This window comes from Equus przewalskii, chromosome 15 (assembly GCF_037783145.1).
Source record: "Equus przewalskii isolate Varuska chromosome 15, EquPr2, whole genome shotgun sequence".
In the NCBI taxonomy this organism is placed as follows: Eukaryota; Metazoa; Chordata; class Mammalia; order Perissodactyla; family Equidae; genus Equus; species Equus przewalskii.
In genome coordinates, this window is record NC_091845.1 from 28,122,458 (window position 1) to 29,126,098 (window position 1,003,641).

The 1,003,641-nt window shown below is 40.4% G+C and overlaps 3 protein-coding genes and 3 long non-coding RNA genes across 16 annotated transcripts; 4 read left to right on the plus strand and 2 right to left on the minus strand.

The window, feature by feature from the left end:
- The first annotated feature begins 20,044 nt into the window (after positions 1 to 20,044).
- Positions 20,045 to 23,838, plus strand: FEZF2 (FEZ family zinc finger 2). Of its 2 annotated transcripts, none has more exons than XM_070576959.1 (5): positions 20,045 to 20,235; positions 20,587 to 21,505; positions 21,853 to 21,987; positions 22,172 to 22,304; positions 23,187 to 23,838. In XM_070576959.1, exons 1-5 carry the CDS (start codon positions 20,186 to 20,188, stop codon positions 23,444 to 23,446), a joined length of 1,497 nt encoding a protein of 498 aa, XP_070433060.1. In that variant the 5' UTR covers positions 20,045 to 20,185; the 3' UTR covers positions 23,447 to 23,838. The 2 variants fall into 2 exon arrangements, with proteins under 2 accessions (XP_070433060.1, XP_070433061.1); XM_070576960.1 differs by having other exon boundaries at positions 20,084 to 20,224.
- A 33,920-nt stretch (positions 23,839 to 57,758) lies between these two features.
- Positions 57,759 to 73,823, minus strand: CEP15 (centrosomal protein 15). Of its 5 annotated transcripts, none has more exons than XM_008526049.2 (6): positions 72,709 to 73,823; positions 71,952 to 72,062; positions 71,246 to 71,329; positions 69,714 to 69,837; positions 60,086 to 60,160; positions 57,759 to 58,167 (listed from the first exon to the last, which is right to left on the minus strand). In XM_008526049.2, the coding sequence occupies exons 3-6, from the start codon at positions 71,296 to 71,298 to the stop codon at positions 58,036 to 58,038; spliced, it is 384 nt and encodes a 127-aa protein (XP_008524271.1). In that variant the 5' UTR covers positions 71,299 to 71,329; positions 71,952 to 72,062; positions 72,709 to 73,823; the 3' UTR covers positions 57,759 to 58,035. The 5 variants fall into 5 exon arrangements, with proteins under 5 accessions (XP_008524271.1, XP_070433070.1, XP_070433069.1 ...); XM_070576969.1 differs by having other exon boundaries at positions 71,246 to 71,326; positions 72,709 to 72,835; XM_070576968.1 differs by having other exon boundaries at positions 60,028 to 60,160; positions 71,246 to 71,326; positions 72,709 to 72,835.
- On the plus strand, positions 72,837 to 99,414 carry LOC139076143 (uncharacterized). The gene is made up of 3 exons (XR_011527436.1): positions 72,837 to 72,863; positions 90,219 to 90,267; positions 98,561 to 99,414. It is a non-coding gene; the product is annotated as an uncharacterized lncRNA (long non-coding RNA).
- PTPRG (protein tyrosine phosphatase receptor type G) lies at positions 98,993 to 775,173 on the minus strand. 6 transcript variants are annotated; one of them, XM_070576962.1, is made up of 30 exons: positions 774,223 to 775,154; positions 603,678 to 603,782; positions 385,687 to 385,866; positions 371,848 to 371,996; positions 308,935 to 309,030; positions 258,977 to 259,043; positions 237,924 to 238,081; positions 227,880 to 228,072; positions 206,452 to 206,636; positions 202,989 to 203,097; positions 197,245 to 197,294; positions 194,648 to 195,428; positions 179,193 to 179,322; positions 166,379 to 166,465; positions 153,630 to 153,721; positions 142,473 to 142,564; positions 134,888 to 134,984; positions 129,167 to 129,249; positions 128,844 to 128,978; positions 127,665 to 127,799; positions 125,505 to 125,677; positions 123,398 to 123,533; positions 122,652 to 122,798; positions 120,337 to 120,430; positions 119,366 to 119,442; positions 118,745 to 118,873; positions 115,155 to 115,301; positions 114,271 to 114,413; positions 104,046 to 104,181; positions 98,993 to 103,484 (listed from the first exon to the last, which is right to left on the minus strand). In XM_070576962.1, the coding sequence occupies exons 1-30, from the start codon at positions 774,305 to 774,307 to the stop codon at positions 103,338 to 103,340; spliced, it is 4,338 nt and encodes a 1,445-aa protein (XP_070433063.1). In that variant the 5' UTR covers positions 774,308 to 775,154; the 3' UTR covers positions 98,993 to 103,337. The 6 variants fall into 6 exon arrangements, with proteins under 6 accessions (XP_070433063.1, XP_070433062.1, XP_070433064.1 ...); XM_070576961.1 differs by having other exon boundaries at positions 179,193 to 179,325; XM_070576963.1 differs by lacking the exon at positions 774,223 to 775,154 and adding an exon at positions 708,931 to 709,203 and having other exon boundaries at positions 179,193 to 179,325.
- On the plus strand, positions 104,299 to 106,116 carry LOC139076145 (uncharacterized). The gene is made up of 2 exons (XR_011527438.1): positions 104,299 to 104,354; positions 105,184 to 106,116. It is a non-coding gene; the product is annotated as an uncharacterized lncRNA (long non-coding RNA).
- LOC139076144 (uncharacterized) lies at positions 119,410 to 128,634 on the plus strand. Its single transcript, XR_011527437.1, has 2 exons — positions 119,410 to 119,522; positions 126,489 to 128,634. It is a non-coding gene; the product is annotated as an uncharacterized lncRNA (long non-coding RNA).
- Positions 775,174 to 1,003,641: the final 228,468 nt, after the last annotated feature.

Genomic DNA, 1,003,641 nt, shown 5'->3' on the forward strand with positions numbered 1-1,003,641 from the left:
AGGTTACACAACTCCATGCAAAAACATTAATGCAGAAACACTACCGTAGAACTGGTAATACAAGTGGTGGGGGCATATCATTCAGGAATGAAAAATCTTTGATCACCCGACAGCACACAGTTAAGTCAGTGTGGCAAAGCGAAGATTTTTTAAAACACATTTGTATTAATTGCATTTTTAGTTACAAAACTAAGGTTTATTTCTTGCAACAACTACAATTCAAAAATGTGCACATTAAAGAGGGAGCATCTGCCCACTGTGTATAGGAGTTGGAAAAAGGAAGAAAATGCTCAGGAGCCATGGAGAAGAGCTGAGCGAGTTAAATAACTAATCAAAAGGTGTGATCCTAAAGGCATAAAGAGAAGCAAGTCAGAAAAGACTGGGTCTCCAAAACCAAGGTTAAAAAAATATATATTCCTTCGAAAGGAGAATTCCCTAAAGCCTAGCACTGAGGGTCCTGTTGAGTAGCATCTCCCAGTGTGGTGAGCTTGGAAGGAGTGCTGTGGAGAAGGAAATGACATCAGAGTAGATCAGAGAGAAAGAACTGATAAGTTGAAATCTCAGGTTATCTTTACCACAAACTCAGAGCTGAGAAAGAGAGAGTTTTAGTATCTTGAGCTTTCTTTTTAATTTCTTTGGGATAGAAACGTAAGTTTTCTCTTTTTTTTCCTATTTATTTTTTAATTAAAATACAATATACATACAGAAAAGGGCACAGATCATAAGTGCTCAATGATTGATTACAAAGTGAACACACTCCTGGAGCAACCACCAGGTCAAGAAAGAAAACATAATGAATACCCCAGACATACCCATGCCCATGGTGCCCCCCCCAATCTCTACCTGCTCCTTACTTGCCAAAAGTAACCACCATCCTGATGTCTAATGTCATCAATTGAATTTGCCCCTTTTAAAGCTTTATGTGATTAGAATCACAGTATATGTTCTTTCATGTCTGGCTTCTTTTTGCTCTACATAATATTGTCGCTGTAGCTGTGGTTCGTTTCTGTTCACTACTCTAAGTATTCCAATGTATAAACATACCAAAATTTATCTATCCATGTTAAAATGTTGTTTTTAATTTGGGGCTATTATGAAAAATGCCACCATGAATTTTCACGTACCTGTCTTTGGGTGCAAATGGTGGGTCATAGGATAAAGGTATGTTCATTTTTAGGAGATACTGCCAGTTTTCCAGACAGAGTAAACAAAGTTATACTCTCACCAGCAGAGTATCAAAAATCCCTGACAACACTAGGTATTGCCACTCTCTTTAATTTTTATCCTTCTGGTAAGTGCTGAAGTGGCTTATAATTATAGTTCACTGATTACAAAAATGGAGTTGATTGCCTTTTAAAATGTGTATTGGCAATTTGGGTAGCCTCTCTTGTGAAGTGCATGTTTAAGTCTTTTTCCCTTTTATTAAAAGAGGAAAATTCTAGGGCTATTTGAATACCAGTAAGGAAGAGGTCATAGGAAAAAGTGCCAGATGGACGATGAGACACAGAGATGTGGAGGGAAATGTTAACCTGATGGAAAAGCATTCACTATTAACAATCAGCCCAAAATAGTTAAGTATATACTGGTTGGGCACTGCTGGACACACCCAGGCTCTCTCTAATCCATTCTCTCTCATCAGCCAGTGGGGCCTTTCTCTCATCCTTCAAATCCCAGGTAAATTTGACTTGCCAAGGGAAGCCTTTCCAAACCCCGCCTTCAGTTCAGCATCCATTTCCCTGGTCTGTATGCTCATAGCACTCTCTACTTCTCTTTCATCGTGTTCATCACACTCTTTGTGAACAGGTTACTGGCATCTTTCCATGTTTCCTGTAGCTTTCCTCCACTTCGGGAGGGTACAGTCTGTGCCAGCTTCCCTGCTCTATCCTGATTGTATTCACTAAATACATGACTAACAAATGAAGGCTGCCAGTGCAAAAATGTAGATGATCTGATTGCTGTTCTCTTCGAACCTTTAGTCTAAGTGGTATGAATCTTCAAATGACTCATATAGACTAAATACTATAAGATTCAGAGGAAGGAGAAGGAAAGGAAGGCTTCCTGGAGGAGGCAGGCCTTGAAAAGCACAGAGAGAGGACAGGAAAGGACATGGACCAAGCAGAGGGAGTTGAGGGGGTATGCCACTTGACTGAAGCTGCTTTCTTCTCTGATGGATTCCCAGTGCACATAGTAAGCACTCAACAAACACTTGTTGACTTAAGACATCAATGAATATGCTCAGAGTGTTAGGGGAGCCTGGCTTCATGGAACAACTTATGCAGGGGGTTGGGAGAGATTAAGATGGGAAGAGTGGATTAAGGTTTCAAAGGAGGACATTTAGTTTAGTTTAGTTTGGGTTTGTTGGTCTGCATAACTGAATGCTTAACCAGTATTTTTATTTTTTCAAAATATTTGAAGAAATTTTTTAAGTTAAAAAAATAAAATAGAGCAGAAATATATTGAACAAAATGTTTAAGTCTCTCCCTTCCCCAACCCATTTCCCCAAAGTAGCCATTGCTAACAGATGGGCATATATTCTTCCAAATATGTTCAAGTCATATACAAGTATATTGGATATATATGTTATATATATATATATATATATATCCAATTTCCAATTGGATATATATATATGTGTGTTATATATATCCAATATCCAATTGGATATATTTATATATTTTTAATATATTTTCACAAATGGGATTCATCTTAAGCCTACTAAGGCGAGTCACATTTTTCATCTATCAGTGTAAGATCATTTCCATGTCTGCATATGTAGATTTTTCCATATTACTTTAAATGCTTGTGCTGTATTTAAGATTTTCTGGTCAAAGAAGAAAAAAGGTCAAAGTAAGGTGAACTGAAAATCCAGGATGAAATTAGGATGGATCAAAACATAGTGGAGGAAATGAGCCATCTGTAGAAGTGACCCAAGAGACTGTTTGAAATGTGTGACTAAAGAATTTCTTAAACACCCCAAATCCAATCCAGTCTAACTGCACTGTATTATAATTATCTGTTTAAGTGTCGGCCTCTCCACTAGATTGACTACTTCTTGAGGTCAGGGCCTGTGGATCCATTTGTGTATGCCAGTCTTGTGCCGGGGATATAGTAGGCACTCAATAAATGCTGCTTGAATTGAATGGGTAAACACCAAAGAGGCACATTATCATGATGAGGTACGATTATCACCAAGAAAGCATAAACTAAATTTATCGCAAGTACCCTGTCTGTAAAGAAAGAATACTAAATAAATTAAAGAATCTCAACAGCTTTAGGAAAACCATCCACCCACCCACCACTACTATGACCTGAATTTCCAGTACAGGCCTGAACAATCCTGCTGTCATAAATTTAGGTTTCTGTAAAAATTTTAGGTAACCAACCAACAAGGGTTGTACCGTTATTGTTTTAGCATAAATTTTATTAAGTCCATTTTATTTAAATTTTAAAATCCAAAATAACTTGCAAAATTCCAAAACAATTTCCATCAGCACATGATTAACAAAACTGAAATCAAATTATGCACAGTTTTGCAATTCTTGGTAAACAAATTTTTAAAAATCAATATCCATCTTTTATTCGAGTTGTTTTGCTTCTCCTTCTAAATACTAAAATTATCATTTGTTTTCCTTCTTATGAAACATGCATTTCATCTAAAGTCGTAAATCTGCATTTGTTGTAACCAAGCAAAACATGAGAACAGGGCCGGCGATGGTGCAATCTGCCAGCAGAGTTCTCTGCCCTGATGACAATACATTGAAGGTCAAAGAAAAACACTGCACAACAAATTAATCACAGCCACCAACTAAGAGAGGGATAAAATGATCACAATTAATATACACAAGTACAAAATAAGAGGAATGCAAAGGCAACAATAATCCAGGAGTACACAAGTAAAATTTTTTATTTCCTAAGATTTGATGGTGTGATGGCAAAAAGCAGTTGTAAACATGGTTAAGTTGGCATATTTCCCTCTGTCCATCAGAAACAACTTGGCTTGTTTCCTGGGTGGTGAATACAATTGCAAAGAATAAACAAGGCTTAGCTTAAATCTCCAAGCAGGACACATGTGATTGAAGATAGTACAAATGTCAGAGAAAGTGTTGGAAATTTTGGAATGTATTTAAAAGAAAATCAAAGGTGGGGCCAGCCCAGTGGTATAATGGTTAAGTTCCACACTCTGCTTTGGCGGCCCAGGGTTCACAGGTTCAGATCCCAGGCATGGACCTACATGACACTCATCAAGCCATGCTGTGGTGGCATCCCACATACAAAATGGAGAAAGATTGGCACAGATGTTAGCTCAGGGCCAATCTTCCTCACCAAAAAAAGAAGAAAGAAAGAAAATCAAAGGCAATATGAGAAAAGAAATACTGGTGGTATTTGTACAAAGAAAGTACAGTTTGTGTGGAAGCTATGACTATGTCTCAAATTCGAATGTAACTATATCATTGTAAACAGGACCGCTGAACTATGCATCTTGCTCAGTCTCCTCAAACACCTCCTGGAACACGGCTTTGAGCACAATAAATTCCTCCACAATATTCTTTGGTGCAATTACTTTCATTTTGAATTAAAAAATACCCTTCAAAAAACCAAACATCAAGATTATAGACTAAAAATTCCAGAGCATATGGAGAGTATTGACATCACAATGTATTTGGGAAGTTTGAACTCTTCAGAGGACGCTTTAATTAAACGACTATCTCTAGTTTTGTGATATTGAAAGTTGAACTCCTATGAAGTGTTTTTGACAGGATGAGAAGATGTCTTTCTCTACAAAACTCAGAGAACAGTTCTGATAAAATAATTCTGAAGAGATTAACAGAGACTAATGATCTCCAAATCAAGGAAATGGGTTTCTTTCTGCATTGACAGGAAGTAAAACCATCTCTGATCCATTTCTTCTCCAACTTTTAGTCAAATTAATTCTACGTCATATTTCATTGAGTCTAAGACAAAACTTTTTTCAGTTTTAACATTTCTGAAATTGGGATTCCTTCTCCCACTGTGAGGAAACAAACTCACATTACACTTACCCTCTGCCGTCACCATATCTCAGTAACAAGGCTGCGATGCACACAGTCTTGGGCTAATATTCCTTTGGAGAATGCAAGGAAAAGGAGGCACCTGTCCCAGGGAAGAGGCTTCCACACCATGAACTGAGGGCAGAGGCAGAACTAGGGACTGACTCGGGAGTGGCAGTGAAAGAAGTACCCATTTCCCCCCAATATATTAGAGAAAGATGATCCTTGAGAGGGGGAGGGACCTAGATCCTGTTTTATCAAAGGACGGGGGCTCAAACCACTCCAACTAAATGTTGAAACAAAGATGAAAGCAGAGGCTGCAGGATTTGTATTCCTTTGGGTAACAGGTAGAGTAGGAGGGCCTAGAAAGTAGAGATTGAAAGCACAGGTTCTGGAGTTGGGCTGACCTTAGTCCAGATTTCAGATGATTCATGGCAATTACTAGCCAAGTGACCTTGGGCAAATTACTTAATTTCCATAGGCCTCAGTTTTCTCATCTGTAAAAGAGAAATAACCAGAATAACAGCCTAAGCATTACTCACTATGGTAAGCTTATTGGGTTAGCATCAAGATTAAACGTGTTAATACACATATAAGCTTAAAAAAAAAATGCACACATGCTAAGTGCTCAGTAAATGTTAGCTAATATTTTACTGTTAATTTCTTAAACTCTTAAGAGCCTGACACATGTTTCAGGCTCTGAACAGATCATAGGTATGGCTAAGTCACTACCCTTTAGAAGCTGGGTTCCACTCCTCACTGTTCCTGTTCCACCTCTTCCCAAAAGAACAACTCATGATCAGCTGTGGACTGGGCAGCAATCTGTTGAGCAAGGTATTCTTGCCACCTAGTTCTTTTTTTAACATTTGCTTTTGTGCCTTAGAAAAGAAGAATTTGTCCCCCTTGTCTACATTTATTCGCACTATACTTTCATTTGACTGTGGTTCTCAGCAAATAATTATTGGAGGAATGAATAAATGAATTTCTCTCCATGTCTCCCCCTTCTTCATCATCACTGCCTTAATATGGGTTTCCCTAGAAACAGACCCTGAGATGAGGATTCTTGTGCAAATTGTTTACTTGGGAGGTGATCCCAGGAAATACTAACATAAGAATGGAGAAGAGAGATGGGGAAGAGAAATGCAGCCACTATGGGTGGCTGGAGTTTTCATCCCAGAGAAATCTGGGAGCCAGGGCAGAACATACATTTTGGAGTTATCCCTCCAGAGGGGTGAGAGAGCTGGGGTATTTATACCCCAAATCTTGTTCATTGTTGGTTGAGGGCAGCTGAGAGGTAAGGGTAGGGAAGGTTAGTTCTCCAGCACTTCAGGCCTGCAGGGCAGGTGGACAAAGAAAACTCTGGTCATCACAGAAAACCCTCAGGCAAACAAATGCAAGAACAGCAGTGGGAAGGCAGACCTGGTTGCAATAAAGTGGTAAGGACCAGGGGGAGTGGGCAGGGCACCAACATCATCTGCTACAATCACCCTTCTGCAACCAAGGTCAGAGGCTGTGGTCAATGTTGGCCTAAGGACAGAAAGACAGAATCAGCATTTCTTACACCAGGAACATTGCCTCTGAAGGCTAAACTTGGAAGCCTCCCAAGAGTACTGAAATAAATTCAAGCCTCCACTACAATGGAGTACAATGGAGCCAGGAAAAGGAACAAAGTAGATTTATATATGCTAGTACTGAAAAAGTGTCCAAGATACATTGTTGAGTCAAAAAAAACTTAAGGGCAGACCAGCATTTAAAAGAATGAAAAATTGGGGCCGGCTCCGTGGCCGAGTGGTTAAGTTCACGCGCGCCGCTGCAGCGGCCCAGGGTTTGGATCCTGGGAGTGGACATGGCACCGCTCATCAGGCCACATTGAGGCGGCATCCCACATCCCACATCCCACAACTAGAAGGACTAGTAACTAAGATATACAACTGTGTATTGGGGGGGGGGAGGGGGGGCGGTTGGGGAGATAAAGCAGAAAAAAAAAGAATGAAAAATTAATAAGCAAATATATAAGTATGTGTGTGTTTGTATTTATATACACATTTTCAAGAGATTAAATGGACATTTGTCATTTGGGTTTCTCAGAATCCAAATCCAAAATCCATGGAAATCGAAGGGGCCCCTGACTGCTAGCGTGAGGCTAATGAATAGACGCTCTAGCTCTGAACTTTGACTCTTAAGAGAAGGATCTAAGGATATGGCAGCGTTAGAGGACATTCACTGTGGCTCCAGCACAGTCCAAGGGCACCCAGTGACAGGGCAGCAGGCTGAGCAGCAGCAGCAGCATCCCAAAGAGAGCTGTCCTGGCTGTTTTGGGCTGCGCCTCACCTCACTTGTCCCTTGGTTCCTGAGCAAGCCTGTTTCCCCCGCCCCCAGTAGATTCTATAAGCTACTCCATCCTTTTCTGCTGTCAGTTTCTGTTGGTGGCAACCAGGAGCATGGACTGGATAGGAGGGATTCAGAAGAAACTGGTAACAGGGGTTACCTGCGGGAAACGGGAGAGCAGACTTTGGATGGAAAGGAGATGTATTTTGTTTTATGTTCTTCCATTATTTTAACCATGTGCATTTATTAATTTTTCAAGTTAAAAATATTTTAAGGGAGTGTAGTTTAAATAAATTTACTTTTTAAAGCCTCCCAATAGAACAGCATCTAGACAAGAAACATGTGGATTAAAGTATAGTTCTAGCAGCAGGCGCAGGATGGGAGGGTAAGTATCGTCCTCTCCCCTCTACTCAAGTCCTCTTGCCAGGGAGAGATTCTTCACCTGGAGTGTTTGGCTAGAACTCAGGAGGTCCATGAACCTGAATAGAAAAAAAAGAAGAAGGCAGCAAATCACAGTAGCATTTGCACTATCCATGACTTTTTCACCAAGCGAAATCACAGATATTTTCATGTCATGTTACAGTTGTCACAGTATCTCAAAATATCGCTTATACTCATCACTGCTTCTAAATTACCTTAGTGATTAGACCTGTCTTTAGATCTTACGCCGTCTGAAGAGGGGATAACTGGTCCACCTGCTCTATCGGGTCACGTTGTCACTGCAATAATAACACTAATTGTCAATAACTACTAAGCTCTCAGGGTCAGGCACACAGTAAGAAACCAGTAACAGTGGCTGCCTCTGGGGAAAGGGACTTGAGATTTAGGGTGGAAGGGAGTCTTGATTTTTACCACCTACTATATTATGTTGTTTGGACTCAATGTGTTAGCAATTATTATTACTGCATCCAAAAAGTCATTGAGTCGGGAGGCACAAAATTCTGATCTACTAAGAGATCATCTCCTAGATGATACATATTAATTTATTTACTCCTTTATGATAAGTGAAACAATCTAATCTACAAACATAAAAGAGAATACCACACTGATGTTTGTTAAATAAGCATATGCACAAATTTAATGTAGCAATAGGGATAGAGACTTACTTGCTATGGCTCTTCTTTCATTCTGCAAACAAGCTCTTATTTATAGAATGTTAAGTTTCTCCTGTACATTACTTTGTACCACCTCCACTTCCACTCCCAAGGAACCTATGGAGGTGTGGGTGGGAGAGAGAAGGCACTCTAAAGGAAATCTTTACTCTGGAATTAAAATAAACATCTTCTCAATACCCAAGGGAAAGTCTGGGAAGGCTTCCTTCTCTTCAGTTAAAAACTAGATATCTTTTTAAATATTAGTAAGGAGAATGAAAGTATCAGCATACATTCCAGAACCATCGAGAATGAAAAGTCAGTCTGCCTGTTAACTACAGTCTGTAACTAAGAATCTTGATCTGTGCTGAGCATCATTACAGGACAGCAGGGGAAAGGTCTGTATTTTTAAACTAACATGAGGCCTACCATTGTCCTCAGACAACAGCCATACGTGGGGAAAAAAAAATACGAGTGCAAAATACAGTGCTGCAAACTGAGTGCAAAGGTATATATACATGGCAGAAATATAAAGACAAGAGAGCATAATTCTTTCAGTCATTTGATTCATCCAGCAAACCAAGTGTGCTTGCTGTCCAGGCAGGGACCAAAACTGAGCAAGAGAGGCCCCTGTCCTCCAGGAGTTCACAGGCCCGGGGGCTTAAACAGCAAAGACCGCCTCTCAAAGGAATGTTCAAGGAGTGGCAGAAGAAGGGCAGCATCTTAAGAAGCAAGTTTTTAAAATTGCCAACATCACGGGGATGCTGTCAGCAAAATGCAGACGATGAAAACCCTAAAGGACAAAAACCCTGATTTTTTTCAAGAAGTAAATTGCAAGGGAAAAGAAAGAGAGAGATGGAGAGAAATCTATAAATTAAGAGACTTAAAAGGCATAGCAACCAATCATAATGTATGGACTTTATTTGGGTCATAATTTAAACAAAGGATTACTTAAAATTTTGACATTTTAAGAAAATTGGAAATTTGAACACTGGGTATTTGATGATTTTAAGGAATTATTGTTAATATTTTAGGAGACGGTACTTTATTTATGGGTGGCAAAATATTGTGTCTGAGACTTGCTGTAGAATGGTATGAAGGGGGAGCAGGTGTGGATGTAGATGAGTCAGGATTGGCCATGGATTGATCTTGTTGGGGCGAGGTGATGACATATAGATCATTATTCTGTACTTCATTTGTATACGTTCAAAACTCCTCATAATAAGGCTTGGTTGTTTTTTAATCTCCAGGGGAGATCAGTAGAAATCAGAGAGGTAATGAAAAGCATACAGTTCTCGGGCGAGAGAAGCTCAAATTCCAGCACGAAAATCTCTCTCTTGCGGGTAAATAATCCTCCTCTTTGCAACTTCTCTCCTATTTGTGCGGTATGGGCAGAATCCCTCTTCTCAGTGCTAGTATTTCCTTCGCCTTGAGCCTCTGATTCTTTTTCTAGGCATAGTAAGAGATTTGAACTGGTCCAGCTCTTCTCAGGAGTGCTCCTCTCCTGGCCAGCCAGCTTGCGTTGGCAAAATATCTGGCCAAGACCAGAGCATGATCCTTTGGGAGTCCTTTGGGAGAGGCACAGACCACCTTGGCCTCATTAGCCTGAGGCTCTAGCTCGTGGGGCTAGACCTCCCGCTGCAGGTTAGCATCCACGTGCAGGACCAAGGGGCAAGCTGGTCTGGGAAGGGACAGAAGGTCTAGAAGACGATGAGGGGGCAGCAGCTCACTTTCTGACTGGGGGCTTCTGGAGAGCAGAGTAGTGAGGAGGCTTCTCAAGGAAATGTTCAAAACCCAAAGCAAGCTGGAACCATTTGGATGCCCAAAAATATGTGACACTGGCCTCCTCTTTTTCTGGACACTTCTCTCTCTGGCACAGCCTTTCCCATATTTCTTCCTCTATTCTGTCACCCAGGTCTGTACCATCGTTTCTACATTCCAAGTTCTTCATAATTTGGCACCTCAGTCTGCCCAGGGCACGAACATATGTGCGGAAATAGCACTGAGATACCATTTGGGACCTATCAAATTGGTAAGGATTTTAAAATGTCAATGCCCAGTGTTAGTGAAGGTTACTGGGAAAGAGGCATTGCACCCCTTTTCTGAAGGGCAATTTGTCAGTTGGTATCTTAAACTTTAAAAATGTGCATATCTTTTGCCATAGTAATCATACTTCTGGGAATTTGTCCTAAGGGAATTAGCTATGCACAAAATTTGTGTGTGAGAATGCTCCTGATGGAACTGTTGCAAAAAATTGTGAACAACCTAAATATCCAGCAACAAAGGACTATTTAACTCATGTTAAAGCCATATAGTGGAGTACTACAGAGACATTAAAATCATGCCTTAGCAGCATATTTAAAACATGGGAAAATATTCATACTATATTAAACAGAGAAGCAGATTATGAAACAGTACATATCATATGATGTTAACCTTGTAAATGCATAGAAAAAATAAATGCCAAAGCATTTCCTGTGATTTCTGGGTAGTAGGATTAAACACAATTTTAATATTCTTGTAATTCTCTGCTTTTCCCAAAATTTCTCCATTGGTTGCTTTTTTAAATCAGAAAAAAAAAAAAAAACTTCAGATTATTTGCAAAAGCAAGTAAAGAACAGACTAAGAAAGAAACTCTTTTGCACTTTTCTCCCCTCTCTTGCTCCAGTCAGACTGAAGGACTGTAGTTATGAATAACAGTAGTTACTGTAATAACAATAGCAAACATTCAAGGAGGGCTTTCCTTTGGCCCGTCACTGGTGGGGAGCTCTTTCTGTGCATTTTCTCATTTAGTGCTCACCACCCTGGGACGAAGTAGATGTTCATCTCCTGTCAAAGATGGGCAACCCAGGCTTGCAGAGAGCTTCAGGAACTTGGCTGTGGACACCCAGCTAACTGACCATCCAGGCTTCTAAGTTGATATAATTCCATAACCCACCCTGCCTCAAAGACACTCAGCTCTACAGAGCCCAGAGAGAAATGTCATGTTATGTCACAATATCTTAAGAAACTCCACGCTCCGGAGAGACCCAAGGCCACTCAGACCAGAATTCTGTCGCTAGAAAAGGCACCAGCAATGAGCTGCCAAAGGAGGAGTCCACCCATCCATCACAGAAATGCCTGCAGAACCCATTATGTATTAGTTCAGTCTGTGGCCTCTGTTGGAGTGAGAAGTTTCTTCAATTTGTTAACTTCACCCTCAGAGAGTTCTTTGGATATGTTTTTGTTTGTTTGTTACTTTTTCCCTCTTACTCTGCCTAGTTTGAGAGTCTTGGACCAGCATGGCCACGCCCATTATCCATTCTCCATTTCTGGGTGCACAGCCTGGTTTACAGAAGATATTTATGCATGCCTATTGGTTTAATGAAGGAATGTAAGCTGCATGAGGACAGGGATTGAGTCTATCTCAGTAAGCACTGTATCCCTGGCATCTAGATGGTGCCCACTATAGAAAGTCTCAAGCAAGATAGAGGTACTGTCTAACTAATGAATTAATTATACCACCTTGAGTCTTATGTCTTCACACTCTTTCAGGACAAGAGAATTCTTATCTCTTTAGTCTATCAAAATTAGAGCACCAGCACTTACCTCCTGACTCCTATCTTAATTGTTTTAGTTGTAGGCTCTCAGTGTCTTTCTTCAAGTGCTGAGGTCAGATTTGCAATCAGTGCCACTGGCAGAATTCACCATGGATTTGCACAAAGGGATTGTCAAGTATTTGGTTTGATTTCTGTGTCCCAAGGCTTTTTCCTTCTAAAACAAACTTCCCCACCCTCTCCCAGAGCAAAACTGCTAGTTCTGCTAACTGGGTCACTTAGCAGAAAGCCAAGATTCTGTCTTTTTTCTTCTGGTCTTGTCTAGGGCCAAGACCCAGTGAGCTGTGCTCTAAGGACTTGCCAAGGCTTTCTATTAATGCCAGTTCCTACAAACATGTCACACCCCATCCTCCCGCCTTCAACCAGCTCCTCCACCTTCCAACGCAACCTGCCAGCTTGTATCTCTGGACAGCTTAAGGCAGTTCCTGATTGGATGTTCTTCACCTGGAACCCTGGGCAAAGAGTACAGGTCCAAGTTCAAAGCTGTCACCCCTCTGCTGAGGTCGTGGGTGAGAAGAATGCTTCAAATGAGCTGCCCTGGTTAAGCATTCTTGAGTCCACTGCAGGTTCCCTGGGAAGTAGGATCAACTGTCCAGGCTGCAAAGGCAATTGTGTTAGAAGTTTGGATGCAGCTTGTTTTTAAAAGTCTATATGAGAGGCCAATTAATTGATGTGGTTGTCTGGTCCAGAGGAAGAAATTCAAGGGGTATCACTCAAGAGTAGGGTGTCTTTGGTGAATTGGGGGATGGAGGCAAGTCAGACAAATTCATGCTGATTATTCACTTAGATATATAGATATTATAATAGATATATAGAAATGTGAATAAGTATATTTAATAGATATGTAGAATTATAACCAATATATATATAAAATATTCAAATAGTAAATGTATGCAGGTTGAGGACTATACACAAACCAGAACCTAGACCAGGAAACAGACCCTTACTAGCACCCCAGAAGCTCCCCTTGTACCCCCAAGTTTTGCCTATTTTTGAACTGAAATGGAATCATGCAGTATGTAGTCTTTTGGATCTGGCTGCTTTTGCTCAACATTGCATTTGTGAGGCTCACCGATGCAGTTTAGTGTAGCAGTAGTTTGTTGATTCTTATTGATGTATAGTATTTCATTTTGTGAATATACCACTATTTGTTTATAGGTTCCACTCTTGATGGTTATTCAGATAAATTTCCAATATAGGACTGTTACAAATAGTGCTGCTATGAACATTCTCGTACATGTCTTTTGGTGAACAAAGGTGCACATTTCTAATGGGTATATACTTAGGAGTGGAATTGCTGGGTCAAAAGGAATGCAAATATTCAACTTTAGTAGATGCTGCCAACCCATTTTCCAAAGTGTTTGTCCCAGTTTACACTCCATCAGCAGTTCAGGCTAGTTGTGTAGCTCTAGGTTTTCAGCATGATGCTTAGGAGTACACGTTCTGAAAACAACCCCTTACCAGTTATGTGATCTTGGACGTGTTATCTAGCCTCCAAGAGCTTCAATTTTCAGATCTGTATAATGGGGATATTGATTATGTACACTGACTTCATAGGAAGAAGTGAGAACCAACTAGAGTTGGTGTTTAGCTTAGTTCTGCATCTGGCATGAAAAAGGCCCTCAGGGATGTCATCATCTACTGATTGCTACCCTAGCTCAATCTCCAATGAGAGAGGGTTTGTGTGTGAGTGAGGGAGACAGCAATGGAGGCAGAAAGAGATTGATTCGTTCTCGGTGGAGCTCAATTTAGCATTTTTGCAGTTGTCATTTTGTCTTTAAGTCAAACTACAAATTCCCGTGGTGGAGCAGGCAGACAGAGATCTTAACCCAGGTGAGACGATGAGATTCGGCTGAACAGGTGAGAGCTCAAGAAACCCGAGCAGGAAAGAACTTTTCCGTTCGCACGCACACCCGCCAAGTTCCTCTCAAAACCAAACCAAATCAAACAAAACCAACCAACCAAACTAAACAAAACAGAACCGAGAGATTCGCTTGCAAAGCGATCACAGCGTTTCGGGTTCTGATCCAATGGAACATTCAACTCAGACCTACCCTGCCCGGCAAACTTCCAGGAGTTTGGGCGAAACTGAAATCGGTTCTTCTCACCCCTTTGCCCCTCCAGTCCCTGCTTTCCCCTGCCAGCTTAACTCCTGCTCTCAGCATTTAACGTTAATACCTTTGGGCAGGCTCCACCGCGTAGTTTAACTAGCTGCCAAGTTAAATAACACGGAGGATCCTAAGCTGTCTTCCCAGGGAGCCAGAAATCGACATCACCCGAACTACGTAGGGCCGGTCACTCACCAAAACGCGTTTTTATTTCATGTATGTATAGATACATATATTTCAAATATATATATATAATATAAGTCATTTATATGCATATGTGTGCATTATATACATACATATAATTGTTCTTTATAAACGACTGTCTCCTTTGGGTTGCACACCAAAATTGCGTGGCCAGAGGAGAACGCGTTTGCACGAGACGACTGCCTTCGCCCACAGCGACTTGCAAAATGACACGTCCGCTGGCAAATTGCTGCGCGAGGGTATTGGATCAGATTCCTAATTAAATGGCATTTCTAAGTGAAGGGTTGTCAATAGCAGTGAATATATATACGTATACATATACATATATACACATACATATATACACAATATGCATACATATGCATATATATATATATATATATATATATATATATATCGTGTGTGATTATATATGCATCCAAGGCAGAGAGGAGAGCACACCAAACTTGGGCGGGTGGAGACTGCAGATCTGCTCTTTTGAGAGACTCCTCTGGCCTAAGAGCGCGCACACTGCCCAGATTTCTGAAGACATGGCGAGTGTCCTCTGATGTGATCGCGTAGGGGGTTGGGAGGATTCTGGAAATCATGATAGGTTTGCACCACCGCCCTCCTCCCCCGTTGGCTGCAAAGCCGGCTGCCCTTGGCTTTTAGGCACCTCTCCTATTCGTGGGTGAAGACCAGTCTGTGGGTGCATTGAGATTTGCAAACCAGTCGCCGAATGCCACCGGCGCTGCAAGACAGCCGCCGGATGCAGTGGGACGGGCGCTCCGCCACCCTGGCTGTGGGCGCCGCAGCCTCCCTGAGGACGCAGGCAGATGCAGACGCCTCTGGCCCATCTGTCCCCGGAGGCCGGGGCCCGAGACTGTGCCCGCGCGCTCCGTGCGGGAACCCGGGACCTCTCTGGGCGCGCCCGGCCTCGCCTGGCCCGGGTGTCTGGGGCTCTTTGTCTGCCGGCCGCACTAATCCTGCAAACCGCGCGCACCGAAGGCAGAGGCCCCTGCGCCTTGGACAAGCCCGCCACTGGCAAGCCGGTTCGAATGTTTTCAATAAAATGCTTCCTGGGGGGAAAAAAAAAGAGGATCGCAGAAGAATTTCTCTTCAGAAGTTAATCTATTTTCAGCGTTTAAGCGTGGCACCATGTAAATCAGATCCTAAATGTCCCTTTAGAAAGAAGGAAGGGAGGGAGAGAGGGAGACTCCTTAAACCATAAAGTTTGTTTGGTTTGGGGGTTTTTTGGTTTTGTTTTTTTCCAAACAAGTCACGGAGGAGCTGGGAGAAAGAACATCAAATCTGCCCAGTGGGAGTTTCCCCAAACTCAGCAGCCTTAAGCATCCTGTATGCCCCCAAGCTGCTCAGCTCCCTGGGGACATGGCACAGGAGATGTATTACGTAGTGCAACCTAATAAGCAGGTGAGAAAATAATAATAGTATTTAAAATAAGGGTGCCTCTTGTCATCTAGAACCAAGAGATACGAGCCACCAGGGCTGGAATTGCAACACCTTTTTGGAGTAGAAATGCTTGCCTTTTCCCTCTGTGATCCCAGAAGTGGTGCAAATGTGTGAGCTTTCGCTCAGAAAAGGGATTTTCCTCTGCGGTTGTCTGTACCCCGGGAAGGCGTCTGCCAAGTAATTTGTCCTAAAGTGAGGGTGATTTCTGGCATTAAAAAAAAAATTTAAACAGAAGTCATCATTACAGTGTTCGGGTTAGTGACCATAAAAAGGCCCGAGGGAGGGGGCAAGGGGAGAGGAGAGGCTCTAGGCGCGCCAGTCATATTTAATATGCTTCCCACAAGAGAAGCCCCTGTAAAATCAATAGACAGCCGCCAGCTGTGCTTAAACCTGCGATTTCAATTAAAACATTGCGCTCCAGTCCTCGGGCTTGAGCCTGGATCCCCAATCAGGGGTGTGCGAGTGGCTTGGCCCGGGTGCAGCGTCCCACAGCCGCAGAGCCCCGAGGTCGCGGTCCAGGTCAGGCCCAGCGGAGCCGCAGAAGCGCCCGGCTTTGGCACCCCGCTCTGCAGCGTGGGAAGAGCCCAGGCCGCCGAGGGGCGTCAGGCTTAACTCTGGCAGTGTTTCCCCACCGCGGCCGAGGTGTGGAGGCCTGAGCGTGGGCCAGATGGGCCGAGGCGAAAGCGTCTGGCTTTTGGCTGAGGCGCCCGGAATGAGATGGGCCCGGAGCTGAGGCCTCAGGACGGAGGAGGACCCCACGGTGGGTGCAGCTGCAGGCCTGGGTGGCCCGGGCTGGCAGGAGCGCAGCCTGGGGATCCAGCGCCTGGGGCGGAGCGCGCTACGGCCTAGCGGGCCTCACTTGGGCCGTGACCCCTTTCCTCCAGGTCAGGTGTTGATCCGGCGACAGACCCCAAGGCACTGCCACCTCCAAAGTGGAGTTTGTAGACCAGTCTGGACTGGGAGAGACTGGGACCCATCCATCACCACGGTCTCGGCTCACTTCTCTCGGAAAACTACCGCCTTAAAGGACAAGACTTTGGAGCGAGAGGTCTGCTTATCCCTGGAGCCGCCCATTGCCCTTCCTGTGGCATTATGTGGATTTTTCCCCTATTGAAAATGTGTAGGTAGAAAAAAGTTACCCCCAATCTCACACAACCTCTCCATCAACTCCTTAAAATTGTCAAATTTCAATTCCTACGGTTGTCCCTGTTTTTTTTTTTTTTTAAACAGTTCAGCCTTAAAAAAAAAAAAGATGCTCACTGAGAATGAATTTGGAGGGTTGGGGGGGCAGCGCATCGAAATCTCAGACTCCCTCCACCAAGTGCCACGTTTCCCTAGTCCTCTATTATTCTGCCTGAAATCATCTCGTTTACAGAAAATATTTGTTTGCACTATTAGTTGGTACTGGAGTTAATTACTCAATGTGTTAACGTGAAGTAATATGTATAAAAGTAGGATCAGTGTTTATTGTGTGGGTGAGCTGTTGAGCGGTGCTTGAATAAACTGCAATTAGGGTTAGATAGAGATTAATTAACATGTGAGTGGCAAGGTGTAAAATAGTTTCCAACTCTCCACTTCAATATAATCTGCGGGCGAGGAAAGGAGAAGTTTGTGGAAGCTAATTAAATACTTTCATAAAAGCCAGTGTATTCACCCAACATTTGGAAAGAGAGGCACATTAGGGGCAACTTGTTTTTAACCAAACGTTTTCTTTCTGTGGAGGTAGTACTCCTTTGTGATGCCGGGGAGAGAGAGATGGTTTATGCAGCTACAAAAAGCTCTGGGGATGGCAAGGCAGGTTCACGGAAAGCCTTTGGAAGCATTTCAGCCTGATGGAGCTTTCAAACCAGCAGATCTTTCGAGCTGCTGCCGAGATCAACAATTACCCAATTTGGAAAGGGGGTTGGGGTGCAGTGCTGGTGGCTGAACGGGATCCACAGGAAAGTCGGGACACAAATTCGGGTTTTGAGACCCTGCGGGTGTTTTGATACTGTTTCAATGTCAGGGTGAGTTGTTGGTTTGTTTCCTGGTTGGTGGTGGTGGTGGGGAGTTCATCTGTGTTCTTGTATTCACATTAATATAGGGATGGGGGTACATTGGGTCTGGAAGTCTGCATCTCTGAACATCTAAATTAAATGGGCTGTATGGAAATGTTCTCCACAAGAGCAAGGTTCTTTCTAGCTTTGAAATCTGGAAGTTGGGGGACGGGGAGAGAGGGAGGGGATAGACTCCTGTCTGCTGAATTTGGAGGCAGTTTCCCAGCTTGGCAGGGTGAGAAAATAAACCCACCGCAGCTGCCCTACAGGCCACTTTCCCTCAGAGACCGCACTTGGCTCCATCTCTTTGCTTTCCAAGTACACTTTGCCTTTCCCTTACCTGCAGTGTCAATATCCTGTCTGAAATTACACCTCGGAGGGGGAGTGGGTAGGAGAGAGAACTTCTGAAGGGGAAAAGGAACGATTTGCCTGAAGACAAAACTAGCCTTTTCCTGGTCCCTTTCCCTGACGGTTTCCTGGGGATGTTTTGCCCCTGAGAGGCCTGGGACAGGATGGCCAGTCCCTCAAGACCTGTTCCTGAGGGGAAAAAGAGAGGGTTTGCGTCCATCAGCACTTTCTTGGGCTCGACAAGATCGTGTGTCTTTGGAGATGGAATTCACTATCAAACCCTCAACCCTGTTTGCTCATATTATACCCACGGTAATCCTCTTAAACTGTGGTTGCGGCTACAAAGCTCGTGGTCTTGCAAAAGCCGGCTGGCAAGATATAATTGTCCCGCAAACAAAACTGTCCAAAAGTTTTTTTAAAAACCCTGCACCCCCTCCTTCTCCTTTCCTAAACCTAATTCTCTCGCTCGCTCTCTTGCTAGCCCCCCCTCCCATAAGAACACTCAGCCTCGACCACTTTTGTTGTCGCCAAGAGCACCCGGCCTGTTGAAAGTGCTGGAGCGTCTTTGAGCAGTTTGTTGTGATACGCAGGTGGAATGGTCTGCAAACAGATGAATTCAGCCCCTCCAAACCGAGCGCGGAGCGCGCTGCTTTTGTGCGCCAGGCACAAAACGCTGAATTCCTCCGAACTTACTTGGGGCTTGTCTAGAAAAGGGCCTTTTCTTCCCTCTGCTTGTACCTCTGGCCACACTAAGTCTCTGCCCGCCCCCCTCAGGCCCCCTCCCTCTCCCCTCTGATAATCCTTCTCTTTATTTTAGAAAAACACAAAACCCGGTTCCACGCGGTGCTTTAGTGGCTAAAAGTGAAAGAACTGCCTTGGCAGAATTCAGCTCTACGAATCACTTCGGAAAATTGGTTCGACTGAATGGCCTTAGGAGGAAAAACGTTTTAATAGGATCCAGGGGAGGTTCTGCTGTTTCAATCTGCTCCTTAAACAGGTGGAGATTGGACCTTCTCAATTATACAAACAGTAAGTACCCATCAGCAGGGAGAGCCGCCCTCCGAATCCTCCCCGCACGCAGCCCTAAACCAGCAGCAGAGCCGGGCTTTGCCTCAGAAACCCGATCACAAATCAGCGATTCTGATCGATTAGGATCTCAAACAGTCCTCCAGCTCGCAGTGCAGTCTCCTCCAGCCGAAGGCGGCGAGTCGGCCAAAGAGGGGGAGGCGCACTCGCCCGGTGCCGAGGCCCCCGGGGTCTGGGCGCGCGGCCTTGCTCTTCCGGACGCTTCGGGGTCGTCATTAGGTGGCGGGAGCTCTCTCTCGACCTCAGACGCCAGCCAAGGCGAGCTCGTTGCTTTTGCATAAATTAATATTTCCCCATTAACAAGTTCCCCCCTCCAAACGCGGCGCTCGCGTCCATGCGCCACATCCTAATGAGGTAATTATCATTTGCGCGTGTTCGGGGCTGGCGCCGGCTCCGTGGGTAAATGGCAGTTTATTAGCACGATGCCCAGCTCGGCTGCAGAGGGCTAAGGGATACTTCGGCGACTAGACGGACAACCGGGGCCCTTTGGGGCGGCGCGTCCAGGACGCCCTGCCCTCTCCGCGTCCCCCAAATCTGTAGGCCCGCAAAGTTGTGAATCACGCACGGAACTCTGCCTGGGTTTAGGCTCCCCCCCGCCCTTCTTTCCACCGGCAAAACCATCACGATTCTTCCCCCTCCCCCTCCCGTCTCTTCCCTCCTTCCCGATTCGCGAACCGCTCGCACTTTCCCGAGGGGAGCGCGGGCGCCAGTAGCCTCCTTTTAAAGTTTGAGGGGCGGTGGCGGCGGCCGGCAGGCGCGGGGGAACACAGGGGCCGCTACGGGAGCCGCGCCGCCGCCCATGTCATTCCACTTCAAGTGACTTCATGTGATGTCAGCTGAATGTAAAAGACAGTGATCTCACGCGGAGGGGAAGATGTTTGCCATCAAAATGTGACAGAGGAGACACGCTGCATGGCTCGGAACGCATCTCCTTGGCGGTGGGGGAAAGAGGTAAATGCAAGGTAGCTCTGCTGGTCCTCTTTAACTTTGCCCCTTCACTGTCCAGCTCGCAGCACGCGTGGCGGAGGCCGGGGTCCCGGGAACGGCTCAGGGGGGTTAATTTGAGGCTCTTTTCTTTCTTTCTTTTTCTCTCTCTCTTCTTTTCCTTTGTAAACCCTCCCCTTTTTCCCCCTTTCAAAGTCCCGGGGCAGGGGCTGGTGGGTTCCTTTCCGCGCTGGGTTAATGGGCGGTAATTTGGTACCCTTGGGTGCACTTTGTTCTGCCCCTGTTCATTTGAATGCAAATGGGTGACCTGGACCCGACAAGGTGCTTATTAAGTTGCGGTTTCCCTCCCTGCCTTTTCCGGAATGCAGACTTAGAGGAGAGAAGCTGCGCCCTGGCCCAGTCCAGCACGGCTCGGCTAGGCGCGCCATGGCAAGCTCGGCTTCCCTGGAGACCATGGTGCCCCCGGCCTGTCCGCGCGCCGGAGCGTCGCCGGCCACTTCCAAGACGCTGGCCTTCTCCATCGAGCGCATCATGGCTAAGACGTCGGAGCCCCGTGCGCCCTTTGAGCCCCGGCCCGGGGCACTGGAGGCGGACGGCGGCCAGGGCAAGAAATTGCTCAACCTCTGCTCGCCGCTGCCCTGTATGATCCCCCTCCAGCCCCTAGGCTACGAGGTGCCGTCCAAGACGCTGCTCAGTTACTCCGAGCTCTGGAAAAGCAGCCTCCGGGCGGGCGGCGGTGGAGGAGGAGGAGGAGGCGGCGGCGGCGGCGGCGGCGGCGGCGGGGGGGCCCCGGTGTGCGGCGCCAGCGGCTTGTGTAAAACCAACTGTGGCGTGTGCTGCAAGGCCGAGCTGGGCCTGGCGCCGTCTGCGCTGCCCGCGGGCAGGGTCATCAAGCCGCAGGTCATCAACCAGGCGGTGGGGCTGCCGGCCAGTGGCTCCCTCTACTACTTCAACTACCTGGACTCTGCCGCGTATCCGCCGTCTGAGCTTCTCGGCGGCCACCTCTTCCCGTCAGGCCTCCTCAACGCACAGGCCCCCGCCGCCCTGGCTGCGCACCCCAAGCTCTTTCTGCTGGAGAACGCCAAGTTGGCCGGCCTGGCCGCGGACAAGTTCCCCCATCCGGCCCCCTACACCCATAAGGAGCGCTTGCCCGCGCCGCTGGAGCAGGTGCTAAAGGAGAACTCGGCCCTGACCGCCGAGCGGGGCGGCGTCAAGGGCCACGGCAAGCTGCCCGGGGGCTCCGCGGACGGCAAGCCCAAAAACTTCACCTGCGAGGTGTGCGGCAAGGTGAGGCCCGGGGTCCGCAGGGCCGGGAGGGGGGAGCAGCAGCGGCTGCCTCCCTGGGGCAGCCTGAACCGCCCCCTTTTCCAGGTCAGGAGCTCTCCACTGTCTACCTAAATTGGGGGGGGCCTCCTTGGGCCTCAGTTTCCTATTCTGTACAATGGGGATGCCATGGTCAGCAGCCACACAGGACTGGCGTGAGGAGTGGGTTGGGAAGCGCTTTGCAAAATGAAAAGGGCTCTGGTTTCTGAAGGGAGGTGTTGGTTGGGGGAGGTAGGCTGTGGCCTCCCCGGGCTGATGATTCTAGACTCACATACGGACACACCACAAGGCCCCCTCGTGTCCTTCCATAGGTGTTTAACGCTCACTATAACCTCACCCGCCACATGCCGGTCCACACCGGAGCCAGACCGTTCGTGTGCAAAGTCTGCGGCAAAGGCTTCCGCCAGGCCAGCACGCTCTGCAGACACAAAATTATCCACACCCAGGTACGTGGCCCCGGGTCCGGCCCGGCCCGCGCGCAGCACCCCGCGCCAGAGCGACGGCGTTGGGGAGAAGATGGTCAAGGGTTCCCCTTGCCCCTCCCAGGGGCCCATGTCCCTTCAAGGTACCCCCGAGCTGGCCTCTCCCGGCGGGGCCTCGGCCTCACTGTGCGCGCGTCCTTCTCCGCAGGAAAAGCCGCATAAATGCAACCAGTGCGGCAAAGCCTTCAACCGCAGCTCCACGCTCAACACGCACATCCGCATCCACGCGGGCTACAAGCCCTTCGTCTGCGAATTTTGCGGCAAAGGCTTTCACCAAAAAGGTAACGCTCGGGACGAGGCCCTCTCCTCACCTCACCTCGGGACACGGCGGGTCACCGCTAGCGGGAAGGCAGAGAAGGATCCGGAGAGAGGAAGCGCGAGAGCCGCAGGCTCGGGCGCAGCATTTCTTTGGAATCGGGTTGTGCCGGGTTTGGGTGGAAGCTCTCCGGGCCGGGTTAGTAGACCTCGCTGGATTCAGGCTGGTTGCACAGGGAGACTGAATTTGAGAGGTGGGAAGAAAGGAAGGAAGGGGCAGAGGGAAAGGAAGTAGGAGAAAGAGAGGGTATTGCCCTATAGAAAAAGCTTCCCATTGTAGCCCGGACTCCCCTTTCAAATGAAAAAAATTCGAGGCAAATCCACCTCCTGGGAACAACTTAAGATTGGGGGAAATCGCTACAGTCCCCAGAACTCCCAGGCCAGGCGCCCCGCTTGGATTTTCCAAGGCAGTTTCGGATCTCCTGGTGGTAGTTGGGGGACCAGAGGGAGTGACTTTAAAAATGAGAAGAAAAAAGAATGAGGGACGAAGCCCGGGTTCGTGCGAATTTCTTCGAGCGAGGCAGCAGCCGAGAGAAGGACCCGATGCGTCTCTGGGCTGCGCAAAAGTTTCCAGGCCGGCGAAGCACAGCGGGAGGGAGGCTGCGCTGGCCTCAGGACCGGGCGGGGCAGGGGCGCGGGGCGGCTACGCGGGACTCGGTCCTCCGTCCTGTGGTGAGAGCCCCGGGCTTGACGCGGACGAAGTTTGACAACTTCTTCACTCGGAGAGGTCGCGCCCGCCTAGCCAAGCGTCGCCTTCTTTGCGCGGGCACCTGAGCCAACCCCGGGGCGCCCGGGCCCCCCCATTGCACTTCATTCCCCCCCACTTTTTTGTTTTTGGTCTCCTGTAGGGAACTACAAGAACCACAAGCTGACCCACAGCGGCGAGAAGCAGTACAAATGCACCATCTGCAACAAGGCCTTCCACCAGGTCTACAACCTGACCTTCCACATGCACACCCACAACGACAAGAAGCCTTTCACGTGCGCCACTTGCGGCAAAGGGTTTTGCAGAAACTTTGACTTAAAGAAACACGTGCGCAAACTCCACGACAGCGTGGGCCCCGCAGCTCCCTCCACAAAGGACCTGTCTCGGACAGTGCAGAGCTGAGAGCTTGCCTCGCCCTCCCTTCCAGCCCCATCCAGCCCCAAACAGATCACACGTATAAACTTATTTCTAAAATTAAAAGAAAAAAAACTATAGCAGAAAGGCTAAAATCTATTTATCGAAACCAGCATATTTTTGGAAAGCTAAACGTTTCCTCGGTGACTGGCAGCAAACGCGTGGCTCCCACCTTTGTATATTCGGGAAACTTATTTAAACCCAGTGCGCCGAAACGTATTTAATTTCAGGCCTCAGCTTCTCCTCGGGCGGCGGGTTTTAACCCCAGCCTGTCACGTGAACGCCCCGGAAGAGCGCGGCGCCCCCAGCCATCTTTATACAGCCATGTAAATCCTCCTGTACGAGCGAACACGGAATATATACATATATAACTCAATAAACAGAATCATTAGTGCGCGTTTTCTTTACCCCACCCCTCCCCTCGCCGCGAGGTCAGCTCAGCAGCCCCAAAGAATGAGAAGGAAATAGGCGTGTATAGCATTTCCCTCCCCAAATGCGACTTCCTTTCGGGCGCTGGGACCGGGATGAGGCCAAACCGGTGTTCCTGCAGCGCTTCTGTGTTAAGATCCCCTGAAGAGAGGGCGCAAAGGCCTACATTGGCCTCCACGTGGTGCCAAGTTTCTATCTGGTGACTTCCGACGCTTGGGATTCTGGGTGTTGCCTTATTTGGTTGAGAAAATTAAAAAAAAAAAAAAAAAAGGAGGGGTTAAAAGTGGCTGACTGTAGGAGAGCAGGTTTTGGGTGCGTCCTCGAGCAAAGCGCCGCGCCGCGTGGGGGTTAACGGCCGGGGCACATTCCCTTCTCTGGGTGACCTAAGGGGGGCAACTCTTTCTCCCAGTCTTTCCTGGAAGCGAAAGCTGGAGGCCAAGGGATCCCCAGTCTAGCTGGAGCTCTGGGGCTCCCCGGCCCGCGCTGCTGATCTGGGACCGGCCTCCGGGTGCTGTGCGCCCTGCCGCAGGAGGGCGCACCCGGGCTCCCGGAGCTCGCAGCCGTCGCCTCCCGCGTCCTGATTACCGCGCAGTTAGCCCATTTCCTGAATAGCTATCTCCGCCGCCGAGCACGCTGATGAAATGATCTCACGCTTGCTTTCTAAGTAATGACCCAAATTAAGAGAGAAAACAGAGACCCTTCAAACAGCATTACATTAATCATCTAATCATTCCCAGGAGGGGGCCGGCCGCCGCCGCCCCGTTTGATCCGAATCTGGATAATCAAGAGCTCGGATTACTGGCTCGGCGCGCCCGGCCTCCCCCTCCTCCCCACTCTTAATATTTGCGCCGCGATTCAGCCCACGTCTTCTGGAACAATGTTCCCCAGCGCGGGGAGGAAATGCGGCGCGGGGCAGGGCAGTCCGCTTCCACGCAGCCTCGCCATTGCAAAGGCTAGGGCGGCGGCGGCTGGGCGCTGATGCCCGCGGATTTCCACGGCAGGCGGACGCTATTTGGAGGGAAAGATGGTTAATGCGAAAGGAAACCCCCAAGTAATTCTGACAGTGACTTGAGTGAGGATATCCCAACGCCCAGCATACAGTAGGCGCTCAGTGCTGCTCGCGCTAGAGACTTCCACAATCCAAAAAGCTGGCATTTCCCGAGCGCTGCTCCACGCCAGGCACTCGACACACATTCTTTCGAATGTTCACAACAACACACAATCTGGAGACGACTATTTCCATTTTACCGGGGGACGAAGAAACTGAGGCAGAGAGAAGCTAAATGACATGCCTAGAGTCGGTCACAGGACTAGTAGGGGTTGGGATTCGAACTCTGGGCTTTATGGAAACCGAAAATGCCTTCAGTCCTCGTCGGTGGAGAAGGAATTTCCAGGTTGGGACCCGAAAAAATATGTTTGGCTGCCGGGTGGAAGCTCTGTCCTTGTCACAGCCAAAGGTTGGGTCCCCGGCCCCCGCCTAATTCGCAGACCCATTGCGCGGGGAAAAAGAATTGTCGATTTTGTTTGCACAGAGGACGGCGACAGCTTCCTCAGGCTGTCGCGGGGGTATTTTTAGTACCTCCGATTCAGAAATAGGAACGTGTACATTAGAATTCCATTTCCTGAAAGGAGAGCGTCCTCGTTTTTTTGTATTCCTCCCCCCGCCCCCCACCCCAGTCTGGGAAGACGCAGCCAGGGGGTGGGGGTGGGGGGGACTAGGAAGCGAGGAGGAATTTAAATGTTAGCTCTTTCTGGCTGCACTTCGCTGAGGGGAGATTGGGATCCAGAGGGATATGCAGATTTAACTCCGAAATCTCGGTGGATGCCACAAACCACAGGAAACCCCAGGATGGGCGAGGACTTGGCGGCTAAGGATATGGAAATGTCGCCTTGCTTTTCCCAGACATCTATCCCCAGGGGGATTGCAGGCTGGTTTGAGGAGTCAGCTCCTTTCCCTGTTCTCATACTAGGTTTTATTAGCCCCGCCTCGTATACAGACCCCTCCCCCATTTCTGGGAGCTCTTGGGTGCCCTATGACAGTCGTCTCAACCAAAATCCCTTACTTCCTGCATTCCTGAAAGGATCCTTTGCCGATGCGCTTCTTGGAGACCACACAATGGTCAGGGCAAGCCCACCTTCTTCCTAAATAGTTCCCAGAACTTTGGGCCAGGGGCAGACACCACAAAATTTAGTATAAAAGCATCCTCTTAGAGAATTGGGTTAAAAAGTTGGTCTGCATGTGGAAATCTTGATCAAATTCTCCTCTTTCCCTTTAAGAAGAAAAGATAAATAAAAAATAGATGGGGCACCCTCACCCAGCGAAAGAACTTTCTTTGAGAAATTCTTCTAGGTTTTCACAGGAGAAAGACTAAAAGGGTCGCCCATCTCATACAACGGGAGAAATTTGTTTCCAGGTGACAGTTCTGAAGAGGCATGAAGATCGCATGCTTGCAAACTAGACAGCAAATGAAATAAAACGAATGGGTGGAGCAGGAGACATTTCTCTCTCAGATTGCTCATCTCTGCAGTCAGGGAGAGGCGAGTCACTGTGGCTCTGGCGTAAACCTGAGGGGAGTTTCTTACATACTCCAACCTTCTTGAGGTTGTTTCCTCATAACTTGATTGTTACTTAACCTTCACACCAGCTCCTGTCAATCGCTCTCACCTGAGGAGGTGTTATTTCACATCTGGTAGTAATTGCAGATAAACAGAGTTCTTCTGTATCCATAGGGCTTAGCTCTGCTTTCCACAGGTTTGCAGTCACTCCTCCCAAGTTTAAGATGTCTGCTTCCTTAAGGTGTGGGGTTCAAGAAAGAATTCCATCACCTGAGAAATAGTGTGAAGAGAAAAGGAACCTTCTGCTTGGAGTACTAAGCACCTTTCGCAGCCAGTGCAGGTTCTGAAGCCAACGCTCAGCCCTCTCAGTAACCATCTTAACAAGGATCCTTAGTTATTCACCATGCATCGGAATGGATGGGTGAAAGGCTCTGTTTTCTGATTTTCCCCCTCTTAATATTAAACTGTTTGCATGACTTGTAGTTTGCCATATTAATAAATGACTTCAACAAGGTAGTCATCAGCTGCATATTAATATTCTAACCTTGATTAAATTGAAGAGACCGCCCTTAAAAAATATTTTTAAAAAAATCAAATTGCGGGGGAGGGGAATCCTGTCACAGACACAAAAAAGACTCCAATTATCTTTTCCCCTACAAGATGTTTGTTCTGTCCATGACTGCTCACACTTCAGCAATCTTGCCAGCAAGACTCAAAAAAAAAAAAAAAAACCCTCCTTCTTCCAAAGCCACAGCCTTGTACATAACAGATTGTACAGTCCTATTGCCTTAGGCGGGTTAGAGGTTCCTCTCTGCAAAGAGCGACACAGAGAAGTTGCCAGCATCCAGACACATTTTGGGGGGCTCTGTGCTCGTTCTTGCCTTGGCTGTAGAAGTGGGTCTATACAGTCCCCAATTTGCTGTTTGGCTCAAGAGGATAGGGGGCTGCCTGAGTCAGGCCCAAGAGTTACAGCAACAAGGCATCCAGGTGTGCTGGTGGTGGATGGGCTGGGGGAGGAAAGGGGAGAATAAGGCGGGGGGGCTGCTGCCAAAGACAGGACAGGAGTCTTGAGAAAACGCTGGGAAATAAACAACCTCAAGGCAGCTGCGTTGCCCTTTTCCCTGCACTTCCCTCTCAAACGTCTGAGCAACCAGTTTGCTCCTAGAAACATGTTAATTGCCAACGGAGCTCATTAAGGCCTGCACATGCAAAACACAGCAAGAAAGATTAAATGGACAAAAGCGCAATAATGAACTGTCAACAATCGGGCCCATCTACGCGACCAGGATCACTCAAGAATGAGGCATTTAGAGGCAACAAAGGATTGTCTGGGACAGGAAGAAAAGACGACCTAGACTTTTGTTTAGTCAACACAATTGATTACAAATGAGAGATTAACAGGATAGCTTCAGATTTTTTTAAAAAGAAGCAGAAAAGAAAAGTCCAATTAAGTCCACCGAATGTTAACTACATTGCGTTCCATGCCTAGCCCCAAAGAAATTCTCATTAAACCATCCCTGGCGATCCCTTTTGGAAAGTAATTTGTCTCCCTGATGGAGCAGAGAAAGAGAATCGTGTAAAAGAAAGCGTTAGTTCTTGGCACAATGAGCTTAGGAGACACACTAGAAAGAGCCAAAGGGGGAGTTAATGAGCATCTGACAAACTGCTTGGATTCAGGCCTAGAGAACAGCGATGAAAAGATGAAATTGGCCAACAACTATTCTTTATATCAAACATAAAAAGGCCAATCTGAAATGGGGCTGCTCAAAACTGGTTGAAAGTACATAGCCCAAGAAAAGGGAGCCACGGCCAGGCCCCTTGGTGGACACTGAACAGAGACAGAACTCAACAGGCCAAGAGCTAGGAAATAGGCAGAAAGGTGGGCTCTCCATCACATAGCCAACTCCAGCCAAGGACCCTAGGTCTTTGGAGGTGCTGGTCTGAAGCTCTTGGTGACCACCCCTACCCTCTAGATGTTTCTTTCATAAGTGAAAAATGTATCAGGCTAGCCTTTGAGGGTTCCCTAAAAGTTCTGGTAATCTGATCATTAGTCCTGGGCATTCACTAAACTACTCCTCTCTCTTCTAGAGCCGTAAGCCCCCCAGGGGCACCATATGTCACCAGTTCACACTCGGTTGTTCTACTCTCCCTCCTAGTGACCATTCAAAACTCTTGCCCCCTGGCGATTGCGCTCCTAATTCTGCGTGGAGCAGAGGTGGCAGGGAAATGAAGACACTGATCGCACATGGCTTTGTGGAACAGGTCATGAAGTATTTAAATTATTTCTCATAGTTGTTCTGGCTTTAAGAAACCACCTCATTTTAATGTTTCCTTTTTTGAATAAAGTAGGTCAGCAGTATATGTCCATGTGAGACATATATTACATCTAATTAAACATAAACGTCCAGCCATCCCAACAGCAGACGCGTTTGGAGGTTCTTTTACACTCAGTGTCCAGGAGAGCCAGATACACAGAATTTGGTAGTGTGATGAGGTTTTCAGCTTAGTCCACCAGCTCAGGAATCCAGAACAAATTCGCTGGTTTCTGAATGCCTTCTTTATCCCACCTTTGACGTGGGACCGTGCCATCTCAGATCCTAGAGTGCAGCATTTCAATCTTGATTCTAGGTTTTGTGTTCTTACGCTCAAATCCTTGGTAACAGCTATCACGTTCCTGAGGGCTCGGTTTGCGCTTCAGGCTTTGCTCATGCTCTGTGGAAAAATATATTGGTGTCTAGACGTAAAGGATGGGGAAGAAGAAGTATACCAATTCAAAATGAAAACGGTCATCTGAGATTAAGGACTGGTTCTGGTTTTCAAAGCACAGAGAAGTTACAAAATCTAGAAAGGTGCATTTCAGGAAAGAGGGGAGAAAATGAGACTTTTCTATTGCTGGTAAACCAGAGTTGAGTCTGATGTAATTAATTCTTCATCAAGCATCTTGTCAAGGCCACATGACCTGACACACGATTGTCATTGTTTCTTTCCTTTCTTCAGTGTTTTTCAGTCCTAGGTCATATTTGGAACTCTTTTTCCTCAAAGGGTTTCAACGTCCTCATTTTGCCCCCCAAAGTGGATGATGGTGAATTCCCTAGGGAAGGGTAACATATTTTCTGTAAGGAGAAAGGCAAGTGAGTGTTCAGGAGCCTGGGGTCTGGCATCGGAGCAGCTGAGTTCAAATCTCAGAGAAAATGACTTTGTCTCTATTTCCTCATTTACAAAATAGGAATAGTAAGAGTACCTATCACACTGGAAACTAATATAATGCTGTATGTCAATAATACCTCGATGAAAAATACAGAGTACCTATGTCACAGGATTGTTGTGAGGCTTAAATGAGTTAACCCATAGAATTAGAACTTATAACAGCACCTGAGACATACGTAGTACATATCCCAGAACTTAGTGATCATTACTAGAAAAACTCAAGCAGTAAACTTTAATACAGCACTTTATAAAGAAATTTTATCTGTGTTATCTTGTTGACTCCTCAGTACATATTTACTAGGTAGGGTTTTTTTAGCCCCATTTTAAAGAGGAGCAAACTAAGTTGCTGAGAGGGTATGACTCCCTTTAGTTCACACAACTGAAACACGAAGTGGGAACTCACTCAGATGATTCTGTCTCACTGTGGCGCCAGGGATCTAACAGAAATGCGCATAAGAATCACATAAAGTTTTTGCTAAAAATGTGCCTGAACCCCATTGACTGAGATACTGAATCAATAGATCTGCTCTGTGTCCCAGGAAACTGCATTTTAACCCGAAGCAGTTGCTTCCCCAGACCATGCTTTAAGAAAGACGGATTTAGCATCTGTGTTCTTTCCACCTCACCATGATGCTGCCTTTGAAAGATGAAATAACACCATCAGCTCTTCATAAATTAATTAATACATTTGATCATTCACCCAACAAATATGACATGAACACCTCTAATGTGTCAGACCCTATGCTGAGGGCTGGAGTTACAAGGAAGAGAAGGGCACAGCCTCTGTCCCAGAGTTTATAGTTTAGTATGGAAGAAAATCACATACAACAAAAACCCCCATATCATACTTGGTTAGGAAGATGAAATTGGGCATTCAATCCAGTCTGGGTTGGGGTGTGTAGTGGACATCTGTTATTTTTGCCTGCTGATCATCATTCTCCCGTCTGGTAACAACATCCAACATTTCCTTTGGAGACATCACCCCTCCCCCACTCTCAGTCCATATGGTTAAGATGGGGGCTATTCCATCCCTCCACTGTGGGCATGTGACCTAGGCATGGCCAATCAGAGCACAGCATCTTCTTGGCAACAGTGAATGGCTCAGGAGGCGCCTGACCCCTTGAGGGCCAATGACAGTCCTACTCAGGACTTTTGCCAGAGCAGAAGCCTTTCCTTTGGGCTTTATAAGGGTTGCATGTTTGTCTGGGGATTTGGTCTAGGCATATTTGCTACAGTGTTAGGGAAGACCTTCCTGCACTGAGAATATTAGAGGCGGAGAGGAAGAGGAATTGAGAGCTGGCCCTAAAGACCTCAGTGGATCCTAGTGTGATTGGAGCCCAATGCACACATAGACTTCATCGCTATTTGCTCTAACAGACTCTCTCTGTTCTAACCCTAAGACTCCTGACTGGTACTGGGCAGAAGAAAGAAACATCTGGGAAGCCTCTCTAGAGGAAGTCATGCCTGAGTTGATTCTTCAGAGAGCAGAAGGTGTTAGCTATGGAGAAAAAGAGGAAAAGATATCTCAAGCAGCCTAAAGAAAAGCCCAGAAGTGAAGAACTATGGTGAGTTGATGCAACTAGATGAGTTTGGTATGGCTGGGTATCAGTATCAGTAGGTGTGATTTTGGAACGTAGTTCTGCTGCTGAACAGCTATGGGACTCTGGGCTGGAGGCCTGTCTTCTCTAAGCCTCAGGTTCCTCCTCTGCAAAATGGGCACAATAATAACATCTGCCCTCCAGGGTTATTATGATTCATTGCAATGGGGCAAGTCAAATACCTGACCCATTGCAGGCATTCAGGTGAGCGATTGCAATTATTATCACTGGAAGGTGAGGCTTCTTAAGAGGAAATGACTGGTCAGCATTTTAAGTTTCCGGTATGGTCCAGTGGAGTGGTCTGTGGGAGCTGGAAGTATCTTAATGCAGAGATTAGTACCCTATTGGCATTTGCCTGGCTGCTGAAGCCTGCCTGTTTCTGAGTGAAGTGTGAAGTAGTGGGATGTAGATGAAATATTATAGGCTTCCGAGTCACATAGACCAGCTAATTGCAACACTTACCAGCTGTGTGGCCATGGGTGCTTCCTCTTAACATTTACCCGGTTGCATCATCTTTAAAACCTTTAACATTAACAGAGTTGTTAGAAGGATTTAAATGAGATAATATGCTTAAAGTGTCTGGCACATAGTAAATGTTCAATTAATATAGCTATTTAGCTACTAATTACTACTACAATTATTGCCATTCAGATAATTTTGAGGTCCTTGGTCAGCAGAGCAAGTAGGACTGTAGCGTTCCTTAGCAAATAAAGTGCCATGAGCACTACAAGGGCAGGGACTGTCTGCTTTGTTCACTGCTGTGTGCCCAATGGTTGGCATACAGTAGGTACAGTAAAATGAAGAGTTGCATATCAGCTTCCACTCCTCCCCATGGGCAGGAAGGTGACCCTGCTCAGTCTTCTTGGAAGCCACTTGCACTCCCCTCATGTAGCAGTTCAGTCATAAAATGAATATTTATTGAAGGTCGGCTATGTGCCAGGCATCGTGGTGGGGATACAACTGTGAACAAGACAGACGTTGACTTGTGGATCTTCCATCCTCATAATGGGAGGCAGGTGATGAACAAGACAAGAAACAGGAAACAATTTCAGATTATGGTGGAAGGAAGGAATGAAAGAGTGACCTGATAGGACATATATGGGAGAAGGCTACTTGAAATAGGTGGTCAGTACCACTGTTGGTGCAGCTAAAGCCTGTTGTACCCAGGAACTGCCAGAAGCATTGACACAACTCAAGTCAGCCCCTGGAATTAACCCACTTGGACTTAATCAAAAAGCCTCTCCTCCCCCACAGCTCCAAATTGCCCATTGGTTGGTCCAGCTCAAATCTGCTTGCGACTCAGAAAAGAGTTTTCCAAGATATGCTGCAGAAAACAAAGAGCACCCCTGGACAGTGGGTGCTATAGGCCACTGACCCACATACCATTTTTCCCACTGAATGGCATGGTAATTGATCAAAGTAAAAAAATTTATAGAAAGAGATATTGCTGCCATGTTTTTAAAGCGTGTGTTTCCCAGCCAAGTCTCCAGATGGAATCACCGAAGCAACACATCCTTGACTTAAATGTGACTGTTTAACAGTTATATTGGGTAGGCCATATTTTTCCACAAGGAGGTGGTTGCTTGAGACTCTTAACAGACTTTTGGGTGAGAGCTTTCCAGGATACCACTCTCTCACACTTCCTGAAGTCACAGAAGTCAGAGACCTAACTGTAGTGTCAGGAGGGGGAACGATAGAGTGAACTGTCACACAGCTCATAGAATGGTGAGGTTTGTAGGAAGTCTTAGTGCCAATGACTGCCACTAATGAACAATTTGTAAGCATAAGGATGGTTCTGGTATTTGTTTTTGTGTGACCGTCCTCTACTTTCCCTTCTTCTGGTTATCTGCATCCTGATTTTGCTTTGGGGGAGCAGCCCTTCTCCACTGAGCACAGACTATTGGAACTGTGAAGGCCGCCCCATGCCATGCCTACTGACCAAGGGACAGACATCAGGCCTAAGCTAGGTCATACAGATGTTTTCTCTGCAATTCAACTTTTGAGCAGAGGGATAAGACTACAAATAACTGGTGTTCATTCCTTCCAAGGAGACCGTGGATCAGTCTGTTACTTAAACATCCTGAGTTGCCCTAAACCCTGCCCTTCTAGACCCGGTGTTACAACCTTGCCTTTGTTCTGTTAGCTTCCCACAACATTCCAGTCAATTAATTTTCCAAATGACTTGGCCACAGTTGTTTTCTGTGGCTTACAACCAAAGATGCTGACTAGTACAGTAATCTTCCCGCCTGTGACCCACCTTCTCCTGAGACTCCTTAGAAACCAAACATCTGAAGTTCAAGATTGGATTGTCCTGCCCAGCATTTTTATTGTCTACCTGAATCCCTTCTTTCAGTTCTGAGAATCTTGCAAGTAGACATGGCCTACTTTGCTTCATGAAAATATTTTGGAGGAAGAAAAAAACCCTATAACACTATCCACACCCTACATTTATATTCAGAATAAAAATGTCTTCAGGGTGAGGTGGGGTTGACGCTGAGTCAAGCAATGCAGGGAAAAGAGAAATTTAAAATAGGGCACTGCAATGATGAGATTTAGGGTTGTTTTGCTTAGAAAGAGCTCTCAGGGAAAATGGGGAGATGTTGGTCAAAGGGTACAAACTTCCTTTAAATGATGAATAAGAATGTGAATAAGCTCTGGGTATCCCATACAGAACATTGTGACTATAGTTAACAATACTGTATTGTATAATTGAAAATTGCTCAGAGAGTAGATCTTATGTTCTCACCACAAAAAAGAAATGCTAATTATGTGACGTGATGGAGGTGTTAGCCAATGCTACAGTGGTGATCATTTCATAATCTTTAAATGTATCAAATCAACATGTTTTACACTTTAAACTTACACAATGTTACATATTGATTCTCTCTCAATCAAGTTGGGGAAAAAAATTAAACAAAAATAAAGTAACTCCCCTTCTCCCCCCACCCTCCAAAATAGATGAAAGACCTCTCAGGATATAATCTGGTTATGTTTTTTCCATCACTCCCATGATGCAGGAACAACTTAAGTGTAGTCTACTGAAAAAGAGAATGTCTCAACGTAGACTTTAGGAACATAGAAGCCTGAGGTCAAGCAGTGAGATGGGAAGAAAGCTGGCTTTCATTCCTGGAGGTCTGAGCCTAGAAGTCTGTGCTTTGTTTATTGAAGAACACAAATCCTAAAACCTGGTACACATTTAGGGCGAGAAGAATTATTTGTTTATCGTTTGTCCTTTTCCAAAAATGAATCAATATAATTTCACCCAAACCCCCATCTATTCAATAAAGAGGCCAATACAAACTGAAAATCAAGGTAACAAATTGGAGAAAAATATGCTAGCTACAAAGGTTACTGAGAGAAAGAATTGGCTTTGACGGACACTGAGTCTCCTGGTAGCTAAGGCAAAAAGGGAAGGACCGTGGGTTATATTATACTGTTATTCTTCAAGCGACACCAGAAAACAAACAGAACAGCTTCCTTGATCAGATTTTCTTGTAGCTTTCCTTTCAAATTACCTCTTCAATCTTGAATATTGTGATGTATGTGCTCATAAGCCCTCATGTTGATTAAGTTCTTATAGGTTAGCACCAGTTGGGTTGTGTAGTAACAACTAGAAGGTGCCAGCCAACCTCAGTCATGGCACGGAGTTCATAGAAAAAGAAATGCAGGAAGCCAAAGCCCTTTGATTATTGTGGCTGATTCATGAAAATGCATGGCTTTTAGTAAAATTGTCCTCTTGGCTAGAATTTTCTCTCATATAAATTTCTCATATGTTACACATCTATAATAAAATTTGCAGGTTTTCCCTGGGGATGAGGGTAGAGCAGAGTTGGATGTCTTGAGTGAGCCAGAGTAAACGTGGGATTTAAACTGTAGGTCTAGGATTAATTTGAAGAAGATGCACACAGTCTCTACGGTTTTCTCTCAAATCTATAAACTTGACATAAGACCACTGACTATTTACTGCAAAGGAATATTATGTTGGAAAAAGAATGTACTGATGTTTGCAGTTGCGTCCCTCGAGGGGTGCTTTGTAGAACTCACAAGTGGCTGCTCTAAGCTTAAAGTGCTCATCACATCTCTTCTGGTTAGATCATGGGAAATCAATAGCTTTGGAAGTCAGTGTTATACATTCCATCCTCTGGGAAAATAAATGCCAAGGCGTCTGCTGGAGAGAAGAGATTTGGAAGATTTAAATTTCCTTATGAGTTCTTTAATGGTGGCTGATTTCCTCCTCAGTTTGAGCTTTCTCACTTCTGGTATTTTGCACATGCTCTTCCCTTTACTCAGCCCATGAAGTGGCCCCCTTCTCTACCTCCCTCTTCTTGTGGCTGGTTCCTCCTCATCCCCGGAGTATAGCTTACTTCAGAAATAATAATACAAGACAACATAGTGACCTTTGGGGTAAGTTTGGCCAACAAAGAGATTTATCTTTAGACATAGCCTTTTGTTCCTTTCTTGTTTGCTCCCCAAGTACACTGGAAGTGCCACAGTGTGGGGTCATGTTGTCACCAGTGTATGTCCAGTGCCTAGCCCCAGGCCTGGCACACAGTAGGCACTCATCAAATCTAGGTATGAGAGAAGTTGTGTCCCTCCTCCTTGAAAAATCGTGTTGAAAATGATATGCAAGGTTCAGATTGTAACTCTCGCTGGTTCCATGCTCTCACTCCAACTGGGGAGCAGAAACTCAAATCAACAGAATCTATATTTTGTCACGAGAACTAGCATTTATTTGGCATTTATTGTGCACAGGGAATTTTATGAACACTATTTTTAATTCTCTCAAACCTTCAAGGCACATGTCGTTTCATTTGGGGAAAAAGAAGCCTCCCCAAGGATCCAGTTGAGCCCAGTTGTTACTGGCTGAGTAGGCTTTTGAAGCCAGATCCGACTCCCCGTCTGTGCCCTTTCTGCCACATCCTTTCATTTCTTGGGCCCTTGAACATGCAGTTCTCTCTGCCTGGTGTATTCTTTTCCCCAACGTTATACTTAGCTAGCTCCTCTGTCTCTGTCAAGACTCGCCTCTAATATCGCCTCCTTGGAGGGGTCTTCATTGATGCGCAGACCCACAGTGAGTTTCCCTGTGCATTGCCCTCACCCCATCTATCGTTATACAAGGTCCTTGATTTGGTTTTCAGCATTATCACAACTAGCAATTATTATCGTGGGCCGGTTTACTTGCTTTTCTTTCTTTCCCACTTGGATATAAGTTCCATGAGGGCAAGGACTGTGTCTGTCGTGTTCATTAGTATACCCCCAGCACCCAAGTATATGGGCCAGCACAGTGCTTGTCCCACAGTAGGTGCTCAGCAGATATTTGTTGAGAAACATTGGATCATGTCACTCCTCTGCTCAAAACTCTCTCATGCTTTACCATTACCACTTGAAGTGAGAGCCTTACTGTGACTTAGATTCCCCTGTCCTCATCCCCTTCAATTGACATCTCTGAGCTCATCTACCTTCTCCTCACTCGCTCCACTCCAGCTACACTGGCCTCCTGGATGTTCCTTACACATGCCCAGCAAGCTTCTGCCTCAGGACCCTTGCACTTGCTGTGCCCTCATCTGGAACCCTTTCCTCCATGGATTATCCCTCTCTTCCTTCAGGTCTTCGTTCTGATTTTGCTCTCTCAGAGAGGCCTCCCCCTTCCAATCTATTTGAAATGTGAAACTTTGCCTTGCACACACACATACACACACCACATGCACACACCACACACTCACACTCCCACACATTCCTTGTTCTCCTTTCCTGCTTCATTTATTGTTTATCTCCCCCTGTGAGTATGTAAGCTCCATTAGGGCAGGAATCTTTCTATGTTTTCTTCACTGCTGCGTTCCTTGGATCCCAGAATAGCACCTAACACATAGTAGGTGTTCAGTACATATGGCATGAACAGCTATCTTGCCCCTTCTGATTTGCCCCATCACTCTTCATGGCCCCCAGAGTCCCAGCAAGCCTTCATTGCATAACACTTCAAAGAATGAATGAATCTGTCACTAGACACTAAATACGGTCCCTTCAAAGAGTAGACCAGACACATTTGAATAAACTGCAGATCTTGAGCAAAGACTTTGCAGAGAAATAATACTGAAACAATACTGCAAAGCCTTAGCTTTTTGCTTTCTGCTGTTATCAGTGAGTCTGGCTGATCATTAATTGAACAAAATAATGTATTTTCTTGCTATCTTTTTTCCCTCTCACTGCTGACATCTCTCCTGGCTTCCCCTCTGCACACTCACAGTCTCCTCCTTGTAGACTGTCTCTGGGCTAAGGAGCTGGCTTCTAAAGTGGGGCAGTTCCAGCAATCCTTGGGTGCGTAAACTTTTGCTTTAGCTCTACTCCTAAGAGAGAAAACAAAAAGCAGTCAAAAAAAGTTGAAGAGGTTGGATTTATGAAGAGCTTTTCGACCTCACTCAGCCAAAGCTGAAAGCTGCAGTTCAAGAGTTACCTTAATTGGTCTGGCTTGTTAATCACTGCAGGTCACAAGGTGGGGGACACAAGGTGTGCAGGTTGGCTTGCTTCTGTACTGGCGGGGCTGTGTGTGTCCACCACATTCAATAGAGTTGTCTGAGTTCTTTGTTCTTGTTTGTTTTAAGAGGCAGCCTTTCTTTTTAGTGCAGAGAACGTTTTCCTTTTGCAGAGGTCTTGGGATGCTTTCCTGCCACCCCTGGGTTCTTCCTTTCTGCCCTGCCAGCGCTGGAGCTGCTCTCCGCCATAGCACTGACCAGCCTCTGCTTCACCTGCCCGTGTCCTCGTCCCTGCCCACTTTCACTTGTGAGCTTCTTGAGCCACAGGGATAGTCAGGGTTCCCAAAAAGTCCATTGAAAACAGCAAATGAATATAATCAATCTCCTCTTTCCCTTTCTTTAGTGGTTTGATTTGCTAACTTTCATTTGACCTAAATGTGAGTCACACGCTAAAACTGTTCTTTTTAGAAAATTGATGACAATAAAATGTCTTCTTTTGGCTTTTTAGGAAATTTAGGCAAAATATTTTCAAAATCTGTACTTATCTAATTGCCCTGATTTTTAAAAAAACAACAATTACATGTTAGCACAATTTAAATGATCCTGAGAGAGGCCTCATTAGAAATTCTTTTTTTACCTTATTTTATAAAGTATAAAAATTCACAGATTTTTTTTTTTTTTTTTTTTTAAAGATTTTATTTTTTCCTTTTTCTCCCCAAAGCCCCCCGGTACATAGTTGTGTATTCTTCGTTGTGGGTTCCTCTAGTTGTGGCATGTGGGACGCTGCCTCAGCGTGGTCTGACGAGCAGTGCCATGTCCGCGCCCAGGATTCGCACTGGGCCGCCTGCAGCGGAGCGCGCGAACGTAACCACTCGGCCACGGGGCCAGCCCCAAAAATTCACAGATTTTTATGGATTAAAAAACCATAAGCTTTTGTAAAACTCACCTCTTGTTAGTCACAAATGCCCCTTAAGCCAAATAATTTCTAAATCCTGCTCCAGAATTTGCTTCTGTTCTGTGGCACTTAGACTGATCAATTTTCAGAAGTTGTAGGAGATGAAAATAAATTCTGTCTGCAAATGATGTTTATAATCTCATATCTAAATTAAAACTTGTCGATTCCACAGCAATAGTCACTATGGAAATAGAAACATATAGGCCTCGATTCTAAATCAAGAGAGTGTTTAGCTGGGTGGTATATATTTTCCATCATGTTTTTGAAAAATCTGTTACAGTGTATGCATTTTCAAAGGCTTGGATTTGATAAGCTTCTAAGAAATAGTACATGTGTGGGTCAGATTAGAATTAAATGTACTTTGTACAGTTTTCAAATGTGTTTTATAATGTTCTGCCTCTATTAATGAAAATTCTGTTGAATTATTAGACTTATTTTATGAGATTTTAAAAAATGAAACAAAACAGTTGAAATAAATCCATAGACGCCTTGTAGGAGGCAGATACGCCCACACATTATTTCCATTTAAATTCTTCTAAAAATCAAACGTTGTATTAAGAATACTAACAAGTATAGAATGGATTTTAAAGAGTTTAAACAGAATTGCCACTCACATCTCAATTTACACCTAATTATCAAGCTTTATTTAGTTTTAGAAACGGTTTAAAAATATATTTCCTAGTTAAAAAAATTGTCAGCTTTAAAAAAAACCCAAAGGTAATAATAGAAATAATTTATTCTAAAAGTGTATCATGCAAAAAAGACTTTAAACTTATTTAGAAGCTTTAGAAGTTATAAAAGGGTTTCACCCCCCATTCAGATGAATAAACAATATACCCTCATCCTTTTAAACTTTTTTCTAGCAAGTAGTCAACAAATATTCCTTCAACCAGTTTCTATGTGCCTACTATGTGCTAGGCAATGTTCTAAAATCAAAACTCACTTCTCAGATAACATAAAATAAACACATGCTATGATCATTTTGCTTTAAATATAAGCTAAGCATATAGTTCCTTTACATAAAATACATAATTATTCTCATTAAAATTGCATAGCTGCTTTCTTTCAAGGAGCTCAAGATGTTTTTAGAGTCAAAACAATTATCTTCACATTACCCTCATGAACTTAACGGAAACCAAGGCCTACCTACATTTTTTTGCACCAGACATGCCTTTGTAAAAATTACAAATGAAAGGAGTGATGATACCCTCCTGGGTGAAGACAGACAGAGTGATACAGTACTTCTGCCAGTTCCTTGCCTAGTAATCTCTCATCAGTTGCAGAATGAGGGTGGCCTAGCCTCCCCATCCCCCTAAAAAAGATCTGTTGTCAAAATCCAGTCAATCTTTTCTCTCTTTTTTCCTCTCCCTCTCTCTCTCTCTCCAAGCATTAGATTAAATCAGCATCTCTGCCTCTGCTGATACTTAACCTCAGAAATCACCTGCTTATGTACACTGCGCAGTACCAGGTAATGAAATAGGTCAGTCCATCTTGTATCTGTGTCAGAACTTGAGCCATTTGGACATCCTTTTTAGGGTACAGCTTGTCTAGTGATTAGCCGGAATGCTAAGATCTTTCTCAGTAGCAGCTGACACCTTAAAGTCATGCCTCCAAATGTACTGGGGATAATGATGTGTCAAATTCAGATGTGTGAGGGGTGTTTTTTTCCTCTTGTTCTAACAGGGTTAACCTAGGCATCACTTTTATTGTCTATCTCTTTTTGCTCTCTGTATTCAGCTTCACCCCATTTGCCAGAGTACCCCTAAACTTCCGAGAGACCTGCACCGTTAGGGTATTTCCTTGATACCATATCCAATCATACACTTATTTTTTGTTTTGAACTGAGATGACCAGCTGCTTTAGAATCACACAGATCCACTCTTATTTTAAGCTTACAAATTGCTTAACAAATAATGGATTTGAAGTTTTGCCTGAAATTCTAACAAATAGTGTATCATTTAGAGCTCTTAGCTTCAGGGAATATGCAAGTGGCTTAAATGATAAGGAAATTGATCATTTCATGTTATAAGAAACTCAGAAGTAGGGGCCTCAGGTCTGTTTCCGTGTGAATCTCTTAGATTGGCCCTGCTCTGCATGAATTCCCTTGAGAGTAGTGGAAAGATGCTGCGGGAGTTCCAGCCTCCTGTGCAGCTCTGACAATGTCCAAATGAACAGTCTCCTGTCTCTTGGGAGCAGGAAAACATTCCCAGAATTCTCCTGGGTGACTTTCTCTCTTGTCTCATTGGTCAGAATTTTATCACTTGTTAATTCCCAAACCAATCAATAGCAAGGAGAAGGGGATTAGCATGACTGGCTTAGATAAATTGGATGATATCCCCTGGAACTACCAGTTGGGGTGGGGCAGCTTCCTTGAAGCACTCAAGGTGTGCAGAAAGGTGATATCTGAATAAAAGTAAGTTACAGTTAAGAAGGTGGTAGAAGGGGCCGGCCCTGTGGCGCAGCGGTTAAGTTCACATGTTCCGCTTCTCGGCAGCCCGGGGTTCACTGGTTTGTGTCCTGGGTGTGGACATGGCACCGCTTGGCACACCATGCTGTGATAGGTCTCACATATAAAGTAGAGGAAGATGGGCACAGATGTTAGCTCAGGGCCAGGTTTCCTCAGCAAAGAAGAGGAGGACTGGCACTAGTTAGCTCAGGGCTAATCTTCCTTAAAAAAAAAAGAAAAAAGAAGGTGGTAGAAGAAGGAGCAATATGAATGCTAGATAGCCAGCCAATATTGTCTGTTACATATGATTTTGGGAAAGAAGGCAAGAAAGGTATTCACAAAGTCAGAGTGGCATTTTAGAACTGATGGACGCTTTCCCCCAGGTTAGCAAAAGGAAGGTAGAGTGTAATATGTTTGTCTTTTGGATCATAGGGGTTCTTAAAATCTCAGCACAATAAAAACACTGGGTGTACATGGATTTATTTAATGTTGGAAATTCCCACTTAGTATAAAAATAGAATTTGTCTTTTAAAAAAATTTAGCAGCTTATACAGTTAACTTGCTTTGTAAATTAGCAACTATAAGTAACAACAAAAATAAAGCCTTTAATAACTTCTGTGTCCAAAGTTCAAAATATTATCAATGGAGAGAATTAATTAGCTGAAGTCATCTGAATACACTTTGTAATGTGTTTTCCTCTAAATTTGATTTGACATTTATATTAAACCCAGATTTTGAAAAAAAAAATGTTTTTGATGCTACTTGGCATATCTTTGTACTACATTATGTGTTGCTGTAGAATTTACAAGATCAACATTTAGATGTCACCAGAGAGACATACATCCTTGTTCTGTGATAGACATTATCAGGCACTCCCAAAGTGGCAGCAGCTATTTACATTGAACTTAAATAGACAATGATGGAAATGTCAAGGAGAATTATGTTTTTGGAGGTTGGAAACATTGAGAATTAGGCTTTTTGTTTTTAATTTGCATTCAAGTGACCAAAAGCTGTCTTTTGGGTTAGAATGACTCCATATGGGCAGGGCGAAGACCGAGGTAGCCAGCAATCTCAAACCACGCATCACAAGTCTTTAGTGCATCATGAAATCAAATAGGGGGTCATCACCAGCATTGTTTTTTCATTCTGTTATTTAGGTAAAAAAAAAAAAAAAGAACAGAAAATATCAAAAAGCAATATACATAGTGAAGGTAAGAGTAGGGTCATTTCATTTGAACTTAATTTTTTTTATTATGAAGATTTTCAAGCATATACAAAAGTGGAGAGAATAATATAATGAAACCACCATAGACGCATCACCCAGACCCAACAGTTATCAAGATTTTTGTCACACCAGCTTCATCTCTTTTTAAATTGTTTTGCTGATATATTTTATAGAAAATCCCAGACCTTGCTTCATTTCACCCCATTTGTTTCAGGATGTGTTTTTTAAAAGCATAGACATTTTCTTTCATAACTACAATATAATTTTTATCAATCCTAATAAAATGAACAATTATTTAATATCAAGTACTATCCAATCTCCAAAATGTCCAAATATTCCAATTTCCCCAGTGGACTCTTTTTAAAAACAAATCATTTTATAGTTGGTTTATTTGAAACATAAAACTTTTGTTTATGTGTCTATATATCTGTGGTAAATCACAATGTGAAATAGATTTCTTAATGTGGGTCGCAATCAAAAACATTTTGGAAAGTCATTGCTGAGGGCATTGACAAATTTTTGTTGAGTCAGTAGCAAACTTTTCTTCTTGTACACAGGCAGTTTCTATAGATGCCAAGAGATACCATAATGTAAAAAAAACTGGCAATCAACTGCTTGTTTCTTCTATGTGTGGCTACAGAAATCTTTGACTCTTTTTTTCCAGCTGAATTATCAGAATTTTCTTATTTTATGAATACAGAAGCCATTCATTCTCCAAGGCTATTGATTTAAATATTTGTGGTACTTGACTAGGTAACTCAGACTAGAGGAGACACAGCCTCAGGTTTTAGAATCTCAACAAATAACAGATTTAGGGCCTTCTCTGCTGCTATGGACAAGATAGCAAGATCAAGTGTTTAGGTACGGGATATATTTATACTCTCTCTGTTTTTCTCCAAGCTGACATATTAGGGAGCAGCAGGAAACAGGAAAAAGTTTTTAAAACAACTGTGTTCTCAAAAGTCTATTGAAATATCGACATTCTACCTTTCTAGCCACAGGGCCCTTCATATGCTGTTCTGTCTGTCAAGAATTTCCTTACCCACTGCTGCTTCTTCTGTTTCTTTCTTCTCTTCCTTTAAATCTCAATCTCCTCTTCCCCAGCAAAGCCTTCCTTGACCTTCCTAAGTCATATTCCCCCATTATGTGCATAAACTACTATGGGCCACTGCTTTATAAACTTATTAGTGTTGTACCTTTTATTTCTCTGTTGTGATAATTCATTTAATTTCTCTTTCCCTGCCTAGTCTGTAAGCTCCATGAGAGTGGGGACTGTCTTTGCTCATCATTGTAGCCTCAGCACCTAACAGTTGAACTCAAAAAATTTTGATGAATGAATGACATGCTGACTGATGGATTGAATGCTGTCATCATAAAGCAGTTAAATATGCAGACTAAAACATCTTTATAATTAAGCATCCTCCTCTTTCAACTTAATTATTTTTGGAATTTCAAAGAAGAAGTAGTATTTTGTTAGGTGCCATAGTCAGTCTTTGTTGTTTTTTATGATGTCTAAAATAATAAAACGATTTTAGCAGGGCAAATCTTATCAATTGTGAAAGGGGCTTATAGATAATTACTGTTATGCAAGGCTACGAGAGAACTTAATGATTTACGATGCACTGAAAAATGCGTGAGATCGATCCTAGTTATCAAGAAGTTTCCCATAGTTCTCAAAGCTACAACTTATGTTGGAGACATGAATGCTGTGGAATCATTGGATAAAGTCTATCAGACTTAGCCTGGAATGCAAGGCTGTTCACAATCTGCCCCAGGCAGCCTCTCATCTCAATTTCTGCTGCTTCTTGCTTCAATCTTAATGCTCCAACAATATAGACTCATTTGTTCTTCAAACATGCCAAACTATTTCACGCTTTCTTGCTGTTAGCTCTGTTGTGAACACCAACCCTATCCCAACTCTTTCAACTGATTTCCTTATACTTCAAAATATATATATTTTCATAAATTACCTGTGAAAGTTTAAAGTGTTATATGTAAAGATGAGATCACCTTTAACAATTCACTTGATCTGTGCCCACCAACATACAAATAAGTATCATCTCCTTGTAAGACATATAGTGATACTGTGTGTACACATTTTTGATAGAAATGATATATTGAATAATTCTGCATATTGCGTTTTTCACTTAAAGTCTTGGAGAGGTGTCCGTATTATTACATGTAGATCTATCTCATGTATTTTAGCTATTGTATATTATTCTGTTGTATGAATAGATAATGGGGTTTTTATCTGTTTCTCTACTGAGGATATCCAAGTTGTTCCTAATTTTTTTAATACTACCAACCAGGCTTCAGTAAGCATTCTTGTGTATGCCTCATTGTCCAACTGTGTGACTATTTCCCCAGAATATAAGTGGAAATGTTGGGTCATAGGGTGTGTGAAGATTTGGGTTTTATAGATACTGCAAAGTTGCCCTGCAAAGTAGCTGCACCTATTTATACTCCTACCAGCAGCATATGAGAGGACGTTTTCCCCATATCTTTGCCAACACTTAATGATATCAGACTTTGTTCATTTTTCCAATCCAATGGGTGAGAAATGGTATCTTGGTCTAATTCACATTCCCCTGATTATTGTTGAGGTGTAATTTCTCACCTTGGGTGGTTGTTGTTATTTCCTTTTCGGTGAATCTTTTGGTTCTGGCTGCCCTCTCTGGCTGCTTCTTGTTCTGGCCCTGATTCACTGCTGTGGCTTCTTGGCTTCTCTGCTCTCACTGTTTCTGGCTCTTTGCTGGTTCCTCCTCTTGTTTTTGAGTGGGGCTATATAGGTATGAAATTCTTTCTTTTAGTTTATTCAAAATATATTCATTGAGTGCCTGCTACGTGCCAGGCACCTTAATAGAGCCTGAAGATATGGTGGTGACAAGACAGAGTCTCTGCCATCATGGAGCTTGTATTTCAGTGGGAGAAACAGACAACATGTTAATAAATGGTACACAGTATAATGTCATGTACTATGAAGATAAAGCAGGTAAGATGATAGAGGTTATGGGGCATAAGGGAGAGAGTGTCTTATTTTAGAGAGGGTGGTCAAGGTGACTACTAAGAGGTGAGATTTAAGCAGAGATCTGAAAGTGAGGGAAAGAAAAGCCTTCCAAACAAGATGCATTAGCAAGTGCAAAAGCATTGAGGTAAAAGTGAGGAATGGGAAGAAAGTTGGTGTAGCTGGAGCCCAGAGGTCCAGGGGCAGAGTGTAGCAAATGATGTTGGAAATGTAACCAAGATCCAGATCATGAAGGACTTTGAAGGCCGTGATAAAGATTCTTTATTTTATTTTGAGGGTAATGGGAAGCCTTGGAGGTTTGTGGGCAGGAGAGTATCATTTAGATGCCTCTTGTTGCTCTGTAGTGAAAAGAGGGACAAGTGTAGAAGTATGGAGAACAGTCAAGTGGGTACTGCAGTAGTCCAGGCAAGGGTGTCCAGGATCATGGTGATCAAAGTGGTGAGTAGTAGTCAGATGTGAGACATATTGTGAAGGTAGAGCCAGCATGACTTGCTGATGAATTGTATGTATTGTGGGAGGAGGAAAAACAAGAATTGGGAGTGACTCGAAGGTTTTGATCTGAGCTACTGGAGGGGTAGTGATGGCCCTTACAAAGACGGAGAAGACTGTGGGAGGAGTAGGTGTGAGGGGAGAAGTCTGGAGCTCTGTTTTGGACATGTTGAATTTCAGATACTTATTAGATATTAGCTATTAGTTGAGGGGGCATTCAGATCAAGGGAAAAATCAGAACTGAGAATATATGTCTAGGAGTTGTTGTCCCTTCAGGGGGTCTTATTTAACATCATAGACTAGATGATATTACTGAGGGAGTAGCTGAAGGGGAGCATAGGATCAATGACTAAGCTGGGGGCCACTCCTGCAGGAGTTAGGAGCTAGGAAGAGGAGCCAGTAGACAGGAGTTGTCAGCATTTGGAAACCAAATGAGGAAGCATTTCAAGAATGAAGGAGTGATTAATTGTGTCAGATGCTGCCAAAAGATTGCGATAGATGCATACTTAGGACAAACATTGGACTTAGTAAGACAAAAAGCCTTGGTGATCTCCACTCGAGCAGTCTCAGTGGAGAGAGTAGGGGAGAAAAATCAAAGGTGAGGAAGTGGAGATGCCTCTCATTTATAAGGGTTGGGTACAGTGAAAGAGCTGTCAGTATTGCTTCTCTGCCATCTTGAAGTGGAAAATCCCTTAGCTAATTTCTACTCTTCTACTCAGAGCTTCTTAAAATGTAGCACTGGTTTCCTTTTCTCTCTCCCAGCTTCCTTACCACCACACACCTGTCACCCCCCATTTCCCAGACTGTGTTAGGAGTCATACCTTGGTCTTTCTATAACACTCTACTTTCTCTATATATACAGTTGACTGCCCCACAGATGAAAAGCTGTGAGGCAGCCACATCGTTTATCTCCACTCATCATTCCTAGTCCCTTCTTGATCTCAGTATTAAATATTTGTTGAATTGAACTTTGCTTCCAATTCAGTTTAAAAAGTTAGGATGAGGTAAAAGGAAGCTTTGTTCTAATTAGAGGAGTTTCTGAATTTGTTGACCATGTAGGGAAGTAAATAAAGAAAATAAATTTGTTGGATGAGCAAGCAACTACCTAATTTATGCAAAAACAGCGCTATTTCTCCTGGCATTGGTATTGCCAATAACAGCAGGGCAGGGCTCTTCAAGGGCCTGGTGTAACCGTAGGGGAAAAAAAAGTCAGTTTTGACTGAAGGTTACACAAAGGTCTTTGCTCACAGACTTTCACTAGTGAGTGACAATGATGTTAATTCCATTTTGGACTCAGCCTATTAAGTTTATGTAGTTAAAATAGGTGCTTTGTGAATGCAGTGTTTCCTTTCAACCTAGTTTTAACTGGTAATTGCTGTTCTATGGTTCCTCTGGAGAACCTGTTGGTGTGGTAGTGAAAATAGGGGAGAAGGAGAAACTAAGAATGCTGAGTCCCCAGGTGTAAGAAGGGAGCCTTTGGTGTGACTTCGACAGTCAGTTAATGTCACACTGCTTCCATTTCACCATCTGTAATGTGATGATTAATAGTGTTTGTCTGTAAAGTACTTTTCCTATAAAAGATACTTTGTTGTCACCAAGTATTAACATTGCTTTCAATGATTTTCAATGATTTTCTCTGAGGAAAAACAAAGCTTTGATTTCAATATCCAGCCTCTTTTTATCTTGTACCATAAGAAACCCAATGCCAAATTTGTTTATCTGGCCTGTGGCCTCATGATGTTTCATCTTTAATAAATGTTCTCATCAAATGTGCTTTAATTAAGAGTCTGGTCAAAATGCAAGTCCTAGCTTTACTATTAATTTAAAAATATTTATTGAGCATCTATTATCTCCTAGGCATTGTGCTTGAACTGGGATTCGCAAAATGAACACACATCTAAACACAATTCTGAAGGCAAAATAATATTCTACTCCGCTCTTAGAAATTCTCATTTATTTTATGAAGTGTCCTGTTGGAAGTGAAGTATGAAAACGTCAATTAACTATTTAACAGTAAATGTTTCCCCCAAATTCAGTAACTATAGTCTTCATTGTTAAATATTAGAGTGGATTTTAAAAAATGCTTATAATGTTACTGATTCAGGGAATTTCAAGGGCTCTTAGGAATTGTCTAGTTTAATGCTGTTTGGTAAAATATAATTCAAGTCCTATATGTAATTTTGAATTTTTTAGTAGCTACTTTAGAAAAAGTAAAACGAAACAAGTGAAATTAATTTTAATAATATATTTAAACCCAATATTTTGGAAATGTCATTTCAGTATGTGATCAACACAAAAATTATTAATATGCTAGGTTCTGTTGTTCATACTATCTTTGAAATCCAATGTGTATTTTACACTTATAGCATATCTCCATTTGGATGCTAAATTTTCATTGGAAATATTTGATCTCTGTTTAGACACATACTCAAGTGGTTCTAAACATTTTTTTCCAATAATTGAAATTAAATAAAAACGTAAGTTTCTTAGTTGCACTAACTCCACTTTTTTTTTTTTTTTTTTTGGAGGAAGATTAGCCCTCTGCTAACTACTGCCAGTCCTCCTCTTTCTGCTGAGGAAGCCTGGCTCTGAGCTAACATCCGTGCCCATCTTCCTCTAGTTTATACGTGGGACGCCTACCACAGCATGGCTGCCAAGCAGGGCCATGTCCGCACCCGGGAGCCGAACCAGGGAACCCCAGGCCGCCAAGAAGCGGAACGTGCGAACTTAACCGCTGCGCCACCGGGCCGGCCCCTGCACTATCTCCACTTTGAGCACTCAATAGTCAAAGTGGCTCGTGGCTGCCATGTTGGACAGTGCAGATAGAGAACATTCCCATTCGCAGACAGTTCTGGTATACAATGCAGGTCTAATTCAAATCACTGAGGAAACTGAGTGTAGGTTAGTGGCAGACCTGGGACTAGAACCTTGTTTGTAAGGAGTTTCATAGACATAAAAAGCCATCCAGTGCACCAAACTTTCAAATCCAGGCGGTCAAAAGAATTTGAACACACATTGCTTAGCTATTGGTAGAGAAGTTTCCTAGGAGGGATTCATCTGCTTACATATGCTTGATTGTCACAAATAGCAAGATTTAAATCAAATAGTTTACACTATGGAAGTATTCAGGTTATGTTTAATGAGGATTCTTTTTATTGTGACAACACATACATAACATAAAATGTACTGTTTTAACCTTTTTAAGTGTACATTTCAATGGCATTAAGCACGTTCACATTTTTGTGAAACCATCATCACCATTCATCTCCAGAACTTTTTTATCTTCCCATACTGAAATTCTGCCCCCTTTAGACAATAACTCCCCATTCCCCTGCCAGTCCTTGCCAACCACCATTATACTTTATGACTCAATGAATTTGCCTATTCTAGGTACCTCATATAAGTGGAATCATAAAATATTTGTCCTTTTCTATCTGGCTTATTTTACTTAGCATAGTGTCTTCAAGGTTCACCCGTGTTGTAGCGTGTGTCAGAATTTCCTGTCTTTTTAAGACTGAATAATATGTCATTGAACATATATACCACATTTTAAAACATTGAGATATAATTGACATAACATTTTGTAAGTTTAAGGTGTACAACATGTTGATTTGATACATTTATATATTGCCTTATGATTGCCACCATAGCTTTAGCTAACACCTCTATCACGTCACGTAATTGTCATTTCCTTTTGGTGGTAAGAACATTTAAGATCTAGTCTCTTAGCAATTTTGAGGTATATAACACAGTATTGTTAACTATAATCACTATGCTGTGCGTTAGATCTCCAGAACGTATTCATCTTCCAGTTGCAAGTTTGCACCCTTTAATAACATCTCCCCAGTTCCGCTATCCTAGCCCTGGTAACCACCATATTCTACTCTCTGTTTCTATGAGTTCGGCTTTTTTAGATTCCACATATAAGTGATATCACACAGTATTTGTCTATCTCTGTCTGGCTTATTTCACGTCATATAAGGCCCTCAAAGTCATTCATGGTGTCACAAATGGCAAGATTTCCTGCTTTCTTATGGCTGAATATTATTCCGTTGTATATATACAACACATCTTTATTCATTTGTTGGCAGACAGTTAAGTTGTTTCCATGCCTTGGCTATTGTGAAGAATGCTGCAATGAACGTGGGGGTGCACATATCTCTTCAATACCCTGTTTTCATTTCCTTTGACTGTATACCCAGAAGTGGAATTTCTGGATCCTATGGTAGTCGTATTTTTAATTTTTTAAGGAACTCACATATTCTTTTCCATAGTGGCTGAACCAACTTACATTCTCTCCAGCAGTGCACAAGGGTCCCCTTTTCTCCACATCCTTCCCAATACTTGTTACCTCTTGTCTTCTCAATGATAGCCCTTCTAACATGAGTGAGGTGGTATCTCATTGTGGTTTTGATTTGCATTTTCTTGATGATTAGTGGTGTTGAGCACCTTTTCATGTACTTGTTGGGCATTTGGATGTCTTCTTTGGAAAAATGTCTATTCAACTTGCCCATTTTAAAAACAGATTGCTTGCTTTTTTGTTATTGAGTTGTATGAATTTTTAATGTACTTTTGATATTAATGCCATATCCCCATATGGTTTGCAAATATCTTCTCCCATCCTGTAGGTTGCATTTTCATTTTGTTGATCATTTCTTTTGCTGCGCAGAAGCTTCTCAGTTTGGTGTAATCCTACTTGTTGACTTTTGCTTGTGTTGCTCGTGCTTTTGGTGTCATATCCAAAAAATCATTGCCAAGACCAATGTCAAGGAGCTTATTTTCTTCTGGGAGTTTTACCATATCAAGCCTTAAGTTTAAGTCTTTAATCCGTTTTGAGTTAATTTTTGTGAGTGGTATAAGACCTGGGGTCCAATTTTATTTTTCTGCATGTGGTTATCCAGTTTTCCCAGCACCATTTGTTGAAGACACTATCCTTTCCCAATTGAGTATTCTTGGCTCCCTTGTCAAATAATAATTAATATGCAGAGGTTTACTTCTGGGCTCTCATTCCTGTTCCATTAATTTATGTGTCTGTTTTTATGCCAGTAACACACTGTTTTGATCACTATAGCTTTGTAGTATAGTTTGAAATCAGGAAATTTGATGCCTCTGGCTTTGTTTTTCTTTCTCAGAATCACTTTGGCTATTTGGGGTCTTTTGTGGTACCATACAAATTTTAGGGTTGTTTGTTCTGTTTCTGTGAAAAATGCCATTGGAATTTTAATAGGGATTACTTTGAGTCTATAGATGGCTTTGGGTAGTATAGACATTTTAACACTATTAATTCTTCTGATATGTGAACATGGGGTATCTTTCCATTTGTTTGTGTCTTCTTCAATTTCTTTCATCAAAGTCTTGTAGATTTTATTGTTCAGATCCTTCACTTTCTGAGTTAAATTTTTTCCTAAGTATTTTATTTTTTTTTTTATGTTATTGTGAATGGGATAACTTTCTTCATTTCTTTCTCAGATATTTCACTGTTAGTGTATAGAAATGCAACTGATTTCTGTATGCAGATTTTATATCCTGCCACTTTACTGGATTCACTGATTAGTTCCAACAGTTTTTTCATTGAATGTTCAGGATTTTCTATATATAAGATCATATAATCTACAAATGAGGACAATTTTATTTCTTCCTTTCCCATTTGGATGCCTTTTTTTTTTTTTTTTTTTTTTTGTCTTGCCTAATTGCTCTAGCTGGGACTTGAATAAGAGTGGTTGGTAAGAGTGAGCATCCTTGTCTTATTCCTGATCATCGAGGAAAAGCTTTCAAGCTTTCACCATGGAGTATCATGTTAGCTGTGGGTTTACTGTATATGACCTTTATTATGTTGATTCCTTCTATACCCAATTTGTTGAACATTTTTATTATGAAAGTATGTATTTTGTAAAGTGCTTTTTCATCTAGTGTATCTAGTGTCATGATCATGATTTTTATCTTTTCTTCTATTAATGTAGTGTATCACATTTATCAGTTTTTGTGAGGAAGAGCATTTTAACGTTTTGTTGAATTTGCTTTGATAATATTTGGTAGGGAAGTTTTACATCTATATTCATGACGGATATTGGTCTATAGTCTTCTTTTCCTGTACTATCTTATCTGGCTTTGGTATCAGGGTAATGCTGGCTCATAAAATGAGTTTGGAAGTGTTCCCTCCTCTTAGATTTTTTGGAAGAGTTTGGGAAAGATGGACATTAATTCTTCTTTAAGTGTGTGGTGTGATTCACCAGTGAGGTCATCTGGTCCTGGGATTTTCTGTGTTGGAAGGATTTTGATTACTGATTCAATTTCCTTACTCATTATGGGTCTGTTCAGATTTTTCTGTTTCTTCATGATTCAAGCTGATAGATTATAGTTTTTATGAATTTATCTATTCCTTCTAGGTTATCCAATTTATTGGCATATAATTCTTCATAGTAGTCTTTTATAATCCTATGTATTTGTGTATTATCAGTTGTAATGTCTCCTCTCTCATGTCTGATTTTATTTGAATCTTCTTTCTTTTTTTTCTTAGTCTAGCTAACAGCTTGTCAATTTTGTTTGTCTTTTCAAAAAGCCAGTTTAGTTTTGTTGATCTTTTCTATTGTTTTTCTGGTCTCTATTTTATTTATTTCTGGTCTGATCTTCGTTATTTCCTTCCTTCTGCTAACTTTGTGCTCACTTTGTTCATCTTTTTCTAGTTCTTTGAGGTGTAAAATTAGGTTGTTTATTTGAGATCTTTCTATTTTCTTAATGTATGTATTTATTGCTATAAACATCCCTCTAAGAACTGCTTTTGCAGCATCCCATAAATTTGGGTGTGGTGTTTTCGTTTTCATTTGTTTTGAGATAATTTTTCATGTCCCCATTGATTTCATATGAGCTATCCTGGAGAATGTTCCATGTGCACTTCAGAAGAATGTGTATTCTGCTGTTGGATGAAATGTTCTATAAATGTCTATTAGGTCCATTTGGTCTAATGTATAGTTCAAGTCCAATGTTTCCTTGTTAATTTTATGTCTGGATGATCTATTCATTGCTGAAAGTGGGGTATTGAAGTCCCTTATTATTACTGTGTGGTTGGCTATTTCTCCTTTCAGATGTGTTAGTATTTGCTTAACATACTTAGGTGCTCTGGTGTTGGGTGTATATATATTTATGATTATTATATCTTCTTGATGAATGCACCCCTTTATCATTATATAATGACTTTCTTTGTCATTTGTTACTGTTTTTGGCTTAAAGTCTATTTTGCCTGACATAAGTACAGCTATCCTTGCTTTTTTTTTTGTATACCATGTTTTGTTTATTAATTTAACCTGCTGTGGACATTTGGATTGTTTCCACTTTTTGGCTATTGTTAATAATGCTGCTATGAACACTGCTGTACCAATACCTACTGGAGTATTGAGGATTTTTTTTTTTTTTTGCATTCTTTATCATAAACCTATCCATTAAGCTTACACAATTTCCAAATTAGTAGCAGTGGAAATGTTGCTTCACTGAAAAACCCTAACGCAAGATCTTTGAATAGGAAGAAAAGTCTGTCTGTTCTAATCATATTTTCTGAGAAACTATGAAATCTGCTTCATTTTCTTCCATTGAGAAGACATTTTACATGTCCATACTATATTAGACCTCATCACCATTTAATATATTTTTACTTTTGTTTGTTTATTTATCACTACCTTCAACGCCCTCCACTTACCACCCCCTCCAGAATGGAAATTCCATGAGGACATGGATTTTTTTGGCTGTTTTGTTTATCGTGGTATTCTTGGTGCTTAGAACTCTATTTGCTACACAGGAGACAGTCAATAGATCTGTTGAATGAGTGAATGAATGGTATTCAAATGTTATCCACCTCCATGCTTACTGGATATCATTTTAAAAGGCTCTAGGTTTGGCTTCTTTTGAATATCTCAGGATTTGTTTTCCGGAGATAGAGCATTCTAGCACAAGGATATAAGTGTTATAGACCTTATAAGTGGTTGGAGACAAGGTATGAAAAATAATTGTATTGTATTGGGAGATGAAAGAAGATAGAGATGGAGTAGACAAAATATATAAACGCAATTTTGTCTCCTTTTAATTTGACTGTATTGTCCCCAAAGTGGTATTATGTAAAACATCAGAAAAATTTCTATGTTGATAACCTAGACTTAGGAAGAAATAATAAAAAGTCCTTTGACCTTAACAGTGAAGGTTAAATGACCCAGTTTTCATCAAAAACACAGAAACACATCATCGCTTTCTAAAATAAGAACTCTTCATTGTTTCCTCTATGCAACTATTTGTTGATTTGTACTGTGGTCAATCCAGATACTACTTCAGCAGTCGCAGTCTCTGTCTTTGTCTAAGACACAAATTAGAGTTTTTAAAATAGCAAGAACTTTAAAACATTATAACAATGTAGGAGACCAGGTCCCTTTTTTGTAAGCCAGGAAACTTGATTCTGAGAGGTAAGACGATGTCCGGAAGCATTTTTTTAGCCTCTGTCTTTGTTAAGTCATTTTCCTTTTCTTGGATTTTAGTAAGGGTATAATCTCAGTTCCACTTAGAAAGGGAGATCACAATGCCAGGTGTCAAATCCGCAAATCAATCCTCTCCTTAATTGCTCAAGTTTGACAGGTCCCATGTTTGTCCCAGAAAACTCTAAACGTTCTTTTATTAGCAATAGGGAATTAAATTTCCTATGTATACAAATTAACTTCTAAATTATAAGAGAAACAAACAAAAACACCATGAGAGAGAAAGAGAGAGAGAGAGAGAGAAAGAGAGAGAGAGACCACCCTCCCTTGTGCCAACTTGAGGCTTTCTCAAAGTAATTTCTCTCCTCTTCACCTTCTCCAATATTTTCCACAGACTTTTTTTCCTATTTGAACTCACCATCTAGTTATTACCTTCTCTGAAGAGATTTTGGTCTGCAACTCTTAAAAAAAAATTAGTATCTTAATTAAAGTGGAAGAGGTCAAAATAGACTATTGAAATGAAGAGTGTTTTAAGCCATGTAGCTACGATGTTTGGGCAATTCTTGAAAAGGGGGGGGACTCTTTAGGGGTATTTAAAAATTTATTTTACAAAAATAATAAAATAGAAGGGTGTGAATTGGGTTAGAATAAAAAGACAAATTAATAGCCCAAGGAAGGAAAAGAAAAAAAAAACGTGTTTTGTAGGTAAGCCAAATTCATGGCCTTGTGCATTAAATTTTACACACTAAAACCCACCTGACAGTGGGTTTGAAGCTCAGTATCTTGTCGAAAATTGGTGACTGCAAATCCTGGTTTTTCACATACTCCCTCCCTACCTCACCCCTGGCCTGTCTCCAAGTATCTCAGAAGTGTCAAAATAACCTCCAAATAAGTTTAATATTGATTCAAAAATAAATATACTCACATATCCACCTTATTACTTTCTTTTTTTTTTTTTTTTTTTGCTGGAAAGGGAGGATGAGGCAGAGAAGACAAAATTGTGAAGAAAGTGAAAGACTACTGTTCTCATTGAAGTCTTAAGCAGACAAGTTAAACACCTTGTATGTAATGCAGAGGAAACGCTGTGGCCGTTTGACTTCACTTCCATTCACACTGCTCCCCACACATAAGATAGACCAGATGTCTGGTTTCCAGAGTATTAGGCTTTTTCCTTAGTACTTAGTAAAATTTGTTTTTTTGAAGTTTGGAGAAAACCTGCAGCTACTTCTGATCTTTAGCATTTTATAGTTTAATAATTTCATATCTAGAAGTGTTTCAGCAGAAAATGAGCTTTAACTATTTATGTATTTGCCACAATCCCAGAAAGGCTGTGAAAACAAATTCTTGAACTGATCTTTATTTTGAAAATCCCATTATTCTAAAAAAGAAAAATAGAAATTTATAGTTATCATGAAGAATAGTAGGCACAATGTAGGTATGATAAGGGCACTGAATTAGGGAGGAAAAGGTATGAGTAGATGACATTTCTTTCTCCTTGTCTGATTCCTACTAATTGTGAATAAAATATACGTTAGATACGGTATTTCTCCCCTCCTTACAGAAAACAATATTTGGAAATTCCCATGTAAAGCTAATTTGCCATGAGGAATATAAAGCCCTTTAATGGGGTATCCAGGTCCCTATGGGAATTTTTTTTTAAACATACACCATGTGGTGCAATCTGTTACAGTCTACAAGGAGGGGAGGGGGGAAGTTCTGTGGGGGCCAGGAATAAAGTCATTTCTGGAAGTTTTTGAGGTTTTAACAAGAAATGGGGGAATTGATATAGCCGGAGCCTAGAAATACCTCCCCTTCTGCCCTAAAACATAACCCAGGGTCTATTAAACTTAGGCTCTTTTTTTAAAAACAATTTAGCAAGTTAGTCAATTTAGGGGAGAAAAAACCTGAACCTTTTCTGAGATGGTTAAACTGCTATTCATTTTGTATTTTAATCTAACCTACTGGTGATTTAATTTACAGAACTCAAAGGAAGCGCACGCTCAAATATTTGAGGACGTTAACTATCAACCACTGTTTAATTTTGGAATGTGCCTACTTGCTTGACACAATATTTTACCATCTCAACAAATGTTTAGCCTTTTTTTCACTTGACTAAAGAGAAATAAGTTTCACATTGCTTCATTCACCTTCTTATGTGCATATGCTGGGAAAGATTGGATGTTAAAAAAAAAAAAAACTTCCTCATGTTCCTTTCTACTACATCTAAATCTGTTTACCAATTCAAAGCTGCTAAAAAGCCCTGCATTCTCCTGCTAAATCAACTGGATGGCTAGAAACCAAACTGCAATGTAACAGGAAAAAAATTATCAATTTATTTTCGTGACAGAACATTCTTGAGAAGGTATAAAATTGTTCTGGTCTCTATGCCAGTTTTCTTTTTTCTTCCTCTGTCTTCCTTTTTAAAGGGCTTTCTGCTTTTAAGTCGATCCTTTTTATAGTTATATAACAGTTCTAATATTTTGTGACATTTTGTATTGTGACACTATAGATGAAATTGTCATCGGACTGACACTCTGTGCTGTTTATTCCTTAATTACAACTGTTAACACTGTAGAGAAGTGTGCTAATCTGCCAGCGCATATTATGAAAACAACGTTATTGTTACCCACACCAACACCCACTCAACAGGATATTTCCAAGATGGTAGTTTAAGGGAACTTACCAGCACAATGGACGTTTTAATACAGGTTTTTTGTTTTTGTTGTGGTTTTTAGCTTGTCCTATTGTCTTCTTTTAAAAACACAAACCACTTTGAGATTTAAAATCTTTCATTGTAATGTGGCATAGACTCCCTTTACTAGTAGAAGGTGCCTCTATAATTAGAAAAATTATAATCTTTTTTTGAGTGCTCAAGCAGTGGGGGACTGAGGAATCTCAAAACTGTGTAGGGTTGGGACCTAAAGCTTTCTGACTGACAACTGTTTCAGAAATAATGAAAATATAAGGGAGAGGGGAGGACATGTTGAAAGATGAAAAGATTAGAGAGGAGTTATTTGCATTCACAGGCTTGGCCATCTTTAAACAACCAAGTCAAAATCCAATAACCATTTCCAGCTCTCATAGGGGTCCTTTTTCAGAACCAAGTCTGAGCCCTCCTGAAACTGGCAACTTACCAAATGCTTTCTAGTTCAGTTCTTTCCTCCAGAACTTTTAGAAGTTTGATTATCTATTAATGAAAAAATCCTAAGAATCTATATTCTGATAAATATTATTATACTAAAGTAGTTAAGTGTGACTGTCTTTTCATTTGTTAAAAGAAACTACAATAGTGAGCAAACAACCACTTTGATCCTGTGCCTTGTCCCCATAATAAAATAAGGGAAAAGCAAAGAGTCTAGAAAATGTGAAATCAGAACTAACAACCAGTATTCACTGTTTAGATGAGAATGACTGTAAATGATTTTTTCAAAACAATAGAGACAACACTCATTTAGCAACTTATTTAATAAACAGTCCACCTTTCGATATTAGTTTTTAACCCTTCCATGGGATTGGTAGAAAGCAAATTCATGATGTTGAAATAGTAGTAGGTCTCCAAGGGATAAGCTGAGATCTGCCAGTAGATTCTCACATCTTCATTGTCACTGAGGAGGTTCACATGTCATGAACATATTCGACTCCAGAAGTTCCTGCAATAACCTGCATATTCTTTAATATTCAGCTTTACTCAACATGTTTTTTGAAATAGTATGTAAAGAAGTTATCACTGCGCCTCATTTTGAATGTTAGTTTCTGCTTCATTTTGATTTTCAACACCAATAGGATATGGTTCTCTTCCTAAAAGAAACTGTTCCCATTTGGGAATATATTCTTCTACTGATGCCCAGTAAAGAGTCTGGAAAAAAAACAACATCCAAAAGTAAAAAAGCATATCAAGCAATTGAACTTGGCTCTTCATAATAGTCTAAATGTTTATGCACTTAAGTGTGTGTGCATGTACACACACACACACACACATATATGTAGAATGTACTTCCTCTACAGAATATTTTATGTTAATTTTAGAAAAAAAATCTGGCTACTTACTAGTGTTAATTTTCAAATTTCTCAGTAAAACCAGAGCCTGGCAGAATTACAGGTTTTGGAATTTTATTGTGATTTTACACGCCCTCTTGTGGCCAACCTGGTGATTATTACCAGTGGTATCATTTATGGCCACACAATCATTAAATGTTTTTGTTTATTATTCCAAATCCCATACCAAATAGTTACCAACACTAAAATTATTACAAAGAAATGATTAAACAGGAACAACTGCTTTAGAATTAACATAAAAAGATTTGACCTCGGATGGGATCAGGAACTGAAATATAACTAACTAGTGGTTATAATAGGATTCAGATGAATTGACCCCTTAAGTGTATGGGGGAAATCATTAAAAATGCACACCCACTATATCTGTTAGAAGAGCACTTGATATGGCAAATTGTAATTTCTTCCCTAATGTTTTTGTATAATGAGAAAATAATATCAATATCATCTACCCATTTTTAATTCAAATAGCTTGGAAGTTGAGATGCTGTATTACTGGCCTGGCTGTATCAGTCTCTAAGCTACAGAAGCGCAAGCAACATCACCATATCGTGTCTACGAGCTTTGATGGTTTCTGGGGTGACTGCCCTAAGGAGGCCAAAGAAGAGTAACTGCCAAAAGCTCTCTGCCATAGGAGGACATCTTATATAGATCATCACTATTCAATCTCATTTTGGGAAATTCAGCCAAAGAGTTACATAGCATTAAAAACACATAATTATTCACTCTGAGCATTAAAAAGGTGCTGGGGTTCCAGAAGTTGAAAATGGTGAGGAATTCTGTATATCTACACATCTATGCATGTGGTCTGAGAAATAGCCTGACATACTTAAAATAAAGGTCATCCTGCTGTGCAAGACTAGCTAAGAAAAATACCAACCGAGGCCTGTGGTTGGGAGTTTCTCCGCCATTCACGGCTGGATTAACCCCTATTGTGTGGGACCAGTACAGGCCAGAGTAAGGTATTGGAGAATTCAACAAAGAAAAACACATGCCCAAGGCACAACTTTGTACCAGAGTTTTTTCTCCCCTTGATCACTGCCTTTTACTTATTACTCAAGATGACACAGAAAATTGAGGGGCAAATTCTCAGCCTTTGAGTCTATTCACATCTCTGGTTAGGCAGCAAGCAAAACTGTATTTGAAAAAGGTCATTAAAAATATAAATCCAACTATTCTATATGTAGTAAATTCCCTTTCATCACAAATACATTCATATGCCAAATATGGTTTATTTTTGCCAACCATCTTCCCAATCTGTTCTTGAGCTGAGCAAAATAAAACAGACAAAAGCCACACTAGACTGCATGATAATGTGCATTTAAATAGCGTTGGGTGAATTTTTGGTGAAGGGAGTTAACTGCTACTTCTAACATCAGCCAACAGGAAAAGCACTTTGGTCAGGCATGCTGTCATCTTAAGATTTAGTGCATATTGTCTGTTTTGCTTTAACAGGATAGTTGTTTCTAAGTGACGAGGTGAAAGACACAGTATCCTTATAAAATTTTCATTTGATAAGTATCTTGATTTTAAAAAAATTTATCAAATACCTACCACTTACAAAGCATGGTGCTGTGGACATATAAAGATCAATCAGACACACCTTGTTTATTTTAATGGTTAAATAAATCTGGGAAATACACACATACAACCACTAACTTACAAGGCATTACTAGTAGAATAGGGTCTCTTCTTTTAGATTTGTTCCTCAAGAGTCTCACCTCAAGAGAAACTACCTCAGGTGGTGGAGCTGGGTGAATCCGGGTCTGCAGAGACTTTTCTGCTGCTTCTATATCCTGTAGCAGATATCAGCATTTTGAAAACAAAATTCATTTACATACCACACAAATGGCATCTGTAATAGCAGCAGCTATATCCCAAATCTCTCACATCAACTCTTCTCTGGGTACACAGTTTGAACTGATCATTGTTCAATTAACCAGTTTCAAATAGAGAATGCAGGGTTTCTTATTTTAAAATAAGATGGGGTATTTCTAAATTCTGCCTTGTCATTTTAAATAGTTAGTAAATGCCAATGCTTGCAAAAAGAACTTCTTCTAAAACTGCTCAGAGCACTGACTTAGCTCTATAATCATTAAAAACAGCCAGATGGATAAAATAGTCAAATAATCACATACTAAAAACAGTCAGATACTCAGACCACACTGTGCTAACCTTAAAAGAGTTCAAGTCACATACATTTCATTTGTTCAATATTCCATTTTAAATTCTATACATATGCAAATACTCCACATATTTAAAAGAAGGTCAATGAGGTACCTCAGTACTTTGCAACAAGAACCTTTTCACTATACCGTGTAGATTTTTAGTACTAGATTTCTAAGGTAATCTTGATGTAAGTTTTATTGTTAGGTAGTATATCATTCAGCTGATGGCATGCAAGCACTGTGCTTTAATTTGTAGTTTAACTTGTAGATCTGTGTATTCTCCCTTATGATTGTAGAAACACAAGGGTAATTAAACTTAATTCATACCCTGGTAAAGATTTTACCTTGATACATGCATAAGGTACATGCACGGAAATGTAGGACTTGCCAAGTTGTTACTGGAACATTTGAGCCCTCTTTAATAAAAGCTCCCCAAATCAGCACCTATGTTGTCTTGTGCTTGCTTATGTTTGGCAAGTTCACAAAGGCCTTGGATGAAGGCCATGTAAATTTTGCCTTTCCTTTGAGCTTAGTGAGTTGATAGAAAAGAGAAAGTTCTCTGAGCCATGTACAAGCATTGGAGCAATCTTAAGCACAGGGCTGTTGGACAGACGGAGAGAGATGGAAAAGGGCGTGGGAGTGGGGTGTGAAGAAGCCAATGCTGAACAGGAGAAAAGAGATAGCAGATGGTAGCGGCGGGAGCAAGGAATGGGTGTGAAATGTAAAAGGGAAAAACAGGAAATTCCCTAAAGGGACTCCCCAAAGTTGCACAACCATTAAAGCACCTGCTGTCTAGAGGAAGGTGATTTGAAGGGGAAAAACATCAATTTAGGGATAAAAAGTCCATCTCTTAGCACGTCTATCCCATATGAGAAGCATACGGCTAAAAAGCATGCTAAAGAGCTTTTGATGCCGATGCTACAACGCATAGAGAAGACTAACTTTCCTGTGATGACACTGAGATTTTACAAGGTCCTGGAAAAATTATTTTTCATTTTTATAAATCAAGAAAACAGAATAAAATCACAACCCCAATTATACCATTATTCTAAGAACAGTTTTAAAGTTATCATTAATGGTAGATCTAGGTGCCACTAGCATCTGTAGACAAAATTATAAACATTTTCTTCAAGACCAGAAAATAAAGATACTGAATCTCTCTTGTAGAAGAACAGATGTGCAAACAAATGAGCAGATATGAGTAGGGATCTGTGGCCTGGTAAGGCAGGCTTATGGTTAGTAACTTGACTGTCATCTCTGCAGCATTTCACCAAGGGATTATCACCCCACCAGAGAACTTCTTCCTTAAGTGAGATTTCACTTTCTTAGATGTTTTGCTTACCTCTCTGACTCCTACTTCTCTTTCTCCTTCACTGGCTCCTTTTTCTCTCCTTAATCCTAAGTGTGGGCTTTCTTAAGATTGGTGACATCTGTCCTCATTTTTTTACTTCTTCTCCCTCCAAGATTGTCTCTTATCTAGCTCCAACTATTAATGTAGAGGGATGGATAACTTTTCTTCCTAGCCTTTATTTCTCAGTCTAATAAAACTAAACTCATCTTCTTCCTTCTGAATGTATAACAGTGGGAATTCTGCTCACCCACATACTTAAGCTGTATCCTCTATCTTCAATTCTTCTTATTCCCTGCCATTTAAAAATTCAAATCTCCATAGATTGTTACTTCAGGATGTCTCTAGCCTTTCCATGTCATTCCCAATGCTGTGGGCTTATTATTACACTTATTCATTCAACAAATACTTACTGAATACTTACTGGGGCTCCTGCCTAAACTATATCTCATTTTACTTCAATCCATATCTGACATGGAATTGATTCATTTTGCTTACAAAGACTACTTTAAATATGTCCTTACCTAGATTTAAAAAAATAATTGACACCTACTACACAGAGGATGAAGTATGAATTCCTTAGGCTGACTGAAAAAATCTCTGTAATTTGACCCCAGCCTTCTACAGCAAGCTATATCCTAATACTTCCATATAAAAACCTTCTCTTTGACTACATGCTTCCAGAAGGTAAAGACTATGTCCCAGACAACCTTTAAGCATCCAAGAATCTAACAAAGTACAGGGTATGTACTAAATACTTAAATATTCATTAAATGAGTAAATTCTTTAAATAGGTGTCAAAGTTTCCTGAGTATAAACCAAAAACTTAAAAAGAAAAAGGACTCAAAGAGGTAGGGAGAGAAAAAAGCAAAAGAGGAAAGGAAGAGAGGCTAGATGTGCCTGACTATACCTTGTTATCTTTTTTTACAGATTTGCCACTAAACCATTTAAGATTTCTTGTGGTTAGAGAACAAATGAACAAGCAACCCTAAAAATTGAAAACAAAACGAAACAAATCTAACTGCTATCTAGTTGGTGGCATAACCACATGGAGAAGAAGTACATCAAGTGTCTTAGAACACAGTATTTTGACTGGCATTATCCCTAGTGGGATATACACTAAGGACACAAAGAACTGTAAAACGTATCTTACTGAAAACCATTCTCAGTAACCATATTGTTGGTGGTAGTGCCGTCTGTATTACCAGATAAGGAAATAAGAAGTTATCTTGCTATTGGAAAATTTTTTGGGAACTGAGATTTTAGTTTGAGAAAAAGAAGTTAGAGGTAAAAGATCGATGATTCTAAAAGTCTTACAATTTTGTAATTGAACTGGAATTACTGATATGAACTCTTGGTGCATTTTATCTTTACAAAAGAAAGTTGCAATAAACACCCTAGTGTCCCGATTGAGGCCTCTAAACATATTTCCTGCCAACAGGATCCAAGGCTCCTTAGGGCAATGGGCAATTCCAGGTCTGGGCAGCAAATGCACATGATGAGCCTGGAAGATTTCATCATACCAGAAAGAAAGGAAACTATCAAAGGCTGTTAAGATCAGGCAGAGACATTCGGGAGCTAACTTGAAGAGGCTCCCACTTGGTAAAAAGTGACAATTTGGGCATCAATAGGAATAAAAATGGAAATGGATTGAAATATTTCAAATCCCAGATACATTTAAAAAAAAAAAACCACCATCAACATCTAATTTTGGAGGATACGACAGAACCTACTTTTATTGTTTTGAAAATTAAATACAGAGAAAGAATCAAGCACTCATCATACTTTTTCCTATATGAAATGTACTTCACTGTAACCAAATAAGTGACGAGAGGAAGCTTCTCTTTATATAAATAACCAGCAATTGAATGCGAAGGAATAAAAGAATTTAAGTATCACTTTTTGCAACCCGTAATGAATATACCTAAGCAGTGATCATCAATGACTGCTAACATACCAAAAAGAGACAATCAGCCATTATGAAAGTGTTCATCCCCAAAACATTGAACCTGAATCTGATCAGGCCTCTAGACCTGCACTCTTATGCAGTATCCATCAGCCTCATGTGGCTGCTGAGAGCTTGAGATGTGACCAGTCCGAATTAAGATGTGCTGTAAGTGTAAAATACACACTGAATTTTGAAGGCTTAGTAAGAAAAAAGAATATGTTTACCAACTTTTTATAGCAATTACATTTTAAATAATATTTTATATGTTTGAAATCAATTCTAATAACATTTTATTTAATCTGTTTCTTTTGGGTTTATTAAAAGTGGTTACTAGAAAATTTAAAATTACATATGTGAGGGGCCAGCCTAGTGGTGTAGCGGTTAAGTTTGCGCACTCTGCTTTGGTCGCCCAGGGTTCGCAGGTTCGGATCCCAGGCACAGACCCAGGACCGCTTGTCAGGCCATGCTGTAGCAGCATCCCATTTACAAAATAGAGGAAGACTGGCACAGATGTTAGCTCGGTGACAATCTTCCTCAAGCAAAAAGAGGGAGATTGGCAACAGCTCTTAGCTCAGGGCCAATCTTCCTCACACACACAAAATTACATATGTGGCTCACATTATATTTCTGTTGCACAGCATCACTTAGATCTATCCATTTATAGAATTACAGGGAACAGGAAACACACTAAATGATACCTCAGCAACGTAATTAGCAATATCCAGACTGTAGGAAACTCTGTAAGACAAATGACCCAATTCCTTCAACAAATAAAAGGGAAAACATAAAGGGCACGGAGGACCTTTAGAGATTTAGGAGACATATTCATCAATTACAAGGCGGAATTTATTTGGATCTTGATTCAAACAAATGTAAAAACATGTTTATAAGTTAATCAGGGAAATTTTCATCTTGATTGGATATTTGAGGAATTATTAATTTCTTAGGCTGATAATGGTATTGTGATTTTGCTTAAAATAGTCCTTATCTTTTAGTGATAAACACTGAAATATAGAGAGATATAAAACAATGCAATGTCTGAAGATTAGCTTCAAAATAATCTGAGGGGCTGGAGGTGGGGGTGAGGAGTACAGATGAAACAAGATTGGCTGTGTTTTGATAACTACTGAATCTGGGTGATAAGCACGTGGAAGTGCATTCTTCTATTCCCTCTTCTACATGGGTTTGAAATTTTTCTTTACAATTAAAAAACAAGTTTCCACTGTGGATGATGGTGTAAGTGTTACTCTGTGGTAGGATTCAGCAGCCTCTATAGATGAGTTGATGCATGATTAGGAAAGGTAAAACATGAGCACAAAAAATCATGTACTGAGATCTCTTTCTTTCCCCTTCCCTACACATGCCCCTCCCTCCCAACCCAGCAATCTATGTTCCCTATAAACATATATAGTGAACCTAGCTACAGCTGGCTGCATTTAATCTTTTAATTTGCTGGAGGGGCAATTTCTGGGATAGAAAAAAATAAGACACTAAAGCATGAGATATAGAGTCCCTGGTACAAGGCACACTTAGGCATTCATTAAACTTATTCTTCAGGGAATTGGAGAAGTGAGAAAAGTGAGGAGGAAAGAGGTGAGGCGTGGTCCTGTAAGCCACTGGCCATGCTGGGTAGCAGTTTGTGGATGGTCCTGTCTAACTACCAACTGGCCAAGAAGGCTTCCAGGACCTGCCACAATGGAAGCACTCACTGCATCTCTAATCTGCTGTAGCAGCATCCCAGTCTTTCTCACTCTGGAGCGTTCACCCATCTTCCTCATGAGATGATGCTTTTTATGACAAAATCACCTTTTCAGGTTAAACTAAATTTTGTGGGGGGAAAGGTGGGGGAGATGACAGTTTATATAATGGAAGTATTTATAGAAACAAAATCCTCTTTCTCTTCCAAATCCATGCCAATTATGTTTGTTTTTAAAAGGCAGATAAATTTTCATTTTATTAATATCAACAGGAAAAATTACTCAGCCTGTATTTTCGAAGTCCACTATCTTTTCTGATATTTACAGACTAAAGCCTCACGGTGAGTTTTCTTCACTACTTATATCCATTCTTCTACTAGTATGTTTGGATCTTCAAGCAATTAGTCTTTTCCTTATTGCTCCTGTTTTAAAAACATTCTTTGATATTCTTGCTAATTTATTTTTCCAAATGCATTTAGAGAAATTTTGTTGGGTTTCATGCAAATTTTGATGTAATTTCATTAATTCTAAAAATAACTTTGAGACAAGTTATTTTAGAAAAATAATAGTCTCCTGAGTCAGGATGAAGGCATATGTATGTCTCCATTTAAGTTTTCTCTTAAATCTCCTATCATAGTGTAAGAATTGTCCTTATACCAATCATGCATATCCCTTGTTAAGAGCATTCCCAAGTATTTTATAATTTCATTGTTAATGCAAATGTGATGTCTTGTACCTTCCAGCTGTATATATAGGATTGCTATTGATTTTTGTCTGTTTATCTTTTATCCATTAATTTTAATCAACTCATAATATACTAGTTTTAAAACAATTTTGGCTTTTCTAAGTATATAACCATATCATTTTTTTATTGAGTTAATGACAGGTTACAATCTTGTGAAATTTCAGTTGTACATTAATGTTTGTCATTCATGTTGTAGGTGCACCACTTCACCCGTTGTGCCCACCCCCCACCCCACCTTTCCCCTGGTATCCACTAATCTGTTCTCTTAGTCCACATTTTTAAATTCCTCATATGAGTGGAGTCATACACAGAATATAACCATATCATTTAAAAACGCTATTCTTATATCTTCCTTTCCAAAGGTTAAAGCTCATTCCCTTTAGTGTTTATTATATTGGTCAGAACATCTAAATAAGGTCAAGTAACAATGGTGATGGGGTGATCCTTATTTTGTCACTGTCTTTATAGGAATGCTTCTAGGTTTTAAGGGAACCATTTTTCTTTTTGCTGGGAAAGATTCGCCCTGAGCTAACATCCGTTGCCAATCTTCCTCTCTGTTTTTTTCCTCCCCAAAGCCCCAGTACATAGTTGTATAGTCTAGTTGTAAGTCTTTCCACTTCTTCTCTCTGAGCCACCACCACAGCATGGCTACTGACAGATGAGTGGTGTGGTTCCGTGCCTGGGAACAGATCCTGGGCCACTGAAGCGGAGCACACCAAACTTTAACCACTAGGCCATCAGGGCTGGCTCTTAATGGACCCATTTTTAAAGTGCGCTTTGTCCTTAAGTATATATCCTGATGTAACTTAACCTGTTCTTGACAAGGGGTATTAGGAGTAGTTATCTTATGGTTTCCTCATCTCTAAATTATGAGATTAGCCAGATCAGTGGTTTTGATAGTTCTGCCACAGCAGGGCAGGCAAGGAAGGGCTGAACGAGAGGGGCTTTGGGCCAAAGCAGGTCCACTTTTATCTATTTTATAGCTTTGAAAAAAGTTTTTATGCTAAAAAAAAAATTGAAAACCTTTAGATGAGAATCTAATGTAACCTATATGCTTTTTGAAATCTCTTACAACTCAAAATTCTGTAATCACGTCCTATTTATTTTAATTTCACAATAACTTCTATGGTAGAACCATTAAAATTATTTCCAAAGTTTAAAAAAATAATATGAGGGAAAGAAGGATAAAAAATATTGCATACATAATTATTCAAAGTATGTTAAAGAAAACAGAAGAGACTGTATCTCTAACAGCAAGCACTCTATCTGGGATGTAATAGGTGCTCAATAAACGTTTATTAAAAGGCTGAAAGGAAATACACAAAAATACAGATGGGCAGGAAGATATGGAAGGTACACTATTTCATCTTTGCTCTTCCAAGTTTTTTACAGTGAGAATATATTACTTTGATAATCAAGGGAAAAAACCACCACATCAAACTGGTTTCTCATGACTATGAAATTAGGTTCATCATCTTCCTTCTAGATGTGACAATGATTTCTTAGCTATTCTCCTTAAATCCAATCTCTCCATTTTTGAAATCTTTTTGCATCTAAATAGCAAATAAATCTTTCTTAAATACACACTCATATGTTTCTTATATGTCTCTATTTTTCTTTTGCTCAAACACTTTCAGTACTATATTATCGCTACATATCAAGTCTCAATTTCTTTCTTTTTTTTTTTGAGGAAGATTAGCCCTGAGCTAACTGCTGCCGATCCCCATCTTTTTGCTGAGGAAGACTGGCCCTGAACTCACATCCGTGCCCATCTTCCTCTACTTTTATATGTGGGACGCCTACCACAGCATGGCTTGCCAAGCAGTACCATGTCCACACCCAGGATCGGAACCAGCGAACCCCGGGCTGCCGAAGCGGAACGTGTACACGTAACCGCTGTGCCACCAGGCTGGCCCCTCAATTTCTTCATTTTGTTTCACCATTCATACCCAACTTTGTTTCTCGTGACTTTCCAAGCTAGTAAGCTCAAGGTCCCACGAGCATTAATAGGGCCAACCATTCTTCTGATCTCGGCTGTTTTTTAAGAATCCAATGAAATGTCTTGCCTTCTGCCTATTCAAACAAAGCTCCAATTTAGCTTCCTCTTTCAGACCTCTTTGAATATTCTAGCTCTCAAAGATTTTTTACACTTACTCCTATAGTGCTGAGTATTCAATATAATTTAATGTTTGGTCATATAAGGTCTCATATTTTGTGTGTGACAACCTTATGTCATCAACTAAGCTCATTAGCTACTTGATGTAAAGAACTCTGATTCATACTTATCTTGCTGTCCCCACTTTCTGCCTAGAACTAGCTCAACAGTAAGGCCCTCTGGGCACTCATCAAATACTTGCTCATTAAAAGGAAGATGCTTGAAAACCAAATATTACCTGCATTTGCTGCAGGTGAGTAGCAATCAAGCCTTCAAGCCTTCTAATTTAGTTTTTCTGACTTTTCATAGCAAATTCTAGATTATCCTATATATTTCCATTTAAAAATAAATATTGCAAACACCATTGGGCAAGTAAGACATATGGCAATATAGAATGCTTTGGTAGCACTATGGCTGTGACTTAAATTACTGTGGATCAAACTGCCAGAAGCTGAGAAGATAACTGAATTTTCCTCTTCCTTCATCCTCTAGTGAGGATAGAAGATAACTATATTATGCCTATCGATGAAAATATTTAACAATAAAAAACGAAAACACTGCTTTATAACTTAAATAATATAGCCTTACTACCAAATGTTTTAGTCATAGGATCTCTTGGAAGCTTGAATGGAAGCAAACTTTAGGGTTTTAATTATGGATGAAGCCATACAATTCTGGAAGCAAAGTATAGCAAGCAGCCAAAAATGTTACACATATGATTTTACTCCAAATGGGCACATTGGCCAAATGGTGAGGCCCTGCGCAATCGCACACTTTGACCACCTCCTCCATCACCATCGAAAGGGATCTGGAAAATCTGTTATCTTAGATAAGAATTCCGTGTGTTGACTGTGGCTCCAGTAGGGCAAAATCAAATTTTTCTTGTTTTTATGATGTTGAATAGTTTTGAATTGGATCTAAATACATTGTAGTACTCTATGGTGTTTCAGAATGTCCCTACAAATAAAAGAAGCTGGAAAATGGAAAGCTACATCTTGCATTTATTACTTCTTGAACAAAGGTGACCTTAAAATTCCTTCTGTAGTCTTTGATTTTATGGTTGATTAAAAACATTTAGCTTAAGCAAACTGATTTTTTTCATTTTGAAAAATGAGAATCCATGTGCTACTTATCCAACTAACATAGGTTTAAAAAAAATAGATGGTGCTTCATTAATTCCATTTGTTACTCATAACAAAGAAATTATATAAATCAAAACTATGAAATTCCCTTAAAACCTTTCTGCAAAGGTGGGAAAAATATTTATACTCAGGTCATGGAAACTTACCTTTAAAAGACTAAGGTTCCTTTTAAAAGCAGTCTCAGCTGCTTGCATCTGAGATGCCTTTTCCTTGTTTTGGTCTCCAAATTTATTCTCCATTTGTTGAAGTAACATTAACCTTTGTGATACTCTAGACAAAATGAAGATTGTATAAAGTTTTTTTTAAAAGGAAACATTTTATTGCTTGACCAATATAAAAATTCATTTCTTAATTGCACCTCATGTCAAGTTCAACCTATTTTGAAAGCCCATTATTATGTAACTGATAAGACAATGAAAACCTTAGGTAGTTCAATCAGTCTTAAATCTGGGTAAAATTATTTTTATTTTCATTAAGATAAACACCATAAGTACATGCTTTTGCTTTGTTAGCCTCTCTGATCTTTTAAAATTATTTTAGAGTGTGGAAAAGATGTGTTAATTTTTGGTGAAAATGCAAACTGTAATACATATCCCTTTGTACACATACTTATATATACCTCCCCAACACATATATTCATATAACTTGCTATACGAAACCTTCTGCTTAACACTTCAATACCCCTGAATCTCATGTTACACATTTAGAATTGTGCTAAACTTCCATATGTTTGAAGAAGCAATAAAAATATTTTTTTCTTCTTTTCCCAAGGGAAAAACGATGGTTCCATATATGAGTGAGAGGCTGTGTGTATGTATGCATACTCACAACAAGGTAAAACAGTAATTGAAGAAAGATGTAAAAAGTTGTAAGTAAATTATCAAACTACTTTGTTATACATAATATACTTTAAAAGGTTCTCACTGGTCAAATGCTCACTTTACACATTTTTGGTCCTCTTAAATGATTAATAAGAAAATATGTCAGATGATAGAAAATACATAAGCGGTATATATAACAGTCTAACCATTTCCCAAATAGTTGTGAAGATTCTCCAGAAACCATGTTTCATAGGGCTGTTCTTGAGGGCAGAACTCAAACTGAGGTATTTGGACAGTCATTTTTATAAGGAAAATATCTTAGAAGGCCAAGGAAGAGGGCCTGGTAATTAATTAAAGAAAAGCAAAACATGAGAGCCCACAGATAGAGGTGGAGAAGGGTTAATACTAAATATGTGCAGGACTGGCTATATTATTTGCAAGGCCCAGTGCAAAATGAAAATGGGGCTCCTTGTTAAAAAAGTATTAGTAATTTCAAACAGCAACATTAGAGCATTAAACCAAGTGCAGGGCCTGTCACTGCACAGATCCATACTCGTGAAGCCAGCCCTGAGTAAGAGGCTTAGAAAAGTCCATTAAATATCAGTGTGGTGCCCAGAAAGGCTGAGGGTAAGGATGAATTTATCTAGATATTAGCAATAAAAAGTAAAAATATATAGAACATAATTACACCCTTTAATTGTTATTCTTAAGAGACAGTGACATTCCCTAACACCAAATCTCTCAAGTGTCAGAAAATTAAAATGACACTTTCAGATTTTTAAGTTTTGCTGTGCACACATTTCACTAGTAAAGCCAGTACAATTTATACATTTAGATTAACTTAAAAAAAAACTTACATTTCTTCATGTCTTTTAGAAAGGCGAATTTCTTGAGCAAACAAGGAATTCATTTTTAGTCAAAACTGCCTTACAAGCTTTCTGCTAAATAATGAAAACATTTAAAGTTACTTCTACCACATATCCTCAGTTTTGCAACATTTGATCGTTTTAGTACTTCAACCCCTTAGTTCTCACAGAAGAGAAAAATAAAACTTGAGATATAATAATGTATAAAAGAACGCACTTAAAAACCATTTTTATTTATGATGCATAGTTTTTCATATGCTAGATGCATCCAAGAACACCATGAATCAGGTAAACGCGACATATTTCACATTTCCCCCTCTTTTTTCCCACACTCTAACCTTAATCAGAACTCAAAACAAACAAGCAGCTGGTACTAAGACTAGTAAACTTTTTATTGAATCAACAGAAAGAAAAAAAAAATCCACTCTGTAAAATTCATCGCAGGAACACCATCCCTCATGCATGTGCACACACACACAGAAAGGCAAACAAGTATGAGAATCAACTGGAAACTTGTGGTCTTTCCTTTATTGGAAGACTGCCCAGTTCTAGCATCTTTTTTCCAAATAGGAAAGTATTTTTCATGTATAACTGTGGCAAAAAGCACAATTGGTCCCTTCACCTTACCCTGGCTGCTCAAGACTCTCATTTAGGGAGTTAAGGAAAACCCATTTTCGTGGTACATGAGCAAGCTCACCTTGGCTGAAGAGCCTGGACCAATACAGACTGAGATCTAGTGATGTGCTCTGAAGGCTCAGAGCCTGAAGGCAAATCATATGGTTGGGTGCAAAAGCGGAAGATGCCTGCCCTAAGGGAGAAAAAAACAGGAATGAAATTCCTTCCCGGAATGTAGCATTGGCTTTCCTAAATTTTATGAAATTAAACACTGTCTGCTGAGTGTCCAGCGCCGATAGAAAGACTGAGCTCTTCCTTCAGCACACACGTCTGAGCGTAGGGCGCTGAGCCGAGCCAAGGGAAACAGGAAGACCGTCCTGCCCTCATCGGGTTTCCTCCTCAAGGCACCGCAAGCTCGTCTTCAGCACCACGGACAGCAGTCGCTCGCAGGCTCGCCCGCAAGGGTATAGTTACAGATGTTTCCCGCTAAGATCACGGCAGGCCAATCCTCGCTGCCTTCTTCCCAGTTTCAAATGCAGCGTCCCGGAAAGTTAGTCCATGGTAACTTCTTTTCTGTTATGCCCGCCATCAGCACTTCAGACAAACTTCAAGACAAATTCTGCCTTCTGAACCGAAGATCCGCACCGTCTCAAGACTCACCAGTTCTCCAGCCACCCCAACTCCCGCTTACACCCAAAGGACGCATGAACTTCCCTGATCACCCCAGCTCTTCCTCTAACAACATCCTCCCCACCGGCCCTCCGGGTATGTGCGCCGCCCTCCGACAGCCGGGGCACCCTCCCGCCGGCGGCCCATCACCGGGTGGGAAGTTCACTCACCAAGCCGCACTCTGACCTCTTCCGGAAAGGCGCAGGCCACTGTGCGGACGCCGGGTCTCCGCGCAGGCCTGGGCGTGGTCACGCCATTGTTTTTGCGCACGCGCAACGCGAGATGACGTCATCACGTTCTAAAAGGCGGGCCTCTGGCGCGAAAGGTTAGTGAGGTAGCGCTGCTCTGCGGAGAGTGCTTTAAAATGGTGGTTAGCAGCTTTGGGGAAGTTCACGTTTGATGGTCGCACGATTTCAAGGCCTTTTAAAATGGGACCTGAATGTGTTCAGAAGGCTTCAGGGAGTGAAGCTGGTTTCTTAGAAGCTAGAATGTCACAGTAGACTGGGAGCGTGGGGGAAAACTCTTCTAAGTAGTCCAAAGTGTTGCACTGGACCTGACAGAGTTTTGCCCTGGGCGTCCGGTGCTGAGCAGGGGAGCGAACCCCCTGCCCGCTTGTCTCTCCCACCCCCAGGGGGATCATAATGTTGATCGTTGACGCCTTGAGGAGTCTATGTGTCAGTCGCTGTATTTCCGGGGATGGCCTCATTCGTGGACTCCCCCTCGATGCCAGAGGACGTAGGTACCGTTATCCTCATATGACAGACGAGGAAACGAGCTTGGTGGTTTCTTTAGGTCTTAGCTTGAAGCCAGCAGAGCCTTTATGAAATTTCCCGCAGCCCTCGGGACACACACTTGGGAGTAATCTCTTAGTGCTGGGTAGTGCTTTCTTAAACATCCTCCCCCGCCAAATCACTTTGTGAAGTCCGTGGTTCTATCCTTAATTACAGAGGAAGAACTGAGGTTCAGGAGAGCTCAAGCGGTTTTCTTCCTAAAGGTTACTGAGGTGGTCAAGGGCAGAAAGCCAGGACGCAATCCAGGTGTTTTATTTTTTTCCTCCCAGAATCTCTACATAAAATTTAGCTCCTGCTTCGGGACTATGGCACTTCGTGTTTCTTTTGCTTGGAAAGCGCTTTCCCCAGATACTTCCATGGACTCAGTTCCTCATCTTTCAACGCTACTTCCTCAAAGCAGCATTGCTTGAACCTCCAGTGTAAGATCGCAACTCCGCCTCTTCTCTCTCTGTCCTCCTGCTGCTTTATTCTTCTCCACCATGCGGCACCATTCCACATATCATCATTCGTTCATTTATGTATCAGCGCATCCCGTACTAGAATCTGAACATTCTAAGAACAAGCATATTGTCTCTTATTTGCTGCTGTATCTTCAGCCTCTAGAACTGCCTGATGTATAGGTGCTCAGTAAATATTTTTGAATAAATGGGTGCAATAATTCTCCGATTGAGATTCCATCATAATGTAAGGGAGGTCTGTCTTCAGTTGATAGGACCTTTGATTTAGCAATTCCACAGTCTTACTTAGTAAAGATGAAAAATAGACCCTTGAATGGTCCTGTGTTCTTGGACTGAAATAGAGCTTTTGCTCTATGTTACAAGGCATTCTTGTTTATCTTTTATGTGAGTTTACAAATAAGGACTTTTCTTAAGTTGGTAATGGGTTGCGTGAAATAGAGAACTGAGAGGCTGCACATTAAAGCATTTGTATGTTGCTTAAAACAAACTTTTCTCTCCTCCCTGCTTTGTGTAAGTTTGCCTGGTGACACAGGTGGGACAAACCCAGCTCTGTTAACTTTGAACCTGGCTTTTTTAGGTCGTTGTCCACCTTAGCAGTGAACCAAGAAATACCTTGGAAATTTTCTTGCAATTTTTAGGAGAACAGTAATCAGGAATACCCCACAGACACTTAGAGGTCATCTAAATTTATTTTATAGTATCCCGTAAAAGTACTTGCTCTTTACTTAAAGATCTGCATGATAGCTCCTCTCCTCCCGACACAACCCACAGTCGATCCTTTCTGTTGACACACCTGGCTGTGGAGGAAGAATCTCTGGTAATTGCACAGTCTATCTATTAGTATACAACTTCCATATTTATTAGATAAGTTTGGGCAATTTCTGGAGTGAGTATTCATGGTATACCATGCAAATTATTGCAACCTACTGAGTAACACCTGGCCTATAATGGGGCATTCTATAAATGCGTAGTGAAATTAATATTTCCTAAACCTGGCCTTATTCTGTGCACTAGCATGCTAAAATTGTCCCCTTAGGCTGGCCCAGTGGTATAGCGGTTAAATTTGCGCACTCCGCTTCAGTGGCTCAGGGTTCACAGTTTGGATCCCGGGTGGGGAACTACACACGGCTCATCAAGCCATGCTGTGGCAGCATCCCACATACAAAACAGAGGAAGATTGGCACAGACATTAGCTCAGAGAGAATCTTCCTTAAGCAAAAGGAGGGAGATCGGCAACAGATGTTAGCTCAGGGCCAATCTTCCTCACCAAAAATAAAAGTTCCCTCTGCCTCATTATTTAGGAAGCATTGTGTCGTTTAGTCGTAAATTCTCTAAAGGTGTGTTTATTAAACATCTCTAAGATGTAATCTCTGCCCTCAAGGGCCTAGAATCTGGCTGGTCTCTTAAGATATATAAAAAGCAGCACCATGACAGCTGACAACATAAAAATAATTAGTATTTATCGAGTGCTCATTCTGTACTAGGCGCTTTGCATGAATTATTTCGTCTAATCATTATAACAACCCTATGAGCAAGGGTGCTAAACTCTTACTATCCCCATTTTTGTGATTGAAAAAACTGAGGCTTAGAGAAATGACTTGCTTAAGAGCACACTGCTGATAAATGAACTCCAGCTTGTTTGATTTTAGTAGTCCAAGTAATTTTGTATGTTATATTGAGAATGTGTAATAAAAAGTATCATGCAGATTATGAGGGTTCTAGAGAAGAAAGGCAAGAGCATTGTGAGCTGGAATGGTCTAGATGGCATTTTGGAAGATGGAGGTGAAATTTGAAAACTCATTGGGATTTGGAGGTCTGTTTTTGTCATTGGGTGTATCAGGTGGTAGGACAGTGGGGGTGAAGTTTCTAAGTGGAAAAGGCAGCAAGCACAGAAGTGTGTGCAAGAGAATACATCTGGGGTGAGGGCCAGTAGAAAGGAAGCATTGAAATGAAGGTGTTCTCCTTATTTTCCCCAATTTTGAAGATTTCATTTCTGGTGGCAGAGAGTTTGCAAATAGAGTCTTGATAGTAATAAAGAGTACAGGGGCTGGCCTGGTGATGTAGTGCTTAAGTTCAGGCACTCTGCTTCACCGTCCCGGGGTTCACAGGTTCAGATCCTGGGCATAGACCTACACACCGCTCATCAAGCCATGCTGTGGCAGCGTCCCACATACAAAATAGAGAAAGATTGGCACAGATATTAGCTTAGAGACAATCTTCTTCAAGAAAAAGAGGAAGATTGACAACGGATGTTAGCTCAGGGCCAGTCTTCCTTACAAAAAGAGAAGGAGGTATGAGAGAAGGTGAGACTGGTAAGTACAGAATAGAATTGAGGACAGAAAAGGAAGGCTTAAGGATGAAAAAGGAAGAACAAGCTTAAAAGAGTAAGAAATAATTAAAGGAACTGGAGAATCCTTGACTTTTTCAAAGACTCCACGTTACTAACAGTAAGTTCTGTTTTAGTTTATATAGAAGCAATCTTTTTAGACTTCCTTTGGGTTTATTCTTGGTAGACAAATACTAAGAAAATAAAGAACTCATGCTTGAAATAGAGTTAGTTTCTCTTCCTGTTTCAGGAAATCTCAGGTGAAATTTGGTAAAGTGGGTCCAAATGCCTATATTTTTACTTTTCTTCACTTTGAAATAAAATATTAGAGTTTTACCTTTTTCCATAGTTGTAGACTGTTCATTTTACTATGGAAAAAACATTCTATACTCAAAATATATCTGAAATGCTTTAAATTGCTCTTGATGGATTTTGACTAGAGAGAATTTATAACCAGATACCTCTTTAGGATCTTTTGTCAATGAATCAGCTATAAGTCTATGTCCAATCAGATAAAACTCTGCAATAGAGAAATCGTTATCACAGCTGGTGCCTCCATTGTAGACTTTCTTGGCTGAGAGAACAAGGTCGTGCTGATAAAACTATGTTCCATCCTAGAGATTTCCAGTGAGAATTTGCGTATGCCTTTTCCTTCTTGGATGAGCAAATTAAAAACTTCACTAGTTCTAAAATTCACTTGAGAAAACATTGAATTTCAATTCAATCAAATTTGAAGGCACACACAATAATTCTTAGCAAATCATTTGTATGTTGTATACACAGTAAATATATATACTTTTTACTTCCCAAATTTCAGTAACCTAAAGCTCACACATCCTTTTGTCTTAAGCTGACACTCTTCCAGCTGTGTATAATTATTAAAGGCTTTTTTTTTTGGCAATCCTGTCTCCTTGATTTCCCAGTAGATTTCAGCTCACTCGCTAGACTCACTGTAACTCTTTACCTCAGGCTTTTCTTTTCTTAAATTAGGAATTTTCTCTTTCATAGCCTTCCTGCCTGTTTCTTTAGTTTCTCCATGTTTGTTTTCCTTTTTGCTTTTATAATCCTGAAACAACTTTATCATTAGTTCGTTACTGAGCAAACAATTAAGAACCTTCTTAAATGCATACTTGAGCACTTGGTAAACATTGTATTTTTCTCTTAAATATGCCGTTGGTATTGCTTTTCAGTAATGACTTTGTTAAATTGAAAGCTGAGTGATTGTACTGAGGATTTAGTCTTATAAACCTTCCCCTCAAATTTGGATATGAATAACACTTTTAATATAAGAATATTAAACACTTTGATTAGGAGTTGGCCCCGTGGCATAGTGGTTAAGTCCAGCACACTCCGCTTTGGCAGTCTGGGTTCATGGGTTTGCATCTTGGTCACCGACCTACACTCCTTGTCAAGCCATGCTGTGGTGGTGAGCTACATACAAAATAGTGGAAGACTGGCACAGCTGTTAGCTCAGGGTGAATCTTCCTCACCAAAAAAAAAAAAAAAAAACCACCAGCAACAACAAAACTTTGATTAAAGATACACTTGGGATTTGGGTAGTTTTCATAATCATATTTTTCAGAGGTAAAGAAAGAAATAATTCCTGAATAGATTTATATTTGGGTCTGCTTTTCTTGGGTTCTGAAAAAAATACTAATAGGAGGCTATAGAGATAGACTGCAGATTAGTTTGCTTTAAGTTTTTAATGTATTTCCCCAAGTCCAAATGTGTATTAGGTTGCTCACTGGCTTGTTTGTACATTCAAGAATTGTGTTTTAATTAGATTAAATGTGAGTCTCACTTTTTAGTCAACTTCAAATATTTTCAGCAGGTGGGAATGTTAGTAATACTTTGAAAAAACGGATAAAGTTATCCTTTTACAATTTTGTTGTCTGAAGAACATGTTGGCTTATATGCCTAAAATTTTGAACAAGAGTAGTGGAGGAGAAAAGAAATGGATTCATTTTAACTCTAGATGGCAGTTAAACACAACTAACAAAAACCAACTTGTCTGAAATACAGAAATACAAAAATAGTAAAAACACACAAATTCTGTTCTACCAGCCAGTTAATTATATTCTCAAAATGATGTCTTGGATTGATATTACTAAACAAACATGTATAAAATGTAATTACACACAAGTGAAATAAATAGTGTAGGCCTGTAATTGCAAAATTTTTTTCAGCTGGTAGTGTGGCATATACCTGTGCAATGGTTTATATTGCCTATATTTTATTTTGTCATTTTTACTAACATTTAATTCAGTGTATTTTCTTTTTATATACAATTATTTGCCAATATCAATTCTAAGCATATGCCATTGAGAACTCCATTACATATTTAATGTCTTGACATTTTTAGATATAAGCAAAGCCTATTTTCATGAAGAAATGTTTTCCATAAAAGTCCACTCCAAAATCTGGCATAGGTATCCATGCATGTACATTGGAAATCGCTTTTACTTTATTTTTCTGTGCATTTGAAAATATATTTTTACATGTAAGTATTTAATTCACAATGTCAGCTTGTTGCTTTTAGTGGTACTAAAATTATGTTTCTGACATTGTTTACAAGGGAAGGGAGAAGCTTGTTAGATCATAATTTCTTCTAATCTCGTGGTCTCAGCTCTTTGAGTAGATTATCTTTCTGTAGACTTGTAGAGTGCAGTTATCTCTGGTTTATGATTACTGTATGTTGATATGGAATCTAGCAAATAGAAGGAAAAGTAGACCTAATTAGTCTTATCTGATTTGTCAGGTGGCTTAGAAAAGGAAATGATGTGATAGCTTTAAAAAAATTTTTTATTACAAATTTTCTATGAAATAACTAAATCCTTTTGAGAGGACTTATTTGATTGACTTTCATTTCTTGTATTTAGCAATTTATGCCCTGAGTCTATTTCCAAACAGTGGATTATGGCATAGGCAGCAGCAGCAGGTGCCCAGGACACAGGGCCTGCATCTGAGCACCCAGGCCATAGAGATCTAAAACCTTGGGGCCTTGCACTGAGGGAGGCACGGGTGAAGTTGTTGTGCCACTCAGCCGCCAAGTGTGGGGCTTCAGGGCAGCCCACTGGAAGCTAGACCTTGAATACCTCAGATTCTGGAATTAGCATTTGCCTTTTGAGTTGGTAGAATAAATGTTCAATAGACTCTCAAGAAATATGATCACATTTCTTGAGAGTGCCTGTGCCCTTGGAGTTATTTCGTTAGACTCCAAATTCCTAGTAACAAGTGTTGGTTCATGATTGGTTCTTGATAAATGCTTGTTGAATATATTTAAGTTGGAAACAGGGTAAATGCTTTGTTTCTTGTTTTTTTTAAGCAATATAAAAACAGTCCCATGTTACTAAAAAACTAAAGTAAAAGAACTTATCCATTTATTTTAAAAAAGTTTCCGCTAGAATTTTATAATGATTAATGTACTTGCTGCTCATCTCTAACAGATTATTGCCTTGTGTGAACACGTATAAGTTGACAGAGCTTCTGATTTTTCAGGTGAAGACAGAAATTTGGATTTTCACATGAAATCTGATTTTTCAGCATTAGCAACCAATTCAAATAAAAAAATAAAAGCACAAAAATAAAATATACCAGCAGACTGGTGGTGTGCAACCTTCAATGTATACCACTCTCATTTTTTTAGCTCATTATTTGTTTATAACCTATATTATAAAATTGATTGATTTTGATCTTTTAGTTATGGTTTCAGTCCAGTCATACTGCTTTGAAGTTACACTTTGGTTATCTTAAATTAGATTCCGAGGTCTTTCTAAAAGTCTTCAATTTCGTATCCACCATCAGTCTCTTGAGTAATATCTACGGATATCTGCTCCCATCCTTTGCATTTTGATCTTTCCTAATTTCATTCTCAAAGAATAACCTTAAGTTAAATTTTTAGAGTACTTTGCTTATAGGTACCATGTGCCACCTACTTTGGGTTCCAAAATGCAAGTACTACTACAGAAATGTATGATAGCCTCTTCATTAGATTTTTTTTCTTCTCTACAGAGTGATTGTTTCCAAAACATAAATCAGAACTTGTAACTTCCCTTCTCAAACCATGCGGTGGATTTCTCTTGCCCTTAGAGTACAATCTACGCTCCTTCACATGGTCTACAAGCCCTGCTTGATCAGGCACTTCTTCCCCCTGAACTCATCTCTTCCCGGGGTTCCCTCTTGTTGGCTCTGATCTTGCTGCCCCACACCAAGCTCAGGCCCATCTCAAGAACTTTTGCAACTGGCGTTCTCCCTGCCCGGAATGTCTTCCACAGAGCTTTATATGTTCTTCACATGTCACTCCCTGAGAGAGTCCTTTCTTGCCCACTTTCTCAAAAATAATCCTTCACCATCATTTTCTGTCCTCTTACCTTACTTTAATTTCTTATAGTACTGAACCTCTACCTGATATATATTTGCATATGTGTATATACATATACATATATATATACATATATATATGTATATATCTGATGTATTTGCTTACTTGTTGTCTTTCTCTCCCACTAGAATATAAATTTCATGAGGCAGGAACCTTGTCTGTCTTGCTGACTGCTCTCTCCTTAATACCTAGAGCAACACCTGGTCCTATTCTGCAGAACAGAATTTGAAATAAGTAAATAAATAAGATCTAGGTAGCCTCTGTGGTACTGAGTGGAGAAGAGAGAACTCAAGTGTAGAAAGGGCTGCAGAGGCAAAGTTAGGAAGATGCTCCAAGTTGTGACTCAGGTGTTTCAGTGCTGTACGTTTGATTTATTTGCCCATCGTAGCCCATGACCCCAATAGCTTTTTTTCAGTTTTTTAAATTTGACTTTCCAGATTGTATGATAAAATTAAAAAATGGTATGTTAAACATGCTTTGCAGAACTACATTCACACAAATAACTTACAACATTCACGGTGTGGTTTTGCGTGTGGACTACCATCATAATATAAAATCTGCTGGAAAGTTATCCTTTCTGAATCTACACTGTAATGTTAGCATTTATAGGTCACAATAAAATCCTGAGGATGTTTCATAATAATACTGTGAGTTGCTGTCATATAACTTAGGAGTCAGAGAAATAAGATTAAATAATTAGTTATGTAGTATTTTCTTTGTTTTGTATATCCTTGGTGTTTATGAGTTCTTAGTAGAGAACTAATTCACGGTAGACACGATATAGAAAATATGTTAAATTATAAAGTCAGCATTGTTGAAATCAAGATTTTCTTGAGTAGTTTTTGTTATAATTTTGTTTTTTCCTTAAACTTTTTATCTGTTTATCAAGTTTTCTGAAAAAGATGATTTAGGAGTACGACAATGGAGCATTCATTTATTTCACATATGCAAAATAATATTTATTTCCCAAAGCTATATAATTTTATGGTTCAAATGAATTTCTGACAGCTGTGAATGCTTTCAAATTCCTCTTAACATCACCATTTTGTTTTCATTGATAGTTTGAATATAGTCTGTTGAGAGTACTTATGTGACTTGGTGGGAAGCTCTGTGGAAAAAAGTTTATTTTATATAAATTTGTTTCTTTGCCAACTTTGATATACATAAATATATCCATATAAAATTTCCGCCTTGACTAAGAGTAGACCATCTTTACACATAGCTTGTGTAGAAAAAGAAATATAAAAGTAGTAAACTCCTCTTCCTATCCGAGACATGATAAAAACTTTAACCCAGTTAATGCTGTGAATAAACCTAAGAAGTTTGTGCTTTACAACTGAAACGCACTGGAACCTTGTACTCATGTTTGCTAGGGAGGCACTGTGATGAAATGGCAATGAATTAGAACACATGGATTCTAGCTCTGAATTTCCTACTTAAGAGCTCAGTTTCATCATTGGCAAGAAAGGGAAAATATTACCTTCTTTCTCTACTTCACAGGATACTTGTGAGGGCCAAATGAAATGATGCATATGAAAGTGTTTCAGAATTGATAGACACTGTGAAATGCAAGATTTTCATTTTTGAGCAGCATTTTGAGCAGCATGAGTATCACACAGTCTTGTTATGTGTGGTAAAAACCTTATTATAGGGCTGACCCAGTGGCATAGTGGTTAAGTTTGTGCACCCTGCTTTGCAGCCTGGGGTTTGCAGTTTTGGATCCTGGGTGCAGACCTACACACCACTCATCAAGCCATGCTGTGGCAGCGTCCCCCATACACAATAGAGAAAGATTGACCTAGATGTTAGCTCAGGGCCAATCTTCCTCACAAACCGCCCCCCCCCCCCAAAATCTTATTATAAATTGTTTAACTTAGAACATGGTTCTGTCTCATGGACTCAGTTTCCTTGATAGCAAGACTCTGGTGTATTTTAGTTCTGGTTTGTTCTATGAATGTCCAGTTTATATCATTCCAAAGATCATATTTTCTCTCATCTCTGAAATAACATGAGCTGAAAAGACTGATAAATTCTATGCTTATTTAGCATGTGAATAAAGATATATACATTTATTTAACATGCAAATAAAGGTAAATTTTTGACAATAAGTCTTATAATAGTATCCTTAGCTTTACATTTTTTATTAGGCTTTGTGAACTCATTTTCCCATGCTTTTTAGACTCAAAAGAACTGAGTATTCATTTTTCATTTTGAAACTTACAAAAATTAAGTATTAAAAGTCAATGATAAGTAAATAATCTAAAGTTAGTTAAAAAATGTTTTTAGGGGCTGGCCCAGTGGCGTAGTGGTTAAGTTCACGCGCTCCACTTGGGCAGCCCAGGGTTTGTGGGTTCAGATCCTGGGCATGGACCTACACACTGCTCATCAAGCCATGCTGTGGCAGCATCCCACATACAAAATAGTGGAAGATTGTCAAAATAGTGGAAGATGTTAGCTCAGCGACAGTCCTCCTCAATCAAAAAGAGGAAGGTTGGCAACAGATCTTAGTTCAGGGCCAATCTTCCTGACACACACACGCAAAATCTCTTTTGTCCCTTTGCTCCATAGCTCATGTGGCTTATACATAGTTTACATGATGCAAATTCAACAGTGTACTTTGATTTCTTTGGACTCTGCCAAAGTGTTTTTTTGGAAGATACACTGGTTATTCTCTAATAACAGATTTAATCTTGCCTTTTTGATTTCTATTTCTCTTGCCACATGATGTGGACGTGAGTCTGAGTGTAGTTGTCTATGGTCTATTGGGCTCTTTCACAAAGCAATATAATCTTATCTTAATGGCAAAAGATAAGTATGGTAATATGATAGCATTCCCTCTGCTAGTTTTAGCTCAGTTTTTACTCAGTAATTTTACATAGGGATTGTCCTAGTCTCCTAAGCTTTTCCCTAAACAAATACATTAACAACCACTAATTTGGCTGTCATTCAGTCATATCTGTGGAACATCACCAGGAAAACATACCTTCACTAAGTGTTGACTTCCATTTTGAAAACAAAAATAGCTTGTAAGGGGCTGGCCTGGTGGTGTAGTAGTTAAGTTCACACACTCCGCTTTGGCAGCCCAGGGTTCGCCAGTTTGAATCCTGGGCACGGACCTAGCACCACTTGTCAAGCCATGCTGAGGTGGAGTCCCACATAGAACTAGAAGCACCTACGACTAGCGTATACAGCAACATGCTAGGGTTTTGGGGAGAAAAAAAAAAGGAAGATTGGCAACAGCTGTTAGCTCAGGGCCAATCTTCCTCACCCCCTCACCAAAAAAAAAAAAAGAAGCAGAAAAGCATGCCTTTAAAAAAAATAGCTTGTAAGAGTATGGCTCTAAATAGAAAATATGTTTTACCCATTTTCATAGATCATTTTGGAAGATAACCTATTTACTGGATATAGAATTCTGGGTCAACAGGTTTTTTCTTTCAACACTTTAGGTATGTCACTCTATCTTCTTTTTTAACTTTGGTTTTCAGCAGTTAGAATATTATATGCCTAGGTGTGACTTTTTGTGTGTGTATGTGAGGAAGATTGGCCCTGAGCTAACATCTTTTGCCAATCTTCCTCTTTTTGCTTGAGGAAGATTGTCACTGAGTTAACATCTGTGCCAATCTTCCTCTATTTTTTGTGGGATGCTGCCACAGTGTGGCTTGACGAGCTGTGCTAGGTCCACACCTGGGACCCAAACCTGTGAACCCTGGGCCACTGAAGTAGAGCATGCAAACTTAACCACCCCTCGCTGGTTTTTTTTTTTCTATTATTCATCTTGCTTGGTGTTTTCTAAGCCATTTAGATCTGTGGTTTGGCATCACTGATATTGGAAAATCTAGGCCATTGTTTCCTCAAATATTTTTTCTGCCTCCATCTTTTAATTCCTTCTGGAATTCCAATTATATATGTGTTAAATTGTTTGATATTGCCCACAGCACTTGGATTCTCTGTAGTGTTTTTTTTTCTTTCTTTTTTTAATTGCGGTAACATTGGATTATAACATTATATAGCTTTCAGATATACATCATAATATATTTCGAATTCTGTGTAGATTACATCATGTTCATCATCCAAAAACTAATTAAGGTCCATCCCCTCACATGTGAGCCTAAGCACCCCTTTTGTCCTCCCCCCTTCCCCTATGGTAACCACCAATCCAGTCTCCAATGCTATGTGTTTGTTTGTTGTTGTTTTTATCGTATACTTATGAGTGAGATCATATGGTATTTGACTTTCTCCCTCTGACTTATTTCACTCAGCATAATACCCTCAAGGTCCATCCATGTTGTCACAAATGGCCAGATTTCATCATTTCTTATGGCTGAGTAGTAGTCCATTGTGTATATATACGACATCTTCTTTATCCATTCATCCCTTCATGGGCACCTAGGTTGCTTCCAAGTCTTGGCTGTTGTGTATAATGCTGCAAGGAACATAGGGGTGCAAGTATCTTTATGCCTTTGCATTCTCAAGTTCTTTGGATAAATACCCAGCAGTGGGATAGCTGGATCATATGGTAGATTGATTCTTAATTTTCTGAGGATAATCCATACTGCTTTCCATTGTGGTTGCACCAGTTTGCACTCCCACCAGCAGTGTGCAAGGGTTCCCTTCTCTCCACATCTCCAACATTTGTTGTTTCCTGTCTTGTTAATTATAGCCGTTCTGACCAAAGTGAGGTGATACCTCATTGTAGTTTTGATTTGCATTTCCCTGATAGCTAATGATGTTGAACATCTTTTCATATGCCTGTTGGCCATCTGTGTATCTTCTTTGGAGAAATTTCTGTTCAGATCCTTTGCCCATTTTTTAATTGGATTGTTGGTTTTTTTGTTGTTGAGCTGTATGAGTTCTTTGTATATTTTGGATTTTAACCCCTTATCTGATATATGGTTTGCAAATATCTTCTCCCAATTGTTAGGTTGTCCTTTCGTTTTGTTGATGGTTTCCTTTGCTGTGCAGAAGCTTTTTAGTTTGATGTAGTCCCATTTGTTCATTTTTTCTTTTATTTTCCTCACCTGGTCAGACATGGTACTTGAAAATATGCTGCTAAGACCGATGTCAAAGAGTGTACTGCTATGTTTTCTTCTAGAAGTTTCATGGTTTCGGGTCTTCAAGTCTTTAATCCATTTTGAGTTGATTTTTGTGCATGGTGTAAGGGAATGGTCTACTTTCATCCTTTTGGATGTGGCTGTCCAGTTTTCCCAACACCATTTATTGAAGAAACTCTCCTTTCTCCATTGTATACTCTTGGCTCTCTTGTTGAATATTAGCTGTCCATAAATGTGTGGGTTTACTTCTGGGCTCGTGATTCTGTTCCATTGATCTGTGTCTGTTTTTGTGCCAGTACCATGCTGTTTTGGTTACTATGGCTTTGTAGTATATTTGAAATCAGGGAGTGTGATACCTCCAGCTTTGTTGTTTTTTCTCAGGAATCCTTTGGCTATTCGGGGTCTTTTGTTGTTCCATATAAATTTTAGGATTCTTTGTTCTATTTCTGTAAAAAATGTTGTTGGAACTTTGATAGGGATTGCGTTGAATCTATAGATTGCTTTAGGAAGTATGGACATTTTAACAATGTTAATTCTTCCATTCCAAGAGCATGGAATATCTTTCCATTTCTCTGTGTCGTCTTTGATTTCTTTCAACAATGTTTTATAGTTTTTGGTGTACAGACCTTTCACCTCTTTAGTTAAGTTTCTTCCTAGGTATTTTATTCTTTTTGTTGCAATTGTAAATTGGATTGTATTCTTAATTTCTCTTTCTGCTACTTTGTTGTTAGTGTATAGAAACATAACTGATTTTTGTACATTGATTTTGTATCCTGTGACTTGACTGTATTCCTTTATTGTTTCTAAAAGTTTTTTAGTGGAATCTTTAGGGTTTTCTAGATATAAAATCATGTCATCTGCAAAGAGTGACAGTTTCACTTCTTCTTTTCCAATGTGGATCCCTTTTATTTCCTTTTCTTGCCTGATTGCTCTGGCTGGGACTTTCAATACTATGTTAAATAAAAGTGGTGACAGTGGGCATCCTTGTCTGGTTCCTGTTCTTAGAGGGATAGCTTTCAGTTTTTCTCCATTGAGAATGATATTTGCTGTGGGTTTGTCATATATGGCCATTATTATGTTGAGGTATTTTCCTTCTATACCCATTTTATTTAGAGTTTTTATCATAAACGGATGTGGTATCTTAATGTTTTCTCTGTATCTATTGAGATGATCATGTGATTTTTATTCTTCATTTTGTTAATGTGGTATATCACATTGATAGATTTTCAGATGTTGAACCATCCCTGCATCCCTGGAATGAAACCACTTGATCATGATGTATGATCTTTTTAACGTATTGTTGTGTTCAATTTGCTAGTATTTTGTTGAGGATTTTTGCATTGATGTTCATCAGTGATATTGGCCTGTAATTTTCTTTTTTGTTGTTGTCCTTGTCTGGTTTCAGTATCAGGATAATGTTGACTTTGTAGAAGGAGTTAGGAAGCCTCCCCTCCTCTTCAATTTTTTGGAAGAGTTTGAGAAGGATAGGTATTAAGTCTTCTTTCAGTGTTTGGTAGAATTCACCAGGGAAGCCATCTGGTCCTGGACTTTTATTTTTTGGGAGGTTTTTCATTGCTGTTTCGATCTCCTTACTGGTGATTGGTCTATTCAAATTTTCTACTTCTTCTTGGTCCAGTTTTGGAAGGTTGTATGTCTCTAAGAATTTATCCATTTCTTCCAGATTATCCAATTTGTTGCCAATATGGCTTTTCATAGTATTCTCTTATTATCTTTTGTATTTCTGAGGTGTCCATTGTAATCTATCCTCTTTCATTTCTGATTTTATTTATTTGAGTCTTCTCTCTTTTTCCCTTGGTGAGTCTAGCTAAGGGTTTGTCAGTTTTGTTTATCTTTCAAAGAACCAGCTCTTGGTTTCATTAATTTTTTCTATTGTTTTTTTAGTCTCTATTTCATTTATTTCTGCTCTGATTTTTTTTTTTTTTTTAAAGATTTTTTATTTTTTCCTTTTTCTCCCCAAAGCCCCCTGGTACATAGTTGTATATTCTTCGTTGTGGGTCCTTCTAGTTGTGGCATGTGGGACGCTGCCTCATCGTGGTTTGATGAGCAGTGCCATGTCCGCGCCCAGGATTCGAACCAACGAAACACTGGGCCGCCTGCAGCGGAGCGCGCGAACTTAACCACTCGGCCACGGGGCCAGCCCCTCTGCTCTGATTTTTATTATTTCCTTCCTTCTGTTGATTTTGGGCTTTGTTTGTTGTTCTTTTTCCAGTACCTTTAGATGTGCTTTTAGATTGTCTATTTGGGATTTTTCTTCTTTGTTGAGGTAGGCCTGAATTACTATAAACTTCCCTCTTAGAACTGCTTTGGCTGTATCCCACAGATTTTGGCATGTTGTATTTTCATTTTCGTTTGTCTCTAGGAATTTTTTGATTTCTCCTTTGATTTCTTCATTGACCCAATCGCTGTTCAGTAGCATTTTGTTTTATCTCCACATTTTTCTTTTTTGAGGAACATTAGCCCCGAGCTAACTACTGCCAGTCCTCCTCTTTTTGCTGAGGAAGCATGGCCCTGAGCTAACATCTGTGCCCATCTTCCTCTACTTTATATGAGGGACGCCTCCCACAGCATGGCATGCCAAGCGGTGCCATGCCCGCACCCGGGATCCGAACCGGTGAACCCCGGGCCACCAAGAAGCAAAACGTGCACTTAACCACTGCGCCACCAGGCCAGCCCCACATTTTTGTGGCTTTTCTGGTCTTCTTCCTGTAGTTGATTTCTAGTTTCATACCTTGTGGTCAGAAAAGACACGTGGTATTATTTCGATCTTCTTAAATTTATTGAGACTTGTTTTGTGGCCTAATATATGATCAATCCTGGAGAATGTTCCATGTGCATTTGAAAAGAATGTGTATTCTTTGGTTTTTGGATGGAATGTTCTGTATATATCTACTAAGTCCATCTGGTCTAATGTGTCCTTTAAGGCCAGTGTTTCCTTATTGATCTTCTGTTTGGATGATCTATCTATTGGTGTAAGTGGAGTGTTCAAGTCCCCTACTATTATCGTGTTAACTGTCTATTTCTCCTTTTATGTCTGTTAATAATTGCTGTATATATGTAAGTGCTCCTATGTTGTGTGCATAGATATTTACAAGTGTTATATATTCTTGTTGGATTCTTCCCTTTATCATTATGTGGTGCTCATCTTTGTCTCTTGTTACAGTTGTTGTTTTAAAGTCTGTCTTGTCTGATATAAGTATTGCTACCCCTGCTTTCTTTTCTTTGCCATTTACATGGAATATCTTTTTCTATCCTTTCACTTTCAGTTTGTGGGTGTCTTTAGGTCTGAAGTGTGTCTCTTGTATGCAGCATATACATGGGTCTTGTTTTTTTATCCAGTTGGCCACCCTATGGCATTGGATTGGAGCATTTAGTCCATTGATGTTTAAAGTAGCTATTAATAAATATGTATTTATTTCCATTTCGTTACTTTTTTTTTCTGGGTGTTTTAGTAGTTCTTCTCTGTTCCTTTCTTTTTCTCTTGCTGTCTTCCCTTCTGGTTTGATGGCTACCTTTAGTAATATGTTTGATTTCTTTTGTCTTACTTTTTTGCTTACTTATTATAGGTTTCTGATTTGTGATTACCATAAGGATCCTATTTAATATTCTATGTATACAACAGTCTATATTGAGTTGATAGACTCTTTAGCTTGATCTCTTTCTAAAAGTTCTACTTTTTCACTCCCCTCCTCCCACATTTTACGTTTTTCAAATCATATATAGTCTCTTGTTTAGTGTGTGTCTATCCATTACCCTCTTATCATTGAAAGAGGTAATTTTAGTACATTTGTCTTTTAGCCTTCATATTATCTTCACAGGTAGTTGATCTGCTACCTTTACTATATTTTTACCTTACAAGTGATTTTATTGCCTGTTTTTTTGTTGTTTTTTTGATAATTTTTTTTTAAATCTCTATTGTGGTCATTGCTTTCCCACTTACATAAGTCCCTTCAGCATTTCTTGTAGAACTGGTTTCTTGGTGATAAACTCCTTTAATTTTTGCTTGTCTGGGAAGCTCTTTATCTCTCCTTCCATTCTGAATGACAGCCTTGATGGATAGAGTATTCTTGGCTGTAGGTTTTTTCCTTTTAGCACTTTAAATACATTGTGCCGTTCTCTTCTCACCTGTAGGGTCTAGGTTGAGAAGTCTGCTGATAGCCTGATGGGCTTCCCTTTGTATGTCATTTGTGGCCTTTCTCTTGCTGCTTTTAGCATTCTCTCTTTATCTTTAATTTTGGACATTTTAGTTATAATATGCCTTGGTGTGGGCCTCTTTGGGCTTATCTTGTTTGGAGCTCTCTGTGCTTCTTGAACTGGGATGTCTGTTTCCTTCCTCAGATTAGGAAAATTTTCATCTAGTATTTCCTCGAATAAATTTTCTGCCCCTTTGTCTCTCTCTTCTCCTTCTGGGACATCTATAATCTGAATGTTAGCATGCTTGATATTGTCCCAGAGTTCCCTTAGACTGTTCTCATTCTGTCTAATTCTTTTTTATTTTTCTGTTCTGCTTGGGTGATTTCCTCTAGTCTTTCATCTAGCTCGCTGATCCGTTCTTCTGCATCCTCTACTCTGCTATTGAGTCCCTCTAGTGAAGTTTTCATTTCCAGTATTGTATTCTTCATTTCTGATTGTTCTTTTTTTTTTATATCTTCCAGTTCTTTGCTGATGAGCTCACTGTGTTCATCCATTCTTCTCCCAATATCTGTGAGTATCCTCATATTGTGTTTGAACTCTTTGTTGAATAGGTTGCTTGTTTCTGTTTCATTTAGTCCTTTTTTGAGGTTTTGTCCTGTTCCCTTGCTTGGAAAGTATTCCTTTGTCTCCTCATTATGCCTCTTTCTCTGTTATCATTTCTATGTGTTAGGTGAGTTGGCTATGTCTCCTGATCTTGGAGAAGTGGCCTTATGTATGAGATGCCTTATGAGGCCCAGCAGTGTGCTTCCCACTTGTCACCAGTCCAGAAGATCCAGGAGTGACCCCTTTGTGGGCTACTTGTGTCCTTCTGCTGTGGCAGGGTTGATCCCACTGCAGGTACCCAGGGAGTCTAGTCTTTCCTTCCCTGGCCAGCTGTTTGTAAATCCGTTTTGGGGAACCTCAGCACCATTGGCTACACAGTCTATCAGCACGCTCTTATTGCAGTTTTCCTCTTAATTGGGTTGATACCCAGTGTAGCTGGTTGCTAGGCTCAGGGGCTTACAGTTGCTATAGGCCTCAGGCCTACAAGGCTGTTGTCAGTTCTGTTAGGAATGCAGCTGAGTGGGGCTGGCCCTAGGCACAGGAGCACTCAATTGATTCAGGCTTTGGAAGGTGGGCCTGATCCTTTTTGTGCCTATTTGTGAAGCACAGGTCTTCTGCCGCTGAAAAGCCTCACCCCTCATAGGACCACACACACCATCAACACAGTCCTGGTCTGTGCACACTTCTCAACCCCCTGGAGCATACCCCGACGCCACACTGCAGATGCCCCCACCTCTCCACCACTGCCCCCTACAGTTCACCTGGTCCTCACACAGGCCCTGCCCCACAGAGGTAGACACCCTTGCCTGCCTGTAGGGGATCAAGGCACCCAGTCAGTGCAGGCTGAAAAGTAGCCTGAGGGCTTGCTGTTAGGTGGGGCCAGTCCCTAGGGCGGATTGCCTGCCCTGGCTTAACTGGATTAAATCTGTGCTCTAGTGGGCGTGGCAGACCCCTGGGCTAACAGGCCAAAGGATGAACTTCAATGGCGTTGACAGGGGTCTGTGTCAGCATGCCTGGACCAGGTCAGAACAATGGCCCCCACCAAAGTCTCAGTCTCCGGAGAGGTCTCTCCTCTCACCAAGATGCCCCCAGAGCCCACCAGGTGAGTCTCGTTTCACCAAAGGATTGTCAGCCTTCTCTCTGGTGATTTTACGTTGCTGCAATGAGTGAGTTTGTTCGTGGGCTCTTTAAGACCCGAGTCTTTTCGGCTTTCGGCTGATAGCTTCTCTGGGGGTATCCTTGCTGCAGTTAATAGCCAGCAAAGCCAGACGGTAAGACCCCCGTCCCACTTGGGCTGAGTCTGAAGGATGCTTATAGCAGTGTCAGCCCCCACTCTGGACCTCACTCCTCCAGGGAGGGCTGCGTACCTTAGGGTGGCTCCTGGCTGGCCAGCTGAGAAGCTCCGCTTCTCTCAAAGGTGGCTGTTTTCCTCCCCACCAGGAATTTCTGCCTCTTCTGCCTTAGTCAGGACTGACCCTTGTTGTGGGGGTTCTTTTTATCCACTTTTCAGTTTTCAACCAGGGGTAATTTTTCCAAAAATAGTTGTAACCTGGTTGTGTTCATGGGAGGAGATGAGTTCAGAGTCTCCTTATGATGCCATCTTGACGAGATCTCTATGTAGTGTTTTTATTTGCTCTTTTTCTCTTTGCATTTTATTTTAGGTCACATCTATTAGGCTATCTTCAAGTTCGCTGATTCTAATAAGTATATTACATTGTGGTTGTATTTTGCATTTACTTATTGGCTAATAATATCAAACATATTTTTATGTGTTCACTTGCCATCTTTGTATCTTCTTTGATGAAGTATCTGTTCACCTATTTTGCTTATATTTAACATTGGATTGTTTCTTATTATTAAGTGGCAGGAAATAAAGAGAAATCAAGATAACTAGATTTTTAGCTTGACTATCTGAGTAGATGCTACTGCTATTTACTTAGATAGCAGAATACTGGAGAAGGTGAGGGGAAAAATCAGCATTGTGCTTTTGTCATGTTAAGTTTAGGATCCTTATTAAATGTACAAATGGAGATGTTAAATATCAGTTGGATATTAATCTGGAGTTCAGGGTATGGGTTGGGACTAGAGACGTACATTGGTAGTTACTGGCATATAACAAATACAGTTATGCACTGCTTAATGATGGGGATATGTTGAGAAATGTGTCATTAGGCGATTTCGTCGTTGTGTGAACATCCTAGAGTGTACTTATACAAACCTAGACGGTATAGCCTGCTACACACCTGGGCTATATGGTACTAATCTTATGGGACCACTGTCGTATGTGCAGTCCTTCATTGACGAAACATTGTTATGCGGTACATGACTGTATTTAATTCCATGGGACTGGGTGGAAATACCTGGGGACAGAGGCTATAAATGGAGAAAAAGGGGTCTACTTTAACAGAAGCCTGGTGCATAAACAACATTTAGAGGTTGAAGATGTGAAGTGAATCCAACAACGGAGACTTGAGAAATAGCAGATATTGAGGTAGGAGAAAAATCCTACTTTCAAACCCTGAGTAATTTTACTCTCCAGAAGTAATTAAGAGAACCACATTTCTCAGACCCCAGATCATTCTCAGAACTTTCTTTACCAATGAGGTAAGAGAAACATCACAAGAGAGTCACAGAAACAAAGAGATGTTTCAACTTCTAAACTTTATTTGTGTTTTTGCTAAGTAGCTAGGCCTGACCATTTTATCAATCATCCCTCATTACTATCTCCCTCTGTGATTTATTTTCCTTTTTTGCCCTTTTACCTAATGTAATATTAACTATTATTTATGTATTTGTTGTCTAACATAAGTTCCATGAAGTCAAGGACTTTATTTTGTTAAGTAGTTTATTTGTCTGTAGCACTTAGAACACCTCCTGGTACATAGTAGTTGCTGTGTAAATATTTATTGAGTTTAAATGAAGAAAGAGGCGTGGTCAATTCCTGACAAATTAGCGGAGTTGAAGGTAGAGAACAAAGTATTTGGAGAACTTGATAAGGGCTGTGGGATGATGATGATGGAACCCCAACTTACATAGGCTGGGGGACTGGAAGAAAGGATTGGATTTTGTGACTGTAGACAATTCTCTTAAGAAATTTTATAGTCAGAGGGAAACACCAAAATGAGATAGTAGTCAAAGGAGTCTTGGCATCAAGAGAAGGTTTTTCCAAGCTGGTGATAATAGAGCATATTTGTATACCAAAATGAAAGATTCAATAGAGAAAGTATCTATTTCAAGTGAGAGGAGGGCTAATTGCACAAATGAAATCCTTGAGAGGACGAGAAGGCATGGGCCACTTGCAAGTCATGGAAGATGGAAGGTTGGCCTTACCTAGGAGCAAGGGTACTTCTGTTATATCAAAGAGAAGGTAAAGATTTTGAATTACATATGCAGAGAAGTTGGTAAGATTTTAGTTGACTTTTGCCTGACTTATTAGGATAGGGCAGCCCTAAGTGCTTTATTTAAGTGTTCCTATGTAAACACCTTACCCAGTTGTCAGTGAAGGTGTCTAGTATACCATGAAGTTCTGGAGACTGTCTGTATTTCTATTGGGACTGTTTTTGCAGTAAACAAAGCCATGCCTTTCACTGCGTTTGAGTTTTATAAATAGGAAGAGAATATGATAGGGCTGCTAACAACAGGCTACAGCTACTGCCAACTGAGTGGCCATAGTCCACTTGCTCTGGTGTACACTAGAGACATGGCTTACCTATGAATCTAACTCAGAAGAATTTTAGAACTCTGAACAAAAGGGGAACTCTTGAGGGAGATGGGGGTGGGGTCAGCTGCTGCACCATTTTATGTTTTCCTCAGTACTGTTCAGAATGTGAGGGGATATTTAGTCCCAAATCCTTTTGAGAATAGCAAGGAACTCCTTTATCATTTTTTAAAAACCTTGGATAATTTTTTTTTTTATGGTGAAGAAGATTGGCCCTGAGCTAACATCTGTTGCCAGTCTTCCTTTTTTTGCTTGAGGAAGATTGCCACTGAACTGACATGTGTGCCAGTCCTCCTCTAGTTTGTATATGGGACACTGTCACAACATGGCTTGATGAGTGGTGTGTAGGTCCATGCCGGGATATGAACCTGAGAACCCCGGGCTGCCAAAGCGGAGTGCACAAACTTAACCACCATGCCACTGGGCTGGCCCAGCCTTGGATAATTTTTAGAAGCCAAGGGATGGTTTTGGAACTATACAGCCTGGCTGCTCACATGCATGCACCTACATGAGGCATTTAAGAAATACAACCAAGGAGGCAAATAGGAAATGCTTTGTCTAGTAGAGAATATTTGTTTATTGGTATGGTGAAAACTTATATATAAAAAATCCTGTTGGGATATTCTGATGCAAAGCCCAGTTCATATATTCTTAAGCAATGTGAGAATTTTGCCCTAACAAAAGACATCTTAATAAATGACAAATATTAATAAGTTCGGTTTAAGTTCACATGATTATTGTACATCTTTCCATAAAAAATGATCTTTTTCATACCTAGTATCCTATTATAGCCCATCCCATATTATTTTTTTAAATGATCAATTTTGAAACATTTACAGGATTCATGAGTCATGAAAATGTTAAATATTGGAATATATATTTTAATTTATTGTTAAAACACCAAGAGCTCTAAGATAATAACCATAATTTATTTATTTGAATTATTTCTTCCTGCAACATCAATAAAGCTTTAGCAGAAGAAACAGATGATCTTATTTATATAGTTGTATACTCTGAAATAATGTCCTTTATAGAATTTAAGAATCTGTTACAGACACAGGAAATGTCTCTAATTTGTGGCCACTTCTTTACAGTACCATAGTGAGTAGCTAAAAAGGCCAGGTAGGTCTAGGGTGAGGGAAGATGATGGTTGATAACGACAGGTATATATTGAAAGGAGTGAGAGATAGAGAAGATAAAAATCAGCTGAGGAAAAGGGAATTATCACTGTTTATATTAGTTTATAGTGTTTGGGAGTTGAGAGGGCACTATAGCTAGTGATAGAAGCAAGATTCATCTTTTTCATAGTACTATGCAATGTTAGGCACTTGTTTGACATTCACCAATACTATGAAGTCTTATGTTTCACTTTCCTGAAATTATGGCAACTTTTTCTTTTAAATGAACTTTCTTGGAATACACTGAAATTTAAACCATTAGAGAGAAATATTCAAGCTTTGGGACATTGTAAATATTTGTCCATTCCCTGCTTCTGCCACTCTTGTTTCTGGACAGTAGGATATATGGGTTGCTATCACTGTCCACCTTTATCCCCGTCCACCATCCTTGGATCTAATTTGACATAGTGAGCTTCCTCATCAGTGAAAGAAATTTCTCAGTATTACTATTTAGTTGGGCAAGCTAATGTAGTTAACTTTTTGTTTCATGATTGGCAAAAGGTCTACTTAAGCAATTTAAAAAAATTAAGCAAGATTATAGGATACTTATAATAGCTAATATTAATTGACTATCCCAAGAACTTTGTATGCATCATCTCATTCACTCCTCACAGCAGTCCTAGGAGGTAAACATTCGTTTCTCAAAATTTACAGATGAGGACAGTGGCGCTTAGAGAAGTGAGGTAACTTGCCCCAAATCACCCAATAAGTTACTGGGCAATTTTGCCCAGTGAAGTGACAGAATTGACTGGAAACCTTGGCTGTTTGACTCCATAGTTGTCATTCTTTAACATTTTTTCTCTTATGGGAAAATGCTTTCTAAGTTTCAGTAACAAATTTAATATAGAATAAACAGAATTTTGTGAGCACAGTCTGTACTCTAGGGAATGTCAGTGGTTACAGGTTTTACTTGTTTGCTCACGCTGGTGCACAATTGTCTTAACTCTTTCCTAAATCACCTCTACTACAGTGCCAAGTAAATATTTTTTTAATAAACTGAAGAACTAATTTTTAATATTAAATTATAATCTTTGCCTCTTCTGACTTGAAATGCTTCTGCCAACAACTTTACATTCTGTACAGAATAAAACTAACATGTGACCTGTGGTAGTCATTTAGCAAATCCTTATGAAAGGACTTTTAACACAATGATAAAGATATCTACAATTTAGAATGTTCTCCTAAGCTTTGCAAGGTCCATTGGCTATTGCCACAAAGCCTGACTTTACACTTTGCCGAAGAGTGTGGGGAAGGGAAGATAATTAGTTTATAGGCCAGTAACTATAAAAGTTGAATGATTTCAAATTACCACAAATCAGATAAAGTTAATTTCCTCCTTTTCAATTTTTGAGCAACATAATATAAAATTGTTAGATTCAGATAAACTGCTGGTCTAATTATTTTCCCAGCCAAACTTCGTAATCACAAAAACCAATTTTATCTTATCAGTTCTCAACTTCAAGTTCCTATCTTCTAGTGCCTTTATGCTGTTCCACCAACACAGGCAGAAGTATAAAGCCAATATCTTTAATCCTGTCTCTGAATCCAGGCACGGTTAGCAGTGACTTGTTTCTAAATCTTAAAGTTCTTAACAATCTAAATTAATTGTAAGAAAATGGAGTTTTGGAAAATAGAGATTTTGTACTTTTGTTTCTTTGCCCCCCTTCTTGGCAGCAGAAATGAAGCTCCCTTGTCTAGAGTTATATCCTGGACAGTAAAAGCCATGGAGTAGAGAATTGATTTGTTAATTATTTTGAACGGTCGTAACTGCTGCTTCATGGAACCATCTTGGGTGAACTTAGAAGTAATTATGAATGTGGGACCCCCTTTGCCCCATGCTGGCTTCCTAGGATTTTAACGATGGAAGACTGGTATAAATACTTCTGCTGCTCTTGGTTGTTGGTTTACCAGCCTGAGATGGAAAATTGTCTCAAAATTCTTATGCAAGTGTTCATAGGATCCAGGGAGGTTATTTAAATGATTGACGATGGGCAGACATAAGGTGATGGGAAAGTTGTAGACTGGTGAACTGGAGAGTATATGTCACCTACAAGGGGCAATGGCTGCTCCTCCCCAGCTTGTTCTTGCCATGTGAGAATGTGAGGCTGGTGTAACACTGCCCACATATTTGAAAGGAGCTTGAGGGGGCCGGCCCACTGGTACGGCAGTTAAGTGTGCACGTTCCGCTTTGGCGGCCCGGGGTTTGCCAATTCGGCTCCCAGATGCGGACATGGCACCACTTGGCACGCCACACTGTGGTAGGCATCCCACACATAGAGTAAAGGAAGATAGGCATGGATGTTAGCTCAGGGCCAGTCTTCTTCAGCAAAAAGAGGAGGATTGGCAGCAGTTAGCTCAGGGCTAATCTTCTTCTTCAAAAAAGGAGCTTGAGATCTGAATCTTAATGTAAAAGTTTTCACTTTTAAGATTTTGGTAACTAACACAAATTTTTTAAATTGTGGGCCAACTAAAATATATCTGTGGACTGATACAATCTGCAGGCCGTAAATCTGTGACATCTGATGTACTCCACTATACAGAGTATTGAGTCCCCATGGGTGTAATTTGAAGACTATGGTTATATCATCAGAGAGATTCATTCTTTTGTGCTGGAATTGGTCTGTCTTCCAGATACCACTGGAAAAGATTAGTATATTATTTCTTAAATTCCCTGTTAGGGAAAATGAAATATCAGCTCTTTCTCTCTATGAAAAGACAAAATTGAGGCCCTGTTAGTAAGAGTTGAGCTCCTGATATGAGGTCACTAAAAGTTCAGAGAGAATGGTGGACCAAAGCTGCCAAGTTTGGGACCTGTGTACCCATTTGGAAATGTCAAAATTTCTTTTAGGGGCCGACCCTGTTGCCTAGTGGTTAAACTTGGTGCGCTCTGCTTCGGCAGGCCTGGGTTTGTGGGTTCGGATCCTAGGTGTGGACCTACACCACTCATCAGCCATGCTGTGACAGCAACCCACATATAAAATAGAGGGCAATTGGCACAGATGTTAGCTGAGGGCTAATCTTCCTCAAGCAAAAACAGAGGAAGATTGGCAACAGATGAGATGTTAGCTCAGGGCTAATCTTCCTCAGCAAAAAAAAAAGAAGAAGAAGAAGAAGAAGAAGTAGTTTCTTCTAAGTAGAAACAATTGTGGTGATTGTATGTATATTTCATAGATTCTCCAAAAGTCTTGCCAGGATATATCCTTCATCCTACACAGTAAATATTAAGGGGGAGAAGTTGCTACAAATCTAGTTAATATACTGCATAAAACAGTAATTCTGCTTATAATTTGGTAGCAGATTCATAAAGCAAATAAAGTTTGATTCAACATGTAGGTAAAACTTTGTCATTATTTATTCTTTAAAGGAGGAAGAATTAAGAAAAGACACTTCTTGGGGCTGGCCCCGTGGCCGAGTGGTTAAGTTCGCGCACTCCGCAGCAGGCGGCCCAGTGTTTCGTTGGTTCGAATCCTGGGCACGGACATGGCACTGCTCATCGGACCACGCTGAGGCGGCGTCCCACATGCCACAACTAGAAGAATACACAACTATGTACCGGGGGGCTTTGGGGAGAAAAAGGAAAAAATAAAAAAAAAATCTTTAAAAAAAAAAAAAAAAAAAAAGAAAAGACACTTCTTTTTCATTTTCTGCTTGTGTAAAGAGACTCCTAACATTCATTTTACTACCATGAAAACTAAGATGAAGGGTTAGTGGGGATAAATGCGATCTGTTAAGGGAGACTAATAACTTGATTTTATCGTATATAGATATTTTCATAGAAATGCTCAGCACTAAAGAATACATCAAAAACCATACTTTATTTTATGTATAGCAATACAATTTACATATTAAATAACACTATAATAGAATGATTTGATATAGTTTTAAACAGAAGAAAAAAGGGAAAAATTTCAGGTTACAAAACCCCTCCCCCCGAACAAATTAAAAAAACACCCACTTTTTCCAAATGGGTCAATGCAACGAATGTGTTCAGTGACTAATTATGTCTAATTCCTATTGCACAAATGGTCAATGGAATTAAAAAAGAAAACCCAACTTTCACAATCACTGCCTCAAAGAAATAACACGTTGGATTCTTTTGGAATGCAAAGATGGTTCTTGCTACTTCAATACACAGAAAGTTGAATTCACATATCCACCACACACAAAAAAAAAGAAAAAAAAGCTATGACGGAGTTGAAACTAGAAAAAAATTAGCTTTATATGAAAATATAAAATTCTATGATTATATACCATAGATACAAAGTTCCCAGAAGATGCTTATCCAAGCAACAAAATATTTACAGTTTTAATGATTTTAGCTATTTCAAAATGAAGTGAAAGAAACATGAATCAACATGAAGGCTGAGTGTTTTAGAAACAATGGCTGCTTGCTAGTTTCAAATGTCCTAACAAAAAAGGAGTCACTACCCCAAATGTTGGAGAGTTGCGACATTTTATAAAATCGGCCGTCTCCTTTTCTGGAGATGTTTATTTCTTAAAACTCAAGATAGTTTTCTTGAAATTAATTATCCTCTGTAGAAAATGCTTCCCTTTGCAAATATTTAACAAAAATACTAAAAACAGTTTAATAGCTAAGACAAAGTAGAGGCCAAATATCATTATTACAATTCCTTCTATTGGTAGCATGCCTTCTTCCTAGAGATAAGTAAAGCCAATATTGTATGTTAAATAGCAACTAAGGGAAAGCGCAAAGGGGTAAGTGAAATTACAGCTGTTTAAAAAAAAAGGAAAAAAGCAGGCATTTTCCCTTCATATAAAAATTCACTGGCGCCATTTGAACATAAACTTTAGAACATAGGAGTCGAAAATGCATTTTCCAGTATACTGCTATATTCTTAAACTATATTTTGATTATTATGTCTTAAATTATGATGAGTTTGGGTTTCCTTTTCTTATTTTTTTGCTTAGAATTAGTAATATGTATCTTTGGTAAATTGGTATCTATATTTTAATTTTTAAATACAGTATATATGCATTTAAGAAAAAATTCATAACAAGGCAGTTGTGCTGTGTCATTATAAAATAATTAAGGTTATTTGTTGATTTTAATATGTCACTCTGGGCTAAAAACTCCAACAGCCAGACCTGGAACACCATAACCTTTTCTGACCTTGCTGGACTCTTCAACTTGAACTAGACTCTAAAAGCTGCAAGGCATACAAAGTAGGAACACCAATTCAGTGAACCTCATTCTTCTTGAAATTCAGAAGTTAACTTTTTTATATAAAGAAGATATTGCGGCTTTGGGATGTAAGAAAGAGTTCTCCTGATGGCAATAGGGTTATCTTTTCTCTAATGTCCAGCACGGCCACTTGGTCTGATCATTGCAATTCAGTTTTGTATGATGTGTGCATTCTGTTTACCTAGAGCTAAATCCATATACCCGAAAACTTTATTTTTATAAAATAGCACACATAAATTTGCAATAGCTAGTTCCTTTCCCCCTGAGTGCAAGCGATAATAACCTTGTTATGTAGTTAAGCAATGTGCTTACATCTCAAAGAAAACACCATCTTTGAAATTCTCTGCCTCTGGAAAGATGCAAGCATATTTTTGCCAATAACAAATGAAGAATAGTGAAGATACACTCTCTGGTGGTGAGGAACTGCTGGATATACCTATCCTCAGTGAAGTGTGTTTGGACCACTTTGGCAAGATGGGCAAGCAGCAATTGCTCATAGTTCAGTGGGTCAGGATTTGTAAACTTTGGTTCAAGCCCCCTATAGACACACAGTTGCTCACAGAGAACTTCTAAATCATCCTTATAATGTTTCTATTCTATTTACTAGCTATCTCTTTTATGATGATTCTGATACCCATGTAAGAGATGGTGACAGAATTATGTTGGAGGGTATACATTTTGATGAATTGAGCCCTCTGTAAACAGCATAGAAGAGAATACTCGCTATGTGTCTTCTAACCAATGTTTACTTTCATTAAGAAAAAATTACTGAGGGACCATGAACCCCAAGTGGAACATTACTTCTGAAAGTCAAGTCCACTGTGTCAACTACTGCAAAGAGTTAGCTCATATCAATACTCTATACGACTAAAGACACCTACTTAATTGACTAAAATGATCTCGCTTTTGCCACGATCTGAAACCTTTCCCTTCCTGATTTTCCTCAGCCTTCTGGCAGTTGTAGTGTTCCTACATTCAAGATTTTTTTCTTAAGTGTTAGGTAGAGCTTTTTTTGTGTCACCTCTGATGGGAGCAGAGGGCTGTGAAGGTGTCTATATCATCTAGCACATAAAATTTAGCAAACTTTGTTCACTTGCACACCTTTTCTCAAGGCTAGCCTACATAATTCGTGAACAGCAAACTGTTGTGTTGCTGAATCTATGTGATGAAAAGATGAGGTGAACCCTGGCAAGTTATGCAGTTCATTAAAACTCTATTGACCTGGCCCGTGCATTGGAACTCCTGGACTTGGCCTGTAGCCTCTCTTTATCAGCTTTAGTCCTTCAGCACCACTCTGACAAACTTCAGAGAAGGCCACCTCAATCTCAGTGCTGATTGTCATTAATGTTTTAACGCCTGCCCAGATAGTATGATAGTAGCCAGTGTGGGCTCTTTGTTGACATTTATTGGCATAAAAAGTAACCAAAACCCTTTTCTTCCTAACAGGCCCAGTTCTGGTGATGATTTCACTTCGGACAGAAGTTGTCGCTCAAAAGCAAATACGCAATAGACAAAGCAGAGCTCAGTAAGTAGCCTATTTTTCTAACTAACTGAAATTTCTTATTAATGATTCTAATTTTCCCATTATGTACTGTAGGGTGAATATGGCTCTGGAGGCTAGACCAAATAACTTCCTTGGGCTCTGAGTAATGATTATCAGCCTCTTTTACTGAAGTGTATCTGGTTCTTGAGGCTAAACTACACAAAAGCATACAAAGCCATCTCTCTCTTTTAAAACTATTTGAAAATGTCAATATTGTCTTTTATTCAAGATTCTAATTTTCTCTCTCCAAATCAGATTTATCCATGTGTGGGAGTCTAGATGGGCCCAAGACTTTTGCTAATACAGTATTTTCAATTTAATCCTAAGTAGAAGAATGTATGTAATTATGAGATTTATCATGAAACATTTGGCAAAAAAGGAAAGAAAAGAATGTTAACTATATAGGTAGTTTTTATTAGACTGCTATACGAGTAATAGGGATATTTTAGAGGACTAGCTTCAAAATTACACACCTGCAAAAATTTTCATTATTCCACCTGCCGTGAGGTATGGCATTATAAACCAAGAAGCACTAATGGAGAGTCACTAAAGGGTTTCATAACTGAGTTGTGTAAAATATTGCCATCTCTCTATTGTAAAAGATAGCCCTGATTTTAGGGTGTAGCTATTTTCGAGAGTCAAAATGGAAATAACACACACCATCCACATAGCTACTGTGAAAACTGTAATACAGAGATATCCTTTATTTTGACACAATTGGGCATTTTTTTAAGCTATGAATATAACTTTGTAACTAATAAGTGATGTTCACATGAAGCAACTCTTAAGCCTTCTAATTTTGTAGTGGATATCTTCACCATCATAAATCGAACTGTTTCAAGGCCATGAAGTTGATAGACCTTCTTAATAGCTCCCAATAATCTGCTATTCTTTAAAAGAAAACAATGCTCATCCACTCCATTAAAATATAGAAGGCATACAGTATTGAACAGTGCCTAAAAAAAATAGGAGGACTGAGGAAAAGTATAGCATTGCCTGCTAGTAGAATGCAACTGCTTTAGCAATAATAATAATTAAAAAATCAAGATTCACTGTCATAACAAAGACCTTCACTGTACTGAACTAAAAAGTAGCATGTATGTTGTCATGGAATGTCACATCGGGGTTTGCTTTAGTATTAGATTATAGGCAGTAACACTGATCATATAGTGCAAACTAGGTAAAATTGCGTTTCACTGTGTAAAATGAACAGAGGTGCAAATGCTCAGTAGGATACCATTAAGACATAAAATGGCAAAAAATAAATATCAAAACTTTTATCAGTGTAAAAAAGTAACTGGGTTATTGTATAACCTAGAGTCTGGCAAAAAAGGCCTCAAAAAAGTTCTCAGTCTTCAGAAGTTTTACAAATTAAGTGCCCTTTCAGGATTCCAATCACACTAGAGATTCCATACTCTCGGCAGGGTCTGATTCATCTGCGATTAGAACAGCACCATTTTTGTCCACTGTCATGGGACCATTTCCATTTTCTTTAGTGCTGACCAAGCTGAGCATTGCTTTATAGACAAACTGGTATTGTTCCTGAAAAACAAGAGGAAGACAGTTTGAGCCAAAGAACAGCACTGGCATTTCACCTAAGGTGGAAATAGCAATTAAAAATGTAATGGTGAAAAACATACTAGAGACGCAGGAATATCCATTTATGCTTTCTAAGATACTTTTTAAAAAATAACTTGAATCCTTTATAATCAAGATCTACACCTTCTTCATATCCTTTTGATCTCTGTTAGCTTGGAACTAATTGTCACTATTGACAGTGCATTAAGATAACAGAATATCCATATCTTAAAACAGAGAATAGTATACTCTAGAAAGCAGAGTTCCTCAGTTTCAGCATTACTGACATTTTGGGCTAGATAATTCTTTGTTGTGGAGGGCTGTCTTGTGCATTACAGGATGTTTAGCACCATCTGTGGGCTCTACTCACTAGATGTGAGAACACCTCTTTCTATCCCCAAAAAACTCTCTAGACATTCCCAAATATCCCCTGGGAGGCAAAATCAGCCCTAGTTGAGAAGCACTGCTCTAAAGTGTGAGCCTGAGTCATAACTGGTATGTTTCACAAATAAGCAAAGTACTTACAATGTCTGTGAATACTCCAGGCCTCATAAGATTGATCATTTTTGCCACCTGAAAAACATCCACAGCGTTCTCGTTCTCCAGTTGCTGGGACAGGGTGGTAAGGGCACACAACATTCCTGCTGAAACTGCTCCATACCTTGGGAAGGAAAAAAAATGCTATTTCAGATTTACTAAGGGACTGAATATTTTGGAATGAAATTACCATCACATATTTTCATGGAAGCTAAGTAAACTGTATTGATATCTATTCTAGAACACAAAGATGAGTGAAATGCTGGACAGGGGAGAGATTTGGAGGCTAGCATAAAGGTAACATTTGTTTATGAATGTAAATCTCCCAAACTGGTTTATCAGATGCTTAGCTTGACATCTCACATGAAATGAGAGGTTCAGAATTAGACTTGGGATGGCTACGGAAGACCTGATGTTGAGGACAAGCAGGCTGGCATAACAGGAAAAAGAGTGTGAGACCCTTAACAAGAGGCCATTGGACAAGTAGAAAGTGGGGAAAGGCTCTGAAAAAATTCTTTTGAACAATCCCAAACAGCTACATTGAACTTACAAAATATGAATAGAAATGGAAATATATGGCTCAAATGCAGTCAGAGAATTTTCAAAATGAGCTTCATATTAAGAAATTATTTTTGGCACTGAAGCAGAACTTTCCAAATGACAGCACCTTCTATAAAATTCTTGGAAAAATATAGTTCTCTGTGCTTCACACACACACACGAAGATTAGAACGGTAGTAGCCTTTTTCATCAGGCCAAGTTGCCAACTTCATTTTCCCCACATAGTTTTCATATTAGTGCTGAGAAAACAGATGGATTAAATGACCTGTTCAAGGTGGGTTACTGATTGGTGGTAGAAAGGAGACTAGAATTTAGATGCCCTGTGCCCACTGTTCTGTTAAGAAACTATTAAATATGTAGTTTCTGAATTTATTCTTAGATGAAATTAAAACATTACAGATGTTTTACTTCTTTAATATAAGTAAGACCAAAGTCCCCCTAACCACCACCCCAACTTTAGAGGTAAACTATCTAGGGGTAAAATATTGTTATACATTTAGGTGCAGCCTTCCAGACTTAGGTATATCAGTACATATCAATCCAGCTCATTATTTCCTCTGCTGCAGGCACACCGGACTTACTCATTTCCCTATGGATGGACAAACGTTGTATCTTGTGCACATGAGCAGAGACACCAGGAGTAGAAGAGCTAGGTCACAGGCATGCCCATTTTTAATTTTAAAGATACTGCCATATTTCTCTCCCAAGTGGTTGCTCCCTGTTTATACTTCTCCCAGCATAAGAATACTTGTTTCTCCTCACCATTTTAAACTGTAAACACTTCTACCAATCCGATGGGTGAAAAATTCTATTTTACTGTTGTTTTAATTGCATTTCCTTGTTTACCAGAAAAGTTAAATATCTTTTTGTTTATTGACCATCATTTTATTTCCTTTTCTGAAATTGCCTGTTAATATACTTGGCCATTTTTCTATTAAGTTGGTCTCTTTTAAATTTATTTATATAGGAGTTATTTTATATTATCTATAGTATATGTTTCAACTATTGTTTCCAATCTTTAATTTCTCTTAACATTATTTATGGTCATTTTTGTTATATTGAACTATAGTCTAGATGTAATCAATTTAAATTTATTGTTCTTTTACTTTTAGCTTTTTTAGGAGTCTTGTTTGAGAATGCTTTCTTTAGCCCAGTATTTTAAAGATATTCTCCTACATTTTTCTAATTTTTTTTACATTTAATTCTTTAATTTATCTGAATCTTATTCTTGTTTTGATGTAAGGATCTGATTTTAGTTATTTTTTTCTAATAGATGACTAATTGCCCCAGCATTTTTTAATGAATAGTTTCATCTTTTCTCATTGACTTGAAGTGCCTTTTTATCATATACTAAATTCTCATATATGCAGGCCGGTTTCTGAACCCTGTATTTTGGTCATTTAATCTGTTTATTTTTTTGCATTTCTCCACATTTGTCTTAATTCTTGTAGGTTTTAAATAAGTCTTGATATCTGGGAATAAACCATGTTTCCACAATAGTCTTGGCCGTCTCTACATTTATTATTTCATATTAGTTTTTTTTAGTGCTTCAAACATATATTTTCATTTTTCACTTGCACGCTCATTTCCGAATACCTCTACCCTTCTACCCCATCCTGTTTCATATTAATTTTGAAACTGTATTGTCAAGGAACACAAAAAGTTTTGTTAGGTTGCATTGGATATATAGATGAATCTGAGGACATTAACATCTTTTTGAGTTTTTCTGTTCATAAACATGATGTCTTTTCTCCATTTATTCAGGTCTTTAATGGTTTTCAATTAGATTTTATAGTTTTCTTCATAGCCTTTGCCAATTTCATTTTAGGGTAATTCGTAGGTACTTTTAGAGTTTCTGTTACTTTTGAGAATGGCCTCTTTTTATAATATTTTCTGTTTGGTTTCAGTTGACATATAGGAAAGTTATTGATTTTTCACATGGTAAACTTGTATCCAGTCACGCAGAACTCTTTTGAGTTATAATAATTTGTGGATTCTCTAAGAAGTTGGCTCCATCTTTATCAGCCAATGTCAGTTTTGCCTCTTTTCAGCTTTTATACTTCTTACATCTGCTTTTACTGCATCGGCTAGGACCTCGATAGTTTTGCATTCTAGTACTGCAAGGATGTATCATGTTGTGTTCTTTAATGGTAAAGCTCCGAGTTTTAAAAGTTAAATAAAAATGTTTGCTATAGGCTTCTGATAAATAACATTGATTATGTTAAGGAGGATGCTTTCTACTTTTAGTTTGATAAGATTGTTTTCTTTTGGGGAAGGGGATCATGAATGAATGTTATTTTATTGTATGCTTTCCAACATCTCCTCATTTTTTTAGAAATCCCTTTAATAATGTCCTGAATGTGCTGAGAGATTTCTGGTAACGTTTAACCAGCTCTATAGTCCCAGGATAAATCTGACTTTTTCACGATGTATAATTCTTAAAATATAGCACATTGGATTTTATTTGACTGACAGTATTTCAGATTTTTTTGCATCCATATTCAAATAAATAGGATTGGCCTATACTTTTCCATTCTGATGCTAGCCTTGTTTGATTTTTAAAATTAAGGTTACATAAAATATTGTGTGTGTGTGTGTGTGTATATTATTGCTCAAATGCAGCCTGGTGAGGACTTGGTAGGCCTTAGGTTGAGAACTCATCCTTTTATAAATTCTTAATAATCACTAACGTATGTTGTGCTCTTACTATGTGCCAGGCTCTCTTATAGGTGAAGTGCCAACTTAATCCTCACAACAATCCTATGGTACCGGTACCATTATTATCCCCATTGTGAGGGTGAAGAAACACGGTGAAGTAACTGGCCAAGTTCTCATAGCTCTTGAGAGCAGAGCTTGTATTTGAGCTGATACATGTAAATGGCTCAGAACAGAGACAAACACATATCACGTGTTCAAAAAATATCATTTATTATGGTTATTATCTAGGTTTAAAAATTTATTAGTACAGAGTTATAGTTTCAAATGTTTATTTTATGCCTTTTGAAATATTTTTATTATTTTAAGCTTTTATTATAGAAAATATCAAACATACACAAAAGTACAATAGGACAGTAAGCCACACGTAGCCGTTTAATCTTTACTTCCTACCCCACATATTTTGAAGCAAATTGCAGGTATCTTATTAATATTTCAGTATAAAACTCTAAAAGGATAAGGACTTAAATGTTAATTTGTGCTTTCTCTAATTTGTTTCTTTGTCATTTTCCAAAGTTGGGTTTTTTATTAGACTTTATTGCTTAAATGTTACTATTTCTTCCCTGCTCCTATTTCATTACTGTTTGCTTTTATCTTTTAATTCCTTACACTTTTTGTGGATTTATCTGATTCTTATTCTGGCTTCTTGAGTTGACAGCTTAGCTTATTTTTAATCTCTTCTCCAAAATATGCAGCATAGGCTATAAACTTTTTTCTCTGAGCCTAGTTTGGCTACATCCTACCAGGTTTTTGAAATGCAGTGCCTTCATCATCATTTAGTTTTAAGTATTTCAGAATTTCTATTGTCATTACCTCTTTAACCCATGAATTATCCATAAGTAATTCTAGATGTAAGGATTTCAGCGTCTAGGTATAATGATTTGGGGTTTCATTTTACTGTTGGTTTCTAGTATTAATGCACCGTAATCAGTGAATGTGACCTTGTATGGTATCAGTTTTTTGAGAATGTATTGAAATTCCATTTATGATCAGTTTAAGTAAATAAACCATTTGTGTTTGAAGAGACTATATAGTCTCTCCATACAATCTCTCTTGGGTGCATACTTTTATATATCACTATGAGATCAGCCTGGTTAATTGTGGTATCTAAATCTTCTCTCTAAAAGTTATTGTTCAAATGTATCCTGATATTCAGTTTAAGAACTCATCTCTTTACTCAGTTCTTAGAAAATCTCAGCCATTATTTCTTCTTCTTTAATCTTTTCTCTCTCCATTGATCCCTCGTAGACATATGTTAGAACTTCTGTATCTAGCTTCCATATCCTAGTTTGATTTCAGCTTTGTCTATTCTACTACCTGCCCATCTCGTATTTCTTCCATTTCTTAGGCTGTAATTTGTTTCTGTTTCATAATATATGTTTATTTCATTTCACACAGTCTTCTTTTAGATCTGAGCATATTATTTTAAAATCCTATTATGATTGCTCTATTAACTGATTCACAGTATGTTTTTGTTCTTGTCACATTGTCTTTCCTCAGATTCTGAATAGCACTGGGCTTACCATCTCATTTTAGCATGGCTAGGTTTTTTTGTTTTTTTTTTTTAATAATTTGTATCAATTTTTTTCAGGATGGGAAGAACTTAACCCTTGCTTAATGTGTTCTAGTGAAACTGTTAAGACTTAAGATCTCTCTCTCTCTTAAAGTTGTCTGTAACTATTCAGACAGAAAAGTCACATGATAAGTATTTTATTATGTAGTGTGTACTCCATTTGAGATTAACTCTGGCTTTTCCTATACAGTCATGCACTGCAAAATGACATTTCATTCAACAATGGCCTGCATATACCACGGTGGTCCCATAATCTGAGTACCATATGGCCTAGGTGTGTGGTAGGCTATACCATTTAGGTTTGTGCAAGTACATTCTGTGATGTTCACACAATGATGAAATTGCCTAGTGAGACATTTCTCAGAACGTATCCCTGTCGTTAAGCGACGCATGACTGTACTTAGCCTCTCTTAAATAAGTACCTAAATTAAAAAGTACCTACACAACAAGACTTTAAACACGACTAGAAACGAAGTCCAATCAATCAAATGCACAGCTACTTTTAAGTAACTTCTACATACCAAGCATTACAATGAAAGATTAAAGATGGAGAAAATAAAGGCCATTCTCTTTCAAAAATTTAGGAATTAAGTAGGATTAAAGGATGTTTGTCGACTTTCATAGATTTGCACTTAAAACTCCAGGGACTTGGTGAAAAAGCGATAAAAGTAATTTGTAGCCTTGATAAAAACAAGAATCGTATATAAATTCACTGGCTTTGGTAGGTAGTTTGCTGCTTCCTCAAAGGGCCCCATTGAGAGCAATGCTTATTTAACTCGTGCTGTTAAGAAAAAAACAGAAGTATTTTCATCTTTCTTTGCCTGTACCTCAAAGATATTATAAAAGAAAGGAAAGTACTTTAAGTTACCAATGTACAGTAATGTTTTTAAGTGCTCTGTCTATATTTATTTTAAACCACATTGGGGTTTCTTGTATCAGCAGTGTGAGTAATATCTATGCTCATTTAATTATATTTTTTACTATTTCCTATAATTACAATTATTGTAGCTTTGCATTTAAGATGTTATTTTAAAACTCAAACCAAAAATGCAATCCAGAATTATAACCCTGTCACTCTGAACACAGTGAAGCTTCCCTTTGAAGTCATTAGGGCAGGAAGGAAAACAGAGTTAAAGCTTGAATATGCGTCAGTTCTGGGGAATGATGGCAACACAAAAGCCTTCCATGGGACTTTAGGAAAAAAAACCCCACAGTCTGAAGAAACGAGGGCAATGAGTGCACGAGTATTTACTGTGAAAACCAGTGGGAGGCAGTGTTAACCAGGAGGATTAGACAGATCTGGATCTGACCATGGCCAGGGCCAGCCTCCTGGCTTGCCACCTGTGCAGTTTTGTAGGGCAGGCCTCATGCTTTGATGGGTTCCCTACTCAGAAGGGTGCTGCACTTAGTTTCATGCTCTGCTGTTGCATCTGGAAATTCTTAATAATTTTTGAATTTTACACTGGACTCTAAAAATTATGTAGCTGTTCCTGTCCCTGCCCCTTACTAACTGTGTGTGTATACAAGTTCTATTACTTAGCTTCACTCTGCGTATTTTCTCATATTTGAAGTAGAGATCCTGAAATTACCTTCCTAGTGGGGTAATTCTGAAGATTAAATGAAAAACTGAATTAGTGATGATTTGTGAGTATCTCTGCAGCAGGTGGTATAGTCTAAATATTTCTGTGTCTCCTATAGAGCATCTCCACAGTCTTCAGACTCTTTGATCTCAGGACCAAATAAAAAAATATTGAGGACCCCCAAAGAGCTTTTGCTTATTTGGGCTATATCTATCAATATTTACTGTATCAGAAATTAAAACTGAGAAAATGTTAAAACAAAAAACCATGCAAACGTACATTCTATTAGCCATCAGAGTGAGGATGTCATCCCATGTCATGTAGCTCTGGAAAACTACTGTACACTCAGGATAGAATGAAAGTGAACAAGGCAAGTAGTAGCTTTATATTATTATGAAAGTAGTTTTGCCCTCTTGGTTCTCCTGGAAGGGCCTTGGAGACCTTCCTACCAACCAGGGGTCTTCAGATCACACTCTGAAAACTGTTAAATGAAATTAGCCTACTGTGATATCCAATAGGGTAGAGAGAGGTATCTCCAGAGTGAATAATTAACATGAGGTATTGGCACAGGAAACTATTCTTCCTGCTGTGAGTAAGGTCTGATCTACTATTGTCTCATAAGGCTGTATAAGAACCATGCCTATGCTCCACTCTGCTTCTGTAGGAAGATACGAGGTCAGTCTCTGAACAGAATCGTCTTGAAGAGATGAATGTAGGATGCTGAGAATAAAGCAGTTTGCTTTTAAGCTGTGCCTGTCCTCACATAGAATCAGTTTACTTTTTGGTGAGGAATTTTATCCTTACGTCATTTATCCAGAAACTTTGTCCACCTGGCACACAGCTGAGAACCCTAAAAGTAGGTGTTAAAAAGATCTCTATGAAGACCACACAGATATCATGAAGTTTGTGCACTAAAAGTTCAACTCGTTGACCTACAGCGAAGTACTGAGGCCTTCTCTCCAAGCCTGTTCATTTTCACTTTTGACAGAGCTTAAAAGACTTTGTAAACTGGTTTTATAGTTCACAGGAGAGTTTAAGCAGGCAAAGTGACAATAAAGAAAATAAAAAGCACGGCACAAGACTCTTTATATAGCGCTATATAGCCTTAACAATTTGTAGGTCATTACCATTTGAAGCACAGCACACATTCATGCCAATATTTATCCAGCACCTATTATGTGCCAGACACTGGCCTTCACCCCATGGAGACTGGGATGAATAAGTTACCACTGCTGGTCTCACCAATGTGGGAGTGACGGTCACATAAACAAGTAGGTACAATGTGATATGATAAACAGGAATGGCATAGGTAAGGATGTAATGTTTGTTGATGATTTTGATGATCATCTCTGGGATGAGTCAGAGACAGTTTCAAACAGAGTGACTTTTACAGTGTATGTTGAACAGAAGGGCACTTTCAGGGGCAAGGTGGCTTGTAGGAAGTATTCCAATGAAAGACTGGATGATAGCCAGAAAAGTAAACATAGGCCAGACTGTAAAAGAATTTGAAAAATGTACTGAAAGAATGGGTAGCATCAACAAGACTTGGTGGCCAGTTAGATGTGGGGGTGAGGGGGCACACACAAGGAACTCTCATGTGTTTCTGGTTTGTACAACTAAGTAGATGGGTGCAGACTAGAAGATGATGAGTTTGGTTTTGTGTGTGTGTGAGAGAAAGAGTGGCCCTGAGCCAACATCTGTTGCCAATCTTCCTCTTTTTGATGGAGGAAGATTGTCACTGAGCTAGCATCTGTGCCAATTTTCCTCTATTTTATGTGGGATGCTACCACAGTGTGGCTTGACGAGTGGTGCTAGGTCCACGCCCAGGATCCAAACCTGCAAACCCTGGGCTGCTGAAGTACAGCGTGCATACTTAACCACCATGTCACCAGGCCCCATGAGTTTGGTTTTGGGCAAGCTAAATTTGAGGTGTTTGTATGCCATCAGGAAGGGATAGTTAAAGGTACCAAAATTAGGTAAGAGGAAAGTGAATGGTAACAGGCATTCAGAGTATTGCATTAGAGCTAGCAACAGTTTAAAAATATTGAAGTTGTTCTTGAGTAATGTTGACAAGTAATTTCTATTATTTTTAAGGAATCACTTATGTCCTAAGTGACATGGTGGGTAAATGAATGAACACATTTCTTTAGGTGGCTTTTAATCCAGCTCACCTACATGATATTTGGAGATCCACTAGTTTAGGACTACTTTTCTTTTCTCTTATTTAGGCCTAAGAACAGCTATCTTTGATTAATTCCAGAGGTGAGATATTTAGCACGTGGTATAAAATAAAAACCACTGAATGAGACAAATATACCCCAAAGCTGAGTATAGATAAATAAATCAGTTTCCCTCTTCCCTTACCATGAAATACATGATTAGCTGCATTACTGACTTTAGGACAAAATTCCTTGGAGCACCATCGTAACAGCCAAATCAGTCACAGAACTCGGGCAGCAATGTTAGGATTTCGCCTGAATTATTAAGCGATGGTAAAACCCGGAAGTTATTTTAAAAGCTGATCCAGATTAGTGGATAAAAACTCTAGAAGCAGCCCTAACTTTATGCTATAACTGCCTACCCTAAAGTTTGACAAACCAGTAGCAACTACCCAGTTATTTTGAGGCTGTCTGTGCTATTTAAACACTGCTGGTGGTTGTCACATTTCCAGGGACCTTACTTAGTGTGCTATTTAACTAAAGCTTCGACTATAATGCTCTTCTAATCTTAATTCTTAATCTAATTAAGAGCCAGGTCAATATTTAAAATAGTTACTATTTGCCAAGAAAGCAGCCAGTAATATGGCTTACTTCAAATACGAGAGTACTACTGATTGGAGGTGAAGGTGCTGACCTCAGCTGAAAGTCTTTGTGCACTTCCTGTTACAGCGTTAATTCAAGGAAAATAAAACCCTTAACAATGAGCTTTACTTTCAAATTTATTAAGATACATGTGACTGGAGTAGTTGGTAATTTAATGAATATAATGGGTGCATTGAGAAGTTGCTGACCAAGGGAGCTAGCTACCTTGGAACCAAAATAGAAATGAGGATGTACAATTGGTGCCACATTGGCTAAAGGTTTGTGAGACTGGATTGCAGCTATGAAGCTTGACTCCAAATATTTACATACCATAAGGTATATCAGCGACCCTTTTCCCTCCTACTAAAGTGGAAAGGGTCTGGGTTTGAACATCATTTGGACCCTTGGAAGCTCTGAGCCAGGAGCAAGTTATTTGTTCTCTTTGAGATTCATATTTTTCACCTTTAAATCCCAAAGACAGTACTGTAATCTTCAAAACACATTGTAAACTCTAAATATTATCATTAATAAAGTAAAATTTTCACTACTGATTAACTAAACCATATTTAAAAAGGTTTATCCCCTATTAAGTGTTTGCTGAAATTCAATGTAAGGATTTTTAAATAAATGTAACTATTTAATTAATGTAAATAGTTAATTGATAATTTAATTAACTTTAATTAATTTGTGTTATTGAAACATAAAACCACAGAAAGCATGCAAATCTACTTTTGTAGGGTCACATGGTACTTTCACCTTTCTGGAACAAACACTCTAGGAGAACCTGAAGCCTTGGAAGGGTTTGACACATTAAAAGGCAAACAGAACCACAACATCTTACACATGTACACATTAGAAAAAACATGCAATTGTCACAAGCTGAGAGAGGGAGTAGGTTTTTTAAAATCTGCCTTCGCTTTCCACTACCATAGCAATGAAACAAGAAAAATGTCTCAGTTTAAAAATTAAGAAACAGATACATACTCATCATGAACAATGGTGGGGCCGTCTCTTGTTAAGGCCTCTTCCTTGATGACGTTAATAAGTTCAAAGGTACTGCTTATGGGGGCATCTGGGTTAGGCCATTTGGGACACTGAAAATGCCGAACTTCTAGGACGTAGTCATCCTACAAGCAGTACAACATGAGTCACATCCCATCCTTTGTTTCATTGTATCTATAATCTAATGACTAGAACTTGCTCCGGAGAAAGTATATATTACAGGTAACTAAAAAGTACCAGATTAACCAAACTGCGGCGAGTCAGAAGAAACATACTAGGGAGGTCTGCTTGCCATTCAAAAATGACCAGGTCATGACTGTGAAATAGTAGAATCCTATTTTGTTCAGGCAAAAATTTCAAGTGACAATAAATTATAAGAGACTTTATACCCTACTTTACCTTCTTATCTATAAAATTAAAGGAAAAAAAAGGAAAGGGGTTAGCTCATCATTTAAATTACTAATATAAGATGGGCCGTCTCTGACCCACTCCACAGGAAGGCAGTTATGACACATCAAAATGTTGTTTACTAGAAAAAAAGTCAATAGTATCATCTCTGCAACACATTGCAAGGTTTACATTTCTGATGGCAAAGAAAATATTGAGCCCTACTATATTGTTTTTATAATTAGGTCAACAGACCTATTTGTATGCACGCTCAATCGGAGGAATGGTTACATTTCATCTACGCAGTTGGAAAGAGCAAATATTTGAAGGAAGAAAGAAGGGAAGTGTATGTATTTAAAATTAAGTCACACTCAAATGCCTGGGCCTGTCTCGAGGGTGGTGAATTACTTCATTATTACTTAGAAGGATGGTCCAGGGCCCAGGTTTGCTTATTACTGAGGAACTGAGGTTTAGGTTACCTGTGTAGCTTCAAGGATGAAGTCATGGATGATAATTTGTTCTTCATTAGAGAGGCACAGTCTGTCCTTGCTGATAAGGGTGACGGTAAAGGCCTCACAGTTCATGGATTCTTCTCGACTTGGCCAGTACACAAACTCATCTTCTGCCTATGGGAACCACAACAAATTCCTCTGCAGTGCTGTCAAACATTTGATTTTGAATTTTCTTGCAAAATGATTTATGTTTGCCATTTCCCATACCTCTCAAATCATCTTTTAAAATGAGTTCACAGAATTATAGCCCCATCTAATCATGCCAAGTTTGACTATTGTATTCTATTGTAAAATATACTTCATAACCATTTCCTAGCACCTCTCATCTATGTCACCATAACAACCAAAAAACCCTCCCTCTAGAGGGGATGTATTACCCCCAGCTGAGAAGTGCTCTGTAATAGAATTGTCATAGTAAAAAAGGAGACAGGATCTAGATCAAATAATTTTAATTTATTATTTCACAATTGCTTAAGCAACTAAGCCACGCTAATTGTTATTTCCTATGGATTATGTTAACAGTTCCACAGTTGTTTAGCATTTTGCAAAGGACTTTCATAAGCATTATCTTATTTTATTTTTACAATACGCTAGTGAGGCTAGGGATTTTTATCATCTGTCTTTACAGATGAGGACACCAAGGCTCAGAGAGGTCCAAAAATTGCCTAAAATCACACTGCTAATAAATGGTAAGGGATAGAACCTTTTTTTTTTTTTTTTTTTTTTTAGGAATAGTGACCCTGAGCTAACATCTGTTGCCAGTCTTCCTCTTTTTGCTTGAGGAAGATTGTTGCTGAGCCAACATCTGTGCCAATCTTCCCCTATTTTATGTGGGATGCTGCCACAGTGTGGCTTGACGAGTGGTGCTAGGTCCACGCCTGGGATCCGAACCTGTGAGCCCCAGGCCACTGAAGTGGAAGTGGAGTGCCTGAACTTAACCGCTATGTCATTAGCCTGGCCTGGGATAGAACCTTTTGGGAAAGAAGTACGTAAATATGCACATAACTACAAAGTACCCTTTAAAAGAAAAGTTAATCTGTCAATGTGAGGTTTCAAAAGGGGCTAACAGAAAGTCTTTCAGCCTTGAATCAGGCAAGCTTTAAATGTTCATCTATTTTAAGATTAAGCATAAATATTCAGGCTTGGTACTTGAATTCTATCCCTGAAAACTGTGGAGGCCTAAGAAAAAGTTAATCATTGCGTAGGCTGGAGATTTTGTGAGTAATACAATGATTATGACAATAAGCACTCCCCCCACCTCTTTTTCTGATCAGCTCAAATGGCAAACTACAGTTTGCCTGTAAAATATAGATTTCTATGGGCATTTTCCTGAAAATGCTTAGATACTACTAGTGAAGTCAGAAATAATTCTGAATAATGTTCAAAACAAAGAAGGTTTTGTTTAATCTTACATTGTTGCATTAGAAATGAGCCAACAGTCCAATAAGACTTATCACCCTTTCAAGTTTCAATATAGCTTATTGCCAAGTACATTTTTATTTTTAAAGCTCAGCATAAGGGGAAACAGATTAGCAATTGGGTTTAGTCTATACAAAAGAAGTCTGTAACTGTCATGGGTTTTAATACATTTTGTCCAAGGAAATGGAAGTGGGACCCTTGTAACAGATACTAAAGACAAGCTAATGATGGACAAGGCCTCTAAATGTAACCAATATGCACAGATTAAGCATAGGATTTAGGGTTGGATGTGATCCTGAATAAATTAATCTTTCTGAGCCTTAATTTCCATATCTGAAAAGTGGGACTAATAAAATTATGTACCTCAAAGAAATTAACATGAACAGTAAATTATCAAATTGGTCTAATGACTGCCAAAAGTATTTTACAAGAAAGGGAGAAAAAACTTGAATACAGATAGTAAACTAGGGAATAACTGATCATCTTGAAAGACTAAGAAAAATAAATGCTACTTCTTAATTCAGTAGGCACTCCAGTCTCATGGTTATTTTACTTCCAAATATATTTATAGGTCAAAGATGCCTAGGCCTCTATAACAGTGCTTTCTGAGTTAGGAACCAGTGACTTTTGGGCTATTCACAGAATTGTGGTCTTGTAAAGTTATAGTAGTAGTAAGTAATAAAACAAACAAAAGAATACAGAGACATTATCTTTGGAAAAACTGTACTAAAGAATCTGACTTTTGACCCCGGAGCTGAAAGTACAGACATGTATGATACCAGCCTAGCCTCCCTGGGCCTCAGCAACACTGAGATGACATGTTCCAGGGCAGTTTCTGTATCCTCACAGTCTGCAGAACATGTATCAACTTATTTGGTCCAGTATCCCCCCCAGCCTCCCCATACAAATGAGCTTGTGGGTAGATGCTTTTGGTGACTGTCCTCTGTTAAGTGACAATAATAAAATACTGACTCATCCAACAAATGAACGTTTTAACAACCCTAAATGCTCCAATTTCCACATGCCAAACAGAATAGACCCTTATTGCCAGCTAATTTGAAAATTTACACTCCAGTTTTTAGCTTAAGATTCTCAACTGTGTTGCCATTCTATCATACAGAAGCAATCTTGGTACTCTGAAGCTGGAGCAAAATGCGACAAAGTGAAGAAGTTCCTACTGACTGGGCACACAGTCAAATGCATGTCATCAAGACTAGGGGTTCAATCACATGCTGTTCTTTCTCGAGTAAAAAACTCACTAATCTGACACACATGGAGGCAGATCCTCATTGTTTTTTGTTTTTGTTTTTACTCTGTGGGCTAATGTGTCCTCATAGTAGCTTTTGAAGACCCAGCTAATTCTGAAACTTAAAAATGCAGTGAGATCTAAGCACAAACATTTAAGTTTATTTTTATAAACTTGCTCGCCCTTCTCCTCTATAGTCTAGAGACCTCAATAGGAAGTACGAAAGGGAAGAGAAAGAGGTAGTAGCTTAGTCAAGGTCTGAAAAAGCAGCTTTAAGTTGGAACAAAACAGCCTTTCCTTATCTCCTTCCCTGTAATAGATCTGTCTTGCCTATGGAATGGTGAAAAATAATGATACATTATTAGTACTTCTGATACAGTTTTTTGGGCTCCAATTATTTGTGTATACCCTTGGGCAAGTCACTTCCTTCAGTTTTCTCAGCTATTAAATAAGATGATAACAGTACTATGTTATAAAATTGTAGAGAGGATTAAATGAATTAATACATAGAGTAAACACAGTTACATACTCAAATGTTAGCTGCTATTATTATTTATTTATTTTTCAAAAGTGACATATAGCAACTAAAAGGTCACGTTAAGGTCATACATTAATGAGGTTTCTAAAAGGTTCTTTTTCAAAACGTTCTTCCACACTGTCATGTAGAATACAACTGAGGCGTGCTATCACCAGAATCAGAGACTCAAACAATGGAACTGATAAGGACGGTAACTGTGAGACTACGAAAGGAATCTGCACAGACGTAAAGATGAGAAGTCTAAATTCCCTCCCCAGCATATACAGACACTGTAGCCCTGTGGCGAGGTATCAAAGTAATTTATGCTTATGGCCTCACAGGCTCATTAATATATAGCAGATGTGCTTTACTTACCAAGCTCTGGTTGTCTGGCAGCATGACAATGATCTGTGCATTATGATCCCAAATCATTCGCCAGAAATCTTTCGTAGTATGTGGCAGAGGATGCTGTGTTATAATAAATTCATTGCTCCTATAATAGCCCTTCAGTTAGGAAGACAAACAATCAGCGATTATGAACGTTTTATTCTAATTTTGTGTAGTAAAACATTCATGAAATAAGACAACATTGTTTTGACGACACTAAAATAATTGAAAAAGCATTTAGTACGTTTGGCTAATTTTTAGATGTACTTCTGCTAACATGTGTAGACAATTTTCTCTCCATGTGCAATTCACTTCTGGTTACCCCTGCTGTTTGTACTTAATAGTAATTTCAACATTTATTCAAAGACTAGATGGGTGAAATTAACAATAAAATTAATTCCTTAACAAGCATTCTGCTTAATGTAAGTTTTTGTACGCAACTGATTAGGGGTCTTTTGTTAGAGGTTTCCAGATATGGAAATCTCTATAATTTTGCTATTACACATGGAGAACTTATTTGAAAAATGAAATCAGTCGCATAGGTGGTATCTGCTGTTTAGCACCTTTCAGCTTAATTGACTTTATTTATAATTAACTGTTGACTCTCACCATGATATAAGAAGCATTAATGTAATCTGTTCCTTTCATTCCAGGCAACGGTGCAAGACCCACTCGAGCACGCTCAGCTATCATATGGAAGAAACAAAAACACCACATATGCCTTATTATACACACACAACCGACAGCGCTTCCTGAGATTTACTTGGTGAGTAATCTATCCCCCGGCACCCCTTTCTTTTTAAGACTTACCTATATTTTTAGTAAAGCTAAAGTGTTATCAGCTAAGGCAGAATGTAAAATGAAATTTGCTGCACATCCCAGAAGGACACAGGCATTAGAGGAATAAAATTTTACTGTGGGAGAGGTTTTCACAGCAGATCACTAAGAGAACACTCTGAGCAGAGAGGACAGAGGGTTTCAGACAATTTTTGACCCTGGTTTGATATTCCTACAATTATACCAACATACTGTACTTTGCTCTTTTGCCATCCCCTTATCCATATCTTTCTCCCCGTAAAGGGCTTAGAAAACAGTGACCTTTTTCAGTAGAGATAATCTCTCCAATGATCACTCATGCCTGTGTCTACAGCGCACACATAGTAGCCCCTGCTGTGTCCCAAGTTATTTATACAAAGGTCACCACCTGTCAACAGTACTTTGATCTCAACAGCCAGAGTACTTTGACAATGTAGGTCTAGTTGTTCAGATTAATCTGGGACTCTAAGTTTTAAAGAAGTGTTAGTGCCACAGTGATAAGGGCTTTACGTTTTTTTAAGTTAAGATATGTAGAAGTAACCTAATTCTTGAATTTTGAGGTGAACTGAAGCTAAATTTCATGTCACATAGATGCAGCAACTTGCTGGCACTGACAGCCACCCTCCCAGTTTGATCAAACTGCCTTAGTTGTACTGAGCATAACTTTTCCATTCGGTAGTAGCTCCCTCTTTACATAATACATAAAGTTCAATGAAAAAAATGCTAACATACTCAACCAAATCAAACTGATTTTAAGATCTTACATGGCACAACTGAAGAGTTTCTGTTCTTTTCTTTGTTACACTCTTTCTGAGCACTAAAGCATTCCACATATTTTGCATTACATTGTGTGACCAGCTGAAAGAAAAGCAACATTTTAGTTTTCATTCAAAGGTATAATTGTGGATGTGTTAACTAACCTTATTGTGATAATCATTTCACAATATCTCCATATATCAAATCATTACTTTGTACACCACAAACGTAAACAATGTTAGATATAAACCAGAAGAAACAACAAAAAAACCAAAGGTATAATTGATAAAATTTGCTTGATCATCTGTCAAAAATATCAATAATCAGATTACTGATGAACAAAAACATTTCTGGGGCCGGCCCCATAGCCGAGTGGTCAAAGTTCCGTGCTCTGCTTCAGCAGCCCTGGTTCGTGGGTTCAGATCCCGGGTGCAGACCTACTCGACTCATCAGCCATGCTCTGGAGGCATCCCACATAGAAAAAGTAGAGGAAGGTTGGCACAGATGTTAGCTCAGGGCTAATCTTCCTCAAGCGAAAAAAGAGGAGGATTGGCAATGGATGTTAGTTCAGGGCAAATCTTCCTCACCAAAAAATAAATAAATAAATAAATAAAATTTCTGTATCCCAAAGAACACTTGTTTGTGTTTCAGGAGTGGTGCTTCTCTCAATTACCTTGGTTATCTTTATGCTTTTCTTATTTCTACCATCAGGCCATAGGCTTCTTGATGACAGGTACTATGTCAGCAATAGATATTTATTGAATTAATGTGGATTTTTCTGTTGATGTCACTGCCTTTGTGAATTTTTTTCTGTAATTCCTCACAGGCACATGAGACTCAAGTGGGTCTACACTAGACAAGACTGCTTTGTGGTAAAAGAGCTAATCATGTTTCTTGAACACAAAGCACTAACTGGGTTCTCAGTAAATTTCTGTTGACATGAACTGATACTGTTCTAAGGCCATTATAAATAATTAGCCCAGTAGTTTAGTTTTGTTATTCTTTCTGTTTCTATTGCTTGGTTGAACCATTTTGTCAATCCTATACTTTTGGGGGGCGCATCCATCTTAGTAGAGTGTATGGGAATGGTCTCCCCCAAATGCTTTAGTACTACTATCAATGGCCCTGGATGTAGCTTTCAAGTTTGGGATGCCTGCTTCTTTCTTCTACTTCAGTTCTAAAGTGGCTAGTGCTTGTAAAAGAACCAATTATTTGGTTTCCAATGGAATGAACTGATTTCTTCGGTGAATTTTTTTTAAAGTATGTGTAAACAAATATTGCAGAAATAGAAAAGAAAGGCAGAATTTAAGAAATGTTGGTACTTAATATTTTTTAAGAATTCATTTTAAACATAAAATGAGACACTATGTCCTCACTATGAATTACGTCAGATGGTTTTTAGAGTAGTTTGGATGTTATAGAAGGAGAGCTAGGAATTTAAAATTGTTTTGACTGAACTCAGTGAAATTAATCTACTTTTCACTTCGTATTACTTGTTATAATTTGCTTGGCAGTCTCATTTCTTTAGCTGAGATTCAAATGAAGGCTTCAGAGTCTACAGAAAATTTTACCATGAAAACTAAAACTGCACAGATTCATCTTATTCTTTCCATCTTGACACTACATATAGAACAATGTGCAAAAAAATAGAATTTAAAAGACTAATGAGAGACTAATAAATTAGAAAGCACTTAGTAATTGGAGAGAGAGATAACATTTGAAAGTTATAATAAATCCTCTGAAATAACTGAGTTTTTCTCATCTTAATTACTTTAATAGTCCTTACAGTCTTTTTTCACCTTTATTTCAGTCAATTCCATATAAACCTTAGCTGCCTATAAACTTCATCTTCCTATCAAAGAAAAAGAACAACCATGTAGGAAAAGTTAACTTTTGTCTAATATTCTTTAGTAACTCTTTTTTAGTTTCTAGATTATCTGTTAGGATAGTCTTTCAAATAGCTTTATTTTTAGGACAATATGCCAACAAATAACCATTCTTAATAAGGATAAGGTAGATTAGTTCAGAAAAAATACAGAGAATATTTTTTAAACTGGAACAACTGACTCAAAGCATTGTCATTGTGGCCAGGGGCTGATATTTATGTTCAGAAAAAGTCATGAATTGCTCAGAAGCAAATACAAAGCACTATGCCATCTACTTGGATACCAACAATTCATACATACGTCAAAACTTTATTTCCTTCACATTATGATAGAGGAGTATAAATAGTAATCCATTTCAGTCTATACAAACTCAACACATTTCTTTACTTCCTTGTTTCCATTTTTTTTTAACCAAAGAAACGTATTCAAAGCACTACCTTGAATTGTTTTTCCAGTCGTGTCTTTCCTCCTACTCCTGGTATGAGGATGCTGTTAACATAGCTATGCAGCTGATTTGAAGATACTTCAGTCTCCTTTCCAAGAATGGCTTCCAGCAAGGCATCATGGATGAAAATGTACTGCTCCTAAAAGGCACATTAGATGGTAGTCACTGAGGAGAGCTGTTAGAGGGTAGCCACCTCTATCCTGGTTCATGAAATCTACCTTAGATTAACTCTGCCTCTAACAGGGACCTCCAGTGAATTTCTTCGAGCATTTATAGCTAGGTGGTTTACTCTAAGACTCACTTATTCATCATAACTTATTCTAGGGTACGGTCTGTGCTGATTTTAGCTCTGTATTCCATACCATGCCCAAAATAGTGGGTTCAATGCAGCAAGCCATGGAGAAATGTGTGTTCAATGAAGGGCTCTAGAACCATTCTCTCATATGTATTTCTCAGGCCAGACAACATGTTAACTCCTCATAGCATCAAACACAGCCTAGCTACAACAGTATCTGCTTCAAAAGTGCCTGTGTAGTTACTGAGAAATCTAAATTTAAGATCCACACAGAAATGGTAAACTATGAGTCAAAGAATAGTATCAAGGTTAGGAGATCTTCTCATACAAACCTGTACATGCTTTCATGCCCTAAGAGAATGAATCTGGCTCCTCAGTATCATTCAGCTTTCAGTTAAAGCATGTGCTAGAACCTCATGAAAGCGCTGGCAGCTACTCCTTACCTCAGTCTGGACGAGGTAGTTACGCTGTGTCCTGATATGCTTCAGGAATCCCAGGACGTTAACTGTGCTTTTGTCTTTTATCTGTTGCAGCATGCTGTCTATTACAATGTAGGTGCCTGTCCTGCCCACACCAGCACTGGAAGAAATGCAGACACTCAACTAGTACCTTTTGCTTTTAACTGTGGACTGGAAAAATTACGATCTAAATATCTAATGAGCTTAGAAATAACCCTGTTGTGTAGATAACCTAGTGTAGTTGACATAGGTTATTCATTATGGATAGTATCCAAAAACTTTATCAGGACTTTTCCCCCTCAGGAGTCTTGATGGAGAGCAAAGACTGCCTTTATCCCAGAGGAGCTGGAGACAGATGTTATATATTTGCTTTCTCGGCCTCCCTTGCTGCTCAAGGTCAGTGATGCAAGAGACTGAGAGGTGTCTCTCCTGGCAGCAGCTGTCTCCACCCAGAACCACACTGACAGAGTCATTGTGTCGTTTTCCTTGCTGTTTAGCCATGTGCCTGGTTCTCCAACTCTGCCAGTGACTCTGGGAGTACCCATTATCCTTTCAATAAACTTCATTCTGCACAACTCCCCCCAGTCTGCCCAGTATGAGAAAGTTCCCATTTAAAGGGATGCTTTCTTTTAGTAATCCAGGTATAGAATAAGAATGCTACATCTGGAAAATTTGTTCTCTGATTCACATTTTTAAATTGTATTAAACTAAAATACTCAGGAAGATCTAAGTTCTGTAGTACTGAATAACAAGCTTCTTTTGGCAGAATCCCCCAGCAGGTTCCCCATCTCACACAACTCCACTGACACCTAAGCTCTTTGATAGACTTCCATCTGTTTTTTTAATGATTCCTAAATGGGTTAGCAAAACTGTAGAGTTCTCATGGGATTTTAAACAGAAGATGGGTTCCAATTTCTGCAACATCCCAAAAGATGCGCTTAGAAAATGCTGTGCAGCCATGCAACATAAATCATAGAATGAGCAACATCCATTTGAATACCAAAGTGAAAAAAAAAAAGCCAAAAATGCAATTACAAATGAAACAAAACAAAAAGCATTTTTAAACAACCAACTAAGGTTGTTTAAGGTAGTTAAGGAGAGAAAATAGGCTTTACAGAAGGCTTTCCCAGTGCTTTTTAAAAGGTATTTTATATAGCGTGTATACACTAAAATTCTGAAAATAAAATTTATACATACTATAAATATTATTTAGAGGAACCCTACAGAAAAACCATATACAAAAACTTGAAATCTCTAGTGCAGAAAGCTCTAAAGTTCTGTTTAAAGTCAGATTTTTATATGTTAAGAGCAGCCTACAATTTCCCTATAAACAATGGGGATTTTATTAATAACAAGATGATGTATAAACCAGAGATTAGGGCCAGCCATGGTGGCCTAGTGGTTAAGTTCAGCACACTCCGCTTCAGTGGCCTGAGTTCAGTTCCTGGGCACAGACCTACACCACTCTATTAGCAGCCATGCTGTGCTGGTGGTCCACATACTAAAAAACAGAGGAAGATCGGCACAGATGTTAGCTCAGGGTGAATCTCTCAGGCAAAAAAAAAAAACCAAACAACCCTAGAGATTAATCCTCTAAAAGATTTTATTTTACCCTTAGAGACAGATGCTGTTTTGTTTTTCTTTTGAGGAAGATTAGCCCTGAGCTAACTACTGCCAGTCCTCCTCTTTTTGCTGAGGAAGACTTCCCCTGAGCTAACATCCGTGCCCATCTTCTTCTACTTTGTATGTGGGACGCCTACCACAGCATGGCGTGCCAAGCGGTGCCACGTCCGCACCCGGGATCCAAACCAGTGAACCCCGGGCTGCCAAGAAGCGAACGTGCGCACTTAACTGCTGCACCACCGGGCCGGCCCAGAAGCAGATGATTTCTTAATATTATGGGAATATAGTTACTTTACATAACCCTAACAGGTCGTATTTGTCCCACTTTTCAGTGGAAGACTCAGTTTCTAAATCAAACGAAGCAGTAGCAGAGCCACAGTGGTCCAAGTTCAGAAAGCCCAAACCCCATGCTCTGCCCACTTCAAATGTCGAATCCCAGGCAGAAGAAAGAGAAAGACACCAGCCCTACCTGCAGTGCACCAACACAGGGCCCATTTCTGGCGTCCGGGCTGCTGAGGATCTCCTCACAAAGGTCAAGACCGGGAGGGCGTACTCGGGAACTCCCATGTCAGGCCACTGCGTGTAGTGGTACTGGATCACTACCCTTTCATTCTGACGACCCTTGGGATTTCCCTTCTGACCCTATGAGAAAAGTGAAAAAAGATGTCTTTGGGCGGAAAGTGGGCATTCTGGCTAACAATAATGTAAAGATGTCAGGAAACACAACCTCTTCACCTCATACGCCCTAATTACTGTTCCTGTGCTAGGTTATTTCCTCTTTGTGGCCGTCTCATGCAGTAAATGGAGACGTTACCAGCTGCATGGGAAGCATCAGACATCTCTTAGAAGAGAAAATGTTTTAAGATTGTACCAAGAATGAATGTTTAATATCAGTGTTTTGAATTTGGAACCATCCAAAGCATTTTGTAAATTGCCCACAGGGCCTCCATTTCCTGACTTCTTGCCCCAACTCCAGAAGGCCTCAGTGCTTTGTTTTCATCTGACCTTTGCCCTGACTCCCATTCTTTCTCCACTGTCCAGGTTGGACCTTCAGAAGCCCAGTGCTGGCTGCTGCTGTACACTCTCCAGGAATTGTGGGGAAAATCCTACGTAACAAATGATTCTCAGTCTCTAGAGTCAAAGGCAACAATACATTTACCTGTCACTTTCATAAATGAATTTGTTAGAGCAGTTTTCCTTTAAGGGGCTGAACTTCTTACATTTTAACTACTTTGGATGAAAAATTTCCCCAAGTAGATCATTTGCTGTGATGTGTTTTTTCTTATTATCAATACCTCTAAAATTTTAAACTTTTTTTTGATGACTCAGGGTCATTAATCAATCAATACAGAAGCTTCTCAGCTGTTTGGCCCTTGGTACAAAGGCCCTGGATGGCTTTGATTTCTTAATTCTTCTGTTAACTCTCTTTTTACTATTTCTTTCTCATTTTCAGTTACTACTTTTTCCTCTGGTCAGTGTACAAAACACATGAAGCTCCTATTTGACCTCCTCCTCTGACTTAAGCTGCTTCTAAAACAAGAGTAAGTGGGCCATGGTCAAGTACCTGAAGGGTTTCCATGAGCAATGGGCTTTGTAAGTATAAACCGGTTATTGGTTGGCTTGAGCCAACTAACAGCTCTCTTATAGAGAATACAGATAAATACAGTGGCACTGACTTTTATATACTTCTGCCAATCTTCGAAAAAACTATACATAGAAAGGACTGTTAACCTGGGATCACAAGTGGGCTTCAGAGCCACTGAAACTGTAGATAAAAACGTGAGTAAATATGAATTCTTCTGGGGCAAGGGGGCTACAGTTTTATCACATTCTCAAAGATGTCCAAGACTCAAAAATAAAAGAACTTTTGCTACAAACCACTGACATACCTCAGCCTCTGCAGAGTAACACTTTATGTTTTTCTTAATGAGCATCTCTCTAGAGTTCATAGTACTGCTGTAATGATCTAAGAGTCTTGATGGGACAGTGGAATTTGAAAAAAGAGAAACAGAATGTGAAAGCAGCATTTCCACCAGGTGTGGCTCTCAGGATGTTAACAGTTCTACAGCAAAGGGTCTTGTTGTTAAGTCACGTTAGGAAACACTAGGCAGAACAAAGTTTTAGAGGTGTCGTCACTTCAGCACTTTGGCCACTTGTGTTCCTTGTAATTTCTAAAAGGGGAGACATATTATATAGCATTCATTTCCCATAGTTACTGAATAGCAGAATCTGATTTTTGCAAGCATCTTGCATGACTAGTATTCCTTGGAACACACTTTGGGAAACAATGCTTTAAAGCTGTCAGAAAATTGGAATTAAAAAGTTAAACCAACAAACAGATGCTGCCATATTTGCTGGTTACCAAAACCCAAGAGGACCTTTTTTTTTTTTAAAAGAAGCCTTCTTTAGGAAGAGATTAAAGAACGCAATCAGGCCAGTTAAATTCTATTATGTGCTTTGCCAATATCTTTCACACCATATATTGATGTCAATCAAAAGACTTGTGAAAAAATGTTTTAAAAATACATTTTAAACCAAGTTGGTTATGAGAATTGGCCTTGGCTGTACAGTAATTTTCATACAAGTTTAAAAAGAGATGCCCTGGCAGCCCACCCAATTCCTTCAATACCTTTTTCACTTTTGTATTTCTGACTGAAAAACGACGAACAGTATAGCAGGCATGTACTTTTGTGCTCTTCAGTGTGACAATGATGTTTCCATACTCCTCACTATTCTCTGTTGGCCAATACTGATCACATTTCCGCTGCAAAAAGTTAAAAAGTTATAAATTATATCTGCAATTTATGCCCCAATTCTACTGTTGATAACGTGATTTCAAACGACAGAGTCAAAACACAGGTAATATTGCCATGTAGTTGACTGAAAAAGGAACACAGAGGATGAATTGCTTACAGGCAGACATGACCTCTGATGAAGTTAATCTTGGGATAATTTGGGGCAAGATCATTTGAGTAATGGGCCTCGTATTAGATCATCTTTCAACACATGATGTACTTGAAAGAGGGCCTAAGAAAGATGTTTGTTTGACCTGTAAGAAATGTGGGTAGGATATGTTATAAAGGGAGTTTAAGTATCATTTGGAGGTTAGGCTGCATTCACAGTTACAAGAAAGTCTTTTGCAACTGTGAAAATCTTCGTGTTACAACCTGGGTCATCAAGGCAAAACGGATTCTACAGTCAAAGTGAAGTGACAGTGATTCTGAGCAACGAACCTGAGGCGGATCCCTTATTCCAGCCTAAATTAGCATCATCTAATGTAAGCTCATAATCCAATACATTCCAAAATATTAATCATCATCTTAAAAAAAGGTCCTATTAACGATGGTCAAATGTTTAAGCAGTCTTTACTTCCCCCAATCTGAACTATTTGTAGTTCCTGGACTATTCTGTGTCTCTTCCAACTTCCCTGCTTTTGTGCTTTCTATCCGCTATACTTGGAATGTCCTTCCTTATCTTTTCATCCTGTGTAACACCTCCTCCCCCTCATCGTTCAAATCTCATCTCAAATATTAGCTCCTTTACAAAATCTCTGTAGTGCAGGATGCATTCATCCATTTTGCAGCATTCCCCTAATATCCTATTCATCTCTATCATCACATTTAATCTACTCTGGTAAGTGCTTAGCTCTCTTTCTCATCAGATCACAAGTAAGGTGAGGGCAGAGAGAACACTTTTCATTTCCCTAACTCTTTATATCTGGCCAAGTTCCTACCCTAAAGCAGGTACTCCATAAATATTTTTTTGAATGAAGGTACATGATTAAGATGTTAAGCCAAGAGGCTCTTACTCTTCCTTTTTCCACAAGATTCGTAATCATGACAATGATTCCAGTGTTTTGTTCCCAAATCATCCTCCAGAAATCTTCAAATGTAGACTTTAAAGGTCCCTGGGTGGCGATGTAGGCTTTCGCTTTGTTGTAACCCTTCAAAGATGACACAGCACAAAGTAAGATGAAAGCAGTATCACAGACCACTTAATAATTCAAGTGCCTTCCATACTGAATAGGCTGTTTTTAGTGAAAGCTCTGTGCGGTATCAAAACACATTCACACAGTCTCTGTGGCACTCTTCAATGATCAGAAACAGGTTTATAAAAACATTTCTGACTTACATCGACATAGTTTGCATTAATGTAGTCGCTGTGCTTAGAGTCTTTTCCTGGTAAAGGTCTTAACTTCACCCTACTGTGATCATCTATAGAGAATAAGAAAAAAAAAAAGCAAAAAACAAAATGTATAATTCAAAAACTAGCAGCATTCTAAAGCACAAAACAAGGCAAATGCAATGTGGCATCTCCCAGAGTGCCCCCAGAAAGCTTCTGGCAGAAGAGCAACTGAAAACTCAAAGACACAGCATTCAAACCCATCTCAAAACACAGGGACACTGCTGTCTTGTGCTCTGACCAGTGCATGCCCAAGAAATGCAAACTGAGATCCTTATTAGTTCATGTGAAACAACTGCTAGTTGCGACCCTCCAAAATTTCCTTGTTCTATATTTTAAAACCAATTTCAAAGGCTTTTGATTACCTATGCCCCCACTCCCTGTTAATACAAATATAAAAAGGTGATTGTTATATTGAGTCCAGAACGTCTATTTTCAGGAGATTGCACTGCTAAATTCAGTCGGACTCCCTGCCACCCCAACATAACCTATGTAATTGAGGGAACCAGAGCTGCTTCTAAGAGTCATCTCATCACAGGAATCTGAAGTCAATGATCAGATTTTAGGATTTACTTAACCTTAGTTTATGAACAAAAGGCAGGTGGTATATGTACCTCCAGTTTCCCAACAGAGTGAGCCTGTATTTTTAGGATAACAAAGAAAAGGAAGCTGAGGTCATAATTTTTTCTCTAGCTACAAACAGAATGGGCAAAAGCCACTTTACATTTCTGTTTATTTTCATGATCATAAATGGCTATTCAAAAAGAAGTCCAGGGGCCGGCTCCATGGCCGAGTGGTTAAGTTTGTACGCTCCGCTGTGGCGGCCCAGGGTTCGGATGCTGGGCGCGGACATGGCACCACTCGTCGGGCCACGTTGAGGTGGCGTCCCACATCCCACAACTAGAAGGACCAGAAACTAAAATATACAACTGTGTACAGGGGGGGTTTGTGGAGATCAAGCAGAAAAAAAACATTGGCAACAGTTATTAGCCCAGGTGCCAATTGTTAAACAAAAAAAAGGAAGATTGGCAACAGTTGTTAGCTCAGGTGCCAATCTTTAAAAAAAAAAAAAGTCCAATGAGTGGATTAGCTTAGACATTACTGACCTCAGACTATATCAAGCACTTTTTGAAACTCCTCTACATTCTTGGAACTGTGAATTGCTTTTGTTGCTCTGAAAAACTCTCAGACTACAGTTGATATGAACAGGGGCTGCCTGATATGAATAGGCCCAAAATGAAAAATTTCTCCCAAGGCATCTGGATATAAACTGGTATGCCTTAGGAGGCTTTTATTGTATATTGTTATTTCTCAGAATGACAAATAAGAACACATACTCATCAGGTTGCAAAATTCATATTTAACCAAAAAGGTAATAGACTGGCTAAACAGATCAATATAGGAGGTGGCATGGTGGCATCCACATATACCTTGCAAGTTGTGCTCATTCTGTGAGAGAAGGCTTTTCCTACATTGTGTTTCTGGCAAATTCACAGACTAATTTTACTTGTTCCAATACATTTCTGTGCTTCTCTCTGCTATACAAAGGCATTAATATAGGGGTAGACCAAGGTAACAAGTGATGTGCCCAGAATCTGATCAAGTGGCCAAGAGAACACCAAAATCCAACTCTCTGAACTTACGAAAATAAAACCACATCTCATTTGAATTTGTGAAAGTAAAATCTCAAATGGACTTGTGAAAGTATAACCACATCTAACCAAAGATAGTGATTTTCTAGCAAAACATCATGATGCTTGGGCATATCATACAGAAGCTGCCTTGATTTCCTCCCCCTTCTTTGCCGCATACTTTCAGCTACTACAAAGTCACTACAAGAAAAGGTTGCTACGGCAGAGAGAATGGTTTGTGTGGACATATGCAAAGCATATATGTGTATATATCCCTGCCTGACTTATATGGTTAGAAATGAGGGATATAGGTGGACAAATCCTTACAGTCTCAGGAAGCTGAGCCTCAACTGTGTTGGGCAACAAATACTGCCAGAGTCAATTTATTCAAAGACTGGAGAGAAAAGAAGTTTGACTCTTCTTCCTTGTTCTCTTTTTTACCTCCTCCTCATTCCCTGAAATGAAAGACCCTGAATAGCCAAAGCAATCTTGAGAAAGAAGAACAAAGCTGGAAGCATCATGCTCCCTGATGTCAAACTATATTACAAAGCTATAGTAATCAAAATAGTAATGGTATTGGGCATAAAAACAGACACAGATCAATGGAACACAATAGAGAGTCCAGAAATAAACTCACATATACATGGTCAATAAATTTACAACCAAGGAGCCAAGAATATACAGTGGGAAAAGGGCAGTTTCTTCAATAAATACTGTTGGGAAAATTGGATAGCCACATGCAGAAGAATGAAATAGACCACTATCTTACACCATACACAAAAATTAACTCAAATTAGATAAAAGTCTTGAATGTAAGACCTGAAGCCATAAAACTCCTAGAAGAAAATATAGGTGGTAAGCTCCTTGACGCAGGTCTTGGCAATGACTTTTTGAATCTGACACCAAAAGCAAAAACAACAAAAGCAAAAGTAAACAAGTGGGATTACCTTAAACTAAAAACCTTCTGCACAGCAAAGGAAATCATCAACAACATGAAAAGGCAACCCACTGAACTGGAGAAAATAGTTACAAATCATATCTGATAAGGGGCTAATATCCAAAATATATAAAGAACTCATACAACTCAATAGCAAAAAAAAAAAAAAAATCTGATGAAAAAATGGACAGAAGATCTGAATAGACATTTTTCCAAAGAAGACATACGGATGTCTAGCAGGTACATGAAAAGATGCTCTATATCATTAATCACTAGGGAAATGCAAATCAAAACCACAAGATATCACCTCACACCTGTTAGAATGGCTTTATCAAAAAGACTAGAAATAACAAGTGTCTAACAACTATGAGAACTAATAAGTTCAGCTGAGGTTTAAGAGACAAGATCCATATATGAAAATCAATTATATTTCTATACACTAGCAATGAACAATCTGAAAATAAAATTAAGTAAACACTTCTACTTACAATAGCATCAAAACGAATAAAATACTTAGAAATAAATTTAGTAAGAGCTGAACACTTGTAAAATGCAGACTATAAAACACTGTTGAAAGAAATAAAAGATGGCCTAAATAAATGGAAAACATCTCATCTTTATGAATTGGAAAACTTAACATTGTGAAGATGGCAATGCTCCCCAAATTAATCTACAGATTCAATGCAATCTATAGCAAAATCCCAGCTACATTTTTTGCAGTAATAGACAAGTTGATCCTAAAATTAATATGAAAAGAAAAGGGACCAAGGATAGCTGAAACAATCTAAAAGAACAAAGTTGGAGGACTCACGGTTTCCAATTTCAAAACTTATTACAAAGCTACAGTCAGTAATCAAGACAATGTGATACTGACATAAGGGTAGATATATTGATAGATATATAGACAGATTAATGGAACAGAATTGAGAGTCCAGAAATAAACCCTTACACTATGGTCAGTTGATTTTCAGTAAGGCTGCTAAGACAATTCAATGGGGAAAAGAAGAGTCTTTTCAACAAATGGTGCTGGGACAACTGGATATCAACATGCAAAAGAATGAAGTTGGACCCCTACCTCATACCATATACAAAAATTAACTCAATGGGTCAAAGACCTAAATGTAAGAGCTAAAACCATAAAATTCTTTGACAAAAACATAGGTGTAAATATTCATAATCTTGGATTAGGCAGTGGTTTCTTAGACTTGACACCAAAAGCATAAGCAACAATAACAAAAATAAACTGGATTTCACCAAAATTAAGAAGAAAATGTGCTTCAAAGGACACCATTAGGAAAGTGAAAAGGAAATGCACAGAATGGGAGAAAATATTTGCAAACTATATATCTGATAAGGGGTTTGTATCAAGAATGTAAAAAGAACTTTTACAACTCAACAGTAAAAAGACAAGTAATCCAATTAAAAAATGGGCAAAGGATCTGAATAGACATTTCTTCAGAGAAGATATACAAATGGCCAATAAATGCATGAAAGGAGGCTCAACATCATTAATCATTAGGGAAATGCAAATCAAAACCACAATGCATTCATATCCATCAGGATGGCTATTATTAAAAAAAACAAAGTAGCAAGTGTTGGAGAGGATGTGGAGACATTAGAACCCTCACATATTGCTGAAGGGAATGTAAAATGATGCAACCACTTTGGAAAACATTTTGGCGGTCCTTCAAAATGTTAAAGTATGACCTAGCTATTCCATTCCTTCGTATATACCCAAGAGAATTAAAAGTATATGTCTGCACAATACTTTGTACACAAATGTTCATAGTAGCATTATTCATAATAGTCAAAAAGTAGAAACAACTCAAATGTACATCAAATAATAAATGAATAAACAAACAAAATGTGGTATATCCATACCATGGAGTATTATTCAGCCATAAAAAGGAATGAAGTACTAATACAAGGTACAATATGGATAAGTCTTGAAAACATTATGGTAAGTAGAAGAAACCAGACACAAAAGGCCACATATTGTATGATTCCACTTAAATGTTCAGAATAGGCAAATACATAAAGATAGCAAGTAGATAAGTGGTTTCTAGGGACTGGGGAAAGGGAGGAATTAGGAATGACTACTAATGGGTAAAGGGGTTTCTTGTTGGGGAGCTGAAAATGTTTTAAAATTAGATAGTGGTGATGGTGGTATAACTCTGTGATTATACTAAAAACCACCGAAATTCACTTTAAATTCAAATGCAAATTTAAATTAACTTAAATGGGTGAATTTTATATGGTGTGTCAATTGTATCTCACTAAAGTATTTTTTAAAAAGTTTACCTACAGTAGTGTTCAAATTTAAGTGGTCCAATTTAAATGCACAATTTTTTATTTAAATGCATTTAAGTGCACAATTTAAACACACTAATTTTATGTAATGTCTTCCTTACCATAGTGTATGTTAACCATAAACATCTGTGCCCTTGCCCTTAATATCAAAGCAGATATTGCTGCCAGTGACCTAAGCCCCAATGTCTACGAAAATTGGCATTCTGCCACAGAAGTAGCCTGAGCTCCTATGCTATTTCTTGAGGCTCCATAAGAAGGCAGCTTATTTGTTTGAGTCCTGAACCTCCAGGATACTTTTAACCTTGGAAATATGTTGGATAGGACTAAGCACATGGGCCACAAGGACTAGAGGCTCACCACTTTAGGTATGGATCAACTACCTGACTGCTTTGAAATTCAGTTTACTTGATTCAATTCTCAGTATTTCTATTTCTATTAAAAGCCTTGGCTCTCACTGGTTAAAAACAATGTCAAGATAGCCACATGACATTAAAATTTTGGTTCCCAGCATTGGATATGAAATCACTTCATGTGAAAACAGTCAAGCTCAGAATATTTTCTTTCAATCGCCTTAATACTAAGCTGAGATCTGACAGCTTAATAAAAGACTAAGAGGGCAGAAAATGTCCCCACTTCTTCTTATACACAGTTGAAGATGAGCTAATGAGAGGTTAACTTGCAAGTGTAATTCTTTCTTGGCATCCTGATTCTGATTGCTTGGCTTTCAGCTTATACCCAGCATGAAGATTTAATTTCCTCGCAGTTGAAGATAGTTTCTAGTTTATTACTCACATGCTAAAATGTTGATGTATCTGTTTTTGTGCTTGTTATCTGGATGATTGGAATGTTCTGCAGTGATGTTCATATCAGCCGTACAGCGTTGGACTTCCTAGTGAAGAAAACAAACAGAAGATTTCAAAGATTTTAGACACAACTTAGATGTTCAACAAGGTTGTACAAAGAAAGGAAATATTTACACCCAAAAGCATAAAGTATTTACTCACTCCCTAGCCACTGCCACCATTACCTCCCCAAACTCAACTTCAGAAATAGTTACTGACATACTCATAACAAACGTATGAAGGATGTGAACAAGATAAAAGGATTTCATTCCTTACTAATTCATCAATCACGTTCTTTATTCCAGATTTTGACCTAGGCAAGGGGATTACAAAACAGTATCTCTTTTTGAATATGTCACAGTCTGATGGGTGAGAAAAACATGCCAAAAGGTAACAACAGCCAAATGCGATTAATAGAAAAGTGGCCTGAAGAAACCATCATGGGAGCATAGAGGAAGGCTTTAGACAGGAGATTGTTCACCTGTGTCTTAAAAGATGAAGAGGAATATTACAGGCAGAAATATAATCTCCACCATGAATCGCAATATGCTTACAGGCCTCTTGCCTTGGTTTATAACCAGACTGCAAATTGACTATAAAGACTCAGTCCTGAAATGACACTAATATATAGCTCAATCAAGGGTCATATCTGGCTCAAACATACATGGTTCTGATGAATTATTTGTTAACTCTAATTTTGTTTAAATTATCCTTTAGAAAAACAGCAGTGGAAGATGCAACTCTCTTCAGCTACCTTTGCCATGGATATAAACATCATGTATTAGCATAACACAAGGTTGCTGAAAAGTCAAATTTTTCTACGCTGTATGCCTCAAACCAAAGAAAGTAGTGGAGCTAACTAAGGGAAGTCATTAGTAGCGCACAGCTGCTACAAAGAGCAGGAGCAAAGTGGCACAAAATTATCAGGAGAAATGTTTTACACATAACAGATGTAATAGAGTTTAGGAGCATGAAGACTTTTTTTCACAAAGGAGTTGCATAGCAATTATGGATGTTTTCCACAGCATTTACATTAGGCATAATGAAAACAAGTAACTGGTTGTCTTTTATATTCACAAAATACTTCTGGGAGAGGAGTCTCTCTCTTCTCTCCAAGGAGGAACTCACTGTAATCAAAGAATTTAACTAAGGTATAAAAACAAAGGGTCACTATCTGTACAAAGAAACTATTCATGGACTCTTGATTCTTAGAAGCTGTATATTGAATTTTCTGTAATTGTAGGCCTTCCCAGTTGTCCAAAATAAATAAATAAATAAATAAAATAAAGCCCCACAGGCATTAATTCAAGACACCTCTCTGGGGAAATTGTGTGTTTCATGACAATCCTTACCCTTTTTCACTCTTACTAAATGCAATAAACTCTGATATTTTCTATTTTATTCTAAAATGGTTTATAACCTATGGTTTGGCAAATGCGGGTTTTAAAGGGTCTTAAGGCTGCCTTTGGCTCTTTTCTCTAAAATAAGATAACAAAGTGTGGGCCGATAACAAAATAATGAATCTGATATCTTGACATCTACAAGAACATAAGCAATACTAGCCATACTCAAGAGTATTTGGAGGACTGATCTTTTAGAATTGCCTTGAAAGACTAAGGCATACCCTTTTGAATAGTTTCAGGGGCAGAAAACTTTGAAAATGAGTTTGTATTCTGAAAGACATTAATTTAATCTCTACACAAATCCCTGAAATAAGCTGACATCCTTTTGTTTCTGGGTTTTGAAGGTCATACCTTTGGCATGTATTGTTCAGGGCTGAGTTGCTGAGGTACCTCGTGCTGAGCAATCTTAGCTTTTAGTACTTTAGTGTGAGATTCACTTTGTTTATTGCTATTTTTCCCCACTTTGTGGATCTGACCACCCTAGCTGTGGACTGAGGTTGGGCCTCTCTTTTTTTTTTTTTCCTGAGGAAGATTAGCCCTGAGCTAACATCTGCCAATCCTCCTCTTTTTTTCCTGAGGAAGACTGGCCCTGAGCTAACATCCGTGCCCATCTTCCTCTACTTTATATGTGGGACGCCTACCACAGCATGGCTTGCCACACAGTGCCATGTCCGAACCGGCGAACCCTGGGCCGCTGGAAGTGGAACATGCGCACTTAACCGATGCGCCACTGGGCCAGCCCCTGGGCCTCTATTATAATGCAACTGACCAAGACTGCTTGGGAGCAGCTGTCTGTGCTGTTTAAAGCAGTCATTCAATATAACCAATCAAACTCTTTGTTATCTAAAATCCTTGGTCTGATCCGTTGCCTCTATTTCACTTTTCCAATTATGTGAATGACAGAAAACAAAGAATAGTCATAAATAATGTTAAATCTGATCTTATTAGAACCCAAGGGCTTTGCCTAAGGCCTTCTGATTTTGTCTTGTGGATAATAATGTCATCTGTAATTCTTTGCAGTACTGCTTGGCTCATTTACATGCTGATAATATCATCTGATCCTGGAGTGGCTTTTCTCCATCAGAACTGGCATTTCAAAGTTAATGTGATTTTAATAGGTGTTAAAACCCTTTCAAGTGACACTGGCCAATGGAGTGTGTAGAGTAAAGTTACCTCTTCAGCAATCTGATAAACAGTTTAAAATTTAAGCTTGTTTGGATTTTACTGTCTATATAACAAAGCTGGAATTCTCAAAATGAATATTCTGAGTATTAACAGACACAGAACTACAGAAGATAGCCAACTGAAAACAAGAGGTTTAAAATAAAGTCAAAATAAAAAAGCGAACAAAAACATTAAAAGTTGATATACTCAGAATTCTTGGGAGATGAAATAGGCTAAACCACCTCCTGCCTGGAGTCATTAATGTGAGAGGCTGTCAAAAGGGCATGTGGAGACTTACTGTCCTGCCATTCTGTGGCTCAATCAGAAAAAATAATTCAACAAAGATACACGTAGAAATCTTTCACATTACTCAGCTTCACAAAACAAGCTGAAAAGAAGATATTTTGAACCTAGTGACCAAGTGTTACATTGAGTACGTATCACATTCTTAGTATCTGAGTTCAGGCAGCCCACAATTGTGTTTAGGGGACTATTCTACAGAAGACTGATACATTTAGGTCATGGCTACAGCCTGGTGGTTGCACAGTGACAGACACAGAGCTGGCCCTCACCAGGTTCTGGTTACACTGCATCTTCCTGCCTCTACTCTCTGCTCAGGCTACAAACTGCTGCCAGACTTTCTCCAAATGCTGCTTTGACTTTGTTATTCTCTTACTCAGAAACCTCTGGATAGATTCTAAATTCCTCAGTGAGGCTTGCAAGGTCCCATCCTATCTTCCACAAACTCCCTTCCCAATGCCAGACAGTTTTAATTCCCTACCCTTTGAAAAGACCATATGATTTCCTGCTCTTTGCTTTACTGCCGTTTACCTTGCCAAGAATGCCTGTCCTCCTCTCCCCCTATCTGAATCCATATGTCTTTATCTAAAATTACTGCCTTACCCCTCCAGAAAACCAACCGATCTTTGGAGAGTACATTACAGTACCTATCATCCTGCAGCAGGTCTATAAAATAAAATTATTTTTCATATACAATTTATGAATGAACTCACTTTTCCCCTCACTCTTCATAAAACCTCAACCAACTATGATTTTCTTCATAATAAGGGTTTAAAAATGTTTTTCTTTAAGACATTTAAGGCCCAAACTGGCATTTTGTCACAGATGCTCTGGAAACTCTATGAGGTCATTTTCTGCCATCTCGCAGGCAGCAGTCTTTATGCAGCATTATGCCTAGGTCTAGGGACTCCCTATTATGTGTCATCAGCAACATCAGAAGTCTGCATCTTACATAAAGTGATTGTGGCTACTGGTCCCTCAGCACATGGGCTCAGGTGGACAAAGCTTTGTTCTCGTGATTTAAGATGAGCAACCAGTCCCAATTTAGCTCAGCTGGAGTTAATTGTAACAGAGGCTATCCCCTAGAGGATCTCGTCCAGGGGAACTGGACCTTTGGCCTCATCTCGGCACTCAGCCTTTATGCTTGTGATGCTCCTGACCCCTGCCTATTAATTCTGTCGACCCACAGGGCCTTAGAGCTCCCTCCTTTTGAAAGGTTATGCTAGCATTGCACCTTTGGAAGCCTCCTGTATCATCGCCGTGGAGGCCAGGGAAGAGTGAGGTTGAAGTCAGCTCAGGTAGCCAAGCGAACAGAGTCACTGAACACTATCCCGAGACAAGGATTGATGTTATTTCCAGTGACTGCAAAATCTGCTAGAGCTATAATGTCGCTAGCTTTTAACAGTCTCCAAAATTTATCTGACAAAGACAAAAAGCTTGCTTTCAGCATCACGTCGAGACAAAGATTCAAAATTACCAGCGAATCGTTCTTCTCATTCTCCACCAAGCAACAAAGTTCTGAAAATATGATAGCTGTTCACCAATTTTTTTTCACTTCTATCCAACATTTTTAAACGAGATGGGGCATCTAGAACTTTTGGTGAAATACTCAATCAAAATTCATAGGTGCCTTTCTCCTCTGCACTCCTCCAGAACTTTATATCTGTGGTGGCACTTATTTTGCTTTGCCCTCTTTCTGCTTTAGTTGTGTACACTCTGGTCTCCACCCCCACCAGACTGAAGTCCCGAAGGGCAAGGTCTCTGTCTAATTCATCTTTCCATCTTATATTATGTCCAGAGAATTAGAAGGTACTCAGAAACTATTAGATGAGTTGTTTTATCTCCTCTTAATGGCGAAATATAAACTGTTAAGTGGTATTACTCTATAACCTTAAGATTAGTTCTTTGACTAACTTTAGGCCTCTATTCAGATATTGTAGAAGATTTCATAAGTCAGATTCTCAGCTATCTGGGAAGGTTCTAGATCACAAAGATCATGCAATGGGCTCCTGGTACTCTTAGTAGGGGGGATCCTTATTTTGGCTGCTCCCTCCAACCATTTTTGCCAAGGCCATTGTTGCTCCATCAGCTTCATGGTCAGTTTTAGACAATCAGTGGCAATTTTGGTTTCTTCTCTGACTTCCGCTCAGTACAGGACACGACTACTTTAATGAGAGTCTGAAGGGCATCAAAGTTATACACAGGGGCTCGGGTCAGATAGCCCTGGTCTTAAAACCTACTTCCGCCATTTCAAAACTGAGCTGCCCAAAGCCTCAGCTTTCTCATGGGTAAAGTTTCCTCGTCTGTAAAATGGGGACAATAAGACAGCACCCACTGATTGATGGGGTAATTCTGAGGAATGAGTGAAATAATCCACATGGTAATAATCCACGTGAAGTAAATGCCAGCCATCATTACTCCACATAAAAAGATCTGGAAATCTGGGGTTGAGGTTACTACTCTCTTACCATAATGAGGATTTTGTTATGTTGTTTTTTTAAATCACACAAAATCTCTTTTCCTGACCTTCCTTTTACAGCCTATTACTATCTCTTGTTTCTAAAACAGCCTTAATAATTTCTTATATACCCTGTTACCAGTTTTCCTTTTCAGTAGAGCTACCAAAAAAGGAATGATACCACTGTTTTAAAATACTTCAAATTTTCCCTAATTTAGAAGACGACAGTATATTAGTGAATTTTCCTGCTGTCTCATTCCTCCTCTATGTTGCTGCCTTCCTGTGCTTTTCAGAGGAAAGGATATTCGTCCTATTCTGAATAGCTCTGATTTTAAACCTTTCAAAGCAGAAGAGATTGCAAAAGGACAACAGTAGAACAATGCCTTCCTCCTCCCTGTTCCCCTCCCATAAATACCACCTAATAATCCTTAAGCTATAAAGTTCAATACAGGCAATGAAAGCTCCTAGCCACAGTAATTATTTTAAGGCTAGAAATAGGGTGCAGATGCCCAGGATTTGTTAACAGGCTTGACTTTGATGCCGCCAAGCCCATTTTAAGTCAGATCAAGTTTACAGAGGTATAGCTGATTATTTTGAATAATTAAATGGTGTCAAAACCAGCTGTGATGAATAGCACTGGGGTCTCAAATCATAAATAATTGAGAAACTGGAGTTGCATTTGATCATCCTGATCAAGTTCTGTTCTCTAGAGGATAAATGTTTGTCCTGAATACCATCAACATTGTTAAATGCCTCAATATTCTTGCTCAGTCATCCAGCCAACAGTCAATTGAACTAAATCACTTTAACACCACACGCATTTGCTGTCCTCATGAATATAAAATGTTTGACTTTAAACCATGTTCTTTGTAGTTGAATAGGCACCTTTTTTGGTAAGCATCTAATAGCCACATTAAATACTTGACATGTTTTTGTTTGTTCCATGAAACATACGACTTTGCAGAATAAATCAGAGGGTCCCTTCTCTACCACCTTTGCTTTCATTCTGCTCAAAAAACAAAAACAAACAAAAAACTAAGAGAAAGACAAAGACTTAATGTAAAATGACTTGTCAATATAATTGCTTTTATGATGGCCTTTGGGGACTCCAAATTTGCATAGAGACAGGGGCTTTTGGTCCTATTTTTATTCCTCATTGTCCGTGCAAAATAACTGCACCTCCCAGCTGAATGGCTCCTGGACGGTCTCAAAGTGCTTGCCTTCCCTCACTCCATTTGACCCCTTAACCAATTTTGTGAAGAGAGGTGGGCAAGTTAGCATCATCATCATTATTTCCATTTTAAAGCAGAAAGGAGACAGAAAGGAAGTGCAGAGAAAGGAACTGACTTACCCACAAAGCTAGAAGACAGCTGAGCTGCCATGAAAACTTGGCCTCCTCGGCACAACTCTTGCTGCCAGAGATGTGCCTTAGTTAAGCGCCTCAGTGAAGAAAAGGGCAGTCTGTTTAATAGCTCCTCATTGACACCCTGTCACTGCTGAACTGGCAGGGAACCCAGAGTTGGCAGGGTGGTGCGTGCTGCTCTCTACCTTGTTTCCGACACACCAGTTCTTAAAATCAGAAGGCTGTGTTAACCCACGTCTTCTCTCCAAGGATTAATAATCAGGAAAACAACAACAATCAACCTTTGCATGGGCTCCACAGTTAACCCAGCACTTTCAAAGATGTTAATCATTCACTTTTTCCAACAACTTTAGGATGTAGGTGACATTAGTGCCATTTTTGAAACGAGGAAACTGGGGATCAGAGATGAAGTGACTGGCCCAGGGACAACGAAGCACACTACTGTGGAGCCAGCAACCAGTTCCTCAGACTTCAAATCTGTCTCCACTACACCTTGTGCATCCCAGAAACGACTTGGAATTAGGAGCCCTCTGCTTTACATTGTACCTGTTGTGCCAGTTACAATTAAGATGAATAAAGAACCAGAGTTAGTCTTTTCTTTTCTACCACTAAGTCTGTTCTTTCATGGAAGTGCATGTTTAGGAAGTGTGCAACCAACTCCCTTTCACTTCATTTTTACTGGGGAAAGAATGCCTGTTAAAATTATAAATGTAAGGAAAAGAAAACAGTTTCCACTTTTCTCATTACTGTTTTCTTATGCTTGGAGTAAATTCATTTCAAGTTTATAAAAATCCCTGTAAATTAAGAGTTAGGTTTCTGGAAATTAATTTCTAGTTTTGAAACATACCTCAAAATCCTCGGAGAACCCATGCTGGTTATTAGAATAGAGCTCACCAATGTGTTTAACAAACTGTTTGACAGGAATGGCTTCCATGTCATCTGTGGGAATAAAATTATATTCAGAGTCATAAAGAATACTTTCATAAAACAAATAACACTGATAAGGGATTACTGAAGATAAATATTTGACTTTTGCAAAGTGATATAATTGTCTCACTTGAAATAGATGTCTTCAAGAAAAGTCGCAGGATTTATTTTACATTAGGATCTCATTATGATTTTGAATGCCTATAAGCTAGGTTAAATATGGTTTTTAAAAAAGGTATGTAAAGAATTACATTTTTCATATTCAAGGCAATTTGCATGGTTAAATCACCACATCATACACTTAACAAAAAGTCTGAACTTACCAACGGTACTTATTTGTCAAGAAATCTTATCACAACCTAGATTTTTTTTTTTAAATTGCTATTCAATGAGGTCCAGCTTGAAGTTGGAGCAATTAAGCTCTATTTCCAATCTTTGAAGACTAAGCAATCTTTATACACTATTACAGATAGATGCCATTGTACCAGCTGGCTTTGGGTACAATGCCATCTATGTTTAAGTGTTCAAAATTTTAGTTCAAGACAGCTGTGTCTACATGATGCCAAATAATCAGTCTGACTGAATTAACTGGATTTTTTTGGTGTTGACAGACTAGGTATAGATTCAGGAAGACTCCACATTCTAATTTACTGTAGTGTCATTTCAAAAGGACATTGTCAGTTCATGAGTCCAAAGTGTGTTTTAAGCTGATTTATCCAGATCCATTCTGATACTTGAGTACTGCTGTAAAACTGCCACACCCCACTAACTGGAGCTCCCCAACCTCCCTCCTCCCTTCTTCCCTCGACCCTCCCCCGCAAATATTTCCTTTTAAAAATACTCTGCTGAATTTGAGATAAACAACAGACATGACATTTACTTTATTCAGAGTGAAAGATCTTTGGCAAAAGCACAAACATCTAAACTGCCACAGATGCTTTTCTTAGCAAAGGGTATGAAGATCTGTATGTGTAAATGAGGTCCTACTTTGGCAAGAATGTTATAGATCCAGGCCTGACAATCTGATTTCTCTTCATCTGGTGACAGTTAACATTGACTATGTCATTCCTTCTCTACTTTCTTTCGAGAGAGCAAAGCTCTAGGGTGGCTTTTTGCATCTATTGACATTTTCAAACTTGAATCATTCTAAAGCGGAAAATAGCATCTCTTATACTTTGTTTAAGGAAGGTGACTTATATGTTCATACTCCAAATTGCTTAGCATACAAATGCTACTTATCAAATAGGTGATGCTCTGTAAGCATAAAGTCTTTCTGTGTGAACAATTAAAGACCTAATCATTTTAATAGGCCACCTTATGAAAAAAATTGCCAAGTTATTTACAAATATTTCAGGATTGAAGATGTTCATGAATATGCAATCATTTTGCACGCCCAAGAAATCTATAGCTCCCATAATGATGTAACCAGCATTAACAAAGTAAGCAGAGCCAAAATGTTTCCCCAGAATATTTAGCAGAATGCACAGTTCAAGAAAAATTTCCAAAATTATCCGATCACTTCACTTAAAATGTTTAGAAGTAAGCAAATACCACAATAATGATCACGTGGCAAAGAAATGATAGTTGAGAAAAGGGTTAATATGTACAAAATTGGAGAGTCTCTAAAAGATTAACCCAAGAATAAACTCATCTTTGCACAAGAGGCTAAATAAGTGAGACGGGACACAACCTAGCCCCACAAATACTTCAGCATTCAGCCTGCAGCATTTCTCTCCTATTTATTTTGAAATGAAAGACAGAACACTGTTTCCAAGGGCAGAGTGACATGCTTAATAGTGTAATAGGTTAAGGGCAACATTTATTCCATAATGATAGTTCAGAAATGTAGAGTCCCAATAAACTTATGGTGCCATGATTAAGCACACGGATACTAGTTCAAAATAAGAAAAAAACTTGTCAGCTTTAGAGCTACTTTACTTTGCAAACCACAGAGTTTCAAAGGTCACAGCACAACTCTAGTCATTAAAAAAATGCTTCAGGTTAACAATTTATTATTTTTTTCTGCAAAGTGCTCAACTCTAATATCCAAGCTACTGCCATACATGCCTAGAAATCAGTCTGCCTGCTACCCCCATGGCTAGACGCAGCAAAAATCCAGCAGAGCTCACTACGATAATCATGGAAATACATGACTGACTAGTCTCTCCAATTTGCCTCTTTGTCCAAGGAAGTCTAACCACACCCCTCTGAGTTTCCAGACACCACCAGTAACATCACAAAACTGCCAGACAAGCAGACACACACACACAGATACACACATGCATGCCATACTGACCACCATCAGCTACCCAGATAACACATTATTTGTCTTTCAATCAAGATAAATGAAACTGAGGGGTCATAAATCTTTTTTCTCAATATGAAGATAAATATAAGGCTATGGCTAATTAGAAGTCCTAATAGTTTTCCTCTTATATAGTTTTTCTATTAAATTTCTCTCAACATGAGCCAGATAATTATAAAACTACTGTGACCGGCAGAAGGCCAAGCAATTAGGACAGCATGACAGACCTGATCTGTTCAATTTTTATCTGGAAAGACCCTGTAATATAAGAAGATATCCATCTGTACAATGTTATTTCCACCTAAACATCTGAGTTTCATAAACGAATGCAGAGAATATTAGCAGCACTAAGTATGGACCAGGCAGTTTCTATGCCCTTTACATGTATTAACATGTACTCAATCTTCCCAACAACCCTAAGAGATGGGTACTATGTTCATACTCATCTTACAGTTGAGAAAACAAGCTCAGAAAGGTTAACTGAAGGCTAGAGCACGGCAGCAGAAGCTGGCCGCAGGATCAAGGTAAAGAGTGCTCTGACTTGGAAAGAATGGCTGTCATCGGGCCAGAGGGAAAGGGAAACCACTGGATGAGGCATTTACTGAGCACCTAGGACTCAGCCAGATATTAGGGAGATGGTCTTTGTTCAAGGGCAACCTTTGCTTTGGAGAAATGATGAATACAAGAAAGTGAGAGGAAGAACAGTGTGTAATTACATGGTACAGATGTCCAGTGCCATAAAAGGGATGGATCTGATGACTTAGGTGAGAATAAATGCCACTGATGTAATGGTGGGGGGAGGAACACAGAGGAAAAAAGATAAGCTGGAATCAAAGTGAAGATGTTTTCACTAACTACAGTTCGATGGGAGGTTGTTATGGAATAATGAAAATGGTCTAATGATAGAGTCGGTATAACCAGAAGAATCACCATTTATTAAGCCCTGAGTGGTTGTCAGGGACTATGCTACATGGTTTTCATACATCTATCTTTACAACAACTAGGTAAAGGGGACATTGTTATCCTCACATTAAACATAAGGAAACTGAGGCGACTAGTTCAAAGTGACACAATTACCATGTGGCAGAGCTGAGATTTGAAACCTGGTGTACTGAACCCAAAGCCTAGGCTGTGCACTGTGATGCGCTGTTTGTCTTCATTCTCAGAGCACCACAGTTTCAAGGAACGGCAAGGAATTAAACAGACTATCTGAATCTGAGAAAATGTTACTTTATAATGTTGTGCGAATATTTTTACTTACAGAATTTTCAGATAGCAAAGGTTTAAATTAGGCAAATATGGGACTACTATTATCACTAAATCACTCCATTTTAAAATGTTTCATATAGTCAGTTGAGAATCAGCACCTGAGAAGTGGGCTTATTGTTATTAAATAATATTATTTAATTCTTTTGTGGTTGGAATTAAATTCTGTATGTAAGATGCCTTTTATTTTTGGTGAATCCACAACAAAATGTCTGCATGTACCACTTCTGATGAAGCTTGAAGTTAGTCTCTGGTTTCTAGGTACCAAAAACAGAGCATTAGAAAAGGGTGAATGTGGGGCTGGCCCGGTGGCATAGGTATTAAGTTCACATGCTCAGCTTCAGCAGCCCAGGGTTCACGGGTTCAGATCCTGGGTGCGGACCTACACATTGCTCATCAGGCCATGCTGTTGCAGCATCCCACATACAAAATAGAGGAAGATTGGCACAGATGTGTTAGCTCAGGGCCAGTCTTCCTCACCAAAAACAAAAAAATAAGAGGAGAGTGAATGTCTACTGAGAAGAAAATACCAAAGGCGAGAGATTCCAAGGAGGAAAACTAGAGCTGAATAATGACCTCAAATGCAACACTGCAGGAAATAAAGAAAAATGTATTTGAACATGAAGAAAAGTTGTTTCCAGTCTCTAATGTACTTGCATCTTTAGAGCCAGGAGAGGGAAATCACCCATACTTTGGTCTATGCCTCTAACCTCCTCACATAGGCTAAACTGGCTCCCGCTTAAAATCTTAAGGAATAACATATATAAACAAAAAGGGAAAAACTTAGCTTTCTCGTCTGCAATTTTTGGGTTGATATTTGAAAGGAAAAGTCAGCAGCTGAGGCTGTCCCTGAATGTCCACCACTGGGAGGCACTGAAGGGGCCCACACCAGTCTTAAGCCTGTAACTCTGTAAAATTGTGTAGCTGTGTTCTTATCAGCCAGTGCTGATAGAGTGTTTACTGTGTATCAGGCACCCAGAAGCAGTGGTATGAGGGGAAAGCCAGAGCCAGACTGCCTGGTGGTGTGACTTCATCTTCCTGTGATTTCCTTCGCTCAACTGTAAAACAAGAATAATAACTACCTAATTTATAGAATGCTATGAAAAGTAAACTAGATAACATTAAGTCCTTATAAGGGTGCTTGGCATTTAGTAAATGTGTAATGAGTTTGAATCACTGTTAGGTGCTAATCACTTTACATGCATGACTCTATGATCCAGGGCTGTCATTACCCCCTTAATGTCATTCCTCATTAACAGTTGGGGAAACTGTGGCTAAGAGAGACCAAGGAGCTTGGCCAAGGTCTACTGTCATTATCAAATGGTGGGGCCAGGCTCACTCCAAAGCTGGCTTCTTCTACCATATATGACCTCTCTAGACCTTAAAATGAACATACATGGTTAGAGACAGCAGAGAACCATATATTACATTTTGAAGAAACTTTCCAACAAAAAAGGGTTGAAACAAATTGCTTTGGCTTTAAGGACAGGCTCAGTTACCTGGAAAATTCACACTGGTATTCTGGTCATCTTCATGATGCCAGGTATATAAGTGTTATAGTATTTACCTTCCTGCCAAGATGCTGAGCTGCTGGAACTGATTGGCTTAAGTAATCTGTTGAAGAAAATATCCTTGCTTACTCTGGCAGTGTGTGGGTACATATATAATTAGTATTAGGATTCCAGAGGGCCTTAAGCCGCTCACTCTGTGACCAATCTCTGTGAAGTTCATTTAACCTGTAGCAGTTCTCTCAACTCTATTCCAGATTTCAACCAAATCTGTCCATGAGCAGGAAGAACCTATAAAATCCCAGCACAGTACTTGGCTGAAGTCAGTCCTGCGCAGACCTTTCCCCCTTCCCACCCCAAGTCCCACGACTGGGCTGTTGTCAGGTACTGTCAACCACCCGTCTAGTTCACAGACCTTGATTTCAGGAACTCAGCCCCGTTCTTGTCTGTCCTCTCAGGCTCCCAGAGGCCAAGCACAGGCCTCTCTCTGTGTTTGCTAATACCTCTGTGTTAACTTAGGAAGATAAAGCAAATATGAAATAAAAGAACATGACTGAAATTTTAGTTCCTTAGTTAGGACACAACAAATAGATTTTTGTCTAAATCAGACTCTTAGGATGCAAGGAGTGTCGTGGAGATTGGAACATTTTATTTCCTGCCATAAAAAGAAATCTCTTTTCATTTATGACACAATGAAGTCAATAAAAAAAGGGCTTCATTATAGTCAAAAGGCCAATGAATCTCCTTTGGAGATAATCTCTGTATAAATAAAATATGCCAACAAGGTTGGTTTAATCCCAAGGGTTTTAAACTGCATGTTTAAAACCCCTTTATATGCTGGCACCCTGCTGAAGCCGGTGACCTTCAAATTATTAAGATGTATTTTAACTGCTGGAAAGGCATGAATCATTTCTGGATTTCTAAGCTACTGGTTAGCAGCAACATTCGTTTTGCAGTGTTCTTTATTTGAAAGTTAGATTTTCTAATTTCCAGAAAAAAGCATTTATAGGGACATTTGTATTTGACAATATGCACATTTGGAAGAGCCCTTTCAATATGCTCTATAAACGGGTTAATTTTATGAGCTAAGTTCTGATTTTAAAAAGCTATATATAATGAAAGTCTAAAAGATAAGAACTATAACAGTGTGAGCAGAATTTGTAGATGATGTTACATATGTAATGCCTCACTAATAATAACTGCAGCGAAAATATTATTCAAGTTTGTTGTTTCAAAAGAATATCCCCAGGTTGGAAACCCTAGACTTTTAAAAGTACTTGTAGGTTTCAGAATAACATGGATCTTAAAGGACGGAAATTGTGACCACTTCAGTATCTCAGAAGATGTCAGTTTATGAAGGGACTGACAGCTAGGTTATTACATTCAATTATGCTTTATCCTCACAGACTAACAATGGGAAACCAGTAACTGTGGAACGGTTGATTTTGAAAAACCATTAATGAAAAATATGAAGAGTTAAAGCCCCTTTCATTCTCCTGCAGGAGTCACAGTTTAACATCTGTGGGCCGGGGCAGGGGGGCGCGGGACACGGCACTTTGCCCATACATCAAACATGGAACAGGCACTGCTATTGAAATTTTCAAGATAAAAGAATTTATGTCACTTCTATAGTGACTGGAACCTAACCTCAAAAGCACTTCTTTCATGTTGAATAAATACTCTTTCATTATGAGTTCTTTCTAATGCGGCGAACTAACCTTAGCCACCATATTCATAGTCTCTAGCATTTCCACATTTTACATAAACATAGGTGAGACCAGGAAAAAACGTCTTCATTCTTACAAGACTGTCCTTGCTATATTAAACCAGAAGAACACACTGAAGATTCTAAATTCCTAAATTTCTTAAAATTAGTAAAACTGATTAACTCAAAATTCCTCAAAAATTCCTATAAACTGCTGTCTCCAAGGGATGCGTATCAAAAGATTAGCAAAGCTTTCCTCAACCATTTGCCTATTTTACATTAATTTTTTAAAGTCAGCGAAACACTGATTCCACTTATGTTTTGGGATTTCAAGACCAGAGCTGTTTATTTATGAATTTTAACCACAGCAGAATCATCCAAAAGTTGCTGATTTAGTGTCTAAATGTGTTCAACATTCAACATATTTATAAATTGCTCCCTAAGTCATTTAAATTTTTAAAAAGGCCTATTTTTGCACAAGGAATTGAAGTATTGGTGGGTTGAGAGTCTTTTTCTTAGGAAGGAAAAGAATAAAGATGACTAGAGAACACAGGTAAGAAGAGATCTTTTGAAGAGGAGGAAACTTCAACAGAAGAAGAATGAAACTCTCTCCAGGAGGATGAAAGAGAACCTAATGGAGAAGAAAATGGTCAGCACCAGTGAAAGAAGATAATGGTAAAGAAAACAACTCAGAAAAAACTCAAGAGAATATTCACATGTATTTGAAAATGCCTTCATTTAATGAAGCAATATCCAAATGAGGAGCCTGAAATCTTGAGATATCAGAACTGTCAGAGTAACATGCCAAAAGGTGCCAGAGCCATTTCTTAGCATCTGTGCTTTGAAGTCACACAGAGAATCCCAATGCTAGCTCCATTTATCTATATAACCTTGGGCAAAATAAATAATGTCTCTGAGCCTAAATTTCTTCATCTGTAAAAAGGGGATACCCACTTGTGTCTACAGGATTGTAGTGAAAATCAACATAGAGCACGTGGTTTGTCAATGCTCGATAAATCTTAGATGATAATGACGATGTTTTCTAAGAAAGGTCAAATGTAAAATAAGTTCTAGCAACAGAGTCTTTTACATATTTTACAGAGATGACCCAGCAGCTCTATTTTACAAGTTTGATACCTGAATTTTCTCTCTCACCCTGTTGTACACATTTTTAACCAGTATAATGGTTCAGTTTATTGGTAGTTGTCTGGAAATATCTTTTTTAAAAACACAATTATAGAAAATGAGAAGTTCAAGTGATAAAATAAATTGATAAACCTGGGGCCCAGTAGTGTTGTTTTTAGGTTTTGAACAAGGATAAAATTAAACGGACATCCAATGAGCAGAATACGTATTCCATATGAGCTCTATAAATATCCTAATATTTTTAGAAATAAGAACAATTAGATAATTCCTAAGGTAAAGCATTTAAATGATCCCAAGGAGGTCTCCATTAAAGAAAAGTGGTGTTGAAAGCTTCAACAGTGAAAATATCTCACAAATTTATTAAAAATTATGTTTTTTCTTATAATGAATTCTGTATGCAAGACACAGTTGTATGGTAAAAACTGGAAGAAACCATAAGAATAAATATATTAATGGATTGTTAAAGTGCTTCATAAATTATAAAATATTTTACAAATGTAATTATTAAATAGGACCATGGGGCTTTATTTAAGAAAAATAAGAGATTGTGATCAAGTTGAAAACTCTTTAAAATAAGGTCATGTAAGGTAAGTCCTTCTCAGTTATGGGTGAAATAAGGTTACTTGTCTGGGCATGCCCCCAGTTAAGGCTATGCTATCTATGAAAACCTGAGAAAACAGAGAAAGAGTAGGCTCACTCTTGGTTTCACTAGGTAAGTCCTTTACATCACACTGCCTTACAGCATTTAGAGTAACTTATTTTTACAAACGTGTTACAACTTGTCAAGGATGCATCTACTCTGCCAACTGAGGTACAACTGAATACTATGGATTTCTCAGTGGAGAATGTGAAGAAATTTTCTTTCCGTATACTTATACCACCAGTGAGTAAGAATTCAGAGAAACTCACATTTAAAGAAATGCCTTTGGGTTGTGAGTATTTTACGTGGCAATTAAATAGGTAGCTGGGAAATGAAGCAGAAAACATTCAAAAGCATTTCTGGTCTAAGACACCTACTCAGATGTGTGGCAAGGCAGGCATGATTGATGGCAGTTTCTGAAGATTCCAGGGAATTGAAAGTCCTAAAGTCCAAGCCAAAGAGCACAGCGAAGCGGGGTGCACCCAGTGGATGCGGTCCAGTGTGAGGGACAATCTTAACTTCAGAACCACGCAAATGCTTGTTCTCCATGGCTGCTGGCATGAGCGATACCATGATTTGGGAAGGAAAGCTTCACCAGCTGACACTTCTGGCTTACTTTATGGTTTCCGAAGTGCTTTTACACATACCAGCTCACGTGATCTTTAATGCTACCTCAATGGCAAGCAGGGCAGACATCCTGCTCACTTTACAGATTCTGGAAACTAAGGCTCAGAGAGGTCAAGGAATTGACCAAAGGTTTCATGGTGGAGGCAGGGCAAGATCCTAGGTTTTCTGACTCCTAATCCAGTGGGAAAAGAAAACAAAACTTAAAAGACAGCCCAAGAAGTACCTCACCATTTAACCTTTTAAAATGGATTTCAACTGCATGGCTACCCAACAGCTGTGGTTGTCAGATGAATCAGTTCAAAGGAGAGAGACGCTCCCAGGCATTTTCCAGAGGTCAACACACGTTCTAGGTGATGCAGGAGGAAAATGCTGATACACACGCTATTGCACAAATCTGGTAGATTCAACAGAAGTACTTATTCTATGGGGATGGAAGACTGATCATTCCTGCCTGTTTCCTCTCCTCTCAAAGGCAGGAGTGCAGTCTCCTTGACCAAGAATAAGGGGTGAGGGTTAGTAGAGAAGAATGCAGAGTAACGCAAAACCTATCCCGTCTGTATGGGAATCGTTTAGCAGCCACAAAATGATCCAGTAGGAACTTACTCAGAGACTTTTCTGCTACCTCTCTTGTTCTGTGTGACCAGCTTTAGTAAGAGTAGCTGACCAGAATGAGGAGAACATGGCCAATTCCAGCAATATCTAATGACTGAACATACACAGACACATAAAGGGCCAATTAAGTTCTCAACCATAATTGCACGTAGTGAAGATGTGCAAACAATAGAAGCATTCCTTCTTGGTACTCAGAGAATGACTGTACTGTACCTCTGAGCTTCACAGCTCTGGCCTTTTAAGACCTCTAGGAAGGTTTGCTGACATTCATTCACTCATTCAGAGAGTTAGAGAATGCCTACTATGTGCCAGGTATTATTCTAGCACTAAAGAGACATCCACTTGCCTTTATGAAGCTCTCATTCTAGTCGGGGGAGACCACAAACAAACAAGTAAAATATATGGTATATTCAACAGTGAAAACTGTTCTGGAGAATGAGGCTGACAAGGGGATAGCGGAGCTGTGGGTGTGTGGGAGGTGACATACAGTAAAAGTAGTGTTTCTGTTCACAAAAGAATAATTAATGTCAAGAGGATGGATGGATAAGACATCTGAAGATAGGTATTTACAAGTACATAATGAAAACCCAGATGAAGAAAGTTCAAATCTGGCAAAAAGGAAAGGATGCAAAATAAAAATAGTGGGAGCCATCTTCAAATCCCACATCCTGACTGTCACAACTAACCCACTGCTGAACTTGTAAATGTCGGTGACATTTGCTAGGGTTTACTATAGTGTCCCCTGCCAGTCCCTACCCCTAACACTAACCGAGGGTGTTATCTCTTTCCGGGACCGGACTAAGAACGTATCCCTAGACTTCCACAAGAACACCCTAAGCAGCAAAACTTCCAGGACGAAGATAAATGATTTTCAGAGTAAGGAATCTTAAGAGAAAAGTAAAAAAAACCCAAACACACAACATACTGCAAATTGTGATTTAAAGCACAAATTGACTATCAAAATGAAATTTAGTCCAAGTAGATTTACAAATATGTTTTTCTCTTTTTCCTACTGTTACTTCCCTTCCCTGCATGTGAATCTATGCTATATTAACTCAGAGTTATCTGTCTCTTTTAAAGAGCCTTTCCTTACTTTGCAGATATGCAAAGGAGCAAAGATTTCCTTAAATTACTCTTAGTTAAGGATCTCCTAGACTGGGCAAGCTTTAAAAGGCTATAAAAATAATGTTTTGTCATAGCTATCCCATAAATCTGAGAACAAAAGAGAAAAACAATTAGCCCATTACAAATCAGAGTATCTCACTTACCCGGAATAGGAATAATAGGAATACTTTCATTGGGGACCACCCGAGGTGAACTGCTATCTTCCACATAGAAATGAGCTGTCTGAAAACATTTTCTGTGCAGGAAAGAAAAACATGCAAACAGTGAGCCCAGAGAAATACACTTTGTCTGAGTTCATCATTTTTCAATTCTTTCACAGATTTTCCCAGCTTTAAATATCACACAGCACTGAGTGCAAACCCATGGAAAAGTAACAAGATACAAGGACAACATTCATCTATTCAAAGAACCCCAAATAGGTGAAGAATATCCATTTTTTATTACACCAGATCTATCCTGAGAGCCAGAAGGAAGGGCGCAGTAATGAACCACTCGAACACAGGGAAACTTGGCACAGACAGAGAAAACTTGCTGTACAAACCGCTAGCATTACCCCACAGTATTTCTAAATTTGCCTTGTTACAGAGGAATAATTTGCTGTTCTAAACCCCCAGCACCAAGTTCAAAATCACACCTCGAACCCTCCCAAATGCAGTCATCAAACAGCCCAAGTACACAATAGCACCACATTGTCAGTGCTGAGCGAAGGCCCCCGAAGCCGCAGACAGCTCTGGAAGGGGGTCAGAGGGGTCCAAGGGGGCAAGCACTCAAAATCAGAGGCCCATGCCAGACAACATGGGAGAAAGGACCTGAAGCCCTCAGGTGTCATCTGCTTGTCTTTTGTTCTGTTCGTTTTTACCTGTACTTCAGGCAGAGCAGGGAGCAAACACTGGTCATCATAGGATAGGCAGAGAACAGAAAAGCCATCAGCAGCTCACTCAGCCTCTGCCTACTGATGCTGGCTGGCCCTCAGCTTTCCAGCATCCACGTCACTGCTCATTGCGGCCCTAATGAGCTGCCGGAAGCACAGGCTGAATATTTAATGAGGCTGCTCAGCGTGAATGGCTATTGTGACCAGAGAAGGGTCCCTGTTCATCTGGCGGAGGGGCTTCACAATAGCTGGCCCTACTGCTGGGTCTTTTAGCCAAGCAGGCGGCATCCTTCTGGTGCTTGGTGTCCCTGGGATCCATCCCACTCCACTGGCATCTCACACCAAGCCCCTTTATCCTCACTATAGCTTTGCTTTTTCTGGGGGCCATATTCCAACCATTTGAGGAAGTAAACTTTTCTTCAGAGTTGTCTTTGCTCATCTAATTGCAAGTATCCTGGGATGATTCTGTTGGACATACTATGTTTCTATGAAGCCAAAGAAGGGAGTTGGGGGGATGGGTTGGAAAAATCAAACTCTTCTATTAGCAAAGGAGATCTTGGTGGGAGCGAGGAGGCCTCCAAGTCACACAGATTATTCTACCTCAGTTTTCCACGGAGCTATTATAACCACACACAATCAGAAGTGATTGCATGTCACAGGACAAAACGTCTCTCTTTAAGCAGCGCCTACTTTCAGTCGGAAAGAAGCTCTGACCAATTGTACGCGTGGGCGCTGCTTTAGGAGCAATTCTGGATTACTGCTCCGTACCATCAGGACATAAATCACTCCCACTCTCAGCATGTGTCGCACAGGCCTGCTCTTGCAGAGCACTGAACAATGATTTTTTTTTCTATGAATTGCCTGTCATTTGTAATATCAATAATAAAACAAGTTTTCATCATTCATTGTCTAGCTGCCTTTATCTAAATTTGGAAAGAATATCAGTCAGTCTGACTCAATCTACATGGATATGCAATGCACAAAATATTCGAGGGCTCTGTTGGTAAGTGGATCTTCTACTAAATGTGCAGTCATGGAAATCCATGTGTAAAAAACATCATTTTGATGTTTGATGTTCGAAATAGCTTCCGTTTCTAAATTTGTCGTCAAGTTTTCCATTCTTGGATTCCTTCCTCCTTCCCCCACCCCAATTTGCACAGATATCCAGCATGTAATATTTGAGTTAAAACTTAGGTTATGGCCCTAGCAAATGAGCTAGAACCTTAACCACTCAGTGTCATAGCTAAGGAACACCTGCTTTTGTTGAGATGTTGGACCATTCAAGCATGTAGTAGCCAAAGAAGTGGTCTATGACACTGAAATGAATGACATGCAATTTACAGGTCAGACTTTAGCTGGAAAAGAAAAATGCACAACAAAACAATGAAATAACTCTTAAGACCAGAATTATTATGCCTATTAAATTTTTATATATAAAGCTATTTTTAGTAAAAAAAATCATTATTGGCCAAGAAACTGTTAAAGTCAAGTGACTGGAAAGGATAAATTGTATTGTGGATTCTTTTTCTGGAAGGATAAGCAGGCAGTTCACCCAGTCTCTCAGCTAGATGTGGAGCTAAAGGTTCCATATACTCTTTGAAAAAAGCAGTGTGTACTGAAGCACATCACTCTCTAGTGCTCCATGTGCTGCTGTTTATAATGGATTTTCCCTGGAGCACCATAACTCTGATTGCCAGAGAACAGCACACCACTGGGGATGAAGGTCAGAGCCCTGGGAGAGACCGCTCTCCACATCTGCACCTTGATGCAGGTCACACATGCCTTTCCTCCCACACAAGCAGTTGTGTGGGCAACTGACTACAGAACTTTGGGGGAAATGTTTTCCCCTACAATAAAGTTTCAATGGACTTGGCAAACATTTATTTAGCACCTGCTGCACAGCGTGGAGTGTGCAGCTAACACATTCTCTGTAATTGCCTAGAAGCCTTAAAACTACTTCCTGAAGGCTGGGTAAGCATTCAAGTAATTTAGAAAGAATTATATACATAATACATAATCTCTGCAGAAAAATTAGGAAATACAAATGAACAAAAAGAAAAACAACCAAAATTACCCCAAATCCTTCCCCCAGTAATCATCACTATTAGCATTCTGGGGTATCCTTCCACACTTTCCCTCATTATTGACTGTTCCTTATCATCTACGATGAGGGGCTGGGAGCTGAATGATAAACAACACAGACAACGTTCCTGCCCTCATGGCACTTACGTTCTCATAGGGAAAAGTAACAACAAACAAGTAAACAAATAATTACACATAGTCAAGAGCTATGAAGAAAATAAAACAGGATGAGGTGGTGATAACTGATGGAGGAGGTGAAGGAGGGGACCTCACTGATGAGGTGGCATTGGAGCTGAGACCTGATTGAAGAGGACCAGTCACGGGAGGTTGAGGAGAAAGACCATTCTAGGCAGATCAAGCAGCTAGTTAAAGAGCCTTAAAGCTGAGAGAGCTCGCACACTGTAGGAAGTGAAAGGAAGCCAGAGGTAAGAGCAGGGAATGGCTGCAGGAGGTAAGAGCCAGATCATGCCAGATGCAAGGCCACAGTCCTCACTGGCATCCAAGAGCAATGGCAAGCCAACGGAGGGCTACAATCCGTGGAGTGGCACACTTCAAAATACTCATTGTGGTTGCTATGTGGTAAATGGAGTAGAGGGCAGCGAGAGTAGGGCAAGGAGATGCATCAGGGGCTGTGGTTGTAACCTCACCTAAATACAGACGGGCTGTTTTCTATTTCGTTTTTAACAAAAACAAGTTTATACTATACATGTCTCCTTGATAACAAATATGAACTAACATCCTCATTAACGTTTGCTCAATTTTCCATTTCATGGATGTACTACATTGTTAGATATTTAATTTATTCCTTTAATAACTATTTCTTATGGGTCTACTTTGGGCGAGGGACTGATCAAGGTGCTAAGTTGTCGTCAACTTTTCACATCATTGACCACACCTAGACGAACACTTTGCATGTACAAATTCTACATTGTGGGTTTAATACCTAAGAAAAGCAGCTGATTCAGCGGCCAATAATGCATAACATTGTATTTTAACTCGCTCATTTCAGAGAGGTCCCACGAGAGATTTTGGTTTTTGACCTTCAGTGGTGTCTAGAAATAAAAATATAAAGGCAAGGATTTTGGAGAAGAGAAAAAGAAAACACACATTTTAATGCCTCTAAACATCTCAATTATGATGTATTCAAAGAGGCCATGTTATCTCTAATTTTGAACTCAGGGGAATGGAGACAGAATTCCCGATAATGCTCAAGTGTGTCACTGGGTATGCATTTTCAATTTTCTATCTAGGTCCAATTCTCTTCCAACTAACTTACTCTAAAAATCTCCCCTTGAATGAAACAGATTCTAGGATCATAAAGAGTCATTTTCTAAAATTATAATTTCTTCACAATGAACATCTGTTTATTTTATGCGAGTACCTTAAAAAGGGAAAATAATAAAGTAGATCATGTTTGAAATAAAAAATACATTTGTAACTTTAACTATAAATTATAGTCCAGTGGATCCTCACTATAAATTGTATATTTTCACCTCTCCTCTTTTTTTTTCTTCCCTTCTCTGCCTGCACCTTCCCCTCTATGTGTCCCCTTTAAGGAACTGAGAACAGATGATAATGTTTTTTCATTGAGCCTGACTGGCCTAGGAAGGAGCCAAATTAGTCCTCTTTGGCTTCCCGTAATCTACCTTTGCAGCATATGTTTTCCTGACACTCTGAGTTTCCCAATTTAAGTGCACCTTAGTTTTTGGAGGGTCCCAATGTCAGTCAATCTTTCTCTTTCTCACTCTCACTCACACATACACACACATACACAATCAGTAAAATTTCAACTAAGCAGTGGCTATCAACCAGCAGTGCATATCTCTTTGGTTTGGGAGCTTTTAAAATGCTCATGTGGATGATCCCCACTCTGGTGATCCTAGCTGAGCAGGTCCAGGGTGGGGCACAGGCTTGTGTATTCTGAAAAATCTCCCCTGAGGGTTCTTGTGTGCACTGTCCCCGGTTAAGGACCACCGTGATCAAGGGAAAACAGTCCTGAGAGTCTGCTGTACTGTCACTAGGAAAGCCACTAAAGAAGAAAACAACCTTGAATGGCAGGTACCATAAAAGTACCCATAAACTAAGACTCTAGAATTCATATGGTCCCATATGGGATAGAAAACAGTAGTTAGGAATTCAAGGATATTAATATAATCATCTCAAGAACAGAAAGAAAAACTGTATTGCACACACTTGAATAAGAATTTGAAAGGTCTTCTCCATTTCTGTTATAACCTGAGGGCTCAGAAATAGAATGGAATTCTCTAAGCTGGAGCAAACAGTTCAGCCTCTCATATTGAATAAAAGTCTTTTCTCAGATCACAGAAAAAACATATTTCTCAAATGAAAGTTTTTCCTCCTAAAGCTACCTTTTAAACCACCTTTTGGACTGCTCTACTTGTCTCCTGGCAAAATAAATTTTATTTTTTATGAAGGACTTGAATTTGTCAATATTTACTCATTCAGTAGTTCACGATGTTCTGATGTCCGGAATTCCAGGTGTCCTACCACTTGCACACATCTGAAAACCACTGAATTAGATGGCTTTCTAAACGCCCCCCCCCCCCCCCGCCCCATGAAGAAAGTACAGAGACAGAGTTACATCAAACATTCACTAAATACTTCTAGATGGGAGCAAGAAAGAGACATCCCAGTTTGCATGAAGCAATTTTTCCTCAATTCAAACTCAATGGATGTGAATGAAAATGAAATGGGAGATGTGAATCTTTTGGTCCCTGACTTGGCCGCACTTCTCATATGCCTCTCACAGAGTAAGCATCTCGCCATGCTGAATGAGAGTCAACTGTTTAAAGGGATGCATTTTTCATACACCACAGCCCCTAAATACAAGCCAAAAGCTTCTGGTGCTTGACCAAAGATGGCCAACATATTAGATCTATGCACATCTCACAGAAGGTTCTAAGTAGCAAAATAGAAACAAGCTTTCTGTATTACTCTCCATTCATTCATCCCTTTTTAGAAAACCAACATGAACTCATATATTTTAAGATTTCTAAGAAAGGCTTGACTGGAAGACAGGAGGATAATGTGCAATATCCTCTCCAGGAGCTGAACAAATCAATGTGGATTCTGGCTAGCAGCTCCCTTGGTCTCAAGCCCACACTCCATGATCTGTGGTCCAGACCCATATGATGCCTGAAAGCCTTGCGCATGAATGGATCAACCCATGAACAGTTTAAGCTTACAGTCATGAACATTTGGTCTTGGACTGAAATTTCTAAAAATAACCTTTCATTCTTTTAGATAAGGAGATATTTTGAAGAGAGAGATTTTTTCAAAAATAAAAAATTCGGGGCTGGCCCGGTGGCGCAGCGGTTAAGTTCGCACATTCCGCTTCTCGGTGGCCCAGGGTTCCCAGGTTCGGATTCTGGGTGTGGACATGGCACCGCTTGGCACGCCATGCTGTGGTAGGCGTCCCACGTATAAAGTAGAGGAAGATGGGCACAGATGTTAGCTCAGGGCCAGGCTTCCTCAGCAAAAAGAGGAGGACTGGCAGTAGTTAGCTCAGGGCCAGTCTTCCTCAAAAAAAAAAATTTAAAAAAATTCTACGCTTGAGAGAGCACAGCACATGTCAGAGGACATCTAGTCAGGATGCAGTAAATATCGACCAATATCAGTAAGTCATCAATGTCAATTCCCTGAGCTCCCATGGAAACACACACACTGCCAGCATATGACAGACCTGGTGTGTTTAATTGGCCCTCTTGACTAATGAAACACATACACACACAAAACCGACCACAGCTGCTCTGACAGTGCTTTATAAGTATCAGCAAATAGTCAAGTTACAGAGGCTCACTATTCAAACAAAATGCAGCAAATTATAAGGATAAGCAGGAAATCTCTAGACCCTCCATCCTCCTCCCCATTTCTATCAGGAATCTGGCACATTCTTAGATCAGGACACCCAGAATGACCAAAGTTCTACAGTCAGGCTTTCCTTTCTGCTGCTCCTGTTTTTCCAGGGGCCCACTTAGATAACCTTTGATATGTCCAATTTTCTTAAATCTCTTTCTGCCCCTCTGACAAGGATCTGGGAATACTTTAGGTGACTGATACTGATTTTGAGTCCAGAAGTAGTATTAGAAATGTCTGGAATTCCACTCAGCACTGCTATATATCAAAAAGGCTCCTCAAAAGGCAGCACCCCATCCCCCTGCTTACAGGAGAGGGTTTCTGAGGTCTAGAGACATCGAGGTCAAAATGTGCATCCCTTCAATGACCTTGAGATATCACACTGATCTCACCCAGGGTCCTTGGCTCACAGCTACACCACCCTCAACATCACTGTGACCGCTGGCGCACAGGTTAGAGAGAATCACCACACAATTTCTAGACTCCTGTGAAAATCTGGCATTACAAAATAACCAAATATTATATATAGGGATTAGAAACCAAGTCACTGTCTTCAAATTAAGTTCAACGGTTTTATAATCACATCAGGGTGACAAGGAGTTTGTCTGCAGTGTGCAACTCAAAATGTTAATTGCAGACTAGAATGGGCAGTTGGCTGAGCTGCTGTTGAATATTAATTAAGCAATCTTAACTGATTTATAGACTGCCCTCATTTAAATTTACAGTGGCACACCCGCTAATAATCCCATTTATTCTCATGCTGTCGAGTACAGAAATCACATTAATATTTACTTTTGTCATGAATCTGTTGTAGTAAACTGTGTATGAGTAAGAGCCACTTATAAATAGAAAGCTGAAAACGTTTACATGCCTTCAAGGAAGATGATTGAGAGATGTGTTAAAAAGACATGCATTGATTTATTAGTGCAAAATGTTCAAGAAATTGAAGAAACAAGGACAACAATAGAAGGGAAAGGCTGTGGGCGTTGTTGGGCTTTTCCTCAGAAGAGAGTCTGCTTGAAATTAACTCTGGGGTCCCACTTGGAAAAGAGCCCAATGGAAGTTCTGAGTTGGGATTTTGCATATGCAACCACTCATTTGCCGTTATGCCTCCTTTACAGTATGGTAAATGATTCTGTTTGTAAAACTCAGCTTTTACTGGTAGTATCTTTTCAGGAAGGGATCTTCTAGAAGGAAAAATTCAGAATTGTGCTTATTTGCATACTCTCCAAACCATTAAAGGGACATGGGATCTGACAAATATGAATGTACTTTTGGGGATAATGAAATGGCATATTTCATATTGGGGCCATCCTGGAAATCCTGGGGCATATGGTTGTCATACCTTGGATAAGCGGGGCTTGTCACATGTGAGGAGGAAAGGAAAGGAAGAAGGGGAAAGAAAAGCAAACAAAATCGTATTGAAGATGGATAGGGTGTGAGAGAGGATACGGATATTAAATGAGGAGAAAATTTTTCAAAATATTTTGGATTTCACATGGTTGGAGAGATGTCCCATCAAGTCTTGTTATAGCTGGAAATGTCAAAAATCTGATTTCTGCAGTAAGAATTTTATTGGAAGATACAAATTGCCTGCAATTAACATCTTAGGATGGTGGAAGAATATTAACAAATCATATACACATAAGTGGTCTCAAGGCAATATACTTTCTTGCTAAACATTCAGTTTGCCAAGAAATCCTTGCAGACACCCAGGAATGACTGAAGTACTGGTAATACTTTCCAGGAGATAAAGAGAGCAAAGATCATTTCATAAACCACATGTTGACCAGAAAAAGAACCTGAACAGGGGGGGTTTTATGTTACCGCTGGCTGGAAGGAAGTGAGCTGTGGACAGTGCTTCCCAGAGCTCCGCGCTCTCACCTAGAAAAGAAGGCTGGAAGGCGGGGGCTTTGAGGTAGCAGTGTTACACTTAGTTAGAACTCTGGCCTGGAATGTTCTCAACTTCTGGACTGAGGCTTGAGGGACTCTCCCTCTCATCTTTCCAGTGTTTCAAGCACTGACACAACCCCCCACTGATTGGGGAGGTGAATGGGGACGTGATCCATCTCAACTTGGGCAGGAGGTAGGAAACGGAAATTCACATTTTACTTACTGCGTGTATGATTCAGTATATCGTAAAATAAGCTGGTAAAAACTTTTTGGCAATTACTTATTTCATTAACATACTGACTGAAAGAAGTCTAACTTTTGCTGTAAGCACTTATTTTAAGGATCTACAGGGGTATTACGTGCCTCTTCACTAAATGGCCCCAGATTCTAGTACTCTTTAAATACTTGGGACCAGCTGGGAAAAAAAGTTGATTCAAACATCACTCTATCTACTAGATTAAATTCCAAATGACTTAAGAATATTAAAATTTGACACCCTAGAAGTACTTAAAAAAAAGTAACCTCAGAATGGAGACAGACTTTCTAATGGTGACTGAAAATCCAGCAACCAAAAGAGAAACTTATGGACAGAGGTGACCATAGAACAGTCAAAGAAGCAGCATAAACGTGGTTAAAAGACAAACCACAGATTAGGAGAAAAATATTTGCAACTCGTGTTGCTGACAAGGGTGCCCTCTCGATTAGAAAAAAGCCAATTACATAAAGGAAGACTGAACAAAAGATATAAACAGTTTCCAGCAGCAGAAATTCAAATTCAAATTCACTAATAATAAGAGAAAATACATTAAAACTACATTAAGACACCATTTTTCTTCACCTATGAAGTTAAAAAATGCTGAAGTTTGAGAACACACTGTGCTGGGAAAGCTGTGGAGAAATAGGCCCCTTGTGTGTTGCTGATGGAAGCCCACCTTAGTGTCTCAACAGGGAGGGCAATGTGGCACCACCCACTGAAATTACCAACGCACACAGCTTGTAATACAGCCAATTTCTTGAATTTATCCTACAGAGAGGCTTCACTCACAAAATGACACATAAAGTTATTCCCCGCCCTATCGTTTCTAATAACAAAAGACTGGGAACAACCAAAACGACAGCCACAGGGGAGTGGCTCAACAAATCATGACACATCTATGCTAAGAAGCATCATGCTTCTGTAAAAAAGAATGAGGAAACTATGTATGCATACAGAAAAACAGCATTCGGTGAAAAAAAGCAAGGTCTTTGACAGTGTATGCAGTATTCTACTGTGTAAGAGGAGATAGGGGATACAGATTCATAGTTGCTTACACACACACACACACACACACACATACATACACACACACCCACAACCACCTCTGGAAGAACAGACAAACTAGTAGAGGTTACCTATTTTCGAGGGGTAGGAAGCAGGGTAGGTAGGTGACAGGATAGAGATCGAGGGGTATAAATAATTTTAAATTTTTTGAGTTTTCAACCATGTCAAGTATTACCTATTCAAAATTTAAATCAACAACTTTTTAAAAAATTAAATGCTTGGGTCTGATTTTTATTGTTTTTTTTTCTTCTTTCTGGGGGGACAATCGGCTGTCACTTCTTCCATGAGCCTTCGTCCTACCTTTAGCGATCCCGTCCACTCTAGGACCACATAGCCCCTTCCTCTGCTGTGGAGGAGGAGCGTTTAACAAGTGAGGTGAGATGAAGGGCCAAATGGTACTGCCCCGAGGTGGATGAGCAGCGACTTTTGTTCAGAGCTGCCACTTAGGCAGCTTTTTTGGCTTTTCTCCTGATTCCCCACCACATTTTGGATGGGAAACAGGCCAGGAGAGGAAATGAGAGTGGTCAGAAAGAGGCAAAGGTGAGAGACGAAAGGCTGATGGAAGCGTTCCCTGATGTGGTCCAGCTCTCGGAGCAGCCTGGCAGAGGAGGGAGGGGCCCCTGTCGTCCGGAATGCTTTTTATAGAGCAGCAAGGCTAGAACTGGGTCAGGAGGCTGCCGCAAAAGCTCCCAGGGACAGAATGGAGGGAGGAGGGGGGGATCTGGGCTGGTGGTCTTCAGTACACAGAACCCTCAGGAGGAATGAGGAACTGCAGGATCTGGAGGAAAGTATGGCAGGGTGGCCAGCATAAAGAAAGGCAGAGACTCTGAGCCCCTTGAGGACAAGATGTATACCCGGAGCATCTCTTCACCATGGAATACATAGTTAGCACAGCACGTGGAACAGTGAGGAGAATGGGCGCTGCGCAGGTGTCAGACACCAGCGTGGGAGTCTCACCTGAGCACCTAAGGAGGGTGGGCTAGCCAAGGGACTTCTCAGAGCCTCCAATTCGTTATCTTCATAACGGGGAGATACATTTCACACACTAAGCATTTTACATATCTACCTCATTTAATCTTCACAACAACCCCATGAAAGGGAACTATCATTAGACCCATTTTCTAGATGAGGAAATTGAGGCTCAGAGGGCTTCAGGAAGTTACTCAAGATCACAAAGCCAGGAAGAGGTAGAGCCACAGTTAGAACCCACACCTCCCTGAGCCAAAGATGGTCTTTCTTAGCTACTACACTATAAAAAAAGTAAAGTAAAATATATGATTCATAATTAGGTGAATTCTATAAATATGTGCCGTTTCCCAAGATGGTTCTCAACTTCTAGACCTAAATGAAACTGACTGTGCTTCTCCCAAGCTTCAGAAAATCAGAAGCAGAGAAGAAACCAGAGGGCCTGAGCACCCTGTAACAAAATGCCTCTTAGGATCAAAAATACATCTATAAGGAGCCCACTGCCACATTTGGGGCCAAGTATGTAGATTTGAGTTAATATAGTCCACCTGGCTACGGCACGGTTTCTGGAGAGGACTTAGAAACTAGATGTGCATTTATCTTTGTGCTGTCCGTGAGGTGATGCTGGCTTTTTAAAGTGTTACAGTCAAAATCACATTATATTTATAATGGACTGGGCATAAAAGTTAGGCATTTATGTGATGTCCAAGGTTCTCTCTCTCTCAAGATTAGATCTTTGAATCTAAAGCTATACAGAGAGGTTCCTAATTCAGTTTTCACTCTTGGAGTTTTGAAAATGGATTAGAAATTGAAGACTTCAATAAGTACAAAGAGATCATAGAAAGAATAATTACATTACCAGTGTCAGCAGTTATTGCCTTTCCCCGCAACGCCAAAATCGCACAGTACAGCTTATAAGAAAGAGACCATGGACTTTCTCATTAATCTTTCATAATTCTTGGACTGTACCTCCTCAGATCTCGCAGGTATGCCTGACTGTAGTGGATGGATCTGTAAAATTTCTTCTCAATCATCTGATTTGCCCACAACCAATGAAGACAAATCATTCCACATAAAAATTCTAAGAAAAATTCTATAAATTCGTTCATTTTAAGTAGTAGGGAACTACTCACAACATAATATTGATTAGAGAATTAACCTAATTAGCAATTCAGTATTAAAATATTACTTACCATATTAACATTAAGTGGAGTTTGCTTAGGATAAGCCTTACAGAAACATTATCAAGAGCCTCATGTGTGGCGATAAAGATTGCACAATCTTGACTTCTAAAGGATTATTATAAATTTTTCCAGGACAGTAATTTTTCTAAGTATTCAAGTTACCTAGAACTCATACATTTTTATTACTTTTTAAATTTCACTCTTCTCATAGAAAAATATCTGATGTATCCCCATTTGCTCACTTCTCTCTTCCCTCCTACTCTTTATCCCTAACTTATCTATAAATTTAGGTTTCTAAAAGATACTTTTTCACTTGTAAGGCTAAATGCATGCATAATGTGTGTGTTTATTTTTAAAAAGCTCTAAAACATGCAAACATCTGAAATTTCGGAAAGAAAATGGATGCAACTGACATACAAACACACAACACCCCCAGGACCATCCTAGAAACAAAGACACACCCCACCCAAAATTGCAAAATAAAGCAAAGCAAGCACACACAGGAAATACTTTAATTGCTACCAGCTACCCGCAAGCTGCACTGGTATTTGCAAGTCTTACTTTTGGGAGTTGGGGTAGAACAGGTGAGTTTCAGAATCGTGCTGTCTAGAGGACTTCAATCCCCATGGCAACAAAAGAAAATCTGGCAAGCCAGTCCCGGCCAAAGAGACACCCCCCTCAAGCTTGACCGCCCCTCACCTGCTCCCCTTCTCTCCTCTCTCCCCAGAAGAAGGCACTTCACGGAAACGTCTGGGAAAGCCCTTGGACTTTATTTTGTTACACCCTCTAAATGGACAAAAAACAAAAGAGAACAGGTGTAGAAGACAGTATTTTCAATTGGCCACCAAGAGTTCCACACAAATGCCCTCCCTCCCATCTAACACAGGCATTCCCCAGCATTAGGCCTCATTTGGACATTTTCAAAAGAGAAAGCTTACACACAAAGGTGGCTGGGTTTATTAAGCTTTTTTATACTGAGGTAAGAAATAATGAAATGGGAACTTTACTCTTAAAAAGTTGTCTTTACATATTAGAACATACTAGAACCCTGTGTTACTTCTGCTAATGACAGCAGGTAAGGATACCACAAACCCCATAATGACCCTTCTCATCTATACACCTATCCTTCCACCTTTGACACAATGTCTGGACAAACAGGATTGCTTTATTGGAATAAACAGAACTAGGCAGGAATCTACCAGATGCCATTTGAACCCCCTTCTGCCACAAATTTCTCTGAATTTGGTGCTGTTAGATCTGGGATTTTCTCTTTTCCCCATGCATTCCTCTCATCTCTAGACATTTCCTTGATTCACAAAACAATTGTGGAATACACAGGAGCAGCACCTCAGAGAAGGTGAGGGTAGCAGGTGGCAAGTTATTACTACAAACTAAGTTTAATATTTAGTTTCCATTTAAAACTTAAATACCCATAGCATTTGAGATGTGGCTCTAGCATTTGAAAGACGCACTTCTGTCACACAAGAACACTTGAAAGTGTTTAATTATATTTAATCCCCAAACCACCTGGACTATAGGATTTCACAGTGAAATGACTCCTATTCTTTCCAAACCCTGTTGATAAAACAGCAAAGACAAACTTGTATATACGAAAGTTCTCTTATAGAAGCTCTGTTGAATGCCACCCAGAACTCTGAACTCAGGGATGTAATTCCAAAGAACGTTTGTTAATTTCTGATTCACTTGCTGGCTTTTTACTTCTAGGAATGAACATCCTGATTCTTGAGTGTTTGGCTTTTCTTCTCCCTTAATACAAGCTTTCACTTATTTTGATAATTATTAGATTCCATATCGGGTAAAAGTGCTTGGCAGGGGAACCAAAACTTGGAGAAGTCAAAACTTGAGAATATGACTCAAAAGGGGGTGGAGGGGGGTGGGCGGCAGGGAGTGTGCTGTAATTCAGAACTTCTTGTCTCCCTCTATTGAGTACATTCTGGAACTACAACCACTGTCCTCAAAACATCACAAACGTACTCAGTGTGGCTATGAACATTAATCTGAAGAAATCACGAGTGTGTTGGAGTGTTTTTGTAAATTTTCATAAAAACTTGAAATTTGCAGCTTCCTAAAATATTTAGACTTCTTCTCAACCCTTAGCCCTACTCTGAATTCTGCCAGATTCACTCTTTCGGGAATTTTGGAGCGGAGCCGGCTATCTCCGCAGTTTTGCCTCACACACAATCACAGGCGCTTAAAACTACCACCCGTAAACTGACAACACTTCGCTGAGAAGCAAATGCCACAAAACCAATAACTAATATCTCGAATAATCAAGGGAGTCACCTGAGCAAACCGCAGAACCGACACAATCAACCCTGGGAGAGAGGACCTTTAATTCAAGTAATCCAAGAAACGGTGTCGGTTATGTAGAATAGACTAGACATAGAAGGAGTTTCCCTTTCCTGAAAAGTGAGCTTGGTTTAAAAATGTATCTGTTCACTCCTTCCTTAACAGAATCAGTCCGGTCTTTCAAGTATCATGGAGGATGTTTAAATGGCAACCTTTAGCAGTCAATCTCTCCCTGCTTTTGTCTAATGACTACGTGTTAGTCTGTTCCAAGAGCTTCGACTGGCATCTCAGGGCCAACTCGACAGCAGGGGGCCGGTTACTATAACAACTGACAGTTCTCATGAATTCTGAAAGGCCCCCGAGTAGCCATTTGGGAAACAGTTATTGAGCAAAAAGTTGCCTGGGATCGGCAGCATTAGCCACCACGTGACCCAGATCTTGCTGCACACAGCTACAGGGAGAGAGGAAAAAAAGGCGCCCACCTCCAGGAACAGCTGGGGACCTCCAAAGGCTCCCCACCCCCATGCCTTTTAGCATCTCAGAGCAAGACAGTTTAACACCGCAGTGTCATCAGAAACTCAAACCCTCTGAGGCAAGCCATGTCTTGGCATCATGAACTCTGCTTTAGCTTTCTCCTCTGGCTTGACACATTGTCAGGCTTTGAAGAGCTGAATTGTAAAACTTATTCCTAATGATTAAAAAGAGAAATTCTTGAAATATGGCCACAGATACAGGTTCCAGAAAGAAATGAGTGACATGGGCAGTCATCAGTTTTAAAAGAAAAAATGATGCCTGGAATACTTGTCGTCCCAGGAGTGGTCTGTTTGCAGAAAAGATAAAGGTGATCACACATACATCCAAAAATTGTGATTTGGAAGCTTGGATTTTCCTAGACTTGAGAAAAGTTGTATACAAACCTATCTTTTGATTTTCATTCCCTCCCACACGCGAGCCACACAAGAGCAGCTTGACAGACCCAGAGCCTTTATACACGCCGGATCTCCTGGAAAAGAATCTGATCCTACTCATAAAAGCGGACTTGATTTTGCATAGAGGAAGGGCAGTTTGAGGGCGTTTTCCCTCTGGTGGTACAGACCATGCAATGACCGAGTGCTTCTCGGTCAGCTCTGACACAGTGATCTCTGCCCCAGGCATTTGTCCTTTGTCTCTTTTCTGTGAAAATCACAGCCAAACATCTCCTCCTCCAGGAAGCCTTCCCTGACTCTGTGTCCCTCCCATCCCACTCTGGTGAAGGTCAAGTCCCTCCCAGAGCACAGTCTCCCTTCATCACCACTACAGTGGTGATGCACCTTTAGCCTCCGCAGGGGCCAGTCAAGGAACCTCGGGGAAGCAGGGACTGGCAGACTAGAGGGCTGGGGGAGGGTAGCTCTGTCCAGCCCACCAATGCCACAAGGGAATGAGAGAATCCGAGAACAATGCTGCCAGATCTCCCTATTTATCATGAGAACCCAGACAGCTAGATTTTAAATAAAATCTTCCTAGTCTCAAAATAATTCTGATTTTTAAAAATAGTATGTCAGCTATATAAAACAGATCTGGAGGTCACCAGATCTGACCTCTATTTAGGATAACCTTTGTTTACCTGCTCATCTCCTCCATTAACCTAAAAGCTATGTCTCCTTGCTGAATCCCCAATGCCTGGCACAAACTAGATGCTTAAGAAATGTCTTTGGGGTCAGCTCCAGTGGCCCAGTGATTAAGTTCAGTGCGCTGTGCTTAGTCGGCTTGGGTTTGGTTCCCAGCGTGGACCTACACTACTCACTGTTAGTGGCCATGCTGTGGTGGTGGCTCACATACAAAAAAAAAAAAAAAAAAAAAAAAGAGAGGAAGATAGGCAGTAGATGTTAGCTCAGAGCAAATCTTCCTCAGCAAAGAAAAAGAAAGAAAGAAAAAAAGAGAAAAAGAAATGTCTTTGAACCAACAAAGGCAGGAATAGATGGGCCAGCTATAAAGGGTCTTAGGTCAACAAAACCAAACCCTAAGTGTGAGTACCTCCAAAAACATACTAACTATGTGATCCTGGGCTGTCTCCTCCCTAGAGAAGAAGAAAAGTAGTGCCTGACACTTTGGCTAACCACGTGGCTGCTATGAGGAATATATGCTGTAATGTTTGCCTTGTATTAATCCAACCATTATGGGTTGTTGTTATTAGTGGTGTTTCTCCTTTGTTATCTGTTCCCAGTCACACACATGGGAGAAATCATTTCTATTGCACCCGTCCTTTGTGGCTCTGCTGGAGAGGGGCAAACAGCTAAACCAAATCCAGTTATCAGCGAGTGAACTTGGAAGTGTCAGCTGCTAGAGCAGATGGGCGGAGCGTGCGCACCAGGGTTTGGTGCTTGCAGCAGCTCTGAGTGTCATTGTTGCTACGGTGGGAATACAGGAGGGATCGCGTTCCACTGGGGCACATGTGGCCAGTCATTCCACGAGCAACAGAGGGGTGTTACCACATGCCCACACTTGACTTTCACATGCACCTGCTGTTTGCCGGAGCCTCCGTTATGCTAACACAAGCCCCCACACATTTGTGGCATGCATCCCTTCATATCTGTTACACTACCTCCCAATGAACATCCAGGAAGAAAAACCATTGCAATGTCAACAAAACTCACTTGTTTTCATGAACAGCATTCTTAATGAGAAGGCACCTGCACATGGCAAAATTTCTGAAAGTCTAAAGTTGGCAGTAAAAGAGAGACCTTTCTTCTGTCTGCCTATGAGGTTAAATTAGTGGTAAGTAATTTACCACAGAATTTAAACATGGTTTGGTCATGTGCTGAAGAGGGACATGAATCTCTCACATCAGAGCATGAAATCCTTCTCATATCAAACTTTAACAAACCTGGGTCAGATGTTACAGTTCACATTAGAGTTTCCAGTTTTCTCTTCCCAAGTCCATGTAGTTAGTTAGCTCAGCCCTATCTGCACCTGAGAAGTAATGCTGCTCTGTGCTTCCAGAAACTTCCCTTCTAAGCTAGAATTATGGTCAATAAGATGCTCAGTTTGTCATAAAGGTAATATGGCACTGATTAGCTGGAACTAAGAACAAATAGGTTTTATTATTCAACATCAAAATCTATTCAGCTTCTAGAACACCTGAAAATCTAGCTGGTCCTCTAAAGTTTTCTTCCACATGATTTTGGCAAATCCAAACCATAGGATCTTTTCCACACATAAGAACATGCACTATAAAGAGAAGCTATGGAAGGAAGGAAGGAAGTGCTTCCAGGCATGTGACTCCTCACCTAGGCAAAATAATGTAATGGTTAAGACGGTGAGTTATAAAGTCAAATTGTCCGGGTTCAAATCCAGGATCCAGGAAAGATTAACAGTGTGACTTGGGCATGTCACCTGATCTTACCAAGCCTCAGTTTTCTGATCTGCAAAATGGATATAATAATTCCTAGGATTTATAAGCTGACTAGGAGGGGATATAATCCGCTTAGCACATGTCTGGTATGATGAATATTCAAGAAGAGATTCTTGGCGACATGGGCCTTAACATACATGAAGCCATTTCAGGGGTGAGACTGTTCATCAGAGAGAGAATAGCTACCTTTAAAGCAATTTTCCTCAAGATTACAGAAAAAGACAAATTAAAAATATCTTTCCTATACTCACAATTCTAAGTGGATGCTAATGTCTGGCTCACAGTAGCTAAGCTATTCTACGGAGCAAGTTAATAAATAAACAAGTTGCATGCCCTAGCACACCAACTGGACACCCTGCACATAGCTCTTCTCCCAGCATCTACCCCAAATTATGCAAATCAAAAAGAAACCTTCCAAAAAATTTCCTCTCCTCTCTGAGTGGCAGCAGCTGTGCTCTTCCAATGCTCCAGTTCTTTTGAGGAATGTCAGCACATTAGTGCCATATAAACAGCTTGTCTGGGTAAGGCAGGGGATATGGAGCTCTCGGAATGCACTGACTGTAGTTATTCAAAAGGTGCATTTTGTTACCATTTTGAGTAGTCAGGCCAAAATGGCACACTTCAGATACTAGGGAATTGATTTCTTCTCCTTCATTTCAATAGAAACGATTACAGCTCTGAACCATCGCATGGTTGATACGGATGGCAATATTTCCAAGGCACACACAGGGCGCCATTTGCACAAGGAGGCAAGCTCTAACTATTAGTTGATTTTCGTTGATTTTATCTTTATTAGCTGCCCCACAACCCTGAACCTTGTCCAAAACTACTTTGCATGGAATTCTTCCTAGCTTCCCAGCAACTTCTGCATTGTTATGGATTTTGTTCCTAATTCTCTTCAAGGCTGACCTTTGCAAGGAGCATTTGAGAGAGAAATGTAGCATCCTACCTATAACGTCTCAGCTAAAAGTATTTTTAAATAAATTTCTCTTCACAAATCCATGTTGCTGCCTGTAAAAATCCTGCTTAAATAGTCCCCAGTGGGCCTCTCTGTATCTTTCAGTTGACAAAAAATATGAGGTCTCTATCTGTATTTTTTAGTTTTGGCCAAAGGTGAAGTAATGAGATTAATGATTGGCTTCCAAAGTTGTCCCTTTCAGGAAACACTTTCTCAACCCAATGACGCCAATGGCTCTAAATATTTAAGGACACTTCTGGCAGTGCTCAGCGAGTACTCATGGGCTCCCCAACTTATCTTGTATCCTTGCGGCGGTGTGACCATTGCTGGTCAATGCGGAGTGAATGGGAGTGAAGGGTTACACTTCCTAGCCATGCGGTGGAGAGCTGGGTGCCTCCTCCATTTTTCCATCACTGCTGCAGCAACTTGGGAGAGACAATGTTCCAGAAAGAGGAGCCGTGCACGGAGAGGGGATGCCCAACCCTGTCAGACTTCACCGAAATAAACTTTGTGTTGTGAGGCCACTGGGGTGCTGAGGGGTGTCAGCTGCAGCCGCTAGTGAAGCTGACTGTGATACAGCCAATCCGAGCTAATGAAGCTGACCACTGGGCTTCAATGTTGTTTGGGAGGGAGGTGGGGGCAGGTGGGGGCAGGTTGGGTGGGCCACGTCTTTAACCTAGTTACTTAGGGATGTGCTCCTCTGGAATTGCCTTTAAGCCCATTAGGAGCACCACCCAAACCAATTTCATTAACTTCATAGTCACCCTTTCCTTTTTTGGCCCAAAGTGGTTCTGCTTCAGTTGGTTCACCTACATTTATACTATATTTAGCTCCAAACAGATGACTTTTAGCTATTTCTAGGATAAATACTTTGCACAACTGAGATTGTTCAAAAGAATGAACTCTAGAAGGAAATTCCACAAGTTATTTTCAAGCAATGTTTTAAGCAATGGACACATGATTGGAAATTGTGTACAGCTACACAATGTGAGTACATTTCTTTTTTTCTTAAAGACTGGCACCTGAGTTAACATCTGTTGCCAATCTTCTTTTTTTTGTTTCCTTCTGCTCCTCAAAGCCCTCAGTATATAGTTGTATATTCTCGTTGTAGGTCCTTCTGGTTGTCCTGTGATTACATTTAAGGTATAACCTTCATTTAGATCTGCAGATCTGATTTTCTTTGTTAAAGAACAATGCCTTTTAGGCACATAGGGTTCAGAATTAAATTTGCATTTTTCCCCACAGTCAGGGATAATATGACAACGCCCACCGCATAGTCACGTGTCCCAGGCACTGGGCTAAGAAGTTCCCGTAGCTCACACTTAATCTCACGTGAACCCAATGGCACGTTTCTTAACTCTATTTTGCAGACGAGGAAAGCGAAGGTAGTGGCGGAGTCTTGTGTAATGCAGTGTTTCTCTACCTTTTTTTCAATGGCACCTCCCCTAAGGGGCCTTTATAGACATTTTTTTCCTTAATTGCCCCCTCCCAATGAAATTTTAAAACAAATTGCATATCTGTGTATGTACTATATGCATACCTGTGCTTTATACACAAAAAGAGTAAGTTGTTTCACCTCCCAAGAACCGATACCCCCCTTTGGGAATGATTGTGCCCGTTAAGAACACACGCTCTAAGGTGACACAGGTGGTGTGTGAGTGGTGGAGCCTGGCTCCAGATCCAGGCTGTCTGACTCTCGGCCCACACTCCTACTTCACCACCGCACAGTCCTGCCTCATTCTCATCTTGCCCTCCTGCAGCCACGGCTCCTTCATGCCTTTCCATCATGCTCAGGCTAAGGCACACATCCCTTCATGTGGCATCCATGGCCTTCATCATCTGGCTCCTGCTGCCCTCATCCTTTGTTCCAGCAACACTGAACCACAGGTACCTGCTTTATAACAGGCCCAGTTCTCTCTCTCCAGCTCCATGCCTCCACACCCTCTTCACTGGCTTATGGTTGTTTGTGCTTCAAGACCCAGCTTGGGCGTCAGCTCCTCTAGGGAACTTTCCCTGACCCCACCCCAGCCCCCTTCCCAGGCCTGGTTGAAGCCCTGTCTATGTGCTGCCATAGCAACTCAGACTTACTCCTCCAAACTCTATTATATTTACTCGTATGCCTCTCCAGTTGGACCACAAGGACTTTGAGGGAAAGGCATCACCCCTGAATCATCAGGCCCAGCCCATGTGTGGCAGGCACTCCATACTCACTGCATGACTAATAGGAAGCTGCAGGTGGGTCCACTGCCCATGCACTAGTAGAAATAGCTTTATAATTTCTTAAATAACAGAACACTGCTAAACTGCTGTATGCACTCTCTAATAATCCTGCAGATGGGATGGGATTGAAAGTGGCCCCCATTTTTCCAGTCCATGGCACATGCATGCATGACGCCAGAGTCCTCACTGAGAACCTGAGGCTGGCCACACTGAGCTCACATGCCTGCCTCGTTTCTTTCCCACTGTTCACATGTGCATTTCCCCTGCTATCCATGCCTGAATTCCCTTTTCTTAGTGGAAATCCCCTCCTGATTCTAATTTCCTAGCTTCTTTCGGAGGTGACACTGGCCACTTCTGTCTGCCTCATACCTGCATCCAGTCACCTTTCTGGGCCTTTGGGAAACCACCCCTTGTCTAGCTTCAGTGCATATATTTTTGATGGCAGTGACCTCTCTTATGTGCCCCAGGGTTAAATATTAAGACTCAGACCTGACAAGAGTCTTCAATCTCTCTGCCCACCAGAAGTCTCTGGGGATGGACAAATGACCTGAGTCAGTCCTACGAGACACCATCTTGGGACTTAACTGGAACTGTTAGAGAAGAGAAATTCCCTTTCCCTTACTTACAAGGGTAAGTAAATGTAACATGGGCCAGAGGGCACCATGTGGAAACAGCCAGAGGGCCTGCCTAAGAGAAAAGACCTTACAGAGAGAGCAGATCCCAGAGCCTGAGTGAGAACACAGAGACACACAAAACAAGCTGAGTCCTGTTGTCCTGGTTCCATCTTCCGAATCCAGCTGGGCCTAATGCTCCTGAGCTTTTCAATTCCATGAATCAAACTTTCTTTTTCCTGCTTGTGCTTAAGGAAGTTTAAAGTAGATTTTTGTCAGCTACGACAGAAATGGTTCTGACCAACATAGTGGATGAGAATATTGCACAGTGCTCAGCCCTCAGTAGGCATTCAACAAATATTGCTTCTCTTTTCCTTCTCTGGTCAAACTGCAAGGCATTGGCACAATAAGCCCACTGATCCCTACTCCATTTGACTTAGCTGGACATCAGTCATGCTCATCCTTCACAGTACGTAGGTGTGAGACATACATCTTGGTGGTAAAATAACATTATGAATTCTAGAGTGAAAATGTCCTGTGTTCAAAGCCAGGGTCCACCATTTACTGCAGGGCTCTGGACAAGTCACTTGACCTCCATAAGCTTCTGTAGCTTGCTTTTAAGATGGGGATAGTGGGACCGGCCTGGTGGCGCAGCGGTTAAGTTTGCACGTTCCGCTTCTCGGTCGTCCGGGGTTCGCCGGTTCGGATCCCAGGTGTGGACATGGCACCACTTGGCACGCCATGCTGTGGTAGGCGTCCCACATATAAAGTAGAGGAAGATGGGCACGGATGTTAGCTCAGGGCCAGGCTTCCTCAGCAAAAGGAGGAGGACTGGCAATAGTTAGCTTAGGGCTAATCTTCCTCAAAAAAAAATAATAATAAAATAACATGGGGACAGTAATAGTACCTACCATACAGATCTATTGCAAGAATCATGTGAGATGTGTCACCCAAGTGCTTGGCAAAGTGCCTGGTACTAAGAAAGGACATCAGCAAGCACTAACATCCCCGTACAATGGGATGCCAGGGGAGACAGCGAATTCAGAGACCTCGGGTTTCATTTTCTACTATTTCACAAACCCATTAAATTGCAGTGAAAGCAACTCTAAGTGAACACACTCCGAAACCAGAACAATAGCTGCAAAGGGTCAGTCCCTGGCTATAGAAACTGGCACCACAGCGAGCTGGTTTGAAGCCCGGTTGCCAGGCCTGCCACCCGAGGAAACAATCCAGAAGGTTTTGATCTGCCTCAATGCTCCACTTATGTCAAGTCTGTTTGCCAATCATCTGCTCTCATTGTGCCTCAAAAGGCGGAAGAGAAGCACTGTTGTCCCAGCCTCGAAACTGCATCGCCTTGGGAAATACGCATCTCTTCTGAATTTACCAATTTTCTGTGTGAGCTCCCCAGTGCCTCCTCTTTTCATATGAATAATAAAAAAAAAAGTTGGGATAGAAACAAGGTCCTTGTCCCCTCTAGGCTGTTCTCATGCTTAGCCAACTCATCCGTCCTCACACTAATTCAATTTTACTTTCCTTGCTCTGTAAGAATTTTCTCCTTCACACTCACTTTTGTGTACTGGCATTAGAAGTTTTGTAGAAGTTCACAGGCAGAGTTTACTGGATGAAGTTTAAAGCTCTGGTTCCTTTAAATCAAACTCTCAACATATATACATACTGTACATATATACATATATAACATTATATATTTTAAACATGAAATATTAATATATTCAATACATATTTTTCATTTGCACTCACTGAGTTTTTCAAAAGTATAAACAGTTGTCATTTTCTAATGGGAAAATACATTTTGAATGGGAGGATCTTAAAGCTCTCTTTACTACATGACACAGCCCCTTCCTACAAGCAGCCTGCAGTCAACACGCACCCTCTGCCCTGGCTGGTACCCATGTCTGCTTGGCCACATGGTCCACAATCTTCCTTGGTCACAGTAATCCATTCTTGGGTGGGCAGAGGACTGAGATGGGTCAATCAGAAACAATCCTGAGGTTTTTGCTAGAACTGCTTGGAACAGGAACTTTTTCACACGGGGGCTGCCAAGCTAGGATCCTGCGGCCTGGAGCAGCTGTGGGCCCTCTCTGCTCCTGCGTGGGGAGTCTGCAACTAAAACCACGCAGCCCTGAGCAGAGCCAAGACACGGCTATGCAGACCTTTTGTCACTACTAGGGGCTCAATTAAACCCACATTAGGCAGCCTCCAGTTTACTATGAGCTTCAGACAACTATGTGTTCACAAACCACTTTGTTCTGGAGAAGGGATGACATGGAGGTGAGTCTAGTGTTCCTAGGCTCACCCCAAAACACAATGTAATTCATAATCTATCTGGTCTGTAGCACTAGTGCTATAGTTACCGTTAGACGCCTGGGGAAGCGGAGATGACCCCTTCCTTACTCCCTTGTTCCATTCAATTGAGAAGAGATCCAAGGACGCCCACCTATCTGTCAGCAGATTCTGGTGATCCCACCTTCAAACTGTATGTATATCCAATTGATTCCCACCACCTGCTCTGCAACCCTCATCTGAGCCACCATCACGTCCTTCTTGGGCTAGTTCTGTAGTCTCCCGCTGGTCTCTCTGCCTCTGCCCCTGTTCCTCTTCAGTCTCTTTGTAACACAGCAGCCAAGTAATCCTAAAGTCACCTCACAACACTCTTCTGTACCAAACCCTACTTAGAGTAAAAGGCAATGTGTTTACAATGGCCCACAAGGCTGTACATGACCTGACTCCCCTCTACCCTGTTTCTTCCTGACACTCTCTCCTATCACTCTGGCTCATATACCTGCTCTAGCCACACTGACCTCATAGCTGTTCCTAGAACATGCCAGGCATGTTCCTGCCTCAGGGCCTTTGCATGTGCTGTTACCTCTGCTTGGAACTTGCCCTAGATGGAGCCAATTTGACTCCCTCCTCCTTTAGGTCTTTGTTCAAATATCATTTGTCAGTTAGGCCTTCCTTAGCCACTCTCAACACTCACACCTAAGCCCTAGCATGCCCCTCCCTTTCCAGATTTAGTTTTCTCCATGACACACTTAACACCATCTTAGGCATTATATATTTTACTTACGTGCCTTGTGTATTGCCTGTCTCCCCCACCAAAATCTAAGCTCCACGAGAGCAAGAATTTTGGTCTAATTTGCTCACTTTTGCATCACCAGCACCTAGAAGAGTGTCTGGCACCCAACAGGGGCTCAAAATTAACTGAATGAATGGAAAGAAGGGAGGCAGGGATGGAAATAGGACACCCGTTCATCACTGACGAAGCTTGCCAGATAAAAGGCAGAAGCCCCCTACGTTAGTCTGAGAGGTGAAAGCAGCCAGGCCAACTGAGGGGGCCAGCCTGCCCCTCTCAGTTCAACTGCTGAGAAAACCCAGGACTTGCAAGCAGAAGCTGCAGGCAGACTTCCCACGGGAGGCAGGGAGAACCAGTTCAAGGACAATGATAATATAGGGATGGCTTACAGGCAGCCATTTTCATCTTACTTGTTTTAAATGCCACACAATACGCTAAATGTTTTCCTATCACCCCATTTTCAGCAAAGGGCTATGAAAAAAACCTTAAGGTAAAGAGGAGGTATTATGTGGGTACAACAAACTGAAGCACCATCTCAGAGAAACTGGAAATGCTATGAAACTTCTTAACTCATTCTGCAGGTTTAGAAACTAAAGCTCCAAGTGGAAATGAGACTTGAATCTAGCAAGCAGCAGGGCTGGGGTTTGAACCTGGATTTCCCTGGTTCCCAAGCAGAAGTCTCTTTGCTGTTAAACCCCTGCAGCTCCTCATAAGTGCCTTGAGCTCAGCAGCGGCTCAGCCCACTGGCTTCTTCTGGGTACAAGTGGGTGTCCCAGGTAGTGACACTAGAAACACTCAGCTGCCTTAACTTTCTGAATGAAGAGGCCATGGGCTTCCCCTCCCTATGGGCTGGCCCCCTCCCAAGGCAGCGAGCTGACAGCAGAACCCGCCCCCACACCCCTCTGTAGGAGCCCTCCGTCCAGCTTACTCACCTCCAGTAAACTAGCACAGCAATGAGAAGGATGAGGCACACGAAGGTCAAGGCTGATACCACAATCAGAGGGATGATCCACTCCATCCTCCCTGGAGAAGGGCGGCTTATCATTCCAGAGGTGTTCTTTTCTGCTGCAAAGAGAAACCACGCCAGTTAGAGGACAGAGGTTAGCGGCGAGGGGGAGCCAGGGAGCCAGAGTGTGATGCAGAGTTCTGCTCTGCTTTTAGGTACTTTCCGGAGAACTGGGCTGCCCGCTCTGGGACACCCTGTGACAGGAAGGGCAATCTTCAGCCTGCACCATCTCCTACCGAGTCCCAACCCAAACGGGGACTTTTCTTCAGGCTGCATTCTATAATCACCAGTGGGATGGATTTGCAGGTAGAGTTCAAGAGGTTTTTAAAGAGAGCTGTGCAAAAGACAAACATCCAGCCTCGTTCTAGGAACATTATAGACCCAGAGCGGCCTCTGGACACACTGAAGAAATGTGCTTAAGTCTACAGGAGCACCACACTCGCCTCTGCAGGAGGTAGGGGGGCCTCTAGGGTTCGCTAGTGCCAGGGCGAGAGGATGGCACGATGGATTTTACTAAGATAACTGGCTGTGACCACAAGGGTAGCATCCATTACTCCTTCCTCTCGTAAGTGCACTCCAATTCTGCCGTGGGAAACCACTTCTCCCCAACAGACAGTCACGGTGGGACAATTGTCCAAATGTGGGGCTCTCCAGTCTCCTGGCTAAGGGTAAGGGGGGGACTCAAGCTGGGGCAATGGTGCTCAGGCCCTGGAATCTCAACCAGCCCCTAGATGGAACATCACCGCATCCCAGCAGGAGCAACCAGATACTTCTGCCCATCAGCTCCCACCACCTAGATTCCCGGAAATCCTGTTTTCCCTCAAATTTGGTTCTACAGCTTTTCCTTTGATCCCATTATGTCCCCACCTGCCCATCCTTCCAAAAGCTCTCAGACAACCAAAGACAGGCAGCCATGCCTCACTCTGCTCCCAGCACACGTCGGCCTCTACACAGCAGCCAGTCAAGGGGTTAACAGGGAAAGTCTGTGAACCGGATCCGGCTTCTCTCTGCTCAACCAAGACCTCTTACCCGAGCAGCTCCTTCCTCTGTCTCTCTCAGGCCCCGAGGATCGTCACAGGTCTCCTGGAGCCTCAGAGGAGAACTTATTCCCCCTTGTACAGTGGGGTAGATGCCGGGAAATCTCTAGATGGCCCAAATGAAGCTCAGGCGCGCTGTGGGGCTGGGAAGAGCACAAGTGCACAGAGGCAATCATGGGAGGCAGGTGGCGAGGAAGCAAAGGTTAACTGTGACTGCAGGGAGAACCCCCTTGAAAAATCCACAGCTGGCTGCAGGCTGCCTTGTGCTCAGCAAGGATTCCTCCTGCTCTGCAAAAACAAGGCCAGCCTTCAGCGAGCCCGAGTGCCCCTCTGCAGGACGGACTAAACGCAGGGCTAATCAGGCTGGGTTTCCAAGGGAGAGAAAGTGGGCTGAGCAGCAAAGAATTAATTGGCCTTGGGAGCAGATTTTTAAAGAGGCAAGGCTCCTGAGTCATGAAGAAGTGTGTGACCGTGCTTTTCACCGGGTTTCTCTCATGTAGTTGACCTTGATCCCCCTTCCTTTGTTTCACGCATAGGCCTGTGAAACAGGCAAGGCCAGGTTGATGCTCATCTCACAGGTAAGAAGGCAGAAGCAAACAGGTGAGGAATATACTGATTAAAAAACACAACTGAGCCCTTCCTGGTTTATAAAGTGCCTCCCTAACGGTGCCAGCCCATTTCTCTCCATCCTTTGCTCCACAACTTTTCATTAGAGAGCTATCTGCCAAGGCCCTACTGTGTGCCAGGCATAGTGCCAGGGGATGGGGACGCAGCAGAACATCAGACAGGAACAACCCTATGCCCGTGGGGTAGGAGTCATTTAGAGAGGGAGAGGCAGACCTACGAACAAGTAATTACAACAAAATGAACGTGAGGCCAGGGGAAGCGCAGGGGTGCAGGGGAACAGCTGCCCTAGCCCAGGGCTTCTGGAGGGAGACATTAGCGTGAGACCTGAAGGATCAAGGGGAGTTAGCCAGGCCAAGCGCAGGGGAAGAAGTGTGTTCCGGACACAGAGCACTAAAGTGGTGGGGGTGTGAAATGAGGCGGCGGGGACCAAGCTGGAGAGTCAGAGCCCACACCAGCCCGGGCTTTGTAGGCTGAATTAAGGGAACTGGTTTTAGTCCCAAGGGCAGTGGAAACTACTGCAAGGCTGTAAGCCAAAGCAGACGAGGATCAGATGTGCAATCTCTCCCCCGACATAATGCCTTAATGGCAAAGCTCTGGCGACTGGCCAGAGGAACCAGAGTTGCAAATGAGAATGATTTTGCAGGGCTCCAGCAGGAGGCAGCCCAGCTAGGCAATTATCTGGCTGATAGTGGGAGCATCACAAAGACCGGAAGGTCCTGTTTATGGAAATTCAGGAGGAGGGTTGACATATAGACGACGCGTCCAGTGAACTCGGTATCCCCCTGGGAGGCGCTGCGTACTGGAGGAACTCCCAATGTCTTGTCCTCTTTCTCTCCCTGCTGCCTCACAGAAAAGGATTCCTGCCTGAGCTACTACGTGGTAGGCAGGTGGGGGAGGAGGCAGAATGCAAACTCCAGGTCCTACTCACCCGAAACCTCTGAAAACGAGCCTTGGCCAAAACAGTCCCTCACGCAGGTGTCTCTACACAGTCGTTGGAAATACCTGCTCTGCGGCATTTCTGCCATCCAAAAACCAGGAAGCAGTGGCGACTCCAGAATCTCTGGGCCTTAAGAGTGACGGTCTAGTTGTGAGGGTCAATGGCATATTACATTGTCCCTGAAATCCCACATGTTGGTGATGATTATGTCTGACTCTCCCTCCTCTCCCACAAGGTGAGGGTTCGAAGTTTTCATCAGATTCTCAGAGAGCTCCAGGACTCAGAAAAGACTGTGAAGCGCCAATAGGCACTCCTTATGGTCGAGGAGAGAATGAAGTTCTGCAGAGGGTGAGGGGCTCAAAGTCACAGCCAGCCTGGGGCTGGGCGAGGCTGTTCCAGGACTGAGCTCTTTCTCTAAGGTTTCACGGTGCTTGCTGAGAATTTTTTTTGGGGGGTGGGGCGGGGGAAGGGGAGTCAACCCCATCTGAAATCCCACGGTGGACAGTCCCCAAGTGGCACTTTCTGTGGAGGAGGTCCCAGGTTGGCAACAACCTGCAGTGTGAATGAGAGACCTAAGGAAATTGTTCCGACAGCAGTTTGACTTCGACCTTGACTAATGGCAAACAGTAGGATTTGCCCGGGTCTTTTACATAAAAATCAGGAAAAAATATCAGTGTTCCTGGATTTCCATGTGGGGCATGATAAAAGTTGACTTCAAATTCACAGTATTGCTTTGTCTTCATGGTACCAGGAGCCTGGAATTTAATTCCATCTCCACACGACCACATGAACACTGCTCCTGTCATGGTCCTTAGGAATTCCTCACTGCCCTCAGGAAGAGCAGGGCCCTCCATGATGGGCCTTCCTCCCACCCCATCATCTCCCGCCGCTCCCCTCCTTGTCTTCCAGCCACACCCAGCCAACCAGTGAGCACGCTGGGCCACAGTCCCACCTCTCTCCCTTCATCCCTGCTGATCCCATCACCAGGCATGCCTTTCCCAGCCTGCCTCCAGAAGATCTTATTGATCCCTCCACCCTGGTTCAGGTGCTACCTTCTCTGTGAGGCCTCCCCAAGCCCTGAGTCTGTGCTATCTCTGGAGGGCAGAGGAGAATTAAGATCACAGGTTGACATCCTGGCTCTGCCACTTTCTGCATGACCTTTAACCAATAACTTAAACCAGCTGGGCCTGGAGTTCTTCATCTATAAAGTGGGATAAAAGAACTTACTTCATAGGAGCCGAGGGAAAATTTAATGACAAGATGCACGTAGAATGCTAAGAAGTGTGCCTAGCATTAAGCAAATCCTGAGTAAATACGATCATCACCATCATTGTTGTTGCTGTCATCTCATTGCTCTTATTGCACACCTCACACTCAATGATAACAGCTCTTTTATTATGGTAAGGTCCCCAAAGGTAGGGCTGGTTTCTGTTGGTCCATGGAAGAACAGTAATAAAGCTCTGCCTCCTACTAGCTGTGCAACTCTGGGCAAGTTACTTAACCTTTCTTCTTTGTTTTTTCAATTGTATGTGTGTGTATGTGTATGTGTGTGTATATATATATTTAAAGATTGGCACCTGAGCTAACATCTGTTGCCAATCTACTTCTTCTTCTCCTCCTCCTCCCCAAAGCCCCCCAGTACACAGTTGTATATCCTAGCTGTGAGTGCTTCTGGCTCTGCTATATGGGACGCCACCTCAGCATGGCCTGATGAGTGGTGCCATGTCTGTGCCTACGATCCAAACTGGAGAAACCACGGGCCACCGAAGTGGAGCACATGAACTTCACCACTCGGCCTGGGGCCAGCCTCTACCTAAACTTTCTGTGCCTCGGTTTCCTCATCTGTACATGGAGATAATAATATTGCCTACTGCACTGTAGGGGTGTGAGGATTAAATGAGTTAGTACATCTAAAACACTTGAGTGTTGCCTGGCACCCATAAGCACCTGGTTAATGTTATCAATTGTGATTACCATCATCACCATCCCCATCCCCCTCATCCCTAACATCATCACCACTGTCACCACCACCCTCTTCCTCATCAACACCCTAGCAAAGCACCAGGCGGATGGTGAGTGCTCACTGGCTGCTGCTGAATCTCAGTCCCCCGGTAATATCTGAGTGCGTAAGTGGCCATCACACAGAACCACAGGCGTGCTGGGCATTAGCACTGGAGGCTGCCTGTGATGACATGGCCACTGAAGAGCCAGAACCTCAAAGTTTGCCCCAAGACAAGACCACAACACATTTCTTGCCGTCCTTCAGAAGAAACACTTGTCCTGCTGTCCGACTCAGTCTGAGACGCAGCAGGCCCTCAAAGGAGGAAGTGCAATAAAACAGCAAACAAGTAGGAACACATAACACGCCACCGGGGCTGAGCAGACACTGTCCTCCTCCTGTGCCTTCAGTCCCCCGACCACCTTTCAGAGACTGGGACACACTATAAACTTTTCAGAGCAGCCAAGGCAGTGGGTCACAAGGCTACAATCCTGCACTTCGGAGCAGACACATGTGACTACAAATTCTGGCTCGGGCTTTTCTAGCTGTGTGACTTCGGGTAAATGCCTGCCTGTCTCTGAGCCTCCGGTCCCTCCTCTATTAAAGGGAGATGGATGAGGACACTCACTTCTCAGTGGAGTGATGAGAATTAAATGAGATAATCTGTGTGAAGCAGATTGTGTAAATTATGGCTACATAATCTACCAGGCCGGATGCAAAATGAAATCATGCAGCTCCTCATTCAAAAATTAGTAAAGAGTTTCAAGATGGTGGCAGCAGAGCATGAAGGCAGCACAGGGCCTTCGAAGCCCAGCACCCTGTGTGACCGCATGGGTCACATGCTCACGAAGCTGGCCCTGGCCAGGCAAGCATTCAGCACAGGGCCTGACACAGAGGCAGCGTCCAGGGAGTGTTCATCCTACTCCTCCTTTCAATGGAACCAAGCGACAGTGCTGACAGTGTGATAAAATTAGACGCTACCAACTGTTAGGAGCAGCTCACTTGTATTCAGGGCCTCACTTGTAAAGCCAGCTGCCTCCTGAAAGGACAAGCAGAACATGGCCGCACAGTCACTGGAAGGTTTGCTTCCCTCCATGATGCCCAAATCCTGATGCCAGGCCAAGTACAGGACCTCTGGGTCAATGCAGCTCCTCCTCACGGCCATCTCTGATTTGCCCGGATAGCCTGGTTTTCCCAGCAGGACCAGCCCTTCGATTCCTGCCTACCATGGGTTACGTGAACTGGCAGCCCACAGATGTGTCTGGCTTGGTAGCCCTCCCCTCATAATTATTATTAAATCGTGAGTTAGCTGCCAACATTGAATAAGCAATGGAGTTCACATAAAAATCAGGAATGGAATCTTCTATTGGAAATGTTCAAGGTTGGCACTGCAGGCCTGAATTCCCACAAGGAATACTCTTCAGACAGGGCATGCCTTACTACATTGCCACAGTCCTCACTGCTCCCTAATGTCATACACTAGACCTGCTTTCCTCACCCCTGACTCCTGCTGCCAGCTCACTCTAGCCAGCCTAATTTCAGTCTGAAGGATGGCACTCTGACCCACAAAATTAGCAGAACAATACTAATTTAGGTCTTTTAAAAAGGCCTCATAATCAAAAGCAAAAATCATGACTTAATTACTCCTGAGGAGGATTCTGAAATCACAAACTGGCTCAAGAGAAGAGGCTTTTTTTGTACAAGGCAGCTTTTCCCAATTCAACATTTATTTTTGAAGAGATTTTATATTTTCCAACCAATTAGAAATTAACCAGGCTGTTTGCTCCATCTATACAATGTGGGCCATTCCCCTCAGTGAACCTGGACCTTTTTCATACTCTTTCCGGAGCTGCATCTTGATAATCTGTATGTAACAGGATGGAAATGGGAAGAGGATATCAACTTACATGACTGCCCCTCTCCCCCCATGGATGTGATGTGTGCATGAAGGCTGCGAAGAGGATCAGAAGATGCGAGGCCAGCCAGGGCCGGGACTCAGAGAACGAGCCTGCGTCAGAATGTCTTCCAGACGAAACCTGGAGCAGGAGGCTAACTACCGTCTCTGAGCATTTGCAGGAGGGAGGTGAGGTTGAACGACCTCCCCACCGCTTTCCTCACCCAGCTTGTAGTTCAGCATCCAGCAGAATCTGAGTAAAGTGCCTCCATTCTGCTCTTTAAAAAAAATTAAAAAAATAAAAAAACAGAAAAGAAAAACAGTTTTCAGTGGCATATGTCATCACTGAATTAATGCTGTTTGCCTTTTACTGGCTTGGCTCTCATCCCAGTAGAAGCAAATAAAAACGGAGTACAATGTACTGTAAATGCTACAGGCAGGGATACATGAGATGGACCCATCTGAAACGCTTCCTACTCCACAGGAAGGGCTCCGCTCCTGATGCCGGACAAGAAGCCCGATGCTGTCAAGATTAAACTGAGCTTGGATCCGAGAGGCCACTACGAGGAGTATCTCCACTTTTCAAGAAAGATCAAGAGAAGGACAATCTGTACCCTCGTAAATCTACAGCCTGGTTCCATCTCTGGCAACCTGACTGAATTTGTTCCGAGTAACGCCACTCATTCAAAACCACTCACATCCGTGAATTAAGGCGGCTGCTTTTAAAAGAATGGTGGTAAAAAAACACATACAATTTACCATCTTAACCATTTCTAAGAGTACAGTTCAGTAGTGTCAAGTGTATTCACACAGTTGTGCGACCAGTCTCCAAAATCTGTTTTTCATCTGCAAAATGAAATTCAATACCCATTAAGCAACTCCCCATCCCCCTCCTCCCTGCCCCTGGCAACTGCCATTCCACTTCCTGTCTCTATGACGTTGACTACCCTAGGCAGCTCATAGAAGTGGAATCATATTTGTCTTTTTGTGGCTGGCTTATTTCACTTAGCATAACGTCCTCAGTGTTCACTCATGCTGTACCATGTGTCAGAATGCCCTTCCTTTTTAAGGCCAAATAATATTCCATTGTGTGTTTATACCACATTCTGTTTATCTATTCATCTGTCAATGGACATTAGGGTTGTTTCCACCCCTTGGCTATTGTGAATGCTGCTGCTATGAACATGACTGTACAAATCTCTCTTCAAGACTCTGCTTTCAATTCTTTTGGGTACATACCCAGGAGTGGGATTGCTGGATCACACGGTGGTGCTATTTTTAACTTTTTGAGGAACCACCGTACTGTTTTCCATGGCGGCTGTGCCATTTTACATTCCCACCAACAGTGCACAAGGGTTCCAATTTCTCCACATCCTCACCAACACTTGTTATTTTCTGTTTTGTTTCGTTTTTCAGTTTTTGATGGTAGCCCCCCAGTGGGTGTGAAGTGAAAAGGCAGCTGCTTTTTTACAGAGCCACAAAATTTGCCTTTAGTTTCTGGAGCACTGACATTATCTAAACCCCTGTTGCAGAGACAGGAGTGATAGTTACAAATGCATATATTCTCCTGCAGTGGGACACTGGTCTCATGTTCCTATTACCACGTCTGAGCTGGATCGGAACATCCATCCATCTGTATGTGTTTCCATCTGTATCACCACCTGGAGTTCTTGTGACTAAGCACCACTTCACACAGAGCCCACTTCCTCAGACTCAAACAACCAAACAACAGTCCATCATGTCTATTCCAATTAGGCGCTGGAAAATGGAGGGCACTTGATAAAGCCCAATTTAATTCCAAGCCCCATAAACATAGCCAGTCCTGACCTACCAAACCACCACCATAGACACTTCATTGCAACATCACATGGCTCTCCCATCAGTTGGGACATAAGCTGTATACTGCCTTACATCAAATACGCCACCCCTTACAACCTGAATTCCTGACTCCAGCCTCTGGCAACCAGCTCTTCTCACTGGGGTCTGGTTTCCCACAAGCAGAGATATTCAATCTGTCATACTTTGAAGATCACTCAGTGGGGGACAGAAACTTCCAAGGACCCAGATACCTTCTGGGAGGAAACGAAAGCACACTGGTGCTGAATAACCCTTTCTAGCCACCCCAAGCTAGTTGCTACTGACACCCAGGAAGATGACAGCCAAACACAGGGTGGCAGAATTAGATAGAAAACTCTCCCAAAAAAGAAACCCAACCAGCTAAACTAGTCTTGGCTGAAAACTGCTTCTGGTCATCCCTACAGGCACCTGGGGTAATTTGTTTTAAATAAAGCCTGCTACATTGTTCCCCACCAGCATACACTCCAGCTGGGTATCGCAGTCATGACCTCTACTCTGTCTTCCTGAACCCGTACTACTGCTTATTTTCGTCCTTAAATTAACTACTAGTTTTTTCCTCAAGTAAATGTCTTTGAAAAGGAAACTTTATATTAATACCATAAATCAGAGTTTCTCAACCTTGACATTATGGACATTTTGGACCGGGTAGCTCTGTTGTGGGAGCTAGCCAGTGCACTGTAGGAGGTTTAGCAGCATCCTTGGTCTCTACCCACTAGATGCCAGCAGCAGCCCCTTCCCCAGTCATGACAATCAAAAATGTTTCCAGGGGCCGGCCCTGTGGCCGAGTGGTTAGCTTCACACTCTCTGCTTCAGTGGCCCAGGGTTCGCTGGTTCAGATCCTGGGTGCAGACCTATGTACCACTCATTAGGCCATGCTGTGGTGGCATCCCACATAGAGGAACTAGAATGACTTGCAACTAGGATATACAACTATGTACTGGGGCTTTGAGGAAAAGAAAAAAAAGAGGAAGATTGGTAACAGATGTTATCTCAGGGCCAATCTTCATCACCCCTGCCCACCATCTTCCCCAAAAAAATATTTCCAGATATTGCCAAAAGTCCCTGTGGGAAGAAGGGGAAATCATCTCCAGCTGAGAACTTCTGCCATAAATGGAAAACTGGCATCTTTTTTTTTTTTTTTGTGAGGAAGATTAGCCCTGAGCTAACTGCTGCCAATCCTCCTCTTCTTTCTGAGGAAGACTGGCCCTGAGTTAACATCTGTGCCCATCTTCCTCTACTTTATATGTGGGACGCCTACCACAGCATGGCTTGACAAGCAGTGCCATGTCTGTACCCGGGATCTGAACCAGTGAACCCCAGGCCGCCAAAGCAGAATGTGCACACTTAACTGCTACACCACTGGGCCAGCCCCTGGCATCTTTTTAAAAGCACACATTGACTGACATATTCACTTAATTATATTTCATCTGAAATCATCTCGTGTTGCCCACTCAGGGAATAAGCCCCAAAGCCAGGAGGGAGGCAGCACCGTGTGGGATGGACTTCCCTGGATGGCAGAGTCAGGGCCGGTGTTTAAGTCCCATATTCCCACGTGCTTGTTGCCAGAACATGTTCCTTAACCTTCTGAGCCTCAGTTTCCTTCCTGGCCTGATGGCAGCAATGTCAGCACAGCCCTCACAGGGCTGCTGTGGGACAGTGACATCACAGTCTGGCCTTTAGCACAGGCAGCACCAGCAGGGAACAAATGTTAACCAGTGATGTTATTGTTTCTATAATCAAAGGTTTTCAAGCTGGGTTCCTCTGGGTTTGAGGGTTCCAAAGAGGTATCTCCGGGTTTTCCCAGATGACTGGGGTGGCTGGAGCTGAGCGCTCTCCATGCTGGCTGAGAGCAGAACAGCAGCCCCAGGTCTCTGACCAGCTCTGTCCACTCTTAGCTCGGGGGCCGGGCAAAAGCAGGCCATGGGCTGGGTTCGGCGTGGAGGGTGTAGTGTGCTGACTCCTGAATGGTCCCTTTTGCACCTGACCCAGACGAGGCAGCCGGTCAGCTTTCAGTAAATGAGTGTTTATATACTGGAGTTCTGAGCAAGATTCAATCTGAAAAAGGAGTTTCCCTGATTTAAGGAAACAGAAAACCCCAGCACTAACTGATGAGTTTGTAGACTATGCCCACCCTGAAGTGCTTCTGCTAGGACATGCTGTGCTGCACAGCACTCCAAAAGCATCTTACTGCATCAGTTGGTAACACCACGTTCAGGCTGTGGCACCCAAGCGAGGGACCGTGTCAGGTCTCCGGGCAGCACATATCCAGCTGAGGGCTTCACACTACACAGACGTGAGCAAAAGGCTTGGTGAGAGAAAGAGCGACCGCACAGAAGACTCTAATCCTTCTAAATAAGCTTCCAGGGCAGCTGCAACTACAGCAATCAACTCTAGAGTGGAGGCCAAGCACCAGCGGCTCCTGCCTACCCGGAAAAGGGGTGAGTTTAGTTTGGCACATGTGCAAAAATAAAACAAAACAACATAAAAGCTATTTAAAATTTGAACTCACTTAAAAATTGGGGGAATCTGCACAAAGACCTAGCTTTCTGGCTTATTAGGCACTCTCACTGGCAACAATCAGTTGGAACTGAGTGAAGTGGCCTTCTTTAGAAAGAACACATGTTCTCGAGTTTGCTGCAGTCCTCACTGCTCCCTACTGTCTAACACCTGATCCTTTCTCTCATTGATATTACCTGATTTTTGTATGTGTCTGAGTTTGCCACTTCTCCTATAGAAGGATATCCCTCTTCTCCTCTGCAAGTTAATGCTAAAGCTACTACTCATAAGACTTGAAGAGATGTTATCAAAGGAATTTAGACAAGCCTTTTGCAGATGCTGGCAAAATATAACATAGTTCGTAATTTTAACCATTACTGCTTTTTGGGGTCAGCCCCAGTGGCCTAGTGGTTAAGTTCAGCATGCTCCACTTCAGCAGCCTGAGTTTGGTTCCTGGGCGCAGACCTACACTGCTCAGTTGGTGGTCATGCTGTGCTGGTGGCCCATGTACTAAAAAAAAAAAATAGAGGAAGACTGGCATGGATGCTAGCTTTGGGTGAATCTTCCTCAGCAAACAAAACAAAACAAAACAAAAAATCCCAAAAAGACACTATTGCTTTTTTTCAAAGAGATTATCCATTAAAATATTGTTTTTATTTAATTTTCTTTCTTTTTTTTTTTGAGGATGTTTAGCCCTGAGCTAACGTCTGCTGCCAATCCTTCTCTTTTTGCTGAGGAAGACTGGCCCTGAGCTAACATCTGTGCCCATCTTCCTCTATTTTACGAAGGATGCCTGCCACAGCATGGCTTTCCAAGTGGTGCGTAGGTCCACACCCGGGATCTGAACCCATGAACCCTGGGCCACTGGAACAGAATGTGCAAACTTAACCACTGCACCACTGGGCCAGCCCTTTGTTTTTACTTAATGTGAAGAAAAAATAAATGTGGAACAGATTTAAACAAATGTACATCCAAAGTCTTTTAGTTAAGTCACCACTTACATTAAAATGATGGTGATTTCATTTAAAAAATAAACACCAAGCTGCAGAGGCAGCCAGCAGAAAGGATGGGATGAATGGAAGAGAAGCGAGACTTTGGGGATCAAGGACTGATGAGTTTGTGGGTTTACCCTCAAGTTACTCACATCCTTTATGAACTAATAGGCACACACATACGTTTGCCTAAACAAGGGGTTGGCAAATGACAGCATGCAGATCAAATCAGGCCCATTGCCTGTTTTTGTAAACAGAGTTTTACAGGAACTCAATCACATCTGCTCATTTATGTCCTGTCTCTGGCTGCCTTTGTGCTACGTGGCAGAGCTCAGTAATCGCAACAAAGACCTACGACCCACAAAGCTGAAAACACTTACTATCTGGCCCTTCGCGGAAAAAGTGCCAATCACTGTGAATCCGAATTGCCTGAAATTTTAAAGGAAGATCCCTCTTTGCTTCGGGAAGAAGTGAGCCTTCCCACTGAGATGAAGGTGGTGAGGGAGATGCTCCGATTTACCAGTGCTGGGGACGGACCGGAGTTCCTAGAGGTCATTTTTAATGCCAGCTCACTGGGAACCATAGTCTTCGCGTGCTTTTTCATGTCTACGGATGACTGCAAAAGAAAGACCTGCTGGGGCCCTCCTCGCTGTTATGATTATGTGGTCTTTGGGCTACAAACGGTTCCTCATCCCTTGTCACTGACAAGGATGACTTCATTTTTCTGCACCTCCTTCTGCACTAAGTGCCACAGTTATCCCCACTTTACAGACACGGACGCTGAGCAAAGCCTGGCCTGAGGACCCTGAGTGAATAAGGGGCAGAGTCTACTGGGGTGATCCGACTCCAAAAGCTACTCTGCCAAGATCGCAGACACACACTGCCTGACGTTGAAGCTGGAGACCTGCACACCCATACCTGGAGTTTCAGATCCCCAAGGTTTATCATCTGTTTCTTCTCCTTTTCCCTGGAATCTGGAATTTGATTCCAATCCCAGTGACTCATTTCTTCTTAGCTGGAACATGCCCCAGGTCCTCACTCCTCCAGTCTCTCAAGCTGTAAACACTCCCAACCTAAGCTCTTAGTCATATTTTTCAGGAGTGTAGGCAAAGAAATGTTTCAGAGGAGCAGGCTGTGAATACTACTTCTCCAGAGCCCTTAGTCCAGAGGCTGAACCACTCAAGCTCGAAAATCAATTCCAAGTCCACCACCTGTCTTTGGAAAAACCACACTGGACCACGCCACCATTGCTATCACCTCCCAACTGGGCTTCCTGTGTCCGCTCTTGCCTCCCCTGTATAATCTCCACACAGAGGCCCGAGTCATTTTTCAAAGAAGCTAATCAGATGAGTAAGTCTCCTGCTGAAATCTACCACTGGTTTTCCTTTTCAATTAGAATCAAATCCTCAGCACGGCTGACCAGCCCTTGATCTGAGCCCTGCCTGTGTCTGAACTCATCCCTTCTCTCTCCTCCTGACTCTATGGTCCAGACACACTGGCCTTGTCATGGCTCCTTGACTCATCCAAATTAATCCCCACTTCAGGGTCTCTGGACCTGCTGTTCCTGTAGCCTAGAATGCTCTTCCATGGATCTTTGCATGGCTAGCTCCTTCCTACCACTTGGGTCTCTGCTCAGATTTCAGACTTTGACACTCACTGCTACACCATCCCCAACCCCAACTCTAGCACTTACCACTATTTGAAGTTATGTATTTGTTTACTGGAATATTCTCAAGATCCTCCACTAGAAAGCAAACCCTAGGAGAGCAGAAGCCTGTCTGATCTATGTTCTATTCCCAAGGCCTGGTCCAGTGGCTGGTACAAAGTGGGTACTCCATAAATATTTCTTTAAAATCTTCAAATGCAAGACATTCAACTTTTTCATCGCAATTCCTAGAGGGAATGTCCCTGTTTATGCAGGAGCAGCTTCAAAGAGCTCACGAGCGGCCCGATATTTCCTTCACTCAATTCCACAGACGGATACTCTGCACCTTTTCCTGAAACAGGACAAGCTGAGCGACACCCACAGGAAACCCATACTTCAAAACTGCGTCCATACCAGCTTTAGGAGAATGGAATTCAAAACATGAAAATTTATTCTAAGTTGTATCTTAACATACGAGATCTCAGCTTTAGATGAATTTTAATGTTTACAAGTGCAAAAGCAAATAAATATTTACCAGTTGCTTTTTTTTTTTTGCACTCTTATAACTCCACAACAGCTTAGATGCAAAAAAAATTGTTGCTAAACATCTTGTAGTCTGGCAAAAGGAAGAATTTCTTATTAAGAAAACCCCTCACAATAGTAACATACCCCTCACGCTCAAGGCTCCCTTGCAGAAACTATCAGGACGGTTCATTAAGATTGGAGCATACGAGAGAGCAACAACATTGCCACTGGTCACGGTGACGGGGATCATGTCCTCACAGCAGAGGCCACACCAGCCATGCTCCAGTCTCACCATCTATAAACTGGGTAGTTCACACAGCAAATGGGGCTCTAGGATGCAAGCCCTATTTCTCGGGCTAGGACCAAGGACTAACACCAGTTCTTCCCATGGAGTCTCTCATCCTCATGGTTTTAACGTAAAGGTCACTTCCCAAGAGTGGCCTTTCTTAGTTAAGGTAGGTCCCTGCTCTCCTCACTGTTCTCTCTGTCAGCAGCCTGTTTATTTCCTCTATTGCCATTTCAAAAGCTCCAACTTTAGTCAGCGACTTTTCTGGCTTGCCAGCTAACTTGCTTGCTTTCTAAAGTTCCTGCTTCCTAACTTCCTGGCATGCGCTCCACCCAGCTGCCATCATCTCTGTCTTCTCCTTCATCCTGGGAGCTCCAAGAGGCAGGGACCAAACTTACCTGGGTTAGCACCCAGCCCAGTGCCTGGCACCAAACAGGCAGGCCATAAATATAGGCACTGAATATGTGAATAAGGTATGAAACTTAATGAATAAACTTCTTAAGATCAAGTCTTTTTGGTTTATTTATTTGACTGTATGGCTGAAGTCCTTGGAATTATTCTGAGGCAAGCAGATTTTGCCAGGAAACAAATATCAAAGCAAGACTTGGTCCAGGGCCCAGTCCTGTGGCTGAGTGGTTGGGTTCACGTGCTCCGCTTCAGGGCCCCAGGGTTTCCCTGGTTCAGATCCTGGGCACGGACATGGCACCGTTCATCAAGCCATGCTGAGGCAGCGTCCCACATGCTACAACTAGAAGGACCGGCAACTAAAAAATAGTACAACTATGTACTGGGGGGATTTGGGGAGAAAAAGCAGAAAGAAAAAAAAGAAGATTGGCAACAGTTGATAGCTCAGGTGCCAATCTCTAAAAAAAAAAAAAAAAGACTTGGTCCAGCAACAATAAGAGAGTGGATTATCCTTATTGGAACAGAATAGAGAGAGAGAGACACACACACACACATCTTTTATACCAGGGGCACAGACAATTCCGGGAATATTAAGCACTTTCTGGATCTTCACCCCATACCCCAATTTTCTCAGACTATTCACAGCAGCATGGAGCCTCCAATGAGGAGCGGGCCACTTACCTGGATTAACAGTGATAAATTTGCTATCCTCGGAAAACCGGTCCCCTCGGGACATAGGCTTTTTGGATGGCATTTCTGGCCACTTGGGATCACTCCCTTCATAACGTTCCTCTGGGACTGTGGGGGGCACTTGGGTGGAGGTGACCGAGTCAGAGTCCAGGCCAGGGTGGGCACCCCTCTCGCCATCGGGCTGGTCCGTGGGGAGGGCAGTGTGGTCTGGCTCGTGCCCAGGTATAGTCTGATGCCCACCCTCCTCGGCAGTTCTACTGGGTGACGAGGGGGTGGGGGTGGGCTCCGTCTGGTTGCGCTCCTGGGTGGCGTGGGTCACCCCGCTCTTCTCCTTCTTCTCGGAGTCCTTCTCCCCCTCCTCCTCATGCTCCCGCTCCCCGTCCTCACTCTCGCTTTTCTCATCCTTCTCCCCTTCCTCGGCACCCTCACCATCCTTGGTCGGTGCTGAATCGCCATCGGATCCTGGAGAAGCCAAGGCCTCTGTTGTGGCCAAGACGGGCCTGACGGCCTGTTTGCTGGTAGAGGCAGCTGTGGGGAGGCGCGTGGGCCACACTGTGCTGGGGAAGGAGGAGATGCCGCCGCCACTGAAGCCCAGGCCAGCAAGGAGCGTGCTGGTGACCACTGAGGCCACTGTCGCCTGACTGCCACTGGAGGAGGGGCCCATCCCAGTTGCCATGGAAACAAATGAGAAAGGGATGCCAGAGGATGTCCAGGTAGAAGACCCCGAGCTGATGGGGGCCATATCAGCTGAAGAGGCAGGAGACGCTGTGGGCTTGAAAGGGTCACCCGGGAAGGTTGGGGGAAGGGATAGAGGAAGAGAAAGCAGAGAAGAGTCGGTCATTAGGATTGGGAACGAGGCCCTGGTTATGACCCTCAAAGGTTTCTATGTCTTTTATTTAACTCATGGGGTTTCCCAAAGCATGGGGCCAAAGCTGACATCAGGTGATCCATGGATAAGCATGGCTAGACTTAAGCGTTTACAATTACTTTGAGTGCATTAAAATTTTTAACTAGAGTATCAAACCCAACTTTTCACTGATAATGCTCAGGAGGGGGCTAAATGGCAAAAAAACGTAGAAGCATTAAAGTTGGCTGAAAGACAAATACCAAATAGGTAATAAATTGGCAATATCAGATGGTCAACTGTTCTGGGGGTGACGCCAAAGGAGGCAGGGGCCCTGGCTTTGTTAGGTATCACTGGCACTGGTGGAGGATACACAGCACTTAGGTCTAGAAAAGCCCTCAAGGATCTGGCTCCACCATCTGAAAGTGAGGAAGTGGATGGACAGAGGCGGGAAGTAGCCTGCCATGTCTGCAGGCGCCTGGTCAGAGGCAAGTGGCACACTCTGCACTGTAAGCTCTGGGAAGTGGCTGACAGCCCTGCATCTGCACGTTGGGCCCTGCACAGCTGCTGTACCTTTCAGAGTCTCTGGGCTCATCACGGCAAAATCTCTGCCCATGTAGAGGATGACAACCAGAGTCCCTTTAACAACTGCCAACTACGTGCCAAGGCTCTCCACACTACCCTGGAGGCACGCGTGATCATCCCCCATTTTGAAGGTGAGGAAACTGAGGCACAGAGATGTTTGGGGCAGAGGCAGGGACGCCTGTGTCCAAGCTCACCCTCCTAAACCTGGGCTCAATTGTGGGACTGTATTCACAACAGGATCTCAGGGAAACAAGAAGTGATGCTCTGAGTTATTAGTTTAATTTTAGTTCTTACAACTTGACGGACAGAATCTAGAATTCCATCCCATCATTTAAACAGTTCAAAACAATAGATTTCACAACTTTATCATCAAGTTCTAGTTTGAAAACTTTGTAGATCCAGGGTGATCCAGTTAGCAAATGTTGAGTTCTGAAGTTAGTTAATGAAATGCCAGATGCCACGTAAGATAAGGCACTCGAGACGGGGCGTCAGGAGGTCTGGTCCTAAGTCAAGGCGCCCTCACTTGTTCTCTGGGTGATGCTGGGCACATTAACTTAAAATACTGCCCCTTGGTTTCCTCATCCATAAAATGGGAATAATAGTAACGGCAATTTTGTGGATTGCTGCCAGGAATGGATCACGTAATAAAGTAGTCGGTGCCTGAAACCCAGGAAATGCTTAGTAAATTTTTGGCTATTACCGTTATCACCAACACTGTGATTAATATTACGATTATTAGTTGCACTAGAAATGGGAAAACTTAGATATTAATTGAGGCTCCAGAAATTTGCAAATTGCTGTGACTTTGGGTAAACGACAACCTCTGAATTTTAGCATATGTCCAATAAAGGGCTTGGAGCCGACCTTTTGTACTCCTTTGCACTCCTACATCATACGATCCCACAGATAATAATTAAAGATCTGGGGAATTCTTATCTTGATGAAAAGTATACAGTATAACACTACTGCTTTAACTGTGTTGCATAGCTTGTTTGATAATGCACTGAGTTATAAAGAGTGAATAAGGTAATTTTTCTGTACATTAACCTCTTCACATTGAGCAGTTTAACAACATCATACTGCCACCTCGTGGTGACAGTTTTAACTGCATGCAAATTAACAATTTGCCACGACAAAGCAATTACCATTCTCTACTTACCACTCCTGTTTTAACAATTCTGGTCCCTTGGAATATTCGAGTGGTATTAGCTGAAAAACAAAGAAATGACATTGTAAACAATATAACGTTTTATTGTTGTTGTTCTGACGAGACTTTACTTACGGACAAGTTTGAATTACATAAAATTTTCACGTCAGGACATATTATTCCTCTTTAGATTTTTTTCCCCCAATCATCTAAAAATGTAAAACCTCCTTAGCTCGTGAGTCATTAAAAAACATGCAGAGGTCTAGACTCGGCCTGTGGGCCATAGTTTGCTGACTTTTGTCCTAAGCTATTAAACTTAATATTTTTAAAAATTCTTATCGTTTTCTGTTTTATTGAGGTCAAACTTACATACAGTAAACCTTAGGTATATAGTCCAATTAATTTTTACCTCTAAGCACCTGTGTGACTGCCACCCATACTGCACCCAGTGGCTTGCCTGTGACCTCATCCAGTCAATACCCAGCCCCCTTCCCAAAGGAAACCACCACCTGACCTCTGTCAGGGTTCTGTCTATGTTTGAACTCCATCTAACTAGGATCACATTATTCCATTGTTCCTCTCTATTATCTTTTTAGTTATAATTTCTTACATGATGCTTTCAGTGATTATAATATGCATCCTAAACTTATTCTAGTTTACCTTAAATTAGTACTTTTACCACCTCCTAAAAATGTAACACTGGTACAATAATTTAACTCTATTTGCCCATCTCACCTTTTGGGTACTATCATATATTTTATTTATACTTAAGTTTTAAAACTCTATTATGCATTGCCATTATTGCTTTAAATGGTCAATTCTTTTATATTAACCCTACGTTACTCTTTCTGGCGTTCGCTACTTTCTGCAGTTCTGTTCCCCCATGTGTTATCATTATTAAACAAAATATCTTTAAAAACATGTTTAATTGTGGTAAAATACACACGACGTAAAACTTAACATCTTAACCACTTTTAAGCATACAGTTTAATAGTGTTAACTAAATTCACATTGTCGTGTTAACAGATCTCCAGAATGTTTTTATCTCGCAAAACTGAAACTCTGGACCCATTAAACAGGAACCCCCCATTTCCCGTCCCCCTGAGCCCCTGGCAACCACCCTTCTACTTTCCGTTTCTGTAAGTTTGACTACTCTACATAATTCATGAAAGTGGAATCACACATATTTGTCTTTTTGTAACTGGCTTATTTTACTTAGCATAATGAAGTATTCATCCATGCTGTACCCATGTGTCAGAATTTCCTGCCTTTTTAAGGCTGAATAATCAATCTTCCATTGTATGGATAGACCACATTTCGTTCACCCCTTCATTGTCAATGGACACCTGGGTTGCTTCCACCTTTTTGCTATTGTGAATAATGCTAATAACAAGGAAAAAACATATCAAATTGCTTCTTTGTGGTTATCTCAAAAAAACAATAGTGCTATATAAACTAAAAGTTTGCTTTCTATATATACATGGCACTGAAAAATTAGCAAAAAGTGCTAAATGCCAAAGTAACTAACATTATTGGACCTGATATAGTTTCTATCTAAACCAGAAGTGGCAAGTGACGGACATACTTTTTTGTTTGGCCTGCAAGGTTTTTTAAAAAACTGAATTTACGGCCAGCCCCAGTGGCCTAGTGGTTAAGTTCAGGGTGCTCTGTTTCAGCAGCCCAGGTTTGGTTCCCAGGCACGGACCTACACCATTCATCTGTCAGTGGCCATGCTGTGGTGGCGGCCCACATACCAAAAGAGGGAGATTGGCAGCAGATGTTAACTCAGGGTGAATCTTTCTCAGCAAAAAAAAGATGAAGATTGGCAACAGATGTTAGCCCAGGGTGAATCTTCCTCAGCAAAAAAAATAAACGTGAATTTGCTGTAAACATGGTAAACAGTACCTTTCACCTAAAAAAATCCCAATTTCCTGCTTATCCTGAAACATCACAATATTTGGCAAAACTGAGGTCACTCTCCTGTAGGGTGACATTTGGCTAGGGTGGAGTGTCCATCACCCACTTTTGGTGGGCACATCATTTCCCAGTGTTCATTTGTACATCTTCCCTGCCTGGCCCCAGGGGCACCTGAGTTTTCAACCCCTGACCTAACGATGTGTTTATTTTGCATAGTTGGAAAGTAAAACGCGTGAAGAACCAAATGTGGAGAACAGACAATCTAGAAGCCAACACAACCAGGTCAAACAAAGCAGCCAGGGAAGCAAATGGCTCCTGCCAGGGACTAAGTATAACCTCCCACCATCATTTAGTCACTCCAGGATCGATCCAGCACTGCCTCAGACAGGTATACACACCTCCCTTTGTTAAGACAGAAAGAAAGGTTTCCAGGAGACCCACTTCAGTGCCCTTTACACAGGGGCTCTAATTAAGGCCAACAAACTAAAGAGCCACTCCATCAGCATACCTGCTTTCCATTAATCTTGAACAACTCCCACTGGGCTCAGTTCTAGCTGTGGGGACTAGGAAGTTTCTACAGGACCTTTCAGATCAGGAGTGCTCCACCTGCGGTCCACACACCTCGTGGAATTCAGGCACAGGGAAAAAGTGACATCTGTGTCCTCACTAAGCACTCACTGAGAGGTCGCCCTTCCTTCCACTAGGAAGCAGGCCACAAACCTCAGCTGCATCACCAGGACCTGTGACTTTGTCTCTGAAATCAGGTATTTTCAAACTGCCTTAGAGTCATTGTAGCTATTTCAGGACATCATCTGTGTTCATCACTCCTCAGAAATCACAGTACTAACAGATCCACCACTTGTCATTTAATATCTTAATACAAAAGCGCCTATATTACTCCATTTCAAATTTGTTTTGTTTCAAATATTTTGACAACTGTATGTGAACATAATTGGTTTCTTCCCCTATGTATTTTACTGATTTATTTTAAACCATTCTGACAGAGAATCCATTGGCTTCGCCAGGCTGCCTAATGGGTCTGTGGCTCAAAGAAAAAGCTCAAGAACCCTTATTTCTCCATGACTATTGAGAATCGCCCTAGTAATCAATCTTTTTATCTGTTTATGGAAGACTGGGGGTACAAGGTCATATTTACTCTCTAGGGGCGATCTGTTGCTGTGTACAAATGACTGGGCTTTAGAATAAGAAACTCGGACTCTGCTCAGTAGCCAATTGATATTTTTTGCAACTTAATGGAGCACCCTGAACATCATTTCTCCACCTGTAAAATAACACTGACACGACGAGCTGCCAGGAGGTCAGATGAAATAACTTCGGGGCAAATGCTCTGAGCCATTCTACAGACACTGCTTAGCATTATTATTGTTATTATATTCACCACAGGAAGGTAAATATAACATTTATGTTAGATAGAACACAAATATTATCATATTTACTATAATAATGTAACATTCCACGTGGCTCCCTCATGCTCCCAAACCAGACGTAAACTTACTGCTGGGGAACCTAATTATTCTGACCAAAGTGTCTGTGAAATTCTCTAAGCCTTTTTTCTTTCCCTTTTAAAACTTAAGTCCTAAGAGTTGATCAGTTTTATACACTGAGCTCTACTGCTCCTAAAGTCATACTTGGCTCACCGGAAAAGGTGTGCTAGCTTACCCGAAGATTTTGTTTTTACACCGCCCACTGGATGCCGTAGGGAAGATGCTAAAGTCCTTGCGGGAGCAGGGAAGGATCCATGCCCCTTTTTCAAGATACAGGGACAAATACCAACATATAAAATGAGTAAACTCATGTCCACCTCTGAACAAAGAAAGTCTGCAGACAAAGGAGACACTGGCCATTTTCAACAAGTTCCTGTGATCAGACATTTAAAATATTCCGTGCTTGGAATTTATAGCTGACAAGGCCTTTTTGAATTACATTACATTACAAACATTTAATTTTTCAAAGTCTGTGCAGAAGCCAGCAAGCTCAGGGGCCTATTAATCAGGAAAGGCAGTTCTGCAGATTCCAGGCTCTTGGTCGGAGCACACGGCAGGCCTGATGGTGACTTACGTATCCAAAGTCCCAGGGCCCCGGCCTCAGCAAGTTCGCATTCTGGCGTCCCGTTCTCTCTCCCCTGGGCTGGCACAGGCCCGGCCTCGGCTTCCAGACCCTCCTCAACACAGGCAAAGGGGCCAATACATTCAGGGCACAGGTGGACACGGAGAGTGTGATTTATTTGTGAAAAAAATACAATCATGCTAATTTTTATTAGTTTAAATGAAAGAATGAGATAATGTGAACATCAGCAAAGAGTAGTTAAATGCTAAATACAAAATCGTAAAGCTAGAGGGGGCCTCGGAGGGAGTCTAGGCTGGAGGGCTTTTTACCCTGGGTTCATCATTTCTTATTTTTTATATCAAACCTAATACTAAGGGGATATTTATAGCTGGTATCAGGCATTATGCTAATTACTTCACATGCATCACCCCATGTCATTCAGGACCCCGTGAGGCTGGTATTACCAATACTACCACTTTTTGGACTGTGAAATTGCAGCTTAGAGAAGTTAATAAATATTCTCAGAGTTGCAGAAAGACTAAATGGCAGCAGGACTCAAATTTGGAGCCCTCATTCCAGGGACCCAGCTCTAAACCAGTACTTCTCAGGCTTCAACGTACATGCCAGTCACCTGCACTATCTGGTTAAACTCAGATTCCTGGCCCCACCCTCTGAGATTCTGAGGCAACTGGTCTGGGAGGAGCCCGTGAATGTGCATTTCTCACAGGTTTCCAGACAATGCTGCTGCCACCAGTGCATGGCCTACAGGCTTTATAGGGCCTCTGAAGTTGTACAAAAAATTCCAGCACTTTCGAGGGAAAAGGTCCAAAGCCACCATCAGATATGTGATTCAAAACAGGTAAGTACCATTGGCTGGTGTCTAGGTTTCTCTGGAACTAAGGATCCAAGAAGTGAAGAACCCTGTCAGGGAGGACCTCAGACTGGCAGACCCCAAGGCCCTAGTCCCTCCCTCCGTGCCTCTACGGTCCTAGTGTGTATCACATAACCAAGTCAGCAAACTATGGCCCATGGGCCAGCTGCCTATTTTTGTTAATAAAGTTTTTTTGGAACCAGGACCAAGATTAGATTGGGGCAAGTAAGACAGTGGATTCTGTCATTATTTAAAACTTTGATATTTTGTTCATGAACCTTTTATATTGATTTTGCTTTGAAAAAATATTCCATTAAAATATAATGTATCTTGATTACTGAGTTTTTTGGTGCTTCTTAAATTTTGCACTAAGGAGAATGCCTCTCTTGCCTCACTCTAGTCCTGGTTCTGGAACTTTCTAGTAGACACTAAATCAGCAGGAATGTACATCTATTTCTCAAGAAGCTCAAGGATCCTGTAAGGGGCTTGTTTGTGTGGCTTGCAAGTTGGAAAGGTGTGCTTATCTGTTTGGGCTCTAGCTCTCAAGAGAATAGCTGACTGAATCACGCCAGACATCCAGAGACGATATTCCACAACACGACTAGGAGGTGATTTTGTGATCTGACACAGTGTTAGACAAACACTTGGCTCCCCAGAGTCGAAAAATAACAACAATAAAAAAAATAATCAACACTTTGTTCTTCTTCCCCACTTCTGGCCTATGAACCCCAACCTGAGAGACAGGCCTAAATTCCTGAGGCTTTTCAGGTGTGATCTAAAACCCTCACTGATTCTCAGGCTAGGCTCGCTTTCTTTTGTCCAAGCACCTTAACAGGAAAAAAGATAAAGCATAAAGAAGGCGGGACCCTCTAGGAGAGACAAGAAGGGAAGCTGGCCTTACCTTGAAAGAGCATCGTCTGGCTGAAGTCACTGCGCATGTCGTTCCGACACACGGCCTGGACACGGAACAGGTAAAGGCTATCAGGTGAGACATGGCTAATGGTGGCTTTCTGCAGGTGGAGAAAGAAAAGGCAGTGAGTTGGTCTGAAGGCCAGTGGACACGTACCTTCTAAAGGCAAACCTCAAGTACCATGAGTGTTACTTTTAGGTTTCTGGGCGCCACAGCAAAGCCTGGCAGACATGATGCTTCCTTGCTGAGCAAAGGCTCACTTTGAAAGGAAAGAGCGTTCAGAAATAACCATGCCTGGGAATCTGCTTTCAACACTGAAATGTGTAGGATAACAGAAATAACAAAATTAGTTTTGACCCACGTTCTTGCCCATGGCTTGGAACATGTCTTGAGCCCTCTTTAGACTCAAAAGGCTTGGCCTTCTTTCCTAACTAGTATACCCTATAAACAATAACTATAAACCCTAGACAGCCTCGAGAATTATCAGGTGTACTGGATTTCCAGAGCCATGCAGAGTGTAGAACATCAACAAAAAAACCTCTGTGTGTCTGTTTCTTTGCAGTTTAAAGGCCTTGCTGTAACATGGGGCATGATGCTAGGAAGAACAGCTGAGAAGGGGTCAGATGACACAAGATCTAGCTTTGTCATCCCACTCACTAGCTGTGTGATTCTGAACCAGTTACTCAATGTCTTTTGGCCTCTGCTACCTTCAACTATTAAATGGGGAGAGTAATAGCTACCCCACAGGTTCTTGTGAGAGTTATATTACACAGGCGAGGCAAACCTTGTTCATAGGTAGTCCATATCACACAACAGAAAGAATGCCACTGCTCTAACCCAGAAGCCGGCAAGCTACAGCCCACAGGCCAAATCCGGCCCACTGTCTGTTTTTGTAAATAAAGTTTTACTGGCACACAGCCACACCCATTCATTTACATGCTGTCTGTGGCACCTCTCACCCTACAATGGCAGGATTGAGTAGTTGCCACAGAGACCCTATGGCCTGTAAGGCTAAAATATTTATTATCTGTTCTTTTCTAGAAAAAGTTTGCCAATCCTTGGTCAAACGTCACCAGCCATTTTCAGATCCCCAGTCCTCAAAGCTTTATTCCAAGAGCCTTTAAAATTGAGAAAATGGAAAAATACCTAAAAAGCAGGCAGCACTTGCTTCCTGAAGAAACCAACAAAAGCAACTGATTTTCAAAGACTTCCTAATGGCTGCAACGTCTCGTCATGGAAATGTGTATTCTGGGCCAAGCGCAGAAAGCAGCCCTGGGAGCTTAACCACTGAGTGGGTTTTCCCAGTGTAGCTATTGCAAACCTCTGACTGGCTATTAAAATGTTACTGTGGCTACACCTGCTGCTATTGTCTGGCAAAAGGATTCCTGGTGAGAGCAATAGGTTGGGGTCATGTTACTTTCCTTTAAGCCTCATTTCTCTCTTTTGGAAAAGGTAGGTAATAACACATTCCCCACAGGTTTGTAGTGAGGGTGTGGAAGAGGGATGTGAACCGCAAAATGCTACACCCATGTTTTAACTATTACTTTTAGGTTTCGGGGCCACAATAACCACAAGTTAGAGAGCAGCTGTGTTGCCATGAGTCAGCGCTCCTTACTTCCTGGGGAATTAAGAAAATTAATTTTGTGTGTCCCAAAAGAAAAGAATCACCCCTAGAAATTCTTATAAAAAAGAACTTGCTGTCAAAGCCTGTTTTTCTCTACAACTCTTTCTTTCTCTGAAACTAATTTATGCCTCATTCTCTAAAACTCTGACCCCGTCTTCTGTGCAGAGCAAAATCTTCGTTCCATCTAGGCAAGGATTTATTAGAATTCACTCCAAGCCAGTATCTATTCATCTTTGCATGTTTAATTATTTTCCACTTAGAACGAGAAACCACATAAGCGCCTAGATAGTTTCTGCTGATCAAGGCAAGCCATCTTTACTTCAGAAAGAGAAAATTCCTTCTGGACTTCGCACAGTGACAAGAGAAAGCTTAGAACACATCGTAACCTTGGGTGCCTTTCAACAGATTCCTCTCCGATTTCACGGAGCTCCTCATTCCCTAATGTGACCCAGATAACAATGTCTAGTGGGGAAATTGAAAATATAAATGGAAATGAAGTAAAAGAATCTTCATCTAAAGGAATACGAAAAGTATTATTCTGTAACTGATTGCATGGGCCCTGGGGACACTGTATTGGGAGAAAAAAAGTGATAACAGTCATTAAGGATCCCACTCGGTGCTAGTGCATTTTTCATGTGCATATACAATTATGGGTTTCATTATTCCAAAGCCTTCTTTTGATTAACAATAAATGCAAGGCTTTCAAACCCAAATGTGTCACTTTGAGTTTCTAGGCAAAGACTTAAAGACCAGTGCTTGTTGGAGGGTTTGCTTTTACAGGGGAAGAGAAGGCTTCTGCAAGCATCTGTTCTGAAGGCCTTGTTGGGTGTCAGCCACTAGACATGTGGGTACATTTTAAGATGAGATGCTGAACTGGGCATGTATAGCTCATAGTGAGATGATATATTATAGTGTCTACCAGTCTAAGAACAGTGGTTAAAAATTACAGGGGTCCAGCAGGTGACGGGAATGTGAGCAGTAGATCAATGGGACAAAAGGGAGTGATGCAGACTGCGGACAGCTGCTTGGTGGTGGTGACAGTAGTAGCAGTCAAGGAGGAGGAATAATTGTAATAATAACAGTTAGGACCTAGACAGTGCTTACTGTGTGCCAGGACTGTTGTATATTTGTATAACTTAGTTAATATTTACAGTATCAGATGAAAAGGGCTTCATGAAATCTTTCCGGGGTTTTCTGTTTGTTTTTGTTTGCTTGTTTGTTTTGTGAGGAAGATTGGCCATGAGCTAACATCTGTTGCCAATCTTCCTCTTTCTGCTTGAGGTAGATTGTCCCTGAGCTAACATCTGTGCCAATCTTCCTCTTTCTGCTTGAGGTAGACTGTCCCTGAGCTAATACCTGTGTCAGTCTTCCTCTATTTTGTATGTGGGATGCTGCCTCAGCATGGCTAATGAGCAGTGTGTAGGTCTGTGCCCGGGATCCAAACCCATGAACCCTGACGCACAGGGTTGCTGAAGCGAAGCGTGTGAACTTAACCACTACACCACCAGGCCGGCCCCAGCTTTCTGGTTTTTTAAAAGTGGAAGAAAAAGCCTTCGTTTTGAAGGGCCCAACTAAAAAGAAATCAACTAGCTTTGTGAGGAGGTGTAGCTGGTGAGGTAATGGCAGGATGCAACCCAGACAGGCTCCAGCCACAGCTCACACTGCCATACTGGTAGCCGCTGCACCATACACAGCCCTCAGTAGGCAGCATGAGACTGGGATGACACACGCAAATCACACCAGGCAGGGCCTGGCAAAGAGACACAGCCGAGGGCCCTCTCATAACTGCCAGGGCAGCAGACACCCCGACTTGGGACAGAGAGGTGTTACCAAGTCTTTGTCGCTGTCCTTTGTAAACGTCTTCTCCTTTTCATCCTCATTCTTGGTCCAGCTGTAGGAGATCATGTAGTTCATGATGGGCGGGTGGTAGATGGTCTCTGGCTGGCTCCAGGACACCTGCAGCGCCGTCTGGTTCAGAGGCTGCACCTTCATGTGGATGGGCGGAGAGCTGCAAACTGAAGACACATTTGGCCAAACTCAGGGGGCTCCCAGCACAACACACCATTCAGTTGCCAGCCTTGTGTGCTTCAAGATTCCGACCTCCAAAAGTTGACATAATAGTCTATTATGTCTATAATAGACTATTATGTCAACTTCCCTTCACCCACACTCCCTTCCCTAGATCCACCTACGGTTAACATTTTGCCACATCTGTTCTCCCTCCCATTCTCTCTTTCTACAGACACACATACACACACTCATGCACACACACACACAATTTTTTTCTGCTAAGTCACCAAAAGCAAATTGCAGACATCCTGACACTTCACCCTTAAATACCCTGGCCTGCATCTCCTGAGAATAAGGACATCGTCCTGTATAATTCCAAGAGACTGAATGTTTGTGTCTCCCCCAGATTCGCATGTTGAAACCTAATCCCCGGGGCCGGCTCCGTGGCCAAGTGGTTAAGTTCGTGTGCTCTGCTGCGGCGGCCCAGGGTTTGGATCCTGGGCACGGACATGGCATCGCTCGTCAGGCCACGTTGAGGCGGTGTCCCACATCCCACAACTAGAAGGACCTGCAACTAAGATATACAACTGTGTACGGGGTGGGGGGGGGGGGGGTTTGGGGAGATAAAACAGAAAAATAAAAAAAGATTGGCAACACTTGTTAGCCCAGGTGCCAATCCTTAAGAAAAACAAAAAAACCTAATCCCCAATATCATGGTATCTGGACATGGAGCCTTTGGGAGGCAATTAGGTCACGAGGGTGAATCTCTTATAAAAGAGACCCCAGAGAGCTCCCTCCCCCTTTCTGCCACATGAAGTCACGGTGAGGAGATGACCGTCCAGGAACCAGCAATCGGGTTCTCACCAGACAGTGACCCTGCTGGCACCTTGACCTCGGACTTCCCAGCACCAAGGACTGTGAGAAATAAATTTCTTTTTTTTTTAAAAAAAAAAAGATTGGCTCCTGATCTAACATCTGTTGTCAATCTTTTATTTATTTTTTTCTTCTTCTGCCCAAACCCCCCAGTACGTGATTGTATATTCTAGTTGTAGGTCCTTCTAGTTCTGCTATGTGGGACCCGCCTCAGCATGGCCTGATGAGTGGTGCTAGGTCTGCACCCAGGATATCCGAACAAGTGAAACCCTGGGCTGCTGAAGTAGAGCGTGCAAACTTAATCACTTGGCCACAGGGCCAGCCCCTGAGAAATAAATTTCTATTGTTTATAAGCCAGTTAGTATATGGTAATTTGTTATAACAGCCTGAGCTGACTAAAACAATAACCAAGATAGCATTATCATACATAAGAAAATAAACATTAATTCAATAATATTATCTGCTACATAGTCCACGTTCAGATTTTCCCAGTCATCTCCGAAAGACCACACAGAGCCATTTCCCTTGATCGCATGGTGCTTTTAGTTGTTATAATGCTTTAGCCTCTTTCAATTGAGCATAGTCATCTGGTCTTTCTTTCACGATAAATTTTTTGAAGAAGCCAGGCCATTTGACCTGTGGAGTGTCCCAACTAACTAAAATTGTAGATGAAATTTTATTATAAACAGATCGGAGTGCAAACAAATACAATTTAAAAGGATAGTCTAAATAATCTTAAAGCAAAGGTACAAGAAAGGCAAGGATGACTTTCTGTGGACCAGCGGTACCTCGTGTAACTATCCTGAAGGGGGCGGAAGGAAAAGTGAATGCGCCTTTGATTCCTTGTGGCTGGCAGATGTGAAAGGACACAGTGGTTCTACATTTATCTATGGACAAACATACTATAGAGGTGAGAATATCAAACCAGCTTTTAACAGTGACATTTTAGGCCTCCAAACATACTCTTTCCCGGGGGCTGTGGTTCCTGCCTCCATGAGCCTTAAAGTCTAGATTAGGGTTTCTCAACCGCAGCTCTATGGACTTCTTAGGACAGACTATTCTTTGCTCTTGGGGGCTGTTCTGTTCACAGTAGGATGTTGAGCAACATCCCTGGCCTCTACCCCCTAGATGCCAGTAGCACTCCCCCCATAAATTGTAACAACTGATAGTATCCCCCAGATAATGCCAAATGTCCCCTGGCAGGCCAATTGCCCCTGGTCAAGAACCACTGGTCTAAAAGGAGAGACGGAGATTCACAAAAGAATCCTACATGTGCAGGTTATATTACACACAAGGATGGGAGGGATGGAGAGGAGGAGAGGTATGTGGTATTTTCCAAGCATATTATGGAAGGATTTGAATCAAGCTATGGGGCCCAGGAAAAAGTCCCTGAGGAAACTACAGCTGAGAGCTGAGTGGGAGTCAGGGGAAGAGGGGAGGGCAGGCCAAGGGACCACAGGAGGGAGAAGGCCTGAGGGGCCACAAGGAAGCCATTGAGGCTGGATCAAGGCATAGAGAACAAGGTGGAGGCAAGCAGTGCTGGGTGCAACTAGAGTGGGAGGCCTCACAAGCCCAGATAAAAATTCTGGTCTTTATCCGACCAGCCCTCGGAAGCCACGGGAAAGATCTGAACCAGAGAATGACGCAATCAGGTTTGTGCTTTACAAAGATCCCTTGAGCTTTAGCTGAGCGCAGAAGAACCTAGAGGAGCCAAGAGTGGAGGAGGCAGGCCTGTTAGGAGGTGCTGTTGATGGTCAGTTGCTTGCAGATCAGGAAGAGAGGGCACAACGGCAGGTACTAGAGTGTATAGTTGGAGGTAAAACTGAGAGGCTGGTGATGTGCTGGACAAGGAGGGGCGTGAGGGAGTGGGAGGTGGTGAGGATGCTCAGGTTTTGAGTGTAGGAGCCGAGTGAGAAGGAGGCAAGCAATACTGGAAGAGATAGGCCAGGGGACCATGGCTTGCTTCTGGCATCTCCTCGGAGCCCAAAACGAGCCAGCCTCCCCAAGAGCCCCAAGGTCAAAGCAGCCCTGGGGAGCAAGATAGTTTTCCTGCCACGGAAGCATGGACCCGGCTTTAAGGAGCCGGCTGCTAGAGAATAGAGGAGATTGGTTTTGACAGGGAGGCATCCTTTTGCTCTTCAACTGCCAAACCACGCTTCAGTCGGAGAGACTCGCTTTGTGTGACTGAGACAGGAAGGAAGGGATAAATTAATGAGGCATTCCCACTGCCCCGAAGAACCCTGGGAGGCATCGCGCTGCCTGCCGCGCAAATGCTGCCAGAGCAGGGACATCAAACAAAGAAACTGAAAGCAGCCTTCCACCGAGACACGGGGGCGAAATGACAGAGTGCGGACACTAGGTGGCGCTAACATACCGTTTTAAAATATACCAACTTACTACTTTAAGTGGCTTGTAGTTTCTCAAGACGGCATAGGGGGTTGAAATCAGGAAAAGATCTACACCCCCATCTTTCCAAATGCCAATAATGAACCAACAAAATTTATATACTGGGAAGCTTCAATCCCTCACAATGATGACCATGTCAGATTTCCTGACTGCCACTTCTTTTCTCACCTCCTACCATGTTCTTATTTATCTCCCTCCTCCTGAAGCCACCACTCCCCAGCTCCAATTAGTGGTGGGCTGTATGGGGATGCACATCTCTACCAGCTACTTGGTAACCACATAAATCATTCTATCACCCACATGCGGGTGCAATCATTCTTCTTATTTATTCTTTGAAATTAAAATAGCTGGGTTTTTCTTTGCTGATTAAGATGATTCATGTTAATGTTTTTAAAAAGAAACCCAAGTGGTACAAAAAAGTAAGAAGAAAGCTAAAAAAAAAAAAAATCACCCAAAATACCAGGACCCAGAGATAACCAGTGATAACTTTCTGGGGATTCAAAATCCAGTTATCTCATCATACACACATAAAAGCACATACGTACAATTTGATGCAGAAGGATATGATGTATTCTGACAATATAACTGATTTTGTTGTTGTTGCTGTTGTGTTTTACTCAATAAGACCTGGAAATACTTCCTTGTCAATAACAGACCTTGGTATCACTGAATCCCACCATCTCAATGTACTAAAAAATATTGAGTTAAGCTCCCAAATGGGAATTCAGTAACTGAGGGGCCTCCAGAGATCCACGCTTGTCCCAGACTACACACCAGAGCACCAGGCCAGGGGTCTGCAGGCTGAAGAGCCTTCTCCTGGCCTAACGGAAGAGCAGGTGGAACAGAAGTTTCTCTTTGGCTCCCCAGCTCCCTCCACCACCTCCCTGAGAAGGAGAGGTTTTCTGGGCCAGATCTGGAGGAGGCATTTATTTGTAGAGTACCAGGAGGACCTAGAAGAGGGGTTGGCAAACTTCTGCTGTAAAGGGCCAGAAAGTAAATATTTTCAGCTTTGCGGGCCATATGGTCTCTGTCACAACTATACTTTGACACACAAAAGCAGTCTCGGCGATATGTAAACGAATGACCGTGCTCCAATAAAACTTTATTTATGGATACTACATTCCAATTTCATACGATTTTCACGTGTCATGAGGTCTTCTTCTAATGTTTCACGACTGTTTAAAATATAAAAAGCATTCCTAGCTTATGGCTGTACAAAAGGTGGCGAGTGAGTTTTGGCCCATGGGTCAGCGGGTGGCTGATCCCAGACCTAGAAGATAAAGGGAGGCCACACCTTATTTGAAAGATGTTTACCAACTGCATTTGTATTCTCAGCACCCAATTCTGCCCCTCAGCACAGCTTCAGAGGCCCACTGCCCCGCGGAGCGGAGATTCTTCCCAGCACTTAGTGTCACATGGAATTCGATGGGTGGCTTAACTGACTACCTGTAATAACCAATCTTCTTCCCCCCACTAGGCTGGCAACTTTTTTGTCTTGTTTGCTATATTATCCTTGGTGCTAAAACAGAGCCTGGCACAGAATGGGCTCTCAATAAATACTGGCTGAATAAAGGGCCTGTTGGGTGGATGACATAAAATCCTTAGTCTTTCCATGGGTCTAGAGGCCCTGTGTGATATGATTCTCTTCCATATCTCCAACCTCATCGCTTTCCATTTTCCTCCTCACTTACTCACCTCTGGCCAGCCCAGAGGTACATACAGGGACAAGCTGCTGGGCCCACACAGTGTTTTATAAATTGGTATACTTTACATATAAAGCTGGATTTTTAAAGTGGGCCTGCATGCACACATGGCAATGGTTACCCAGGGCAGCAGAGAAGCCTCTCCTTTGGACTGGGGGTGTGTGTTCACATTTGCCTCAGTCTACACCATTCCCTATTGCCTTTACTCAAACAGCTTTACCCACAGCTGCCTGGCCCCAAAAGCCAGATGAGTTTTCCTCTAGTCTAAAACGGCACCAGGAGCACTGTCGTAGGCACAGAGCAGGTACCCAACACCCTTGACAAGGCCATCGCAACTGCACCTGACGTAAGTCAGCCAGTCACCTTGACATACCCTTCTGCACAAAACTGAAGCCTTTTAACAAGGCAGGAGGTGCCACACTTCGCTCTCTAAACAAATATCCCCTGCAAGGTGCTCCTGCCATCAGCCTTCCCCTTCTCAGGGGCCTGATTACATTCCCACCAGTGTCTGATTGCTTTCCACAGGCATCTCGGATGATGCTGGGTGCCAGCTCCGAGAATTTCTGCCTTCATTCTGAACCACCTTTAATTATGATCCCAGACTTCGTTAAATAATGAAGAGGCTTCTAGCAGAGCACCTATGGTCCTCTGATTCTAAATCAATGTCAAGGACATTTTCTCAGTGGTTCCACAAAGAAATGCAGGTTGCCCCACCCTCACCCCTAATCCTCTTCATTTTGGATGTTAGATAAACTAATGCGATACATTCTGTGTAAAAGTCAATGTAACTTCCAAGTGCCTTAAACCATCGAAGGCCCTCCCTGGGCGCCTCCTCCCAGCACTGGCCCCCTCGGAGTTTCACACTGGTGGCAACAGGCCACTTATTGATCAGGAGTCGGAGAGACAGCACTGCTCAAACAAAGCAATCTGGTGCCAATTCACTCTTTCACAATGCTTGTCAACAGAAATGGAACTTCTGCCTCCTGGGGGGTGGCGGGAGGGAGTGTTGCGACCTTATATACCACATAGGGTGGTGTCAGAGGGGCGTGGCCTAAGCCAGCTGAGGACCCCGAGGGGATGCCTCCTCCCAGGGACTTGCCTGGCAGGGAGAGAGAGCAGGAGTCTCTCTTCTCTGAAAGCAGAAGGGAACGATTCAGGTGGAATAGAGCCATGAGCCTTGCCTTCGACAGCTTAAATGCCTGTCATTTCTTTATCGCCCCAGCTCAGCTTAAGAACCCTTGAATATGGAGTCTTTTAGGGGAAATTTCCAAAGAAATGGCCTCAGGGAAGGATTTCTCTTTTTGCAGGGCTATATCAAAGAGGTCTAGGTAGACACGAAATCCCCCCAAGCAGACCATATCCGACTTCAAACCTGGAATCTCGGTGCTCCTGGGAGTTACCTCCCTCACCCCACCTGAGAGCTCATGAAAGGGAAACTGCACGGGAGAAGGTGCCAGAACCAGGAAGGATGACATCAAAGCAGGACCCCAGCTCCAGCATCTGGGGGCTTTACAACATCCGAGTCACATCTAATCGGGGCTGGCAGCTGCCAAGCACATGCCAAAGGCCAGTCTCTATGCATTCACGTCAGATGATCCACTCAGGCATACTGAATCTAAGAGGTGGGCTTAATTGTTCTCTCCACTAAATATGAATGAGGACACTTGGATCCAGAGATACCAGGTCACTGGACTGAGCCAAGGACACAGAGAAGGAGGGAGGTTCAGAAGTGGAACCCAGTCTGTTATATTCCACACTGGAGAGGGTGGGGGATGCAAGGAGACAGTCACGTATGTTCTAGCCACATACACCTCCCACATCTGTTTTCCTCTCTGCAAGATGGTAATAAAGATGTCAAGAGGGTTACTCAAAGAGCTCAAAAGGTGAAAACCATCCCACACAGGCGCTATGCATCTATACAGCCTCAGGGCTGTGGCTTCTTGGGCAGACCACCCTTTGCACAAAAAGCTTTCTTCCTTCTCCCTCTGCCTTCTGTGTCTTCTCTGTTCTCAACGACAGCTGAGAGTGTGGGGACTCTTGACAATTTCCAGAGTAGCCTCCAGCTCCTTGGACGCCATCTAAAAGTGGATGCAGCCCAGTCACCATTCTCCCTCATTAGAAATGCAGTGGATGCTAGAAATATATGCAGGGGTGCCAGGGCGCCCACCCGCAAGACCTTTATCCTGTGCCATTCCATGCTGACATTGCAATAGTAACGAGTCCTATCTGATGAGCCTGGCTCTGGGCTGAGTTAGCATGTTTCACAAATCATTTCATCAAATTCTCACTGTAACTGTGTGGGGCTGCTGGCTCCCTCATTACCTCTGTTTTAGAGACCGAGATTCAAAAGAGTCATTCATTCACTCACTCACTCATTCCGGAGTCAGACTGTTCTGGTTCTGGACATACCAGCTGTGTGGTCTTGGACAAAGCTTGGGTAAAGCCTTCTGGGATAAATGCATGAAATGTACAAGCACGTGCTGGCTGTAGAATAGGAAGTGTGCTATAAGGAGTAGCTATTGTTTAATATTTATTGAACACCTGCTGCATGCCAGGACCCTGACCAGGAACTAGGGGTAAAGGTGAACTCAAGGTGACATGGTCCTTGACCTCCTATAGATTATGGCCCAGAGGGGAAACAGACATCAACCACACAATCCCCAATAACAGAGTTTTAACTTGGGGCTCTTTAGGGGTTCTGGATAGAATCCCCAGAAATTCGTGCATTTGCATAGGAAAAAACACATTTTTATTTTCATTACTCTAACTAAATTTAGCATTTCCTTATATTTCAAAGTGTTGGCAATAGACCACAGTAGTGTTAGCAGGACCTGTATGACATCACCAATAGAAATAGATATATTTCTATTAGATGCCATTGCTGCCAAGATCTCAAATTTTCCTTCATGATTATTATTTCAAAATTACAACGATTATTAGACCTGTTGCTAGATTTTATAATTTAATGCCTTCATCAAGAAGCAGATAAATTACTATATTACAACTTAATTTTTTTTTATAATATCTGAGGATAATTGGCTTCCTTTGTAATCTATTATATTTTTATTTGATGCAGCAAACCCCATCAATATGAAGGGCTGGCCTGATGGCATAGTGGTTAAGTTTGTGTGCTCCGCTTCAGTGGCTCAGGGTTTGCAGGTTCAGATCCTAGGCACAGACCTACATACCGCTCATCAAGCCATGCTGTGGTGGCGTCCCACATGCAAAATAGAGGAAGACTGGCACAGACAGCTCAGCAACAGTCTTCCTCAAGCAAAAAGAGGAAGACTGGCCATAGCTGTTAGCTCTGGGCCAATCTTCCTCACCAAAAAAACCCAAAAATCATAAAACAGACAAAACATCAATATGAGAAGAGGTCTAAGGGATCCAGCAGTCAGCTACAGGGGTCCATGACACCAAAAGGTTAAATACTCCCAGCAATAAGGATTATATAATTACACGCTTTTAAGGAAAATATTACAGTAATTCTGTAAAAAGGTTTAATAAAGGACCTTGACCTAGATTTGGGGGGTTGGTTAGGAAGGTTTTACTGAGCAGAGTTTGATGTTTAAACTGAAGTCTGCACAATGAGTAGGTATTTATAAAGTGAGCAGGAAGGAAGGAAGCTTAGGTATGTCAGACCAAAAAAGAAGCTTGTGCAAAGGCCCTGTCGTGGAAACACTGGAAAGAAAAGTAGCATGACTATAAGGGGAGAAAGAGGAGGAGGATGGTCTGAGACCAGGTCAAAGTTAGTAAGTGTTGGAGCTGACTTTGTTCCTGGCTGGGTCTGACTCGAGGCCAGACTTTGCCGAATGGCCACTTTCTCATGATGTGGGAGACCCTGGAGCACAGTTGCACCCAAGCTCCACCAAACACTAGGACAACTGCCTTCAAGTTTTAAATCTGTGTGTTTTAACTCATGCAAACTGTAACCTGTTATAAGAGAAAATACATATATTGGTCTCTGCCCCAGCACAAAGTTCCAAAGACCCTTGTAAATTCCTAAGTGACAAGAGCATTAGGAGCATCCTTTGTTCTAATGAGGTGACTCTGGCTGGGCTCCTAGATGGAGGCTGATCACCAGAAAGACCAAGCCACAGTTAGATGCCCCCATTCTCCACACAGCAGAGAGGGGCTGGCAGTGGAATTAATAACCAAGCGTGCCTATGTGATGAAGCCTCCATAAAAATCCCCAAAGTATGGGGTTCAGGGAGCCTTCCAGTTGTTGAGTACATCCAGGTACCAGGAGGGTGGCACACCCCAACTCCATAGGGACAGAAGCTCCTGCATGTGGGACCCTCCCAGACCTCGCCCTATGGATCTCTTCATCTGGCTGTTAGTGCCAATGAGTCAATTCCAACCCCTAGTGACCTGTGTACAGCAGAGCAGAACTCTGCCCAGTCTTTTTCCACCATCCTTTCACCTTCTGGAGCTGTACCAGACAATGCTTCGCTGCTACTCGTAGGGTTTTCATGGCCAAGTATTTTGGAAGTTGGTGGCCAGGTCCTTTTCCCTAGTCTGGAAGCTCTGCTGAAACCAGTCCACCATGGGTGACCCTGCTGGTATTTGAAATACTGGTGGCATAGCTTTCAGCATCACAGCAGTGCACAGCCACCATAGTATGACAACTGACAGACAGGTGGTGTGGTTCCCTGACCAGGAAATGAAACCAGGCCTCAGAGGTGAGAGCATAGAATCTTCACCACCAGACCCCCAGAGCTGGTCTCTTCATTTGTATTCTTTATCATATCCTTTAGTAAACCAGTAAGTGTAAGTAGGCGTTTCCCTAAGTTCTGTGGGCCATTTTAGCAAATTAATCAAACCCAAGGAGAGGATGGTGGGAACCTCTGATTTGTAGCCAAGTCAGACAGGAGTTGTGGGTAACCCAGGGACCTATGACTTACGATTGGCATCTGAAGTGGGGTGGGAGCAGTCTTGTGGGACTGAGCCCATCACCAGTGAGATCTGATGCTATCTGTAGGCAGACAGTGTCAGAAACGTTAAATCACAGGACACCCAGCTGGTGTTAGAGAAAATCGTCTGTTGTGGGGAAAACCCTCCACACATCTGATGCTAGAAGCGACAGAAGGGAAGTGCTCTGTGTGAAAGGAAAGGAGAGACACAGGAAGCAGAGAACTGGGCTCTTCCCTATGCAAGAGGGAGAACTCTAAGTTTTTCTTCCCCGCCTGTGGAGTTGTTTTCTACACCCAATGGCTTCCCCTCCATTCCCACCAATAAGCCCTGGTGTGCAATTCAGTTTCTCAGCCAACAACTGAGCATTAGATGCTCTGTGTGACAATTACCATGGAAGACAGCAAATTTGAAAACTCTTTGTGATCCTGTCAGCTGTCTCTGCTGCACATATAACAGGGCCACATGCTCAGAAAACAGCAGCAGCAGCCAGTGTCTCGGAAGGCAGAGGCAGAAATTCAATGCTCCAGTCCTCCAAGCATGCCGTTCTGAATTTCCCACATTACTCTCTCCTGACCTCTCCTCCCTCCTTGGAGGCTTTTTTCTACATGATATCCCTCTTCCACTGAGGGCTAAAGGCCATGGGAGGTGTTCATGTCCTGTGCAGGAAAAAGCATTGTTCAGATCGGCGCTAAGGGAGGTGACGAAGTTCAGAATGATGCATCTTACCAGCCTCACTTGACAATAGCTGCTTCTCAGACACTGGGTGGAAGGCTGGACTCCATGTACCCTAGGGACCCTCCCTCCCTTACAACTTTAAGATGCTGTGATTTCCTGCCAAAAGGGCAAAATGGACCTATCCCACTTTAATTAAGCACAGCATCCTTTCCACATGGTTATCTCCTAACTTCCACCTTCTCCCACTGCCTTGCTTTAGTCATGGGCTCCCACTGAAGGTCTGTACCAGGGACCAGGTTGCACGTCTAGCGTGGGCAAATGCCCAGTGCCCTGGTCCTGGAGCTGGGTTTTCTCCTGTTGAGTCTCCTATTTCCCACTGCTTGAGATGATGGTATGGCCCCCTTTATTATGAAGAAACACCTGGTCACTTAAAGTAGAGTCTAACAGTTGCCCTCAGTAATGCATGGCTGTTATCTAAACGCCATCCAAGATCTAAGATCCCATGAGCTGTCTTTATGAAGTGAGCCCAATGGCCATGTCAAGTGATCCACTAGTGACTCACACTGATGGGTTTGGCCAGGCTTTTATCTAAATTATAGAGTCTAGATAGTTATGATCCAGTAGGTCAGGGTGTCCTCACATGTTTCAATTTAAAATAATTTTTACTTCAAATAACTTTCTCTTAGAATTTGGTATCACTGAAGCTTGGAACCTTATTATATTTTAAAAGGAGTGTCCTGGCTCTTGTCCAATATTCACCTCATTAGCTCTGAATCTCTGACTCTTCCTTGGTACCTATCTCTTTTATTTATTCTTAGTTCTGGTTCAGGGAGGGCACAGGATGAGCCCCATAATTTGGATTCCAACCTCATTTCAACTCCCAGATAAGACATCTGCACCAACTGGTTATTTGGTAAGGATGGCCCTATCTGTTATGGTTCCAGGGTCTCTGACACTGGGGACAGGCTTCAAGCAGCCCCTCCTGGGCTTGGTTAAGAGAAGAACAGAGAGCCTGCCACTTACATGGAGAGAACAGCCTGTGAACAGGCAGTGTCCCTAGTGGGACCCAGTTGGAAATCACCTGTGCAGCCAATGGGAGGGACTGAGCCACCATGGCCTGGCCTCTTGGCTGCCTCCAGCATATGGGTCCATATCCTCTGAGGAGATTGGGCTTCTAGTTGGCTGGTGGAAACCAACAGTTTTAAATGGTTAGTACACTCCTCAATGAGAAGGTTCCTCTCTTCTGGGAAGCATCTCCTGGTGCCAGCCCAGAAGAAGAGAAAATGCAGGGTTCTGTGCATTTGATATATGATACCTGTCAGCATTTAGTGTCAGACATACAGACAGTGCGTTCTCAACACAGGCAGAGATTTGAAATGGGACAGCCAAGGCACTCATTTTGGTCCAAGCCAGTGCTTTGGAATCACAAAACCAATCCAGGGAGGGCACAGGAGTGAAGCCAGCAACCATGACGACTGCTAGCTGTGCTGAGAAGGAAAGAGAAAAAGACGACTCGAGAGGACTCAACATGGGCTCCCACTGTTGTGTCTTTAGGGATGGTCTTCGCTTCTCAGGCCTCAGGGGCTGGGGAGCTGAGACCGTTTTTTATGCCATGAGAAAGCCAAGGGTTCTATCCATGTTCCTTGTATCTGAGGAAAAACAACCTCAATGAACCCATGTTTGCTTACGGAATAATCAGTGGGAAAAATGGGGAAGATAAAGAGTCTGTCTCCCAGCTATATATTCCTCCCATGACTTTAAGGAGATGCACACAGACACCTCGGAGCCTCGTGCTCATGGGTTGTGAATGCTAGTTAGCGAGAGAAAGAGGAAGTGTGTTGCTCTGGGAGGAAGGATGCTGTTGGCTTTTATTAATTTCCAGATTGCTGTTCAAAAGACCACAGCACCCACACAAATAAACCCAACATCACAGAAGATTTTTCTAGACAGCAAAGAAAAGCTGAAGCCGTAGGGGGGTTGCTAAGTCGGCCTTGAAGATCAAACTCTGTCTACCTGCCTAGATATAGATGATGAAGTAATTAGGTAATATTTATAAAGTGTGAAAATGATAGATGGCCCCTGGCGTCTGTTACAATATCTGCTCAACAGCTCCCAGCCGCCATAAGGCAGTTCTGCCTGGGAGCATCCTGACACCAGCACTGGCCACTTTAAGTACCTCAATCTCTGCTTTTAGGTGTGGTAGAGCGGCTATTCCTTGGGACAGAGAGGAAAGCCCTCTCTCTGTGGTTTTTTAAGGTGAATGCTTTTATCCAGGTAGCTTATGGTCAAAATGGAAGATGGCTTCCCAAATCCCAGGAGCCTCTCTGATTCAGGTATTGGCGACAGGGAATCCTGGCTGAGCTCCTCCCATGAGAGCACCCAGCCTGTCCTAGAGGATAAATGCCCCAACTGTGCCATCCATCCATCCAATCCAATATTTACTGAGGAGCTAACAGTGAGCACTGCACTCTCTCCCCAACAAAAAAGAAAAAAGAAAAGACAGTTTCACCCCTCAAGGAGCCCACGTGGTAGTGGGAGAGTAGATATTCGAAAAAGAAAATCACAGAAATAAATGTAATATTCCAACTGTGGTAAGTGCTGTAAGAGAAAGGAACTGGTGCCCTGACACAAATGGCTGGGCTGAGGCAGCCAGGAAACCTCCCTGGGGAAGGGACCCTAGAGCTGAGCTGTGAAGGCTGAGGAGGGGTCGACGGGGCACAGAGGTGGGGCAAGGGCCTTCCAGGCAGAGGGACAGCCTGCTGGGCCTGGAGGGTGGCTAGCAGACCGAAGTGCAGGATGCCAAGGGAAGTGAAATGCAAGATGGGGCTGGGGAGGGGGATGGCACGTGTGGACCAGGTTAAGGATTGTGGATTTCACTGGAAAGGTTTAAACAAGTTCAAACAGCCTGGCTTCTCACTTCTACCAGTAAGAGAGCACAGTCCCCTTATTCTCAAATGTGTTCTCCATCTCACGCTGCATGTCACAAGTTGTCCTGAGCATAGAAAGAAGCCACTGCTGACCCACAGACAAGAAAGTACAATACGTACAGAGTAGTTCCCATGTCCCAGGCTCTGTACTATTTGTTCCCTACAATGTCTCATTTAAAAGGCCACAAGCCAAGGAGGGGGGTGTGACTATTATCTCTCTTTTACAGAAACGGAAACCAAAACTTAGATATTAATTTGAGCAAGGTCACAGAGAAGTAAATGGTTGCCCTAGAATTTGAGTCCAGGTTTGCTTGACTCCAAAATCTATATTCTTACCCACTGCCTTATATTGTCTCATCATTCATTCCTTCATTCAATAAGCAATGACTGTAAACCTACTATGTCCTAGGTACTGTGTTAGGCTCTGTTGATTCAAGGATGCACAAGATCTTCAGCCTAGAAGCCCCACTGTCCAGATCCAGTGGGTGCACTGGCCCTCCCATGCACTGACCCTGTGACGAAGGCCTCAGTAGCCTGTGCCCTAGCACCCAAGAAAACCCACCAAAAGCAGGCCAAGAAGATAAAGACTGACCCCAGTGATTCCTTTTAGGAAGATAAACCTGACTTTTAGGAAGATAAACCCAATGTTTGGGAAGAGCACCCGATCCCGACAAGCAACATTTAGTTTTAAAGCTCCTTCTTTTAGGGAAGAAGTAATAAACTGTGTTGTTCAAGCCACCTGAAGACATCTAAAACAAAGAGGCCACCGCTCATGGATTCATTTGGAAGTTGGCAGCGCCTTGGAAAACGGAAAGAACACTGTGTTTGGACATAAGAGGATCTTGGTTGATGTCTCAGCTCAACCACTTCCTGGCTGAGTGGGTCTGGGTCATCATTTTGCTCTCTCTGAGTCTCAGACCCTTCAAGAATCAAAGAGAAACAATAATACTGCATTTCTCTCTTTGCTCACCTCGACCCATCCTCCATCTGAACTGTTAGTAAATCCCAGAGGCTCTATTCCAAAATCCATCCCTAATGGACGATGTCTACCTCCAGCAGAATCACTCTCATCCGACCACTGTCATCTGCTTGGATGAGAGATATTTCTATCAGCCTCATTCTGGTGTAGAGATTCCACCCAGGTCCTCTGCAAACATTCTTCACACAACAGTCAGAGTGATGGGTTCAAAACCATGTTCAGCTCATCCATGTTGTAAGAATACAATCTTCATTCCTTACCCAGAAAAGTCTGTTCCAGACCTCACCCTCGCCTTCCTCTTCACGCTGGTTCCTAGGCCTCAAGGCCTTTGCAAATGACCTTTCCCTCTAAGAATTTGCAGGGCTGGCTCCTTATCACCACCTGCCCTACCCAGGGAAGATCTCTTCCCCACCGCCTCACCACAGTGGACCACTCAGCACACTCCCTGATTTGATCTTCTTCAGAGCAACACTGAAGCTTATCACTGGTTGACTTTAATTCTTTCTCCACACTAAAACGTAAGCTCCACGATGAGGGATTCTTCTCTCTTGTTCATCTTTATTTCTAATGCCTACAACTTGTTCATAGTAGATGCTCAACAAATATTTGATAAATGAAAAGTGAATTCTGGCAGAGGTTGTTTTGAGGATTAAATAAATCATGTATGAATGAAAAAGGCTAGCATAGCATCTGGTACACAAAAACCCTTAAATGGCCTTTTTAACCATAGATGCTTCAGGCACAGCTTCTAGAGTCAGTAACGGTAGATGACGATGTCTGACACAAGAAAAGAAATTCACTGGCTACGAGACATGAAGGAGAAGTAGTTAATGCTACATGAAATGTCTACGAAGCATCAACTTTATACCAACTAATCAAAGGCAACTTACACTAACTCTTTAAATATTTACATAAAATTCCAGTAATCATGGGAGGTCTGAGCATGTAAAAATGTTCGCTATAATACGGCACGACCTTCAATATTATGAAAACTCAGGATGTTGGAGAGTCTCAGAAACAGTCTACTTTTTGCCTTGTTTTTTAATCACCCTCAAGGTTAGAAAGTAGTAATGGTCAATGATAGTTATTTTCAAAAGAAGGGGGTTAAAAACACTCCACAGGGGCTATGTTAAAAATGTGTTTTTCTTAGTACTTTTCTGTGCTGAAAGTTTCCGGAAGTAACAAGATAACTTTTGGGAAGAGATTCTGGGAGGCCAGCTGCCTACAAAGGAATTAAGTGCTTATATCAGAGCTTCTTTTAATAAGATAAAGTAACTCAAGCTTATTAATCTGGAGTGCAAATGATTAAACCGAAAATAGAACAACATTAATATTTTCTCCAAAAATAGCAGAAAACCATGATTTCAATGTCAAATTCTTTTTAAAAGCAATCATGGATTTACTTCTTTGTTTGCTAATTTGGGTGGAAAATGTGATGTTCTTTCTCAATGTATTCTGATTAAAATAGGCTAGTTACTTAGGCATTCTCACAGTGGTATATGTCCTTAAAAACTGCTTTTAACCAAAACAGGAAGCAATCTTTAGCACTGAAAATGTAGCTAAAAAAGGGATCCCTCGATCAGCAGAAGCAAAGAGAATCCTCCAAAAAACGAGGCATTGGCTTAGGAGACTGGAGGGTACGCAGGCAGCCCAGTGTCCTCCCCATTTCCTTTGCTTTTATTACATTATAGTGTCACTTTAATTGAGACATCAAATCAAATTATCAGATCAAGTGGTTTTGATTCCACTGTGGTTTGAACAGGTTTCGTTAAATTAATAAACCATATGTTTCACTTTGCTGGAAAGAAAGTTGTTTTTCTCCGCTCACTGTTCCAAGTCTTCACAATAGACAGTATTCAGCACTTAATCACCGAATGCTCTTCCATGTGCCCGGGACGTGTTGTGGAATAACTGAAATGACAACCCATTAAATCCTAAAGTCTGTCCAAGTTATTTACCGACAAAGGGCAGAGTGGCGAATTGGATGTCCCTTGAACAATCCACCAAGCCTAAATATTGTTTCCATTTACTGGAACTAAAGCTTTATATTTTTTATGGACGACATCCATTATAAGTCTTTCTTCAGCAACAATACAATATTAAGATGACTTTTCCCCCCTTTCCTTTGGTGTCTCACATGGCCATGCATCTTGTGCTTGGCACGAGAAGGCTTGATTCTGTTTTCTCTATTCCAGTACATCCAATCATCCCGACAGAGCGACAGAGTAGGGGCCCATTAATTCAGCCATCCCCCACAGTGCTGCTCAATGACCACGAGTTAATGATCACAGCCAGGAGAATGAGGGAAGTGGGGTGCTTATATTCAGTCCATTAAGGCTTTGCTTGCACTTCTGGTGTGAGAGATGACCAGGTGTTAAAGTGAACTGGTAAGTGGTTGGTTACCAAGTTAACAAACCTCTAATTGGTCCTTGGGTCTTTGCAGTGGAATGGAAAAGTAGAACCAACCAATGGACACTTTCATAGTCATGGCCACTACCATCTTTAAGACAGAAAATATTTACCTTAAAACAAGCTAATGATTAGGTTCTATCTTAGTCTGAGCCATCCCCTAGAGCAGGGGTCGGTAAACTATGGTTCCCAAGTCAAATCTGGCCTGCTACCTATTTTTATAAATTAAGATTTATTGGAAGACATTTTCTATACCCATTCATTTATACATGGTCTATGGCCGTCTTCAGCTACAGCAGTAGCACTGAGTAGCAACAGAGACCATATGGCCCACTACCTAGTCCTTAAACTAAGAAGTTTACTGACTCCTGTCCTACGTAATTAGCTTATTTCTTTCTTCTGTGACAGTAGCCCAATAAATGCATGGTTCCACGCTCAACATCACAGCTCTCCTAGGTACTGAAAGCTTCCAATAATGATCAGGTAGAAAATGCCAACCAGACAGGATTTGTTCTTTTTGAATTACTGCAAGATTACAGAGCACCACCTTCTCTTTTTGAAATCCTTTTTGCGGAAGACTGAAGAGAAAGGGGCTCTTCCTTTGTATTGGCCCTCTACTGCTTAGATCTCTAAGATCAATAATCTAAGCCATCCAGGCTGCCTGATGATTGCTAGTATCTGTCGTTGGTTTTTGGCTTATGGTGCTCTGGAATTACCTGAGTTTTCTTGGGGAAGAAAGGGAGGAACATTTCGTCATGTGGACCATGGTTCCACGAAATGCGCATTTAAAAACAAATAGGGACATCATTAGTCATTAGGGAAATGCAAATCAAAACTACAAAGAGATACTACTTCACATCCACTAGGATGGCTAAAACAGAAAAAATGTCTAACAAGTGTTGGTGAGGATGTGGAGAAAGCAGAATCCTCATACACTGCAGACGGGAAGGTAAACTGGCGCAGCTGCTTTCGAAAACAGTTTGGCAGTTCTTCAAAACTGTAAATGTAGAGTTACCATACGACTCAGCAATTCTACTCCTAGGTTGACATCCAAGAGAACTGAAAGCATATGTCCACACAAAAACTTGAACGTGAAAGTTCACAGGAGCGTTATTCATAACAGTCAAAAAGTGGAAAAAACTGAAATGTCTATCAGTTGATAACTGGATAACCAAAATGTGGTATATCCATACAATGATATACTATTTGGCCACAAAATGGAATGAAATTCTGATACATGCTTGAATATGGATGAACCCTGAAAATATGATGCTAAGTGAAAGAAGCCAGAGACAAAAAGCTATATATTGTAAGATTCCATTTGTATGAACTATCCAGAATAGGCATATCCATAGAGACAGAGAGTACATTAGAGACTGTCTCGGGCTGGGGCGGCAGGGGGACAGGAGGAAGAAAGGCAAGGAGAACAAGGAGTGACAGACTGCTAATGGGTATGGAGTTTCTTTCTGGGGGTGATAGAAATGTTCTGGAAGTAGATAGCAGGGATGATTGCACAACTCTGTGAATACACTAAAAAACCACTGAAGTGTATACTTTAAAAGAATAAACTTTATGGTATGTGAACTAAATCTCAATAAAGTTGTTGTTAAAAAAAAAAGCGAATGGAGACACAATTCAGCAATAAAAAACAATGCTGCTTAATACATGCTATAACATGGACACATCTCAAAATCCTGAACACCAAGTAAAAGGGAAAACAGATCAGAGGTTGCCTGGAGATGAGGACCAAAGAAAGAACTGACTGCAAATGGGCATGAAGGAACGTTCTGGGGTGATGAAAATGTTATAAAACTGGATTGTGGTGATGGTTGCACATGATAAATTTATTAAAAGTTATTGAATTGTACATTACAACAGCTGAATTTTATAGTATGTAAATTATGCCTTAAAAAAAGGCTGCAAAAAAACAGGAAACTCTTACACACTGCTGGCAGCAGTGTAAAGAGGTACATGCAATCACTTTAGGAAACTATTGAGCAGTATCTAAACCAAATCCGAACTGATATGTGTACTCTCGGCCGCAGTCCTTTTACTCCTGGGTGCACACCCAATAGAGATGTGTCCACATGCTCATTAAAAGGTATGTTCAAGAATTTTCATAATCACCAAAAACATGGAACTAATATATATATTCATGTATATTGAAACAGATGAAGAAATTCAGGTACAGTCACATGATGAAATTCAGCAATAAGAAAGAACAAACAACTACTACATGCAACAGCATAGATGATCCCCAAAACCAGTGTAGAGCAAAAGAAGTAAGACATAAAAGAGGACATACTAGATGATTCTATTTATATGAAACTGACCAACAGGCAAAGCTAATTCATGGTAGTGGCTCCATCTTGGCAACGGACAGTGACTAGGAAGGGGGGACGGCGGTGCTCCTGGGAAGCCAGTGATGTTAGTTTCTTGATCTGTGGGTTTGTTACTCAAGTGTATTCAGGTTGTGAAAATTCATAAAGTTGCACACATATTATATGTGCACTTTTCCATATGTTACATTCCAATAATGTGTTTCAAAAAGAAATAAGACTGCACCTACAACTCTCTCTGACTCTAGAAAGATCACAAAACATTTTAATATTCACACACCTTAGGAGTCAGCAATGGACACTAAGATAATTGCAACAAAACCTTGTAGAATGAAGAACTGGTTACCTATATTTAAGGATGGGGTTCACGGCTCTGCTCAAACTCAGAGAAAGGCCACTCCGTGGAAGATCTTGCCCACTTTGACAATTTAATGTGACAGAAACTATGATCTTCTCTAACTTTCTTAGGTGATGAGGGCCATGCATTCTCTCTGCACAGCTGAAATATTGTCAGCTCAGCCCGTTTTTCAGGAAAGAACTCTGAAACTGCCATAACCTCAGCAATTCTGAGCTCCAAGATCGCGTGCTCACTTGTGGTATAAATTCCTCATCCCCCACATGTCCTCTACATTCACCTCTCACAAAACAGCCAATCCTAAGAGACCCATTCTTTCCCAAGCAAGTTCTCTTGGGAGAAAGCATTTGAGTTCGCTTGTTTCTCTATTTTTAGCTTGGTTTAAACAACAAAATTAGCCCAAGTGAGGTTTTCTACACCAGCCCAACCTAAGATATTTTACAGGTCTGTGTGCTTCTTAACCTTCCCATTGTTCTAGCTGACATCTAAATGATGCCCTTGACAAAGTGTCCGCCCCAAATTACTCGAATCTCAAGCGTTTCTTGGCTGCCGGAATCTGGCCAGACTAGCTTTTCCTCACCATCCTCAAACAAAACCATAAAGATAGAAAGGAAATGATCACATTCTTAAACTCCCTTTCCTCTTCTTTTTGCTTCTTTTCAGATATATGAGCCTGGAAAATGGGCCCATTCTTATCATCAAAGTGCACGTCAACGCAGTTATTTGTAGAACAGAATCTCACTCCCCTAGTTCCTACAAAGGACATAGGCCAGTAAACTGGTCCCTTTATTGGGGTGGGGAATCTCTTGAAACAAAACCTCCCCATATGACTTACCACACCAAAAATACCACAGTCTACGTCCAGTGTTGATAAAGGACACAAGCTCTTCCCATATTACTCAAGGTCACAATTTCAAAGAAGGAGACCATGGGCTTGAGAAAGATCCATCTCTTCACACCCAGAGAAAATTCCTTCTCATTACTTCCTCCCTTCTAAGTACTAGCACTTTGATCAGCCTTATTCCTCTCAGTGTTTCCTGAGGAGTTCTAAACCACAATTACGACAGACCACAGGGCTTGAAGGGAGGGCTGCGAGGGTCGAATCAGACTTTCTAGTTTCCTGGGAGAGTCATTCATGTTCACTTCACATGAGAAAGCAGAAATAGAAAAGATCAAGATGCCTGAAATTTATAAACCTCTGTTTATCAGATATGAGAATTAAACTGTTAAATAATAGTTTAAAAAGGCCACACGATGTCTAGTTGGAGTGGAGAGCTGGAGATGGAGTCCTGCCTGGTGAGGTGGGTAGTAAGAAGGCTGTTGGGGGCAGGTCCAAACTCCTGATCTCATCAGGAAAACAGTTAACAAGTAAGACACCCAAAAGCTTTCTTTAGACATTAACTAGTGTTGACGTTACCAGGCAAAGATACAGAGAGAATGACTGATATATTACTAGCCAAAAGGGCAATTCTGAACATATCTATTTAACGGAGTTATTCCCACAACCGCTTCTATTTGTCACCCAGACAAGTCTCTTTTAGCAGAGAAACATATGCTCTTAACACCAAGCTCCAATTCTTGGCTGGCTTTGAACTCCTTTTAATTTAAAGTAATTTATGATAAGGAATCTTCCTCCAGGCAAGGGTACTTAACTTAATCCAAATATACCTTTAGAGGCTTCTGTCCCCAGTGGGTTTTCTAAGAAGTCTGTCATATCGTGGTTCCAGGCGTCATGGACGGCAGACTTGGACACCACCCTGTCATACAGAGCCTGCTGTGGTCGAAAGTTATTTCTCAGATACTCCACCGACTTGACGTGGTCTTGCTGCTCCGTAGTGAAGATGGAATAAAAAGCCTCAAGCTGAACAGAGAACCAGAGGAGGGAGAAAAAAAGAACATCGATTAGAAAAGCTATGTGATCCAAAGTGGGTGAGGGTGACAAGAACACAAAATGGTAGGAAGTGCCTGATGCCAAGTCTGACAAGCCCAGCAGGACACAGGCTGCCTGCTGGAATCACTGCCAACAGACTTATCTGGCTGTGGTTTCTGTCCCAATAACCAGGAAACACTTCATTTGAAGATGTACAGAACTCTTTTAGTTTGTGTCTCAGACAAGAGTCGCAGTCTTTCTGCAGTGTCCCATGTTCCGCCCCCCCCCCAAGATCTTTCGTATTATGGGAAGGAACATAGACTTCGGTGAAACTGGTAGGTTCTGGAGTCAGACTGCTTAGGTGGGAATTGTAGCTCTATGGTTTAACCACTCTGTGACCCTGAGAAAGTTGCTTAACTTTTCTGAGCCTCAATTCTTCCTCAATAAAATGGTGATAATTGTAGCAGCATCTACCTGATAGGGTTGGCGTCAGCATTAAGTGAGATAATCCATGTACAATGCTTAAAACAGTTCCTGGCACATAAGAGCTCACTAAACATTAGTGATTCAGTGCTTACTAAGCATCTTCTTAAATACTCGCCATCCAAAGCTGCGAAGTCACGAAGTTGCTAACTGCACGACTCGCAAGTTAAACTGCCCAAGTTCAACATACACCAGATGGATAATCATGGTCACACTATTCAAGCTTTCTGTAACTCAAGGTTCCTCATCTGTACGACAGATATAACACTAGTACCTATCTTTGAAGGTTGTTGAAAGATTAAAATCTATGTAAATCACTTACCCCTATAAGCCCTCAAGATTAGTGGTTATCATTATTATGAAAAAACATTTCCCACATGACAGCTGATCAAACTCTTATGGAAAAGAATAGAAAAAAATTCCAGGATCATATTTCTATTATCACAAAGGATTTTTTTTGTGGCCCTCAACCTTCTGCTCATTAAAAATGTCATTCTACTATACAAGAGGAATGAAGCAGGGACTGGATGGTAGAGATCTGTTCTCAGGGGACCACAAACTTACTCCTGTCACCAAAGAAATCGACCATAATCTAAATGCCCAGCCACCAAAAATACTAACTCCTTGAGGTGGGGGAAGAAAATAGAATGAAGAAGGGAAAAATTGAATAAACTCTTTCTGGCCCATCGGCTACTGGAATGCCAAACCAGAATGCTTTCTGCAGGAAGGAGTAACAAGGTGAATGGTGTTAGAAAGATGCTTCCCAAGCAGGCATTGAGTGGCTGCCTTAGGCTTTGGGGGACCAGAAGCCGGCTTACAGCAATGTATAAAATACATTAGAGAACTGTTACCTGGATTTCTGGATGGTCATCTTGAAGTCTGAAACTAACCCCAGTGCTTCTCACACAGCCTCAGAGAATGATGCAAAAAATCACCTGCTTCCAGTAGGAAACTCGATCTCTTTGCATGAGAAAGCAATGAATTGACATGGTGATTTTAGCTAAGAAAAATCATTTAAGTATACGGATTCACTTATCATTCCACCTCCCCTCCAAGTCTTCTGCAAACTTAAAGTGATAATAAACCATGAAAACTTTCCTGCTTTTTCATAAAAGTAATAGAACCAGGATGGTCTCTCAAACAGCCTAAAAGAAAAAGCAGCCCATGATTCCTGGGTTATTCCAATTCCCTACTAGTCATGTAACTTCCTTTCTCCTAACAACTCATATGGTCTCTATTTAGAATTTGCCTTTTTCCCATTCTTCCCTCTGATGTTCCTTCTTTATTTACAGGGAAGGGAGAAAGGAAATAAAAGCAAAAAAAAAAAAAGAAAGAAAGAAAATGGGACTGCTGGTCAGATGTGACCCACTTGGTTGAAGATAATTGGAAGTATTGAAGAAAAAATCACCACAACCTAGCAATGTCTACTCACTTGATAGGAGTACCAAAATCAGAACTGAAATCATCCAAAAATGAAAGGTTTCAGATTTTCTTAGAGAAAATAACTTCTTAAAATTACATGATTGGAATTAACAAAGACCCTCTGGAGACGGTCTGAGGAAACACCAACCAAAATGATTAAAGTGATGGAGAATAATTCCTGTGTGGAAAGGTTAACGGAAGTGGAATTGTTTAGCCTGAAGAAAAGGCAAGTAAGGAGTAATTTGATTAAAAGTCCCTATATGTGGAAGATGCTGACCAGCTCTTCTCCACATCTAGAGAAGGTCAAATAAGAGGAAATTGGCTTAAATTGAAGCCTGAGAGACGTGAGTTGACTAGAGGGAGGAATTCCTTAACTTGCAGGGTGATTTTTTAAAATAATGGACTGCGCTGCCATACATAGCAAGTTAGACTGGAAATTTTCTGGAAGAGACAGCCCTGTCCTGAAATAGTTTAATCTCTGAGCTGCCAGAAAAGGATGGCCTAAGAGACTGTCTCAGCGATATGACTCTAAGGTTTGTTTATTCTCTAGAATACCTGATTCTTTCACAGCTAGCGTTTAGGTCTCCTAAAAAGTTTATCTCTGATGCCTGAGGAAAGAATTAGTCATATAACCGTAAAAAGAGGCAGGTTCTGAATTTAACACAAAAATGCTTTTGCTTAAATTGCTCTTACAGCTTAATGACATGCTTCGGCTTAAAAGCTGGGCCACTTCCTTGTCATTAACTCAACTTGCCCAAAGATTTCCAAGGAAGGATGTGATGGTTCTGAGAGTGAACTGATGACCTGAATGATATTATATTGTCAACTGGATCATAGCTTTGCTTGATAGCCACACAAAAGAGGAAAAGGAGGACAAGCTTTTAGCAGACTCATCAAATATCCTTCAGTAGGTTGGCAGCGGTCGCTAAAACCCTGTCCTTCCTCTATGAATGAAAATTGCCAGTGACCTCTCTCGTTGGTAACTGGTATGCTTGACCACTGAATGGAAACTTCCACAATCCCTGGATTGGCAAAGGGAGTCTATGTATTTCACTTTGCCAGGTGAGCAGCGAGCATCTGGGCTAGAAATCTGATCCATCACTGCACAGCTGCTTCAGGTTGTCCCTTGATCTTTACCTTTGCCTTGTAACCAAAATCACTAAACGTGAAGCTGACCACTAGATGGATCTCCACTTTGTTTGGTTCCAACGGCTGCCATTTACAGTGACTACAATGAGAAGTTGCCTCCTAGAGTTGTGCAACATGGCAGCTCTGCATAATGCTGGACCCATAGGACAAACTTTACAAAGCTTAAGTGTAAGGTTGTATCTCTCTGGGCCCCTGACCAGTCCACATGTTTGGTGCTTAGTGTCGGACTCTTCTAGATCTGCCACACAGTGATCCCTTTAAAATGTACATGAAATCATGTCACACCTCTGTTCAGTAGCTTTCAGCAGCCTCCCATTCTCAGTGTGGGGCCCTAATGAACTGGCCTGTGCCTTGTTCTCCAACCTCAAAGCTCTTACTCTCACTACCTGGGTTCAAAATCTTGTTTTTAAACCCTACTTGATCAATGTGTGACCTTGGTCAAAGCAATGTTTCTACGCTTCAGTTTCCTTACTTGTACAAGGGAGATAACAGTGTTACCTACCTCGTGTGGTTTTTGTTCCTATTAAATGAAGTACTACGAAATGAGATAAAGCATTTGGAATAATTCCTGGTACACAGTAGGCGCTCAATAAGTATTATTATCACCTCTATTACTACTATTATTATTATTTTATGAGGAATGTGGTAACTATGATTGTGCTGTAATCTTCTAACCAGTGTAAGATGCTCTATCAGCTTCTCCCTCCTTATAACGTATATTTATCAAACCCATTATGTGACAGGTACTTTGTTATGCACTTTACAAACATTACTTTGGTTTCCAACATTTTTAGTCTAAAATAATGACTTTAAACTAACATGATTAATAACACTATTATTATATCATTAACACTAGCAGCTAATATTTACTGAGTGTTTATTACATGCAAGGCATTGTGCTAAGAGTGTCATGTGCTTTCTCTCACTTAATATTCACAAAAATCCCAAAACAAAAGATGGGATTATCATATTATTATTATTATTATTAATGAGGAGGAAACTGGCCATATAGACATTAAGTAACTTGCTCAAGATCACACGGGAACCAAGGGGTGAAGTGAGGATTAGAAAGCTAGGTCTGTGTGATTCTGTTTTTCATGCTCTCAGCCACCTCATGCCACACACATAAACAGGGCTTCAGCATTATTCACCGAAAGAGTAACACTGCAGTGGAAAAATTGAATGTGACAATGGTAAAAGTCCCTAAAATTCCTTTTAGCTGAACCCAAAAGGCCCTTCCATGCAGGACACCCACCATTGGCAACATAAAACTATCAGCACTCTGCAAAGAAACACAGAAAGAATCGGGAACTGTTAACAAGGTGGCAGGTGCAAGGAGAAAATGCTTCCGCCTCACAAAGCCTGCCCTTTTATTCAACTTAGTCTTTTCCAGAGGCAGGTAATAAACAACTTGGATTTATCTTTACTTTAATATAACTAATGAAGTCTTTATCATTTAGTAAAAATAAATGAAAGCTTTTATTTCCATAATATTAAATTGACTTTTTAACTTTTGAAGTGAACATGTAAAACCTTTCTTTCTTTTATCCCTGCTTGGGGAGTTGTAATTGCATTTTAACTGGTGCTGTTTCAAGAACAATTTTAACCTTGAATTGCAAATGTGTTGGCTGGAAGTATATATAAATCATTTCAACTTGGTTTTTATTATAAAAATATTACAGAGACTAATTAGTTTTTAATCTGTCGGTTTGAATCAAAGGAAAGTTGAAATCTATTCACGCCGTTCATGTGCGGCAAGAACTGTAGTCCACAAGACGTGGGGGGGACTGTCATGGCTGAAAGGGGGAAATGAGAGAAAGTCAAAAGTAACATAATTATGAACCATTAAAAGGCTGATGTGCACAATATTTTATAGGATGGGTATATAACGGCAATTAAACAAAGCCAGAGTCCATTATAAGCAAAATAATAAACTCCAGGGTAAGCATTAGGAACTGAAATGTCACGCTGAAGGTCACAGAAACTCTTCAGCTTTACCATACATGCAAGGGTGACAGGGCAGGCCCTGTGTTGTTGCCTCATTACTAAAAAGAAAATAATGATGGGATATTAAATTCCCACTAGCCTGGAGCATCAGAAATTTTACTTATGGAACTATGGCTGCAAAAATAGAACCCGTGAATAGCTAGCAACTACGGGGCCATGTCCCTCTGTTGCTACAGACAGTTATGCATGAAGGCGATTATAGAAAGGCCTTCTACAGAATCAAAAGGATTTAACTATAATTAACAAAGAAAGCTATCAGTTGTGGTAATAACAACACCTTCACCCCACCATTTAAAAAACTTCTTTATTCACATGCACTGCACATTATGTAGTGTTGAAATGGAAACTTTCTGAATTATGTGATTCATTAATTCTTGTGGCAAGGACATAAACATGAGAGCAGCAATAGCCAGTAGCCATATGTGGCTATTCCACTAGAAATGTGGCTAGTCGTACACACAGAAATGATAATATTGTGGGTATAATGGGTCAAATAAAATATTTTATTAAAATTAATTTCACTTGTTTCTCTTTACAATTTTAAATGTGGCTCCTAGAAAATTTAAAATGATGTATGTGGCTTGTGTTTTATTTCTACTGGAGGGTGCTGCCCTAGAGGCTTGGTGATCATTTAATAATAGCAACAAAAAACTCACCTAATATCTCCTGAGCACTTCCTGCAGTGCCAGGCACTGGTCTAGGCATTCTACACACATTCCATCATTTAATCTTTGTAATGGCTCCATGAGGTGGGTATTATTATCATGTCTATTTTAAAGATGAAAACCAAGGTACTGAGTAGCAGAGTAGTTGAGTAATTTGGCTGAAGAATGGAGCCAGGAATGGAACCCAGGCAGTTTGGCTCCAAATGGAACATAGCCTTAATTCAAAAGAGCTGCTCCATTCTTTATGACAGAGATAACGTTGGTTAAAAAAAAAGTCATGCAAATAATCCTTTCCTATCCACTCCAGCTCACTGTTAGAAAAAAAAAAAAAAAAATCAAACATCCAAAAGCAAACAAACTAGACATGTTCAGACTTATTTATTGCCTTTTTGATAGAACCCCAAGAAGCACTTAAATAAAATTCATGCTAGGGAAAATTATGGGCAGTGTCATATTTTAAACTACAGGAGGCAAATAGTCCTGGAAAGGGAAGGTTGGGATAGTCTCCAATGGCCAAAGCACCATCATTTGAGTGCCATTGTTCTGGAATAAAACACACCCTAGTGTACTAGACTCAAAATGATCATGTTGTTCGACTGATCATGAACACAACGCAGGCACCCATCTTAATGTGTTAGTCCTGCTCCTTTAACCTCCTAACACCAGCACTAAGAGTGCCGTCATTTTGTTTGGGTGACAAAGTCATGGCATGATTTCTGCCTGATGTTTACAACAGATTATTTTGTGGAGCCATATAAGCCATGCCGACTGCTGGCCAACCAACGCAATGTGTGATTCCATTAGGAACACCGTATTTAGAGGCAGATTATCACACAAGCCAGTCAGAGTTCACGGGCTGGTTGGAATGTCCAAGTAGACTCACCAAAGAGAACAAAAGAGAAAAAATAAGTAGTTGCTCATATTTACTCTGGAAGGCTTCAAAGAAATCCACATCACATAAGTCACCAGCTTTTGCTAACCACTATATTTTCTGGTGAACATGCTCTCATTTTCACTGCTTCCAGGCACCTGGCCTGGGTAAGAGAGAAGAGACAGGAGACAGAGCCTTTGGAGAAAGAGAAAGATGAAGGACTGAGAATGTTTTCTTTCTGATAGAAGCAGACATGGAATTCTGTCTACTTGGCTTTTCAGAATTGGCTGTTTGGCTTTCTGAGACGAACATTCTGTGCTAACTTCAGAAAGAATGTTGGCAGGGTCAGAGTGGGAAGGTTTGAAGCGATAATACTTGGATGGCAACTGCCTTCCTTTCCCAAGGGCTGACACAGCTGTGACCTCGACACAGCTCGCAGGCAAGGATCCAGTTTGGCCACATGAAAATGAGCTGTTTTCCTCCCCTGGGAGAGGGACAGAGATACACGAAGCCATGTCTGATAAAAGCAAAGTATTATCTAAAGCTGATTTATAGTAAAGAAACTGGGAAGCCAACATGATTAATTTATTTCTTCACTATTTCCTTGAAATCATAATACCTACAGAGAAGTCATATATTGGAAGTCTCAGAGAAAAACTCTTCCCTGATTTCTTCTCTCTGAGTGTATGGGTAGCAGCAAGTGGAAGAGTAAATACATGTTAACAGAAGCACTTTCTAAGAGGCTCAGTTACCATATGTCAAAATGCTTCTAATTGGCAAACATTTGATAAGACATCCTAGCCTAAAACTCTGCCTTTTATTTGGATGGACTAAATCTGAAACTGCAATAAAACCCAGTAGGTGTTGATGGTCCTTATTTCTCTCCTACTAAACAATTACCACTCTCGGCCTCTCCCCTTCACAGGGCATCCTACAAAAAAAGGGGCCAAATTTGTATTTCTTAACCTCACTATCTCAAGCCATTATATCTTTGAAAACAAAAGCTTTTATCTTAATTGACAGAAAGCATCCCTTTTCAAAACCCCCTTTCCCCAACCCTGAGGATATAAATATTTGGACTCTAATTTTATTTTATTTTAATAAAACAATGCTGGCTTCACCAATAGGAAAAAAACTCGTTTCATATTTCATTATCTCCTTAAGGCTGGCAGATTCTGTTCAGCACCCAAATTGCTTGTCCTCCTTTCTTCATCAGAGCAGAATTAAAAGGAAAAAAAAAAATGTCTCAAAGCAAAATGTCTGCCAATAGCAGTGAGGCTAAGTAAGTCTCTTTAGCCTGGCCCCACACCACCTAACTTTGTGAGTGAGACAAAGTTTCTCTCCTGCGTGTGGCTCCTTCTAAACAACCTGCTCCCTTTAGCCCCACAGGGGCAGCACTGGATGGCTTAGAATACTACCTGGCATCTCCGCTGATGTATTTGAGGATGGACACATGACCCATGGCCAGTCAATTCACTGGTTGGCCAACTTCCATTCAGATCTATCTTCTCAAATACTTGACACAGGACCTAGACTATTGTCAGCTGGTAGCTGGCCCTTGAGTTGAAAGGTCAACTGGTACAAGAATAACCATACCGGGCCATGCAACCAGAAGAAAACAAACTAGAAGAGAGAAGAGACCAGAATTTTGCAGAAATACAGAATCACAAAGATGTGGCAGAAACTCCAAGATTTAAGAGGCCCCATGGCCCCTGAGAGACAGAGTAAAGCATGTGTCTCACTTCCTGATTACAGTTCTGGTCATGACGGCTTCGTCTCAGAATGCCTCAACTATTGTTTCTTTAAAACACTCCTACTACTTGAGCTACTCTAAGTAGGTTTCAGTTTCTTACATCTGACACAGACCTGACCAGGACACCATGCAACCCTATTTCCTGCACTCCCTACTCTGTATTCTCTGCCCTTATTAGGAAAATCTTTGGCCCATTCCCCATGCCAGCCAGCTTCATAGTTCATAATCTTCTTGCCTGTGTCTTTGGATATATTACTGATTATCACATAATTCCGAAATTTCCCCCTTCCCTCTACAACATCAATACCCCTAGCTGTCAAGCTCTGGAGAGGCATTTCTATTGAATAGCCCTGATAAGAAACTTCCATTTTTAGACAGTCCTGGTTAATGTTTCAAATCCACTTTCCTACAAATCCCACCCATTCTTCCTGGCTCTATTTTCTGGAATAATGAAGAAAAAAATCTACTCTTCTTCTACCCCAGTACATGCTGCATTTTGGACGACCAACACATCCCCTCTAAGAATTTTCCCTTCCATCTATTAATCCTCATGAGTGATTTCAGGCCCCTCACACCCATGGTGGCTCCTCTTCCTCTGACAATGCCACCAACCCCATCTCCATTTCACCAATTCCTACCCACACTTAAGCGCTCAGCCCAAATCCACCTTCCTATGAACTCTGCCCAGGCCACACTCAGAGAGAAGCAGTCCAGTGTAGTGGGCAGCAACATGGGCTTTGGAATCAGGAAAACGCAGCTTGGTTTCTGGCTTCCATATTCATGAACCATGAATCCTCGGGTGTGTTATGCAATCTCTCAATACCACAATGTCTTGATGTGTACCATCTTAATGCAACACCCATCTCTCAAGGTTGTTTTGCAACTGAGTAAGCTGACCAAATGTAAAGTGCTTAGCATACAAAAAGAGCTCAATCAATGGTATTTTTTCCTTCTTTTCTTCGTGTGTACAAATCTCTCTCTTTTCTGACCTTTGGGCAGGTTTAGTGGTTCAGAGCATGATCTTTTGGATCAGACACTATGGCTTGGTAACCAGTTGTACGAGGTTGGGCAAGTCACTTCACTTCTGTGTCTCTCTCCTATTAAAATGGGGGTACAGATAGTACCTATCTCATAAGACTGTTGTTCATGAGGATTAAATGGGTTAACACATATAAACAGCTAAGAAGAGTTTCTGGCACAAGACATCATCATCATCAAGGATAGTTATTATCTGCTCAAGACTGAATACTTACGTAATACTTGATCTCATGCTTGCAACCCTCCTCAGCTTGTTAATTTGCGGCTGAGAAAACATGTTTTATATTTTACAATTCTCAGGTTCAAAAACATGTTTGTTAGGAAGAATGAAGGAATCAAGGAGGAGCAGACGATCAAAAAAAAATCCTTACTGATGTATGCTAGCAATGTTAAATAGTTAAGCCAACACAAAACAAGTAAACACAGAAGCCCCATTTGGGGGCTGGATATCTACCTGATGGTAAGAGATGGGGACAGGCTTCCGGAAGACTATCCACTCCACAATTTCGCTACATGGTGGGGTGGTCAAAGAACCTGTGTACCGGTAATAGCTGCCCAGGGATGAAGGCAGGAGATCCCGGAGGACGAAAGGATCCAGAAAGGTCTCCTTCTCTGTTTGGGAGAAGAGGGAAAACAGAAGCACAGTGATAAGTCGTACCACCCTGCAGACACACAGTCCAAATCCCAGGCATGCTGGTGCCATATCACAAGCCTTATGTTTGTTTACATCCTGAGAAGCACTAGCATTTGGCAGTGGGAGAGCCACAGAAAACACAGCAGTGTTTCCCAAGGTGTGTTGGGAGGCAGCGTACTGCACTGTATTTCATGAAAAACGGGTTCCGTGATGAACAACATTGGACAACACTGCAGTCTCCCCCTCGTCCCCCGTGAAACAGACAAAACACTAGCACAGGAAAGTCTCTGAGAAGACCTGCAGAAAAGAAACGGGCTTGATTTTGTTTAAGCCACCCCTACCCAATCTTGTTTCACCATAGAACTCTTCTCCATCTACTACATATAAACTAATAATCAGTGGAACAAACTTTGGGAATCTGTGTGTAAAGACAACTATAAGCCAATGGCAGAGTGCAATTCCAAAGTTGGTTACATCTCATGATGGTTTCACCCAAGGCCTATCCAAATCAAAGTGAAACCTAACCAAGGCAAAACCCTGAACTTATAAAATGATGGCCCTGAAAACAGGCTTCCTTTTATAAAAGTGGAGGAGTCTCTCCTTAAGTAGAAGAAATGACATTGAAGCTGAGACCCAACAATGATACCTCACAGTAACTGCATGAGGAAAACAAGGTACGGAAGAGGTGGTTTGCCTGCCCGAGGTCACACAGCTCCTAAGTTGCAAAGGTGGGATATGAACCCAGACACCTTGACACCAGAGCTTGTGTGGTTCAGACTCAGCTGAAGAAGGAGGTGAAGTTAACTGGGTGAACTGAAGGGCGAGGGCAAAAGAGGAGAAGAAGAGCATTTTAGGGCTTGGGGACACATGTGCAAGGGTCCTGAGGCAGGAAAGAATAGTACAACAGAGATTAGGGCTGTATTCTAATTCTCCCAATCAGGCTCAGTAGATCATCCAGCATCTTTCACGAATCAGAGATGGTTCTAGTCTCTACCTGAGTCTCCAAAGGTCTAGCCCTGAATTTAAGTCCGGGATTCCCTTCTCATCCCTTTTACGGATGTAACAAGGATATTACAGTCCTGCTAATGGCTTGCCTTAGCTTCTGGATGCTCTACACCACGGGCCCCAGGACATTCCTGGGGGGCCTAAGGGCTCCAGGTTACTTCATGGACACATCTATGCCTACAGGAATATTCTTCCCAAGCCTCATACCTCCTTCATCCTCTTCTTTCATGCAGAACAACCAGTGCAAGTATTTGGGTAAATGTGTATCTTTAGACTCAAGAGGTCTATGTAACTGAGGGATAATGGAAAAACCCCAAGAGAAATCAACTATATTAGAATAATTAAAATGGCAATTTCCATTTGGTAGAGATTAGTTGACCAAACTGAACATTTATTTAGCTTTTACTATATGCCAGGCACTATTCTGAGTATTTACATGTTGCAAACATTTAAACAGCACGTACTGTATGTGCCAGGCCCTGTTCTAAGAGCTTTATAAAGATTAATTTACTTAATACTTAAAATAGCCCCATGAAGTAGTCCTATTAATAGCCCCAATTTATCGGGCTGAAACACATGACCAGGTAGTTGAGTTCAGAATCTAGGCTTTCATCATTCTCAAACCATCACTCTACTCTTGCACTTTACAACCCTCTAGAGTATGTACTTTTTGCTTACGTGTTTGTTTGTTTTTGGGTTTTTTTGAGGAAGATTAGCCCTGAGCTAACATCTGCCGCCAATCCTCTTCTTTTTGCTGAGGAAGACTGGCCTTGAGCTAACATCCGTGCCCATCTTCCTCTGCTTTATATGTGGGACGCCTGCCACAGCATGGCTTGCCAAGTGGTGCCATGTCTGCACCCAAGATCCGAACTGGCAAACCCCGGGCCACTGGGGTGGAACATGCGAACTTAACTACTGTGCCACCGGGCCAGCCCCTGGAGTATGTACTTTTAATACTCCAGTTTTACAGATACGGGAATCAAGGCCCAGAGAGGTTAAATGATGAAGCCCAAGGTCACTAGTAAACTGTGAAGTAGCGGCAGTTATTCATGAGGCTCAGAAACCTTGGCTGATTTCTCATACAGGTTTTCACTTCATTTTTAAAAAGGAAAAATTAAATATTAACTAACAAATGCAAACGTCTTCAAATCATAGGGTTCTATAATCAAAATGACAATAGCGGTTTCTGTTGGACAAAAGGCCAGAAATAAGGGAACTGCCCCTCTGCCTACTGGCAAGTCTGGGCTTTAATTTAAACCTGGTTACCAGCAGCCTAATGATGGGGGAAATCTCTGCAGGCGTGCTTGGCTGGGTCTGGCTTGGCTGGGAGGAGGAAATATTTTGGCCTTTGCTCATTGCCTCTGCGCCTCCTGGGCTGTGTAAATAGTCAACGCAAGGCCCTCAGCAATAGAAGCTGCGTAGGGCTTGGCATCACGAACCCAAAAATCACCATCTTCATACCTCCCTCACGTTGTAGGTGAACTTGGTGTCACACCGTGGCACACCAACCTGCCTTAGGATCAAGGGCTCCAGACTGAATGCCCAGCAAGTCTTCAGCGTGTTCTCCTAGGGGTCTGATCCTGTATTAGAGTTGCACTTAAGCATGCTGTATGCAGACAGGCGGTGACAAGACCATTCCTGCAAGCTGGAGGTGGCAAAGCCCCCATCTAAAGCACCCACTGGAGGAAGGGGCTGTGGCTTTAAAGAACATAAAAAAGATAAAGCAGAAACACCTGCCACCACCGCCCCCCTCCCCCACCCTGCAGTCTGAGGTGGCTAGATTTCAAAAGGGAACACCACTTGGGCTCGTGAATTTGGTAGGACCGACGGAAACTGCAGGCATGACCACTGCTACAAATGCAGAAGGGCTTCTCCCTCCTTGACCAACCCAAGGGCTTCAGAGGCAGGCTGTGGCTTTGACTGATTTGCAGGTGCAATCAGATGGGTGGCGGGGAAGGCAGACCTGGGGGCTGGGGACAGGGAAGGAGGACTCACTGTTTGTTGATCCCACCACCGTCCTGCCAGTGGATCCTACGATTCTGAGACCTGGAAGGGCCTTAGACCACGCTAGTTCAGTGGCTTCAGGAGCCAAAGAAGCCTTTCTTCAAACAAAATCTTACACGGGAGCCCGGCAACTCAAACAGCTCAAAGTGCAGCCGCTGTGGTTGAAGCTGAGCTGGGAACCCAGAGACACTTTTGAAAACCATCAATTTAGTTCCATTTTTAATTTTACAGATGGAGAAATGGGAGAATGGGCTGAAATACTGGACCCAAGGTCAAAAACTTGAGGGGCATACAAAGATTTAGATGGAATTCTTTCTTCAAAGAAACCGCCTAGGATCTGGAACAGTTGAGCCTGGGAGCAGCAAACACCTCCTGGTGCTGACTCCCTAAACCGAGCCACCGCCCGCAGCAGCACCTCATTTCTCCATCCCTACAGAGGTTTGTAAAGAGAGCAGATTCTCAGCCCGCCGGGTTCAAATCCCAATTCCTCCACGTGTGTGATCTTAGGCAAGTTTTAAACCTTTCCAGGCTGTTGTGAAGATTAAATAAGTCAATATAAGAAAGGGATTCAGAGAGAGCCTGGAACATAGTAAGCATCTCATAAATGACAGGTATTATTCTTATTCTAATTCATTTTACTTGTATTATTATTGTTATTATTATTCCTCAAAACGACCAAGGCCTGCCCACGTACTTCCCTCAATGTTTAAGTATGTGTGTCTCTTATTTTTTTTTTAACTGGATTATTAGTGCCTTAAAGGTACATCATGTCTAAAAAATCCTCCATCAACCTCAGCAGTATAGGTTAGAATTTTCTTTCCCTAAGCTCTAGTGTGGGCTTTGAAACCAACTGACATTTAACAGCTGTGTGACATTAGGGAAAGGTCTTAACCTCTCTGAGCTACTTCTCTTATCTGTAAAATGGGATATTTACTGTGAATATTTACCCTCAGGGTTGCTGTGACAATTAAGAAGGTGAATAAATGGAAGGGGCTTAGCACAGTGCCTTGTCAACTTTCATTTATCAAAGCAAGCACTTGGCTGAGAGCTGGCTCACTCATTTTGTGTTTTAAGCCAGGGATTAGCAAATGTTTTCTGTAAAGTCGCTGAAAGTAAATATTTTAGGCTTTGCAAGCCAGGAGGCAAAATTGAAGATGTTATATAGGTACTTATATAACAAACACATTTCTGCAACCTTATTAACGATGCTTGAAATGCTAATAATAACCAAGGACAATTTTTAAAATATATATCTACTAATAAGAATGTAATTCTTTTGGGGGGAATCACATTTCACTTAATCAGGGTTCGAATGTAAAAACTGTTCTCGGCTCAGGGGCCATACAAAAATAGTGGAATGGATTCAACCCTTGGGCCACATTTTGCCTCCACCCTCATTTTAAGCCAAATGTTGGGGGTGGGGAACAAGCATTAGAAAGTCACCTTGATAGCCATAGCTAGAATGGGGGGGGTGGCATGCTAAACGTTCAGGCGTCTCCATCACGACTGATCATTTCTTTTGCAAACACGTTACAGAATTAACTCTTGAGTTGCTTTCTTTCCCCTTTGAGTTTCTAAGTTCAAACTGAACATCAGTGTTTACTGATCTTTCTGAAAATTCCATTTCCTGCTCAGTCCCGTAGGCAGTGCTCCACTGACAAATGGGGTGCTCAGCATGCTTAATTGTAAGTTAGAAATAGTTTTGGAAAGGATAGCTCTGTATTTCCAGCACTGTCCACAAAGCCTGCATAAGTGCTCCAGTGGCTGGACCCAAGGCCAGGAGTGCCTGACTACAGCTACTGGGAAGAAGGAAAAAAGCATTTTTCAGTTGACAACTTAAACACTTCCACTAAGCAAATCTTAATAAATGGAGACGTTACAAAGTGGAGGAAACTGCTAGAGCCAGGCCCCCTAGATTCGCATCCTAACTCCTCTACTCAAAGGTCTGACCTAAGACAAGCTATTCAGCTTCTCTGTAACTGTTTCTTCACCTGTAAGAGGGGATTAGAATAGTATCACCTGCATAAGGAGGTTCTGCGTATTAAACGAATTAACACTAGTTAAGGGCTTAAGAGAATGTCTGGCACAGAATAAGCATTTAAGTGCTTGTTAAAGAAATCTTGCTATAAAAGGGCAGTTTGACTTCAAACCCATCATTCTGCCTCCAACTTTTATCCTAATTAGTAATTTGAATTCAAAACATTCCTATCCCAGCCACTTAACTAGTGAGAAAAATGTTTGAAACACTACTTATACCACCATTCATTCCATTATACCCTAATAAGCAGGTACTGTGCACTACTAGATAAAAGAATTGAAAAGGAATGAATCTCAAATTCCACTTTCAAGGATCCCAGTGCTGTGTGCAGACAATATTATATTTTAATAATTAATTGTTCATCAAAGAAAAAGATGAGGAACAGGGATGCTAAATTCAAAGTTATTCAAATTGCAGAAATGAATAATGCATGACTTTTATATTAAATACACACTGTATTAAGTAGTCTACATTTCAGCCAACTCTGTCTTTCATTTTTAGGCATTTTGAACGACAATATGAATAATCAGTTAGGGAGGTTTATTTAGAAAGAGCAATACCTTATTTGAATGCCAACGGAGTATATCTGGAGATGATTAAATTTTTCTTATCAATTAGAAAATTTCGTATGAGGGCTTTAAAGTCATGGTCAACCACTAAACCCAGCGCAGCCCAGTTATCCTTGCAGTTTCCTTCCAACATTCAATTATCTCTGGCTCGATTCTGCTCAATTTCTTATTTCTGATAGCAGTGCCAGGAGGCAATCTTTAATTAAAGGAAATTTCAAAGATTCAAACATGCATAATTGGATTAAAAATGTGATCATTAAAACATTAGATGATAATCATCTGATTGATTGCATTTTTCAGTGTTAATAACCTAATATTTTCAATGTTTCAGTTATACAGGAAAAAAGAAAGCCTGTATAAAATATGATAAACAATCATCATACAGATGAGAGCTTTGCAGTAACCAAGAACTATGGAATGATACTGAAAACACACACAAGCACACATACACCATGGAACCAAGTATGGTCCTGGAAGGTGTACGGACAGCTAGGGGAAGAAAACCCGTGCCAGCTGAAAAGAAGGAATCCACCGATGTCAGGGACATGCATGAGATAAACTAACAACAGAAAGCCCACACTTCTGATTTTAGCCCAGTGTTCTTTAGATGCTTAAGGGCTTTCCAAAACGTTTTATAAGGAAGAGCTGTTACCTTTTCCTTAAATGCTTAAAATCTCTGGGGTAGGACTGCCTTTCTGTTTCATGTTGGGGAGGGTAGAGAGGAGTGATGGTGGAAAATACTGGGTATTAGGTCACTCCAAATGGGGAAAGATTTATGACAATGCTGCTCCAATTCAATGTGTATTCAACTCACCTGAGGAGCTTGTTAAAACGTAAATGCTGATCCAGTAGGCCTTGGGTTGGGCCTGGGATTCTGCATTTTTAATAACGTTGACCACACTTGAGTAGCCAGTTTCCATGAGGACTATATCAAAGGGCCCCTACACCCTCTACGACCTCATCCACTGCTACTTTCTGGCTCTTAGCTATAGCCACAGTGGCCTCTGCTGTCTCATGTTCACACTACCCCAGGGCCTTTGCACTGGCTCTTCACGCTGCTTAGTACATTTCTTCACTGCTCTCTTCATGGCTAGTTTTAGACCAAATACCTTTAAGCTACTAAAAACTGAATCATATTTGAATGACATATTTCTCAATGAGGTCTTCCCTGACTACTGTTTTCAAAATGACAATTTTAAGGGCAGGCTCACTGAGAAGGAAGCATTTGATTAAAAACCTGAAGGTGGAAGTATGCCATGTAGCTACCTGGGGAGAATATTCCAGGCAGAGAGAAAAGCTGGTGCAAAGGGATTCTGCCTGTGTGGCTGGAGTGAAGTGAGGAAGAGGGAAAGTAGAAGGAAAAGTTCAAGCGCCCCAAATTCGACAGGCTCTAGAGGGGGAAAATCAGCGGCTGGTTAGGTACAGTCTGGAATCTGGCTAAAAACTGTGAAGAGGCCAAAACTCTAGACACAGGGTTAGCAGCTCTCGGTTAAGCCTGGACCAGCCGTGAATGGGCTATTGATCTGCGAGGAGAGATGAATCTGACAGGCTGGTGACAGAAGGGCCTGCCTAACAGGAACAGGAAATGGGAGGCATCAGGGAGGAGGGAATTTTACCTTTACCTGTCTTGAGTTCCTCTCATTGGACTAATCGAAAAAGAAAAACTCAAGACAAATAACAGGAGAGAAACCAATTTAATCTGTACACATGGGAGATCATAAAAATGATGTTTACAGCGTGAACAAAGCAGGCAATTTATGTATCTTTTTACGCAAAGAAACAATAAATTCGTGAAGACTTGACAGGACAAAGAAACTTAGGTTTCGGTGCATAATTAGTAAGGAATTTAAGCAGAGCAGGTTTGGGGTAGTAAATTAGTAAAGAAGTACCAAAGTTTGTTTCTACAGGCTTCTCGGCCCTGAATTCCCCAGCCCTGGTGATAAGGATGTCAGTCCATCTCCTGGGGCAGAAAGGTACCTTCCACATGGGAGAGTTATTTCCGGCTTTCAGGGGGAACAGAGAGAGGAGAGGGTCAAAATGCCCTTTTTGCATCAGCTGCTTCTCGAGTAACTTTAATTCATAATAATCAATTTGGCATTGTGGCATGTTTTGGGGCAGCCTGCCATGGGACTCAACAAAGGTCATGATGGAAAGGAAGAGTCTGACCGCTAGAATGTGGGACTGTAGGAGCATGGCATCTAGAAGCCATTAGGAAGGTCAGAAAGCATTATTCTAATTAAGAGGGTGGCAGAGGCCTCCCAGAAGGAGCTGAGGAATTAATTTTATGATCTAAATACAAGCAATGATACTTGCTCTATATGACTGGATGTTGACTACCAGGCATGTCATCTCTCTGTCATCAATAAGGAAGATGAAATGGGAAAGACAGGGCAATGGAAATGAGGCTGGACCGTTTTCAAGATGTAGCTATTTACAAGGCTTCATGATGGATGATTTTAAGGAACAAGCACTAGACTGAAGTTATGACAAGGTGATCCTGGAGTCACCCAAGAAACACAGAGAATTGAGAAGGTGAAGAGAGTTTCAAAGGACACTAGTTCCATTTCATTTTACAAATGAGGAAAATGAGGTCCAGAGAGGGAAAGAGACTGAACTGAGATCACACAGTGAGGTAGGGGCGACTCCGGGCCTCCAAAGCCCAGCATTGGGCCCTTTCTACTACCTCATTCTGGATCCCTGGGCTCTGTGTTTCTCACTCGCAGCAGATCCAAACACGATCAGGTGAGGAAATCTCACTGAAGACTAAAGAACTCTTTTACTTTTTAAAAAATAAATCTAATCCTGACACTGCCCAGCTCAAAACCTTTCAGCGGCTTTTGACTTCATTTAGAATAAAACCCAAACTCCTCACCATGGCCACGAGGCCCTACACAATCTGTCTACCTCTGCAGCCCATCTCTCCAGCCCTCTCCCTTCTTGACCACACACCCACCTCCTCACCTTGCAGTCCCCTCTGCCTGGAATGCTCCCCCGACTCCCACTCCATAAGGGTGATTCTTTTTCAGGTCTCAGCTCAAACGGCATCTCCTGAGAGGCCACCCTGAGCACCGCATCTCAGAATGTTCCCCCTGTTATTAACTGTCTATGTCTCATACCTCATGCATCTCCTTCCCAGCTTTACTTGTTTACTGTCCATCTCCCCCAAGAGCCTGACTGTTCCACTAGGGTAAAGACCTTGTCTTTCTTGTCCACCCCATATATCCAGCAACCAAAACACTGCCCAGAACATAAGTAGATGCCTAATAATTAGGTGAAAAGCGAATGAAGGAACAAACAAGCACAGCAGTTGGTATATTTTAAATAACGAATAAACCCTAGACACCGTAATTCTTCATAGCTAAGTCACCATCAATCATAAGATGCATCATTTTTTCAAATACCACCAATAAAGGCAAGATGTTGCTAATTAAACAATGACATGATATCAACCATAAGATGCGTCCAGATTTTCGAGTTCTTAACTATGAAGAAATGAAAAAGAAAATTTGTAGCTATGTGGTGACAGATGTTAACTAGACTTATTGTGATCATTCCACAATATACTCATATATGGAATCATTATGTTGTACACCTGAAACTAATATAATGTTATATGTCAATTATCCCTCAATAAAAAATAAGAAGAAATGAGAGTTGCAGAACTGATGAAACAGAATATCGATATGATTCAACGAGGTTCACATCAAAGGGCCCCATTCGCTTTATAAGTCTACTAGAAGCTGGGCAGAGCCTGTTTTATGTGACCACAGTGCAGAATGCTCACAGGGCCAAGTAGCAGCACTGACTCCCATCTGTTTATACTAACTGGGTTCTCCAGCCTCACTTTACCCTTCACTCACTTAACCCCAAGACTCCATTCCATGCTGTGGAACGTTCTGTAGTGCACCTCTTTTCACCAATTCACATGCATGGTGTGTGAACTCGGTGCCAAGCACGGCTGTGGTCTTTCTCTATATGAGGCTTCATAACCCTGTGAGGTAGGGACCAACATCCTGATGACAGCTGGTAACTCACCCGAGGTCATGGCTGTACAGACCCGAGTCTCACTCATGGCCTGTGTAATTGGTTAATAGTGGTCTCTTTAACAGGCTGGAGGCTCCCTTAAAGTAAGACGGTGGCTCCAGACCATATCCCCTAGCACCCAAGACAGTACCGTAGAAAGTAGCTCCTTTACACGTGATTGAAAAAAATTGACGAAACTAAGTCACTAAGTAATTCTAAGCCAAAAGTGGGCAAACTGGCCCAGGGGCCAGATCCAGCCTAGCGCTTGTTTTTGTAAATGAAGTTTTATTGGTACACAGCCATGCCATTTGTTTACATATTGTCTATGGCTGCTTTGGGGCTACAACTGCACAGCTGAGTAGTTGCAATAGTGAATGTGTATGGCTGGCAATGCCTAAAATATTTGCTCTCTCTACAGAGAAAGTTTGCTGATCCTGCTCCTATATGAAGGGTAGGATATTTGAAAGGGATGCAATAAGCAATAACATTTGAGCATGAATGGGGCAAACAACATGGGGAATGTAGAGGGGGGGAGATTACTGCTGCCTCTGAAACACTCTCCACTAGCGGGCAGAAGATGAAATGTGTACCCAGTGGCCTTCTCTATGGGCATAGCCCAGAGGAGCTCCAAGAGGCCTCCATTAAGGCATGAATAACTAGTGTTATTGCAGCGTTTAAGCAAGGGCAGCTTGAGAGGAAGAGAGCCCACCTGACTAGTCAGATTCCTCTATTCAAGTACCCAGAGGGGCGCTCCAAGGTCATGAAATAGCCACTCCACTATGGATCAAGAACATCTAGCCTCCTTGAGTTTATTGGTGGTTTCAGCTGGCCAATTGTGACATTTTGATTTAAGGGTTGATGTTTAAATGAAACGTATGTTGACATTAATATTCCCGAAGAGAAACTACATGAAGAGCATAGTCTTGTCAAGAATCAAGGAAATGAACATGACATTTAAATTATACAGAGTTATACAGCAACAAAACCTCAGTATTATCACTGAGTTGTTCCATTGCTTGCCTCTCTCCCCTACATGGTCCTGGTGGCCATATTTGACATGGTGTGTGCACTCTTTCAGCTTCCTTTTGATGCTCAGTCAATGACCTAATTCACAGAGGAGAAACCAAGGAACACAGAATTAAGTGATTTTGACAATAATCAGGAATTTAGTTGATGTTGGAAATAGAAACTGGCCCAGCAGAGCTGGAAAGAGAATGCACTTCAGAGTCCAATACAACTGCATTTAAATTACTGCTCTACTACGTGAGCTGGAACAAATTAGCCAATCTCTCTGAACCTCAGTTTACCCAAATGTAACACAGGATTAAGAATTCTTATCTCACTGTGCCACTGTGGGATTTAATAAGACTGCATGTACAGAACATCCAGGCAAGGCTAGGTGCACAGCCAGGGGTCAACAGATGAGAGGCTGCTGTCTCTTCCTTTCACCTACTTTGTGGTTCCTTCTCCACAACCCTTTCCACTGATCTCAAAGGGACTGGTACCCCCAAATCATCTTTACGACCACTGTCTGGCATCACTTCATTTTATTTTTGTATGACCCAACTAAGTCAAGCAACATACATTCTATTTCAACAGCTAGGTAGCGATGGAGGCAGAACTTAGAGCTCCACAATCATTCCCTGTCACCAAATGGCCTCTGTACTCAAGTCAACAAGTAACAAAAATAACAATGATGATAGTGGTAGAGGCGGCAGTGAGAACAGCTAGCACTGGGTGTTGACCCTGTGCCAGGCACAAGTATGTACAGTAAGTCACTGACTCCTCAAGACAAACCGATAAAGTCAGTATCATTATGAATGACCTCATTATACATTTGAGAAAACTGAGCCACAAAGAGGTTAAGTGATTTGTGTAGGTTGTCCAACTAGTGAAAAGCAGAATTGGTATTCAAACCCAGAGCCTGTACTCTTGGCCACTACACAAGAGTGCCTCTCCTATACCAAGGTGACATACGTGTAGCAGGCTCAGAAAATCACACCAGGCAGCCCCAAGGACTTTGGCGAGCACTTTTGCAGAAGACAATTAGAGACATATTTTTAAACTCTCTCTTTGCTCTCCACAACCCACTGAAACAACTGGGAAAAGGGCATTTCCCTGGGCTCCTGAAATCCTCTAAATGACAAAACATTGACAAAGAAGGCTGGCCAAACGAGAACCAGCCTCAAATTCAAATCTAACCTAAAAGGAATCACTTTTGAAGTCTTTTCCGTCTTCACATCATTGTTAACAACACGATTGGTGATAAAATAGAAGTTGCACAGCATTCCATATTTCCTGGCTTTGGCTAAGAAAAGAAATGGAAATAGTTAACATCGATGGTGGTGATTTTGACACACTGAAATCCAGGAAACTGTGGAAATGGCTTAAGTGTGCCTGTTTCTAGAAGATTTTGAGATCAAAAGTGTTCAGATAAACATCTGTCCTTCCTGGATCCACAACAGACGTAAGCCAATTAGTCAAGACCAGGGTGGTGCATATTTATAGCACACTTCAGGAAAGTTCCACGTAATTAAACGCTGGAAACATAAACTTCAAAAGGGAAATTCTGTCGCGTGTTAAGATGTTCAAAACTCTCAGGGAGTTGTAGATAATACAGCATCGGCTTGGCCATTCAAAAGGGAGAAAATAATTTGAATGATTTCTTTCTTTAAGGTAAACATTAAATAAGAACCCTCATTAATTCAGTTGAAATACATCTGTATGACATGGTGATTCGGGCAAGTTCAAAACTGAAGGTCACCTCTGTAAAGTCGATCGCACGGTAAGTAATTGTCCCGACGTGAACAAACCACTGGGTGATGGCAGCAACTCTCTTGGTAGAGCGACTACAGTATCTACTGTTTAGACAAGGTAGGGTTGACAAGCTTTTTCCGTAAAGGGCCAGAGAGTAAATATTTAAGGCTCTGCAGGGCAGACAGTCTCTCTACTACAACTACACAATTCTGCCACAGTAGTGCGAAAGCAGTCATAGACGATACACAAATAAATGCCTGTGGCAGGATTCCAATAAAGCTTTATTTACAAAAACAGGCAGAAGGCCAGATCCGGCCCACGGATTGTACTTGCTGACCCACGATTTAGAGCACAGTGGCCACATGCCAGGCACCCTTCCTTCTCAGCACTTTCCCTGTCTAAAGCATTTGGCATTAATACCCATGAGGCAGACACTTTCAGTGTCTCCATTTTACAAGATGGAACTTCAGGCACAGAGAGATGCAGCAACTTGTACAGGGTCACACAGCTCCCACAGTGGAGACCCAGAATTCAAACGCGAGACAGCCTGACTTCTGAAGCATTGTTCCAGAATCCTTATTCAGTAGTGTTCCTAAGAATCAAATTTCAAGTGACAACTAACAAAATTCCACTTCTGTAAAAGAATTCCATAATGCAGACTTTGTAAGAAAATTCATTCCAAAGTTCCAACTGCTTATTCATGTGAACACACGAGATTACTTTGCAGGCAAATAACATCAGCCTCTTTGACCTTCAGCACCAAGAATGGCAAGGACAAAAAAGATTCCTCATGAGATTAAAATTTTCTCAAAGGCAGGGGAAATCTTGGTCATCATTTTACCCTCCACACCTTGAGTAGCAGTTGTGAGGCATTTGGTAAATGGAAGGATGGACAGATTCTGTGATTCAAGAAGCTTAAAGTTACACATACACCACAAGCCACAACCTCTTAAACCACATCAACTACTCTCTGCTGGATCTCGCTGCTGGCTTGTAACGATACAAGCTACCTCTTCAGTCTAACAGTTTAATTTTTTCCAAAAGTCTCTTTCAAAGGTCTAGGCTTTGTCCTCTTCTTCCAAAGTCCAAGTAAGACATTTTTCAGGAACTTCAGCCCTTTAGCCTCAGCCAGAAAGTTTATGTCAAGATCTTAGACCCTGGGGATAATCACAATGGTGCCAGAGCAACAATGACAGAGTATGGGCCTGTTAAATATTTCCTCACTTGCCCCTTCAACTGAGTCTATATGATGAGCCTCACTCAAGACTGAAAGATGCAGGTGGTGACTCTGGCAGACAACAGAGGGCGAGACGGTCTGGAGTAACGAGAGCCAGTCTGAAGTCATGGAGACCTTGGTTCAAGTCACCCAGCCACTGCCTGCTCTACTTGCCCTTCTGTAGAATGGGGGTCATGGGAGTTCTGGCTCAGGGGGTTTCTAGAAGATTCAGTGATGCCTGTTGGTCTAATCAGACGCTTACCTGGTGCAGAGCCAGCGGGCACCAGGACAATAGCAGGGAGGCGCCTTTGGTTTAGACCTGGCACCTGACACCCCGTCCCCTTTGTTTCTGATTTCCTTTTTGTAAATTCCAGAAGGAGGTATTGGCTTCCAAAGTCATCTCTTAATGACATAATCCCAAGGCAGCCTCAGTTCTTTCCTTGGTCTGCAATCAATTTGTAGAGAGAACAAACAGCCTGTCAGGGATACTTATGGTAAAAAGTTTTTTCGAAAAGTGCTGTCACTCCCCTCTTTGCTTGTTGTGAGACCACTTGGTATTGATGTGTCCCAGAGGAAAGCATGTCTGAATCTCTTACTTTCTCATGCTAATCACTGTCTTCTTTGATTGTGAAATTTAACACATGCAGAAAAGTGCACAAAACACATATGTACCATTGCAAATAATCCTAAAGTGAACCCCAGGGTGACCACCACTCAGAACAGGAGAGGTCCTTGCAACCTCCCCTCAGGCCAGTCCCTCATCACTATCCCATCCTACCCTCAACAAGTAACCACCATCCTCTTTCTTGAAATAATCATTACTTTTGCTTTTCTTTTATTTCACCACCTGCATATGCACTCCTAAAGACTATAGGTTAGGTTTTCTCATTTTCTGAACTTTATGTTCAGGAACACTCTATGCATTCTTCAGACTCTTGCCTCACTTACTCAACTTTGTGGCTCTCAGATGTGCCCATGTTGTTGCGAGGCACAGATTCCACTCCTTTTCATCGGGGTGAAATGTTCTACTGTATGTCTGCACCACATTGTATTTATCCAGCCTGCTAAGGACAGGCAGTTGAGGAATTCCTAGATTTGGGAAATTAGGAAAAACAATGCCGCAAACATTCTTGTACACACCTCATGGTACGCTTACATCTGAGTTTATCGAGGGGACACACACAGGAGTAGGACTACTGAATCTACTTGACTAGATACTGCCAAACTGTTTTCCAAAGGGTAATGTACTAACCTCTCCTCTCACCAGTAAACTATGAGAGTTCCTGGCGTTCACATGCTTGCCAATACTTGACCCTGTCGGGATTTTTAATATTTGCCTATCTGGTGCATGCTGCTAGATTATTTTTGAGCTTTGGGAACGTAATATCTTTGAAAAATTAATGTATAACATACATGGGTTATTCATTAACTCATTTACAAATAGTCAAATGCACAAATCTAAGGGACAATGTGGCAAAATTTTTATATTATACCCATGTAATCATCCTCTAGATCAAGATATGTAATATTTTATTCACCAAGAAAATTCCCTCATGTCCCTTCTCATTCAATACTCCCCTCCACCCCACTATTCTGACTTTTATCACCACGGGTCAGTTTTGCCTATTCTTAAACCTTATATAAATGGATCCACGCAGTATGTGCTCTTTCGTCTTTGTGTAAATCAAAGAGTTTATTATTTTTAATTGCTGCATAATATTCCACTGTATGCATATATCACAACTTGTGTATCTAGGCTCTCATTGTTGAACATGTGGGCTGTTTCCACTTTGGGGCTATTATGAGCAAAGCTCTCTTGTATACGTCTTTTGGGGGCATTTCTCTTGGGTATATACCACATGTGGAATTGCCCGTTCATAGGGTAAGGTATATGTGTAACTTTGGCAGAAATGGCCACACAGCTTTTGGGAAGGCTGCACCATCTGCATCCCCACAGCAGTTGTCGCCTACTGCCAGTAACGCCGTGCCCTGGGCTGGTTTCTTTTGCGCTAGTGTATCCGTGGCTGGTGACACAACGGCAGTTATAAAGCCTACCCACTGCTCTAGAGGGAATTCAGACTGCTCCAGGTCTGGTGTCTCGGGTTATTTTTTATTGTAGAAACCTCAATCCCAGCAGGTGGGATATGGAAAAAAGAGCAGATGCGGACGTGCCAGCTCTTACCACCACATGAAAACACTTGGCCAGGGAGTCACTCATATTTGTGAATTTACTTGATTTCTTCACTTTCTGCTAGATGCCTGGATTGATTCTAGCTATTCTGACTTTGACTATAGATCTGGTGAGCTGATGATCAGTATCCCAGGGCAGGGGAGAAAACGGTTGGAAAACACCCCAAAAGTGAGCCCAGAGAATAAACCAGTCAGTCGGGGAAGCTATTCTGCAAAGTAAGTTTTGATCTTGTCATAGCCACAACTTCCACTGCTGAATTTTAACAAGAAAAGCATGTAAGAGCTTCATTTTGTGTCATTAATAGAAGGGTGTTCTCAGGTGACAATTTATTTGTTCTTCTACTGAAAGCTTGCTCAGAACACCCTGCGGAGGGAGGACAGGGAGAAGAGCCGTCTTGCTCTGAGTGGTGCCTGAGGCAATTTCTAACTGTTTCCCTCACGTTTCCTCTGAAGGAGAAAGATACCTTCCCGCTCACTCAGGTGATACCTTCAGCAGCAGAGGGAGGTGATGCTGAGGAGGGGGATGGATAAAAAGGGACAGATAGTCAGAGCTCAACAACCAAACAATTGCTACTAGTGAGTTTCCTCCCAAAAATAAAAAATTGGTTTTAGATGATTGACATGAGAGAGTGGTTAGTGAGTCAATGCCTCTTTGACAGTATTCTAGAATAGGTACACAAACAGCCTCCTGATTTTCTTTGGGTGGATGCCATGAAAAAGAATAGAAAGTAGGTAATCCAAAAACTTGAAAGAAAAAAATAAATACATTTCAATTGACATAGAACATAATGTACACTTCTTAGCATTTATCAATTGGGTATAACTACTTACAAGAGAAGCCTACATTTTTATACACATTCACATACAAGTTTAGTTTTTTTAATAGGTTTAAAAAAATTAGGACTAGACTATGTTGTTTGGAACCAACAATTCTATCAGATGTGGCTACTTGCAAGTTCTGGTTCTTGCACATAAAAAGTAGTGTTAAGACGGAGTCAATGCAGAGAATAGGATTCACAATTTCTCCCTAAATCTTTCCTCTCCAGTGGATGTTGGTGGTAGTGCAAATAAAATATCTAACTAGATATATTTTAGTGCTTCCGTCTATTGCTCAATGGATAGACAGGACCACAATCAATGGCAAATCACCTCTCTCCATTCTATTTGTATGTCTTCATGGCTCTCAAGTTTGTAAAAAAATCACAATTTACATAGAAAAATGAACACATGAGAAACAGCATTTTATGTCACCAGGGGATTTCTAGGGTCTGTCTCCCCAGCATTAGAGAAGCGATGTCACCAAGCTCAAAGCCTCATGCATGCCACACCTTCTCACCAGCAGACACCTTCATCAACACTGCTCGTGCTTGAAACTCTTCTCTGCCTGGACAATCTCTATGCACTCTTTAAGTCATAATCGTCCCTTTGTTGGAGATGTCTTCTTTAAACCCCTAAGTGTGAGTTAAATCTGCTGCTCGCCACTCTTTAATGTAATTACATACTGAGCCATCTCTCTCCCAAGAGTGTGCAAACTCGCTGAGGGCCAGTCCACGACTGCTATGCTCTCTATGCCTAGCTTCGAGGTGTACTTACATCAGGCACTTTATAACAACACACAAAAGGAATAGCACTGCCTATAAGAACCTCTGAGCATTTTACAAGTGAGAGGACCACGTAGAACAACTTTTCAGAAATGTGAATAGGAAGGTGTCTTTGGAAGGAAGATGTGACCCTCTGTGTCAGCCACGGGAGTGTATCCCTAAGATCTTCCTTCCAGAGATGAATTGCTGTGAAGAGCGTTATTAGCTGAGAGCCTGCAGCTGCTGCGCCTTCAGGATCCACCACGGTGCTCACGCTGAAGCCACTCTCGCTGGGATGTTCCAGTCAATGACTAAACACGGTGGGGGAACTGGAGTTGAGCCTCTCCTGCTCTAGTGGACTCCTCTCACGGGCAGTCTTGGCTCTGGGATTCTCCAATGGCCTAGCGAAGACTTTCTTAGAGCTGCGTTCAGTCAGTCCTCCCAGCTTCTCTATCCCTTCAGAGGTGTCAGACCTGCGCTGTGGCTTCAACACTCTCCCCACCTAGTCCTGCCTCCTCTCCTCTTTATCCTTCCCACACAGTCCCTCCCTGCCAAAAAACTCTCCTGCACTTAAAATTCCATCTTGGTGTCTGCTTCACAGAGGACCCTAAAGACCAAATGCCAAGTACGGTTGGCTGGTGTGACCAGATTACTCACTTCCATTTCAGTTGAAGGAATATATGATTCTTCCTATTAAAAAGACATTCACTTAATAAGAAATTAATATTCTAAGATATGGCTCCCATGGCTGAAGAAATAAAAGCCAATTCCGCACTGTAACAGAAATCCATATTGACTTTTTTCTCTTTACACATCTCTATCTTGTCATTTCCAAAGTCAGAGATTCTGTGAAGGGCACGATTATTTATGTCCCATCAAATTAACAGATCATTCAAATCCCTCACAGGACCTTCAACTGAAAATGCTTCTGGCTCCAACAAAAGGTTTTTTTTTTAGCTATTTCAAATGTTCATTTTCTTTTGGAAGAATGAGGAGTGACGAGGATTATCAAAATGGAAGTCAGCAATAGCCCGAGAACTGAGGGCAAAATCAAATTTCTAAGACGTTATTCTTCCTCTTCCCAATCAAAGCAAAACCCAAGCGGCTTTTAGTTTCTCCTTCTTTTCTTCCAATTTTATACTGTGATATTTTCACTTATTTGTATGTTTACTTGATTCATTCATTTAGCTAATATTTGTTGAGCATCTACTATTTGCCACACACACAGGTTCTTGCCCACATCGAGTAAATAAATAAACAAGGTTATTTCAGATACTTTTAAGTGCTTCAAAGAAAGACACCTAGGATGATGGACAGGGAGGGATGGGCGTGGGGTGAGGGTGGGTAATTTGATAGGATAATTAAGAAAGAGCTTTCTGAGGAGACAAGATCTGAACTGAGACCTGGAATAATAAGAGGAAGACACCCTTGCTGTGAGCTGAGAGAGGAACTTTCCAGACAGAGGAAACAGAAACAGCAAGTGCAAAGGCAGGAAGGGGTAACACACTGGGCAGGCTGGAGGAAGAGGGAGGCGGCACGTCACCTCCCTTCCGGGGCCACGACGGCTGGCCTGTGTCTGTCTTCATCAGTGCGCCAACTCCGTGACCGCACAGAGTAAGCACGCAATGCTTCTGCTGAGTAAATAAGGGAACTTCCTTTGCAGGTAATTATTTTTTGCAGTTTTCCTCTGACTTCTCAATTAGAAGGCACAGTTGAAACCACATGCCAGGCATCTTTGCCACCATCCCAGTGCCAGGTAAAGTATCCTACACATAACAGCCTCTTAGAGGGTAATTGTGGATAATGAGGAAGGATAACATGATTATGCCAGCACACAGCTCATGAACCACACGATCACTGTGCAGCGAGTTCACTGAGATTTGGGAAGCCGAGAGCTAAAGGAAGCCTACTGCTTATCTTTAACATATGGAACCCCCTTCAATTTTCATTGGGAAAATAAGAACACAGATCTACTCAAATGCCAGAGCTGGCGGAGTACTTCCTCTCCAGCTGAAGAATACATACCAGTTTTGAAGATTCTAGAACTCTTTATTTTGTTTGTTTTAAAACAGGAAGAAGAGTCTGGAGAAGGAAGATCTATGCATCATTTATTATGCTTCAAAACCCCCAACTCATAATCTACACTATGGACTGTAATTTCAAGGTGTTCAATCAACTGAGTGTTCTAGGGGATCTTCTGGGAAAGGAGCTCACAACATACAGTCTGTTGCCTACCACCCCAGCTTGCTTTGCACTTTCAAAGCTGCCCAGAGTACAATGCAAATTTCCCTACTGCCCCAAACCACCACTATTGCTACCAACAGCAAAACAAAAAATGTGCAGACAGATCAGTTTCAGTAAAAGTGTTCTGTTCCCTAGGGGAACTGTCATACAACCTACTTCCCAGCTCTGTGTGAGAAGTTTACCTCAGCGACACAAACTGAAATTGAGAAGAAGCAACGGAAACTTCCAACAATGGAAACCTCTATGGGGTATTTTCAGTCACCCGATTTTTCTAATTTCACTGGCTTTATTACTGTTACCTGCTTCATGATTGAACAGTTACAAGAGGAGAACAATTAATCCAAAATCCTACTTGCTTCAACTGAACACTGACAGCTGGTTTTAGTTTCCCTGAGAGAAAAGGGGAAAGCTGTTTGTTAAGCTCTGCAGAGTTGGTTAATGTCGAAAGACAATCCTCCCAGAAAGGTGTGAAGATGTTTCATCACAGCTGTGATGAAGGGGAGATTTATTAGGGCTACTAAGGCTGTTTCTGTCAATGTCTTTGGAATTCTAATTAGATTATTAAAACTTTGCAAATCATTACATTACCTCTAGACTCCACACCTCCCTGTGACAAGGGTACTTTTGAAATTTGAGGATCCTGATGTCATAGGTAATGATGCATTGCCGATAATAAAGTTGCAGGGAAATTCCTCCAATAAAAACCAGTTGGCAAAGACAGAACCCATTTATCTTACTTTCTCTCCCAGTTTTATGCCTGAAGATAAGATGTGTGCTACACAGAACACGGCCTAGCTCTTTCCAGTAGGTGATGATGCTTGCTCCCAGGCGGCAAAGTTTAATGACTTGTCACTGCTACTTAATTTTTTTTCCCTAAATCTGAGAGGCAAATCAAGAAATTTATAAATGAAAAGATACTTGAAAGAAGAATATTTTTAGGAGAGAGATGAGACGAGTGACAGGTTCAACGCATATGAATGGTACATCTTAGGGCTTTCTGATTTATAACATATGCATTCAAAGTGGTACCTGAAGAGAAATAAATTGCTTACTGTTAACCCAGATCCATTTGCAGGGAATAAATGGGCATGCTCTTTACCCATCAAATAATGGCTCTAATGCCCTTCAACATCAGTGGATGACGAATGGGTGTCACCTTCTGTCTTCTACAAGATAACCCCATTCCTTTAGGTGGAGACCTTAGCCCTTCACATCCCAGGAAAACAAAGTATACATGGCTTACTTACCATGATGGACGACACCCTTCAACCCATGGATAATAGGATCCAGTGCAGAATTGTCCCTTGGACTGACCTACATGTAAAGGAAACATGATTGGTTAAATCTATTCTGGCATCAGACACAACAGTCTCAGTTTAATCTTCTAAAGGGAAGGGGGGAAAAAGAGATGTTATCTAGCAAGCTGCTTAGGTCTCACATATTCCATGGCTCTCACCAAACATAGGAGATTTATGACATAATAAAATCAAGTGAGGAAGTCTAAATCAAAAGAAAGAAACTTCTCAGAATACATTAGAACAGGAGAGAAATACCATAGTCCTAGCAAAATCTTAAAAAGCAACAACAAGACTTTCCTCTCGCTTTGTTTTATTAAAAATAGACCCTGATGGCTAAAATGTCATTGAAAATCATCAGAAAGCAATCCATCACTGACTAACTATTTCAATACCTTCTTGTGATTGTGTTTTTTTCTCTTATTTTTAGAAAATGGATCTGTTCCCTACCAGCCTACCCTCCTTTCTAAGATCCTAGTCCCCTGTGCCTTACCACATACTCTAAAAGGCATTTCTAAGACTCACTCAAAGCAGCAGAGGAGAGGAGCTCAATGAGACAGTGTCTCCCACTTTCACTTCCCTTTGGAGTTTTGCATGTTTGTTTGGGGTTTTTGCTGAGGAAGATTCACCCTGAGCTAACATCTGCTGCCAGTCCTCCTCTTTTTTTGTTTGAGGAAGACTAGCCCTGAGCTAACATCTGTGCCAATCCTCCTCTATTTTTTTGTATGTGGGACACCTCTACAGCATGGCTGGGGAACAGAGTAGGTCCACGCCAGGGATCCGAACCCAGGAACCCAGGCTGCCGAAGTGGAGTGTGTGGAACTTTCACCACTTGGCCACGGGGCCGGGCTCCCCTCTGGAGTTTTTAATCCCCCTTAAAGTCAAGCCTCTTTTATCTTGATTCTCACCCATTCTTTCCCTTAACTTTCTGATACTACTCAGCATAAATTTTCATTCTTAGACTTTCTAGAAGATTAAACTTCCACCAGCATATATAACGTTGGTTTGTAGATTCTTTCTTTTAGACACATATTGAAATAGTTACAAATGAAATGAAATGATGTCTGGAATTTGCTTTAAAATAATCCAGGAGCAGATAGTAGGGGAAATGAGCAGGAGGTCTATGCAACAAGACTGGTCATTAATCAATCATTTATGACCTCGGGTGATGAGTATCAGATGGATCATGATACAATTTTCTCTACTTTTGTGTATGTTTAACTTTTCCCAGAGAAAGAGTTTTTCCAAATCGATTATCTATGGTCAGCATAGCTCCTGAATTTTTTTCAGGGATGGTATTTTACATTTAATCCACTTCTAATATAATTAAGTTGATGATGATAATGATATTGATGAACCTTTCAATGTGTAGCAAGACCTAACTTGATGTTTCCTAGTTATTTCAGAGGAATCCCGGGCCATCTTAAGTTAAATTTTAAGGTAACTTAAAATTTCCCGTACTCCTTCCCCCTTAAGCATTCTCCCTGTTGAGTTGCTGTTCCTAGTTTGTGCTTTGATAGTAACCCACACTTCATGTGTTTCTTTCTCTTTTTCTGCCTCAGCATCTCCAGATTAGAGCAGTGGTTCTCAACTGCAAGTGATTTTCCTATCTCCCACCCCTACCCCCACCCAGGGGACATTGGCCATGTCCTCAGACATTTGTCACAAGTTGAGGGGGGGAGAGCACTACCAGCCTCAGGTGAGTAGAGGCAGGGCTGCTGCTAAACATTCCATAATACTCAGAACAGCCCCCCACGGCAAAGAATGACCTGGCCCAAGGTGTCAGTGGTGCAGTTTGAGACTGAGAAACCCGGGTTAGAGGCTCTGTGAGTTAACAGTGATTACACGTTAATGTCTGGAGTGCTGAGTTACGACTAAATTCAAACACAGGTGTCCTTATGTATGGTGTTATGTTTATAGACTAATAAAATAATGTGGAATTTGGGACTACATCATAAACACTACAGGTATGAAAAAACCATCAGTGCATAGGAACCCAGTGTATCAGATCACAAAGGGGGAATTCTGGGAGTTGGCATGAGTGAACCTGCAAATTTCCTGACAGGAAGCTCTAGCCAGGGATTTAACGCACCGGTTGAAACACGGAACGTTCTCGAAAGGAAAACATCCACTGAATACACCAAAAGGAGAAAAACATATTTGCACCATAGCAAATACTGATCAAAATCTTAAAAACATGGTCACAAATGGAGTGACCACTCAAGAATGCAAGATAAGAGAGTCCACCAGGAAACGTGGCCAAATTTCAAAAGTGATAGAATAAAATAAGAGCTCAAAGAAATATCCCATATCAAATTGAAGTTATAGACAAAAACATGGTCTCCCTTCCCCTTCCTCCAGATTCAGTCTGATAGAGATGCTAATGCCAGTTTAACTACCTGTAGTTATTCTAATATCTGTGGGAAACAGCAAAATGGCCACAAACTCCTGCCATCCCTGTCACATGCATCTTTGTAATTTAACTTTGCCACTCCTCCCATCAAGAGTGTATATCAGCTTCTCCATTCTTTGAAACTGGGATTGACCACATGACTTGTTTTGGTCAATGGAATATCAGCAAATATGATGCAGGGAGAGGTTTAAATAGGACCTGGATGTGTATTTGGGTTTATAGCCTCTTGTTGCTCTGAAATCCTGAGACCACCAGGTGAGGAATCCCGGGCTAGCCTACTGGAGGATGAGAGAGCACATGGAACTGACACAAGCAGTCCCAGCTGAGGTCGTTCTAGACTCACCAGGCTACCAACTACTAGACAGAAGAGTGAGTCTATTTGAAACCCTCCAGCCTCAGATGAACCACCTGCAGTCTGCAGAGACCAGCCGAGCAGGCCTCGACCGGAAGAAGCGACCAGCTAACCTACAGAATCATAAAGAATAAAACAACCGTGGTTTTAACTAATTGGGATCATTTGTTATAGAGTAAAATTTAGCTGTTGAGTTTCTGTGAGTGCATAGAGGCAGAAGATGGGGAACAGGCTATGTTTTCAATAATTTTCTTAACCAAAACACTTTGCTTATGGTTTGTCTTAAAGGTTTCTCAATGATATTCCACATCAGAAGACACAACATTCACTGTCAATCTGATCGACTCAGATGCTTCTCCAAAACCGTGTTACCCCTCCTCTACCACGGCAACATTGCACAGATACTCTGATTTTTTATTCCAACTGCCTTTGTTTTATAGATGTTTTGTAGTCAGGGGGACCCTTTAATGCATTTAGTCTTTTTGATGATGTGAAAGCTCAAAGAAAGTGTTCCTAATCCTCCATGACTTACACCCACCAATAGCATCTGTAGCCCATGCAGGTTCAAGTTCTGGTCACTTCTGACTATAGCATTTCTGTGTCTGATTACTCCAGCCTGGTCTCCTTCCAGATGAAGGGCCTGACTCCAGATTCTAAGCAACTTCATAAATGAAAAGCCTTCCACAATTCCCATTCACCTCCACAGCCTCCATTGTTGGTTTATATGGCTGGGGCTGCGAAGATGTATGACGAGAAAGGGAGAGAAAAATGGAGATTATTGGTTGGTCAAAGTAACTTACTAATAATGTTGAGCTTACTCTCCAATCTATGTCTTGGTCCCAAAACTCAGGGTGTGAACCCAAACAGCATGCTAATAAGTGGGTTTGTTCCAGGAAGGCACAACCCTAAGTGAAATAATTTCTTCCACTCACTGTTTCAATCAATCTGCCAGTAAAAAAAAAAAAGAAAAAAAAAATTCATGGATATAAGCTAATTAATGTGGGCAGCTTTGAAATATGCCTACAGTGAAGAAGGCTGTTTTAGTAAGGTGTGTTTACATTCTGGTCTCCATCCAGGTAGAGGAGGCGAAGGGGTGGGGAAAAAATGGAATTCTGAATCAGAGATGAGCCCTTAGAGTTCAGTGTCCTCATCTGTAAAACGGGAACACAGCCTCATAATGTCGTTATGAGGATTAAATGTGTAAAGCTTGGAGTATAATGCTGAGTACAAATGCAATAGTCAATAATGGACGGATACGATTGGGTAAAAACTTGACCCAAATACTCAAACTTAAATGAATGTCAAACAACAGCGATTTTAACCCTGAGCTTCTCAACGTGCTTGGCTCTAAAAGCAGTACTTACTTGAGTTCAAATTTCAAAAGATCCAAATTTATGTTTTATTTGACATCCACTCAATTTCACAATATGCGACTCCTTTTAAAGCCACATGAGGAGTTTTCGTGGCTCTTGAAATTTGCTTCCTTCCACTTTAAGATCAAAGGAGTTATGCAGTAATGCTGAGAAGGCAGCAATTGCACAAATGAGCTTAAAATGGACTAGAAGAAACGGACACCCCCTTTTCCCTGCAGAGTTCATGCTCTCATTGCAATACTTAGCTACTGGCACTTCCATTTCAGAGCAGCTTTCTTGGCATTAGTCATCTTCAAAAGGATGGCATACAAACGCGACAGAGGGCTCTGAATTAAGCTTTTAACTTGTCTTTAGATATAACCAAAATACACAGAGACATTAACAATTCAGGAAGCAATGACATGTAGGTTTGGGCCAAAGGCCAAGTTCATACAAATGCTGATGAAATCTAAACTTCATGAAATTTTCTTTCCAAATAATAGTCAACATCAAGATTCGACCAACTATAAATTAGTCGCCAAGTTATCAATAACCTCCAGCCATGTGTCTATAATCCAGGCTCTACAGAAGGGTCTGCATTTATTCCCACTTGAAGCAAATGAAATGGAGGCAGAGAGGCCTCATCAGACTGCATATGCCCGCGTTCGGATATGTGCTGCCATTTGCTTTTCCTGCCCACCATGTCATTTGGCCCTTGACTTGGGTCCTAATAATCTTTAATCTATCAAGTCCTGGCCATCTGCTAAGTAGGATGGCCAAGACAACCTACTTGCCTTAAATTCGACATTGCCAGATGCTCCTTTAGTCCTACAAACGTCACATCCAGACAAAATCCTCTTGTGGGAGGAAAGGATTTATGCCTGCTGAGGATGAATGGCTACACCATTAACCATGGCTGTGGAGGAAAGAAACAGCAGGACTAGATACTCCACACGGCCTTTTTGAATCACAGAGATGATGATCCATCCACCCCGATGGTTAGCAGGTAACTGTGTATTGAGAACCTAAAGTGTCTTATCAGGACAAGGGCAAGCACTTCTCATGAGATCTAACTTCAGATCTGATTGTGCTCTCCTTCCATGGCTCTCACCTAAAGAGCCATGTAGCAAGAATGCTGTAGCTTCTTTCATTCTGACTTCAACACCTTGGTTACTATTCACCAGATTTTGGTTCAAGCAGCTATCAAGAATTTCCTGGCATAAAACAATTTACGATTTCGCTATATTCACACAACTACATTTCAGTTAGGCCTTACCTGGAGATAGAGCACAGACGAGATTCCTTTATTAATCAATTAAACACTTGTCAATATGTTCAAGAAGACAATAATAGCATCAAACCACTAACCACTGATCTATATTGGAAACATCACTCTTTTCCTGACTTTTCTTTTCAATGCTCACAAATGTGACTTTTCTTCTCGTACAGCCTATAGACTCAGTTTCTAATGTGGAAATTTTTTTTTTCCCCTTTGGACATTGCAACAATATTTTCTATTCTCTCCTGACCATCGCTGCTGCAATGGATTACAAAAAGCAGAATCAGAGTTCTTGGTGCATTTAGCATCCCAAACTGCTATGGAATAAAGTCAGAGAGAAAAACAGAGACACAATCCAGAACGAGGCATTGCAAAGGAAAAAGGAGCTCTACAAAGCTGTAGGACTTTTCAGGAAATGAAGGATTTTAATCTCCCAATCGGCTCAATTTAGGCAAGTAACCAAGTGTGGACTCCTGGCCAGGAGGTTTGGATTAACTTCTAATAATAAATTTCCAGAATCATACTTTAAGCCTAATCTCATAGATATGCAAAATATCACAGAGGCATCTCACAAGAGAAGGAAGAGCTCCTGTCAGAGGAGAAGGGTATGGCCCCAAATCATCATCTATTTTCCAGCACTTGACAGGACACACTCCTGGGACTGGTTTTCATCAGCAGATGAGAAAACTCTTAATTCCTCAGCCATGGGAAGGGATTAATATGAAAAGGCAACACAATTATAAATGCTAATAGGATACATCCTCCCCCCTTCAAATGGAGCTTGAGCACTGACACGGCTTACTTACTGCTAATTCATAATATTAGTGGAAACTAGTCAATTCACAAGTTATTCATCTCCAGAGAATTAAGATTCGTGACCAGTGAAGGCCACAGAGAAAATAAATTTAACACTCTTGGTCTACTTAAGCTGACCATTCTCTATTCTTCTGGCCCCAACCTCTCCAGCCCACCAGTGTATTTACCATTTAATTGTCAGACTTGGCTCGCAGGAGTCTATTACTGGAAAAACCAACCCAGCAGGGGGACAGCGAGGCCCAGGAGCAAATCTGCACAACTGCAGATCTTGCCAGCAGCAGGCTGGCCTGCTGTCAATACAGGCAATTTCTCATTTTCATGAGGATCAAACTGTCTGGGGCTGGGTGTACAATGCCATTTCCTCTGGCTCTGGATGCACTCAACATTCAGGTTCAAAGCCAAAGCAGAAGAGAGGGAGGGAGTGGGCAGGCTGGGGCACCTGGCAAATGGAACTTCCATAGGGGCCCACATGGTGATTTTTTGTCCTTCTTTGTCTTTTTCATGCATTGTGTTTCAGAGTCAACAAGGTGGTGGGGAAGCCTTTACAGCAGTTCAAGACAGGGTCCCAGAGCCTGCCTGTCCCACCTCTGTCTGTCTTCTCAAAGTAAACGTTGCTCTTGAACCGGAAAGAAGCAAGAAAGAAATTCCAACCTAGCAAAGTATGACCTAGAGTCTTAAGCTACAGTGCAAACATTTCACACACATATTGTCATGACCTTCGAATAAAAAAAAAGTATGCGATGTGGGGAAGTCTGGGGCAAGAGAAGCTTATTTCAGGTTCAGTGACTCGCCTGCAAGTTTCTCTGGATTCAGTGTGACAATGCTGGACAACTTTGACTTTCTCTTGTTAATAATCCTGCCATGCACTGAAAAGCCTCAACAATATCAAAGGCTTGGGGGAGAAAGCAGAGTGACAATTTCCTCATACAGCAAGTGACTTCTACCAAAACACATTAGATGTGAACTCTCACCCTTGCTTTTTCATTCCCTTGAAGCAAAAAGCTGCTCAGGGCACTCCATTTACAAAAGATTCAGAATCCAGAAAGCACTGTGTTGGGAGTACGTTAAATCCCCACCATGTATGCAGCAAGAAAAATATAAGAGACAAAGCACATTGGATCAAAGGGGTCTCCAGATTGATCCTTCTCCTGAAAAAACTCCTCCTTAGGAGTAGGTAAGGTCATCACTTTGGATATAACTGAAGTTCAGTAACCAAGCATCAGATGGCATTCTAAGGGATCGGCAGAGACTATGTAAATATCATGTAGGTATCATATATAAAATATTAAAAGGACCTTGCTCATCTCATAGTTGTATAAAGAGGTGACAGGAGAGAAAAATGGTACAGTGTCCTTAGCCCAAATCACAAGAACCCAGCTCTTATGCTCATTCACTTAACATATAAGCACTGAGTGCCTACTACATGCTGTGGTAGCCTGACTCTAAGATGTCTCCCAGCCATCCTTGACTCCAGGTATTCAAAGACCCAGATGTAATCTCCTCCCTTTGAGGCTGGGCTGATCTAATGGCTTATGTGTAACCACAGAATGTGGCAAAGTCAAAGAAAAATCACTTCTATGATTAGGTTACAATAGATTCTAACTTTCCATTTGCTAGCAGACTCTCACAACTGACTGCTTAGCTTGCACACTTTGGCGAAGTAAATAGCCATGCTAAAGAAGACCGTGCAGCGAGGAACTGAAGGGGAACAGAGGTCCTCAGAAAACAGCCCTTGAGGAACTGAATTCTGCCAACAACCTGAGTGGGCATGGAAGTGGATCTTTCCCCAGCTGAACTTTCAGATGAGACTTCAGCTGACATGTGACTGCAACCTTGTGAAAAACTATGAAGCAGAGGACCCACAGAAACTGTGAGATGGTAATCGTGTGATGTTTTAAGATTGTAGTAATTTATTGCACAGCAATAGATAACCACATGCCAAGAACTGAGTCCTGGGTTATGACACTGAACAAATCACAGTGCTCCTCCTTACAGAGCTGACAGTCCAGCTGTAGCTCCCACAGACGGGATGAGAGCCCTGGCTTCCATAAAGAATCCCCACATCACCGTCTTCCCTACACTGGTGCATCAGCTATTAAAACGCAGTTCCTATCCTTCTGAATAAACTCTTGCCTCTCACAGACCCGAGCTGTTATGTTACATCAGAGCTTCTAGAGTTTGAGGTGAAGCAATATGTTTAAAATCCAAGTGCCAATAAGGAAAACATGGAAAAAATAAGGAGCAAACCCCAAATGGAGCAAATAAATATTGATAATTAATTCTGCGACAAAGAGTTTGCAGTAGCTTTCATGTTTAAACAAACATAGGAAACCAATAAATTGCAGCATCAAACCCAAGCCCTTCTTATGCAAGATGTCCCTAAGCAAGATGCACAGCAAAATGCACTGGTGTGAGCAGCTGTTGTTTCTGATTCAGAGCAACCAAGCTAAGAGCAAACTAATTACACACTCCAACGCTTCTTTTTGGAGGGGGTATTTCTCTCCTGTGCTTCCTTTGGAGCATTGGATGACTGCTCCTATAGTGCAGTCTCTGAAGATTAAGTATCAATTCACTCTCGTAAGCAATACCTCACAGGGCATTCCCTATTCCAAGCCATGCACTCACGTGAGCGCTTTGGTGCCTGACACCATCAGGCGGACTTAACTCCCAGTCACTGTCCTCTGAAATCAACCCATCAACTCATCTAAACATCCCACTTTATCCACCAGCAAACCAGTGAAAGTTGTTTTCACTAGACCTTGTTAAAGCTGTTGGAGCATCTGATTTCAGAGCTTTTGGTAAGTAACGTTTTGGGGGATACAAAAAGACTATTTAAGTGGACAAATGTCTTCATATCCACAAATTAGGGAAATCGCTTTTAAGCAAGTGACTAAGTTACAAAGGCCAGCTCCAACTCAAGGAAGATACAGAATAATGCTAACTGAACAGTTTGGCTTTGTATTTAAAATGCACCTGAGTTCAACAGAGGATAAAATTGAATTGCAACGAGGAAAGACAAAATTTTTCCCAGCAGGTCTTGATTGATAGAACGTGCCACTTGTAGCAGAACAAAATGGAAAACCAGAAAGTTTGTTCCCAGCAATCATTGCCTCATTGGGCCAACTTTCTCTCCTTTGAGAAAATAATATGATTTCTTCATAGAGCACGTAGTCCATTTATTTAAGCAACAGTACTCAGGATCTTTCAATTCCTCCAGCAGATCAGCTGGAAAAAATGGCCCCAGTGCGGGAGGTGTAGGTAACATTTAACCAAGAAGAAGCTTATCTTATAAAAACTGCTGTTGACAATAACCAGAATAAATCACTCCTTAGAAAACAATACAGGGGCCAGCCCCATGGCCGAGTTGTTAAGTTCCCGTGCTCCACTTCTGCGGCCCAGGGTTTCACAGGTTCAGATCCCGGGCGCCAACATGTCACCACTCATCAGGCCATGCTGAGGCAGCGTCCGCCACTGCACAATCAGAAGAATCTACAACTAGAATATACAACCACTTACTGAGGGCTTGGGGAGAAGAAGAAGAAGGGAAAAAAAAGAAGATTGGCAACAGATGTTGGCTCAGGTGCCAATCTCTAGGAAAAAAAAAATGCAGATAGATCTCCTGTAGTTGAACGTGATGAGCTCATCTTAAACAGCAACTTGGGTATATAAGACTAGTGTAGTGGGTAAGTGCAAAGTTTTTGAAACCATGTTGGCAGACCCAGGTTCAAAATCCTACTCATCCACTTGACAGCTGTGTAATCATAGGAAAGTTAATTACAATCTCATTATGCCTCAATTTCCTCATCTGTAAAATGGAGATTACCCCCCTCAACCTCATAGGCTTATTAAGAGGATTCAACGAATATTTAGCACAGTGCCTAACACATCCAAGATTCTTTAAAAATGTAGCTAGAGCCACTCTGTCCCCAAAGAGGCAGGCATGTCCTGCCAGTACCCAACAAGGTACACATAAATACATACAAGTTAGAAACATAATTCTATTTCTGGTTACAGACAGACCAATAGTTTTGGGGTTCAAAGCTAAATTCAGTCAATCACAAGCCCCTCCTATGCCTACCCCTGTCTTTCATTTCAATAAAATAGTACCATCCTTAAATCCAGTAGATCAAACCCAAAACAGAAGAATTATTTTGGTTCCTCTCTTTTTTGCCACACCTACATATGATGTATCAGAAAGTCCAGAATATTCTACCTCCTATGTACCTCGAATCTGTACACCACCTCTCTCCAGCTCCTCCATTCTAACTCTAGCCTAGCCCACTACCACTGGAATCTAAATAAGCTCTAACAGTCTTTTGTTTTAAAAGAAAAACAAAACAAATGACAATATAATGATACCTTGTCTGATTGACTTGAGGTGGCCCTGAGCACCTGGATATTTAAAAGCTCCGTAGGTGATTCTGAGAGCGAGAACCACTGAGCTAGAATGATCTTTTGAAAAGTAAATCCAGGGCCAGCCCCGGTGGCCTAGTGGTTTAGTTTGGCGTGCTCTGCTTCAGCGGTTCAGGTTTGGTTCCTGGGCATGGACCTATACCACTCGTTTCAGTGGCCATGCTGTGGGTCACATACAAAAAACAATACCACAGCTCACATGCAAAAAAAAAAAAAAAGAGGAAGATTGGCAGATGTTAGCTCAGGGTGAATCTTCCTCTGCAAAAAAGAGCAAATCTAATCACAACACATGCCTGCTTAAAAGTTCTCCAGGATCTTGGCCCAACCCACCAGTGAATTCGTATTGCCATGATTCCCATGGTTCACTATAGTCCGGGCCCCCTGGCCTCCGTCCTTCTCTTCAGAAACTCTGAGGATATCACTGCCTTTAGCCTTTGCCCAGCTGTCCCCTCTGCCTAGAACACTTCTCGCTCAACTCTTTGTAGGGCAGGTTCTCCCTCTTCAGATCTCAAGCTGGCCCATCCCAAATATTTGCTAACTCATCACTCTGTTTAGTTCTCTCCTAGCACCAATCGCAGCCTGTCCGTACTTGGAACTCAGGATGTGGCCCTGGTGATCCATGCATCTGAGGAAAGCCAGGCTGGAGGGGCCTCAAAGTTTAAGTGGGTCAGAAGTCCTCACCTCCTCTAGCGACACCAAAGTACCACCTATAGCACATCTTCTCTCATAGCACTTACTACATTTCACTTTAACGACCTGTTTAAACAGCTGCCTCCCGTCCTGGGCTGAGAGCTCCCTGAAGGCAGGGTTCACACTTCGTTTAATTTGATTTTATATTCCCAGCTCCACTCAGTGTCAGCAGAGAGCAGACACTAACAAATGTTTGTTTTCTGGAAAGAACAACAGGTAGCTATTAATGAGGTGAAGAAGCAGAAAGAAAAAAGGGAGGAAAAAGATAAAAGAAAACTTCATCCAGGGGATCTAGCGAGTTGAAAGAACTCTGGGATTTATGTTCAAAGAATTTGATTCAAGTCCTGGCTGTGTATTGGCTGTAGGACCTGACAATCATTCTGGGCAAGTGGACAATGATGTACACCTGCCAGGGTGGACCCGTGGGGGTAAAATGAAAGGATGTGTGTGACAGCAGGCATTACGCTCCACAGTGTGCAGACCAGGGTTATTATTCTGAGGTGGGCTTTGGTTTTATTTCTTTCAATTCACAACTGAAAAGTGGTACATTTGATAAAGGAAGACTTTAGAGGGAAAGACAAAACCAAAATAAATAAGTAAATAAAATAGTAAGTATTAACAAAGATTGCTAAAGCAAGTTTCCTACCTTTTTTTTTACAGATCATAATTTGTTCCTAATTGCTTAAACACATAGTCTTCAAAGTCACATTACGTTGGTTCAAATCAAAGTTTCATCACTGAGGTGTGGCAGTGGTCAGCACACTGTGGCCATTGGGAAAATCCCACCAACTGACTGTTTTGGTAGATAAAGTTTTATTGGAACACAGCCATGCCCTTGGTTTACCTATTGTCTGTGGCTGCATTTGCACTACAACAAGAGTCAAGCAGTTGAGGCCTGCAAAGATACGTCATGGCCTGCAAAGCCAAAGACACTTATTATCTGGCCCTTTATAGAAAAAGTCTGCCAATCCCAGCTTTAGGAAAATAAATTACTTAACTTCTCTAAGCCTCAGTTTCCTCAATCTATGAAATGGAGATACTAACAGTATTTCCCACACAGGGTTGTTGAGAAAGTCAAATGACTTAATCCACATAAAATACTTAGCACAGTGCCAGGCATATATGAAAAACATAAATTTTGAATAGTAAATATTTTTGTTAAATTATCAGTGCTAAACTCCATCCAATCATCCAACCACTCACGTATTCATTAATTCACTCACTAACTCATACATTCAACAAATCTTTACTAAGCAACTAATCAATGCCAATGATTGAACAAGGATATATTTTACTGCAGATATATCTATTAGATGAACAAACAAAAAGAAAAACAAACAATGGAATTTTTCTGTCTGTTATGTGCTCAAAGCCCATGAGTTATGTAATAGTGATATGAGTATTAGTACTACGTCAACCAGACTTTGAGTTTTGTTTAGTCTGAAGAGGCACTGCAATAGGGAGCCCAGTGCCTCTCCACGATAAGCTGTCAAAAAATCTTTGGAGAGGGGCTGGCCCCGTGGCCGAGTGGTTAAGTTCGCGCGCTCCGCAGCAGGCGGCCCAGTGTTTCGTTAGTTCGAATCCTGGGCACGGACATGGCACTGCTCATCAGACCACGCTGAGGCAGCGTCCCACATGCCACAACTAGAAGAACCCACAACGAAGAATACACAACTATGTACCGGGGGGCTTTGGGGAGAAAAAGGAAAAAATAAAATCTTTAAAAAAAAAAAAAATCTTTGGAGAATGATGGATTGACTCATGGTTGTTACAAAGGGTCCAGCTACCAAGCAGGCAGGTTTCCAATGATGATGCAGAAACTGGCCAAGTTTTATAGCGTAGTAAGTGAGCTGTGTCTATCTGTAAGCATCACATGAAAATTGCCCAAAATCTAGAAACAGGTTTTTGTAGGTATTGTGTTATTCAGACCTTGGTATCACTGCAAAAGTAATTCAGAAAGGCTACGAGAGCACCGAGAAAATGTGAGAGCTGTTTTAGAATGTTAAATCTGCAAAGTTCAACACTGTTATATAAGGCGTCGCGCAATAGTTTTGTTGGTAGAACAGTACAGAGAAGGAGCCACCTCTGGCAGTTTGTCAGCTAACCTGGAGAGGTCCCCTTTAAGTTTTCAAGCTTTCTTATAATTTCAGATGAAACATTTGTAAAAGATATTGCATGCTTTATCTCCTTCTTAAACATAACCTGAGCCTCAGTAAACGATTAAGGTTGGTCCCTTCTAATAATAACTGGGTTACTAGGTTCTAATAGAGCCAAAGTCTCCAGGTGTATACCCCATGCTAAGCATCCCTAGAAGAAGCTAGAGCCCTGGGGAGTTCTCTCATAAACGTAGTGCGTACACTTCAGTGTACAGATGCAGTAACACATAAACTGATTTCTCTGAATCTTCAAAATTATTTAAAAATTACTGTCTGTGTATTAGCTTTTCAAGATTGTCAGGTGACTGACCCATATATAAGTTGGGTGCCAATATGAGGTCTCTTTAAGCATCGACTCTAACATGCAGAGGTCCTTCGGTTAAAATGGCCCTCCCATAGTCACTGAGGTCCAAGACGAAATGAGTGTTGTGATTTACCTTTTATCTTAATTTTAAATTGAAGTGGAATATAAAACAGCAAAGCATACAAATCTTGTGTGAATTTTCATAGATGTATATACCCATGTAACCTCAGTCTGGATGAAGACAAACATTTCTAGTACCCCAGAAGGCTCCTTTCTGACCACACCCCCCCCCCCAATTCATACCTCCATATTACTTATATATCTATTAATGGAATCATATACCAGTTTTCTTGGTTCACCTGCTTTCACTTATCCTCAGATCTGTGAGATTCATCAATGTTCCATGTAGCAGTAGTTTGCTTTTTATTGTTGTAGAGAATATTATTTAGCCAACAATTTGCTGTTTTAGTGGAAAGTTCTTTCTCTTTCTGTCATATAAACCATCACCAATTTGATGCAGTTTATGGAAAGCTTTTCAGCCAATAAAGTACCCGAGAATGGGGGGAAACCTTTCAAGAAAGCATGCAGCACAGAAATGATATCGAATTTGAACCGTATTCAAATGGTACCAAAAGGCATGACCAATACTATGATAGATTCTCAATCTATCCCATGACCATGGGAGTCAGCCGAGCATCATGGTCAAGTGACAGAACTTTAATAAGAGTTGGCAGACCTTAAGGTTTGCGTTCTGGCTACCTGGCTGACTTTGGGCTAGTCATTTAACCTCTTGAGACTTAATTCCCCTAACTTTGAAATTAAGACAAAATCTCAATAACGTCTTATAACTATCATGAGAATTGATACGATAATCCATTTATTGAGTAAGCGCTCTCAGATACTATATTATTATATTATAGTAACACAACACATACAATACAATATACATGGAAAGTATATTACTGTCAATATATGCAAACCTTGATTGGTCAGTTCAAAACATGAGAGTAAGCTTATTTTTTGAATAGCCCTCCTACTTACATTCTCTCCCACTATTAGAATGTGTCTTGGATCAATCAATACTGTGCCTGATACAGTTACACTCCATAATCTAAGTTTAAATTCTTAGGTAATAAAGAGAAATTAATAATACTGACTTCAAGCACATAGATAAGTGACACATTAATTCTCTTCTTTTGGCTTAGCTGTCAGTGAAGCATAAACACGAGTTTCGGTCTTTCCTCCATTATCAATCACCTTTCACAGAGCAGTAACCCACCTGCTTATATTCCCAACCCCTTGAAATTCTGTTGATATGACTTAAACCTACAGAATAAAATTTTAGTTGGGACTCTGTGCCAAAGATAAACATTCTTTTTAATCTCCTGAGGGCAAGTACATTTTTCGTTTGTGATTTTCAGTCATTTGCATTAGTGTTGAGAAGATAAACCAATATGAGGGTCATCCATGAATTTTAGATACTCTGTATACTACCTCTCAGGAAAGCTGCAGGAGATTAAAATTCTGTCTGGTTGGAAGTTGGGCCACTGGGGTATAGAATAATCATGAGGCAGGACGATAAAAGAAGAGACAAACGTGATGACGGCCTGAAAATCCTTATAAGTTTTGACTGCCCCTGTACAAGTGATGCATTCAGCTAAATCTCATTTTAGCAAGGTTATGTCCACTAATACCAGCCCAAGAGTATAAATTGCCATGTTTATTTTGGGTTTAAAAGAATTACTTTTTATGGGGCCAGGCCTATGGCTGAGTGGTTAAGTTTGTGCACTCTGCTTCAGCGGCCCAGGGTTTCGCCAGTTTGGATCCTGGGCGCAGACCTAGCACTGCTCATCAAGCCATGCTGGGGTAGCATCCCACATGCCACAGATAGAAGGACCCACAACTAAAAAATATACAACTATGTACTGGGGGGCTTTGGGGAGAAGTAGGGAAAAAACACTTTTAAAATTAACTTAGTATGTTTAGAGGTCAACATTTCTTTTTCTGTTTCCTATTGAATTTCTTATGTAACTTAAACAGTTGTAGTGCTTGAAGCAATCAGGCTACAACAGATATAAAGGAGGAAGAATGAGATTTAGCAATAGCACAAGAACTTTGAGAGTTAAAATGATGACTTCCAAACCAAAAATGCCCCATGCTGATGAGAAACTTGTCAAGTGGGTACTGGCATAGTTGCTTATTAGAGCCTTTCAAAATTAATACTGGGCATACTCATTGACCCAGGAAATCTACTTCTAAGAATTTATGTTAAAAAAAACTTGAATAAGTGGATAAGGGCAAAAATGTGAATATAAAATTGCAGTGTTGCTCATTATAGGAAAAAACTGGAAACAACTAAAAAAGTCCATTAATAGTTAACTAATTGAATTATGGTATCACCATGCAGTGTAACACGATGAAGTGTTACAAAGGATAGGGGAGCTAGCTCTCATGGCCTAGTGGTTAGAGTTTGGCATGCTCCTCTTCAGCGGCCTGGGTTCAGTTCCTGGGTGCAGAACCACACCACTCATCTCTCAGTAGGCATGCTGTGGTGGTGGCTCATATAGCAGTACCAGAAGGACTTAGAAGTAGAATATACAACTATCTTCTGGGGCTTTGGGGAGGGGGAAAAAAAAGAGGAAGATTGGCAACAGATATTAGCTCAGAGTGAATCTTTCCCAGCAAAAAAATAAAAAAAAAAGGATAAGAAAAATCTTTATCTATCAACATCAAGACCTGACTATGACACATTACTAGGGTCAAAACTACTTTATAGCAGAATTCCATCCTATTTAGGTGACACATATTTTTAAATGCTTTTAAAACTTCCAACAGCAGATAGAGCAAACATCAGCAGTTCCCTCCAGAGGATGGGATCAAGGGCATCCCATTTTTCCCTTCTCCTTAATGGACCCTTACGTTGCTTGACATTTGGACAACGTGATTATTTTTAGAACTAGGAAAAAAGTTATTTGTATTTTGAAAAAACATTGCATTCAAATGTTCACATATTTGTATATCTCAATTTTGATAAATTTGTATGCATATCAAATTTGACATGCATATTTTGTGATGTTGATTTATATATATAACGAATTTGGTATATTTGCATTAAATATACAAATGGTAAATGAATTAATTCATATATGCCTATATTATAGCATGTTTTGGCAAATACAACCAAGGGCAAGTGGTGGGAATAGTGCTGCCTCAGTTTCCAAGGGGTTGCTGTCTTTCTGACATACTGTCATAGGTTGTAAAACCAGAGCTTGACTTCTTGATGGCTGGTAACACACCACATTCTCATACCACTAATCTTTACTCCCCTTCTCCTCCCCTGTGAACCTGCATGAGGGCAGAAAATGCAAATGTTGAATCTCTCAGTGGCCTTTGAGAGCCTGGCCTCACCCTGACCTGTGTGAGGAAAACAAGGAAGTGTTTTGCTAAGTATAAGAAGCTGTTTTCCCAAACACGCTCAGAGTGAAATCAGCTCTCCGACAGGAATCATTTTCTTATCCCATGAATTGTGATGCATGCAATTCTTTATACTGGAATAGGGTTTCTGTTGACATGGTCTGTACCGAAAGGTGGATAAGACGTGAAGAAATGACCCCAGAGTACGCTGCTGGAAGAACAGACACGGCAGAGCGCTGGAGCATAGACACACAAGATGCCAAACTGGAAGAGCAACCCTGAGGGTGAGTTGCTGTTTTTCTTTCCCATTCCTCAAGGACCGCCCCCCCCTGCAGACATGACCACATCCACACATCTTAGGGACATGGTAATGTTTTTGGCTTGACCTGGTAACCATTACAATCTCTTTCATTTCACCTGCAAAACTAGTTCCAATGATTGCAGTCACTGCCTCTAGAATGCCCAGATAGGTTCTGCAGAGGACCATCCCACATGCTGGCCACAATCTACTCTTCAAAATCATCACAGTTAGTTATCTATTGGGAGGTTATAAAGTGCCGCACATTACACCAAGTGTTCTATGTTCATTGTTTCACTTTGCCCACAACAACCCTATAAAGTAAGAACAAGTAATCATTCAAGTGGTTTGCCAAAAGTCACAGCCAGAAAGTGGTGGTGGTGTAGGGCTCAAATCTGAGGCCATGTCTTTCTGGTACAGCCAATGCTGTTGACAATATCATCGTAATTCCTATACCCCATATGCATGGTTTCTCTTCATGTATGGCCCCATAACCATTTATCCAATCCTTTTAATTCTTAAGGATGGTAGAAGTCACCAAAAATCTTTTTAAAAAGCCATACAGTTTCACACACGCAAGTGGGTAAAGGCTTTAAAGTTAGACATGCAAAAAGAACAGTCAGATTCCCTAACTTGTGTGGGAAAAACAATATTTTGGTGGGAAAATAGATATTTAAGGGAAAAAGACCCAGGGTGAACAATATTTCAGGAAGACCATGTGAGAAAATAACAAGTTCCAGTTATTTCACAACTTCCAGAACCTTTGTTATGCTAAACTGCACTGTCAGTCTCTAAGAGGAGGAGGTTATTCTCGACTAGATAGCATTTCCCAGGACTCAGTCAAGGTTGAGCATCTTCCAGGTCTAGTGCTCCTCAAAGTATATGTTGGGAAAGGCTGGTCTAGCGAATTCCAGAGCATCATCTTCACCAACGGTTCAGAGCTCCAGAAGGCAAAGGCAGTGCCTGTCAATGTGATTTAACTCCTCCACGAAGAACTGCACGAGAGGGCACACAATTCTACTCGCGGGACTCACCAGAACAATTCTGGGAAGACAACATTTACATATTATTCTATATAGTGTACATATATGAAGGGACACCAGGCTCTCAATCTGGCTCTGTGAATCTTGCCTGCATGAAGATTCCAGAACTAGATCCTCTTCACATGCAGCCCTACAATCTCCAAACCAATGACGTCCCACAAAGCACTCCTGCTTCATCCTGGACAGCTGGCTTCCAGTAATTTATATGGTAAAAGAGATGCCTCCTAAAGTCCCAAAGTGTGCATATTCAGACACCATTTCAAGGATCTAGTGTCATAAACTATTTTCATTGATTGCAGAGCATCTACCAATTTGTAGCCCTTGAAATTCCTACCAGCATGTACTGTGGATGTAGAGAAAAAGGGAAACAATTGAAAAGACAAATGAATACCCATGTGCTTAGAAATGTGAACGGATTGTACAGAATACTGGTGTTCTGCAACATTACTTAGTCAAGAAATATGAAGCAATACAAATGCTAATGGGATCGTATGCTGCCTTCCAAACTGTATTGCACTGCTGGTTAACTTTTCACACATGCAGGTCCTGTCTCCCTGACAAACTTGCAAGGCGGGGTTGAGTATCATTCCCTTTTTTAGCACCTACTCCAGTGCCAAGCATGCTGACATTGCCGAATAAATCTCTGCTGAGTGGATAAATGCCTTCATATTACGGAGGCATAAAAGGGTATTTACTTATTTTGTACTCAATGCAGTAATGCTGTTGGGAAGAATCAGCACCTGAATATAGAATGTCTGATGTAATCCATTCTAAAATAAAATCAGTTATTAGCATGTTGAAGAAAATAAGAGTGTTGGGTCATGAGTTGGCAGTTCAATGGCAATGAATTCTTTTTGCAGATGTCTTTTCTCTTATCCTTTCTCTTTCAGTCAGGGTCCAATCAGGAGACAGAAATCACATCAGTAATTTAAATGGGGAAAACTTAATATAAAGAATTGCTAATGACTAAAAGGTGGCTAGCCAACAAAAATGTTGGGGGGAGGGGCTCTAAGAGGAACAGGAGAAGCACATGCAGAAAGTATCTACTACATCCAGAACAGAGAGAGAGTGAGCAAGGAAGAAATTAAGAACTCAGAAGAAGGCCCTCCCCACAAGGCTGATATTCAGACCTCTTTGGAGTGGGTGTGGATGACACAAAAACATACAACCCATAGGAAGGAACTTGCCAGAGGGTGTGAGGTGGCGAAGGTCCATAGGACTGGCCCACCAGGTAGCAGAGAAACTTGCTGGAGAGTGAGAGCTAGCCAGAGCATATCCAGAAGAGTGGTTCATTGGATGGTGGAGAAATTTAAAAGAAAGCATAGGCATAGTACAGAAGAGCTGCTAAGGATACAGGTGGGCTGGAGTTGGGCTAAAGCAGCAGCCCACCTAATGGTGAAGAAACTTGCTGGCGGGTGTGGGCTAGAGCTGCTTTGAGAGCTGCTAAGATGACTGCCACTAGGCCTGCCTCTTCGTGGTCAGCTGCCTAGCAAGCCCACGTAGCTCACAGAAGCAGGAGGGGAGCCTCACTCTTTGCAGTGTTCCCCAGGGCCCTCTATTGACAAAGCCTACCATTGTACCACCCACTAAAGAAGAAATGTTTCCAGGGTTCATTCAGCTCAAACTTCACAACAATAGGCAAAGAAAGGGGGATTTGTAACTGAGGCAATAAATGGCTAACTGGTACACTTTCCATTAGAGAGTCTGAGTGAGAAGGTAGAGATTTCCAATGATTCATCATCAACAGATGCCACAAATTCTATAATTAATAATTATGATTAAAGGCTTTTTCTCTCTGTAACAGAATTAGGAAATAAGAAGCAATCAGTACAATGCCTGACACAAGTAGGTGCTCAATAAATATGTAACGAACAAACAAAAAAAATGTTTGTAGTGTTTTATCTTTGACCACGTTAAAGTGGTCTAGTTAAAGGGTTCTGGTTAGTTTGCCAGTTTCTGGAGGGAATAGTACTAATCAGATGTGTTTTGCACATCTTCTTTGTTACAAGATAAGTTAAGAAAACTCACTATGATATGTAACATATATTACTCAAAACTCAATTACATGGAACAAATCTGGAGAGAAGTCTTAATCTATTTTATATAATGTTATTTATATCAGAAATAAACATTTCTTCAAGTTAACAGGTTATTGCCCAGGACTTAGAAACATTTTGGTTGAATTACAAAAAACTGTTTCATCATCAAGGTACATATTGTAACAACATTTCATAACCATTTCTTTACACTGTAGGCCTATCAGTATCCCCTTAGTGGCCCAGAAACCTCCATTTTATGAAAACAAGGGGGATACAAAAATCTCAACTGAAATTTGGAGATGATTAATCATTTTATAGAAGTAGCCTTCATTGTGTAAGAGATTCACCATACACATCTTTGGAACAGCAGGCTCTTATGATGCATCTAAGAATCTAATTCTATGGACAAAATTTTTATTGACATAATCCATCTCAGGCATGCCCACTGTGAAAAGTAAGATATAACCAACCATATGTCTGTAGTTTCTATTTCTACAACTAGCTGCTTCACATTTCTCTTGTTCTCAAAATTAATTGGAACATCTTGAACACCTCGAATTTATAGGTGAGAGAGATCATGGTTCAATATAGGAAATCAAGTTCTTAATGCTGAGAGTAGCCTGACACTGATATTTCCAGTGAAGATAATCAAGAAAAGAGACAGCTATCATTTTTCTTCTCAATAAGGTTCTTACACTAATAGCAATTATTATTTTCTTCCCATAAGACATATAATCCCTTAGAAAGGACACTAGGCATAAGTTGTACACCCACAGTTATTCAGTTCTACAAAAACAGGTAAAATTAAAAAGATCTTTTTCTACATGAAACTGCTACATCACAAAGAGCCACACTACATGAAACAGATCAGTATCTGTTTCTAGTGGAAAGCACAGCTTTACTAAAGACATCGTGAGGTCTTGAGGAGGTTGCAGGGGACCAAATAATTTCAGGACTAGGACTGAAAGAGAATCACATATCGACACCACAGGAAAGATAACATTCAGTCACTGGATTCCAAATGGAGCTCTCCCTCTCTGATCTCACTTTCCTGCCTGAGGCAGGCTTTCAGTGCTTTCCTTTAGTGTGTGGTGTCTGCCAAGATGGTTCATAAACATGCTACCTAACTCTGATGCTAGAGTCCATCTAAGATTAAAAAAAAAAATCACCCACCATGAGCCAGTGATACTGTCCCTGCCCCTCTCTAGATTCCATCTCTGTGTCCATAAGCAAAACCACGTAAGTGATAGAAATATCACCTTCTTTACAGTTTTGGTATAGAGAATGTAATTTTACCTGGGTAAAATATATATGAATATAAATATATATATAGTATAATAATTAGATTCAATAGGATTATCATGAGAATAAAATTTGGAAATTCTATTTTAGATATACAACGAGAAACATCAGTCATGATACAACCTTGACACTGATGTGAAAAATAGTAATAATCCCCAAATTTGTGAATACTACCACAGAAAATAATTGTACCAAAAATCTGCATATTGAAGCAGGAATGGGATCTGTCATGCTCATTGGTGTATCCTAAGCACATAGTGCAGTGTTCATTGAACGTTCGTTAAATGAACAAATTAACAAACTCGAGAAGAGACCAAGACCCAAGTTGATGTGTGAATGATGGACAACTTGTTACTAGATAAGTGATCAGCTCCTGATTACTCAAATTACACGTCAAGGGCTCCATGTCATGCCTAGAATTGTAGGATCTGTGATTTGTAGACCCTCAACTGCCCAAACTGGAAATGCTGAATCCACTCACATTAAAGCTCCACTATGTGCTCCCTTTGCTAGTTTCATATCCACTCAGAGGCAACTCCACCATACCCTTCTCCAGAAAGTATTCCCAGAACCTTGTGGTCTTAAATCCCTCTCTAGGCAAGTAAACTAACACGCATCTGAAGTGATGTGAAAATCAAAACGAGGCTTTCTATGCTGTATCTATATTAGGAAATCTTCACTCTCCTATTGACAGTGTGGTTTTATAGTTGTTGATTTTACTTGTCCATATTAGAAATTCATTTGCAGCAACACATTAATACCAATTTTGAATTTCCTCAAGTTTTATTTGCTGGAAAAAAAGTCATGTCAAAGTCTAATAAAACTATGACAGTAATTAACCCAAATCACACACCGGAACATTAATATAGCTATTCGGCCACTGCTGCTAATACAGATGCCGTAGAAACACAATGAATTTTCCCCCTGACAATGACTAAAGCATGTTATTTGTCTTAGTGAAACTCCAGCCATAAATATCTGAGGACAATTGTTTCATCTTCCCAATTTCACTATAACAATGAAGTTCTACATCTATTAACAAAAAATATAGGTACTCATAACTCTAAAATGACCATACTTCTTTAACCAATGTTTTTCCCAAAAACTAGAGTTAAAATAATTATTTCATTATTTTAATCATCATTAATTAAGACATTAACTACAGAAAATTTAGAAAATACTTATAGACAAACTTAAAAAAACTCAAAATCAAAGTTTATCCTGTCATCAGATGTAAACAACATTAATACTTTGGTATATAGACTTTTAGTCTTTATTTAATGCAACATCCAATCATTGTTGTAATTGACATTATTATAGTTTACTTTTTTTTTTTTTTGATGAGGAAGATTGTCCCTGAGCTAACATCTGTGCGAATCTCCCTCTATTTTGTATGTGGGATACTGCCACAGCATGAATTGATGAGAAGTGTGTAGGTCCACACCCAGGATCCAAACCTGTGAACCCTGGGCTGCCGAAACAGAGTGTGTAAACTTAACCACTAGGCCATGGTGCTGGCTCTTACAGTTTACTTTTATTATGTGCCAAGTACCATGCTAAGCACTTTACATGAATTAGCTCATTAATTTTCACAATGACCCTATGCAATTAATAAAGTATTGCCATTTTATAGATAAGGAAATTCTGGCTTATAGACATTCAGTAGTTTGCCAAGGGTCACAGAACCAGCAACAGAGAAGTCAGATTCCTAGGTGCCCCCTACATTATCTTTACCTACAAGTGTAGGTAAAGTACATGTACGAGAACAGTTTCATTTTTCCAGGCTAACATATATCCTTCAATGTCACTTTTAGTGGCTGCTTATGATTCCATTGCAGAGACAGACCGTAATGTATGTAATCCATCCCACTATTATAGGTTATTCTCAATTTTTCACCATTATTTTTTTAAAAGTTTGAATGGACATATTTACAGCTATGTGCATATCCATGTTAATTTCCTACTTCTAAAAGTAGATTTGCCAGGTTAAAAACAGTCTGTAAAGTTCTACAATTTTCGACTCATGGTATGACAATCAGTTCAAGATTTCACTCCCAAAAGCAGTGAATGGACGGTCTTTTCCCAATCAAGTGTCTAAATAAATTCTGTTCTTCACCAACAGCAAGTCTAATGAAGTAACAGAGAATTATGCTCAAGTCCACTGTTTCAAATGGTCCTTGATGCCATAAACACAAACACCATTCTACATTTCTCCACCGGACATCGAAATTGCTATGAAATATTCTAACAATGCCTAGTGCATACCAGGTATTTCATCATAATTTATTAAGTGAACGACTGAATCAACAAATGAATAAAGCCATGATAATTACTAAGAGAAAGATAATTTCCTAATAACAAGGCAAAGGACTGAAAGCCCTTAAGGTCCGACTTCTCAGTAGCACGTAGAGTTGCAATTTAATTTTGGCTATTAGAGAGGGATTCTGGAATTTCCCAAGCTGTAGCATTTCATGCTCAAACCTCATATTTGGCTCACAGAACAAAAGAAGACAATAACTGCACATCACGGAAGCAGAACAGGATGAAAGGAGAATAACGCTCATACACGGTAATTTCACCATGACACTGTGCCTGAGTCCATGAGCTGGGTGAAACAGCACCACTAACAATGTCCTTCTGCCATTTGTAATAATAATTTAAAAATCCCTGAAAGATTCCAAATTAGTGTTGCCATACAGCGCATTTTGTGTTTCGGCAGGAAGTAAAGCAAGTAGGCTGCTTTCCACATAGCAGAAAGTGTAGGCTGTGGCACGGTCAGTGCCCTGAAGCAGAGGACACCATACAAATGATAACTTGAGTGAGACAAATATGCTACACAGCTTCATCTTCAAAACCAGGCAAGCCTTACTCTCTGCCCATATTGTCAGAGGATAATAGTTATGCTGAATTGGTTTTACCAGCTAGAGTTAGAAGAGCTTTGTTATAATATGAGAATCTTAGAATGGACTGTTGGTGACATTCAAGAGACTTTAAATAGTCAAAATTATATATACATATAAATGAGAGAGAAAAAAACAGGGAATATTGGAGTACTAGGCAGCTGACAGGAAGACACAGTTGATTACAGAGAAAATTTAAGCATACTCTTACTTTCTTTGCTTTGTGTCAGAAAAGTTGATAATGTCAGGAGGTTAAAATTACGGACTCTTTTGTTTTTGCACTCCCCTCCAGAGTGTCAGGTTGGCAAGAAGTTAGGGACAGAATTTTGCTGGTGGATTATTTTAGGTTGGATATTCCAACTGACTTGAAAATGACATGTAAACATGATGACAGATATATCTAGGGGGAAAATCCCAACTTATTCTCTACTAAAGCATAGTTCTGAACAGCGATGCTGGAAAATCAAAAATATACCTAATATTCCAGAACCTGGGCTAACAACATTGGTTAATTAGAGGGATGGCATAATGCTAAGTACACTTTTATTTCATTGACGATTTTATAGCGACAAGATTTTGCACCTGATGTGAGAAAGTCAAGTGAAAGAAAACATGATTCAAATTATGAGCAACTCTTGTAAAATGCAGGTTGCTTAAAAATTTGGGTCTAACTGCAAAATCACATCAAAATTACATAAGCCATTGAGACCCCAATACAACTCTTCATCTGGTGGGGTTTCCAGGCTTCCCACTTCCTCTGCCTTGTCCCTGGACACTCTCTCAATCTGCAAGCCTAGATTCTCTAGTGACAGGTGTCATCAAAATGCAGACACAGATACTCTGCCACCTGGCCTGGGCTCAGTGCTTTTATTCACCATCTGTCACAAAATGACATCAAAATGAAAAGAGGCAGAAAGCATCATAGGCTTGAATTTCTTCATGGGAACTGAGAAGACAGAACAAGTTGAAGGGTAATTAAATATTCCTTTCTAGGTACAGCTCAGACTATGAAAACAGGAAATTTTTTTTTAATGAGATTAGAATCTCAAGCATTTGAAGTGTATCACTCTTATTTTACTCCTTTAGAAGAATTAAATTAGACATGTATGGAAAGAGAAGGCAAAACTCTGCTTAGCACTGTAGCTGGTGGTGACCTGGTGAGAGATGAGTGATACAAAATCTCAGGAAGAGTTTGATTTAATAGACATCCACCCAAAATAGTCCGAACACAAAAGACTGGCTTCCTCGTGTTCCGAGAGAGACCAAGCATGCCACAGAAACACCAGCCTTTAGGTTAAATGTTCAAAAGCCGGAAATACAAAATTAAGGAAATTTGCTGAGAAACAATATTTATGAGAAAATGTCTACTTTAAAAAGTAATTTTGTAGGACCAAAAATCACGGAGGAAAGAAGCAGAGTAGGCGACTACAAAAGATGCACCAGTAGGACACAATAAAAAGGCTTTCAATTTAACTCCTGACTTTTACTATCAAGATTGAGAAATGGAAAAAAAAAATGCCACTGAAATAATCTCGAGCAACAAGCTAAAAAAGTCTCCTCCAAACTTGTTAATCATGCTAAGTCTTCAATTTGGGGGATGGCATGAGAGCAAGAGAAATTACTGATGAGAGTTGCATAATACAACCAACTTTCAAATTTCAGCACAGTGCAGCTCCTTTTCCTACATAATGCTCCTGGTACGGGGAGTGAGGCTTATAAATCAGAAGGGCGATTATTCCTGAGTTACAGCCACTGTCCTCTCAGACTTTGCTAGGGGTCACCACTCGGAAGGAGTGATGAAAAACAATAGATTTCTCATCAATGAGTATTATAGAAATTCCTACTCAAAATGTACACCATTGTATTCTTTTCATTTTTAAAAGAAAGGTGTTAAAACACGATAACAGATATTCAAGTACCTACCCTATACTAGGCATTAGACCAGGTACTGAGGATACAAAAATGGATCAGATAACAGGACCCCTTGAGGAAGTTTCCATTTGAGAACGGATGAACCTCTATGCTGCTGTAAAAATATTACTATAGAACATGATAATAATATAGTAGGGGAAGATATGAGCAAATACATTTTAAATGGAAAAAAAGGAATGTCAATGAAAATTTGAAAAATGTCCATTCTCAGTGATGATTTTTAAAACAAGAAGAATTTTTTTTTTTTTTGCCTATCTTATCAGGAAAGATTTTGAAAGATAATAATGCCCACCGTTTATTTGTGTATGGTGAAATGGGCACTTTTAGACATTTGGTGGGAGTACAAATTGGTACAACTGTTTCAGAAGACCAAGAGTTTTTAAATAGCTCATTCTCTTTTGACTACGTGGTTCCATCTCTGGGAAATGGTTTGCAGCAGAAGAAATCACTCTGCATGGATGGGTTTGGACCAGACTAAAACATCTTTATTTTACTCACAGGTAACTAAAGATCTAATCCCAAGTTCTAGACAAGGAGAATGATGAAGAAAAAGTGCTACTAGGATGGAGGGAGCATGTAGGATGGCCCCCAAGTCTGAGAGTCTGAAATCAAAGTGAACATTTCAGATACTTTTACAGAAATCCAAGGGAAAGAGTTTATGAAACGCTTATGCTCAAAAGCCAAACTTAAACATATCGAAACCTATCAATATTATTGTTATAAGATTAGCGGAGTTGAAAAAACTGGTCAAATTATTCTTTGGCATGGTTAAGCCCTGTATGCAAGCAATGCAATAGACTGTCAGAATTTCTCACATTTCAGTTGCTTGTTTTGGCATGTTACAGACTAAAGTTCTTTGTGACTTTGTGAAAATTTCCCTTTCAAACTAAATGTGTTGTCTCATGATACAATAGAATTGCTGAGACAGCAGTTAAGTGTCTGCTTCATTTTTTTATGATGATAATTCTTCAGCATACACAAAAGTAGAAAGAGTAGTCTAATGAACTCCTATGTACTCATCACTTGGCTTCATGACCAATCTTTTTCATCCACATCCTCACACTCCTCCAATTATATTGAAGTAACTCCTCAATCATATTTTATTTTATTTTATTTTTTTAAGATTTTATTTTTTCCTTTTTCTCCCCAAAGCCCCCCGGTATACAGTTGTATATTCTTCGTTGTGGGTCCTTCTAGTTGTGGCATGTGGGACGCTGCCTCAGCATGGTTTGATGAGCAGTGCCATGTCCGCGCCCAGGATTCGAACCAACGAAACACTGGGCCGCCTGCAGGGGAGAGCGCAAACTTAACCACTCGGCCATGGGGCCAGCCCCTCAATCATATTTTATTGATAAATATTTTCAAATGTATTTTTAAAAGAAAGGGACTCCTTTAAATATTTCTAGAGGCGCATTTAAATATGGTTTAGCAGAGAGGTACGGAAAAAAGAAAAGAACACTGGTTCTACTTTTCACTAGCAAAGCTCCAAAACAAGAAAAAATAAAACGCTGTATTTGAAACAACCCATCTGTCCAGAGCTCAGTGGAAACAGTGTACCATTTGAAAATGCTTCCCGTTATTTATTCCATAAAGTCTTTACTAGTATTTATTCCCTGGCTAAAATGCCCATGCATTTAGCCAAATCAGCTAAAAAATTATGAGATGGGAACTGAGGGATCCAGAATTCAGATCATACATTCCCATGTGCCTCTGGGATTTTAGCTTATGATTGGAAAGCAGAAAAATGTCCAGGCAATGTTAACTCTCTCACTAAAGTGATGCCAAATCAGTGGCAGAGGAAGCCTGGCCACTGTGCTTTGACTGTCCAGCAACTCGATGACACGAAAATGACAGAGTACAGTGGGTTTTCACTCAGCAACAAGGAAATTCTGGGAGGTATAAAGAAGGCTCCCATCTGTTCATTGATTTAAAATTGCATTATGTTCTAATAATAAAAATATCACATGCTCTTGACAAGACACAGAAAAGACTAGAATAGATTAAGCCATCCCGGTTCCTACCACACAGGTCGCCAGTGCTGGAAATTGGGTCATATGACCTTGTAAATTTTCCATACACTCAGGAACACATTTTGCAGCATGGATGTGATCATTTGTTATGAATATTGCATTGGGCAAAACAGCAGTAGTGGCTGAATTCAGGGGTTCGAATCCTCACTTCACTCATTAGGTGTGTGACCTAACATCTGGACTCCAGTTTCCTCATCTAAAAATGAAGTTACCAAAAGTATTTCTCTAATAAGTACTACGAGTACTTACCTCAAGGTGACTCGATATATGTAAAGTACTTAGATGAGGTGCCTGGTAATAGGTACCATATTCTGGTGTGCTATTGTTAACTGCTTTGTTCACTTCTGGTATTGATATTTTATCAACAATAGTATTAATTAATCATGTGACTTATGTCATTAAAAGTCTCCATAAAGCATAATTTTTAATGAGTATATAATATCCCAACTTCAGGATAGGCCTAATTTATGTACTCATTTCCAAAATGTTGGGCATTTGGGTTTGTTCCACCAATTTTCACTATCATAAATAATAGTGTAATCAATACTTTTGTGCCCCAAACTTTTCCAATACTTGAAGTATTTTTTTACAATTCATTTTCAGGCCTAAAATGCCATTCTGAGACTAGTCTAAGTAGTGATGGGTGGTAAGGAGTCAAAAAATAAGATTCCACACAAAGGGTTTGTTTAAACTAGAATTTGTGGTGAAAGCAGAAGATGCTTATGAAAATCTTAAACTAATCCACCTTTGGATTCCAGTCACAAGTGCAAGCAAATCCTCCTTATACAGTCAGATCCCAGATAAGGGCCCCAATTCTAGCACCAATTATGAGAATTCCTAAACGTGAGAATTTTAAGAGTAAATCAGAAAACACAGCTATATGTATAGGGTCATGGCCATCAGAGGTACTTTATGTCTCAAACAACTCTGAATTCAGAGAAAATTCTGAATTCAGATAAAAAATTATCATCTCAGCATTTGTTTCTCCAGTGACACTCAGATACAGTGCACTTTTGGTTCTAAGACATCCTGCATTTTAACTCTTCCAGCTTTAGAGTCAGAATATATTCTGTGGCTTCACACCTTCAAGTTCACAGATCCAGTTCATTTCTACCATCTGTTAATAATGAGTTATTAGCATGGAAGTTGAGGAGCTACCAAACTTCACTGTCTTCCTGAGAGGAAATATAAAAGTACTTGGCATGCTTTCCAGAGTATTCGCTGAACCTTTCCACCCATGAAACCTAAGAGAAGGCCAACAGCTACAGATACATCAGCATTCCTAGAAGGCTGCAAAGGATACAGGCATAAAAGCTAAAGGTCTGGGTGCTAGTTCCAGTCTTGTGACCTTGGGCAAGTCACTCAGTCTCTGAGCTTTCTTTTCCCCAAGTCTGTTAAGAAAAATGACCAGAAAAAAATCTGGGACCAGGGTGGAGGGTGAGATGAAACTGACAATGCCTTATTTGACTATTTGTCTTAGGGATTGGATAATGTAAGTAAAGGCACATGATAAATTGCCAAGTCTTGTAGAAAGAAAAATTGCTATTAAAATATTCATTTAGTTCTTTTATCAATGAGTCTCATAATTTCTCAAAAGCTTAGTATCCATAATGAAGATAATCTCTAATTAGGATTAGTAAATCTCCAAGATAGCAACCATTCAGACCTGGGAAAGTATGATGGTGGTAATTATTATTCTGAGATATTTATTGCTTACTTTAATGATTGAAGTTAATTTCTCAGCATTATATGGTGCATTTAAAAAATTTTTACTGAAAGTACTTTTGAGAATCCCAAGTGTCTCCTTGTCTAGAGAGTGCTTCGTGAGATAATAATGTTTGGCTGTGCTTGTCATCCCACTAAAATATTTCAAAAAACATAAATAATATACTTTATGTACCTTATAAAATAACAGAAAGTTGAAAGAGGACTGAAGAGGAAAATCAACACCATTTCTCTGTATTAAAAATGCATAATTTAATTTAACCCAAGATTCAAAATAGGGAGACTATAGTAGAATGGAAATTCCAGAGAAGAGAACCTTTGGGAAAATGAATTTCTAGTTTTAGGTATTTTCTGACCATATTATTCCATATTTATTATTTATTAAATACATAATTTAATATTATTTTCATTATTATTTAATACATGTAATGCAGTAAATTTAACTACTGGACTACTGAGGTTCTTTGAAATTCTATTCTGTGAGCATTCTAGACACAGATGGTACAAAAGACTGAGTGGAGTTTATTTCATACAATGGATACCATCTAGAAATTTGTTTTTTTCATAGATCCCTACTACGCTAGGGCATTTTCTCATTTGCAGGAGGGCTTTCAGGAGTCCTCTTAAAAGGTGTGCCCCATCCCTTAATTCAATTCATATACCAGTAACATGAGTATGTCAAAAATTCACCATTACTCATGAGTGTTAATTTATTTACGTGGAAATGCTCAGAACAGGAGTCCTTTAAAGAACACTTGGTGCTGTTGTGGGATTTATTTAGGTTTTCATTTGCTGGAACAGTCACAGGTCTGGAGTAATATCACCTTTGGCAGAACATCCTGAACTCCATTTAACAGGAGTCATATTCTCACTTCTCAGCTGGAAGATGACATGAGCAAGATCTGAAGGAACTGGGAGGCTATCCTTTACCAGGTCCATTTTATACCATTAGGTTTACAACCAATATCTCCTTTATGGTACTAAGTGGAACAAGGCAATCAGTTACAAAGAGAATCTGAGTTCTCCCTCTGCTTAAATGCATGATAATCGTAATGGCTGGCTGGGGTCTTCTTTGTGTTTCTGACAGTGGGTTCCTAATGGTATCATCTTAAGCCAGCTTGGCCCCGTAATTTCACTTTTAAGATGGATGGCTTTTTGCTTTGTGTTTTTAAGATGAGCTGGTGAACTGTGTATGCTGAAAAATCCTTCAGTGCTATAAATGAACCTAAATGGAAGGTCTCTGGAATTGTAAATTGTAACAGAGTATAAAATGTGACGGGCAGTAAAGGCCACTGTAGCTAGGGAGCATCCACCTAGCTGTTCTTTTATTCTGATCATTATCATCAGGCTTCAGCCTGGTCATCAATCTGTTGTGAAACACAGAGGGTGGAGAGAGAAGATGATACCATGAGTGACGACTGTCATTTTCATGTATTAGACATCTGAGGACTATTTGCAGAAACACACTAATGAAATCCCCAAGAAGTTCCGTGTATGGGTTGACAGGTTTTACAATATGGCTACAAAATTAACTTTCATAATGGAAAGCAGTCAGTTGTATTGGCAGAGACAACACACGGCAAAATGCACACATGAACTGATCATCCTGATCACAGCCCTGTCCATCTCTCGAAAATTAAAATGAAACCAGAAGAAGACAGAGGCCCATTCAATATACTTGCACAACGCACATAAAACAAGTCAAGAAATAAACACAACAGGAAAAAACATCAAATGCGAAAGTGAACGCAGAAAAATTGCCAGGATCAAAACAACGATGAGGATGTTTCTATAAACTCAGCCGTGAGCAGCATTTATAAAACCCCTTCTGACCTGCTTTCTTACCCTAGCAGTGTTATTTTCATTAGTCACCAAGTTGCTTCAAATGTATGCTCCCAGAGCCTGAAACTAATTTTCTCCCTCCTACATAAGAACATAAAATTCCTGCAATCTTGGTAATAGAAAGAGATCATTTTTCCCCAGGTCCCAGCTACCACCATCTCTTTTCTTTATGACAAACGGATGATAGTGCATCCTCCCTGGCTTCCCTCCAGCTTGGCCCTCTCACCACAGCCTTCCTGACCTGCTCCAAAATGCGAACCAAGCTAGTACCCTTGGCCGGCCAGTTTTTTAATGGCTCCCGGATAAAAGTCCAGAGTTGATGGCCTTCAAGGCTCTGTGGGGTCAGCTCCAGCCCTAGCGCCTCTTTTCAGGTACACGGATGCTCTGTTTTCCTGCTTTGGGGCCATTACACATGCCTTCCCTTGGAGCTGAGAACTTCTTGACCTAGCTAATCCCTGTTCAATTGTGTCTTCTTCCAGTAGCCTTTCCTGACCCCCAAACTGGGCCTGATCCCCATCACAAGCTCTCAGAACACTGAATGCCTCTTTCCTTCACTGGGCAAGTTTAATCATGCATCCACTGGCACATTTATATGGTTAATATCCATTCCTCTATCAAACTGTGATGTCCACAAGGACAAAGACCACATGGCTACATCCTTACCAGGGCGGCCCTGGTACGTGGCAGAGTGCTTGGCACATACTTGGCTACAAGGAATATTTGGTGAATGAATACTGAAAGAGGCCAGCTTACTCTCTAGACATAAGCTGGAAAGGCCTGGAGAGTAATGCTCTTCTTTCACCGAGAATGCGGGACAGTACATGATCCACGGTACTGGTTTAATGTCCCACTACTGTCATTTGTATCTAGAAGAGCCTTGGAAGTCCCCAGTTAGGTTGCATCCAAACCAACTTGCAAAAATCTCCTTTTACACATCCCCCCTTTGCCTCAGTGAAGGCCATACAGGGGAGGCAGCTTTGACATTCTCGGTAATTGATAGCATCACTGCCTAACAGAGGCCTCTCTGACACCAAGACCGTCTGCTTAACAACTTGTGATGGTAAACACTGCTCTCACTTTGCTTTATGGCCCAGGAATTTTTAAATGAAGCTTTTATAACAAGGATGTAATTGAAGGCATGGGACTTTGCCCGTATCCGGGCTGATTTTACACATTTGCCCAACAGAAAAACGCTGTGCAACATTTCATCATTCCTGAAGCCGCAGAGGAGAAGATTATTACGTTGGGGCTCCGGCAGATAAAGGCACAGAAGGTAGATTATCACCCTGCTTAGCAAAGTCAGCCCACGGATGGAAGTGCTCCTTTGAGGCAGGTCGCAGCCTTCCTGATCTGGGAATGTCACCAAAGTCCTCTTGGCAGAACACAGCCAGGAGTGAGCAGAAATGCTTCTGGGCTTCCAAAAAGTTTCAGCAGCAGCCGAGGGGTCTGTCAGCCAACAGAGAACCCCCTGAGCCTCCCCAGTCTCACAAGGCAGACACCTCTCTTGGCCCTGTGCAATAGTGAGCTCTCAGCATCAGCTCTGGCTGGCGGAGGCCTGGTTCTACTACTGAGATCTCTAGCACGTGCTTCCAGTGCCTGGAACATCCTAGCAGAGAACATCTAAAATCTTTGAGGCAATGGGACTGGAGGAGCTGCATGACAACAACGATAAAAACCCAATTTTGATGAGCTTAAAGCTAGGTTCCATAGGTAGCCAATTAAAATCACATGCTTCAGGGGCAGGCTAGTGGAAAACACAACGCTCTCACAATCTTAGCATCATCATCCAAATTTTAACAGAGCTGCTGGCAGAAGTGCTTCAAAATTACAGCTTTCCTCAATGAAGACTTTTCCTCAAAGTCCTCATTGCCTTAGGTCTCGTGTCATCCCCGGGGCCCCCACCCCAAGGGATGGGTAGAAACTCTTTGAGAGTGCTGGGCTCACCCCAGGTCCATACTCCTGGGAAGAAAAAGGGGAGACTGGATCTTACATGTAGGATGGATGGAGCAGTATAATATTGAGGTTGAAAAGAGAGGAAGAGCCTCCAAGTAAGAAAGACATGGGTTCAAATCCTACCATTTTCTAGTCCTGTGACTTTGGGCAAGTCATCAAATATGTCTGTTCCTTGGTTTCCTCACTTGTCTCTTAGGGATAGAAGTCCCTACTGAACAAGTCTGAGGCATCAAAGGAGATAATGGGTATGTTCCGGCACACAGACACATAAAATTCTCCCCCCTAATATTACCGGTAATAGAAGGAGCAGGAGGACAGAGACAGGAGGTACAGACTTGCTCTCACCCTCCCACAATCCCTCCTGGGCTCCCCAGAAGTGGGAATCTGAGCCAATACCAACTTATTCAGAAGTGCCAGGGAAGAAGTGCTCTCTCTGCTCCCTGCTCCCAGTCCCCCTCCACAGACACCTCCCCAAGCAGGGTGGTCCCCCTTAATACTGGGCCCCCTCAAAGGAAAAGCAAGCTCAGCCCTCTCCTCTGGAGCCGCCTCCCCAATTCCTGAGCCACACCTCAGCCAGGGGGATGCCCTTGCTTCCAGCCTCCAGCATTAAGCAGACCCAGCTGGGCAAGCCATTACCCCTGTCCTAAGACCTGGTACCAGGGTTAATGAGCCAGGTTGGCCTTACACTGCCTGCTCATCCTCTCCAGGGCAAGAAGCACATAGACTCATGTGAGCCTCTGGTCCCAGGCACTTTCTTCAATCTTCCTTATCACTAACAAATCTCACAATTGACTTTCTTCTGGCTGAAACTAGGAGGTGGGACAAATGATTAGGCTCCCCTACACCTAGGAGAATATTACTGTTTGGGGCAATACAAAAAGGTGGAGTCACCAAAAGACGACAGCACTTCCTGAAACTGTTCAATACAAAATGAGAACAGAATCCAAGTGGACTGGCGTTACTCTGAGAAGTGGAGGGAGGGAGGGTTGTCAGGGTCTCAGCAATTGAGAATATGCTCTCTCAAGAAAACTAGACCAACGCAGAGTAAGGCCTACATGAAGTATCAACCACCTAAGCAGACAGCTGGCAGGGAGCCCCGATGAGCCCTCACTAGCATGCTAGCAGATCTCAACCTGTGATGCACTTAAGAATTACGCGAGGAGCTGTTAACACCACTGACGCTCAGGCCACCTTCCAGGCCAAGGACATCTAAATCTCCAGAGTGGGACCCAAGTGTCAGTATTATTTAAAGCTTGCTCAGCGATTCTAATGTGAAGTCACAGTTGAGGAAAACTGTGTGGTTCTCTCTCAGTCCACTGAGTTTGGAGAGGAAGAGAAAAAGAAAAATCACAGGTAACGTGTCACAACCCCTGTTTAGGTGTGAATACGATTCCTCTCCCACAAAGCAGGTTAGTCATTCTTCCTTCTGCATAACTGTTGCACCTGGTAACTAATTTTTATCACTGCATACATGACTATACATGCTATTGTTTAAATTATGGGAGCTAACATTTACTGTGGACTAACTATGTATCAGTCACATGTTCATTTCACCTGTATTAATTAACACAAACCTTACAACCACCATCCAAGGTAGGTCTCTTATTACTGGCTCCATTTTCCAGATGAGGAAACAGAGGGACAGAAAGGTTAAACGAACTCAACTGAAGTTTACTGCTACTAATGGGCAGAACTGGGATTTAATTAAACAACCCAGATCTAGAGTCTATTTTCTTCATCAAGCCAACTCTCAAGTAATCTCTCTTGCTTTCATTCAATATCACTGTGGTATAGGCATTGAGATATTAACACCAAATGAGCAAAGCTCCTGTCTTAAGGAGCTTACAGGTGTGTGTGTGTGTGTGCGCGCGCACGACAGAGAGAGAGAGAGGGAGAGAGAGAGCACGCACGCAACAGAGGGTGAGTGAGCATGGAGCAACCTCCTTGATGACAGGCACCATGCTTTATTCAATTCTCTGGACACTGTATATGGGACACCATAGCAACTCCACAACTTCACAAAGGGAATTAACAAAAAAGGCAAGGGAAGGGCCACAAGAGGGAAGGAGGGAGGGATGTGTGTATGAGGTGACATGATCCTTTTTGACAAAGGGGAACACAGAGTTACAACTACCAAAATGCAGAAGGGAAGCATCTCCTACTCACAACCACAACCACATAAAACACGGGGACAAATCGCCAGAACAGTCAATCTTTCACATGCCATAGTATTTAAAAATTTCTAACACGCACATCACTATTGCTGGCAGTGCCTCTAACCAAGCAGACAGTAATAAGGAATCTCATTAAAGAGGATACATTTCCAGCACATGTAAGGCCACATAAATGCCGCCTGGTTTACAACTCTGACACCGGAGAGGAACTCTTGACTAGAAATTAAGCAGTCACTTGGGGGCCAGGAGAAAAGCTGATGGGGCCCTTTCACTTCCAAACAGCCTCCCCACCATCTGCAGGCATCTGGGTCCATATCGATGTTTCCCTTGTCTCTCTCCCCACTGACTGGCTGCTCCAATTAAATAACTATTTCACCATCCAAGGTGTTACAACTAATTACTTTAGCTCCTCTTTAAAGTAGCAGGAGAGACATGTAGATGCTCCTTGAGGAAATTTGAATTTGGTTACCTCCTCCTGAATTACTGAGTTACAGCACCAATAACAACCACTTAGACTTCAGACGCTGTCTCACCGCCAAGGCAATCAGAGAGCTGAAGCACCCTCCACCAGAAGCCAAGCAGACTGGAAGGATGCATATGTGATGGACCAAAAACAATACGTTTATTTTAAGGTGTCTATTCTGGGCCAGGCTTTGGGATATGGAAAGGTAATTGCTCAAAGTATTTCCTTTTATTTTAGCATTCCAACTCTAGTTGTTACAAATTATCAACACCATCAAAACTATCACATTTTAACAAATTTTATAGAGTGCTTCAAAGGAAGTCCTCTCCACAGTGCTTTCATATACATGGTCTCATTTGAAGTTCACAACAAATCAATCAGATATCAATACTTCCATTTTATGGACAAAGGAATTGAGGCAGAGAGGGAATATGAAGATTTGTCCACAGAAACAAGCCAGTAAGTGGCAAGTCAGAATTTTAGCAGAGAACTTTTCACTCCAAAACTCCAACATTTCCCAATGGCTTTCTTAGTCATTGATTTCATAATCAAATGGAACCTAAGCATCTGCAGAAGGTTCTGGAATCAGACTCTCCTACATATGGGGCTGTTACGAGCATTAGATGGGATAATACATGTAAAGTACTTGGCAGAATTGGGAGAGGGCTGACACACGACCAGGGTCCGTAACTATCACCTATTTTTTTTTTTAATTATCATTTATATTCAAAGAGATCAGAAACTGGAAGTCTCTTTTTAGAAGACTTGGGATTTTATCTGTCTGAACTGTTTCAGTGGGATGAGGACATCTTTCACCTGGACAATAGGAAATATAGAGGAACCAAAGCTTTAGCCTGGTTTCCATTAAAAAAAAAAGAAGGAGAGAGAGAGCAGCTGGTTCCCAAGTTCAGATGTGGCCCTAATTCATTTCCTTTCCTGAAAGATTTAGGAATTGGCTTTGTGTTAGTTAGCTGCTTGCATTTCTGAGACATCTGGCGCTAAACCCTATAATCGGTTCAGTTTTTAAAAAAACAGAACTAGTGCCTGGCAGCCACCTTTGGAGACTGCCTAAAAATAGAAATAATTCACTGAAACCTCATTACAATGGTGCTGAAGGATGTCAAGCTGCATCCCTGGGAAAACACTGCAGAAAGTTGAGTAAAAACCTCAGTAATATGGATGGAGAAGTCCCAGGAACTGAACTGTCAAAGTCAGAGCTGGGTATCATTTCAGAGATATATCATACTATTTCCTTATATGTGGTGCAAACCAATTACTGGTAGTGTGATTTTAGGAGTACTCCTCCCCAAACTCATTTATATGATAAGAGTTCTCTGTCATAATCAAAGGATTGCTATCAAATGAAGACCACATAAAATTGGTTAATAATACCCAAGTGACACACACAGATTAAGCAATCCCTCCCATTGCCATGCCACCTGTAGCACTGGTGTGCCTAATTAATGCACTCTTAAGTAAAGTCAGTCCTGGCTTACCTCAACTTTAGACAAACCCAAATTCTAAATAAGCAAGATCTAAATTAATTAGCTCTATTGTATCATTGTATGTACAGCTACCTCGGAATTTGCACACACACACCAAAATCACATAATTGAATACATATTCAGAGAACACAAAGGGATAAGAAACACAGAATCTGCTGTAATTCCAGGTGAGTCAATGCATAGGTCTGTTTCACAACTTTCACAAAACCCAAAATGAGGATGTGATGGTAATAATTTTCTCAAAAGACATCTGGGCAGTCATAATAAAGAAATGATGGGAGCACAAACACTGTGCCTTTTGCTATATCACATTTGGACACTTACTTGTTGCAGGTTAAAAGGCAGGAAGGATAAAATATTTCTATTACGGAAGTTCTCCCAATAGTTTCTGTCTCATGCTCTCTCATAAACCATAGGAGCTGCATTCCTGAAAAATACCACAGTTGGCCCAACAGCGTTACCAAGATCAAGGTGTTGGAGAAAAAGTGGGGTACTGGGGAAATCAGAAAAAGCCTCAAACAAATAAATAAAGTTTCTTCCTAGTTTGCTATCACATCATGTAAAAATGGTTGAATGGACTTCCAGCAAATAGGAAAGATCTATTCCTATTTGGAAACTGGTGGTCTTGAAATTTAATGCACGTGGTGTACGTGACATGTGCTTTGGGAGTATGAGTCAGAAGCACCCTCAAAGAGATAGGCAGGCCTCATCCAGAACAAACTGGGCAGACATCTGTACCAGATGGTACAGACAGACCACCTATATTAAGATGCTCTAGATGGAGAAGACAAACAGTCGTTTTAATGTAAACCCTAAATACAAAGGAGAATTGCAAGCTTCTTCTCGAATGGGCAACTCCATTTAGCAGCACTCCAAGGGAGAAGCATCCGGATGCACACGGTGAAAGATGGTTAATCACTCCTTTGGGACAATCATGGCCAGACAGTACAAAGATTTCAAGAGATAATAACAAACCTCTAAGATAGAACCAGCATTAATAGCTTTAAAATCCTGCCCTGGGAAATTACTTCCACAACGCCATGAAAACAGTGGAGTATTGTGATTTGCAGAGGCAGATTCTCCTAGAAGCTCCACAAGGGAGTTTCATTATCTTTGAGTTTTTCAAATCAGCTCCCACTGATTTTGTGTTCAAAGGCACTTGCACATATTCTTACCTTTATTTACTTTTCTATGTCTAAGTGAAAGTTCTATTAAATTGGTGCTTGTTTCACATTTCCTTGCAGTGTATGGGAACAAATACCCACATGGGCTCTTCAACTTAAAGGGGCAAGGTGAAGCTGGAATACCTAGAATATTTCAACATTTTGGCATGTAAATCTTTATGCCTTATCTTAGAATCCAGTTGACTAAACCTCGGTTGGCCAGGGACTAGGGGATCCAAGGCATGGGCTTATTAGCTATTCCTACAGCCATCAGCCAGCAAGAATAACCCAAGTAGCCCTGACTGCCCCCCAACCCACCATCTCCTGAGATTAAAACATTCCGGTGTCCCCATACAGTTGATAACCACAAAGCAGGGTTTTTCAACCTCAGCCCTGACATTTTGGGCCAGATATTATGCTGTTGTGGGGCTGTTCTCTGCATTGTAGATGCTGATCAGCATTCCTAGTTTCTATCCGCTAGAGGCCAGTCGCACTGCCACCCCAGTGTGACAACCAAAAATGTCTCCAGACATGGCCACATGTCCCCTGGGGGGGAAAATACCCTGCACAACCCCCTCCTCCCATAAGAACCACTGCCATTAAACAAGTTAATGAATGTTTAAATCTTTACCCGATTCACTCACGCTATCCTTGTCAAACTACACCATTCATTCAATACTCTTTATAGCCTTTTTAAAAAAGGGGGGAAGCAAAAGGAAAGAAAAGCTGTCATTAAATCTAAAACATAATTACAGGCACAGAGTCTAAGAGAATTTAGAATAGAATCAAAGGTTTTAACTATGGGCAAAAAGAATAAGGATATGATTTTAAGTTACAAGAAAATAACTCTTGAGGTACCAGCAAAATTAAGAGAGGTCCTACAGCACTTACATACGCGATCATTACTGGAACCAATGATACATACATCTTTCTCTACCTCTTCAACACAGTACTCAACTTTTCTGATTCAATTTTCCCCTAAGGGTGTATACCCCCTGGAGATACACCGTTGCTATTGAAATATCGGCTCCAACATTTATTGGCCTATGTGATCCTGGGTAATTTATTTTGAAAAAGGCTCCATGCCTCAGAGTACGCATCTGTAAAATGGACATAATAACACCTTGAGGGGGGCCCAGTGAAGATTAAATAAGATAATATTTAACATGGGCACTTTATTTTAGCTTTTTGAATGAATTAAGTCCACAAAAAACGTTAACTTTTATTCTTGTTGTTTGTCTTCTATTCAGAAGCACCTTTTCAACTGGTTTATCTAAGGGAAGGAAGGTGGGAGGGGAGAGTCGCCACTTGCTTCTAAACTTGGGATGCAAAGTTCTTTATGTGTGCAGTTCTCCCAAGAGGTCTAATCAGCTTAGGCATCTACTTGATCCCACTCCAGGGAGACCAAAGCTAAGAAAAGTGAGACAACTGGATTGGGAGTCATGAAACTAGAATTCTTGGCTTGGTAGATTCCAAAGAGCTGTAGGACCATAGTCAAGCGCCTATCATTCAGAGAGCCAAGTCTCATCTGTCATTTTAGGAAGATCACTATGGAGATCCTGATATTTTCTCTGAGACTATGACAATCAGATTCTATGACTTATATTAGAACTAATGGCCAAAACAACTAAGTTCTAAACTAAACGATATTCTAAACCATCATTTAGTGATGTACAAAGGCAAAGTACTCGGTAACTGTCCTTGAAGTGCAAAGATTTAATTAAAGAAGATTTTCACATGGTCTTTTCCAAAGTCTCTTAATTATGTAATGCTTCGCCAATTATTAAATAGTCTTCTGTAATGTCCACTAAGAGGAAATTTGAATTACAGGCCATTTGCTGATTGGAGATGTATTGAAAACACCTGATAAGCTATAAATTCAATGTTGTACAACCACAAATCTATTCCAAAATTGCATTCAAACGTTAAAAATGACTCTGGCCTTCACTTAATGGTAAGTCCTATGAAATCAATTAGCTGTTAAAATAGTTTAATTGGAACATATGTATTTTAATTTGTGTGTGTGTATAAAAAAAAGTCTTCTTAATCAACCCAAAACATTCTGAAATTACACTTCTAGGTAATGTAGTGAAAGAATTGAACTTATAACTGGATAAAACCAAGGACGTGGAAAATGTGAGAAGGATGATATTCAAACAGCGGTAACTGGAAAGGAATAAATTAAGAATCATATTAGTTTACTGCAATTTTCCTGAAAAGCAGTCTAAGAAGTTAGTTTTAACAACCCACCACCACTCCCCAACACAAACTCACAAGTTCTCCAACTTAAAAATAATTACTGGGTTTTTTTGATGGATTTCTATATAAATGTAATTTAAAATAATTACATATAAAAATAATTACTATTTCTCTTTTCTTTTCTTTCCTCCCTTCTTCCCCATCTTTTTATCCTGCCTCATTCCTTCCTTCCTTTCTTTTTTTTGATAGAATAAGACCCTTGTTTCGCATTGCCAACAGGAGTAAAAGAAATTTAGAACTATCTATAGCAATGAGAGAAAACGTATTCTTCATTAAAAAAAGAAAAAGACAAGGCCAGCCCTGTGGCCTAGTGGTTAAGTTTGCTGCACTCTGCTTTCGCAGCGTGGGTTCGGTTCCCAGGCACAGACCTACAGTACTCATCGGTGGCTATGTTGTAGTGGCATCCCACTTACAAAATAAGAGGAAGATTGGCACAGATGTTAGCTCAGGGAGAATCTTCCTTAGCACAAGGAGAAATATTTGCAACAGATTGAGCTCAGGGTGAACCTTCCTCAGCAAAAAAAAAAAAAACACAAAAGAAAGAAAGAAAAAGACTTCTTGGGATGGTTAAAAAAACAAAAACATCAGGGGCTGACCCAAATGGCACAGCAGTTAAGTTCACACAGTCCACTTCGCTGGCCTGGGGATTGCCGGTTCAGATCTCTGGCAGGGAACTACGCACCGCTAATCAAGCCACGCTGTGGCAGGTGTCCCACATATAAAATAGAGGAAGATGAGCACAAGTGTTAGCTCAGGGCCAATCTTCCTCAGCAAAAAGAGGAGGATTGGCAGCAGATGTTAGCTGAGAGCTAATCTTCCTGAAAAATAAATAAATAAATAAAAATAAATAAAAACATCAATTTAGGCCATCATAATAAAAGGGATAATTTTCACTTAGTAGTGGTGTTTTGCTTTGTAGAAGAATGAAAGAAAGAAGAAAAATGGAGAAAGGAGAGTTCAAAAATTCACCAATAGGAACTTCACACTTTCAAAATAAAATATTTATCATTTTGAAATTATACACAAGATATAATTTTTGTATTATTTTCTCGATATTTCATCTACCTGACCTGATCTGTCCTCCCCTATCTCCCAATGACAAAATGATGCTACTGTTGAAGAAAGGATTCAAAGACCAACCCTTTTCAAAACTTACAAACGGTTCCCCAACTACTTTGAGGTCAGGCTCCCATTCTGACGGTACATTTGCCAAGTCCATGGAGAATGGCACTGAGAAAGTGCTTAATAAATATTGCAGAAAGAGCAAATGAGTGCAGCAATAAATAAATGAGAAAATATTACATTTTGTTCACTTAGAAAATCTGAAGGAGAAAAAAAGGAAGAGGAGGAAAAACAAACACACATAAAAAGTAGCAAAAGCAAGGAAAAGCGAAAAAACATACACGTGGATGAGCTGAAACAGAAACTAACCCATCAACTATCACAGAGAGACCCTATGCAAAAGAAAGGAAATGCACAAGAAAAAGACAGAGGAAAGCTATAATGAAAAACAGCAAAATAATCCAAAAAAGCCTCTCCACCTACCATCTACTGAGATTAAACCATTTTGGTGGGAAACTATAAAAACATACTCAGGCACAGACATATTCAGATATTCCTGGCACTAAAACATTCCTGTAAGGCCTCTGAATACATTACTAACTTTAAGATTTTTAAAGCCCTGTTGCTTTTTCACAACTACAGGCATAAATGGAGATATATGCCCTCAACAGCACGTTAGACCCAATGGAGCCCCAGGTCAGAGAGTTACCATCCTCTATGAATCAGGAGTCTCAGAACCTTTATGTCCAGTATTCTTGACCACCTCAAGAGTCTTACACTTCTCTATAACAACCATCTTTTTTTAGGTGAAGCTTAAACAGCCATCTAGACAGATACTTTTCCAAAACCCAAATCATTAATGTTGTGGAAGGACCCTGAGAGGTTCCTATAACTCAAATTAAAATACATATGTTCCAATTAAACTATTTTAACAGCTAATTGATTAAATATGCTTAGTACGTACTTCCTTAGCAGTAACAAAGGTCAGACACTGATGTGAGGGCTAGAGAAAGGTGGGTGGTGGGATACAAAGAGAAGAGGAACAAGACATGGACTTCCACCTCCAAGACTTCACATTCTAGTATTCTCAGGTCTTACACCTCCTAGTGCCTGCTTCTAATACTCCTTAGCAAATAGGCTATCAGGTTATTTCTTTCCAATCAGACTATAGAACCTAAATGTGTTTCCACTGAATTCAGTTAAGTATTGGCACAACCAAGTCTTAGTGTGTGCCACTTGCAAGAGATGCAGAAATGAGTAAGTGAAAACTCCCAGTCCTCAGTGATCTCACAGTACCGAGGCAGGGGAAAGCAAGTAAAATAACAGCATTAATGCAAGACGGAATGCTAAGAGAAACGAGGGGGTTGAAGGAAGGACAAATCCTATCCACCTTTGGTGGGGAGAGGGAAGGTGAAATGCAGGGAAGTGGAGAAAAAGGCTTCCTTGCCAGCCTGGATGGATGAGTCATCAAGAACTCCTCCTGCCTTCTCAGGGTCTATAAATAATCCCAGGTGCTGCCATTTCATTTAATTACTAAGCCTCTCCAGATGGAGAAAAATAATTAAGCAGTCTGTACTACCAACATGATATAAAGAATGGGTTATCAACTTTTGAAACATTTGAGTTTTGAAGTTTGCTTTCAACTGTGAAGTAAGGGTGGAAGAGAAGAGGGGCAAATGACTGCAGTACAGACCTTAGGGAAAACCAGATGACCGCAGTCATATCCTGGGTAGAAATTTAAACAGAAACAAAGAAAAATACTGGTGCAAAGGGGATCAATTCTCCCAGTAGAAGCTGAACTGCTAACATTAAATGAAGAAGTCTCAACAGAGTTGTTGAAGACAAGTTGTCAAAAAGAAAACTTTAAGACACCTATGAATAAATCAGGATGCAATTTGTTTATCTCTTAAATGTACAAGAAATATGCCATTGACTGGGACTCTGGATGCAGACATGGTAAAGATTTCATATCTTTGTGTCTGATGCAAAGATTCAGAAATGGCTACACCCAGAAAAGTCTAAAAAGAAAGCTGGAAAGAATGTTACATGAGAAAATTTTCTAAATGTAGATGCTCTTAAGGAATTACCCTTTTATAATTCTAAAATTCAATGGAATCAGGAAATAAAAATGAAATTTCTGGCATTCAAATAACAATGACAACTGGGTAATAAAATGGATGAGATGCCCCCTCTCATCATAAATTCAATGATAATCATGTGCTTCCTGAAAAACCACAGTAATCAAACCTATAAAACCACAATAATCAAAACTATAAAAAGAGGGATACGAAACTTCTATGAGGATCAGACTGAAAGCCATTAAGAAGGTTGAGCGGTTGGAAGGCATTTCGACTCTGGTGGGAAAGGAAGCGTTCAATGAAGAATGGTGAAGACACAGATTTGAAGAAAGAAAAACCAAATCAGTACCCAATTCAGAGGGTGCTGATAGAAGATTCTTGGTATAAAAAAATACAGGCCTAGTTAAAGGTAAGGTCATTCTGAGTATTGGGTACTCTGCTCTATAAACTTAAATCGGAGCTAATTAAATATTTTTTGAGATATTTTCAAAGCAAAATATTCTTCCACAATTTGCCTAATCATTACACAGTCATTTCAACCTTCCTCTAAACATAGGTTTTCATATTTCATATTTCTTTAAACAGATAACCCATGTAGTGTTATCAGAATAACAGAATATTTTAAAAGAGCATTTTAATGACTTTTGGAATTTTACATTTTTATAGGAATTCAAACCAGGCTAAAAGTAAAGAATAGCGGACGTTCTACTTAAACAGAAAATAATTATTTTAATTTTTATTTATATAAATTAGCTAAACAAGCATTTATATATTCTCTTTAGTTGTTTAACAACAAATATCTCCATCCCTTGCCAATTTCTTATTTTAATTAATTTATTTAAAAAGTCCTTTAAAATCAACTTCACCCTTCCTTTCCCCTTTAGCTTCCAGAGGGCTGCTAGTCCAAAGATGTGTGAACTAGAAAAAAGGTTCCAGGCACATTACTAACACGTGTTGGAAAACTGTAATGAATATTCCACTTCATAGCAGTGGCTATGAAGTAAATGCAGCTTCTAGAGTTGTGTGGGCCAAATGCGCACAACCATATGTGGCTGCCATCATTCACTATCTTCCATACATGGAGGTGGTCCTTCCTTCCTTCACTGATGTTCACACAAAGCACTTGTGGGAAACCTGGCTCACCATCTTTCAGCTCTGAGACTGACCTTCAACTCTGTCTGTAACCAAAATACGTCATCCACCTTTTAGGGTTACTGGGGTCCAAGTTGGGGTCATGATCTTAAGATCGTGTTGACACGAAGGCATGAAGAAGATTGCCTGGAGACTGTGTTGCAATGGGAATTCACACCCCCTCCAAAGTAGACAGACAGCCGCTACTTGGATCTTGATTACTGCTACATTATCAGGATATCCTATGTAAAACCTTCCATATTTAACTGAAGAAAAGAATTGTAAACACTATGTAGACTCAACAATCATGCCTGAGAACCACAATAAAACCACCTGCAGGCAACCTCTAGTCTAGGCCAACATGTGGTTCCATGGTCAACCACATGCCTGCTAGGTTTGCACATGTTTTTGGTGTTTTGGAAACATGAACTTCATCATACCTAATCACAGCAAAGGCAGTGATAGACCCGAAGTTACCCAGGCACACGATTAGGAAGGAAAAAGAAACAAAGATAACGAAAGATGGAAAGTGTAAGAAAATTACTCTAGTGTATGGAGTAAGTCAGCATCAAGGCTGCAACATCTACATGGCACTTGGCCTTGCTAGATGTGCAGTAGTGAGTCATTCACATCATGTCACTCTGGATGACGAATACGTGGGTTTAGTAGCACCAAGCCAGAGCACAGCCTTTTTGCAAGTGGAGGAGTTTCTCCACTCACCTCTTTCTAGCTGTTATCACACGGAACTAGGACAGTGAAGTTCTAGTGGGCAGGAGCTGATTACATTTATTATACTAATGTAGCAACCGGTACCATTCCTGGCATTGAATCAGTGCTGAAAGGGTGATAAATGCTTCCTCAGTACCAAAATGTAAGATGCCAGGTTTGAATTTGGAAATATATATCAAGATTTAATTTACTACTTGAGGGAGAAATACCAAACTCCCAAATTTAACAGTGTTATAGAAAGATTCAAATTACAAACATCTCAAAATATGGGATCTAACTAAACTGCCAAATCAAAACAACAATAAAGACGTGTTCCTTTCCATTGCATGATATAGTGTGAACTCAGACGTATAAACGTGTATGTGGACTTACAAGGAAAACAAAGTAGCTCAACATAGCTGCTTTCTAAAAAAAATTCTGTTCTATTTTATATTATCTGTCCTCTATTTAGTGTCTAGAGGACAGCAAGCCAAAATTTAGAGAACTTACCGGACGCAATACACATTAAATTTCTTTGTATGTGAACTAGTAGTCGTGTCCTGGAAATACTTTAAAAATTCAAAACCTAGACTTCACACTGAGGTATTTTGCTGCTTTGTATGCCAATGTGCCTTGCCTGCCGAAGACTCTAATTGCTCTCATATTTAACAAGAATTTACAGAGCTGGCAAAATAGAAAGCTTTTGGGTAGAGCACGCTGTGAACTAGTCCTTCCAGTACTCATAAAAACATTTTTAAAATGTACTTTCCTCTAAGAAAGGTGACTATAAAGTAGGCCTGGTTGGGCTCGGCATGGGTGGGCATGACAGAGAAGGGGGAGGGGGCTGATTTGATGGCAGGACACGAGTAGCGGTCCAGCTACATGAAAAGCAGCATGCCAAGAGGACACTTACAGAAAACAATGATTAACTATATAAGTGGGAATTGTTTCAGAATGGTTCAAGTGACCTCAGTATTGCCTAAGGTAAACCGATCACAGTTTAGATGTGAAAGGGGTCCAGACAGAACCCAAGTGACCTGCCAACAGGGCAGTGCCCAGAACAGACTTGTGTTCATGCAAAGACACATACAGCATGGGGTCTCCATCCCATAGAAACAGAGATGGATGGATACGGACATATACTTTACTTGGCATTTACTAAATGTCTACTATGTGCCAGGGTCCACACTAGAGACTTCATTGAATGACTGCCACAATCTTGATGATGTAGATGTTGCTATCCCCACTTCACAGATAAGGATACTGACGTTGGAAAGTTTAAATAACTACATCACTATTATGCAGCTGTTAAGTAGAAGAGATGGGTTTCAAAAGCAAATATTTTGACTCCAGTGAATAAGCTCTTAAAACACTACACTTTACTGTGGTTGATGAAAATAATGAGAGAAAGATGTGTGCGAGAACAATGGGAAGATCAGTGCAAACACACAGCATAAACAGATGACTTCTAAATGACCATGACCCACAATAAGAAATACATTTCAGGAGCCGGCCCAGTGGCGCAGCGGTTAAGTTTGCACGTTCTGCTTCAGCAGCCCAGGGTTTGCCAGTTTGGATCCTGGGTGCGGACATGGCACCGTTTCTCAAGCCATGCTGTGGTAGGCATCCCACATATAAAGTGGAGGAAGAGGAGCACAGATGTTAGCTCAGGGCCAGTCTTCCTCAGCAAAAAGAGGAGGATTGGCAGCAGATGTTAGCTCAGGGCTAATCTTCCTCAAAAAAAAAAAAAAAAAAGACAGACATTTCATATCATGACACAGTATGCATCACCATGCATAAATAACTAAAAAAAAAGGTTCCACAAAGAACAAAAAAAAGTTCTTACAATGTATGATATACTCGGATACTTTCTGATTATTTTCTATTCCATATTATTCTATTTCTTTCTTTTAAAAGTGCTGGTCAGGACTCACTGAAATGTTGTCATGGCCTGCTAGTAGGTCAGAACCCACAGCTTGAAAACCAATGCAATAACCAATGCTGATGACCACTGCTCTTATTGTTTCTGAAGTTTGGGTAGAATATTAGGCTTTTCAATTTTTTACATATAACCATCCATTTGAGCCTCTATCCAAGAAAAGAAAAGGGAGAGAGGGTAGTTAAGAGGGAGAGGGAAGCAGTGGAGAGTATTGTCCATCATACATCACCACTAAACAGGATAGTGAAATTAACATACTCCAAACAAGAATGGCTTGATCTCAGTGACAAAGAAGCTTGCCCCAAGAAGCAGAGGCTAAAGACTTATGCTGGAGAAAGTTTCAATGCCTTCAATGTTCCTTTGAGTTATCAGAAAGACATCACATTTTCCAACAAAGACTCAATGGTAAAAGGAACACCTGTATGTTGTTAGGCAAATTTTAAGACAAAGACAAGTCACATGCCTACTACTCAGGTACCTTCCACACAAAATAGCACCAGGTCTCCTCTGGGCTACTTGGTCAAGGTACTCAGTGATCAACACTGCTTTAATTTGACTTGACTTACTAAAAAGCCTGGACAGCATTACCTATTGAGGGACGCAAGGTTTGGCTTGTAGGCACAGAATCAACACATGAACCAGGTACACTCATTAATACAAATACAATAAAACAGAGAAAGGATGGGAGATCATAAAAGTACAAATTTGGAAATGGTCTCAATTCCATTTCTGGGGATGGGGAGAGGGAGGGAAAGAAGTCTCTTTAGAGAAGTGACTGATGCTATTTATTAATCTACTTGCAAGTAACGTCAAATTTTAAAGTTGCTCCAAAGAAAACCATCTTTTTTTTTAACAGGAGCCTCTTAATATGCTGAAGGAACCTGTTCAAAACGCTTCAGCAGCAAAGTAACTTAGATGATAAATGTGTTCTTCAATCTGTGCACCAGTCAAGTAGCAATAAAATCAGAATAATTCATGCAAAAATTTTCATTATGTTTCTAAACATACTTATTTACATTTTAAATCACACATTAGACAATATGAAATATCTTTCATTTAGACAGGTGTGAACTAGGAAACAGATGCATTCATTAAACATGGAACAATTCAGTGAATTACAAAAAAAATACTTAGAAAACTCTCTGGTTGAAGTACTTGAGCCACCATTAACTTACTTGAAAAAATACGGCCATGGCTCCAATTATTCTGTTTTCAGAAATTGCGGTTTGAAAGCTGTCAAAGTCGTCTGGATTGTAAAAGAAAATCTGCATCTGTGAAAGAACAATTGAAAAATGTATTAGAAAAATTTTCAAACATAGAGGAAAATAGTACAACGGACCCAGATTCCCCACTTAGTAAGATTTTGCCAAATGTATTCATCTATCTGTATTTTTCCTTTGCTGAAGTATTTGAGAGCAAATCCTGGACATCATCTCATTTTACCATGACATACTTCTGTAGGCATCACGAAAACACACATCTTCTCTCCTAATACAATGCCTTCATGCTGCCCAAAATAAATAACACAGACACCTTCGTATTACCTAATACTCATGTCTTGCTGATAGTTCCCTGTTAAGCAGCAAAATTTTAATGGAGTTAAATACCATGAATTTGAAAACTAAGCCTGTGAGATTCAGTCCAGTTGTTTAAATTGTAAATGCTTAAATGGGAACATCTTTATAGACAATGCCCAGTCTAAGGATGAGAATTGGAAGGTGTTTCTCAGCAGCTTTGAAAAATAGCCCACATGGAATATTTCAGTGAAATCACAAAGAAATATAATGGTAATCCTAATAACAATGCTTTACATTTTACAGATTGCAAAAAGGCATCCCATACGTTATTTCACTTAACCCATCCAACACCTCTGTGACGACTGGGCAGAAATTATTCCACTCAGTTATAGATGAGGATTTAGTGCTTCAGAAAGTTGATGTTAACTTGGCTAAGACGAAACGTCAGAGGAAGGGTGTAAAATCCAGGTGCTCTCATTTCAACCTTAAATACCTTCTCCTACATTTGGCTAGGGTTTCTTATTCAAAAGCAGAACACAGATAAATCAACTTAAAATTATTATCCAATTTTAATGCTTGAACACTCCTTGATATTTCATACAATTCAGAGGACAAAAATGGACCACAAAATATGTTCTTGAGAGAATATTATTCCAGCTTCCTCATTTACCTGCCTGTGAGACCTCAGGCAAGCAAGATAATTTCTAGGCATCAGCTTCTTCACGTATAGAATCAAGTATTTATCCTTGGTAGGGTGAGAGTGAGGATCAGACAAATCAGTGTAGTGTACAGTATATATAGCACCATGCCCAGATCTCATTTGTACTCAACAAATCACCACCACTACCACCATCATCATATTTTAAAGTTAACATTTGGCAGACATCTTAAAATTTGTAAGAATGTGATTCCACTGAATCTTCTAGAATGACCCTATTCCTTACAGAAAATCAAATTTCCTGTATCATTAGCTCTATTCCACGACCTCTATTTCCCCACTTTTCCAAATGACATGATGCTACTTTCTGTAATAGCGTGAACAACCACACCCCAGATGGGGTTTAGAGATTTGATAGTAAATAACAAATTCCCAGTGGGGAAACCTAAGTCAGAGAGACTAGCTGAAGGTATGGGTCAAAGGCAGAGTCCCGCTGACTGCATCACCAAGATGTTAAGAACAAGGTGACATTTCTTTTCTGAAGGGTGAAATCAGGTAGCCCAAATCAGGACACTTTCCAGGAAAAGACAGGTACCCAAGTGGATGGGAGAAGGAAGGGTAGATTCTTTTGGAGGATTTTCTTTCCTACGGTGAATTATTTTTCTTAGACTGTGAATTACCACTGATTCTGGCAGTTCCTTACAAATGTGTTGCCTTTAGGTTTGGACAGCTTCAGACATCATGAATTTAAACTGAGAAAAATCCATTCAATGAGGTGCAGATTAAAACAGTTGAATACTGGGTGAATTGCTTTCGGTACAATGCTACTAACCCAAGATAAAAACTCTACACAAGTATATTCAGAAAATTACACTTCACTTTCCTTTTAAAACTCAGGCCTGCAAATTAAGTAAGTTCACAGAAGGTTTTCTTATTCTTCAGCCCATGAGCAGGGGCAGCATTGTTTAATGCATCACCTGAATAGTGTGTGATACAAAATAGTTTCAGACCTTTTCAAGGGCATTTTCATTTACAACTGCGTGAGGAAATTCATTTTTAGAAAATGTCTTTGAGTCAGGGCTCCACCCATCAGAATAATAAAATGTCTCATAAAGAGAACAGCAGCATAGGTCTGAAATATCGATTTTCTGTGCTATTTCTCTCAAGTGGTAGTCTACTAAATTATGTTAACTTTTGAAGCTAACTTAAAGATGAGAGTAAGTACATGGAATTTTGCGAGTGAATTACACTTTAAATGATTTTGTTGTTATTGTCGATGAGACAAATTTGGGCAGAGGCTGGAAACCTATTTTCCAAAAACATCTTTGAAGGTGTTGGGATGGCTACGAAACATCTTGAGCAGCCCATCTACTTTCTGCATCTGCTCTCAAGGGCCATACTCAGGGCATCCCCTTCAGCATTCCTCAAAGCCCGTTCTTTCTAATAATGTGAATCTAAATGACACTAACTGTGTAGGAATTCTCCTCCTGAAGAAACACAGCGCATATAAGTTGAAGAAATTTTACAGGGGGAAAAAGCCCCTTCAGTGACCAGGAGGCATGTGCTAAAATAGAGATATGGAAAATGCTTGAATGAATGGTAATACTATCAAGTAACGTGAGGGAGATGAAATGCGGACTGTGAGCATAAGGTTACAGTGGGCAGCGCTCTACTGTTGTAGGGTACCAGCACGATGTGCACAGGGTCACAACAAAATGCCCCTGAGCTTCCCTTTTCTCCTGCAATCTGATTTAAAAAAACTATGTATATGCCTGGTTTCCAATTTGTATCACTATCTGTGTTTAGCTGAATTAATACAAAGCAACAAGTCTAAAAACTAGAGCCTTCTATATATTTTTTTTTTTTAAGATTTTATTTTTTCCTTTTTCTCCCCAAAGCCCCCCGGTACATAGTTGTATATTCTTTGTTGTGGGTCCTTCTAGTTGTGGCATGTAGGACGCTGCCTCAGCGTGGTTTGATGAGCAGTGTCATGTCCGCACCCAGGATTCGAACCAACGAAACACTGGGCCGCCTGCAGCGGAGCGTGCGAACTTAACCGCTCGGCCACGGGGCCAGCCCCAAGCCTTCTATATTTTTATTAATGTTATTTTTCAAATATTTAGTGAGTGACTACTGCATGCCAGGAACTGTACTACTATTCATTAAACCCTCATTGCGGAAGTTACCACCATGATCCTTATTTACAGCCAAAGAAACCAAGGATTTCTAAATTTACAAAGCTCTTGAGGAAGGAGGGCAAGGTTGGGATAGAAATCTGATCTTTCCAATCCTAGCCAAGGTTTTAATCACTGTGCTTCCCTCCAAAAGGCAAAAATGTTTGCTTAATGCCTATTATGTACAAGGCACTGTGACAGAGGAAGATACAGTTTGTGCTTGGGAAGACAAAAATATCAATAATGAGACAAGGTAATTTTTTGAATGCCAAAGTTGAGTTGTAGGTAAAAGTATCACAAAAAAACCATAAGGCAATAAATGGCTCATGGTCAAGTTAGGCATATATTAAAGGAATATTAAAATAATACTGGCAATGGGTGAGAGGGGACATTTTCTTGAAGGTAGGCTTCCAGGCTCTTACAGTTGTGTGCAAAAGTCAGCTCTCACATCTCTGTGATAACGATGGCCAAAGGAAATGATGCCAACCTAAGAATGGAAAATCCAACAGTACCTTCTCTGGTGATTTAGAAAGCTCTACCTTGTAGTTTCCTTTCAAAAAATTTAAATGTCTTCAACATGCACCACACACACACACATACACGGCCCAAGAAAAATTCATGATGAGTTAAGTAAGGAAACAGCATGAAAAAAGCTCAGAGGAAAGGCAACGTACTGAGAGATCCACCAGACATTTCCAGGATACTCTTGGGCATCTTTAATAGAGTAGAAGAACACACAGGAAAAGCTATAGAATAAGAACAGATGAGATATAAACAGAATGAGATAAAGATGGTGAATTAAAAAGGAACAGCAGAATTAAAAATCACATAGGAGGCAGTAGACAACAGAACTGAAGAGGTGAAATATGTTTTTCTGCTTGGCGCTAAACTGTGGTAAGCCAGTTGAGAACATGGTGGTGGACAAGAAACAGTTGCCTAAGAATAAAAATGTGCAGTGAAGGCAAAGTAAAAATCCAAAAACAGTTAATGATCCCCTGGTCTCACCTGTTGGAGGATTTGCATAAGTTGATATCAGAATAGAGGTTTTTGTATATTGGATTCTTAATCTAACTTGATTTTGGGATGATGCTGTACCTTAACTACTATTAAGCCAGATCACACACACTCAACACAGACATTCTAATTCTTTAATTCTGCCAGTGCCATCAGACAAGAAGATCAATGCAGGCAGGAAGTTTGTCTGCCTGATTGAAGGCTGTGTCTTGAACAGTGTTGTTTATTGTCAGTAATTTATTTATCGAAGGAATGAAATGAGCGGGGGCGCTGAGTACTGAAAGCAAGGACAGCCAAATGATAAAGACACAAACACTATCCCAAGGTTTTTGCAAAATGAGTGGCAAGGAGAGATGAGGATACTTAAGAGAATGAATGAATTTAAACCGTTGAAGAAAACACTCAGGAAGATGCAAAAATATGTCAAAATCACAGTGAAATGCCCAAGCGGCCTCAGGTATGGTTTTGCTAAACACAGATTATACTGATTTCTCTTTAATCTACATGAAATTCACACCATCTTCTATCTAAGCAACTCTAGCCTGAAATTTTAATGCTCCAACAAAAGAAAATCTATTCATTTCAATTGTGGAGAAAAATGATATACACTATATATTTTATATAAAAATATATAACACAAACACTCTGAATTCAGAACTATGATATGGGTATTTTGTTTTGTATCAATGAACAGTTTTTACTCCCAGTTACTTCTTTAAATTATCATTATTGTATTTTTTACCCACGTGATGGTTAGTTTTATGTGGCAACTTAGCTAGGCTATGGTGCCCAGTTGTCTGGTCAAACATTATTCTAGACGTTGCTGTGAAGGTATTTTTTAAATGTGATTAATATTTACATCAGTAGGCTCTGAGTGAAGCAGATTACGCTCCATAATGTGGGGGCCTCAGCCAATCAGCTGAAGGCCCAAGGTCTTCTTAAGAAGGAATTCAGCCTTGGGACTGCAACACAGAAATTCTGCCTGAGCTTCCAGCCTGCAGACTTAAGATTGCAACATCAACACTTGCTGGAATTTTCAGCCTGCTCTGAACATTTCAGACTTGCCGGCCTCTACAATTGAGGGAGCCAATTCCTTAAAATTTCAATCTGTGTGTATATGTGTGTATACACACACACACACCTCTCTCTCTCTCTCCATGTATATATATGTCTGTCTGTCTGTCTATCTATCTTTCTATCTATCCTCTATTGGTTTAATTTCTCTGGAGAACCCTGACTAACACACCCTCAAAGGTCACTACTGATTTTAAGCAAACATACTCAGATATATGTATCACATTATAAATAATAAGTGTTTTGCAACCCAGTTACTTTCTGAGCTTCTTTGAGCTCTCTCTTATTCATTCACCTCTTTCTAACAGGCTTCTCCTCTGGAGAATGTTATAACCCAGTTCACACTCTTGTGACTTACACAAAAATGTCCGTGGAGTTGGCAGATAACACAACTGGGTAATACTAAATGGAGATCAAAGACCATGGGCCACAGTATCAGACCTGATTTGTATACTGAAGACACTTGAGATCTCTAAGGCTCATGTCCCCTTCTGTCAAATGGAGGTAATACTTACCTCTTGGGATCCTTGTAATAAAGATTCACTACTCACATGCTTTGGAAAAGTAAAAACAAATGAAATAGCTCTCACTTTTTATTATTATGTATCATTATTACTTTCTCTGTGACCAGGAGGGATATGTAAATTAAGGTGAAAATAAATTGTTTCCATGGGCAGCCAACATCCCAATGAGTCATGCCACAAGGTGTAGCAAAGACACCTGTGTGTGGGCTTCCCACAGCCTTCACTGGAAGGATATTTTTAGAAGAACCCTGCTCCAAAGGATAGCAGGTATTCAGCATCTTTGCAGGCAAGGTAGCATTTAAATAAACATTCTGAAACATTTGCTTTATACAATATCATTAATCACGGAGCTCACTAATCCTTAATTATTTCCTTTTTTCACTTGCCCTGTAACAATTATCTTCAACTACTTTACAGCAGGAATCTAAATTTTTGGAGCAGAAGAATGCAAGTGCACACTAGGGCCACGACTCACATACAATCAGGTGTCGAGATGTTTTTGGGAACCCTTTCAAAAGTCTCTGTGTGTAACTTGTTTATGCCGTTATAACTCCATTTATTAGTTGGTTTCTGCAATTTCTGGTTCGGTGATGCATATGATTATTCAAATAAATATTTAATCCTTGCACTTTTCTCTTGGTAGGGAAGAGGTCAGGCTCTTGCTTACAATAGTAAGCTGAGATTTTCAGGGATTTACTATGCATGATTCATGAGTTATTTCTTACAGTTCAGCATAAGTTTAGACAAAAATGAGGTAGGTTCAGCATCTGGCCATATGTTGACCAGATACCCTTATCATGTACTCAGTAAGCTATAGCTCTGCCATTTAATAGCTGTGTGACCTGGCTGAAGTTAGTCGCCCTCTCTGAGTCATAATATCCTCATGAGTCAACTGAAGATAAGAAATACATCAGTGGGTACAGGGAGGATTAAATAAAACAACTCAAGTAAAGCACCTCCCACAATATCTGGCATACTGTGGGCTGTGAACTGATTCATATATTTTTAAAAATTAGTTAAAGGGGGGGAAGAAAGAAAAAAATACAAATAAATCAGTGAAAGGGCTATTTGCAATAGCCCCAAATTGGAACCTACCCAATGCTAATCAATAATGGACTGGATGAACGAATTGTGACATAGTCACACAATGGAAGAGCTCATGGAATGCAGCACAGCTACAGGTAACAATACAGACCACTCTCACAAACAATGCTGAGCCAAACAAGCCAGATACCAAAAAAAAAAAGGAAAGAAAAAAAGATGTACCGTGTGATTTTGTTGAAATGAAGTACAAAACCAGGAAAAACTCATGCAGTTACAGGCCAATACAGCGGTTACCCCTGGGGGTCAGTAATCGAAAGAGGGATTCTGGGGGTGCTGGAAAGCGCTCTTTCTTGATCTGGGGCCTGGTTACAAGAGTATGAAAATTCATTCAGCTGTATACTTAATATTCGTGAGTTTTCCTTTTTGTATGTGATATTTCAATAATAAATACGTAAAATTGGTGAAATAACTGTGCTTTTGAAACTGGGATAAACAAAAGTGAAGTGTCATATAATAACAGAGCAGGGCCCAGGATGCTTCCCTGCCGGCACCCATTCGACTCGACAGAGGCCACTCTAAACAGGAGGGTAAGGCCACAGAGAAGGCGTCTGCTTGACAGAGCAAATTAAGCTGACTGTCCCTGGGTGTGTAGAATCATGGCAGCCTAGGACCAAATAACAATTCCCTGGACCAAGCACTGCTTCTTTCTGCCCTTTCCCTTGAGGCCGACACTGCAAATGAGGCCAAGAGTCAGCCTCCTCCATAGAACATTCCATGAGGGCTGCTGACAGGTATCCCAATCTTAAAACGCTTTGCCTGAATTAATTCCTTTAATCCTTACCATCGCTTTTTGGGATAGGTACCAATCTTTGCCCCATTTTACACAAAAAGAAATTAAGGCTCAGATACTAGGTCTTGTCTAAGAAGTAACAAAGCTGGGATTCAAATCGAGGCATTTGAGTGCAGAGCTGCACATTTAAAATCTCTCCATATGACATCCTGACCAGAATTCCCATGAGCAGTAAGAACTACTTATTAGTTATCTTTAGGATCTAGCACAAAGCTCCCAGAGCAGAGGTTCTCACCAGGGGTGATTTGGGACCTAGAGACCTTTTTGATTGTCATCACTGGGGAGGAGATTCCACTGGCATCTAGTGAGTAGAGGCCAGGGAGGCTGCTAACCACCCTACAACGCACAGGACAGCCCGACAGCACAGACTTATCCTGCCCAAAGTGTCAATAGTGCCAAGGTGTCGAAACATGTCTCCAACCAAGGTCACATGAAGCCTAGTCAATAAATATGATAAAACACTTTGTTTTTCTTTCCCTTTCCCACTACAACTGAACTTTAAGAAGGGGAATGGCAAATCTGCTATAAGGGGGCTCCAAGTCTGGGAGAGCAGACTTGCCACCCACCCGGAAAGCAGTACTTTCAAGACCACTTCCCCTATTCTTGGAGCTACTGTAATCAGTCACCTTCTTTTCTATTAAAACTATCTTTCCTTGCTCGCATAGCTATTTTAGATAGAAAGTTGGTTCCGAAATGCAATGAAGCTTAACACCTTGGACACAGTGGAGGGGGAGGGAGTCCCTAGGTGCATCTGAAACTCATTTGTATTTCAAAAACACAAAAATAACCACCACAGTGTTTGTGCTCTTTGTAATATGAAACTTTTTAGAAATTGCTTTGCACTTGGGAGTAACAGCCACATGATTCACCATGAAATGAAGTCTGGAAAATCATTTTGGATAAATGGACCTATAAATTCAATAGAATTTCCATGACAACATAGACTGCAACACTCAACCACAAATAAAAGGTTATAAATCATTCAGACCCAACTAGGAATCAGCAATATGTCTCCAGTTTTGAAATACAAGAAACCCGAAATATCGTTTATTTGTTACTTACTCACCCAAAGTTCCCATTATAGTTCTTTCCTCACTTCTAATATTGTATTTTCTACTCCATAATAGGTTTTGGGGAAATGATGGTGCTAAGAATTTGCAATTAAGCTAAATAAAATTAACACAGGTATAGAGTTGGTGTATTCCTTCTCCCAGCCAGAAGCCTACAAAAAAAGCTTGTGCACAAAGACAGGCCACACGGTTTTATCCAGAAAACTGCATTTTGCCCTACACAGCCAATCGTTGCCAAATTAGTTTCCATAAGAAAAATGTTTATGTGAAACATTTCTGAGAACACACATGCAAGACAACCTGGATACTTCCCAAATACTTAAAAGTTCTATAAATCAAAATCAGACCACTCTAGTGTCCTCAGGACAATCTCCACAATAAAGCATTTCTCAGATTAGCTGGGTCAACTGGACTAGAACATCTGTTCTTTAAAACAGCTCTCTGTTCCGCAGGTCATCTGTTTAATTCGGTAGACGATCCCTCACAAAGGATTCTTCTAGATACAGTATGCTGGGACCTCTCCTACTAGGTGGTGCTGGCCCCAAGGCCAAGCACACAGTAGGCACTCATTAACAGACTGTGAAATAATTGGATGGGAGCTCTTTCTCCCACGAGTGGAAATGCATCTGTCTATTCAGAACCTCTCTCATTTCTAAGTTCCCCTTACAGCCAACAGCTTTGCATAGATAACTGATAGAGGGAGAAAAACAAACTTATGGAGCTACGGATTTGGCTTCCAGAAAGACTGCACATCTCCTGAAATACTGCCAAAGTCTGTACATGTGTGCAGTGGACAGTGTCCATCACTTTTCATCAGATGAACTCTTATGGTTCCCTCTATTACCACATGCTGAGATCTCTTCAAGACACATTTTCAGCCCTGATCTCACATGGTCTACAGCTTTCATCAAAACCTTCAAGGGCTCCGCAAGCCAGAAAGCTTAAGAACCACTGCCGCAAAAAAAATATGTGAACCTGCCTCTAGGAGCACAAAATTTTTCTCTAAGACAGATACCTAGAAGCAGTTCAAATTGCCCCCAAAAAGGGCACACCTTTTATACTCTAGTCAACAATGTATGAGAATACCAAACCTCCTACACCATCGCTACCAGTGGATTTATGGATCCTTCTTATTTTTTACCCAACGGATGGACATGTGTGTTCTCATTTTTAATTTTCCTAATAACCAATAAGAATGAGGATCTTTATTTTTTCTATTGATTTTCCTTTTTATAATATAAGAAGTCTTTTTATTCAGAAAATTAAGGCTTTGCCACAGGTGTTGCAAATACAAAGACAAATATACAAGTACATTCGCCCCATCATTGCTATCAGCAAAAAAAAAAAAATCGACATGCATAATAAATAGGAGAATTGGTAAAATAACCTTTGGAGGGGAGAAAAGAAATTGACAAATAGGCACTAACATTGAAAGTTCTTGAAGATATACTGTTAATGGAGAAAGTCAAGATGAGAAATAAATACAGGTTTGATATTAAAAAAAATACCCATACAACAAAATACAGTATGTGTTGTGTATGTAGTTGCACAAATATACAGAACTAAGGGAACGAGAGAAAAGGCCCTGGAAAATAACACAAACTAATAACAGTGGTTTTTCTCTAGGGAGGAGAATTGGATTGGTTTTGGGCCAAGAAAAGTGGTTTGTTTTATTGCAACTGTTTAAAATACTTGCTGGATCTAAATAATAGCACATCTGGGGGGAAAAAATCTCCTTTAAAATGAGAAAAAAGGAACAAAAGCAAAATCCCCACCACCGCTGCAGAGGGAGAAGGTGAAGCTAATGGATCCATCTGGGGACCCATTTGAAGATCAGTTTCATCAGCAAAGTGCTTCAAAGGAATGAATCCATCAGCCCATAGCGACAGACAGCGGAACATCACAGAGGCTATGATCCTGCTTTATTCCTCATCTCACTTTGACACCGTTCACTCTTTTATTTTCACCTGCAGTGAAACACACAACCACTCAAGCTCACTAACACTCCAAAGGAGAGAGAAAAAGAAAAGAAAAGATTGAGCTACTGTTTCTGATCCACACAGACTATTCAATTCATTTAACACAGCTACTCTTTTGAAAAGTATATTTATTTAAACTAATAGTTTCCCACCTACCTAGCCATAAAATTACAGTGTGCACACTTAGTAAACATAAAGTACTAATTCTCCCAGACCATATCTTTGGTCAGAAAAACACCAGCAAATTAGGGAGCAAAACAAGGCTGCCCAAAGTTGGGAAAGGCACCAGCCTTGCTGATGCACTGGGTACAACCTGGAAGGGATGATTTAGGGAGCGGCTTTTAGGAAGTGGTTGAAGGCCTTAGTGGTGAGGAGGACAGAGCTCTGCCACCGTCATCGCTTTGATCATAGTTCAAAGTATTCTTGGCTGAATGATCCTCCTTTCCATGAATTCCCCAGAGAACGATTTTGGATTTCAGAGTCTTATAATCAGAGCAAACACATGATGGAGTAGCAAAGATATGATTAGGAAATGTAAGTTCAAGTTCAGCCTCTGTGTCATCTAGTATTAAGATCATGGGCAAGTCGCTTAATTTTTCTGGGCCCCTGTTTCCAAACACAGAAAATTGAGACATTATTAGATTAATTGGATGATGATGACTTAAAAAGAGGTTTGGTGATCGAATACGACCTTACAGGTTTGGTGTTAGGATTAAACACCACAGGGAAAATAAGAATGCCACAAGACATATGGGAAGGTATCAATATCATCTTCTCCCTCATTATTATCTTAACTACTATAATTATGATTATATAAAACTTCTTTTCAAAAAATAGATGTCTCTGTTCAATTCGTTCCTTGGTACTAAACTGATTGATTGTATGACTTTAGATCAAGTCCTTTGTTGATCAGATTTCCCATTTCCCTTTCTATTCCATATTCCCTTTCCTCCAACATTTTATTATGAAAAAAATTTAAATATTAAGAGGAAAGCTGAAAGAATATTACTGTGAACATCTACATATTACTGCCTAGAGTCTACCATTAACATTTTAGTATACTTGCTTTATCAAATACAAGTTCATTCCTCTAACCATCCATCAAGTCAGGCACTGAGGTAGAAAGAAAACACCCATCACCACTCTCCGACAGCCCACCATTGTCAAACTAGTAACCTCAGCATTAAGAGAAAGCCAAGCAATGTCTTCCAGGCTTTGGGTCCAAGCCAGAGAATGCCTTGCTGGTTTACAAGAGGGTTAATAACTCTATTAACGAGAACACCTTGAGATTCTGACAGCTACATCTCGGCAGGAAACTGTTAATAATTTGGAATAAAGACAGAGTTTAAGGGAGGGGACAAAAATAGCAAAATATCAAAGCCATGGCTTTATGAAGCTAAGAGTCTACAAGGGAGAGCATCAGCCAATAATCATGTTATTGATTGGCTCTATTCATGCCCCATTCTGATTAGCTAATAATAGAACACATTGAGAGGGACTATATATTAAATATAATTGTGCTCCAACACTTGTTTGTTTTACTTGTCTTGAACTTACAATAATGTAACAGTGCATACACCCAGAAGTCTACCCAGGAAGCCTGGTTCATCATCTCCAAATTTGAGATTTAGCCGCCATAGAGAATTACCCCCATGAAACTCCAGCCCAAAATCTTAACGAAGAAGGTATTTTAAATTAAAAGGAGCTTACATTTGGCTGCTTTAGTTGGGATTCGAGCAGTATCACAGATGTTACTAGGGAAATACATGGAGTTCAAGAACCATTATTTATAATAGCAAAATGCTGTAGACAAGTTCACTGTCAATCAATAGGAGAATGACTAAATAAATTGAGTGCATCCACATGGTGGAATATTATGCAGCTCTTAAAAAGAAGGACGTCAATTCTATATCTGATATGCAAGGTTGCCCACAATATATTACTGAGTTAAAGAGGCAAGTTATGGAACACGATGTACATGATCATCCCATTTTTCAAGTAAAGGAAAAAATACAGAAATACACAGGGGAAAAAAAACCTGGAACAATCTACAAGAAATTTAACTGTGGTTACCTCTGAGAACTGAAAATGCAGAGACAGGGATGAAACAATGGCTTCAAGTTTTACTTGAGATGTTCAATACTGTTTAAAGATTTTTCAGTGAAAAGAACTACTTTTGTAAATATTTAAAATAATAAGTAAAAGATAGCAACCACAAAGAATGACTAAAAGAAGAACTAAACAGCACATGGATGACAAGATTTGCTATCTAACTTTATGAAGTATTCACATACACAGAGAATAGAGCACATGCTAAGTGCACTTTTAAGTAACCTTGACAAAATTTCACAGTGAGCACACCGATGTCACACCTTTGGCGCCCAGAAGCCCCACATGCCCCTGTCTGTTTACTATCCTCAACCAAGATTAACCATCTCCTGGCTTCGAAGAGCAGAGATTTGTTCTGACCAGATGGCTTTTAAGCTCACTCTAAACATGAGATTCTATGATGCTTTAAAGCAAATCCTCCCTTTCATACCAGGCCTCGGTCCACATTCTTACAAGGCTGACAGCCATGACATCAGTGAGTTCTCGCTCCCTGGTTTGTTTTATGGATGATGGGGGTTTGAAGGAGTGCTATCAGTCTCCAGAGGTAACCTTGAGGGCTATTTTCAAGGTGACTGCTAGTAAGTATACAGAATGAGATTCTGAGGAGCCAGAATTTAAGAGACTCCAAGTCTAAAAATCCTACTCTATCCTTTTGTGAGCTTCACTTTCCAAAGAGCCACCGGGCCATGTGCTGAACAAAGATAGGGAATTTTCTCTTCACGACAACTCCATGAGGGAGGTGCTGTTGTTACCCCCATTTTAAAGACTGGAAAGGGAGGTTTAGAAAAGTGAAGGAACTGCTTTGGAACAGCTGTGGAGGAGTCAGGGGCCTAGACATGCTCCTCCCCAGCACATCAAGGGAAGGGCCCCATGGTGCCAGTCAGGTGCTGGAGGATTCACTTCTACCCATTAACAGTGGCATTCTGCTGTGGAGTCCCCACCTCTTTCTGGTGTGATGATCACTCATGGGCAAAGAGCAGGACATACTCAGCAGACACCATAATGCAGTTCAGAACAGCAAAGAGCCCTTGCCTGGGGATCAGAGCTCAACTTCAGTGAGTCCTGATCACTGAGGCTCTGCTTTCTTTCTTCAGGGAGGTTGGACCTGGTTTTGTCACAACAACTGCTTTGGTCACACTTCAAGCTCCATCCCATCTGCTGGATGCTGTTAGTGACTCTGAATTCAAACCAGTCCCTAGCCCCTAGGGTCATGTACCCATCAGCACAGAGGCATGTACTGCAGGCCAGCACTGAGCCACCACCCACATACTTGGTGCACACACTCCCCAGGGCCATAAACACAGGGCAAGAACAAGGGCCAGCAGAATCCATAAGAGATGTTGCCTGCACACTAACAAAAGAGGGGAGTGGGGCAGGCTTTAGAATAAAGAACAGACACGTTTAAACTGACCCAAATGTCAGGAAGCTGTCAATCTCCTTCCCCCCATAAGGCAACGCAGGCTTACTTCCAAAGTTACTAAGTAGAGGTTAAGAGTGGAGTTGCATCAGACACCATACAGTAAAGACAGACAGCTTATGTGAAGAACTATGGCTAGGTAAACAATTTTCCATCCTGCTTTCTGAACTGCACAGAGAAAGGCTGGATCCATGGGGATTTGCATGCTAGGGGAAACACATGGTACATGCATTGTGTTTTCAAAGGGGTCGTGCGTAGGGGTTATATTTTTATTCAGAGCATTGCATTCTATCTTAATATAGCCCTACGTCCTGGTCTAAAGGGTGGAGTGCTGGGTTTTATTATTTCTTCAAACGCCTACACGTCAAGTATTTTTAACATATTGGCTCAATAATTCCTACCCACAGATTCCTCCACAGGATCGTCTACTGCGCTTCACGGAGATACCCTGTTCTTTGTGCTCAGTCTGGGAGCACAAGGCGGTGCAGAATATGTAGCTGAGTTTTCTGAGTCTTAAACAGTACATTAGGACCCACCTGGAGTTCTTGGGAATTACCTTTTGAGAACGTCAACCACACAGCAGATGGATATTTTCCCTTTTCAAAAGCATTCTACCGGGCTTCCAGGTCATCCGCACTGTGGCTCTTGGAGCTGTGAGCCTTTCCTGACACTCCTTTGGCAGAGTGATCTTTGTTAGTTGGCATTCCTTTCAGCAAAGCTCTGAGTTCATTTCACAGGTTATTGTGCTGTTACCAGTGTACACAACCGCATTAATGGTTGAGGACAAGAGAAAATGCACTGACTGAGGTGGGGGTATGCTAACACCCTGGGGGTATAGGTGCCCCGACACATCTCAGGAAACAGAGTCCTGTGTGTGCCCTGGCAAAACAACCCACAAAGAAGTGAGCGATACTTCTCCATCTTCTTAAGCAGTAGAAAACAGCATAAAATGAAGGATGAAGGATGTGGGTGACCCTTAAACCAGAATTGCCCAACAATGCTCCCATGTTCAGCTGAGAATGGCTATGGCTTCTCATCAGAAAGATCAGAGTAAAAAAACCTCACAGGCTTTCCTACAGGTATTACCAGGGTCTACCGTCTCCTTCCCTGAGACAGAAGGCCCACTAAAACTCCGATCTCAATTGCAAATATCTCCCAAAATAGTAAGTGAAAACTTTAACTTCTGGTCCGCCATCAGAGTCATTTGCTTTTTTCCAGAAACACAGATAACCTTTTGTTGTTCAGATGAAAGAGCTTTACTTTTATCTCAAATTTATTCCAAAGCCACTATCTTGCTTTTAAAAAAAATCAAATTGTTCAGAGAGCATGCATAATGTGCTTTGGGTCTTTAACTCTCTATTTTATCTGCCATCCTCCTTCTCATGTCCATGGACACCAGAGAGCCTCGAATAAGTTCAAAAAGGATGGCCCGCCTGCCTCCCACTCTCTACCTGCAACCACCCTAAGTAAAGATGAAGTCGAGGCAAAGCACAGCACGGGCCAGGCCAGCACCATTTACCCACAATGCCATTTCTCCCCTTCGAAGCCAGTGGTTCTCAAATGAAGGTCATGTTGCCCCCAAGGAGACATTTGGCAATGTCTGGAGACATTTTCAGTTATGACACCTGTGGCAGGGGTGCTACTGGCATATAGTAGGTAGAAGCTAAGGGTGCTAGTAAACATCCTACAAGTCCTATGACAAAATAAAGAATTATCCAGACCAATATGTTAATGCCAATGTTGAACTACCCTGTTCTATTCAGACTAAATAGATAACGACTCATATGTTCCTGGCACACATAATTGAGACACTTAATTTGTATCTCAATGGAGATCAAAAACCTCTAATTCCACGACAAGTGGACTAAAATTTCTTACAAGGGGATATCCCCAAATCAGTCCTGTCTGGAAAAGATGTTCTTATCATGATGTTTGCCTACTGATCACTGAGTTCCAAAGTGTACATTATCCTTGGATGTGAACACTGGGGCTAAGGCATGATGGCATAGTTGTTAGAGCCTTGGGTATGGAGTCACATGAACTGGAGTTTGAATCCTGTCTCTACTGCTTTCTAGCTGAGGGAGTTTAGGCAATGTTATGGTTTGAATTGTTTTCTCTAAAAAAGACGTTGTGGTGATAAACACCACTACCTGTGAATGTGACTTTATTTGGAAATAGGGTCTTGGCAGATGATCACGTTAAGATGAGGTCATTAGAATGGGCTCTAATCCAATATGACTGCGTCCTAACCAGAAGGAGAGATCTGGATACAAAGACACACACAGGGAGAACGCCACGTGAAGATGAAGGCAGGCGATGCTTCTACAAGCCAAGGAATGCCAGAGACTGTCAGAAGCTAAGACAGAAGCACGGAACAGATTCTTTTTCAAAGCCCTCAGAAGGACCAACCCTGTTGACATCTGGATCTCAAACATTTAGACTCCAGAACTGAGAAACAGTAAATTTCTTTTGTTTTAAGCTCTCCTGTGTATGGTACTTTGTTAGGGCAGCCCTAGAAAACTAATAGGGGGAACTTGACATGTGTCAGTTTTCTAATATCTGTTAAGTGAAATTATACATAATAGTGTCTAGTTCTTGAGGTTGCTGTGAAAAGCTAACGCTATAAAGTGAAGCAGAGTGACGGGCCATGTTAGATGCTCAACAAGCAGAAGCTGTTCCGTCACTAGCATGCCTGGCCTCAGTGATTTGAGCCATGTTAGCTCTACTTCTGCTGCACCTTCACCTTTTTTTCTAACGCATATTGCAATTCTAATCTAAAATGTAAAAAAATAAGTGGAGTGTCGTCTTTAAAATGAGTGTAATGCTATAATAATGGTCCTATGTTAATTACTGCTTTAAATTTTGCAATGCAGTAAAAGCGTGGACTCAATTCCACTAATACTTGAAACATAATTGGGCCTTAATTACAATATTAACCACGATAGCAATTTATGATGTGAGTGTTATCAATTCAGAACAACCAGAAGCAGGAAAGCTGAAGATATATTTCTACCTGGAATACTCCTACTCATCATCTTTCAAGATTCAAATTAAGTGTTACCCACTATGCGAAGTATTTGCTGACCAATGAGCCTGACCTGCCTCCCCACAGAACCCCAGAGGCAGGGACTACTTTCTGCTCCCAATATAGGCTGTAATTCAGCCTTTAAAACTCGTCTATAAGGAGATTTGGCAACATTACATGCCCCTCCTGTCTAAGCACCATATAGTCAGAACCACATCTTCTTCATCTTTGAATGCCCTGTCACATGCTGCCGCATGTTCAATAAATGAAGGAATAATGCAGTTTTTTAAGATTGTAAAATGTGATTTTTAAAAGGTGCAAACATAATAGGGATTCCCGTTGTTGTTTGCATTTCCATAAATCTGAAAGAATTCAAGCGTCTTAGGCAGCTGTCTTGACCTCCACTGTTAGCCTTGCCTCTTTCTCCTTACGGAGTCTTCCCTGGCAAACAGGTGAAGTCAAGAGACATCCAGAAGAACCAGTGACTTTCCTGATTCTTTTCTCTTCATCAAACTCCCTGGCTCATGTCTCTCTCCCTGGAGGGCCAACCTGCCATCAGGAAACAGCAAACTAATCAGATCAACAGATGCTCACAAATGGGTTTGAGGACACGAATATCTAACAAACTACTCCAAACAGGTGACCTGTACCTTAAAGACCAAGCGGAGAGAGAAGACCAAATGGAGGGCTAAAACCATAATCCAAATAGTAACTAACCAATAATGGTCACCTTGAATACTATATAAGGCCTTCTAGAATATTCTGGAGGCAGACAGGACTTTTTCCCGGCTCAGAGCTTTAGAGGCTACAGAAGTCTTAGCACCTCAAGAATAATATCCTCATATAATAAGAACTAGGTTGTCAGCAGCAATTAATTTTGGTCATGAACACACAAAAGGGGACAGAAAAGGAACAAAGTAAGAATAGTAACAGCTTTGGGGTGAAGGTGAGGTTACTGACTGGGAAGGGGGCGACATCAAGAGTGATGAAAATGCTCCATATCTTGTTCTAGATAGTGGTCCCATGTGTGTACAGATACGTAAAATCCATCAAGCTGTACATTTACTACTTGACAACTTTACTATAGGTACATTATACCTCAATAAAAAGTTTTAAAAATTGAGCACTGTATGAACAGCTGGTTTGGCAGAGCCAGGAAGCCAGATTATCTAACCACCAGTTTGAGCCTTCTGACCCTTTAAAAGCCTTGAGAGTGAGGGAGAATATGGGGTGAAAGGAGTCTCACTTTTAGTTTACACTTAGATGAGAAGAAATCGCAGACGGAGACCATTCCCTGAAGACCTGGTGAAGGGGCCTGGATAGAACTCACTGCATACTTTTTATCCCCAACACCACAGGTGTGAACCAGATGTCATGCATATCTTTCTCACAGCAAACAAATCATGCCTTCAGAATATTAAGCACCAGCTAGAGAAGTTTCAAATACATTAAAAGTAAGGCAGTCAAGTTCAAAATACAGATAATCGCTTACAAATTACTGATTTCCTTTGGAGAGCAATTACATTTATAAATATGAATACGGTCTATATTAAACCAAGAAAAATGACACTCAAATATCTGTCAAGAGTTTGATGTACCTTTAGAAGAAAACATTTTTCAAAGCCAGAGAACGCAAACTAAAGCATCCTTTTGTCAAACGGTATTGAAACTGGAAATGCAAATGCATTTAAGAGACTCTGATCTAAAGAATAGTTTAAAAATTAATGTGTGGCGTGAGCTGAGCTTCCTGGCTACTCTGGGTATCTCCCTCAATTCTATCAACAAAGCAATATGCAAATGAATGTGAGAAGCAGAGTGAAGGCAATTTATGAACATGTAAATACAGATGAGGTATGGATTTTCCTGATGCTTTAAATCTAGCACTAAATGGCAGTTTATTTTTTCTTCTTCTCTTTTGTCTTCTTAAAAGTCAAGCAATAGGGAAATGAAAGGCTAATCAAATGTACCATATGGGAGCCAGAGGTCCAAGAACTGGCCATTTCTTTTTGTACAGAGCAGCGGTCTCTATTTTTTAGTTCATGCGCCAACCTTACTGGTACACATTTTCTCTGTGCACGCATTACTACTATTTTTGCTTACTGATTTATTATATACTCTATTACTGTACTAAATAACACAATATGTTCATTCTAAAACACACAAAAGTAGAAATAAAAAATGAATGCAGTAAGGATGAAACAAACATTATTTCAAAATATTATGCTAATTTTTATATTACCATTTGGTAATAATTCACAAAATACATTTCAGGTGAGGTTGCTGGATAATGATAAGGGACATAAAAGCATGTATCAAATTATCTTGATAATTTATAATTTTCATGCTCAGCTTCATGTCAGATCTGATTAGATCCTCCTTAATTTTTACCCAAAAGACAGCTGACAGAGAGAATGTTAATTAAGCCATTTGTCTATTTTTGGAGTGGTGGTTTAGTTATAAACATAATATTAACATATAGATTCACTTATATAGGCAAACACAAAAGGCAACTGATTGCAATATGCTGAAAGCACTTGAGTGCTTACGCATTTTGGCACTCCCAGTCTTTTTACTGGATACCTGCCACATAAGACATGTGATCACCTGGCACACAGACCACATGAGTATGCCAGCTGCCATGAGTACATCAAATATTAATACAGCTTTCTTTTAATTGATAAAACATAAAAATAACATTCTAACAAACACTCTTCCCTGAGTCTCAATGGTTCAATGTTACGCAACTCAGTTTGGAGATTTTTTCTTTTTATTATTTTTGGTGAGGAAGATTGGCCCTGAGCTAACATCTGTTGCCAATCTTCCTCTTTTGGCTAGAAGAAGACTGTCCCTGAGCTAACACTGTGCCAATCTTCCTCTATTTTGTATGCGAGATGCCACTACAGCATGGCTTGCTGAACAGTGTGTAGGTCCATGCCTGGGATCCAAACCCAGGCTGCCAAAGTGGAGCACAAACTTAACCACTATGCCACCAGGCTGGCCCCTGGAGAATAATTTTATCAGATGTAACTGTATCAGAATTCCTCTGGATAGCATAAAGAAAATACAGATTCCTAAGCCCAAGACGGGAAACTCCAATAGGTCTAGAGAAAGGTGGACTCTGAACAGTTTAACATGATAATTCCAAATCAGGTACTCTGTGCCCCTAGCTTTGAGAAACTCCAACTTGGTTTGCAGGTAAGATAGAGATAATCTGCAAATGACTATCAGAAAGACATTTATTCACATTTATAACACTCTTTTCTAGCACAGTAGTTCCTTAACCTGGCGGCACATCAGTGTCATCAGGAGGATAGTTGAAAGAGCTCATTTCTGGACTCCAAAGCAAAGAATTCTGATGTAGTAGGTCCAGAGTGGCCGTGCCAAGAAATCCCATGGCAGCCGGCTTTGAAACTAGTACCTGAGTGCCTCTCCAACCCAAACTGGAATCAATTTGATAGTGAGACTTGCTACTTTCTATATCTTGCTCATGGAGGACATTCAGTAAGTATTTGTTGGATTGATGATCCCAATGGAAAGAACGGAAGCCTGATGTTGTAGAGTCAAGAAGCCTGGAGGAGGGCTTCAGTTCGGCCCCTAAGCAGAGCTATGTGCTGCCTACAGGACACCTGTAGGTTTCACCCCCACCTCTGGTAACCAAGTTTTGTTTTTCTTTGGATAACAGTTCCTTCCCCAACCTTAGAAGAAAAGCTTCCTCTAGAGCCGTGGGCTATAGAGATGGAAATGTGATGCATTCAGACACAGCAGAAATTAAGTGGGAATTTTCCAGAAAATATTCAGAGAAGTATTCTCTTTTCCATTGGATTTGAACCTACGAGGATGTAAGCTGGAGCTGCAGGAGGCAAGCCCCAGAAGATAACCTGCTTGAGAAGAGGAGCTGGGCTATGGAGGGAGATTCCTGATAACCCGTCCTTATCATCATAAAGCAATCCTATCCCTGGACCTTTCAGATACATGAACCACTAAATTCCCACACTTCTCTTAAACTAGACTGGGACGGATTCTGCAGTTCCCAGTCAAAACAAGACTAACACAACTGTGCAAGCCACTTCCTATCTCTGTTCCTCAAACTTCTTCTGTACAAAACAAGGCCACTGGGCTGTCCCTCAAGCCACTATGAAGTCTATATTTCTATTATTTTCTACACAAGAGTCTCTGTACCCCTTTTTTTCATACAATAGATTTATTGTTTTATCTATTGCACCTCTTTTAACAATTCCTCTAATTAGATATTATCCTTTCTCTGATACTGTTGACATCCACTAAACCACTCAACAAGCTTAATTTTTCAATTGATTGGCAGCTTTAAAAACCTGCTTGATGTCATTTTAATCACACATTCAATCACTTCTGATATTTCCTCAGTTTAACACCATTTTTTGATGTTTTTCAAGGTCCAAGAGAAACAAGTAAGAGAAATTCTACAGAAAGCACATGAAAATTGCTTTCTAACACCATTTTACTTCAACCAACAAATTTTAGCTTTCCTCAGATTTCTTCTGAACAGCTCAGGAATATTTTTCTTCCCTGCTTTGAATTCCCTTTGACTTACCACGCAGGCTGAGCACTGTAGAACTCATAAAATGCACTACATCAAAGTTTTTCCAGAAGTTTTCCCATCAACATGTTATGGGAATCCCAAACCTATGCAAGTTCAAGAATAAATTACCTCTCAGCATCTTCTGAAACTTATCTAGCCGTTCCACGCCAGCTGATGATTTTAATAGGCACAAGACAATGAAAATCCTACACATCACTTGGACAGTTACTGAGTAAACATGCGTTTGATGACATGAAACAACGAGCACCTTCAAAGTAAACTTCGATGAAATGTGCACTGCCATGTAAACATTTCAAATGGGAAAGGCATTTTTACCAGACTGGGACTTTCAAAATAACTTCTGAACAAACCCTTCTCTACCCAGTATACCAAATGCCTAAACATCTCATTAATTTATCTGGAAATAGAGAAATTCCATAATCTAAAACTCATTTTCAAAGCAAAAAGAGGCATGCACAATCTGGGGTATAAACTTAAAACAGCAAACATGTTGCTCCCTTTGCATACATCTCAAATGGACGGGAAACAGCTTGAGGACTGAGTTAGTTGAAAGAAACAAAAGAAGTACGATAAGATTTTTCTTTCCCCAGATCTGTTTTTTAAAAAAATACTTTTTAGGATCTTCACCTTCTCACTCTGTTTCAAGGTTATCAACTTCAAATTCACGTCAAAGTCATTTCTCCATTTTTATATTTCCTCATTCAGTTCACGAAATAGTCAGTTCTTCATTGTATCCCCTGTGAAAAGGCCAGAGAAAGAAACATGCAGCTGGCCACTTGTTCAGCTTATCTCAAACTTCCCTTACTCAGAGCCTTTAATTAAATGAAAGTTATGTGCCTTCACTGAACCAATTTTTGAATTATACATATTCTCTGGCTTTGTTCCTAGCAGGAGGGGAAAAAGAACATGTTCACCTTTACAGAGCAAATAAAATGTGATGACACAGCAATTATGTAATGCAGGCAACTTGTGTGATTCTAGATGGAGAATAAAGGACCACACGTTTGCCTTCCATTTGAGTCTACAAGTGTTCCAGGGGCTTCCAGGCATTACAAGAGATTGGGTGGTAAATTAAAAAGGTGGTAAAAAGACCTAAGTTTATATGAAAGGTTGTCCTTCCTGTTGACATCATTACCGCGTTCTCCTACATCTCAACTTTACAAGACATGATTAATAGCTATTGTAGTTTTCCACGGCACAGAAGGAAAGATTTCCTTTCTTCCTTTCTTGTCTACACTTGGTGATCACAAAATACATATCTTGGGAGAATTAAGGATACACCCTAGACTGTTTGCTCCCCCCACCCCCCACTCCCGAACAGTCAAAGGCAGGTGGCAGAAAAGTTATAAACTGCTAGAGAAGCAGGTTAAAACACCTATTACCCACCTGAACCTCATTAGTTTTTCTGGGCTTGTGTATCTTCTCTAACCCTGGGAAAGAACAACATTCATTGCCTCCTTCTTTTCTTTCTTTAAAAAAAATTTTTTTTATTTAAAGCAGGCTTTTAATCATCAGTATATAATTCCCCCTTTCTCCATAAAACAGCATTATTATGTTAACATGTTATATTAAATATGAAACACTTGGAAGTGGCTTGCAGAGGTAATTGTCTTACTTTCAGCAGCCTTCTAAGAAAAGCCAAGTTTAGCTCCCCAATATGAAATATAGTAATTAATGGAGTGTCAGGTTACTAATGCACATTTAAAAAATATGAGTGAAATTAGCTATGCATCCCACTGTTTTAACTGCAGACTGGAGCTGAATAATTGTGCTGGCTTTTCTGCATTCGTGTAAACCTAAACCTGAAATCCATTTTGAAAACGCAGGGGAGGGAGTGGTAAGGAGAGGAAAGGAGAAAAGCTTAACTGCCTTTATGAACTCAAAGGCCTCTGCTGGGATGATTTATATCTAGGACGAAGGGGTCCTATCTTCCTGAGGCATTTACTATCTCTGAGGAGCTCAGCACTGACATCCAGCACTAGAGAGAGGGGGGAGATGCATATTACATAAGGTGACAGCTGAATGGGGTAGAAAAGTCTTATATAAACTTGAACTTCATGCAAGTCTGGAACTGTGAGCAAGGCATCCAGGGATACTATTTAAATAACAGGAAAGTGGGCATGTGAACCAAGAATCCAAATAATTCCTGCATTCTAGAAGCTACTTTCAAATTCAGCATAGGGCAATTACACAGAAGCAAATGGGGTCGTTTTAGACAGCGTATTTTAAACAGAAAGACTATGATTTAAATTTGAGATGAAGCTTGCAAATCCAGCAGATATGGGTTCTAATTCTGGGCTCTACTTGTGGTTCACGTGGGCAAATTACCCTCTGCTGGCCCCATTTATATCATCTGTAACATGGGATGGTAATATTACCTACTTAGCACATTTGTGAGAATTAAATGACATTATGTTCATAATTAGCTCAGCACACAACCTTGGACCGATTAAGTACCCAATAAAGAGTAGTGGTTACTATTAGCATACTTTTTCAATGCATACAGCAGGTCTAAAACATCCTTTACTGAAGGGTCAAAACAATCCAGATAAACAACAAACGTTTACTAAAGCTGAACATAAGGATGATCTTCCCAAAAGGTTTTTTCAATATTCTTCCTATGAATGAAGTCACACAAAGATTTTTGCAAGGGAAAATGTGACTAGTTCAGATTGTAGGTGACACATGAATTCTGAAAATTTGATTTTTTTAAAAATCAGCACATAATAGGAGACAGAAAGATCCCCCAGGCTGAATGTAGAGTGGAAAGACCTGAGCTTAAAAATCATAGGTAGCAAAGAGGTTTAATCTAGCATGCAATGCTGACTAATTGGTGGTGGCTGCTTGGCTGCGATCTTCAAGAAGGATTAGGAAATCCTGTAAGGCTCAGGGGAGAGGGTTCTAGATCAATTAGTGAAGTCTAGCATGGGCTCAGCAGGTACACACATCAAGTATTTGTTATTTCTCCGTTACATATTGCTTTTATTTTCCCTAAAGAAAGAAAATGTCAATGGAAGGTAGAGAATCACATGGAAGGAAAAAAACCAGAAAAGAAATCCTGCAAAGTTCATCCCTTCAAAGCATGGATAGGGCAGAATGGAGGAGACGGCACAAAGATACCTTTTGCAGGAGACAACCTTGCATCACCAACCATCAACATCATGCAATTTAAGTCTTGCTCCAATTCCATTCTTACCTGACAGGTTAGAACTGGCCTTCTGCAGAAGGTTTATAGTGGGGAGAGGGTGCCCTGGTGAGATATCTGGAGCATCCCACAGTTGACAGTTACAATTCGATAACAATTGAGAGAGGCCAATGCTGCTTTATGCAAACATCTTATGTAGGGAAGGTAAGGGAGCACAGCATGTCATAGAGAGTCAATCACCTCCTAAAGAAGACTCCAAGACTGCAGTGGCTCCGTGGAGCACTGTCCTTGAGACACTCGGGCTGAACAGTTACTCAGTCTTTGGCTCTATCCCTTTGTCTCACCTTGCCCTCCAAAATATGACCCAGTCTCATTTTAAAAAATAATGTCTAAGGATTAAAGCAAAGCTTGCATTATAAAAGATAAAGCTTGACTACTATTTTCAATTGAATACCTCTAGGCCTAGGGAAAGGGAGGAGCCCAGAACTTTGAGTTATACAGGTCATGACCTCCTAAGAGAAGACCTAACATATTTTATTGAAGGTAATGACTGGAGAATGATGGTAAGCACTGAGTGATTGTTACCACTCTACATGTATCAAGGGATTGTAATTCATTACTATGGGTACTTGACACGGTATAGAAAACACAGCAGCTTTAAAGGCAACGCAATCTACTTGCACATATGCCATTTATATGCTTTGTGACTTAGAGATTTAAATTTAAAAGCTGGACAAAATGAGGTTGGGCTCTATATAATTCATGCCTTTTGAAGAATTAAAAAGAAAAAAAAAAGTCCAGTGAGGAGAAATATGCATCAGTTTCCTTTTCTATTTCTTGGCTAAGGGTGGTACAGCTAACTCTATACCAGCTTTGGAGCCTCCAAGTGGGTAAATTTAAATTTCCTTTAGATAAATGTTTTCTCAAATGAGAAAATGCTATTTTTAATGAAACCAAATAGCCTTAATTGGTTGTGATGGGAAGTAAACTCAGAGATAAACACTGCATAAATAATTCAAGCCTTTCCATCTGGGGAAACTTCTTCCTGAATTGGATAACGAATATTCGACCTAAGACAGAGTTTGCATCATTTGAAAAGCAACAACTGACATCTAGACTACATCAAACAAAGAGCTAAGGGTTAAGGTAGCATTCAGGGACAACTTGTGCGAGTTTCATGAAATGGGTGCCCTTACCCCACACCACCACCCCCTCCCCATTCTTGCAATGAAAGCAAATTAAGACATTCATTCAGGTCACAATCTTTCATTGTTTCCTCTATCACAATGCTGTTTAATTGAAAATAATTACTATGCCCCAGGCTTGATTAAAAGGATGGGTAAAAAATGGTCCCAAGTTTCCAGGATATACATAATAAAATCCATTAAGTATTAAGGGTTACAATAAACATACCGGAAAAAGCAAATAAGAATACAAGAGGAGGAATTAATTCCAATGGGTGAAGAAGGAAAGCTTAATGGAAGAGCTGGCATTTGGGCTGAGCAATGACATATCCGAGATTAGAAAGATATTAACAACAGCGACAACATGGCTGCATAGTATATGTTATTGATTATTTTTATTTTTTATTAATAGCCACAGCTAAGATTCCAGGAGTATTTAGTGTGTGGCAGGCTCTGAACTAACTGCTTTAAATGCAATAGCTCATTTAATCCTGCAATAATCTCATGAGGTAAGCCTGGCTATTAACTCAATTTAAAGATGGGGAAAATGAGCACAGAGAGGTTACATGACTTATTCAATACTGCACAGCTAGTAAGGACCAAAGCTGAGAATCTGTATTCATAATCAGATTCTGGCAATCCTGCCTCTAAAAACAGCAAGCATTTGAAATGTGGCCGTAAAGTAGAAAGATTCCAGAGAGAGAGAAGTAAGAGGAGCCCACAGCCGTGTAGAGGCTGTTGGCTCCACTAACATTGGGAGCAATTATCCTCTAAATGCCTTACCAAGAAAACTGAAAATTTCCATCTTCATCTTCCATGTTGCTTCTGGCTTGCTGTACGTATTAACCATCTGCCCTGGGCCACTACAATTTTGAAAAGTTGCTCTATTTTCTAACAGCCTCTGACTGAGATTTCAAAATTTCATTTCAATGACAATTCTGTTTTCTCTTCCATGTATTTTCTTCCTAACTAGACTAACTACCCTTTGGACAGGAGTTGGGTCTTTAATTTTTTTGTAACCCACAAGAGGCCATTATAAGCCCAATAATAAAACTGGCAGAACTTTAGAAAAAAACTTGAGCCATGACTAAAACTTGCTTTTCTATACCTAAATTGAGATGCCCTAAATTCTAAGCACATGATATAGTTCCTTGATTTGCTGAATTTTATACAGAGGGCCAAAAAGACCTTTTCAAACAGAGGACAATATCTTATCTGCCCTTTAAAAATAAAATAAAACCACTTTCCTTCTCTGTTGTCTTTCTTTATTCTGTGTTGCAAAGAATTCTATGGTGATTGCACAAGGGGAAAAATTCTAATTGCATTATTCCAAGGCAGATATGAAAACTCTTTAATAAAATAAACACTTCCACATTAAAATCATTCTGAAATAGGCAGAAAAGTCATTTGGTGATAATTGAATGTTGATTTAAAAAGTCTTGATGTGTGCCGCTGGAGAGAGAAAACAGGATATGAGAATAAACAATACTGCATTTTGGAAGACAAAACACTCGAGGTTTATCTATAGAGTCAACTCTACAAAATAAATATAGAAGCCTAATGGAAAAACATTTCGGGCTTCCATGCATTTGTTGAGATAATTTTTATATGATCAAATTAAACAAAATAGGAAAATGAGTTTGGTCTTTCTTTATGCCTTCTGTCTGTTAAAAATGAAAATTTCAAACTGATGAACTTACTACCCTCACCTATGCTAATAAACTCCTTGACAGATGTCGCTCAAAAACAAAAAAAAAGTGTAACCCGAAGAGTATCATACAACTGGAAACTTATTTCTATTACAGTGTAGTTAATTGTATGTAAATAAAGGATTTGACCCTTTTAAGATGGAGGTCAAAAAACAAAAGCTCACAACCCTTATTCCTATCCTGTGCTCCTTGATGGATGTGGTTCTGAGGTGGAAACATGACATGAATTCATTCAAGCATGCAACTCAAATTTACTGAGCACCTATCTTGTGCCAAGGATATGCTAGATGCTGAGCATACAGGGATGGACAGGGCCACCAGAGTCAGCATCTCCAGGAAGCTTGTGGTAGCACAAGGAAGACAAGGAAGAAACAAGCATTTCCAGCACAAGTGAGAAAGGCTATGAATGGAAAAGTTAAGTTGCCAGAAGAACACCTAGTTAGAGGCACCAGAGTAGGAAGCTGGAGGTCTAAAAATTAAAGTGAGACCCAGTGGATAATTAACACACAGGCTGCCCATCTGGAGCAGCAAGGAGAAAGCTTCAGGCAAAGGAACATCATGCTTAAGGATCAATAATACAGAAAGAGCAAGCGAAACTTAAATAACCGTCAGATGATCCAAAAGGCTAAATAAAGAAAGAGCTTCATTCAGCAGAAGGACAAACTGTACAAATAGCAGCTTTTTAAAACATGGAGAGTGAGCCAACCTGGGATTTGTTCTGAAGGCACATGGTCACTTGGATCCCACCATCACAGCCCAGGTTTATTCCACACCAGTCCCTGGGCATCACTTTAGGAGACGCCAGGTTAGTGCCAAAACACTGTTCACATCTCTGCCTCCATAACTTCAGGGGAAGCTCCAGGCCGAATTTGCCCAGCTTTGAGCTTACCCTAAATCCTAGGAGCTCCAAAAGTAACCGGCATGCCAGCTGTGCCAGATTTTCAGTGACCCTCTGAGAGGCGGTACACAAAGTAGTCAGGCGCTGAGGCAGGTATGGGTTCTGATATCAGCTCACCATTTCCTGGGTTAAAGCTCTGGGTAAACTAAAGCCTGTTCATTCAAGAGGGATGATGATGAAGAAGAATTGAGAGGCTATGAGGGTTAAATGAGATAACGCAAGCAAATTACTTAACACTGTGCCAATCACATGGTAATAGTCAACAGAAGCGAGCTACCACCACCGTATTTACCACCTTCACCACAACCAACATTATCCCCACCACCATCATCATCAAAATCCTTATCATCACCACCATCATCATCCCCACCACCATCACCATCAAAATCCTTATCATCACCACCATCATCATCACTGTCACCGTTATCACCACCACCACCATCACCATTATCTCCATCACCATACTCACCACCATCACCAACACAACCATGGTATCCGGGCATAAAGGTCTAAAGAATATTTTGCAGGCCGAAATGAGAAGTTCCTTTTAGCTCATGACATTAATCCCAGGGAATCTCCCAGAATGTTAGATGTGGGGAATGGCCAAAAGGTGATTTCTAAGTGCAGTGGGATAAATCTGAATATTCAGAGTAAGGGAATACAGGTTTTATCTGAAGGTAGAGATTTTGGAGAAGTTCCTTGCATTACAAAGGGGAAGAAATCCAAGGGCGTCCTCAATCCTTTGTTAATTTTGGACTGAGAGTCCCATGTTTCTTGAATTCATGGCTGGTATCATCCCAACCCTTTTGACACCAATCCACTCATACATGGGAGAACACGCTGGTGTTCTTCAGGTGCTACAAGGGAAGAAACAACATTCTGTGTTGTGGATTTATCAAATTTGGCATCCAAAGAGGCTTCTACGTCTTGGAAGGACTGACCTGGAAGTCACTCCTTCTCTGAAGCATTGCCGCAAAAAACAAACTCTGGTATTCAATTGCACAAAACAATAATATAAAAACAGTAAATATTTAATGAACACAACATATTGTGGGTGCTGAGCAGAAAACGTTAAAATGCATCAGCTCATTTAATTCTCACAACAACCATAAGAATCAGATATTATTAAAAACGTTTTACAGAGGAAGAGACTGACATACTGAGAGCTTAAGTGTCTTGATCCAGACTCGCTCAGCAAAGTGGCAGAGTCAGGCCTCAAAGGTTGGACCGTCTAACCTCATCACTTTTGTCTAATCTCTACATTTGCCTCCTGCAGCATGTCAACCACAGCACTTAGCCTGTAAGTAAGCCACCCAAACCCCAGCACTCAGCCTGTAAGTAAGCCATCCAATCAAAGTCAGCAAAATTATTCAAACTACTATATACGTAGATAGCACTTCCAAGCTTTAAGAGCTATACGCTGCAGAGGCCTTGAATGGCGCTCTCTCAAAACAGAAATCAAGCTGTGGACCCAGCTCTATCTGACATCACTGATCAAGCTCTGAATTCCTGTCCTTCACTGCCCTATGTTCCATTTTAAAACTCTACTCATGAGAACCATGTGCAACTTTGAATAAACTCTGTGAAGACAGATTGACTTATCTGTAATGTCTTAGGGAGCTTCCATGGGAAACAAAATTATGTCTTAATCACTATCCACACAGCACATTCCCCATAGGTGCTCGATGCTAGATAAATATATTTCTTCAAGTGCGCCTTTGTGTCTGGCATCTTACAAGACATTAAAACGCATATTTGGGGGAAAATTGTCTCCAATTTGTGAAACTTGAAATCTACTTTGGAGTATGAAATATAAATATGTTTATAAAATGAAAACGCTTTCTTCTTATGTTCATTAGAAGTCTTACAAAATTTAAAGGCAATCCTCATGTTATGTTTTATACACAGATGCACCACGCAGCTATAAAAGCAACTTTTTAAATATTAAAGACTTGGAGCCGGTTGTCAGCTGGAAAAGTAACTATCTATAAAAAATACTTAACACTGAAAACCATCAGAAACCAACAATTTCTTATTAAATCTATTTAATGTCAAGAGTGTCTCACTGAATGGAATAACTTTTTTAAATATTTAACACATAAAGTCACTTGGAGGCTGAGAAGATATTTTTTATTAAACTTACTTAATGATTAGCACTGTTCTAATGCTGGGAGAAAAGGGCAAGTGTTGCAAGTATTACAAAGCAAAGGCTCCAAGTGTTTACAGCTGTGCTGGCAGCACAGCAGAATCTTTATAAAGCATATTTACGGTTCACCAGTTGTAGGAGTCCCTACGTGGCTGATCGCCTCAAACACATTCCGAAATCAATTTAACACACAGCCACATTTGTTTAACTATCATCTATGAAAATAATTCCTTAGGATGGCAAATAACAGTTCTGTATATACTCTCTCCAGATCTACAAAAAAAATGGATCTGAAGTTCAAATTTGTGTACAAGACCATGATTTGCCCTAAGTGAAGGAAAATGTGGGACAAACACCAAAGTATTTGGGACACATTCCATGCTTTCACATTGCTGTTACTCATCATGTTTCCACAACTTTATTAGAGGAAAAGAGATTTTTTTTCCCCTATTGCATGATAACACTGATTCTTACCAGATATGGTAAGGAAGTTTCCAGAAGTTTCTTACTAGCTCAAAAGAAAATTCTTTTAAGTTGTCCATATAAACACTTATACCCTTTCTAAAAACAACCTCTCTCTCTCTGTCTCTCTCTCTCTCTCTATATATATGTAGCCCTACATGTACTTTTGCCTCACCTTGGTTGTGGCAATTGTGGTGACTAAGAAATAAAACGTAATTATTCATTTCATAAATTATAACACATTTAATCAAAGGCTGTGCAAAGACTACACCAAGTGCTACAAACTTTTATTCTATTGTGTTTTTCTAACTTTGAAGGTAGTCCTGCAACACCCACCTAGGGTATGTGTGAAAGGAAGGAAGAGCAAAAATCTCTTTACTATTAAAAATTACACATATTGTGATAGATTATTTCTTTGAATCTCCAAAACAAATCCATGAGGCAAATAGCTTTTTATCTATTTAGCAGGTCAGGAAATAGGTTAATAAAGGCTAAATAACTTGTTCAAATAATAAGCTGGAATGAGAGTGAACTCTCGTCTATTTGACTTCATGCTCTTTCTTTATGCTTCCAACATACCAAGGCTCAGTGTTATAGATTGAACATTTGTGTCCCTCCAAAATTCCATGTTGCACCTCTAACCCCTCAATGTGATGGTATTTGGAGATGGGGCATTTAGGAGGTAATTAGGGTTAGATGATGTCATGAGGGTGGGCCCTCATGGTGGGATTAGTGCCCTTATAAGAAATCACCAGAGAGTTTGCTCTCTGTCAGCTCACAAAGAAGAGGCCATGTGAGCACACAGTGAGATGGCTGCTGCCTGCAAGACAAGAGAAGAAGTCTCAGAATGAAACCTACCTTGCAGGCACCTTGATCTTGGACTTCTAGCCTCCAGAACCGCGAGAAATAAATTTCTGTTGTTTGAGCCATCCGGTTTCTGGTATTTTGTTACGGCAGCCCAAGCTGACTTATACACTTAGCATGGCTGAACTGTTCCTAGATGGTTAGAAGTTTGACTAGAGAGGAAGAGTTTGATTTCGACACATGAGAGCAGGTCTGTGTAACCCTGAGCGTCTAGACCAGAGGTTCTCAAACAGGGGCAACTTTGCTCCCTAAAGAACATTTAGTAATGTCGGGAGACATTTTTGATTGTCAAAACTTAGAAGGAAGTGTTACTGGCATCTAGTGAGTAGAGCCAGGGACACTACTAAATTTCCTACAAATCACAGGACACTGCTCACAACACAGAATTCTCTGTCCCAAAATGTCAAGTGTTGAGTTTGAGAAGTCCTGCTCTGTAGCATTGCCTGGCATATAACAGGTCCTCAGTAAATACTGTATTCAACAGTATCTGGATGAATTCCACAGATACTGATGAGTACCTACTCTGCCCGGCACTGCCAGTAGCTACAAAGAAAATACAAGTCGTGGTTCTTCTCAAAGTGTGTTCCTATTCAGTAAAAGGAAATAAATTTCCAAGAAACACTATGAGAAAATTGTGGCAGACAAGGGGACCTATTCTATAAAGAGGTATAAACTCTCCAGGTTTTCAGAGAAAGAAGACATCCAAGTAGAGAGGGCACACTGGCCAGAAGAGGTAGATTAAAGGTAAGAGGTCAGGATTGGAGATGCCAACTTAGACTATCAAGAGACAAATTCCATCAACTCTATAATGGCATCAGGCCAGTAAAAGGGACTTATCTGCACATAACTGGATATAATACATATTCTTGCATGCCCTCTGCAGCTAGACAGCCTGGGTTCCCACCTGGACCCCATCACTTAACTAGCTGTGTGCGCTAGGCATCACTAATCTAACCACTGGAGGCCTCAATTTCCACATCTGTAAACTGAAGATAAAACAAAGCACTCCTCTAATAAAGTTATTGTGAGATTAGATTATGCACTCAAAGATTATTATCACTAAATAATTATCATAACTGGCTTCTGTACATTAGGGAACACTGTGTGCGGTACTGAGGGTGGTGGGAAGTAGTGGCAATTAAGCCTGAGTTATCTGAGTGCAGAGCTATGTACATGCATGTGTCATCCCACAGCCACAGCAAAGAGGAATGGAGTGTGCCCTGGAGGCCCCGATGATTTGCTCATGGCCATTTAATCAGAAGATGGGACAAATTACCCAGCATTTGTCTTCTGGCTTGTTCCATAGCACATTGCCTTAACTACTGCTTTTCTTGCTGTTTATTTACACTGTTTCTTTTTGGACCAAAATCTCAGTAAAATTGCTCTGGGGACATTTTTATCTTTTTCCTTCCCAAGAAGTTTCATATATAAGTGAACCATTAGAACTGAATCAGGTCTGTGAATCATATTGAATGCCAATAAAAGTGAGGTGAAAGCATGTCCAAAGTCAACACCCTCCATTTGTTTAACTCTTGAATGGATTTCATGACAAACTGTAAACATCACACACAAGTGTCACATTCTTAATTCTCCTGATTCCATCCAATTCCCCTTAGAGAGAGGAGTAAGAGGAGGATTTGGCCACTGTCCCCAAATAATGCTACGGCATGGACAGAAGGCAAGAAGACTCAGAAGTTGGGAAGAAATAAGGGAAAGCACTTTTAGTTTCCAATAACCCAGGATTTATTACTCTCCAATATGGATCTTTTGCCCACCTAACCTGGAATTCCCACTAAGAATTCTGAGATATCCTCCTTCGAGCCTTTGCTTAAATGTCACTTTCTTAATGAGGCCGATTAAGCTGTAACTCCCAACCTTCAACAAATCCCCAGCTCTATTTTTTTCCCACGTACCTTTCACCTTCTAACATACGATGATTTATAATGCTTTTTGGTCTGCCTACCCCTTGCTAGAATGTAGGGTTCCATGATGACATGGATTTTTGTCTATTCATTGATATATCCCAAGTGCTTAGAACAATGTCTGGCACATAGAAGGCACTTAATAATATGTTGACTACATCACTGAACTAACATGACATCAATTCTTCAAAAACTATTAACAGTAATTTAATACAGTAAAACTTATTAACGGTGCCCCCCACCAATTGCCGGACATGCACCTACAACTATGTGAGGTGTAAATATTATCCAGTGCCCGAGAGAACAGCTACTCTCGGCAAGGACTGCATTTACAATGAGGAATTTCACACTGGATGCACCCTCCAACTTTCCACCTAGATGCTACAGCTCCTCCATTAGAGAATGATAAATGTCATTGTCATAATCAGAAATTTTCCGTGGTTTTCAATGTGCTGGCTTCTATGCTGAAAGCCAAAGCATTAATAAAGCAATTGAAGGAGTAGGATTATAAGTCCATGAATGTCAGTGGCAAGGTTTCACATATGTCACTTTGCAATAATAAAGGACTCCAGAAAGAGTGCCAGGGACTGGGCAGAGCAGGACTACTTGTATTTTTTTTTTTAAATAGAGGATAGTGAAGACAGGACCAAAAGCAAATAAATGAGAAAAATGAAGGCAAATTCAATTAATCACTTCCCCTACTGACACTTTAATGCATTATTGTTACAATTACTCTGAAATGTCCTGGAAGAATCTTGACACCTTCTCACCCCACCCCACCCCATCCATTTTTCAGGGCATGCAAGCTGAACTGCAACTTTTCTGATGGGCTTTTATGTTTGTAGGAGCTGCCTCCCCATTTCCAGGTGCTGCTAAGGTTTTTGAAGTATCCTTGCCCAATGACCAGGAATTCATGTCGCTCTCTTCTACCTTTGACTTGTACTTGGAAAAGAAAAAACAGTCTCCAAATGCAAAGTCTGAAAACACTGCTATTTTCAAGCTCCAGCAGAGGCTTGCTGTTCAGATTTCAACTGTAAATCTACCCCAGGGTTTTACTCTTCTGATCTAGTGGCACTAACTTACTCAGAGGCTAGGGGCCTGCCTTGGTGGAGCCCACGATGTGGGGCTCCTGTCCTGTCTCACAATTCTTAATATTCTCATCCATCGCCTGAATCAATACGGTGAAGTCCTGCTCCCCAAGAAGGAGCCGTGGATGAGGACAGCCACACAGACTAAGTTAATTTAAAAGTAACAGAGTGAGGCTGCTCCCATTACATTTATGGAGCCGGCACCTCCAGAGCAGCCGTGGAGGCCACGTCCACTGCAGACATCATCTAAACACCCAGCAAAGCCATGGCATTGATTTTATTTATCTTTAAATCATTCATCGTTTTCTTCTGCTGGAGTGGATATCTTTTAACTTTCTTTGTGGGAAGGAGATGCCGACGTGGTGCTGCTGGAATTCGTTTCTCTCAATCATTTGATTAGATCAGTCACCATCAGAACAGAAAAATCTACACGAGCTGTTAAGAATTTGAATGGATATCTACTGCTAAGTAAGTGTAACTGATGAACCAGGAAGACTAGGAAACAGAGGGGCGTGAAAGACATGCCTGGCAAGAGACTCAGCACAGGGCTCTGAGCAGCTATCTTTCTAAAAGACCCCAGAGAGGAAGCACTCCAGGGTCTGAACTGCATCCACACCACTCAGTGCCCTTCCTAGTTGGGCGACCCGGGGCTGGTGACTTAACCTCTTTGTACCTCAATTTCCTCATATAATGTGCATGAAGATAACACCGGCATTAGACGGTTCCAGTGAGAATTAAAAATGCATACGCTCAGTGCATAATGAGCACTTGATAAACATTAGCTTATATTATTATGTTCTCTATGAGAATCATCAGTTAACAAGAAGGGACACTGGCAACCTCAAGAGTAGTCAACCTCAAGTAGTCAAGGCTACTCTCCCTTCTTCCCTCCCTCCCTAATTTGCACTCACTCAAACAAGTACAGGGGACAATGAGAGTGGGTAAGAAGAACACTGGATGTCAGCAAAGAAGTGAGAGAAAAGGCTTCCTCCAAAAGTGAGGTGATGTCTGCTCAGAGGTAGGACAAGCCAAGAGAGTAGGTCCAAAGGTCCCGAGGCAGGAAGAGGCAAGTCATTCTGAAGGAAACAGATCATTGAAACTTAGTGGAGAGAGCAAGCAAAAGAGTATTTGTTTCCAGTGGTGGCTGGGGTGGGAGGCAGGAGTGGGGTCATGCACATATAATACTTTCATAGGATGTCTATGCCAGCATGTCACAGGCAAATTGAACAACCGATGTGAGATTAAAACAAGATGAACTCATCGTGTCTCTATCTTAGAACTAGGTCGGTCATTCAACCATTTCAATATTATCTTGCAGGAGCGAATTTATAGATAAGCCTGTGCAAATTCTGCCATCTGATTCCCCTTAGCATTAATAGTTCTGCCTGACAAAACCATCTGCACGGGTCTAACACTCCCCTCTTTAACTCTCTTTCACGTGAAGAGGCGTCATGATTTTTCACTGATCTGAAATTAAAATTTCCAGCCATAAAAAATATATTTAGATCCAAGGCTAGGTGTCACTTCTAAAATCTTGTCATTTAAATCACGTTAGGCGTTGAATGAGATATAGGTGAAATTTAACTTTCACTGCATTTTAGTCTCGATCACAGCAAATTTATAACCCAGGAGTAAATTTTGCTGTCAAGGAAAATGTCTTCACTAAATCAGATTTGTTGCTTCCCTCCTTCCTTCAATACTTTTGTAAAATTGGAATGCTTTTCAATAAAATCCAGTCGTTTCATTCCTCCCTGGCCACAAAGGGTCTATCGGTGTTTCCAGTCTGGCCACGGGAAACTTCAGAATTTCTTGTAATACTTTAGTCAGTATTCAGGTTCGTTCAGCAAATGGTGTGTTGACTATTTCTATTTTAAATCCATATTGACGAAATCTAAAGCAACCACTTAAGAAAGGTCACCAATAAAGCTTGCTTGTAGCTGAATTCCATCACAGTCCCTACGTGACTTTGAGGGAACAACGGACACCGTTGACTGCTCCTGCATTGCTCAAAACAAATGTGTCCCTTGACTTGGGTGAGCACAGATTTCCCTTCCACTTCGCTGGCTATTCCATCTCAGTCTTCTCCACAGGCTTCTCTTTTCCGAGGTGTCTCCTAAAGGCTGGTGTAATTCAGTTCTCATTCAACCCAGCTGTCCCCAGTCACTCTCACCAAAACTAAAGCACTAATTTCTGAAGGCATGCTAATACCTCTCAAATCTTTATTTCTGGTTCTGACTTGTCTCCTGAGTGGCAGATCCATCTATAATCAATTGGTTGCTTAGACATCTCCAACTGGACGCAGCCTTGTACTTCTTAAACAGAATGCACCCCGCCCCTTCCACAGGGCTCCCTGACTCAATGGAACACCACACTGGACCCAGTCGTGCAAACCAAAAACCTTGACATCATCTCTCTGTCTTATCTCCACATTCAATACCAAGACTTGTCAACTTCATTTCAGAAATATCTCTCAAATCAGTCCTGTTTTTTCCCTGGCCCGTGTCTCCAGTCAGATCTAGATAAGTAACCATCACCACTTACCTGTTTTACTTTAGGAGCCTCCCAAGGTGACCTCAGACTCCAGGCCTCCTCAATCCATTCCACTATCCACACCACAGTCCCAGTCACTACCTAATAGATAACTCTGATCACATGACTCTCCTTCTTCAGAACACTTTAAAAGATTCTCTTTTCCCTTAGGATAAAATCCAGACTCACGACTGTCATATCCTCTGTCAACATCTCTATTCCCTCTTACCATGCTTTCCCTCTGTCCATTAGCTGTCCCGGATTTTTTCCTGAAATATGCCATTCTCTCCCTAAACTCTGGGCCTTTACACGCTGTTCCCTTTGCCTGGAACATGCTTTTCCCCAGGTTCCCCATCCAACTCTTCTACATTCTTTAGGTTTCAGGGAATATGTAACTCATCCCAGGAAGTAGTCCTTGAGCTTCTAGGCTAGGTAAATTACTCATCTCATTTTCTTCCCCTGTAGTCTGCAGGTCACCTGTTGTCTTAGAACTGCAGTTAGAATGCTAGTTCCACCTTGTTCACCTAGCACAGAGGCTGGCATATAGTCAGTGCTCAACACCCCTTTGCTGAGTGTCACAAAGGCAGTGAAGTGAGGATCAGTCTAAATTCCTATCTCATCCCAGAAGTGAATCAGCCTTCATCCAAAATGAAGTCAATGACAATTTCTTGTCTTGTGCAGATTTTTGCACAACTAATCCCATTATAGACACTCACGTCATACTCTTGCATTTGTCTGCAATTCAACATTCTTCATTTCATACAGTTTGCTGTTCATTAACTGTTCTTGAGTGCATCTCGCATCCCAAACTGGATTTTAAGATTTATGAATCCCCCACCACTCCAAGACCTACGCCTCCTCAACACTCACTTGAAAGTCAACTGATTGATCAATGATGGCATTTCCAGTAAAAGCCTGATTCCCTTTACCCGTAATTATGAAACATGCTTAAGCTGACTAATACCCATTTAACCACAATTCTACAATAAATCCCTAGGCTGAAAGTTTTAATTTATAGAAATGTTGAACCATCTATTAAAAAGTACTAATTAGTCTTATATATATTTTGTCCTTCTACCTACCTCTAATAACTCCTTAAAGCAATATTTCAATTAGACTGGTTTTACAAGCAACTGATTTATGAGGATTCTGACAGGCTGACATTAGGTTAGCATATAGACATAAATAAGAACAAAATAACTTTTTTAATAAAGTAAACTTTTTTTGGTAATGTGTCAAAATGGACTTAGATAAAACAAATGCAGAAAGGGACAAGTTAAAAGAGCATAGGAAAAAATTTCCATCGTTTTACAACTGTGTATATATATATAGAACGCATATCTGCTTAAAGTTAAGCCTGTATTTGGATATACATGATTTCACTGAGAGCCTCATGCAATTTAAAACTTGAGTAACTCAGAATACACAAATGTTAGAGGCAAATTGTAAACAATATATTTACTCATCACACCCATATCCTTTAGCCGAACATAAGGATAAGCATGAAAGCAATTTATGAAGTCATTCAACCAAAGCCAGAAAATGCAAGTTAGAAAATCAGATTGGACAATGCCTCGTGACAGGTGGAAGGTGGCCAGGCAAGAGGAAATGCACTATGTTATTTTAGGAACATCACTCTTTCACGGTATTCATAATTCACATTTTATCATCGCCCATAATATAAAGTTTAAAGTAATTGCAAGGTCTTATGAAGGAAGACCTGATCTCACCAAATAAACAGGAGCAGATATATCTGTTTGTATGCATTTTCCCTTGTTCCTCCCTCCTTTCAGCGCAATCACAATAGAAAATGGTTGGCTGGGATAACGGAGGGTTTGAAGGTCACCCACGTTGCAGTCAGTCTGCCTTGGATTTTAATTTATGTGTTTTTAAAATGTGGACAGCATCCAGATGGTAAGTTTTCCAATGGAGATGGATAAATTAATAAATAAATAACTCAAGCATCCCTTCAGAGGACATGCTGCTGTTTTGACTCATTCATAAATAATATCTAGTGTTTTAGCAGGTTTAAGGGCGTGCCAGGAATACAAATTGTAGCGAGGACAGCTCTAGTCACCTTTTGATAATGAGCCCGTCTTTAAATAATAGACACCTTTCTCTTCTGTTCTAGGAGGCAAATTTGAAGCTTCTGAAGATGGAAGATGGATTTGTGAGAATGAAGGAATAAGCAGTGTCTCCGAATGGACTCTCACTCAGACCTGTCAGTCATGCTTGCTTAACCACATCCAGATGATACACAGAAAGTTCTTGCAAGAGCACCACTCAAGATTTGATGCTTACCCAGATGAACATAGTCTTTTGGAGGTAAAAAAGACAAAGTTCTTAATGTATGAGAGAAGGAACATGTTAGAGACTGTGCCAATCCCCTTTTCTCTGGAAACACCCAAAAAGACTAGACCCAGGTCTGCCATATTTGTTCTGTACTGCATGGCCATAGCCAAGTGGACCAGGTATGGACCACCTGACCCAAGGGGACCAATCAGGTTGTCTTTTTCCTGGGTCTTTGGCATTAGGCCCAAAGGACTGTTGGTGAATGTCAACCCATAATCAACCAACTCAAGGAGTTTCAGGAACCAGAAGGCATCACACAGACTGAGAACCTGTTTACAGCAGAAGATACCAAAGAAGAAACTACGAAGACACAAACACAAACTGAAGATGTAAAAAAAGACTTCTATCAACTTTTCATCCCCTTTCTAGCCACACTTGTGCCCTTGAGTTCCAAGGGACACTCTTATATCTTTATAATTAAGTATCCTTTTATGTTTCAGCTGACTCGAGTTGGTTTCTGCTCCGTGCAACCCATGAGTGCTAACAAAGCAACAACATATAGCAAGGCTCTGCTTTCAGACATAACTTCCTTTTTTGATGGCTACCAGGCAACATAATACAGTATGGTGGCAAGGCTTGACTGGGAATAGTAAGGTATGTGCATATTTGGAAATGCAATCATGATACCTCAGCACTCCTGTTCCTCTGGTTGAACTGAACAATATTCTTCTGACTGAATTAACAACAGGATTTAATGAAACCACATATTTCATAACGTGTTTGGTCATGCATTTCAGTTTTGTTTGGAATCAGAACCACTGCTCTCCTAGAATGTGACAGATTAAACTCTTAAAAATGTATAGGCAGTAATTATTGTATCGTTGCCAGAAAACAAGAATATTTTCCAATATAATGCGAATGTCACCAGAGAAAGATCACTTTGAAAGAACTCTTTATAATAAAAGAAATGCATATCTTTCAACAGGATATTAAAAGGGTATCTGTAAAAGTGGTTATCCTTTCTATGGAGGACTCTTTTTCTCCCCTTTAGAACAAAGAACCATGCACATTCTGACTCCCAGTAAACCACTGTCTTATCCCTTCAGTAATTAATGGATGCTTTGATACCAAGGAATCCTAAAGAACATTCTTCAAGCCTTAAATGCAGGCTGGGCTGATTCACACATAGCACATCTAAAAAGATCTGGGGAATAAATAATCACGAGTTGCAAACACTTGCCCGGAGCATTTGGGCACCAACCAGATTTCCAACAAGGGAAGTGATTTTTTATTATAACAAGCAAAATTACTTACTGAAACACAAAAATGTGCCTCTCTTCTAACCCCTGGCCTTGTCCTACAGACAAACACACAAATTTCCCGGTGATCATTTAGCAAATCCTTTTAAAAAAAAATTACATTGGCTCTGGGACACGTTTCTTGATGGATTTGGAAACCTGTGCTCACGAAGTAAGTTTATTTCTTTGGCAAGGCTCTGCCTAGCTTAAAATCTGATTAGGCTAGCCTACAGGTAAATTTTTGTCAGCTGCTTGGCTTAAAATATGAGTCGGCACTCAAAAATATTTGGAAAAATTAGGTTTAGCATGCATAGAGGCTTTTCCAGGTAAGGGACAAATTATTTTTAAACAGACACTTGCTTTCAGCCAGGATCCTGGATATCCAAGACTCTGGCTGCGAATGGGTGTCTGAGGTGCTGACTTACTCTGACACGACCCCATTGGGTGGAAACTGCCTCTTCCAGGGGAGGCGGCAGTAGGAATGCCGGGGCTCTGCAGTAGACATGAAGCTGCCAGTCACCTTCTATGACCAAAATCAGAATAAAGTATAGGTGGTGGAGGCCAGTTAAACGAGTCTGTGCTGGGGGCTGTGAGGGTGGAGGGAGCACAGACTTCCTCATGCTCGCAATGTTCTTTGGAGCTAGATCTGCCCAGAAGATAGGTCTTCTCTGACCTATTAATTAGTGATTTTTTAATCTTCTGCAGAAAAACCACTCCGGATGAACATAATGAGCTTTATCTCCAATTTACCTTATTAAAGAGCCACTGGAGGGAAAAACATTATGATAAAAGGGGGTAAAAAAACAAAACAATTTAAACAGTAAGGGGCCCTTTTCCTCAAGAGAATACAATACCTATGCTGACTCTAAATGATTATGGTAAATGATTCTTGTTTTCGACTCAGTAGTGGTCACAATAATGAGTAGATAATAATAATTGTTACCATTTATTTGCTCATATGTCAGGCACTGTGCCAACACATATTTGTTTTACTTTATACAACAATCTTCTAATTAGGATTTTTATCCTCCTATTTAAGATAAGATAACTGAGGCTTGCCAAAGTAAAGTTACATGCCCAGGTCATGCAGTTGGGGGTGAAGGGACTGCCATTCAAATGCAGGCTCACATGTTTGAGTTCCAATCTTAGGCACTTACTCACCACATTATTCTTGGTGCGTCTGAGGTGAGCACAAAAGAAGGCCCATGGTACCCATAGTACTTGACTGAGATACAGAAAAGTCAAGCTACATGGAACAGAAAGACTTGTCTAGGAAGTAAAAAACATGGAGAAGTAGTTAATGTAAAAAAATGTTTAATGTCAAAAATGTTGCATTTCAATCTTTAAGCATGAAGTTTCAGAAACCTCTGTATCCAAGAAAAACTAGGACTAATCAGAGGCCAACGTGGAATACAGTCATCATCAAACCTTCGTATGTGATAAAAGCTGCTTCAGCCTAAGAGATCAATTCCATTTTGGCTATTTATGCAGTGACGCTAGTAAATCTATGAGAAATAAACAGGGCTCACTTACACCATTGATTACCAAACTTCAAGACAGATGGCATTGCATACTTTAATGCATGGGTTGCAAAATCATTTTTCTCTTTAATAACATACCCTTTATTGAAAAAGAAATCATTTAAGCATCATGACAATAAAGCATTGCAATTTCTATTAACCTTTTGAGAAACTTCTGATTAAAAGTTTCAGTAACTTATGAGAAAGAATACAAAAATGGTTTAGCCTTCTAAAAGCCAATACTCGAGGAAGACATTGTTTGAGGTTTTCTCTTGTAACTCTGATAAAAATTAGTTAGGTCATCACTGAAGACTATACATGGCCTGGCTCAACAATTTTTTCTAGTAAGATTAGTTTTTATTGTGTCCTTCTGTTAAAACATTGATAAGTTTTACATGGGTTCAAAAGAGAGTTGTTTTGAAACTTGGTGATTTTTAAGGATAGGCAGATACTCAAGGGAAAAACCATTAGAATTACTGAGGTCATATAAAATAATTCAAAGGGAAAAAACTTACTCAAGAATGGTTACATTTTACATTTCTCAACAAAACAAAATCTTGGATCCCTTTAGAAGTACTAATAACTTAAAACCATGTCATTTGAATTCAAAAACAATAGAAGAAAATTTGGTTACTGTAATAAAGGAAAAATAGTCATCAAAAGAACTGGAAAAATGGTTTTCCATCATACTGAAAAGAGAATTCCTAAAAAATAATTCTAGGGGTCTGGGCCTGAGGGATAGTGGTTAAGTTTGTGAGCTCTGCTTTGGCGGCCCGGGTTTGTGGGTTCAGATCCCAGGCGTGGATCTATATCACTTGTCAGCCATGCTGTGTCAGTGTCCCACATACAAAATAGAAGAAGACTGACACAGATGTTAGCTCAGGGCAAATCTTCCTCAAGCAAAAAAGGACGAAGACTGGCAGCAGATGTTAGTTCAGGGCAAATCTTCCTCGGGAAAATCAATCAATCAATCAATCAATAGTTGTAAATTGAGGCACACAAATACAAAACACTCTGAGTCCTTCCCAGTCCTTCCAGCAAGGTTGCAAAACTAAATTCTCAAATCAAATGCCAAAACAAAACATAAAGCAAACTTGCCCATAGTAACATTAGCACATCTGCATCAAGAATATGTATGTTGCTAAATATATGCATTTAGACCTATAATTTTTTTTTTTTTACAAGTTCTTCTCTTAAGTGCAGAGGTGGGTAGTGACAGCTAAGACACCACTGTCACAGTGTCTAACTCTGACTTCACTGCACACATATGAAAACCTTCTGGTCTAACTCCCAGCCTATTACATAAACATCTCCCTTCTAACTGGGGTCACAAGCATGACTTACACCCCAAGAAGATAACTCTCATACTAATAAAGAACAAGAAATTGCTACAGTTAGGTCAAAACAACAGAGGTAGCAAATTGCTTTTAAAGACAGATTATTACTGAAAATGTGGTAAAAAAGAAAAAACTTCCCATTATCTAATACGGGCAAATTGGAAATTCTCATGTTGAAAAACACAAAATGAAGCCCTATTTATGATCCTAAACCCAGTAATATGAATTCAAGTCTAAAGCATTTATCAGATCTGTTTAAATTCATTCATTAACTGATCAACCTTTACCACATAACTTGTTACGAATTAGAGAAGGAAAACTTGCATCCAAAAATTTTTACTTTCTTTTTTTCAAATATCCACTTGATATAAAGGGTAACAAGTGGTAAAATGGTCAAAAAGATTCCACAGAAAAGCGAATAAACTGGAACTCCACACACAGCTCAGGGAACTCAGATCAACTCTGATTTACATCAACTCTGATTTGAATCCACTTTCCATTCCATCTCTGCTTAAATGCACGTCATGCAGGAGACCTAAGTTTGATGGAATGGAAAACCAAAAACAGTTAATGATAGTAACACACCAAATGTTCTTTTTAAATTGCCTGACATTAAAAAAGCATATGTTCTATACTTTTTTTCTAGGAAAAACACCACAAAAATAAAGTAGTGGACTCTCATTATAGCTATTGCCAGAATAAATGACATCATGGAAAAGTGGAGAGGTGGGGGATCAGCAACAGCATCTTGATAGAAAAAGAAATTCATTCGTTACTAACCACCAGGTTGAGTTAAAGCAAAGTACTGAATTAAGACAAAAAGACTTCAAAAGGAATGAAAGCGAATTGGTAACCACTAAACAGACATTCTCAAAACCGCCTTACTTTATTTGTCTTTCCAATAATGACCAAAGTTAGATTTCTTTGGACCTCTTGATGTCTGAGAAAACAACTATAATATGTCCTAAGATGAGCTTTTCATTGAAAATTCAAGTTTTCCCCAAGAGGAATGTGGTTAATAATACTGTTACTGAAGGACTGTTGCACAGTATCTTGTAATCTTGTTAGTATTTTTGATAAACCCTAAATTTATCCAGGGTTTACTATGTTCTAAAACACTATGACAACCAGTACCTTCTTTTATGTTTACCATAGACTAGAAAAAACAGATTTTAACCTCTTGATATTCAAGTTTAAACCTGCCAATGTTAAACTGCCAATGTTGGCCCTGAGCTCTCAGAATGATCAGTCTCTCTGGGTTTCAATATCAGTAAAAAGGGGGAGATTTTGGATACATCCAAATTTCAGAAGGTTTAGTGATTTTTGGTAACCATGCCTGGAAATAATTTTGCTTGTTTTCTTATATATAGAAGTAATCGAAGATGATGAAGAGAGAGGAAAGTAACACATATTCGAAAATAATACCTGGGGAAATACATAACAATAAGAAATATTCCAAGCCAGATGGAACATGTACTAATGACCTTAAAAGGAAAATGGTTGGAGAAATCCCAGCAAGAAGATATACAGAAAACTGGAAGAGATGAGGGTCTTTGGCTGAAATTCCCAAATGGCTTGCACACCGGGAAAACACACATTTGTTTTAGTAGTGCTAATGGACAGTTGAGGCAAATGTCATCATAACTCTATTTTCGATCAATTCCATCTTTAGCCAAGGAAAAGTTCTGATTTCCTGATGTTTTCATCAGGAGTATGAGGGCAAAAACCTCAACATCTGCTTATTAATATATTTATATCTGAGGTTGATTCAGAGTTGTATGTCAATATAACATAGAAGTGTAATTACTGAACAGATAATAGGCATTGTTACCGGTTTTTTCTGTTTTATTAAACTATTTAGATCAGGTAACTTAACAAGAACATATGCAGCAGTAAAGATAAACTGTAGGCTTTGAGGTTAAATTTAATTAATTAGTGAAGTATCTTCCTAAGGAATGAGTTTGTTTTGTTTTGAATTTATTCATCATATTGTTTTAATACACATGCAATAAGAAGGTTGAAGAAAAATTTTAAAAGAAGAACCACCAAGAAAAATAAAAGGCTTCCGATAAACAATATATCACCAAGCAATCAATTACTCACTTTTTATTAACTAAAATAATAGCTTTTATTTCTGTAGAAATAATAGTTGTACAGAAAAGCCACTAATAGCTGATGTGCAAAATAACTCTCAAATGATAGTGCCACTAGGTTTGTTTATCTTAAACTGTTGCTAGGTGAATTTCAGACCCAAAAGCTGTATTATTCTAGCTCTTAGCAGATCGATTTACTAATCCACCCAAGACTCTATCAATCTTAGAGCCAATCTTTCTACCTATCACCAAAAACCGGGGTTCCATCCCCATTCATAAGAACATTAGGCATGTCAAATAAATTGAAGGCCGTATTCAAATCCTAGCTCCCTGCCAGTTCTGATCTGCACTTCCATCGTTCACACCATAATCTACTTAAATTGAACAAAGCCTGTTGGGTAAGACCTGCTGAACTTTCCACCCTCTCCTGAGCCAACGGAAGGTGACAAGCATTGTGCCTGCCAGTCAGTACGTCAAAACAAAATGCCCATCAATACCGATGCCGGTGTGCCAAGTGCCGGCACCAGAACTAGATTTGACTAAAAGATAGAGACATTTTGGGAGCTAGTTCTTGTGAACCTGAGCTGAAAGAATCCTTATATGACTAAACTAAGACGAAAAGCAGCAAATTCATTCTTTTATTTTACAAAAAATTTAAACAGGTCACCTACAACATACAAGGTTCTGTGCTTGGCACTAAGGTTATAGAAATTAACGAGACAGCCAGCAATGGTCCCTGCTCATTGACGCTAGCAGAATAGTCACAGCAGCCTTCAGTGTGAGCTTTCAGAACTTTAGAAAATTCATGAGACTAGTAATGAGGTTATATGTAAAATTTTATGTAAATTTTATATATTCTGTACATTAGAAAGTAAAAGACAAAATAGTCCTATAGAAAAAAATCTATTCCTTTTTTCCTCAAGATTTTTTTGTGGAGGGGGAGGTGAGGTAGAAAGATCGGAAAACAACACCAGAGTCTGAATGAAGCAATAAATCCAGAAAAAAAAGAAAAGACATCTAAATGTACAAAATTTCACATGCAATTTCAGGAGGAACTTGCATCTTGGTGGGGGAAATTAATTATTATTAATACAGTTTCAGAATTTATATATTTACATATAGAAAAACTAAATTGTATTACAATATAATACCAAATTAATTAACTTTGCATAGCATCCTGAACATTCTTAATTCATGAAGGTAAGGCAGACACAGTAAGGTGTAACACAAAGAACTTTAACTTTGAGATTAAACACCCTGGATCTGAAACCGTACTTGATCACCAATTCTAGCCCACCAGTATGTTGTGAAGGCCAAGACAGTATATTTTACATAAAGGGTGTAGCATACATATAAATACAGAGATTTTGGCTTTTTCAAACAGATTTCCAGTTTCTTTTGAAAAAGCCAGAGTTCTAGGGGCCAGCACAGCAGTGTAGCGGTTAAGTTGCCATGCTCCGCTTTGGTGGCCCAGTGGCCCAGAGTTCCCAGGTTCAGATCCTGGGCATGGACCTATGCACCACTTATCAAGCCATGCTGTAGTTGGCATCCTAAACATAAAATAGAGGAAGATGGGCACAGATGTTAGTTCAGGGCCAATCTTCCTCAGCAAAAAGAGGAGGATTGGTGGCAGATGTTAGCTCAGAGACAATCTTATTAAAAAAAAAATTTATTAATTTATTACAAAAAGCCAGAATTCTGACTAATATTGGCACATGTTCCCAAATGTCAGCCAGTAAAACAGCATTTTAGACAATTCCTTTCTTTCACCTTCATGTCATATGGCTGATCCGTAGAGAACCTGAGTTTGTTCCAAATATATGCTCTCTACATAGCTGTGATGTTTGTAACAGGGAAAAATGGAAAGAGCTAAAATGTCTATCAACAAGGCAATGCTAAAACAAATTATGTCACATCCATACCATGAAAAGGAGAAAATATTTAGTAATCACCTACTATATGACACTAAACTAGGTGCCTTATAAATATACTTTTAATTCCTCCAAAAGCTCTCATCAGGTAGACATTAGTATCAAATTTCAGTTTACAGATAAAGGAACAGGTCAAATATATGCCCAATGTCACGTAGCTAATAAGTGGCAGTGAAGAGATTTGAACCCCAGCAATCTGGCTCTGAGCCTAAGCTCTGCAGCATTTAAACATCATGATGCAGACAGCTATTTATTGACAATGGAAGACTTCCATCATGTTGTAAGTGGAAATGAGCCTATAAAACTATGCACGGCATTTCGCATTTCTAATGAGTGTTATATGGTTGCAAGAAAAACACATACTTTCTTCTCAACTCATACATTGTTTGAATTGTTTTATAATAAACATATATTACTTTGATAATCAAAAGACTATGAAACTATTTGCATTTTGAGAAAAAAGTGTCTTTTATGCTTTCATATGCTGCCTTTGTACTTGTTTGTGGTTAGAAAAAAATAAGGTCTCAGAAATGACATTAAATTAGACTCATTGTTCTGTTATTTTCCTTCTTGATATTAAAGTAAAATGCATTAATTGTGAAAAATTTGTAGAATGCAGCAAGGTACAAGTAAGAAAATCAGATTTAATTTTTGAAGGAGTGAAGAATATTTCAAAATATGGAAAATATTCATAACATGTGAAGTGATAAAGCAGGCTGTGATCATATTCACTTTGATATGGAGTATAATTTTAACTCCCCTTACTCACTGCCAAATATTGGCAGGAAATGGATGAAAATGTCAACAGGGATCACTCTGTGATCAGCAGAACTCAGACTACCAGGCTCCTTAACTGACTGCTACCAAGACAACTCTAAGCTCTACGGAGATTTCTATCCGGATGCTCTACTCTCCGACTTCAGTTTTCTTATCTGAAAAATAGAGATACTGGTTATTAACTGCTGTTTTTATGGAAACATGTTTTTAATAAGTCATGACTAAATGACACATGCGTGTGAAGTGTTCTGAGTGTAGACAGTCAGGACTTTTTGAAAAGTTAACTATCATTATCCCGAGAGTTGTTTTTGATAGAACCATGGAGGAGTGTCTTTTACTTCTCGACACCTGATTCAGGAGGTCCTCAGAAGGGCCGAGGGAATTTGATTTTGAAAAATCTCCCCTAAATTTTGTGAAAGAGACGAGCCCCTGGGAAGCATCTGCTACTGGCCAGGGTGCTGTGCCCGAGCTGTAACCAGTGAGTAGAGTCAGCTTTTATAGGTCCTGGTTCCATTCTGGGCCCCCAAAGACTAGGGTGATTCCTTCGTCCATGAGAATCCCTTCAAAACCATCAAGACCCACTACCACACTCTATCTGTGCATCACTCTTCCTTCCAATCACCTGGTCTCCAGAGGAGGCCGGCTCACTAACGGCCAGTGACAAAACCAGTGTGCCTTCGAGATCTAATGCTTCCTCTCCTCAATCCATGTCCTCATTTACACCTCATTCACACCCTCCTCCTTTCCTAGGGAGCATCTCATCCAGCCACACCCACAATGTGTCCTTCCAGAGTTGACCTCCTATGCATCTTATTCCAAGCAATGCCTTGCTCTTTGCCAGAGCAGCATCTATGAATTTTGTTAATGTGCTCAATAGAGATAAAACTCCTATTTTGTTCTTTCCTTTATATTAGCATTTGAAGAGGCAGCAATACCTCAACTCAAGTACTGGAATTCCACCATTGACATGGTGACCCTCAATCATTTAAAGAAACTGGCCCACTAGAAAGAAAGGGCATCACCCCCAGAGTCTACAAATCATCTTTTATTTGACTCCAAATCCAGTTCCTGCTTACATCATAGGATTCTAGTAAACTTTGGAAAGGAAATAGCAAGACAGAGCACAATGGAGGGGCGTGGTGTCCATCTTAAGGATATGCAACATTTTATCTGACAGTGGAAAAACAGACTGTCAATTGAGTGTTTTTTGGTTTCTTTGTTTCATATACCAGTAACAAGGAATGGGTGAAAATTACTTGAATTTGGTGTTGGAAAATTTTGAAATGCCCACTTGATTTTGACATAAATTCTGGTTAAGATTCACTCTGCTGGTCTCAGGTGCCACGAAGTCAAAAGGCCAATGTGTCTTGTTCATTATGAAATTCCCAAATGCTTACCACAATGCCTAGTTCTCAGTGAATACAGAGGAAGGCATTGGTCTGGGATGGGGTGAGGGTGGGGTGGAGGAGAGCAACCTGGCAACTTCATAAGCCTTTGTGTATGGGCACTGGAGAACCTTCTAGTGAATGACCCTGCAGAGAAATGCAGCACACAATTCTCAAGGCTCCTACGTTAGCTCATGAATAAAACTGATAATCTCAATCTAAAATTCCCAAAGGCACGCCTTTTAACTCTGCTACAGTAATTGCTCATGTACATATTAACAGCCCTCAAAAACCTGGACCTCATTGACTAATTGGAACAATCTGTCTTGATATGTAGATGTAATGGTTGTTAATATAAGAGCTACACTCTGGAAGAACAGACCTTAAAAAGATCATTTTGCGAGCTGCACGACTAACCCTCATCCTCACAGCATGAGGCAAGAGGATGAAAGTGTGTATTTGGGAGTAACTAATTTACTTGGGTCTTTCACACCCTTAATTCAAGAGGTAGTTTGGGAGGCGGAGTTGCTTCTTTAAATGTCCTTTTTATGAATGAATTACAAGATTTCATTCTCAGGATTTATAGTTCCTTACCCTTTAAACCACTGAGATAACGAGATAAAGATGCAACATGAGAATGTTGGTTTCTTACTACCTATTACTGCTTATTGTTTTATGGGACCGTATCCATCAGCGGCCGAGATTCAGCATCAGATGAGACAGACCCCTCCTGCAGAAAGCTTGCTTGCAATGTATGGGGGTGAGAGAGGGGGAGGCAAGTTAATAAACAAGTAAACAAATCAATAAGTAATTCCAAAAAGTGATGAGTTACTATGATGAAAATGAAACTATGGAATAAGAAAGAAAGAGACTGAGTTGGCAGGGAAGAGAGTGTGTAATGTAACAATGGGTAGATTAGGAAAGGAATGGACCACAAGAAGGGATAATCAGGGAGAGAACATTCTGGACTGAGGAAACAGCCTGTGAAAACGAGGTGGGGAGAATGGGGCGTAGGGGAAAGTAGGAACTAGATCAAGTAGGGCCTTGTAGGATCTTTGGATTTACTCAACAAGTGATCAGAAACTACTGGAAGATCTTAAGCAGAGGACAAACGTAATGCAATTTAAGTGTTTAAAAGAAAACTTTGGTTACTGGATAAGGAGTGGATTGTGGGGGGCAAAAGAGATCTTTCAGGAATCTATAGCAACAGTCAAAGTTAGAGGGGGTGATGGCTTGAAATGGGGTAGAAACAGTGGAAAAGAAAAGAAACGGATGGAGTGAGGATCTACTGCCTAATGTTAATCAGAGGATGTGGACATCATAATAATGGCTAATAGGGAAAAAGCTCTTAGCAGGCCCTGCCTCAAGCACTCGACATCTATCAACTCAAATTAAGCCTTCAAGAAGGGCAGCTGTTTCATTATTACTACGTTTAATCACTTCACTATGTTACATTCTTCTTTAGTGTATAACATATACTATGTAATCAAAACTAGTATGTAATACATATTACACAAATAAAATTTGGATATTACATAATCAAACATTTAAAAGAAATTTTTAAAACTAAATGAAATGCTATAAAATATTACAGATTAGTTATCCATGATTTTCTCTCCTCAAATTGTTTTCTTTTATAAAACACAAATTTTAGCACCTGAGATAATATTACTATCTGATCTCTCTTGGTTAGCATGTTCTTCCCTCAAAACAATCAGAAATCAACTTCTCCCCATTGCATCCATCTGTGGCCCCAGCCACCATCATCTCCTTGGAAACGTTACAATCATCTTCTGACTTCAGTATCCACAGGTGTTCCCTATGCTCAAGCACAGCCAGAAGGATCCTTCTAAAATACATGTCAGATAATGTCACACCTCCGCTGAGAACATACCAAGGGCTTCCCATCTCACCTGAAGTAAAAGCCACAGTGCTTCCCATGGTCCACAGGCCTCATATTATCAGGACCTTTACTATTTGGCTGACTGCTTTCCTGACACACTCCCCCTTGCTCGCTCAAACAGGCCAGGCAGGCTTCTGCCTCAGGGCCTTAGCACCTGCTGAAATATAAGACTCTTGAGGCAGGGCACTCTGTTTTAGAGAAGTTTCTATTAATCAATTGAATGAACAAACACTATTGATAATATAGAAACTAGACAAAAGTGTAAGGAAGTAATTTAAACATTTCATACAGCATCAAGGATTGGAAAAGAGCTCTCTCCTGAACTACCTGGGCAGCATTTCCCCTATATGTTCTCCTCATCATTAGTCTCAGAGGATATACAAATACAGTCGTGTGTCACTTACAATGAGGATAAGTTCTGAGAAATGCATCATTAGGTGATTTCCTGGTTGTGTGAAGGTCACAAACATACTGATGGGAACAAACTTGCCACCCCAAAATGTGTCTCTTTAACATGAGGATTATTTTAGGCTGATTACTTTTAAGAAACAAAAGATTCAGAAAGTCTGTCTTGTTACCTCCCCCTTAACTGTCTAAAAGAACTCAGATTAAAAAAACCTGTCTTGGGGGGCCGGTCTGGTAGCCCACTGGTTAAGTTCATGTGTTCTGCTTCAGTGGCCCGGGCTTCACAGGTTTGGATCCTGGGCACAGACCTAGCACTGCTCATCAAGCCACGCTGTGGCAGCATCCCACCTAAAACAGAGGAAGGCTAGCACAGATGATAGCTCAGCAACAATCTTTCTCAAGCAAAAAGAGGGAAATTGGCAACAGATGTTAGCTCAGGGCCCATCTTCCTCACACACACACACAAAACCCATCTTAGGAAGTGAGCCATCACCTGAACACAACATGAACTAGGTGGTAGACAGGGAGGAACCTAGAAAGCCTGTTTGTCAGGCTCCCCTCTGTGTTTTTCTGTTTCTGTGTGGCCAAACACTTGTTTTCCAAAGTGTGCTCCTTTTCACCTACCTAGGAATTGCCTTCCTTCCCTTTGAAGTCCCTGACTCTGCCCACCCCCAAGGTCTTCTTTTGTCTTTAGCCAAGGATGGTACTTAAGGTGAGGGCTTCGGCCATTTTGGCAAGTTACTCAATTTTCCTGGGCTTCTCCCATGTATACATGTTATTAACCTTCCGTTTGTTTTTCTCCTGTTAATCTGTCTCACGTCAATTTAATTCTTAGACCAGACAGAAGAACCTAGAAGAGGAGAAGAAAATTTCTTCCGTGGTCAATGGAGTTTGGGTGATTCCTGGTTAAATCAAAATTAAGCAGGTCTATCTAGCGGAATACCTCACAAGAATTTTACTACGTTAGCCCACCATCAAGCTAAAGATGAAGCAGACATGTTACGCAGCATTTCCTAAATATACCTGAGCATAGATCACTTTTTATGCAGAGCACTTAGACCAAATAACGAGAATCTGGGGGCATATATAGTGGGGGCATAGTTTTCTAAGGGTGCTGTCTACGTATGGTTATGATATTTCAGCCCATACTTACCCTGTCAATAAATAAATATAAATAAATAAAGTGATGAAAACACAGAAAGAGAGAGAGAAGCAAATTCAAAGGCAGAAGCAGGCTGAAAAATGGCAGGAAATCATGGGATGCGTTTTCTTGCACCCCAATCTTCCTTGATCAGAGAATGGTCAACACTGAGGCATAAACTCAGAAGATTCTCTGAAATACTGAACTTTATAAGATAATGCAGTAAAGGTTTTAATCGAGAGATTCAGAAATCAAAGCTCTATCTGTATAGTAAGAGCTGGGATTTAGAAGTTATTTTAATATTAACCCAAATATCTTTCATGTATTAACCTGAGTTTTAAAGCCCTGTCTTCTAAGACATCTTCAAACATTCAAGAGATGAAATTTATATTTTTAAATAAAATAGGGTTTTGGTGAATTTGCCTAGCTGGTCTCCGTACATAATCCATAAATGTACGGAGAGCAATATCTGTGCTCAACACAGTGCCAGGCCATGCAATCCAGATGGGGAAGCTTTAGGAATTCCCTCCCCATTCCTTTAAAGGGGGGTACTATGAAATTCTATGCTGCGGATTTAAAAGGGAGAGATGAAATAGACTTTCTTTCAATCCTGACTTCTTTCTATTCCTTATAAATCTTTTTGACTGTCCTTTCTGAGTGACGGTGGCACTAAAGAACTTGCTAAAAGCTTTAGATTTAAGATGGCTTGAAACCTTCCTGCTCAAATTTTGACAGGACAAAAAAAAGTTGAAGGGGGGTTGTTTCTGAGCCATATGCCCATAAATCCTCTTGACCTGAACTTACAATACATCTGATCTGGCCACCTGAGGTCTCTCCCTTCAGTGCACAAAGGTCTCCCCAGCCGGCTTTGAGTCCCTCAGCTCGGAAATGGGTTCTGAGAAGAATAGTGTTCAAAGCTCCAGGAACAAACGTTGTAAAAATAAATAAATAAGGGAGAAAAACTTAAAGCTTATAATGAAAAAAACCTGTACCACATCTAGGTGAAGGCTTTTCAACAGCCAAGTCAGATCCCAACAGAAAACCGGGCTACTGCAGATAACTTTTCATCGGAAGAGAAAAAATGGGAAAATTTCCACAAATTCAGCATGAAACTTCCTCCTAAAGAATTTCTGTTAGTCTCTTGGATAGTTTATTACCTAAATTCCATTACTGCGGTCTGCACATTTCAGAACGGTGGCCACTAGCTGCAGGAGGCTTGTGAGCATTTGAAAAGCAGCCCGTCCAAATGGAGACATGCTACAAGTGTAAAACACGCAAGGAATTTTCAAAATAGTACAAAAAGGAATGTAAAACACCTCAGTAATAACTTTTTATATTAACTACATGTTGAAATAGTAATATTTTAATATATTAGGGTAAAAATAATAGATTACTAAAATCAATTAAAAATTTAATCTTTAACAATCTAACAGTTGTATAATATAAATTGTATAACATAAAATAAATTATTAAATCAAATCAAATCACTTGTTTCTTTTTATCTCTTTTAAAGTAGCTACTGAAAATTTACAATCACAATGTTTGGCTTACATTATACCTTCTATCCAATGGTGTTGCTCTACGTGATTAAAAATAAAGAATGATCAATCCAGATAAAATGTGTCCTGTTTTCTACAGACATCTCTAGGCAAAGAGCTGGCAGCATTTTCTCTTCCCTTCACCTCTCCTGTCTGTATGTTTTACTACTGGTTCAGCCATGTCTGAACAGTGGAAGCCCTTTGATATTTTTCTTTCCTATTAGACAATAAATAGAAGTTAAGATTCCAACAAAATTATTCCTACAGCATTGGTAATTCTAAAAACACTAAAGGGATGTCAAGAAAAACAACAACATGACTTATCAAATAAAAAGAATGCTGGCTAAGATTTTGGAGATGCTGGAGCCCGGATTCCAGAGTACTAACAGTTGACCTCAGCCAAGCCACTTACCTTCCCAGAAGCTCAGCTGTCCCATCTTTAAGATGGCTATGGTAAAAGCATCTCTCTATGGCTGGTGTGAAAATCAAATGAGGTAACATCTGGAACATTCCTGACACAGGTAGTGCTTATTATGTGGTGTCTACAGTACCCTCATTACAATCACAACCACCAGCACCCCTTCCACCACCATCACCACCACCCTAAACCTTCTCGTTGGTTGTCTGAGGGCCCTCCCTTCCCCCAACCCTAGGGTCATCAAGTTTCTATACTGAGAATATCTCCAATTGAACCAGGTTTTCTCTTCACAGAGTGTCGTCTGCTTGGCTGTGATTGTCAGTATGATTCAATCAGTCATCAGCTCACTACATGTTGGTGACACACCATCAAAGAGCCCTGAGCCAAGTTCATATCCAAGGATGACTGTGTATGATGAGGACTGTCAGGCACCATGGAGATTTGCCAGGCCAGGGACCGAGGTTGCTTTTACCTCACAAAACCTGTTCTCTGGCTTTGTACAACCAGGCATTAACTTCTCCACTGAGCATACTCTAAGTACTGGGGCCTCCTCAAATGTTCTTCTTAATTAACACAGGACATACCCAGAAAAGATCAGCCAGATGGAAATTAAGTATTTCACTACTAACGGAAGACACATGCTGCTCTAAAATGAAATCTTTATTTCAATAAAGTCATTAATTAAGTTTCAACCAATTCCCTTGCCATTTGACGAAACTTACTACAGAGGAAAACTCGATTGGCTACACCACATAATAGAACACAGCAGATAACCAGGAAACAATCCCCTCAACACTTCTAGTGTCCCATGAGGGGGCAGGACCAGGAAAACAGGCAGTGTCTGGAGCTCCACGGACAAAGGACTCTCTGTGAACAAAGCAACTTTTCAGAGAACCTGTAACAATTGCAGGAATTTAAGTCAAGTACAAGGCAGGGTGAAAGAAAGAGCGTGATGTTGCAAAGAAATCTATTTTTAACGGAAAATGTCTCAATCTCCCTTTAATCACAGTTCTCTCTAATGACAAAGCAAGATAGTATCAAGTTCACAAAGATACTAAACAATTGTTTTGTGAACAAGCCAAGTTGGTTTTATAATTTTCAAAATAATTAAAATCCAAATCATCATTGGCGTCCTCTGAAAACATTTATTTGAACAGGACTCCATTTCTTGGAGAGGAATATGGACCAAAGGAGGAGAGTAGAAAGTTATAAACCCCATTTCCAAAAGAGTGATATTGTTAACTAACACTGAAAAAGGAGCGGGACAGTGGTCATATAAGTTTGGGAAAATGCTGAGTTAAACAAGGATAAACAATTTCTTCAATGGACGACTCCTCAAAGCCTTTGGATGTATAAAAGAAATCTTCAAGAAGACATTTCATAGGTCTAAATTTATTTTTGCAGAAAAGAAGGGATACACAAAGAAGTGCTAGCTGAACCAAACACTTAGTCCATGCTCTAGAATATTATGCTGCTGAAGCCAGGGATGGATGTGGGAGCTCAATCTCTGGAAGGACTGGTCCACATGTGAGTTGTTTAGTAGCCTGCCCTGCTTGCAGGAGCATAGAGGTGACACTGTGTGAGGCCTCTGTGTGTCACAAGTGCATGAGCTCATCTGAGAGAAGGAAGGTGGATGCAGGTTACCTGGGACATAACCTAGGGGTCCAATGCAAAATAACCATTCAACCATAATGTAACAGAAGCATTGGAAGAACCAAGATCCATGTCACAAAATGAAAGGCAAATCATTAGTCTGACTCTAGGCAGGAAGGTAGGAGCCAGGCTGACAGGAGGAAATGCAAGGGCAGGTCAAGGTAACCTATCCAAAGACATGGATACTGAAGACAACCGCAGACCCAAAAGGAACGCTAAAATGGGAATGAATCACAGAACAAGGTCAGCCAAAAACCAGCAACTCTTACCCCTTGTACAAACCTTAACTTTGACTTAGAATGTTGCACAATACCACGGCAGAGAAGAGGATGAGAGAGGTACCTGGACACATCCAGCCCACCAGGCAGACAAATGTTTCAATGTGCTTATATCATGGCTGGAACTAATCCATGCTCTCTGGAACATAAAGCAGCGGTGCCACGCTATGAACCCAGTTTTTAAAACACAGGTCCATAAATCTTTTATCAGTGATTATGAAAGCTCAAAGGCTTCCAAGACCAAAGGTGTTTTGTTATTGTTGTTATTTATGATTTTGGTGCAAAATCTAATTCAGTGGTAAAACCTGATGCAAAGAGATGTGAAGCTATTTAGGATACTGGTATTTCCCAATTAATGTGAATATTCATCTGTATGCTGCAAATATTAATGCACTCAAGGCATACAGTCTCAGACCCTACGGCGTGCCCTCTGTAATATATATGGCATATGCACCATAATACCTTTCTAAAAGAGATTCTGAATTTTAAAACATCTGGCCTCAAGGGTTTCAGCTAAGGGACTGGAGACCTGTACCATATGGTAATATGTACATGGTATGTCTTAGGAAAAACGTCTTTGCTTCTATTCACTTGCTAAGATGTTCTAAACAGAGCTGAAATGAACCAGCTGTGAGTTTCACTGGAAAGGGTACACACAGTCAGTTTGGATCATTTAAGCTTATTGAAGACTTCAACTCATAAAGCACCAATAAGTCTGAATCAACAACTCCTGTGATCTCTTGTAATAAACAAGGTTTTAATTATCTCAGACAACATGCATGCAATGAACCTCCACTTTAATGGAGTTCTCAGAGGTTTCATCTAGAGATTTCTCTTTGCATTAACTCCAACTTCAGTTATTAGTGGAAACACTGCATGATTCAATTCCTATTAGTGTTACATGAACCTTTATTCAAATTACCAATCATAGAAGAGGGAATGAGTGTGGGATGGGGAGGAAATTTAGGATAAGGTAGAAGTTGCCAGAGACAAATGTGGTGGGACAGATAACACAAAATACAGTAGCCATGGAAGTACTGGAACATGATACTCTGACAACACTGTTTTAATCACTGGAATATTCTGAACCTTTTGACTTTAAAGATACTTAATCAAATCTGCAAAGTCCCTTTTGCCACATAAAGTAATATATATATTTACAGGTTTCAGGGATTAGTGAGTGAACATTTTGGGGAGGGCCATTATCCTGCCTACCAAAACTACCACAGATCTCTCTTTATTCCTTAAACTTATTAAGTATCATCTGCCTCAGGGCCTTTGCATATCCCTCTTCTACAGGCAGGCTTCAATTCAACTCTTCCACCTTAATAAATATCTTATATCTTGATAAATATCTGTCTCCACAGAGGTCTTCCATGTCATGACAAGATGTCCCTCTTCAGGGCCAGGCCGGTGGCGCAGTAGTTAAGTTTGCACATTCCACTTTGGCGGCCCGGGGTCCAGGGGTTCAGATCCTGGGTATGGACCTACACACCACATATCAAGCCATGCTGTAGCAGGTGTCCCATGTATAAAGTAGAGGAAGATGGGCATGGATGTTAGCTCAGGGCGTGTCTTCCTCAGCAAAAAGAGGAGGAATGGCAGCAGATGTTAGCTCAGGGCTAATCTACCTCAAAAAAAAAAGAAAAATCAACAAGAACAACAAAAATGTCCCTCTTCTTCAGAAACTATATCACAACTGATATTACGCAGCTATTTATGTGACTGCTTGTTCAATTTCTGGGTCACCATTAGAATGTAAATATCTTGAGAGTAGAGACAGTGTCTTTTTGGTTCATAGTTGTAACCCAACGCCTACACAAAAGAAGGCACTCAAGAAAAATCTGCTGCTAGGCAAGGAATAAAGCTGAATAATAGGAGGTGAGGGCATCTGAGGATCCAAATTGAGTCTGGTCTCCTAGGCATGGCATGGTAATCTGACTCTAACTTTCTTTTCTAACTTTAACTGAGCTGTAAAGAATGCTAGCTACTGAAGGGCTTTTGTTTTGCTTTTCCAAGGACATTTATTTTCTATTAGACTGCATGTTTTTAAATGTAGGAACTACAAGACTGAGCTCAGGATTCCAGCCTGGAAAATGCGGACAGGTCTAATTTCTGGATGTGTACAAAGTTGTCGTAGATGACCTCAAAGAATTCCTGGGAAGCAGCAAAACCTACAAAGTTGGGTTTGTTGCAATTTACCCTCAGGGAGCAGATCCAGATTCTTGTGGGACATATGCTTAAAATTCAACCTGCAGAGCTGGAGCAGTGAGGCAGCTGTTGAGATACCCAAGGTCATGACTCTGTCTCAAATGGAATCTAAAGGAACCAGGACGGGCTGTGCTCTTGCCCATAAGGCAAGGTACGTTTTCTCTCTAAAAACCACAAGAGGATGGAACAGCTTCACGAGCAAAGAGTCCTCATTATTCAAATATACTTAAAATGATACCACACCAGTAAAGCAAGACTCAAGTCCACTAAATACATTGCTTTCATGACTCCGGATTCTCAGAACAGTGACATTTTGGGACGGATAATAATTCTTTGTCATGGGGGATTTCCTATGAATTGGGATGTTTAGCAGCATCTCTGGCCTCTACCCACAAGATTCTAGTAGCATACCACGGCCAACAATAATGACAACCCAAAATTTCCCCAGACAATGCCTAATGTCCCCTGTTGGGGGGACGTTGTCTCTAGGTGAGAACCAATACAATCCTCTACCAATCCCAGTGCAATCTTCAACAATGACTCTTCTCTGACTCTCATACACAGTGTACACAAGACAAAAAATAATGGCCCTAATGCTGATAAATTACTATATGATAAATTAATTTCTCAGAAAACAATGTAGTTATGTGGAAAGAAATAAAGTAAGTCTGAGAGGTTCAGACAGTATAAAAATCTCAGGGAGAGCTGGTGTTGATAAAGAGCTCAAATAAGGCAATTCAACATAAAGTACTACATAAAACATTACAGACACGTTTTGGGCAAAAGTGAGCAAATTTTGTGCATATTTTAAAGTTAAATTTGATCTCATTACTTTTGATCTCTGATATTCAAGTTCCTCCATATAGATCTACTAAGTAATTTAACATGCTTATCACATTTTAAAAGAAACAAGCTATGAACCAGATGGGCTTACATGAAGAACCCAATTAATAGAGGCAGCCTTACCATCTGACACTACTTAAAAGGAATAAATTCAAACAACTTGGTCAAACAATAAGTCTGTGCATTGTAGCTGGCGTTTCTTATTACCTTCTGAATTTAATGGCATTCTTTGAGTAAAAGAAAACTGAAATATTCATTTAAAGTGATACGTTTTCAAAAGCATATGCATCTAGTCAATGCATTTTTCCCAAGTCAAATAGGAGGATGAGACAGGTCCATCTTGGTATCAGAGGATGTGATTGAGAAAGAGAGAGAAGTTTACAGTTCCTACCTCCAGAGATCTTCTTTTCCAAGGCAGCCGCCAAATTAAGTTTTCAAACTTTCAAGCACAGGTCATGTGTCTGGAACAACATTAACTGAACAAATGGCAACCCAATTCTAAGATAGAGAGGCTTCAGAGCAAAGTTACCTGGACACAAACTATCCCTTCAATTCACACCGCCAAAGGGACCAGAGCAGCAAGAACAGAAAGGAAGCCCCAAAGTTAAAAATATGATGTAATTTTGCTTTTACAAAGGACAAATAAAAGTACAAATAAAGTTAAGACTTCTAAGAATGATTCATTCAATTTAAAGGGAGGACGAGAGCCCATTACGTAGAACCCCTATTCATGAGATATACAATTAGCGTGACTAAGACAGGAAGTCCCACAGATAGGAGAATCCTAATTCAGGAAGAATTTGGGTACTGAGAATTTGTCAGCTAAACAAGAAAAATACGAAGCAATTTCTCAGAGTAGTTATCCCTGGTTTCTCTAGAAATCATGGATGAGATACAAATCTATATGAGAATATAAGCATCTACAAACAAAGAAATATGACTGGATTTTCTCATCTTGTAGGGATTCTTCACCTAAGCTTCAAGCATGCCTAGAGGGTCGGGTCCATGAATGGGCTTGAGGAGCTAGGGTGAGCGATGAAACCCTATATATTATATATAAATCTGTGTGTAGACACATATGCGTATTTTCTCTATGGAGGGAGTCTCACCAGAGACTGGAGTATTCACCATATTATCAAAGCACATCATAACTTAACAGAAGTTATAAAACACTATAAGCTGAAAACTTTCCTTAGCCATTTGACTCTTTTGATTCAAACAGGCTAACAATGAGACAATTATCCAAAGTCATTCCATGTTTGAGTCCAGCCACAGGCTTGAACGCACACCCACTCAGTTCTTCCACAAACTTGTAAGGCTTACCACGTGGGCAACCAATCAACCATCAAACATGTTTGTCCTAATAAAAGTATATTCACATCCTGATCATGCTTAAAGGGAAAAATAAGGTTAGCAATGGAAGAAATATGCTGTCCACATCCAACATGAATAAAGGAGTTTAGAGACTTGCTCTCTCCTTCCCTCCTTGACCAAAAGATACACATGGCCTACTGTACCCATACCTTTCTTCTGTCCAGCAGCACAGATCTTTGAGAAAAGTGACACAGGGGATGGAAAATGTCCCCATTGATCTCAGTAAAGTTAACAGCAAGTCATACCACCAACGGCCACAGCCTCGTTCTCAACAGCAGGCAGGAGCAAACCAACCTTCAGCTTCCCTCTGAGAGAAGGTTCTGAGACTCCTCTTCATTTATCAATTAACTTTTCTCCTTTCTAAAGGGTGAAAACAAAGTCATCCAAACTTCATAGCTTTCACCTTTAGAAAGCAGAGTTTCAGAAACAGACAGTGACAAGAAACTGTCAGACGAAACAAATGGTTGAAAATCATTGACCAGGGATAACTCTACTCAAACCCCCATGTCTGTGACTTCTCAAGTTAAACAAAGATGAGAAACTTGAGGATGGATATCCACCTGTCATGCTATCTATGAAAAATTTCCAGAGACAGCGATAGGTAAGGTACAAGTTTGATTTGGAAAACAACTAGGGGAAAAAACAAAACATCTCATTTAATGGAAAGACCCAAAGCACAGCTACACTTTGACATCTCGAGTTTCTCTCACCTCAACAGGAAACCGCCTGCCGTTGATGCTGTGTTCAGAGCCCGCAGAGCCATTGCTATGGCCCCAGTGAAATTCCACCTTCTCGGCTTTGAATCTGCCAGGCAGGCCAGCACCGCTGACAAAATAGTCATCTTTTAGAAGGATGGCAACTGTATAAAATGGAAGGGAAGGGAAACATAGTGAGTTTCAAAACAAAACTTGAAGGATTTCTTCTGTTGCTTTTAAGAAAGTTCATGATTACATCATGTGAATTATTTCCTCATGTACCTGTTAAAAAAACAAGTCAAAAACACTGGCCTGAATAAATTAGCACATTCTAGCTGTAGAATGCTCTCAAGTACCAGTTGACTCTGAATCACGAAAATTCCCAAGGAATGGTCTCAGAATTTCTTATCCATTTCACAGATGAAAAAAAAAAACGGAGACAACGACAGAGCAAATCATTCTGAATCAGGGTCTCCTAAATCTGTCTGATGACCAAAATTATTTAGAGACTGAGATTTTTCTTTCTGAAGCACTGATTCCTGGGGCTGTCCCAAGATCCAAAGTCTGGAATGAGATGGGAAATATATATATGATAAGCCAGATGTGGGAGGCATGTCTCTTTGATCAGAAAACTTAGGCAAGACACTAGGAAATAAAATTTTCAGGTTCTTCCAATATTAAGGCAACAACACTGGGAAGCCAGCCAGGATTGGGTATTGTAGTCACCATATTTGATAACAGTGTCCAGGAAAGTGCAGTGAAATTCTACTCATTAAGTCACTCAAACAAGCACAGATAACTAGATTTACTTTACTTCTTTTAATTCCAAGTATAAGAAAATTCCACTTAGCCCATGTGAAAAAACACATATGAATGTCTACAACAGAGGGAACCTCAATCAATACAAACCCTAATTTTCAAAAACACATCCCTCCTCCTTGAAACATGAAAAAGAGAAATTGAGAACTAACAGCTTGGACCTATTCTAGAAGAAAAACTATTTTTCCAAAAGGAATGTAAAAAACAGATTTTATTTTATAAGGGATATTTCTTCCGCCCTCTTTTCTTTGTTTTCTAAAGTGAATTTTCATTCATTCATTCGAAAAATACCTATTGGCTGCTAAATATGTATAAGATGCCAACGAATATACTGAATGGTTTGTGATGTACAGCCAAGCTTGTTTAAGCCAAGGAAAACCTCTTTTATCCTCATTGTCTCCTCTTCCTAGAGAAATCTCAGTTCGAGCTTTAGAGAGAAATCCTGCATGAAAATTAGGTCTCCATAAAAGATAGGGACTAGACAAATGACCCATTTCTAAAACAATGCAATTAGTTTCAGCATTTCTGTATATAAAGGAAGCATTAAAAGCAAGTGAAGGAACCCGGCTCATATAAATCCCTTTTTATTGCATTCAAAAGGCAGTTTTTCTCCAACTTCTGAAAAATATACAGTAAACGTTCAATTAGTGGGACAGTGAATTAAGGGATAAAATGAAGTAAAAGCAAGTATTTCTTATGCTGATTAAACATGCTACAGCATTGTTCCCCCTTTACTATGTGTTTTAGAACAAGGATTGGCGAACTTTTTCTATAAAAGGCAAGACAGTAAATATTTAAGGCTTTGTGGGCCTATGGTCCCTGTTGTAACTACTCAACCTAGTCTTTGCAGCACAAAAGCAGCTAAATACAATATGAAAATGAATGGATGAGGCTAGGTTCTGATAAAACTTTGTTTATCCACACTGCAATTTAGACATAATTTTCACATGTCATAGAATACTATTCTCCTTTTGATTTTTTTGCAACCATTAAAAAATGTAGAAACAAGGGGCTGGCCCCGTGGCCGAGTGGTTGGGTTTGTGCGCTCCGCTGCAGGCGGCCCAGTGTTTCGTTGGTTCGGATCCTGGGCGTGACATGGCACTGCTCATCAAGCCATGCTGAGGCAGCGTCCCACATGCCACAACTAGAGGGACCCACAACAAAGAATGTGCAACTATGTACCGGGGTGCTTTGGGGAGAAAAAGGAAAAAAATAAAATCTTTTAAAAAAAAAATGTAGAAACAAGCAGAGGGGTGAGGTCATTTGGTGATGCCTAAAACACAACACGATATTTTAGAAGATAAACTACTGTATTAAACCAATCATATACCTTCAGTTCCAAAGCCAAAATACTTACGAATCAGCTCAGTAGTGTCTTAAATACTGTTGATTACTCTCAGCCTATTATAAATTCTATACATAACATTTTGCATCCAAAGGACAAACTCAAAGCAGTTTGAATGCATCTGTTACAAGATACCCAGAGATTCAGCAGCATCCTATAAATATTTGATTTTACCTAAATCATTTATGTCTCTGTCAGGGGTCATTTTACTTGTTTTATATGAATAATTAAAAGCATAATTAGGGAACTGTACAATCCGAAACATTAATCTCATTTTTCATGTTACAGTATTTCTCACTAGAGCACACAGCATGCCACATGCACATAACCCACTTCCAAAAGTGGCTTATATTTTTGTTTACATATAAGACTGGGAAGAGAGAACTCCCCAGCTATCAAGTAACAATTTTCTGATGACCACTGATAGCATGGCTCTGTTTCAAAATAAAATGTACCAAAGGTACTTACTGCAGAGCACAGAATGTATTAAGAGCCATATCTCAGGAGATGGACAGACCTGGGTTGGAATCCCAGGCTGCCACTTAACAGTAGTGTGACCTTGGGCAAGTTACCTGACTTCTGTGTGCCTCAGTTTCTACCACCGTTCAAATGGCAGTGCCCACCTGGCAAGGTGGATTTGACGACTGAAGGAAATCACATACTAAAGGCACTTAACAGTGTCAGAAATCCAGCATGCACACATTCAATGGCAGTTACTGTCAATTCATTTCTAGGGGCATGGACAGAGCTCATGCGCAGCACAGAAGGGCAACCACACAGGTGTAACACTCCGTTTTTAGAGAGAGTTCCATTTTAGAGTAATACTGTCTTTCCCACAAAATAAAAAGTATACTGGGCAGGGACAACAGCAAAGGTAGGTGTGGCTCACACACTTGGGAGGAGATCTTAAGTGTTAAGTAGATGCTCTGAGTTCACTAAACACAGAGAAAAACATTATTTCCTTTTCTTGATTATTTCTATCCTTTGGTCAGATCAAGGAAAATAAAATCTCAATTTGTGTTAATATGCCTTCCTGAGTACCCTGATGACTCATTCATTTCCCCCTTTCATCCAAAAGGAAGTATTAGGCTAGAATGTAATAGCTTTAGTAACTTTGACTTATTTTCATAGAGTAAAGACATTTTTTTTTTTTTACATAAATCTATCGATGTCAAATAGCACTGGTTTTCCCACTATGGTGTTGATAAAAAGTTTTCTTTTAAAATGAATTCATTTATTTAAGATAATGTGAGTCAATAGAAAGGAAAATAGTAAGTAAATAATATAATAATAATAATAAATAAATAAACTTTAATTTAACTTTTAAAACAATAGCCGTAAGAGCTGAATCTGGATAAGGTGACAGTTGGGAAAACAGCAAGCAACAGCTAAAGACTGGAGAATGATGGGAGATGAGGGGGAGGCAGGAAAGGTGCGTGGCAGTGGGCTTTCTAGAACCAATGGGAGTGGACTTGCTAGAACTAGGCCCTCTGGTTGTTAAACTGCTAACATGGATTGTGATGAAATCAAAGCAGAATGCCGGAGGGACTGGAAGGAGCTGGGGACTTCAAATTCAGGGTTTCTTAACCTGGAGACCAAAGTCCATAGCAGTAGCCACCCATGGACTTTGGGGTCTACGCCCTCCTGATATAGGAAGTAAAACTTTGAGCATGGGCATACATATGGAGCCAGATTCTAAAGCCAGTGAGAATGAATTTGAATCCTAGTCTGCCCTGTCCAGTTATGAGAAAGCTATTGCACTCCTAGGTGCCTCAGTTCTTATCCTGTAAAACTGGAATAAAACAACAACTTCACAGGTTTGTCATGAGATCACAAGGGTTCACATATGAAGACTGCTTAGAATAGCAATCCATACAGGACATTATAGCATAAAGATGGCATTATACAAGTGTTATTTATAAAGCTTATCATCCCAGGGAGAGGAGCCACAGCTCTCAGATCCCTCCCATGTCCGGGGCTCCCCATAATATAAAAATGGGCAGGGAGAGGTACAAGTCACACGACAAATAAGAAATTAGATTTTTCCTGAGCTTGAAGAACAGACCAAGCACCTGGCATTCACCGTATTCTTTGCAGGACATCCACCAACTGTTTATAAATTAAACTCAACATGTCTATAGAATGCTGGGCTAAACAAATGTTCATATCAAAATCTGAGTAAACAGAAGAAGGTGCCAAAAGTAAAATAAAAACGGATGGGAGAGAAAACTAGCTACTTACTCTCTTACGTCCAACCCCTCATCCTCTGCCCCTGCCCTGGCCATTTTCAACACTATAAGATGGAAAAGACTACCAGCATTGGATCTTAATGATGGGACCCTAGACCATCCACCAGGGGATGCTTTGGGGCCCCTGGTGAAAAGGAAAATACTCTGGTCTGAAAGTCAAGACATGTGAACTCTAATTCCAGCTTTCTACTTACTTCCACGAAGGCACTGGCATTTCTTTTTTCAAATATTCACCAAGTAATAGCAAAAGAAGTAAAGGTAAGTAAGACAGACACAGCTCCTGCCCTCATGGAGCATATGGTAAGTGGGAGAGACAGTCCACAGAAACTAAAATGACAAGAGAAGACCCTTACAAGTGGGACAAAGGGTAACAAGCAAGCATCTAACCCCAAAGAAAAGAAGGGGAGAGGGGATCAAGGACTGAAGGGGATCACCTGAGATGAGAGTTAAAGGAGCTACCTTGGGAAAGTGCTGACAGGAGGGGAGAACATCAAGGGAAAAGAAGCTGTGCAAAGGCCCTGAGGTAACGGGAATAAGTGGGAGGAAGCCAGGGTGACTGGCACCCAGAGAGCAGGGTGTAACATAGAGGCTAGAGAACAAGGCAGGGACAGGGAGCAGTCTGTCTTTATCCCCAAGAGAAATGGTTGAGGAAAGAAAAAACAACTCAATATGGTTGAGATAGAGAAAAGAGGAAAGAAAGAGGGCAAGACAGACAGATATGATCAGATTAGGGAAAAAGAAGATCATTCTGGCTAATAAGTGGAGAAGGCCTGGGAAGAAAGCAACACTGCTTGGTAGAAACAAAAGCCAGGGGCTGAATGACCCTGTGGCTGAGTGGTTAAGTTCACACATTCTGCCTCAGCTGCCCCGGGTTTCGCAGCTTTGGATCCCGGGAGCGGACATGGCACCACTCATCAGGCCACGCTGAGGCGGTGTCCCACATAGCACAACCAGAAGGACCTACAAGTAGAATATACAGCTATGTACTGGGGGGCTTTGGGGAAAAGAAGAAAAGATTAAATTAGATTAAAAAAAAGAGGAGATTGGCAACAGATGTTAGCTCAGGTGCCAATATTTAATAAAAAAAAAGAAATAGCGGCCAGCCCAGTGGCACAGCGGTTAAGTGCGCATGTTCCACTTTGGTGGCCTAGGGTTTGCCAGTTCGGATCCCGGGTGCAGACATGGCTCTGCTTGGAAAGCCATGCCACGGTAGGCATTCCACATATAAAGTAGAGGAAGATGGGCACGGATGTTAGCTTAGGGCCAGTCTTCCTCAGAAAAATAGACGACGGTTGACAGCAGTTAGCTCAGGGCTAATCTTCCTCAAAAAAAGAAAAGAAAGAAAAAAAGAAACAAACAAAAGTTAGGATGTTACTGAAGTCATCTAGAAAAGAGATAGTGGACATGTGGAACTGGAGGAACCTTAGATCCCCAAGAGATGTCAAATTATGGGATCATCCTGGGTTTCAGTGAACTCACTGCTACACTGTGCGAGATGAGCAAAGTAGATTAGTTGCCCCTTTAACCAGATAAGATATGACAGATGAGAGTCTAGCAGAGGGTTCTATGCCCTAAAAAAGAAAGATGAGCTTCAGAAATGACCCTCAGAATTCAAAATTTACAAGTCTGTCCATGTGATATAGCACTAGTTTTCCTATACATAATTGGTAAATAAAGCTTCTGTCTACCCAGAAACTAGTTTCTATCACCTGAACGCAGTGGCTGGGGTGTGAGGATAAGAGAAAGGAAATGGAACTTAGCAGGTGTGAAAGAGAGCTTGTAGCGCCATTGAATTTGCTCCAACTTAAATTCCAGGGTTCAGGTTAAGACTGAATCGTAATAGGATGAAAGAACCCAAGAATTTGGACCTTTAAAATAGGAAAATTTACAAATTGAAGAGACAAAGAACACTCAGTATGCCCCAAAAGAAGAATGAATCTTTCTCAAATTAAACCTAAATTTTCTTTTTCGGGTAACCTTGAGGTAATCAGAGATGCTCCAGGGTATTACAAGGCCAGGGTTGGACATGCCCAATGTCAACAGTGCTGAGCACTCAGATGTTTCCAAACATCTGTCTACCTGGCTGATAGCACGCTTTTAATCAGAAAGCTTGGTAGCCTCTTTGTGAGCAAAATGACCCATTCATTAGTGACACAAACAAAAGTCGGAGATAAAAAGATACCATGACCTAGGAATGAGGACCCAACGCTGGTCTGTCTTCAGTGACCACATTTAGACTTATTAAGGACCATTAAGAATTGAGGTGGAGGTTGGGGATGATGGGATAAAAATAATTTAATGGTTTGGTATCAAGCAAAATTGGGAACTTCAAGAACATACACTTGGGGAATCCGGTGTATTTCATTTGTCCAGGCCCACACCATAATATACCAGGGAAAGAGAGGCTTTCTCGAAATGAGAAAATACTCGGGCTTCAACATCAACACCAAAATCTCTACTCCATAAATACAGTAAGTAGAAACACTTTTTAAACTTTGGTTCTCATCTGTGGCCAGCTATAAGGAAGGAAGGCAGGAAGGAGGCCAAAGCTAGGAGCAAGCAGTGAAAACAGATGAACAGGTGGAGCCAGAGCCATGCCACAGGGGAGGGGAAATTCAAGCAGACCTAACAGGAAAGGTGGGAGAGAAGGAAACAGCAAAAGAGTGAAAGTTCATGCAGACATACAAGGAGAAACATACATCAAGATCATCAACAGAATAGAAACAGAAAGAAGAAAAAGCCCAAAGTCAGAAAGATGAGAAGAAAAACACACACACACACAGATTTTCTTAGAACCTTCTTTACCAATCTCAAGATTGCTAAAGGCTTTTCCAGGCATGTTACCCTTGGGCAACCAGGCTAGTACTAGGATCACATCTTGAGTGGGGGCTGAGCATTCAAGTCGATGAATCTGGGAGGAAATCCAGCATGATGAAGATCGCCACCGAAAACCCTATAGGGCCCCTGTAACGGCAGTCCAGCGCTGACCCTCAGGAAGACTCACGTCAGTTTCTCCACTAACCGTGGGAGAGAACACTGATTCTTCAGGGCAGCACGGAGGCAGAGGTTGGCTTGAGCTGTGAACTGCAGTGACCAACAGAATAAAGAGTATCTTTCAATGTCAGAGTCTTGCTTGGCCCTGGGGGAGCCTTTCCCGGTGGACTAGCAGAGCAGCATGGCCACATCCTCCTCTTAGACTGAGTTGGGGTCACATGCTCAGTTAAGGGAGGAGCATGTGGAAATGACTGAGGTTGTTAAGATTTTATTTTTCTCTTTATGCCAAACTGCAATGAGGTTGTTCTTTTCCTTGGTTTAAGTCTGTGTGTTCTGATGGTGCGACTCGCCTATGAAAGTTCCAAGAGCCAGGTAAAATAAAGGGAATGCAACAGGCTCCTAATCCTTGTCTAAATTTTATGGGCTCAGCAACATACTAGGACATGGTTCCTGGCCTACTTCTCTACACCTAGTTTCCCTACCATTGATCTACTTTTTAAAATCTAACAACGATTTCATGAATCCATCTAAGCCAGGCAATATGGGATATGCAGAAAAATAGGAATGAGTGTAGGCAAAGAAAAAATATAGTAACCAATATAAAGTGGGAAAATGGAAGTCACATGCATTATGGCAAACGCATTTACTATTTGTCTTTGGTGTGGGATGAAAGAACAAGTAGTGAAAAAACCAAAAAGCCCTCCAAATAGTTAAAATTCATAGGAGACCGTGGCTGATTAACATACATCAGAAGCACCATCTAAGTCTTAAATTCTGATCATTTAGCTAGAAGTTAATGCTAGGAACAGCAAGATTATCTTGAAATGTTCTTGATGAATGCATTATCTTTTCATTCTACAAAAATGAAAGAAAGGGAAATAACTTTAGATGGAATCAAGCGAGAACTGGCACAATAGACAGTTATGGCTCCTTGGGAAGAAATAGAGAGATGCTATCTGTCTTGTAAAGCTATTTTAGACAACTTTCGAGAAGTGGGCTAGGTACAACCAAGTCGCTCTATTGATTATGCTGGATTGGATATATAGCACACTCAGGGGGTTAAGACAGATGTGAACATTAAAGCTGTTTTATGGGAAAGTTACTGTCTGTGGGTAATAGGCCGTTTTAAATATTAACTTTCTATATTCATATTTTAATATCCAAAAGACAGTCTATTTTATAGATAAGTGACCTGTAAATTTCCAGCAGAAAAATAAATACTTCCTGAATTTACTTTCTAGAAGTACAAGATTTAAGAAAAGACTTGCAGAAAAAAATATGCGTTGCTTAAAAATTAATGATTAAAGGAAAAGAAGTTTTTTCTTCATCTAGGCACACAAGTGAGATATAAAATGAACAATTGCAACGAAGACAGACCATATGGCTTATGACATATTGAACTTTTGTAACTAAACTTTTAATTTTTCTGCTAATTGTAGACTCTCGTGCAGTTGTAAGAAACAACATGCAAGTTCTAAGTCCCCGTTATCCAGTTTCCCCAAAAGGTAACACTTTGCAATATAATACAATATGTATGTTTTTTTAAACTGGTATTATCCAGGTTGTCTATCAATAATATTCACTGTAGATATTATCAACCTATACCTTTAATTTAGACACACAGTGCCCTGCACTATATCTGTACTATTGTTCAAATGGATTTGATCCATGCATAATAGACAAAGCAACTAAATCGCCATTTCTCAAAAATATTGGCAAATTTATGAACTCATTGGCATTTTAAGAACTACAGAATGAAAGAAGTTTCTAGGTTTGTGCTTATCAATAAAAAGAACAACATAGGTTGACTTCTGCACCCAAGTTTCTAAACAACCATACATTGAGACTCTTCAGAGAAGAGAGAAAACAATTCCTGTTCTTATTTAAAATTGCGTACAAATGGTAGTCACTTAATTTTAAAAATGACTCGTATAGAAACATCTTAGATTATTTATTAAATATTGGCCTATCTAGTATGACGTCATGAATTTTATAGTAATAAGTACAGTTTAGGAAGTAACAACAATTTATTTCTTCTTCTCAGAAAGCTGTGCTGCTTCTGAAATTTCTGAAGACAAATGTGTTTGGATGGCTGTGCTCTAAAATCAGGAGCACACACTCACAGATATGCAACAAGTTGTGGATCACTGTAGGAAGTCAGCAGAGTGACAGAGATTGATAATAAGCTTCTGGAAGACCAAGGTCATGAATCAACTTGCATTGAGTGAACCCTATACTCATCTAAAACCTGTTATTGGAGATACCAAGCTGAATGCTGTCACTGAAACGTGTTATCTTTGCAGAAGGCTGTCAAGCATTGCAAGTCAAGTAGAAAACCATATCAGAGAGCCCAACAAATTGCCTTTGGCAGGTTTCCGGAATGTGGCCCTGAGGTGGCACTCAGCTCCAAGATCTGATTACCCCCAGTGTGGCAAAGCTCCTGTCTGCCACATTCAGATCTTCTGAGGAGTAATATCCCCTTCGCGGTTCTCCAAAGGACACTCACATTTGAAATACAAAGCAGGACCACTGGTAGAGAGAATCTGAATTGTAATAGTAAGCACACACGCTACATTGGAAGAGTGGAAAGATGAAGGTGAAAAGATGTGTACAAATAATATTGCTGATACACACATTTTTCCTGAGCAACTATGCAAATAGACGAGTCAAGGTATAAGAGAGGGCAGCCTGCTGTAAGGCAGGATGGAGAACTGTTATGGGGACAATAGGAAAAAGAGGCCAAAGCCAGGAATCACCGTGCTAAGTGAGTGGGAAGCAATTCTATGAACAAATCAAACCAACTTAAAGCCATCAGCTGTGAATAATCTCAGACAAATACTGGTTTGGAGAAAGAAAATGGATCCCTAGTGTTGCACATGCAGCCAGTTAGGTTAACAGAAAAGACAAGTCTGTGACCTACAACATGAATGGGACCAAAGGGCTAATAGTGAAGTCATTTCAGCCCAGCGTGAGGCCTTCAGGCAGCCAAGGTTCCTGGAAGGGATGGCTAAGAATGGTTTGCAGTGACATTCTTAGATACAAAGGGATTATTTCAAAAAAGAGAGAAAAAGACAGACAGCACTTGTTTTTAATGGGTTAGGATTATAACAGTTCAAAAGTAAGATATGAAAATTATCTTTAGCATCAATAGACTCTCAAGTAGCATTAGGAAGAGATGTAATATAACACCCAGTGTTTAGTTTCAGATCAGACAGTGGGGCACAGCAAGGCATTTTCTACTTGCATGAACAATCTAAACTGATAGTTGCACAATAGTGATTAAGAGGGAGGCAGCTCTTTACATTAGAAATAGTGAAAATATGATGCTTCATATTCACAAATCTCAAATGACAAGTGAAGTGAGTAAAAGGAAGCAGGAAGATGGAACGCTGGCCTGATAGACAAAGGGATGAGACAGTGTTCATCTGCCTCCTAATATAATAAGAAATATGAACAAAGCAAAATCTCAAGGAATATAAGAATTTTATTTCCATTTGTGCATTTGGCATAGCACTGTCCAATGAAACCTATGCTATGACAGAGTGTTCTCCATCTGTGCTGCCCAATATGGTAGCCACTAGCCATATGTGGTTACTGAGCACTTGAAATGTAGCTAGTACAATACTACCTGAAGCAATCTATAGGTTCAATGCAATCCCTATCAAAATTCCAATGGCATCTTCCACAGAAATAGTAAAAACAATCCTAAAATTCCTATGGAACCACAGAAGACCCCGAATAGCCAAAGCAGTCCTGAGAAAGAGGAACAAAGCTGGAGGCATTTTATTTCCTGATTTCAAACTATACTACCAAGCTATAATAATCAAAACAGTATGACAATTGCATAAAAACAGACACATAGACCAATGGAACAGAATCTAGAACCCAGATGTAAACTCACACATATATAATCAACTAGTATTCAACAAGGGAGCCAATAACACGCAACAGAAAGTATAACAATAAACAGTGCTGAGAAAACTGGATATTCACATGCAAAAGAATGAAACTGGATCCCTACCTTACACCACTTACAACAGTTAACTTGAAATGGATTAAAGACTTAAATGTAAGATCTGAAACCATAAAACTCCTAGAAGAAAACATAGGGGAAAGGCTTGTTGACATTGGTCTTAGCAATTACTTTTTTGATATCAAAATCACAAGCAACAAAAGCAAAAATAAATAGTGGGATCACATCAAATTAAAAAGCTTCTTTCTGTCTAGCAAAAGAAACAACCAACCAAATGAAAAGGCAACCTATTGAATGGAGAAAATATTTGCAAACCATATATCTGATAAAGGTTTAACATCCAAAATATACAAAGAACTCATACAACTCAATAGCAAAAACACCCACATGATCTGAAAGAAAATTGAGCAAAGAACCACAGATATTTTCCCAAAGAAGAAATACAAATGGCTACCAGGTACATGGAAGGAGCTCAGCATCACTAATCATCAGGAAGATGCATAGCAAAATCACAGTGAGATATCATCTCACACCTGTTAGAATGACTATCATCAAAAAGACGAGATAAAAAGTATCGGCGAGAATGTAGAGAAAGGGAACCCTTGTGCACTGTTGGTGGGTATGTAAATTGGCACAGCCACCATGGAAAACAGTATGGAGGTTCCTTAAAAAACTAAAAATTGAGGACTGCACAGGTCCCAACCTGTCCATGGTTTGAGGTTGCTCTCTGCCTCATAAGGCAAAGCAGATGTCTTGCCTTCTGGGAAAACAAAGTCATCTTCTCTGCAAAATCCTCCCACATAGTTGGCTTTGGCATCTTCCAGGAATAGGAGGGCAGGGATTGAAGCCTCATAGGTTTGGGTTTTCAGGTGAGGCAGAGAAAGGACAGTGGCTATAACCGGAAAGCCCAGAGTGGGGTACAGTCACCTCCAGAACTCGTCACTGTTACCCAGCCTGGGCTTCACGAGAGTCATGGAAGTGGATTCCTTCATAACAAAGTAATGCAGTTTCTAAAAACAAACTAACTAAAACTAGAACTACCATATGATCCAGCAATCCCACTTCTGAGTATATATCCAAAGGAAATGAAACCACTATCTCGAGGAGATATCTGTACTCCCACTTTCATTGCAGCATTATTCACAATAGCCAAGACACGGAAACAACCTAAGTGTCTGTCAATGGATGAACGGTTGAAGAAAATGTTATGCACACACACACACAGACAAATACTATTCAGACAGAAAAAGGAAGGAAATCCTGCCATTTGCAACAACATGGATAGATCTTGAGGCATTATGCTAAGTGAGATAAGTCAGAGAGAGAAAGCGTATATTCTCACTTATAAATGGAATCTAAAAAAGCTTAACTTACAGAAACAGAGAGTAGAATGGTGCTTATCAGGGGCGGGAGGGTAGGGTAAAGGGTAGGTAAATGAGGAGATTTTGGTCAAATGGTACAAATTTCCAGTTGTAAAATGAATAAGTTTAACAATACTGTATTGTATACTTCAAAGCTGCTAAGAAATTATGTCTTAAATGTTCTCATCACACACATACACAAAAATCACTATGTAAGCAGATGGATGTGTTGTGGTAATCACTTAAGTGATGACAGTCATACGTCACTTAATGACAGGGATATGTTCTGAGAAATGCATCGTTAGGTGATTCTGTGGTTGTGTGAATATCATAGCGTGTACTTACACAAATCTAGAAGGTATAGCCTACTACGCACCTTGGCTATCTGGTACCAATCTTATGGGACCATTGTCGTATATTCAGTCCGTCATTGACAGAAAGGTTGTTATGGGGCAAAGGACTGTACGTATGTGTATCAAATCATCACACTGCAAAGCTTAGATTTATATAACATTGTACAGGCATTATATCTCAATAAAGCTGGAAATAAATAAATAAAAGTCAAGTGACCCCTCCCCGCCTCAAGAAAACCCCCACAAAAATCTGAATGTGTGTCTCCTCTCCTTTCAAACATTGCAAATAGGGAACATAATAAAGTGGAAAAAAACCCAGATACAGGGCTAGTAGAACTGAGGGACTGAATCTTAATCCTACTTAATTTTAGTTAATTCACATTTAAATTAAAGAGCCACATGTGGCTAGTGGCCACCGTATTGGACAAAACAGATCTCTGAGAGTTCATTCTATACACTTTAGATATATGGACTCATTTAATCCTTACAATCCTATGAGGTTGATAAATTTTTATTATACACATTTGTCATATTTTTAAAATCTGAGGCACAGGGTGGTTAAGTAATTTGCGCAAAATCACACAGCCAGTTAAGCAAGTGGTTCTCAAACCAAGGGCTGATTCCAAACCTCTCACTCAGCTTTACGTTCTCTATGGCAATGTGTACTACTCAGGAAGCAAGTTATGGTTAAGGTAAATACCAGAGACTACCAGAAATATTACATGTTGATTTGTAGGCAGGTAAAGAAGACATAGTCTACCTGTTTTCCCTGTGTTTTTCATCCAGGTTTTGTTAGAAGATTCACTGTCGAAGCCATCCAGTTGCAGCTCCTGATATTCCTCACCGACACGGGCATGCTGGTCTAAAATGTCGACTGGAGACTGGTGACGGCCTCCGCAGCTGACACTCGATGTGACCCAGTGCTCAGGACCATAGGCACCTATTAAAAGAGAACAATACTTCAATCCTCATGGCTCAAGGGGCAGGAATGGAAGGAATCAGACGCAGAGAGCCAGGCACAGCATCTCCCAAGGCACACTGCCCTACGCATCACCCTGACGAAGAGGCCAGTGTATTGAAAACTACAGGCACAAGCCATTTGCCTGACAGGGCAAGAGGATTTAAGAAAAGATAGGTTACTGAGATAGTCTTGCTTCTTGTTTTGTAATTAAACATTTGTTAACTTTATCTGTAATCAAATTAAAGGACTCAAGCAGAAGGGCTGTCAGAGTTGTTCACATTTGTAAAAATTTTTAAATGTTTCCTAAAATAAGCTGAGCATTTAGTCACAAGAAAACATATTAATCAATTTAGTATGCTTTGCTATTGCAGACAGTATACTAGACACGACGTTCTTCTTAGCTCCTACCAGTTTGTGAACAGGAAAAGAAAAAAATTAAAAATTAAAAGCAACACAATAATGGCTGAGAGTCGTTACCAATAACGTAGGCAATGAGGCAGGGTTTTCCTCTGGCTAATTGTGAAAGATTTTTTAATTTGGCCAGAGTTTGTATGCTTGTGTGTTAAGGCGCTCACTTCTCCTCCTCAAACCCTCTCTCTTATAGGAGATGAGTACAAAGATACCTTCAGATTGGACCCAGCTCTCATACAAATAAAGATGCTTTTAATACGCCACAGAATAAAGGAAAAGAATGCAACTATAATGCATAATCCCAAGGGGCGCCAATGAGGCACAGGTAGAGGAGACACACTGCACATCCTTTTCTGCCCTATTCGGAAATGAACTCTTCCAGGAGTGATGTCTATTAAGTTGATAACAAACTCTGAGATTATTTTCCACCCTACCTTTAACTTTCTTGATATAACAAAACAGGAGTAGCCTTTTGAAAAGAAGCATCCTTTGCTGGAAAGATTAAATTAAATCTCTTTTTGAGAATTAGATATAGAATAAGTCTAAACTTTCTAATTTTTGAAAGATAAAACTTAGACTTCCCAATCAATATAAATTGTAGTGTGTGTATATACATGCATATACATCTACATGCACGCCTAGGTTTTTTCGGTTTAAATTTCTACATATATCAGATAGAAGAGGATGAATAACCCAAGTGATTTTAGGAGACCAACCTACCCATCAACCAGTATATTTGTGCCTCACCCCATACCTAACCTTGTCTAATGGAGGAAACAAGGAAACCTTAAGGGAAGTCTCCCCAGCACTGAATAAGAGCCCACACCAGTGCCCAGCCCACCACCACACACTCCTTTGCCGTGGATCTCCCCATTCCTGATAAGTCTGATGCAGCTCACAGCTGATATAAACAATGGTACCACGAAAAAAGGCACAGACGCAGACAGTCTTTTCAGGCATGGTAATGGAAACTTCACGGCAGCAAGAGCAATTGATGCAGTTCCCTAAAAGTGACTCATATTCTTGCTGTCTTACCTCTCTGGGTCATTCTCCCTAATCCTCATCCCAAACGGTAAGATAAAAGAGACCATCAGAAGGAACACGTTCACTGATTGGCAAAAATTTAGCAACCTCAGGGGACTTTTCAAAATCATTTACAAGTGCCATTGTACTTTCTAGAAAAAGTTAACGTCACCATTTTCTTTATTTTAGGACTCCAACTAAAGTAGGAGACGTCAAGGGCTTTTCATTCAGGTTGTTGCACCTCTTGGTCAAATGTCCTAAAACTGTAACAAGTCATAAAGGAACAGAGTGTGCATCTGCATATATTTAGCCAAATTTTCCTTTTATCTTGCATCAATATATTTGAAGAAAAAGCAAGAGGGAAAGGGGACATAAGGAGTAATTCCAATTATCCTGTCCCCTCTTTAAATTTTCTTCTAGTTGCTAAAAGTACCCACTGAAAAACTTAATGAAGTAATTGTTGATATATTTGATAGCTGACAAAAATGTAAATTATGGTTAGCTACAATTGGGCCTGTATGTTCGACTTATGGAAACCAGTGTTTCCATATGCAACAAATATAATGTTGCCTTTTAGAAACTCACCAGTATAATAAAGTTACACTCAATGGGAAAAAAATGCATGGTAAAATAAATCCAAATATGCATGACTCCAAAGAAATAAGAATGCAAGCCATCATCCGTAAAATAAAAAAAAAACACAGACACCTGATAATTATCCTACTAACAAAAGAAAAACCTGTCTAACCTTTGAAAAGTACTTGCCATTCACATTATTTCTCTAACCTTCCAGACATGGGTGAAATATAATTTAGCACCTATAAAAATATAATCAGGGTTCGTACCAGTGGGATTCATTTATTCACTGGTAACAATCTAAAGATTGAAGCCGACTACCTGCTTGCTTTCACACTCCCACCCCATATACATTCAAGTGCAATTTTAATTGAAACTGATCTTCCACTTCAGATTTTAAATTAATTCTTCTTTGGAGTGCTTCATGCTCCAGACTCCACTGCCTTGCCAAAACCCCTATGTCATTAGTGGAGGAAATAGAACACTTTTTCCAAGCTTGCAGGTATTGATCACCTATTCTCACATGGAAGCACCATCGCCATTCCACACTGTATAAATCTCTTCGGTGTTAAGACACTTTATAAGGGACTCAGAATTCTATCATTAATCATTTGCAGTTGCACAAGTCTCACAGTATTGAATGCTTTGTTTTTCAGAACTTTGAATAAATGCTTTTAAGTAAAAAACATGACACTAAATAAAAACTGTGGTTTAACTTAAACCTAGTTTGGAGGGGGGAGAGGAACCCAAATCAGTAAGAAGCTTTCCTCTCTTGGTGTGACATTATCCATGTAAAAGAAGAAGGAAAAGTCATTCACACTTTAGTTTCCTCTTCTTGACTCTTTCTTAGAATGAGCAGGATATTTGCATTTTGGCAGCACCCATTTTGAACAGCACACCAACTCTGACATGGCAACTTCACACACAAGGCTGTGCTCTCCAAAGAGGAGAGGTGCGGTGCGGGGGTGCAAGGCTCAGGGTAATTTGGGCTCTCAAAAGCAATTTCCTGTTCACTTGTTGACAGGCTTGTAGGAATGAGATCTTGATGGAGACAGACTGCCAACATATCAGTACCGAGCGAATCTAACGGTTTAGATTGAGTTTCTCACTCAACCTAGGATGAAAAAAATATTTCTTTTTAATGAATTCAACCAATGCATCTGAAACCCCTGGCTAAAGGTTTGACCTCAGTGTAAATATCCCCTTATCAGGGAGGCTTCTGTGAGGAATGCACAGGCGTTCTGTACTATCTTGACAATGGGTTCTTGGTATCCTTCCAACATCTTATCACTATTGTAATTTATAGCTTCTTCCTTAATGTCTATCTTCCCCACTTGGAAATTAGATTTTTTTTAAGATTGGCACCTGAGCTAACAACTGTGGCCAATCTTTTTTTTTTTTTCTGTTTCTCCCCAAATCCCCCCAGTACATAGTTGCTTATTTTTCAGTTGTGGCATTTGTGACACCACCTCAGCATGGCCTGATGAGCGGGGTTAGGTCCGCACCCAGGATCTAAACCGGTGAAACCCTGGGCCACCAAAGCAGAGCACACGAACTTAACCACTCGGTCCCGTGGCCGGCCTGGGTAGTTACTTTTTGACAAGAGCTTCCTTCTCTGTCTTGCTCAAGTTTATTTCAACGCCTAGCTCAGGGCTCTACAAACAGTGAGTCTCGAACACATATTTTTTGGCACAAGTAAATGAATTGGAAGATGAGATTAAAGAGTTGCATAGTTCTATCTTCTAAGGACACCATAGCATGTTCGCTGTGCATTATTTTGGTTTTAATTTTTCACTTTTATCTGCTGACTTCTTACCACGTCTTCCTTGCTCACTACGTCTCAAGAGTCAGGATGTCAACTTCACAGTAAATACTCCTTCCTTCCTTCATTTATACGTTAAATTAGTCCAAATGGTGATAAGGTAAGATAAGCTGCAAATATGTGATGTGCATGAGGGAATCTGTGTGCCAACCGAATAAGCCTACCAAAAGCGACCATGGCTTTTAAAAGAATCCTTTTTTTTTTGGTGTGATAGAACCTTGCTTTGGACGCCTTTTGTGAAGCACTATTAATTTTAAGGCTCTCTTATTCTTTTTATGCTTTAACAAAGTTCTCTAATCAAAGGTCAGTCAAGATGGAAAAGAAGTTTTTGTAATCAATCCATCACTGTAGTCATTTAAATATTGACTCAGCACTTTCTCAGTACCAGGCACAGTGCTGAGAAATGGGTGCTAGTGGGCAGAGCTGCCCCAGTTCCCTTGGGGTTTCTCTGGGAAGCTTAAGCTGCCTGTGGCCCAGCCTTCTCTCATCTGTACAACGGGGAAATTACTAGTATCCACGTCAAAGGGCGGTTGTGAGGGTTAGAGAAGAGAATCCATGTAAAGTACTTAGAATAATGTCAAACAATAAGACTCATTAAGAGGTGGCTGCCATGATTATTGCTATTGTTCTTGTGTTATAAAACAGGCAGCAAGCCCTCCAGAACCTGACTATATAATGGAGGAAACAATGGCGCCTGAAGCGCAACCAAGGGTTCAGCTAGGCGATCACAGGACTTACAGAGGAGATGACACTTGAGTGGAGCTACTCCCTGATGTGCAGTGAAGTTTACTAGATGCTTCTAACTTGGGCAGAGGATAAGAGTCAAACGTACAGTTGACCCCTCCAGAAGGTGAAGCTTAATCCCAGCACCAGCTTCCAAAGAATAAAGTGGGGAAAGGGAAAAATAGAAACTTCCCAGTGGAGAAGGCTGGTAAATATAATACCACCCTAACCAGGTGGCAAAGGTTACCATCACCTACGATATCATGGATTATCAGGCACATCCTGATAGGATGTGATAAGAGGGGCCATCACCTCCATGGGATTCTTTCTAAAAATCCATAACCTTAGTCTAATCATGAGGAAAAAAATCAGGCAAATCCAAACTGAGGAACATTCTACCAAATACTTGGCCAGTACTCCTCAAAAATGTCAAGGTCAAAAAAACAAGAAAAGACTAAAAAAGTGTCATAGACCAAAGAAGACTAAGAAGTCACGACAAAAAATGCACTGTGGTATTCTAGACTGACTGGTGGAGCCAAACATGGAAACTAGAATGAAAACTCAAGAGCCCTGAATAAAGTCTGGAGTTCAGCTAATGGTCACACACTCATGTTTGTTTTCTAGTTGAAACTATCAGAAGGGTCATTCTTTCGTGGTTACTCTGACAACAAAATGAAGACATATATACAAACAGTACAGAAGCCAAATAAAGTCTAAGCTTTATTAAATGGGTTATATTTTAATATCCAGATTTTACTGAATTTACTGTTCTGCATTTGGGGGCAAGTCTGTGGCCTAACAGATGAAGGAGATGGGAATTGATTTATAGGTGAGGCTGGGATTGCTGTCATATCCTTTTTGCATAAAAGGAATTTGCACAGAGCAAAGCCAAAGGAAAAGAGAAGCAGGCCTAAAGAAAACACAGCAAGCTCGTGGTGATATTTCATTATTTGAGGATATATAAAAACCTTATAAAGTTGAAGAAATTCACCTTTAAAAATTACAGTTAAGGAAAAACATTATGAGCTTAATTTATGGCTCATTTTTGCATTGAATGAACCCACTTCTACCCCCTTGGTGTACCGTTAACAAGTCACTGCATTTTTCTCCTTTTGAGATGCAACAGTTCTGTGGGCCAGCATCAGGAAGACAGAGTTCTACAGTAGGGTGAATAAATCACACCACTGGAGACTAATTCCAGTTGGCCTGTTTAAGGCAGACAGAAATCCCCACATGCAAATAATGGCAAATACCATAAATCTGGGCTCACGTGTGCCATCCCACGTGATGTTCAGTGTTTCTTCAAGGAAGATTTAACCCAAAGAACTTGGTCAATGTGCATAAATTTTCAACCAAACCTAGTTATTTTATTCAAAGAAAAGTTAAACAAAAATCTGAGAGAAACACCTCAATTTTGCACCCCACCTCCAGCAATATTACTCAAAAAGACTGAATACGAATAAATCTAACTGGCTAGCAACAAGACTTTGCCAGAATTTAAGTAACTGCCTCACTTCTATGCAGTTCACTCTTAATACCTGACCCGAGAAAAAGTGCTATTTTTAGATCATTTATAAATCATACTTTTGACTTAAAGAAAGGAATTTCAAATATTGATCTAAGATTTGTGTTCCAAACAATGGTTCTTTAAACACATAAGAGGGTCTTTGCAGAAAATAAGCATCCACCTTGAATTTATTTTACCATAATATATCCAAATAATGGTTTCTATTCACTAATGAAAAGCCATTAAAAATAATGAATTCTGTCTAAATCTAATTAAAAACAAAACTAATATACATGTTATGTGCTGTTTCTAGTCAAAAATGATTATTAATGCCTCCCTCAGGGAACTTACATTAAAAGTATTACCTGGATCCAGGGTTATTACGTTGAATCTTGTTGTCTACTTTTAACCAACAGCTACAATAAAAAAATATGTGTACACAGTTTTTTATCTGATATTATAATTAATGCTTTTTCTCCCAAATCTAAAACACATCTTTAAATTATTCCGTTTTTTAATTAACAAGCTTTATGGGATTTAGCTTAGGATTCTTTTGCATTCTCCACTATTGGTAGCTTAATTAACTTTTGCGCATTTATTGTTGTATACATGAAAAATGGAAAAAGAGATAAAAAAGCATTCATATTGCTGATCTCCAATGTTTTCATTTTATTGCTGTATAGTTATCAAGTTGTTCAATATTGTTGACAGGAATATTCTAACTTTCAAGCCAGTTAAGAAAATGTAAATTTACCTTCCAGATAATAAAATAGATTGGCAAATTTTCTGTTTTTTATTTTATTTTATTTTATTTAGGCTTAATGGTTTATTTTTTTTAATTTTTATTTTTTTCGGATGTACATCATATTTCGAATTCTGTATACATCATGTTCACCACTCGAACACTAATTATAGTGCATCCCCTCACATGTGACCCTAATCACCCCTTTTGCTCTCCCCTCTCCCCCCTTCCCCAATGGTAACCACCAGTCCAATCTCCAATGCTATGTGTTTTCTTTTTTTTTGTCGTTTTTATCTTCTACTTATGAGTGAGATCATACGGTATTTGACTTTCTCCCTCTGACTTATTTCACTCAGCATAATACCCTCAAGGTCCATCCATGTTGTCACAAATGGCCAGATTTCGTCATTTCTTATGGCTGAGTAGTAGTGCATCGTGTATAAATACCACATCTTCTTTATCCATTCGTCCCTTAATGGGCACCTAGGTTGCTTCCAAGTCTTGGCTATTGTGTATAATGCCGCAATGAACATAGGGGTGCAAGTATCTTTATGCCTTTGTGTTTTGAAGTTCTTTGGATAAATACCCAGCAGTGGAATAGCTGGATCATATGGTAGATCTATCCTTAATTTTCTGAGGATACTCCAAACTGCTTTCCATAGTGGCTGCACCAGTTTGCACTGCCACCAGCAGTGAACAAGGGTTCCCTTCTCTCCACACCCTCTCCAACATTTGTTGTTTCCTGTCTTGTTAATTACAGCGATTCTGACCGGAGTGAGGTGACACCTCATTGTAGTTTTGATTTGCATTTCCCTGATAGCTAATGATGTTGATCATCTTTTCATATGCCTGTTGGCCATCTGTATATCTTCTTTGGAGAAATCTCTGTTCAGATCTTTTGCAAACCACGTATCAGATAAGGGGTTAATATCCAAAATATCCAAAGAACTCATACAGCTCAACAACAGAAAAACCAACAATCCAATTAGAAAATTTTCTGTTTTTAAATTTCAGGTATAAAAACTTCATTCCTCCATTTCACATCAATGGTGTCTTTTAAGGTAACTATCAATAACTAACCATAATACCAGAAATAATACCCGACAGTAACGCCAGAAATGGGAACTACTTTGTTCAGTTTTTAATACCAACTATAATTTGTTTAATTTCCCAGGTTCTCTATTTTAGGACCAGATGCTAAAACTAATTTCAGGTAAAATATGAAATAGCACAAATTTCTAAATTGGGGGGTTCCAGATTCTAATCTTAATGCTGAAGATCTCTCTGGAGCCTATTTTACTGTTCTAGAAAACAAGGGTATTACGAAAAGTGAAGATGCCAATAATGAGTACCTGGGAGTTCTGAGCCACAGATCTCCAGGCTGAGTAGAGGCTGAAACGGATTGATTGATTAGTGATGTCTGTGTCGGTATGTGAGATGACAGTAGTAAAGCATGCATGCACTGTGAGCATGAACACAATTTACAGACTGGAAGATTCTGAGTTCCTTCAAAGATAAAGTCTATACCCATGCATGTTTATATATACTTGGGATTAAAAAGTTATATCATTCAAGTTGAATCTACTCACACCCAAACATGCAATCAAAATTTTTACTACTAACCGGGATGGTTTATTCACTCAAAAATCTAATGAATATTGTTTAAAGTTGGGCCAACTTTATTTTTGCTTCATGTGGAATTGTTTACAAAAAGCATCTGAGGTATTCACAAAAAAAGTCGCAATTCTTACCGTCCAATGGCAAACATCTCAAGTGTTTATAAACTGTAGGCAAGTTGGTTCCAGACCTAAACTGTCAACCTTCAAGTCAAGTATGTCTTCAAGCAATCAGTACTCTTCATATGGCAAAGATCTGTTCTTTCAGAATTCTGACTATGCCCACAAAACTTAACATGAACAATCATCCAAAGACTAAAAAGGTCACATGGCACAGTGGAAAGAGCACCAGCTAAGGAGACTAGCCACTTGAGTTCTAGTTCAAGGATGCCAAATAAGATTTAACTCACAAGTTAGCTCGCAATGACTGTATCATTAGTTATCAATAAAGACAAGATCAAGTACCAATCTCTGTACCAGAGGGGCAAGTGGTGACAGCCATGCTACAAATTTGCTCTTTTCATTCCAGTTTCAACTCTCAAAAGTGGAGTTGAATGTGGTAGTGGTTAAGTCTTATAATGAGTCAACTTCCTTATACACAAATTACAAAATTATATCAGATAATCTCTAAAACTTGTAAGAGTTCTAAATTCTATAAGAACATTTCTTGTAACACCTGAAAGACTCAAATAGGCATTTAAATATTTGTCAATAGCCTAGCCAAAATTCCTAAAAGTAACACAGGGATGTGATGAGGATTAAATAAATTATTACATACAGAGCATGTCCAACAGTACTTGGCACATTCTAAGTGCTCAATAAACATGATTATCTGTACTTTCTTCTGAGAACCACATCCAAACCCTAACTTCTGAATGCCCTGACCCTGCTCCTGGCTCCAGAAATAATGCCTGATTGGTATTTAGCAATTAGTTTACTCCCATCCTCCTTGAGAAGAGATTGACTCAGGAAGGGGTATTAAAGCAGGACTAAGCCAATTAGTACATGGGATTTCGCTGGTCAGAAGGAATGTTTTACTTTGGTACTATTTAAAACAAGGCTCCAGACTTTTACTCAGAGCCTGAAGGAAGAACCTACCCTCCTCCTGGAATGTGAATGAAAAAGAGTAAGGGAGTGGACTCACGCGCAACCACAGGGGAATCAGCTGGACACGAAAGCTGACAAGCCAAGTGCAGGAGCAAAAGAAAAGAGGAGAGGTCAGATCTGAACAAACCATTCCTGAAATTTAAATTTTATGTCTACACTGCTCAATTTTAAGTGTCTCGGTATTTAAAAACAGCTTGAGTGGGCATTCTGCTACTTGTGAATAAAAAATATAGGCTATAATCACAATGCTGGTTTAAAAACACCAACAGTTAAACTATTCAATGCTTTCTAGATTCATCACTGAGACGAAAATGTCAAATTATAAAGATAAAAATCAGGTAGGCATGCTGGATGGACTCTATAAGGATAACATCTCCCGATTCCCCTTCCCTCCTCTGTCTTTTTCTTCCTATCCTCTTTCCTTATAGGAGAGGGATAAACTTAGGATTTAAAGACCTCATTTAGACAAAAGGAGAGGGACCAAGCTCGGAAGTCCGTTGCTGTAAATTCTCACTCTTGGTAACACTGGGGTCATGGGGTAAGACTCCCTGAAAGTCTTAATTTGAACAGTTGCCTCTCACTAAAGTCATCTGCCTCAGAGAGAAGCCACAGCACAAGTCATTATGTAGGGAAGACTCGCTGAGGTAACTCTGCATCATTCCCAAACGTCAGAGCTGCATCCCAGGGAGGGGAACAAAGCTGACAGTTGAGGTCTGGTTCAGACAAGGCGGGGACTTCCTGTCTTTGGATGGAAGGTCTTTTTCACACCTCTGCTCTCTCTGCCCCCACAATGTGTTGGTGACTAAAATCTGCTCCAGCTTACGAGAAATCCTAATCACAAGTAGGACAAGGGAAAAATTCCCAGACACAGAATTTGGGAGTTTGGTGTCTGGGAGGGCTAATAGTCTATATGCCAACCCACTGACATAAGGGCTGAGAGGAAAAGAACAAGAAATTAAAAACAGTTTTATGAGGCACTCACTCAACAGCTGAGGGGCCTGGTGTGGAGGGAGAGTGTGGGACTGGGAAGCGCTTCAGAGGGTGCAGACAGGATGATTAACACCCTGCCTGAGACAAGTATAAAAGGAGGCATGCATGCTCCAAAGTGTATTAACTATTAAACTCTATCTTGGGAAATGTCTAGACATAAAGCACCATATTTATGAGGTAAAGCCAAAACAACATGATGGATTCTGTGTCTCTCTGTTACACACGGAATAGTTCACTTTAACTTATACTTTTCTCTATTTCAGTTAATTTATAGTGTAAGTAACTCCCAATAAAGGAGATCTAGAAAGAAAATTGGAGGGATTTAGCAGAAGTAAGAGTGACAAAAAACAACAACAACTCCCTTCATTTCACCTAATCAGGGGAGTCTTTGTTAACCTAGCCATTTGAAATAGCACCCCATCCACACTCTGTTTCCTTAACCTTGTTCATTTCTCTTCCTAGTATATGATCCACGAGAAAATAAGCTCCATGATGTCAGCTACTTGTCTATTTTGTTCACACAGCGCACAGAGGGACTCACATAAATGAATATCTGTTCAAAAGGGCTAGGATTAGGGCGAGGCATTCACCAAAAACTCAGTTATCCAGAGAAATAATATTTTAATGTAATTTTAAAGTTGAGAATGATTGCAAAAAATCCATGATAAACAAAATATAAAAAATTTAAATAAGGATATTATCAGTAACAATGCTATGCAAAGTCATATTGGAATCTGAGGCAAAAGCAAAAAAACTAGTAATCAAAATATTGCATTAAAGTATAATTTCTCTTGATTACTGAGTTTTTTGACACTCTAGTCCCAGCCCTACTATTAAATGACTGAGTGACATTTAATGCTACACATCAATAAAATAAAATCAAGAAGGCATCATCTGTTTGGAAAATAATCACTATGTGCCAGACATTGTGATGGAAACTTTCTACATTTCATCTTCCTTGATCCTGTCAACAACTTGTGTCAAGTATGTACTAGTTTCCCCATTTCACAGATAAAGAAATTGAGGCTCAGAAGCTAGAAAACTTGTCCTCACAAAGAAAGTGACAGATAAGGAATCAATTCCAGATCTGAGACTAATCCATGCTCTAAAACAGGAGTTTGCAAACTATGGTATGTGGGCGAAATCTCGCCCACCACTTGTTTATGTAAATAAAGTTTTATTGGAACACAGGCACATCCATTCATTTACATATTATCTTTGGTTGCTTCCATGCTATAACACTAAAGTGAAATAGTTGTGAAAGAGACAACAAAACCCAAGATAATTACCATCTGGCCTTTTGTTTATAATACGAAAGAACTGGCAATAACGTAAATATCCATCACTAGGGATTTCTAAGCAAACTACATCCATTACCTAATACTGTACAATGGTTCAAAAGCAGATAATCCTACTCTAGGATAAATTCCAAATGGGTCCAAGATTTAAATATTTGAAATAAATAAATAAAGCACAAGAAGCAGTTCTGGGAAAATTTGGAGTAGAGAAAGGTTTTCTACATATAATGTAAAACCCAAAAGGTAGAAAAGATTAATAAAATCAAATATATTAAAGAAATATTTAATTTTCTGAGTGCAGAAAGCACCATAAGAAACATCAAAAGACAAATGATCAGCATAAACATTTGCAATTTGTACCACAAAAGAGAAAGTTCTTTAGTATATATCAAGAGATTCCAGAAATTGATAAACCCAAAACCCCGTACGAATATGGATAAAGGATATGAACCAACAGTTCAAAGAAAGGAAATACAAGTAGCTCTTTAACATAGGAAAACTTTCTGTGCCTCACTGATAACAAGAAATACAAATTAAAATTATATAGATGCATTCTTTCACCTACTAAATTTGTAAACATCAAGATGTTTGATGGTGTAATCAATCATCACTTGGCAAGGATGTATTCAAATAAGCACTTTCATTTATGGCTACTGCAATACAATCTTTATTGGAAGAAAATTTGGCAATAACTACTAAAATTACAAATGTGTACTCCTTTGACCCTGGCATTAATCCTAAGATACACTTATATTCATACAAGGTTAAGGTCAGTTATGGCAACATCACTGGTACTATCCAAGACTGGAAACAAGATAAACATCCATGACCAAAGGGCTAGTTAACTGACCTATGGCAAATCAATGCAATGGAATAGGATGGAACTGGGTCGAGGAATGGGAAGGGGGGTGGGGGGAGGAAGAGGAGAAACCTCTTTAAACTAAAATGGTAAAACTTCCAAGTTACATTTTTTGAGTGAAAAACCAGATCTACATTATAATATGCTACTACTTGTGTTTTTAAAATGAGAAAATAAGTGTGCAAATATATATTTATTGTATGTACATAAATTGCTTATGGAAGCATATTTAAGAAACCATAACAAGAGTAGATGAAGAGCAAATAGGGATGAGAGATTTTTCACCAGTGACTTCTTTATACTCTTTGAACTTTGAACCATATTAATATATTACATATTTAAAAGTTAAATTAATAAAATTCCTAAGGGCTGGCCCCGTGGCCAAGTGGTTAAGTTCACGCACTCCACTTCAGCGGCCCAGGGTTTCATGGGTTTGGATCCTGGGCACAGACATGGCACCGCTCATCAAGCCGTGCTGAGGCAGCGTCCAATACAGCATAACCAGAAGGACCTACGACTATAATATACAACTCTGTACTGGGGGGCTTTGGGGAGAAGAAGAAGAAGAAGAAAAACAAGATTGGCAACAGATGTTAGCTCAGGTGCCAATCTTTAAAAAAAAAATTCATAGAAATTGAAAACGGAGGAAGGAATATCTGACACCATTCAGTGGGGAAAAAGCTAGTTGCAGAGCAATTATTACAGAATTATGTCACATCAAATAAAGGAAAAAAGTAAATACAAATTAAAACTAGTGATGAAAGACACACAAAGATTAAAAGGAAGCTTGCTAAACTGTCCGTGGTGGTCACCTCTGTGATGAGAATCAAAAGATGCTCGCATGGAAAACAGTATGGAAGTTCCACAAAAAGTCAAAAATAGAACTACTGTATGATCCAGCAATACCACTCCTGGGTATTTATCTGAAGAAAACAAAAACACTAATTTGAAAAGATATACGTACCCTATGTTCATTACAACAAATGGAAGCAACCTAAGTGTCCATTGGTAGATGAATGGATAAATAAGATGTGGTATATACATGATGGAATATTACTCAGCCATAAAAAAGAATGAAATCCTCCCATTTGCAACCACATGGATGGATCTAGAGTGTATTATGTAAGTGAAATAAGCCAGACAGAGAAGGAAGAATACTGTATGATTTCACTTATATGTGGAATCTAAAACAAAACAAAACAAATGAACAAACAAAACAACTCACAGATACAGAGAACAAACTGGTGGTTGCTAGACGGGAGGGAGATGGAGGGAAGGGAATAAGAGGAACAAATTAACAGTCACAAAATAAGTAAGTCATGGGGATGTCATGTACAGCACAGTGAATATAGTCAACAATATTGTAATAACTTTGTAAGATGACAGATGGTAAATAACCTCATCAGGGTGATCATATTGTAATGTAAATAAAATGTCAAATTACTATGTTGTATACCTAAAACTAATACAATATTGTGTGTCAACTCTACGTCAATTAAAAAACAAGATGATAGTATGATCTAGGAAGAGATTTATTTTGAGAATACATGTAGTACTTCTGTCATTAACAACAGAAAAACTTACTAAAAAGATGTGGACACATACACTTCTGAGACCGTGACCCAAGGAGATTCTCGATGGACTCGAACTCCCGACGTCTTAACACATTATGGGAGGCACTCTCAACACAGGTAACATCGCCCCATAGGGTGACAGTTTCTTCTTGGGGGCAAAATACATTACTCTTTCTATCTTTAAAACATACAGTACATAATCTGATATATAGTCTACCAACGGCATTAAAATTTCATGGGCTAGGGGACGATTAGGGAAAAAAAGTCTAAAAAGGCTCCCTGGGAAAGGGGGCAATAATAGAAAACAAGGTTGAGAAAAAAAGCGTGATGGAATTACGTGGGCAAAAGAGATCCTCAGGTCTTTTTTCATGTGACTGTTACGCCAGATCCACATTAAAGCAGATATTTTATTCTCACCTTAAAATGAGACAACTATAAAAAGAGCCAATATCAGTGAGAAGTCATTATGTTCCGCACTGTTATTTTACATTTTAACCCCATATGAAAACCCTGTCAGTTACTAACATACCCATTATTACAAATGGAAAACTGAGACTCTCTTACAGCTGTGTAAGCACCGAAGCTGTGATGTGAACCCAAGTCTGTACAACAACTCCAGTTGGCTGCACTACCTGCTGCTTCTACATCATATTTAATTTTCACCCATCACTCCTGCCTCTTAGGAACTCAGGATGTCCTGATTTTGTCATCTCATTTCAGACCTATGCCTCCCAGCAACATGCCATTCACAAATTTAATAAATCCATCTCTTTTGTCAAGCTGTTGATAAAAAGGCTCAAAAGGCCAGGGCAAAAGATAGAACTCTCCATCATGATAATGGTGCATTATCCGGAATTCCCTAGGACGCATTTTTCAATCTACTATGAATCCTCATTTCTCCATCTCAACTGTGAGAATATCAAGAGATATTCTGCCATGGGTCTCTCTGAAATCCAGAGGCCCGTGCTGTTGCACTTGAAAATCTAGTAACATTTTCAACACATGGCAGAGTTTAAAACGGGGGAGAACAAGGAACCTCCCTACAGAATATCGGAACACCTGAGGGCAGGACACACTTTAACGTTCTCACTGTTGTTACCCACATCTGGCAATGCCTTGGGTAAATAAGGATTGCATGAAATAAATGGGGCATACAAGGGAAAGATAAAAAAGAACAAATTAGTAAAAACACAAAAATGGCCCGCTTTCTTATTTTTCATCCCATCAAAAACTTGTGATCAAAAGAAAATGTTTGATAAAAACTTCATAAATCTTAAGAATCACTATTATATTTTTAGGGATTAAATTGATCATTGATGAAGAAGAAACAAATGCAATTGCAAGAGTTGTAGATTAGATCTATTTACATTGACAGCAAAGAAAGTGGTCACCATTAAAAAAAGAACCCTCTATAAAAATACCAGCAACTTTATTTGTAAGTGAACTACAATTCCATCTCAGGATTTAAGTGGCAAGATGTGGCAGCCCACTGATGGCCATGGATGACGGAAACACTGGTTCCCAAATGCTGAACCAAAGACAAGTGCTAGGCTTTATGCACTGGAGAAGTGCATTGAAAATAAAATCCAGGGGGCCAGCCCTGTGGCGTCATGGTTAAGTTCAGTGTGCTCCACTTCAGTGGCCTGGGTTTGTCGGTTCAGATCCTGGGCATGGAACTACACCACTCATCACCCACACTGCGGCAGCAACCCAATATAAAGTGGCGGAAGACTGGCACAGTGTTAGCTCAGGACTAATCTTCCTCAGCAAAAGTGCATAAGTAAATAAATTAAATTAAATCCACATTCCTGAGCCCCCATATCAGCATGCCTAAGAGTAGGGTCAAAAAAACTGAGAACAATGAAAATAGCCATGAACTATACTAAGAGATGGCACTGAGTACTGTTATCAGACATTATGCTAAGTGCTGTATAAGAATCATTTCACATAATTCTCAAATCAACCATAGCTGTAAACTTCACTAACTATTATCTCTGTTATACAGATGAGATGTGTGAAGGTCAGAGGGTAAGCCGTCCAAGACCACTCCCCTAGCCGGCAGCTTTCAACCTCGCATGTCACACCCATTCTTTATATACAGCTAACAATTACAGACCTCTGACAATGGACCAAGGTCCATGGATTATCTTGACAATAATATCCTGACAATACTATCCCCTTTTTATGGATGAAGATATTACACCTAGAAAGGTTAATTTATTTGGTATTTGGATCACACCATTAAGCAAGTAGCAGAGCCAGGATTCGAACTCAAGACTGTTGGCTCCAGACACCCCCGTTTAAATATCCTGCTATAGTAATATTTAAATGGGTGGAGACTTCTGGGTAGTTCTGACGTTAGCCAAATCTGGAAGTCAATTTCAAACTTGGATTGCACCTCTAGGTCCAAAAACCTGCTCCACAAAGGACTGAATCTCTCAGAGGAGGCCATATGTTGGGGAGAACGGCCTACTGGTAGCTTTGACCTTGGCTCCTCATAATCAGTAAAGAAAACATTTATTATTATCAAAGTACTAACATTTTCAATAAAACCATGTGCTATAGTTGGGGCACAAAGCTTAGTAGGCAGATAAAGGAAAATGAAGTGAGTGAGCAACTGCTTTTGCTGTCTAAAGACAGCCATTCACAGAAAGACAGAAGATTCTGAAATTACCATACTAACTTTGAGAAGACCAATGCCATAAACACCGTAACACCAATATGGAAGAAAAAACTGACAGAAAAATCACAGGTACACCTAATTAAAATCACACACCTATTTGTACTAAGAGGGTCTTCCCTATTTAAGGCAACAAAAGATTTAAAAATATTTAAAACAATAACTCACTTTAAAAAAAAAAAAAAACAGTGGTGAGGCATCAGAGTAACTACAGTAAACACTTAGAGGAAAAAACTTGCCTGAAGGCATGGCTGTGTGGTGTTGGTTCTGTAATTCTTCAACTAGGAGATTAAGTATCACTAATACCATGACAAAAGAATATTCCTGACCACATCCGAGGTACATCATTAAGAAAATGGGGAGCGCCCAGTGGCGTAGCGGTTAAGTTCACGCACTCTGCTTTGGCGGACCGGGGGTGGGTTAGGATCCCAGGCACAGACCTTCACAGGGCTTATCAAGCCATGCTGTGGCAGGCATACCACATGTAAAGTAGAGGAAGATGGTCAGCTCAGGGCTAATCTTCCTCAGCAAAAAGAGGAGGATGGCAGTGGATGTTAGCTCAGACCTAATCTTGCTCAAAAAAAAAAAGAAGAAAACAGGGCATAATCTGACAACTATATGGGGCACTGCTATATGTCTGGAACTCTTTAAAAAAAACAGAGAGAGAGAAGAAACTAATCATTTTTTCAGACAATACAACAAAGAATCCTATTTGGCAGGATACATAAAAAATAAGATTAATAAGAAATTGAAATTAGGATCTACAGCTTGTGACAAAGCAGGAGATGGAACACACATTTTTCCTTCTGGATTCTAGAACTACAACACTGAACAATGCAAGCATATGTCAATTCCTGTCCACCACACTGATGAAATTAGTTGCAATTTTTTTTAGTTCAGGAGCTCACATGCCAGAGAAAATGTTTCATGATTTCCAAAACAGTAGGATCCTGGTTGTGAAAAACAAGCTCTCTAATGAGCAAATTAGAAGTCCCTTCCTTACAGATAAAACTGCTAATGCAGACAAAGCCTCCATATAAAATACTCATTTTTAGAAGATGTTGGACAAAGAGGGATAAACATGCTGTAATCAGCTTTCATTCTCTTAGCAGCCTTTGTACCCACCGATGGGACCACACTTTAAGGGGGAATTTAGACCTTTCAAGTGTCTGGGTAGGAGAGGTTGTTTTCATTTATTAGCATTAAATTTCTCCCCAACTCCTTCCAAGAACACCTAACTAAGAAAAACAAAAAGGATAAAAACAAACAAACCACTTGATAAGGAACAGAGATTTCTTGAAGCATTAGGCTCTTAACCATGCTTACTGAGTCACATGAAGGGATCTCTAAACGATTATGGTTCTAAGCATCACTTAAAGTCCTGTACTCAACATTTCATTCTGACCTATTACTTTACAGTAGGTCAAACTGGTCTGTGCCCCTCTCTTTGGGTAAGATCCCAAAGAGAAGTAAATTGCAGCACACCAAGAGAAATCAATCAAACAACTCCACTGGCTGTTTATACTCTATCAAAATCAATGTGAGTAAAACTGAACACCCATATTACTCTTGGCCTGAAGTCCTCTTTTGTCCCAAAACTCTTCAGCCCCGATGGGCATGCATGCTCCTTCAGAGACTGGGATAGATAAAGGAATCACTAGCACTTCCCTGAAAGCCGGAAGGCTGCAGTTCTGAAAGGAGTGTAGATTCCAACCTCTCATGACGTGCTCAGGCAGAAGCTCCAGGCCCTTGCGGACACCTGATCACGAAACGCTCTTCTTGAATCTCTCCACCTCCTCTACATCTCCACTATGATGACTAAGCATCTCAGATTTCACGTGTGCAAACCTGAAGTTCCAAATCTTTCTTCTATCCTGAACTTAGTGCAATGTGGTCTTCACTATCTTATTGGCATCCTTCAAGTGCTCAGGGCAAAAAACTTGGTGTCATCCCTCACTCCTTCTTTATCTCATTCCCTGATTCAGCAGCAGATCCTAGGTATATTCACAACAGCTCCAGAAGCCGACTTCTTCCATCTGCTACAACTCTGGCCCAAGTCGCCCTCATCCCTTCTATGGATTACTGCAAGTCTACTATTCTGACTCCTTGACCTATCTTCCCCTCCTTCAGTCTATTATCAACACTGCACACAGGGATCTTGTTAAAACATAAGTCAGATCATGTCACTCACCTGCTTACAACCTTCCAGCAGCATCCTTTGCCATTCAAAATAAAAGCCAAGGACCTGAAAAGTAGTCTACAAGACTGAACATATCTGCTCCCTGGCCCCAATTACCTCCCTGTTCACAGGTTCTACTTCTCTTCCCGTTGATCCCCCTATATAAGCCAAATGGGCCACCTTGCTGTCCCTTGAACATGTCAAGAATTTTCCTCTTGTCCTATCTAGGGTAACAAGTAACCCCTAACCTCCTTGAGATCATTACTCACCCGTCGCTTTTTCAGTGAGACCTGCTCTGCCACTCAAATAACATCCCCATCCCAATGTGCTTTCTTCTTTTCTTTTTTCCTCCATAGCACTCACTTTCTAACATTTCACATACTTACTTGTTTTGTACATTGTCTGTTGTCTACTCACCACAGCCACTGAGATGCAAACTCTATAAGCACAGGGAGGCACCTGTTGTGTGCACAGCCGTATATACACGGGCCAATAAATATTCTAACAAACATAAACAACGAGATAGTTTCAGTTTAAAGTAGAGAGGGTTTTAAACAACTTTCCTGAGGTATAACACACATGCTTAAATTCAACCATTTCAAGTGTACAATTCAATGATTTTTAGTAAATTTATAGAGCTGTACAACCATCAACACAATCCAGTTTCAGAATACTTCCATTACACCAAATGATCTGGAGAGGAATTTTTAACTGAAAATGTACTCATGTTCCATCTCCTCCCTTGTTATACAATGCAGTCAAATTTTTCGGCACAGGGTTTTGGAAATAATTTGCTCCAAGACCACTGTTACTTACCAATCCATGATTTCCTTTTGTTTCAAGACACAAACATTTTTTAGTTCTTACACAGTGCTCAGCACCATGAGAGCAACGCAAATAACACCATGAGTAGAATTTGAATCCTGTTCTTTTCTTTCAACATAAACAGGAAATCAACATACAAATATTGATTTCCTAGCATCACCTCTACCAAATGGGGAAAAATTTTCTCCACTGAATGGCTCCATTTAATCCCAATGGGACCAGGTTCCTGAACTTCTCTCGCTTGGATACACCCAGGTATGTTCTTCCATGATAGTGAACCTACAATTAGCAATCTTCACTTTTGGAAACCACATGCTCCTTGAAACTACCATTCACTAATATTCAAGCCACCACGGGACATTAATGAACTAACAGCAGGGCAGAGAATAAATAAAAAGTTAACCAACATCACACTGTTAACCTTAGAGTTTTAATAGGTTTCAGGAAATTTAGCATAAGTGGCAGGTATAACTTCCCATATATGAGCTACCTTGGTTCAAATTCCTTTATTGGGTGTTTCTATCCTAACCTGCTATGTACCAAGATTCAAAGCCAAAAATTAAATATGACTTTAAGATGGAGATCCAGATCCTAGAATTTTCATGGAGAGTTCCAAATAAATTCTGAACATCCACTTTAAATATCACAATTAAGACACCACAACTAATCTACTTTTACTATTAATTATGTCACACAACTCCTTCTAATTTCAAAGGTGCTTTTCCTCTGCATATTTATAGATAATTTGTTACATGTTAACAACTAGAATCTCAAAGCAAAACACACTGCGTATCTGTCCTTTGAAGTATTACTTAGGATTTGCAGACAAAGCTATTAAAAATGTTTCCAAAAATAGCAAAGATCAACAGCAAATTTGAAATTGAGACTGTGTTTTCTTCAGGTCTCATTAGATGTTTCTCTCTGTTTTCTGCATCACTTTGACAGTAATTTTTAAAAACAAGGAAGAAAGGAAAACTTAAGAATGGTTTTCTTCCTAACACTGCAACACAGACAGAAGTCAGGAGAGGTAACAAAGGAGTTAAAATCGTTCTTTCCTTTTCTTCATGAGAGATGGAGTTTTTCAACACCATCCCAAAAGTCACCGAGATACCCTACGCCGGTAAATCACACTAACCTGAATTGACATTATAAACACAAACAACCAGAAGATATAACTCACATGGTTCAAAAAAGTGGCATTTCATTAAATTGCTTAAGAATATTTATGACTGAAGTCAAAGGAACAATTATCCATGCTAAAAAGAAATGATAGCAATCTATCTATGGCTAGAGATAGAGTTACCTCAAAATTATCTCAAAGTTATTTTGAAATGTAATTTTAAAAACAAGCTCACTGACTTCATAATAATTTGCAGACCCATGTAAATAAATCTATCCTATAGATACAACTGAGAAGGCACATGGGCATGTTCCATCTCCCCATTGCAGTTTCCCAAGGGGAAAAACATTATCCCTGTATCTCTCTTTCCCAATCACAGTCCTAAAACACGCTGGGCCAGGTGGTTTGCTCCCCAGGTCAGCCACTGCAGCTGGCAGATGCCACATGTTTTCGTCCTTAAGGGCCAGATGTGCTCACTAGGGTCCACAAAGCATGTGGAAGACGGAGGGAATGAAGGGCACTGAGTCTGCAGTTTATTTGTAGAAAAAGCCATGCTACAAAGGGTAGCTTGCAAAGCCCAGATCCACCTCACCTCCTCACTTTATTCCTGATCAGCCTCCATTAACCAACTTGCCCACATCCTTTCTCTCTCAGTGAAGCCTTCCCATCGTAGTCAATACCTTTTCTGAGAAAGATAACTCGCATCACACAATTCAGTATTGGCCTACTGTGTGCCCAACTATTATTTTTTATTTCATGTATTTAATTAAAACTGCCCAAGAAGAATAATTCATTCATTCACAACATATTGATAATCCTTTAGCATTCCTATTATGCATTCATTGATGCAAATCATTGTTCAAAGTTTTTTCAGGCTCATTTTTACTGAGTTCTGGATCTAGGCTACATTGGAACACTATTGAGGGACACGGTTCTCTGCCTCAATGGAGAACACACACTTGTGAATATAACTACTGCCACTCTTGCTGTGGCTGTCGCTACCTATTATTAAGGAGCCACTCACTGAAGCAGGCAATTGGCCTATAATATTTCATTTCATTCCTCATCCTATCTTGTGTCAAATACAACATTACATTCCCATTATATAGATGTGGAAACTGATGCACACAGGAATTAAGTCACATGAAATGGGAATACTAATTCTGATGAATCTGAGACTCATTTGTGCTATTAGTCTTCATCATATATAAGTCAACTTCTCAGTAAAATGTGCAGAGTACAGACACCATGTCTCAAAAGAACTTAAGAGTTTAAATGAAGGTGAGCTATGAGAATAATTACCAATGTTCTTTAAGGTGGACCAGCTGTGTTAGCATATATTTTCTTTGTCTAATACCGTGAAACAGCATCATCAATCCCAGGAAGTACCACCATGATCATCATTCTTCACCATGCCCTCTCTCACTATCCCTTTAACAGGTAAGGAAAGTAAAGTTGAAAGGACTTAAATGAATAGCCCAAAGACAACTCAAAAATGGTAGCACCTTGATTTTACCATGTTCAGAATCTGTATCAAACAGATCTTCCCACACAAGAAACTCCCAGTGATAGAGTACAAGCGCAGAAGTACTCTCAGACAATGCCAGAGGCACTACAATTAGCAGAAATATTTTAGGGAGATTTTTCACAATATGTATTAATGCTTTCAGAATTTTCACATTTAAACCCAGTGAATCTATATGTTGGAATCTAAGAACCTAAGAAAATCCTATTTAGTAAAGAAAGTTAAGCACAGGTAGGCTACATATTCTTATGCTTATTGCCGAAAAAGAAGCACAAACTGCCTGTCCCAACAATGAGAGAGTCTACTCACTTGGTGGAATATAACCTAGCTCTGAAACATAGTTGTGAAGACCATTCAACAAGGGAAATGATTATGAAAAGTAGAAAAGGCAGGATACGAAGTTAAATATCCACCATGATTACAACATCTACCACAACCACAAAGGTTTAACAGAATAAAATTCTTTACATATAAGGGTTCAGATCAATTTATTAGCCAAGTGAAGTACTTGCTCATGATCAAAATGGCATCAATCATTTGATGTCTTGATATCAGAAGCAATTATTTCATGGAAGAATAAGATGTCATTGTCAGCAATTTCTCTTTATTCAGACTCAACTCCCAATAAGGCATACTTGACATGTTTTAACATATATATTCCCCACTCCTACTGCCCATGGAAGACCAAGATCTTATATCTAAAGTCAATCATATACCATTTTTATTATTCCTTAAAATACTAATACTTGTTTTTACATGCTCACTAGAGAAAATCTAAAAGCCATTTGTATACATATAAATACATATATATTCACAAAACACATACAACCTTTTCCTTATATATACATCTTTAAAAACGTTCATTCACTTTGACTCAAGAAATCCACTTCCAAGAATGTTTTCCTACAACAATAGAGATAGACATAGCTATCTTAACCAAGATGGAAAGCATCTGTTTAAATTAGCTTAATTTATAATCAGTATTCAATGGCAGTCACATGCACTAAATCTGGGAGGACGTCACTCATTTCTGATCAGAAGGACATGATTATCAATTATTATGTCATTAGCCATTTTCTCCTTTTAACTATATACTTTTTCTTCCCAATAAGGGAATGAATTTAGACATCTAAAATGTGCTAATACAAGACTTAGGGTTTTGATGTATTACCAACATTTGAAATGAGGCTTGAGACCATTCCTATGGTAGGGGTAATATTTCTTACTACTTTTGACAAGTAGAGCAGAGATTAAGGAGTTGAAAAAGCTGAGATGAATTGAAGGTCTTGCTGATAAAATGAGTAATAATAAAATTTTGTAATGGAAGATTTTAATGCTCCATTCTGCCTACTTAGTTAAAAAGGCTTTAGAGTTCATTGTGAGAAATCAAATCACAGACGATCAGAAGCCCCCACTGACAGGCCCATTTCCCTACCCAGAACATGGATGCAGGTCAGCCCTGTGATACCTGTAGCAGACCTTGTGTCTGGTCTCATATACTGACCCAGGTCAGGCCTAGGCTCTGTGTCACGTGTTCAAATTGCATAAGAGTTACTTCTTTAAAAGATTTTTCTTTTGTCCCCCATTCTAGGTCAGTTTACTTTGTCATAAGCTTCAGAAAAGTATGTGTACTTACCTTTGGGGCCACTAATCTTAGTTTCATTCATTCCCTTGAAAGAATTCAAGCCTACGTTGTTTGTGACAACTCCTACCTCACACCAATCCAAATATAAGTTTCATGGCAGCCCAAAGAAATAGCTGGGAGAGAACTTTGGCCATGGACCTTCCCAGAGTCGCCTAAAGAAACATGTAACCTAAGTGTTTGCTCTACCACATTTGCTGTAAGATAAATCCCACTAGCTCCAGCTCCCATCCAGACTATAGTCGCTGAATCTTATTTAGAAATTCTAGAGCCACCCATCCATTTTGCTCTCTATTGTTCCTACAGAGTGTAGTGAAAGTATGTGGCACAAAATAGGCACCCAGTAAGTATTTTTTTAATGAATAAAGTGAGAAACAAACTAATAAATGAATGGGAACTAAGTCAGAGGCTCTAGTCGTCTTAATACATTTTTCATATGGAATTGATATGGCATTATAAACACTGACTCCCTGTCATATAACTCCACCAGTGCGACCAGAAGTCAACCTCATGTCAGCACACCAAGTTACAACAATGGTTTGGTTCACAGGCTAAACACCGCATCAGAACAAAGCGATACCTGGCCTTCTTGACTTTCCTCATTCCCTACTCAACAAGATGACTCATTAATAGCCCAACCTCAGATAATGTCTCATCCTAGTATTGTTGGTGGCTGCCTGTTTGAACACTGCCTGCTGTGCACACAAGTAATTAACTTGCAATGCTCCACTGGCTCTGACATATTCCATGGCATTGGAAAATTCACCAGCAGGTAGTTAAGCATGCAAGCCGCTTCCCAAGTTAAATTCAATAACCAAATATCACATGTAGGTGTCAGTCAACATGGAAGACCTTGTTGACATGCAAGTGACATGTCATCTGCAGAGGCAGGGTAACTATGGCTAAATCTCATTCCTTTGAACTCCATTAATTCGGATCCTGTGGCAATGCAGACAGAGCCAGAATAAAGACTTATTTTTGCTGTGGAAGAAAGCTTTGCTTAGAGAGTCCTGGAAATAAAACTGCATGGATCAGGTTCCACTAGATGTCAAGTTCAATAAGGAAAGAAGCCATGCACAGCCTAGTGAGAAAGACCATGAATTCTAGAGCCAGACCGCTGAATCTCACCTTTGCCACTTGGTAGGTAAGGTGAGTGAGTCCAGGCAACTTACCTAAAATCTCCGCAGTTTGGTTTCCTTGTTGGTGAAATGGGGGTAATAATAGTGCCTAACTCATAGCACTATAATGAAGAGCAGTACTTAAAATGGTGCCATGCAACAGTAAGCACACTACATACGAAGCATTAGCTATTAGTACTCTGAGCATTATCATCACCCAATACTGAACACACAGTAGGACCATGAGATAACTCACCGAGAACAACCAAAACTTTATTTCCACAGATACTGTAGAAGGAACCCACATAAAAACAACTCATACATACTCTACTCATCGATATGGGTCCTTCCTAAAAGTTTTAATGTAACACTGCAGTTATCCCGGATTCTTTACTAAATACACAATTATTTCCTTTTAGTTGAATTTCTTTAAAAAAAAAAAAAAAAGGCTGAATAATTGAGAGAGACACTAATCCTGACTGCATTTTCTTCTAAAATTCTAGGTCAATGAGACGATATGGGATCAAATGACAATAGTGTGGGTTGGAACGACCCAGCGACTGATCAAAAAGGCTTTAAAAAAGCAGAGAGAACAAAACCTCAGGCTCTGGCTGAGCCACGCATGTAAAGCTGTGACACAACAAGGACGGACAAAGGAACTGTACTAAAGAGTGGAAAAAAGGGGCTGAGGCAATAAAGACAAGAAGAGATTCACATGAATGGAGAATTATTGGCTTTATAGGCATCTGGAGAAACGGAGAACAGGTCATAGCACTTTCCCTTGCAGTGAAGGGCAGTTTAGCAATTTGGAATTTAACAATGTTGGACATGGGGTTTTGATCTCCAACTAACATTTTTCTATGGCAGAGGCGGTGGGGGTGGGTGATTAACTCATAACCCTGCAATAAACAAACACAAGTGACAATGCTGCTTAGGAGTGGACACCATGGGGGGAACCACCCAAGAAATTCCCCAAATGTACGAGAAAGGATCTTCCCCACATTTCCCACCTCATTCACCACTTTACACCTCAGTGAAGATTACTATTAATTTTATCCCCTCTAAGTCATGGTTTATGTTATAAAGCCATCTTGCCAATATCTTTGGGAAGGTCTCCAAACCACTTCAGTGATTGTAGAAGAAAATTGTTCTCTCTGCCCATCAACTTAGCTTTACATTCCTGAAAAGATAACACATTAACCACTGCGGCTGAAGCAGATTCCACATGATATTTGCAACGCTATTTATACTAATAGAGTTTGTTTTCCAGCTAGTTAAATGTTCTCTGGATGCATTAACTGAGCTACTGCTGCTAAAGTACTGTATAGAATGTTGTCTGAAAGAACAGTGAAATCACACCATTCATTTATTTATTTGCTTGTTTATTGTCTCCAAATTGGAAGATGAACACCATAAAAGCATGGACCTTGTCTGAACAGTTCTGTATTGTCCCAGCATCTAGAACAGTGGCTGATACACATCAAGCACTCAAAAAGCACTAACTAAAAACTTAAGAAATATATATTGTTTTATATACACATAATTAATGTATGATTAAATATATAGCTATTGATTAATCAATAAATAATTCATCAATTTTTATTATAATACCTAGAGTGTGTGCTCGTTATTCAGAAAGGCTTGATAAAATTGATTGCAAATATGAAAAATGAATCTTGAAGCTAACGAGAAGTTTCCTATACAGACACCACTTAACTCTCACCAGATCTTTTTTGAGACAGGTATTTCATAGCCATTTCACAGATGAAGAAAGGTGTGTTCAGAGAGGTTAAAGATGTTCATTCAAGCCACAAATTTTCAGGAGCAAAGCTGAGATTTTGCAACCAGGTACATCTGATTTTAAAACCCCAGTTTTCTAGTGTACTTAGGAAGAGTTGATTCCCTTATATTTCTTAAGTAATAAAATTAATACATTTCTTTTAGACAGTCTATTATCCTGATCTTGTCTTGACAGTCAACACAGCTGTCAACAGTCTTCCACAATGTTAAACATATTCTTAGAGACACATCCCTCTCAACAGGCATTTCTTACTGAGTAAGAAATACTAAAGCTTAGAGAAGCTTAGGGAACTTAAAAGCTTAAGGTGTCAGATCTGTTTGAAGCAGAACATAAATCAACATACACAGCCCAACCCTAAAATCCATACCAGTTCCCAGACAAAAATGCCTCCAGGCACCAGGGAGGTAATTTAACTCAGTGAATAGAGCTGGGTGTATGATAACAGGGAAGGGCAGGGACTGTGTTCCAAACAATGCTTCTCAAACACTCCATGTGGGCATCACCAGGCAGGCTTCGTGAAGGTCACTGCACCCATCTCAGAGTTTCTAATTTAGAAGCCTTGGTGTGGGATCTGGAAATCTGCATTTCTTATAAGCTCCCGGGTGATGCTGAGGCTGCTGGTCCAGGGCCCACACTTAGAGAACAACTGGTCTAAAGGGAGCAACTTCCACTCAATTCCAGCCCATTGTTGAAACTGAGAAAAGCAGACTCAAAGAAACCTTAAGATTGTTCAAGAAAGACTGGATTTTCGCATTCTTTTTTATTTTTAAAACAGTGTGCGGATCAAATAGAATAAGACTTCAAGAAAAGAGTGTCCAACCCTTGAAATGTAGACCCAAAGAAACCATAAGATTTTTCAAGCAAGGCTGGATTTTTCCTATTCTTCTTTTATTTCTAAAACAGTATGTAGATCAAACTTAACAAGACTTCAAGAGTTCCAAACCTTGAAGAATAATGTGCCTAAACTTTTCTAGGGGCTGAAACGAAGCATTAAGCCACACTTTCCCCAAGAAAATGAAACCCAGTCTGACATGGGCAATAAAGTCAAGTCAAATGGTTTAATTTTGCTTTTCTTAGTCAAGCAAATTCTAGAATTTTAAGATGTCCGTACATACCTTAGCCAGAAAGAATCCTCACTGCTGATGGAAAATTGCACACACGCCTGATCCCACACTCAACCCCTAAAGATATCATTCAGAAACAATAAGGAAAGCTAAATTCAGAGTAATGAATAATAAATGAATCCATGTGTATGGATGTTTACCTTGCACAAGATACTGTTCATATGTATAAGTACCATCATTTCTGCTCCTTCCTGGCCTCCTTCCAGGTAACATCTGTGCCGCCTTTTAAGACTCTTCTGGAAAGATGAAGTTGACTATGATGATGGTGACGCCACAACTTACGCAACACTTAGCAGTCTATTTGGCTTTGTGTTGAGAACACATAACATCTCAATGAATCCTTACTAGATCCCTCCTCAGACAACAGTATTATCATCTCTATGTTACAAATTAAACATGGAGGTTAACAGATTAAGTAACTTGCCCAAGATAACAGAGCTGATCAGTGAAGACGCTGTGATTTGAACCCAGTCTCTAGTGTGCAAACTTTTAGCCATGCCAGTAGCTGGTGTTAACTGTAGGAATTTTAGTAGTATCTGGATTATCTGAATATAGGAGACACTAGTCAGAACATAGGGATGTGTGATACCGCCCAAGTCCCACTATAAAGTAACAGTCTTACTACCAAAAGTAACAGGCCAAAAACAATCTTGTCCTCTGATCCAGAAGCAAAGAGACAAAACTGCCTACTCTACTCATCAAAAAACCCACCCTTTGTCATATCTGGATGATTAGTTCTGCATTTGGGAAGCAAAAACAATGACTCTAGTTGGCTGTCAAGCAGAGTACATTAAACTTCTTGTTCCTGAGACACATCCCATTGATCTGTTTTACTTAGAATCAGTCTCTAGAGTTGACTTCATAACTTAAGTTTATGACTTGATCAAATGATGCAGAAAAACCACCCCAAAAGCTAAATGATTATATTATGCACATTATAGAGTGCTATGTTTATGCCAGGGCAGCTGACTACACAAACAGGGAATTTATCACCCTGATACAGATGGTCTAATGCAGGGATCAGCTTCAGTTGTTCAATAAGAGGCTGTGTCACACCTCCAGGAGATGTATGACAGCCAGATAACTGCATGCTAAAGAGGCATTTACAGGGCTCCCACTGTATACCAAGCACTGGGATCCAAAATGAACAAGGCAGAGATGGCCTAAACCTTCCAGAGCTTGTGCGCTACTGGAGGAGAAAGGCATTCAACAAGGAAACGAGCACAAACATATGCACCTCCTTCTTATGGAAAAGAAAATTAAATAACTGAATGTGAAGGAAAACCATTAGGGAGACTCTACACAATCAAGGGCCTCTTAAGGAGGTGACATTTAAGCTGAGCCCTGGTGGATACACCAAGATGAGGGAGGGGCACTCCAGGCACAGGGAACAGCATGAACAAAAGCTGCAATGTAGAAGACAAACATACGAATAGCTTGGAAATCTGGGGAGCAAAGCAGGGCTCAGCCCAAACAGATGTGAAAGGAACGGGATGTATAGTAATTCTCTAAAAGTGTAAAGAAGAGCAAGAGCCCCCTGGGCTCCAGTGGTCCAGGAAGAGAAAAAGATCTATAGACAGAGACCAACCAACAGATGCTGAGACCATGGCACAGCAGCCCCATCAGTCCAAGAGACAGACAGACAGACAGACAGTGAGGCTGCGGAGCAGGATTCCCAGGACTTTCCCATAAATGGCCCCTTTCCCACACTGAGTCCTGGCTGAATGTACTTCCCAGCCTTGGGTCTGAGAGTCACCATCTGTATTCTCCAAATAATACTCCCTCACCTTTGCCTAAAGAAAGTTTATGTGGACTTCCATTCTTGCCACCCAATGATCCTGGACTGACACAATGACGGTTCCAAGGCTATTTAATCTAAAAATTTGACTACCTCCCATTTAACAAGTAATTATCAAGTATATATTTTGTTTCTGCAGAGAGAAACAAAGATAAATAAGACTCAGTTCCTGTCTCTGAAGACTTTGCCATCCTACAATAGGGAGACGATCATAAAGGCAACTTATAAAAGACAACAACAAAGGAAAAATCCACAGCTATGGAAGCCTACAAAAGAGGGTGATTAATTTAAACTCAGAGAATCAAGGATGGCTTAAAAGGAGAGGCAGCATTAAAAACTCTTGACTCTCATCTGTCCTCAAATATAGGCAACATCACTATGTTGCTATTATTTTACCTGAGTCAGGAAAATTCCTTGAATATTTGTAGCCAGCCCAATGACGCGCAGAAATAAAAAATAACAATAATAAGGTCTACAATGGTTTGCTTGGGGGAATGGAAAGTGTATCCAACAAACAAGCAAAACACATAAACCTCATTAAGGCAAATCCTCCAAGCCAGATAATGAAAGGAAAGTACAAGAGTCACAGATTATTAACTGGCTACAGACACCTGCGTTCAGATTAAGAAAGGGGTGGCCAAATCACCTAAGTGCTATTGTTTCAGACCAAAGACCCTCTCTGAGCATTTCAGGTGGGCTGATTCAATAGTGCAAAACTGGCTACTGAAAGTCAATTAAGATGGACTTGCATGAAAAAAGGGCCTCTTCACAAACAGATGCAACAGAAAAATATTAAAATTACCAGCAAGGCCCAAGATGAAATTCTTTTGACCAGTCACTCCAAGAATATGTGGAATGAATTTCCTCCATCATCTGACAGAGAAGCTACAGACTGACACCTGCACTAAGAGAGGGGACAGGCGCCATGTTGCAAACCTAATGATTTACCTAATTGTTCCCCGGGATGGGAAAGAATTGGCAATTACCTACATCAGAAGCCTTAATGTTTAGCGATTACATGTTTGCATGCTCTCCGTAAAAATGCTGCATCCAGGCCAATAAATTTGTGGAATGCATTAGACAGCACAGTGCATCATTCACCTAGAACTGCACAGCCAAAGAAGCAGAGCAGATGGCAAGTGAGAAAGAAATATTGATCATCATGAATAATTTTCACTAAAAAGTATATAAAAACTGGATTTTAAAATATTTCAAAATAATTTATTCACTGTGGTCTCACTGTTTTACATTTCTGTTTATAAATATTTACAATGCACTACCTTCATAAAATAATTATTATTCCACGTTCACAGTAAAGAGAAAGGCAGCAAAGACTGACTGTGAGAAAGCCTCTACTAATCTGTGTGACAATATTTTAATTTAGCATTAATTCTCGACTCTTCCCAGTTAAACACACATGGCTTTATTTGCTCTCTGTTTCAGGTGATATTTATAGACAAGCAACATGCATCACAATAACAGTTTTTATTTGTAGTGATTTAGTGATAGGAGGGAGAGACTTCGAATTACTATTAATGTGGAATACTAACAAGTTTTCAACCCAACTTCCTATGTACCTTAAACAAGTCAACAGAATAAAAGAAGCAAATCATAGAGATGGGTAAGACAAAGCAATGTCATTAATGAATGTTTAGAAAGAGTAAGACACACACTGAGGCACTATTCCAGGACAAAGGAAGATAGCTAAACAGTCAATAATTAAAAGCCATTCCTGGGTGTCAAATAACCAGTCCAATCAGGAAAGTCACTACATCGTGAGATGACCAAAAATAAAGGTAGCATTTGTACTCTTCCATTGCTGACAAACAATAGTCTCTCATATGGATAACAAAGTCTCTGTCTATTCTTCCATTGTAACATATCAATAACAATTCTTTTTGCTCTTCCTTAGGTTATTTGTTTTCAATTTCCCTACATTCAACCTCTAGATTTCATTCCTGGTGTCTCCAGTGGGTTGAATGTTGAACTGATTTTCAGAACAGTGATGGGTAAATGATCAGTCTTTCTAGATCTCTCTAAACTAACCAGACTGCGCCTATTAGATCCTCATTAAACATTTTTTCAATGAATAGCGACACTGAGGGGCAACCAAAAGCTACAGTAAGAAGGTTCTGAGTTGATTCTGCACAGAGCTGGAATATTAATGTCAATAATTGTCTCTTCTTCTATTACTTTCTTTCCCTGTAGAACAAATGTGTGAGAATGCAGTGGGCATGTGTGTATGTGTCTATGTGTGTGAGGGCAGGGTGTTATGGTGATATATGCCATGTAAATAATTAATGGAACAAAAATTAAAAATAATTCCTCATGGCACTGTTTGGAGCATAGGAATTCATGTCTGTTGGACATAAAGACATACAAGACAACTCTCAGACAGAAAATGCCATTTTTTAATAAATACATTTCATTAGTTCATATGCTCCTTCATTTTCCAGTAGAACTAAAGGGTTGGCATTTGTTCATTTCCCCAGAAATAATGAACTTGGCAACTCTCTCTCTGAAACTGAAATTCTGTTCTTTAATGAGCATAACATATTACGCTGTTACCTATTTTAGGAGTGAAGAAAAAAACAAGAATTCTGTGACACTCTACAGTGATAGGAAAGAAAGCATTTTTATTTTATTTCAGACAATATTAAAATCAGCTATTGTTGAAGGAGAACTTTCTCAAGTACCTTGGTACATGCATATAGAGATATGCGTGCCTGTGAATGCTATTATTTCAGTGGAAGTGAAACATAATATAAATCCTTAATTCCCCAGAGTAACAATATGATAATCACCAAGCACATTCCCCTGCCAAAGTAAATTTAAGAGAAGGATATTTTTAATAATGGTTAACTGTAGGAGAATTTGACATTTAGTTACAATTGAGGAGGCAGATTTCTAGCTAGATACCTATACCGCTCAGATTCCAAACATACATATAAACAAACAGATTTAAGCCATAGCTGTACTTTTAAGCCGTTTCATTCCTGGTGCCTAATTCATGTACACTTATGTAGATGTTCATAAATCTTTCCTAAGTCCAAAATGAGACAGCACAGTGCTGCAGGTTCTAAATATTATTTTAAAATTCAAAACAACTTGAACATTACCATGGTCATTAGCTAATGGTTTTTATTTTCCTCTGGGACAATAAAAGCATTAAAATTCAATTTATTTAACATTTACTTCTCATAAAAAAAATGGTAATTAACATTTTCCAGTTAAAAACATCTAACATCCTATCGAGTCACAAGTAATAAAGACTTCGTCTCATAGATGAAGATCTGAAAAAAACTGAAGCAGAAAAAAAATAAAATTCAAGAAAATGACAAATAGTACAAAGCTCCAGAGCAGTCAGTAATTCTCATGCATCATATTATCCAAGAATTAAGGTGGGGGTTAATGTTAGATTAATTGCTGGGAGATGCCATTATGTATGGTCATTAAATTGAAACAATACACTGATTATAAAAGTGTATCAGAGTTGACTTGATCAAACCATTATGAGGGAAGCTTTCCAGGATATGTTGGTGGTATTCAATCAAACTCGGATGCATCCTTCTTTTACCTGAATTGATTTCTCTTCAAGAGTCTCCTATCCCACCTGATTTGTTAGCCTTTTGTTCCACATCTCATTGAGATGTTCTCTCTTGTACATCTCCTGATCTTTCTACTTTATGCAGCAGAATTCCCATAATTTCACCACAAAATATTTCCAAGGGACCTCTGCTGTAACTCAGCTGAAGAAAGAATAATGGACGTAGTTCGGGATTTCATAAGGGATAAAGGGAAGTATCTTCTGAGTGTCAATATCTCAAAAATCTTCATCCTAAATTCTCCCTCTTGCTTCTCTTAAATCCAGCCTCCCCTCTCCAACCTCACCTGCCCAAACAGCCATTTTTCAGGGCTGTAGGAAACGAGTCCCCCATGAATCTCTGCAAGTCACTCTTGCTTACTTCATTAAAGAGAAAAGCTCTACAAGCCAACCCTGCCTTTATCTATCATTTTATCCTCTACAGACCATCATGGTGATGGAGCAGGTGGGATTTACAGCTTCTCACAGCCCTAAGAGTCAGGGATCCCTTGATTCAACACTCTCGCCTATCCAGACTCTCACAATGCTGCATTCATCTGTAAATAAATATGTGCAAATTTACCACTGACACATTTCCCAGCACATTATCACTACTGGTTATATAAAATGACCATCAAACAAGAGAAGTTTAGCAAGGAATTAAACACACATTCACACCTCAGCTTCGGACCAATGTATTTGGTGGAGGGTGGGAAGTTGGGCATGGATGGCATTTAGGTGCTCACCGTCAGCACAAAATGTGAAACCAAGCAGAGTATCATCAAAATCACCCTCCAGATTCCTTTAGGGAGACAAACTGACAAGCCAACAAGCCCATCCTTTCCCCAACTGTTCCAGTCCATCACTTTGCCCAGGGAGCATTAAATACAGTAGTTGGCTTACAAGTTGGCCTTGGGTAGGACATAGAGATAGCTTTAAATTCAGAATCATGTGAGAAAGTCACTATATGAACAGGTTGTAACATCTGAGAGAGCAGCAGATACATACATCACCCCTCATATTTTCTCTGGAGTCTAAGTGCTTTACAGTGGAATGGCTGGTGGAACCACAAGCACTGTTTACATGGAAGGGTCTTTGTTCGCTTTCCCATCACTCTGAGTGTAGTTGAACATGATGAGTTAAAGGAGTGTGAGGTGCATCTCCACAGTCCTTCCACATTGGAGGAGAAAGTACAGCAGTGAGCCCCGGGGCTAGAAATTATGTTAATTAGAAGAGCAGCAGGGAATGCGCCCAGCCTGTGGGAAGAATCTTCCCTCCCCCACAGAAGAACCACAACAATCACGTTTATTACACTGCTTAATTGCCATCGCAATACCCAACATTAATTTATGAGGGAGCCCTTAGGTAAACTTTTAGAAGTGCTGCTTGCTATCCAGAAGTGCTCACATTCCGACAGAGGCATTGATACCAGAGATTCTGCCCAGGGTTTTGGGGGAGTTTTTTACAGCACTTTTAGGTTCACAGCAAAACTGAGAGGAAGGTATAGAGATTTCCCATACACACCATGACCCCACACTTGCATAGCCTCTCCCCCTGTCAACCTCCACCACAAATAATGCATTTGTTACAACTCATGAGCCTATATTGACATATCATAATCACCCAAAGTCTATAGTTTACATTAGGGTTCATTCTTGATGCCGTACAGTTTACGGGTTTGGACAAATGTACAATAACACGTATCCATCATTATAGTAGCATAACAGAGTATTTTTACTGCCCTAAACATCCTCCGGGCTCAGCATATTCATCCCTTCCCTACTCTCCAACCCCTGGCAACCGCTGATGAATCTTTTTTAGTGTCTCTATAGTTTTGCCTCTTCCAGAATGTCATCTAGTTGGAATGATACAGTAGGTAGCCCTCTCAGATTATGCCCAGGTTTTTAAACACCAAGGACAAAGTCAACAAGAGCTAGGCTTACCTCAATTCCTTTGTAACCATTCCTTTTGCCTGAATGCCTATGCCAGTACCTCTTTTCTATTTTTGCCCCTCTAAAGTAATCCTTAACAAGCAGTAGCAGAAGAAAAGTGGTGCAGGGTCTTCGGAGAACGAATAAGGCTCTGACTTAACTGGGATGAGAGAAGCCTCCTAAAGGAAGTGATTTAAGCTGAGTGCTGATGCGTGAGTTAGAATCTAACCAGGTGAAGGTGAAAAGGCAACTCTGCGAGGAGCGAAAAATTTTCCAGTAGATGCACCTGTAGACACACAGCTTTCAGGGGAAACTGTGGGCTCTGAGAGGGGCAAGGGAGGTAGGCAGGGTGAGATCACAAAGCAAAGCCATGGCTGGATCCTGGAATGTATCCTCAGACTGATTGAAAGCCACTGAAAGGCTGTCAACACAGAAATGACACAATCATATTCCCATTTTTTTCATTTTTTTTTTTATATTTCCATTTTTAAAAGATGCTCCAGATTTCCATGCAAAAAAGAGTGGGGTCACAAGAAAGTAAGCCTGGAGAGATGTTCAGAGGCTTCTACAGTCACCTGGGCAAAGGATTATCATAGAGTGGTGGCAGTGAGTATGGGGAACAAAAATGGATCCAAAGACACTCGGAGGTAAAACTGACATAAGCTAGCTAATGGTTAAAGTAAATGAAGGAAAAAAGAAATCTCAGGTTTGGGACTGATGCAAATGGACTTACGGTTCTGCCATTTGTTGGGAGAGGAAGAAGTGGAAGGGGAACAGGTTGGCGGTAAAGAAGCAGAAGAGGGGATGCAAATACTGCGCTCAGTTTTAAGGTGCCCTGAGGACCTCCTCCTGCCCCCTTGTCAACGAGGAAGTAGGCTACACAGGCCTTAAGATCAAAAGGGAGATCTCAGCCAGAAAAATCAGTTGGAAAGTGCTCTTGGAAAAGATGGTAATTTAAGCCATTATGAGGTTGCCTGGGGAGACAGTGTACAGAGTGAGAAGAAAAGGGGCCTCCAGATGGATCCTTAGAGGAATTCCAACAGATAAACGAATTTAATGAACGACAATGAATAGACTCTTTTTCATTCAGAGCCTTGATATGGTTAAAATGATAGCTTGTCGCTCCCAGATCAAAAAACTGCAAAGGATTCCTCTTCACTGCTCAAAGCAAAACTGCCCAAAAGAACTTTTTAAAATTCTGGCTGATAGGCCAGGTGCCGAGGTGGTACTATGAGGTCAGTGGTGGCTTGTCGGGGCCCGAGGGTTGCAGTCCTTCCCAAGGCTGCTAAGCATGATGTGCCACCACTTCTGAGGTCTGAGGAACGGTGGGATTCTGATTTTGCCATTTTTTATTTTGGTTTGAGTTACGCGTTAATACCAGTTAGACAAAGAGGACACAAACAACGCCATCAGCAACAGAGCATACACTTTCTGTACTTCATAAAAATCTGTAGTTAGTGAACTGTTGCTAAGAAGAAATCCTTGCACGTTCCCCCGTGAACACTTTCTGTACTGCCTCAGAGTGAGGCACTGATACAGCCACTGGATACACAGGCAAATGCAGTGAGTCCTCTGCCCTCAGGAAGACCGAGGAGGGCAGACTGGGACGCATCCTGCTGCTAAACGATCCAGATCTTAACATGTGAAGAATTCCTACCACCACACAAAGGTGAAGAATGCTTCCCCAAAAGCTGCCTGAAAAAAATATGCAGCCTTGATGTGAAATCTACAATACTAAGGGAAAGAATATATTTCCAAAACAGCACAAAGATAGAGTCTACAGAGTTTAAAGAAACACAAATTCCAAGCACACTTTGAAAAGCTAGTATTATGAAACCAAGAACATTAAACGCTCAAGTTTGAGGAGCTACCCTGGTCCAGTAAGAAAGGACATCACACTTCCTAAACAGTTAGAGAAGAGCCTCGCAGAAAACACTGGACAGACCAGATCAGAAGCGACTGTCACTTTCAATCCCACTAACTGGGAGAAAGAGTTCCATTGGGACGGGAAAGACTCTTTTCCACTAAAAAAGATAAGATCAGAGGAGGCCGAAAAAGACTGAAGCATTCCTAAATTCTGCGTGAGTATGCATTATCATATCTGACAATAATTACTGTCTTTAAGCACTATGGGACGATCAGCAGCCTCCTGCACAACTTAGGAAAATGATGTTTTAACCAGTTCCAAGTTCCTGCGATGCAAGTTCTGCAAAGACAGTGAGCTGGAAGGGAAAGATGGCATTGGCTCCGAGACTCCTGGGTTCATCTACACAGGAAATACTTGTCCACACGACAGGACAAAAGATTATTGCAAAGCCTCCATGATTTATCCCAGGGCCTTCAATTCTTCAATATGAGAATGTTTATGAATATAGCATGCCATATAGCACCTGAGCTCTCTTTCCAGTTTTGACTCCTTATATTAATAATTTAAACGTTAGGATCTAAAAATACCCAGTTTCACATTTCCTGTGGCAGGCATAGATATGGTGAAATAATTACGAGGGTGGAACCAGCCAATTCAGGTACAAATCAAGATTTCCCAGGTGAATGAAGATTTTTTCATCCAATTACTAGAGGCGCAAGAAAGCAACCAAACAGAAAACGCTGTAGTCAATGATGTAAAAAAATATTAATAAAAACTGTTTAAGACATGATCGCTGCTCCTAAAGTCCTTCTTGGGGCTTCAACCTGAAAAGAAATACCAAGAATTACTAACCCTCTCAAACCTACCATATACACCTTTTCTTTCACCTTTCACTTCACTGAATATCTACTATCTGAAAAAAATAACAAGATACAACTTCTGCAAGATTGGAACTCCCAAAAGCTCCCACAGTCAAGCAGACAGAAAAATACAAGTGGAGGCATAATTTTCATAACAGACGTATAAGCAAAATTGCATGGGAGCCACAGAAAATAAGATGGCAGCAGTTTGAAGATGGAAGACGTGGGAGCAAAATGAATGTCAGGAAGAACAGAACAATTCAGTGCAAATGTGGAGACTGTCTGCAGAAGCAGGTTCCGAAAGAACTTTGCAGTCCACGTAAAGTGATTTGAGACTTTATCTTATTGGCCATGTAAAGCTACTCAGGAAATTCCTGGGGGCAGGGTCCAGACCACCTTGGCAAGGTTTCCCAGATGATTTGAGATATTCTGGGCAGTGGTTAAAACCAAAGGCTTAGGAAGAGGAAATGTCCTGGGTTTCACAGCCTGAGCTGACATTTGCCAGCTGTGGAAACCTAGCTCCTTAACCGTTCTCTGTCACAAATTTCTCATATGTAAAATTAGGACAATATTGGTTCCCAGGCAGGATGAGCTGTGCTTAAGCTAGGATACACTCGGCCCTTGCAAAGCCAGCGACACGCGGTAAACGCTACTCAAAGGCTCTCCTGAATTATGCTTTTCCCCCAGCAATGCCCAGATCCTGATTCTCCTCCACACACGTAATTTCTAAGGCTTCTTTCCTTAATCAGACAGCCTGTATCAGATCCTCTCATTCACATTTGCACCCCTCAAAAAATAAACGGCCAAAGAATCCTCACTCTGTTACCATCAACAAGAAAGAGCTGTATTATTTTGTTTCCTCCTGCTCAATTAAATCCTATTTGATTCTCAGCTACAAAAAGCCCCATCACCCTCATTTTTGTTGTTGTTGTTCTTTCTAAAGTCATGGGGTCACACTCTAAACAACAAAAACTTTTAGGAAAAAAATCAGGCCTGTGGTTAAGACCCTTTGAGCATTCCCATTAAAAATCACCACAGGTTAAGGTCCCGTGGCATTATTTTGCTTATATTTTTTGTTAAGTGCCTTTGCCTCTTGGTTGGAGTGTTAGCAAGTAGAGCTCTGTTACTGAAAGTGAAGTAGAAGTGCCTTTCTCTTTCCCTGACAGCTATATTCCCACTGTGACAAAGATAATCACAGACATTAACAGTGGTAACAAGCTATTAGATCATCATCTCCGTGCTTCTTCCAGGGCGGGCAAAGCATCTAAAATAACACAGTATCATGACTGCGTTCTCAAAGGTAAATACATTAACTCTCACTCTCAGTTAACAAAAAGGCTCTTTACACACATACGCTAAACCCCTCTATGCTTTATAAAATACTCCAGGGATCCACTGTCAGCCTCCTCTTCAGGAGTATTCAAACCTCTCTCCATCCTTTCTCTCCCTTTCTGTAATATACCCCATCTCCTGTTGCCTTGATTTCTTTTGCCAGAACAAGGCAATCCCACTGCTCTTTATTGTATCTACAGCAACCATCACTCCATATTTGGAGAACATACCCCGTTCTTGATCCCTCCAACCATGGCACAAAAATGTAATAGGCTCCATGAAGAAAGGATGTGGGGGTGTTTTGTGCACTGTTGAACTCCCACCACCTGGAATGATGCCTGACCATAGTAGGTGTCCAATAATTCCTCGTTGAAAGGATGAGTGAATGAATGAATGAAGAGACCATGGTTGCCTTCCTGATTCCCTGTAGAGTAGGTGGTATTGTTGCCTAGCCAGCATCGATTCCCTCCTTCGGATGACACTCAGATTTCCTTTTGTGAAACCATCCCCTTGACCCAAACTCAGTCTTTCTGAAACAGGAAAGCAAGGCGACAGGACCTCCTCTGAAATGGGAGGCAGGCAGAAATCCAGAACTAGCAATTAGACACATTTATCCCTCTGGATGCAGAGAGTGACTTGTCCAAGGATAAGACTTTTACAGGAAATGTTAGGGAAAGGAGCTCTTGTTCCATTGGTATTGCAAGCCTTAAGGATGATTTAAGTCTGTGGATGTTGGAGACCACCACAAGTAAAGGACTCACCTGGAAGGGAAGCCAACCCAGGCAGAGGCACACAGACCCAGTCAAGCTGAGACCCAGAACCAGCCCCAGACCTTGCCATTACTTCAGTCTATAAATTCTAATTTTTGCTTCAGTCCAGTTTGTTCTGAATTTTCTCTTACACACTCCTGAATAAGTCCTAAAAGACTTGGGCCTCCTCACCTTCATCTGGACACCCCTTAATCTAAAGATTTCTTAAGTATCACTGGCATTTCTTCACTGCGTACCTCTCTGCACTTTATCTCAATCTGTCCTTCCCATATTGCCCAGGCATTGGTCAGAACTGTCACTGCTGAAATTAATCTACCCCTGCATCATGTATATGTCATATATACAATTCATCACACATGAATCAAGTACTGTCCATTCCATTGTAAGGTAGTTTCACAAATTATTGTGAATTTTTAAACGATCATTCTCTATACTTGGAAAAGATGCTTATTACACAGGGCAACCACAAAACTGACATTTAGTCCACAAAAGTATCTCCTTCTACAGATCTACAAATTAGCATGAGATCAAAAGCTCAAACGCCGACATGATTAAGCTGGACTAATTATCACCACTAATAAAAGCACTGTCATCCTGGTCACTCCACTTGGTGGTTTAAAAGAAACCTGGGCCTTTTCTAGAAAGGAACACATCTCTACAGGCAACCTCTGAAACTCACTCTGACTTAACCAGAGCACACAGCCCCCAAGAAGGGATTTTTTAGCAGAACACTCTTTCCTTTATTAGGAGCTGTCATTTCTCATCATACCATGTCTAAATTTGCTCAAATGTTTTCAGTAATTTTCCATAATTTGGTAAAAATGTTCTAGAAGAGATAAGATACCGAAAGGAACTCTAATGTAAGAACAAGCTCATGTCCTACATAATTAGTGTGCCTGAAAAGGTCTTTCAGAGTTGAAAGTAAACAGACGTCTTCAAATTTCTGCAACAGAAGAGAGCAGTGCCAAAATAGCACACCGAAGCAATAAGCGGTACTAATTGCTGAGCACAGGTATTTTTGGCCTCTCATTTACAAAATCAAGACAGAGGCAAATCCACGGCAATGGAATATACCTGTACTCGGCTTACCTGTGGGTGAGCATCCTATCTGGGTTAAAATATGCACGCTGCAATTCTCGTGGTACAGAGAAGACTTCTGAAGGCAGTCGCAGATCACTACCTAGCAGTCCCTCGGAAAAGTGTGGGATTGTGGGCCTGACGCTTTCCCTTCGTTCTTCTTAATTACAACCTAAGTCTTTATGAAATCATTCTAAATTAAATCTTTCTCTGCTCCCTAAATTAAATCCTTCTCTGTTACCCGTTCCAAACCTCTCAGGCAAAGCAGGAATTAACATTTTTATTTATCACATTAAAAACATGCATCGTGTTTCTCAGCTTCTGCCGATTGTGGAGCTACTCTCAGAGCACAGCCTTGACGATACATCTGATAGACAGAAATTCTGAAACTTATTATCCAGTGCGATTTTATTTACCGCTAGTAAGGGTGGAGCTGACTTTGGGATTGCATGAGGAAGACACAAAATACTAATAAGCCCCAGTTGCACCTTAAGAACCTTCCAGCAAAATGAGTTTTTAAATTTGCCCTGCCTGAATAGTTAGTAACTGAATCACAAGTCCAGCATTGTAAGTAACAAGGATAGAGACAATAGTAAAAATACAATGAATGCATGAATCAATCAATCAATAAACTTGGCTAGGCAGATGAAGCCCATTTCAACAGTGATTAATAACCAGAGAGTTTGGGCAAGCCACTTCACTTCTCCATGCTTCATTTCTCTCACCTATGGGATAGGAATAGCAATCATGTCTACTGCTGTGCCTACCCTCATGGTCACTGCCAGTTTTAATTCTATATTCAGATTCTCAGCACAGTGCCTGGGTACACGTTAAGTGCTCTATAAATGGCAGCCCTTGTTAATTTTATTAATTTAGCAAAATTACTTGAATAGAGAAAACAAACTTATGTTTACAGCATGTGGTCAGTTTCCCAGAGAAATCTGTAGATAAATCCTTTCTGGTTCAGATGAGTCCATGGAATACCCCCAGATGTGCCTCGATTTAAAGTTTTCCTTCCAAGGACCTTCAATGTTAGCTGGCTCAGATCTTTTACCAGACGTTTGTCAAAAGTATACAAAATTTCCTACTAAATTAGGAAATTTCTGGGACTTTGCTTACACTTTGCTGGCCAAGACTGTCTACCCTAAAGCATGTACTGATGTTCTGTTTAATGGCCACAAACTCAGCTCTGCCCCTTTGCTATGCATTGCAGGCACATTCACAGAGCAGCCAGGTAAAGATAAAGAGAAACATACCCATTCTATGGAGGTCTTCATGACAACACTGCAACTTAAATACAGTTTCTTTCTTCCTCAGCAGAACTACTGCTGCCTGTAGGACAAATCTCAGGGAGCACTTTAGAAGATACCCTCAACACCACAGGGAATTTCAGTAATGGGTGGGGGTGGGGTGGGGCTAGGGATGGGAGGAAGCCAACTGGCCAATGACACCATCTTGTCTGGGTTCCAAAAGGTTTTGCTTCAGTAGCTAAAATTATACAGACAAATGCTAGACCATGCAAGTAATTCTTTTTTAAACCAGAGCCAGTCTATCGCTGGTAATAGGACATTGCAGAGGAAAAGAGTATAGATTAAAATTGAAAACAAATTTTTCAAGATTATACTTTAGCAAAGCACAGCCTGACAACTATCCCAGCCATTCCATGATGAATTCAAAGGGCTTGAGATCATAGACAGTTTGATAATCATGGAGTATGAGGTTGTCTGGACCTTCGGAAAGGGGAGATTCAGCCTATCATAAAGTCATAGAGGTCTTCAGACCAAGAAGGACTTAAATTCATCTTAATCTGGTGTGCAGACTTTCACTGCAGCCAGGCGATTGTGAGCTCGAAGAACAGGCGAAAGGAAACGATGATGACCGAAGCATGTGTTCATCTACCCTATGATGCCACCCACACACCAGGGAGAATCACCCCTGCCAATCCTAATTGCAGGAGGTCATCAGTTGTAAGATGCATCCCAATTATAGGGACACTAATACATGAAAAGAGTGCATCATGAAACTCACTGGCTCTCACCCTGGGGTGTTTTCGCTCCCGAGGGAACATTTGGACAATGTCTGGAGATATGTGATGGTCACAACTAGGAGGTGATCCTCCTGGTATCTAGTGGGTAGAGGCCAAGGATGCTGTTAAACATTCTACAGTGCACAGGACAGCACTCATAAAATGTCAATAATGCTGAAGTTGAGAATCTCGGATATTACTCATGAAATATGCTATTTTGTTTGCTGCTGTATCCCTGGCATAAAGCAGTTGCTCAATATATATTAAATGAAATTCCTTTTAGTGTATGAGAACTAAAGGAAGTGTAAAGAGAGAACCCCAGATTTGAGACTGCCACCGAAACTCTTGCTTCTCGGTTTTCTCTACTCCCCAGACTTGGGAGTGGTGATGAGCTCCACCTCATCAGTTAAACATCAGCTGTCCAATCCTCTGAGAGCATCAGTCCTCTCATTTCATTCATGCTTCGTTTAAAGGGACCCACACTAAGTGACTGGTCTGAAAAATTTCCAAGGATCCCATCAAGAGAATGAAATACATTAGGGCATGATGATGATGGTGGTGGAAAATCAATGGCATGATGAAAGCTACTCTTTATTAAGAATTTATTAATTGCTCTGTCTTCTTCAGTATTGCATAGGCATTGCAACCCTACGAGGTAAGGACTATTATATGTATTTTATTAGTATTTATATATCAGCATTTTTTAAAAGCAGGCTCAGAACAATAAATTATATGCTCAAAGTTCTAGACTAGGATATTGTTAGGCCCAAATCCCCTAAACTCCATATCCTAATTCACTTCTCTTCATACTGAAAGTAATCATTTTTAATGTATCTGTTTTTCACATGGAGATATTTCTGCATTTGATATCTAAACATCAGGAAAAAGAACTTGTAATGAAACACAATGACTTATACACAAATCACTTGAACTTCGAAACGGCCTGTCAGCATAGCTGGAATATTCAGTGTTGCAAAGCAAAGTCAACATTCTGCATCTTGAGAGCAGATCTGCTCCCAATCACATGATAAAAATCTGCATACACTGGCCGCCACATTCCAATTACGAATACTGCCCCTCTTCCCACTGGCAAACAATATTCTGGAAGTCTGAAACGTATATTTGAAGGACATTCCACTTTTTACTTTCTATCATAATTTATGTTTGGGAAGAAAGCTTGCTCTAAGCCTTATAAAAAAGTCACATTTGCTACACCCTGGGACAATTAAAAACAGGATATCTAATGGAGAAGTAATGCTTTCTTGATTATTTTCAACATTTAAATAAAAACTGACCATATCTTTGTTTCAAGATTTGGGACACAGTTTCTGTTGTGTAGCAGAGATAAAAATAACCAAGAACTGCCTAGATCTGGGTGTAATGCCCAGCTCTTCTAGTCAATAGCTGTGTAAGTTGAGGATGGTTCACAAACTTCTCTGAGCCTCAATTTTTTTCATTTCTTCAAAAAATTAGAATCATAATCATTATCTATCACAAAGACTGGCTGGGAGAATTAAATGAGATATGTGACCGTACCTAGCACAGTATTTAGCATAAAGTGGGCAATAAATATTTGTTGGGCCTGATTTCTATTCACTAATAAAGTCTGCAAACTCAAAATGACCCAAGTAGCCATGTAGTAAACTTATATGAGAGAATATGGTGAAGGGAAATACTGGGTGATCTTGGCCTAATTCTTGTTTTCCTTTATTTAACAGGCACATGAGAAAACAGGTATTTCACCTCTTAGTTCTGCTGTCTGGAAAACAATAGCAAATGTATGGTGACAAAGAGCAACAATTGGCCTCTGAGAGGGCAGTAGGGAGACGTGGGGACCATGGCTAATGCAAATGTACACATCCAGGTCAAGGGAACAGTATCAACTTGGCACTGGCCAATTTTTGTAATAATGCAAAGTATTCTGATTTTTTCAGAAAAAAAATCTATGTTTTTACATGTTGGACAGCACATCAAACATTTCTTTAAAAACAAAGTATAAACCAACAGAGCCAAACTGTTTAAGAACCATATACAGTCAAGATGGACAATTAAAAAAATGCTCTAGGGGCCTGCCCCACAGCATAGTGGTTAAGCTCTACACGTTCCACTGCAGCGGCCCAGGTTCACAGGTTTGGATCCTGGTTGTGGATCTATCATTTGTCAGCCCTGCTGAGGCAGTGACCCACATACAAAATAGAAGAAGAATGGCACAGATTAGCTCAGGGCTAATCTTCCTCAAGAAAAAAAAACCAGGAAGGTTGGGAAGGGATGTTAGCTCAGGGCACATCTTCCTCAGCAAAAAAAAAAAATCCCCCAAACAAAAAAAAGCTTCTCTAAAAGGCCAAAAAAGAAGGGAGGGTAACTATTTGCTAAATTTAAGTAGTCAGTTCAGCACAAAGTCCTATTTTATGGCACCCAAACGTCACCACCCTCTTGACTGACTGGCCCTACAAGAAAATCCTTTGTAGAGAATCATAATGATGAGAGTCATCTGTTTCTGGAACTGGCCTACGCCCTTCACACAAATGAAGCATGTTAGAAGAGAAGAGGCAACGGTTCCTAGAGTCATAATGGACTGTCATCGTTAACATGCACAACAAGTTTGTGAGATAGAACTATCCTTTCTCACTTAATAGACAAAGAATATACAGTGCCGTCTATTAATTTGCCCAAGAAGAACCAATGGCTGGCATTGGGATCAGAATGCCAATCTGTCCAACCTCAAGCACAGAATGGCTTCCACTGGACCACATCTGTTTGACCACCACATGACAGGCATCTATTGCATCCACAGGACTCAGGAAAAACCAGAATAAAACGTGGTCTCTCCCTGACAAAACTGTATAATCCTACTGATATAACAAAACTGGAAGTAATCACAAGACACCTGTGAGTGTCTGCCAAACCAGATACAGAAACAACCAGGACAGAAACCAACAATTGGTGAAGCTGGAAAAAAAAAAAAAATCTTAGAATCGCTTTCAGAGTATTCTCAAAGTTTTGAGATTACAAGTTCTAAAGTCCAGTGTTACTCAAATTTCATCAATTCAATTGGCGCCTAACAACTTATCAACGGAATGATTATTTCCTCAGTAGTTTCCTATAAAACGACTTTTGTTCTTTTAAAATTGAAAGAGGTATAGAGGAATTAATTAACGCAACCACATCAAAAACACGTTAGTGATGAAGCCAAGCCTTGGACCCAGACAAGACTTCTTTTCATTCAGTTCATAATGTCTCCAGCATTTTCTTTTGCGCCATCTCTCACTGTGTGACGGGAGGACACCCACCAGAGGCACGATGGTCAGAAGGCAGCGCATGTTGCTGCACAGGCAGGTTGAGGCGCAGAAACGCCACCTCTTCTTGAAAGGGCAAGCTAGAGTGTTCTACTTAGCTTTCCAAAATAGATAACTATTATTTCCTAAATAATGAAAGTCAGAGTTATTTGGACCCCTGGATCAAGGCAGGAGAATAAAGTTAAACATATCTCTCAAGTCATTCCATGTACTATTCATAAAAACTAGAAGACCATGATTTCAGAAATAGAGTATGGATCACTTTCTGCAAAATGTGTTGCCCTGCTTCTTTTACATGCCCACGCCTCAAAAAAGTCATAAAATCTTAGGCAATTTTTCTGTATTTGCCTGGCATTATGCTATGACCATAGATTTAGCAGTATATCTTCACATTGCGATTTCATTAAGCATTGGCTTTTTCTTTAGGTTCAATCACTTATGACTTTTTATGAGCTCTGCACATATTTACTCGATTTTGCTATGTAAGTACCCTCTTTATAAACTTACCAGAGGTAAGGAGCTTGCTCAAGCTCTGCTGAAAGCACCTGACATCAAGTTATTCCACTGAGCTTTGCAATCCTAGTGTGAGTAAATATAAAGCTGCTTTGCATGAGAAAACAACATTTTATTTTTTAAATTTTCCTTAATTTGTGCAAAAAATGTTCCCAAATGCACTGCACGTGTGACTACCAGTTTGGTCTAACCTGTGGCAAGTGTGGACATTACAGCTGTACCAACTTCTGGTTTTCTCAGTGGCTTTAGTAATTTCTAAACATTAAAAATGAAATGATGGGCCCAGCCCCGTGGCCGAATGGTTAAGTTCGCATGCTCTGCTGCAGCAGCCCAGGGTTTCGCAGGTTCAGATCCTGGGCACGGACATAGCACCACTCATCAAGCCATGCTGAGGCGGCATCCCAAATGCCACAACTGGAAGGACCCACAACTAAGAATATACAATTGTGTACTGAGGGGCTTTGGGGAGAAAAAGGAAAAATAAAAAAATAAAAAATAAATGAAATGACAGGGGCCGGCGCCGTTGGCGCAGCGGTTAAGTTCGCACATTCCGCTTCAGTGGCCCAGGGTTTGCTGGGTGGGATCCTAGGTGCAGACATGGCACCGCTTGGCAAGCCATGCTGTGGTAGGCATCCCACATATAAAGTAGAGGAAGATGGGCATGGATGTTAGCTCAGGGCTAGTCTTCCTCAGCAAAAAGAGGATTGGTGGCAGATGTTAGCTCAGGGCTAACCTTCCTCAAAAAAAACCAAAGAAATGACACATTACACTGAACTTCAGCAGGCCATTTCTAGTAATTATTATTGATGTCTGAATTTGCTTCCCATTCATAGAAATATAATGAGAATTAAAAGCTACTTATAACAGTTTTCACTCCCAAAGCAAAAATCTGGACACCGACACCACCTGGATTTTGAATGATGAAAATGTTAACCAGTGCTAACACCTCTTCTCTTTTCAGAAGATTTACATGTTCATTTCTTCTAGAAAAATAGATCATGATAATAACAATTGTCATTTTCCATTTTAACCTCCATTTTGTAAAAAGATAGAGCAATAGCAAATATTTCAGCTGACCACACCCTAACGGTAAAACTGGTAACAGCTTTCATTAGCAGGCTCTTCTGAAAGGCAATTAGGAAACTGTAACTAATAGAAGTGGAGCGCTTACACCTGTCAAACATGATGATATCCATCACGGACTGCCGAATGCTAAATCAATTTCCCTTCTCTACCAGCATTTACAGATTTCTCAAGAACACCTAAAACAGCACTTGATTCATAATAAATTTCTATTTACATAAAACTCCAGGGAAATATATGAGGCATACCAAAAGTCCTTTTCCAGATCAGAAAGTCTCTAATTTGTAGGATATGATGGTGCAAATACTTTCTTAAAACCCATTTTCAAAGTTTATGGCCATCCAAAAAAGTTTATACACCCATACCATGTGGTTATCCAAGCAAATCTGGAAAAAAATTTACAAGTAAAAAATAAGAGAAAAAGCCAAGAAAAGGGAAAAGCTGTCTTGGAAGACAAAAAAATCATATTAAAGCTTTGTTAAACTGAGCCATTCAGATTTGGTTAACTATAGAGAAAAGAAATTTAGATTAAAAGGAAGAATATTTTTAAAACCTTTACTAAGATAAGATAGATAACTTCAAACACAGTCTTAGAACAGTGGGAAACCTTAAGTCCAGACAGAAAAGAAAAAGGTGGAATTATAGTTTTAAATTCCAATGAAAGCACTCACGGCAAAATTCTAAGATAATTCATAGAAGGAAAAAAACTCAAGATCAAATGCAGGATTGTTTTTCCTTTACATTTACAGCTTAAAAGCTTCTTGGCAGCTCCAGTAATCTGTCAGAAGGGGTGAAAAATTGTGCTTAATAGATAATTTTAAGACTTTATTCAAAAGATGTTAATAAATATACGGGAGCTGGAGTTGGACGTGGGACCAGCAGTTCGATGAGCACAATGTTCTTTTGCCGTCACCTGTTATAAATCTAAAAATGTGATCCCTCTGACTGCATGTTTCTTGCCTCTAAAATAAGCAAGAAGCTGTGAAAATGTGTCCAAGTTTCCAGGCCTCCAAGAAGAGAACAGAGAACTCATAAAGGGAGATTTCTTTAGCTGCCTTCATCACAGACAAGTTGGTTTTACATTTTTCAGTGTTGGTTCAGAATAACGGAAATATGGTCAGCTTTCAATCCTCACTGAGGATAAGGGTATTTCGAACGGCTTCTAAGACTCTGGATCTGATAATCAATATCTAAGGAGGGTCTGAACCAGAGTCTGGGTTTAGTTCACAGGGGCTGCAGCTCATAATGTCCATGATGTGAGAATGTAGCCAGCCTTGCACGTGCTCCCTCGAGATTCAAAAGAACAGTTTGCAACAGTGTGAGACCAGGATCAAAATGAAACGGCCAGTAATTCTTCATTAAAAGAAACTAGACGGCCAGCCCAGTGGCACAGTAGTTAAGTTCACTCACTCCAAGTCCTCGGCCTGGGCTTCACGGGTTTGGATCCCAGACGCCGACCTCCATACTACTCATCAAGTCATGCTGTGGTGGTGTCCCACATACAAAATAGAGAAAGACTGGCACAGACGTTAGCTCAGCAACAATCTTCCTCAAGCAAAAAGAGGAAGATTGGCAACAGATGTTAGCTCAGGGCCAATCTTCCTCATCAAAAAAAAGAAGAAGGAGAAGAAACTGGCAGGGAACCCAAACCTAGTGGGCATATTCAATCCCTCTACTTGCTGACTGCAAAGCTGCAGTCCGTCTCACAGGTTAGGGCTCCTCCAAGACCTACATCTTTCAAGGAAACGCACTTGCAACTGAAATATCCGGAGTGCTTTCTTTTGATCCTATATCTCATCTAGGTGACGGGGCAATGATGCACTGTCATTAGAGAAAAAGTTTCCTATTTCTAGTTCAGAACATCCTCAGGGATGTGTAAAACGAAAGCCTTGGTCAGCCTGGTGACTTGATCTGCAAGATACCTGTGAGGCTCATGAGCAAGAATTTTTTAAGCGTACCTCACTTTTCTGCACTTCTTCACGAAATAAGTTTTGCTTTTAAGCCAAACATCCTTTTCCCTCATATGGCTTTTTTACGGCAACGTTTCTGCAGTTGTTTTTAAAAAGTAAAACCACAGAAGGTATTCCTTCCCCATTATCACTTCTGGTAATTCTCTTCACATGTCAGCTATAAATAACACACCATTTCCACATCCCAGGGCTTAAGGCTCGGAAATATAACCCAGAGCTCTCACAGTGTTAGGAAGAACCTGAATGCAACTATCCCCAGCTCACAGCAGACATGTGAAGGAAAAGCAAAACGGCACGATTTGAGCAATGTAGCTGCAACAGAAATCGGGCCTTCTGAACACACAGCTCCCACCCTGGCCCTCACTGTATCTCCAGCAGACTGGGCACAGTTCGTTTGGCCTGGAACGTGCACATGGGCACACGGCGGAGAGGGGCGTGCTGTCTCTATTTTCTGGCCATCACTCATCATTTACTTAAGCACATTAAACTATGAGGATGGGCTGCCCTGGGAAAAGCCGAGCTTCAAAGTTCTATTAAATACAGCAGAGCTTAATGATCACTCAAAAGTATGAGGTCTGTATTCAGACCCTCTGGTATCGAATCTCATCTCAGAAAAGGAAAATTGGGCAAGTTACTTGCTTCTTTCAGACTCGGTTTTCTTAAAGAGGACAAAAATGGTACCGACTCCTAAGAGTTATTAAACATTCTAAATGAAGTGCTTGGAACAATGCCTCGGTCAGACCAAGGGTTAGGTGTGAGTGGCAAATATTGATATAACCTTAACATATACCTACTTAACATAAACAGTGTCTCCTTGGATTTGACACAACCTGTAAACATGTAGAAAATGTAACATTAAAAAAATAAAAAGGTGAAGGCATCTGAGAATGAAGGTAGAAAAAAAGAGATGAAATGAGCGGCAAAGCCAGCAGTCAAAATGAATGCTTGGTGTGGTGCGACCACACCAAGAGTGGCATCAAATGCACCACCGACCCCACTACTCGATATGCCCAGACTCTCCGCACTGCTTAGGCAGCGCTTCTTCTAGCTTCTAGAGAATGGTCAGGAAAGTTCACTCCTTCTAAACTTGCTATGAAGTTTATTTAATGTGTACTTTTGGTGGGGCAGCATGTGTGGGTGCTTATGTATGCACGTGCATATCTTTGCCACTCTGTGACACACAGAAAGAAGCTGCACACAGAAAGAGGTTGGAGAAGACAGGGTGCCCATCAAAAGCACATGAAGCCGACTGCTATCTGTCCATCTGTTACTTGCAAAACTGAGAAGCTGCGCTCCACTCTGTAGATCAGTCTTAAATGAGCAATGAGCACAACTGGAATGTGCTGGGAGGTGAGAGACAAGTATGAGGGAAGGACTTCAGCTTATGAAAACGTGCAACATTTGTTAAAAGAAATGTGGGTGCTGGGCCTTGTGGTGGGGGAGGTAGGGAGAGCTGCGCTTGGCAGCTGTCTTCAAACCAAGTAAAGGCACACACATGGGATGGGGAATGGGTCATCTGTAAACCTCTGGAACAGAAAGAAGAGCAATGAAAGGGAGGCCAAAGGGATTTGTGTGGAACTCCACACCCAGCAAGTTACAAAGATGAGATGGACTCCATTTCATTCAGTCATTGAAGCAATACACGTCATGCATTGATGATGTGCCAGCCATTGACATGAGCACCAGAGACATGGCACACAATAAGACAAACAAGCTCCTCATAGTGAGAAGATTACAGACTATGTCAACTCAATTGAAAGAAACAAGTAACAGAACCCCTAAGTTTATGTGGGCAAATGGCCACCTAAGCTCAACACTACATTTCCCCAGCTTCCCTTGCAGCTAGGTATGCACATGTGAGTAAATTTTGATCGACAGAAGAAGAGGGGGAGTAGCCTGTACAACCCTAAGTACTTGCTTTTAAAGGGAATGAGACAAAGCCTCCACTTCCCCTTCATGCCTTCCAGCTGGCTGGAGGGCAGATATAATGGCAGGAGCTGGGGCACCCACCTAACATCATCAGACATGCTATGGATGGCAGAGTAACAAGACAGAAGGGGCTTGGGGCTCTGAAACTGTCACCATATCAGCACTAAATTTCTTGGGTGCAGACTATTACATGAGAATGAAATCACCATATTGCAGATGAACAGGATTCCATGTACAAATGCCTAGAAAAGATACTCTGGTTTTGTGAATGGCATATCAAGATTAAAAAAGCCAAGTTTCAGAGCAAATGTAAGAATATAATCTAGTCTGTAGAACTTTTAAGCAGCCATCTCCAGGGGCATTCTGACATTCATCAGCATATGCAACATCAAGATTCTAATTCTAATTCGCATAATACATATGTATATATACGTATGTATATACATATATAGAACTTAATGTGATGAGAACTATGTTTAAGACTGACACCTTTTCACTCTAACTAGGTTGTATAACTTGGATACACTTCCCTCCTACCACTGAGAATCAAAACACCCAGTAGAACAAGCTACATGTTCTCACAAAGCTAGGTAATTATAACTGCATCTTTGAGTCCATAAAATATTCAGGCACAAAAACACAGGTGCAGAGTGAAAGACGGGCCCCAGCCCAATCCACATGTGGCTCACTTGCAGAGAGGAAATTTGCTTTCCCTGGCTTGATGGCACAGATATCTAATGGGGTAAATTTCTACAGTGGAGACTATTTTCAAACTAGCTGATCTACTGATTACATGTTTGATATAAATGCCAAAGAAAGAAAAGACTGGTATCATTGAGGAGACAAGGAGGAAATCTATTAGATTATCTCATCATTGCCTATTGCTGCTGGTGAGATACAGAGTCTGAAAAACACTCGAGAAATTCTTGAGAAACAACGGGACTAAAAGAGCATCAGAAGATGGGTGACGTCTCCATTGTCAACGTGAATCATACGTTGATGGTCTTAGATGATCTTTTCCAAAAGTTTATTGCTACCAAGTAAAGCAAGGAGTGACATGGTAGGAATCAATTAACCAATTAATGGAAACTATTATTAACAACAGCCAACATTTCAGTTATCAACAGCCAACATTTCAGTTATCACGTATACTCACCAGATACTATAAGCAAAGTGTACTTAGTGTAGAATCTCATTTTATCCCCTCAACAACCCTGAGCTGTGAACTGTTATCATGCCATTTTACAGATGAAGAAACTAAAGCTTACAATTTATTCACCACATATTTAATGAGTGCCTATGGGGTACCATGTACAACTACTAATCAAAAACAAAGCAAAACAGACAAGGTATCTGCCTCCATAGACCTGCGTTCTAAGTGCAGAGGGCACACATTCATATCCCAGCAACACTCTGACTGGCCCCCAAGTTTTTAAGATTTTATTATTGTTACTTGTTTAACTTGAAGTTGAAGAGAGCAGGCACACTTCCAGGTAGGCTCAGGCTCCATCATTTCCCACTGTCTTCTACCTCCCCTTTTTTACATATTTATAATCCCTGACTGTAGATTTTTGCTTTGGGGACCCCAATCACAGAACTGCAACAGAGGCTCTGCTCAAGCAGTTTTGCTTGTCTGACCACAAATTCTCAGCCATATGGGTTTTCTAATTGGCAGTCCCGTCTCCAGACGGCCAACACAAGCATTCTGGACTGTAGCGACTTTAGCTATAAAGTAAAGTAGCAAGTGGGGGGTTTCACTGGTTTCTTCTAGCTCTAATCTTGATCAAGATTGGCCTTCCTCCTTGCTGTGAAGGACCATCAGCCTCTAAAGAGATACTGAGCTAAAGAAGAGAACACAACACAGCATGTTACCGCTGGAAAATCTGCAAGGGAAAGCCAGCAAACATCAAAGGAACAGGGATGCAAGTAAATTGTTCTGACCATGTGACCAAGATTCTGTGGTGGAGATGGTTACACATTTTGGGGTCAAAGGATGTGGGTTCAAAATCCACCTCTTTCTCTTCCTGTGCAATGTTGTCACGTCTCACGACCCCTCAAGGCCTCCATTCCCTCAGTCGTAAAATAAGAATATAACACACTACAATGCTGAAGACCAGCTGTGATAGGGCAAATGAAACCTTGAAAACAGTGCCTTGCACTTGGAAAGAACTCAGCAAACGATAGTATTAGATGTTTTTATATTTGACCCTTTTAAAGGCTAGAGCCAAAGGCACTTGGTCAGCTCATGCTGGGAAGCTCATAATACATTTAAGTATTCATATTTTCCTACATCTTCCTCCTAGCTAAGATGCCGGAGGCTGCCAGAAATAATCACAATATTTGTGATCCTATGTTTATGCAACAGAAACGAAATGGAATTTTATGGTCTGCTGTGTTCAACACTGATGCCCACACTGGGATAATTCCATGCAGTGCTGTGTAACAAGAATTTATGCAATATCCAACCCAAAGAAGCAGCTCCCAGGCCAGCAAAGCTTTACCAAACCATCAGCTTAAGAAAGGAGGCAGCCAGCCCCACATCTACAGACCTCATCTTACCTGTACTTAGCAGCAGCCAGTTAATTGACCTGAGGAGTAAATCTAATCTTATTCATTTAAAAAAAAGCAAACAGATTTTGGTGGGGAAAATACTTTCCACAGAAAATATGTTTTCAAATAGCAAAAAAAAAAAAAGAAAATACAAATGAAGAATAATTTCCACATTTAGGATAAAATAAATGTTGCCAGTTGAGAAGAAAGGAAGGCAAGATAGAAGAGCAATGTTTCAGGCATAATCTTTAAAACTTTAGGTCCCAAAGTCTCATTTTGTTGCTAAGAAAGGAACAGTATCTTGTTAATAAAGATGAGAGTTTGTTACATCATCATCCAACAACTCACACAGACGAAACATAGAAAAATGTTAACATGATCATCACTCATGAACAATGTACTGGCATTGTTTTTGATTTTGTTTTCTGGTTGGGAGGTGTTCTTTTTTTAAGCTACCATGTAGCATACAGCCTTAACTCCATTGCTAGTTTGGCTTTCCTCAAGAAGTATAATCAAGACGGTCAACTTAAATACCGTGCTCCATGGGCTGAGGAAAATGAGAATGCAGGACGGTCGGGGTGGCTGGGAAGGCAGCTGCAAGGAGAGGGCGAGCTTGTGCTTTGAGCAATAACCCAGTTGGGGCCAGGTATACACAGTACCTTCCCAGAAGATCCAGTGAGCGCAGCTTAACTCTGGAAGTAGCGTGGAGGGCAAAGTGGTCACAACTTAGTTAGGAAGGAATCGAAAATGACTTTGGACATGGCATCATCTCCCAGTATAAAAGGGAACAGAAAAGCAATTTGGCTGGCTGAACAATATTCTATTTATCAAATACTATCAAGCAGAATTCCAGAAAAATGGATGTCTACTCCTTTAAACGCTAAAATCCAAGGATTTAAATAATTTGGGGTAAAAATTTATCCATGCATTCAACAAATATTGACTGAGAGCTCCTCCTTGAGATCACATGGTGGTACAGCATGGGGAAGTAGGTGGAGACAAGTTCTCTTCCTCAAAGAATTTATATAATTCTAAAGCAACTAAAAAGTCAACAGGATAACTTGGGAGTTAGTCACAACAAGGAAAGAACCTTTACACAGAGACGCTGACAGTGAGAATGAGTTCAACATGGCAAGAACCAGGAGCAGAGCCTTCCAGGCACAGGGAGCAGAGAACAAAAAGGCAGACGAGAATACTGCAATGTGAAGAGCAGGAAGAGTAGCTGAAGCTTCATGAGGAAGAGACAGAGCAGTGGAAGACCAAGTCAGGAAGCCAGCAGGAGCCAGATCTCAAGATTCCACTGGGTATGCGAGTGGAATTGTATTGCTTGGTCCCAAGCAACGAATGAACACGGCACTGTCTTCTTTTACCAGTCTCCCGTACAGCACTTCAACAGCACTACTGCCAGTATTATTTTAATTCTGAAACACTCAAAGATGATGCCCAGGAAGATGCCTGGCTCCACAAAGAAGAAACACAGGCACATTCAGAGTTTTGAGGCCTTTTGTTTTTCAAACAGTACTCAGTAGTTTCCCTCTATCTCTGCTTGTAATTTATCTCTGACTGATGAGGAAAGTCGTTAATAGTAAGTAAAAAGTAAGGATTAACAAATAAAATACAGTGCTACATCCCAAAGCGAACTGATGCGATCATCCTTGGGCTGTGAAGTCCTATCACACTCCTAAGGGTGGGAAAGAGACAGAGAGAGACAGAGAAAGAGAGAAAGGACCATAACTCTGACCTTCAGAAAATCACCAACATTCTTCTGGATGAAATTTGTTGGGACTAATTCTCTGGTATCCCTGGGTCGAGATTTCTTTCGAAGTCACCCTTGAAAGTAAAATGCCACACAAAATACAAAAGCCAAATTACATAAATATGAATCTTCTACATTCAAATCTCCCTTCACATCTGATACACTCAAGATGGCTGCTGCCATCACCTTTTGTATGTACGACTGTATTTATAGATACAGTGTAGGTAGTTCCATCTTTATCTTTCTCTATAAATACTTATACTGGCAATTACCAACCTGATGATGGAGATCAAAAGCAATTTGTAGGAGTAAAAACATATCACATTCTCTGTTATTCTGTCATTAAGTATGTCAACATCCAAGTACCCAGGGCAAGAAAGGACATTATTAGCAACTTCAATTAAAATTTAATATTTCATTGCTGACAATTCAATGCCTTTTATTAAGTAGAAACTGGTATACATGAAACTGTATTCATATGATATGTACTGAAAGAAAATAAAAATCAAGATGCTGAAACTGTACACATGAAAACTTTACTACAGTCAAGGCCAAAAGGATGTCACTTTGCAAAGAACCCACTGATAGCTCAGCTCTTTCTACTCAATCACGGCAGGCCATAGGGACAGAGCACGCCGCGGACGTCTGCACTGAGTCTGAAGTGTGATGCTCACTGGGTGTCTGGTAAACAACCTGTGCTTCATTTTTCAAATGCATTTATGTTAATCTCAGGTCACAACTAAAATGAGTTTAACAATTTAATTCATCACCTTTTGGGCAATGATCCACAATGAAAAACTCACATCCAAAGGACAATCTGGCTCAATTTAAAGGACTTTTCCCAAAGGAAGCTCACAATGAAAAGCATATGGAACCAGAATGGGCTATTCATTTTACACTTAAATGTTGAGTTCCAGTCTAAGAAAGGAACCTTAGGACTAAATATGGGATCATTTGAAAATCACTGAATTAAAAGACAAGATTGCTAAGGAAATATTCAGTCTTGTAAAGGAACGTAATATTTTAAAATTTAAACATAATTCTTCAATAAACTAGAACTTGATAATGTGTAATAGTGCCTCAGTCTTCATTCCCAAAGACAGAAGAAGCTCTAGGAAACAATTTGGCTCAGAAGGCTCACCACTGTTATTTTAAAAAAACAACACTTTTTGCATATGATAAATGGTTCATACATTTTGACATGTTTCTGGTAATGTCTTAAATGTCACGTTAAATTAAAAAAACGTTCAGAGGCAGAACATTTGGTTTTGGTTATGTCGTTCCAAGGTTTCTCAACAGTAGCCCTGTTGACATTCTGGGCCATGTAATTCATTGATGTGGGGGACTATCTTGTGCATTGTATGGTGTTTAGCAGCATCCTGGCCTCTACCCATTACACGCCAGCAGCAACACCCCCCCTGTTGTAACAGTCACAGACGTCTCTAGATATTGCCAAACGTCCCTGGGGAGGAAGGAAGGAACAAAGATCACCTTTATGTGAGAACCACTGCACTACTCCAATCCTACTATTTTATAGTGAAATGACATTTTATTACAGGTAGAGACTGTCATAATATAGTTGATATCTTTATATAAACATATCAAGCCTGAAAAGAGATAAGACATTTTCAACCTCCTTATCTTTAACATCTTCATAATTTCGAAAATAAATCTAAAACTTTAAAAACAGAAGTAAAAACTAAAATGAAAAAAAAGATTCAACCACCAGTGTCTCAGTCTTCTCAGAGTCATATCATCACAGGAATATAAAAGCTTTAGTTTTATGGAAACTCCCAAACAACATCCTATAATTTAAAAGCTCATAAACTTCAGCAACTTGTCCTAGGAAATATTAGTCCCATCCATGAGAGATAACTAAATCCTCTCCTCATGCAGTCTGACAATTGCTATGATTTTTCTTTCAGTAAATTCATGTAATTTAATCTTCCCAATAGAAAGTAGAGGATAAAAAAATGGATAGGGAGGCAAAATAACAAGTTTGATGTGATTCGGTTTCATTCCACATTCACTTGAGAGGGAAAATTGTCACAGTCGAGTTACCATAATGTTATGAGCTCTTGTGGTGGGGCTGCCTTATTCAGGAAGGGCGGCTATGCATACTGTGTTATCTTACCTCAAAGGTTTCTCAGGCATGTTCCCAGGCTCAAAGAAGGGGGAAAGAGAATCATGAGGGGCAACGTAAGCAGCTGCGCCTGGGCCATCAGAGGGAGCTCCAAGGGCCACACAAGCCTGCTTTGTCCTCCCCCCCGGCAAATGAAGTTTTGTGTGTCAGTCACTTAACCTCTCGCTTCAGACTCCTTACAGCAGAAGAAGGATGGTGCGAGTAATCCATCATCTGGCTAATTTATCTTCTTCCACAACTTCATGGAAAACTCTGCTTCAGATTTAGATGGTGGCCAAGACAGAAAAAACATCCAAGTTACACATGGCTTCCTCATGACCCCCTTCCCACCCCAGGCTCCCCAAAGCCCCACTCTCTTTGAGTCTAAGTATATTTCACTTTAAGAGGGGGAAACGTCCAACTTTACCAAACAAACAATTATGAAATCTTTACAAGAGAATCTTATCTCCGGTTTCTATTAAACTACTGCCATTACAGGAGAAAGATAATCCGATTTATAAACCATAGAAATGACACAACTTTAAAAGAGCCTTCAATTTTATAAAGCAAGAAAATCCTATAGCGAGCTCTTAAACCTTACAGACAAACCACACCAAATATAGCCCCAGGGTTATTTCGTCCCAGTCATGCTTAAAAGGCATCATTTTGCAGACTCAGATGGTTAGCAGCAAACCACAGAGAGTTCCCAAATGAAATCATGCACTTCTCAGAACCCAGCCAGCACAGCCGCATAAATGGGATAGAGGGCTTCTGGCCCACACTCCTGGCCAAGTTCATCCTGTTTCAACAGTACAGGATATAACCATTCTCAAAACTGCCAAGTGGGAGACCTGCCCAGCTGGCAAGGACAGTCTTCAATAGGCCTCTCCCCATATTTAGCTCACAACAGTAGACCCGTTAATGAAATTCCAAGGGACAGTTGAGAGCTCTGCCTTAGAAAGTGTGGCAAGTCTTGCAAAGATGGCTACAGGCACAGACCTGTTGTATGGGACCTAAGGCTGTACCATGAGACCAACCACATTTCCAGTTAGCCAGGCTTTTAGTTCCTGGGGAACCTCTCAGCATTCTGAGGAGAATACAGCCAGGAAAAAAAAAAATCTTCATGCTTTGGAAGCTAATGTGCCTACCAAAGGAAAAGATCAAATGAACAGAACAAAAAATAGAAACAGAATTCTGAAATGGAATTTGGTTGCTTAACTGAGGAGTTTCCTGTAGTCAAAAATAGAACCCAGACACTTGACAGTCATATGCACTCACACAGTTGCCCATAATGTATGATGGTGAATTATTTTCAAAATAAAGACAAGATATGCCACATCACCTATACACACTATAATATGGCTAAAAGAGAACAATGTTTACAGACTTTATTTTATTCCCCCAGATTTTATTTTTCATTTTCAACCTCATAACACCATGAACACTGCTAGGACCTGCTGGAAGAAAAACAGGGATGAGATGAGTCCTCTAAATAATTGTGGTCCACTTTGAACACTGAACACCATAAAATGTACAGCTAAGATTTTAAATGTGAAATATTATTACAAACTGGAATTATAATGGCATTATAGGAATGGGAGTCAAGCTGGGGCTACCAACCACTCAATCCATTCTTTCTCCAAGTCTCAGTTTATCCTTAAGACGGCCTTCTCAGCACCTCTCAAACTTTAATGTCTGAAAATCACCTGAGGATCTTGTTAAAACGCAGATCCGATTCTGATTCAGTTGTTCTGAGTTGGATGTGGGGCTCTGCAGTTCTAACAAGCTTCCAGGAAATGTGATGCCCCTGGTCAGAGGATCAAGCTGAGAGTAGCCAGGAGTTCGGTTCCTATGGAAACCCACTGTGGGCTACCTCACCAATAGCCTCTCCTTTCTTCTCGCTCAAAGAACCTCAGTTTCATTGGAACTGCAATGCACTCACCCTAAGGATGAGTCATGCTTGAGCCAAACCAGCCCTGGGAATCGGAGTCCTCTCTACTAGACACTGGCATGGGGTGGGCAGATGCGCCAACCTGGCCAATGATTTGTAAGAGGAAGTCAGCTGGACCTCCTGTGATGAAAAATGTTTTCCCTCCTCCCTTAGCTCCTGCTGTGCCCTCTGCCACGCGAGGTTGGGCGACAGGAGGCTGTGGGAGCCATCTTGAAAGCACAAAGTGACAAGGATGAGGGTGAAAGGTCACACACAGAGGACAACAGAGTGAAAGTACAAAAAGAGTTAGGATTAGCGGGCTGCAAGCTAGAACCATAGGTCAAATCCAGATTGCCATCTGTTCTTGTAGAGAAAGTTTTACTGGAGCAGAGCCATGGCCGTTAGCTTACTGACTGTTTCCGGTCACTCCTGTGCTACAGCGGCAAAGAGGAACAGTCACAGCAGAGACCATCTGGCTCTTGAAGCCTAAAATATTTACTAGCTAGCTCTTTTCAGAAGAACTTTGCTGACCCTCATCCTAGATCATTAAATCTCCTATCCAAATGCTTTATTCCATCCTCCATATCACCTCTGTAGCATTCCCAGCATGAGGATTACTTCTTCAGCAGCGGTCTTTCCTGTTGGGCAGTGAACTCCTCAGCTATTTTATTTACTACTATATGCCAGTCCTTTGTACAGTACCAGGCACACAGGAGATGCTCAATAAGTTGTGCAAATTCTAAGTCAGTCCATCCTTTTTAATCAAGATGTTTCAAAGTTTCCATTCCCTTCTCTGGCTCTTCAGTAGAAAGCGTTTAGAATATGCTAAAAATGACAGTTCCTAATATAACCTCCTATTAATAACAATAACCTGCTTTTCATCCTCCACAAACTCCATTTCCTTCCTCCAAGACTGCTTACAGACAGGACAGAATAAAGCTGCCAAATCTGGACTTGACAGATCCAGAAGCAGTAGGCTCTGAGACCTGGAAGTCCAGGTCAGAATTTGCATGACCACCAGACCACTGGCAAACAGCAGAATGGACAGCTCATGTTGCAGCCAACTTGAGTCCACAGAAGAGAGAACATACAATAGCAGGCAGCCTTTTGTGAGCCAAAGAGGAAACATAAATTCCGACTAAAGGAAGAGAGGGAAAAAGAAGTAGGAGATCCGAGGATGATAAAAGCCCAAACTTCCTATAGTGGGGAGTTACTACAGGATATCTTAAAGAGACCTCTGAAATTTTATAAGATTGTCTTATAGCAAAATAGTCTGAAGGAAATGGAGGCTTACTAGTTATTTTCAAAGATGAACAGTTTCCTTGATAAAATTAGCAGTTGATACATTCCCTCTACTATATTTTATAGCATAATAGCACAATGATGAAACAAAACACTTGGTCTGTGGCATCAGACCCTGGCTGGAGCTCCTGATGGGGACCTGAGTTAATCATTTTACCTTTCTGAGACTCAGTTTACTAATCCGTAAAATGGGCATAATACAAATACCTCTCTTATACATTTGTGAGATGAATACTTATTGGATGGTAACAGGATATTGGTGCTATTTCATTTTTAAAGAGAAAAAGAAGAAAATCGTTCACATACATTACCTAACAACCCTTTTTAAAATTTAAATGCCTTTCCCCATATGCTATTTTGACACCAAACCCTTTGTTTTCTATACTAGAATCCCTCTCCCCCATCTCACATTATTTACCTGTGCCTGAAAAAGATGTTACAAGTAATGTATCAGCTGATCATTAACCATCTATTGCAGGCGGTGTCTGAATATCCTTCTCAAGGAAACATGAATAAGAAACAAGACAGTTTCAATATGAGACCTCTTCTTTTGGGAAAACCCAGATGACTTCACTCAACGAGTAAAGAAAGACGCAGGAAGAGCAAATGTCATGTATCCTTAAGTCCACTCTTAGCACTTTGCTGAAGGCTCACGGCCTCCACCTCAGATCTACAAAATGGAGCTTAGTTTTGTGATGTTTGGGAGAAAGAGACACAAATAGTTAAAGTCTTTTATGAAAAAGCATTAGCTAACTTCCTACTAAGATCTAAGCACTGGGAAAAGAACAGAGTTCAAAGGGTTCATTCTAATAGCAATTATGACAACAGTGGCTGATGGGAGAATTTTCCTGAAGAAAATTAAAGCGAAGGGAGAGAAAGGAAGAGAGCATGACGAAGTACTGTTTTGGGGGATGCCTGTTGGTAGGTCTGTCTGGGAAGGTGAAGTTTGAACAGAGACCAGAATTGAGCAAAGGAGCAAGTTATATGCCTGGGGTGGGGGCAGGGGTAGGGGGCAGAGAGGGAAGCATGTTCCAGACAAGAAATAGTAAGTGCAAGCCCCTGAGCCTGTTCCAAAGGAGGGCTCTCCTAGGGTCTCGCAACAACAACACACACTCTCTCTCTCACACCACGAGCATGCCTCGATGCCCCTACAGTTCCCTCCCTGTGCATCCCTCTACTGTTGCCAGCTTTCTGATCCATCTCCCCCCGAAACCATATAACCCTTCAGGCACGAAGCCTGTTTGCCCAGCATTTTAGCACAAACATTCATGAAATGTTTGGTAAATGATTGAGCAAATTTTCTAGGTGAATATGCAGGAAAGTGATCCAGAAGAGGAATGTTTTCAAGAATTATTTGTAAGTTAAATTTTACCCAGGAATCAAATCCATTAAGGTGATTACAGAAGGAGAATGCTGCTGGGGCAAAGAATCCTAACGGCAGATGCCATGCGTTTGGAAGTATGTGGCTCCACAGCAGTCCACGCCTGAGAAGTTCAACAAATTGAAATACGTTGACTAATTAAGTAAAATTTACATTTTAGAAAAAGCTTCCTTTACACTAAATTCAGGTTCATGCTTGATACACTTAAAAACAGATCAGGATGCTTAATGTATCATGTTAAACACACAGATGCTGTGGAATCTCAAGGTGTGGTTTAATTAACCTCAATATGCATCGATTGTGTATTTTTTGCTTTATATGAAGACTTTATGGAAGGAAACCAATTTTCTGACCTGTAAATACGAACTCCATTAACACCCCTCAGCAAGGGGTATTACATTCCAATGAGCTATTTTCCATTTCAGATCGGCTTCTACCCTCCTCAGTGATGCCTTATGTACCTTCTCTTTCCTTTGTCATTTTATTTTCATCAGATTTTTCATCAAAGTTTATCTTTACCAGTATCCTAATGATTAAATTAAAAGCACAGAATCTTTCTTGAAGCCAAATGAGTAAACTGTCCAATCCTTTTTCCCCAAGCTGTTGTCAATAAGGTATGAAGGAAGAGAGGCAGGGAGGGAGGAAGAGATAGAGAAAAGGAAGAAAGCAACCCTCAAGAATTTTATTATAACAAGACTCTCAGTTGGCTGCAACATAAGGTTGCCCAGTGTAAGCCAAGATTTGCGGTGCCCAATGAAAGAAGAAAAAGTTGTAGTTTTTGGTTTTGGGGGGATGTGACGGGGGACAGAAGAGCTTATAATTGAACAACCGAGACCAAAGAATAACATCCTATTTCACCAACTCTAAGACATCATTGACTCAAATTCACCTTTATTAACTACATCATTAAATTTTTTTAAATATTACCATTCTTTAATGAATAGCACACCAATGTTTAAAAAATGCACTTATTTCAAAAATAGGAAAACGTTCATCTTATTTTTTTACCGTTATCAACTAGAGTCACCATGTTTTACATCAGATCCTCAGATATTATTCATCTTCTAGCTTAAAGTTTGTACTCTTTACAAAACACTCCCTATTTCTATCTTAAAATGTCTTATAATTGTCTTAATATGTCTATCTTAAAATGGAGTTTACAACTATCAAAACACTCAGCAAACACACCTATTAAAATGGCCAAAATCACAACTGTAATAACACCAAATCCTAGCAAAGATGTAGCGCAACAGGAACAGCCATTTACTGCAAACGCAAAATGGGAATGCAAAATGGTACAGTCACTTTGGAAGACAGTTTGGCAGTTTCTTACAAAACGAAACATACTCTTAACATACAATCCAGCAACCGCGCTCCTTGGAGTATACCCAAAGGAGCTGGAAACTTATGTCCACACAAAAACTTGCACACGAATGTTTATAGCAACTTTATTTGTAATTGCCCAAACTTGGAAGCAACCAAGATGTCCTTCAGTAGGTGGATGGATAAATAAACTGTGGAACATTCAGACAATGGAATATCATTCAGGATTAAAAGGAAATGAATTATCAAGCCAAGAAAAGACATGAAGGAACCTTAAATGTATATTACTAAGTGAAAGAAGCCAACGTGAAAAGGCTACATGCTGTACTATTCCAAGTAGATGACACTCTGGAAAAGGCAAATGTGTGGAAACAGTAAAAGGATCAGCGGTTGCCAGGGGTTATGGGGGAGGGAGCACAGAGGATTTTAGGGCAGTGACACTACTCTGTATGACACTACAGTGGTGGACATGTGTCATTATAAATTGGTCGAAATCCATAGAATGTACAATACCAGGAGTGAATCCTGGTGTAAAACTATGCACTTTGGATGAATATAGTATGTCAATGTTGGTTCATCATTTGTAGCAAATGTACTGACAAGAAATTTTCACATATTGAGGTATACAGAATAGCTATTCCAGTTTAAAACTAATTCGGCATGAACTAAAGAAGTCTGACTTCTGGCCTATCAAAGATACATTGTACATCTGCTTTTACCATTAAAGTAAAGAGTGCACTAACATTATCTCAAAGTCCAAAATGGCACTCTCTTAAGATAAGGAGATGCCAGTATCCATAAGGCCGAAATCAGTTCTCTTGAGGTTCCCTTTCCTGAACACCAGGGTCATGTTGACCTGCTAATTTGTAACTGAATACCTCTTGGAAACTTTGATGAATATGTATCCTGCACATGTTTAATGTATGTTCTTTGGTCTAAAAAGGTATAAAACTGTATTGAAAACCATGCTTCTCTGGAATGCTTTCTTCCCTTGTGGAAAATGCCTTCCCAGGTTATAATCCTCAGGTTGGCTCAAGCAAAACTCACCTCTCTCTCTCTCATCTATGGAACAGTTATTGGCTACTTTGCATGGACAGGAGCACTCTGGTGAGAGATGTTGACAATGAGGGAGGCTATGAATACACGGGGACAGGAGGTATGTGGGAAATACCTGTACCTTCCTCTCAATTTTGCTGTGAACCCAAAGCTGCTCTAAAAAGAATACAATCATTAAAAAATTTTTTTAAACTACTCAGCGGAACCTCACCCATGCAGAAACTACAGAATTCAAACATTTGGGAGGAGCTTGCAAATGATGAAGGGTGCAGAACATTTCTGGACATGGCTTCCCAGAGGCACAGTGTCGAAAATACTCTGGAAAGTACATTTGACAAGTGAGGAGGGCTTTGTTCTAGAACTGAGATGTGGGGACAAGTGCAGGCATGCACGATCTCCTTATCAAGGAGAACCTCTCCTCATCTGGGGAACAGCTCCCTCTCCTGAAACAGAGCTCCTCACACCTTCGGAGACTACCTCTGCAGCTGGAACATAGTGGGGTTTCACACTTATAACACCTCCTGCTTTGGGTGAGAATCAAGAGAATTTCCTAACTGGTGCCTGGGATCCCGGTACTGCCATGGGATGATTCTTTTCTTCTCCTTCTCCTGAGTAACTAATAGGATTAACAGACAGCAACTACTGGTGACTGCTCTTAAGGCAGGCCCTGTGAAGATGATGGCAACCTCGTTTTAAGGACAGGCTGTGGAGCTGAAGAGGGAGGGGTGTCAGGAAGCATGGGTAACAACTTTTCATCCAATTTCTGAAGCATTTTTGTTTAAAAAATGCTTTCTCACACTAGGTGGATAGGTAATGTTCAAAGGGAAACTGAGGCATCTTAAAAATGTTAAGAGTTTGTTTGTGCAAAAGTCCACTAGAATGGGGCAGCGCCAAATCGGAAGCGCTGAGGAGGGATCCACTGACAGGAGCGCAAGGAGAGACTTTTATAGAGAAAAGCAGCAAAGTAAGGAAATTACTGATTGGCTGTAGCTCAAGGCCTAGTTGGCTGTTTGTGATTGGTTGTCCTCAGGTTTCGATTTCATAACCTTGAGGCATTTACAGGCTTAGATTTTGGTTTGTTATGTAGGTCACTAGGGCATTAGAACCCCCTCAGTCTAATGGCCTCCTGATTTAATTAATTTAACAGTAGATTAGTGCACAAGTAGGTCTGTCAAAAAATGAATCTTGATATTGTCTGGCTTTTTGTTTGCTTTCTATCCATTGCAGCATAAATGGAGAATAATCACTTGACCATTCTCTAAGTGTCCCGCTATTTCCATTGCATCCTTATTTTGGAGAGACCCAAAACAGTCCCTTATTCAACCATGCACCACCAACTACATGTGCATCTCCAACCCTCCCACATGGCACCGGGAATGAAGGTAGGAGATTATCTGATGGCTAGACTCCACGTAAAAGCAACACTCCCTTTGCAGCACCAAAGTGTGCTTAGCAAGGACAGCATCAGTGGAGCGCAGGTCTCTGACTTCAAATGCAGGGGATCACAAGAATTACAAGCATCACTGCCCTGACCTTTTGGGAGCATTTCCGCCACTGGGAACCGAGTTAAAAGCCAACTCACCTACTTCAGCGTGGGAGCAGACTGCATAGATTTCCCAGTCCCATTCTCACAAGCACTGAATTCTCCTCAAGAAGCCATTAACAGCATTTACAGAGGGATAAAAGGATATTTACAGAACCTGGCTTTCCCCAGGAAATGAGGTAGCCTTTTTGACTTGTAGTGTAAAAGAAATCAATGAGGATCACTTGGCCAGCGATATAAAACGTATGTTAGACAAAAAGGAAGGAGACGTACAGAGAGATGGTTTAAATCACTGCCATATTCAGGGGATGGCAAGGGCATTTCCCGCCCCCACCCGCCACTCCATTCATGGTGTCTAATTCAAATACAGCCCTTTCAAAACCTTAAAGGGGTAGAGGAAGCTATTCCAGGCACCTTCCTTGTCCATGCAATTTCTGACCTTACTGCTGAAATAAACAGACAACATTTACGGACTTTACTAAATGCAAGTGGCATTTGCATATTATTTCCCGTCCTCACTACTTTTTGTACAAGAGTGATATAATACCCATTTTTAGATGAAGCTCAGAAAGATTAATTGGCGTGCCTCCAGTTGGTGTGTCACAGCAGAAAATGATGGACCTGAATGTCAAATCTAGGTCTGGAATTCAATGGTTTTTCCAGAGTATCATAAGGTATCTCAGGGTAATTAAAAATAAACAAATAAAAATATCTATCTCTAGCCAATAATTGATTTTTTTTTTCTCGTTTATAACCTGATGAGTCCAAATGTACCTGTGTCCTCATGACACCAGTTAGCGTGCATTTCTAGTGTCCCCAAAATGCTTCACTTTCATATTGACATTAAAGTTTCTGCTCAAAAACCTAGCACCACATCTAGAAACCATCATTCTATCCTGGAAGCAATGCAAGGACTTTTTGTTTAGCATCTTTTTTAGGTCGCAAGGACTTTTTGTTTAGCATCTTTTTTGGGTCATCTCCCCACCACACTAGCTTGACCACATTTCTTCCTCTCTTCTCCTGTATTACGGGCCAAGTTGTAGGGGTGAACATACAAGAGTTCTGTAAACTGCTTCCCACTTCGAACTTCTATTTAGTGATCTCTAAGTTGCATGATGTCTTTTTTGCAGGGTGCAGCTTTCTGAATGCCTGTTTGGGTTCTTCAGTCTAAAACGCAACCTTAATTAAATGTCCTTTGTTAGCAGGACACGTAACTGAGATTTTAAGAGGTGTTTGTTGAGTTCTCAGGAGCCTCCAAATATTGAAACATCAAAAGAAAGTTTGCATAAGAACGGTATGTCCCAAACTTCACACATGGCTCGCACCAAGGCAGGGCGTCATTTTAGCAAGATGCAGAGAACCTGCAAGACGAAGACAAGTCAGACGCAGAGCAACTGCCAGGCAACGTGGCATGTTCATCGCTTAAACACTCCATTTCATTCCAAGGTACCAAAACGATAATAGACTTTATTCTAATTGGATTGTCTGCAATGAGCCAATTTAAGTGCTAAATGCTGCGAATTATTCAGCCTGACATAGCAATGCAGTGATGTGAGCCGCTGCAGGGCAGGAGGTTTGTGGAAAGTCTGAGTTCCCAAAGCATAATGAGGAGCTATGAGCCTAACTTGGCAGACATCCACCACACAGATTCATATTGTCTCAACAGCTGCAGGGGACCCAAAAAGCATTGGCTGCCACCTTGACCCAAAATGCATCTGCCATCAGCCAGTACAGCTGATTCTGTAGTATTCCAGCCCCCACATCACTGGGATGAAGACAGGTCAAAGGCTTAATAGGAGAAGAGCTCAGAACACATGAAGAATTATCCACAAGAATGGACATCATCCACTACTGTTTTGGTTCCATTGTTTTGACATTTTCGGAATGTTATAATGTTTAAACTTATAAAGGCACTGGCTAGAGTTTTATAAATACTGATTAAAAGACCTGGAGTGGAAATGGATCTACCACATACTAGTTAACTGATCCCATTGCAAGTTATGTAATGTTCCTATATCTCAGTTTCTTCTTTTTTAAAATGGGCATGATAACAGTGCCTAGATGTCACATGACTGGGTGATGAGGATTAAATACATATAGGGATTATGCACAAGTATGGAGCCCAAGTGATTATATAATGATTAAAATGTATAGAGAAACATAATAGCAATAATGTATACTTATAAGTTTTCTTCCAGAACAGATTTAAAGAGAAATAACTAAACAGGCATCTACGGAACTCCATCTGTAAGCTAAGTCATCACTCTCTCATATTCGAGCACACACAGAAAGGTGCTGATTTGAAAGTGAGATTTTCTTCGCAGCACAGTTGTCAGGGCCTCAATCCTAGACATAATTTGTAAAAAACACAGTGGGGGTCAAAATAGACGGTCTCGTGGGTGCCGTCTAGCACTAAAATTAGAATTCTCAAAATTAATTTATAACTATGATAATCTTATTACTGAAATAATTTTCAACACTGCCCTATTTCTAAATCAAACTATATTTTCATTAAATATTATGGCTCTATATACACAGCCAAAAATAAGTCTAGAACGCTGCAAATGACTCAATTTACAAATGCCAACAGAGAAAAATATAGAGTCAACTTTTAATGGCTCAAGAGGAGAATGTTTCTTCAGTTTCCCGACTAAAGGGTAAATTAAAATTTCTCCCATGGCAAATGCAACTGACTCCATTTGAGCAGACGGATTAAAGCGCCATGATATTCATGTCTGACTTAACAGTGCTTTGTATATTTTCTATTCGTAAGAATTAACAACAGTTGAGTAGTTTACTTGACGATTTTTCCCTCACATGTGCTAAGTCACACAGACCCAGACACATTAATTCAAGAACGGGCTGCAATTATTCGTGCTGCTCAGCCAGGAGTTATAAATGCAATCCAAGCTGTCTTAAATTCTGTGTCACTATTTGGGATTTTCTATATTATTCAGGTTCAGGTATTTGACTTTACATTAAGTGATAATACGATGCTTTGTAAACTCTAATAATACCCCCTAAGATTTAGTGCTCTTGTTGAAAAGTTAATTTCCATTTACGTGGACTATCAGAAAAAATAATCAGGCACAAACACCACTTCCTGAACTTCTTGAAAAAAGAATAACATTCCTATAAGGCCTCACTCAGCAAAGGCTCAAACTAGAGCTTCTGAAGAAGAATTCACAAACTTTACTGCACTGATCTCTAGAAACAGGCCAAGGAGTAATAAGCTGATGACAAATAAGATATATTCCACAGCTCTATTTACAGAACAACAACGCTTTCTTCCAACTTGAAGCCATCTCTCGCTAAAAATGGTAAAGAAACACGAATACTTCCACATTAATCAGAATTTCAGCTCAACTCCCCCGCCACTGCCATACTCAAGCCAATAGGAGAGAAGGGAGAGATGTCCTGAAATAGAAAACGAGGCTGAGAAAGACCGCCCCGCTTCAGAACCAAGGAAAGGGCATGCAGGATTATGGAGGGAGCCATTTATCTTTGAACGATTTTTAAAATTTTGCCCCTTAAAAATTACTTTAGAAGTAACATATTCTCATTTTAAAAGAGTTAAACAGTACAGTAATGTTTGGTGAAGCAAACTACATCCCTTTTCTTCCCTGCCCAGGCCCTCCTCTTCAATGAGAGGTAACAATTTATCAGGTTCATGTATATGCTTCCAGTTCTCTTTCTATACTTACTTATATACCAAGGTAATCACACCTTCTCTTTAGAGTCAAACTTTCACTTCCTTGATGATAAGTTAGGAAGAAAAGTGAGCTTAGTGAAACCAGGCAGATATTTCACTGTAAAAAGGAAAAACTAATGTCATTTCAGAACAACATCTTTATTCATAAAGACTGTTCCGACTTAGGAGGAACTTTCAGATGCTTAAACTTGGAACAGGAAAACAAGGGGATGGGCAAATATCCCCCTCCTACACTGCTGTCTTCATAGCATGAAAGACACACAGATGATGATGACTACCAGATGGCAGGGAGCTGCCAAATATGGGTGCAGGTCCCCAGCATACTTCTCTAGAATTGAGCAGGGAGCAGAAATCTAAAGTCTCCAGAGGACACTGATTTAAAGTGGGTCTTAAAGTAAAAGATCGATCTCAGAGAACATCAATGGATTTTATACCTTATGCCAACATGGAATCACAAAGAACTATGTCAAGTAAAATGAACCCTTTCCAACACAGCAAAAGTGGCTCAAGGAATTCAAAAAGCAAGATACCAGTGCAATCTTTATCTTGACCTTCATCTGATTTCTGATCCTGATGTCAATTACAGGACCATCCACCTGAAGTCCTGTTTCACTCAAGATAGGAACTGAAGAGCTGCAGATGAGAAGAAAGGCAAGTCTGTGACCCAACTTTTCGATTCCGACGAGAAATAAACCAGAGCTTTATTCCCAGTGATCCCACTGTGAAATACACTCAATTAGGCTGAAAGTTTTCCCTTCCTTAGAGCACAGACACAAAAGAAAGCTCTTCAACAAACTTGTACTAATCTCTGAGAGCTGAGCTCTTCTCTAAAACCATGCCTCTCAGCTTACAGGGCTCTGAAAAAACAGACATTCCCACTGGTGAGAAGAAAGTAGCAGAAAGAACTAAAAGCTGGGACTATTCCCTGAGGTTAGTAACATAATGGAGTACACTCACTTGAGGTTAAATGAACAGGGTAACGTGGATCCAGCCAAGGCTGCCGACTCATTGAGGAATATGCTATAAATAGAAGAAGGCCCAGACCACTGGCTATCCCTTCTTGCGGATCACAAAAGCAAGATTATAAAAAGGCAAATGAAAAGAAACTCATGTAGAAATACAAAACCTGGAAAACTCTTAGCAACTACTAAAGTCACAGATCCATAAGGATGGCTACCACCTCATATAGTGTATTGGTATGACTTGGAAAAAGGTGACCCTTGTTCTGGAATGCAGCCATTTGCCCTTGGCCAGTGCTCTCGCGCAGTGAACATCCTGCTCAGCTGTTCACTGCAGCCCTTCACGCGTAAAAGTTCACATTATTTTCAGTATGAGAAAAACCAGTAAAGAGAAAAGAAACTGCAAGAAAAAGAAATATTTTTAAATGGTAAACAAAATTTAAAACCTAAACATCAAGTTATGACTTGCTTGAAATCCATGCAGCCCATTTCCTTCTAGTAAACCAAAATACCTTTATCAAACCACTCTTGAAATAATTCTAGGCTCTGCATAATTTAAAGGCTTTAGAAGAAACTCCGAACTGGATGGAGAATAAAGAAATGCCAACCTCCCACACCTAGCTCCCAATTGACAAGAATAAGGGGAATTAAATATCAAAACTATGCAGATTATTCAACCATATCACACAAAAAGGCAAAGATCAAAAAACAGCCATGAAAGTTTTGGAAAAGATCGCCAGACTTCTGTGCACAAGAATCAATCATAATGACAAATTCCGATGGATTTTCTTCCTTGCTGTTGTACATTAAAGGGTAATTGAGTCACGCTTAAGTGAAGTTTTGCAGCTTGAGTTCAGTAAGCAAAGACTAATTCTAAATGATGCTGAGACACTGTGGAATGCAAATCCATAAATAACTTTTAAATTTAAAAGGGAGCCAGGAAAACACACTGCTTATTACATGAATTCCTATCTTTTCAGTGAAATACTTCTCCCCCAAATGAAGAGAAGTGTTACTGCTTTGGTTTGGTTTTAGCAGTGCTAAGGGGCCATAACTACATTTAAAGGGGAATTATTTATAAAGAAGGTGTAATTCTAAAGCTGACTTAAATTGTTGCACATTTTCTTAGGGCATCAAAGAATATTCTTAGAAGCAAATCCTGAGGGGCTCCAAAAATACTCCATAAAATAGTAAGCAGGAAGATAAGATCCTCAGTACCTGTTCCTTATGCCACTCACAAAAGGAAAAGATTTGATTACATTAAGAAGACATCAAAGGATGCACACTGACAATTTAAATAGAGCAAATTGAAGGCGTAAATCATCTTGTTGAAAAATGCCCAGATTTACCAGCAGAGAAAGAAATGCAAATTGAAACAACTTTAAAGTTACACTTCAGAGCTATTAAAATACAATGAAATTCGAAAACTCAATTTTGGTGGAGCTCTAGACAAACAGGTACACCCTGCCTAACAATGAAACAGACATCAATCTATCTTTCTAAATCATCCAGCAGCCTTTAATAAGAGCTCTTCAAAAGTAGTCATTCCAAAGAAACATCTCGAGGAAAAAAGAAATTAATTTATACAAAGAAATATTATATTTCATTATAAAGTAATGAAATTGAAAACAACCCAATGTTTCAAAATAAAGGAACAATTATACAAACCATGACACAGCAGCACAGTTTATAATGATATTTAGGCTAATAATATGCACACATATCCCTATTAAAAATAAACCTGTTGACAATGTTAACAGAGAAAAATGTATTTAAGTATATATATTCAATAAACAAGAAAAATGCAATTAAATATATTTATATAGTAAATGTAAAGAGCAGAATCAAAGGTAGGTCTAAAAGGACTAATTGATCCAATTATTTAATAAAAATGAAACACAAAGCCAAAGTGATAGAATTAGCATTTAATGTGCATACACTTTTATCCCTCTGTCAACAAATATTAATTGTGCTTCCAGGTCTTAAGAGCTAAGCTAGATGTTTGGGTTACAGTAGGTGGAAACAAAGACGCAGGTACTGACCTCGTGGATTTCCCAATGGAAATGCCTCTGCCCCTACCCTTTTGTCTTTAAACAAGAGATTTATTAAATATCTTTAAGTAGGGGCCAGCCCGATGGCCCAGCGGTTAAGTGTGCACATTCGGATTCAGCAGCCCGGGGTTCGCCGGTTTGGATCCTGGGTGCAGACACAGTACCTTGTGGCAAGCCATGCTGCGGTAGGCATCCCACATATAAAGTAGAGGAAGATGAGCATGGATGTTAGCTCAGGGCCAGTCTTCCTCAGCAAAAATCGGAGGATTGGCAGATGTGAGCTCAGGGCTAATCTTCCTCGGAAAAAATAAATAAATATTGTTAAGTATAAAAAGAGTTTCAAAGAAGGAAGCAGAGGTTGCCATGGTAGATAAAGAGAGACCTAACCCAGTATGAAGATCATGGAAAGCTTTCCTGAAGATGCTATGAGAGACTTGAAGAGTAGCCATTGTCCAGGTAGAGAGAGGATAGCATTAGGAGCAGAGGGGACAGTATGTGCCGGTCCCGAGAAAGGCACTGGAAAGGTAAGAAAGAAGTCTTCTCTGGCCAGAACATAGAACAAAGGAGATGACTAGAGTCAAGGTTTAAATCATGGCAGTTGGGGGGGCAGGGGGAACACGCCTTCCCAGCAAAGATTCAGACCTTGCTCCTAAAAGCTACTGAAGGTTTCAAGCAGAGCAGTGAGGGGTTTGCTCAGTTTGGCTGGCTGCATTGCACAGAGGCAGGAGCTTATGTGGGGCAAGTAGGTGGGAAACAACCGCAGAGGGCTAAGCAAGACTTTAGGTTGTTAAAAGGCAAAAGGGAATGCTAGGAAGGGTGGCAGCTCACAGTCACAAAGTCTGCTCTAGCTGAACTTCTTAAACACAGTTAAGAAAATACAGTAACTATCACAAGGAAAGAAAGGGGAATGCAATTTTTAAAACAGAAATAGATTTGAATGGGCAGTTTCCAGGAGGAAAAAGTCTAACTGTTAAAGATATAAAATGATGTTCAACCTCACTAGCAAGAAAAGAAAGGCAAAATTAAAAGAGTGAGTTACCATTTTCTACTCACTTGGTTGGCAAAGATAAGAATATCAAGCAATGAGAATTATTGGTAAGGTCACATGAACCCCATATACAAACGATGGTGGTGTGGAATGGTACAGTCATTCAGCAGATGACAGAGCAGACTTTGGTGGAATTCATTAATATCCAAATTCACTAAATTTGTAAAATTCAAGAAATCCATTTTTGGATGGATGGGTGGACGTGGGTGGACAGATACATACACAAATGCACACACATTCACACACATGTACATCTATACACATTATACACACACACATATATACACATCTTTATATATAAAGATCCATAAGGCAACAGGTATGAAGATGCTCATGGCAGCACTGTGTATGAAAGCAACAGGTTATGGACAATCAAGGTGTCCTTCCATGTGGGAACGGGTAAGATGATGTGTGCGTGGAACACTACACAGCAATAAAAAGCAATGAACAAGATGTAAATAAAACAATGTGGATAGATTTCCAAAGATGCAATTTAAAATATGCAATAACAGAATGAGTTATGTAGCACAAAACATTCAGGTGAATTAAAAACATTACTAGTGAGGATCTCTGGGGAAAAAAGCATGGAATCAGAGTGAAGGAGAAAAATAACGAAGTAAGATAAAACAAACCATGAGGGGCCTCTTCACACACCAAGGATGATAATATACCGTGATGTATATAATATCCTCTGAATCTAATGCCCACATTTTTAAAATAAAATTTCTAAATGATTTTGAAACAAACTTTAATCTTTATGAATGATAAAAGCCTCAGTTGATATTTTATCATATATGAATATCAGAACAGCAATGTTAGCAATTCTATTTTTCTAAAAAATCTCAATGCTGTTTTTTTTTTAATGATTGTGCTATCTTTCACACTTAAACTACACAGCCCTAAAGATTTAAAAATGCGAGCTGACAGAGATTCATATTAGCTAGCTCGAAAGGGTACACTTAGCCTGAGAGAGCAGCTCCTTTATCATCAAGAAATACTTATGGAACTTGTAGCATTTGCTTGACCTCTTAGGACAGGAAATGTGGAATCCTTGGTAACTGATCTTCGAAGTTCCCACTGAAGAGCTGCCAGTGAGCATGTGGGCTCCAACATGCTCAAAATATTATCACAAAATTGGCCAAGGAATGAAGCCAAGAAGAGCCTTGCTATTACCGGACTATCAATGTACCTGGTGATCAAAAAGGGTGAGGAAACTGATTTTATTTCTACTCTTTGAAAACACAAAAGACTTTTTCATCTTTGTGGAAAAAGATGGCGTTATTTAGTGAAACAGCACATCAATAGCAGGAACACCAGGAACTTTCACTTGAGATGGGCAGGGCAACGATTCAGACCCCTCTGTCACATCAGCTTCCACCTAATGTCCAACAAATTCAGAGACTCGAGACCCTTATGTGTAAGCATAAGCCCCTGAAATGATGTAAGTCTGCAATCACAGCAACATAATTAATGCCCTTTCTTTTAATGTCAGTATTACTCATTTTTATGTAGATTGGTGGTAACTTCTGCCACACCAACAGATTCTCATTATGTCTGCTTAAGCACATAAAATCAAATTAATTCATGTTTGCTTTCTTCCTATCTGCCCTTAATTCCTGCAGAGAAGAAACACAGAAGCAGAAGGCTCCAGGGTTTATGACTGTGCTGAGTCACTAAATTATACAGCATTGAACTATTGATCCTAAATTACCCCAAACGCTAACAACGTCCTCCAAAGTCTACGTGCAGAACTGGAACCAAATGCAGCCAGTGACCTCCCAACATACATACCATAACTGGATTTCTATTTCTAAAATACTAATTTAAAAGGTTGACTTAAACCTATACCTCGTTCCCTGTTCAAAACTTACAAAGGAAACAAGTTCTTTAGCTTTACCGCAATTGAGACAGAAATTCCACTGACAGTCTGCTTTCAGATAAAATCAGAGCAACTCAGGATTTTCCTGGGTGGATAGCGATCATCTGTGTCCACTTAATTACAGGAGCTTTTATCTGTCCTTTGCTTATGGCTCATCTAGTGTTGCAGTAACCCTTCTTCCAAACCGGAAATATAAATTCCTACAACAAAGAACTTTTCTGTACCTCCCTCAGCACAGCGTTTTGCCCATCAAAGGACCTTCAGTAAAGATACTCTCATTCAAAGATGACATATAGATTTCACCCTGACATGAAACTTGACATGACTGATGGAGACAGCTTGCAGAGCAGCACTGAAAAGAATCAGGAGGGTACATCTGGGCTCTCCTAGAAAGACTGATCAAACAGTGATATCTTCCATGAGCACAAGAAAGATGAAGTGCCTGTAGATCCAGAAGTAAGGCTTTCCAATTGTTGGGTTTTACATTAGTCTTAGACTTGAGAGTCATCCTTAACTTTTTCTTACTAATAGTACAGACCAGGCATATTCCATAACTAATATTTATTATGAAACATCATTAATGTAAAAAAGCAGAGAGGGAAAGTGGGAGGGAGGAAGGACTGTAGCACACTGACAGGAAATGTTACCCCAAAAGATAACCACTCAAGAAAATGCTTGATAATTTCGAAGTTTGTATGTTTCAAGTTGTCCAAATCAAAAGTGCAATGGCTTCATTTATTGGTTCAATTAATTCTGTTTTCTATTAAGGAAGAAAAACAGAGCTCTTTCCCAAAGAGAAAGCTGAACACTTAATGTTTGAGCCGGGAGCAACAGCAGTCAGACAAAGCTTTAAAAATTTAACTCAAATATGTTAGAGTTCTACAGTGTGAACACAATCCCATAGTTTTTAAATCTCAGGTCTTAAAATGTTTTCTTCAAATATGACTTCACTTTCTCCATGGCAAAAAAGAATTCCTCCAATTGTAATGATGACACATGCCACTCTGGAGCTAAATGAAAACCTAAAAAATAAGGCTGAATACATTCATGACTCTCTAAAATTAAACACATGAAAAAAATTAATATTTATATGATTCTTTCTGAAGAGCATATTTTCTTCAAAACACAAAAACCCTTCTTCCTGAGAGTGAATCAATGTGAAGTGAGTGTTAAAATATTAAACACGCTCCATTTCTTGCAGAGAAGTATTTGGAAAGTCAAATGGACACAGAGAAAGACTGAAGAAATTTTGGCTCTTGCTTTCATTTTCATTGACTCAGCTTCAAGTTTTCTAATATTCCCTCTGCTTATTCCACCATAGCAAGATTAAAAAGCAACAAAGGGGGGCAAATATCGGAACCTGCTTGGTTTGATTTCAGAAGGTCTCTCTTGAACGTGTAGATCTTTCATCCAGATCAAGCAAAAACTCTGATTTAAGAGATTCCGAGTCTTCATTTTTTGAGTCCTAGGAATTTGCGATAAGTGCATAACAAAGAAATGCACACACTAGTAAACTGTGCCAAGCAACTGCCAAAAGATCATCTACACCCTGAGAAGATGAAAGTTCAATCCAGGAAATGAAGCTCAGAAGGCAGATAAAGAATCCTGAGGATTGGATCAACAGTGTCAAAAGACGGAAGGGGAAGTGATCCTGAAATAATTATCCAGCCACTAGATATGATATTAGACAGCAGATTCTAATGTGACTCCTAGAAAGTGCATGGCAAGACCATTTAAAGGAGGGGAAACGAATCTTGGAGTCGTAGGTTCACCACTTACTGGCTCTATGATTACAGGAAAGCCTCCTTTAAGCTCTCTAACCTCAGTTTCCCCCACTGAAGTACATGTGCCCTGCCTGGCTCTCATGGAATAACATACATGTGAGTGTAATATAAACTACATGAGTCAATGCAGTCACGTTAACGGAATAACCTTCTAATTATCTCACTGGATTTGCCATTATCTTCAGTGTGGCGATCTTCTGAGCAGGGAGGAGCCCATTCCTTAAAAAAGCAGCTCCTCTGAGGTCTTCCGTACGCTGATAAAAGCCCTTCTTTCATCGAAGTGCAGGAAAAGGCAAACAGCAGGAACCAAATGTACAATTTTCTACCCATTTACAACTTTGCTCTTGAGCATCAAAAAGAAAGTCTTTCTGATTAAAATCAAAGATCACTTTATACTTTGGTAATATTTAACAATTTACTTTCCTTGTATGAAAACTCAGTGTAAAATTACTAGGTTGATTTTTGTCAACTGGAAAAATATATATATGTGAAACGCCAATATATATATTTAAATGCCAACTGTACTCATATATATCTGCCTTTCATGGCTTTTACAGACTGGATTTACACCTTTTTTAAACCACCTAGGGGATGGCTTTTTTAAAAGGCTACGTGAAATTCTGAGTAACAATTTAAACGCAGTGAAAAATCCAGCTGTATGCTTGGGGATTATGTAAGAGTTAGAAAGCTGACCACAAAACTAGGTAGATAGGAGCCGGAGGCCTGTGGGCATCAGACAGAAGGTTCTAAATCCTCTAAAAGCGGCAGTCTATAGTCATGCTGCAGACAGTAAAATACTGTATCACAGTAACTCTCAAAGGATCCTGGGAGGCTGGATCAGCACTGTCCACATTTGCTTGGGCCTGTGGGGAGATGGTTAGTCAAATGACATAAAAAAACACAGCAGCGGAAACCACTGGCCCAGCTTTAGAGGCAGAAAACAGAGGGTGTTTGCACTTCTTTCTCTTGGCACAAAATTTTTCCTTTTCATGAGACTTTCACAGTCTCTTGAGTCCTGAGAAAAAAACCCAGCTCCTTCTGGACGGAGACTTAGAATCACAGCAGGGCCCAGTTTCAAGTGGTGGGTACTGGCACGTCTGAAGCGGATGAAGAGCCCCACAGCTGCACTTGGGTGTTGAAAAACGAGGAAGAACAGGGTGAGTTTGCGCCAGAGCGGAGGCAGAGAGAAGCACAGGCTGGATCGGTCCCGGGGATGGAAAAAAAATATCCAAAGCTCATCAGATTCTCTCAGTCCCAGAAGGAGAAACTGAACACCCAGATGTGAAAAAGACTATTTACAGAAGTATCTCTTCCTGCCAATACCTGAGTGACATCCATCTTTCTGGCTGACAAGTTTAAGTCAGTCCAGAAATGTGAGAAGCTAGAACAGAAACATATGAAGAGGAAAGGGGTGGGGAGAGCCTTCGGATTTTAATGACATGCTTCCTGTTAATAAAATATAAAAATAATTGAGTAAGTGCAGGGCTGCCACATGAACCAACTGGAAGACCCTGGGTTTAGTTTGTTTAAAATAGAGAATATGCATTTGTATAATTCAGTGTGACTCGCTGATATGCCTTCATAAAAACATGTGTCTTTGGCCTGCAACTATTGTTCACTGGGCTTCCTTCATGAGCCTATGTCCACGTGACTACAGTATTGCATTCAGAGAGTACCATCACAGAGGAAAATGCCAAGGAGTACTGTGGGGAAGGCCTAAGGAGTTAAATGATATTCACATGGAAGGACTAGGAAAGGCATCAGGAAAGAGGTAGCTCCTGGGATTGCTGGAGAAGCTGCATGTTCATGGCTGAGGGCAAGAAATACCAGATGGAGAGCACAACTGACATGGGGAGGAGAGGGGAGGGGGCCATGGCATGGTTTGTTTGAGGGATCCGAGCTAAGCCACTGGCTTAGCCAGAGTACAAAGTACACAGAAAATGCCGGAGGATAATGAAACTGCAAGGACTCTGACAGATTTTGTATGTGTATTTGCTACTAACACACTTATTCAACCCCAATAATGGCAAAGAGAAGCAATTCTGAGCTCAGGGGCAATTCTGCTGGTTACGGAGGTGGTAGATCCCTTATTATGTCCACAGGGTAGAATGCAAGCTCCACCAGAACTGGGATTTATGTCCGCTTTGTCCACAGCTATGTCCCAGATACAAAGAACAATGCCAGATACATATCTTGTTCATAAAGATTTACCAATTGATTAGGAAGAAAACAGCACTGGGAGACAGGGGATAGGGAAGAAAGTTAATGATACTGAGAACTCACTATGTGTTAAGACACTACTCACATTTTACAGGTATTAACTATTGTAGTCCTTACAAATTTATGATGTGATTGCTCCCATATTTTACAACTCATATCTTTCTCTCTGAAATCAGGACAGATCCTATAATTGATGGTATCTTTAGCAATATGTCATAGTTAAATTAATAGTGAGATTTTTTCTTAGTGGTACATAAAAAGAGTGGTAAGTTTTACAATGGTGGAATAAAAGTATAATTAGTCATCAATTTGATGAAATACAAGTATTAGTAATCTCAAGAAACAGGTAATAGAAACTAAAGCTGGATGAGTTTAAGTTTCTTCCGTTGGGCCTAGACGCACCTGTCTCCAAGCCCGACGCGCCTACGTCTGGTACTACTCAGGTCCGTAGTATTAACAACCACACCATAGAAAGTTGCTCTCTGTATGTTCTCCCACTTGATCCTTTCCTCACAAGCAGGGAGAAAGCTCTCTGAGGGCACCCTGAAATCCATGCCATCTCACTTCAGTCCCAATCAGCCTGGAGACAGAGAAGAGGGGGGCTCTCTCCAGGTCTCCAGAGCAGGCTAACTGGCCTGCATGTGGTACACCCCATGGTGGGAGAGATAGCGACAGTCCATACTGCAGGATAACCAACCAATCCACATATATTTAACATTTTCAATCTCTCCATACCACACTGCTAGGAGAACACAGTACCTTGTCATCCAATCTGCTCTTCATTGCCATGTTTCATTACAAGATAAAAATCTTCATTGAGGGGAAAAAAAGACATAAAAATAGACAATCATAATAATGAGGTAATATTATTCTAATATGTCACTTCTATTAAATAGATTCCTTTTGCTTTTTAATAGTGCAAATATCTGGCTATGATATCAGTGTTTAAAAAAAAGAAAGAAAGAAAGAAAAGACATTCAACAAAAAGCGGATCCTGAATTTGTCTAAAATAGGATGGTTCGGACCCCAGGAGCAGGTGGTGACCCTAGGAGAGCAGTTGGCAAATTGGCTTATCTCAGAGGCAGTGTGAAAAGGCTCTAAGCTTCCTGGACTGAAGATTCTGGCATGTTATTAACACTTATTCCAGTCTCAATGGACAATGCAAAAGGAGACCACTTCTCTGTGGGTTGAGGGATGTCCAGCTGAAATTGGGAAGCATACAAATTGTGCACATATCGTGCAGATCTACCTTCTGATTTATGGCTTCCAAGGGAGCTGAAGCATTATATTCAAAGTTTTTCTTATCTTATTTCCAACCCTACCTGATCTCAATGTAATCACACAGAGTGAGCAATTGATAACACTTTCCTATCATCAGCAGTCAATAGAGACATCCGTTGACTAAGACTAGAAAGCTATCCAATAACTTTTTGCACAACAAAACTGAAAAATGGAGACAGCTCTTTGCTTACCAATCCAACCTTCACATGTATTGTCCTATAAAAACACACTGTAAACAACCACATAGCATCATCACTCTGTGTGGTTTTATCGGTACCAAAAACTTCAAACGTACACTGGTATGGTAGAAAAAGATAATTTAAGAGAAAATCCCACAAAATCTAAACAGTACATATAGATAAATTTATTGGTTTCTGGTTTTAATAATATTTCAATGTGGACTACTCCTACCTCTGAGATCCACGTTCATTCCCCCAGCATGTCTTCTATTTCTACAAGACACCACTGCCTTCATCAGCAGATAAGACGGCTCAGCTATATGGAGCACTTAATATATGCCAGGCCCCCAACGAAGAATTTTCTAGGCTTATTTCCACTGACCTTCATAGCACCTCTAAGAGATAATTACTGTTAGCAGCCCTACATTAAAGAGGAGATAACAGAAGCTTGATGAGGTTAGATCTCTTGCCTAAGGCCACAGTGGGTCCAGGACTTGGACCCGGCCACAATTATTCTATACTACCACCTATATATTTTTTAAACTACTGGCCATGAACATAGCGACAAGTGCCCGAAATAATGTGTTTTGAATTCTCATGGACCCTTCCTTCTAACCTGTCTGATATTTGTTACTGCCTCAACAACCCTGCCACCAATTTTTAAAGTGGGAAATGAGTTTACAATCTGTAAATCCCAAACCTAACTCATGTACTTCAGCATTCATGGGCCTCCATTTGTCTTAGCCTTGGAGAAAAGACGGTTTGGGGGCTACCCTGTGGCATATTCGAAGGGGAGCACTTTCAGGTACTCCTCTGGGGATGGATGATTGACAGAACACATCTTGCATCAGGGGATGGGACTAACAGTGTCTTCACCAACTCTGCAGGTGTGCATCAATTTACAGACTTTCAACAGATCCACAGATGCATCTGTGACAGGAGGAGCAAGCCTTTAATTGAGAGACTGGGAAAGGGAGGATGAACAACACAGCAGCAATGGCAGAAGCCATTTATTTTTCTAATTAAATTCTCAAATTGGTGGGAGTAGCCTAATAAAAATACAAAACAAACTAAATGGGAAAATGTGAATTTTAGAGGTTAGCATCAGCATTATTTTTTAACAATGATACAGATAAAAGAAGACATTACAACCTTGTGTTGCTTCCTTATTGCCTTCAACTTTGGGTTCTGGCCACCATGATACCATGTCATCTGATACTTGTAATTTGAGCTGATGCACTCCAAAAGACTATTGTGTTTAAAACTGTTAGAAAATTACGTTTCTTTAAAAAGGCATTTATAGAGCAATTTCTATTTGAAAAGAGCTTTCCAGTTATGTTTTTTTAAGTAATTTTTAACAACAACCATGTAAAGTAGGTCAGAGTTTTTAGCCCTTATGCTTCTTCTTTCAAAAGGCTGAGTCAAGGAAGGTACAAAAAGGTTAAGTGATTTTCCTGGGGTTGAACACAAAATTGGTAGCAGATCTTAAACGCTACTACAGCTGCTAAACCTCAAATGGTGACTTCATTCCAACAGCTCTCATTCCCCTTTCAGATCCATTTCAGAATTTCCTGGGATCTTTGTGTCAAAGAATATACAGATTCCTGGACCCTCCTCCAAGCCTACTGAACTGGAATCCAGCAAATAAGTCCTGAAAATCTACTCATTTAACAGGTTTCCCCACATGAGTCTGCAAAGCAGTCTAGTTTGGGACCTGCGTCTTGGTGGGTCTTCTGGGAGGTTTGCCTCACTCTCCTGCACTAGAACACACAGCATTGTGAGCTGAGACCACACCAAAGCAGAAAGTGGGAGCTCTCTCTCAAGAAGCAGCCTTTAACAAATCATTAGAAATCACTTTCACTTCCCAGGTTTTTACCAGGTTCACTCTCAAAAACAACTGTTTCAGGCATTTTGGTCTTTTTCCTGAAAAAAATTTCCCTTAGGTTCCTTTTACCTAATAATAGTAGCAATTCCATTTCAACATTCACTTCACAAACTTTTCTACTTTTCATTCTTCTTCTCTGATAGAATTACTCACCCATTCCATGGGCAGTGACACTGTGACCAAAACTAACCACCATTTATGGAGTACATACAAGGTTCCTAGGCACTAGGCAGAGTAGGTGACTTATATTATTTCTTTTAATCCACTCTGAGAGAGATGTCCCCATTTCACAGTTTAAAATAACTTATAAGGGATTGAGCAAGTTGTCCAGGGACACACTATTACTAATTCCCAGAACCCGGGTTCAAGTTAAATTAAACTAACACCAGAATGAACATAATCATTTTCTACTTTTCTTTTTCTTTTTTAAAAAATTCTTCTTTTGGCTCTTTATTTCCCTGAATTTAATCTCAACAGCAAGTGAACCATCAAGAAATGACCCTCTTTCCATTTAAAGTCCTTTGGCCAATGACAAAAGAGAATCCACTGAAAAGTCATACAATGTAGGGGGCAAGGCCTGAGAACAACAACGCAATGTGACAGGTGGTACCTATTTCCACTGCCAAACCAGAAAAGCTAGGTTTAAATATGAACTCAGATTATTCAGATGTATCAATCAACACTATCTGTTCCAAGTCTTCTGGTCTGGATTATCTGAAGCATAATTTGTAGAGATACAAGAAGAGAAATACAAATAAAGTCAGAAGAAGATGGAGACAGAGAAATAGAAGGGGCATGAGGGCAAACCATGAAGCAAGTACACCTCTGTGCAACATTAAAAAGATGCAGGCATCATGACTCCTTTCCTTCCCCAAACCCAATGACATGAAAATAAAATGTGAAATTGAGGATTACAAAAAAAAAACGAGGTAGGTTATGCAATCCTCTATATCAACATCACAATAAGAAAAATAATATGATCATATCAATTGCCATAGAAAAAGTATTTGACTAAATCCAATATTCATTCATGATAAAAATGGTCAGGAACTTAGAAACTTTAAGGAATTAGCCCAACATGATAAAGAGTATCTACGAAAAACCTACTGCGAACATCACACTCAATGATGAAGGACTGAATGCTTTGCCCCAAGACTGGGAACAAGACAAGGATGTCTGCGCTCAACACTCTTATTCAACATAGTACTGGAAGTTCCGGCTACTAAAATAAGGCATGAAAAAGAAGTAAACCCACATAGAAAGAAAAAGAAGAGATAAAACTATTTCTATTTGCAGATGACGTGATTGTCTACATAGAAAATCCCAAGGAATCTACAAAAGAAAACCTCCAAAACCTAATAAGTGATTCAGCAAGGTCACAAAATAAAAGTCAACACACAAAAATAAATCACATTTCTATATACTGACAATGAACAAACAGAAACAGAGATGATGCCAGTTACAATTACTCTAAAGAAAATGAAATAGGTATACACTAAGCAAAACATGTTCAGGATCTGTATGTTGAAAATTCCAATGGTGTTCAAAGAAATCAAAGAAAATCTAAATAAACAGACACACACTGTGTTCATGGACTGTATGAGACAACATAGTAAACATGTCAATTCTCCCAGAGTGATCTAAAGTGTTAATGAAATTCCTATAAAAATTCGAGCAAAGTTTTTGTAGACATAAACAACCTTATTATAAAATTTATAAGTAAAGGCACAAGCCATAGAATAGCTGAAAAAATCTTGCCAAAAAAGAATAAAGAGGGAAGAATCACCCTGCCTGATATTAAGACTTACTATACAGCCACAGGAATCAAGACACTGTGGTATTGGTGGAGGGACAGACACACAAATCAAGGGAATGAAAGAGACAGCCCAGAAATAGATCCGCACCAATACGCTCAACTCTTTTTAGTGAAGATTTAAAATTAACAAAAGAAGGATAGCCTTTTCAACAGATGGTGCTGGAGTAACTAGACATCCATAAGCAAAAAAAAAAAAAAAAATGAGCATCGACCTAAACCTCACAACTTATACAAAAATTAACTCAAAACAGATCACGGACTTAAACGTAAAATGTAAAACTTTTAAGAAAAAACATAGAAGAAAATCCTTGGGATCTAGGACTAAGCAAAGAGTTCGTGGACTTGAAACCAAAAGCATGATCCGAAAGAAAAGCTGATAAATTGGAGCTAATCAAAATCAAAAACTTTTGCTCTGTGAAAGCCCATATGAAGAGGATAAAAGGATAAGTTACAGACTGGGACAAACATTTGCAAACCAAAAATCCAAAAGGACTAGTATTTAGGATATATAAAGAACTCAAAATTCAGAAGCAAAAAGAAAAAAATCCAGTTAGAAGAGATTATGGGCGGAAGACATGAAAAGATAATACTGATATTTTTATCTTCAGAAAAAAGACTGAAGAGAATATACAGATGGAAAATAAGCACATGAAAAGATGATCAACATCATTAACCATCAGGGAAATGCAAATTAAAACCACAATGCAATGATTACTACACACCTATCAGAATGGGCAAAAAAAACCCCAAGGATGATACAAAAATTAGCAAAGATGCAGAGAAACTGGATCACTTATACAATGCTGTGAAAATGAAAAATGGTAAAACCACCCTGGAAAACCCATTGCCAGTTTCTTATAAAACTACACATGCAACTACCATACAACCCAGCAATGGCACTCTCGGACATTTATCCCAGAGAAATGAAAACCTAGGTTCACACAAAAACCTGTCCAGGAATGTTCACAGCAGCTTTATTTGTAATAGCCGAAAACCAGAATCAGCCCAGATGTCCTTCAACAAGTAAAAAGTTAAACTGTGGCACATTCATACCTTGGAATATTACTCAGCAATAAAAAGAGACAAATTACTGACAGACATAACAACTTGGATGAAACTCCCAAAATTACTCTGAGTGAAAAAAGGCAAGATTACATACTGTATGATTCCATCTATATAACATCTTTGAGGTAAAATTTTTAGAAATGGAGGATAGATTAGGCATTTCCAGGAAGTGGAGATAGAGGTTAAGAAAGCGGTGGGAGTGGTTATAAAAGGGAATCAGGAGGCCCTCATGGTCTTGGAACAGTTCAGTATCCTGACTGTGTTGGTGGAAAGATGAACCTACATAGGTGATAAAATTGTATAGAATTAAGTACACACACACACAAATAAGTATAAATTAACCTGGGGAAATCTGAATAAAATCAGTGGATTGTATCAGTGTCAACAACGTGCAATATACTATAGTTTTGTAAAATGTTACCATGGGGAAAATGGGCGAAGTAGATAAGAGATCTCGCTGTATTATTTGGTACAACAGCATGTGAGCCTAAAATCTCAAGAAAAATGTGAATTAAAAAAAAAGAAAAAAGATGTAGGCTGCTGACCAGGACAGACATATTGTTGAATGGTGGGGATGCTGAAATGTAAATGGTATCACTTTTCAATTTATCAAAGGCATGCTCAAAGTAGTGTTTTGATCAACGCAATGCCTCTCAGCTGAGATTTACATAGAACACATTGAATGCTGCATACTAGGAGAACTCACTCAGAAAACCAAGTCTTGCTTATCTGCAGCAAGAGGAGAGAAGTACCACATGGAAACTAAATCACATCACTACATCCAAACTTTCATTTTTACCAAATGTTTCAGCTCCCATTCACAATAAAACTTTGCCTTAAATTGCTATCAAGAAGCCCCAATAAACAGATATTTAGGCACACAAAACTTCAGTTCCTAAAATAAAATGCCATCCTGGAGATATTTTCAAAGTCAAAAAGTAGCCTCCTCCATCTTAAGATATGCAGGTAATTGTTCCTTAGTTTATAAGGTCAAAATCCTACACATTGATATGCAGACCGTGAGATTTTACAAGCTGGGAAACCTGGAGCAAATCATTAGCTGAACTGTAAACCTAATCACTGGCTAGATAGGCCTGCAGATCAAAGGAAGATTAAAAGGACAGGGAGGAAATATTTAAATACCCACAAAGGTACCACACTCTGTTGATAAGCAGGAAGCATACCTGGTGTATAGGAAAGGATGTGAGCTTCACCTCCTTGTGGCCACTTCCTCCGAAAGCATGGTCCAAGCACTAAGCCACATCAATCACTGTGCAGATTCCTGACCTCCTGCCCAGACCTACCAAGTCAGAGTAATGCTCAAAAAGAACTCACTGTGACAAAGATATCAACGACTGTATCCACACGGAAGTTTCAGCACTCCTGTTAAAATAATTCCTTGCTTACAGTTTATTGTTATCTTCATCTTACAGACATACTGGAGACACACTGGTTGTCACAACTCGGGAGGAGAGAGGGGGTGGTTATGCTCCTGGTCTCTAGTGGGTAGAGACCATGGATGCTGCTAAATATTCTACAATACAAAGGACAGCCGCCACAACAAAGAATTATTGGGCCCAAAATGTCAGTCGAGCTGAGGTTGAAATGCCCTAACATAGAGGACGCTTGCACTGCATTTAACAAGAGGGATGAACACACATCATAAAACATAGGGGAACAAACTTAATAACTTAGAGCTACGAAGTGGAGATGACTTCCAAGGGCATCTTACTCCCTTCGTTATCTTAAGTCTACTGCATTCCAAGGAGGAAGATTTTCTTTGTGACCAGTGTGGTTGAAGAGCATCAATTCTGCAGCCACAAAGGCCAAGTCAGAATCCCACTTAATACCGGGGTGACATTAAATTAGGTAATTACTTTTGGTGAGTCTCAGTTTATTATCAAAGGGTGATCCATACCTGCTCTTCCCTCTGAGAGCTGTTAGGAAAGTGAAAATAAATAATACATGGCTGTCTCAGAGATTCAGCATAGATCTCAGACAATAAGTGTGGGTTTTTTTGTTTGTTTGTTTGTTTTGAGGAAGATTAGCCCTGAGCTAACTACTGCCAATTCTCCTCTTTTTGCTGAAGAAGACAGGCCCTGAGCTAACATCCCGGCCCATCTTCTTCTATGTTGTACGTGGGATACCTACCACAGCATGGCTTTTGCCAAGCGGTGCCATGTCCGCACCCAGGATCCGAACCAGCAAACCCCGGGCCGCCCAGAAGCGGAATGTGTGAACTTAACCGCTGCACCATCGGGCCGGCCCCATGTTTTGTTTTTTGTTTTGTTTTGTTTTGTTAATGAACCCTCTCTTTCTCATCCTCATCTTTTTATTTCTCAGCTGCCAATGAAGCGAACAACTTCTGATTCTCCATCTTTTTCAGGTTAAATCTGGTTACTCTCATAGCTAGTTTCCTCTCCTCCAGAACTAGATAGGAGCCAGCCATTTCTAATTCGTCAGTAAACTTAGTGCCAGTTTCTCTCTCTGTGGATAACCCCACGAGCATCTTTATCAGCCACTTAACTCACTTCACTAACACTCTCATACTAGGGGATAGCCTTCATTACGAGGAAACCACCATTCCTATTATCTAAGCAATAGTTCACAAGACTGACACCAATGAAATGTTTGGCAGATAAAGTCCTCAAGAGCTGTTCCTATAAACAAAACATTTCTTTTGGTCCCTAACCACACAAACTAGATGCCTCAGCTCAGAAATCTAAGTCTGGCCAACAAATATTTACCGCACACCATTGAGGGTTTGGGTGGGTGGGGCATTAAGGATGAAATGGTGAACCTACAAGCATGGCTCCTCCAGGATTTTGAAAGAAATGTTTGAACTGAAAAACTCCAAAATGCACCGGGCTCACTAATTAAATGAAGGAAAACCTTTCTTTGAAAGGCAATATTACTCAAACTCCAAGTGGATCTTTGCATGAGGCATCAAACCACAGAGGCAGCTGAACCATAGTGGTTAAGAACTCAAACACAGAAGCCAGATTATAGCTCTTCCGCCTCCAATCCATGTAATCTAACTGTTCTAGGTCTTATTTGCTCAGAATAATAAGAGATAATATAACCTACCTCATGGAGTTCTTATGAGGTTTAAATTAGTTATTATACATAAAGTTGTTGAACAGTATCTGGTGCTCAATTAATAGTGTTATTATTATCCTTATTAGCAAAGGAATTTGAATTTTACCACCTTGCATCTTGTAGTTCTTGATTCTTTCAGAACACCTTTCAGCAGCTCGCTTTCCCAAAATATGCTACCTCCTAAAACCTTGATAAGTTCTTAAATTTTCCACACTCACAACACTCCAATTAGGACCTCCTCCCCTATCGCACACGGCTCCCAGCAGCATTCATCTGCGCTTTATCAGCAGTTGCCGATAATGATGTGTCACCTATCAGGGTAACAGTCTCAATGCAATAACATCTGTTACATTTCTGTGCTGGAAACTGGGAACGGAGGCTGTGAACACATCAAGTTTGATTCTTAGTCTACATTATACCTTCTCCTTAGTTATTAGCCAGCCTAATCCCTTTAGACCATCTTATTAAACACTGAACAAAATGTGCCTAATTTATTATCTCATTAATTAATATATACAGATATTGATAATCAATTAGAGGGGTCCAGGTACTAATCTCAGGCTTACAATCATACAGTGTGGGTTGGAAACCTAGTTTCTGCTACTTTAACTTTAGCTGTACAGATTGGAGAATGTTCTTTAAGCTGAGATATACTTTCTCATCAATATAAGGAGGATAACAATACTAACTACTTCACAAAGCTATTGAGAAGATTGAATGAAAATCTTTCTTAAAAACAGCACAGTGCCAGGTCAGCCCCACGGCCTAGTGGTTAAGTTTGGCATGCTCCACTTTGGCAGCCTGGGTTCGGTTTCCAGGCATGGACCTACACCACTCGTCGGTGGCCATGCTGTGGCAATGACCCACATACAAAATAGAGGAAGACTGGCAACAGATGTTAGCTCAGGGCGAAACTTCCTCAGCAAAAAAAAATTAGCACAGTGCCTAGCACATTATCAGCACTCAGTAAAATGAAGCTATTATTATTTTCATAGTGACAGCTATGAAATTATTTTTAAAAATCAGCTAAATTCATTTATACTGGAAAAGAATTATCAGTTTGTGTTAACAATTTAGTGAGATCACACAACTGTTCTTTGAAAAGTGCCAACTTCCAGAAGGAGTGACACTTGTGTAGGCAAACATCTTACACTGACTATCTTCCTTAAAGTGAAAATCTAAATGTCCTTCCACAATAAGTAAAAGGGTCAAAAAAAGTTTCAGTAAGTACTTGATGTGAAATGGCTTACAAAGCACATTGGTCTGTACTAGAACCATCTCACTTAGAAACTATGTGAGGATGCCTTTTCCACATTAAAACCAACCTCCAGTTATCTCCACTGCTCTCAGCTATCCACGTGCTTTCCAGAATGTCAGCCTTTACATAAGCACATTTCTTGACCTAGAACTTCATTCTCTGAATCATGATCTGTTCATCATCATTAGGCGATTGCCAGGTTGACTCACCAAAAAATGGCTAAGACTGAAAGAATTCTTTTAAGTCTGCAGAGCTGTGTTTCCACTGTAAGACATAAATTAAACGTTGTGCACATAGAAAACCTCCATGCAGACTCGTGTGATTCAGAGGATTCAGAAAAAGCTCTCTCTGGGGGTAGATCTGAGCCAGCCGAGATCAAATGCAGGGTGGGATAGAGGATAAGAAAGGTCACTGTGATATTAAATTTAAACAATTTTAAACAGATAAAACAGACACTTGAAACCAACAGTTCCTATGCATAAAAACACTGAATTTTCAGGCTGGCCCAGTGGTAGAGTGGTTAAGTTCATGCGCTGTGCTTCAGTGGCCTAGGGTTCAGGGGTTTGGATCCTAGGCATGGACCTACAACAGCTCATCAAGCCATGCTGTGGTGGCGTCCCACACACAAAATAGAGGACGACTCAAGCAAAAAGAGGAAGAATGGCAACAGATATTAGCTCAGGGCCAATCTTCCTCACCAACAAAACAGAACAAAACATTGAAATCTCAAGAACAAACATAATGCTATTAAACTGGTCAAAGTTTGTGAAAGTACATTAGCAATTATAAAACAAAGAGCTATCTTTTCATACTGATGTAAAGTAACAGTTTAAACACTATTTGCAGAACACCGCTCATTGTCTCTCACACTTTTACATAAGCAATGTCTTTTGTTGGGAAATGCAATGGCCGAAATAAGGCTCAGGTTGGGTTTACATTTAAAAAGCCAATTTTTATACCAAATATCCCTTCTCAAATTCGAGAGGTGGAGAAGGAGACTTGATCTCAACCCTCTGGACATTTAGAACAAAAAGCGATGGACACAGTAACATAGCTATTTCAAGGAATGCCTGTAATTTCTTTGTTGCTAAAGCTTCCAGGTGTCTTAGCTCAAAGACTACAGAGCTACTGAGTTAGGGCCTGAAAAGAAAACTGACAAAACCTAATTATGAAAAGGCCAAAAGACAAAGAACAAAGACAAAATAACAAACCCACGAATACCTCCATCACCCATCGCCTTGTGTGGGAAAAGGCTGGGCTTGGTTAATCCAACAGACTAAGACAGGTATCCCCAGAAAAGGGAGACAAGGAGAAAGAAAGAATAGAAATGGCTACATCCTTTGTAAACTGTTCCTGTAGTTAAATTTGGCAATCCAGTTAACCTTAAATATCAAGCTATGGATTATTTTCCATCAAACAAACACCTTAAAAATAATAACTGAGTTTCAAGTCTGACCTTTAGATTGCAAAATGAATCAGACTCTGCTACTAAAAAGAATGCACAGCTGTCCCCATATACCCTGCAGAAAAACTTAAGTGGGAAAAACTTAAAATATCTTTCTTCAAAAAGTATGAGAATAGTTATGTGCAAAATCTCATGATTTGGCGGCACCTTAACAGAACACTTGCTAAAATGATTCCATGTGTTTCACAGAGAATCCTCCCCCATCTTGAGTTCCTCTGACATTGATCCTTTACTTGTTTGCAGGTATGGCTCTGTATTACAAGTCTCTGTTTTTAATTAAATCTAGCTTATGACTATGGGCCCACTGCAGAAGTGACAAGGGAAATAAGCTAAATATTAAAATAATACGAGGGAAATATATACTAAATCACATCTGTAGTTCATTATGAAAATAGTTTAGCAGGGCAGGACTGATTTCTGGGGCAGAGCATGATGCCATCCCCCTAAGAATCATCCACTTATTGGAAAATTCCATTTTAAGACATTATTAATTAACTTTAAGTAGACTATAATGTCTAAACCAGCTGACAACTCAAATATACAAACCAGAAATAATAACAACAGCCTTTTGAACAGAGCAACATTATAGTGGTTTGACATCGTAGACTACATAAATAGTCCACCATTGTGTTAAAATTTAACTTTCCTAGTCAAGTTAGCCGTAACAGGGACATGTACAAATAAAAGGAATCAGCTTGAAGGGATCCCACTAGCCAAATCTTGGACAATCCATTTCAACACCAAAATAATGATAGTAATAGATTACAACCCACTGAATAAAGCCATACATGAGTCCTAATGCTAAACGTCAATGAGTGAATAAATAAACAATTAGAAGAGAACAGACAGTACTTCCTTCCAGTAAAATGCCTACTAATGTAGAGAAAAAAATGTAAAGGGATCGTAGAGTTAGAAAACCACCATCTGACATTTGCCAACCGTCAGAATAACATCAGCATTATCAACGGATGCTAAAACTAGTGGGTAAAAGTCTGATGAAAAGTAGTATCCTTACACAGATGAAAAGCATCACCCGGAAAACGACTTACTAATCATACTCAGGAAAGTAACAGCTTCACAGTTAAGAAATCTGGTGGACACCAGATTTAACCTTAAGTTTTGAAAATCAACATAACCTCCCATCCAATGTCTCCTGATATCACGCACTGAGAAAAACACAACATCACTTATGATTATTCGTTCCAGAGACGCATCTCTAAATCTAATCATAAGGAAATATCAGGGAAACTTCATTTCAGGGGCATTCTGCAAAACAAGTAGCCTCTGCTCCTCAAGATGTCAATTTCATAAGCCATCAGACGGAGAAACTGTTCCAGATTAAAGGAAACTAAACAGACATGACAAATAAATGCAATGTGTGATCCTGGATTGAAGAGAAAAATCACTATAAAGGACATGATAGAGACAAATGGTGGAATTTGAATATGGAATATGGATTTAGATAATAGTATCACACCAACAGTGAATTTCTTAATATAGATAATTTACGGTTGTTATATAAGAAAATGTCCTTTTTTCCCTAGGATATAGATAGTGAAATATTTATAAGTAATGTGGCATAATACTTGAAACTTTATAAAATAAATACATACAGAGGGAAAAATGATTAAATAATTGGTCAATTTGGATCAAAGGTACACAGATGGTTTTGTGCTATTCTTGCAACTTTTTTGAAGTTTGAAATTATATAAAAATACAAAGGTACCAAAAAACTCTCCAGGGTGTAGAGAAAGACATGAATAATTCACTCAGTCACAAAACACGTATTTGAGTACCTTCTGTATCTCTGGCTCTGTTTGGTTCTTCTTCTTCTCTTTTTTTAGACATATCTCCCTTACTTGCTATTATCTTAATCCGTTTTGGTACCCTCCAGAACCCTCTGATTGAATCTATAACGTTGTTCCTATGAAAAATTAGATTTTGAGTAATGTTCCTCTAATATCTTTGCATTTCCAGGAATGTGACCTCAGCAATATTTGGAAAAGTGGTGTATTAATTTTTGTGTGAGAGTAAAGAATATATGCAAAGATACTCTGAGGCTCTCTTTTTTGCTCTAAATAAATATGGATGATTTAACTGTCAGCTCTTTTTTTTTTTAAGCTTACTGAAAGCTATCATCTGTAATTAAAGCTCGGTAATACATGTCTTAGAATTTGCAAAACAGTAGTCCAAACATATAATGAGGTCACTGCTCACAGCCTTCACACAGTAAAGAAAAGGTTAAATAGCCGCTCACATCCAAAGTCCCCAGCATTTTATTAATTGGTAAATTTCCCTTTTGGTGTGTATATGGGTTTTTTCCCCCTCCCCATAGCTTTAAGAAATCTGAATAAACTCCACGACTGGGGACATGTTTGTTAATAGTGCAACGGGAAGTCTCTGAACTGAGAAAATCTTTAGTTTTGCTGGACTCTTTATTCTTAGCATGTGTTTTTTACTGTGTCTAGAGGTCCTATTAAAATGGGTTTAGGGCAAAGAAATGACTGCCAGGGGCTTAGAAATCACAGCAGTCTCGTCCTGTAGATTTATTTTCAACTCACCATCCTCACCTCAGAAAGGGCTGAATTTGTTTTACCAGGCTGAAATGAGCATTTAATGACGGCACTTAAAAATAAGAAGCTATGGTTATTTATACTTTAAAAATAGTATTTACACATAATGTTTAAGTGGAAGACAATCAGAAAATTGAACCTGGAGAGTTCTTTCCTCTCATTAGCAGAACACACGAGATGCTTCATTGGTTTGCTTGATCGTCCATGAACACTGCGCACTGTTTGACTTCATCCCTAATCAAAACTTCCCTTAAAAAAAAGAGAAGTCCAGTCCTCTTGCTGATCCATTCTCCAACAGCAGAAAAATGCCACAACACTCACAGTCTGCGAAGCAAACATGCAATCAATTGTTTACACTCAATTAAGCAGAAAATAAAACCCTTCTATTTGGAAGAAGATGATCTATAAAACACAAATCTGAAAAGAAAGAGGAATAGAAGGGCTCGTTAATGTAGCTCCAAATGGTCTTGGGTCCTGACTAACCAGGAAGTGTTTCCAGCAACACATTTTGTGTCAAATAACACAACATCAGCTTTCTGATTACCTGAGTCAAGCAGCCTACCTTTCTCTCCTTGACTTCCCATGGATCCTAACAGCTATGGGTGGTCTCTAGTAGGCACATAAGACAAGCTGTGGAACAACCAACATCAGATTTCCACATCCTCGAGTGCTATCCTATTTATTCCAGGTCATCTATCTATGCAATGGTTTCCTTATGATCTCAAACCATGTAAACAGTCAACAAAACAAACAAAAATACCACTCCCCATAAAAAAGCATATAAAATATAGATAAGTAAATGAACTATTAGATAGTGATTAAACATGCCATTAATATTTGAAAATTCAAAGAAGAAATGCTAACTTTTCTATATATTCTCAAATGGCCATTGGAGGAAATGGTTTTCTACGCCATCCCCTATAAGACGAGAGTAATAATTTCTCCATCTCAATCCCCTCACCCAATTCTCTCCTGAGGAAGGAGATGGCTTTTCTGATTTGTAACTGAAAGGAGGGACCTCATAGGTAGAGTGAAGTATTTCACAGGTTCTCTTAGGGATACCTTGTCTGTGATAAGTTCTCCTCTCTTTCTCTACGTGGTATGTGACATGTTCCTGGAGGGTGGTATTCTAGCTGTCTCCTTGCTCTAGATCTGCCCTGGATGCCCCATCACTGTATGGAGAGGTCCCAAGATTCAGACTCAAGGAAAAGGTATAAAGATGCTCCATTATGATTGTAGACCCAAGCAGTGCTGTTCAATTCAGCACTACCATTGATAAAATGGATAGTTTAATCTGATACCTGGTCTTTATCTCAATTGGTAGAGATTCACTGGGGGAAGCAGGGAGAGAAGACAACAAGAAAGTAAGATAAAGAGACTGCACACACATGAATTCCTGCATAAATTAATCTGAATATACACATACAGAAAAAGAAACTAGAAAAAAAAAGAAACACGCCAATAACGGCTAGCTCTTAGTGGGAGAATGGGTAATCATTTTTAATTCTTTAGGCATTAGTGTATGTCCCAAATATTCTACAGTATTAAAAAGAAACCCACACATGGGGCTGGCCCCGTGGCCGAGTGGTTAAGTTCGCGCGCTCCACTGCAGGCGGCCCAGTGTTTCGTTGGTTCGAATCCTGGGCGCGGACATGGCACTGCTCATCAAGCCACGCTGAGGCAGCGTCCCACATGCCACAACTAGAAGGACCCACAACAAAGAATATACAACTATGTACTGGGGGGCTTTGGGGAGAAAAAGGAAAAAATAAAATCTTAAAAAAAAAAAAAAAGAAACCCACATAGGTGTTTTGTGAAACAGAACAGAAGAATGGAGATTTACAGGCAAAACTCAGAACAAATTTTTGCCCAGTGTCTGGTTTTAAACAAAACTGTCACAGTTTACCCTGTTATATGATCTATGAAATTTATAAATTGGTTGAAAAGACAGCAAAAATCCCACCTCTACACCTCATCTACTTGTATTTTCATAAAAGAGCATGGTTTTCAAATTGGCAGAGTGAAATAAATGACAATTTGCTCCAGCCGACAATGAAAGCAAATACCACACGTCAAGATTATTTACTGACTAGATCTATAAGCGGTTCTGGGCATAAGAGCAGGTACTCCGATTAAACCGGAAGCATCCCACTTTCCCAAGCTTTAACCATGTTTTTCCTCTGGGGTTTTCTCTTGCTAGGGGCATTTTAAATCTGTCAGGAATCAAATGTGAGGATCACTCCCTCAAAGTTTAGTAGAGGCGGCATGTGGAAACCTTGAAGCACCACGCAGCCTTGTAGAAACACCTGCTTTTTCAAATCAAAAAAAAAGGATGAGGACTTCAAACACAAACAATTCATGCCTTTCAAGAGAATTTCACTTTTTCCAAGGAAAAAAATTTTAAATTATTCTTCCAATTTCATGGACATTCCTCGCTCCTTCAAATATCAACGTATCGCCGGTCCCGAGGCCTTTGGGTAAGCTCTCTGCCAGACAACAGCCCACATCATCAACCAAGTAAAAAAAGCACTCATCTTCTCACTATTCATGGTTCAGCCTACACGAAATCCTGAAAAGACCTTCTGAACCCTCTGTTCAAGGCAGATCAACCGTCTCAGACCTTTCTTGCCTCCAGAGGACTTACCATGACGTCTAACCATTGAACGCATTTGCTTCTGACCTTTTTCACTCTCCCCCTCTAAACTCAACTCTAAGCTCCCTGAGGGCAGATCCACCATCTCAATAACCCTAATGCTCATTACACCTCTCTGGCGCTCCGTGTGCTTTCATACTAAGTGAATGACACCAACTTTAACTCAATTACAAAATCAATATTCTGTCCCTACAGCACTTGATTGCTGTGACATAAATATCATAGCAACCATACAGGTAAGTTTCAATGCGGGGCTAGGGGGGAAGGCAGGAGAATAAATGGGAAACTCCCAAAACAACTTAATAGAGACAAGAGGAGAGAAGGGGCTACACATGTCCCGAAGATGTCATACATTTTTATTGCCTTCCACCACTTGAACCACCAACAGCTTGTAAGTGAAGACAACAAGAACACAACTAAGAATACAAAGAGATAAGTCCTTTAACCCACAGAAGGTATTTCAAACTTTATAACATGGTTTTTTTTTTTGAGACTAACCTCATTTCTGGCCATGTATTATATTCTAACTCTCAAAGATACTAGTTTTTGTCCCCATGGAATTCTTATTGACTCTTACATATCCCTGTAAGCTACCTTAATTCCTTTTCTGGAACAAGGCAAGTTTTGAATTACTAAGTGAGGAAGAAGGTTATTTTAAAAGGACATTCTAGCAGGAGAGATTATTCTGTCTGCAAAAAACAGGAAAAGAGGTGATAGCCTTTTGTACTTCGTAGGCCTTGTAGAATGAGCTGGAACTCCCCAGGTGGAGAACCACAGGGAAGGGCACACAGGAATGGGGAACCTAAGGACCCTTGCCAGTATACAAGTGACAAAGGGCCTAATCTATTAATACGAACAGAAAGAAGTTGAGGGGTGGTTTGGTTAGAAGACAGGAATATAGTTCAGCATAAAAGTTTTATATCATTTTTCTTTTTGTCCCAAAGGTTATATTACCTTTAGAGTAGTAATTAATTTTTTTTTTTAAATCCCCAAGAAGGATATACAACCTGGTGGCCTAGCCTCAAAAATCCTGTCCATATGAATTGCCAAGGCATTCAACTGCTGCTGACCGCCTCTGGACCTTGGAAGCCTCAATGAGAAGTTCAGAACATTGGAGTTGAAGATTATAAAATGAGCTCTGTCTACTAAGAGGAAGACTGGCTGTAGGGTGACCATCAAGCATCTACTGAATTGCCCAGCCAAGATGGCGGAGACCTGAGACGGCAGCAGACAAAATGCAAAATGGAGGCTGAGGACTGAGAGAGGTTTTGGAGGAAGAACCAGAGGAAACTGCCCCAATGATGCAATCAGCAGATATCTCTTTATGGACATGCAAGATACGGAAATAGACAAAAACAAGTGTTGCAGACTACACAATCTAGTGGGAAAGACAAACAAGTAAATAGGTAACTGCAACAGTGTTACAGGTATTCTGACACAGGTAAACCAAGGGTACCCTGAATCCAGAGAGGAATACTCTAGAAAGTAAGATGTCGACTAGCATTTGAGAAAAAAAAAAGGATGTCAACTAGCATGAGGTATAAGGTATTTAGATAATTCTATGACACATGAATTTTGACATTCATGGGAGTGCATGAGACTTCTTTTAATCTTTTCTGGAAAAACGCAGTGAAATGGCACGCAGCTTGAAAGCCCTTAGTACCTCATACTAACCATGTCACCAAGAGTGGACCATGTCAAATCCTCCTCTCCAGCATCAATGACTCATCTATCTAATGCAATTACGAATAACTCGATAGTAAGTGCATTAATGTGATTTTGAAGTATGTCACATGAGAACAGTACAGCTTCCAGGACATTTTGGCTTCCCAAAGGGCATAAGCCTATTTTAACAAGCCTAGTCTTTCAGAAAGCAAATCCACCTGAGTAAGCCATGGGGTTCAGGGGAAACAGCTTTCCAACTAGTCACTGGCATTAGGTAAACAGTACATGCAGTTGACTGACCCACAATTTATGAGTTACCCAGATGCTCTTTAATTATGTTTCAAAATGCCAAATGATTTTTCCATTCGGAAAATTGTCCCCAGCTTATGTTCTTAGGAAATGAAAGATTTGGCATGTCCTTTATTGAGAAGGAAGGACATTGTCAGTAGTAATGCCATGTACTGGGGGTTAAACAAAGTGAAAATCCCACCCCACAAAGCTCTTACCCCAGCAGGAGACTTCAGGGGGAAAGCAGCAGTTCTGTTACATGTGAGTGTTGTCATGTGTGTGGTGACTGGAAATGGAGGTGGGGGTTGTAAGAATATACTTCATAGGTGTGGGTACTATTAAAACCCTGAAATAAACATTTCTTTCAAAGGCATTACTGGAATGTTTAGAAACAGCTTATATAAAAAAAAGTTCAGAAATAAACAATAACAAACAACCTAAATGATCTGTTATAGTGTTTATACTTTCTGTCTAAGTTCGACACTGCTACATGCTCTGTCTATATTTACTTTCATGAGTCCCATGAGAAAGGTATTACTAAAATCCATTTTACAAATAAGTCATGGAGGAGTCAAATACATCAGTCTCTAAAGTTGAAGCTTCATCACTAAGAACTGATAAATATTCTTAGATGTGTACCTAAGACTGAAAGGACATAACCAAACCAATACAGACCTAGCAGTTCTCAACCAAGGCAAATTGTGACAACCCCCTCCCCCGATAGACATTTGAAATGTCTGGAAATATTTTTGATTGTCCCCAATTGGGAATGAAAGTGATACTGGCATCTAGTGGGTAGAGGCCAGCAAAGCTGCTAAACATCCTTCAGTATAAAGGACAGGCCCACACATCAATGAACTATATGGCCTAAGATGTCAATAATGCCAAAGTTGAGAAACTATTATAGAAGAACGCAGATCTCCAAATATTATCAGAGCCAGTGACTTTCCAACTGTGTGCCATGGTCCTTAAGGAGCCCATCAGGAGCAACCTAAGACAATGAAAAGGAAGCCAAGAAGATACGGATCTGGGCTAAGATTCTCTCTTCACATCTATATCTTGGGGACCAAGGGGGAAATAGGAGTGTTGTTTAAGAGTATTTGAGTAAACCATTCTGAACCTAAAAATAAATCTGATCAACTCTATACTTCCAAGAAAAATGCTAAGTAGACCATTTCTTTAAAGAAAGGAACTTGGCCTGCCCCAGTTGCCTAGTGATTAAGTTCGGTATGCTCCGTTTTGGCAGCCTGGGTTCCCTTCCTGGGCTCAAACCCACACCACTTGTTTGTCAGTGGCCACACTGTGGCAGTGGTTCACATACTAAAAGAGGAAGATTGGCAACAGGTGTTATCTCAGGGTGACTCGTCCTTAGCAAAAAAAGAAAGAAAGAAAGAGGGGCCGGCCCAATGGCCAAGTGGTTAAGTTCACACACTCTGCTTTGGCGGCACAGGGTTTCACTGGTTCAGATCCTGGGCGCAGACTCATCAGGTCACGCTGAGGAGGTGTCCCACATGCTACAACTAGAAGAACTCACAATTAAAATGTACAACTGTGTACTGGGGGGATTTGGGAAGGAAAAACAAGCAGGAAAAAAAAGAAGATTGGCAACAATTGGTTAGCTCAGGCGCCCATCAGAAAGAGAGAGAGAGAGAGAAAGGAGAGAGGAGAGAGAGACAGAGAGAAGAAGAGAGAGACGGAGAGAGAGAGGAAGAGAGAGAGAAAGAAGAAGAGAGAGAGAGGAAGAGAGGAAGAAGAAGGAAGGAAGGAAGGAAGGAAGGAAGGAAGGAAGGAAGGAAGGAGCTATACTTTTGCTATCATTAACTTTCTCCCTATTCTACTCATGAAGAACTCAAATAGCTAGAAAAATCCCCCTGTAAAATGATATTAGAGGGACACAAATGATATGATAAGGATGCCAAGAAGGTAACAAATGAGTAAAACAAGCCAAATGGAGACAATACGGAATGGTAGGGACTGTGGTAAAAAGAGACAGCACGTCTAAAGAGGTCAGTGGCTACCCAATCTAAGCAGTTCCAATGAAAGAAACATTGACCCAGTAGAAAGTTCCTGGTATAAAGAGAGTAAAATTTCTTTCACTCCAACTTCCACCTGTTGGCAACTAGTTAGAATGCTAATAAACACATTACTGTGTCCAAAGGACAAATATAGTCATCCCTCAGTATTTGAGGGGGATTGCTTCCAGGACCCCCATGGATACTAAAATCCACAGATGCTTAAGTCCCTTATATAAAATGGTGTAGTATTTGCGTATAATCTATGCACAACCTCTCATATACTTTACATCATCTCTAGATTACTTACAATATCTAATACAATGTAATGTAAATAGCCATTATATTGTATTGTTTGGGGAATAATAACAAGAGAAAAAGTCTGTACATGTTCAGTACAGACACAACCATCACAGGCCTTTTGATCCATGGTTGGTTGACATGGAACCTGCAGACGTGGAACCCACAGCTACGGAGGGCCAACTGTATCTGCCATCACTATCATGTAACCTCTTTCCTTCCTCATCCATATCCCAAGGTTCTTGGCTAAACATCATGCAATCACTCCCTGATTCTTCTACCTCTTCTTCATATCACATGGTTTCAGACCTTCTCACCATGCCATACGTCCGATTCTGAATGCATTTTAAAATAGGAATTGTAGAAAAGGTGCTGAGGAGAAGATAAATAGTGTAAATAAATTTTATATTTATCAATTTAATTGTTAATTTGTCTGCCTCTAAGCAACAAGACTCTAAGTTTCTCATGAACTACTATTTTTCTAGAACATCAATTATGCCTGAAATTAGGTAAGCACTCAATAAATATTTGGTGAATAAATGAATTAAAATATCCTTATTAGTTTGCCTAATGTGACCATTCTACTAATGGAGCCAGAGAGTGTGAAGCTCTTTTTTATACTACAATGCAGTGAAGATGCACATAAAAGGAACCGTCATGGAACAATCATCAGGTCAGTTTTCATGTGAAGACATAACAAGCCAAGTCCAGAAAAAGGGCAGTGTGCAGTGCAAACAACCTCCAGTTCAGTCTTCCACATCCTCAACTATAAAATAAATGTTGGTTTGTTTCATTATAACGTAAAAATATATAAAAGCAGCACATAAGATTGTATACGGTCATGTACCGCATAACAACGTTTCAGTCAATGAGAGACCACATCTAAGGCAGTGGTCCCACAGACTAGTACCATGTAGCCTAGGTGTGTACTGGGCTATACCATCTAGATTTGTGTAAGTACACTCTATGATGTTGCACAATGACAAATCACCTAATGATGCATTTTTCAGAACATGTCCCTGTTGTCAAGGGATGCATGACTGCATACAGTCCAAAAAGAAGACAACATACCCTAAAATACACTAAGAAGCCAAGGATGTCCAGTATCACCATTTCTAATCAACACCGTACTGGAGGTTCTACCCAGGGCAATTAGGCAAGAAAAAGAAATAAAAGACATCCAGATTGGAAACGAAGAAGTAAAACTATCTCCACTTGCAGATAACATTAGTTTATATATAGAAAATCCTAAAGAAAGCCAACAAAAACTGATTAGAGCCAATAAACAAATTCAGCAAGTCTGTAGGATCTGAGGCCAATATACAAAACTCTGTGGTTTTTCTTTTTTCTTTTTTGAGGAAGATTAGCCATGAGCTAACATCTGCTGCCAATCCTCCTCTTTTTGCTGAGGAAGACTGGCCCTGAGCTAACATCCATGCCCATGTTCCTCTACTTTATATATGGGACGCCTGACACAGCATGGCTTGACAAGTGGTCCGTAGGTCTATACCTGGCATCTGAACTGGCGAACCTGGGCCACTGAAGCAGAACATGTGAACTTAACCCCTGTGCCACCAGGCTGGCCCCATCAGTGGTTTTCTATACGTTAGCAGTGAACAATCCAGAAATGAAATTAAGAAAACAATTCAATTTAAAAGAATATCAAAAAGATGACAATAGATAGGAATAAATTTTAGCAAAGAAGTATAAGACTTGATACACTGAAAACTACAAAGTATCATGGAAAGAAAGTAAATACCTAAGTAAATGGAAAGACATCCTATGCTCTCGTATCAAAAGACTTAAAATTGTCTGAACTGATACTGAGAACACAGAAAAAACAGCCCAGAAGCCTCCAGAGAAATTTGTCCCTCTGGGTTGTCACTGCCTTGGTCAACCTCCAAGCTGCTTGATGACCATGTAGAGTAAATTGCCTTATCACCCTCAAGCTCACACTTCCCACTCTTTTTTTTAAGGAAGTTTTCAGAACTTTGGTGTATTTCTTATCAAAAAAGGAAATGAGGTCAATTCCACAGGATTTATTCCTGATGAACCCTATGTTCGTTCTTAAGAATGGCCACTTTTCAGTTTCTTAAATTCCTGATTAGATTTTCTTTCTATTACTATATGGAAATAGTTGAAAAAAACAAAGAATTCTAGTATACAGATTAGTGGTTAGGGATCCTATAGAATAACATGCAGTACTGCTTACACCATGTCACTTGAGACATCAACAAACTGTCAAAGCATCTTAAAATATCCTGCACTCCACCTCCAAAGTTTAAGAGGATTCCATTTTGTTTTACAAAACCAGGGAAATGTCATGTCACAACCAGACAATAACGCAAACCAAAGAAAACTGGTGTTCACATTGTTCACATTTTATATTTCCTACCCTGACTCAGCAATCAACAATTAAAGAGGGGACCGGCCCAGTGGCACAGTGGTTAAGTGTGCACGTTCCGCTTCGGTGGCCTGGGGTTCGCAGGTTCGGATCCCGGGTGCAGACATGGCACTACTTGGCACACCATGCTATGGTAGGCGTCCCACGCATAAAGTAGAGGAAGATGGGCACGGATGTTAGCTCAGGGCCAGTCTTCCTCACAAAAAGAGGAGGATTGGCAGCAGATGTAAGCTCACGGCTAATCTTCCTCAAAAAAACAAACAAAAAAACAATTAAAGAAAACTCAAGGGCCGGCCCACGGCCAAGTGCTTAAGTTCATGCACTCCACTTTGGCGGCCCACGGTTTCACCAGTTTGGATCCTGGGCACAGACATGGCACCACTCATAGGCCATGTTGAGGCGGTGTCCCATGTGCCACAACTAGAAGGACCCACAACTAAAAGTATATACTGGGGGGATTTGGGGAGAAAAAGCAAAAAAAAAAAAGATTGGCAACGGTTGTTAGCTTAGGTGCCAATCTTAAAAAAACACAAAAACAAAAAACCTCAAAACAAGGGATAAAAGAATTTAATCCTACAGGCTCACGACTACTCAAGTCACTGGATGAGGAAGGTTACACAGGGCAACTGCATCTGTCACTCAGAAGGCTTGTCAGGTCTCCTGAAATTAATTTCTTTCCATGTGATGCAGCAAATTCCCCAAGATTCATAAAAGGATCCATCAATAAAACTGAAAATGTTAAGTGTTTCAGTGAGTTTTGGTGGTAATTGCCAGAATATGAGCAACAATTCCGATACCCTGACACTTCTAGCAAAAATGATCTCATACAGAAAAGTCCCAAATTTAACAACAGAGATTTCAGGAAGTACTTCTCTCACTTAATAAGCGTTGGCAGCATTTCAAATTAAATACTCTATTGTGCAAGGAGCTAATTATGTTAAGATTAAACCCAAAGAACGATAGGGACTTTCAGTAATTGTGCCCGCCTTCTATATTCAAAAACACAACTTGTTCTCTCTAATTTTGAAAGGTGTCACCGCTCACCCAATAAATTCCACAACACACATAGCTTGTTCGGAGTTTAAATATTTGGGAACCAAAGAGATATTTTCTTTCACCAACTAGCGTTCATTTTACATTTTCTCCTTCTTATGGCCATCATTTCCATTATTTCAGTTCCATTGCATCTGAAGTTCCTATATGTAAACACTGTCAGCGTGTTTCTCATGTGCAATTAAACAGCTATTGCTGCTTTTACCAAGGCCTACACACAACTACCAAAGTTTATTCTGTTCCACATATTTTTATTAACTATTCATATACAATGTATTTCTGTGAACTGTTTGGTCAGCCATTTCCCCCTCTTTCTGGTCTAATGATAAACTACAAATCAACCAAATCCACGTACCTTTGCAGCTTCTCTGTGGTTTACTTACTATAAGCCCCTGCCAGAAGCCTAAGCATGTGTACAAAAGTTGAAAAACAAAAATTAACTCCTGAGGGCCAGGTCAGCACTTTCAGGCTCCTCCTTCCTGCTGCAGAACATCCATGTGCTTGATACTTAGGGAGGAAACGTCGAAACACTAGGTCACACTTCTGCGCTCCCTGCATGTCCACACTGGTCTAAAAACTAAGTAAAAGCCAGAAACTGCAGAATTTCAACACGACTTTTCTTCTTTGCAGATTAAACGTAAAATGTTCTTATATTTGGACCCACACATTTGATGTCTAGGAAGTTATACTTCAGAGAGAAAATAATTAAAGAGGAATGCAAAGATTGCACAAAGCAAAGACCCCATATTCTCTCTGATACAAAAATGTAGACTTGAATTAAAAGCTACATTTCTTAACATTAAGAAAAAAAGGAGGGTCTGGCTCCATGGCATAGTGGTTAAGTTTGGCATGTTCTGCTTCAGCAGCCTGGGCTCATGGGTTTGGATCCTGGGTGTAGATCTATGCCACTCATCAGCCATGCTGTGGCAGCAACCCACATAAAAAGTGGAAGAAGACTGGCACAGACATTAGCTCAGGGCTAATATTCTTCCCCAGCAAAAAACAATAAAGGGAATTTAAGGAGAGAGATGTTCAACACTTTACGAATGAAATGTGGGACACAATTGAAATTTCCATAAAAACTAGTTAAATACCTTATGACAGATGTAAACAATGTAATATTTTACAGTAGATAAATGACATATGGTAGAAATACACGTACATGGGCCCAGCTCCGTGGCTGAGCAGTTAAAGTTCCTTCCACCTACTCCACTTCTGCAGTCCAGGTTCACAGCTTCAGATCCCGGGCACAGACCTACTCCACTCACCAGCCATGCTGTGGTGGTGTCCCACATACAAAAGAAAACACAGAGGAAGACTGGCACAGATGTTAGCTCAGAACTAATCTTCCTCAAGCAAAAAAAGAGGAAGGTTGGCAATGGATGTTAGCTCAGGGAGACTTTTCCACAGCAAAAAGAGAAAAAAAAAAGAAATACATGTACTGAAGAAAGCCATGAACTACCCAACTACCCTTAGGTGGTGGAGGGGCAGTGAAAATTACAAAAGGGCTTACACAGTATGATCACTTCTGTTTAACAGATATTATACACCCACGTTTGTGAGTTAGAAACTCTGGAAATGTTTGTACCTAACTTCTAACAATGAGGGGGTGGTACAATGATCATGTGAGGGGGAGTAGAGATAGGAATTGAGTAGATGAATACTCGTTTCTATTTTTTAATATTTAATTTTTCACAGTAAGCTTATTACTTTAATAATCATTTTTTAAAATGCCAAGTACTAACCTCAAAACGTTTACTAATGTATCCTCTCAATGAAAAGAAATCAATTTGCTATTTAATATTTGGAACCAACACTTTCACGGCTTTATAATTCATAAAAGATATTTTTGAACTATTTATGTGAAATGCTATTTAATGTTTTTATTTGAAATTATGACAAGCAGGCTAAACAACAAAGGTAAAATAAAAAACTCTTTATCCAAGTCCAAAAATAAATAAATAAATAAATTGCTATCTGGACGAGAAAACAACAGACACTGCTCAACTTAGTTTGGTTATATTTACTAATGACTGCTTTTAAAAAAAAATTAATCTGTATTGAACAAATTTTTAAATTACAGAGAAGTTGCAAAAATAATACAATTTCCATATACTCTTCTCACCCAGCTTCCCCAAATGTTAACTTCTTACATTATCATAGAACAACGATCAAAATCAGGAAATTAACACCGGCACGACACTCTTAGTGAAAGATAAACTTTATTTGAATTATACCAGGTTTTCCTGTCCTTTTGCAGTTCTGGGATCCCATCCAGAATCCCATATTGCATTTAGTTATTTCTCCTTAGTCTCCTCCAGTCTAGTCTGTAACAGTTTTTCAGTCTTTCCTGGTCTTTCATGATCTTGACAAAAGAGTCCTGATCAGTTACTGGAAGTAGAATGTCCCTCAATTTGGGGGATGTGATGTCATCCCAGGATGGGAGACAGGTTACACATTTTTGGCAAGAATATCATAGAAGTGATGTTGTGTCCTTCCAAATTAATGTTTTTAATTGTAAAAATCTCTTTCATTGACATTGCGCTATCAAACACTCAAATGTTTAAGCATTATTTGTAATGCTGCTGCTGCTTTTTTTTTTTTTTAAGAAAAACTGCTTTTAGTCATTCATGATTAAGACTTTAAAAAGTAGGGATTGGATTTCAGTTATAAAGTTTCCCCACTGCCAGTTGTGTTTCTCACCTTGAGTTCTTATCAAAGTGGACCAAGAATGGAATGGAATCTGGTCTACACCTCGTTTTGATTCTAGGCAGAGGGGAGGACTGAAAAACAAATTCAATCATCTCTGCAAGCTCTGTTCGCCAACCGCATCCCTATGAGGATGATGGCACTCTGAAAAGTAAGAATAGAAAGACCTCAGCGAAAGCCTGAACCAGTCTATAAAATGTGTGTGTGTGTATGAGAGAGAGAGACAGAGAGAGAGCACAATTCCAAGCAGACAGCCCTCCATCTGATAGATGTCTGAGTCGCTATCTAAGTCCTAAAATATAAACACAGAGCAAACAGCTCTTTCAAGCCACTAGGTAACCTTCATTTTGAAACACTTCCCAGTTCCCCTCATATATAAAGATGGAAGTTTACTGATTAATCAAGTAGCCTGTATAATTAACATTAATAACTTTATGATTCCTTTAAAAGAAGTTCCCCTATCTCAAAGCCTTTGCCTTGCAGGTGGAATTCAAGTGCTCCAGCACCAGGCCCAGGCAGTCCCAGGGCCCTTCTGGAACAGCTCCCTGAATGCTATCAATAGGAAATACTCTTCAAGCGTCAGTTGCTGAACCAGAATGTGGCAGAAAGAAGGCTCCAGCCTCTATTAACACTCTTGATATTCTAAGCAGGTCCGTGCTTTGACATATGATTTCTACACACTGAAAAGAGAAGAGGGATCAAAAGCCAGAGCGACAGACTTCATGAGATCTTTATCCACTGAATCTCCTTTCTTTAGATAAGTGCACAGAGCAGAAGAAAAAGAGGACAGAGCATTTCCAAAGGTAACAATTTCCTACTCCTGCTTATCCTGTATACCTTTTGGAGTCCTAGGATATGCAGGACTTACCAGGTTTGCTCCTCTCCTGACCTGCTTTGTCTTTCAGCCCTACATAAGAGTGCGAAGTCTTTGATGGCAGTGCTATTCCACGCTGGAACAACACTAATGTGATGAGGCCTTGGAACTCCAGTTATGCGGCTCAGTGTACAATTCTCTCATTAGGCCAATGACAGGGTTTCTCAACCTCAGCACCACTGACATCTTGGGCTGCATAATTCTTTGTTGTAGGGGGTTGACCTGTGCACTGCAGGTGCTCAGCAACAGCATCTGTGGCGTCTACCCACTAGACACCAGTAGCGCACTCCTCTGTCCCGATTCATAACAATCAAAATTGTCTTCAGACATTGCCAAACGTCTCCTAAGTGGGCAGAACCACCCCCTGGTTGAGAACCCATCACTGTCCTAGACCAAGTCCTACAAATTTAAAGTGAGTGAGTATGTGCGTGTGCGTGTGCGTGTGTGTGTGTGGGTATAAAAAGAGAAGGAAGAAGGAAAAAACGTACTGTGGGCATTTAAATGAAAAGGGAGGCATCTACCTCTCTGACTCAAAATGCACCCCATCCCAGAAGCGCCCACAAATTTGAAATTATCCTGGTGCCTTTAAATACTGAATCCGTCAGCAAAACTGAAAACATATTTGCACAGGCTAGATAAAATCCTGGAGAGAAACACATTGGATGAGACATAGTCCAACTTGAGAGCATGAGCTTCCCAAAGTTGGTTGAGGGACTCCATGAAAGAATGCTAACTCAAGGCGTGGATAGGAAGGAAACAGGGGCAGCACCTATTTACTATATTGCCCAGGGAGAGCTTGAGCTGCAAAGATGAGTCGAGTATGGAGGAAATGGCATAGGCTCAGTGCTGTGGGCTCTAGATTCTTGTGGCTGTGAGAGTCTGATTCAGAGCTTCTGTTGCTGGTGTCCTGTTACTGCATTTTAGAGTTCCTTTCCCAGAGCAAACTATAATATGAACAGCTAACACTTATTGTGTGTCAAACACTGTCTAGTACTTGAATCAACAGAAATAATGCCATTCGCTACCTACTACTCTACGGGACACTATTTGAAAGAGAGGTTAAGAGGGCAGAAGAAGGTTGAATCTCTTGCCTCATATCCCACAGCCATTAAGAGTGAGAGCCAAGACATAAACCCAGGAAGGCAGACTCAGTTTCCTGATCACTTAGTTACTCATTTGTACCACCTTTTGAACTGACACTCATTTTTTTCTTACATTAGGAAGCAAATGGGTAAAAATGTCTTTCTGGTAAGTAGAGAATGGAGTGGAAAAAACTAACCCATCCCTCCAACAAAAAAATACCCAGATTGACACAAAACACTTCATGATGCCATACATTACCAATTTATTTTCCTCAAGGAAATAATCTTTTGTAACATAAAAATAAATGCCAAATGCAACGTATAACCCATACTATAGTATTTTTTCTTTTTCTACCAGCTATCAAAAATTAATAAATGTTTCAAATGCCCAGAAAAAATACAACCGACAGCCATGTGGCCACCATCCTTATTTAACAAGATTTAATAATTTGCTATATTTGCTTTAGATCTGTTTTAACATTAAAGATATGAAATGTTACAGATAAAACTAAAAATGTAGTCATGTTTATCTTTTGGCCTGTTTATTCATTTTAGCAGCTGCATGGTCCCCCAAGGATGAATATACCACATATATCTACCTATTGCCTGGTGAAAGTCATTCAGGTTGTAACCAGTTTCCCCATCACAAACTGTGCTGTTACGAAGATTCTTGCATGTGTCACCAGGCTACAGGTATCAAGAGTTTCTCTAAGGGACAAACAGAATTACCTATCAAAAGCATAGAGATCTTCAACTGTACTGAATTACTAAACAGCTCCCCCAAATGGTTATATCAATTTACTCTCACCCAATGGCTCTGATAAAAGAAAAAAACTTACATTTTGCAACTCAATTATTTTATTTTTTGATTCTTCATCATTCCAGTGATAGATGGGTCTGATCTAAAACCAGCTCCTCAGATTTTCTAAAGAGGGATCTAAAATGAGTAACATGATTCAAGGAAAGCATCTTCCTTTCCAAACGTAGTGGTTTTATCAGGCTGGGAACTTTACTTCTGCCACAACTTCTGGATTCTTCTGGGAACACATGGACTGGACATGCAGAGGTCGCACACATAAACCAGCCCAGAGACTACTCACCTCTTGAAAAGGGGACACTAGTGCAGCTCACTGAGGCAGATGGCGTGAAAAGCTCCCCAAGAGAAATTACTGTGATCCTTTCTCTCTCCCTACATATATATGATGATCCACCTCACAGACGGTCATGAAAAAAAAAATAGTGGCTAATGCTAAATGAGCACTTCTTAAGACCAGGCAATACAGGCACTGCCTACATCATCAAGCCATCCTCAGAAGTAAGTGTGATCCCCATTTTACAGATGGGGAAATTGGGGCTCAGAGAGAATAAGCAACTTGCCTAAGATCACAAAGCTAGTGAGCCGCACAGCCAAACAGTTGAAAAGCAACTCACTCTAACTTATTGAGTTTCAAAGACCAGCTGCACTACAGAGAATGCCCTTTATACAAATGCACATTATCTTCCGTAGGAAATATATTTATTTGTCCCGATCCTATTCATAATGAGATGTTTTGAAAAGTGTTTCCCTTACGGAGGTTTCAACAGTAAATGGAGTCTATGAGAAAAGCTCCGTTATTTGAGAATCAGCTGCTCCCGCGTTGGTTGAATAGAGCAAGATGGTATTCTCGGCTGTTGAGAGCTTTAAGCTTGGCTTCTGAGATGTTGGGCAAGAACACTCCGCTCTAAAATACAGATCCCTGGATCCTTAATGCCTATGGCCTTTAAAGTTAAACAGCCTTGCCGAAAGACAGAGAAGAAAAAGAGAGAGCCATTTATCTCCTTCAAAACGGAAGGCAAGCAGGCAATGTTGCTTGGGAGCTGCAATTCTGAAAGGCTCGGTGATTTCCAGAACCCGCTGCCCTGACTACGAAAGCTACAACCCCCACAGTCAATGGGAAGTGGGACACAAGATGAATTCTAAAATACAAGGCTAGAGAGAAACAAGTCTTTCTTCTTTTCCCCTGTGCAAACGTGTCACTTCTAAGGTAACGAACACGGAACCCAATAGGTCCTAACAGAACAGTGAGGTCCTGGCAGAAGAGGCAAAATAATCGTCTTTTTAACACATCAACAGATTCTGTCAGACAATCCAGCTCATGATCCAGTTGGGCCCAGAGGATAAAATTTTCTCTATTAGAATCAAATACCCAATGGAGAGTCAACACTGGCATGCTTTCCAACAATAAAAGGGAATGTGGAGAAAGTAGAGTACAGGAAGCGGCTTTCAAGGCACTCACTGCTCCTTCATCCTAGAAACAAGGAAACTGAAGCACGGAGAGACTGACAATCTAAAAACAACTATTCTCAGTTTTTCCTAAAACCCCTGATTCAGTCCTCATCTCTAAGTAACTCTATTCCACTGCTGATTTCTAAACAGTGATTTAAAAAAAAAATTTCCTAGTCATATTCATTAATTGAGCTTTCAGTAAATGACCTAATAAATTAGGTAATAAACAGAAGCCTAATTCAATCCAGTTACTATTATGATTGTCTCTATTTTAACCAACATTTCAATATAACTTTATGGTTTATATAGTACTTTCACAGATTTTATATAATCATCTGATGCTCCAAACTGGGAGCTAAGAATCCTTCTTTCCATTTTACAATGGAAAATTTAGCATCAGCAAAGTATATTATCTATAAAAATCATTTACACGTATTCCCAAGAAAAGGCAAGAAAACAGAATGATATTTATACAATAGTGTATATATACACTTTTTTCCTAAAGTGATGGAGACCATAATGCTGGTATTTCATACTGCACATGTATTATTACTGCTTGGGTGTATTAAATTACTACTCAACCATGATATTATATTTTAATTAACTAAGACAATAAGCGTCATCATTGTTTACTCCTTCACTTAAAAAGATACTTGAAAAGGTTTCAGAATTACATATTAAGTGTTTTCAATCTTTAAAGCCCTAATACATACACATCTAGAATAAAACTAACTCTTTCATAATGGCTCTTAAACACCTCTCAAATACAACCATTCCAATCTCTTCTAATAAAAATAGTACTAATTTATATAAAGAAATAAAAATACCTATATCCACAAAAATAACTTTTATACTTAAGTTCACAGCAACTTTGTTTATTACAGCCTTAAACCAGAAACAACCCAAATGCCTATCAACAGAACAGATAAATAACTTGTAGTACAGACACACAATGAATACGACACAGCACAGAGAGAACAAACTATTGGTACATGCAGCTACACAGACAAATCTCACAGATGTGCCGAGAGAAAAATCAGGCACACAAAAGTATGTATTGTATGATTCCATTTATAGGAAGATGGACAATAAAACTTATCAGTAGTCACAGAAATGGGAACAGTGGTTGCCTCCAAGAGAGAGAAGTTTACAGATAAGGAAGATGTGCAAAGGAATCTTTATGAGGTGCTAAACACACCCTCTGTGTCCACGTGGGTGGTGGTTACGTGGATTCTGGATATGGGCACACGTATCATTGAACCGAAGAGTGAAGCTGAGTGCACTCCATGCACACATACGTTAGCATTTCATAAAAAAAGAAACAACGCTACTTTGCACTAGCAGACAGTAAGTGACGTATCATTATTATTGCATTACCTAACTGCTCCCTCGGACAAGGGACAGGGTCATGGGTCTGTGCTCAGTGAAGGAATACACTCTGAACAGCTGGAAAGATCTCTGTAAATAGTTAAAACATCTCTTTGATCAATGCACTCCTTGGTTATACAAAGGCTAATAAATAGGTACATCCGTGTTTTTATTCAATAACATAAATAAGTGATATTCAATCCACTAATTAGCATTTCAATAATGAGAAGTCGAAAGAAAAGGTAGATTAAAAGTTTTATTTAATAATTATCCATCTGTTAGAAACCTGTTTTCGTTTTGATGTAATATCATTATTTATTCAACTAACAGAGGCTTTCCTAAACTATGTTATTTGATTCTTACAATAACCCTAAACAAATACTATTAAGCACATTTTCCTCGGAGGAAAGAGTAAGGCTCAAATAAGTTAACTAACAGTCCAACAGGTCTCTCGTGAAGGGCACAGAGGTTCAACACAGAGACTTTAGGATTGGAAAGCGGGCGTTCAGATCTTACCCCGGCACTTACTACCTACGCTTCCTTGGAAAAGTTACTTCACCCCTCCAAGCAGGGGTCAGCAAACTATAGTCCGCGAGTCAAACACAGCACTGCATCTTTTGTAAGTAAAGTTTTACTGGAACAGAGGCACACATTCATTCACATATCTCGGGGCGACTTTCCCGCTACAGCAGCAGAGTTGAGCAGCTGCAACTGAAACCAGGAGGCCACGAAGCCTAAAACACTTACCACTGCGCCCTTTCCAGAGGAAGTTTACCAATCCCTGCACCACACCTCCCGGAGCCTATGTCAGGAGGTGTTGGAAAGGTGTTTAAGCAGAACACCTGTGCCTGGTGAAAGCTTGATGAGCACTGGTGATGACAAGGAGGAGTGGCAGGGGAAGAGGAGGGCAGGGGTGGCCGGGGTACTAAGGGTGGAGGAGGAGAGGACAGTTGCAAAGAACATTTGAGTGACACAGTCAGGAACGGCATCCAGGGCTTCCGATCACACCACAGACAACTTTGGGATGTTCCCAGGGAAATACATTAAAGAACCTATTGGCATAATCGGAAAAGTGTGCAATCACCTAACTGAAAAGCAGATACGCATTCTAGGTTTTCACATTTTTTAAGTCATGCAGCAAAAACACAGAAATATGATTTTATTTATCACAAAGATCTGCCCACAGGCTAACCACAAGATGTCCTTTTTGTTCTGTGCTTCCTGGCAAAAGAGGACCCCACCTAGGGATTTGTGCAAGGACACCCCTAAGCCAAAATAGAAAATAAATTCTGAATTACATGGAGATGCTTCAAAGAAGTGGAAAATCTCTATGCAGACACATCTGGGTGCAACTCATCACGTGATCCCAGTCCCTCACAGACAGCGTCATCATTTGAGATGCAAGCGACAGTAAAGCTATGACAAATGGACTGATAACAGATACTTCCAAGCAAAAATAAAATTAGCAGCAGGAAAGGCCATAGTAACTAGCAAGTGAAATTCCATCCTCCTCATGGTCTGCAGAGCAGGGGCGGCCACAGAGGAGACCAGACTTTTACCAAAAAAGTTCTTAGTGGTGACCAACCCCAAAGCCAGAGATCCCATAATTCTGCTAAAATCTAAAAAAATTTCTGAGCAAGTCATCAAACAAGATCTTGTTATAAACGTGCACATTGAATTAAATATGAGGCTATTTCAGGTACAAAGACCAATGCCCAAAAGAATTCAAAATAATGCAAGACCTAGAGAGCCTGGCCCTGGAAAACTCAAAAACTCTAAGAAACAGTATTTGACCTTGACCTTGGGTTGTCTGTCTTACTTGTGCTTACTCAAAAAAAACCCCATCCCTTTACAAACAATTTTCTGTTGCAAATTAGCCTCAGGGTAATACTGTAAGCCAAATGTGTTCACTTTGCCCAGCAAACCCTTCAAAATCAAACTCACACAAGAAAAATTTAACAGAAGGAAGGAGAGCCTACAAGAGGGAGATGAATGAGGAGAGGGAGAGGAGGTGAGAGAGGGCAACAAGAACCAAGGGCCCAGGTAGGATGTCCACAGCAGAGAGGCCAGGTGCTGGGCAGAGTGGTGGGAAATTAAGCCAATGAGACAACCGGGGGCAAGATTATAGAAAGCCTTTCTTCTAGAATTTAGGGATTTGGGAACCAATTCTGAGAGAGGCAAGCAATTAGAAGAGGGCTGTGAGCAGAGAAGTGACATAAAAGATACCTATACTCTCTGATCTTGAGGTTCTGTCACCAGACACACAACAGAACACGATCCACTGCACAGAGTTTTTGTGAGGGTGACATGAGATAACTAATCTTTGAAATGCCCAGTCCAGAGCCTGGCACAAAGCTGGGTCTCAAGACACGTCCCATCTCTTCCCTTTTCTACTTCTTCACTTCGTTAAGGGAGAATTTGCGGGGCAGCGGGAGGAGGCTTAAGTTTACTTAGCAAGACACCTTAAGCACCGGGGTGTATGCAACCAATCCCCCATGTTCAACAACATCTGCAGGACAGCCACAGCAGCAGGGAACGTCTCAGCTTCTCAGTCCAAAGCACGTCTTGCCTGGAGAAAGGTGGTCAGCCTAGCATGGCCCCAAGGACTCAGATGCCCTGCGGAAGAAAGATTACAGCACTCAAACTTTATAACCCATCTCCAGGCCCCAGGCTCAGGTGGGAACTCGCCAACGGACTCCATGTAGCTCTGGGCTTCCTTCACCTTATGAAGGATCAGAAGCATTTATTTGTCCTCAGCAACTCACTTATGAGTTCCTTAAGGATAGGCCTATGCCCTCTATCTCTGGAACTCCATCCCCAACCTGGCATAAGATGGGTGCTCAAGGAATCCCTAGATAAGGAAGGGAGAGAGAGCTGCAGAGAGATGGAGAAGTACAGGGTGGAGAGCTTGGATTGCTAGAGCATTAGAGAGATCTGTCCCCAGACCAGACTTCTGCCACTTCCCAAACTGTCTGAGCTTGAACACTTCATTTTACTCACTGGACCTTGATTCCCCTATTTTTAATATGAAGACAACTCAAGAAAGGATCAAATGAATAATGGATGGAAAGAGGTTAGTGCATGGCTCATAAAAAGCAACGAGTTGTTGGGGCCAGCCTGGTGGCATAGTGGTTAAGTTCGTGCACTCCGCCTTGGTGGCCTGGGGTTCACAGGTTCCGATCCTGGGTGCCTACATACTGCTCATCAAGCCATGCTGTGGCAGCATCCCACATACAAAATAGAGGAAAATTGGCACAGGTGTTAGCTCAGTGACAATCTTCCTCAAGCGGAAAGAGGAAGATTGGCAACAGATGTTCGCTCATGGCCAATCTTCCTCACCAAAAGAAAAAACAAAGAAAAAAAACCAATGAGCTGTTTAAGTTATTATAAAATAAAAAGAGGAGGAAGAAGAGAAGAAGAAAGACACATTCTGGAAAGGTCACCAACTTCACCCCCACTATATATGCACAGCCTCTTAACTAACCAGTTATCCAGCAGGGACGCGCTTCCCTTGGCTTTTTGCTTCCATCAGTTACCCATTTAATCATTCTCACTTCAAGCAATCAAGTCAGCTCAATGGGGGCTGTGGTATGTCTCCATATGCAGTCACTCCTTGGCCATGGAGGAGGGCTGCAGGCTGTGGGAGGCAGGGAGTACAAGGCCATGCCAGGCACCTGGTGGGGGCACCATCAATGCCTGCTGTTGCTGAATCACAGTGACAAGAAAACCCTGCTCAGCTCCAGAAGGAACTTCTGGGGCCAGGAGGCCATCTGGTAAGGCTCCCTTCCCAATCCTGGGCAATCTGATGAAGAACTACTCCTGGCTCTACCAGCCAACAGGAAGCCTTCAATCTCCTGTCAAACCCTTCTCTGCACTTGGGCCCTAGCACTCCGCGGTCTCTCTTCCATACAAACACAAGTCTCCATGGGGATAAAAGAGCAGTCGGTTCCAAAGACGGGGAAACTCTGATCAACATAATTTTTACAGAAAGGAGCTATGCTCACTTCTCTCCCCCAACTCCCAGCCAGGTGTTCTAACATAGGGACATTCTTCTCCTTTTTCCTTCTGGTCCTCAGCCATGGCCCCAATCCCACACCAGCCTGGGTGAGGGAGTCAGAAGCTTTCCAGGTCCCGACCAACATCACCTTCTGCTCCTGTATGATGCTATAGTTACAGAAAATGCTTATGGTCAAATACAAACAGAAGTGTGTGTTACTGCAGACAAAATGAAGAACACTTCTTCATGTGTATCAAGACCAAGAAAGGGAAGTACAGGTGTTTAATAAGTAGTGTAGAATAATAAAATGATATCCAGGGCCAGCCCAGTGGTGCTGTGATTAAGTTCGCACGTTCCGCTTCAGCAGCCCGGAGTTCGCCAGTTCAGATCCTGTGTGCGGACGTGGCACCGCTTGGCAAGCCATGCTGTGGTAGGCATCCCACATATAAAGTAGAGGAAGATGGGCACGGATGTTAGCTCAGGGCCAGTCTTCCTCAGCAAAAGGAGGAGGACTAGCAGCAGATGTTAGCTCAGGGCTAACCTTCCTCAAAAAAAAAAATAAAGTAAAATAAAAGTGATATCCAGTGAAAGTAACTGGAGGCAGTGTCCCTAAAGAATAGACAGAGCAAAGTCAGCCTGTTCCTGGACGCGGTAGGAATGGTATTTGCATGGATTACCCATACTATGTAGAAGCAGGCACAGAGGAGTTCCCTGGTTCACTTATAAAACTGTCCCACTGGAGCCTTCCCAGTATCCTTATGTTGGCCCATCAAGGATAAACAAACCAGAGCCCCTCTGACTGGCGAAGGAAGCCTATTTCTGCACTGACTTAACTTTGCAGACTTGTTAGGCAACAGCCTACAGGATGACAATTAGTTGTCAATGCCTTTTCAATAACTGCTGAATGTCGGCATTTCCTAGAAAAGCAAGATAAAGCTGGCAGAAAATAACCCAACACAACACCCCAGGCCTTCTGCGGCTGCTCCAAGCTCTGGCCATCAGAGGAACTCTCTTTTATCCCTGAGGCGGTGGGCTCGGAAATCTGGCTACAGTGGCAGAAGATGCACACACAGAAGGGAAGGAGAACTCAGTCAATGAGAAGGCCAACGGCTCTGCCGTGCTCACGTAGTGGAAGCAGCTTGCTGCCACCTGCCCTGTCAGCATGGGGGGGTGCCCACATCCAAAATAGGATGATTTTATTATGATCAGGTATGAGGCCATCTGCATGAGGACGGTGCGCCTACCCCCACCTACTCTTCAGCTGAAGCTAATAGCCAGGGAACGACGCACAGTCAGTACAAACTCGAGTAACGGGGAGAGATTGCCTGAGTTTGAATCTTGGCTTCACCACTTACTAGACATGTGCTTTGGACTGAGACCTTGAGCACTCAGTTTTCTGAAGTGAGAAAATGGGGAAAATAATACACTTCCCTCATGGGATTTTTAGAGAATTAAATGAACGATCAAACAATGCAGCTCTCTAACTGGTAGCTGCTATTATTATTACTGCTACTATTGTTACAGAGGTTTGACATGGATAAAGTTGAGAACACATATTGAATAAGAGCATTCTAATTTGCATCCTATTTGACCCCACAAATACCTTGGCTGTATACACAAAGCAACTCTCCAGTTTGCCTCTGGGCAAAAGCACCATCATCCCCACTGATCAGCAAAAGCAAGCCCGGGTCTCTAGATGCTCAAACATAGCCAAATGCTTGAGCATGCAAGACTGGAGGGAGAAAACCAGAAAATCGTCTCAGAGCCAGGGAATGAGTGAATGTGCCCGTGTGAGAGTGGCAGGCTGACATGGAGGGCCCTTCTAAGACACTGAAATATTACCACAGAACTTTCACAGACCCATTTAAATAGCAGTGTAGAGAGGAACACTGTGGAATAATCTGGGAAGAAGGAGAAAACACATGCTACACGTTACAAGGAGCTGGATCCCATGGTCTCCTCTGTCTCCTTGCCAGTGTATTCTTAAACTGTGGTCTCCTCTCAATTTCCAAAGCACAGATGTTGAAGTGAAACCTTAAAATACTTGGGTTATTGAATGCTCCGGGTGGCTGGTGAACCAGCTTTCAAGATGGCAATGGCTGCCAGAGGATTACAGCAACGAGGTGAAAAGTTAAGAGCTGAAACAAATTCAGCCCATCATGCAAAACTGAACTTGATAGTTTATTAGAGGAAGATCAAGTGACGAGCAAATGACTCTAGTTTCCTAATCCCCCTGGGATTTGCCTTAATTCTCCCAGAATCCTTCAGATGCTCAGCTTTGCTGCTTTGCTTACAATCAGGCAGCATTAGAAGGCTGGAGACCTCCACAGCCAGGGATCAGGGGAAGCACTATCCATTTACCTATCCATCAGACAAAGGCGGACAAGTTTAGAGATCAATGTCACAAGACAAAGTCCCTATGTTTCTGTGAGCTATTAGAACACCTTTGTCTCCTGGGGTATTGAATAAATATATAAAGGAGTAAACTAACAGAATAGGTCTTAATTAGCTAGCAGGAAGAATTCCGCCACCTCAGGCAACATTTATCGAGCATTATCAGTGACAGGCTTAAAGGCATATTATAGGTATTGATTTTGTTCTCATAACAACCCCACATGGTAGGTCATTTTACTATCTCCATTTTACAAATGAGAAGAACTGGGGATTCAAAGAAGTTAAGACACTTGCCGAAAGTTCCATGACTTAGGAGCGGGTAAGATCTAGGATTCAGACCCAGAGCTTTCTGGCTCCACTGCTGTTTTCTTGAACCAGCATGAACCTAACCTCAGGCAACTTGTTCAGAGTTGGTACTGATAAATGAGTTCTGCTAAATACATACGACAACTCCAGGGTTCATTCCAGCTAATTCTCTTAATCTGCTGGACTGCCTCTCTTCTAGTGAAAGGGGGAAAATTTGAACTGCACATTCACTCACTTTCAACACTGGCCCTTCCTTTTACCAATTTCAATGACATGTTCAGAATCTAATGATGACCTGGGGGGCCGGGAGGGAGAGTTCATCCAAGGTTTGCAAAGAGGAGAGAGTGGAGACCCGTCTTAGGAACCCGGAGTTATGTTGCCCAAAGTAACATGGGGACCCCAGCCCCACAATGAAAAGCTAAGGTAAACTGCCTTGCACGGAAAATAAGCAGAGAAGGTCAAGCGAACATGGAGGCATCCTTCACCCATTACAAACTCTTGTCCTGCAGACACTTGTCACTCCAGAGGAATGCCCTGATGAAGAGCCTGAGAAGACCAGAAATTAAGTCTACGCTACTGGGACCTGCAGCTAAACAAACACTGATTTGCACCCAAGGTTTAAGCAATAAAATTCCCACTAGATTTTTTTCCTATAGATCATAATGAAAATGTTCAAACATACAACAAAGTTAAAAGAATTTTACAGTGAACTCCTATAATGCCCAACACCTCAATGCTTTCATGGCCATCACCAAGACAGGCCTACAGGTGAGGCAGGTGAAACTGGTCCTCGCTAAAGGAGACCGGTGAAGGAAGGTGATGCCACCTTCCACTGTCCACTGTCTACTGTCAACTTATTCCTGAGAGGGCAGGAAGCCCCCCACCTGTGCCTGGTCCTAAGCACTGGCAACCCAATGAGTCTGGCTCCTTTCATTGACAGCCAGCTCCTGAGTCTGCACAGTAAAGTCCAGGCAACCACACTGGTCATCAATCTCACTTCAGAGAAAGGCACCAGGTCTTAGACTTTGTGCTCACACATTTTATTGGCTGTTAAAACTGGACCAGAGTTTGGGGGTTATCTAGTGAAATCTAATTTTTTATTTTACACTTGAGGCAAGTAAGACCTGGAGAGGTTAAATGTCATGCCCAGGGTCACATAATAGGAAGGTACTTAGAACTTTCCAATAAACCACCCGAGTCTTTGCAGAAATACTCATTGGCCTGATGGCAGACAGAAGCTAAGAAAACAGGAGAGAAATCCCTTGAAATGGATTTTTACAAGCAGGTCTAGAAAACAAAGTCCAGATAAGTAAAAGGCAAGTGTATTCTGCCACTCGGTAAGTCTGGGAAAAACCCACATTACCAGTAACTCTTTAATACTAATTCTGGTTCCTTGACCAAAGTTCAAGGGAGACCACGATTCTAGGTGACAATATAAAAAAGTTTCAATACATTTATTACATGATGAGACAACTTCGAAGGACATCATTTATCCCTTCAGCTTCCGTTTGTGTTCTATCTTAATTCTGCCCCCATAAGATTTTTTTCAATCTAATTTCACAACTCATAATGCATGTCTAAAACAACAGCGCACCCCTACCATACGTGGCAGAAAATTTAAATAGCACAATCAAACACACGAGCATCAGCATGCACGAACTGCCCTATTGTGGCAGCGACTGCGGAGGACTGCCCCAGCCAACTGATGGAACTCAGAACTGATTGAGTACCCCAACACGCGGCCTCCCTCTCTCATCTCTGACTAATTAGCACCACGCTAGCCCTTCCTATAAGGCTTGTGAAAACTGCTGTGCCTGATTTGGGCTCACCTGGAGCTGAAAATTACTTTGCCGATAGCAGAGAACAATACTTCCTGCACAACCAACAACAAAGACAAGCCTCTTTGGTGGCCCCTGCATCATTTTCTTTTATGTCGAGCATTTCTCCAAAGCTTTGAAGACAAAGGACAAGACTCCACTAACAGCCAACTATGGCAAGACAGTCAAAGAAGAGAGACAAAGAGACAGCCTTTTCTGCCCTTGAGGACTTCCTCCTACAATGATATCTCTGATCGATGTCTTTGCGGGATTTTGTTTTCGGCCCTCAGTTTGACAAAAGCTTCAAGGAGTGATGTCTGTGCCAGTTTTTTTGACTTAAAAAAAAAGCTACTCAGTGGAGACACTGGAGAACAACAATTATAGTAAACAACCTGGCTTTGACACCTTCTGTCACTGAAAATACCAGAATAAAAGCTTGCTTCCTAAAGGATCATCTTAAAAGTTCATATTTTTTTTAAGTTGGCAATAAAAAGGCACTTTATTGATATATTTGACAATCTGGATGATTCCTTAGAAAATCAGACTGAGTAAAAAAAGACCATCCCAAAAGGTTACTTATTGTCTAATTCCATTCATAGAACATTTTGCAATGACAATGTCTTAGAAATAGAGGATAGATTAGTAGCTGCCAGGGACAGGGCTTAAGGACAGAGGTGGGAGGCTAGGAGGCAGGTGGGTGTGGCTACAAAAGGGCAATAAAGGGATCCTTGTGGTGTTGGAACTGTTTGGTATCTTCACTGTGGTCGTGGATACATGAGCCTACACAGGTGATACTATTGTATAGAATTTAATATGCACGTGTGCACACAAACACAAATGAGTACAAGAAAACTGGGGAAATCTGAATTAAGACAGGTGATTGTATCAATGTCAATAACCTGGTTGTTCTATAAAATGTTACCCAGTTAACTAGGAAAAGCATACAACTACATGTGATGCATCAGTTATCTCAAAAATTTTAATTAAAAAAAAAAGTCAGCCATAATTCTATGCCCTAGGGGAAAAAGCTATTTTATCCCCCTAGTGGCAGAGAAGGAATCATCTAAGAGTCTGTGACAGCTGAAAAGACAGGCCCAATTGTCAACAAGATGGAATATAATGTTTGGGGGACACATTAAAATTTAGGGAAAGGATTTCCTTCTCAGTCCAACATTCTTATCAACAGTTTCAATTTCACATCCTACCTTGAGGCAGAACTTTTCACTCTGAAACATACACACACTGTTTCCTCCTCTGTATCTCAACATCTTTAGTAACGTGACAAAGCAATCATGCATGATTTTATGAGTTTAAGTACAAACTGGAATCCTTCCATGTTTTTACAAAGTTTATTAAACTTCAAAAGGAAATGCTAGTTAACGAACGATGTGTTCTATTGATCAAAATTGAGGACACAAGACAAGAGCAATTGTTGGGTTCAGGTCATTAGTTCTATAACTACTCAATATGCTTGTCATTCACAAGACTTTCTATTCTTAAATTTTCTTGCTTTCCTGAAAAAAAAAAAAAAGAGTCTAGACCAATTCACTGGATGGTAAACAAAACTCCTTAGCGCCTAGCAGCTAGAACTATGGACTGCCTACCACGGCTTCAAGCAAGAAGCTCTCCTGTCACTTGTACAGGGGGCTCCCAAAGGATCTTGCTTGAACAAAGTTTTCCATACCTAACAGAAGGAGGAAAAGGAGGACGGGGTATACAAAGAAGTGAGACTGTATTTCATGATAGCTCTGATTTTTCCTTACTGTGACATTCTATCATTTTAGATAAAAGGTAATTTTAAAATCAGACCTGGGTTTGAATCTCAGCTCTGTGCTTTAGTAACACTGTGACAGCAGCTACTTAATCATCCTCCCTGGGACTCAACTTCCTCATTCCTACAAAATTACTAAATGAATTGCAGTGAGAATGTGTCCCTAAGGTCTTAAACAATGCCTGGTACATAGTAGGTAGGTAACAAATGATCAATAGTATTCTGATGATAAAGAACTCAAGCATCTCTAAATATTTTAAAACACTAATATTAAAATGTATTTAAAATAGAATCACTTTGGAAAAGAAGAGTATCACTCTTTTTGAGAGTCTCCACTATATTATTCCACTTATTAAGTGGAAACTTTATTCCACTTAAGTTTTTCAAAACCAATCCCTAAACTATTTACAGAGATACAACTATCAAAATATAAATGTTCATTCAGGAAATTTTTTGTCATCATCTTCCAATTTTTTCATTACAACCTCCATACGTAAAACATTGGAACTGATGTTTAGTGAAACAGGCAGAGGAAAGGACAATGTTCATTTTTAAATTTATTAGTGCGCAACTTATTAAAAGGAGTTTGCAATGAGCTAGTCTATCACGCTAGATATAAGCACCGTGGTTACAATCTTTAAAATTCAATTTATAGTCTTCTCCAATTAGTCTTGAAGGCATTGTAATTAAAAGTTTAGGATATTTTACTAGAAAAGTAGGCATTAGGCTGTCACACTTTCAGCTCCCCCACAATTGGCATCTCATCACCTGTTTTCAGCAGAAGCCATATATAATAACAGTGAGCTGCTTAACTAAAGTACTAACAGAGAGTAAAAATTCATTTACCTGTTCAAAAAAATATGCACGGAACATGTAATATCCTAGGAAGGATAAAAAATGTCTTTTTGCGTACTGCTCCGAGAAAACAATTGACACATCAAAGGCAATTTGGTTTATTCCCATAATGATATGATCTTTCTATTATAAACACTATGTTGATTATAAGTTTGTTTTTTATACTAAGTGGCATATTTGCACTCATTTTTAAGCATAAAATTCGCTGTAGAAGCACTGTTAAAGTAGAATATCCTTTTAAAAGAAATAAGATAAAAGGAACTGGTAATATTGTTAACAAAAAGTGGATTGAAATACATTCACTCATAAAACTATCTCCTCCATTCATGTTCTGAAGCAGCTGCTGGTAGTAGTGTGCCACCTATTGTTGCAAAACGAGCTTCTATATCGGTGGTTTTCCTATTCAGCACTAAGTGTCCTACGGTCTTTCTAAAGATAATGCGTGTTTATTTTCCTTCGTGCTTTCCCGTCACTTTCAACACCTGAAATACAAATGGATCACACAGAAAATAACCTTTTAAAAAATTTATTACAACCCATTTAAAGCATACATCAGTTTAACCATATAGAGGTGATTTTGCCCCTGAGGCATTTGGCAATCTCTGGAGAAAATCACAGTTGTCAAGATTGAGGAGTGGGGGTATCGGCTTCTAGTGGGCAGAGGTCAGGGATACTGCTAACCATCCTGCAACGCACAGGACAGGCCTTCACAATGAAGAATTATCCAGCCCCCAATTCCATAGTGCTGAGGTTGAGGCAGCCAGATTTAACTAAAATCAGCGTCATTTGTTCCAAAGGAAAAAGAAAGCCACTTTTAATCACACACACAAAAAATAAAGAAGCCAATTTCACAAACCCAACATTCAACGGCAATATACTAATTAAAAGTAGATAAAAACATTAGGAACTCCATCAGTCTTCCCAAGATTACTAAACCCAGTAATAGCACCAATTAGCAACTTAGAATTCAACCACTTAAAAAAAAATTAAAGCAAATGTTGGCCAACTAGCCTCAGAGCCTTGTAACACAGGAGATCTCAACCTGACTTTGTAACTGGTCCCCAGGCTGACTTTTGCAACCCTTGAAGTATAATAATTCTCTAGTCATACTCGAGAACAGTCACTGTCAGTATGGTATGCTGGGGCACAGACAATGCATGGCACATGTACCCTCAAGCGGTCGTCTTCCCCTCTCCCCTCCCATGGCCCATCCCATTCATGGCAGACATCATTAGTCAATAAAAGTCTCAGAATCTTTCTCACATGGTGCTCCAGTCCATGGAGTTAGCATGGGAGATGCTGTCTATCTGGCATCCATGATGGGATATGATTCCAGGAGGGGTGGGTTCAAGTCTTGCCTTGGCCACTGGAGGGCTGTATGAACTTGAGCAAGTCACTTAACCTCTCTGGGTCTATTTCCTTCAGCTATATAACACATATTAAGGGATCTTAAAAGGGTCTTTAATTCTAAATCCAAACAAGACGTTGCAATATGAGATTTCTGGAGTAATGAGGTATTTGTACTTCAACTGCACAACTGCCAAATAAATACTTAAATGCATGAGGCTATGTGGAGGGGGTGACGAAGGAAAACAAGACATTCACAGGAATATGAGAGTAGGATGGGAATTGACCAGAAAAGGAAATGGCCAACAAAAAAGAGCATTTTAACCTTAAAAATAAAAGACAGCATGCAATAGTAAAGAAAACACACTGGAATTAGATTCTCAATTTGAGTAATAACATCACAGAGCAGTGTCTGTGTCTGTGACTTAAGTCACGTGATTTAACCTCTCTCTGAGGTTCAGTGTCCTAATATACAAAAGGGGGTAATTCTACCTGTCCAGCCCTCCTTGCAGGACTATATCTAGATTAATTACTAAATCTTCAAAGGGCCCCCAAGAGCAGTACGATTGAGTAATTTATGGACTATCCACACTACGAAATATTACACAGCTGCAGAGTGAGTTAAAGCTGTTTGTACCAATCTGGAGAGATGTTCATAAAATATGTTCAAAACAAGCTAGCTGCAGAAGGATGGGTATACTACAATCCCATATTTATACGCAATAGGACAATGAATCAAAGATATGTGAATCCATATGTGTGCCTGCACTGAGAAAAAAGTGTGGAAGGATACACCCCAAAATGTTTAGCACTGAGGCTGGAGCGGTAAAGCAGGAGAGGTAAAAAGAAGAATAAAATTGTGGGTTTCTCTGTGGACGCATCCTTTTGACTTGTTTTTATGTGACAGCTTTAACAAATAAATCTTATTTTTAAAATATCTTCAAAAATTCCTGGTCCTAGAAAGTAGACTGGAGGTTGCCCAGAGCCGGGAGGAGTAGGAAACAGAGAATGACTGTGTAATGGGTACGGAGTTTCCATTTGGGGTGATAAAAAAGTTCTGGAAGTAAACAGTGGTGCTGGTTGCATACATCCTGTTGCGATTGTACTAAGTGTCACCGAAGTGTACAATTTAAAATGGTCAAAATGGTAAATTCTATGTTATATGTATTTTACAGTTAAAATAATTCTTGGTCTTAATGTTCTATAGAAATAGAAGAGACTGAGATCACCACATTTGACCACGCTTACTAGCACCTCCACCAGTAGATTTGGAGCAATAAAGGAAACAGTGATGGGAGGAAAGGAAAGGAACTCAGGTGAAACTGAGATATGACCAGAGGGGTACAGAGATATTTGCTTCTGACTCAAGGGAAACTCAATCCCGGGTTCCACCACATCCTAGTGTCCAGCAGGGGTCTCTCCCTAAGCTTCCTTTGTTTAACGCCTGTCGATTCCTAAGGTCCTCCAGGACCCCCAGAAAGACAGTGCTGAAACAACCTGAGGCTTTCAACCTCAGCAAGCTCCCTACTGTGAGGCCTAAAGCATTACTCAAACCAAGGACATGAGAAATAGAAGAAATTATTATAATTATGTGTTCTACTTTAAAAAGGCCTACCCTATCATATTATTTCATATAGCTAAGTAACATACTACAGAACTTATAAAGTCTATGTTAAAATGAACTTTTTCAAGGTATTTCAAGTCTTTCTTCAAACTGAGTTTTGAAGTACTACATGGAAGACCAAAATAGAGAAAGTAAAATAGTGCAAGACTCCAAGGAGCCAGAGAATTCTAGAATACACTTTGAAAACCACCAGACCTGGAGAAGAATCCTGTTGTTTTAGAAGGGGTATAAGAGCATCTCTGTCTACACCATGAAAGCATACAGGGAAGTAATCACAGAAGACTCAACGTGTAAGTTGCAATGAGATGATCACAAAACCCGTGGTTCTCAGAGAACCACTTGGGAAAAAATTCCTACAGGAAAAAAAGGTCAGAGACGATCTATGAGAAAAGTCCAACTGTCCAGCTATGCAAGCTTTATTTCCTACTACCGTCATCCCTAGGTGCTCAGGTCTTAAGGTCAGCAGCTGCAGTGCCAGAGAGCTTAGCAATCTTTCTGGGGCCCAAACATGGGTCCGTACACAAAAGAGGCAAGGAAATGCTTCTTGTGAATCATGAGAATCAGACAATAACTATGCTCTCCTTCCAATGCAATAAAACTAAGAAAAAACGAAATCACAGCCATCTCTAATGAAACAAATCCACTTCAAAGTGGCTTAAAGAAAACTAAACTATGAAGCAAAGGGGTTTATTGGCTGACATAAATGAAACGTTCATGGGTTCACCTTGTGTATGTGTATATAGTACTGCTATATGTCAAAGCAATCATAAGACCCTGGATGCCCAGGCCTGAGTCACACACCCATTCCTAGAGCCCAGAAAACGATAAGAGCCTACCCCAGAATGCACCAACTTGGAAGAGAAAAGGAAGGAGGTCATAGTTATCTCCCCAAAGCCTCGTTTTTTTTCTGGTGAGGAAGATTGGCCCTGAACTAACATCTATTGCCAATCTTCCTCTTTTTGCCTGAGGAAGATTGTTGCTGAGCTAACAGCTGTGCCAGTCTTCCTCTATTTTATGTGGGATGCTGCCACAGTGTGGCTTGATGAGCCACAGTGCTAGGTCCATGACCAGGATCCAAACCGGAGAACCTCAGGCTGCTGAAGTGGAGCACATGAACTTAACCACTCTGCTACCATGTCAGCCCTCCCCAAAGCTTTTTGATGTCAGAGCTTTCCTAGCACCCTACGCGAATTACCAACTACTGTGTAACAAAACCCCCCAAACCTCAGCAGCATAAAACATTAATAAACTTTTATTATCCAAGCTCTACAGGTCAGTATTCAGCAACGGCTTAAGTTGGCTGGTTCTGTCTCGGGGTTTCTAAAGGGGCTGCAGTCCAGACGTCAGCTGGGCCTGCAGTCACCTGAGGTTTAACCTAGAGGATTCATTTCCATGTGCTTCATTCACATGGCTGGCAAAACGGCGCTGGTTGTTGTCGGGAGCTTCACTTCTTCCTCAGTATCTGGTGATATGGTGGTCAGCTTGTTCCAAAGGAAACGATCAGTGAGACCAAGGCAGAAGCCCCAGTGCAGTTGTGGCCCAGGCTTAGAAGGGATAGAACAGTGAACAAGACATACAAAAAGTCCTGTCCTTGTAGAGCTCACATTCTATTGTGGGAAACAGACAATGGGTAAGATGAATGAATAAAATAATTTAAATAGTGATAAGTTCTAAGGAGAAAAAGTTAAAGCAGAATCATGAGAAAATTGAAATTTTAATAAAGTGTGTGACAGCCTGAAAATGGTCCCCAATGATCCTCACTTCCTGGTATTCCCATCCTTTACTAGACTTTTCCCACAGTGAACAGAGCTGGTGTGTGTGATCTGTAGAACACGGCAGAGATGACAGTGTGCGACTTCTGAGCAGATGAACTGAAGCTTCATCACCTCACCTCTCTGGACTCAGCTTCAGTGCTCATAGGAGCAACATTTTTACAGCCAAGAACTCCTCCCAATTATCACCAAAGCTAGAGGCTCACAGAATATGACTATGTTTCTAAAAAACCGCTCAGGTAAGAAAATCAGAACTGTATAAGCGGATGTGTCTAAACATAGACCTGCATCTTAATGTCAGATTCAGGTTTTAAATTAAACATGCTTGAAATATAATCCACCACGACAGATTCTCGAGAAAAGTCAACAGAATCCTCATTACAACTTTAGAACTGACCATAAAATGAGGAAGTCAGATCTCTTGGAAAGGCATAATGAACAACAAACAAAATGCCTCCTTTTCAAAGATTACGTTTAGGAAGGGTGAAGGCAGAGAGAGAAAAATAGTATCTAGTGTTGTCTTTAAATATCTCAGAAAGAAGGCTGTTAACACAGATGGTTTTTTTAAACTCTCTAAAATCTAGTCCCAAAATCATCAAAAATATTTTCCCATCAACCAAAAGTAGAGCCCCAATTGTATCGACACTGTATTTGTTATCAATTATTACCTAACAAATTACCTCAAAAGTAAGTGGCTTGAAACCACTCATCTTTATTACATCAGTTTCTGATAGCCAGCCAATCCAGATAATCACAATCATAAAACATTAGAAAATTATGTGGCTCCAATTTAAAATGACTATTTCTTAACCCCACCTTCTCATTTTTTACTTTCAAAATTATGCTATCTATCAAAGACAAAAGCGAAAAGAACAAACTGATTGTGCTAGCCACTGCAGAACCCCAATCAGGATACTTTTCTATCATTATAAATAAGTTAACCACAGACCCATCAAGAATAGTCTAACAATTTCAAGATTCCTGAGCTTTCCAATTCTCAGGTATTTTAAAATTCAAATGTGTTTTATGTATACTTCACCTTCATCTAATTCTTTGAAAATAGATACTTAATTCAAACAACCAGTTCTCCCATCATGCAAGGAAACAAGTATTAGACGTGAAAACCAAATTGTGATAATGGTAGGTGCTGATAAAAGGAGCTATGTGATACATTGGCAAAGTTATTGAGTGGCAGCAGATATTGTGTGTTTTCTAGCCACCCAGCATCTGTATTCTGCTTTCAGCTAAAAGCAGCTGGATCTCCTTGTGCGTTACTGTGCTTTCCCACCTGGCTCTTGTCTTGATGGACCGTTCAAACAAGGTATTCATCTTTCCCTAGACTAGGCCCATCATATAACTAACAGAGTTTTAAACACAGAGTGAAAGTAAATTCGGAAAGATTCAACCCTGAATCTAACCCTTTTTGAGCTGGGATTTTTAGCTTTCCCACAGATTTCACCAGCTCCTCTATCTTTTTGCAACAAAGTCCATCTTTGCTTAAGCTGTCTATTATTTGCGACACTGACTGACACAGCATAAGTTAAGTTTGTATTATTTGTGGACTCAGTGGTAGTACTATATAGTTGTTCAACAGCCAGGACACTCTGCTATCAGTGTGCAGGCAGAAAGAGAGACAGTTATCGTCAGCATTCTGCGCAGCCCACCTAACATGGCACCTAGTTCATGGGTGGTACAACGTCTGAGAAATCCAGTAGCAGGCACCTGTGTGAGCTTCCTTTTATCAAACATATTACAGGAAGCAAAACTGAGATCTACCTTTAAAAATATCCCATTTCATACAAAAGGCATGTTTTGCTTTGCAAAAAAGTGGTCCATAAGATTTGCTTGAAGATGGTACTCTCATTTCTGCAGGATCTATTAAAATTTTTAATGTGCCTACCATAAACAATAGCACATGTGTACAAGTAGGCATGTAGACAGATGTTCAGTCAAGTATCATTCTTAACGTCAATAAAATATAAACGATCTAAACATCTAGTAATGGAGAAGCAAATAAACAATCACGGAATAGCTACAATAAGAAAATACTTTGCAAAAATTTAAAACATGAAGCCAATATAAATGAACTAATGTGGACCACATGTGCAAGGCATAAATAGAGCAAATCGTCCATTTTTTAAAATGTAATACTTATACATATACTTGTGCACACACATGAAAACATATATATTATACTTTCTCTCTGTAAAAATAAAAGAGCAGGATATTAAATATTTCCCAAGGAGATATGAAGAAACTCATAGACACATTAAAAGCAAACTATTAGTATACTCACAAAACCACTGATAGCTTTTATTTGAGAAAGAGGGGGAAAGGCCTGGGATTAGGGAACAAGTTGGGAATGAGGTTTGTACAAAACACTTCAATTTTTTTACCAGGAGACTATAACCATGTATTGCTTACAATAATTAAAAATTAATCACAAAAATATAGTAGCCTGAAAAAGTCAATGCAGCTTAAGGCAATTTAGCTATCAGACCTTTGTAGAAAGAGACTCACAATACAACAGGAGTTTCAACTGTTATGGAAAGATGACTCCAGCCACAAAGTCTGGGGTTAACTATTAAGCATCCCAATCCTTTTGATCTGCCATGGGTATACCTAGGATTAGCCATATGACTAGTTTTTGGCTATTCTACTGTAACCAAAAAAAATTCAATGCCTGAGCGCAGTCAGGTTTTGATTACTGTGTACACTTCCCTCACAAATCACCATCCCCTATTTCACAAAGTTCATCACATTCTCTCCAATACCAATTAGCAGTATCTGGGCTTCAGGGAGCCACAGTAAACCACATTCTCATCACGTATGGCATAGGACTCTGTTCTATTTCAAGTCCATCTTCCAGGGAAAGCTTTCAAATAGTTTAAATCATATAGTTCTCTTTTTCCTTAACTACATGGATCCTTTCGCTGCAGTTCCAGTTTATAAAATAAAGCCCTGTAAAATCGTTCATGAATTTCCCATGTGGCAAGTTCCAGTAATTTATTCAGGTAAGAAATGCGTACATCAAACCATCCACCACTGAGCTGATTTGAAAGCACTAATTGTGGCAGTGGTTTTATAAAGAATGTTATCTATTTCCATCCTGTACAAATTTAGGAGAAACTGTGGTTTCCTGTTCCAGGGTGTTGTCCAAAAATGACTCCACAGAAGTCTGCAAAAATAATCCTTGGCGTTTTGTTTCAAGAGGAATACTTGGAGGGTTTCCCACTGAGAAAGGAAATGGGCTTGTCCTGACTGCAAAAGGCCCCATGCGCTCCAGAGACTGCAAGAACAAACACAATTTTGGTTTTAACAATGTTTAATGAAATCACTCTTTGGGAGCTCTCTGGGAGGGGGCCTGTGCTGTGAGGTCAGAGAAGCTCCATGCCGGCCTCCAGCCAGTCCATCCGTTCTGAAACTTCCTTAAACCTCGGTTTCCTCAACTTTGTTACAAAATGGGCATTACACCTGCCTCTGTCTTCTAAGAATTAAAATGAATGCACTGTACTTAGAAGAACGCCTGGCACATGGTAGGGCACAACAATGGTTTTACATATAACACACATTTTTTTTTTCATAAATAGAGTTTTAGACAGTATAAAACAACTCAAGAAACAGTATACTGAGCTATTTAGGGAAGAACAGTTCTTTATGTTCCATATTCATTATAGCAATGACTTCAGCTTAACAAAACGTTAACGAATAAAAATAGTCTAAAATAACAATTCGAATAGGAAAAGATAAAATAATTTTTGAAGATCATATTAGTTGCTATAAAAGGTATATTAAAGATACTCTAAAGTATAACCCTACTTTTAAAAGAACATCCTTAACTTGAAAAGGTAAAAAATGCAAATATTCCTCCAGCCTTTTCCCTTTCATTCTGACTCACTGAAGGCTAAGTTTGCCAGCAGAGGCATTTCAGAGCAGAGAGGAGCCGAGAGGAGGTCAGGTGCACAAACTGTTTTCATTTGACCAAGGACCATAGAGTCCACCTAGCATCCAAGATACAATCTCTTGAAAAGAGGGCAAAGAATGCAGAAAGGAAGGTGGCTTCCCCCCATCAGAGGTCACAACCACTGCCAGCAAATGCAAATCCCCATCCAGGAGGAGGGGCAGCCCCTGCCGGGAGGTTTCAATCTCTACTCCAGGTCCCAGAGACTTTTCACTGCCAGTCCGGTGTCCTGAGCCACTTCAGGCACAGGTTCTCTGGCATCTGCTCTCCAGTCAAAGGAAAGCATGCACGAGAGATTCCCAGTATGTCCTCAGCCACGGCTGGGCACTGGGAGAGGCTCCACAATCCTTCCACATTGTGAAGCAGTGGAACCCTCATCTGCCTGTCTCTTTGCAGCTCAGGGTCGGGGACAAGGAGTCTTCGGACCACTTTCATGTAGTCTGAAGAGGAAAACAAGGGGGAAAAGCAGAGCTAGATACACAGGGAAGCCCTATATATATAGAATGAAATTATGTAAGAGTTTAATCGTGGAAGCCGAATCAGAAATTCACCCTGCACAGGAGACAAGGCTATCTTGGCCACTCTCTCCATCTCCTCCAGAACAGGAAGTCCCCCTGAATATCTGGCTGTCTGACTAGCCCAGTTTTAAGGCAGAGCTTTTTGTTTCTTTAAATCATTTATGTGTTTTGCCCTGGATTTCAGGACAAAGAACATATTGCATAAAACTCATTCAACCTTTCGTAATTTCTTTTAGATTTAAGCTTTAGGGGCTATGAACAGCCTGGAATCCCCCAAAGAGTATTGTCCAAAAGAACTTTCTGCAAGGAAAGCAAGGTTCTGCTATCTCACCATCCAGTACGGTAGCTACCAGCCACATGTGGCTCCTTAATGCTTTGAAACCTGGCTAAGGAGACTGTGTATCAGTTTGCTGAGGCTGCATACTAGGCAGCTTAAAAAGTGGAAATTTATTGACTCACAATTCTGGAAGCTAGAAGTCCCAGATCAACTTGTGGACAGGACCAGTTCCTTCTGAGGGCTGTGAAGAGGATCTGTTCCATGACTCTCTCCTAGATGCTTTGTACGGAATTGTTGGCATTCCTTGGCTTGTAGAAGCTTCACTCTGATCTTTGCCTTCGTGTTCACAAAGCATTCTCCCTGTGTATCTGTATGCAAATTTCCCCTTTTTATAAGGACACTACTCATACTGGATTAGGGGCTCAATCTGCTCCAGTATGATCTCATCTTAACTAATTACATCTGCAATGGCCAAATAAGATTACATTCTCAGGTCCTGGGGGTTAGGACTTCAGCATATGAATTCGGAGGGAAGACAATTCAAATCAAAAGACTGAGGAACTTATTTTTCATTTTATTTCACTCCAATTAATTTGAATTTAATTGGCCACATGTGGCTAGCGGCTCCAGTACTGAATAGCATAGCCCCCAAACATTTTCTGTATTTCACTGTATTCTCTCACCAAAGGCTTACTGTGTTCCAGACATTGTCTGAAGCTCTATGCACAGCAGGTTCTGTTACCACCAGTTACCCAAGGAGGAAGCCTAAGTTCACAGAGGGTACTCGTACTTGGTCAAGGTCAAAGAACCTGTAAATCAGGACGTGAATCAGGATGGGGAGGTTTCTTACGCCAAAGCCTATGCCTTGAGCTGATCCGGCAGCTGCTTCCATTACAAATTAACCTCTGAAACTGTCTCGGGACATGCAACAGTCACATGGATGACTACATTTCTAGCTGCCTCTTATGGGAAGACAATTCATCACTCAGATATTAATTGCTATTATACGGATTAATTACTTACTATTGTAGCTTTGAGTCTTAACAATGTGACAATAATTATCTCTAAAATAGTACATGTATAAATAATAAAATACAGCAATTCAAATTTTTACAGCATTTATCAGATATTAAACACTGAAGCGAGAGCTTTATACAGATACTTTCAATGTAACATTAAGTACTATTATAATCCCTATTTAATAGATGAGGAAACTGAGGCTTTCAAAGGGTAAGCAATTTGCTTCAGGTTACAGACCAAATGAGCGGTCCCTAACTCACATCTGCCAAGACTGCAAAACTCCCCCTGAACCTCTGCGATATGATTTCATAAAACTTACTAATACATATGCTTATGTACCAGTAAAAGTAATGGAAAATACTACATCATAGGTTATGAAGCTTTTCATAGCCTTCAAAGAGATTCACCTTGCAAAGAGCTCCTCCATGTAACACAGAGAACCAAAACATTCTTTTCTAATCTTCCACAATATACACGCTTACACCGAGTGTGTTCCTTGAAGATATTTCTGGTGAGAAAGCTTTAGCTCACGTAATGGCTTTGCTTGAGAGTTTAAGGATGAAGTATGCGTTTTAAGAAACGACATCATGGCTTTTCCAGGGGAAAATTGAAACGTTATTTCAAGTCCCCAGATAATAAGATCAATAGACAACTTCCCAGTGGAGGCATTTCCCTTTGACTGACTAAAGCAACAGCCTCTGCAGTTTGCCTCGAGAGGCCACCCCACAGTTTAATCGTCCCCATGGTTAGGGTTTTTGTCCTCATCTATAGTCTAAAATTCTTTCTGTTAAATTTCAACACGGTAACCACAAGCTGCTCTCCCAAATAATCGCCCTCCCTCGGTGTTTTGCACCCACTAAAAACCTTTGATTGGTAACTGCTCCTTCATGGAGCCCCTACCTACAAGGTGCCTTTCAAAGCACTAATACTTTGAAAACACAAAAGAACATGAAACAATCTCCACCCACAAGATGCTTAAAATGGGCTGCTGGGGAAACGGGTGGCAAACCTAAAAGAAACAGAGTAACAACATGAATGGATCCATTTTCCCTTTATTCATAAACAATCATGTAAGAAATGGATATTGAGCACCCACTATGTGACAAGTACTGCAAAAAGATTAGGCATAGGGCAACAAATAAGCCAGAGAGAGTCTTACTCTAATTTATATAGACTTTAAAACCTTTCAACATTGCAATATTTAATTCAGTTATCCCCAAACTATCAAATCATTTAATATCCTTTTTAAGTTATATGATAATACAGTTCCAGAAACTAGGATTGCCAGATTTAGCAAATAAAATACAGATACCAGTTAAATTTGAACTTCAGATAAACAACAAATAATTTTTTAACAGAAGTATGACCTATATTTTATCTGGCAAACCTAAAATATCATTTGGCCAGTAATATTAAGTTGCAAAACAAATATCAAATGCAGAGTTTTGTACCAGAGCTCAAAGAGTTCAAAACTTCAGGCAAATTACCACCTAACAATTCTCATATTTAAAGTGTGGAAGGGTGAAACGAGACCCTGGGTCACCATGCAACTCCATGACAGTTGTGAATGGTACCCCCTGGGTGAAGAAAAAATGGAAGGTTTAACTAAACTTTTGTTGATGGGATTGCAGTTTCTAGTTTTACTTGATAAATATAGTTACAGGAAACAATGCAGTGTTGAACAGGGCGAGAGATAAATAAGCCTGTCTTTGAGTATGCTATCACAACCTATACCACATTTAATCCAAAAAAGTCAAGGTTAACAACCTGCTCCTCCAAACATCTATCAGTTCTATGTGCATCCATCACTCAGCAGCAGTAAAATTTCTTATTGTTTCTAGACAGAATGCCACATGCTTGAAAGGCAGTGGATTCACTGCAACACACATACATACCTAGATGCAAACACACTCGCACATTCTCTCACCAGCTTGGTGAGCAGTATTCCTTGGCTCAAGTCTTCAATCTTGACCCTAGTCAGTACCAGAAATGTCCTCAAGGGAGGATGGTCCAAATCTACCTTCATTACATGTCACTTGTATTCCATGGCAGGAGAGACAATATTCTGAGGGCCCTCAATAATGCAACCCAGTTTATATTTAGGATGTGCAGGGCACTTACTTATATGCTGTAGCACAGACTTCTACTGCTACAATGAAACTTGTGTCTTTGTCTCCCTCGGAATTTGTTTCCTTTTCTTCCTGATGACACAAATACAGTAAATTTCCCAAACTCCCTCATTGCAGCGCAGGCTTGGAAAAAGAGGGCAAGTAGGTCAATGGAATGTGGCAGAAGTGATGGGTACCACTTTAGGCCTGACCCATACAATGTTCCCAAAATAGATCATATACAGAGCTACAAGATAGAAGGAGCCTGGGACCTTGAATGACAACCTGGACCTGTATACATTAGTAACTTTGCATGAGTTAAAAAAACCTTTTATTCTGTTAAACCAATGAGATTTGAGAGCCTGTTACACTTCCCAGTGTTACTGATATATGCCCAAGCCTTTGCAATACAAGAAAATCTCTCTTATCTCAGTTTCATGTTGACTCCTCTGCAAAGAAAATCCAGTTTTGTTGCATATGTCAATTTGATCTTTCATAAGACACATTACCACCAATATCTGGAGATGGTTAAACCTACAGTTCATCTGGAACAAGAACCACCAGAAAGAATTTGAAGGAAGAAAAATAAATAAAGGGTTTGCATTACAGACAAAGCACACTGTAAAGTTAATATATAAAGCACTGTGGTACTGCCACAACAATAGCTCAGATAAATAAAATATATACACAGGGCCTGGAAACTGACCCATGTACAAATGGAAACTAAGAGAGAGATAAATGACTATAAGACAGTAACTACCTTCAGAGAGTATTCTGAGACAACTCACAGTCGGAAAAGTTAATTGACATGTTTTGGCAAAGAAGCTAAAATGTTGATTGGGCTTGTATGTAAGATATTTTAATAACTTTGGCAGTTCTCAAATTCCTCAGTCCTTCACAAATCCAAGAGGTATACCCCTGAGGCAGTTTTCGTCTCTTTTTTATTACCACACCAAAAGTATTTATTTTATTGGTGGGATTCTATTGACTGGAAAAGATTTTTCCTTTACAACTCTGAAATCTTAGCTCAAATCCTTCCCCAACACAGCTAAACGGAAATACATTATTTGTGGATGCCAACACCTGATACACGAGGCACTTAGGCAGAAAATCTCTTAAAAACTGGACATTTCTTAAAAAAAAAAATAAAGTTCTCCAAGTTATCAATTCCACACACTTAAAATGCTGCAAAACTTGGGTAAAGTAAAACAGCATTGTAGTTAAAGTTCAGGTCATGGAGAGCTTAGGAAATTCATATTTTACTGCTACTAAAAGTGATACATTTCCACACCCTCCTTTCAGGCATAAGTTCAAAGAGAAAGGTAGCATGTCTAACTACCTCTCATTTTCATTTTAAATCAATTTAATTGGGGCCAGCTCAGTGGTGTAGTAGTTAAGATCAAGCACTCTGCTTCCACAGCCCAGGGTTCGCAGGTTCGGATCCCTGGCACAGACCTAGTCCCACTAGTCAAGCCACAGTGTGGCGGCATCCCACATAAAATAGAGGAAGCTTGGCAACAGATGTTAGCTCAGGGCCAATCTTCTTCTTCTTCAAAAAATCAATTTAATTAAGGAAAAATTTACATAAAATAAAATCCACTCATTTAAGTGTACAATCTGATTACATAAAATAATACAATTGTATAACCAGCGCCACAATCAAGTTAGAGAAGAACATTTCCATAACCCCAACATGTTCCCTCATGTCCCTTGTAATCAATTTCCTCCCTGGTTCCTGCAGACTACTCATCTGACTTTCATCATTATAGTTTTAACTTTTCCAGAATTCTGTAAAAGTGGAATCTTACATTATATTGTCTTTTATGTCTGGCTTCTTTCACTCAACACATTTTTGAGATTCATCCATGTTGCTGCATGTGTTTCTGGTACATTCCTTTCTACTGCTGAGTTGAATTTCCCTAGAAGGAGGTAAGATAAATTGCTTGTCTACTCACCAGTTAATGGACATTTGGGTTGTTTCGAGTTTTTGCCAATTATGAACACTCATGTACAAGTTTTTTGTGGATCTCGTTTTGATTCCCATAGCTTTACAGTAAGTCTTAAAATCCCATAATTTCAGTCCCCTAACTTGTCCTCTTTTTCAAATTTGTTTGCCTATTCTAGGTCCTATGTATTTCCAATAAATTTTAGAGTCAGTTTGCCAATTTCTATTAAAAAGCATGGTGGTATTTTCATTGGGTTTGCCTAGAATCTATACATCAATTTCTAGCTCTAAATTTAAGAGATTCCAATATGTGGGTTTCCAGTCTAACTTGTTCTCCTTCTCATGCCTCTGTCCACCCTGACACTGTGCATTTAGACATAGTTCCTAAACCAGCAACTGGCATGTAGTAAGGGTAGCACTGAGCATCCAGAAGCCTGCACCCTTCTCTTCCTGTTCCCACTGTCGGTCCTGGCCTTCCACAGGACTCCTGCACCTCTGCAGCTACACAGTCTTTGGCAGCCCACACTCCCTCCATGGTTCCACAAAAAATATCTGATTCATGCCAACTGTGCCTCAGGAAGCTCCCTTGGTCTCTGGCTTCCTCTGCCTCCAGCATCTTGGAGTAGCTTCTCAGGCAGATCACGCCTCCTAAGTCAATCTCACACTGAGGCAGTGAGGAAGACTGCACATTCGTACCACACTAAGCTCCCTTCCCCACCTGGTACATCAATTTATGGTCCTTTGGTTACACAATTACCTGTACTCAAGCAACATTACCATTCCATAGTGTTCCCTTTGTCTTTTACTTTCAGTTAATTTCACTTAATAAATTGCCAGTGGATGGAACCACATAATTGTTCTTTTTTGGCGCCATTTTCTAAGCATGAAAACATTTCCTGCGGGCAGGAGGGTGTGGGAAAGAGGGCTAGGCTAAGTTTAATTACACCTCCTCTGACCTGACAGTCCAAAGGATTCAGTAATAAAAAGAGTCCACCTTGTACCTCCGGTTAGTTCAATGCTCCATTAGTACAAGTAATGACTTTATACCTACAGGACAAAGATTTTTTTTCTCTTCCTTTTAAAAGAAAGAAACTTTACAAAACTAAAATTACTACAAAGATAGCAACAGGCTCTTAATTTCTCCACCTAGGGCACACACTGGAAGTCCTCACTTCAACTCATGCCTTTTCAACACGCATCTGACATGGAAAACCAAACAGAAGGTTTTTCCCCCAACTACAATAGGACTATCTTAAAATACTTCTTTAACATTTGTTGTTTTAACTTCTATAAGAGTTACAACGTATGAGGTGATGCTTTTTTATTTTTTCTATTTGTTGTACTTGATAAAATAATCAATGGATGGATAAAAGGTATGATAAAAAAAACAGATATCTATCTGAAATTAACTATATCTTGTATATTTGTTTACTTACATACTGTCTGTCTCAACACCATCCCTCTCTCCTCCAATGTAAACTCCAAAATATAAAACACGTTTTCTGTCTCATTCACCCACACCCAGAAAGTGCCCAGCCAAGAGTAGGTACTCAATGATGCTTTGATGAATAAAAGACTATTTAGCTTATGTTCAAATCAGCATGAACAAAGCAAAAAATAGTTACACGATTCACACTGTGGCATCATTTATAATAAAACCGAAATCATCCTCATTCCACACTTACTAATAGCTTATTAAATCACTTAGTTTAAGAGATGAAAGTCTAATTTTTTGTTGCCTTAAAACAAAAAGACACATTTGCCCAAATCAAAATTCAATATGTAAGACATTCACTTCTTAAGATTATATGGTTTACAACCCACAATATTTTAAATTTTAAAGATTTATTAACTGGAAGAATATAGATCAAAATGGATCCTGGATATTTAGACAGAGAGTTAACAACAAATGTTCTTAAGAAAGTTAATTATATTCAGTCAAAAAATTAAAAGGAACCTAAATGACTAAAGCAAAATTGTATCAATTAAGGCACAATCATACAAACTAATATGATTTAGCCATTGTAAGCACTAAGAGCTTAATCCCACTCGCAAATGCTTATGATAAAATATCAAGGGGAAAATGCAAGCGCACATCTAAATATATATGTGCATATAAATTGTAAGTATATACATAAATATATGTGTGCTGCATTCCCTAAATTCAAAGACTCCATGAATTCTGGAATACACAGTCATTTTAATAGCAGCTTTTTTGGAGGAAAAAGAAATAGCACCACATAAAATACACACAACTCTAAGATGCATTAGGATTACAAAATAAACCAAACATGCAAGGCGGGTGAGTTTTTATAATGAAAAAAATGCTGTGTAGGTAGGGGGACAAAGGCGAGAACTGACAGAGTACCCAGCGGGAGAACAGTACTAGATTAAAATTCACAGAATGTCAAAAGCAATTCTTTTTCCATAATGTAACTGTTATTTTTATTTCTCTACATTTTTCTTTATTTTCCGGCTTCTCTATATTGAACATGCATTGCCTCTATAATCTTAAACTTCATCAAAAAACATTTTGGAAGTATTTTTTCAAATGAGAAAGTAATGTTGCTGTATAAAGTTTTATTAGGCAAATTCCTATCTTTTCAATTCCAGCCCCAACTGTGTCAAGCTCAGTTTAAACACTTCAGAAGGCCAAAGCTCTTGGAGCTGGTCCATCCTAGAAATTCCACTCTTCTGGCAGCTGGAGAATATTTACTGTTTTACTTTAGTTTGTTTTTGCATTTATCTTCCTTGCTGATCTGGAGCTTCTAGGAGCAGCTGGACACATTTTTAAAGATACAGAACATTTTCATGGAACATTCTCTTGTGTCCACTGCTTTCTGTGCACCTGAACTAATGGTCTTTCTTTCATTCTACAGAGGCCAAACTCTAGGTCTATCTGACAGTAAATATTTTTCAGGTGCAGTCAACTCAAGAACTATTTAATATAGTTAACACATCAAATAAACTTTTCCTGCCACCAATAAAAATGATAATTTCCCATGAAACAAGAATCTTTATTTCTTTTCTCAGTGATGTTTCTTACCACAGTTCAGCTTTTTAAAACCCATAAATGAAAGTTATTTATTATCTTACAAAAGATATACCTTGTTGGTTTTAGATTTGCTTACATTAAAAAATTCTCCGGTAGAACACATAAATCCGAACCCTGCATACTTCCCTCAATCCTCATTGAATTCATAAAGCACTCATTTTTCAGACATTTTAATTAACGTGCTAACTTCATACCATTGTTCACTTAAAGACCAGCCCCCATAAAGCATGAAAAGCTTACATTTTTATATAGCTCCTTGTTAAACAGAAATCTCTCAGAATTGTGGAAACAAAGACAGTAATAACATGCTATCAATTTTATTTACAGAAACATAAGACAAGAACTAATTCCACATGACAGTTTTAGCAGGAGAAAGCAAAGGAAGAGACGAAGCTCAAGGAGGATGGGAAGAACACTCAATTCTCACTTTTTGACCAGTGATTTGATATGGAATATTATATTACTATTGAAATAAAATTTAGTCAACTATTTTTTAAAAGTTCTTCTAACTTGATATTGGCTTCAAAAGGTTCAGTCCACACAAGCAAATTTAAGTCATCTCTTACTTAAGGGATCATCCTCACTTAAAGGATTCACAGCCATCAACTGCTATGTAGAGTTTTAAAGGAAAAGCCTGATGTTAACCACCGTGCAGGCCAGAATATCACATTGGAGGCACTCTCTTGTGTTCATTTGAGACCAGGCTTACGGAGCAGTTAAACTGACTCAGTCAAGAACATCAAAAACTCAAGGGCATGCTGCAACTTACTAGGAGGTTAACTTTGGCAATGTTATTTTGCAATTAAACCCTAAAAGGGATCTTTCAATGGGAAAAAAAAAACACAGCATATATACCTATGTAGTGTTGGTGGCCTTAATTTACAGTCAGGACCAACCTCTAGAATTAATCATCTAATACAAAAAGACAACTCTTCAATTGATCTCAGGTAGGCCAGCCAACAGCACAACCTTCCCATGTGAATTGCTCCTCACATACTGAGTTCAAGACAATGATTCCAGTGCCTTCATCATTCATCATTCATCTTCACCATTCATCATTCATCATTCACTCACTTCTTGGTCCAGTTCCTCCCCACTCACCACATCTAGAATGTAGGACCAGTCATTTAACCTCTCCGGTATTATGGACTGAACGGTCCCTCCCCCCCCGCCCCCTGCCAAATCCCTATGTTGAAGCCCTAACCCCCAATTATTATTAGGAGATAGAATCTTTAAAGAAGTAATTAAGGTGAAACTAGGTCATAAGGGGGAAGCCCTAATCGAAGTGGACTAGTATCCCACTAAGAAGAGGAAGAGACACAGAGGACAGGCCACATGAGGACACAGTGAGAAGGCAGCAGCAGATCGCAAGCCAAGAAGAGCGGTCTCAGAAGAAACCAAACCTGCCCACACCTTGATCTTGGACTGGCAGCCTCCCGAAATGTAAGAAAATAAAATCTGTTGTTTAAGCCACCCAGTCTGTGGTATTTTGGTATGGCAGCCCTAGCAGACAAATACACCTGGCTTCAGTTTTTCCACCTATTTTTGATTATCCCTCAAAACTGAATACTGCAAGCATCTGGTGGTTGAGAACTAAAAGGGCATTAAGCAAAGTATCTGGAAGATAGTAAAAGCATAGTAAATAGTAGCTGCTATACTTAGTATCTCTATCCCTAAATAAAGTTGGCAGGCAGGAGAGATGAAAACCAGTGGTATGTTTTGGAATTAAGCCGACCACCCGTGTACACTAACACCAGACCCCAGAATGTTACAATCTCAAATTGTATTCACTTCATCCATTTATTTCCAAGCTCTTACTATGTGCTACACACTTAGAAAACAAGATGGAAGGTGAGGGGTGTCTGTACCAGAGAGGTCAGAGGCTAGTGGACAAGATAGACAAGAGGTACATACCATAACAGAGTCATACACAAAGAACAAGGGTTTGGAAAGAAGAGAAGAGACCTAAGCCCTTTTCTTCCAATAAAACCCTGAGATAAGAGTCACAATAACATGATGACCAAAGGTAAGATACCCAATGTGAGAGATACCTGGAAACTACCAAACTGATGGCATAATTCTGAATATAAATGTAAATAATCTTGCAATGGGCCTGACATTTATGATGCTGGATTTAGGTGTATATCTGTATTCAGCTGAATTAAAGATGGAAAGCCAGTCAAAGGGAATGTAAATATGAAATAAAGCCCCAAATATAAATAACCCTCCAAATTAAGCCTTCATTGACTTGGAACAACAATCTGGATGAAGTAAAATGAAACTGTCTAAGCCCTGAGTCCTGGATTCCTGATATATACATTTTTTAAAAATTTTTAGGATGAGGAATCAAAATCAGTACAACATACCAAAAGCAGATTTGTAAATAAATTAAGCTCAACAGTGAAGAAAGTTCTGTAAATTGCCCCCCTGCCAGGGAGAATATTTTTGACAGAGAAATAATCTTAAGGCCAAAAGAGAAATCTTTACGAACAAACTTGACAATAAAAATATTGCAGATGATTCGAAGACCAATTTTTATCAGAGCTCATTCCAACAACCATAACCGCAGGAGACTTTTTTTGTGGAGAAATGACTTCAGGGAGGCAACACGTCAAAAGAAGACGCTATAACAAATAATCTTCCTTTCAAGGCAAATGTGTTTTTTTGACAAATAAGCTAAAAGAGAGAATGTAAGAATAAGCTGCCTGTAATGCTTACTTGCCCAAGAGGAACACCTTCTGAAGTCCTAAAGCTGACCTTTACTTCATTAATCCTATTAAGTTACTACGCAGTGACTAATTGAAACAGTAATATAGATAAGAAATAAAGAAAACTCATAACCCTGTGGGCAACAATACCTGAGCTCTGCTTTGACAGATGAGCTTGCATGCAATACACTTCAGTGCTGAAGGAATGAAGGACGTACAGAGGAAGGCAGGAGAAGGGTCAAGGGATAAAGGACACACCTGGATAAGAGTCCAAATGTTCGGTACAAACTTGCAGGGTCTCTCTTTCTATTAGGTGTAGAGTAACCACACACACTACCCCAAGCATAAAATCTAAATTTCTGAAATAAACTACATTAAACCAGTAAAAGATGGTAAAAGCTCTCGTGATTTCTTCTTCGAGTTTTGAAGTAGATATGCTATATCAAAAGTATGCATGTTATGGAGACAAAGAGAACAGATTAGTGGTTACCAGGGGAAAGGGGGGGAGGGGGTGGGCACGAAGCGTGAAGTGGTGCACCTACAACACGACTGGCAAACAATAACGTACAACTGAAATTTCACAAGGTTGTAAACTATCATAATTTCAATAAAAAGTTAAAAAAAGTTTGCATGTTAATTTTGATAGATGTAGCAAATTGCCCAGCAAAATTGTGTGTATTAAAATGTATGCCCTATGGAGTATTTAGGGTCTTGTGTGGAGTTCATTTAAAAACTATCAATCAGGAGACTCCACCTACACCTCAGGCCAATTCTATTCCATTTGTCCAATAAAAACCAGGCAAATAGGGCCGGTCCCGTGGCCGTGTGGTCAAGTTCGCGGGCTCCGCTTCGGCGGCCCAGGGTTTTGCCAGTTGGAATCCTGGGCACAGACATGGCACCCCTCATCAAGCCATGCTGAGGTGGGGTCCCACATGCCACAACTAGAAGGACCCACAACTAAGAATATACAACTTTGGGGAAAAAAAGGAAAAAAATAAAATCTTTAAAAAAAAAAAAGCAGGCAAATAGAGAAGATTCGAGTGTCAGCTCTCTTGTCCCAGTGGAATTACTCTGAGTCCCAGTTTTCTTAGGTGTAAAATGAAGGTAACAATACCTGCTCTGTAGGAGCACTGAGGGAAATAGGTGAGATGATATGAGATATGGGCCCGATATTCCAAAGGCAGCATACTTCAGTGGTAACAGTGCTAGGTCCAAAGCAAGAAAGCCTGGGTTCAAGTTGAAGTCAGTCTCTTACCAGCTGTGTGACCCTGGGCCAAATGCTTAACTTCTCTATGCCTCCAGCTTTTCACCAAAAAGGAGACTGTAACAGTACCTGCCTCATAGGGTTGTTATAAGAATTAAATGAGTTAGTACACGCAAAGGGTTTTGAGCAATGCCTGGCATGTAAAAACATTAAAAAAAAGAAAAAGAAAAAGAGAGTCATTATTTTAGGCAGCAAATTCAATATTCCAAACCCTATTTCCAAATCCAATAATTTTCAAAGTGGGGCTTCTATCACCATGTCAAAACTAAAAGCACAGCTGTGGAGAGAATATGCCCGTTACAGCTCGATGGAAATGTGAATTCATTTGCATGGAATTGTGCATGCAAAGCACCTCCTTCTTCTTGTTAGGCTGAACAACATGATTACACTTATTTTGGCAGATATAATTTCTTGATTGACTCTTTCTGGGATACTTTATAAGATACAAATGTATAAAATCAATGTATAAATGAAACTTCATCTGGAAATATTTTTTAAAATATTAAATCATTTTTTTTGAAAAACATTCTACCTAGAATAGTTATAAACAATTAAGACATGAGTTTATCCTCTCTTTTCTCTTTCAGGAATTTTTTTAGTCTTCTCGTTAGAAACAATTAGAAAAATTTTAACACCATCAATATCTATCATATAGATGTAATATATATGTATGTATATATATATATATATATATATAGCTATATGTATATACACACACTGTTAGAACCAAGAATTCCTATTAAAAATCTATCACCTTTTCCAATGAGGAAAAAGTCTCAAAAGTATCATCTCCCTTAAGAGAGAGAAATCAAAAAACACCCCAGATTTGGTAACACCTCTGTATCAATGGTCAATGGCATGACTCCAACTCGTCTATTCCTGAAATTCCCACGTCATTAATGTGAGAGGCACTTGTAGATGGAAAAGTGGATTAATATAGTCAAAGGACAATGATGGATGGAACCCATGAGAAAGGAATGAAGATCCACGAAGGAAGAGTGAATTTTACTTTCACCTGGGTTGAACATCAAGCAAAGGAAACAATATATAAGTTAAAAAACAGGAGTCACCCGAAATTTAAACAACGGAATAAAAAGTTCATTCTGTGTGTGATATATTTATAATAGGTAAAAATTATCTCAATGATTTTATGCGTTATATGAGTTCAAATTGTTCACTTAACTGCTTTATATTTTACCAGCTTCTTCCTTCTCTTCACCATAAATGGATACTGTGTTCTTTCCCAAAGCTTGTGAGACACATTTACACACATTATTAATATATTTCAGTGAAAAAGTCTGCAACATCAGCTAAGAGTATTCTGAGCTTTGCCTAAATTTGATCCCTCTATAAAAATATGATAGATACACATATGACATCACTACATCTTTAAGCACACAAATCAGTAAAGGAATAGGGATATACTTTGCAGTTAAATGTCCATCACTCTCCTGATATGCCTCAAAACTTGAGAATACCAGACTGTGCGAGTTAAGGCTCCAAATGTTGAACCAGAGTGTTTCTTATTTAAACATTCTCATGAGGTCTTAAAAATGAAAGCAAGCCACTATGCAAAAAACAAAGCACAAATTTCACTTTGGCCCCACAAATCACAATGTGCTGTTACCTCCTGAGAAAGAGAATCATCACTAGTTTTAAACGATGTAGTCAAAGATGGAGAGAAAATTGTCAACAAATCTGTCAAGGATCAGTAAACCTCGAAAAAGCCCTAAAGACCGCTTTCCATCTTAAAATACTACATATATGTACGTATGTATGTATAGTAAAACACACATTACATATCACACACATATATATAATACACACACACATATATATTTAACATATACGTTGTCTTTTCTGTTTTACGATTGAAATACAATCACACAACTAAATTAAACATTATCAACCTAGAAGACAATAGCATCCTTCATCATAAGAGAGTAAGACAGGTCATACCGTATAATTCCAAAGCACAGCAGTCTCAAAATTCACACAGTGAAGTTTCCAAAAATACGGCAATTCTGATTTGCTACACAGGTTTTTAGAACTGGCAGTATTCCCAGGGTTATGCCAGATGACATCACAGCATTTCTCAGAGCTGGCTGTTAAATAAACTTTTAAGTGAATAAATTTAACCAGGCTTTGATGTAAATCTAACTTTTAGGGACAACTACGTGTGTAACAAAGGTGCTGTCTTCACACTGCAGTATCATAATCAGCCCATGCAAGGGCTTTTGTCTTCTTTTCTGTAAGATATGCACCATCTGGAGGATGCAAGAACCTCACAGCATTACCAAACTAAAATGAATGAAATGGTCTTCTGTAGTTGCATGCTAAGCCAACAGAGCCAAACGGATCACACACAAGACAACGTTTTACCCTAAGTTCAGGACCATGATAAAACAGCTAATTAAAATTACTAAGCAATTTTCTGGACTGCAGGCCTTTCACTTGAAGACTGACAGAAATTTTCAATAGAGAAAAAACCAGAAAGGAAGCTATGCCATACAAAAACAGAACAACAAAATCACCAAGAGTCATCAATGTTGGAAATATGCTTTTCTTATGGATTAATACACTCTCCCTGCCAACACTGTCAAGTGATTTGATTCAAACTCTAGTAGAGTCAAATCTGAAAGAGAGAGAGAGGGAGGCAGCAGCAAGGGTCATCAAATATTTGTTTTCGAAGTAGTTAACCCACGAAGGCTTTCTTTTGGACTGATCCTTCAAGCCGGGGTATTTCCCTGGTGGTGTCGTTTAAGGTAGTGATCGGCTAAGTGAGGCGTGATGAATGGCCCCCAGCCTGCACCAGCGGCGACACAGGCCCGTTTGGCCCTGGCCACGGAAACAGAAAGGTCATTCATTACCCAGTGTGAACAAACAGAGTGCACGTTTGTGATAAATAACGGTCATTATTGAACTACAATGCTCTCTGGGAATTCCTCAACACTTCCTTGACATTAATGTACTATTCAGGGAGGGCTCAGCGAGTCTCTCTCAATATTATTTAGTGCTTCATGTTTTATGTGGGATACCAGAGAGACGTTTACTTCTCCTTTGTTGGGATGCATGGGTCTGAACAAACACCAAATATCTTCTTTTCTCATATTGCATGCCAAGTCTGTTCCTCCTCTCTCCCATGTACACACACATGCGTGCACACACACACCCATTGCATATGCTAAGGACGTATATCTGTATCAATGCCAGCAGACACTAACAAAACATAACACCAAAAATAATGGAGAAATGGTCCGTTTTGGGGTTTGGCCTCTTTTGAATAGAGGATGAGTCACATAGGTAACTAAATTATACCCATGACCAAGGAAAAAAAGGAAATATAAAAGATGATGGTCCAAATAAAGAGATTCCTCAGGGAAATGAAAACCACAGCTCACCTTTCTTCACATAATCCTTGCCACTGTGCCTTCACACAGACTGCTATCACTGCAGGCAGACTTGTCACTCTCTCCTCCGGAAGTCTTCACCAAGACAATTCCCACTGGCTTAAGCTCAATACCATCCTATTTGAAGTCTTTCCAACACATCCCGTCCCAACCATGCACATTTTGTCACCCCTCCCTTGGGTTCACACAGTAGCTCCTTGAGAGGCTAGATAAAGCACCTGTTGGGGCACATGGCAATTGTCGGTTACGGGTCCATGCATTCACTTTCTATCTGGAGTTAACCACATGCCAGGCACTGTGCAAATGAAGAAGTCAGGCCGTGCACAAATCGGACCTTGTCTACCTTGTTCCGGTCTAGTGGCATTCTCTCCATGGAGTAGCAAGGACTTATGACTTCTTCATTTGTACTTTCCCAGATGCTACTGACTACACCTGGTACATTGCAGTTGCACAACACATGTGTTGCTATATGAAAGAACGGACAGCTACATAGGCAGATATTAAATATCTTCTCTATTGTGTCACCCAAGTTTGCTTATTGCATATGGGAAAGTGACTTAACCCTTTGCAAGCCTAGGATTTTAAACCTTTAAAATGTGAATGACAATTATTTTATTTCACAGGAATGCTTGAAATATAAAATCCATGTAACCTAACTTGATACACTGAGAAGAAAGGACATATAGAATAGTAAAATCATGTACTTACCACAAAAATATAGCAATGACAACTAACAGCAAAACAAAAGCTAAGTGTTCTCCATGGAACATAAGCCAATAACGCATAATTCACTTGATCTAAGGATCATGAGTTGATTTAAGGAAAAATATATTTCCATGGTAAGAACAGTACCTAATATTTCCAAATAAATATAGTAAGACTAAGTATCTGTCTTCAAGTAGTACACACGAGGTAATGTGCTATTTTAACATCTAATATAGACATTTTTACGGTATTACATAGCACGCACAACACGTATTCTATTCTTGAAATAATTCTACAAAGTAGGTAAGATGTCCTTGGATCTCTAAACTAGCTATATGAAGAAAGGACTACCAGTGAAACCTATATTTTAGAATAGAAAATCTTTGTATTTTTTCTCCTTGATACTAATATTTGTATCCTGTTTTATAATTGGATAATCTATACTGGGAAGGAGATGACATGATATAGATGGATAGACAGGCAGATAGATCCTTTTAGATGTATATATACAAACATGAATACATATTCACATATATATGTCAAGAAACTATCGCTACAGCCAGGGACATTTCCACAGCCTAAAGAACAGATCAGGGATGTCACAGGACGTCAGGAGGCCACACAAAGAATCTTCAATTGTTAGATAGGACCTAGAAGATGTCTGCCCTTGAGTCCATGAGTGAGACTGACATCCCTGGATTCTGTCCTCCTCCTATCTCTCCTCCCATCTGATGGGGGCTGTAGCTGGTGGTGGGGGGAGGGAAAAGATGGAACGAAGTGCAAAAAGAGCACATTGGGAACCAGGAATTTCTCAGGGTGAATTAGGTTATGCTACAGAAATAGTCCTCCAAAATAGAAACTTAAAACAAGATGTTTTCTTGCTCATGCTTCAAATGCACCATCTCGGAGACTTGGCTCGACATCTTCCTCACTCAGGTAACTCAGGCAGAGGGCTTTAAGCTCCACCTTCACTCTCCCCCGATGGCAGTGGATTGAAAAGGGGTAAATAGTAGAGCGTGCACTCACTCGTAAAGCTTCCACCTAAAGGTAACACTACTCACAGCCACTCACATTCCAGTTCCTGCTCCACGTCTCAGAGCCATACCCCACTGAAAAGAGGGCAGAGGAGTGCAATGCTACCATCTGCCTAGAAGTATAGAGCTAAACATATTTCTTGAAGCTGTGTCATTACACTTCAGTCATCAAATGATTTCAGGACAGATTAGATTTTGCGACTATATGACGAATTTAAAAGAAAAAACCTTCCCATTTTCAGAAAATTTTATATTTGAACATTGTGTCTAAGGGACTTTAGACCAAAGCAGTAAACAGATAAAGAACAGAGGAATCACTCATCTGTGCTTAGAAAAATTATACAGTATGGTGGAATAAACAAGTGGTAGGATAAGAAGCAAGTATTTTTATTACCATAAAAAAATAATATTTATCTCCAGGCTTCCACTCACACCAACATTAAACATCTAGCCATTCTTACATTTTTAACAAATTAACAGCCACCAAAAGTGGCTAGGGTGAAAACAGTACAGATATTAGAATTTTAAGTTCTGAAAGATGTGAAGAAATGGACTGGATGACCCCAAGATTACTGTCTAAAGTTTTGTGGAGGTGGGAGGGTCAGGTAAAAGGACAAATGCATTTCCCAGTGATCCCCAGTGACCTGCATTAATCACCAATAACCTCTATGTCATTATCATGTCGGATCCACTTAGCATCACTGCAGGTTGGTCTCCTGGTGCCTCCATGATTCGAATGCATTTGCATTGATATTCACCATATGCAACACACCACAGGGAGGGGGTCACTGTGACAAAAAAAGGCATGAACGTTTTTAGCAGATACAGACTCTGAATCTCCAGGAGAGAAACAAATGAAGAGGCTTCTCCAGGTCGTGCCATCCAAAAACTACACTCACCAATAATAAAAAAAATTTTATATATAATTTTCAGAAATCTATTTTATCTTCTCAAAACTATACACAGTTGTTAATGATAATGGTGGCCGAAAAATATTGAGCATTCTCAATGTGCCATGCACACTGCTAAGTAATTCACATGATTTATACTATGAATCTTAGGAAATTGTTACTATTACCTTCATTTTATTAACAAGATTATGGAATTTGCAATAGTAGAACTGGGATCAAATCTTGGTCTTAGTCCAATTTTGTGAAATTTAGCTACCACACAATATTATCTCCTACTTTATAAAAATTTTGACTCTAATATACATTGTAAAATCACCAAATCAATAGGTATGAAATATTCAAATGTCCACCTTTCCCCTTTGCAAATTCTGGTCCTTTTTATTTATATGGATCATGACTAGAAGCAAACTCCTCGCTTAGTTGACCAGAAGTACCATTTGCATTTTTCTGTAGTTGTCCTATTTACTCTGTGTTCAATATGACCAGTCTTCTACTTCAAGCATTTAACTTATGGGGCTTTAAAATAAAACCTGGAAGGATGGTAACCCCGTTGGGTTTCTTTTAATTGGTGATCTCTAAAAGTGCTGAGACATGGATGTGTAATGTTATTGAGTTCTGACAAATAACCCAGAAAGTCTCTCCAGACCACGTAAACATCGGTGGTAAGCTTTCTGGTGCATCTTCAGCATTCTGATGCTTCTCACAAATCACCCTCAGAGCAGACACAGGAGCCAGGATTAGAAGACAATCCCTTACTGCTACTCTGGAATGTCTCCATTAGCTTGCCATTCTGTTACTGTCTACCTCTCATATCTGGGCCATAACTGATGAAATCAACTAGATGTCAAGGAGCACACTTCCTCCATTGTTCCAGAATCTGTCTTCAGTGGGTCATGAAACCTAAGGAAGCCAGTTAGACTTTGTATGGCTTATCAACATGAGAAGCAGCTAGCTAAGGGGTTTTCAACTCCTGTAAAATTTTCTCGATTGTGGAGAAATCACAATGTTTCTTAAGCATCTCATTGAGACTGAAAATCCTCACAGTGAAATGAACTTGCAGTTATGTTTTCCCTGCTGCAAGGGGAGACATCTTCAATGTAAATTTTGGGTTGCTTTGACATAGCTATCCTACCTGAGCTGCCTGGTGGTAGAAGGCTCTATGGGGTTTGTAGCTGAAAGCTGCTGACTGTCTTATGAAGTACAATCTTGCCAGTCAAGGAAGCAAACAAATGAAAACTCAACCTGGCTTCCCAGACAGAATGAACCTGTTCATCTATACCTATGACAAGTATTTTCTACAGAAAAGTCCAGAAATTTTTTTTTTTAAAGATTAGTGCCTAAGCTAACATCTGTTGCCAGTCTTTTTTTTTTCTTCTTCTTCTTCTCCTCCCCAAAGCCCCCAGTACATAGTTGTATATTCTAGTTATGAGTGCCTTTGGTTGTGCTATGTGGGACACCACCTCAGTATGGCCTGATGAGCAGTGCTAGGTCCGTGCCCAGGATCAGAACTGGTGAAACTCTGGGCCACCGAAGCAGAGCACGCGAACTTAACCACTCGGCCACGGGGCCGGTCCCCAGAAATATTTTAAAGTAACTCAACATGAATCCTTTAGTCTGGTTTGTGAAACCATTAAGGTCCTCTGACCGAAATCTCACAAGTGTCAACTAATTATACCGAATCATTAAAAAACAGATACATTATACATATATCAAATCACCACGATGTACACTTTAAATATCTTACAATTTTATTTGTCAGTCATACCTGGATAAAGCCTGAATTAAAAATATAAAATAAAAATTTTAAAATTTTAAATACCCACTGATACATATCATCAGTAAATTTGCTGGACAGACAAATCCAAGAAATAAAGACATTTCTCCATTCCCCTACTTTACGAGTTTCTACCTGTACTGTGAATCCATGTGAATTTTATCTCCATGAAGAACACATTTGCTTTTTTTTTGGTGGTAGGAGGGGTTGTTTTATTTTGTTGTACCTTAAAATCTAGTCTACAAAATAAAAATAATATAAATAACCAGAATAATCTTTTTTCCCATCACTTCTGCTAAGTGAAAATTGATTCCATTTTAATTTCACAAATTTCTTACACCAAAACTGCATACCACAGTGAAGCCCTACTTGCTCCTTTGCCTCGAGTAATATGATTTCCCTAATTAAGAACCCTTATGCAACTGGTTCATTAACTCCAGCTCCATCAATCTCCCAACGTAACCAAACTTTCAGGTGCAAAGGGCACAAAATGGGATGACGTGGATGTAGAAAATATTCAACCCGGGGTTATCAAATGCCTCAAGAACTGACCAGGAAACACAGCACAAAGAATATCACAGGGATGTTGACCCTCAACAGCCATAGAGAAAGGACACTCCCTATTCTTCTCTTTCCCTTGAAAGGAAACACCCTTGGCCATGTAAAAGATCTGTCTAAAACTAACATTGCCTTTCCTGTGTCTCCTTTTTTGGGAGACGGTCTGAGGACACAGTTACAGAGGAAAGTCTCCTACTGCACATGGCTAGAAGAGTAAAGATTGCTACACCAAGGACCAGCAACTATTTTAGCACCAAAAATACCCTACTAGTGGCTATGTGAAAAATAATTTCACATTGGAAAATTCCTCATTGCTTAAATTGGAAAGAAAATCTCTGGGCTACCAGAATTTTTACAAATATAACACTCTCAAGGATGTAGCTTCTTTCCTTCAAGTGCCTGATTTATTTTTCTTGTCTATTTGGTTTTTCCAAACAGGAAGGATCCCTGTGAGAACAGAAAAGAGTTTTTCTTTCCTTTCCTACAGAAGGTCGCTGTTCTACATTCATTACCAGAGCTGGCTGTGAGTGCTTCGACTGGTGAATTATTAGGAATAAAGCTCAGGGACAGCATTAACGTCTTACTCCTCATTAACAGAAAAGTTAAGTCTAAAGTCAGGGACAAGATAGAAATTCTCTAAAACTCAAGCCAACATTCCTAACAGACAAGGATTATTTTCAGGCTGCCTTTTATCGTTTCCAATTATAATGTAAAACCCAACCTTTACTTTACTTCATACTTGAGAATGTGGATAGAAAATGAAGAAGTGAACAATAAGAAAAAGGCAAGGAAGTCAAAGAAACAGTACTGAGAACACAAGATTGTTGCCTTAGAGGAGCTATTCCAAAAACAAACCCACCGGACAAACTCATTGTGCTTTCCAGTCAGAAAACAGATTCTTTTCTTGGCTCTGCCATTGACTGAAACTAAGTGCTTAGGGAAGTTACTTAACCTGTCTGGGGTACAGTTACCTAACCCCTGAGAGAAGGAGTAAGACACATTACTACAGTGTGTGAGAGGCAGTTAAATTACTGGGTCATGGTCCCACATGGACTTGGCTAAGCCAGTTCAGTACAGGTTACATAATATCCTACCTAGCAGCTCTGTTTACTCATCTGTAAAATGGAGGAAATAATGGTGGCTAACCCATGAAGGTGCCATGAAACCCAGTGGTAGAATACTACAAAGCTCTCAGCATACTTCCTGGGAGAATGTTCAGTCTTTATGATCGTGAGTACTGTCATCACTCACACCATTATTCATATACTTAACTCACAACTCATCACTCCCCACTGTTCATGCCTCTTTAACCTTCCCGTGTCTCCCGTCTTCTCAGGTCTTTCTTTTATCCTTAGAGTCATCCTAACTTTCCCTCTTCAGCTTTCACCTCATAGCAAGTCACTTATCATTTAAGCCTCAGTTTTCTGGCAGTCAAAATGAAAGAAATGTGACCTACCATAAAGAATTCAATCGTGTGAAAAATATAAAACTCCTCAGGTTTTCTGTCAACCTCAGAAGAACATAAAATGAGTACTGACTGAGAACAAAACAAGTATGTTTTTGTTATTATTATTGTTAATATTATTGAACAAGTCAGGACTCTGAAGGCTAAGACATAGCTGTCAACAGCCATAGTAAATCTACATTGAGAGGAAAACTGTAAAATGTAGACAAAGTGCATAAGAAACATGGCATTTAAAAATTCTGACTAAGCAATGCAATATTTGAAATGCTTGGTGTACAAAAAGGAATAAGCTCATAAAAGTTCACAGTGAATCAAACAACTCCATGTCTTGTGAAGGTGTTAGAGGTAGCAAGTAATGAAGTTCTCCAAGGGGCCCGGGAACCCCAGGAAATCTCACTCTCCCACAATCTCCCACCACCCTAACAGAGGAAGTGCAAAAAAGGCACCCCTGAAGATGAATAGTGTAGCTGTTACTTCAACAATCCTCAGCCACCAGGAGCCTCACCTACCGCACAGCAAAACCGGCATTTTCCATTTTGATGACCACAGTGATTCAACACCAATGTATTACTGTTTGATCACCTGCAGCCAAGAGGACAAAGGGAATACAGGAATGAGAAATTTAAAAAAGCGCTTTCAATGGTGATGGTAATTTTACGTGTCACCCTGACTGCCCAGATATTTGATGAGATATTATTTTGGGGTGCATCTGTGTTTCTAGATGAGATTAGCATTTAAATTGGTTAGATTGAGTAAGGCAGACAGCCCTCCCCAAAGTGGGTGAGCATCGTCCAATCTGTTGAGGGTCTGAATAGAACAAAAAGGCCAAGGAATAAAACGTCAAGCTCTGCCTGACCATTGAGCCAGGACATGGGTCTTTTAGGCTTTCAAATGCAAATGGACTTATACCACCACTCTCCTGATCTTGTGGAAGTTTCCATAATCACCTGAACGAATTCCATATAACAAATCTCTTTATTTTGATTTGCTTGGTTGTTTTACTTTGATTTATATATATCCTAGTGGTTCTATTTCTCTGGAAAACTCTAACACATCTACTAAAATCTCAAGTGTATTCAGCCTCCCATATTCTCTAATTGGTCACTCAAACCTATTTTTCCTTGATTCTTCTTCATTATTACTAAAAAAAGACACAATATCATAAAACACGTTAAAAATATGAACTACCAACTCCTAAAAATCCAATATTCACATTTTCCTAATTACATTATAATTTTTTCTGTTTTACAATTTGTTTTCTTGATTCAGGATCCAAAAAAGGTCCATATATTGAGATAAATCCATGTACACAAATCTCTTTTAAACTACAGGTTCTCCTTTCATCTCCTTTACTCACTTTGTTTTCAAACTAAGTCTTTTGTTTTGTAAAGTTTTCCATGGTCTGTATTTTGCCAGCTTTGCTGATCACACCTCCACAGTGTCATTTAACATGGGATCCTATTTATTTTCTGTAAATTGATAGATATATCTAGAAGCTTGATCAGACTAAAGTTCCATATCTTGTTGTCAAGACTACTTCGTATGTAGTGTCGTATGCATCTACGAGGAAGTACACCATGTCTAGGTGTCGCCCTTTTTGTAATGCTGGGGGCCATCAATGATCATTGCCTAGTTCCGTGAATTTATTCAGGGAGGCAAACTATATCACCACTGGTGCAATCTTCCCGAATCTACTGGAAATGACAATTATGATGATCTCAAAAACAAAACTGTGGCTTTATTAGCTGAAATATTTCTATGAAGAGAAAGATCCTCCATCAATCATTTAGTCACCTGCCTGTACTTATATCATCAATGCTTCTTCAAGTTTTAAGGTTATCTGAGGCTTATTCTCTATTAAATTCTTCAGGAAGAGCTCAGAGGAATAGTATTCCTCTTTTCTGACACATTCACAATAATGTGTCTGCTCGTTTATACTTGAACATCACTTTGGTTATAAATTTCATGGCTCACATTTTCTTTCCATGATTATCTTAAATACGATCCTCCATTGTTTTTTTTTTGTTTGTTTCTTTTTTGGCATAAAGCACTGCTGTCAAAAGAAGTCCCATGAGAATCTAATTTTCTTTCTCATATAGGGATAAAGTCATTTTGCCTGGATGCCCAAAGCTTTTGTTTCCTTTCATTAAAGACCATAATTTTACTATACTATGTTTCAGTGATGATTTGAGATGATTTTATGAGGAACAAAGTGGCCCCTTCAATATGTAACTTCAAGGACTCTTATTTCAATAAAGTTTTCTTAAACTTTTTAATATAGTTTTTCTGTTTAATTTCAATTTCTTCTTACAGGACTACTATACATATTTGGTTCTCTTTTAGGTAGTCTCTACACAACTCTTCCTCACACCTTTTTAATTGCTACATTTTTCTTCAGTTATTAAAATGTTCCATCTCTTCCTGTACTTCTCTTGAAGTATTAACAATCATGTGTACTTGCTCTTGCAAGTTTACTCTTAATTGTTTTACTTCTACTTTTTTCCAGAATTCTGCCATCTTTGTTTTCAAATCTTCATTTCTGAGTTTCTCTAATACTGATGCATAATGTTCTTTCATACCTCCTATCACGTTCTTAACATTTTTGTCTCGTTTTAAAATGTCAGGTATATAGTTTTCAACTCTCGTGAATACTCTTTCTTAATTTTTCCTCAAATATAGTAACTTTGTACAGAGTTCTATTATAATCCTATTGCTCATTTTCCATGTAAAATAAATATTCCCAAACATTTATGGGGAGGAAGGGGGTTTGTAGTTGAGGTTTTCTTGTTCAAAGGCCAGGACCCGTTGCTTTTATTGTCTCACAAAGTGATTCCAAAAACTATGACCTTCCGCTTGCACAGATCTGTCTTTTCAACTCCCACCATTTATCTGAACCTTCTCTTTCCTTGACCCTCACTGCCTCATCTTGCTTAACCTGGGTTCTACCCCCAGAACTTCCTCCTGGATGCCGAGTTTCACCTCGGAAGGAACAGTCAGTTTGTTAGTCTGGAAAATGATGGAGCCCAGACCTCACCAGACCTTGCGACACTGCAGCCTCCTTGTCCTCACTCAGGACCTGGCTATCCTGTGGAACGGCTCTCAGTTTGGGATGCACATTCCATACGGGCCCACCATGCTTTCCTGTGGGTATCTGTGGCTGATCTAGAGGGTTCAGATCTTCCCTGGCTTCCCCCTTGGGCCAGTTCCACACAGGTCTTGTAGCTGTCAGTGGTTTGTCCCGTCCACACGTATGCTGAGACTGATGAGGATGCCTAGTGACTTAGTTTTATTGCAGATATTGTTTGGGGTTTTGTACTTTAGCTTTCCTGGTTGCCCTGTTTTTTTCATGGAGTAATTTGAGGTTTAAAAACTATCACCACTAATGTTCTCTTCCCAAAATTTGATGCAAACTCAAATTATGATTTTAAAGCCAAATAATCAAACTTTTTATATTCTTATAAAAATTAATAAATATATAAAAATACTTCAACGTTCTCCTAAATCAAATACTCCCACCTATTGATGTTCTCTATAAGATTTTTCAACCACTTTTTTTTTGGTGAGGAAGATTGGCCTTGAGCTAACATCTGTGCCAATCTTGTTCTATTTTGTATGTCGGATGCTACCATAGCATGGCTTGATAAGTGGTGTATGGGTCTCCACCCAGGATCTGAACCTGCAAACCTGGCCCACCGAGGCAGAGTGTATGAACTTATTAACCTCTATGCCACCGGGCCAGCCCCTATTTTTTTTTTAATTAAAGAATTTTAGTAATTTAAATTAAAAAGGCTTAACATTACTTTTTTCTTAGATTATCATTAGCTCTCTGTAAACCCATCATAAAATATATACACACAAAAAGAGAATCAATTAATGAAACTCTCATGTACCTGCCAACAAGCTTCATAGCATTAAATTTAAGTTAATTTTATCAGTAAATTATCTCCTCCCAAAAGCTCCATATCCATATAGATTTACAAGTGAAACTATTCTCATTAGCACAGTGAGATGTCAACTCTATCTCATCAAAGCCTTCAAATCTGGTCACTTCTCTATATCTCCCCCATTATCATCCTTAACCAAACTTTCACCATCTCTCACCAAGGCCAGTGCAAAAACAGCCATCCAGGTCCCTTTTCAATCCATTTTCAAACAATGCATAAACAATTTGAATATATATGGCCATGGGTGTTTTTCTGGGGAGAAGATGTCCAAGGAGGCCTTGGCCCCCAAAATCTGCAGAACCAGCTCTAACTTTCTAGGAGCTAGATGGGATACCATCGCTTTTTCTGGGTTTCTGAATTCTGTTCAAGAATGCCAAGACACGTAACAGCAGCAAGCCAAAAGTCCTACTCTGAACTAAGATACCTTTCTATTCAAACTTCGCCTCCCTGCACCTCAATTTCCCCATCTAACCAATGGAAGAGCTTGACGAGATGATCTTGAAGTCACCACATGGATTTCCTAAGAAACTTAAAAGAGTGATTTGACAGCAGGCAAGGAACACCCAGCAAAATAAAGGCATCAGTTCTGCTACCGAAAAATCTTCATTTGCAAGAATATTTTCAGGGGTTAAACGCAGCCAGTAACCAGCGATTTTATAAAATAAAAGAGCCTATGACTAAATAAAAAGGAAAATAATGAGAGGTCCATTCTAGAATTTTCAAACACTAGTCCTATTTCTGGGGCAAATCAGGAACTCGATCTGTTCACTGCTGTATCTCCAGTGCCTATAACAGTGCCCAGCGTGGAACAGGACCTCTACAAATATTTGTTGGATGGATGTGTGGGCCTCCGTTAACCTAATAAAAAGCCACTGTATCTTTCATCTTGCTTGGTAATGACTGAGATCACAGAGCAATATGTTTCTCAATAAGCACTGGCAATAAAAAATGGATAAACTACTTTGCTCAGTAAAACAATGAAGCCCCATCATCTGGGTCCCTCCAATCTTGCCAATATATAAGCCCGTATTCTTCTATTAACTCAAATGAGAGATGACACTGGGAAACGGTTATCCCCATTGTAACGTATTCCATCTCTAGGCTGTATTGGAAACAGGATTACAGCCGGTAAAATGAAACAATGGGATTTCTTTTAATAATAAACAAAACTAAATCTGAGAAAGCAGAAGCCGTTAACAACCAAACTAGCAGGCAGGTCACATAGAACCTGAGTCTGAGGCAGCCCTGCAGAGGGGAAAATGTCCTAGATTTGGAGCTAGACAAATGTGAGTTTGAATCCTGTCTCCACTACTGGCCATCCCAAACTTTAGCATATTTATAAAATAGGGATAAAAACTGTAGTTACTGATGGAGCTGCTGCTCCTAGAGTAAATAAGATCAGGTATGCAAAGCCCTCAGCAACATACTTGGCAAAGCGGTCATGCAAGGAAATTTACCTCCCAGAGCCCCCTCCCAGTCATCTTAAACAAACTTAAAAAAAGAAAACGAAAGAAAAAAGAGAGATGGAGGTAGAAAACAAGAGATACCTTATAAGGGCACCCCAGTGTGGTACACAGGTTCTTTCTTCTTTTCCTTAACACAGAATAAAGACCAGACTCCCAGTAGCTAATCCTAACTATAGAATTTTAAGCAGCCTTCCATGTAACTCAACAGTTCCCTGATGTATGAGAAGACTTTAAGAGCAGATCTTAAATTATAAACAAACAAACAAAGAAACAACTAGAAAACATACGGGGTTACCAGAGCCTGAACTCCTGCAAGTCAAATTTCAACAAAAGCAAGTTACCACCAGACATCAATCTCCTGGTGGATTTCAGATTTGCTCTTTGTTAAAAACAAACAAAGCCTGTCCTTGAATCTCTTCTTTTATACAAGAAATGGAATAATGTAACAGCTACTGAACACCAGCTCCTAAGTGGGAAGATCCAAAAGCGCATCCCAGGGCCACCACCAGGCCAGGCTGGTTAACAATGGGAACAGTCAAGGAGCCTCTCTACAGCCAGAGGCCCAAGTTCAAATCCTGATCCACCACTTACTAATTGTGACTTTGGACAGGTGCCTTAACTTTCTCCACTTCAATTTCCTTGTCTATAAAAATAATATCTCATAAGATTTCTGGAAGGATTAATGGAATAGCTGAAAGGCACTTAGAAGAATGCTTGGCACATTTTAAACACTGTATAAATGTTTGGGACATAAAGAAACCACTTTGCTTCTTTCGTCATGCGAGAATATTAACAGCCGCCCTCATCATAAGGTTGCTGGTATAAATCCAACAGGATATTCCACGTAAAGAGTATAGCACTGGACCAGGAATACGGTATGCATTCAATAAATGACTATTAATACTACAACTACAACTGCTACTATTATATTAAAGATATGTGTATATATATGGATACATGTATCTCCAGAGCTCTGTAAGCCATTATGGCTGAAAAACAAACCAGTACAACTAACTATACACACACACAAACACACATACACAAGCAGATTTTAGTTCTATGTTCCTCACTCTCTCTAAAACCTTGGACCCCATCCTTTGCCATTAAGTTCAGCCCCAAGCAATACTTCATGCTAGAGATTTTTGCTATGTTCTGTCTCACTAATCTGTCTTAGACTCTCCACCCTCTGGTTTTTGCTAAACAATAATGGATGGGAACCTATTTAAGGTAACCTAAGCAATTATTCCTTGATTGTAATAACGCTTATAGGATTTAAAATTTACATGTCTCCATAAAGCATGGGGGCATTTAAGACCCTAAGACCGGTATGTATATTTAAATGAATCCAGCATCCTGAACCAGTAGGTGCACATTAAATAATCATCAAGAGTCTTTCACAGCATTTTTATCTGCCTTAACGCCCTCAAACACTTCCCGCACTCCTATCTGCATCATCCGATTTAACTCAGGGCTGGACCAACAAGGCAGGACTCCCGAGGTTGTGTATCAGAGGAGTCCTAAGGGCACAGGCCTTCTTTACAGACCCAGAGCCATTTTGCCATGGAAAGCCCCTAATTGAGGAGCTACCTGGAAATCTAGGAAATTCAATAATGAATCTGAGTTTAAATTGGTGAGCAAACAGGTAAACGTCTATTTAGAATAATCCTCAACCTCTTTTGTGGAAAGCAGCTAATTGAGGCATTACGTGGAAAATTAGAAAATTTTAATAATAAATCTGAGTTTAAATCAGTGAGTTTTCATTGTACTGTAAAACGTGCACATCCATTTTGAATAATCTTCAACCTTGTATGAAAGATTATTATGTACAAAAGGAAAACTGATCATGCCCTGAAAAGGTGGAGAATAAGTATTTGTTGAATGGCTCATGGATAGATTGACAAAGTGAATGAATGAATGAATGAATGTCAGTATCATTCCTCAACTACCTCCGAGACAGTCTAAAATCATGGTTATGACACACTGAAAAATCAACTAAAGCTACCAGAAAGAAGTTGCCAGAAAATCTGTTCTTCGCAGCAAGGATGAACTTTATCAGGGTACCAGTACTTCTTCAACCTGCAAAACCACACGTATTTCAAAACCTGTTATATCCTCACAATTTTACCTCCTGAGACACTGAGGATGGACTCGTGGTTTTCCCCACTATGTCCTCAAGCACATTTTGAAATAAAAGCTTCTTTTGAAGACGTGCGTACTAATAAATTAAATTATTTCTGTTTTGCCACAACTAATGGAGAGAAAGCGCAGAGCTCAAGATGAACAATAATCTAAACCGTTAGATCTGATTTGTAACCTAATGATATTCCGGTACTGGTAGAGGAACAAAACAAACCCTGAGCTGTAATAACGGGCAAGGTGTGCTGTCAGCACTCTTGAGGGACTTTTTATATTTCAAGCCTATGGGAATTTGGAAAAGATCCACAGTACTATTTTTTCCTTATCTGACTGACACAGCTGATTACACCTTTAAATTAAGTCTAATAATGCATATTGCCTTTGTTAATCAGAATATGAAAGCTAGAGTTGTGTTTTGTGAAAAAGCAGATCATTTTACAATGCTGAACGCAGGCGTGATTAAACAGGGCACTCCAGTGGAACTCAGGGCAGGTCACATTACCCCGGAGTGACCAACTCATTTCCAAAGCTGACCACTCCGGCTCCGCTCAGTTTTCTGGATGAAGAGTAGATCCATTAGGCAACTTGGCTATTGTATAGCTTAGATTTCAGTTACAACAATATTGTGTGACCAAAAAACAAAAAAAGAAAAAAGAAAAGAATTTTGATGGTGGATAAGGATAAGGGCTCACTTCTTGCTTGTGTTCAGGTACCCTGGATGACATAAGAAGCTGCAGGTTGGGACCAGGACACTCCACACATCTCTCATTGTGAGCCCAGCCGCTACCTGGGAACCTGGGACTGCTATTCTCATGGCAGGTGGCAGAGCAGAGAAGACAAGTAAAACCATGCAAGCGAATTCAAGCCCTCCACGCATGTGCTTCTACTACATTCCGCTGACCAAAGAGAATCCCAGAGCCCACTCCAAAGTCAACGGGGCAGCCCAGTGTCCACCCAGCTGGCAGCACAGCAGAGTCATACAGTCAAGGGGCTGCAGGGCAATTACAGGGAGAAAGTGTCAAATCTGCCCAATAACCAAGTCTATCACACTTGTGCTGCCAAATTCACCCTAACCTGCCCTCCTACCAACAGCCTCTCATCCCCCACCTCCGGCAGGTGGAAATGGGCCAGCGGAGGACTTTGGATGCAGCAGATCATTCAGTGGCTGGCAGGTGACCTGATGCTCATGATCTCTCTGTGGCCTCCCCCAATGATAGAGCCCTAAAGTAAAAGCCCACAAAAGTGACTTCAACTGCCCTGTTTACAGCCCGTCTCGGGGACTAGATTTCTCAATTTGTTCTTGAATTCCTTATAATAGATTGTAATAACTGCCTGTTTGTTCTGATTAGTTTAACTGGGTCTCTGTCACTTGCCAGTCGAGTGGCCACAGTGGAGACAACTGATACAGATGGAGCGAGAGGAGAAATCTGTCCAGAAGAAGTGAGAGGGGGATGGGCAGCCAGACCTGTGAACTTGTCGGTGGGATTGTATAACGAGCACGTCGCGCATCACTGTTTTTACTCAGGTCAAATGCCTTAGAGGAGAAAGGGGCTAATGGAGAATACTGAAGGGGAACATTTTAAAAAGTGTTAAATAAGGAATCCCACTGGCACTGCCACTACCTATGGCAGGCCCCCTAAAAAGAGATCATTCCGTTAGGCTTGTAATTTGGTTCTTGTCCCAAGGTTAAGTGTGCACCGGGGCTCATGGAAGACTCTCTGACGGAAAGAGGGGTGTGGAGAGAAACTATTCTTTTTCTGCTATTCCTCCAGGCATTGTACTGAAATCATGAGAGGACAGAGCTTCAATGTCTGTGCACCTGATCAAAAAGCTTCCATGGTTCCCAGCTGTCAAGTGAATAAAACCTGAACTCCTTAGCTCAGTATTAAAATGCTTTCATTATCTAGTGCACATTTATATTGCCAGTCGATGTCTTTCTACTCCCCTTCATACCTATACAGAATAATTATACTACTAGCCACTGGTATTGGGAGCTTCCAATATGCCAAATGTCCGGCTAATAAGCATGTGATGTAGAGTATTCACTTACTCCATGCAACCCAATGAGGTCAGTGCTACCACATCCATTTTACCATCAGAACTCACATGCAGATGTCTCTCCATAAAGCCCTGTGCTTTTCAACTACTATTTCTTGGGTACCTTCTGTGTGCCAGACACTATTTTACACCATATCATTTCCTCTTCCGGTTTGTTCTTCTATCAATCTCACTCCTTTAGGCCACTCCCTCTAGGCTCAGCTCAAAAAGCCACTTCATGGGGCTTGCCCCGTGGCCGAGTGGTTAGGTTCACATGCTCTGCTTCAGCACCCTGGGGTTTCACTGGTTCGGATCCTGGGCGTGGACATGGCACTGCTCATCAGGCCATGCTGGGGCGGTGTCCCACATGCCACAACTAGAGGGACCCACAACTAAAAATATACAACTATGTACTGGGGGGCTTTGGGGAGAAAAAGGAAAAATAAAATCTTTAAAAAAGAAAAAACAGCCACTTCATGAGGGATGTTTCCTCTCAAGATGCAGCAAAAAGCCATAAGCAATCACATTCTCCTCTGAAAAAAATGAGACCATTTTTCTCTTCTTCCCTCACAGCCTTTAGTCCTTCCTACATTACTACACTCATTAATTACACCTTAGGCCAAACTTGAGGCTACAAGCTCTTGACCAAGGTAAGATCTGCCACTCATTCATTTTCTAACTTTCCTGACTGGTGTGATAATAAGAGACAACAGTCATTGAGTCTTTACTACATGGAAAACAGTGAGCTAACATTTTACACTTTCTTTTATTTATTCCTGCAATAATTTTATGAATTCTGTTACCCTCATTTTACAGGTTGGGAAACAAAGTGTGGCAAGACTGAGTCATCACCTCCCTAAGGTCACACTCCTAATAGGCAGCAAAAACAGATTCGGGGGCCAGCCCAGTGGCATAGTAGTTAAGTTCACACGCTCTGCTTCAGCAGCCCAGAGTTTGCAGGTTCAGATCCTGGGCATGGACCTATACACCGCTCATCAAGCCATGCTGTAGCAGGGTCCCATATACAAAATAGAGGAAGATGGGCACAGATGTTAGCTCAGGGACAATCTTCCTCACCAAACAAACAAACAACAACAAAAACCAGATTCAAATCCAAGAGGTCTTGTAAGACATAATGAATTTTTAAACGTTATATTACCCCTCAGTTTTCATCAACTAAGATACAAAAGATCTAACTTAGCCTAAAGCACTTGAATTGAAAGGCTCCATTAGGAGTGGACCCAAGTTTAAAAGGCTTTTTCAGTGCCAGAGTTGAACAACAGGCTTTGTTTTGAGAGTAAGCTTCTCTGGGGCACCCTGGCCAATTTCTAGGTGGGAAGGCAGGAAAGAGGAGTTTAATTCAGTTTCACCTAGGCCAGCAGATCTGTGCCCAATATACTAGATGTTTCAAAGACGTTAGGCTTAAGTTGAAAGCCTTGTGCATTTTGTAGAAAGGATGGTCTGTCTTACATAATTAAATCTTCTTTAAGATCCAGTATCACATTATGGAATTTAAATGACTTTCATTCAAAGAAATCGATTCCTACCTAGGAAGGTTACGATGAGGTTGATGACCTATTTCAGGGGTTCCCAAACTGAACCAAGGGTCCACCTGCATGAGAATTATCTGGGGTGCATGAAAAAGAATATATATTTCACAGTTATGGAATAGGGATGGGTGCCACTTATAAGAGTGCCCAAAGGTTTCTGATGAGCTGCAAGATCTGAGAACCCTTGAATTCCAGTCCATTCCACACCTCAACTGCTAATGCCTCTGTAACTTACCATTGTCAAAATAACCATGCAAAAAAGAATCGGTGGAGTTTCTCATTGTTTTTGACTTTAGTCTCCAATGACTACAATTGTGAAAAGCTCCAGACTGTGATTATTAAGTCTCCTACATATTTGGTTACATTCACATAAAGGGCCTGACGCTAAAGAAGCCATTCTGTGAGTTTCAGCAGTGCCCGGGCAGAGTTGTTTGTGTAACGGTATCAGGACGGTGCCCGGGTAGGATTACATAAACTCAGGGAGTAAGAAGCACGTTCTGAGGAAAGCAGCTTGCCTTCAGTAATCTGATAAACAGGCGTTAACAGAAGCGCCACAAGTGCTGGAGGCCTGAGCCTGCGTGCCTTTGTTGAACCATATGTCAGAGTGCGCCCAGCTCTACACAAGATCAAAAATGTGGCCTCCCAGATAAGCTGTCCTCTGAGCTTCTTGCTGGAACAAGAGGGAAAGAAAGGGCTTTGCTTGTAAGAATGGTATAAATAGTCCTAATATGCAGTTCAGAGTCTGATAGGGTAAATAGTAACCCAGTAACAGGAAAAAATACACACACACACACACATACAATATATGCACATACACACTCACATAGATAAGTACACACATATTTGATTCTGTTATCAATACAGTATTTACACATGTGTATATATGTACATGTTTACACACACACACATATACACTAGCTATTTCTTGGCAGTCACATACTGTTTAAACTCCAATCGGTCATTAGTTAACAAATTAAAACATAAAATGATAAAATAAAGTTAACCACTGGGATTTATACTGATCAAGATTTGTGACACAGAACTGACTACAATTAAAAGATATTCATCAGCTCCTAAATGAGGAAAGAGGAATGGGGAGAAAGTGAAAGAAAAACGCACAGCTCTTGAGGTTGGAACCCAAGTTTTGACAATGTCACTGGTGTGACATACTCTTATGTCCCAGGGAGAGTAGAGCAAACTTGAGCAACAGCAAGTAACTTTAATTAAACTCGCCATCTGCTTATAAGCCTGATGAACTTCCAAACGTACTTGCTCACCAAGTCAGGGTCTCTCTAAGCAGTAATCCTTTCTTATTAATCTTTGACAAACTATTAAATTTCCCATTTTTCCCCTGACTAATGGTAGAATGCCCTCACTCCCCATGATTTACAAGTAGTTTCAGAAATTAGAAAGTGATGTACAGCTCACGCAATTCATTTTAATAGGAATTTGAATAGCTTCTCTTTCCCTTTTTCGAAATACAATATCCTGAATTATCCTCTCCATGCATGTGATAAATAACTTGGATGCAGAAAATGAAGAATTTTTAAATAGCAAGATAAAAGGCATGATTTTGTATTCTGTTTATGAATGGCCCACTCTCTGAAGCGATAAAAGCTATAGTCCTGCTGTGTTTCCACCTGCAAAACTCCTATTAAATTTAATAGAACTTAGAGGGGTACACAAGTCACCGAATACGAAACCTAATTCCCATCTCGGTTCATTTGATTTCTTAAAATTACATCAACAGCAAAAATCAGATAGATGGCGGGTGATGGTTTTATGGGGCTTCTAATAGGGAAAACTCTATTCTAGTATTTAAAGACTAATTACCACTCTGTGATTCAGCCGGGGCCTATCGGAACCAATTCTGTCACCTCCTTTCCCTTTGTTTGCCCAGACATAACCAGCACAACCCGCTAACTACACTCTCACATTTTTAAAACAACTTAAGAAGAAAAAAATGATATTCATTAAGATGCACTGTAAATCCAGCAGCACAAAAATCACAAGAATTTCCATGACTCAAATCAAAGGACTTAATCATTAAATTCAATTTTCCACTCGTTGCGTCTAAAATGAGTCACAGAGCAGACAGGGCATATGTATTTAGAACTTGGATAAGGAGGATGGTGAAACAAAGTCTTTAACCCATCCAGTGCAAATACCCTTTGAATTATTCCTGGGAGACACTGCCTAGATGCACGTGTGCTGACAGAGCTACAGGCTCACTAACTTTAGAAACCCAACTGTGTTTTTTGCCAACACAATTATTGTCCACAAAGTCCATTCTAAGATTATTCAATCAAGTAGGCTTACGACAATTGCAATCTCTCTTTCTCTCTCTCTCTACTCCCTCTAATCATTGCCAAAAAGATAATGCTGAGCGTCACTGAGTCATCCCTGTCTCATGAGCCTGGGCTGGAGATGGTCTGCAAGCTCCAGTAGAGACCTAGGCACACAAAACTGTGATGAGTACATTTAATAGCTGTCAGTTAAAAAGGAACTAGCTCCAAAGGCCTGTCCCAGAACTTTAGCAATCATCCTACCAAATTTTGTCACTGTATACCCAAATCCACAAAAAGGTCTGTGTTTTCCTCTTCTTAAATGGCAAACAGAGAATATAATCGACAGTTTAATAGAAAACACAATCTATAATATGAAAACAAAAGGTCACGTCATACTTTGCAAAGCACAAGATTTGTAAATTCACTTCCTCCCTTTTCACTATCCAGCATCTACCCTTCACAAGAAGTCGTATTAAAATGAAAAATATGAGTTTTCCTCTGGTAAGAATAACTGAAGAGCATTCCTTTATTTTCTTCCAATTACAAAGTAAATACACCATGAGATTTAATTGCAATTTATACCACCATACATCCCAGTGGGGTGGCCCATCTGGGGACTGAATCTGTGACACCTTTTAACTTAGACTTCACGACCTTCTGTGCTCTGTTAATTACCCTAACCCAGAAAACAGTCCTCAGAGGGAAATATCATCAGTAGATAACTCATACCATGGGGCCACTTTGATTTTCTTTTCTTTCCTTTTTGCAAGAAGTGTAGACCTGGGATTTTCTTTAAGAGGTAATTTATTCTGAATAGAGTTGGTGGCTTTTCATATGTTGGCATATTTTTTTAAAGAAAAAAAAAAAATCAGGGAGAAAGAAATACACAAGACACGGCTCGATCCTAAAAAGCCTCCCTTTTAGCAGGGTTTCTCAACCTCAACATCATTGCCAATTTGAGCCAGATAATTCATTGTTGTGGGAGGCTGTCCTATGCATTGTAGGATGTTTAGCAGCATCCCTGGCGTCTACCCATTAGATGTTGGTAGGTCCAGCCCTTTTGTAACAACCAAAACTGTCTCCAGACATTGCCAAGTGTCCTCTTGGAGATAAAACTGCCCCCAGTTGAAAACCATTGCTTTACAGCAAAACAGATAGCCCCTTCAAAGCTGCTGAGGTCACTCCTGACATTGTTGGTGAGGGAGTTGCACATCTGTCCAGGCTCTGTGGATGTGCAGCACCTGTGTGCCACCACCAATGAAGCTGCGAGCCAAGATCACCAGCAGATATAGAAACAGACCTTTATCTTAAGAGATCTTCACAATGTGCTGGCATGAAACTAAAACCCAAAAGGGGAAAATGCCTGTGTCTGCAAAGGGGGGAGGAGAGTTAGCATTTATACATCAGAAAAGAGAAAAATCTTTTGCATCAAAACTGCTGCTTTGGCAAATGCTGATGCTATAAGACCTATTTTTAAAAGTTTGGGGCAGGGTGGGTGGTGGCGGGGAAGCAAGGAAACAGAAAAGTCAACGTGTGTTTATAACATCTTTTCATCTTTTTGACATATCAATGAAGTTTTTTTTTTTGAGAGGAACAGAAAAAAAAAAGTCAGTAACTCCTGCAGTAAAAATAAAGAACAAGCAGAAGAGGAAATAAAGCTAACCATCAGCACTTTTAAGCTATCCTTAAACAAAAGGACACTGACGAAACAGAGTTATTTTAACCCCTTGGCAGAAGAGTGTGTGAATACAGTCTATCACAAGGTACCATTGGGATAAAGAAGGTTCCAGGGCTGGCCCGGTGGCGCAGTGGTTAAGTGCACACGTTCTGCTTTGGCGGCCCAGTTTGCCAGTTCGGCTCCCGGGTGCGGGCATGGCACCACTTGACAAGCCATGCTGTGGTAGGCGTCCCACATATAAAGTAGAGGAAGATGAACATGGATGTTAGCTCAGGGCCAGTCTTCCTCAGCAAAAAGAGGAGGATTGGCAGTAGTTAGCTCAGGGCTACTATTCCTCAAAAAAAAAAAAGAAGGTGGTTCCAGTACCCTTTGGGGGTTATAAAAGCAAACCAAGTCTGGCAGCTTGAAAGCTAAGATCTTGCCCATGAAATTGGGTTATTCACACCCCAGTGAAGAAGGTACTAACTTAGTTCTAACCATTAACTCCAGATTACCCCACAAAGTTAGCACCTTTCTAACAAGAGAAGAAAATAAGTCTTTATGTATCAAACCTCAAACACAATGGAAACCTGGGACTACCCCAAAAATACTTTTTTGCTTTTTGAAGAAGATTAGCCCTGAGCTACCATCTACCACCAATCCTCCTCCTTCCTTTTTTTTTTTTTTTTTTTTTTTTTTTGCTGAGGAAGACTGGCCCTGAGCTAATATCCATGTCCATCTCCCTCTACTTTATATGTGGGATGCCTGCCACAGCATGGCTTGACAAGTGGTGCGTAGGTCCACACCCAGGATCCGAACCGGTGAACCCCAGGACGCCAAAGCAGAACATGCAAACTTAACCACTATGCCACCGGGCTGGCCCCCCAAAATTCTTTTAATACTGAGTTGGCCCAGGGTAATTAACACTCCTCCCCTGCCCTGCTCTTGTATGTAAGACGCTAGAAGACCAATACACAGAACAGCAGGTTGATCTTACTAAGAGAAAGCTCGTGGGAATTTAAGTGACCAAATGCTTTTTCCCAGGGGCCTTGGAAACTGTTATCTTTCTTTATTTCAAACCTGCATTCCAATCTTTCTCCATGAATGAATGTGGTCTTGTTTGCACTAGGCATTTTCCAGAATTTCCTGCTGAACCGTAAATCAACTCCAAGGGAAAGGTAGTGATTAATACAACAAATGGACCTGGCCACAGTAGATTTTTCATACCTGACAGCTATGTCCCGGAGGAAGTACAAAAGACCCCGGAGTTGCAACTTTTAACTTTCCAAATGCTTGGCAATTATTCTAACAGACCCAGAAGATCCAGGACAAACAGATATTTTTAAATCTCTTTAGGAAGAAACGACTTGAGAGCATCAGGAAGCTAGTGTGTGGCAGCATGTCACCCCGTGAGACAGCCTAGCCGAGCATCACATCCCAACGCTGAGCACTCCTAAAGAGCAGCATTCAAGAAGCAACAAAAAAATCCTTTCTGCCAAAAAAAAATCTCATCAGGTGTGCAATAAAACACGAACATAAGTTGAAAAGGCACTGTGAGTTACAGTATGCTCAGAGAAATACCTCAGGCCTATCTTCTAGAACCGCATGGTTCAATACAGTGGCTACTAGCCACATGTGGACAGTTAGGCACTTGAAATGTGGCTTAGTCAGAACTGAGATGTGCTTACAATACATTTCACTGGATTTCAAAGATTTAGCAGGAAAAAGAGAATGTGAAATATCTCGCTAATAATTTTTTTATTGATTACATGTGGAAATGATAATATTTTAGAGATAGTGGGTTTAATAAAATATTCTATTAATTTCACCTGTTTCCTTTTTACTTCTTTAATGTGGTCGTAGGAAAATTTAAATTACATATGGGACTCACATTTATGGCTCACATGATATTTCTAATGAACAGCATTATTCTAGAACAGGAATCGGCAAACTTTCTGTAAGGGCCTGATGGTAAATATTTTAGGCTCTGTCTGTGGTGCTACAGCAGCCATGGACGATGTGTAAACAAACGGGTGTGGCTGTGTTCCAGTAACATTTTATTTACACAACAGGCAGATGAATTTGGCCCATGAGCCCTAGCTTGCCTTCTCAGAGTCTAGATTACTAACAGTTCCCTATAAAGTGGAGGATGCATACACCAGGGGCCCGTGATATGAATTCAGTCTGCAGATGTTTTTGTATCCATCCTGGGCTTTGAGCAAATGGGAAGCTGAATGCCTTTACGCTAGGCATGGCTGTTCCAGCTCCCACAGGCTCCGCCCTCACTCCCTAAGTCTAACTGGCCTTCTTCGCACAACGGCCAGGCGCATTTAGCATTCCTGCTATAAAACTGGTGTCATACAAAGAGGCACTGCAAAGGGCCAGGCAGTCATGGAATCAGATAATGAGAGTTTCTATCAGGAGCTAAGTTAGTTGACCATATAATTTATCATCCAAACCAAATCGATTCTGAGAATGAAAGGAGGCATAATTAATAATTATATCTGGATAACAGGCTTCCACCACAATGTATACAGTTATCCTACTGATAAAGGAAGCTGGGCCTACAATAAAAATACAGTAAGAAAATAAAAATTCTCCAAAATGCAGACATAAACAAGGAAGGGAGGGCCGGCCCAGTGGCACAGCGGTTAAGAGTGCATGTTCCGCTTCTCGGTGGCTGGGGTTCACCAGTTCGTTTCCCGGGTACGGACACGGCGCCGGTTGGCAAAAGCCATGGTGTGGTAAGCGTTCCACATATAAAGTAGAGGAAGATGGGCACGGATGTTAGCTCAGGGCCAGTCTTCCTCAGCAAAAAGAGGACGATTGGCTGTAATTAGCTCAGGGCTAATCTTCCTCAAAAAAAAAAAAAAAGGGAAGAGTTTGTGCCATTTTCTCAATAGAACATTGTATTACTATTAAACAAACCCTGTCTAACGTCTCTAACAGGGCTAACCTGCCGTAACATCTGTGGAATGAACACTGTGGTGGGCTTCATCTTCTCTTTGGTCAGTTTCCCAAGCTCTATTTCAGTATCTCAGGGTAACAATCCATGCCCTCCCTATGCAAACCATGGGCAAATGATTTAAAAAGTACCGCCCAAGCTGGGTAATGAGTATGTGGGGGCTTGCTCCACTTTTGTGTATTACTGATAATATCCATAGTTTAAAGAACATGTTTTTAAGGTTCCACTCAGACTTGAGGGTTGCCGTATGGATCTGTCAGCTTCAGATAAACAGCTACACAAATAATGGAGTTGGGACCCGACACAGCCTGAAACACTGAGCTGCCGGGCATTCTGAGAAAGTTCTTCCTCCCAAACAACCCTTCCTGCCTCCCTTGCTGTGGACAGCGACATCGCCATTATGATAGGGAGCCAGCATTAGGATAATGCCGACAGTGTGGGTGGCAGAACCCAGTGACAGAATGGCATCTCTCACCACAGCCTTAGGCCAGAATTGAAGACATCACAGACTTCATTCTTTTCCTTTACTATTGAAACCAACTTGAGTTGAGTTTCTGTTGCTTGCACCTGGCAAGGGTTATTCCTATAACCATCGCCTTCCCCATTCTCACTCACCTCGCCCTCCCCCTCCTTCCCTCCTCCACTTCTCTTCTCTTTCTGTGTAAAAACAAAAAGTACATACACACATACATATATATTACTCCCTTCCCCACAGTGGTCTGTATCCGAGGGGTATATGGGTGTGTAAACACACACATGCACACAGCACTCACACATACCCATATACCCTTCAGGTACAGACCACTGCGGAGTAATGAAAGTATGTGTGCTTTTGAAGCTAAATTAAGCAGTCAGAAGCCATTTCCCACCTCACAAGCACTCCCCTGCGCTGCCAGTGCATCTGTTTTATAGAAGCAGCTGTTTAGACACTTTCTACCTCACCAGGAAGTCACCTCCCAGAGGGACGCTGAAACTGGCAGTGCTGGGTCAGGGGCTCCACCCGAGGAACACTGCGAACAAAAGCTTTTAACAAATTTCTGGTTCCTTCCACCTTTCTCCTTCTTAAAGGAACTGTGCAGTTATGCCCACACCACAAGCCACTCTTCTTTCTGCGCTCCTATCACCTCAGGAAAACTTTACTTTCTTCATCCAGCTTAAAACACCCATCCTGAGAGACAGGAAGAACTGTGACAATGCCACAGGGAACTCTTAGGTTTCAGAGGCGACATGGACACCATCAAGAACCAGCACCAACCTCTAGAGCAGCAGACACCGAGATGCACCCCTGAGAATCTCCACAAGTCTCCCCACCTACCACCCTTCTTCTAGAACCTTCACCCTCTGCCAGGCATCAGGATATTTTTAAACCATGTGCTTCTTGTTTGATTGTTCTTATTGCTGAAATTGGTGCCACAGCAGCATGTCATCTGTCTTCAACTCACCTGGAAACCCTACCACCTTCTATAAAACTGGCTCTATGAAAAAAAACATCAAATAAATTTAAAAACAAGAACACCTACCTCTCTGCAACACACACACACACAAACTAGTTTGCTTTCATAATCATCACAATATTTATTAAATGAATAGAATTTGCCAGGCACTGGGCTAAGCATGGAATCACAGATTATGTCATTTAGTGTTGGCCATACTCCCATTGTTAGCCTCATATTACAGATGAGCAAACTGAGGCACAGAGGGTTTAAGTAACTTCTTTAGGGTACACAGCTAGGAAGTAGCAGCAGTGGAATTCACACCCAGGCTAGTCTGGTTTCAGTATCCACAGGTCTTAGCCATGATAGTATATACCATCTCACATTAGGAATCCAATTCCTTGTTAATAAATACACTTTCTGTCCTAAGGAGGAAATGTTATGTCATGTTTTCAAGAAGTGGAGCATAATTCCCTACTCCTTAGGTGTGGGCTGCTCGTAGTAAATTCCCTCCAAAGAGTATCAGTGCAGAAGGAGGGGGTGCGGGTAAATTTACAGTGGAGAAACCTAACACAGTACCTTAAACGAGGTAATCAAGGTCAACATCAGCAGTCATAAATCGTGTTGAGAGTACCTACCTTTGATATGATGGGATAAAGATGGCACTTTACTTCTGTTGTCTTCTACCCGAAAAGCTACAACTCCAGTGTAATCATGAGAAAAACATCAGACAAACCCAAAGTGAAGGACATTCTCCAAGACACCTGATGAACACTCCTCCTCAAAACTGTCAAGACCATCAAAAACAAGCAAAGTCTAGGAAACTGTCACAGTCTAGAGGAACCTAAGGAGACGTGACAACCAAATGTAAGGTGGTGTCCTGGTTGGGATCCTGAAACGGAAAGCACATTAGGCAAAACTAAGGAAATCTGAGTTAAGTATGGACTTTACTAACAATCTATCAATTTTGGTTTATCAGTTGTGAGAAATGTACCAAACTAATGTAAGAGGTCAATCATAGTGAAAATTGGATATGGGGTGTATGGGAATTCTCTGTACTATCCCAATTTTGCTGTAAATCTAAAACTATTTTAAAATAAAATGTTTATTTGAAAGAAGGTTTATGTCCCTAATAGTTGCAGGGAAGGTGTAAAAGATCAAGAAACCCTCCAAGTTTCCAGTTCTAGCAATGATGAGAACTGTGCTCAGAACTCTCGACCATAAAGCTCTGCCTCGTCAACAGGCGCCCAAAGACTGATCATGCTTCTCGTTTGTTCCACTGACTGCTTCATTCTCCAGTTGCTGCTCATCCAGAAAAGCAGATTATTTAGTTCACTAGTCAAGTCCTTGCATTCCACTCTTGATTTATCAGACAGGCTATTTTTGAGCCAGTCTGTCTTATCTTGCCTTCTCTTCTCCTTTCTTCCTTCCCTCCATACTTCTTGCTCCCAATCAAACTCTCTCTTTCTTTCTTTTGCACATTGAATAGTAGAACTGAAGATCCGGGAACCCAGGAGTGGAAATACAGAGCACTCTTAAGACCCCTTCTCCATACCATGCTCATAGCAGTCAGCACTGAATGATTGTGACACCTGCCTACAGACCCAGGGCTTGGCTTCAGAGCTCTAAACACAGAACCCAAGGAGCCACTGGCAATCAATGGAACTAGAGAGAAAACCTATTTGCCAACCCGAAAGACCAAAAACCCTGATTTACAAAGGAGGACAGAGAGAGGTAAAATGACTACTATTTAATGCCAACACTAGAACTAGAAGAACCCAGCTCCCAGTCCCCAGGCCTGTGCGTCTCCTTTCACAGGAAGGTGCCTTTCTTTCTCATACTGATGTTTGTACCAACATTCTCTTCTCCTTTGTCATTGAGGAAAAACATAAGGAAAATAACATTTAGTATACACCTAACACTGAAACGCCTCCTGTAATTACCTTATTTCATGAAGTCAAAGACACTATTGATTATAAGACTCATCCCAATTTCAGTGATGTTCAAACATGAAAAAAAAAAACACCCGACAACAATTTTCAAACACTACTAAATGAAAATTACATCCTGATTTCAGAGATGTTAAAATGTGAAGAAAAAAAAATCTCAGCATCAATGAAATCTACTACATCAGGTAATCCTCAGGAGAAACCTACAACACGGTAAGCATCATTTCTGCATTTCACAGATGAAATGGAAACTCGGCTCAAAGAGCTGATGATAGACATCTCAGCCCCTGGGAGTAATGTGAACATTCACCTGATCCCCGGCCTTTAACAACCTGATAGAACAGTGATGTACATTACTACCTTTTCCTACAGTCCTTCGCCTGATTTCTTACTTCCAAGCACATAAAGGTGGGTCCAAAAACTAACTTTTCACCCAGGAGGAAACAAGTGAAAACAATGATTTCATAAAAATACATAGAGTCAACCAATAATTGACAGTCATTCCCTAAAGACGTTTGAGTGCTTAGTCTGTGCCAGCAGGCCCTGTCTTAAGTCGGAGTAGATGATGGAGAAACAAAATCCTCGCCTTCTTGTCTGGTAAGGGAGACAAAAACAATAAACCAATTAAGGCAATACAAATAAGGTTATAGAGTAGGGTAAGAGTGCTCTTAAGAATCAACATTAAACCTGCGATCTGGAGAGAGAAGATTCAGCCATGCAAAGGAGAAAGCAGAGGGAACCATGCACACAAGGGTCCATGGGTGTGGTCAAGAAGCTTGAAGGAGCAACTCTCCTGCTACCTGGGACTCCTGTGAAAACATTCTTTTCGCACACAGAGGCCACCAGTTGTCCTTTCTAAGTAACTACACAGCTTCACTTGCCTCAAGAAACCAAGTCTGCCATTTAAGCTCTTGTACTGGCTCTCCTGGCTGCTGGATTTAATGACTCCTCTTCAATACCCCAAGGATTAGAGCCATTATTTATTACACTCTTCTTCTGTTTTGAGTCATGTTAAGAGGAAAAAGTATCAATAATCTTTGCTCCAGGACAGGTTTCTACAATCGTCTTTCCTATTTCTGCAGCTAAGATTAAAGGGCCACAGATGCTCAGGAAACCTAACACAAGTTACCTGAGTGTGGCCTATCGGATTAATAACACCGATCACCAGCCTCCTGGGTCATCAGTCCCTTTAATCTTACTCAATGGCTAACATTTGGGAAACGCTCCCATGTCTCCCAGAGACATTATTTTCAGTTATAAGCTATGAGGATGTCCCCTCTGGTCATCAAATTTAATGTGATGATTATTAAAGGGAATTTGCTAATATTAATGCCCACTTTCAACTTGAGGGCCTGAGCTACAAATTTCTCCTCATTTTGGCTGGTGGCGAACAGGCCAAGGACAAAATCTGAATAAAGTTAAGGGGAAATATGCTGCTGTTCAATTATTTAATATATCATGTAAGACAGAGGTAGTGATGCATTATCTACCCAAAGAGATGATTACACTCAAAGCCATAATGAACTTTTACTATCCAGAGGGCTTTTCATCATGGGGGGTGGGAGGCACAGTATATATAAGGTTCTATAGTATAACACTAATCAATAGTCTTAATAATAATGATAATAGCTGGTATTTACTGAGCACTCTACCAGCCAAGCATTTGTACTTTGTCATGTAACCTCTCAACACTTTGAAGGTGGACAGGGTTCTCATCTACTTTACACAGATGAAAAAACAAAGATTCAGCGATGTTAAGTGCTCTTGACCTTCACAGCCTGTGTGCTTCAGGCCTAAACCACAAAGAAATGCAATTCAGAGGTTAAGTTCATGAGCAATGGACTCAGACCATCAAGGCTGAAATCCCAGCTCCAGTGCTTTTTAGCTTTTTTAGTTTTTTAGTGCTGACTTAGGAAAGCTAGTTACCCATTCTCAGCCTCAGTTCCCTCATCCGTAAAATGGGACCATCACAGGGATCAACATATAGAGTTGGCTGAAGGATTAAATGAGGCACATGGCACAGTGTTAGGAATATATGAGACACATGGGGGGATCAGAATTTGCCACCCCAAAATGTGTCTCTTTGGCTTGATTACTTTTTAAGAACCAAAGACTCAGGAAGAAACTTTGACCTTCCCCCTAAATGCCTAAAAGACTATAAGACAGAAGGCCTGTTTCAGGAAGAAGCTATTACCACAGATAACTGTAGGTATGACAGAGAGGAAGGCAACTAGCGAGGCCCTTTTTTATCAAAGTTATAGCCCAGCAAACATTTGTTTACCAAACATTTGCTTTTCCATCTCCATGTGAATTGCTTTCCTCCTCCTTGAAGTTCCAAACCACTACCCTCAACATCCTCCTTTGTCTTTAGCTAAGACGATATTTAAGGTGGTGGCTTTGGCCATTTTGGCGAGTTACTCAGTTTTCCTGGGTTTCTCCCATGTATACATGTTATTAAACTTATTTGATTTTCTCCTGTTATTCTGTCTCATGTCAGTTTAATTCTTAGACCAGCCAGAGGGACCTAGAGGGCAGAGGAATAGCTCTTCCTCCCCTACATGTACAATGAATGCTGGGCACTAATACCACTCCTGCCACTACCACTACTAAGAGTGACACCACATTCCTAGTTGACTTTAAAACATCAATAACTTATTATTCACTTACTTTAGCCATTCATATTATGACCAAATTGAGTCCAAATACCATCATTAATACAACATGAATCAGAAATTGTAGAGTACAAAACACACCCAATTCCTTTCTCATTCCCAGGTAGAATGAAGCCTGAGCCTATCAGCAGGTAAGGTCCCATTGTTATAAACCAATTCAAAGAATAAAAACACCAGCTTTTAGACATGCTCCAGATGCAACAAAGATCTTCATTATAACCTGATGAATTTAACTCATTTTTCAGAGTACACAACCTGTAGATTATGGTTAAAATGCATAAGGGGAACACTCCATGTTTTAAAGATGTTTGCATATTCAACTTGCAGGCGGCAATCTGCTCTGGTATAAGCAAAGCATGCTATCACTGACGTCTTACATTTCAAGTTTCTTTACACTCAAACAACAAAATATTTAAACAGTTAACATCTGCTCAAAGACCTAAGAGATGAAAGGCTCCGGGAGGCATAGGCGGTGTGTTGTCTATGGAAAAAGTCAAATTACACAGGGGCCAGATTTTTGAAAGCCTGACCTATTGTGTGGAAAATGGAGAGCCAAATGCCAGAAAATGTATGGAGAGAAAACTGAAACCATAAACAATCTGAGAAAACTTAAATGAACAGATGGCAAGAGGAAAATAAAGACAAGGAGAATTTTTAAAATAATAGTAAATCTAACACATCCTTAAAAAACAAAAAAAGGATGCAAACATGTCCATAATGATTAATCATAATAAATTTTCTTCTGAGTTTTAAAAAGTAAAATGGGGGTAGAGGTAGAAACAGTAGAAACGATTAGGATTTAGATTCAAAATAATCTTCTGTACTCATGTAGCCATGAAGCACTGGAGGAAACTAAACACAAAAGCGACCTCCAGCACTAACCTGATTCACCAAACTGCATCATCATTCCCTTTCAGTGACGTCACCTCCTCGATGGCAAAATCAGTTTACTCCAACAAGATAGTTGGTTCAAACAACTCCAACATACCATGAAAAACAGCAGTTTTGCTATGACTGAATAATCAAAAAGATGTTTATTTCTGTATGGCGGGGAGAAACACAGAGCAGAGGATTCACAGTTTCTTTTTTACAACCTAGCCAAACTTGGAAATAATTTTGATCCTTTCAGCTAAAAGGAAACTGGCAAAAGGTGGTCGTGGTGACTACAGAGAACACAGCATCCAAAAAGCCGTACCTGAACTCCTGTCAATTTGCAGGGTAAGGTCTTGTACTGGTAATAGTAGCTTATTGTATTTAAATCAGTGGTTTTTTGTGCCCCTCTTCCCAGCGTATAACTTGGGTATCTTCTGATCGAAGGGGATATAAATCTAAGTCAAGTGGATAAAGAAGAGAAAAAAGGAAATGACTGACTTAAAATAATTAGAAAGTTTAAGGTAGGAGGCTTCAGGTACAGCTGATTCCAGGGGCTGGAGCTGTATGAGCATGGCTGTGATTCTTTTTCTAATTTTCAGGCCAACAAGTTGCTTTCACAAAGCCAAAACGGCAACACACTCTCCTTTGGATGAGAAACACATCCAAAAGAAGAGAAAGTCTCTGTGAGGAGCTCATCTAGCAAACTGAAGGAAACACTCATTAGCCGAGCTTGGGACACAAACCACCACTGAAACTAGGTACTCTGCCAACCCTTGTGACACATCCATCCACATGAAGAGAACAGGCTAGGTACGTGGTCCATGCCTGATGTGGTCATTGCAATGGTCAGCCCTACTAGAACTATGTAGTGTGGGGATGGGCAGCGGACCTTGGAAAGGGATGAGCTGGACCAAGAGAAACAAATCCTGAGATACCTCCAATACTCACAACCACTCAACCATGGAGAGCTATCCTCCACTTGGTTATATTTCTTGTGCCACCCTCAAAGCCACTCTTTCAGTGTTCTATTTAATGAATGAATGGTAAGCTGTGGGCTGGAAGAAGAAAAGACAGGAAAAAATGTTCCATGGAAAAAAGAATTAAGGAAAATGCGAAAAGCACACCTGAAATTTGAACCCAAATTCCTGAATTTGTTGGTGAGAAGGGGCCAAGAACTGAGAGAAATGTGGCATGCTCCATGAGGCCACTAAGGGTAAGCTGAAGGGCAAAATCAAGACATAAAGTTTTATGTGCTGAGGAAACGGCAGCACTCAGCATCCATGTGTTTGCCAGAGCCCCCTTTGGTGACACAGCACCAACTGTAAGACTACAGACCCACTCACCCTCCCATTCCCCCAAAAAACTCTGTACTCTGAGGTCACAGCAACCCAGGCAGAAATATCAGCTCTAATAACAGGCATTCCAGCCTCTAGAACTCAGGATCCTGCTCATTATTCCTCAAGATGCATTAAACATGCACTTTTCTGCCTTCCCTCTTCTCTTAAAGCTCTGCAAATTATTAACAAAATCTGAAAGTGAGATGAGATTAAAATAAATTCATTAATAAATAATACCGATGAAGGTAAGAGAGCACCTCAACTTCCCAACTAGCACAGAGATTTGCCGTTTGTAGAATAGTCATTGAATAAGTATTACAAATAAATTTATGATAAATATAGCAGTCCCAGGCACCTGAAACTGTTAGAAATACCTGCCCAATCTCTGCCTCAAGTACATTATCTACCTTAATAGGATCATTTTAGTTCCTCAGGTTATTTCACAATGTTGAATCAAAGGCTGGAACAACACGTCTCAAGGAACTCATCTTTACAATGGGAAATAATTTCCCAGCCTCTGTGGGAGCAAGCCTGAACTACAAATCTAAGAAACAAGACATTCTAAGTACCCTAGATAGATAATGACTTTGCTTTTCCTGCCCACTGAGAAATGATGGTTTCTGGCTTCTGCAAAACTATCCTCGACGCTTGAAATCTAAAAGCTCAGGATTAATTGTATATAAATATATGTAGAGAAGTAAAGTCAAATAATAAAAATTACATCATACTTCTTCCCCTGTTCCATGAATAATTAGCAACATGGCAACAAATGATTGGATTGTTGTTTTTCAAACTGATGACCCACGTCTCATCTTAACATAGTAAGAAGAAAAAAGGGGTGATTTATAATTCGTTTCAACCAAGAATTCCTTTGGTAATATACAACAGATCAAAAGATCAGATTTTACATATACTTTATCTTATTGATATACAAAAACTTATCAACAGATCAATCACTGTACCTACTTATGGCAGAGACGAATGACCTATTCAGACACACTTTCCTCGATAAAATAATCAAATTACAATGTGAATAACTGAATTTCAGAAAAATCAAAGAAGTCAAAAATTTTAAAGATGGAAGGGATTCTGAGACTGAGAAGTTGCCTCAGTGAAGTTAACGGTGAAACCAACGGCAAAGTAAATACCTATAAAGGTTCTACTCAAGTGTTTCCTCACGCGTATACACAGGGAAAGTATACCTTACAAAAGATATTTGATCCGTGAAGTTCAGTAACATCAGGAGCAATTCTGTTCCCCGTGATAGTTCTTGTTCTAACTCGAAAAGCTCAAATAAACTCAATATTGATGTTTTCAATAAAATAGCATCTGGTCTGAATTTTGTCATAAAGTTTCATTTTAATCCAAACCAGTGGAATGTAACACCTTCCCCTCAACTACAAATTCATAATAAATAGGCTCTTAGGATAGCTATGAAGACAAGATGGCTCTCACATGTACCCTGTGCCTGAGGAGGAAACAAAAAGGGTGCAGGGAAGAAAGCAACAACCCAAATGGTCCACCATCCAGCAGCAAATCCAGCAACTTTAGGAGATAAAGACTTTCTAAATTAGCAGAAAAACAATTGCTCCTCAGGGTTCCACTAGTACAGGTGTGAGATGGGGAGGGGGCAGCCACCTCAGTCCTCTACTAGCCATGACAGACGCAGCTAAGTGATCACATCAGTCACTGCACACACACGTGCAGCCTGTGAACTCTTCAAACTCAGGAAGACACAGCAAATGAACATCCATTGACCACACTGACCCTGATGGTAGCAGGAAAGAGCTGCTGAAAATGAAGCCCTAAATAACCTGACATACAGGATCTCAACTAGGACAGCATATGCCAGTCTTGGAAACTCACTCCCTGCAAAAAATTCACTCTTCCCAGATTAGAGGACTAGGTTTTTAGTATTATCTAAGTCTAAAATAACAACTGACTCATTTGAGACAAAGTACGTCTAAACTAATATGTTATCATTATCTGTGAATAAACTTCCACTACCATAATCTAAACACTTGTGATTTCTGAACTCTCTGCCCTTTTCAAATAAAATACTTATTTAAATACAGAAACGGTGATTTTAAGATACATCAGGTCATGAAAAGAAAAAAAAAAAACACCTATATAAAGGATTAAGTGCAAAGTACTGAAAGGTCTCCTGAAGGAAGAATACAGTATTATTTTTGTCCTCCTCATGGTTCCAGTCACATTTCATTCATAATTATTGCAGCGATCATAAGGATACTTTCTGGGAACCGCATCATTAGGTGATTTTGTCATTGTGTGAACATCCTAGAGTGTACTTACCCAAATCTAGATGGTATAGCCTACTACACACCTACGCTACATGGTACTAATCTTATGGGACCACTGTCGTATATGTGGTCCAGCGTTAACCAAAACATCGTTATGCAGTGCCTAACTGTATTTATAGTTACCCATTGATGTGTTGGTCTCCCCAACTAGTATGAGGTTCTATAAGGGCAGATAGTGTGTCTTAATCATCTTTGTATTGTAAGAAACCAGACATACCAGTACTCAAGACATATGCTTGTTAAATTGAATTGAACACAAAAGTAGTGTAAGACACAGCACCCAAACACAAGAGATGAGAAAGACACATGTGAAAGAAGACAGAACGTATCAATGATTAAGTCTCAAAATGAGAATTTTATCAGTCAGGGTAGAAAATGAGTCTTGGCAGCTTCATCTAGAAAAGAGGTCAGCAAACTACGGCCCATGGGCCAAATCCAGTTTTCTCTTTTTCTAAATAAAGTTTTATTGGAACACAGCCTTGACCATTTGTTTAGGTATTGTCTACGGCTGCTTTCATGTAGCAGGGTTGAGTGGTTGCAACAGAGACTATATATCCTACAAAGCCAAATGTATTTATTACGTGGCTCTTTAGAGAAAAAGTTTGTGACCCCTGGTCTAGAACAACCTGTACCTAGAATTCCAGTGATCTGTGAACTTGAAATGAAAAACAAATTAATTTTTATTCTCAATAACCTCAAACTGGTTATTGAATTTAGCATTTTCTTCAACTTATGAACGTAAGCAAAATCAGCAATACTTAAGAATTTATCATCAGAAATCACTCACGTTACAGTTACTGCAGGTATCTCAAAAATGTCATATGCATTCATGACAACTTTAACATTACTATAGTTCTCAGACTTATTTCTAGATCTTGTTATGTAATGTGCTAATCAAACGTTCACGTATTACCAAATCACAAATTTTAATATTTTCACACCTATCTCAATACAATTAGCTCCCTCCGTAATCCTATGTACTGATTTATGCATTGAAAATATTGATTATAAATACAGTGGTCTTAGGCACCTGAACTTCTTTCTAATATCCAGCAGTGAAATGTGAATCTCTGCCTTGATACTTAGATGGCCCATGCAGTATGCACCAATGCTGAAAATAGTCTGACCCAGGTGAATAAATTGCTATTAAACTGGGGAAGGGAAAGAAGTTGGCCAACATGCCAATTTTGAGGACGAGGAAGAAGTAAGCAGTAGGAGGCTCTGAAACTGGGAGCTGCTCTCCTTGGATTTTGGCTGTTGCTACAGAGCCTTTATTTTTCTCAAACTCACATGTTAGTAGTCTCCCCCACATCAGACACCATCTTCAAGAAAAAAGTACAACAGTGGAGACACTGTCCTTGGGAATAAATGGCCTAATTTCCAGACTTTTAACAAGACTCCACTGGGTAACGAGGGGTATTACTACAGCCATTGCGGGCACGAATGCCTACCTAGAAAGGTAATTCTCGTAATAGACAGAAATAGCTTTACAGCCCATCACGTCAATAAATTGGCCTTTTAAGAAGTTTCTAAGAACAAATTGACTTTAACAACTCCACAGGAACCGTTGTGATATAATTGTGTCCATCATATCAAAATTAAAGGCTTCTAATAAGGAATGAACATTAAGGTCCAGAAGAGGCAAAGGAAGACATTTATGCTCCATGGGGTCAGTGATCAAGCATTTACGAGCTCCCAAGAAGGGCCTAATAAAGCAGACCACGGTGATTCGGCTACAGACTGTACCGTCCTGCCTTACGTAGGGACCTCTTACTTCACAGGTCACTGAAAATCAAAACAGAAATGATACCACTTAGAATTCTTACAGTTTTAAACGCTTATGAGATAATGCGTTCAACTGAAATGAAACACAGGGAAGTTTTTCAAACTGAGACAATGTGATTCTATCAGACCTGCCTTGGGTCCATTCAGGAACACGGCAGAAAAGGGAGTAACGCATAAATTAAATTATTCCTCTCAGGGAGTTTGTCCTGTTTCTAGATTATTTCCAAATTAATTTTCCTTAAGTTTAATCATCAAGAGGATTGAAAAGCCACTATGAATTATTCATCACTATGATTTTCTCTTTAATAATCATCTCATTGGAAGTGAAAGGGTGGGGGATGTACACACGTAAAGTATCAACAAGATACTTGTTTCTTAGGGTAAAAAAACTATTTTTATTTTTTTAATTTTCCACACAAATGATCCAGCTTTTGGGAAAAGACTGGAGGTTCTTTTAGCCTATGGTAAAAAGTCCTTTTGAAGAAGTACATTAGATCACCAACTATTTTCCCTCTTGGGACATATGTTAAAAACTGAAACTGCACTTGGCTTAGAAAAACCAGCGGTAAGACACAGATGACCATGGTGGTAATTCAGAACACATCTACTTTCCCCCGGTCCTTTAAACACAATTACAGTGTGTACAGCTTCTATTCCCACTGGGATATTTCAAAGACATCATGCTAATTTTCCTCAGATTTAGTATATTCTAAATCCACATGATCTAATCAGACAGAGAATAACCATTTTAAAATATATTAGTTCTAAAATTTGATAGGCATATGTTATCTTTGAGTTTTAAAAAAAAATCTTTAGAAATAAATATAAAAATAGAAGGATTAAAAAGTTTAAAGTAGACTTTCCTCCCAAAAATAATACTCCTGCCTATTCCTGCCACAACTAATGATACGTGCCCATCTTTGGGGTGGATTTCTTTCCTCCCTTTCAGATCTTCTCTACCTTGACTCTCCAACCACCCTTGAATTCCTACAACAATTATGACAATGAGCCTAGTCTTTTTAAAATTTTCCTCAAAGCTCTCCAAAGATAAAGGGCCATAACTAGTGATCAATTAATTATGAAATGCCTCACAGGCTCAGCTATCAAGTCAACCCACAGCCAAATACTGTACTAAACTAAATTCGGTTTATCATGTGCTTTCTTGGTCAAGAGGTGAGCCCAGGCTATACTCTGTATTCTTTTCTCACAGTTAAAGCCAGGAACAATCAACGAACAAGAAAAAGAACAAAATGAATTTTTCAGAAGCTAAAATAAAGTACCAATTGCCCAAGGCAAATCTTCCTCCTTTAATTTCTGAGCAACCACTATGACGGGCACATCTGACACCACCTACTCCACCCCGCTGAGATAAGAGGGGGAAAATGTGTTATTTTAAGTTCCACAGTGAATGAGGAAAAAAACCAGAGGCACATATGATTCGGGGAACGTATATATGACGTGCATTTAAGGTGGCATTTATTTATAAATCTAATTAGTGGTTCTCACTTACAGTTTAGAGAGGGGCTAGAGAAAAAGGGCAATGGATAGCCGGAATAGGGAGAAGGAGTGGTTCTTTATAGGTCAGAGGAAGTACGGAAATCAAAGGAAGGGAGGAGGTGGGATGGAACTGGCCCTGCTTCCAATGTGTGTGTGCGTGTGTGTAAAACAGGCTGTTCAATAGGATATTATCATGGCGCTACATGTGTATGTTCAACTCTGTTTACATGATCTCTAATGAACTCTCTACTGTTGTCTATGTATATCTGGATATAAAGATACTATATTCCAAGAAGACGTGGGAATATGAGTGCCAAAAGACTTTCAGTTTGATGTGTAATGTTTCATATTTCCCATTTTATATTCTCCCTGAAGGACATCTGTTTATCAAATGGACACTATCAACTGAAGCCAGGTCTACCCCAGCAAAATAAAGAAAGACCAACACAGATTATAAAGCTAATTTAACACCAAAAAAATCTGCTTTTACTGGAAACATGCAGCTAATGAAGGTCTAAGGATTTGGGAAGGACTTTAATGAGCTTGAATTATGTGGATAATTGCATTGATTCTTGAGAAAGTAAATTCATTCTTAATTGGTAAAGCCAATTATATAAATAGATACCTCTTCTACAATATTTTATATTATTCCATCCAAAGGGTTATTCCTTATAGTTTTTCTAGGTAACTGCTAAATTCTGTACTTCATTTTTACATTGGTATAACAAACCCCTTGTGTGGACATGACCTAAAAAAGCATGTATATATCCTAAATTGTCTTCCCTCTAATTACATCATTTTAAAAACCAAATACAGCAGAGGTTAATGTGCAGAGCCTATACTTAATTCACAAACGTGACTTGGAAAAATGGTTAGCAGTTGCCTGTTAGAAGCAGAGCCAGGAAGATTTCTGTCGCATTTCTGCATGTAATTAGCCTCATTTTTTCCCTCAGCTATTTATAAATGCATAAATATACCTGCGCTCTACGTAACGATGACAGACAATGACAACATATTGATATACAGTGCCACTTCATAGCTGGAAATGAATATTTCATTAGCTGAGTTATCACTGCTGGGTTACGACCTTCAACTCTCTAATTTTAAATTCATCCGTTTTCAGACTATTAAGCTGTTCTTGAGCACACCACAGAAATTACAGATGTAGAGGTAAATTTTCAAGATAATTTTTAATTACAAAAAAGGTCAAGGATATGCATACTAAATTCCTTAAAAGAATCGTATCTCATAATGAGAGTGTGGGGGTCATTTCGGTTGTTAATGATATTGCTTCTACATGTAAAACTGGAAAGGCAGAAGGAACACATCATGATCACTGAATAAAATTATCAAGCTCCTAATTTCCCTGTACCAATCACAAGCAACTTGGAAAAGATTAGCCACTTAGAAGATCACTAGACCTAGCTTGAGCCTCACAGAAGCCGAGAGTAAAACAGCTTCTAACTCAGCCTCAATCCCCCATCCACAGTACCCTCTCCTGGAATAAACTCTATGATTCTTCTTATACTCCTACATGCATGCACATACACTCACTCACACACACACACACACACACCCCTGAGGTTAAAAATACATCTTTGCAGAATGAAAAATATTTACAGATTATGGTACACATGAAGAAAACCACTAGTTAAAAGATAGCCACTTTTTGCCCAATCAACTCCCCACCCCCACCCACCAGCACGTAGCTTTGCTCTTCAGATTGGCTGCTGAGAATAGGATGACAGGCTCCCGTGAGTGAGGCTCCATTGACATCATCAATTATTCTCCTCCTTAAAACTTGTGAAGCAGTTTCTGACTCACCCAACACTCTAGCTTCACTGTGTACTTTTCACCATCCCCAGCCTTTCCTTTTTGGGTTCCTTTTCCCTTATCAGCCCCTTAAAACTCGGTATTTCTCAGGGGGAGCTTGCTCTATAAATTGTCCTTCAGTCATCTCAGCTAATCTCAAATCTTCTTCCCACCTCAATCCTCAGGTTCAAATAACTAATGACCCACTGGACTTTTCCAACAGCACATCCTGCTAGCACCTCAACTGAACTCAGTCAACGCCCTGCACAGATTTCTTTCATGGCTCTCCATTTCAAAGTCCAAAACATGGCACAGAGGCTCTCAACGATGAGGCCCCTGCTTGGCAAGCCAAGCCTATCTATCTATCTGCCTGCTCCTCAAATTCCTTCCGGGGCTCAGGATCTACCTGGTGGCTCCCCAGCATGACCTGGGCCAGTTCTGGTCTCTATGCCTTACTCACGCTTTGTCCACCGCATCAAACATGCTGCCACCAGCCCCACCTCACCCCAAACAACCTCAATCTCTACCCTCAACACACACCATCTACCCTTCCTCACCCACATGGCCTCTACTTATTCTTCAGGATTCAGCACAAGTACCACACCTCCCCCCCCTCAAAATCTTCCCTGTCCACAAAACCACACCTTAGGATAGATCATAGCTAGGTTCCACAACTGCATACACAGTTCCTTATCATTGCAGTTATCACATGATGGTATTCTGTGAATTGTCATCTGTGTCTCTCCCACCGTAACTACAACGAACACCCTTTAATAGCGCTTTAGTACCCAGGACAGTGCTTAGCACAAAGTGGATTATCGATAAATATACTTTAGTAAATTACAAAATGAAATAAACCACCACACTCATGTAATTATCACTGTGGAAGAAAGAGCAGATCCCAAACATAACCCTCGGCTTGAACAGCACATTGGCAAGGAATTGCTCTATGATACCCCAAGTCAACTAGGTTACACCTTCCTCTTAAATATTCTCTTTGGCCCTTGTCTCTTTAGGCCACTCTGCCTCAATTAACACTATAAATTACTCCCCTCGGTAAAACTTGACAGTTTCTGGCTCACCCAACTCTCTTGTTTAGCTGCACATGAAGCTGCTTCTTTGCACACATCACACCTTTAAATCAATGACTGGTGAAATTATTTGTCTCATGTCTGTCTTTCATACCAACTAAGTATGAAGGCAGGGTCCATCAGCCTGGCTGACGGTTCACACTCCATTTATTGACTAATTTAACACAGGACTCAATTGATGAATAGAGCACTGTCTTCATCTATTATTAAATTAGCACTGATTGGTTTGTCAAATTAGCCTAGTGATTCTTTAGAAAATAAACAACATGTGACATTGAGGAGATGGTAAGTGAGACAGGTACATTTGTTTCACTTAAAACAAGTTTTGATGAAAGTCAAAGGAAGACAGAAACATGAAGTACCTTGCTCCTTGGCCTTAAGAAGCCTTAAAGACATAACGGAACTGGTATTTCCCAATATTACAGAGAGCCCACACAATATAACTACCCACCGAGCATCTTTGCTTCACTTGGGCATTATATCCATTCAATAACATAGCACTGCTCACCTCATGCTAAGCAGAAGCTCTAAAAGATTTAAATCACATTTATTAAGAAAAATGGGAAGAGTAATTATTTAATAAATTCAGTTAATTTAAGTAATTGACATCCTCATAATAATTCAATTCAAAATCAACTGTTTGTTTATATTTAGACCTGGATGGTATAATCATGCTGATAAAAAGTCTACCAGAGTCATGGACAAAATCTTTTTCAGTGGAGGGGTCAGGCTGTGGGAAGAGATGACATCTCACTGGGTATTTCTCACTCACTTCAAAAAAACCGGAATAGATTAAAAGTAATGATCATTCAAAGGACAGTCATCAAATTGAAGTTATAGTTTTTTCTAGCATTTATTGCTAGAAAAACAGACTCTAAATGCTCATATACCCAGTCATCTGTCAGTGTTTTATCTGAAAAGCACATATAAGCAAACCTATTTTATATGAAACACTTTGCAAATTCCACTTCACTGGCTCTTTTACTCCTAAAAGTTTATGAACTTTTTAAATATAGGTGGAAGGAAGGAATCAATAATGAATTTCCCAACAGATACAGCCACAGGGCATCCTTCCTCCTACGGAGGTCATCACTGAGCCTTTCCCACCCAAATCCTTTCAACATCCATGTGTTCCCTCAACTTTTTGGCAGATACTCTCAAGTCACCTGAAATTAGCTAACATAACTAAAGAGACCCAAGTCAGATATTCTAAGAGCTACATAATTACAAAAATTCCTCCCATTCCCTCTGGAGGCATGTTCTGGGAGACCTCTGAGCTAATTGATGTTTTTGTTAACAAAATCCCATTAACTTATAATATCACACCATCAAGCAGATCACCCTCTAGAACAAAGAGATGGACACAGGCACACATTTTAATTTCATACATTTTTTATCTTCATATTTAAAACTAATTGGCAGGGGTACCTAAGAATTAAGTTTTCCAATAGTTAATGAACTGAAAACAAATTCTTAGATGATAGATGCAATGATTCAACTGTCGCATGAGGCCAGGCAGATAATATAAATGGCAGAATGCAAGAAATTACTGAGCAGCAGGGACTGGCTAGAAGGAAGCCCTGTTGTCATGCGGGAATGCAGGCCCAGTGTTGCCAGATTGCCTGATTTTACAGATTCATTTAGAATGTGTGCACTGTGATTTTAATTTAAGGAAGATATTAACATTGGTCTTTAAATTAAAATCTTTAGTTTTTAAATGTTGGAAACTAATTCAAAGATGTTACAAATACTGTGTACACCAACAAAATATTTGTAGACCAAATACAGCCAAAATCAGAGGCAAATCTACTTTGCCTCCGATTTCGTCTCATGCAGGAAACTCACAATGGCTTCACTAAGCACTCGCAAAATTTTTACTGAGGGCCTATGTGTCTGCCTGTCTCCCACTCAAGATTCTGATACATTCCAGCATAAAATGGTCCTTCTTGCAAAACAACAAAACAAAGTTTGATTGTCATTACCCGGAGCTGCTGATTTAATGACTAATTTCAAGCAACTTGTCATCACTTGATTATAGTTTATGTAATAACCCTGACTTTGTCTTATTCAAACCTACCTAGGTTTCATATGTGACTTCCATGCCTGGTAATAAAGCTTTGTTGGGTGAGCTTTTCTTAAGGTAGAGTGTCTTAGTTTGGAGTTCCCCAGAAACAGATCCAAAGGCAAAGATTCAAGTACTAGTACTTTATTTGGGAGGTGACCCAGGAAACAACAAGGGAGGGGGAACAAGACAGGGAAGTTTTATTCAACTCTGATCAATCAGTGGCCGAAAGCTGCTGGGGAAGGGGCATGAATTTCCCCAGCCCTTCCAGACTGTCCTTGCCCTGTACAGATTCCTGTGGCCCTAGAAAACCTTCAAGCAAAGACTGGCAGGTGTCCAAAGGTGGACAGCAGGCCAGTGTGCAAAAAGAAAGTGATTAGAAACAAGCAGAGGAAATATGGGCAGAGTATCAACAGCATCTTTGCTTCTCAGCTTCTTGGCATACCCTACTGATAATGAGCAAGGGCTTAAACAAGAAAAGTTAAGAAATCAATCTTCCTAAAGCTAGAAGGTTTGGAGGGATGTGTACTCTCTGAGCTGGCTCATGCCTACCTACCTACAAAAGACCCTTCACATAATCTACATACCTCACCCTCTCCTATGTGCATCTCCACTGGCTGGAGGGCTACCAAAAAAAGGCTCATCCTTGGGAGAAATTTTAGTCTTGTCTCCCCAGGGACAAGTCATCTGTGATGTACAGTGCTACGCACCACGCCCTCAGCCCCCAACACCAGCATGTGTAATTAGGAAGGCAATTAGGAGCAATCACACTCTTCTGGCCAATTACTGCCTCTCTCAGTGGGGCTCACTCTCAAAATTTGACCTGGAGTCAAAACCTACTCGTGCAGCATTATGTCCTCCACTTTCGTCTCTCCAAGGATTCATCAGACGTTCCCCCAGTTTACTTAGCTTCAAGCGCTCCCATGAGAATGTAGAACTCTGTGCAGTTTCTTAATGGATTTTAATCTATGGCCGAAAGGAGGGTATCTCAAAATAGCAGCATGGCTGACCATAAGTGTTCACAAACTTGTAAGATGGACTAACACTCTACAAACTTCCCTCCCTCAGATTGTGTGCATGTGGCTGTGTCTAAGTTCAATAATCTTGAAATAAATGTATGTACTGCTCACTTTGAACAATCTCTCATGATCCTTAGGATGTTATTCTCTTTAATACATCCTACAAGATTCTGTAGAAGCCGGCCCCCACCTTTCTCCTTTCCTCTCTCTGGGACCTCATCTCACATGACTCCCGTCTCTCTTACTTTACTCGGAGCTCAGTGGTCTTCAGCCAGATGCTATAGCAAGCCACACACTTTCCCCATCACATGTTCTTTGTTGCACTTGCTGCTCTTTCAGCCTGGAATTCTTTCTCCCTGATGTATCACATGACTGGGAGACCTTCACTCACCAACCAATTAAAATAGATCCCTACTGCTGCAATCTATCACAGGCCCATTCATTTCCTTCATGGTTACAACAGATCAATTATCTACTGATATTCACTAGTCTCTTGCCTGACTGCCCCATTAAGACAAATGTCACAGGAGTAGGAACCAAAAGGGTCACGATTTTCAGTAGAGCCATAGTGCCTGGCATGGAACAGGCTACCAAGTATTTGCTGTAAGAATGAATGAATGAATGAAAGTTTTCTGTGCACCTTCCACACGACAGGTATTGTGCCAGATACTGGAGATTCAACTATAAGGTAAACATAGCCAGTACCTGAAACTCCGGAAATTTAAGTGTCAGGGCTTACAGTCAAAGAAATGGACCAAGTAGTAGGACTTCAGAGTGCTGTCTTTTACAGGAGACTTTCTTCAGACACGGTTAACAGGTCAGTTGATTACCATCTACCATGTTTCACGTATCTAGAAACAGATCTACTGCTAATGCCTTCTTCCCAGGTCCCATAAAATAGGTTCAGTTCAAGTGACCCTCCTCTGTGATACCCTTCTTGACCTCTCCAGTCTTTCCCCCAATTCCACAGTTTCATCAGCTACAGTCCTTGGCTTTATAGCACCCTCTCCTATGTGTCCTGTATTAATGAGTTGATGGCCTCTTGGCAGTCTCTCTGCAGTCCTGTGAGAGCTTCCTGAGTCCTGGAATTAACGGATGCTTCTTGGTATCCCCAGAGCCTAGAAAATGTATTGTCACCTAATAGGTACTTAATAAAGGTTACTGAAATGAAAGAGGAAAAGATCTTGATTAAAACAGCTTATTTCTCTGCTCGCACTGTACAATACAATCCAACACACTAGCCACTAGCCACGTGTGGCTATTTAAATTTAAACTAATTAAAATTACATAAAATTTACAATTCAGTTCCTCAGCCAAACTAGCCATATTTCAAGTGCTTAATGGCCACAGACAGCTGGCTAGTGGCTACTGCATTAGATAGCACAGAATGGAACATTTCCACCATAATTGAGAATTCCATTGGACAGCACTGGTATGGATCTTTACAAAATAAAGCTACCAAGTAAACATTTTATTATTTATTGGTTAGAAGAAATGTTATTTCTGTGTTCCACAGAGACACATAATTCAATAAAATACTTCAAATATTTATTCAGGAACTTCTCTATGTGTGGCACCCGCTAGGCCCAGCAGAGATTCAAAGAGGAATGAAACTTAAACCTCACCCCTCAAGTATTTCACAAACCAGTCTGCAAAGCAAAGCTCACCAATAGTTAGCTAAAATTCAATGCAAAAATAATAAATAAGCAAAATTGTATAGACAGGCAATTATTAATTCAAACTGGGAGTTGGAGCAAAATTTAAAATCTGGCAACATTTAGGCAAAGAAGTGGGTTTTGAGATACATCTTGAAGACAGAGAGGATTTTAACAGACAACAAGAGGCCATCCCAGATTTAAAATCTGTGTAAATTAGGATTCAGCTGCAGGAAAAATTAGAGAATGTTCAGGAATGACAAATGTTCTTGGTGCTGAAGTATGAAGTACGAAAGAGAGAGTGGCAAAATATAAGGCTAGAGATCATTGTAACCAGAGAGCACAAGAACCTGGAGCCTCCAGTCAAAGGGACAGAATTTCTTGTGTAGGAAACATGGGCCACCCTAGTAAGGCCCAAGGGTAGAAGGCACCTTCCCGGCTCAACATTGATGGTAGCTTCTCCTAAGTTTTCTGAAGCTGAGGAATTTCTCTGATCAAGAGAAAATAATCAACAGACACAAACTGGTTCTTTCCATAACTATCGAGTGATACCTGGGATTTCTACTCACGTTTGGCAAAGCGGAAAGTACCTGTGGTGATATCACTTTGTTCAATAAAACTAAATTTAAAATTCCAATAACGATGGGAACTTGGGGTCAAAAAAAAAATCACCTAACCTCTGAAGGAAGTAAATCAGACTCACAGCTCTCGTTCATCTAAACAAAATGCTGGCAAAACACTTTTGGATTGAGCGGCAGTTCCAGTCCCTCAGCAAATAGTATCCTTTGGCCTCCACATCACCCCCCATGACAAAGATAAAAATCTAGAAATTGGAGTTGTCAGACCAACCTGATCCACCAATATCAGAACCTTCAACTCTCATCCAAGGTCTTTAGTGTTTGTCTTACATAGAAATGAGCTATTTAGATGAAGCAATTTTTAAGACTGTTGAGCATTTGATAAGACTAAGTTTTTCTTTTTATATCAACTAAATTATCAAAAGGAAGATTTCCTTTATGAGATAAACAGTTCTCTTGCAACATTATTTTAATACTGCTAAAAAGATACACTCATATTCAGGAAATAAGGCAGGGCATGTAGTTTTTCCTAAGTTTTCCTATAGTCTTCCAAGTTTAAAACGCTGAAAGAATTTTCTGTAAGGGACAAAATGTCACAAACAATCACAAGCTGGTTAAAAACTATTAAGTGGGGATGAGGGGACAGGACAGCTGCTAGGAACTGAGAACTGCAGAGGCACAGGAAAGGGACCCAACTCAGAACTGGATGCAGTAGGTGTTATAAAAGAATCAATTCTCTGTTTGGGGGACAGTCAGACACAGTGCAATCCCTGAGTCACAGAGGCATCCATTTCCATCTTGTTTTAACCAATAACCTTTACCTTTTTAGGGTTGTGTTTACATAATAATCTGACAAGCTGCTCAGTAGCCACACGTGCGTGGGGAGTGTGGCAGAGACACTAACAGGCAAGCATCTTTCACTCTCCACTGCCTGCGTGCACAAATCCATGTAACATTCCTCTTGTGTTGATTATTTTGATGCTAATTATAGAACAAAAATTTTGAGGGGCTGGCCTCGTGGCCGAGTGGTTAAGTTCGCGCGCTCCGCTGCAGGCAGCCCAGTGTTTCGTCAGTTCGAATCCTGGGCGCGGACATGGCACTGCTCATCAGACCACGCTGAGGCAGCGTCCCACATGCCACAACTAGAAGAGCCCACAACGAAGAATACACAACCGTGTACCGGGGGGCTTTAGGGAGAAAAAGGAAAAAATAAAATCTTTAAAAAAAAAAAAAACAAAAAAAAAAACAAAAAAAATTTTGACTTTGAAATCTGCTAAGAGAGTGTTCAAGACATAGGCAGCCTTAGAAACAGAAAACAAACTGGAACAGGCTTGAGATTTGCATCAAACTGAATGAAGCTGCCTGAATCCTCGTGCCCTGGATGTCTTCTGGTGCTGGTCTGGCTAGGACTCTTATACAACAGCTCAGTATCAACTCTCACAATACCTATACAAAAAGCCAAATTTTCAAGCGCTGGGAAACAAACTCCAACTGGGGTATTTATATCCATAATGTCTTCTGCAAAAATGATTCGCTGAAGCATGTGAATGAATAATTAGCAGCCTAGTTCCAGGCACAGTTTCCCAGTGTACGGGCCAGATTAGCATGAATGCCTGACTGTGGAGACCCCTCAGTCACCAAATTCATTTTGACTTTGCCCTTGTGAATTAACCACTAGGTTTTGGGAAAAAAATCTTTCTTCAGTATCATGTTTTGCTGTGTTCTGTGTGGTCAACTTTGGGGAAGGACTGCAATCTCTTAGATACTCTCTGAGACTGGGATGGAGGGATAAATAGACAGGTAGAAGCTTTATAGCTTTTTATTGCAGGCAACAAATTTTTGTGAAGCTCATACCGTGTACTAGGCCCTTTTTTAGAATCTCAGGATATCACAGTGAGCATTAGGTTCCTTAGCTTTCTTAACTCTATGTTCTTAATTTTATGCTCACCGACTTTCACACTTCTTTTTCTTTCTTCTCCCCAAAGGCCCCAAGTACATAGTTGTATATTCTAGTTGTAAGTCCTGCTGGTTGTGCTATGTGAGATGCCACCTCAACATGGCTTGATGAGCGGTGCTAGGTCTACGCCCAGGATCTGAAGCAGTGAAACCCTGGGCTGCCAAAGTGGAGTACGTGAACTTAACCACTCAGCCATGGGGCTGGCCCCTGACTTTCACATTCCTAAATGACAATAAAAACCATACCCTCCCCTTAAGGTTGACGGGAGAAATTAAAAGATATGACTCACCTAAAACACTTTCACACAAAGGACGTGCTCAATAAATTATTATTTATCCAATAAATACCTTCAGTCCCAAAAGTCCCTTTTTGGGGCCACATGTATCAAATTTCCAAATCTACAACATCCCTGGAGCTTTCTACCAAACTGGAGTCCTTTATTACTTGCTATCACTGATTAGTAGTTAGGTATTAATCTTTCCTCTTTCTCCATCCTCTTCTTTAGCTCAAGCAAAAAACAGTTATCAAACCTAAGAACACTATATAAAAAAACAAGCAAGCCACTGGATCACTTCCATTTCCTGAATATTCTATCTGGTAAAATTCCATCACCTATGTCTCTAATTGATAAGTAACTATTATTGTATGGTCTTTATCACTTCTTTCCTGAATAATTTCCACCTGACAACATTTGTCCAGAAACCCTTCCAAAGATTTTATAGGATAGTCAATTCCCCGTAACACAAACCTACCACACTCTACCCTACACCAGCCCTCAACACACACGCTTGTTTAGACAGGCACCTGCGTGTTTTGATTTCAAGCTCAGTAAACCAACATCTGATGTTTTAAATGTTGTCCTTGCCTACAGAAGCAATTCCGTCACGGTTGATCAATTTGTTTATTTTTAGTCTATATATTCTAGAGTTGTTCCATTCATTTCTCCCATTCTCTGTGATGGAGAAATAATCAAATCTGAAAAGCCCTGTACTAAAGGGCATGGGAAAAAGTAACGGCATAGTCTCTGATCTAGCAGCCCCATTTTTGATAATCTCGACCACAAAAATTAAAGCACAAACACAAAAGGATGAACACTAGAGCACTTTGGTAGTGTCAAAAAGCTGGATACAAAGCCAACGCCCATCCATAAGGAAATGTTTGAATAACTCATGGGGTATCTATACTACAGAATGACATGCAGTTATTAAAAAAAACATGGATCTTTATGTACTGACTCAGATGAATACTCTACATTGTTAAGAGAATGATGTTACCAAAAATCAAATGGTTAAAAAAAGAAAACTACATACACGTGTGTGTGTGTGTGTGTGTTGTGTGTGTGTGTGAATAAAGGTTACAGCAGTTATCACAGTTTCCATATCTGCTCAAGCTACCCCCACCCTACTACGCTTCAGGAAAGAAAAAAAGGAGGAGGAAGTGGAGAGGGGACATCATTTTAATATTGTTCCAAAGACAGTTCACTGGAATAGGAATGCATTAAGCCAAGGTAGGAAATACAAGCTGTGTAGGCACAATAATTACTTTTGGTATCAGATTTATATCTCATCTCCTCGGTAATTAAACTGCAAAACAAAATAAGTTAGGAGGGAAGCTAAAGGATTCAAGTAGTAACCCTGAGCATCTTAAATGACCTTTAAATGTGAGTTAACACGTAGACAGAAGTCACATGTAAAGGTCAGCTTGTACAGTCTAAATGAAACTCAAAGAACGACCAGAATATGAAATTAATATGTCTTTCAACTTACGTAGAAAGTTTAAAAAAAAAAGGCAAAAAGATAAAACCTTCAGGTTTCTGCAACCCCTTTTTTCTCCCCCTCAAGTGCCAGAGCAAACTCAGCTGAACACAGAGGAAGAGGTTTGGCAGGTTTTCTGGCCTCCATTCAACATTATGAGAACTAAATAAGCTTCATTATGGTCAAGTGTCAAAGTTTCATTATAATGCATCTTATTTTCTCTTTGTTCTGATTTTTAAAAAAGGCACTGTACACTGTAAAAGAGGTAAGAGTCCACTTTCTTTTCATTGAACTCAACTCCCCCCACTTCCTCGCCCATCTCCCCAAATATGGAAGACGAAGGGAAGGAGAAATAAAGGAGGCCAGGGCAAATGGTGAGATGCAGTGCTCCCAGGAGAGAAACAAGAGCCAGAGGAAGAGAGAACTTCTCTAGGTCCAGGGAGAGGGAGAGGGGGAAGGGAGAAAATCCTGCCAAATAGAATCGAAAAGCCCAGGACACAAGAGTAGAAGGGAAAAAGAGGTGTGACAAACGGCACATGCCAAGGTAAAAAACATCCTTAGCAGGGACAAGAAGAGTGAAAAAAACCTTGCTTTCTGCTCCAAAACCCAAAAAGCCAATTTTTAATTGCATTAAAATATGAATTTGAAAATAATATCAAGAGTTATTAAATTCTAATTCTAGATAATATTCTAACAATTTCCATTTTTTAAAAGATCTCAAATCACAGCTCATTCTAAACTCTTTATGAAACTACTTCCACGCAAATTAGAGATGATCTGAATGAAACAAGATTAACTGCAGGGAGAAAAAAAAGTATGGAAAGTTAAGAAAATCATTCAAAGAATCAGTCCTACGCCTCATACATAAAAAAACGTATGTATGTATGCATGTGTATTCTGCAGGCTAACACTATTTAGATAATTAACATTATGACCTTGTCTACTGCTTTGAGTTAATTCGGGCAACATCTTTAATGCCTCCCATAAGCAAATGTGAGATGAAGCCTATGGCTATAATCCTTCTAAGGGAGACAATGTCTAAAAACAGCCAATCATTCATCACCAAATATTAACCTTAAACAGTGAATTGTGCAGATCAGGGGCAAACATATATCCCACTAACTAGGCAACGCCTCACTGTTCTTCAACTTCAGTCTGAGCTACAGTCTTTCATCCATGCTTTCCAGGCTGACACGGCACAAATCAAAGGCAAATAAAATCCATGCCATCACCTTTGTTATAACAAATGGTTAAAAAACAAACAAACAAATAAACACTTAAAATCGCCCACTTGCACTAAGGAAGCTTTGACAATTACCTAAATAAATTTGTCAGGTCAAACATCATGGCCAACTTGACCACGGAATAATTCTACGCTATTATATACCTTGCTGCCCATCATTATGTCTTACATGCTCTACAGCAGTGATTCTGAACCAAGAGTCCCCCACAAGTGGACATGTGGCAATGTCTAGAAATATGTTTGATTGTCCCAATTAGGGCATGTGTTACTCTTCACAGTTGAGAAGATCAAAAGGACAATGAGGAAATCACGTCACCATTTTTCTTTCTCTCTCCAGACTCCCCAAATCCCAGTTCTATCCCTCTTCCCTCTAAAAATTTAATTTCCAAACTTAATCTTCCCCAGTACTTTCACTTCTAAGGCCCATCACATGTAGTCTGGCTTGAGGAAAATCTTTAATTCCTCTTTATCGCAAATTCAGTTCTTAAGGGGTTTATTCCTTTCATCTAACCATTTGTTGGTGACAATTCTATTATTCCCAAATTCAACATGAAATAAAACCGTCCCACACTCCCACACATCACCACCGTCTTAAGGAAGGTATTATACAAAACACATGTCCATAAATTTGAATGCAGTGATTTCTAGTAAATATTTTCATTTATGGTGACTTGAATACTATGGTATTTTCATCACATTAAACTAAATGGCATTTCATCCCCCAAGGAATTCTTTCATACATAAATGCTTCATTTCCAACAAGTAAGGAAGAAAGAGGAAAATATGTCTGATATACACTGGCACGGTTTTTCCTTTTAATCTAGCATATCTCTGCATCTAACTTCATAGTCGATGTGTGAATCATGTGAAATTCATCCTTTCGGACTGAAATTTCCCTGTAACCAACCCCATAACACCAAGATAGCCCTCTTAAGGCTGTCTGGAAATGACGACGACAGAGACACTGATCTAGCTCATGAGAACCAATCTCCTATCCACACTCTCCCACACACATCTCTCTTCTTTACCCCTCCCTCCCCAATGCAGTGTATGAGTGCACAGTGAAGGTGAAGTATCCAACTCTTTATTAAGAGTGGAATACTAAAGGCTCTGAGAAGTCCTGCAGTAAAGAAACCTGTATTACTCTGTTTACCTAAACACTTTTCAATCTTTCTTGGCCACTCCTGCCATACAAAGCCTATCAACAGCTAAGGAAGGAGTGTTCCAGGCACAGCCTTTTGGACAATGCTCCAAAGCTGAGCAACCAGTTTTACTTAGCCCTTTGCCAAGGTCTTCTTACACTGAGACTCAGGTAGAAGTAAACACAGAGACACTTGACCAATTCTGTGCTGATCACATTCTCTTAGTTCACTCTTAGAAACTCTACTCCCAGAGGCTGATGCCACGAAATCAGTAAAATTATTTAAACCTTTAGGTAACTAACAGTTAAAATGGCTGTAAAAGTTTCCCAGTGTCTAAAATTAATTCCTGTAGTAAATGTTCCTACCAAAAAAAGACATACATCACACCTATGAGTTACAGAGATATAAATTCACTATTCGTTGTGATGAATGGTGGCACTAGTGGCTTTTTTGATGAATAACTCTCTCTCTCAATCAAATTCCAAGACCATAAACATGGATCCTAATAGCTGTATTTATGACAAGTATTTTACTGACAAAAATCTGAAATCAATTAATATATTTCTAATTATTATATCTCCTGTCCTCCCAATGCATAAATCTATTCTGTTCTGTAATGAGAGCTCAAAATCAAGTGTCAAATCTTTATCTGAACTTGTATTTTAAGAATTCTACAACCTGCTGAAGTGTCCTTGAACCCTGAAAGCGTATCTCCCACCTTGTATACTACAGCTGTACGTAATTTATTAAAATAACTTAAAACATCTAAATGTCGAGCAATTAATAGGAAAGAATGCTCTTAATATCCTGTAAAAGATATTCTACAAAGGGCAGCACTCAGCTGGAGCTACCTGCAGACAAATTACTTAAATGAGCATCTACGCATTTTGGGCTTGTCTTCATGAGGAAAATTAGGAAAAATTATTTACTACAGTGAAATTATATATTTGAATAAACCAAAAGAAAATAAAGTAAAAGAGTATGGTGTACCTTTCTTAGTACGAAAAAAAATACTTATTAAAAACACTGGAATGTGGCAATCCTATTGTAAATAATATATTTTAGTAATGAATAGCTGTTTTATAACAAGCATTTTTAATTAGGAAAACATTTTAATATAACAATAGCATTAATACATTTGTGATAGGAACATACTTTCCTTTTTCTAATGCAGCCTGAATTTCCACTACAGAGATTTGAAATCTTAAATCTACTCCTTTTATATATAGATGGGAACCCGGAAAACGTGGCATCAATCAGAAATGTCAGACTCATAATCGAAGAGAAAAAACTTAAAAGAAAAAAATAGTCCAAAAATAAAGTCTCTTGTCAACAGCAATGATGGAAGAAAGTCCTTTGGAATTAGTCTGGGATGTGAGAAAAAAATCCAGGGGAGGAAAACGATGGTACGATAATTCCAACATTTCTTTGGGGAGAAAAGTGCTTCCCACATGACCTTCACCATCAACAGGCATCTGAAGTTTAGCTCCAAACTGTAGGGACTGAGGATGCTTGAATAACACACGTCTGAACACAATTTAAATGGATATGTCAATACTTTGGTAAGATGTTATCATTCCAATTTAAAGAAAGAATATTTCTGGGCCAGCCTGGCATACACACGATCTTATACTTTTTCAAACTCTCAGTAGACCTACAATAAGAGTATCAGGATAAATATATTAGATCTTGGTATATTTAACCTTCAAATTCACTGACTATCACCGATCGTGAAATTTCATTTTAAAAAGAGAAAGAGGAAAAGAGACTTTGAGCTCCCTGGGCCTGGAGGCAGGAACCACATGAATCTGTCTTTTTATCTAAACATGTACAAGAGGGCTGTGGACAGAGCAAGCACATAATAACCATCTGCTCTGTGGAGAGTTAAGGGCACAGCAACATGTGTAGATAAATATACACGTATTTATACCCCCACAATGTAATTTTTGTTTAATCCATACACAGAAAGCGAGGAATCCATTCTGGGAGGAATCTGTGGACATTATTACAACATTTACATCATTCGTATCAAATATTAAGCTGCTGACATGTGACAAAAAGCTGGGTCATGATGACCCGTCAGTCGCCATTCATAGCTCTATTTTCCTTTCCACTTGCTTTGTTAAAAGTAATCACTTAAGTGTGCTGTGCCCTGCCCAGCTTTGAAGTAACTCATCGAGGTCCCTACTAGGTAAGTGTAAATTTTCTCATGGTGCTGCAGTGACATGATCAGCTATTCTGGAGGGTCCTTCACAGTTAGCAATACTAAGACCAATATTATTTCCTAACGGCCTCTTAGATGAAAGGGTTGACACAAGAAGTAGTCACCAGGGACCTCAAAAATAAAACAATAACAATAAAAGCAATCTCACCACCTCTTTACTGTGGCTTGACTATCACTCATCGCCTCCCCATGACATGAGAGGTGGACTTTTCACCATGACCAGAGTGTGATTCATTCCTTTATGATTTCATGCACAGACTCCTGGAATGGTCAACTTGCAAAGCTTTCCATTTCTACTCTCCAATCCCCAAAGAGGCCTGAACATCATGACACCGACTTGGTTCTGTAATATCTCAGCGACCCTGCACAACACAGTCTACTGTGTTCTTGCCATAGAATACCTGTGCAGGAAAGGATCTGGATCAACGACTGGCTAGAAGGGTGGAATTCTCACAGCATCATGGCGACAGATTGCACAAAAACAATGAACTCTGGTGAGCCTCTAGCATAGGGTCTCTCAAGCTTGACACTATTGATGTTTGGGCCAGACAATTCTTTGCTATGAAGGCTGTTCTGTGCATGGTAAAACACTGAACAGCATCCTGGGCCAATCAAGGTTCTAGAACGAGACCCACTAAAAGCGCAGAGTGATTTGTAGGTACATCATTTAACCAGAGTTCCATCGTCTCCTCTCTTTCCTCTGCCAGAAATGCTTGCCCCACATATCCACAGGGCTCAGTCCCTCAATATATTCAGGTCTCTCATCAAGTATGACCTCATCAGAGAGGCCTTCTCTGGCTTTCCCTTCTAAAATAGCCCCTCACTCCCCTCCCTCCTCATCACTCTCCATACTTTACTTCTTCCCCATAGAATTATTTGATGAGATTTCATATTATTTTTTGTATGCTTCACTGTCAGTCTGCACCAGGTAGGAATGGAATTTTGCTTGTTTTGTTCTCTGTTGTAGCCCTAATACCTAGAACTGAGCATGCCACACGGTCAGTGTTTGATAATTACCTTCTCAGTGAATGACCAACTGAATTGAAGACTAGCGAGAGGAAGACACACACACACGCCCCTCACTCATTGTTAGTCCCTGATTTATTTAGCCAAAGATACAGAACTTCGGCAAAAATAATGCTTAGGCACTACAAGAGCACAGCTTCCCAAGACCACCAAAGGGAAGGGGGTTCAACATGGGGCCTTCCTGGATTCGAGAAGCTGGTACACTTGGAGCACATGCAAGTTTTTCAGGAAGAAAAGAAAGCATCTAATGCTTTCCACTTAAGACAATGTTTGAATTTGGGAGAAAAATCCTGGTAATATTGCCAGCCAGTAGTACTCATATGACAAAGGGAAGCAAACCTTGACTAGTTCTTTCTGGCACAGCAGGTATGCGATCCAATTGGCCGTAGGTGTTGAAACTTCCTTTTCACACCCTAGTGGATGGTGAGAGAAAGGGCAATCTTTACTCAAAAAGGATGTTATAAGATGGCTCATTAGGAAGTGGTGTGAGAATGTAAAAGCCACAGGACCTTCAAAAAGTGTCAAAATCACTCCCCAAGAGAAGAGCGTGGACTGTGGACTTCACAACAGTAAGAAGAAAATACCTCCCATTATCACAGTGAGCCCCAGAAGCAGAAACACACTGCTGTAAATGGTTTTTCTCATCTTCACTGATATTAGTCAAACAGCCTAGCAGAGGCTCATATGTCATTTTCCTGCTAAAATTTCTCAACGACCAATCAATACCAAATGTACTAATGGCATGCACACCCTGCTAAAAGGAAGAACACTGTCCTGACACTTGGAACTAGGGGAAGGGTGGGACAGAGAAAGACGGGTTCCAGGAGGGAGAGAGGCCAACAATAATTGGGGCAGAGCAATAAATGGTACCTTTGGGAACAGCAAATTTTCATGTAGCTTCAAGAAGGAGCTTGTTTTCCTTCCAGTGAATGGCCTTCAAACTGAGAGACTGTGCATCAACATAAACAGGAAATCTGGATCAAGTGGCTTCTCAAGCCCAGGGAAGATCTCAAGGTCAACTAAACTCAGTAAGTGGGCTGCAAAGCAGAATACATACCCTAAAATACTGTCATAGTCCACCCTCTCAACTCTGAAATTCCCTCCGTCATGATAAGGAGGGAAGGATATTTAAAACATTTAACAAATCAGACGGAATTAACGGCTAACAATGGGTGGTGGAGGATCCTGAAAAGGTCCCAATACAGGAGAAGGAGTAGCCAAAGAAATGACAGAGGAGAAACCCAGGGGGCTTGGGCCAATGTGCATTTAAAGATTTTTAATAATCTATATGGCTGTACCAGAATCAGGACATAAAATGAGCCACACTTTTTAAAATTAAGACACTAAGTATTTTCCATAATTTTTAAGCCAATTCAAGAAAATTCTATACCCTTTATATTTTCACATCACAGATATACGTTGATTGTGTGGCATAGAAAAGGCTTTAATCCTTCCAAGATGATGATAATATCTCCTCGAAAAGAAGACTCATTTTGCCATATTAGGATGCCAACTGGACAACTACCGAGTTAAAATTTTTGTTTAAACTTGTTTTTCTTTAAACTTTTTATAAATACATATATAATTAATGGGAAACTTAACACACCAAAATGGAAAACTAACATGGCCCGCCAGATATGAAGGGTACCAGGAAATAATGAAAGCCACAAGATCAAATTCTAAAATACTTTCCCAGCTGAAGGCTCTGGGCAAGACCTGTCTCTGTTAAAAAGAGATACTTGCAAGTGACGGAAGTGTTAAAGACCTATTAGCAGCAAACTGTGAGTTTCTACTTGATAAAACAACTCAAGAAAAGTGACTACACTCAGAGAAAACATTATTTATTATACACTACAGTATTATTAAGGAAAAGTCCTAAAGTTACTAGAAAGCACTTCTCAAGCAGGAAAGGTTCTATGTTATATACATACCACTGCTTTGCTTTTAACCCAAACAAGGTCTTAGTTACATGATAGAAAATGGAGTTTAATATAAACGAAACAGAGGACAGGTTAAATTTTAAGAGCAACAAAGACAACCAAGAAGATATACTACCCTTAATGTTATTGATCTTAAATAGGGTCATGGGAGACTACCAGCTGAGAGATGGAGGTGAGGATCATTTCAGGATCCCTTAACAAACCACTGAAGACTAACATCTCCACTTCCCACTGTCATCAGAGCGGAAGAACACTCACGGTGCACTGACCACAACAGGACGATATAGGACAGGAGACTTTTGCTCAGATACAAGATTACACTTAACCTTGTGAACTGAGTTCCGTTCTGCATTTAAACAGAGAAAATTCAATCTTTAAGCACATATTAGACACTTACTCCAGCTACGTGTTGGCAATACTAAAAGTTCACAATCCAGTGAAACAGCTCTCCCCTACTTTTATATTGCTACCAGACCCACCTCACCAAGAGAAAAGAAAATGAGATAAGGAGTAAGAGTGTAGTTCAACTTAATAATTGCAACAAGGGAAAGGCCAATACAGTGTTGTTTAGCATGATATATATCAATGATATTTTATTTGCCAAAAAAAATTCCACATAATATAGCATAACAATATCCAACTGGAAAGAGAGAATGTGCCCCTGTTTTATATAGTCAGAGAGTGGGTTTTACGAACCAAATCAGACATAAAGAGTACATTTTGTTATGTTAGAAAGGAAGACAAGAAGGCTTTAAGTAAATCACACAGCATATGCAAATCATTGCTCTCCAATTATTAAGCACGTATGAGCTAGGTGTATTTTTCCTTTGAAACTTTAAATTAATCATGTCCCTCCACAGACCTACACTCTCCCCACCCCTGCCCCCAAGAAGCTAGTTTCAAAGGAGACAATATCATCCTTTCAACTTGATGACCAGGAAAAAAGATGTCTGACTTTGATCCATCACAGATATGAAAAATATATACTTATAGATAACTCTCTGTATGCCTTCTGTAGACCCACTAAATTTATAGATTACTGAATATTAGGATTTATGTTATATCAAAGCAAATATTGACCTTTTCTCTGCCTGGGTCAATATTTACCGCTTGACTCAATAAATCTTGATGTTCATTTTCAAACTGAGTCAATATTAGTTCATTAATTTCTGCATGGTTCATATCAGCATTTTATAAAATTTGAAATGCCAGTGAAAGTGTTTCACCTAAAAAATTTAGATATAGCCAATTAAAGAGACAACAAGGCTTTTGCTTTCCTCTGACTTACTTTTAGTCTTTCTTTTCTTTCTCTCCCCTCAAAATTGCTACAAAGAAGACTGCCTAAATTCAATACAATTCAGCCATCCATTCTAAAATAAAAGGATTACTTTAGGAAATACTATGAATTTACTGGTATAAGAAATTGAAATATTCTAGATATAATTCTATAGGATATTAAATGTAGAAATATAAACATAAAGAAGACAATGTCTCCCATTTCTCAATGATAACGACAATTAACTGTCGTCTATAGTCTCCAGACTTCTCAGCTCTATTCATTAATGGGACCTTATTACCATATTATTTTGACATATCTTGTAGCTCAACCTATTTCATTTTGGTAGATGTTTAGTAAGCATTTCATCATAAGAATGTCCTATAATTACTCAAGTCCCTATTGATGGTTACTTAAGCTACTAAACACAATGCCACTTCGGGGATGTCGACAAGTATTTCTGAAAGACAAATTCCTAGAAGTATAAGTGCTGGATCACAGACTATCAATATTTAACATTTTCACAGATATTGCCAAAGAGCCCTTCAAAAAGGCTCCATCACCCCACTACCTTCAGAGCCAATTTAAAACCCAAACTCTCAGCCTTCCATTTACCCACATTTTAAACGTCCCACCACAGCAACCATTGAAATTGTTATCAATGATATATATCACTTGATACCAGCCCAGCACTGAACAATCTTGCATTCTCCTAACATGCTTTTCCAAGGGTCACAAGAACCCTGAGAAATTTATTGATGTCCTCTTATAACATACAGTAGCATCCATTAACTTTATAAACCCTTGTAAAACCATCTGCAGAGAGCAGTTGCCAAGAAACTAGAACTGAGGCGGCAAGAATTTGAAAAGTTAAAAAAAAAAGAAAAAAGAAAACGAAGACATCTCTAAGATGTGAGAACAATTTCTTTCAAACAGTGGAGGGGGAAAAAGCCAAACTTGGCCAAGTATTGAAAAATGCTCAAGGTATCTTAAGCATACGGCAACACGTTTTTCTCTTTCATACATAAATTCCTGATTAGTGTGTGACCATATGTGTTTTTTCTCACCCTACCTATCCTTGTAATCACAGATCAAGTGTAAAAGAAAAAAGAGTACCTATAAGAAGAAACAGTTTGTTCCACAATGTGTTCCCAACCTTGAGGCCCTCCTATTCCAAAACCTTTAAGTAGGAACAAGGAGACACAAAGATTAATTACAGACAAAGGTGTCTGCTCGAAGAGCATAAACTTTAAAGGGTGTAAGAAATATCAACAAAACACTACACCACCTCTTAACAGGTTCAAGTCCAAATTTTTCATTTTTACAACCAACCCACCACTCCTCATTTACTCCTCTTAATTAAATGCAATGCCGTCTTCAATCATTCTGGGGATCATCCTACACAATTCGTTTTGCTTTCTCTTCCATGTCCTAATGGTAATGAATTCCCATGGCTCTTTCCTCATATACCTCCAATCCCTGATGATAGAATCTCATCATTTTCACCCTGCCCTCTTCTCCCACTGATCTATCCTTACTCCTACAACCAGTGGTCTTACTCAAACATGAAACCAACCTAGTCCATTTCCACCATGAAACCCTCTAGTGATGCCCTGTCATCTTCAGAAAGATGTTCTAGGAGAAATCTGTTAAGACTCTTCACGGTCCAACTCGAAGCTCTGTATTATTCCCTTAATTTTCTCCACCCTACCATATGCTCTCGACCTACTGAGCTGCTACCAGTTCCCCAGTCACTGCCAGATCATTTCATGCCTCAAGGCCTTCGCATGTCCTGGCAAACACCTGCCCATCTTTAATGGCTGGGATCTGGCAGCAGCAGTTCTGAGGGGCCTCTCAGGCCCCTCCCATTATAGCACAACACCTGACATACAGTAAGCAATTAGTAAGTGTGCTGAAAGAATAGATAATTTCTGCTTACAAACTGTAAGCAGATTAATAGAGAGCTATAGATAACATAGAAATTAACTGTAAAAATAATAAAGGGGAGACTGATGAGTTAAGGAAGAGAGGGGTCAGTCTAAGCACCAAGGGGGAGGTGCCTTTGAGCTGGGACTTGGGAGAATGGTTCTCAAGGGGGTTTCCCCCTCAACAGTGTGGTTCCATCAGATCAGAAGGTCTCTATGCCAAGGGAATGTCTCTGGGGAAATAATTCCCTCAAGAGACTTCACAGGAGGCAGTAGGAGAGGGGCAAATAACACAACAATATTAACATCAAACTTTGAGGGTCTACAGAGCCTTCCATTCTTCTAATGACAAAAGCAGACTTCTGCAGGCATGTATATTTTGCCCTGCCCTGTATAAACATTGTTTAAAACAGGCATGGAAATGTTATTTTAGGAATTTAATTATATCTTAAGTTCACCAGGGGAGCTCATTACTTAAAAGGATCCAACGGTGAAAGCTTTTGTAAATCACTCACTAATCTATCTGAATTTCAGGGCAGGATCCTGTTAGTGAGTTCCCAAGCACAGACTCTGGCACGAGTTCATTTACCCATCCATCCATCCACCTACTTGAAAAATATGCAGCAAATATGCACAAAATGAGATACTCTGGCACACAGCAGGAAAAACAAGGAATTGTGAGCTGTAATCCTCGTCCTCAAGCATGATACATTTATCAAGCTGGAGAAATGACACATACGCCTACACACACACGTCTTATAAAACAAGATGTTTGGATGAATAGTGGAGTGGGATGGCATGTAATTAAGAGTTAAATGGGTAATACCTATTCCACTCCAGAGTAGAGGCCAAGAATTACACTTGGTGATTACATATATTACCTCTAATCCTCAAAACCATCTTGCAAAGTGTGTCCTTTTTTCTCCATTTTACAGCTGAACAAGTCATCAAACCCCAGGACAATCAGAAAGGACCTTGGCTATCTATCTCCTCCCACAATTTCCGGGCCCTGGCAGGAATGACTATCAGCATAATGCTGCTTGACCTTCACCCAGAGCAACACCAGACACTTCTTGCATGGAATTTTGGTCACTGCATGTCTCAATTTTGCATTCCTCTAATGATGAGAATGTCCCCCTTGTATTGACTCACAGAATCTTTCTACACAGAAGGAACATGAGATATAGATTATTAAAAAATGCAGAAAACCAAACAGGATAAGTAAAAAAGAGGTGAAGGAGAAACCACAGCCTGGTTTTCTCCAAGTCTTTGTTGGGGAGAAGAGCAAACAGATAGCTTTATAAAAATGCCCCAAATCTACACTTGAACTTGCTCCAGATTTGTTAGTCATTTCCCTTTCCAGCAACAATGACCTACCTAGCATGTATTACTTTTTGTGTAATAATTACAGAAGTTCTGGGAAAACTCCAAAATTCATGAGCTGTCATCACCTCAAGTAACACAGAAAACTATCTGTATCTTAGCTGAGTAAAACGAACAGAAAGGAGATTGTTTTAATATTTCCAATGAGATTCTCCTATTTAAACTATTGTGGTTTTTTTCAATGTAGTTCTGCATGAAATACATAAAGAGGTCTTCCCCCTTTTTTCCCTATCTTAGTATAAAGAAAATAAATCCAAAGACATAAAGCAATTTACTTTGCTATTATGAACAGTTAAGAATATAATTATCTAAGGGCCAGCCCCATGGCTGAATCATTAAATTCGCACACTCTGCTTCAGAGGTCCAGGGTTCCCCAGTTCGGATCCTGGGCGCAGACCTACACAGCACTCATTAAGCCCTGCTGTGGTAGCATCCCACATAGAAGAAACAGAATGACATCCCACATAGAAGAAATAGAATGACTTACAATGTACTGGGGCTTTGGAGAGGGGAAAAAAAAAAGAGGAAGCTTGGCAACAGATGTTAGCTCAGGGCCAATCTTCCTCACCACAAAAAAAGAAAGAAAGAAAGAAAAAGCTACCTTTGTGTTTCACTTCATATGTCTTATGCATGACATTTTCACACTGAACTCCTCTTTTTACAGTGGACATAATTAAGAACCCGAGAGATAACCAATCTTCAAATGATCACAATGAGACTAAAACATGTATCCCCAGGCTCCTCAATAAACAATCCTCTATGCTAAAGCTGCAGGTGTTCACAAAGGCATTACTTGATAAGCCTACAGAAGTAAAGTTTTTTAACATTTCAAATATAAATAGGATGTATGTATTATCCAAGGTCATGCAGTGAAACTGAAATAACTTGGCTAGTCCTAAAGTGAAACGTTACACTAATATTAATGAATAATTATCATGACAATATCCTGAAAACAAGCTATCCACAGCTCAAATGCTTATGCAACTCTCCTCAAGTGACTGGGGTGGGAGGCTTCAGGAATAATGGGATCAGCACCATTCACCAAACCCCACCCACACGAAGGCAACCTAATGAGCAGGACACAGTACCCCAGGGGGCCCCAGAACCGCCAACACCCACTCATCTCCCCAATCCAGCTCCTGCAGCGCTTGCCACTCCCTCATCTTTGTTCCTCTCAGGTCCTTTCCAAAAGCAGGACCACCAGAATCACTATGAATGCTAACTAGAACACTTGCTGAGGATATTCTAGCTCAAAAGAAACGCAAAGCCAAAAAAAAAAAAAAAGACATGTTCCAAACCTCTGAACGGTTCTGTTTATAAGTCAGGCTAACATCTGCTCAAAAACAGGCTGTATCACTGTGAGCAGGAGTTGGCAAATCTTTTCTGTCAAGGGCCAGAGAATAATACTCTAGGCTCTTTGGTCAAAGGGCTATATAGCAACTACTCAACTCTGCAGTTGTCGCATGAAAGGGGCCATCAACAATACCCAAAGGAATGGGCATGGTTGTGTTCCAATAAAACTTTACTCACTAAAACAGGCAGTGGTTGCTTTGCCAACCCCTGAACTTGAGGATAGTTTGCTTAACCCTTATTCCCAAATCCCAAATGGTCAATTCTTGAGAATTATAGCTGATAGAATTTAGCTTGCTCAGCTCTCAGTATTAGCTAGTAATCAGTCATAGCTACCCACTGGGAATTCCAATAACAACATATCGATAGCAGCAAAAGTAATAATAGTGTCAAAAACAAGTGTGAAAACAATTACAAGAAGTAATATCAGGTACTTTATGCCAGGGATTTGTTAAATTTTTCACACATATCATCTCATTTCATCCCCATAACAACTCTATGAGGGAAGTTTCCTGTTTCAAAGGTGGGGAAACTGAGGCTCCAAGCAATTAAATGCCCTCCCAACATCACAAAGATGTTAAGAGATAAAACTTACATTTGAACCATAATCTACGTGTATAACTTGAACATTCTTACACACCACATCAACAAAGCACCAATGGCATTATCTTAGGAGGAACAAAGAGAGATCTGTGACTTCGAGGCATGAGATTAAAATCTGGACCGTTAAACCAGTGTTTCAGAAATGGCCGCTTCACCTTTGCTACATTTACAAAACATGTCCCTCAGGAAAGGATGAGGCTTTTTTTTGGCAGTCCCACTTTTCAAGCAACCTTTATACCTGGACGTATATACCTACAGCTAATAGTCCAAAACTTGTTTTAAGGTCCTGGTCTGAAGTGCCTAAAGTATGAGGCAATGACTCTTCCTCTTTCCTGCCCTTTCTTTGTCTATTTGCCAAATGCTAAGGAATGTCTCTGAAGGACCCAAGTCTTCTTGACATGAGAACCGATATTCCACCCCTGCGGTGTGAAGCAACCACTGACACCGTGGAATTTTCAGGAAGAACTGTTTAAAATATGAAGACTATATACGATTAGTTGGTACCTCTCCACTTGTTTTCTTCTTTTTTTACTTTTATTTTCTCCATTACGCCCAGCAAGTGACTTCACTGATTCTTTCAAACCAGTCCACTCGTCCTGTAACTGCCCTATCCAGATTCTAGAAAACAATCAACTAGAACAAGAGTTGACAAACTATAGCCTGTGGACCCAATCCAACTGGCCACCTATTTTAGTACAGCCTTCAAAGTAAGAATGGTTTCTGTATTTCTAAATGGTTGAGGGAAAAAAATAAAAAAGAGGTATAATATTTCCTGACACATGAAAATTACATAAAATTCAAATTTCGGTGTTCATCAATAAATTTTTATTGGAACACAGCCAGCCTGTCCAGTATTATCTCTGGCTGCTTTTGCAGGACGATGGCAGAGTTGCGTAGCTGCAACAGAGACCATAAGCCCCGCAAAGCCTAAGATATTTACTCTCCGGATCTTGACAGAAAAGCCTAACAAACTCCTGAAGTTGAACTATTAGCCCTTCTACCCATAGAGGCAGGTCCCAAATCCAGAGACAATGCATTCCAGAGACACAAAACAGAGACTCATTAGATCCACCAGAGTTGAGGATGTCAACAATTGCTCCATCCCAAAGAAGGCACCACTTATGTCCATTCTTAACTAAGAAATGGGAGAAGTTTCAGGCTGTTCATTCCTTCACAGCCATTTGCAATTGGAGACGCTGAGGGGACATAACTTCCAATTTCCTGACTAACGGCATTATTATTCTAAATTGATGAACTGTAAATAGCAGGCCACTTTATCCCCTTCCTAACCAATTTCGAAGCCAGAGAGTACAAAATGATAAATTTTCTTTGGGTTTCTTGAAAAGAAGCTATATATATGTAATTTTGGCCTTCATCTCCCAATTTCCTTCATTTATCAGAAATGGTGACAAAAAGGCTCTAATTAGATAATTCTAATCACAAGGAACTGGGTGTGATGGAAGACTTCAGAATCACTATCTGTTCCTTGCAAAACAAAACAGATAGGCTGTTCTCCCTGTAGGGGCAGGAGATTTATCAATAGACAAAGGAATGCAAAAAGCCAATAGATAATGTGTAATTAAAGATCAGGCCTATAAATTCTACACTGATATAAATTTAACAGGACTTGCAGGTGGAAATTCAGGATTTAAAACCAGAGTATCATTATGAAAACCTTTCAGTTCTATATGCAAAAACATTGCATAATACACAGATTTATTATTAAGACTAATACTGCATGCCTCCAAGCCCTTTCATACAAAGAATTTGAATTATTCAGCACCAGAGTAATCTCCAAGCTGGCCTATCTTCCTTAACCGTTCCTCCTTAATTACCTGCATTTTCCATATATTTTTGAGCATCAAAATCTCTTTTAGAAATAACAATCCACCTATGATATTTTTAGTAATTGTTAGAAGCACAAACCAGAAAGGTCTGTATGTTCCTATAGGTCTTCATTTTGTTTTCCCTTAAAATGTATGAAAATCATTTCCAATGGAATATTTAACATAGTCATGACAATGTTCTCTCTCTTTTCTGGCTCCAAGGCTATAACTAAAAAAAAAAAATGGGGGGGCCGCCTGGTGGCACAGCGGTTAAGTTCACTTGTTCCACTTTGGTGGCCTGGGGTTCAGATCCCTGGTGCAAATCTATACACCACTTGCCAAGCCACGCTGTAGCCAGCATCCCAGAAATAAAGTAGAGAAAGAAGGGCAGGGATGTTAGCTCAGGGCCAGTCTTCCTCAGCAAAAAGAGGAGGGTTGGCAGCAGATGTTAGCTCAGGGCTAATCCTCCTCAAAAAAAAAAAGGGTGGGGAGGGCCAGCCCCATGGCATAATGGTTAAGTTTGGCACATTATGCTTTGGCTGCTTGGGTTCGAGGATTCATAGCCCAGGCACAGACCTACACCATTTGTCAGCCATCCCTTTGTGGCAACCCACATATAAGAAAGTGAAGGAAGACTGGCAGAGATATTAGCTCAGGGCTAATACTCCTCAGCAAACAAACAAACAAATAAATAAAATAATAAAAGTGAAAAGAACTGCAAAATACTGTAGAGAGCTTAAATACATTCAACTAAGAAGATGTGACTTGAAAAAAAGTTGCATTTCTTGGATTAAAGCATCACAGATCATTTTGATATGCGAAGCTTTATAATACTTCGCAGACATTTAGCAGCTCAAGACTAGCCTTATATTTTCTGCTCTCTGAAATCACAGCCACTGAAAACACAGAAAAGAAAAGGCTGTGTCTTTTGGAAAATTATAAGTTCGGTACAATAACTCATTAAGAAGTAAAGTTCAGAAATAAATGCAAATTGAGGGGAAAAAAACAGGTTGAGAAAACAGGTGGGAGAGATAAATTAAGGTACTTATAACCTTGAGGAAAAACAGGCTTGAATATTTCAACTTTTAGTGAACTCCAAAAGGCTTGAACAGACACAAGTCAGGCGTGAAAGTGATTAAACGTGGCTTTGGGTGAGTTTAATGGGATGTTAACGGGCCTGTGTGATCCTGGTCAGGACAAGCCCACGTACCTGAGTAGGCCCAGTACGGGTCGCCTGAAGCCTTGCGCCTGCGGATCTGCGCTGAGCTGCCGTGTCTGTTTTCATGCAGGGCCCCGACGTAGCCTTCTGTCAACGCTGGAAGAGAGGGAGAGCCACAGTGAGACAAAGTCATCACCCCACTGGACACAGGAAGGGTGGCAAATGCACACAGCTGGGTGACTTCCTAGAAGCACAAACCTTGGGAATAACTGAAAAGAACTTGCTGATTTTGCAGGAAAACAACTCTAGGAGAAGCTAGAGAGACAACCATGATTACTATTACTGTTAATAATAGTTTACAATGAGCCTTTACTTCGTTCCAAGAAGCGAGGTGCACTAAGCACTTTATATACATTATCTTATTTCATCTGCAAAACACCAGCAGGCAGTAGATACCAGGGTCACAATAATGGCACCATTCAATAGACAAGCAAACTGAAGCTTTGAGAAATTAAGTAACTTTAACTCGCCCAAGGTCATCTAACCAGCAGGCCCAGAAGCTGTGGTTTTGGTTCCAACTACATATATAAGCCTGTGTCCTAGGTGTAAGGGGCCTCTAGCCTTACTTGATCTTCACAGAGCAAGGGGTCATTCCCTCTCTTTTAGAGATGGAGGAATTAAGGCTCAGAGATACTAAGTAACTGGTCCCAGGTCCCAGGTAAGCACACTGTGGATCAGGGAACCGAACATAAGCATGCCAGCATCAAAACTGGGCCTCTGCCATCCACACACAGAACACTCTGAAGCCTCGGAGACTCTCTGTGCTTAGTACCAGTCCTCCACATCCTTTGGGCCCCAAATAGTTACCTTTTGTACCTGAGGAGATGAAACTTGAAACTTTCCAAGCCAACAATGTTCAAAAAAGAAACACTGCTTAATGGTAATATTTTTTGAAAACTCCAAATGAATCCAATCTTCTACTCATTATGGAGAGCTTCCATCTGCCTGATAAAGTGTTCAAAGTCCTCCCCTCCCCGCCACTTCATGGATGCAAATTTCTCTTGTTGTGAGAGCACACCTGAATGCACTGACGTGTACGATGACAAATATCACATGTGCCCAGAATCCCAAATGAAATGGAATTATGCCACCAACAATACATCCCAGCTGTCCATGTTAATATTTAAATTCACCCAAACAAAATCAAGTGTGCTTTTAAAAAGCAAAGAAAATAGTTAGCGAAACTGTATATTCAATTTAAGATTAAGACGGCACCAGGAAAGCACAACACATTCGCTAGTCCAAATTAGCCAAAGTAATAATAATCATCTCACCAGGTTGGCATTAGCTATGCTGACAATGTAACAGTCATGAAGGAAAATTAGGAAACATGTAAAGCACTTTATGTTTATACGTCAATTGCAAAGACTGGCTTTAAGAGAAGTAATGCTTGAACAAAGAACAAAGATATTCCATAGAGATGAGCCCTTTAGAGGGAAATGGGAATCTCATCAAGTCTAAACATACATCTAAAAAGTAAATCTGGTGTCATTTATGTCTGCTTATTGGTCTTCAATGAGAAAGTCAAAATCTAAGTTACTACCCATTTTTGGAGTCTGATGAAGGTTTAGGTACCTACCATCCAATCCATCCTACAGTTTTGCAGACGAGCCATTCAGAGCCCCAGGAGGTTAACTATTCTAAGCTTCCAGGAACCAAAAATAAAATTTTCCATCTCCTAGTCTCCTAATCTATTTTGCCTCAACTAAAGCAGGCTAAATAAATAATTATTTGGTTTACTTGTTTTCTATGAATATGGAAATTTTTTTTTATGTGTCTCTCTACTATACTTCCTAGAGCCAGCTTACTCTATATAACTATTACATAAATAATCTTTCTTCTTAGTACCAGGACAATGAGTAAAAGAGTGTCTTGACTTTGGGAATAATACATGTGGCTTCCAGTAGGGTAGGTGGTTGCGTCTCAGTTTCCTTGTCTATAAAATGGAGCTAAAAATACCAACTTCATAGGATTGTTATGAAGACAACACAAGTTATTGTCAACAGAGCACCTAACTCAGCACTGGGCACACAGTGCTTTTTAAATGCCTGATAACATTATGGAAATTTGTTGCAGAGACTCTGTTTTTGTGATCATCATACCACACTCCACCTAATCATGAGTCATAGACTGTACGGCCAGCCTCTGTTGCCCCCGTCCCTGTCAGCTCCAGGGTGGGCCTTGTTTGGCTTAGGCCAGTCAATCGCTGTAAACCGTGCCCCTGGGCCCCAGTGATATGTTTGGGAACAGGGACATCGGCCAGTCAGAGAGATTCTTCTCTCCTCCTGAAGGTATTATGACATGAGCTAGAAGCCTCAAGGACGTGGTTGAGGGTCAAGTAGGGGATCAGCAGAGGAACTCAAAAATAAAACCAAGCCAGAGGAAGCAAAAATCTATGCATCAATTCTGTTGACAAAATTTAAGCCCAGGACAAAGCCAAATTGAAACCAGCCCCATGGAAGGCTTTATCTTTACATGAACCAATTACCTGCCAAACCTCACTTTTCTGTCTCCTATATGCAAAAGATCCCCAAATGACACTAAAGGTGACCTTGGTGACCTTCAAATGAGTCACTTCAACACTTGCTCATCAATTTCTCCATGCATTGGACCAAAGCTCTGACTCTCAACCCTGGCTGCTGCAAAAAGCAAAACAAAACAAACAAACAAAAAACAAAACCTATGCCTTGGACCCTGCCTCCAGAGATTCAGATTTAATTGGTCTGGAGTGAAACCAAGATATCAGTACTTTTAAAAAAAAGTTCTCCAGGTGATTGCATTTGGAAGTCAGAGATAAGAACCACAAACCTCCCTGCTGAGCTAGACCCGAGGTCCCCTTCACCTCTAACATTCTCAACTCTTGCCCTCACAGCCTGCAACTCGGCAGGCTAAGTCTAAATACTGGAGAGCTGACCAGGCAGAAATGAACAGCCTGCTGCAGAAATCACACCAGGCTGGTGTCAACTTCAGAATTAGACAAACAAATCCGAACTGAACCAGATTTCTAGCCAGAAAGCTTACAAACAAATGAACCCAGTATAAAAGTAGAGAGGAATGGGGTGATCCTCAAGTATATTAATTTATACCCTTTCCAGAAGATGTCGTCTAGAATCATCATCTCCACTACCAGTCCCCCTTTTTTCTTCCTGAAATAGAGGTGCTTTTCATTTCCCAGAACCTTCAAGAACATCAGGATGAAGCAAAGGAGGACAAAGGCTGCCAGCAGCATCTCTCACTGGAGTGGCTTCCATGCTGGTAGCTGTGTTACCCATGCTGCCAGGAAAGCAAAGCAAGAGTCCAGAACTTCATCAGGTTAATGTGAAAACCTCCAAGTACTTAGAAGTAAACCATAATTCCATCAGTCTTTAACTAGACCGGATAGAGGCCGCAGGTTTTGGGGTTCCACACCTGTTAGCTCCCCAAGCCCAATAAACTATTAGTGAAAATGCAAATCTACAAAGATATACCCAATTCAAGAAACAAGGGAGGGAAACATCAGAAGCTCCTCCACTGACATTGCAAAGTAATGGAATCCATACCCAAAGAAGAGTTACCTTCCTAGCCATCTATATCCAGCACACTGTGGTGGAAGGGATCTGAGCTGAGCAGCAGAACTGCCTGTCTAAAGGGAGTTCACCTGGGGTGAAAGTAAGAGGTGTGGTTCTGCTGTATAGGCGAACTGACAAGAGGTAACAGGGAGGCAGGGCCATCTCAAAGAAGGTGGTTTAACTCTGCCCCCAAAGTACTGAAGTACAACGTGGGTTGTACACAGCAAGGTAATAATGGGCAGGAAAACCTGCTTCTGAAGGACATGCTGTATGGCTATGAAGGGCTCTAAGCTCCCTGGAGATTAAAGGGATCTCAACCTATCACCCACAATGGAGTTCGGCATAGGGTATGTGTTCAATAATTAGTGAGTGAATGAATGAATGAATAAATCGAAGAACAATAGCAAGACTGATGGTGTCTGTGTTGGGGGGCAAGAGTGTCTGCATGTGTGCATATATATGTGTGTCTTTAGATAGGCCACAAGCAAAAGCACTACCTTCTCCCCTACTGCCTCGCTTTGTAGTCATTGCCCACCTAAAAGAAATAGGAAACATCTAAAACTGGAAGGAATGATCCTGAGTTCTTTAGGGAGGAAACTCAAACGAACAGGGCAGCAAAGGACTTTATCACTGTGGCACCAGATTTCATTTTAACACATTAACTATCCATTAAAGATGACTATATTTAATTTCCCTTTTTATTCTATGTCAGGAACGCATGATTTTTTTTCCCTATATAAGAACATAATAATATACTACTGGCATTTGCATAATTAAAAACCAACCAAAATTTTAAGTCCCCTCCTCAAATGTATTTTAATCACATGACAAGGTGATTTTTTAAAGAATTATTTCAACAGGAGTCAAACAATGTATATTGAGTATATTAAGAAACTTAATATTTTAATGACAAGGAGCAGAGATTGGTACAAAGAAATAATCTGTAGTTCCTATGTAAAGATACAGCCTCAGCAACCAAATTCAATCAATTTTAATACTCTTTGCACTCTGCTAAACTCAAACAGCCAACCAATGGTGGCATGGCAATGATATGGTAAGGCTATGAATCATGCTATTGATTTTCAGTATCTTCTGTGCAGAAAATTAAATTATGCAAATGCATGCCTTTACAGATCCTTACCTTAATGTGAAATTGCAGACTTGCTTATGTCAGCAACTTAATTACACAATTAAAAATGGAGTATGCTTATGAAAATATGTAGTTTCACTCTTCAGAATAGACAATAAGTATAAATCTGCCCTTGGTTATCATGTGACTGACAAGAGGGAGGAGCTGATGCTATGCAAACATATATTCTCCCAAGTTCTACAGCACCAAGCCCACTATGGTTTATGGAGCTGAAGTCGTCTGTCAGCAAAAAGCTCAGGCAGGCTTTTTGTGGTATCATAATGCTTCAAGGAGTTGGGATGGCAGTAATCCGGATATCGAACCTCTTAATTTCAAGTTGGTGCACCTGATGAGCAGAAAGATAAACGCTGTGACATCAGTGCTTGGAGATGGAGAAAGGTTTATTCAAATCGGCCAAGAGGAGAAGGTGGGAGCATGGGTTCACTCAAATTTGCCTGTACCAGAGCAAAAAGCAGCGGGTTTTTATAGAGACAAGGGGCTTGGCAGCAGGAGCTTCGCAGAAACAAAGAGGTCACTCCCGTAAGCCCCTGGGAAATTTGCAAGGCTGCTGGGGGCTGGCCATCTGGTGATCATAACCTCCCTGAAGGCGTTCTCTTTCTTCTGCAAAACAAACTCACAAATCCTCGAGATCAGAGTCACCCCTCAAGTTAAACCAGAAAACAGCAAATTAACAAGATTCATTTATATCTGTGTTGGGAACAAGGTCAAAAGGCAACCATGTTCTTATTGAATATCTACAGTAACCCTCAGGTACGCGGCTTCAATGTAATAAGTGTGGAAGACATAAAGAACACCCAACAGTGCACACTGCTGTAGAATTCTCCTCAAAGAGGTCGTCTCTAGCGTGAGTTTAACCAACAGACACACACACACACACAGACATGCCGGACTAACAAATCTGGGCATGAGGAATAACAAACTTGGGCAGCCTTCAAGTGTCTGGAGAGTATAACAACGAAATGAGTTTAGAAAGGAAAACCCAGCTACTCCCAACATCCAAGATAATTTGAAACTCTCAATTTTGACAGGATGAAAGTGGAGATTTCAAATCCAATACCGTTAACTAGCCAATGATGCTTACATCTCACTCAGCAGGAGGAATCTTAAGTCAAGCTGGTTGCTATGCAGAGAGCTAAATGAGTGACAGATATTTTCATCAGTGAGTTTTCATAAACTGTATCACCTCTCAGAACTTCTACCGAGCCTACCTCATTTCCAGCCTGAAGCAGAAAAGATAAAAACGTTTCCAGACTCAAAGGCCCAATCCTTTCACAAAAAAATATCCTAAGAGTTACCTACCACTGAAAATATCAACAACATTGTTTCCTATGTGCATGACTTAATTTCCCAGAGCCAGTGGCCATAGTTTATAACAATGAATGCTTTTATTCTGGGGATATAAAAGCAGGTGTGCATCCCATCTGCCTTAACTGTATCTTCAGGAGGATTCTTAGCAAACCTTCCTCTCAGTATTTCCCAGAAATTTGACTTGGGGGGGAAAAAAAAGACTTTCAAGCTATGTTAACTCTTCTGTATTAATTCAAAGGCTGAACGTTTTCCATACAAAGAGACTAGCTCCTCTATACACTACATCAAATAATGTTCTTGACATAGATGTCTTTTCTTAGGTTTTACTGTCAGAGAGGTCACTGAATCGACGTGGGATAAAAATAAACTTAGTTACATATTGATGGAGAACATATTTCTTCCAAAATTGCAAATGCATGAACTGAAATTACAGAGTACAACTAACGTCTTATTGTTTTTGATAAAGGTGGTTCATTTACATATGCATGTGTAATCTGAAAATGAACGGAAGTCTGAAGTGCTCACCAAGAAAGGAAGACATGTGGTCACCAAGCATTTCAAAATAATCACAGCATTCCTCCACATTGCTGTTTCATCTTACCACATTGAACCAACAACGTCCAATTGATTCCAGCTATGTCATGATCTCCTACAAGGGAAAGTCATTATGTGGCAGAGGTTATGTAGAGGTGAAACCAGAGTAAGTTTATGATGAGAACACCCCAAAGTTCCGTCTACAACATGGTCACAGATCTTACCCAAAGCAAAATAGTTTAGTGGTGCTTGAGAGTATTTCCACTTAACTGTATGTCCAATTCAAGGTCTTTCCAAAGGACTTAGAAGCCTAGGAGAATTGATCAGCTTCCATCCAAAATTGAAACATCAGAACAAAGAAATTCTGGTTCCCAAGTGCCAGAATGAAAATTCCTGAGGATGATGGATGAATGGTTCTCATATAAACAGTCCTAGTCCTCTGCCAGAGTTACTGCCAAAAATAAGCCCACTAAAAATAAGTAACAGGCACTCAGATTTTCAAATCCAGAATGCATATTTCCAGAATGGCAGACAAACAGTTAAGCAGGCTCTTTATATCTATAATAACCGCTCATACAACAAACAAATTAAAGATCCCTCAAGGATGGCAAAATCTCTATCAAGCATAATTTTCTCTAAATTTTAAAGAGCATTTAAGAACATTAAATCCCACACAATAGTCTAAAATGAATAAATCTTTATCTTTTTTGTGTCTACAATGGGCAAAAGTATCAAATTATAGTTAAAGTAATTAAAGCTTCCCACCAGCCTCTCATCTCCTTTGTGCCCGTATTTCAATTAAGTGTAGTAAAACGTACTTCGGGAATGTCCCAAAAAGGAGAATCAAGAAGTGCGTTCCTTTGTAACTACTGCATCACGAATCCTCCCTCAGGTTGTTTGTGACACTGAACTAACCTCAAATACAATAGATTCTATTACAGTAGATTACCTGTTTGATCATATTCAAATGCACTTATTGTCCAGACTACAAAAAAATATATTTTTTCATCGTCTAAAGTGATAGAGACCTAATGTAGAACCACGACTTTTTTTTAAGTAAAATAGATTACTATAACTCATAGGCAATCCAAGGGAAAGAGGAATCACAGAGCAATGCAGTATCCTAGGGGAACAAAACATCAAACAGACTTGTAAACATGACTGGATTCAGAAGAGAAGCAAAACACTTGAACTTCTCTTCATTACTCTACAATAACACTGATTCTAAAAGGTAGAATCTATTTTTTTTTAATCAGACAGGACTAAAAAGGACAAAAAAAATTAGAGCAATCCCTCTGCTATTAACTATATCATAGTTTAAAAACTTGAGAAATAAAAACACACTTCCCAACAGGTCAAAAGTTACAGTTAGAAAACTGATTTCTTTGGGGGCTCGTTATACATTTGTGTTGAAAACCTGAAAAACACCATGGTTCACTCCTCCTAAAAAAGAATTAGACTTCTGGCTTCAAATATTTTATAGCACCAGATAGAAATAAATCAACCAACCCTCCCAATCCATATTAATACTGTTTGGTTCCTAAAGAATCATGCCTCTTGATCCTATAAGAGTAGTGGGAAAATGAGGATTAGTCATGAATAGCATCGTGGTAAGGTCAATTGCCACAAATCTGTACTTCCGATTTTACAATTGTGCCACCTCTTTGAGTCCTTAATGATCAATGGAACTGGCAAATGTAGATCGGAGATTGCATGATTGCATACTAGTGGCCACCACGCTGAATTCAGCCATCACTCCAGATGTTTTGTTTCACCCACTGTATATGTATGCATGTGAATGTGTGTTTAATTCGCTGCCAACATGGGAAAACCCAGGAGAGAACCCCAATATCTGTATTTTTTTAATGAGAGATCTGGACTTTGTTCCCAAAGAGCAGCAATGTGCTGCTATGTGAACATCAACTAGCTCTTTAGAGAAGAATCATGACTCTACCCAGTCCCATTTGATCATTTATATTTCCTATTGAATCCCTATGGCCATCTGAGTTTGCCACCATTGCCTGGCCCAATAATAAGTTATTTACTAACTCAATTATTGCCTATAAGTTCAGGCACTATTAAAAGTACCATCAATACAATGGCTCACGTAATTCTTCTGATAATCCTGTGGCTTTGGTATAATTATTCAGAAAAGGTATGTAACTCATCTAAGAACACATTGCCCTGAACCAGATATTACTCTCACATCTGTACAACTGACACCATACTACAACTATTCTTCACAAAACTGAATTTTAGGAATCATAAAAATACGCCACCTGCTCAAAAGTAAATAAACATCCCAAGTGAAAAACAGCTTCTACATGGACCTTGGAGAACTAAAAATGTAACAATTTCAAAGGAAAGAAGTTGTCCAGACTACTCTTCCCACCACTACTGGCAATTGTTTAAGATAAAATCATGTTCCAATAGTATAACAGAAAAATATAGAGTGATTTTTCTAACATATTGTGAAGATTATCCAATTTATTGTCTACAAAAAAGAAAGTCGCTTCTATTCAAGCAGAAATAAATATTATTTAGGGAAATAAAATGATACATTGATAAATAAATTCTCTTCATTCATGTTTTGTTTAAAATTTGTAATCATGACTGCCTAATAAATTTTTATCTCTGAGAAATAAAGGATAAACTTTAAAACGTGGGCCTTTTATATAGTTGAGTCTTTGACACACACACATTCCTTATGAAATATTTAATGAAAGATATTAAATGAAATGGGTCTTTCTTACAGAACAAATAGAAATGGACAAAGAAACCCTACTTAAATGTTGTTGGGTACCCATTTCAAAGCCACTGCACAACTACCAACCCAAGCAAAATATGCCAGCACTAAGCACATGATTCACATTTCCAGAACTTGGAGATAGCCAAGGTATCCAAAATTTTGGTGGTATCCAAAAATACCCACCAAGATAGTAAGGTAGATGGTAGAAAACACATTATAGGCACAAGCCCTAAGCCCTGGATTTGGGGATCAAATACAGAGTTGGGGATAGACCTGACTGGCTTAGGAAACCTAGAAACCTGTGACCTCTAGGACCAGGTAGAGACACCACTTAAATCCTGGCTGGCCAGCCACTCAGTGGCCTGTAGCTGTCTATTTTCTAGAGCTCTGTGCTCCTGGGCAGCAAGGCATCTACTCACTTCCAACCTTACTATCCATTGAAGTAGTATGCGGGATGAGAATTTGCCACCCCAAAATGTGTCTCTTCAGCTTGATTATTTTTAAGAACAAAAGACTGAGAAAAACTTTGACCTTTCCCCTAACTGCCTTAAAGAGTTTAAGATAGAAGTCTGTCCAGGAAGGAGCTATCACGCTGGGTAGGGTAGACTGGGAGGATCCTTGATAAGCCCACTTTTATCAAATTTCTCTCTCTTGGGTCACATTGTTTATAGAAGGCCCAGCAAACAATTGCTTGTCAAACATTTGCTTACCAAACATTTGCTTTTCCATCTCCATGTGAATTGCCTTCCTTCCCTTTGAAGTCCCAAACCACTACCCCCAACATGTTCCTCCTTTGTCTTTAGCTAAGATGGTATTTAAGGTGGTGGCTTCCACCATTTTGGTGAGTTACTCAGTTTTCCTGGGTTTCTCCCATGTATACATGTTATTAAACTTTGTTTGATTTTCTCCTGTTATTCTGTCTCATGTCAATGTAATTCTTAGACCAGCCAGAGGGACCTAGAAGGAAGAGGAAGAGCTCTTCCTCCCCTCAACAGTTCCCAACTCCTCTGTCCGAAAAGAGAATTTCTAGGGAGTTTGGTAACATTCAGGCAAGTATTCATGGTCTCTCCAAGGTAGGTAGGCTGCTGCTACACCAAGGCATTCAACAACGCATACCCTACACTGCTCCTGCCCTCTTAGAGTTTTCAGTCCACGGGGGTGGGGGGTGGGGTGCCAATCAACAAATACATTGATTATATTTGTGTACGTGGTAAAACAAATATGAAAATTAAGTAAATGTAACATGACACAGCCATAGAAAATACAAACAGGGAAGGAATGTACTTAGAGTAGTCAGAAGAGGAGATACCATTTTAGTTGAAGGCACTGGCATGACAGGAGAAGTTCACAATCGGGGGAAAAGTGGGTATGAGGATGTCAAGGCAAGAAGGAGTGCCGGATAAGGAGTCCAGCCTAGCTGCAGCTTGGTGTAGTGAGCTGACTGGGGGAGAAGGAGGAGGTTGAGGATGAACCAGGGCATGATCCTGCAGGACCTCAAAGGGCTTTGAAATGAGCTTAGGAAGGCAAAGAAGGGCTCCAAAAGGGGAGGCAATACATCTGATACATGCTTTCCTTAAAAGAGCTTTATTTAGATATAATGGGTTTTAGTATACTTACAGAATTGTGCAACCATTACCATAATCTAATTTTAGAACATTTTTATCAATGCTTTGAAAGGGTGACTGTGCTGTGCAGGGAACAGACTGGAGGGAGGCAGGCAAGAGCAGAAACAGTGGCTCATCTGCCAGGTCCCCAGGGTGAGTCAAGACAAATCATTCACTAAATGTGTGCTTGCACCTGTGCACAGTGGGGCAGAGCTCCTGGAGGCAAAATTTGGGAGAGCAAACAGTAGCCTAATATTTACATTCACTTCGCCAAAAGCCTACTCAACTCGTTTTTAGTTTTATTTTATTATTCTCTACAAATTCCCATTTGCCCTTTTTCACCTGAATTAGGTTTTGCACTAGTTTGATCAAGCAATTAATTGCTTACACACGTCAATAAAAAATATAACAGTTAAGGAGAGGCAAACCAGATACAACCATTTAAAAAGAAAATGAGGAAAAGAAAGAAGGCAAGAATACTCACTGTAACTATATTTTCTCTTAGAGCTACATAGTGCACAAAACCATATCCTAAACTATCATACAGGAAAAAAAAAATAGCTGCCTATGTGATAACTTGTAGAGGAAGAGCTCCCTACCATGGATTTCAGAAGAAGTTTAGGTGGGTGGTTTTTTTTGGGTTTTTTTTGGAGGAAGATTAGCCCTGAGCTAACATCTGCCGCCAGTCGTCCTCTTTTTGCTGAGGAAGACTGGCCTGGAGCTACATCTGTGCCCATCTTCCTGTATTTTATATATGGGACGCCTGCCACAGCACAGGTCCCACCCGGGATCCAGACGGGCAAACCCCAGGCTGCTAGAACCGAGCACGCGAACTTAATCACTGCCCCAGCAGGCCGGCCCCAATGGTGGGCGAGTTTTTTAAAAAACAGTTTTATCCTTGCTTAAACACGGACATGCGTGTGGCTTTAACCCAACTTGGCTTCTCTCCGCCTCCCCAAACAATTCTTAAAAAAACTCTCCCTTCCACAAGTGGATGTGAGCAATGGAACAGTGAGCGACGTAAGGAAAGGATAATTAATCAATCTGTGGTAATTCACCTCTGCACGATGACAAAGACTTTGTCTTTAGCAACTGCTCAGGATTGTCCATAATCGTGAACATGTATTCAGGGACAAATATTCTTTGTGGCTGGCAGGGAGACAAATTACCAAATATACCTCCCTCTCCGTTATTCAAAATCCACAGGACCATTTCTCCTTCCAGAAACACGGAAAAACGAGACCTTCATCCGCTTTGTTTGAGTCAATCTGTCCCCAGAATTTAAAAGAAAAAAACCCAAGAAATTAGGCAGTATTGCCCAGGCAACCACTTTAATGTAGGTAGTCAGAATATCCCAGGGCTACAAGTTCATTTTTGTTATCTCCATTTTTATTAGGTGTTAGTTTCGCTTTCTTTCCAGCAAAAAGAATGAGGTTTGCTTTGTTCTCTTCAGTTGCAGAAAGAAATCATCAGAAAAAATATCTTCCATTCTGCTTTGCTTGAAGAGGAGTTATTAACTTGAAATAACACAATGCAAGTCTCAACGAAAACAATTTAAAAGGGCTATTACAATCTTAAATAAAATGATTTAATTAAAACATTCTAACCATATAAAAATTTCTCACCAGATCACATCAATATGGCTAAGGCATTTATCTCTAAGTCTGCTTTAATGAGCTCTAAAAGCAGTTTCTTAAACTAATTATACGGGAAATTTTTTTTTTCCTTCTTGGGAGAAAGAGCTATTTAACCAAAAGTCCCTTTCTGACGAAGAAATGGCAGCTATTAAATAAGCAGAGTTTATATCCGTTTTCTTCTTTGGATGTGCTTTTTCTAAAACCTTCTCTGACTCTGACCAATTATACTGCAAGACCTATTTGAAGAGTCAAATGGAAAAGCTGTTTTATGACTTTAAAAAGCTCAAACCCAAAATTGAAAGTTTCAGTTCAATATTTCTTTTTTTTCCTCTCAATATGTATTTGTATACAAGGAGCTGAATGAAATCAATTGTAAAGAGACTTTTCAACTCTGAATTTAAATCCCTTTATGATTCTGCAATACAGTCAATCAAACTCAGGGTAGGAGGGAGAATAAAAGGACGGCTCCTTTTTTAATATATATAAATATAATGATGCTGAAAGGAAATTTTGTATCTTTGGAGCCTTCCTTATCAGGCAAAATTGAATGAAACAAATTGTTCCTCTGATTTTGAGACAGCAGATGAGAACAATGTAGCATACGCAGTGAAATACTCTGGAACAAAGTGGTACAACACATGTACCAAAACCACAGGGCTGCAGATGACAGAAATCCTGAGCAAATTCTGAAAAATTAATGCGCCTCTAAATATTACTTACAAAGGTTTCTTAAACACATTTTATAAACACGCTCATAAATATCACCTCTGCATAATCAGCGAGTGTATTATGTGAAAAAGTGAGAAGAATGGATGGTATTAGAAGCTGGTGGAAACCTCAGGTTTTCTTTTGTACCCGTCCATGTGCAGACTAATCCATTCTTTGATATTTAACACAACGGAACAAAAAAGCCCGCAGATTTTACGTGTTTCAGAAATCATCCATGATATCTACGGTTTATTCAGGAACCAACAGTTCCAAAAGAGACGAGGCACTTTGTGAAATGCATTTAGGACGTTTCCCTTCACACTTTGGGGGAGGGAGGTCTTTAATAGAGACGCTCTGACCACAGAGTTCTTATTGAAATAATACTACCCAAAGTGAAGTGATGGTCAATCCCAAGACAAAGCAGTGGATGGAATGGGGAACAGGGGCTAAAGATATCATGGCAGAAACCAGATACATGTTTCAGGAAGAAGTAAGGATTTTTTTAACCTTATCTCAAAGTCAAAGAAACAAATTCATTCCTAAAATTCCTCCTGTACTGCTTTAGTTTCTAAAATTAACAAAGAGAATTAGTAAGATGCTGAGGATAGCTACTGTTTCTTTATCACTAACTTTGTACCGGGAGGCACAGTGCCGAGCTCTCCAGATGGATTATCTCATTTAATCCTCACCAGAACTTGGAGGAGCAAATCTTCTCAGCTTTCCCATTTCCCGAGGTACAGAATGGTAAAGTATCTTGTCAAAACTGCATTACATTGCACAGGACAGGGAAAGGAATGCAAACCCAGATACTCTGAACAGGGAGAGGAAGGGACACAAGCTCCCCTGAGGCTTCCCTCTAAAGCCGGAGGGGCCTACAACATGGAAATGGATGGTGCATGTTTAGATTCTTTTTAAATATGTATATAAAGACCCAAACATAAAATATTAACCCAGAACATGTTTGGATTGATACAACGTGACCTTTGAACCAGAACTCTCCTGGACAATTTTAATTTTACATATTCTGTCTTAAGGACCCTGCTAGGTTACTTAGGTGCCCCAACATTGTGTCCTAGAAGAAAACACAGTGTGTTTTCGATTGTCCTTTTAAAGATTTGACACTGAAAGAATCCCTCCCACTGTAAAAACTCTCTAGTTGCCACTAAAAATACTATAATAAATGTGATAATTCCTGAAAATTATTGCAAGGCTTGCAAAGAGAATTCTAACACCACAGCCTACATAGGAAGGCATTACGCTCACACTGACAAACTGCTGAGAAAACAATTCACTTTCTCTAAAACAGAAAAAAAGAATGTTCCACGCAGGCATATGTTAACATTTAACTAAGAACTGGGGATTAGAAGAAGCCTTTAGCACTGTACTGTCCAATACAGTAGCCTCCAGATATGTGGGCTACCCCGAACTGAGATGTGTTGTGAGAGAAAAATACACACAGAATTCCAAATACTCCGTAAGAAAAAAACGATTGTAAAATATCTCATTAATATTTTTTCTTTTGATTGCATGTTAAATTACTTTGGATACACTGGATGAAATAAATCTCCATCTAAAATGTTTTAAATGTGTTGCTTTAAGGACTTACACAGCACCATGAAAGTCAGCTTTTTTGTCCCTTTTGGTCTGCCTCAAGCACAAAATGTGACCTAGAATACTTCAGTGAAATCCTCCCTCTTCCTTCTCTCTACCCACCCCATTCCCACAAATTATGGGAACTCAACTTCTTTTTTCCCTCTTCTACTCAAGAGACTTAGTGCTAACTCAGTCGGGGGAGGAGCATTTTTATAGAGGCATAGGGTCCACTGTCTCTTCACCGCTTTAGCAATGCAAACATACAGCTCCTAACTGCATCAGGAGGCCTAATGGCTTGGCACTGAAGAATACAGGAACCACATCATAATGTTTGGCATGGGGGCCATTCTATTTTTCAGAAGGAACTAAGCTGAGGGGACATATACAGAGAAGAGGACAATTTCATTTTAGACACTACCACTTCTGGAGAACATAACCAAATGAATCACTGTGTTCAACCTGGAAAGATAGTTCCCCTTCTTGCAACGACCAGGAATGTTTTCCTGGTAACATGAGTTAGGCCCTTTCCCAAACTTTTTACACCCAAAAGCAAACTTTCTAACAGGCCGAGGCATTCCTGGGGTGCCCTATTCACCACATAACTACTCACCTTAGTGTCAGCTCTGTAACTCCACGCCTACCACTGTAAAAGACAATAGGATGTCCCTTTGGCCACACAGCCCTAAATGTCCAAATCACTGGTTTAAAATGTTGGTGCAGGAGCACATCCCTAAGATCATGATTCTGTTGGTCTACAGTGAGGCTCCAGAATAAATTTTTTAACAAACTCCTTCTGGGATCAGATGCAGGTGGCCAAGAGACCACATTCTGAGCAACACTAATTTGCTCAAATCATCAACAATATAAATCCACTGCTAATGGAGGACAAGGAAAATGAACATCTTTTACAAAATAAGTTTAGAAAAATATTTTTAATTAAGTCCTCTAAACTGACGTGCCTGCAGAAAGCCCGGAGATAAAAACTGTGTTTTGCATTTCTTTCTGCTCTGGGTTTTGAAGGTCATGGGACTCACAACAGATGTGGCCTGGTTTGAACCGTAAAGGTCTGCATGGTTAATAAGAGTTAACGTAAAAGCACAACAGCTGAGGCACTGTGGCTCCAACAGTTGGTAGGCTCCAGCCCAGCAGGGCAAGCCCCAGCTCTGCCAAAACAAACAGTATCCCTTGCAAGCAAGCTGCCCAGGAATGGAACCAGCAATTTACATGTCCCGGGGTGGTCGCAAACCCATTCCATCAAAGAAATCACTGCAAACCTGAGGAAGACCCATCTAAACATATCTAAATAGCACAAGAAGATACACCATCATTTTCCTAGAGCAAACGAAAAAATGAACCATTACTTTGCTGGCAACAATCTGGAGGTCATGAAACTAATCAATAATCATATTATCACACATCTAGGCATTTCCACGATAAATTCTTTTTTTAATAGCATTTATTGCTTTTTCTGATTATAAAAGCAATAAATAATCGTTGTAGAAGCACATTAGGTGAACTACATTAATGAGCAGAGTACATTAAACAGACAAGAGAGTACATAAAAAGCATAAACAAGAAAATAAAAATAACCATAACCACTGTTAAAATTTTGGTCTATTTCCCTCCTGTGTTCCAATAATCAATAGGGTCATTTTTTAATGCATGGTAAATCTTTCAGAAATGAGTCTGGGTTAAACTTTATAACACTCAAAGTAAAAGAATTTGTAAAAGTAAAGCTCATTTCCATAAAAATTAAAAGTACCACCACTAACAGGCCCTGTGACTTTGCCCAAACCCAACTGCCTTATCTGTAAAAGCAAGGGGTTGAAAAACGACTGCTAGGGTCACTTCAAGTTCTGACATGGTCTAACGTGAACAACATTACCTTTCTCGTTGAATAATCGGAATCAACCTAGGACACATATGGCAAACTGGTGGCCCACTCATATGGAGCCCATAAGCACAGCACGTTATTGCAGTCAGTTGCCAACATGTACAAATGGGAAAGAACAGATGACAATGCAGCCTTCAGTATTCTCTTAAAAAATTTTGAATATGAAGCCTTAACTGATCCATAAGGCAAGAACTGGCTTGAGATATGGAGTCACGGGCCACCTTCGCTTAGTGTGAACTTCACCACTCTCCCCACCAGTCACCAGCCTTTCCCCACCTGTGATATTAGCCACCAGTTGTTCATGCTCCTATGCTAAATTTTGTAAGAACTTTCAGTTATTAATGGTGTGCCTCCTTGGTCCTTCTAAGCAAGTGGATTCACAAATCCTTTAGAAAACATCTATTATGTAAAATAACAAGATACAACACATACATATAAGCTCTTAATGATAATCTTTTTTTTACTGGCACCTGAGCTAACATCTGTTGCCAATCTTCTTTTTCTTTTTTCGTTCTTCTCCCCAAAGTCCCTGAGTACATAGCTGTATATTATAGTTGTAGGTCCTTCTAGTTCTTCTACGTGGGATGCGGCCTCAGCATGGCTTGATGAGCAGTGCTAGGTCCGCACCCAGGATCCAAACCGGTGAAACCCTGGGCCACTGAAGCTGGGTGCGCGATCTTAACCACTCGGCCACAGAGCCGGCCCCATCTTAGTGATAACCTTAACTGAGAATTTACTAGGTGCTTGACACCATTTTAATCCTTTAACTCTTTAATCTTCACGATATCCCTACAAAGTCAGCACCAATGTTCAACCCATTTTAGGTGACCAAAATGGAGGTTTAGAGGTTAATTGATTTGCTCAAGGTCACACAGGTGGAACGTGGCAGAGTCATGTCCAAGCTCAGGACGGCAAAGTAAGCTGTTCAGGACTCTGTAATTCAGTGTTCTCCAAGCACCCATTCTTCTTTGCCAGCATGCTACATAACTATGAGAGACATAAACGCACTCTAACAGCATGAAGGAAAGGAGTGAGGACGGAGATGGGACTGAAAGTGTCAAATGTCAACAGAGAAGGAGAAAGCAATGAAAACACTACATATAGTTCAACTGCAGGCTTGTAAAGCACTTCACCTTGCAGACAGGTAGACCTGCCATCAACACTAGCCAAAAGCGAAACCGTAAAGTAGATAAAACTCAGGCATTGTCAGTCTCCATGAAGCTTCACAAACTGCTGATGAGAAAAATTATCAAAAACATGGAAATAAGCTAAAGAGAATGTAGCATGTCCTTTCAATGATATACTGGGGCTGAATTTCACAAACTCACCCCCCAAATTATTTAATTACCTAGGGGAGTGTACCATTGTTTGACTTGCTATTCACTATGATTAAAGATCAGAATTGGAGAAGTCACACATTAACCTATGGGTTTATATCCAGCTTCAAAAAAGAAAAAGAGGTTACAGTTTTATAACTCTGTAGGATATTAACCAATGGTTGTTCTAACCTAGCAATCATATTCTGGCATTCCTTATTAGCTAAAAATACTCAGTTCCTCCAAACGCCCTTCCAACTAGCTTTACCATATTATTGTTTGCCTCATTAACGATTTAAATTTGATATGTATTAATTCTGTTTATGTAAGAGTCATGTTCTTAACTTTTTGAAAATTACGATTTGACATTGCAATGATTTAAACCACTCTCCCAAACAACGTGGGCCCCAGGCCTATCCCTCTCCTCTCTTCCATTTCTAAACTACTCAACTCAGAAACGTGCCACAGAAAATCAAAATTAAATTCTTTAGCTCAATCTTAGTAAGTGGGAACAGCTTAACATATCACAAACTCAGGGGAACGGACAATCTAATACAGAAGATTTCTGGGGATGCAAATATACAATAATAATAATCCTTAATGGTGAAACTGCAGGCATCAAAACAGGTAATTTAGAGGGCAGGCATTGGAGATCTAATTCAACCACTAGTCATTAATGGATTATAATGATCTTATATGTCCAAGGTAGGAAAGTATCCACTTACAATTATGTTTAGCAATATTTTGTTGTTTTACATTCAATGGTAGAATATTTCCATTATAAAAATCCCTAATACAAGTTAGATTTGATAATATATTCTCCCAAAATTATTCACACTATTTTTCCAGATACATTCTAACAACCGAGTCCTATATGTTTCCAACCATTAATCCATGCACATCTCTATCCATGGTCCAAAAATCCCACCAAGTCATAAATCAAGAGATCCTTCCACATGAAAGGGATGGTAAACAGCAGACTAACCGGAAGCCTAAAGACAAAGCCGCTACACACAGACCACAGTAATGAGACTTGGCTGAAGTCTGCAGATAAGAACTGCAGCTCTCTTGGATTTATGTTACAAGGTCATAGAGCATGATGATTCATTGGAAATATTTAAACTCAAGAGGTTAGATTAAATGTGTGGGGAAGGCCTGTCCTCCACCACTCATTCCAGCCACAGTCATCAACTTCTGGCTCTTCTCCAACTAAAATTCAACAGTGCCTTATTTAATACCAGTACGGCAAAAACACCCAGTGTTGTTGCCACCATGTTCCTATCCTAAACCCAAGGCAGCTATCACTCAAATTTCACTCTCCTGCTGAGCCAGGCCTTGTCCTCTCAATCCTGCTCAAAATTGGATTCCAGAAAGAGAATAAAATAAAACAGAATGTAAGCAGACATCATCAATCAACTGGAATTGACCCTCAGGATAAAATGTGCCACATTAAAGTGAAGACTTCTCCAGGGGCACGGAGGTCATTTGCACTGAACATAGTGATCTTTCCAAACAACAAAAAAGCAGGGGAAGGGCAGGGGCAGAGAATCAAGCTTTCAAAAGAAAACGCCATCTAAAGGGAAGAATAGAGTGTAAGGAATCACTCTACCCAATTCCAGGACTTGTTATATAGCTACAGTCATCAAGAGCGTGTGGTATTAGCAGACATATAGACACATAGAGCAATGAACAGAATAGAGACCCCAGAAAGAGACCTGCACAGTACAGCCAACTGAGTTTTGACAAAGGTGCAAAAGTAATTCAATGGAGGAAGGATAGTCTTTTCAAAAAATGGTGCTCTACAGAGCAAATGGACATCATAGGCAAAAAAAAAAGGAAAAGAAGAATCTTGACCTAAACCTCATGCCTTATATAAATATTAACTCGAAATGGAACATAAATTTTAATTAAAATATGAAACTTTTAGGGGATAGAATAGGAGAAAATCTTCTGGACCTGGGGCTTGATGAAGTTATTGGATATGACACCAAAAACATGATCCAGAGAAGAAGAAACGAATAGATTAGACTTCATCAAAATTAAGAACTTTTGTTCTGTAAAGGGCCTTTGTTGAGAGGATGAGTGCACAGGCCACAGATAAAGAAAATAATATTTGCAAACCACATATCCAATGGGGGCTACTATCTAGACCGTACCAAGAACCCTCAAAACTCAACAGTAAAAAAAGCAAACAATCCAATTAGACAATGAGCAAGAGACATTTCACCAGAGAGGACGGCAAATGAGCACATGAAAGGACATTCCTCATCCTTAGCGATCAGGGAAACGCAAACTGTGACCCCAATGAGGTATCACTGCACATCTATCAGAATGGCTAAAACACAAAACAGTGACAATACCGAAAGCTGGTGGGGCTGCAGAAAAGCTGCATCTCATGCACCGCACATGGGAATGTGGAATGGTACAGATATTCTAGCAAATAGTTTGGCAGTTTCTTAAAAAAAAAAAAGAAATATATATATACCATATGACCCAGCAATTTTACTTGTAGGCATTTATCCCAGAAAAAACTCATGTCTGCACAAAAACTTATACATGACTATTAATAATTAAGTTTCTTTCGAAGCAACCAGGAAGTGGAAAAAACCAAAACCTCTCTCAAAAAGTGGACGGTTAAACAAACTGTGGTACATCCATGCTGTGGAATACTACTCTACAATGAGGTTGAGTGAACTATTGGCACACACAACAACTTGGATGGTGATCAGGGACATTATGCTGACTGAAAAAAGCCAATCTCAAAAAGTCACATACTGTATGAGTCCAAGCATCTAACATTCTCGAAATGACAAAACTATACAAATGTAAAACATTAGCAGATGCCAAGAATTGGGGGTGATGGAGGAGGAGGAGTGTTTGATCATAAAGGAGGAGAATGGGGGAAATCTCTGTGGTGATGGAATTATTCTGTACTTTGATTTCAATGGTGGTTACACCAACCCACACACGTAAAATGGCACAGAACTACACACACACATCGTACCAATGTCAAACTCCTGGTTTTGACACTGTACTATAATTATGTAAGATGAAACCAATGGAGGAAACTGGGTAACAGGTACGTGGAACCTCTTTGTACTATTTTTGTACCTTTCTGTGAATCTACAATTATTTCAAAATTAAAAATTAACAAAACAGAATACCTTTGACAAATAGTCAACAACAGCCACAATTTTTGCTTTTTAGCCAACCCATTTTGATAACTCCACATGGAAATAAGGAAATCATACAGGAGAAATATATGTTTACAGACAATAAGACCAGAAGAGCTTTCCTTCTTCTTGTTCTCCCCCAAATCTACATACATATCCTAGTTACAATCCTAATAATATTGGGGCGAGTAAAGGGGGAGAGGAAAGAAGATGAAATTTAGCAACTTCTTGGAAATATACCCCCAGAGATAATCTGATCATGAAAATTAATGACGATGTGATAGGAAAAAAGGTAGAAAATTTCCTGATGATCATCTAATAAATACCGGGAAATAAAGTAAGCGTATGTTAACACACATTACCAGCCTTTGAACAATGTGCCAATTAAGGGATGGATTATATAATTTCTACAACACAGACATTTCCTCAAAAGAAAAGAGAGAAGAAATAAGTACAGTCCTAAATACTTGGCCCAGGTTGAATACTGAATAGTTCTCACCCAGGGACAAGCTACAAAACCAACTTTTTGAATTAATCATCCACATCTACCCATCCCCACAAACCCACTCTCCAAACAATCCTTTTCTATCTTTCATTTTTTTTTTTTCTATCTTTCAAATCATTCACTTAAAATAACGTTACTATCATAAGTCCAAAATGTGGGCTGGCACCTTTATATAGATCATAAGAACAGAAAATAAAACATTTATTCATATATTCATGATTAAATAACTATGAATACACAAGCATCTGTGTACCAGACAGTCATACTAAATCTTCGGTGGGGGGGGAAAGCAACATTTTTAAGTTTTAAAATTTAACCAAAATAAAGACGAAGTTAAATTTACCATTATTAATTCCCCAATCATACTATCATACTAATAGTTTCACTTTGAAGTTGTAATAATGAAATTAAGGGAAAACAGGACTATAAATTTGACACTGACTTTCCTATTTGATATGGCTGCTTAGAACATGAAACTTGCGGGGGAGACTTCTAGATAAACATGGCTCCAAAAGCCCAACTCTAATTCCAGCAAGTAGGCTGGATGCCCATGCTCTGCCTGTTCCCACCCTTAGCCACCCTGCTTCCTCCTCCAGAGGAGAACTCACAATCAGTGCCCCAATTCCCCTCTACCACTCAGCTGTGACCTTCAACGAGGGTGGTCTGAATTGACCTAACACCCCTCCTGCTGGTCTGGATCGAACACTTTGTGTGGCTGCATTTTGGCACCTTGAGGAGATCCACTCTAAGGACAAATCTGATACACAGATGACAGAGCAGAAAGATGGAAACAAACTGGGTTCCCAATGAGTTGGCTAGCCACTGATTACCTGGAAATCTGCTACCTCCAGATTGCTAGTGAGGGCAATAACATTTCTTTATTTTCTCATTGCTCAGAGTTGAGTCTCTCCTCACTTGTAGCTGAGGGCATTCTAAGTAATATATGGGTCTTGTTTACGTGGCAGCCCTACCTAGTGGGTGATCTCTGCGGGTTTTAAGAGAATCAAATCCTCCAGGCATTTCCTGACTTAGGAAAATATACAGGTCACGGTGTTAAATATGAAAAGTAGAAGATAAAATTGGCCCTAAAATATAATACTCCTCTTTCTTGATTTTTAATGATTGCATAATATTCCATCATAGAGTCAAGCCCCACTGTCAGCTGATATGGTTACTCTGTGTGAGTAAGAAAAAGGACCTCTTCCTCTGGACACTTCTCTGCCATCTGCCAGGATAAAGACCCAATAACTTCACATATCAATTACATAGTGACTCTGTAGTGTCTGGCACAACTTTGAGTTTGTAGGCATCTCTATAGCCAGAGACAACTCTAACCCAAACTTCTGAGAAGCCACTGCACCCTTAAACTCATTATCAAATCTCAAATGGTTAGCAGTACAATCAAATCTGATGGCACTCTATTACTTGAAGCACTAAAACAATTCAAGTTGCAATTCTACTGTAGGCATCCAACTGGAATAGTAACCAACACTCCAGTAGTCCCAGATAGTGGCCAGTGACCAGGAACAGAAATGTACAATAATTCCATCTAGGAAAGAATCGAGACTGAAGGGTAAAATTTGGTGCAAACTCATTATGCTTGGCTGAATTTACAATGTAGTTGAAAGGCAAGAAGTTAAATAATCCTGTAAGACAATCACCGGAGAGACGTGTGATTAAGTTCCTAGCAAATAGAATAGACAATAAATTAAAATTGCAAGCAAGAAGAGTGGACTTAAAGAGATCACAGGTAAAATACTTAAATAATCAAGGCCAATACAGCAGAAACAAGTGACAAATCTAATAGGCTGAGTTACAGCAGCCAGTGTGCTATAGCTGAACACTTCAAAAGCCTCTAATTGCATTTTCCAATGACTGGGATTAATCCACCAGTAGAGATCAACTTTAGAAATCTAGCTACATCAGATGTACAGTTTTCTCTCCCAGTACTGTTTCAATTCACTCAACCGGTGTTCACTCCGAGCCTACCGTGTACTGTGCATACAACAGCGGAAGAAACTAAGTCCCTACCATCCAAACCTCATCTCTGATGTCAGGATGGTCGTAGCCCGCGAAGCGGAGAGAAGTGACTAGAAGGGGACGCGAAGGGCCTTCAGAGGTGCTGGTGACATTCCATTTCTTGATCTGGGGGCTGGTTATGTGGGTATGTTCAGATTGTGATCATTCATTGAGTTGTTCACGATAATGTGTGCACTTCTGCATATGCATGTTACCATTCCATAAAAATGAACCAAAAAACCCATCTGACATCATGGTGCTTACATGGGCGTGGGGGGACAATAAACAAGATAAATTAAAGTAATATATATATATATATATATATATATATATATATAGAATGCCAAATGGTGATCAGGAGAAAAAAGCAAAGCAGACAGAGGAGATAAGACAAGCCAAGAGTAAGCTGTAAGTTGAGGTAGACTGGCCAGAGGAGGCCTTACAAAAACGTGACAGTTGAGGCGGCAGGCCCCAGGGCCGAGTGGTTAAGTTCATGAGCTCCGATTTGGCAGCCCAGGGTCTTGCCTGTTAGGATCCTGGGCGTGGACATGGCACGGCTCATTAGGCCAGGCTGAGGCGGCGTCCCACATAGCACAACCAGAAGGACCTACAACTAGAATATACAACTACGTACTGCCGGGCTCTGAGAGAAGAAGAAAAAAAAAAACTAAGATTGGCAACACATGTTAGCTCAGGTGCCAATAAAAAATAAAAGTGACATTTGAGCCTTTGTTCAAATGCTCCACAGGCAGTTAAGAAGCCATGCAGGTCGCTGGGAAAGAACATCCCAGATACAGGGAAAAGCATTTACAAAACTCTGAGGCAGGAGGGTGCCTAGGAAGTGTGAGGAACAGCGAGACGGCCGGTGTGGCTGGAACAGAGTGAGCGAGGAGTAGAGAAGTAGAAGAGGTCAAAGAGAGGACAGACCGGATGTCATAGGTGCTTGATGCTCCGGTAAAAACTCTCACTTGAGAAAAGGGATGCCACTCAGGGGAACGGCAAGGTCTGAGCTAAGGTTTTAACAATACTCTGCTGGCTACTGACTGCAGATACACAGAACCCTTTTGTTTATAATAATGCAGATCAACTTTCACAGTGACAGCTCTGTACACACGAGAGTGCCTACAAGAAACACAGAAGCTCCCCATTTAGAATTATTTTATTCAGGCCACTTATTTGATAAACGAGAATCCAAGAACCAACACCAAAACACATGTTTTCTGATTCTGAGTTTCTATTCTTTATACTATAATTCCTTTTGTAATTGAAGTGTTCCTTGATTTATTCATTCCACAAGTATTTATGGAGGTCCTGCTACGTGTTGGGCAGAAGTGAATTAGACAGGTGGGAGGGGCTGGCCCCCAAAGTCAACAACAAGACACGTTGATTCAAGGAATTTCTGTAACCAGAGGGGCAGGTACAGGGGAGGGGCACGTGACTCTGAGCTTGAGGCACGAAGGAAGGCGTCCTGGAGGAAGTGGTAGCCAAGTTGAGGCCCAGAGGACAAATGGTGTGGTACAAGGGAGACCAGAAAAATAACGTGGCACATGGCTTCACACAAAATAAGTGATCACAGCTACTAGCTGGACTACTGTGTAACTTCAAAATCCGTATTCTTACTCACCAGCTGGTGAAGAACACTGTGGATTATTCAAGCATCTTTCTCTAAATAAGACTGATAAGTGGCATGATTCCCAAGGAATAAAATCTCTAATTCTGATTCCACTAATGTAGAACTTGTAGTCCTTTTGGGCACAATTAGTTTGGCCTTGTGTAGAAAAAGAGTCTGCAATACAAATTCAAAGGAAAATAGTTAACTGGTTTAGGAAACCAATTTGATACACCTCAGAAAGATAAATCAGCAAGTGACATAGGTACCAGGCAAGACAGGCTCATATGTTGGCTGCTGAAACGTTTCAGTAGAGCAGGGTTTCTTGTTCTCGGCACTATTGACATTTGGGGCAGGATAATTTGGAGTGGGGGCTGTTCTACGTACTGGAGGATGCTTAGCAACATTGCTGGCCTCCACCCACTAGGCGCCACAAGCAAGCCCCTCCCTCAGAGATGTGACAACCCAAAATGTCTCCAGGCATTGCCAAATGTCCCCTGAGTAGCAAAATCATCCCCCAATTGAGAAACACTAAATAGCGCGGAAACCACAGGCCTTTTGGAGTTTTTGAAGGAATAGTAGGGAGAATAGAAGAAAGGAGAGAACTTGCTGCTCCTCCTGACCCGTGACATCTTTGTGTCATTCAATAGAGAACTGTGAAAGTGATGATGAAACTCAACCCAGTGGTTAGCCCCACTTTTCCCAAGCCTTACACACACACTGGCTCAATTCAGAGATAAGATTTTAGATGTGAGGGGATGAACACATAACTGTCACAAGGAGGAAATGGGATGAGGGGCTGAGAAGAGGATAAAAATGGTAAGGAATGGAAATGGAGAAGGGCAGGCCACCAAGTGGATTTATTCTTCCTCCCTCTGGTTCCCTTTCTTTGCCACTACTCAACCTGCCACCAAAGACTCTCCCCCAGGGTGCACCACGGAGGAAGACTGGAGCCATGAGACCCAGGAGGCCCCACAGAAACGACCAAGGACAGAGCGGAGGGCCATGAGCTCTGAGCATGCCACTCCCCAGACGCTTTTGTAGAAAAGGCCTCCACACCTTGCCATTCCCCTAACTCCAAGGTCAAGGCCCCTTGATGAATGCTTAAGAATGTTTGGAGTCTTTTCTTTTAATTAAAGAAACTGACCCCAGGGCCTTTTCTCCAGCACATCTTCATGTACAACACGAGTCAACAAGCAAAGTCTTTCCCCAAAACTTGTATGATTCATACTCAATTGCCCCTTTTCTCCCTCCGTGATAAGACTTATGGTTCCGTAGCAGGCAAAGCAACACAATGTTTCACACATGGAATCTTTGCTGTTTGTAAAGGCTTTTGCAAGAGTAGAAGTGGAAATCCTTGCCTAAAATGAGGTTTTAGGATTTCTATGGCTTTTCGTAAGCCAGGTGATGGCTGGTATCTGTACCATTCATGAGGGATCATCGGGGACAATTTATGAAGCCAACAGAGCTATGACAGGTAAGAATTTAATGTTGATTTTTATTCCCTTTCAACTGAAGACCCAAACTTCAAATTCACCACGCACATCACAATTCAATAAGTGCTTGAAGTCAATAGCATTGAATTCCATGCTTGGATTACAAATGCGGAGGGACAAGAGGGAGACAAGGCATCAGGCCAAAAGGTTACCAAAATCTTACTGCCAAGTTTGCCTCGTCTCCATGAGCTCACCCACATGTCCATGGGCCTCTGGGCCACTTCAGCACCCTCTGCTTTCCAAAGGCCCTAGTTTCTAATTGCTAAGGAAAAGCTACTAAGTCACCAGAGCACTAAACTTGGTACCCAAGCTGCTGTTCGCGACACACCGAATTTCCCTGATTTGTCTCAAAGCAACAGAGATACATACTAGCAAAATTTCCATCTTCCCTGCTTTCGCTTCAACCTCAAGAATAAATATGAAACAGTCCAGGATTTTTAAACTAAAGGACAGTAGCAAAGCATTATACCGTTTTAACTTGCTAAAGCTAAAAATGCATTAAAGTAGATACGGCCCGGGGTTCCTGCCATCTCCAGCATGCTTTAGAAATCTACCCAGCATTTCTCAATTCACTTTAGCAGGCTCAAGTGAGAAGACGCTAAGGATATGGAAGGAATCTTTTAATAAAATAAGTAATGTCATTAATCTAAAAAACTCTTCCCTGAATGTAACAAGTCAACAGGAAGAGAAGGAAGCTGGAGTTTCTAACTCTGTTATGGTTCTCTGAGTCTTGTTTTTTATAAGCTGTATTTGGGCCAAACAGGAGCTTAAAATATTCTAATACCTATAATAAAACACAAATCACCCCTTGCAGTAACACCTACTGTTTCTCCTTCGAGCATGAAAGTAAAGTATATAGCAATTTACTGTTTGTGGGAAAACAGAAGAGTGATTTTGATTTCCCATAGAACTAGTTTCAAGGCAATCATCTCTCAAGTTCTGGGTCTGTTGCCTTTGGCCCTGAGAGTAAGGGCCATAGTTTCCTTTCTGTAAAATGGGGATAATAACACTATGTACCTCATAGAGTTGTGGTCCAGATTATGCATTGCATTTAGGAAACATCTGATAAACTGTAACCATTACTAATATTACTACTATTCTTCTTTTCTTTGGGGATTCAGAGATTCACAAGAAGCACAGAATATACCTAGCATGGACTATTCAACTCAAGAGGCACAAAAACTTTTTACCACCTGCAATTCCAAGAAACATTTATGAAAATTGGACAAGAGCATCAATATATATCTTGCAATAGGGCTAGAAGAGCTTAAGACAAAGAAATAAGTCACCAAGGGGCCGGCCTCGTGGCCAAGTGGTTAAGCTCACGTGCTCCACTTTGGCGGCCCATGGTTTCACCGGTTCAGATCCTGAGCGCAGACCTAGCACCACTCATCAAGCCATGCTGAAGCAGCTTCCCTCATAGAAGAACTAGAAGAACCTACAACTAGGATATGCAACTACGTATTGGGGAGGCTGTGGGGAGAAAATAAAAAGAGGAAGATTGGCAATAGATGTTAGTTCAGGGCCAATCTTCCTCACCAAAAAAAAATGATATAAAAAAAAATTTTTTTTTTAAAGAAATAAGTCACCAAAAAAGGTTACAGAGCCAGTGTCCCCAGAAATTTTTATAAAAAGATCAGGCAAATATTTTTACAAGATGGTTTAAGCACAGATTCATCTTTTAATCCTAAAGTACTGTGACTATAGGATACCTCATAACCCAAGAAGAAGAACAGATAGATGGTGAGGACATATATAAAGAGACAAATAAATATATCATTTTCTTTACGAGCAGGGACAACAATTTGTTTATAAATCCATGGGTTCTTGACTTAAATAATAATAATCCAAAATGCTTATAAAATATACTGCTTTCCCATAAGGTAGATAACCTCATGTTCTGCTTTGCTTTGCAATAAGAAATTGATTTCTCTCCTCTAGTTCAGACACATCCGGGATAAACACCAAGATTCACTGTCTTACAAAGATAGTGGGACTCTACAGATAAATTATTCATAAAGAACCATAAAATTACCACAAAATAGCACTTCAGAGACAGAAACATACTTCTTCAGTGTTCAAGATGATGTTAGACCCACAGAGTTGAGGCATAAGCCCCAATTCTAGGAAAAAAGCAAATAAACCATTCCCTAAAAAGTTAGAAAGAAAGGGGAGTGGCGGGTGGCAGTGCAGCTGCAAAGCTCTGTCTGTAGCTTCCATGTGACTCTGGATGCCAAAAAGCAGTACGGTGTCTGGGGCTACGTCACCTCTCCATCTATTATGTCATTATGTCCCTCTTCTATATCTAGCAAAGCACCCTGTATACAGTCAGTAAGGATCTGCTATGGATCTGACCCAATAAATACAGAGTTAGTACTTACTTCTTGATGGTGGGAAACTACCAAAAGGAAAAGAAGACTGTGGTGCGAAACTAGTATGTACTGTATTCCACTTTTTATTATGACGATCACGTGTCATCATTGTCGTCTTCCTTTCTTTCTTTCTTTTCTACTTCTCTTTTGGTGCTCGGCATCCATCTCCCCTACTACCAGCAGCTTCAAATCATTTTTGGAAAAGTACGTTCCCTTCGCTGCAGGCAGTTAAACAGCTGACCCAGATGAACAAGGCTCCCACTACAGGAGCTCGAGGCCGAGGGGCCAGGACACCTCACCCATACCTCCCCACGTGGACACCCTGCCCTCATGACAACCAGTGCATCATGAATGAGCTCCTTAACGAGAAAAGACAAGGCTGGAGATTACTGTCCCCAGTAGCAGGAGCTGGACCTCTGACCACACTCTCCCAGCTCTGAGCGTCCTGTCCTCTAGCACCCACTTCCTAGCCTCCTGGAACTTCTTTGTTCCTTGCCCATGACCAACACTGATTCTTGAGTCGCCTCTCTCTTCTGTGAGCTCCTGATAACCTTCCCCAAAACTTCAACTGACTTAAGTTGCCCAGATTTGGCTTCTGTTGTTTGCAAACAAACAAAAAATCCAAAGTAACCTTTGCAATGAAAAAGAGAGCAATATATTTATCAGGTTTAGGCCCAGGCACCAGAAATAGAAAATGCCACAACAACAGAGGCTAATACAAGATAAAGGGTTATTTCTCTCTCCCATTAATGAAGTTCAGAGGTAAGGAGGTCTGGGGATGGTGAGGCGTCCTGGTAACAGGACTCATGGGGCAACTTTGAATAAATTATGGGCACCCTCCAGGTGAAAGCAGCCCTGTAGGTAATAGCTTAATAAGCACATGATCCTTTTGCAGAAAGTAAAAGGCCCACACTTTCTCCAGGTACATATCTTGGGAAGCAGAGCCTGGATTGAACTTCAGCGCCTTAATCAACCTCTCTGCCGGAGGCCTTTCTGCAAGAAATAATCTGCACAACTATATGTATAGTGCTGCCCAGACTGTTTCTATCTTGTGGCTCTACCATCTTTTGCACATAATCCCAACCTCATGGTCCTAGGTAACTGCTCAAGATCCAGCTATCACATCCACATTTCAGCCAACAGGAAGGAAGAAGAGAGTAAGCACATGACTCTCTCCCTTTAAGGAAATTTCCTGGAAATTACATGCCATTTCCACTTATATCCCATCAGCCAAAATTTAAATCACACCTAACTACAGAGGCTGAAGGCTGGTCTTTATTCCATTAAGCTTTGTGTCCACCTAGAAAAACAGAGCTTTGTTCATTGAGAAAGAAGAGAAGAAAATAAGCACCCTCTCGTCCACTATCCAAGGTTCAGTTAATACACTGGCTTATGACCAAAAGTAGGCTGTGGCTTCTCCTTGAGGTTTCCAGAAGTGTGACACAGTTGATGTCTCACAAAATACATTAATAGTTGTAGAGCTCATACTTTAGAAAACTAGAAAGAACTTACTAGAAAGGATTTTAGAGATCATTCAGTTCAAATTTCTCATTTGAATATTAATGTTTCATAACATATATCACTTTGAACAGATATATAATGCTGTATTTTAAAAATATGGCATTATCATTCATTTGTAACCTACCAATCCTTTGTTAATTATTACAACAAATGCTTTAATGCCTTTTTAACATTTAAATCACCCGTGCAATTAGCACAATGTCTAATAACAAATGGAAATGGGCACATAACTTTTGCAGGCCATTTACTAAGAGTGTGGATGCCTCATTGCCACATAATAGATAAGGTGACCACCTTCTATGAACCAAAAATTGCGACGCTGCCTGCTACACATAGGGATAATGGTAACCACTGCTGAAGGCTGAGGCCAGCATGCAAAATCTGGGACTCTACAGTCATGAGCCGCATACAACATTTCAGTCGATGATGGACCATATATACGACGGTGGCCCCATAAGATGAGTACCATATAGCATAGGTGCATAGCAGGCTATACCACCCAGGTATGTGTAAGTACACTCCATGATGTTTGCACAATGACAAAATTGCCTAACGATGCATTTCTCAGAACATGTCCCCGTCATTAAGCGACTCATGACTGTATTAGCTATAGGTATTATTAACTTTTAGAAAATCACATTATACTAAATTGGGGGAGGGGGAGTGAGAATTGGAATAGCCCGAATGTAAGCTCAAAGAGGAAGGGTTATTTATCTGTCCCGTTCTGCACCGTTATCTCCCTTACCTAGCAAAATGCCTGGTACCTACAGGGCCTTAAAAAATACTTGTTGCTTCAAAGACTCTGTCAAAACTCTGATAGGAACTTAAAGATTCAAACCCCAAAACACGCATTCTAGGAGTTTGCCAGACACCTGAAAATCAAAACGAAAAAAAAAAACAACAACAAAATACCCAGATGATGAAAGCAGAGACTTGGGGTGCCAAATAGGAATTCCTAAAGTGGGTAAATGTTATTAATACACTGCCTACAAAACCCCCAGGAACATCACTCTCAAATAAATTCCCACAGAGTACGTACTCAATAAACTGTCAACACACTCTTGATTACAAGGCCATATGCTGAAGCTGCTATATATGATTTCCTCTGCATGTTTTTGCAGTTTTGCTACATATGTACGTATGCAGAAACAAAACAAGGTATTACTTTTGAAAAGGAGTAGTATAGATAGTTAGAGACTTACCAATTCTCTAGTGTTTTCCTCTTTAAAAAAAACATCTCTTAAGCAACTATGACAAAATATTAGTATCTGTTAAATGTGCGTGTCTGGTGTATATTATCTGTGTAAAAATTTTCCCTGGTTGCCTAGTGGTTAAGATTGGGTGCTCTCACTGCAGCAGCCAGCGTTTATTTCCCAGTTAGGGAACCACACCACCCAGCTGTTGGCTGTCATACCGTGGTGGCTGCATGTTGCTGTGATGCTGAAAGCTATGCCACCGGTATTTCAAATACCTGCAGGGTCACCCATGGTGGACAGGTTTCAGCGGAGCTTGCAGACTAGACAGACTAGGAAGAAGGGCCCGGCCACCCACTTCTGAGAAGATTGGCCGTGAAAACCCTATGAAGAGCAGCAGAGCATCATCTGATACAGTGCTGGAAGGTGAGAGGGTGGCAAGAAAAGACCGGGCAGGGCTCCGCTCTGCTGTACACACAGGGTTGCTAGGAGTCAGAATTGACTTGACAGCACTAAGCAACGACAACAATTTTCCGTAATTCAAATTTCTAAAAATAATTATGACAGTTAAAATAGAAGCAAAAGCTTTTCCTAAGAAAATAACTAAAATTAAAATTATTATTAAAGTAATTATTGTTAATATTAAAATTATTATTGATATTAAAATAATTAATAAATAATTAAAACATCAACAATATTTTACCTAATGGGCCATTTTTTCCCAGGGTAACATTTTTCTAAGTTTGAAGAGACAGACAGGATTCACATGTGGTAGCCATGCAGGAGGGTGAAAGCAGGATGTTCAGAGGGTAATGTGAAAATTCTGTCATAAACAAGGGTCTAAATGATCTGGGGCCACTTTCTAGCCAAGTGACTTTGACAGCAAGTTCCTTCTGACATCTCTTACATCTTCTTATGGGTCCATTTACTTTTAAAATGGAGATACCACTGTGTAATCTCATAGGATTACATATTGTTAGAGTTTAGCACAGAGTTCGGCACATAGTAAGTTACCAATAATTGATACCAATTATTATTTAAATAAGAAAGAGGTTTAAACATCTATTCAACCACATTAATGATTAAAACATGTAAGTGGAAAAAGCTGAATTTCTTAAATACTAGCTATCTCCATTTTCATACAGCTGCTGCCATCATACTTTAAATTTCTTTGTTGTCAGCACAGCAGCCTTCTTAATGCACAGTTTTTCCTTCTACAAACCTATGGGTCAAACTTGGATGGGCTGCTACTGCCAATAACTGGAGTGAGACACTCTCGCAGGTCCTTGGCCATCATCCCTAATTCCTACTTCATTCCCCTTGCTCAGGGCTTCTCCTAGAGTGGCCCCAGGAACAGCAGCATCAGACCCGCTGGGAAACTGTTAGAAATGCCACTTCTCTGGTCCCACTCCAGACCTTGGGGACAGGGCCCGGCAACGTGTGTTGGAAGAAGCCCTCCACGTGATTCTGACCTACGCTAGCATTTGAGAACCACGGGCCTAGCTGGCCTTCCCATTTGAGTAGAAACATTTCTTTTCAGTCTTAGGCAATTAAGGAGTAATAATCAAGAGCCAGTATTGCAAAATTTTTCCATGAAGGGCTAAGTAGTAAATATCTTAGGGTTTCCAGGCCAAGAGGCAAAATCAAGGTTATATAGGTATTTACGGAATCTCCTAAAATGCAACCATTTAAAAATATATAAACCATTCTTAGCTAGTGGGCTTTCCAAAAGCAGGCGGCGGGCCACATTTGCTGACCCCCAGTCGAGAGTTTGGAATCAGACAGACTTTCATCACATGCATTTTCTGGCTCGCCACCTTCGAGCCGTATCCCCAGCATGCAGGCTCTTCCCCTCTACCTCCGTGGGCTCATCTGTAAAATGGTGATAAGGATAGTTCTGACTCTGTGGGCTGTGGGAAGGGGGGAAACACTGAGTGGCCTTAAAGCACAAAATCCCAGGCCTCGACACGCACAGTGCAGAGGTCAGCTACTTGCTGCCAGCTGCTTTGTTTTCACTATGGTCTTACTCCTAGTGTTCATGTCCTTCTGAGAGACTGAGAACCCAAACTTGCCAGACCTCGTGGCAATTTCTAAAATTATCCTGTTTGGTTTGTGTTCTTAGGGCAAGTCCCCTCAAAGGTGGTTTGGAAGCAGCCATGTGAAAAAGAACACATTTCCAAAACATCTTTAAGAAACCCAGACTCCATTCAGAATTAAATTTTTACACACTGCTCAACTTAATTAAGAGCCAGCTCATTAGGAAAGATCTAACAAGCCAAGGTCTTGGTGAGCTAATGATCTACCTGTTGTTGCGTAAAAGCATCCTTCAGCTTCTGTAGCTGCTCCTGGAGGCAGGTCACTGCTGAAGTGAGGACTTTAAACTGCGACGCTCCCCTCACTCGTACACAAGACTGACGGGTGGCCCCATCACAGTGAGTCAGTATTTTTTAATGGACTTAGATCACCAGTTGGCTGGGATATGCAGAAAGAAGGGAAGTCCTTTCCTTCATTGTTGATGGGAGTAACACAAAGTGACATAGCATTTTGGGGAGGCAAACTATACATTAAAATCAAAAATATCCTTAAATACTAACTAATCTGTTTTTAATCATAAATAAAAATGCACATGTGCAAGAAGATGCATGTACTAAGTTTTATTTGTTCACTGCAGCACCATTTGTAACAGCATGCAACTAGGAGCAGCTCTATAAACTATGGACTATCTATACTATGGAATACTATGCAGCAGTTAACAAGGAGGAGGACATTATTTATAGACTGACATGTACAGATCTCCAAGATATTAATGTGGAAAAAACGTTTCTTGTTTAACAATACACATGTATCATTTATGTAATATGAAAATTAGGTGTTTTCCATAAGTAAAAGCAAAGTAAATGCACAAAATTCACCACATTTATGTTTCGGAGTGTCTGGAATGAGGAGGGATTTGTCAAGTGTTTCTGCATTATCATAAATTCAAAAACTGCAATGTATTCATGGCTTAAAAAATAAAACAAAAATATTAATACACTGGCAGAATAAGATAAAAATCAAAAAAAGACATAGAGTTAGTATAGTTTCTACACTCATTCTCCAAAGCAAGAAATTAGAGTCTCCGTTTGCTGACAGCTTTACAGATACTATGTCACTACAATTATTAGTCAAAGCAACAGGCCAGGGCCCTGATGCAGACTGTAGCCCATATTGAGCACTCATTCAATGGGACAGCTCCTAGTTGCAACCTGTGCATTCTCCCACGTTTGTTTGTTTTTTTAAGAGTTGTTTTTTGTTTTTTGTTTTTTATGACAGGTAGCTCCCAATTCTAAAAGCTCTCCCTAAGCCTTAGTGCCCAAAGCATTTCAAAATGTCACTAGATTACAAGCATTTAATCTTGTCTGCATTAAAGGGATCATATTCTGCACTTTCAATCAGCCATCCCTCTCCAGAACTGGGGTGGAGAGGACACTGGGGGACTCACTCCTTTACAACATAACTGTCCCTTAGGGCATATACAAACAATAAGAAACAAAAAGCAGAGTGAGAGGTGCGACATCTTGGCAAGTGGGAATATGCTTGTGTACTGCTACAATCTTGCCAGACACTTAGGGAAAGGTCAAAAGCAGAGGATGGAGAAAGAAGGGCAGGACAAATGAGAAAAGAATGCCCTGACAAGGGCACCTCGAATATAAGGGGGACCACATAGTATCTGCTCAACGACCAGTCCTCACCAAGACTGGCAAATGCAGGACACCACAACTTGTTAATTTAGTCACTATTCGACAATATGCATCGAGTCCCTCCTATACACAGCAAGACAAACAGAGCAGCCTCTGATGGCATCCTTACCTGGCCTCGGTGAAAGAAGTAAAAATAAGGACCACTGGCGGCCTTCCATAACCCCAAGTCTATTCAACATAAACAACTTCTCTTTATTCTACGGCTATGTCCTGCTTCTTTGGTGACAAAACATCTTCTCTTTTATGCAATGATAGTGACAGTGAATGGTATCGTTTTTTTGTTTGTTTAAATACTACTGAACAAACTTAAAGGTTACCTACTTTATATCAGCCCTCCAATTTTATTTTAAACTGGTCCACAAAATCCAAAGCAGGAAACCAAATAACAATGTTGAACAAAGAAAGGGAGAATAAAGAAAGAACCAGATCTAGCCACCCTCTTTTCCAAACTCCCATTCCTTCCCCCAACAACCAAATCAGACACTGCTATTTCACTCCCTAGTTTGCCTGTGCTTTTTCAGCAGTGTTATTTCCACCTATTCTTCACACCCATCTCAGGCATCCTCACCAACGCGACTCCAAGCCTCAGGTGCCCTGAACACTTCTGAGTCAATACCTCTGGGGTGTGTGGTCATTAACAGGTAAGGTTATAATACTGTGGCTTGTGTCTCAGCCCCCCAAAGCCCTTCTTGCTTGTGTCTTTTATCTCGTCAGCTGATCCCAATCCCACCCACTGCCTGGCCCCTGTGCCCACAATCCCAGCAGGCTGGCACTCTCAGCAGAGCTGCCTGGCTTCATCACGATTTAACAGGTCTGCTGTGAGCAAGGACCTCGTGAACAGAGCCTGTTTGCAGGATGTCGGGGAAGCTGCGCTGCAAATAGACAGGTTCCAGGAACCGTCACATCGCAGCCACCAGGGGCAGGGCCAGGCGGTAGAAGCAGGTGGGTATTAATCTCACCTGAATGAATGCCGTTCATCTCAGGGAGTGCATCAATAATTCAGTAAGTAGGGGGCAGACTTTCGTTACCTGGGCTTTGTTAGCTTTTTTTGGTTTTGTTTCCACCACTGGGGCATCAGGTAGGGAATTATGGCTAATTCAAAAGAGTTTTTCTCTAGGGCAACAGTCACCAAGATTTTTTCCGTAGCTTTAGAAAATCGAATTTAATATAAGATGAGTGGTTGCGGGACGGGGGGTGGGGAGGGGACACGACCCACAGGGGATTTTGACTCCTCCACGGGACATTTGCCAATGCTTCGAGATGTTTTTGGTTGCTATAACTAGAGGAATCTGGCGGGTAGAGGCCAAAGATGCTGCTAAACCTCCTGCAATACACAGGACAGCTGACCACAAACAATGATGTGGTCCAAACAGTGAATTAGTGCCAAGGCCAAGTAACCCTGCATTGACTCATTTAAAGCTCCAATAATCCTCAGTGGTGGGTACAGTTACTAAACTCTTTCTACAGATGGACAAACTGAGGCACACAGACAGTTAAATAACTGGCCCATGTAGATCTGAGATTCCAATCTGCTCTGCCTCCACCGACCTCCACAACCTGCACTCTTCACCATCACGCCACCTGGCTTACCTGACAACCAATTTTTGCCTCTCCTCTCCAGCAGCTATTCACCAAGTCAGATCCTGTCCCCTCATTGTAAATCCTATGAGGGCAGGGCTGGAGCCTGGCTTATTCACTTCATCCTCACAGCACAAGGCAGCCTCAGAGGGCCGGTCCACAAAGACGTGACTTCACGTATGACCAATCGTGCGTCCAGCTCACCTTTGTTACAGGGTGACCATGGAGTATCCTTTTCATTTTGGCTATGACGGCATATACCAGCATCCAGACAATAAACCTGATGCAATAAACATGATTTCTCCTCCAAAACACAGAGAGGTACACTTTCATCTAATATTAGAATTGGAAATACCCTTTATAATCAAGGGATCCTGAGCAAACATGCATGAACTAACCCATATGAAACGTGACACAGATCTGTATTTGGTTTTCAAAGAAGAGAGTCATCCTGTAGATTACCAAAGGAGATGGAAAAAGCAAGAAAAGGTTGAGGACCCTTGATGCATTCCTATCTATCCCATTTTAAAATCAAGTCAATTAATGTATGAGAAAGTGGCTTTCTCAAGGCCACAGAACCAATCAGCACAAAGAGCATAGGAAACATGATGTCAACTTACCCAACCTGTGGAACGTCTTAGAAATGCTATTTCTGGTTTCTGAATTTGGATCACTTGACCTTTAGTACCAATGCTTAACATTAAATAAAATAAAGCCAAAACAGAAAAAGAGTCAGCCTAGTTAAACATAGTTACTCTCAATCCCAATCTTGTGGAATCTGACATTATTGTAACTGAAACTTCTTCACAACCTTTTAAGCAAGCAATACTGCTAAGAGGCATTCTTCTAGAGTCCTCAATCTATTTTATGAAAAGGCGATCAGTCTGAAAACAAACTGAAAATGATGGGCAGTTCAAAGATCTGGCACCTGTATAGGTGGGGCAAACACAAGTTGCTAAGAAACATCTTGAGATATTGTGACCTGCAATAAAAATATATGTTTGGTCTTGGTCCTAGTTCGTGACACTGAGCTCCTAAAACTCTCGGAATTTCCTAAGTGATAAGAGCTATAAAGATGAAAGGAGTGTCTCTTCTTATTCATAACGAGCCCCTTCCAACCACACCAAAGTTTACGCTAATAAGGTAACTTTTAAAAAGCCTCAGTAAAAATCCCAAAAGTATGGAGCCAGAGCTGTCACTTGGTGAACCAGAACACATCCAAGAGCAGGAGGGTGACATACCGCAAAGCTCCACAGGGACAGAAGCTCCTGTGCCCAGGATCCTTCTAGATCTCGCCCTATATATCTCTTCATCTGGCTGTTCATTTATAGTCTTTAATGTATCCTCTGTAATAAACCAGTAATGTAATAATTAATCTATTTTCCCAGGTTCAGTGAGCCATTCTAGCAAATGAGTGAACCTGAGGAAGGGGTTGTGGGTACCTCAGACTTGTAGCCAAGTTGGACAGAAGTTCTGGGTAACCTGGGGACTCACCATGCAACTGTCATCTAAAGTTGGGGGGTGGGGCACGCAGTCTTGCGGGACTCAGCCCTTAACCAAGTAGACTAGGTTAAGTTGTAGGACACCCAGGTAGCGTCTGCAGAGAACCGGAGAACTGCTTGCGGTGGAAAAATCCACACATCTGGCATCAGAGTGTTGTGAGGGATGTGGCCACAGGATCAGGAAAAGACTTTGTCAGCCCAAAGCATGCCTGTTTGGCATAAGAATTATTTTAGGCCTATTATTTTTAAGTAACAGCAGACACAGGGAAAGCTCTGAAAACCTAGTAAAAGTTACCCATTTAGAAGAGCCCTTGCTTGGTAACATTGAAAGTGCGGTAGTACAGTTTTTACCTTTTACCAGTGGACGAAGTACCAGTCCACTGAACTTTCAGAAAATCTGCAACTTCATCAACTGGGGACACCTGTGCCAATCTTCCTCCATTTTTTTTTTGTACATGGGGTACCACCACAGCATGGCTTGACGAGCAGCGTGTAAGTCTGCGCCCAGGATCCAAATCCACGAAGCCTGGGCCGCCAAGGCGGAGCAGGCAAACTAAACCACTACACCACCAGGCCGGCCCTAGAGAGATTTTTTAACAATATGCAGCAGCAAGGGCTCTGAGGATAAAGCACCAAGCTTCAAATTCAAGCTCTGCACTAACTTCATGACTCCCTCATGGTGGAGCCCCAAAGGAATTGCCTACAAATGTGCACCAACAAGGATACATGAGAATGTTCTTTACAGTTTATTCCTAAAAACCTAAAACTGGAAAGAACCCAGAAGTCTACCAATAGGAAAGGGAGTCAACTGTAATACTGTATCCATCATAGGCCGATTAGTACTGGCCCTATTGTATACTATTGTATCACTAACAATGTTGTATCAAAAGTTATTTTGCAGAGGTAAAGAGCAAAAACTAAGTCATGTAGCTGGAACATGCTCAAAAGATGGAAACCTTGTCCTCAGATGACCTCGAGCTGCCTAGGAACCAAAAGTTCCCAAACTACAGAACTCAATGTAAAAAGAAAGCCCAATGGGGAACCTAATAAGAAGCCAGGGGTCCCTTGATCTGTAGCTCATCAGACTTATAAGACTTACACTCTCATCCTCCAATCAGATTTCACCAAGTTAGCATTTTGTATAACCACTCCCACTCCCAATTCATTAAGTCTGTTCTAGGGCTGGCCCAGTGGCGCAGTGGTTAAGTTCGCATGTTCCTCTTCTTGGCAGCCCGGGGTTTGCCAGTTTGGATCCTGGATGCGGACATGGCACCACTTGGCAAAAGCCATGCTGTGGTAGGCATTCCACATATAAGAGGAAGATGGGCATGGATGTTAGCTCAGGGCCAGTCTTCCTCAGCAAAAAGAGGAGGATTGGCAGCAGTTAGCTCAGAGCTAATCTTCCTCAAAACAACAAAAAAAGTCTGTTCCCCCTTCAGCTCAGGGAGACAGATTTGAGCCTTGCCTCCTGTACCCTTGCTGCTCAGGCATACAATAAAGCCTTTTCTTTCTCTCAAAAGCCAGTTCTGTAGTATTGGCTTCTATGAAGATAGGGCAGTAAGCCTTCACTCAGTAACTGTATATTCATATAACCAATGAAAACTAAAGAATAAGACCCCACACAACAACACAAATGAATCTCACAGACATTATGTTGAACAAAAGAAGTCAGACACAAAAGAGTACATAATGTATGATTCCATTTATTTGAAGTTCTACAACAGGCAAAAGTATCTACGGTGAGTGAAATCACAACAGTGGTTACCTTGCTGAGGGTGGAGAGGAATGACTCGTATGGCTAAGATGCTGAAAATGGTCTTTATCTTGATCTGGAAGGCGATCACTCAGATGAAAACAGTAACAGCTGTATAAACATACCCAGCCACACCCTTAAGATTTGTGCACATATATATATTAAATATTATAATATACTTATTATTTACATATTATATATTTTGTTATATTTATAAATATATAGAACACCATAGATCTATATATTTTAATATTTAAATATTAGGATTAATATTAACTTGAATTACATGTTAATACGTAAACTAATTTATATGTTAATTTACATATGTTCTAACTCAATTACCAAAAAAATGTTTAATTCTTTAAAGAAAAGTAAAAAGAAAAAAATCCAACTCTGCCGTTTATTAGCTGAAGTACTGAAGGCCAGATCCTTAATTTCCTGGGCCCCAGATTCCTCTTCTCCAAAATGAAGACAGTAATAGCCCCCATTCTCATCAAGTTGTGGTAAAACAGTAACCAAGGTAAGGATGAGTGAAATCTTAGCATGAAGCCTCAAAACATATAGGCTGCTATTATTTCTGTCATCATTAATGTGATGATAATTCTTAAGGTGTTTCTGCACGTATTTTTCTTCATTAATATATTGTAGAGGAAAAAAACTACCCACTGAATATGGGCTTTAGTTTGGTTTTTTTTTAACCTCCACCTTTGGGTCCACAAAAATAGAATAAATATATTACTATGGTAATAACATGCAACTAGAGATGCAACACAAATAAGAAAGTGTGACCTGGGCCTCCTCCAACTCAGACCTACCAGAGATCTGAAAATTAAACAGCGCTCGCCCAGTTGCATCTTACGTCCTGCATCCAAGGTACTACCGAGGACTTGTCAGATACCTTGTTAGCAGTGGGTGCAAATGTGAGAAGCATCACACTGCTATTCTGCATGTTCTGACAAAACCAGGAGGAAACACAGTCCCCAAAGAATCAGAGATCCCAGCAAGCAGCCTGATTAATCACCAGAGGCAAAAGCCCATATGGTGTGATGGTGGAATGCTCTGTGAAGACACAGGAGGAAACACGCAGCTAGGAGAAAACAAAGGGGCAAGCAATGTGTGGGGGGGGGGGGGGGGGGAATAGCAACTACGAAATCTCCCACCACAATGTTTCCAGAAAACCCTCCTAGACTGTTTTCACGTCATTGCTAATTGCTGGGGTTCCTCATCCGGCAGGGCCTTTTGACCCGGATGGAGGCACAGCTTACAGCTGTAGCTTTAATGATAGGGGTGCACATTTGTTTCTAGAAATCAGAGTTGTGAGGATGTTTTACATGTATTTCCTGTGGAGTATAAAAGCATGCAATTTAAGATTCACAGAGGCAAAGGCAATACAAGTAACAGATGTAATAAATGGGGAAGGGGACCATTCAAAGAAAGAAAGCGACACAGCCAGACATGAGGCTGAGAAAACGGGGACATGAATCCTCTACAATTCAGAAGACAAAACCCAAAATGCGAATGTTCTGGAATAAGGTAGGATGGTTTCGCTGCCATTTTTTTTTTTGAGGAGCCCTAGAGTTCAAGCTTCAAAGGCAGTCAAGTTCACTTCCCCATCTTTCAAATACATAGTCACATCCTCACCGAAGTATCACCGCCATAAGAGGTAAATTAAACAGAAATATGTTATAATGGGTAATAAAAGTCAGCAACCGGGGAATTCATTGAGCCCAATTTAGTTATAAATTTCCCTTAAAGTTAAGCTAAATATAAAGAAAAGGCAATTAGGTACAAGCTTTTAGCACTGTGCTGAATTACTTTAATATTCACTTCTATCTAGTCAGGGCTACAAGAAATCTTGCTGTTGAACATTCTCAGCTTATTTGCAGTCTTAGCCCTCACTCTATTTACTGGCACGTAGCTACGAACAAAACAGATCTGGATAAAACAATTTTGCCTTTCTTTAGGAGAAAAATTTCACATACATGGGTTTATATTAGGATCTCACAGTATGATTTTAGCAAACCATGAGGCAACTGATTTCTTGGTTGAAGAGTCAAGTCTTAGCAACATATGGAAATCCTTGGGGGGGCAGAGAGTGTACAGAGGAATAAAGACACATTGGTTATGAAAACTCTCAAGGTTTTCTGAGCCTCCTGTTCACTAAACAAGGATCAATTCCAAAAGGACCAAGAAGACACATTCTCTCCCAAAAGAATCCAGAGTTACAGGTATCTCTGCCCTAGAGTTCAAGAGCTCTCAATTCTAAAGTATGAAACATTTGTTCTTGAAAATGCTGAAAACTTATTTCCAAAGCAGCCACGCTAAGGCTGAGTCTCCTTTTGTATTTAATCTTATTTTCTTGGAGCTTTTTAAGTGTTTCAGTTTATGCAAATCATTCTTTTAGGATTCTTTGTCATCAGTGGCATTTTCCTGCTCTAAAGCCCACTTCTTTTGTTCCCCTTTACTCCAAAGAATTCAGACTATCTCCTGGCTTTTGTTTCTCTACAGTAGTAAAACTCTATTGTGATGCAGCAGCAGACAATTTAAGCTAAGGTGACAATCATTTCAGAAAATAAAGCAAACCTGCTTTCATAAACTCCTACCACATGACTAAATATGCCTTCTGCAGCAGGGGGAAGGGAAAAACACTACAATCTGCACTTTTAGCTCAGAATAAGAGGACAAAGGAATTGGAAATGGGAGGTAAAAGCAGCTGGCATTTACAAGGTACTACCTAACCTAATTTCCCTTCATGATGTCTACAGAACAGCGATCCTCAAAGTGTGGTCCAGGGACCCCTGGGGGTCCCCAAGACACCTTCAGGAGGTAGAGTGGGCACTTCCCAGAGACTACACGACTCAGAACATCACAACAGATTGAATACAAAAGCAGATATGAAAATCCAGCTTTTTCTGTTGAGCCAGACATCAAAGAGATGTACAAAAATGTAAAGCAATGCCACTCTTCCCAGTAACATTTCTTCTTTTGGAAAATCGTTACTTTCATTAAAATGTTATTTATGTTAATATGCTATGGTTTTATTATTATTTTAAATGAATTAATACTTTCTAAATATGTTTTAATTTTTAATATGGTAAATATCAATAGATATAACTCACATAAAGAAAAGCTCTTGGGGGTACTCCGTAATTTTTAAGAGTGTAAAGGAGACCTGAGATGGAAAGGTTTGAGAACCACTCCTAGAGAAAAGAGATCAGCAGACTACATCCCACGAGCCAAATGCAACCTGCCTAGTTTTTGTGAGTGAGGTTTTATTGGAACATAGCAACATCTGTTAACATATTGCATACCGGCCAAATCCAACCTGTTTTCATAAATGTTTTTTATAAATAAAATTTTACTGGGACACAGCCACACCCATTCGTTTCTGTATCATCTGTGGCTGCTTTCCTGCTGCAAGGGCAGAATTGAGTAGTTGTAACAGAGAGGGTACGAACTGCAAAGCCTAAAATATTCGCTATCTTGCTCTTTAGAGAAAAAGATGATGATGATGATGATCAATCTTAACTGTCTGCCATGCACCAGACACCGTGCCGGGAACACTTCACATGGATCAAATCAATCGTCCCAGTAACTCCATGAGGGCAACCCTGTCACCATCCCCACTACAGAAAGGAAACATTTAAAGCCCAAAGTGTCACCCATACTATCCCTGGCCCACCGACACGTATTCCTAACAGAAAAACTTAGTGGCCCACACCTAACATCTTCCTTTGGGATGTTTTTCAGCTGGGCTGGACTTCCGCCTCAGAGAAAACGCAACTGCAAACGGCTCGAAACCAGCTCTAACCCGACCACGTGAGCGGCGCCTGTGCAGAGGGACTTGGAGGTGACCTTTAGTTGAGTCCGCTTCGTTACCATACGAAAATCTCCCCTCCCGCATACCTTGCCAGCCGGGTTTGGGGCCGTGAGCAAAGGAGTTCAGAGGACTGAGCATGCACCAACTATGTTCCTAGCCGTCCCCGCCCCTTTGCCCAGAACAAGGATGACGTCAGGATCCCTCGCCCTTTAAATGTTCCCCTTTTCCGCATCCTGGGGGAGAAGGTGTCTTTAGAGCATGAGCTTTCCCTTCGCCATTCCTTGATCAATGAATAAAGTCCCTGCTCTTCTATTCCGAACCTGGTTTCGTTCCACTGGGAAGAGCGACTCCAGGCAAAAGGATCCACTTGTGGGTCACTGGGTCCTTAGCGCTCAGTAACAAAAGGTTAAAGGGCTTTCAGGTCACAAGGCTGTATCAGTGGAGCAGGCGGTATTCAAATCCATGTCTGATTCCAGGATCCACCACTACCCGACTGAAATATGAAAAATAAACATGCTAACTTTTCAAAAGAGCTTCCAGGAAAAAAAGACAGAAACCTCCTTGCACGCTGCCCTACAAAAGCAAAAGCCAGAAAAGGTATTTCTCCATTGAAGAGAGCACAGCACTCCAGTCATTTCCACCAGGGACTAGCTCTCGGGTTAGTTCCCTGCTCATCTGTGCACCTACCCACCAGGTGCCTGCTAGTGCAGAAACTCAAGGAAGTGTCTTCATGCAACCCATCAGCGAGAAAGTCTTATAAAAACGAAGACGGACTCACATTAGAAATGAGCGTGGGTTTTTTTGTTATATGGATTACACGTCAATACAGTTGAAAAAAAAGATGATGAAGTCATGATAATGGGAATCCTTTTATCCTTCCTGATCACAGAGAAAGCTTTACCATTGGCCATTGAGTATGATGTTTGCTGTAGACTTCTGGTAGGCACTATTTATCAGGTTAATAAAATTTCCATCCACTGCTAAGAAAACGAAAAACGAAATGAGCATGTCGTTAGAAGTTTTTAAATGGCTATGCACTTAAGATATCAATTTGTGGCCCTTTACAATAACAACAACAAAAACTACTTAGCATGACCACAGAAGCATTAGGGAGAATTTATGGGTACTCTACACCCTGAGAAGAACCACGTGATGAGGTTTGTTCTCATGGCAACACCCTGGAAGTTTTAGTTTTAAGAACCTGTATAGTTATATTCCAATCAGCCCAACCCCATAGTAACAGTGTTGTAGAATACTGTCAAAACATTTCCTTAAATTCCCGTCTCACTGCATCCTCCTTGCCAACATACACACTCATTCACTCATTCTAACATTTTGGAACTATGGATGTATTTATTAAAATTAATGTATATTTAATATAGTAGTAGTGTTTTTTAATCTCAAAGTTGATAGACCCTGTATATCATATATATAATCAATAGCATCTTTGATTAGAACTATTACTCACTTGGCAAAACAATAAAATCAAAACAAATAGAAAAGTACCTTCCAAACTATACCACCGCAACCTGGAACAAGTTATACTGGACATAGAACTCATCATATCTTTAATAAAAATGTCTAGCTTTTTAAAAATCTTTTTTTTTTTTAGGAAGATTAGCCCTGAGCTAACTGCTGCCAATCCTCATCTTCTTGCTGAGGAAGACTGGCCCTGAGCTAACATCCATACCCATCTCCCTCTACTTTATACATGGGACCCCTACACAGCATGGCTTGCCAAGCGGTGCCATGTCCGCACCCAGGATCAGAACTGGCGAACCCTGGGCCACCAAGAAGCAGAACGTGCGAACTTAACTACTGCCCCACTGGGCCGGCCCCTAAAAAGTCTCTTAAACAGTCAAAAATCAAAATGAAATCAAATCAAACCAAAATGTAAAATCTCAAATTAATGCTTAGAATGCAGGAGGTGTAAAGTGGGCCCTAAAAAGCACTGGATTTCAGAGATGACAGAGGAACAAAGATCCTTTCCTCAGAGGAACCATTCTCGAAGAAAAGTGAGACCTAGAAACTAAATTTCGTAGCAGAGCCTTTTGCCATAACCAGGTCCACCCAGTTCAGTGCTCTTAAGACATTAGGGAGCCTCATGCCGATGCAGGAATTTTTATTTTTAAATTTTGAAAAAGTGGAGTGCTCCATAACAAAAAATCCAAACAGTTCAAAAGAATATACAGTGAAAAGTAGGGGTCCCTCCTTACTCCCCAGAAGTTACCTTTGGCAACAGTTCTTCCACGACCTTTCAAAGACGGCGTGCACGTGCATGTGCGGCTGAGTAAGACACAGAGGGAAAGAAAGAGGACAAGATTGTTCCTCTCTCCCATCCCTCACTGGGGGAAAAATCTTCGACAAATACAACAGCATACAAATTCTCCCTGTGGCCTTTGTTCACTCAGTATCTAGATCGGAAATCATTCTAAATCAATACACACATAGTCACCTCTTTTCTTGTAAATGGCTACTTAGTGCACCATTATACAAATATGTCACAAGTAAGAATTCTAACTGTGGATATGTAGGTTGTTTCAAGTTTCAGGCAATCGCAATACTTCCTGCATTTACTATTCGTGTACATAAACCCTGGTAGGGACATGCCTCCACAGGATAACTTCCCATACGTGGACTCAAAAGGTACGAGAATTTTTACTTTCTATGGAAACCTACAGATCGCCTTCCAAAGATTTCGGAACCAAACATATATTCCCACTGACACAGTCATAGGCTAACAGTAAGTAGATAGTAGACTACTTTTATCCATACCCTTACTAACTTGATGTTTTATCAAACATGTTGATCTCTGCCAATCAATATAAGATAAATGTTATCTCACTATGGTTTTCATATCTAAGGAACTTTATAAAACCTATTCCAATAATGGCCTCTTTCTAGCTGGAATCCTTTTTTTTTTTTTTAATAACAAAGACTAAGGCAGCAAAAAAGATCATGTTCAGCAGCTTTGGCCCTTTTTATTAACCAAAACATGTGGAATATTTACTGAATTATAAATAAATCCTGGGTGCATTTGATATCTAAGGTTTCTTAACCCATCTGGTCTATTTTGGATCAGAAAAAATGAGAAAAGGTGTAATCAGAGGGAGTGGAGTTGAAGTGAATGAGTGGAACCAGACATCAGAAAGATGTAGGTAGGGGCCAGCCCTGTGGCCGAGTGGTTAAGTTCGAGCGCTCTTCTTTGGTGGTCCAGGGTTTTGCCGGTTCAGATCCTGGGCCAGGACATGGCACCAGTCATCAGGCCATGCTGAAGCAGCGTCCCACATGCCACAACTAGAAGGACCTGCAACTAGGCTATACAACTACGTCCTAGGGGCTTTGGGCAGAAGAACAAAAAAAAAAAAAGATTGGCAACAGTTGTTAGCTTAGGCGCCAATCTTAAAAAAAAAAAAGAAAGAAAGAAAGAAAGATATAGGTAGATGCATGTGTAGTGTATGTGTGTAAAAGAGGTCATTGAATTGATTGTTAGTTTGACATAAGGTATACCCTACCTTCTTACTGCTTCCTTTTTTTCCCTTCTCCAGCTTTTAACACATTCTAAAACATGTTCCTATTAATTATTGAAAGCAAAATTGATGAGATTGGACTGAATTAAAAGTTACAATAATATGGTTAAACAGTATGGTAGGATTCAACTTTAGTAGAAAGCAAAAAAAAAAAATCTCTCCTTCCTTTAAATATCTAGTTTGGGGAAGGAGAGACTACAGGAAAACAGTCTACCATATCGGGAAATGTTGGAGCAAAGAATGTGGAAAATTATATCTACGATGCAGTTCTTCTTTTAATTTTTTATTTCAGTTTTATTGACTGCCATACAAAATTGTAAGATATTTAAAGTGTATACTGTGGTGATTTGATATATGTATACATTGTGAAAGGACTACCCCCATGTGGTTAATTGACACATCCATCACCTCACATACTTATCTGATTATTGTTTTTCTTTCTTGGTGAGAACGTGTAAGTTCTAGTCTTGTAGCGAATTTCAATTATACAATACCGTGTTATCAACTCTAGTCACCATTTTTACATTAGATCCTCAGACTTTATTCATCTTAGAGCTGAAAGTTTGTATCCTTTTACCAACCTACCTCTATTTACTAGCTATAATCTTAATGCCTTTAGAAGAGTCACAAGGCCCTTCACGAATTGGCCTCTTGACTACCTTATTCCAGCATCATCGGTTACAGCCTCAGCCACTCCCTAAAGAATCAATTGGCATTTTTATGCCCACATGTCTTAATGCATGCTCTTCCCTCTACCTAAAATGCTGTTCCTTCTCTCTCTGAAATGCCCATGGTTGCTCTTCAAGTCCAACTAGGTCATTCCCTACTCAACTGAAACATCACTTACTTTTCAAAGTCTTGCCTCTCTTTCCTCCTCTCCACACAGGAGCTCACATAGAGTCAGATTTCATTATGTCTTCCTTTTCTTCCTTCCTACCCCCAACACACTCACCTTTTAATATCTTTGTTCTGTAGCAGCTTATACCTTTGTCTCTTTTCTTGGAGTATTTTAGCAAACCTTTCTAGGGCTAGGACTCAACCTGCTTTCAGTGCTCTTTGGGACTAAGTCCAGCCTCCTAATGGGCAGAAAATGTCTGCTGAATCTACTAGATCCTGGCTGACACACAAAACTGATATGAACGTATATTGAATTATAACACGTTACCGAGGCGTTTAACCGTAAGAGTTCAGAATATATTAGCAAAAAAGGAACACACTGCCAAATTTAAGGACATCTCATGGGTAATAAGTAGAAGTATTTGAATATTTCCTTACATAAAATGTATTATTTCCCATCACAAAACCTAATGGAAACATAAAAATCATTTATCTAACAAGTTTTGGACAGGTATTAAATTCAGAATTCCTCCCTATATTAATGAGTTATACATCTTGTTAAATAGTTGGATGTTAATATGATGTCTACATCTCCATAAAACTGAATTGTCAGCTGTAATAAATGGGTAAATTGTGTTTTTAATATTCTTCCATTGTTAATCTTTTTTTCATTTTTATTCCAAGGAATAGTAACCAATTAATAAAAATTCTTAGTTTCACATCATATCCAATTGCTATAAAAACAACTGCTAATAAAAGGGCTGGAAATTTATTGAATAAAATGTACAACATACTAAAAAGTTTTGTACGTGCTTACACAGAAGTAGCTAACTTTTGCCATGAATTTTTCACTTCTGATCATTTCCACAGTATAATACATAGTAATAGCAGCTAATATCTATCCAACAACATGTGCCACACACTGTAGTGAGGTCATTTTTGTGCACTATTTCACTTAATACTCACACCAACTACATGGAGTTATTATTTTGTAATTTACATTACTACCAAATTGTGCAATGGAGACTTGCACACTTGTTTTTCCAATTCAGTGAGGCATGCTCTTTATCACTTTCTAAATCTCTACTCCATGTGCCTTATAAATTGCCAATGTCTGTGTTTTAAATTTTAAAAAATGTTATTTGCAACTTATGTGCAACACAAAACTCTTCATCAAACTATAACTGGCACCACACATACTGAAGGGCAGTGAATTCTTAAAGAGGGGACAGTACATGGTAGTAGAAGAAAATTCCTTATTTATCATATATCATTCACAGTTTAGCACTGGAACGTACAAAAACAAGAACCGAAGTAAATACAGCATAGAATGCTCATTCTTCATCCTACTTACCTTATGTACTCTTCATAACCTAAAACGTGCTTCTCTTCAACCTGTATATGATCATGTAACATTCCCTTTTCATTCCCCCATCAGTAAGTTCTTTATGAGTTGGGGTTCAAATGTATGTCCTCTTTACTTAGTGTGACTCCACTGTACCTACCAGCCCTTAGCAAAGCCCCATCTGTCCTTCACAGTATTAAAATTTTACTGAAATATTTGATGCTATATGTGTTCTTGGTGAGACCCCAAATGGTGACCACAGGCAAAGTACTGTCTGCATTAATCTTGTTGGGATATTTTCCAGAATTTATATGTCCATAGTATATAAATATATCCTCATTGTATGACATAAGAACAACACAGAGGTCCAAACAAAGCACACTGGCCACCCTCTGTTCCCTTCCACCAAATGCTGCTCCATCCCCCTGAGGGACCATGGTTTTTATAGCTCTTTATTTTTCTAAGTGATTACCAGTACATACACAGAAATACACATACATATATAAGCTGGTCCTTATACTCCTTTAAAAACCACAAATAGGATCACACTCCATATTGTTCTGCAACTTGCTTTTGTCACCCAACAATATATGAAACATTTTTCTACATCAGTACACAGACTTATGTCACTTGAAAGTGCCTAATACTCCACATTTTTGGTGTGCCACATTTTATTTAACCATTCCTCTTTTGACACGTGATGTGATTTTACTTTGTCTATGTAAAAACACAGCAATTCTCTCCAAAAATCAATCATTCTCTAAGCAGTTTCATCTGAGAGATGAAAAAAAAAACCCAAACACTAATGTGCCTTTCGAGGAAGACAGCACAGAGATCTAAAACTGCCTGGCATTGAGCGTATCATCTATTAGTCTCCTTGAAAAAAACCACTCTCTAGCAAAAGCCTGACATAAGCTCAAAAGTCAACAGAGGGTTGCTGTTATTCAAAGAGCTTTGTTTCTGGTCAAATACTTAGAGGGGCATGTCAAAGAAAACAGGAGTCAACTACTAGAAACCATTTGAGTGAATGGTTTTCTCTTAGGATGTGGAATCTATAAATGGCACAGCGCAGGCCCTAATGTGTGATGATGGGGAGGGAGGATGAATTCATCCCTTTGTGGACCTTCAGAGTCAAAATATACTGAGTGCTTTAGAATCCCAGGCTTTCCCTGGTTTTGTGCATGTTGTTTAATCTGTCTTCCACTCTTTTGCACACTTCCTCCACTTTGCATGTATCAGATATCCAAGAGATGAAAAACAAGGCAGACAGGGTCCTGAAACAGCTGTCGCATGTAACACATGTCCCCGTCAAGCACAAGGATAATTAACCATTTACGTTTCGTCATAGAATCAGTTAATGGGTTAGTCTGAAACAAACACTCAGGAAGGGATCTGACTCTGCCCCTTAATGGGTCTCTGCCATCACACACTCTCTCCCTTCTTGGGTTCAGTGGCCTTGAAGAACCAGGAAGTCCCTGCACTTCCAAAAAGTGAGAGCAACCACCCAGAATCACTGCATTTGCATTCCAAGCCATCTGCTACCAACAATAAGTGCTGGTGAAGTTGTCACAACAAGTCGGGTCCACTGCCTGGTTGGGGCTAACGCCAGTACACAGTTTAGCAAAGCTCTCCTCCACCACCTCATCCAGAGGAGGGCTTGGACAGTGCCCAGAGGAAGGGGAGGAAAAAAAAGGAGGCAGAATAATTATATGGAAAGCACAATGAGACTTGCTAGAAGTGCCCCTTTGCCTGACTTGATGGTCCTTTTCACCTATTTGCTTTTATTCCAAAGTCCTTGAGAGGAACACTATTTCTAACTCTACTGAAGTGTAGTAGCTGGAGAATTTTCAGAACACAAACTGAAATTCCCAGAACACTTCCAATATAAAATAAATGGAAGCTGGTTAAATCCTCCATTTCTCTGATCAACTAATTTCAACAATGGGATAAGCACATTCCAGAAGGAGAGAGATTTCTCTTTTGTCATCACTATGATTATCATGCTAGTTTTTTCTCCTCTATTTCTTGAGAAAATTATTCATCATCAATAAGTAGAAAGACTAGAATTTCTGATGCTACTTTCAACTGCACTACACAGAAATGCCCCTGAGAGAAGCAGATCTGATGCAATTCAATGTCTTCAATTCACATGTGCCCTAGCCATTTCAGCTTTAGCACCTAAATTTCTAAGGACACTATGGTGTTTGGCATCCCATAACAGAGATTAGGGTCTTCCCGGCTGGACAGTCACATCAGCCTCTCACTGTGTCTCACTCATGAGTATTCCAGGTGCCCTAGAAGACAATGATTACCTACTTATTTATTTGAGGTGTTCTCCCAAGGCTCCCTCCAAAGCGAATTTCATATATGCCACATAATCTACATTTTAAGTCAGATTATCATAAATACGCATCTAGTCTTGTTGAAAATCTTTCTCAAGATTTTGTAAGATCCAGTAAACTATCGTGTGTGTGTGTATGTGTGTGTACACATGTGTAAAGATATACATATAGTTTCAATTCTTTCGCTTCAAAGTGAATTTCATATATGCCACAGTCTACATTTTAAGTCAGACCACCATAAATATGCATCTAATCTTATTGAAAATCCTTCTAGAGTCTTTGTAAGATCTAGTATCGTGTGTGTGTATAACATATGCATAAAGATATACATGTAGTTTCAACTCTTTATTATGGATGATGATAGGGGAGCAGTTATATGAATCATTCCCTCAAATAGGTAATTTCCAATCGCCAAATCACTTCTGGCTGCCATTAAGGATCTTTGTTACAGCTGTCACATATATGAATGGCAAAATATTTTCCTTAAGCTAGTGGTAAATATAATTTTCATTCCTAGAACATAAAAACCAGGATGATGAATTATTACAATAAAAGGAGACCTCAAACAGAAGTCCAAATGCATGGGCTAAGAAGGTCTGATTCGATAACACGGGTTCCTTAACCAATTGCAGGTCCATTGCCAAACCTCCTCAACCTCTGCCTTCTGTGTAAGGTGAAAGGTTACATGAGACACGTCAGGATATGTTCTCTGATGCACTGAGAAGAGAGATGGGACAGCCCACAAATATGGTAGGCAAGTCAAGGTCAACCCGCCCCATCTAAGATTCTGCTACTGACAAGCCTCACACAAGATCACCCAGAAAAAGAAAGCTGGGATATGGCCGTGTTTACCATTTATTAGGCAATGACCCAGAAACAGGAAAAGGACACAGAATTTCAAGTAGCAGCTGACAAGGGCACTGACAATTGAATTTTGCAGACATAAGCATTAAGTCCTTTGGTATGGAAAACACAAGGCAGGGAAGAAGGGATGCTGGCTCCTTTCTTCTACTGGAGTTGCAGGCATCCCGCTCAGTGAGGAGCCAGATTAGACTGCTCCAACCCACCAAAGAGCTCCAGGACCAAGGGAAATGCAAAGAGCCTTCCCCGCTGTGCAGCTAATCACCGACAGAGCTCAAGACCCGCTTCCACAGCTGGAGGCTTCGGAGTCTCTGGAAGGATGAACGCGGCCAAGGAAAAGGGGCCTCTGATGAGCTCATGCTTTATCTAGCTCCAATTCCTCAAAGATCCCCAGCTGGGATGACAGATGCCTGGATACAGGGGCTAGGCTGCCACGTGGGGACCGACCTGCTTCCTAGATTGGTCAGGACACAGCCCTCTTTTGGCGTGAAGTCGGAAAACAATTTTCCAGGGCAACACCAGCCTAAATCTTGGTCCCTGCCTAATCCCCTGTAAATAAGATAACTCTGGCTGGAAACATGGATTACCCCAGGGAGGCCTCTCTCTCTGTCTCTGGAGACAACATGCCTACCTGGCAACACGCCTTCCCTGACAACCACTTCAACGGGCTGGGGTAGACAAGGTGAAGCCTGCCACAGCTCAGGAAGGTCAGACACTCCTAGAAGGGGCTGAGTGGGCACGTCTCCAAATCATGTAAGTATCAAGGAGCTGTACTTAAATGACTTCTGCTAAGAGAAAAGCTTACAAAAGCAGGGTACCCAATTCCACTTCTGGAAGCTTGTCTGAGCTTCCCACACCCCTATCAACATAATGGCATGTGATTAAACTGTCTTATTCTGTTAGCCCTTTAGCATACATGGAAACAAAAAAAGTCATAATCCTACCATAAAGCTGTCATATTTTGAGGGCTATTTAACAAATTGATTTCCCGAAAAAGAACAGGTATTGCTGCACATTATACACCACCCCCACAAATGCTCCTAAGTGAATGCAAATTGGCCTCTAAAGAATTTGTCTAATGTGTTAATATAAAGATTTCTATGACCAATGAAGCTACAAAGTCCTACTTAAGAAATAATTCACGCTTTCCTAACTTCTTGTTCTTTTTCATACTGTTGTAAAAATATGAAACTTAACGGTTTCATTTTCTTTTCATTGTAATGTTTTTGTTTGGGAGGAAAAAAAAAAGGAACATCAACCGTTAACTTCCAAAAGGGTCCCAAAGCCACATTTAGTCAGGTCAGGCCAGGTCCCCTAATGTCCAGCCCCAGAGTCCATTTACAGCCTTGACAAATACATCTGGATGGTGGATGCCTCCGCACTACACAGAAGAATCATTAATCGTGGCTCCATGAATAAATGTGGGCTGTCACCCTGAACAGAGCTAACATAGGCAGCACATGTGCCCTCCACTGAAAAACTGGGACTATGGGTGCCCTGGCAAATGGCCAAGTACTAATTTGAGGTGCAATTGAAGACCCCCTAAAGCAAATTCCAGATAAGCCAGATAATAAAATTTTCATGTCAAACTATTCCCAATATTTCCTCCAAATTTGGTGAAAATCTCCTTGGTGTTTTCCTCTCAACAGGAAATAAACAGATGCTTTCATTTTATTTCAGTGTAGGTACTGTGTAATGGGTAAACTTTCCATGATCTCTTCTTCCCGGTCCTAAACACCAATGCTCAATTCATTTTTGGTTAGTTGGTTTTGGGAGATTTCTTTATTGAACTTTCTGAATTGGCAATACGTGCATATATTATGCAAGTCAAAAGTACAAAAGGATAGACAGTGAAAACTACAGCATCTTCCCTCAGCTCTTCCTGGTAACTCCCAAGGCAACACCTGTTACTTCGATGCTAGTAATACTCTTGTAGGCATCCCAGAAAAAAAGCAGCCTAATCTGGAATGTGTTGTGCACCTTGCTTTTTTTCCTCCTAGTTAACAAGACATCCAGGGAAATACAGATAAACATATGTATCAGTTCACAGAGTTGCTTCATTAACCCAATGTATGTAACAGCTGCACATATGCCATTATTTAGCATAGCATAATTTATTAAAACAGCCCCTATTAATGGGCCATCAAGTTGTTCCTAATTCTTTCCAAATTCAAACACTGCTGCGGAGAATAACCTGACATAAGTCATTCTGCACTTGTAAAAGTTCATCTGTAGTATAGACATGTGGGGGCAGAGTTGTGGGGTCAAAGAGTAGGTGCGCGTATAATTGTGATGGACATAGCCTAATACTTTCATAGAAGCCATACCAATTTCAAGTCCTCACTAGTTATATCCAAGATTACCCAATTCCCCACAGCCTCACCAACTATTTACGGCACAAGCCAACTCTAAAAGGCCATTAACCCTGACACTGAGAACAATGAGAGGAATCAAAGGGCTGGCATGGGCCAAATCCTCCTTCCATTCATTCCTCTAGCCCCCAACTCTATCTGCCCCATGGCAGCAGAGCAATTAACGTCATAGTCTTGGTGGGCACAAAGAACTGAAGTTCCCATCTCTGCCACTCCTGAGTTGAGCGACCCTGTCTGAATATTTACATTCTCTAAAGCTCACTTTCCTCATCTGTGAAGTGGACATGCATGCATGCATCTTTCTACTAAACAAATATAAGCTAGCCCCTCCCCATGCTAGAATGAAGGAAGGATTAAATGAGATAACCACAATGCATGGCCCCTTGAATACTTAGCAAATGTTCACAATGACTGCATTCCCACTCAGAAACCAACAAGAGGTGAAAAATCTTTCCAAGGCCAAATGAGCGATCATGGCAATAAGAGACATGACACTGTTGTATGCCAGGCTGCCAGGAAATGCTCTCCTCTGTGCCTGTTGGTGTGCTGGCAGCCAATTAGACAGGCAAGAGCCACATCCTGGTGGGAGAGATAAAGTGTACACATTTTTTATTACAGCTGATGACAAAATGCTGTGAGGGAAATAAACAAAATGGAAAATAAGATAGGACAGGGACCCCAGTTGATATGGTAGAGGAGCCTTGTGGGGAAGCGGGGCACTCAGATCTCCTTGCAAGAAACAGCTTGCTGTTCAGCTGCAAGGAACCTTCAGGATCCAAGCAGCTTTTGGGCCAAGATGATGCTCTTCCCAAGCAGCCTCCAGCCAAGGGCTACAAAGGGTTGGGGGGTACTGCGGCCTGGCCATTTCTGCTCAAAGCTGGACTCATACAATCGACAACCTTTGCTCCAGAGCTTCCCGAGGGGTTGGCTGAGACTGTGTCAGATCTGCAGTGTGTTCTGAGGTTCTCCCTGTCTAATCCTGCCTCTGCCCGCTTTATCTGTTACAGGCATTAACCCCCAATAACTCCTTGCACCGCTAACTCAGCATCTGCATCCCTCAACTGATATGGATAGGGTACCCTGTTGGGATCACCAAGGGCACTCTTAATCTTAACCAAACCCTCTTCACCTGCTTTATCAGCTCTTTCTTTCTAACCAAGCTAACCTGCCCTCCATAATAAGACTCTTAGTCTAACCCTTCTCCATCAATGCTCCTGTTTGCACATGCCAGCTTCCCTATCTTGCATACTTTCTGCCTCCACTGATAATTCCCAATTTTCAAAAAGTACAGGCTCTTTGCCCAACTCTTCACAGGCACTGTCCCAATTAATCCTCGTAACTATTAGCTTATGGCGTAGGTAGGTACTCTTATGTATAAGAGAGAGAGAAGCTTCATCTCTAGGAGAACAGACTTGGGTTAAATAATTAGTCCCAAGGTCAGTCAATGGCAGGGAAGGGACTCATACCCAGGTGTCTCTGGTGACATAGATCATGGTCATTTTTACTGCCCTACCTTGGTTCTTTAAAACCTGGTTCCCAAACTCAACTACTCCAGGAAGCCTCCTCCAGTAAACTATAAAACTTAAATCTGCAAGTCCCTTGGAATCTCACAGGCAAGTTTTTATCTATATTAATCCACATTTGTTGATTCTTAGTTTTGAAACTGTTCCAATTGATTTCACATGGTCCAGTTTTGGCTCCCAAACGAAGCTGTAAATGCCCCAGGATCAGAGGCCACCACTTTAATGACTTTTGCGTTTCCCACAGCACTTGGTGCGAGACTTCCCACAATAACAACCACGCCAGGTCTGGGAGCTCCTGTCACACGTTGAGAGAGCCCCTCTGGGCTTGGACGTGTTCCCTTTGTTTCTCCCAGTGTCACTGGAGTGTGGAAAATACTGGCTCAGAGAAAACCCACACAACAATGACTGCATTTTTGAAGGGCCGTAAATGCTCCAAACAAGATATGAAAGGAAAAACTAAATGTACTCTCACCTTGAAAGAACAGCCAACCACTCCGGAAAGGACACACACAGGCACATACCTGCATCCAGACAGCGCGTCCTGGAGAAGAACTAGCCACAGTGTACTAATGTGGAAACAGCAGGGAAAACACCACCACACACACACAAACACACACACACACCCCCCCATATGTGAAACAGGAGAGGCTGTGATTGCCTCACAACCCAGAGGGCAAAACTTCTATTTGAGCTACTTTTAAAAATACAGAAAACACATCTGGTTGCTTCCAGAAACAAAGGAGAAAATAGTGTCCAATGGAGCCATGACATTCTCATAGCTGTTTTGTCTCCAGGGAACCTCAAAGTTGTGTGCCACTGCAAGACCACACTCTGTCATGCTTCCTGGTACCACGGAGCTGCTTCATCTAAACCACGGATGAAGGTACACATGTCTAGATGTTACCAATATAACACTGCATTCTAATCACAGCCCCAAGATAATAATCAGGTAATTTCTACTTTGCGCATAAAGGCTGTTATTAAATGCCTCGTCTCAAATGGGAAGTCTCCTTTATAACTAAATTTATTCAGTTTTTCAAATGTGGGTTTATTTGCTCATAGATGTTTTTCAAAAAGGCTTCCAAAATCCAAGTGAGGGTTAAGTCACAAGTCCAGAGAGGACTCAAACAGCATGACTCGAGAGAACTAAATTTAACAGACGAGCAAAGGGAACACTATGTCCTATGAAGAGGAAAACAATTCAAAGGGATTTCCAGTTTAGTTTGGCTACTGAAATCACGGTTTTAGAAAAGGCCACAAATTCAAAAGTACTCCTGAGACAGCCAAATAACCCCCAGGATAAAGGAGCTGTTAAGTGTCATTTTGCAGAGGAGAATTTAGATATTTGGTTAACCAAATAGTATAGGAACCACACATTTCCTAAAAGGGAAAGAAAAATATCCTTGACTTGGAATTGAAAATTACAGTTCCACGGAGAATTGACTACTAATTCTAGGCCAGTCCATAGCAACAGCTGTTACTACTGCTTCATTGACATGTAATCCATTCAGAAAACTGTCCTGAGCCAGAGCGACTGATGCCATTCTCATTCTGCCGTGGCCTTACCCAGGGTTTCCACTTTGGGGCTGCTGTCAATTATCAACCCAGCTGTCTGCAGCCATTGTGCTGATCTTTCTAGCCTGCCTTTTGCAATGATGACTGCAAAGAGCAATTCAAATTTACAGAAAATAAAAACACCTCGATGGCTCTGTAATGTCTTACTTTTCAGCCCAGGTGTGACATCCCTGTAATTAGTCAGGCAAGACACCATGAGCTTTGTTAGACTGACAAACAATCCATTTATCTGCCATAGAGGAGCTATTCATACCACATGGAAAATTAAGTAAGGAAGGGAAGAAAAAAAAGCTTTCCACCTAAAGACAATTTAGCTAATAGATCACATATGTTCAGTTTTGTCTTCCTCTAGCCTTTTTCTGGCTTTAAATTTTATTACCCTGGGGCATTGGCACCAAACAGAATCTTCTTCGTTGCTTAGGAATTAATCCACCCCTGCTGTTTATTCCTCATTTGAGTCATAATCCTCCGTTTGTGACATCACAATTAGCCACTTGTGGTGATGATTATAATGTCATGAACAAAGGATTATGACTTGGAGCTGGAAACGAAACAGCAGGAGCACTAACTGCTGGGCAAAGAAGGTCCTCTTTTCAAATACCATACCCTGGAATCAAGAACTGGGGGTAGGAAAGGAGAGCAGGGCGGGGCGACTCTAACAGGGAGAGATCCACCTTTTGACGGAAGCTCTAAGAAAATCTACCAGTAGTGTTACATGGTAAACAAATACAGAATATTTCCTGGCTCCATTTTTCCTCACCTGCCCACTTAAAGAAAAAAATTATGTTAAATAGTACAAAGAACTCCAATATATCCTTCACCCACACCCACCATTGTCAACATTTAGCCGCATCGGCTTTATAACTTTCCGTGTGTGTACTTTTTCCTCCACCATCTGAGAGTAAGTTGTAGGTATCATGCCCCTTCAACCCCAAATACATCAGCGAATTTCTTAAGACCGAGAACGTTCTCTCACATAACTATAGTACAATTATCAAATTCAAGAAATTCAACATTGCAGTATAGTAATATGATCTAATTCACAGTCCATGTTTGAATTTCACCAATATCCCACAAATTTCTTTTATGTCATTAGTTTTCATTACTGACTCACTTTTCAATAATCAAGAAAATGAAGGCTACATCTTTTTTCAACTCTCTTCAATGGTCAACAAGATTACTAACCCAAAATTCAGGATTTAAAAAAAATTTAAATCTGGAGTGAGAAAAATCATAAGGGCTACCATTTATTTGGCGTTTACTATGTTCCCATTTCAAGCATTTTGCATGAATTGTCTCATTTAAACCTCATAAAAACTCCATGGGGTGTGAGTCCTTATAATCCACATTTGATAAAAGAGGAATGAAAAACCATCCCCGGAGAATGAAGCATATATTGGAAAATACATCAAGGTGAAACAAACCGCCAAGACTTCTCCCTAGGACAGTGCTTCCTCTAAAGAGCTGAATTCAAGCTGGTCCTAGCAGGCAGTCTGACGTGAATAGATTACTGAGATCCAGTCAACCTTCCAGACAAACTAGAAGCAGATCAATACTCCACTGTAAATGAAGACTGCAATTAAGTATGCAGATTGCAGGTCACAGCTGATTGTAATGTTTCAGCGTTTGACCATTACAGAATATTCCAATACGTCTGGCCCTCTGAGCAAGTTTTACGGTTGGTTATGCAGTGGGCAGCTTCTATGGCATTATTAACTGCCTATTTAACAGATCCAGGAATGCCATTTATTCTAAACACAGAGTGAAGGTTTTAAAAGCAAGATAAGAAGCTTTTTGCAAGCTAAAGGCTTTTAGGATGGGATGGACTTTAAATCGCCTGTTTCACAGAGAAAGAAATGGCTCCAGGGAAGCTTGAACATTATTATATTTTTTTAGGAGAACATAAAGACAAAAGATTAACTCAACCTGACTCAAAACAAAAGCTGTTCATCTAAACTGGTTGTGGAAAGAACACAAATGCACTACCTAAAAGCCATGACCACATTTGAAAATAATGATTTCCATATCACTCTTGTTTCTCATTAAACACATCCCATGGTGCACTTCACATGTGCCATCTTCAGATTTCCATCACCTAGTAAGTTATACTGTGGACACCAGACGCCAACCAACCGAGCGCCAATGATTATCCCATTGCATCCCGCATCCCCAGTCATCCCCACCCAGCACCCTTACCGTAACCTTGTGATCAGAAAGAGACACAGGAAAAGTCTGCTCATCAGTGTATGCCCATACCCCATATCAGGGGCTGCTATCTCCATGTCTTCCTTTCCTCCCCCTTTTATCACTTATGTATTTTTGCTTTTGTTTTTTTAAGGAAAAAATGGAGAACTTTCTTCAAAAGCTGCCAATGGATCACCCACATATTTTGCCTGTTCCCACAGTGTTTATTATAAAGTTGAATAATTGCCAACATTTTAAAATTAGGACATTTCCCTAAAAATCCAGATTTCTGGCTTCTCTTGAGACTCGACTGGGGCAATAGCAGATACACCAAGGCAATGCTGGTGGATCAGAGTGCCAGCAGCCCCCTGAGATGAAGGCCCAGCCATTCACTACATCCCCCAGCACCCTCTGCTTCACTCAATAACACTCAATCCTACAATGACCTCACAACTAACTGTCTAAAATGGGGTGCTTCTGAGAGTGAAGGGAGGCACTGTTAATAATTACAGTAGGACAAGCTGGCATTAACGAGACATATGGTCACCCTACTGGGGTAACCAGTGTTGGCTCCAGCTTCAAATCTCTGCAGCAGGTATGTCTTCATTCTTTCCTAGTCCAAATGCTTTGGTACACTGTGTTCGTCAGTTTTGCTCTGGGACTGAGAGGCTGGGAAATTTTAATGTCTAATTAGTCCATTGCTTAAGGGGACAATCAAAATTGAGAAAAGGAAAATGTTCCAGTAGCAGAGGAGTTGAGGAAAAGTGGGACAAGATGAAGGGGGCAAGGTGTCACGGATTTACTTCTCCTGGGGATCATCCCTGACTTCCCATCAAACGCTATTAAAGCCTTGCGAACCTCTGATCATCAAAGCTTTTGTTAGCTGCAATCTAAGGAGGAGACCTAGAAACCATACTGTTAAGGTTCTGCAAGTGCTTACCAGAGTCACTATGGTCTGGCTGGTGGTGAGGTACTACATTTCTGGTACCTTTTAAGGAAAAAGAATACAAACTCTGAAACTGAGCAACTACTCAAAAACCTAGCATGGATTCTGTCCTCCTGATGAGCTGTCAAGATCTCCTTTTATAATGAACCCAACTCGCAGTTGGGCTCCTTGCCAAATGTGGCAGCCATTAGTCTGAAAACAGTTAGAAATGTTCAAGCTTTGGAGTCATATAATCAAAATCAATTACTGTACCATTGGGGACTTTGTATACACTATCCCTGAGGCAGCAAGCTTTTCAAGCTATGCAATTTGAGTATGGCACGATCTTGCAGTGTCTTTATCAGTCTCTCCAATCACATCAGACACCAGCCAAACCAAAAAACTCAACTACTCCAGAAAAGTTTACAAGGAAGACATAAGAAAAAGGAGAAAAATTTATCTAATACAGAGATCCTTAGTGAGGAATGGGCATTCAAAGGCATCCCAAAATTTAGGGATGGGGATGCAATCTGAAAGAGCATATCGGGCATTACAATGGGCATTTACTTTTGGAGAACACAAAGAAAGTTTCCATCAACTAACCAATAGAAAGTGGACAAGTTTCGAGTTATTTTTAAGTTATCAGACTGGGACATAGTTATGACAAGATTGTGGAATAATGCAGGTAATTCTTTTCTAGAAACATAAGATGGCAAGCTGAGAAACCTGGAGGCCAGGATGAGAAATCCACTTTGGGCTCTCAGCCAGTGAACTTTCTATCACAGAGGTGGCCATCTTGTCTGGTGATGCTCCAAGCTAGAGGGATCAAAGATGCAAAGACAGAGGGAGAAGTTACAATGGACTGCACTTCTTTCAAAATAAGAAGGGGATGAAGGGAAATACCATCAGGACGTACCTGACAATTCCAATCCCACCTGGCTCCTCTTGTTCTTGACTCCCCCTTTGTGTTTTCAGACAACTTTATTTGTAAAGACTAGACCACTAAGCAAACGTTTTAAAACACATATTGACTATTTTTTCCCTGGAATAGGGAATGAATATCTATCTCTCCCTTCATTTTTTAAAACTCATCAGGCTACCCCTTCAGTGATCCGAATGGTTTCCTCAGCAGCTGGTGTTCAAGGATCCTTCGAAATCATTTTACACTCATCATCCATGATCCTTTGGCTTGGGGGAGGGCATTGGCACGCATGCCTGTGGCTTGTTCAGGAGACTGCAACTGGAAGCTGAGCCCACACCCCCAGCCACAGCCCCTTATGTACTGGTTGGCCTGCACCATGTGTTTAATGACGATAAAGCATCCTCATCTACTCAACATCAAGACTCTCTGCTCATGCTCTGCGCACAGCACGTTGTGTTTCTAAACGAGGTGTTTGTACCTCTGAGTATCGAATTTCCAAAACAGTTTCATAAATTTTAATTCATGAGGGAGAGCTGCACAAAAACTACCTTTCGAAATTCGACCGGTCACTTCCCTTCCCTCCCATCTCACGGCCCAGTAATCATAAGTGCTCTTTATAAGTGACTCACACTCCAGGTGTTCCACATCAAAGGGGGCTGCCAATTTTCAGAAATTGCTAACTTAAAAATCATATGAAATAAGCAAGCCACTCTACCACTCTGGGACCCCGCACATAACAAATTTGGTTTAATCCAAATCAAATTAAGAGGGACTGAAAACAGAAAGTTGTAAAATTTAGCTACTGAGGCATGGATAGGAGAGAAATTTTTAGATACAATTAGTGGGCAGATTTGAATCACAGGCCTATATCTAGGGCTTTCCATTTGCATACATTATAATTAATAAGTAAATACATATCTACCAAAAATTCACCACTGATCCATTTGGATCTTGATCCGAGCTACTAAATGGGTTGACTGTGGTGTCCAAAAACCTGTATCTAGCAGTGTGGCCTTTGCTGAGCAACTTACTTTCTCTCTCTAGGCGTCATTTCCTCACTTGTAAAATGGGAAGAATAATAGAAATGGCTTCTGAAGGCTGTTGTAAAGATTCAATTGGATAAAGTGGGTACCAGGTATAATACAGAACCTGTCCCCTACTTCAGCTCACATAAGAGGTAGTGATTAATATTAAACTAAACCAAAATTAACTTACCCAAATTAACTTGAGGCTCACAGAACACATGATCCTCCTCACTCAGGATTCTCAATCTAACTAACTGTGGAAGCAGATAAGAAAGAAACTGCTGGTCCATGTTCACAGTCACCCTGTCTCTATTCTGTCTGGCTCCACTGCCCCCTGACCAGGGGAAGGCCGAGAACAGCCATCCACTGAGAAATGGGAATGAGTAGCTTGTGATGAATGAACAACACAAAGATGACCATCCACACATGAACTATCCAATCTCCATGTACTAAGCAGATGTTTCCAAAAGAGTCAAATGCAATGTGTCCCATGTTAAAATATATCAAGGTACTAAGACACCCAGCAATAAAAATTATTTAGTGGACTAAAGTGTGTGTGTTTGAAGCTGTAAGAACCAACTGAATGACAAGTAAGTATTCAGAGAATGCGCTGATTTCACCGACAAATAACTTTTCTAAATAAAGATTTCTGGTTCTCATCTCTTCAGCTATCATAATTCAGGATTCCTTGTTGAGTCATGAAAAGAAAATAAAAATTTTACCAACAAATTCTTAAGAAAATGACTACGCAAGTTTGCATCCATTTGCAAGAATGGTCTAAAAAACTGAGATCTGGGGCCGGCTCCGTGGCCGAGTGGTTAAGTTCGCGCACTCTGCTGCGGCAGCCCAGGGTTCAGATCCTGGGCGTGGACATGGCACCGCTCGTCAGGCCATGTTGAGGTGGCGTCCCACAGCCCACAACTAGAAGGACCTGCAACTAAGATATACAACTGTGTATGGGGGGGTTGGGGAGATAAAGCAGAAAAAAAAAGAAAAAGAAAAAAAGATTGGCAACAGATGTTAGCCCAGGTGCCAATCCTTAAAAAAAAAGATTGGCAACAGTTGTTAGCCCAGGTGCCAATCTTTAAAAAAAAAAAAACTGAGATCTAACAATAGGGTAATGGTTAAATTATGACTATGCGACAAATTATAGTCTATGCTATAAGAGTATGACATGCGACTCCTAAGAATGATGACAGCAATGTTAATCTGTATACCTGGAAAAATGTTTATGACTGACACGCAAAATTTTTTTATTAAGAAAAATTCAAAATGCATGCAAAAGCAAGAATACAGTGAACCCTTATGTACCCATTACTCAGCTCCAAAAATTATCCAAAATTTAAGGCGAAATCTTGTTTCTCCTGAAAGACTAGCCATACTCTTGCCTTTCCCCTCAATTATTTGAAAGCCAATATGAGACACCATGGCAATCACAATATTCTACTAAATAGGAAAAAAGATAATACCTATTGGACTGCCTATAAAGCATAACCCTGGTTTAAAAAAAAAAGCCAAAAGTACATACATATGAGGAAAGAGTCTATACACCCAAATGGTAACAGCAAAACCTGTGGGTGGTGACAATACAGGGCTCAGTTTCCAGCTGACGTGTTTTTAATCAACTATTTCTCCAATGAACTAAACACACATTTCTTGCATTAGAAAGATAAATTAAACTCAGACTCACCCGGTCCTTAAGAATATTTCAGTACTAAAACTGAAACAGTCTCAGCACGCATTTCCACTGATAATATCCAAATTTACTGCTGAATCTGATTTTTCTATTAACTATATCTTCCTAAACTTTACCATTCTACATTAATCTCCCTCCCCCCCAAAAATAATCCAAGCCAGCAATGTAAAGGTGTCATGACTGCAAAAAAAATCATACACACACGCACATGCAGAAGTGAAGTTTATATAAGAACACTCCTTGCTATACATCACGTGCCAGTTTTTACTAGAAAAGAAATCATTATTCAAAAAATGTTAAGAGTCGATGCAAATTTATAGGGCAACAGTGCTGAGTGACAGACATCTGTGGAGGGTAATGCGAGGCTGTTTCTTGCTTTGTTGATTCAACAATCAGCACTGAACGTCTTCTGTTCTAATTTATTTTAACTTCCGCTTAATTAAATGCATAAAAGAACTAATGTGTTGGATTTGGGGATTGAAAATGACTTTCACCCAGCTGTTTTTAAATGCACTAGGAAATTTCTTGAATATAATTGTTCTTTTAGAGGCAAAAAAAGCTGACTGTAACCATGACATTCACACAGAGGGGAATTATCACCTAGTGACATTAGCCGGCAACTTCTAAACAATAATTCCCATCCAGAGTCTGAAAGACATTCCAGGACTTCTCCAGCTACCTCATAAGGTGATATGAAAACTGCAAAAAGGAAAGGTCAAGACAAAATTATTTTAAATTCAATTCAACACACAAGTGCTCAATAACATTTGTTTAAATAAACAGAATCCAGCAGCACATCAGTTTAACTTTTCGGAGAACTGAGGAATCTTTTTCTCCTACCTTCCCCCACCATTTTTTTAAAAAACAGAGTGTTTGTGGAGTTCCATTGTGGCTTTAAATACATCAGGTAATAGTAAAACCCAAAACGGAGAGAAGGGGAGATGGTGATCAGTATCCAGATCTTCCTACTCAACATTTGCGTGTCTCTCTCAGAGATGCTCAGTGGGTTTTTTTCATGCACGACCATGTTTCTTTTTCCTACTGCATCTTACATAAGGAATTTACATTCTCCCTACTCCAACCCTCCCATCCAATCAAGCGCTGTTCAGAGTTCCATATTTCAAAAGAAGATCATGTAGGGATCTATTTTATACTCAGTCTGATGCCTTGGTTTGCACTCACTAATAGTGCTGAATTACAGAAACTTCCATAATGTATTATCCTCCCTTTGTAGACTGAAATATCACAACGAGAGCCCAACTTTGTAAAGTCTCAGTCTGCTATTTTTATCCTCTGGGACCATTCAGGTTCTTGGTTATTTACCAAAAAGTCTAAGCCAGAGTTTTAGAAGGAACCTTGGCCAAGCTGTTAATCCACAGAAATTTCAATTAGTTTCAGGAAGCACAAAGAACTGGCTTTACATGCAAGCACAACCTTTGTTTTACATGCAGGAATAACTTATCACTTCTAGACTCCAAAACAAGAGGGACTCTAAGAAACCGTTTTCTCTGCACAGTATTCACACCATGTCAGGGGAAGTCCTGAAACCTCAAACAATAATTAAGCCACTCAGAAAAATCTTTTCCCATAGACACCTAAGATTTTTTTTCATCCGTCTCTCCTGGACTCCATTTCAGCCTAGAGACCATCATGTTCTCAACGGATGCCAACTTCAGCAATGCCTTACCTGGCCTGATTCTTCGGCTTTTACGAGGTTTCTAACTTCACACTTCCCCCAAGTCAGGGCAAGCCTACAGAGGGCTGGGATTTCAAGGACCACAACAAGAACAAAAAATGCCAATGAGGGAGTCTTTCCTGTAGTTCTACTGATTTCTCAAAGAATGAAGCAATAATTTTCAAACAACAGCATAAACTCAACCACGACAAATTCTGGCATGTTATGAAAACTTGCACTAAGGCAAACTGCAGTGGGGCTGAAAGAGATTTTAAACACTGTGCCTCCCATAGCTACTCTCCTTCTGGAAGGTTTATATTTCGTGTCAGAGAGGTTAATGAGTTAGTGAGTCTCTTCAAGGTCTAGCTTTGGAGTTTGACCATATGGGAAGCAGAGATAAGCAAGTAAAAGATGTGACGCTGATCAATAGAGGGGCAGATAATGCCATGTGGAACACAGAATACAAATCCGCCATGCTCTGTGACATAATTTAAACAAATATTATAAAATGGACTCCTACCAGGTAAGGTGCTTTTAAGAATAACTTAGATATGTCTGAAAGCCAGAGTGACATTTTGAGACCCCTGGGAACTAGTTATTCTAGTGCCACTTTGCTGGCCTGAAAGAATTAGCAAATTTTCAAAAAGAACATGATTTCAGGATAAGTTAGCCCCCTCGTGGGTCTTCCCAAGTTTTTGAACATTAGCCACTAACTTAGAGACTGAGTCTCAGTACAACTCAATCTGTTAAAAGTAGACTAAAAAAACCCTAACGCTTAGAGAGCGCTTACTGCATACCAGGTCCAGTGTCAAGCTTTTTAACACTTTCCTGATAGCCTGTGTATGAGCAGGTATTTATCCCCATCAAAGAGACAAGGAGACTGCTGTAGTCTCAATGTACATGTCCTGCAAAATTCTTATGTTGAAATCCTAACCCCCAACGTGATGGTATTAGGAGGTAGGGTCACCGGGCAGTGATTAGGTCATGAGGGTAGAGCCCTCATAATTGGGATTAGCGCCCTTAAAAAAGAGACTCCAGGGGCCAGCCTGGTGGCATAGTGGTTAAGTTCGCCTGCTCTGCTTCTGTGGCCCGGGGTTCACAAGTTCAGATCCCGGGCACAGACCTAGCACCGCTCATCAAGCCATGCTGTGGCAGGCGTCCCACATATAAAATAGAGGAAGATGGACACAGATGTTAGCTCAGGGCCAATATTCTTCAGGAAAAAAGAGGAGGATTGGCAATGGATGTTACCTTAGGGCTAATCTTCCTCAAAAGGAAAAAAGATATGCCACAATCCCTTCTTCGTCTGTGCCAGTTTGTCTCAAGTACAACTGATTTTTACAGCAATGGAGGACACATAACTCAAAAAGCAATGTGTCCTACAGAATGTTAAACCTGTGTGATATGGTTCCAAGCAGCAAATTCCTTGCTTGAAAGGAGAAGAAGAAAGCAAAACATTCATTCATTCAACAACGCACCGTAGGCACTGGTGTCCTATAGTAAACTTGAACAGACTTACTACCTGAAAGAGAAACAGAACTGGAATTAACCGTGGTGGTGAGTCTGTGAGGAGCAGGAAGGAGGGACAGAAGTGGATGTTCCTACAGATCCTGTGAGCCATGGGCAGGCAGCAGGTGTGGCTGTGCTGTCCACACTATGAGCATGCTCACTGTCCCTTCCAGCCTCTTAATACGGAGACCAGTATCTGAGTGTGCCACAGTATCTGGAATCAGTCCTTCTGACCCAGTTCTGCGTCTCAATAGCAACTCATGACATCTCAAGCTCTAAGCCACAAAAATCATCCATCCACCCCACAGGAAATGAGGCACTGAAAAATCTCAGCCTGAAACAAACACTCCTGCTCATACTTTTTATTTTGACCTACACGAGCTTGGTCCAGCCTCAACCAAAAATCAAAAATTCCAAATAACCAGTCCTAGAGAGCTGCTGGTATCCTTCACTCACGAGGACCTAGAAGGAGACGTCAATAATAAAAGTACAATGCACAGTGTGAGTTTTACCAGGGGACAAAACTATAATTATAAAGTATTTCTATATTAACTAAAGTTCAGCATAATAAATGAGCCTAAAAAACTAGGCCACCATTGATTTAATATATACTAAATAAGTATTCTGTGAATTAGGTGTGAGCAAAAAGCTTTCTGTTGCCGCTCATAGTAATTTCAGATAAAGAAGCGCTTGTGTGGTGAAGTGAATCCTCCTAATAAGTTACAGCCTAGTGTAACATACTTTTAGCCCAAAATAATACCATCTCTTGAAAATACTGGAGAGTCACATTTGTTGTGATTCTACTCCAAGATCTCATTAAACTTCAGGAAGTGTCTACCATGTTCAGTGGAGGGTAATGTTCACAAAGTAACCTTTTAAAGAGAGTGATAAAACCATAAAACCAATTAAAGACTTAAACACATTTCCTCTAATACTTTCTGTAAAATGTGCATAATTTCTGATTTGACAAAAGAAACTCATTTCTTGTCTTCCCCCACCTCCAACCTTGAGCCACTGTGTTAGAAGGAGCCACCCCACGTGTTGCCATTTGCTTTCTACAAAAATGGGCTTGTCAGTTTCTATCCTGAAAAGCAGAAAGCAGGAAGAGGAGTGGAAACTTTAAGAATGCTATTTTCAAATTCTGCAAGAAGTTAAAGCCGGTTTTGTAGAGTAATACTGTCCACACCCATTTCCATCTCTGTGGTACCTTAACTGCACACTCATTGACAACAGTCCCGCAATCCGTCTTGCCATGCTCTCTCCCATTTTTCAGGTGTTTATCTGTTCCTTCCTCCTCTCCCCAAAAAAACTGCTGAGAAAGCCCTAAGGAAGAAGGGCGTCCTGTAAATGTTTCGGCATCCACCACAACACAAAGAATAACACCAAATACTTGGACCCTCAATGTATGAGATGAATGTTAAGTAAATCATATTTGAAAGTTTATGGAATTATGATTCTTTTGATTTTCCTACCTTTCTGGACCACACACATGGATGAGGACAGTCTTGAGCGGGAGTAGGCAGACTTTCTCTACAAAGAGCCATACAGTAAATATTTTAGGCTTAGCCAGCCATTTGTTCCCTGCTGCCACCACTCAACTCTGCCATTGTAGCAAAAAAAGGTCATAGACGATAAATCAATAAAAAGGAATGTCTATATTCCAATAAAACTTTATTTACAACAATAGGCAGCAGGCCAGATGTTTGCTCATGGGCTGTGGTTTGCCAACCTCTGGTCTTGTGGATCAAGTCTTAGAATCAGCAGAAACGAAGTTAAAGACTAGTATAGCAAGGCTGCCACTTATTAGCTGAGTAATTCTGGGCAAGTTATTTAACTTCTTTGTTTCAGTTTCCTTGTTTATAAAATGCAGAGAGACAGGCAGGCATGACAGAACCTACCTCATAGGCGTGTTCTGAGAAGAAAGTGAATTAATACAGGGAAAGTCCTTAGAAGAGTAGCTGGCACATATTAAGGACCACAAGCTACTAGCAATATTTCTAATATGACAAATAACATTATCCCAGAACCAGTACCAAATATATATTTTTTTATTTCTAGTATGCTTAAAGTCAAAGATGCCAGACTTCCTAGGAAAAGTTAGAAATTTTCTCTCCATCCCTATATCAATGTCTATGAACCCTAGAAACAAATTTTTAAAGAGATTTATGGAGATTAAACTGTCAAATCAAATAAATAATGGGTGCAATCCAAATTTAGCTTGCTGGGGACACATTAAGTTTTGAGCTTATTCATAAGCTTTTCTGTGATTCTCTTAGGATCTGAGTTCTTCTACTAAGATTTGGGGTCACAGGACACCATTTCTGCTATTGTTTTCAGTCTGTCCTAAAGTGATCAATGCTGGTTAAGGCAACAGGAAGGAAAAGATGGCTGGATCTAAGTTTTAAGAGCACCCTTTTAATCACTATTTCAAAGAATGAGTGAGAGATGGCATTGGAGGAGGTGGCACTACCATTATCTAATTTCTTTATTAAACGTAAGAGATAATATTAAATTGAAGTCACTCATTCCAAGTACTATTCTACACCATTTTTGAACAAAGAAAAAATCTGGCATCAGGCCTTGTTAAATAGCTTTCTATCAGTGGTCAGGGGCAAATTTGTCTGGAGACATCTCTGGTATCACAAGAAGGGGGATGGGGGGTGCTACCGGCTTCCAGTAGATAGAGGTCAGTGATGTTGCTAAAAGTCTTACAACGCACAGGATGGTCCCCCACAACAAAGAATTATCGGGCCCAAAATGTCAAGAGTGCTTAGGTCGAGAAACTTAGCCTTAGACTTAAAGAACAGTAACAGCTGAACCACCTGCCCAGGTACCTTGTGTTTATCATTTCATTTCACCTTCATAACAACTCCACAAAACTGGTTTTCCTTTTGTCCACTGGCAGATGCCAGAAAAGATGGCACAGAGAGGTTTGGCTGCCTGCGCCAGGTCCCACGGCCTCCAAGTAACAGCAGAGAACTGAACACAAGCTTGTCGGGTTTAACCATACACCCCTCCCAGAAGTGGAAATTATTTGGCAAATGAAGACGGGTAGGTTTGACTTAAAGGAACTAAGATGTCCGAAGTCTCTGAGCTGCTTTCAAAAGAGAGTGCCCATCTCCATCAGGCCCAGAAGTAATTCAGACAGATAGCAGGAGAGGAGAAATCTCATCACCCCTGCACCAGTAAGGAGCCTCCCGCGGCTGGCAGCAGCGCCCTTGATCTTGACCAGCCAGCATAAGAGGAACAGGAATTTTATGGAGCACCTGGGAGTTTACTACACTCTGCAGCTCTTTCTCCTTTATAGGATTTTCTGCCCAAACTCAATAGCCATCAGCATTCTGGAGAGGTTAACATCATTCTTTATCTACCAAGTAAGATACACAGCCACCTGTCCAGGGTTCCCAGGGTAATTAGCCATTTTGTTTGGCAAAAACATGTAAGGCTTTAAGAGCCAGACTTGTAGTCTTTTCCCATATAATCTTATTTTATTTCATTTTTTGGACTTCTCAAATTCACATACAAAATTCCCACTAAAAGAGCTTCATTTGTACATTTCATTTTTAGAAAAATAAAATCTTTCGTTTATATAGATAGGCAAGTACTGCAGAAGGCCAGATGATGTATTTCTTGGATCCCCATTTCTTACCTCTTCAAGGTCGCAAGGTCTGAATGGTGGAAAGATAGGAGCTCGCATGGTCAAGGTTACCGCTACTTACTACACAAGATTTCCTTTCCTCAGAATTTCGCCCCCAACCACAGTGCAGCAATACAAAATAAAACAGAACAAAATCTGACATTAAATATGAACCCCCTCATGAGAGTCCCCATTCCAACAGGAGTGATACTGTCAGCAGCACTAAAATTTATCAGAAAACTATTTGCCAGAAGCACACACATGCATGCGCACGCGCGCACACACCACACACAAATCTAACGCAAAAACAGGGGATGTCCAATTGGTTAAAATTCATATAACCCTTCAGACAGAAAAATCCCACTCAGTAGTTACCATAATGCCTTTTTTAACCTCAAAACTATCATTTACAAATATTATTTACAGCAGAAAAGGTAGAATTGTTTTTACTGAATATCCAGGTTTATACTAGGTCACTTTATTGAAATAATCTCAGTGAAAGAAAGACATAACTGGGACACACTCTTGAACTGAAGATTACAAGATGAGGAGGGATGGTCATCAGTATCAAGAGCTCTGCTCCCGGTCACCCGGTCACCCCGTGAGTGAGTCCCAGGAATGTGGCTTCCTGCTAGATAACAGCAACTTTATCTTCTTGGAAATGAGAGGGGTGTGGCATCAACTTGACTACAAAGAGCCTCTAGAGTGGGAATTTGGGGACACTCGAATTAATATAATACAGACATGAAGCCAAATCCAACAGTTCATTTTCTGAATTCACCACTAACAATTTAAGGAAATGAATTATCCAGACTAATTCTGCCAAATCAGAAAGTGCGACATGACCAAAACTTCATCTTTTATCCTCTGACCAACACAATTAGAATTAATTCTAAGGATTTTGGAAATACATACCCACCTCCTGCAGGCCAGACATTCTAGGATGTGCTTCAAACACATTCTCTCCAGGCCTTACAATAACCTTGTAAGACAGGGGTTACTGATCCCCAGCATACAGAGCAGGATATTGCAGCTCAAATAGATTATGTCATCTACCCAAAATCGCATAATGATGTTCATTCATTCACTCATTCAACAAATACCTATTGAGAACCTTCCATGTTCTGTGATACCTGGCATTCAGAAGTGAATGACACAGACACGTCTTGGCCTTTGTAGACATTACAGTTTTCTAAGAGGCAAAGCCAGATTTCATACTTAAACCTGAGTGGAATGCCAATGTCTCTGCTCTTTCCAGTGGTTTTGAAAACTAAGTAAATGAGTTATATCAGAAGCTACTTGACTTGGAGATGAATCAGAAGCCAGTTTCTGTATTCTACATCTACCCACCTGCGCTGCCCTCCTTTGTTCACCTGCACTCCTGCAGACTGACAGTCAAATGTGTCAAGTCACTATCAATAATCCTCAGTTGGGAGGTCTTTAAAAATTGCTATTGGAACAGATCTTCTTTGTGCATTCAAAGGACCACCAGATCTGACCCCAAAACCTTCCCCTCTCTTCTCCTAGAAAGACCTTTCCCAGGGTCCCCACCATTGTTGGTTCCCATTCAAAGGATGTATGTCAAGGAGAGGAATCTGCTTATGGATTCAGTGATGACTTACTACTCCTATCTATCTGGCCATCACCATTAATTTGTATTAGTTATCTATTACTGTGTAACAAACTATCCCACGAAATAGTGGCTTCTAATATCGAACATGTACTATCTTACAGTTTCTATGGGTCAGAGATCCCAGAGCAGTTTAGTTGAGTGGTTCTAGCTCAGGATCTCATGAGGTTCCAGTCAAGGTGTCAGCTGGGCTGTAGAGTATCTGACTCGGGATGGAGGAGGCACCTCCAAGCCCACTCACATGGCTTGCAGTTGAAGTCCTCAGTTACTCACCATGTGGGCCTCTCCACAGGGCTGCTTGAGTGTCCTCACAACATGGCAGGTGGTTTCCCAGAGCAAATGATCCAGGAGAGCGAGTCTGTTCAGAGACCTAGTCTCTAAAAGTCATTATCACTTCTACCTTATTCTTTTCAGTAGAAGTAAGTCACTAAGTCCAGCCCACACTATGGGAGAAGAATCTTCAGCTCCAGAAAAGAAGGAGTATCAAAGAATCTGTGGACATATTTTGAGATGACTGTTACCTTACAACCCCCTCTAAGATGAGAAGATGACCTTACAAACCCCTCTAAGATGAGAAGATGAAATTGGATCTTCAAAAGAACTCAGGTTTATTAACCATAAATCTAGACCTAGAAGGCATGTTTAGAGTTGGTTTCTATTGGTTGGTCTGCTCACCAGATCTAGTTAATAGGTCACCTATACCAAAGCGTGTATGATCGTAAGGAAAGAAAATCATACTTGATGAGGCATTAGACCTAGTACTTATTAAAATTTAAATTATCAATATTCGAAAAGAAACTGTTAAGAAATTGATTTTTTTGACAGACCAATGTTCCTAAACCAAAATCATTACTTTCTTTTCCACAACCACATTTCAAAACTATCTCATAGGTGTTGGCTTTTTATGTGTCTAGGGGCTGCATTCTTTATACAAGTGTTAACATCTATGCACAAATGGATATCTACACTTTACTCACTCTATAGAAAGAGGGAAAAAGTTAGATGATTTACAAATAAAGTCCTTTATCTACTGCAAAATAAAGAGGGTAGGATTTATAAACAAAATGAAATAAACTTATTCTTTAATTTCTAGTGTTTCTGATATTTACAGCACAATAAAACGTCTCAGCCTAGAAAGAATCATTCACCAAAGATGCCATAATTCTAAGGAATATTCGCTTGCATAAATGCTTACATATTCCAAACTGCCTTGGGCAGCCAGAGAAATAAAATATACACAAGCACAAGAAAGAGCATAGAGAAACTAAGGGAGAAATAACATAGTCACCAGCGTCAAGATCTGCTACTCCTCCACCCAAAAATAACTTCTCCTTTTAAAAAAAAAAGGCAAATTTTCATAAAAATAATAAGACGTCAGACTTCAGAGTAGTCTCAGCAATCTGTAAGGCCAGTCACCTCTTTTCTAAAACGAGGAGAAAAATGTCTCAACCTGCTTATTGAATTGTTTAAGGTTTCCTATGTCTGATAATCATCATTACTGTCATCACGTGGATACTGCATTGTACTGAGACAGTCGCTGCTCTAGAAGCATCCTCTACATCGACCCCTTTAATCCCCATATCAACACCATGAGGTAGGTATGACGATGACCCCTATTTTAACGAAGAGGAAACTGAGGCTCAGGGAAGTTAAATAACTTCACCTCTCACCAGTTATGTAAACATTAGGCAACCCAGCTTCAGGGTCCACGCTCTGATCACTATTCTACACCACTGCTCACATCCAATGCTAAGGCCTCTCTCAGATCTACCTCCTGGTCAAAAAAGAAACTTAACAACAACGTAATTCCTCTGCACTGCCTTTAGAAATCATGACGTGCTTCCAACTGCATTAAAATCCTCAAAACAGTCCTGTTAGGCAGGTTAATGTTCATCGACTTAATGTTTCCAGAATTTCATTCTCTTTCATACTATGGTCATGGCTTCTGCCATCTCCACATGACCTCTGTACACTAACCTAGTCTTATTTTTACCATCAACCCAGTTCTTTCAATTAAATAAAATTATGTTTAAAGGAAACTCTACATTACAACCAGGAATAAAAAACTAGTATCATTTGGTTTAGATAAATAGGTTATCAAAAATAACAGCAAGTCAATCACAATACCTTCCCACCAGGCCCAGACATGACTTCAGAATCCTTCTCAACTTAGCGATCTAAGCAGTCTCTACCTATTAATTACCAATGACACTCAAAATTAAATCTACTGACAACACCACATTCAATCTAATCTACTCTTTGGACAGAGTAGAAACTTAACACACTAGAGATCTAAAAAAAAGAAAATGTATACCTGCCCAAGCAATTTTGGGTAGTGAATGCTCAAAGTCAGAACTCAGACCCCCTATTTTCTGACTCTCTTTCCTGCTACCTTCTACTGCCTGGAGAAACTATCTGCAAAGGCTTTTTCACTTTAAGAAGCATACACAGTGCCATCAAATCATCTTCCTCTCCAATGAAGCAGAATGCAGTTGGTCAAAAGCTACCGAAAATTGAACTAGAAAATACTCAGCTGAGAGGATACTGTTTGGACTTGCACAATCATAGCCTTTGTCGATGAAAGAAAACATACATTTTATATGCCTATATGAAGTCCTGAGAACATCTAATCAAACTGACAGCTGTGGAGCTAAAAAAAAATAAAACAACCAGCATCCTGTCTTTGATGTTCATCAGGCCACGGCTGATGACCCTTAAATGCAGAGATCAGCAAGTCTCTCAGGCTGCAGGAGCCCCTGGTGCCCCTGCCAGGCCTCGGGCACTGTCAAAGAACAGGGAACAGAGAACAGGGCAGGGGCAGGGGAGAAACACAGTGGAGCTCATGCTCCTGGGAAGGCTGCTGTCAGCAAAAATTCCCAAAGACATGCTCCAAAGCAAGCCACGGGAACAAGTGTTACATTCTTGGTCTGAAAACAGACTCAGGAGTCAAGTGCCAAGGGCATGGTGGACACAATCCATGGTGTCTAAAACACAGGCATATCCTGAGTTCTTACTTGGAGATGATCTTTTCCTGGCCGCAGCAAAGAAACATGGGCCAGGAAGCACAAGATAATGACCACAAGCCTCTAGCAAACTCATTCTTCCCTTCTGCAAATATTTTATCTATTAGGTGCTGGGTGCTAGGACAGAGCAGCAAAAAAAAAAAAAAAGAATCAAATCCCTGACTCTCAAAGAATTAGTATCCTAGCTCGGGAAATAAACAAGACAAACACTTATCTCAGGTATAAGTGACAGAAAGAAAACAAAATTTGAAAGCACATGTGTGATGCTGGTGCAATAGGGAGAACAGGTGGCTAAGTATTTGACCCTATTTTAGAGATGAAGAAATGAACTCAAACTGTCAGACAACTTTGCCAAAGTCATACGAAATAGTTAATGGAAGAGCTAGTATTTGAACCCATAGCCCCCTGGGCCAATCCAAGCTCTTGATCAGGATGGCATGCCACCTCTTCTAACCCTGTGCCTGCTCCTGAGAGCTCACCTGGTCACTCTCCTGGGATACCCTCTTGTTAGGGACATCTGGATTCATGATGTCCAGCTGCAATGTGACCAGCCCCAAATACAAAGGCATTAGTACCTGCTTGGTCCAGGCTAGAACATTCCTATCCTGGCAGCCTCTGCAGCCCGAGTTAGGTCTTCTTTCCATCCCATCCCAGGGCCTGGAGCTCTTTTATTTCCCAAACATCTTCTTCGTGGAGCTGTCCGTCCACAGAGTGAGTACCCAGTGTGTGCCCAGGAAGGCACAGTAACCACTGTGTAAGCGCACACCCACGTCACCAGCAGCAGCAAGGCCAGGCCAAGGGGACCCCAGCTTCTCAGCAGCCCACTTTTCAACAAGCAAAGCATAAGCATCTTCCCCACGGATGCCTACTATCGATCAACTCAGGGACAAAGAGGACTGCACCGCACCCTCCACAGGCAGGTAAGGGCACTCGGAGAAGGAAAATCCGAATGCTCGTTGTGAGTAACTGCTTTAAAGCCTCCTGTATTCATTTCAATTTTAATCAACTGATTTCATTTTGAGCTAAGAAAGTTGGAAGGGTTAGGTACAGCACATGCAAGAAACACTAGGGCACAGTGAATCCCAAGAAAACAAATCAAAGATATATACAATGATTTAGCTGTGAGCATGTACTAGAATGTACATTCTATGAGGGCAGAGGTCTATTTCGTCCACTGTGCTAGCCTGGGTGCCTGGCATATAGCAGGTTGTAAATAATATCTGACGAATAAATAAAAACATTCTTTACAACAGCAAAGAATTGAAAACAAATTAAAAGCTGTGAAACCAGAAAGCAAAGATCAAGAAACTAAGGAAAATGTCTTCAATACGCAAGAATGTTGGACACAACCCAGCCAACCTATCTCCTGGAAAGTAAAATTAATGTTCCAAAATCCTATAAATTCTAAATTCCAATAGCTCTATCAAACGAAATCAGGGAAATGAACTGTTAAGAGTCTGAACCAAGAATCCACTCGAAGAAGAAATCCCCAAAAGCGAATTTTTAAAATAAGGTCGTCAAAGGGGAACGATTGGCATCAGTATCAAGATTTCCTCTGGAAACCCACCCACCACTTCCCTTAGAATGCATTCTCACTTATTTCCTACTTTGTGGAACCCTCAGCTCTTAACTACTCACATGTAAATTGGGATTGTAGAAGTATTTCATAATCCCTGAGACTAAGGCCACCTGTGTGTCACCTCATCTTTTGCATCACGTGAGGGATGCTCAGGAAACACATACTCAAAAGAAAGGAAACCCTTTCATGAAATAAATGATATCAACACCTAAGATGAAACAGCCAAGCTATACAACCATACATTAGCACATATCACCCTGAATACACCTTCAAGAAAAACAACCAAGTGTAACTGACATTCCTTCTTGACTACGATGTTTCCATGATAACATTCGTTCAGTCCACATTTTTAAGCATCTACTATGTACCCAGCACTGTTCTAGGACCATATTATATACAAATGAACAAAACTGATCCAGTTCCTGTCAATATTACCTTAACCTACAGGGTAATGTAAGATCATGAACAGGTCAACAAATAAGTGAAAAATGCAACTTGCACATGTGGTTGAATGCTAGGAAGACAATAATCAGCGATGAAATAAGGAGAAATAGGGGAGGGAGAGATAATATCTATTTCCCATCAAGAGGCAGCACTGTACGCACACGCAACTCTGGAAGGAACTGGCACAGGATTGAGAGACTTAACCAATCCCACCTGCACGATGACTCACTAAGTGACCAACGTCCCTTCCACCCCCCATCTCGGCACACTGATAAGAAAGTATGGATGAATCTCCTTTGTTACCAGTAGGAAGTTCAAACCATGCAAGCCCTGGGCCATGTGCAAGAACCCAGGATTGAATGGTCAATAGACCAGAAAGATTATAACCGCATAGTCATCTAACAACCGAGCCCCAAAGTATATAAAGCAAAACCTGACAGAGCTCCTCCTACATCTATCTCCTAGGTATACCCCGAAAACTGGAGAATGCACGTCAAGTATCTGCCATACATTAGGCAGTCACACAGTGATTCAAACGACCGTCTAAAGGTGGAGTGGGAACGAGAACAGCCTCCATTCTCTTGAGTGACCACCACTTCCCAGACCCTGTGCCAAAAATGCTGCTCACACATCTGGTCCCCTTCTCACAGCAACTCTGAGGCACAAAAGTAAACTGACGTCCAAAGAGATTAAGTAATTTGCCAAGGTCAACGACTCAGGAAAGGCATGCCATTTCATACCTGCTTTATACCTATCCCATGCTGCACTGGGCTTCCCATGAGGCCATCCATGAAAAACAGGACAAGAAAGAACCCATTCAGTCAACTCTCTGTGTAAAAGATTAAATTCCTTAATTAGCTTTACGTGTTCCTTGACAGTTCCCCTAGTTAATAAAGCACACACATGCTGTTTCTACTAGATTCTGGCTCATGCTGATTTCACTAGAAAACTGGGAGCATTCTGAGCCAAGGTTAATTCTAATTTCACAGGCAACAGATTCTAGAGCTTTCCTTTCATAGAGCCAGGGCCCTTACACTGGGAAGAGGTTGCTCCGATGAGCAAAGAAAATTGGAGGAGTGGGAGACAACACCCACAAGAAAACAGCAGGGCACAACGAATCCCAATAAAAAAAAAAAGGAAAGATATAAACAATGACTTAGCTACAAGTATGTAGCTAGACTGCAAGGTCCATGAGAGCAGGAATCTGTTTTGTTGACTGTTGTATCCTGGGTACCTGAAACAGGAGTGCCTGGCACATGGTACATGATGAATAAAGATTTGGGGAATAAATCAAAGCATTAATTGGAACAGAAAAAAATGAAAAAAAATTAAATGTCCAACATCAAAATAATAGAAAAATAGACATGGGTCCATTAATTGAGGATTACTATTATGGCTGTTAAAAACAATGAGCAGCAGCAGAGGAGATGACTGCCCATTATGAACCATGCTGGAAAAGGGGACTTAAAAAAAAATGGAAAGTGTTCACAAAATAAAGTGACAAGTAGAAGGCAAAACATCATGGACAGTTTGTATTTCCTATCCCTGTATGTATAGCGCATCTTTCCTATATATAATATGTACAGAAAAAAAAAACAAAGATATAGAGCAAAATGTGAAGTCATACTTATCTCTAGATGGTGAGATGATTTTTTAAATGTTCTTCCTTTTTCGGCTTATAAGTACTTTTTAAAAATTGCCTTTCCTCTATCTTACATGTACTTATAAAGTTGTTCTACCATGAATACAAATTTGTTGGCTGACATAATTTCTACCTCTGTGACATCTGGTGGTTGCGTTGTAAATCTCCCATCCTTTGACAGGGCAATTCCGCAGCTGTCTAAACAGGCTCTGACCCTTTACCCAGTGACAAAGAGCTGGCAGTTAATTTAGAAGTGAGGTTCTCAAAACTGGGGAAATTTGTCCCCCAGGGGACATTTGGCAATGTCTCAAGATACTTTTGACTGTCCCAAATGAGCGGGGTGCTAGATGCATCTACTGGGTAGAGGCCAGAGATGCTGCTAAACATCCTACAATGTACAGGACAGCCCCCCACAGCAAAGAATTATCTGGCCCCCAAACGCCAATAGTGCTGGGGTTGAGAAACCTCATTTTAGAGTATTAGGATGAAAATCCTATACTGCAGAAAGCCCAAAGTCATATCCTAAATAGAAATAAGAGAAGAAAACTTAGTATTATTTAAAATGTTTTGTTACCAGAGGAGCAAGTTTCCATAAGGACAGAGACGGGGATCACTTGCTGCTTTAAGGATACCTAACCCTAACACTGTCCATGGCACAGAGCAGGGGCTGAGCGAGTGTCCTGTCCATCAGGGAACGTGGAGCTGTACCGTGGAGGAAATGCCAACTGCAGAGTCAAACAGACATAGACTTGAAGATCAGCTCTGGCAATGGCTAACACACTCTGCATCTGCAAAATGAGGATTACGGTGCTGTTTATTTAATTCTTGTATGACTTACACGGAACAACGTAAATGAAGCTTTTAACATTGTCCAAGATACACAAGAGCCGCAGTATTAAGAGGTGACCCGCTAAGTACAATGCACACACCCAAAAACTTATAACACATTGGTGCACGAAAACTGCTTACCTTCAAGCTCAACGCCAGTGAATTCAGGGAAGGTTAACTCTCAAATGGACCAGTTACCACCTCCTGGAGAAAGCTGTGTCCTGTGAACTACCTTAGTCCTCCAGCCTCATCAGGCCTGCTCAGGACATCCTACCATCCGTGAACTGGCACCTGCGCGAGCACATGCATAAATGACTCGTACCATCTATCACCAATAGTTTTTGTGAAAGTTCTAAAACAAGATTATTAACAACGGGACAAAATATAAACAACTTATTTTTTAAGTAGAAATTCAAACGGGCTAATGCTATTTCTGCTAAGATTAGAAATCAGTAGGCAAGAACTCAATCAACTAAACCCTACCAAGACAACAGATGGTCTGCTAAGTATTTGGGGATTTTTATCTTATAGCCAATACACCCATCTGGTAGCATATAGAAATTATGTCTTTCCTTTAAAAAAAAAAGAGTGTCCAAATACACCCGTGTAAATGAGGTTGATGAATAGGGTTCTAAAAGTGTAGGCAGTGAGGAAAGAAATATAAACACACACACACAGATAAATGTATAATTTATCTGAGCCATTAGAGTCAGCGGAATCTATAAACTTTTTACTAGACAATTCCAGAGCAAAAAATATAGGTTCAAGTTGCTGAATCATTGTTCAGATGTAAATAGGATTCCTAAAACTTTTATTGGTAGTTAAAATTAGTTTACAACATAAAGTAGACAAGAAAAGCAAGCAATAAAGCCAAGTAGTGGTGAATGGCCCTTTCAAAGGCAAACATCTGACAAAGACGCTCATTTGCAAATCAAGAGTTAAAACAACACAAAGCCGTTGAAAACGATCACATTAATAAACTTTAAAGTAAAACTTGACTGTGCATTTGAGGAGGAAATGTTTATTTAATTTGATTAAATGTTCACACTAGTACTTGGAAATATTTATTCCACAGAAAAGAACACTGGAAACACATGGGCTGGAAACAGAAAACTTCTTCCTCACTCAGTCATCACCCTGGGGTCCCAGGGTCTTCCTCGTGAAAACCACAGACACATCCGATAGCTGGATAACTATTGCATCCTGTAAAGTCACACGCCAAATTTCTTTTCTCCTGGCCACGGCTCAATCATTCATGAGCTCTTTTTTGGCTGCTTCTCAGCAGTTTTGTGCAGAATTCTCCACTCTGCTCTTCAAACATGAGTCTCATCCCACAAAAATCTTGTATTACACATTCCCGCTGATGTTCCGGGGGACGTGGCAATGGCCAATTCCGTAATACTCTGCTGGCATTCATCGTTTTAAGGATTACACTCTATGGAGCCCCCCACCCTTGGCTTCCTTGATTCAGTTTTGAAACTCGTCTGCATCAAAAGATCATTTCTCAACAGCAGCATACAGCTGTGCGTTTCACACTTTCACTATGCAGCACTGCATTTCTCCAGGGAAAACCAATTGTAACCCCTGGTGCTTACAGGTTTTATTTTTCCTTTTGGGAAGAAAAGAGGGGAGAATTAAGGACAAAGAGAAATGGAGAAAAACCACCCTTATTAAGTTTAGTAGTAAAAACCAGTGCTATCTTTATTAGGACCTTCAGGCTAAGATTTGTAACAGGTGTTCTTTCTAGTCTGCTTTTGACAAGCCAGGACACAGCATGCTGGCTGAAAGAACAGACTTAGGGACAACAAAGCAGCATCAAAACCCCAAACCCAGGCTCCACCAATTACAAGCCCTGTCACCAGCCATACGAATTTCCGCAAAAAATTAAGTGTCAGTTTGCTTACCTATAAAAGAGGACAATCTACTTCTAAGAGGTAGATACAAATAAAGATCCTTGTCCTACACTTAGAATAAAGCCTAGCTGTTATTCTGATTCAGCCCAATATTGCCACGTGGATTTTCTTTTCTTTTTTTTTTTTTTTTGAGGAATACTGGCCCTGAGCTAACATCCATGCCCATCTTCCTCTACTTTATATGTGGGACACCTACCACATGCCAAGCGGCACCACGTCCGCACCTGGGACCCGAACCGGCGAACCCTGGGCTGCAGAGAAGCGGAACGTGTGAACTTAACCACTGCGCCACCAGCCAGCCCACCACGAGGATTTTTAACCCTGGTAGTAACCTCACATATGAGAGCTCCTTAACATCCCTACGCTACATTAAACCTGCATACATTTCTTAGCTTGTGGGCTTGGTGAGGCAGTTCAAGGAAAAGCCTATCCTTTATTTTTCACGGAAATAAATAACTGTTTCAGCAAAGATCAGAATCTTGAAAGTGGAGATTCACTACCCAACGGTCCTCAGTCACCATGACTCTCCTTCTTGGAGTTTAAAATGCACAAGGAGCACATGGAAACATTCAAGCGGTACGCCATTATTCTTCCAACACAGGGGAGCAGGACCTAATAGAACATCTTCCAGCCCTCTCTTTGGAAGAAGTGCATTCCAGATGGCGGCCAAATGAGTGAGTCAGGAATGTGGGTTCTGCAGCAGAAAGCCTAGGAGGCGCACGTATTCCCTTGGTACACTAGCCTGGGGTCACCCCAATCAAACACCCTGCATTTAGCTGCTAGCACAAAATGAAATGCTTCTTGTCTCAGGACAGAAGAATTTGGGTATTTCAAAACGTGTATTCCAGAAGAAAGTTTCTCATACATCACAAGAAGTTGGGAGTATTTCATTCTCTCCCAGGATATTCTCTTTTGCCACCCAGTTTTCATTCTCCCTTCTGTGGTAAACACGTGTCCCCTGATAGGGGCAAGCTAAATGTCTTCTATCTGGATCCTCGGAGCCTACGACTGTGCCTGGAACACAGGAAGGCACTCAAGGAAGGAAAGGATGGGTTCCTCGGGGATGCCAGGGACTCCTTAGTGGTTAGGTACCGTTGAGTCCACCTAAGATTCAGTTATGAAGCTTGAATCTAAAACAAGGATTGCCGGGGTAACAGACCTACAGCCACAAGAGTGTGTTGGGATTACTTTAATCTCAGAAAGGCTTCATCCCCAGGATAATGCACTACAAGCTACAGCAGTTTCCTTTACCACTTCCACGGTGAGAATATTCTCAGGTGACGAGGCAACGCGATCGGTTTAGTTGAACATTAAGCCCTTGCATTCATCATGCAGTTGTGGAAAGTCTTGGGCTTGTCAAAAGCAGGAAGGCAAATAAAATCCAAAGCAGTGGAGGATTCATGGATGGGTGCAAGGGAGTGTCAGCAGGTGGGCAGGCTGTAACGAGCCTCCAAAAAGGCCATGATCAGAATCGGGACACTTTATAAGGCAACATCTCAGGGCACTGAGTGCATCAAACATCCAGGGGTGTTCTAAAGAAAGGCAGCCCAGCAAGGCAGTTAACAGCGCCAGCGCCAAAGACAGAGTTTGAATGGCTGGATCTGCCTCTTAATGACCTGGATGAACTTGAACAAGTTAAATTACACCCCCTGTGACTTAGGTTCCCTCTCTAGAGAAATAACGCTATTGAAATGAAAACATAGGTTCACTAAAAAACCTGTATGCGAACGTTCGTAGCAGGTGTACTTGTAACAGCCCAAGACTGGAAAAGCCAGATGTCCTTCAACAGATGAAAAGCTAAACAAACCAAGCTACATCCATACCACCAACTACTACTCAGCAAAAAATCGAACCAACAACTGGATGGGTCAGGGGAATGAGGCTGAGTGAAGAAAGCCAACCCCAAAAGGTTACATACTGTGTGGTTCCATTCATATGACCTTCTTGAAATGACAATGGATTAGTAATAGGGGTTAAGGATAGCCTCGCTGTGGCTATAATGGGGTAGCATATGTGATCTTTGTGGTGATGGAACAGTCCTGTATCTGAACTGTGGTGATGGTTACATAAATCTATACATATGACAAAAATGCACAGAACTATACACATGCGCACACACGTGCGCATACATACCACATACACAACTGAGTGCGTGTAAAACTGGTGAAAACTGAATTAAGTCTGTGAATGTGACAAAGTCAATTTCCAGGTTTTGATATCATACTACAATTATACAGAATGTACTATGGAAATTAATAAATAAAAACCTCATTAAAAAGGAGTTAGGAGGCCAAAACAGGGAGCTCCCGCGCACTACCTGAATAGCTGAGCCCAAGAGGAAGAAGAAAAACTTCCTCTTCTTGACTGGCAAGAAGCTCAGCCAATGAGAGACTGTCACAACTCAGCCAATGAAAAGCTACACACCTGAACTCTGTTCACAATAGCCCTCCCAACCTCCTCTTCCCCTCTATAAAGAGTTTCTCTTCCCCTTGCTCCATGGCTGGCTATGGTTGCAGAGCCTGAATTGCAATGCTTTGCTGATCCCCCAAAAAAGCATTTTTGCTGGTGAAGTAACTGGCTATCTGTTTAAGTCAACAGGACCACTGGAGGAATCTGAGTATGGAGTACACAGGACCCCTGGGGGGAAAACAGCGTCAAGTGGAAAAGTGGAAGTATTTCTGGATGTGTAACTCCGGACGAGGTTGTGAACAAAGAGGATATATTCAATTAAGAATTAAATGACCCACTGCAGACAATCAAGAATAAGCCAGATTTTACACCAAAAGAGCTGCCATCTCTTTGGAGATAGGAGAAGCCCCTATTTGTGTCTTTATAAAGCAGGTGGCATTTTACAGCCCCCACACACAGTAAATTAGGACTAAGGAGTCTGAAAGTAGGAATGAGTAACCTGGAGGCAAGCAAAATAAACATACTCTGCCTGATCTAAGAAAAAGAATTTATTGGAAGAAGTAGGTAGCTCAGCTCCCAGGATCACTGGGTAGGCTAGATCATGGATCGGCAAACTACAGCCAAATCCACATATTGTCCAAGGCTGCTTGCACACTACAAGAGCAGAGTTGAGTAGTTTCAACAAAGACTGTGTCCCACAAAGCCTGAAATAGTTACTCTCGGGCCCTTTACAGAAAAAATTTACCAGCCCCTGGGCTAGATAACCAAGCTCAGGAACCAGGCCAGTTAAGGCAACTGAGGTCCCTAAAATGACACTGCTGTCCTTATCAACAAGGTGTTGTGGTCACTGCCAAAATGGCTTTTCCTCTGTCCCTGTGTCTTTACAAAACTAGCCACAGATCCAAAGTCTGGGGCAGATGTATGTGACTGGTGGAGTCCAGGTTACACTCTCCAACACTTGCGGCAAGGGAGGCTAGAAACAAGAAGATCAGACAGACTCTGCCTCCACCAGGACTCATAAAGCAGGCAAGCCCCAAACCCAGAAATGGGTTTCAGACAGCCGGCAGCCAAGAACACAGTATGGAAGGGGTATCTGGAGTGTGGACAAAGCCATCAACCACAACCCAACTGGGTAGTTTTTATTTTCTGTGGTTCAACCCAAACACTAGGTTTTCTTCCAACTTGACCAATACGCAGTGTTAATCGTTGTCAAGATTTGCTAAGCCTGGGCTTCTACTGTTTACTTTCATTTTCAGTTTTCCATTATATCTTTTAAACAGTCAGACATAACTTAACAACAGGGGTACGTTCTGAGAAATGCATCATTAGGTGATTTTGTCGTTGTGCAAGCATCATAGAGTGACTTACACAAACCTAGACGGTGTAGCCTGCTACACTCGTAGGCTATCTGGTACTCATCTTATGGGACCACCGTCATGTATGAGGTCCATCGTTGACGGAAACATTGTTATGTAGCTCACGACTGTACTATATTTTTATCCCTGGTCTGGAAATGCTTTGATGTTTTAAAATGCTTTAGTTTGGTGAAAGAAAAGACAATATCCAAGCTCAGGAGCCTTTTTAACTGTGTGCATTTATGAAGCCAATTTTAAAAGACAAAGCAAACCAGGCAGCCCTAACATTCTAACAACTTCCTAGCAGCAAACGGGTTCTGTAACCATAAAGCTACACCTTCTCTCATTGGATTGACTTTAAGACAAATGAGTATCTTGCCTGTTCAGAGGAGGCAAAAAGTTCTAGCAATCTAAAGCTTTCAAGTAACGAGAGATAAAAGAGGGAGAAGGTGATATTTTCAAAGATTATCTCATTCAAAACATCTTTTTAAATTTTATACAGTTCCAGAAATCTTAGAAATCATGGACCATATTCCTGGCATGCTATCTTGCATCCAAGATTTCTAACTCAAAAGATTTCTTCCAGTTAATGAAATCCAAACTATTACCAATTGCAGTGGAAGTGGAATAACTGATTTGGGGGCAAGCGGCAGGGTATGAGGAAGCAAACATGAGACATCTATCCTTAGCATTGAAGGTAAATCTTGCAATATCCAAGTTCAAAGCTCTTCAAAAATAGAGTCATCTTCCAAAATACACCAAAACCCACTGGGCTTTAGAATTTGCTCTTGAATTCCCATCAGCAGCTTTTGGTTCTTCCCTAGGATTACACTTGGTTCACTTAGTTCTTCTCTCTCCTCAGTGATGGAAAATTATGCTCACATATTGGCGACCCCCCCTTTGCAAACAGTACAGGGAATTTCCCCTTAAGGGAAGTCACATCAATTTCATAGGAAGCGTTCACCATGCACAAAAAATAAAACCAAGGCTTGTGGGAGACGATGTTCGAAACCTAACGCTCAGAAGTTAACTTCAGCACATCCGCCAAAGATGATTTTCCCGAGCTGAAGAGAGGCCTGACACAGTAGGTGACACCTCTTTATCAGCTCCAAGAACTCCAGGGCACGTAATTAGCACCCAATTAGTTATTAATAACTTAAAATTCACACATCTGCTGAAACCCTGTAGGTGCACAGTGTAATTTAAATGTGATTGTGATCGTCTCTGTTAGGGTAGGTGCTGTATACATAGCAGATTTGATTCTGCAGAGCCTGAAGCGGAAAAAAGTTGGAGGCCTAATCTGTTCCTTTCTTCAGAGTGTAAATAGTCAAGTCAGAAAAAAAGGGTATCCCAGTTGATCTGGAAGAGTTAAACTTAACTATTAACAATATACAGTCAAATTGACTATGTAACAAGCATTTGCTGATTACTATATGCAATCACTGTGCAAGATGAGATGGCTTAAAACGCTTCTAAAGAAAGCTAGAGTATCAATAATTATTATTTGTAAAGCCATTATTACCTGCCAGGCCCTGCTCTTGTCACTGTAAACATATATATAACTTCATTTATTATTTTGTTTACTCCTCACAGCCACCTATGAGGTAGGTCCAATGATGACCCACCATTTTACAAATGGGGAAACTAAGGCACAAGTTCATGTAATATGCCAGAGACCATACAACTACGTGTGGCACAGCTAGGACTCAAACTCAGTTCTGTCTACACTACAGCCTTTGTTTTTAACCACTAAGCTAGAGTTAACCACTTTCCTCGAAGACCTTGCACAAAACTCCACATCACTGGATTTACATAAGGCTAAGGAGGGGTCCTGAGCACTTACGTTCACTTGGCTGCCATCACAGAGGGCCTGGATGGGAGTCTTGTTTTCATCATCAACACTGTGAATTTCTATGAGCTACCTCATCTCATTATCATACTGTTCCACATTTTTTTAATGAGACTCATATTTCTGTTACCTACAGGCACAAAAAGACCTCTCCCGACACCCCCTACCTATCCACCTCCAACGCCAAACATCTCACTCTGTAGTTACTAAAGTTCCCTTATCCAGAGATGAGAAAGGGACGGGCTCTCACGTGGAATTTGGAAACAGAAACCAATTTCATGTCCATCCCTTCAAGGATGGTCCAATCTTCTCTTCGCCAGGGTGAGGAAAGGAGAAAAACAGGATACAGTCAAGGGATGGGCATAATCCGCCCCTTGATCACAAACTATTTCTACAAGGTCTTTAAACAACCCTAAGCAGCGAGCCGCACCCCAGCCACTCAATCCAAAGCGTTTTACTGGTGACGGCAGTATTAAGTTCTTTTTGAGACTGCAGAGTCATCTCCTTGCATTTCATTTTCAACTGAGCTCCACGCTTACAAAGGAAATTTTACCTTCAGACTAATAACCATCAGAGCATAGGGTGGGACTCATTGCTTTTAGCTTGATGAAAATGTTGAATATTCATTTTATCTTACAGACGCTAAACAGCCACACCTAAGTCATAAAGATGGCATCTTCCTTGCCAAGCTCCAATAAGAATACTGTCTTTTGAAGATCAAGGAACCACAGGCAGTTGTGTGAACAACTGTGGACATCTAGACAAGTTTATGAAACACAAAGGATATTGAAAATATGGGGCCTGGCTTCAAGAAGCTTACTATTCTGAAAGAAAAAAGAAATTAATTTTGACATTTCATAAGCAAAGCACATAAGCAAAAGCTATCTGAAACACCAGGGCTGAATACTGCCTTAGCATTTCCAAGGAATTCATTTAAGGAAAAAAGGATATGTGTTGAGCTTTAGTTAGAAGGATTTTCATCACAGCACTCATTATAATATCCAAAATTGTAAGCACCATTTATTTAACAACAATAAAGAAATAGTTCAATAAAACCACCATAAAGGCATTAAATCAAACATTTCTCAACAGTCGATCCTAAAGGTTTTAGACGGGAATTTAATGGCCAAGGACAACACACAAAATAAACCATTTCATGAAAAGGGTAGATCACAAGAGTACAATAGTATTCATTTCATCCAAACAAAAAAATCTAAGACATGTATACACACACAAATACACCAAGGCATTCTAAGTCACTGACTCAAAGACAGATTTATTTTATCTGTATTTATTACAATGAACACATATGGCTTTTACATCAGAAAAAGCTTTTTTGGAGATACTTTACCATATCTCCCTTTTTTATTTCTAATTCTGGAAAATTTCCAACAAATGCTAAGACAAAGAGTAGCCCCACCCCCATAGAGACACATTGCTTAGCCTCATGGGTTATGAACCCAGGACCAACCTTGTTCCACGACACTCACCCACATTCCGTCCTTGCATATTATTTGAAATCAGTCTCAATTATATCATCTCATCCACCAGTATTTTAAAAATAGGGGCTCTTTTTTTTAATCAATAAAATTATCATCACTGCTTAAAAAATTTTAAAGTAGGGGAAGATCCAAGATGGCGGTGTAAGCAGACTTCTTTGTCGCTCCCCCTTCGAATCTACAACTAATTGGACATTCATGGCTTGACAAAGGATATCTATATAGCATCTCAAGACGTCGGAGAGACGCACACTGCTATACATCGGAAGGCGGAGGGACTTCCCTCCGGGAGGAGGTGGAGATAGGTGAAAACTCTCCGACCCCGACCCCTGAACAGCCTGGAGCCTGCGGGCGGCTTTCTCCCTGTGGCCGCCCCCAGAACATCACCACACGCCAAGGGCAGGAGGGAGCGCACACCAGAGGAGCGACGGAGGAAACAGGTGAACAGAGCCCTACCTAAGCCCCCCGCAATTACACCTGAGCCCAAAGGGAAGCTCCAGAGTTACACACTGGAGGCCGTGGTGAAAACCCCCACACGCCATGAGCGGAGAGGTCCCACCCAGCATCAACAACGCCTGGGGGCCCCTGGAGAGAAACCCAAGCAGCACGCCAGCCCGCCAGCTGCCGCCGCCAGCTCCTCTGACCAGGCTTTCGCCCAGGAGGGGATCTGGACTACCGAAGATCTCCTGGGAGAGGTCTGGGGCTGGGTGGAGCTCCAGTGGCTGGCAACACGGCCTGGGGGAGAAACTCTGAAGTCCCGCCCCGGTGGGGGCAGGCAGGGACTTTGCCTGCCATTTTCGGAGAGGCCCCGCCCAGCCTCCACAACTCCTGGGGGCTCTCCCAAAGGGCACGCCAGCCCGACAGCAGCCGCGGCAAGCTCCGCTGACCGGGCTCTGGCCCGGGAGAGGCTCGAGATAACCGGAGATCTCCTCGGAGAGGTCCGGGGCTGAGTGGAGCTCCAGCGGCTGGCTATGCGGCCCGGGGGAGAAACTCTGGAGGTCAGGCCTGGCCGCAGGCAGAGTCTTTCCCTGCCATTATCGGAGAGGCCCTGCCCAGCCTCCACAACGCCTGGGGGCTCTCCCAAATGGCACGCCAGCCCGACAGCAGCCGCGGCAAGTTCCCCTGACCGGGTTCTCGCCCAGGAGAGCCTCGAGACTACCGGAGATCCCCTGGGAGAGGTCCAGGGCTGGGTGGAGCTCCAGCGGCCGGCTGCGCAGCCTGGGGGAGAAACTCTGAAGTTCCGTCTGGGCAGCAGGCAGGGTCTTTGCCTGCCATTAGCAGAGAGGCCCCGCCCAGCATCCACAACGCCAGGAGGGTCCCAAAGAGAAGAATGCCAGGCAGGGCAGCAGCCGAGCAGCTGCCACTGAACTCAATTAGGGCAATGGGCTCCCCGAGATACTAGGCGAGAGGACTGGGGCTGGGTGGAGTTCCAGCGACCTGGCGCTGTGACCCAGGGGGGAAACTCTACAGTCTCACAGAAGCCTCAGCAATAGCCTCTGCACAGCACTAGTAGAGAGCACCCAGCTAGCAACTGGAAGGCTGGAAGACCTTGGCACAAAAGTAGCATAGCTAGGGGAGCTAACCACAGACTGTAGAAAATGCCCATAGCTCTGCTGTGACCCATAGTGGATAAGCGAGATTTTGTGGGTGCCAACAGTGACAGAGCTGCAAATATAAGTGATCCTGCCCCTGGCCGCTGGGAAAGCCCATAAAACTGCTGCAAAACCTAAGGAGGGACCACATCTAGGTGTTCTGCAACAGTAGGCACCAGCAGCCTGAAGCCCCCCCTGTGACGGCCTCCACAGCTGAAGAGGGAACCCATAGAATCGCTGTGACTGCGTGGAGGGGTCCAGGCCCAGTTAGCAACAGCTGATAGGGTTCCTGGTTGGAGCAGTATAAACAGCTGTCCCCCCACCACACCAGTAGAAACAAGTGCAAGCAGTAACTAAACTCTATCTCTATGCGGAGGCACAAGTCTACACCATCAAGCAATATGAAAAAATATATGAAATCTCCAGAACAGAAGGAAAATGACAAACACACAGAAAACAATCCCAAAGACAATGAAATATACAACCTAAATGATGATGACTTCAAAACAGCCATCATTAAAAAACTCAATGAGTTAAAAGAGAATTCAGACAGACAACTCAACGAGTTCAGGAGCTATGTCACAAAAGAGTTCGATACTATAAAGAAGAACCAAACAGAAATACTGGAAATGAAGAACACAACAGAGGAGATTACGAAAAATCTAGACGCACTGAACAGTAGGGCCAATAATATGGAGGAAAGAATTAGCAATTTGGAAGATAAAAATATAGAAATGCTGCAGGCAGAGGAGGAGAGAGAGCTAAGACTAAAAAGAAATGAAGAAACTCTCAGAGAATTATCTGACGCACTTAGGAGATGCAACCTAAGGATAATAGGTATACCAGAGGGAGAAGAGAGGGAGAAGGGGGCAGAAAGCCTATTCAAAGAAATAATAGCTGAGAACTTCCCAAACCTGGGGAGGGAGATGAAACTTCATGTGACAGAAGCCAATAGATCTCCAAACTTTATCAATGCAAGTAGACCAACACCAAGACATATAGTAGTGAAGCTAGCAAAAGTCAACGACAAGGAGAGAATACTAAGGACAGCCAGGCAGAAGAAATTAACCTACAAAGGAACCCCCATCTGGCTTTCAGCAGACTTCTCATCAGAAACTTTACAGGCTAGAAGAGAGTGGAATGATATATTCAAAAATCTGAAGGACAAAAACCTGCAGCCGAGAATTCTCTACCCAGCGAAAATATCCTTCAACTACAATGGAGAAATAAAAACTTTCCCAGATAAACAAAAATTAAGGGAGTTCATTGCCACCAAACCTCCTCTTCAAGAAATGCTCAGGAAAACCCTCATTCCTGAAAAATCAAAAAAAGGAAAGGGACTACAAAACCAAGAGAAAAGGAGATAAGTAGAAGGACAACAACAGAGAGTAGCAGCTCTACATCAGAACAGACTAAACCATGGGACAAGAAACAAAGGAAATTGAAGAGAACCAGAAAACAAGACATAAAATGGCAGTGGTAGGCCCCCACATTTCAATAATCACTCTAAATGTAAATGGATGGAACTCTCCAATCAAAAGACACAGAGTGGCAGGATGGATCAAAGAACAAGACCCAACAATATTCTGCCTCCAGGAAACACACCTCAGCCCCAAAGACAAACACAGACTCAGAGTGAAGGGATGGAAGACAATACTCCAAGCTAATAATGAACAAAAGAAAGCAGGTGTCGCTATACTGATATCAGACAAAGTAGACTTCAAAGTAAGACAGGTAAAGAGAGACAAAGAGGGACAGTATATAATGATAAAAGGGACTCTCCACCAAGAAGACATAACACTTGTAAATATATACGCACCCAACACAGGAGCACCAAAATTTGTAAAGCAACTCTTAACAGAACTAAAAGAAGACATCAACAACAATACAATAATAGTAGGGGACCTCAACACCCCATTAACACCAATGGATAGAACATCCAGACAGAAAATCAACAAGGAAATTACAGAATTAAATGAAAAATTAGACCAGATGGACTTAATAGATATATATAGAACACTTCATCCAAAAACAGCAGGCTACACATTCTTCTCAAGTGCGCATGGAACATTCTCAAGAATAGACCATATTCTGGGAAACAAAGCAAGCATCAATAAATACAAGAGAGTTGAAATAATATCAAGCATCTTTTCTGATCACAATGCTATGAAACTAGAAATCAACTACAAGAATAAAGCAGAGAAAGGTGCAAAAATGTGGAGACTAAACACGCTACTGAACAAACAATGGATTATTGAAGAAATTAAAGAAGAAATCAAATATTATCTGGAGACAAATGAAAATGAGAACATGTCATACCAAATCTTTTGGGATGCAGCAAAAGCAGTCCTAAGAGGGAAATTCATCGCAATACAGGCTCACCCCACTAAACAAGAAAAAGCTCACATAAGCAACCTCAAACGACACCTAACAGAATTAGAAAAAGAAGAAGAAACAAAGCCCAGAGGCAGTAGAAGGAGGGAAATAATAAAAATAAGAGCAGAAATAAACGATATTGAAACAAAAAAGACAATAGAAAGGATCAATGAAACAAAGAGTTGGTTCTTCGAAAAAATTAACAAAACCGACAAACCCTTGGCCAGACTCACCAAGAAAAGAAGAGAGAAATCGCAAATAAATAAAATCAGGAATGAGAGAGGAGAAATCACAACAGATACCAAAGAAATACAAGGGATCATAAGAGAATACTATGAAAAACTATATGCCAACAAATTGAACAACCTAGAAGAAATGGACAAGTTCCTGGACTCTTACAACCTCCCCAAACTGAACCAGGAAGAAATGGAGAATCTGAATAGGCCAATCACAAGTAAAGAAATAGAAACAGTAATCGAAAACCTCCCCAAAAATAAGAGTCCAGGACCAGACGGCTTCTCTGGAGAATTCTACCAAACATTCAAAGAAGATTTAATGCCTATCCTTCTCAAACTATTCCAGAAAATTGAGGAAGATGGAGTACTCCCCAACACATTCTATGAAGCCAACATCACTCTGATCGCCAAACCTGACAAGGACAACACAAAGAAGGAGAACTACAGGCCGATATCACTGATGAACATAGATGCAAAAATCCTCAACAAAATTCTGGCAAACCGAATACAGCAATACATCAAAAAGATTATACACCATGATCAAGTGGGATTTATACCAGGGACACAAGGATGGTTCAACATCCGCAAGTCAATCAACGTGATACACTACATTAGCAAAATGAGAAACAAAAACCAAATGATCATCTCAATAGATGCAGAGAAAGCATTCAACAAGATCCAACACCCATTTATGATAAAAACCCTCAATAAAATGGGTATAGAAGGAAAGCACCTCAACATAATAAAGGCCATATATGACAAACCCACAGCCAACATCATAATCAACGGACAAAAACTGAAAGCCATCCCTCTGAGGACAGAAACAAGACAAGGGTGCCCGCTTTCACCAATCCTATTCGACATAGTACTGGAGGTGTTAGCCAGAGCAATTCGGCAGGAAAAAGAAATAAAAGGAATCCAAATAGGCAATGAAGAAGTAAAACTCTCGCTGTTTGCAGACGACATGATCTTATATATAGAAAGCCCCAAAGAATCCATAGGAAAACTATTAGAAATAATCAACAGCTACAGCAAAGTTGCAGGGTATAAAATCAACATACATAAATCAGTAGCATTTCTATACACAAACAATGAACCAACAGAAAAAGAACTCAAGAACTCAATCCCATTCACAGTCGCAACAAAAAGAATAAAATACCTTGGGATAAATTTAACCAAGGAAGTGAAAGATTTATACAATGAAAACTACAAGACTTTCTTGAAAGAAATTGACGATGACATAAAGAGATGGAAAGACATTCCATGCACATGGATTGGAAGAATAAACATAGTTAAAATGTCCATACTACCTAAAGCAATCTACAGATTCAATGCTATCCCAATCAGAATCCCAAGGGCATTCTTTACAGAAATTGAACAAAGAATCCTAAAATTCATATGGGGCAGCAAAAGACCGCGAATTGCTAACACAATCCTAAGTAAGAAAAACAAAGCCAGAGGCATCACAATCCCCGATTTCAAAACATACTACAAAGCTACAGTGATCAAAACAGCATGGTACTGGTAGAAAAACAGGTCCACAGATCAATGGAATAGAATTGAAAGCCCAGAGATAAAACCACACATCTATGGACAGCTAATCTTCGACAAAGGAGCTGAGGGCCTACAATGGAGAAAAGAAAGTCTCTTCAACAAATGGTGTTGGGAAAACTGGACAGCCACATGTAAAAGAATGAAAATCGATCATTCTTTTTCACCATTCACAAAAATAAACTCAAAATGGATGAAAGACTTAAAGATTAGGCCTGAAACAATAGTCTTCTAAAAGAGAATATAGGCAGTACACTCTTTGACATCAGTTTCAAAAGAATCTTTTCGGACACTATAACTCCTCAGATGAGGAAAACAATAGAAAGAATAAACAAGTGGGACTTCATCAGACTCAAGAGTTTCTTCAAAACAAAGGAAAACAGGATTGAAACAAAAAAACAGCCCACTAATTGGGAAAAAATATTTACAAGCTACTTATCTGACAAAGGATTAATATCCATAATATACAAAGAACTCACACAGCTTAACAACAAAAAAACAAACAACCCGATCAAAAAATGGGCAGAGGACATGAACAGACATTTCTCCAAAGAAGATATAAGTATGGCCAAGAGACACATGAAAAGATGTTCATCATCCCTAATCATCAGGGAAATGCAAATCAAAACTACACTAAGATATCACCTTACACCTCTAAGATTGGCAAAAACATCCAAAACCAAAAGTGATAAATGTTGGAGAGGTTGTGGAGAAAAAGGAACCCTCATACACTGTTGGTGGGAATGCAAACTAGTGCAGCCACTATGGAAAACAGTATGGAGATTTCTTAAAAAGTTAAAAATTGAAATACCCTATGACCCAGCCATCCCACTACTGGGTATCTACCCTAAGAACCTGAAATCAGCAATCCCAAGAATCCCATGCACCCCTATGTTCATCGCACCATTATTTACAATAGCCAAGACGTGGAACCAACCTAAATGCCCAGAACCTGACGACTGGATAAAGAGGATATGGCATATATACACAATGGAATACTACTCAGCCATAAAAAAGGACCAAATTGTTCCATTCGCATCAACATGGATGGACCTTGAGGGTATTATGTTAAGTGAAATAAGCCAGACAGAGAAAGACGAACTCTATATGACCCCACTTACAGGTGGAACTTAACATATAGACATGGAGAACCGATCGGTGGTTACCAGGGAAAAGGGGGGGTGGGGGGAGGGCACAAAGGGTGAAGCGGTGTACCCACAACATGACTAACAATAATGTACAACTGAAATCTCACAAGGTTGTAATCTATCATACTCTTAATAAAAAAAAAAAACTGCCAAAAAAATTTAAAAATAAAAAAAAAATAAAGGTGTCATAGTGGGAAAAAAAAAAAATTTTAAAGTAGTTCCCTAATACTGTCCCACTTCCAATCTGGGTTCAAATTTCCAAATGCCTCGTTTTTCCTAGTTAATTCATTCGAATCATGATCTAAATAAGGCCCAGACAAAGACGGATTGGCATGTCTTTTAAAATCTTTAATCTACAGGTTCTCCTCTTCATCTCTCTTTATTTCCCCTTGCAATTTATTCATTAAAAAATCCAGATCTTTGGCCAGTCTGGAATTGGCCTATTGTATTCCTACGGTGCTGTTTACCATGGTTTTCACTCCTCTGAAATTCCTGTAAACTGGTACCTAGACACTTGAACAGACTCAGGTCTTTCTGTTTTTGTTTTCTTCTGGGATACAGGGGCTGGTGAGGGTTACAATACTACTTCCTAGGAGGAAAATGTTCAACCATCAGGGGCTCATAATATGTGTCCTTTTCGGTGATAGTTAAGTGTTGATGCCCCATGCCTACATCCCTCAATTCACTAGTGGGCTGTAAAATGACATCCTCTATTTCCATCACTGTCTTCATTTTTAGCTACAATGATTTCATAGGAGGAAAAAATTCTCCCCTCATCTACTACCTGGTTACTCAGTACTGAAAGCTATTTTTAATTTTTTAAAAATACCTACATACATACTTACATATCTAAGACTCCATTACACACGGAATGACCAGAAGTAACAACCAAAAGCCTCCTTATCGTCAAGTCAGATCTGGAGTTCAAGGAGTTCCCCCGAAAATGCGCTTGAGTTTCCGTCCACGCAGTACAAAGGGCGGCAAAGAGACGAGGGGGCAGCCCACAGAGAACTCGGCCTCCCCCTTCCTCTGCGGCGCCCTGCGGCACAGTGCAGACCTGTTCGGGGGATGGCGGGCCACCTCCCTGCACCGGCCCAGCCACTGGCTCTCAGAACCAGCCGGCTCCTCAGCTGCTTTCGCAGAACCGTCAGGGGACCCTGGGCTGCCCCCCAAACCCAAAGCAGGCGTCTTTGAACCGAACAGTAGAGCCCCCGAGGCTGGCCAAGAAAAGTCCTCGCACGAGGGCAGCAAAGCAGAGAGAACTGACAAACTGTACACGAGAAAAATTGCATCAACAGTCTGAACTCCATTTAACGACGGCTTTACAAATTGGAAGGCGGACAGGCCCGAGGCAGGGAAAGGCTCACAGCACGGCGCGGGTCAGGCTCCGGGGCTGCTGGGCATCTCTGTGGCTGTGAAAAATGGCCGGAGGAGCCGATTTAATAACTCAGGGTCAGCACTGGGGCTTCTGCCTTGGTCCTTTGATTTTTATAAACTAACAGTCCAGGCGAGTGGGGACCGCAGGTAAGCCCTACATCTGCCCGGCCAGATTTCTCTCCGGGGCTTCCAGATGGAGAGGCTGAGCCTGACCTCCTTTGCGCCAGCAAAGTCTCCTCAGAAGGCTTTCATTAGCTAAATGTGCACCAGCCCACAGGAAAGAGACCCAGGCCATTAAATATAAATGCAAAACAAAATTAGTCCCATCCATCCTAAATCTCAGATCTCTACAGCAGCAGGCAACGTTTACTTCCTGCTTTTAATTTTTCTAAAAGGCATAAGCATTGAAATTATAACCCATGACTATGCTTCTACATTTGGGCCCCACTCCTTCCAAACTAAATAAAGAAATTGGTTTTTTTCCTAATTGCTGTTAGATTTCATGAGGCATCTGTTGACATTCCTAAACCTGGATTAAGTTTCTATATAAGTACGAATGGCCCATCTTTTAAACAGAACCACAAACCCATCTGTGGCAGGACAAAATACAAACACTGATAAGCCTTAAATGAATTGGAAACATTTACCTAAGTGAAATTCAGAACTAACACAGAGATTTACCTTTAAAACTACATTAATAAAAAGGGCGGTACAGAAAGAAAGCGAGGAGAAATAAACATCTGCAAAATCTCTCTCCCCTACATTAATAAAAATAATTACCACCTAACAAACTACTCACAATATAACTGTAGTCCACAGGATAACCACGTGCTAAGGCTTCTTACTCTCCTAAGGGCTCCATTTTGTCCCACTGATATAAGAGCCCCATAGGGACAAGGGTATTCATCTGTTTCTGTTCACTACTGGATCTCCAGTGCCCACAATAATGATTTATGGTAGGTGCTCTATGTATATTCGAGGGAGGGAGAGAAGGAGGGGTGAAAGGAAGAAAGGAGAAGGAATTTTATTTATTTCATTAGAACATCATTAGAACCTGAGGGTACCACAGAGCTAACAGGACACTCCAAGGAGATAAACAAGCACTTATGCTTCAGATTCTTCTCTGTAAATATGCCTCTAATTTCATGTAATCAACAAATAACCTGCCTGGACCTCCTCCAGCTTAAGTTGGCAGAGCTTTCCCCTGATCACCCACATCTCCACTTAAGTTCTTCACAGACCCCCTAAAAGCGAGGGGCACTATTGTGAGCAAGATGCAATCCATCAACCTCTCCTCTGATCTGCAAACACCTATCCACTTAAAGCACTGAAGGAAGAGAAAAGAAACTCCAAAGACTGGGGCCCCATTTATTCCAGATCCGTTATGTTCTGAAAGTGAACCAAGAAGAAAACAGAAGAGAAATGAACTATCCAAAAAGCGAATGGACCTTGAATAAATTACTGCATTGCCTTCAAAATAACTGCAGTTTATATTAGACTTCGTTTCCTTAAAACCTGAAAGCCCATTTTGCAGAATAAATAAAGGGGCAGGATTGTTTAAGGGTAAAACTCAGGTTCTGGACCAGACAGCTCAGACACGTGCTAGCCGCAGGAATTTAAACAGACAATTTCTTTCCTCTGAGACTTGTCTGCCTCATCTGTGAAATGGGATGGTAACAGTAGCCCCCGCCTTGGGCATTGTATGAGGATTAAATATAGTAATATGCAAAAAGTACTTGGCACGTGGTGTGACTCTCAACAAGCTGTGTTCATGAGGAAGAAGAGAATGATAAAGATGAAGATGACGATGATGTTGATCACAGAGCGGAAGGAAAGCCCGTTTTAGTGTTGGAAATAGCCAGGTTACATACCCCATGTCCTACTCTGATTTCTCCAGAGGGTAGCTTTCATTTTGGGGAAAGACAAGATGGTGATGGCTGTCCCTTGCCCACCAACCGCACCAACTTCATTTCCTCCCTAAAGGCTGCTATGAATTTTCATGCTCACATAAGGCATTCAACCAGGAAACTAGGCTGTCAGTCATAGACTGTGGGCAGGGCTCAGAGGGCAGACAGAGTGAAGGAAAAGTCTGGAAGGCTAGCTGGCAGCGAGAGTTCAGAGTAGGAAGCAACGCATTAGGGGTTTTCAGTGGAACACAAACCCAATTAAAGACAGACATAACATCTGTAATGCTTTAAAGGGTGTCACCCCTGCCTACCTTGTGCCTAGTGTGTGCTAAGCTTTTATTGAAAGAAAAACAGAAAATGATGCAACAGGAGACCAATATATCCCCTAGTTCCCTGGAAAGAAAAGTGGCAGCTCTTGAGAATGAGCGATATTCTTCTGCTGAGCACCCAGCATTCTGCATTATGCTTTTGTAACCTAAATCTAGTGCTTAAGGTTACAGCGGTGGGCTGAATAGTGCTTCACTCTCACCCCCCAAAAAAGAGAAGTCTATGTCCTAATGCCCAGAACCTGTGAATATCACCTTGTCTGGTCAAAGAGTAAATATTACCTTTATACGGAAAAAGATGTGATTAAGTTGAGGATTTGAGAGGAGGTGTTTATCCTAGATTATCCAAGTGAGCCCTAAATCCAATGACAAACATCCTTCTAAGAGTGAAGCTGAGGGAGATTTGGCAGGAAAGAGGAAGCGGCAGTGAGACCAGAGACAGAGATGGAGCCACAAGTTGAGGTACGCCAACAGCCACCAGAAGCTAGAAGAGGCAAAGAAGAGATTCTCCTTTAGAGCCTTCAGAGAGAGCATAGCCCTGCTTGATGTTCTACTGGTTTCCAGAACCGTGAGAGAATAAATTTCTGTAGTTTTAAGTTTTTCTGTGGCACTCTCCTCATTCACAGGGAAGTACACGCCCAGGTAACAGATGAGTCATCATCTCCTCCTTCTTAAGTGGTCCAGGAGCCACAAATAGAACCAGGCAGGTACCAGGTACCAAGAAGCCGTGCCAGAAAGTGACAAAGCAACAGTGCCGCTCAAGGCAGCTGGAGCAAGGCAGAATGCAGTATACATGACAGTACAGCACAGTTATCAGGTATTTAAGGGAAATGTGGATGTCTGCTGTAAATAAGATTGCCTGATATTTGAAGTTGATAAATCAAATATATATTTATATTATACACACATACACACACACGCAATTTTTTTTTTAATTACCTGCAAACTTGCAACCAAACCAAATCTTGGGAAGAAAAGATCACGTCTTGTAGCCTGCTCTAGAGCTTCATGAAGGTACAACCTGCAACCTCCTGGAGACAATTAGAGCCCTCACTTCCCACCAGTGGGCTCATCTCTGGGGCAGAGTTTCTCAAAATGGGGTCAGAAGACCATTAGGGTGTTCTCAAAAGTCCACAACTTCCAGGTTTTTTATTTCTATGATCTAAAAACAAAATATGTCCATTTACGAACATCAAACCAGGCAAAAACCCTGATAACTTGCAGTCCAAAGACAATTTCATGGAACAAAACCCAAGTATCTTATGTTTGTGGGGCCTGAATAAATCATAGGGTTCTTAAAAGATGTTTCCCTCTTTGATAAGAGATGTGTATATAAATTTGAGAAACGCTGTTCTATGGTATGATCCTGACATTTTGCTAAACCTAACAGAAAGAAAACTACATACAAATTTAAATTAATTTAATTTAAATATCCTTAATCTTGAATACAAAAGAGTCGGTATCGTTTGCACAACAGCACTGCAGAGAATTAGCAATAAGATGCCTCTCTTCCCTCAGCTTTTTGGTTTCGCTAAGGCCTCAAAGGGCTGGGCACTGTAAATATCTGCAAATAAGAACTTGGTATCACAACTTGGAAACAGTGGCTGAAGGTCTGACAAATCTAAGGTCGACAAAGCCCCTTATAACAGGCAACCAGGAATGTTTTCTTTAAATTATGTCCTTAAAATTCCACAAGATTGAGTCACAGCTCCAAGTGATCACTGAAATCCGATTATGATGCAGAGATTACACACAGTTCTCTTAACGAGATTATTCCCGTCTGAATAAATAATAATTCACAGACTGGAATGGTAAGATGGCTATCGTCATCACTAGGTAGACAGATCCTCAAAGGCTGGGCTGTGCTCATGGGCAGGAGTTCTCTCTATACAATGACCAGGAGAGTTCTGGATGTGACTGACATCTTTGTGGCGTGTGGCCAACGATGATAAAGCCACATGTGAAAACGCCGGACACCACCACTGAAGAAGGGACAACTCAAATCTGGTCTACTCCTAGGAAATTTAAAGTTCCACAGGTGTGTGTTCCATCCAGTATCACAAACGACTTCATTTCCTTCAGAAACTGAAACCTTAAGGGAACAAAGCTCCAAAGGAACAGGAAGCGTTCTGCGTGATCTGTGTAGCTAAAGCTCTGGCCCCAAGACAGTCACAGAAAATTTTCTGGCCTCCGTTTTCTTCCTTGAAATACAACCCTTAACAACATGTCCTGCCCAGGATGAGTACTTTGTATGGATTCCTTCATTCAGTCCTCTCAATAACCTTGTGAAGTGCGGGCTACTATTATCTTCATTTTCCAAATGAGAAAAATAAACAAGTTAAGCTTCCACTAACTTGCCCAAGGTCATTCTGATAATAAGTGGTACAAGAACCAGAATTCAAGTTCTCGTCTGAGCTGGAACATGAAACAACTCATAACCTAACTACAGATGAGAAATTGGCATAGATAATCCCGTAATACTAAAACATCTTGGTGCTGGCACAAATAAAAGGATGTTTTTATAACCTGAAATCCTTCATATTAACATAAAAATTTAGTCCCTTAATTGTCCACAGACCAGTGGCTGGGAGGGGATGGCCCTGCCTCCTCCACAGTAACAAGCCATGTGGCAGAGAAGCCGCCCCATTCTGTGCAGTATTTTGATCTATGATTTGGATTAAGATAGAGACTGGAGATTTTACCAACGGACACAGTATACAAGTTTAGAATGAACAGATCACACAATAGATCAAAGCACCTAAATTTCAACCATCCAGGAAGGTGGAGCTAAAACCAGCAATATGAGATTTCACCATGTAAAATATTATTTTCAGATTAACCAACAAGTAAATACAGTACAGGAGCAGGGGGACACCAGACTCTTCAGTCAAGAAAGCAGAACAAATGTTTACACCAGCATTATTCATAATAACCAAAAAGTGAAAACTACCATCAAGTGATGAATGGATAAACATAATGTGGTATACTCATAAGAGGACTGTTATTTGTCCCTAAAAAGGAATGATGTTCTGATACATACAAGATGGATGAACCTTGAAAGCATTATGCTAAGTGAAAGAAGCCAGTCACAAAAGGCCACATATTGTATGATTTCATTTCTATGAAGTGTCCAGAAAAGGCCACATATTGTATGATTTCATTTCTATGAAGTGTCCAGAATAGGCAAATTTATAGAAGGAGAAAATAGATAAGTAGACGCCTCGAGCTAGGGGGTGTTCAGGGGAAATGGAGAGGTGACTGCTAAAGGGTATGGGGTTTCTTTTGACGGTGATGAAAATGTTCTAAAGTTGATGGTTGCAATGGTTGCACAACTCCGTGAATATAAGGAAAACACTTTAGATGGGTGAATTGTATGATATTTGAATTCTATCTCAATAAAGCTGTTAGGAAAAAAAAAATCTGGAGCATTTAGTTGCCTATATGTTTAAATAGAGACGGTAATATACTGTAATTGCTAGGAAAGCTAACCTGACTTCAGATTGGCTCAAAATAAGGAAAAACTTATCCGACAATGAAAAAGACTGCCAACATGCAATAGTGAGCTCTTCAGTGCTGGAACCATTCAAGCAGAAACTACCTGACTTTTCAGTTAAGAACACAACCAAAGGGATTTATTTCAATTGTGGGTTAAAAGCTCAAAGAAACTATCTCTAAAATACTAAAATTCTAATATTTGTCATGGATGACATTTAAGTGACTGAAGGATTAGTCATTAGATTAGGATATGTTTAAGAGTACAAAATGTGGAGGTAGGTCTCCTGGAGTCAAACCCATACGCCCCCATTTAATAGCATGGCCTTAGGGAAGCAATCAGCCCAAGACTCATTTTTTTGTTTCTAACTTGGAGTCAATAATAATAACATAAATCAATACTTTATAGGCTAACTGGTAAGAATTAAACAACATAATGATGAGGCCTCTTCTCATAGCATCTCATTGGATTTTTAGCCTTACGAGCCATAGCAACTCAGCATTTTTAGTAAAACTACATGAACTATAATAATTTCTAACTAAAATTAAAATGCCATCCAACAGCATTCACTGATTCAAAACGGGCAGGACCCTCTCCTAAACAGAGGTTGCAACATATGTTGTTTTCCAATAAATACACAAAAGCTCTAAGAAATATTAGTGCTGTTTTCGTACCTTAAGGAAGGCATGGTGTAATAGTAGACAGAACCCTCCCAACAAAAAAACTAATATGCCTCACATTTTGTAACTTACTAAATTAACACAATACAATTTTATGGATATCCTACCTTTTTCCTTCATTGTCATGCTTGACAGCTTGTTTTTCACCAACTCACTTTACTGGATGTTATTTTAACATCAAAAACAGAAGCCCTATGCAACCAAATCACGCCTGTTATATGGCTGTTTGAGAGGCGCCAACGAGGAGAAGTCAAGTCTTTATATACACTCAGGAAGTGCATATGCGTATTTTACAAGGTCTCAGCTCTCCTTCAAACCTTGTCTATTATAAACACAGCCTTTCGATATGTTCTCACTTTGAGATCGCTTACACCGCTGACTATTTGCAGGGCAGAGGAATGCAATCAAACACTAAAGCTTCAAGGAGATTAGAGAACTGCCAAGGTCTGAACTATATCAACAGCTCGAAATCAGTTCATTCAACAGTGCTTTGACAGTATTATACCCACTAAACAAACATGGCAACGGTGTGCACATCAGATAGGGCATCGTGTTCCAGAAGTTTGTTGCTGAGACTTCTGGGAAATGTCCTGTCATTAGATTTATTCCCAGAGGACAAGCATAGGCATCCTTCTCAGACAGTAAACCCTGCGACAAACACTGCCCCAGGTAGTTAGGAAGCTCATGAAAGAAAAGGGGAGAACCCCAAACCTCTGCTGAGTGGGAGTCAAGAAGGAAAGTTTTCTCTTGCTATCTGTGCTTTAAAAAGAATTCTAGCCAGTCAGAGAAAGACGAACTCTATATGACTCCACTCATAGGTGGAAGTTAACATATTGACAAGGAGATCTGATGGGTGGTTACCAGGGAAAAGGGGGGGTGAGGGAGGGCACAAAGGGGGAAGAGGTGTACCCACAACATGACTAACAATAATGTACAACTGAAATCTCACAAGGTTGTAATCTATCATAACATTAATAAAAAAAAAAAAAGAATTCTAGGGGCCAGCCCCATGGCCTACTGGTTAAGTTTGGCGCACTCTGCTTTGGGGGCCTGGGTTCGTGCTTTTGGATCCGGGGCATGGACCTACACCACTCGTTAGCCGTGCTGTGGCAGCATCCCACATGCAAAAAATAGAGGAAGACTGGTACAGATGTTAGCTCAGGGCTAATCTTCCTCAAGCAAAAAAAAAGAGGAAGATTGGCAACAGATGTTAGCTCAGAGTGAATCTTCCTCAGCATAAATAAATAAATAAAAAGGAGAAGTCTAGTCTAAAAGTTTAGTTTTCTGCAGAAAAATCATTTGACAAAATCTAACACCCTTTCATAATAAAAACATTCAACAAACTAGGAATAAAAGGAACTTCCTCAACCTGATAAAGGGCATCAGTGAAAAACCCACAGGTAACATCATACTCAATGGTAAAGGGTTATGTGCTGTCCCACTAAGGTCAAGAACAAGATAAAGGTATCATCTGCTCTCAACACGTCTCTTCTGGAGGTCACTTCTATTCACTTCTACACTGGAGGTGCTAGTCAGGGCAATTAGGCAAGAACAAGGACTAAAAGACAGCCAGATTTGGAAAGAAGAAATAAAACTATCTCTATTTACAGATGTCATGATCTTGGATATAGAAAATTCTAAGGAATCCACAAAAAATCCTATCAGAGCTAAAAGTTCAACAAGGTTGAAGTTCAACAAGATTGCAGGATACGAGATAAATATACAAAAATCAATCATATTTCTATACATTAGCAACGAACAATCCAAAAATGAAATTAAACGTGTGTGTTTCCATCAGCCTTGTCCCAAGGAAATTCCAAATTTCCAAGCTATAAACTGGAAATTATAAAGTCATTCCAATGATTTTTATTTGTGGCTCTTGGAAAACGACCTCAATCGCACCTTAAGCAATTAAAGATTCATTTGTTTATTTAATAAATATTTATCAAGTGCTTCCTGTAACCCAGGCATTAAGGAAAACAGCAGTGACCGAAAAACTCCTTGCCACTCCCCCCATCATGAAACTCACATTCTAGTTGGGAAGACAAGACAAAAACAGATGAGCAAAAAATTATAACCTCCAATAGTGCTAAGTGTCATAACAAAAACAACACAGAGAAGAGAGATGGAGGCTCATGGGAGGATGGCGTGTGCTTCAGACACAGAGGTCAGGGAAGCCTCCCGGAGGAAGTGATAGAACAATAAACCAAAACAAGAAGAGGGGTGGGGGGTGGCTTTCTATGCAACTGGAACAGCATGGCTAAGAACCCCGGGGTGGAAACAAGCCTGGTGTGTTCTTGAAACAGCCAGTGTGTAGGGTAAGCAAGAGGGCTTGTCCAAGGCTAGTCCTACGGGAAAGACAGGAGCCAGATCACATGGGGCCTGGCAGGCCATGGGTCAGAGTGAAAGCTTTACCCTAATATATAATGGGAAGCCATGGGCAGGGAGGGGAGAGGTGAATGAAGTAGAGTGATCACTCTGGTTCTTGGTGGAATAAATGGTCAGAAATGCTACTGCTGTGTGCCCCTGGGTATGTGGCTCTATCTCTCTGAGCCAACAATTTATACATCATAACTGCCTCCCAGATTTTCTGTGGAACTAGTGGATGATATGCACACTTCAAAGCTCTTTGCAAACTGAAATTTGTTGCTGAGTATACAGCAAAAGTATCATCGCCCTTACTGAGGCCTTTCCTAATCTCCTAAAACAGAAGTAATTTCTTTCTCTAGAAACAAAAAGCACTTTATCTTTCTACCTCCTTTAACACTTATCACTTTCTATCCAGTATTATAAGCATTATCTATTTATCTTATCACTTCTTCTGGACTTCAGATGGCTGACTCAAATCTCACCTCTGCAGAACTGATCACTTCCAATTACTGGCTTCCACGGCCCCAACTCTACACAACAATCAGAGCATCTATGTCATTTTATTGTAATTGATTATTTACATGTCCATCTTTGTCACTAGGTTATAAATTCCTAAGAAGCAGGTTCCATGTCTTGTTCATATCTTTGCCTCCAGTGCCTACCTCACTGGAAAATCAAGGGGAAGATACTGGTGTGTTTGCAATTTCCCTTTTCTCTGCTGATCAAAAAAGTCTTCTCAACATGTGAGTAGAATAAACACTTACAGTATTCAAACTATTTACAAAAACAAAGGGCTTAAAAACTGACAACATGTATTTGTATATAACAAATGTAAGTTTTAGACAATAAAATACTCACTTAACAAACCTGGAAGGATCTTTACATCTGGCAAAAAGTTGCTAGCCATTCATTTATTCATTTGTTCGTTTATGACTGTACAATTTCATGGTAGTAAAACTACAACTGTTAGCTTCGATTCCTCAATCTCAATAACACAGTTCCTGCCCCCCAAAAAGTCTCAAGATTTTAATTTTAACCTTAAAGATACATTTTCTTCTCTTTTGTTAAAATATATTTGACATATAATATTGTGTAAATTTAAGGTGTACAACATGTTGATTTGTTATGTATATAATACAGTTGCCATTGTAGCAATAATTAGCACCTTTACCATATTACCTAATTATCCATTTTTTTTAGTGGTTGGACTCATTAATAGTTCTAGGCTCTTAGCAAGTTTGTTGATTATAATACAATATTGTCTATATTCACTATGCTGTGCATTAGATTTCTAGGGCTTATTTACTACTCGTAAATTTGTACCCTCAGATAAGATCTGTCCTGTTCCCCCACCCCCATCCCCTGGCAACCACCATTTTAATCCATTTTCATGAGTTTGACTTATTTATTGATTGATACAAAATGTAAAATTATTTTATTCAAGAACACAGATTAATTTGATTTCACTTGGGCCTAGACAACTATTTTAAATCTAATGGTTTCCATAAAATGCTTAAAATCCAAGTCTAATTCTTATTGTGTGCTATCTACCCCACCAAAACAATGCAAACTGAAATTAGTTCTTGTACTTTTGAGACACACATCAAAGTACCTAAAGACTCAAAGCAGAAGACACAGAAATCTGAAGTTCTTTTTTTCTTTCAAAGTTAAAAGTCTGCCTTTCTACTTCCTACTCTCAGTTCGAAATAGCTGGTTAGGAAGATTGGAGAGGAAGACAAACCCTGGAGTATCTTCTGGAATGTCTTCTGATATCCTGTTCTCTCTGTGTGGGACTCAGTTTCATACCTGATGGTTACTAGTTCATCACTCTACATACTGAAAATATTAGCAACTTGTCTGGAGGAATAAAAAGGAGTCTAGAGTAAGGTGTTCCTTTAACATGTTTTTATGTGTCAGCCGATAGATGAGTGGTTCTCAAATTGTGGTCCAGACCAGCAGTATCAACATCAAAAGTGATCGTGCTAGAAACGCAAATTTGTGGACCCCACCCTAGCCATTCAGAGATTCTGAATCAGAATCTCTGGGGGGCAGGGCTCAGCAATCTGTGCTTTAAAGACTCCCAGATGATTCTAATGATTCTGATGAATGCTGAAGCCTGAGAACTGCTGTGCTATGCAGATTAAAAAATGGAGTCACACTTCATAGAACTTACAGACTTTCAGGAAAATAATTGTGAAAACATGTATGTTTCAGTGAAGCCATGGGCAAGATACAAAGGTTATACAAGGGCATCTCCTGTTTTTCTCAGGATATCAGGAAAGGCTTCACAGAGGGGGCTACACCTGATTAAAACTTGAGAGAGTAGGAGTTTGCAAAACAACCACATGAAACGGGCATTCTAGATAGAGAGAACTAGAAACAGAAGATTTAAATTAGACCATAATCAGGCAAAGATTTTGTGGTGGTTGGTGTTTTAAATCTTCTATAGAATCCTTTGCTCTTGGGGGCTGGCCCCGTGGCCAAGTGGTTAAGTTCATGCACTCTGCTTTGGCGGCCCGGGGTTTCATCAATTCGAATCCTGGGCACGGACATGGCACTGCTCATCAGGCCATGCTGAGGTGGCGTCCCACGTGCCACAACTGGAGGGACCTACCACTAAAAATACACAACTATGTCCCGGGGGGCTTTGGGAGAAAAAGGAAAAATAAAATCTTTAGAAAAAGAATCCTTTGCTCTTGATCTGGTTTTCAGAACTTCATGGTTAAGTCCTTCTCCAGTTTGAAAGATACACTGGGGAAAATCTAGAAAACAAACCAGGGAAGCCAGAATCCATAGGAGAACATCATGATATACTGGTCAAAGGTCTGAGCCAGATAAAGAGCTGGAGCAAATGTTAATTTTTGTGTACTTGGCTCTTAATACTTGGGTATAATTAACACTTTTGTGTCCATAGACAAGTTGCTTCACTTCTATGATGTCGTTTTCTTACCTGTAAGTAGAGATAAGAGTACCTACACCATAGGGTTGTTGCTTGTTGGGGTGATTAATTGAGATAAAGAATTTGTTTTTTTTTCAGATTCCACATATAAATGATATCATACAGTACTTGTCTTTCTCTGACTGACTTATCTCACTTAGCATAATGTGCTCAAGGTCCATCCATGTTGTCACAAATGGCAGGATGTCCTCCTCTCATTAAAGATACATTTTCTAAGTAGTTGACAATTACTATAGTACTTTGGGGAAAGTACACTGATATGTCTTTCTATCCTTGTTGCCAAAGAAACTTGAGATGATAAGTATTTTGAACCAGGCCAAACCACAAACACACTGCAAAGAATGTCAACTGAACTGGAAAATTCCTTCGGCTGAGCCAGTCTTTAAAAAGATCCCCCAACGAGCTCTCCAAAGAAAGACAATAACTTTTTTTCTAATTGGGAGTGGACACCAGGACAAAACATCTCTGACTTGGAAAAAAGTCATTATTAATAAAAGTATAGAATGCTAAAGTATTAACCAGGTGTTTTATAATTTAATACCTAAGACACTTAAGAAAACGTAAATGTTTAATTTCAAAGTGGCTTTCATACTCATACAGGAAGTTGGAAAGCCAGAACAGCGCAATTTGTTCATATTAAGTGAATTAGCTCAAGTCAACTATTTCAAAATGAAGATAATGACAACCTCTTTAACTAAATGAATACTTATTTCAAAATATGCTCTGGCCAAACTCCATAAAAAAGATCCGGAATAAGGTCCAGGAAGCAAGACTACAGTTCTCTCCGCATCATTTTATTTCCTCCCAGTAAGATCATCCACTTAAAGCACACATCCAGCTCACCAATTCCTGCGCCCCATGGCCAAGAGACACCACTTAAATGCACGTCTCAGTGATCAGGCCAAGCTCAGCATCATTGGGCACATTACCGCAGCCTGAGTGACGTCTCCGATTCTGTGATTTACTGTCCATTACTTGATATTGCTATTCTCCATCCACCTTCTGTTTCCAAATGTTTTGCTCTAACACTGGACTTCATTCCTGGCATAGTGCTCCTTGCCAGTCTGATAGAAGAGCCCAGAAGGGAAAAGGAGCTCAAAGCTGAAGATGTGCACACTGTAACACTGGTTAACTTGGAGAGCCTCTAGGAGATGAAGTGGAATCTGCCATTTATTACTTCACAAACTCCACGTGCCTCCAAAAGAATCCACAGTAAACCTTTACCCTTTTTATCTCCTTCTTACCGGAGACCACAAAAGTAATACCAGTTGCAAGCTTTAAGAAGATACTGCTTTCCTGTGGAAGCAGCTTTGTTCACAAAGATCTCTCTATACTACATTATGGAAACCTTTCCAACTTTGAGGTTAAAACAAAGCAGCAAGGCAGACAAAGAGCCAGGAAAGCCATTTCACAGTAACCAAACTACCAGTCTCTGTCCGTCCTTTCTGTGCCCCTCTTTTATCCAGAAAATATTTGAGATATAGATCAAATTTAGGCAATCTTAAAGATCTTGCAGGTGCCCAAAGTGAACTGTTGGAAAGCACAGATGCCTATCTCCCAAATGTCCCTCCCTCCCTGCCCCTCGACTTCCCATATGGAATGAATAAGAAGCAACATCATGGTGAAAATAGATGGCTGATATTTCATTGAAAAACTGCCCTCTTTACCTACACCCTGGAGAACATATATGGCTTGTTGGTTACAAGCATGACTTTGCACAGACCTGGCTGCGTTTACCAACAAAGACGCGAGGAGTCATGAGACCTCGATCAAGTTCCTCAAGCTCTCTGAGCTTCCTTTCCTTCCTTGTAAAAGGGGAGTGATTCTCACCTTGCAGGATATTTGGATGGAATAAATCAGACGTTTCTTCGTGCAGCACCTGGCACAGGGTCAGAGCTGGATAAATGGTAACTATTCACCTCGCCTTCCCTCACCCGCCTCCAAACTGCTTCAACTTAATCACACCTTCTTCCTAGATCCAAATAATTTACCACTACCATCATCATTATAAGCTGATAGGGCAATGTTGCTAGAAAAAAGAAAAAGGTACCAAAGACAAGAGAAAGGATGGGGGGTGGGGAGAGGATAAGAGGGAGCGGGAGATACTTTATGTTCAAGTTAGACAGAAGAGCACAAAAATATAATTCTGGTTTGCCTTGTTCCTCAGTGGCTAGCACAGAGCTGACTGAATACACAGTGGGCACTCCAAAAAAATACTTGTAGCATGAAAGAAAACACAAAAATGAAAGTGATGGCTCCACGCTGAGACCGGGGATAAATGTGCCATAAATCCTGGCTTATCTCAACTATCTAAACTTAAGGTCTAAGGTATGACCCCAAAAAACCTTGGCAACAATCCATTATAACTGTTGTTCTCTTCACACAGGAATGTTTGACCAAAGGGCAGAAAGATTTTCCTTTGGCTCAGTTTACAATGAAGCTGCAAACCATTAAACCGCACCTCATTTGACCTTAATAAACCCAGGACCCGAGAGAACACAGTTATTCATTTCCCTCAAGTCCTCCCATTGGATTCTTTCATATTTTAAACTTCTTTTAATGACTTTCTACTGCATTCACCAAATAAAGAATCCTCCCATTGATAATTAAACACCTGCTAGTTCCTGTAAAGACATTCTAAAATAAAAAAAGTGAAGAGTCTGATGAATAAAACACCCCCTTTATTCCATGGGGCTGAGTTCAAATAAAGGAAAATGAGGCATTAAATAAAACTTGTCATTCTTTGAGGCTTGGTTGCCACAGTTAGTGACCATACTTATATTGAGACTACTTTGAGCTAAAAGGTTATATATCAAAATATTTATTACCCCAAGAATAGTTAAAAAGTAGTTCTTGTAAAGTCAGCAGTCATCATGAAGAATAGAACACGGATAGGTTATTATTATTTTTTAACTTCCTATTATAAAAATTTCAAACATTCAAAAACAGAGAGAAGAGCCCCCACATACTTCCTGCCTTCAACAATTATCATACATGGAAAATCTTATTTCTGTTTACGCCGACGCACTCCCTACTCCAACGGGATTAACTTAATGCAAATCGAGGCATCATAATTTCCCCCATAATTAATACAGTCTCTATCACTAAAAGATAAGGACTTTTTAAAAAATAATTCCTACACTACTGTCTTGTCTATACCTAAAAAGTAACAATAATGCTGTAAGTCAGAGATAATAACTAGTGTCCAAATTTCCCCATCTCAAAAAAAAAAAGTTTAACATTGATTTGATAAAATCAGTATCCAAAGGCCACATGTTGCATTTGGTTGCTATGACTCTTCAATGTCCTTTGATCCAAAGGTTCTCCTCTGCCTTTTTAAACTGTTCAATGTATCTGTTGAATAAGCAGCGTCATTTGAAGTATAAAATTCCCCTCATTCTAGGTTTTGCTGACTGCATTCCACATGCGTCATTTTACATTATGCTCTGTCCCCAGCATTTGATGGAGAAGCTTGATCTGATTCAAATTATTATTCTTTTTCCCAAGAATACCTCATAGGAGGTAAGATGGGCCATGTAAATTAAATTGGATGACAATTTCATGACTTGCCAACCAGACTTCCTCCCCGCCAAGCGTTTATTCCTGACATTGCAGGGAGGTTGCCATCCAGCAGCAGAATAAGAAGCACCAGTTGAAGACTGCCGCTCTTCCTTCCCTGACTGAGCTCCTTACTCTGAGAAGGTTAGTGGATACAGAGAACTAACCCTAAAATTCCCTTCTTTCTATCTCACATGTAAACATTCCCAACTCCTTGGCACACACAGGTTTTGAACAGTAACATTCTAAATAAGAAAGATCACATTCAAGGGGCCGGCCCAGTTAAGTGTGCACATTCCGCTTCTCGGCAGCCCGGGTTCCCCGGTTTGGATCCCCAGACATGGCACCGCTTGGTAAAAGCCATGCTGTGGTAGGCATCCCACATATAAAGTAGAGGAAGATGGACACGGATGTTAGCTCAGGGCGAGTCTTCCTCAGCAAAAAGAGGAGGATTGGCAGTAGTTGGCTCAGAGCTAATCTTCCTCAAAAAGAAGAGAAAGATCACATTCAAGTCACCTCCCCATTCCACAATCTGTCAATATGGCAAAGGTAACCCCTTATGTCTTACATTAAATAAAAAATGGAATTCTGGCTACAAAATCCCTTTTTAATGGCATACCAGCAGGCAAATATAGATTTTTCAAGCAATAAGCAATTTCTACTATCACTGCTTAGGGAGGGGGGAAAAAACAGCCTTTCTTTTTTGCTGCTGTCAGGATGGACGATTACAGTGTAGAAAAATGCATTTTTAGTTTTTAAAAAAGCTTTATCGGGAAATAGGCCACGATGAAGCAATTCATCTATAAAGCAATAGGGATGTCATCAATTTTACCTTACACTTGAATCACACTCTTGATTCCTATTCAGCTATATTTCAATTATGCCTTTTATTTAAAGACAAGCCCCTACAAACACATAATGTCACCTAAAAGTGATCTTCAAAAACAAAAGCCCCATCAGGACTGGAAAGTTATTCATTTAATGCATAAACTACTCTGCTTCACTCCGGAGGTAATGGTCTCAATGCTGAGAAATATTTGCAAAGAAAAAGAAAGCAGCTGGAAGAACACTGGCTTAACATTTTTTCCAGATTTAAACAGAGTTGAAGAAATTCTGCAATGGTGGAAACTTCAACATCTTTAAATTTTTTATACTCAGAATGTGACTTAACCAAGCCCCATCCTTCTGAACTTACCGTTGGAGGCTGAGACATTGAGGAGTATGTGACAGAAACTTTAAACAGCCTGAGGCAGCTTGTCGTGGGCAAACTCTAGGATGACACTCTAGGGCATCGCTGTCATGTAAATTCAAGAAGAGCACCAAACGGCCCACAACAAACGTGACTGTGACCATGTTGATACTTTATTCTAAAGAATGTGGAATAACACAGTAGACTCTTGTATTTCTCTGTCATGGGCTTGCAACCTACCCCAGTGAATACCCAAATTCAGGAGTGCCATAGCTGATAATCACATCCCTAAAATGAGGACAAATGGCCCCTTCAAAAGCCCTTATTGATTCTAGAATCTCAAAAGCAAGTTAAAAGTCATTTACAAAACAGGAATTTTTGGGGGGTAGGGGAGGGCAATTTTTCAAAAAGAAGTATTTGATTTTTTTTTTAGAAAGAGTTTTTATAACCAGAAAAGAGACTAAAACTTCATTGATAATATGTTACCTATGCACTGTTAGTGGTTGAACTGTGTCCCCAAAAAAAGGATATGTTGGAGTCCTAATTCCCATTACCTCAGAATGTGACCTTATTTGCAGACAGGGTCTTTACAGAGGTAACTGAGTTACCATGAGGTCATTAGGGTGGGCCCTAATCCAATATGACTGATGTTCTTATAAAAAGGAGAAATGTGGACACACAGGCATGCATAGAAGGATGACAATGTGAAGACACAAGGAGAAGACGGCCACCGATAAGTACGGAGAGAGGTCTGGAACAGATCCTTCCCTCACAGCCCTCAGAAGGAACCAACTCTGCCAATACCTTGATCTCAGACTTCTCGCCTCCAGAACTGGGAGACAGTAACGTTCTGCTGATTGGGCCACCGAGTTTGCGGTACTTTGTTACAGCAATCCTAGGGAACGTGTATGTACCTATATGTAATGTGTGATAATGGTAACATTAATGTCAAATGAAAAGTAGCAGTTGCCAGACAGGAACTGCATTATGACGCTATCAGAGACCCAGGGCAGGGGCTTAAACACACAAAGGTTGATTTCTTTCGTACAACAAGAGGAAGGCAGGTGGCTACAAGTAGGCACTCAGCAGCTAAAAGATGCCCAAGTCTCTGCAGTTGCCTTGGCCTTTCCCTCATGGTCTCAAAAACAGCTGCTGTAGCTCCAAGTTATCACATCTGTATTTTACGTCTGAAATGCAAAATGTAAAAAATCAAAAAGAGTACACTTCCCACCCGAATGGACGCCTTCAGAACACGTTTCCTGGAAGCCCCAAACAACATCTACTTGAAACTCATCAACCACCCCTTTTTGCACGGGAAGTTGGAAAATGTAGTATCTTAGTTAGGGTCATTGCCATCCCCAATAATACAAGAATTCAGTTAGAAGGAAGGAGGAAATTATCTTGATTAAGCAAATCTACCCAAAGCTCAGAGAGGTTAAAAACTTGCCCCCAAGTTCACAGCTATTAAGTGGGACAGTCAGGATTTAAATTCAAGTCTCATCTTAATCGCAAACCCATACTTGGAACCACCACCCTATACTGTACCCTCGGCAAACCCAAAACCCTACGAAGGGGTGGTCCAAGGTGAAAAAGGGGTTGGCCTCCCAGGAGCTGCTCCAGAGCTCAGCGGCCTCTCCTTCTGGCTTTCAAGGTAAACTGAGAACCTCTGAGCATTCAAAGGCAGCAGTCAGGCCAACAGAGCTTCTGATGTGCCCCCAATAAGCAGCATTTTCTGAATAAACATGAGGCTGCATTTGGTGCTTGGCAAGAAAATTTAGAAACAGACATACCCTGCCTGCTACTATCCCCTTGGGTGTTTGTTTGTTTAAGTGATATTTACAATCCTCAAGCAGGTGAAGCCTTTCTCAGGTACTCCTTTACCTCGCTTCTACAAACGGCAACCGGAAGTTTTCTTCAAGAGTCTTTAATTGCTCCTTTCCAATTTTAGAAGGCCTGTATTTATAGGCATCCGCTCTACTTCACTGTCAATATTTTATCTCTGCTAATTGAAAGAGGTTTTCTTTCTCAATGTTGGATAGCATCACTCAGGAACCAAATTCTCTACCCTGATACAAAGGTCAAAAATACTAGCCCGAGCATCCACAGCTGTAGCACCCCCTGAACAAGCCACTCACTCATCAGGGTTTTCACAAGGAATTCAGAGCCCCTTCCTACTCCTACTCTATCTAACCTACTCTATGACTGAACGGATGACTTTAAAAGAAAGAAATCTCCAGCTGCAGTTAACCTCATGGTCCTTTCCCTCCACTTCTCCAGGTTATAATTCCCCAGTGTTCCTCTGCATTACCATAGAGGTGTCCTGTCCTCCTCAGTCAAGCCAACCAGAATCTCTCCCAGAGATGGATCTCGATCTTGAGTGGAGCGCCATCTCTTAAAAGAAGACATGGTGGCCGACTCATTCCAGCACCAGTTGGCCATTAGCTCCCACTGTCCTGGTTCCTGCCCTTTCAAGTCACGCATCCCATTTTTCCTTCATCCTGAGAATAAACCTATAGTACCCTTCCAAAGCCAAATTTTGACTTAGTCAGAATCCACTCATCCATCCCACTGCTAGCAATCAAGGAAACCCTCCTGCATCAGTTTAATATGCATGTAAGATATTTCCCTGATATTAGACACACAGTGGAAAATTAGTCTCTCCTTTAGCTTCAGGGGGTCAGGCGAGAAATTCTACACAGGAGAATAAGGATATTATTACTTTTAGTGTAAGTTGCAAAATAATAATCTCCCTTCATTGCATTTAGGGTGCAAACGTGCCTTCCTAAAGACAACTTGTAAAAAAGGAAGTGACTGAGGCACTTAATCTGATTCATTAAGAGGCAGCTTGCTAACTGGAAAGAACCAAAATATATTGCCCTTCATCTCTGCTCAGTAATCCACACAATTTATTCTCGCCTATTAAGGTAAGACTGTTACAGAATGAGCAAAACCAGAAAACAGATTCTAAAAGACATGAAAAGTTTTACTTCGCTCAGTTATAGGATTTACAATTATTTGCATAATAAATCAAAGAAAACCACTTTCAGTTGCAAGAGGAAAGTAATTTACAAGATTCATAAGTCCCTGTTATTTAGTAAAATTAGGTCTTTACCTGCAGTGTCTAAAATTCCGACAACATAATCTTTCAAATCAAAAGAGGTGGCAGGTCCCAAAATATGTACTGCAATCTGTCACTTAAAAATAATAGCAAAAAAAAAATTATCATCCAAAGTGATTGACAATGGAAAATTACAGAAGTGTACCAACTTCTGTTTGGCACTAATGACAATTAGCAAAATCTCCTTTCTGAAACCCTTCCAGCTCCTGCTTCCTCATTCACCTTCTCTAATTCCAAAGCAAGTCTTCTGATTCAATGCAGAGAACGCCTTTTAGCCTGACAACTAAGAATTAGTTCTTTGATTACTCACTCAGCTCGGTGTTGGACAGGGAGGCAAGAAAAGACAACCGACCACAAAAGAAAGTTAAGACTTGCTTTCCGCCCTCCAGAAACTGAGTTTACTGGGGCAGAAGAAAGTGAAAGAACACCTAAAGTCGATCACATAACCGTGCCCAGCAAATACTTTACCACTTGTCATTTTGGTATCTAAGCTCTGAGCTCAGAGAAATCAGCGGTGGCCAAATAAGTGAAGACTTTTGAGAAATACTCTCAAGAATTCCAAGCACAGGGACTGCAGAGAGAATAATTACACCATAATTTATTTATTTTTGTGTGTGAGGAACATTAGCCCTGAGCTAACATCCGCTGCCAATCCTCCTCTTTTTGCTGAGGAAGATTGGCCCTGAGCTAACACCTGTGCCCATCTTCCTCTATTTTGTATGTGAGATGCCTGCCACAGCATGGCTTGATAAGCAGTGCATAGGTCCGCACCCAGGATCCAAACCTGCAAACCCTGGGCTGCCCAAGCAGAACGCACGAACTTAACCATTAAGCCAGCAGGCTGGCCCCTACACCATAATTAAATGGGCATTTACCTAATGCCAGGCCCTGTGCCGCCTCCTTCACATGTAGCCTATGTAATCCTAGAGAACTACATTGGTTAGCCATGACCCCCATTTCACAGATAAGAAAACAGAGAATCAGGAATTTACCAGCCTGCACACCAAGATCATCTACCAGTAATACTTTGGACTAAGAGATAAATCTACTGATTTTTTCATTCACTCTTTCAAATACTATAATTATTCTAACTTCAAAGCCATACAGAGAAGACCTCAGAGAAGAAATATATATAGAAAATACAGTGTCCCAGTTTCCCCTGGTACCAAAAAAAAAAAGAAGAAAAAGAAGGAAGGAAGGGAGGGAGGGGAAAAAAAGAAAGAAAATTACTGAGACGAATCAGGAAGTGAACTTCTAACACTCAGCATCCAGATAAAACATGAGATGTCAGCTTTTGTTGACCTACTCTATTTCTAGCTATATTTCACACCTGGGGAGGAGAACCACTTCTGAATGTTTAGCATTAATCCAATGCCTTCTGCAGCTCACACCACACAATCACAGTAAAGGTTCAAGATTAAGACGCTTATTTTAATGAGATGCCTGCAAGATGGAAGGGAAGGCAGCCCAATATCCTCCATTAGCTGGACTGCCCATGACCTGACGTCACCAAGGCAACACTAGTGCCTGTCATTTCCAGCACTGAGCACCCAGGGGTACATAAGACAATTCCCTGGGGGTGAGAAAAAATATTTAACCTTCTATCATAATAGTTTTTACTTCATGCTTTACATTTCTTTATGCTTTATAATCTACACAATATTTTAGTATAAGATCACATATACAAAATTGATAAAAATAAATATACATATATTGGGGGCATGGGTCCAACTTTTTTTAATGATGAGAAAATGAATGAGATCAATGAAGACCACCAATTCACACCAATCTGTTAAAAGAATAAAATGTTAACTTCCAGTACCCTCAATAGCTAAACTAAATGACATCACTTTGGAACCACTCCATTAGCTAGAGAAAAAAAAAACCAACTCAAGTTTCATTTCGGTCTCTCTTTGAAAGGTATTTGATTTCTAGCTGATTCTGGGCACAAACAATGGCTGACCATTACAAATCTGTGGGGCCACCTCATTACGAGTTCACACTGCAACCAAATCCCATTTTCCCTCTGCAAATTCAATTCACATCAATAGCCCCATATATCACTGGCTACTGCTGTTGGCTGCCTGATTTTGAAACATAAAATTTTTTTTGAAAGATTACTGCCAACACATAATAGGCAAACTGCAATTTCAATTCCCTACACATGTGCTTGAAGGAGGGGGCTATACAGGCTACAAAATGTAAATGAAGCCTGTTGTTATCAGCTGTTTATAAGCCCCATGACATCCTCCTCCCTTATTCCTCCAGTCACGTAAGGCAGGAAAAAAACACATCAAAAAGTGCCGCCATTCAAGAAAGTGCTTTTATTATTGTACTCTATCAGTTCCACGGTCTCTGAATTTTCTGAGCTGTGTACACAAAATGCAACAAAATTAAGCCGTGGTGGCTGGGTACAGCCAGTCTTCATTAGGGAGAAGTCAGTGTGAAGGGGGAGCACAATCACATGACGTTGTTTATTAAGATGTTTTCATAACCAACCAATTCGTTTTATGAATCCATCACTTACAAGAACTAACATTTAAGGGTGATATCTATTGCAACAAAGGTAGACTTCATGGGGGGGCACAGAGCAATCCGTTTTCCCCAAAGTCCATAAGCAAATCTACTACCAGGCCTATTGCAAACTTCTGGTTCTAAGATACCATCTGCCTAACACATTGCTGGTTCACCGCTCACCTGTGACTTCCTTGATGAATTCTTCCAGAAAACACTATTTCTTAGCAATGCATGTTTAATTTAATATACTACCCACTGGTACTGTGATGGGAAGATAAAATACAATAGATCCATGATGAATCCATGCCCATTTGGGAGACAAAGGGAGGCACGATGAGTTCACTGTTGAGTGCTGGGTTCCTCAATCAATACCCTCACTATTGACACTGTGCACCAGATAATTCTTTCCTGCAGGAGGCTGTCCAGTGCACTGTAGGATGTTTAGCAGCAATCCTGGCCACTACCTACCAAATGATAGTAGCACTACTTCCCAGCCCTGGCAATCAAAAATGTTTCCAGACACTGCCAAATGTCCCCTTGGAGGAGGGGGAGGCAAACTGTGAACTCCTGGTTGCAAATCACTGGTCTTGTGGGTCTACATACCCATCATCAGGCAGAAATTTTATGTACATCCTTCGTATGAGCAGGGAACAACATGCACAAATCCATTGCACACCCACGCAATAGGCTATTACACCCATAAACCTTCCTGGGACACTGAACAAAGTCAAGTTTGCCTATGAAAAAGAAGGCGACTATGCTAAGGTACTAATGTTGATCATTAAAAGTCTATTAACAGGGGGCCGGCTGGTGGCACAGCAGTTAAGTTCATGAGTTCTGCTTCGGTGGCCAGGGGTTCGCCAGTTCAGATCCCGGGTGTGTACATGGCACCACTTGGCAAGCCATGCTGTGGGAGGCGTCCCACATATAAAGTAGAGGAAGATGAGCATGGATGTGAGCTCAGGGCCAGTCTTCCTCAGCAAAAAGAGGAGGATTGGCAGCAGATGTTAGCTCAGGGCTAATCTTCCTCAAAAAAAAAAAAAGCCTACTAATAGTCAAAGGTACTATTTATTAAAAAATATTTATATTCTGCCAGCTTATAATTGCATTGATTCAATAACTATCCAGAGGAGAACACCTGGAAAATATCTGCCATGGGTTTTCCATATTCATCAAAGAAAGCTTCCAGAAAGATTAGTTTTATGGGCCAAAATTTTTCATTTAATCAATTGTCAAGAAAGCATTAAGAAAAATTTCTTCAGAGTCAAACCCCCTTAAAAGAAGATGAAAATGCTGTAATATTTAGTTTAATGGAAATAAAGAGGTAAAAGATGTTTTTCCTAAACAACCACCACTGAACTTCTGCAAACCAATACTAAAAAAAGACAATTTTTATTTAACAGTTAAAGAAACCAGCTTCCAAAAGCTCAATTGCCATCTGCAATTATAATCAGGCCTAATTTAGAATACCCCAACATGTTTTAGTCTTAATTAAAAATGGCACATCCTTGCAAGGGAATGCAATGTGAATTCACAATTCAAATGTGAGCAGGACACATGCACACACACATCTAATGCTAGAGTCTAGACTTGGGACACTTAACTATTTTACTAGTTTCTTAATGGATGTAACTGCAGTATAAACTTTGCTTAACTTTCATATTTTAAATTAGAAAAGCGTGTGGATTATCTCAAGACAATTTGCCAGAAAGACAAATGGATTTTCTAAGCCTACCATCTTTTTCACACAGCACATGGCTGATCCTGTATTCCAGCCACTATTATCTTTACTCCGCATGAAAGGCACAATGCTTCAGGGTAATATTTCCACTGATGCAAAATAGTTTTTCCACCACACTAAATAACAAGATTTACCAAGTACCACTTGGCCTCTTTGTAAGCTTAATAATTAGTTATAATAACGTGTCCCTGCACGTTTATAATTCAGTGTAATTTTTATATTACAATTCCTTAATATGGTCTCCAGCACAATCAGCCTTTTGCCTACAGAACATTAATGCAGACATTATCTGAAAACCACCACACAAACTCCTGATGTCGGTCAAAGCCATTTAAAAGAAGACAAATACAAAGAAGACACAGAATGGAGGACCTATGAACAACAGAGGCACGCCTTTAACCTACAGGATTAAAGAGAAGGGTTCTCCTATCTATCCACCATGTAAAAATCCAACTCCTTCCAAAATTCATTAGTGTTACATTCAGGTTCCCCTGCTGGAGCAGAGCCTCTGGCAAGGAAGGCAAGAGGGGGGTGGAAAGCTGTAAACAATAAGCGTGCCTCCCATGTAAGCCTGTAAAATTAAGCCTCTCTCAGTTGGACAATCAGCTTTATATAGCTAATCAGGAAGAAAGAAATGAAGGCCATCTGCTTCTTGGAAGAAGTTCTGTATCTGATTAACACTATCTTCTTGAAAGTAAACTTCCTGCGTACAAGGGGACAGGAGAAAGCAAGAAGACAGGAATACCCTTTTAAATTGCCTGTGCACCCTGACAAAGCCACATGCAGATCAAGCCCCTGACTATTTTATGCAGAAACAATAGAAGAATGATTAAATGCTGATGCCCTAATTGGACAGACCTCACTTGATTCCTAGCTCTACCACTTATTAATGGGTTAGCCTTTGGCAAATAATGTGACCTCTCCATAGTAGGCTAGATAATTGACCCCTGTATCCAGGTCCTTTGCCGGTCAACTCTGCAGTTCCTCCCACAGTATACTTCTCTGTCCCTTGACTTGAGGCTTGGCCGTGTGACTTAGGTTGTTAGCTTAAGAGTGAATTTATTGTAAAAATATGGGATTGTCACTCAAATACCAAGGGCAGGGATGTAGCTAGCCTCAGACACAAAGTAGGATCAGGCACTCAATCCTTCTACGAAGCCTCCAACAGTCCTCTTCTTCCATCCCCTCTCCGACCGTCTACTTGACTCCTTCTTACTGAACCAGGCTTTCTCTGTCTTCCATGGCCAATGGAGGAAGTCAACTATGAGCAACTTCCTTTCCCAAATCTCCTTGGTTCAACACATCAACATATCTGCAGGAGCAGCAGCAGTGCCTCAGTCCCAAGGTGGGTCAGGAGCCCACCATCAACCAACCCAGCGGAGCCAGGGATAGTCTTCAGGGCTGCCACCTAAGTTGGGTTCTTGACATACAGCACCAAGGTCAACTGAGAAAAATGAAATGCAGCTCACATACTCTGCTTGCCATGCTGAGTACCTTGGCATGTGGCTGCTCTCTGCCAGGAGGAAGAAATAACATTTTCTTTGCACAAAAGCACTATCTGTCCAGAAGGAGTGCCCAAGTATGGTGAGGAAGGCTTCTCTACCTGGGGAGAGAAGGACTTAGCACGGAATGTTGGTATCTGAGAGAGTTGAGGAGGGTGTCTACATGGAAGAATGACCCAACATGGAAGGGATTGGTTGAATAAGTAAATATATTCAAGATAGTGGAAACCAGGTTACTCACTGTCAGAAAAGGGAGTTACATATACAGAAAGGAGAAGACTAAATTGAACCATGCGGCCTTGAAATGGAATTAGAGGTAGTACACTCATAAATCATAAAAATACAGACGTAAAAGTGTGTGTATATAGATACATATACACAAAGAATCTCTAGTTGTGTCCACTGAAAGTGTGTGAGAGCTGTCACATCTCATGAGCAATGACACACTTGATGCACAGATCTTGGTTTCTAAATATCATTCTCCTCTAAAAGGAATCAGAGCTCCATGGCCAAACCCAGGGTGGGGACCAGCAAAGCACAAGATGAACCTGCAACTTCTTCTTCTAGAAAGTAAGGAAGTGCTCAAATAATGATGGTGACACATGTCAAAAGAACACAAGAACCAGCTGGAAAGAACTCCTACTATCTAAATGTGGGAGGAATTTGAGTATCAAAATAACGGTAGTGACAGATTATAACCCATTAAATCAAACAGAAATCCATGAGTCCAAACTGATGGAATAAATGAACAAGTTGAAAGTTTAAAGGAAATGGCCTTAAAGTATCTATCCACAAAATATTACAAAGGGGGTTAAAAAAGAGTAACGTTAACAGTGGAGAAGCCTGGCGGAGGCTGCCTTTATCAAGTGATCAAACTTAACATCACTAGCAATGGGACACATGGACAGCATGTGCCACCTGACAGGATACAATGAAAGGAACAGAGGATCATTTCTGTGATACTTCTGCCCTGATGCATAACCTGAATCTAATCGTAAGGAAGCCTCAGACAAACCCAAATTGATGGACGATCGACAAAATAATCAGTCTGTTATCTTTAAAATTTTCAAGGTCATAAAAGTCCAGGAAAACCTGATAAATTGTTCCCAAAACAAAGGAGACTAACAACTAGCACATGATCCCAAATAGCTCCATTTTTTTGGGGACAATCAGGGCAAATTTGAATCGGGTCTCAGGATTAGATAGTAGTGTTATATCAAAGTTAATTTCCAAGCTTTGATGGATATATTGTGATATTATAAGAGAATGTCCTTTGTAGGAAATACACATACAAGTCCTCAAAGAGCACAGGGTACCAGGTTGGCAATGAATTCAAACTGGTTGCCGGGGTGGGGCGCGAGGTGTCTTTTATTTGTTGTTACATTTCTTTCTGCTTTTTAAAAGAAATTTTTTAACCTATAATGTGTAGAGTACAAGCTGGCCAAGGAAGGAGTGGGCCCTTTCAGAAGGTGGATGGAGAAGCTCATTCAGAAAGGACACTTGAGCTGAGATGTACAAGAGAAGGAGCCACCATGCAAAAATCCAAGGAGTAGAGATGATAATTATGGTGCTGATTTTATAACAAAACAGTACCGCCACCCAACTCATACAATGCTCACTGAGTGCAAAGCGATGGTCTAAGTTATTTCCATATTTTAACTCATTTATTCCTCACAACAATCTTATATTATTAAGTATATCGAGTAAAATTATTATTACACCCCATTTAAAGACGAGAAAACTGAGACACAGAAAGGTTTCAGTAATTCACCCAGGTCACAAGTTTGGTTAGTAGCACAGCCAGGATCTGAACCTGCCAGTCTGGCTCCAAGGTCTATACTCAACTACTATGCCATCAAGGCAACCCCAGGCAACTAACTGTACAGGATGCCAATGTAGAAATGGAGCCAGGACTGTCAGGCCATCCAAGCCACAAATACTGGAGCGAATAAGTGAGTGGGGAATAGCAGGAAAAGATGTGAGAAGTGGAGACAGGTCCACAGCTGAGAGTCTGGACTTTTTCACATGTAATGGGAAGACGTTTCTGAAAGCAGGAAGACTACTTAGAAAGCCGTCACCATATTTTAACACAGACAGGATAGTGGCCTAGACCAAGCCAGTAGCGGAAGAGATGGAAAGCCCTGGCCAGAGAGACTCAAGATTTATTTTGAAGGTGAAGCCAACAGGACCTGGGTAATTGTTCTAGAAAGCCAGGCCATGAAATCACCTTTTAGGTGAAACTGTATTCACCATCCAAATTCCTTGGACAGACTGAATACGGAGAGGTCACAGTACACTGCTGGTGGTTTGCTGCTCTGGGCACCTCATGATCCTTTTTAAAAAAAAAAGCACAAAGTGCAATGAACCCACCCCAACCCTCTTCTGTTATGCAGCCTTCAGTACCCCAATAACGGCTCATGTTTTATTGAGACTACATCATCTTCCATTTAAGTAACCATTTTCCCCTAATAATAAATAATGTCCAGTTCATTCTGATTTCATAGCTTTCCTCTTTACAAAGAGAATCTCTCCCCCACCGATAAAGTCATTTGTTCCTCCTGACTCTCATCAAAGATTGTACCTGGCACTGTAATTGGGAGAGTTTTAAATAGGTAATTTAACCTTGAGAGGATGTTCATTTGACTCAACACATCCTTCCAATCTAAGAAACACATAAATTCCCTTTCACCTCAGCATGTCTTTAATTGTGACAGCAGTGCCGAGAAATTCATTTTCAAAGAGCTGATTGAGCCACAAGGGAATTTTAATCCCTAAATATTGAAGCAATCCTGATGCAGTGCTTCAAGGGAAGCTGGATTTTCTAGATGAAAAGGTTCCAAAATGTCTCTGGTCTATGCCTTTAAAATAAAACATGTCTTTAGTATATTTTCATCTCGCTACATTAAGTCAGAAAGTAAAAAACACACTTTATTTCTCTTAAAAATGAAAAAAAAAAAACCCCCGTTGCTTTCTATTGTCAGTAATGGCATTCGCTAGAATGCCTCTAGGTTTTTGAGTGTCCTAGTCTAAAGAGTGTGATTTTCTTCACTTTTGAATATGGAGGAATAAATGTTCTTTAGACTCTTTGACAGTCCAAGTATATTCCACTCTGCAGTGCTGACTACAGCTACAGAAATAGCGTTTCACAACGCAGGTCTGAAATTATAAGGGGTGAGCACACCCAGCAAGGAAGGGAGGCAGTGTGCAGGACACAGCCGACCTGTATTTTGTCATCCTCTCCTGCATGGCAAAGGCCGTTCCATCAAATGATTACAAGTACAAAACAAATTAATTCCAGGAACCAGAGAATTCAGAACGAGTAATAGGATCCCATTCCCCTGAAGCTGATATCATCAAATTCTCTCGCATGATTTACAACCTGGCAATCTATCTCTTTCCATTGATTATCCTGCTATTATGGAATATAACTGCTCTCCGTCCATTCCAAGAACTTTAAAGTGTTGTACTGAGAATACACTAATGCATCTTTAATGCACAAAAGACGGGAGGCAAAAAAAAGCCCAAGGAACAAAATAGGTTGGAGAATGCATAAACCTGAAGTTCCTTTCAAAAGCAGTGCAGAAGTTAACAGCTTTTCAGGGAGGCAATCAGGCAATTCATGCCCAGCAGTTACCTGGGCTCCTGGCGTTAACATTTCTAACTGGAAAGAGGCCACATGCCACATGAACCCGGAGCAGCACATGTGCACGTCACCACGGGCGAAGAGCATCCAAGAAAACAGAGTCTGAACCTGATCAAGCTGCAGAGTCGCTACGAATGTCCAGAAAGATGCTTCTGAGTACAAGCAGCTGCCCAGACGAGCTCTGAAACGAGAACCTTCTCTGCTGCTTGGATTGTTATTTGATGGTTCATCCAAACCTTAGCGCCAAGCTTGGCAACCTCCAATCCGCTGTCTCTTTTTGTATGGTTCAAGCTAAGAATGGTTTTTGTATTTTTAAATGGTTAGAAAAAAAACCAACGAAGACTATCTTGTGACATATGAAAAGTATATGAAATTCAAATTTCAGTGTCCCTAAATAAAGCCTCATTGGAACACAGCCCTGCCCGTCCGTTGACGTGTTGTCTCCGGCGACTTTCATTCAAGCATCAACGCAGTGATGAGGCACAGCTGCGATGGACAGCCCACGAGGCCAAATCTACTGCCTGGCTCTTTACAGAGAAAGTTTGCCAACCTCTGCCTAATTCACCCACAGATTTCAGGAAAACCACTCCAAATAAACTAAGGGCCCACTAGAAAAATGTAACCACTAATGAAAGAAAAACTGTTCGGTACTTTCTAAATAGGCTCCCTTCTCAGAAAACGCCACAGAAATGGCACAAAGGACAGAAAATCTCCAAAAAAGCTTTCAAATTTGCGAACTTGGTAACAAGATAATGATTAGAAACAAAGCAGGAAAATGATGAAAATGGCATTGTGCTGGTCCCTTTCCGTCCATGACTCTATTTGATGCGCACAGCAAGGGTCTGAGGAATGGTTATCCCCATTTTACAGATGAGGAGACTGAGCCCAAGAGAGGTCACGGCAGTACGTGGTGACTTCAGAGCACAAGTCTAGGTTTCATTGGCTCTAAACCCATGCTTTTAACTATTACAAGATGATTAGGATTCCTGTTCAAAAGCTCAAACCACTTTTGCCATTTGGAAAAAGAGAATGCGACAGTAAGAGAATAAATAATATTTAAGTGAATGAAACGAGAGAACTATCTACCTCGGAAAGGAATGGCCATTTAACAGAGAAATGTTTGTCTTATTAAATGCTGCACGCTTCAGTGTTGAGCTCTTAAGTAACGATCGTTCCTGTACTTACTATCACCCTGAGTACAGCCAAACCCATCTAGGCAAACACACTCTCTAATCTCTTTATCCATCTGCTGTGAAGACTGCTGGCTACAGCCCAGCATCCTTGCCCCATGGAGACTCCTTCCCCGACACTTACCTCCCAGGGCAATTTTTTATATTCAGCAATAAATCACTTGTAATCTCGGAGACAGTGACACTACATCTACCAAATGACTCAGGTCTTCCAAAATCTCTTAACAAAGCCTGATGATACAGCCCGCAGTGGTACTGCCGATTTTATTACCATTATTTTGACAACGCCTAGTAGTGAACATACACAGCACTTACAGTGTGCCAGGCACCATTCCAAGCACTTGAAATGGACTCATGTATTAAATTGTTAATCCTCACATCCCTACAAGGTCAGCACTACAATTACCTTTATTTTACAGAATAGGAAACTGAGGCACAGAGAAATTAAGCAATTTGCCAAAGTCCCACAGCCAGCAGGTGGCAGAGCTGGGACTTGAACCTAGGCAGTGTGGCGTTGGAGTTCACACTCCTTACCACATACCTCACTGCCTCTTCACACTAAACCAAATAAAAATGTTTAAAAGAAAAAATCAATTGTGCATGACCAAGCTTATCTGTGTTACAAACAGTAGAAGAGCAGTCTTTAATTTTTAACAATTGGGAAATGTTGGAAATAATAACCTGCATAAACTAACAGAAATAATAAAACATGTTCTTAAAAGGCAATGTTATTTCTTATTTAAAAAACAGAAGATGGGCTGGCCCCGTGACATAGTAGTCGAGTTCAACGCCCTCTGCTTTGGTAGCCCAGGTTCATGGGTTCGGATCCTGGGCGTGGACTTACCACTCACCTGCCATGCTGAGGTGGCCACCCACATACAAAATAAAGGAAGACTGGCACAGATGTTAGCGCAGGGTGAGTCCTCCTCAACAAGAAAAAAAAAAAAAAGATGAAACATCTAGGATGTTTAGAGATGGTGCGGTGCTTTCAGCTGATTTGCCTTCACCGTAAAGGTCAAGCAGGGACACCTTTCAGTTTTGTATTATTCTAAAAGCCTGAAATTTTGGGGATTATACTAAACACAACTCAGCCTTTCCTTAAAGGATGAGGCTCTTTCCATAATGACGGCTTATCAACCTGAAGAATAATTTTCATAAATGGAAAAGGTCATAGTTGAGTTATTATTAATCCCTATCTAACCTTCGACAGAGACCAAAGGCCTTGGTATCACGTTCAGGCTGAATCTGACCACAAACCACTGACGGCAAACACATGGTACGTTCGCCAATCCTCACTCTGAGCCCTCATGGCAGATGTACTGATGTTCCTCTTCCCCATGGGGCCCACGCTTCTCAACAGAAGGATGGGCTATGGATGGTACTTTAGTGGGCCAACAGCAAGGGATCAGAGTAAAGACAAAAGATGAAATCCCTCCATTGTCTATCCCAAATCCTTCACAGCCCAGCCCAGCATCAGGGAAGGCACTTTATCACCAGTAGTTCATGGGGTCTAGAAATGGACTGGGGTCTCTCTCAGTCTGCTTCACAGGCTGATTCATGCTGCCTTAAACAGTAAAGAATGTACTGTCTCACACAAAAGAAGTCCAGCAGAAGGGCAGGCTTCAGGGCTGGTTGATTCGGCAGCTCAAGGATAGCAACAAAAAGACAGGTTCTTCCCTTTCTTTCCACACCAGCCCTCCTCAAATTTGACTTCATCCTCAGGCCAGCAGCAAGACAGCTGCAGTAGTTGGGAGTGACACATCCTGACAATGCCCAAAGAAAGGAGAAAGGCCACAGTTTCTCTGGCTTCAAGGAAAGACGTAGCTTTCCACAGGAGGGCCCACCCAGCAGACACATCTTCTCATTCCAGTGGACAGAGTCAGATCACACAGGAAGTCTGAACCAATCACTAATAAGAGACGTAAATCAAACAAACTCAACCTTTGGAGCTAGGGTTTGGATTCCCCCCAGCTACACAGCTTCATAGAGGAGAGTGGGCGCCTGTGCAATACTGAGGCTCGATTAGGAAGAAGATGGATGCTGTAACGGCATCAAATAGCATCTGCAGTTGGCCTTCTGACCTGGGCAAGAGGCAGACCAGAGATCAAAATTGGCCACCCAGAGGACAAACCCAGCCAAGAGACAATTACTTCAGCCCTCTATGGTGTAATAAAAACTGAAGTCATTAGCAAAATTTAAAATTAGGAGCAATTAGGTGAAATTTAAGATCTCTAGTTTCTTTTGAAATATTGGAATGATCTAACACTGGCTCAAATTCCCTCAGGGCCACAATCAGCCTGAGCCGAATGGAGGGGGCCCTGAAGAAGCAGCAAGCTGTGTCCAGTTCTCCAGAGTCAGGCCAGTCCCCGTGGCTCTCCTAGCTTACGCCTTTACTTTAGCCTCCTGAGCCCAGATGGCATTCATTTGAGTTTGCAACCTCCATATCAGCCATCCCAGAAACCAGCAGGAGAAAGTGGGCCCTCAAACTGATAAAACCCAACATGGGGAATGTCCACTTCTAGGCCTATTCACAGAGAATTTAATTCCAAGGAGAAGCAGGAGGGAGAGTCAGGTTAACAATCAAAAATTTCTAGCCACATTCTCAGGACCCCAGCCTCCACCCCCTGAAAAAAAAGTCATGTAAGATTTAAAATGTTTGTGGAGCTGCCTTTTTGTGGTAAAGAAAAATCCTATAAAATGAGGGCATCAGAGTGATCCAGCTCAGTGCAGTCTCAGGTCGGGTGCAGAATTTGATCCATCCGGCTAACATCTGGCCCCAGGCATTCCAGTTTTAATGAATCCCAAAGAAGATAGTTTGATCCGGCTTCTGAATTCATGTAGCATTTTCTCAGGACAATATTCATAAGTCTTTAAAGGAGACCCATCCAAGAAGTCAGAGGATCTACACTAAAATGAAAACCTACCAAGGACTGCCCCTTACCCAAAGCTTTTATATCACAGGTGGCTGTCCACATCACTTCTGTTTCACCAGCTATGGTGTTGAGAAGGGATAAGGGATACCATTTCTAGACCCCAGAAATTATACCAGGATGATCCATTTAGGATGTGTCTATCACTCTAGGTTCCAAAGTGGGTGTCTGTTACTTTCACCTGCCCAATGCTCCTTCTCTCTTCTCTTGGAGAGGACCCCTCTTTTCTAAGAGAAAGCCATTCCAAGAGGCTGAGGTGGGGGCGTTTAGTCCTACCTCAGTCACAGTGGTGGGGACATTATCTGAGCCTGTCCAGATATTGGTCCAGCCAAATGTGACCCAAGTCTTGATAAGCAAGAATAAGCATGATATCTAGACTCAGGAAGAGTTTCTTTCCTTAGAAATAGGAGATATGTGTATCACATAAGCCTGCAGGTGATAGGGGACTGAGGGTGGCCATCTACCAACTTCACAAGATGTGCCAGAAAAGGGGAGTAAAAAAAAACCAAAAAGTGGGGTCAGCTCAGTGGCACAGTGGTTAAGTTCATGAGCTCTGCTTTGGCGCCCTGGGGTTTGCGGGTTCAGATCCAGGGTGCAGACCTACACACCGCTCATCAAGCCATGCTGTGGCAGCATCCCACATACAAAATAGGGGAAGATTGGCAACAGATGTTAGCTCAGGGCCAATCTTCCTCACCAAAAAAAACCCCAAAAAACAAAAAAAGAGAGAGAGAGAATCCTGATACATGATTGAAGGGGCTGAATTTAGCCATGCCTGAACCTACTACATCCTTGCATTAGGGACCAGTAAGTTCGTCTATCTGCTTGAGCTACTTTGTGTTGATTTCTCTCTCTCCCAGCTGAAAATTCAATGCAATATTCCTGTAATTTTTTGAAATTAAGAATATTTAAATAATAGAAACAGGGGCATCAGAGACTGATGCCAGAAAACTGGACTCCACGCAAAGAATCTGAAGAAACAGCTTTACACTACTTCCAATGATTGGTAAAGCAGAGACTAGTCATACAAAGCCAGCCATGGTTTAGGCACTCAGTGTCCTCAAACTGTGACTTGTGATGAACCACATGGACATACCTGGCTAAGGTAAAGGAGGAAACAAATGGGAATAACATGAGTCCAAACCTAAAAGGGCAGAAAAGTCTGAAGGAAATTCCAGATATGGTCTAAGAATTGCAAGATGGCCCCATGACCGTCCACCTCTTGGATTACATCCTGTATAACGCCCTTCCCTCGAGTCAGGACGCAACCTAGGGTTTTCTTAAAGCCAATAAAAATGGCAAAGGTGAAGAGATTTCATAGATGTAACTGATGTCCCTAATCAGCTGGCTTTGATTTAACGAACAGGGAATTTACCCTCTGTGAGCCTGACCTAATCAGGTAAGTTTTGAAGCAGCAGCCACTCTCCTGTTGGCCTTGAAGAAGCAAATGTCCATGTTGTGGAGACGGCCACATGCCAGGCAAAAGCTGGCAGTCTTCCAAAGCTGAGGCCTTGGTCCTACAATCACAACGAACAGAATTCCGCCAACCAGCAGCAAGCTTGGAAGAGGACCCTGAGCCTCAAATGAGAGCTCATCACTGGCCCACTCCTTGATTCCAGCCTGAGCAGAGGACCCAACTCATTCACAGACTCATGACCCACGGAAACTGTGAGACAATAAATTTGTGGTATTTAAAGTTGATGAGGTTGTGGGGATTTGTTACACAGCAAAAGAAAACCAATACACCAGATAGACTAAGGGTTATCACCAAAAAGGAAAATGGCAGAGACAGAGGTGGGGCCTCGTGAACCTTTTAAGGAAGCGTGGCTGTGGAGGACTCTAAAGCCGTCTATTTCTGAGACATGAGCTGCTATTCCCTCACTATTTACAGGTCACAACATTAGCCCAGTCCTTGGCATATCATCAGGGCTCTCTCAGTACTTAATAACTGAATGAGAAAATAAATATGCACATGACTAAAACCTCAGCCAACAAGAAGGCTCTGGAATGGGAAGTGCTAAGAGTGTGAGAGGGCCCAACAAGAAGGGTCTTTAGACCTGGGCTCCTCTCTCAGCTGTCCCCTTTACCAGCTCTGGGATCCTGGCCAGAAAACAAAGTTCACTTTACTGTTGTACAGTTCCACTTTCTCATCTGCAGGGATAGTAGAAACAACTCAAAAAGTTGTCATTAGGATTAAATGCAGCAATTCATATATAAGGACACCACGCTTGGCGTCTGATTCTGCAATGAGTTTTATAAAAATTAGATCTTCCTTCTTCTCTCCTCCTCTGCCACAATTAACCCTCCATGTGGATTTGGCACAGCTAATGGGGTTCTGGGGCGGGGGGGGGGGGGGAACCTCATGACTAGTAAGTTGACAAAAGGCAATGGTATTTGAATTCAAATACCTAATATGCTAGCTAGGACAATTACTCCAATTTGCCCAGACCGCAAGTCCTAATTTGTTAAATGGAAATAATGGTATTTACATTACCAGGTGCTTGAAGGGGTTAAATGAGAACACATGTGACAAAAAACCTACTACCGAGTAAGCCACTGCAGTTATTATACATATGGGCTCTTATGTTTTATTACTTAAGTGGGCAAAGACAAGGTGTCCCAATAGGCAACTTAAGGCCAGCGGAGGACATGATGGGTTGAATTGTGCCCCCACAAAAAGATATGTTGAAGTCCTACCCCCTAGGACCTCAGAATGTGACCTTATTTGGAAATAGAGTCATTGCAGAAGTAATTAGTTAAGAGGAGGTCAAACTGGAATGGAGGGCAACCTTAATCCAGTATGACTAACATCCTTATAATATGGGGCAAGAGACACAGAAGGAGGATGGCCATGTGATGACAGGGACACAGGGAGAACACCAGGTGAAGACAAAGGCAGAGACTGGAGAGATGAACCCACAAACCAAGGAATGCCAAGGGTTAACAGCAAGGCCCAGAAGCTAGGAAGTGGCAAGAACGGATTCCCCCTCAGAGCTTCCAAAAAAGGACCAATCCAGCCAACACCTTGATCTTGGACTTCTAGCCTCCAAAACTAGGAGGCAATAAATTTCTGTTGTTTTACACCATCGAGTTTGTGGTACTATGGCATAACGTGGCAGCTCCAGGAAGCCAACACAAAGGACGGCCCCAGTCAGTGGTACATTTGTAAATGTTTACCATCCAGCTCTGGGAGGGGCATTGATCTGTAGCATTTGTAAATATTCCCACCACAGCTAATTTCAAACTACCAATGTGACATCGCTAAATGTGAAGCAGGAAAAAGATGCACAGTAGCACATCATCAGAGCGTTTGTACCATACAGGTATAACAGACATAAGCTCAAGAACCTAGACAATAGTAAAATCTTTTAAAATCATTAGGAAGTGATAAGTTTGAGGTATTTATTACTTCTGAAATATAATTTAAGTTTACATAATTCTGTGCTTTAAAGATTGTGTTTAATAACCAGCTCACAAAATTCCTAAAAATGTAACAATCAGTTCTCACGAGCCAGTGCAAGAAAGCTCCAGCACACCACTGACCCCAGGGAAGGACGCATAGAGCAGAGGAGAAGCAAAGAGCAGAAGAGAAGCGCACAAAGCATAAATTCTCCTCTCTCACAGGTCTAAACTACGCCTGGCTCTGGGAGTATGGTCTTCAAAACCAAGCTCCTCTGCAGAAGAGGGGTCAGGCTTGCTGTCAGATGGTAATAGACGGTGTTCGGTTAATTAAGCAGGTTTTAGTGCAGCTAAAACCCTGGGCCTATCTTCTCCCTGATCCCATAAAGCATTCATGGCACTTCGGTTTTTAACCAATACAGGAGTAATTTGAAATCAATTTCCCCTCTCGTTGATGAACAATGGACTATTTAATGTGACCCACAGAGAAAATTACAAGCCCGTATCCGTGAGGCAGCTACCTGGAGCCACAGCTGCAGCGTGCTTCACGATTCCAACTCAAACTGGATGGTGGACAGGTACCACCATGAGGAAGCTGGTCTTACTCTCCTCTGAACTGTTATCAATCACCACGGGCGTGGGTCTTTGACTCTCTTCTTAATTACAAGGAGACAGGGGCCATATTTTATCCTTCTTATTCAATCAACATGTATAATGAGAAACAACTATGAGCTAAGCGCTCTGGAGACCCAAGTGAGCACGACAGATACAGCCTTGAACCCTTCAGGCACAAAGGCTGGCTAAAGGCTAGGAGGGCCTGAAACCGAAGCCTAAGAAGATTCCCATGAACGCAGTCACACAGAGACAATTGTCCAGTTAGCCAGCTGCATCTCACACAGCCACCCGAAGGCTGGAATCCCACCACCACTTCCTAGTCACTTCATCGTGGACAACTCTAGCCCTGGCTTAACGTTGACTGTAACAGTACCTGCTCTTACAGGATTACTGTGGGGTCCAAATGAGAGTGAGTTGTTTGTTCCCTCTGTCTCCTGATACCACAAGCTTAACTTTACCTCCTCCACATCTTTACTCAATATCAAGTTTTTCCAATGAGGTCTATTTAAAAGAGGGGGCACCTACCCAATGCCCCACCTCCAACAACTTCCAATTTCCCTTAACTGTCTTTCATTTTTCCTGACACTCATCACCTTCTAAAATACATTAGTTTGTTTCCCCCCAGTAAAACACAAGCACCACAAAGGCAGGTATTATCTGTTAGTTTTGTCACTTTTTCAAATACCTAGAATGGGGCATAACACATAGTATGCACTCAATAAATGTGAAAGATGGATGCAGACTAAAAGCTCTTATGGAAAAGACTCTATCTCATTGATCTGTGAATCTCCAACATCTTACTGCTCTCAATTTTTCTTGAATAAATGAAAAGAATACACCATGAACAAGGATTTGAGCCCACAAATAACCTGAGATTATCCAAAAGATATCCTTGTTTGTTCCAGTGTCCCTCTACGTAGTAAAACTCTCATCACATGGCAAACAGCCTCACCTACAGTGGCTTCTCAATGTCTTCTCCAGCTGAGTTCTGGTTGAGGGAGCTCAACCAAGGATGGGAGTGGGGGGGCACAAGCCTCTATTCTGATTCAATCTTAGAAGATCTTTTTAAAAATCTATTTTATATATAAGATTTCAAGTGAGATTTTATTTGCAAAACAACCTCTGCTGCTGAAGGCAGACTTGAAAACACTCAACTTTAAGACTGTTTTTTTTTTTAAAAAAAAAAAAATCATGAGCAACCTTGTAGTTAAATACAGTAGATTCCCATCTGGGGTAGAAAGGAGGTTAAGTTTAAAAGTCAGTGCACAAGGTTTTAGCAGGAGTCAGAAGTACTCTTGACAAATTCCTTGAGTCACCCAAAAAGTACAGTCCACGTTTTATGCCATGATACAGTACGCGTGCTGTGTAATGCCAACATCTGCCACCCACTGAGCTCGATTAAAGTAAATCAAAATCCTCATGCAGGCGACTGGGGATTAGAATTATTATCCTTTTCCATATCCAGAAGATGAGAAGAAGATTCTAAAGTGTTTCTGCTCATCTACAGGGTTTACTCTCCTTTATTCTATTATAAAGTCTCTATAACCTTCATAAACACAAATACATTTGTTTGCTATGTTAAGGAACATAGGATATGTGAAAGTGCCTAGAAAAAATGTAAAACACAATAGATGTTTACTAACTTTGACTCTGTAGGTTGCTTGACTGAAACCATTCTTACTTGAGATTTTAGAAACAGAAAACCAGCCATCTTTCTATCCACCTGTTATGCGTTGAACTGTGTTCCCAAGAATTCATATATACTAACCCCAAGTACCTCAGAATGTGACTTTATTGGGAAATGGGGTCATCGCAGAAGTAATTAGTTAAGATGAAGTCATTAGGGTGAACCCTAATCCAATACGACAAGTATCCTTATAAAAAGGGGGAAAGTCTTCACACAGACACACAGACACAGGGAGAACGCCATGTGAACATGAAGGCAGAGATCAGGGTAATGCTACAAGCCAAGGAACACCATAGGTTGCCAGCAAACCATGAGAAGCTAGGAGAGAGGCATGGAAAAGATTCTCCCTCACAGCCCTCAGAAGGAACCAACCCCATTCCACACCTTGATCTTGGACTTCGAGCCTCCAAAACTTCGAGACAAAAATTTCTGTTGCTTAAGCCACCCAGCTTGTGGTATCTTGTTATGGCAGCCCTAGCAAACAGATATACCATCCAAGCTCACATTTTCTCCTATAGCCCCACTATGGGCCATTGCTCCCAAGCTCCTGGGCATCGGTCTCAAGACTCTAAGGGGAGTCACAACTTACATGATTCCTGAGTTTAACAAGTATGTCTGATATCTCTTCACTCTATCATCAATTAACAAACCCACAAATAAGACACAGGAAGGGGGCAGAACAGGATGACCAACCACACATCCTGGTTCATAGATGAGAAAAGGAGTCTACAAGGCAAAAAGACAGAGACGCTAGCTGCACGGCCTCACTCAAGCGAGAAAAGCTGTTCTTCTCAATTTCTCTACTTTGTTGGCCCATTCTTTTTCTTCCCAGGGTGAATAAAAACACCCAAGGGGGAATGCAGACCCATTCATCAATATTCCTAGCCAGACAGTGAGCTGCTTAATGGCTTTATCGATTCCTTGTTTTGCTCTACGTTATGTTACATTGGCTCAAGCAGTCCATACAAGAAGAATCAAGATGGTGTTGGCAAAAAGGCATTATTTCATTTTAAGCTTGTTACCACTGAGACCAGTCAACCCTGAACAGAAGTAGCCGAGTTTCAAAACAAGCATGTGCAAAGTTTCTATTCATTCCATGCCAACAGCTCCTTCCCATGGCCAATGCCCCTTGGTTTCTTAGTTGGTAAAGAAAAACAAACTGTGGCAACAACTGTGCCCTTTAAGTAGATTTTTCATGCTAGAATAATGTTTTGTTTTGTTTTATACTCCAAGATAATGGTTCCAAAATGCTTTTAGGAGATAAATTTTCTATTAGTAAAATGACTCTAATTACAACTAACACAACCCACTCTGTCTATCCATTTTCATATAAATATCAATACGTGGCAAAAATAAAATTATTAAACGGCTCACAAAATCTGTCAAAGAAATACAGGATCTTCAATGTTCTTGCAAATTTATCCGTTTTAATTGATTAAACATGACATAAACAAGCAACACATAGGACGTTAAAACAAATTTATTGAGTTTAGGACAACGACCTAACACCAAACTCAACATGGTAAAAAGATTAAATCAGAACCTTTAACAAATGAACTTGGCTGCCTTCGACAATGTGGGCAGCTGGCGGAATTCTACAGCTAACAGACCAGGGAAAGTGAAATTTGACATTAAATGTTCTATACCATTTATTTCAATCACATATACAGTTACTAAGAGTTAGGTTAAATGGCATAAAAACCTTGAGAAAATTATTCAATTCTGAAAAGCAGTTGAGACTCTAGGCTCATATGCATGCAATTCTCATTTTTGCTCATCATCCTTTCTATCTGTCAGAGAGGAAACAATCAGGAACTGAGATGCAGGTTTCAAATCCACTTCTACCACTAACTCACTGTGACCTTGAACGGGTCTCAGCGTCCCCAGACCTGAGTATTCTCATCAGAAACGAGAGAAAGATTGGACTACATCAAAAACAAGTACTACCTTGTTGTAATGCCTAAGATAGCAAAGATCTCGTGCGCTGTCCCGCAATTATTTGTCAAATAACTAAAGCATTCAATGTGTTTCGCATACTGTGCTTCAACAAGAAAAATGAGATCTGAAGAAGGGATTCTGAGCTTTAAAAAACAGTTTGGGGCCTGGCCCCGTGGCTGAGTGGTTAAGTTCGCGCGCTCCGCTGCAGACGGCCCAGTGCTTCGTCGGTTCGAATCCTGGGCGCGGACGTGGCACTGCTCATCAAACCACGCTGAGGCAGCGTCCCACATACCACAACTAGAAGGACCCACAACGAAGAATATACAACTATGTACTGGGGGGCTTTGGGGAGAAAAAGGAAAAATAAAATCCTTAAAAAAAAAAAATAGTTTGAAAACCACTGGTGAAATCTGGTCTTATTTTTCTTTTGTTTTCAAAATAATCCTGTTACTTGTAGAAATAAATATGTATGTTGCTCATACTCACACAAGAAAAGGAACATGAATGTAAAGTAAAATTCCACTTATTTTTAAGCTACATGTGGATATCCAGTGTTTTCATACACAAAGGGGAAAAATGAAGTTGAGACTAATTTTAGGGAGTTCAAGAAAAAGGAGGTGACCACAGATAAATTTTTGCCCTAATCTAAGCATTTCAAAATAAGCAACTTTTGAAGAATACTTTCTGTCTTAAGATATCTTTCGGCCAAAGTTACTGAAAACTGATCTAAAAAGCATACATTTTCCATACCTGCTGAAACCAAATAGAAATTGAGACTGTTCAAATTTGTTTTTGAAACTAATTGTCCTTCTGCATAAATAGGTTTCTCCTTGAAGGTGGGCTACATATAAATTAAATGGGGAAAAAGAAATTTTGAAAAATATTTTCAGTTTTTCAAGTTTTGCTAAAGACTACAATGGTGCTAACACTTCAGTCTGCAGCTGCCTCAAACTTTACTTAAAGAAACAGAAGTATAAAAAGAAATACAGCACAGAAATTTTGTAATCTTTTATCCTGATGTGAACATTAGCTAGGCTTCTTGTCCATATGAGCCAGCCGCCCAAACCCATAAAAGTGATAAAGACACTAAGACCCAAGTCCAGTCGTATATGGAAATCTTTACCACAGTTCCACCTAGAGCTCGACAGCTGCTGTGTGTATATAAATGGCCCTCCACCTACTAGCTCATGAATATGCCATTAATTATTTCATTTAGTAGAAGGGTCAAGGCCTAGGGTCAAACTACCAAGTTATAAATGAAATTCTTTTGCATCCTCCCTCAAGTAGCCCTAAGAGATACTCCTTTACCCAAGTTGCGACATTTAGTCCCTTTCCTGGAACCGCAACATTGTTGCCACATCTTGGAGAACACCCAAACTTGAAGGACACACTCCCACCTGTAAAAGATGCTTGAGTTTCTACAGTTCTACTTCAGTTAACTTGTTTAAGCAGCTAAGTAACAATAGATAATCAGACTTTTCTCCCCATCTGCAAAAGATGTAAGTACAATTAACAAATTTCTTCAACTGTCAAAGCAACTGTGCTGATCCTACCATCCACCAATGGTGGAAACAAATGGTTCATCAGCTAACAGACGGCGAAGCTCTACATTCAGGGCCAAAGGAAAGACCCCACGTCTTGCTGGGTCCTGTCCAGAGAGGTGGGAGATGAGCACCACTCTCTGGATACAGACACATGCAGCATGTCCAGATGGAAACCAGAAAATATAGCCTGTCATCTGTGTGTTTTGACTAAACGACAAACATCTGTAAACAGACAGGCTTTCTCACTTTTCATCCGGATTAAGAAAAACTTCTTCGTTTTCCCAGAACAGATTAAGAATGGGTAAAAGGAAAAAAATGCACTAATTGTAACAATTCCCTGTCGATTTCAGACTTTAGCTACGCTTAGATCAGGCCAATTTTGTTCCAACATCGTGTTTCTTCCTGAAAGCTATTTCCCCAAACACACTGTGCAGATTTCTCTGTCATGCTTTATTGATAAGAGTCAGGCTTGAAAGCGGGACTGCCAGATTATTAGCATAGTATAAATTACAGACACACAAAGAGCAGATGGATGTTGGCTCCACGGGCACAACCAACCAAACGGCAGATCTGAGGCTTAAACTGCTGTACCTGGCACAAAATAGAGACTTAATAAATATTTGCCAAACTGAGTAACACTCTACCTAGCAAACACAGAACATCATCAGTCCTGTGTGTGTTTCAGCAGAACTAACTGATTTGCAATGGAGAAGAGGATGTGGAGAGGGGGTGCTCAGGCAGCCCTCAGAAGCGTCTCTCGTCCTCCAAATAAGCAGCATTTGCAATCACTGCCTCTCTTCTGCTTGGACTCCCAATGTCTGATAGCCACAATTAAGGCCTGACCTACTTTACTCGAGCCTATCAGCCCGTCAGCCACCAAGTCAATTCATACTTGGTCTGCTCAGAATGGAAGAAATGCCCATGTAACCACCAGCCCACAGCTGTGCCCTGAGCAGAGATGCAGGGCTCTGTGCTGTAATCCCCCGTGCCCCCCTCCCAGAGGAGCACTTTCATCCTCTCTTTGTGTTTAAATCCATTTTGGTCCACAGCATTCTGATTAGCCCATCCTGGGCAGAGACCAGGCTTGCAAAGACTTGTTGGATACTCAGTTTCGGAACCAGGGCTAGTACAGAATTTAGACGCTGGTTTCAAAATTATATTTTTTTAAAAGTAATTCTATCATTCAATATGCATTCATTACATGCCAGGATGAACACCCTGAGATGCATTTTATTTTTTAAACCCAGCTGTCCATCTGCACCTATACTGCTGATAAAGCTCTAAGTGATTAAGGAAAAAGAGAGAATTAGTTTGCTGTGATAATACACAGATCTGTGTATCTTCCCAATTGCCTTCAAGGTTCAAAGAAATGAGGTCTTGATGAGTACCAGCTAGCTATTAATTAGATTTAGTAGCAACAAAATATTACTTTTGAAGCACTTTCAAGAACTGAGAACAGCTACAGAGCTCAGCAGAATTTTTCTCTCTGTTTTGGTTTCCCTGACCCCCTTTTCCTCTCCTCATTAAAAATGCCTCGATCTGAAAGGAAATGCAGAGGACAAGAACAAGAGCTGATGAGCAAATGCAAGTGATTATTATAAAAAACTCATTCATCTGTCTGCAATTTTCAAAACTCACTTCATTTGGTTTAACTAAGAAAAGGAGAAGTGTATACACAGCTTACTTTTAAGGAACAGACTTTAAGCCTTTAAGCAGTAATTCCCACCCATGTAACCACAGCTGTTTTGACTGTGAGGAAAATGTGGACCATCTTCTTTTTTTTTTAAATCTAAGTATTTTTACCTAACTCAGAAAGGAAATGCTGATTCCTGGGCTGAAAGGCAGGCAGAAGGCTCTCTCAAAGCAAATCACCACAGCAGGGACTGTCTGCTTTAGGGTTCCAAAGGTGTCTGTCCTGATGTGGGACAGAGGTGTCTGGGCTGAATACGGGAAAAAGCTGCAAAGAGGGGATGTCCTGATGTGGGCCAACTTCCCTGTCTTGTCCCAGCCTGTCACCTCAAATTTCCAGGTGCAGCGGAATCACTTGCAGAATCTGTTACCCATCCAGAGTGAGGTCTGAGATTCTAAGATGCTGCATGTCTAACGAGTTCTCAGGGGATGCTGATGCTGCTGGTCAGAGCATGACACTTCCAAGAGTAAGATACAGAACATCCTAGAATACCGTAGGCCCATTCAGAACCTATGTTGCTTTTCCCTGCCCAGCAACCATTGTGGGACTGCACAGAAGCAGCCAGACTTGAGAGAGGAAGGAGGGTGATTTTCTTCTTGTTTTCCTTTTCTTTTGCTTTCCAGCTTTATTGGGAGTATAACTGACAAGAGAGGGTGATTTTTAAACACAGGGTGAGTATTAAGTTCACAAGATGGACAGATCCACCCCCTTTCCCAAAAATGAGTATTTCTTACAATCACTACTGAGAAAGTTATCTGAAATCATTTTGGTTAGGTCTAACTCTATATAAAAACAAAACTGGGGCCAGCCCTGTGGTGTAGTGGTTAAGTCTGGCACGTTCTGCTTCAGGAGCCCAGGTTCGTGAGCTGGGATCCCGGGCAAGGACCTACACCACTCGTCAGCCACTGTGGTGGCAACCCACATATAAAGTAAAGGAAGACTGGCATAGCTGTTAGCTCAGGGCTAATCTTCCTCAAGTAAAACAAACAAACAAAAAAAACTCGTATGCTGCAGTATCCACTTAATCTAGCACAGTTTAACTTCCAGAGAAAGGGAAGATTCAGTCATGATTTTTCTTTCTCCAGTGCCTCTTACTCAAGAGCCTACAAGCAGTTTTTCTCCTGCCTTCTCTGGGCTCATCCAATATTTTGTTTATGCTCATTTATTTACATGCCACTTCCTAGTCCGTGAGTGCTTGGAAAGTAAGAACACGTCTTAGTTAACCTTTCTGGTCTCAGCACCAAACTCAGTAACCGGAACATAGTAGAGAATTAACAATTAGCACCTAGTAAGTGTCAGGCATTGTGTGTGGTACCATTATCTTCTGGAATCTTACCTTTGAGGAATGATTCTCAAAGACCTCATGGAAACCCATGTTCAGAGAAAGTTGACTAATTTAGCTGGTTAAGCCTAGAAACAAGATTCGAACCAAGTCTGCCTACCCAGTTCCAAAGCCTATGTCACCCCACAACTATATCATGGTGCCTCAGTGAATATTTCTAAAGAGCAGCATATCACGCTTTAACTGCCAAGTTCAAACCCCTTGCCCGCAGGATTCTCTCAAGTTCCTCTGCAGGTCTCCCTGCCCTCCCCTCCTCCTACTGCCTGCCTCTCCATCCTGTTTCCACACCACTGACCTAGAGGTGGATGCCACTGGCCCCTCATGCTAAAATACAGGTTAGCATTGAGGCAAGTGTGCCATGACAAATTTGACACATCTTTCCTGTCACTCTGCAGCAGACCAACAGAAGAAAACTCATCACAGGGCCAGTGACAGAGTTTAAGTGGGACATCCTTAGATTCGTGTACACTCAGCGTGCAAATATCATAGCAAGCTTAACCTCCTGCCCTCTCAACTTCCAAAAAGAAAGAAAAAGAAACAATATACACAAGAAGCAAGGCCAAGAGGACCAGGTAGGGAAAACTGAATCAGACTGTAGGGTGTCCAGAACCAGAGGGAGGAAAGTGGGCTGGCCAAGACCCTCGTTTCTATTATCCTGTGACCCACCAGTTCAACTTCTCTGTATTGACCCTAAACAAATACTGGCAAACGTGCACAAGGAGGTACATATGAAGACTGTTCTCTGTGAAGTGACTTTAATGACCATCAGCCAATTACCTCTGCTGCATATTCTTAACAATGGAATATTCCACTGCAATGAAAAGGACTGTGTTAAATGTACCGTACAGGCATACCTCATTTTATCACACTTCACTTTATTGTGCTTTACACATACTGTTTTTTACAAGACCCTCCACCAGCAAAAAGATTATGACTCACTGAAGGCTCAGATAATGGTTAGCATCTTTTAGCAACACAGGTTTTTTTTTTTTAAAGTATGTTTTTCGGTGAGGAAGATTAGCCCTGAGCTAACATCTGTGCCAATTTTCCTCTATTTTGTATATGGGACCCCACCACAGCATGGCTGATGAGTGGACTAGGTCTGTGCCCAGGATCCAAACCCGTGAACCTGAGCCGCCAAAGCAGAGTTCACGGAACTTTAAGCACTTGGCCATGGGGCCAACCCTGCCATTTTTTTCATTAAAGACAAAAATAAATGCCAGGGACGCCTACCCCAACAGTGGATGCTTCCCTGCTTCTGACCCATCATCTCTATCAGAAACAGAAGATAATATCATCCTGAGAAAGCACACGCCCATGGGACACAGAGGCAACGCCTAGGAATTCCCAAAGGACTGTCCTGTCCTCAGTCACCACTCCTCAGGATATCTGGGAAACCTGAGGTCTGACATCCTCATGGCTTCCAGCCTCATCACTTATTCCTAACTTCTCAACTTCTTGCCTCAGATTCCCTAAGGCCGTGGGACTCTTGCTCTAGCCCAACTTAAAGTGGCTGTTTTTGGTAAATCTAATCTAATAACTGTCACTGACCACACTCCCATATTCCACTTTCGTTGCCCATGCTAGTTTAGGCATCAACTATCCATCCATCTATCCATCCTTCAACCCTGTACTAAGCAGCTACCAGAAGCCCAGCGTGCCAAAGACATAGCAATGGGCAAGGCTATCCTGAATGCACAGACCAGCCTAGTGGCCTGGGCTACCTACGCTGACCCCCAACCCACCCAGCAACCATGTGAATTCTGCAAGTCCAGAATGACCCCGAACCACCAAGCCGAGATGCAACAGAGCTGCTTTCAAACCTCAGCCCCTTCACTTACCAGCTATGTAACCAGAGGCAAATTTTTCTCTGTGAGCCTCAAAGTTTCTCATTTTTGGATGGAGACAATATCATTGAAGGAGATTCTTTTAGGGGACCCTTACCTCACGGGGTTGTGGTGAGGATTAAATTAATACATGCCCAGCCCTAAGTTCAGGAGCTGGACCATATCATTCAGATAGCAGGAGTTTCATTAATAAGGTGGTGTTAGAGCAGTAGATGGCAAACTTTTTCTGTCATGGGTCATAGTAAACAGTTTAGGCCTGCAGGTCATACAGTACACTGCTCCTTGTAAACAAATGGGTGTGGCTGTGTTCCAATAAAACTTTATTTATAGACCTTAAATTTGAATGATATGATTTTCACATCTCAAAATAGTTTTTAAATCTTTCTAACAATTTAAAAATGTAAAAAATATTCTTAGCTCGCTGGCTTTACAAAAACAGGCAGCAGGTCAGATGTGGTCTCAGGCTACAAGTTGCTGATTCTTGTATTAGAGGAAATCCTATAACCTAAGAAGACCAAGAAATCCCAACCTATCATGCAACTAATTCTTCCTCCCTGTAGAGAGCTGACCGTAACTACTGTTTGTCACAGGAGTCTCCAGCACTGGGTTACTTGGAAAAAAAACAACAGAACACCATGCATTCATATATATGTATGTATATGTGTGTATCTATGTATATATAAATATGCATATATTCATTTATCCCTCTTAATTTGTATGTTGGAATATTTAATGATGTATATAATAACATCAGTATAATAGTACATCTATGCTACAGAATGAATTCTGTTCCCCCAAAATTCCTATGTTGAAGGCCTAACCCGCAGTGTGATGGCACCTGGAGGTGCGGCCTTTGAGAGGTAATTAATCATGAAGATGGAGTCCCCATGGTGAGATTAGTGCCCTTATAGGAAGAGACACGAGAGAGATCTCGCTCTCTCTCTGCCATGTGAGGACACAGCAAGAAGTCAGCCAGCTGCCAGCCAAGAAGAGAGTTCTCATTAAGAACCAAATTGGGGGCACATTCCACTTTGAGTCCCGGGGGTCCCTGGTTCAGATCCCGGGTGCGGACATGGCACCACTTGACAAGCCACGCTGTGGCAGGCGTCCCACATATAAAGTAGAGGAAGATGGGCATGGATGTTAGCTCAAGGCCAGTCCTCCTCAGCAAAAAGAGGAGGATTGGCAGGAGTTAGCTCAGGGCTAATCTTCCTCAAAAAAAACAAAAAAGAACCAAATTGGCCAGCATCATCTTCACCTTGGACTTTGCAGCCTCCAGAACTGTGAGAAGTAAAATTTCTGTTGTTTAAATACCCAGTCTAAGGTATTTTGCTAAAGCAGCCCAAATTGACTGATATAATCTATAATTTAGAAAAATATGCATATTAGGGATATATGCTCAAACCTTCGCCCCCTAGTAAGAGTATCAGCTCAAAATAGTTGAGGCAGGCCAGCCCTATGGCGTAGCAGTTAAGTTTGGCCTGCTCTGCTTCAGCGGCCCAGATTCACCAGTTTGGATCCCAGGTGCAGACCCACACTACTTGTCAGCCATGCTATGGTGGCAACCCACATATAAAGTGAGGGAAGACTGGCAACAGGTGTTAGAAGGGCTAAGCTTCCTTAGGAAAAAAACAAAAAGAAGAGTTGAGGCGTAAAGTTGGGGGAAAACAGACATGAGGCAAGTTCTACAAGCCCCCTCTCAGAAACAAGACACATAACTGCAATAAAGAACAAATGATAACCTGAATCCAATCAGGAGGAAACATCACACAAATCCAAAGTGAGGGAGATTCTACAAAATAAGTGGCCTGTACTCTTCAAAGGGCAAGCTCATGAAAGATAAAGGAAATTCCAGATTTAAGAAGACTGAGACAGGACAAGCCCCATGCAACACGATCATGTGTTTGGATCCTAGGATAGGAAAAAAAATTGTTTTAAATACTTAAAATTTTTTGTTTTCCCATAAAGGACATTAGTAGGATAATGGACTAAATTTGAATAAGGTCTACAGATAACAGAATTGTATCTATGTTAATTTTCTATTGATGATTGTATTATGCTTACATAAGAGAATGTCCTTGTTTTGAGGAAATACACTTTGAAGTGATTAAGGGTAAAGGAGCATCATGTCTGAAACTTCCTCTCAAATGTCCAGAAAAAGAGAGAGAGAGAGAATAAACAGAAAGCAAATGTGGTAAACTTAATATTTGGGGAATGTGGGCAAAAAGGAATACAGGAATTCTTTGTACTACTTTTACAACTTTCCTGAAAATCTGAAATTATTTCAAAATCCAAAAATTTAAGGTCCAAGGGGGCCAGCCCAGTGGCGTAGTGGTTAAGTTTGCACATTCCGCTTCGGTGGCCCGGGGTTCGCAGGTTCGGACCCGGGTGTGGACCAACACACTGCTGATCAAGCCACACTGTGGCGGTGTCCCATACACAAAATAGAGGAAGATGGGCACAGATGTTAGCTTATGGACAATCTTCCTCAAGCAAAAAGACGAAGGTTGGCAACAGATGTTAGCTCAGGGCCAATCTTCCTCACAAAAAGAAAAAGAAATTAAGGACTATGAATAAATGATAGCTACAGGTTCTAAAAACTCTTATAGAGTAGACTCTCTCCAGGGAAGGGCAACACCTCCAAGACAAACAGGACATCCAGATCAAAGGAAGGGTCCACTGCCTTTCCCATCCCCGTGCTTCTAGTTTACTGACTGTCACAACTCTCCTGGCTTTATCTCAGTGGCCAGTTCCTTCCCAAGAAGTCAGCTTCTCTTGAGAGTGGCAACTTTTTAATACTACTGGCCTTGCAGACAAGACAACTTTGAAACTGTTAGTTCAAATGAACAAAAGGAACAGCAGAGCTCCTGTAACAGCAGAGCTCTAGTCTCCTATCTGTGACCTGTGGCAATCCAAGGCGACAAGATCTAAAACCATCCCCAGTTCCCGAGCACTAAGAAGGTGCTTGCTGGTTGCCATATCATCTTCACACATCAGAGTCCAATCCCAAAACTCTTACATGAAAATGACCTGCTAATTGGGTCCCCAGTGCCTCCATCTTAAATAGATACTACAACTGGCAGTGTAATTAGCAAGCTTCCACTGCCAAGACAACCACTTTTTTTTATTTCCCCGCTGAAGAAGGTGTCCTTCCTGACCTTAAGTTTCAAATCCTAGGTATTTTGAGATGGAAAGGTCTGCTCAATCAGAGGAACCTATCACTTAATGAAAGCAATTAAAGCAGCAATTAATTCAAAATCCATTCTAGCAATACCAGGCAAAAGATAAAACAGAGCAAAACTGAGCAAAAAGCAAACTATGCTAATAATTTCTTTTGTCTCAACTGTCCAGAGGCGTCACCAAAAATGCATGTTAGGAGGCTGGCCCGGTGGCATGGTGGTTAAGTTCGCACATTCAGCCTCGGCGGCCCAGGGTTTGCCGGTTCGGATCCCGGCCACTGCTTATCAAGCCATGCTGTGGCAGGTGTCCCACATATAAAACAGAGGAAGATGGGCATAGATGTTAGCTCATGGCTCATCTTTCTCAGCAAAAAGAGGCAGACTGGCGGCAGATATTAGCTCAGGGCTAATCTTCCTCAAAAAAAAAATGGATGTTAGGATTCAAAAGTCTGGTCAGTGTCTAAATTTTCATCTTCCTCGGTGATTGTTGACTTAAAGGTCCCACAGGCAGGGAACAGTACCGGATGCATAGGAGGTGCCTAACAAATGATACAAGTTTGGGAGAAAAGAAGGTCTCTTCTTCAAGAATCTTCTGCCATTGACCAAAGGAGAATTTGGATATTCATCTTTCATCTCCTAAGAACTAAGCTTTATGCTGAATAAAAGATGTTTAATATCTTTCACAATATCATTCTAATAACTGGGTTTTTACTTGTTTGTTTTGTGAGGAAGATTGGCCCTGAGTTAACATCTATGCCAATCTTCCTCTATTTTATGTGGGATGCCACCATAGCATGTCTTGACGAATGGTGCTAGGTTCACGCCTGGGATCCAAACCTGCAAACCCCAGGACTCCAAAGCTCAGAATGCAAACTTAAACACTACGCCACTGGGCTGGCCCCTAATAACTGTTTTTTTTAATGTTCCTACAATCCACCAAAAGGCTACAGACCAACGTGGTAAGTCGTTAGTTATGACTGCATGTTGAAGTTACAGATGATTTTACTTTCCTCTATGTACCTTTAGGAACCCCCCGTTTTCTACAGTGAGCATGTCTTACACTTCAATAGAAAAAAACTAAGAAAAACAAGGATATTGGAATAATGTTCCCATTCAAACACAGACAGCAGTCTTCAAACTCCAAGGTGCTCCCATCACCTGGAGGTCTTGTTAAAAAGCAAATTCTGGTTCCCTCCATCTGGGGCAGCGCTGATGTCCTGCATTTCTAACAGGCTCCCATGTGATTAGTTGGACAAACCCAATCGCTCTGTGATTGCCAAGAATCTATAAAACACAAAAGTAATTCAGATGCCAACCATCCCAGTTTTAAAGAGATGATGACGGTAACAAGGCCTTAAATCAAAGCCAGGCAACACCAGCAGTCTTACACTGAAAAAGTAATGTGTTTTGGGCCCCGGCCAGAAAGAGGAAAACAAAACAAAACAAAAAAAAATGAACCTTACTTGAAAGTACAGTGCTCTGCTGGAAGCGCTTGTCTTCATAGTTAAAAACAAATGAAATTGCTTCTTATTGATTTTAATTTAGGTTGGAACACTCGCTGTCCAATAACACCAGCAAAGGAAACTGTGAGTGGGGACAAGATATGATAAGAGAGACAAACTCTGGAAGCCACCAGATACTCTGCTGACCTCCGGTCTCGGCAGTAGTTAAACATGATAGACAGCAGTAGGTGCAGGCAAAATATATACCCAGACACCCAGCTCTGCGTTAATCTCCTCCTCTAGGGCCTCTTACCATTATGGACTCTTTTTACTATTTTTTTAAATTCCAGCTCTAAATGTGCAATTAAGTTGTACTCATTTCCTTACAGATCCTTAGGATTCTTATTTACAAATAAAATCAAGAGAAGCAGTGAAGGCTAAGTGTTATCAGCGTGGCTCCTCAAGAGAGGCTGTCCATAGCACCAAAATAAAAGTCTTCAAATTCCTGGAGATAAAAAGCTCAAAACGAATGAACTCAAAAAACCAAGGGAGGAATGAAACCATGATTAAAGGGCTATTTTTGGCAGGCCGAGGAGACAGTTCCTGTCCTCCTCAATAGACCCAGTTACCTACCCTTTTATGTACTTTCAGCTGACACTGGTGCCCTTTGATTGAAAGAGCCCGAAATCAACCTTTGGGTAACATAGGCTGAAAAAGAAGGTACTGAAAGGGTCTTGGACATCTCAAAGAATCCAATCAACAGCCCAACAATCCAGCTTCTGAAAGAGCAAGGATCAGAGGAGCTCTGGGGATTCAGGCAGCAGGAATTGAGAGGCATGTCAGCATCCTTACGTCACTTAACTCTAGCCTCCAACTCCAGGGAGAAAATGCGTGACCAGCCTAGCCTGGGTTTTGTACCTCAAATAGAGGTGGACACAGCCCCTTGATTAGCAGACGGTCCCATCAAGACCATGGAGGAGGGATCAACACTCCAAGTGTAGCAAAAATGCTGTTTCCAAAAAACGGTAATGGGATGCTGGGTAAGCAAAAACAAGGGCAGCATAATAATAATGACAACAGCTGGGGCTTGCTAGGGACCAGTGCTTTACTTATATCCTCATTTAATTTTCACATCAACTCCATGAGATGGCGACCATTATCCCATCTCACAGATGAGGAAATTGGGGGCTAAGGACACAAAGCTAGTCCATGACAAAGCAAGAAGACACTACAGTCTCAGTTCACAAGACCACTGTGAGAGTCATTCAGCCTGTCCCTGCGCGATTTCAGTCTCCACAGACAACAAAATCAGGTCCAAATGCCTCAGCTTGGCATGCAAGAGCCAGTCAATGCACCCAACATTGGCTCCCACGTCTCTCAAATCTCTGCAGTGTCCATCTGCAAGCTGACAGTCACTGACGGCTTTATGCCACGAGAAAGCAGCTAAGAAACAAGGCAGACATGGGTCCAAGTCCCAGAACTGCATAACTTTGTCCTTGGAATAAGCCTGTTTATCCACCAGTCCACCACCTTAACAGGCTCATTACTGCCACTCCTGACTAGCTCCTCCTACTTCATGTGCACATTCAAAATAGCAGCCAGACTTTCAAAGGTTTATAGAGGACCTACTTGTGGGAAGGTATCTTTCTCATTACTCTATTGCTCCCGAACACTTAGAGTCTGAATCAGCATTTCAGTATTTTAGTATATCTTCAGCCTTACACAGCTAGGCAAACTGTTTTAGGGTTTTAGGGGTCTTTTATCTTATTTCCCCAATTTACATATATTTTTAGAACTCCTGTAACACCCAGCAAAGAGCTAAACATGTGGAGTTCCCACTAATATTTGACTTGAACCCCTTACTTTCATCGAATAATGTGTAAGAGGATACTCTTTCATACTTAAAAAAACATAACGTCCCCCTGGACAGCTCAGGCATTCATTTCTGCATCTAGAGCCTGGAAACAGTGAAGTCCAGAAGTCAACAGCTTTACTCAAGAGTGAGCCTGGTCATCCTGCCCTTCCCAGCATCCCAACGGACACGAGAAAACATGGTTAAATTCAACACTGATCCCATTCTTGTCAAACACAAGCAAAGGCCCCTGGATTCAAATTACACCACCTTCTAGCTATGTTTGCAACCTTGGACAAATTGTTCAATCTTGCACTGTCTCCATTCCCTCCTAGAGAAGTAGTATCTATCTCAGAGTCATGCCAGGATGATGAGAAATAATGTATTGCAAAACACTTGCCACTCTGGCCACTCATGTCACTATCCTTGTAACCTTTACCATTTATGTACTAAATATATATGAATATATCATATAGTCAACATTCCCAGCCAAAAAATAAGGATACAGCCACTGCCAAGATAAAGAAGCAACCCTAGGTCCTCTCATTTACTCTTTGCCCTTCTTTGCCACTGTCTCCCCACCCACATTCTTATGGCCACATGTTCTCAAATGGGTAAGCACAAATCTAACACCACAAGAGACAAAAAGCCCCAGAGCTGTGTGCAGCCTGCACTCAGAAATGACTCAAACCTAGAGTTAGAGAACAGAGGAAAAAGGATGCTGCAAACCCTTTCTATTAAAACAAGGGCTTTGGTTGTGTGGAGAAAGACAACTGATTTGACCTTCCTTCTCATCCCCCGAGCTTCTGTGCTCACCGTCTGATTAGCTAGTGTCTGGAACTAATTAACAGGTGTGGCAAGAAAGAAAGAAGAAAACAAACCTTGGCAACCATCTCTCAGGGAATTGATGACTTTAGATTTACAACATTTATAGTTTACTTAGGATAGAACTAAGCGAGAGCTCAGTGAGGTGGGTGAGTGCCCACCTCTTCAGCCTTTACAAGTATCCACCACCACCAAGAAAGAAAAGTTACAGATTCACCCCCGAGTCCATGGTTGCTTCCTTGGCTATAGATGGTGCCAAAAATATCATCAACAAAAACACCCTACTGGACCAAGCCACAAAGCCTTGGAAAAGTCAGAGGGCAAGAACATGTGTTCACCATGCTCTGGGACTAAGACAATGAAGGAAACACAAATATTTTCCCTCCATCAAAGACATTACTTTTCTCTAACTATTAGGAAACCTCCAGAAACCAGTACAAATCACACAGTACCATACAAACATGCCCTCTGCAGATGAAAGGTATAATTATATCCTGTTTCCCAAGGTAACTTATGAAGAGCTCCTGAAAGGCTTTTGCGGCCAAAAGAAAATAATAATGTTTAAGTCTTCTTACTTTACTCTTGGCCACAGGAATAAAACCACACTTACCCAGTAAGGCTTTTTGTTCTTGCCTTTATTAACACACATATCATTTATTGGGTTCAAAGTGCATTCTAGCATTTCATCAACCCTATGTCAAAATACAAAGACTTGACCCTATTCCATGTACCCCTACAGTAGCAAGTGTGAAAGAATTAAAACACCTGTCCAAATTAGCCTTCGGTCCTCCTTTACCTGGCCTTTCCCCTTTTCAGAACTCAGCTACCGACTGTCTTAAAGTGCCCAGAGTTCAATCTTATAACTGCAATTCACAAGATCCGCAGAACTGGTCTTCTATGTATGAATAGAAGCACCACATCATTAGGAAAAAGACCAGTGGCTTTGCAGTCAGAAGCTTGGTTCCACCACTTTCAAGGGTATCCCAGCTGGGAAGTTTCTTGAGAGCTTGTTTGGAGGTTTTAGCAGCTACTCATATACCCTTGACCAAAGAACAGTCCTCCTCCATCGGGGAAGGTCATCTTTTTGGACCGAGCGTGCAGCTTCGGGAGAGACACACATGGGGGAGGAAGGGGACACCCTCCTAGCCAGCCAGATCAGCTGAATCAACCCTGGCAATCAATGGGGTGACAGATGTCATGGCAAGATCCGCCCTCGCATCCATGGGCAAGTTTCTTCACTCAGCAAAACTTCTATTTGCACACCTGGGAAATACAAGGATGAATTTCAGGTACAGTACACCCAGCCCCAAGTATGAGGCATACCATACTAACAGTAGGTGCTCAATAAATGGTGGTTTATGCTAGCCACACCACATCATAAAAACACCTGTAGAAGGAGCAATAGCAGAATTTCCACATACCCTTTGCAAGATTGGCTGGGGGGGAGTGGAGGGGGTTGGGGGGAGTTCTTCCTAGAAATCAGGGCTTACAGTGGAAAACACTATCCAAGGGTAAAACGCCCAGATCCACTGAAAGGACAGGGAGAGAGGCAGCTGTCACCAGCAGCAGACACAGGTGATCAGGGATCACATCATCCCTACAAAGGGGTCTGCCCTGACAACTTGGCAAGGAAAGCACTACAGCTCCGTGTGGACAAAATGGTTTGAAGGACGTTTTTCCTTTAAGAGTCACTCTGTGATCTGGCTCTGCTCAGAGAACTCCCTCTCTTCCCTCTCCCACATGGGCATGCACAGCTGCTCTCATCACCCCTCCCCTGGGTTTCCAAGGCAGGCTCAGGGTGGGGCCTGAGGACCCACTAAGGCTCCTTCAACACCCTAACTTGAAGACTTCAACATCCTTGTTTATCCCTCGTAAAAGAACTTACGAGTGAAACCCAGATTCTTATCACCTGCGCTAAACAAAGGGCATGTGTCCACCCTGCCAAACGTTCCCTGGGAAGGAAGCATTCCCATCCAGGGCCTGAAAAACAGTTAAAAGGGATGGATTTTCCCAGCCCTCCTGCTGCCTCCCTCCCCAGCATCGGCCACCGTGCCCTAGTTCTTGGCCTGCAGACGCACATTCACACACAGGACCCAGTGGAGAAGCCCTTCTGGGTGGACCTGAGCTTCCAATAAAAGTGTTTTGTCTCTCTCACACATTGTACCTATTTTCCATTTCCAAGTGAAGCAGCTGGTTGGCGAGTATGGATATATTTCCTCCGCTTGGAAGAGCCACCCATTTTAACAATCTATTAGAGAAGGTAACCAAATATCCTAAGAGGGAAGTTTGGATGTCTCTACACTCTATGGATGTCTCAGAGACCACCAGATCCATCTCACCAAATCCACAACTGTGTGAAAGCTTGGACCACCGGTAATAACGTGAAGTCCAGCACTTGGATCTGGTATGAGCTTGGCTATTAACTAGGAAATGGATCTTGGGCCTCAATAACTTGGGCAAAATACCCAGGAGAGCAAATGCAAGGGCCCAGGATGCATCGTGCGGAAGGATTCTATAGCCGCCTCCACAAGGCGGAAGGGAATGAGCACTGTGATGGATTAGCACTCTTGTCAAGGAGCTTCTGCGGGCCCTTTGCAATCTCTGAAGGTCTCCAAGGTCCCGCCCACCTTTCAAATGGCTGCGCATGAGCTCAATCAGAATGCTGAAGATATTCTGCAGTGTCCTGGATTTCCCAGGCAGCAGAGGCTGGCGTCTGAAAAGCATACAGGTCTGTTTGCAACCCTCCACAAGTCCCACAATGCTTAACCAACTAGAACCCAAAGACGGAGCAATCAAAGCCAGGAATTCTGCTGAATGCCCACTCATGAGCGGGTAAAATAACAGTAATGGCTATTATTTTTAAGTGCTTACTATTTACCAGGCCTGTGCCAAATGCCTTGCATGGCTTACCTCACTGACTTCTTAACCTCATGGAGCAGGGACTGTTATCCACTTTCACAGATGGGCAAGCAAGCCCACAAAGCTAAATGACCCCAACTCTCTATCCTAATACCCCAACTCCGGTGCTTCTGAGTGACAATCCCTTCCAGAAGGCACCCTCTCCCCATCAATGACTGGAATCTCTCTTGGCCCTATGTTTTGGAGGGGTAGGGAAGGGAGAAGAGGTGATCATTGTACACAGGAGACAACGGCTATGAAACATTCTTCTGGAAGGTGAGATGAGGTTGGAAAGAGCACTCTCAGATCAGTGCTATTGCATAAAAATACAATGCAAGCCATGAGTGTGAGCCACATGTGCAATTTCAAATTTAAGGTAGTCACATGAAACAGTGAAAAGAAAGAGGTGATATTAATTTTAATAATATATTCCACTTAACCCAATATATCTAAAATATTATCAAGTCAATCAAGAGAAAATTTTAATGATATTTTACATACTTTTCTCATATGTCTTTGAAATGCAGTGTGTATTTTACAGCTAAAGCACATCTCAATTTGGGCAAGCCACATTTCCATTGCTCAACAGCCACATGTGGCTAGTGGCTACCACACTGGACAGCACAGCTCTGCAGCTATTTCATAATAAATAAGCTAAGGCTCAATATCAGAAGGGACCTTAAAGGGAAAAAATTCATACCCAGGAAACAAATATGGGATTACTCGATGTCACCCAAGTACTTGGTACGTAACCGAACACCACAAGCTTATCTGATGTCTGCTTCACAAAAGAATTCCTTTTGCCTTTTATTCCTACTCTCCAATTTCCTCAACAAAAATAACATTGATCAGAGGACCGCTCAAATTTTGAGAAACAAGCTACCCTAAAGGTAACAATGAATTTATTCAGAGTAAACACAACTTTACCAGGTATAAACAACAGGAGAAAAGGATCCATTTAGTCAGTTGCAGTTTTTTAAACTGCTGTCACCAAGCCCATACTTAACACTTACTTAAATAGCTAAGAATTCAGAAAGGTGTCACTTTGGAATACAAACAGTCCTACAAGAGCCATAATCTGACGCAAAACCTCTGGGCTTTGAACAAAGGAAAAATAAGCAACTAATTTTAGATCCCAAAACCTCCATCAGTGGAGCTCACCAATTAGAATATGATGTAACCATCATCAAGAGATTGGCGCTTTTTTCCCCTGCATAAATGAATGTGAGTCAAATATGAGCCCAAATCAATTTCATGGATTAGGGAACCTTTGCACATTGTACTTGCTATTGATACCTGCTCTTTCAACTCAATTTCAAAATAGCTCTACGGCTTAAAATCACCTGTGCTGCAGCAAACATATCTGCGAGGATATAAAAGCCCCTTGGATAGCTTTTCCTTATATTTTCGAAGGCTTGCTAACATGTCTCACCATAGCACAGAGATGGCACAAAAGTCCCCTCCAAGTCAACTCTGGCAAAGGATTCTAAGACCCAGTTCAGGCGTCAGCAGGAAGAGCTCTGTGATGGATTAGCAATGTTTGCCAAGGCACCGGGAAGGAGAACCTTCACCTCAAGTGTCCATCTCCAGCCCCTGTGTAGAAAAACTGCAAAATCACCCAGGGGCAAGAAGAAGCCAAACACACGTGCTGCAGACTTTCACTGAATGCCTCCATCAATAAGCACCCAGGGGATATCACAGGTCCCACGTTAACACAGAGCTGGTTAGTAAGGCATGGACATCCTACTCACACAGATGATTTCAGTAATGAGAAGACCAAGAGGAGCTGTAAACCTGCAAGCTGGGGGCATACAGGGCAAATTGAAACCCAGTAGCCATCTTTGGTAAATCTCTTTCAATAGAAAACGTTCCTGAGTAGCCACATGCACATTACATTCATCCACCACCTGCTCCGCTAGCAGAGAAGGAAGCATGACAGCATCCAGAAAGCCAAGTTCAAAATTTTTTTAAAGGTATTTCATGGTAGTTTTTCCATTCCTTGTAATTTTTTAATTTGTTTTTTGCTGAGAAAGATTCGTCCTGAGCTAACATCTGTTGCCAATCTTCCTCTTTTTGCTTAAGGAAGATTTACCCTGAGCTAGCATCTGTGCTAATCTTCCTCTATTTTGTACGTGGGTTGCCACCACAGCCTGGCCAGCAATGAGTGGTGTAGGTCCACATCCAGGAATCAAACCCAGGCCACCAAAGCAGAGTGCACTGAATTTAACCACTAGGCCACAGCACCAGCCTCCAAGTTCAAATTCTGATTCTGCCACTTCTTTACCTGTGGGATCTCCACTTTCCCCGAGTTCCAGCTCTCCTACCTCTTCACAGGGTTGCGTGGCATTAACTGAGGGCATATTTACACAAGCACCTGTTTCATAAATCTAGAGCAACTGCTATTAAAACAGGTACCATTTACAACGTCCTGTGTGCCTCATGCTCTTCTGATGCTTTGTACAACGTGATCTCATTTAATCTTCCCAAGGATTCTAGGAGATTGAAACTCTTTATTCCCATTTTACAGATGAAAAACCCAATAAAGTAAATAACTGGCCCAAATTAGTAAAGGACAAAGCTAGGATTCACTAGCTTAGGCCAGTTACTTAACTTGCTTGACAGATCTGTGCAATTCAAAACACATGCATGTGCCACTGGCCTCTTTCATCAGAACCCACCTGTCTCAAGTCTCATTTCCTCAAAACCCTGTTAAGGGTCCCAAGGCATATAAGAGTTATTCCCACAAACTCCTTTGTTTAACTGGTCAGAGTGCTTGCATTTCCCCCAGATTCTCCAGATACCAATTTTCCCTCCACTTGACATCACAAGGGAAGGCAAAAACCTCAAGAACCAGCAGCTCCCTCCCATCAGTTAAGATGCTTCAAGGGGCCGGCCCCATGGCCGAGTGGTTAAGTTAGCGCGCTCCGCTGCAGGTGGCCCAGTGTTTCATTGGTTTGAATCCTGGGTGGGGACGTGGCACTGCTCATCGAGCCATGCTGAGGTGGCATCCCACATGACACAACTAGAAGGACGCACAACTAAGAATATACAACTATGTACCAGGGGGCTTTGGGGAGGAAAAGGAAAAATATAAAATCTTTAAAAAAAGAAAAAAAAAGATGCTTCAATACCAACTGAGAAGTTTTTCTTTTAAAAAGCACATCCTAAAAAATGTTCAGAAAGAACTCTAATGTCAGAGTTACCCACCCTCTAATCACATGAAATAATTTCAGCAGCTTTTGCACAAATTGACCAATTGAGAAAATGAGGGGCTGATGCCTAAAACTGTCCAGTGATTTTCCGCACCCTCCACTCATGGCCTTTGCACACATGTAAGCAGAGAAAATGACTAGTTTTAGAAGAGAAAACAACTGGTTGGGAGAGGAATAAAATAGGGCAGGCACTGGCTAGCAACATATTTTAGAAAACTAAGCTTCTGCTTAAACACACTTGGAATCACCATGATGCACTAACCAATAGCTGTCTAATCAAGGGCATGAGCCAAGGTGGTCAACCAGTACTTGCCAAGCAAGCAAAAATGGTCAGTTCAGGCAAGCCTTTCTCCTGGACCTACCTGCCCAAAGCCATTACTAGGCAACAGATCAGCATTCATCTTCCCGCTCTATGTGAGCTCAAGCAAGCTTTGCTGCCCTCTACATACCTCATCTCTCTATTTCTAGAACAAACAAAGCAGAAATGAGAACACCTACTTCTCTTGTATCAACCCTAATACTAAGGGCACTTCTGATGCAATGAATACCAGATTCACAGAATTTAGCCTCAATTATTCCACAGGAGGAAAAAAAAAATTATTTGTGACCATAAAAACATAATTCTGCTGCCCCATAACATACCTGACCTCTGTTTAGAACATATCTTGTTTTCAGCAATAGATACCTTGGTAGTCAGCAACGAAAGGTAGAAAGGTAGAAATTCAGTTTCTCCCTTTCTAAAGATGAACTTCAAATACCACAACAATATATACATTCTGAATTCTCTTGATGAAGATGTTAACCTGAGATATCATATCTCTTAACAGGACGCAATGTGAGATTTATGGAAACCACATAATGATATCAATGTGTTGTAAAATGTCCTGTTTCAGAGAGCATTAATCTGCTCATTCTATGAGTCCTCAAATAGGACTAACCACCTCCTAGATACTGAACAGACAGCAGATGGAAGGAGGACTGAGGTCTGCCCTCAAAGAGCATAGAGTCTAATTAGGTTCTGAATCCTATGTGAAGAATTCATGTCAACGAACCAAATATTATAATGACCACTTCAAGAACACACGCTGGAATTAGGGTGAAGGAAGTACCTCCTCAAATCTTCCATCTGCCCATGCCAAAAGCTGGACACTCTACTATACTCAAAGTTCAAGTGTTCATATCTTATTGTTGGAAAAATTAAGATAAGTGCTATTTCCATCATATATTAGAAATCCATGCATGGGTGTCACGTGCAAAAAATTAGTGGGTCAGGGATGTTCTGTGAGAAAACTAAGCTCTTTGGTAAGGAACCCACTAATGTGACATCTCCAATATTAATTTACTCAGATCTGACTATACTGGTCACTGGCCTCCCCTCTCCTATCCCCCCACTGTCATCCCCTTCTTGGGTAGTTTGGTAACAAGAAAGTGACCAAGGGAGCTAATTCTTAATCAAATGAGAGATTTTCAAAACACAACTTTTCAAAATCAAACAAGGCAACAGCAATTTAGGTCAGCGACAGAAGTCACCACGTTGTTATGAAATATCCAAGCAGCAGGCCATTTGCAGAGCCAAAAAAGGACACAAACAGGACAGCTGAGCTTCAGACTGACAGGAAAGAATCCATTTCATCAGCCACTGAGACACAAGCGCACACTAGTGCATGAGCACACATACACATTTACACACAACCGATCCGGGTAATATAAAACCACACACAAGCAACAACAACAAAAATCTGTCCCTCAGGTGGAAATCTAGAAATCACCTATGGGGGGGGCAGGGGCCAAACACCTCCAGGGACCAGCTGAGTATTGTAAATAACCGCTGTGGGCCAGGTGAGTGCCCCATCTCAGGGGGCAGCCACGATTTAATTCCAGCTCACTGTTGTTGCCAAGCGAGAACACAGGCCCTAAGTTGCTCCACCTTCCCATTTTTCAGGAATAACCCAGACTTTTATGGGAAGTACCCCTAAGGGCACAGTTTCCATCTGTTTTGGTCACCACTGTCTCCCAAGTGCCTAGAACAGTGCCTGGCATGCCAGAGGGACTCAGGGTGTACTCATTGATGGCACGAATGTGAAATGCCACCATTTTTAATTCAATTTTTTCTTTCAACACTGTATGGCCAAACAGCATCTGCTGGCCAGATGCCCCCTGCAGAGCTCCAGATAATCCGAAGAACTGTCCTTTCTCCATTTCTCTTTTCCAGAGTAAGCTCCAGAACTAGCTTTGTGGTTTCTTTTTAGATAAAAAATCCTGCCACCACTATCCCAATCATAAATCACATTAAACAGTTTTGAAAGCCATACAATAACTTCGCTGGCATGAGCAAACCTCCATTTTTTACCTGGACTCCAGAAGAAATAAAGTTTAATGTTTAAAAACAAAAAGTAGCTTGTAGGCATTCCATTAACCAAGATCCACTCACTACCTTGTTGCTGCTCCCTTGGGATATTCTGTAGCAAGGTTAGCAAGATAACGAAAGGCTTCTTAGACAGTGCCTTAGGAAGCAAACTCTCAGAGCAAGTTAACGAGGACACCTCACAAGTCACAATGTAATACGCACTGGGCATCTGACTTGCATACTGCAGAAAGGTCCCAACCCTTCCGAACTGCCCAGTCTGGAATCAACAATCTCCAATATTCCAGAAGAATTTTAGAAGCCATTCAGTGAAGGGTGAGGAAAACAACCCCAAAGAAACTGAGGGTCTTGCCCAGATCCCACAGCTGCCTTGGCTGCCTCCCACGGCTAGTTCCAAACTCTAGAGGAAAAAGTCCAGAACCCAAACCATCTCTTGCCAAGTACAACTCCTGAAACTGTGATTCAGAGCCAGCAGCCCACACTTAAATGATATACGGGATAATAATAATAATATCACATTATTATGATGTAACCATATTCAACCCCCCGAAGTTCTCAAATTATAAACTAAATCAATCTAGATCATTTTGAAGAGCAGTTAAAAAAACTCACCACCAACAAACTCACTCTATCCACAGTTATTATCAGCTTATTCAGAAGCTAAACTAATTTGCTGAAAGGTCATCTCTTCAATGTAACCAAATAAAATCCTATACTAATTGCATTACTTCCTTATTTAATTATAGCAAATACAGGAAGACACCTTTATTTCCCCCAGCATTTAGGTACTCGCCTATATGGGAAAAGTAGGGTAAAATAAGCAAGGCTGGGTCAGTCCTGTAATTGGCCTTCCTGTGCAATTAGGAAGAACAGCTTTCCACAAAACAGCAAGCACTCTGAAATTCAAAATTATCCTGAGAAATGATGGGAAATATGAGAGCCACCCCCACTTACTACGGGGGTGACCTTGGACAACTGACAACCTCCTTCAGTTTTAGTTTCCTCATCCTAAAGTGGGGATATTCATAGTTTCCACTTCCAGGGAGGATTAAAGGCGTATAAACAACTCAGGCACAGCGCCTAGATAATGGCAAACACCTGGTGAGCGTGGGCTAGTAAAACCATTGTTCCTATTTTAGAGATTAAAACTCCAGGCCCATTTGCCCAAGGTAACACCGCTGCAACAGATGAAGAATTTCAACCCGGGCCTCTGGGGTGCTCATGTGGTTCCTGAATCAGAGGTATGTATACTTGGGACTCCCAGGTCACCAACAGCACCCAACCCCACTTTCCACAACATGTTGGGTAATTCACCCCAGGCAGCCCAGATACCCAGTGACATAGACAAGACCAAGAGCTGCCTCTTAGCCTCCACACTCACAGAATCCAAACACTTCAGGAAAGTGATTTTTTTTAAATGAACAAAACTCATTTATAATTAACAACTGCTTTGCAGATAAATCCTTCTGACAATTCGTGACGAACATGACTCTCAAAAAGTCAATGACATTTCCTCCCTAATCTGGTCTTTGCTTTTATATTTGGTAAATTGTTCATGGCTGTGTCTCCTATCCAAAATTATTCCAAACTGATGGCATTTATCTGATTTAAGCGCACTGTGGAATTCATGAGGATGCGATGGTCTGAGAATTCAAATATCTCTCGGATTCGTATAACCGGTACGAATTCCTCAAAAGTATCCCCACTGTGATATCAACTGGCAACCCGCTTCACTCTCCTCGCTGGAAAAATAGTATCACAGACCCAAAAATAAGACCAGTTGTCCTATTTTCTTACATGGAAGTGTTACATATTCCATGAACTATGCTTTCATTTCTTCTTTTTTAGTTGCTAGATTTCAGCAGCCAACTGTGTCACTTTGCTACAGCCCAAAAATAGCTAAATTGAGTACTTTAAAATTGCATTTTGTTGTTTGGCCAGAAAACCATCATGCTGATTTCAGTTTGCAAAAAATTGATTAGAGGGCAGGAGCTATGCATGGTGTGCGATGCTCCGTAGGTCTGAATCCAGGAAGATATGGAGACAGGGACATGAGTGTGTTCAAGTGTGACACAAGTACAGAATAAAGGCAACACCCAAATACTACTGTTTGCTTCCCATCAGTGGCACAAAATTAAAACTCAGAAATGACAGTGACAGGTAGACCCATTCTCTGTGGTTACCACACAGCACAGAAGGCCTTAGAAGGGGAATCGCATTCCAGGGTGCAGGACCAAGTAAGTCCTTCCACAAAGGACAACATGGCACGGTGATCTTGGAGATGCACCCAGCACATTTTAAGCCTGTGGAAAATATTATTCCTATTTTAAACTGGGAAAGTGGAGACCTCCTTGAAATGTGAGCAAGGAGGTAGCTCAGACTTCACTGAGGCTTTCTCACTTCTTTAAACCTCAAAACATAACTATTTTAGTAATTTTCCATGGGATGTCCTCACGGCTGGCCTTATTCCTCGTCACCCTCAACTGCAAAGCCAGATACAAAAAAAGAAAATGCAAGTGTATATAAATTTACTTACAACACTTTTGTTTTTACCTACAGTTGTCTTTTTCAGTTCCATTTTCCTCTACCCATAAACTCCTATCCAAATCTCTTTAGTACACATAAAATAAAAATGGTTAGTTTCTTGAACACTTAGATTTACCTTTAGCACGCATTCTCATTCAAGCCTCACAAAGACCTTAGGAGTCGGGATACTATCACTAAACTACTTCACAGAGGAAAAAAAAAAGAGCGAGAAAGGCAGAGAGAGGTTAAGTAATTTGCCTAAAGCAGCAGAGCCAGTAACAGCAAAGGCAGGGTGGCTCCAGAGTCTTATGGTACTTCACTATATTCTGTACAACTTTCTACAGCTACCTAGTTTAGAAAGGAAATAAAAAGCATTACAAGTTCTACACTCCTAAAAGATTTCTGCTTGCTATATGCTGATAGAATAGTACAGTGTCGCTCATAAACTGGTTGATGGATACCAAATTCTCTTTGATGTACAAGTTGCCTCCCACCTCTACCCCAAGTACAACAGTATCACCATCCAATTCATTTAGGGGGGCTTCAAAGAGAGAAACTGGGAACTTGGTGAGCTGTCATTCCATCTGTGCGCACGCGTGTGTATGTGTGTGTGTGTGAGGAAGATTGGTGCTGAGCTAATATCTGTGCCCATCTTCCTGTATTTTATGTGGGATGCCGCCAAGGAGCAGCTTGATGAGCGGCGCTCAGTCCACACCTGGGATCCAAACCTTCGAACCCGGGCCACAGAAGTGGGGCGGGCAATTTTAACCACTACGCCACCAGGCTGGCCCCCAAAAACACTTTCCACAATGTTTTTTAAAATAGTCCTATCAAGTTCTGTAGTCACAAAAACTCTGAGCCTGTGCAGGCCGGGCAAGCCATCTTACATAGAGTATATGTTTTTTCGGTCATAATACCAAACATTTTGCTACGAATGATACTGGGTGAAATGGTCCCTCCAATTTTAGGTGTCCTTATAGGAGACAACAGCACATGGAGCCCTCTAGCTACCTGAAGCAATCTCGCACAGCCATCCCTTATAAACCTCACAGTCCTTTTCATAAAAGGAGCAAACTACAAATTTATCTGTTATATATTTCAATCATCACAGATTTTTCTGAGGATTACTTCCAGATTTATTTTTTTAAAGAGACTAACAATTCTGTGGCCTTGGAAATTTGAGACAAAGAGGAATTGTAGGAAAAAGCAGGGGGAAGTAAACAAGGTTTTTAAAACATCTTTTTTGGAGTGATTTTTTGGTTACAACTCCACAGAACATGATACTAAAGAAAAAAGTCAAAGCAAAGTGAGTAACAGATAACTCTCTTTTTCACAGAGGTGCCATCGTTCTGGGTGTGGTTCTTTGAAAGGTGGATGGTCACTCCTATTTCTCAGACAGGGAAATCAAGGTATCTGATCTTTTTTTTTTTTTTTTTCTGATCTTTTAATCATTTGCAAATAATTATTGAGGGCCAATATGTGCCCAGGCATCCTCATTCTGGGACAGACTGAGTGACTGTTGCTGAATTCCACAAGCTCTTACTGCCTGTTGGGGGCAGGCTCTTCTCAGAAGACTATTTCTCACTTTCCTGAGCCCCTCAGTAGCTACCGGCTTTGGCTAGATCACGCTCAGATGAAGAACTAAAAGTGGGGGCAGGACACAGTCTTGGCTTCCTTTATTTTCTAAGATACACAGGCCTTTTATTCTCTACACAGATAAAGCTTCGGTGACTACTACCTGTCATCTGATAGTGGTCAACCCGTAACCAAAGCCTGCCGAGGGCTTATTTGATGGGGCAGGAGCGCTTCTGAGATTACTTCAGATGCGCTGAATTTCTCCCATAAACTGATTTACGAAACGTGACCACGTGAAAGATGCACCCCAGGATGAAAGGGTTAATTCTAGTTTTTTAATCTTGCCATTCAGAATGCACACCGTATTATAATCTTTATCCTGCTCAGAAAGGGCACTGCACTGTCCTGCATGCTAGAAGGAAAATGCTAAATGAAAATTCAGATTTTAAAAAAGCAAAACAAAAAAATTTTTACCATAAAAGGGAAGAGCTAAAGCAACAAAGCACTAGCAACATTTAATTTGCTTTCCTGACCAAGATAAGGCTGACAGAAGTGTCTAGACTGTCCTTTTGGTTAAGAAGTTTCCAGGAAAATGGGGGACGGAGTAAGGAGGTAGGAGGGGGTCCCTAATAACAATTACTTTGGGGCATTTCAAATGATCTCACATAAATGGCAGGAAACTTCACTGGAACTGGTGTACCAAATTATAACTGATTATATCACATTAAGTTAGAAATTCTTCAGAAGAATAGGAAGATGAATCTGAAAGGGGTTTTTCTTTTTTGTTCTGCTGTGTTAAACCATCAGCATTCCCTGTACTGCCCCACATAAAAAACAATATAATCTTTTATTCAGTGACAACAGGTCCACAATCAAGGAGATGCTCAGAGCTCCACTCTCAGCTAGTTCTTTTTCTCATTTCAGCCAACCTTTCCTATAACCTTTCTGCCTCCAGGGACAGCAACTTCCCTTATTTCCAAAAGGTCCTATAATGCCTATTTGTAGTATTAATGTTCTAACTTCATCAACTCTGCCATGTGAACACTGTTTAGAAGCCAACATCAGAGATTTTATTCCATAACTGTGTCAGAGGGACCAAGTTTCAAGACAGGGTAGATTCTTCGTTTTTAAACAACACACTTGGGGTAGTTAGGAGGGGGTGAGGGGACTACACGATTTCGCATTCCATCCCAAACAGTAAGATAGCTGAACTACAAATATCGCTTTCTCATTTTTCTAACAAGGCCATAAAGGATGTCCATCAGCACTAAAGCATGTACATGCAAATACACCGAGAGGCTTAGAGGGAGAGGTGCAGCCATCAATCACGGATGCTTCAAGTCTGACGTGCAGGACACAGCAGAGCTTATCCATCTGAAGCGTTTCCAACGCCAGCTTCCTAGATGTAATGTAATCACGGTACAAAACATATCAGAATCAAAGAGAAGGGTTTCACTCTGAAAACGGATAGAAAGAAGAAATCAATAAAAAAAATTTTAAGTTTCTGCTGAATAGCTTATGAATGTAAAATACATAAAATGTTAACCCTCCTAAGTAGCATATTTTATATCCTGTTGGAGGCACTTAAATTTTCTATGATTAGAAATATATACCAAATACTTAAATGAACTATGTGTAAGACTTGCTTTAAAATACTGAGGTGTTGGGCAGGGTGGAAGGAGTATAGAAGACAGAAGACTGAATTAATGGTGGTAGCTGGGTGAAGGGTCCAGGCAGGTCCATTACATTTTTCTATTTTCATAAATTTTTCCAAAATAGAGTATTTTTTAATGATGCAGGGAAAGAACGTAGTATGCACTGTATCACGTTTGATAACACTTCTGCTCCGACAGTGGAAACATCACTGGAAACACTAACCGTGTCTCTCTTGAGTCCCACACCTGCCATACTGTCGCTGAGAGACTAAAAGCCACTGTTTTCCGATCCGCTGGGAAAAGACCCATGCCAGGGCTATGGTTCCAAAATCCTCCCAAATTACAGCTACCCTGTATCCTGAACAGCAGCTGAGAACTCAAATGCAACTGAAAAGTTGGTGCGATTCCGAGAGGAAACAAAATAACAAACAAGGGATTTGAGTTAAAACCTCACAGGCAGGACCCTAATACAATATCAGAAGCATTTTTATCCCTTTTGTCAACCAGATAAACCAAAACCAAAAGAGATTATGATAGCCAAAACGGGGGTCCCAAACCGAACTCGGGCCCACACCCGGTTTAGAGCGGGCCAGGAGAAGCAGCAGCAGCGCGGAGCTGAAACCAAGGAGCAGCCGCAGCCCCCCAGCCTCGGAAGCCGGCCGCCTGCGCCCCATCCCCTCTCCCACCGCGGCCCCACGGCCTGGAGGTGGCCGAGCCGGACAAGAGGAGGTGGCAGGAGCCCAACTAGTGGCTCGGGGGCGCCCCCTGAGGTCCAGCGGCGTCACGGCACCTTCGGAAAACGAAAAGCCGGCATCTCCCACGACTCTGACATTTCAACTTTGCCTGGTTCCAAAGGCTGCTGCACCCTCACCAGCGGCACTTTTCCAAACCACAACCACTGTTTCCCGCGCCTCACACCATGGTCCCTTCCCTTTCCGACACCCTTCGGCTCCCGGACAAGGGAATGGGCTATTTACCTCGCAACGTAGGCATGAAAAGAAAACGTGGAAGACGAAAATTGTCCAAGCCCCACGAAGGCGGCATCACTAGAGGTCCCATTTTGGATTTCAAGCTTCCTCAGACACCAGGAAAAAGAAAATCACGGCCGGTCCACTGACTGCCCGAGCGTAAGGATAAGGCCAGAAGTGGAATTAGAAATTCCTCTTATTTCGCAAGGCTGCTCTCCTGCTGCCTCCCATTGCCCCCATTAAAGCGTGACCCTTACAAAGCTCGACCCCAGCGTGCACCTGAGCCCACTCAGCCAGCAAGTAAACGGCAAAAAAGAAAGTCTAGAAGGGGCAGATGACTAACACAAATACTAAGCAGTGGTCTTTTTAAGGAGGTGGGGGCATTTTTAAGGGGAAATGTCCACATCGCCCCCAGCCCTGTGGAGGCAGGATCCTGGTGGGCAAACCCCAGGCCTCAGGGTGAGTGTGGACGCACGTCCTAGCTCGGCACCCGAGCTGGGTTTCTGGGCTGTGGCAGGAGCTCTGTGCAGTTCCAGGGACAGGAGATGAGGAGGATGCGCAGAGGGAAAACGGGGTGCCGGAAAAAACGGTGCTTTGCCTCTCTTCCCCTCGAGGCCACCTCCGTGCCTGCAAAGGGGACACTGGCTGCCAGTCCCCCAGCGGGTCCCGGAGGGCAGCGAGAGCGTCCGCGTCCTGCTCCAGGGCGCACGACAGAGCTAGGGGACCCACTGCACCAAAACCGTGCGCTTGGGCCACCTGGGGACAGGAGGCTGTGACCAGGGGAAGCAGAAACATCGGGACACGTTTTTTTCTTGGTTCAGATTACCCCCACCTCCGGGTATCCAGGAGCGGGTGGATGAGAGAGCAGAAAAACGTGGGGTTCGCTATCCTTACGAGAACAAGGGATGAAAAGCGCATCGCCTCCTTCTTCCCATCCCTTCCTCGGCTAAGGCAGAGGACGTGGCCTCCAACCCCGGGGAGGAGGCTGGACAGATTCAAGGGAGCTCGGGGCTCAGCCCGGGGGGTCTGCAAGAGGGGAAAGGGAGGAGGCTGGCCCCTGCCCTCATCGAAGGGAGAGAGAAGGGGGGGGGGGGAGGTCTGTTGGTCGAAAGCTGGAAGTGGAGGGTCGCCGAGCCGCACACCTCTACGTGCGGTGATTTACTATCTTCATCAATAGCCAATACTGTTCCCGTCTTAACCCTGCCAGAAAGGCGCGGGTCTGGGTCTGCCAGCCGCGAACAGCCTGCAAAAAGGCGAAGATGAAGATAGGGAGGGCGCGCGAGACAGGAAAATATCCCCCCCGGCGTGAACAGCAGCCCAGCCGCCGACCCGTCCCCCTACTACATCCTCCCCGCCTCCCCCGCGCACCGACCCAAGCAGCCCCAACAAGCACAGCTGCGGGGTAAAGGGGCCGCAGGACCGGGGTTGGGGGAGCCACGGATCTCCCTAAACCGCCCGCTCCCTGCCCTCCCACCGCGCCCAGGCCCCCGCGCCCAGGAAGGCTGCCTCCCGGGGGCACCCAAGCGCAGCCTGCACCCCAGCCGCGACCGGGGTTAGCACCTGGCCCCCGAGACTAGAACACAGGCTGATCCCAACATCCCCAGTCCTCTATGGCCAACCTCCAGCTTTCATCCCCCTAACACTAGCTTCTCCAAAGGGTCGGGGAGCAGCAAAGGAAGTCGCCCCTTCTGATCTCCTTCGATCCCCGCCTGAGACGCGCACAGTGGGTCCCCTAAATCCACAGACGTGTCCTCCCCATGGCCCCAGTGTCCCCAACCGCCCCAGAGATCTAGCTCTTCCGAACGGCGGCAGATCAGCAGAGCGAGTCCCCTTTGCTCCAGACTCTGGCTCCCCCAGAACCCCCAAGCCCGGGCAAGAGCAGACTCCTGCGGCCCCTGTCCCCCCTCCCGGTCAGCCCGTTTCCACCCTCCCCAACCACCAGCCTCCTTAAATGCCGCCAGAACCAGCAAAGCGAATCCCTCTCTCCTCCCCGGGCGCCCGGCCCCCCCTCCACCTTCTCCAGGGTCCCCGGGACGGGCGCCCGAGCTCCGTGCTCCGGCGACAACTCCGCATCCCCCGCGCGCGCCGGCCAGGGCCGCGTCCCCCCGGCGGCCGGCACTCACCGGGGAAGCACACGACATAATGGAGCACGGAACTGGTGATTTTCAGGAACAAAATCCACCAACACGGTTCCAGTAACCTCCGCATGTCCGAAAACGCACATCGAAAGAGGAAGGCAGGGGGGGTAAACTTGTTGAATAAGTTCTTGCCTCCGTGTGAAGCTCCGCTAAGCCTGGGCTCTTCCCCTGTTCGCCGGTTCTACGGGCCCCCCGCGCTCGGCGGCCCGATTCCCCCTGGAATCCGGGAAGCCGCCGAGCGCCCCCAGGAAAAATCTCAAAAAGTGACCGAGAACACAGAGCCACACTGGGGACGATCCTCAGCGTAGAAGGGCTGCTTTCCTTTCAAAAAGGAGCGAGCTGAGCGGCCAGGGCGAAGAGTCGGCGGGCGACGGCGATGTCCGGGGCCCGGGGCAGGCAGGGACCGCCGGCGGCGGCGGCGAGCAGCCGAGGATCCCCAACTTGAGTCGGCAGCGCAGCGCAGCCCGAGAGCCGGCGGGCGGCGGCGGGGCTGAGCGCGGCGCGGCGTCTCGGAGCTTCAGGCAGGCAGCTCCTTCCAGGGCCCCGGGAAGGAAGGAGGCATGTTTGCGAGCGGGGAAGGGGAGGGGAGAGGCGGGGGGAGCGAAGAGCCCCCCAAAATAGAAACGGCCAGAGGAAACGCAGGAAAACACAAAGGATCTCAGAGGGGCGCTGGGGCGAGGGCGCCTTCAGTCCATGCTCCTGAAAGTTGTGGCTCCGGCGCAGGCAGGGGAGGAACGGGGAGCGCGGGTCTGGAAACTGGCCATGCCTCCATACAGGAAGTAACATGTGAGCATGGATCCTGGCAGAGACTTTAAAGCCGGCGAGCGAGCAGGGGGCGCGCGGCGGCGGTGGCGGCGGCGCGCGAGCAGGAGCGCGCGGCGCCGAGGGCGAGGGCGCGCAGCCGGGCTGCCGGCGGCGGGCGCGCGCGCTCCGCGCTCCGCGCTCTTAAAGCAGCCGCGCTCAGCTCCCGCAGCCAAGGGGTCCCACAGCCCGATACTCCCCACGCGCGGCCCCGGGGACTGCAGGCTCGGCTGGTGCAGTTGCGGGGCTGGGGGCTGCGCTGGCGCGGTCTCGGAAAGAGGGAGGAGAGCGGCTGCCTTGGGGGGCCGGCAGGTCTTTGCCAGATTCCCGTTCTGCGAGCTGTTAAAGACTCCGCGCTTTTCGCGGGCTTGGCGAGGTCTCCCCCGTCCGCGTTGCTCGCGGGTCCGGGACTTAGGGAGGGTTGGGGAGCTCTGGGTCGGGTCGGAGAAGAGGAGGGGGACGGCCGGCTGCCTTTTTAGGGCGATGGGGTTTCCAACTCGGCTTCATCGCCGGGGCAGCGCCGCGGCGGGGCGCGCCCTGCTCACTCCCTTCTCGCGCCCCCGGCCAGGCGCATTCCCCCGCCTGGAAACAAAGCCAAGCGGCCTTTGCACTCGGGCTGCGTCGGGATTTAATTTTTTTTTTTCTTTTCGGACTTCCAGTGGCCGAGTCCACGGCTGGGGAGAGGGGACGAGGAGAGGATTATCGATCCTAGGCTTGCAAAATCCAGCCTTGCCGAGCCCCACACCCCCTTCCTCCGAGCCACGATGAATTGGTGGCGGAGTTTTCCCAACTCGCAGCTGCACGGGAGGAGGGAAGCTTCCCGCACTCGGGCCTGGTGGTGGGGAGGGCGCAGGAAGTGCACCTCTAACCCCTGGCTGGGTGAAAGCTGCGCCGCGGGGCAGGAGCGATTTCCTGGCAGCCACCCGGGGAACGGCGGCCTCTTTAGCAATCGGGGAGAGGCGTCCGGGGGAAATGGGAGGACTGGGCTTATCTGTAATGAGTTTTGTCCCTTGGCTCTTGGTGAGAAGATCTTTATCGCTTAGACTTCTAAGCGCCCTATTTTCCACTGGTACGCTGGTGCTAAGAGTGGGGGAGGCGGGCTTTGATTAAACGTGTAATTGAGCCAAGGTAATTAGCCATTTGTAATTTTTGCCTAATTTTTCTGCCTCTGTTTAAAAGACAACTTGACGTGTTTTGAACGTGCCCCTGCTGTTTCATCCTACCACACAGGGTCCCCCACCCACCCAAACATCCCAACCGGATGCTAGGTTTTCAAATAATACACAGATGTTCGGAGATCCTCCCGCAAAATGTGATTAGGGAAGCAGTTTCACACCCACACTTCCAAAAGAAAAACCTTTGAAAAGCTACGTTTGGGATTACAAACTAATAAAAGCCAGGAAGTTCCCGGGGAGGGCCCGCGCTCTATCTTTAGTTGAACCGGGGTGAACACCCTCCCCCAGGATGGGGAATGAGTCGAGTTTGTTTGCTTTAGGAATTTGGTCCTTCCTGGTTTTGTTGGAATCCTGGCCCCCCCGTAAATGCTTGCGAGGGTCAGTTTTCTTGGGTCCATTTGTCAGTAGGAGCTTTGAAAGAGGTTAGAATGACCCTTGCGTCTGGCTACCTTATTAAAGATTAAGTGATAAATTGGGGAAATCTGTGGAATTTAAATCAGAATGGAACACCTGGGTAGACATCCCCAGGTGAGCTTCTTCCTTTGCAAAATGGCCATAATAAAAACTGCCATTTGTGGAACGCTTACTATCTTCCAAGCACTGTGCAGAATTCTTTCCATAAACTTCATTCTGCAAATTTACTGAGCATTTACTGTGTGCCGGGCATACTGGGAACACAGCCTTGAACCAAAAGGACAGGCCTGTGACCTTTGTGGAGCTTACCTTCCAAAGGACAGAATACGTCTCTCTCTCATGCAGTCCTTACAACAGTTCTGCTCGCGGTAAGAATTATTTCCCCCACTTTATAGACAAGGAAACATGTTCAGAGGAGTGAAATAATGGATCCCCAGCTAGTGAGTAGCAGAGCTGTGTTTCTGAGGCCTGTCTGCCTCCACTGGTATGGAAAGGCAAAGAAATGATGGTTTGAGAAGGCACCAAAATGGGGAGAAATGGCTTAGGAGTGGGGGAAACCTCACCTGAGTTTGGAGAGTGAATTACTATAATCCTTATGGTATAGGAGGCCCCACATTGAAAATTAACATCAAATTAGTTCTGGGCTCCTGACTGTCCTGAGGTCCTATGCTGAAATTTACCACAAACTGCTCTTGGAAGCACCTTCCCACAACCCAGGCCCCACAAGTTCCCCCAATACAATAGGAGTTTATAGGCATACCACACAGGATGCCTCTTCATTCATTTACAACCAATTACAGAACAGCTCATACACACCAGACCCTGTATCAAGTGTTGTGGGCAGTGGACCTGATGTTGTTCCTACCTGCTGATTACCACACCCCCAGGGAATGGGGCGGCTGCACAATACAGTGAGCACCCCAGGAAAGTTGGTGTGAAGGGCCCTGGAGTGCCAAAGGAGGGAGTGGCTACCCTCATGGGAAGATAAGAAAGCTACAAAGAGAAGGTACTGGTATGGGTAATACATTACCCCCCAACTTAGTGGCTTAAAACAGCACATCTTTACTATGTCGCAGCTTTGCAGGTCAGAAGTTGGGGGCACAGCATAACTGGGTCCTCTGCTCAAGGTCTCTCCGTAGGCTGAAATCAAGGTGTCAGCCAGGTGTTCTCACCTGGAGCTCAGGATCTTTTCCAAAGCTCATTCAGTCTTCACAGAATTCACTTCTTTGTAGTTGTAGGATGAAGATCCCTATTTTTTGCTGGCTCTTGGCTAGACGTCGATCTCAGCTCAAGACCACTTTCAAATCCAAGCCACGTGGCCCCCTAACAACATGGCACCTTACCTCTTCAAAGCCAGAGTTGAAAACTATAACCTGACATGTTAAAACAAGACAAAAATATTAAGAACATGATAGGAGGTATGAAAGAGCATTATGCATCAGTATTAGAGAAACTCTGAAATGAAGATTTGAAAAAAAAGATGGCAGAATTCAAGAAAAAAGTAGAACTAAAACAATGATTTTAGAAATTAAGAGTAAACTAGAAAAAGTGCAAGCGCAAGCAAACGCAATTGTTAATACTTCAAGAAAAGTAGAGGAGATGGAACATTTTAATAATCGAAGAAAAATGTAGCAATGAAAAATATGTTTGGAAGAGTTGTGTAGACACTATCTAAAAGAGAACCAAATATGTATAATAGGAGTCCTATAAGAAGAAATTGAAGTTAAATGGAAAAAATATAATAAAAGCTATAAGAAAATGTTATTGAAATAAGAGTCCTTGAAGCTATTGAAAGGGCCACTTTGTTCCTTGTAACATCATCCCAAATCATCACTGAGACATAGTATAGTAAAGTATGGTCTTTTATGAAAGGAAAAAAAACTTTGGGCATCCAGGCAAAACAACTTTATCACTATATGAGAAAGAAAATTAGATTCTCATGGGACTGTTTTTGACAGCACTGCTTTATGCCAAAAAAAAGAAAAAAATGGAGGATCACATTTAACGTAATCATGGAAAGAAAATGTGAGCCATGAAATTTATAACCAGACAAAGTGATGTTCAAGTATAAATGAGCAGACAAATTATTGTGAATGTGTCAGAAAATAGGAATGCTATTCCTCTGAGCTCTTCCTGAAGAATTTAATAGAGAATAAGCCTCAGACAACCTTAAAACTTGGAGAAGCATTGATGATATAAGTACAGGCAGGTAACTAAATGACTGATGAAGGGTCTTTCTCTTCATAGAAATATTTCAGCTAATAAAGCCACAGTTTTGTTTTCAAGATCATCATAATTGCAGTTTCCGATAGATTGCACCAGTGGTGATATAGTTTGCCTCCCTGAATAAATTCACAGATCTAGGCAATGATCATTGATGGCCCCAGCGTTACAAAAAGGGAGACACCTAGGCATGATGTACCTCCTCGTAGATGCATATAAGACTACCTATGAAGTAGTCTTGACAAAAAGATATGGAACGTTAGTCTGATCAAGCTTCTGGATCTATCTATCAATTTGCAGAAAATAAATAGGGTAACATTAAATGAAATATCCACATTTTACAAAGAAAGAAGCAGGAGCTCTTAGAATTAAGTGATTTAGCTGAGATGATTGAGATAGCAAACAACAGTAGACTCAAGCTTCTGAGATCAAATCTACTGCATCCAGCATTTCTTGTTGTGTAAAAAGTCACTCCAAAACTTAGTAGGTTGAAAAAACAACCATTTCTATTTGTTCTTGATTCTCTAGGGCAGCAATTTGGGCTGGGCTCAGCTAGGTAGTTCTTCTGTTAGTCTTGTCTGAGGTCACTCACGTAGCTGTAACACCAGGTCCCAGAGGCTTAACTTGGTTTGCACAGTTGAAGATGGCCTTACTCACATGGCTGGCAATTGGTGCTGGCTGTTGGCTGGGATGCCTCAGTTCTTATTCATTGATGTCTCCAGCAGCCCATCTCAGACTTATTCACCAAGAAGCCTGGAGCAGTAGGAAAGTGAGAGTGAAAACTGCTAGGCATCTTGAGATCTTGACTTAGCAGTGGCAGAACATCAGTTTTACTTTATTGTATTGGTCAAAGCAGGTCTGGCAAACACCAGGAACTAGGGAGAGGCAAGGAACATTTCCCCTCCATGTTTCAGAGGGAGTATGGCCCTGCCAACAGTTTGATTTTGGACTCCCAGCCTCCAGACTGTGAGACAATAAACTTCTATTGTTTTAAGCCATCTAGTTTGTGGTACTTTGGTACAGCAGCTCTAGGAAACAAAGACAGAGCCCATTAACCTTTTTCCCTAGATGGTTTTCATGTGTAGACAAACCGCACTTGCAACTGTGTTTCCTACTTCACAAGTGAATGCTTGCAAAACAATAACAGCAGAAAACCTATTCTAGTCATTCTGACTTTAAATTTGGGGGCAATGTTTATTTTAGGGTAAAAGAAATTAAGACTTAGACAAACACGTTTATTCTGAAAAAAACATAGCAAAGAAAAACCTCAAAGTCCTCTAATAATAACGATATTTGTCATTACATAAAACCCTGTATCTAGAGGCCTGAAGAGAATGCACCAGTAGTGGTGCTGGTTTAATACACTAGTCATGCACCACGTGTCAATGTTTCAGTCAACAATGGACCACATATACAATGATACTCCCATAATATTAGTACCATATAGCTTAGGTGTGTAGTAGGCTATACCATCCAGGTTTGTGTAAGTCTTGTAGGGAAGGAAGAAATTTTCCTCTACCCTTGTAGGTTCTTCTGTCTGGTCTAAATATTAAGTTGACATGAGACAGATTAACAGGAGAAAAACAAACAGAAGTTTAGCAACATGTATGCATGGGAGAAACCCAGGACAACCAAGTAACTCACCAAAATGGCTGAAGCCCTCACCTTAACTACCATCCTCAGCTAAAGACGAAAGAAGACGTAGGGGGGTGGGGTTGGCAGAGTCAGGGACTTCAAAGGGGAGGAAAGCAGTTCACAGGTAGAAGAAAAGGAGCACACTTTGGAAAACAAGTGTTTGGCAACACAGAAACAAAGACCACAGAGGGGAGCCCAACTAACAGGCTTTTCTAGCTTCCTGCCTGTTGACCACCTAGTTCATGTTTTGCTCAGGTGATAGTGCGCTCCCTGAAACAAGTTTTTTTTTTATCTGAATTCTTTTAGGCAATTAAAGGAGAGGTAACAAGAAAAACTTTCTGAGTCTTTTGTTTCCTAAAAATAATCAGCCTAAAGTAATCCTTATGTTAAAGAGACATATTTTGGGGTAGCAAATTTTGTTTCCCTTCAGTACATTCTGTGATGTTCATACAATGAAATTCCCTGAGGACTCATTTCTCAGAGCTAGCCCCATCATTAAGTGGTGCATGACTGTATTTAAAAAGTAGGATTAAAATACTAATAGCAAACATGACTGATAAAACTCTTTTGGTTATGAGCAGCAGAAGCCCAAGACAAGCCAACTGGAGTACAGAAAGGGAGTTACTGATTCACATCTCCGCTGGGAAGTTCAAGGCTTCGGCTAAGACTGGATCCATGGGCTCCAGGGATGGCTCCACATTCCCGCTTGAGCTTCCATGGCTCTGCTTTCTTTTCCTTTGACTCCCTTGTCTGGCTCCTGGTGACTCCTATTCTCAAAGGGATATCTGCTCCAGTGTTCATATTGATTCCTAAAAATGTATGTTGATCACCCTTGCTTGGGTCGTATACCTCTGCCCAGACCAGGATACTGGACCTGACCAACCTGGTGATGGAGGCAGAGCTCACTCTTGATTTTCACCAGATTGGAAGAACAAGTAATAGGAGAAGGACAGGCAGAGAAAAAGTAGCTATAACTCATTTAATCCTTGACAACAGTCTTCTGAGGTGGGAATTGTTATTATCCCTATTTTAAAGAAGTGAAACCTAAGGTATTGAGAGGTTAGGCAACTTGAAGCGAAGCTACCAAAGACTGGGGAATAAGGCAGAGCTCAGTTTCTGGAGTAACCTAGGCTCACAAGTAAGTCCTGAATCCTAGTTACCAGCCCTAAACTCTAAAGTCGGAGCCAAAAGTCCGACTTGACTGACAAACATTGTAGGTCAAGAGTAATCAGAGATAGCAACAATAATTCATGAACAAGAATCTTCATCACAATATTTCCAGCTAAAAAGTGGGAAAAAATTAAATGTTCAACTATGGGGCTCAATTAAGTAAGTACGTAGACATTTAGTGGAATATTATGTTGCTATTCACAATGATGGTTTTGAAATTGAATGTGTTAAAGCCTAAAATAGACTTTATATGGCCGTAATGTTTTCCGTGATTGCAGAAAATAAGAGCACTTCAAGTAAATATGAAATACATGAAAGCCATGGATTTAGATTTTTCTGAAATTTTCTGTTAGTGAAAAAGTCTCCCCAATTTTTCTGTAATGACTGATTTTCACCTACATAATATCTCTGTAACCCTACCTCCTAAAAAAGCAAACAAAAAAAAAAGAAGAAGAAAATTCATGTGCAAAATATTCCTAATACTAAATACTGGTAAACATACAGCGAAACAGGTACTCATATGCTGCCAGTAGAATACAAATTGTTATAAATGTTCTGGAAGACAACTGGTCGGTATGTATCAAGAGCCTCAGGGGCTGGCCCCGTGGCCTAGTGATTAAGTTCATGCATTCTGCTTCAGCGGCCCAGCGGTTTACTGGTTTGGAGCCTCAGTGCAGATCTAGCACCACTCATCAAGCCATGCTGAGGTGGCGTCCCACATAGCAGAACCCAAGGGCCTGCAACTAGAATATACAACTATGTACTGGGAGGCTTTGGAGAGAAGAAGAAGAAAAAAAGAAACAATGAAAAAAAATACACCTCAAAATGTTCATATCTTTTGGCCCAGAAATTAAACTTTCAGTACTCTCTTAAACAGAGATGATCAGAAATGGAAATATCGCAAAAATATTTATGAAGTTGTTCCCTGCAAAAATATTTATAATCCAAATTATGTTTACACAACATGTTAAAACACCTACCATTGATATTGTAGGTTACTGCATAGCCATTTATTTTTATTTTTATTTTTATTTTAAAGATTGGCACTGGAGCTAACAACTGTTGCCAATCTTCTTTTTTTTTTTTTTTCTGCTTTTTCTCCCCAAATCCCCCCAGTACATAGTTATATATTTTAGTTGTGGGTCCTTCTAGTTGTGGCATGTGGGATGCTGCCTCAGCATGGCATGATGAGTGGTGCCATGTCCACTCCCGGGATCCAAACCAGCGAAACCCTGGGCCACTGAAGCAGAGCGTGCAAACTTAACCACTCAGCCACGGGGCCAGCCCCAGCTTAGCCATTTAAATGATGTCTATGAAGACACGGCGAAAATGCTTACCTGCTTTATAAGGTAAGAATCAGAACATAAACTTAAATACATAGTCTTAGCTCAAATTTATAAAATATATATATGTATAAAGTACGTTAGTATTAAATACACTAAAATATTTTAAATGATTACCTTAGGATGGTAAAATTACCACTAGTTTTTGTTTTCTTCTTTAAATTTCTTATACATTTCAACCTTTCTACAGTGAACTTATTTTTAAAAACAGAAACATTTATGGTTATGTCAGCATCATCACAGCATAAGATGTCCCTCATTTTTGTCCCCTCCCCAACCACAAGAATGTGGCATTCATCCAAAAAAATGCCTTTGAGGGGACCGTGGGATCCACCATATACCCAGGGACACAGGAAGTCTCACCCACCCATGTATCAGGTAGTAAGCAGACAGACCTCAGTCCCAGCTATGGAAACTGCAGAGGCCTGTGAATTGGCTCCAGCCCCTCTTGGCCACAGTTTGGGAGCCCCTGGAAAACACTGTCTTAGACAATCACCCATGGATGTCAGAGCCTTTGCAGAAGTCCAGGTTTCTAGAGGAGAAGTACCAGCACCCTATTGGAGCAAAAAACATATGAGTTTGGACACATTGGAACAGGCAATTAGTAAAGACTGGAGAAGGTGACTTCTACTAGAAATGCAAACTCAGCAACACAAAACTTCAGGGAACTTGAAAAATCAGGAAAACATGAAACCACCAAAGGATCACAATAATCTTCCAGTAACCAAAACTACAGACATGGAGATCTGTGACTTACCGATGAATGATTCAAAATAGCTGTTCTGATGAATCATGTTCAGTGAGCTACAAGACAACACAGAAAGACAATTTAATGAAACCAGGAAAACAATGACAAAGTGAGAAGTTTAAGAAAAAGATAAAAATCATAAAAAAGAATCAAACAAAAATTCTGGAGCTGAAGAATACAATGAATGAAATGAAAAATACAATAGAGAGCATCCGCATAAGAATGGATCAGGCAGAAGAAAGACTCTGTGATAGAAGATAGGAACTTTGACATTATCTAGTCATAGGGAAACAAGGAAAAAGAATGAAAAAGATTGAAGAAAGCCTACATGATCTATGGGATACTGCCAAGGGAAGCAAACTGCAAATTACAGGCGTACTTTGTTTTCCTGTGCTTTGCTTTATAGCACTTCACAGAGATTACGTTTTTTATAAGACCCTCCACCAGCAAAAGATTATGACTCGCTGAAGACTCAAATGATGGCTAGCATTATTTAGGAATAAGGTGTTTTTTAATAAAGGCATGTACATTGGGTTTTTTTTAGATGTAATGGTATCACACATTTAATAGACTATGGTATAGTGTAAACATAATTTTTATATGCACTGAGAAAACCAAAAAATTAATGTGACTGGCTTTATTGCAATAGTCTCTTTAATGAGGTAGTCTGGAATCAAACACACAATATATCTGAGGTGTGCCTGTATTGGAGTTCCAGAAGGAAAAGAGAGGGAAAACGGGAAAGAAAGCTTATTTAAAGAAATAATGGCTGAGAACCTTCCAAATGTGGGGAGAGATGTGTATATCTAAGTTCACGAAGTTCACAGGTTACCAAACAAAATCAATTTAATTAGATCTTCTCCGAGACACATTATAATAAAACTGCCAAAAATCAAAGACAAAAAGAGAATCTTAAAAACAGCAAGAGAAAAAAAGCTTATAACTTACAAGGGAATTCTCATAAGGCTATCAGCAGAAATCTTACAAGCCAAGAGAGAGTGGGATGATATATTTAAAGTGCCGAAAGAAAAAAATGCCAACCGGAATACTTTTCCCAGCAAACTTGTCCTTCAGAAGTGAAGGAAAGAGAAATATTTTCACTGATAAACAAAAGCTGAGGGAATTTATCACCACTAGACCTGCCTTAAAAGAAATGCTGCAGGGAGATCTTCAAGCTGAAATGAAAGGATGATAATTAGTTACATGAAAATATACAGTCCACTGGTAAAGGTAAGAACACAGTCAAGGTAGGATACTCTAATACTGTAATCTAGTGGAGATTGACCACTTAACTCTAATATTAGGTTAAAGGACAAGAGTATTAAAAATAACCATAGCCATAATTTGTTAATGAATGCATACTATAAAAAGAGGTAAATTGTGACATCAAAAACATAAAAAGAGAGGGAGTAAAAGGGTAGAGTTTTTGTATGTGATTGAAGTAGATATCAGCATAAAATAGACTATTATGGTTATAAGATGTTTTACGTAAACCTCATGGTAACCACAAAGCAAAAACCTCCAGTAAATTCACAAAAGATAAAGAGAAAAGAATCAAAGCATATGACTACAGAAAATCATCAATTCATAAAGGAAGGCAGCAACAGAGGAAGAAAGGAACAAGGGGATTACAAAACAGCCAGAAAACAATGAGATGGCACTAGTAAGTCCTTACCTATTAATAATTGCTCTAAATATAAATGGACTGAGTTCTCCAACCAAAGACATGGGTGCTGGTTGGCTTAAAAAAAAACAAGACTAAGGGTCAGTCTGGTGGCATAGTCGTTAAGTTTGTATGCTCTGTATCGGCAGCCGAGGGTTCACGGGTTTGGATCCTGGGCACGGACCTACATGCTGCTCATCAAGCCATGCTCTGGTGGCGTCCCACATACAAAATAGAGGAAGATGGGCACAGATGTTAGCTCAGGGACAATCTTCCTCAGCAAAAAGAGGAAGATTGGCAACAGATGTTAGCTCAGGGCCAATCTTCCTCACCAAAAACAAAACAAAAACAAGACAACTATATGCTGCCTACAAGAGACGCATTTCAGCTTTAAGGTCACACATAGGCTCAGAGTAAAGGGATGGAAAAAGATATTCCATGGAAGTGGAAATCAAAAAAGGCCAGGGGTAGCTATACTCATATCAGACGAAATAGACTTTAAGTCAAAAATGGTAACAAGAGACAAAGAAGGTCATTATTTAACGGAAAAGGGGTTAATTCATCAAGAAGATATAACAATCATAAATCTATATATGCAACCAACATCAGCACACCTAAATATATTTAAGTAAATGCCAACAGATCTGAAGGGAGAAATACACAACACAGTAATAGTAGAGGACTTCGATACTCCACTCTCAAAAATGGATAGATTATTCACACAGAAAATCAACACGGAAATATTGGACTTGACCCATGTTTTAGACCAAATGGACTTAACAGACATATACAGAATATACAATATTATATTATATAATATTATAGAGTGCATATGTGGAATCATTGCAGAAATTTCTATTGGACTGGAACAAGGTATATTTGACAAAGGTTCAAAAGTAATTCAGTGGAGGAAGGATAGCTTTTCAAGAAATAGTGCTGGAGCAATTGGGCATCCACTGGTAAAAAAATATATACGTAATAAAAATAAAACAATTAACTTGGACCTAAACCTTACAATTTATATAAAAATGAGCTAAAATGGATCATAGACTTGTGTAAAGTATAAAAGTATAAAATTTTTGAAGAAAAATGAGAAAAATCTTCAGAATCTAGGGACAAGCAAAAAGTTCTTAGAAATGACACCAAAACAAAATCCAACAAAGGAAAAATTGATCAAATTTGACCTCATCAAAAATTAAAAACCTTTGCTCTGTGAAAGCTCATATGAAGAGGTTGAAAAGATAAGGTAGAGTGGGAGAAAATATTTGCACACCATACGTCTAACAGAGGACTAATATCTAAAATATTTAAGGACTCCTCAAAACTCAAGATTAAAAACAAATAAACCAATTAGAAAATGAGCAAAAGAATTGAAAAGTTATTTTACCCAAGAGGATATACAGATGGCAAATGGAATTGTTCTGTATCTTGAATATATCACCATCAATATCCTGGTTGAGATATTGTATTGTAGTTTTATGAGATGTTACCATTGGGAGAAACTGGGTAAAAGTGTAGCTGGCATCACTCTGTGTTACTTCTTTTCTTCTTTTTTTTAAACAACAGCTTTATAGAGATATAATTCACATATCATAAATTTTTAAATTAAAAAATGTACAAGTGACTTTCAGTGGCTTTTAGTAGATTCACAAAGTTATACAACCATCACTACTACCTAATTCCAGAAGACTTTTATCACCCTGAAAAGAAATCCTGTTCCTATTAAGTACTCACTCCCCATCCCCATCACCTCAGCCCCTTGCAACCACCAATTTGCTTTCTGTCCTATGGATTTGCCTACTCTGGATAGTTCACATAAATAGAATCACACGATATATGACCTTTTGTGTCTGATATCTTTCACCTAACATAATATTTTTGAGGTTCATGTGCCTTGTAGCTTGTATCAGTACTTCATTCCTTTTCATGGCTGAATAATATGCCATTGTATGGATACACTACATTTTATTTATTCATCAGTTGATGAATATTTTGGTTGTTTCCACTTTTTGAATAATGCTGTCATGAGCGTTTCTATACAGATTTTCGTGTAGACACATTTTCAATTCTCTTGGGTATATACAGATGAGAGGAATTGCTGGATCATATTGTAACACTATGTATAGCATTTTGAGGAATTCTGTATTATTTATTACAACTGCATATCAATCTACAATTATCTCAAAATAAAAAGTTTAATTATTAAACAGTAAGTTGTTGAACGTTAAAGAGTAGTTGATTCAATTTTTAGAAAATAACAAGCAAATGTGTATGTCATTGGGTACATGTAAACTAAGTTCTTGATCACTGTTTGTCAAACTTGGCTGCATACTAGAATCGCTGAAAATCTTTTAAAAATCCTGAGTCAGAGGCCACAACCCATGTTGACTAAATATGATCTTTACAGGTAGAATACAGACATCAATATTTTCAAAGCTTCCTAGGTGATTCTAATTTGCAGCAAAGTTTGATAAATACTGTAATAGATGATACATACAAAATTTTATTAATGTCATTGTGTGATAATGTATATAATTATATCTAATCATATTATAGGTAATTTACATATTCCATTTTTCACACTCTGTTGTTATTTAAATTTCTTACAACTTGTGTATGTTACATGTGCAATCCCCCCAAAGTAAGGCTATTTCCATTTTAAAAACAATTTACTGTTGTGATATAAGTCCAGAAATATTTACTAAAACAAGTATAGGAACCTATGCAGTAATTTTTTAATTTTATTATATAATTTCTATTTTTACTACTTGTGAAATAAGAGAGATCTTATATACCTCTTTTGTATAATCTCCTCTGTTCATAACATTCAGATATTGCTGTACTTTCTTCTGAATTTTCACAGTTCTTGTTTGAACCTATAAATACTAGTCAGGACTCATAATTCTAAGTGATAGAAATCCAACGCAAACTAGCTTAAACAAAAAATTGGACTTTAAAATCTTCAATAAAATATTGGCAAATTCAGTCCAGCAATATATAACAAGAAGAATACACCATGACCAAGGATGGTTTGTCCCAGGAATACAAGGCTGGCTCAATATTTAAAGAATCAGTCAATATACTCCATCATATTAACAAACTAAAGAAAACTACATAATCATATCAATTAAAGCAGAAAAAGCACTTGACAAAATTCAACACCTATTCATGAGAAAAACTCTTAGCAAACTAGGAACAGAAGGGAAGTTCCTTAAACTAATAAAAGGCATCTGCAAAAAACCAACAGTTAAACTCATACTTACTTGTGAAAGACTGAATTCTTTGCTCCCAAGACTGGCAATGAGGCAAGGATATCCACGCTCATCACTCTTATTCAACATTATTCTGGAAGTCCTAGCCAGTGCAATAAGGCAAGCAAAAAAGACATACATATTAGAAAGCAAGAAATAAAATTGCCCCTATTTGCAGATGACATGATTGTCTGCATAGAGAATCCCAGGGAATCTACAAAAATTTCCTAGTACTAATAAGTTAGTTTATCAAGGTTCTAGGATACAAGGTCAACCTACAAAAATAACTTGTATGTCTACATATAAGCAGTGAATAATTGAAAACTGAAATTCAAAGTAATCATTTACAATATGTCAAAAAATTTGAAATACCTTGGTATAAATCTAACAAAACATGTGTAGGATTAGTATACCGAAAACTACAAAATGCTTATGAAAGAAATCAAAGTAGACCTAAATAAATGAGAGATAGACCATGTTCATGGATTGGAATACTCACTATAGTTAAGATCTCAATTTTGAATAAATCTATAGATTTAATGCATTACCAATAAAAATCCAAGCAGGACTTTTTGTAGATACAGACAAGCTGATTCTAAATTTATGGAAAAGGAAATAGAATAGCCAATTATTTACAGAAAAGAAGAAAGTTGAAAGCGTTATGCATTGCCCAATTGTAAAACATAGTACAAAGCTACATTGATCAAGTCAATATGGTATTGGTGGTGGCACAGACACATAGAACAATAAAATAGAATAGAGAACTCAGAAACAGACCCACACAAATCGGGCCAATTGATTTTTACAAAAATGCAAAGGCGATTTAATATAATAGTAAGGACAGTTTTTTTCAACAAATGGTATTGGAACAATTGGACATCCATATGCCAAAAAAAAAAATAATAATCCTTAGCATACACCTCACACCTTACCCACAAATTAACTCAAAATGGATCATAAATGTTAAGTAAACATAAAACAATAAAAAATTTAGAAGAACTCATAGGAGAAAATCTTTGTGATCTCGAGTTAGACAAAGAGTTCTTTAATAAGACACCAAAAGCACAATCCATAAAAGAAAAAAATGATAATAAGACCTCATCAAAATAAAAAATTTTTACTCTACAAAGATACTGTTAAGAAAATGAAAAGACAAGCTATAGATTCTTAGAAAATATTTGCAAATCACATATCCAACAAAAGACTTTCTTTAAAAACTTTTAAAACTCAGCAATAAGGAAGTAAGCAAAAATGGGCAAAAGATATGAACAGACGCTTCATCAAAGAGGACATAAAGGACAAATAAACACATGAAAAGTTATTCAACATCATAATCCACTATGGAAATGCAAATTAAATCACAATAAGATATCACTATACATATATTAGAATGGCTTAAAAACAACAACAAAAAAGACGGACAATACCAAGTACTGGGTAGTATGCATGGCAAATGGAACTCTAATTCATCGCTGGAAGGAGTGTTAAAAGGTACAATCACTGTGGAAAACATAATAAAGTTAAATTTATACTTACCATACGACCTAGCAATTCCACTTTAGGTATTTACCCAAGTGAAATGACATTTATGTTTGCACAAAACTCTATATGTGAATCTTTATAGCAGCTGTGTTAATAATCACCAAAAACTGGAAACAACTCAAATGGGAGAATGGATAAACAAATGGTGTACATCTAAACAATAGAATACTACTCAGTAATATGAAGGTATGAACTATTAGTACATGCTACAACTTGGATGAATTTCAAAGGCATTATCCTGAATGTAAGAAACAGGTCTTAAAAAGTTACATTTGTATGGTTCCATTTATGTAACATTCTGGAAAAGATTAAAACTATAGGAATAAAGAACAGGTCAGTAGTTGCCAGGGATAAGGGGTCTAGAGAGGGTTTGACTATAAAGGGGTAGCATGAGAGAGGGAATTTTTGGGGGTGATGGAATTGTCCTCATATCGTGATTGTAATGGTAGTTACCTGACTATATACATATTTAAAACTCATAGAACTATGAACCAAAAATAAGTCAATTTTACTGTATGTAAATTGTAAAAATAACTTTTTTAAATGAGACTTTAGTGGTTCTGGGAATACTGACTTCAGGAATGGTTAAACCCAGGGACTTAAACAATGTCAGCAAGAGTTAGCCTTGCTCCAATTCTTGTCTCTCTTACTCCTGCCTGGATTTATTCTAAGTCTGGCCTTCCCTTTGATGAGACTGACTGTCATTGGACCAACTTGGGTCTAACGTCCATCCTGGAATTATGGACTGTTCCAGCTTGTGGCCAGAGGAATGGAATATGCTGATTGGCTGGTCTTGGGTCATGTGCCCACCTCTAGTGGAATGAGCCTAAGTGAGGGTCAAACATGGACTGAGAATATGAGAGATATTGTTCTCCAAAGAAAAATCAAGCTGCTGTTACTAGAATAAAGACAATATATGCTAGACAGACAGAAACTATAGATGTCTCTGGCTTCCACTTGGCATTTCTTTAATTCTGGATTATAATATACTTTGTTGTCTATGTGATACCTTACCCATAAACTGTAAATTCTTTGAAACCAAGGATGCTGCCTTATTTTTCTTTTTAGCATCCAACGCCATACATGTTTTCTTCTACATGGTAGGTGCCCAATAGTATTAGTAGCATGCATGAACGATAGAATGACTGATAACTAAGCATTTATGAGTATGTTTATGAAACTATATACTTGTGTATACATCAAAAGCCTCTAAGGGCACTTTATTTCATGTTTCTCTGCAACTACATTAATAGCCACATTCTTGTTTAATCTTGCTCCTCTCTACTGAGGTTTTAACATGTACAGCTTGGTTTTCCAACAACGGCAAATCAATCATTACATCATCATCCATCATGTCTGAGTTCTCAGTAATGAAGGTGTCTTTCTTTCCACATTAGCAATTTGGGTGGGCATAAGAGCCATGAAGATGTATGACAGAAGACTGGAGAATTGGATTAAAAAGCAAGATTCCATTTTCTGGGTCCCTCTTCACTGCAGGAATTTTGTTGATCCACAGAATGAAGGGGCCAATTGTTTGGAAGCTTTTTCTTCAAGCTCTCAGAAGAAAATTGAACTGAAATCATTTTTTGCTGTATTACTGGAATAGCAGAGAACTAGGAAAAGCAACCAAAAACAATGAATTATTTGGAAGTTATTAAAGGAAATAATTTATCCACCTAAGATCATATTTGTAGCAGGTGTGAGGTCCAAATTAATTGTTCTAAAGTACCACCATTTAGGTGCGCTCATTGCCACTGCCAACAAGGCCCCACATGATTTGGCCCTTGCATCTCTCTCTCCCTTACCATTTTCCACTCCTCCAGGTCTTAGCAAGCTCCATCCACAGTAGCCTTTTGCCTATTTCTCAGACTTAACAGGTATTTCCCACCTCTGGGTCTTTGCAGCTACAAACCCTGAACCTCTAGCTCAGTGTTCTTAACCTGGGCACTATTGACATTTTTGGCTTGATGATTCTTTGTTGTGAGGGGACTGTCTTGTGTGTTATACGATGTCTAGCAGCATCCTGGGCCTCTATGCAGTAGATGCCACTAGTACGCCCCCTACCCCTTAGATGTGACCACCAAAAATGTCTCCAGACATTTCCAAATGCCCCCCATGGGGCAAAATCACCCTCAGTTGAGATCACTGCTCTTGCTGGAATTATTTCCTTTAACTCTTGGTGTGGCTGTTCCACTTTTATCCCTCTGAGCTCAGCTTCAGAGACACTTCCCCTAACCACTCTAGCCAACTGGTCACTTTCTATCATTGCACCCTCTCCCCTTCACAGTAAATTATCACATTGTGTATGGGTGCAGTTTTGTTGGTTTATTGACTCCATTGGAGTAGAAGCCTCATGCAGACAGGAAGCTCTCATATGTGCACTGCTGACCCCTGGGCCCCTGGAACATGGAACAGAACATGCACACAATTACAGATCAATACATACAATTAAATATGTTGGGTTAATGAACAAAAGAGGGACGGCTTTGCCACCAGGGCTTTTACCAGCTCAGTCATTGGCATTTCCACTCCTGAGGGTTTCTACTTCCTAATCTCCCTCATTGTCTCTGTTTTGGACTTAGTAGGAACAGCAAATATAGGAATTATTCCTCAGATTGGCCCTGCCTTTCCTGCCTCCATTCTTCTCCTCATATCACTTCTTAAGCCTGCATGTCTTCTGCCTCATTTTTACCCAATGTTATTTTTACCAGGTTTGAAGACCTAACTTAAATTTCACTTCCCTCCATGAGCACTGAATGTCATGGCACAGACGCCATTTCTTACCTAACTTACTGCCAAGTTAGCGCACGCTTTCTCTCTCTCTCTTCCTCCCCTTCCCTTTCATTCATTCATCAAGCACCTTAGAATCTGCTCAGACGGGGAGAGAGACTGAGATAAGGTTTCTGACCTCAGAGTCCTTACAGCCCTACCAAGGAGACATACGGTAGGCAGCTAATTATTACACGATGGTTAATATTTGTATTGTGAATAGAGTGTACAAGGAAAATCCCAGTGGACCTGGGAAGGCTTTGAGAAACATCTTCCACATTGTGCTCTATTATAGGTGCTCATATATGTAGATTTCTGTCCCCTTGTAGATTTTCAGGTGCTTCAGGATAGAGATTTTATATTTTCATTATTTTCGTCTCTGTAGGGTTCCCTCCCCAGCACTCAGCATGGGGTTTTTAACACAGCAGACACCCAATAATTGCTTATGGAATCAGTGAATAAATAGTTTGTTTTTAAAATACTGATATGAAGAGTATCTTTTTTTCCTCCTCTCATTTGAATAGAAAACACATTTTTCGTCACTTTACTTAGCATAAGGGCATCTCTACTGGGAAACAAATAAAAAAGCTTTTTAATTTATTTGATCCCTCAAAAGACATAATGGGAACTTGAAATTGATAGGAAGTCAGGTGCCTGAATGGGGAGCACATGGAAAGAAACAGACAAATATTAAAAGTAATTCAAGTAGAAGAGGACTGTTGAACTGGAAAACTATTAACCGTGTTAATCAGTTTCCACTGTGAACTGTTAACACGCAGAACAATGCTGAAAGTACCTGGAAGGCACATTTGTGAAGTCAGGAAGCCACAACAAACACTTTTCTTTTTGTCTGTCAGCTTCGGAAAACAGAATAAATAAAAGCTTTTATTTAAATGCGAAAAAGCGGTGGTTTCGGTTTAGTTTACATAGTCGTGTGATTTATACATTTCCAAATTGTTCCATATGGCTAAAAATAGAGGATCTGAATTTGTAGTTCATAAGTTATGTTAACAGGAGAGTTTCTTTTCTCAACCTCAAGATGGATGCATTCCTCTTGGCTTGTGTTCTGAGCGCTGAAAGTCAGGGCATGAAGAACCCGCTGAGATTCAGACGTGCGGGCTAGCCAGGCAGATGGTGAGAAAAGAGGGTTTTTATTTCAACATAGTCATAGAAACACGTGGTGCTTGCTGTGACTGACGATGACACAAAGACAGTTAATCCAGAGTGCTGGGGAAAGCAGAGCAGGGAAACCCATCAGAGGTAATGAGGACTAGAAGTGAAGAGACAGGTCATGGATAACATCAAATTCCGCTTTGCCAAGCAGAAAGTCTGGCACCAAGCAGAGGAATAGGGATGCTGGCCTCAGAATACTTATTTAAATGCCCTGAACTGTCACTTTTAAACAAAAGATCAGCTAGAAGGCAAAACAAACTTCCCCCAAAATGATCTAGCATCAATGGGAAAAGAGCTTAGAGAGATGCAACATCTAGCTAGGCTCCCTGTGCTGTTCCCATCTGCTAATAATAAAGGGAGGCATTATTATCTCTATTTTGTGGGTGAAGAAAAAGGCTCAGAGAGGTGAAGTGACTTGCTGAAAGCCACACAAGCTAGTAAGTTGCAAAAGCAGAATTCAAAGGCAGTTCTTTCTGGCTCCATAGCGCATATAGTCAGTCCATCTACACACTTGCTGCTCAAAGGGTGGTCCCAGCAGCATCAGTATTTTCTGGGAGATCAATAGGAATGAAGAACCTCAATCCAGACATGCAAAATCAGAATCTGCATTTTAACACAATCCTCAGATGATTCATAGGCTTGTTAAAATTTGGGAAATATGGTCTCGGATCTCAATCCTTGCTATACGTTAGAATCACTGGGAGTGACTTTAAAACTGAAGATACCAGAGCCCACCCCAGAACAATTATATCAGATTCTCTGGGGGTGGAGTCTGGACGTTGGTAGTAGTTTCAGCTCCCCAGGTGACTCTAATTCTTAGCATGGCACTGTCTGAGGCTCCTTCACAAGGCTGTTTAGGGCAGAGTGATTAGGAGGTAGAGAAGGCCTCTTTTCAGGCCTTTATGGAGCACTTGCCTTTTTTCAAGCCAGTTAGTTCAATTTAGTGGCTCTCCACCCTTGCTCTACCGGAACCACCCAGCAGCTTTTAAAAATCCTGATGTGTAGACCATACCTCATACAAATTAAATCAGGAGCTCTGGGCGAGGGACCCTGGCATCTGGAATTTGTAAAGCTCCAGGTGTTTCCCACGTGGAGCCAGAGTTGAAAACCCCCACTCCAGTTAGATTCTCTGGGACCTGAATCTCATCCGTTCTTCAGCAACAAATGGCAGTTTGCAGGAAATACAGGGAATAGAAGAACAAGCAAAATAATGCCATGGGGAAGCAATCAGCCAAATCAAGAAGGAGGGACAATCCAGTTTCTCTAATAAACATGTCAATGGCATTAAAGTTGTTCACATTGTTTTTACAACAAAAAGTTTTATTTTTTAATCTTTGGGGGTGAAGCCCAGGAATCTGCATTTTAACCCTGTCCTCAGGGGATCCTGGTGAATAATTAAATCTTGAGGACTTCTGCTCCATAGCAGAATTCATTATGCTCCTGGGCTTCTTCAGTTCCCACTCAAGTGGGTTCCAGTACTGAAAGCATAATTCTTCTCAGCTTGCCAATAGCATTTGGAGGGGCTAAATTTTTTCTGGGATTGTCTAGACCTGCACTGCCCAATACAGAAAGCATCAGCCACATGTGGCTGGTCCAAATTGAGATGTTCTATAGACTGTAAAATATACACCAGATTTCAAAGACTTAGTACAGGAAAAAATAAGTAAAATCTCTCATCAATAATTTTTATATTGATTACATGGTAAAATATAATACTTTAGACATATTGGGTTAGATAAAATCTCTTTAAATTAATTTCTTTCTTTTTTGTAAGATGTCTACTAGAATTCATAAATTACATATGTGGCTCATATTATATTTCTATTTAACAGCGTAGCTCTAGGGCTTTGCTACTCAAAATGTGGTCCACTGACCAAAGCAACAGCATCCTCTGGGAGCTTTTTAGAAATGTGGTACTGATTAGACTCTGCATTTGACCAAAGTCCTTGTGCCTCTGCCTGCCTCTCAGGCTCTCATCCTTTACTTTTTGCACCGTCTGAGCCCCCGTGGCTCAAAGAGCCTCAGTAGACCCCTTTAGTCCATTCTCCTGCTTCAGGCAGCATTGCATTCAAATTCTCTAAGTACATCATCATCATCATCATCATCATCATGGTCAAGCTATCCACCTTTTTGTGCAGAGCCAGGAAACAGAAAATTTCCTCCACTTTTAACTTCTTTCCTGCAATTTGAATCTTTTGATTTCCGGCTCTGTTCTCAATCGCTGTAGAATGCCAGTTACTATTTTTCTTTTTCCTTAGTATTTCCTCTTCTAGGCCTTCTTTAGATTTTGTTTTCCTTTTCTCAGCTAATTCCATCCTTGTCTGGTAGGACCCATCTCCCAGCCCTTCCCATTCATGGTCAGCCCCTTTTCGGAGGCACGCTGTCCCCCCAAACAAATTCATTAACTGCTGAGGTGTCACCAGCCTGTTCTTTATGGTAAATCTGAAAGTGGCTGGTGCCAGGCAGATCATTTGGAGACAGGGCCTTGATAAATGTTCCTGTCTTTGGAAGGTCAGACAAAAGAAAAAAGAATAGGGAGGAGCTGACATCCTTTGAGACCAGACAGGAAACCGTAAAGTGAAGCACTTTTGCCTGGAATGGAGCAAGGAGAGCATGCAGGAACTTAGCAACTCTAATTTTGGCTCTTTCATTTGCTTCCACACAAACTCAGGAAAAATCACCAAGCCCAACTGCCCCAAGCTCCTCCAGTTAGTAGGGACAATGTTTGTCTTCTTCCCCACAGGGGATTTTTAAAGACTGGGATAAAAAACAAATAAAAATCAGCACTCTTAAAAAATAAAAATAAGCCAGTTTCCTAGTTCATGGGCAACATTTATTTCAACGTGGGCCATGACAATTATTCCCCAATTTGGGATTTCTAAGTGCCCTTTATTGGTCAAATGGATAACACCTCCATTTTGAAAAGCTAAATAGTTCTTTGAACAAGTCGTTAGTCTAGAACACCTCACTGACATAAACCAGCTCATAAAATCCATTACATTGATTTGGTGACTCAGGGACCCTCACTTCCACAAGTAAAATGAGCAATTTAATACTCAACAGAGAGCTCCTTCGTGACAAAGAGGAAATTTGAGTGCTATTATGCCCGTGTTAAAGCTAGAGATATTCAGTGGTGGAAATCTTTGGTTACTGGAAACAAATTCCTTTTTACTAAAGGGATCTATCTCATAGAAAAAGCACTCCTATAAAGTTCCCAGTGCTTTTTTCTTTCACTTCTAATTTTGAAAAATTTGCTTCATCTCCCAAGGCTCTTCTTAGCTCGGCTCAAATTGAACCCAAGCCTCTGAAAGCTAAGCGTTATCACCACCATCTAACGATTTCCTGCAAAAAAGTGTTAAAAACAGTTGCGTTCCCTCCACAGTGTGATAAAATTCCATTGCCCTTAATATTTATGTTTTACCCTTTAAAAATTAACCATATTCTGAATTTCTAAAACACTTTCCTTCTACTAATTAATATCACAGTTTGGAAAGTGGCTTTTTATTCTTTTCTCCAGGCAAACAAGCTGAGAGTTTAAGTGATTTACTCTTTCTGAGAGAGGAGGTCACAGACAGAATTTCAGGATTTGAATCTGTACAAAGACCATTAAGGCAATTTTTCAGGGATTTAACAAATACCCACCTGGGGATGTTAAACTACCTTCGAAGAAAGCAACTGTTGGCCCACATTGAGGCCTACAAGCAATCCCATGGATTTTAAAGGTAAGGAAGATCTATATGAGGTGGCGTGACTTCTCTCCCACGAAGCAGCCATATGGAAGGCAAGTGGCCCAGTGAGAACAATAGCTGACATTTCCTGAGCACTGACAATGTGCAGGAGACTTTACTTACATGATCTTATTATCTCTCCAATACTTTGAGGTGCGTATCTTATCATCTCTATTTCACAAATTAAAAAATAAAAACCTTAGAGAGATGTAATAACTTGTCTAAGGTCAACGGCTAAAATTTGAACCAAGAATGTGAAGCTAAAAACTCAAGTTGTAACCAATACCCTCTTGATGTTAACCCTGTGATTATATCTGCTGAAGTCATTCACCTTCTTAAAACCAAATATCTATATGCACTCTGGTTCATTTACAGGATGTACCAGTCATAATGATTTCTTATTTAAATTTGAAAGCCTAGCAGATTAAATCTTACTGACTTCAAAGTTTACATTATTAAAACAAGACATGCTACATCATTATTTCTATTTCTCAGTTGTAAGTTGCATCTTAGAACAGAATAAATAATTTGGGGATAAAATGAATGACAGAGGCATTGATCAATTAAGAGTATTGAGAACTCATTTTTAAATCAGCAAAAGCAACAAGCTAGGTTTAGGGAGTATCTGTATCCATTTCTACTTCTATCTATTTATTTTTTTAAATACCATGATTGCTTTATTTTCAGTAAAAAGAAAGGGCTAGAAGTTATCCAGGATATTGCATACTTGATTGTAAATTCATTTTATTTAAATACAGACAGTTCTAATTTCCTCCACTATACTTTGTTTCTCCTACTCTATTTCTCAGAGATTTTTGTTTTAAACCTTAAAAAAATTACTAATATCATTTTAAAATATAGGTATCTATTAGCATGAAGCTCATCAGTATCTTATTACCTATGATAACAGTAGAGCTTTTTGTGGTAGTCGTACAGTACTAGCATACTACAGGATACTAGAGAGTAGTAGAATACTTTTGTCTATTTGATATTTACATATGAAGGTCTCATCTTTCAACCCTTGGCTAAATGTTACTTTATCATTTAGACCTTGCTTGTTGCTTTCTTACTTTTGCTTCCCAAAATCAGCAGATTTTTTTTTTTAAAGTTTAGACATTATAAAATGGCTAATTTTGATTGAATTAGGTACCCTGACTTTTTTTTCCCTCACAGTGTTGTGTTAACATTTGAATTAATGACTAACATTAAAATTCTGGAAGTTTTACACACATATACATATTTCCCCCTTCTCTTGAAAAATCAGGAGGTCTAGGTATACTGAGCCATATTCCCTCATACAACTTGGTAGTGAATGCCTGCTTTATTTAAAATTTTTTTTATTATTATTATTTTCTTGTGAGGACGATTGGCCCTGAGCTAACATCTGTGCCAATCTTCCTCTATTTTATGTGGGATGCCACACAGTGTGGCTTGACCAGTGGTGCTAGGTCCATGCCTGGTTTCTGAACCTGCGAACCCCAGGCTGCCAAAGCAGAATGTGCAAACGTAACCACTATGCCACCAGGCCGGCCCGGTGAATGTCTGCTTTAGACAGGTTAAGTACTCCACATTTCACCAGTCCCCACTCTTCCTTCTTCTCTCATCTACCAACTCTCTTCTGTTGCACTTGGGTTTGTCATTGACTGTCTCCTCCATCCTGCTCCACCACATCTGTTATTCTTAATGTCTATAGCAAAACCTGGCACCTAGTAAGTGCTTGATAAATATTTATTTCAAGAATTTGGAGAAGATAGAACAAATTCCATTTGGCTTGCAAAGATAAGGCTTAAATAAGTGCCTTTTGGAGGTTTTAAAATATGTCCACAAATTATTTGGTACTTCTCCCTATAAAAAGTGGAGACTAATTCCCTTCCCCTTGAGTGGGAGACAGAGTTAATCACTCACTTCTAGTGAATAGAATGTGGCAGTGGCAGTATGTGTGATTCTTGACTTTGTATCTTAAAATATATTGCCACTTTCCCCTTGCTATCTTTTGGATCACTCACTCTGGTGACAGCCAGCCTCAATATCCTGAGGACACTCAAGCAGTCTTATAGAGAGAGTCACACACATGGCAATGAACTGAGGTTTCCTGTCACCAGCCAGCATCATCCTGCTAGGCATGTGCATGGGTCACCTTGGAGGTGGACCCACCAGCCCTAGCCAAGCCTTCAAGTGACTGTAGCTCCAACTCCATCTTAACAGTAAACTCATAAGAGACCCTGAGCCAGAAGCACCCAGCTAAGCCACTCCTGAATTCCCGACCCATGGGATCTGTGAGAGAATCAACACTTGTTTTCTTAAGCCATTAAGTTTTGGGATAACATTATGCAGCAATAGATAACTAATATGTGCCTCAAATTAGCCCAATAACTTTAGTTTTTCACAATTCATGTGTTCTTTTTGATGGATATTGATAACCTCCAATAATTAGGGTAAGTGAGGGCTCATGTTCTTCTTCCTGACAATATTACTGAATGAAAAAACAGTGGCAAGTCGCAGACCTAATTCTGCCACGCAAAGAAGCAGGCTCAAAACAATCGCATGTCCACTCTGTGAACTCAGTGAAGTCCCAGTTCTTTGTCCATTTAGGCCCTTTGATAGCATTTTGTGTGAAAGACTTGTTCTGAGACAAATGTGACCATGTTGCAATGGCAGGATATGCTAACCTTCTAGTTCAATCAGATGAAAGAATCCTCCAGTAAGTAAGTTGAGACGACACAGAACTGAACTGAGTTATAAACTTTAGGTGTCACTCAGAAGGCGTTCGGCTTCTGGGCTCACCAGATAATTATACCTCATCCATGCTAGAAGGAAGATGCCTGTACAAAATTTCCTGCCAACTCCACATCATTTCACACATGAAACCTTATTTTTAACATCTCTTATGCTAATTAATAAAACTTCTGGTGCGGATTCAGATGGGGATATTTGAAGCTCTTGGGGAAGGGGCTTCTCTGGGGTGTCGATTCCTGACTGCGATCCTTCAGATGCTGACCGAGTGTGGATTCTTGATTGGGGCACTTTGAGTGGTAATTCACCACACCTAGGGTGGTGCACAGACAGAACGCATATGTCTTAATGTCTCTTAATGTCTCTATGGACGTATTTTGAACCAAGTTATAGACAATATGAAAAAAAGAGATGTTGTTTGGGAAATTACCTTGATACAATGATAGCCTCCAAATAAGCGATCAGGCGAGCTAACTCAGAGGTTACTTAACTGAAAGGCTCACAAACCAAATTAAGATGTTCAAATCATATGGTTTATTGAAGCATTTTAAAACAAACATTGCAAAGCAAGGGGGAAGAGATGGCATAGGTTAACACACTTAATATAGGGTGAGGCCCACCCTATCTGAATTCTGGGGATATTTATGTATTCTCTCTCTCTGCCACATCAGTCTTCCCGGTGATGGTGTGTTTACGAGGACCAGAAGTGAGGTTTGAGCAAGGCACCCAACATACGAAAGGTCCCTGGACCATAACACTTGTTCTATTGGAGACACATCTGCGAGTACCCCTGGTCAACATCTGTAGCTTGCCGAAGGGCTAGATGAGCAGCCAGCGGTGTTTCTTGGGCAGAAAACCCAGAACCAAGATGACTGTCACTAATAGGAACCAATTTAACACCTTGTAGATTGAATATTGCATGATTTATGTACTTGGGGGCAACCGTTGTGTTAATGTAATTTCCTACACAACATCGCTTTTGAAAACCTTGTCCTTTCTGTGTATAGCAGGGATATTTGGTGCCTCTTGGTTTTTCCATCCCTTCCTACCTATGTTTGGCACATGGATTCCTCTACTTAGTTTATCTGTGTCTAATGTGTCTCATAAGCTACTTGCTTCTATGTTTAATTTCATCTCTTCTCCCTATTGGCTTCTCTCATTTTCCATCGCAGAATTGAATAATCTTAAATAATACAGCAAACACACATTACAAGAGATTATCATAGAATTAAGAGGTTTTCAAAAAAAATATTGGTTTTAGAAATGCTGATGGAACTTATCATATAAAATTCATTTAGCTTATCTATCTTTGGAAATAGCCAAGGGAAAAATCTGGGCTTTTTCGGTGCTTTGTTTATGTAGGGATTTTACCTCTAAAAGAGAGGGCTTTGAGGAAAGCAGACATTGCAGAATTAAATTCTAAGTGGGTTTGTGCAAATGAAAATTGGAGACTGGCTAATTCAATTAATTTCTATTCATGCCATCAGTGAAACAGGAACTCCGAGCATCGGATCAGATGCAAGAAATCAAGTGAAGCAGCATGCAGGAAGCCAACGGCTTTCCCAGAATCCCAGCCCCGACAACCACCAGAATATTTTTGGTTGAGTTGTGTCGATCAGCTCAGCACCAAGACCTATGGTTCATTTATGAGGCTGTACCTGCCATAGAACACATTCCACAAGGGGGAGCCGATTTGCCTAAATGAGTGAGTTATTTCACTTCATAAATCACTCTGCTGGTAATTCACCTGTTTTTCTTGAAACTCGGAGCTCTTTCAGCCACCTTTGACAATTCTGAATTGAACATAAAAACAGGCTCCCTTGGAGTGAAAGAGAACAGTAAGAGTGGAAAGCAGTTACAAGTAAGTTTTACTAATACAGAATCTTATAAATGGGTCCCCATTATGAGGTTCAACTGGGCAGTTTATTAAAATGTGCATTTCTTGGACTTACCCCAGATCTAATCTGTTGAACTAAAATCTCAGAGGCTGGAGTCCAGGAATCTGCATTTTTAACAAGCTACATAAGAGGTTCTTCTGCCCATTGAAGTTTTATCAACAGAACTATGGAATTATTTTAACAACACTTGCAAGGACAGAGTTGCCTTGTGTAGATTTGCATAGAAGTCAAAGCCCTTTCTTATAAGTTCACCTGTTCACATTTAGAACCACAAATGGATGTAGCTGAAGTGTAATGAATATATTTTCCATCCTTATTAATAAGGATGGTAAGACAGTGGACCAATTTTTTAAAAACCTCATCAGTAACACCTGTAGAATATTTAGACTATTTGGACTGTGAGAACTCCTTTTGGTCGAGTTTAAATGGCAGAAGTTGGAACATAATTTCCTTTAGAGTAGGGTTTACTCCTCTAAATTCAAAGCCTAATTATTTTTAAAAAGCCTGAGATGACATTTCCAAATTGAGATTGGATTTCCTTCAATGCCAGTTTCACGCTTAGATTCCTTCCTATCTCTTCAGCTCTCATCTGCCTCATTCATTCTCGACGCTTCACCAAGTTACTAACCTATTTGGGCTTTGGAATCCTCATCTGTGAAATGGGAATAACAGAGCACACCAACTACTGTTTTCAGGAAGATTAGCAATATCCATTAAAATACAGTCCCTGATCCTCACTTCTTAGTTTCCTTCCTATGTTGTAGCCACTAAAGGTGCAACTCATCCTTATCAATGTCCAGGCAATCTCCTGAAGGAAGATTTTTTTTTAGAGAAAATAATAGGTAAGAACCAACAACCTTTCAATTATCCATTTGTCTTAAGCGGTAATGTACATCCCAGCAATATGCCTACCCAGATAATGCCTATTTCAGTGGTGCTGCAACCATTGAAATGAGAACTGCCCTCAGGGCAGAGTTTTCCAAACTATCCGGCTCAGAAGAATCACCTAGGCTACTTTAAAAAAAAATACAAATTTTAGATCTATTCTCAGATAATCTGATTTAGTATGTCTAAAAGGAGAGGGTGCTGGCATCAGAAATTTAAATGAGATTCCCCAGGGGAGCCCTAAGATTAGGTCAGGTTGGGAATGTTGCCTGAGGGCATCGCTGTCCCTTATTAAGCACAAAGCTGATTCAATTGTGAAAATATCCAGCTGTTTTCTTCTCCTGAGAAAAACTGGTGTGAATGGGGTTGGGCAGCCAGAGGGCTGACTTTTGTTTCACTGTGACCCCCACTTAGATGAACTCCTTGTCCACTTCCTCAGCTGTGAAAATGAAGATAAGGGAGCTCCATGTGAGGGTGTGAGAAGATTGAGCTAAGAGCAGGTGTTTAATAATGGAAATGTATACAATTATAACAAGGGATTTTCGAGCATTCATTGGAGGTTTCTCAGAGAATATGTTAAAAAGGAGCACTTCCTGGGGCTGGCCTGGTGGTGTAGTGGTTAAGTTCATGCCCTCCGCTTTGGTGGCCTGGGGTTCACTGGTTTGGATCCTGGAGACAGACCTATGCACCACTCTTCAAGCCATGCTGTGGCAATGTCCCACAGACAAAATAGAGGAAGACTGGCATAGATGTTAGCTCAGCCACAATGTTCCTCATTAAAAAAAGGAGCACTTCCTTCCGTTTCTGTTGTGACCAGTCAGTCGTCTGTGGATGCTCCTAGCAGGCCAGAATTCAGCTACATGAAGTGCAGTTAGGATGGGCTGAGCGAGTCCCTTCCAGCCACTGTGCTCGCTGTCACTCTCACTATGTCAGCTCACTGCCTGAGATTAATAGTGGCTTGTTGGTAAACTACATCCCAGAACTTGTCTCGAACTTTTCTCGTGTTCTTTGATGTTAGACGACCTTGGTGAAACCATTCAGGGAGTCACACATGTCTTTTGCAGCACGTCCCAGGCTCATTTGGCAGGTGGCAGCTCTGGGCACTGTTCCCACCGCCACTCATTCTCGAACTTGGTCTCAGAGACTCCATGTCACCTGCTGGGCATTGTGAAGGACATGCTGACCTTTTCCAAACTGGCAGAGGGTGGCGACAGAAAGAGCACTTGAGCGTGGACAGATCTGAATTCCACCTGCACTTCTGTGATTGTGTGTGTGGGGTGAGCATGTTTCCAAGCCTCGCAGCGTCCTCACCTGCGAAAGAGGCAGAGTAAGCTTCCTTCACAGGCTCTGAAGATTGAATGAGACAAGGGGCGAAAGGACCTGGAAGACTGCCCAGAGCCGATAGAAAACACTAACATTTTAGCTGTTCTTAATATTAGCGGTTTTATCAATTCTTAGATGGCCATAGTTTTTCACATTTTTAACCTCTTCAGGAACGAGGATGTGTCTTACAATTGGTGGCATGTCACAGTTTAATTGGCAGCACTTTTTCTTGGTGGCACATTAAAAAGTAGAATATTCTCCAATTGATGTCATTTTAGGTTGGATGAGAAATGACAGCAGTCATTGTCATAATAGTACTTGGATTATTGTACCACAGCAGCATGTGTATTCTCTGATGGAACCATTTAGCAATGCGTAGGTAATTTTTTCATTTTTTGGAATGACGGCTAGCCAATGAACTTTGTTTCTCTTTGACCTATGGATAAATCTGAAAGATGACTCAGAATCCCTAATTCTGGGGGGCTGCTTCGGGAGAATACTATCCTCACACTTAAAGGAAGTGCTTAAGTTCCTCTCCCGAGAAAGCAGACTGCTTTTGCTGCCCGCAGGGACCTGATTCAAAAGTCTTTCTTGGGGCTCAGAACTGTAGCGTGACAGCTGATTCGTTGTTGTTCCCTCCAGCAAGGGGTCGATAAATGAGTGACTAAGACTGAGTTGTTGTGGACCCCTGTGGCGGAGGAGGAGATAGGTAATTGGTTGTGACACAGCCTGATCATCACGCAGTGCCACTGTTGTGCACACCTGGAAAATCAGAGTGCCCCCAGGCCTGTGTGCTGACTCGTGTCAAGCCTGTCTGAAATCTGCTCTCCCTGGAGTTAACTATGTTGACATCCTTGGTCCTGCAGTTAGAAAGAGTCTACCTTGATTAAGCACCTACTTGTCTCATCCCCATCGACGTCATCTCATTAACCATCTACAGGATCTCATGTAACTCTCCCAATAGCCGTATAAGACAAGATGTAGTGGAATGAGGATTATATGAAGCAGCTGTAGAGATCTATGTTCAAATCCCGACTTCCCCACTTCCTAGCTGTGTAGCTTTGGGTAAGTTACTTAACCTTTTTGGGTCTCAGATTCCTATCTTTAAAACAGAGGTAGAAATGATACTTGCCTCTGAGAGTTGATAGGAGGATTAAACATCATTATCCCTGTGGGCCTCTAAGCACTGTGCTGGCACATTGTCAGCACTCATTGAAGGTTTCCCCAAAGTGGTTACCGTTGTTTCCCCAGCACCCCACATGTTGCCTGGCACATAGTAGGAGCTTAATGAAGGTCAATCTCTTGGAATTGGGTTTGGGGGGGAGCTAAGGGAGGCAGTGCATCAGCTGATGGATGAGAATGAAGTATTTTCTCTTGAGCTCTGGGCCTGTGCTGGGAATTGCAGAGGCCCAGGGGAACAATAGTAACGATTTGTGTCATCGTATTTATAGCTTACAAAGCACATTTGTATGCTTTCATTTAAACCTCCTAAGAAACTCAAGACAGAAAGGCTATTCTTATTAGTATCTCCTGAGGAAGCTGAGGCCCTGAGAGGTTAAAGAGTCAAGGAGCACCCAAGTGCCCCCACAAATGGAGGAGAATAATTACAGAGCAGAGGTTGTGGGTTTAGCAGTAAGGAGGCCCTTGGTACCTTCCAGGGAGCACATTCATTCGAGTGGTGGGGACAGATGCCAGAATTGGGGACTAAGGAAGGTGTGGTTGGAGAGGAAATAAGAATCAACCTCTTGGCAAGCAAAGCAAAGGAGAGAAATGGGATGCAAGCAGGATCAAGTAACGGCTTTTTCAAAATAAGGGTGACCTCTGTGTGGCTGTCCCTTGGAAATGGCTTCTTCAGGCTGATTTGTGATGACCCAGACTTAGAAAGGGATAAATCATGGCAGCTGAAGAATCACACTGAAAAGTGATTCTCTGCTTTGCAAAAGAATTCTCAGTAGACTGGGAAAAAAAAATCTAAGTGGTCAGTAAACACAGGAAGATATACTCAACCTCCCTTATAATAAAATAAATACTAGTTAAAGTAAGAATGAGAAACCATTTTTCACCAATGAGATCGACCTAGACGAAGGAGTTTGACAGTACAGAGAGGAGGTGAGGAAGTGGGAAGGTGGGGACTGCCATTCGCTACTGTTGGGAGTGAAAGTTGGTGTACTTCTTGTGGGAATACATTTTGAGAATATTTACCAAATTTGAAATACACATACTCTTTCATCCAGCAATTTCACTTGGAAATTATCCTATAGATATACTTGCATATATGTGCAATGATATTCATTGGAGCATTGTTGTGTGTGAAAGAGAGAGAGAGAGAGAGGAAATCGCCTACATTTCCACAAGGAGGGAAATACTTCCGTAGATCATAGATATATGGTACATCCATCCATCCATCTGCAATTTCAAGAATGCCTGGGGCTCTCTGTCTCCTAACGTGGAGTGGAGTCCATCGTGTATTGATAAGTGAAAAAAAAAAGCAAACGTTTTATAAAATCGTGCTGGAATATGTAGCAAAAATGACTAGGAGACAAGAAAGGGTTAAAATTGTTTATTTGGGGGGAGGAGGAACGGAGGGAAGTGACTTTTGCCTCTCATATTATTTTCCTTTCTACTATGTGTGAATTTTTTTTTTAAACCATGAGTATGTATTACATTTAAAATAAAATACTGATTTGAAAAATGCCCCACAAGATCCCTTTAAATCTCTAAGTCTCCTAATACACTTTAAAAAATGTCATTTATAAAATTTTGATTTATTTACTTTTTTTTCTGGACCACAGCTATGGCATTAAGGTACACCAATTCAGTTAAATGACCCATCACCAATGCGTTTCTGCAAGGACTTTCTTCTCTACTGGCCATTTCCTCTGCTGTGAAGACTAACAAATTGCCAGGGAGTTAAAGAGTCTCCCAACCTAAGTGATTAGAAGCTTTTCAACACCCTCAGCATAATCAGGCTCATTTGAAATGAGTTTGTGATTACAAAAGATTGTTTGAGGACTCTGTCATTCTGGATTAGCAGATGGAGTCTCCCCAGTCTGGTTGATCATTATAACCCTGGCCATTTTTTAAAAAAAGGTGGATTCTTTTATTACTCCTCCCCCATTCTCACTTAGTAAGTCAAGGTTGGTGCCCTGAATTTTTTTTTTTTTAATTCCTAAAAGCCAGGTTAGAGAGCTCCTGCCTTGCATATGTCAGTTCTCTCTTCTCTTTCTTAGGAATTATTATGCAATGGTGCAAGTCATTCTCTCTAGAAGGGGAGTCCCTATTTATTGGCTCAGCAACTGGGAACATGTTTACAGTTGCCAGAAGTCAATTGATGTGCAGAGAGAATGCTCAATTGAGGACACCCTTTCTTAAGTTTTTCCAACAGAGAGTTTCAGCCACAGAGAACGCCTTCTAAAGATCACAGCTTTGACATCTGTTGAGCTAAGATTGTAGGAGGCAGGACTGATGAGAGCTGTTTAAAGCAGCCCTTTCCAACAATCTAAAGACGCACAGCTTGTCAACGCAGGCTCGGTAGAAGTAGGAGCCCTTGCTGAAATAATGTCCCCTAACGTCTACCTTTGTCAAAGCCTCGCTATGGTTCACTTCACAGAGATGGACATCAGTCTTGCAAGAAACTCAGTTTGGTCTTGAAAGTAGATATCTTTCCCTTCCCAAACTATGTCATCTAAAACGTTATCCACAGGTTGGTCCAAACTGAGCTAGGCATTAAGAGAACTGCCTAACAAGACCTTTGATTGTCGCTGCCCCCCCATCCCTACCCCAATGGTGATTTAATCTGCTTTTCTTTGGCTCACACTCATTTAAAACAAAAATTGCGCTTTCATACTGAAAAAATTGTGCTGGTGTTGCCTGTCTCTCCAGATTAATCTCTGACTGTCCCCTCTGGTTTTGTACCCTTAACTCTGACCTGAATGGCTTGCAGTTCACTGAATGCTCTAAGCTGCCCCACACTCTGTGCCTTTATCCACGCTGCTCCTTTGCTGTCTCTTGCCTTTGTGGCTTGGCTAACTCCTACTCTTCAACTCCAAACTCAGCCTCTCTGCCCGCCACTGATCCCATCCTCAGTAATTATCATTTCACTCTCTAAAAGTTCTATTTCTTTGTTTATATTTGCAAAGAACATGCCTGGATAATATACTAGGAATTAATAACAATCATTTGAGCAGTTGAATGGCTGGGAGACAGAGATGGGAAGAAGATGCTTCATTGTACATACTCTTTTTTCTTCCTTTTGAACCTTTGCCCTATGTAAATTTATACCTGTTCCAATCAATACAATTCAAATTTAAAAACAATAAAACAATAACAAATCTCAGCTGCAGAAGAAATTCTTTTCTATACTCTTCTCAGGGTAACATCTTTTAGGCATATTTCCAAATCTATCTCTTTTTGAAAAAAACACTTTATTTTTAATTCCACAAGTAATATGTAAATTCTCTTCATTATAAATGCCAATGCAAATTAGTCTCTCTGCTACCAAGTTTCTCTGACATGATACTCATGTAATTTCCATTCTGGTCTTAAATGTGTTTTAAGTTGAGTATTTAAAAAAAACCTCTGAGTGTATTACAAATCTGAAGAGGGTCAATTGTTTACAAAATGTGGACTTGAGATGTTTTTAAATTAATAATGTTGGGTTTTGCTGAAAGAGTTCATTAGTGTTGACCAGCTGTCCCACTCTCCCCAAAACTGAAAGGGTTTCCAGGACGCTGAGCTTTCAGTGCTAAAACTGGGGAAGTGCCATTCAAACAAGGATGCCTGACCAGTTAGAATAGACACTGGCCCAAAGAGAAGGCATGCATGACGTAAAAAGCCACACTGGGTGCTGGTGCACAGCAACTGAATACCAGTGCTGGTTTTGTAGCTCTTTGCAGAAGCATTGTTCATCAACTCTATGACATTTTAAAAAAGGCCTTAAATTCTCCTTTAAATTTCATAATGAAACAAATGGCATAAAAAAGGAATTTCTATGACATTTGATGCTGTTCTGTTCTTAACTAAAGCTGGGAGATTTATCACCTTTAATGGTACATGCAAAGTCAATCTTATTTTTAAATTAGACCCAAAAAGAAAATATACCATTCTGACATTTTTTTCCGAAACAGCCCAGGGTGGACTAAATCAAGAACCACTGAATACAATTCTATAGTATGGTAGAAATAAATAATTAAAAAGTAAATTAGCAGATGAAAATGATGGGTTTGTGAATGGGAGGGGAGGAAAGGCCTATAAAAAGTACTCAAGCTGAGGAAAAGTGAAGAAGATTAATTTCAGTTAGAAGTTGATATAAAGAGCTCATTGCATTTTTAGCCTAAAACTGAAACTGCATAAGGCTGTTCCAAACTCCATTAACCAGTAATCTATGTATAGAAGAGTGACACTGAGCAAGTCAATGTGGTGGAGCAAAATAAATACAGTTTGCAAAATAAATGTTTTTTAACAGTAGTTGGCTAATTAGTTGAAATAAGGGAACAACTCCAAAAAGCAAGCCTATGAAGAAGTTTTCCTCTTTGATATTTTTTTCCCTATTCACAATTTTATTTCTTCATTTCAGGAACCTACAAATAAAGGGAGTAATTTTATAGATTCTGCGGATCTTTGCAATAAGATGAAAGCTACAGACTGGAGGCTTGGTCCTCAGACGAGTTAGTCAGATCACAGGGAGCATTTTAAAATTATTTACTTTGGCCGTTTCTGATGGTTTGGGGTGCCCAGAGTAGGAATTCTTTACCTGGAAACCTTTCTGGAAGTACAAAATGACCTGAAATTTAGAAACCGTCTGCAAAACTTTGTGTTTATGTATCCATGCATGTTTCCTGCGGGAAAAGTCCTCAGTTTTCTTTAAATTTTCAAAGGATTCTATCACCCCCAAAATATTTAGTAAAAATTGAAGCGCTACAGAAAAGTTCTCTGACTCGCTGTCTCTGTCTCTCTCTGTTTCTGTCTCTCTTTAATCTTTTGGCAAAAGATTTCTATTTTCTTGACTTGCAAAGGGCTGAAAATGCAGCTCTGTAAGCACAGAGGCCTCTATTCTTATGCCTTTAGCCATTAGTGACACACAGAAATAAACCCTATAGATAAGCAGGTAGACAGACCCACATACACATGGCTTGTTGATTGCGGGCAAGAGGTGGGCATATTTGCATAAGGGCTAGGAAGTCTTCAGGGAGGAAAGAAAGCTAGATCCCAATACCTTCCCTTTTCAGTTTAAGTACAGTGTTTCTACTGGACTGGGGAGGCCCTAAGTTGAGGCCCCTGACTGAAAAAAAAATGGCAGCCCTCTCCACAGGTGAAAGCAACTCTCAGTAAGGGCGAAGTCTGAATTGGTAACAGGGACTCTCTATAACGTCAGAAAAAATATCTATAACTTAGAAATAGAGGAGAAATTGCTAGATGTTCTTCAGTAAAGTGCTGGGTTGACTTTATATTGTCAGGGACCTTTTACAACTCATAGGAGGCAGAGGTTAACTCGTAGATTTTTGTCTAATAGGGTTTAGACAGATGAAATTAAATTATATCTGGTGGAACAGATAACCATAAAGATTACAATTTATGATCCTGTTGGAAATGAACCAACTTTTTTTTATTTTTTGAGGAAGATTAGCCCTGAGCTAACTGCTGCCAATCCTCCTCTTTTTGCTGAGGAAGACTGGCCCTGAGCTAACATCCATGCCCATCTTCCTTTACTTTATATGTGGGATGCCTACCACAGCATGGCTTGCCAAGCAGTGCCGTGTCCGCATCTGGGACCCGAATCTGTGAACCCCGGGCCACGAAGTGGAACATGCGCACTTAACCGCTGTGCCATCGGGCCAGCCCCCTTAATCAATTTTTTTAAAAAATTGAGGTAAAATTCACATACTGTAAAGTTAACCATTGACTATTTTAAAGTGACAATTTAGTGGCATTTAGTACATTCAGAACGTTGTGCAACCATCACCTCTATCTAGTTTTAAAACATTTTCATCACCTTGAAAGGAAACCCTGTACCCATTAAGCAGTTACCCCCCATTGCATGATACTCCTAGCTCCTGGCAACCACTAATCTACCCTCTGTCTTTACGGATTTGTTTATTCTGGATGTTTCATGTAAATGGAATCATACAATGTGTGGCCTTTTGTTCTGGCTTCTTTCATTTAGCATAATGTTTTGAAGGTTCATCCATGTTGCAGCATGTATCAGTACTTCATTCCATTTTATGGCTGAATTATATTCCTCAGTATGGATATACCACATTTTGTTTATCCATTCATCTGTGGATGGATATTTTGTTTGTTTCCACCGTTTGGTTATTGTGAACAATGATATCATGACCATTCTCATATAGGTATTTGTTTGAATACCTGTTTTCAGTTCCTTTGGGTATATACTTAAGAGCAGAATTGCTGGGTCATATAGTAATTTTATGTTTAACTTTTTGAGAAAGTGCCAACTGGTTTCCACAGTGGCTACACCATTTTACATTCTCAAGTGAAATGTATAAGGGTTCTGTTTCTCTACATTCTCATCAACACTGATTTTCCTTTTTTTGGTTATGGCCAACCTGGTGGGTATGATCTCATTGTGGTTTTGATTTGCATTTCCTTAATGGCTAATGACATTCAGCATGTTTTCACGTGCTTGTTGGCTGTTTGTATATCTTCTTTGGGGAACTGTCTACTCAAGTTCTTGCCCATTTTTAAATAGAGTTGTTTGTCTTTTTGATGTTGAATTCTATGAATTCTTTATATATTCTGGATATTAAATAAATCCTTTTTAATGATCTGCAAATATTTTCTCCCACTCTGTGAGTTGTTTTCTCCCTCTCTTGGTGAAGTCCAATTTATCAATTTTTTTCTTTTGTTGCTTGTGCTTTTGGTGTCATATCTAAGAAACCACTGTCATATCCAAGGCTGTGAAGATTTACTCCTATGTTTTCTTCCAAGTTTTATAGTTTTAGCTCTTTTGGTCTTTGATCCCTTTTGAGTTAATTTTTGTATTTGGAATGAGTTAAGGGTCCAGCTTCATTCTTTGGCATGTGGATAACCATTTGTCCTAGAACAATTTGTTGAAGAGACTGTTCTTTCTTCATTAAATGATCTTGGCCTCCTTGTCAAAAATCACTTGACTGTAGATGTATGGGTTTGTTTCTGGACTCTATTTGATTCTATAGATCTCTCTCTCTCCTTATGCCAGTCCTACACTGTTTTGATTATTATAGCTTTGTAATAAGTTTTAGAATCAGCAAGCATGAGTCCTCCAACTTTGCTCTTTTTTTTTCAAAATTATTTTGCCTATTCAGTGTTCCTCACATATGAGTTTTAGGATTGGCTTTTTCATTTCTGTGTAAAAGGCCATTGAGGTTTTGATAGGGGCTGCACTGAATCTGTAGATTGCTTTGGCTGGGGGTGACATTAGCTAGTTTTGTATCTAACACAACAGTCTTATACTAACATTGCCAATAAATATCTAGCTCCTCAAATGCTCTTTGAACTGGTTTTACCATTATTACTGGCTCCCTTATTGATGAGTTGAACAAATCTGACACATTCATTTTATATTTGCATGTGAGTCATGATTACACCTTTTTGAAAATTATATTTTAACAATGTGATTATAAGTTATTTTAGGGAAGTGGTTCTCAACCCCTCTGGAATCGCTTGGGGAATTTTACACAATGCTATCTCTTGGGTCCCACCTCCAGAGATTCTGATGTAATTGGTCTTGGGCATAGCAGGGGCACTGGGTTTTCTTGTAAAGCTCCCCAGGTGATTCTAACTGGACCCCGAGTTGAGAATCACTGTCTTAGGGGAAGTTCTAGTGAAAGCACTTCTGATCTAGTCTCATTGGTGCTTTAGGATCCCTGCTGGGAAACGAGGCTGTGAGCGGGTGTCAGTGCAGAGATGTAATGTTGGGAGTCCAGTCTTATGTTGACTTTGAGCACTGTTTGGGGAGAGGAACACTAGGAAAAAGAGATCTTTTTCTTGGATTTCTTCTCATTCCTGTGGCTCCTTTCTGTCTAAGGAAGCTGAAACTGAGTCCTTGTCATATGCCACCAAAAGGGTAACAGTCCATTGTCTCCAAAACAAGGACAAGTAAAACAGCAACCTAAAGCTCAAGTCTATTAAGTGGTAAAAATGTTGTTAAATAAAGAAGCAAACTAGAAGTAATGAAGGAATGGATAGAATAAAAGCAGGAGCTTTGGGAGAAGAGGTTGGTAACCTTGGCAGGCTAGTGAGGGAGATATTTTGACTACAATGATGCCTTTTCTGCTTTTGCAGAAAAAAGATGGAAATATGGGGCGTTGGGCTTGGAATGATTTGGTGACACAAGGAAAGTCTCCCACATTGTTAATCATTTTTTCAGTGTTCCTTCTTATACTTGTGGCCTCTCTCGCTCTTCTTATATATCTATTCTCCAGGTTAATTCCTCTCTTTGGCCTCTTCCCTTCGACTCTGAAGGAAACTTCTTTCTTTCTTTTTTTTTTAAGATTTTATTTTCCCTTTTTCTCCCCAGGTGCAGAGTTGTATATTTTTAGTTGTGAGTCCTTCTAGTTGTGGCATGTTGGACGCCACCTCAGCATGGCCTGATGAGTGGTGCCACGTCCTCACCCAGGACCCGAACTGGCGAAACCCTGGGCCGCCGAAGCAGAGTGCCCAAAACCAACCACTCGGCCACGGGGCTGGCCCCGGAAACTTATTTCTAAGAGGCAGTTTTGTGTAGGGATTGGGCCCACAAGCTTTGGCACCCAACTGCCAGGGATTGTAGCCCAGTTCTGCTACCTACTAGAGACTAGACACTGGGCAAGTTACTTGGCGTGTTAGTTTCCTCACTTGTAAAATAGGGTAAGTGATAGTATTCTCTTTATAGAATTATTGTAAGTTAAATAGCACCTGGCATACAGTGAATGCTCCCTAAATGCTAGCTATTTCCTTATAATATTATTATTATTATTGCTCAGGAGTGAGAGCTCTTAGCTGAAGTAACAGTGAGATACAGAAGTTTTTGGGGCGCTGGAGGAGGAAGTCTCTGAAGAAGGGTTCTTGGAGGAACCGTGGAGGATGTGTGGTCTTGATACCGATACTGAGAAATTCTGCACAAAGAATGACTTGCACAGGAGGTATATTGGATGGATTGGACATCTTTAAACAAGCAGGTAGGTAGGTTCTATCTCACCACTGGTTGGCCTGGCAGATGCAATTCTTCCTGGTAAATGTGGCTCTGTCTAGGGGAGGGGCAACAGGCCGCCCAGAGAAGACTTCATTTTCCATTTCCAGCTGCCATGGTTCCAGCACCTTCCCAGAGCACAGTGGGTGACTCACAAACTTTCCTTGTTCACAAGCTTAATAGCTCTGCTGTAACACTGTGTCCATCCTCTTAGCTATGCCGAAGATGTGGATCACACTTGACCCCACTTCTTTGCCCCAAATTTCTGCTCAATCTCTCCAGGTGCTGAGGCAAAGAACATAGATGTGCAGTAGTAAACGATTCCAGGTTGGGGTTTCCAGCTGATTGATAGGCCCAGATTCTTTCCATCGTTGTGCTCTTCCATCCACAGTGTGTCAGCGACTTACCTTCCTTCAAGGTTACAAGATGGCTGCTGCAGTAGCAAAGCAACAATGCCCAAAAGCAGGAAGGGAGAGAGAAAGAGATTTTTCTCATTCATTTCTTTTTTTATCCTAGAAAATTTCCTTCTCAAGTCTCATTGGACAGGGCTGAGTCACATGTCCACACCCTAACTTCCAGGAGGCTCAGAAATTGAGTATCTGGATTTTCAGCTCCCCTTGGAACATGAGAAGGGCTCTGCTGGCAAGAAAGATGGGTAGGAAAATGGCTGTTAGGTTGGCAACTAAACGTGTCTGCTTTTAGACACAGTGGTAACACCACTTTCCATTATATGATCACTTTACATTCTAAACAACCACACTTAAGCAGGTTGGCATATCTTATTGGGAGAAAATGAATTTGCTTAAAGACACTATAGTCTGCAAGCAAGTCCTTGTGTCTCTCACTGACCACCCCATCAAACTGAGTCCTGATTCATTGTTACTATGGCTAGGGAGCCCTATGCATCTTCTTCCTTTAGGCTTCTGTAGAATTTGTGATCCCCTAAGAGCCAATTTAATTTAATTAATCTAATAAGGGACAGCACAAGAGAAGGCTGCTATTCTGCCACAAAGCTCAGGAGGTAGCTTTGTATTTGCTTATTTTCTTTTTAAGTTTGGTTAAAAACCCAATAAAACAAACAGGTTACAATGTATAATTATCATTAATCTCAGAGCAGATTATTTTCATGCACTTATGGAAAAAAATACTCCCAGTAATCTTAGCCAGCCTTGCACTATAAAAGTCAATTCACTGAGTGCCTCTTCGTCTTACTTTAAGGTTCTGCTCTGTCCCAATATTAGAAAATTTAACTTTGTTGCATATTTTCCACTTTTTGGGTCACTTGCTTTTTGCTCAAATTAAAAAGAGTAATTATTAGGGGCCGGCCCGGTGGCGCAGTGGTTAAGTTCGCACATTCCAATCTCGGAGGCCAGGGTTTGCTGGTTGAGATCCCGGGTGCGGACATGGCACCGCTTGGCACGCCATGCTGTGGCAGGCATCCCACATATAAAGTAGAGGAAGATGGGCACGGATGTTAGCTGAGGGCCAGTATTCCTCAGCATTAGGAGGATTGGCGGTAGTTAGCTCAGGGCTAACCTTCCTCACACACACAAAAAAGTAATTATATTGGGCCGGCCCAGTGGCGCAGTGGTTAAGTTTGCACGTTCCGCTTCGGCGGCCCAGGGTTCGCTGGTTCGGATCACAAGTGTGGACATGGCACTGCTTGGCAAGCCATGCTGTGGTAGGCGTCCCACATATAAAATAGAGGAAGATGGTGGGGCTGGCCCCATGGCCAAGTGGTTAAGTTCGCGCGCTCCGCTGCAAGCGGCCCAGTGTTTCCTCGGTTGGAATCCTGGACGGGGACATGCCACTGCTCATCAAACCACGCTGAGGCAGCGTCCCACATGCCACAACTAGAAGGACCCACAACTAAAAATATACAACTATGTACTGGGAGGCTTTGGGGAGAAAAAGGAAAAAATAAAATCTTTAAAAAAAAAAGTAGAGGAAGATGGGCATGGATGTTAGCTCAGGGCCAGTCTTCCTCAGCAAAAAGAGGACGATTGGCAGCAGGTGTTAGCTCAGGGCTAATCGTCCTCAAAAAAGAAAAATTAATTAAAAAAAGTAATTATTGTTTAACAATGCGTGTTGCTTGTAGAAGAAGATATGTACAGATGATATAAAACTATAGAAAACAAAAAGCGAAAGTGCCCCTCTGTCATCAACATCCTCTACCCCTCAGCAAATTCCTATCCTGAAATACCCCTCCCCAGAGTTGTCCACAGTTTACAATTTCATTCTTGACCTAGGCCTATACAAATATGCATATACACCTATGGACTTGTGTGTTTTTTAAAAACACATTACATATTGTACTACAACTTTTTTTCACTTAACAATATATCCTAGTCAATTTTCCATACGTTTATGTATAGATTTATTTTTTAATCACGATATTCCATACGATGTCTTTTGCAATTTTCACAATATTTTTATCTCCCACTCCCCTTTTTTTCAGAGAAAAGAGCTCCCGTTGACTAACACTACAATGACTCTTTAAAGAGTTTTTAAAATAGCTCTAATAAACTTAAGGAATACTAAAGTCTTGACAGAACACAGCCTTCTCTAGCATGGAATTGGGTAGATGAGAACTCTATGATTTTATAATGATGATGATTATGATAACTCCTACTTGTGTTTATACATTTTAAGATAATTTTCTATAAAGAGTCTCATTTAAACTCCATCTAAGGATATTTTGTTCTGGAAGTGCCTGCAGATTCTCCTGATAACACTATTTTAATTGTAATAAAGTCTTATAGCATGAGCTGAGAACAGCATAACAATATTGTTAATACTACCCATGCAATCGTTATTTAATAAAGACGAAAAGCAATAGCTCCAACATTGCTCCATGTCCAGCCTTACCCACCTTTGAATGCAGGTTTCTGACTATATCCTGCTGTTTCCTACTTCTTTTTTTTTTTTTTTGAGGAAGATTAGCCCTGAGCTAACTGCTGCCAATCCTCCTCTTTTTGCTGAGGAAGACTGGCCCTGAACTAACATCCATGCCCATCTTCCTCTACTTTATGTGTGGGATGCCTGCCACAGCATGGCTTTGCCAAGTGGTGCCATGTCTGCACCCGGGATCTGAACTGGCGAACCCCAGGCTGCCAAGAAGCAGAACATGCGCACTTAACTGCTGCACCACCGGGCCTGCCCCAGTTTCCTACTTCTAAGCTTAAACATACAGGAGGAAAAATTGACAGAATTAAAGGGAGAAAGATAATTCCACAATTATAGTGCTGGATTCTAATACTCTATCATGAGAATTAATAGAAAAGCTAGACTAAAAAAATGAGTAAAGACTTGGAAAATTTGAACAACTCTATCAACCACCTTGATCCGTTTGATATTTATAGACTACTATACTAGGAACCACAGAATACACATTCTTTTCAAGGGCTCATGATAGATTTATAAAAATAAACCATAAGCCAGGCCATAAAACAAGTCTCAATAAATTTAAAGGGAATTAAATCATACAAAATATGTTTTCTGACTATAGAGGAATTAAATTAAAAATTAATAGCAATATAGTATCAAGGAAAACCTTTATAATTTATAAATTAACATACTTCTAAATAATTCATGAATCAAAGAAGAAATCACAGGGGAAATTAGAAAATATTTTGAATTATATGATAAAGAACATGTCAGAATTTGTTGGTTGAAACTAAAACAGCATTTAGAAGGAAAGATAAAACTTTAAAAGCTTATATCAAATGATGAAAGAAGAAGCAGCTAGAATAAGAAGGACAAAGTAAACCAAAATGAGAAGGAAAAAAATAATAAAGATTCTTAGATCTTTGATCAATAAAATAAAAACAGATAAACCATAAGGAAAATGAACCAATCAAAAAGTTGGTTCTTGGAAATGAGCAACAGAATTGACAGATCTCTAGCTAGAACAATCAAGGGGGAAACAAAACACAAATCACCAATATCAGGAATTAAATAGGTGTGTTTGTTATAGATCCTACAGGCATCAAAAGGATAATATAATAATATAAATAACTTTATGCTAACAAATTCAACAGGCTGGATGAACCCGCAAATTTTTTGAAAAACCCAACTTACATAAACTGATACAAGATGAAGCAGAAAATCTCAATAGCTCTATGTCTATTAGAGAAATTCAATACATTATCAAAAACCTTCCCAGAAATAAACCACTCTCCAGGCCCAGATGGTTTCACTGCTGAAGTCTATCAAACACTCAAGGAAGATACAAAACCACTATTACATAATCTTTTTTTTTTTTTTTTGAGGAAGATTAGCCCTGAACTCACATTCATTGCCAATCCTCCTCCTTCTGCTGAGGAAGATTGGTCCTGAGCTAACATCCACGCCCATCTTCCTCTACTTTATATGTGGGACACCTGCCATGGCATGGCTTGATAAGCAGTGCTAGGTCTGCCCCCGGGATCCAAACTGGCCCACCCTGGGCCATGGAAGCTGAGCATGCAAACTTAACTGCTATGCCATCAGGCTGGCCCGTACACAATCTTTATTAGCAACGAGAGGAGAGAATACTTCTTCACTCATTTTAGGAGGCGGTGTGACTCTGACACCCAAACACGAGAAAGACATTACAAAAACAGAAAGTTATAGATCAATATCCTTCAGGAACATTGAAGCAAAAATCCTTAGCAAAAAAACAAGCAAATTGAATGTAACTATCTAAAAAGAGATGAGATATCATGATAAGTAGGGTTTATTCCAGGAATGTGGGATTGATTTAATATTAAAAACTCAACTAGGGGCCTGCCCCATGGCTGAATGGTTAAGTTTGCACACTCTGCTTAGGTGGCTCTGGGTTTCGCCAGTTCAGATCCCGGGCACGGACATGGCACCGTTCGTCAGGCCATGCTGAAGTGGTGTCCAACATAGCACAACCAGTAGGACCCAAAATTAGAATATACAACTATGTAATGTACTGGGGGGAGGTGGGTTTGCAGAGAAGAAGAAGGAAAAAAACCCCCAAAACCCCACAACAACAACAAAAAAGATTGGCAACAGATGATAGCTCAGGTGCCAATCTTTTAAAAAACGAAACAAAACAAAACAAAACAACCAAAACTCAGTTGATGTCTCTTTTTCCCCGCCAGGCCTGATACTTTCCATTTCTGCCAAGAAATGCTAAAGCAGGCAGGTGGAGGCCTGCAGGAGAGCCTCAACTACATCAGGTGCCTGGTTCAGGAAGCTTCTTCGTTCCATGGGCTCAAAACTCTCCTCCCTCACCCAAAGACACCAAAGCAGCTGGAGGTGACCCGTGGGGAGATCTTCCCACGCCTCTCCCTCATCAAGAGACATCTGGTGGCTTGGCCTAGGAAAACCTCTTCTGTTCCTTCAGACAGCAGCAGAGGCATCAGATAAACCAAGCAGACCAAAATGACATCACAAAGTCTCTGAAAGTTAAACCACTGTTGAAACCACAGCCCGCAATCACAGTCCAAGATCTACACGCTAAACCTAAACAAGGTGACGGGCTGCTAAAAGCAGATTTACGTAGGACTCATAGTCTCCTGATAAAATAGACAAAACATGCAGAGTACAATTGAAAATCACCTAAAATACTAAGAACCAAGAACATACAATTAGAAGGAGAAATGACAATCAACTGACACCAAAACTGAGATAAATCAGATTTTAAAGCATCCATCATAAAAAAGCTTTCAACAATTACAAATTCTCTTGCAAAAAATGAAAATGAAAAAAGTAGGGAATCTCAATAGAGAAATAGAAGTTATAGAAAGGAACAAAATGGGATTCATAGAACGGAAGCACACAATGACAGAAATTTTAAAAACTTGCTGGATGGGCTCAAAAGTGGAGTGGAGATGAGAGGGAATAGAATCAGTGAACAATAGAACTTATCCAATCTGAACAACAGAGAGAAAAAAGAAAAAAATAGATAAAAAGCTCTTCAAGGACCTGTCATACTGTGGTGGCTGTATGTTGCTGTGATGCTGAAAACTATGTCACTGGTATTTCAAACACCAGCAGGGTCACTCATGGTGGATAGATTTCAGTGGAGCTTCCAGACTAAGGCAGACTAAGAAGAAGGACCTGGCCACCCACTTTCAAAAAAATTGGTTATGAAAACCCTATGAATAGCAGCAGAGCATTGTCTGATACAGCACTGGAAGGTGAGAGGATGTTACAAAAAGACTGAGCTCTGGTCTACTGTATAAAGGATTGCTAGCAGTTGGAATCAACTCTACATCATTAACAACAACAAGATTTCGGAAAAAAATTACTAGAAATAAAGAGGGACATTACATAATGATAAAAGAATGAATCCACTGGGAAAATGTAATGATCCTAAATGTGTATGCACCCAACAACAGAGACTCAAAACACACGAAATAAAAACTGATAGAGTTGAGAGGAGAAATAGACAAAGCCATGATTATATCCCCTCTCAGCATGTGCTACACACACTATTTCAACCACACAATCAACCAACAGGATCTTATTGACATTCATAGAACACTCCACCCAGAAAACAAAAAAAAAGAGAATCCATAGAACATTCATCAAGATAGGCCATACTCTTGGCCTTAAAACAAACCTCAACAAATTTAAAAGAATTGAAAGCACACAGAGTGTGTTCTCTGACCTTAATTGAATCAAACAGAAATCAATAAGAGAAAGACAATAGGAGAATCTCTAAACATGCGGAAATTAAACAACACACTATTAAATAATCTATGACTCAAAAAGAAAGTCTCAAAAGAAAAAAAAATACCTGGAACTCAATGAAAATAAAAGCAACATAGCAAAATTTATGGAATGCAGCAAAAGCAGTGCTGAGAGGGAAATTTATAGCACTAACACATATTAGAAATGAAGAAAGATCTAAGATCAATAAACTACATTCCTACCTCAAGAAATTAGAAAAAGAAGATCAAAATAAACTCAAAGCAAGCAGAATGAAAGAAATAACAAGGAAAGGAACAGACATCAATGAACTTGAAAGTAGTAAAACAAAAGAGAAAATCAATGAAAAAAGAAAAAGTTGATCCTTTTAAAAACAATCAATAAAATGGATTAAAACTTTGGTAAGATTGACAACAATAAAAAGTGTAAGAAAGGAATCTCCTATATTAGGAATGAAAAAGGGGCTATCAGTACAGATGCTGCAGCCATTAAAAAAGATAATATGAGACTACTATGAACGGCTTTATCCTCATTATTTTGACAACTTAGAAGAAATGGACAATTTCTCAAAAGCCACGAACTACCAAAACTCAATTAATACGAAACAGACAATTTGAATAGCCCCATAAGCATTAAAGAAATTGATTTCTTAACTTAAAAGCTCCTAAAAAGAAATCTTCAGGCCCAGATGGTTTCACTGGAGAATTCTATGAAACATTTGAAGAAGAATTAACCCCAATTTTATACAATCTAGTCCAGAAAGTAGAAGAGGAAACACTTCCCAACTCATTTTATGAGGCCAATATTACCCTGATGCCAAAATCAGATAAAGATAGTACAAAAAAGAATACTACAAACCAATATCTCTTATGAACTCAAATGTAAAAATCCTATACAAAATATCAAACCAAGTTCAACAATATATAAAAAAATTATACACCATGACTAGTGAATTTATGCCAGGTATGCAAGGCTGATTCAATGTTTGAAAATCATTCAATGTAATCTACCATATCAACAACTACAAGAGAAAAGTCATGATATATATTTACAATGTACAATATATTTATATATATATGTAAAATGTATTTTTATATACTAGCTGCATATAAGTAAATAAAGTTTAAATCCCATGCATAGTAGTGTCCCCAAATGCAAAATACTTAAAAATCTACGAATGATTTCTAAAACTTATACACTGAAAATATTCCTGAGATTTTAAAGAAGACCCAAATAAATGGAGATATATATATATACCATGTTCATGGATTGTAAAACTAAATATTGTTAAGATGCCAATTCACTCAAGTTGATTTAGACATTAAACACAATCAAAATTTGTCATTTTTTAATGGAAATAAAACAGTTTTTTTTTTTTTTTGCTGAGGAAGATTCGCCTTGAGCTAACTTCTATGCCAATCCTCCTCTATTTTGTATATGAGTTGCCATGACAGCATGGCTGCCAGAGAGTGGTGTAGGTTGTGCCAGGGAACTGAACCCAGGCCGCCGAAATGGAGTGTGCTGAACTTAACCACTAGGCCACAGGTCTGGCGCCAAGAAAACAGTTTTTAAAATTAAATGTAGATGCAGACGACCTAGAATTGCTCAAGCAATAAAATAGAACAAGGTTGGAGGCTTCACGCTTCATTGGATAAGATGACTTCTATACTATTTCTATTATTGTATTCATCACGTTTTCCTGGAATTATTGTTACCATAATGTGTGCTCCTTGAGGCCAGGGACCATGTCTTAACCATCTCTTGTCTTAACACAGCGCAAATGTTTTCAGTAAACTGTGTTGAGCTGGTTAAAAATAATGACCATTTTGTATTTATATGATTTTAATTTGAGAAAAAAAGAAAGACTGGACATCTAAATTACTGAGTGGGACTCTCTGGTGATAACATCAGGAATGTAGCCAGGTTTTCCTCTTTCCAAGAGCAAGGTCCAGAATCCTGGGACTCTGATTTCCATTTAACATATGGGGAACTTCCCTGGAGGTTATTCAGTGCATTTGGTTTTACATCAAGGAATTACTTGGAGTCTGGCTTCAGCCAATCCTGGATTTAATTAATCATGGCAAATATAGCTTGCCAATTGACATCTTTGTTTATATTGAATCTGATGAATCTTTGATGGCGTGTGACTTCTCTTTCTATAATGTTATGTATCACTCAGTTCTTCAGAATGAAACAGAGGGACCCCTTTCAATATTTAAGATGAACTCCTTAGTTCTGGGCTTCATCAGCCAATGAATTTTATGTCTTGCCAATTCTCTAATACTTTATTCTTAATTAAGAATTCTTAATTCTTAAGCCTTGTGGACTTTTATAAATAGCTTTGGTAAACCCAAAAGGCCATCCACTTCGTCTTCACAGAAGCTACAAATTGGTGTTGGTCCACGTTTGTGTGTTTCCAGCCATTCTTCCTTCCCAGAGTTGTTTATCTGCAATAAGATTTGGTCCAGTTTAGCGTCCATTGAGATCATCCATAATGACTTTTGAAATCGTGTGTTTCGATTGTTTATCTTCAGGAAGCTTCACATCACACTCTTGAAGTCATCCCGGTCAAAACCTGTTTTTCCTTCCAGCAGGGCATTAAGGACAGCACCAAATCAAGTACAAGAAGAAGCTTTTTCCATCTGTAATAAACAAAGATGCTCCTATTTGATTTTCTGGGTTTTTCATTCTTACATTTTCTGATCAAGAAGATTTAAAAAGTGTCAAGGTAATGCAAAACAAATGATCTCTTCTGATAAATCAATCCAATATTTTCTACTCTGAGGGTGGTTGTAGGGGACACAAACAAGACATGTGCATTAAATGATCAGATTCAATCTCAGAGGTAGCATCTACAGGTAGATGCTATAGTCTATAGGTAGCATCCAACTAGTCAATCTTTGTTGAGCATCTGTAAGGTGCCATGTTGAGTGCTACGAAGATTCCAGAGATGAAACAGTTAAGGTTGCTAGACATACATATGCAAATAAAGCAAAGAAGTATATGATAAAGATAAATAGAGATGTATGAATTAATGCTATTGGAGCTCAAGAGGGACAGAATCTTACAATCGTCTAGACTCTAGAGCATTTCATGTAGGAACATGATATTTGATCTGGACCTTGAAGGATGGATGGCAAAGGAAGGAAGGATATGCCAGGTAGATGAAATGGCAAAAGCAAAGGCCTGGAAATAACACATGCAAAGGCCTGGAAGTCAGAAAGTCAGAAAGGAGTCGAATCTATCTGTCATGGCCTATGTGCAGGGTCTTCTTGTCAGCAAAACTTCAATGTGCCATTGGTTTCATTCATAATGGTGAAGACATAGGAAGCACTTGATATGTTTGACCAAGAGTCACCTCTGTACAGAAGCCATCTAGAGACTTCTTATTGGAGGGAGGAGATATTCTTTTTCAAAGAATAGCTTACTCACTCGATAGAATCCAGTCCCTGCATAAAGATTTTGCCTTGCAGGGCAGCCCAGTGGCGTGGTGGTGAAGTTTGTGCCCTCCGTTTCAGTGGCCCAAGGATTGCTGGTTTGGATCCTGGGCACAAACCTACACACTGCTTATCAAACTGTGCTGTGGCAGGTGTCCCATGTGCATAAAGTAGAAGAAGATGAACACGGATGTTAGCTGAGGGCTAATCTTCCTCAAAAAAAAAAAAAGAAAAGATTTTGCCTTGCGCATGTTACTGGGCATACATTTCTTCTCTGTTGAACAGGGTTGAGGGAATTAGGGCACGATCCTGCCTTGATTTAAGCAGAGTCTTGTTAGGTTGGACCCAAAGGTAAAGCACTTTCCAAAAGATGGGGTTGATATAGCTCTGATGATTAGTGCTTTGCACAAATATCAACATTGAGAATCAAGGCATTTCTAATTATGTTTGACTTAAGCCGATGTTAACATCAGGTTGTAAATTCTGTGCTTACTCTTCAGAGGTGACCATTAAGGATGGGGAAGAAATGTACCTGGATTGTATTGCGTGAAAAGTAGATGCAAATATTAACATGCAATATTTATTGAGTACTAACTACATGCAAGGTCTGGAGATAAGAGTTCACAAAGTCATCTCAATCCTTATAACAGCACTCGGAAGTAGATAGCATCATTTCTATTTTACATTTGAGGAAATTAATGGACAGTTAATTAACTTGCCCAAGGTCCCATAGCTAGGAGGTAGAGGAGCCAGGATTAGATCCTCAGTAATGTGGTCCAGCACATGCTCTTAACTGCTAGGCAAAGTACAACTGGGAAAATAACGATATACTTTGCATAGCGTCATTATGATCATTTCATGAGTTACACATGTAAAGTGCCTACCTCAATATCTGGTGTTTAGTAAGTACTCAATAAATGATAAAGCCTATTATGGAAAGATTAAGTTACTTGCCCAGACTTGCATGGAGCCAGATTGTCTAAAGAGCACCATGCTTTCAACACTTGCAATACTGTATAGACAGTCTTGACTTACTATGATTGTCATCTTTTGTTGTTGTTTTAACTAATTTTGCTTTAGAAAGCTTAACTTGCTGCAATATTTTCACAGGTCAGTAAAAGTAAAATAGGAGTTACATGTTAAACATGTATAAATCTAAAGTAAACGTGGATGAGCCCTTCAATCACCATGATTTGAGCATTTAAAAAACATATATGCTATACCCACGTTCATAGCAGCATTATTCACAATAGCCAAAAGGTGGAAGTAACCCAAGTGTCGGTTGATGAATGAATGGATAAGCAAAATGTGGTATATACATACAATGGAATATTATTCAGTATTAAAAAGGAAAGAAATCTTGGAGACTGGCCCGGTGGCATAGTGGTTAAGTTCACATGCTCTGCTTCAGCAGCCTGGGGTTCACAGGTTCAGATCCTGGGTGCAGACCTATGCAGCACTTATCAAGCCATGCTGTGGCAGGTGTCCCACATATACAGTAGAGGAAGACGGACACAGATATTAGCTCAGGGCCAATCTTCCTCAGCAAAAAGAGGAGGATTGGCTGTGGATGGTAGCTCAGGGCTAATATTCCTCAAAAAAAAAAAAAAAAAAAAAAGGAAGAAAATCTTGTCACCTGCTAGCTACAACATGGATGAACCTTGAGGGCTTTATGGTAAGTGAAATGAGCCAGTCATAAAAGGATAAATACTGCATGATTCAATTTATCTGAGGTACCTGGGGTATTCAGATTCATAAAGACACAAAGTAGAACGGTGGTTGCCACGGGCTGGAGGGAAGGAGGAATGGGGACTTACGTTTCCTGGGTCCAGAGTTTCAGTTTTGCAAGATGAAAAATGTTGTGGAGATGGATCATGGTGATGGTTACACAACAATGTGAATATACTTAATGCCACTGAATTGTACACTTAAAAATGGTTAAAATGGTACATTTTATGACACATATTTTCCCACAACTTAAAAAAAGCGTATATACAGATAAATTGAAATTCTATATATTCAACCAGATGCAAAGAGTTTCGCTGTCATCACAATAAAAATGAGGTTTTTGTGTGTGTGTGTGTGTGAGGGTGATTGGCCCTGAGCTAAGATCTATTGCCAATCTTCCTCTTTTTGCTTGAGGAAGACTGTCACTGATTTCACATCTGTGCCAATCTTCCTCTATTTTATATGTGGGACGCCATCTCAGCATGGCTTGATGAGCCGGTGTAGGTCTGTACCCAGGACCTGAACCTGTGAACCCTGGGTCACTGAAGCAGAATGTGCGAACTTAACCACTGCGCCACCAGGCCAGCCCCAAAATGAGGTATTTTTGAAAACAAGTAGAAGCCATTTCCCTTCTTACACATCATGAATGCTACTTAATAAAAACTTTGTTTATTTTAGATACTGAAACATATTAATTGGAACCATTAGTACTCAACAGTTGAACACTTTCAATAATGCTCTTCTCTGCTGTTTTTCTGATGTTCTTCTTTCTAAAACCTGATTCTCCTGGGGAATGTTATAGTGGGTGAACAATTGCTATCATCTAAATATTCAAAGATTTGAGTTGGCTATGGGGAGGTAGGACACAGTAGGCAGAGATCCTATTATCTTGGGACCACCATATTAAGAGAAAATTACATTATTCATTCTCTTCTGGAAAAAGGGATGGGAACTAAAAATTTTTTGAGCACACATTAGCATCTATGATTTGAGCAACCATGCTGCCGACTTTGTTTATGTTATTGCATGCAATTCTTATGGGTCAGGGCCAAAAGAAAACATACTGGATTATAAGAGACTTCAGGGGCCGGCTTGGTGGCGCAGTGGTTAAGTTCGCACATTCCGCTTCGGTGGCCCGGAGTTGGCAGGTTCAGATCCTGGGTGCGGACATGGCACCACTTATCAAGCCATGCTGTGGCAGGCATCCCACATATGAAATAGAGGAAGATAGATGTGGATGTTAGCTCAGGGCCAGTCTTCCTCAGCAAAAAGAGGAGGATTGGCGGCAGATGTTAGCTCAGGGCCAATCTTCCTTAAAAAAAAAGAGAGAGAGAGATTGCAAGTGTTTTTCTGCCCTCATTTCTAAAAAGGAAGGAGTCTTGCTAGTGCCTTAGCCGAGGAGCTGTCTTTGTTGTGCAGGACTCAGGTGTTCCAAAATGAAAAGAAAGTTAAGAGAGGGAGAGATGCAGTTCATCTGCATCCTCAGCACCTTGATGTTTTCTTCCAAATACTTGTTTGGGGGCCTTGGGGTCTGGCTCGTGCCTTGTAGGATGTTTAGCAGCATCCCTGGCCCCTACTCGAGAATCACAGATATACATGTTTAAGCGTTGAGGCTTGGAGGGGAGAAGGGAGCTAGAGTAGAGAGGTGATGGAGCTGGGTGATGAGGACAATTGTGGGGAGTAGAGAGGGAGAGAAAGGAGAATTTTCTTGGAGCCACTGCTACAGAGAATGAGAGAATCCTCAAAAAGATTTTTGAGAAGTTATCTACTAAGAGTGAATTTTCCCCTTTAGAATTTTCTTGAAAGTCTGAATCAAGATTTGAGTTGCTCTGAATTGTGCTTCTCTGTCTGGTTGCTGTTTCTTTGAAAGTGACTCTGTGTTGAAATTGGACCACGTGATAGGGGTTTGTGTAGCTTTTATATGGGTTATGCTCATAACAGTCTTTGGAATTCACATTGTCTCCATTTTTATAGACAATGCTTTGACCTCTCTGAAAGGTCAGATTGCACATTGTACCATTCTGCCTTCACAAAAGGGACACTGTTTATTTTTCTCAAGATTTAAAAAAGACTAGTATGAAAAGACACTTCCTTTTTCTCTTTTTAAATGATGCCATATCTTACATTTAGAGGTAATTTAACGTCTGACCATTATATGATTCAGCAAGGTCTGTCTGCAAGTTGCTTATTGCTGCTATAAAAAATTACCATAAATTTAGTGGCTTAGAACAATAGAAACTTATTTTCTTACATTTCTGGAGATCCACAGTCTCAGTGGGCTAAAATCAAGGTGTTGGCAGGGCTGCATTCCTTCTGGAGACTCTGAGAGAATCCATTTCCTTGTCTTTCCAGCTTCTAGAGGCTGCCTGAATCCTTGACTCATGGCCTTGCATCACTTCAACCTCTGTTTCTTTCACCATATTTACTTCTTTCTTTGATCTGTCTGCCTCCCTCTTAATAAAGACGTTTGTGATTACTTTGGACCCACTGGAATAGTCCAGGACAATTTCTCCATTTCAAAATTCTTAGTCACATCTGCAGAGTCCTTTTTGCCATGTAAGGTAACATGTTCATAGATTCAGGAGATTAGGATGTGGACATTTTTGGAGGGCCATTATTCTGCCTCCCGCAGCACAGGCATAAGAATGTGCAGAATGTGTGATAACATTCTGATAACATGCTTGAATTGTTCCACCTTGACTCATTTTTTTTTTTGAAACGTGAAATTCTTAGGCTTAGCTGACATTTAATTTTCACATTAGAAAAGCGATAAGGATTAATCAAATTATAATACTGATGGAGACAGCAATAGAGTTTCAAATACAAACTCAAGTTCCTCTTTAACCTCATTCCTAGTAGCTAATTCCCGGGTCCATCCAGAAGAACAAAGCAATGCTCACAGCACCTTCAATGGTCTTCTTGAAACATGCAGCACATGTGATAGTTAAATATGTGGAATAAATTCTCTTTCAACAGATTCAAAAGTATCACATGACCAGCACAATGCCTGGCACAGAGTGTTGTTCCATGAATGCTGTTAAATGATTAAAAGACTGCGTAGTCACATCAGGTTTTATTAATGTTGAACATGTCGGCAAGAGATGGGGCTGAAAGCTCTTACTTCATTTATCATTTATTTGGAGATAATATGATTTGACCTGTACCACCTAACTTCTGGTGAAGCTCATGAGTTGGGTATATTAGTGTTGACGGCATGTCATTTTACCTCTTCCTTGTTAACACACTCAAACCGGTTTCTCTGAGGCCTCTTCTCTTTACTCACTTTTGTATTGTGCTTGTTAAAGTGAAATCCCACGTGCTTCGAAACTTGCTCCTTCTGGATGTGGTATGGAATACACAATGGAATATTACCCAGCCATAAAAAATGTTGCTGTTTGCGACAACATGGATGGACCTAGAGGGTATTATGGTAAGTGACACAAACCAAAGAGAGGAAAACAAATTTTGTATGATTTCACTTATACGTGGAATCTAAGGAAACAAAACAAATGAACAAACAAAACAAAACAGAAACAGACTCATAAATTCAGAGAACACACTGGTGGTTCCCAGAGGTGAGTGAGGTAGGGATGTGGGTGAAACAGGTGAAGGGGATTAAGGGGTGCAAACTTCCAGTCATAAAATAAAAAGTTATGAGGATGTAATGCACAGCATAGGGAATGTAGTCAATAATATTGTAATCAGTTTGTATGGTGACAGATGGTAACTAGACTTATCACAGTGATCATTTCATAATGCATATAAAATGTCGAATCGCTAAGTTGTACACATGAAACTAATATAATATTGCATGTCAACTATACTTTAGTGAAAAAAGAAGATTGAAGCAGTAGCTGACTAAACTGGGGATCCTCCTGCCTCTCTTTTTAGAGGGTATGGAGTTGTCACGTTTTCGTTTGTTTGTTTATCATGTAATTTAAAGAATTCTAAAAGACTTGTTGAGGCCTGAAAAATCTCCTCTCTTTGCTGTTAACAACTAACACATCTATCAGCAATAAACATGCCTGAGACTTTGAAGTTCTTGGTTAAAAAAACAAAACAAAACAAAAAACTTGCTCCTTCTGGAGGGTCAGTCATGGGCTGAAGGGAGAGGACAGTGGTGTATGAGTTAAGAGCGTGGACTTGGCGGTCGGACAGATGGTGTGTTCAAATTCCACCCCTGCCACTTGTTGAGAAGCTGCGGGCCTGCCCTCAGCCTCAGTTTTCTCACCTGGAAGTGATGATAATAGTGCCTCTCGGATTATAGGGTTGTGGTGAGGATTCAAGGAGAACCATGTGAAATGCAGAGTCAGTGCCTGGCACACAGTGACCACTTAGTAAATGGGAGCTAACATTTGTCCGATTGAATTATTACCTATTAACCAATATGACTGTAAAACAGACCTTCTGGCACTTTTCTGTGTCCATGACTATTTTGAGGAGATTTTTTTGGGAAGAGCTAATCTAGACAAGAGAATATTTATGTCTCATCAATTTTTTGGAAAGAAGTGAGTATAAATACATTAGAAAATAAATATGCACAAAATACTAACAAATATAAGAAGGAAAGAGGTTCTGCCTGGTTCTCACTCTTCACTGAAGGCTGATGGGTAAGTGTGGAATGAATACAATAATCCACTAATATTTTCTGAGCTCCTACTCTGTGTAGTGCTTGTCAGTGACACATAGTAGATACAAGATATACGTGAAAACGTAGACTGTGTTGCTCTGTGTCTTGGCAATTTACCAGTCACCTCCTACGTGCTTTATAGGCATTATGTCTAATCATTACAACAACCCTGCAGTGTCAGCATTTTCCCTCATTGTATAGGGAAGAAGTGGAGGCAGCCCTGTGTCCTCAGCTAAATGGAGTGTGAACTGAGTCTGCTCTGTCTGCCTTATGTGACTCAGTTTCTGTTCACTCTGCCTGTCTACTTCCCACTCACTATCCTCAAGGAGCACACGAGTTGAGAGAATATCCTTGTATACAAACACAGACTACAATACTAAGTGATACAAAATGGGCACAAACTACGGGACACAGACAATATGGCAGCTCTGGGAGTTCACAGGAGGGGGTCTGGGGTACTCATGGAAAATAAAATCTGATCTTGGTCTTAAAAACAAGTAGCTATCAGATACTCCAAGGAAATGAGTAGGGTTTTCCAAGTTAGCAAGATGGCCTAAGCAATAAGGGGATGCGAGGAGGCTTAAGGCAATGGGGGCAAATGCTTACTTTTTATGTTTCCTCTTTGTCTGATTGGAAGTGGTACCAGGTTGGGAGTTCTGAAGCTCTTTCTGTGTTAGAGAGAGGGCTGATCAATTGGCAATGCATGCCTCAGGCAGGCTATTAGATAGACAAAGGGTTATCCATTGGCTTAAGAATTGCCTAAAGGACTTTGACTGCATCAATTGGCAATGCATGCCTCAGGCAGGCTATTAGATAGACAAAGGGTTATCCATTGGCTTAAGAATTGCCTAAAGGACTTTGACTGCATCATTCCAGTAAGATAGAGAGCAATAGGCAGAACAGGGTTGAAAAGGTATCAAAACCGGCCTTACTGTTTTTTAACCTCTTTCAAAAGGAAGCCTCTGAAGGTGTGGAGTGAGTGATGACAATAAACACAGGGATGTAAAATATTGCAGCTGATATGGAAAAGTGTGGTGGTTTCTTAATAAGTTAAACATAGAATTACCATATAACCCAGCAATCCCACTTGTAGGTATGTACCCAAAAGAATTGAAAACAGGTCTCCCAACAAAAATTTGTATGTGAACATTCGTAGCAGCATTATTCTCAATCGCCAAAAGGTGGAAACAACCTAAATGCTCATCAACTGATGAGTGGATAAAAAATGTGGCATCTCCATGCAGTGGATATTATTCAGCAATAAAAAGAAATGAAGTACTGATACGTGCACAACATGGACCGAGCTTGAAAACATTATGCTGAATGAAAAAGCCAGACACAAAATGCCGTATATTGTATGATTCCATTTTATGAAGGTCCAGAAGAGGCAAATTCATAGAGACAGAAGGCAGATTAGTGGTTGGCCCGAGTGGAGGGAGGAAGAAAGGGGACTGAAAGCTTAAAGAGTATAGGATTTCCTTTAGGGGTGAGGAAAATGTTTTGGAGCTAGATAGAGGCAGTGCTTATACAACACTGTGAATGTACTAGATGCCTCTAATAGTTAGTTTCAAATGGTGAATTTTATGGTGTGTGTATTTTACCACAATAAAAAAAAAAAATCCCACTGTGGGATGATCTAAAGGTCTTCTTTCTTTTGAAATTTAGGATACACAGATGTGAGGGAGTATGGGTATTTGCATCAGCATCAGCTGGAACTTGGGGTCTTAACTAAGAAAATTAGAAGTTAAAAATTTCAGGATTAGATCCAGCCCTGATGACCTAGAGGTTAGGGATTGGTGAGCTCTGCTTTGGCAGGCTGAGTTTGGTTCCCAGGTGAGGAACAGCATCACTTGTCTGTCAATAGCTATGCTGTGGCAGTGGCTCACATGGAAGACATAGAAGAACTTACAACTATACACAGCTATGTATTGGGGCTTTGTGGGGGAGAAAAAAGAAGGATTGGCAACAGATGTTCATGAAAGGCTTATCTTCCCCTGCAAGAAAAAAAAATTTCAGGAATAATACCTTTAGTGTCCTTTCAGTTTATTTTTTTCTGTTAAAGTCAAATAAAATTAAATGTAATATTTTACTTAAAAGCCACCTAAAGTATCTTATTTTAGTAAAGTATTTCTATCCATCTATCTAATATATTTGTCAAACAATTTGTTTATGTAGCCAACCTTCTCTTTGTACATATATAGAAATATTTTCATAATTATCTTCACCTAATATGAATAACTAATATCTAGATGGTGGAATTTGGGGTGATTAGAATAAGCTTCCTTTGATTTTTCTGCATTGTTTGGATTTTTTATATTGAATTTATATCATTTTTACAAATATCGTTGTATGATTTTTCTCAAGTCAACCAACTAGCTAGCAAGCAAACATAAGAAATGGAGGCAAATAAGCCAAGATATAATGGCAATTAATTCTGGGGTAAATATGGTTAATTGTTATTTTTTTCTTTGTACTTCTTTGGGGTGCTTTTTCAATTCCCAAACTAATGTTTTAAAAATTCATAAACTTTGGAAAGAGAAACATTAACAAGGTTGTCCAATGTCACAAAGCAGCAACGGGTAGAGCTGATAGGGGTTCCAATTCAGATTTGTTTGACTCTAGAGCTCAAGTCTCAGCCTTGAGTTAATCTTGCAATAAGCAATATGGTTTTATTTTTCAAAAATTTAACCTAATTGCATTTCCTCCTGGCATCTAACTGCTGCCTGAGTCCTACAGCTGTCCTTCGAAATGCCAAGATTGCAGAGAAGGGTATTGTCTGTGCTACCTCTTAAGAACATGAAGAACTCACTCCACTTCCAGGAAATTATCCACCTACTAACAAAATGCCCAGGGATGGAGCATCTGCTGTGTGCAGGGCACAAATAAAAGGCATTGCTAAGAGAATCTGAGTCCGAAGTTGTCAAGAATTAAGATGCCCAGTAGCCCACTGGAGATGGGGCTTTGTGGTAATGAGACATTAATTTGCTCATTTATTTGTTTACTCACTGCTCATTGAGTACCTGGGAACAATAATTGTTGATCTCTGACTGTCACTAATGTGCTCCTTAAGACATTTTTGGTTGCAAGAAACAGAAACCAATAGGAAAAAGGGAAACTTTATGACAGAAATGCTGGATTTTGCAGGATTCATAGAGAGAAAGATGCAACTGAACCTTAGGCATAAAATGGCACGAGGGATGGGACTTGATGGTTTAGAGCAAATGCTCCGAATACAGGCCATCTGAGTTTGAATCTTTGCTCTGCCATGAGCCCTCTGATCTTGGACAATTTACTTAATCACTCAGTGTGCTCATCTGTAAAATGAGCCTAATAACAGTGGCTTCCTCACAGGTGGTTCTGAGCATAAAGCAGTGATACACGTAAAGAACTCATGACAGTGTCTGTTACTTACTAAGCACTCACTAACTTTTAGGTCTTTGAATTCTTCTTCTTGATACAATATGTCACTGCAGAGTTGATTTCTTAACTTTCCAATCCACATGGTTAGAATGACCACTCAATCCTACTGATTTTATATGTTCCTGGTCCAACCACAGAGAACAAATTAACTTGACATTCTTTTGGTTCCAAATCCAAATTTCTAGAAGAGATTGCTTGACTTAGCAGAAACAGCATCCCTCCCTGGTCCAATAAATTGAATCCAGTAGGCAGGGACCTATTAACTAATCATGGCTGCCAGGAGCCCTATGTTGTAACCACGTGGACAGAGGAAAGGGGCATAGGTGGTGGACACTGGCCAGACAGACTGAGAAGCATACAATACACCAAGGAAATCTTTAAATGTTCCACTTCATGGTGGTGTTCAATAGGAAAAGAGAAAAATGAAAATGAACAAACAACCAGCCTTGTCTTGGTAGTCCAAAGATTATCTGTGTGATTTCTCATCTTTCATCTTAAAAACAAAAAACAAAGTGGTGTTCTCGGATTAAACATGATGGAGATTTTGCAAACTGCCATGGAGATGATGGAGGAAATTATACATTTGTTCTTCTTTTTCTTCACAGCCTATGCACAGGAATGGACTGAGGTATTAGACTCAGCTCTTTTTCCACGGTGAACTGAAGTATTTTAACAAAATCTGCCACTCTATCAGCAAAAATAGACTTTTCTATATACTAGTGTTAAGATCTTTTCATTGTAATACATTCAATGTTACTAAACACCAGGCTACATTTGCTTGTCAAGTTAGATGCTGCACACTGTCTAAGCTGTGAATCGGGATAACTGTATCCAGATCTGTTTTTTTTTAAAGGATGCCTGTCTTCTAATCTGGTTTCAGCCTTCATTGCTAATTAACTAGGTTGCAAGTATCTGTTACTTGTAATTATTTGGTTGCAAGTAACAGAAAGCCCAATTTAGATTAGCTTAGGCAATAAGAGGAATTTATCAATTTATTTAATTGAAAAGTCCAGTGGTAGAGCAGGCTTCAGGTATAGATTAATCTAGTGGCTCAACCATATCCCTAGGAGCCCAGTTTCTTTTTATTTCTCCATGCTGTCTTCCCCATTGCCAGTTTCATTTAAACATTGGCATCTTTCATGGCCACAAGAGGCTGACAGCCACACTTTTCTGTTCTGGTAGAGAGGAGGATGAATTCTTCTGGTAGATTCTAGAGAAAAGAAAAGAGGGTTCTTTCTCAGAATTCCTCCAAAAAGCCATTCGCTCTGGCTGGAAGAAGGAAATACTGGTTGACATAAGCCAGTCAGAGCCCTTGCTTGGATTCTCAGGAGAGTTCAATTCCAGCCAAACCTCATGACTGAGAAGTTTGGGGTTCTATTAAAAAGAGAGGAAGCTAGAAAGTATGCAGGGGAGGCAATCAACAAATGTTCTCTCCAAGATGCTTCTTTCTTTTTGAGGTTCACTATCTTATGTTCTTCTCTAGATTTCACTGCCATAGAATCTTTTTGCTAGTTTTTGGTGAGTGTGGCTGGATGTCTGACTTTGGTTAGAGAACAGTCATCCACCTACTTATTCTAGACTGCCTTAGAAACAAGAGGGTGGGCTCTAGCTTTTCCTATTGAAGACGTCCATCTGGAAGATGAGATTTGTTTTGATTTATTAAAGCAGTGTCTTTATGTTTAATGAAATGCTATGCAGCAGGCCTATTTTCATAGTTCAAAGGGAATCATGCTGAGACATCCTGATTTTGGATTTAAAATAGTTCCAGCCTGACTACCAAGCCCTGTTCCCACAACAGAGCTACAAATTATTTAGGCATTGGTGAGCGTTAGCCTCATCTCATTGTCTATCAACAGCTAAGTTTATGGCAATGCCTGAATTACTTGAAATTATATATAGTACAGATGTCTGCAAAAAGTAATGTTGAAGGGTGAGAAATCATGTAATAGAGGGAAAAAAATCAATTTGGAGGAAATTTGGAGCCTGACTTTTTAAATGATGAGCTTTATGGCCTTCTTTGGTTCCCATTGAACAAATAAAGCAAATTTCAATATGTAGAAGAGTGAGGTTGATTACCAGAGGAAAACATTGATATGTCAAGATAACTTTTCTCTTTACAGTACTTTTCCCAGGTGAGCTGAATACTTACCAGGATCTACCTTCTTTTCCTCCTCCCCAATTGTCTTATAAATATCTTCCCAACATTAAATCCTTGGCTAAGTCCCATGGAGTCCAGGGGAAGTCTAATATCATTCCTGGCGAGCTTGAATATTGATATAATTAAAGAAAACTACTAGCTGTCATTACTTTAGCAAATTAACAAAGGAGCCTCCTATCACTTTGTTCCAAAATATCTCCAAGAGCTTTTTCTCAATTGTTTCACATGAAAGGCCAAAAAAAAAAAGAAAAAAAAAAAGAGCAAAAAAGAAGAGTTAAGGAAATAGTTAAAACAAGTCATTCTTCACACTATGCTACTTGTAAGACTTCTCTTACCATCGCTATCTTGGATGGCTATCCTTAAAACTCTCTGCGACTTCTTATTCATTCAGATGAATACAAAGAGTTTGTTGAAAAGTGTTCATATTTTTTTTCTTTTCTGTATTTTCTGTTTTAAAAAATATGGTAGTTAAGTGTACCTGTGTAAAAAGAAATGAATGTTTTTTAAAAATTGTAGTGCTATGGATGAAGAGACACAGTCTTTAAATTATCCTGTCCTACTTCACATTAAATTTTGCTCTGGAAGTGTTGTGGGATCACACAGGTAGAATTCAGCCTGCAAAGCCGGGTGAAAGCTGGCTTGTAGCTACAAATTCTCAGGGGAGATTTTTTTTCCCTCTCTTACCCAGAGCTGTTTTCTTCTGGTTCCTTTCGGTACACGCGGTTTATTTCTCTTTGCTCCTTGCACCGAGGGTACAGCCTGTTTGGGTCTCTACTTTATGTGGGAGTACCAAATTAGCAGCCTTCTGCACCCCAACCCCACCCCTCAAGCATCCACTCTGAGCAGCCATCAGTGCCAAAGTTCAAGGTCTCTAATCTCAGAAGAATGTCTCCTAGGAGCTCTGCTTTTCTGTCCCTGGCCTCTGGAGAATCCTTCTTTCCATCCCAGCCCAGTGAAGCACTTAAACAGACGTTTTTATATTTTTAATCCAGCTTTTTACTTGTTTCGTTCAGCAGTGTTGTTTATCTAACGTCTGCCCTGCTGACGTGAAAGCTCTGAATTGCTTTCTCAAATGGTCTTTTAGAGGTTCGTTTACAAATAACATGACTGTTGGATTTGTGAGGTTATACATTTAGAAATCCTTTCTAAATCTGTCTTATATCTCTCCATCTTTTAATTTATTTTTTAAAACAGTGTCAGATGACTGCCATAATCATCCCAAAGCAGCATTATTGAAGTTGGTTGTGGTTCAGTAATTTGTTTTTCAAATTAAAATATTTGGGTGTATGTCCTGTAATGAGAGACTTGGTAAGGACTCAAACATAAGGCAAATCTCTTCTTTCTGGTGGATAAATATTTGAGAAAATAAAAACTTACCTTATATTCATATATATGTGGTGTTCTTGCACAAACACTCATTAGAATACTCTGCCCTCTGTGGAATTGGTCTGTATGGGTCTTAGCTTCTACTCAGAGGACTTTCGTTTCTGGAGTCTAGAGACTGTCTTCCTTATTTGTGTCTCTTACCCCTGGCATCATAGATGGGCTTTGCACCCGGCTTGCTCGGGAAATGATTAAATAAAATAACCAATTGCCTTAGAAGTGTTTCTCTTTCACCATCTTGTTTGTATATTTTTGACTATTTCCATATTACTCTTCCTCAGTTTGGGCCATAGTTGGAGCCAGAATTTCCATCCACTCCGGGAGTTATGTGTTTCCCTTCATCTGTGAATAAGCTTGAGAGAAAACTGATGGAAGTTGTGAAAGATGCACCTATCTTGGCTGACTATAACTTTTCTTTTTCTGCCAACAGAGGTCGAATAATTTGCTGTTGTCATGCTCTGTGGAACAGCTGGACTGTCTCCTCTTTCCCATTCTTTATGGGGACCCCTGTTTCATTTACGAGGTCACTTACCGAGGGCGCCTAGTCCTGCTCTCACCTTTGAGTTTAGTTGAGGCCAGTTAAAATGCTCTTGCAAGGCTGGTTGTATTATTCTTATTCTCAGCATTTAGCTCAGAGCCTGACCAATGGTAGTCATCCACTATTTAGAATAAATGAATAAACCCACATGCACTCTGAGAGAGAGAAAAAAAGAGAGAAAGAGAGAGAGAGAGGATTCGATTCAAAAGTCCCAGCAACACCATTGAAAAATTTTCATCTCAGTACTGTTGTAGAACATCATGTTGAGAATAAGCAAGCAGTTTCACTCTTCTCTTCACTACGGCCATTAATAATAATAGTATTAATAATAATAATGTTTTTGATCCATATGCTGGGAACTGTGCTGAGCACTTGGCATATGCATCAGATTGGGTTCTCCAGAAGCAATTCTAAGATGAAGTTTGGGGTGCAAGATGTTTATTAGGGAGGAACAATTGAAAGAAAGGAGGAGGAAGCAAGACTAGGCAGAGAAAAGGGCCTCCAAAATTCTCAGCCAAGCTGGTGTGGAATTCTAAGGTGAATATTGGTCATCATGGTATCCTGCATTAGGTTGAAATATAAAGGTCAAGCCTTTATACTCATGCCTCACTCAGTCACAAGGTGTAGACTGCCCCAGGAAGGGCATGACCTTGAGTGAGGGGCTCTCTACAGCTGAGGCCAACTCAGAGAGAATTGACAGCAGGACTATCTGCTGCCTGCCCTTTTTGCAGTTGGACGGTAAGTCCTCCCTTTAAGGGGGCTACGGGTAGCCCATCTCCATGTTTGCCATGGCATACATTATTGGATTTAATCAGCACAACAGCTCTAGAAGCTGAATAATGTTAATCTCATTTTTCAGGTGAAGAAATTGCAGCTTAGAGAGGTCAAGTAGGTTGTCCAAGTGGTGGAGCCAGGATACACATCTAGAATTACCTGACTCCCCAGGGCTGGGGCTTTATTATTACATTAACCCAAGGATTGAATGTTTATTAGACTCTTAAAATCTCAGATTGGGAGAGGACCATACATTTCCTTACTTAAGTCAAATTCTAAAACTTACACTTTTCAGCAGGAACCCCTTATCCTACCACCATCTACCTTTTATAACTTTTTTCCATGGAAGCACAGATAGATGATTAAAATTGAGAGTCGGGGGGAGAAAAAGATATTAAAAATAAATATGTCAAAATGAACTTTTAAGAGAGTATACGTATCAAAAATCCCAATCAGAATGACACAATTCCTAAAAGACTTACTTCTGTTTATTCTTTATCATCCCTCAAATACTCATTGAGTACCAATTCTACATCATTTGTTATTCTGGGTGTTGACAATACCATGGAGACCAAAAGGAACAAAGACCTGCTCTCATGGATCTTATTTTCTAGTTTGGAAAGCAGATTTTAAATAATTATAAGATGGATAAGTTTTGTTTAAAATCTTGACTTCTCACCAAGGCCTATGAGGCACCCTGTGAGTTGGCCTTTCGCATATCTCTTACCTTGTCTTGAACCATCCTTCCTGCTCTTACCAGCACAGCCATGGTCATTCTTCCTTAGGGTGTTTGCATTTGTTGCTTTCTGTGTTCTTGTTCTACGCCATCATTTGATGGATCCTTCTCATTATTTGGGTCGTAGCTCAAATATCAATGCCTTGGAGAAGACTTCCTTGACCACACTGTCACATCTCCCTGTTTTAGGTGTTCATTGTTATGCAAAGTTAGTTTCTTTGTTTATATGGCTTCATAAGAACAGAGGCCCTGCCCATTTTATGCATGATTACCTCTCCAACATCTACAAAAATACCTGGTACATAGTAGATATGCAATACATTCTTAACTAATGAAGGCGTGAGTAAATGACTACATGACAGAGAGATGCTGTAAGTTATGAGAATTCTTAAAAGGGTCAACTACCAAATTAAGGGACAAATACTGGACATGTTGTGTGCATAGGATCTTTTTCTTTATGTCAGCTATCAACTACTGAAAGTCAGGAAGCTTACTTTGTATTTTTCTGAATCCTCTTCTGCCAGTACACAACATTATATTTTATATTTTGAAGGTGCTCACTAAACTAAAGCTACCCAGAGTTCAGAATCTGGAACAGAGGCTCTGCAACTTTTGAGCCCGTCTATGGTTGAGCTTATCATAGTTTATCCCAAATCTTTAGTTGCATATCTGCGTTCCTCTTTTGTTAGTGAACTTCTTGAAATCTTATTCAAAGCCTAGCAGAGTGAATGAATGAATGAATTATCTTCTAAGGCTACCTATTCTTAGCTTCTTTGCTGAGGAAGTCAACCATCATTATACTATGTATATAGTGTGGAGAACCTAGGAGATGCTTAATAAATAGTTATTGAAAGAATGAATTCTGCAGCCTAGAGAATAAATATGCTGTATCTACAATGAATGACTCATGGTGCTACTGTGTTCCACTGCACTGAGCTAAATGCTGGACATACAAGGATGAAAGAGGCATACATCCTGCACTTGGAGTGCTAATGGGGAGGTAAGACATGCCTGAGAACATAGAGAGTCCGTATCACTTGTCAAGTCCACATCTCAGGAAAAATACAACTTACAGTGCAAAGACTTATAATGGGAAATTATTTCAATAAAAATTATTGCAAAAAAATCTGGATGCATACTCAGAGCCTTACCATTTAACACTTTTTATCCATTAACACTGACCTAAAATGCATTTAAAAAGACACTTAAAAAGCATTATGTAAATATGGAAGGAATAATAGAAGGCCATGTGCAATCATTTCTAAGTTAAAATGTTGACCCTTGGCTTGGTAGGGGAATTACATGGACGGAGTAAGAAGTTGCACAAACTACCAAGGCCACGAAAATGTATCCTTCAGTGAGGGAAGTGATGAGGGGGAGGGAGAGGGTTTCAACTCTACATCTGCATCAACTTCACGTCTGCACTGGGGAGGTGAGATGCAGATGGCGGGTAAGAAGGAGAAGTTCAATGAAGGCCAGCAGAGGTCTTGCCTCCTTCATATCCTTCTTAAAGACAATAAGGAAGGAATAAAACATCTACTGCTTTTTGTGCCCAATCTTAGAGTCGTGTGTTAGAAGTCTTCCAATGCTTGTGATGAGACAGGAGGGCGAATGGGGAGAGGTATATGGGGTAAAGTCTCCGTGACAAATTTGGAGAGCTGAGGCTTACCTCTCAGCTGTTCCCACTACAGTCATCCCTCAGTATCCATGGAGAACTGGTTCCAGGACCCCCTCGGATACCGAAATCCACAGATGCTCAAGTCCCTTACATAAAACGGTGTAGGATTTGCACATAACCTATGCACATCCTCCTAACTACTTTGAATCATCTCTAGATTACTTATAGTACTTAATACAATGTAAATGTTTTGTACATAGTTGTTATACTATTTCTTTTAGGGAATAATGACAAGAAAAAAAGTCTGTACATGTTCAGTGCAGATGCAACCACTGTTGGCCTTTCAGACTGTGTTGGTTGAATCAGTCAATGTGAAACCCGGGGATACAGAGGGCCGACTGTATACACAGGCAATGGACCAGGAGAAATGTCTTCCTGCTGAATCAAATTCTCCTTTTCATGACACTGTCACAAAAGTTGCTCTGACCGGAGATACACAGAGAAGTGCCTACTGAGCCTACTGTTCATCTCCACCCCAGGTTTCAAGAGCTGAGTTAAATACCCTAATTTTTGCACTTTAGAATCTTACACGAGTGACCTCTTGTGTTTTGAAATATGTAATTGATTTTAAATTATGCCAGCAGAGACAGTATGATCTAAATATGTGGTTGATTAGTTTTAAGCTACACCCTAGGGGCAGTCAGCCTTTCTGATGGGGAATGTTCGCCAGAAATGGCCACTTTGCATTTATTCATAAGACCACACTCCAGATGTATTTAACCACAAGTGCTTCAACTACATTTATCCTGGACTGGTACCAAAGGTCTTATTAATTAGCACGCTAGATGTTAGAAGTGGGTTTTCATTGGTAAAATGACTAGTGTTCAAGGTGTGTAGACTGGCCAAAATATTTTAGAGACCCTTCCCAAACTTACACAGACAGGACATAAAACTCTAGTGAGTCTTTTACTCTCCAACTTTCAGAAGGGCGCCTATGGCTTCATTCTACTATGGTCCTCCCTCCCTCCACTAAGTTAGACGATTCTGGTTACCTGGCGCTGGCAAGCAGGCTAACTGGAATCCTGCCTCAAGGATGTTGTTGTGTCTGTCTCAAGAGAATTTCTCATGCAAAGAATGGTAGGAGCACATACAAGGACAGAGAGCTGGGATGTCATTGAGCTTGGAGGCATGTGACTGTTTTCGTGCCTGCTTGCTGATAAATGCTTGTCTAACAAGTGGTCGCGTGACAGAATTTAGCAGTAGACTCACTTTTATTGTAGCAAGGATTGGGGGAGGCAGTTTATACTGACTTACCTCTAACTATGTATTAAACAATTCCTTACTGAACAATTACTATATGCCCTTTAGGAACTTACATTCTATTAAAAAAAATCTAGTAGTTTGCACTTAACCAAACTGGCCTGAGTTTGTTCACACTGCCCTACTACTTCCTTCCAAGTCAGAGATAGACACATCCCAGCAGAGAATACAGCCCATCAGATGCCAATGGTTATCATAAAACACATCCTCTGCTTCCCTTCTTTCTGGGTTTTATCAGTGGAAGAATCATTGAACTTGTAGAAAAAAATACAAGAATGCACTTGGGGTTTGAGAGTTTGAGCCTTCAGATTTTAAGGGTTCTAGGCTTTTTCCACAGTACCACTTGGGAAGGTCTTGCTTTCACACTGGTGTTCTGATCACATGCCTTCCGTCTCTCCCAATGAGAGCAGCTCCCCAGCGATAGAACTTTGTAATGCAGTGATAACAAAATAGGTTGCATATAAATGATTGATATGCTGTAAAAGGGACACAGGAAGGGTCAGGTCACAAAGCAGACCCCTCTAATTGCAATTCAACAAAGTGAGTGTACTGAAAAAGACAGAGAAAAGTACGTGGGTATTTAGAGGAGGGGGTCATTATCTGGAGCTGAGGATGATGAGGAATGGCTTAACGAAGTAGGTGGTATTTGAGCTGGTTCCTAAAGAGTGGCTAGGATTGGGATAGACACTTTGGTTCCCTCTAATTACAAATAAAGGTAATAGATATGGAGTTGTAAACGTGACTTTTTTCAAAAGGACCATTCAATATAGTCACATATGAAATAGAATGACTGCTCACTTCTCTATGAGGGGAAAAAATCTCTTAAGAAAATCAAGATAGTGGGGAGAGACATGGACGAGATTATAGAACACTTGTTGAGGGTGGTAAACATAAGATGAGGCCGGCAAGAAGGGCACTGGGTAATGTGGCAGAAAAAAGCAATTAAAGAGCATGAGAAGGGCTTTTAGTTGTATATTTAGCAGGGAGGGTATTTTTGAAAAAAAGAGATTTGCTCATAAATAAGGAGGGGTGTGAAATTAACAAAGCCTTGCTGAGTGGCCAAGGCATTACACACCTTTTTTTCTGTTCATCTCTAAAAAGACTACTGAAACGGAAAAAAATCTATAAAATTAAGAAAAATTGCAAAAGAGGTGTGGTAAAGCAGGCTCTTTCACTTACTTTTTGTAGGAGTATAAATTGGTAAAAACTTTTTTGGAGCGAAATTTAGCAGTGTATCAATCAGGTTATACCACGGTAACCAACACCCCTCAAATGATAGTGGCTTAAAACAGCAAATGTTTATTTCTCATTCACGCTGCGTGTTCGTGGTGAGTCAGCTGGGGCTCTGTCCCACATTGCCCTCACTGTGGTGGAGTGGCCTCTATCTGAAATATTGCTGGTCACTGTGGCAGAAGATGAAGAAGGTTCTGGAAGGCTTCAAGCTGATAATAAGATGGTGATGACATCTGTCCCTTGCACTCACAACTTATTGGCCAAGTCACATGGCTGTTCTACTGGCAAAGCGACCAGGAGGTCGGTCCTATGAGGCCCTGGAAGGCAGAGAGCTGGAAATATTCTGGGAGCTGAATAGATGTCTACCATAGGCCATAACTATTAAAATAAAAATATCTATACCTATTGACACAGCAATTCCATTTCTGAGATTTCATCCTTAAAAAATACTCCCACAAAAACCCAAACCTGTATGTTCAAGGACATTCCTTTCAGTATTGAAAACCTAAACAACCATCAATAGTGGAATGATTAAACGAATAATGGAATAGCAATGCATTGGTGTTCTATAAGTTACTAAAAAGAATAAGAGGTGTCCCAGATAAATTAAGTGACTAAAATTTTTTTTAAAAAACGTATGCATAGGATGATACCATTTATGTTAAAAATTATATGTTATGTTAAAAATTACGACTACATTTGCACAGAGGAACTATAAAGTAAGGGTGTTGATAACAATCATACTAACATAGCTATTGTTTCTTGAGCATTTACCATGGTCAGGCACTGCACTAAGTGTTAAATGCTTTATAAGCAACTTTTCCAGCTGTGGTAATAGGAATGGTCACTTTCGTTTTACAAATGAAGACACTAAGGCTCAGAGAAGTTAAGTGATTTGTCCAAGATCACACAGCTAAGCAGTTCTGCAGCTAGAGCCCATCTGTCTGAGAATAATAGCTGCCTCTGGGGGTAGGGGTTGCTAGTGGACACAGAAGGGAGGTCTTTCACACCCTATTTTATCGAGTTTAATGAGCTTATATTTGTTTTTCTTACAACAAGCCTATATTCCTTTTGCAAAAAATAATTTTAAAATAAACATTTTCTTTAAAAACTTGAAGTGATGCAAACAAAGGGAAAAAATAGAAATTGTGGACAGGATGGAGATAACTGTGTATAAACAGAAGTTGAGGATTTTTGGGAAAAAAGTCTGCAAATGTACCAAACACCCATTCGAGTATTTGAGTTCCAGGGGAGGTGGGAAGGAAATCTTCTGTCAAACTGACTGAGTGTCTAAAACAAAGTCAGGGCGAGAAGCCTGGTGAGAGATGTTGGGAGAAGGGGTCCCTTAGCCCGGCAGGGTGGCCTGGCAAATGGCTGCGGAGTTTCTGACAGCCTCCTGGAGGAAACCCTGAAGGCCATCTTGAGAATTCTTCTTCAAACACTGAGGACGACGGATCGTTGAAAACAAGCAGCAGGCTTCATATGGAAAAACTCATTTTAGGCAATTTGACAGCCCTTTAAAAATAGAATAAAAGAGCCATTATGATCCTCTGCATTTGGAGCTCAGCAGGACTTTCTCAAGGACTCCTCCCATATAATTTTTTCATGCTCGTGCTGGGGACATGAACGTCAATTCAGAGACAGGTAGAAGATAGTCATTTACACACTCAAGGATGCAAAGATGCACGTACAAGGGTGTTCATGACAGCACAGTGTGTAACAGGGAAAAACTGGAAACAATCTAAATGTCACCGATTGGGGATTTGTTAAAAGTATTTTGGAATATCCAGGGTATGGACTGTCATGTAGCTGTTTAAATTAGGGGTTGGCAATCTTTGGCCCATGGGCCAAACTTGCCCCACCAGTTAAGAATGATTTTTATAGCTTAAATGGTTAAAAAAATTTTTTTAAAACAGAATATTTCATGACATGTGAATATCATATGAAATTCAAATTCCCGTGTCTATAAACTTTTTTTGGAACATAGCCACACCTATTCATCAACGTATTGTCACCAGCTGCTTTCATGCTGCGATGGTGGCCTTGGGCAGTTGCGGTAGAGGCTGTGTGGCCTGAAAAGCCTAAAATATTTACTATCAGGCCCTTTACAGAAAAGGTTTACTGACTCCTGTTCTACAGTAGATCATTAAACGAGATTCTTACTTTATTTTATTGAGGTTACCTTGGTTTATAATATGATGCAAATTTCAGGTGTACAACGTTATATTTCAGCTTCTGCATAGACTGCATGGTGTTCACCACCAAAATCTAGTTTCCACCTATCACCACACATATGCGCCCCTTTACCCTTTTTGCCCCCCACTTCCCTCTTCCCCCTAGTAACTACCAATGTATTCTAAACGAGATTCTTAAGAACAGCAGATTCATTTTTGTCCCCTGCCCTTCCTAAAGGGTCTGTGCTTTCCTTTCTATCGTGGATTTTTCTCAGCTTTCTTTGACCCGGTTTAGTTTTTATTTGCTTTATTTAGTGTTTTCATTTGTTTATCTGTCTCTGTCTTCCAGCTGTTGCAGCTCATTCATTATTCCAAAAGCAAAAAAGTTAGTTTGTCAGATGAGTCCAGTAATACCTAATCATTATTAAAAAAATATCAAACAATAGGCAAGTATACAAGTATATAAAATATCCATGTCAGTCTCTGCTGCTGGCATGCGAACTCCCCTGGAGCAGTGACCGCATCCTCGTTACATCCCCCAGCATGTAGCACAAGGCCTGGCACAGAGGAAACCCTCAGTAAATACTTTTTAGCGAGTTATAGTTTTATATGTATGTAAATGGGATCTTATGCAACATACTGTCTGCAGTATGCTTTTTTCTACATGATGATATATGGGGTACATAATACACGGAGATTATATGGGATGTGTGATGAGAGAGTATTTTCCCTCTTTCTTGGCAACAGAGTACACACCCCTCTTCACAGCAGCAAAGGGCTTTGTAGTAACCTGCCTCCCTCTGGCTTAGATGTAGCCTCAGGCAGGCGGAGTGGATCACAGTCATAAACCATTTAGTTAATCTGTTTTGGGTGCGACATGCAGGCAGGGACACAGAAAAACTGGCGCGGAGCATTTCTTGGACCCTCTTGCTTCAGAGGGTAATTGTATTTTTGTGCCACGAGCACAACCTCGTTGCTGTCCTCCCTGCTCATCCTTCCTTCTTGTTTCTATTTTCTGACTTGCTACCCTCCCCTCCCTTTCCATCCCTGCTTTTTCGTAAGATGCTGTGCGTCTGGGAGAGTTAGTTAACACTGCATTCCAAGAGAGTGGCACTATGCATCGTCTTTTTAGCTTTAAATGTATGGATTATGCCAGGCAGGTTTGATTGCCTTGTTTTATAGATAAGGAAACTGGGGCCCAGAGAAGTTAAATAACCTGCCTAAGGAGGAGATCTGACTCCCAAAGCGGAGCTCAGACCGCTTCGCTAGGCTGCCTCTCCAGCACACACACCCTCAGCCTCCTATTGCTGCGCTAGTCCTCTGCTGGACGGACAGGGCTTTACTGGGCTCTGTATCCTCAGTGCCCAGCACAGAGCCTGTGCCTAGGAGCAGACGCTCTGTCAGTCAGTTAAAAAAGACGGACTAGAAACAAATCTCATGATGCTTCCCCAGTGTCCCACATGCAGCTATTTTATAAGCTCTTCAGACAATGCTGGGGGTGGGATGGGGTGTACTCGGTTAGCACATTTCTGGAGGGCAACTTAGCAATATGTAGCAAAATGTTCTTACCATTGGGCAAAACCAATTTTACTTCTAGGAATTAGTCTTCAGGAAATAATCATAGATATGTACACAAAAAAGTATATGTATAGTTGGTCCTCTGTGTCTGCAAGTTCCACATACATGGATGGAAAGGCCTATGATGGTTGCATCTGCACTGAACATGTACAGACTTTTTTTCTTATCATTATTCTCTAAACGGTACAATAGAGCAACTATTTACGTAGCATTTACATCGCATTAGGTATTACAAGTAATCTAGAGATAATTTAAAGTATAAGGGAGAATGTGTGTAGGCTAGATGAAAATACTACACTATTTTATATAAGAGACTTGAACATTCGTGGATTTTGGTGTCCATGGGGGGTCCTGGAATCAATCCCCCATGGATGCTGAGGGACGACTGTAATGATGTTATTTATAATAATGAAAAATTGGCAGTAATCTAGATTTCTAACAATAAAGAATTGGTTAAATAGATTATGATACATTTCTCTGAAGAAACATTATGCAGCCAGGAAAAAATTATACTTAATGGGTAAGTGGGCAGAAGAGAAGAATGTCACTCCAGAGGCATATATAGAAAGCTTCAACTGTGTTCATGATGATCTATTTCTTAAGCTGGGTGGTGGGTATAGGATTTTCATGATCTTATTCCTTGTACCTCTTCATATGTCTGAAATATTGAATAATTAACTGAAAAAGTAAATTTAAAAAACCATGTTTAGAATTTCTAATAATGTGGAAAATAATCATAAAATATTGCATTTAAACAAACAGGTTGTAATAAATAACACTAATATGATCCCAACTTTGTAAATGCATATGTATGTCTAGGCATAAAAGAAACACATTACATTTTTTGTGTGTGTGTGTGAGGAGGATTAGCCCTGAGCTAACTACTGCCAATCTTCTTCTTTTTGCTGAAGAAGACTGGCCCTGAGTTAACATCCATGCCCATCTTCCTCTACTTTATACATGGGATGCCTACCGCAGCATGGCTTTTGCCGAGCGGTGCCATATCTGCACCCGGGATCTGAACTGGCAAACCCCGGGCCGCCTAGAAGTGGAACATGCCAACTTAACTGCTGCGCCACCGGGCCGGCCCCACACATTACATTTTTAATTGTGTTCATCTTTGGGCAGTGTGATTACAGGTGACTTCCATTTCTATGATAAACTAGTACTATTTTTGCAAAAAAAAAGTAATAGTTTTTTTTTTAAAGATTGGCACCTGAGCTAACAACTGTTGCCAATCTTTTTTTCATTTTTTTCCCCCTGCTTTTTTCTCCCCAAATTCCCCCAGTATATAGTTGTATATTTTAGTTGTGAGTCCTTCTAGTTGTGGCTTGTGGGACGCCGCCTCAACATGGCCTAATGAGTGGTGTCATGTCTGCGCCCAGGATCCGAACCCTGGGCCACTGAAGTGGAGCATGTGAACTTAACCACTCGGCAACAGGGCCAGCCCCAAAAGTAATAGTTTTTAATTTACTACCTCTAATCCATGACTATTTTCTACTTTATGTCTAACTTTCTAAGCAAGAAAACTCCAACATGGTTTCCAATTTGTCTTTTTCTTTGTATGCACACATCCAGTTTTTGCTAGATTTTATTATTTTTTTCCTTCACATTTCCTCAATCTTTTCCTTTGTCTCTAGTCAATCTCTGCAAGGTTTTAGATGATTTTTGTCACATATCTAAAGCAGAGGATCTTTGGGTTACCCACACCCCGGTCCCGTGGTGTTGAAAACCCCATGTGTCTTTTTTTTTTTTTTTTTTAAAGATTTTATTTTTTTCCTTTTTCTCCCCAAAGCCCCCCGGTACATAGTTGTATATTCTTCGTTGTGGGTCCTTCTAGTTGTGGCATGTGGGACGCTGCCTCAGCATGGTTTGATGAGTGGTGCCATGTCCGCCACGAGGATTTGAACCAACGAAACACTGGGCTGCCTGCAGCGGAGCGCGCGATCTTTAACCGCTTGGCCACGGGGCCAGCCCCCCCGTGTGTCTTTTTAAAGCAATCTGAGTTTCATTTTTAAGGTCCTTGAAGACAGAGATCACAGGGTCTGGCAATAAATTACTTGTGAGGAGTCAAGGATGGAGGTAAGCTGCAAATTGACTTTATAACTTCACACCAATGAGGCATGTTGGGATACTCACTAGTTCCATCCCATCACATCAGAAAGGCCATTAAATATTAATGGACTAGAGTCCCTCACTGGGTTGTGAACACATTAAGAAGAGTGTGCACACTGAGATGAGTTCAAGGAGGCAACCCTGAAGTGTCTTCTTTGAGTCTTCTCTCTGTGATTCATTCTGATGGAGAACTTGCTCAAAGCATTGGGTGGCGGTGCTAGGACTAATGACCTTGGCCTGGTAGGAAGGTGTTCTTGCTTCTTAAAGAAATCACAACTGGAAGAAAAGCATGAAGGTGATGGGGAGACCACACAAAATGAAACCGTTTCCTGAAGAAAGAGAAACAGCAGAAGTCAAGTTCATTTGGAATGTCTCAGCATATGTTCTGAATTTGAAAACATTGTGCAGAAGGAAGGCAAGGAAACGAGATTTTGCCTCATAGCTTAGGAAATGTGTAGGCAAGTGTTTGTAGCAGAAGGATTCAATTATAAGAGTTTCCTGTCCTTCCCTCCTGCCTGTATCGCTTTTCCTCCTAGACCAGAAAGAGTAGCTCAGAGAATTCCAGATGAATGGATTAACAACCTCATCAAATAATCTTTGTGGGGGTCAATCTATTGCTTCCCATGTGTATTAGTCAAGATTTTTGTTGTTGCAAGTGACAGAAACCTAATTCAAAAATAACTTAAGCAAAACCAAAAAGGACTTTATTGGCTGATGTAATTGAAAATCCCAGTGGGTAGTGCTACTTTAGTCACGGCTGGATTCAAGGGTTCACATAGGCATATCAGGAATCTGTCTTCTTTAGTCTTATGACTTTGTTTTCTTCTGAGTTGGTTCAATTCTTAAATTGGCTCTCCCTTAATGGTGGCAAAAATGGCCTGGATCTAACTAGCTTAACAAACTCAGCAGAAAAAACCTTCTTCCCAATGGCTCTGGCAAAAGCTAGGTCTGAGTCTCACTGTTCTGGCTTGTGTCATATGTGCATCTTGGATCCATCACTGTGGCCAGGAAGATTGAATGCCCTGACTGGCCAGGCCTAGGTTTCTGTGCCTCCCCCATCCCCGGAGCTAAGGAGGTGGTGTCAACCCCACTGAAACTATACAGACTATGATGGGGAAATGAAGATCTTCCAGAGGCATGCTGGGCTGCCATCCTCAGAAAAGGGGAATAATAATGATGCTGGCCAATCAAAAGCCTCAGAGGTCCGTTCTCCATGGGAAGTCCATTCTTTTGAAGATCAAGATAACTGCAGCATCTGGAGCTAGTTTGCTAACAACGCTACAAAACACCAAAGTACATAAGATTGCCTTAGCTGGCTAAAGAGGGTCACAGCCATTATTCTGTTCTGCTTCAATTTGTTCTGCAATGACTAACTCTTTAGCTATAAATCTGTGACCAAAGGCTTATTACCATGGAAAATTCCTTTGAGGGGACAATTAGCATCTATTGTTATCATTGGAATGTCATCATTTCATTAGGAGTTTCTAATAATGGTGATCTTTTGGTTTTCCATGCTTTCCTATGGATCTTCACATTGCATTCAGTTCCCTGAGGTCATGGCCCACGTCAACACACTACCAGGCAGCTAATTAGTGGCTTGTCAGACGTCCACTTGGTTCTATCAACTCTTCCTCTACTTTTAGGCTAACAGAGGCTCCTGAGGTGCACAAATAAAGAAAAGCTATTGAGGGTAATTCTGAGTTTACTAGCCTAAGAACAGCATTCTGGAGTTCTGACTTAATAGTGAGGATAAAGATCCTTATTATATGCAGAGACTAAAAGCACAGTATGCAAAAGGGAAAGAATTAAATATTGTGTAAATAGGGTCTCCTTATGCTTTTGAAAAGATTTGACAAGTTTACTCATGTGGGAATGATGGCTGGAGATAACTAGTAGAGGTAACATGCCCTTTCCCAAAATCTTCAAGGCTGGCCTTTGGATCTCTTGCATCAGAATTGCATGAGGTATCATGGAATATCACTTTGGTTGCAAGCATGGGAACCTGACCAGCTAACTTGAGCAAAAAGGTATTTGTTGAAAAGATATTTGGGCAAGTAGGATGGGGGTTCATAGAACTGATGGACAGGCTAGGTACCAAGAAGCTGCCAAGAAGCAATAAGCACACAATTGCCTCACGACTGGAATAGAACATCATTGCTGAGCTGCATCATCTCCACTGGTTCCTTCACTCAAAATTCAAAGTCTTGGGAGAGGACATATGATTGGCTAAGCTTAGTTCACATGTCAATTCTTTGGCTAAACCAATTGATGGGCAAGGGGGTTTGGTTTCCATGGAGGATAGTGCCTGGAAATTGCCCTCCCATCAGGACCAACCCAGCAAGGGAGAGGCAATTTCCCCAAATAAAATTGGGTTGATTTTAGGTCAGGGAATGGATGATGGGCAGCTACAAGGCAACAATTGTCTCTCTACCTAGGGTGCTTGTTGAAAATACGGATGCTGGGTTCAAAACCAATCTTATCTAATCAGGATCTCAGAATGGTAAGCCCTACTTTTTCTGTTTTTAATAAACTCCTCAGGTGAGACTTACATACAGCAAAGGTGGAGAACCACTGGAAGTTGTGGGGGAGGGTATGTGCATATACACACATCTGAAGACTGTAGCAGTTGCTGAAACACCAGCTTGAATGGGCAGGCAGTAAAGAAAAGAAAAGACTGTGCAGTTAGTGATCAGATTTCTAAAGTTGGATGCCCCTGTCCCTCCAATTTTCTAGGGAGCGTGAAGGACCTATTCTACGTGAACATTTGAGGACTGTGGAAGTTCTTTGAATATTTGGCATGCAATGCCAGTAATCAATCCACGATATTACAGAATAGACTCATTGAGGGTTAAGCTTGGAAGGAGTTTCATACTCATTTATTCTTCACTTACGTTCTCAACATCCATGTTCAATCATTGAAAAGGTAGCAGAGTTGAGTAGTTAAGAGCTTGGGTTTTGAAATCAGATAGAACTGGGTTCAAATTCTGCTCTGCCAGTTACTAGTTTGGTGATCATGGATAAGTTCCTTAACATCCCTATGTTTCACTTTCCTCACGTGTATAATGAGAGTAGTAATACCAACCTCACATTGTTTTCTGAAAATTAAAATGAGAACGCATGTAAAATTCTTGACACAGTTCCTGACATGAGGTCTCTGCTAATTTAACAGTAGCTATTATGATTAAATAACTAATACAAGATATTTATGGATTTTCTACACGGATGACCAAGAGAAGGTGTCCACTCTCAAAGAATCTAGGGAAGGAAAGAGAAGGTCACCTTGTGGTCCATAAAGAGCCACCCAGAATGGGAGATGGAGGGCCTCCTCAGTGGTCTCCTTCTTTCTTTCCTTCATTGGATCTCTCAGGGTCCTGGCATCAGGTCCTTGAACTTCTGAGTGCTGCTCCCCTCCAGCCTGGTGGTAATGCCATGTTCTTCCTGTGCTCTGAGTGAGGGAGCTTTCTCTTTCTTCATGTTCACCAAAGGGCACACCTCCAAGAAGTCAAACCTTTCCACTTTTCATATTGACATATCCTTTAAAAATGTCTACTCTTTTTACTCTGACCAAAAACTATATCCCTCCAAAACTGACTAGGGGAGAAAAGAAAATGATGAGAAAGTAAGAAAATCATGTCAGGCCTCAGGCACCTGAAAGGTATTCTTCTACTAGGGTAGCATTAAAGAATTTACTAGTGAGCCAGCCCCAGTTGCCTAGTGGTTAAAGTTTGACGTACTCTGCTTTGGTGGCCCAGGTTTGGTTCCTTGGTGTGGAACTACACTATTCATCTGTCAGCAGCCATGCTGTGGTGGTGGCTCATGTAGAAGAACCAGAACAATTTACAACTATACACAACTACATCCTGGGACTTTGGGAGAGGTGAGGGAAGGAAGAAAAAAGGAGGAAGCTTGGCACAGATGTTAGCTTAGGACAAATCTTCCACTGAAAATGATAATAATAATAATAATGATAATTTACTTGTCAATTGTGATGGGAATTATCACTAGCTAATAAAAATAATAGTGAAAAGAAAATTTGTACTACACGTTGGATCAGATGCGGAGTAACTAGAATTCACAAACACCGCTGGTGGGAATGTAAAATGGTACAACAATTTTGGAAAGCAGTTTGGCAGTTTCTTAAAAAGATAAACACACACCTACCATACAATCCAGTCAGTCTACTCCTAGATATCTAATCTGGAGAATAAAAGCGTATGTTCACATAAATACTTGTATAGGAATGTTTATTGTGGATTTATTTACAATAGTGCAAAACTGGAAACTACCCAAGTGTCCATTAACAGATGAATGGCTAAACAAATTGTGTTATACCCATACAATGGAATACTATTCAGCAAGAAAAAGAAGTGAACTCTGGATACACACAACATGGATAAATCTCAATTAATTACATGAATGAAAGAGGCCAGCCAAAAAGAGTCCATATTCTATGATTCCATATATAAAGTTGTTGAAAATGAAAACTTTCAGTGATAGAAAGCAGATCAGTGGTTGCCTAGGAATGGAGATACAGGGAGAGATAAAGAGACATAAGGAAGCTTCTGAGGGCAATGGAAATATTTATGTTTATTGTGTGATGGTTTCACAGGTGAATATATATGTCAAAATGCATCAAATTGTATACTTTAAACATATGTGATTTAGTGTATTTCAATTATACCTCAACAAAATTGTTTGAAATGAAAAAGAACAGTGGATTATAAATTGAAAGGCAAGGGAGCCAGTCCTGGCTCCTATACAAAGTCTGTGTATGCCCTGGGACAAAGTCTTTTTTACTTCTAGGTGTTGTCATTCTTTCATTTTTAAATGAAAAGTGATAGATCAGTTCACGTCTAAGATCTCAGCCAGGTGAAAAATTCTGATCGTTTAATGGTCTTTGGGCCAATAGGTAAATCTATCAAGGTATCAGTTTCTTTAATTGATCTTCCTACTCTGTGTTAATTTTTTAATCGATTTACTGAATTCTCAGATCTTGAACACAACAGACCGATAGAATGTACTTTTTCAAGCTTTGAAAAGAGATCGATATAAGCCTAAAGTCTTCATGTTAAGTCTGTTATCAGTACGTGCAGATTCACAAGTAACTCTCAGATGAGGGATGTGTGTTAACAATGATTCTTGAGAGCGAGAATCACGAGAGAAATAGGATCACATTTCTTTCATACCAGCTTAATGGACTATAGACTAACTGGACCAGCTCCCATGCTGTCTCCACTACAAACACTTCCTGGTACTTCTCTGCATGACTAACATCTCTCTCCTAGAGTCCGGAAGCATTTTGCCCACCTTCTTATTGTACTTGTGATCTTGGGGAAATTATATAACTTGTCCCTGCTTCTCATCTATAAAATGGGTATAATAACAGAGCTACTGCGAGGATTAAAGGAGATATTACATGCAAAATATTTTAGAACATTTCCTGGCATGATGTAATCCTCAAATAAATGTTAACTGCAATTGTTCGAATTAATAATATCACTGGGTTATACAGTTATCCAAGTACACGCATTGTCTCCTTTAGAGAGAAGTAACTGCTTCAGGTTCATCCTTGTGCTCCCTAGGACTGAGCACACAATAGGTAGTCCGTGACTATTTTTTGGACGACGGCACAAATGATGACTAATAGTAAATATAAGGACTCAGGATGTTAATTTTTTCATTGGACACACAGCCTCTGTACGAATCTTGCTGACTGCAAAGGAAATGTCACCAACTGTCAGTGATACAGCAACACATTGCTCAAGCATATGTGCTGGGGAAGCCAGAAACTTGTTATTGCATGTGTGAGAAATCCACAACCAACACAGTCAAAGAAATACTCTTGGACTCCCCACTGGACTCCAACAACATATTTATACACATTTCATTCTCGCGTGAGTTTACAAGGATCGTTTATCACTGTGCTCCTTTGGGGCCATGTCATGGAGCAGAATTATAACTCCAAGTTGGTGGTGTCCCTACCCCCGTGCTTTCTCACTTGTTTTCTGAGGGCCTTTTTCTTCCCCCAGGCTTGAGTCATTCATTTTGGAAGCTGGAACAAAGACTTGAATAATCAGAGAAAGAGGCTTCTGGCCCAAAGATTTTAGATGCATGTTTTTGGGCGAATTTTTCTGCTCCCCAGAACTTAGTAAGCCTCTGGCTAGGGAAGAGGGGAAAGAAGAAGGGGGCACCATTCAAACTGAAAGCTGACTCAGTTCCAACATCATTTCAGGTGCTGTCTAGGGGAAACCATTAACTTTCAGTAGCCAGCCCATCTGCCACTGTGTCCAGCTTGAAGTGATAATGGTAGGTGTTCTGGAGACTCTGACTGGTTCTATTCACAAACTTCCACCAACTCATTTCTTGTAGGCAACCTCCATGTTTCTGCTCTAGGAGGCCCACCCAACACTTCAAATAAAGACTGTGAGCCATGGACCCATAAGGGGCTTATGGCGGCACATCAGTAAAGCCTTGATCAAGGTAGGACAGCATAGAACCTGCTGGAATTTACCTGATGAACCCAAGCACCCATGGACACATCATCTTCTTTTTCAGTAGTGGAGAGTTCTAGAATCAGACTGCATGGTTTCTAATCCTAACTCTACCATTTTCTGGCTGCATGAACTTGGATACATTTCTCAACCCATTTGTCATCTTTTCAATGACAATTAATATTCTTGAGTTGTAAGCAACAGAAACTGACTCTAACTTAAGCTAAAATAGTTTATTAGAAGGATATCAGGGACTCATGGATTTGAAGGCAGCATGTATGGGATATTAAGAAGAAGGAAGCCCCAAAATGTCTCCTGGCAGAGGAGTCTGGTCTGAATGCAGCCCCTTTCAGTCTCATACTCTCTCTGCCTAATATTCAGCTTCTAGGGAGGGAGTGCTTGTTTGGCCTAGCAGCCTAGGTTACACCTTGACACGTGGCTGGGGAGCACAGAGCCTCATCTAACAGTCCTAACTAGAGAGTATCCCTGGGAAGAATAATTGCTCATGGGAAACAGTGGCTGTTAAGAATTGTGGATTCTGGGCAGTCTTCAGACAAAAAAGCCCCATTGTACTAACTTATATGATTTTTGTGAGCATTAAAATGAGATCCTGCATGTCAAACTCTTAGCACAGTGCCTGGAACAAGAGTAGATGCTCAATAAATATTAGAAGTTATCATCCACTGGAGCATAGGCTCCATGAGGCCAGATATGCTGTGTTTGTCCACCACTGCCGGATAATATTAATGAGTCACTAAATAGTTGTTGAATGAACGAACAAGTGAATATTAGTATGTAATCAATGTGTTTTACTGTATGTTATAAAGTACATAGTATATCCAAAACTAGACACAAAATGTGAAAAGTGAAACTTGCCATTTCCCTTGGCTTGTCTTAATGACCAGGAAACATTTGAGTTAAAAAGTCTATATCCTTGATACCTGAAGTAAATTCCACAATGATAATGTGTGGATATTTTAACATCAATGCTTCTAATTATCCTTGGACGCATCTTGCTGGTCACTGCAGATGGTGATTTAGTGACCTCTAGGTGGGTCACTTCCTAGAATGAGATAGAATCTGTTAAGTGATCTTAGCATCCTACGCTTTGTTTGAGAGTCATCACTATTATTGTTTTTACTACAAGAAATTCAGGCCATGGGTGATATATTCTTTATTGGGGGCCTAATCTTTGTGACCTTTGGGTACTTGAGTTGTGATCTTTAATAATTAAAGATCACATTAGTTGGGCTTATACTCCTATGGGAGATTTTTGTATCAATCATTCATTCATCTAACAGATAGTTTTTGAGCATTCACTTTGTGCCAGGGACCATGCTAGGGGCCAGAGAGCCACATAGTGAACAAAAGTAAACACACTCAGGTCTACATGGAGCTTAGCATTTGCAGGTGAAGATGGACATTTATCAAATACTCATAGATATGTGTAAAACCATCTGTGATGAGTGTTACTAAAGAGAGGTATATGTGGTTTATAAAAGTGAATCTGGCCTTGTCTGGACATCAGCAAAGTCTTCCTCCACTAAATGATGCCTGAGCTGAGAGCTGATGGATGGGTTGACAATAACTAGGCAAAAAGGAGAGGGAAGAGAGTTCTAGATAGCGTGAGCTGAATGTGCACATGCTCTGAGGCCAGAAGGAACTCAGTGGAGACGGAGAGGCCAAGGACAGGCAGAAGAAAGGCCAGTGTGGCTGGAGCAAGGAAGTGGGAAGTGCAGTCTAAAATGTGGCTGGAGAGTTGGGTTGGGTGTCGGATCACGTAGGGTCTTGCAGGTCATGTTAAGGAATTTGGTTAGCAATGGATTTTAATCAGGGATATGATCCAACACCATTTGCATCTAAAAAGATGACTGAAGTGGTGGTTTAGGAAAGGGATTGAAGGGATTGATGGCAACACTCCCTTGTATTCATTGCAACTCAGAAGTCTGCAGAGATATGTCGTTGTTGGTGTGTGTAGCTGGTGACAACTGTGCAGAGAACTGTTCCAGCAGGCATGTTGTCTCCCATCTATCACCAACATTTGATAACTGACAACTCAAATACTGTTTAATGCTGGCCTCTACAGAGGCCTCATTAGCAATTAGAATTCTACATCATCTCTCAAATAGATCACAGTGATTTCATGAAAAGAAATGTGAAAGAAAAAGACATAAAACAGATGATACTTTCATTATCTCTGCCCCAGCTAGATTTTATCCTACCCATGTTCATTAAAAAAAACAATAGTCGTCACCTTTTTACCAGTCTTCCATTCAGTTATTTTCCATTCATTCACTTGTCCAACAGTTCTATGCTTACCATGTCCCCTTTGCTCTACGTGTTGGTGAATCAAAGATGAATAAAAGAGTCTCTTCCCTCCTTTAGAGAGAGCACATTCTAACAGAAGAGGAGATAAAAATGTAAACTATGAACTAATACGCTGGCATGGGTTCTATGACAGATATATGTATGAAGTACTAGGTGAGTCTTGGAAAAGGAGTGGTGACTGCTTCTATGGAGGTGACAGGGAAAGCTTTGCTGAGGGGGTAATTCTGGTCTTGGTTATAATAGCTGATAGCTATTACTGAAGGGAAATCTAATGTACTAGAGGAAGGAAAATATTTTAGGTTAAGTATTAAGTATATGAGATGTATTTGGTTAGTGGGTATATAAATATATCATGCATGCCTTGAATATATGCTGGGAAATATTCTGTATGTTACATTGGTCGAAATAGAATGTTCTTACCCTATGTTTGTCCACTGTTGTATCACCAGTCACAGATGGCTATTTACATTTACATTTAAATTAATTAACATTAAATAAAATTTAAAAAATCACTTCTTCAGTAACACCAACCACATTTCAAGGGCTCAATAGCCACATGTGGCTAGGTGGTACCATATTGGATAGCGCAGATGTAGAATGTTTCCTCATCACAGAAAGTTCTATTGGAAAGTTCTGTACTAACCTAACTGGCCTGAGGAGAACATGAACTGATCAGAAAGTTATGGGAAGACCTCAGTGAGGGTCAGTAAGAGGAGAGGTTGCAGAGTATTTAGATCTAGTTGGAGATAGACCAAGTGAAGCAGAGGCACTTCTGATTGTCCTGGCTGGAAGTATTTTCACCTCATGTTAATGACATTATAAGGAGAAAAGCCACGTGAAATGAGATAAACAGGAATTGTGGGTGGTCTGGCTAGTTTCATAGGGGAGGAAAGTTGGGGGGAAATTGGGGAGGGCTGTGTGCCAGAGAAACAATGATGAAATGTCAAGGGGATGGTGGGGCTGTAAACAGAATGGTTGAACCAAGTCTCTGAGCTTGAGACTTTACTAGGTATTGCAGACCTGGTGTGACTCCGTTGACATGGCCGCAGCCAGTGAAAATCAAGTAGGCGGTTGTAAACCCATGCTGCCTTGCCGTTGACCCGGCAGCCTCTGCTCAGAAGAGACAAGATTGGGTGAGACAGTAGCACTCTTTCTCTGGGAATTGGCTTGGGTCACTAAGTTCTGTCAGCTTGTTTCTCAGTATTTCCCACCTTTTGCTATCAACAAAGAGAGTTCCAGACTACCCAAAGGTGTTAAGTTGGGTGGAAGAGAAAATGGTGGTTTGGATGTGCATGGAAGCAGCAGGAAAACCTTGTTCAAAAGCAGGAAGGAGCAAAATGCATGGCATGTTTGGGGAATAATCCTGAGACTGAAACAAAGAGAATATGAGGAATATAGTGGTAAATGAGGATGGTGATTTCGGGTGGGCCAGATTGCCAAGGGTCTACTGGAATGTTGTGATGAGGAGAGGCACAGTGGAAGGATCGTGGTCTTTGGAGGCAGAGCTCCCTCACCTACTGGCTCTGTGAACTGGGGCCAGTTAGGTTAATTTTTTGTGTTTCAGTTTCCTTATAATTATACCCTATAAGCAGGAGTTTTCTACTGAAATGAGCATCAATGTTTTAAATACTATAATTTAGAAGTGCCAAAAATTATAGCTTCTTTATTTCCCACAATTTATCTGAACTTCTTGAGTGCCCGTTCCCTTAACCTTGCTTGGACATTTGGATAGATCTTCAGTTCTGCTGCTTTCCAAGGGTTGCCTTTATTCCTCTTCTTCCTAAGTAGGTGTCTGTGTATATATATTACATATATTGTCGTGAACTGAAGCCTGGACCACTGGTCCACAAAGCTGGTCCCTCCAGATGTTTGCTGGCCTCCTGAAGATATCCTTGGTCCCAAGGGGTTAATCTCCAAAATATTTAAAAACTCATACAACTCAACAACAAAAAAAACAAACAATCGACCAAAAAATGGGCAGAGGATGTGAACATTTTTCCAAAGAAGACATACAAATGGCCAACAGGCACATGAAAAGATGTTCAATATCACTAATCATCAGGGAAATGCAAATCAAAACTACAATGAGATAGCACCTTATACCCGTTAAGATGGCTATAATCACTAAGATAAGATATAACAAATGTTGGAGAGGATGTGGAAAAAAGGGAACCCTCATACACGGCTGGTGAGAATGCAAACTGGTGCAGCCACTATAGAAAACAATATGGAGATTTCTCAAAAAATTAAAAATAGAAATACCATATGACCCAGCTATGCCACTACTGGGTATTTATCCTAAGGAAGTTGAAATCAACAATTCAAAGAGATTTATTCACCCCTATGTTCATTGCAGCATTATTTACAATAGTCAAGACGTGGAAGCAACTGAAGTGCCCCTGACTGATGAATGGATGAAGAAGATGTGGTATTTACATACAATGGAATGCTACTCAACAGTTAAAAAAAGACAAAATTGTCCCATTTGCAACAACATAGATGGATCTTGAGGGTATTATGTTAAGCAAAATAAGCCAGACAGAGAAAGACAAATACCATATGATTTCACTCGTATGTGGAAGATAAACAAAGACAAGGACAAAGAGATCAGCCTAGTGGTTATCAGAGGAGAAAGGGATTGGGCGGAGTGCATAAGTGGTAAAGAGGCACATATATATGGTGCCTGACAAATAATAATGGACAAGTGAAATTTCACAATGTTATAAACTATTCTGATCTCAATAAAAAAATAAAAAATGAAAAAACGATGTCCTTTGTCCCACTTGATAATTACCACTGACGTTTGTCTTGTTTTCTTGGGTGTATTTTCCTCACTTCCCATGCTGATGCGCCCCTTCTTGCTGCAGATCCCCTGAATCTTAACTACATCCTGCATCTGAGCCCAAGCTCTGATTGTCCACTCCTAGCCTCTACTACAAAGTCACCTCTCATTGGATTGCTGACTCTCAACCTAATAGTTATCTTTTTGTATTCCTCACTGGTACATGTGGAATCATCTGGAGTCCTTCCATGCCATCTCTGTCAAAAACATGCCATGCTTCCTTTTCTGCCACTGTTTCACATTTATCAGAGAAACCCTGAAGGTGGTCTTTTCCTAGAATTACAAATGGAAAGTAGGTTCCAAATTCCTGAAGCTTTCAGCTGTCTTCTCATGCCTTTCACTCAACTCGACCCAAGCTCTTGACCCTGAAGGGAAGTCAGTACCCTTGTGCCGGACCTCTGGCCTCCTTTCCTCTTCCTCCACATTACCCCCATACTCCCATACCATGCAAATACCCTGCACTTCCTGTCAGGGCAGCCGGGAAATTTCTTTATGTCATATTCCCCTTTCGAGGTTCCCATGGCTTGTGGCAAAAAATTTACATTCAGATTTTAAAGCTTTACTTTTGATATGTTCAAGGGAGATTTTAGAATTGCTTTTTTTTTTTTGGCTCAACTCAGTCTAGCTTCTAAAATCATTGCTTTGCTGGTGCGTCATTGTCCTAAAGAGATGGTGATTAATGGAAACATCACCAGATGAAGTTGGAAGATGGAAGAGTCTTAAATGGCAAAGGAGATAGAAACAGACTGTTAGCTAGAGCAGAATTTGTCACTGCATGCTCTCAGAGGGATGGCTTCTCAGTTCCCTCAGTTTCATCATAAGAACCTACAACCATGAATGATATTACCTGCGCTGAGGGTCTGCCAGCTATGAGATGCTCCTTTGCCATTCTAATTTTTCTTTAATCCTCTGACCTCTTTTCCTGCCTGCCTTATCTAGAGGTTCTGACCTACCAGGTGTGTCATATACATTTGTGGCATCCAGTCCTAACTCCTTCTTTGGTGTTCACTGTAACCCTGAACGAAACAAAGGTCAGTTCCCAGAAGGACCCACCCACAGCCTCTGAGAACCGCTCCTGTAGCATGAGACCCCAAATCTGAATTTCATGGTCATAGCTGAGCAATATTTTTTATTGTTTTAGCCCAGGGTTTCTCAACTTCGGCATGATTCACATTTTAGGTTGGAGAATTCTTTGCTGTGGAGGGCTGTCCTGTACACTGTAGGATGCTGAGCAGCATCCCTGGCCTCCACCCAGTTGTGACACTCAAAAATGTCTCCAGACATTGCCAAATGTCCCCTGGGGGACAAAGCGTCCCTGGTTAAAAACACTGCTCTATTGTGTATCTGCTCTACTCAGGAAAAATTGAAACCATTTACTCACTAGAGTAAAAGCCACAGGACACATCATTTAAGAGAAATTTTAAAAAATCTTTGTTTAATAATTTATAAAATATCAAAATTGTTATTCTATTAAATGAAATACCCAGCATATAGGTTTTCTTAATGGTTATTATAAGCATTTTGGACTTAATCCAGGAGGAAAGTGGTTTGCCACTGAAGATTTTTAAAACAGCGTTCTGACAGTATCAGATTTATGTTTCCAAAAGGTATCTGTGATGACATTGTGGAGGACGGATCCAAGGAGGTAAGGCTGGGGACAGAAAGATTAGTCAAAGTTTAGAAGGAGAATTCTGATTTTTTCCAACATCAATAGAAGAGTCTGGGCTGGATTTGTATATATAATTAGCTGCGATCAAGGAGTCATTCAGACACTCTCTAGAAAGACTGGGAGGCCAATGGCTGGATCTCCAGTTAACCGGGTTTTGTTATAGGATGTCGTAGCAAACAAGATTGTAATGTGAAGGCCTTCTATTTTTAATCCCCTGGGTGGACCAGACTCCAATCACAAACATTTCAAATGTGTTAATGTTATAAAAATCCGTTTCTTGAAGACAGCTTTCTGCAGATATAGGAACATCACTTACAAGCCCAGAAGTCTCCTCTTTGTTAGAATGGAGTAACTCATTGGCAAAATCATTTTGAAAGTTTCCAGGGAGCAATGATACATTGTTTGTGCTCAGTTTTAGCACTAGTGTCCTCTTTTATTTTGTAATTTCCCTGTTTTAACAGAAGGCTTGGCTCCTAAGCATCCTGAGACATAACTCCATTTGCCACCTTGCACATTTGTATAAGTTGCATTCTAATGGATGAGGAATGGCCATGGTGGCTGCAAATATGAATTTAGAACTTGAATGGCATGTGGATCAGTAATCTGTCTTGAAGACAGGAAGCAGCAAGCTGCCAAGTTCTGGAAGCACTAGTAATTTTCTGACCAACTATGGGTAAAAATTGTGCATGCTTTTGTTTCCACTTTGAACTGTAACACATAAGACTAGTTGCTTATCATCCATCAGTGGTTGACAGACATAGTGATGCCATGTTCTCATTAGCTTTTGTGGTGTGGTTTTCAACAAAGGACAATTTCTGCACTTCCTTTCTCCTTTTGTGGTAGGAAATTGGAGAGATTTTTTTTCTGGACTCTGCCATGTCTCTCTCCAACTTGAAATCTTTTTTACTCTCTCCTCAATAATTAGAAAAATTAGCTTTTACGAAAAATTTGTTTTTAAATTAACTCGAAGAATGTTCCTATACAGATTGCAATGTTAAATATCTTTCTAAAAATCAATTAAGTCATTGAGGGGTTTCAGCACGCTGGGAGAAATGGTTTAAAGAAAAATCTCCAGCATTTTCCTCCAGAGTTGGGTGTCTGCAGAACTCCCTCTTCCTTTGCACTGTACGTGACAAATCTCTTAGGTTTTGCTTATGCTGTACTGATTTGCCACTTTCGACTTTTTTATTTAAGCCCAAACTATCTACTGATATCCTGCTGTTCAAACCATATATTTCTTCTGATTCAGTGCCAGGCAAACCCTCTCAATATAAAAGTCATGTCTATAATCCACAGGCAGGCCACCCAAAGTGGTCTTTTGATATTTCGAAGTTGTTTTATTGAACAGTTCCAGCCTCTGGCTTCATAAAACACAAGTTTCATAACAGTTGCAATTGCTAAATCCGTTTTTCTCATACACTAGACCAAGGTTTTCAGGAACATGTTGCTTTCCCCAAATTAACAGCCTCCCTTTCTCCTCCAACTCTCACTCTGATCCCTTCCACATCGTACCCTCAGGTGGGGAATATACTGGCAACTCAAGGATAGTAGAATGACCTTCTTAAGGAGAAAATAAGGCTCATGCCTGCGTAAAAAGACAGTAGGATAGATGGCATTTGCATTCCAGAATGATAATGATGACGATGGTGAGGATAATGGTGACCATTATGCTACTGTTAACGGGAACAGCTAATATTTGTTGAAGGCTTATCAGGTGCCATCCTGGAAGCTAGGTGCTTTACACACACGACATTACTGAACCGTCACGACAATTGTACCAAGCACTGTTGCTATTCCCATTTTACAGATAAAGGAAGCAAGAGAAGTTATGAATCAACAGTGATTATAAATAAAGAGGAGAAATAAAAGTTGTCTTGAATGTTAATGGTCAAAGGCAATATCTGGTGACATTGATTCATTCACTTATTTATTAATAAAGTTTTAATCATTACCTATTTACCAGGCCCTAAGCTGAGTGCTAAGCTGTAACACTATTCAAGTTAATTGTTAATGTGCCTAGAGTGGTGATTATTTTAGACACGCATTGAAAACCTGCAATATACAGGAATTCTCTGCTGACATCTGAATGAAGCTTTGCCACATTGGAAGCTTGGTTATTTGAAAGTCTAAAAGACACAAGTCCCTTGTAGGATATTGAACCAAGTAGGGAAGAAATTTTGCTCTATTATTAATAGTTTTTAATCTATTTTTAAAAGTTAAAATGACCTTCCAGTTACAATAAAATAGATCTATTTAGAAGTATTTAACATGAAAAGTGAAAATCTTTAGTCCCATTTGTTAATTTCTATTGATGTGATTGGATCCTTGTTTCTAAAAGTATCATAATCCGTTTTTTAAAAGAACACTAGTGAACTCTGTTTTCCAAACAATGCATCCCTAGGAGTTTGTAAGTTCTATATGAATTTTGAGTTTTTAAGAATGGATCTATCCAATCGTGAAATAATCGGATGAAGAGTTCGATGAAATATAAGTGGAACAAAATAATATCTATTTTTTTACATGAGTACTAACCTAATGGAACCCATTTTCTGAGGGATGGTATAACAAACGTTTAAGTCACTTAAAAAAGGCTGTGTCAAAGTTTATAAATGGCAGCGAAGGACAACTCCCCTTTGAATTTGATGTCACAGAGGCTATGCTCTCTTGGAGCTATTAATAGCCATCATTTGTTGAGCAAATACTGTATATAGGCCACTGTGCTGTGCAACTGTTTGAAATTACATACATACATACACTTTCATCCAAGTGCCTTGTCAATAGTGTTATGGAAGTGAAAAGCTGCATGATCATAGAGCTAAAGGATCATTTCTCTCAGCCTTTATGTGAAATGAAAAAAGGAAAGAAACACGGGTGTACTCATCAATATAGCTATAAGGATGTTCACTGCAGTCTTGTTTTGAATGGCCGAAAATTGGAAACAACTCAAACGTCCAACAATAGGGAATTTGTTAAATAAATTATTGTATTAGTCAGGATTCTCCAGAGAAACAAAACCAATAGGAGACATATATATATATATATAGAGAGAGAGAGAGAGAGAGAGAGAGAGAGACGGAGGGAGAGAGAAAGAGATAAAAGGAGATTTATTATGGGAATTGACTCATGCAATTAAGTCCCATAATATGCCGTCTGCAAGCTGGAGAATCACAAAAGCTGATGGTATAATTTAGTTCAAGGCACAAGTTCTGAGAACCAAGGGAGCTGACAGTTTATCTCCTAATCCAAGGTCAAAGGCCCAAGAACCAAGAGCTCTGATGTCTGAGGGCCGGAGAAGATAGACATTTCTGTTTAAGAAGAGACAAAGAGAGGAAAAAATAAAATCTTTAAAAAAAAAAAAAAAAAGGGGGGGGCCGGCCCCATGGCCGAGTGGTTAAGTTCATGCGCTCTGCTGCAGGCAGCCCAGTCTTTTGTTGGGTTGAATCCTGGGCGCGGACATGGCACTGCTCATCAAACCACGCTGAGGCGGCATCCACATACCACAACTAGAAGGACCCACAACAAAGAATATACAACTATGTACCGGGGGGCTTTGGGGAGAAAAAGGAAAAAATAAAATCTTTAAAAAAAAAAAGAAGAAGAGACAAAGAGAATTCGCCCTTCCTCTGCCTTTTTGTTCTTTCTGGGCCCTCAGCGGGTTGGACAACTCCCACACACACTGGTGAGTGCAGATCTTCTTTACTCGGTTTATTGATTCAAATGCTAATCTCTTCCAGAAACATCCTCACAGATATACCCAGAAATAATGTTTTACCGCTATCTGTGCATCCCTTAGCCCAGTCAAGTTGACACATAAAATTAACCATCACAATGATACAGAATGTAGTCATTAAAATGGCAATGAGGAAGAATAATGAAGACATGGAAAAATGCTCTTGAGCAAATTCCTACCAGTGTATACAGTGAGATTCCATTTTTAAAAGTTCCATGTGTGCATAGAAAATTGATTAGAAAAGACATATTCTAAATGTTAGCAATGACAAAAATTGTTACCCACGGCTACCTTGGGTAGCAAAATGATGATGGTTTTATGTTCTTATTTTTCCCTACCTTTGCTTCAAAAATATCCTACAATAAATATGTATCACTTGGGTGATTTGCAAAAACGGTAAAAGTTACAAAAAAGAGAAGGAAAGAAGGAAAGGAGAGAGAGACACACACACAGAGACAGAGAATGAGAGACAAAGAGATAGAAAAGGAAAGAAAGGAAGAAGGAAAGAAAGAACTAGTTAAAGTCTTTTAAGGCAAATGAGGACCACAGGGAACATAAAAACCCAACAGAGCCTAAACAGGTTAATGTTTGAAAAAATGGAGAACAATATTGTACCACGCGATTTAACTTTTCCTCTCTTGTACATCCTAGGTTCGTTTTTGCAGACCTAATTGTTTTGGATACAGATTCAGCTTTGACGAGGTAACTAAACTTTGTGGTTTGCCCTGTGCTGTAAATTTCCTGACCCCTACGACGCTCTGCTATGGGGATATCCCAGCACTTTATAAACGTTTTCATTTTAATTATCACTGCAACCAGCTGCTTCAATGACAGGCACCATATTTGAAATCTTGTTCAGAATTTGTGAACTTGCAAAATTACTGAATCCATTCCCTGTGCCACACCACACCCACAGTACAGGTGAAATACAAAAAGAAATACAAAACAATGATGGTGATAAGAATGATTAAATCAAGTGAAAAATAAAATTACAGCTATTTAACTCAAAACATGGAGAAACTTTATTTTGTTAGAAAGATGAGAAAATGTGTGCTTTTAACTATATGTAAATTATATTGGAATTAAAAAATAGAGGCTTTTATAATAATACTTTAATATTAATGTGTTAGAGTGATAGAAAATTATACTGTAGATGTGGAATGTGTTTAGAAAAGGGTAAGGTTTGTAGGGTGGGGAGGCTGTGTGGGTGGCACCAGGACTGGCTACATAATTTGTGGGGCTCAGTGCAAAACGAAAATGCAGGTCCCCTTGTTCAAAATGTATTAAGACTCTCAAGATTGTGATAACAGAGCAATAAACCAGGAGCAGAGTCCTAAGCAGGGGGCCCTGTGTGACTGCACAGGTTGCACACCGATGAAGCCGGCCTGTATGGCAGTGAGCTGAGAGACAGGATATCAGGGTACTGGTCTAATTCTGTCACCAACTATATGACCAAGCCAATCACTTATTCCCTCTAAACTTCATGTTTCTTACTTTTAAAATCAAGAGGATATTTTTTGGGAAACACATTGTTGTAAGTGACAGAGATCTAACTCCCACTAGCTTAAATTTTTTGGGGCTCACATAACAATTCAGGGATGCACTGGCCTTACTCTAGAGCAGGAATAAGTGACCATTTTCTGTAAATAGCCAGACAGCAAATATTTTCGGCTTTGTTCACTTTAAGGTCTCTGTCACAATGACTCAACTCTGTTGTTGAAGCATGAAAGCAGTCACAGACAAGGTATAAATGAGTGAGCATGGCTATTTTCCAATAAAACTTTATTCATGTGGACACTATATATGACTTCCATATAATTTTCACGTGTCACGAAATATTCTTCCTTTGATTTTTTTCCAACCATATAAAAATTTAAAAGCCATACTTAGCTCACAGGCCAAATAAAAACAGGTGGAGGGCTGGATTTGACCTTTAGATGTTAGTTTGATGACTCATGTTCTAGACACAGAAGGCATTATTAGGTGTTGGTGTCTGCCTGTATGTTTCTTTCTCACGTGGCTCTGTTCCTCCTTTGGTGTTGATCTCATTCTTTTCCACTTATAGATGGACTTCCTCCACATGACCAGGTGAGTGGAGGTGGGATGGCGAGTGAGATCAACAAGAACCCTACCTTACCACTCAGGACAGAGTGCCTCTTCTGTCTTCCAATACCTGCAAATATAATGTTGTCCAACCAGATTGATTTGGCTTTTATGCTTATCCTGGGTCAACCACTGTGGATAAATGCGTGGGATATTCTGATGAGCCAGCCAGCCCAAAGTCTTGTAGCCGTGCTTTCCTGGGGCAGCTGTGGAGAGTGGATCCCATAAATTTACCATCCCCATCAGAACAACATGACATTCCCATGACCTTTCCCTTTCAAATTACCACTGCCTAAAAGCTTGAAAGCGTTCTCCATTTTTGCAGACTTGACTCCTTCCTCTCTTGGTCACTCTTCAACAAATACTAATCTGGTCCCCATTCTTCCCCTGCCACTAAAGAGGCTTTCTTGGACACTAAGGACCTCCAGACTGCCACACCTCTGTCTTAAATTCTTCTATACTGTGCCAAATTTTAAATAGCTTAGCATGCCCTCCAGCTTGATGTCTCTTTTCTTGGCTTTCATAATTCTATAAGGACAGTTTATGACAACAACATAATTGTATATGCACTTTATGACAGCTACATGATCTCATCTAATCTTTATAGCAAACGTGAATATAGGAAGGACAGGTGAATATAGAAAGGACAGGTCCTGTTGCCCCCACTGTAGAGGTAAGACCGACATTCAGAAATATTAAGTACTCGTTCCAGATCCTTGATATCTGGCAGAGACAGGACTGGAATGCTGGTCTTTTGATACCAAGACTTTTTGCCCAATGTACATACTGACATCTTTCAGCAATCAACAGATCTCCTTCTTTTCCTCTCATTTCTTCTCAATCTCCCTGGCTGGGTCCTGTTCCTTCTCCCTTAGGGAATATACAGGTGGTCATCAAGGGTCTCTACCTTCTCCAGCCTCACTTCTTGGGTAATTATTTCCTCCTAAGATGACTCTTAGAAGGTTTTCCAGGTTCCTATCATTGATATGAGCCGTCACTCTCTCTGTCCCTTTCCCCCAGCACTTTTATTTTTATGTCCCCATAGGTCTTTAATCATATCATGACTCTTATTTGCTTCAGTCTCTGATGCAGGGGATCTTCGTCACCCATCTTAGCCTTTCTTTCTGACCATAATGCTGTGTAACCGGGTGATAAATATTTTTTCATTAAAATGCAGTTGAACTTAACTTCTGTGCATCAAAGGACACTATCAACACAGTAAAAAGGCAAACCACAGAATGGGGGAGAATATTTGCAAATTATTTACCTGATAAGAGATTAACATCCAGAATACATAAAGAGCTCCTATAGCTCAAGAACAACAACAAAACAAACAACCCAATTCAAAAATGGACAAGAGACTTGAACAGACATTTCCCCAAAGAAGATATATTGAGGGTGAATAAGAACATGAAAAGATGCTCAACATCACTAATCATTGGGGGAATGCAAATCACACTCATTTAATAGCCATCTGGCTATTATTAAAAAAAAAAAAAAAAAAAGAAGGGGCCTGCCCAGTGGCATAACAGTTAAGTTCACACATTCTGCTTTGGTGGTCCAGAGTTAGCCAGTTTGGATCCTAGGCGCAGACATACACATTGCTCATCAATTCATGCTGTGGCAGGCGTCCCACATATAAAGCAGAGGAAGATGGGCAGGGATATTAGCTCAGGGCTAATCTTCCTCAGAAAAAAGAAAAGAAAAGAAAATAAAAGAAAACAACCAAAAATATAGAAAATAACAATTGTTAATGAGGATATGGAGAAATTGGAACCCTTTGCCTTGCTGGAGAAAATGTAAAATGATGCAGCCACTGTGGAAAACAGTATGGTGGTTTCTCAAAAAATTAAACATAGAGGGGCTGGCCCTGTGGTATAGTGGTGAAGTTCAGCACGTTCCACTTCAGTGGCCTGAGTTCTGGGGTTTGGATTCCAGATGTGGACCTATACCATTTATTAGCTATGCTGTGGTGGCAACTCACATACAAAAAAATAGAAGAAGATTGGCACAGATGTAATCTCAGGGCTAATCTTCCTCAAGAGGAAAAAAAAGAGGAAGATTGGTGACAGATGTTAGCTCAGGGAAAATCTTCCTCAGCAAAAAAATAAATTAATTAAACATAGAATTACCACATGATCCAGCATCTAGCAATTTCACTTCTGGGTATATACCCCAAACAATTGAAAGCAGGGATTTGGACAAATATTTGTACACTGATGTTCACAGAAGAATCATTCACAATAGCCAAAAGATAGAAACAACATCCACTGACAGATGAATGGATGAACAAAATGTAGTATATACATATAGTTGGATGTTATTCAGCCTTAAAAAGAAGTGAAATTCTGATACATGCTACAAAATGAATGAACCTTGAAGATGTTATGCTGAATAAATAGTCCAGACACAAAAAGACAATTATTGTGTGTTACCACTTATATGAGGTACACAGGATAATCAAATTCATAGAGACAGAAAGTAGAATGAGGTTATCAGGGCCCAGGGGTAGGAGGAATGGGGAGTTGTTGCTAAATGGGTACAGAGTTTCAGTTTGGGAGGATGAAAAGGTGCTGGAAATGGATAGTGGCGACGGTCGTCCGACACTGCAAATGAACTTAATGCCACTGAATTGAACACTTAAAAATGGTTATAATGGTAAATTTTCTGTTATGTATATTTTACCACAATAAAAAACATTAAGATAAATGCTATTGAACCAAATCGCATTCCAGAGGACGTCTTTAATGTTCTGTGTGGTCTATTGTAGCAGTGGTGTAACATGGTGGATATGGATCTTCATTCCAGAGACAGCCAGCCAGCTGTAAGATCGAACTCCAGCCTCATCACTGACGAATTGTGCGACCTTGGGCAGGTGACTTATTCACTGGGACTCGCCTTCCCTACCTTGGGTATCAGCATGATTAAGAACAGCAACAGGGGCTGGCCCGGCGGCCCAGCGTTTAAGTTCCTGCGCTCCGCTTGGGCGACCTGGGGTGTCGTGGGTTTAGATCCAGGTACCGACATGGCACTGCTCATCAGGCTGAGGCGGCGTCCCACATAGCACAACCAGAGGCAACCACAACTAGAATATACAACTGTGTACTGGGGGGCTTTGGGGAAAAGAAGGCAAAAAAAAAAAAAAAAGAAGAAGAAGAATAAGAAGATTGGCAACAGATGTTAGCTCAGGTGCCAATCTTTAAAAAAAAAAAAAAAGAGCAACAATCCCGTGGGTGGTTATGAGGCTGAGATAAGGGAAGCAGGATGCTTAGCAAACTGTCTGGACTACAGCAAGCCTTCTGTGAGTTGAAGCTACTGTGTGATTTCACATATTTTACATATGCTAAGTAATAAGGACAATTGATGGGAGTTTTTCCATGAGTTCTTTGCCTCCCGGGCGATCACTTGGGATAGAATCTCTGTGAAATCATCTATTTTTGTGGATGTATGGGGTCTTAATATCTTCAGTTTGCTTTAGCCTCACTCCCCCATCATCTGCCTAATGGACTCAGACCTGCAAAGGCTGAGTGAACCAGACAGGTGAGGCTTGTCAGCCATTCTTGGCAGAGATTCATGACATGGATATAATTTAGCAGCCATTTTCATACTGTCCATTTTTGCCTCACGCTGCAGCGCTGGTTCTCATATGTCTGTGCATACGTTGGGGCTAATGATATTTGGGGTATGCTTTGTGATATGATTAAGCCAGGGGCTACACAGGGTATTATTTAATTAGGACAGATGTGTCTCCATGCCCATTTAAGAGGCTGTTTCTTGTTTTGCTATGCAATTCCACAGAGCGTATCTGAGGGCAGAGTTCCCGTTGAACTCTGTGAGAGGTCTGTCCTCGGTTAAGCATCACAGCCCTTGGACATGAGCAGGAAGTAGGCCCTTTCAGGATCATTAACTTGTGCAAGTTAAAAAAAAAAAAAAAAAGCTCTGTCATGGTATAGTAGCAAAGTGGAAAAGCTTATCTTAAATATGGAGAAGAATACATTGATTTGCCTTTACCCATTAGGAATTTGAGGAAATTTAACCATTCTGAAGTTTACCTTTGTACTACTTATGATGTATGGGGTTATAAAGTAAATGAATGAGATAAATAAGATAGTTCAGGTAAATGTTTAACCCACTCTTGAGAATCAACTGTTTTTATAGGATTTAACTGGACCAGTTTCTAGGAACTTGTAAAACTTTTATTCTGGTCAAATTTGTCTCATTCCTCTCCCCCACCCCCTACAATCCCCAACTCCCCAATTAATTTTCTTCCATGCTGTTTTATTATATGTCTTAGTCCATTAGGCAGGAAAGCCTGTTCCTCTCTCCTCTAATGCCAACCAATTCATAAAACATTGACAGAACATCAAATGTGTGTCAGAGTCTGTATGAAATGCTGGAGAGACAGAGAAATGAGGTATGGAGGGAGATGATTTCAGGGGTTAAAGCATGGACATTGGTGTCAGATGGACATGGGTTTGAGTTCTGGCTCTATCACTTAACGGCTGATTCACTGGGCAAAGTTTTTAATCTCTCTGAGCCCCAGATTTCGGATACATAAAATGTAGAAACTCTTCCCCAGAGAATTGTTATAGAAATCAAACGAGATAGAGTATGTCTATTAAGCAGATATCTCCAGGTGCAAGGGTCAGAAACAGAATCCAAAATGTCATAAAGCAAAAAAGAGGCTATAATGGGTCATATAACTGAAAAGCCTAGGAGTCCATTCCAGGGGACTTAATGTCATCAAGATCCAGCCTCTTGTTTCATCTCTAGGTTTTCTTTTCTTCTGGGGTGGCTTTGTTCTCAAGAGCCCTCTCCAGTTTTACATTATTATCCTTACAGCTAATCACCACAGCAGAAAGAGACATCTCCCTCCCAACAATTCCAGCAAAACTGGAACCAATTCTCACTGGATCAATTTGGGTCATCCTTGATCAATGACCATAATTAGGGAGAAGGAATATTTTCAGAAGTCCAGCCTGGATCACACGCCCACTCATCTAAACCAAATGGATTATAAGGTGTGTGTGTGTGTGTGTGTAGGTGTGGGAAGTGCAATGAGTTCCTCAATATAAAATCTGGATCCTATTCCCAAAAGAAAGAGAAATGGATGCCAGTAAACAAGAATGAGGTGTCCACCTGGGCAGGTTAACACAGAGGCTGGCATCTAAGAATGTTTGTTGTTATCATAATTATTACTTTGAAAATGATTAAAATGAAAATAAATTAAAATGAAATCATGATTTAAGATAATGAAAATGATTAAAATGAAAATAAAATGGGAAATGATGCGGTTTCCCATTACAATGGAGAGAATCAGCAGTAAGTGAGAGGGAGCAGGGTGCTCTGGAAGGGCCACCGGCAGCAGGGGGAGAAGACGCTGAGGAGAGTGAGCGAAGCCTTCAAGGACTGTCTGCTCCTTGACAGTTCCTGCAAGTATCGCTGAATGATAGGACAGGCCAACACGAATGCCCATAATCATGACCCTTTATGAAATATGTTCTTTTATAATCTTGGAGGGGTCTCTATTTTCAAAATATTTGACCTGTAGTTAGGTAGGCTGCTCAATAAATTAATTGATCCCCTAAGAAAGCCAGATTTATGTAGTCCTCTTGTATTTCTTTGGTGTCCTCCTTAGCCTTTTGCACATGGGTGGGCATGGAGCAAGGAGCTCAGTAAATACTTGTTGATTAATATAGGTGAAAAGAAGCAATTAATGTGCATTTACAAATGAGGCTCATTTACCAATTAAAACTAGCCCTAACATCAGGTCCAGCACTTTGCTAACCATTTTTTTCATTTTGAGGGCATGTACTAGAAAAACAACGGCACTTATTTTATTTCCAAATATTTTCTGTTCACATTTTACTAATTTAGACTGGCCTTATCCTCATTAATCCAAATTAGTGCTATTTTACAGTATACAAACTCTTGAATATTTATTATTACGTTTCCACACTATTCAAAAGCTATTTTCTTACTTTAGTTTTCCAAAAATGTGATTATTCCCAGCTCTTCCATTTTAAGCTCAGGAATATTTAAATGGACTAAGATAAAGATAAATATCTTGCATATAAACCCTTAAAGACAGATGCCTTAATTCCAGACTTTATTCTGTTTACAGCTAAAAAAATATTGGTAGCAAATTCTCATTGTTTATAATCCCATTATGTCCCTAAGACATTGAGTCATGTAATGTTTTGGCCTGATTGATGTTTTTTTCTTTTTTTTCCTATTAATGCAGGAAGATTAGTACCTCAGCTTCTGAAAAATGTGTTTCAAGATCTATTTCATTTAGGAAGATCATATGATAAGCAGGAAGTATAAACAGTTTACCATCAAAATCCTTTTATTTTTGCAATGAACTTTTAGTAAATTCAATCCATTCTTTTGCATCCATCATGCCCTAAGGCATATGTTCTGCCTGATTTATGATGCACAAGTTTATTATTTTCCTAAGCTATAATCAATACCTACAAGGTGCTCTGGTTGATTAGGAAACATTCTATCATTTGGCTTTGTATTTAAGAATCCTTGACTCGTTTTTTTGCTGTGCATTTCTAGAGACTACGCCAGCACTTTTGGGTCTTCACTCTCTTTTTGGTGCTAATTCTTTTCTTTTCTGCTTGACTCTAGCTCTACTCTACTGCCTTGAACAATTTCCTCAAGAGGCAACTCTTACCACTCTTCTTCCTGTCTATGACTGTACTTTATGGTGGTAAAGGTTCACTATAGGAATTAATCAAACATTTACTGGCTCAATTTGATCATTAGAGAAGAAAATCTCAGAGGTACCCATATCATACCATTTGGAGCAGTTGTGTAAAGAAAATACAAACATTTACATATATACACAATGCATATTTATATATGCATTAAAAAATTTTAAACTAACCAATCAGCTTGACTAGAGAATCCACTGTGTATTAAAAAAAACTTAAAAAGTCAGTTTTCTTTAAATCATACCTGGCATAATTTATAATCCATCCAGAAGATTGGGCAAAAGCTTAAAAATTTTATTTTAGAGCACAAGTCCACTTGGAAAAGGGTAGAAAGATTAGGCCAGTTGGGTGATTCCTTACTTCAGATCATGCATTCAAGCAACATGTGAATGGCAAGGATGGAAATACGATCACTTTAATGTATAAGATTAACTTTTTGTTGTTGAATTAGAAAAGTATCTACACAATACCTAGCTATGCTGTTATTTTTTAAGTTGTTATTTACTCAACATCATCTTCCCTTTACCACTCAGGAGAGAGCAGGATACTGGTGGGTGAGAAATATTTGGACTATTCTTATACTTCTATGTCATCTCCAGGCTGAACCCTTCCACATGGAAGGATTATTTATGTTAACGAGATTCTAGAAGCATCACGACATGTATTGGCGAAGAATGTAACATTAAGCACTCTCCATACAGTGATGTTACATTCTGTATTGAGCAATTACATTACAGTTTTTGTGGATACCTAAAATGACCAGCTGGCTCTATTTTGTAGAGCAAGCAAACAGCCCATAATAAAACAGTGTGTAATACCTCCTCAGATGAGTAAATTGTCTATATTGCGAGGAATGGTTTTCCCGGTCATGCAGGCCATGAAGTTGAAGAAGAGGCTCCCACAATCAATGCTATCTTAGCTTTAGCTGGTGATGTTCTTTGGACACAGTTCTGCTACACTTTATAGCTCAAAATGAATGGGTTGACGACTCTGATTCTGCCAGGATCATTTTTGCACGAGCTAGATTGCAAGGAGAATGTGAAACTAACAGTGGATTGGGTGCAAATCTGTTCAGAAAACAGAGAAAGAAAATTAGAGGTCAGCAAAAGGGTTTTGGTTATCTTAGACAACCTACGTGGCTACTTTTAGTTTCACAGAATTTTATTTATTTATTTATTTTTTGAGGAAGATTAGCCCTGAGCTAACTGCTGCCAATACTCTTCTTTTTGCTGAGGAAGACTGGCCCTGAGCTAACATCCATGCCCATCCTCCTCTACTTTATACATGGGACGCCTACCACAGCATGGCGTGCCAAGTGGTGCCATGTCCACACCTGGGATCCGAACCGGCGAACCCCGGCCGATGAAACAGAATGTGCGCATTTAACTGCTGCACCACCAGGCCAGCGCCTAGTTTCATAGAATTTTAAAAACAGTATTATTGAGGTATAATTTATGAACCATAAAATTCACTCATTTTGAGCATATAATTCAATGATTTTTAGCAAATTTACAGTTGTGTGACCATGACAACAATCTAATTTTCGAACATTTTCATCACTCCCAAAAGAAATGCCCATTTGCAGTCACTCCCTATTTCTACTCCCACCCTGAGGCAACCATTAATCTACTTTCTGTTTCTATAGATTTACCTTTTCTGAACATTTCACATAAATGGAATCATACAATATGTGGTCTTTCGTATTTGTTTTTTTCACCCAGCATAATATTTTTTGGGTTCATCTACATTGTAGCATTAATCAATACTTGGTTCATTTTTATAGTATTCTGTTGTATGAATATACCACATTTACTTATCCACTTGCCAGTTGACAGACGTGTGTGGGTTGTTTCTACTTTTTGGTTATCATGAATAATGCTGTTATGAACGTTTGCGTGCAAGCCATCATGTGGACATATGTTTTCAGTTCTCTTGGTTAGATGCCTAGGGGCGATTTTCTGTGTCACATGGTAGATTTATATTTAATATTTTAAGAAAGTTCCAAACTCTTTTCCAAAGAGGCTGCATCATTTTATCTTCTCACCAACAAGGTATGAGGGTTCCATTTTCTCTACATCCTTGTCAACACCTGTTATTGTGTGTCTTTTAGATCATAGATACAGATCTTCCTCGACTTACGATGGAGTCACGTCCTGATAAACCCACTGTAAGCTGAAAATATCGTAAGTCGAAAATGCATTTAATACACCTAACCTACCAACCATCATAGCTTAGCCTAGCTTACTTTAAACGTGCTCAGAACACTTACATTAGCCCACAGTTGGGCAAAATCATCTAATACAAAGCCTATTTTATAATAAAGCGTTATTATCTCATGTAATTTATTGAACACTGTACTGAAAGTGAAAAACAGAATGGTTGTGTGGGGACAGAACGGTTGTAAGTGTATCAGTTGTTTACACTCGTGACCACATGGCTGACTGGGAGCTGTGGCTCACTGCCACTGCCCAGCATCACAAGTGAAGGTCGTACCACATACCAGCAGCCTGCGAAAAGGTCAAAATTCCAAACTCGGAGTATGGTTTCTACTGAATGTGTATCACTTTTGCACTATCTTAAAGTAAAAAAATTGTTAAGTTAAACCATTGTAGGTCAAGGACCGTCTGTATTCTTGTGTGTGTAACACAGTTTCTCATAGTTTAGTGGGCATTCCTTCCCATCCGGGCATCATTCAATCATTCATCAGATAATTACTGAATATTTTCTATGTACCAGCCCCTGTGCTAGGCATCAAGTGTACAAAGAACAATAAAACAACATCTCTAAAACCAAGGAGTTCACAGACTACTAGAAGTACAAAGGTGCTAGATATGTTTCATTGTCTGACCTACTCATGAAGCTTTCTGGGTAATATATCCTCCTCCTTCCTTGCCCTTAGCCACTGCAGGTTGAACTAGAGATGAACACCTGACTCAAAGGTGGCCACTCCATTGACTGGCCACCTATCTATGACTTCTAAAGCACTGTCAAAAGTCAGATGAGTTTGGCTGCTCAGATACCCTCTCAGAGGGGTTGTCATAGAAGATGGGCACTACAGTAGGCAAGTCATGTCATCTGGGGTCTGAGGATATTGCTGCGGGACTGTGCCTAGGAGAAGAGGCAGAAGAAGCCTGGTGAGAGAAGCAGGAAGGAGCTGACTCTGAGATGCAGAAATGAGAAAGTCCATGTAGAGAAATCTTGGCTGCTCTGCTCTCCGTTCTCTGGTTTGCACGATGTCCAGCTAAACTTCGCTTCCTCTTCTTGGATTCTGTAAGGATCCTGCAGCATTACAAATAACTCCCACCTCCCATTTTCACTACTTTGGGTAGATTTCTGTGGCTTATAATCAAACGAGCTTTGAGGAAAACAGCTAAAATGCTAACTCATGATCATTTTGTGAGCATTCTCACTCTTAGGTCCTTGTAAGCAGGCCTTTTCAATTGACCATTATTTATCATATTTTCCTTCTGACTAGGGACACATAGATAATGTTTATGAATATTAGTAAAGGTAAAAAATGAAATGTGTAAATCAAACTCCCAGATTGCCGCCTTCTCTCAAATTTCACAGTTCACTTTGTAATGATTAAAAAATAATTATTCATATCCTTGCAATATTTCACGATTATTAACTCAAGAAACAGTTGTTAACTGCCTACCTATTCCAGACACTGTCCACAGCACTGGAAAGATGAGGTGAACAGGAGGTGCCTGCCCTCAGTGAGCTTTCCCATGGGTGGGAGCCTAGAGTCACCCTGAGTCACATAGAAGGATTAAAAATGTATGTAGATAGTTCACAAAATGGATACAAGAAAAGGGATGATATTAACACTTGATGGTGTTATTTCCCTTGTGAACAGTGCCCCAGTGAAGATGGCTGCTGGAGACCTGACCCACAGCCAACCCTTTCTCGAAGGCCTGCGGAACAAACTACGGCAAAATTAAGCAAAAGTAATTTACCTATAGCAACCGAACAACCGGAGAAGCTTACTTCTCTGAAGGTAATAAAACCCTCAGAATGGTGGCCCTGGAGAAAAAAAACCCAAAAGCAAAAGAAAAGAAAAAAAAAGCCGCTCTAAGATCTTACAGTGATTGGAAAGATGGAGAGGGGGGGGTTCTAGGCCCTAATCCTGTCCGACTCCCCACAGGTTGGAAAGTCTACAGAATCTGAGACTGCTCACGAACCCCCCAATCTAGAGCAGGAGGCGCACCAAGAAGTCTCCTTGCCTTTGTTGCTCTCCTGACTAACGTGCTTTGGAAATGGCACTGGGAAAGCAGGCGAAACGGATGAAACTGGCTGGTTGCCTCTCCAAGAAAGTTAAAGTCCCACGACCAGGTGGGAGGAAATGCCGGAAGTCTGAGTACACCCACTTCCGGGATGGGCCAGGCTCCTCGGACGGATAGGCCAAGTGCGTTCAGGTAATTTAACCACATCAGAGAGGAGCGCACAGCTGAGGGGTTCCAACGGCAGCCCTGTGCCACCTGCAGCAGCGTCCATGGGAAAATGAGGAGGCGTGGCCAGTCTCCCCCTGGCACCCTAAGGCCACAGACTTGAAGGAAAAACCTTAGAAGCTACAGGTTGTATGTGTTGGGGGGAGGGGAGGTGGAACTCACACCAATTATGGGACAATGGAAAACTGGCATAGTTTTCATCAAGAGAAACAATACCAAGTGAGAACTGTGTCAACTTGGGCAGAAGTCAGACTGTGTCCTTCCCTCTTGGGCCACCACACACTTTTTTCTGGTTTTGCCAAGCCTGTGTCCTAGGAGAAAATGAGAAGAGCAGCAGGTTAGCATTCAGCAGAACTAGCTTCCACTCCCAGCTGGGTGACCTCCTTTGTGAAATAGGGCAGGTGAACGCAATCATGATGATTAAGATCTATCTCGTAAGCTTTAAAAAATTATTTGGTGCTGATTCCAAAAGTCCCATGCACCACAATGTTCATCGCAGCATTATTCACAATAGCCAAGTCATGGAACCAACCTAAGTGCCCAGCAACTGATGATTGGATAAAGAAGATATGGTATATATATACAATGGAATACTACTCTGCCATAAAAAAGGACAAAGTCATCCCATTCACAACAACATGGATAGACCTTGAGGGTATTATGTTGAGTGAAATAAGCCAGACAGAGAAAGACAAACTCTGTATGACTCCACTCATAGGTGGTAGTTAACATATGGACAAAGAGAACTGATTGGTGGGTACCAGGGGAAAGGGGGGGTGGGGGGAGGGCACTAGGGGTGAAGTGGTGTACCTACAACATGACTAATAATGATGTACAACTGTAATTTCACAGGGTTGTTAACTATCATAATCTTAATAAAAAAAATTATTCGGTGGTGTGATTTTGCCTAGAACCCTTTCAAAGATCATATCTATTTGCTAATAAATTCTGCTGCAGGAAAGAAGGTTCTGGAGTCACCTCAGCACTCACTTCAGGACCTGTTGTTCACTCCACAACCTTGAACTTGAATTTGCTGACCTGTTTGAGATGAGGTAGCAGGAAAAGGCTTTTAGTAAATGAGGCTCCTTAATGTTTGGTGTGTTACTCAACCACAAATGAATGGAATCACAGTCTTTGGGCAGTTTAGTGAGCTTCATCATAGCAAGCTTGGCTCGGACCAGCAGCCTATGGCTCTAAAAATACTCTGGGAGCAATTACACACTCAGTAACCCCTTATGAAGTAGCGGTTTTGTCTAACCTTACCCATTTCCTTCTGAGAGAGAGAATGAAGGGAGAGATGAATTAAAACAGATGTCGAAGCTCCTCCATATGCTCTTGCCTTGGACGGTTTGGAGAGCGGCAGGGTGCTATAATATATGCAGAGCGCAGTGTAGAAGATGGGGGAGGGGGAATTTTGGTTAACACCTCCCACTCTTCCACCAGCCACACTTCAGATCAGTCCGAATTCCCAGTGCTGTCAGAGGAATGCGGAGGTGTGGGAAGGAAATAGCGACTGGCTGGTGCCCTCCCCATTTCAAGTGGCAAATGTGTTTGTAGCATTAATCCTGTTTCAGAGTTGGGGGTCTAAACCTGAGGCGAGAACTGAGAAACAGAATGAGGCAGACTCTTGAGGAGGGGGTTATCAGCTATTTGTCTAGTCTCATTTCATCTTAATTCTTGATGGTAAAATTTTTAAAATTTCCTGAATAGACTTAAAGTAGTTTATGACAAATTATGCCTGTGTAATAGGAACTGAAACAAATGCATACAGATAGGTAGAAAGATAAAATGGATCCAGAAGTAGAAGACCCCAGAGTAATGCATTTAAAGTATTTTCACTGACATCTTTCTTTCCTATGTGATGATACCAAATTACCTAATAACGAACGTGTTTTCCTTTTTTCTTTTTTAAAGATTTTGTTTTTCCTTTTTCTCCCCAAAGCCCCCTGGTACATAGTTGTGTATTTTTAGTTGTGGGTCCTTCTAGTTGTGGCATGTGGGATGCCGCCTCAGCATGGCTGGATGAGCAGTGCCATGTCCATGCCCAGGATCCGAACCAGCGAAACCCTGGGCCACCGAAGCAGAGCACATGAACTTAATCACTCGGCCACGGGGTCAGCCCCCAAACTTGTTTTTCTTTTTTTTCCCTTCTGCTTTCTCTATTTCCCTTGGCCAGTGGAAAAAAAAAGAAAAATGTAAATAAAAAATATCCTTGATCCCTCCCCTTCCTCCTTAATTCTGGAATCTTTGCTACCGTTCTTCTTGTCCGTAGTCTGAAAGATTTGTTACCAATAATCATGAGACCTAGTAAGTGCTATTTCTTCTTGATGATTTGAGGATAAAGTCTTGGTAAGGACAAAATGAAATTTTAGTTTTTTGACGTTTTTTCCAGATCGCTTGTTTTAGGAGTCGTCTGGATCAAGAGATGACTAGATCAGTGTGATGGAGCCAGGCTGCCTGTCCCTACCTTTCCCAGTGCTACCACTTGCTGGGCAAATTTCTTAACCTCTCTGTCCCTGTTTTCACCTGTTCAAAACAGGGATGGTCCTAGTGTCTACCTCCTGGGGTTATGTGGAGGTGAAAGAGATTTACATGTGGAAGGAACTTAAAACTATGCCTGGCATATGGTAAGTCTTCACTGAAAATTAACTATAGAATTCATTTATTGAACCAACGTTTCTTGAAGACCTCTGGTACAAGGAATTGTTACAGGCAGGTTTAAAGGTACAGAGACCCAGATCCTGCTGCTATGGAACTTTTTAAACAATATTTTTGGAATATTTCTTCATGTTATCAAACATCTTTTTTTATAAATTGTCTCCACAGTATTCTACAATTTAGCTAGTCCGTTGGACAATTAGATTGTTGGGTGTTTCCCTTTTAGGTGTCGAGGTAGCTATTGTAAACACTGGGTCAAATCCATCATTCTTCGGTTATGTGTTTGCATGCTGTTCTGTCTTCAAAAAATATCTTCAGGCATGTTTTGAAACATGTTGCCAAATTAAGAGTGGGTACCTAACTTTGATTTTTCGGTGGACACACACTATTCCAGAAGACCATCCATAATCCCTTCATCTTTCTCCTTTGACTTTCTTTTCTTTTAGATTTCTTTAGTGGCCTCTTCTTTTTTTCCCCTTTTGCTGGAAGGAGGGGGGGGGGTGTGTGGAGTGGGATACACAGTTATCAGGACTGGCTGGGAACAAATAACTGGACTGGCCCCTAGCCCCTGATCCTGCCTCCATCTTATCCACACAGGTGCAATCACAGGTCCCACCTCACTCCAGGCTCTGAGAACATTCTAGATTCCCTAGTTGGGAGAAACGCTATAGCCGAAGCTTCACAATTCAGTGTCAAGTCATACTTCTTATTCATCTTCAAGCTTTACTTCTTGTTTATTTTCCTGTGATCTTGTCACTAATTTGAGTAGCGAGGTCCCTGCCTTTGCCCCCTGCCTGTGAGTCCCTGCTTTGGTTCTCACTTTAGCAGCCCTGCTTTGATGGTGGTTCTGTCTTGTCCCCCAGGCTTTCTTGGGCCTGGTCCTCTACTATCTCACTGACCAATTGTCTAGATTCTGCTCCTACTCTTGAGTATACCTTGACTACCTCTTTTGCACTGTGGAGTCAGGCTCATCTCCAGGTCCAAGTCAACCCATGTCTAGCTGGTTACACCAAACCCAAACATGGTTTGAGAAATGAGAAAAAAGAAAATAGCCAAGTTACTTCTTAGCTCCTTGTTCTGGTTATCTATTGCTATGGAACCAATCACCTCGAAGCTTGATGACTTAAAGTAATGATAAGTATTTCCTTATCGGTTGTGGTTTCTCTGGATCAGTAATTTGGGAAGGGTTCACCTGGGTGGTTTTGACTTGGAGTGTCTCATGTACTTGCAGGCAGAAGATGGCTGGAGCTGGAGCAGCTGGGGGCCAACCAGGCATTTCTTTCTCCTTATGTAGCTCAGAGCTTCTCTCTGCTGTCTCTGCATCAGGTAGGTTGGGCTTCCTAACAACATGGCATCTTCAGGGCAGTGGGAGTGCTTACATGGCAGCTCAGAGCTCTAGAAGGAGTGTTCTGGTGAAAAGGGCAGAAATGAAATTTTGTGACCTAATCTTGCAAATGGTGTATATCTGCCATATGCTGTTGGTTGAAGCAGTCAGAAAAGCCAGCCTGCATTCAAGAGGAGGGCATTGGACTCCATCTCTTAATGGGGAATGTGGTCATCTTTAGATGACGCCTACCAGATCTTCTTCTCCAGTTTCCCTCCAACATAATACACTAAGCTTTTTGGAGAAGTGAATAGGCAAAACAGAAACTTCTTCTCTGTCCTCTCACCTAGAAGAAGGAATGCCCCTTCATCCATAAAACTAAATCCAATCCCCCTGCATCCTCTGTGGGGCCTTCCTCAACTCTCCACAGTGCTGTCTCCTCTCCTGAGCTGTAAAATAACAAATGTTGGAATACTGCCTTATATTTTACAAATCAAGTGCAAAATATTTCACTCTATATCTTTATTCTTATTGTATTGGTGTGTGTTTCCCCTACCTATGAGCAGGAATCCTGTAGTGTGAATCTTGGTGTTTCCTCCCATTTTTACCACCACCTTAGCACTGAGACCCAAAGCAGTTCCCCATGGATGCCTACTGAATGAAAAGATGAATGAATGAATGAATAAGTGAATGAAAGAAAATAAGAGACAAAACTAAAGCATAGGAGTTGTTCTGAAAAACATCATAATTCACCAAGAAAATCGAGCTTAAAAATGCCTTCTTTTAAAATTGCTTTGGACTTTAAACATCCTTTTTTGGTGGGCAGTGGCCTAGTCACAAAGTTCTAAGTCCCCTTAATGATAGGAGTTCACCAGAGATACCAATTTACTCTGAGCATCTCTTGGACTTTACTACCTTTTATGCTTAGTAGACCAGTTAAAAGCAGAGTTGTTGACAGACCAAAGTGTAAACTAAAGGCCTGGGATACATCATTAAACATATGGTCTCCTAGGAATTTAGATCTTCCTGTGGTAGGTGGAATTTGTACCACTCTGGCCTCGAGGACCATATGGTTGTATTTAGAGATGCCAGCAGAAATAAGTACTTGACTTCCAGTGTAAGATTCTTTTTTTGCTGGTCCTCTGCCACAGCCATAGTGAAGTTTCTTATGCAAAATTTAAAAGCACAAAATTAACGTTTGGTTCAAATCATTTTACTGATTTCTCAGTGATAATTTCACCCTGTGTGTGGATTGAGTTAATCAAGGGCCATCCTTGCTGAGAGTCAGTGACCTGAGGCTAATATTGGAGAGGGCAAGGGGCATGAACTCTCCCGTATGAGTCTGGACTCTTGGCTACAGCTGATTAGCTGGGCTTATCCCTCACCTACAATAACCACTTAGGCCAGCACCTTAAGAGATGGCCTGGCTTTGTAAGGTCTGCCCTAAATAGAAATGAAACAAAGAAACAAAAAGGAATTCCACTAGCAACAAACAATTGGAAATTAAAATTACACAAACAGTGCTATTTACAACAACGTCAGAAAAATGAAATACTTAGGGATAAATTTGACAAAAGATGTTTAAGACTTGTACACTGAAAACTCCAAAACATTGCTGAGAGAAACTAAAGATGATATAAATAAATGAAGAGATATTCATGAATTGAAAGACTCATGATTAAAGACTGATTCTCATCAAATTAAACTATAGAGTTTATGCAATCCCAATCAAAATTCCAACATATTGTTTTGTTTAAGAGATTAAAAAGAGAGAAAACTTTGAAAAAAAGGAAGAGAGTTAGATGACTAATGTTACCTGATTTTAAGACTTACTGTAAAGCTGTAGTAATCAAGACAGTATGGTGTTAGTGCCAAGACAGACAAATAGATCAATGGAACAGAATAAAGTTCAGAAATTGACCCTCACATATCTAATCAATAGTCTTTTTGACATAGGCCATTCAAAAGGCAATTCAATGGAGAAAGAATAGTTTTCCAACAAATTGTGCTGGAACAATTGTATATGCACATGCAACAAAATGAACCTCAATCCAGACCTCACAGTATATAAAAAAAATTGACTCAAAATGATTCATAGACCTAAATGGAAAACCAAAAACTATAAAACTTCTATAAGAAAGCAGGAGGACATCATTGTGACCTTGAGTTAGGCAAATGTTTTAGATATAATATCAAGAGCACAACCATAATAAATTAATAAGTTGGACTCCATAAAAATTAAAATGTTCTATTTAAAAAACACAGTTAAGATAGTGAGAAGGTAAACCACAGGGAGATAATATTAGCAAATCACATATATGATAAAGAATTTGTATCCAGAATGTATAAAGAATTCTCAAAGCATAATAAGAAAAACAAGTAACAATAAAAAAGTGGGCCTAAGATTTGAACAGATATTTCACAAACGAAGATATGTGGATGGCAAATAAGCACATGAAAAGATGCTCCATATAATTATTCACTAGAGAAATGCAAATTAAAACCACGAGTAAATACCGTCACATGTATTAGAATCGCCAAAGTTAAAAAGATTGACATACCGAGTGTTGGTGGGGATGTGGAACAACTGGAAGTCTCCTACATTGCTGGTGGGAATGTAAAATGGTACAACCACTTTGGAAAACAGTTCAGTAGTTTCTTAAAATTTTAAATGTGTACTTACTACGAATGCCAGCCATTTCACTCTTAGCTATTTACTCAATTGCAATGAAAGGATATGTCTATAGAGACACTTGTATGCAAATATTCCTAGCAGCTCTATTCATAATAGTCAAAAACTGAAAACAATCAGTATAGCCATCAACAGGTAAATGAATAAACAAATTGTGGTATATTCCTGCAGTGGAATACAGCTTAGCAGTGAAAAGGGATAGACTATTGATATACGCAATATCATGGATGAATCTTAAAATAAGTATGCTGAGTAAAAGAAACCAGAGAAAAGGAACATATACCATATGATTCTTTTTATAAAAAATTCTAGAAAATACAACCTATGTCACAGAAAGATATCAGCAATTTTCTGGGGCTGGGGAGTGAGAGGAGAGAGGGGCAGAGGAGAGGTTTAAAAAGGGGATATGGCCTTGGAGAGACAGGAATAGCAAGATGGCCACTGCTGGCCATGCTGAGGGCAGGAGTGTCCCTCTGCAGGAAACAACCAAACTCACCTGATCTTTCTTTCATTCACTTAACTGTCCCTTAATGAGTACCTCCTGTGATTCGCTGATGTGGGAGACATAGGGACACCAGCGAGCAGAGCCCCAGGTAGTCCCTGCTGACAGGGGGAAGAGGAGGGGCCATGGGGGCACCGAGGGAGGAGCAGTGAAGAGAAGCAAGCTGAGAGCCTCTGAATTACTCCACCTCCCAGTCTCAAATTAAATAGCCCTATATGCGATTCACATTCTACTTCTCTTTCTTCTGTCTGTTTCCTCCACTCGAATATCAGCTCCAGGAGGTAGAGATTTTCATCTGTTCTGTTCACTGATGTATCCCCAGTGCCTAGAACAGGGCTTGGCACAGAGTAGGCCCTCAGCAAAAACTGCTGGAAGAGTGAATGAATGGACTAAAAAATTTAAAAAATAAGAGGAGGTTTAGGAAACTTTGGGGATGACAGGTATATTCACTCTTTTGATAGTGGTGATGGATTCACAGGTGTATACATGTGTCAAAACTTATCAAACTGTGAATTTTAAATATGTCTGTTATAACTCAATGAAGCTAAGGAAGGAAGGGTAGAAGGGAAGGGAGGGGAGGTGGAAGGAAGAAAGGAAGGAAGTGAGGGAGGGAGGGAGAGAGTGAGAGAAGGAAGGAAGGAAAGAAGGAGAGAGAGAAGGGAAGAAAGGAAAGAAGGAAGGAAGAAAGCAAGCCAGCCAAGGTAAGTAGAGACCAAGAATGACTGAGTCATGCCAACAGCAGAGCTCTAGGGGGCATTGAGGAGGCCACAGATAAGCAGATGGCTAAGCTGCCTTGGGTCCTGAAGGAGGCATAGTTCAGTCCCATGAGGACCAGCAATCAGATCTACTGTTCTTTTTGATTCCTGTGGCCCTCACTGCCGCATGTATGCTTACAATCTTCTCATGTTAGTAGAAAGAGCTTCCATGCAACCTAAAGGGAGTGGATGCCAGATACTTAGTCAGCTTCGCCACTGCCGCATAAACTTGAGTTTAGTTTTTATTGTCATTATTTTTAGTTAATTTTTATTTCTCCCCCTCTCTTCCTAAGTAAGTAAGTTGTATCTTTCTCTTTCTAGCTTGTCTAGCAAGTTTCCAGTCTGGGATATTTGTGACTCTTCACTCTGAGTTTGCAGGTCAACCTATAAATATGGAATATGGAGAGAGAGAGAGAGGGAGAGGGCGCATGAGCGAGCACGCGCCCTGGCTTCCTGTGGTTGGATCTTCCTACTTTAAAGCTGGCTGTTTTCCCACCATGTCTACTTGCTGTTGTAAAGACTGTAGTACTAGGGTGAAACCTACTGGAGGGCAGGGACTGTGTTTTTACTTATCTTTGTGTTTACCACAGTGACTCCCACAGGTCGGTGCTCAATAAATGTTTATTGACTAGATATTTGAAATTGGGAGAGAGATTGCCTTATGTTAGGCACAGGGAAAGTTTCCATCCTTCCTCTCTCCAGCAGGGACTTTTCTATAAGGGTCAAAAAGTATTTCCAAATAAACCATTTAGGACTATTTCAGTTGCAAGTTCTCTGATTCATTCATTCCACAAATATTTGTTGAGTACCTCTTGTGTTCCAGGGTCATTCCAGGTACCATTCAAGGTACAGCTATGACCAAATAGAGCGAAGCTCTGCCTTTATGAAGTTTACATTTTAGTTGGGGAGATGGAAAATAAATAAGACAAATAAGGAAAATATATAGTGTGTTAGATGAGGATTTAGGGAAAAAAATAAATGAAGGAAGGGGCTTAGGGAGTGCCGGGGTGTGGTGAGGGTTATAATTTTATCAAGGATGAGCAGGAGAGGCCTAAGGAGAATTCGAAGGTCATATTTCCAACTTGAGCCAGTTTGTACTACAAAGGGAATTTATTAGTTCACGGAAGTGTAAAGAGTCCATCCCTAGGCACAGCTGGGTGCTGTGTCTGAAGTGAAGATTTCTAGAATCTGTTTCTTTTCATCTCCTGGCTTCGCTTTCTTCTCCTTGGCTTCAACATCCAGCTGGGAGTCTCCTGGTAACAAGATGGCCACTGGATTTACAACCTCTCAACTGAGAACCTCTAGGGAGAAAAGAGAGATATCTTCTCCAGTGGTTCCAACAACTGTACTGATATTGAGTCTCGCTGGTCCAGCTTGGATCATGTGGAACTGGGATTCTGCTGATTATCCAGGCTCAGCCAGGTGTCTGCCCCAGGGTAGAGCTGAGGAAGTGAGGTCTGCCCACCCAAATCCCAGATACTGAAGGGTAGGGGTGGGAGGGTTTCCACCAAAAGGAAACGTGTTGTCATCAGCAAAAGGAGGATGGGAGCCAGATAGGCACCAAGAACAGATGACCACCACCCCAGCCTTCACTTGGGGAGGAGAGGCTGCTGACTGAGGTTCACCAAGCATCTGCCCTGCATGAAAGCATAGAACAGCCACAGGTCAGAGCCACAAGTGGCGCACAGGCTCAGTGCAAACCACCGCTCTGCTGGGCATTAGCCTGAGCGTACCTGCAGACGACCCTTCCTCACACGTGGACATGCCATTCTAAGAATGCTTAATCCTCAGGACCTCAGAGCAGCTAAATTCCCAGGTGATGCTGCTTAAATGAGAACTTAGGTGTATGTGAGGGAAGGGTTGTGGGGAGGGGTTGCAGGTTGTATTTGTAGAGGCTGGATGTCAGGGACAGACTGTTTGCAGTGGATTCCCTATTGAATCCACTCCAGGACAATTTCCAGGCTGTAAAGCGACTATTGTACAGGTGAGGATGCCAGATAAGAGAGCTGGAGTCCCATAATCCTTCTAGATTTCTGTTCCAGAGAGGCAGGAGAGTACAGAGGTTAAGGGCATGGTTCAGAGTCACAGAAATCTGGGTTAAAAGCCCAATTCTACCACTTCTGTTGACCTTGAATAAGTTGGTCTACCTCCATGTCTCTGTTTTCTCATCTATAAAGTGGGATGATCATAATATCTACATCCTACAGTTCTTGAGTTGGTACATGTAAAGTGTTAGTTGTTCTTGTGATCACCACTATGTGTGATCCTACAGATGGCTAAGTCAGGGATTATCCATATAATTTAGGGACAGTAGAAAGCATGTGCTCAAAAACTTCTCTCCTACAGGGGCTGGCCCCGTGGCCGAGTGGTTAAGTTCGCGCACTCCACTGCAGGCAGCCCAGTGTTTCGTTGGTTCGAATCCTGGGTGTGGACATGGCACTGCTCACTAAACCACACTGAGGCAACGTCCCACATACCACAACTAGAAAGACCCACAATGAAGAATATACAACTATGTACCAGGGGGCTTTGGGGAGAAACAGGAAAAAATAAAATCTTAAAAAACAAAACAAAACTTCTCTCCTACAATGCTCCTTGGGATCTGAGGTTCCCATGTCCTTTCAAACCTTTGGTTTAAGGAAGTGTTTGTTGTATATTCTGGAAGTTTTAAAGGTTCCAAGGTTGTACTTCAAGGACCATTTGAGAAGGGAAGGGGTGAAGAGATCAAATAGTCCTTGGGTCCCTCACCTGCCACTTCCAGCAGAGAAGTTTTACTTACATCTGTTTCACATACTGACTTCCACGTAAGAATTTCTTTAACAAAGTGTTCTTTGGCTGAAGAAAAAGTTCAGAAATGGCTGCATCGAAGCATCGGAGCCCCCTCCAAAACATCATCAGGTTATCTGGAAATGGATTGAGAATGTTTTGCTTCAGGAAGGAAAAACACAGGAGGGATGATTCTGACTCTCTCCATGTGTCTGAAGGGTCACCATGTGGGTCCAGAGAATCAACAAGAGGCCGATTTCAGCTTGGCGGGTAGAAGGAGGAAGACATTTCCAGCAATTCAAGCTCTTCTTCCAGCAATTTAATTTTTGGGCAATGATGTACTTCTGCCCCTGGAGATGTCCCAGCAAAGGCTTTAGGCTGTAGGGGACAGTACTAAGGGAGTGCCCTCAAGAATAGAACAGTGGACCGCCACTGCCAAGATTACATCCAAATTGTAAAATTCTGTGATTCTGAATATCACAACAAGCCAAAAATGTGTTACACCCCTGTGAACTCCTTGGTGAAATTTTATTACCTATATTAGATTCTAAGAGTATGGCTTTAAAAGAATGTATTATAGGACAGTTGCATTTTGAACTAATTTTAGACTTACAGAAAAGTTTTAAAAATAGTCCCCAAAATTTCATTATCCCTCACCCAGCTTCTCTAATGTTAATATTTTACATAACCATAATGCAATGATTGGAACCAGGAAATTAACACTGGTGTGATACCATTAACTACATTAAAGACTTTATTTGATTTCCATCAGTTCTCCCACTAAAGTCTTTTCTCCCACAGTGAAAAGCCTGGGTCTTATTATTTACAGTATATTTAGTTATTTAATCAATGTTAGTAGGAATTATGTATGGTGGTTTTAAAGTTATTAACCCATACTCTAGAGAGGAACACATTTCCTGACTAGATCACAGCTCTGTTATTCAGAATCATGGACTTTTAGAGTTTGGCTGTATCCCAGCAGTCACAGTACATCTTCCTCCTCTTGAGGGAATCTCCTCAATATCGTCCCTGACAGCCCATCTTGGGGATCTCTTGGCATGATCTTTTGTTCAGAACTATGTTCAACAGGTACACATTTAGCACCTATCTAAAGATGTGTTTCAGACACTAGTATTAGAGTCACTAGATATGACTCTTGCCTTCTAGAAACTTGTAGTCTAGAATAAGACAGAGAAGTAAATGGATGATTATAATGCAGTAGAATGTGGGATAGAGAAAAGAAAGCAAATAATAATTACACTATATGGGCTAAGTGTTATGGTGGGGTAAGTTCTGTGGGAGCTCAGAGTGGGCACCTTACCCATCCTGAAGTATCAGAAAGACTTCCTAGAGAAGACGATGGGTGAGCTGAGTCCAGAGGGATTGGATCCCTAGATTCAATTCCTCCAACATCTCCTCTAGATCCTCCAACTTCAAGGAATCTAATTATGAAAGTGACCAGAGGATCTACATATACAGTGTTACATTTGTAAGGCACTTTACTAAGTATTATTACTTGTTATTTCATTGACTCCTCATAGCAACCTTGGCAGATCCGTAGAACAGATGATGTTTGGCTGCCGTGTGGAGAAAAACTATAAGAAGGCAGGAGTGGAAGTCATGGTCCAAGCGAGAGGTGATGCAGCTTGGACATAAAGAATGAGAAATTAGACTAGTGTCAGCTGGGTTCCTTACTAGCTGTGGGATATTGGTCAAGTTAATAACCTCTCTGAGCCTCAGTTCCCTCATCTATCAAATAGGGATGAAGGATATCTATCTCATAGAATAAACGGGAAGATTCGGATAATACTTAAAGTCATACAGTAAATGCATATCTGCCATATTCAATACATATATCTGTCAGGGTCCCAGCAGGAAACAGATGGTGCATTCAACTTTGATAATTCAAAAAGGATTTAATTATGGGACTATTTTCAGGGTTTAGGGAACCCCACAAAAGAATAGTACAGTATCCCAGGAGCCCTTACATCTCTATACCTAAAAGGACAAGTTGAGGAGTGGTTACTAGAGCCAGGAAGGGAAGTTCAAGTAGAGAAAGCAGTCATAAAAGAGGAGCTATGATGGGTGTATACTATTGTGATAGTAATTAATATTCTGTATTGTATACTTGAAAGTTGCTAGGAGAATGGATCTTAAATGTTCTCACCACCACCACCACCACCACCACCACCACCACCACCACCACAAAGGCAGTTATGTGAGGTGAAGGATGTGTTAACTAACCTTATTGTGGCAACCATTTCTCTCTCTATATGTGTGTCAAGTCATCATGTTATACATCGGAAACTTACACAATATTACATGTCAATTATATCTCAGTAAAGCTGGGGAAATGAAAGGGGGCTTTGATGGTTGGTTGAGGGATGTAGCTAGACTGAAAAGACCCCTTCCTCCCTCCCTTAGATCTCCTGTGGATGTTCCCCACTCATCAAACACAAGCAGAAGTCAGAGGGTACAGGACGATTACTCTTGTCTGTTCAAGTCAGCCATTGGAACAGACAACAGAGTGGAAGGGTGCAGAGTGGGTTTAGAGGGATGAGCGGAAAGTATCTGGCTCAAACCGTGAAACACATGGAGAAATCCCAGAGAAGGGTAATTGGCTGAAAAGATACCCTCAGCAGGGTCCAATCTGCTTTGCGGCTCCTTGTCAGTTTGCTGGTCCTAGCTCTTGGCCCTTCTTTTAACTGGACATTTTGGTGGACATTTGTTATTTTCCTTGTCAGCCTGCATTGTCCTTTCTTCTAGCAGCAATACCTTCTATCCCTCCCCTACTGTCAGTCCATATGGTTGGAGTGGGAGCCTGTGCAGGGGTGAGCCTGTGATCCAGACCTGAGTCAATCACCATGCCTGGTCCTGCTGGCTATGGTGGTTCATCCAAGACTGGGCACATGGCTTGATAAGAACCCAAGAGACACACTGAATTTTTTGCTAAGAATGTGGGAGGTACAGGAGGAGCTCCTGCTCCCATCTTGTCATTAGGAGAGACAACCTTGAGTATGAAAATGCAACCAATCTAACAGAAAACTGGCTGTAGAGCCCGGAATCCAGCTGTACCTGAAGGTAGCACCACCGCTGAACTCTGCAGTTGAGAAAGCCAATAAATTCTATTTTCATTTGTGTTGTTTTGAGTTAGATTTTCTGTCACTTACACCAAAAAGAGTCCTGATGTAGAAAACGATCCCACACATTGATTCCTTTTTTCTAGACAATAATTTTAATGTAAATCTGAAGTTAAAGATAAATATTAGCCAGTGTCATCTTTATGAGAGGCTTTTTCATATATCCTGTACTTTATACTGTACCTCTTGAAAGAACAGCGTTAGTGATATTCTAGCATAGCATAAAAGCCATTCCCATGGTAATCAGCTGTAAATGTAATAATAGGGTAGTTGAGATTTGTGTTTTAAAACACGTTCTTGCACAATTACTTCCCCCATTAAATTCATGCAGAAAGCTGAGGTTGGAAATCAAGATTGATATCAGATATCTGCTAAGTGACTTTGTGAAATGAAAATGAAAATTGTGCTCAAAGTTGAAATCTACTGTTTGACTGAATTGACAAAATAGTAAAATTCCAATTTGATCTAAATCCCAGTGGCTGGTGCTTTTACAATTTTTCTTAACAAAGACTATGATTTGGGATTTATGGGGTTCTCTCTAAATCATTGATCAGGTGTTCTTGTTTAAATGCTTCTATTTCAATATAATTCTTAAATTTTGGCTAATAGAATGCAAGGAGCATTTTAAAGAACATGACTTTAAAATTAAGAATTTAAAAAGTCAGCTCTTAACCTTGTTTTTACTTAGGAAGTTAGAGGTCGTTTTTACCCAAGATACAATGAGGTTTTTTGGGGGGCAGGGGTGGGTAACATCTTTATTGAGATATAATTCACATGCCATAAAATTCACCCTTATGAAGTGTTCAATTCCTTGGTTTTCAGTATGTTGACAAAGTTGTGCAACCATTACTACTAATTCTAAACATTCTTATCTCCCCATAAAGAAACCTGGTACCCATGAACAGTCAGTCACTCCCCATTCTCCTCTCACCTCACCTCCTGGCAATCCCTAACCTACTTTCTAGCACGATGAATTTGCCTATTCTGGACATTTCATATAAATGGAATCATATGTGGCCTTTTGTGACTAGCTTCTTTCACTTAGCGTAGAGTTTTCGAGGTTCATTCATGTTGTAGAACAGGAAATCCTTTGCCTGAGTTTTCAAGGAACCATGAGGATCTTGCTATAGGTAAGATGCTAGTCTCTCTGCATCCCTTCTCTCCTGCTTTACCAATCCATTCTCCAGACCACAGCCAGAATGATTTTTTACACCTACATCAGTTGATGCCCTTCCATATGCTCTCAACATCACTGATTAGGCCCTGCCTGGCTGCCCTGGCCTCCCTCCCCAGCTCCATCAGGCTCCTCTCTTCTCTTCCTTCGGCTTCCTGACATGCTCGCTCCAGCCAAGGGCATCTAGTCTTGCCATCCCCTCCCCCAGAAGCTGCTCTTCTTCTGTCTCTTTTACTTAATTCCTTAGATTCCTTCTTCAGATCTCAACTCAAATGTCACTCCCTCAAGTTCAGGTCATGTTCTTTAATTACTTTCCTTCATAGCATTTATTCAATTTCTAATTATACCCCCATCAATGTGACTGTTTCATTAATTTTAATATCCATCTACTAGACGGTAATCTTTCTGAGAATAGAGATCATGACTGTTGGCTCATTTAAGAAAAATCCATAGTTCCTGACCCATAGGAGGTGCTCCTTTTGACTCAAAGAATTTCTAAAATATTTTAGTATAGTTTTCATGATCACTGTGTTTGTGAATAGTAGAATACTTTGAATATTGGAAGCTCTGTCAACCAGAATATTGGATTGACCTTTGCCTGATCAGGCTGTGTAATAGAGTTCACTGCTCTTTGTTTAATGTTGACCACGCTTGTCAATAACGGTGGGTTAGAGACATGCAGAGAGCAAAAGAAATGGGGAGTTAACATGAAAAGCCCCTCAAATTCTGGATTAACACAATCCTCTCCTCCTCACCCCTCTCCTTTCCTATCTTTCTCCTTCTCTCCTTCTCTCACAGCCAGAGGAGAGCATCTTTCAAATTAAATGATAGACCTCTTACTTTCTAAATGAGAATCAGCACATACATATTATTTTTTTTTTAAAAAACCTACATTTTTATAGAATAATAAATGGCATGATCTCATCTTTTTACAAGGTAATTATATTAGAAAAACTCGTAAAAGTTTTACATACAGTTGATTTAAATGCTTTTGAAAACATAGGATAAACTATGGCAGATTTGCTCTTGTAAGGAATAACTGGTATCCTGAGGGGCCAAATGAAGTGTTATGGGAATTCTTACCTTCCCAGGTCTTATGGAATTCAAAATCCATATCGATCATCGCTCTATACCTGTGCTCCTGAACTGGGGACGATGTGGTCCTCTCTTTTCCACCAGGGGATATTTGGTAATGTTTGTAGACATTTTTAGTTGTCACAAGTGGGGACTGGGGAGTTACTCATGTCTACTGGGTGGAGGCCAGTGATGCTGCTAGACATCATATAATGCTCAGGACAGCCCAAATGTCAATAGTGCCAAGGTTGGGAAACCCTGGTCTATAAAAAATTATAAAGTGTTTTGAGATGTTGTTAAAATAAAAGTAAACGGTCATTTGTTCTTTTGTTAATGAACAGATTGTGGAAATTCTTGAATAATAAAATGTATCTTCCTTTGTTCACTCAACCAGCATTTCCTTAGCACCTACTTCATGCCAGGGACTGGGCTAGGCACTACAGATACATGGTTTAAAATACATGATATTCATCATTCAAATGCTTACAGTCAGAGAGACAGACTCAGAAGGTGGTATTGGATATACATGGGAAAGTTTAAGAGAGCAGTGTACTCAGGGTGCCCTGGTCACATGTACTAAGAAGACTTTGCCTCTCCTGGGAGTCTGACAGGCTTCATGGAGGACATGATACACCTGGAATGCATCCTGAAGGTTGATAAAAGTTAGAGGAAGAAAGGACATTCCTGGCAGAGGGACTAGCACAGCAGGGGAAGAGAAGTGTGAACCAGGATCGGCAAGCCACTGATGTTAGCAGTGTAGTGTTGAAAGTAAGGAGAAGTGAGAGCTAAGGCTGAAGGGTTGGGTAGGACAGGTAATGGAGGGTGGTGTGCAGGTTGAGGACCCTGAGGGAAGGGAAAGTGAGGCACTGATTTTAAGCATCAGAGCAACATCATCTAATTTGCATTTTACATAAATAACTCTAGCTACCCAGGAAGTGATGGATTTAAGGGGTCAAGACTGGATGCCGAGGGACCAATTAGTAAGCTATTGCAATGGTCCGGTAAGAGATAATTAGTGCTTGGACTTAAGCAATGGCAGGAGGCTGGAGAGGAGGACTTGGATTGAGAGATATTAATGAGACAGAATCAGCAGGGTGGTGAGAAGGAGCCCTCGAGGGAGGACTCCCCAGTTTCCGGCTAGGGTGTGTCTGGGCAGGATGGCAATAGAGAAGGAAAAGTCAGGATAGAAAGTTACAGGGTGCTAACATTATATAATATGTAAAAATATAGTGTGTACATGTGTGTAAGCTCATCTTAACTTGATTACATCTGCAAAGACCTTATTTCCCAATAAGGTCAAATTCACAGGTTCTAGGGGCTAGGACTTCAAAATATTTTTCTGAGGGATACGATTCAACACATAACACTATGCTTTACTTGTAATTATTTTTAAATATTAAAAAGATTTTAAGGGCTTAGGGAGGGTGAGTCCTAATCCAATGACTGGGGTCTTCATAAAATAAGGAAAATCTGGACACACACACACAGGGGAATGCTGTGCAAAGACAGAGACACAGGGAGAAGGCCACGTGACAACAGAGACCGAGATTGGAGCGATGAGTCTACAAGGCAAAGAATGCCAAGGATTGCCAGCAAGGACCAGAAGCTAGGAAGAGAGCAAGGAAAAGATTCTCCCTCAGGGCCTCCAAAGAGGAACCAACTCTGCCGACACCTTGATCTCGGACTTCCAGCCTCCGGAATGATGATAGCACAAATTTCTGGGTTTGGTTTTTTTTTTTTTTTTGTGAGGAAGATTAGCCCTGAGCTAACATCTGCTGCTAATCCTCCTCTTTTTGCTGAGGAAGCCTGGCCCTGAGCTAACATCTGTGCCCATCCTCCTCTACTTTATATGCGGGACGCCTACCACAGCATGGCTTGCCAAGTGGTGCCATGTCCGCACCTGGGATCCGAACCGGCGAACCCCGGGCCGCCAAAGCAGAATGTGTGAACTTAACCGCTGCACCACCAGGCAGGCCCCAAATTACTGTTGTTTAAGCCATCCAGTTTGTGGTGCTTTTTTGTAGCAGCCCTAAGAAACTCATACGTGTTTCCATAGTTAAATATTTAAAAATAAGGAAAGATAGCAAATTATAAGTAAAAACACCTTGTTTTTTTTCATTTCACTAGGTATTTTGGAAATCTGTCTGAATCAGCACATACAGAACTACCTCTTTCTTGTAAGCTGCTACCCGATGTGAATTCCAGTGTTCGGCGGTTGGGCTGAGAATAAGAAACAGAGGTAGGTAGGAGCAGAATTAGTCAAGAGTAACATCTTGGAAAGGGAAAGTTTCCAGAAGACTTAAGTAGTCAACTGAGTCCAATGGAGAAATAGACCCAGAAAATCTGCACTGCAAGATATTTTGGTTGTCACCACCAGGGAAGTCTTAGGCAGTCAATGTAAGAACATTTCAGTGGAGGTATTAAATAAAAGATTCCTATTCTCCGGATGCCTGTTCTCTGAGACAGGACAAATAATCGTGCAGGATGACATGCATGTGAGTGTGAGGTACAATGGTAGAACTGAGACAGGAAATAATTTTAAAACATATAAAAAGGCAATATTTTAGCATGGCTTTAGAAGCTAATATAGGTATGTACCCGCCTTAGATTCTGTGTGAAAAGGTGTCAGAAAATAAGAATTTTAAACAAGTGTATTTCACCTCTCATAAAGTTGCCTGCTGTCAGGGTCAAGAGTCATGTTTTACAACTATATAAACATACCCTCCTAACATCAAGTACTTATTCAGGGCGCTGTGTCTAAAGTATTACCTCATTTAATTCTCACAACTACCCTTTGAGGTAAGTCCTTTCAGTATCCTCATTTTGCAAATCGGGAAACTACGGCCCACATAAATTATTCTTTCTAGTGTCACTCAGAAAGGAGAGATGCTGGAATACAAATTTTGGGCTCATGTGACTCCAGAATTGAGGCTCTAACTGTCAGGCAATCAATCAGAGTGGGGTGGAGGTGGGAAGAGGAGGCATTTCCCTCTTGTTAAGATTGAATTGCTGATAACTGGAACCAATTCTAGCTGCATTGTGTTCTCCACACAGCGTTGTCCAACCAGCCTGAACTGAGAGGGATACGATGCGGCAGCAAGAAAAGCTTATGGCCAAGTTTGTTCCACTACAGTGAAACAACAGTCAGTAGAAGCTTCCTGAAATATTGTTGAATTTCAGTTTGTGTCTTACTATATAATACTATCCAACATTCTCATTGCCTTCAAAAAAGGTAAGCCATCAGTGCAAGGACAGAGGTTGGTTCTAACACCCGGCATAGAGGACAGACTCTTACCTATTAGTCTAAGACATGAACTTGGTGAGAGGGGTTGTGGAGATCAGAACCTAGCGGGCCTTGGAGTAGGGACCCCTTGATGCAGGAGTCCCCTCCACTTTACAAGCCAGATGAAATGGTTTATAGATACTTGTTTTTCTTTAAAAAATACGTAAGATATACATATTATATATATGTCTGTTTACATATATATATATACACACATACACACATATGCATATGCAGGTGTTTGTGTGAATAATTTTAAGTATGCACAAAAGTAAAGAGAATAAAATAGCAAACACTTATGTCAGGGACAGTATGTAAAATGTTTAACAGTCACCAGTCATCAGACAGCCAGAAGAAAGTTAGCCATAAACAATTGACAAGTGTGATAACCACAGCTGACAGGCAGCCCTGCTTGGCCCCTACGCCTAAAGAAATGCTTCTATTCACCGTAATCGAAGAGTGTGCTTCGAGATTAAGCTGGTGTTTTAGAAGCAAATTTCTTTACTCTGCCTGGTATATTACTAACATTCAATAAACGTTATTCATTTATGTTTCTAATAAGGCATAGAATAAAAAAAATACTTACATTAGCTTGAACTTAAATAGAAATGTGGGCTCTGTTAAATAGAAACAGTGCCATTTCTAGTCATTGTCTCGCCTAACATGTTCTTTCTCCTCCTATCAATTTTTGATCTTTTAGAGGCCAGAAAAAGAGTTAAATGAGAGAAAGAGTGAAGAAGGGGGTAAGAAATTATGAACCAGTGATTTTGTGCACAGAGTCATTGGGGTCCCCTTTTATAGTTGTCCCCCCGGGCCGGTCAGTCAGAAGTAGTTTGTCTGGAAATCTCCACTTCAATACAGCCGAACAAATGTTGTTTATTGCTAATTTTGCTGGTGGAATATTTATAAGAGAAAATTTACTCCCAAGTTAGGAAAGAGTGTCCCTGTTCCTCGTAATACATACTCGTTAATTCAGTTTTGCAATTCTTGTGAGTTACCAGGTATGGCCATAATATAAGGAATACTTGTCTCTGGATCCATGAGCCCTATCATAAAATAGCAGTGGCAAGAGTGTTAGACAAATCTTGGAGATAATGAAACTTGACTTACTTACCTCACAGTTTTCTTGGGAGGATAAAATGAAATAATGGATGTGAGCGTGTTTTTAAAAAGCAAAAAGTGCTATAAAATTCAAGGTAATATTTTTTTGTGCCTTGGTTGCAAAGTTGTTTTCTATCACATTCACTGTTTATCAGCTCTTCTCCACATATGTGCAAATGAAAAAAGCATTTATCTTCCTCTTTCTCTATCTTCAAGAAATTAGAAAATTTTTTTCTGTTCCTTTATGAAGGTAATGTCACTTAGATTTTCATGAAATTCTCAATTCCTCACTTATTGTTCCATCCAGGGTGAGTGTAAGATAAGTACATAGCTCACTCTCTGAGGCCTAGTAATCTTTGAGCAGATCTAAACAGCACAAATGAAAGGATCTCTCTGGGAGTAACATCTCCAGTCCAATTTGAACATCTATGGATCAATTTGCTGATAAGTTAATACTGTGATATACCAACATAATATGTCACGCACGTGGATATTAACATATCCGCACTTAATTTATAGAGGTCTCTCCTTTTTTTCTGAAAATGGAGGCCAGAACGATTTCAGTCTCCTCATTCAAATGTATCCTGTTAGTCTTTCTGCTAAAGCATCATTAATTTTTCTTAGCCTACCCAGTAATTTCTTTAACTCCAATAGCTGTCCGTTTGTAATAGAAGAGATTGGAGAAATAATGTAATAATACATTTTTGAATGGTTTTCATTTTCTAACAGTGTGTAGCTTTTTATAAATAAAACCAAAGACATGAAACTAGAAATAAAATGAAAATAGGCTGTGTATATTTGTCTCTGAATGCTACTCAAGTAAGGAAGGAGTCCCCAGATGAAAGCAGTGTGAGTCATTTCAAATCTAACAGTCTCATATTATCATAAAATTGCGTTGATACATTTGTAAAAATCCATGAAGAATGCTATAAGGAACTTTTGATGTTAGCAGGATCCAGGGGTGGGGACGCAGACCGAAGAGGGAATATTTGTGCTTTTTATCCAGTGGATTTTGCAACATAGTCACATTTCACTTACTATTAAAAGAGGTATCAGATTTTTAGACTAAAGTAATAAGGACGAGATTTGAAGACAAAATAATTGCCTTTCGCTGCATGGAATGTTAGAACTGAAAGGGACTTAGCATCTGGTCTAGGTATAGATCTTTCCACATCCCGCTTTGCTAATTAGTCCCTGTGTTCCTTCCTGCTAAGCTTCTAGATGACCTCAGAATCCTTCTCAATACAGACCTCCAGGCAGCCATTATAGTTATGCATGGCTTAATGGTGGAGATATTTCTGAGAAATGCATTAGGTGATTTTGTTGTTGTGCAAACAGGATAGAGTGTACTTACACAAACCTAGATAGCCTCTTACACACCTAGGCCATATGGTACTAATCTCATGGGACCACTGTCATATATGTGGTCTGTTGTTGACTGAGACAACGTTACGCAGTACATGACTAGGCGATTAGGGGTGACATATGAGTGAGATCTTTATCAATCCTCCTGTAGAGCATTTCAAATAATCATCTTTAATTTCCTTCAAGAATATGGCACAAATATTTCGTGTGCACTATTATATTCCAAGCATTGGGAAGACACACAAATAGAAGGGATCTGAATCTCACCCTCAAAGAGCTTACAGTTTAGAGAGGGGAAAGTGAAGTTAAGAGGTGATTAAAATACAGGGTACTAAGAGCCAAGATGGAGGCACGCATAGGCCACACATAGGAGGACCTCATAACACAACGTGGGGTTGGACTTGACATTTTTCTTAAGAAATGATGCCTGCCTTTATCTTGAATAGCAAGCAGGAGTTATCCAGGAAAAGCTGGGATGTTCTAGAATAGCAATTCTCAACTTTTTTTTGTCTCAGACCCTTTTATAGCCTTGAAACTTATTGGGGATTCCTCAAAAATTGCAACAGAATTACTATATGATCCAGCAGTTCCACTTCCAGGTATATCCCCAGAAGAATTGAGAGTACAGTCTCAAACAGATACTTGTACACCAATGTTCACAGTAACGTTATTCATGAAAATGTCCATCAACAGATGAATGGATAAACAAAATACAGTACATACATATGATGACATATTATTCAGCCTTAAAAAGGAATAAAGTTCTGACACATGCTACAACCTGGAGGAACTATGAAATAAACCAGACATAAAAGGACAAGCATTATATGATTCTACTTATTTGGGGTACCTAGAATAGGCAAAATCATAGAGAAAGAAAGTAGAATAGAGGTTACCAAGAGCTGGAGGGCAGGGAGAATGGGGAGTTATTGTTTAATGGGTACCGAGTTTCAGTTTGGGATGACGAAAACATTCTGGAAATGGACAGTGGTGATGGTTGCACAACATTGTGAATGTACTTAGTGTCACTGAATTGTACACCTAAAAATGATTAAAAGGGTAAATTTTATGTTATTTATATCTTACCACAATTAGGAAAAAAGTTGAGACCTCCACAGAGCTTTTGTTGATGTGAGTTGTATCTATCTATATTTACCGATTTCAAAATTGATTGAGAAATTAAAAATATTTATTAATACATTGAAAAATAAAATAATAGTTGTTGTTGTTAGTGCCATTGAGTTGATTCCGACTCCTAGCGACCCTGTGTACAGCAGAACGAAACTCTGCCCCATCTTTTTGCACCATCCTCTCACCTTCCGGTGCTGTATCAGACAGGGCTCTGCTGCTATTCATAGAGTTTTCATGGCCAATTCTTTTGGAAGTGGGTGGTCATGTCCTTCTTCCTAGTCTGTCTTAGTCTGGAAGCTTCACTGAAACCTGTCCACCATGGGTGACGCTGCTGGCATTTGAAGTACAGGTGGCATAGCTTTCAGCATCACAGCAGCATGCAACCGCCACAGCCTGACAACTGACGGGGGGGTGTGGTTCCCTGACCCAGAAACAAATCTGGGCCATGGTGGTGAAAGTGCTGAATCTTAACCACTAGACCACCGGGGCTGACTAAGATAATAGACCCATTGCATAGTAACATAAACATCTTTGGTGAAAATAATTATGTTTCCAAAATTAAAAAAAATAGTGACGAGTGGTATGACTTTACACTTTTACAAATATCTTTAATGTCTATGCTTAAAAGAAAACAACCAGAGTCTCATATCTGCTTCTGTATTCAACTTATTGTGATTTTTTGTTGTTGTTGAAATAGAAGAAGAAAAACCAGCTTCGTAGAGATATGTACTTAGGAAATAGAGGCATATTTTAAGAACCTGTTCAGATAGTTTGGGGTATTTTTTGGAGGTATTATGTCAAAACTGGACAAGTAGTAGTTTGTTAAGGGTTAGTAGCAATGTAGAATCTGGATGTTCTATCAATGAACTTTTTGTATGCTGTTCCATTACAGTCCATTGATCTATCTTGTACTTTAAGGATTTTTCATTCATGCATAATTATGTAACATCACGGATTGTGTATTTGGGAAATAGTGGTTCACTGACTTTTGCAGATCTTCCAAATGTTGACAAGTTTCATTGCATAGTATAAGCCAAAAATCACATATTTTACTATCACCACCAATCTCATAAGAAAAGTCCTGGAAGCTGTTAAACTCACAATGGTGGATACAGTTTTCCAAAAATTGTAATTTTTTACTTGAAAACTCAAGTTTTATCATTGACAACAAATACTGTCAGTTGCTTTGAAGAGATAGGCTCTCTTTGTTCATTCTTGAGAAAAGTTTTGACAAAGTGTCTGCCAAACATCTAAGTCTAAATAACCATAATTTGTTCCATGGAAAAAGCAGCTGGTTCAGCTTGCAACTCGAACGATCACACCACTGTTTCCTAGCCCAGACATGGCCATCGTGCAGCAAAAGTACTTTATGCATATTTTCCCATTTTGTCACAGAGAGTATTAAAAAGACTTGTATTCAAGAGTCGAGATTTAATAAAACTAATCATTCATACTTTTTCAGCCAATTCATTCTTAAGTGAAACACATTTTTTTTGGTGAGGAAGATTCACCCTGAGCTGATATCCATTGCCAATCTTCCTCTTTTTTTGCTTCAGGAAGCTTAGCCCTGAGCTAACATCTGAGCCAATCTTCCCCTGTTTTTTGTATGTGTGATGCCTCCACGGCATGCCTGATGAGTGGAGTAGGTCCCTGCCTGGCATCCGAACCTGTGAACCCAGGCCCCGGAAGCGGAGTGTGAAGAACTTTAACCACTTGGCCACTGGGCCAGCCCTGAAAGTGGCTTTTTTAAAAACTGTCATTGTATGGCAGTGAAGAAAACAATAATTTCTAGTACAGCTTGGTGCCACTGCCTTGATTCATGGTATGACACCAATGGTTTTACCTACCACTGCTTTTGCACCATTAGTGCAAATGTCAATACAGTGAAGAAAGCAAATAACTTCTTAGTATTATGACGAAATTTCTTTTTACCTTATGGATTGCCAGTGGTCTGCAGATTTTCAGAGCTACTGCTCTGTGAGAGGGAGAAATACATGTAAAGTCCTGAAGGAGAAAGATTAGCAAAACCCATAAAATTGGTTGCAACTTATATTCATTTATTCAATTAAGTAGTTAGTAAGTATCTACTATGTTACAGTGCTGCTATGTTACTACGTCTACTATGTTACAGCACTGCTGTAGTACTGGGCTTATAGTGATGAGCAAAACTGGCCACCTCTTTTCTCATGGAGATTTCATTTATGCAGGGGAGTAGGTAGGGTGAGAGGTGGGAACAGAGAAGAAAATACACAAATTAGTCCATTGAATGAATATATTACAATTTGCTTATGCATTTACCTGTTAAGGGATATTTGCATTATTTCAATTTTTTTAGCTATTAAGAATAAACATGGGGGTCGGCCCGATGGTGTAACAGTTAAGTTTGCATGCCCTGCTTAGGTGGCCCAGAGTTTGCCAGTTCAGATCCTGGGTGTGGATCTACACATCACTTATCAAGCCATGCTGTGGCAGGCATCCCACATATAAAATAGAGGAAGATGGGCACAGATGTTAGCTCAGGGCAATCTTCCTCAGCAAAAAGAGGAGGATTGGGGGCTGATGTTAGCTCAGGGTTAATCTTCCTGCAAAAAAAAAAAAAGGAATAAACATGATATAAACTTTTGTGTGCAAGTTTCTTTTTGGACATATGTTTCCATTTCTCTTGCATAAATAACTGGTTGTACAATAGCTGGGTCCTAGAGTAGATAAGTGGTTCTCAGCTGGGGGCAATTTTGCCCCTGAGGGGATATTTGGCTATGTCTGAGGACATTTTTGTCATGACTAGGGAGGTACTACTGGGATCAAATAGGCAGAGGCCAGGAATTCTGCTAAACCTCCTACAATGCACAGGACAGTCTCCACAGCAAAGAACCATCTGGCCAAAAATATCAAGAGTGCTGAGGTTGAGAAAACTTGGGTTAGATGTTTGATTAACTTTCAAGGAAACTTCTAAACTGTTTTCCAATGGAACTGTGCAATTTTCTATTCCCAGTAGCAATGTATGAGAATGCCAGTTGCTCCAATTCCTTGTTAACATTTGGTACTGTCAGTCTTTTCAGTTTTAGCCGTTCCACAAGGAGTGCAATAGTATCTTGTTGTGATTTTAATGTACATTTCCTTATTGACTAATAAAGTTGAGCATCTTTTAATGTACTTATTGGCCATTTGTATATCTTCTATTGTGAAGTGTTTGTTCAAATCTTTTGCCCATTTTATCTTTTTATTATTAAGATTTAAGAGTTCTTTATATATCCTTTTTTTTTGCCTTTTTTATTGTAATAAAATATACCTAACATAAAATTCACCTTTTTTTTTTAGATCGGCACCTGAGCTAACAATGTTGCCAATCTTTTTTTTTTCCTGCTTTTTTCTCCCCAAATCCCCCCAGGACATAGTTGTATATTTTAGTTGTGGGTCCTTCTAGTTGTGGCATGTGGGACGCCGCCTCAACGTGGCCTGATGAGTGGTGTCATGTCCGTGCCCAGGATCCAAACCAGTGAATCCCTGGCCCACTGAAGCGGAGTGTGCGAACTTAACCTCTTGGTCACAGGGCCGGCCCCAAGTTCACCATTTTAAAGTGTATAGTTCAGTGATACTTTAAATATTCTTGATTCAGGGTCTTAATCAGATATTTCCACTTAGTCTGGCACTTGCCTTTTCAATGTCTCTTCAGAATCTTCTGAAGAGCTATGTTTTAAATTTTGTTGTAGCCCAGTTTACTAATTTTTTCCTTATGATTAATCCTTTTTTTGTCTTGTCTAGGAAAGCTTTGCCTACCTCAAAACCTTGTGAAGGTATTCTACATTTCTCTCTAGAAGTGTCATAATTTAGTTTCATGTTTAAGTCTATGTTTAATTTCAAGTAAACTTTTGTGTACAGTGCGGGAGAGAAGTTGTTTCATTTTTTTTCATATAATATACTTTGATCCAGCACAATCTGTTGAAAAAACTGTTATTTCCCCATTGAATTATCTTGTTATTTTTGCCTTAATTACTGTAGCTTTATAGTAAGTCTTGAAATCAGGTGATATAAGTCCTCTAATTTAGTTGTGTTTTTCTTAAAGATTGTTTTAGTTGTTCTAAACCCTTTGAAATTGTGAATAAATTTTAGAATTATTTTCTACAAGAAAAATTTCTACAAGAAAAATCCTGATGAGATTTTAATTGGGACTGTTGAATCTGTAGATCTATTTGAAGACAGCTGAAATTTCAACAGTATTGAATCTTCTAATCCATGAAGATGGTATGCTTCTTAATTTATTTATGCCTTCTTTACTTTCTCTCAGCAATGTTGTATCATTTTCAGTGGACAGGTCATAATTTTTTTCCCCCTTAAATTTGCTCTTAAGTATTTTTGTTTTTTTATGCTATTACAAATGGTATTTTAAAATTTAATTTTCTGATTGTTTGTTACTAGTATAGAGAAATACAACTAGCTTTTGAATTTTGACTTCATATCCTATAATCTTGCTGCATCCACTTATTAATTCTAATAATTTTTAAAAAATAAATTGTTTTTTATTTTCTCCATAGGCAATCAAGTCATCTGTGAATAAATAGTTTTACTTTTGTGCTTACTTACTTATTGGGCTATTCCAATATTTATATATTTTCTCCACCAATTTTTATAAGTTGTGTTTTTAAAGAAAATTGTTCTTTTCATAACTTGTCAATCTTATGGACATAAAGTTAGTGATAAATCCTTATTCTCTTCTTAATGTCCATAGGATCTATTGTGATAACCTTTCTTCCATTCCTGATGTTGATAATTTCTGGGCTTTTTTCTTTTATGGTTAGTCTTGGCAGGGGTTTATCAATTTGATCAATCTTCTCAAAAAACCAACTTTTCTTTTGGTTATTTTTTTCTATTTTTCTGTTTTTTTATGTCATTAATTTCTTATCTTGTCATTAATGTCATCTTCCTTCTATTTACTTTGAACTTAATTTGCTCTTTTTTCTACATTCTTAAGATAGAAATTTGTCTTTGATTTTAGACTTTTCTTCTTTACTAATATCGTCTTATAAAGCTATAAATTTCCCTCTCTGCACTGCTTTATCTGCATGCCACAAATTTTCACGTTTCAATTTGAAATATTTTCTAATTTCCCTTGAGATTTCCTCTTCGATACATGTGTTATTTAGAAGTATGGTGTTTAATTTACAAATATTTGCTCCTTTCTTGACATTTTATTGTAGAGCTGGCAAGTTTTGCTGATAGATTGGATGTGGGGTATGAGAGAAAGAGGTAATCAAGGTTGACTCCAAGAGTTTTGGCCTGAGCACCTAGGTGAATGGTAGTGTGATGTGCTGTGAGGGGGGAATGCTTGGGTAGTAGCATACTTAACGTGAGAAATAAAGAAGTCAGTTTTGGCATTTAAATCATGTTGTTGAGTGTGTATCATGAAAGTTAGGGAATGACTTCCGTCTAGTATTTTAAAAGGCAATTATTATTCTAATTTTCTTTATGCTGGAGTATACACATGACAAGGAAAACTTAGAGTTCAAATAAGGAAGTGCTCACTAAATATAACACCATTGGAAGAGAGTTCATCATGTGGTTCTCTGACTTCTGTTTGATTATATGTGCAAGATTTTGACATTTCAAAAATTAGTAATGTGATTCACAGTTCAATTAAGTGTCGTAAGTTTGCCTGAAGAGGAAGTAAAGGGTATGTGGCATGTGTTGACAGTTACGCCAAAAGTCAGTAGTGAAACTGTGCTCCACCTACAAATGGCTACCATATGGTTCTGTTACTGGAAGAGTACCAGAAAAATAAAATAGTGACCAAAATAGAAATAGTGGAAATAGTCGTAGATGTGAGTAGTTCTGTGTCTCCAGGATGTGATGTTGATCTTTACATGGAAAAATCTAGTAGTTTATGGTTCGGTTCATCCATTTGTGTGTTAGAAGTTACTTGAGATAAAATGGGAAACTTCAAGATGTTGTATTTTGGAAGTGGGTACAAGCTCAGTTAAAATATTTTTAAAATTTAATTAATTTATCAAATTTTTGCCATTGGTTAAAGAAAAAGTGAAATATGATGTAAATTTCCTTTCCACCCATTTCACCTATGGATCCACTTTTCCCCCACCCTGCTTACCAGCAACCACAATTTTTTTGGTGTCTCTCTAGAGTTTCTGTATGCACATACAAGCAAATATTAGTATGTATTTATTTTCTCTCCTTTTTTATACAATAGAAGTATATTATGCATAATGTTCTACACTTACTTTCTCACTTAAAAAATATATCCTGGAATTTTTTCCAGCTTGCATATTATTCCATTGTATAGATGTACCATGTACTATAATCTATGTGACCAATTTTCTACTGATGGACATTTAGATTTTTAAAAATATTTTGCTGTTAAAATTAATGCTACAAGGAATAGCCTTGTACATAAATCATTTATTTGTAGGATAAATTCCCACTGCTGGAATTGCTAGATTAAGCAGTATTCACATTTGTAAGTTGTTAAATCTTGCTAAATTTTCCTCTATTGACAAGCCCAGATATTTCAAAAGCACTCGTTCCTCAAGTCCTGTACAGTGTTCAACTTGCTACAAGAATTTTTCTTTATTGGACCAGAGGGAGGACATTCTTAGAGACTATTTTCACAAGCAATTTCACATTGTTTATGAAACAAAGAAAATTAAATAAAAGCAAAATCATTTAAGATTTTACAATGTATCATGTATTATTCTTGGTTACTTACGTAGATAAATCTTTGCCACCACTATGAAATTGGTTTCTTATTTAAATATGAGAAGCTGAGGCCCAGAAAGGTTAAATATCCCAGCCAAGGTTATGCTAATAGTTGTTTAACAGAAACCAGAAGATTTTTCGTCTTTCTTAAGTGAGACATGCTTATAAGTTGGGAGATTCTATCTTTTTATCATGATCAAGCTCCATGTCCTTACCATCCTTTGATGGTAAATCCATCTCATCTCTGATTCTTGCGTTAGGATGAACTACTAGGACCACATATGCTCACCATTGAGTTCTGGTTCATCCAAAACTTGGTTGAACTGTGAAACTCACTGTCAGAAGATGGCACAGTGTTAAACGCTCTAGGATAGACTTTTTCATAGTTCTGTAGAATATCTTACCTAATAATAGCATTTTCAGTTATGCAATCTAAGATAAGGCCATCAGATCTTTTCCTTAGGGATATAAATTAATTGCTGGCAGAAGTCAGTCAAGAGAAAGAATATATGTTTTGACTAGAGTCCAGTGACCAAAGAGTCTTAATTCAAGTAGGCCACTGATTTCTAGCTTGACCTGAGGCAAGATATTTAACCATGACTGTTTCAGCACTCCAAGTGTAAAATGAGGCGTCTTCGTGGATAGCGTTGATCACTAACAATGGACTTGGCATAAAATTAGTCATGATTTCTGATGCAGCATCAAATGTGAACTGGGTAAGAGAACAGACTTTGTAGCCAGACAGGCCTGGGTTTAAACCGCCCTCTGCTCTTTGCTGGATGTATGACCTTGGGAAATTTAGTAATTTTTCTAAGCCTCCTTTTCTTTACCTGAAAAATAAGGCTATCAGTAGTACTTACCTTCTAGGGCTGTTGTAAAAATTATATGTGATCACATGGATAAAATTCTTACCACGGGGCCTGGAACATAAGAAGTACTCATTAAATGGTGGCTGCTGTTATTATTATTTCATGTTACTGTTTGTTTTTATCCTGAGATCTCTTTAGCGCTGGCTGTTGGGGCGTACGTCTGTGCGAACCAACTTTGTCTACTGTACTGTGTGTTTAGTATGGCTTTACACTCAGCTGAATCAAAGCACAAAGGTGAGGCTCTACCTGACCTTGTCAGTGATTAGCTTTTGCCTTTTCATGCTTGAGATTTGATTATCTTTATCATTGTCTTAGCTTGTGTTACCTATGTATCATAAAATTATCCCAACCTTTTAATATCCTGTCACAAACATTTATCTTTTTGACCTTCAGTGGAATCGTGGTAAGATTGCCCACTTTGAATACATCCATCTGTCTCATGTAATGTAAAATTACCAGTGTTTTGAGTTTAATATTTACAACATGGTCACTTAGATGCCATGAGCTTTGATTCATCCTTGCCACTAGATGGCACTATAATAGAACACATTCATTATGGTTATTATCCTTTACTGTCTAGGAAGACATGCCATAGAAACAGGATCTAAGGAGTAGCCTCGCATGTGAAACTGAAGTTGAGAGGTCTTTGAAATAGGGACCTTTTGTAAGTGGGAGAATTTAATGTTTGAGTATTATGTGGTTTGGCTTCTTACAAAAGCTTACCCTAAAGACAAAGACCTGTGTGCAGGTTTATCTGAGAGGTGATCTTGGGGGTGGGAATGAGGGAGCAGGAAGAATGAGATTGCAAAGGAGAAAAAGGAGAAACATAAGAGTGATGTTTCTAGACTGCCACTGTGGGCAACAGGGCTTAATTCTACTGAAACTTCCTAAGAAGCACACAGAATGCCTCCAAGAATTGTCCACACAATGGTTAGGAGGCAAGAGTATTTATCCATTAGCTCCTGCCCGTTGGTCAAGATTGCCCCCTGCTCCTTCCCCGCACGTATGTAAGACCCAAGACAGCCATGGGCAGAAAGTAAAGATATTCAGTGTGGGCTACAGGTGGGATGCTATAAGATGAAGAAAATCTAAGCTTGTATAGAATTATCTATTCCAGCCTGGCTAAAATCAGACATAAAACTAGGCGGATGTGACTCAGGGCACCAGATGTGTCTGCTGCAGCTACCTAATAAATCATGTACTCTGTAAATTCTTCCATTTGAAATAAACAAAGAATCCTAATGAACCATCTGCAACTTCAAATCCTTGGGGGCTACCCAATAGGTATTCTGGCAAATGTTTAGTGACTAAAGACACAAATGGTTACTTTATGAAATTCACAGGAAGGAGATGTCTTGCCCTTTATATACTAGTATAAAAGGTCTAAATCTCACCCTTTATATGCCGATATGAAAGGATTCCCAAATCCTTTTATCCTTATGCACCAGGATATAGGAGCAGAAGGTGTTTGTTGTTGTAGAAGCAGGAAGGTTTGCCAATAGGAATAAAGCAGAGAGGGAATTGTGTTGGACTGGGAGTCAGGAGGGTTCAGAATCTACCTGTGATGTTGGATAAATCATTTAGATCACCCTAAATTTTGGTACCTCAATGTCCCTATCTGTAAAAGGAATATATGGCTGAGTTCAATCATCTTAAGTTTTCTTCTAATATTAAAAGACTATAAAAGTTGTTCATGTAGGAAAATCAGTCAAATTTTGTAAATGAGCACAAGGTATTCTTATATATATATATTTATATTTATATGCATGATATTACGAGTTTTAGACACTGGAATTCATCATCCACCTTAAGATGTGGAAATGTCCTTGGTCTTTAAAAACAGAAACTTAAAAAAAATTCAGAATGGTGTGTCAGATGTGCAAATTAATAGAAGAAATACTAATTCTAAGACACACACAAATAACATATATGAAATCTCTGTTCATTTTTATCATATGGCAATCTTTATTCTTAAAAACTAAGTAATTAATTGTTATTTTAATAGAGGCAGGAAGAAGGATAAAATCACCTTTAGAAGTAAGGCAATTATATAATTTATTACGCATAATGGACACTTTTGAGAGTGAAAGGGAGCACTAGTAATAATTATTCCAGGATAAGAGCCATAAATCAGAACCATCCCAGGGAAACTGGGATGTATGGTATCACCCTATTTAAAGGTTGATTTCAACTTCATTAGTGATTGAGCAAGTAGTAAGGTAAATTAAAACCAAATTCCCTAGGATTAGACTAATCTTCCCACTGAGAACGACTATAAGATCTCAGTAAAATAGAAAATAATAGCTGTTTGAAGCCGTCAGACAATAACCAAGTTGCCCAAACTTGAAGGGACAGCATCTCAAAGAGAAGGGAAGAGCATAAGGTGAATCCTATGTCTACTGATACTTCTGCCTTTGGAACATTTGCTAATTTGCCTTGTGGGACATAGAGACTGAAGAGAAAATCTTAGAGCTTGTAGCAATATCACTAGAATGGGCAGCCCGAAATTTAACTTCAGGGCTATTAAAGTAGCCAAGACTTACGGTGCCAAGATCTTTAAGAAATGGGAACTTCAGAGAAATGATCCAGAATTCTCTATGCAATTTCCCCTCAAAGCATTAGCTAACTCCTAAACTGGGCATGAGTGGAATGAGAGGCTAAGAAACTCAGAAAAAAGTAGTTGCTAAGGAGTTAAAAAGCTAATCAGAGCTTTTGGCAGTCTCATAATACTAAGGAGAGACACAAATTATAATTTAGAACCTGCCGAGGCAAAGAAATCCCAGTAAATTCCCCAGGCTTTTAAAATAGACTTCTGAAGTTTTATGGCTGATGATAGGGATAAGTCAGTAATAGATCAACCCTCACAAAGTCTTAAAAATAGCCTCCAATTATTTCAGTCTCTAATTGGATCAAGGTTTCTTGCCTGTCAGGCAGAGGAAAATAAAATATTCTCTGGTAAAATATAATATCATCTATAGCCTGTACAACAATTTTTGCATAGTGTCAGCGTTCAATCCAAAATTACCAGGTATGCGAGGAAACAGGACCAAATGACAAAAGCTAAGAGAAAAACAATTGACAATAGAAATAGGCCAATAGGTAATACAAATATTGGAGTTCACAGAAATATAGTTTAAAAATAAATATATAATTGATATGTTAAAGAAAGTAGATAAAAAATAGAGAATGTCACCAGAAATTAGAATCTATGAAAGTATAATCAAATGGAAGTTCTAGAGCAGAAAGAATTAAGAAGTCAAAAGATGAGTTTAAGTGCAGATTAGACATAGCATAATAGAGAATTAGTGAGCTGAAAGTAGTAGGCAAGTAGAAAATATTAAGTTAGAAAAGCAGAGAGGAAAAATAAATGGAAAATAAAGTCAGGGGCAAGAGGTACAGATGAGACTTCGTAAGAATGTCTACTATATGTATAGCTGATGTTTCAGAAGGAAAGGAGAGGGAAAATGGAACAGAAGAAATATTTGAAGATACACTGGCCAAATAATGTCCAAAACTAATGAGAGATATCAAATCGCAGATTCACAAAGCCCTACAAACCCCAAACAGAATAAATACAAAATACCATAGCAAAAAGTGCTCACACTCATAACAAGAAAGTCTGAATCACATTCAGAGAAACAAAAGTCAAATTGCCTTTAAAAGAGCAATGATGAACTGACAGTTGACCTTTCAAAAGAAATGATAAAAGCCAGAAGATAATAGAATGATGTATATAAACTGCTGAAGAAAAAAAACTGCCAAAGAAGAATTCTATGCCAAGTGAAAACATCCTTCAAAAATGAAGATGAAACAAAGACATTTCATTCAAATAAAAGTGGAGGGAAATCGTTGCTAGAAAGCCCACACTAAAATAAACAGTAAAGGGAGTTCTTCAGCAGAAAGTTAATGACCTTAGACGGAGCGTTGAAATGCAGGAAGGAATGAAGAGCGACAGAAAAGATAAATATATGAGTAAGTCTAAATAAATATGGACTCTTTAAAACAAGGTCTAGTGGGCTTAAACTATATGCATAAATTGAAATTTCTGAAATTGAATTGAAATTGAATTCTGAAATTAAATTGAAATACATGACCACAATATCACAAACGTCAAGAGAAAGATAATTGGACTTTAAGTATTGTGAGATTATTGCATTATCTGAGACGTACAATTACCAATTCAAGGTAGGTTAATAGGTCCTGATGTATGCTGCAGTATCTAGAATAAATATTAAATGAACAAAAAGGAATGTATGACTACCACTATAACAAAAAGGAGAAAATGGAATGACAAAGTAATTACTTGATTAATCAAAAAAAATGCAAGAAAGGAGAAAAAAGGAACACAAAAGAGATGGGACAAATATAAAACAAATAGTAAGGTGGTAGATTTAAATGCATATATATTAATAGTTATATTAAATGTAAATGGGTGAAACATTTCAATTAAAAGTGGAGATTGTTAGACTGGATTTAAAAAACAACCCAACTACGTACTGCTTATGAGAGAGATGCTTTAAACATAAGGACGTAGAAAAGCTGAAATGAAAAAGATGGAAAATGACATGACATGCAAACACTAACTGAATGAAAGGTGGTTTCTCTATACCAGTAGTAGATAAAATAAAACCTTTTGCAAGAACTGTTACTAGAGATAAAAAAGATCATTTCATAATGATTAAAGGGGTAATTCAACAGGAAGATATAACAATCTTAAATTTGTATGCACCTAATTACGTAGATTCAAATATATATATAAAAACAAAAACATATAAATAAAGGCAGAAGTAGACAAATGTATAATCATCATAGTGACAGATTTTGACACATTTCTCTCAGACAGAAAATTTAGTAGAGAAATAGAATATTTGAGCGATACAATTAACAGACTTACCTGTGTGTGTATGTGTGTGTTGTATAGCATTGTACCCAACAAATGCAAAATATAAATGTTCTTTTTCAGGTGCACATGGAACATTTATTAAAATAAACCATCGTCTGAGTCATAAGGCAAGTGTTGACAAATGTTAAATTATTCTTTCTCAAACCCATAATCCCTATCTAATCATAAGAAAACATCAGACAAATTCAGATTGAGGGACATTCTACAAAATACCTGACTGATACTTCTCGAAACTGTCAAGGTCATGACAAACAAGAAAAGACTCAGAAACTGTTACAGACCAGAGGAGACTAAAGAGACATAATGACTAAATGCAATGTGCTATCCTGATTTGGATTAAAGAAGAGAAAAAAAAAGATATTTAGTGGAAAAACTGGAGAAATCTAAATCAAACCTGGAGTTTAGTTAATAATAATGTACCAAAGTGGGTTTCCAAGATTTAACAAATGTACCATGATAGTGTAAGATGTTAGATGTTAACAGTTGGTGCAAGTGGCTGAGGGGTACATGGGAAGGCCTTGTACTAGCTCTACAACTTTTCCGTAAATCCAAAATTATTCCCACCCAAATTTATTAAAAATAAAAAGAAAAGAAAAGGTGGTTAACTCAATACAAAAATGAGCAAAAACTTCAGAGGATATCCAAATATCCAATACAGACAAGAAAAGATCACCAACTTAATCATCATGAGAAAAGGCAAATTAAAACTTCGATGCCTTACCACTACACATTCTCCAACATTACCAAAGCGAAAGACAGAATGCCACAATTGGTGATATTGAGTGACTGGAACTCTTATATGCGCTGGTGGGAGTGTAAATTGATAAAATCACTGTATTGAACTTTTGGGGGAGGTGTTAACCAAAACTAAACATGCGCCTACCACCCAGTAATTCTGCTCTAAGTACACATGTGTGCTAAAAAACAGGAACAGGAGTGTTCAGATCCACTTTATAATAACAGCTTCAAATGGAAACGTCCATAGGTAAATAGATAGACAATTTGCGACACATGCATACAACAGAATACTATATATTGATGAAAAAAATATGAACTACTGTTTCAAACAAAAATATGGATGAATCTCACAATGTTCAAGAGGAAATCCATACTTTATGATTTCGTTTATTTGAAGTTCAAAAGTAGATGAAGAGGCTGGCCGGGTGGCATAATGGTTAAATTCATGTGCTCTGCTTCGGCGGCTCAGGGTTCGCCAGTTCAGATCCTGGGCACAGACCTACACACCACTTGGCAAGCCATGCTGTGGCAGGCATCTCACATATAAAGTAGAGGAGGATGGGTACAGATGTTAGCTCAGGGCCAGTCTTCCTCAGCAAAAAGAGGAAGATTGGCGGTAGATGTTAGCTCAGGGCTAATCTTCCTCAAAAAAAAAAAAAAAGTAGATGAAATTAATCATTGGAGGTGGAGGTCAGAATGGTGGTTACCTGTTGGGGAGGTGATGACTGAGAGGGGCAAGAGCCTTCTGTGGTGCTGGTGGTATTCTAAATCTCGATCTCAGTAGTGGTTACAGAAGTTTTTGTTTACTTTGTCAAAGTTCATTGAGCATGCCCTTAAGATTTGCGTAATTAACTGTATGAATATTATTTATCAGTAAAAAGTGAAAAGCACAAATCCCCTAGAAATATGAATTTCAATATTAAAACGTTTTCATTCTGTTTTATAATGCAAACTATAGCATAAGGTTTTTACAAAAACCCTGTAAAGTTTAGGAACAGAAAACCCAACTACGATATTATTCAAAGATAATGGAAAAAAATAGTTTAATGCCAATTCTTGTATGCATGTGTGTATCCCCTAAAAATCAAACATATATGTGTGTGTGTATATATATATATATATATATATATATATATATATATAAAATGTTCTTAGTAGAGAACATCTACACAGTACTCTGATAACTAATTAATTGGTCTTCTGTGGTTTGGGATTTATTTTATTCGCCGCATGAACGGATCCAGGGAGACCAGTTACAATTATTGTACCAACTAAGGCCAAATTAGGCAATAGACTCTCCTGATGTTCTAATATTTTGAAATGTAGAGGGAACTGTTTGAATGCTTTCACAAATTTGGAGACTTTGTGATCAAAGCAAGCTAAGATGAATACTCATGGAGGATCCGACGAAGGGAGAATGCGGATGTGAATGAATACCCCTGAGAGGAGGCTGAGAAGTAAAGAGAGCATGCCGGCAGGGCTTGGAGAGCTTTGGGGCTTCTTCTTCTAAAATAATAATGTAAAAGCAGCAAGCTACAGTTCTGGAGCCTTTGTTTTGTGTTGGGCACTATGCTAAGTTTTTCTCTCACTCATATATATAATTATATATATATGATATATATATAAAATCTTTAAAAAAATTTTCACATCTCTGAAAGATACTCTAGCTGTCCTCCCTTTTCACAGATGAAGGTACTGAGGCTTAGAGAGATTAACTGCTTACTAAGGACACTGTTCATAAGTGGAATGGCCATGATACAAACGGGTATGGCAGGCTTTTGAGCCCGTGCTCTTATTCACTGTCATTCACAGAAGTATTTCTTGAAGTATGAGTCATGTGCCACCTGCATGCAAATCCCAGGGGAGACTTTTCAAGTAGAGATCCCCAGATGCCCAGAGCAGGCAGAATCTCTGAGTTGGAGGCTGTGTCTCAATTTTTCTTAAGGACCCTGAGGTTGAGAAGCACTACTTTTTGCTCTAATGACCACAAATAGATGTGTGACATTTTATCCAAACCCACCCTGCCAACTTTACCCAAATATCAAATGATAGGAGAGAATAATGCTCCTTGAGTGTGTATGTGCTGTTATTCTCTCAATCCATCCCTCTCCCACTCATTATTATTTCATCTGAGATTTTAAAGTGTATATATCCTTTTTCAACCGATTTCAAGCTGTTTATGTGTCGAATATACACAAAAGACATATTGAGTTGGTTTAAATAAATGTTTATGACTCCCAAGAAGAGTATATGCCCAGTGATTTTTTCTACTATGTTCTAAATATTAAGTTGAAGCAATAAGTTAATGAGAAGGAATAGTACTCTGCCTCCGTGGTTTTCTATATAGGGCCCCTTGAGACTGGTGGAAATACCGAATAATGGTATGGCATGTCTTTTTCCAGTATAAGACACAAGACAAAAAGTGATGTGGAAATGATCAAATAATATGTAGCAGCTAGTTTTCAGTCTTAAAGAAATTATTTCAGCATGTTTCCTTCCCCAAAGCCTCACTTTCTTGAAAAAGTGAAGAGAAGATGGGTAAAAGGGTGAATTGAGCTTGCTGAAGCTTAAGCCTTGCATTTTCCACTCCAGCTTTTGGGAAAAAAAAATCTAATATCGTGTCCTGAAAATTTGTTGGTGGTAGAGGAAGAGAAGAAGAATAATAAAGAGCGAAGAATCTTAGTCATCAGGAGTATGAGATGCAGCCAGAGCTGGGTTTGAGGCTGGCTACCTCTCCCAAGTAGCACTGTGATCCTGGGTGAATTCCTTACCATCTCTCTCCTCAGTTTCCTCATCTCTAAGTGTGATACATAAGGGTACCTATTTCACGGGGGTGAGAATTAAATGAAATAACGCATGTACTTTGGATAGCACAGCAACTGGCATATGAACTGTTACTGTCATTGTTAGTGTCTATTTGTTTCATGATGCCTACCATTTGTGTTTTAAGGAAAGTTTCTTTCTATAGAACCTAAATATGAAATATACTCTTACGAGTTTCATGAGTGAGGGCGCTGATGAAATAAAAATAACAAGAGGTCATTTGATGGCATTTCCAGCCAGGTGTGACTTTAGATGCTCCTCTGTGCCAGGTGTGCCTGCCTTAAACAAGCTCCTCATTGTTTCCTGGATTCTCTGCTTTCTTCCTGGAGACAGAGTTGCTGGTCCCTTTTTTGTGGATTAGCAACTTCCTCACCACACAGAGATAAGATTTGGAAAACAAAAATAAAGTTGTCTTGTGGTAGCGAGGACAAAGTTGGTATAAATTAGGTACCTGGTCGATCAGTGTGTTTTCTGAAGATCTCTTAGTTCCACTGCTAAGTGCAGAATTACCATAACATTTTTTTCTCCTTTAAAAATAGTTTTCCCTCCTTGTACAAAGAATGTATGTTTAGTATAGAAAAATTGAAAAAAATAGAAAAGTAAAAATATAAAAACAAATAATTTCTAATCCTAAAGAAAATGACAGTTAACATTTCAGATTGTAGCATACAGATTTTTTCCCTCCAAGGGAACTATATGTATATATTATTTTCTTGTTAACAAATGAAGCTGCATATCGGGTTTGTATTGTCTTTTATCCCTAAGGTAGTATCATAGCTATTTCCCACCATTGAATATTTTCCCAAACTGTTTACCTCTTATTGGCATTTTAAAATATATTTTAAGAGAATTAGAAAAGTCTAACTCAAGTGTGATTTTTGTATCTTTTGACTTAATTATTGGTTGATTCATTCATTCATTTAATCATCAAATATTTGTGACGTGCCTATTATGTGCAAAGTACCAGATTGGGACATTCTTTGGGCAGGGACTTTGGTCTTGCTCACTTCCATCCTTAGTGCCTAGAACTGTGCCTGGCATGTGGAGACGCCCAGTAGATATTGTTGGATGAATGATTATTGAGTGAACACTTATTAGTATTTCTACTAGTCCCCATCCCAACCAGCAGTGGAAGTTTTTAAAAAATAAGCTATAATGCTGCCATGAATGTCTCTCAGCCAATTCTGGGATTGGATTCTGAAGTGTGGGGGCTTGAGTTGGTGGGTAGCTCCTTACGGTTCCAAGGTCTGGGGAAGAGGACATCCTGAGATCCAGACTCAACTTATTTTATGGTCTTTGATAGAGAAAAGAGGCTCTTTGCATGTGATATTTGTGTATATGTGTGTATCTAGAAACATACTTTCAAAGAAGTTCTTCACATACATATTTATTCTTTGAACTGAAGTGTGTTTGCATTTGGTCTGCTGAGATCTCAAATGACTTCCATAAGCCCCCTCTAAGTTCTCCCATCAGCCTTCCCAATGCTTACTCAGAACACAGTGCCCTCATAGCAAAGTACTTCATATGTAAATTCAAGCTGGAGCTAGGCAGAAACTGCGGTTTCCAATCTGAAAAGGTAATTTCCTCTCTAAGGTTTAAGATTAAAAAATAATTGGGGCTCAGGAAAAAGGTCTATCCTATAAGAAAAATGACTTGTTCCCTTGTGATATTTTCTTAATGAAGGTGAGTTAAGAGTAGGAGTTGGCTGGGACTGTGTGTAGTGAGAGCTGTTGGGCCCCGGGGCGCCCACACAGGGGGACCCACACAGGGGCGTCCCAATCCTAAACTCATTAAAATCAGTTCATAGCCATAACCATTACCTAGGAAGTCCTATAGCAGCAGGTGAAGGGTGCCTTGTGGACTCTGGTAATATTTTCAATTCTCTCAGCCTCGTCTCTATGCCTGTAGAATATGCCTATTATGCTGTGGCTTTTATGTTTGTGCAACAAAGATGGACATAACTTGTAATGTTCTTTGTTAGCTCAGTCTTATATTATGTTTTCAGGGCTAAATCCAGAAAGAGGGATGTCAGCTTTCCTGGTATACATAAAGGTTGCAGAAATGGCCTGACAGCCAGTGTTACTGTTACTAATATTTAAAACACTTAAATATGTTTTCATCAGAGCCATATGCACACATGGTTTAAAAAGCTATTTGTACAGAAAGACACCATGAAATGCAATTGTCCCCTGTTCTACCCCTCCCCACCACCAGACTAATTCTGTTTTCAGGTGATTAGGGTAGTATCTCTAAATGACATTCATTTCCTACTACTTTTTGATTTTCCATTCTGGATTGTTGACTGCAGACTCCTCAAAAAGACCACCTGAGAAACCTGTTGATCAAGCAAAGCTAAGTTCATTAGATTAACTGCCGTAGAGAGAAGACCTTTGCAGAACCTTAAGTTTTTAAAGTTAAAGTACATTGAAATCTTCACCCATGCTCTTGAGTGCGTAGCGTGGGGGTCAAGGGAACTAATCTTCCCAGCCATGCTCAGCCTTCAAACTGGAGGAGGACAGTAACAGGTCTTCACGTTTCTGAGTGGGAAAGGGAAGTAACTGAGTGTCCAGGAGCTTCCTGACCGCCCTCTCTGTGTTGTAGTAAGCCTCCCAAAAGCTTCTTCTGGCTCTACCCCTAGACACAGGCAAGAGAAGAACCCAAGTTTTAAAGGACCCCATGTATTACAAATATCCAAGCACAAAGATCATTTTTCTTTTCACTCTTGTTAGAGAGTTGAGTGAGGAATTGAATGAACAGCAGCTAAGGAAGACTGACTGAACTTACTTGGGTCCCCACAGCCTGGATGCAGGACCAAGGGTTTGCAAGTGTGGAGGTGGGGGATGGGGAGAGAAAATCACAGCCTCTGTGCTTTTGTTCCAAGTTGGCTGCCCTGAGTCACCCTAAGCAGATGTCTAGACAGACTGGGTTCCTCTGATAACTGGGTGGTATAATTTTTTTTGGATAGCTTTTTGAGATATATTCACATCCCATACAATTCACCCATTTAAAGCATACAATCCAGTGGCTTTTAGTATATTCACAGTTATGCAACCATCACCAAAATCAATTTTAGAACATTTTCATCACATCGAAAAGAAACCCATACCATTTAGCAGTCACTCCCTATTTCCTCCCAACCCCCTCAGCTCTAAGGGAATTACTGCTTTAACTTCTGTCCCTAGAGATTTGCCTATTCTAGACATTTCATGTAAATGGAATCCTACAATATGTACATTTTGTGACTAAGTTCTTTCAATTAGCGTAATGTTTTCAAGGCTCGTCTCTGTTGTAGCACATATTACTACTTCACTCCTTTTTATCATCAAATATTCCATTGTCCATTCATCAGTTGATGGGCATTTGGGTTGTTTCCACTTTTTGGCTGTTAAGAATAATGTTGCTATGAACATTTATGTACAAGTTTTTGTGTGGACATGTTTTTTCACTTCTTGTGGCTACCTAGGAGTGGAATGGTTGGGTCATGTGATGGCTCTATGTTTAACTTCGTGAGGAAGTGCCAAACTGTTTTCCAAAGTGGCTACACCATTTTACATTCACACCAGAAATGTACGAGAATTCCAATTTCTCCACATCCTTGCCAACACTTTTTATTATATATCTTTTTGGTTATAGCCACGCTAGTGGGTATAAAGTGGTATCGCATTGTGGCTTTGATTTATATTTCCCTAAAGAGTAATGATGTTGACCTTTTTTGTGTGTGTGTGTGTGTGTGTAGAAATGTCTATTCGCATTTTGCCCATTTTAAAATTGGGTTATTTGTCTTTCTGTGACTGAGTTGTAAGAGTTCTTTATATATTCTAGATACAAGTCCCTTATCAAATATATGATTTGCAAAGATTTTCTCCCATTCTGTGGGTTTTCATTTTCTTGATTGTGTCCTTTGAAGCACAAAAAGTCTTAATTCTTGATGAAGTCTAATTTATCTGTTTTTCTTTTTTCATTTGTGCTTTTGGTATTGTATCTAAGAAGTTTTTGCCTAACCCAAGGTCATGAAGATTTACTCCCAAGTTTTCTTCTAAGAGTTTTATAGTTTTACCTCTTAAATTTAGGTCTATGATCCATTTTGAGTCTAATTTTCTATGTGGTAGGGATCAAACCTCATTCTTTTGTTTGTGGATAGCCTAATAGCATTTGCTGAAAAGACTACAATTTCCACCATCAAATTGTCTTGGCACTCTGGTGGAAAATCAACTGACTGTAAATGTGAGGTTATATTTCTGGATTTGTAAGTCTATTTAACTGATCTATACATCTATCCTTATAGACATATACTACACTGTCTTGATTACTATGGCTTTGTAGTTAACTTTGAAATTGGGAAGCATTAGTCTTCCAACTGTGTTCTTCTTTTTCCGAAGTTGTTTTGGCTATTCTGGGTCCCTTGCATTTCCATGCGAATTATAGGATCAGCTTGTCAATTTATGCAAAAAAGTTAGCTGAGATTTTAATGTGGATTACAATGAATCTGTTGATCATTTTAGGAAGTATTGCATCTTAATAACACTGAACCTCTTAATCTGGAGTTCATGTGCCCATTGCACAGTAAGCCAAACACTGAGACATCAGTGCTTGGAGATGGAGAAAGGTTTATTTGAATTGGTCAAAACGAGAAAGTGGGAGCATGGGTTCACTGAAATCCACCTTCACAAGAGCAGAAAACAGGGGGTTTTATAGAGCTAAGGGACTTGGCAGGAGGAGCTTCAGAGAAACAAAGGGTTCACTCCTGGTAAGGCCCTGGACAATCTGACTTCTGGGCTTCAACAGCTGCTGGGGACCATCCTGTGATCATGGCCTCCCTGAAGCCATTCTCTTTCTTCTGCAAAACAAGCTCACAAATCCTCAGGACCCCTGAGTCACCCCTCAAGTTAAACAAGAAAATAGCAAATTGACAAGATTCGTCTATGTCTGTGTTGGGAACAAGGTTGAAAGGCAACCGTGTTGTTACTGATTATCTACAGTAACCCTCAGGTAACTGGCTTCATTAACAATACTAAATCTTCCAATCCATGAATACCTTTCTCTTTATTTAGGTCTTCTTTAATTTCTTTCAAAAATGTTTTATAGTTTTCAGAGGATACATTTTACACTTCATAAGATTATGTCTCAGTATTTTACTCTTTTTGATGCTACTGTGAATAGAATTGTTTTCTTAATTTTGGTTTTGGACTGTTCAAACCCAATTGATTTTTGTATATTGATCTTGTATCCTCCTGCAACCTTGCTGAACTTGATCATGAGTTCTAATGGTTTTTTAGTCCAATTACCACCCAGAAGTCCTGGGCTGGAGCAGTGATCTAGCTCACATCCCGCACTGCCCAGCCTATATGTGCTACCACGCAGTCCGGCAGGCTTTGAGCATCCAGGCTGGAGGGCTAGTCCCAGATTTTGGGCTGTAGGGCTTTGGGTGAGAGCTGGCTGGAGGCTAGGTTGATTTGTAACTTCCAAATATTCCAACATGCTATGTGGTCTCCACTGATACTCTTTCTCTGGGTCCCACAAATAACAGAAGGGGGCTTGTTTTCTATCCACAGCTCTATTGCCTCACCGCCCCCACCACTACCCACTTGCCTCTAGTCTAATGGCTAATATTCTATTGTTTAGATATTCATTCTCTTAGGTTAAGGCATTATTCCTTTAAGATTCCCCCTTTATTGGGGACAGATTGTTGAAATGCGGCTGGCTGACTGACCGCTTGTCAGGCACAGTGTAAAATACATGTAATTAAACTGAGAATATGTCTTTTTGCGGGGGGCGGGGGAGCAGGGTATCATGATCGCAGTAGCTATAATGCCTGTCCCTCTTTAAATGGAAAAAATAAAAGGTAAACTTTGTTTCTTAACATCTTAATTCAGGAGAAAGCTAGGCTTTTCTCCAAAATGATTTTTTTCCTACCCATTTTATTTTCCTCTTTTTATTATTTTTATGATGTATTAAATTGAACCATTTACTTGCAGTGTGCTAGTTAAGACAATTTCCTTAGCGTTTGCTGAATGATTTGGCAGGCTAGACATCCTAGTGCTAAATTGTAAAATCCCATTAAAACCTAGTCATATAAAAATAAAAGATGCTGCCTGGTGCACTCCATGACACGTTATGGTGAGGTCTCATCACATTACAATAACAAATGCCAAAAAGAAGTGACTACTGTGTAATAGAATATGATGAAGAGAGAGGAGTATATTAGTGAAGCAGCCAACTGCATTTAATTAAATCCCATGTCCAAATTAGTTTCCTGATTGGCATGTAAAAAGAAAACATGTTTACTATGATACTTCAAGTAGCACAGTCGTTGTTCTAGCGTGCAAGCTTTTTAGCCTCTTTTTTTTTTTTTAATCTTTGAGCCACTTGCCACCTCGAGAATGAAGTAGCTGTTACCGAAGTCCCTCATCTCTCAGGTGAAGAAGCAGATTCACCTGGGGTAAGCAGCTTGCCCAAGTCACCAGCTAGTAAAGAGCATATATGGGATACAAACTTAGGTCAAGAAGATTCCAGAGTCTGTGTTCTTTCCTCTCTGTCAAGGGTTGGCAAACCATGGCCACAGGCCAAATCTGGCCAGCTGCCTGTTTTTGTACAGTCCAAGGGCTAAGAATGGTTATTATATTGTTAAATGGTTGAAAAAAATCAAAGGAAGAACAATATTTTATGACATGTGAAAATTGTACGTAATTCAAATTTCAATGTCCACACATGATGTTTTACTGGAACGTGGCCGCGTCCATTTATTTATGTATTGTCTATGGCTGCTCTCGCACTACAGTCACAGGCCTAAGTAGTTGCAACAGAGATAATATGGCCAGCAAAGCCCAAAATATTTACTATCTGACCCTCTATAGAAAAAGTTTGCCCACAACACACTTCACATACTAAATTAAACTTTCAACTGGGGGTTGGGGCCCAGGGACTTGCGTATTTTTTATAAATCTCCAATATCATTTTGAACACTGGTCAAAGTAATTATTATTACTGTCTTACATCATGATTGTTTGTGTATTTCCTTCCCTTCCCCATCAACGCTTCAGAGCTAGGACCATGCTGAAGTATCTTTGAATGAATAAATAAGGGTGGTGTTCATGTACTGATTCATTAGGCATATACTTCTCAGTTTCTACAATATGCCAGGTACTTCTTAGTGATAAAACAGAATGCCTACAGTCTGGGTAGATAAGTAAAAGGACTACAGATAAAGATAAAGCTACGTGATAAACAGCCCACATTAATTGAATAGAATAATATTTGCTATTCATAACAGTAACTCATAAGATCCTTCCAATTTCAAAGATTATTTTGGTTCCATTGTAGTATTAGATGTATCTTAGAGAATTTAAGGGTTTGTGTATTTGTAGTGTAAGAGTAAGCTATAATGTGTAGATATCACTGGAATTTGGGTGCCAGACAAAAGGGTTTTAATTAGATTTGGAATAGAATGGTGAATTGGTGTGAATCCTTAGGACTCATTTGTACGGCTGTTGTCTGGCTATTAAAAAGAAAACAGGTGGATGTCACTATACCATAGATGGAACCAGATAGAGAGAATCCCTCCTCACTTCAATAGGAAGTGTCTGAAGATCAGTTTTAGCATTTAGTATCATTATGATATGTACTATGTTGTGTTGAATGAACCTAATGGATTTTAAAGTATTTTTTTAAACTTTGACTTAATTACAATTTTAGGGGAACTGTTTCGATCTCCTTTTGTCAATATGCTAGGGTAGCATATTAGAATGGGAAAATAAATTTTCAATTGTAATATTACCTCTATCCTTTGGTCATAGAAGAAGTAGCTGTTACCACATTGCCAAAGCAGGACCAAGTTTTGAGAAACACTAGTACATTCTATTAAGAGCCGAAAGTAGAAAATTATAATGCCATTAGAAAAAAGCCTCCAAACACAGCAACTTAAAAAAACCCAAAAAACACTTTTCCATATATTTAGGAATTAGCTATCTATAACTGTGTACAAATTACACAAATTTAGTTCAAAACAACAAATACTTTTTTTTCTCTTTTTTTTTGAGGAAGATTAGCCCTGAGCTAACATCTGCCAGTCCTCCTATTTTTGCTGAGGAAGACTAGCCCTGAGCTCACATCCGTGCCCATCTTCCTCTACTTTATATGTGGGATGCCTGCTACAGCATGGCTTTGCCAAGCGGTGCCATGTCCGCACCCCGGGTCTGAACCAGCGAACCCTGGACTTCGGAGAAGCAGAATGTGTGAACTTAACCGCTGCACCACCCGGCCGGCCCCAACAAAAAATACTTTTTATCCCATAGTTTCTGTGTCAGGTATTACCCAGGTATGAATTGGGTGGGTGATTCTGGCTCAGGGTCTCACCAGATTACATGGCCAAGACTGCAGCCATCTATAGACTCAACTAAGGTGAAGAATCTACTTCCAAGCTCACTCACATTTAGTGGCAGGATCCAATTCCCCCTGGGCCACTGGACTGAGGGTCTTAGTTCCTTACTGGCTGTTGGCCAGAGGACTCCCTTAGTTCCTTGCCACGTGGGTCCCTTCATAGGGAAGCTCACAACATGGCAGCTGGTTTCCAACAGAACAAGCAAGTGAGGAAGCAATAGAAGGCAAGACGGAGATCTGAGTCATTTTGCCTTATCTCAGAAGTGACATCCCTTTACTTTTGCTGTATTCTTATTCAAAAGAAGTGAGCCACTAGATCCAGCCCACCCTCCGGGAGAGGGACTTACACAGGGCCATGACTACAAAGAGGTGGTAAACCACGATTTAATTTTTTCTGATTACAAAAGTAGTACCTACATAAAATCCAACTATTGAGAAACACCACTCATTGAGAAAATATTTGCTGAGTGCCTACTCTGTGCCAGGCATGGGGGAACAATAATGTTCAAAACACGCAAGTTTTCCTGCCTTTCTGTAGCTTACATTCTGGAGCGACTAAAGCATTTAGAAGCTTGCTGCAGGGCCTGGTACACAAGGAGGCTCTCAAAATATGTTAGTTATTTTTATTTTTGCAGGGTAGACATCCTGTCACAGAAATAGAGCCAAGCTACTCAGTCTGTGGTATCTCTCCTCCTATTGTAGACAAATATGATTTGCTTAACCAGAGCAGAAATGGCCTTACTTTCACTTATGATTGAAAGAAGCAATTCATAATAGTTTGCAACACTACACATTTGTAACTTTCTCACATTTGTGTTTTTAAAGTGGTCTTTGCCAGAAAAAAATAAAAACTCTAAGGAGTCCCAGTGAAGTAGCTGTCTTCGTAGTTTTCCTGGAGTGCCCTGCTGACCACTATTTCTTTTGTGCTACACATGCCAGGTTGACCTAACGTCTTCCAGCTCTGAATTATTTTAATTGCTTTCTTTTCTGGATGTATCTTTTCAGTCTCTCAAGTGCTCTCTAAAAAATGGCTTCTTGAACTATAAACAAGATTTCAAACGTGTGCTTGGCTATGCCAGTATTCCGCAGTTGCTTTCTCTAATTAATATTCCAAATCTCAAAAACTGTCTCAAGATTTTAATTGACTTTTGTCACCTCCATCTCATTCGAGTACTATGCTGGCCATCTTTGTACATTATTAATAAACCATGCATACTGTGCTTTTTGCCCCCTGCGTGATGTTTAATTCTTTCCTGAACTTTGTTTTGAATGACAATTGAAGGATAATTTATCGTACTGGGCTTGCAACACTAGTATAGTCAGCTATAGTTTGCTATGCTAATTAGGAAAAAACTGTCAATCAAAGCAGTTACTCACTTGTGAGAATAGACATAGCTTATTTGTCCTGCACATAAATTCTTTCATATAGTTTAAAAGTAACCCCCCACACCATTGAAAGAAGTATGCTAACAAATCTGAGTTATAAAATATTTTCATAGAAATGTTGATTTAGTCTCTCAGGTTTAGAAATACATTTCCAAAATATGTTTCCAAACTATAGTAAAAGGCTAAGAATTTTGATGAATACAGTAGTTGTTCATTACAATGGAGTCTTTGAAATCATTCTTTAAAGTACTTGGCTAACGTCCTTCCATTCATCAGTCTTTGTTGTTAACTTCACAGATTCTGCTGAGTTAAACTTTCTCCCAGATCCTTTCCAAGAAATTTCACTTGGGTTGCCACCAAATTAGCACCTCTGATGCAGTGGCATTTGTCCATCTGAAGACTGTTGATTGATCTACACATGGGACTTCCAGGCATGAAACACCTACTTGTAGTAGTGTTGACTTTTTCCGTTCAAACAGAACATTTTTTAATACTCTTTTTGAATTCATGTATCCATCTGAAAGTGGAAGCATAGCCAACTTCTACGTGAATCACCTAGGTGCATGGACACTACTATGTAGGCAGTCGTTTTCACTAAAGAATGAAAAGAAAACACATCACATGGAATGTAGCCCAATGAAGAAGAATCAGTGAGGGAGGAACATCTAATAACTTTAGGGTTATTTTTTCCCCAATTATCAGAACACTGGAGTCTAAAGAAAGCACAGCCACAAGAATAAATATTTAGGGTTTATTGTCTTTAAAGCTAGGCGGTTATAGCCAGAGGAAAGTGGATGGATTTTCAGAAAATTACCTGGATATTTTAGGGTATGCCAGGCTGGTGTTCCTCCTACTCTTAACACTCACTGGGCCACCCAAAAATAATACTTTCCTGTGGCCTCTGACATGTTTTCTGCGTTCTTGCCATCATCTCATACTTCAGTTAGGGAGTCTCGACTCCAAATCCATAACAGCTCTCAAATAACCATTCATCAATGTGCTAGTCGTTTGCCTGTTTCCCTTCATACTTGCTCCCTGCCTCCCTCTGCTCTGCTCAGTGTCCAGATTACTGATCCCTGCAAATGACGTTTCCCTGGCTCCCTTGACAAGTGGCTTCCAGCTGGGTTTGGCTATTAAGAGGCCCTGGAAAGGGACTGGAGGGAGAGAAGAGGGAAGAGGCCAATGTACTTTTCTTTCTCTTTCTACCTGGGGTGGGGGTGGGAGGCCATCACTGGCTGCATCTCCTTCATGGTCCATGCTCTCTACAGGACAGTCCCTCCCTCTTTAGTCTAATCTCCCATCAGGCAGCTCTAGCTTTTGGGCTCTGGTAATACCACCTACTATCTGTGTGCTGCCAGTCCTAGGGTAGTAGCCACTTTCTGCTATTGGGAATCTTTGGGTGGCCTCACTGTTCCCTGTTTGGCTTGTCATTTCATCCAAACTTTGTATCTAGTTTTTTTTCAAACTACCTGATATGAAGACTTCTGCTTCTGGGAAGATGGAATAGATACACATTATCCTATTCCTGTTAAGTATAACTAAAATCCCTGGATATATAATATATAAACATGTAATATATATGTAATATATGAATGTATCTATATTCTATATTATATATAAATGTATCTGTGTATATATAAGTATAAAAAGACTGTGAAATGGTGGAGAAAAGGCAGACTGGTTAGGGACCTCAGGACCCAAATAATAACATAGAAGTGAGTCCCTTGGGTTTTCTTTTTGTCTCATACATCCCTGACTGGATACTGGAGAAACTGGCAACCCCACACCACCAGGGGGTGCAGATAAAACAAGCCCCAGTCAAAGCTTGCTTTCTCTAACCACAGAAGCAGGAAAAGGGCAGCCTAGCAACAGAAAACTTTTAGAAAACAATTGTTACATAGAAAAAGTTATTGGCCCAACCTCATCCCCACTTGCAAAGACTGAGTGGGAGTCAAGCCCCATCCTCACCGGGCTATAACTAAGGTGCCAAACAACAGAGATGCAAAATAAGAGAAACAAAAATGATAGAGCTGAAAGATGAAATGGGCAAATTCACCGTCATAGTTGAAAACTTATTTGATAGAACAACTAGATAGAAAATCAGCCAGGATATAGAAGAACTCAACAACACCATCGACCAACAGAATCTAATGGACATTTAAAGAACATGCCACCCAACAAGAGCAGAATGCGCATTCTTTTCAAGTGCCCATGGTACAAATACCAAAATAAACTATAGCGTGGGCCATAAAACAAACCTCAGTGGGCTGGCCCGTTGGTGCAGCGGTTAAGTGCGCACGTTCTGCTTCGGTGGCCCAGGGTTCACCAGTTCAGATCCTGGGTGCGGACATGGCACCACTTGTCAAACCATGTTGTGGTAGGCATCCCACATATAAAGCAGTGGAAGATGGGCATGGATGTTAGCTCAGGGCCTGTCTTTCTCAGCAAAAATAGGAGGATTGGCGGCAGATGTTAGCTGAGGGCTAAACGTCCTCAAAAAACAAAACAAAACAAAACAAACCTCAACAAGCTTAAAAGGACTGAAACCATAGAGAGTGTTTTCTTTGACCACTATGGAGTGAGACTAGAAACCAACATCAGAAAGATAACAGAAAATCTCCCAACACTTGGAAAATAAACAACACACTTCTAAATAATCCATGGGCCAAAAAAAGAAAGTCTCAAGAGAAAAAAAAAACAACTGTAGCCGCCCCTGACACAGGAAGGGTTAATAATCACTCGAAAAAGCTTGCCAACAAACTGTGACCCGGAGGTGAGAAGGCCGGTTAGCCAATGACGGGTAAGACCCCCTGGGGGGGCAACCTAAGACAGGCAGCGGCCACCCGGGGGCACAGATGGAGAAACGATATCGATATCGGGAGCAGGAGGGACCGTTGCCTAAGACACCTTGCATGCTCCGAGACAAAAATATACGAGCACAGCAATAATATGATAATATCAAAATAGACGCCGAGGGAGGGCTCCTTGAGAAATCACTAAGAATTCTTGGCATTCGCTAATTATTTCATCCAGAACACCTGTGTACGTCTAACAGATGTAAGCTATGTATATATTGAAACGCTGGTTACAATAAACTCAGAGTGGCCATCAGCCCTCTCTGCATCTATCCTGGTGTGTACATTGGATCGTGACACCGACATATGGTGACCCCGATGTGATCCAAGATCGGTGGCATTATTGGTGAGTAACGGTATCGGGGAATTTCAACCACCTTTTGGCAGTCCGCCATGAGAACGATGGGCCAACAATCGATGACCCAGCAGAAATTATACTTTAGGACACTTCAGCAGCTGCTGAAGGCGATTTCAGTTTCGGTTTCTCCCGCCGAGTTACAGAAGCTGTTGCTGGCAATATCTTCACATTGCCCCTGGTTCCCTGAGGATGGCACCTTGGACATTGAGTTGTGGGAAAGGGCTGGCAAGGCACTAAAGTCTTGCTTTGAGCATGGTCTTTTAAAGGATGTACATATCTTAACAACTTGGGGAACAGTACGTACTGCGCTGTTCCCTTTGTCAGATCTATCGGATGAGGAAAAATCTGCCTCTCTAACCGAGCTTGCTGAACGAAATATTTCATATCAAATTTGTGGAATGCAGCAAAAGCAGTGCTAAGAGGAAAATTTATAGCATTAATGCTTATATTATAAAAAAGGAAAGGTCTCAAATCATTAATCTAAGCTCTCACTTCAAGAGCCTACACTGAAAAGTGCTCAATGAAGGGACTGTTGATAAAGGTCAGGGCAGGGTTAAAGGAAACTAACACGGGATGGTGAAACACCAAGTGTAGCAGCAGTAGAAAGTACTACCACCCTTTAAGCCTGATGCACAAGAAGAAGGAGTGTCTGCTGAAACCTGGTGAGAACTGCAGCTTTGGGATAAGGTGGTCTTGGGGGAGCCCAGCATTTGTTAGAAGACTGCAGCCACTGCCAACTTGTGGGAAGGGAGTCACGGGAATAAATACCCTGAATTCTCTCTCTTTCTGTCCTTGATCTCCTATGGTGCTGCCCACTGACTGAATCCAAAAGGAAGCAAGAGGACAAGGAAGACTTGTTGCTCCATAAAGGCTCCCAGAGCGTAGAATAGGATGGAGAATGATGGAGAGTGAATTTGAAGGGACAAATGGAGAGTATTCAGCACAGTTTCTTTCAAGGTTATCCAGTAACTTCAGCTATAAGCCAAATATTTTCTAGAATAATCTCTACATTACTTAATAAGTAAGAGAGGTATTTGTAATCATCAGACATGTAAGGATTTGAATAGAGATGTTAGATTTTAAAGAGCTTGAGCTCCTTGAAAATAATTGCCTCACTTATGTTAATATCTGCCCTTCCTCCCATCCCATATGAAGAAAATATTGCTAAGCAATGGAAGACATTATCTTAGGCCTGGAAATATCATAAGCAGCCTAGTGCTTGACTTATGGCTCTGCCCTTTTCTCACTGGGTGACATAGGGCAAGTTATTTAACCTCTCTGAGCTTCTGTTTGCTCATCTACAAAATAGGTGTGATAATATCTACTTCCAAGAATGGTCGTGTAACTAAGAGAATTAAATGAAAGATGCGTGTGAAACACCTGCTAGGAACTCAATACATTTTGATTGAATTTGAATCACAAATTCCAAATTAGTGGCTTCAGAATTCATGAGGTAAGGCCACAAGTTAGAATTAAGAGTGAAATTTTAAAAAGAGAAGAAAATCTGTGTTTAGACTGTTAATGTCATCTATCACTCAATCAACAATTATGATAATATGATCAGCAAACTGTTCTCTATTGATGGATTTTCACCATGTTTTGATTACAAATGTGAAATCTTACCAGGCTTCAGCTCATATTAGGAATTCAATGAATTTCTTAATTATCTGATAACCTGCCAAAAAAAAAAAATCAAGGGCTTTGATATAGGATGCTGGTTACATTAAGAGTTTGTGCTTCACTCATTTAGTCAAAGAACATTATTGGTGAGTATTAGCTATAGGGATGCCTGAGGTGCATCTTTCTGCAGCCCCTCTCAAACATGTTGCCATGGTAATGCTGACAATCACAGATTCTTAATAGACACTACTGAGGATGTGAGGAAAAATAAATATTGCAGGTAAAGTTTTGATTCAGAAATATTTTAATTCCTGACATATTAGCCAGCATTCCTTTTCAGTTGCCTGCTCAGATTCGGTTATTATAAATGTTTATCAATTTTAGCAATCTTTGTTTCTATTAATTATCCTTTTATTGGCATACTTGTCAAGAACAAGCCAGCTGTACAATTGTAATAGGCAGGTGTATTTTATATATGAGAATTACCCTGCTGGGTCAGAGCCATGCTCTTTTTAACTTGCCTTTGACAGAAGGCCCTAGCATCATATCAATTGCTTTCCCTTCCAAGGCAATTTTAAGATGCCCAAGGCTCTGCTACTGCTAGACTTTTTTAAACAAAGGAATAAGATGTAAGGGAACATCATCTATATTTGAGTATCAAAACTTTCAGCTGCAGAACATTGCCCCCACAAAATCTTGCAAAACCCATTATATAAGTACCAGCGCCATGAGAGCAGGACTCTGATTGGTTCTGTTGGTACTCTATCTAGTGCCTAGAACAGTGGCTGGCACATATTAGGTGCAGTACAGGATGGTGGTTTGGAGCAGGGATCAGCAAACTTTTTCTGTAAAGGACCACGTGGTAAGTATTTTAGAGTTTGCAGGCCGTATGATCTCTGCCACAACTACTCAACTCTGCTGTTGTAGCAAAAGCAGGCATAGACTACACATAAACGAATGGGCATCGCTGTTCCAATAAAGCTTTATTTACAAAGACAGGCAAAGGACTGAATTTGGCCCGTGGGCTGTAGTTTGCTGATCCAGTCTGCCAACCTCTAGTTTAGAGTATGGACTTGACAGCTGGACTGCCTGGGTGTTTATCTTGGCACTGCCACTTATTAGCTGTGTGACCTTGTTATTAAGTTATTAATATGAGGAGTTACTAAGTTCTCTGTAGCTCAGTTTCTTTACCTGTGAAAAGGTAGATAATAATAGAGTCTTTCTGCTGTTGTCAGGTTGCAAGAGTGAATATATGTGAGGCTTTAGAACAAGGTTCTGCCTTGTGTGTCAGCATTGCTGAATCAACATTAGACAAATTAGTCTTTAAGAGTACAAAACACAAGTATGCCTTTAAATTTATAGCATTTTACTTTCTTTAAAGATAGTCAGTGACAACCTGGGGAACACCAAATGTGAAATTGTGGACTTTAGCTAATAGTTACAGTTTTCTATTGGTCCCAGCATCTTATTTATTTTGTTTTGGTTACACTGTATTAGGAAGCACCTAATAATGATTTTAAATAATGATGGTGTTGTTAATCACTTCATCATGCAATTTTAGGGGACTCTTCAAATAAGTGGAGATGGCAAAGGAATTTTAAATCTCAGGTTTATATACAAAAATTAATCCAGATGCACAAGTTAATATATTGGATGTAAATTTGGAATATGATATATTTGTGAGTACATATTGGCTTTTTTAAACATTTTATTTAAAGTATATGTATATGTATATTTATACACACATAATGAAATGACAATCAGTTATATGTGTATTCTCTGTATGTCTTATAAACGTTCATATGTATATACATATTAATACACACACGCACATGCACACGAGATGTGAATCAGTTATGTGTGGTTTCCCCGGAGGCCTTCATGGAATGTTCGCATTCTTTCTAACTCGTCCTGTAGGAAGCTGTGGTGGGTGACAGTGGGCTATCATTGCGATTTGCTCCCGTGTCTCTTGCCATCCTCTAGTCTGCTCCTCACCCAATAGCCTGAGTGATCTTAAAATATGCATCAACTCCTCTCGCTCCCTCACTTAATATGCTTCCTTGTCCTCCCAGTGCAGGAGCATCAAATCCAAGCTCCTCACCTTGGCCTAAAAGGCCCCGTGTGCTCTGGTTTCTGTCTAGTTCTCAACTTCACCTTGCACGTCTCCTCTCCCTGTCTCTGCTTCAGCTCCCTTCACACAGGTGAGGTAACTGATGTTTCTTTCTGGCCCTTCAGCATGTCCGACTCCTGCCTCCGTTGGTCCTTTGCTGCTGTTTGCCCTTCCTTGGCATGACGCCCTCCTCCTCAGCCTCAGGCCTCATTAAGTGTCACCTATTCAGAAGTGACCACCCTTTATAAGGTAGCACCTCACCCACCCCATTTACTTTATCTCACCACCCCGTTTACTATTTTTGTAGCACTCATGATAACCTGTAGTTATCTCGCTGTTTCCTTCATTGTCATCTTTCTCCCTTAGTGGAATGGTAGCTCCATGAGAGCAGGGCCTTGAACATCTTGTTGACCCCCCTCTGCCTGCTACAGAACCTGGTACATACTAAGTAAGTATGTGTAGGCTGGATGCCTCCAGGCAGGGCCTGCTACATTATTTTCAGGGCCTTTTGCAAAATGAAGATGCAGGTCATTTGTTCAAAAGTTATTAAGAATTTCAAGATGGCGACAGCACAGCATTGAACCAACTGCTGGTCCCTTTTAAAGTTGCACTCCCAAGAAGCTGGCCCTGCCTCCAGGCGAGTTACTTAATCTCTCTAGACTCAAATGCCTCCTCTGTCAAACTGTAGAGACAGTAGTGCCCCCTCCTTGGGTGCTTGTGAGCATTAAATGAGATCACGCGAGCACGGGGCTTTGCAGCCCTGCTCTGCCCACAGTCATTTCTCACATGTTGGTATTATTATTAATCATCAGCCTCGTCCATGTGAGGCAAAGCCCTGAAGCTCTAATTTTCTGGCACTTCTCCTTTCTGAATAACCTCCCTAGCAACTCTTCCAAGTGACTAACCCAACTCCATGAAATGGGATGGGGATGTGGGTGTCACTTGCAAATTATTTTGACACATTCAAGGTATGGACCGACAGCAGATTTGGCTTGCTGAAAGGAATGTGTCAAACGGAGTTAGGCTGTTATGAAAACTCGTTTGACAATAGGTAAATCATGTCACCCTTCTGAGCCCACTGGTGACACTGGAATGATAAATAATATCTGCCGCCCACCTTTCTGACAAGAGCGAGGCGAGCATGAATTGGATTAAGAAGAAGCTAGTCGAACACTTTGATTTTCTTGGAGAGAGGCCCCGCCTGCTAGAGTACATGCGTATTGTCAGACACCCTGTTTACTTAGTCTGTGTGGCTCTGGTTGCCGTGTGCATTGTGTAACAAATCAATTGCACCTTGAATGGAAACTCTTCACAGACTCTCACATTTTGATTTATCTTTGTGGTGTAGCCAGCGATTCAAGTTAGTTTAGAAATGCAGAGAGGAAAAGCTGCATGTCTTTTACATTTATATTGTGGTCTCCCGGGGGCTTCAGAACTGCGTGGACTGTGAGATGTAGGCCAGTTCCCTGGGAGCGAGCCTTGGTTCATTGGCCAGAGGGAGCTGCCTGCCTGCGGAAGATCTGGACATTCTGATTTTATCAGTGGTTTCTCTTTGCTGTTGGTGACTAAAATGAAGGGAAAAATAACATCTGTGAAGCACATATTGTGTATCCGGCGCTCTGCCTGGTGCTTTCCGTGCTCTGAGAGATTGTATAGGATTGTGATTAAAAGAATATGCTCTGATTTGGCAATTATACCTCTATAAAGCTGCAAGAAAAAAAGAAGGAAAGAAAAAAGAAAAGAAAAGAAAAAGGGAAACAAAAGAGTACATGCTCTGGACCAGAAAAGTGAGTTAACCTCTCCAAATCTTAGTTTCCTCATCTGTAAAATGGAGCGTGTTGGATATCTTCTCCTTCTCCCTCCACATCTATTCTCCCCCTTTCTACCGTGATTTCTGCTCCAAGGGGCTAGCTGTGTGGATGTCCTCAGCAGGCTATGGCACCACAAGCTTCCTGTTCAGGTTGGCCAGTGGGGAGCTCTGGCCATAGCTGGGAGGAAGGAGAATGAGGGCAGGGTATTTATTTCCTGGGTTCTGATGCTGTGATGTCGCCTTGGGTTAACTGTGCTCTTAGCACAGACCATCTCTGTGCAACTCTCTCTTTCTGCTTCTTCCGTCTCCTTGTCCCTGTAGGCCTAGGGGTGGTGACATCTCTGCTGCTTCTACTCTCAGGTCCCTGCACTCTCCCTTGTACTTCTCTCCACCTAACCTACACCTTTGTAAATAATCTCTTTGCGAATAAGACCCCCTCAAAGTGCTTTAACTTGAGGGTGCTGTTTTCTATTAGGATCCTGACTGATACATGGGGGTGATCAGAGAGGTTACCTCCTGCTGTTAGAGTTTACATATATGGTAGAGCTCCTACGACAGTTTCTAGCACATATCTGAGACTTGGGTCAAATAACCTGCCTAAGGTAACAAGTGTGGTGAACAGCTGATGGTTGTTTCACCAGCATCCATTCATCTTTCCCCATTCATCCATTCCAGGTCTCAAGTGGGAATTTCTAGGAGTTTGGGAAAGGTGATTTCACCTCTGGAACCAGCCAGTGACTTAAGCTCAGCCAATCAGCACACTCCATGCTCCTGCTGGCCGGATTAGTTTAAGTGTGGGCGCTTGACATAATTTAGTCCAATCGGTGTGGCTCTTGGGACCTTTGTTAGAATTCTGGAGTACACATCTACTGACATGCCAAGCATTGGGTGTGGTTGCAGTTGGCCTAGCTTGGAGAAGCATTTCATCACTGATCTTCCTTCAAATTGCCACTGTGTCGTGATAATAATAACAGACGCACTTTGTTGGTTTTATTGTTTTAAAATTCTCCACAGATAATGTGTCCCCTATTGTCTGCACCCACAGTGGACCACTTCCTGCTGCCTGCCCTTTGTACACCACTGTACAGATGCTGTGTGCTCTGGGTGGTGAGCACACAAGGCTGCTGTGGGGAACCAGTCTGAGGGTGAAGCTACAAAGAGCCAGAGGAGAACCTAGAAAGCAGTGGAAACAAAATTGGAGCCCTGCTCAAACAACTCTCACAACCCTCCCTGTTGCTGGACTTTTCCAATTATGCCAACTAATAATTTTCTTATTGTTGAGATTTTTTTTTAAACATAAAACATCCTTATTGATATGCCTGGCTGGTGTTTGGATTTGAAACCAGGTCTTTCTGACTCTGGAAATGGACAATATTTTCATCTGCTCATTTTCCTCATCATTCGACTTTTATAGGTCAAAACACACCTCATATTTCTTCAGCTGAGGTTTTTCATGATTGACTTTATTAGGTGAGTTTCGTGGTGGAGGCCAAGCTCGTGCTGGGATCTTGTTTGGTCCTCTTACTCACTTGGGCAAGTCACTCTCTCTCAAAGCCTCTGCTTTTCCATCTGTAAGGGGAGGAAGTTGGACAGGCTATATCCTCTCCGGTTCTAACATTCTGCGAGCATCCACGTGTGTGATGAAAACCGGTCTCTGAGTTGGTACAGCCTGCTTGGTCAGAGGCTAATGCAGGTTTATGCCAATTAAGAAAAAAGATGAAAAAACTGCTCATTAGTATAGAAATGGGGGCTATTTTTTTCCCACCTTACATTGATTTCCTCTAATTCAAGCTTCCTGAAATAAAGATCCACATTTTGGCAGTTTAGCACATACTCTCTTGGAATGTTCCTGAATCGTCTCACACGGGAAAGTCTCATCCCCCTGGCAAAATGTCAGTCAACTTGTGGACAAGATCCTCTCTAATGGTTTCTTTTATTTTTTATTTTTAAAGATTGACACCTGAGCTAACATCTGTCGCCAATTTTCATTTTTTTCTTCTTCTCCCCAAAGCCGTCCAGTACATAGTTGCATGTTCTAGTTGTGAGTGCCTCTGGTTGTGCTACGTGGGATGCCACCTCAGCATGGCCTGATGAGCGGTGCCATGTCCGCGCCCGGGATCCGAACCAGCGAAACCCTGGACTGTTGAAGGTGAGCACGTGAACTTAACCACTCAGCCATGGGGCAGGCCCTTTCTAACGGTTTCAAGTGCTGCTACATCTCATCTACATCCCAGACCCGTCACCTCCATGTGCCCTAGGAACCTCCAAAGCAACGTGTCTACAGAAGAACCTATTTTTTTCTCTCCCCATTCCGTCCTTTCTCATGTGTTCCTCATCTCAGTGAAAACACCATCATTTGCCCAGTTGGCCAAACCAGAAATCAGGGAATCTTCCTTGATGCCCACTCGGTCTTGTTGATTCAGTCTCCTTCATGTTTCTTTAAACCTTGAATTAGTTTTCTAGAGCTGCCATAATGAATTACCACAAACTGGCTTAAACAAGAGAAATTTGTTATGTCACATTTCAAGAGGCCAGAAACTCAAAATCAAGGTGTCAGCAAGGTTCGATTCCTTCTGGAAGCTCTGAGGGAGAACTGTTCCATGCTTTTCTCCTAACTTCTAGTGGTTGCTGGCAATCCTTGATGTTCTTGGCTTCTAGACTCATCACTCCTGTCTCTGCTTCTACCTTCATATCACCTTCTTCTCTGGGTTTCTGTATATTCTTTTATGTCTCTCCATAAGGACACTCTTTCTGGATTTAGGGTTCTCTCTAATCCAGTATGATCTCCTCTTGATCCCTACGCTAATTTCATGTGCAAAGGCCCTATTTCCAAATAAGATCATGTTCTGAGGTTCCAGGGGGCCGTGCAATGAGGAGGGGTACTATTCCACCCACTTTGGACCTTTTCATCCCATTATCATGTTCTAAGTTCTGGCCCTTGCTACAATAGCCTCCTGACAGTAATCTTTCTATCTTCAGTTTTGTTTTCTCCTCACCCCTAATACACCCTTTACTTAATTTTCAGGACTTTCTAAAATAGGTATCTTTTCAGTTCTTTGCTCCTCTGTTTAAACTCTTTCAGGTCCCTCCCTTCCCAACGCCAGAAGGATGGTCTTTAAGCTGCTATGGGGGCAGACCAGGCTCTCCATGACCTGCTGGAGCCCACATGGGTGGTCGTCTACCCACCCCTCTTCACCCGTTTTCCTTAGGGACAGAGCCCTGATGGTTTGGGGCAGCAATGGGCCCAACTCTGTTTATCAGCCTCTCTAGCAGTTGTCCCCAGCAGGGTACATGGGTCATAGTTCTGGCCAATACGGAATAAATAGTAAGATGAGACTTCTAGAAAAGGTAGGCAGATTTGGCTGGTACATAACTTTTGCCCTCTGCCTTTGTTTTCTTCCCACTTGGTATGCAGATGAGATGCTGAAGGTGGAGTAGCCATCCTGTGACCACAACGTCAAGTACATGCTAAGGGTGCCAAGCTGAGTGATAGAAGAGCCCTGAGTCCCTCATGACCCTGCCATGCTTCTGTACCAGCCCTAACTGCCTACCCTGGGAATAATTGTTGTATTAGAAAAACAGCAGCTTTTAAATGCTGTTCAAAGAGTACAAGATTTCAGATATGAAGGATAAATAGGTTCTGCGGAGCTAATGTACAACAGGGTAGTTAACAATACCGTATTGTATGCTTGAAATTTGCTAAGAGAGTAGATCTTAATTGTTCTCACCAAAAAAAAAAAAAAGGTAACTATGTGAGTTATGAATATGCTACTTACTTTGATTGCGGTAAACATTTCCCAGTATATATGTATATCCAGACATCATGTTGTACACCTTAAATATGAACTATTTCTACTTGCCAATTATACTTCTATAAATTTAAACAATAGTAAATAAGTGAAGGGAAAAATAGAAATTTTTCTCTGTTTAAGGCACTCTTTTGGGGATCTGTTACTCACAGGCAAATACAGTTCCTGACTGATTTGATCCAGCTCCCTACCTCATGCATCTCCAATGTCATCCCCTACCCTTCCCAACTTCGTATCCTAAATTCTGACCATACTGAACTACTTCCTGCACTGTAAAAGCATCGTGTTGTATTTTTCACCACTGGGACTTTGTAGATGATGCCCCCTCAACTCTGCAATGCTATCCCTTCTCTTCTGAGCATGGCCGATTTCTATTTATCTTTCAGACTCAAGTGCCACTTCCTTGTGGAAGCTTTCTAACCCTTCCAGGCTAGTATTTTTATCACTCTCTAGCTGTCTCCAACCTAGTTCTTATTGTATTGCATTGTATTGTATTGTATTACAATACTGTATTGTAATAATCTATTTATTTGTCTGTCTCTTCCCCAAGTCCCTGAGGGAAGGGATCAGGTCTTTCTCTTCTTTTCTTTTTTTTTTAGTGAGGAAGATTGGCCCTGAGATAATATCCTTTGCCAATCTACCTCTTTTTGCTTGAGGAAGATTGGCCCTAAGCCAACAGCTGTGCCAGTCTTCCTCATTTTATGTGCGATGCCGGCGCAGCTTGGCTTCATGAGTGTTGTGTGGGTCCATGCCCGGGATCCGAACCCATGAACCCCGTGCCCTTGAAGCAGAGTGTGTGAACTTAACTGCTATGCCACTGGGCTGGCCCCAGGCTTTCTGTTTATGTCCAGTGCCTTGCACAATATGAGGCACATAGTAGATATTAAGTGTGTGAATGAAAGATGGAAGGATCATGTGTGAAACACAATGCCAAGCACATGGGAAGTATTGAAGAGATCCTATTGACTTAGATATCCATAGGCCACATTCTAGCCTTTGTTATGTATGTGATTATGAAAACCATATGTAATCAAAGCTTGATATGAGACTTCGAAGCAGATTGGTCATTCATTATTTAACAAACATTTATCGACTGACTATTATACATTTTTCTGGGGCTGGTTCCTTATCTTATTCACGTTTGTATTCCTACATAGTTAAAAAGTATGTGATACTAGTTTTCCCCCTAATTTAATTGGACAAAGGTACGAATAAGTGCTGTGAGTTTTCAGAGGAAGCAGAAGATTGAGAAAACAATCACAGAGGAAGTGGGATGGGGCTGTGTGAGTGTGGATGGTGGGGTTGGTGCTCCAGCAGCAGCACCAGCATAGGCAAAGGTATGAAGATGGAAAGGCAAAAAGAGTAGTATCTAGTCCTGTTTGATAGAATTAAGGAAGAACAATAAAGCTGAAAATGTGAGATGAGTCAGATTGTGGAAATCTTGGAATAACAAACCATCTGGTGCTCTGTCAGTCTTGTTCCCTGTAGCAGAGTTTACTAGTTGCCTCCCCACTATCTGTTCTCCCCTTCCTTTTAATAACAGAACCTTGAGGTTTAGCTGGGCACATTTTACCGCCTCCTTTGCAGCTAGGCGTGCCTGTGTGAATAAGTTCTGGTCAATGAGAAATAAACAGAAGAGGCATGTGGGACTCTAGGAAGTCTATTTAAAAGGATGGGCGTGTTCTTCCTTGCCCTTTCCTCCATCCTGCTGCTGAAATGAGAACACACGTGCAGAGATCAAACAGCCGTGTTGGACTGGGAGGGTGAGGTTGCTCTCTAGGCATCTCCTAGAGGATGGATAGGAGGAACCTAGACTCAGATCACATCATAGAGCTGCTAGACCAGTCCTCAAATAATTTCCTCCTATGTGAGAATTCGCCTACATGAGAGAGAAATACGCTCATTTTCCTTTAAGCCAGTGTTACTTGGGGGTTTCCTGTTTTCTGTAGCTGAAACTAATCCTAATTGACACATCACCCAACTTCAGTCTTACGAGTGCTGGGGAACCAAGACGAATTTTCCAGAGAGTCAACTGTTACTCATGGACATCATCCCCATGCCTGGCTATCTTCCCTTTTCAAAGTGACTACACATTCGTTTTCTTTTCTTTTCTTTTTTTCTTTTTTGAGGAAGATTAGCCCTGAGCTAACTACTGCCAATCCTCCTCTTCTTTGCTGAGGAAGCCTGGCCCTGAGCTAACATCCGTGCCCATCTTCCTCTACTTTATACGTGGGACGCCTACCATAGCATGGTGTGCCAAGCGGTGCCATGTCCACACCTGAGATCCGAACCGGCGAATCCCGGGCCGCTGAGAAGTGGAACGTGCGAAGTTAACTGCTGCATCACTGGGTCAGCCCCCACATTCGTTTTCTTGAAGGTCCTCTCTTCCTAGGACTGGCTGTGAAATGAGACCAAGGGTCCTTAGCCCTCCCAAGTCCTTTGCTGTTCTTGAAAATAAGCATATGGTCCCTTTCTATTGTAAAGATGTTTACAGATAATCGCTATGGGGAAATCAGCCAGGAAGTAACAAACAAGACAGTTGTAAGTGGTCTTATACCATTTTCATAGCTGTAATTCCTATTTATAGTCCTTGTTTCATTGGAAGTTATCAGAAAATGTATTAGTTACTTATTGTTGCATAACAAATTACCCTAAAGCTTAGCAGCTTAAAATAATAAATGCTTATTATTTCACAGTTTCTGTGGGTCAGGAATATGGGCACAGATTAGCTGGGTGCTTCTGGCTCAGGTTTCTCATGAGGTTTCAGTCAACCTGTTGGCTGGGGCTGCAGTCACTTCAAGGCTCATATGGGGGCCTGGAGACCCATTTCCAAGCTCACTTACATGGCTGTTGGCAGGCCTCTGAAGACCTACTTCTAAGCTCCCTTTTGCAATTGCAGGCAGGCCTCAGTTTTTCTCCATGTGGACATCTCCATAGGCTGCCTGACAGTGGTGATCTCGGAGGGAGAGAGAGAGAGAGATTGAGACTAATAGCATGTTCAGACTAATAGCAGAGAGAGAGAAAGAGAGAGGGCCAGAAAGAGATGAATTCAGAAGACACAGTCTTTTTATAATCTAATCTTGGAAATGGCATCCCATCACTTCTGTCATATTCTATTTGTTATAAGCCAACCAACAAGTCTGTCTTACAGTGAAGGGGAGGGATTTCATAGAGTGTGATCGTCAGGAGGCAGGATCATTGGGGGCCGTCATAGAGGTGGCCTACTACAGGGAAATTCACTGATCTTCCTGCTCCATTATTTATTTTCTGAAGATAGTTGCTCTTTAGACATTCTCACCTCCTAAGAAGGTTTCTCTTCTGAGTTGGTGAACCCAATGGTATATTCATTTATTTAAAAAATGTTCACTGAACACCAGTGTGCTAGGAACTGGAGATAGACTGGTCAGTATAATAGACATTGTCACTGCCCTCAAGTCCAGGAAGACACTTTGGGCACGACAGTATGTGAGAATTCATTATATTCTCCCACTGAATCTGAGCAATTTGAGATTGTCACACATTTTATCTCTGGACCTCCAGCCTTAGGCATCCATCTCCTCCCATTTGTCATTAAGGATCCTCTGGACTCAAGCAACTGATTAGGAACTTTCTCTCGAGCCAGGACACCTCCCACCAGAAAAGTAGTGGATGAGGGTTGGTAGGGAGGGAATTTCTTGAAACAGGCTTGCATTCATCCCAGTTTCACCTGTTACTAAGTAAATGCTGACGTGCACTCCATTTTGCTAAACCTCTTTTTACTTATCTATGAAATGGGGGCAAAAACAGTGTCTACTCATAGGGTTGTTGGGAAGGTTAAATGAGAAAATGTATGCAAAGTACTTGGCAAAGAGTCTGGCACGTGGCAGGCACTCGAATGGTGCTGGTGATTCTGAATCACTACTTTGTTATTGATTTTACTGCTATTATCCGTTTGGAAGTAGGAGTCAGCATAGGACAGGAATGCTTCCCCGGATAATCCAGTCTGTCAAATTGTGTTTGAGCTACCTCAAATCCTTTTACCACAAGCAGGACTGGGTATAAACAAATTAACTAATGAAGAAAAAGGGCTATGTATTTTGACTTGGTATAACTGTAATCCTTTCTGCAACTTGGGAATAATCTTTGGGTAAATAGAGAAGGTGGAACATGTTCAGACTAATAGCATTTAGTCAAAATGGTCAAATATTTAGCATGCCTGATACCAGCGATCGTCAGCCTTCAGAGCTCTCAGAGCACGCCCTCCCCTCGTGGCATGTGTTCAGCTTCTAAATGTGCACCCAGCCTTTCCAGTGCTTCCTGCTTTAAATGTATGCTGAGTTTTTCACACACGTGCACACGCCGGGAATTAAGAACAGCAGTTTTAAGAACACATCGCAGAAATGCCAATTTCCAGATGGATTTGTTTTGCTACAAAGTTAGTTAACACTTGATTCATGAAATAGCGGGTGGAGAAGAGATGTAGACGGAGTACTTATACCCAAATAAGGTGAGACTTGCCAGGAAATGGATGGCCAAAAAGAACCGAGGGAACTGAAGCAAGCACTCAAATTATCTTCTGAAGATAGCTCATCAAAGCTACGGTGAGAAAGGGAAAGGCAAAATCCAAAAAGCATGCAAGCTGGTGGGTAAATGTTAACCCTTTTTAACATTAAAGCTGTAAAATAAAACTGTGAATTGATTCTCTCTGAGACAGCCTGTTTTGTTCCCGAATGGCTAAACATGTATAGTAAAACAAAAGCCTTAGATCTATCAGACAGTCTCTTTTCCTTCCCTTCCTTCCCTTTTTCTTCTTTTTTAAAAAGCAGCATCTCTTGGAAAAGGCACGACCCAAGAACCCACCAAGACGGGTAGAGGAAGCCTTGCCTAGCAGAGCCTTTCTGTATGTAGACATGCTCTAAGTTAAACCCTGAAAGTGTGGCTATGTGGTTGCTCTCTCCGGTTACTTCTAGGCTGACTTTCCCTATGAGATGCTCGATAAGAAATGTTGAAATAGTGAATGGATGATGCCTGGGAGTCAGCCTGGGCTGTTGCACTTGATGCGAATGCCATCTCTGCTGGAGACTGGACATGTGATGTTAGAGGAATGGCCGCTTTGAGTTTCTTTCTCCTCATCTATAAAACACATACCTCATTGGGTTTCTGTGATGACTATCGCATTCATTCATTCATTCTACAAATATTTATTGAACATCTACTATGTACCAGCCCTGATTCCAACAGTGGAGTTCCAGAGATGACCAAAATAAAGTCCCTGCTCTCAAGGAGCTTATAGTCCAGTAGGGAAGATAGATAATTAACAGAAAAATAAATGTCTATGCTGTGTCAGAATTTTTTTAGGTAATTTTTAGATAAATACCACACAGCAGAATTCATTGCTGTCATCTATCTGACTTGACTAAATCACTCTTCATAATATTTGCACCTGTCTACTCTCCTGCCAGTAAATGAGGATGTCTTACACCTATATCTTCATCAACTTTCAGCATTATCCAACTTCATGATTTTTCTGGGCTCAGAGATTTAATTTGATTTTTTTCCTAATTAGTAATGATTTTGAGCGTCTCTTTGTATCTGAGCAGTATTTTCTCTACTGCAAATTGCCTTTTCATATTCTTTGCCCATTTTTCTAAGGGAATTGACATTAAGAGTTGTTATTATTGACTTGAAGGAATTCTTTGTGAATTTTAGACCTGTGCTCATCCGAAAAGCACATGTGCCTTTTGAGCACTTGAAATATGGCCAGTCTGAATTGAGATACACTGTAAATGGAAAATACACATGGGGTTTTATAGACTTAGCATAAAAAAGTACAACATTTCAGCAATAATTAGTACAAAAATTACATGTTGAAAAGATTGATATAAATAAAATACATTATTAAAATTAATTTTATCTGTTTCTATTTCTTTTCTAATTCTCTTTTAATCACATTCATCAATGATTTGCCATATGGTTGGTGCTTTTGAAGTTTTGTTAAACAAATCTTCCATGCCTTGGCCACAAAGACATAGTCCTACATTTTCTCCTATTACTTTTATCGGGTTAGCTTTCATTTCCTTTATATGTGGTGTCACACCAGGATTCAGTTTTATTTTTCGCCATTTGATGAACCAGTTTTCCCAACACCATCTGCTAAGCAGTCCATCTTTTTCCCATTGATTTGTGGTGTCCCCCACAGTTGTATGTTACTGTATGTTAAGTTCCCCTATACACAATTCAATTTAATTAGTTGACAATGTTGAAAATTGGGAGGTTTCACGTAACAGTTTGGATTTCCAGCTTCACTTAAAACATTGGAAGACCTGACAGCACTGGGCTTGTTTTCCCCCAGGGCAGCCAACAGCTGGCCCTGAGGAGTGCTGGTCCATCATTTTCCTATGGTCTCCAACAATCCCCAGTGTCTCCTGACACTGAAGCTGAGGGTCAGCTGCCATTTATCATGACACGTGCATTGCTGCTTTTTTTATGGTAGAGTTAAGAGGAAATGGAAATAACCTTGCCTCCCAACGTCTCTCAATAGTGGGGAAAAGAGAGACTGAGAAAGTCTGCTTGATTCCTTTCCATTACCTTCCTAGTTCCATAGGTATTTGAGTTTGCCTCTTAATTTAGACTTATATATATATATGTATTTTTTTGTGAGGAAGATTGGCCCTAACCTAACATCTGTTGCCAATCTTCCTCTTTTTGCTTGAGGAAGATTGGCCCTGAGCTAACGTCTGTGGCAATCTTCCTCTACCTTATGTGGGATGCTGTCACAGCATGGCTTAACAAGTGGTGCTAGGTCCATGCCTGGGATCCAAACCTGGGAACCCTAGGCTTCCAAAGTGGAGCCTGTGAACTTAACCACTATGCCACCGGGCTGGCATCCTAGACTAATATTTTTAATACTATATAAAAATCTGTTTCAAATGAAATGTTAAGTGGAGCCCCGTGTGAAACTGTCCTAGCAGAAGTGGGCAGGGCCAGCTTCAAGGGTGTGTGACCTGTGAGGTTGTACAAGTTTCCACATTCAGAAGGCCCCCATGGTTTAAAGGTCTGCAGTCACCATCCTGAAATTTTTACTAATTTTGTTTTTGAACTTACATTTTGTAAGTGAAGTCTGAGGGGACAATGGCGCATGCCCATGAGCAGAGGAGATAGGTGGGATATACAGTTTTCAGTTTCTTGGTGTCATTTGCATACATTGACAGAAGATGCCCCATGAGGTAAATGGTACAGTTCATGCTAATAATTTAAATCTTTAATTTTTCTTTACCTAGAACAGCACTAAAAAGTAAATAGAAAGCATTACCACAAGTCAAAAGAGAAACCACAGCAGAAAGAGGAGAGTTTTATATTTTAATACTGCTGAGGAGGAAAAATTTTCCTCTACCCTATCAGCACTTGGAGGCCTGCAAACTAAACTGACAAAAAAGCAGATTAGCAAGAGAAAAGACAGGGGCCAGCCCCATGGCCTAGTGGTTAAGTTCAGCATGCTCCACTTTGGCAGGCCAGATTTGGTTCCTGGACACAGACCTACACTACTTGTCAGCAACCATGCTGTGGCAGAGACCCACATACACAATAGAGAAAGATTGGCACAGATGTTAGCTCAGGATGAAACTTCCTCAAGCAACAGATGTTAGCTCAGGGCTAACCTTCCTCAGCAAAGAAAAAAAAAAAACCCAAAAAGTACCCGAGAGAGCTCTGCATCTGTAGATTCTCAAATGTCTTCAGCTCAAAATTATTTTTATGCTACAGTAGTATATTCTGGGTCCTTTCAAATAACTTGCACTTTTTTCCTATTTTTTGAGCAGGGGGGTCTCACATTTTTATTTTGCACTGAATCCTGTAAACTGTGTAGCTGGCCTTGGAAGTGGAGCTGGAGGAGTCTAGAAAAGTCCAGAATCCCACCTAGTAAGTCTATCTCTGGCAGATGCCCATGAGACATCTTGGGGAATTCTCTACTGATCTAGACCAATAAAGGGGCTGAGTTTTCCCCCTGGCTTCTCCCTCACTCCTGCTTTTCTTAAGAGCAAGGACCACAAGTCCTATAAAGAAGAGAATTTTGTCTACAGGGCTATAGGTAGCGCCACTCTAGGGGCATCATTTACATGGACTGCAATACCAAAGGTACCCGTTAAGGGTTTGTGTGGCATAGTGGCCCTCCGTACTTCTATAGTAAGGTCACAAAAAGGGAAAGTTTGGAAATTTGGTGACAGAAATCATTGTTGGATATTTTAGCTTCAGTCCTTTCCTCCTCCATTGACTAGCTCCAATGTCACTTCCTCCAATTCCACCCCTGATTTCTATTTCCATCTCAACTGACATTTTCTCTGTCTTTTAAATTTCTCTATGTTGTATTTCTGTCCTCTTTTTGAACTCTCACTTTAATATATTTTTTTAGCTATCAAAAAATGTATGTTTATTGTAGAAAATATAGACCATCAAAAAAAAAAGTAAAAATAAACAGCCACCCATAATTCTACCACCAGAAGATGATCATTGTTAATATTTTGGTAAATACTGTTTTCCTCTCTTGTACAAACAAACCAATTTAAAAATACTCTTTTTCTTTCAAAATGGACTCACATTGTACATAATATTTTCTTAGCTGCTCTTTTACTTAATATTTCATCAGCGGTTTTCCAAGTTCTTAAATATTTTCTCCAGCATCCTTTTTAGTGGTTGCAAACTATTCCATCATTATTAATAGGTACATCTTAAAAATAGTATCATTCTTAACTACTCTCTATTTAGGACATTTTTTTCCAAAAATGCTCCCATGAAATCCCTGTAGGTAACTTTTTTCACACATCTGTGATTATTTTCTGAATGTCTCCCTTGTTTCATCTTGGACACGCACAAATCATTTTTCCTGTTAACCAAACTTTGAGCTTCCTGAGATCAACATTTGGGTCAATCCATCTCTGTTTTCCTTAGAGTGCTTTAAAATGAGGAGGCCTTCTGAAATGCTTATCAAATGAAATAATGTATTGGTATGCATTCTTCCTTAAACGGAATAAAATGATAGCGAGATAGGAAAAGAGGTCAAGCTAGCCAATTTATGGCTGACTTTTTAAAACTGCCTGCACCTCAGTCTTCTGTCACGTGGACTATCTGTGCATTTTTCTCCCATCCTGTGTCTTTGTATTTTCTGAGTCAAAAACATCTGGCTGCATTTTAAATTGATTCGCACAATTTATTTCACCAGCCTCAAGGCCCCGACTGTTTGTAGCTGTGCATCAGCTTCTGCAGTGGTAGTCCATGGGGGCTGTGCCTGGGCAGGGGAGAATGTAATCGCCCTTGAGTCATTATGTTAAAATGATTCCCCACGTTGAATTGTTTAGTGTGAAATAGGATTGTTTGCATTCCATTTACTCTTTACTTTCTTAATTAGAGTGACCTCCAGCTTGAATCCACCAACTGTTGGATTTTATTACATCTTTCCAGGAATCCCTCCTATAATAAGGTTAACTTTAAATATTGTATTTCCTCGAGGATGACATAAAATTCACTCTCCTTCAGAGAAGATAAATCCAAATCTTCATTAAATGACTCCAGACAGAATTCTAGGAATGTTGGACTCGTGTCGTTTTGGACGTTCTTCCCTTCTGCATGGAAATACTGCTGAAAGCCGCCCTGCCTGCCTTGTAGGAGGCCCTGGCTGCTAGGGCCTGTCTCTAGGGGGAAATCAGGACATCGTTTACCTGATGAAGGTTAGAGAGACCTTTTTAACGTTATTTCTCTTGAGTCCAGAAATTAATGTGTGACCCTGTCTTTCTATACTCTTCCTGTAAAAAACCAAAACAGAACACAACAGTGGGTCGGATGTTGGGGAACCATATTATATGGTTGATAAATGCAATTGGTCTCTATACTTCTGCTTTTGGATTCAGCTTCACCCGCCCCCTTTCCAGTATTCAAGCCAACTATGTAAGGCCCTGAGACGAAGTGGCCAAAATTATTATTGGGACTCTTCCCCGCCCCAACTCCCCACTCTTCTAGTCTCTGAAGGGTCAGATAGCTTCTACTTTTTAATTGATGTCTGTAGCTACTGCCTGGTCTTTGCTCTTGAATTGACTGTTTAATGCTTAATTAATCTCTGACCCTAGAAGTCCTGTGTCTCTTTTAACTTGAAATCTCTCTGCTTGTCTGGAAGCGCCGCTTCCTTCCCCTCGCCATCATGGAGAATGATGAGTCCCATGGAGACCCTTGAAAATTTTGAAATCCTGAACAAACAAAGACATTGCTGCATCTCGTATGATGTAGCCTTGCCTACCCTTCCACCCTCCCTCCTTCTGCTCTACTCACACTTGAGCATTTTAAGCTCTAATGGGCAGGGACAATTTGCATGGGCTCCTCCCTCTGCCTAGAATGTTCTTCCCTGTTTTTCCCAATGCTGGTTCTTTTTCATGCTTTTGGACTCAGCCTAAGTGTCATCTCCTTGGAGAGGCCTTCCTAGACCACCAACAGTGATGTTCTAAGTATTTAACCATCCTTAGGCATAGGTACCAAGTCATCAGAGCAGACTCCGGTATTAACAAATGCTATCCTCATATTGAGACTAATCAGGTTAGCACCAGCTCTTGCTGACCCTCCTGATTATTTGATTCATAGCAATAATTACAATCTGTAAATATTTATGTTTTTGTGCATTTGTTCTTTTGGTATATATTCCCCAGTAGGATGCAGTTTCCATGAGAGAAAGATTTTTTCTGTCTTTGTCACTGTTGGGAAGGAATAACTTTTTCTCTACCCTCTTAGGTTCAGTAATTGAAGGCCTGTGAATTAAGCTGACAAAGATTACCAAAAGAAAAGAGATTTTTATTCACTTACTATGCAGGAGTTCACAGAAAAATGTGACTCACCAAACAGCCAAGATAGGGGCTTATATATCTGCTTAATAAAGGGAAAAGGAGGAGGGAGAAATGGCTTTTATGGGAAGAACAAATGAGTTTCTTTAGGAAAGACAAATGAGCTTTTAGGAGAACGAAATGGGAGATAAGAAAGTTTGTGATAATGTTTGTTTATGCAGGTGCAAGTCCTCATCTTGCTCTTCTCTCTGGGCGGTACTGCCCAGAGAGGAGATTTATGGCAGTTTTACTCTCAGTTTCCTTCCTGGGAGTGAAACTGCCCCAAAGAGGGGATTTATGGCAGCCTCATTCCCAGAAGTTTCTGCCTTAAGTCAGATAAAGGAAGTTCCAAAAAGGCTTCTTTCTGGATCTGTTGAATCTCAAATGTTTTTAGTTCAAAATAATCTTCATATCAACTGTGAGAGTCTGAGTGGGTCTCCAGATCACTAAGCACCTAGTACTATGCCTTATACAAAGTAGGTACTCAGTAGATACTTCTTGAAACATAAATAAGTGAAGTGATGTGTAGAGTGCTCCCCGTTTGCTCAGGGTGACCAATAAACCCTTATGGTTGTCTGACTCGGGTAGAAGTGTGTGTGTGTGTGTGTGTGTGTGTGCGTGTGTATTGTCATCTATGTGAAAGCTCAGAAAAAGCGTTCATAATGCTCTGGAGAAAATGGATTCCTTAATGTTATAATTTAAAATGCATATTTCTTTTGTTGGAGAGGTCGCAAGTCCCATGACATGATGCAGATGTTGCTTGTAGGTAAGGTTCTTGACAATGTGGGCCTTCTCTGGCATTTTCTTTTTGTATTACAGGAGGAAGCACAGTTTTCTGCACATAATAGTCCAGAAAGAGCTAGTTTTCATTCTCCCAGTCCTGGAGATTATGGTGGCGGAGCAGCTGCTGATAGCGAAGGCTCTGAGAGTTCCCTAAGGGACAATGAGGTGGAAATCCTTTTTGGTGGACAGTTGGGTATGCGGAAGAGGCAGGTCTTCTCAGGAGCTTTGTGGAATGGGCTGTAGGGGCTGCTTCTCTCTGTGGCCCTGTCATAACCTTGTCATGGGTTAATAAATATGATGGCAGCTGTTGTCCCCTTATCTACTGGAGTAAGAGTTTTAAAACATTTTTTTCTTTGATGGAAAACTTCAAGGATACACAAAGTAAAGAGATTCACATCATGCCCCATATTTATCATCACCCAGCTTTAATAATGACCTACATTTAGACAATCTTGTTTCATCTCCAATCTCCCTCCCCCATTTCTCTTCCATTCTTCAACCCCTCCCCCCCAGATTATATTAAAGCAAATCTCCAACAGCATCTTCTTTAATCTATTAATACTTCAGATCTTATTTCTAACAATGAGCATGCACTTAAAAAATTATTATATTTATTTTTTTCTGTGGACTTGTTAGTTGGTTGTTTTTTTATTGTGGTAAAATATATGTAACATAAAATTTACCATTTTAACCATTTTAAGTGTATAATTCAATGTATTAAGTACATTCATGTTGTTGTGCAACCATCACCACGATTCATCTCCAGAATATTTTCATCTTCCCAAACTGGAACTCTGATCCATTAAAAAATAACTTCCTATTCTCTCTAACCCCCCAGGCCTTGGCAAACACCATTCTACTTTTTGTCTGTATGCATTTGACTACTCTAGGTACCTCATGTAAGGGGAATTATACAATATTTGTTTTTTTGTGAGTGGCTTATTTCACTTAGCATAATGTCTTCAAGGTTCATCCAAGAATGCATCAGAATTTCCTTCCTTTTTAAGGCTGAAGAATATTCCGTTGTGTGTGTGTACCACATTTTATTTAGCCATTCATCCATCAATGAAGACTTGGGTTGCTTCTACCTTTTGGCTACTGTTATTAATGCTGTTATGAACGTGGGCATATGAGTATCTGTTTGAGCCCCTGCTTTCAGTTCTTTTGGGTATATACCCAGAAGTGGAATTACTGGATCATTTGGTAATTCTATGTTTAATTTTTTGAGGTGAGCACACACTTTTAAAAAACACAACCACAGTTCTATTGTGCACTTAAAGCATTGACAATAATTCCTTAATGGCGTAGACTTTCCAACCACCCAAGAGACTGTCCTGTAGTGGTTAACAGTTGAGCCACCAAGCCTGGCTACCTGGGACCTTCGGCAGCTCAGTGAAATACCCTGGGACTCCAGTTTCCTTGTATGTAAAATGGGGGAACTAGGTTAAGTGAGTTAATATACATGGTCCACTTTAGTCAGAGCCTGTCCATTGTAAGTATACAGCCTCTATGTGTTGTCTCTATTATATGCTTGTCAGGTATCAGTGCTGCCCAGAACTCCCACTTAAGTCTGACTCTTGTTTCATTAGGTAGCCCAAGGATGAATCCAAGATTTGGGGATCAAAAATGTATACATAAAAAGACCACAAAACTAGACACACACAAACTCATGCAAAATTTGGTATGAAATTTATTTAGAATAAGAGAAAAAAATCACAGCAAATAACCAGAGTCTAGAAGATTCAGGTCTCTTTCTTCTGAGACATTTTTATCCAGTTGATCTGAGATGTTTGTAGGGGGTCTTTGTTGATTTCAGCCTGGCTTCCCCTCTCACCTAGGGTTTTTGTGAGGTTTAAATGAGTTATTATATATCATGTGCTTGGAATAGTGCCTGGCATAGAGTAAGAGCTCTGTAAGTGTTAATCATGAGGGTTGGTAAGTCCATTCTCCGAGAGAGGAAATATTGGAAGAGGAGGAGTTTGGGGAGGAAGTTGGGGGAGAATGTGATCAGCCAAGTTTGGGACAAGAGTTTGCAATGCCTATGAGAGATCTGAGAAGTGATACCAAATAGTGCTCAATAAGTGTTTAATGATGATGATGGTGGTGGTGGTGGTGGTAACAACAACATCATGACAACTCCAAGGATGACTATTGCCTCTGGCCAGGTAGGTCTCTGTACTGTTAGCCTGTGAATGGGCAGGCTGCCTGGGAGCTCTGAGTTAGAGGGAAAGGATTACTGCTTAGCTGATTTCACTTCAGAGGGGGAATGAAATCAGCAGCAGGAAGCTGGATTCTAAGCAGGAGACTCTCAAATGCCAGAAGGTGGAGGTCTATACTGTGGGGGAGCCTGCATCCACCCCAGCATTCCTTCCTCTCTCGGCAGTTACTCAGCTGCTTTAGACAAGAGGCATCTGGTTTTTCAGCCTGGAGTTGGAACGTGCTTGTAGTAGGGTGAGACCCCGCTTTGCTTGCTTGGGGATGAGGGAACTGGGATGAGAGTGTGGGAGCCAAAGTTGCTCCATCAACCAAGCACTGCACTGCTTGCAGCAGGACTGGGAAGCGGAAGGTGAGAGAGGAACTTGATGGAGATAGTCCTTCCAAAGGGGATTTTAATGAACCTCTTTCTCATTCCTAGCCTCTCCTGACTCTGCCTATCTTGACTGCAGTTCTCTAGGGCTCCCCCAGCCAATCGTCTCCTTCCTCCTACGGAGTCTCCTCCTACCTACTGTGCAGCTACTTCCTTACTCCCTCTCCTTCATCCACCGACAGGCTTCCACCCTCTACCCATCTATCAGAAATCTGTCAAGTTGCCTTATTCACTGATGCCCTCCCTTCTGTGCTTGTCTTGGTTATGGGTTCATTCTTTTACTATCATTTATTGGGTCTTGGCAAGGAGAGATGATAAATGCTTGTGGTCCACCCTGTGTTCCTAGTGGATGCATTTCTACAGATATCTAACAATACCTTTCACTTGAATATTCCATTTCTAAGAAAACAATCTATTCTCTGGTGTCAGAAGTGAAGGGCAAGGCTGTACTCCTGGTAAAGAATTATCTAAATCAAATATGAGCAGTGACAGTTGTCCAGGGCATGTTTCTGTTATCATTAAATTCACTTCACTGCTGCTTTTGTTTATGGCTTTAGCAAACATGGGCTCCAATCCTGGCATAGCTCACGTCCCTGAAGATATTTCAGTCTGCTCTCTGCCTACTGGTCTCGGCCAGCCTAAGACGAAGCTTTCTGTCTTTTAAGTAAGTTGATTAAATGCCCACATTTTCCAAATACACAGTTACCAGTTTTGCTTCCTACTTTTACCACTCAGTTTTAGAATGATCAAGAACCTGAAATAGACTCAAATCATTCATGGCCAACATAGCAACACTGTATGGAAGTCACACAGCAGTCCTCCAGACTGTGGGAACTACCATAAAAAGCTAGAAAACCCTGGCCCTCAAAGTTACACACTTATTCCTTTATTTGGAAGGCACTATGAACTGTGAAAAGGAACTGTAGGAACACAACGTAGGCTCAAGTCCAGGGTTAACTTAAAATCGTTGTTTTTGTGGAGTCGTTTCCTGAGACTTCTCTTAGCTTTAGTTAAACATACTTGGGAGTGTTTCTTCCTGGCTTTGGGTGTTATTTTTGCATTTATATTAAAGAGCAGAAAAGAGGAAGAGGGAAGCTTAATGAGGAATAAATAATGGAAAAGGGTGAAAAAAATCTTTGTTTGTAAGTGCATCAGACCTTATAAACCTATATAATCCACGGATCATTTCCATGGTAGACTGTTATGGCTCCAAAAGAGCCATTGTGCTAATGTAGCAGCTGATGATCTTATGCAGAGACTCTGCATATTAAATGCCCTTATGAAATTGGGAATGAAATATGGGAACCGAACGTGGCCAATAACCATTTTTGAAAATAATGAAGTACTCTACCACCTCACTCTTCCACTAGCCCCCGCCAAAATCATGAAGAGCTGAGTCAATGCAATGAACTAATTGCCTGAAAATGTAATTTAAAAAAAAGAACTCTGTATGTGTAGCAGGAAAAAAACAAAACCAAAATTGGGCTCATATTTTGAAGCATAAAACACATTTTTGCATTTGGGGAAAATGAATGAGCCTATGCCACACTTTATTTCAGCAGCTGATATTTAAGCCTTGGAAATTAAATCATAGACACCCTGGGTTTTAGAGAAGGGATGGAGGTGGGGACCAGGCTTTGCCAAGGCACTTTGGACCTAAGTAGCAACACCCTGTGTGGTCATGCTGGAGAATAGACTGCCGATTGTGCCAAATTATATGATGCTTTTGAGATGTGCGCAAATAGCCCATTACACTTTCACAGTGTTCCTTCATTAAGCCTGCAGAATTGTTTCTTTATGTTTTCCTCATAATAGCTTCTGAAAGGTCAAGAATTGCTTACTTGACTTTCTGGTGCCCTTCGGGGAATAATGCCGTTAACCATTTGTGGCTTTTGTTTGTCCAAGCTGATATTTGCTCCAAGGTCTCGCAATGGTTGTCAAGAATGGGTCTCCCCTCTCTCCCAAAACACACAACACACACACACGACACACACACACACACACTCACACACGCTTGGTTGGGGATAGGAAATAGAAAGAGTATCCTGGAATCTCTGCCAGTGGAGATTTTGTTTGAGTTTCTGATAGAGTTGATGTTTAGCCCTAGTAGCATTTGGAAAGCAGTAGTGTGGTGGTTTTAAGAGTGAATCAGACAACCTGAGTTCAAATCCAGATCTACTTCTATGAGGCAAGTCATCTCAGCTCTCAAGGCCCAATTTCCAAATGTATAAAATGGGGATAATGGTAGTACCTCCACAGAAGGTGCTTTCCTGGAGTAGAGTAAGCATTAAAATATCTAATCAAAACAAAACCAGCTAGCTTTGGAAGCCTGCTGAGGGCAGGCCTTGAGTGGCAGCATACACACCCTTCCGTTGCCAACCCAATGGCTCACTCCCAGTCCTCAGTGAGGTCTGTAAGGAGGCAGTAATGTGTATCACATATGTCTCTCATGTAACTCTTTATACAATCTTGTAAAATAGGTGTTATTACCATATTAAGCATGAAGAAACTGCTACTGTGGGCTAATGATAATGACTACCATTTGTTGAGTGTTTACTATGTGCAAGGCAATATCTAAGATACCTACTTTTACGTACTTTCTTGTCAAAGGGCCTTTCAGTCATTTCCAGTTTTTTTGCAGTTATGAAGAGCGCTACCATGGACCTTCTTGAACGTGTCTTCATGGGCCCATGAACAGGATTTTCTCTTGGGAACACACACTCAGGAGCAGAACTTTTGGGTTGTAAGAATGTGAACGTTCAACATTACCAGGTAATAGGAAAATATTTTCCAAAGCGACTGGAATAGTTTCTACTCCCTCCAGAATGGGTAAGCTTCCTGTTGAGCCACATGCTCTCCTATGTTGGAATTCTTATTTTTCCTAAGCGACTATGTATAAAATGCTATTTTGGCCTTGATCTCTATTTCTCTGATTACTAATGAGGTTGATAATCTCTTTTTATATTAATTGACCATAAATGTCTCCTTTTCTGTGAAATGTCTGTTCATGTCCTTTGCCTGTTTTTCTATTGAATTGTTTGCTTTCTCTTATTGATTTGTAGAATTCCTTGATAATTTTTTTATACTAATCTGTTGGTGGTTGTAATAGTTAATTTTACGTGCCAACTTGACTAGGCTAAATGAAGCTCAGATAGCTGGTAAAATATTATTTCTGGGTGTGTCTTTGAGGGTGTTTCTGGAAGAGATTAGCATTTGAATTCAAAGACTGAGTAAAGCTCACCCTCATTGGGTGGATGGGCATCATCCCACCCTTTGAGGACCTGAATAAAACAAAAAGGTGGGAGAAGGGCAAATTTGCTCTCTGCTCGAGTTGGGACGTCTCTCTTTTCCTGCCCTCAGACATCTGTGCTCCTGGTTCTCAGGCTTTCAGGCTTGGACTGAATTACATCACCAGCTTTCCTGAGTCTCCAGCTTGCAGAGGGCAGATTGTGAAACTTCTTAGCCTCCATAATCACATGAGCCCATTCCTATAATAAAGCTCTTCACATATATACATATCTCCTTCCTATTGGAGAACTGTGACTAACACAGTGGTTGTATCGTTGCAAATATTTTCTCCCTGCTATGACTTGTCTTTGCACTTTCTTTGGGCTGTTCTTAGCATAAGTTCTTAGTTTGAATGGAGTTGAATTTATCAATCTTTTCTTTATTGATTAGTATTCTTTGTATCTTGATTGAGAATTTCTATCAATCTTCTTTATTTCCTTCTGGCATTTAAATCCTTATTCTATCTGTAATTGACTTTTGAGTATGATTTGAGTTAGGGATCCAAAATCATATTTTTCTGTTATGGGCAACAGTTTTATTACAGCTCAATTTATTGAATTATTTCCCCACCCTCCCTACTGTTGCCATATGACCTCTCTCATATATCAAATTTCCATATGTATTTCTGGGCTCCCTATCCCGTTCTGTTGGTCAATTTGTCTATTCCTGAACCAATAAACATGGTTACTATGACTTTAATAAATCTCATTATCTTGTGGAACAATTTCCATTCTTTTTCTTCTTATTATAAAGTTTTTAAATATCCACTTTAGATAATTGAAAAAGTATAGAAAATTCCAGAGAAATTAGAATTTATTTATAATTTCATCATTCAAGTACAACAGTTAACTTTTCGTGTATACATTTCTGCAACATACAATGCACACTCATATGAAAACATACATATTTATATGTATATAAATATTCATACACATTCATACTTTAACAAATTTAAAATTAATATTGATTGCTTCCTATATTCAAGCCTCTATGTTTAAAGCTTTATTGTTGCCAAAGCTGAGAGACAATATTTAGGAAATATGATAATGTTTAAGATGCTAATAATAATGTTGGGAGGAAATTTGTTTTCAATTTGGCAGCTAATATCATTCCCCTTTAGGTACCTTAGTCCAGGAAAGCATTTATTTTGAATCCCTAAGCTTTACTACTGCCCTAAACCAAGAAAACAAATCTCTCTCCATCCCTTAGGTAACACACTTATCCTCCAAGCAAACCACTAGCTGCTTGTTTAATGAAACAAGAAAACACGGTGTATTACATTTTTAAAGATCTATACCTTGGCCTTAAGATCAGATTTGTGTTTGAGACCTCAACCTGCCACTTATTGCCTTTTTGACCTTAGACAAGTCACAGAACATCTTGGAGTCTCAGTTTCTTCATCTTTAAAATGACAATAATTTCTACCTTGCATAGTTACTAGGAGTTTTAGTATATTTTTAAAAAGCCTCATAAAATGCTTTCCCATATTTGCTTTTGAATTTTGAATCCATTTTTATTTTATTATAAAAGTCGTATGATCTTCTTGTAAAATTTTTGAACAGTATGGAAGGGTTTTAGTGAAAACTAGAAATCCCTTCCCTCTAAATGTACCCTGTTCTTCCCCCCAATCAATTTCACTCTCCTGAAGAAACAACAGTAAATTTTCAGGACACAGTATTATTAAGAACATTCTAAGCATCCATGATAGGTAAAAATCTTTGAGATCCTGTATAAACATCACATAACAGGTAAGCTCAAAATGCCTGGAAGATTTTGTTCATTAAGACAGCTTTTTAAAATAAAGTTTTCCTATTTTCAAACAACTTAAAAAACAAACAAAAATATTCAAATTAAGAAGGTAATTAGACACTGTTTTAAAACTAACAGTAAATATTTGGTTTTGGGTATTTATTGTTTTTAAAAATTTTGCTATAATGGTAATGCATTCTTAAAGAAATGTCAAACAATTGTTAGGTGTGTAAAGTAAAAAATGAAATTTCCTCTTCACACTTCCCCAATCCTACTCCCCAGAAATAACCACTGGAAACAGTTTTGATGTCTTAACTTTCACATTTTTTACCCACAAGACTTGCAAATGTTTCAGCTTAATTGAGTGGCTTCACTTTTTTCATGATAATATTAATTTTGCTTTAGTTTCCTTGGTGCTGCATTCATTCATCTGTTCATTCCTTCATTCCTTCATTAAGCACACGCCAGGTACCTGCTCTGGGCCAGGTACTAAGCAAGGTGCTGGAGACTCTTAAAACGCCAGGTCCAGTGCTCTCATCCTTAATAGACAATTATAATACTGTGTCATAAGTGTTTCACTATAGTCAGTTAGGGCAGGATACTGTGGGACCATACCGGAAGGACATCAAACCCAAATAATCTGGGAAGCCTTCTGAGAGGAAGTGATTTCTTCATTGAGGACTAAAGCTGAGTAGGCATTAGGCTGATGCAACAACCAGAGCTATGAGATGATAGCAAATTGGGGGATGATGAGAAGCTAGAATAAGAAGTGCTCCTAAAATATAGGAGTGAGGGCTTAGGATGTTGGAGAGAGATAAATGAGGCTGGAAGGGGTTGTATCATGCAGGCTTTGCAAGACGTGCTATGGCTTATGCACACTGAGGGCAGATGGGATCCATGAAAGGATTGCAAGTAGGGAAGTGACATCACTATATTTGTATTTTAGAAGTCTCTATCTGCCTGCAATAGGGAGGAAGCACTGGAGAGGGGCGAGCCAAGAGGCAGGGGCAATAGGAGATGGTGGTAATAACCCAAGTGAGAAATGATGGTGGTCTGGATTAAGGAAGCGACAGTAGGGGTGGGAGAAGGAGACAGACTCAAGAATAGCGGAAGTCTTTTCTATTCAAGGATAAGTGACACCTGGGAGAGGTCACTGAAAGTAAAGCCATTTAACACAGGGACCAATTTTTCACGTAAACAGTGAGGGCAAAAAACTTGACAGAGACTCTAACTTGAAAAATTAAACCGAAATTGGTTTTTAAATCCCTGTTTTAATATTATAAATAGTTATTTAAGTTATAATCACAATTATGAACTGATGTTTGAGATGAAGGATAAATCAGGAGTTTGGGAGGCATAACTTTCAATCTGAAGTTTATGGTAGTATGATAATGACACCTTTCACTTCATGCTGAAGTTCTGCAGCCAGTTCATAGCAAAGATCATTTTGGGGTAAATAACTGGTCTTTGTCAATTTTCCCAAAGGTATCTTCTTTTGAGAATCAGATCATTTTCTTTTTGAAGTACTATTATGTCATCCCCCTTATGTTTTTTTTAAATTGAGGTATAATTGACATATTAGTTTCAGGTGTACAGCATAATGATTCAATATTTGTATACATTGCAAAGTGATCACCTTAATAAGTGTAGTTAACATCTGTCACCATACGTAGTTACAGAATTTTTCTTACGCTGAGAAGTTTTAGGATCTACTCTTTTAACAACTTTCTTATATATCATACAGCAGTGTTAACTGTAGCCACTACGTTGTACATTACATCCCCGTGATGCCTCTATTTTATAACTGGAAATTTGTACCTTTTGACCCCCTTCACACATTTTGCCCATTTGCTTCTTTTTTTGTGGGGTCTGTTGACTAGTTTAACTGGCAGATTTGTCATTTGTTAAAGGCTTTGCCTGTACTTGGAGCACTTCTCTGAGATCACTTTTATTGGCTTCATGAAATGATGTAACCTGTAGAAGATTTGCAATTTGTCTTAGCAGTTGACTTGTTTTGAATTCAGAATTTAATATGGATGTTTGTAATTGGCAAGGAATATTTAAGTGAAGGGTAATATTATAAATGTTGAGTTCATTAGTAAATATTTTTTGTTGTGATAACTTTTACTGTTTTACTTTTCTAAGCAACCTGTTGCCTCTGGGGACTTGCGGACTGAGTACTTGGATAATGAGAATATCCTATCGTTAGTTGTCACCCACTCACCAGAGTCATGCCCTAACAGGGAAATGTGGAACAAAGCTCTCCTCAGGGAGAAGGGAAACGGATAACGTGTCATCTTCTAGGACTCAATCCTTTGTGTACATCAAAGATGAAACAGAAGAGAACATGAAATGCCTTCTTCAAATTTCTCTTCCATCCTTGCTCAGCTGAAGGTATTTTCTCAGCAGTGCTCACATGAAAGGGCACAAGATTTGCTGGAAGGATCTCTGTCACTCTCTGGAAGGAAGCCCATATCTCATTACCAGTAAGAGAGCATCATCTTACCCACTCATGTTTTCTGAAGGAAAAAAATAACTTTTTCTACTTCCTCAATGGGAACATAATGTTCTCTCCACCCACTCCCCAGACCCCCTCTCCATCCTCAGCCAAAGGATCCAAGGAGATCTTGAACTATGTTAATGTCTTCATCCTCATAAAGATTTAATTTACTGGGTTCTGGGCATTGATCCTGAGTTTAATCCACTGTTAAAATATTTTGATTGATGGTGCCTTGATGGGTCACCTAACTATCTAATTCTGCCTCTTCTTCCTTTTTTTCTTGATTTTCTCTCATGAATAGATATTGAGGACTGTTGTGTGCCAGGCACTATGCTGGGTGCTGGGGTTCCAATGCCGACATCCTCTCAGTACAATGGAAGCATCATAAGGGAGTGACTGGGTCTGATTTATGTTGATTGGGAATATTTCTCTCCCTTTGAAACTTATTCCTGCCTTGTAAGGCACAACTTGTACATCAGTAGTGGTTTTCATAGAAAAGTTTAAGGAATGTTAGCCCTTGCCGGACATTTTATTTCACCTGTGCTGTTCGACTTCTCATTTACTGTCCTTTGTTTGACGGGGATCTTTGTGAGCATCAGCAGTTCCCAGGAGTAGGCGCTCAGATTAGAGCTGCAGAAGTGACTCTGAAACCATGGTCCTGCGTGCCGAGTCCCAGCAGCTTTGGAGGCAACTGGGGCTCAGTCTATGCCTAGAAACAGCTCAGGGGATTGTATATCACACCACGACACTCCTTCTTCCAAAAGCAATCCCCAACACCCAGAGCTTTTCGACCCTCTCCTCTGCTCACCACTTTCCCTCTCCGGTCTTTTCTTACCTAGGCCACAGGCGTGTTAGTCCAGTCTTCTCTGCTCCTGGATCTTTCCCTTCCTCTCACGCATGTATCTCTATTTCTTCAGGAAAGCAATTTAGCTCTGACCTGCATGCTCCAGTCTTGCATCCCCACTCCCAACACTTAACAAGATGATCTTCAAGTAAGTTAAAATGATAACAAAACTCAAAATCCTTGCACCACAGACAGTGACCTTATGGATAGCCAACAAAAGATGCTTCAGTTTGCAACCGTGGCCCTAGTGTCTTCTCTGCATCCACTCAATCATTCATTCATTCACTGATATTGTGTAGTGGGATCATTCCTCTAGAAGCAGAGCTGGAAACAAGGGCTTGGGAGCAGGGAATGTATTTGGGAGTTGACCTTAGGAAGCAGGAGTGACGGAGTGAGAACAGTGAGCCTGGCACGGAGAAAAAGCCGGTAAAGGTACATTATTGAGCTGGTGATTGCTGTGGACACCTGGGGCCCAATCTCGAGGGGACTCTCCAAGGAATCGTGTAGAACGTCCCTCAGACCTGTCCTTCTGTAGGATGGTGGCAGGGGGGTACATTTATCCACCAACTCCCAACCTTCTCCGGTGGAAGGTTGCTCTTAGGGGTCGTCACACCCCCACCTTCTGGGCGGCCCCTTCCTTGGCTGAGCTGAACAAGCTACTGCAGAAGGAAGCTGTCAGCAGGCGTGGAACTGTCCACCACAGCTGCGGCTGAAGTCAGAGAAGGGCTGAGCGCACTCAGCCTGGGGCCCCAACAGTGGCTGCTACAAAGAACATTCATCACAGTTGTATTGTACTCATTCCTTCTTGCTTGCTTTCTCCCATGGAATAGTGAATTTCGCATGGACAAGCACGGGAGCTTCTTCTTGTTTCCCCAGTGCCTAGCACAGTGCCAGACTCGGGGGAGCCCTTCAGGTCTCATTTGCTGAATGAAGAAGGAACTAACGAAAGAACAATGAACTGAAACCAGAAACCTGAGTTCTAGTCCCCACTGGGTCACTAATTTCTGTGTGACCTTGATTAAATCAAAACCTTGCATATAGGGGTCTGGTTACTTAGGAACTTACAAATTTGTATTTTTTAAAAAAAATCTCAATATCAAAGCATTACTGTACAAGGAGAAAATTTCCATCAGTGACTGAGCTCAGAATAAAACATTTTTCTCTAACTTCGTGGCTCTCTCTAATTCTAGGTTTGGATCACTCCGAGGTGTAAGACGAACACTGTTGAAGCAGTAAGAGCGTGTTACAAAGGTAGTTACCCGAGAAGCATTTCGTTTTCTTCATGATACATGGCTTGGAAAACCTTCACTAACACTCGCAAGTGAAGAGCGATAGGATGCTAATTTCCCACAGATTCATTATCACCATGAAATGAAATTTTGGAACACATCAGAGGTAAATACAACATGCAAATGTAGAATTCAACAATTCGAGTTTTACCTGCCTCATGTTTTTACACCTCTGTCAACAAGACCCTCATTAAAGACTTTTTCCCATCATTTTACTTGAAAAGAAAACTGAAGAGAATATTATAATATTCAGGGTGGAGAGAGGTTTTTTTCCAGTTAACCCTTTATGGAGGGTATATATTCCTGATTATTTTTGATCTGATCATAAATATGTATCGTGCTTGGTACTGCGCTGGCTGTTGGGGATGCAATCTTGAAGAAGCTCACCCCCTTGTGGAGCTTATTGTCTGGTAGGAAAGGACTATGTTAATTATTTTAAATGAGTATCAAATTACATTCTGAAATAAACACTTCTGAGAAGGAAATGTAATTTTATTAGAGCAAAATACAGTGGAGATCATACAATCTGGAAGGTTAAAGAAGGTTTCCCCCTGAAAGTGGGATTTGAGTAGAAAGCTGAAGAAAGAATAAATAAGTGAAAGGGAGGACAGTATGTGCAAAGGTCCAGTGGCATGAACAACAGGATACTGTGGGAGAACTGAAAAAGGCCAGGGGAGCTGGCTTACCCTGAAGGAGGAGGAGTGTGATGTGAGTGAAGCTGGAGAGGTGAGCACAGATCAGAAGAGGCAGATCTCTTGAGCAGGCTAAAGATTCTGGTCTAAAAATGATGGGAAGTCATCGAACAGTTTCAGCAATACCTGGTGATGTAATCAGATCTGCACATTTTTAAAAGAGGATTTGTTTTCACATTCTTTTATATTTTCCTTGATTGTATGAGCAATTCAAGCAAAAATATTTGTTTTTGCCTGAATAATGCTGATAATTGCAGATACGCGTGTGCACGTGCGTGCACACATACACACACACACACACACACACACACAGTTTTTCCAAAAGATGTCAGTCCAATTTGCTGCAGTGTTAGCAATATCTCTCACTCTCATTTGGGTAACATTTAATTTGTACTTCTGGGCACTGACTGCATTTAGCCGATAACTAAATTCCATGCTGGGGTGTCATGGGGAATAAATAGAGTCCCATCCCCACATATTAAGTGTGCAAGTGAAATCACTCTTCTTTTTTGGAACGAGTGAGAACAATGGCCATTGCATCAACGAGATGGGATGAAACGAATTGTCTGGTGGTATCTGCAGGGCCTCCCTAAACTATGTCTATAACATCCATTACCTTCCCCAAATTTCTTAGCATATCCAAAAATGGATTAAGTTGCTTTGACAGGCTCTGTTTTTTATGAAGCTCTTTGGCTATTACTTACCATGTTATTTTCCTCAAGGTGCTCATGGACTGATTTATGATTTCATTTAAGGTTTTGACTGGTAGTTTGGATACGCTAACTAGCCTACCTTTTCCCGGATCTGCTTTGGCTGCTTTATCTCCAAGACTAAATCAGCCTGCTTAAATTTCCCTGGTACATAAGTCTCCACGACAAACACTAGTGTTGGAGGTATGTTCTGCCTTAGCCGGTTCGTTGAGTATGTTCAAATGAATCTCATCCAGCTCTGCTGATTTATAAATATTTAAATTGTATAAGTATTCTTTTACCTGCCTCTTATTAATTCTGTTTCTTGATATTCCCAGAGACTCATTAATATTTATCTTACCGAGCTCCTGCTTCCTTCATTCTTTGTGTTAAAGGCAGAGACGAAATAGTGGTTCTGAATTCGGTCTTCTTTGCATCTTTCATAATATGTTCTCGTCCCTGGTTTAGCAAAAGTAGCCTTTGTTTTCTTGGGCATAACATTGTATCGTATTTTTAGAAGGCTTTGCCATAATTTCTTGCTCCTTCGCTTCTCTTATTCTCTCCTTTCAGCCATCTCCTGCAATTATATTTTCTTCATATTGTGTATTCTTTTCTCCAAACTCTATACAATTGGATTTTTGCTTTTCTTCCCCCAAAAGGAAACATTTATGCTTTAAGCCTCATATAGCAGAATATGCTTGTTAGTTCTATAATAGTGCCCACCAGCCACTTGTGTGTTCTTTTTCTTGAGGATGTACTTGAATGCCCACACCCATGTTTTTCTTCTCAATAGAACAACACAAGTAGTAATCATTTAGTTCCTGAAAGATGGTTGGACGCAGTCCATTAATTTCAGAGCATGTCCAGAAAATTGATCTGAAACAAACAGCAAGTAAATATGAAACCAAGACAAGGGATTTCCAATTACAAGTAAAACATAATAATATGAAGGGGAAGAGTCCAGGAATATACCTCATCAGAAACACATTGGAAATTTTAATGTGTTTTCAAAAGAGCACGCATTGTTTATCACAATAAAAAAAAAGTACACACTGTACCATTACGTTTATGTGAATTTAAAGAATAGGCAAACTGAACTGTGGCGATAAATGTCAGAATAGTAGCTACCTCTGGAAAGGGCCTGAGGATGCCAGAATTGTTCCATATCCTGATCTGAGTGGTGGGCACATGAATGTGTACATATGGATATGTGTAAAAGTTGATCATGCTGAACACTTGGGATTAGTGCCCTTAGAAAAATTGGCACTCTCTACTGTGTGTGTTATACCTTAATAAAAAAGTAAAACAAAACAAAACAATTAACATGTTTACAAAGCCAGTTGCTAAAAGCTGTAATAAATACCTGCGGTAGCTATGGACTATGTCTGAGGTGATCTGAAATACGATTTTTTTAAAGTTGGTGTATATCCACATATGTTTGGCTGTTGGACACACTTTCCTGCTCAAGAGGCTGGTGGAAGGAGAATGATCAAGGCCACCATTTCCTGAGCGCCTGCAATGTGACAGGCATTGTGCTCACAGTTTGTCATCTCAGTAAACGGATGGTGATGCTTTTCTCATTTTCCAGATGAGGACGTAGAGCCAGAAAGATCTTAAGTAGTAGCCAAAAAGCGCATAGCTAAAGAGAAGAAATTAGGTATCCTAGGTGGTCATGGGTTAGTGTTTTCTTACTCTTTTTTACTATAGGTATGGTACTCTGCTATGTGCAGTTTTAAATATTCCTTTCTCTTGTTTTAGGAAGTAAGTGAATGTAGATACATTGAAATGAGTTATAAATAATATTAGCTGATGTTTGTTTGGTAAACCTGGTCTTACCCCAAAGCAACACCTTAAATTAGCACAGGAAGTTTGTGAGATTCAGATCTTTCTTTTTCTCATTTTACAGATGAGGATGCTAAGATTCATTAAAAGGTCGGATGGGGCCAACTCCGTGGCAGAGTAGTGAAGTTTGCGTGCTCCACTTTGATGGCCCAGGGTTTTGCTGGTTAGGATCTGAGTGTGGCCATGGCACCGCTTGTCAGGCGGTGCTGAGGCGGCATCCCTTATGGCACAACCAGAGGCACTCACAACTAGAATATACAACTATGTACTGGAGGGCTTTGGGGAGAAGAGGAAGAAAAAAAGAAAGAAAGAAAGAAAAGATTGGCAACAGATGTTAGCACAGGTGTCAATCTTTAACAAAAAAAATCGAATAGCTTGTAATTTTCAAACTCTGGTAGTCTGACTTCAGAGCGCACACCATTTACAGTCTATTATTCTGCGTTTTAATGATTTTTGAAGAATATAAGTAAAAGAAGAAATAGACTGATCAATTTTTTAAAATCTGTAAACAATTTACAAGAACAATGGACATGAGTAGAAGACGTATTTGTCAGATTTGCATCCATTATTAAGATGAATTTGAGAAACAATATTGGTTTATTGGATCTTTCCTGCTGTTTAGAAAGCTTATGAGTTGCGAATTCAATGATTGCATGGTATTAGGCATTTTTGCAAGAGGTTGTGCAATTGGTGCCAGTCCTTCCAGGACTGGTTGAAAGCCGAGGTTCCCAGCTCTGCCCGTCATCTATCTATGGACTTGTCATTTAAGAAGACAGCTCCAAGATATCCATTCCTCTCTCTTGGTTTGCTTTAATGGCTATTTCTGGCACTTCTCTAGCTGTCCTGGCTCATTTCACTTTAGTTCTGTTATTTTAAAGGTATTTTCTTATGTGTAGTAAAATCTATTTATATATTTAGGGTCCAACATTATCTCTATGGAGAGTCATCTTATGTGGATGCTTTTGATCTCAAAAGAATTTTTGTACAACTCATATACTTTCAGAGCATCATATTCTCCTGTTACCCAATTACCACGTCTTTATTTTTTGCCATTTCTCTCCCTATAGATTTGAAGTTTTTTATCATAAAGAACTCCCACCCCCGCTTTTTATTTCTAACAGAAAATTTGCAAGAATAGCACAACAATCGACTTTATACTCCTCACCTAAATTCAATTGATAAAATCTTGCCACATTTGCTTTCTTTATCTTTCTCTATATACGTATATGTATATAAATGAGTGTATGCACATGTGTGTATAATGTATATACACAATTTTTCGGAACCATTTGAGAATTAGTTGCAGACATCGTAACAAATATTTCAACAATCATCTCTTGAGAACAAGAAAATTCTTTTACATAACCACCATACAATGAGTGTATTTGGGGCATTTAACCTTAATTTAAGATCATCTAATATTCTATCCATATTCAAATTTCTCCAATTGTTCTGATCATGTTCTTTATAACTCCTCCCCCCCCCACCCCGAACCTAGGATTCAATTGAAGATCCCACATTGTATTTAGTTATACTTCTGTGGTTTTCTCGTTTCCTTTAATCTAGAGCAAATCTTCAGACTTTTTAGTGTTCCATAAATAAAAGTCTTTGTTTTAAACATCTTCACCTAGAGTTAAACAAGTTCCAAGCTTGGTTCTAGGTACAACTACTCATCAAATACCTAATTTGTTTCATAGGTTATTCCTTTTGAGCTCTGCAAAAGTGAAACATTAAAATAATTCTTACGCACTCTGGAAAAGATGAAAATAACTTTAAAATACACCTTAGGACTTCAAGGATTCTCTGTTGTTTACCCAATAATCACGTTAGCTAGACTGAAGGACACAGAGCAGAGAGAGCTTCCATTTCAGCCTTTAAGATGCTCAGTTTCTAACCACAGATGGATGTAAAGTCACTTTCAGGTTATAGATGATTTTGGTGTTTTGTGCCAGTCTGTGTTTTAGAAGGAAAGCAAAGTTCCAACCAGTCATTTTTTATTGCTAAAGTCTGCTGAACTGTTGGAAATCATGGACACCACGAATGGCATGCTGAGGAGGAAAACAAATTGAAATGCAAAGTGTGACTAATAATAAAATATTATTCTTGTAGCGAACATTTCTATCATCATTGTATGCAGTTTCCTTTGATAACAGAATGAGTCTTCTGAGAAAGCAACTTGGGGCTTCCTTGCAAAGCAAGGAAATAAGCAATTGTTCAATGACTAAAAGGACAGTTGTGTGAGAAGTTGCCATAACAACATGATGAGGCTGTCCGTGTGCCTTAATTTCAGTCACATTGAAATGGGTTGACATCATGTTTTAAAATGTGAGTCAGTATTTTAGGGGTTTTGAAGAAAAGGTGTAAATATGAATGGTATGAGCCGAGTTCTCTTCTGAGTGCAAGTCTGCCAGTAGGAGAGTTTCCAGTTTACTCTCCTCATTTCTCCATCAAACAGAAGTACTTTTCTATGAAGTGGAGCTTAAATGTTGTTTCTGGAAATCTACTTTCACTGCACAGAGAATTTGATAAACTATCAGATTACACATTGCCATTAAGCAAATCAATAATGGGTCTATCATCCATTAACAAATTAGTAGGAAATCGGAGTGTTGAAGGCAGTGCCAGCCATGAGCATTTTTGGAGATGCATCATTTTATTGGCTAAAATAGAAAACTACTTTTATGATAAGATTTTCTTATCCTTATTGTCTTGAGGGAAATATCGTAATAGCTAATATTTATTAAGTGCTTTGGGTTACACTGTATGAGTAACATCTTTCGTGTGCATTCTTTCATTTAATCCCCACAGTAAACCTATGAGGTTAGAGTTTATACTATCTTCATTTAAAGACGAGGAACCTGAGGCTCAGGAAAGTTAAATAACATATTTGGTAGGTGTTGGGGTTATGATCCAATCCCAGTGCTGTGTTGGAATCCAGTGCAGATTCTGATTCAGGAGATGTGGGGTGGAGCCTGAGTTCTACATTTCTAATAATCCCCCGGGAGTGTTGATGCTACTGGCCCAGGGACCATACTTTGAGTAGTAAGGGTCTAATCCACTACACAATGGTTCCCATTCTTGAGTATTTTATGGACTCTTTGTATAGGAAAAAGTGGTGGACCCCCAGCAATACCTTTGAGGACCTCACGTGCAGAAACCACAATGATAAAGTAGATTCTAATTCTATTAAACTGTCTTTCAATTAGGAGATATCACACAAAAGTCCAGTTTTATTTTTATAACAGGTAAAAATTTTTTAGATTACATTTTAGATGAAAATATAAAATATTTGTATAACTCATGAACTTCAAGATAAACTCCACGTACACTTGGGATGTTTAGGAAACCCAAACTGAGAGACAGTACACTGCGTGTTTCACGGCAGTTTGTAAATCAGTTGCACTGAATAATCCACATTTATGAAGTAGCTCTTCTCCCAGTTTCCCAGGTTGTTGGTACATTAGTGAAAGAAAGACTATTATTTAGAAAACCTTCCATAGATTGTGATTGTTTCCCAGCAGTTATATTGGATTACTTTCAAAACAAATTTATATAATCTTCATTTCACATGCTTCCTTTCATCAGTATATAAATAGACACCACTACAGAGAGGACTAGAAGGTAAGCCTTTCCATTTTTGATATCCTGTTCAGAATGTGTTATTCACAGAAAATTCTAAGAAAAAAGTTCTTATGCCTTTACTGATTTGTTAGGTTAGAGACCATGGCACTCTCCCAGTGAGGGATGCAGCTTGATTGCTGATAGACAGGTCGGTACCCTAACTTATTTAATTGATATTTTGACTCAAGTGACTGGTTCATTCAGTGAGAATGTTTACTTGAGGAAAAGAACCCGGGGAGGGAGAGAGAGAAAGCAGCCCTGAGATGCTGTAGGAGTGTGCACGTCTCAATCTTTTTTACTCATGCCCTCACTGGCCTCACTGACCTCTTTGGAAAGAAGGGGTAATTGGTCTCTAGCAGACACAGTCAGTGCCCCCAAAGCCCTCTTGGATCTCTTACATTGTCATGAACACCAGCTAGCGGTGGGTTTCTCTCCCACCACACAGCACCTGTGTCTCTGAATCTACATTCTCCCAACCCCAACTGCCCAGCTCTGAATCAGTGATTGACAGGTGTGGTGTCTAACTACTCTGGCTCCATTGCCCAATCCGGACAGCCCTCAGGAGTATGCTACATCTATACTTTAGTGTGCATCAGAATCCCAGGAGGGCTTGTTAAAATATGACATGCTGGGCTCCACCCCAATTTCTCATTCAGCGGGTCTGGTGTGGGGTCTGAGAATTTATCCTTGTAACAAATTCCCAGATGATGTTGCTGCTGTTGGTCTGGGGACCACACTTTGAGAATCACTGACCTACGCCATCTCCAGAGTTCCCCAGAGGGATTGAACCAGTGCCCTATATAATAGGACTTTGCTTGGATGGCACCCTTGTTTGACTTCCTCTCCTTCCCTTCCCTGTCCTGCTGCTCACATCCCTCCACACCCCCACCAGCCATGGAACCCTTCCACACAAATTCTAGTTTGGGAGCCCAAACTATGACAAGGGCTCACCTCATAGAGGTGTTCTGAAGATCAAATAAGTTAGCTTTCATTATCAAAACTTACTCTCCTCCTCTTTGAAAATCACCCATCTTGCACACGTTCATACCACCCAAGATGATTCCATTATCTTTCACATAGGTTATATTATAAATCAACATGTAATTTGTACTTTTCCAAATAAAAATGTTACATTTATATTTCAAGCTACCTTTATAATAAAGTATTATATATATTTATATATAAATATAAATGTTTTAAATATATTTGTATGTACCAAATTTCCTCTTCCTGCAGGCGTGACATGTCTTCCCAGGGGAGCCCCAGCCCCTGTTGGGCATCCCTGCAGCAGAATAGCTGAGTCATGGGCAGAACAGCGCCCCCTTGGTCAGTATGCTGCAGTGCGTGCCTGGACAGGAAAGAGTGTTTAGCTCGAACGAATTTCCCTGGAGGCAGGGCGATAAGGTGGGTAGTCAGTCGCTGCCTTTTCTCCAGTGGCAGGAAACTGGCACACCATGGGCATGGCAAGGTTTGGCCTGTCTGGATCTTTGTGTTTTGGAGAGAACATTACTCAGAACCTGGGACCATCTTTGAACACTCAGCACCTATTTATTTGTTGATATCTGGATAGTAAGGCTATATTCTGTAATAGGGAAAAGCGTGGGCTCTGCCATCAGATTGCCTAGAGCAGAATCCTGCCTTTTCCACCCACTTGTTTTGGGACCTTGGGCAACTTGACAACTGTTCTAAATCTCCACTTCCTCATCTGTAAAATGGAGATAATACTAATCCTCTCGTCTGTAAAATGGTAACATAAGGGGGTTTTTGTTTTGTTTTGTTTTTCACCTCATTCATCCACATAGAGAGATGAGTACGTTCTCTGGCAGGGAGTAAGAAGGCAGTAATGTTATCACTATTGTTTTTGTTATTTTCATCGTTGTTATTGTTGGTTTTGTTGCTCTTATGAGGAGGAATTGGGTGCTGATCATTAGGTAGTGGGATGGCTACAAATCTAAACTATGAATCCCAGCATTGAAATGAATGTCTAAATCCTGGGGAGCTGAAGTATAAACTTGAGTAGTCAGACAAGAAACGGCTGAAGGAACTGCTGGATGTGGCCCCTGTGGAGTAGCCTGCCCTGAGGCTGCAAATTGGAACCCCATGTGACCAAGGTCAGGGCCCTCTGTCAGTTCCATCCCACAGCAGGTTCATGTTGGCGTCCCCATGTCTTAGCCCAGCTCTGCACGGATGAGCTTCCTGCTAAGTGATATTTACCAACTCACCAGGCTTTATTGGATGATAAATGCATCACCAATTGAGGACTGTTTGCAATTTGTGAACCAAGCTGCTGTAGCAGGCATGACTCTACCCATAATCCCACAGGTGGAAGAAAGACTGTGTTTCTTTATTTTGTTAAATCTTTGCTTAAGTTTTCTCATCCTGCCAGAGTGGGTCCAATTTTAACCTTGGCTGGGATGGGGACACTTTTCTTCTCTGTATTCCCTGCCCCCGCCCTCCACCAAGGGTGCTCTGCAAAGCCCTCTTGGGTTTCACATGGCCCCAAAGAAACTTTGGGGTATCATTCCACCTCACTGCATGACCTTCTCGGGCTTGGGGCACTGGGTCGGGGCAGAGGTGCAACCTGCATGGCTAGCTTCTAGCCTGCTCAAGCACATGAGAGTGGTCCCCTCTCAGGTCTTGGTGCTCCCAGAGTGCTACCACGATTGGGCCTTAGGTCCTGGTTACTCAGAGCATTCCCAACATTTCTCCTCTTTTCCAGCTTCCCTGAGAAATGCCTCCCTCTTCCCTCTCATGACATTAAAAGGCACTCCTTTCTCTCCACTAGCTCCAGAAAATCCATAATAATCATTTCAGTGACTTTGGGATACAAGGTGGGAATTGCTGCTGAATTCAGAGCTCTCCAGAGACAAGGAAGCTCAAAGTCTAGCTTTCTGTTTGAAATGAGAATCATAAAAATATAGGAAGAACCTACAGAATTATCCTAGAATTTTTCATCACATTGGGTAGTTTCATTCATTTGCTTGATTTATTGAGCATCCGCCGGCAACGCATTGGGCTCTAGGGACACAGGAGCGAACCAGACACAAATCCTGCCATCAGGGACCGCGTAGAAGCCCAACGGCAGGACACCTTGAACTGTGTCCAAATCCCACAGGTGCTGGAGACCAGAGCCAGCTGCCGCTGCCAACTTGGCCATGTTATTACTTAACGTTGGTGAAACTGATGGTCGCTATCATTTCCTTAGGTGCCACTTGTGGAGGCAAAGCTTGTGAAGACAACCATTTGGAAAGCCACAACAGGTTGTTATCAGGACTTTATTTTGAAAGGTGCCACTGACTGATTTTCACTGTCTCTTGGCAGGAGTCCAGTTTTTCTTAGCGTTTTCTTAGAGGAGCTAGATGATTGAGGCCAATTATTAACCAACATTTTCTTTCTCACTCAGAGACCCCTGAAACACTTGTTAATGGTACTTAATTAGGTTTGAATGATTTTTTTGCCCTTACTGGCTCATCCAGGAGAGTTTTGTTTCTCCAGTGAGAGTCCGAGCTTCTTGAGAGCACAGAGCACATTGTTTCCTTGAGTCACTCTTACGTGAACGCTTAAGGAGTGTAACTACTTACATTTGTTTGCGAGTTAAACTTTGGGTGATTGCATTTTTTATACCCTTCCATGTATAGTATCCCATGCCATGTATGTTACATTTACCTCCCTTGATCAATATTTCCTGTTTTGGCTGTTTATACCTAAATTGCCTTTCTGCGCCTGAATGATAGTTTCATTTTGTTTTTCAGTAACCATTCAAGGAAATGTATAAGGAAGTAAGTTCGCACAATTGGCATGCAGTAGATGGCTTGGCTGTGTTTCTTAAGTGGGAAAGCAGAAGAAAGAGAGGTAAGAAACAGACCAGTGACAATCCTCAGCTTGTCATTTCCTATTTATTTGTAGCCCAAATAACACACGGTTTATTTGTAGCACACAATTGATATGTGCTTGAGAATTAATGAAGGAAAACAGACATGCAGTCTACTACAGACTGCAGGAATATGGGCTTTGGGACACTATGGACCTGACTAGGAGTCTCTGTTCTGCCCCTTCCTTGTGGGATCATCTTAGGCTGGTCACTTTACCTATCTGGTCCTCAGTTTCCTCATCTCTGACCTGGGGATATTTTACTCTCTACTTCAGAGGGTTGTCAGGAGGATGAAACAAGATAACGCATGGAAAGTGTCTAGTATTCAATCACTATTAGTTATTATTACCTATGAGAATATCTTTCTACCACCTCCCAGGCATTACACAAAGTTCCCGTAGCAAAGTTATGGAGTGTTAGAACACTCAACATGGACCTGATGTCAGGGCACATAAGGGGACATTTAAACCAGCTGATTAAAAGAAAAAAGAACTTAGCTAATATGCATAATATTAACCTTTCTGCCCTTCTCTTCTCTTGCCGTGATATATTCAGGTAAAGTAGAGGAGCTTGTCCTCTAACTCTCTTCCGTGTATTTTTCACTATCCTGTTGAGTATTTTGTGACTTCTTCAAGAATGTTCCACCTTACTTATGATGGTTAATTTTACGCGTCAACTTGGCTAGGCCACAGTACTGAGATATTTGGTCAGATGTTGCCATGAAGGTATTTTTTCAATGAAATTAACATGCAAATCAGTAAACATTGAGTAGAACAAACTACCCTCCACAATGCAGGTGGGCCTTACTCAATCAGTTGAAGGTCTTAAGAGAACAAAAGACTGATCTCCTCTGGGGGAATTCTGCCTCCAGACTGCCTTTGACTCAGGCTGCAACATCAGTGCTTCCCTGGATCTCCAACTAGTCTTGACTACCTTGCAGATTTTGGACTTGCCAGCCCCCAAAATGGCAGGAGCCAATTTCTTAGAATAAATCTCTCTCCATATACGTTCCATTGGTTCTGTTCCTTTGGAGAACCCTGACTAATACACCACTACCTCCACTTCTACCTATTTTTCAGTCAGATCCCAACAAGGTTAGGCAGGCTTTTTATATCTCGATAGGACAAGGGAGAAGATGGAGCAAGAGTGTGCCTGTATTCCCCCTGCCCCAATAGGGCGTTATACCCGCACGCATGCAGCTGAATCTTTGCTTTGCTTTCAGAGCTGTGTGTGATGCTCAATCATCCAAGATGACAGATCCTCAAGGGAAGATGAAGTTCAGCACACTTTCCTTAAACAGGCATTCCAGTAAGAATTTCAACAACAAAGGTCGGAGCGAGAAGCTTTTCTGGTTAATTACATTAACCAGAATGTGTCATTCCTGAAGCAATCTGGTTAATCCATCCCTTAATGTATTTTGAAAAATTTCACAAGAGACTTTAAGAATGTTTAAAGGAAATTCTAATTTTGAAAGCACAAAAGCTAAGCAACAAACGCAAGTTTTTCAATATGACCATATTTATTCAATCTTCTACAAATCTGGTCAATTTCTTCCATTTCAGATTTTACTCTAATAGCACTAATTTATCACTTGCTTTTAAGACTAATTTTCCAACTGGTTTTCTCCAGAAATGATTTAAACTACACTGGAATGACTTACATTTCAAGGTGTGTAATTGTTTAATATTTCCTTCAGAGGCAACATTTGAGCTTGGGTAAGCTCCTTGAAATGTTATGCCTTTTAAATATCCAACAAGCACCTCCTTGGGTTTCACACAGTGTAGTTAGCACTTTGACTAACATAGGTCCTTTAAAAATTTATGTTTTCTTTTTTTGAGGACTATTACCCGTGAGCTAACATCTGCTGCCCATCCTCCCCCTTTTTGCTGAGGAAGACCGGCCCTGAGCTAACATCTGTGCCCATCCTCCTCTACTTTATATGTAGGATGCCTACCACAGGATGGCTTTCCAAGTGGTGCCGTGTCCGCACCTGGGATCTGAACCAGCGAACCCCGGGCTGCCGAAGCCAAATGTGCGAACTTAACTGCTGCGCCCCTGGGCCGACCCAAAAAAATTCTGTATTTTTGACGTCTAACGTATTAAAATAGGACTCGTTTGACATTAAGTTAATGTAGCTTAATAGGATATGATATTTGCTGAGAAAAAAAGAGAAATCTTGTCCATCTTTTAATTTCTTGTTGAGCTGTGCGTGGAGTTTCAGTAAAAGACTTTGAAATTTACTTGGAGAAAAAAATACTCTCTTGCAGTCTGCATTTATTTTCAGGAAGGTTGCTGGAGCATTGCTGAATTTAGTGGCCCATCACAACTACTCTTACTTATTATTGACTTTCATCAGCGCTTTCTGCATGGGCTCTCTTAGGAATGTGTCTTCAGATTTTAGATGCAAATGGGATGAAGCTACTATCTGCTTGACTGGTGGCTATGTGTAGAGTTGAAAGAAATGCTGGCTGGGGCGTGTTATAATTACGAAGGTGGCCGTGGTGGAAAGCCAGTAGAGGAGTGAGGAAGATGATGTCCCAGGCTGAACAGAAACAGCTCAGAGAGGTGTTACTCGAGGGCACGTAGGTTCTCCTAGGAAATAGCACTAAGATCAAGAAGCAACAGACAATGCTGCACTTCTGACAGAGCAAAGATATATACTTTGCATTCCCATTCCTCCAGGATTATTTTTTTAGGGTAAAATGCTTTTATGGAAGCCTTGAGGCTAAATACAAAACAAACTACAGTTCCCATGCATCTCTGTTCCAGACAGCCTCGCCAATCCCCCTTGGCAGTAAAAGCACTGATTTTCCCTAGCACTTGGCTCCGTGAAGGAGTGAGGTAAAACTGGCGAGGACAAGAGAGATATTAAAATCTTGTGCTGCTGTGAAGGATTATGGAGAGAAAAATTTTATGTTGAGGTTTTCTAAGTCGTAACGTGTTGAGTATAAACAAGAAAAGAGTTCGCTCTTCCAACAGACACTGAACTTGACACACGCTACTTGGCTTCCCTTTAAAAACTAGTTCAAACTGGAGGCACTAATTAATTAAAACACTCACAGAGATCTTTTATTTGCTTCACATATTTGAATTTATTTCCCCTCTCTTAACAAGGAAGTAAAAAATAGTTTTTGGCTAAGGGGAAAAAATGTGTTTTGGGCTAAATATGCTTGGTTATACCTCATCGTCTGCTTTGCAAAAACATTGTAGTTGTAATTTTCATATGTAATGAGTAATCCGTTCTTAGGGAAAAGTGTTTTGATGTTGGGAATGGAAAATTAAGAGAGTCCCTGGTAAGTCAAAACTTTGTGTTCATTTCATATTAGATAGGACTTTTTTTCTCATTATTTTTCCCCACTACTTTCTTCTGTTAAATTCTGAAACTCTAAATTTCTAGTTCTACTTTCAGGATTCAGATGATATGTGGTGCTTAAGACTTGCACCTTTCTCAAATCAAACAATCTTAGTTTCTATCCTTAAAATTTACAGTTTGTTATTTTAAAAAATATTGCATTAAAACACTGTTTATCCTGATACTGAGTTTTTGGTACCCCTTTAAATTTTGCACCTGGGACAAGCACCTCGCTTGCCTCACCCGAGTCCTGTTATGTCTCTGCTTGTCAACAGCCTTTGAGAAGAAAGTTCCATCTGATGAATGGGGGTATTTATTCACCAACTACTGTCCTCGTTGGATGAGACGTTCCCCCTGGAGGTGTTAAATTCCTGGCATTTCTGAACGCCTTGCTGAAAGGCTATGTAAGCTCCCCTGGTGTGGGAGAAAACTCCCAGGCAGAGAAGGAGAGAGGTTGGGCAGGTAAGATGGGAAGATGTCAGCATGTGGGCAGACTGGGCACTGCAGCAGGGGTGGACCAAGAGGATGCGGAGCAACGGGCAGTAGCATGAGGAGACAGAGCGGCCAATATCTAGATGCATTGTCTCATTTAATCTTCCCAGTAATGCCATGAGGTAGGTACTAGTGAGAGTTGGGACTAGGGTAAGGTGAGTGATTGCCAAAAAAACTCAGTAATCAAGATAAATAATATTTTAATGCAATACTTAAAAAACTCGAAATTAATGAAAAACATTATGCTAAACAAAATGCCAGCATTTAAAATAAAGACAGAATCCAACCCTGCTCTTGCATGACCCTGCTTCCCTCACCTCACCCTAACGCTGGCCCTGGTTCCAATAAAACTTTATTTACAAAAAACAGTGGCTGTCAATTGCCAATTCAATTTCTTAAAACATGGCATTAAAATAAGATGTATCTTCACTGCTGAGTTTTTGGTGCCTTCTTAAATTTTGCTCCTGAGGCTAGTGCATCACTTGCTATACTCCACTCCCAGCCTAGATACTGATATTATCTCCATCTTCCAGATGAAGAAGCTGAGGCTCAGAAACCTGAAGCAGATTGCTCCAAGTCACATAGGTGACCCCAGATGACTCCAGAGTGAGCGCTGTCAACCACCAATGCAGACCTCTCTCCCAATCACTGCCCTTTTGGTAGCTGTGTCAAGAAAGCGTAGAAGTGGTGCACAGTTTCTCACTTCTGGTCACCCTCCTAAACTTTCTCCTGCTTTTGGTAAATTTGTGGTTAGTCCGTGCATAACTTGGCTGGAAAAAGTATGGCAGAGTTAAAATGATAAAGAAGTTCTAACCGGCTGCTTATCACACTCCATGTAGATGCAGCAAACTGAAAACTTGCCAATTATACAAAGGTTTATTGACATGTTGCAGCTGCATGTGTTTATTTCACAACTGGGGAGTAAAACCTGGGACTCTGTGTGTGCTGTAAAAAGAAAAGTTGGACATTTTCTAATTTTTCAATACCTAATAATTATACAAGAATGTACCTGATTTTTCCATTAGTTAAATGGAGTTGCCAAAAAGAACTAATGAATATTGCATGGTTGAGTTCTGTCACTTTTTAAAAGAGGGACTGGACATGAAATCATTTCTTTTAATACAGAGACAAAGACAAGTGACTCCGGAATTTAATGAAAGTGCCAGATTGGAAAGCTTGCTTCCGCTGCCTCGCCTCCTCTCCACATGGATTTGCAGAAGGCTCTCAATATGGGTTTGTGGATTGATTGACAGCTGAACTGATGGTCTGTTGGGCACAGAGCTTTAGGATACACAGCCGGTAAATTGTACCGGTTGGTACAAAGCACCTTATAACATACCCAGCTCTTTTGTTTTGGGTCTTCACAAATGATATAAGTATGAGCCAGGTTTTTTTCCTACTGAAAACATCAAAGATGTTGCCATGAAATTCCAGCAGACTTGGCAAGAACTCCTCTGGTTTGGCTGTTTTCATGGCAAGACTTGCTATTGATGGTCACCAACTCTTACTCATTATGACTATGTCATGCCTTTGTTTTCCCAATGATGGGTGTGAAAACATTTCCCTCTTGATATTCAGGGAGTGACATTTTTATGCTGCCCATTTGGATAGGCATTTATTTGCTACTCTGCTTAAAATAATTCTACAGGCTCAAAAGACAGCTGCTTTTGTTATGTCTTGTCTGGAGATACCAAAGTGGACAGATGTCCACTGGATGACCACAGGTTGTGTTTAAGATCCAGCTTCTGAGAAGTAGGACAGCTTACAGTCATTATCCATTGAGTTCCTAAAATTAATTTGAAATGTTGGCCATTAAAGGGACAGAGAATAAAAGAATTCTAATGCATTTTAGGAGCATACAATTAGAATGGTGTAGTTTGATTGACAGCAGTCTAATGTTATTAGCAATTCTTATCTAGTTAAAAAAGGGAGGGGACCCTGTTTCTTCGAAGTCACAATCTTCATTTTTGTACTTTGTAAATTATTAACCATTCTATTAGAAAAATAATGAGGAGCTGCAGATTAAATGACAAAGGCATAGTTAGTAAAAAACGCCTTTTGATAATTTTGACCTTGGAAATGTGATGGTATGGATTAGAAATAGACTGGTTGGTTCCTCATCTTAGTTCTTTTTACTGCAACATGAGGTAGGCCTGACACTAAACTCAATACAAAAACAGTAAGCCTATTCCATAGCCTAGAATTAAGGACATTATAAATGTATGGGAAGTGTCAGATTCAATTTAATTATCTGCTGAATGACTACTGTGGGAAGAATATTGTGCTGTGATCTTGAGAACAAAGGAAATATAAGAGCTGATGATTGCCAATGGGGAGCTTACGGTCTGTCTAGGGAAACAGAAGTATATTGTAGATGTGCAGTGCTCTATGGCTGCAATATATATGGGTAAAACAAAGTGCTAAATTGTATACTGAAGATAAGTTGAGAATAATGGTATTTTTTAAAAGGTGCTAATTGTGATAATCACTAATTAATGGAGTTTAAATGGAAAGAGTAATAGTAGCCATTCAAGAAATATGAAATATGATATGATATGCTTGCCATGTGTAGGGCACTTGTTACTTACCTTATGGCAATTCCTTGTCTGTCTCCCTTTCAGCTATCTTTTATCTCTGGCCATTAAATGTTGGAGTTCCTCAAGACTCAGTCCTGAGTCATTTCCTTTCCTCAGTCTTTACTTTTTCCATCTGGAAAATCTCATCCATGTCCATGGCTTCAATAACCAATGACCTCTAATAAGCAGATGTTTCATAAAATTTACATTTTCAGCCCAGATTGCTCCTCTAGCTCCAGACCCATATGCCCAGCTGCTTCATGGATATTGCTTCTTGGATATCTCAAAGGATAAAAACGCGCGTACGCTAAACGGGGGGTTATGATTTAGTTTCCTTCCAAATTTAGTCTGCTTCTAATGTTTTCTAGCTTGGGAAATGGCCCCAACATCTATCTGACTTATTCAAGGCAGATGCAAGCCAGAAACTGGAGGTCACTGCTGATGCTGCCATCCTTTCACTATGCTGTCCAATTTGTTATTAAGGCCTGTCAATTTTACCTCCTATATATCTTGCAAATCTGACCACTTGTCTCCATTGTACTGCAGTCTATGTCCTGTTCCTTTGTTACTTACTCTCATCATGTTTCTTCCTTTCATAACACCTAGTCGATAGTTGGTAGGCAGTTGTATCAGGCACAGCTAGTTGCCTGCTTATCATTCATTTCCACCTTTCCCTTAGTAACAAAACCTGAATTTTGTTCAGGTATCTGCCCCTCCTCATGTGACTTAAGAGAGAATGGCCTTATTTCCATCTCACAGTAAATCTCCTTGCCAATGATTAGTTAAGGGGTGGGCGTATAACCAAGCTTGGGACTATGAAACAAAAGATGTGTGCCAGGTGGCTGTGGGGATAGTATTTCTTGCTGTTAAGAAGAAGATTCAGAAGGAAACAGTCCATTTTCTGCCTCTGCTCATCAGAATGAGCTACCTGGAACACTTCAGTCATCCTGCTGCCAGCCTGTGGATGGAGACCACAGAAAGAGGTGGGCAGCCCTGAGACAACTGCAAGCAAGTGGAGTCACCTTCCTGCCCAACTTCCCATGACAGGTAGCAAATGTCCGTACTGTTTTTGCCAATCTGAGGTGAAGATTTTCTATTACTTGAAGCTGGAGCTATCTTAATGGACACAATTTCATCCTCAACTGTGTGATCATTTGATTAATAAAAAGATCAGCCATCCTCACCTCCCAGCTGAATTCTATCTATGTCTGATTTGCTCACTGTTGGATCCTCTGTATGGAGGATCACGTCTGTACATATAGGAATTCAGGGAATATTTGATGAATGAACGAATGCCCTAGTCATGCAAATGGTAGATGCACATATAACAAGAAGAGTAATGACACAAAATGATGTTTGCTCAATGCTAATGACTGAGAGGAGGAGCCTGAAAGAGGAGTAAACCAATGGTGGTCTGGTTGGCTGCAATGATCTTCATAGGGGAGCTAAGCTCTGAGGCAATCTTTCAGTACTGGCCGGATGTGGACAGAAAGACAGATGAAAATGGCGGTAGCAGGTACCAGGCGAGGGTACACAAGGAAGGGATCCAAGGGCAAGAGAGTAGAGTAGGATTGAGCATATTTTGATCAGCGCCTCAGCTCAAAATTTAGAAGACCTTGTGAACTGATGACAGATGTTCCTGAAAGCTGCATATAGAGCGTGGACTCTTTCAGAGAGAAATGGAGAATCCTTAAAGATTTTTGAGCAGGAGCATGGCCTGATGTTATGCATCTTGCTTCTACTTAACTCCTGGGTGGGGGTGGCTCTCATTTTACAATCTCCAATTATTGGAGAAAGAAAAGAGCCCTGTGTGTATGATTGTACAATTATACATACAATGGGTAATGTAATTAAAAAAATCTTTCATTTTAAGCTTTTAAAAGCATGTCTCTCTAGATGAAATTGAAAGAATAATTGCATACACGGTGTCTTACCTGTAGGCAGATTTCATAGTCATTCATTTTCAAATATCTGATGTCAGTAATTTAAGTAAGACTTCCAGAACATTATTCCTCTCTGCTACAATGTCGGCCACTCGATAATTTCAAATTGATTCATTGCTATACCTAACGGAAAAAATCGTTTTAAGTACTCTACCCATTTTTCCTAAGGGAAAATGCATGGGGAGCCCACCAATAGTTCTCCTGATATCATGACTGGATTTTATGTGTATTTTCCATATGTTTTCAAGGGATTTGGAGAAGAGCTTTAAACATCTTCAAATGCTGGTTGGGGAAACCCAATATCTTTGGAAGTTAAACTACTTCGTGCCTTAAAAATAGGAATTTCACAAATAATTTTTTCTGGAATGATTTATCTGGAGTAGTTACAAATGCTTGTTAATTTCTTTTTGCCAGTGTTTAGGACTTTTTAATATTTGCAATTTGGTACATACTCTTTTAGAAACACTATGTATATGTGTTTACATGTATATATATGAATATGATTATATTCCTAGCCATACTTCTTAATCAAAAAATAGTTTGAAATATAACTGTGCCTTGCTTATTTTAACTCAACTATTTCTCAGACCTTTGACTTCTTTAGCCCCAAGTAACAGAATGGGAATTTGGCTAACTTAAGGGAAAAAAAAGGAGGAGAGGGTCTCAGAATCCAGGGGGAAAGCTGAGGCCTCAGGAGGGACAAGCAACGGTGTAGAAGGGCAATAAAGGGTTCAGGGGATGTAGGGGACAGAAAATAGTGTGATCACCTGAGGACACTGAGGTAGGAATAAAGAGGCTCTGTTTGTTTTCAGTCCATTTGTCCTTTGGCTCAAGATTCAAATTTCAGGGAGAGAGAAAGGATGAGTATGAGTAGACTAGCTTGAGTCTCCTGCCCACATCTTCCCACCAAGCCTGAAGCCAGTGGGGAAGGGTCTTCCCCAAGGGAAATACAAGTGTTCTTTCTAAAGTAAAGGGGCCACCCATGGATGCAGCCCAGGTAAAAACACCAGATGTTACTCACAGCACCCCACATCTGGACTCTTTGATGTCATTTATCTCCAAACTTGTTTCTACCAAATTCAGCCTCCACATTGGCTGCCAGAGTGATCCCCATAAAACCCAAACTGGCTCTTATCCTTACTGGCCTAACACTGTTCAGTGACTCCTTAAGGCCCTGGTGATTTTTCAGTGTCACTTCTCACCTCTCTCAGCCTGGACCTGATGCTCCAGCCTCACAAATGGCTCAGAGCATCTCCCACCTTAGCTCTGCACTGCTCTCCCTGCCACATGGCATTTGAGTTCTCATCCTGTGGGTTCCTGTTTGTATGCATGTCCATCACTAGATTTACCACGTGGGGTTATAGTGATCAGCTTAAGGATCTGTTTCTTGCCGGAGAATTATATCTCATTCACTTTTGTATCTTTAGGCATTGCACAACGCTTGGATTCATTACTATTTATATTATTTCTCAATAAATTTTACTGAATGAGTAAGTGAATGAATGCGAGGTACTTTTCCTTGGTGTCCCCTATGGCAAAACCTGATGTCTGTAATAGCTACCATCTTTTTAAAAGCTAACTAACTTCTAATAGTGCTCTACTATTGTTCACCCAAGTTCCTTAAAATAAAGGACAATTTTTATTTGGGAGCCCTACTTCCACTGTGAAAGAGTCCTGTTTATTTCCATTTGCTCAGGCTTATTTCTTATGTTTCCTTGCTGTTTCAGGAGTGTGGAGATGAAGATGTACATTTTCATAGTGAGGGATATATTGCTAGGTATAGATAACTTAGATTACCACATCTATTATTCTGCTCTCTCGGTACTAGTGATTTCGTATTGCTCCTCTTCTAGAACACTTACCTCCTCTGCCTCTTTTTTTGCTACTCACAGCACATTGTAAGCTCTTGTGAATTTGTTAGCGACTATCACCCCTAAATCCTCTTAAGCCTTTTTGCTCTTTAGAAGATTCTCAGTTTATGTCTGTGCTTCATAGTATTTTTCCCAAAGTGTATTGTTTTATGTTCTTGTAAATTGAACTCATCACACTTAAACTTGTGTGCCTTCCCAAGGTCTCTAGATTATTCTGTAGTGCTGATCTATTTTTCACTGTTTATGATTTTCTGCAAATAAGAATAATGCACAATTTACTTTGTGCTTCAGACCATTAATAAAGATATTAAATAGTATGTGCTCCAGTTTTTGCCTTCTGGCACCCTTGTTTTTCCCAATTTGACTCTGGCCTGTTAACAGTTATTTTTTATTCTGTCAGGTTTTTTTATTCTTGTTAAGATATTGATATAATATTTTTTTAAACAGAAAGTAGCTTGTAACTTTTCTTAATTTCAGCACCGAGGAGCAGATAACTAAGATAAATTATGTCAAAAGACATCTTTTCATTTTTCCCTGGAATATACGTATTTTGGGGGAGTGCCAATGGATTATTATAATATTTATTGAGAGTATACTGTATTAACAATAGGAGCTAACACTTATATAGTACTTCTGTGTTCCAGAGCTATCCTAGGTATTATACATGGAATGGCTCACTTAACACTCACAACTCTATGAGGTAGGTACAGGTCTTTCCTGCATTTTACAGATGAGGAAACTGAGGCAACAGGGTCCTGGTAAAGTGCTTAAGTCACACAGCTAGTAAGTGGCAGAGCTGGGACTCAAACAGGGCTGTTTGGCTTTGGAATCTGGGCTCTTAACCATCACACTACACTGGATTCAAACAAGGCCTCCCTGAGTGAGAGATACTGAAATGAACCATACATGGGTCCTAACCCAAAATGTTTGCAACGTAACACAGGGTTTGCACATCCGCAGCCTGTGTCTCCCTCTTCCTCCTACTTACTTCTATCCTCAGCCAATCAGCAGTCAGCTTTGACCTCCTTAACATTCCTTCTCTCCCTCCCCATTACCACAATGTTGGTTCAGAATATAATTATCACATGCTGATATTCTACAGCAATCACCCAACCGTCTCCCTGATTCCATCTTGGGTCCCTAAAACTCATTCTCCACAATGAAGACTGAGTTACTTTAGGAAAACACAATCATGATCTCCTATCTTTCCTACCTAAAGCCCTGAGAGAGCTCCCAGGAAAAATTCCAATCATCAGCAGGCATCCAAGGCCCCTATCCTTCCCTTTTCCCACTTCCTCCCCTGAATTCCACACCCCATGGAATTCATTCTGTGCTCACCTGTGTCTAGCCCTTTAAAGGAACTGTTTATTTATTACCAACTACTTGTGATTCTCTTACCCCCTTCCTAGAATGTTCTGATTGGCAAGACCTGGATCATGTGCCCACACTTGGAAATGGGGCTGGGGTGGGGTTTACCTTGCACAAAATGCAGGGCCTATGAATGAAGAAAGGAGAATTTTTCCCAATGAAAATTAGAGTTCTGTTATCAGAATAAAGGAAACTGGGTGCTGGTCAAGAAAACACAGTAGACGTCCATCTTTCATCAACTATCCGAGGCATATGATAGACACTCAATAAATGACTTTATTTTATTAAGGGTGATGAGCATGTAAGAGACATCACACAGGGCTCTCTATTTGAAAGTCTCCAACTACCAAAACTGATTTATAATTTTGATTAACCTATTCTTTTGAATAATTTTGAATAACCTCTTTAACCAGTAACTTGAATTTCACTTAATATATAGATAAAGTGATCCAGGAAGAGGCTAGCTGATTGAAAATTGTTAAAATGTCTGTAAGGATGAAATTGGAATTTTCTTTGCAACAGAACATCTTCGAAGCAGTGAATTATTCATATTGAATATTACAACTCAGGAAAGATTCTTAAAATCATTCCTTAGCTGAAGTACAGGTACGGCTCCCCTGCTTATCTGCTTGAGAATTTATCATTATGATGAGACAAGTGTCATGGACCCAGAACTGTAAAATTCAGTCAGTCTGTTTTGCCCGAGTTCATCCTAACGCCGTGTGGAGGTTATCTAAATGGATGTGGTCAAGGTGCTTTGTCATTTATCATTTGAGAATGCTCACCCATCCTGGGAAGTTCTTAACTTCATTGGCAAATCAAGTGAGAACTGAAGCTCATTGAATCTATCTAACCATCCCACATTTATTCAGGATAAATTTAGGTTTGGGGATTTAAATGTCCTGCAACAATCAGTTATATGATGTACCATGGACCATTAACTAAGTTTTATCACAAACCTTGCCATCTCTAGATGTACCCTGTGTTATTACCCTTAGAAATTGTTGTGCTTTTACACAACCATTGGTTGGGCCAATATTCAAAAAAAGCCCCCCAAAACCCCAAAACTTTATTGTAATCTTTTTCTTTTTTTACCGAAATTTTCATTGCATCCTCACAATGAAGGCTGTTTGAATTCCTGTAGCACTTGTCAGCCTGCTTTTCGGTTGATGGCTGAATCAGATAGCTCCTCTGTTTTTTGGGTTTTTTTCCTGCTTTATCTCCCCAAACCCCCCCTGTATACAGTTGTATATCCTAGTTGCATGTCCTTCCAGTTGTGGGATGTGGGACACCGCCTCAACGTGGCCTGACGAGTGGTGCCATGTCTGCGCCAGGATCCGAACCTTGGGCCACCGCAGCGGAGCGCACAAACTTAAACACTCAGCCACGAAGCCGGCCCCTGTAATCTTGAATAATATAGAGAAAGAAGGAAAAATGTTTACGGACAAGAAAAGACATGAGCATAATGTCTAGGCTCAAGTGAGGTATTTCTATGTGGTCGATATTCTCAGACCCTTGAGCATGTCCTGAGCGATGGCTTCCTCTGTGCTGATTTCACAATGAAGCAGCATTTCTTCAGCTTTCATGAATAATCAATTGTATTGGCTGGTAAATGAGACCAACAATTGTTCTTGAAGTTATTGGCATCTCAGCTGCATCTTTTCTAGCCCAATCTAAACTCTAGATTTGAGTATCAGTGGAATATTGAGAACCCAGAAGCATCAGAGCAGGTTGGAAAGCTACCAAATGTTTTTTAAGGAATAAAGGTTGATTGCTGATCCTAGACCGTATAGACATTAAAAGGCCGAAGTATTATGTGTCTATTTTTTCATAATTTGTGTAAAGGAGTGCTCTGATTATTATTGTTATGTAACAAATCACCCCCAAACTGAGTGGTGTGGAATAATCATTTTATTTCACTCTCTATTTTGTGGCTTGGGAAATAGAAAAAGAGCTTAATTGGGCAGTTCTCCTTTGAGGTCTTTCATGTGGTGACAGTCAGGTGTTGGCTGGGGCTGCAGTTATCTGGAGGTTTGACTGGGCAGGACATCCAGGATGGCTCAATCACACGGCTGCATTTGACGCTGACTCTTGGCTGGGAGCTCAGCAGTTCCATCTACCTGACTGCCTACACATGGCATCTCCAGCATGGTGGTCTCAGGGCAGTCAGATTTCTTACATGGCACTTGGCTTTCCCCGGAGTGGGCATCCCAAGAGAACAAAGTAGAAGCTTCATCGTCTTTTGTGATCTAGCCTCAGAATTATGCGGCATTGCTTCCACTTTCGTGGATACAAAGAAGTCTCTAAGACCAGTTCAGAGTCAAAGGGAGGAGATAGAGATCCTCATGTCTCAAGGGAGAAGTGTCAAAAAAGTTGTACACTTGTTTTAAAACCATCACAAGGGGTCTTCAGTGGGCGCTTGGAAATATCTTCCTCTTCTTACCCAAGGTAATTTCTAGGAGTATCCACTGTCCAGATACTTCAATATTCCTCATAAAACTGGGAGTTATGGTGACTTGATTTTGCCTCAGTGTTCCTCACTGAGGCCCAGCCTCAAATACCAATGTATTGTTTCTCTTCTGAAACAGAGGCAAGAATTGTATTCCAATAGCAGTAGGGAGAGAAGAACAACTGAGAAGCTTTTGGATCTGACTTGAGAAATTAGGATGTTAAATCCATCTGTAATGCAAAACCAATCTTACCCAGCACTCTGTAAATTCTCTACTGAGTTTGACAAGGTTTTATTTTTAACCTAGCAAATGAAAAACCCATTTGAACTACCTCGTTTTTGAATAGGCGCACATTAAAGATAAATATGAGGCCATGAATGATATGTTGTCTGCTTTGTAAAATCAAGAGAATACAAATCGTGCAGCCTTTTTTTTTGAGAAGCCATTTCCTTCTCTAGACCTTTAATACTAGCAAATCTGTAAAGGTCTATTGCTGACCTAGATTATTCTATAGGAAAATGAAATCTTTTCAAAGTCAACATTAAAATTCACATTATTCAGGGCTTTCTTTTTCATGGTTTATCTTAGAGCGTGCCTATAGGAGCTGTTTTGCCTCACATACAATAGTATCACTGCTGCCTTTAGTTCGGTTGGCCCTGTGGTGTTATCTATTATACAGAAGAGTTGGCTAGTTCATTAACGAACTGATAAGGCCTCAACTAGCTGCCTCAATTTCATTTCTCTCCTCTGAGAGACAGTCTTTCAGATATAATACAGTTTTTTAATGCTGTTCTCCATATGATGATAAGGCACCTGCTTCTTCACAATTAGAGATCTATTACTAGTTCTCAGTAGACTAAGTCTCAGAGTAGATACGTGTAGGCTTTGTTTTAATGGCATCCTAATGAATGATGGGTTATATATTTCAAGCAAGTGAATGAAACTGTGTTGTTGCATTGGATTTGTTGAAAGAAAATAATTCTCCTTGACTTAGTATAAGTGGAACTTCAAATAACCATGAAGATTATTTAATATTGCTTTTGGTTTCCGGTTCTAGGCCAAAATATGGCTGGCAGGTTCTTTCTATAGTCCTTCTATTAATGTGCTTCCTGCTACCATGTTGATTAAAAAGCAAAGCAAAACAAAATAGTCCTCTCCTTATTGTCTCTATGTTTCTATTTTAGAAAATGACATAATATTTTTAAGACGAAGTGAATTTTTTTAATTGCAAGGGTAACAAAAAAGTAAACTCTTATCCCAGTGCTCTAAGATTACACGTTTATATCCTTTCAATTAATTCCTCTAATACATGTATATACATACACACGCATACACATGAATTTTATTTGAATAAGTAATATGGTCTCATGGGTCAAAGTTCAAAAGATAAAAATGTTATAAAAGTGAAAAATCTTCCTCCTTCAGAATTTCAGCTGTCCAGTTCCTTCCCATAGAGGCCCCTAGTGTTCTCTGTTCTCTTTTTTTATGGAGATATTTTAGGTAAATTCAAACAATTATATGTATATTTTTTCCTTTTTTTCCTACACCCAAATGGTAGCGTAATATTCAAACTTTTCTGTGCCTTATTTTTTCATTTAAGAATCTATCTTGGAGATATTTCCATATTAGTACAAAAAACATCCTCTTTTAAAAATGATGTATAGTGTTCAATATATATGTATAAATATAATAAATATATATACATATATAATTAAATTCAATTTACCTTTAATTTATTTAACCAGTTCACTATTAAGGATTATTTAGGTTGTTTCTAATCTTCTGTTTTTGCAATTCTACAGTGAGTGATCTTGTGCATTAGTTTAGCAGGGCTGTTGTGACAAAATAACACAGACTGTGTGGCTTAACAGAAATTCATTGTCTCACAGTTCAGAGGCTGGAGATCTAAAATGGAAGTGTCAGCAGTGTTGGCTCCGTCTGAGGGCTGTGAGAAGGATCTAGTTCCAGGCCTCTCCCCTTGGCTTGTAGATGGCCATCTTTTCTCTATGTCTCTTCACATAATCTTCCCTCTATGTTGTCCCTTTGTGTTCAAATTTCCTCTTTTTACAAGGACACTAATTGTATTGAATTAGGGCCCAACTTGATGATCTCATTTTGACTTGATTACCTCCTAAAGACCCTGTCTCCAAATAAGGTCACATTCTGGGGTACTGAGGTCTAGGACTTTAATATGTGAATTTTTAGGAGAAACAATTCAGCCTATAAGACCTGTTGAGTATGTAATTTTGCACCTAATAAAGTGTATCTTGGGATAAATTTCTAGAATTTGAATAGCTGATTCAAAGGTTTATGTGCATTTTTAACTTTTATAGATATTGCCAAGTTACCCTCCATAAAGGTTGCACTAATTTACAGCTCTCATGAGCAATGGATAAGCATATCCTCTCCCTTAACCCCTCATCATACAATGTGTTATTGATCTTTGGGTCTTTGGCAATCTGATAAATGAAAATGGTTCTTGATGTTTTAATTTATATTTCTCATAAATGCATGACCTTGAGTATTTTGTCACATTTTAAGTATATATTTTAAAAAATATGCAATCAAACTGCAAATACCATTTTATAACTCTTTTTTTTCTCACTTAAGCAACATATAACGGGCATACTTCCATATTATACAATATTTTTCTACAACAGGGAAGTTAAATGGCTTCATACTATCCTATTGTATAACTATATGAAAATTTATTTCATTAATTACCTGTTGTACATTTATGTTGTTTCCAATATTTTTGCTTCTAAAATAATGCTGAGATAACTATAGAGATAAATCTTCGTGCACAGCTGGGATAGAAATTAACTCTTTGTTTTTTGCAGATAGATTTTTGAAGCTAAATTAACAATTAGATGGAATCATATCAATGCCCTGCCTTTTAACGTTCTTATTTCCCCTACAAAATGTGCTTGCCTGTGATTTCAAGAAAGTTTCTTCTCAGTAGCTGAGTTGGACTTAGATTTTTTCTGTGCTACATCCCAATTTTCCTGTAATGAAATTCATTTGTCTCTGAAAGCAACTGTGCCATGCACTACACCACATGTGAGTGTGAGTGGATAGTACTACTATGGCAGAGCAGGGGGCAACATATTTTTGCACATTTGGAGTTTTATATCTCTCAATTTGTAGCTTATATCCATATGTAAGGCTAGGCCGAATAATGACAACTGATACTTACTGAGTGCTGGAAATGTATTAACTTATTTAATCTTTTCAACAAATACAGAAAAACTAATGGGAGGACACTGTAATAGATAGTTATTGTTACAATAACCCTGTGTAACAAACTACCCCAAATTTCAGTGCCTTACAACAGTAAGCATTTAATTTTATTTTGCTTATGGATCTATATTTGGTAGCTAACCAGCTGTGCTTAGTTAGCATCAACTGACTTTCATTCCATTATACATGTTGGGTCCAGATTACTCCACATTTCTCTCATCCCCTTTCCAACCAGCAGCTACCTGTTGGATGTTCCTCTCTTGATGGATAACAAGAATGTAAGAGGCAAGCACAGTTATGGCCTCTATTAACATTGCACTGACTAAAGCAAGTATGTCAATGACAAAGTCTGATATCATCAAGGCAAAGAAATATGTTTCACTCATAATAAAAGAGAAATGTAAAATTACATGTATAACTCTATCACAGGAGAGTGAAGAACTGGAACCAAATAATTTAATCTACCATAGATACCTTTGAAGAATGGATGAGTAAGTGGCAAATTTCAAAAGTTTCATATAGAGACCAAAATCATTTGTTAACATTGTGTCTGAAATCCTATAGGGCTAAAAATCCCATAAAAGATCTTTTGAATTTGAGAGAGATTTGAGAGACTGAGTTAGGATCTAAAGAAGATCCAAACATTTGAAAGAACAGCCCTGCTTATACAGTGATTATAATGCACTAGAGAAGAAAATAAGGCATTTATACAAATAATTCTATAGGAAGATATAAGATGGTAAGTGTCCTTCAAAGACCAACTGGAAGTAAAAGCGTAGAGAGATTTACTGTGTAATAACTGAATTTTCTTGGTTTGAGCTTCCAGTTATTAAGTTCTTTTGTAATAAAAGGTGTAGAAGAAATTGCCTAATAGCTAAATTGGAAAATATTTTTATTTCCCAGGAATACTACAGATGTACTTTTTATTATGCATATTTTAAGAGGAGACTATAGGAGCTCCACAGTTTTACAAAAACAGATTAATGTGTTTCTTAAGCCTTCTGTCTTTCAACAAATTGAACAGTCTGGTGTGTCAAATTGAAAATGTGAAAGGAAAAAATCTGCTACTATGAAGAATCATATCAATAACAATATAAGACAACAAGACCCATTGAGGAGAAATTGAAAAATCCCTTTAGCCTTTGACTGAATTAAGAAAATGTGAAGTTAGGGAAACAAACACAATAACATAGCTCTCCAGAAATAATTTCTTGTGGGTCACTTCTTTTAGAAATTAGGGAAAATTTTTCACCTGTGAATGTAGGGAACCTTTGCTAATTGTCAGTATTGATATGAAAAAAATAGCAGTTTAAAAACACATTTTTTAATAATAATTTAAATTTTTGTTGCATTATTTTGATTTAAATTATCTGAAAGATCATTTTGATGGTGAGAAAGACATCTATCGAGGCTGAGATTGAGGGTATTTCCACATAGTTTATTTCAGAAATTGAGAGAGATTTTTATGGAAACATTATTTTACCTTTAATGACATAGATGTTTGAATTAATTTTTCCCAAAAACTTGCTAAGATTTTTATAGTTTATGTGAGAGTGATAGGGAATGAAATTGGTAAGCAATGGTACCAGTAAAGCCATTATAATGTAAAAGAATTTCACCGCAGGAGGAAAATTCGAGGCACAGAGGAGACGAAAAATTTCCACATCAGTTTGATATGTTCTAATGTGTTAACAAGGATGCAAAAATAACCTAAATGTATGAAGACAATATAATAATTTAGGCTCTTGATTACTATGTTATTGGAGGATTGTGGGATACCTTCTATGATAAGATATATGTTTAAGTTCAAATTCCACATATGTTTATTGGATTATTCTTTCAGGTGGAAATTTTTAAAAGATGAATCTTTTGTGCTCACATAGCAAGAGCTAAAATTCAGTCTTACAAGCTATGGCATTGAGTTCTAACTTTGCTGTTTATTGAGTTACTCAACTTTTCTAAGACTTTATCCTCTATAAAATGGGGATATAGATGTCAATTGCAAAGGCTAAGTGTGAAATAAAATAATTTTATAATATAATAAATATAATTTTATATTACATACTATATAAATATAATGTAGTTTATGATGTATAATTATATATTATATAATATGTCAATATAATTGTCTCACACATATGGGTAGCGAATAAATGAGAGTTACTATAAATATTTTCCATCAGAGAGATGACACTTTAAAAAATATTTTCCTTATTTAAAAGATACACAGATTACCATATACTTCTGAATCAATTAAATGGTGCACAGACATTCTGTACAATAATCAACTGTCATGATTAGAAGGACTTATAGAAATGCAAGTGTAACATAACAGTTACCAATGTAAGATCAAGTAGAGAAGAGGGTAATACATCCGTGAAATAATCAGTGGATTAGTTATCTATGCTGCTTAACAAATTATCCCCAAATTTACCAGCTTAAAACAACAAACATTTATTATCTTAGTTTCTGTGGGTTAGAGGTTAGGGAGCAGCTTCACTGGGTGGCTCTGGCTTCAGGCCTCTCAGGATGTTGCAATAAAGACATTGGCTTGGGCTGCAGTCATTTGAAAGCTTGACTGGGGCTGGAAGACTCACTTCTAAGATGGTTTATTTACGTGGTTGTTGGCAGGAGGCCTCAGTTCCTTGTCATTTGGACCCCTCCAAATGACTACTTGAGTGTCTTTATGACATGGCAGCTGGGGTCCCCCAGGGGAAGTGATCCAAGAGAGAGCAAGGTAGAAGCTCCAATAACTTTCATGACCTGATCTTGAAAGTCACACGGACACGTCTGCATATTTTATTGTTGGAAGTGAGTCACTAAGCCCAGCCCACGCTCAGAGGAGGAATGTCAAAACATGTGGACACGTTTTAAAACTACAACAGTCTCTGGAAAATGCAATTTGATGCTGCGTGTTTTCTCTTTTAGTTTAGTGTTATTTTGACATGGGACAAATGAATAAAGTGAAACAGGGTTTAAAGGGCAAAGACAGTTCAGTACAGCTGATAAGAGTTATTTCTTAGGTAGCAGGAAAGTAAGAAGAGGGTAGGGACTAGAGTCTCTATTTGTTAAAACAAGTAAGACTTCAGTATCTAAGATTAAAGAATCAGTAAATTATTTATTCACTCGTAAATATTTAATAAATCCATTTTAATGAGACAAGGTGTTCCTTCATCATTGACCTAAAAATAAAACCAAAAATAGTTAAATGAGGACTAGTGAAGCCATAGGAAAAAAAGGCTTAGACCATCACATCCAGGAGAAAGACTTGAGATTTTCTGTCACACATAGGGCAATTTTGCAAAGTTGTGTTTGAGAGATCTCTAAGATAGGGAAGAAAATCTATAGTTGGAATGTCTCAGAGAAATATAAATCAAATATTGATTAGCTGTGATAATTGAGGGTGTTTGCATTATCCCCAATTTGTTTTTCCATTTGGCCCTGGAAATTATCATTTAGAGAATTCACAGTTCTTTTTTTGTTTGAAATGTGTTCTGGAGTTATTATTGGGAGATTGCTTTCCCTGGTTATGTGTGAATGAAGGGGATTGGAGCGGGGGTGGGTGAGTGCAATGTGACACAAAGGGAAGCCAGCCTGTCTTTACTATTCTGGATTTGCACTTGTCTCATTCTGTTTTCCATCAGTTGGGGTTTGTGGAGAAGGGTAGTGATATGTATAGGATCTCAGTTGCAAAATTTTGTGGCATCGAGGAACAACATTCCATAAGCATATTGAAGAAAAGAACACCAGGGCAAGATGTGGAAAGGGAAAAATAGACATTCTAAAGAAAAAATGTTCAATTGTATGACTTTGAAAAAGGATGTAAGTTCAACTTTTTTCTCAATTTGTCTTGAGTGTGAAACATAAGAGAGAGAGGCAGAGAGAGAGAGAGCAAAAATAGTAATGACTGCCATCCCAGAATTAAGACTGAGATTTGGTTTTTTAAATGAAAAATATATATATTAGGAGGTTATAATAAAACGATGGGGAGGAGCAGGTGGACTAAGATTGCTAAGAAGGAAAATGTAAGACTCCATCCTACACTGGTAGGGCTGACCTCAGTCTATTGACTTTTCCTACAACTGTCTTCATCTGCAGGCAGGGGAACCTGCCTGAAACTTTGAAAGTGGGTCTCTTAGCCACAAATTTAGTGCATAAAGGCATCCAGTGGGAGGTAAGATCTATTTTTGTGGTCATAGAGCATTTGTGTTGGCATGCCCTAATTGTGTTTGCAGTAAAACTGAAGACTATTACCAGAGTGGGAAATCAGCTGAACGATCATAAATAATTGGTCAGATGAGTGGCAGTGCAGCCCAGTCAACAACACCATTTTTGTGGTCAATGGTGTTTAGGGAGTGCCCACTGGGTAGCTGGCATAAATGAAGCAAAGGCCACGATTCTGAGAGAATTACCAAGCCTGATTTCCTCAGGGGTCCATTGTGCTTTGCTCTGGGAGTGCCTGATTCTTTTGTGCCACTGCTACTGCAAAAATAATCTTCCTTCTCCTGGTCCACCCCCCTGCTTCCTTCTTCTCTCCTCATCTGGGAAGATTAATCCCCTCCTGCTAGCTAAACTTCAGTGTGTGGGGCTGGTTCTGCCCTTGGTTGGTGGGAATGGGAGGAACTCAAGGTTACTGCTGGGATGTCTTAGTCTTCATGCTTTGAACCTGAGCCTCCGTCGGGGCAGACGAACCACTGTGCCATACTACCTCTAGGTTTGGGTGCTGGGGAGACTGCCGATGCAGACCAGAGCCTTAAATCTAACAGCCATCCTCTATTTCCCTTTTTCTTTCACATCCACATTCAATCCATCAGTGGGTCCTGTTGCCCCTATCTTCCGAACAGATTTCAATTTTGGTTACTTCTCTGCATCTCCAGGTTTACACTCTCCTACCTTTTGCCTGGACTACTGTAATAAGCTCTCCTTTCACTCTTACCCTCTTACACAGTGGCCAGAATGAGCTTTAAAGCAAAAAACAAACAAACGGAAAACCAATATGTTGGTTTCATCACTTTCACTGCTTTAAAACAACTTGAATAAAATCTAGACTCGTTATCTTGGCCTAAAGTTCTTTCTGGTAGGCTCTGACTCTCACTTACAGAACCTTTATACTCCAGTCACAATGTTTATTATTGCTGTACTATGAATGAGCCAGGAGCACTCTGCCTCAGATCTTTACTCAGGCAATTCCCTCTGTGCAGAATGCTCTTTTCTCAGCTCTTGCATGGCTGGTTCATCTGACCATGAAGTCTGTGTTCACATGTCATCTCCTCAGAAAGTCCTTTCTTTACCATGCTATCTAAATAATATTTACAAACTGCCATTTTCTATACCTTACTCTGCTCTAATTTCTTCATAGCATTCATCACCACCCAATGATGTATTATATATTTATTTATTGTCTGTCTCCCCCACCAGAATATGATTTCCATGAGGGCAGGGACTCAGTTTTGCTCACCACTGTATTCCTAGAACCTGGAATGGTGCCTCACACTTAAAAACTATTTGTTAAAAGTATGAATGAACAAATAATTACTACCATAAAGTTGTTATATCAATCATAGGCCAATTATCACAGACAGTATTTTCCAAAAATGATCACTACAGTTTTCCATCTCATATGATCTTTTTACACTTTGACAATCCTCCCATTGAGAAGTGGGGTTTATGTACCCCCATCTTGAATTTGGGCAGGTTTGTGACTGCAGTGGAAGTGACACTACTTGATGTCTGAGGTTAGGTCATAAAGAGTTGACAAAGCTTCCACCTGGTTCTTTTTGGGTTGCTCTCTCTTAAAACTCAGCCATGATAGTTAGGAAGCTCAAGCAGCCATGTGGAGAAGCCACATATAGGTGTTCTAGTTAACAACCTCAGCTGAGGTCCCAGCTGGTAACCAGCATCAACCACCAGATATGGGAGTTAGGAAGCCTTAGAGATGGCTACAGCCCTCAGCCATTGAGTCACACCCAACCTTTGAGTCTTCCCAGATGAGGCCCATGCCATTGTGGAACAGAGATAAGCCATCCTGGCTGTGCCCTTTCTGAATTCCTGTGACACAGAAACCATGAGAGATGATCAAATTTTTGTTTTATGTCACTAAGCTTTTTGGTCTATTTATTACACAAAAATATGTAGCCAGAAAAATAAACGAACAAATAATTACCCAACCTATTTCCACCTTCCCTTTAGCTCAGGTGTGAATAAGATGGCAAAAGTTGGAGCAGCCATCTTGGACTCAGAGATGGAAGCTACCACTTGATTATGGCAAAGTAACAAGATAAGTGGAGGCTGGGTCCCTGACACCATAGAGCTGCCAGATCAGCTCTGAGAGAGGAGAAATAGAATTCTGTCTTGTTTAAGCCTTTGTTATATTTGCAGGTAGAGCCTATATCCTGTCTCAAACAAGAACCACCGCCACAACCATTTTGTTAAGTGCTTACAGTATGCTAGGCACTATGCTGTACATGTGTTATCTCATTTAACCCTCATCACAACTGGATTGAGGTAGGTCGTCTCATTATTCCCATTTTGTCAAAGGGTAAACTGAGCTCAGAGAAGGTAAGTAATTTCGCCATGGTTTCACAGCTAGAAGTAGCAGGGTTTGGATTTGAAGGCAAATCAAACGGGCTTCACAGTCTGAACTCTTTTAGTTCACTCTTCTGCCTCACATGAATTCAGCTCAAGCTTTCTTTCAGGGAAGTGGGAAGTAAGCCTGTAAAGGGAAGAGGCAAGGAATAAACTGTCTGCAATAGCTGCTTTGGCAGCGGAAAGGGCAGCTCAGAGGTGCTAAGATGCACCACTTTTTTCTTAGCCATGGTTGTATGTATGAATAACCATGTCTTCTTCACACCAGAACAACAAAATATATAAATACACAAGTAATCTGCTTCAATATAAATATCTCTGCCTTTCTCTACCACATGCTGTTGTTGGTATTTTGCATATATGCAAATGCTATATATATAAAATTATATATGTGTGCATACACGTATATTTCTCCATACCTCCTCTCATGGTGTTGCCCATTGCATCTTGGGATGCTGCAACTCAGTAGCAGCTTATAATTCAAAATCTAAAAACTATTCAACAAAAACCCTTTTATAACGCGTGTTGTAGGTGATGAGGTACAAATGAAATAACAGGAGCTCCTTTTGAAAAGGAAGTCCAAAGAATTCTATTCCTGCCTGGGAGATCTTACAAATAATACTACCATGTTTTTGGGAGAGAGTCACACAATCTCAGTTAATCCTCACAACAAACCTAAGGGTAGGAACAATTATTCTATTACAGATTAGGAAGCAAAGGCATAGAAAGGTTCAATGTTTTTCTAAAGGTCATACAACCAGGAATCTTTCTGTTTGACTGCAACAGAAGGATGAGGAATACTCTATTTGTTTTTCAGTATGAATGAATTTGTTGTATCAATTCATATTTTATTTATTGGTTTGCTATAGGAAAACATTGGAGATGATATCTTAATTACAGTTAAGATATAAGGTCAAAGATGTTCTTGCCATTTCTTTTTAAAGGGGGTAAAAGCTGCCAGACTATGATTTAGTTAAATGAAATTTACATCGTAATACTAACTATTTTCCAGTGTTTGAAAGTTGCAAATGATATGGAAGTAGTACAAGGAATATCAAAGTGAATAATGAAATGACATAAAATAAAGAAAAACCAGTCATGCTCTGGAAGGGAAATTCTTATTTGCTGTACCTAATTAGGTAGTCTTTGAAGCAGAGCTATGAGAGTTGGGTGGTTGAGGCCACATCAAATGGAACCAGACTCCCTAGTAAATGAGAGAGTTGCAAGATTCAGTCCCTTCTCAGATGAGCAGTGGATTAACTAGTTGGTCTTTCTGCCTCTTCTTTCTCAGCTTTTGTGGTTCTATGCAGAGACATAAAAGTTTCTTATGAACCTTTGCTTGTATTTGGCTAGAATGGAAGATTTTCATCTCTTACTGTTTAATAAAGGGATCCCTGAAGAGGACCCCAGACTTTCCTGATTTCATTCTCACCAGGCATACAGTGTATTCCAGACACTCACAAATTCCCTCTATTTGTCATTGAGCCCTGGGATGAAAAGAGTATGAGTTGGCTTTGTAAAACCTTGGATGTGTGTGCGTGTGTATATATGGGATTATTTCACTAACAAACTAATTAGAGACCAGATATGATTGTCTGTACACTCAGGTTTAATGGACTGATCCTCTTTATAACATCTTCTGTGTCTTAGTTCAGGCTGCTATAACAAAGTACCATAAACTGGGTGGCCTATAAATAACAGAAATTTATTTCGCACATTTCTGGAGGCTGAAAGTTCCAGAACTTTCAGTTCTGGAAAACTTCAATTCTGGAAAGTTCCAAATGATTGGGTTCTGGTGAGGCTTCCTTCCAGTTTGCAGACCACTGACTTCTCCTTGTACTCTCACATGATGGAAAGAGAGGACTAGAGTGGTCTCTAGAGGCCCTTTTATAAGAGTGCTAATCATATTAATGAGGGCTCCACCTTCATGATCTAATTACCTCCCAAAGGTCCCACTTCTTAGTAAGATCACCTTGGGAGTTAGATTTCAACAAAGAATTTTGGGGGAACACAAACATTCATCCATTGCATTCTGTTTCTCTTTGGTTCTAACAGGTGCCCAAGCATTAATGGGACCAATCAGTTGTTTATAGAAAAATAAAGAACGGTTATGGATGTAGTACAGACGATAGAATTTTCTTGGATTGACTATTGCATCATATAATTTGTAAAATATATTATAAAAATTTGAATTTCACTAACTCTAGACTTTAAATCAAGGTCAACAGTAGTCCAAAGTAAAAAGGAAATCCAGCAGAAAATTGCTAGCTACAAATTACCTAAGGTACTGAGATGAATTTGGAGAAAAATATCTTGCTAAACATTTCTACAGTTAAAAATTTTTAGGTCCACATTTTCCCAAAGTTTTTTCTATAAGAGAAAATAAGTTACAGGTTTAAAACTCTGCAATTTGGAGTCATTTTGGATTTATGGGCTTCTAAAGCACATAAGATTATTAAAGTACACTTACAAGCAATACAAGTCCTTAAAGTAGTATCAAGCATTGAAGTCATTCACCACATTTCTTTTCAAACACATCTTTATCCTGGATGGTTATATCTTATGACCATTTAGTGGGTCCCAAACAGGAGGTGTCCAAACTACTTTGCCAGCTTTTCCAGTCTCCTTTCTACCTCTCCAGCTTGTGATATATATTTACTGAAAATCTACCATGTGCTACATGCAACAAGAGGCGTTAAATGTTAAGACATGACTCCTGCCCTCAAGGCATAGTCAGCTCTTTAGATCAGCAAATTAACCAAAACTTGTTGTATTAGTTATCTGTTGCTATGTAACAAATTACCTCAAAACTTAGCAGCTTAAAATGACAAATATTTATTATCTCATAGCTTTTGTGGGTCAGGAATCTGGGCACAGCTTAGCAGGGTGGTTTGGTTCAGAGTGTCTCATAAGGTCACAGTCAAGGTGTCACCAAGGCTGCAGTCAACTGAAGGCTTGACTGGGGCTGGAGGATCTGTTCCCAATCTCTGGTGTGGTTGTCAGACTTCAGCTCCCTGTTGGCTATTGGCTGCATGCCTCAGTTCCTCAACATGTAGACTTCTCCATAGGCTGTCTGAATGCCCTCACGTGTCAGCTGCCTTCTTCTAGAGTGAGTGCTCATCTC

What these genes read in the sequence shown, in the direction of transcription:
- FEZF2 (XM_070576959.1), top strand. Translation starts at nt 20,186, where the DNA reads ATGGCTCGGAACGCATCTCCTTGGCGGTGGGGGAAAGAGGTAAATGCA. An exon ending in GGGAAAGAGGTAAATGCAAG is followed by an intron (nt 20,236 to 20,586) that starts GTAGCTCTGCTG and finishes TCCGGAATGCAG; the next exon opens with ACTTAGAGGAGAGAAGCTGC. An exon ending in CAAAGGCTTTCACCAAAAAG is followed by an intron (nt 22,305 to 23,186) that starts GTAACGCTCGGG and finishes GGTCTCCTGTAG; the next exon opens with GGAACTACAAGAACCACAAG.
- PTPRG (XM_070576961.1), bottom strand. Translation starts at nt 774,307, where the DNA reads ATGCGGAGGTTACTGGAACCGTGTTGGTGGATTTTGTTCCTGAAAATC. An exon ending in AGAGGAGAGAAGGGGAGCAG is followed by an intron (nt 153,722 to 166,378) that starts GTGAGGGGCGGT and finishes TTTCCTGCACAG; the next exon opens with AAAATGTTTTCAGACAGCTC. An exon ending in ATCTTGTGGAAAAAGGAAGA is followed by an intron (nt 127,800 to 128,843) that starts GTAAGAGCCTCT and finishes AACTTTTTGCAG; the next exon opens with CGGAAATGTGATCAGTATTG.
- CEP15 (XM_070576968.1), bottom strand. Translation starts at nt 71,298, where the DNA reads ATGAATTCCTTGTTTGCTCAAGAAATTCGCCTTTCTAAAAGACATGAA. An exon ending in TCTAAAAGACATGAAGAAAT is followed by an intron (nt 69,838 to 71,245) that starts GTAAGTTTTTTT and finishes CATTTTGTCTAG; the next exon opens with AGTATCACAAAGGTTAATGT. An exon ending in GGAACCTTAGTCTTTTAAAG is followed by an intron (nt 60,161 to 69,713) that starts GTAAGTTTCCAT and finishes TATCTGCTACAG; the next exon opens with GATATAGAAGCAGCAGAAAA.